Below are 1,077,765 nucleotides of genomic sequence, written 5' to 3'. Positions count from 1 at the left end.
TGTTGCTCTACGTTCAAGTTCACTTACTCTTCCCTCTGTTATTTTCACTTGGCTTTTAAATCTATCCATTACATTTAAAAAAATTAAAATAGTGTGTGCTTAATTTCTAGAATGTCCATTTCATTGAAAAAAATCATTTTTATTTTTCTTTCCCTATTGAGATTTTCTAGCTTTTCATCCATCAGAAGTATATTTTCTTTTATTCCATTGTGAATAGTTGTAACAGCCATTGAAAAACCCTCATCTTCTAGTTCTAACATCTGGATTATCTTGGGGCTGTTTCCAGTTACTTTTCTTTTGTCTTGAGAATGTGTTCCATTTTCCTGGTTCATTACACACTGGGTTATTTTACATTGTAAATTGGACATTATGAAAATGGGAAGTCATGTTGTACGATTTCCCTGCCCCAGAATCTGCCTGATTTCTGGTCCCCCTTCTAGTGATTTCAGGGAGCTGTTCATTGCATCATGCCCAGATTTTATAGCTGTGGTCTGTAGGATTATTCATCTAGCAAGATCTTATTTAATCAGATTTTTAATTCATTTAGCCCTGACAGATCTCACCTCAAGGACAAGCTCTACGGTTTTCATTGTTCTGCTACTTGGCTTCTCCAATGCTCCTGGGAAGGATGGTTTACACATGTGAGGCCCAGAAGGGTGGGGGAGTGTGGGCCTTCTGGGGCAGCCATCATATAGTGGGGGATGGGAGTCAATGGATAAATACTTCTCCATGTTGATTTTAGAGTAGATGATTCCTGTGTGCTCCTCAGGGGGGGCCATAGCAAGACTGAGGTCCAATGGCCCCAGTGGTGACTAACATAACATACTCTTCAACTGTCTTTTCCCACTTTCCCTGTTTCACTTTGTCTGGTACCTCTCACTTTTGGGGTCAACTCCCAAATAAACTATCTGCACTCAAGTTCTTGTTTCCCTTTCTGGAGGGATCCCAGGCTAATGCTCAGTTGTCAAATCACGTTACTCCTCCTGAAGTACAAGAGCTAGGTGGGATTCTGGTTTTAAAGGCTTGCGATGCCATCTAAGAAGTTTGGATTCTATTTGGTCCAGAAGAAAGAGCCGAAGGATACTTGCTATGAAATGGACATGATCCAACTATTTACAGTCTCTTATTGTCCCAAGATCTGAAGACTCTCTGACTTGCTATCTCTGAATTTCAGTTTCTCTCATTAATACATTTAGAAGAGTAGCACTTTCCTGTCTATTTTGCACAGTTGTTACAAAGACCAAATTAGATAATGCATATTCCACAAGGAGCCAAATGAAAGTAGGGTGTTACTATTACTTCGATCTGGTGTTATATGTTAGTGTGGGAAATAAACATTGCAATATTTAAAAAAAAAAACCCACCCATATTTACCTAATAGAATTTCCAACTGGGGCAAAAGTATATTTTGAGGGACCGTGCAACCCAAATATAATTTTAGGTTGTATCTACAAGACAACAGAATAAGCAAACTCTAATATACCTGTAAGGAATTGTGGATTCTACAACCAGGGGCTTAAACAGATAGCGGTGGGCCTTCTGGCATGGCAACTCTCTGATGTCCCAGACTTCTATCGTTCTGCTTTGCCAACTTGAGAGCATGGCTTCTATCTTCCAAGTCCCAAGATGGTTATTGCAGCTTCAGGTCTCGTGTCAACTTTCAGGCAGGAGGAAGGGAGTGGGACTGGACAAGTGTGAGTCTTCAAGTTGAGTCAATGCCTCTGCTCCAAAAACTTTCTCAAAGTCTCAGCTAAGGATTTCTGTTTGTGTCACACTGGCCACCCTTTAAACAACGAATGTTGGGAAATATAGCCTTTTAGCTGATAACAAGTCATCCCCAAATAAAATTAAGGTTCCCTCAGTAAGAGAAAAGAAAAGAATGGGTACTGGGCGGGCAGTTACCTGTCTTGGTCATAGGTGGTGTCTCAGAAAGAGCCCTGGGGGCAGCCCGGGTGGCTCGGTGGCTTAGTGTCACCTTTGGCCCAGGGCGCATTCCTGGAGACCCGGGATCGAGTCCCACGTCGGGCTCCCTGCATGGAGCCTGCTTCTCCCTCTGCCTGTGTCTCTGCCTCTCTCTCTCTCTCTCTCTCTCTCTCTGTGTCTCTCATGGATAAATAAATAAAATCTTAAAAAAGAAAGAAAGAAAGAGCCTTGGGTCAAATCCTGTATTCAAATGCTACTTTTGCCCTTATTTGTTGGCTGACAGGGCACATTGCTTTTTGAGATTCGATTTCTGCTTCTGTAAGATGCTATTAACAACTTGTACTTTGGAAAGATTTGCACCATACAGAATCATTTCAGGGATTCTGCGAATATTCCATGTAATGTGCCCAGCACAATGCCTGGCACAGGAGAGATGCTCAACATTTCTATTGACTCTAACAATACTCTGCGCCAGGTGCTAGGCTAGAAGTGAAAAAACACAACAGTACTTAATCTCTGCCCTCCAGGAACTCTAAGTGCGTGTGTGCGTGTGTACGTGTGTGTGAAGACGTGTCGCACCGTGCCATGCTACTCCACGCAGATTCTTTCTTCAGTGTCCCTGCTCCTGTACCCCAGTCGCTGGGAAGAGTTGCTGCTGATGGCTCCCAGCTGTGCACTTCAGGGGACATTGCCTTCAGCTGCTGGGGACCGCCTGCCCCCCATTAGGCACCCTCCTAGGGGGTGGTCCATGGCCAAGGACTGGCTGATGCACGGATCAAAAGTTCAGCCCCTTTGTCTTGATTTTGGGACAACTCTCAAGGGCCATCCTGGCTCTGGAATTCCCTGGAGGATCAACTGAGGCTCAGTGGCAGCTGCATTTCATCGTTTTTCCCTCAACGCAGTCCTTCTTCCTTCACTTCTCCCTGGCCTACCTCCCGGAAGCTTCTCCAATACCTCTTGGGCACACAGCCCGCCTCAGAGCCCGTTTCCTGGAAACCCGACTGTGATACATGACAAGGTACCCACAAGAGATTTCTCAGGTGCCTTCATTACAGGGGCTGGGCCTTGAGCTGGAGAGGCATGAGCCAGCTGCTCTGGTCTCTCTCACCACCCCTCGCAGCTCCTGCGCACTGCCGCCTCCGAGAGCCAGGCTGGCCCGTGACCTCTGGTAGTTCTGGTGCCATCTCAGAACTTCTTTTACTTGACCTCCCACTGCTAACTCCCTCATTCTCTGGGCATTTCTGTACGAGTCCCTGCAAGAAAGCACCAGCTAGGCTCGGCCCACCTTTGCAGGTCAAGCACCCCACAGGCTGCCGGGGGGCCTCTAGATTGGCTGGTTGGGGGGTCATGCACTCACCACTGGTCAATCAACTGTGGTTGGGGGGAGCAGGGGGTGCAGAAGGGACGGTGGCCCAGGGCCTCCCCCTGAGCAGGGCTCAGCGGGGAAGGTAGGTGTCGTGGGAAAGGTGTCCAGTATATTATAAAGGGTGCTCCCGGAGCAAGTGAGGCCCCTGAGAGCCCGGGAAAGGGTGACAGCACTGTGCCAGGCAGAGCAAGAAGGCGGGGCTGCTGCCCCTGTGTTCTCGGCTGAGGAGAAAACCGGCTTGATCTGGAATGAAGGGGTGAGGGTGGCAGAGGGAAGAGCAGGTGTGTGTAGAATGAAGCCACGTGGGCTGGTGCGGCCCATCTCAAGGGCAGTTGAACTGCAGATAGGGGACCACGGGGACGGAGGCAGAGGGGGGACCCAGGGCCACTGCAGGAGCGAGCTGGAGCCAGTGGGCGGTCGGATGTCCCTGGGACGGATGTGGTTCCCTGTTGTCACGTATAGAATGCCTTGTGCCCCCGGGGGGCCCCTGCTGGCCCGGGGAGCAGGTGATCGCAGTCCACACGCTGCCACTTTGCATGTTTTCTTCCCCGGCCCGAGCTCACAGCAGCAGCCTCCTGCTCAGCAAGATCCCCGCGGTGGAGGTTTCTCCGCTGACACATCCGCACATCCCAGGATGCTTGCGGCCCCATTTATACATTGCTTTGATCCTCTTACAGACTAGGAGAGAGGGTGATAGGTGTCATCTGCTCTTCCAGGCACAGTCTGTTGAGGTGGCCACCTGCCTCACGTGGCTGTTTGCATTTAATTCCTAAATGTCTGCCCCTCAGGAGCGCTCACATTCCAAGTGCTCAGCAGCCGCATGTGTCAGTGGCCTGGATGGTGGAGACAGAGCACATGTTCATCATCCTGCCCAGTGCTCCTGGGTGGTGCTGCCCTTGGCTGGGAACTTGAGCGTGTGTCTGTCCAGCTCCTTGCGGCAGGCCTCGACCTCACAGCAGGGCCGAGGACCTGCATGTCATCAGTGAACCATTGTGGGACGACTGAGTTGACTGACAGTCTCCACTGACAAGGGGGGAAAGAAGATTCGGAGAGATGCTACTTTCAGGGGTGGTGGAGCAGATATGCGACCGAGCAGGTACTCCGGCCCATCCTTCCCCCTGCCAGCACACGGCTTGTTCAGTCTCTCCCTGCCCCTGCTTCATTGGCCCCCAGGCTCTGACAGGAGAAGGTGGGTCCTCCGTTGTCACCCCAGCAACCTCCCACCACCTGATTGGAAAACCACTTCTAAAAAATGGCTTATGATGTTTTCCTCTAAGGTGAAGGGAATAGAGAATGTGGCAAATACAGGCAAGGAGAAAGAAAAGTAACTCATACCTGTTAACGCAAAAACTGGCTCAGCTAACATTTTGGTACATGTCCTCCAAATGTCTTTTCAGTACTGTTAAAAAAACAAAATTCAAAGCAGTAAATTTACACATCTGGGGTGCCTGGAAGCGTCTGATTCCTGGTTTTGGCTCAGGTCTTGATCTCGGGCTGAGATCACAGCCTGAGGTTGGTCTCCACACTCAAGTGTGGAATCTGCTTGGGATTCTTCTCCCTCTCCCTCTGCCCCTCCTGCTTGTGCTCTCTAAAATAAATAAATAAATCTTTTTAAAAAGCTGGCTTTATTAAATGACCCATGAATTGGACAGCATCCCATCTAGCAAGTAGAGAGATGCTTCGAGGAGTTGCACAAAACGGAAGGTTTTTATAGGAAGGAGGCTGGGCCAAGGAAGTTATTAGCAAGGGAACAGGATTGTATCCAGGGAAGGTCACTTGCCTTTAGGGGGAAGAGCAGAGGGTCCTCTCATGCAGATGACCTCATCTTCATTTAGGGGAAAGAGAGAGCTCCTGTGGCTGGTCCCCTCATTGGTGCTGATCAGAAAATTCCTGACTGGCTGGTTCAGATTCACCCCCTGGGTAATGTTGAAACTGCAATTATATTAGGTATTAAGCCCCCGGTTTGGGGATTTGGTCTAAATGATGCCATTTTGGGCACGTGGTTTTAACAATGTAGAGGTGTATTGTTAAAAGGTTTTCCACGAGTCTATGTCATTTGCTTTTGAAAACTGATTTTTTAAAAGATTTTATTTATTCATGAGAGACACCAGAGAGAGGCAGAGACAAAGGCAGAGGGAGAAGCAGGCTCCATGCAGGAAACCCGAAGCGGGACTCGATCCCAGGACCCTGGGATCACGACCCGAGCTGAAGGCAGATGCTCCACCACTGAGCCACCCGAGCATCCCCAAAACTAATTTTCCAAGAGGTTTGTGGGGCCAGACACTTACTGCTTTCTTCTCCCAGCCTTTCTCAAGCTCCTGGGCCTATTTCTCTCTTCAGATGTCAGTGTAGTCCTGGATTCACGGAGGTTCTCCGTCCCTGTGAAGTGTGCCACGACCACTACACAGTGAAGCTCAAGGCAGGAGCTAACAAGATATCAAACCTGGGTGGTGGGTGCTGGAGATCTCAGGCCCGCCTGCGTGGGGAGTCCCGCCTGGGGCTCTGTGCTTGCAGGCAGATGAAAATGCGTTGCCTGCCCGAAAAAAGCTACGAGGCATAAAGGCTGCCTGGCTAAGGAAGCGGACCCTCAACAACTCGGCCTCTTGCTCTGGCCCTCGGGGAGACGTAGGGTGCCCCTCACCTATCCAAGCGGAGAGATGATTGTAAAAACTTGTCCAGAACGGGAGGGGGGCATGAAGGTCCTTTATGAAGCCAAGGGACAGGGACACTTGTATAGTCGGAGGCACGGGGCACTCAGACACCCAATAAAGATGGGTTGGCAACACATTTCCAAACCCAAGTGAGGAAATCAGCCACATGCAGTCGGCTGCTGCAACAAATGGAGAATTCATAACCCAAGAACTAAAGATAAGAAGACGATGTGAAAAAAACCTTTAAAGCAAGCAGGTTTACAGTTGGAGTGATAAAGAAGTAGATACGTTGAACCTTAAAACCAGAGCAGAACAGTATGGGAAAAATAATGGGCAGGTTTGAAAAGTGTCTACATAGAAATTTTTTTTAAAAAAAGTTTTAAGATTATTTTATTTTATTTTTTAAAGATTTTATTTATTTATTCATGAGAGACACAGAGAGAGAGAGAGAGAGGGGGGGTGGGGCGGGCAGAGACACAGGCAGAGGGAGAAGCAGGCTCCATGCAGGGAGCCCGACATGGGACTCAATCCCGGGTCCCCAGGATCAGGCCCTGGGCTGCAGGCGGCGCTAAACCCTGTGCCACTGGGGCTGCCCAGATTTATTATTTTAGAGAGAGAGAGAGTGTGTGTGTGAGCAAGCAGGGGTAGGGGCAAAAGGAGAGAGAGACGGAGAATCTTGAAGCCGACTCCAAGCTGAGCGTGGAGCCTGACACGGGGCTCAACCCCAGGACCCTGAGATCACGATCTAAGCCAAAATCAAGAGCAGGCTGCTCAACTGACCGAGCCACCCAGGTGCCCTCTACACAGAGATTCTAGGGAAGATACAATTATTGAAATACAGGGAGCCCATGAGTTCAGAGATGTGAGGAAAGAATGGGAACGGCCTTTTAAAGGTTTCTGTTCATAACAATCCTTGGCCTTCCCTATGGCCCAGGCACTGTTTCAGGGATTTCAAATGTATTAATTCACTTAATCTGCTCAGTCTTTTGCAGTGGGTGATAACCATTCCACACTAGGGAGGCAGGGAAGATTCCAGTGGGCCTGTGAACCAGCCATGCCCAGCACAGTCAAGGAATAATAATAGGGTGTATTGTATGTAAACAATAAAGCACTTTGCATGGATTATCTCATTTAATCCTCACTTAGTAATTTCATTAATCCCTCTAACAATCCCTCAAGGCTGGTGTTACTGTCACCTCTATTTCTTGACGGAGGAGGCTGAGCTTACAGCCATTAAGAAATCTCCCTAATGTTTACACCTGTCACCAGGCAGTGTAGTTGGGATTTTAAAATGAGGCAAGCTGAATCCAGTTCGAGCTCTGAACAACGATGCTAGGGAACCAGCGGTTGTTCGTTTTGCCTTTAATTTTTTGTGTTACTTGTTATTGAATGGGCAATACAGTTGGTGATCGGATGTTAGTCCTACTGAAACAAAAAATATAAAAATGAAAAAAAAAAGGTACAGAAGCGTCTAGACTGCAATGTGTCTGTTTTTTGAAAACCAGTGTTCCAAGTTTCTTGGGTGAACTTCCAGTTATTTCATGCCCACAGAAGCAGGTGTCTCTACGTGCACGTATATACAAGTTATCTGCCCACATAGATGGATGTTTTTTCAACTTTTTTATGTAATTGGAAGTTTCCTCTACACTCGGTTCTTATCTTGCTGTTTTCATTTAACACTATCCTGGAGAGCATTCTGTATTAGTACAGAAGAATAATAAAAGAGCAATATGGAATATTTAGGATTACCAGTAATGTATGACTACAGAGTGATGACGATAAAGGGCTTCCTCTTTGTGCCTGCTGAATATCCCATTGTAAGTCTGTATTATAATTTCCTTAGACCTCGATGCTGGGCATGCAGGTTATTTTCGGCTTTTGGCCATTATAGTGCTGTAGTGAATAATCGGGTACACGGGCTACTTCACACAAGTGAGGAACACACTCAAGAGGGTGAAAGTGCCAGGCCAAAGCGATGTCCCTTTGTGATGTTAAGTTGTACTACTAAGCAACCTGTGACCAGTTAAAAGTCCTGGGGACCTTTTAGAAAATGATTTTTTTTCCCGATTATAAAAACATACATGGTATTTGTGGAAAAAACCTAAAAGCACCTTTAATTCATAAACCTAGAGAATATGGGATCCTTGGGTGGCTCAGCGGTTTAGCACCTGCCTTCAGCCCAGGGTGCAATCCTGGAGACCCGGGATTGAGTCCCATGTCGGGGTCCCTGCATGGAGCCTGGTTCTCCCTCCTCCTGTGTCTCTGCCTTTCTCTCTATCATAAATAAATAAATAAATCTAAAAAAAAAAAACCTAGATAATATTCCCCGTTAACCTACTGGTATAATCCTTGGAGCCTCTTTTTATGCACGCACACGCACACGCATACACAGCTTGAAGATCATGCTACTTACCTAGTTTGTATTGAGCCTTTACCCTGAACATTACATCATCATTGTTTTTAATTTTATTTAAGCGTTTTTTACAAATGGCATTTTCCGTGATTGCGTATTCTATTATACGGCCATACCATAATTTATTTAACTTACATCCTCGATATTGGACACATATGTTGTTTCCAATTTTTCCATGTTTTAGAAGCCTCTGCAATGGATAATGCTGTATATAAATTGATCCCATTTCTGTTTGATTTCATAGCCCTTTTTATTCTAATCATCAGAATCAATGACTGGAAGTGGAATTTAGATACAACAATATCCATATTTTTCAAGATCTTAATACATGCTGTTAAACTGGTAGCCCTCCTGGAAGCTTGTACCCGTTTATGATCCAACACCCTCATCACATGACCCCCTTACCAACATAGAGGCTTATCCTATAGGAAAGTCAGCAAAACGTGGCATCTGTTGCTTTGCCCTTATGATTATACAGATTATGCTCATTTATTATAAACAAGTGGAAAAGAGCGAAACCTAACAAAAAAATTCCCCTCCGGCCAATCCCACAATTATGGTCTAATCATGATTAAAATGTTGACTTTCTTTCTTTCTAGGCTTTTATCCATTCAAATATCTCCCATAAGATTGTCATTAAATATGCTTAAAAACATGACTTTTATTTTTGCCAAGTGTGAGCTGCAAATGGCATCTCTTATTTGAAAATTTTGTCATATTTGTTACAAATATTTTTCTCAGTTTATTGATTGCCTTTTTCTTGTGTTTATGGTGTCCTGAATTTTTATGTGGTCAGATCTAGAGATCTTTTTTCTTTCATCTCTCCTCCCAGCCCCTTTAAAAACTTCTTGCCAGGGCAGCCCGGGTGGCTCAGTGGTTTAGCACCGCTTTCAGCCCAGGGCCTGATCCTGGGATCAAGTCCCACGTCAGGCTCCCTGCATGGAGCCTGCTTCTCCCTCTGCCTGTGTCTCTGCATCTCTCTGTGTCTCTCATGAATAAATAAAATCTTAAAAAAAAAAAAAAAAACAAACTTGTCGCCAGAGGGATATGGATGAGAGAGGGGGTGTTAAGTGACATAAAAAAGGCAGCATGTTAGGGGGAACGGGGTCCTATCTGAGATCAGCAACATACGGGAGAGGGCACTGGCTCGTGTTCATTCAACAGGCGCTTACCGACACCCACTTGTGCTGTGATTCTCTCGGGCGGGGAGAAAAGGTAAGCGTCACCAGGGGCTAACACAGCAGAGGGGGACATATTCCCAGCCATCAGAGGGCCACACAAAGGGAACCCACGCTCACTAGCTGTCACTCCCCAGCCCTCTTCCTCCCAGCCCCTGGGATCTACTTGGTCTCTACGAATTCACCTTTTCTGGATCATTCCTACACACAAAATCCTAACAATCTGTGACCTTCCACGTCTGGCTGCCTCACTTGTCATGTTCTCAAAGTTCACCCACGGTGTCATGTGTGTCAGCACTGCATTCCTCTTCGTGGCCAAATAATATTCCACTGCAAGGACAGAGCAGGCGTTGGGTCTCTAGGCATCAGCTGAGGACGTCTGGCTGGTTTCCCGTCTTGTCCGCTGTGGACATCTTTTGCAGTCCTTGGTGGGATGAAGCAAAGGCAGGAGAGCCTACCTGGGAGAGCGAGGCAGGAAGGGGACGATAAAGAATCCGCAGGCGCGGGCCCGCCGAGGCCAGGCTTCTTTTGGCCTGAGCCCACAGGAGGCTGCTGGGCGCCGTCTGCAGGCTGGGGAGCAGCAGGGCGGCCTCCGGGGCCCCTTGCGGCCACAGTGCCTGCAAAAGACGGACACAGGGGACACAGGGTGCCCGGTAGGCAGCACCACCCAGGTTTGCTCCCAGAAAGGACTGGCCACTGGAGGGCTCTACCCTTAGTGTTTACCTTAGACTCTTTCTAGGCATTGCTCAGTTGTTTCTGTTTCCATTTTCTTGAGTTTTTATGGGTGACTTGGGCAGCCCGGGTGCCTCAGCACCACCTTCAGCCCAGGGTGTGATCCTGGAGACCCGGGATCGAGTCCCATGTTGGGCTCCCTGCATGGAGCCTGCTTCTCCCTCTGCCTGTGTCTCTGCCTCTCTCTCTCTCTGTGTCTCTCATGAATAAATAAATAAAATCTTAAAAAAAAAAATTATGGGTGACTTGACGTCCCGGCCTCGATCACTATGAGGCCTGCTCTCATGTGCACATGTCCGGCCATGGCCAGGTTGGTGTCTCACCACCGCCGAGGCTGCGCCCAGTTCCTTGCTGGAGCCCCGGAGTCCCAGGCCACAGTGACCCTGCAACCGGGACAGAGTCCAGCCGGCGTGCCTCCATGGCCAGGTCCCTTCACACCAGGCAGTTGTGTCATACTTTGTCCTGGCCGCATCAATACATATTATATATGTTTTAAAGATTTTATTTATTTGCTCATGAGAGACAGAGAGGCAGAGACACAGGCAGAGGGAGAAGCAGGCTCCCTGCAGGGAGCCCCATGCAGGACTTGATCCCAGGACCCCGGGGTCACACCCTGGGCCGAAGGCAGATGCTCAACCGCTGAGCCACCCGGGCACCCCTGCCGCATCAATATTTAGAGATATCTTACCTTGCTTTTCTTCTCTCACTTCTCCCTTTACTGCTTTACGTCCTGTCTGTGCTCTTCTGTGACCGCAGCCTGACGCGCCCAGGACAACGGCGGATCACTGCGGATGGCTGCTTCGTAACTGAGCGACCTGGAGAGCTTTAGAGCAGATCAGAATGTGAGCACCAATGGTAACAAACAAAAAGCATCCACTGTGGCCAACGGGGGTGCCCGGGACCCAGGGGGTCTACGTCAGGTAACAACGAACCTCTGTGCTCAGACACTGCTGAGACTCCTCAGGGCTACTGTGTCCCTAATGTTGCGCTTCAGACCCAAACAACAATCTCACCCCCTACTCCACACCTAGTCCCCCTGGCTGGTGGCACCAGCACCCCCCCCCACCCCGCTGCCCAACCCTAGACGCTGGCCCATCCTGGGCTCCTGGGCAGACCCACTGGTTAGAGTCCCCTCTCCTTCCTCTTACATATGTCGGGGCTGTGACCACGTGCCTCATCCTCACCGCCATCTCTCTCCCGGACCTCTGCCATCGCAGGTCCCAACAGGTCTTTCCTGGCTCTTCCTCTGGTTTGGACGATGATGCTGGAAGTCCTGGGGGCAGCCTCAGGAGAAATCCTGGAGCTTTCCTTGACCACGAGAGGAATCCAGAGGTTTAGGGACTGATGAGCATTGGATACAAGTGGGGGGGGGGGTAGTGCTGCACAGGAAGGCTGACTTGCCTAATTCAGGGGTGGGGCTCTGGGGTTTCTACAAAAGAGGTGAAGTTTGGGTTATGAGTTTGCTCCTATTGCAATGACTTCTGCATGTAATGGGTGGGTGCTGATCTTGTCAGCAGGCGAGTGCTGTACTCCTGGGCGCTGGATCGGCCTCGCTTAAATGACATCATTACATGTGTTCCTGTGTGCTGGGGCTGGAGCAGGGTAATGCCTCCTAAGTCAGCTCTTCAGTAGATCTGCAGTCAAGAAATCTTCAGGGGAGCTGCTAATGTGCCCTAAGAATCATCTCCCCTTCTTCAGTCCAAAAACTCCTGAATTTTGTTTGGGTAGAGTGACATCCAAAATAAAGACTCCACTTCCTCTTTCTTTCCAGCTGGGATGCAGATGTGATGACTGCAGTTGGAGCAGCCATATTGGACCATGAGGTGGAAAGTTGGAAGGTGTCGGTTGAGGCGAGGGGAGGAACCAGATGGGAGAGGCACAGAGAATGGTAACCACGCAGCCACTATACCAGCTCTGGACACCTGTGTTGATCTGAGAGAGAAAGAAACTTCTGTTTTGCTCCAGTCCACTTCACTTTGGTTTTTGGGATTCGGAATCTGGTCCTCAAAAGTGGGATGCTGCAAATAACATCTAAAATGTGGCATTGGCTTAGTGGAGTTGGCAGGCCAGCAGATGGCAAAGACAGATATTGCCCTTTATCGAGTGATTAACGTGTCACTTTGATGAAAGTGTCATCTGTGGTATTTTGGAGGAGGGACCTCATGCTGACCAAGGCCACAATAATGGAGAAAATGGTGGGAGTGTACAGAAAGTGTGGGTGTTGCTCCTTCTTGCTGTTTGCAAAGTCCCCTAGAAGTGAGATTGCCTCGGGCTAGAGCCCTGCAGGGCGGGGGCGGGGTGGGGGAGTGCTGCAGCAGAGACCGAAGGGAGCCTGGCTTGCCAAGGGAGGCAATTTAGAGCCTGTGCTCAAAACTGATGGTCTTCAAGTACAATAAATGCCAACTGCTGCTGTTCTTCAAAATGCAGCTACTCAAAGTGGTGACCTTCAAGCAGGGGACAAGGCTAGGGGCAGCAAGCCATCTTCAAGACTTTTCCGCTAGGAAATAGGAACCAGGTAGCTCCAAAGGTCAGCTGAAGGGTCTTGCCTTCCCACCCAAGCTTCTCTTTCTGGTCGCCTCTAGGTAGCCACCTTTTAAGTTAAGACGTACGAGCAGAGCGCAGAACATCATTCTAGGCCAGACCTACAGCTGTGGGTACTTGCTGGAATTCTGTTGACAAAGAAGTCACAACCTTGGGGCCCCTGCCAAGACTGCCCCAGGAGCAGATAGGCTACAAAAGCTGTCCCCAAGAAGGCTGCCCACCGTGGTCCCACCTTGGATGTGGCCATGGAGGCCCACGGATAAGGTCCTCCCAGGGAGCAGGACCTGGTTGTGAGGCAGCTATCGAAGGGACTTACTGGCGTGCCAGAAGCGTCTTCATTCTTCCTGTGCAGTGGGCTTGGATAATTGCTGGGTGTAGCGTTTGCCGTTCTTCCCTCTTATGAGGGAATGGTTTTCCTCTTTCTACTTCACTGCTGTTATGGGCTGTGCTGAGCGATCACTTGTCTCAAATTTATAGGTTATTAGACAAGAAGCCAGAGTTGGAGATGGAGAAGTCCGCAGAACACCTGAAGGTGATCTTAGCTTTAGCTTCACACCACAGGTGGCTGGGGCTTGGGTTGTCTACCTTGGGGAGAAGAGGAATGGCAGAACCAAAGGGTTGAACTATGGCAGAGATAATTAATTGTCCCTCAAACTCATTCTTTTCTTCTCAGAAAAGAACTCCTGAATTCATTAGATACATGTTTCATGGAATAAAAACCTTCCCTAGGCTCTCTTGCAGTAGGTATAGCCCTGCCACTAAGTTCTGATCGATGTGATGTACAACATCCAGACGCCACACCCCAGGGAAGCGGTTTTGTTTTCTCCTTCCTCTTTCCACCATCCTGCTGGCTGGAGCATCATCGTGGACTTCAGCATCAGAGCCGCATACTGGGGTTGGCAGGGCACCAAGTGAAAAGGAACCTGGGACCCCAGGGATTATGGAGCCCCCCTGACAGCCCTGTGCGATAGAAAATACAGAAACTTCTTTCTGTAAAAGCTACTGTTGTCAATGACAATTGAACCTAATTCAGATCTAGAATTTGCCCCACAAAGTCAAGACAGAAACAGGGACTGTGCGTGGTCATTCGTGCTCCTGACCAGAGGGAAGGGAGGGATGGGCAGACAGCACTCTCGTCCGAGAGAGGTAATATTTACTTAAAACAAAACAAAACAAAACAAAAACAGAGTGAGAAAACCCTTTCAGAAATCAAGACAATTACTAGAATAAAAATGTCAACACACCATAAGTGTTGCATAGCTTGAATGTCTTTATATTGATTAAACTTTTCCAGTAGTCACTGACAGAGTGCAAAACATCCTCGATTTACAGAAAAAAAAAATATTGCTCATTAAGATACTTTTCCAAACTACATAATACCAATCTTCCCGTTGCTCCAAACAGAATGGGTTATAAAGACGGTGGACAGTCAGCCACTGGACTCTCACGTGTTTGGCTCCTCAGAGTTAGGCTGAGGTCAGGGTCTTTGCGGTCTTTACGGATTCCGATCTCAGCGCAGAATGGCGAGAACCAGATGGTGGCAATCCTGGTCATTCTCGGCATTCAACCCTGCTACGGTTGGAGGGACAATCTCTTGGAGACAGGTCATGGAGGTGGGATACCTCTCTAAGAGCTATATGGCTTTGATTTGGGGGCTAATTTCAATTCTCTGGAACAATGACTCCCAGAATGATAAACATTCAAAGAACTCATTTAGTCCAGCCCAACCTCTTCCTTTTTTACACATAAGGAAATGGAGGCCTGAGGGCGACGCATCTCACCAAATCTAGGTCTGGACCCCAGTGAGCTTTCCCTCATCTGAGCTCCTCTGAGCCTTTCCTATTGATCCTGCCTCTCTGTTTGCCTTTGAAGGATGAAGCAGCCTGTTGTTTCCCACTCAAATGATCATTTCTGAGGAACAACAACAAAATATCAGGTAGCAACACAGGAGCAATAGCAACTAACCTAAAAGCATTTTTAATGTTAACTATCTGGAATTAAAACAAAAAAAAAAACCTTAATTAAAACACATTTTAAAGTATAAATTACGATGGTAGGAATTACAGACCAGCATGTCCGTGATAGAACCCTCCCCATCCTGCCCCACCCCAATGGTGTTCAAGCTTTCTTTCTTGTAAAGTCAAAACCCCAAGTGCAGGTACTACAGTGACACAGGAAGGGGTGTCCCATCTTAAGTCAGCACATCAATGGGTCCCAGCAGATTTTCCAGAAAACAAAACACAGATGTAAAATGTCCTCTCTATTCACACAATTTTTCCCAGGCAAAGTATTCCCTGTGGTTTTGATGCTTTTCACTTAACGACTAAAAAAGGCTTAAGTGTAATTGCCCACGTGTACAAGGTAGTGAAGCACGAATGTTGAGGCACAGAATTTAATCGGCTGTATCTGTAGTAATAACTTATTTGTGTATTTCGCCCCTTTAGATAATTCTCTTGTCCTGTTCTTCCTCTGCATTTCATGAATTGTGTTCCCTGCTGGGTCTGAACTACTGGCCTGCATGATGGCAGAAAAAGGCTCGTGGCCAGTGTTTTAGAAATTTATGTACAATAATGACAGCATTTCCGCAACTATATTGAATAATTTGCTTTTTTAAGTAAAAAAAAAACAACACTCCAAACGCATTTAGACTTCTCAAGCTTCTTGTACACAGGGTAACGATGCATTTTTATGAAATAGCAGTGATTTGCTAGGCATCCTGATGGCATTTAAATTTAGGTCAGCTTTCCACCTTCCCCTCTTTTTTTGGGACATAACTGATAGAATGTTTTGAGTCCAGATTGAAGAAAGGCACTGGTACGAGGATATTCCTTTGTGCTTCTGTTCTCGGCAAAAGAAATTTTCTTTTGTGGAAAGAGCCATACGATCCTACTTCTAGTTCATGGGTTTCTGGGCTAATGGCTGGTAAATTAACTTTTCCAAGTAACGCACCTGTGGCAGTGCCAGATCGCTACCCACTGAGGACAACTCCCGCTGAGAGCATTTTATTCAGTCCTCATATTCAACCCACAGCCTCAATATTATTTCTCCTGTTTTACAGGAAATAGATGAAAGGGAGGTGGCTGGGGCTTGAGACCCATGTTCTCAAGTGACCAGGCCAGGAGACAGTTAATCGATGAGTGGGACCAGGAACCAGATCTCCAACTGCGTTAATTCCAAGCCTTCCCGGCTCATTCTGCTCGCTTAGCACGAACTGGACGATGGGGCTTCAGTGGTCTCCGGGGTCACGGTAGCGCTATGGCCCTGCGTAACACTTCCCTCCCACTGCTGCCGGTGAGCAGTAAAATATTAGTGGGCAAAAGATGGGGAGTTTGCAACTAAATGTGCTAAGTCTGGAGATAAAGAACCTTTAGAAACCCGGCTCCCATCATCTAGGTCTTTATCCAGCCTGCAACCAGGAAACTACTCGATTGGTCCAGAGTTTGCAAGGCATCAAAATGGCTTCACTTCTGTGCACTATGATATAAAAGCATCCTTTTTCTATAAGTCCCATTGAGAAACTGGCTTAGCTTCCTCTTCCTTCGGGACACATAAAAGCCGCTATTTAAAAATACCACGTTAAAATTTTTATGTAATTTATTTTCCTTAAATAATAATTTGCTACAATCCTGTCACAAATTTTTAAAAAATTTAACACAGTATGAACAAAGGCAGAATTCTTTAGGAAAATCAAAATTAGGGTGCACTTAGAATAAATTAACATCAAATTGTGTTTATATTCAGATAGCCTGATCCTCTCCTTTGAAATGAAATGGAGACCATTCTAACCGAGGGTGAATGCACACATTTGTTCTTCTATACAGAGACTCATTCTTTATAGAAACTCAACTGTAATTTGAATCAAGTTAGGAATCCTGAGAAACACTTACCATGGGCGCACACACACACATCCACACACATCCACGGACAACCCTCTAGAAGCTGGGGTTCCCATGGTTCCATGACTAGATCTTTCCTCAGAAGGGCCAAAGATTCTGAATAGTTAGATGATATCCCATCTCCCCTCAGGAAAATCGTAATGTTTCAAGTTTAATAGCTTGAAGTAGCAGCAATCCATGTAGTAGATTCAGTAGTCGATAATTCCAGTCTTGGGTTCTGCAGGTGCAGCAAGAGGCAGGCGGAGGCGAGAAGCACCCACTCCTAAGACTAGCGGCGGATGACAAGACGCACCGGGAGTCTTCGTTCTGAGTCTCAACTGAAAACTCGCCCGAACCTACGTTACTAATCCGGTCCAGGCCCTGTGTGAGCCCCCGAAGAGGGTCGGTGATGCAGGGAGCAAGCGGGGCGTTTCAGACAGGATTCTCAGAAACACGAGTATGGGAAGTGGGAGGGAGTGGGGACAGAGGAAGGCTGGGCAGAAGGGGTACTGCCTGCCCTGCAGCCTGAATTCCCCCCACCCTGCCACTTAGTACATCCAGCAGGGTGCCCTTAGCATCGGCAGGTGAACGCCAATGCTTCCAGCTCCTCCCCGAAGCCCAGAAAGCTCAGCCCTTAGAGTCCTATACACATATACACACAAAACATCCAAGCAAATCCGAAGCGCCGCACCCTCTTGTTTGTGTGAGGTCAGCAGCACCGCTGGCATCCCCTCTCAACTGCCCAAGGATGGTTTACAGGAACATAGTAATGTCTAGGGAGGAAGGCAAATAGGACAGGCCCCAAACTGAGATCCCCTTTTGCTTATTTCTGAGGAATAACAGGCCTAAATGTTGCTGTAACTGCATGCGTATCTACACAGTTCCTATGTACACGATACCTCTTCTACAGAACTTTAAAGTGCCCGGCTTCAAATGTGCTCATTCCTCCCCCACAGCCTACAAATCCCTCTTGCTGCTTCCAGAGAGAAGGTCTGTCCTTAAGGAGGATGCCCTTGGGAAAGAGGAATGAACGTTTTTCACAGTTGTCTTAACTGGGATCCAGCATTTGGACTAAGCCCTCTTCATAAACACGAAGAATCGCTTCACATACAAACTTGTACTGGCTCTGGAAAAGAAGAGAAAAGCAAGCTGTCGGTCCACCCACAACTCCACGAACACCGCACCGTTTCGCATCTATGCCCACTCTTTCACATCGCTCATAAATATGCTCTGAGGTCCAGCTCTGGGCCAGGCCACACCCTGTGCTACGGCCAGGGAAGCCCCCGTGGAGCAGATACACCCGTGAAGCCGTCAGGCCTACATGTGAGGGCTGGGCAACGGATGGCGGAAACCACAGTGGAGGGAGGGACCAGGGGTCTGGAGGAGTCGGGGGTGGGGGGTGGGGTCGGGGACAGGACCCTGCAGGGTGACCATTCTAGTGTATGCTCAAGTGTGGAGACTCCGATAGCCCGTTCCGCGTGGCACAGTCAGGGCTCAGAGCCCCTGCCTGGAACCCCTGGGCCTGGGAGGCGAGGCTTGCATTGGTGGCTGGGACGTGATGTGCAGGGCCTTGTGCCGGGGTGAGGGGTCTGGACTTTGTCTTAAGGAGGGCCACTGAGAGTTGCTCTGCAGGATACGGTTCTTTCTATTCACCAACACCTAAGGAACTTACTTAGTGACGTGTACAGGCTGAAAGAAAGCATTTAGACCGTGCTTCAGCAGCTAGGAAGATCTACCAGGATGCACTGTAAACATTTTTAACCAGCCGTCCCCATAACATGAAACAGGGCAGAGAACAATAGTGTCTGATTTTTTCCTCTTAACCGTATTTCCGGAGTATAATATAAAACAAGAGCTCACAATTATTAGAGAAATCTTATACGCTCTGTCCATGAGCTTGTGAGGACACAGAGCTGGCTGTAACGTGGAATTTCCACTCCTTTCTTTGCTGACTCCACCTCCTTCATCTGGAGTCACTCCTCCAGAAAGCCTTCCTTGACTTTCCAAAGTCGGCTTTCGCTGCTCTCCATTGAGTTCTCAGACTCCCCCCTGGACTTCCTCCATTACTGTTGACATTTATAACTGACTAATCCAGTTTTCCTACCACATACAAGCCCGGGTCTTTCCAGCGTGTGTAATCCTCTAGACGAATGTGGGCTGGTCCCCATTTTGCAGATGCGGAAGTTGAGGCTTGGAGAGAGGTTAAGGGACCATCCAAAGGTCACCCAATATGTGGGGTAGCCGGAATCATGCTCTTTTTTTTCTACATCACCTCCACTTCCCCCGCTTCTCTTGAAGTTCCAGGGGGAAAAACCACACGATTTCCTCTTGAGGACACTTGCAGTGTCCATTACCCAGATGTGACACACCCGGGAGATGGCCCAAGGAGGAGAGGGTAGGGCCGTGTGAAACATCCATTAAGCCAAAGGCTCACCCACAGACAGGCAGGTGGGGTAAAATCTTCGGGTGATTCTGCTTACTTCTGATGGATAAATGATGGGCCAGGGGCTTGACGATGTAGAATGCAACCAGGGGATATCCCTGGGTGGCTCAGTGGTTTGGTGCCTGCCTTTGGCCCAGGGCATGATCCTGGAGTCCCGGGATCGAGACCCATGTCGGGCTCCCTGCATGGAGCCTCCTTCTCCCTCTGCCTGTGTCTCTGCCTCTGTGTGTGTGTGTGTGTGTGTGTGTGTGTATGTCTTTCATGAATAAATAAAAATCTTAAAAAAAAAAATGCAACCAGGGCTGCTGCCTGGCTGTGGGGTTGGCAGGAAAAACATTACGGAGGGAGGGAAAAGGGAAGGACAGTGAAGGGGTGGGCGTTGGGGTCGCTCAGCCACTGACAAGCTCTGTGGCCTTGGTCTCTTGACCTGCAAAACCCTTCGGCAGGTCCAGCCCAGGGCAAGGGCTCAGAAAGTGTCGCCCATCGTTACTACTTTTATCAAATGGCTTTCTACTCACTGATGTCTGCACCATCATGGCGCGCTGGTCTCGCATCTTCCGGACAATATCCAGTGGGTAAACAGGCAGGTTTCTCTCAATTAGGCACATGGCTGTTTCCATGGTGACCAGCACACCGGTCCGACCTATTCCAGCACTGGGGGGACAGAAGCGGAGACTTGGGATTTGCTCAGGCCGTATTTCTGCACGGCCCAGCTTAACTCCTAGCCAGTTCCCACGTTTACTCAAACAGAGCTTTCCTCCCCTGACCTTCAAGAATACAAAACACACATTCAGGGCGTGCTCTCCAACAGGCTGAAAAGGCCTCTCCTCATATATTCTGAGGCCAGGGGCTTAAACACCAATGAAAAGAAACCCACCTTTCAGTGCAGGCTACACCCCACTCTCACATCTCATGTGAAGCGACCCAAGGAGAGAGGGAAAGCGGAGGGTGGGGCTTTCCTCCTCTGGTCTACATCCAGAGACTTACGCTTTCGTAAAATCCCAAATCTTTTGAAATAGTGAAGAAATAAAGTAAACAGAGCCTTCTGGTAAAAGCATATGGTCTCGGGGGATTGAGGGTGATCCTTGCCAACTCTCTCCAGGTCTTTCCCTACGGAGTCTGTGGATTCAAACAAACAAGACCAGCCACGGTACCTGCAGTGAACTAACATGGGTTCGCCATCCGCTCTCAGGGACCTCACATAGTTTACGAACTCCAGAAAGTCCGAGGAGTCATCAGGAACGCCGTGGTCGGGCCACGCGACGTACTGGAGATGCGTGACCGTGTGCTCCTCCCCGGTCTGCGGAAGATGCAGGGCGGCCTTGGTGAGTCAATCTGGAAGGCGGGCGGCAGGCTCCGGGCCTGGCCCCAGCTCCGGTGGTGCGGTCTCCTGCTGCCCTTCCGCCCACTGTGCACAACCCTGCCGAGGCCCCTGGAAGCTCCCACTCACCCTCCACGGCTACTCTCCCACGCGCCCATCCTCTAGGACTCGGCTCGGGTCTGCCCCCTCAGGACCTCTTCCTTCTCCTCTCGCGCCCACTATGATTTCTTCCCTTCCACTCCTACAGTACTTGCCATCAGTGGGGCAAAATATACGTAACGTGAAGTCTGCCATTAACTATGAAGAGTACAGCTCAGTGGCATTACATACGTTCCCAGTGTTGTGCAACCATCACCACTACTTCCAGAACTTTTTCATCTTCTCAAGCCGAAACTCTACTCATGAAGCACTAACTCTTCATGCGCCGCTCCCCGCAGCCAACCACCCTTCCACTTCCTGTCTCTGATTTGGACTACTTCAAGTGCTCCACACAGTCACACGGTACTTTCCTCTCACGCCGGGCTAACCTGACCTCGGACGATGCCTTCAGGGTTTACCCCTGCTATAAAGGCATCAGAAGGGCCTTCCTTCGAAAGGCTGAATTGATCCCACCGTATAAATATACCGCATCTTGTTCACCGGTTCACCCCTCAATGTCCATCGCATGTCCCCACCTGCGGGCTAGTGTGAACACTGGTGCTGTGAACAAGGATGCTGGTTCTTTCACAAGTCGGCTTGTACGTTTACCGAAATGTGCACCAGGTAAAAATGGGGAACAGACCTGGAAGCACTGCCCCATCATCCGGGACCATGGTGGATGCTGATGTGGCACCTGCCTCTAAGCTGGGCTGTCCCTGACCAGTCCCTGCAGGGGCGCTGCTTACCTCAGTGTTGGTGACCAGCATTTCTCGGAACACGTAAGCGAGGGTGCAGTCCTCTGACTGACATCGGATGTGAAAGTTGCCATGTTCCATGACATCGGGAGGATCGGGCCAGTACTGGTGACATTTGGTCTGCAAGGGAACCACTGGGGGTGAGCTGACTTCCGCTGTGGGGGGCACACATGAGCAGTCACCTGGACGGCCAGGTGGGGTGTTGGCCAGAGCCCTCACACTCACACCAGGGACCGTGAGAGCTGCAGGTGGAGAGAGACTCAGGCAAAGCCAATCTGCTCTGTGTCTGTCCCCTGAGGGCAGCAGAGAAGCCTCCCCTCCTCCCCTGGAGAGCAGGGTGGGGGTGGGCCTGCCAGGGGCTGGGGCTGGGGCTGGAGAAGGAGTCTAGAGCTCATCCTCTTCATTACGGGGGCCCCGTTGCTGGAAGAACTGGAGAGGCCTCAGACACGGTGTCTTGATACAGGAGCGACCTCTCCTCCTCATCCATCCCCATCCCCCATCAAGCCCACTCCAGGCCGCAGGCCCCACCTTCTCTGCTCTCCACGCCCCTTTCACCTCACCCTCCTTCACCATCCATCCCCTGCCTCTTCGAGTAGGGGGCCTCAAGGCATAGCCGTTAAGAGCACACAGGGGGAAGTCAGAGCGCCCCTGGACTCCTCTCCTCTACTGGTTAGCCTTGTGACTTTGAACCTGCTACTCGACCTCTCAGATTTTCACCGTCTTTGCCTGATAGATGGGGACTGCACCTGCTTCCCAGGTGGTGACAGAGGCGGGAGGTTAACAGTGTGTAGTACTAGGCTAACCCGGGGGTGGGTTGGGGGGGGCAGGTTATCATTGTTGCTATGGGCCCCACATCAACTTCACTAAGGGTGATCAGAAATTCCTCAGAAATCTCAGTGAAAGAAGTCTCCAAACTGAGATGAACATCCCGTTACATTCAAGCCATATCCCCTAGACCCTCAGATGCCATTGTCTGTGACTCACGGAGCTGACGCATCTCCCAGATGGCAGATGGGGAACCTCGGCCTCACAGGGGGTAAGCGACTTGCCCAGGGTCATAGGGCTGCTGTGGCTTCCCCACCGGCTCCCTGAGCCCACAGCCTCTCCCTGTGTTTGATCCTCCCTTCCAAATCCTGACGCTCGGGCCACAGCTGTCTCCGCTCTTGCCTCCGGCTTCAAAGCAAAACTCAGGACCAAGCTGTCCATCCCATCATAGTTCCATCAAATTCTGACTCATTCAAATTTTTTTTTCCTCCAAGCCTATAGTTGCAACATCTTACATAAAAATTATATTTGCGTACAGCTAAAAGGGGCTATAAACCAACAGATGCACGTAATTTGTCTAGAACAGCTTTTCTATTCTTATTTCTGAACATCACAGTGAATATCTGAAATTAAAATATGCGGCTGGAGAGCTGGAGTTAAGAATTAACTTGTAAACCTTAAATATGGGTGTGTTTTGGTTAGTGGCCATTTCCCAACTTCCCTTAGACATGAAGGGGCAGCTGCGCCCCCAACCCAAGGCAGAGTCGACACCCACTGGTCTACACCTGCCTCATCCTCACAGGGTGTTCGAAAACATCATCAAAAGGATGTGACCGCACTGTGGCCCGTGAACTGGCCCTGAGCACTCAGAGGCATCTCACCCTCTCAACCCTCCGCCGTCCCCCGACCTGAGAATGTGGGTTCTGCTTGCCAGAGGCTGCTCCAAGGGCACAGCCTTAAGACAGTAAGTAATGTGGTGCTGAAGACACTCATACCACATACATAACTGAGCCCAGTTAGGGTCTCTCTCGTTATAAACTTTTTTTTTTTTTTTTTTAATTTACGATAGTCACACAGAGAGAGACAGAGAGCCAGAGACACAGGCAGAGGGAGAAGCAGGCTCCATGCACCGGGAGCCCGACGTGGGATTCGATCCTGGGTCTCCAGGATCGTGCCCTGGGCCAAAGGCAGGCGCCAAACCGCTGCGCCACCCAGGGATCCCTCGTTATAAACTTTTAAGATTTATCGGGAATTGCAGGGATCCATGTGTCTTGCTGCTGCCCAAGACTAGACTTGGAAGTTCCCTTTGCTTATTACAACTGCTACCTGCCAACCTGGGGTGGCCTGCCTTCAGTTTCTCCCCACCCCCTGCATAGAGGGGTGGGGGTGGGGGTGCAGAGCACACCTGGGTAGCCCCCGGGAGGGTAGGACCAATATGAGGTGGCGTAGCTCTCTGCTGCAGACTCCCGAGTGTCCCGCCCACAGGACAGCTGATGGGAAGGGCCTCTGAAGTGATGAGCCCATACAAGGCAGAGATGCAAATACCTACTTCCAGAGACTCCCAGTGAATGTGACCAGAACTAGACTCTACCCTTTGGTCCAATTTAGATTTTAGGTCTGTTTGCATCTCAAAGCACTAAGGGTGTAGTAGAAAGAGCAAGGCGTCTGTGGAATCCCGGAGTTTCTAATAATAAGCTCCACTAACCAACTGTGTGATCCTGGGCACGTCACCAGACTTTTGAGTCTCTGTCTCCATGTTAATGCTGGCTGTGGGGGGTGAGGATGCTAGAGCCTACCAGCTATTGAACAAGGCATGCCCAGCGCTAAATGGGACTTTTTAAGGACATTAGCTGGGCCTCAAAAAACCCTACGAGGTAGGCAGCATTGGTGTCTCTACTTTGCATATGAGTAAATGGAGGCTCTGAGTGTGAATCTGCCGCCGATCATACATATCAGAAGTGGTGCACACATAGATCTAAGAAATAATTTTCACTCAAAGGAAGCATCCCTGATGGAAGGTTCAGGAGAATGCTTTTTCAGTAGAAAAGCCGTATCTCCATAGGTCTTTTTTTCTCTATGAGAAAACCTGTGAACCCGAAGAGAGACTATAATGAAAAACATTTTGGGTGGGCATGAGAAAAGGCAGAACTCAAAGTGATGCTGCAGTGGGAGCCCCTCACAGGCTACAGGGCGACACAGGCGCTAGAGGAGACCCTGCACCAGCAGACGTGCCTGCTGGGTGCAGCCGTGAGAGGGGATTCTGGCCAGCCCCATGCCTGGGGGGGGGGGGGGGGGGCGCTCTGCTAAATGCACGGGTAGGGGGGTGAAAGCACATGGGGCATGCTGAAAGCCTCATCTCTCAGAACAAGGATGGGGTGAAGCTGCTGGCCTGGGGAGAACCCGTGGGTGGTGGTGAGGAACAGATAAGGGACCTCAAGATAAAGGGCTCAGGTCAGCCAAGGGTGTGTAACAGCAGGAGGAGGAAATGTGCAGCCTGGATTTTAGAAGAACAGGTTTCTAATGATCGATAAACAGGAGGGCTAAGTCCCCAGGGCCCCGGATGGTGAAGGGAATGCTGACTCAGGACCGGGGGCCGGCTGGGATGCGCTCAGTCAGGAAGATGGCTGGGAGACAAAGCCCACGGTCACAGGGAGACCTCAGAGGGGCTCAGGGCAGATGCCAACAAAAAGGGAGGGAGGTGGGACGTCAGCAGGCAGCAGGCGGGGCAGGACCCGCAAGGGCAGGTGGAGGAAGCAGGGCCTGTGGGCCGGAAGAAAGGGCCTTTCTGTCTGAGTCGGAACAAGCAGGACGAGGGAAGAAGGGGCTGCTGTCCAGGCCAGATCGTCTGTCACTAACCACGCCTGCTGCAGCTCGCTAATGTCAGAGCCGGGAAGGGCTGAGCCCACTTTACAGGGGAAAGAGAAGCCCAACCAGGTGAGGAGGCCTGATGACCCAGGAGAGCGGCACCGCCACGAATACTGTGAGGGAACCTGGAGCATCTGGGCACCCAGAGGTCACAGAACAATACAGGCAAAGATAGCACGGGGTTCAAATGGGGAGACTGGCAGACTGTGGAAACGAGAAGGTGACTAAGGTGATGTTAGTCGCCTACAAAATAGAGGAAGCGGCCCAGAGCAGGGCCTGCAAAGTGTAGGACGTGCTGGTTCAGTCGGGGGATCAAATAACACGGAACTACGTGCATGGTGGTAAAGCAAACTTTTTCTTTTTCTTTTTTCCTTTTTTAGAGATTTGTATTTAGGGACAGTGTGAGAGCACTTGCAGTATTTATTGTGTGCCAAGCACTCTTCCAAGAAACCTACCTGCATTAACTCCTGACAATCCCACAAGATAGGCGCTATGATTATTCTGTTTTACCCGGAGGATTTGTAGCTTTCCTAAGTCACACAGGGAGGAAACGATAGAGCCGGGATCTGAATCTGAGTCTGCCCTCTTACCCACCAGTGTAGACCAAGATGGCTGTGAGTGCTCCAGAGAGAGAGAGGGCAGGACTGAGAGTCAGTCAGGGTTCCCTAAGTTCAAAAAAAAGGTCCAACTCACTTCATTTCCTATTCAAAACAAAAATTACCAACCTCCCCCCCCCGCAAAAAAAAACACAAAATATAAACAGAAAAAAAAAAAAGATGAAACTGAGACTTCAGGACAAGGTCAGGGGATGCCTTGTGATTTTACCGAAGCCTCAGACAGTCTGTCAGGGTAAGTGCACGGACAAGGTGGGGAAATGTGGGAGCTGGCACACTGATGCCTCTGACTCACAGCATTCGAAGAGGAGTTTCTATTGCCTCTTGAGGACCTTCATGTTTCAAACAGGGACTTACGTGAAGAGAAGAGATTCTGATCAAACTGTGAGTGACAAGAAGCTAAGAGTGGTAGCCAACGCAGACAACAATAGAAGGCAAGCCCAAAAAGCCCCAGAGAGCGCTTGAAAGGCTGGACCCAACGGCTGAATGCAACCAGTGATGATGACACACAAAACAACGTTGACCGTTTGCTGGACACTTGCAACATGCGGTTCTCTAAGCTTTTTACATGTACGGTCTCCATCTTCACAAACTGTCCAAGATGGGCCCTAGGATCACCTCCACTTCACATACGGGGAAGCCGAGGGTCAGAGAGGTTAAGTAACGTGTTCAGGGCGAATCATGTTGTGAACCCAGTGTGGCTCCAGAGCCCTGCCAGCATTCTGTATGTAGGTTTTAAGAGTTGAAGACAGAGTACAAATGGGGGCAACTGGCCCGAGAGCAGCACCGAGACAGAGACCAGACACTTTCTGCTGGTCACAGGATTAAAAGAGCTGAGGTTATAAGCTTTCACAAAGTCTGAGATTATTTTCAGATACCTAAAAGGCCAGTTACGAGAAGACAGGGGTAACTTATTCTGCATCTTCCAAGTGGGAGAAGCACATGGGGTGAAGGTCCAAAGTCATGTGGATTTCAGCTAGTTGTAAGGAAGATTTTTTTTTTTTTTTTTAAATTAGAGCTGAATACCCACAGGGTGTACCCTGGAGGTGTTTTTGCAAGAGTCGGGAGCCCTCTGCCTGGACAACGCACTGAAGTCCTTTGCAATCCACAGGGCTCTGCAGAATAAGTAGAGGAATCCTTATTTTGCTGTTTCAGGTGAGAGTGTAGACTGTTCTCAAACATACTAGTCATTCTATCCTGCATAATCTGATTTTCAGCCTGGATCAATTTGGTATTCCGAACTATGTACCAAGGAGAAAGGCCTCCGAGGAAGCTGCACACAAATCATTCAAAGCAGGTGGCTCAAAGTTAATTTATATCTGATTCTGGAATGGGTTTCTGAATAAATGTTTCATAATGAAGTTATGTTGATGCATGCACAAGTTAGAGGATGCACAACACAGGTATCCCTTGCACAGTGACTTCTGTTATACAACCAGCGATCTGCTCCTCTGGAAATGCCTGCCCGCTAAGCACAGTGTGGCGCCCATCACTCTCCTAATCAAGCCCTTATTCCTCTTTGTGCATTGGGTTTTGAGGCAACCCAAGTGAAGGCTGACAGAGGTTACAACTTCTCCTACTTTTTTATGGCCACTGTGGCACCCCACACTGTTCTTTTCAGGACCAGCGCTTGTCCTAGGTGGCTGAGAATAGTCAACACAGGGGTTCTCGGGCAGGTGAGGGGAGAGGAGGCAAGGGGAATTGCCTTCTGGCTTGTTATGATGGATCTAAGCTAGGAGTGAGGGGCTGTTGGATCACTCGTGAGCTCAGGGAAGGCCAGGGAGGGAGCAGGAGTGCTGAGGTGCCCATCACTGGAGGTGCCTATCAGTAGCTCTGTAAAGGAGTCTTATGGGTCATTTATAGGCTGGACCAGAGGACATTTAAGACCCTTTCCAGGTCTGAGATTCAGGTTCCACAGAGCACAGTGTGACATGGCCACACTGGAACTGGAAATCAAGCCACTTACCCGTCCTCGCTCTGTGAGAGTCGTCAACATGACAATGAGTGACAACTTCTGATCCCAGACAACTTGCCAAAATTGTGCACAGGTGTGTGGCAGGGGACCCTGAGCAGCAATGTACTTGTTCACAAGGTTAGCAGCAGGAATTTCCATCTGGCAAGAGATTGTTAAGGCATTAGTACCTGTCACTGCGACAAGGTGGACACGGAACTGGATCTTAAAGACTCTTCAAATTGATAATTGATGTCAGTCACATCAGAATATCCTATCAATTTACAGCCAATAAGGAAAATCAAAGAAAAAGCTATTTCTAAAAATCCTTGAAAGACCCTTGGCGTAACACTAGCATTAACCACTTAAAGCTGTTTGACACTCAGGAGGCAATAATCAAGAAATGTGCCTACGAGAGGGCAAAAGAGTTTTAATGACCTTTACTGCTGTATCCTAAATATAATCCATAGTGGCCATCTGGATTTTCAGCAATACATACCAGTCCTCATGCTCCAAATCTTTCCCCAGATAGGGCTTTCTATCAAAATCCATTTACTTTTCTTTGAAGCACAGCCCATACAGGTTTATGCCACTGCAAATGCTGCACTTAGCTCTCTGCGGGGCCACCAACGCTTGTGTCACTGAGTTGACCAGTCCTCTCCTCCACCCAGCCTTCCTGATGTAGGATCGACACAAAACTGTATGTGTTTAAGGTCTACAACACGACGCTCTGATAGACGCATATGTTGTGAAATGATCACCACAATCAAGCTAATGAACACATCTGCCACCTCAGTTACCACTTGAGTTGATTAACGTTAAACGTCAAAATGTTTTCAACTGTCCTCAGTGTCTCTCCTCCATCCTGGTTGGTCTGCTTTGACTTCTTCCCTCTGAACTGAGTCATTTCTATGAAAAACGACGCAGAACCTGCTGAGCTTTGAAGTGACACTGTGATTCACTCATTCTTAGGTGGGGAAGGCAAACAGAGGCGCCTAATTCATGGTTTGGTTGATGCTTGGGTAAATGGTTTCATCAACCCTTAGTGTCCCTACATCCCCATGATCAGAGAGATTGGATCGCCTGACCTTGCTGACCTCACCAATTCTGATGCTCTGCTGTCAAGACACCAGGAATGGTGAAGTGAGGATCAACGAATTCCATAGGTGTTTTGGAATAAATGGAAGCACTGATAAGACCCATTTTTTTAGGGTAGTTCTTGATACTTTGCTGTAACTTGAGAACTTGAGAAATCCTCTGTTCATTTAGAGCAGGGGTTGGCAAACTGTGGCCTGAGGGCCAAATGGAACTGTCACTTTGCAAGCTCAGAGTCTGTCTTTCTTTTTTCAAAGATTTAACTTGTTTACTCAGAGAGTGTGAGCAGGGGAGGGAACAGAGGCAGAAGGAGAGAGAGAGAAGCTCAAGCAGACCCCGTGTGAGATGTGGAGCCTGATGCAGGGCTCAATCTCATGACCTTGAGGATCACAACCTGAGATGAAATCAAGAGTCATACACCTATTTGATCCACCCAGGTGCCCTGCAAGCTCAGAGTGTGTAAAAAGTGTTTTTACATGGTGGTGTTTTAAATGGTCCTGTTAGTACCTAAGTAATATCCTCCATTTTGCCACAGCTTGCAAAAACCAAAATATTTATCACTTGGCGCTCTACAGAAAAAGTGTACTGACCCTGGTTTAAATAAAGAAACTGAGGTTCAGAGAGCCCAAGTAAGCTGCCCACGATGCATTTTCAGGGTGAAATGAATGCCCTTCCTACAACATGTGATATCCTGTACCTTTTCTGTTGAGATTATATGCACAAGCAGATTTTTTCCCCCTTATTTTTAGGTGGGATGTACGGTAATAATGTGGGAGGGGGGTGGAAACACAGAAAGTTACAGGCATACCACTGGCAAGGGAAAAAAAACAAAAAACAAAACCCCAGAACAACAGAAAAAATAAAAAAGCCCACAAAATGTCCACAGCTGAGGCCAGAAGGCATGTGAACTTTGGGGATCTGGGTTCTGGTCTCACCTTCCATGAGCTTTGTGACTTTTCAAATTACTTAATCTCTGAACCTTAGTCTTGCCCTCCGTAAAATGGGACCACGCTGCCCTCCCTCAGTGGCTGCTGAGGGGCTGAAATGAGGGGGTTCGTCCACGGCAAGCCCCACCCGAGCCACGATCGCACTCGTGACAGTGATCAATGTACTCCGGGGTCCAGATTCTTGACTTACGTTCACAGAACTCGCATTAATATAATCCTCATTTCCCTGCAACAAGACCCGGGTGGTGTCATCTGCGGGGGAGAAAAACAACAACAAAAAAATTTGCCGATTATCCCGAGCGTTATTTTTATCATGCCAAGTAAACAAGGGTTCAGTCCGCAACCCCATCTGCAGCTCTCGCCTCATTAGCATGAACACTATTCCCCAACTGTTCCGAGTCTGACATGGAGGCAATAAAGACGGTGGTGTTTACAGACACAGTGAAAATCGTTCCAGAATACCAGACAATCTGTTTTAAAAAGGGAAACATTATCTCAGCGTGTTGGGGGGGCGGGGGGAGGCCTGGGCTGGTGGCGGTGGAGGAGGGGAGGGAGGCATTCACACTGGGTACTCACAAGGCAGCACATCTTTATAGCGGTTTTTGTCCAAATTTTGAGGCAGCTTTGCAAACGTGATGGCCAGACCGGGCTTCTTTCTATAGAGTTGCTATATAACAAATACAGAAGTGAGAAGAAGAAAAAAAAAAAAAAAAAAAAACCAAAAAACCAACAACCCAACACTGCAAAAGACAGCTATGGAGGGAGTGAGGAAACCTACTTTAACAATAAAGTCTACCGGGGATCCCTGGGTGGCGCAGTGGTTTAGCGCCTGCCTTTGGCCCAGGGCGCGATCCTGGAGACCCGGGATCGAATCCCACATCGGGCTCCCAGTGCATGGAGCCTGCTTCTCCCTCGGCCTGAGTCTCTGCCTCTCTCTCTCTCTCTCTGTGACTATCATAAATAAATAAAAAAAAATAAAATAAAAAAAAACAATAAAGTCTACCACTCCTGGCACTAGATCTTAGCACTTAAAAGCGATTAGATGCTTTAATTAATTAATTGAGAGAGTGGGGGACGGGGGAGGCAGAAAAATCTCACAGAGCCTGACAGGGGGCTCGATCTTACAACTCTGAGATCACGAACTGAGTTCAAATCAAGAGTGAGATGCTCAACCGACTGAGCTACCCAGGTGCCCGTGGGTACTAGATTTTAAAAGAAAACTCTTCCTAATGAGAAATTTTACACTCCCATGAGAAACAGACTAGATTCACTTTTTTTTTTTTTTTTTTAACCTAAGGATCTTTGGGGAAAAGGAAGTCATAGGAAGGGGTCTGAGTCATAGATAATGGAACGTTGGTAAGTAAAACCTCGCCTTTATGACAGTTATTTGACAAATGCTAGGAGCAAGTAGAGAAAGGAAAGGATCCTGACTCAAAGTTGCATGGAAACCATTTACATTAGTCTAGGAACATTTCCCTCTGGTTCAATGGAAGGAACCAGCTTCTTAACTAAAGAACAAGAGCATTTCATTCATCATTTCAGAAGTCTGTTTCTACAGCAAAAAACGGTAAACTTCATTTAAACAGGCATTTCCCTGTGCATGTAATAGCTAGCAAAAAAAAAAAAATGCAATTCAAACCACCTTTGCACATCTCTAAGCACCTATGGGCACACTGGTGCGGCACCTGATATGATTCTGGTAACAGCTCGTGGAGGTACCCTTACTTTGCAAGCAAGACGCAGAGATCAAATATCTTGCTCACAATCACGAATGACAGGCTGAATTCAGATCTGACTCAAAGCTTGAGTTTTCTTTTTCTTTGAAACCAGACTACGGAGGTGTGGTTGTCATGTACAATGTAGTACATAGTTCACGTATACAATTTGCTGAGTCGGGTGGGGATAAGTATATACCAGTGAAACCACCACCACCGCCACAAAGGCCACAGACACATCCATTCCGTACCAGTTTCCCCTGCTCTTGGGTTTTCTTTTTTTAAAAACATTTTTATCTATTTATTTGAGACAGAGCATGAGTGAGGAGGAGGAGCAGAGGGAGAAGTAAACTCCCCACGGAGCAGAGAGCTCCATGTGGGGCTCAATCCCAGGACCTTGGGATCACGACCTGTGCTGAAGGCAGATGCTTAACCAACTGAATCACCCAGGCGCCCCTAGAGTTTTTTTTCTTTATACAACTGTTTCTCATTCTTTGAACTAGAGAGTGAAAAAGCCTGAGTGAGCAGAGAAGAGGCAGAGATGGAGAGAGAATCTCAAGCTGATTCTGCACTGAGGGTGGAGCCCCACCTGGGGCTGGATCTCATGACCCGGAGATCACGATCTGAGCTGAAGCCAAGAGTTGGGCACTCAACTAACTGAGCCACCCAGATGCCCCTTGCCAGTGTTTTTTTTTTTTTTGGCCAGTGTTTTTTTTTTTTTTTTAATTAACTTTATGAAAGTTTAAAAACAACGCAATTTTTTTTTCCAATATTGGAAGTGTTCTTTTCTTCCCCCTAGAAAATCTGGGAAATTCAGACAAGTTTAAAGAAAAAAATATTACCAGTAATTTCACAACCCCCAAGACAACCCTTTTCATATATTTTCTCTAATTTTCTATGCATACATGCATACAAATAAACATAAGTACACATGTAAACACGTAAGACAGAGACATGCTACATTTTTAAAAATAAAAAATGAGACTCAACTACATATTAGCATCTCCTATACTATGTTCCATGGAACCTGAGCGTTTTGAAAGACGCTAATAAGTATTTTAGAGAAAGTTTCAAGGTCAAAGAAATTTGGGAAATACAAGCCACCTTTAGGTTCTAGGACTCTCCAAGAAGGCCAGCCCTGAAGTACTTTATCTTAATTCTGATTACCTGAGCATTTCTCAAGCTAATTTGGAGGCCATGGAGGAACTCACATCTCCTAAGAGGTATTCTGGGAAATGCCACCATAATTTTGAAGGCTGTTTTTTCCTCCTTACTACAGTGTCTACTTCCCTGTGCCATTAAATCTTCTAAATATTCTCTACATAAAATGATGTTTTCCCTGTATTAATTTATATTCTCATAATTTAACTTTTTTTCTTTTTAAAGATTTTTATTTATTTATTCATGAGAGACACAGAGAGAAGCAGAGACATAGACAGAGGGAGAAGGAGGCTCCTTGCAGGGAGCACGACGTGGGACTCGATCCCCCAACTGGGATCACACACTGAGCCAAAGGCAGACACTCAACCACTGAGCCACCCAGGCGTCCCTCATAACTTAACTTTGACTCTACTTTTTTGATTGGGCTGTTTTCAATGTTCTTATTCTTATAAATTTCCTGGAGAATTACTTCAAAACATATTTTTAGGGACTTTGATACGTATAACTAAGTTGCCCTACAGGGATGAATGAGAATGGTTAGTCCATCAAATTGTGGCCAAAATCATCAATGTGTTTACAATCTGAATAAGAAGGCTGAAGAGTATTTTCCCCCCAATGTTTTTGCAAATTGTATTTCTTGTTTTGTAAACTGACCTCTGGGAGTCTGCGTTTCTCTTATTAGTTTTTTTTTTCACTAAATAAACAAGCTGCATAGAAATCACCAGGAGAGGATTAGCACTGAGTTTTGGCAACAGTAATTGTTTCAGGTCTCATGCATTTACCAAATGTTTAGAATTTGCAATCTCTCCCCCAGCTCAGCTACTGAACTTCACAATTCAGGTTCATAACCATCAAGTAGCCACTGAACAACTTCTTACACATTTGCCAGCTTTAATGGACAGAGACCATTCTAGACATAAATTTATGATTTATGAAAAGGTTTGGTCTGATACTGTAAGGAGAATATCTGAGTCAAATTTCCCAAAATGACTTTTTGGTTCTAACTGCATGGAGGTAAAATCCAATTAAGTGAATATAATCAGTAAAGCTAAGCCGGAGGTTCAAAGATTTTTTCCCCCCAAATAAAAAATCATAAATGTAAATCAACTTGAGATGGTCTAACAGAAAAGCACAGATGTAACAAAAGGCGTTAAGTACAGTATGTGAATAAATATATCTTAGCAATAATGATCTGTTGATAAGATTAAGGTACTAAAATAAAATAGCAGCGTTTAGACATTTTTAAATGTGCATACCCTGGGTTTATCTGACAGGAATGCATAAAGATTCATATCAAAGAAACTTCTTCACAGCAAAGTATTTTTTTATTAGCAGAATACTGGAAACAGCCTGAAAATTTCCCAATAGGGAGAAAGAAGTGTTGCATTAAATTATGGTACCGTCATACCACAAAACGATGGGCAATGAAAAGAATAAGATTAAAGTGCAGATTTGGAATGATACGCATTCATCTATTTTTAAGCAAAGAATGCAAATCACAGAATAAAGTGGTGATCCCTTCTGTGTACAACAGCACACACACATAACGCATATATATGTATATGTGTGTGCACTTTTGTGTATAAAACATATTTGCAAGAGCACCAGAACAAGCAAGGAAGGACAGGCACCAAATTTTTTTTTTTTTGTAAACTGTAACAAACAGAGGTAAACAAGAAGGGAGTCAGGAGACAATTCTACTTTGGCTATTCCTGAATTGCTTGAATTATTACAATGCAAATTCTGTTTTAAAAAGTCTTAAAATTTAGTTGGTTAACATATAGTGTCATATTGGTTTCAAGTGTAGAATTTAATGATTCATCATGTACATACCACAGCCAATGCTCATCTTAAGTGTCCTCCTTAATACTCATCATGCATTTATCCCATCGCCCACTCCTCCCCTCCAGCCGAATTCTTTCTTTTTATGATTTTAGAGAGAGTGTGTGTGCGTAAGAGTGCAAGTGACTGGGGAGAGGGAGAGAATCTCTGCTAACTGCTGAGCATGAAGCCTGATGCAGGCAGGGCTCGATCCTACCACTGTGAGATCACCACCTGAACGGAAACCAAGAGCTGGATGCCCAACTGACTGAACCACCCAGGAGGCCCAGCCAAAATATTTCTTAAATTCAAATGACTAAATGAGGAAAAAAAAAAAAAAAACTAGAATAAATCTATACATAAAATTTTAAAATTCAACCAAAAGCTGGGTGAACAGGGAGATGGTTTTGGGGGGCTTTTAGAAAGCAGGACAACACACTCATATTCATGTCTGCCTCGCCAAGGTGAACACTGAACCCCATTTCTACTGAACTGCTTCCTAGTCATCCACTTAGCTTCTGAAGGTGTTAAGAGTTGGATTTCCACTTCCTTTAATTTATTGGCCTTTTCTCGAGATCTTGTGAGTTGCTCAGTAGGCTATGCAAACACTACTCTGAAAAGGGTGGGCCGGGGTGGAGAGTGAGGGGTTGGAAACCCAGATGTGTCTTCCCAGAAGGGTGAGGGATGGAGGGAAAGAAATTAAAGTCCCACAGCCCCCTGTCTGGAGGGGACCTTTAGAGCAGGCTCTTTCAACTACTACTCATTATAAAAGTATACTTGGCTTCAGTTATTCCCAGGCTGAAGGTATGTGAGGCAAGCAAGAGCTGCCAGTTCCGGCACCCTTCAATTGTGCCCTAAGACAAGAGCAACCGGGAGGCTGGAGAGGGAGTCTCAGGGGCAGAGGGTTAGAAGTTTTATTAAAAACTATTATTTTTTAAATCCTATAGTGCTTTGTTCTCATCTTAGCGGACTGTAGTTCTAAGAAGCTGTGAAACCAAGAGTGAATGATAAAAACATCAGCGGAGAAAGGGTTGCCGTGGAACAACCATATTTAAGTTAGCACCAGTATCAGTGGCCCTGGCCTCCAAAGACAGAAAGCTGAGCAGGGGAAACTAGACGTCTCCAACACAGTACCGCGGGGATGGGTAGGATGTGTGGCTTTCCAGCCTAAACATTTCTTCTTCCAAAGATCCTCTAACATTAGAAAGAGGCCGTCAGGAGAGGATTCTGATCTCCCCAGACTACTGGCCCAAGCAAAAGTGTGAAATGTGGTCGCCATCCTCGGACGAAGGCTTCAGACACCCCACGGGCTCTGATCCGTGGATGCTGGCAAGGCCCCACACGGGGCAAGAGAACATTTTGTCAGCTCTCTCACGGGAGAAAAGGAGAATTCTCGAAGGCTGAGAACCCAAAGGGGTGGGGCTGGGGGTAGGGAGAAAAAAAAGGAGGGGGAGTTGAAGGGGCAAGAGGCAAGGAGAGCTCAAACAGGAGGAAGGTTCCTTTCACACCCTCAGCAACGACCAGGATCTACTGAAGGGCAAGGATTTTTCAAACAGCTGCTTACAGCCTACTTCCTGTATCAAGCACCCAACGGCGGTCTTCATGGAGGCAGCATCTTTGCTGTTTATGGCAATGCCATAAACCCTAGGCCAGCACTGGACCTGGCACACAGTAGGTGCTTCATCAAAATGTGTAGAGCGATGGAGCAGTGCGATCTGCAGCTTGAACAGAGGGTGCAGACCACTGAGTAAAGCACAACAAGAGGCGTCACGGAGCCATACAGCGAAGCCGAGGGTGCAGGTCTTGAGAGGCTGTTTCCCTTGTAGTACTTTGTAGACATAATTCACTACTCAGGGGCGATCTGTCTATACTGGGGACTTCCCCTCTCTTTCCCTTGGTAAGAGAAAGATGGTACTTGACCCAGCCAGAGGGCAAGGGACGCTGTCTGGAGGGGACCTGAAGCCTCCCCTCATATTCCCATAAAGGTTTGCTGAAATAAACACTATTGCTAGTAATTTGGGGACCTCCAAAAGTGCTACTTCAAATACACAGTCCCAGATGTAGATCCCCCCAGCCTGGGATTAAGCATTCCTTTGAGTCCTTTTCACACATAAATATAGGATAATGAGTTGGGGTGACACTGCCTTTAAAGGGCTTCAGGAATTTCAAATGCAAAGCCCTCCCACTTGCTTTCTGTATTCTACAATTATGAAACATTTTCCATAAAGAAAAAAAAAAACCGGGAAAATTCTTAAATGCTTTTTTTTTTAAAGTATGAATTCTAATTATAATTGCCTTCACTAATTCCTACGTGTGTCAATTTGAACCTCTCATTAAGTCTTCAGCTACCTCAGTCCTTCCAAATCGACTTTTATAGTAGTCATAGGAGCCAGTGAGTCACTAGTTTTCACACTAATGGATGTTTCCTGTAAGGGGGATGTAGGAGGGACTTCAGGAAAAATGGGTCGGAAGAGAAAAAGCTCTGGGTTTCGTAGAGGAGGACAATGATGCTGAAGTGCAATGGGTGGGGGTTTCTGAGCTGGAGTCCTGAGGTCTCTGCTGTATCAGTGCAGAGAGGGAGGAGGACAGAGGTTCATTTCCTATTGTCCTCACTCCAAATGTCCAAAAAGAAGTCTTCACTGGACAAGAAGGAGGCAGAGAAGTTACACATCACTTGGTCACCGCATGGGAAAGGGCGCAAAAGTCCTTTGCTGGGAAGCTGGTTCTCAAAGGACACCCCACCCCTTGCTTAAATAGGTCAACTCAGGGAAAGCATGAAACGAGCCACCGAGTTTCCTTCGCAAAGGAATGAACCTGGGGCCGACTTAATGAGTTCCTTAACAAAAGAGCACCCTGGAGATGGTAAGACTTGGAGCCGTGCAAACCCCAAATCTTCTCCTTTAACGTGAGACAGAGTGACGCCCTCGCTTGGCTGAACCAGGTAGAGTATTGAGGCAGTTAGATGCCAATCTGTAGCTCCCGGAGGGAAGGGCTCCGATTGGAGGCTGGGTGAGGAGCTGGGGGGGCACCCGGCAGTGGTGAGTTCGGACACTCACTAGACGTTAACAGGTTCTAACCCTACCTCTGTCCCACCGGCCACTTGACACGAGGCAAGTCCCCACCCCGCAAGCCTCATTTTCTCCATCTACACAGGCGCCCTCCTAAAGTTGCGAGAATCAACAGAGACAACATATGTGCAACATACTTGGCAGATTCCAAAGTGCTACAGAAATGCTAATAATTATTAAGCGTGATTTTATCGCAGCTGGGACCAAATGCTTTCTGGAACACATTAGTAATTGTTTATCAAAAGCCATGGGAGGGATGGGGAATTCCCCTAATGAAAAAAATGCTTCCAAACAAGCTTTGCTGCAAACCAGCTAGCCATCACAGGGGGTAGTGCATCCATGGCCCGGCTACCCCAGGGCAGGCCCTTAGCTGACGCTAAGGGGGTGGGTAGTGTGGGCACCTGCTAGGGACCAGCCCTTCCCCCCCGCCCCCCGCTCCTGCCAAGAGCACAGCCCCCATCAGATATGCTGCCACCATCTGCCAATGGTACTGGAGAAACAGGTGGAAAACCAGAACAGCCAAGACGCTGGAGTCAGATAGCCCAGAGTTCCAAACCCAGGAGGCACGACCACTTCTTATATGGAGACTAAGTGTGTTGTTTATAAATAATAATAGTTGTTACTCTTTATTGCATTCTTACCATGTGCTAAACCATGAGTTGAGTATGTTTCTCATCTAACCCTTATAGCCAACTCATGAGCTCCCCAATTTATAGACAGGGAAGTAGAGGGTACAGAGGGGTGAAGGGACGTGCTGCCTGAGGTCACGCCGGGAGTGAGTGACAGAGCCAGGATTTAAAGCCTGGCTCTGTGTGGCTAGATTGCTTCTCAGATCTTTTCCAGCTCTGATGCTGCTGGACTATTCTAATAACAACTCCCACACGTAAATACCACTTTGTTATTTCCAAAGTTGTATACTTGTTAAGAGAACAAGCTCCTGAATTAGCTTGTCTGGTTCTAATCGGGCTGAACCATTTACTGTGCAATAAGCTCTCTGAGACTCTGATCGTTCGTCAATACAGTGGGGAGAACAGTTCTGTGAGGCGATGCCCACAAGGTGCTTGGCACATGAACCAAGTGCTCAATTAAAGGTTTCCCTTTGTAGTCATTTCCTGTTTGATCTGGTTTCCTTGAGCATCCCTCCCCTCTAAGGAGGTGCGGGAGACATCTTCCTCCTTCTATAACAGGGGTCGTTATATTATGTTCCACACTCTAGGGTTCCTTGGTGGGGGGGGGGGTAGTGTGGGGAGATCAAGGAGGCAGGGCTCCAGGTACCCCACCAGCTCCATCAGGGAGCAGCTCTGGTGTTAGCTCTTTTGCAAAAGACCATAGTTAAAAAGAGGTTTTCCCCCCCACTCGATTTCTAGGAAACGTATAGACTGAACGAAACGTGCACATCCTAAAATGTAACCCTAAAATTTCTAAGGTCTCCATTTCTCATGCTGCTGTCCAACTGTAAGCTCTAAAGAGGACACTTGACATGGGCAGCAGTGGTACAGTCCCCACTCTGTGGTCCCCCCTGGGGCAGCGTGTCCATCAGAAATCTCCCGCCAATCTTGTGAGGAGGATCAACAGCCAGGCCCCATCCCCATGCGTGTGGCTCATCCAGCAGCTGTGGGCTGAGCCCCATTTCACAAGCACCTGGGGGTATATTCCATGCAGGCGGTCGGTCAGTGGGTCACCCTTGGAGAGACACTACTCAAAACTGCAGGGGATGGCGGGTACTTGTCTCTCAAGTATTTTTAAACCTCTCAGTGAAGGTCGGTTGGACAGTGCTCAAGGAAAATCTTACGTGGGATTCCCATATGTAAAACCAAAGCGGAGCTGGCCGCACGGAGGGGGTTTCCCGGAGCACTGTGGAAGACCACGGTTAAGCTCTTTTCCCCTCTTTGAGGACCCACAGTGCCTCCTTGTGGACAATCCGATCGAGGACAGAGGTGCGCCATCCAAGGACTCCCAACACCTGGAGACTCCTCCCAGGACTCCTTGTGGCACTGCTCAACCCAGGTAGGTACGTGTGATTCCCTGTGCTACCTGACACCTTAGGACCTTAGTCTGCCTTCAGGCTGTGACCCTCCTGGCATGACCTTCCCTCCACACTTAATCCCATCCATCCTCTTCATACATCTCACCCCGGAGGACCTCCTGGAACCACCCCCGCCCGCCCCACCTCCATTTCCTAGGGAACATACGTCCTACGTAAGGAAATCTTGCCCTATCCTTGGTCTGTAGCTGTTTCAGGGACTCGTGATACATCCCCCAGATACACCAATTTTAGACCATTAGCTCCTTGGGGCCAGAAATCCTCTCTTCCCCTGTGTTCCTGACCCAATGTTTGGCATGTGGTGAATCCCTAACACAGGCTCGCCGAACGAGCCCCTCCAAAGCGTCTCCCCGCCTTTCCGAACCATCCCCTCCAATGCCAAGTATTTATTCATATTCTGTAACCGGCTTTTATCTTCTCGTTTCAATGGTTTTTGGAGGGTGTTTAAAAAGTTGAGCTTTACAGTGTTTACAATGTATATTTCAATTTTGAACTTTTTTGCAGTGCAGGGCCCGACAACATAACCTCTACGTTTTTGTCCTTCAAAATCTTCAATCAATGCAGCCTCCTGCAGGACACTGGAAAGAGGGGCTGCTCCTCTTTGTAGATACTCAGTGCCTGTCTACTACTTCTACCAAGTAATGACAGTGCTCCTACCCTCTTACCCTGATTTCATTTCCACAAGGTAGGAGGTTATTTTTCGTTTTTTGGTTTTCGGAGTATTTTTCGTTTTTTGCTTTTCTCATCTTTTATTTCTAGGTTTTTTTTTTTATACTTTCTACTATTGTTTGGATACACAGGCTCTAGTAACGCACATTATCTACATGCTACTCCTTAAGTCATTATAAACCTTTCTTTCACTTAAGAGTCTTTGCTTTATGGTGTTTGCTCTTCAATATTGAGGTCACTTATGCTTTCCTGAATCCATATGGGACCACATGCATTTGACAAACTTCTCAGTTTTGCTTTTGTGACTTTTCCCTTTCTGTAGCTTTCCAAATACAAATGGCATTGCTGACATCTGCGCTTGAACCGAATCTGGACTCTTTCCTAATTTATGAATCCTGACTCTGTAAGTAGTCGCTAATCACGATCTATTTTCTTTTAACGGTCTATGTTAGGTTTCTTTGTGCTCCTCTGTTATCCTTTATGGCATGAACTACTCTTCTTCTACCTTTAAAAAAATTTAGAAGATACACACGCTCCATTTTCACTCTACTAGCAATCCATCTGTGGACTTAAAAACCGAATCTCCTGTGTTCCCGCTTTGTTCTGGGAGGGCCCTGGGTATGCCTGTGTCACAGGCTCAATTCTGTGACTAGAGGTTCCTCCTGGGGAAGGAAGACGGGGTCTGCCTCTGGATTCTACTTCCGTTCACACGGTTCTGGGGGACCCGGGCAGGCGGGCCGCTTCGCCCTTATGGGATGATGCTACCTACCTGCTCCAAACTACAGAGGGTGTCCGGTGGGGTCAGGGATTGGCTGGCTCCTCCGCCACCCTCCGGGGCTCACCCACACTGCCTCTCCAGCACCTTCCACTGCCGAGCATTCTGAGCTTTTGTGTTGGCAGCTAAATATGCTCAGAGTCCCTCCTCCTCAATTTCTGACACGTTTCTCCATGGCTACGGAGCATTACTAGGTAAGAGGGTGAGGCTGAGTTCAGCACCAGGCTGTGGTCCTGTTCTCGGCATTCTGGGCCCGCTCTGCTGCCCTGTGCTCTGAGTCCCCTGCTGTGTTCCCATGACGAGCACAGGCTGCCTGGAGACTCGGGTCACTCAGCAGCATCCGAGCAGCCCACGGAGACACTGGGCTGCTGTGGCTTCCCCACAGGCCCAGGACATGGCCCTTGTGGCCTCTTACCTCGAACTGGATCAGCACCGTCCCGCTTTCAAGGCCCTTCTTTAGCTGGTCCATGGATCCCTCCAAGGTATCCCCACCCTCTGGGCAAATGGGGAAAATGGCCTCTGGGAAAAGCTGGTTCAGCTCATCGTCGGATTTGATGTCAGTGAATGAGTGGACAGCTGTAGTGAACAAGAAAGAGTGTGTCTGGCAGGGGTTGAAACGTTCTGGTTGATCGGTTTCCTCAAAAAAAATTATACTTACGACACCTGAATGCAGATGGTTTAAAACACCTTATTAAACGATTAAGCTCATGGTAATCACTTTCACCAAAGACACTACTTCTTGAATGATTCAGTAAGTGCTAATTATACAAAATGACATACTAATCTTTCTGGTTAGTCTTAAATGATGGTGTTTTGTACTTAGAGCCTTTTGACAAAGGTAGGAGAAAGGGAAAGAATTTTTTTTTTTTTTTTTTTTGAGAGCGAGAGCGAGAGAGAGCACAAGCAGGGGAGGGGCAGAGGGAGAAGTGGGCTCAACCACGCAGGTGCCCAGAAAGAACGTTTTTAAAGTGGGGTGACTGGGTGGCTCAGTGGTTGAGCGTCTGCCTTTGGCTCAGGGTGTGATCCTGGGATCAAGTCCTGCATCGGGCTCCCTGCAGAGAGCCTGCTTCTCTCTCTGTGTCTCTCCCTCTATCTCTCATGAATAATAAAATATATATATATATATAATTTTAATGTTTTTAAAGAGACTTCACTTTTTCTGCTTTTGTTCTGACCTGGTTACTTTTCCACCCACCTGTCTCTCCTCCTATAACAACACAGTCCCACAGAGCCCAGGCGACCTCTACCTCAAAACCATTGTCAGGCGGGAGGCTGTGGCTGGGTGTGGCATCGAGGTTTGGGGGGCATGGGGCGGCTGGCGGAAGGGGGGCGCGGGAAGGGATCTGGAGAGATCTGGTGAGGCCTCACACATGCAGCACACCTCTGGGCTTGGAGATTTATGGAAGCAGAGGGAAAGCAGGTGTGAGGGGGACCGGGGGCTGTACGTACACTTGTGCAACCAGAACAGAGATGCGTGGCAGGGCCTCGAGGTACACACACATTTACCTTCAGTATTTTTAACCTGGGCAGAAGGATCCAAGGACTCGGCTTGTTTTACAATAATAACAACACCACCACAAATAATGGTATTTAACAGCGGCCATCCTTCAAATGCCCACCAGGTATCAGGAAGCACTCTAGGTGCTTTCCAAGTATAAGCATCCCTCTATCTTTGCTAGAACCCTGTGACGGAGTGGTTATCGTGCCCTTATTCTACATCGGAGGGAACTGACGCACATACTTGGGTAAAAACTTGCTCGAGATCCCTCAACCCAACAGAGGTGGAGGCAGGATCACCCCGGGGACAGCCAGGCTCCTGCCCCACTTCTGCTTTACCGACGTCAACAGAACCCAACACTTTACGAAGGGGCTGAAAAAGCAAACGTGTGCAGGGCCAGACGGCGAAGGGAGGGGCATGATGTGGGGGCAGCGGGCCTGCGAGGAATCGGGGCTGGTGTCCTGGCTAGAGGGGCTGGGCAGGTGCTGCCTACCTCCAGAGCACTGGCCCTGAGGGGCTGGGCCCCGCGTGGGCGCATCTTCACATTTTTCAAGTGAGAAGTCCCACATCCTGGTTGTCAGGCGAAAGGTCTCCATTTTCCAGTGCTGGCTACGAGCTCAACATTTCGAAAACCACGGAATGGGCCAGAGAGGGCCCTGCTTCCCTGAGGCCCCGTGGCTCCTCCCCTGCGGTGGCTGTTACCTTTCCTCCGGATCACCAGGGCCAGCTCCCGCGTGTGGGACTCCCGGCTGGCTTTGATGAACATCACCACCTGGTCATGGGTGTGCTCTGAGATGTCCCGGCCATTGATTAAGACGATTTGATCCCCTTCGTTCAGCTTAGGAATGCAGGTGTCGGCCTGGGTGGAGAGGAAGAGCGAGTTTCTTCGGTTACCATAACACAATCCTCAAGGGCAGGACGCGGGCGCTCTCGGAGCCCAGACACCTGAGACCAGGTCCGGGTTCTCGTCTCCCTCGGGGGCGGCCGGGCCATTATTTTTACATCTGCTGCTACGCGGATGTGGTCACTGGTTGTGGGAGTCTAAGGAAGTGCTGCTCACCACCTAAGTCATGCGGCATTTCCGAACAAAGCTACGCCACGTACCGAAGCCATTTCTCTATGGGAGCCAACCTTCACCTATTACTGTAATGTCACCGCGAGGCTTCTGATCTTTTGTTTTCTCGATGTGCTGCTGGAAAATGGCTTGTCAGCCGAACGTGAGCGTTTGTCTATCTTGCGGTGGAGAAAGCCTCCGTCAGCATAAATAACACCGAAGGCAGAAGCCAGCACGGAGAGAAGGGCGCACTGAACAGGGTAGGAATGGAAGCCCTCCTGACCTGAGGGCCCTAAGCAGTAGGGGAAAGCAAACTACGTGCTGAAGGACCACTTATGGGTAAAACCCCCGAACTAGTTCCTCCTTAGGAGACGCAGTGAGTGACTCTTGGCTGCTCATCTGCTCCAGAAAAGCAAATCCTCTCCTGAGGAGGCCTAGACCGAGCGCAGAGGGCAGGGTGCTGCTGGTGGGATGGTGGGTGCACGTGCACAGAGTGAGCAGAGCAACACACTCTGCGCCTCAGTTTCCTTTTCTTGAGAGTACTTCTGAATGTTAATGTGCACACCAATCACTCAGGAATCTTGTTAAAAATGCAGACTCTGGTTTGGGAGGTCTAGGGTGGGGCCTGAGATTCCACATTTCTAATGAGTTCCCAGGTGATGCAGGTGCTACCCTGACTAGCAAAGTTCTGGAAAAACGTGGATTCCACACTTTCTTTCCATCTATCTGCATGCATTTACACACCCCCTTTGTTGCTGGCAGAGAAACAGGACACAGAAATAGGAACGTTAGATTTAATAGAAAACCAACGTAGGCGAGAACGAAATATGTTCACTTACAGGTGACTCTGGGTTTATCCTTGATACCACAAGAGGCATCTTTTGATCCACTCCTCCCTATAAACATGTTAAATTAAAAAAAAAAAAGAAAGAAACACTTGAATAGCTCATAGCAACAAAGACATGCAGATACTGCTGACACACGGAGGGTTCAAATTCCACTTTACCCTATTCTAAGCCCAGGGAATCCTTTCAGAATTACAAGTTTCCTGACTCCTCGGGGTCTAGTGGGATAACCAGAAGCCTCTCACTGCCACCCCTACGATTCCATGAACTAAAGATGAGCTCGGAGGGGTCAACGTTCTTTTTAAAAATGCAAACGTGCTTAGAGGACTCTAAAAGCACAGCCTAGAAGTACTGCTGGGAAGGGAGTTTCCAGCATCATTGGAGAGAGAAGCTGTAGGAAGTCGTCACATGCCTGAGGGCAGGTTCCCAGCAGGGGGCTGGGTACAGCACAGGGACTCCGTGGTGGCAGCGGGAGACCACCTGCCCTCATTCTGCTCTAACTTTGTAAAAGGCCTGAGGGTACCCAACATTTTAGGTAAGGGAGCGAGGGCTCTGGTGCAACTACTGACCTCTGCCACCACAGTGCCAAGAGAGCCACAGACCATTTGTAAATGAATGGGTGTGGCCACGTTCCAATAAAACTTTATTTTCAGAAACAGATAGGATGAGGCTTGTGGGCCAAAGCAGGCAGATGTAGGTGAAGGCCCTGGAAATGGTCCTGCAACTTGAGCTGTTTCTCTCTCTCATCGGCTTTAGTGATGCCAACAGGTTCCCTCAAAACACCCCTCTTCTGGCCAACTGTGTGTCATCTCTGAGCCTTAGTACATATTTCTAAAACGGGTTTAAAAATACCACCTTCACCGATTATAAGCACTCAGTAAGGCGACATAAAGAAGCACACAGCATGGGGCGCCTGGGTGGCTCAGTTGGTTAAGCCTCTGCCTTTGGCTCTGGTCATGATCCCAGGGTCCTGGGACCGAGCCCCACGTTGGGCTCCCTGCTCAGGGGGGAGTCTGCTTCTCCCTCTGCCTCTGCTGCTGGCTGCTGTCTCCTCTCTCTCTCTCAAATAAATAAATAAAATCTTTAAGAAAAAAAAAAAAAAAGTACACAGCAAGTACCAAACACAGAGTAGGCCCTTAGTGTGAGGCAGCATTACGGCCACTTTAAAACCTCCCCAGTTCTGAGGGCTGAGCCAGTTTCCTAATGTAGACTTAGGCACGCAACACACTCCTAATGGAAATTTAAAAGCCACCCTTAAAAAGACACACAACTTACCTTCAGATTAAATCCAAATTTTCCATCTTCATCTGGTGTGATGCGGATCAAAACTAAGTAGCCGTCACCATTATCATTCTGGAAAACATTGCAAAAATGATTAATTATGTTACTTCTCTCTCCAACGGGTGGTGAGGAGGTATTTTCTCTTGGTCCTAACCACTTACGTTGCCCATGAGGCACCTCGGCACAGGAAAGCCTGGGTGGTCGCCTGGCAGCTCAGGTGCCACAGGACCCGAGCTCACCCACCTTGTCACAGTAGTACTGGCTGGAGTCCTCGGTGGAGCCCCCTTTGGTCACCCTGTGGAAGTCCTCTAAGAACTGCTGATCGACGCCCTCTGGTGAGCAGGAGCCTGGAGCATTTGAAGATGGAGACACAGAACTGGATGACTTCTGGGTCAGGCAGCTTTGTGCTGGATTGTTCTCGGATATACTCCTTCATTATGGGGAAGGAGGAAATATCTTAATAACTGGATTGACATTTTAGCAGAGCAAGCATTACTGACTTTTGGGGCCTGGCATCCCAGGGCTGTCATGAATCCCTGCAACCATAGAAGAGCTCCAAAGGTCAAGCCCAGGGCTCTGGCACACGTGGGGGTCCACTGGCCACCCTTCCCCTTGTCTGGCCAAATATCATCACCTTTCATTTTGGGGAAAAGGAACAGGAGGGCAGGGAGAATCCAGGAGCTGCTGAAAACTCAGCTCCGTTCCCAGCTGCTCTGAAGGTGACAGGGAAATGTGCCAGCTACTTTGGTGGCTTAATTACTGAAGCTCACTCAGATGCATGCCTCCATCCCTTCTGAAAGCTTTTACCTTCCATTTCTTTCCTGCTGTTAGCTCTGTTTCAGTAGGACTCTTGGCTACCCCCCCCCCCCACGCCCAAATAGGACTAATGTTCCACATCCAAGATTTACATTAATCCTAGTTTGCATTACTTGCTGTGACCTCCATTAATTGTCTACAACGAGATTATACTTTCTCACCCTCTCATTTACGTCCTCCCGTGTCTCAGAGCCCACACGGGGTCCAATATGGTAGCCCCTAGTCATACGTGGCCATTTAAATTTAAATGAAGATCAGGAAGTTCCTTGGTTGTATCAGTCTCATTTCAAAAATGCTCAAGAGCCACAGACGGCTTGCGGCTCCTGTTTTGGACACATCATTTATAGAAAAATTTTCATCAGCATGGGAAGTTCTACGAGACGGTGCTGTCTTAGAGGATTACAGACTATCAGAACTGAACACACCTCCCAGGTCCTCTGGTCCAACTCCCATTGCACAGATGAAGAAACTGGTCTAGAGAGGCGGAGTGACTCACCCAAAGGCACTCAGCTTTCCCCTCATTTCTCATACAGAATCTGATGGACTGGGGTCCCCAAGCATCTCTCTCTTCCAGGCCACACCAAGTCTGTTCCTAGGGACCCCCCTCCTCTCCACCACAGAGGGCCACGGGATTAACCATCTCAGCTGTCACTGTGTAGGACACTCGACTTCTCTGCATCACACACACCTACACTATCTCCCTTCCAGAACCACAAGCCTAGCAGAAGATGCCTTAAGATGCCTACAGCCTATAGGGTTTTCCTTACCTTCTACCGACTCTGCCACATTCTAACCTCGTATGGACTCAGGAGATGACTGAGGTCAGTAGACAAGGCATTCAGTGACACATAATAGGCAAAAGATGGTTGCTGCTGCCTCATTAAATTTTTATCTCCAACCCTTCTCCATGGATTTCTCATTAAATTGGGGCTTCTCGGTTTCCTAGCAAGTTCAAATTATCTCACTCTAAATATAAAATCTGTATCATATTCACACGATAAATCACAATCTCAATTTATGTGGATATAAAAATTCAGTGACAGACCAGCGTGGAAATTACACTGCAACATGCTAGAGAAGAGTTTGGCCTTATGGCTTTCCAGTTGCTGGGCGAGGGAAGGGGTGCAACGGATGGGAAGGCATTTCAGAGACAGGATATTTGTTAAGTAAAGCTATCTCCCAGGGGTAAGTTTTCAGAGTGAGAAGGAACTAATATTTAATTTACTTAAAGCTTTAAAAAAATTTAAAAAATTACCCCCAGGTAGGGTAACTCCACCGTTTTAATGTTGCTAAGAGCACCCCCTCGTGGCAAGAGGGGCAACTGCTTGACAGTTGCTAGACCAACACCAGGCCAAACCCGGTTTAGGAAACACTATTTCCAGTTCTAGGGGTGGAGCTGAACCTTTAACATGAAGTTGCGAATAGCAAACACACTATTAGCAAACGTTTGGAAGACTCTGGAGGCTGATAGTCACAGAACGGGTGAAGGGCGTATCAACAAGGAAGCAGAAGAGCAGGGTGACAAAGCAGAAGAGAACAGGCTGATTTCAGTAAAATTCTAATTTTATAGTCATTATATTTAATTCCTACATTTTGGATGTATGGCTTACATCACATAAAGTTTTGAAGTATTTTTCCTTTCCAGTATAAAATGTAACAGGTCTATCTAACGCAGCCCACAGTGCTAAAAATAGTATGTTCAAAGCCATTATGCGCCCAATCCTATTTTCTGAGTAGGGATTGAGAGGTTACTTTTGGAGAGCAATTTATTAAACATATGACGATTTTTTTTTTTTTTTTTTTGGCTGATCAGCTATGTGCAGACGTTCCCTGTAGGCTGCAGTAACGTTCTGCTCAGCGTGGAGGCTGGACAGACAGATGGTGAGGAGGACATCAAACGAGAAGCAACAAGAACGTGGCAGCTGGATGGATGCCAGGAGTGAAGAGACCAAACCAAGTGGGCTTCCTCCTTCCTTGGGGCAGAATGTGAGGTGCTAGTGAGGGGGGGATGAGGGACGAGGGGAGCTGCCGGGGGTACCTGGGTTCTAGGGAAAGGAGTAGGGTGAGCCAGAGCAAGAAGACAGTGTGGGCTGACAAAGCCAGTAACGGGGAAGTGGTCTGCCCCCGAGGCAGGAAGGGAGCACTTGTCAGAGTGCTCAGGGGACTCAGGAGGGACTGTCACTGAGGTCTGGGAGCCAGAGCAGCCAGGGGGGGACTGACCACCTGCAGCTCCCTGGGGAGAAAGAGGCAAGGACAGACCGATGGGCAGACCAGGGGGCAGTCACCCTGAGGAAGCAGATGCTTCAGAACTGCAAGTGCCATCGACAGGTATCAGGAAGAGAAGCCATGCCGGAAGTCATTTCTCAAAAGAGAAGCAAAGCCAAAGAAGTTACAAATGGCAGGACTGTCCACGAAAGGAAGCCTCCTGCATGATGCTTTTCTACACTTCCCTAAAGCCTACGAAAGGACGATGACCTCTACCCTCAAGCCTGTTAAAGGGAGCAGAGCAGTGCTCCACGGAGGGTGTCCGGCTCTAACCAGGTGCCCGGGGAGGAAGCGTGTGCTGTGTGATGTGATGGGACAGGGGCCATTGATGTCACATTGGTGTCACATTTCTCTCTCGAGCCTATGAGCTTCTTCAGGTTGGAACAGACCTTCATCCTCTTTCTCTTTTTCTCCTAGTGCATATGACAGCCAGGCACGCAGCAAGTGCTCAAGCCAGGTGCTGAGTGCATGATGGTGCTGAAGCATCTGGGCTTGGCCGAGTTACTCTAAAAGAGCACAGAACTCACTCAGTCCCCTGGAAGCAGAGGTGGAAAGGTGGGCTAGAGAGTTCTCCGCTCCCGTGAGCTCAGAGCTTCTGAGAGTGGCACATTCCTATAGGTCCCCTGAGGCTCTTGTTAAAATGCAGACTCTGATTCAGCAGGCCTGTGGTGGGCCTGAGGTTCACATTTCTTTTCTTTCTTTTTCTTTAAAGATTTTATTTATTTATGCATGAGAGACGCAGAAAGAGGGGCAGGGGCAGAGGCAGAGGGAGAGGCAGGCTCCCTGTGGGGAGCCCGATGCAGGACCCAATCCCCAGACCTGGGATCATACCCTGAGCTGAAGGCAGAGGCTCAACCGCTGAGCCACCCAGGTGCCCCCTGAGGTTCACATTTCCAGCGAGCTCTTAGGAGATGCTGATGTCCTGGCGCTGTGGCCAGAACAGGAGTACGAGGGACTAGAAGAAGGGACACTGGCTCACTCCCAATCCCATGTTTGTGTTGAATGGGATTCCTGGAGAAATTTTTCATGTGGATTCTTATCTTCACATCAGGGTCACTGAATGACAAACAGAATACTCTTTTCAAGTGTGGGTTTTTATGACTTGGAGACATTCTTCACGTGATAAATGCCAAGAGCCCAAGATCAAAATGCAGGAAGTTGCTGAAGTGGCTCAGGGGGTATGGTGCACATGGGTTGCTTTCTGGGCTCTCCATTTCCTAACGGAATCATGGGGTATGCATTCATTCCGCACCCCAGGCTGCCCCTCAGACATTAAGACATCTCAACAGCAAGAGAGCACTTGTCACACTTCTGTCAATTCATGCTTTAGTTGTCAGATAAGAGTTTCCTGCCATGTGCCCTGCAGCAGCACCCACCGCATGGCTCTGCTCACCGATGACAGCATCAAAGTAGATCTGTTTGCTCTCCTCGTGGCATATAAATCCCGGGTGATGCTGTTCATAGGCTATGGGTACCTAGCATGGAGGTGGCAGACGGGGCGTCCCACTGTGAAGACGCAGGAGTTTGCCCTGTGACCATCTGTCCATCTGTCTGTCCAACCATAGCAAGTACTCACTGAATATATACCAAATGCCAGGCATCATGCCAGGTCTGGGGGAAGGAGAGGTGAACAGAGCACTATCCTTGCCCTCAAAGAGCTCAATCGAATAAAATCCTCATGCTGTAACTGAGACGCTCAGACGTGTGGGGAAGAGCGGGGAGCCAGGAGAGCCTTCAGAGGAGGGGGGCACTGGACCCGGCCTTTGAAAGACGCATCAGCAGGAGTCTTAAGAGGTATAGGGAAGAGGGAAGGAGAAGGTGGTTGAGGCAGATTACTAAGAACAAAAAAGACAAAACAGCAGCACGTGCAGAGGCATGAAACTCTGAAAAAGCATGGGGCGGGGGGGCGGTGATGCGCGGGGGCACAGATTTCACAAAGAGAAGCCCGTCAGCTCGTGAAGGAGGAGAAACCCAAGATAGGAGGACACTAATGGGGCACTGTCGCGACAATCCTGTGACAGATGATGGTGGCTGACCCCGGGCAGTGTGGTGGCATGGGGCAGGGGTCCGATTCAAGGCAGGTCTGGGAGGAAGATTACCAAGGTGAGAGCCTAGCTGAGGAAGGGCAAAGAAAAGGGAGCCGAGGACGACTGAAGCTCCTGATATGGGCGCAAACAGGGTGGTAGCAAAACGTGGCCCCTCGCCAGGGTCAGGAGGAGCTACAGGTAAGGACAGAGAGATGACAGGTGGAGACGGGGGCCCTGGGGTTTAAAGTATCAGTCATATGGGATCCCTGGGTGGCTCAGAGGTTTAGCACCTGCCTTTGGCCCAGGGTGTGATCCTGGAGACCCAGGATCAAATCCCACATCGGGCTCCCTTGCACAGAGCCTGCCTTCTCCCTCTGCCTGTGTCTCTGCCTTTCTCTCTGGGTCTCTCATGAATAAATAAAATCTAAAAAAAAAAAGTATCGGTCATACGTCCCAGCAGGAAGGGGTCCCCCAAATCAACGTGGTAGGGGCCGCTATTTTTCAACTGTTCACCCCACTTGCAACCTGTGACCACCAACCTGACCCCATGAAAGACGCCTACTGGTGCACCTGGTGAAGCCGCCACAGGGAAGGCTGCCTTTGAATCACCATTATTTGGTGCTTGTAACATTCAGCTGCAAAATAAATGACAGATGCCTGGTGGAGGACAGGCAAGGTGCAGGGATCATGGACACAGAATGGCTCAACCCTGTCGCTGGTTGGCCTCCTCCGACAGAGACCCTTATGTACACGGGTCCCATCACCGTTTCCAAATCTGGGTGTCACCCCCTGGTACGGGACGGAGGTGCACTCAGAGAACAGTGACTAGCAGGCTGGAGGGCGGACAGTGGCTGATGGAGCTGGAATTCATTTAAGGGAGAGCAGACGGGGTCGCCAGGGAGAATTAGAAACGGACACTACTTGTGTTGTTCTAGAAGCTCCAGGGAGGGATCTGGGGACGGCAGTGCTCGTGCTGGGTCAGCGTCAAGGACAACGCTTCCTGCGCTGGAAAAACCAGGCAGTCGAGGCCCAAAAGAGGCTGCCACACAGCAGGAGAGCTCCCTATTGCCAGCGGGGCACCCGGGTGATAGGTGACAGGGCCCAGGGCGTTCCTGCACAGCCGCCGGGGCTGCCGAGCATTCCCAAAGCCCCTCTCAAGGCATGGAAGTTCTTTTTAGAGGCTTTTAACAGTGGTTAAATGCACACAGTATAAAATGTACCATCCTAACCTTTCTTCAGTGCACAGTTCAGGAGCATTAAGTGCATTCACACCGTTGCGTGCACAGTTTTGAGATAAAAAGTGACAGCTGCCCCGTGTCCTCTGGAACAAGGCAGGCTCTAAAGAAAGGGACAAGCAAACATCAGGGCATTGCAACACGAAGCCCCGCTCCCTCGGAGGACCCGTCGGGACAAGTGTGAAGAAGCGCCCACCGAAAAGTTCTTGGAATACAGCCCTCATCTGCGCCCAAGTGGGGTTTCCTCCAATCTCTGCTGTGCAAAGTCGCTTTCCCTTTAGGGAACCTCCTCCTCCCCTGCCACGTTTTCTGGGTGGTGGGGAGTGAAGGGATTGAATTTTTATTTTATTTTATTTTTTGCCATGATGGAAACTTCCTTTTCTGTAGAGTTCGGCCTTCGCTCTGAAGCAAGCCAAGGGCCCCGGACGGGCTGAGCGAGCCCTGGGAGTAACAAGAGTGCAGCTGACTCGGGCACAAAGCAAACTGCCAAGGATTCATAACTATAATCATAAACTTTGCTGTGCTGCTATAAATACGGAACAAGCCGGAGGGTGACTCACCCGCTAAGATAATGTTCAGAGAGCCCGAGCCGCGCCGCTCTGGGTTCAGAGCCAAAGTCTATCTGCTCTTTTTCTTCCTTTCTCTTTCTTCTTCTTGTTTACATGGGTACAGAACGTTACACTTAATTCTCCTTTCTACAAGGAACCCTCCGGACTGTCTGCTATTATTCATCTGACTTCTCTGACAGAATGCTTCTTTTCGCCTCTTTGCACAACCAGGCTGCGTAAAACAGGCCAGACCTTCCTTAAATGCCTTGCAAATAAATACTCAGGTAACTACCTTGGCTTCCCCCACACACACACCGGGCACAGACCAGCCTTTCCTGCTTGCCTTGGGCAGGGGAGGGCCCCCAGACTCTCAGGGGAAGGGGGTGGCAGCTGCCTGAGGACCCAGCAGGCCGCAGCTTCCTGCCAGCAGGAAGGGGTACCCCCCCTGCCCCCCGAGGTGGTAAGGGCTGCCATTTTCAACTGCTCACCCTACTTGCAACCCATGGCTGCTAACCTGACCCCGTGAGGCGTCTACTGGTGCACCTGGCGAAGCTGCCGCAACGAAGGCTGCTTCTGAATCAATCACCTTTATTTGCTACTTTTAACATTTAGCTGCAAAATAAAAAGGGCCCCAGGATGACGCATCTTACAAGGTCTCATGGAGGAGTTTCAGAAAGAACTGATGTGCAATGCGTAGGGGTGCACGGGGCCTGAGATTACTTGAATCAAACAGGATTTAAGGAAGTGAATTTTCAAACTAACTTCAATGAATGTAAATTTTTTTTTCTTTTCTTTTCTTTCTTTTTTATTTTTTTGTAAGTAGGCTCCACACTCAGCACGGAGCCCACCTCTGGGGTGTGGACTCACGATCCTGAGATGGAGACTTGGGCTGCCATCAGGGGTTGGCAGCGTAACCAAATGAGCCACCCAGGAGCTCCTGAATATGAATTTAAATAGCCCTACATGGCTGGTGGCTTCTGTGTTGGACCGTGAAGGTCTGGCTGCTGCACAGTGCAGACCACAGCAAGAAAATCTGACGTGGGACACGTAATTGGGCTTCTCAGAACCCTCAGACCATTCCCCAAACTCATTGCTTGTACCTAAGTGGCAGACAATGCAGCGATAGAGGCTGACAATGTGCTATTTGCTTGGCTGGCCTGGAGGCCCCTTAAGGCAAAGACTTGTCTAATTTGCCTTGATGTTCCCTCTGTGAGCAGCATAGGGTGTATGAGGTGTGCTGCTGCACTCAGAATGCACGGAACCCTTGACAACATCCACGCTCCGCCAGGAAGAATCCATCTCTCTCTACCCAGCACTAAGTACTGCAAGCAGCACTTTCTGTGACGATGGAAAGAGACTCTCTCTGTGCTGGCCAGTATTGTAGTCACTACCTACATGTGGTGTTCTTGAGCCCCTGAAAGGAGGCTTATATGACTGAGGAATGCGATATAACTGTTAAGTAACTTAAATCCGAACACCCGCAGGTACCTACTGGCTACTGCACTGGTCCGTGGAAGTCTAGATGGTCCACAGTTCCAGGATGGGACTGCAAGCCACAAGAGGGGGGGCTGGCAGGGACAATGTGACCGAGCTTCCCAGAACCACCAGTCCATTTCCTAAACCCTCTTTCTCCTTTCCCCAAAGCCACAGGACCCCACCTCCGACTCCCAAGGGGCTCAGGTCATGCCTGCCTGCCTGCCTTTCCCGCCCGGTAGATCTAGATCTGCAAAACCATGGTGTCACACAAAGGAACTCACGCCCTTCCACACTGTCACTTCAATGGGGCTGCAAGTTAAAGCAAGAGATAGTGATCATTTCAACAAAAGCATCATCCAGAGCTCAGGTCACAAGGAAAGAGTGACCAGAGGATTATTTACCCAGAGGTGTTAAGAACACAGATAAGCTGGAAACCATGTTTGCTGCGGTCAGAGACAACAGAGAGGTAACAACCTCATATTGTAAGTGGGAAGATTTGCAATTCACCTGCGATGTCTAGAATACAATCAGGACGCATTTAATGCTTTAAGCCTAGCAGCTAGAGTGGTAAAAATTGACAGATTAATTGAAGTGCCCTCTCCCTAATCCCACGCTGTGAAGGGAGGTGTTAGGTTTCTATATATCAGGTATAGTTTGGGCCCTAACAGAATCAATACCCAGTGCCTCTGGCTGACTCCCTAATGGTTGATCCAGTCCTCTCATACTTCAGCTTAAAATGTCATTTTATTTATGATTAGGGCTTGTCCACTTCAAAAATTTGATTTAGAATAGCTTACTCTAAAATGTATGGATACAGAAGAATTGTGAATTCATTAAGAGAGAGAAAAAAAAAAAGACCCATGAATAAGACAAAGAAGAGTAGGGACTACACCAGAAACCTGTACTAAGGGAAGTCCATGCAACTGACCCTTAACTTGGAGCTCTCAGTTCCCTGGCAATCAAGACAAAAAGGAAACTTCGTGAATTCGATACAGCTACTGAATAATAAAAGAACTCAAGCCAGTACTTTTGGAGAGACAGTTTTTCCTGGCCTTGAGATGTGAAGGGAGTTTGTCACATTTAAAAAAGCAGAGCAGGGACATACAAGAATTTAACGCGAACCGCTGACAAAAAACTTAACAGAAATTCAGGAGACGTTCTGTGCACGTTTTTGCTTTACACCAACAATTCATTAAAAACAACCCTCTCTCCCCACCCAACACCCTGAGTGCCTACTGTGGATCTGAGAAGGCTCTCTGTGGATAGGTCCACGTAAGCATATTTCCAGCAATCCAGAAATCTTGCAGGGGTAAAACTCTGACAATCTAGAGAAATATTACTATTCAGGTTAACATAACTATACTTCTGGAATGTGAACTGATTTAAACTGGGCTTTGCTCATCAACTGGAAACTTATTTAAGAAAGCTAACATGTCGGGATCTCTGGGTGGCGCAGCGGTTTGGCGCCTGCCTTTGGCCCAGGGCGCGATCCTGGAGACCCGGGATCGAATCCCACGTCGGGCTCCCGGGGCATGGAGCCTGCTTCTCCCTCTGCCTGTGTCTCTGCCTCTCTCTCTATCTCTCTGTGACTATCATAAATAAATAAAAATTAAAAAAAAAAAAAAAAAAAGAAAAAACTAAAATCTGAAAAAAAAAAAAAAAAAGAAAGCTAACATGTATGTGGACGGTAGGTCTTTGTCATACAAAAAAGAAGTGCGAGCTTGAGACCCCAGGCACACGGCTTGTCCTCCTGTGGCAGAAGGGACAGTCTGATTTACGCTGCCATCCTGGCACAGAGCAGCCTAGGGAGCTGGCTGCAGGCTCCAGCTCTTGACTTAAACGGCTCTCTCTGGGCCTGGGCAAATTCCTCAACAGCCACCACAAGCAGATACAAAGAAGAGAACAGGTTTCTTACTCTCGGTGTGGGCTTCGGTTCTGAGAAACCTCGGATTCGCTGTCTTTTGGGGACAGGGAGCCCTTGTACGTGTAAAACACATCTTCGGTTTCTGTAATGTAGGTCATCTCGTTCGCAAGGTTATCTGCAGAAGAGTGCCGTGGCTTTCGGATTTCGTGCCGGAGCCGAGGACTTCGCCTGTGTGGGGAAAAGGTCGAGTGGGAAGTGTTGAAAGCAAATTCCACTGAAAAACTTTATCAGGCATCGGGATCCAACTTTGTGCCCTGACCTTTCTAAGGATGCCTTGGCAGACGCTGTTGGAAATGAAGAACCGGTTAACCCGTTACTACACTGCAATCCACCAAGGGCCACACGAATCCTTGATACTCTCAGCCCCGCAGTGCAGCCTCCAGAAAGGAAGCCTCAGCCATATAAATAGGCAGACAAGACTAATTTATGCCCTTTGGGAAGTGGGGAGTGTTGATTTAGGGGGGGATTCTTCTGGGAGGACTCAAGCTCTCAATGCACAATAGGCTGTACTGACTACTGATCTGTTCTCCAGATTCATTCAAACACCAGTATTAACTAAAGGGTTTAGAAGCAAAAGGTTAGTTTTTGGCAAAACCGAAACCTTACTTCAATTGTATCCCTTCATGTGAATTTCACTTAATCCAAGAAGAAAGGTTTTCTTTTAAAAATATATCCTCTATGTCCTATGAGATGGGCACGGCAGCACCATCCCGTTCCCCTGATAGCAGCAGCAGTTGTGTGGCTTCAGGCAAGTCACACCACCTTTCTGGGCCTCAGCTGTACCTACCTGCTCCTGAGAGTGAACCAAATGAAGCGATGTTCCCCGGACATCAGCTCCTGTAGTGGGTGACCCCAGGCTGCTGAGCCGCCTTCTATTTTCTCTCTGTGTTTCCACCTCCTTCTTCCTTAGCCATTTTTCCTGGACACCGTCAGGGCCTCCACTATTCCTATTCCCTTGGGGCCCAGATAATCAATAATACTGCGTCCAGAGTAGGGGAGAAAGGCTTGTGACTCCTCAGGAGGGGACCTATAAATAGTAGTAGGAGCTCCAGGCCACGGGTGTGGCGACATCAAAGCCCGCTGTTCTCCTGGATGCTGTCCTGGGCCTCTGCTCTGGGGCCCTGGCATCGCTGCCTCAGAGGCTTTCAGACAAATTAAGCTGCTACTTTACAGAATAAACTTACCGTTTTAGAACGAAGTGCCTAAATCTTGGGAAACCAGGACACAAATCTACGTTGTCATGTTAAGATTTCTGACACTAAATACCATCAGCATCTCTGCCTAGAGCATTTGGCCCCAGGGCAGGGTCCTCACCCAGCCGTCTTGCACAGTAACTCCATTTGTGCCTGTTAGGATCTCCCTTGGTCCTACATTAAGCAGGGCACGGGATATGATGAGCACTGGGGGTTGTATAAGACTGATGAATTACTGACCTCTACCTCTGAAACTAGTAATACACTATATGTTAATCAATTGAATTAAAAAAAATTAAAAGAATATGACCTCTGACCCAGTGATACTAAACTCAAATCCCAGATCTAACCTTAGATTACTTATATTATTTCTCTGTGCCTCAATTTACTCATCGGTTAAATGGAAATAATAATAGTATATCCTCATACAATTGCTGTGAAGATGAAATGAGTTAGTAATAAGTACTCAAAAACACTATTATCATCATCATTGATTATACCTATTGAGGCAATAATAACGAAATAACGAATAATTGTTCTTTTCAGAACCCCTTTTGTGTCTGCTCATTTTGTATAATTTTCCTTAGACTTTCTCAGTCATTACTATTCAGCGCCCTAAAGAATGATGAATGTTCAAACATTCTTACTGCTTTTATCAAATTTACTGAATTCCATGGATTCTTTTAGAATTCTTCCGATTTCTAAGACATACTGTCCATTTCCATTTACATAAATTATTACACAAATTAAAAGGGTTTAAAAGTTAGAGAAAAAAGAAAGAGAATCTCCCTCAGTCCTCCTAGATCCCTCCTTGGTAATTTACAGGTCCACCTGGGTCTTCTGTGAAATGAATACAAAGCCACGGTCTCTAGTCCTGCGTGGAGATGGGGCAATGTTTCTGGCTTAGTTTCCCTCCTGCTGACAGTGCCTGGCCATTTTGGACACGTTCACAAAACTGATCCAATGTCTCTGAAGAACCATTCTAATAAAATAATGATAATAATTCCACCTCATTTAAAAAAAAAAAATCACTTACAAAGCACTTGTACACTGTCATTTGTGGTGATTGTTTGAACCCTCTGACAGATGGGAATACTGAGACCAGAGAGGTAAAGAAACTTATGAATTAACAAAAGAGCCAAAATCTGCGTCTGGGTGATGCAGCCACACACGTCCTTCGCACTTCGCCAAGTGCAACTTCCTTCCTGTTAAGCCATCATGTTAAATGCTGGCAGGCTACTTCCCCAGTGCATTTGCTACTACTGTTGCTGAGGGCCACGCATCCTACACCGTATACCTTTACCACATTCTCCCCAAGTTCATTTTGTGTGATGTTAATGGAAAAACAGCTTAAATAAATCTCAGCGGGCTTCCTTATCACAGGGTTTCCCAGAACATTAATCTCCCAGTGAGTCCCTTAATTCCACGAGGGGTGTTTTTTTCAGTAGGCTGTAGTTCTCAAATTCAGACCAGGCAAGTTTTTAAAAAAGGACATCCCAGCATTACACACTAAAGAAAATGTTCAGCTAGGCTTGCATGTTTCACAAAAACAGCCAACTGTTAGTTCTGTAACAGCCAAGCATGCAAACATAAACTCCGACTACAGGCCGCATCTATATTGGGAAAACTTACAAAGCTGAATTTTTAAGAGACATAAAGTGTTTAGTGGTGGGTAATACAAAAAAAAAAAAAAAAAAGTCGGACGTACCAGTTGGGAGTGATGGGAGGGGATCGAGAAGGCAGGCTCTTGGTTTCTAAGTGCTCCACTGACAATGATCTCCGCATGGCTGGGTTCCACACCATCCCTCCAATCACCTTTTTACAATACTGGTTATTTACAGACCTGAAAAACCAGACGCAAGGTTCACTTTCTACATGGATGGATGTGTTCAACAAGAAATTACAGCATATAATAAACAGTCTATCCATGCTCCCTTTCTGATGAAGGGCTGGTTGGCACCTGGATGACACCAGCCAAGGTTACAAGGAGTAGAGGTACACAGATCACAAGTGGTTCCTTTTTGTCCTGGCTTTTTCTTGTTGTTTCTTCTCTTCTGGTGAAAATATTTTCTTGGGCCTTACTACTGCAAGCAATACAGCTGCTTTCAGGATATAACCAAACCTTTGATGAGGAGGAATTTTCAGGATAACACAGTTTGCATAATGTCAAGGAATGTTCGCTTCGCTCACAATGGCCTGAATACAAACATGAACCATCCTTCCAGGAAGGTGCTCTTTGCCATCCCAGCTGGCAGAAGCCATGAGCCCTAAATCACAGAACTCTTTGAAAGAAGGCCCGAGAACATGCTTCGGCAGCAGAGTTCCATGCCACGTGCTACATGAACGGGCCTCCCTGAAGCTGACTTTCATGTTTTATTGACACCTACAGAATTTAAATCTTATCTAATGAGACCCCCTCAAGGAATGAACTACTTAAAAAGACAGCATTTGAAGTCAGTTTAAAGGAAACTCAGTTCTGACATTCCTAAATTTTTTTTTGTTTTTTTAAATTTTTATTTATGATAGTCACACACACAGAGAGAGAGAGAGGCAGAGACATAGGCAGAGGGAGAAGCAGGCTCCATGTACCAGGAGCCCGACGTGGGATTCGATCCCGGGTCTCCAGGATCGCACCCTGGGCCAAAGGCAGGCACCACACCGCTGCGCCACCCAGGGATCCCCTGACATTCCTAAATTTTAAACAATGTCTTAAGACCCCAGAAGAACACAAAAGTCCCCCTAGAATATCAATGTGCTAATTTACAGTAAAAAATCTCCGTTGTCACCCTGCTCAAAATGCTCACTGCAGCATCACTAAGAGAATCCACATCAGAAAGCAAATTAGCATTGATTGAGAACACTGCCTCAGAACAAGGGGAGCATGTGAGAGGACTCACAAGTTTAAGGTCATAGTTCCCCACAGTATGTGTCACGGATTATTATTTTTTAAAATATTTTATTTATTCATGAGACACAGAGAGAGAGGCAGAGACACAGGCAGAGGGAGAAGCAGGCTCCATGCAGGGAGCTCGGTGTGGGACCCAATCCCGGGTCTCTAGGCTCATGCCCTGGGCCAAAGGTGGCGCTGAACCACTGAGGCACCCGGGCTGCCCATGTGCACAGATTATTAATAGATTCTCTTTGATTGGGGCAGGGAGGAGTCCCAATGTCTCTTAAGTTTGCAAAATTCTGATCAAGTTCCTTTTATGTGGAACCTCTATCCGGAGGCCCCATATGCAAATATGTATGTCTAGCTCTAGGATTGGGCAAATCATGTAAACTAAGCCTCAATTTTCTCATCTATGAAATGGACACAGTGAGGGCTGAAATTTGCAATACAATGAAGTTGGTCTTAATAGTAAAGAACTGCTGATCCATGCCCCCCAACCACCGATATCCCAAATGACCCTCAACGGCAGATTAAAAATAGCTCAAGTTCTTGGACTCTTGAATGTTGGCTGGCCTGTGACTGCTCTGACCAAGAGTAGCTGTGCCAGTTCTGGGCCTGGCCTTGATGATGACTGGCTGCTTCTGCCTTAGGCCCTTGGAGCCTGAATTTCTGCACAAGACATCAAATGACCCTGCTGGAGAGTGCACATGAAGAGGGCCTGAGAGCAGAGAGAAGTGGGGGGTCCAAGTGAATCCAGCCTTCCAATCATTCCATCAAGCATGGAAGCCATGTTATCTTGGACCTACAGCCCAGCCCAGCCCAGCCCAGCCACCAGCTGCTTGTCGCTGAGAAACCCTGGTCTATGCTACATGGATCAAAAGAGGTGGCTGGCCAAGCCCTTCTCAATTTCTCAATTCACAAAATCTCAAGATAGAACAGAAAGATGGTTGTTTTTTTGTTTTTAAAAAATGTCATTTATTTGAGAGAGAGAAAGGGAGCATGTGTGTGTGCAGGGGAGGAGCAGAGGGAGAGGACAAGGAGACTCTTTGCTGAGTGCCTGGGGCCCCATGTGGGACACAATCCCATGACCCTGAGATCATGACTTGAGGCAGACGCCTAACCAACTGTTCTATCATACGAAAATAGGGGTAGTTTATTTTGCCATAATGGATAAACAGAACCTGCCCAATTCACCCCTAACTCTGTGTTGGCTGTATGTTACAGAAATGAGGAAATTCGGGACGCCTGGGTGGCTCAGCAGTTGGGCGTCTGCCTTCAGCCCAGGTATAATCCTGGAGTCCTGGGATCGAGTCCCATTATCAGACTCCCTGCATGGGGTCTGCTTCTCCCTCTATGTCTCTATCTCTCTGTATCTCTCATGAATAAATAAATAAAATCTTAAAAAAAAAAAAAAAGAAAAAATTCAAACAAATTCAAACTAAAAGTGATGCAGGTAGTAGGATTTGAACTCAGTCTTCTTAGCAAAGTCCATGTTTTCAACTGCTCCCAATTCAATCCTGTCAGCTGGCCCGAAGGCTCAGATCCAACTAAAGTGAATACTATATTCCAATAAATTATGTCTGTGACATGTTCAGGAAGGGTTACTGAATGTATAAAATACTAGATGATATTATAGGAGCTAGAAACTTTTTGTATTTGTTCTTGGTTCATCAGAAGCTGAGAGAGAGCACTTAGCACCATAAATACTATCACTGATGCTAACAGAAATACTAATTGAGTCTATAAAAAGCTACCTAATGATTATCAGCATAATGGGAAAGTCACTGGAATAGTCTGATACAGTGCCACGTAGGAGATAATGGTTCAGACAGGGGGCATTGTTCCATTAGTAACAGCCACATCAACAACACAAAATTATGAAAACAATTTTTCAAGTCAACAAACAGTTTACAATTAACTTGATAGTTTCTGTTGTATCTTTACTTAGAAAGGCAGTCTTAGGGGGCACCTGGGTGGCTCAGTGGTTGAGCGTCTGCCTTTGGCTCAGGCCCTGATCCCAGAGTCCTGGGATCGAGTCCCACATTGGGCTCCCTGCAGGGAGCCCGTTTCTGCCTCTGCCTACGTCTCTGCTCCTCTGTCTCTCATGAATAAATAAAATATTAAAAAAAAAAGAAGGCGGCAGTCTTAGAATAAATACACAAAAATACAAACTGGATTAGTTTAGGAAATCCACTTTAATCTAAAGGTAAAATTTTTAAGAGTAATTTCTTTCGCTGCACTGCTCATGAAATATTCTGATTATCCCTCCTGTAGATACTAGTACACATGGGATTGTTATAAGATTTAAATATAATTAAGTATGTGCATGGTACAAAGGAAACAATTGCCAGTTTTCGTTATTGCTGTTATTTTGTGACTGTTATATGTATTATGTCCCAACGTCACTTGACTCTGGGAAACTTCATCTCTGCTCATTCACTATTTGGGAGCACTGTATCGAATTAACATTCTGTGGGAGAGGCTGTCTTAGTACCACGACAACCCTCAGAGTCACTGCCACGTGCTTCCCTTACAGGGACATGGAGTGGGAGCAGTTGTAATTCTGGCTGCCTGGGCGCTGCCCGGGCAACAGAGTTGTGGAGGCCGAAAGGAAGGATGAGAACACGAGCAGTACCTGAGTCCTCGTGGAAGGAGACCGTGCTGTCCCTGGAGACACTTTCAGCCGTGCAGCTCCAGCTCCAGTGCCTGGGGTCCCTGGATGATGGCAACCCCTTCCCCCGAGGATGTCCGCTACCCGGCAGTGACCAGGACATATTAACATCTCAGCCTACTGTGGATACTTAAGAATACTCACTTTTTCAGGTTCCTAGAGCCCATAGTCCAGTACTGAGACAGGACATTCTTTTCTTGAGGTAGTAGCTTCTTTGCCTGAAAGAATGTATGATGCTCGACACAGGATTTCCACAAGTTTTTGCAAGATCGGTAATTTAACATGTTGAAGGCCACGATATGTTCCCTGGATTCAGTCTGGGGGAGAAAAACAGAGTAGAGATTTCATCTCCACAGGTGAAGGAGCAGAGGCTCACAGGTGTTCTGTGTCCACACCAGGTAAGGTGCAACAGAGAGCAGAAAACCAGCTTCAAAATGCCCGAGGCCATAAATCAACGTTACAGGAATATTCAGGAACAGGATCTGTTAACCATCTTATTAATGCGGTAAAGATGACCTGACTCTACTCTTTACCATCACTTGTGATCCTTCACGAAGACTGATTTTGAACGTGCTTACATTCCTAGGTTGGATATATTTGGAGCAACCAGAAAAAGGCTGTGTGATACATCTTTTAAAATTTAGCTCTGGGAAAATCTCTCCTGAAGAAACACTCTTCCATTTCTCTGCAACTTGATATTTTATAAGCCTGTGGATTTCTCTATTTGTCCCCGAGCACAGAGTTAAATCAAGTGCTCACATATTTTCATATTAATGATTTCCTTGATCTTCAACTACCTAAGCTTTTCTTTTGTTTTCAAATTAAATTACCACCTTCTGCATTTTGGGGCCACTTTCAATCTTGCAATGGGGTGGGGGTCAGAGGAGACCCAGATTCTAGTTCTAGTTTGCTTTGAGCATTAGTGTCCTCATTTCCAAGCATTCACTGCTATATGGAGACATTTTAAGTACGTATTATCTCTGAAACCCTGGAAAATGAACATAGCGACGATAAGTAAAAAAATATAGAGTATAACAGGACAGAGTGTGGTATTGTGGAAAGAGCAGGTGTCTCTGATTCAAATTCAGAAAACTGTGGGAGCCTCAGTTTCGAAAACTTTGAGTCTTCTTCTCTATCCAGAGTCATCTGGAGAAGGGTGGTCACCTCTTAGGAGACATATGTGAAGATGACTGTGCATTTTATTTTTTTAAAGATTTTATTTATTTGAGAGACTGAGAGTGAGCATACACACAAGCAGGAGGAGGGGCAGAGGGAGATGGAGGAGCAGACTCCCCGCTGAGCACAGAGCCTGACACGGGGCTCGATCCAAGGACCCCAAGATCATGACCTGAGCCAAAGTTAGACGCTTAGCCAACTGAGCCACCCAGGTGCCCCTCCTGTGCACGTTAAACACATCACGGGAAGGAACTCATCTCGTTGACATTCATTGCTACTCTGTGTGGGCTCATGCCAGGTGCTCTGTCCAATGCTCTTTCGTTTAATGTTCTTGATTCCCTGAGAGGCAGGTCCTACTGCATTCCTGGAACAAGACAGCTTAGGCTAAGGGAGGTTAAGGGACCTGCCCAGCTGGTCAGTGGAGGTGGAGGAGCGATGATCTAAACCCATCTCACTGACTCCCAAGCAAGTTACATCTCCAACCAGAGAAGCACAGGGAATTCTATGGGAACTCTGGATTCCGACTCCCATTTTCCATCCACTACACGCCAAGCTCTTTCTCCCCCAACAGATGGCCAGCTGCCTGCACCTGCCGTAGAGCTACTGGCTGAGGTGGCTAAAACCTCAAGAAACAAAGCAAGCACAGACATAACTCACCTGTTTTTGTCGCTGATGTATAAAGAACTTTTTCCTTTTGAAAGAAATTTTCAGAATGTTCACCCTGCAAAAAAAAACACACACACACAAAAGGCACATAGGGATCAGATGGGTGGCAGCTGACACCTCTCCATGTGTGTCCTCTACTCTGTGACCACGAGGAAGGCGGGCTCCTAGCTTCCAAGAATTTACCTCAGGGTAGAAATGATGGCAGCTCGTTGCCTCGGCCAGATACCAAGGAGCTGACTGAAGCTGAGGATCACATAAGGGCTGTTGGATTATGACGTAACTTTTAAAGAACAAGAACCATGGGCAATGTGCTCTCTTTGTGGTCAGCTGCTTTTGTGATGTTGCAGCTTGGCCTGAGCTCGTGTGGGCCTGGGGAGAACGGCTGAGGGCAGCGTGGAGCAGCAGCAGGAGGACAGGAAGCAGGAGGACAGACAGACCTGGATCTACACCCCAGCTCTGGTACTTTGTGGCTGCGTGTCAACAGCTCCTCTATTATTTGCATAAGGACACGATTAGAGCTCCCACAGACAGCATCTTTATACACAAGTCCCCTACTAAAAGCTTTACTAGCAGTCCCTCAATTAAGCCTTGGAACAGTCCTGAAATCCATGATTACGCCCATTTTCGGAAAGCAAAACTGAGGCTCAGAGACCTCACCTAACTGCTCAAGATCATGCAACTAGGAATGCGTGGAGTCCTGCATCAGAAGTCCGTGGAGAGCACTGCCTTCTCCAGAGGGTCTTGGGAGGATTCAAGTCTGAACACTTGTAAAGGGCCAACTACTAACTGAGGAACCACACTGACAATACAATTCCTGCCCAGAGGAAGTTCTCTGAATTCTGGCCACTGTGCTGCCCAGGGCTTGTACCAGTTTATCCATGTTTCTAAAGAGTATCCCAAACAATAGGGTGACTGGGGGAAGAGGATGCCGGTGAAAACCCAACTACTGGTCCCAAGTACTGAATCTGGGTCAAGCCTCCCAGAGGTCAGAGGTAAAAACCTAGGGTAAAGTCTCTACCCCTCCTTCAGAAATAAAAGTTTAAAATTAGACATAACGTTTCTTTTGTTCGGCATATTTTTAAAGCATGATTCAGAAAAATAATTAGAACTGGTTTGCACTTACCAAGGATAGAAACTTGTGCAAATATATTTTCGGTACACGGCGATGCCCGCAGAAGCAATCCCAATCATTAGCTCTAAATTGTGCAGATCCTGTAAAAGGGAGGAACTCAGATTCACAGCGTGTCACAGTCATGCCGATGCCCTCTGGTAACTCAAGCACCCACGCTTTTATAAATAGCGTATGTATAAGCTCCAAAGGGGAAACGTTATGGAAAACAGGCAAGGGATACTTCAGATCCAAATACTCAGCACCAGATGCTTCTAAAGCGAATGCACACTGCCTGGCACCTACACCTGGGTCCCAGCAGCCTAGAGACTCTGTTACCAGGCAGGTCCACACATCATTCCACAGAATCTTCACATGAGCATCCGATTATACATTTTCAACAATCAGATATCATGCTGGTATCAGAAAGGCCTCCCCTCCGCACAGCTTCCCACTAATCTCAGCTCCCATCACTAAAAAGGCGTTAGTTAGCTATTGTTGTGAAGGGGAAGACTGCTGTCTTTAAATCCAATGAATAAATAAATATTGCCTATAAATCCAGTACACTCAACATTCATTAAGAGCCTGTGTGCCACGCATTGCCATTGACAATGAAAACACAGAAGATATGGTGACTAACTACAGGGTGTTTTAAAGTCATTTAAGAACAAGGTGAGTACAATAAAATTTAAAAATAAAAGGGCTCCTTCCCCTGAGTCATCTATATCCCAATTTACCCAATCAGATACTTGTAATTATATTAAAAAAGGAGGGGGGCACAGTCTGACTTAGTTACCACTGAGTGTGAATGGTAGGTTTGCCACTTACTAGCTGTGTTATTTTGGGCTATTGAGCCTCAAGTTTTCTTTTGTACAAGAACGATTATCAAACCCACCTCTCCAAGGGTTTTTATCAGGCTGAAATTAGAGAATATGGGGCAGGTGTAATGAACTTTCATTCTCTTTTGCCTCGCGAGACAGAGGGATAAATCACTTGTGAACAGTGATGTGAACGTGGGGAATTAGAGAAACTGTCCAAAGATAACAGTGCTGACACATGCAAAAGTCTGGAGAGCATTTACTATTGGGCAACCCACTGAAATCACATGCGTCTCATCCCCGGACGGTTACTGTTCACTGAATTCCCGTGCCCATCCCCACATTTCTCAGCAGGGCCACATGACCAGGCACTGTCAATGTTCTAGGAGAAGTGATGGGTCTCTTCTGGGCTGAATCATTTTAGGAGCTGCTACCCCGCCTTCCAGCTTCCTCCTTTCTTGCCACAAGCATGAGGCCATGTGTGAAGCTTGGGAAGCCACAAGACGGAAGCAGCCTGGCTGCCAAGCAAGTCACTGCATGAAGGAAGGCTACTCTGGAGGGTTGTTGGGACCCATCGCAGCTTTTGAACTACTGAAGAATGAACTTTATGGTATTGAGTTATTGATACTTAGGGGGTTTCGGGTGATCCAGCATAGCCAAAGGTAACTCCCTCTGACACCTTGGGGGGTGTCAGCCAGGCAGGTAATCATCTGGCCTGAGGTGTCTCATGGGACGCAAGTGGTGGGGAGAGTATAGATCAACTCAGATACATATAAAGCCCACTTCACCCTGGCAAGGCTGAGGGCAGTGTAGAAGTTTCTCGACAACATTCTACAACAAATTGTTATTTGCAGATGTAATAAAAATTAACCATCAAGTCCCAAAGTTAGTATTTTCTAAGATCCCATATATTTTTCCTAATTTATTACTTAGGTCATAACTTGCCTATCACAGGGTTATAAGACTGAAGAGGCACAAAAGAAATGAAAGTGTGTCTATGAATTACAAAAATACTCTACAGATGTAAAGCTGGTCATTTACTCAACTTCCCTGAGCCTCCATTTTCTCAGTGTAAAATGGGATGATTAGCATACCAATTTCACAAGATTGCTAATAATCTTTAAATGAGACCTTGTGGTCTTGTGAAAAGCATCTGGAACAATGGCTAGTACCTATTAGCTGTTCAACCAATATTTGCTTCCTTTTGGACATGATGTGGGACAATTACTGGTAGAAAATATAAAGACTGGATGCCAATTAGTGCTGGGGTCACGTACTGAAGCTGCTACCTGTGTGCTATGTGACCCTTAAGAAGTCCCTGAGTATCAGTTTCTCCATCTGTAAAATGGGGTAATGAGGATACTCACCTCATGGCATCACTGAAATAAGCAAGCCACTGTGTCTGGCAGATAGAAATTGCTCAGTCATTGAAGGATATTAGCCAATTTTATTTAAAAGGAACAACCGATTTAAAATAGTTTTCAATAATTTTTAGAAGCGGTCATATTTGAGCAGCTAGCTGTATTTTGAGCAGCATGAAGATGAAACAGTTAAACCCTTGGCTCATTAAAGCATCGCTCTAATGAGCATATACTTCCTTCGCTTCTTTAACCATAACACGAAATCATCTTACAAAAACTACTTGTTTCTAATCCCTATGACGCCCCTACCCCATGGAAACATGAAACAAGCAACTGGATAAATAACCAACCAAACTCAACGTTACTTTATGAAGTTTCTAAATATTGTTTAAGGTCTTTTATTATTATTTATTATTATTTATTATTATTATTCTGGAAAAGGCAGTTTCAAGAAGTTTTCAAACTTTCGGAAGTTAATTTCTGAACCTGACTGGGCCAAGGGTACCTACCCTACCGCCGTGCAGCTCCACTCCATAGAAGTCGAGGGTCCGTGCTATGTTGATGAAGCAAGATTCGGCTTCTGATTGCTTTAGCCCGCTACAGAAGAGGAGAGAAGATGCAGAGTTTGCCAATCAATAGAGTATATAATTCCAACTTTAAAAATAAAATCTCTCTCCAAATTCATAACATTGTTGTAAGGTCGTTAGATGCCTTATGTTATAAATCTTAAACAACTTAACCCTGGATTCTACTAAACCAGGACCTTTTCTTGTCCACCGAATAGGACTTCATCTAGCCTGCTCCATCCTTTACTAAATACTACTTCTTACCCAGTGGGCTCTCAGTATCAGATCCAGAAGACAGCCACCTTTTGAAATTCCCACCTTCCTTGTTCCAAGTTCAGGTCTCTCCACCTTTATCTATTCTTCCGGCAGCCTCCAGCTCCCAGACGTCACTGGGCTATTTTAGGATGCTGGCTTCTGCCTGGGAAACAATTCTGGGAGGGAGGATTGGCAGTTGCCTTTTAGAAGGGACACTGGCTGCTTGGCCTTTGTTTTTTCAGCCTTCCAGAGAATGGCAGGTCCCTTGAGACCTGGCCTTCCCGGTTGGGACGGCGCTTTTTTGACCCGGGACTGAACAGATGCCACTGCAGCTTTGACTAAATCGAGACAAAGGATGAGGAGGCCGGGAGTGGGCCTGTCTGGTGGAGGGCAGGCTTGGCCTGAGGCAGCTGCGGGACACTGGGGCTCCTTTCGGGAATTTAGGCAGTTTTGTGACCCGATCCCAGAGAGGACGTGGGATTCACACAGCTTGGTGACCTTAGTCCAGATGCCTGGCTATTCCACGATGCCCAAAGGAGCCACCCATTTTATTAAATGTGGCCAACCGTTCAAAGGTCTGCCTGGTAGGTCATTCGTGGGGCGGTCCGCTTTAAAAAGGGCATTTCCCCTAGGAATTAACGGATTTCAATGACATCCTAAAAAAGAACGCTGTAAATCCCCCTAAACTCTTACTGGATTTTGCACTTTACAGAAATGCTAGTTATGCCAAATATATCTGCCATAACAGCTCAAAGATTCACAAACCCCCGACAGCTTAAAAGAGGATTCATGAACTAAAGGAAGCAAACATCAAACATAAGGATGCAAGGTCCGAAATGCCCAGCCTGGGTTCCCAAAGTAGGCCACCACCCCACCCCTCCTCTCACCTGTGCTGCTCGTGGAGCGATTCCACCTTCGTTAAAAAGTCATCGTTCTGGTCTGGTATAAACTGACTATCAGAAAGATAGCCCGGATGATGAATGGAAGAATTATAGTCTCCAAAATGAGCTACCAAGACAGAATGAGGAGGAAATCGCCTTTTCAATACGGTCTGCATTCACGGGCATCGACAGCATCACAAGCAAAGCATGGGAAGCGTTCTTCCGAGAGGTTCTATCACCAGGTGCCCTTGGCCTTCTCATTGGCTTCAGATTCCACACGGTTATCGGACCCTACATGGGTCAAGTACCTCCACGCATGCTTCGGATGAATGCTCTTTCCCTGAGGCCAGATGTTTAAGCAGTCTGACCTAGGTCCTGATCTAAACCCACAGCAGTTTGCACTGTACCCCGGATACAGACACATGAGTGCCCACTCGGAAATGCCATGTCCTGTATGCCAGGCACCGTGCAGACAGGCTGTCTAGTACCCCCAGGTGATTATAGCACTGGACCAACCTGCTCTAAAACAATGGGTGTGGGCAGCAAAGAGGTCACACTGACCTACTACTTGCACCTTGATCGGCTCCCTGGAATTTGGATAAGGTTGGAAGAAATGGAACCAGGATGTGTTTGGAGGCCCAGAGGGAAGGTGGGGGATGGCATGAGGGGGTGGGAGTGGGTGGGGCTCATGGGTCTGGGCCCTGGCAAGGCTGAGGGCAGAGTTCTTGGGAAGAAGGAAACATTCTTAGAGGAATCAGGGAAACGAGGACCTGCAACTGCAAGGTTAAGAGGAAAGTGGCTGTCTAGAAGGATTACCAGATGCATCCCTGGTCCAAATAGTACCTCTCCCTTGAGATCCTTGCCTGCCGTTCTACAAACATGCTTCATTGATATCTATGGCCATAGGTATTCCTGAGAGTTGTGCAGTAGCCAACCTGTACAAGCATACATGGTTGCCCTGAGGATTCAAACTGTCTGGGTGTCTGGACTGTTAAGACTGGGAAAAAGACCCTGGGTGGAACAGCCAAGGATCTGGCTTGTGGGACCCAAGGACACCTGCTTCCCTTCTTGATTCAGTTCTTCCAGCTTTATAAAAATAGGAGAATAAGTTCTAGTTTGGATGGGCAATTATGTGGTATTTCATTTTCTTAATAAGACACTTTCATCTTTTTCTTAAAAATATTAACCTTGACCTTTCCAGAGGTTGCAATGAATTCTTCCTGCAGCTGGTCTCCACGCCAGCGAGCTTCTGAGGACTGATGTTTCACAGTACCCATTCAACACAGATTTCTAAATCAAATAGCTCCATCTGTGTCACAAGGATGGGGATTGGCAGAAGCTGCAGTGATGCTTTGTGGCCAATCTCAGAAGGGAAGGAGAGGAGCCAGGGAGCTGCTTCGGGAGATTTCATCACAAATATGAGAAGCCAGATGCAAGCATGTCTTTCTTTACATCCGTGTGGCCCTACTCATCCTCAACTGCCATCACACATAAGAGCTGCTCTTTGAGATCCATACTGTCGTAAAGGGAGGCTTCCTCCTTACAGTCTTCCCTGGGGGCTGGGAGTGAGGCCGACTCATCTGTGGGGCCTAGCACCTATGCACAGTACACGCACGGTAGGTGCTCAAGGATGCCGTGCTTGGAACTAACCCAGATAAAAGCTACTACAAAGTTCGATTTTGGAAGGGGAAGGCGGCAGAAAGTCAAGTGATCTACACATGCAGATTTGGTCAAGGGCAGACCATTGGCCGTTAAGGCCAGCCAAATGCAGCTAAGCTATGGACAAAAACATCAAGGCTGGGTTATGCAAGCATCAGTGTGACGCTCAGGTGAGTCTGTACAATGGTGAAATGTACAACAGTACATCTGGGAAATAATTTAGATGCCCTGACACAGAGCACCCAGGGAGGAAAGCTTGAGAAAGCCATAAAGGTACCTTGTGTAAATTCATTTTAAAAGGGAAGAAGCAATCAAAACTTTTTTTAAAAGGGAAGAAACTGGACCAGAGAAGGGACTTCCTGGTCACAGAAGCCACTTTCAGCAATCAAGACCAGAACCCAGGTGATGCATGCCCCAGCTGGTGCTCCTAACCTACCAGCCAGCCTGCCAGGTCCAAGGCTGCTGCTGGTGGGCCATTTGCTGAGGACAGCGGTCATGTCCCCAGAAGGCAGGCAAATGCTACAAGGGATTGTCCTGAGCCTCAAGGCAGAGTCCTATTAAATTTTACTCTGTAGGGCAGCCCTGGTGGCGCAGCGGTTTAGTGCCACCTTCGGCCTGGGGTGGGATCCTGGAGCCCCAGGATCGAGTCCCATGTTGGGCTCTCTGCATGGAGCCTGCTTCTCCCTCTGCCTCTCTCATGCATAAATAATAAATTTTTTAAAAATCTTTAAAAAATTTTTTTACTCTGTAGGTTTTATAGCTCATGGAGATCCTCTTGGATCTTGATTTGGTCAACCATATTAGCTAACAAGTCCCAACCCCGAGGCCCTTCTACAAATATGAATAGCAAGGCCGTCTTTCCTTAAGTCACTGACAAATATCTGAACTTAAATAAATGGTCAATGGGCCTCCCAGTAGGGTGGTCTTCCTTTGAAATCTTAGTTGGCTACTCTGTGCAAAGTCCTATGCTAACCACTAGAGGGAAACAAAGTCAAACAGTCATCTGCAAACACCAGGAAAGCACAGGGACGTTCCCAGGATGTTTTCAAAGCCGTCAACCCATTAGATGCTCATTACAACCCAGTGACAGGCATCGCTTTTATCTTCATGAAACAGTTAAGGTAAGGGAGACTCAAGGAGGGGACCTGCCCATTTTGCTCAGCTGGTAACTTGGAGCCTAGACTCTGACCACAGTCCAAAATCTTCACCTACTGACTCTACCACATACCCTAACCTCCAGGGTAATACACTTTCCTATTTGTGGAGAAGCAACGCATACAAAAGCTAATTATAGCAGGAAGAAAAGGAAATGAGTGTTTATTTGGGAAATACATTGTCTTAAGTTCCATGCATTCTTCTGGCTAATATTTTATATTGTTCAGGAAAGAGAGAGGTATATTCTAGGCACACAAATGTGCAGCATTTCCAGAGGTTACACTCTTCTGCTGGGAAAGTCCTTTGCATCTTGTAAGTCTTTTCCATGTTATTTGTCCATCTCCAACTTGATCTTGGAGGTTTTTCTCAGTGGTCATCACTAAGAAGCTTTTCTGGACTCACCCGCTTCTCACCCCACGCAGGATGCAGTGTATCCTCTATGCTCGCCCTCAATGCCAGCATCAGCGGGCCCACCTTTGCCTGCCCACCAGGCAGGACACCCCTCGCAGAGAGGTCATGCTTTGTCTGTCTTTGTGCCCTGAGGTGGGTGCAGAGCCTGCGCGTGACAGAGGTCAGCAGACATTACGGGATAAGTTATGTATTTCTGAAAACTTCATTCTCTGAGCCTCGTAAATACTTGAGGTCACCAGCCACCTACAGTCTTGTCAGTATTTACCTACATTGCTTTTTATCTAATAAGAAAATGTGCTTTTGGTTTGCTCATCACTGGTGGGGCTTATCATGCTACGACACACCCTGTTGGGACTATTTAGTGAAAGGTAGCAGATAAAAATGTAGACTATCCAGCAGTATCCCATCCCACAATTAATTTTACAGAAATGTGTGCAGGGAAGTTTGAGGAAAAATACATATGTGCCTCCTGATAGTGAAGGAATAAAGAGCTTATACTTTAAAAATGCTTGTCTGACAACCCATGATTTTATTAGCATGGTGATCTTGCTACTATTTCTGCTGAAACTAGTTTGTACTTGCTAGGTGCTAATACAGTCCTTTACCCTCAGTCTATCATCCTTGGCAGAGGGGAACCCGACCACTGACACTTAGAATAGGATTTTTCTTATTTAAATTTTACTCTAAATAGAGTTTATTGTTTACAACAGGCAGTTCTCTAGAAAGCGTTCTTCTGGGAAGACATGAAAATGGAGAGTTAACACTTGCCGTGTGCCAAGCACGGTTCTCAGGGTTTTCCATATAATCACTCATTCTATCTTCACTACTACCCCATAGGGAAACACTGTTAGCCCCACTTGACAGATGAAAAAGCTGAGGCCTGGAGAGGCTCAGGGTCATAGGTGTGTGTGTGGAAGAGCCAAAGCCCAGGTAATACGGCTTCAGGTGTGCTCTCATCGACTCAGTTAACGGCAAGGGTCCAACTATAGTTTCCAGTTATAGATCATCTCACATGTGTGATTGGACTCAGTCAGTTCTGAGTTGTCATCAACATCCTCACCTCCATCTTACAGATGGAAAAAATGGGCGATTCAGGGAGGTAATACCACATACATGGCAAATGAAGAAGCCAGGCTTTAAATTTAGTCGGAATGCATCTGAAGCTATGTCCTTTCTAAAAGTGTTCCTGTCTCTCAAACCTGAAGCTCTCACTGTGAAAACAAACTCACTCTGGAATGCGGCTAAGTTTGTCTCTTCAGCTGATCAGCCTGGCAGAGACGGAATCCAAGAGGTCTAGGGATCAGTAAGGATACAAGTTGACTGTGGCCATGTCATTTCCCATCCAGATGTAACATAAGCAGAGTCTGTTCCAGCTGCACTGCAGGGAGAGGGGAACTTTCAAATCTACCCAGACCCACCACCGTGCAACCTCTTCTCAGTTTCCCGCTGAGGAGGAGATGCAGGCTATCTGCAGAGACTGAAACCAGGTCTTAGCTGACTAGTGAGTAGGGTCACTGTTAAGTCTGTCTTCTGTCTCCCAGTATCACACAGGTGGGCAGGTAAGCTACAGGCCCAGCCACTTTGCTCTTTACCTCTTTTATTCCTGTTCCTTGAAGCCAGGGGTGTAGACAGACTTAAGGTCACCTCAGGAGTCCTTGTCAGCCTTCTCTTGCTATTTTGCCGCTGAGACCAAATTAGAGTGAGTAATTTAGCCAGCACTTGCTCTGAGACCTGACCATCTTGTCCTCTCAACTCCCTACCATAGAGCCAGCCAAAAGAGTTACGGTGTGGAGCTTACAGAAAGGTGGAGGAGCCTTCTTCAGTCTTGGGCTACCATGTAACTCTGTTAGTGTACTGCAGTGGCACCACACAGCTAACTCTGAAGCGATACCTCGCCCTCCATCTGGCTACGTACCCTTTCTATGGTGCACACCCAGCACCTACCACCGGGCCTGATGTGGAATATATGTTCAACAAAGTTCAACTGAATGAGTGAATTCTTAAACAAGTCTTAATGGGAAATTCCAACACAGACTTTCTATCCAATGTGGCAGCCACTAGCAATGTGTGGCTGGTCCAATTGAGATATGCTGTTAAGTATAAAATCTGGACTGGTTTTCAAAGACTTCACGTAAAAAAAAAAAAAAAAAAAAGGTAAAATATCTTGTTAATTTTTTATATTGCTTACATATTAAAATAATATTCAGGGGATGCCTGGGTGGCTCAGCGGTTGAGCAGCTGCCTTCAGCCCAGGGCGTGATCCCAGAGTCCTGGGATTGAGTCCCTCATTGGGATCCCTGCATGGAGCCTGCTTCTCCCTCTTGCTTGTGTCTCTGCCTCTCTCTGTCGCTCATGAATAAATAAAATATTTTAAAAAAATAAAATAACATTCAGGATATACTGGATTAATTAAAGTATTAAAGCTAATTGCACCTGTTTCATTTTCCTTTTTTAATACTACTAGGTACTTGAAAACTTAACATTATAGAGGTGGCTCACATTATACTTCTACTGGACACTGCTGGTACAAACCAATAAATAACTCATTAACTCTACTGAAATTCTAAAAATAAATTCCTACGGTCCTAAGCAAATAGCATGAGTGGCCTCCAGCAAATTCCTTAACTGTGGGATCCGGTTTCCATGTTTATAAGAGGTGACTGGTAGAAATATCTGCCCCCTGGGGCTTGTTATAAGATCTAATACATGAGCAAAGGTCTGGTTAAGGCAATGTGTGATAGGTGACTTCTGTTGTATGGGCTCAGCCACACCTTCCCTAACCAACATCCCTGTGCCAGCGGAGAATGTCAGGGTGAAAGTGGGAGTGAAGCGTGCCCAACAGGATTCCTGGGAAGAGGGGAAATGACCTGGTCAAACAGGAAAGGCCAGGGACTTTTTTAATACATCGGTCAGAACAGTCTGTCCATCTCGGAAATGCTCCCTGGGTGACTTACATTGTACTGCATAGGATGCTAGAACCACTGCCGAGTTAAGGGGGCAGGTTAACCTGTCAGGAGAAAAAGATATTAGCAAAGTCACAAGAACCAACAACAGCCTGAACCATCCATCATGGGGAACACCTGTCCCTTTCACGGATTAACCATTAAAAAAACATCATGGATCGTAACAAAGACAATTTTAGGATATAATTCAAATAGTAAAGATAAATGTAACACTAAAGAGTCACAATTAAAAGAGAACTTCGTTGTGTTTAATGCACATTAATACAAATACCATGAAGCTAGAGGCCTACTGTTGGGCTGGTCAAGAGAGGCCAGGCTCATATCACTAAGAGGGAAAAGTGAGGAAAATTATACTCTTAGATCAATGGGCCACCTTCATATCTTTCTAGTAAAGACGTGAGACTTTTTGTAGGGCTTTCTAACTCAATTGTTGACTTTTGTTGACTTCGTGATTCTTGATTACCCACTTTCTAGAGAGGGGACACCCTCTTAGATGGGAAAAATAAAAAAGGATCTTAAAATTTAAAAACTCCTAAAAAAAAAAAAATTTAAAAACCTGTGAGTTCTAAATTGCTTAGTAACAGCTACTTAAGTTTCCTAAATCTATTTACCCTCCTGAAGTTTCTGATCTGTAGGGAATGGTCCATCTGCCTCCCAGTTTGCCTGCCACCTGCCAGAGACCCAAGGACTGGGGTTATACTTGAGCTCCCTGGCCCTCAGGCTCACTATCCTCCAAACAGCCCATTTCGGCCAATGACCCCAGCTCTAGCTTAGTCATACTTCGAGTCTCCCGGTTGCTCCCTTCCCTCTGTTCAACCATGAACGCCACCATCTGCCTGAGCTTGGCCAGCAGACCCGGGCCAGGGATCCCTGCCAGGTGGAGAAATGTGCTGAGGAGAGGCTGAAGAAAAGCAGCATGAAGGAAGGCTCGCTGGGTGGGGAAACCAGATTTCAAGAGCATTCTTCCCAGCAGCCCCGGGGGAAGTGGGGAAAAGTACTGTTTCCATGGCAGCTCCTGAATTCCCAAGATGTGAGTCACCCCCATCTCTCTGACTAATCAGGTTGGGCAGCCCAGGGTTCCCCTTCCTGTCTGCTGGGCTGGGACCTGTCCTGAAGCTGCACGAGAAGCCGGCCTTCCCCAATGGAGGGGCCCCCAACTTTCCTCAGGTGACTAGGTGTTTCCTGCTAGAACTGCTGAATGATCTCTCCACGTCTGGAGATATGTCCAGGGATCTCACCATCTGTTTGTTCATCTGGGGACCCAGAGAGCCCGTGGGGAGAGCAAACCCCAGCCACTTGCTGTCCGACCCAGATGGGCTTCAAAGACACCTAAGTCAGTGTTCCTGCTAGAGGCAGAGCAGACGAATGGGATTCAAGGAACTGAGAAGAAGCTACGGAGGTTCCATTTACAGGGAAGAAACAACTATGAAGAAGTCAGAAAAGAACATTTCCAAATAATAGTGTAAATACAAACTAAAAAGGAATGCTGAGAGCCTGCATGGCCACTCAACGATGCCCCCAGGCAGACCCCTTTCTTTCCCTCCAGGCTTTAGAGTCTCACTCTGACAGACAGGGTCACCTGTTCTCAGCTGGAAGGAGAGCATGGCTTGGAGCCAGAGCCGCTGACACAGATGGTTGGAGCAAGTCAGGGCACCCAGGAAGAAGGCTAACTAGATCCATCCCGTCTGTTCAAAGACCCACAGCCACAAATGGCCAGGCCCACCCTAACACACCCAGCAAGTGTCTGGTAGCAGGAGACCCTCTCCTGAGAGAGGTGGTGAAGGCAACCAGCAGGCCTGACCAGCTATGCCAGGGATTGAAGGCAGGAGGTGCCCCTCAACAGGTGTGACTAGAGACTAACGGGGGTATTGTGTTTGCAGAAGAATGAATGAAGACAGCCAATTTCCACTGGCTGGACCGAGAGCTCCTGGGGGTGGGAGGCCCGGCCTTATCTGACCAGCACAGCACAGAGCCCATCGCGTAACAGGCGCTTGCAAAACATTTGCTGGGAAAAGAAATTAGTGCCTAGGAGAGAGGGAGAGACAAGTTTCTTTTGGTGCAGAGGGCAGGCTGGACCCAGGAGAGGGGTGGGTAATTTCACCTGAGTCACCCTCACATGTGAAAAGGCTCTCTCACAAAAGGGGGAGCTTCTTTCTGGGGGATGCTTAAGCAGAGGCCCAAGGCCTGCAGTTGTGCTAGAGAAGGGGTTCCTTCCTTCTCTCAGTGCGAGAAGGAGCTAAATCACAAAAATTCTCGAATTCCAGGAGCTCTGAGCAGTCAACAGGTTCTGGAAGTCCAGAAAGCAACACATGTCTTGTTTCTAAATGTTCCTCCCCCAACCCCATCCCCAGGATCTTCATGGCCCTGCCCGCAAATCTCCCTTCCACCTAGATGAAGCCCCTCCAGCCTCTTGTAGCCTTCCCTTCCTTGCACTGCCATGATCTTTGTAGATGCTGCTCTGGCCACATGCCTTCCAATTAAGAACCTCCAACAGCTCTCCTCTGCCTGCTGGACACAAGATGCTTGTCTAGCTTTGACAGGAAGAGCCTCCCGACTCTATTCTGTAAGCCTGCAACATGTGCTCTTCAGCTGAGACCAAGGGGGTGGCACAGGGCAAAGACCTCCAGCCCGCACTCCTTCTAAATCCTCATGGCAACCGGGGTCTGCAACGTCCATACTGGTCCCAATTGCCTCAAGGGCTCCTGTCTCACTGCCCCCAACCTCATGGCAGGCTCCCTCATAGAGGCTTCTGAAGACCCTCTTCAGGAGAGCTGGCAGGAGGAAAACAGGAATGAGGAGAATAAGCAGTGACTGTTTCCACCAGTTCACCTGCTGCAGGTTCTCCCTTAGGTCAAGGAAAAGCCAGGATTTGAAGGAGGGAGCTCAGGGACAAGTGGCTTGGCATTTTTTCTCCCTTCCCGAGCCATTTCAGACACTCCTGGAGATGGTCCTGACGCACAAGACGTGCTGACTTGCAGGCAGACACTCGTCTTCCAGCAGAAAGGCTCCCAGAGAGAAAAGGAATCACCTCTAGGTAACTGAGGGGCTTGGAAGTGAATCTATATTAGGTCCAATCTGCCTTCTGGAATGAAGCCCGTCTCACATTCTCCCTTCAAAATTTCTCAGGTCTTTACCAGAAAGATAACTGTACCTTTTCCCATAAAACTGAAGTTTTATCCATCCTCGGCTTCTCAAAATCAAGACTGAGTTAAAACCAGATGTCCAGAGCGTAATGCCGTGCAGGATGCTGCTTTCAACATCCACCCTTTGTTTAGATTTAATACTGTTACCAGAAATACACGCTCATTAGATTAAAAAACCAGGAATTTTAGTGCCCAGCAGCTGACAGGAAAAGAAGAATGTGAAATTCTCATTACCTTCCTTCACAAATATCCATCTTCAGTTGTAAGAAATACAAATGCCTACGAAACAATTGTTTTTATTAATTCATCATACTCAAATGGAAATACAAAAAAAAAAAAAAGGTGATAAGGACAAGGTCTGTACATGTGGAGGACAAAATGCATACACACACATTTCCATCTGAATTATCAGGCACTATTTTGTACGTTGCAAAGCTGCCCCTTCAGTAACAATGGTTCATGTGGCTGCTGACTTGCAGCCAGCCCCAGGCCAGCACATGCTGTCCCAGGGATGGTTGAGCCCGCCAAAGATCAGCTGGTGCTGTTGCCAGTGGGCACCCCCACCCTGGACATTCCCAACCAAATTTGGGGCTTCCAAGAGCACAGGACCCACAGGCATCATGCATTGGCAGCCCCCATGTGCTGGGGGGCCGCGGTTCAGAACACACCCACATTCCCTCCGCATGAAGCTGCAGAGAGGAGGTGGGGCCATGCGGACACCTCCTTGGCTGGGTGCAAGCACCCAGCTGAGTTTTTTCCTGTGTCCCAGGAACTGTGGGTACTTGAGCAGAAACATAAACATCAGTCAGCTATCAGCTGCCAGGACCTCCGAGCTGAATTTGGTTGGCCCTTGTGAGCCACCAGCAATGTCACTTCAAAACCCAGGACCTGATTTGTGGGCAGCGCTCAGGAAGCCATCACGGGCTCCTCACCCTGTGAACCTGCCCACCATCCAGGGACTGGGTAACAGCAGCAAGAGTGCTGCACCAGCCACGAAGGGCCATGGAAAGCTTTATATTTTGGGATGTGGCATACATGTGACACTTGGCTACTAGCTCCCACTCTTTTTTAAAGCCCAGATTCAAATGGGATAGACATTCCAGCGTCTGGCCAAGAGGACAAAAGGGAAACTTCTTGAAATATAATACAGATGCAGCAGGAGTGTTCTGGGGCAGGAGAGTGATAATTTTGGCAATTTAAAACACATGGGGTCTCCTTATTCCTTTATAGCTATACATTCAAAGGTCAAGGCTGGTGTTCCGAGATGTGACTACTTCACAGGGCATTACGACCTCCTCTCTGCACAGATGTAGGCCGGGTGTGGGAAATTTATAATGTACTGCCTCGTTTCAGCCTCCTACCAGCTCTGAAGAAGGCACCACCACCTCCTCTTTTTTGGGGAAACAGGCATTCAGATAGGTTACACGGGGTCAGTTAGATCTTATTTTAACCTGGACGCTCACACTATGAAAAAACCTGACTATGCTACAAATTTCTTCTGCATCTAATGACTTCAGCTTAGGGTCAATTTCCTATTTCTGATATCATTACATAGCCTGTAGTTATCATCAACTATCTTTAACGTGTTGAAGACCAGCAATGAAACATCGTGTAGCATACATTTGCTGATTCACACTTACTCTGTATTGGAGACTATATTTTTCACCTAGGAGAACATCACCAGTCCTTTCTAGTTTGTTCCTATGTTTATCCAAGCTGACATTCAACCAGAATTAAGTGTTCTCTCCTCCTACAATGCTACTGGAAGAAAGTAGAGAAGGGAGAGAATGCTAGATAATCCGATGGTGAATCTGGCCCTCCAGTGACGAGCCTGGCTAATTGGTGTATCTTCCTAGGGATAGAAAAGGAGAACATGAACCTGGATGTCACCATTCATCAAAGGCTATTTTGCCTGAGTCAACCCCATGACATCATACAAAGAGGCTGTAATAGCGGGAGGAGGCCCAAAGTAAGGGGTCTCTTGGAAATCCTGAAGGAGCCTCATTTCGAGACTGCCAGTAAATGAAATTCGGTATACAACGACCTAAATTTATCAGGAACAGCAGTTGTGGAGGCTCACAGTCAAAGAGATGTCTAGCAATTAGAATAAAAGAAAACCATACAGAAGAGATGCTCAGCGCATCCAACTTCAGAAATGTAAAGATCATTCCTAGAGTGTATCCCATCCGTGACCTCAACTTCACACACACACACAAAAGCAACGAATGCCTCCCTGCCTAGAATTTTAGAAAACAAACAGAAAACAACAAATACTGCTTTCTCTGACACTTGAGAGCTAAATTTCTCTAAAAGGGACTTATTTCTGGATAAACTACAGAGCTGGGGCTTAATAAGATACTGTGTGTCAGGAATAAAGGCAAAACAAGGCAAAACTCTAAGTTAAACACACACACACACACACACACACACACACACACACACACGTGAATTAATGGTGGAAGTCTAGCTCAGCATAAGAAAAAGATCTGTCAGTCCTGGCTGCCCACCAGCTCTATAGGAGCCACGTGGGTGGCTGCTGCTATGGCTCCTGTTACATTGAAATCTGGTGCCCAGACTCCCAGGAGGTGACAACTACACTCTATTCCACCCTGGGGAATACCATGCATCTTAAGTTGGAAGGTGGGGTGGTTAGGGTCAGGTGTTAGTCCTAACACAGTGAACTGTAGCAGGGATTCAAACAAACTTTGATCTTAGACTCAGGGAAAGACAAAAATTTATCTATTACTCATCTTGTGCCCAAATCTGCCTCTCTGCATCCTCCCCCCACTGGCCATGATCTACCACCAAGCACGTCTAATTCCCCTTACCCATGTTGGCCCTTCCAGATCTCAAGACTGCCCGGTTTCTCCCCAAGTCCTCCCTCCATCTCAAATGGTCCCTCAAATGACAAGGAGGCTCAGCAGGATGATTTTGTTGGCACCCAGAGGGAGGAAGCTTCTCTCTGGTGGGGTCGGGAAGCAGATGCCCAATGACCAAGAGGGCCACTGGAGACGGACCAGCCCTAGCAATCCCTCCACTCTAGTTCTACGTTTGGAGACCTCCATCGTGCCCGCTGGCCGCCACACCCCTGGTGGCTCCAGCATCACGGGGGAGACAGAATGAGGGGTGACAAGGACTAGTTTAGGCAAGGTGGTTCATACCTGGCATTGGGACCTATCAGTTGGTCATAAATTTAATGGGTCACAATTGAAATTTTAAAAGAAGGAAACGGAGAAGAAGAACCTGAGAGTGCTCTGTCCTTGCTAGTGTAAACACTTGCTTCATAATACATATCTGTACTGCATGGTGAAGCACAATGTATCTTTGCTGCTTGGTTGTGATTTAAAAGTCCACTGGCTAAAACCACACACATGTAGACACACACAACATATACTGTGTGTGTCGTCATAATATTTTTAATGCATCCCTTGAACAGAACTTGATATTTAGTAATGGCCTGGGGGAACCGTAGTGGGGTGACCTCAAACGCCTATTCCTATAGACAGTGTCACCCCTGGGTGTCCATTGTCTTCCGAACTGAGCTCCTACACTAACCCCTTAGGCCACCAGCATAAGGAGCCATGATGGGGAAAACTCAAAGCACTACATGAACCCCCCACAGCTACCCGATGAGCCCTGCCGACATCTCTGACTCTGGCTTACAATTTAACTCAACAGTAAACACAGTTAAATCTCCAATGTCTGCTATTGTGGAGGGAAGAGGTGCACAAAGGCAAAACAGAATAATAGACTAATATTTAGCCTTTAAACAAACTGAAAGCTAAAATGTCATCATGTGAGGACCCTCAAAAAAATAAAACAAAACACCGTACTCGATGCCTGAGTTAATGTCACCTTCTTGGACACAGTCTCATGGGCACAGTGAACAAAGAATGGGAGTCAATATTCCTGAACATACATTGGGTTTTCTTTCTTTTTTTTTCTGGTAGAGGAAAAAAAAAACTCTGGAAGCTGCCCTCCCTATGAAAAACAAACATATTAATAAAAGGGCTCACCATTGCTGTGGGGGAGGGCAAGTAGAGGCGGGGTCACTGTTCAAACAGCAGCCACCTTCCTGTGCCCGCCCCCTCCATTCCAAACACTGTTCCCCACCCAGAAAACCCACGTGCCAGTACAAAACAACGGCCAGGCCCTACGCCAAGCCCTGAGGGGTAAACAATCCTATCTGGGCTCTCTCCCTTATCTGGTTCACATTTTGCCTGCACAGCCTGATTCACCCAGGAGAGGAGCTGGTCCAGCCTGCATTCCTTTCTATTTCTACCAACTGGGGATCTGGTGGAGAATGCTCAGTTCAGAGACCTCTTGTGATCCTAAAGGGCCCCCATGCTCGCCCCACCGTGATACCGTGTTATCTTCCAAACCCTGCCTGCGTTAGCAAATGAAGGAAGGAGCACTTTCTTTGGGCCCGGCAGGCTCCACAGGCAGGAGGGGTCTGGGGTAGCAGGAGGGGCAGGAGGTGGTGGGTGGGAGTGTACTTGAAATTGCACCAAATAAGGAAGGAAGTAGGCCCAAGACAGAGAAACTAATTGGCTGATAAAAATTTCAATTATGTACCCCTCTGATTTTCACTTGTTTCATAACCGCTGGTGTGGTTATACCCAAATGCAGTGTACGGCCACAGTGATAAGATAAAGAGTACATTTTTAGTGGTTACTCATTTTCATATATTAAAAAGGAAACTTTAAAAAAAAATGTTATTACCTGGTTTGTTCTTGCTGCAGTGTGTTGGGATCAGGTATAAAAAATCTTACTCGAAAATGCAGAGTACAGGGGAAACCTCCTACAACATTTTTCAAAAACAAATTTAAGTTTTCCCTTTAAAAAAGTCAATGCAGGTAAGCGGCTACTCTCCCACAAGTGATGCATTTTTTTTTCACTAGACCACAGCTTTTTTTCATCAATAGAAGGACGAATTTCAAAAGGAGTGCACAAGACAATCGACTGTTTAGAAATCTCCAAGTCTGCAAAGAGTCAGATATTTTGCAACACGAGCACAGAATGAGGTATTATCCCCTCCCTACTACATGGCTGTGTTCAAACAACGCACTCCGTCACTTGTAGCAGGAATTTCTGAATTCTTTAAATCGACAGATTATACAACATTCACAAGGAAATAATCTCACATAGATAGCGATTTTGTACTTTTCCCCAAACACTTCCATGTATGTTCTTGAGCATAAAGACCAGTCATAGCCAAGACTATGAGTAGGCTAGGGTGATACTGATGGCACGGCTGTGCAGAGAAGCCAACAGGCATAGACATGGGCCTTCAGCACACAACTGAGGACAAAATCAGAACTTTAGCACTGAGGTTTTTGATTGTGCTACGCCACACCTCAGTCTTTTGGATACTGGGAAACAGTTCATGCTTTTAACGCAAAGTAAATTCCCAAAGTGATGAACATACCGGCAAGTGTTATAGAATTAACATACTCAAATATGGCTTTATGCGACAATACCAAGAGTCAGTTTGCTTGTAGAGATAAAATTAGCCCATTTCTTTTGCTGGAGATGGTCACAGGAGAGGATCAGGTTGTGCTGCTAAGATTCCATGCTCTTCTTCAGGTCAACGGCACCCCTCTCCATTACACACTGAATGTTTGCTGGCCCTGTGTGCTCAGCGCTTCGCTGCTTCTGAAATTCAAGCCTTCTCCACCCTGCTCCTCTCGCTGATCCTGCCACGGAGCGGGATACCTCACCTTCCCTCTCTGAAGTACTTAATGTCAGTGTCTCTCTGGCATGTGTCAAAGGTATGGGGGGGGGGGGGATGTGTTCACCTACGAAGGTACCTCTGCACAGGTGCTCGGGTACCAGTGGGTGGTGCTGTAACTCGGTATAGTCTGACCACCCGTACATCTGGGGGATAGCTCAGTCTTCCTACTGCCTTGGACTAGTCTTCCAGCTCCCCTCCTCACTGTAACTTGTCACAGTGTCTCAGGATACCTTTGTGCACCCAGAACATCCTATCATGTGCTCAGAACTAGCCTAGAACCATCGCTCTCCTTGTCTACATCCCCATGCTTGGCTGTCAGCTTTTCGAGTGCAGGGTCCCAATCTGATTTGAACCAGGTTCTCAGAGCTTAGCCCAATGTGTTACCAAAATCTGAGCTCAGGGCACATTTCCTGAATGAATAAGTTAGTGAGAGAATGAATGATGGTACCTATTCATGCCTGTGGGGACTTAAGGCTCTGAGAATTCAAATGGGGGCAGATATTCACTTGCACCGTGGCTCTGTGGCTCCCCATGGGTAGTTCTGAATACTAAGGGAGGTAAGGGCTTGGAGGCAGCAGTGGGATCATGGCCATGGTTCCTTCTCTCTACTCCTTTCCATCGGGGTGCTGGGGCAGGTGGGGGGAGGTGGCATACGTGTGTTTACACTTGTATGAAATCCACCTGCTGTCTACCCTTCAGCCATTCACTGGCCGCCTCCTGAGGAGGGGGGCGCATTGTGAGGTGCCCAGACAACATTGCAAGCATCCTTCCCTGAAGGAGCTTGCAGTTTCCAAGGAAGATAAAGGCAGGCAACTACAAGATGAAAGAGTGCTCTCGGGAGCTAAGCAGGTAACGACAAATGTAAGGGAGGGTAGGGAGAGTCACGGCCTCTAATAAAAGAGACGGCAGTCTGAGTGGCTTGGAAGAACAGCAAGATTTGGATATAGGAGAGAGAGAAGCATTTCAAACAAGAGGGAAGGGACAGAAGGAAGACACTGAGGAATGTGTGCAGCCTGGCAGGGCAGCCAGATTTGTCTGGAGCATAAGGTGCAGAAAGGGGAACAGAGAGTGTGATGCTGGGAAACCAGGCTGAGAACAGTCTGGGTGGAGGGTGGGGACGGGGCATGCTGTGAAGCCCTTCCTGACTGGGAGTTTAAGTACAGCACTGAGGCCCACTCATGACTGGGGAGCAGTATGTTGTATCTGTGATATTACCTACCTATGTCTTAGGCTCCAGTGGGAGGGAGTGTGAGTGTGTGTGTGTGCATGCACATGTGTCCTTCCCACCCTGGCTCTCACACTGGTCTAAGAGAGGCCATCCTCCTTCCCTTATAAGAAGCAAGTAGGTTCCTGGGCTCTTGGCTGCCTTCTTTCACCTTTCCCTTTCCTGCTCATAGCTGGGGAGGACTGATTTGGAAGCATCTCCACTCACTGAGAAGTCAGACATATCATACCACCTGGACCACTGAGAATCCAGGTCCCAGATGTTAGGAGCACACTGAGGGGTGGAGGAGAGAAAGGGGCCACGATATACTAATGTTCGGTGTGCAACTGAAATGAGAAGGTCACACTCACCTTTTAACTGCTTCCTGATGGGTTTGCTTGATTCCAGCCATCTCTGTTGGGTAAGAAAACATAAGATATAAAACCAAACCATGTAGGAGTCCAGCATGTCTTAAAGGGCTGGTACTTACCAGAGAGTCGACTGAGTCATCGCCATGCTGCAAACCAAAATACTCCTTTTCAGTCACACCCAAGTGGTTGTATGCCATATCCAGAAGAACTTGACCGGTGTCTTGTTTCTAGGAAAAAAAAAAAGTGTCTAGTGGGTAAATTTTTTTTTAAAGATTTTATTTTATTTTTTTAAAGATTTTCATTTATTTGTGAGAGACACACAGAGAGACAGAGACACAGGCAGAGGGAGAAGCAGGCTCCATGCAGGAAGCCCGATGTGGGACTCGATCCCGGGACTGGGATCACACCCTGAGCCAAAGGCAGACGCTCAACTGCTGAGCCACCCAAGCGTCTCTTTAAAATTTTATTTATTTAAGAAAAAGAGAGAGAGAGAGAGAGAGAGAGAGAGAGAGAGAGAATGAGCAGAGGGAGAGGGAGAAGCAGACTCCCTGCTGAGCAAGGAGCCCAACAGGGGACTCGATGCCAGGACCCTGAGATCACGACCTGAGCCAAAGGCAGACATTTCACCAACTGAGCCACCCAGGTGCCTCTAGTGGGCAGATTTTTAAAACAAATTAATGTCTTTATTGTAGGGATGCCTGGGTGGCTCAGATAGGAAGTCAACTCTTGATTTCTGCTGAGGTCTTAATCTTAGGGTCCTGGGACTGAGCCCCACGTCGGGCTCCACACTCAGCATGGACTCTGCTTGAGGTTCTTTCTCTTCCTCTCCCTTTGCCCTTCCTGCTGCATGCGCTTGCGTGCTAAGATAATAAATCTTCTTAAAAGTCTTTACTGTAGGCAAAAAAGGAGTTAAAACATTTAGAGATTTTATATGCACTCATACCTCACAGTAAGAAATGCTTTAATAAATGTCACATCAAGAAGTCACATGGTATATATGGGAAGTGGGGCTAAGAAAAACCACATAAATAGGATTTAAGATAGCATAGCTTAATTTTCTAAGACTTCTTCCTTCCCCTCAGCTGAGATTCCCAAGTGATGTCTGAATTGGAAAACAGAGATCACTACGAGAGTAAACTCTCCATGACCTACCCGTGGATTACCCAGAGCAAAATGCTAATCCCACATCAGTTTGTTGGCTCTTTGGGAGCCACGGCAGTGTGTACAGGGAACACAGCTCTACTAACGGTGTGAAAGAAGATGGCTAAGGACATGAAAATGCCATCCTAAACCCCCCTCAAAGTGACTTGATACGTGACACCCTGAGGGATTATCTGCGTCTCCGCTCTCCGCCATCTGAAGTGAGAAGCCAGTGGAGACATTTGGCCACGCTTCACGTCCAGAGCAGGACTCGGCTACCGTCACCACTCGGAGCTTACAGAGCAGGCACGATGCTGGGCACGGAGACAGAGCCACAGTAAGTGTCCCAGAGAGGCCAGGCGTGGAAGCAGTGACCAGGACGTGGTGTGTCAGATGCTATCAAGTGCCGTGAGACACTCTGGGCCCAGTAAACACACAGAACAGACACAGATGGTAATTCAACTTGGGGACAAGCGGAAGCAACTCCTGACCTGGGACGGGGAGGGTGACAGGGCTGAGTGTCACCCATCCCCCTGGCTGAGTGTCACCCGTCCCCCTCCAGAGGAAATGAAGAAAAGGCAACATTAAGCAGAGGGCCTGGTACAAAGGCACAGGGGAGGGAGACAGCATGGTGCTGCTGGGAAATCGCAAGTTCTCCTTTATCGGGCAGGCTTCTCAGGAATCCTTTGAACCAAGGCATTGACTTAAGGACAATGAGACTCAGAAATAGACTACGTAGAACGAGCAAATGACAGCTCCTCTTTTGAGTGCTTCAGAGCAGATGATGTACCTGGAAAAAGGCCACTGGGACCAGGAAGAGGAGAATTAGGTAGCTGGCAGGCCCCCTCCTGCAACCTCTTCTTTGATGGGATCTTGTATTATTTGGTCCTAAGTGTGGGAACAGGAGATACACCCATTTCCCCGAACACATCCCCCTTCCTGCCCGAGGGCCCTGCACCTGCTGCTTCCTCTACCCAGGACAGCTTCCTTCACGAGGGAATCGTGACAGTGTGGGAAAGGCAGCCCAGGCCACATATTCCAAGTCATGAGATGCTCTCCTACTCTCCTGGTGCATCAAAGAGCTATCGGTTCCCCTTATTAAAATCTCTATAGGATTTTTAATAGTTTTTTTTTTTTATTTTTTATTTTTTTATTTATGATAGTCACACAGAGAGAGAGAGAGAGAGAAGCAGAGACATAGGCAGAGGGAGAAGCAGGCTCCATGCACCGGGAGCCCGATGTGGGATTCGATCCCGGGTCTCCAGGATCGCGCCCTGGGCCAAAGGCAGGCGCCAAACCGCTGCGCCACCCAGGGATCCCCTGGATTTTGTATTTAAAAGGTAAATAACTGGGATCCCTGGGTGGCGCAGCGGTTTGGCGCCTGCCTTTGGCCCAGGGCGCGATCCTGGAGACCCGGGATCGAATCCCACATTGGGCTCCCAGTGCATGGAGCCTGCTTCTCCCTCTGCCTGTGTCTCTGCCTCTCTCTCTCTCTCTGTGACTATCATAAATAAATAAAAAAAAAATTTTTTTAAATAAAAAATAAAAAAAATAAAAGGTAAATAACTATTGAACACCCACAACAAGCCATGATACGAGGTGCACTTTTTCTAAACCATCTCTACTCTCTGTAGCTACTCGTGAAGGCATCACCAGCATCCCCTTGGCTGTAAGCAAGGAGAGGTGCTGGGAGGCTCCATGCCATATGCCATCAGCTGATGATGGATGGTCGGTCTGCCTGCCTCACTCCAGGCCCTTGGCTGCCAAAGCCTGCACGTCCCCATGGCGCCGCATCTCCCCTGTAGAGTGTGTAACTCACCCCCCCTCTAGTATTTCTGCCCAAGTTTCCAAGTTCTCAAAAGGAACTGAAATACAATAAAGCACACATTTATAAAGAACAAGCCTCCCAGCCCAGTTCCCCACCCCACAAGAGGTCATCTTTGCTACGCCAGGTCACTGTCCGTGACCAGCTTGCTCCCTGGGCCAGGCTAAGAACGGATGTCCAGGCCAGCTTCCCAATGATGCCTCAAGAGTTGGTGCCAATGATCCCTGCAAGTGGAAAATTTAACGCAAATGGGGTTTCAGCTGCCACCAGACCTCCAGAACCCTCAGGTTCAAGTTCAGTGTGAGTCAGCTTTGACCCGACTGCTGGCGGCTTGGGGAAGTCACACACGAACAGCGGTGCCTGTGACCAAGAACAACAGGACGCCCGCTGAGCGCCAGGCTGTGTTCTAGGATCATCGCTCTGGGCAGGCGCTTTCCTCATCCCCATTTACAGGCTCATCACTCCTCCTTAAAGAGGTTCTTAGCCCAGATTCTCAGACATTGGCTCTTGCTCTCCTCCTCCCTCCTGGAACAGTCTGTCCCCATCCCCTGTAATGCCTGTTCTTCGTCTAACCTTCCGACGCTGAACCATGTTCCTATCTTCCTTGTCCTCACTTGTCAGGGGACCTCATCCAGATTTATAGCTTGAAATACCATCTCTGCCCTAGTAAGCCCCACATCTGTATCCCAGCCTAGACCCTCCCCCGAACCTTCTTCTTTGTGTATCACCATCTCTATGGGGATGAGGAATAGCCACCTCAGACTCAACGTGTCCATGACAAAGCCCGCCCTTCCTACAGCCTTTCCCATCTCTTAACTACAACTCCATCTTGCTGCTTGTCCAGGCCAACAACCTTCGGAGTCACCATCAGGCCCCTTTCGCATCCCAAATTCCACCTGTTGGCAAATCCCACAGGCTCTGCCCTCAAAAATATTTTCAGACTTGGTTTACTCTTAGCCACCTCCACACTACCACCACCGTGTCCACCAACCCTCTTCCTCCCCAACCCCCCTGGACTGTTAGAATAATCTCTTAGCCCTTGCCACCCCACCCCCATCAAGTCCACTGTTGACGGGGATCTAGAGTGAGACAGATTATGTAAGGTCTTTGCCCAAAACTACCAATGCTTGCTGCCTCTCTCAGAATAAAGCCAGAGCCCTCAGGATGACCCATAAGGCTTCCCACAGTCCCCCTGACCATCCTGAAACCAATTACCTCTGACCTCCCTTGCTACTCTCCCCTTTGCTCATTCCACTCCAGACATACTAGTGTCCATACTACAACTACACTGAGTAGGATCCTGCCTCAGGACCTTTGCTCTGCTCTTTTCAAAAACCGGGAATAAGCTTCCCTTCCAGAGAATCACATGGTTCTTTCCTGCACTTCCTTCAGGTGAGGTCTTTCCTGATCACTTCTGTAGAGTGACAATCCCACCCCTGTCCTGCTCTGGCATGCTCTACCCTCCTCATCCCACTTTATTTTTCTTCTAAGCACATACCACCTGATACACATTTCATTATGGTCCATTTCTTCACACGAGGATGTGAGCTTTAAAAGGCCAGATACTTTGCCGTTTTGTTCACTGCTATATTCATTATACCCAGCGTGAAACCTGGCACATAGTAGGTGCTCAGTAAACATGTTAGATAAACATTCATGTTCTTGTCAGGAGGAAGATATATAGCGAAGAAATAGCTCCTAAACAGAAAACATACATTTTAACAAAGGAGCAGACTTATACTGTCAGTTTATAGCACGTGGAAGAGACACTTGTGACCTTCTGAGAGCACCCACCATGCTGCGACCTCCTGCAAGCAGCACTCTCCTCTGGTCTATTCAGCCATCAAGGCCCATAATGACCTGGGGCCAGCGGGAGGCAAAGTTAGAGGTGGGAATGGAAGACCCAGGGGCCAGTTACTGTTACCCTTTCAAGTTCTGTGCCTTCTATTACCCCTAGTTGTTCTCCTGTACCCACTCTTTTTTTTTTCCCCACTCTTCTCTTTCTGACCCCTTTCCTTGCACACTGAACTTTCCAGGTTGGGGCAGATGCTGGCAGCCAGTCCAGACTTGGGGTTGACCCCTTCAGGCCTGGCTAGAGGATGGGAGAGGGAGGCAGAGGTCATTTGCTGAAGCGGTGACTGGGGTAGAGTGAGGCAGCATGGACTGCTTACAGTTCAGGCATCTTATTGCAACTCAGGCAACTCTTGAGACTGGAGGCTGCATTTCTGGTCCTGCCTCTGTCGTGGGCTTGAGGTGGGAGGAGCCAGGCTCTCCTGAGCCCGGCCATCTATGAGTGGAACTGTCTCACCACCCCTCAGATTGGACCCATCCACTCACACATGTCATAAGTGCCCGGCTCTGGACCAGGCTCAGGGGGAAATGATACTATTTCTGTCCTTGAGGAGCTCACGGTTTAAAGAACATATAATCTAGTGATTATAACCACTATTAATGAAATGCGATATGGGCTCCACTAAAGCATACAAGGCACCATTATGGAAGAACTAATTCAGGAAGCTGACGAAGATGTCACAGAGAAGAAGTAACATCAAAGAGTCTCTGGGTTCATGTCACCAAGAAGGGGGTGGGGGAAGACACTCCAGGTGAACAGGAACGTGGGCAAAGTTTTTAGGGTTATTTCCAGTTCAATATCAATATTCAAGAACTGAGATCTCAAGCTTTTATTTTATTTTATTTATTTTTTAAATTTTATTTATGAGAGTCAGAGAGAAAGACAGAAAACTCGAGCCTGGATGAGGGGCAAAGGGAGAAGGGCAAGCAGACTCCTTGCTGAGTGCAGAGCCTGATGTGGGGCTCGATCCCAGGACCATGAGATCATGACCTAAGCCAACATCAAGAGTTGGCGCTTAACCAACTAAGCCACTCAGGCACCCCCTCAGGGTTTCATTTTAAAATAGTTTTCATCTCTTGGCTTATAAAATGAAGAACAATTATTTCCAGTGGCATTAATTTAGAAAACATTAAATTTGGAGAACTTACATTAGCTTTGAAGGTCTGTACCAAGCCATCTAGGAAGCGGATGCTGCAGACGACTTCGGACCGAGTTTTCTCTTTGGGTAGTTCTGAGGTGCGTATACTATTAATTCTTCCACCCAACGCACGTAACCGGGAGGTCATAACTATCGCTGAATAACCTGTAACAGAAGGTACACCTGTTAGCTCTCTGACAATCAAATTGCCTGTTACATGTGGATGCACCTCACAGTCCATCCATCCCTTGTCTGCTTTGACCCCTCATAAAACTGAAGAACTCACAATGAATGTGAACCACATAACAGACCATGTTTCCATTTGAATTTTGACTTCTAAGTGGCTCTAAGCAAAATTTATTGTTCAATTATAATACCTTAATAGAATTATATGGGTTGTATGTCTTATCTCCCCAGTCTAAATTTAATTTATATTTCCCAGGTTTTTAATTTTTTATCATTTTTTAAAAATGTATATTTGTGTATTCTACTTTTTTTTTTTACAGAACTGTGGTGTAAAAATGATCTAACATGAAGATGCTTATAAACTGCATTAAAGGGATCCCTGGGTGGCACAGCGGTTTGGTGCCTGCCTTTGACCCAGGGCGCGATCCTGGAGACCCGGGATCGAATCCCACGTCAGGCTCCCGGTGCATGGAGCCTGCTTCTCCCTCTGCCTGTGTCTCTGCCTCTCTCTCTCAATCTGTGACTATCATAAATAAATAAAAAATTAAAAAAAAAATTTTAAACTGCATTAAATAATTTACATTCATTAAAAGACACCACTTAAAAGACAACCCACAGAGATATTTGCAATATGCATATATAAAGAATATATAAAGAACTCCTATAAATCAATAAGAGAAAAAACAAAGCGATCTGTAGAAAATGGGAACCACATTAGTCGTCAAAGAAATGCAAATTAAAACCACAAAGTAATAGCACTATATGGCCCACCAAGAGTGGCTACAATAAAATCTGACAAAACCAAGTGGTAGCACTTGTAGCAACTGGGCCTTTCTGGCACGACTGGTAAGAATGAAAATTAGCACAACTATTTTGGAAAAATTACTGGCCGTATTTACTACTACTAGCTGAACATACGCATACCCTGTGACATAATTCCACTCCCAGGCACATTCCCGACAGGAGAATGGAGATTTAGCCATTAAAAGACACGCATGAGAATTTTTATAATAGCTCCAAACTGGAAAAGACTCAAATGCCCATCAATAGGATGGGGAAATTACGGTACTGTCATACCACGCATGACCGTATAGCAAAGGAAATAAATGAACTACTGTTAGGCCAGAAACAAATGGATTCTTCTCATGTTATGTTGGCAAAAGCAGCCAGACACGATACATTACCAATAGCCTGAACCCATTCACATAAAGTTCAGAAACAGGCAAAACTAATCAATGCTAATAGAAGACAGAAGCGTGGTCACTTCCGTATCAAGTGACGTGTGTGTGTGTGTGTGTGTGTGTGTGTGTGTGTGTGAGTGAGAGAGAGAGAGAGAAAGAGAGAAAGAGAAAGAGAGAAACAGAGAGAGAGGTCTTCTGGGAAGCTTATAATACTCTATCTATTGATCTGGGTATTGATGATACCGGTGTACTTACTTTGTAAAGCTCCATCAAGCTCCATTCTTATTTGTGTTCTTTTCTGTATATTTTGATATCAAGTTCACTTAAAATAACACACATATGAAGCGGGAGTTAGTCTACAATCTGACTTTGGTGTACTCAGGGAACAGTGAAAAAAGAGGTTTTCCCAGCAAATGCAATTGTAGAATGGGAGACTAAATAAGACTGAGGAAGTGTGCGACTGAGCACAGGGCCGCATCACGCAGGCAGGAAAGCCAAGGGCCTGGGCTAGCTCCACGGCTTAGGGAATGGAGGAGGTTTAAAATCCGATGAGGTTGGATGGAAGAACAGATAAAGATGGAGGACTTGAGTGCAATTTAATGTTCTTTTTTAAATTAATTCTCTGTAAACTTTCTATGATGAGCTGGGCCTTTGCACATGCTATTCCCTCTGCCTAGAAAGTTCTCTCTGTTCCTCTTCAGGCCCCAGTACCCAGCACAGGCATCGCTTCCTTAGCAAAGTCTTCCCTGGTGTCCCTAACTACTCTCCATTTGCGTTACTGACTCTCCTCTCCGATGCTTGTCATAATTCCACAGTCATAGCTGGTGAGGTATGTAAGATCTCCTTCTGCCCCTGCAAGCTAAGCTTCACAGGATAGGAAACAGCTCTGGTTTTGCTCACTGCATCTCCCAACACCCACCTCTGGGAGGCAGCCAATAAAAAGCTGAACAAAGGAAGGATGAAACGAAAACGGAAGCACTGGAGAAACAGTGCTACCTAACAGACAAACGTGGGTTGGTGGGAGCAGGAAAGGAGGATGCAATGAGGGTGGGGACATCCCGAAGACCAGGGCTCCTGGCACACAACACACCCTCTGGGGACCTTGATCAGATGCAAACTAGGATTCAAGTGCATCTGAGTGATGCCCTAGAGTCTGCATTTCTCGGCCTCCCACACGGCTCCAGGGTCCACGCTGGAAAAGCAGCTCTAAATGTCAGGCAGGGTCAGAGATCAAGATCTGAGAATCAGTAGCAAGTGAGGGGGGAGGACAAAGCAGAGCCGTGCCTCTAGAATCGAAGCCTCAAGGAACCACAGGCCCATAGCTCAGCTGCAGGAAGCTAAAACCCAAAGGAGGTGGAGCCTCCAGGAGGGAAGGTGCACTTGGTCCCTTGTCCTCCTGCTCCTGAAGGAGCTCCAGGCAAACCTCCATCCTTCTGTAGTCAGGCACAGGGAAATCTCTAATACCAGCAAAACAAATCCCTGGGACGGGCCTTGGAAGAAAACTTACTCTGTCTCACTTACACAATTCCACCCACCCCACCACCTCCACCTTGCTCTTTCCATCGAAAATGTCATCAGAGGCAGGGATGCGTTTTCTGAGTAATGGCAAAAGTCATCAAAAGACAACAAATGTGATCCATAATACCTTAACCGTACTGCATTAAAAGTGTCAAATTTAATCTTTGTCTAAGAATTTCAGGTGGGCTATATGTTTTTTAAAGATACAATAGAATAGAAGCATTGTAAGCGTGGTTCCTGGTGGGAGGTACACATAGTATTACCTGGGGAGCTTTCCAAAAAAAAAAAAAAGGCCTGTCCTGGCCACACCCGTGGACGGTGATTCAGCATCCTGGGGTGTGGCACAGAATGACTTTTCCTCTGGGAAGCCCTCAAAGGAAGGGCCAGAGGAGTGGGTTTTCAGGGAAATTCAGGATGTGTCTCGGAGGGTCACAGAACACAGGTCCCACGGGATCTGAGCCACTCACTGAGGGTGCACTCATGCAACAGGAGGGCAGTTCCTCACAACAGCTCAAACTAACCGCTAGTCATGCCAGCCCCTTGGATGGAAAAAGCCAAAGGTGCTGTTGAACAAGAGTCTCCACGTGACAGTACCATGGACTGATGGGCTAATCGCGGGCACCGATTTTCAAACTGCTCCTCACCTGAGCAGCTCCACGTAGCTGGCACCAGTGTGGGTACCAGTGGGACTTAGTAACTTGACCATGATTAATGGTGCCCCCCAGCACAGTCACATAGCCAGCTGACAAGGGACATCAGTAACCCAGAAGAGACACTTTTTCCTCCGCACATCGATCTCTGCTAATAGAAAAGGGCTTGACACCTAACGACAACGTTCGGAAATAGGAATTTCATGAAAGTCGCAGAAATGTTCTTCCCACGGTTGTTCCCGCAGCAAGCCTTGATCAGAGCAAGCCTCATGCTGAATAACCAAGGGGCGTTTTCAGATGGTCTTGAAATTCTATCTTAAACAATCGGGTCAAGACAATGGATGCTGCCTGCCTGGCCTGTTTCCTGTGCCACAGCAATCGGGGAACTCAGGCTTTCTATGGCTTCCTTTATAAGCCTCTTCATTCTAAACAAAGCCACAGCCCCAACCAGGAACACACCGGCCTCCCCAACCACAAGTGATTACAGCTGCAACTGACCCACTTTATAATATGGAAGCCAAGCTTGTTCTTCACATTTTTAAGATTTTATTTATTTATTCATGAGAGACAGGGGGGGGGGGGCAGAGACACAGGCAGAGGGAGAAGCAGGCTCCATGCAGGAAGCCTGATGTGGGACTCGATCGCGGGGCTCTGGGATCATGTCCTGGGCCAAAGGCAGACACCAAACCGCTGAGCCACCCAGGCACCCCTCTTCACATTTTTCAAAACAAAAACCAATCTGTTATGGCTTCAGTATCTGTATGGCACAACAAAGGTTCTACTGTGACTATAGTTTTTTATCTGACTGTATTTGCCAGACATATAGGAAGAGGCCACCTCTCACTTGGTGCACAGTTGGGCCCCAGTGCATACCAAGGGTGTTAGGGTTAGCATGTGTAAAGTGTCTACCCAATGTGAGACACCTACTAGGTACTCGATAAAAGGCATCTCGTTAAAAATGCTAAGTTAATGCCATCGGGTGACAACTAGATTCCAGATTTTGTAGGCAATCCTGATTTCAAATACCTTCTAGATATACAAATGTTCTGTTTCTAAAAACCTGAATAAAGACAGCTTTTAAGGTTAAAAGATACAATAGCTGTGTGACAGTCCTATCAGCTGCTCTATAAACTCGGGTTCCAGGAGCAGAAGCACGTCGCCTGGGGTATGGCAATCTGGGGCACGTGTGTTGCTAGAGCCCTCGTGGGTAGGGGTGGGTAACAAGGCTTCAGCACTATCCCTTCTGGGCTCCCTGTCTGCCCTGGAGCTTGGGATGGGGAAGAGGGTGAGGCTTGATTTCCCGAGTCCACACATAGACCTGGGGAACTCTATTCTTTCACAAGCTCATGAACCACAGACAGAAAAGAGGGAGAGAACTATGCTCTTCTCCATTAGACGAAGTCGGAAAGGAACTCAATTCCATTTTGGTCATTTTAAAAGAAAGTGTTAAGGTTATTTCATACCCTTTTTTCCCCCCAAAAAATAAGAAGTTAGGCCTCTAGTTGAAGAGTGCACGTTTCAGTTAAGAAAGGAAAGGAAAGAGAAAGAAAGAAAAAAAAGAAAGCAATCCTGATTTATTAACACCTGGTCTGTGAATAAACCCTGCAAATGAACCACAAGTGGCTCAATACAGGAATCAACCGGAACAGTCATCAAGCTGACCTAGGCCGATGCTACCATCTAGTGGGCTTGAGAAGAAAACACTTCACCTCCTACCCTAGGACTTCTGCTTCCTTCCTGGAGGGGAACAGGCACAGCCTCGCTCCCTCCTTCTTATCCCAGTTCAACTTCAAAAAAAAATCCCTCACCATACAGAAGGCCTTCTTTGTATCCCAATTCTCTCCTTTTCCCTAAACTCTTCTTCCCTGGTAAACTCAGAACAGCTTCTGGGAGGTGGGGAGGATATTTCTAAGCCCCAACAGATGCCTGATGGAGAGCGTGGAAAAGTAATAAACACTCAAGGATCATCAGCCATGCTAGAGGGATGACTCATCAAACACCAATATTGCCTTCTCCTCCTCTTCCCTGTAAATGCACAGCAGTCAGGCTGCACTCATGGTTTAACCAAGTCTTCAGGGGGCAAATGCACACCACTCAAGACTTCACTGCATGCCCGGAGGAGAACATAAACCACCTCCCGACTGCTGGCTGACTCATCTCGCATAGGATGATGGCTTCTAGCTCTGGTCTGTTTTACGGCCAGGCTTAACAGTTCCTCCATCGCCTCTGAAGTGGGGGATTCCCTTCTAAAGATTTATAAATGCCTGGATGGGGGATTTATTTATTAAGTGCTAGATTAAGGTCAGATCAAACTGTGAGAATGTATGCTCAGTAATTAAGCTAACAAAGAAATAGCGATTAAAACGAGACTTTTTAAACCAAAGACTTAAACTTCAATGTGCTTGATTCAATCATCTGGGGGAACTTGTTAAAAATAGATCCTTGGGCACCACCCACAGAAATTATGGTTTGGTAAGGACCAAGGAAATTTTGCATCTTAAAAGTTAATTTTTTTCCCCCAACTTATAGAAAAACAGAAGTCTCACATACCCTTATCGGCCTGGATTTAATTAACATTTTGCCAACACGCTTTCTCTCCTGCACACACACCACCCCTCATGCTTTTTACTGAACACTCAGAAGGTGTCAAGATCATGCCCCTTTACCTCTGAATATTTTAGCATGTCTCTCAAGAACGAGGGCCTTTCAAACCACAGTACAGTTATTGCACGGAGCCAATTTAACATTGATAAAGCACTTACGTAACACAGCCCATATTCAAGTTTTGCAAATCATTCTAACATCCTTTATTTCTTTCCTTCTGATCCAGGATCCAAATCAGGACCTTGCCTTGCGTTAGTTGTCAGAAAGAAGTCGCATTTTTAATAAGCATCCCTATCTACAGCCAAGGGGCTTGGTTAGGTCGGTACCGCCCAGGCCACCCGCCCAGGCCACCCGGGTCAGTTTTCCTACATTACAAACCACTTCCCAGAGCTAACAGCAGTTTCTGTAGCTTAGCAGCTGTCCCCTTACTCAGTCTGGGGAAGCCCTTCCTAAGACACTGTTGAAATAACACAGGCTTTCCAGTCTATATGTCAGTGCTGGGATTAGCACTGTTGTCATAACAGAGGAAGAAAGCAACATGAAAATAATATTAGTTCAAAAAGGATTCTATCACTTGATATTACGTAACCAGATGTCTTGGCTTGTTCACTCAAATTAGTTCACAATCTTGCACAGTGACTCTTGACAATTTGTAATATCCAAGTTATAAAAAAGACAGCAGTGCCTTCTGTGATGTACTTCCTCAGAAATGGGGGATAAAGTCCATTACTACCGTGGCGAGGAAGGAAAGAGACAAAAGGAAAAGAGATGCACGTGTTTTGGGATTTATTAGGTTTTGCAAATATTTTTAATGAAAGTCAGCTCAACCAATCAGTGATTTTAGTTTATTTTTTAAAAACCCATATACCATAAAAAAACACTTCCATATATACTATTTCATTTTATTAATTTTTAAAAAGATTTTATTTATTTATTCATGAGAGACAGAGAGAGGCAGAGACACAGGCAGAAGGAGAAGCAGGCTCCATTCAGGGATCCCCATGTGGGACTCGATCCTGGGACTCCAGGATCACGCCCTGGGCTGAAGTCAGGTGCTCAACCACTGAACTACCCAGACGTCCCTATTAATTTGTTTTTGAGAGAAAGAGAAAGAGAGAGAGAGAGAGAGTGAGAGAGAAAGAGAGAGAGAGAGAAGGCTTGTGTGCAAGCAGAGGGAGGGGGAGAAGCTGAAGCAGGTTCCACGCCCATCTTCACACCCTGCACAGAGCCCGACATGGGCCTTGATCTCACAACCCTGAGATCATGACCTGAGCCAAAATCAAGAGTTGGATGCTTAACTGGTCTGAGCCACCCAGGCGCCCTTCACTTTAATAATTTCAAATTATGTGCAATTGATAAAATTACAATTGGTACATGAAATCTAATTTTCCTCATGACCAATTTCCATAATTTTATCAACACTACTTTCTGGCAATCACCACCCCTTCCCCTTCTTGGCTTTTTTAATATCCAAAGTACTACGCTGCATAACAATACGAAGATAAATACCCAGGCTTCTTTTAAAAACTAGTTTATAATGTAAACAATCACTACGAGTATCACTAAATTAGAAAAAAAAAGTCTATGAAGGGTGGCATTTTCATATTGCTAATTCCACATTATAGCCAATGCACTCATTTTTTTGGCATAGAGGCTCAGGATGAATTAATTTTTAAATAGCATTTTTAAAGCTTAAAGCTTGGTTTGAAAACGATCACAGCCGACAATGGAAGTATTGGTGCACGAGATTTATTTTTAATTTGGGGCATGCATATATAAAAGTAATATTTATATTAAAAAAATAAATGCACCCCGGGCCGGGTGTAAGGCAGCAGGATGAAGGCCACTTGGAGCAGCACTTGGAGGATACCATGAAGAATCCATCCACTGTTGGGGAGTCCTGTGCACAGATTCACAAGGACTTAATCTGAGCTGCAATGGGACCCTGTCCGATGAGCATGCTGTGGTGGTATCTGTTCTAGCCCAGCAAGCAGCTAAGCTGACCTCAGACCCCACTGATATTCCTGTGGTGTGTCTAGAGTCAGATAACGGGAACATTATGATCCAGAAACATGACGGCATCACAGTGGCAGTGCACAAAGTGGCCTCTTGACGTCTCACCAATTCTCCAGCAGCCTGTCATAGGGGCTCCATCCTATGTTAATTATCTTGTAGAATGACTAAAGTTTCAGTAGTTAAGCCATTTATTTAGTGTGCATTGGGCACTTTTCTGTTAATTTTAGAGTAAGCTGCTTTTTGACACTCAATGAACTGACTTATCAGAATAGTAGTAAGAAAAGATCATGTTTTGAAGCAGCACATCCAGGTCACTTTATACATAGAATTTTCTTATGTTCAATAAATCTGGTCAGAGGAAAAATAAAGCTTCTATGAACACATTTATGAAAGCTCTTAACTCTCACATGTCACATTATTTGTCATCATGTGAGAGAAGATGCTCACCCAAGTCACTTCAATAGCACAGCTCAATACTCAAATTATCTTGCAATTATTAATCCTCACACTCCAGAAGTACAGTCTTGGGATCAAATCATTTGTTCCATAGATCCTGTAATTTGTTCAGGGAGTGGATCTCTGAACCGGAGCCCCCTGGGAAGCAGGGTGGAGTAATTTGTAGGATTAGTTGTATTCAAACAGAGACCGGTAATTAGCACCCTCCTTCTCCTACAACTTCAAAATGCCAAATAGTTTTCTTATTATGGAGTCGGGGTTTATTTATAGGTTCAACACCATGACACTTGCAAAACTAACAAAATGAGAGAGTTATACTTGATACTGGGAGGATAACAAGAAGTAGTTTTAAGCTCCCTGAAGGGCAAGATAAAGAGCCCTGTGGGAGCTGCATGCAGTTTGGGCAAAGAGGGAACGCTGTTATAAAGAGAAGCCAACCTCTTAGGAGCAAAGTTTTGAGCAAAGTTTTCAGGATGGCAATGAGACGCTGAGGAACTCAACACACAGTTTGCCCCCAAGCAATGAGAAAAATTCATGTTAGACTTGTGAGTCTAATAAATGAAGTCATTATCACCACCCCCTTCAAAGATCACATGGGGAAGGGGAGGGAAAGCACAACTCCTTAGTGCACAGCTCTCAAGAAGCCTGGCACGAGCCCCCCCATGCCTTCTTTCCAACATGACCTCCCCCAGAGGGGACTACTCTTCTGACTTGTAACACTATCTTCACGAGAATTTTTGAAAAGTAATCTTTACTCCCAAAATGGGGTCAAACTCACAACCCTGACTGAGGTCAAGAGCTACATGTTCTACTGACCAAGACAGGTGCCCTTTCATGAGATTTTTTTTTTTAAGTGAGATTTTTTAGAAGGTCGGGTTGTTTTTGTTTATGTTTAAAAAATGTTATCATGGTACAGTGTTAAACTGCACCCCCACCCCCAAATTTCCCAGGACTCAGAGCTCCCAGGGCTGTTTTCAGCATGCATGTGGATGCTTCTGGCACCTGTGTAGTGTGGGCTACAGAGAGATGAGAAGGCTGGGATGTGGTCTCCCCACAGGTAAGGCTCTGAACAGTGCCTAGTGAACTTCTCCCATTAAGATGTCACCTCAGTGAACCCAGAAACTACAGAGGCCAGCAAGCTTGCCTCCCGGAAGAAAGAGGGGGGACACCTGCCAGCCCTTAGAGAGACTGAACCAAACCATGCTGAGGAAAAGGACTGCCAGGACTTCCCAGACAAGCTGTCCTTACATCTTCCCAACGACTGGCCAAAGTCCCACAAAGTCCCAGTTGGACTGGGACTACAATTTCACAGACCCTTAATCTTGTTTATAATTACTTTTAGCCTTGATTACTACTTTGGCAAAGGAGTTCCGGACCATTTCTCAATGTTCATTTACTGGGCACCTGCTCTGTGTCAGGCGGGGTTGAAGGGGCGAGGCGGGGAGAGTAAGGTGCCTGGAGTTTCAGTGTCTAAGGGAGATGGCTTCCCAGGACACCAGAGGAACAGGAGAAGGGCTCCCAACCTGCCTGGGATGGCCAGTGGGACCAGTCCACAATGGTCTCGTGGGGGAATTCCGCAGAATAAAACAGTCTACTTGGTAGAATGGGTTCCAACACCACAGTACATATGCAAAAGCCAGGAGGGAAAACACATTTTATGATCTCCAAACAAGGAGATTTAGCGGGAGTGTCTAAGGAGTAACTGGTATCCTAGAGAAATCTCAGGGAGATTAGGCGCTTCCAGGAGATTAGGCTTCGGGGAGGTCAACAACAATGGACCCAGATGTGGGCTGGAATCCAGCTTAACCACTTAGTAGCTTCATGAATTTAGAAATCACTCACCCATTTCCTTACCTGTAAAAGGGGAGAAATTTGCTTTCCAAAGTCTTAAGCACTGAATATGTATGCACATTAACTGGCACCTAGCTGGGTCCAATCGAAGGTACTTATTACTATTATCATTAGACCGGTTTACTTAGACCCCAAGGGTTCAATGGGTAGAAGGTTAAGAGAAACAGGATTTCCCTTCAACATAAGGAAGAGCTTTGGAACAGTAAAGGCCACGCAACTACAACTACGGAAGGGACTGTGTCAGGAGAGAGGGAGCTCCTCGTCACCAGAGGTGATCAAGCAGAGGGGCTGGCTCAGACCTTCAGTGAGAAGGCTGCAGAGGGCAGGCTGGTGCTGGGCGAGGTGGGATGGGTTCACCACGAGCTTCCAAGACCATGCTCCTATTAGGACTTCTGTTTCAACGATGCCAAGGTTAAGTTTCTGTGCATGTAAGCCCACTCAAAGCAGCGCTGTTGAAACTGGATTTCTCAGACTATTCATGGGAAATAATTCTGAAGGGAGACCTCGTTCTTGAAAAACACTAGAATGGCCCATCGTTGGAGGGGGGGGGGGCGGGATAAAAGAATAGGCATGGACAAAAAGCAATGCATAAAGCTCAAAATACAGACAATAGAATGTTTTATACTGAGCCGCTTCCATCGAAAATTAAGCTACCAGTCTCTTTCCATTCTCCCTCTGGATAGTTCCATGAGGCCCCAAACAGACTGGAAAACAGGATGGAATAAATTTACTCTACAGGGACATGAATCAAGTTGCATAAACTTTACAAAAATACTGTGCTAATATTTGCCCTGGCGGCAGAGACACGCCCATTTGGGTGTCAGTCCCTGGTATTTCTATCCTGGGCTCCAGCCCCCACCCCTTTACAGCCAAAAGTAGCAGAAGCCTGCGGAAAAGAAAACAGCTAAAGTCACTTTGAAAGGTTTGAGATGTGCTAATCGCAACTCATCCCAGCCAAGGAGCTGCTGGACTCTCCCACACCAGGACCGTGCTGCCAGCTTTGTTCCTGCCAGGGAGTCTGAAGCCAGTGGTGGCCTGGCCAGAGAAACCCAATCCTCAACCACCAGCAGCCCTCGCCATCACTTTATCTCAAGGAAACTCAGAAAAATACCCTCCAGGCCTCCCCCTAAAAGCATCATCCCACTGGTCACTAACCAGCCAAGTGGCCCGGGAAGCTGCTGCTCCATTTTTCTTTAGTTTTCACTGATTTCTTTTCATGGATTTCCCAGCTCTGGAGCCCGCCAAAGGCTCCTCCCAGCTTTTAGAACCCCCTGCCTGTAAGGTTTTAACCCGAGGGGCCATCTCGGGTTATATTAGGTACCTAACCGGCGTCTCTAGAAACCCAGATAAGACGTATTTTTATGCAGCCTAAATCAGCCGGGGCTTTAGGGTTTGGTGAGATGGAGTCAGAAGATTAATGAAAGGAAATCGCATAGATTCTAAAAAAGATTTATAAGGGCCTGCCAAAATGCTAATCAGAGTAACAGGGCTTAGGAAGATCTGAATGCAAATAATGTATCTGGTTGCTGCCCTGGGTTACATTTATTTGTACTGGGGCCTTCCACGTGCTAGGAGCTGGGACTGTACAAATACAAAGTCAGTTCTTTGATTTCAAAGAGCAAGAGCAACACCACTGCCCTGGGGGTTCCTGGGGGCCCAGAGTAAGGAGTAAGCCAGACCTGAGCTCCAGTCTCTGCCCTGCCACCGGAAGATGACAGGCCCCTGGGTCAGAAGACTCTGTTTAAGTCTGTGTCCTCATAGGTGAAGAATTCTGAGGAGCAATGCCCTCCTGCCTGGCCCACGGCAGGCACCGCCAGCTGCTGGGAGCACTGACGCTCCCACCCATTCCAACACCTCACTTGTAGTCCCTGGACCATTGCCATCCCCAGGCTTCTTGTCCTGAGGAACAGCCGAGGGTCCTACAGGGCTTCAGAGCTTCCTAAATACCCTTTTTGCACCCATTCCTCCTGACTCCATTCACTCTGCCATGGCCTAGTGGGCAATACTCCTGTTCCCATTTTACAGATTGGTAGATTAGCCATGCTCAGGTCACACAGTCTCCAAACGGGGTGATGAGCCCAAGCGCAGCGCAAGGCACCACGCACCTGCCCAGTGAGTCTGCTGGCCCACGTGACCCGGAAGGAAGTTGAATTACTGGTGATTCACTACTGCCAGTGGGGTGGGGGTGGGGGGATGGTGAGGCCCCATTTAAGCTCGACACTCTGTAATTTACTGACTAAAGGTATGTTCTTACCTTTTGAGATAATCTTGGTAAACACTCCCTATAGCCACATGTTGGTAGATTTCCTCTTGAGGAGGAAATGGTCCAGAAGACCTTTTCCCCCTAATTCTGCAACATCAGAAACCTGAGTAATGACTTGGGTATTTATTACCCTAATCCCTCTGTTCTAAGATGACACAATTGATTTAACAGGTGTTTCAAAAAAATGTTTTTAAAGAAAGAGCACAAAGTACCCCTGGATCGCCAAGGTCCTGCTGATTAGAGAGGAGTTAAGACGCGGCACACAACTCTCAGGGTTGAGGAAACCGTAGTAAAGGACTTCCTCTCATTTTTGCAAAAGGTGTGGGCTGGAGTGCGTGTGCATGATATCTACAGGCCCGTCCAGCTCCACAGGCAGCCACCCCGGGTTAATTATTAGCAGCAGGAGAACAGGAGTAGGTCACTTCATTTTTTGAGGCCAGGCCCTCAGGGTGGCCTGGGGCCTCTGTGACCAAGGGCTCTCCTGCCAGGGAGACCCTGAGAGTGACAGGCCCGTCCCGACGCAGCCAGTGCCCCCTTCCACTGCACCTGCCTCCAGGGATCCTCGAACTTGGAGGAGTCCCGATGGAAACCCAGGTTCACTGCAGCCCTCGGGAGGCTGGGCTTCTTAGTGAACTTGAGCTCACCTGGACCCTTTCCCTTCACCTTCATGGACGGGAGCTCCTGGGCAGATCTCAGGAGGACAGCTGTGGGGTGGGGCATTCGAGGTGTGCCAGGGTCTGGGTCTCCAGGAGGATCCAGGGAGGGCAGCTGCACAGCATCTAAACCTTGCTCTTGGCGAGCTGTGGGAGGTATGCAAGCCACACAGAATCTAGCTGCATGGCTGTGAAGGTCAAGGTGGCTCCCATCACCCGAAGGTAGCTAACCCTGGAGGGGAAGGGGGTGGCAGTTAGGCAGACGAGCTGCCACACAAGGTGTGCTCCGAGATCCGTGCACATTGGATAGAACAAGCCAAGTGACGGTGTTGTCTTGATTGGGGGCTTTTTTTTTTTTTTTTTAGTAGTACTTGTTCCTTATCCCATATCAAACATTTGTCCAGGTATTTCAAACACTTCATTGGTATTTTTTTGGTGACAGTTTACAATAGTCCACCTGGTAATATCATATAACCATGGCTAGGTGTCCAGGTGACTCTAGTTTGTAGGGCTCCGACTTCTGAAAGAACTCATAGTAAATGTGAAAAGAGAAGAAGCACGTGACCAAGGGCTGCCACAAAGGTCAGGGAAGGGAGGGGGCGTAGGAGCCCTGCTTTAGGGCAAAAGCACCAGAGACATGTGGCAGCAAGGGGACAGGAAGAGGCTAACCACCCCTCCCCCCACCTCCCCAGGGAAAATGGCAAAACAGAAGAGGAGATAATCGATGAGGATTTGGGCAAAGCCTCCAGATGTACTGTTTTCTGGTCTTTTCCACCAGACAGAACAATCTTTTTGCATTTGGGAAGGACACATTTAAAGGGGATGGGAAGGTGTCCCTCATGAACCACACTCTACATCTGACTTCCATATCAAAGGAGAACCAGGCTACAGGTGGCAAGGACGGAGCCTGAGCTGATCCGGTGTGCAGGGAAAATCGCAAGGGAATCAAACTAGGAGGCTCTGGGCAGTCATGCTCCTCCCAAACCTCACACTGCTTCTCCCCCGTGTTTCTTGTGGTAAAACACACAGGACACAAAATTTGCCACTTTAGCCATTTTAAAGCATATAATTGATGGGCATGAATTACATTCACCGCATTGCGCAACCAACCACTATTTCCAAAACTTTTTTGTCACTCCAAACAGAAACTCTGTACCCATTAAGCAATAACTCTCATTTCATTCCTCCCTCAACCTTTGGCAACCTCGACTTTGTCTCTATGAATTTACCTACTCTGGATATTTCATATACGTGGAAGTAGACACTATTTGTCCTTTTGTGTCTGGCTTATTTCCCTTAGCATAGTATCTTCCAGGTTCATCCATGTGGTAGCAGGTGTCAAAATGCCATGCCTTTTTCAGGCTGAATAATACACCATCGTACAGAGACACATTTTGTTCACCTGTGGGACACTTCGTTTCCTGTGTGGCTACTATGAACAGTGTTGCATTTAACATCTCCGTGCATTTATTTGAGCCCCCTTCCAATTCTTTTGGGTATATACCTAGGAGTGGAATTGTTGGGACATGGTGATTCTATGTTTAGCTTCTTGAGGAACCCAGACTTTTCTATGGAGGTTGCACCATTTTACATTCCCATCAGCAATGGAAGGGGGTTCCAATTTCTCTACATCTGCTCTCGTACTTTTTATCCTTCTTGATTATAGCCATCTCAGTAGGCGTCAAGTGGTGTCTCACTGTGGCTTTGATTCACATTTCCCTGATGCCTAATGATGTCGAGCATCTTTTCATGTGCTTATTGGCCATGTGTAGATCTTCAGAGACCTGTCTACTCAAAGTTCTCTGTCCATATTTTTAATTGGGTTATCTTAATTTACAATGAGTTACTGAAGTTCTTTACATACCCTGAATATACCTTTACCAGATACAGGATTTGCAAGTATTTCCTCCTAATCTGTAGGTTGTCTTTTCTTTTTTGATAATGTCCTTTGACGCACAAGTTTTTAATTTTCATGAAGTACATCTACTTTTCTTTTGCTCGTGCTTTCTTATATCTAAGAACCCACTGCTAACCTCAAGGTCGTGATTTATTTATTATCCCTAGGAGTTTTAGGACTTTGGCTCATATTAGGTCACTGATCCATTTTGAGTTAATTTTTGTATATGGTGTGAGGTAGGGTTGCCCTGGCCTTTCTGACCAGGGTCCCTCCCCACCATGATCCTCTGGCAGGGCTAGCATTGCTGTACTACACCATGAAATTCATGAAGACAGAAATCTGGGTCTCTTAAAAATCACCACTGTGAGGGGCACCTGGGTGGCTCAATTGGTAAGTGTTGGCCCTTAGCTGAGGTCATGATCCCAAGGTCCTGGGATGGAGCCCCAAATCAGGCTCCCTGATCAGCAAGGAGCCTGCTTCTCCCTCTCCCTGCTGTTCCCCTTGCTTGCACTCTCACTCAGTCAAATGAATAAATAAAAATCTTAATAAACCACCACTTTGGGGTAGGCAGCCAACTGCCTGGTATGCATTAGGTGCTCGATAATTGCAAGATGGATGGGTGACTGAATGGATAAACTGGGGGGCATGTTCCATCCCCACCACCTTCCTGGCACTACGCAAGTACTCACAGCTAGCTGAGCAACTCTTGCTTGTAATAAATCTGACAGGCTACACTTACCAAGAACTAAACATCTATGGGGGCACCTGGGTGGCTCAGTTGGTTGGGGGTCCAATTCTTGGTTTCGGCTCAGGTTATGATCTCATGGGTTGTGGGATCAAGCCACATGTTGGGCTCCAAGCTCAGCGAGGAGTCTGCCGGAAGAGTCTCTCCCTCTGCCCCTTCCCCTGCTCATGCTCGTATACTTGGGCTCTCTTTAAAAAAATAAAAATAAATCTTAAAAGAAACATCTGTCAACGATTTTTTATACACTCTAATAAGTTAACTTGAAATAACCAAGATTTAACTAATGGCACTTAATGGAGTCCTAGCCCTGGAAAGCCCCAGCTACCAATTTCCTAGCTCACATTCCACGTCGCACAGAAGAGGAGACCCAAGGGCCAACGGAAGTCTTGACTTTCCCAAGTCTGGGTTTCAGCTCCCACGACTCTCCCCACCCAACACAGGCGTTGGCGATTACCCGCCATAGATAAACAACAAAAAGGTAGGAGGTTAGTCTGAATTGCTTCAAATAGCAGGAAAGCCTCCTAGTGAAAAGACTGAACCTTGGGTCCTAGATCTCATTACGCTACAAGGTCCATCTCCTGCCCTCCTAGAGAGCACCTCACTGCTCTCACTCTGCCCTTCTGCCCATTCCCAGGTCATGCCCAGCTCATTCCCACTGCTGGAAGCTTGCTTCCTTCGGACATCCTCCACCCTTGTGCTCTCCCTGTGTCTGCTCGAATTTTACATATCAGGATGGGCTTCCTGTCATTCTAACTCCCTATTTCTCCCTACCATTTATCACCACTGGATGTATTATTTCTTGTCTCCTCACAATTGCCACATCCCTCCCTCCTACAGGAATGGTAGTTCCTTAAAAGTCAGGGACTTTGGTTAGTTAAGGGCTGTACCCCTCACCCCTGGAATAGTGTCTCGCACACAGAAGTATTCAGTAGGTGTCTGTGGCATGCATGAACAGAAGGTAAAGTGGGGAACAGCATGGCCAGTATTCACCAGACCGCTAAGCATTACAGCAGGCAGGGCAGACAGCTCCAAACTCATGGTTAGCACTGCCTGGACCCTGCAGCCACGAAGCCTGCAAGTTTACTTCTGGACCCACGGGCCGTCCCTGCTGGCGGGGGCTTGCGGGGCTGGGACGCCGTGTGTGATCAAACACTCCCACACGTCTCAGGCAAGCCAGAGATGCTGGCAGCTGTTCCTCTGCTGACCTGGCCAGAGAAAATGGAGCCTTTCCCCACAGGCGCTTAATAAATGCTTGTGAAATGCACACAGGAGTGAGTGAACAAACAACTAATGTGCACAGGGCTTACACCTGCACTTTCAGAAGGCTTGTGTCAGCAATAAGATCATCCCAACAATGCTGGGAGGTGGTCTGACGGACTTCATGCCTAGGAACCTATTAGTAGCCAGGATATAGCCAGACATGAAAGTCAACAGCCAAGATTTTCCTCCCAACAATGCTTCACATTGAGAATTACAATCAGAAAAGCTAATTTCCAACTGTAGAGGGCTAGGTAGGTAAATCACAAAACAGGCCCAGGATGCCCATGAAGACTTCATAATGGCATAGTGACACAATGGAAAATGTTACAATATTAAGTAAAATAGGCTGGTTTTTTTTTTTTTTTTTTTTTTTACAGTGTATCTACAGCGAATACAACTATGAAAGATAATTAAAGGAACTCAAGGCCATAAATATAATTGCTAGGCTTTCCTATCCTTTCAGCCTTTTCTGTATTTCCTAAATTATAATAAGCAATAACGAGTTTGAAGAAAATCAAACTGATAGAACCTAAAAAAAAAAAGAAAAAGCTGTCACCTGATATTTTATTGGCCCCCAGAGTATGCAAGTCTGGCCACCTCCTTCTCCTTCTGTCCATCACTCCTCCTCTTTCCCGTCCTCCTCTCCTGTTTCTGCATTCACCCCACCCTGTTTCTTCCTCTTCCTCTGGCCTGCCCCCAACTCCCCTCCCAACCGCAGCCAGCGCTTGGGCCTTGTCAGCCACACCTGCAACCAATCCTCCCCCAGAAATTCTGCTCCAAGGCTGGGCTGCCCCACCCAACTCTCCCAGCAATCAGACCCCAGGCCTGCTCCTTGACTTCCCAGCTCTGTGGCTTTGAGCAAGTTACTGAACATCTGAGTCACCATCTCCAACTCAGGAGAATGAGGCTGACCCCAATTCATGGGAGCCTCTGAAGGTCCAGGGAGCTAACAGACCCCCACCTCTTAGGACACTGAGGTCCAGGGAGCCAACAGACCCCCACCTCGCAGGGCACTGAGGTCCAGGGAGCCAATGGACCCCACCTCACAGGGCACTGAGGTCCAGGGAGCCAATGGACCCCCCACCTCTCAGGGCACTGAGGTCCAGGGAGCCAATGGACCCCCACCTCGCAGGGCACTGAGGTCCAGGGAGCCAATGGACCCCACCTCACAAGGCACTGAGGTCCAGGGAGCCAATGGACCCCTACCCAGCAGGACCCTTCTGTAGGGGGAGGTTCAACGTGCTAAGGGCTATGAATATGCTCCAGCCCTGACGTGTTGATTCAATCTGCTGCTTCTGCCCAGGCTCATGAAGCTGAAATTTTTTATCCTTTGTCTGCCTAAGTCTGGGCACCTGTCCTCTCCTGAAGGGAGAAGAAAATCAAGTTTGCTCCTGGACCTCAGACCAAGATAATGGGTGCCTGGCTGAAATCCCTATCCCCTAGTTGGCCTTCTCCGTTAGAGAGCACGCAGCCCAACTCGCAGAGCTGATGCCCAAATCCCCAGCAGCTGTCCCTCGTGAGGCCCCATTCTATCTTCAGAAGACATTCCTGGTGTTTTACTTAAGGTCCTGAAGACTCCTTCAGTCCTCTTCCTTCCTTCACACCAACCTTCTCCCACCATCTCAGCTCAGTGCCTGCTTCCCCTGCTCTCTCGGTCACAGGGATTTACACATGCTTCCTTCTTGAACATTCTGCCTTCGTCCCTAATACCTGAGGCATTTAATGAGCCCCACCTGCGGCCAGACTCCACGCCAAGGGCTGGGGTTCAGGTGACCAAGAGGCTGTCTCAGCTCGCTGCTCTCTGGCTGTCACAGGCTGGTCAGAGAGAGAAACGCATGAATAATCAAATAATCGCCTTTCAGTGTGGCAGTGCTCTGAAAACAGCTGTGTGCCCCTGGCCGCTGGGCCTTGTCTAGGCTGTGACCAAAGCTCAGCCTGCGACGAAGACAGCTTCTATGGAAATTCTTCTGGCAAAGCTAGACCTTGAAGGATGAACTATCAAGCAACGAAGTCAAAACTCAACGCTGATCTCAAGAGCTCTCAGGGTCCCCTCCTGCCCCTCCTCCACCATCACCACAATCTGATTCCAATCTAGCTGCCAGGCTGCAGACACCTGAGTCCACGGAGCTGAAGAGAAAGGGGTACAGCTGTGCTTATTTTGCTTTTTCTATATGTTCTCCAGGAGCCTCCTCCCTACCATAGTCACGTTCCAGACCAATGCCACTCAAAGAGTAGTTTCTAAGGCAGCTGGCATCAGCGTCACCTGAGGGCTTGTTAGTAATGCAGAATCTCAGGCCCCACCCCAGACCTACAGGACCTGAAGCCTCCTGTATGTACGTTAAAGTCTGAGGGACCCTGCTCTCCACCTCAATCCAACGTCCCCCTGGTCTTCAGCTTCCTCCTTTTTACTGTTGCCAGCTGCCATCTTTTCTTTTGGTGCCTTTATCATTCACACAACAAGCGGACTCCCAACCCCCAGAGCGCCTGTGTCTTCAGCTCCCAGGACCTTCCCATCCATCCCCCACTGTGGCACCACCTCGGGCCCACCCTGCCCAGGGCAGCGTCCACAGCTCTCTCCAGCTGCGACCTCTGGCTCCACCTGCGGACAAATATCACCATGGTCCTTTTGTCAAGCTTACTGAGGAGACAGGATGGCAGGCAGCAAGTGAAAACCTTGCAGCTCCTAAGTAAAACCATGATGCCACTGGGAGAAGCACTTCCCCGGACCTGGTGAGTTGGAGATACTTGTCATTCCCAGTGTGAAGATGAGGAAATTGAGACGTTAGGAGCTCAACTAGGGCCACGGAGTTAGTGCGGAGGGGGCCAGAGAGGATCCCAAGCTTACCACCTGTACCAAGAGAGAACAAGCCCTGCAGCCTTGCAGAGAAAACTGGAATGTGGGCTTTGGGCTGAGGCCGCCCATGTGCACTGGCCCAGGAGCCAGGTCCCACAAGTGGGAGAGGCCAGGTCATGAAACACTTTGCTAACAGACTACAGAGCTTAGACTTACTGGGTGACAGGAAGGTAACAATATTTTGGAGCAGGCTGGTCAAAAATGGCTACATCCATCCCACAATTCACCCCCATGTACAGGATTCTTTGCCTGTGGTCCTTGACACCAGGAGGGCAGCAGACTCTCCCAGGTACTCCCTGCCTCCTTGCCTTCAGCCCTCCAGGGCCTCCTCTCTCCCCTCCCAAGCTGAAGCCCAGCTCCCAGAAAACCACCAGCACATCTCTCCCAATCGGCTCCCTTCTGCAAAGCCTTATTAAGAGTCATAAAATGAGGGCCAACGTGCTCCTCAACCAGGGCCAGCTGTCAGGAATCCCTTCCCTCCTCCTAGGATGGATAGTGCCTTCTCCAGAAGGGCGGGGGGCACAGGCTCCCCTTCCCACCTAGGCGTTGCACATCACACCAACAGTTTTCCATGATGGGCTCCTCTTGGAGGAAGACCCAGATTCCTCCTCGCCTCCAGCTAACATCCAGAGGAGGTCCGGGCTGGGCCCTAGGGATGGAGCTGATTAAGAGACAGTCTCTGCCCTGCAGAAGCTAAGAGGGAGCCCTGACCCTGAGTATACAGCTCTTTAAGAGGAAAACATCTTCGAGACCCCTGTACTCTCACACACTTTGACTTATTTGGTCAGTCTTAAAAATGGAAGCCTTTGTCTTCTAAAATGTCTTTAAAGTGCAAGTAATCACTGCAACAGTGAGTCAGCCTTTATGATTGAGAAAGTAAAGACGAACTGTATAAAAAAGAAAACATTAAAACTATACCACAACATTAAAAAAATTCTTGCATTATTTATAGATTGAAAATATGTTGGTAGAACTTTATTTGTGAAACACAGATCTATTCCAGAGTCTGGCTTCTCAACGTGTGGTCTGTGGATCAGTCTCAACACCACCCGGGAGCCTGTAACAAATGCAGACTGTAGGCCCAACCCCAGACATCCTAGAAGCAGAATCTGCAACTTAACACCAAAGCTTGGGAAACCCTGGCTTACAGCACTTGGCTTGTGGGGTTGGGGTTGGAGATGGGGGAATCAAGGCCAGATGGGGGGAACAGGGTGATCGTAGGTGCTTTTGTAGGGAACATTTTTTTGGCAGCAATATGAAGGAGGTATAGGTGTGAGGGACCTACTGGGGAGAAGGGGAAGGAAGCCAGAGTAGAGGCAAATGGGAGAAGCACAGGGACTAACCCACTTTTTTGCAGGGGTGGGGGATTGGGTAGAAAGGAAGGGCAGGCTGCAGGCTGGAGGTGGAATGTCTGAGGTGCAATGAGCAGGATCTGTCCAGTGCAGGTGTGGGGGTGAGTAAAGGATGTCCCTGGGTTTCTAACCTGGAAGACCTGTCACTTATGGAGAGGGTGTTTTTAAGGAAGAAGGTGCAGAGGAGGGACCTGGGGACGCTCATGGAGAGGTTCATATGTGATGCACATATGACCAAAACTGCCCAGCAATGACCTGGTCCTGTGAGGCCCTGATGATGGCATCTGGTGAGTCTACCCAGAAACATTTGCAGAAGGATGAAAACAGGATGAGCCATGGTGTGTGTGTGTGTGTGTGTGTGTGTGTGTGTGTGTGTGTTTGTGTGTGGAGGGGGGTGTGGAGCCACATCATAAAAGCCGTGGTATGAGGGAGGGGCAATCAGCCCGCTGCACAGAGACCCAGCAGGCTGAGACATGAGAACCAGCCATTGGTCTCGATGAGTGAGTGGTCTCTGACCATCATGGTGAGGGCAGTGCTGGTCAAGAGGCAGCTGGGGGAAGCTGGGGTAGATAAAGTCAGGACTGCTATACAAATGTTTCAACACCCTGCCTGAGGTTGCAAGTCCCAACCAGTGACGCCTTTGTGTACGCCCATGTTCACAGCAGCATTACTTGCAATGGCTAAAAGGTGGAAGCAATTTAAGTGTCCAGTGACAGATGAATGATAAACAAAATATGGTATAGGTGCATTCCACGGAATGGTACTCACCCTTGAAAAGGAAAGAAATTCTGACACATGCTGTAACACAGATGAACCTTGGGGACATCATGCTAAACAAACTAAACTAGTCATAAAACATCAGATACCGTGTGAGTCTACGTATGTGAGGTAACTAGAATCATCTAACTAACACAGAGAGACAGAAAGTAGAAGGGTGGTCGCTGGGGGCTGGGAAGTTAGTGTTTTAATGGGTACGGAGTTTGTTTTACAAGATGAAGAGTGGCATGTGGTGCACGGGGGGTGACAGGAGCGCACCAACATGACTGCCACCTAATATCAGCCACTGAACTGTATACTTAGGTGCATTTTACCACAATCTAGAACAATTACATCTTTTGTCACAGGCATAGAAAATCTGCACTCACAGAACTGAGCAGGAGGTCTGTGTTGACAGGTGAGAGCAAATCTTTTTCAAGGGGCCATAGACTCCTCCTGTAGCCAGCCTGGCAGTAAAAGGGAGGAGAGTAACTGGGTGGTGACCTAATGGTGAAGCTGGGCTCGGGGAAGTCTTTCTTTCCCAGGTGATGGGGCGACAGCCTTCAGCTGTAAGTGAAGAGGCAAGCCTGAGCCAAAGGACACTCATTTTCTCAGACTGGAGAACAGGAAGAAAGAGAAGAGGAGCCAGAGTGTGAAGGACAGGGCCGGAAAGGTGATGGAATCTGGGCATTTCAGGGCCACGGGCCGTCTGGAGAGGCAAGGTGAGGACAACAGGTAGGAGACCTGGAGAGAGTGTAATGGTCAGGGTAGCTGGTGTGGGAGTAACAGGGGAGAGAGCTGGCTGCATGGTGGGATGGAGGGGAGGTGGCTGGGGGTGGGTGGGGACAAGCTGGCTGCAAAGCACAGAGCACTTGTCTGACACTACTGCTGAGCCTCAGGTCCTCAAAGGACAGTTCTTGGTCTCAGGAGCAGCTGGGGCCTGTTAGAAATCCAAGTTTTCAGGCCCCACCTGAGTCTGATTCAGACCCACTGAATCAGAAACTCTGGGAGTGGGGCCCAGCAGCCCATGTTTTAACATGATTCTGATGTGATAAAATCTGAGAAACCAGTATATACTATAGAAATTCAGTGGAAGAGACAAAGCATTTTTCTCGTATGAAAATAGAAAAAAAAAAAAAAAACAGCCTAGCAACTTCCACGTAAAAGAGCCAGAAATGATAACTGCTTTAATGCCAACACAATTCATTTCTGTGGTTAATAAAATTTCTGTTAACCACTGAAATATGCGGTCCACCTCATAAACTTCCTTCTAAGGAGATCTAGAAAACACACCTCAGATCTGGGGTTGGAAATGCGGGACTAGTCCCCGCTCAGCAACTCGCTACTTGTGTGCCGTGGAGCATGCTACAGACCTTCTGGGACCTCAGTTTACCCATCTGTAAAACGAGGGAGCTATAAACATTTCTTCTGAGGTCTCATCCAGTTCTGACACTGTGTCCTTCTGTCCTATAAAAAAGTGACCTTGGACCAAGTGCTTTTACATAGCTGTGCTTCGGCAAGGGAGAAAGAATATCTTTAACTGGTAAAAACATCATATCGCAGTTAACTAGAAAACCTTTCCAAAGTTCAGTAAGTGCTAGTGTCTCGCATTCTAAGAACGAGGACACTCCCTCACTGGCTTTGCCATTAAAGCCACCAATGCCTCGAGTTATAAAAATACTATCCTGCACTGGCCTGTGTTCATGAAGTCCACATGACTGGGATGGCCCAGAAAGTATCTCCAAACCTTCACATTTTTATCCTATGATACTTTTTAATCCAGGAAGGCGGGGTTTGTTCTCTTTTGCTGGGCAGAGAACGAGTTAAAGAGCTGTACCATACAGACCCCCGTGCCTGCCCCCTCTGACCCCAGTGTCTGGGGACAGGGCATTGCAAGTCTAGGCTTCCTGATAAATGGCCTCGTATTGACCTTGTTACCGGAATCCCGAGACGCTGGTTTCCTGCCTGGTTTCTCTGCATCCAACTCCCTGTCTACACCTACTGGTCATCCAATGCGCCTCCTCTTGTGCCTGGGTCCCTGATGCCACCTGCTTCCCTGCCACTGCCAAAGGCCAGTAGCTTGGTTCTGATCTCAGAACTAGGGCTGGGAGAGGGATGTGGTGTTTGTGCAGGAAGGACAGTGGAAGTGTGAGCACCAGGGGAAAAAAGATAAGGTCTAGGCAGGGAGGCTCTGGTCTCCCGCCCCACCTCGCTTATACACCCTGGCTCTTAAATTCCATTAGAATTTATCAGTGGGAAACACAGCTGGCTTGTTGGTCCATCACAGAGCCAGTCCCTCCTCCTCCGTCCAGCCCAAAGTATGTAAACGACCTCCCTAGTCCCCAGGCAGGAAGGTCCAAGCGAGGGGAGGGCCACAACAAGGCTGGTGTAGCAAGAGCAAAACTGGGGAGGGCAAGGGAAGTGTGACCACCACGAGGGCTAGAGCCTCGAACAGGGGCTGGACAGGCGGTGCCAAGGAGGTTAGTTCTGTTTTTATCCAGGCAGAGGATTCCCAGTGCTAGAGGGCTTTCCAGGCTGATCTCCAACCTCAAAGTCACATTTGGGTAGGGTGATCACAACTCCAGATTTGCCTAGGGCAGCCCCAGCTGAAGCCAGTTCACGAGATGCAATTATTAATAGCCCCACTTTTATCTCAAACTGTTCTGGTTTAGGTGATGAATTCTCGTCGCTTGATTCTTGGGGCCCCTGAGCCTGCAAAGGAGGCGTCCCAGATAGAGAAAGGTGCTGAGCACTCGAGGGACCTCCAGGCTGAGTCTCACCCCTCCTCAAACGCCCCATTCTTCTCTCCAGCACCCCCGCCAGGCGGTCACCCGGAGTCTGCTTGTATACTTCCAGGGACGGTAGGCTCACTCGCTCCTGATGAAGCCTCTCTTTTTTGGGGAAAAGCTGTGTCATAAAAATAGCAGGATGCAAACCTATAGACAGTATGACTGCAACAACAACATCCTTCGGCAAGGAAAGTAGTGGCGGGGGGGGGGGGGGGGGGACTTGAAAACCTCTGCTTTTCCCTTCCACCTCCTTCCATTCAATAAATATTTACGGAGTGCATCTGATGTTCCAGTGGTACTGGGGACAGAGTGGTGAGTTAAAACAGACTCAAATTGAAGGGCATTCTATACAATAAGTGGCCTGTGCTTTCCAAAAATGTCAAGGTCATAAAGGGCAAAGAAAGGCTGAGTAACAGTTCCAGTTTAAAGGAGATTAAAGAGACAGGATGACCTTATGAAATGCAGGATGGGGGGAGGAGGTTCTTTGCTACAAAGGACACTATGGAGACAGCTATCAGAAACCCAAGTGAGATCTACAGACTAGATAATAGTATTGTTTCAATAATGATTTCTTGGTTCTGAAAATTGTGCTGGAGTTATATAGAAGACTGTCATTGCTTTTAGGAAATACACTGAAGTATTTTGAGGGAAAGGAAAAATCTATAAATAACCTTCAAATGACTCAAGAGAAAAATATATATATACATAAAGAGCAGAATAAAATAAATGTGATAAAACGGTAACATTTGGGCAATCTGGGTGAAGGGTATGAGAGTTCTTTGTTCTATTCTGAGAACCTTGCTGTACGTCTGAATTAGGTCAAAAATAAAAAGTTAAAAGAAAAAAAAATAAGTCCCAGAGAAAGGTTGTTTTCTTTTTTTCTTTTTTTCCTTTTTTGAAAACAAAGCCAGATCGACCCTGACTTCAGAGAGCTCCCCGTGTCGCTGGGGAGACAGGTACTAATACAAATAATTACACTAATTAACTGCAAAATTGCAACTGCGAGAACACTGTAAAAGGAGAGCGATCCGGAGGCATGAGCGTTTACAGCAGGCAGTTTTACCCCAGTCATGTGCAGTCACGGACTAACACCCAAAGCAGGAGTTGGGGGGTGGGGGGGGAGGCAAGGTTCCAGGTTCTCACAGCCCCGTGGCAGGTAAGGCAGGGCAGAGACCAAACCACGCATGCCACACGGGGGCCTGCCTGCGGGAGATGCCCACACCAGTCTTCTCCTCTCAGAGCAATAGGAGGTGTTTCTGAAAGACCCCCGTGACTGCAGAGAACGGGCTGGCAGGTGGGAGGCACGTGGAGTCCACCGTAGCCGTGGTGGCGACTGTCGCCTCCAGGATGAACATCGCTAATAATTTTTTCTGCTCCCTGACACTTTAATTTTCTACGGCAACCATGTATGAACTCATTGATAACCAGACCAGGGGACAGGGCTGGCGGGGGTGAAGCAGGCTCAGACTGTCACACCCCCTTTCCAGACCTGCTAGTGGTTAGGGTCAAGGGATGGCTGATGGAGGTGGTTGCTGCTTTGCTCACAAGTACCCTGGGTCTAAATTGAGGCTGACTCCACCTTAGGGAAGCAAGGGGGGCAGGGGAGGTCAGGTCTTCATGCTCCACTCCCAAAGTCAGCCCAGCGCCTTCCATCACACAGCATCCAGCTGCCCACGGCCCCCCTTCTGGTCCTGGATCCTACTCCTTGGAATGTCCCTTTAGCCCTGAGACCCAGGACCTGAAGCCCTGGCCTAGGACTGGACCATTACTCACCCACAGTGACTCTTGGCACTGAACACTGAACAAACCATTTGTCTGGAGGGTCAGAGGCCCAACCACAAAGGGAGGGGACCCTTTCCTGTGCCAAGTTCTGTCATAGTGGGTTTTCATTCAGTAACTCCTTTAAAATGGACCACTTAAAGGAAATAGGTTCCATTATTATCCTCATTTTACAGTTAAATGATTTGTTCAGGAAAAAGACTTGGGTTCACATCTTGGCTCTCCTGCTTATGAGTAACGAGCCCTTTGGGTGGTCACTCCATCTCTCTGAGCCTCATTTTTTTCACTCTACCGGCAAGGTGGGGCTGGTGGGAATGAATAAGATTCTGGGACTAGACAGTACTATTTATTCCCTTTTGAGGCACCAAGGGGCTCAGTACAGAAAATCCACTCCAAACTACACATCGCTTAAATATTTACTAAAAGCTTGTGTATCCTGACAGTAAATCATGGGACCTGAATTTTCCAGGACTATCCCAACTTCAAATCCTCTGTCCTAACTTTCCACAGAAAGCATCAAAAGGTCTCAAAAATTCCACTCTCTCAGTATCCAAACAACACCTCCCAGGCCTCCTCTTACATGAAGAAGCAGCACAAACATTCTTTTTCAGACTACAGATCCTAGTCTTCTGTTCAGAAAATATAGCCGGTGGAGTCCTGCTGGCCTCCCGATGGAAACGGAGTCGTGGCAGCCAGTACTCCATCCCAGCTCAGACTCGGCTGGGCTGTTTCCCGGCACGCTGGTATAAACCGCAGCCAGGAGAAGCCATACCATGATCAGAGCACCCCACCCCCCCAGAGGGACATAGACTGGTCAGATGAGCTCTGCCCCCACCCACCCAGCAAGCTGCCGGTACCCAGGTAGGAAGCACGGCCGGAGAGTTGTTCCAAGGTTTAAATGAATGAGTTAATATTTAGAAAACATTCAGAACAGTGCCTGGCAGCCAGTAAGTGCCATAACAGTGTTTCATAACGAAAACCAAAGGCATCCTGGGCGGAAGGTGCTCATGCCTCAACCCACAGGCATCACTTCTGGGAGAATAAGGAGAATGGGCCCTTACCCCTGGGTTGAGTGAGGCTGGGGCCCCTTCCAGACACGGGGTGGGGGTGGGCACCCTGACTATGGGAGGTAGGGCCTGCATTTGCCAAGGTCAGGATGCTGGACCTGGGGAAGAGTCATCACTTCTGAAATACACAAGGTCTCTGTGCCTCGGGGCCTTAGCACCTGATGTTCTGCTCACCACCCCCCCAAACCCCCATACTATCTTTTTCTACCTTCAAGGCTGAATTAAAATGCCTACTACTCCTTATGGTGTTCCTTGATTTCCATCAGAATGAATGGTTGCCTCCACTGGTCTCTCCGGCATCTGGCTTTATCTCCTTTTAAAGTAATTGTGAGACACACAACTAGACAGAGCACGTGTGCGTAGGCGCGTCATTGTCTTCCCAATTCTACCACTCGTCCTTCCAAGATAAGGGTCTGACTTTCCTCTCGGTAACCCTAGGGCCTGACGCACAGCTCAACAGGTGTCTGAATTTGCTGTGAAATCTGTGCTCTCCGCTGGCCTTTACCCCGGAGGCAGAAAGTAGCTTCAGGTGGACACACAACCAGAAGCTACGTAGATGCAAGATCTCTGGGTCTTGGAGCCCATGACTAGATCAGATTTTAGCCAGGGGCCTACCAAAGCATTCCCTTTCATCCCTCTTCAGGTGGATGAAAGGAGACACCTGTGAGACCCGAGCGGCGTGGACACTGACCAGATCCTGGCCTGCCTCTAAGAGAGCCGGTAAGAAGAGCCCAAGCTTGGGAAACATCAGCAGGCTGCCCTGCCTCCACCAGCCCAAGTCAAGGCCAGGGCAAGTGCCGACTGCCTTAGGCATTCCAGCCCCTGCAACGGACCTGGGAACAGATGAAGAGGGACTGGCCCCGCTTTCCAGGAACCACTGCTGTCTGGCGTAAGGAAGCTGAATACTGGGATTACAGTCACAGGCGCAGGTTCCCTTCCATCCTACCAGGAACCCTGAGGGCTCAGCGGGGAGGTAGGGGGCCAGGCCTTCCCGCTCCCTCAAATCCCCAAAGCTGGTGAGTTCCGTGCATCCTGGAGAACACAATTCCTTCTGTGCCTGGACCCAAGGTTCAGAAGGTCACAGTTGGTCCCTCTTGCTCCTGGCCCCAGGCTGCCTTTGCTAAACTCAGTTTTCTCAACTGCAATAGTGGGAGAGAACAGCACTAAAACTGAACAATGTACGGTCAACAATCAAGGAAGTTAGTCCCAATCCCCGGAGGCCAGTTACCAGATGGGAAGCCCAACTTCTTTCAGGGATAAGATTTGTCTCTGACCAAGTTCCTGCCACTTGACTGAGGTTAAAAGCTACCAGAATTCTTCTCTATGAAAAAATGTGAGAGAAGACTTTCAAAGCAGGAATGGTGAAGCCGTGAGTTTTCCTGAATTTGACTGTGTTAAGTTGGGTTCTTTTTCCTGCTCCCAGCTGTCCCCGAGGACCTGCCCTCTCCTTGCAGGGAATTTCTTCCAGGTACCCTGAGTTTGCTGGGGTCCGCTGGCCTACTCAGCATCCCCGCCCAGCACGGCATCTAATATACAGAAGCAGCTCAATAAATGCTTGCTTGAACGGAATGCCACTCAGAAAAATGCCTTCAGTAACTTGACCTTTTACATTCCTCAGCTAATGCCTAATTTACATATAAGAGTCTGTTTTAGGAGATGGCAAATCACCAGAGACAATTCAGGATCGATACAGAGTATTAGGCATGTTTTATTCTACTCTAATTCTCTGCAAATTGGTATTCCATTAAGTGTATGTGGGATTTATGGGAGCTCACTATAAACTAGAATATTTAACTAGAACAGCCTACTCTCTGTCAGATAATAGCTTACCGTTGTTAATTTTCAACTAGTCAATCTCAGGAAGGTTTCCAGCTTCCAGTCTCCTTTACATGTTGATTTAATCGCCAGGAAAGTCATCTATTTGCAAGTCTCCATACAATAAAGAGCCGCTTGATGCAGAAGAAAAAGACCTGCCCATAGAAGCAGAAGACCTGAGTTATATCCCACCTAGGCCAATACCCTGTGATGGCTGTTTAAGACCTCAGTTGCCTCATCTGTAAAATGGGAATAACACCTGGCCTCATGGGGCAGTTGTACAAATTGAGGTGATGCATGTGGATGCGCCCTGTACAGTTCTATGAAGCTATAAAAGGCGAGTTAAACAAACATAAGATAAAATTCTCGAACAACTCAGGTAGGCCAACGACAGCAGGGTGGTTCTAAAGGGGGAGAGGAGATATTTTGCCCTCCTCCAGGAGACACTTGGCCACGGCTGGAGACATTTTTGGTTGGCACCATTGCTACTGGAATCTACCGGCTAAGACCAGGGATGCTGCTAAACGTGTTGCAATGCATTGGACAGGCCCCACAAAAAAGAAAAAAAAAATTATCCAACCCCAAATGTTAACAGCGCTGAGGTTAAGAAACCCCGATCTAAATAATAGGGAAAGTTGGGTAGGAGAGCTTTTTAGAACAGAAATCCTCCTAACCAGGCTGTTCTTCCCCGCATCATCTCTTTAAACATTCGCAAGATGGATCATCTTGCAAAACAGCTCTTTTGTAAGTAAAGCTGAACTGCCAACTTCTGGAGTTTCTGAATGTATAAAACTGCTTTTAACTAAGATGCTCTCCGACTACAATTCGGCTAAATTGTTTTTCCGAAGCCCTTGACTTCTGCAGTTCTCCAGGGCACCAGACAGGGTCTGTCACTCTGCCACCAGGCCCTGAAGATGCTTTCGTAATTCTAATTTCCTGGTCAAATGGGAGCCACGAGGGTCTCTAAACGAATTAAATTCACATCACGCCAACTGCTCCCTTGCTTTGTGCTGGGCACGGTGCCAAACACCTCCACATAATTTATCCCACTTAATCCACCCAACCACCGAGTGAGGTGGGCATTATTACCGGCTGTTAGCAGGGGAGGAAATGGGAGATCAGAGAGGTTAAACAAGTCGCCCAAGGTCACCAGCTGGCCCGGGGGAGCCCAACTTGAACGGAGGTCTCCAGTTTCCAAGTCACAAGCTCTTTCCACCAGCTCGGAAAACCCAGGTGTCAAGTTGTCTCAACTTCCCATGAATTTTTAAGGCAACCGCAACTTCTCCGTAAGTTCAGGTCGCTGGAAATGGGAATTTCTTGGGGTGGGCGGTGGGGGGAGGGGAGGGCGGGGGGTGGCCCATCGCACCTGCCCTCCCCCCTGCAGCTGTCTCACCGCAGCTACCTGATAAATCATCCCCCATCGCCCGCGGAGCGGGGAGGATTTACCGGCGCTGGAGTTCGTGCCAGGCCCAGGAAATGCCATCTTTGAAAGCCGAGAGGCGGATTCGCCCCGGGAGCCGGGAAGGTCTGGCCGCCGCGCCCGGCTGGCTCCCCGCGGGGCCGCGCGCCCCCCGGCGCCGGGGGCTGGGGCTGGGGCTGGGGCTGGGGCTGGGGCTGGGCGGCCGCGGCCGGGGCCCTCCGGGTCGCCCCTGCCCGGCTCGGAGCGCACGCCCACGCCCCGCCGCCGCCGCCGCCGCCGCGTCCCGCCCGGGACCGAGCCCCACCCCGCCCCGCGGGCTCCCTCCCGCCGCCGCCGCCGCCGCCCCGCCAGGTGAGCGCGGCCCGGCCCCCCCGCCCCGACGTGGCGCCCGGGACCCCGGCGCGCGGCGCCCCCTGCCCGCCCGCCCGCCCGCCTGCCGCGCTCGCGGGGCCGGGTGGGGGCGGGGCGGCTCGGAGCGCGCCCCAGCCCGGGGAGCCGCGCGCCCTGCCCGGGGCCGCCGGGGTCGCGCCCGCCCGTACCTGCAGCATCCGGGGGCGCGGGGCGCCCAGGTAGGTCGCGCGAGCGGGCGGCGCGGAAGCTCGCTCGCGCCGCGACCTGGCCGCCGTCTGAGCATGCCCAGTGCCGCCCGCGGGCGGCTCCCGCCGGCCGGGCTGGCCGCGACGGGCCCGCGCGCGGGGCGGGGGGCGGGGGGCGGGCGCCCGGGCCGCCCTGCGGGGGGCGCCCCTGCTCCGCCCCGGCCTGGCGCGCCCCGACGCGCCGCCCCGCGCCCCCGGGCCCTGGCGCAGGCCCGCGGCGTCCGCTCGCTCACCGCCTCCCGGGGACCTGCTGTGCCCGGGCCCCCCGAGGGTCGCGCAGGCGGCGCTCAGCACATCTCGGGAGGGCGAGCGTGGCCCCGCCGGCGGCCCGCGACTCGCAGTCCGGGGCTCCTCCCGCTCCTCCCGCCCCTCCCGCAAGCTCACGGGCTTAAACCTTCCTCCCAGAACTTCTCGGTGCCTGCCACCCTCCCCTCCCCCCGCCCCAGTCTGGGCGCTGCTGCCCTCTGACAGCTCCTCTGACCCCGGCCTTCCTGCAGCCCCACGGGCGCCTTTCGGTCCCCCAGACTCTCAGGACATTTGCACATGCCTGTCCCCCCGCGCCGTGTGGGGCTTCTTTGCCCGGCCTTGTACGCTTGTACGCGGCTGGCACCTTCTCCTCGTACCTGTGTCCTCCTGATCCGCGAGGCCTGGCCCGAGCACCTTTGCTAAACCAACACCCTGTTCCTGGACACTCTCCATGCCCTCATTTCATTTCCTTCACGTTGATCATCATCCATGGAGCCATCCAGCGAAGAATTACTGATCACCTTACTCCCGCTTCCTCACGCCGGGTAAACAGAGGCAAAGATCCTGTCCCCAGGTGGAGTTTGGGGGAAAGAGAGGCAGGCACCAGTCAACGGGTAAACCCGCAAGCTGTGCGGGGATATTACAGGGTGGTGGGAGTCCCCAAAAGGGGAAAAAAAAGAACAGGGTAAGGAGGTGATGGTCTAGGGGACACGGTTCTCAAAGAGGCGGTCTCATCAGCCTGTGGGAGTGACCTTGAGAAGGTGACGCTGCAGCCCCGCACAGGGGACACCTGGCGCGGACACTAAGGGGCGACACCTTAGGGCTTTGGCGAGGAGGACCGAGTAGGGGATGAGGTCGGCGAGGTGACTGTCCCTCTCCTGCGCTGACTTCTGTGTCTTCACCTAGGGACCCGCTGCAGCTGCGCGGCCCTGCCGGGCTTACCTGCGGTGTCCCAGCTCCCGTCCGGCGGCACGTGGCACACAGTAAGCGCTCAAACATTGTTTGTGGAGTGAATGTGTGAATGGGGGGGTGGCCTGGGGTCTGGGGCCGCGCGGTCCTGGGGGCCGGTCTGCCCCGGGGCCACTCGGTGGCCGCCGGCAGCCCCTGGCACCTCCTTGGGTCCTGGTCCCGGGAGCGCCACCGCAGCGGGCGCGTCGGGGGGAATTCCGAGCCGGGTGCGGAGTCCCAGGAACAGGACCCGCCCCGGCCCTGCCCCGGCCCTGCCCCGCCCTCCGGTGGCTCGCAAACCCTGGAGCCGCCGCGCCCGCCCCGCCCGTGGAGCCGGACGGGGGTTCACTGGGCATGCTCGGAGCCCGGGGAGGAGAGGAGGGGTCTCCCGGGGGCGCCCCCGCAGAGCCCAGCCCGCACCTCCTTGGTTGTCGACACCTCCCGGAGGGCCTGGGGGCGCCCCCCCCCAAAGCGCAATAGGAAATCTGGGAATTCAGAGTCTCCAAAGGGCATTATTCTCTGCCCTCTGCGCTGTGTGATCTGGGCCAAGCCCCTTACCCTCTCTGTGCTTCCAGTAACTCGAATACCTATCACTTGGATCTGGGCGGAATGTGAGGGCTGAACGGGATTAAAAAAATAATAAAAGTGAACGTGTTTAATCCAACTTTAAAGATCCATGTCCTGGAACACCTGAGTGGCTCAGCGGTTGGGAGCCTGCCTTAGGCCCAGGGCCTGATCCTGAAGTGCTGGGATCGAGTCCCACGTCGGGCTCCCTGCGTGGAGCCTGCTTCTCCCTCTGCTTGTGTCTCTCATGAATAAATAAATAAAATCTTAAAAACTAAAAATTTTACAAAAAGATCCATGGGGCAGCCCTGGTGGCTCAGCGGTTTAGCGCCGCCTGCGGACTGGGGTGCAAGTCCCACATCAGGCTCCCTGCAGGGAGCCTGCTTCTCCCTCTGCCTCTGTCTCTGCCCCTCTCTGTGTGTCTCTATGAATAAATAAATAAAATATGTTTTAAGAATAAATAAATAAATAAATTAATTAATTAATTAAAAAGATCCATGTCCTGAGCGCCTACCTCAGTGTGTCATCTGCTACTAGCTTGCCAAGTGCTTGCAAGGAAAAGGTACGTTCACCGACATGTGGATTCTTGGAGTTGTCTCAGTTTGCCTTCCATGACCGCTGAGGCAGTAACTACCTTTTCTTTCCCCACATTCAACAGTCATGAGCTTAAACAGTGTTCTTATATTCAAGCGAAAACATATCTGCACACATAAAGGAAAGAGACCTAGATCTTTCTAAAATTGCGTGTTTCGATCACCATAAACAGAAGCAGGTACAAAAGGAAAGAATATTCCGCGAACTGGAAACTAATGAACGTCCGAAATTAGCAGAATGGTTAGGTTATGGTATATTCGTTGAAATAATAACTAGTTTAGACTAAGCTAGTAGACCATACTGCAGCAGGGGGAAACTTAAAGTACAATGTTCAGAGGGAGGGAAAAGCTGAAAACACAAATACACTGCATAAAGATTATGTCTGCACATTCACCCAGACTGGAAGGAAATACGGGAAAATGTCAATAATTTAATGGGGGGGTGGGGGAGTGGGAGGAAGGAGTGTGGTTGGTTTCTTTGAGTTTATTGCTAAAAAAACACGAAAAACAAGTTTATTATTGTCACGGTGTTGTGTTTGCAGTAATAAACAGCAAAAGACCAAATTACAAATTTGTGAAGTTTTGGGAAAGTCTAATCATAATAAAACAATAGTTACTATTATCAGGCTCAAGTACGCTTGACATTTTACATATAATGTGTCTTTAATCCTCATAGTCACTCTCCAGGATGGGTGTTTCTAGTTCAGTTTTATAGAAGAGGAAACAATCTAGGAGCCATTCACAACTAGTAAGAGACAAGGTTAGGACTGAACACAGTTGGTCTGACCTCAAAACCAGGGTGTTAGGGTTTACAACACTGCCTGCCTGTGTAGTAGCTTACAATGTATTGATCAGAAGAGAAACCACATATTCTTTCATTTTGTGTCTTTTTTGCCTTATTTTTTCTACCTTTGATGTGCTTGCAGGCTGCAGATTGCCTTTAAATGTTCTGGCTTCCTGTTACTATTTTATTGTTGGAGCCAAAATGTTAAAGTCCATCCTTTTCAGCTGTTGCACCTAGAGTAACATGACATTATTATCAGCAATGACAGTTGATGTTATATCATAAGCTCCCAAACTTTATGGAAATGAAGCTTTTGGATGGACACATAACTTTCTTGGTCTGTGTGGTTGAACCCAGCCAAATTGAGAGCAAATAGAGGCCTTGTCGGGACTAAGGCCATCCCAAGTCCCAGATCATGAGGCCAGTCCAGACATAGATTATTTTTCCCTGGGTAATCATTTGGGAGTCAAAATCACAGCATAATGGAACTACCTGGCCCACGGACTCCTCAGAACTTTACTGTGATGAAAAGATACAGGGCTGATAGTCCTGACGATGTTTGCCAAGAGAAAGCCAGAGCCCTAAGAGCAGCCCTCCTCCTACTGCTGATAAACAAAAACAAAACAAAACACCCCAGCTCTCTCTTTTAGTAATGCTGGTTGACTGTTCCTGGCCCAGAAATCACTAAACAACAAGAAACACAGAAAGCCAAAGGGTCATTTCATTGGAGAAGAAGGTGTGCCACGAAGCCAGTAGGCATCGCTCGTAATGGACCAGGTTCATACAAGAGGAATGCAAGATGTGCAACTGGACACAGTTACTAGCATATTCCCAGAAGCTGCCGTTTGGACAGAAAATCTGGTGCCAAGCACTGCACACAGGCAATTGGCTGGGGGCATTTATAGGAAGGATTTCCTGGAAGAATCACTGAGGATTGTCATTCACATCAAACTCAGGAAGTCTGGGCACCACATAGACAGTTTCAATGATTTACAGGGCAGGGCTCCCAGCTGAGATGCTAATGCTCATCAATTATTTGTGTTGTTAATGCAAGCTCATGAAGGGCCTAAGCATCGGCAAATACATGGGCAAGTGGTGCTGTTAATGACAAGCAAAAAGAATACAATGTAAAATTATATAAATAGTAGGGCCTCCGCGTTGAATTACCAAGTCAAACCACATAAAACGGCCATTTTGTAGGTCAATAATGGTTGAACATTGGCAACTTCCTATATTTCAACTTAATACATGCACATAGAAAAAAGACTGGAAAGAACTGCACCAAAATACTAATGGTGACTCTGAGCGTTGCATTTACAAGCAGAGAAACAAGGTATGGAAGTGAGCTTTAATAGGAGAACCTCAGGTCTTTGGGCATCTACTTCTTTGCTATGTCCCTAAATCTTATTTTACGGTAGGTTTCTTTCATTATCAGGAAAAGCGAAACAAGCTTTAAAAGCTGGCAAGCCAAACAAAATGGCGGAGAGAGGGGAAACAGCTACTTTGGAATTGTACAGACACGTGAGAGGTTCCTTTCACGGAGAGGGCAGGCCACCCTGCCCTGCCCTGCACTGGCAGTTGACAGAATGTCTGCTCCAGGCCCAGGAGGGAGGGAGAGGAGGGAGTGGTCGGTCAGTGGCCTAGTCAGAAGCCTGTGGAGGAGTGTTCGTCTGACTCGGGACCCAGTTCATCCCCTCAGCCTGTGTTCTTGGGACTCTGGGACTTCGTGGATGTCCCTTTGAGAAACACAAATTGTTCGCCTAAAGTGGGATCCATTGAAAAGTGTCTTTCCATTGCAAATTACCACCACCAAAGGAGTCTTGTCCTTTGTCCTTTGATGAACGAACTTGGCTTGGGTACAAGAGCAGCGTTGTGGATTCATTCATCACATTTTTAAAAAAAATTTATTCATGAGAGACAGAGAGAGAGAGAGAGAGAGGCAGAGACACAGGCAGAGGGAGAGGCAGGCTCCATGCCCAGAGCCCAATGTGGGACTTGATCCTGGGTCTCCAGGATCACACCCTGGGCCGAAGGCGACGCTAAACCACGGGGCCATCAGGGCTGCCTCCATTCATCACATGTTTATGAAGCACCTACTGTGTGTCAGGCACTGCTCTAAGTGCTTGGGAGACATAAGTGAACAAAAGAAACAACAATTTCTGCTCTCATGCTCTACCAGGGCAAGCCAGACAATGAACAACAAGCATGATAAACCGGCGAATTATGTTGTATGTTAAGAGACCGAGGGTAAGGCTCATAGAAAGGGTGCTCGACGTGAGGTGGTTGGGGAGTTGCAATTTTATTTTATTTTAAGATTTTCTTTATTTACTCACGAGAGACAGAGAGAGAGAGAGGCAGAGACAGAGGCAGAGGGAGAAGCAGGCTCCCTGCAAAGAGCCCGATGCAGGGCTCGATGTGGCAGGCCTCTGTTATAAGAGAGTCAGCCATATGATCCCGAGTATGCATACATTTTTAATATTATCACGTAAATGCAAAAATAATGTAACCAATTATCTCAGAGGGATCTTGAACCTTCAAGAACACTTGAATGAACGCTTAGGGATACACACACCTGAGTTGGAAAAATAATTTCCTGGTGCACACACTGTGGATGTACCAGAGGACCGGAGGGACCATTATAGGTCCACGGGGACTGCCCGGGTGGCTCAGTGGTGGGATGCCTGGGTGGCTTAGTAGTTGAGCATCTGCCTTTGGGTCGCATCATGATCCCAAGGTCCTGGGAATCGAGTCTTGTATCGGGCTTCCCATGGGGAGCCTGCTTCTCCCTCTGTCTCTATGTCTCTCTCTGTGTCTCTTATGAATAAATAAATTTTAAAAATCTTTAAAAATAATAGGCCCATGGACCACCATATAGATTTGCTGCTACACAAGAAATGGAAAGGTAAGTCTAGGGATTTCGGGAACCTGCTCTTGTAATGGCAGCAGAAGGTTGTAGCTTTAGAGACAAAGAGAAATGATGACAAATGTGGGGAATGAGAGTTGGTATCCTGAACTGTGGCTGTTGGTGGTTAAGCTGTGGGTGGTGTCATCTTACAAAAGCTGGAGAGAATGGGTTTGTCAAGTCTCCCAACCACACCTTTAAGGTTCAAATGTCCAACAACAGAAGGAGAGAGAGAAAAATACCCAGGGAATATAGAATGGTCATACAGAGGTCGTGGCTTCGAAAAATCAGCAACCTTAAAGGAAAGATTCAAGGAATACCCTAATAGAAGATTCTAGGGAGTAGAGCCTGGGAAATACTGAAGGCAGCATTTTTTAAACTTTGATCCAGACCCACACATCATGGTCACCTTGAGAGATGGAGTCCTTGTGTAAAAGCAGACTTCTGGCCTCAGCTCAGAGCTTCTGATTCTGCTTGTGGACTCCAAGAACCTGCATTTTATAATTAGCTATAAAGGGGTGCCTGGGTGGCTCAGTCGTTTAAGTGTCTGCCTTCAGCTCGGGTCATGATCCCAGGGTCCTGGGATGGAGCCCTCTCCCTGCTGAGTGGGGAGTCTGCTTTTCCCTCTCCCTTTGCCCTTCCTCCCACTCGTGTGTGCACACACGTGTGTGCTCTCTCTTTCTCAAATAAACAAATAAAATCTTTTTTTTTTTTCAAATAAAATCTTTAAAAAAAGGAAATCTTTTGTACACTGAAGTTTTATAATTTCTGTCCTGTAGCCTCCACACTAAGAACCTAGTCTGATAAACTAAGAGGATGGGAAATTTTACCAAGAGATGACCGTGGTCCTGTAGAAATCACTGATGCTTACTTAGATGGATGGGGCAAAGGACCACAGGCTCAGCTTCTTAACCATTTAAAGGGGTAGAAAGAGAGGGGACAGGAGGTTGAGAGAGGGCATCTCCTGCAGGCAAATAGGGACCCCTAGTAGAGAGCTGCCAGGCTTTCTGCTTTCTACTCTTGACCTTGGATCTCTGACTCCATCCACCTGACCATGCTCTCCTGGGGCCAGGAGGAAGCGAACCATGTGACTGGAGAGGAGGTGGTAATGGTGATAGTCACAGTGGTGGTGATGTTTGCTGAGAGGAGTAGACACTAAAATAAACACATTGGAGTGTGTAGAGTACACACAAAACTGAAACTGAGAAGGTCATTACCTCCTGAAGAATTGGACAAGTGGGGGCAGGGGAGGGATGAGTGTTTACCTTTTGCCATAAACCCTTTTGTTCCTTCTGAATTATGTACCATGTGATGTGTAACCTGTTTAAAAGTACATTCTCTGCGGGAAAAAAAAAAATCTATCATGATGCACGCATGATGGTTTTTAAAAAATTGTTTTGTTTTACATTTTGAGTCCCTCTAAATTTTACTGGCCAAATACAAAGCCCAGGTTACTTGACAAATCAAGGCCGTAACTATGAATAACAGCAGGGCGTAACACGGTGTAGCTTGCTCGAAAGAGCCATAGGTCACGGGCTCTTACTCCTACTGGCAATTCATGTGGCTGAGGGATGGAACGGAAAGAGCGCTTTGGAGGAGGATAAAGGAATAAGAAAAATCACTTCAGTGATCCCGAGGTCAAGAATGATGCTTTCCTGACACAGCTGGTAAGAAAACGGCCGGGAAGTAAGACAGAGTAGCTACCCACGCCTTGCCTGGAAGTCACAGGCATGGAAAGACGATCATCTGGGCTGACCATTCTATCCTCGGGGACACTAGAAACCTGATCTGGCCCCCAAAGAAAACTGTGCTTCCAATCCCTGGTGACATTTCAAGAACAGGGGGCACTGTTCAGCCTGCCCAGTGCTCTGGTGACCTTCTAGTGTTGCGTGGATGACACACCACAGGATTTCCTCAACTGCGCCCCGGCGTCCTGCTAGGATGTTGCTCTCATTTTTTCCATGGTACACACAGTCACTGCATTGAAGTCCAAACAGATAGTCCAGCGATGCCTCCATAAACACGAGTCACATGGGAAGTTTAAGGAATCCGTGTTCGGCCAGGGACATCAGAGTTCCTAAGGCAAGCCATCCTCACATACAGCGTCCCGGTTCATGAGAGTCATATGATTTTCTGCCAACACACCCGGGCAGTGATCAGGGACAGACTTCATGTGGCAGCCACCAAGGCCTACCCAGATATTGTTCTTCTTCACGCAAAATTCTCTGATCCAGGGTGAAGTTCTCCAGCTATTATATCAGAAAACATTACTCTCTGTCCATTTCTTTATCTTCTTGGGCTTCTCCTAGTTTGGTCTTCAATGCCACCACCTTGCCCAGTCTTGTCATCCGGCCCAATCACTGGCAAATCTTTCTTGCTTCCTCTTGAAGAATGAAGGCGACTCATGTCAACCTCCTAAAACAGATCATTTGACCATCGCTACCTGTTGAACTCCTACCCTTCTTTTGAAGTTATCTGACAAGCTACCTCTTCCTAGGTTACCCCAAGTGGTTATGAACAGTCTAATCCCTGCACCCCTGCAGTTTTGGTCTGTTCTTTCATGCTTCTCATCGTGTGCTGACTCCCATGTAATTATTAATGTACATGCCCCTTTTGGAAGGCTCTTGGAAAATCTTCTCAATGGGGTCATGATGCCATGATGCCATGATGCCATGTGGGCTGTGACTATTATTTCTGAGCAAGGTATGCAAAGGGCCATGAGTCTCTTCTCAAAAATTGCCTGCCTCTCTGCAATAAGCAAGAAGTTCTGGCATATCTAAAATCCTTCTGGAGTTCTTTCTGGAATTCTGCTTGCGAGCTTAATAGTTAAGTGGCCAATAGACAGAAAAGAGATACAGACAGATGTAGACACATAGGGAATATAAGAAGATATAGAAGATAAGCTAAGGGAGAAAAATGAGCAGTAGTGTCTCAAATAAAGTATAATTAATTTGCGCACTCTCAATTTCTATGTAAAACAATTAAAGGAATTAGGACATTGCCCCTGCCTCTCCACACTTGGGAGTCACCTCCTTGTGCTGGCAGAAGGTCTACAGGTCAAGGACACACCCCTTTGTTGTCTACCTAGGTTGCTGCGTGAGCTAATTCCAAACCAGCTCTGGGGCCCATGACCTTCATCTTTGGGCAGTAGGACCTGGAACCACAGGGTGAATAAAATCCATCATAGAAATTACCAGGGGATAGAGGGGGCCTAAAAACTCCTTGATGTCTTGCAGTTTCAATTTCACTGTAATCTAGAATCACGATCAGTCTCAAGTTTGGGAAGCTGCCCCGGTTTTGTCAGCACCCATGAAAATATTTTATCCTTACATTATAGGGTCCAAAGGATTGAGAGCAGTCTTCATTTCTCTCTCGGCCGTTTACAATCTGAGTAAGAGGAGGCTTTCTTTGACTGCATAGGCAGACTCAGGAGCCCCTCCTTCTGCATTTAGATCCCACTAGATTTACACTTAACACATCACATACAATTGAGCAAGCCAGCTGCCCCAACTGTGAACTCACATCATTTTTTTTTTTATGATGGGAACCTAGATAGAATCTGGCACCTAATAAGAGTGTGAAGAGTGAGAAAATTAGTTGAAATTGGATTGCTTTATTGATGTGTTTCTGTCAGTCCAAGTCCCTTGGCTTCCTAAGGCCAGCATATTATTTTCCATTACATTTGGTTCATTGGCATAAAAAAAATGTACATAATACTAGCGCATATTTCAAATGCCAATTCACATGAGAGAACAATTTCCCAACAGTGTTATCTAGTTTCTTCTCAAGTTCCCTGGGTTGAGGTCAGTCTTTGTAGTTAATGTTGGGTTCCTGACCCAAACACAGCCTGTGCCAGTTATGAAAAAAAAAAAAAAAGTCAGTTTTCCATGGTTTGGATAAAGAGGTGACCGTGGGAACATGTACAGCTCTGTCTCTGGTTCTGGTGAAGTCATTGAAAAGCCAACCCAGCCTGGCTATCCTGTGCGCCCACACGGAAATGAGGAGAGACAAGGACTGCAGAGCAAGAGGAAGTACACCCCTTCTGCAAACCAGCCTTGGTGTGTGGAGCCGAGGAGAGTACCTGTCCCATCCAGGAGGAAAGATATCTCTTTTGCTATTTATTAAGAAACACTGAAGTGATCTTGAAAACCATGCTATTCAAAGAAAAAAAAATATGGACCCAATCTATTCAGAGGAAAAATCCAAATGCAGATAAAGCCTTATGAATAGAAATGGATTATTTTAGCACTGTTGATAATTGCTAAAAATATGAAATAAGGGACTGAATGAATATGCAACCCTGTGTCCCACCGATTACCCTATAACTCTTAAAACTATTTTACGAAGAGTTTGTAATGACCTGGGAAAATGCTTGTGATATAGTTTAGATAAAGAGTGTAATACAAAGCTGTATTCATAGCATAACTTTGTAAAAAAAAATAAATTTATGAACATAAAAAAAATCCTGAAAGTATAGTAAAATATTAAGAGTAATGACTTCTAGATAATGATATATCTATCCGATGTCTTGTTTGTTCGGGCTGCTACAACAAAATACCATACACTGGGTGGCCTCTAAACAACAAACATTTATTTCTTACAGTTTTGGAGGCTGGGAATTCCAAGATCAAGGCATTGGTAGATTCAGTGTCAGGTGAGGACGTGCTTCCAAGGTTTATAGACAGCTTCTTCTCACTTTGTTCTCAGACAACAGAATGGGGTGAGGGAACTCTTTGGGGTCTCTTTTATAAGGCCACAGATCCCAATCATGAGGGCTCTACGTTCATGACCTAATCACCTGCCAAAGGCCCCACCTCCAAATATCATCACATTAGGGATTAGATTTCAACCTAGACATTTTGGCGGGACACGTTCAGTTTATAACAACTGGTGATTTTCTTCATATTTTTCAAATCTTCTACAACATATGTATAGCACTTCAAAAATAAGAATGAAATATTTTTTAAAATCTATGTGACCAGTAGCAAACATAAAGCTTTTTTCTCAGATAATCATATGGGAAGGTATTTTTATATCCGGGTGACTGTAGCCTTGACCACAGGAATTTCATGACTCTTCTGTGGGAGGTTTAACTATGGTACCTATGATCCCCATGGCCACCTCATCTCCCTTATACCAGGCCTCTTGGCAGTTCTTCTGAGTCCTAGAATCCCCATTGGTTGGGAAGCCCATGAGCCAGGGAGACACTTAGCATGATCAGTTGGATTCCCTCCTAGAAATTTAAACACAGCAGAAAAGATGTGAAGACACACAAAGAAAGCCCAAGATCAAGAGACAGCCAGAGGAACTGTGGTTGAATATTACACAAAAGACTTGTACCAAACTGACTTCCTGATGTACACACCCCTGTGTTGTCCCCTCCCACACAGAGGCTTAGCCAAAGTGACTTGATTTGGCCAATGGGACATCAGTGAACATGACACAAGTAGATGTTTAACAGACACCTGTGCACGAGGACTGGCTCTCTTGGAACCCTGAGACCACCACGCTGTTTAGAAGCCCAAGATGAAGAGGAGAGAGGAGAGAGGCACAGCCGTGCAGGTTTGTCTCAGCTGAACCCAGAGAAGACCAGTAAAAGAACCACTCAGCCAACACATTGAATCATGAAATATTTTTTAAGATTAAAAATTGTCGTTTTCAGCCACTCTGTTGGGAGTGGTTTGTGACCAGCAATGGATAACTGGAAGGAACAGGAAGTCCTGTTACTGAGGACTCCGCCTTACATCCTTTCCATTTCCAAACTGCTTTTCTTTGAGATTTCCATCATCTCTACTTATCTTTTTAGTCTTATAGCAACACTGTGTTATTTTAAGGCAGGTGGTGGTGTCAAACCCCAGTGTTCAAAGACCTGAGCCGAAATCCAAGTGTCTTTAGGAGAGGGATGTTGTGGGTCTTATTCACCATGACACCCAAATGGAATGGTGTCTGTCACATAGCAAGACCTTAGGAGATATTTGTAGTAAATGAACAAGCAGATCTTGGGAGCTTATTTAAAATATAGATTCTAGGTGTGCCTGGGTGGCACAGTCAGTTAAGTGTCTGACTCTCGATCAGGTCATGATCTCAGGGTTGTGAGATAGAGCCCCACGTCAGGCTCTGTGCTGGGCATATAGCCTGCTTAAGATACTCCCCGCCCCCCCGCTTCCCCTGCCCCTCCCCCCAGCTCCATGCTCCCACACTTGCTCTCACTCTCAAAATAAATAAAATAAAGTAAAATAAAATATATATTCCAGGGCCCCACCTCTGGAGACTCTGACTCTGGGTTGGGTCCAGGAAACTGCATCATGATTTTCTATAAAATATTTTATTCAAATTCAATTTGCCAATGTATAGTAGAACACCCAGTGAGTTCCCATCAAGTGCCCTCCTTAGTCCCCGTCACCCAGTCACCCCGTCACCCCATTCCCCCATCCTCCTCTGGAAATTGCACCATTATTAAGCCACCTGAGTGAAGCCAAGGCAGGCGGCCTGTGGGACCCATTTTCACCATCAGGGCCTCAAGTTACTCAAAATCAAAAGCCAATTGATCAATTTTCCAGCTGTCTGTGCACCAGAATCACTTGGGGAGCTTGTTCTTGATATTAGTCCCTGCTCCTCACTCCTGACCTACCAAATCTGAAAATCGCTGAAAGTGAACATCTATTCTGTGTATTATTAAGAAACTCCTGGGTGAATGTGATGCAGCTGGTCCACAAGCGTAAGGGCATTTGGAAACCACTGGCCCAACCAACACAATTTTCTGAAAGTCATTTGGCCACCAGACACACTTTTCTCATTCTGGAGAACAGAGGACACATCCCTCCCTCAATTAGATATCTCACACTAATCTCTCTCTCTCTCTTTTTTTTTTTTTTAAGAGGTTTTCATGATGACTGTGAGAAGTATTTGTTAGGGACTCTTTCTATGCCTAAATGTCTCATCTGTCAATCAGATGTTCCTAACACCTGCCCTCTTTAGTGCCTGAAGGACTAAAATGAGGTGAGGTGCATGACGGCACTTTGAAACTGAGCACACCATGCACGTGATTCGTGAGCCTTTAATCATAAATGTGTCATGCGGGGGATTGTAATATTTCCATTGACTTTTAGATAAGCAATCAGATTCATTATGGGTTATCTCGTTCTCCTAGGGAAGGGAGAGCCAGACCTTTGGGATCCCCACATAAAATGTTTCAGGGATAGGAAGCCCTGGCTACGTTTCTAATTCCTTCACGTGGTGTTCAAAGCCATGTGTAATCTGAGCCCTGCATCACCTTCATCTCTCCTGACCCCTCTCTTCCACACCTTCCTGCTCCCCCTCATCCCCACCCTGCCCCCTGCCAGCACCTCAGAAACGCTAATGCAGCATTGCTGGCTCACCTCCTCCACAAGCCCTGGCTCAAGCTGGAGCACTACGTCTGGAATGTTCCTTATTAATGTCCAATCCCTGTCTACCTGGACCTTTCCTGAACCTTTGGTGTCTGTTACTATCTTCCACCCTCTGGTCAGAATTGACCAGCCTCTGTTTTGAACCCCCACTGAACATCCATCCAAGATCCTATAGATCCTATAGGATCCTATAGCACTTGGTTGCACTTACCTAGATCACTCTACAAAGACAAAAGTCTTTGATTTTATGGAGCTTCTTCACCTCGAGGGCAGGCACGTTTCCTGACTCCTTCCTGTGTCTCTGGCCCTGAGCACAGTGCCTGGCACAGAGAAGGGACTAACAAATATTTGTTGATTGCATGAAAGTTCCGGGCTGTCTTTGGGGAGGTCTTAACTTCTAGGGAAAGAAAAATGCTCCTGCCTGGCAGTGGCCACTTATGGCTCTCTGACTCTGATTTCCTGCTGTTGTCCTTTATCCCTCTCTCCTCCATGCCAAGACTTAGGAAAACCAAACAACTTGCAACAAGCTGCTTGCCTGACCTCGAATGGGTGGGACTATCCAGCAGGTTCAAGAGAGTTTTCCTAAGTGGGTATTATTATAAATGTGATGTTTGATATAAATGAAAATTTAAGATATTAGTGAGAAATCTCTTCTGAAGGCCAGTTCTAAATTGCTGGTGTCTACTAGCTACCTCCAGCTGGGTGTCCCAGAAGCACTTCAAACCCAACCAGTTCCAAACTAACAAATTGGCTCCAGCCCACAAGCCTGCTCCTTGTCCATTGACTATCTGCCCGGGGGCCTGGGCTCCCAGCTCCAAATCCTCCCTCTTTCCCTCCATCCCTTACTCTTGCCATCCAAGAAAAACGACTTCTTCTCTTTATTCTACCCCCACAAGATTTCTCACATCCTTCCCAAGCTCCGCTTTCTGCTTCAGGACCTCTTGTCTCTCACCGGAGCTCTTGCAAATAGCCTCCCAGTTGGTTGGCCAGCTTCCTCTCACTTTTTTTTTTGGAATACTGATAACAGGTTCATCTTGCTGAAGCACGGATTTGAACAAGTGCTCCTCTGCTTGAAAATATACAATGCTTCCCCATGGCCTACCTCCTGGAAAAGTCTAAACTCCTTAGTCTGCAGGGTATTTGATAGCAACACATCTGTCTGATTCCATGGCATCTCCTGGGAAGTGAGAATGTAAGGAGGAGGCAGCAAGAAGCCTTCATTTGTTCACCAAATATTGATTAGCACCCGTGATGCGTCATACTCTGTTCTAGGTTCTGGGGATAGTGTGAAGTCTTTGATTTTATGGAGCTTAAATGTGAAGAGAGAAAGTGGAGTCACTGTCGTCTGCTTTTACGATGACCTGTAGACTGAAAAGCAGGACTGCATGGATTGCATTGGCTCCAGTTCTTCCCTCCTCTCTGCATCCATGCTCTTTGCCATATAACCTTGAAGCTCCTTATGCTACAAGTAGATGGATATGTCCCTGCTCAACTCGGGGGCCTGGCCGTGTGACTTGCTTTGGCCAATGGGTCAATGGGTTGTTAGCAGCTGTTACACAATTAGAGGCTTGAAATATGTCTGCGTAGTTAAGCTTGTCCTTCTTGCATTTCTGCTTCTGCCATAAAAAGACTGCCCCAGGTAGATTGCTGGTCCCAGGAGAACGAGAAACCCGAGAAGTAGAACCACACTGTGAAGGAATGGTGGTCGTTTTAAGATGCTGTGTTTGGAGTGGTTTGTCATGTAACATTGTTGGGGCAACAGCAGATCGATTCTTTCCTCCATGAGCTCCTCTCGACATCCCTGCACTGGGCGTGCTGTTCCAGAGGAACTGGGCTGCTGTGGGGGGTGGGGGTGGGGGTCTCTCATACTTCCTTTCCTCTGAACAAGTAAACCCTTCCATGTAAGGAATATTTTAATGTAGCCATTTACACCAGCACCTAAGAAACCTGAGTATGGGGGTCCCTGGGTGGTTCAGTCGGTTAAGCGTCTACCTTCAGCTCAGGTCATGATCCTGGGCCCATGGGATCGAGCCCCTCATCGGGCTCCTTGCTCAGCGGGGAGCCTGCTTCTCCTTTTCCCTTTGCCTGCTGCTCTCTCTTTGTGTGTCAAATACATAAATAAAATCTTTAAAAAAATAAGAAAAGAAAGACAAGAAACCCAAGTAGGTCTTTTCCTTGCAACCCGAATGAGCTTAACTTAGGCGACGCCTCCTCTACTGTCACAGGTCCCTGAGGGAAGAGATACTGGCACAGACCTGGTGTAGTGCATGGTATACCCCACTAGTTGTGAGACCAGATGAAACTCTGGTCACAATAAGTGAATTTAATGAAGCAGTCTTCCCTAGATCCTGTCTCTCCGGAGATCTTTTTCCATGCAGGAGGCTATTGTAAATTCAGTTTATCTGTCCATTCCACCCCCACACCCTGCCATTGGTAAAAGGAAGACACTGTGCCGGGCCCTGAGATATACAGGCAAATCAGGCATGGCTGATCTTGTCCTAGTAGAGATCACAGATTAATAGAAAGATAAGTAGACTATTCCAAGGTGCTGAGATAAGATCTGTCAGAGAAATGAGAACAAGATAGGAAGGCAGTGCAGACTAATCCAGCTTGGTGGCTCAGAAAAAGACTTCAAGGATAAGATGACACTTGAGTTTTGATTGGCAAAGAGGAGTTGACCAGGTAGAAAAAGGAGAAGAACGTTCTGGGGAGGAAGGTGAACAAGTGCATGAACTTAAAATCCATGATGAGGGTGTCCGGGTGTGGGGGGAGGGCGGGGAGGGTGTGGGAAATGATGGGAAATGAGGTAGAAACTCAGGCCTGGCCAGGTGTGAAGAGCCTTGTGTGCTACAGTGAGGAGTCTGGACTAGGCCCTGAGGACACTGGGGAGCACTGAAGATTCCAAGCAGGGGAGTGAAATGTTTAGATTTTACATATTTAAAAGATCCCTCTGACGGTGGTCGTGGCTTGGGAAGGAGCAAGGGAGCTTATTCGGTCATTACAGGAATACAGGGGGAAAATTTCGATGACCTGGAGTGTTGCTAGAAACCTAGAAAAGTGAGGGAATGGGAGAGTTAGGGGGTTGAATGGATGGACCGGGTATCTGGTTCCTGGCGCCTGGTACCTGGAGAGAGCAGTGTTGAGATGGCCCCAGGCTGCTGCTTAAACACAGGCTGCATGATGATACCACTCACTGAGGTTGGGAGCCTTGGGGTGGGGTGGGGAGGAAGAGGTGTTGCCTTAGGGTCACGTGGGTCAGCAGGGGGCCTGGGGAGCCTCTAAATGTGTGTCTCATAGGCAGCTGAACACCCACACTCAGGAGAAATAAGTATTTGGGTATCATAAGGTGTGATGGTGGTTGAAATCATGGGTTTGGCTTGTTATTTTGCCTGCCCAGAGCTGGTGCTTGCAGACGCACTGAAGAGTCATCTGCACATGGTAGGAATGACTTTGGAAGTCCAAGAAGAACCCCTACATGTATGTAAGAGGTTATCCTAGGATATTCACGCGGGGACCATCCTTTTTCACCTTCATCTGGCCAGAACCCTCCAGGGAGCCCAGGCCATGCTCAGTAATGAACGAGTGAAGTCCCCTGGTGCTCTGGAAGTAGCAGATGGAAAACCAGCTTTGTTAGACCTTGTATCATAACCTGATTCTGGGGGATCCCTGGGTGGCTCAGTGGTTGAGTGTCTGCCTTCGGCTCAGGGCATGATTCTGGAGTCCCAGGATCGAGTCCCACATCAGGCTCCCTGCATGGAGCCTGCTTCTCCCTCTGCCTGTGTCTCTGCCTCTTTCTGTGTGTCTCACAAATAAATTAATTAATTAATTTAAAAAAAATTAAAAAATAACCTGATTCTGTAGGTTCAAGTTACGAATTAACAGCATTCAGAATTCTAATTCCATACCTTCCAGAGATCCCCAGGTGATCTCTACAGTCACCTTCAGGTATTTTCTGAGAGTACAAATCCTCAGGCCCCACGGATAGATATGTTGATTTAGTTGGTCTGGGCCAGAGCCTAAGACTCTGCTTTTGAAACAAGCTCCTGAAAGGTTTCTTTTTAAAAAAAAAAAAAAAAAAAAAAAAAGATTTTTATTTATTTATTCGTGAGGGACACACAGAGAGGGGCAGAGACACAGGCAGAGGGAGAAGCAGGCTCCCTGCGGGGAGCCCAATGTGGGACTTGATCCCAGGACCCCGGGATCATGCCCTGAGCTGAAGGCAGATGCTCATCGACTGAGTCACCCAGGTGTTCCCTGAAAGGTTTCTGATGCTGATGCAATGTGGGCCATATTTTGAGCAAAGCCACTCGTGCTGGATATTCCCCATTTCTCCCTCCAGATCTGCTCTTTGCTTTTACTGGTAGCTGTAGTCTGTGTCCAGTCAGGCTGCCTTCTGTGGCCTGCACCAGGGTGGGCATTGCCCCCACCCCCTAACCCCCGCCAAGCTGTGGTTTGGCTGCCATCCACGGCTCCTGTTGGGCAGCCCCCCTGCTGGCTGCCGCTCTCCCCAGATTCTATACCAGCTCCCTTCCTGTACCCCTGCAGGCCCGGGGTAGTCACGGCTTCTCGCAGCAGCTGGCCTCCGGGGGGCTTCGCTGTCTTTATTTCCTCTAACTCCATCCAGACATCTAAATAATTCGTTTATTACGTGCTCGTCAATTACCTCTTGGAGTGTGCCCTCCGCTTCCTGCCAAGGCAGAAAAACAAAAACAGTGACTGGAAAGAGTCAGGAATTCTGGGCCCAGTTCAGTTCAGTTCAATTCAATTCAGCAAACATGTTTGCTGAGCGAGGTCCTCCGAGCCGGGCTCGGTGCCAGAAGCCGGGGACACGGAGAGTGACTTAGACCCAGTACCTGCCTAGAGAGGGCTCGCAGCCTAACGGGAGACAGAGCCCCGGGATGCAGGGCGGTGATGTGGCGGCCCAGGGTGACGTTGGAAGTGCCGGGGGCACCTCTATGCCAGCACTGGCAGGACACAGAGGCTTCCCAGGAGAGGGGACAGGAGAATTTGGGTGAGCAGGAAAAGAATGAGATAGAAGTTCAGGTGGAGACAGAAGCATTAGGTCTGCTTTGTCTGCTGAGAGGAGGAACAGAAGCTGAGCTCTTCGTGCCCGCTCTGCTGGGAGCCAACTCAGAGTCTTGAGATGTGGGGGGCGCGCCTGGGGCAGGTGCTGCTCAGGGTAACCCTGCCTCCAAGTGTTCTCCGTGGCCCGGGAACCTCCCATTCTTTCCCAGCTTCTGTGATCTGGACTCCTCTCCTTCTAAAGCAGGTCTACGCTCCAAGGGTTGTCTGGGAGAAAAGAGGGGAGATCGCATGCAGTAATGTGTGTGGGGGGAGGGGGGCTGGTCCATGAGGTTAAGACAAAAGAGCAGCTCTGGTGGGTATATGCAACACACTTCCCATTTGGGACTCCTGACGCCACAAACTATCTCCATTGTCTTTAAAGGAAGAGGAGTCTGGCAAACTCTTATTCATCCTTCAAAAGCCAACTGAGAGTCCACCTTCTCCAGGAAGACTTCCTGGAACTCCCTCATTCTTTATATTCATCATAGTCTTTGGTAATGTGTACGATCACCGGCCTTTCTAGCCCGTTCAACGACTAGATCCTTGCACACATAGCCGTGACCTACTCGTCTCTTTCTCTCTGGGACCCCGCACTGGGCCCAGGGCATAACAGGGCATGAGAAAATATCTGCTGAACAGAACTAAAAGGAATTCTTGCTGTATTAGCAGAAGTAGTAATAATAATAATGGTGATATTATCAGCCCTATTAGAGGAATGAGGGACTGTGGCCCAGGGGCAGTGAAGGGGCTTGTTCATCATGGTGGCACAGCCCATAAATGGCAGGACACAACTGGGACTTGAACCCGAGCAAGCCTGTTGATTCCAAGGGCTCAAGCACACATGACTGGGCTCTTCACCCACACGGGCGTGGCGTGCAGTGGCTGACCAGTGCTCCTCGGCCAGGAGACTGAAAACAAGAGCACCCGTTGACAGAATGATTGCTCCTGACCAGGAATTGTTGGAGCACTCCATTTCCAGCAGCTCACTTAACCCTGACCTCAGCTTCGGGAGGTATGTGTGCGATCATTGCCTGATTCTAAACATTAGGATCTAGAGAAGCGGTTAAGAAATGCACCCACGGAGAGGCAGAGCTTGCCTTCATTTTTTTTTTTTTTAATTTTTTTTTTTAAATTTATTTATGATAGTCACACACACAGAGAGAGAGAGAGAGAGAGAGAGGCAGAGACACAGGCAGAGGGAGAAGCAGGCTCCATGCACCGGGAGCCCGACGTGGGGTTCGATCCTGGGTCTCCAGGATCACGCCCTGGACCAAAGGCAGGCGCTAAACCGCTAGGCCACCCAGGGATCCCCAGAGCTTGCCTTCAAACTCAGCCTTGTTCTGGAGCCAATGCCCCAAACCACTGCACTTTCCCCAGGGAGCGTGTCACCAGCTTTAGATTCAGGAAGAAAGAGGAAGCACTTACATATATTGTATTTGTCGTTGTTGTTGCTGTTTTTTTTTTTTTTTTTTTTTTTTTTTTTTTTTTTAGTGGGAGAGGGACAAAGGCAGAGGGAGAGAGAGAATCTTAAGCAGACTCCGTGCCCAGCGCAGAGCCTGACCTAGGGCTCCGTCTCACCACCCTGAGATCATGACCTGAGCCAAAATCGAGTCAGATGCTTAACCTACTGAGCCACTCAGGCGCCCCTCTATATCTAGTATTTATCTGCAAGAGGTTTATAAACCAAAACTATGCCTCTGCATTATGCTGGGGCAGGGGCGGGGGGGAGGAGGGACAAGGAAAAGAAGAATATTTCTAGAAACATCCTGAATTATACAAACTGAGAGTCTTAGAAAATTTAGGACCTTGCAGAGCAAATTGCATGGGCCTGGTGCAATGTGCTCGTTCTGCTACTAAGCAGTTGTGTTATCCTGGGCACATGTCTTCCCCTCTCTGGATTTTGTCTACTTCCTCCTCGGCCTAAGCCTTTGCAAAAGCATTTCCCTGGATTGCCAAGCCCCGGGCAGCTTGGCTCAAGCGCGGTCTTTCACTGCCCTCTGCTGTCCAATTGCAGCCCTGCCAGCGGTTTGAAAGGAGAGGCCGCCTAGGTCTGCACCCAGCGGTGAGCAAGCAAGGGCGCCCCCAGGAGAAGCCCCCAGGATGCGAAGCAAAGGCCAGGCCTGTTGCATGCTTTCCAAGACTCAGAAGTCCTGCCCACACAATTTCAGTTGTTGCCCGAAGCCTCTACGCCCCGACACGGTGCCACCTGCACTCTGATGGTCCTCGGGTTGTGTGGCAGCTACTTGTGGACGTGTCGTTCATCCTAATAAGCACAGTACCTGGGCTTGCTCATTCTATATTCCCTTCCTGCCCCCCAGAAGAGTGTGTGACACAAAGGCCCTCAGTTCAGGCTTACTGAATGGCTGATGAATGGTGAGAAGAATGAATGAACCAACAAGAGAGAGGGCCCCCTGCAGAAAAGTCTAGGCTGGGGAGGAGCAGGAGTATAGGGGCAGCTCTGAGCTTGGAACCAGTGAACGCTGGGCTGGCCATGCCTTCCCATCTGCCTGGAACACAGTGGGAACACTTCCCACTTCCCATGCCTGGCTTCACCTGGATCCCACTTGATCCCACCTTGTTCCTTCTGGGGTCAGCTCAGTAATGATTTCCTTTGGGAGCTCTCCTCTGACTCCCACTGGTCGCAGTGACATCTGTTTTCTATTTGGTGCCACGGTGCCCTGAGCTCTTCCTCCCAAAACACTTAGCAAACCATTTCCAACTCCCATTTGCTCGTCTTCCTCAGTACACTTGCGCTCCCATGAGAGCAGGGACTGTGCTTCTCTTGTTCGCTCTTCCGTTGCTGGTGTTTAAAAAGGTGCCCGTGCTTCCCCCCTACAGCTTAAATATTGTTTGTTGAGTAAATAGTATGTGAAAAATAACATGAACGGGCTCAAGAAATCCAAGATCGAGATGAAAATCATAGAAGGGACTCAGAGTGTCAGAGAGTGTCATCCTTTCATTGTACAGATGGGAACATTGAGGCTCAGAGAGGCCCTGCAGGCTGTCAGAGGCAGAGCTGGAGTTAGACGGCTCTGGTGTGGATTGTCTGGGTTGTCTTTGCTGTCTGGTTTATCTAAGAGATAAAGGAGTTGAGCTCTTAGGACCAGCAGCGTTAGCACCACCTGGGACTTGTGGGGCTGCCCAGATGCACTGAACCACAATCTTAGTTTTGACGAGATCTCAGGTGTTTTGTAGACACATACAGTCTGAGAGGTGCTGGTTTCAGTGACCAAGGGGACAGCGAGCCTGGCTTAAAAGTCATCCCAGTTTGTTCAGGAAAGCCAGCTTGAAAAGTGGGAAAGAGAACCTGGCCCAAAAATATTGTGGCATTTGGTGCATGCTGTAGGCGAAAGATCAGAAGCATGTGCCCCCTCCCCTTCCAAAGTTCCAGGTGGTTTGGAAGTCCAGGGCCTGGTCTGATAGGGGACGATGGTTCAAATTCAGGTGAGGTGAATAAAGGCGCCTTGAATAAAGGGAAACTCCCAGAAGCACAGCTGATCAGCAAGCCTCTGCTGCAAATTTCCAGCTTTTTTATGTTCTCCAATTAAAAAATATATATATATATTTTTTTTCAAATGTATATTCATTTATACAAATAATTCCGTGCTGCTTGAGGTGGTGGTGACATTGTCAACTGGTGCAGCCTGTTTGGTAAATGCTACAACAATATGTAGGAACAACCATAGCGGGATCCCTGGGTGGCGCAGCGGTTTAGCGCCTGCCTTTGGCCCAGGGCGCGATCCTGGAGACCCGGGATCGATTCCCACGTCGGGCTCCCGGGGCATGGAGCCTGCTTCTCCCTCTGCCTGTGTCTCTGCCTCTCTCTCTCTCTCTGTGACTATCATAAATAAATAAAATTAAAAAAAAAAAAAAAAAAAAAGGAACAACCATAGCATACTTTATCCTGCTGGAGCAAGTAATGCCATTTACAGAAAGTGATCCTAGGAGACTTCGACAGACGAGAGAAGCTAGATGCAGGAGGATGCTTATTTCAGCTGAAAGCGGAAAATAAGAAATGAAAAGAGAACAGTCTGAGCAAATCAGGATATGGGATCTTTCCAAAGACCGTTTACAATTATAGTGTAACTAATATGTCTCACTTCATCGGCTTGGGGTACGCGGGTAGTTAAGAGCATCATCTCTGGGTTTTCGATCCTGACTCTACTACTTTCTGTGTAACCTTGGGCAAGTTTACTTAACTGCTCTATGCCTCAGTTTCCTCATCTGTAAAACAAGGTTACTAACAATACCTACTTCATGAGACTGTTGTGAGGAGTAAGTGCTTAATTTATTTTTAAAAAAATTTTTTAAGTGCTTAATTTAATTGAATTGATTGGAGTGCCTGGAATGGTCCTCTCCGTGAATGTATATTGTTATTATATTTTTAAGATTTATTTATTTGAGAGAGAGCATGAGTGCATGAGTCAGGGAAGGGGCATATGGAGAGGGAGAGAGAATCCTCAAACAGACTCCCTGCTGAGCACAGAGCCTGAAGGATCCTGGAGGTGGGGGGGGGGGGACTATCTCACGACCCTGAGCTGAAATTAAGAGTGGAATGCTCAGTTGACTGAGCCACCTAGGCACTGCTATATTATTATTATTATTATTATTATTATTAATTTTATTTAAAAAAATATTTCATTTATTCATGAGAGACACAGAGAAAGATGCGGAGACACAGGCAGAGAAAGAGGCAGAAGGAGATGTAGGATCCCTTCAGGGAGCCCAACGTGGAACTCAATCCCAGGACCCCAGGATCACACCCTGAGCCGAAGGCAGCCGCTCAACCATTGAACCACCCAGGTGCCCCTATTATTTTTAACTGTGAGATTGAATGACCTGATACTCCCACCCCATTTGCCTAAGAATGCTTTTCTTTCACCCTCAGGGCCTGACCTCCTGTGATAAGTCCAAGACCCCAGGGATGTTTCCTCTGTGCTCCTTAGAGTCAGTATGGTTCTCTAGCCTCAAGAAAAGAAAACAAGAGAATTTGCCTCAAGGGCCTCTGCATTCCATTCTAAATGGCTTTTGTGGGTGTCTGGTGTTGCCATTGAAACAAGTGGTTCAGGGGCCCTCTTCAATTTTCCCTCCCCTAGAATCATGCTCAACCATGGGAACTGAACCCCACAGAGCCCTGGACTCCCAGCTCTTTCGTGTACACACACACACACACACACACAAGTAACTCCTCACGATGCCTGAGTCTTTATTGCTGAGGGGAAATGAGATCTTTTCCTTTATCTCCCAAGCCCTTGGTCTATTTACATTTACTGCCCTAGAATAGCTTCCATTCAGTCGATAACCTCACTTGTTCCAATGGTGGTAACAGCAACCATTCATAGAGAGCCTAAAGTGGGCAAGTCGTTCTCCTGTTGTTTCTTTACAAACATCCATCCTCATAGTGAACCTATGAGGTAGGTACCATTCTTCCTACCTCTCAAGTTGTCTATGAAGTTCAAGTATATTGAACGGTTTGCTGGAGACCCACAGCTGGCAAGTCAAAAATCTTAGATTTTAATCCAGGTGTGTCTAACTCCAAAGCCCACACTCAGAACCACTACCCTTATGAAGGGATATAAGCAAGAAATTCATTATAAATGGTAAATAACAAAGTAAAATTGCATCACCACAGTGAGCACAGTTGTGCAAAAATATGTCTGCATGTTGAGAATATTTGCTGTGCAACAAAGACAGGATTACGTATGCTTCTTCTCCTCTTAAGTAATTTCCCTCAGTGACAGCTGCCATATGGTTTTTACAATTTTAAAAAAGTTGTCTTCCATCTGCAAAAATTCCTGCCTTTAGCCTACTAAGTTCTTAGCGTTGGTTGCACATGAGAATCACCTTGTCTATTTGAAAAGATACCCAGTGCCTGGGCTCCAACACAGATGAAGTAAATCAGGCTCTCTGGGGGTTGGGTCCAGGCAGCAGTATTTTAAGAGCCGATTTTAGCGTGCAAGTAGGATTGAAGACTAACTTCGTGGAGAAGCTTCACCTCCCACTCTTCTTCCGGAGAATCTAGCTGCCTTGTGTTCTGCAACCCTATGCTACTTAACTCAAGCTTTTTGCTCTGTGCCCAGGAAGGGGCAAACAATATGACTGTTTTTTTTTCCAATCTTTTTTGCAAGGAGGCCCTTGAGAGGACTTTTTGGCTGATGGAAATATCAGCCAAATACCACATCTCAATGGCTACATGACTGTATACATTTGTCAAAACTCATGAAATTGTATAATGAAAATTGGCCAGTTTTATTTCATGGAAGCCTATACTTTATTAAGACATTTTTAAAAAAAGATATGAATCTTGGGAAGGAAGAAATAAAATGTATTTATTCACAGATTGTATGTTTTGAATGTAAGGAAATCTAATATAAAGTATTAAATAAGTAAATTGGCAAGGGAGCTGAATACAAGGTCGATGTACAAAACACGTTTATACCTCTACATACTAGCAGCAAACAACTAGAAAAAATTTTTACAATACAATTTATAATACAGGAAACACAAAATAACTAGGAACGACTCCAATGAAAGATTTTGAAGACCAGTATACAGCCAACCATAAAACATTCCTGAGAGAAATTAAAGAAAAATGAAATAAATTGAGGGATAAACCATGTTCATGAGTTGGAAGACATAGGATGGATAGGATATGAATTTCCCTTAAATGAATCTACAGACTTAATGCAAACTCAATAAAACTTCCAGGAAGCTTTCTTTCTTTCTTTTTTTTTTTAAGTGGATATTGGCAAGTTTGTTTTAAAATTTATATGGAAGCAAAGGATGTAGAATAGCCAAGGCATTATTGAAGAAGATTAACAAAGCTGAGGACTTCCACTACCAGGTATAAACTTATTATAAAGCTACAGAAATTAAGAGAGTGTGATACCTAGATAAACAAATAGGCCAATGAAATAAAATAGAGCCCAGTAACATTCTCATCCATATATGCTCATTTGATTTATGCCAAATGTTCAACAGGAAATCAATGAAGAAAGTATCTACTTTCAAAAAAAGGAAAAGAAAATGAAGAAACTGCACCCTTCACATAATGTACAAACATTCATGATGGACCATAAATACAAATGTGAAAGATGAAATAATAAAGATTCTAAAAGGAAGCATTGCAGAATATCTTCGTGATCTTGGGGGTATGCAAAGATTTTTAAAAATAGGATACAAAAAAGTATAAACCATAAGAGAAAAGCTTGATACATTGGATTTCATTAACATGAATGACTTCTATGCATCGTAAGTACTATTAACAGAGAAGGCAAACCACAGACTAGTCGAAAATATTAGCAATACACATATATCTGATGAACGACTCATACTCAGCATATATAAAGAGCTCTCACAAATCAAGAAACAAAGGACATACAATCTAATTTTAAAAATAGACAGCAAAAGAAAAAAAAACAGACAGCAATGATTGTTTCAGAAAAGAGGATATCCAAATGTCAGTTGCTTATGAATAGGTGCTCAGTATCATTATTTATTTGGCTAATGCAAGTTAAAACCTCATGATCCTCTGAGGGGATGTATGGGAACTCTGTAACTATAACTGCTCAAGAGACAGTCTGTTAGTTAAAAAAGTTATTGATAAGGGACAACAACAACAAACTCGTAGAAAAAAGATCAGAGCTGTTATCAGAGGTGGACAGTGCAGGGAGCAGTAGTTGGAGGGAGTCAAAAGGTACAAACTTCTGGTAATAAATAAATATTAGGGATGTAGTGTACAACATGATCACTGTAGCCAACAGTGCTGTAGGATATATAGGAAAGACATTAAGAGAATAGATCCTAAGCATTCTCATCCCAAGGAGAAAATTTTTTTTTTGTCTTTTTTTTCTTCCTTTTTTCTTTTTTAAAATTGAATTTAAGAGAAGATGTATGTTAGTTGAATGTATTGTAGTAATCATTTCACACTGTAGGTACATCAAACCATCAGGGTATATGCCTTAAACCTATCCAGTGATGGATTATTTGGGTGGTTCAGTCGGTTAAGTGTCTGACTCTTGATTTTGGCTCAGGTCATGATCTCAGGGTTGTGAGATTGAGCCCCAGCTCTGCACTGGGCCTGAAATCTGCTTAAGATTCACTCTCTCCTTCTCCTCCTCCCACTGCCCCCCCCCCCATAAGAACAAACACAAAAAAACAACCAACCAACCAACCAAAAAAAAAAAAAAAACCAAAAACTTATACAGTGATGTATGTCAATTATTTCTCAGTATAACTAGGGATAAGACCCCCACATGATCCTCCATCCTTCCCCACCCCATCTCTTGATATGATTAAAAGTATTAATAAAGGTGATGTTAACGAGGATACAGAGCAACAGGAATTCTTGTGGCTACAACCACTTTGGAAAACTGGCAGTATTTCCTAAAGTTAAACATAAGTAAATCTATGTCCAAACATGCCACTGTGTATACCAAAGACAAGCACATTCCTATGTTCATCAAAGGACACATATATGAATATTCTTAGCAAACTGAAAAAACTCAAATATTCATTAATCATAGCATAAAAAACAAATTGTGATATATTTCTACAATGGAAAACTATGTATCAACGAAAAAGGACAAACTGCTACACACAATAAAGAGGATGAATCTCAAAGAGATAAATTGCTCAAAAAGAAGCCAGATGCAAGGAAGCATTGTAATTTCTGGTTCCATTTGTATGAGGTTCAAAAACAGTCGAAACAAATCTATGATGTTGAAGGGCAGAATGGTGACTATCTTTAGGGTGGGGAGCCTTCTGGAGGGCTGGATGTTTATTTTGATCTGAGTGGTGAGTTCAACAGTCTATGTAAGTATAAAAATTGACTGAACTATTGGTACACTTTCTATACATTATATTTTTTCCATCACTAAATAGAACTTGAAGTGGAATTTGAGTCTGTAGATGCACGTCCTTTGCATGCCATCTTTTAAAAATTGTGGTTAAATATATATTATATGAAAGTTACCATTTTAACCGTTTTTAGGTATTGTATAGTTCAATGGCATGAAGTGTATTGCATTTTTGTGCAACCAGCACCACCTTCCCACCCTAGAACTTTTACTCCTTCCCAAACTGAAAGTTTGTACCCATGAAACACCAACTTCCATTCCTTTCTCTCCAACAGTGCCTGGCAACTACCCTTCTACTTTCTGTCTCTATGGATTTCACTACCCTACGTGGAATTATACAGTATTTGCCCCTTTTGTGACTGGCTTATTTCACTTAGCATATTGTCTTCAAGTTTTATGCAAGTCATGCCCTGTGTTGGAATTTCTTTCTTTCTCTCTTTTTTTTAAAAGACTGAATAGTATCTATTGTATGTATATACTGCATTTTGTTTATCAAGGATGCCTGGGTTTCTTTCCACTTTTTGACTATCGTAAATACTCCTGCTGTGAACGTGGGTGTACAAATATTTCTTCATGTCCCTGCTTCCAATTCTTTTAATACTTTTGGGTATATAGCCAGAAGTGGAATAGCTGGATCATGTAGTAATTCTATTTTTAATTTTCTGAGGGACTGCCATACTGTTTCCCATAGCAGCTGCACCAGTTTACATCACAGTGGTGCACAAGGATTCAAATTTCTCCACATCCTTGCCCACACTTGTTGTTCTCTTAGTTTTGTTTTGTTTTTGATAATGTAGTCATCCTAACAAATATGGAGTGGTATCCCATTAGAGTTCTTGATTTTCATTTCCCTAATGATTAGCGAAGTTGAGCATCTGTTCATGTGCTTATTAATCATTTGTATATCTTCCTTGGAGAAATGTCTGTTCTAGTACTTTACCTGAATCTGGTTGTTTGTGTTTTTGTCATTCTTTTTTTTTTTTTTTGTCATTCTTTATATATTCTGGATATCAATGTTTTGTCAGATGTAATTTTCAAATATCTTTTCTCATTCTATCAGCTACCTTGTCACTCTGTTGATCGTGTCCTTTGATGGAAAAAAGTTTTTTATTCGATGAAGCCCACTTTGTTGATTCTCTTGTTGCTTGTGACTTGAGTGTCTTCCCCAAGAAAATCAGGGCCAATTCCAATAGCGTTGAAGCCTCATTGTTCTTCTCTGCATGCTGTCTTGATCCAACCTCTCATAACAGTTTCCAATTGTCTGCTAATTATGCATAAATATCTAGCTTTTTCCACCTCCACCCTGCCTCTGTCATTAGCATGAATAGTTAAAACTCAGCACTTTTGCTATCAATTCAAAGGGCAGACATAGCTGCTCTCTGATGGAAGACGAAGATAGGCTGGCGTAAGTAGGTCAGGAATCAGAATGATCTTGATCTTAACCTTGGTCACACTGAGAAGGGACCTGAGAATAGTAGAATGGACAGAGCTTTGGAGATCAAGGGAAACTTGCTCAAAATGTTGGATTACAGCCTGCCTCTGCCGCTGCCAGCTGGGTGGCCCTGAGCAAGTTCTGCAAATCTGAGTTTCAGTTTTTATTTTATTTTATTTTTTCTTTAAAATGGGGATAATCTTACCTACCTTGAGAATGACAGACAATCTATATAAATGTCTGGTTCTTGGAAGCTGGGAGCTCTAATTATTAATTACATGGTGTTAGATCTGATGGTCACTTAGTGCATCTCCTCTACTTGGCCTCTGGCCTGTGAGCAACTCCTGAGGCCAACTTAACACATCTTCATCTCCGGATCCCAACACCTGATCCCAAGCCTGGCACATGCATGGTAAGTAAGGACCTCGGTAGACGTTTGCTCAGTGAGTGAGTTGGAGGGTGAGAAGACATTCCCTTGTAGCCGGCGTGAAAGTCACGTGGTTATCATGGCACACATGTGTGAAGCTCGAGTCTCGGAGCTCCTGTGGAATGCACTGCAGCCTTGACTGCTGCACCCTACTGACTTCCTGCAATCTTGCTCTTTCTACATGATGGATGCCAAATGATGCCCATCTTTCCCTCTCTCTTCTTCACTGCTGTTGTTATTATTATTATTTATTATTATTAATTAATTTATTTTTTACTTTCCAATTGAAAACAATCCTGCCCAGAAGATAGAATTTTGGAAGGGGGGTGATCCCTGGGAGGCTTAGTGGTTTAGCACCTGCCTTAAGCCCAGAGCGTGATCCTGGAGTCCCGGGATCGAGTCCCAGATGAGGCTCCCTGCAAGTGGCCTGATTCTCCCTCTACCTGTGTCTCTGCCTCTCTCTCTTTGTCTCTCATAAGTAAATAAAAAATTAAAAAAAATAAAAAATTAAAAAAATAAATAAAATATTAAAAAAGAAAGAATTTTGGAAGGGGTTGTGGGTGCAGTGAAACCAGGTACCCAAATGTTCTGGCTTCAGTACTGGAAGTCTGGGGTCTGGGAAACCCCTCTCTCCTGGGGCTTTCTTCGGAACCATTGGTCACTCTAAAAAGACAAGGGGAAGCTGACTGGCAGATACACTAACTACAAGATCAAGACCTTTTGAATTTCCTCTAAAGTTCAGTTAGATGGAATCTGTATGGTCCCCATCCGTCACATTCAATTTAGTATTTGGTGAGCATGGAGTAGATCAGATTTTCCTTGTGGCTTCATTCAAATTTTTATTCTCTGTACACAGAAATCCCATTTGACTACCTTTAAAAAGTTACAGCATGAGACACAAAGATATGGAAAAACATTCCATGCTCATGGATTAGAAGAATAAATATTGTGGAAATGTCTATGCTACCCAGGGCAATTTACACATTCAGTGCAACTCCTATCAAAATACTCTGAACTTCTTCACAGAGTTGGAAGAAATAATTCTAAGATTTGTTTGGAACCAGAAAAGACCCCAAATAGAGGAGTGTTGAAAAGAAAACCAAAGCTGGGGGCATCACAATGCCTGACATCAAGCTGTATTACAAAGCCTCTAATCATCAAGACAGTATGGTACTGGCACAAAAACAGACACATAGATCAATGAAACAGAATAGAGAACCCAGAAATGAACCCTCAACTCTGTGGTTAACTCATCTTCAATGAAACAGGAAAAAATATCCAATGAAAAAAAGGCAATCTCCTCAATAAATGGCGTTGGGAAAATTGGATAGCTACATGCAGAAGAATGAAACTAGATCATTCTCTTACACCAGACACAAACATAGACTCAGAATGGATGAAAGACCTAACGTGAGACAAGAGTTCACCAAAATCCTAGAGGAGAACACAGGCAACAACCTTTTTGAACTTGACCATAGTAACTTCTTGCAAGACACATCTACAAAGCCAAGAGAAACAAAAATGAACTATTGGGACTTCATCAAGATAAAAGGCTTCTGCACAGCAAAAGAAACAGTCAGCAGAATAAAAGACAACCTACAGAATGGGAGAAGATATTTGCAAATGACATATCAGATAAAGGGCTAGTATCCAAGATCTATAAAGAACTTCTCAAACTTAACACCCAAGAAACTAACAATCCAGTCATAAAATGGGCAGAAGACATGAACAGACATTTCTCCAAAGACGCCATACACATGGCCAACAGACACATGAAAAAATGCTCCGCATCACTTGCTATCAGGGAAATACAAATCAAAACCACAATGAGATGCCACCTCACACCAGTGAGAATGGCTAAAATTAACAAGACAGGAAACAACAAATGTTGGTGAGAATGTGGAGGAAGGGGAACCCTCTTGCACTGTTGATGGGAATGCAAAGTGGTGCAGCCACTCTGGAAAACAGTGTAGAGGTTCCTTAAGAAGTTCAAAACAGAGCTACCCTATGACCCAGCAATTGTACTACTGGGTATTTGCCCCAAAGGTACAGATGTAGTGAAATGATGGGACACCTGCACCCCAATGTTCATAGCAGCAATGTCCACAGTAGCCAAACTGTGGAAGGAGCCACGATGTCCTTCGATGGATGAATGGATAAAGATGTGGTATATATACAATAGAATATTACTCAGCCACCAGAAAGGATGAATACCTATCATTTACATCTATGTGGATGGAACTAGAGGGTACAATGCTGAGTGAAATCAGTCAATCGGAGAAAGACAATTATCACATGGCTTCATTCGTATGTGGAGTATAAGAAATAATGAAAGGAACCATGAAGGAAAGGAGGGAAAAATTAAAGAGGAAGACAAACCATGAGAGACTCCTAACTCTGGGAAACAAACAAAGGATTGCAGAAGGGGAGGTGGGTGGGGGGATGGGGTAACTGGGTGATGGGCATTAAGGAGGGCACTTGATGGGATATGCGCTGGGTGTTACATGTTGGCAAATTGAATTTAAATTAAAAAAATTGCAATGGCCACAATAGCCAAACTGTGGAAGGAGCCTCGGTGTCCATCGAAAGATGAATGGATAAAGAAGCTGTGGTTTATGTATACAATGGAATATTACTCAGCAATGAGAAACGACAAATACCCACCATTTGCTTCAACATGGATGGAACTGGAGGGTATTATGCTGAGTGAAATAAGTCAATCGGGGAAGGACAAACAGTGTATGTTCTCATTCATTTGGGGAATATGAATAATAGTGAAAGGGAATATAAAGGAAGGGAAAAGAAATGTTGGGAAATATCAGGAAGGGAGACAGAACATAAAGACTCCTAACTCGGGGAAACGAACTAGGGGTGGTGGAAGGGGAGGAGGGCGGGTGTTGGAGGGGAATGGGTGACGGACGGGCACTGAGGTGGACACTTGACGGATGAGCACTGGGTGTTTTTCTGTATGTTGGTAAATTGAACACCAATAAAAATTAATTAAAAAAAAAAAACAAATGGAAAAATCAAAAAAAAAAATAATAAATGACCTAAGCTTGGAGTGAATATAAAATGTATAGGGTAGAGAATTTTGAGTGAATGAATGCTAATTTTTTAATATATGTTTTAAAATTTTGCTGTTTAATATGACATACCATGCATAATGACTGATACAATCTTCCCAGTACAGGTAAATGCATAGTTTTCAATTAAAGTGAGTAATGCATTAAAAAAAAAAAATTAAAAAAATTACAGCATGCCGTATTTCTTGACATGGTACCATGGCTGAAATTGAGACTGAGAAAATAAGTGTATTAATTTTGGATCATACTTCCTTTTCTAAACCTATTTTCAGACTGCAATTTGCTTTCATCAAAACCAGCCTTTCTTCTGCGGTGAAGTATTTGCTCAAAGACAAGTCTTTAATGAGTAATCTTTAGAGAAAGAGGAAGCAGGTTAATTTTACGTTAAAATCTGTTGGATGGCAAAGGTGGTAGGATGTGCAAAAATAGGGGCTTTAGCTGTTTAAAAAACACCCACAACTTTTCTTTCCAGTTACTGTTTCTGAGTTCACATTTAGTGGAAGATGGTTTTAATCACTTGACTGAAACATGATCAGGGAGGTAGTGTGCATCCTGGTATATCTGCTATGCTCTCTCCCTGGGCCAGCGGACTGCACATTCTGTTTTCATGGGTTCAGCCCCTCCCTACTGTTATCAGCCATCCACTCAAAATGTCTAGGTTGTTTGTTTGTTTTCAAGGATTTTATTTATTTATTTTGGGGAGAGAGAGAGAGAGAGAGAGAAAGAGAGAGCAAGCACGGGAGTGGGGGGAGAGGCGAAGGGAGAGAGAGAGAATCTCAGGCAGACTCCATGCAGAGTGAGGAGCCCTACTCAGGGCTCATTCTCATGACCGCAAGATCATGACCTGAGTGGAAACCAGGAGTCGGATGCTCACCCGACTGAGCCACCCGGCATCCCCCAAATGTCCAGTTTAAAAGGTCATCCACCTGCTTAAAATTCCTCACTGACTATCCCACTTGTCCCAGGATGAAGTCCAAAGATATCCCCAGTTTGCAGGAGCCTATCCTCAATGGATTCTATAAGCTTGCTTCCTGGCTCCCTCCCGGGTTCTTCAGAGCCCTCCTCTTAGTTACAGAATATAAAACTAACCATTTTAAAGTGAAGAGTTCAGAAGCATTAGTGCATTTGCAATGTTGTGCAGTCCATTGCTACCCTTTAGTTTTAGAGCATTTGCATTCCATGAAGCAGTCACTCCCTGTTGCCCTGCTCCCCAGTTCCAGGCCATCCCCAATCTGCTTTCGGTCTCTGTGGATTTATCTATTTTGAATTTTTTAAAAAAGATTTTATTTATTTATTCATGAGAGACACACACACACACACACACAGAGAGAGAGAGAGAGAGAGGCAGAGACACAGGCAGAGGGAGAAGCAGGCTCCATGCAGGGAGCCTGATGTGGGACTCGATCCTGGGACTCCAGGATCACAACCTGGGCCAAAGGCAAGCCCTAAACCACTGAGCCACCCAGGCTTCCCTATTTTGAATGTTTTACATAAATGGAATCATACAATGAGTGACCTTTGTGTCTAGCTTCTTTTAAGTAATGCAGAATTTTTGAGGCTCAGCTGTGGTGGTGGCAGTGTTAGAAATTCGTGCCATTTTTTTAAAACAAGATTTATTTACTCACAAAAGAGACAGAGAGAGAGGCAGAGACACAGGCAGAGGGAGAAGCAGGCTCCATGCAGGGAGCCCGATGCAGGACTCGATCCCAGGACCCCGGGATCATGCCCTGAGCCAAAGGCAGATGCTCAACCACTGAGCCACCCAGGTGACCTTGAAATCATTTCTTTTTAATGGCTGAATAGTATTCCATAGAACGAATATACCACATTTTGTTTCCCCGTTCATCTGTTGATGGTGGACATTTGGATTGCTTCCATCTTTGGCTATTGTAAATAGCACAGCGTATACATGTGTTTGTCTAAGTACCTGTTTTCAATTCTTTTGGGTATATGCCTAAAAGTGGAGTTGCGGGGTCACGTGATAATTGGATATTTAATATTTTGAGGAACTGCCAGACTGTCTTCCTCTCCTTTCTCTTGTGTTTCAATAGCACCATATGTTCAGGTGAATTTCTGTCATAGTACAATTAGAAGATGCCTTTAATCGTAACAGGCTATATACGTATCTGAGAGCAGGGATTGTGTCTTCTTCATCTGTGAATCTCAGGGGGGCTAGTCTGGGACTTCACGGAGAAGGTGCTCAGTAAAATGTTTGTGGGATCCCTGGGTGGGTCAGCGGTTTAGCACCTGCCTTTGGGCCAGGGCATAGTCCTGGAGTCCTGGGATCGAGTCCTGCATCGGGCTCCCTGCATGGAGCCTGCTTCTCCCTCTGCCTGTGTCTCTGCCCGCACAACCCCCCACCCCCGTGTCTCTCATGAATAAATAAATAAAATCTTAAATAAAATAAAATGTTTGTGGAACTGGATTGACTCTAGGAGGACTAAATACAGTTTTATCCTTGAGGAAAATGTGGTGTATGCGGTAAAGCTTTGAACATGAGTAACGAGCTAAGTGGAGATGGAGAGTGGGTGAGGTGAAGAAGAGCCTACCGACTCCTTTGGACAAGGGGAAGGGAACACCAGTGTAGTAGAACCAGTTAGAACCAGTCATCCATATGCCTGGCGTCTATTGCTGATTGGCCTTTAGCTAACTCATTATAATTCTCTGGCAAGTTAGAGTCCCCTCTCGGTGGAATGAAAAGGTTGCATATTTTTTTTTGGTTTCCTTTAAAGCAATGGGCACTGTTTTTCCTGTGAACTCAATGGGGTTGGGGTACCCCTTTGAGGAGAAAGAGTTGAGAGGGAGGCCAGAATGCAGGGCACCCTCTATTCCTGCAGCCCCAAGGACCTTGGCAAGACCCCAAGATCCCAAGGTGCCAGCACATTCTGAGCTCCCCTCGGTAGCTGTGAGAGACCTCTGTTCCACAAAGATTAGGAAAGCATTTGTGCACCCGGTACATATTATGCTGTAAAAAAGTTTTCTTCCCTCCCCACCCCAAGCAATAAAGGGGAACTCAAGGATCGGGGCACCAATGTGAGCAAAGCACAAAAGGTCTTTCTTTATGAAAAGTTATAGTGAGTGGCGCACTTGATTAAGAAGAGGGGTTCCCACCTCCTTCTCACCTCCTCATCCTGAAAAAAGGAAGAAGCAGAGCTACTGGCGGTTGACTCCGTGACAGAGTTGTCACACAGTTTACATTCCTAACCGAACGGATTCCTGCACCATGAGAGCATTTCCTCTGAAAAATGTCCTGTTCTGAACCAAAGCCGAGCACGTCAACGGGCAGGCTTCGTCTTGTCCTAACCCTCCGAGTTTCCTTTTCTTTCTGTCCCTCTCGCTTTCCTGGGGGAAAAATATCTTAAAAGCAAGTGTGACATTTACACTGCACCCTCGCGTTGCCTTTTCTCTGCTTTTGAGTGAGCCCGCAAAGTCAGGGGTTAGCTGGGTCCCCCCCCCCCCCCCCCCCCGCCCCCCCGACCGTTTCCTGCCGCGCCTGTGACGCTGGCAGGCTGCAACCTGTCCCCTGGGCAATGGTCACTGCTGACACTCGCCTTGCTTGGGCCTCGTCCGGTTCTTATTGCTGTGAAGCTCATTTGCAGGCCACACTGCTGAAAAGACACCGCCTGAACTTCAACATCTCTTCTCCTCTTTCAGGTCGAGGCACAGAAGTTACTCAGGCACTGAGATCGAAGATGGTTTACACAGATGTCTGGATTGGCCCAGCACACACGTTGTTCTTGACATTAACATTCCTACCGGCTGTCATGGAAACGTGGTTTGAGCAGTGCAACCACAAACGTTATTCCCATTCTATTTTATTTTATTTTTTTGTTATTCCCATTCTAGCATTAACCTTTCTTTCTTTCTTTCTTTCTTTCTTTCTTTCTTTCTTTCTTTCTTTCTTTCTTCTCTCTCTCTCCCTCCCTCCCTCCCTCCCTCCCTCCCTCCTTTCCTTCCTTCCTTCCTTCCTTCCTTCCTTCTTTCTTTCTTTCTTTCTTTCTTTCTTTCTTTCTTTCTTTCTTTCCTTCTTTCTCCTTTTCTCTTGTGAGGCTCCCCTTGAAATCCTAGAACTTCTTTGGAAACAGACCTTCTAAACCATGACCCCCCTTTGGGTGGCAAAGCCCTATTATAAAAATAGAAAGGATATTCAGTTTTATTAGGCCTCTGGTTTTCCTTGCTTTGACATTTGCTTCCATTCCAGAATGGGCATGAATACAAACGCCGCAATATTTCCACCATTTCTTTAAATGCTTTGTGTCCAGGGAACTTACGGTTTTCCGGAGAAGGATGCCCGCAGGACGATAATCCCTCCTGCTCGACCATGGTGCCCCGGGACGAAGGGAGAGTGGGATGCCCTAACGCTGCGAGTGGCGCTTCGAAAATGACTTAGAAAGGCCGAAGTCTGTCTGGTAAACCCCAGAACCTGTCTCAGGACTCTTGCCTCGATCGGCTCCCAAACCATAATGCAACGTGATTATTTTCCTCTGGGGAAACCTGTGCAACAGGTCTTTGAGCTCCATTTAATGTGTCAGAGTTTTAATTGATTCTTTACCTCGGCGATCCACCCCATAATAGCAGCGCTGAGCGCAGGACGTGTTTTACGGGAATAGTCACCCGGAGCTTAATTTGTTGTTGCATAGCAGACGGACGATTTCACAATGAAAATAAATCTGTTTCGTGCCCCGAGAGTTTCTTCCCGGTGAAGTATGCTCTGTGATGTGGAGAGTGCAGTGCTCGGAAGCCTCCCAGTAGCACTACTGTGGTCGCAGGGAAAACTTGGTCACTGCTCCCTGTGGGCTCTTAAGACCTTTTGGTGGAGGAGAGGGGTACCCCACAACTCTCATCCTTGAGCTCATTTACTCTTGCTTCTTGAATCCCAAGACCGAGGGGATCCACACGTCCTAATTGACAGTCCATGTACAGCAACTTCCTATACCTTATCTCCATCTGTTCTCCTGATAAGAGGAAGGCGGGGCAGATTTCATTATGCCCATTTTACAGACCAGAGAACCAAGTCCTAACGAACCTTGCGACCTGCTCAAGGAACAACAGATGATAAGCACCCAGCGAGGGCTAGAGAGCAGATACTCTTTTGAGTAATTACTATTTGTCCCTGGAGAACAGCCAGGCCTGCTCTACCAAGGAACTGGCTGCATGCAACAGTTTCCTTCCCCCAACACAATTGGTTCATTCATTCAATCAACAAACATTTGTAGGGAGTATGACTCTGGGGACTTAGAATTCAGATCTGCCCACAAAGGTGGCTTTCTTCTTCTACAGCTTCAATTGCATTCTCTCCCGGGCCCTAATTCCTTCTGGTAGTAGAAATTTGTCAATTCTAGGTTTTCTCAGCTGGCTCAGCACTTCCCCAACCCTCCCTTTTTTTCCATGGTTGTATGTAAGTTCAAGCCACTGAAAGGAGTGTGTGTGTGTGTGTGTGTGTGTGTGTGTGTGAGAGAGAGAGAGAGAGAGAGAGAGATGGAGGACGTGTATGGCCTTCAGAGGTCAGAGGTCTTCCCACCCTGGCTGCTATTAAAATGTGTGGCCCGTCTGGTCTTCAGACATTTGGAAAATGCTGGCATTCATTGTTTTTTGTTTTTTGTTTTTGGTTTTTTTTTGGCATTCATTGTTATGTGGTGTTTTTGTTTGTCGGTTTGTTTAAACGTGATCTTGAGGCATCTGTAGAACTGCTAGCTCTCTTTCTTTCCGCTAGTTTCTGTGTCTTCCTTGTAAGGGAGATGTTTGGTGGCTCTCCTGGGCCACACAGAGGATCTGGGGAATGCCAGAGGGCTATCTCAGGCCCTCTTGGTCTAGCCTTGTCATATGTCATTTTTGTTCTAAAGTTGCTCCCTCCTATCCTGTGCATGGAGGTGGGCAGAGGAGGCTGTTTCCCCATCTCTCCTCAGGTATCACCTGGTGTGAGGCACAGGTCCCTTCTCCTCCAGGATGTACCAAACCAACCTGGGCTGTACCTGATATCCCTAAGCACAAGCATGCCCCTCACCCCCAGCCGTAGCCCAGGGGAAGGAGGGCAGTGCAATGTGGTGGCTGACTGGAAGCAGATGTAGGGTGCAACTGGTGCTCCTCGGAGACCTAAGCAAAGGCTACAATTCTACAATTTCCTCGTTATTCTAGCTATTTGGTGCTCACAATTTTGGGCAACTGATCTGAACTAAGATCTGAGTAGAGAACCAAAGGAAACTTTATGATAAAACAATTGATCTCACTGGCCTTCTCCACCTCAAGAGTGAGTAGGGTTATGTCCATGTGGCCCCTATGAAGGCAGGGTTACTCAGTAGCCTCTGGTAGGCACCACTGCATGTCAAGAAACACCAATCTGGCATCCTGAAATAATCCAAATTTTTACCTCTGCCTCTCAAAGAAGCTCTGAGAGTATGTTCTTTATAGAGAGCAAATTTCCCCCTTTTTCCATATGTTCTTTTCTCATTTTTTCCTCCCCTTTCCCTTCCTATTTATCCTATCTACCTATCATCCATCTATCTATTCATCCATCCATCCACCCATCCATCCATCATCTATCATTGACTCATCGTTCTCACACCCAGCTTGGCTATTTCCCCAGTCCAAACTCCCACCCCTAAATCTCTCTAACTGAGCTGGCATAGCCCCCCCCCCCTTTTTTAAACAGTTTCAAGCATTTCCTGTTTCATTTTCCTCTCTTTCTCTTTCTCCTTTTCTTCTTCCTATCCTTCCTCCAGAGATAGACGATAGTGGGCATCATTCATCTTGTCTGCCAACGCAGGGCTCGATCTCACCACCCTGAGATCATGACTTGAGCCGAAACCAAGAGTCAGACTCTTAACCAATGGAGCCACCCAGGCACCCCACCAGAAGTTCTTCTGAAACTTATTAAGTTTCATCTTTTAAAAATCTTTGATCCTTCTGGACTTGCTTTTAATGTAAGGAGTAATGGAGTTTGCTATATTGTTTGTTGTTTTTATTATAGGACATCTTTGGTAGGAAAATAAATCAGGAACCAGAGTGGGAAGACCATGGGATTTGCAGTCAGATTAGTCTGGTTGCAGGTGACTCCACCACTTAGGAGTGTGTGACTTTGGCCATAACCTCCCTAATTCCAGCTTCTTCACTGGAGTAGTGGGGATAATTGTAGCATCTGCCTCATGGAGCTGCTGTGCATATTAAGTGAGATAATGCTAGTAAAGCACTTTGCACAGTGTCAGGCACCTAGTAGGGACTTGGTCCAGCTACAGGGGGTATGATGATGGTGATAATTGCTGTTATGTAAGTAATGAGGCGGAGTCATCACACTTGTGCATCAGGTTCACTGAGGGCTCGGGGAGATGTTGCTCAGCCACTGTACATGCTTCAAACCACATAGAACGCTGCTTTCTACCCCAGAATATGTGTGAGGTTTTGTTTTTTTTTCAAAGATTTTATTTATTTATTCATGAGAGACACACAGAGAGAGGCAGAGACACCGGCAGAGGGAGAAGCAGGCTCCATGCAGGGATCCTGATGTGGGACTCAATCCCAGGACTCCAGGATCACGCCCTGGGTTGAAGGTGGCGCTAAACCGCTGAGCCACCCAGGGATCCCAGGAATCCTACATTTTCTAAGATAGTGTTTTTCAAAGTTGGAACAGAATTGTCTGGTACCCTTGCTAGGATGCAGGGCCCCATCCCTGCTGTAAGAAATTAGAACTGTGGGCAGGGCCTGGGAACCTGCATTTGGCAGGCTCCCCAGGTAATTCTTCTGTGCACCAACATTTGTGGAACACTTCTCTAGAAAGAAAAGGAAGAGGGTGGGTATGGGGATGGGAGAGGGGAAAGGGGAGAGGAAAAGAGAGCAGGAGACAAAATAGGAGAAGAGAGGAGACGAGCTACTATCGTGAATTAGAGTATCAGCATCTCCCCTTTGTAAATCTTTCTTACCTCTGCCCCCTGTTACCCGCCATGATAAAATATAACCTGGATCCCACTTCTTATAGATCACTCAGAAAGCCCAATTAGTCAACCAAAAGCTTTTTTTTTTTTTAAATATTTTATTTATTTATGAGAGACACACAGAGAGAGAGGGAGGCAGAGACAGAGGCAGAGGGAAAAGCAGGCTCCATGCAGGGAGTTCGATGTGGGACTCGATCCTGGGAACCCAGGATCACACCCTGGGCCAAAGGCAGATGCTCAACCACTGAGCCACCCAGGCGTCCCTTTTTTTTTTTTTAATATTTTATTTACCAAAAGCTTTTGAGTCTGGTTGTGGACCAGAACCCTGGAGAGAGACAGAGAAAAGAGACACATTATCCAGTAGTGGAGAAAGACACAGACTCATGTCCTGAAATTCAGCACGAAGGTGCTGTAGTAGAGACATGCATCAGGGCATATGTGGAAGGCTGACAAAGGGCCATTAGAAATGGCTTCGGGAGGAGAGGTGTCTGGACTGAGTCTTGTAGAGAGTAACCATTCGTGACAAAGAGGGGGAAGGAATTAGCAGGGAGAGGAGAGAGTGGAGCCAAAGACTCACACCGACAAACAGCAGGGTGTGTCCACATGTGCTGGCTCAGTGTTGCTCGAGGAGGCAGTGTGAGGTGTTAGAACAGTGGTTAGGGGACGTCTGGGTAGCTCAGCGGTTGAGCGTCTGCCTTCAGCTCACGACATGATCCCGGGGTCCTGGGATCGAGTCCCACATGGGGCTCCCCACAGGGAGCCTGCTTCTCCCTCTGCCTGTGTCTCTGCCTCTCTCTGTGTGTCTCTCATGAATAAATACATAAAATCTTAAAAAAAAAAAAAAAAAGAACAGTAGTCAGAAGCCAGTATTCTCATAGCAGTAGCCACATTGTGAAAGATCCTGCGGGTTATGTCAAGGAACTACCCAAAAGTGGAAACAAAGGGTGAATTAGTAAGATTCTCATTTGCATTTTGTAATGTTATTTTTTTTCAAGATGGAAATAGTTTGATTTTTCTGATTTATAAACATGATCCATGCCAGTTGTGAAAACAGAGATAGTTCAGGAAGATACAAGGAAGAAGGTCACCTGGAATTCCAACACCAAGAGAAACTGCAGTTAACATATGTGCTTATCCTTCCAGACTTTCCCCTAGGTGCGCGTACATCCACCCACACACATACACACGACGTGTTTTTAAATGAGGTTGTTTCACATTCATTGTGAAATTCTGCCTTTTAAACCTCTTAATCTTGAAAATATCGAGTGGACACCTTTCTCTGTATAGAAATACAGATTTATACCCTAATCACAATTTCTAATAGCTCTGTTGCACACTTCTGACCTCCCTCTCACTCCCTCTCCATGCACGGTCCACTTCCCATTTTGGCCTCGCTCCGAGTAGCAGCTCTTGGGCTCAGCGCTCAAGTCCATCAGGCAGCTGGAGATGCTCCTTTGTGGGACCTTGATTCTGGTGGGGCTTCTGTGATGGTTAATTTAGAGTGTCACATGATTTTGCTTGGGCCGTGGGGTGTCAAGATATTTGATTAAACATTATTCTTGGGCAGCCCAGGGTGGGCTCAGCGGTTTAGCGCCGCCTTCAGCCCAGGGTGTGATCCTGGAGACCTGGGATCAAGTCCCGCGTCAGGCTCCCTGCATGGAGCCTGCTTCTCCCTCTCCCTCTCTCTCTTTCTCTGTGTCTCTCATGAATAAATTAAAAAAAAAATACACATTATTCTCATTGTGTCTGTGGGGGTGTTTTAGGATGAGATCAACATCTGAATCAGTAGACTGAGGAGAGCAGAATGCCTTCCCCAGAGTGGTGGGCCTCTCCCGATCCACTGAAGGCCTGAATAGAACAAAAAGGTGGAGTAAGGGAGATTTTGCTCTCTCTGCCTGACTCTCTTGGAGCTGGGACATCAATTTTCTCTTGCTTTTGGGCTCAAGCTTGAACCAGAATTTACACCATTGGTTCTCCTGTTTCTTAGGCCTTCAGACTTGGACTGTAATTATGCCATTGGCTCTCCTGGGTCTCTAGCTTATAAACTGCAGATCTTGGGACTTCTCAACCTCTATAATAAATCTTTTATAATAAATTCCTAAATATGGGAATACATATTTAAATACGGATATGTTCTGTTTCTCTGGAGACCCCTGCCTAATGCAACTTCCTGCCTTGTTCTTCTGTGTCTTCCTGGCCCATCACCTCCTCTGTACCCAAATCCCTTGCTTTGTCCCCTTAGCCGGAGCACCCTGGATCTCGGTAATTTTCTGCCTATCCTAACACTCGGCTTTTCTGTGGCTCCCTGTGGCTTTCAGGATGAAGTCCCAGTTTTCCTAGGCTGGACCCTGGAGCTTTCTTGTCAACTTCTCCAGTCTTACCCCACATGGTCCCCATCATCCATCACCTCCAGCCACTCCTCCTCAGAATCCCCTTGTTTCCTGTTTCTTGTTTCCCTACTGTTGCTCCTGCTGCTCCTGCTGCCTGGGATGCCCTCACCCGCCAAATGTATCTGGTTCACCTGGCTAACTCCAGTTCATCCTTTAGCACTCCACTCAGTCATCATGTCCTCCAGAATTGTCCCCGACACAGCTTAGCCTGGATCAGCTGCTCCTCCTGGTAGTCCAAGAATACTTTGTGTTTCTCTCTGCTGTTTCTTTTACCAGGTTGTATTAGCATTATCACGCGCATCTGTCTTTTTCATGAGATTGTTAGCTCCTTCACTCTTTAATTTTGTATTCCTAGACCACGAAATGTAATTGGTGCTAAGTACATGTTTGTTGAATGAACAAACCCACATCTTTGTAGAGGGGGCTCCTCAAGAGCCATCATACTCTTCTCATACCACCTACCCTGGTGGCTTGGATCTCTATGCTGTGGATCTCTGCTGATCACTGGTTTCTGCTGCCTAGATGTGCACCTGTCTGGGACAGGCCTTGAATTAGTGTGGACCTTGGCTTGTGAGGCTTGCTTCTGCCTCTGCCTGCCTTCTCTAACTGATCTTCTGGTTTGGACTCCTATGTTTTGCCCTTGACAATTAGCCAGTGATGGTCTGTCATCTGGGCCTATTTGAACGTCAAGGCCCAGCTCTCCCATCCAATAGGCCATCTTGTAACCTCAAAAAGCAAAACAAACAAATAAACAAAAAACCTCAACAACCTGCCATCTCCAAATTCCCTGTTTCACTTCACAGACATTAAACATTATTATCAATTTTATTCGATTATGACACCTTGATCAAAAAATGCCCTTCAGAGCAAAACAAGAACAAATGTGCACATTTGTGTGGTCCTGTGAGGTTTACAAGGAGCCTTCACACAATTTGTTTCATTCATTCATTCATTCATAACAACTCTGGGTAGTGGGTTATTATCCCCACCTTACAGATGAGGAGACTGAGGCTCAATATAGTTATATGAGCTACTTGAGGCCTCATAACTGGGGAGTGACAGAGCATGAACCTTGGTTGAGATCCCTGGATTCCAAAGCTTTCAACTCTTCGGAGTTTACCATGGCATTAAAACATTAGATATATCTGATTGTAAGCTTAAAAATATGCCCTCTCCAAATCTATCCTGGGTATTACTACTAACATAATTTTTTAAAGACTTAAATTTAGATCAGATTTCTTCCCAGATTAAATTATCTAGTGGACCCTGGTCCCTCACCTAGTTATGTGATGTTCTGATGCATCCCTGATCTCAGTCCCCACATTCGAGCAATCAGTCTCTGTGCGCGGCGTACCTTGCTCTAAAGGCCAGTGGTGGTCCAGCCTTGGTGCTCTTTGGCTTCACCTCCCACCTCCACTGCATCTGCCCTTTGCCTGGGCAATATGTCCTTCCTGTCTAGCTTAGGTATTACCTCTACTCTGGACCCATTTTTAACACACCCCATCCTCACTGTCCCTACTACCTGCTTCATAGTGTCATGGAGTGAGTCACACACCTTTGTCCTGGCACCTCTAACTGTATGTGGTATTGTTTTGATTATCTGTCTGCCTCCCTCTGAAGACCTCTATATTCCTCAGGTTTAAAACAAGACCTGGGTTCTCCTGTTTTTAGACACAGCCCTTAGCACAAGCCCAGTATGGATTAAGAGTGGGAAGTGGGAAGGCAAAGGCAGGAAAATTAGGACATGTCCTGCTGTGGTCTGTGCTATGATCCTGGTGGGGATTTTGGGAAGGAAGGGTTCAGTCCATCAGTCATGCTGCTGTGGCCTGAGGCATCTTCCTCAAAAGGAACCAGATCACAGCCACGATATGCTGGTGGTTTCCTGTCCGCTGAACTCCAGAGCACGGAATGCAAGGCATTCTGCACCTGTCCCAGTTCCACTTCCCTGGACACTGCAACCTGCCCCACTCCTGCGCTTCGGCCACACCCAGCGCCTTCGTGTTTCTAAACACGCCCAGGCAGGTTCAGTTCCCCTTACTGAATGCATTGCAGTGCCTGGCAGCTGGAAGGCACTTTCCTCCCTTCCTTGCCAGAACATTCCCAAACATTGAGCTTTCAAGTCAAAGCTCATTAGGACCTCCTCCATGGGTTCATGATCCATCATTCCCTCCTTTGTGATTGCTCAAAGACTTGCTCGGATTTCTTCTACTTTGTCTTTTTTCTCTTTGCATCTTTTCCTCATTGCCAACGGTCCTATTTAAACCAGCAACCTTCAGGGGCACCTGGGTGGCTCAGTGGTTGAGCATCTGCCTTTGGCTCAGGTCCTGGTCCTGAGATCCTGGGATCGAGTCCCACATCGAGCAGGGAGCCTGCTTCTTTCTCTGCCTGTGACTCTGCCTCTCTCTGTCTCTCATGAATAAATAAATAAATAAATAAATAAATAAATAAATAAATAAATCTATCTTAAAAAAAAACCAGGAAACTTCATTTCTCTTTAGCCCCTTATCTTGCTTTATTTTCCTTCATGGCTCCTAACACCACCTGACATTCTCTGATATATTCATATTTTCCATATTATTGCATGACTCCTCCCACTAGAAAGCAATGCTTCCAAATTCCTGATAGATATTTATCTTAGGGATTTAAGAACAAAAAATGGCAGTTTCTTGGAATTTGGGGGGGATTCTCCAAATAATGTTATTCTCTTTAAAAATCTAAAACATAATTTTTCATAACTTTACTTGTTTTAAAATGACGAGTGACCATTAATAGTAAACAAGGAATCATTTTTCTGGGGTTGAGTTATACCCAAAGTTTTAGAGATTTTCTGATTTAAAAACCTGACATAATAAAAAAATACAAGGTTTGTTAATTGTGACTCAATGGGCTGTGATAGATTATATATTTCAAAAACATGCGGAAATGATTTTTATCTGATATTTTTAAATAAAATATTAAAGAAGAACATTAACACAAATAAATTACTTTGTAAAATTCATCCTATGACTAATATTCCAGATGTCAAAAATTTTTTCATGTTTCATTGATTCAATTAAGAGTGAACCCAAAAGTATCTTCATATGTACCCAGGTTGGGTACATATTCTTTCATACAAGCTCATTTTCTTAATAATGAAAAATATTTGTCTGTCATACTTCTTTCAACTTAAATATCACCTCCTTGGAGAAGCCTGGTTGGACTGCATGATTCAAAAATAGCAGTGCCTCATTACTGGCTTTGCCTCAGTCCCCCTTCCTCCCTGCCAACAGGCGGTAAGTGCTAAGAGAAGAGCAGTGACAATTTATAACTTTTAACAGGGCCCTCAGAATTCTACAGGCTCAATGTGAGTCAACCTTGTAAGAGGGATGCTGATCCTTCGGTTAGTAGGCATAGCAATAATAAGTAGTAATAGTAATAGCAATAACAAGAGCTATTTTTTATTTTTTTATTATTTTTTATTTTTAAGAGCTATTTTTATTTTATTTTATTTTAATTTTTTTTTATGATAGTCACAGAGAGAGAGAGAGAGAGGCAGAGACATAGGCAGAGGGAGAAGCAGACTCCATGCACCAGGAGCCTGATGTGGGACTCGATCCCGGGTCTCCAGGATCGCGTCCTGGGCCAAAGGCAGGCGCCAAACCACTGCGCCACCCAGGGATCCCTAAGAGCTATTTTTTTTTTTTAATTTTTTTTTTTTTTTTTTTTTATGATAGAGAGAGAGAGAGAGAGAGGCAGAGACACAGGCGGAGGGAGAAGCAGGCTCCATGCACCGGGAGCCCGATGTGGGATTCGATCCCGGGTCTCCAGGATCGCGCCTTGGGCCAAAGGCAGGCGCCAAACCGCTGCGCCACCCAGGGATCCCCCTAAGAGCTATTTTTAAAAGGATATTTGGTTCTCTTTGTTTTTTTTTTTTTTAATTTATTTTTATTTTTTACTTCTTTAAAATTCTAGTGTAATTAACATAGTGTTACATCAGTTTCAGATGTACAATATAGTGATTCAACAATCCTGCGCAAGACTCAGAGCTCATTGTGATAAGTGTCTTCTTAATCCCCTTCACCTGTTTCATCCATCCCACCAACCCCCCTCCCCCCCGCCCCCCCTTCCCTCTGGTGACCATCATTTTGTTCTCTATAGCTAAAAGTCTGCTTTTTGGTTTGTTTCTTTTTTTTTCCCCCCTTTTGTTCATTTGTTTCTTAAATTCCACATATGAGTGAAATATATGGCATTTGTCTTTCTCTGGCTTATTTTGCTTAGTATTATACTCTCTAAATCTATCCATGTTGTTGGTATGTGTACACCACATTTTCTTTATCCTTTCGTCAATCCATGGATGCTTGGGCTGCGTCCATAATTTGGCTATTGTAAATAATGCTGCAACAAACATAAGGGTGCATATAATCCTTTCTAATTAGTGTTTTTATTTTCTTCAGGTAAATACCCAGAAGTAGAATTGCTGGGTTATATGGTGGTTCTATCTTAAATTTTTTGAGGAAACTCCCCACTCTTTTTCCACAGTGGCTGCACTAGTTTGCAGTCCCACAGGGTTCCCTTTCCTTCACATCCTTGGCAACACTAGTCTCTTGTGGTTTTGATTTTAGCCATTCTAATAGGTGTGAGGTGATATCTCATTGTGGTTTTGATTCTCATTTCTCTGATGATGAGTGATGTTGAGCACCTTTTCATGTGTCTATTGGCCATCTATATGTCTTCTTTGGAGAAATGCCTGTTCACATAGGCTGCCCATTTTTTAACTGGATTATTTTGTGTGTGTGTTGAGTTGTATAGGTTTTTTTATGTATCTTGGATATGAACTCCTTATTGTATATGTCATTTGCAAATATCCTCTCCCATTCAGGAGGTTGTCTTTTAGTTTTGTTGGTTGTTTCCTTTGCTGCGCAGAAGCTTTTTATTTTGATGTTGTCCCAACAGTTTATTGTTTGTTTTTGTTTCCCTTGCCTCTGGAGACATGTGGAGAAAAATGTGGCTATGGCTGATGTCAGAGAAATTACTGTGTGCTTCTCTAGGATTCTTATGGTTTCAGGTCAAACATTCAAGTCTTTAATCCATTTTGAGTTTATTGAGTTTGTGTATGGTATAAAAAAGTGGTCCAGTTTCATTTTCTTTTCACATGTAGCTGTCCAGTTGTCCCAATACCATTTGTTGAGGAGACTTTTTCTCATTGCATTTTCTTGCAAGAGCTGTTTTGTTTTTAGCTCTTATTATGCACCAGGCATTAAATCTTTAAAATGTTTTGTCTCTATGAGACTAGATAAAATTATTGTGCCCCATTTTGTCGGTAAGGTCACACAGAAGTTAAACAGCTTGCTCAAGGCCATGCAGCTGAGAAGTAGGAGAACCAGGAGCAGAATCCAGAATGCTTGACTCTGGATTGCATATTTTTCACTGTGACATCTTCCTGGCTCCAGAAGAATTTTCTTCGACTCATGACATGGTGTATGTTTCCAGGAGAAAGGTAGACATGGACTCACGGCCTCTACCCTGCGCTAACTATGTGGCACAGAAGACAGCTGTGTTTGGTTTTGGGCTCTACCAAGCGGAGTCCTCTAAGAGAGGGTCCGGAAATAAATCTTGAAAATGAGACAGTCAGGGACCATGGGAGCAGGCCCCGAGTGACCAACATTTTGCACGTGGGGTACTTCCTGTTGGCTGTGATTGCTGAATTGCCTCTCTTACAGAGCAGAACCAGGATGTGGCCCACTGCACAAGCCAGACTTAAATCCAACAGCTGCAGCCATACCCGGCGGACATGCAAAAAACCCACAAGAGCCTCCGCAAACCTGAAAAACAGCTCCCCTAAGCACCAAAGAGCTGCATGAGTTGCTCTTGCCAGTATCAACGAACCAGGACGAGACGTTTTTCTATCCCTTATATTTTTAAAAATTCAATTTAAATTCCATTTGCTGGCATATAGTATAACACCCAGTGCTTATCCCATCAAATATCCTCCTCAGTGCCCATCACTCAGTTACCCCATTTTCCCCCCAGTTCCCCTTCTCCAGCCCTTTGTTTCCCAGAGTTAGGAGTCTCTCATGGTTTGTATCCCTCATTAACATAATGGCCAAGAGAACCTGAGCAGAACTGTCTCCTAGAAAGTTCTCTAGAGAAGCATGGCCTTGGGATTGTTGGGGAGGCCAGCCTCACCACTCTGTTTTTGCCATGTCTCCTTCAGCTAGCTGGTGCTGTTGTCCCCATAAATCCTTGCCTGTGCCTCTGATTTATGGGTCTGGCCTCGTTTCTATCCTTGTCAGGTCCAAGAACCCGGCTCTGGTAACAAAAGGAGGGGCCGAGAGCCTGATGATGCTCCACCTGGGGAAGAGAAAGCACGGGATTGCTTCCTGACTTTGTTCAGATCCCTGCTCAGGTGAGACAGCCCTTCCCCGATCACCGTGTTTCAAACAGCAGCCTCGTTGTGCCGGCCCTTCTCCTGTTTAATTTTTCTTCTTAGCTCTCATTGCCGCCTGACGTCTTCTGATACGTTTGTTTCCAACCATAAGCCACTGTCTAGCTCCCCCACTAGAGAGTAAACTCCAGGAGCTCAAAGATAATTGTCCAGGACTATCCCTCCAGGGATGAGAAGAGTGCCTGGCACAGAGTCCATACTCAATGTATTTGTTGAGTGAATAAATAAATCTCCGTCCGCGAATATTCTCGTGTGTTGATATCCTATTCTAGTCCTTGTCCACGAATGGATCCAATTTGTATATACTTCTGGCAATACCACAGAAAGAATTTTATGTCCTGAATTTTCCATTGGTACCAGGCCATCCATGCCTCTTTCTTTCTTTTTTCTTTCTTTCTTTTTCTCTTTCTTTTTCTTTCTTTCTTTCTTTCTTTCTTTCTTTCTTTCTTTCTTTCTTTCTTTCTTTCCTTCTTTCTCTTTCTTTCTTTCTTTTTTCTGCATTTAAGCTTACCTTCCTCTTTCTTTTCCCATCTCCACTTTCCCAAAGGCAATGAATAGTAAAAGTCAATCCTCCCTTATCTTTCTCCCTGGTTGTACAATCATGCACACATATGACATATGTACATGTATGTTTTTTTCATTGTTTTTCAAAACTGGTATTTTATATAGCTCTTGCATCTGCCTTTCGCACATAATGGAAATTCTTCTAGGTCAAGACACAGAATAAGCATTAAAAAAAAACCCTCGCATAATATTTCATGGATGGCATAACTGTTTCAGCAATTTATACTATAGTTCATACTTATAGGCCTTTTGATTGTTTTCTGTTTGTTGCCATTTCTCTATCAATTCTGCAATTTGCATTCTTCCATGTATATTCTTTTGACCTTGTGCTTCATTTCTCTTTGTTGCCTTCCGTAAGTGGGATTTCTAGAGTATGAAGGTGTGTGGTCAGAATAGATTTGCTAGATTACTTCCCCAAAGAGCTATGACAATTCACATTCTACCAGCAAAGCCCAAGAATGCTCTTTTCTCTCTGCAACCCTTTGTGGGGACACAAATCTTCCCTGGACTTGTCAGCATTCCTGTAAAAAGCCCTCGCCTCCTGAGACAGAGGAATGTGCATGGTGCAAAGCCAGGGAATGTCTGACTTCACTTCTCCTAGGCACATTTTGCTTTCCACCGAATATGAGAATTAGATCTGTAGCCTTTTTGGTCAATTCCTCTAGTTCAAGAGGGTAATCAAACTTCTCTCTCCAAGAGGGACCAATGATTATAATCTGGACTAGACTTCTGTTAAGCTTCCAAAGTGTCAGGAATACTGGACTGGGGATCCCTGGGTGGCGCAGTGGTTTGGCGCTTGCCTTTGGCCCAGGGCGCGATCCTGGAGACCCGGGATCGAATCCCACATCGGGCTCCTGGTGCATGGAGCCTGCTTCTCCCTCTGCCTGTGTCTCTGCCTCTCTCTCTCTCTCTCTGTCTCTCTCTCTCTGTGACTATCATAAATAAATAAAAATTAAAAAAAAAAAAAAAAGGAATACTGGACTGCTATCTTGCCAGGTATTTACATTTCAAAGGGAATGAAGCCCAGACCTCAGAGACATCTCTTGATTGTAAAAGCCCAAGACTCTGGGTTTTAGCTGGCCCTTGGAGAGTTGTTTTTATGTTCCGAAGGGCAGAGTGAGAAGCCAGGATCCTTCTCGTCCCTTTTCCAAAGAGCTAAGGTTTTTCTCCTTCCTTTCTAGAGAGAAGGGGGATGGCTGCCTTTCTCCTGTATACAAATGGAAGAAATCCTTTCTCCTACACCGTCTGTGGAGTGAAACCTGCCACTCACGAGAGAATTGCTATGGCAGTCCCAGCATTGCCTGTGGGTCTAGGTGTCAGGGACTGATATGGGTGTCAGGGCCTGACACTGCAATTTACTCTGATTGTTCATCAGTAAAGAATGCCTTCCCCCATCCAAGCACCTCATATTTGTACCGGATCCACACAGAGAAAGTACAAAAATTGTGCAAGTGACCTGACATTCCAGACCCTTCACAGTTCTTGGCAAAGCAACCTGCCAGCATGGGCAATGATCATTGTTTAATTTTTGCCAATCTAATGGGTGAGAACCGGTTTCTCATAGTTACCTACATTTTGTTTCCCTGGCGGTCAGTGCAATGGAACACATTCCATTTTAGACGTTTCAGTTATCCTGTGGGCACATCTATGTATGTGTGTGAGCATTGCCTTTTCATAAACTCTGCTTATTTTTTTTAAGGATTTCACTGAAAATTTTATCAGCCTGTATGGGCTGTTTTTCTAGTAGCAGAATAGTTATGAATTTGGACCTGACAGTGGCTCGTTAGCAAATGTTTTGTAAATACTTTTACTTCCAGTCAACCTTTCTTCAGGGCTTGGTCCTCCTCCTGCCCTTCTTCCTTCTGCTTTCTCTGTGTTATCCAATGGGAAGAGGACCCTTAATGTCTGCCATTTGCAAGTCCAAATGGTAAAGCATGTCCCTAGCTGAGGGAGGGTCCAGAGTCACCTGGAGAGAAGCCCTTCCAGAAGGGGTGACTGTAGGGAGGGTGTGTCCATTGGCAATCTCTTGTCTGACACTGAGTCTGATGTGGAGGAGTGAAGCCAGAGGAAAGGTCCTAGTCGTTCTCTCTGCTAGAGACGCTACCCAAGGAAAAGAGGTTCAGTTATCCTGTGATTGAATCACCAATTGAGTTGGCCGCAGTGGCTTGAGGCTTGGAATGTACACTCAGTACTGCGTTGAGAAGAACTTTGGCACCTTGATTTCTACTTCATCATGGGTCAACTGGCATGTAGCCATACCAGCAGGGCTCACTCCCGTCCCTCACCCCACTGGAGTAGGGGGTGGTCACAGAAAAGCAAGCTAAGCAGGACCCACAGCCAGCAGGAGGCTGTGTCTGGACCAGACATGAACAGGATGCAAATTGGGGCTGGGGGGTGGGGAGCACTGGATATCCTTTCGGAGCATGGCTCTAAATGCTGCTGGGGGTGGTGACAGGGTGGGGCGACAGGCCATGTGCTGGGAACATTCCTCCCGTAAAGTTTATTTGTAGAAAGAAACCACATGGTAGCTGATCTGAGAATGAAGTCTCTTTTCCAGACGTAAGCTCTGAGTGTAGAGAAGCCAAGAGGAGCCCAAAGCTTCAGGAAAACACTAACCCTCCCAGAAGCCTAGTAGAAGCCTTGTTTCCGGGGACAGTTGGCCAAGACATAACAAGCTGGGGGCCAGGAGCACGCTCTGAAAGGTCAGTGACGTCCAGACTGCCCCTTTGCCTGGGGCCTCGGCTGGGGACCTCACTCACTGCAGTTCTCCTGCTGGACAGCCAGGATGGGTGGGGAGGCCCTCAAATCTCATTCCCCCCTCCCGGTTCTGTGGTGAGGGTTCCTGCCACACTCCTAGAGCCTGAAGAGAGAGGGGAGAAAGAAAAGAAAGACAAGCCAGGGTCATGCTTCTCCAAAGAAGCCTTTGGGGCTATTCCAGTGAATGGACTGGGTAGCAGTGAAGGCAGGGAGGCAAGGCACTGACTTTGCATCGTGCCCAGGTGTATATATGATAGAAGCACCACATTGTAGGCTGTCCCGGAGAACTCGCACCAGGATGGACATGTTCTGTGTTTGTGGTCTGGCCAGGCATGGCTATGGGGCACTTGGAATGGGGCTGTTACTACAGAGGAAGTGGATTTTTAATTTTACTTGATTTTCATTGACTTAAATTTAAATGTAAGTCACTACCGTACCGGCTCAGGGATTCCAACATTGGGGAGCCCTGCACCAGAACATAGGTGTCTAGAGCTTGGGCTTCAGAATAAGACAGAGCGTCCTCAATTCCTAGTCCTGTGAACTCAGATAAGCAACTTCACCTCTTACTGCTTCAGGGTCCTCTAATCCAAACTGGGCCCGGTAGAACCAACCTCTCTATCTTTGCGGCAGTGTTGAATGACGCCACCCAGGGGAAGTGAATAGAAACTATCTTGCCTGCAAGAACAGGTGCCCGGCAGAGAGTGGCTCCTATTCCCAGAGGTCTATTCCAGTTCACAAACACGAAACAAACATCTAAATTAATTGTCAAGGTCCTGAGAAGCCACACCTGTAGTCAAGGTGGAGGTGCCAGGAGTTATCAGGAAATGTAGGTGGAGGTGGGAAGGGAGGGGATTCTTTCTGAGAAACAGGCTCCTGCTTGGAAAGATCCAAGTTAATGGGCTTGTGTATCTCTGACGTTTGAGGGTTCCCAGATGGTGAAGAGTTTCCCAAGTAGTCTCTACACCCTACACGGGGCTCAAACCTATAACCCTGAGGTCAAGGGTCAGGTGCTCTACTGACTGAGCCACATGCTCCCAGATGCTCAGCTCTGTGCAAGCTTCTTTTCTGAGCAGCCTTCAGGACCAAGTCCTCCACTATACAAGAAAGACTGACAAACTCTAATGTGACCCCAAGGGACAGCAGGAGGTGGAATGGTGTTGAAATGCCTGTCCAATGTGTCTTGCTTGAGGGAGAGGAGATGCAACAGCAAAGGCTGGGGTAAGGTCCCTGCTTTCCGGGCCTGCGGAGGAAGGAAAGATCAGCCCCAGACAACATGCCTGTGGTTGGAAGCCACCCTCAGGCACAGAGGGCAAAAGCTTAGGAAGACTGCAAGGTCAAGTCTCATTTTCCTGGCTGTGAACCTAAAATAAGCTTCCAGCTGTTTTATCAAGAAAAGGTGCGCGGTGGGGCGAGATTTTACAGATGGGCGTTTTCTTACATTATGCAATTCAACTGCAACCCGCACTGCCTGCCAGTGACCTTTGTGCATCTACAAGGGGCTGGGAGCTGTGTTGGACTGTGTTAGGCCTAGGTGACAAGGTGACACAATGAAGGCACTTGCCTTCTGTGATGTTGTAATGTATAATATCTATATTTTGTAAGATTTTATTTATTTATTCATGAGAGACACAGAGACATAGACAGAGGGAGAAGCTCTGATGTGGGACTCGATCCCGGGACCCAGGGATCACAACCTGAGCCAAAGGCAGATGCTCAACCACTGAGCCACCCAGGTGCCCCTATAATCTGTAATATATATTTGAGCTTCATTCTCCTCTCTGGTGCAGATCTCCTAAAACCCTTGGAATTTCCTAAATGCCAACAGTGATAAAGGTGTCTTGTTATGTTAAAGAGGTAACTTCTAGAAGACCTTTAAGGATGGGGAGTGGTTGGCAGGAGAAGCACCCCTGAGATTAGAGGGTTGGAACTTTCAGACTTCAGGAGGGGAGAGGGATTGGAGGTTGAATCAATTGTCAATGACCAATGATTGGGGTAAAAACCCAAAAGGATGGGTTTGGAGAACTTCCAGGATGGCAAACAGGTGGAGATTTGGGGAGAGTGCAGCCCCTGGAGACCCCTTGGAAGCTCTGCGCCCTTTCTCCATACTTTGGCCTCTGCATCTCATCCATCTGGCTGTTGTTCAGTCGTATTCTTTTATAATAAACTGATTGTCTAGTAAGTAAAATGTCTCCCTAATAGGAGATCATGTGTCTCCATCACCAAGAAATTATCCCCACATCACAGCGGCTAAGAGAAAAGGTTCTCTTCTGCTTTCTAACCAGTGATGACAGAATGGGGTTGGGGATGATAATTAGAACAGACCTGGGTTCAAATACCTCCTCTATTATTTACCAGTCGAGTAAGTGACTCAAAGGCTCAGAACCTCAGTTTCCTCTTTCGTGAAGTGAGGATAATAATGATAACTACCTCACAGAATGTTGTAGGGATTAGGTGAAAGCCTTGTATCTCTAATGCTTAGCACAGTTCTTTGGACTTAGCAGGGCTCAGTAAGTGTTGGCCATTACTGATAATATTTGAAGAGTAGCGTCAATCGTAAGACAAATCTACAGTATCAGAATATAGACAGTTATGAGGTTTTAGTAGTAAGCACATGGAATGTATTCGGGTAGAAAGCTATGAAGTTTTTTTTTTTTTTTTTTTTTCTTTTAAAGCTATGAAGTTTTGACTTTCTTGTGACCACTGTAGGGAAGTGAGCCAAGGACACTCATGGAATATGACCTGGGGTCTTGGCCAAGGGCTGATGGTGTGAGTCTCCTTTCTGGTTTCCTGAGTTTTGAGTTGCCTCTTTATGCTGATGACAGCATGATGCGCCACCACCGCCCTACAGATGAAGTAACTAGGAATCAGTAATAGTAATCTGTGGCTCATGAGCCCCACCTAGAGGAAGGGGTTGGGAGGGGCCAGCTACTGAGGGAAGAATGTGAGCTCTAGATAGAGAGGTGCCTTGGGCTGGAGTTTGAAAGCCTCTTGCACATGTATCTGCCTGTAATTTCTCTTCCAGGCATGGCTGAGACCTGTTAGAATAAGCTTCATGCCCTCGTCTGTCTTGCTCGCCCAGGCCATGGTGAGAGAACACTCTGTACGGAGAGACAGTGGCTTCTGTGTGTGGATTTAGCTTGCCAGGGACTGTGGCAATCTGTGCCTTGATGTGTTCCTGGCCCCTTGCTGCTTCTAAAGAGGGCAGAGCCTGCCTGTGTGGGTGGGATTGGATGTCAACAACCTTCCTACCATGGCTATTGGTGTCCCTGACTCTGCCACCACCACCCTCAGTTACACAGCTGGCAAAGGGTATGGGTTGGTCCAGTAAATTCCCATTGAGAGCTCAGTTTCCTCTACATAGATAAAGAAGAGCAGAAAAAAAGGAAGAAGAAAAGATACTAATGAACCGTAAGTAACCAAGATGAACGTTGAGGTTCAGCTATGCAGGAGCAGAGGCCAGAGAAGGCGATGAGATACGTCCAGGACAGCTATCCGGCAAGACCAATCCGGCACTCCCTCCTACCCCCAAGATGGTTTTTTTTAATTTTAATTTTAATTTTTTTTTTTATTTATGATAGTCATACAGAGAGAGAGAGAGGCAGAGACAAGGCAGAGACATAGGCAGAGGGAGAAACAGGCTCCATGCACCAGGAGCCTGACGTGGGATTCGATCCCGGGTCTCCAGGATCATGCCCTGGGCCAAAGGCAGGCGCCAAACCGCTGCGCCACCCAGGGATCCCCCCAAGATGGTTTTTGATGGCCTGTGATGTGATGGACAGCCTGCAGGTGCAGGGCACAGGTTGTCTTGTGTCATCCTTGGGACAACCCCATGATGTACTAATGACCTAAAATGGTCATTGTACCTATTTTACAGTTAAGGTAAAGGAGGCTTGAAGACCTTGAGGAGATTGTTCGGTTTGATCCAGCTAGTAAATGAGAGAGGGAAATTTGAACTCAGATCCGTTTGGATCTAAAGTTCTCTAATTCATAATTTGGACGTCACCCTCCACCACCACCTCCCCCCTACTAAATCTCTGCTTTCCTTCTCAGAATATGAAGGGGTACAACTGATTCTAAGACCATCATTCTAACCCCAAGGATCCTAGGGGACCATCAAGCAGTACTGGAAATGGGAGAGAATAGGAAAGGACCCGGTTCAATGGAGCAGCAGCTCTGTGTCTGAAGAGAGTAATTCAGGCAAGAGGTGTGTGCCCGGAGCTGGCCTGGAACAGGCAGCTTTGGGAGGGAAGCTCTGAGAAGGTAGGGATTGGGACATGGAGGCAGTGCCTTTCCTCAGGCCACTTGGGTGCCCTAGAAAGGACATGGAAGATTCTAGCCTCCCCTGTGCCTCTCTGCCCTCCATCCTAGCCAGGAACCCCGGGTTCTCACTCTCACTTCCTCCCTAGGAAGACACAGTCCTGCCTAGCTGGCTTTGTGCCACCAACTGGGCTCTCCACTCTTACAGCTATATTCCCCTTGCCTGTGGCTGCCTCTCACTTCATCCCTCTTCGTTCCTCTTCACTACAGGGCCAGCCCCAGCCCCAGCCCCAGGAGGTTCCTGGAAAAGCGGCTGGAGACTTGATCCCCTTTGTCCATGTCGCTAGGCTGATATTGCCAGTCTGGGAACTGTCATGAGTGACCCAAGTACTAAGCTCCCCCCACCCCCCCATGTGTTTTGAGATCTTCACATCTTCACCGATCTGGCAACAGAAGCAGCTCTGTCTATATCCACTGCGCTGATATGAGGTTGGGGTTCAAACTGTCACCAGAACCCCAGCAGACAGGCTTCTCTGACCTCACCAGTCAGGGATGCTGGAGAATTCCGTGGTCCAGCCCAAACTCATACCTCATTGCATCTGCAAGACCCTGTAAGGACACTTCTTTTCTCCAATGGGAATCCCCAAGGATGTGTTTTTGTAAAAAAAAAAAAAAAAAAAAAAGAAAAAAAAATCAGTTTTATTGAGATAACTTCCATATTAAACTGCACTTCTTCTGGTTTCATTTGGTGACTTTTGACGTATTTATACATTCGTAAAATCAGGATCACAATCAATCTATAAGAACATGTTCACCATCCTACAATGTTCCCTGTGCCTTTCCTCGGTCAAAGGAAACCCCATCTGCCCCTGGTCCTAGGCTTCCAGTGATCCGCTTTTTGTTACCATAGATTTGTCTTTTTTTGCAGTTTCATATAAATGAAATCATACAATATGTACTCTTTTATGTTATGCTGAGTAGTTTCCCATTGGATGGATGTACTAATTTGTGTGTCCAGTCCCCTGTTAATGGGCATTTGGATTGTGTCGGGTTTTTGATCAGTGTGACAAACACTGCTATGAACATTTGCATACTAGTCTTTGGGTTGACATATGTTTTAATTCCCCCCTGGGGGGAACACCTAGGAGTAGAATTGCAGAGTTTGTGGCACATGTGTATTTAACTTTATAAGAAATTGTTGTCCTGCAAATGCTTTTTTCTGCATCGATTGAGCAAATCACGTGGGTTTTTCTCCTTTGATCTGTTAACACTTGGCCCATGTGTTACCTTTTTTTATACAGTGGCTGATTCGATTTGCTAAAATTTTATTACAGATTTTTGCGTTTGTATGATGGATATTGGTCTCAGTTTTTCATTTCTTGCCTGGTTTACGACACCAAGTTGTCCTGGTCTCATAAAGTGAGTTGGGAAGTGATCTCTTTTCCTCTATTACCTGAAAGAGTTTGTGTAGAATTGGTATTATTTCTTCTTTAAGTGCTCGCTAGAGTTTGTCAGTAAATATGTCTGGGTCTGAAGGTGTCTTTGTCAGAAGGTTTTAAAATCACAAATTATTTATTTTCTATAACAGATATTGGGATACTCAGATTTCCTGATTTTTTCTTTTTTCCTAATTTTTTTTGAGTCAGTTTTGCTAATTTGTATCTTTCAAGACAATTATCTACTTCATTGAGGTTGTTGAATTTATTGGCAAAAATCCTTTAATATTATCTTTTTGTTACTTTCATGATTGCAAATGCGATGGTGGTGTTCCTTTATTTCTGAGATCACTAACTTGTGTTTCTCCTCTTTCTTTCTAAAAAAATTGATGTATAATTGACATATAACATTATATTAGTTTCAGGCGTACAACATAACAATCTGATATGTGTCTGTATTGTGAAATGATCACCACAGAAGACTTGTTGACATCTCTTACTGTACATAGTTACAGGTTATTTTTTGTGTGTGTAATGAAGACTTTTAAGATCTACTCAGCAACTTTCAAATATGCAATACACTGTTAGCCATAGTCACCCTACTGTCCATTCTTACAACCCCTCTTTCATTTATAATATTGGTAATTGTGTTTTCTCTCTTTTTAACTTGGCAGTCTGGCTAAGGATTTGTCAAATTTTGCTGATTTTCTTCATGGACTTCGCTTTTGGTGTAATTGATTTTTGTTTGTTTGTTTGACCATATTCTATGTTATTGATTTCTGCTCTTATGTTTATTATTTTCTACCTTCTACGTACTTTGCATTTATTTATTTATTTATTTATTTATTTTTCCGTACTTTGCATTTGTGTTTTTTTTTCTTCTGTATTGAGATGGAAGTTTAGATCATTTAAGCTATGACTTATTTCATTAACTTTTTAAACTCACAGAAATGTATATTTCAGAAAGCAAGAATTTCCAATAATCCAATCCCCCTTGAGGTAATTGCCTTTTTAAAAAAATATTTTATTTATTTATTTATTTATTTATTTATTTATTTATTTGAGAGAGAGCCCATGTGAGAAGGGGCAGGAGCAGAGGGAGGAGCAGAGGGAGAGGGAGAGACTTTCAGGCCGACCCTGCTGAGCATGCAGCCTGACTGTGTGTGTGTGTGGGGGGGGAGTCAGCATCCCAAACCATGAGATCATGACCTGAGTCAAAACTGAGAGTCAGATACTTCCCAACTGTGTCACTCAGACGCCCCCAAGAGAACTGCCTCCCCCCCCCTTTTTTTTTAAACCAACACTCCGCCCACCAAAGAGTCAGCAAAGGGTTCGACGTTCTTCTAACATATCACATGCTCTTGAGCGTATGTGCTTTGCCTCATGGATGTAGATTCCTTCAGACTGGAATACTCTGCCCAACATTCTCCACATGGTTTATTTCTGCTTACCAAGCTCAGTCTCAAATTCAGCCCCCTCCTTGAATCTTCCTTCTGTTCTTCCAGCCAGAGTTAGTTGTACTCATCTTTGTATACCATTGATTTTATGTACAACTCCACCATAGTGTTCATTGGATGGGAAGTATAAAATTTTAATATGGTGCATCTATTTCAAAAGTCCACACTCTTGTGTGCTCTGCTTCTTCCTTGGAACTTTTCTATTGGAATTTAAAGCAGTGATCTATGGCTCTTGATTTGCCATACTTTTTTTGGTAGGGAGGGGGTGGAATCTAATTCACCAATCATATAATCTACCTCTTTAAGGTGCACAATTAATCCTATTTCTTACATGCTTTTAATCACAGATTTCTTTATGGAAAAGTGACATCTGTCTTGCTTTTTCCAGTTCCTGGCATAATGTTTAACATTTGATAGTAAGACACTCAATAAATGTTTCCTGAATAAAAAATAAGTGTGTACTATATGCTCCAACCAGTACTTCTCGAAATTAACATGTATAAACATCATTTGGGGAGAGTATTCAGATGTAGATTCTAATGGAGGATGCTGGAATGCAAGATCTACATTTCTAGCAAGCTTTATTTTTTTATTTTTATTTTTTAATAAATTAATTTTTTATTGGTGTTCAGTTTACCAACATTCAGAATAACACCTAGTGCTCATCCTGTCAAGTGTCCCCCTCAGTGCCCGTCACCCACTCACCCCCACCCCCCACCCTCCTCTCCTTCCACCAACCCTAGTTCATTTCCCAGAGTTAGGAGTCTTTATGTTCTGTCTCCCTTTCTGATATTTCCCACACATTTCTTCTCCCTTCCCTTATATTCCCTTTCACTATTATTTATATTCCTCAAATGAATGAGAACATACACTGTTTGTCTTTCTCCGATTGACTTACTTCACTCAGCATAATACCCTCCAGTTCCATCCACGTTGAAGCAAATGGTGGGTATTTGTCGTTTCTAATGGCTGAGGAATATTCCATTGTATACATAGACCACAGCTTCTTTATCCATCCATGTTTCGATGGACACCGAGGCTCCTTCCACAGTTTGGCTATTGTGGACATTGCTGCTAGAGACATCGGGGTGCAGGTGTCCCAGCGTTTCACTGCATCCGAATCTTTGGGGTAAATCCCCAACAGTGCAATTGCTGGGTCGTAGGGCAGGTCTATTTTTAACTCTTTGAGGAACCTCCACACAGTTTTCCAGAGTGGCTGCACCAGTTCACATTCCCACCAACAGTGCAAGAGGGTTCCCTTTTCTCCGCATCCTCTCCAACATTTGTGGTTTCCTGCCTTGATAATTTTCCCCATTCTCACTGGTGTGAGGTGGGATCTCATTGTGGTTTTGATTTGTATTTCCCTGATGGCCAGTGAGGCGGAGAATTTTCTCATGTGCATGTTGGCCATGTCCATGTCTTCCTCTGTGAGATTTCTCTTCATGTCTTTTGCCCATTTCATGATTGGATTGTTTGTTTCTTTGGTGTTGAGTTTAAAAAGTTCTTTATAGATCTTGGAAACTAGCCCTTTATCTGATACGTCATTTGCAAATATCTTCTCCCATTCTGGAGGTTGTCTTTTAGTTTTGTTGACTGTATCCTTTGCAGTGCAAAAGCTTCTTATCTTGATGAAGTTCCAATAGTTCATTTTTGCTTTTGTTTCTTTTGCCTTCGTGGATGTATCTTGCAAGAAGTTGCTGTGGGCAAGTTCAAAAAGGGTGTTGCCTGTGTTCTCCTCTAGGATTTTGATGGAATCTTGTCTCATATTTAGATCTTTCATCCATTTTGAGTTTATCTTTGTGTATGGTGCTAGAGAGTGGTCCAGTTTCATTCTTCTGCATGTGGATGTCCAATTTTCCCAGCACCATTTATTGAAGAGACTGTCTTTCTTCCAATGGATAGTCTTTCCTCCTTTATCGAATATTAGTTGACCAAAAAGTTCAGGGTCCACTTCTGGGTTCTCTATTCTGTTCCATTGATCTATGTGTCTGTTTTTGTGCCAGTACCACACTGTCTTGATGACCACAGCTTTGTAGTACAACCTGAAATCTGGCATTGTGATGCCCCCAGCTATGGTTTTCTTTTTTAAAATTCCCCTGGCTATTCGGGGTCTTTTCTGATTCCACACAAATCTAGCAAGCTTTAATATGATGCCCACGCTGCTGATCTGAGGACCACCCTTTGAATTGCAAGGCCCACAGTTCCCTTTATTCTCTCTAGAATAAAGATAGTTCCCCTAAACTCTCACAAGAGGGCGCGATGGGCAAATATTTCTAGGGCTATTTATAACATATATTAAATGAATTCATGTGACAGGCTTTCAGCAGCTGTTTTGCTAATTATTATTTATTTCATGGAACAAGCACGGTGCATATCTCAGTATACTAAAAATAGATTTTCCTTTACGCCATATTGTCTAAAGAATTTGCCAAGATTGTGCTCCTAGAAACTGGGACCATTCAGTATCTCTGTTATTGGAAGTGTCATATGAGAATAGTACTAAAAAAAAAAAAATTATTAGATACGAATGATCTTAAAGATGTGAAAATAATAATTGTGGTAATACAAGTAAAAATAATAAGAGTGGTTATTTATTACATGCTGTGATAGAGTACTAGCTGTCTTGGGTAGATGGCTTCATTTAATCCTTACAGCCACCACATGAAATAGGTAATAATGCCCTCGTTTTAGAGGAAATAAAACTGATGTTTTTTTTTTTTTTTAAACTGATGTTTATAGAGATGAAATAAAATACCCGAGTTCTGGAGATCATAGTTGGAGGGGTAGAACTTGAACACACTTTGTGTTTTTCCGAGGTCCAGGTCATGTATGCTGCACTGCCTTCAAGGCATTTCCTCCTGGGATTTAGGGCAGGGGTCTGTGATTCTTATTTGCCATCCTTTTTAAAAATTGAGGTGTGATTCATATGCCATAAAATATACCCTTCTAAAATGCACAGTTCACTGTTTTTGGTATAAACACAAGGTTGTGCAACCGTTGTCACTATTTCCAGATTATTTTTGTTACCCCAAAGAGAGATCCACACTCATTAGCAGTCACTCCTCATTTCCCCTTCCCCGACAACCCTCCCCTCCCTCCAGCTGAAACCATGAATTTACTTTTCTATCCCTAAAGATTGGCCAATTCCAGGCATTTCATATAAATCATACAATATGTGGCCTTTTGTGTTAGGCTTTGTTCACTGAGCATTGTGTTTTCGAGGCTCATTCATGTTGCAACCTATATCAATCCCTCATTCCTTTTTATGTCTGAATAATATTCCATCATATAGATATACTACACTTCATCTATCCATTTGTCAATTGATGGACACTTGGGATGTTTCCAATTTTTAGCAATTATGAATAATGCTGCCATGAACATTTATGCATAAATTTTTGTGTGAACATATGTTTTCAATTGTCTCGGGTATATACCTCAGAGTGGAATTGCTGGGTCATATGTGGTCTCTCTGAGCTTTTTTGTTTTTTTTTTTTAAAGATTTATTTATTTATTTATTTATTTATTTATTTATTTATTTATGATAGACACAGAGAGAGAGAGAGAGAGAGAGAGAGGCAGAGACACAGGCAGAGGGAGAAGCAGGCTCCATGCCGGGAGCCTGACATGGGACTTGATCCTGGGACTCCAGGACCGGTCCCTGGGCCAAAGGCAGCGCTAAACCGCTGAGCCACCCAGGGATCCCTGTTTGTTTGTTTTTTTTTAAGATTTTATTTATTTATTCATGAGAAATACACACACACACACAGAGGCAGAGACACAGGCAGAGGGAGAAGCAAGCTTCCCACAGGGAGCCAATGTAGGACTTGATCCCAGGACCCCGGGACCATAGCTCAATCATAGGCAGATGCTCAATCACTTAGTCACCCAGGTGACCTCTTTACTGAGCTTTTTGAGAGACTTCCAGACTGTTTTCCTCAATAGTTGCTCCGTTTTACATTCCCACTTGCATTTTTCTCCATATACTTGCCAATACTTGTTATTGATTTACCGTGTTCTTGTGACCACAAATTAATGAAGGGGAAATCACCAGATTCTCAAACATGGTTCCAAATAATATGCCCTTAATTTTTTTTTTTTAAGGAAATTAGTAGGCTTTTGTATGCTGCTGTGAAACAACCAGACTGGGATGTCTGTCATTACCAATCATTCTCGATCATTACCTGTAGTGTGATCTAGTCTTTCAGATTCTCAGTTGGAGATTTGAGATAATAAAACCTGAATTGTACCCCCTCCCATTCCCCATAAAAAAAAGCAAGCAAGCAAGCCCTACTCACTTCCCTGGTGGTCCTGGCATGAAGCTAAAACCAAATGCCTACATCACAAGAAAGAACTTTCACAAATGAAAGAGTTGCCACAGAGTTTATGAAGCTTAAGGACTAGCACCCTCTGTTGCATGGGCTCTGGCCTCTGTCCACCCTGTAACCCTTCTCTAGAAGTGGCACTGGGGTGGCCGAGGGCATATTGAGTCAGAGCTAAAGGTTAGTTGAGTTCTAAATGACTTGTGCCTAGGGCGTCTGGGTGGCTCAGTTGGTCAAGCATCTGCCTTCGGCTCAGGTCATGATCCCGGGATCCCAAATCCTGGGAACAAATTCCGATTTGGGCCCCCTGCTCAGCGGGGAGTCTGTTTCTTCCACTCCTTCTGCCCTTCCCCTTGCTTATACTCTCTCTCTCTCAAATACATAAAGTCTTTGAAAAATATAAATAACTTGTCTGTAATGAGGTGAGTCCTAGATATAGAGAAGGTCATGGCAGTATCTTTACTTATTCAACTACAAACTGTACTATGTCTAGTACTTATACTACATACTGGTATACAGTTTTGTGTAGAGTAATTAGAATTTTATTACAGAGCAGACTTAAAATAAGCAAGGTATAGAAGAACTAAATAGCATACCTAACAAGACTGAGAAAATACATTTACATCACACTTCATAGCCAACATACAGAATCTGTACATGTTGATCATACATTGTACATTTATTAGAATTGGCCAGGTTCTAGGCCATAGAAAAAGGTACACAGTTCATTCTAAAGAGTCAATATCATGTCAACTATGTCCTATGATCATAATGTAATAAAATAAAAAACCAAGAACAATAAAAGAGTTAAACATTTTCCATTTCCTGGAAATTAACAATGAACAAACCAAAACCAAAACCAAAGAAAGGCCCCCCAAATCTTTGGGTTAAAGGGATCATTGTATGTCAAAATTCATGAAGCATAGCCAAAAAACAGCATTTAAAGGGAAAATTATAGTTTTTAAAAAAGATTTTATTTATTTGATAGAGAGAGAGAGAGAGAGAGCACGAGCCAAGGGAGGGGCAGAGGGAGAGGGAGAAGCAGATTTCGCTGCTGAGTAGGGAGCCAGACATGGGGCTCAATCCCAGGACCCCAGGATCAGATCTGAGCCAAAGGCAGATGCTTAACCGACTAAGCCACCCAGGTGCCCTGGAAGATTATAGTTTCAAATGCATTCATCAGAAAACAGGAACATTTAAAGGCAAATAAATGAAGCATTTGGTTACAGTAGTTTCAAGAAGACAACAGAGCAAGTTCTACTGGTGGGGGACAGAAATTATAGCACAATTCACACTCCGACTATATATACACAGGAGAGGCAGCCAACCTGGAAAGATGACATATGAGCTGAGTTTGATGGACTACGAGGGATTAAATAGGAGAAAAGTTGTGGGGAAAACGAAGAGCAAGTGTACTGAGGTAAGAAAAAGTCGGTCGGTTGTGCCCAGCTGCATAAAGGCTCCTATGATGGAGTGGTCAGAGAGAAGGTGGGGGTCATGTCAGACCATGACAACTTGGTTGTGAAATCGACAGGGAAGCCTAGCACATTTTTTTTAAAATAAGAGGATGATAAGCATCAGTATAGGGAAGTGGTTAAGCATATGAGCTCTATAATATATAGGCTTATGCAATCACTATGTTGTACTTCTGAAACTAATGTAACATTGTGTGTCAACTATACCTCAAAAAGAAAAAAGAAAAAAGAAAAGAAAAGAAAAGAAAAGAAAAGAAAAGAAAAAAAGTATGAGTTCTAGTATCAGCTGCTGGTGCCAAGTTTGAATCTTACTCATTCCAACTGTGAGTTTCAAGCTGTGTGTTTATGGGCAAATCACTTAACCTCTGCAAACCTTAATTTCCTCATCTCAAGTGGATAATAATAGTTGCTTGATAAGTGTATTGGGTATAGAAAGTACTTAGCACAGTACCTGGCAGAGACTTAGGGTTTATTTCCCATTCCAGTGCAATTACTCATAGCACACCCTATTACTATCAAAAGTGTCTGTTTGGCTGATAAATTACGTGGCACACCTAGTTGGCAATTTGTGGGTCAACTCTATGTGTATGTGGATGTTTTAGGGAGATCATCCTGGATACACGTTGCAGAACGGATTTGGAAGACACTAGCTAGACCAGAGACAGAGAGCTCCTCTAGGAGGGTCTTGAATGACACAGGTGAGACTGGAGAATTCAGAATGCAGGTGTATTTTTTTTTTCTTTTTAAATGGAAGCAGCATTTATACAGCTGGTGGCTGATGTGATGCTCCTAGGCGTATACTAATGTTTTTGACTTAGGTGACCAAATGGATGGTGACAAGGTAATGACCAAGGTGGGGCTTTCAGAAGGAAGCACAAATTCAGGATGAAGCCATGTGGGATGGTGACTTTTGGATATGTTGACTTCAAGATGCTCAAAGACTGCAATGCAGAGGAGTTCATTAGAGTCAAAAACGGAATCAGAAGTTCAGAGAGAGGCCAGGTCTGGAGATGGAGATATGGGTCTTATCTGTATGTGAGACCAAATGAGATCACTCAGGAAGAGAAATGAAAAGTGATAAGAGATGAGGGCTGGAGACCAAGCCGGGGGCACACTGCCAGTTAGGTGTCCACGAAGGATGTTGTTGCCTGGGAGCTGGGGAGAGCTAGGAGACACAATGGTCACAGAAGCCAAGGAGGCCAGAGTCTCAAGGAGCAGGAAGTTGTTGGCAATGTCAGTGCCATGAAGAGGTCAGATATAATGAGGGCACGGATGTGCCACTGGGTTCAGCCACGTGAAGGTCATGTCTTCTATGGAAAGGAAAGGTTCTGTGACGTGGCGGACTGAAGATGGATCACAGAAAGCTTAGTGTGAATGGCAGTCCAAGGAGGAATGAAGAGTCAGGCTGTATTTATTCTTTTTTTTTAAAATAAATTAATTTTTAAATTGGTGTTCAATTTGCCAACATATAGCATAACACCCAGTGCTCATCCCATCAAGTGCCCCCCTCAGTGCCCATCACCCAGTCACCCCCACCCCTTGCCCACCTCCCCTTCCACCACCCCTAGTTCATTTCCCAGATTTAGGAGTTCTGTCTCCCTTTCTGATATTTCCCACCCATTTTCTCTCCTTTCCCCTTTATTCCCTTTCACTATTTTTTATATTCCCCAAATGAATGAGAACATATAATGTTTGTCCTTCTCCGATTGACTTATTTCACTCAGCATAATACCCTCCAGTTCCATCCACGTCGAAGCAAATGGTGGGTATTTGTCATCTCTAATGGCTGAGGAATATTCCATTGTATACAGAGACCACATCTTCTTGATCCATTCAACTTTTGATGGACACTGAGGCTCCTGCCACAGTTTGGCTATTGTGGACATTGCTGCTATCAACATCGGGGTGCAGGTGTCCCGGTGTTTCACTGCATCTGTATCTTTGGGGTAAATCCCCAAAAGTGCAATTGCTGGGTCGTAAGGCAGGTGTATTTTTAACTCTTTGAGGAACCTCCACACAGTTTTCCAGAGTGGCTGCACCAGTTCACATTCCCACCAACAGTGCAGGAGGGTTCCCCTTTCTCCGCATCCTCTCCAATATTTGTGGTTTCCTGCCTTGTTAATTTTCCCCATTCTCACTGGTGTGAGGTGGTATCTCATTTCAGGCTGTATTTATAAAATTTCTCAGAATCATAGATTCAAGTCAAATCCGTCATTCTGATCATCAAAGTAATGTATCCTCAAGTTGTGATATAATCCTCAAAGCTGACAAATAAGCATCCACGGCTGTGCTTTATCGTGCACTCAGATTGCCACACACTGCCTACGTTGTCCGATGTGACACAGGGATGGGCACACGAAAGGGGCAAAGGAATGCCCCTTTCCTCCCCTCCACTGCAGGAAGTGAAGTGCAGGGGATCTAAGCGACCTGCTCAAGATCACACCACCACTGCGCGATAGAGCTGCAAGTTGCACTCATCTCTGCCCCACCCCAGAGTGCATGGCCATCCCTCTGAACCTCAGCTCCAACCTCAGGACATCCCCCCATTTTTAATTGCCTGAAAACAATTAGCGACTACTGACAGAGTAATCACTTTTTCAAATAAAAATGCTGAAGTTTTCACAGAATTGCCAAAGAAGACGATCACTTGTTTTCACAGTGCAACCTGGGAACCTCAGAAATGTTAAAGGCATTTAAAAAATAAACTCATTGTGCTTTCCTGTGTGGACAGCAAACAGTGGAAAATGACCTGTCTTTCCAACCTGGGCTCCACTTTAGGGGAACAAGGAAACTTTGTGTATCTTTCAGTTCCAGAAGAAGGGGGGGCCTTGTGCCTGGGTAAAATAGCAAGTTTCATCTTAACCTTCAAGAATGATGTCTTTTCATGTCTTCAAGGGGTACCTGAGGCCCTGCCAAAACTCTTGAGTGAGAAACCAAACCCAACTCACCCTGAACCATTCCCAGCTGAACATGAGGCCCCTGCAGCGGGGTGAGTGCACCCTTGTCCCTGGGGCTCCGACCGTATATTATTCTTGATGCATGTTATATAGAGCTTATCATGTGTGTGGAACATCTCATGATACAATTCAAAATGTACTGCTTAAAATGTAAACAAAGTAAGACTAATGTTTTCAAAAAAAAAGAGAGAACAGTTTTTGAGGAGAGGAGTGGTTAAATAAAACGGAGTAATACATTTGATGGAATTCTGTACAATTAAAAGAGTGGACTAGATCTGTCGGAATCAATATGAGTGAAGCTCAAAAATGCATTATTGCCTGAAAATAGCACATTGCAAACTGGCATTCTCAGCATGATATTTATCCAAATGTAAAAATAACAAAGAATCTACAGATTTTCTATGGCTATAGTCCATAGCCAATTACCAATCCGATAATTATGGGTATTTCAGTGTCTGGGAGGTGGTGGCTTTACTGGAGGAAATGGGTTTGGTGACAGATGAAGAGGACTTGTGCTTGATCCATAGCAGCTGTTCAAAAGTGTGGTCTGAGGATCCCTGAGAGTCTCCATGACTCTTCCAGGGGTCCTCAGAATCAAAACTGTTTTCATAACAACATCAAGATGTTCTTTGTCTTTTTCATGGTATTGACATGAGTCCTTAGTGCCCGGGCCCCAAACCGTAGGAGCTGTCATTGTGTCCTGTCCTGCCACAATTTTTTTTTCTTTACAGATTCATTTACTTATTTGAGAGAAAGAAAGAAAGAGTTGAGCGAGTGGGAGGAAGGATAGAGAAGGAGAGAGAATCCTCAAGCAGATTCCTTGCTCAGCATGGAGCCCGAATGGGGGCTCCATCCGAGGACCCTGGGATCATGACATGAGCTAAAATCCAGAGTTGGCTACTCAATCAACGGAGCCACCCAGGTGGCCCCTCTTGGATACACATTTTAAAAATATATCCTGAGTAGGGGGTACCTGGCTGGCTAAGTGAGTGGAGTGCACCACTCTTGATCTTGGGGTTGTGAGTTTGAGCCCTGCTTTGGGTGTAGAGATTGCTTAAAAATAAAAAAATCTTCAAAAAAATATGTCTGGAGTATTGAAGTATGTATAAAGTACCTTTGCTGCATTCTGAGGTACAATGGTTGTCTTTATTAAAAGTGCTTGTGTAAAAAAAGCAAAAAAAAAGCACTTGTATGTTTGAGTTGAGAACTCAATTAGTTCCCTCTCTCTCTCTCTCTCTCTTTTTAATAGAACACCACTTTTACTTGAAAGAATGATTGGCAGACAAATTGTAGTTATTCAGACTAGGGTGTTTGGGGGATATTTTCTTGGAAGTTAACAAAATGAACCTATTTAATCAAGGAAAATAACTGATGGTATTTGCTACCAATGATAAAAATACAAAATTGCAACCAAAAATTTGAATTTTTGGAAAACTTGTTTCTGCAACCTTGAGCTTGACAGCTTCTCAGTTCTTTTTTTTTTTTCTTCTTCAGCTTCTCAGTTCTTAAAGAATTTTCTAATGTAATATTGTGGTAATATTAACACATGGGATTTTTTTGATGTTGTATAATAATATGAGCCAACATTTAGAAGATCTGCATAAGGCACTGAACCAATATTTCTCAAAAGACTGGTGTTTTACTATATAATCATTTTATTCTGTTTTTCTGCATCTTGAGCTTTTAAAAAAAATATTTGCTGCAAGGTGCTTCTTTCTTGTTAGAAGCCTAGGTCATTAGAAATAAAGTTATTTTTGATGGCAACAATACACATCATGCACAGCTCTAAGGAACTTTTACTTGCCTTTTTCTCCCAAATCTTATATGCATCTTCCTTTTACCTTGACTTCCCTTCTTCTCCATTTCCTGCTTCTTTCCTGTGTCCCAAGCCAAAATGACAGGTGTATCCGAGGGTTGTTGCTGTTGCTTGTGTGTGTGCACTCACATATGTACATGCATGTATGTAGGGAAGGTAGCAGTTGGATCAGATAATTGTGTTTTGTGTTTTTCCTGTATGTTGGCTTTAATACCCCTTTCCTTTGTTCTACTATTAAGAACAAACTCGGAAAAAAAGATGAACAAACTCGGGTGCCTGGGCAGTTCAGTTGGTTAAGTGTCTGCTTTCAGCTCAGGTCATGATCCTGGGTTCCTGGGATGGAGCCTCCCGTGAGGCCCCCTGCTCAGCAAAGAGTCTGCTTCTCCTTCTTTATTTTTTTAAATATCTATCTATCATCTATCTATCTATCTATCTATCTATCTATCTATCTATCTATCTATCTAAGAGAGACAGAGAGAGCACAAGCAAGGGGAGCAGCAGAGGGAGAGGGAGAGGGAGAAGCAGGCTCTCCAATGAGCTGGGAGCTCGATGCAGGGCTCGATCCCAGAGCCTGAGATCATGACCTGAACTAAAGGTGGATGCTTAACCACCCGAGCCACCCTTGCACCCCAATAAATACAATCTTAAAAAAAGAGAGAGAGAGAGAGCAAGAACCTTGGAGGTCAGAGAGAAGAAATTTGAGCATGGAGCTTTTGTCCCAAATGTCTTAGGCAGACATTTTAAAATAAGGAAGAAAAGAAGCAAATATAATGAAATATATTATATATGGAAATATAATGCCAAGGCTATTATTTCTCAAGGGGTGGGCCAGTGTCAAAGTTGTGCCAGAACGTACATTCTTCCTACAGCCTGACTGGGAGTCCTAGGAAGGGTAATGAATTCTTGTGGTTCCAAGTCATGTTAGCCTTTTAGTATTTTAGGGAGAAAACTGGTCACAGTATGGTAGGTGGGGAGCAATTGAAGAACCCACTATTTCCTGCCTCCTCCTTTGTCAGAACTAAAGCCCACCCCCCTTCCTCCCCGCAAGGGGAGTCAGCAGAGGTGAGCTTGAGTTCATCGTGCGAGCCTATCGTGGGTGGTGTTTGGACCCAAGCAAGGCAAAAATCAATCTCCTTAGCCCGGGACCCACGTCTAATGCAGCATTTGTAGCCACTTCTCAGGGACCTTTTGAGTTGTCTTTGTGGGTTTTAATAACCGTGACCCGTAATATCTACTGAACACTCACAGTGCACCTGGAATGCTTATTTTATGAACCTTGCCATAATCCTATAAGGTCATCACCCTATGGCAGCGACTGGCTGGCTTCCCCTTGTGGGCACACAGCTAAACTCTATTTCCCAGGCTCCTCTGCAGTTAAGAATGGTGATATGAAAAAAAAAAAAAAAGAATGGTGATATGATTGAATTTGGGTCAAAGGCTTGTTAGCGAAAGTGTTGTGTGTTCCTTCCAGGCCTGGCTGACCACTCCTGCCCTACCTCTGGCCCTCCATGTCCTTTTCTCCTCCTCTGTCTTATGAAGGCAAGCCTGGTGATGTTGGAACTATAAGCTGGGAGGAGTATGACTTTTTTGTTTTTTTAAACATTTTATTTATTCATGAGAGACACAGAGGCAGAGACATAGGCAGAGGGAGAGGCAGGCTCCCTGTGGGGACCCTGATGAGGGACTCAATCCCAGGACCACGGGGTCACGACCTGAGCCAAAGTCAGATGCTCATTCACTGAGCCACCCAGGTGCCCCAGAGTCTGACTTTTGAGTGACATCTTGGAGGACAACCACCACTCAGTGACACCCATTTTCAACTTCCAGCAAGCAACAAATAAAGGTTTACTGGGTTAAACCAGTGAGATTTTTTTGGAGCTTGCTTATTAGAGCAGCCGTGGTACGCACATGAACACTCATCTCCATTGTAGAGGGAAAAAAACAGCCTCAGAACATTTTATTTGTCCAAGGTCTCACAAATAACAAAGATCTACGTAAGTTTGAATCACGTGTGTTTTTTTGGGAATGACGTGGCGAGAATGGCAGTCAGATAATGGTGGCAAGTGTGTGTGTGTGTGTGTGTGTGTGTGTGTGTGTAGTACACTTCTACCACTGTTTATGGGCTCTATGGTCCCCAAGGTCCCCCCGCAATTCCCTGCAGGAAAGAGAAATGTGAGTCTCAGTGACCACACGGTACCCTAGTCAAGGGATTGAGGGTGCACCATGTCCTTCTGCTCCTGGGCATGGCTGAGCAAGGAGCAGTGACCCCAAAAGTGGACTGAAACTTCATCCCCCATGTGGCTGCTGCTGTGTGGCTGCCTGACAAGATCCCAGCCCTTATCTGAGATGTACGAGGCCTGGCCGAGGATGACGCTGACCTGCCGGAGAATGTAACTCTGTAAGATGTCAGCCTTTCCCAGGGATATCCGTTTCGGGAGGCTGGCAGGATGTGGAAGGGAAACAATCTCAGGCTGGCTTACCTGGCCCCACTCTCATCCTGCCATGTGGAATTTCCACCAGGGCAGGCAGAAAGCAAACACCGGCCCCCTGCCCGCCCACCGCTCCACTTCTTAGCCAAGTTGCCAAGGCCGGCCTGCCTTTCTTCTCATACCTGTGCCAGCGTGGAACCGCGTGTTTGTGAAGAGAGAAGGGACTCATGTGGCTTGCTAGTGGCATATTTGAGCCCCTACCATATGCTCAGTATTCTCTCATTGTTGCAGGATGGTGTTCCCAAGGAAACCCACTCTGAGACTCAGAGGCTCTCATGCAAGAAATTTATTGGATAGACCCTTGGGAACGCACCTGTAAGGGAGCTGAAGAGGCAGGACTGGGCGGAAGGAGAAGTTGAGCTGTGATTTAGTTGCAACAGAGACCCCAGCCAATCCCATGGGGAGCACCGAAGTGGAAGTGGCCTTTTGGAGATGTTCCACATTGAGGCAAGAGGGCTGAGGCTCTGTATCCCCACCTGGACTGAGTTGCAAGTAGGCTGCTCCTGGTGGGGGTAGGGGGTAGGGGGAAGGGGTGGTTCGGGGAGATCATATCCTTGGGTGAGGCAGCTCCCTTTGGCCCTGGGGAAAGGCTGTGCTATGAGCTGGGGGAATGAGTGCCCCAGTTCTAGATCCTGGGGTGGGGGGTTCTGGATGGAAGACCATAGCGTTTGCTATATTCATTTATACAAACACAAGTGCGGAGATTTAGGATGATGGAAATTGGGGCTCAGGGAAATTATGTCGCTTAGATCGCATAGCCATCAAGTGACCTAGAAAAATGTACGCCTCTGGTCTCCGACTTTTAGCTCGAAGTCTCCAAGGGGCTAGGAAGCACAACAGAGAAGCAGAACAAGGTTGGTCTTGAGACTGATGGACTTCCCAGTTTAGCAAAGTGGCCCGAGGAGGATGCTTGGCCAGGGCTGAACTGACCCCGGAAGTGTGTACTGGAAAAGGAGAGAAAAATTGGTGGCACCAGGGGCAGGGAATAAAAGGACTTGGTAGTAAGGGCAATGGGACGGGAAAGCTTGGTCTTCCTGGAGGAGCTGAGGAAGCCCTGTAACCACTGAGAAATTCATTTCCCTGCTGTCAGGGCCTTGGGAGCAGCAGTGGGTAAAGGAGGAGAGAGGCCATCCTAAAAGTTCCTGAAGGCCACTTCCTTCCCCCCAGGAGACTCCCCCCTCACAGATGTAAATGCCTTAGATGATTGATGACATTTAAGCAGGTGGCCCTAGCACCTGGGAGGCATATAGTCTGCCAGGAAAAGAAAATGTGAAAGACTTTGAAATGGGCAAAAAAATGCCTACTGGGTGTCTTGTCTAGTGCACCCTTCATGGTTATCTGCATCTTTCATTGCTTCGGATCTTTTTTATAATTCTGTCATTTGTAGAAAACTGATAGTAATGCAAATGATTCTTGCCCATAGAAATGCAAATACATTTTGTCCAGGGGAGATGCAGTTGGTTATTGCACTGCGGATGTGGACTAGGTTTGCATTTGTTTGTAAATTCATTTCTGTATTCCGGATTGACTCCCTCTGTGTGTTCTTTGAATGCTCCTTTGATCTGGTTGTAACACCTTCTCATATTTGTTCTCATATTTGTGATTAAATAAATCTTTGACACGTGCTCATTGGAAAAAAAAAACAAAAACGAAAGGAGAAACCCCTCCAGGTCCCCTTTCTCTCAGTTGACTTGCCCTAAAACTGGGGAGAGTTGTTACACCCTGCAGAGACTGCAGGAAGGGGGCGGTGCTTAGGGGGGTGGCCGAAACTCAGCAGGCTCATGTCAACTAGAGAAGCTCCATTTGTGTTTTTTTTGAGAGCATCCTCATTAGATTTCAGTGGAACCATGGTGGCATGGGTTGTGTCCCTCTAAAAGGTGTTGAAGTCCTGCCTCCCAGTACCTGTGAACGTACCATCATTGGAAACAGGGTCTTTGCGGATGATCAAGTTAGGATGAGTCATTAGGGTGGGCTTTCATCCAACATGACTGTAGCCTTATAAATGGGAAATTTGTACCCGGAGATAGAAACCCACATCCAGGGAGAAGGCCAGGTGAAAAAGGCAGAGGTCAGGCTGATGCATCTACAAGCCAAGGAATGTCAGAGATTGCCAGCAAACGACCATGAGCTAGATGAGAGGCATGGAGATGATCCTTAGGAGGAACCGACCTGCCAACACCTTGACCTTGGACTTCTAGGCCTTCAGAACTGGGAGGCAATACATTTCTGTTGTTTAAGCCACCCAGTTGTCGTACTTTGTCACGGCAGGAAACAAATACACAAGGCAGCTATAGCTACATGCAGTGTGAACCACCAGATTTTGGCTTGCTGCCCCCTCTTTACCATGAGAAGTAGAATTAAGGCTGTAGAGTGTTGTAGGACCTCAAGTACCTTAAATACAACCGCTATGTGAGTGGGGAGGCACTTCATCTTTTTGGTTGTAAAACCCTTCAGGAAAATATGAAATCCAAAATAGCACGCCCAGCTGCAGTCTGCCATTGTGTAATTATAGCTCTCCTGTTTGTTGTAGGCAAAAGAAGAGACCCTCCCTGTGTCTTAACAAAAGGAGCAGATTGTTGCCTGAATGGCACCCTGTTACCGTGCCCTCAATTTCCCAATCAGAACCGTCAGAGGCTGCACTTAATTAAGCTGTCTTCCCAGCCTCCTGGCATCCGACAGGTTCCCATAGTAATTACTGAGGTTTCCAAGTGGGGCTGGCTTTCCTGCATTTCTGCACACTCTCATGGCAGGCAGGGGGGGTTTGGACTGCGATGAGATCTTGCCTTTTCCCGCAGCATATACTGGAATAAACACCGATTGATTCTGAACATGATTTTAGGAAACCTTGGCTTATCCAATTTTCAGCAAGAATAGGAGTACCGAAGAGGAAGACACCCAGGGCTTGAAGGGGGAGTGACCTACGTGCCTTGAAAGGGGTCCCTGGCTGTTCTCTAGGATGCTGGGGGCTGTGAGAGGAGGGTGAGTGGGGAATGAACCTGGGGAATCAGCCTCATGGTTCTCTTAGGCCGAAGAGTCTGTCAGCTGGTCAGTTCTCCTCTCTGCTTAATAATCCATGTGATGCCTATCAGAAGCCCACGCATTGCCTGCATCCCCTAGACTAATTAAACATTTGACTCTGTTGGAGATCTGCTCATTTGTTTTCCTGCAAGAGCTCAAGTCAATGACCAAAGCTGGATGATGGGGAGGGCAACAGGGGTGAGGCAGGAATAGGGAATTAGGATCCTGTTTTGCATCTTCCCTGCTTACTACAGAGCACTTGGCCTAAGGGGGTACAGCTTCCCTATGATGATCATACCTCATTCCCTAGACCCCCTCTTTTTTTCCAACAGTCCTCTTTTTAGGCTTAGAGTTTTGAGGACCTAGCACACCCTCCCCAATGGAAGAAAAAAATCATCTAGACTCCTCTTGTGTCTTGTAAGATCTGACACTTTGGCCTTCAGCAGGAGGTCGGTGGGGCTTCCTCTGGTGCCCCAGGAGGTGTCTCATGTGAGTTCCTGGAACTATCGGTTCTTTCGCCGCTTCTAATCTGTCCATGAACTTCTCTCCTGCCTTCAGAGGAGTCTCCTGATCCCTTTGCTCTTGAGATTTCACAGAGTGGCTCCTCCCCCCTGTGAGTGCCCACAGTGTGATCTGATGTCCAAGGCAAGTCCCCTAAGGGTGCACCTGATGTCATCACTAATGGCAAGGATTAGCAAGGAGGATTCCTCCCCACTGTGTACCATACTTTGCCTTTTTTCTAATTTTCAGTTCATGTTAGCACTACAAAGAAAATATGTGCTAGACTTGCTCAGCCTCAGGCTCACCGCAAGGCCAATGACAACACATGGGGGAAAGGCTGGTGGTATATTCATGTTGGGGCCTGGAGCCTTGGCTGTGGAGTCCGGTGGCCACAGGGATAAGATGGGCTGAGATGACAGAGAGTGATGGTTTCATTATAGACCTGTCTCCATCAGGTGTCTGCACTTCTCCTCACAAAAGCGATAATATATGATGTATTTGCTTTTCCTGGCACAAAGTTAAACTATCCCCCAAGCCCTTGTGACCTGCAGACTTTGTAGCTGCTTAGTGGATGTTTGTTCAAACATTTGCAGGGTCAGATATGTCCAGTCACTCGCGTCCTCAGCATAACCTTTCAGCGTTTCTCCTGTTCACTGAGAAGAAGCTTCCAGAACACACAGGCCTATTCCTAAGCGAATCTAGCAGAAGCAGTAGGTTAGACTGGCAAAGCTGAAATCACAATTAAAGAATCTACCGGGGCACCTGGTGGCTCAGTGGTTGAGTATCTCCTTTGGCTCAGGTCATGATCCCGGGGTCCTGGGATAGAGTCCTGCATCGGGCTCCCTGCAGGGAGCCTGCTTCTCCCTCTGCCTGTGTCTCTGCCTCTCCCTGTGTCTCTCATGAATAAACAAATACAATCTTTTTTTTTTTTTTAAAGAATCTACCAACAGGAGCTCATGCATTGTTTTGAGAACAAGAGAGATACTCCGAATGAGATTTCGTCCTGTGTTAATCTGATCCTTGATTTAGCTAATCCTTATGTGTCAGTTATGAGTAAAGGTTACCCAAGAATGTGGAAATCATGCAGGTCTGTAGATTTCTCAGTCCACGAGGAACACCAGCCTGCATGAAACACAGGACTTGATCATCATTCACCTGGCCCTGGCCTTGGGCCTGTCAAGAAGGCCTCACTCAGAGGGGATGCTCAGGGTTCCTTATAATGGCACTGCTGATGCATAGCAGTCAAGGTCTTGTCAGGAGATAGAAACCACATCTTATTAAAATTAAAATTAAATTAAATTAAAATTTTCTTTTGAATACCGTGGGTGGTGTTCAGGGTCCAGGGCCTAGTCCTAGTGGGTGGAATGTGGGGTTTCCTAGGAAGGGAAGCTGGACATGGCTGGAAGCCTCAAGGTGTGCTTGTGGCTTAGGGTGGGTGTGGGAATAAGTCTGATTCTAGACACAAGGGCAGGAAGAGAGTGGCCTGAGATAGGGAACAGATCCTTTCTCCAGGTCAGTATGTGGCATTTTTCTGGCCTCCATCTGATGCCCAGGCAACCCTTTGTAGCTCAAGGCATGGTGTGTGGAGTCCTGATCTATCTTCTCTTTTTTGCAAGAACATTGAGGCTTTGCCCCTTGTCCTTGAGCCTCCCGACCACTAGAGGCCAGACCTAGTTCTCATCCTTCTGTGAACCACATGGTGTTAGGGTTTGCCCCTGGGTCGAGCTGTGCATATCTCCCCTTCACTGTATCTATGGATTTTCTTTCTTGCTAATTCATATGTATATTGAAAAGGTTCTTATTTTGAGAGACTTGTGCATTTTATCTTGCATTTCTACATGCTTGTAGCTGAGGTGGGGAGAGGGAGGAGATGCTTTTGTGACCGGTCGGTGTTTTGTGGTGACCCAGGGCATCCAGGAGACTTCTGCCAACATCCAGAGACACAGAGGATGGGAGAGATAGGCAAAGGGCACGTTATAGTGTTTTGCCAAGGACTGAGAATGTGGTCTTCTGCTTGCCGCTGATAATGAGTTGTTTTTAATTATCTTTGTTTATCAAACTATAGTTTATTTTTTAAAGATTTGTTTATTTATTTATTCATGAGAGACACAGAGAGAGAAGCAGAGACATGGGCAGAGGGAGAAACAGGCTCCCTGCAGGGAGCCCAATGCAGGACTTGATCCCAGGATCCCAGGATCACGACATGAGCCGAAGGCAGATGCTCAATGACTGAGCCACCCAGGCACCCCCCAAACTATGGTTTATTTGGTTACAACTCCATGCACCAAATGGAGTCACCTAGAGCTCTAGTTATATTTAGACAGGACTTTAGGTCTCTAATGATGGAGATTGTGACTTTATTTATCTCAATGTTTGCCATGTAGTAGGTCCTCATATTTGTGGAACAAATGCATGCACGCATGTATATAAGGGTCAATTTGCTAGGACAAAAATCTTGCAATTGGGGCCTCCCACCCCTAATAATTTAACAACTCTGATGACTTGAGGAGGTGCTGTGACACTGACCAGCAGCCCCAAATTAAGTCAAAGGTAAACAAAGGCATTCTTGATGAAGGGGACACCTGAGAAGTATGAACAGCAAAACTAGAAAGAGGGAGCTTGCAGAGAAAACATTTCTCCAAGAAAGTGACCTATTGAAGGCAACTTAAAAAAAAAAAAAAAAAGAGGCCTGGCTGACTTTATGTTAGAAATGGCTTTATTGTCTCTCTGGAGAAAAATCAATAAGAATTTTAGAGTGAAAAGAGAGGAATCGTGGGTTTCTCAGAGCACATTGTCCGCTGGGTGTCATGACAGCTCTCCTCAGGGGAGGCTTTCACAGTGACAGGAGAAAGGTGGCTTCACGGGGCAAGTTGCAGGCCAGCTGGGGAGCAGACCTGCTGGACTGAATGGCAGGTTTTGCAAAACAGAGCTGGCTCAGAAAAATTATACTTAGGTGTTGTGGAGAAAGGAAAGCGATCCAATAAAAGAGATCGTTGATTCAAGGAGGAAGAACTTGATAATCACATCAATTTGAGGTGAACAAGTGAGCTGGGAGACAGGTGTGAGAACAGAAGCCCCATCAATGGCAGTCATCAGTGAAATGGGATCAGAGAGGAAGCCCTGGACAATGGACCACACTCAGGAGGAAGGTGGGGACAGGAAGCTTGGGAGGAAGGGATCCCAGGGGGCATACGGGAGAGAGTGACAGGGCCACAGCTTGGCCCTAGGCTGTTGACAGAGAAGGAAGAGTGATTCCCATCTGTTCTTCCATTCTCTCTCACTCAAGGGTATGGTCTTCGAACTGGAAAGGGTAGAACGGTGAGAAAAGGGAACTGCAACCGTTCGGTTAAGGAAATAGCAGGTGCTCGGCCCAGATGAAGCATATTCTGGAGATTAAAGGGCTAGAACCACCATAGGAAGTAGCTGGCAACAACCTATGAGAAACTAGAAAATTGGTGCCATCCAGGAGATTGGAGGGGAGTCGTCTCAGTCTGCTTGGGCCGCTGGAACCACGTACCATGGACTGGGTGGCTTACAAACAGAAACCACTTATTTCTCACAGTTCTGAGGAAGGAATTCAAGATTCAGGTGGCCTCAGATTTGATGTCTGCTGAGGTCCTGCTTCATAGACGGCCTTCTTCTCCCTGAGTCCTCATGTGGCTAAAGGGGCAAGGGAACTCTTTGGGGTCTTCTTTGGAAAGGCGCTATTCCCATTCATGAGGACTCCATGCTCATAACCCCAGCACCTCCCAAAGGCCCCACCTCCAAGTACCCTCACACTGGGGACTGGGTTTAATGGAGAATTCTAGGGGAGCAAAAACATTCAGTCGTAGTATAAGTTAATGTAATTTTCAGCAAGGCCACCACCGACCCATATGAAGACTTTGTGTGACATAGCAAAAGGCACCTCTTTCTCAACATGCTTTGCTTCCATCTGTAGAAAAATTATCATAATATAATTTTTAGAGAATAAGACACTTCATGGCGTTCTGCCAGAACAATCTGGGTAATATTCAGGACTCAAATCTACAATATCCCCCAGGTGTATGGTCTCTCTATGTGTCGCTCTTAAAGTAGTGTATCACCTGCACACCTTGCCCAGAGTCGCGGATTTTCAGGACAGGAAAAGGGTAGATGACAGAAATTATAGACCAGGAACATGATGGATATGATCGTTGGAAGAATTGAAGAGCATTCAACTATCCTACCTGGGAACATTTAGAAAATAATGTGATGATCAGTAGGACTCATCAGGAATTTTGATTTACGGAGACAAGTTAACTTGGAGAGAGATTTCTAGGGCAGATGATAGTGCTCTGCCCTCGGTTCTGCCTTATTTAGAATTTCTAGATGGAACATGCCTCAAATTTTCCGATGTGATGTTAAAAAGTTAGGAATATAGAAATGCTGGGTAATAGAATTGGGGTGCCCCTAATGTTGACAGGTCAAAATGATAGAGTAATCTATTAAAATTATATTTAATTGGGAGAACTTGTAGACGTCAGCCCTTCTATGTGAAAACAATGCCTCAAGTACAGGATGGGGGAAAGGATGTGGTTTAAGGGAAGCATGTGCAAAAAAGAATTTCTGTTGCCAGGAATCTCAACATAAATAACTGGTGGAAAGCGATCCCTATGGAAGTTTTTGGGGTCTGAAGCCACATCCGTGGAAGCAAAATCATTAGCATGACGGAGATTAGGGTCCTTTCTTATATTTAAAATCTCAGGCCATGATCTTACATGTAGTTTTGTGTTCTATGTGTGAAGGTGGGTATAACGAAAGTGGAGTAAATTCAAATGTTTGTGTAGGAAAGTGAGAACATTTGAAACTACAGTAGTTGCCCCAAACCTGTGGTTTGGCTTTGCGCAGCTTCAACCCTGGGGAAGCAGATGCTCCTCCTTCTGATGAATCCTCAGCGGGTCATTAGCAGCCACGCGTCACACGATGTCCCACACCTATGTCATCCACGTCACTTGTCTCTCACCTTGCAGCATCTTATCCTCTCACATCATCAAAGAAGGCTGAGTATGGCAAAATGGGATATTTGGAGAGAGGGAGAGAGAGACCACACTTACAGAACTTTTATTACAGTATATTGTTAGAGTTGTTCTCTTTTATTATTAATCATTGCTGTTCATCTCTTGCTGTGACTGATTTACGCATTCAGCTTTTTTTAAATAAAGATTTTATTTATTTATTCATGAGAGAGACACAGAGAGAGAGGCAGAGACACAGGCAGAGGGAGAAGCAGGCTCCATGCAGGGAGCCGGATGTAGGACTCGATCCTGGGACCTCAGGATCATGCCCTAAGTCCAAGGCAGATGCTCAACCACTGGGCCACCCAGGCCTCCGGAGCCACCCAGACATTCAGCTGTATCGCAGGTATGTACCTATATCACAGGTATAGGAAGAAAGCTTTAGTATATGTAGGGTAATGTACCGTGTGTGGTTTCGGGCATCCAGCCGGCGTCCTGCAATGTAACCTCCCACATAAGTGGGGACAGCTGTGTGGTGTGTGCAGTAGTCTAAGGAGTTGGAGGCATCAGCTTGTGACAGGGAACGTCATAAAAGAAGAAAATTATTTGAAATTTATAATTCTCCCATTGAATTGGTTGTGGTCGAACACTGTTTTGTTTGCTGAAATCAAAGTCATCCTTGGGAAGATAACCTTTAGCATTCTGGGATTGTAGGCGAAAGCTAGAGAATGATTAGAGGGCAGCTAGGGGGAAAGACGTTTGGGAGAAGGCTTGTGTTGGACTGGGATTAGTGGGGTGGGAGATCCTCCCTCCATCACATCATCAAAACCTGGAAAAGTTTATATTACTCCTTCCTGATGATGGAAAATATTTGGGGCCACAGGCTGAGATGAAATGTTGAGTCCTGCTTCAAGGTGGGCTAGGTCACCTTGGAAAAGATAATTTTTTTTCTTTTTTGGTAGTGAAAGTAATGGTTACACAAGGCCAGAAGTTGGAAAAAGTAGTAACCGTCGCTCCCTTAAATCTTTTTTGATCTGTAACAATCCCGTGCCCTCCACTCCCACCCGCACCTTTGTCAGGCTATTCATTTGAGGAAGAAATATGGTCATTTCTCTTGCAGGAATTCCTATATCCTGGATTTGGCCAGTTGCTTCTTGTGTGTCAATATCCTAATGAGTTGATATCCTGGCACAAAGTGACCAATGGGTATTATTATCATTATTTTTATTTATTTATTTATTTTTTAAATTTTTATTTATTTTTTGGATTTTATTGATTGATTGAGCATGAGTGGGAGGAGAGGCAGAGGGAGAGAGAATATCAAGCAGACTCTGTGCTAAATGTAGAGACTGACGTGGGGCTCGATCTCACTACCCTGAGATCATGACCTGAGCTGAAACCAAGAGTCACTCAACTGACTGAACCACCTGGGTGCCCCTATTGTCATTATTTTTAAATGATCACATAACCTGGGGCGCACCCTCAGGTGGTTTTCTTGTTCCTTTCATTCTTGGCAGACGTTCCCTGGAGAGGCTCAATCTTTCCTCTGCAGGTTTCCACCATTCATTCCTTCCTAAAGCAGCTCCAGGTGGGATAGTTGATGGAGGGAGCTGTCTATCGGGGTGCTTAAGTGGACTGGCATTGGGCTCTGGTGGATCTAGGTCCACATCCTGGCTCCACACACTTAGCAGGTGTGTGATCTTAGCCACGGCACCTGACTCCTCCGAGCCTCAGTGTCTCCTCTGTATAAACATGAGGAAATAATATTCATTTTGAATCTTGTGTTAAATGAGATAATGTATGGAAGGCACTTATCACAGGGCCTGTTAAGTAGTTTGGGTTAGAAAAATGGGAACCGTTATGAGAAGCCTCTTGAGACAGGCTTTTACCTCACTGATTCATCCAGACACGTCGAAGTCCCTGCCAAACATCAGTCCTCTCTCCCTGCCAGTCCCACGGTGGTTTGGCTTGTTCAGTCCTGCATCAGCTTTCTCCATCAACAGATTAGGCAGCTGGGGCTCTTAAACCTACCCTGAAGAGAAGGCTACCCCCCCTCGCCCCTTACTGTGCTCATCAATACTATTTCTTAATATTGAAGCTATTTATCATGTGCTTACCTTTCTTTTTTAAAATTTTTGTTATTTTATTTATTTATGATAGTCACAGAGAGAAAGAGAGAGAGAGAGGCAGAGACGCAGGCAGAGGGAGAAGCAGGCTCCATGCACCGCGAGCCGGACGTGGGATTCGATCCCGGGTCTCCAGGATCGCGCCCTGGGCCAAAGGCAGGCGCCAAACCGCTGCGCCACCCAGGGATCCCCATGTGCTTACCTTTCATTAAGCATATACGTTTTGGTGGATTTTGTGCAGGGAAATAAAAAATATTTCTCAAAGTTGTGGCATATCTGCCTTTCCTGATTCACTCTCCATCCTTTATCTTGCTCTGTGTTGGGAGGTTGATGCTCTATGCACGACAGCAGAGGGCTATTTTCCCCCCCTCTGGCTCCGACTGGGCTTGGTCCCTGGGGACCCGATTTTATTCCTGTCGCTCCCTCCCTGCCTGGTCACTGTGGCTTGGCCGCATCCCTCTGATGCAGGCTACAGCTCCTGTCTGGCAGCTCTCTCCATATGCTGTCTGGTTTCTTGTGTGCACTCATTCTCCATCAGGCCTGGGGAGGGTAACAGCTCCTCAGCACTTCAAGCCACCAGGCAGTGCACCATCTGCAGTCGCTTTTCTTAAATCCTCCCCTTCACTTGTAAATAGTACCTTAATTTTTATTTTTGGTAAATAGTACTTTGATTAAGCTCTCCTTGAGTTTCCCGATTCAATGTACCACCTGTGTCCTGCTGAGAGGTAGGACAAGTGGTAAAAGGTGAGCAACCACCTAAAATAATCACAAATGGCAGAGGATTCGTTGATCAAACTGTGGTGTAGCTATGAGATAAAATAATAGGTAGCGTCTGAATTCAAGTTTTTGAAAAAATACTTAATGACAAATTAAAATGGTCCCATATTATCTTCAGGACTACCCAATTTTAGAAAAGAAAGTGTGTCTAATGAGTACATAGAAAAAGACTAAAAGTTAATATGAATTCTATATAGGATTGTGGTCGATTTATTTTTATTTATTTTTATTTTTTTGATTGTGGTCGATTTTAACCCAATTCATGGTTTTATGTTCCCAAATTGAAAAAAAATTAAAAGGTGGAGTTCGTAAGAATAAAACCAACACCTTTCATTACTTTTATATTATTGAAAGGAGTATTCCACTTATGGTTATGAATGTCAGTTATAGCAATACCAAAATGAGGTAGCCTGTTCTTTGGGCAGATGTTCTTTTCTATTTGTAGATTTTTATGATGTCTATAGTTTGCTTTAAATTACTTCAGCATGGATATGTGAGAGAGAGAGAGAGAGAGAGAGAGAGAGAAAGAGAGGGAGAGAGATTGAGAATGAATCTGAGCTTCTAAGGGCTGTCGGTTGCCCTCAACCATAATTCACACTCCAGGGGTGTGAGTTTAGCATTTAATCTGAAAGTCCATCACCCAAAGGGAGCTGCTATAGCATTTAAGCTGTTGGATCTCAATCACCACCAGAGACTTTATTAATTAACATAATGAATGTCGGGAATGAGTTTTCATGGATGAACTTTATGTCTTGCTAATCTGCATAATAGATACTAGAAATAAGCTTTTCCTAGTAAAATGACGTGTTCCCCAGATATGGAGATTGGCGATAATATTTTAGAGACAGTTGCCACCTTAGCAAGTCCTATAGCCTGTTTTTTTTGGGGGGGTGGGGGATGGCCCTCAAGGTTTGGTCCCTAAGTGGTCCTGTGTTGAGCCAGAGGGGGATGATTCTGGTTGCTTTCTATGCGAGGTGCAGTCAGAGCACCTATAAACCAAAAGGGGTTGTATGATGTTTTATGCCTACTACTAATAAAAGTTTGTTTAATCAATAAATCTGTACATGTGAAAGAATTTAGTCTCAGATCTGCTTTCATAAAAACCTGGTAGCGAGGTTATGGGGGAGTAGTTCATCCCTACACCCAGAGCTTTTTGATTTGGACAAGACAATGAATTTAAGAGTTTTGGGTGACTAATGCAGCTTAAGTTCATTTATAACATACAGCATTTGGACTCTTTTTTTCCCCAACATTTTAAAAAAGATATTATTTATTCATGAGAGACACACAGAGGCAGAGACATAAGCAGAGGGAGAAGCAGGCTCCTCGAGGGGAGCCTGATGCAGGGCTCGATCCCAGGACCCCAGGATCACGCCCTGAGTGGAAGGCAGACACTCAACTGCTGAGCCACCCAGGCGTCCTCAGCATTTGGACTCTTAAGGCACGGATATTCTCTACCAAGCTTTTGGAAAACTGTAATTGCAAAAGAGCTATTTGAGGATGGAATCAGGATGGAAAACACTCTTTGACCAGTTGAAAATAAATATAACTGAAGGGTATGCAGCAGAATGAGATGTTCACTAAATGCCAAAAAGTTTGCTTATTGTTGACCACTGTACCCCTCGCGTCTGTAGTGTTCCCAGCACTCACCTGCTCCTAAGACTAGGGTGTTGCAGGTAGGGATGTGATCAGAACCCCAGTTGGGCCGGGGCTTCCCAGAAGGTGGCTGTGTCTGGAGGAGAATGGAGGACCCTCCCAGGTCAGAAGAAGAGAGTGGTTATGAAAATCATTTCAGGGCTGAAAGGGAAATAGGGGCCCCTTCCAAATATTCTTGGATATCTCCAAGAGAGAGCACATAGATGTAAGTCAGCCACGGCCTCGATGACTCCTGAGATTAAGCTATAAAGCATCAGTAATTGTGGGCATGTCAAATGCATTTCCACACTGAGTTCACTTAGGATTTCAGAGTCATGCCCTTGTAATGGGCATCAGTTATGAAGTCACATATAAAAAATATTTTTATTTACTAAAACTCTGCCTTTGTCCTGGAACTATTGAGGCAGCTGAACAACATCACCCATATAATGAAGGGAGGTTAACTCATGCAGTATTGAGGACACATTTCATGGGCTCGCCTAATCCGATAAACCTTGTAGGTGCACTTTTGTTCTCAAGGGCATCGGCTTATTGAAGAAGCAGGGCTTTACCTTTTCTCTAAATCTGTCCCTTGACTCATCTTCCTCTGCCCTGGATGAAACTGAGGGTAGCTCCCACAGCCTTTCCAATAATCTTCAGGTGTTAACACATTGTCTAATTTTCCAGGCATTCGTTAAGTCTAGGTCTGTTGAGTAGCAAACTTCAATCTTTCATCCCAGTTAAAGCCTCTTCTCCCCCACAGTGTGGCTCTCTGCCAGGCAGGAGACGAGCTGTGGGGGGAATGGAGGTGTGGCTGCATTCTTCACTCTTCCTCACTCCTGTACTCTTTGTCCTCTTCTCTGTTGCTCTGGCTTCTGCATGGTTCCGGCCAGAAAGGGAGGGACTGAAGAGTCAGAAAATGCTTGCCTTGACTGCTATCGTTATAATCCACATGGGTGCCCTCTGGGCGGGGCCAGGGGACAAATGCCAGTCTCTCTACAGGCTCCTTCCTGGAAGGAGGCCTCCTGTTCCTTGACATGGCACTTTTCTTGGATACTCCCTGACTCTCAGTGGCTCCCTCCATACCCTTTCTGGTGGGATTGTCCCCCTAGATGAGTTGTCCTTTGTCCCTCTAGATGCCTGAGCCTTCTTTCCTTCTGAGGGATCCCTATCTAACATGTGGGGAGCATATATGCATCTCTGACCCCTCCACATGCTTCAAGTGCTGGCCAGTTTTACTGCAGCCCCTTTGACCAGCAGTCCCTCTGGCCAGCTGACCTTTCATATGCTGACAATGTCAAGTGTGGGACAGGTCCATTCTCTATCACTAGAGTATACCTATCAAGCTCTCTGAGACCTGAAAGTAGCCTCAGCTCAGTAACCTTATGTGGCTTACGGTGAAAGCAACTTCCCACGTCCTTCCTAGTTCCCAGTGGGAAGGGAGGAGAAATGCCACAGTGCACCAAGTCTCTTTCTAAAAAAAAAACCTGCCCACTTCCTGATATCTGTGGCAAATCCTTGAGTCTGTCCCAATGTGAAGAATGAAGGACCGAACAGCCTCCCTCACATTTCCTAGCACATCCTAGGAGGGTGACCTTGTCCTTATGGTCCTCAGCTGAAACTTCGATGCGAGAAGTCCTATTTAACACCCTGTAACTCGAACTGCACACACCCAGAGGCAGTTCTGAGTAAAACAGAACATTCCAGAGGAAGCAGGTAGGTAATTAATTAAGATCCTACTGCAGTAGACGTGGTTGAGTAATGCCTGCTCTCAAAATCCACTGGGCCAACAGCTTCACATTCCCTGTCTTTCACTGTGAAGAATTTAGAAACTTAAACACATCAAATACTCAGGATTGCTTAGCTTTTGGGAAGTCTCTAGAGATCTCCATTTTTGCATTGACTGCCAGATGGTTTCTGTCAATATTCTGGGCACAGTTGGAGCTACCCCAGCCATCTAGACTCTCTCTCCCATATCAGGCCAGGACAGGCAATTCACTGTCATAGGACTATGATCTAATTCCATGGCTTCCATTGAAGGTCAGTATAATGAACAACCATTTGCAATTTCCTTTTAGCTATCCTAGAAGTATCAGGGAAAAAGCAAGTTTAACAGAGAGATAACCAACTACCTTTATCTTTCTGTAAAACATCAAAGTTGTGAGATAGAGCTGGAGGTTCCAGAGAAAAAAAATGCAGAGAACATCAACATTGCCTTACGGCCTTACAACTCCCGTGACAACAAGAGAACATGTCAAGGGGAGATATTGCAGGTGATTGCTCTGCCTCGTTTGGGGATAACCTATTGCAAATAGATAGCAGAACAGACTTTTGAGAAGTTGTAATAATTGCATCTGGGCCGGAATGGAAGAGGAAACAATTGGGAATAGTGAGTTTAAATGCTAAGAACAAGAATGATGTTAGCAGCTACAGAACGTAGCCTTTGACCAAATCATTCTCCCTGCCCTGCCCATGCCCCCAGCCTCCCTCAAAATCTTCACAGCCTAGAGCAAGGTTTCTCACCCTTTATTCATTATGGCCCAGTAAGGAGCTTTTTCAGACATTTATTCCCCTACTCTCCTTCTCCCACAAAAATTTAATATCGCATATCTGCTTATGTACTTATTGTATGCTTATCTGTGTTTTATACATAAAAGAGTAAGATTTTTTTCACCACCTATATTAATTTTCTAGGATTGCCATAACAAAACTGTCATCAATTTGGTGACCTAAAACAACACAACTTTATTCTCTTATGAGTCTGGAGACTACAAGTCCAGAATCAAAGTGTTGGCAAGGTGGTGCACCTCCTGAAGGTTCCAGGGGAGAACCTTCCCTGCTGCGTCTAGCTCTGGTGGCCCCAACCATTGCTTGGCTTGTGGCTGCATAACTCCAGTGACAGTCTTCACATGGCCTTCTTCTCTCCGTGTTTTTGTCCGTCCTTTCCTGCATCTTACAAGGACACTCTGATTGGAGAGTGGTCCCATCCAGCATGATTTCAAGCTTTACCTTAATTATATTTGCAAAGACCCTATTTCCAGACAAGGATATATTCTGAGGTTGTAGGTGGACATAATTTGGGGGGACACTATTTGACCCAGTACAGATCCCAAGAACCAATATTGGCCCCTCTGGGGTTGATGTCATCCTTATCAAGAATGCTTAGACTAGAGAATAAATGATATTCAAAGGACTCTAGAACCTAAATGAAGCTTACTTGGAGAAGTGGGTTTCAACTCTCTGAAGGGCTTCTCTTACAGAGACTATCCTCTGTTGGAGACTTTTGTAGATTCCACTGAGGGACATCATGCTCCCTGGAGGAGCATCACAGCCCATTCACCTTCCCGCACCCCCGACTCAGCTGTTGGAAGTCTTTAGCACTCTTTAGCACCTTGCATCCTCCACTGCAGCCTAGGTAAAGTGGAGAGAATAAGAGTATCTGCTTCCAGAGTTAATTTTGGCAATAATCAAGGTTATGTGTGAAGAGGGGTGCTCAGTGTCTGCGATAGAGCAGGTGCTCAAGAAATTATTAGTCCTTATTCTCACTGTTACTCTCTTCCCCTCACTGTCTTTCCTGAAAGATGGTGCTCCTGTTCTTCCCCTGCCAGTTTTATGATCTGATTCCTCTCTCTAGCCATGACTTTTGAGGCTTCTCTTTCCCATGAGTCCCACTTAGTGACGACTGATCTGACCTTTACAAGCTTCGGCTTTACTTCCCATCAGGAAATTATGAAAATGCCTGTCCTTGGCCCACAGAGCTTGCCTTGATATAAGCAAGGAGCTATGCGCAAGGGAGGGCCAGCCCATCGAGGTGGGGAGCCACCCACATTGTGAAAAAGCTGGGTGCATTGTCCTGTTGCATTCCCTTGAGAGGCCTTCTGTGTGACTGTTCTTCTGGAAAGGTAAGAGACCCATACATTGCCCTTACTGAGAAAACAGTTTACTATGTGTTATGGTTATAAATAATCTGCTTTCAGCACATTTACCTTGGTATAGTCCTAATTTTAGGCTTTATATCTTTGTCTTTATACTGTCTACATGGCAGAAATAAAGGGGGAAATAGGTGCCCTTAATCCCATCAGCCTCAGAGGGACTCCTGTCAAGCAGTCCCTCTTGTATGACAGGAAACTCTATCTTGTGGTTTTGATTTTATCGTTGATCAACAAGTCGAGGTTTGTCTTCACTATTTCATCCTCTCGCCTTGAGTTGCACCAAGAGTTCTTGGTCACATAGTACTATGTTTAGGGTCATTTACTATTATTTGTCCTACATACCCTTTGGCAGAGTTAAGCATTTGTGGGGACTTGAATGCTGTTTGGGGACCACTGCTGAAGGACATGCTAATGATCATTTCCTCCAGATAATCCATCATATTCTGAGTCCTATTGAATCAAAGACACCCAGGAAGGTGGGTTGCACTGTCCTGGTGGCATGCAGTTTGCTTTGGGGAATTGCTTCTTGATTTGATGTCTTCAGCCTTTAGCATGTCTTTAGTGTCTTCATGCACCAAGCCCTAGGAAGCTTCTGATTCTGTCAAAAAGCAATACTAGGATGTCATTCTTTCCTTCCATGGTGTCCTCTTGGGAAAGTTCTTATCTTTACTACTGAATGCTGGATCTGTTTTTTGCCTCATGGATGTTGGAATTGTATATATGATGCTGTTTCTTGTGTTGAAGGCAAAGCTTGGAACCAGTTGGTGGTTCCCTACATAGCCTAACTGAAAGCCCCTCCTCTCCCAAGCTCATTCCTCTCCCTCTCCTTGTATTATTCTTACTTCTGCACCTTTCAAAATTTGTGCATTTTTTGTTTCCTTTTCCCTACTTTCCTCCTTCCCTCCAACATGTCACTTGTCAGGAGCTGAACTGGTGGACTCAGGGGGATAGAGGAGGCAGCTTTAAGCTATTTAAAAAAGGACTTTACAATGCTCCGAACTGCCCAAAGATAAGCAATTACCACTTGTACCAGGGCTTCATAATTTACAAAGCATTTCTGCACACATGTGATTTTACCTTCACAGCAATGCTCAATTGCAGGTATTATTTATTATCTTCACTGATCAAGAGTCTGAACTTTAATGAGAATTTTAGCCAACACGATTCAGCTGCTAAATGGGAGAGGCAGGGATTGCCTTCTGGTTTGTTTGCCCTTTCCATGACCTGATACTCCCCACCGCCTGTCCCTCCTCTGCTCCCCATGTGGTGGGCATACCTTATCAGTCTGAATGTGCTTCATTTCACTCTGACGTCATTTTTACCCAAAATGCGAATAATTTTCATGTAGTGTTATTTCTGTTTTTATTCTCTGTGATTTAAAAGGCAACAGAAATATGCCAAGTATGTTTCCGTTTTCACTTTTCAAGTTTTGCTTCAGGAGATGGAGTCTTCCACAGGGGCACCATATGAACACGGGTTGGAAAACAGGTGGGCCAGTGTTGCCCATGACTCAACACTCCATTGGATTCAGCACATAGTTTTTGAGTCACCACACACCACCAGCTCCACCTGGGAGGTGAGCTCTAGTTTGCTCTTTTTGTGTGTGTATATTGTCTTTATCTTAGGGAGAGCAGAATGGCATGTTCTAGAACAAAGCTAGTGCTTGTCAAAGCATGCCCCACCAAATACTGTTAAGGCACTTCCTTCTCCAAAACCAGTATAAACTTGGAGAGCATTAGTGTGTGTGTCTGTGTGTGTGTGTGTGTGTGTGTGTGTGAAAATTCCTCACCATGTCCCTATTCAGCATGAAGAAGTAAAATTTTCTAAGATATAATTTGTTTAAAGAAGGAGTATTGGATCATCCCTTGGATCCTTCTTTAAACTTATTTTTGCTGAAATTTTGCTGAAATTCCCCAAACCCTGTGGCGTATGGGTGGTACTCTTCCTTAGCTTCTAGAGAGATGCCATTTCCCCCTATTTTTATGATTCTTTGGTTATTTCAATGGCGCCCTTGAATGAAAGCCCACGTGTGTAGTGTATCAAGCAGAGTGAGTCAGGTTGTGCTGTGGTAACAATACACCTCAATAAAACAAAGGTTTATTCTTTTCCTGGGTTCACTGTGGATCAACTGGGGGTCTGCTCCTCATCGTCTTTACTCTGGGACCCAGGCTGACGGAGCAGCCACGCACCCAAGTGGTGCTGGTTGTTGTGGCAGGGGGAAGACGTGTCACAACTTATGCACTGGATCCTAAAACTTCAATCTTTCAAAGCAAGTCATTTGGTCACACCTCACTTCAAGGGACACTAAAGTGCAAATCCCACCATGTGCCTATGTGGAGAATCTGAAATAGTTGATACAAGGAGTTAGATCCCTGTAGTATATACTTTAATATTATCTGGAAACATCATCATTTATATTTTAGGCAAAATCAGGTTAAGTTTTAATAGGGTTTTGAAATCTTGAGACTAAATCTGCCACTTATCACCTTGTACTTTTGGATAGGTCACTTATTCCTCTTCTGAGCCCAAATTCCTTTATCTTAACATTGTGGTCATAGCCTCTGATCTGGCTACCTTTAGGATTGTTGGTGAGTTTATCAGTGAAATACTATATATGAAAATACTCTGAAATGTGAAAAAAAGCTTTATAGATAAAACTTTGCTCCTATTTTTAAATTTTTGTAAATTTTTAATTTTTTTAATTTAAATTCAATTAACCAGCATATACTATATCATTAGTTTCAGATGTAGTGTTCAATAATTTATCAGTTGCATATCACACCCAGATAGTTCCTATTATTATCATATGCCTCTTTTGGGTAGGATAATAATTCCAACTCATATCATTTAGATTAAGAGGAAACACACCTATTTTGAAGACAGGTGCCTTTTCCTGAAAACGATTTTCTCAGTTCTGCCCAAACATCAAGAACCATTCAAAATTAATGCACAACAGCAACAACAACAAAAAATTAATGCACAACACCCTGGAGAAGAGGCCATGGCCAAGGTAACACATGGCATGGCCCCCCTCCCCCCAATAGTTACTTCAATGGGACTCTAAACTCATGGGTAACTTTGTTTTTAGATGCTTGTGAGAATATCTTTAATCAGATGAAGAAGGGTTGTTTCTGCCCTTTGTTGGCCCTTTATAAGTAGACAAGTAGAAGAGTGACATTTAGAGAGGAACACACAAATCTCTAACACCATAGATTATGAATGGATAAGATTTCCTGAGAGGTCTGAGGAATTTACTCCATATCACTCTCATTTTTCATGGCAGTTCATGATGATCTTCTTTGGGGCTCCCTAGAGGGGAGCATTGAGCATGGATGCTCTCCTTAAGCTAGCAAGACAATTTCCATCTACCCCAAATTTTACAGAACACCATGGAAGGTATGGTCTTTAGGTCTCTAAGACCCTACACTGGGTACATATCTCCAAGTGGGTAGCACATGTACTTACAAAAGTTGGTCCTTTGTTCTTGGCTTTTTCATTCACTAAACACTAATTAAACACTTAAAAGGTGTTTATACCTTAGTATAAGGGCTAGTGACCTAGTTAGTATGGACGTGAAATTAATAAGACCCAGTCGGCCTTTGTGCAGTTCACAACTGAGTGAAGGAGACAATTATACAAGTGATGGTTACTTACAACATGTCAGAGATGTCCAGAAGTAGCTTAGAAAAGGGGACCCTAACTGTCTATAGAGGTCAGGGAAAGCTCCCAAGAGGAAATAGAATGCAAATCGAGTCTTAAATGGCTGTCAACATGGAGGATTAGAATTGAGGGCAGAGGGATAGCATATGTAAAGACCTAGAGGGTGAGAAGACTTCATATTAAGAAATTGGTTCCCTGGGAGTCATGATGCCCTGCAGAACTAGAAAGGTGTGCATGACCAACTCTGTGCTGGGAGAACTGTCCTCCTCACAAGCAGTTACTATCATCCCAGGGGATTAACCAAAGGTTTAGTATATATACATTACACCCTAAATTGGAGTTCAGGGAGCCCTTCTCAGGTTTCCCCCATTTCCTCCTTCTCTCATCCTCTGCCTTTTCCCTAGCCCCCTACCCTCCCTGTCAGGGTTTTGGTTCCATCCGGCTGCCATGTGGCCAAGCCTGGGACACCATGTACCCCTTTGGCCCATGAGACTGCTGCATCTTGGGAAGATAGCAGTAGATCTTTGCACTTCTCAGAATGGGGCACCTACCAGACAAATCCACCTTTCTCTTGCCAATACCCATTACCCAAAAGGCTTAATTTTGATGCATGATTATGCTAGAAGGGAAGAGGTTGGGAAGGAACAAAGCAGAAGAACAGTAAAGACACCCACGTCTATTCACGTTACCTTCTGAGGAGGAGATGAAAAATCTCAGACAGCAGCCATGTCTCTGCATTTGTATTGTTCACCGCCTTCCCTGCCAACCTCCTGTTTTCATGGTAAGAAAAATAAACCCTGCCCCTGTGAGAGGGCGATACAAATTCAAGAGCTTACTTAGCCAGCTCACCCTCAATGGCAACTTCATGGATTCCATTAGATTTTTCCAGGTTATGTAAGCCAACAGCTGTGAACTCTGAGGTCAGCAGAATAACCAAAGGAAAAACCAGGAAGAATGTATTGGTGGGGCATTTGGTCTAAAAAAAAAGAAAATTTACAGTTGTCCCTAGTAATGTAGAGAAAGGCTGTAGGATTATTACCTGGACAAGAGTTCTATTCTTTGCTTAGTGTCAGTCCTAAGTAATAGCCAATGTAGGCTGGAATGATCCTAAATCATTGTCTAAAAAAAATAAAAAATAAAAAATAAATCATTCTCTATATTTCCAGCTAGGTCCCAGCTGGTCATTTTCTGTCATTGTGCCTGCTGAAAATGAAAAAAAATTGCAGCTGACCCATAACACAAAGACTAGTGTATTCTTCGAGATTTGTTGATTTGATTTTGAAGATCCCAGAAGCTAGCCCTGCATTTTGAAATGGCACATTGCTTGACATGGGGTTTAAATTCCTCTTGGATCCAATTCCTCACCTACCACCCGGTTTCTTACTGACAGGTCCTCAGAGCATTTCTAACAGCAGAATGCTTTTCTCCCATCTTTTCCCACAAACTGGTAAATTCTTTCTGTTCGCCACTTTACACGATGATCAAATGTAGTGATCATAACTGAATGATAGCTGTTCTCAAAATTCTCCCAAATGTGGCAGCATTTATGGCAGGAATTGTCAATCTTTTGCTGCCCAGTGGGTTCCTAACCCCACCACTCTTCTTGGCAGATGGCAGGTGTTCAATAAATATTGGATGGTCTTATGTAATAGCTTTGCTTAAACATTTTCAAGTTTTCTTGTAGTCTTTTGACTACCTCCTGACTTCAGGATTTAATGACAAATCATTCTGTATAGTTTGGGGCTGAGGGATTCAGAGAATATCCTTAGGTCTGTGACCCAAGGCTTTCTTTACCCCTAAATACTTATAGTATCTACTTAGATCAGAAAGGCTACCCCACTTCTTTTCCTCATTAGCTCTCACTTGAACTGTGACTGTGGTTTCTTATCTAGACTCCTTGCCTCCTGACTTCCCCCTCATTTTAATCATTCATAACCCCGTATCCTAAATTCATGACCAGCCACATAATGTGGAGGTCACAAGACAAGATGAAAATGCATGGACTCATATTCAAAATTATTCAAACTTTCAACACAACAGCAGTGCATTGCACCATGCGTAGGACCCTCCTATGTGACTGGATAGTTTGTATAGCCACGAAGCTGATCTTGCCTGAGTTCTTTTTTAAAAAAAATATTTTTATTTTATTTATTTATTAGATAGAGAGAGGAGTGGAGGGGGAGGGGGAGGGAGGGGAAAAGAATCTCAAGCATACTCCTGCTGAGTGCAGAGCATGATGCGGGGCTTCATCTCACATGACCTGAGCTGAAACCAAGATTCAGAGGCTTAACTGACTGAGCCACCCAGGTGCCCTTAGTTCAATTCTTTTTTTTTTTTTAAAAGATTTTATTTATCCATTCATGAGAAACACACACAGAGAGAGAGAGGCAGAGACACAGGAGGAGGGAGAAGCAGGCTCCATGCTGGGAGCCTAACCTGGGACTTGATCCCGGGGTCTCCAGAATCATGCCCTGGGCCGAAGGCAGGTGCCAAACTGCTGAGCCACCAGGGATCCCCAGTTCAATTCTTTTAAAGTACAGTTTTGGTCATGGTAAGTCCTTGCTCAAAAACTTTCGACAGTTCCGTGTTGTTTAGAATTGTAATTTTAGGGACCTCTACATCCTAACTTGCAGTTGGTGACAGAGGTGAAGATAATTTTGTAGACTCCTGACCTTTGTAATGGGGGGTACAGATTTGGCAAAGAGAAACCCTGGGTGACCCAGCCCTTACACTCCATTGGTTAGCTGAGTCTAGAAAGGCCTGAGGAGTAAAAAAGAAAACAAAGAATGCTGTTGTCTCTTTTATTTATTTTTTATTTTTTTAAATGCTGTTGTCTCTTGACAACTGTCTCAGGGGAGGGCTGCATACAGGTGTGACCTGAAGGGACAGCAAAGAAAGGCAATCGATGCCTTTAGTCATTGCACATTATGAAATCTGTGGGAAGAAAGAGGACACATTGATATGCCAACCACAAATATGGTTTTCATCTAATTGAATCCATTCATCACTACATAAAAAAAGCTGATGCAATTGAAAAGTGAGTTAAAAGGAATCCATCCTTCCACAAACACTGCCTGGTGTGGGGTGGTGTGGTGTGTGTGTGGTGATGTAGATCTCATTTTAAAGAAAAAAATAAGTCCTGACTTCAGGTAAATGGAGGCTTATGTCATATGGTAGCCCCCTTGCAGACAGTTGATGGTCCCAGCACATGGAATTACTTGTATCTAAAGCCTCTGACTGAAAATGAGGATGTGGCTCTCGATTTATCATCTTCTTTCCTGATATTTAAAGGACTCTTTAGAACATAAACCAATACCAGTTGCTATTTTTACAAATCAGTAAGTATCTTCGTGGACATAATCTTCCCCATTTGGCAACATCCCAGAGCCCTCCTGTGGCTGCAGTGGTTGTCATATATGTGCTGGGCACAGCCAGCTTGGAAGAGTATGGCTTATTTCACAGACTCTAGAAAAGGCAAGGGCAGCACTTGGTCAGAGCTGTGAAAACCAGACATCCTTCCCTCAGTATCTCAGCTTGGATCAGGGTTGTATTAGTTATTTATTGCTGTTTAACAAGTTACTGCAAATTGAGTGGCTTAAAATGATACACATTTATTACCTTGGTTTCTGTGCATCAGGAATCTGAGCATGGGGACCGTTTAGCTGATTCCTCTGTTTTAGGGGATCAAGTTACCAGCTAGGGCTGTGGTTTCATGTGAAAGCTCACATGGGGAAAAAGTCACTTCTAAGCTCATTCGGATTGTTGGCAAAATTCAGTTCCTGGAGGACCGATTGACTGAGTGCCTCAAATTCTTATAGCTATTGGCTGGAGGCTCCCCTGAGTTCATTGCCAAGTGGACCTCTCCAACATGGCCATTTATTTCATCAAAGTTTGCAAGCAGAGAAAACAATGAGAATCTGTTAGCAAAACAGAGATTATGATAATAATCATATACGCAAAAGCCATCATCTCCACTGTACTCTCTTGACCACCCCACTCTCATGGGGAGGGGATTACGCAGGAGGTGTGAATACCAGGAGATCATTAGGAACCACCTGGAATCAACCCACCACAAAGATGTGGTCCCTGGCTGAGGGAATCATAGTAATATTCTCTTATAAAGAATGTGCTGCATATTCCAGAGTTTCAAAAAGTTTTGTGGATAGGTTCAGCAGACAAAGCATATTCCTGGAGAAACTATAATGTCCCAGTGGCAAATTTATGTCCCTATATGAGCTGATTTTTTAATCTTTCCCATAAAACATTATTTTCTATTCCCTCCAAAAATCTCTTTTCTTTTATACCCCCTTTCATCATAATCTAACGGAGGAAATGTCTGGTCAAATTAGAACCAGGAAAGAGCTCAGATTCCTTGAGTTTGGGCAGAATAGTCTAGAATTAGCTGGTGGGCAGTGTTGTGTGTGCAGGGCAGCCTCCTGACCTTAGCTTTTCTCAGTTTCACTATTTCTCTCTCATGTTTGTGAGGCCCTGAATCAGACACCCACACATTTCCAGAGCTCTTTCTTTGTGGAGTAGTCATGACAAAACACTTTTAGGGAATTCCATGCTTTATCCTCTGGAATCTTAAAACCTATCGAATATGTTCCCGCCAGTTTTCCTTGTAGACATTACTAAAAGTTGTAGATGACATTCTGCAACTTATATTTATAATTCTGCAATTTATATTATATATATATATATGCCATTTTTGATGACAAATATAAAGCACCTATGTATCTTTTTCAAGTGGGCAACAATCTCAGGAATTAGAAATCTGTTGTTGTGGCTGTTCTTTTTGGTCATCAAAATGTGGTAAACTGATTAATTCAGTCACTCATTCACAGAGTAACCTTTACATGGTCATGGCTGCTAGTGTTGACAGTGGCCAGTGCCCTTGTTGGTCCTTGCTCTCCTCACTCTTCATGGCATTTCTTCTTAGCATACACTGTTGTGGCCTCTCCAGGAGATAGAAAGTATTTTATCTCTAGCACCTCTCAGGGTCCTAGCTGACTCAAAGCGAATATTCCTTGTATCTGAACAGAGTCAAGGGCAGTTCTTAGGTTCAGTCAAATCATCAGCTTCTTCTGCATGTTCTATTGGGACTTAGGTGCTATATAGACCTGCCTGCACTGGGTCAGGCCCAAGAGTAGGCAAGGTTCCCCCTTTCATGACCTACTTAGGTGTAGCAGATGGAGAGGGGGAGGAGATAAGAGGGGTGTCAGGAGTCTGAAGTCTAGAGAAGATGGCTAGAGTTTTTTAAAGGAAAGATGGTAAACTTCAGAGCCTCTGAGAAGGCCTCAAGGAAGTTCTCAAGCAGATTAGTGTACATTAGAATCACCTGGGGAAAGTTTTTTTAATGCAAATTATTTCTCTCCCTCTCCAGATATTTTGATTGGAGTAGAAGAGGTCTAACTATGGCCTAGGCATCTGCATTTGCACTTAGCATTCCTCACAATTATGATACTGAAGGTCTACACAGCATTACGTGGAAACAGTGGAATCTTTGCAAAATAGATAGATCACATGTAAAACTGTAAGAAAAAAAAATCCGAGGAATGAATTTACTATTTGTTTTTCCCTTCATGGATTTCAGACATATAATCACAAACATAATACAGTCTACTTATTATATGTGACCAGAGGGGGAATGATTGCAATGTTTATTAGCTGCAGGAAGCCTAAAAGCTGAAATTAAACCAACCGGCTGCTTAATTTGATCATTTACCTCCTCCGTCTAAGGGGCATTCATTCATTTCCTCTTTTCTTTCATTCAAGAACACAGTCACCTATGCTTTATGAATGAAAGTCAGCAGCCTTTCACAGCTAGACAAATAATGCTAGCTTTGGACAACCAGACAATGTCTCCTTTATATCTGTGTCTCTAAATCATACCCTGAGTACCCACTGCGGTTGCTCTCTCTTGTTCTCAAAGTTTTGGGATTACAAAGACTCAAAGAGAGTAGTATATGATTTGCTAAAGAAAAGAGAGCACGGTACAAGCTAATGAGTGATATGAATGAATGATATAATGTAACATAATATCTATCTATATATATTTGTAATACTTTTATGATGAAACATTGTTATGATTTTTATGAAATATTGTCATGAAATATTTTTATGACAAAAAAAGAGGTAGAAGATAGACTCCATCCTATTTGTGTGGTTTCTTTCCCCCTTTGGGGTTCTGAAGATGAGAATGGTGTGGAAAATCATTAATTTTTACTTTTTATATCTTTGTTGTATTCTACTTGTTAACAGTAAACCTATACATTTTTTGTATAAAAAATGTAGGATATTACAGTGTGTATTACGTGCAAGGAAATTCTGGCTTTTGGGTCCCAGGTCCCGGGTGTATTAAAATTGGGGGAAGAGCATAGGTATAAAGGTAAATGTACTTCAGCTGGCTTCCTATCAGATACCTCCGCTCACTGTCTTGTGAGATCAGATTTACGAAAGATTTGTGAGACCCAACCACACGCTTTCTTCTTTCCTCAATATGTGAATGCTACAAAGGGTGTCACTGTCACCAAGAGGCCCAGGAGGGTGCTTTGCCAAACACAAAGCACCCCCCAAATGAATGATAAGATGACAGGATTTCTGATAACACTTCAAAAGTGCCCTGATTTTGGAACTGAGATTTTTGCTTGCTACTGAGTGTGACCAACTGTTAATTGTTTAAGAGCTACTAGCAAAAGTCCCAAGGGCCTAAGTTTTGAGACAGGGATCAGGGTACCATTCATTCATTCACTGAATGAATTTTTACAGGCGGGTGGAAGGCCGAAAAGAAAAAGTTGTGTATTGATTTCATTCTGCTAGTGATACCCAGTCAACAGCTGGTTATTTTAGCTACGATAATTGTAAACCAATAAAATTCAATTTATACCTTAATAAATTTTTAAAAGATTTATTTATTTATTTATTTATTTATTTATTTATTTATTTATTCATTCATTCATTCATGAGAGACCGAGAGCGAGAGAGAGAGAGAGAGAGAGAAAGAGAGAGAGATAGGCAGAGGGAGAAGCAGCTCCCTGCAAGAAGCCCAATGTGGGACTCGATCCTGGACCTCGGGATCATGCCCTGAGTTGAAGTCAGATACTCAACTGCTGAGCCACCCAGGTGTCCCTACCTTAATAAGTTCTTGAAACCAGAAAAGGACAAAGATTATATGATTCCATATATATGAAATACTTAGAGCAGTCAGACTGATAGAGAGAAAAAGTAGAATGTGGTTGCCAAGGGCTCGGGGGAGGAGGGACAGGGGAGTTAGTGTTTAATAGGCATGGAGTGTTAGGTGGGGAAGCTGGAAAAGTTTTGGAGATGGATGGTTGCCCAATGATGTGAATGTACTCAGTGCCACCAGAACTGTAGACTTAAAAATGGTTAAAATGGTATATTTTATGTCATGTATAATTTTACCACAATATAAAAAATCACTGAAAAAACTTGATGGGAAATACAAGATGCTTCCAGAAACCTCTTCAAAGTGTAGCATTCCTGATCTTATTACCCTTGTGGTGTGGTCTTAATTACTAAAATCCAGAGGGAAAGTGCAAGGGGGGGTCCCAACTGTCCCCCTGTGCCCGGGATGGAGAGGTTTTTTAGGAGGTGGGACTTTCAGTGCCCAAACTGGAGAGCCTCAGGAAAGCAGAAGCAAGTTGGTTACCTTCACAGTATCCAGCAAAGGCCAATCTTGAAGAAGAAAGACAACAGGATGGCAGGATTGCTGACCATGGAGAACAAGATGGGGGGTTGGGGGGGGGGAAGCAGCCTTTTTTTTTTTTTTTAAGATTTTATTATTTATTTATTCATGAGAGACAGAGAGAGAGGCAGAGACACAGGCAGGGAGAAGCAGGCTCCATGCAGCGAGCCCGATGCGGGACTCAATCCCGGGACTCCAGGATCATGTCCTGGGCCAAAGGCAGGCGCCAGACGGCTGAGCCACCCAGAGATCCCCCCTTTTTACTATTATTATAGATTTTATTATTTATTTATTCATGAGAGACGGGGTGGGGGGGGGCGGAAGCAGTCTTGATCTGAAAGCAAGCCCAATCAGGGATTCTTGCACTTGCAACAGTGGAAATGCATTTTCATTTTTTGCAATTTCATTTGAAATCTGGATTGACTTGGCTTGTTTTACTTTACCTTTTTCGATGATAAGTGCACAATTCAAATAAAGAAATGGTGCAGACCCAGCCTAGTCTGAATCGGAAGCTTTGACAGAGAATACGCTGAGGGATGTAATGCACGATGTAGAGACACTGTGTTCTGTAAGAGTCTGAGTTAACCTCCTCAGGTCTTCTGGAGAATAAACAAACGAGTCAAGTGGCTTCTTTTGATGAGCCATTCGGCTGTCCAGGGACAGAATCCTATCCCCGCACTGGCCTTTTGCTTTTTGGTGGCTGCCAGCCAATCAGCGTTGTACCCTAAGTATGGAAATTAAAGTTTGTATTCCAAAATGGCTTTTTTTTCCTCTTCTACTTCTTTCTCATATCTAAATCCTGTTCGATTATTTTTTTTTCTGCTCTGTTAGAGGAAACCAGCTTATTGATATTTCTCCCTGTGTACAAAAAAAATAGCATGTTAGTTTTACTGTAAGTCTTGGAGTTATTTTTTGACCATGATTCTGGAGGGTCCACTGTGACACAGCCATCACAGAAACATGTGGATTAAAGTGTACCAGGTCTGTATCTTTTTTTTTTTTTTTTTTTAGATTTTATTTATTTATTTATTCATGAGAAACACAGGGAGAGAGGCAGAGATACAAGCGGGGAGAAGCAGGCTCCCTGCAGGGACCCCGACGTGGGAGTTGATCCTGGGACTCCAGGATCATGCCGTGGGCCAAAGGCAGACGCTCAACCGCTGAGCCACCCAGGCGCCCCTCGCCTGGTCTGTATCTTGTCTGTACCTGGACCATTGGGTCCTCGACTCATCCCTTGGTTCCTATGTCATGTGGCAGTTGTGCTCTCTGGCTCTTACATGCTAAAGCTGATTCTTGGTCCCATCTCTCTCTGCTTCTGGTTCTTGCTCTGCTTGAACCGGGTTGATTGAACCTACTTTGGTGACAACAGTGGTAGGATCTGGGTTTTAATTTTATGGCCTGTTCATTAAGTCATATCTGTCAAGTTGTAGCTGAAGGGAGTCTGCAGTCTGGTTTCCATGACCTTCTTGGGTTGTTTGCATGGGGATTCTGAGGGTGCCTGACACTGGAGAATGCAGGGTTGAAAAGTTTTTAGTGTTTTTCTTACATTCATAGCATTTTGATTATAGCTTTGATAGCATTTGATAGCATTCTTTCTATTTATATGTATTTTGGTTTGTGTCAATTTGGGCTCCTCTGACTCCAAACATCAGAGTCTTTAGCCTTTTTTTCAAAACTCTGGTAATTTTTCACGTGTATTTATTCTGGACCCAATTGATTGAGCCAATATCTGCAAAGTGAAAATTGCTACACCCAAATTAAAAGGAAGCAGAATCTCTGCTTTCTGGCATAAATGATTTCAGGCTCATCTTGTATTTATTTATTTATTTATTTATTTATTTATTTATTTACTTACTTATTTATTATTTAAATTCAATTAGCCAACATATAGTACATCATTAGCTTCGGATGTCGTGTTTAGTAATTAATCAGTTGCATATAATGCCCAGTGCTTATCACATCACGTGCCCTCCTAATGCCCATCACCCACTTACCCCATCCCCTTTACCCACTGCCCCTCCAGCAACCATCAGTTTGTTTCCTATAGTTAAGAGTCTCTCATGGTTTTTCTCCCTCTCTGATGACTTCCTATTCAGGTTTCCCTCATGTACTTTCTTAGTCCCAGATCCAGAATGAGTATTCAGGGGTCAGATTTCATATCTTTTGGTGATTGAATAATTCCAGAATTACGTTCTTCAGTAATTATAAATAAGGTCAAAGCAAGATTTGTCACTATTATTTAAAAAGGGGGAGGGGCACTAGATAAAAAGGAATCTTTGTAGATTCTTTCTAAATCTACCAAGATTTAGAAGGAAAACTCACAAAATTACACAATATCAACACTAATGCTTCCTAAAAGGAGCAAGTGGTGATCAATTACATGCTTTATTCTTTAGCTGATCAATACCCTTAACAAATATGGGTACCTGTATTTCCACTTTAAATTCAGTTCCCTATCACAATTAGCTCCTCTAACTTGCATAAAAACTGATACAAGTTCCCAGCTTATAAATATGAATCATTTTCTGAGCAACTAAATGGATATATTTTGTTTACCTACAGAGCTAGCTAATAAATTAGATTATAAGGGTACTTAAAATCTAATGGGGCAAATACCTTTTCCAGTTAGCTTTTACAATTTCAAAATATTAAGTCCTTATATAAATGTCAAGTAAGAGAAACTAAAAATTCTACATATGATTTAAATAAGTTGACTGTATAAGACGTTTTTCTTGCTAAAGCTGTAACTCAGAAAAAGGTTTTATCGAAAGTTTCGTTAACAGCCTTGGATACTAGGGTCAAAAATCAAATGGAAAAATTTGGTTTTAAACATGTTGGATGCTTTAACATATGGTAATATAAAGTTATAGAAAATAGTTTCTTTTAATATTTATAATCAAAATGCCTCTGAAAACTAGACAGATTTAATAAATTTATTTAAAGACATTAGCTCTTTCTTTTATGCCAATGTTGGATATATTTTCTCACAGAAAAGCCTAATTAATTTGAATTTCCTAAATTTTTTTTTTAATTTCCTAAATTCTTAATACTGGTTTAGTTGGTTAGGTAAACTAACATCCCTTTATTTAAGATGACAAAATTACAAAAGCATGTGTTCAACTAAATTAAAATTTAAAAGGTAATTTCTTTGTAGAAAGATATAACATAGATAAAAGTAGTTCTTGCTTTTCTGCTTCAGGTTTTCTGTATCTGGAGAAAAAAATTGGTTGCTTTGGTTAAAGGAAGCAATTAATAGAAAAAGCTGATATATTGGTATAACATATTAAAAAATAAATACGAGAGGTACTTAGGTGGCATAGTCGGTGAAGTGGCTGACTCTTGGTTTTGGCTCAGGCTGTGATCTCTGCGTCATGGGATCCAGCCCCTTGTCAGGCTTGGGTTTCAGTATGGAGTCTGCTTGAGACTCTCTCTGCCCTGTCCCTGTCTTAAATAAATAAATAACAAATGTTGATATACAAGAGAATGGATGTTTTGTCTGTTTATCAAGGGAATTTTACAGTTTATTAAGATGGCAAATTTTGTATATTATATATATTTATATTTTACACATTTATACATATGCATTTATACAGTCTTATACATTTCACAGATCAAACCATCACAAACACATAGAAAGGCTGGAAATACTACAAAGACCTTTTATTTCCTGGGCAATTGGAGAGCAATTTGCCAGCCCAATGCCCTATCACTCTGTCTAATGTGTACAATATTTCTTATGAATAAAGCCATTTTTCTGTAAAACCAAGATACAACCATTGGAATTGGGGAATTAACCTTGATATGTTATCACTCTACAATCCTCAGACCACATTCAAACTTTCTAATAATATCCTTTAAAAGAAAAGGACCTAGTTCAGAATCATGAATTGCATCCAGTTGTCACATCTCTTTTGTTTCCTTTAGTCTGGAATGTTTCACTCTTTCCTTGACTCTCATGACCTTGAAACCTTTGAAGATTATAGGTCACTTATTTGATAGAGTATCCCTCATTTTGAATTTGTCTGATGTTTCCTCATGACTTAACACAGGTTAAGCTTCTTTGGCAGGAATATCACAGAAGTGAAGTGATGCTTGTTCTTTTCACAGCGTCCCATCAGGTGGTGCAGGCTGTCACTTTGTCCCATTACTGGGGGTGTTCACTTCAGTCACTTGGCTAAGGTGGTGTCTTCCAATCTTCTCCACTGTAAAGGTCTCTTCCCAGTAGCTCATTTGTCATCTAACTCAGCTACCTTCTTTTGCTGTTTTTCTCTTGCTCTGTCCCTCCCTTCTATTACTATTGACTCATGGATTTCTAATGGGTTATAATCTGTTTCCATCATTACTTCTATTGTCCCTAATTGTTCCAGAGACCAAAACAGTGCAAGTCAGTTCCTGTGCCTTTCTGATGTATTCTTCATTCTTCAAGTACTTTTTTGCTCTCTGGCATAAGTTGTTTCAGGCTCATCTTGTACTTTTTTGACCCAATTTTGAAATGAGTCACTTCTCCTGGGGGCTTTGGTGCCTTTTAGTGGAGAATAATATCCAGAAACCCAGATTGGGGGAGTAGGTATCCTCACCTCACTTTTGTTGGGGTGTCATTGTTTTCAGACCCTCTATGAACAGAGCCAGAGAGAATGCACGTTTATATTCCAGATACATCTTACATATACACACATTTGTATCTATATTAATTTTTATATCTACCAATCTATATTTAAAGACCATGCATTAACACCAATATCTCTAATTCCAGTCCAACACCACAGGTTTCATTTTGATTTTCACTCTTTGTATATTTATTGCTCCTTTTGCAGATACTGAGAAACCTGGCTCCAATTACCCATCTGCATTTACTTATTTGTTTGCTCTTCCTGACCAGTCTCCAGTCTATGTCACCATCCTCATTTTGACTTGACTGATAATTCAACTCTGATTGTAATCCCAATATGTTGTTTAATAATACCTCATATATTAAAAATAACCAAGGTATTCCTTGTTCTGATATACAATAACTTTTAAATATTTTATTATATAAAAATGTATATATATATAAAACAATATAGAAAATATATTGTTACCTGTGCTTATTCTCTTAAGATAGTCTCCCTACTAGAGGTTTAAAAGTTAACATCTCTACCAATTGGGGATATGTCTTCAGAGTTGGTTGACATGGTATAAAAATAAAAGTGAAAGGTAATGACTTCTTGAAGAGGCACTTCGAGAGCTGAAGAAAATCTCAGTTATTAAAATTAAAGCCAAAGAAAATGCCCCAAATGACCGATATGCCAACAAAGTAACCATTGTGCATATGGGTTCCAGGATTCTGTGGAGGTAGAATGGGCTACGGTATGTTAAAAATCAAAATAGGCCAAACTTTTGGAAGAGCCTATTATTGACATTTAGATCTAATAATAACAACACACTCCACACCTGAAACTCCTCCTGTGCTCTTACCCTGTAAAGATGCAGGAAGACCCATGGGACTTGCTTGACTCTTCATCTAACAAACTCTACTTCCTGAGGGTACTCTGACCCAGTCATTAGTGAGATTGCATATTTTTCTTGGGTTTGTTGGTATCTCATCTTGCCCTTCCTCAAGTTTTCTGATTCTGACCTCAGATTGTCCCTGAGTCTGATGTCTTCCCCTCTCCTCTGTTGACTTGGCAGTCTCCACTTGATTTGGTTATTGACCTGGCTCCTGCAGTGCTAATCAGGCAAAGGCTTCTTTGATTTTTCACAAGGTAATTGAAAGGCACATGGTGCAGAAGCAAAACACATTCTAGAACATTTTGCCTTATAGCAAAGGAAGTCAAAGCCCAGAATTATAATATTCTAAAAGGCATTGATTGTTAGCATTTTATTTATGGGAGAATTCTATGATTTATACAATGTTGTATTTGGTCTAGTCAATCTGCAACTTCATACTGTGACTTTAATATTCGTTTTAAAATTGATATTATTCCAAAGACTAAGTGGTACCCAAATATTTTTCCCAAGACCAGTCACGGTGTCTGAATCTGAACATCAGAGATTCATTTGATGATGAAGGGAGCTTGAAAATATTTTTGGTCCTTAAGTGCTCTCTATGGAAATCTGAATCTCCACAGGAGGATGGTAAGACTGGGAGAGGTTCTGGGGTTCTTGAGATCAATTTCACTTTTTAGAGCAGCCTCTCCTTGCCCACTATTTTTGTTTAAACTTCTCAAACACTTTCTCATGTTTTGGTTTTGCAGTGCTGTGCAAATGAAGCTTATGAATTATGGAAAATTAAAGGGGAAGTTATTTATTGTTGGAGACAAACACAGTTAGCTCAAGTTCATCTTTGTAGGCTGCTTAAGAGCTCAAATTAAATAGAATACCTAGAGGGAGAGTTATCTGTAATGTGAAATAAAACCATGGGTGAAGGCAGGGGCCCAGAGAGTGGGCTTGAGAGGCTTCAAGGACAACTGGAGAGGCAGAAAGGCCACCCTTGGCAGAGAGTCTGACAAAGGGACATATGCACTTCAGGCCACCATCTTGCATATAACACCTACAGTTGACATCTTTGTTAACTGGGTTTTGAGCCAATCATCTCCAGGAAGAGAAGCTGCAGAGACTGCTGCCACCTCTGAGCTCTGTGAGAAGTACCCCTGTTCCCCTCCTGTTACTCATTTGCTTATAGGCTCCTTAAGTAGCTTGTTCTGACTTGTCCTGAAACCCATAATTCCCCTAAGAAAACTTGTATATGCCCTGGCCTCTCCCCGTTCCTAACAACCAACATTATTCGGACACCCTTCATTCCCAATCCATCACTGAATAGCCATGCAATAAACTGTGTGACTCTGCAAGATGCTATAAGACATCCATGTGATTTGGGAAATTCAAATCCATCACTGCGGATTCCTTAAAGCAGAGGTTGTGTAAAGGGCCACAGGATTATTTAGAAATTTTTAGTAGGTACTCATATTTTCTTGGGGGAGATTTTACAAAAATAATTTTTTTCTTTGAGAAAATTCAGAAGATCTGGACATACCAGACCTATATTCCTACATAGTGGTAATTGGCTGAGGCTGAGTAGAGGTTATTACCTCTAGATGGTGTATAGATTGGTCACATTTTCCACAGTTCCCTATTATCACTCTACCAAACCCACTTTATCACTTACAATATGTGCCTGGTCTCTGTATGCTGAGTTTGCCAAACTCACCGATAACTATCCTTAGCTAACATCTTCACTAGGTACGAGTAAGTTCAGAGAAAATGGTTCAGAGAGGATAGGAAAGCAGTAGGGAGGTTCTACAGACAAAATGATCCTCTTTCAAAAAGTTGTACCAGACACTCACTCCTTACAGGCCATAAAACCTTATCCTGATCCTGACTTGGACCTTCTTACAGACTCACGTTTCCTGTCCAGATCTGCATTTGTGTCAGCCTCAGTGGGCACACATTGGAGATGTGGGCAGGAATATTCCCTCTCATTCATTGGAAAGAGACCAAGGTATACTTCCATTTTCCCTAAGCAATCTGAGAGTTCCAGGGCCAAGAATATTAGCTCGGGGAAGCAAGGAGAGAACCTGCCCTTGCCCCATACCTCCTCTCAGCTTCTGTTTCCGAAACCTATGCCTGTGTAAAGGAGAATCAAGAAGAGTGTGGAGATGCCACTGTACCATCTCTTTCCTAAGATCTGCACCTCAACCCAGGAGTACCCTCGCCACCCCCTGTTCTTTTCATGTTGCAATAAGTTTGTAGGAATATAAAGAAGGAAAGTAGATATGGAAAAACATGGATTCTAGAAATCTGAGAAAGTAAAATAAAACTTATCTTTCCTTTAAAAGTAGGTCATGTTCATATTTGGCATTTCAGGGTGAAATCTGATGGGTGTCATTGGCTTAAGTGGAATGGAAGTTAAGTTGCTGGGTTGAGGAGGTCAAGACACTGTGAAGAAAGGATTTTCCCAAGACATTCACATGAGCATTTAAGCCAATGATGTGATGATGGTATCTGGCTTACAGAGGAATTCTGGAAGTGTCAATGAATGTGAGTAACTGGCAAAGGTAATGGAGGGAGTAGTTGGTTTACTTGGTTCAAAGGAAGATATTTAAAAGTTTTATCTGAGAATAGAAGTTTCATGGGGAAGAAGTGGCAACTGGGAGCTAAGAGGATACCTGGCCTAATTTACTGATCTTTCTACTGATGGAAAGTTTGCTACCTGAAAATCAAGTGATTTCTTATTGAGAGTAACTTACCTAGTTCTCTAGATTAACACATAACCAAATAGCACAACTTTTGAATAATTGGTTACTTTACTGACTTCCCTGAGCCCTTTGATACTATATTTTCATAGCTCTCTGGAATAGTATATGGTAGAAAATTAAATTCCATTTTCCTCAAATGTTGCTTCCCCTCTCCTGACTTTTCTGCACAGCTCTACTGTTAGCAGCTCAATGTACAAAATACAAGGTGGTCTTGGTCCAGAGGGAAATGATAAGCTGCTTATTTGTTGAGGTCAGAATCTTCTGGTGGCACCTGCAGCCTCCTCTGGAATACTCTGGCTCAGTTGGTCTTATCACCTTTCAGTGAGTCATTTGAGCAGTGAGAATCAGGCGTAATGCCTTTCTTTTACTCACACATTCTGCACCCTGGCATATTTCTTGACCCTTTTTCCTTTCTTTTCTTTTTTTTTTTTAGAGATTTTATTTATTTATTAATGAGAGGAACAGAGAGAGAAAGAGAGGCAGAGACCCAGGCAGAGGGAGAAGCAGGCTCCATGCAGGGAGCTCTATGTGGGACTCGATCCCCGGTCTCCAGTATCAGGCCCTGGGCTGAAGGCGGCGCTAAACTGCTGAGCAACCTGGGCCGCCCCCTTTTTCCTTTCAATACCAACTTCGACTGCCCTAATTTAAGACCTTATCACCTGTCTAAACTATTGCAACAGCTTTTTAACTAGCTCTCCAGCCTTCAGTCTTGTCCACCCTAAAATCCATCATCCATGCTGTCACGGAGTGCCAGTACCTTGCCAACATGACACGGAAGCAATAACACAAGACTGAGTGGGAGAAGTCATGATGCCAAACCTCCAGATAGCCCCTTCCTCGCATCACATATTGTCTCAATATCCCAGAGGGGAGGAAACCTAAACTGTTTGAAATGTGGCAAACATAAATTATGATTACAGATGAAATCAGCTGTGTCAATCATGAAACATGAGTATATTCTGTGCGCATCCCAAACGTTTTGAAGAAATAGGATTATAAATTAAGAGAGACCATGAATGCCTCTCAGCTTGATAATCTGCTGTGATTTGGAGGTAAGGAGGGGTGTTGTGTTTGCCAATGTCATCCGGTCCTTTAGGTAAGTTTCAATACCTCTGGTGACCTTCTTTAGTGTCACCCTTAACACTTCCTTTAGGACAACTCCAACAGATATCATTACATTGGATTGTATATAAATGCTGCCTCTGGAGTTGTGGGATACTATGGTCCTTCTCTTTGTACACTCCAGTAAATGCCAGAAATATGTAGACCTTACCCTGCTGGGTCTTGTTTCTTTGTCTTTGATTTTTCTGGTCTCTCCTGAAAGATCTTTTCGATACTTTTTCCCACATCCTTGGACACACAGACACATACAGACACATACACACACTTCTGGTTAAGTGTTATTCATCTTTAAAGACCTAGCATAGGCATCAAACTCTACCAGCAAGCTTTTCCTATTTCCCTACTCATCCTCACCTTTGTGATCACATTCACAACATTGTATTTCAATTTTGACTAGATATAAGTTTTTCCTCCACTAAACCCTAAGATACTTAGAGCAGACACCATGTCTCAAGCATCATTGCAGTCCCAGTTCCTACCAAGTAGGAACTGACACCATCTTTCCTTTGACCATTTGCTAACATTCCTCTCTGCAGTTCAGATTTCCTATCCTAAGGCTTGCCCATTCCCTGGATGATGAGAATGGAACTATATACTTCCTTTACTGGAAACCTTGCCCTACCTACTGGTGTATGATTTTTTTCCTAATCCCTGAATGGCATTAAACACAATACTTGGACCCACACATATTCCCAGGGTCTAGGTTTGTTGAGTATTAATACCAAATGCCAGTACCATTTTTGCATTAATAGTAATACCAATCAATAGGTGAAACACTGAAGAAGTCTACACCAAGTTGTATCACCTGAGCATTATCCAGTTCCTTTTTAAAATGTTCTCCAGGGATCCCTGGGTGGCGCAGCGGTTTGGCGCCCGCCTTTGGCCCAGGGCGCGATCCGGGAGACCCTGGATCGAATCCCACATCAGGCTCCCGGTGCATGGAGCCTGCTTCTCCCTCTGCCTGTGTCTCTGCCTCTCTCTCTCTCTCTCTCTGTAACTATCATAAAATAAATAAATAAAAAAAAATAATAAAATGTTCTCCAGCATCCAAGCATCCAAGAGAAACAGATCTGCATACTTTCTTGCCTATCTTTGTGTGTGTGTGTGTGTGTGTGTGTGTGTACTTGAGTGAATGGGTCATGTTCCTGATCCCTGAGATAGGATCATACACACATGAACACTATTATACAGAGCAGTCAGTGCAGACTTATAGAAAGAAACACTTCTATGGGAAAGACTTGGATTTGATAAAAGGTACATCCAAGAAAGTACAATTTCTTGGGGTCTTACATAAGATGATTTTTTTCATTATTTTATTTAACAAGTATTTATTCAGAGCCTACTATGTGCTAGGCACTGTTCTAGGGGATATATGGGTGAACAAAATAGAAAAAGAAATCTCTGTCCCCATAGGGCTTATATTCTAATGGGTACTTGATTGCATTTGCAAAAGTAAAATGTTCTGCTCAAATTTCTTTTTCCTAGAGTCAAAGAATTTACCTCAAGAATAAATCCAAGGTTCCAATTCTCAGAAGGGAGAAGTGGTTTTCAACTTTCCAATGATCCTCCCCGAAACAGGTTTCAAAAAAATCTTGAGGTTCATATTCAGTCGTGTTACTTTTAACATTGACATTTAATATTTGTATCAGGAGATGAAAGTATTTAATGAGTATATAGATAAGCCAACCTTTAAGAATACCACCAAGTAACCAAATAGCTTTTCCAGCTTCATTCAGGATAATGAATGATAGAGCTGATAGGATTATACTAAATTAAGTATTAATGGCCTTATATCAATTAAACATCACCAAGGTCTTCTGGTTCCCAGCTCAACCAATGTGCAGTGTAGCTGGATGACATTGAACTGGTTTTTCTCCAGTGTGTGGTAGAGGGGCAGCTTTTCCTTGGCAAAGTCCCCTTGATGAGTCCATGGTGTCACTGGCGTTATCTCTGAGAGGTCATTGTTCATCTTCCATCATAGGTCAGACTTGGCAGTAGTGAAATAAATGTTCTTGCTACATCTGTACATACATAATCATGGGCTGTTCTGAACACATACGTCATTTTGTGGGTGGGTGAGAGGATTCTAAAAACAAAAAACAAATAGGCCTTTTCAGCTTTTTGAACTAAAAGAAAACAATAAATGTGTTTCAACAAGAAGGATGATCCCAGGTCAATTGTAGAAGTTTGTGTTGGCTGATGGACTAGGTAAACCCCAGAATCCCTCCCATTGTCAATAGACTGATTCTAAGAATCATCCATGAATCAGAAGTCAGTGCTATTAGTGTCTTGTCTGAGCGTAGTCATAAATATATAGAGAAGTCAATAGAAGGACTATGAAGAAGAGAGAGAAACTTTGCCCGTGTTTAACCAAACAAAAGACCTCCTTGCATTTTGCCAATATCCTTCCCCTCACAATCTATGGGTTAATTTTACCCAATGTCAGAATTACATAGAGCCATTTGAGGTGACATATTTTTAAAGAGGACTTATTAATGGTGGAAGAAGAGTGAGACTTGAAGTCTAATAGTGCCTCCTCCATATTAACTCCAGCTCTATAAGCCAAGTGGGAAATCTACAGATCAATGAAACTCAGTAAATTAATTACACTTCCCCATCCCCCACATGCACAGCTCTAGATGAGCAAATAACCCGGTTTCTGTTAGAGATGTTTCTTTCCTACATACCTCTAGTAGTAACATTATTTACATGGAAGTGAAAAGGTAAACTGGTGTGTTATACAGTATAAAAAAAATACATAAATCTCCATAGGACCTGTTACTTCTAGGATTAGAGTTAAAATCCAGTAATGCCAGGTAAATTAGGAAACTGCCTGTGTTTCTATTTTAATGATCAGTCTAATGAGTTGCTTTGGGTTTGTTCATGTATTTGAATTATACCTTGAGCTTAGCAAAGTGATTGTGCCTATTTTTATTCCGTTCCCACCCAGTTGGACATTGAAAATTATAGTAATATCTCCATTAACCAAACATGGATGAGAAATGAGACTGAACATGAATCACCAATGCACTTTCCAAATAACTCGATTCTAGCCCAGCTGAAATATAAACATTAAAAACCTATGATGAAGGGGAACATTTGAGAGCCTGTTTAGTCTTAAACACAGGTGCTGAACATGATTATCTTGTGATGTTCTCAGGAGCAACTTTGATGTCTACGACTGTCAGGTCCTACACTGAATGATTCCACGCTGGTGTTTTTGTTTCATTGTCCCGTGACCATCTTCATACTTTTCTTCCTCATTTTTTTTGGCTGTCATGGCCCAAAGTGACACTTTCCCGATCCTCTCCAACCTCTTCTAATGTGTGTTTCTAATTCTAGTGACCCAGAAACCATTTAACCAAACATACTAAGTATTAGTAGTCATATTCAGAATTTTGTTTTGAATCAGGGAACACTGAGGAAACACAGGGAGAGGCAAGGACCTGTTCTCTGTACTTCATACACCAATCCCAGCCCATAATTTTGCCTGTAGTCTGAGGCAGATCCCACAAAGCCCATCCATGGTGCCCAGTTTGAGAATTCCAAAGTTTAGACATTATGATGTTAGATAGAAATCATGTTGGGGTTTCTCTCAGAGCTGCTTATTCTCTTTTTAGGCCAGGAGGTTGAGGACTTTGGTTTTGTTTATGAATTTGATCCTTGTTGCATGCGACTCATGCAAGTATTTAACTACTCTAAGCTTCAGGGGCAGCCTGGGTGGCTCAGCAGTTTAGCGCCTGCCTTTGGCCCAGGGCGTGATCCTGGAGACCCGGGATCGAGTCCCACGTCGGGCTCCCTGCATGGAGCCTGCTTCTCCCTCTGCCTGTCTCTGCCTTTATCTCTCTGTGTCTCTCATGAATAAATAAAAAAATATATTAAAAAAAACCCTACTCTAAGCTTCAGTCTCTTCATCTACAAAATGGGGATAATAATAACTGTCCATAAGACAATCACAGGATAAATATAAAACAATGTATATGGGAGCAAGTTGCAAACTCCAGGCCAGCAGAACTTAGCCTGAGGTCCATGGACAATGGGTGGGCTTCAGGGGTTCTGCAAACCACCTGGTATTATAAGAAAAATTGAGTTTGTGCCACCTGTATGATTTTCTTGGGAGAAGGATCCCTAGTTTTTGTCAGATACTCAAGGGACTCATGACCCTAAGGAGGTTAAGAATAATCGCTTATAGCATGGACTTTATATCACCCTTTTATTTACCGGTTCTAGACTAAATTTCAGATGGATAAAGTTGTTATGGTATTGACTTCCAAGTTAGAGAGGTGTTCATGTGTATTTGGTGTACTAATAGTGTCTAGTGAGCTCAACTTAAATAAGTAAACATTAGAGAATATCTAGTGTAATATTCTCATTTTATCAAAGAGACTAAGCAAGTTGATCTTTACAGTCTCTACACCTGTTTTAGTTTCAGTTCTTCAAAGGATGCTGTGAAGATAGAGCTTGTTATGATGTTTGGGATTTCAGAGGAAAGTTACAATGTAATAACAATGATATGGCAACAGTAATAATTATGATAATAGCTTATTACTACTGTTAATTGAGTGTCTACTAAATACCAGGCACTGTACTAGACATTTTGTATACACTATATCTAATTTTCAAGCCAATCTTTAAAGATAGGAATTATTGTCCTCATTTTATAGATGAAGAAACCTATGAATTAGGTTAAAAAACATTTCCCAAATCACAAAGCTAATAAATGACTAAGCTGGAATTTTAACCGGAGTCTGTTTGGCTCTAGAATCTGTTATTTTTTCCTACAGTTAAATGTAGCAGATGATTTATTTCCGACTCTTAATAAGGTATAGGCCAGCCCTGTAAAACGAGTTAATTCTTATTTTCCTACTGCATTTGAAAATTCTAATAGTGAATATCTAACTTCAAAAAACTTAGGGTGCACCTACAATGCAATTTGACCTTTATCTTAAAGTTAAGAGATGCCCGTTGAAAGGTGTTAGGTAAGGGGATGATATAATTAGATCTGTGTCTTTGGAAGATTGCTCTGGCTGTACAGTTGGATGAGTTGGAACTCAGTAAGGTGGGACTAGAGGCAAAGAGGCCAGAAGGGAGGCTGTTTTATCAGCAGCTGGGGAGATAGATAGGAGTGAATGGGCTCCGTGACTCTTCAGGTGGCAGCCTGGATAAATCTTGATTGACTGGATATAGGAGGTGAGGATGGTGATGAATTGAAGAAGGTGCCCAGGTTTCTGTGTGGACATTTTCCTCTCTGTTGTTAGGAGAGGCGTACAGGTTACTAGGAGGGGATTTACAGGTGAAAATGATAAGTGCTTTTTGGACATATTGGGTTTGAGGTGTTTGTGAAGATGTTACAGTGGACTTTGGATATTCCATGTAGTGACAAGTGCTGGAGATTTAGTTTTGGAAGTGAGTACCGTAAAAGCAGCTAATTAAAGCCATGGAAGTAGATAAAATTGCTCAGGGAGGGTATGTATGGTCTGAAGGGAAGAGAGTTTAGACCAGATCCTGCAGAACATTAACATTTAGAAGACAAGAATCAGAGAAAGGGTAGATAGAGCTGTGGTAATATGGTGTCGAATAGGACAGGTTCAGAATGGAAGGAGTGACCCCAGGTATTTACTCAAAAGAAGTGAAAGCATATGTTCACCAAAGCTCTGTTCTTGAATGTTTATAGAAGTTTATTAGTAACTGCCACAAACTGGAAACAGTCTAAATATTCATCAACTGGTGAATGAATAAATAAATTGTAGTGCGCTTGTACAATCTACTCAACAATGAAAAGAAACTGCCTCTCCACACAACATTGATGACTCCCAGAAGCATTTGCTAAGTGAAAGAAGACAAATATAAAAGGCTACATACTGTTTAGATGACATTCTGGAAAAGCAAAACCACAGAGACAGAAATCAGGTCAGTGGTTGCCAGGAGCTAGAGGCAGGAGAAGGGGATCGACTAGGGATTCAGAGGAACTGTTTGGGGTGATGGTGGTGTTCCTTATCTTGATTATGGTGGTGGTTACAAGAGCGTATAGTGTATCCAAACTCGTCGACCTGTACACCTAAGAAGGATGAATTCAACTGTATATAAATCATGTGTCAATAAAACCAACTTAAAGAAAGAAAATACAGATATGAAAGGGAGTGGTCAGAATGCCAAACGCTGCTCATAAAAAGATGCAAGAAGAGGCCTGAGACAGGCCTGTTGCATCTGGCGCCCGTGACTATGGGGAGCAGTGTTAGTGGCATGGGAGAGGCAGAAGCTGGACTGCTAAGGGTTGAGGAGTAAGAAAATACTCCTTCTTCCACGGGAATGGAGCCCTGGATTTCTGGCGAGGCTCATGGCTGTGCAGAACAAAGACTGTCTGCCCAGTCTCCCTGGAACCTGAATAAGGCCATGTGACTGAATTCTGGCCAAAGAGATGTAAGTGAAAGTGTCCTGAGGAAGCTTCTGGGAGTGTTCCATTAGAGGCAGCTGGCGCGCTTCCTTGGCCTCTCTTCTTTGCTCCTTCCACCTTTGTGGAGGCTGGAATGCAGACATGATGGCTGGAGCCGGAGCAGCCAGCTCTGACTATGACATGACTTCAGGAAGGGAGATCACACGTGACAGAACAATATTTTGGAGGAGCCTGGGTCTCTTAGCTCTTTGAGAGATACTAAACCAGTCCAGGACTGCTTACCTCTGAACTTTTAAGAGGTAGACTCCTAAAAGTCTGCCTCTTAAAATCTCTTAAATCTCTCTCCTGATTGAGCCTCTTAATTACTCACAGTTGAGTTTAATCCTATAAACTACCAGGAGCAAATAGGAGGTGACGATGGAGAGATGGTGAGTATGGGCAATGTTTTCAAGAGCCTTGACTATGAAGGGAAAGAGTAAAGATAGGATGGTAGCTGAAGAGGGACATGGGTTGAGGGAGGATTTTGTGATCTCCAAATTCACACCAGATTCTCTGTGAATGGAGACCTGGAGATGACCCAGGTTTTCTTTCCACAAAACAGCCCTGTGAATCTTTACTAAGATTGACTTTGTGGCTCACTTTCCTTCCAGAGGGAAAGGAGGAGCAATGCATTCCCCAGAACATGTTGCAGCCGTCTCCTTCCAGCCCCTTGATCGTGCAGAGCTCTTTCCCATCTAGAATCACCAAGCAAGCTGGGGCTGCATATCAGGGCCCATGCTCTCTCAAGCCAGTTTCTTCAGGGGTCCTTCCCTGAACACCTTACCATAGCAGGTCCACTTCCCCTTTACCCCCCATTGGAGTATTTTTTTTAAACTGCCTTATTAAGATATAGTACACATGCCATAAAATTCACCCAGAATGTACAATTTAGTGCTTTTCTAGTATCTCGTGAATTTGTGTAATCATCATCACAACTTTTTTTTTTTCATCACAACTTTTTAAAATAATTTTTAAAAGATTTTATTTATTTATTCATGACACACACACACACACACACACACACACACACAGAGTGAGTCAGAGACCCAGGCAGAGGGAGAAGCAGGCCCCATGCAGGGAGCCCGACTTGGGACTCCATCCCGGGGCTCCAGGATCAGGCCCTGGGCTGAAGGCGGCGCTAAACCGCTGAGCCCCCCGGGCTGCCCACAACTTGATTTTAAAACCTTCATCTTGATATTTTATTACTTAATTTTTAGAGCAATATTTTCAGCCTGGGGTGATGTCTATTTTTCTCTTTCTCCGTGCTTTGTCTTTCTGCTTTATCCCGCAAGCTGCCCTAGGGCAGGGACTGTGAAGACCATGGTTAGGGCTGCATCCTCAGCACCCTGCGGACCCCCCTCACCGAGGGACCCGGCCTCAAGGCGCAGTGGAAGCCTGCAGCCTGTCCCGTGTCTCCTTCATTGCAGCAGGTGCAGGGCACCTGGATGGGCGCCAGGTTTCCACTTGGGAAACCGTTAGGAATAGGGACTCCTCAGAGGCGGTATAAGGAGAGAGATCCATGCTCTAGGGCGGCTTGTAACTCTGGGGTGGGGCTATGGTAATTTGGGAAACCATATCCAGTGTACCTATTGTTTTCAAAGAACGAACGAGGGAGAGGATCACTGGATAATACCTTCCTAGTGGGCAGGTCACGCAGGATATGGAGAGATAAGAAGGGCCTGGGGTCGCCCAGGATAGGAAGCTATATGTTGGCAAATTGAACACCAATAAAAAAATAAATTTATATAAAAAAAATAACAAATTTATTTAAAAAAAAAAAAAAGAAAGAAAAAGGAAGCGCCGCCTGAACGCGCCGCTGCGCTGCTAGAGTTTTCCTTGGGAAACTCGGGCGGCTGCCCGCTGGGCTGGCACCGCGGGGTGCCCGACCCACGCACGCCCGGCCCGCGGGGGGCAGGTCCTTTTGCAACTTCCCAGCGCCCAGAGGGGAGCTGCAGGCTTGCGGATGACTCACGCGTTTCCCCGAGCCCTCGGGGCCGTGCCCCCCCCCCCCCCACCGCGCCCGTCCCCGGGGAGCCGCCGCGGGCGCACCTGCCGCCCCGGGCGCCCCGGGCACTGCGCGCAGGTGCCCGCGCGCTCCCCCCCGGAGCCTGCACGCGGGGCGGCGGGTCCAGCGCCCAGCGAGCCGCGTTATCCAATTGCCTCCCGTCTTACTCGCAGGCGGGGAGCCGCGAGAGCCCGAGCGTTCACTTTGAACCCTCGAGGGGAGGCGGGGTGCGGGCGCGGAGGGGAGAGGCTTGCGGCTCGGGCTCCACCTCGCGCGCGGCTCCGACTCCGGCTCCGGCTCCGGCAGAGCGAGCAGCGCCGCGAGCCCCGAGCCCCGAGCCCCGAGCCCCGAGCCCCGAGCCCCGAGCCCCGCAGCAGCGCCGCGATGGAGTGAGTATCCCCGCGCCGCGCCGCCCGCCGGGTTGCCATGACGACGGCGGCGGCAGGCCGCGCCCGCCCGGGTCCCGGTCCGGGATGGGTGTCGCGTGTCGCCCCGCGTCTCCAGAGCAGCCGCCGCCGCGGGGGGCGGGAGCCCGGGGCGCCGCTCGCTCGGGCAGCAGGGCCTCGGGAGGGGCCGCCGAGGGGGAGGCAGGTCCCGGGCTCGGCTCCCTGGGAGTTGGCTGCGAGGGCCGTCCCTGGCGATCCTCGCCCAGTCAGCAGTATTGACTGCAGTTGGGGGGGGGGGGGGGGGTCACTGCGGATGGGAAGCGAATGTGGTTCGGTGTGAAGCGTGTCATGGAAGGATGATGAGTTGGTGGGTAATAGGACCAGAGCTGCGATGCCCCGGCTACTAGGAACCATCAGACGACCCCCCGCCCCCCCCCCCCCCCCCAATGATTGATTTGTTCCTGGGGTAATTGGCAAATGAGAAAGAAAGGTGGGAGCAGCCGCCCGCCGGGGGTGGGGTGGGGGTGGGGGGCGGTTACAACGTTTGGCCCCGTGGGCACGGCACGGGAGGGTTGGGCAGCAGAGGGCAGGGAGCAAGAGGGGCGTTAACCAGAAAGACACAATAAAGGGCCTGGGCTGTGGGTTCGAACTGGGGCTTCTTCCTCGTCAGTCTGTGCGTGCTGCATTGCTTTCTGGTCACTCTCCCAGGCTGCTGCCGCAGCAGGGCCACTGACAGGCGACAGGCGACAGGCTCCGGGGAAGGGTCGGTTCTGAAGCCAGCTCTCACAGGCTGCTGCCTTGGCCAGCTTCTCCGCCTCCTGCTCCCTTCCCACGGGTACTCCCTGACACTGGGGCTGTAGGAAATCATATTTCAGCCTGGAGATAACGTCCAGTGTTCAGGTATCAGGACCTTCATGCCAAGCCCAACAAACCCTAGATGCAGCTTTTATCCCTCTGCGTATCTGATCGTGTAGATGCAATTTAATTCTCACCAACAAGGCTGCTAAAGCAGGGGTAGGAGATGGTGGCGTTTTAGGAGCGAGGAGTTGCACATTTCAGCCCCTGCCTTGGCTGGGACCAGTGCTACTGATTTCCTATGCCAGTAATTTAATGTCTCTGAGCCTCAGTTTCCCTGTGTATACAGTGGAGACAAGGATGTTCCTGACTTACTTTTTAAGCATCCTTAAGAGGATCAGATAATGTTTCTGTCTCTTCTAAGGGGCTTTGTAAAGTGTAAGGTGTATACAAATGTAAGGAGTTAATGATTAAGTCTCTGGAAAATCAGTTTGCTGGGCTTGAGTCCCTGTGCACTTTGCTGAATGACGTCAGTCTCTCTGGGCCTCATTTCTGGAAGCAGGAATAATAGCGATTTCATGCAATTTTTGTGAAGATTAAACAGATTGATACATATAATGGTCTTAGAGCCTGGCACAAAGGAAGCTCAATAAATATCACCTCTTATATATAAATATTATCTGCTGTCTACTATTATTACTACTGTGGTCTCCAGCCTACTCCATGGACATCTTGTGAGGTCTCAGGTTGGCACCAAGCTGTTTTTTTTCCCCTCCAGACAATTTATAAAGAAGCTCAATGCCCCAAGGGCAGCTGAGAGTAACACAATTCTCAAGATACCATTGGAGATTTGGAGAAGCGACCAAAAGATAGAACAGACCTGGGTACACAGAGCAGAAGCTGGACAACTTGGCCTTTAGCATGTTCTATTCTTATTTATTTAGTTTTTTTATTTGATAGAGAGAGCAAGCCTCAGTGATAGGGATGGGCAGAGGGAGAAGCAGACTCCCTGCTGAGCAGGGAGTCCCATGTGGGGCTCGATCCCAGGCCCTGAGATCATGACCTGAGCTGGAGGCAGACACTTCACCGACCGAGCCACCCAGGGGCGCCTGGCATGTTCTATTCTTATTGCCATTGCTGTTTGTTTAGACATGGAGACTGTCCTTAATAAGAGAATGAATGTAGATCTAGTCATCGCACGGGGGGAGGTTAAGGGGTACCCTGGCTGTTTGCCAGGGCAGCAACTTCCATCTTTACCCTCCCACATTAGTACATGAATGTATTGTGTATCTTCCAGACTCACAACTTGAGTGCTCAGTAACTGTGGAACAGCATAAAGAATTTGTCACTTCCCTTCCTCGGACCCTCCCTCATTTCCTCTCCCTCCTCCAGCTAAGTTTTTGCTCCCGGTGTGCTCACCTCCCGCGCCCTTCCTCTCCTGCAGGATCCACATAGGTGCCACAACCAGCCCCCTTCTCTCCTGGTCAACCTGGCCCTGGCTTTCCTGTTCCCCTGTGACATTCCAAAGTCCTTCTCACCTTCCAGTTAACCTCCTGCATTTCCAACTGTCTATCTGTTCTCAGTCCCACTTTCCTTGCTTCATTAACATAATCAACTTTTTAACTCTTTTTCTCTCCTTTCAGAATACCACCTTTTCCTGTCTTGGGTCTAACAAAATTTCTCAGCACCTATTCTTCTCCTCATCCCAAGCTCTCTCAAAATCTCATCTTAAATAGAACAGGCTGCTTTAAATATCAGTGAGATAGGGGCTCAATTCTTCTTTCTTATGGGGTTCAGCTTATGTTTATGAAAAAGAATTAAACGGGGAATAAAATTTCACTTCCTTCTTTTATTTTTTCATTTAGCTAACAAATCCTTGTTGAGATTAGCATTGGTCAACAAAGCAGTCACGATTCTCATCATCTGAAGTTCATAGTCGAATGAAAAGGTAGATGTTAAAGCAGTAAACACAAATGAATATATAAATAAAGGTGCAATAAATGCCATGGAGGGAAATGCACAGAGAAAATAACAGGAAGGGAATATAAGTTAGATTAGAGTGTCAGCAAAGCCTCCCTGGGGGACTGATATCTGATGTGAGATCTAGAGGATGAGAAGGAGTTGGCTAGGTGAGGAGTAGAGGGAAGAAGCCGTTTGGGCTGAGACAACAGCACGTGCTAAGGCCCTGGCCCAGGAGAGGTCCTTGGAAGGTTGGAAAAACCGAAAGAAGGGTGGTATGGCTGGAGCTTTGGCAGTGAGAGGAAGGTGGTTTAGAGACGTGGCTAAGTGCTATGGGGAGCCACCAAAGAGCTTTATGAATGGGCGTGATGATAATTATTTGTCTTTTGAAACTTTGAGGCTTAAAAGTTCAAGAAGCTAATATAAACTTTTCCTCTGAACATATGTAAAATAGACGGCATAGAAAATGTGCAATAGCATATCAGATAGAGGGCTAGTATCCAAAATCTGTAAAGAACTTATCGAAGTCAACACACCCAAAATAATCCAGTTACAAAAGGGGCAGAAGACATGAACAGACATTTCTACAAAGAGGACATACAGATGGCAAACAGACACATGGAAAAATGCTCAGCATCACTCATCATCAGGGAAATACAAATCAAAACAATAATGAGATACCACCTTACACCTGTCAGAATGGCTAAAATTAGTAACTCAGGAAATAACAGATGTTGGTGAAGACAGAGAAAGGGGAACCCTCTTGTACTGTTGATGGGAATGCAAACTGGTGCAGCCACTCTGGAAAACAGTGTGGAGGCTCCTCAAAAAGTTAAAAATAGAACTATTTTATTCTATGACCCAGCAATGGTACTAGTAGGTATTTAGCCAAAGGATACAAAGATGCTGATTTGAAGGAGTGCATGCACCCCAATGTTTATAGCAGCATTATCAACAATAGCCAAATTATGGAAGGAGCCCAGATGGCCCTTGACTGATGAATGGATAAAGAAGATTGTGTATATATCACATTATATTATTATATTATTCCATCATATAGATGCAATGGGATATTACTCAGCCACCAAAATGAATGAAATCTTGCCATTTGCAACAACATGAATGGAACTAGAGGGTTATGCTGAGTGAAATAAGTCAGTCAGAAAAAGACAAATACCATATGATTCCACTCATATGTAGAATTTAAGAAGTAAAACAGATGAACAAGGGGAAGGGAAGGAAACAAGATAAAAACAGAAGGAGGCAAATCATGATACTCTTAACAATAAAGAACAAACTGAGGGTTGATGGAGGGAGGGGGATGGAGGATGGGTTATAGGTGGGGACTGGCATTAAGGGTTCTTTTGTGATGAGCACTGAGTGTTATATGTAAGTGATGAATCACTAGATTCTACTCCTGAAACCAATACTACACTAATGTTAACTAACTTGAATTCAAATAAAAACTTGGAAGAAAAAAAAAAAAAAAAGAAAATACGTGTCACAGCCAGGCATCAGAATCCTGCAAATAACTGCTATAGGAGAAGCGGATTATCAATTTATTTATTTTTTTTTTTCGGATTATCAATTTAAAAAGCCAGACAGTGTGTGATAATCTAGTACCTGATAGTTTTGAATAAGCCAAGGTCATTAATTTTAAATCAAATATGGTGAAAATAAAAATATAAACATTTATTCATGAGTATTATTGCTTTTAATAAAACAAGGGCATCTCCATTGAAATAGGAAAAAAAATACAGATAGCCAGCAGAGTTCTAACTGATTGTACCTGGCTGCCCTCCTTGTTGGGTTGAGTGTGAGATCAATGTTATATGTGGGAACAAACTTTAGTATGTGTGGTTATTAATTTGATATGACAAACCTATTGGTTTTGCTGGATACTTCTCTAGAACACCGTCTTCAAAACTGTGGGAGCTGAAAGGCACAGAGGACGTAGCGTGGGAGCTCTTTAAATTGTTGCCCTCTCTGCCTGCACTGGGCCTCTGACAACATAGATGGCAGCCTCAGAACTGATGTGATGGGACTCAGAAATGACATTTCCCATCGCTTGTCAGGTGCCTGCTTTTTATTTATTTTTATTTATTTTTATTTATTTTTTAGGTGCCTGCTTTCACATAGACTTAGACACAGGCCAAGCCACAGGAGATCACAGAGCATCTCAGCTAAAGATTGTTCTTTCACATGAACAAATCTAGTCTCATGAAGAGGATAAGTGTGTGAGGGATATTGAGTCATAGCTGATTTCTGATTTTTAATATATGCCTCATTCATACATTCACCCATTTATTCAGCAAACATTTATTGAATATTTCCTATGTGCCAAGCACTGTGATAGGTACTGGGGATAAATGGTGACCTGATCCTGTCTTCAAGGAATTTCCTGTTTAGTCTAAATGTGACTATGGGTGCTATATGACCTTGAACCCTTTTTGTTGGCTAAGTCTGTCCTCCTATTACACAAAGTGTGCCATTTCACATGTTCAGCAAATTGTAGACATTGAATAAACGTGTTAAAAAATGTGTGAAGGCTTTTAAAAGTTAATTTTATGATGGAAGAAGTGTATGCTTTTTACAACAGTTCAAATGTTTTGGGGTTTAGTTTAGGAAGTAAACCTCCCCCTTTCCCTATGCTTTCCCCCAAGGCTTAGTCCTTCGAGCATTACCACGAACAGTTTGGAGGTATCCTTCCAGATATTTTCCATGCAAACAAAAGAGAGTTGGAAACACATACTTATGTAAGTGTAAATACTTCTTTTATATAAATGAAATCATACCACATACATATTCTGTAGCTTGCTTTTTCCTCTTAATATATGGTGCATAATTTTATATATCAATATGTATACATCTATCACATATGCTTTTTTAAAAGATTTTATTTATTTATTCATGAGAGACACAGAAAGAGAGAGAGAGGCAGAGGGAGAAGCAGGCTCCATGCAGGGAGTCTGATGTGGGACTCGATCCCGGGACTCCAGGATCACACCCTGGGCTGAACGCAGGCTCTAAACCACTGAGTCACCCAGGTGTCCCTCACATGTGCTTTTATTAGCTGATTAGCATTTACTTTTGGAATATAGTTCATCAGTCCTCTTTGATAAAGATTTAGGTTTGTTACCACTTTTTTTTTTTTGCTATTATATGCAATGTTGCAACGAACATCTTTGTACATCCTGTAGCTGAATCTGTATACTACTTTCCAGAAATGGAATTGCTGAGTGAGTGAATATGCATATTATGAATTTCTCTATATACTGTCAAAGTGCATCCAAAAATGTTCTATCACTTTACATCGCAATCGGTAATTTTGAGTCCCTGTTTCCTCAACTCCTTGACGACCCTGGCCACCACTGAGCATATATACTCAAGCATATATTTATATCTGAGTAATATATTTATATTTGACTCATCTAACTTAATGTAACTACTCAGTGGTCACAGTCTGTGCTTTTCCTCCCTGGACTCAGGGCCTCCAGGCTACTTTTCATTTTTTCAGAGAGCACTATGGAGCCATAAAATATAAATAGCAAGCTTGAGTCCAGAAGAGGATGAAAATTATTTACAAAGGGAAAGCTTAAAATGCCTAATTTACTTTAAAAAGTGATCAAGTAATATTTGTAGAGTTTGTCAAATTTCAATTTCATTGGTTGGTTTCTTACTCCTATAATAGAGGAAATGAGAGTATATCACTCAGCCCTCCATTTACCATTTGTTACATTGTTCGTTTTACATTTTCAAAGTTTTTAACATTGGCAATTTTGATTTGTAACCATAATTCTCACAGTTCACTCAATCAACTGAGCACCCCTTATGCACTGGGCACCATTCTAAGTGCTGAGAATACCGCAGTGAACAAAACTGAAAAAGATCCTCCCATCACAGAGCTTTTATTTCATAGAGGAGACCCAATGTGTATATACATTAATGTCAGGAAGTGTTATATGTTAAGACTAAAAATAAAACATATTAGGAGACTGGAGGGTGATGATGGAGGGTTATTTTTGATGGAGGAGTCAGGAGACAGGTTTCTGAGTGGGAACGTTTGAACAGAGTCTTGAACAAGTGAGTAGGTGAGCCTCAGAAGGAAGAGCAGTTGCAAAGGTCCTGAGGCAGCACCATGCTTTGTGGGCTTAGTGTTAGTCTTGGATCTGGATGGAGCCAAGATCACCAGCCCCTTCCTCACTGGCATCCTCTTTCCTGAGCATTAAGTGTTTAGTTGGAAAGTACCGTTTTCAAACAGGGCCCAAGGGCATTATATTCTGAATGCCTTTCTGTTGCTTCTATGAACAAATAAATTGACTGTAAAATTATACATTCCTGTACCTCCCCCCCCCGCCCCCCCGTAATTCTATAAGACATTGTTCCGCTGTGTTGTGGCATGGACTGTTGCTCTGAAAAAGAGTGAGGCTAGCCTGATTATTTACTCTTTGAACTGGCTTGCAATGCAAGCCCTCCCACTCTTGCAATTTTTTTTTTAACCTTGGTACTGATAAAATTATTTTTAAACATGAGAGTTTAATAACTTTTCGTGATATTCCTCACTGCAAGTCACTGGTCAGTTTTGTTTTTTTTTTTGTCACTGGTCAGTTTTGATATTTCTCACTGCAAGTCACTGGTCAGTTTTTCCTGGAAAATGATACATTCCCTTGATCTAAAGATTTATATTTTCCTTTTTTTTTGGTAAAGACATTTTCTTTATGGCTTTCAATTAAACAATATACTTGTTCTCTTATTTACGACACATATGTGTATTATACATAATAGATGTATGTGTCGTATCCATATCTATCTCAAATTGATAACTCCATAACTAACCATAGTTATCCATAACTATCTCAAATTGATTATGTTTTTTTCCCTGATTTTTCCTGTGAGTTTTTGTTACATTTTAAAGTCAATCCTCTAGGCAACTGACTGGTTCTTAGCAATATTTGTTTAGTTCTTACTCATTCTAATGTAGATTTCATTTCTATAATGGTTTTATTGTCATCTTCAATTTGTTTTCTGACTCCTCCAGCTCATTTTGCACAGTTTAAAAAGGTTTCATATTTTCTTTAATTTCTTTGCATGGAGAATTTATCTGAAAATTTCATTTACTTGTGTTATCTTTTTTTGAAATATACTTACTTGCCTTTTGCATGTAAATCTTTCCTCTCTTTTTAAAAAATAATAATTAAGCATATAGAACCTATGCATGTTGAAAGTTTTACATTTATTACTCCTCATTTCCAAACAGGTGTTCTATCCAAGCATTCTGTTGGCCCAAGAATAGGGGGGAGACAGTGTTTGGAGAAGATCGTGACTTTATTTTTTTAATTTTTTAAAAAAGATTTTATTTATTTCTTCATGAGAGACACAGAGAGAGAGAGAGGGAGAGACACAGGCAGAGGGAGAAGCAGGCTCCATGCAGGGAGCCCGATGTGGGACTCGATCCCAGGTCTCCAGGATCATGCCCTGGGCTGATGGCAGCGCTAAACCAGTGAGCCACCTGGGCTGCCCAAGATTGTGACTTTAGATGTGATCTTTGTCTCATAAATATTTCTTACAACTCTATAATATCTTCTCTAAAAATGCCTTGTAGTATGTGAGCAGGTCACTGAGATAGATCACATATTCCAGCTCTGTGTGTGTGTGTGTGTGTGCATGTGTCTCAGAGCCGGGGGGCGGGGGGCAGACAGATATTGGGTGCTTATTTGTCGCTATGTGGTCAGCTCTGTTTAGCATCTACAAACAGAGGGGAGGGGGCAAGCCATCTACAAGGGCGATTGTTACTTTCCTTCTTTTCTACTCTAACCTCCAAACTATGGCTAGACTGTGGTAGATTATGACTACCTCTATGTGTTCAGACGAGTCCTCTACATTAAGTTTTAAAATTTTAGACTTTCACTGATAAGAGATAGAGATAGAGAGAGAGAGAGAGAGAGAGAGAGAGAGAGAGAGAGATTTCACAGAGTAGTAGCTCCATTGGAGTCATTTCTGCACCATGCTGGTATGGAACCAGTCGCTCCACACAGATGTTTCCCATGTCTTTCATGACTTGTTCATGCCACTCCTCACCATCCCAGCGTTGGGCCTCTGTGAGCTCTCTCTTTACTTACAGAGAAAATTTTGAAAGCCAACTGGAATCTCTAGAGGTAGAGATCACCTTTTAGGATTGTCCACTGTTTTAACACAATTTTTACTCCTTAGGGAAGGTGATTCTTAGAATCTGTGATTTAGAAATCTTAACTCTCCTAGTTTCATAGAAGATAAATTTTGTCCAACTTTTCTTTCATCTCAGCAGGTTTCAGGGAGATAGAAAATTTGCCTTTACCCTGTCTCTGAGTGAAAGAATCAGCCAATCTTGCATCCCCATGAAAATATTAGGAACTAGCAAATGTCATCATTATTGGAAAATTTGTTGTTATCATAGATCCTTTCTTCAATCAGTTCTCAGCAGTGTTAGGACAGAATAAGTTTGTGAATAATATTGTAAATACTTTGCAGTAGAAGAATTTTTTTTTAAAGATTTTATTTCTTCATTTGAGACAGATACAGGGAGAGAGAAAGTGCATGAGCAGGGGGAGAGGCAGAGAGAAAAGGGGAAGCAGACTCTTTGCTGAGCTGGGAGCACTATGGGGCTCAATCCTAGGACCAGGAGATCCTGACCTGAGCTGAAGGCAGATGCTTAACCATCTGAGCCACCCAGGTGCCCCTGCAGTAGAAGAATTTTGAAGGAGGTGTGCATAGCAGGTATTTTCTGTCCACCCTTCAAATCCGTTCTCTACTTCTGCGTACTGCCCCATGAGGCTGACTTCTGTGGACTGCATCAGTTAGGCTCTTTTGTCCTTTGGTTTCCTATTGGGTTGGATCAATGCAAGACACCAGCAGGAGACCTAAGGGTGGAAAGAAGAGTGAGGTCAGCGTATATGCTTTATGGTCTCCCTTCCAGTAGGGTAGGGCATTGGCTCTGGCTGCTTTCCTCATGTGAAGGCTACACCTCCTGCCTGCAGCCCTTTCCTGCTTCTAGTTCTCTACTAATTCTGGTAACCATTCCCTCCCCTTCCTCCTTCAGGGCTTGGTGAGACTGTGGCTGATCTCCCTACTTGGTTTGCCCCTGGCATGTTTCACCATTCCTGTTGGTTTCCCTTAACTGGTTTTGTAAAGCAGACCCATTATTAAGCTCATTTCAATTATCCAAGTTAAGCATGCCTTCTATTTCTAGCTGGGATTCCAGCTCACAGAGTGTGCAAAGGATAGAAGTGTTTGAAGGTTTAAAAAAAATACTTCATATTACTGGGTTGGAACTTGGCAACTTTCTGTTTTGTTTACACATTTTGGTCATTGGAGGTCAAGGCTCCAAAATATGAAGAAGCTATTTGATAATCGTTATGAGTTGTCTCTTGAACTTCAGAAGAAGTTCTTTTTTTTAATAATAAATTTATTTTTTATTGGTGTTCAATTTGCCAACATACAGAATAACACCCAGGGCTCATCCCGTCAAGTGCCCCCCTCAGTGCCCGTCACCCATTCACCCCCACCTCTTGCCCTCCTCCCCTTCCACCCCCCCTAGTTCGTTTCCCAGAGTTAGGAGTCTTCATGTTCTGTCTCCCTTTCTGATATTTCCTACCCATTTCTTCTCCCTTCCCTTCTATTCCCTTTTACCATTATTTATATTCCCCAAATGAATGAGACCATATACCTTGGTGTCCATTGAAAGATGAATGGATAAAGAAGATGTGGTTTATATATACAATGGAATATTCCTCAGCCATTAGAAATGACAAATACCCACCATTTGCTTCAACGTGGATGGAACGGGAGGGTATTATGCTGAGTGAAATAAGTCAGTCGGAGAAGGACAGAAGGAGAAGTTCTAATGCCGCAAGTTACTGAGGTGATTGCTTGCCGTTGAATGTCATTTTTCTTATAACAAAAATTCCCTCAGTTTGACTCCTCAGAGGGAACACCAATCTCAGTTATGAGGTGACTTAATTAGAATTGTATTTGAGGAGGGATGCTGGGGTGGCTTAGTTGGTTAAGCATCTGCCTTTGGTTCAGGTCATGATCCCAGGGTCCTGGGATTGAGCCCCTTGTTGGGCTCCCAGCTCAGTGGGGAGCCTGCTGCTTCCTCTCCCTCTGCTGCTCCCTCTCTGTCAGATAAATAAATAACTAAATAAAATCTTAAAAAAAAGAATTTTATTTAAGGAAATGAAATTTTATTTGTTCTCATAATAGAAAAATTGTTTTCATGAATAGAACTTCATAGTATCTGACCTACTATTTAAATAAAAGTGTTAACTTATCAGTTGTATCTAAATGAATACTTCCAAATTACTGTTAAATCAATAAAATCTGTCCCATATTATTTAATCTTCTTCACAATACACAAAAGCATAAAATATAGTCTAATAAAAAGGTATGCTTTACAAGTTCTGAATAGATGGGATCTAAATTAAATATATTTTACTCCATGTATTTTCATATAGCATTTCATGCTTAGAAAGTGAGTTTAAGGGTGCATAGGAGGCTCAGTTGGTTAGGTGTCTGACTCTTGATTTTGGTCAGGTCATGATCTAAGAGTCATGGGATCAAGTCCAATGTTGGGCTCCATGCTTAGCATGCGTCTGCTTGAGATTATTCCTCTCCCTCTCCCACTCCCCATGCACACACACACTCTGTCTCAAATAAATAAAATCTTTTTTAAAAAAAGAAAGATATTTAGATTCTTTATCCTTCCTTAAGTATTTCTATTTCTCTGTCAATTATCTTCATTTATTCATTCATTTCACTCATAATTATTAAGTACCTATTATGTGCTAGGTACCTGTGATACAAAAATGAATATGCCAGTCCCTGCCTTCATGGAGACCACGATCTAATGAGGAACAGACATAAGTGGCCAAGTTATTATAATAAAGTATGCTAAGTGTTGTGCTGGGGGAAGTTTTGGTGGGATACTGTCTGAAGCTATGACATAGCAAGGGGACAAGAGCCTAAATGAACTGAAAGAGCTCAGATGTTCTCTGAGGTCAAAATCCAAGCCTAATTCTTAGCCCCTGAAATTAATTTAGCATAAAACATTTTGTTTTTAATGTCTGGACTAGTCATCTTACAACTTCTTAAGTCACTTTCCAAAATACTAGTCAAGCCAACTCCACTGTTAAAACTAGTTTAAATAGTCAACAGTCTTCAAATGTTTTTGTTTGTGCTAACGAACCTATGGCTCATGCTACCTCCATGACCAAGCATGTTACAGTCAGTACCATGGTGAATGCCTGCCCCCTTGAGGAATGAGAGACTCAGTTGTCCAGATGACAATGCAGAGTGAGATCACTGATAAAGACAAAACAAAACAAAACAAAACAAAAGACAAAACAAAGGACAAAATGCAAACAGAACAAACACAAACACTTAAAGACTTACAGGTCTCTGCTACACATTTTTAAGGCACAGTACTTGATTTGTGTTTGCCATCTTTGTTGAAATCATATTAAAAGCCTCTAACTTTTGAAAGTCATCAAGATCTCCTACACTGTACAGATAAACCAGGGAAGCACTAAGGACGTTGACCTAGAAATGACTGGAAGTTCTCCTTCCTTCTAATGCTTTCCTTATCTTCTTGTCTCCAAAGAGGGAGGTGCCCAGCATTTAAAGTTACTGACGCCAAAATAAAGTCTCATTTCCTGAGACACTCACACTGTAATGTGCGTATGAATCACCTGGAAATAGTGTGAAAAGGCAAATCCCAAATCTGTAAGGATGGGGTAGGGTTAGTGATTCTACATTCCCAGCAAGCTTCTAGAAGAAGAGGCTGTTCTTGCTGCTGGTCTGTAGACCACACTTTGAGTAGCAACGTTCACAGAGCAAAGACACAGTGTAGGGCTGTACATAATGCAAGAAGTAAGGGCCTCATTCTTTTACACTTCCTCCCTCAAAACAGAACTGGAGTTCAGTAATCTCTGTGTGAAACTGGCCACTCTAACAGAGCAAAACCAGGCTCTTCATTTTAGTTGGCATAACATGACGACAGTTCCATGGGAATAGGTAAAGTCTTTATTTTTTTGGAAAATCAGAATGGATAGGGGGTTGTGAAAAAAGTGTTATGAGGTAAAAAAAAAAAGAGTAATGTTTATCTTTTAAAATATGAATTTGAAAATTTGTGTGGTCATAAATAATTTAAAATCCAAAAATATTTTGCTTTGGCCAATTCCTTAATATTAAAAAAAATAACTAGTGAATCTAATTATCTGTAGCCTCAAGAGTCTGCTAATCAGTAATATCTTGGTATAAATGTCAAGTTATGATTCTATAAATATATTCCTGTGAGTATGAACATGATATATTAGGACTAAGTAGCTTGTGGTATTACATTTTCTGAGCAAGACTGACAAACTTAGGGTTCTTGAAAGCCAGGGAAGAGCAACCTATTTCATGAAGGATAATTCAAACTCATCCTATTTAAAGGATAATTCAAATGTTATTAAGTTGTATTTTCATTAATGGAAGACGGGAAATATCTCCCAAACTCTTTCCTTATTATGGGAACTAAATACTATAAGGACAATACATATCGGAGAGCTAAACTGTACAGAACAAAGTTCTGTCAAGGATTCTTGGTTGCTTAATAAAATGATGGCTCTCCAAGCCTAATTACATTTTCAGGAATTAAAGCACAGTTCTTAAGGGCTCTCAATACATCCTCCTTTAGCCTGTGTCAGCCACACAATTTGCCTGCCTGTTAGTTTTACCCCAGGTCTTGAAGTTAGGAGAGTTTTTTTTATATCAGGGTGGTGGGCGTATGATGTTAGTACAAGAAAAGTAAGAGCGTCATGCCCTGGAGAAACAAAGATTAGGTTGTGTGCGTATGTGTGTGTGTGTGTGTGTGTGTGTGTGTGTGTGTATGGAATTCTACTTTTCAAGACCACCTTTTTTTTAAAGATAGATAGATAGATAGATAGATAGACAGATTTATTTATTTATTTATTTATTTATTTATTTATGAGAGAGAAAGAGAGAATGAGCGAGAATGAGCAGAGGGAGGGCTAGAAGGAGACAGGAAGACCTGAACTGAGATCATGACCTGAATTGAAATCAAGAGTGAGATGCTTAACAGACTGAGGCACCCGGGCGCCCCAAGACCTCCTTCTAAAATGCCTTTCTTCCAATATATCTGTGTCTTATTTTGATACTTTCACTCTTCTCCCATTCATCCTTACCTTGGGAATTTTATTTTATTTTATTTTATTTTATTTTATTTTATTTTATTTATTTTATTTTTTTTATTAACTTTTATTGGTGTTCAATTTATCAACATACAGAAGAACACCCAGTGCTCATCCCGTCATGTGTCCACCTCAGTGCCCGTCACCCATTCCCCTCCAACACCCGCCCTCCTCCCCCCTTCCACCACCCCTAGTTCGTTTCCCCGAGTTAGGAGTCTTTATGTTCTGTCTCCCTTCCTGATATTTCCCAACATTTCTTTTCCCTTCCTTTCTATTCCCTTTCACTATTATTCATATTCCCCAAATGAATGAGAACATACACTGTTTGTCCTTCTCCGATTGACTTATTTCACTCAGCATAATACCCTCCAGTTCCATCCACGTTGAAGCAAATGGTGGGTATTTGTCGTTTCTAATGGCTGAGGAATATTCCATTGTATACATAAACCACATCTTCTTATCCATCATCTTTCAATGGACACCGAGGCTCCTTCCACAGTTTGGCTATTGTGGCCATTGCTGATAGAAACATCGGGGTGCAGGTGTCCCGACGTTTCATTGCATCTGAATCTTTGGGGTAAATCCCCAACAGTGCAATTGCTGGGTCGTAGGGCAGGTCTATTTTTAACTCTTTGAGGAACCTCCACACCGTTTTCCAGAGTGGCTGCACCAGTTCCCATTCCCACCAACAGTGTAAGAGGGTTCCCTTTTCTCCGCATCCTCTCCAACATTTGTGGTTTCCTGCCTTGTTAATTTTCCCCATTCTCACTGGTGTGAGGTGGCATCTCCTTGTGGTTTTGATTTGTATTTCCCTGATGGCAAGTGATGCAGAGCATTTTCTCATGTGCTTGTTGGCCATGTCCATGTCTTCCTCTGTGAGATTTCTGTTCATGTCTTTTGCCCATTTCATGATTGGATTGTTTGTTTCTTTGGTGTTGAGTTTAATAAGTTCTTTATAGATTTTGGAAACTAGCCCTTTATCTGATATGTCATTTGCAAATATCTTCTCCCAGTCTGTAGGTTGTCTTTTAGTTTTGTTGACTGTATCCTTTGCTGTGCAAAAGCTTCTTATCTTGATGAAGTCCCAATAGTTCATTTTTGCTTTTGTTTCTTTTGCCTTTGTGGATGTATCTTGCAAGAAGTTACTGTGGCCAAGTTCAAAAAGGGTGTTGCCTGTGTTCTCCTCTAGGATTTTGATGGAATCTTGTCTCACATTTAGATCTCTCATCCATTTTGAGTTTATCTTTGTGTATGGTGCAAGAGAGTGGTCCAGTTTCATTCTTCTGCATGTGGATGTCCAATTTTCCCAGCACCATTTATTGAAGAGACTGTCTTTCTTCCAATGGATAGTCTTTCCTCCTTTATCAAATATTAGATGACCGTACATTTCAGGGTCCACTTCTGGGTTCTCTATTCTGTTCCATTGATCTATGTGTCTGTTTTTGTGCCAGTACCACACTGTCTTGATGACCACAGCTTTGTAGTACAACCTGAAATCTGGCATTGTGATGCCCCCAGCTATGGTTTTCTTTTTTAAAATTCCCCTGGCTATTCAGGGTCTTTCTTACCTTGGGAATTTTAAAAGGATTTCTAAGACCAGAATCCCCAGGTTGATGGAAAAGCTTTGGCCCTTGTCACCCACTGTCCAGATTTGCCTGCTTGGGGTCTAGGCTGGCATCTTGCACCCCCATTGCCGCAGAAGCCAAGGCTGGCTGCTGGCGCAGATTCTGAGCTCTGGCATGGGTGGGTAGGGGTTGTTGGTGATGGAGGAATGGGGAGTTGGGGACAGAGAGCAGGAAGGGGCACAGACAGCTGTGAACGCAAAAACCTATAGGGCAAAAGCTGGTGAAATCTGCCCGAGATCCTTGGTGGCTGTTGGTTTCTTCAGTGGGGAGAGCTGCTGAGTTCATCTGAGGAGATCACTGGAACTATGGTCATTCCACTGTGTGGCTGATGGTAGCTCCTGCTTTTCTTCCTTGTTCCCAGCTGGTTCTGTGTATCAGCCTTACCAGTTTCTGGATGGGGTAAAACCCAAGGGGTCCTGAATGTAGCATCCTGAAAGGCTAGGGAAGCTGGCTGTTCACCCGGTTCTCTCCTTCTCAGGGAAGGGCCCTCCTAGCTGGAGAGTTCCCGCTTGGCACTGAGCAGTGTCAGCCAGTAGGACAGGATGCTGTAGGTAAAATGAAGCTGTTCTTCCTTCCCTGTTTGTGGGGTTATCTTTGTTCCACTGTGTTACTGAAGTTTCTTAAGCAGGCTTCTGATCTCTCTCCGAGCTATTTTTGTTCATGGATAGCTGTCTAATTGCTGATTGTTGGGGGACAGAGGCTGGGGTATCCTATACCGCCACCTTCGCGACATCACCCTGGAACCTAACAGGAACTGTGTTCCACTTGCAACAGGCCTGTCTGTGTCTCATCATGTCTTAAGCCAATATCCTTATATTTTTGCTTTCCAAGGGGTACTAAGATGCAGATTCCATGTGAGCATCAACAGCTGGGGACCTATCTTGAGACTCTCAAAGCTTTGGTTGCCACTGTTTTAGCCCATAGAAAAAGAGAGATCTGTAGGGTGGAAACACATAAACCTGAGATCAGAGGTAATACTATTGCCTAAAACCTGCCTATTACTGGAGTGGAAGCTTAGGCTTGCAGTTGATGGAGAAAACTCACCCACACTTAGACGATTAGCTTATAAATAGGTCTACATTTAGGGAGGGTAAAAGATTTGGCCTTTCCACCAGTAAGTTAGCTTCAGGCTTTTAATAGACGCTCTTGATCAGAAATGGGATGTTCCTTTCTTCCTCTCCTGTGCTGACAGTTGTTTTTGTTTTTTAAATAAACAGCCATTTCATTTGTCAAATATTTTTTTTCTAGATCTAATGAGATAATCACATGGATTCCCTCTGCTAATATTTTGTGGAGGTTTTTGCATCTACATTCATGAAACATATTGCCTCTAATTTTCTTTTGTTGTGATGCCGTTATCAGGTTTTGGTGTCAGTGTCATGCTGACATCATAAAACTTTAGGAAGGATGTATTCCTTGCCTGTTTTTCTGGATAAGTACACATAGAAATAGTATTATTCCTTAAATATTTGATAGAATTCACTAGTGAAACTGGGCTGAATTTTTCTTGATTAGAGGGTTTGTAATTACAAATCTCATTTGTTTAATAGATAAAGGAACACAGATTTAATTTTTTTTTTTTTTACAGATTTAAGTTTTTGTGTGCGTTGTTTTCAGGAAGTCGCATTTCCAAGGAGTTTGTTCATATCACTTAAGTTGTTGTATCTATTGATAAAATCTTCTGCTGTTATCTTTGTAATGTGCCCAGGAATCAATTGTGATGTCCTTGATTTCATTCCTGATATTTATTATTAGTGTTTTCCCTCTTTTTCTCTTGGTCAGTTTTGTTTTTATTTTTTAAAGAGTTTTATTTATTTATTTGAGAGACAGGGAGAGAGAGAGAATCCTAAGCAGACTCCCCATTCAGGGGGGAGCCTGATGCAGGGCTTGAAGTCAGGACCCTGAGATCATGACCTGAGCTGAAACCAAGAGTTGGACGTTCAACCAATTGAACGACCCAGGTGTCCCTTGATTAATTTTAATATAGATTTGTCAATTTTGTTAATCTTTTCAAAGTACAAACTTTTGGTTTAATGGGTTCTTTATCATTTACTTTACATTTCATTGATTTCCATTTCTTGGAAATCAATTCCTTTCCTTTTTATTTCTTGTATTCTAAGTACCTTGGGTTTATTTCATTATTTTCCTAGCATCTTCATATGAAAACTTAGGTCATTAAAAAGATCTCCTGTACTGATATTAATATTTCAAGTTATAAATTTCCATCTAAGCGCTTTAGCAGCATATTTTGATTTGTTGTATTTTCCTTTGTCTTAAATATTTTTTGATTATTATTAAGTAATCTCTATACCCCATGGGAGGCTCAAACTTACAATCTCCGGATCAAGAGTCATGCTCTGGGGATACCTGGGTGGCTCAGCAGTTTAGTGCCTGCCTTTGGCCCAGGGTGTGATCCTGGGGTCCCGGGATCGAGTCCCGCGTTGGGCTCCCGGCATGGAGCCTGCTTCTCCCTCCTCCTGTGTCTCTGCCTCTCTCTCTCTCTATGTCTATCATGAATAAGTAAATAAATAAATCTTAAAAAAAAAGAGTCATGCTCCACCAACTGAGCCAGCCAGGGGCCCCTGTTGTATTTTCATTATCATTTAGTTTGATTTTTTTCTAATTTCTCTGTAATTCCTTTTTTGACTCATGAAATACCATCTATTATCATATTCCTTCAGCCTGAAGAAATTCTTTCCACTTGTTTCTATGTAACTAACATGCTTATGATGGTGACAAATTCTTTTGTTTTTTTTAAATAATAAATTTATTTTTTATTGGTGTTCAATTTGCCAACATACAGAATAACACCCAGTGCTCATCCCATCAAGTGCCCCCCTCAGTACCCGTCACCCATTCACCCCCACCCAATTCTTCTGGTTTTTGTAATTTACCTTCATTTTGAAGAATATTTTTGCTGAATATAGAATTCTAGGTTGATGGTTTTTTTTTTCTTTTAGTACTTTAAAGATGACTTTCTGTTGTTTTTCACTTTCAATATTTTTGACTAACATAATTTTTAATTTTGTTCCCCTATGTGTAATATGTCTTTTATCCTTTGGTTGTTCTTAGGATTTTCTCATTTTCTTTGGTTTTCAGCAGTTTGACTATAATGTGCCTGATGTAATTTTCTTGTAATATTTCCTACTTGGGGTTCTGGAAGATTCTCAGCATGTATTTTTTCAAATACTTTTCCCACTCCCTTCTCTATCCTTCTCTTTTGGAACTCCAATTAGTCACATAGTGGAGTGCTTAATGCTATCCCACAGGTCATTGAGACTCTGCTCATGTTTTTGCACTTTCTAAATTTAAATATTTTTTATTTTAAGATAGTTTTAGATTTATACAAAAGTTGCAAAGATAGTTGCAAGTTCACATTTATGCCCCTTACGTTATTTCTTATGTTGTTTACATCTTACATAACTAGTGTACATTTGTCACAACTAAGAAGCCAACATTGATATATTATTATCTAAACTTGTTAGAGATTTTTTAAAAAGATTTTATTTATTTATTTATGAGAGACACAGAGAGAGAGAGAGAGAGAGAGAGAGAGAGAGAGGCAGAGACACAGGCAGAGGGAAAATCAGGCTCCCTATGGGGAGCCTGATGTGGAACTAGATCCTAGGACCCTGGGATCATGCCCTGACCCAAAGGCAGATGGCTCAACCACTGGATTGATGGATATCCATGGATGGATAAATAAATAAATAAATAAATAAATAAATAAATATAATTTTTCTTAACCCATCTTTACATTCAGTAATTTTTTTCTTCTGCATTGTACAGTTTGCTGTTGATCTCATCCAGTAAATATTTTATTTCAGATATTTTAGTGTTAAGTTCCAGGATTTCTTTTTTTTTAAAGATTTTATTTATTTACTCATGAGGGACACAGAGAGAAAGAAAGGCAGAGACACAGGCAGAGGGAGAAGCAGGCTCCATGCAGGCAGCCTGATGTGGGACTCGATCCGGGTCTCCAGAATTACACCCTGGGCTGAAGGCAGCGCTAAACCGCTGAGCCACCTGGGCTGCCCAGGATTTCTTTTTGATTCTTTGTTTTCTCTGTGAATTTTTTTAAATCTTTTCACCTGTTATATCTACATTTTCCTGCAGGTTTTTTTTTACACTTAACATAGTTATTTTAAAAGTATGCACTAATTCCAATATTTGGGTCTTCTGTGAGTCTGTTTCAGTTAACTATTTCTCTCTTTGTGACTGGGTCACATTGTCCTTTAATATGTCCAGGAATTTGTTACTATATAATGTACCTTAGAGGTAATATAGAGATTCTGGATTCAGTTATACTCTTTTAAATAGTGTTATACTACCACGTAATTAAGTTACTGGTGTGCTCCCTTAACTTTGTGGAGGTTTGATTTTATGTTTTATTAGGGAGTTCTAGTCTACTGTTGTCTTTAGATTTAGGATGCCCTTGCTTCTAATGTTTGACCCTTCTCGGGTTTTAATGGGAAGTTTAAGGTGTTTAACAAATTTCTTTATATAGACAATTGGTGAGAACATATTTCAATAGATTGTGGGGGTATCTTATGGGAAAATCTTGCCATATAGACTACCTCTTTCTCCCTCTTGGCTCTGAGCCTGGTCTTTTCTTTGTCTTAATCATATATTAAAAAATACTTATGAAAATATGAATAAACAAAAAATTATTTGAATTCCTACATCTTAAAAATCAACTATTTTTTACCTCAAATAGAAGAATTAATATATTAAATTTAGTGGATGAAGGTAAGCCCAATATGCTTTTGATTACTTTATATTTTATTTGTAATATTTCTAAACATTTCAGGCTTGTCATCTAATAAAGGACACCAAGAGAAAACAAGAAAGACATCAAGATACTTGATTTTTCTTTTGAAAAAAAAAAAATATTGATAGGCTCAAGGCTCATCCAGTAATCTAATCTTGTCAAAAGCTCTAAGTAAGCAAAGAGTTCCCATACTTTGGTTGGCCATAGTTGGCTTCTATGTTTGTCATTATTTTTTAAATCTCTTCTCCTTTTTACTACATATTAACAGAATATTTCATCATTTTGTTAGCTGAATTCTGTCTATAATTTCAGTCACGGATTTGTTCACTTTTAACAATTCAAACATCCCGGGGATAGTTCAACTTTCACATTCCAGTCATCACTGTTCTAATTATAAAATATAAGAACAAAAGTTTTCACACCTCTTTGATGGGAATATTTTACCATTAAACTTTACTTAGTCAGTGCTTCCTCCTTTTCACTCTTATCTGGACACAAGTTGGTGTTTTACATGCCTCTTCTCCAGTTGTGCTTTTCCACTCTTACCTATGTTTTATCTCCCTAAGGTGAATCTCTTTACTTTTACCATGCCTACAATTTTTTTGGAACGATGATGAAGGACTCCCCCTCAAGTGGTATCTGCCTATTAACTCATGAGGCAGCCTCCCATACAAAGTTTCTGACTAAAATATCCAGAAAAGACTAAAAAGACAAAATTGGTCAACCCTCAAAATTGAGGCAAATGATCTATTGTCAACCTGTGGAAGGAATTTCCACTAATTATACAGTCAATGGAATTGGGAAGAGGACAGAAGTCAGTGTCCTAGCCATGCTTTGCCTCAGGTAAGGGAGTAGACTCATATACCCAAAAGAAGGTTGAGAAAGCCCACACGCCACCATTTTGCATGATCAACTGTTCTAGTCTGAAAATCAGGTAGCTTTACCTCTATTAATTTCAAGACAAATTCTGTGACCACTGTGCCAAGAAAACAGAGAAGGAAACAGACATTATTGTTGGTCTACTGTAATTTTGGAGTATAGATAATGATAGAACTCATTATCTATATCAGGACAAGGAGATGATAATTGGATGGGTGTCAGTATCTTCATTAAGCTAGGAAATACAGGAGGGAAGAACAGATTTAGATGAAAGATGAGGAGTTTAGTTGTATTCATGCTGAGTTTGAGGCTCCTGTGATGTTTTATTGTAATCATTAAGATTTGAGGTACTCTTAGATTTTTTTTTTATTTATGATCATTAAGACTCTTCAAATAGATTCAGGGAATAACGGGTAGGAACTTGTCCGAGTGACTAGAGTTTAAAGTAATGTGGATTTGGAAAATATATAGTAGTTGAAGTCAGGATATAGATAAGAGAAAAGGGCCCTAGATAAATCCCCAAGGGGGACCAGCATTCTAAGTATTGGCAAAGGTAAAAGAATGAGCAAAGTGAGGGAGACACAGAAGGAGAGATAGAAAGATGTCAGGGAGAGGGTGGTGTCTCAGAATCTTAAGGAGTCAAGTGCTTCAAGAAAGAGAGAATGGTTCACAGTGTCAAAAGCTTCTGTTTAGGTAAGTAACTAAATAAGTATGTAAGCCGAATGTATGTATTGGGTAAGATTAAGTAAGATGAATGCTGAGAAGTGATGCTGACATTGGGTACCAGTTATCCTTTGGTTATAACTGATGAAGATGTTCCATAGGAGTAATGGAGTGGAAGTGAGATTCCCATGTGTCCAGTGGATGACAGGGCAAGTGAGGGCCACCGAAGTCTTATAGAAGGGCATCTGGCTGGCTCCGTGAGAAGAGCGTGCAACTTTTGATCTGTGGGTCATGAGTTCAAGCCCCATGTTGGGTGTTGGGTGTGGAGATTGCTTAAATAAATAAAACTTAAAGTCTTGTAGAAATTTGATTTTGAAAGTAATGATATTAGGCAGTAGCTAGAAGGCTATGTAAATTTAAGGGAAGGCTCTTTTGTTCATGGGGAACGACTTCAATGCATTTATATTCTTAAGGAAAGGAAGCAGCTGAGATAGATGTGGGAGATGAAGGAACAGATAAATTTATTGGCAAACTACCTACTGTGCTCCACAAGACCTCAATTAGATCCCTTAGTTTTTAAGTAAAATTATGTTGTTGTAGAGGTCTTTGCTACCTGAAGTGCCCTAACTACAGCATGCGATTACTAACAATAACATTAACAGAAAAACCTAACATAGATGGTTTCATTCTAAAAAGGCTTTGAAGGGCACCAGGGTGGCTCAGTTGGTTGAGCATCTGACTCTTGATTTCTACTCAGGTCATGATCTCAAGGTGGTAGGATTGAATTCTTCTGGGGCCTCGTGCTCAGCGGGGAATCTACTTCTGTCTTTCCACTCCTCTGTCCTTCTCCCCACTCCTGGATGCTCTTTCTCTCCAATCAGTCAATCAATCAATCAATCTATCTATCTATCTTTAAAAAAATAAAAAGGCTTTGAGATGGCCTATTTTAATAAATATTACTCATTTGTTATTTTAGTAATCCAATTGGGTAAAAATAAATGGGTGATAAAATCGAGACAGAAGGGAAATTAGGTTTGGAAATAATAAAGCTGAGCAAGATTAGTACACAGCAAATGTACATCACACTGCTCTGTTCAGTTGCTGAAGGTTGGCTGCAAATTTGTCTCTAAGCTTGCCAATGTTTAGAACAAAGAGGGAAAATTGGCTATAAGATTCAAAGCAGCTAAATGAAAGAAACTACCTATCTATCTATTTATTTTTAAAGATTTTATTTATCTATTCATGGGAGAAACTAAGAAAGGCAGAGACGTAGGCAGAGGGAGAAGCAGGCTCCCTGTAGGGAGTCTGACACAGGACTCGATCACGGGACCCCGGGATCATGCCATGAGCCAAAGAGGCAGACGCTCAACCACTGAGCCACCCAGGTGGCCCAAAACAACCTATTTACTAAAGAGAAAAAGGTTTTCCTAGTACTGAGGCTTGAGAGAGATTGCTCTCACGGATGCTCTCTAATCCCTTGATAAATACACAAGATTTCATAGGAATTTCTTTGCAATACTCCTCACTGGAAATGGAGGACAAAACAACTATGTGCATCACTTTTACAGAATGCAGCATTATTAAGGGGCATGTAATAAACACTAAATATTTAAGATTCTGACTGCTTTCATAGGTCCTGTTATGTACACTGCAATAGTTCCTCAACTCACATCTGTCCAGGGTTGCACTCTTAATTTTCATTCCCTTAAAAACCTCTCAAAGGAACATGATCCACATTTCATTTCAGAGTGGATGAAAAATTATCTGTTTCAGTTCCCTTTTCCATTGTTTACGGTGCTTTACAGTCAGTCTAAGAGAAGCAAAGCACTTGGTACTAGAAGCTGATAATGTTGGGTTTCATTTATAATCATTAAGATTTTCAAATAGACGCCATTTCTCAGGGCACATACTTATCTAGGAGAGATAATCTATGGGTCTTGCCAGTGTCCAGCAGTGAAAGGTATAGACAGAGGAAATTAAAGTTCTAGGAAGAGGAAATCATTGCTGGCCCACATGTGATAGTGGCTTTCTTTTCTGGCTAGAGGTAAGCCAAAATTTAATTATACTGCTGATGGTTTGGCTTGATAAGTGTAACAAATGCTAAGTCATAGGTGGCTGGGAATCAATACTTTTTTTTTTTTTCACTGAGTAATAACATGTGTGCTTTGAAATAGTTTATCTAAGTGTAAGAGTTAACATGTACAGCTTTTTGAGGTGACAACTCAGAGAAATGCAATATGGCAAAGACAGATTTGAGTTTAGGGGCTTTAGAGCTGCCCCGGTAGATCTGATTACAAAAGCCCCTCTTCACCCTGGAGCATCATTTTAGAAATCTCTGTGCTCTCGAAGTGCTGTGTCTCTGAAACAAGGCCTCTATAGGCCTGAAACGACATTAGCTCTCTCTTGTGCTCCTTCCCGTGAGCGTTCCAGATTACATATTTCTAAGTTATGGCTGTGAAGGGTTCACTATCAAGAGCTCTAGCTTAAATGAAAATGCTTTCATTTTGTAGCAGTACCAGCTTAGAGGGAACTTTTCTCAAAAACAGCTGTTCTAGAAAACAGAAGAGCAAAGATATTACATTTAAGGACTAATGGCATGGGGATGGGAACAGCGTATAGAACAAGAAGCCACATGAAGAGGTTGGGTCTGGTTCCTTAACCAGCCAGATGACCTGTTTTCTTCCATTTCATGGGTAAAGACCTTGTCCTTCACCAAGCAGAAGTGAATTACCACTTACTTCTTGGGAAAGAAAACCATGTCCCTTGTCACTGAGTTTTGCCTTTGGAAACTCTGACTTATTATATGATCTCTGGAAGGCAATTGAAGTTCTGGGCTTCATGTGCCACTTGAGTATGATCTAAACTAATTATATTTGGCTTTTTCATACCCCAGTGGGAGATGCAGAGAAACCCCAAAGCACAGAATTCTAAAGGTCGTCTGGCTTAGCCTAGTCTCCAGGAGTGTGAGTTCAGAGGTTAGCGTTCTCCATCACAACTGGACCTACATTAAAAAAAAAATGCACCCCTCTAAAGGGCAAAGAAGCTCCTTTGGTTGATTGTTACAGTGTTTCATTAGTCTTAGGCAACCAGATACTCTTCTTATAAGAAATATTGCTCCTGGAGGTGGCAGTACTATATTATGGATATCATCTAATTTTGCTTGACAGGATGCTTCATTTACTATCTGTGTGATTTGGTAAAGTCACCTTGGTCATTCTGAACAGTTCATTTGTAAAATGGAATAATAATCTTATCTCTCTAGATTCGTGCAAGAAAAGTTTTTTCCCCCCAGCTCTTACATGCTATTGTCATTTTATATTTCATTATGTTTGCACTGGGGACTAACTAATTTTCATTGATGACTCACATTTGCCTCATGGTCCACCAGGATTCCCAGTTGCTTCTGGCTACACCTAGACCTGTGAGTCTTTCCTCCTGTCTGGGATGTGTATGATTTGGTTTTCATCCAAATGGCAGATTATGTTTAAACTCCCTTCTCTGTTAATGAATCCCAGGCGCACGTGCACGCACACACACATACACACACACATACAGATTCAGTGTGGATGGGTCCACTTTCTCTCATGGATGATCAGAGCAGGACAGTCCCATGAGAGTGCACAGACCTACGCTTTCCCTCCTGCTGCCAACATATGGCTGGAAACACTGTCCCACAGCAAGTTGAGTGGCCACATGCTACTAAGCCTCAAAGCTCAGCCCTGGCTTTGGACATTATCTCAGAGAAAGAACTCGTGAAGAATAACCACTATCAGAACATAAATCAAGAGTCCTTCAACTTTCTTGTGTGCTAGGATCTCTCTGGCAGTATGGTGAAGCCTATGGATTCCTTAAAAGAATCCTGTAAAATATGTTGAAATATAGTCATTAAAATATTTTGAAAAATAAATTTGTGGCATAGTAAGGCATGTACTTTTTACTTATGCATTAAATACTAAACCTAAGAGCAAATCAAGTGAGTAATTTCAAAATTATGATGAGTAAAACAGTTATACCCACATACCTGCAACAACAAGATTATAATCTGGAAACACCTGTGATTTCTGTTGGTGACAAAGTCACAGGAACTGCTAATCCTACTGTGGTTGGTTACTTACATCTGTAATGGAAAGAAATACTAAATTTCAGTTAGAGATTAGTGAAAATACGTATGTAATTTTTTTCCTATACCGGTTTATGGATCCCCTGAATTACATCCCAGGTGAAGGACCTCAGTTTAGACGATAACGAAAACAGAAGAAAAGAGAAGTATACGAAAATGGAAAGCTTTCCTTTTCAGTGCAGTTACGTGAATGTTAACTACATCTCAAACCACTGACAATAAATGCTTTTGTTTGGTGGTTAGCAAGGCTTTTTGTGTACTATCATCTCCCAATAAATATCTGTTGAAGAAACTAACAAAACATTGCCTTGCATTTATTCATCTACTTGTCTTTTTTTCTCTCATGGAATATGAACACTTCGAGTTTGTTGAATTAAAAAAACTGATATGATATAACGTAATATGACAATAACGCCAATTCTCTGTCTTATTCAGGCCACTGTACACTGTGTTATAATGATTCTGTAGGAGTCTCTCAGAATGCATATTGCATCTTGAGTTTTTTTCAGATTAGGTTTAATCAACACTCCTCTCTATATCCCCAGTGAAAGCACTGCTCAAAGAATTCAGGTAACTCTGGCTTTTTGACAGGAAAAGAGCATCTAAATGCCATCTGTCACCAACCTTAACAATGCTAGTCTGAAGCACGGCTCTGTTCTCAGACTCCGGTTAAACATCATTGTAGTGGTTCATAGTTTTCCCAAACCAAAAATTTAAGAGGATTAATAACACATAGTGATTTGATCTGATTTGATTTTCTTGGGCTAGTCAAGGCAATTAGAGCGCCATCATCCATGACATGCCTCTGTTTATCCTAATGAGAAGCACCCTGATTTATAACGAAAGCTGGCAGTTTAATGTAGCTCAAAACATAATTTGTAAACTCTAGTGACCAGAGTGTTAGCTAACAGAATGGTACAAATGGAACCATTTCTCAGAAAATGTGCTGTTTTGATGTTTCTGGATCACGTTGCCTTGCTCACTGTAGGAAAAATATTGCTTTGTGTACAGTTCAGTAGATAATCAAACAGTTGCATCTTCTACTGAAAATATGTTTCTCATATAATCATCTGTTTAAGTACATCTTTGGCCTTTGAATGTGCAGAATCATGGAACAATTGAACAGAAGAGGCTTAAAATGCTCTAGTCCAATTACCTTATTTTGTAAATAAAGACTCCCAAGCCCAGAGAGAGAGAGAGAGAGAGAGAGAGAGAAAAGACTTGCCTAAGATCATTTGACTCCATAGTAGCAGACCTCAGGTAGGACCCAGCCAATGCATTTGTCCCTGCCTTGAGGCTGCTTCTCTGTGTCGGTAGTTTTTAGGGCACTTGATCCTTTATTTGTTTGGTGTACTTTATGCTGCATGAGAACATTTTTTTTTTTTGTCTCTGTCAGTTTTCTGGAGCCTCCTAAGTACCATTGCATTTTATACACTGAATAGATAAGTGTCGTCATTGGTGAAGCATCCTCCTCTCTTCTCTGACTTCTTGAATTTATTTCTGAACTTTTTTCCTGTAGTAGTTTGAATAGTGATATTCCAAAAAGATCCACCCATGTTCTAAGACCAGAACCTACAAATGGGACCTTATTTGGAAAAAACATCCTTTGCAGATGTAATCAAGTTAAAGATATTAAGATGGAATCATCCTGGATTTAGGGTGGGCCCCAAGACCAATGCCAGGTGTCCTTATAAGAGAAGGGACAGAGGGAGATCTGAGACACAGAGACAGGGTGGAAGGCCATGTGAAGACGGAGGCAGGGATTGGAGTGAGTACTGCAGATAGAAGTTAAGGAACAAGGAGCGTGCCAAGGATCACCGGCAGCCACCAGAATCCAGAAGAGAGACGTGGAATGGATCCTCCCTCAGGATCTTCAAAAGGAACCAAAGTAGTTGCTAGTAAATTTTTATGGAATGAATGAAAGGCAAATAAATGTTTACTTCTAAAGAAGTGCATAATAGTCCAGTTCATCAGACTGCCAAGAAATTAGGCACTGCAGGGGAGATAAAAGGTAGAAACTCTCAAGGGAGAGTGAAATTTCATTTTTAGCATTTGTGACACCACACATAGCCTCCTGTAATGACTGGTTATGTGAGTTTGAGACTCTTGATGCTATCATCATCTCTGAAGGACTCCATAGTTCTTCTGTACCTCCCCAGCATCAGTGAGTTAAGGGATTCATGTCTCTTCTTCAGGGTGTGTGAAGTGCTGAAAATCATATTCCCATTAGAGGGGATAAGATGCACCAAATGAGTTCAGTGGACAACTCTGGGCACCGTAATACTTCTTATCCTCAATTTTTCATCTGCAAAATGGACAAAAATAACACCTCCCTCAAAACCTTGTTGAGGTCACAGTGTGATATAGGTGGTGACATATCTCTTTAACTGGACACAATAAATAGTGTGAGTTCTGAACAAATTGAGAAATGAGATGAAAGAATCAATAGATGGAAAACAAAAATATCATCTTAGTGACTACCAGTAAAGGCTAAGGTGGAGTCCATAGCTAGCGTGGACTTGAGGCTGCTAAATCCTTGCATAGGGCAGACTTACCCTTTCAGTCTCAGGCTACACTGGACCCTGCCATGGGGACAAATCCTGTCTCTGGAGTAGCTGAGCAAATCCATATGCTTGTTCCCTATAGACTGGCCTGTTTCTGAGAGAAAGAGGCAGTGTTTTGCACGTCAAATCCCAGCCACCATATTCACCACTCAACCGAGTGACTCCCAAGGGGAGAGTGAGTGAGAGGTGAAATGAAGCCAAGAGTGTCATGGAAATAGACCTTCTTCCATGTGGGCATGAGCAACAGGAATGGGGCGTAGCTTTCTGTTTTCTTAACCTGCTAAGCCTGTGCTCAGCCATGGAGTGGCCTTCCCCCTAGGGAGTGGCATCCATGGGGCCTCAGGGCACTTCTGTTCTCATCCTTGTGAGACTATTCTCCATACCTACCATCCTCTGCTCACTGGCATGTCATCCTGCCTTGGCTTATGCCCAAGATGATATCTTTAATTTAGTTCATAATCTAGAAATATGTAGTATTTGGCAAAAGATCTTAAAAGAAAACAACTGTAGATAAACTATATCTTGATAATTTTGAAGTTAGGAGAGTAAATTTTTTCTGGATGTTGGCTAAAAGAAGGAGGTCTGAAATTTTCTCTCTCTTGCATATTCTTCCAAAGGCCCATCTGATCTCTGCTCTAAATTTATGTCTCTCAAAGAATCCAGTTGACTTTAAAACTCTTCATAATTTTGGCTGGTCTTCTCTTTTCCTTTAGTCGTTATAGCTTAATGCTGCACAATTAGGAGGAATACATCATGTTCACAATTTGTAGTAGATATGCAGCTAAACTGTTCTCATATATAGGTTTAGGGTTTTGCCCTCAAACTGAATTCAAAGATAAAATTAACACAGACTATGTAGAGACCTTGGATACAACGTCCTAAATAATTAAATCCATATTTGCTCTGTAAATAGAATTTAGAAGTGTGTAAATTACAAAGATTCTCTTCCCTCCAGGGCAAGCAACACATGTAGGAACTGGTTTCAAAGGTACGATCATGTCCTACACAATTATGGGAATAAAACAAGATCTAAGTTTCACATGTTATAAACTCTGCAATACAAGATCTTCCTGTCTGTGATCGTTCTCCTGACTTCAGCATGGGCACACCGGCCACTTCTCCAAATGAATAATGAATGTGTATGTTTCCGAACAAACGCTGTAAAAATGGCCTTTAAGTGCCTTCAGGAGGGCCCTGGAAAATCTTGAAAGTGGAAGAGGAGGGAAGTTGAAGGGGGTAGTGGAAGAATTTGCTATTGGCGTAAAATCAGAGGAGGTTAAAATATGACCACAATATAACCTTTGTATATAAAGGTTCTCCAAAGCACTCAGATTTTTTAGATGTATGGATGCTGCATTACTTTGAATTTACACACACACACACACACACACACACACACACACAGGCACAAGTCTTCATATGTTCCGCAGCTACCTGTAATCTGCCAGACTGCAAGGTGAGATTGGGGGGGGCATGAGGGGTAGAAACTCCTCCCCATCTTTCCTCGATTTCCTTTCCCCTTTGAATAATTTAGATTTACCTACCATAGAGTCTCATGGATCCTGGGAGATGGAAGGAATCTAACTTAGAAAGGATGTAGTCTGATCTCCCACTACATTTTGGAATTTTCTCCCTATCATCCCAAATTCTGGTCTTCCTCCTTCTACTTGAAGAGACCTAGGGTTGCAGAGCTCTGAAAGTATGAGGGACTCATGTTCTTCGCACACAGTGCTAGCCATTAGAAAACTCTTGGATCTGAGTTGACCTTCCTCTCCCTGTAATGTCCATCCTTTGATTTCATTCAGTCTCTTGGAACCAAAGGGAATAAATGTAGTCCTCTGCTTTCCTCTTATGACACTCCAGATGTTGGAAGAAACGTCTCAGATCACAATAGACTTATTTTCCCCCTAACTTCTATCCAAGTCTTGCCCATCTCAAGAAATGACATTTTAAGGAGGAATTAATGTCTCAGCAAGATTGAGTCTTCCAATCCCTAAAGATGGCATATCTCTCCATTTATGTTGGTCGTCTTTAATTTCTCTCAGCAATACTTTATCATTTTCTCACAGTTTGCATATATTTGTTAAATTTATCTTTAAGTAGTTCATAGATTTTTAAGATTGAGATTACAATTCACATAAAATCTACCCCTTTAAACTGTATAATTTGATGACAATATATTCACTAAGTTGTGCAAAAACTACCATTTTGTAGTTTTTAAATGCTATTTTTAAATTTTTTTCCATTTAATTTTTTTAAATTTTTATAAATTTATTTTTTATTGGTGTTCAGTTTGCCAACATATAGAATAACACCCAGTGCTCATCCCGTCAAGTGCCCACCTCAGTGCCCGTCACCCCCATCCAGTCACCCCCATCCCCGCCCACCTCCCCTTCCACCACCCCTAGTTCGTTTCCCAGAGTTAGGAGTCTTTCATTTTAAATTTCAATTTCCAATTATTTATATGTAGTGTATATAATTGTTACTATATACATATACAATTGATTTTTGTGTTTTGACTTTGTATCTTGAGACCTTGCTAAACTCATTTTTAGTTCTAATAGTTTTTTTTTTAATTCTATAAGATTTTCTTTTTTTATTCATTCATCAGAGACACAGAGACACAGGTAGAGGGAGAAGCAGGCTCCATGCAGGGAGCGTTATGTGGGACTCAATCCCGTGACTCCAGGATCACAACCTGAGCCAAAGGAAGACACTCAACCGCTGAGCCACCCAGGCATCCCTCTATAAGATTTTCTACATAAGCAATCATGGCATCTTTGAAAGGACAGTTTCATTTTTTTTTTTTTTTAATTTTATTTATTTATGATAGTCATACAGAGAGAAAGAGAGAGGCAGAGACACAGGCAGAGGGAGAAGCAGGCTCCATGCGCCGGGAGCCTGATGTGGGATTCGATCCCGGGTCTCCAGGATCGCGCCCTGGGTCAAAGGCAGGCGCCAAACCGCTGCGCCACCCAGGGATCCCGAAAGGACAGTTTCAATTCTTCTTATGTCTACTCTTTATTTCTTTACTTTGCATTATTACTAAACTTCTCATAAACTGGTGAATAGCAGTGTTGAGAACAGACATCCTTGCCTTGTTCCTAGTTTTGGAAGGAAGCATTCTTCTTTCGCCATTAGGTTTAATACAGCTATAGGTTTTTAATAGATGCTCTTTATTAAATTACAGAGTTTCCTTCAATATTGTATTCACTGAGAGTTATTTTAATGAATGGGTGTTGAATTTTGTGAAATGGTTTTTCTTCCACTATTACTTTTCTTCCACTATTAGTATTATGTGATACTAAAGATTATCACATGGTTTTCTGTTTGGAATATATTCTTATTAATTACATTGCTTAGCTAATTTTAAAATGTTAAACTTTGTCCTTCTGGGATGAACTGCAATCAGTCATGATGTATTATGCTTTTTCTATATTAGTTAATTTAACTTGCTAAACATTTTTAAAGGCATTTCACATCCATTGCACAATGAGTATTGGTCTGTGTTTCCTTTTTAAAACAATGTCATAGGATCATTTATTTTTAATAGTACAGTTGGCCTCATAAAATGAGCTTGAAAGTATTCCCTTTTTTTCTATTTTCTGGGAGATTTGTATAGAATCGGTATTAAATTCCCTTAAATATTTAGTAGAATTTATCCAGAGAAGCCATCTGAGTCTATTATTTTCTTTATGGGAATGTTTTCAATTATGGATTCAAATTATTTAATAGCTATAGGGCTATGCAGATTAGTTATTTTTTCCTTGAGTGAGTTTTAATGTTTTATGCCTTTCAAATGATTTGTTCAGTTCATCTGAGTTGTCAAATTGATTGCCATGAACTTTTACAAGTATTCCCTAATTTTCTAACGTTTATAAGACCTCTGAAAATTTCCCCTTTTTATTAATAATATTGGTGATTTGTTTCTATTCTTTTTTCTGATCTACCAAGTGTTTTTTTAAAAAGACTTATTTATTTATTTTTAGAAGGAGAGAGAGAGTGAGTGAGAGAGTGAGGGGAGGGACAGATGGAGAGGAAGAGAGAGAATCCTCAACCAGGCTCCCCACTGAGGATGGGGCCTGACATGAGGCTCAATCCCAGGGCCCTGAGATCATGACCTGAGCCGAAATCAAGAACTGGCTCTTCAAATAGCTGAGCCACCCAGGTGCTCCTTGATCTAGCAAGTGTTTTATCAATTTTACTGACTTTTTCAAAGACCTGTTATTGATTTACTTTGTTTTTCTAGTTTTTATTTCACTGATTTCTCATCTTTGTTAACTCCTTTCTTCAACTTACTTTAGGTTCCATTAATTTTTTCTAGTCCTCAAGGAGAAGCTTAGAACATTGATTTTAAACTTACTATTTCTTATATTATGTTCCATAAATTCTGTTTAACCACTGCTTTCACTACCCTTTGCTAATTTTGATATGTTATGCTTTCATTTTCATTCAGTTTTGAATATTTTCTCATTTTCTTTGTGAAATTTATTGCTCAGTTTCCAAGTATTTAGGGACTTCTTAAGACATTCTTTTAATGTTGATTTCGAATTTAATTTCCATTAGAATCAAATTTCAGTCCTTAAATTTACTGAGACATGTTTTACGGACCAGAATGTAATGTTTTTTTTTTTTTTTTTTTCCCAGAATGTAATGTTTTGGTGAATGTTTCATGTGCGTTTGAAAACAACGTGTATCTGAATCCATTCAGGTGGTTATAACAGAACACCACAGACTACATGCCTCATAAACAAGAGAAATTTATTTTTCACAGTTCAGGGGGCTGATGTCCAAGAATCAGGGTCCTGGTATGGTTGGGTTCTGGTGAGAACTCTCTTGCAGGTTGCAGACTTCTGACTTCTTTCAGTGTCTTCATATGGTGAAAGGAGTAAGGGAGCTCTCAGACCTCTTGTAAGAGGTCACTAATCTCATTCATAAGGGCTCTGCCCTCTTGACCTAATCACCTCCCAAAGGACCCACCTCTTAATACCATCTCTTTGGTAGTTAGGATTTAAACATATGCATTGGGGAGGAGCTACATTTAATTTATAGCAGTCACTATTGGGTAGTATGTCCTACAGATGTCAGGTCAAGGTGATTGATAGTATATTCAAGTGTTCTATATTTTTATTGATTACTCTTTGTTATCCTATCAATGAGAGGACCATTGAAATCACCAATATAACTTGAATTTGTCTCTCTCTCCTCTTATTTCTCTAAGTTTTGGGTTAACGTATTTTGAAGCTCTATTATTTGGTGTAAACACATTTGATATTGTTATGTCTTATGCCGAATTTGCTCCCTTTATCCTTGCGAAATGCCCCTTTTTCTCTCTAATTATAGTCCTTGTTGTGAGGTCTGCTTTGTCTGATATTAATTAATATAGCCATTCCCATTTTCTTTATGTTAATTTCCAATAACATAAGTTTTATTTATTTTTCTTTTAACCTGTCTCTAAACTAGTTTTTTCCTTGAGAAAAACAGCACAAAATTGGTTCTAACTTCTTTTTTAAGATAATGAGATTGTCTCTGCCTTTATTTTTAAGATTTTATTTATTTATTCATGAGAGACACAAAGAGAGAGGCAGAGACACAGACAGAGGGAGAAGTAGGCTCCCGAGAGGAGCCTGAACAGGACTCAATCCCGGGATCCTGGGATCACACCCTGAGCCGAAGGCAGATGCTCAACCACTGAGTCACTCAGGCGTCCCCAGTATCTGCTTTTTAAATGGGGTATTTAGATCTCTAGTGTTTAAGGTAGTTATCTATATGGTTTGGTGTTAATCTACTGTCTTGATACTTTTTTTTTGATACTTGTTTTTTACTTGATCCATATGTTTTACTTAATTTTTCCTGTTTTCTTGCCTTCTTTTGGATTAACTAATATTTTTATGATTCTATTTTATTTTCTGTATTGGCTCTACATTTTGCTTTAATTTTTGTTTGTGTGTATAGTTACTCTAGTATTTGTAACATTTATTTTTAACTTATCACATTCTACTTTCAAATATTGTAACATTCTACAAGGTATATAACACCTTTGGGCACTGTACTACCATTTCTCCTTCCCAATCTTTGTACTGTTTTCATTCATTTTACTTCTGTTTGTAGTGTAAATGCCATAATACATTGTTATTTTTTCTAAATAGGTAATGGTTTTTAAAGAGATTATTAAAATAAGAAACAATTATATTTATCCACATTTCCCATTTCTCTTTTTAAAAAATTTTTTTATTTGAGTTCAATTTGCCAACATTTAGCATAACACCCAGTGCTCATCCCGCCGAGTGCCCCCCTCAGTGCCCATCACCCAATCACCCCAACCCCCTACCCACCTCCCTTTTCCCTACCCCTTGTTCATTTCCCAGAGTTAGGTGTCTCTCATGTTCTGTCACCCTCACTGATATTTTCACTCATTTTCTCTCCTTTCCCTTTATTCCTTTTCACTAATTTTTATATTCCCCAAATGAATGAGACCATATAATGTTTGTCCTTTTCCAGCATTTCCCATTTCTGTCATTCTTCATTGCTCAGTGTAGATCCAAATATGTTTTTTAAAAAATTTTTTACTTAATTTGCCAACATATAGTATAACACGAAGTGCTCCTCTCATCATGTGCTCTCTTTAATGCCCATTACCCATTACCCCACTCCCCCACCAACCTCCCCTTCTGCAACCCTTTGTTTGTTTCCCAGAGTTAGGAGTCTCTCATGGTTTGTCTTCCTCTTTAATTTTTCCCCACTCAGTCTCCCTTATGGTCCCTTTCGCTATTTCTTATATTCCACATCTGAGTGAAACTATATTATAATTGTCTTTCTCTGATTGACTTATTACACCAGTAAGAATGGCTAAAATTAACAAGCAGGAAACAGCAAATGTTGGCGGGGATGTGTAGAAAGGAGAACCCTCTTGCACTGTTGGTGGGAATGAAAGCCTGTGTAGCCACTCTGGAAAACAGTGTGGAGGTTCCTAAGAAGTTAAAAATAGAGCTACCCTATGACCCAGCAATTGCACTACTGGGTATTTGCCACAAAGATAAAGATGTAGTGAAATGATGGGACACCTGTACCACAACGTTCATAGCAGCAATGTCCACAAAAGAAGATTTGGTGTGTGTGTGTGTGTGTGTGTGTGTGTGTATGTATGTATATATATATATATATATATATATATATATATATATACAATGGAATATTGTATACAATATTATGGAATACAATGGAATATACAATGGAATATTACTCAGTCATCAGAAAGGATGAATACCTACCATTTACATTGACATGGATGCAACTGGAGGATATTACGCTGAATAAAATAAGTCAATCCGAATATCATTCTAATGTATATTCTTTATTTTTTCTATAGGATTTTCTTTTTTTTTCTTTTTTTATTTATTTTTATTTTTTTTAAATTAATTTTTATTGGTGTTCAATTTACCAACATACAGAAAAACACCCAGTGCTCATCCCGTCAAGTGTCCGCCTCAGTGCTCGTCACCCATTCCCCTCCAACACCCGCCCTCCTCCCCTTCCACCACCCCTAGTTCGTTTCCCAGAGTTAGGAGTCTTTATGTTCTGTCTCCCTTCCTGATATTTCCCAACATTTCTTTTCCCTTCCTTTATATTCCCTTTCACTATTATTTATATTCCCCAAATGAATGAGAACATACACTGCATGAGAAAATGCTCCGCATCACTGGCCATCAGGGAAATACAAATCAAAACCACAATGAGATCCCACCTCACACCAGTGAGAATGGGGAAACTTAACAAGGCAGGAAACAACAAATGTTGGAGAGGATGCGGAGAAAAGGGAACCCTCTTACACTGTTGGTGGGAATGTGAACTGGTGCAGCCACTCTGGAAAACTGTGTGGAGGTTCCTCAAAGAGTTAAAAATAGACCTGCCCTACGACCCAGCAATTGCACTGTTGGGGATTTACCCCAAAGATTCAGATGCAGTGAAACGTCGGGACACCTGCACCCCAATGTTTCTAGCAGCAATGGCCACAATAGTCAAACTGTGGAAGGAGCCTCGGTGTCTAATGTATATTCTTTCTGCCCTAAGAACTTCTGTTAGCATTTCTTGTAGTGTAGGTCTGCTGGCAAGAATTCTCTTAGCTTTTGTTTGTCTGAAAAGCATTTTGCTTTCATATTTGGAAGATATATTCAACATTAATGAATTCTAGGTTGATTTTTTTCTTTTAGTGCTTTAAAGATCGAATTTCATTGTCCTCTTCCTTCATAGTTTCTGATGAAATGTCAGTCATACTTTGAGTATTTCTATGTAATATATCTTCTTTCTATGGCTACTTTGAAGATTTTCTCTTTATTATTCATTTTTAACAACTTGATTATGATGTGTTGTAGTCTGGTTTTCTTTATGCTTATTCTGCTTGGGTTTTGTTGAACTTTGTGAATCTGTAGGATTACAGTTTTAATCAAATTTGATAAATATCTGGTCTTTATTCTTCAAACAAATTTTCTTCCCATATTCTTGCTCTTTTGTTTTTGGGATTCCAATTACATATGTGTTATCTCATATATCACTGAGGCTCTGTTCATCTTTTTCCCGGGCTTTTTCTTTCTAAGCTTTATTTTGGATAGTTTTTATTATTACATATTCAAGTTTACTATTTTTTAAAAGTTTTATTTATTTTAGACTGAGAGAGAGAGAGAGAGAGATAGAATGAGAGGTGAGAATCCTCAAGCAGACTCTCCACTGAGCGTGGAGCCTGACATGGGGCTTGATACTGAGACCCTGATATCTGAGCTGAAATCATGAGGTGGATGCCCAACTGACTGAACTACACAGGCACTCCAAGTTCACTATTTTTTTTAGAGTGTCTATCTACTCTTTAACTGAAAACAGTTAATTTTTTCATTTTAAATATTATATTTTTTTAATCTCTAGAAATTCCATTGGGGTCTTTTGTATATTATCCATTCCCTCTCCAGCCTAGTCAAGCTGTCCTCTACCCTCTTGAGAGTATAGAGCATATTTAAAAGAGCTGTTTTAAGTTCTTTGTCTCCTAATTGCATGATCTATGACTTTCCTAGATTGGGTTTTATTGGTTGATAGTTTTCCTAGTTAAAGGTTATATGTTCCTATATCTCTGTATGCCTAGTAATTTTTGACTGGGTACCAAATGTTGCACATTTTTTATTGTGGGTTCCTGGATTTGGTATTCATTTAAATAATGTTGACAATTAAGTTATGTGAAATCAGTTGGTATTTCATGCCAAGCCTCATTTGGAGCCTTGATTTTAAGATTTGTAAGGATATGTCTAGAACAACATTTTGTATGGGCTAATTCGGCCCACTACTAATGCAATACTTTCTAAGTATTCTACCCAAAGGCCCATGTATATAAGGTCTTTCTACTATGTCTGATGGGAACGGACTATTCAACAACCTTGTGTGATTTCCAGGAATCACTCTTCATGTTCCTTTCTGCTGATTCTTTTCTTCACTTTAGATAATTTTCTCTTTAGAAAGCCATTTCAGTATTCAGCCAAAGAGTGAAGGTGACCCCTCTTCAGATCTCTGGTGCTCAGTCTTTATGCAGTTGTCTTATTTTGGTATTCTTTTCAGCAAATTATACCTATTTTCTTCTTCTGGATCTCTGAACTCAGTGAGACCTCCAAGCTCTGTTTGAGTTCCATCTCCAGTCAGTAGGAGTTAATCTTATTTGTTATCCTTCTCTAAGAGAATACAGTCCTGTTATCCAATATGTGAAAACCATTGTTTCATATATATTTCTGATTTCCTAGTTGTTTAAGGTAGAAGAGCAAATCTTGTCTCTATCATTCCATCTTAAATGGAAGTAAAAGTCACTCTTCAATATTTAAACTTTAATGTTTTATCATCACATGAAACTTTCTTCCCGTTTCTTATCCTAATTCAGTTTGGCTGCTGCTGTCTTCATCGTATAAGGAAATGCTATTTGAGGGGTGAAACCCTGCATTTTATCAATCACAAATTCACAAGCACCATTTTAATAAGATATACTTGTTTCAAAAGTAATTTTTATTTATTTTATTTTTTTTAAATTTTTATTTATTTATGATAGTCACACACACATAGAGAGAGAGGCAGAGACACAGGCAGAGGGAGAAGCAGGCTCCACGCACCGGGAGCCCGACGTGGGATTCGATCCCGGGTCTCCAGGATCGCGCCCTGGGCCAAAGGCAGGTGCCAAACCGCTGCGCCACCCAGGGATCCCTCAAAAGTAATTTTTAATTCATAATATGAGAAACATAACTATAACATCTCAGTGATGATTAGACTTTTTTCCTGAACATTCTCTTCTCTTTTCTTGGCACCATTTAAATTTTATCCAAGAGCAAGTAGACTGGACTTCTTACTGCTCCTTGTATCACTCCAGCTTTGTTTCCTTCACTAACTCCAGCTGTAGTGGCCTTTCTGTTACTCAGACATACCAGTGTTTTTCACGAGTTAGGACCTTTGCATATGCTGTTTCCTCTGCCAGTCTCATGATATTTGTTTGACACCTTCATATTATTTAAGCTTCAGGACAAATATCACTTCTTCCAAGAGCCTTCCTTTACCTTGTAATCTAAAGTATCTTACTGGGCAGATGGGTGGTGGCTCAGTTGGTTAAACATCTGACTCTTGACTCTTGATTTCGGCTCAGGTCATGATTTTATGGTTGTGAGATTGAGAACCCCCCACCATCAGGCTCCATGCTGGGTGTGGAGCCTGCCTGAGATTCTCTCTCTTCCTCTCTTAAAATAAATCTTATTTACCCCTTATCATTCCATTCTGCTTTTTGTCACAATTTCCTTTATTTCTTCCATGACATTTACCTTTATAGGATGTTTTATCATAGATTTTGTTACTTTGCTTACTTTCTAGTCCCTCACTCTTCCTATCTACTTCAGAGCTGGAATGTATGTTCCATGAGAGCAGGAGTTAGGCTCCCTTGTTCACTCCAGTATTCCCACCTCCTGATGCTTATCAGGCATTCAGTTATAGGATGAATGAATGATTAAACAAATATATGAATTCCTGTAGCTTTCTTTAAAACACCAAGAGAATGTATATACCAGAAGTTTTACACAGGCTACACCATGGTGCTCAGATGAATACTTTAAAACATTTTATTTTTAGAGGGGACACCTGGGTGGCTTAGTGGTTGAGCATCTGCCTTTGGCTTAGGGCATGAGCCTGGGGTTAACTCCCACATCGGGCTCCCTGTGAGGAGCCTGCTTCTCCCTCTGCCTATCTCTCTGCCTCTCTCTGTGTGTCTTTCATGAATAAATAAGTAAAGTCTTTAAAAACATTTTATTTTTGGTTAGAATAAAGAATGTAAAAACTTCTGTCATGTACATAGTTTCCTGGAAAAAATTAGCCTCAAATAAAAATAATTTTTATGTGTCATCCACAATTTTTTCTTAAATTACTTTTAAATGATTTTCTTATGTGTCATACACAATTACTTTTTAAATTCAGAATTCAGGAAAATTTCCATCTATTTTATTTTTAGAATTAAAAAGAAGAAACACAGACACCAACCAGATAGAAAATATAATGGAAAAAGATCCCATATGCAACAGCAACATCAAAAATAAAATAGTAATAAACATAACAAAAATGTTTAAGATATATAGGAAGAAATCTTAAAAACATGATTAAGAGATGTAAAAGTTGAAGTGAATAAATGCCTTCTCTTGGAAAAAAATACTCAATACTATTAGACACCCACTTTTTCTAAAAGTGTGGTGTTCAGGTAAGAGGGAATGCCATCTAAAAATTCTTTTATTTTTTTACATGTACAATGGACTATTACTCAGCCATTAAAAAGAATGAAATCATGCCATTTGTAATGCCATAGATGAAGCTAGAGAGTATTATGCTGGGCAAAATAAGTCAGAGAAAGACAAATACCATATGACTTCACTCATATGTAGAATTTAAGAAACAAGCAAACATGGGGGGAAACAACAACAACAAAAACATAGAAAAAAACCCATAGAGGCAAACCAGAAAAACAGGCTCTTAACTATAGAGAACAAACTTATGGTTACCAGAGGGGAGGTCGGTGGGGGGATGGGTTAAATAGGTAGGTGATGGGGATTAAGGAGGGTACTTGATGTGAGGAGTACTGGATAGTGTATGGAAGTGTTGAATCACTAAATCTACACCTGAAATGAGTATTACATTGTATTTTATCTAACTGGAATTTAAATAAAAGCTACCAAAAAAGGAAAAAAAATATTTTAAGAAGTTGGATTCCTACTTTACTTCTTATATCACTGCAGGTTTCAGGTAGATCAAATGTTTAAATGTAAACAAACCAACCAACCCATAAACATAAGTAAAAAATAGCACCGGAGAATTTTTTTACAATCTTGGGGTCTCTGGAAGCATGATGCAAAATTGAAATGTTATTAAAAAGGATGATACACTAGATTATTAAATTATTTTAAATTTTCTAATCAAAATACCACAAGCAAAGTCAAAAGTCACTTTGGAAAAACTACATATATATTATTTTTTCACAAGGGTTACTGTAATTAATTATTTTTAGAAGATTTTATTTATTTATTCATGAGACACACAGAGAGGCAGAGACATAGGCAGAAGGAGAAGCAGGTTTCCTACAGGGAGCCCGATGCGGGACTTGATCCCCAGACCTGGGATCACCCCCTGAGCAGAAGGCAGACGCTCAACTGCTGAGCCACCCAGGCATCCCTGCAATTATTTGAAATAGCACTAATGACTCAGTAAGAAAAAGACCAACAGCCAAATAGAAAAATGGGCCTAAGAGTTCATTAAAAAAATGGGTTGCCTGGCTGGCTTGGTCGGTAGAGCATGCAACTCTTGATCTTGGGGTTGTAGATTGGAGCCCCATATTGGGTGTAGAGATTACTTAAAAACAACATCTTTTTAAAAAGTTTACTAAAAAAGAAATAACTCTGTAACATATTAAAAGATGTTAAAAATTCTCATAGTAAGAGAGATGTGAATTAAAATTGGCAACAAGATGCCATTTTCTACTTATCAGATTGACAAAGACTAAAAAAATTAGTAACATTTTTAAACTGGAGAGCAACTTGGCAAAATCTACCAGAATTTTAAGTGCTTATAGCTTTTGACCCAGTTATTCCACTTCCAGCCATTCAGTACAGAGGCATGAGTACATATACAGAGGCATAAACCTACAAGGATACCAGCATTGCTTGTACTTGCAAAATTGGAAAGGACCTAATATCCATTGAAGTGCTCTACCTGGATCCCTTTTCCTGGGCTAGAACATCCATCTCTAGCCACGTAGATGTTGGCTAGAGTGGTTTACAGGTGAACCCTTCTCCAGAGACTTATTCTCAACTGAAAAGGATCCTTCTTGCTTGGAATTGGCTGGAAGGTTACCCATGGATGCAGCCAAAGCCAATGTCTGGGCAAAAGCTCAACGCCCTTTCCCGAGCTCCCCATGGGATCAGGCTGATGTTAGACATGACTAAAGCCACATCTATATTTAGCTTCCTCCCTAGCTCTATCTTTTCTCCCTGGCTTTTGTATAGGTTTCTTTTGAAATCATTTCTCAAGAAATCACTTGTGCAAGAATCTCCATTTTGGGCTCTGCTTCTGGAGAATCTGATCTAAGAGATCCACTGAGAGGAGATTGGTCAAATAAATATAGTATTCCATATAATGGAGTAGTACCTAGACATTAAAAAAGGAGAGGCAACAGCTCTCTATATACTGATACGGAATGATCCCCAGAAGAGAGTGCAAAAAGCAAATTGCAAATAAATATGTATAATATACAACCATTTATGTTAGGATAGGCAAATTACAAATATGTTTGAGTGTGCATACAATATCCTTGTAAGTATAGCCAAGAAATGATTAATAGTGTTTGCTTTGATGCCAAGGGGAGCCTAACTGGGGTATGTGAGATAGGAGGGAAGAAGAGTACACTTGGTATTGTATACTGTTCTGTCTTTTTAACATCCCACGATGTAAATAAATTACTTGGTAAGTTATGTCAACAATGTTTAAAGCAAAAGCCATTAGTACTATTAAAAAATTCAGGTTCGAGAGGATATTAGTTATCAGAAGTTTTTTCTCTTGCCCTCAGGAATAGATCACATTTAAAAAAATTAGCATGGCAGTACTCTAAATGGAAACATATGTTTTTGAAGTCCTTAGTGCTTAAAAATCATCTAATTATCTATATCTTAAGGATTCTTTCTGTAATTTTCTTAATTTACACAGTAAACATTTTCCTTGTAGGTAGTGCCATGGCAACTTCCAACTGGCCCTTTCCAAATTATCACAAATTGGCAAGTGTCTTCATTTAAATGAGTGTGCTTTTTCTGAACTTGAACTTAATTGCCATTCATTTTGCTGCATTAATTATGATAGATTTCCTGCCTCCTTTATGCCTGTGGCCACACAGACATCAGACCGTTATTAGTTATACTTGGCCTTTGGTTGCAAATTATACACACATATCTGCTGTGAATTGCCCATTATGTTAAAGATCAACCATGCTGGATTTGGAACTTAAACATAGGAAGTAATGTCAATGCACAGTCCTAAAATCTGAGGCTGCACATTATCTCTGCCTCATAAAACAGAGGTCATGCCTATATTAAAAACCTTTCTGCAACTGAAATGTGATAAAAGATATCTCATATCTCTCTCCCTGTACATCCCAAGACCACAATGTACTAAAACCTGGCCTTCGCTCTTCAACTGCATGGGTGCTGCTTTTGGAGGCAAGCGAACTATTCTTCCAGAGTGTTTCCCCCTACGATCTCCCCCTCCCCACCTCTCACCCCTGCCACATCTGTATACCCCCTCAGAGATGGCACAGGAGACACAGGGCAGGAAAGCTGGTGCAAATGCATCTTGTTGGGGTGGCCATCTGTTCTTCCATTCACTTACTAAACATTTAATGAACCCTTATTATGCGCTATGCTCTGTGCTAGAGGTCTGGGCATGCAGTGGTAAATATGGTACGGCCTCATGATGTTTGTAGATTTATTTGAGGCAAGACAGTAAGCAAATAAGAGTAAGACAAAAAGCAAATACCCTCTTAATGTGCATGGAAGAAAGGGAGAAATGTGTGTGTGTATAAATTTTAACGCTATATGCATATATAGTATCTATATACATATGTATTTATTATATGACTATCATAAAATTTTGTATTTCTGTGCAGTAGTAGAAACAGCATAAGCAAAAATGAAAGGTTGAAGATAACAGCTTGATTGTGGCATATAGGGCAGAAAATAGGGTGGGTTGCTCCTAACAATAACAGAAAGACAAACAGCCCAATAGAAAAATGGGCAAAAGACATGAACAGACAATTCACAAAAAATGATCCCAGTAAATCAATAGGATGTAACTTTTGCCCATTAAACTATCAAAATGTTTTGGTTGTAGGGCCTCATGAGGTAAGAACGCGGTTGGAAAGACTCTCCTACACAGCCGTTAGTGGTGCAAATTGGTGTCTCCTTTTAGGTACCTCTCTGCTGGACAATTAGACTGTGTAAATCAAGAGCCTGAAACCAGTTTATGCCTCTTGACTCTGTAACATAACTTTTCAGAATATTATCTTGAAGGAATAATCAGGGATGTAAATAAATATTTTTGTACAAGGGTGTTTATTGTAGCATTATTTGTAATCATGAAAAATTACAAATAATCCATTCCAAAATTAGATGTTTAAATTTATCAAGGAAATTATAGAGGGGAATATTATTCTACCAGTAAAATTTATATATTTCAGAGAATAAAGATATGAGAGCTTCATATCTATTATTAAGTGATGAAAGTAGGAAAGCACAGTAAGAACTCTAATAGGTTAGTTAATGTGCACATAGAAAGGAATGTTATTTATAGGTAATGGAATAAGGAGTGTTTTTTATTTCTATTTTAATTTTTCTTTGTATTTTCCAATTTCAACTGTGAGCAAGGATTACTTTTATAAAATATCTAAAGATTATATTGAATAAGAAGGAAGAGATATTAATACTACCCAACTCATTTAGCACCTAACCCAGATATTTATGGCCAAATGTATTTTTTTTTCCTTTGGAGCAACTTTATTGAGATATATAATTCATAAATGACTGTTTGTTCAATCCCTTTAAAGATTCCTGATGTCCTTTTGCATACAACTGTCTCAGAAACTCTCAGAATTCCTTCAAGATATAACTTCATGTTCACAACTATACTTCCAGTGTCTCATTGGAAAGTCTGAGCTGTATCTGATAATTTACTCTAGAAGTTCTCATCCTCCTTAAGTATGTATTTAAACACTTTTCCTGGATATCTCTGTCACACCTGGAGTTCTTTAGAGACAAAAGGAAGGAAAATCTGGAAAGCAGATGTATTATTTCCCTATTCTTTTTTTGCTCCACAGTCCCATATTATATTTCAAAATTGTGCAATTTAACACCAGATAAAATGAACCTTTCATTGGAAAATCAATAGCTGGCACAAATGTAGTAGGTCAATAATATGGCTGGAATTGTAAAAAGTGCAAAGTATGGTATATTACGTAAGGTAGACATGGAAATTCAGACTGAAATGCAACTTTTTATATCTGGGAAAGAGGGAATGCTTATAAGAAGATTTTGCATTAAGAATTAAATTTTATGAGATACTATAAGATTGGGATATAAAAATTGTAATTGGAGACAACAGAAAAACCTACAACATTTTATGGCTATCAGATAAATTCTTGGGCATACTAATAGCACTTTAAAAATAATTTCTTAAAAAAATTTTTTTCACTCAGCTGAATTTAGAAATTCACATGTACATATATTAATAACTTTTAGTTTTCTTTTTGCAGTGTTACAGGTATTCAGACCAGTACGCCTAGTAAAAATTATTCAGCATTATATAACTTATCATAAAAATATTTTTCAGGCTTCATCTGTTAGGAGCAGTTTTGGTTAGGGGTTTGTTTGTGTTGTGACTAAAGAGAGGGATTTTTCTTATTAGCCAAGTTTCAATATATAAAATTATAGAATATTCTCACTTATTTTAAAAATTGTATTGCATACTCAATATATTTTGGCAGTATGTTTTTCTGATAATTTTGTCCTGGAAATGTCTTCAAAATGGTATTTTTTAGTGGCAAAATTTTTGGAAAAGTTCACAGATACGTACTTATTTCAAAATAGATCTTTGATCTTTGTTCTATATCAGAAAACTAGCAATTGAATGAGTCCTCTTTGGAATTTTATGATTAAGAATCCTTGGGAATAACTTACTTATTTGTTCAAATAAGAACTAAAACATTACCTAAAAAAAAAAAGGGAGGATAGTGTTCATCTGAAAGTCTAGGCAGCATGGTTGTGTTTCATGGAACAAAAATGTTAGATATATGAGTTTAATATTCAAAAATGATTGAGACAAAAAAAGAGAAAAAAAAATGATTGAGAGTAATAGACAATAGAGATCTTTCCTAGCAGTGAAGAGTTAAAAATATTCTTTACCTGGCTCATAGCTTGAAAATATTTTAGTTAATTAATCTATGGAGAACATTAATTTTACTACACAACCTTTGCATTCTAGAACACTTATATTCTTTTATTTCCTAAAATTTTATTAGTCTGCTCTTAGTTTTTATGCCTATGTCTGGGGGAAAGTCAATCTCAGTGTGTTTTGGGGCCACTCTTCAGTCCTCTTGAATGAGGGTCATACAAAAATTCAGGGGTCTTATGTAGTCTTACGTAGGGTCTTCCCCACTGGGGAAGGACCTCCTTACTTGTTTTTGGTCCTCACTGGTCACTTCTGAAAAGCTCCTTGGGCAGTCCTTATGTGTTGGATGTCTCCTTGGGGAGCCTTTCATTCTTGAGATAGTGGTGAGTGGCCATTTCTGAGAGAATAGATAGATGGTTTCCTGGCTCTGGGAGTCTGAGGTGGAGCATAGGCAGAAAAAGCAAGTCCTCAGGGACTGAAAGAAGAATAGATGTCCTTTCAAAGGGAGAATCTTAGGGAGAGAATCACCATTTGGACAAGATGGCTGGTGCTCAGATGTGGAAGTTCTAGACCGCGACTGTGAAGCCCTCAGATCCATGCTTCTTCCAAACTTCCCCACTTTTTAGCCCATAAAGCAATAGCTAAGCCAGCCCCTGGCTCAAAAGAACCTCCTTATGCATGATGTGTAAATGATTGAAATCAGATGAGTCATGATTGTGAATTACTTCATATAAATATGTAAATTATTGACGTGTTCCGATTAAATGGAGAAATGTAGCAAAGTGTGGTGCTTGGTACCTCAGTGCAGGAAGAAAAAACTTCAAAGAGAGGACACTGCAGAATGGGGATTCTGGTAGAATTTGCCCTCATAGAATTTAAAGGGATAGATAGCCAATGGGTAGCCCCTGGCTCTGTTTCGGGGCTGCCCTTTCCATTGCTCAGACCTCTGACCCCGGGGTCTCCTTTCATACTTGTAACAATCTCCAAACCCATCTCTGCCACTGTCCACACTCCCCATTCAGGCCATTCTGCCCCAGAGATGCTGAGACAACATATAATCACGAAGACCTGGCTTCCCATGAGCTGCCATTCACATCAGCTTAGCTCTTACCAGTGCTTGACGAGTCTTCTCTTCCTTTCTCCTTGGCCCATCTCCAGGAGGGCTCCCCTTAGCTCCCCAGTTGTACCTGCTGAGAGTCCGAATAGAACAGTGAGTGTGTGAATATGTGGGTATGGGCATCAATAGCTCTGTACTCACCAGCGGTAGGACCTTCATCAAATTTCACTGCACCTGGAAAACAAAGATGATAGTAAATAGAACTTAACTTCTGAGCACTTGTGAGCCTGGAAAAGATAGTATCTGGAAAGCACTAAGAGCCTGAGAACAGGGCTCTGTGAATGTCATCTGTGATGATGGGTAATCTCTCCTCAACTGAATAAACCACCTTTTTCTTCCTTTACTTGGGAAAGGAAGCACCCTCTGCATATTCTCCTTCAGTTATTCAATATTACTTTCTGCATATCACTCTGTCTTCATCACCTTTCCCCAAAATGTACTTGTGAACCCACATTCTTAGATGCCGTTATCAAGGGCCCCGGTTCCTTGATCCCACAATTGTCCCCCACCTTCTCTGTGATGTCCTTTGGACTCCAGGCAAACCTGGCTACTCTCAAGCACATTTCCTGAAATGTTGCCTTCCCTTCGGTGACCTTGTACCATCCCCTACCCCGTTGCTGGACTTCTCTTCTTCCTGGGTCATATTTCATGGTTCGGTTCTCAAGATTTTCATCTTTACTTTTGCACCCATTCACTCTGAGAGCTTCCACAAGATATCCTGTGGACAAATCATTGCTAAATGTCGCATATTCTGAGAAGAGCCAACAGCAGTTGGGGTCAGGTACCTCCCCATGATGTACTGAGGGGTGCAGAACTGCCCAGTTAACTAAAGTCATACTTGTCCTTTTCTGAAAATACCATGGTGGTCAAGAGCACTGAAAGGTTTTTGGAGCCAGACTACCTAGATTTGAATCCTGGCTCCACCACTGACAAACTTTATAAGCCTTTAGCTGAATTATTTAACCTCTTTCTGCGTCTGGTTTCTTATCTGTAAAATAAGGATAATAATAGTACCTACTGCTACTCCATTGGATTGAATCCACTATTAAGAACAATGACAGTATCCTTATAATTCCCTGATCTTTCTGCTTCACTCCCAGTCCCAGTGGTGGAGGAGTGGAGGAATGAAGGGGCACACCACGTTTCTCTCTGCACCTAAGACCTCTCCAGAGAGGAGTTGAACTGTGCAGGAAACAAGGAAAGGGAGGAGATGAGATTTAAATACACTTGAGAACAAAATGTTTGACTAGATTGAACTTTTAATGACTTTTCAGAAAATGTCTGGAAAGCCATGGAATTATAAAGCCAGGATGTAATTAATAATCAAGAAAAAGTGTATTGCAAATTTCAAGGAAAACTAAGCTGATTCCATATTTTTACTCCTCCAACTTGATTCTTCAGTGATGTTGATGATGATGATGGCTAACAGCATCAGGATAATTTTCTTGGGTATCTATGGCAAAATATCAAGCTTAAAAATCCATTTAATACTTCATACCTACTAGGATGGCTATAATTAAAAGTAAAGACAATAACAAGTATTCTTCACAAGGATGTGAAGAATCTAGAATTCTTATGTTGGTGGGAATGTAAAATGGTGCAACCACTTGGGAAAACAGCCTGGCAGTTCCTCAAACTGTTACACATGGAGTTGCCATTTGACTCAGCAGTTTTCCTCCTAAGTATCTACCCATGGGAAATGAAAATATATGTACACACAAAAAGTTGTACACTAATGCTTATAGCAGAATTATTCATGATAGCTAAAAAGTAGAAACAACCCAAATGTCCTTCAACTAATTATCAGATAAATAAAATGTGATATCCATATAATGGAACATTATGCAGCCATAAGAAGAATGATGTGCTGATACATGTTTCCATGTGGATGAACCTCAAAAACATTATGAAAGTGAAAGAAGCAAGTCACAAAAGCTTACATATTGTGTGGTTCAACTTATATAAAATGTCCAGAACACAGAAAACTGGAGAGACAGAAATCAGTGGTTTCCTAGAGCTAATAGAGGGAGTGACTGTTAATGAGTATGACATTTCCTTTTGGAGTGATGAATTCTAAATTTAGATTATGGTGATGGTTGCTCAACTCTATATATGATAAAAAATTATATACTTCAACTTTGTGGCATATAAATTGTATCTTAATAAATCCGTAAAAAATCAGTTTATTTTGTCCAACTGTTGAAAATAGAGCCACAATTTCTCTTGCCTTGGGCTTCGTACTTTAGAATAAACAACCTTTACCTTCTCTCTCCACCTGGCCTCACTTACCAGTCAGTTATACTAACAGATGTTTGTCATTTTTCTGGTGTCCTAGCATTTAAGTTTATATCCAAGTTCATGAGTTTTGGCAGGTGCATCAGCCACCTCTCATTATAGGAATGGAAAACAATAGATAGTTTCTTGCCAAAGGTCGGAGACACCCAACCTAGGCTTGGCCAAGCTGCCTCAGACTTGGGAGTTAGGCATTAGGGATAGATTCAAAGACACAGGGACAGTAGGCAGTGCATCCTGATGGGGGTGAGAGCAGTGGCAACAGCCAGCTGTGTTTCCAGGGATCATGTCTGTGTCTAATGCCGGGCAGTGGAAGCAGTCCAAACTATGGTCACTGTGCTCAGCAACAGAGGTGATCTCACTGGATGGATTCTTGGCTTGATTTTGGCTGTGATTGGGAGATACTTCGTCTTCTGGTCCTTCCTGTTTTCCAAGTCTGGTTCCCCCAACATTTTAGCAATTCTGTGAGCAGATTAATATCCTTCCAATCAATTATTTTTCTTCTATGATCAGTTTCTCTGCTTACAACCTAGGAACCCTGCTTGATGTAATCAGTGAAACAGGATGATTTTCTTTTTATTTTATTTTAAAAAAGATTTTATTTATTTGATAGAGCACGCAATCAATGGGAGCTGCAGACGGGAAGGGAAAAGCAGGCTCCCCATCAAGCAGGACCCTGGGATCATGACCTGAGCTGAGGTGGGCACTTAACCAACTAAGCCACCTGGGTACCCCCGGCAGGATGATTTTCATCCCCTAGGTTCTCTGAGATTCATCCTTTTGACTATAGGCATTGATTTATTCAGTGATTACTTTGTGCCATCCATTACCTCACTTATTCCTCATAATAACTTAGTGACTTTCTTGCACAAATGAGGAAACAAGGTCATTGGGATGAATACTTGTGGATTTAAACTGAGGCCAGACCTAGTGACCTTCCCTTTAGATCTTTGTGACCACTTCTCCATTTTCACTGTGGCCACATCTCACCCACCATCCACTGCATGAAGGCTCTACTACTCTTCCTCCATCTGTTCTCTTCTTTCTTTAAATTGTCGTGGGCATCGTTGCTAAATTTCTTCATAAAAGTATTGACTCCTCTGTACAAGAGTCTATATCTACTCCTGATTGTCTTGATGCTAGGACCCCAGAAAGGTATTTATTACTCACATCTGACACCTCCTTCCTCTCTGGCTATATCTCTTAGTAATTCTAAATAAGCCCATCATATGCCACAAGGGCAGGCCCCATTTTTTCTTAGTCTGGCAACTGAACTCAATTTACTGCAGACAGTAGGCCCTCAATAAATCTCCTTAATCTGGAGACAGATTAAAGACAAAATATTGAATTCACTCCTCCATCATAAGCCCCAAATTCCATGGCAGTGATTTGGGGAACAATAAAATAGGCATCAAACATTATATGACAAAATCTATTGGAATGTGATATTCTTGGCAGGAAATCATGTCAGAGTGGAAAATAATCACTAAATATAAATACTGTAAAGACATGTGTACCATCAAGACTTTATTATTAGAGTCCCGGAGATTTTTATTTAGAAGCTCAAGAACTTGCAAGGCTATACAATTCCTGGAATGGAATTTAGGTTTGCTCTCTGAAATCAATCCAGTCAAGCCTTTTCACACACGAGCATTCTTAGAAAGTCTTTGAACGTCTATTCTTACTCATTTACACTGGTGGCAAGAAGTCCAAAAATAAAATCATCATGGGGCTCTCTGCATGCTTCCTGCTTTAGTTGCACTGGAAATCTTCCAAGGAAAGCTCATGCACTTTGTGAGTCTCCTTTGCCTCTCCCACAATCAACATTGGGTAGTTGAAGCCTAGACTCAGAGGAAGGTCTGGGATGGTATTTGGGTTCTGTACCCAATTCGTGTGTGTGTGTGTGTGTGTGTGTGTGTGTGTGTGTGTGTGGTGGGGGGTTCCCTCACACCAATAAGAAATTACTGGATACCAACAACGTGTCTGAGAATTCAGCTCAATTCTGACACAGTCTACCCTGAGATAGTGTCACGTTCCACAGGTTAAGGGCTCGGTCCTACAAGACCCTCCCACTCCCAGATACTAGTCACAAGCCCGGTTTATGATCTGGGCTTCCCTTCAACTGGCTATAGGTTGGAAGTTCCAAGACCTCTTGTTTGTATTTCAGATTCCAGCTGTGAGTGCAGGTTGTTACCTGTACTTCTGATTGACTGACTATAAATCAAAAGTTCCTAAGACCCCCCTCTCCTTCCCTGTGTTTGAATAACTTGCTAAAGTGGCTCACAGAACTCAGAGAAACATGTTACTTATGAAATTACTGGTTTATTATATGAGGATTTGCCTTAGGAATAACTAGAAGAACAGAAACTTCCATGCCCTCTACAGATGCACCACTCTCCCCTAAATTCCATGTGTTCACCAGATTGGAAGCTCTCTGAACCCCATCGTTTTGGGTTTTTATGGAGGCTTTGTTACCTGGACACAGTTGATTAAATCATTGTCTCTTGGTAACTGAACTCAAACTCTAGCCTCCCTCCCCAGGTTGGGTGGAACTGAAAGTTCAACCTTCTAATCATGTGGTTGGTTTTCCTGGCAATCAGCTCCCATCCTTAGGTTACTTAAGGGTTTTTCAAAAGCTACTGCATTAGGATAACAAAGACACTTTTATTGTGTATCACAGGAGGTCCCAAAGGTTTTAGGAGCTCTGTGCCAGAAATGAGGACAAAGACCAAATATATATTTCTTATTATATACCACAATATCAGAGATGCTATGAAGCAAATGAATTAAAGAGGCTGAGCAAGATAATGCAGAGGATTGGCTCTCACCTGCCAAGGGTGGACTTGGAAAGCAGGGGTACAGGGGAGGGTTGGTCAAGAGGGACAGGACCATTCATAGTGGACGTTGAACCTGGCTCCAGTCTTATACTGCTCCTCTCCCTCCAACAGGGCAACTGGGGCCTCAAACAGATCCTGACCTAAGATGAATTGAAGGGTCTACTGCCCACATTTTGGGGCACTACAGCATGGCCTTTTTATTGCCGGGTCTGTCCCTAAATTTGGGCTCTGAATGTGAACTCTATGAGAATATCTGGCCACATCCCACTGTAAGGCCCAGCCTAGCATCTGGATGACTGACAGCTGCCTCTTCTCTCCTCCAGCCTCCCATACCCCCTCCCAAAATGCCATCACTCCATTCTTGCTGCTATGAGCTTTGAGCCTAGTGAGTGACTCTCCTGGATGCTACTTGCTCACCTGGACCCCTGCTTGCTGTTAAGGCTATACATAGTTTTTCATTAGTGCTATCCTTCACAGTCTCTTTCCAGCTAGAGCCTGTGCTCTCAGGGCCTATCTTCCTACCATGAAACCTGGTAGGCAGACCTAATTCCAGACCTGACCACATGATGACTTCACCAGGCTCTTTCTCAGAGAGGTAGCACGAGCTGAGTAGGCTGTCAGAGGCCAGCCATGGGTTAAAGTATGATAATCTTGCAGAGAAAGAATGGGTTAAAATCCTAAACAGATGGACAGCAGAAATCAGGGAACACACTGAGGGGACCAAGGTATCCATTAGCCCATGGACCAAGGTATCCATTAGATGTCTTTGTGCTAAATATAAAAATCACATCCCCTTTGGGTGGAACAATTAGAAAAAGCTGCTTTTCTTCCAGGTGGATACAACCTAAAGTGGATTGATGTGGCTCCCAGAAAGGTACATACAAGTCCTAACCCCCAATACCTGTGAATGTGACTTTATTTGGAATAAGGATCTTGATAATATAAGTAAGCACCTGAAATGAAATCATTCTGGATTATTGAGGTGGGCCCTAATTCTAATGACAAATGTCCTTATAAGAAGAAAAGCACAGGGTGACACAGGGAGAAGGCCATATGATGACGAAGCAGAGATTGAAGCTACACAGCCACAAGCCAAGGAATGCCAAGGATTGCCAGCAACCACTGTAAGCCAGGAGAGAGGCACGAGGGGATTCTCCCCTAGGGCCTCCAGAAGGAACCAACACTGTTGATACTCCAATTTCAGACTTCTGGCCTCCAGAACCATGAAAGAATAAATTTCTGTTATGTTAAGTCTCTTGGTTTGCGGCAATTTGTTGCAGGAGCCCTAGGAAACAAATGCACAACTCTGGGAAGAGGACATGGCCTTGTGGGCGGAATGCAGGCAGGCTCTGAGTCCCTTTCAGCCCCTCAGCTGGATTTCTTTGAGCATGGCACAGGCGCAGACTGTACAGCCATTCACCAAAGCTCTGATGGAGACTGAAGAGCCAGAGCCCAAATCCACAAGAATTAAAGGGAGTCAGCACATGGCAGTGGTAAAAGAACAAATTCTGGAAGCAGATAGAAGTCTGCTGTCACAAGTTAATATGACTTTGAGTTTCATTTGCTTATCTGCAGATAGATATGGGGCAAGAGCATTGTTGATTACTTGCTGGGAATTATTATTCCTCTGGTTTCACTGCCTGGCTGTTAGGACTGGATGACAGTGTGCAGTACTTGGTGTCCCATCCTTCCTCAATAGATATTTATTTCCATTCATCTTCCCCCCATGGGTAACAGGTGTCAGCACTGCAGGCGAAGAAGACTCCTTGGATCTGTGCTACATACAGCTTTGCTTCAGCTCAGGAATGTTGGGGGCCTCTTGACATGGCAGCCAGTGGCATCTGCCCTTGGCTTCTTGGGCCTGCTGGAGAGGACAGAGAAGGGAGAAAACAGGAATTAAGGTGGAAAAGTACTGTTTCCCTGACATGGTCACAGTGGGAAATCTATTCTGCGCCTTTATTTTGTATGTAATGCTATGAACGTGCAAAACTGATTTAAGACAAGCTCATCAAACATAAGCATTTAAAATATTTAAAAAATTTTTTTAGAATTTATTTACTTGAGAGAGATAGGGAGAGAGAGAGAGAGAGAGAGAGAGAGAGAGAGAATCTCCAGCAGTCTCCCTGCTAAGTGCCAAGACCAACATACATGGCTTAGTCTCACAACCCTGAGATCGTGACCTGAGCCTAAATCAAGAGTTGGATGCGTAACTGACTGAGCCAGCCCAGGTGCCTCTGAATACAAACACTTGAATCACCATTTTGATCTCAATAAGTGTTCAAGTGGGAAAAGGGTTCTTTATTCCAGTATGACCACGATTGGATGTTGTTGCCTTTATCAGGCTAAAGGGGATGACTTCATTTTCATTAAAAAAAAAAAAAAAAAGTTTAGTGGGTTTTAGCCTTGGGTTAGAGGAGAATGGATTGACACTTTTCTATCAAGTGGAATCTGTTTGGCTGTTCTGAAGCGTAGGGACATTCCATATCTTCTGAATCTGAACAGAAGAGTTTGTTGAAATACAATATTAATATGCACTAGTAGAAGGATTTGGATGGTGTTTGTAAAACCCCTGTGGGTCATACATGAGTAAGCATTACTGAAAAGTCTAATCAGGGCCCTTAGTGAGGTGGCATTTGGTTATCTAGTGGCTAGGGTCTTGCAGTTCTTTCAGAGCAAGAGTTAGCAAAATCGTGGCTTTTCTTATCTTTTGTATTTATTTATTAATGAAGACATAGCAAATGAGTGGGATTTATTGAGCTATCCCTGTGGTAAGTGCCTGTCCTTGCACGGGTGAGCAATTCACATAAAACATTTCTAAAGGGCTCAGTTCTGCTTTCTGAACTGACTGATGCATATACATTGGAACCATTAACTTGTTCATCCAATGAAGCAGGGGTAATATAAGAATTTCGATATGTTTGTATGCCCCTTCTCAGCATTTCCAGGGACTCTCAGGCAGAAATTCATTTCTTAAAGGGTAGTTCAATAAAGATGCTAAAGGATTAGCTAAAACATTATCCATATGTTGTCCCAGAGTCTGTGCCAATATCTACTGACAAAAGAGAAGATTAATCGTAGAGTCTTTTGCTAAACAGCAGGCTGATGCCCAAGTCACGGGTAAGCACACTCCATCACAGGGAGGCTGTTTTATCTCCATCCAAGGTGGTATCGATAGACTTATGGAATAAGTTTCCCTGGTCTCCAGAAGCTTGTCAGCCTTCCAGTGACATGTTTTTTCAAATAATCCAGCTAGTAGGGTCCATCTGGAAACAGTTGTTTTGATGCTTTATGTCTTTCATGTGACCCCTAATAAAGGCTACAGAAAAGAATATGGTTTGCAGAAAGATTGAGGTGTCCCAAAGTAGTATTTAATGCCCTGCCGACATTCAAACAAATCAGCACCTTCTTGGAAGTTTATGTGTTAGCACAAGGAACCACAGAGGCTTGGGCTTATGGAATGTTTGCCCCAGAGGGGCTTAGAGCTCCTGAGCCCACCTTCCACTTGGTGATGGTGAGGACATACCCTCTGTGGCTTTCCCTCTAGGTGGTCTCCAGCTGTTGTCTCTGTACACTTTGGTAAAGGGATGCACCCCACTTCCTAAGGCAGCCTATTTCTACTGCTAGGCCATAATAGCACAAGGCAAGTTCTTCTGTTGAGCTGAAATATGCTTATGTAACATTTGGTCCTAGTTCTGCTTTCTAAAGCAACAAAGACTAAATCCCTTTCTCCATAATGGACTGCACGGTCTGGAAAAATGGATAGAGATATTGGATTTGGCCCTGCTTCATCGCTTAACTAGCTGGGCAGTTTAGAATCCCTCAGAACCTTCGCTTCCTGATCCCTTCAAGGAAGTACAGAATCCCAATCACATGGGCTGTTGTGGAGTTTGGACCAAATAATATATTTTACCCGCTCATCACAGTGCCTAGCATATCATGGGCGTTTATTGAATGTTCCCTCTTTCCTTCTACTTCTCAGCTCTTTAAACACTTGAAGGCAGCACATCTGTTTCCCTTTGCTCTTCTCTTTTCGCAGCCACTAAACTGCAGATCAAAGAGATGGAGTTGAAGGTAGGGGCTGGGAAATCTTTAAATCAGTGTTTCCTGAAATGTTGGCATTGACAGGTGGTGAGAAGGATTTTTCTCAGATAGCACATGGATGATCATTTTGCAATTTAAATTTAAATCTAAGTGATATATTTCAGTTTCCTTCTATTATGGCAGGTGATACTGTTTTCCTTTGTATGATGGTGATATAAAGTTTGTCTTAAACATAGGTGTATTTAAGAATAAAAGGTGAATCAAGTAAAGCTCCGATTGTCTTTAAAATCAAATGAATTTCCAAACAAATAAAAATCCAGTTCAGAATCTCCTTAGCTAGCCAGTCAGAAAAAGCTACATACCGTATGAATCCAGTTCTCTGTTATGCCATAAAAGGCAAAACTGTGAAGACAATAAGGTGGAACACACGGTTTGTTGGGTACCGAAACTATTCTGTGTGATGCTACAATGACAGGTGCAGGTCATTGTATGTTTGTCAAAACCCATAGGATGTGTAAGACAAAGAATGAATCCTAACTCAAGCCCTGGACTTTAGTTAGTAATAGTGTATCAATATTGGCTCATCAATTGTTAAAAATGTGCTACACTAATGCAAGATGCTAATAACAGGAAACTGGGGGATGGTTGAGTGAGGGAATGTATGGAAATTGTACTTTCTGCTCAGTTTTTTCTGAAAGCCTAAAACTGCTCAAAAGAAAGTCTATTAATTAAAAAAAAATCTCATTAGCTAGGCAAATTACCAGTCTGTTTATTCACTACCAAATCTCTATTTGCCTGGGGATATTTCAAGTCAAAAGCCAAATTAGTCCCACTTCCCCCCCCCAACCCCCCAAATGATACTGTTACCACCAATTGCTAATCTGTGAGGTCCTCAGGCTCATCTCACTGAATGGTGTGTTCCTATTACTCCTTAATTTACCACATTAAATTTATTACTAAATTCTGCCTACTAATTCCCCAACTCCACATCCTCTTACTCTGTCTGGAATCTCAGATCTATTTGGTTTCTTCAGCTATTTCCATGCAGTAGGAGCTCTCATCACTCCAAACCTAGGCTACCCTCAGAGCCTCCTGGGTGGTCTGCTTATTTTTAATTTCTCCCACATTCTAAGATCACCCACTAACATCTATTAAAATGCTGTGCTAATGCCAATTTCATCCTATTTCTCCTCTGCTTGAGAATTTTTAAGTCTCTCTTTCCAAGCATCCAAATGAATGGAATGGTCAAAGATAGAGATATCGCGTGTGCCCACCAGGTGAGGACAGGGAGCTGGATGACGATCAGCCACTAACTGATCCAACAAAGATAGTTAACTATCCACTCATCACAGTGCCCAGCATGTCATGGGCGTTTATTGAATGTTCATTGCATTGCATTATTGAATGTTCATGAACATTTATTGAGCACCTCCAGTAGATGCTGGGGTGCGTGCCCAGGTGGAGGCTCCTGTTTTTCCAGCCAGTGCTGGGAGTGTTGGCAGCTGGAAGCTATCAGATGAATCCTTGTCTCTCACCTGAAGACAGCCACATCCCAGGGGCAGCCCATACCCAATGTCTGGTGGATGATGGTGTATAACGCCCTCCCTCTTTGCCCTGACGCAGGGCATTTCAAAAGGGCCATCGGAGTACTAGAGCTCCCCATTGATTGGCTGCTCTGCGGTGACTGCAGTGCAGCTAGGCTCCTCTCCACTGCCCTACCACTCTTGCTCTCCCTGCACACCATCCAGTAAGCTTCCTGCTCTCAAATCTCCATCTTGGCATCTATGATAGCATCCAAGGTCAACTGGACTCTAAGTCTGTACTGTTCCACTGATGTACATTCTTGAAAAAAAAGGATTAAAAGTAACTGACATTTTTGGAGTAACTTCTGGGTTTCAGGTGCTGTATATTGATATTTTATTTATGTGAGTCCTAATCTTTACATCAACCTCATGACATAGGCCTGCTTTCCAGATGAGAATATTAAGAATTAAGGGATTTAGAAGTGTGCTGCAGTTGTGTTCCACTCAAAAAGATCTTTGGACTTAGGGAAATTCCAGTGAGTGGTGGTAAGGAGGCAAGAAGATAACTTAGAACACAAGTGGCTTGGCACTGAATTATCATTTGCTTCCCCTTGCACAGGGCCAAGTTTGGTGACAGGAGATGGAGACTGAGTGGGAATGGGCAGTTTTCCCATAAAACCGGCTCATGGCTACTCTACTCCCACGCCTACAGCCTCACTCACTCTCTTTCTACACATGAGCCTTCCATTTCCAGCCAGCTACTCTGCTTTCCATCCCTTTCTCTAAATGTAACCCAGCCCAGCCTCTGACTTTTCTGTTTTCTTCAGAAATGCCCATTCATCAGCCCCTCCCCGTCATATCCATTTCAGTTTTGTTAAAAATGGATGCCCTTTAGGAAGGCTTTCCTAATACTATATCTGGATAAAGAATTCATCTTGCCATGGTACTTAAACCCTCAGCATAGTTACAGCTGTCCTACTCATATTTTAAGTCATACCCTTCCTTAGTCATAGAGTTCATAAAGCTTTTGGGATGAGGCTGAAGACTGAGTTGGGGTGGGGGCTCTAATCTCCCTTCTATTCTGAATCAGTTGAGAAAAGGCACAAGAAGCAAAATGTAATCCTGAATTTGTTAAGCTAAAATTCAGAGTTTGTGGATCCTGGCTGAGAAGAGGCAGTTCTGGACCATGGGGCCTGACGCAGGTATGGTTATCATAGGGAATAGGAGCAAAGCCAGAGCCCAGGCCCTGTTTGAGTTCTAGCAGGTCCAAAAGAGAGAAAGAGGACAAGACCAGCTCAGTCTCAGCAGGCAGACAGAGAAGCTCAAGCAGCGAGGAGGGGATGGGATTTGAAATATTCCTTCAAGCTATGTATTCATGGAGAGACTAGAGGAAGACCTGTCTCTGCTATGGACATATGGAGGAGTGGGGCACAGTGCCCTCCCATCCCCTCTGGAGCAGATGTGGGTTCTGAGGAGAATTTAAGTTCCTAGAGGGCAACATATCTCTTCTTCTTCCACTTTTTCTGTGCCATTGCCCAGAAGATTAGAAGTATCTCGAGCAGGACACCACTGTGTCACTTGTCTGCTAATGCTTCTTAGAGTAATAGACCCCCACAACGCTGATTTTAACCAGCTTTGTTAAGCAGATGTACTCTTCTCTATTTATTACCACGTCTATGGTGCCCATGTGATTTCTATGTGTTTTTCAGATGCCATTGGGCCTGGATTTTTCTGCCAGGTTGACTGGAATGTCTAGAACATTTTATCATCTGCAGCTGGGAAATCACTGAACTGTCTGAGTGTTTTCCTATGTGAGCAATTGTTGTGTCAGCCAAGGCACAAGTAAGATTTTAAATAAGCCCAAACTGTTCCATGATGTAATTTAGGAGTGAGAATTGTGTAAAAAGGGAAAGGAAAGGTTTTTATTGTGATAGCTCTGCTTGTCAGCGTTCTCTCCCCTCTATGTCACTCACATCATTCCCAAGAAAGTCTTAATATGTCTTCTTATGTTTATAATATTATTCAGGATCAAAAGCAGAAACTCATGATTTCTGTTAGCTATATGGTACCTACTGAACATATAAATTCTATGTCAAGACCCAATGAGAATAGCTTGGTTATCTGCTGTCTGAATCCCATTCCTTGGACTGACATAGGGAATGTCAGGTAACATATAGGATGCCCAGTTACATTTGAATTATGGATGAACAACAGATATCTTTTTAGTATAAGTATGTCCTAAAAATTGTGTGGGACATACTTATACTAAAAATTATGTCATTCATCTGAAATTCAATTATAAAGGAATTCTGTATTTTACTTGCTAAATCTGGCAACTTCCCAGGCTGACAGGGACCTGGGAAGCCTCCTTCCTCCCTCCACGGAGAAAATTAGGTCATGAGTAAAGCCTTTAGGCAGGGCAAGGGGGAAGGAGCCTATTTTTCATGGTAGCCAAGAAGGTCAAAATAATTCACATTGCCCCATCAAAAGCTGTTCTACCTTTGAAAAACAGAAAAAATTGGGGAGGTAGACATACATAACCAGTGGCCTAGGAATGAGACAGATGGCCCCATATGTGTACATCTGGAAGATCAGTTGGCCAATGTAGATACAGGTTTAGCCATTGGTTGTGCTGGAATCATAACCATTTGCTGGGAAAGGGAAGAAGGATAAGGTTACGGGGAGTTAGCATGGCAGAGCTGGCTTGGCTGAAGGACTGGATGTCTGGTTGTCAGATATCCAGTATTTAGTTACAGGACAAATTTGGCCTTGGTTTGGGCTGGTAATAAGATCCAATGAGATCCAATGTGGCAGTCCAATCATAAGAGAAAGTCCTGGTTCCTGAAGAGAGAGAGGATTGGTGAGACTTGGGGTAATAGGTCTCTTGATCCAGTGGGGAACCAGAAAACATGGCATAAAATGGTGGTGGCTAGGGAAGAGGGTGTTAATGAAGATGGCAGCTTGAGAGTTTGGACTCCTGGGCTTCTTCCCAATACTGTAATGACCTTGCCTGGGTAACCTGTTTGATTCCAGGTCTAGCCCAGGAGTGGAACTGAAGCAGCTCATGTCCTGTCTGTGTGGTCAGGCTGGCCAGGGTCTATGTGCTCAGCCCATGAGGCCCAGAGAAGAGCCAAGATCTGAGTAGCTCAGGAGAGACCAGGGTAACAGCCATCGAGTGGCCTCATCTGTGCCAGGAATGTGTGTGGGATAGAGAACAGTGATGTACCAGACACCATTTGAAGAAACAGCAGAAACAGTAGGGAATGCACAACTATCTGAAACAGGAAAGTACAGGCTCCGAAGGCAGGTGAGTCATCATACAAAGATAGCACTAGAAGCCAGAAAGGTCTTCTTTGTTTGAAAAACAGAAACAATTATAAAAAGGTGGGAATAAGCTTTAGTAGGTTGTGTATGATCTCTGGCTAGGCTCCCACGCTCAGCAGGAGCCTGTCCTAAAAAGGTTTTCACTGGCGGGAGGGGGGGGCTGGTGGCTTGCAGTATGAGCAGCCTGAGCCCTCAGGAGAGAAGCACAAGTTTCCATTAGGTCTGACGTCTCCATTGATTAACTGCATCGAATGCCTTGTGCGAAGACAGAGAAATAAACTCAGGTGGGCTGGGGGCACCAAAGCTAACAAGGAAGAGAGTTTGGGGAAAGTGAATGAGAGATTAAAAGAAGGAAAGCAAAGGAGATAAAAGGAAAGTCATGGAAAGAGAGAGACCATACAGACGTGTAGGTGCTCTCGACCCTTAGTTCCTCTGATTTGTGCATCTTGACCCAACTTTCAAGACTAGTCTCTGCTAGGTATTATTATCTCATTTTAAATTTAAGTTAGTTTTAACTTTTTAATTATTTTTTATTTGAGTGTAGCTGATACTTGATGTTACATTAGTTTCCCATGTACAACTTAGCCTTTTGACACGTTTATACGTTTTGCTGTGTTCATCACAAGTTTAGCTACATCTGTCCCATTACATCACTCTTGCAGTACCATTGACTGTATTCTTTATGCTGTGCCTTTTTTTCTCCTGTGACTTACTCATTCCATAATTGGAGGCCCATATTTCCCACTCCCCTACACCTATTTTTGCTCAACCCCCAGCCTTCTCCCCTCTGGCAACCATCAGTTTGTTCTCTGTATTTATAGGTCTGATTCTGCTTTTTGTTTTGATGCAGAAATGTTTGCAATGCCATTACCAGCTTCTATGGGGCATTCCTTACTCATGTTGCTTTCTACTGAGTTGATTTATATTAAACCGTTGAAAAGTTCACTGTCTGGATGTAGATGCTGTTGACCCTGAATATTTTTTAGTGTAACTCTGAAATGTACTTCCAAGTGCCTGAATTTCAGGAACTGAGAAATGTTCTCCTAAGACCATGTGTTCCTTCTCCCCAGAAGCCTGAGCTTTCCTACCCCAGGCTTTGGGATCCCTGGGTGGTCTCTGTTCAAAGGGTATTTCCTCTCACTTACTTGATTTTTTTATTTACCAGATCTTTACTTACACCCTTAAATGTAAAATAAACTATTTCAAAATGATTTTTTTTTGCACTTCTAGGGTTGAAATAAGCAGAAATGCATAGGTCTGTTGAGGAAAAAAAATATACGAATTGGGGTAGAATAAAAACATTCATTTTCCAAATTCAAAGCCAAACTCTGGAATTTAATCATCCCATAAAAACAAATCATTTGAAAATTACTTAATTCATCACCAATTCAGTCTGGAAATCAAATATCATGGAACAAAGACAATAAAGCTCTGTTAGTACCGAAAGGCCAAAGCATGTTTTGTTAGAGTGTTAAGTGTTTAGGATAAGATAATCACTGTATATTCGCTCTAAAGAAAAGTTTAGTTTTCAGGAAAGTCTCCAGTGGGTCAGCAAAGTGTAATGTTGGGAGCAGGAGCACACAGGACCGGGAAACTTCTAGATTCTCAGTATAATCCAAAATAAGTAACTTCACCTCAGACCTTGATGTCTTTGCCTATAAATGAGAGACAATTAGAGATAGTGCTGTGGTTGGAATGTTTGTCTACCCTAAATTCATAGGTTGAAAACCTATCCCTAAGGGAATGGTATTAGAAGTCATGGCCTTTGGGAGGCCATTAGGTTATGCGGGCAGAGGCTTGATGAATGGGATTATAAAGGCAGCCAGAGAAAGCTTCCTTGTCCCCTCAGCCCTGTGAACTTGCAAAGGAAGACAGCTACCTATGAGAAAGTGGGCTCTCACCTGAGACTGAATCGCCTTAATCTTGGGCATCTCCACCTCCAGAACTGTGGGCAATAAACTTCTTCTGTTGATAAACTACCCATTCTATAGCATTTTTTTAGAGCAGTCCAAACAGACTAAGAGGCCTTCCTTCTAAATTCTAGACTCCACAACATCCATCAAATTCCCTAAATGCTAAGGCTTTTATGTATTATCTGATGATTCACCTGGCATTTCGGATCTTGCTGTGGATGAGGTCCCAACACAAAGTGCTAGCTATGGTGTTGATGAAATGTGTGAGAATTAATGAGATTTTGAGGACTGAAGGCAAGATCAATGCTTTTGAATCCTCTGGATACGGCACCCATAGAAAACGGGTTAACAGCTGAGGATGCTTAAGCCTATGGCACCTGGCTTGTAGTGCGATTAGCTTGGAGTTAGCAAAAGGTATAGGGCTCCGTAGGAGCCATTTACAAAGTAATTTAATGTCATTTCATAAGTGAAAAACATAAGATACATTGATATCCACGTGTGGATATGATTTATGTTATGTAATGACATACACAATACAGGCAAGGACACATGCACACAGTGGATTTGTTCATTGCATTTACTCAATTCGCAGTAAATGTATTTTTTCTTTCTTTCTTTTCTTTTTTTTTTTTTTTTACAAAGTTAGGGATCTTTATTCAGACAGTAAAGCACAGCAAAGTGGGAGGGCTATGCGGTCTCCATGGCAACAGAAAGTCTCCACTAAATGTAAGGTCCATAAGTGTAAGGTCCTTGGCTTTTATCAGGCAGATTCTTCCTGGTTCAGGAGAAACATATTTTAACTTGATGAGAACAAAACTAGGCAGCCTGGCTGTAGTGCAGAAGGGTGGCTGGCTGGCTGGTCAGTTCTTCTGGAAGTGCTTAGTGAGTATGTCCAGCAGCTCCTGCTTCTTCAACCCGCCTTTCAGCCCACACACCCTGCAGGCTTCCTTCAGCATGGGCACAGTGAGCTTACCCAGTGTGCCCTTGTTGACATGGGCCCTCAGCTCCTCTTCAGATAACTCCATCTTGGGCCTTTTGCTTCCAAGACCTTCATCATCTTGTCTCCGCTTGGGAGCTTTTCCTTCAGGACTGTAATCTGGTGGGTAGACAAGCTCCTTAAACTCATTCACCAAGGAGCCCAGTCTTATCTATTGCTTCAATCTTAGGCAGTGTCAGATCCTCCGCCTGCTCGGGTTCCATCAAATCCAAAGCCAGCACCTCCAGGTTCCTGAAGTGTTGCTGCAGCACTGGGTTCTCAAAGCTGTCACTTCTGTAATTGAATTGGAGCTTCTGAACAATAGCCTTCATCTTGTCTATCTGCTCTGGGTTTGCCATGACTTTTTCAGTAAAGGGCACCTTGCGGTTATCATCAGCATAGGGTAGGAAGACAAGCTGAAAGCCTGGGGGTGTCACCTGAATTTTCTGGTCATCTAGCTCCTCTTCTTGTGGCAACAAGGCCACAAAATAAGGAGGGATGTTCCGACAGGGGGTGTATCTGCACACTGCCATGACCTCCTTCTCCAGACACTTGGGGAGCAGAGCAATAAACAGGGTTGAGCTCCCATTCACCAAGGACTCTTCAGGGTACACAGATAGGGAGGGCCTCAGGTAATGGTGCTTCTTCAGCATTATCAAGGGCTTGAAACCGATGAGAATCAAACCTGGTTCATCAAAGCGTTTCAGCTCTTCTGTTTCCTCTTTCTCTAGTACAATCTGACGATTCCCATAGTTCTGAGACCTCTTGGTGTCACTAGGCAAAAGCAAACTGCCCATATTTACATTAAATGTCCGGGTTTTGGATTTCACTGGTTCATTGGTCTCCCGACAAAGCCTCACCGGAGGAGGTCTGACAGCCTTCTGGACCATATTATAAATGCCGACAGTGAGTGCAGTATCCTTGCTGAGCTTAAGCTTCAACCTGCAGAGCACACGCTTCCGGGTCTCCTTGGCACGAACCTTCCTCAACAGGTCTTCTAGCTTGCTCGATTCCTCGAAGTGAACCCCTAGGTCCTCATCCTCTGCTATGCTGATGATATCTCGGTAGAACAAGGATATGTCAAAACCCCCACGTTTCTTCAAGTGCATCAAGTCCAAGAAGATACCTGTGTCACAGAGATCCCCAGCTTTGGTCCTGGCCCTGCTAGCTTTGGCACTGTCATTGCCATGGGGGTCATCTTCATTGGTGAACAGCATGATCCTCTTATGGCTCATCTTAACCTGGACATCGCTAAAGAGGTTGGCACAGACCCACAGCACCTCACTCAGTGAGTAGTCAGATCCATGGCCAATTAGGTCTTGGAAATGTTTTTTCCCCCGCTCCCCCTTAAACTGGTCAAGCTCAAGCACTCGTTTAGCACCTGGATTATCCAACTCCTGTAAGACGTAAATATTTTTGAAATTCACTGAATTTTTATCCTTCTCAGTACCATAGAACACCACTGCCAAGAGATCTTGATTACTGCTTATGATCTTATTGGTATACACACTCTGGATACACTGGATGCTCATGTCAAAAGAGTCAGTTCAACTTCACCCTGAGATTCAAACATGGCCCTAGAACCATCAACCAAAAAAATCAAACTATCTCTTCCTGAATATGTATATTCTCCACTGACTTCAAGGCCGTCTTCTTGCTCTTCTTCTTCATCGCCCTCGTTTTTGTAATAAGACTCCCAGCCTGACATATTGTTTATTGCTCACTGAGGCACAAGGAAGAGATCCTGTATTTTTTCCTTCAATCAATGTTTATGGAATACCTACTATGTGGCTGGAATTATTATAGCCACTGGGGCTACAGGATACAATAGTGAGCAAAATAGGTCAAGTCCCTTACCTAGTGGAGTTTTATTGTGGCGCGTGTATGCACACATGCACACACACACACACCCTACACCACACTAAATACTTTAGAGCCTGCTTCCCAAGAGGTAGAGCAAAATGTAGACAGGCTTGTGCTTTTACTGGGCCAAGATCCTTTATCTTCCTAAAGAATTGCCTGTCATCACCCCCCACATATTGCTTTGGCCCTGTTAAATTTGTCTTTTTTTTTTCTTTCACTTAAAAGGTTAACTGAACGGTTGAATTATGGGATTCTAGCCAAAATATGCTTCCCTTAAAGGAGTTCCCAGCTAATCAGTAAGCTGAGCTGGTTTGGCATCTGTCTTACATTACCAAGGAGCTGGGCATCTGCAGGCTGAGCTCATACTGGGGAGGCATCAACAGGTCCTTGATCTGCCTTCACACTGTCATTGCCAAATGACAGGGGAGCAGCATAGGGCATGGTTCAACTATGAGGTGGCAGGTTCTGAGGACAAAGCTTGCAGGGATAATTTTTTATTGGAAATTCTTTCATTTCAATCCTTTGTCAAATATTCTAACTGCAGGTTGTCTTCCAACTCTAAAAAGTGAAGGCAAATCTATATTTTTTCACCTTATGATTTCTCCCAGATTATTATTATTTTATTATTATTATTATCATCATCATCATTATTGTATTTGTTGTTAAGTTTTTCTCAGATAATTAGGAGATCAGAGATTTCCTACATTTTGGGGCCATTTCCTACATTTTGTTCTGGGCCCCATTAGTTGATAAACCAACTCTACCTCTTGAATTTTCTGTTTCTATTAATGGCACCATCTGATGATGTTTCTAATCTCTTTGGTTTTTTAAAGTAATTTCCCATCCAGGAAGATTTTCTTCCCAGGTGTTCTTTCTCCATTGTCTGGTTGAGACCTATTTGAAAGCCTATAGTATTGGAGATGGGAAGGAGATGATCTTTATGGGTGAGAAAATACTCAATTATGCCCAAAATGTTGGTTGTCTCAGCCATTTTCATTAATAGTCTTGGAGTAACCCTAAACTTCATTTTCTTTCATAATCTATTGTATCTAATTAGTTATAAATAAAGTCAGTTTCTTAAAATACTATCTGTATACGCATTCTTTGGCCAGAACTTTCAATGAATCCCTATCATGGTTGGAATCCAAATGCATTCACCTACCCTTTGACCCAGTGATGAACACTTTTAGGAATTTATCTTACAAATACAGTCACACCAATGCAAATTGACCTACTTGCAAAATTACTTATAGCATTATATGTAGTAGTAAAAGATAGGAAATGATTAAATGTCATTTAATCAGGGACAGATTAGATAAATTATGATTCATACGTACAGTGGGTTACCATTCAGGTAGGAAAAAAAGGAAATTCTTTGCAAACAGATGGTTAATGATCTATAAACTATACTGTAAAATGATAAAGCTAAAATTTAAAAGAAGGATATACATGCACACATACACACATGCACATGTTTTCTTCTGTATCCCTGGAAGCACACCTAAGAAACATCAATTGCCTGTGGAATGGGGAATGGGGGATAGGAGATAGTCAAACTGCCAGGTGCCAATTCTGGTTCCACACAACCCACATCATCTGGGACCTCAGTGAAAAAAGTAGTGTGCCACCTCCATGTGTTGCTTTCTCAAGTTAGCCTTTCCTCACTTTTTGGATTCACTGAGTCATGGTGACATTTGTAATGACAACATCCTTTCCACCTCTCTCTCCTTCAAGTCATCAGGTTCTGACTTAAAGGACGCAAATGAGGTATAATAGCAAAACTTGTGCTGCAAGGGGGTTGCCCCACCAGTCTAAATACCTGCCCACTGCAGCTCTGGGAGTGAAGTTACTTGTCCTTAGAAATAAATGCCAGCACCAGAGCCCTCCTGACCAGAAGCCAATGCCACCTTTCTTCTTTCCTGGAATGATGTACATGTGGAGGGCTGCCTCTCTTGTGGGGTGGGGTTCCTTAGTCCCCAGAAAGGAATCCTTGTCCTCTCCAATGCTAGATCTCTGAAGCCTCCAGGTGAGATGTTGCTTAGAAGGTCTGAAAGTGTATTTATGGTTTGGTGTCCTTTCAAAACCTGCCTTGATCCTTAAATGAGTTCTCTTTCCAGCTAATACTATCCTCTAATGTATCCTCGGACTATGAAATGTTCATTGGCAGGTGTTCAGTCTTCATTTTGCACAAATTTCATAAGGTCTGGGTCCAGAGGCCTTTCCTAGTGCAGAAATTTTGTGCTCTTCACACGTGACTTTGCCAGGAAAATGGTAAAACTCTATCTACATACTTTTTCAGTCCACCGAAACAGTACCAGAAACAATGTGCTATCGGAATCATAATAATATAGTGATAGCTAACGAGTATTTAACTATGTACTCTGTCCCATGCATTAGTCCAAGCACTCAATTTGCATTATAACCCTTATAATCCTCAGAGTAGCTCTATGTAGTAGCTACAATTAGCATTTCTATTTTAGAGATACAACAGCTGAGACCCACACAGGTCAAGTCATTTGCCCAAGGTTACACAGGTACTAAGTGGAGAAGCTGGGATTTGAACCTGTGTAATCTGTCCCAAGCCCTTAAACACTTTACACTCTATACCAAGTGTTCCTTGCAAGCTATTATGATACATTGATCTTCATGGAATGGCTTTTTGGCCCTCATCAAAGATTTTCCTCTTTAGGGCCACTCACTTTCAACCTGACTTAATGTCCTGGATCTCACTCACATAGCTAACAAATGAAAATACAAGTTTTTTTTTTTTTTTTTTTTAAGATTTATTTATTTATTTATTTATTTATTTATTTATGATAGAGAGAATGAGAGAGAGAGAGAGGCAGAGACACAGGAGGAGGGAGAAGCAGACTCCATGTTGGGAGCCCGACATGGGACTCGATCCCGGAACTCCAGTATCACGCCCTGGGCCAAAGGCAGGCGCCAAACCACTGAGCCACCCAGGGATCCCCGAAAATACAAGGGTTTGGAACCGGGCAGTCTGGATCTCAAGGCCAGGCATCTGATCATTATGCTAGCTAGACTGCCTCTCTGGGGTGAGACTGGTATGGTGGACACTTTATTACAAGTGAGGCCCATACTCCAATGTTGAGCTTAAGCGAACTAGGTTGTTCATGGAGCACAACATTGGTGAGAACTTTGGTGTCAGAAAGGCTTGCTTTACCTCCTTCCCACCGAAAGCTCACACTTCAGAGAGATCCATACAGACCCCAGCAGCCTTCACAAGGAGGAGCAGTTTGGTCAGAGCAGGGACTATGATTCTTTCATGTGATTTTGTTGATGCTCCTTGTCCTACGACTTCATCCCTACGAAACATGACCTGGTCAGTGACTTCAGACTGGACCTATCCATAGCACCCCCTTTCTCAAATGTGAATGGAGGGGTCTTATCCTTGATCCTAGGCCCTTTTGTGGGGTGGAAAGAGCTAACAGAAGTTTCAAGCTCTTTCAATGTTCACCTACAGGTCCATCTCCCCCCAGGCAACTGTGCCTACTCACTCAGCCTTGGTGATCTCCATTGAATTCCTGTAAATCTAGTTGTGACTGGCCAAAGCCGACCCATGTGGCCACTTAATGTGAGACATGGGGGATTGTGCTGTGCCCCCAACCAACTCAATACATTTATGCCTTCAACAAATTTATTGAACATTACTTGATACCATGTTACTAGGTAGTAAAAAGAAGATCAGGACCCCTTCTTACCCTAAGGAAGTCATGGACCAATAGATGACAATTACACTGCAGTGAAAAAATCAGCCCTGAAGTCAGTGGGCCATGGAAAGTAGACCTCCAAACTCTTCAAGGGGGAATCATGGAAGTTGCCAAGAGGAGACCAAACTTGATATGACTCATGAAGCTATAAAAGGAGCTTTCAGGATGGCAAGTAGAAAAAGAGCAAGGGAAGGAAAGAGGTATCTAACAGGAAGGCATGTAGAATTGCAACTTATTCAGTACAGCTGAAGTACTCAGCACCTGCAAAGAAGGAGAGGAGATGGGATGGATGGACCCACAGGGATGAGCTAATACAAAGCCCAAATTCCTTCTGAATGTAGGCTTCTTAGTGGGAGGGATTTTTGTCTGCTTAGTGATGTACCACTGGTGCTCCACAGCACCTAACATGGAGGAGTTGCTCAACACGTGTTTGTTGTGTATGAAAGAAATGAATGTGTGTCGATTCCTGAAATGTGAACTTTGTCCTGGAGGACTGAGGCTGTCCTGGAGGATTTTAGGCTCATGAGTGACATGATTAGACATTCATTTTGGATAAACAAATAAAAGGGCTCAAAACAAAGGCTGGATACAAAACAGACATATAAACACCAACCACTTATACATATCAATGTAATTGCTAGTAATAAAATAATAGCAATAAAAACTTAAAATACCAAGTAAGAATGTGCATGATGTACGGGAAGAAACCTGTAAAGCTTGACAGAGAAGTAAAAAAAAGAAGATTTGACTAAATAAAGAGAAACACCATGTTCCTGGGCAGGAAGGCTCATATTGTAAAGATGTCATGCTTCCCTAAAATAATATATAAATTTAATAGGGTTTCAGTTAAAAATCTCAGTGGGATTTTGCGGTGCTTGACAAATAGCTTTTCAAATTCATCTGTATGTATAAATGAATAAGGACAGCCAAGAAAAGTTTGAAACACCAAGAAAATGAGAAGGGAGCTTGCATAACCAGATCAAACAACACTATATAAGTCCATGGTAATTAAAACACTGTGGTGCTGGAGCAAGAACACACGGAAGCATGGATCACATAGAGTATCCAGAAACAGGCTCATGTGTGTATACGGAGTTAGCATATAATGAGAGCTCGCATATACTGAGTACTTACTATGTGCTTGGCACTTCTAAACATTTTGTATTACTCATTTAATCCTCACAAAACTCTGTGGAGGATGTCCTATTGTTATCTCCATCTTAGAAATAAAGCACATGGAGATTATTCTACATGCAAGCTAGTGGGTGCTATTCAGGCTTTCAAACTAAAAGCCTTCATTTTCTTTTTTTTAAGATTTTATTTATTTATTCATGAGAGACACAGAGAAAGAAAGAGAGAGGCAGAGATACAGGAGAGGAAGACGCAGGTTCCATGCAGGGAGCCCGACATGGGACTAGATCCAGGGTCTCCAGGATCACGACCTGGGCCGAAGGCAGACGCTTTAACTGCTGAGCCACCCAGGCATCCCAAAGCCTTCATTTTCAATTGCAATGAAATGGTCTTTCTGCAGGTGAAAACCAGACAAATTAAAAAATATATATATAAGAGATAGACAAATTTGACTATGTAAACATTCAAACAATAAATGGAAAAAAATAATGTTAAAAGAAAAATGAAAACTAAGAAAATATTTGCAGAACATATGAGAGCAAAAGGATATGCAATAACATAATTCTATAATAGTAACTATATAATCATATTAATGTACAATATATGCATAATTATTATATTAATATACAATATATGCAAATCAATAAAATACAAAAATCTAAATAGAAAAAGTAAGGAATCAATATGAACAGGCCAGTTCATTAAAGAAGAAATACAGATGACCAATAAACATATCAGATGCTCAATTTCAATATCAAAGAAATGAAAATTAAAATGAAGTTTTTTTTCTATCAGAATGGCAAAGAGTAAAAGGGTTTATAAATGCCTAAGGTTCCCTAGAACATGTTGGTGGGAACAGTGCCATGCCAAACAATATTGCCTCAGAGCCTGAGGTAAAAGAAAAATCAGTAATACTGATCCTGCCTTGATTTAAAATTCTGTTATTTTGTTCATCATGGACTTCTGTGCATTCATTTTGATTTTTAAAATATTGCACTAAAATATTATTTGTCTTAATTACTGAGTTTTTAAATGCCTCCTTAAATATTGAGCCCAAGGTAAAGTGCCTTATTCATCTTGTCCCGGTCCCAGCCCTAAATGGAAAAATAAATTATTACCACCTTTGAGAATAACTTAAAAATGTAAGTCAACCTGTTAGATGTGGTTAGCCGTTAATTCAGCAATACTTTCTCTAGGAATTTTACCAAAATGTATGACTGGGCAAGTGCGTAGCAATATATGTACAAGGATGCTTATTGTAGCACAGTTCAGAAGAAAAAACTATAAATAATCTAACTGATCATCAGTAGAGGGTTGGTTAAATAAAATATGGTGTATTTGCGCAACGGACTATTATGTAAGTATTAAAAATGATGGCATAGGGGTGCCTGCGTGGCTCAGTTGGTTGAGCGACGGACTCTTGGTTTCAGTTCAGGTCGTGGTCTCAGGGTCATGGGATCAAGCCCCATGTTGGGTTCCATGCTCAGCATGGCATCTGCTTGAGATTCTCTCCCCTTCCTTCTCCTTCTGCTCATCCCCCACTTGTACACACACACACTCTCTCTCTAAAATAAATTAATAAAATATTTTTAAAAAATGATAACATAGAGGTGTGCATAAAGGAAAAGATCCATATTGTATTAAAGAGTAAATTTAAAAAGCAAGAACTATATATGTACGATAATCCCAATTATACAACACACACCCAACGCTGAAAAAGCCTCAAAGAAGCAATGTCTTTATTGGAGTCATATGAAAATGTAGCCAAAGGAAATATTACACTTCCAAAAATCTCACTTATTATAGCAGCCACTCTAAAACTCTCAACTGTCTCTCAAAATTCTTTTTGCTAACTCACCTCCCCATAATTCTCTGACATAGTCTATTTTCCCCATGGTAGTAGACAGTGCCTTATATGCCAGCAATTAATCTACCACGTTCTCCGGGCTCCCAGGTCTTCAGTTCTGTAGCTGTACCTGTCCTCCAGGAGCCCTATGCTTGTAGCGCATTAGCCCTCTTCCCCAGAAGGCAGGTGTAATAGAGGTTTGCTTCCATTTGGGAAACTCCTCAACTTACGAGTTTGCTCCCCTCTGTAGAAGCCCAATTCTTGCTATTCCAGTCTTCCTTGCAGGTCGAGTACAGACATGTGACCTGGGTTTACTCACAGTGAACTGTCCTTGCCCCAGACTTGGAATCAGAAGCCAGGAATACCAAGCATCAGGCACTATGCAGTAGCCAATCTGGTGATGGTGGCAGTAGCCACAAGCAGCCATGGCAGGACCATGGTGGCACCCAGTGCCCAGTGTCTGTGGAATCAGCTGGACAGGCCACTTTCCTGAGTCCAGCAGTGAGGCTGTGGTGTCTCCTCCAGACATGCTCTGCAGTATGACTGTGCTTTGGTTCCGACCATGGAGTCTCCAAGCCTAGTTTTACGGCCTTCCAGAGACTTTGTGAGTGACCTAACATCCTTTCATAAGGATATCTTTTCTGCTTGAATTAGCATTGTTTGCAACTAAGAATCCTGATTCATACATATTTATTTTTGGTGCTGCTACATATGCATTTTGTGGAGGGATCTGATTTCAGCATTTATTATTATACACCTTTAGGTACCCTCCCCCCCCCAAAAAAAATAATCACACAAGCTTATAGGTCAGGCCAAATAAGGTCTTGGGCAGCTTTATTCATCTAGAGCTGTGTAGTCCAATGTGGTAGCTACCAGGCACATGTGGCTAGTTAGATTTAATTAAAAGTAAATAAAATGAAAAATTCAGCTTCTCAGTAACACTACCACATTTCAAGTGTTCAGTAGCCATATATGTCTATTAGGTGTTGGGTTTTTTTTTATTTTTCCATAGTTTTTTATTGACACTTTTTCAGTGTTACATAGGGAAAGGTATTGAGGGTGTAGAAAGGAAAACCATGCATACAAGGGAACGCAGCATCACTTTAGATCTCAGGAAACAGTGGGCATCAGATGGGTCTTTGGGGAAATCGGAAAAGAGGAAATCCAATTAAGAGAAAGACCAACTTAGAGACAAAAGAGAGACTAAGAAATGTAACATCTTCCTGGAACCATAATAGAGAGGCTAAGTAAGCTAGGTCTTATTCTTTTTTAGGAACCATACAGTCTCTGGGAAAAGAGAGGTGGGAAAAAGGAATTCTTCAGAGAATTACTAGTTCACAGAATGAATGAGTAGAATTAGAGAGCCATTGACAAATGTGAGGAACTAGCTGTGTTTAGGTTTTGGCAGGTGGGCAGGGAGTGGCAATAATATCATAGGGCTTCCATTTATTGAATCACAGCTGTTATGTGCCAGAGACCACGCTACACCCTTTACAGAGTGATTCCTAAGCATTGCAGCAACCCCATAAGGTAGGTATCATTATTATTGTTATCATCATCATTAGCATTCCAGTCTTGTAGAGGACGACACTGGACTACAGGTTAAGAAGCTTGTCCTGGGGGGATCTCTGGGTGGCTCAGCGGTTTAGTGCCTGCCTTTGGCCTAGGGTGCAATCCTGGAGTCCCAGGATCAAGTCCCACATCGGGCTCCCTGCATGGAGCCTGCTTCTCCCTCCTCTTGTGTCTCTGCCTCTCTCTCTCTCTCTCTCTCTGTCTATCATAAATAAATCAATAAATCTTAAAAAAAAAAAAAAAAGAAAGAAAGAAACTTGTCCTGGGACGCCTGGGTGGTTCAGTGGTTGAGCAACTGCCTTTGGCCCAGGGCATGATCCTGGAATCCCAGGATCAAGTCCCACATTGGGCTCCCTGTGTGGAGCCTGTTTCTCCCTCTGTCTGTGTCTCTGCCTCTGTGTGTGTGTGTGCGTGTCTCATGAATAAATAAATAAAATATTTTTAAAAAAGAAGCTTGTCCTGTCCCGGCAAGTGGCAGGGTTGGGAAAAGGACTGAAGCCTGCCAGGCTCTGAAGCCAAAGTGCGTTACACATCCCTACTTTTCCACGCTGCAAATTTCCAAGAGGGGTCAGGTGAGGGTGACTTGGGAGTTTACAAATTCCCAGTGAAAGCTAAAGAACAATAAGGAGATTCAGATCTGAGCAAGATAACTTCTAAATTTCACAGAATTATTGGATCTTGCTCTTAGAATTTCCAGGGAATGGAGAGAAAGTGGGGAAGAACCAGTGAAATGGTGGGAGGTAATTTTGATTGGGGGATTTCTTTGTGGAAGGGACCTGGAAGGGAAGAGGCAGGCCCTGCGGTGGATACTAGACAGCAATCCGGTAGTTGGGGTGGACCTGGGGCCTGACGTCGCCAACCATGCCAAGAAGCTGGGCCAGGACACGTTCACAGTTTCTCTGCTGGGAGCTCTGCATGCCCTGCACCTGGCATCTGGTAGCCTGTTCCACTGAAGCCAATAGGTTCCCCTGGGAGCCCATGGCCACCTGTTGCTTGCTCTGGAACTCTTGCTCTCGTTCTCTGTGGTACAGCTCCACCTCCATCCGTGCCTCCTCCTTTGCCTGCTTCAGACCCCGGGCCTTCCTCTTTCTGGCATCTGCCACCTTCTCAGCTTGCAGGAGCTGCTGGATACCCTGGGACTGACTGGCCATTTCTGTGGTTATGGCTGATGCTGTTTTGGATGCTACCAAGGTACCAGATGGCTCCCCCACCCCCACCACACACGCACCCTCCCTAGTTCTCCCCTTTCACCAGCTCCTTGCTGCAGTCATCCACTACCCCTGGGTCTTCGTCTCTTAGGTATTGAGCAGTGAGATTTAGAACATTTCCATGACCACAATCTAGAAGTTCTTTGGATTTCACCTGTCCACCTCATTGAACCATCACAGAGAGTAAAAGACCACATTGGAGTATATTCATTGCAGCACAGACATTTAATGTTCACAGATGAGTAATCTTGCTAACCAGAGAGGATATGTTTTATTTTCAATATTTAAATTATTCTTGTTTGCTTGGTCTGTGTCTTCCAACCTCCCTTTTCCCTCTCTCTTTCTTTGCCAAACCCATGCGGTCAATGTGTTCAAGTTATTTGGGCATATGTCATGAGTTTCTGTGAAAGTATTTGACCTGTCAACTTCACAGGGTTGTTATGAGCGTAAGAATATAATTGAGTAGGGGCTTTCATGTTTATGACTGGTATGGAATGAGCCCTGGGATGAGATGATCCTATGATTTGAATCATTTGACTTTGAGCAAATCACTCAACTTTTCCTGGGTTCCAGTTTCCTCACTGGTCAACTGAAGAAGTCGAATGAGATCATTTTTTATTTTTATTTTTTAAAAACTCTTCTTTTTTTTTTAAGATTTTATTTATTTATTCATGAGAGACACACAGAGAGGCAGAGACACAGGCAGAGGGAGAAGCAGGCTTCCTGTGGGGAAGCTGATGGGTGACTTTGATCACAACCTGAACCAAAGGCAGACGCTCAACCATTGAGCCACCCAGGCGTCCTGAGATCATTTAGGGTCTCTTCCATTACCAACATTCAGAGATTCTCTCATCCCACGTGTAATCCGGAGACTTTATTTATTTTCTCTTCAAGGGAGCTGAGAATAGAGTTCTGGGGGCTGGTGGGCAATGGTCACGGAGGTAGAGATGATATGGGGATGAGCCTTTATTCAAGATCTGATGTGCAGGTGCCCATTTTACAGGTGTTGAAGCTTAGGATGTGAAAGGCAAAATAACAAAGGGAGGGTTCAAAGCACAACCTCTTCCTCAAATTACCCAATTGTTGCATCTTTACTGCCCTGTAGTTAATGTTTAAACATTCAGAAGCAACTTGCAAATATGTTTGAAATCTGCACTTTCTCTTTGGGTGATCCAGCTTCATGCTTGGCAACTCCTTTCTTGCTCTGGGAACACAGTCTTCCTCCCAAAACACCGTGTGTTCTTTTAAAAAATTCAAGCACATATTTTCAAGTTACCCTTTTGGGTCAGCCACCTGGTCTATCCCAGCGAAAGACTACTCGAGCCCCTGACAGGGTTTTCTATTCAGGAATTCAAATGCACAGAGTATCAACCAGTGTCTAGTGAATCTCCTGCTCCCACAGCTTTTATTACCAAATTCAAATGGGAGGCCAAAGCTTCCTGAGAAGCAAGGGTATTATTCTACGTGAGAGGGTATTAAGCTCTGACGGATTTGGTAGTTGAGAATGTCTTTTTTCGCACTCTCTCATAGGAAAAACGGATGTTCTCACTGTCAATAGGGAACTGTATTATGATAACAGCAACATTTATTGTCATTAAGCATTTTCCGTGTAGGAAGTATTTTATGGACATCCTCATTTTCCAAATGTGGACACAGGCACAGAGAGGTTTAGTGACTTGCCTTGCCTTAGTGTTCACCGTTAATCCATGGCTTTGAGAGGATTTGAAACTTAGAGCTACCACATGTAGATGGAAAATGATCACAGCACACAGAAGGAAGAGGTGGGAGGAACTGACAACAGTCTTGTCCCAGTGGCAGCAATTGGGTCCTAAGGTCAGCCGTGCCCAAGGCAAATCTACCTCTGCACTTGAAGTGGCGAGTGGCCAACATTTGGGGGGTCAGTTTTTCTTTCACCTTCAAGAATCCTACTTGATAGAGACTTGTTTTAATTAATGCCACCAATGCAAGGATACATAAACTTAGTGAAAGGATACGTTTAAATTCAGGAATATGTAGAAAAATAATTCAATGATTTTTTTTTTTTTCCCCTGGCTAAGATGAAGACCTGTGAGAGGTGGCTCACGGGTCAGGTTCACCCCACCCCCCTTCCTCATCCTGGAACCTAAGCCCTGAACTGTAGTGGAGAAATAATTTAATGTGGCATTTCGCTGAAACATCCTGTAGATATTTTAGGTATTTGCACAGGGAATTTTTTGACCTTTGAATAATATATGTGCTGAGAAAGGTCTTGGGATATTTTAACATGTTGAACTGAGATAGGCCTGAAGGGGTTTATTTTGGTCTCTGTTGGCTGCTACTTTTTTCAAATCCTATTGGAATTTTTTAGTTTCTATGAGGACGCATTCAGGATTTTTGTTTGTTTGTTTGTTTTTACTGCAACAAATTTCATGCTATTGGATTGTCCTTGTATCAAAGGTGACAGGCAGCCAGTTGATAAACATTCCAGAAGCAGGTTCCATTAATGCTCTAGGTGCATTAATGCTGACCTGAGGTGGCCACCTGGACCTCTAGTAGGCACCTCCAACCTAATGTGTCCCAAATTGGGTGCTGGGCACTTAGAATGGACACATGCCTTTCCAACATTTCAAACATGAGTCTAATTCTTTGAAAACATAAGTACAGGTGATCATAAATGTGTATAGAGCAGTATCATTACAGGCATCTTGAAGTCTGATCTCTTCCACAGCTGGTTTTTGATTAAGGAGATGAATATGAAAAAAAAAAGGAGATGAATATGATAAAACCTACTGCATCAGCCCTTTAGTGGAGGAGACCGTGATTCTGCTTTCAGGGCTGAATTAGAGACCTCAGCTTAAAGCTGGGGATCAGTTCAGAGTGGCTATTTAGCCAAAAACTTGAGACAGATTTACCCAGAATGCAAGTCCCCTGGCTGGAGCTTGGCATCTCTGGAAGACCTGTTAACCTTTCTGTGCAATTGGGTGACCAGAAAATACATTTCTGTTAGAAAAAAAAAAAAAGAAAATATATTTCTGTCCCCTAAGACCTTTTGTTTCCTAAAAAGACAAATTGCATGGTGGAATTTTGTAGGGGAGAATGCTATGACTTTGTCTTAAATTATATTAAGCCTGATTTTCTTCCAAAAATAAAAGCATGTGAGCTCTCTTTGTCTTGCTCACTGCTGAGTTCCTAGAGCCTGTCGCAGTGTTTGCATACAGCAGGTATCCAATATTTGTCTCTTGAATGAAGAAATGCACTAAAGTGGTGAGCAAATGCCTTAAGGAGACAGAAGCCATCTGGCCCAGGAGATTTTGGAGCTGAGTAGCAAAGGATAAGTGGGGGGTCTTGGTGAAAGAAGGGAGCATGGATGGGGGAAAGGAATCACAATAAAAGGAAACAGTCTGCTCAAAGGAATGGAGGCGTAGACTTCAAGGACCTAATAATTCATAGCAGGAATCCATGAGTAAAATCTTGCATAAGGTAATAAATGACAAACTTTCACAAAGTGCAAATAAAACCCCAATTCATAAATGCCCTGCTGTGGACATTGGCCAGAAGTTGGACTTTAGACACAACATACGCATTATATTAGGCCAATTACCTTTGTGAGGTGATGAACCATTTCTGGAAGTTGGCAGGTTCCTCCCTGCTGGTTTTATAAGGCTATTGCATAATGTCGACCTATTCTAGAATGTTGCCTGGGGCTGCCTCACCAGGAGTACTCATGAATCAAAGACCGGTCAGGAAAATACACTAACCTTCTGTGTTTGATAAAGTGGGAAATTCTTCTACAGTTGGTCTTTGGCAAACTGCCAAATTTTTGCCAATAATGTTCTTCTGAGACTATGAACCTGGCTTAAGAAATCCAAGACAACTTTTGGAAATAACTGTATCACATTCATCATCTTTGCAGAAGTTAGTGTATACGTACAGGGTCCTTCGGGAAGAGTGATCACCCTTTCTCTCCCCGTAGGATGCTCCACAAAAGCTAAAGGGGGGTTCAGTCATTTCCAAAGATCAGGGCGCTGGGCCCGCTAGATTATATACCCTACACTTGTGAGGCTGGGGAAGTCGGCGATCTTTCTAACCAACCGCATATCCTGAATAGTACTCATTTACCAATGGGGGGAAAAAGTGTAACATCCTTGATGCAAACCATCTGGTGCCAATTCAGATTGCTATTCCTGAGGTGCTTGCCTACGGTTTCCGGTTAGGGACCATCAAATGCTAACCAACCTTTCTGGAATATGAATTTTTATTAGGTACTGCAGATGTTAACTAACCACATGCAGAGTGCACATGAAAGTTAACATATATGCATATACATACAGACACACACTGTCTGGGCTGAACTATTTTAAAGTAATTATAGAGGAATCGGTACCTTAATTCCTGATTTTTTTTTCCCTTAATGGTCCCATCTGTGCCTCTACTGCCAATGAATAATGGAGTCAGTAAGGCTGCATGAACAAATCAGCTTATATTGGACATGTTTCCTCTCTTTTCTGCGTCAGATGATGGTGTTCTCAAACATCTTGGAGTAGCTTAGTTTTCAGCAAAGGTAACCTTTATCTTTTCCTTTCCACTTTCTCCCTCTCCCAAAAATAGAGGGAAAAAATGATTCATGGCCCTAATACCTTAATTTCCCTTTCGTTGTATTCACTAGAAAGAATAGTGGACTGAATTTTTAAATTAAAGTAAAATGATAAATTAGGATATTCTTACCTTTGCATTAGACTACCTAATTATCCTTCATCACAATGGGCCTCAGGTGTCAGTTCTGTTAAGCTTAATTTATTACCAATGGTAATTAAATCTTAGAGATTGTATCGTACAAGGTTTAATCATATCATACTGTTACATGTATTCTGAAGAGAGTTAAAGTTAGAGTTAACACCTGGGCTGCATCACATATGCACATTTACAGGTACAACATGCATCAGGAGAGAAGAGAGAGTAAGACCCCTGTCTTGTTTTGGCCTGAGGTGCCAAGGTGTGAGGTGACCTTGGGTTTGATTCTTGTTCCAGCTATAGGGCTGGATGGGGACTGCAGATGGTGCCACAAAGGACATCTTGGGCAGATGGCCAACCAGGTCTGTGCCTTGGGAAGCCCAGCACCTTAGTGCCTTCAGCAGGACTCATTTGGCACAAAGCACAATGAGACGGGAAGATTCCTATGAGACTAGACTTCCTCAAGGCAAGTTCAAGCTACCTGCTTCGTTGTGTGTGGGACTGGATGCTATGCAAGGATCAATGACAGTGAAAGACTACACATAAGAGCAATGATCCTTCCATATGCTCTTTGCCCTGTGTTTTCCCCAAAACTCTTGAGTACATTGCTTTAGAAGACAGGCAGGGTACGATGGTGTGATGGAAACAGCACCAGCTTTAGAATCAAGCTAGGAGGCTCCGTGTGTGACCCCTCAGTGTGTGAGCAGCTCAGCCCTACAGTATCCTCACCATGTCCTCACATGTTCATTGAATATAATAACAGCTTTGTGACAAGATCTATATGATGACTAAGGAGACACCCCTTAAGAAAAAATTAGATTTTACTTATAATTGATTGCTGTCATCTAAGGGGAGGAGGTGGATGATAGTCATTAGAAGACTTTTTGTTTGCTTATTAGATTGATGGATTGTGGGATTGCAAGTTTGGAAGAGTTAGGATGGAGCTAAATTGCTTTCACTCATTCCTTCGACACATGGTCAGTTGGGATGTGAGTGAATAGGGGAGACAAATACCCGGATAGCACCGTTTACCTTTTAGTTAAGGGAGGTAGATAATATGTAAATAGTCAAAAAGAAAAACAATATAATATTTGCAATGATGAGTATGCTAGGCAGAAAAAGCCAGGGAAAGGGGTAGAGATAGGATAGCGGGGTGGGGGCAGGGAGGTGTCCATCTAGACAGGCTGCTCAGAAGACGCTTCTCTCTGGGTCATTGGAGCAAACCATGCAAAACTCATGATTAAAGAGTGTTTTGGGCAGAGGTCGCTGAAGTGCAAAGACCCTGCCGCTGGGATGAGCCAAGTATGTTTGCTGAATTTTCCAGGGAGTTCAACAGACCAGGAGTGAGTAGAGTGAGGGATTCGTGGTAGGAGGAGAGGGCTGAGGGGTGGGCAGGGTCCAGTTATGTGGGGAGGCTTGGACAAGAGGTTTGGATTTTATCCTGAGTGGGGTGGGAACCACTTGAAGGGTTTTTAAGAGAATGCTCTGGTTGATGCTGCATTTAAAAAGGGTGGGGGAGGGAACTAGAAGGAATTGGAAGCTGAGACACAGGAGTAGAGTGATTTAGGTGCATCTTGGAAGAGGATCGAGGGGAAACATACCCCCATTGCCTTGGCTAGAGAAGGACCTTGAGGAGAAGAGAAATGGCCAAGGTACATTTCATTAGGTTGTTCAGAGTGTGGTGTGTGATGGAAACTCTTACTTCCTCTCTCCTAGAGAAGCTTCAGGAAATTCTTCCCTGGTCAACAGTGCTTTAGGGTGAGTGGAGCCTGTATGGTGAGTGTGAGATGCTACATCTGACTTGATGGCAAAGCAGGGTGAGAATAAGTGTGACACATGTGTAAACACCCTAGCACATGCAAAGCAGAAATTCATTACGTATGCCTTCCTTTCCCCATCCCTCATCCTTCGTCCTTGCTTTGCTTTCATTTAGTGTCTAAGGTCATCTCCTCATTTGTGGAATGACATTGAACCAGCCTGAGTGCATCCCTTTCAAGGATAACAGTTTATAGTCCTAGGATTCTCTTATGCCCCACAGAAGAAAACTCACTCTATGTAAATTTGCCCTTAATTTTAATCATGGCATCTCACATAATCATTTGGGGATCAATCTGGAAATCATCAGGGGATTCCTCTTTCCTTTAACCGCTCCCCCAGATAGTGATTGTGTAACCACACAGAGGAAAGATTCTTGCTTTTGATGCTGCAGGGGATGGAAAGTTGCTGCCATCTGCCACGTAGCCAGCACCATAATTTCTTTTGCACCACAAAAGAAGGCTTGGAGGAGACTAGAGGATGGTTCTGGGTAGCCCCGACGTATATCCAGTGGTGAGTGCACATTGCCTAGGGGAGACGCAGCCACGTTTGAGTAGTCCCCTTAAAGAACAGCTAAAACAGATTCTAGATGATTTAACCTTGACTTAATGAAAGCCCAAGGGAAAGACCATAATTACAACCTACTTCTCTTTTTCTTGGCAGAGTCTAGAGTCCATTTTGTTTTCCTTTCACTTAAGGTACCCCTCCTACTCGATTATCTGCTTTTTAGATAGCGGCTTTAAATGTTTTAAGAATCTTACAGTTATTTTTCCTCTCGTCTATATCCTGGGGAATCAATCTGGACTGCCACAAGCAATACATCATAACTGGCACCCTGCAGCTGGTCGAAGGAGAATAAATCACAAATTGAATATTTAACCTAACAGGACTGTGCTAATAGACAGCCATTTGGCACATGTGTCTATTTAAATTTAAATTAATTACAGTTAAATAATGTTAAAATGTAGTTCCTCAGTCATATTAGACACATCTCAAATGCTCAATAGCCACATGTGGCTAGCATAGATATAGAGTATTTCCCTCAGTGTGAGCAATTCTTTTTTTTTTTTTTTTTTAGATTTATTTATTTATTCGGGAGGAGGAGGGTCAGAGGGAGAGAGAAATCCCAAGAAGACTCTCCACTGAGCTCAGAGCCTGACATGGGGCTTGGTCTCATGACCTTGAGATCAGGACCTGAGCTGAAACCAAGTAGGACATTTTAGCTGACTGTGCCACAGGCACCCCTCATTGCAGGCAATTTTATCTGACATCCTCGTCGAGGAGTTTTAAGGGCTTGGAGTCAAAAGAAGAGTTCTTTAGAATGGATAAAGAGGCAAGAGGTTCTTGTCAAACAGCTTCCATGACATTTTAATTTCATACCCTTTAGCCACTGACATCTTTAGCAATGGATCTGTGTGCTGGAACCAACTGATTACCCCAGGGGAAGAAAAGTGAAGCTAAGTTTCCTACAATTTCCAAAGTGTTGGTGTTCCCAAGAGCTTAGGTTATTTTGCAAAGTGGCCAAGAGTACTTTCAGCGGATGGAAAGAGGAACCCATCTACTGTAATCACAAGGCCCTACTGCAGTGAACTCAGCCATCCTCATCCCTGGAGAAATAGATGGAAGCCTTCCTGACAAACATATTTACATTGGTCACTTGAAGTAGAGAGCAAAGCAGCTTTCCAAGTGTGAGACTCTGGTGGGCCAAGCTGTTTTTCAAAGAATATAGAGGAATAATGGCAATTCTGTTTCTCAAATACCATGTTGGTCAAGATGAGGCAAATCAGAACTTTACCTTGTTCTCCAAGCATAGCTGAGAGACAATGTTCTTGCCAGCTCTCTGTGCTCTTCTCTTGACTCGGGCAAGTGATTCTGGCTATTGCCCCTGGACACTAGATCCACAGGCTTTTTCCTGGAGTTCCTTTGTGGCTCATGCTGATCCTGCTCTCTGGCAGTTCAAACTCAGGTGCAGCTTGGGCTTACCATCATTTCTGACGTCTTAGTGCTGCAAGAAAGACACATTGTGCATATGTGCCTACTTGCATACTTAGCACGGTGTCCGGAGATTATTGGAAGCTGTCGGTCCAAGGGCTTCCTGCATCTGTTGACTTCAATTAAAAGGCAGCTTCATGAGACAAAACTCCAGCTCAAATCATGTCCTGCAGGGAGCCATGAGGCCTGAGTCCAAGGACTTCTATTTTTAAAGCTGTAGAATTGGGCACAGAATGGTTCAGTAAAATGCCTGTAGTCACACAGCAAGTTAAGTAGAATAAACGAATGATTTTTTTAAACTCGAATTTCTGTTGCATGATTTAGAACTTTGTTCCCTTCATTCTGTTCTACCCTTTATAAAGATGGTTTGTGCGCCCAGGGGGAAAGGGAAGATGGTGTAGATACTGATTTTCACTTAATAGCTTTTCCTTGGAATGTTTATTAGTTTCATTCAAAGCGTCAGTGGCAAGTTGGCCTTCATGCACCTTGTCATCGTGCTGACAGTGGGAAGAAGAGAAGCAGGACAAAGACTCATTTTTTCCCTGACCTTCTGGACAACAACTTGGGTTAGCCTTCTGTTTGTGTGCAACAGGCTTCAGAGGACAGGCCATCTCTCTGGCTCTCAGATGTTAAGGAATGGGGCCAAATGTGAAGAAGAAAGCCAAGTAGGCGTTTCTCCCATGGTGGTTATCTTTAGTCTATGGTGAGATCATTTCCCACTGTGAGAAAGTTGCCTGTTCAAGGGCTATGGGCCAAATTCGCACTGGTTTATGGAATCTGGAAAATCACCAGTCATCCCAGCTTCGAGGATCACACTTCTTCAAGGCATAAGCAGGGTTAAAAATCCCTGTGTTTTTACCTTGCCTTTGTCTGTCTATATGGAAAATAAGTCCCAGGGGCCTGGTCTTTTGACCGGAAAATGGTTATAAACACATATATTTGGGAACGCATGTATAAACACACTCTGCAGAAGCAGTCTCTTTTTTTCTATAGTGACTATGAACATGAGAGCAATTGATACTTTAGGTTTAAATTGAATGAGTTGATAATGCATTAGAAGACATGTTCAAACAGTGGTCTAGACGTTATAGGACTTCTTTAACAGTCACCACAGCCAAACACTAGTCCAAGTGAAGTGAGTTACCTTTTCTTCAATTTTAGTGGAAGGCAGTGACATGCAGCCACATTCGCTTCATAAATGAAAGGATTTGACCACCATTTTCTGAAGGCTGGGTTAAGCATCTTTCCCCTTTGACCACATCTAAAATGTTGGTATGAAAGTGCAACCCTTGTGCAGTTAGCAGAAAAGAATGAAGTAGCCTTAAAGAACTGAAGAGCTGCCCAGTTTGGCCATATCATTTGCATACCAAGCCCAGCCATTCTAATCTTTAACATCACTGTGGGAGGACTAGAAAGCATTTGAAAATTGATTAGGAAGGAAGACAACACAGCCAAAGATTCTTTTTTATCTCCCAGGAGACATGGTTTGGGAAGGTCTTTGCCCGGAAACATTCTTTCTCACCCTAAATCCTAAGAGAAACAAGAGGAAGGCTAGGGATCACTGTTCTGAACTGAAGGCATCAAAGGGGGCCTGGGAACCGTCTGATCAGAATGGCTTATGGAGATGTGGTGGAAAAGACAGAAGGCCCAGGGGTCAGTATGACCAACAGCTCAGGTAGCCTGAGGGCCCATCACAACTAGAAAGGAGTGACCTGTGTCTTTGTCCTATGACAGCACAGCTAGGACTCACTGACTCCATGACCATGTGGCCAAGGGTGAGGTCTGGCTTGATTTTGCAGAGAAGAGTCATTGCTTGACTCTGCCAAGCGTGCATCTGAAGAGAGGCAGAGGTAAATGAAATGTTAGAGACAGCAGGAGCAGCAGTCACTGTAAACGGAAATGAAGCAAGCCAGGGGTCCTGCCACAGACAAAAAGAAGTAAGCCAGACACATAAGAATGAAAGGTCAAAGGAAAACAGGACCAGGGCTAGAACTGGGGCTTTGCTAATTTTAGCCAGATACACTTACTGACCTCATAGTAGGAGGAATTGATGATCCAGCAAGAATAATAACTAGTTAAGAATAATAGCTAGTTAACCCACACTGTAATTAGTACATTTTGACCCTACATTGTTTAGCAAATCTATAAGTAGTTTGCCCACAGGGTTCTAAAGCACGGGCTTTCAAAGAACCAAATTAAAGAACCCCATTCAAACATTATTACTAATCTGAAAATGGATGGTCTTCATCCAGTTTTAAGGTTTTATTCTAGGTTTTCTTGAAGCCTTTGGAACCCAAAATTTCTGGGACCAGGTGGATGGATACCAACTTGCCTAATAAGGCATTAGTGCCTAGGAATGGAAAATCTTGTTTGTGTCTTCGAGATGGCAGGAGACATGGACCATCATTATGTAATCGGCCCTTAATCCGAAGGACACTACTGCTGTACTGCTGTCTCTATATAGTTTCTGATGTTAGTATTGCCAAAAAGAATACTTATTCATTAAGCACCAGCTATATGCAATCGACTGTATTTGCCACACATTTCTTTACATAATAATGTTGTGTTTTGCTCATTGCATATCTGGTAGGTAGAACTTCTGTGTCCATTTCATTTTATTTTTAAAAAGATTTTATTTATTCATTTGAGAGAGAGAGAGATAATGAGAGAGACCATGAGCAGGGGCAGGGGAAAGGGAGAGGTACAGGGCTCGGTCCCAGCACCCTGAGATCATGACCTGAACCAAAGGTAGACGTTTAATTGACTGAGCTACCCAGGTGCCCATTATTACCCCCCCCCCTCTTTTTAAAGAAGATTTTATTTATTTGTTCATGAGACACACACACACAGAGGCAGAGACACAGGCAGAGGGAGAAGCAGGCTCCATGCAGGGAGCCCGACGTGGGACTCGATCCTGGGTCTCCAGGATCACACCCTGGGCTGAAAGCAGTGCTAAACCTATTGAGCCAGCTGGGTTGCCCCATTTCCATTTTAAGGATAAGGATATGGTGGGGTAAGTTGTTAAGTAGGATCTTCCTCCCATTTTCTCACAATTGCCCCTAGAGCCTGTTGCTGAGAACTTACAGTTTGGAGAAACAACAGCTGCCATCGAGGACTTGCTGACGTGTGCGCCATTCTTGAGGAATGACCAGAAATAAAAGACATAGAGCTAGGAAAAGAAGAATAAAACTGTCTTGCTTCACAGAATAATGGTTGTTTATATAGAAAATGAAGAAATCTACAAAAAAGTAACTCAGTGAATTTAACAAGGTCTCAAGATAAAAGGTCAGTGTATAAACATCCTTTTCTATTATACTAGCATTGAACAATTGGAAAAGGACTTTTAAAAAATGTTCCACTTATAAAAATGGAATTCCTGGAAAGCATTAGGATCTGACTGATTTCCTTAAGGGAGTCAGCTATCTAGGCAAGTGAACAGAGAACAGTTGCTAGGAAAATAAAGCGCTCTCCACTTTATTACCTCTGAAGAGTTGAGATGACTTAAACAAGCCTTTACACAGACCCAGAGTGATTAACTTTCCCCACACCACACAGCTAAGTCTGTGAACGGGGACGTGTGTTCTGGCTTCACTGACTGAAAAATTTATTGTTTTTTCTCCCCCCACAAGACCCCTGTTCTCTCCATGTGTACTGGGAATGGTGGGAGACTGGATGTACTCTCCATTCCAAGTGCCCAAAGGTTCAAACATTCTTCCCGAACTCCTAGCATTTCCATTTGGTATTAGGTTGGCTTTCAAAGTGCCATACTGTAATAATATTATCTCATATTCACATAATGTATTTTTCTAAGCTTTCCCATATATTTGACTCTCAAAATAACTTGTAGGTAAAGAAAGGCTGAAACGATCTGTTTTATAGATGATATATAGATAGGCTCAGAGGGCTTTTGTCTCCACCAATGTCATATTGCTTATAGGTTCAGAGCTAGAAATGGAACAAAATCTGCTTTGAAAATATCTGTTCATAAAGAGCACCAGACTTGGCTGACATGGACAGATTTCATTAATTCAAATAGTCAGATTGTTGACTTAGACTGTGTCTGAGCATTGGGATCTATTTAAGGAAATGCAGGGTGTTACATCTGTTTACTTATGTCAATGATCCAATAAGATGGAGAAAGGGAAGCTAGGCCTCATGTTTTAGAGAATGCCATCAGTTGTACAAAGAAATAGCAAACTCGTTTGTAATAAACCTATTTTTAAAAGATGTAGATGTCACAGTTGAAGTCTTTACTCATAAAAAGTTGAACTCTTCCTCATCTATGGATATAGAGATCGCAAATTCAAAAAATTTCAGAGTTGGAAAGTGATCTCAGTGTTCTTCCGGTTGAACCCCCCTCTTTCACAATTGAAGGAGATGAAGTGCCAAGATTTTAGCTGATTGCTTATGGTCACACCACTAATTAATGATGGAATTGGTCCTTGAATCCAGAACCAGATTCTAGTCTAGTCCTGTGGTAATACACCTCAAGTGTGGGAACAGTTTCCTCTGTTTTTAGTTTGTATTCGGCAATTTTAATAATAACTTTCAGGTCTCTGGTCTTGAATGGTTGTGATTTTGGAATGCAAATGATGGCAGCTCAGAAACCCTATGCCTGACCCTCTGGAGGGCCATGAGAGAGGACTGCAGAACATGGTCACTCCCAGGGGCTAGTCCATCCCCAGAACACAAAGGCCAGTCTCACATATCACTTTGCTCTATGACTTCTCATCTTAAAGGGCTTCTCAAGGCTGGCCACACAGGCCCTTGAAAATATTGTGGAGTTCTTTGAAGTAAGTTGTTTATTTTTCCCGAAACACATCTGCTAGTCGTCTTGTTTGTGTGTTAAAATGCAAGTGTTTTGGCTGGTGGTTAGAAAAAGAAGCCTAATCAAAAATAAGTATACCAATCTACTATGATATTTCTCATCAGATGTACCATCACCTTCTGTTCATTCATTCAAACTATTTAATGGGTATTTACTGCATGCTAGAAACTGTTCTGCTTACTTGGGAAATAGCAGTGAGCAAAACGAAGTCCTTTGCTATCAAAAAGCTTTAATTCCAGAAGAAAGGGACAGGCAATAAGCAAAGGTATAATTAGTTTTTTTTATATGTCAGATGCTGATGAGTTCTATGACAAAGAGGCAAGGGTAAAGGAGGATAGGGAGTGTGGTATAGATGGTGGTAGCAATTGTGATTTTTCTATAGGATGGTTTAGATGCCTAAGGTTAAGGTAGCATTTGTGCAGAGACCTGATGGAGGTAGAGAAATAAGCTGTGTAGCTACCTGGGAGAAGAACTTTCCAGGCAGAAGCAACACTAAGGCATGGTCTCTGCATTAGGAGACCACTTGGTACGTTCAAGCAACAGCAAAAAGGCCTGCCTAGCTGGAGTGGAGTGAATTAGGTGGACAGTGATGGGTGTTGAGATCAGGGATGTAGCCGGGCCACACAGGCCTCATAAAACAATTTAAGGGATCTTTCCCCCCTTTTATTTTTATTTTCTTTTAAAGACTTTATTTATTTATTCATGAGAGAGAGAGGAGAGAGAGAGGCAGAAACACAGGCAGAGGGAGAAGCAGGCTCCACACAGGGAGCCCAATATGGGACTTGATCCTGGGACTCCAGGATCACGCTCTGAGCTAAAGGCAGATGCTTAACTGCTGAGCAAAATGGGAAAACTGCTAGTGTCCCATTTTCTCCCCCTTTTAAAAGAAGTTTTAAAAATTGAGAAGGTATAATTTACATATAATAAAATGTCCAGGTCTCAAGTACGTGTATTGAAGGGTTTTGGCAATTACATACACTCTGTAATCACCACTCAAAACCAGATAGATACAGAACATTTCTATCACCTCAGAAAGTTCCCTTGTGACATTTTCTTTTCTTTCCTTTTTTTAAGATTTTATTTATTTATTCATGAGAGACACAGAGAGAAAGGTAGAGACATAGGCAGAGGGAGAAGCAGGCTCCTCCCTGGGAGCCTGATGTGGGACTCGATCCTGGGACTCCAGCATCACAATATGAGCCAAAAGCAGATGCTCAACCACTGAGCTACCTGGAGGCCCTCCCTTGTGACATTTTGCAGTCAACTCCCCACCCAGCCCAGAGGCAACCAGGGTTCTGACTTTTATCACTATTCTTGAACTTCATCAAAAAGGAATTATACAGCATGCATGCTTTTGAGTCTGGTTTCTTTTACTCAATGTGATGTTTTGGAGACGTCCCCACGTAGCTGCTTATATCAGTCATTCATTGCCTACTAGTATTCCACTCTATACGTATGTCTTAGTTTATCTGTTGTCCTGCTGGCAGGCATTTAGGATGTTGCTTGTTTTTGTCTATTTTGAATACAGTTGCCACCAATCTTCTTTTTTCTTTTTTAGTACCTTCTAACCACCTCTACCCATTTCCCCTGTCCTTTACCCCCCACTTCTGGCAACCATCAGTATGTTCTTTATTTTTGAGTTTGGCTGTGAACAAGTCTTTTTGTGGATATATGTTTTTCTGTCTCTTGGGTACATATGTAGGAGTGGAACTGCTGGGTCATAGGGTGTATATGTTTAACTTTATATGAAACTGTCAGTTTTCCCAAGCGATGCTGTCATTTTACACTCCTACTAGCAATGTCTACGAATTCCAGTTTTTCTACATGGTCACCAACATTTGTCTTGTCTAGTATGTTTGTTTTGTTCTAATCATTCTGGTAGTTGGAAATGCTCCTCATTGTGGTTATAATCTGCATTTATCCGCCAACTACCGATAATGAGCACATTATCATTATGAAAGCTTTTTTTTTGGCATCTTCATATCCATTTTTTTAATGAAGTTTCTGATCATGAGTTTTGCCTAGTCTTTTAAAATTGGGTTGATTGTCTTTTTATTGTTGTTTGTAGGCATTAAACACCCTATATTCTGATAAGAGCCCTTTAATCTAACTACCTACTTATCAATCTATTATTATTATTATTTTTAAAGATTTTGTTTATTTATTCATGACACACACACACAGGCAGAGACACAGGCAGAGGGAGAAGCAGGCTCCATGCAGGGAGCCCAATATGGGACTCGATCCTGGGAGTCCAGGATCAAGCCCTGGATCCTGGGACTCCAGGATCAAGCCCTGAGCCGAAGGCAGATGCTCAACCACTGAGCCACCCAGGCATCCCTCAATCTATTATTTATACAAGTCTGAAGCTTGCTTATTTAATTTTTAAAAGATTTATTTATTTGAATGACAGAGAAAAAGAATGCACATGAATAGGGGAGGGGCAGAGGGAGAAGGAAGGCTCCATTGATTGAGGAGCCCAAGGCAGGGCTAAATCTCAAGACCCTGAGATCATGACCTGAGCCAAAATTAAGAGTCAGACGTCTAAACAACTGGGTGGCTCATCCAGGTGCCCTATTGCCTATTTGTTTTCTTAATGGTACCTTTTCATTGGCAGATATTTTTAATTAGATCATATCTGATTTACTATTTTTTTTTCTTTTATGGTTAGAACTTTTTGTGTCTTGTATAAGAGATATCATTTCTCCTCCAAAGTCATGGAAGTATTTTCTTCTAGGAGTGTTATGGTTTTAGCTTTTAGGTTTACCTGTAAGATCTGTCTCATATTAATTTTTGTGTACACAGTAAGGTAGGAGGAAGATGCAGATACCCAGTTCCAGCATAGTTTGTGAAAATGCTTTCTTTTCCCATTAAATTGTCTTGGCAGAAGGAGTTTGTTTTTTTATTCCAAGTGAGAAGAAAGCTCCTGGAGAGTTTGAAGAGCTCTCTGAAGGCAGTTAACATTTTCTACCTTGCATAGTAGTTGTTTATGTGCATATCTTAAAACACATGGACATATATTTTGAGACAGGCTCTATACCTTGCTTGGATTTTCATCTCCAACTTTAGCACCCAACATATTGATTGGTACATCATAGGTACTGAATGAATCAATCCGTGAATTCAAACAAATGACAAAGTTAGTTTTTTGTTTCTTGTTTAGTACGTGGGTACACCCATTTGTTTGTGCTCTATATGGTTCCCACACAGACTGTGACCATTTCCATTTAGGTTCGTTAGTCTCTGATTTACAGGGCATTTATAATGTGTACACAGGATTATATATTTCTTTGATCCATACTGCATAAGCATATGCTGGCCCCTCACATGGTTAACGTAGCTTCTATCTTTGTTCTTGTTTTTACTTGTCACATTTGGGTAGAGAAGATTAAAAGGCATGTGTGGACTGCAGAGGCCTGGCATCTGGATTGTACTCTTGTTGCAGCTTTTCCCACTCACTCCTAAAGTGCCCAGAAAGACTCAGATACAAGAAGGAACACTTACCACAGCCCTGAACAGTATGGTTGTCAAGTTGCCTATTGCCAAGACCTAGGAGTAGTCTCCCTGAGGGAAGAGCAGATGTGGACAGAGTGCAGAAAGGCCTTTTATACCCTCCTAGATTCTTCCTTTTGAAGGAAAAGGAAACCATTGGTCTATTCCAACCAGAAAACTGAGTACCCCTTCTCTTACTTCTGAGAGGCTGCTTCCTTTTAAGACAGCCACAAGGCTGTTGCCTATTCACCCTTCCTTCATTATCCACCAACCTCAATAACTCCCCCAAACCAACTGGATGGAAAAAGGAGAGAGACCTTCCCCGTCCCCTGCCCCCTCTCAAAGCATTTATAATTCTTCATTGCATCCTGGGAAATGCAATTCCATAAGTTCAACACTCAGGTGGGTCCCAGAAGTATGATTTTTGGCAGAAGAAATCTATATGCCAGAGTTGTAGTTTCTCATGTATATTGAGTCAAAGTCTCAAAGAATCAGACAGTGGGGGTAAGAGGACATGCCCTCTCAGGGGAGCTGCATTAGGATCTGGAATTTGGGTAGAAGCTGTACATCCACGTGTCCTCCAGCTGATGACCTCGCCATAGAAATGAAGGGTGGGTACTGACAACGCCAACTTCATGCCATGTATGACTGTTGACACTAAATCCAAGGGGAACTCACCTTGTTTAAATAATCATACTGGGAAAAAAAAAACAATACAGAAGACTACTTGGAGCCAGTAGAAAGAATTGCTGCAGACTCCTGAAACAGGAGAATCAATTTTAAAAATTTAGCAGAAAATGAGATCTTTGAAAATTGTCTATTGTAGGAACCAGAAGAAAAATTTCAAAAAAGGTACAGGATTCAAAACATCTTTTGAGATTTAAACCTTTCTTAAGGCAAGGAAGACGTTCTATCTTGCATTATATTATGGTTGTTTATGATGTGCATTTGTCTCTCTCTCTCCCTATACGTATTCACACGTACTTTGAGAGCAGGGGACATAACATGCTTTAGAACAGCACTCAGGACATTATAGATTCTAAATGAATAGTGAATGAATTACAGGAGGTGACAAAATATGCTCTTTGTTTCTTGTTTAGTGTATGGATGTACTCATCTGTCTATGTTCTATATGGCCATTAAAAAATAGAAACAGAAAATCCCAAGATCATAGGGATAGGGAGGAATGAGATGAAAATGAAAACAAGAGATGCATTAAACATACCCGAAAGCTAAAATCTTATGAGCAGAATGGAAATCCTTATTGGAGGTAGTAAATAACTGAACTGAGCCAGTGGAGGACTGAACGTATTACTGAAGAAGATAAATTAGAAATCTCCCATGGAATACAGAGGAAAGGGGAAAAGATGGGCAACGGGCAGGAAAGATATTGTTAGATAGGGAGGGCAGGGAATGGAATTCCAACCCAGAAATAATAGGTTTTTGGTTTTGTTTGGTTTAGTTTGGTTTCAGTTATAGAATTTAGTGAATCATCACGTTCATATAACACCCAGTGCTCATCACAAGTGCCTTCCTTAATACCCATAACCGCACCAGCCCATACCCTGCCCACCTCCCCTCTAGCAGCCCTCATTTTGTTCTCTGTAGTTAAGAATCTCTTGGAGCATCAGAGTGGCTCAGTCAGTTAAGCATCTAACTTTTGATTTTGGCTCAGGTCATGGTCTTAGGGTAATGAGATTGAGGCCTGTGTCAGGTTCCACACTGAGCATGGAGCCTGCTTAAGATTCTCTCTCTCCCTCTCCCTGACCTCTCCCACCCCTCAGTTTATGTGTTTCCTATCTCTCTAAAAAAAAAAGTCTCTTATGGTTTGCCTCCCTCTTTTTTTTTTCCTCTTCCCTTATGTTCATCTGCTTTGTTTCTTAAATTCCATGTTTGAATGAAATTATATGGGATTTGTTTTTCTCTGACTTATTTTGCTTAGCATGATATGCTCTAGCTCCATCCATGTCATTGCAAATGGTAAGATTTCATTCTTTTTAATGGCTGAATAATATTCCATTATATATATGGAAAATATACAGATGGAATATATATATGGAATATATTCCAATACTTTATAATGGAATATATATATATATATATATATATATCCACACATACACACATACGTACTACATCTTTTACATCTTCTTTATCCATCCCTCAGTTGATAGACATTTGGACTCTTTCCATAGTTTGGCTATTGTTGATACTGTTGCTATAAACATGGGCGTGCATGTAACCAGTAATTTTGTATCCTTTGGATCAACACCTAGTAGTGCAATGGCTGGGTCATAGGTTAGCTCTATTTTTAACTTAAAAAAAAAAATAACCTCCATACTATTTTCTAGGGTGACTGCACCAGTTTGCATTCCCACCAACAATATAAGAGAGTTCCCCTTTCCCCACAGCCTTGTCAACATCTGTTGTTTCCTCTGTTAATAATTTTAGCCATTCTGACAGGTGTGAGGTGGTATCTCACTGTGGTTTTGATTTGTTATTTCCCTTATGATGAGTGATGTTGAGTATTTTTTCATGTCGCTGTTAGCCGTCTGTATGTCTTCTTTGGAAATATGTCTATTTGTGTCTTATGCCTGTTTCTTAACTGGATTATTTGTTTTCTGGGTGTTGAGTTTGATAAGTTCTATATAGATTTTGGGTACTAACCCTTTATCAGATATGTCATTTGCAAATATCTTCTCCAATTCCATAGGTTGTCTTTTAGTTCTGTTGATTATTACCTTGCTGTACAGAAGCTTTTTATCTTGATGAAGTCCCAAACATTCATTTTTGCTTTTGTTTCCTTTACTTCCAGAGATGTGTCTAGTAAGAAGTTGCTACAGTCAAGGTCAGAGAGGTTGCTGCTTGTGTTCTCTTCTAGGATTTTGATGATTACTTGTCTCACATTTAGGTCTTTCATCCATTTTGAATTTGCTTTTGTGTATGGTGTAAGAAAGTGGTCCAGTTTCATTCTTTTGCATGTAGCCATCCAGTTTTCCCAGTATCACTTGTTGAAGAGACTTTTTTCACATTGCATATTCTTTCCTGCTTTGTTGAAGATGAATTGACTACATAGTTGTGGGTCCATTTCTGGGTTTTCTATTCTGTTCCATTGATCTAGGTGTCTGTTTTGGTGCCAGCACCATACTATCTTGATGACTACAGCTTTGTAATATAGTTTGAAGTCCAGAATTGTGATACCTCAAGCTTTGCTTTTCTTTTTCAAGATTGCTTTGGCTATTTGGGGTCTTTTGTGGTTGTATACAAATTTTAAGATTATTTGTTCCAGCTCTGTGAAAAATGCTGGTGATATTTTGATAGGGATTGCATTAAATGTGTAGACTGCTTTGGGTAGTATAGACATTTTAACAATATTTGAATAGACTCATAACCACCAAAGGAATTGAATCAGTAATCAAAAATCTCCCAACAACCTGAAGTCCAGGACCAGATAGCCTCCCAGGGGAATTCTACCAAAAGAAGAGTTAATATATATTCTTCCCAAAGTGTTCCAAAAAATATAAATGGAAGGAAAACTTCCAAACTCATTCTACAAGGCCAGCATTACCTTGATTCCAAAACCAGACAAGGATCTCACTAAAAAAGGAGAATTATAGGCCAATATCCCTGATGAACATGGATGCAAAAATTTTCAACAAGATACTAGCCAGTTGAATCCAACAGTACATTAAGAGAATTATTCACCACAGTTAAGTGGGATTTATTCCTGGGCTGCAAGGGGTGGTTCAATATTTGGAAATCAGTTGACATGATATACCACATTAAAAAAGAAAGGATAAGAACCATATTATCCCCTTAATAGCTGCAGAAAAAGTATTTGATGAAATACAGTATCCATTCTTGATAAAAACTCTCAACATCATAGAGGATATATATATATATATATATGAAAGACCCACAACAAATATCTTCCTTGATGGGGAAAAGTTGAGAGCTTTTCCTCTACAGTCAGGAACAATACAGAGATATCCACTCTCACCACTGTTATTTAACAGCACTGGGAGTCCTAGCCTCAGCAATGACACAACAAAAAGAAATAAAGGGCATCCCAATTGGCAAGGAAGAAGTCAAACTTTCACTATTCGTAGATGACATGGTACTCTATGTGGAAATCTAAAAGACTCCATCAAAAAATTACTAGAACTGATATACAAATTCAGTAAATTTGCAGGATATAAAATCAATGTACAGAAATCTATTGCATTTCTATATACCAATAATGAAGCAGCAGAAAGAAAAATCAAGGAATCGATCCTATGTACAATTGCACCAAAAACCGTAAGATACCTAGGAATAAACCTAACCAAAAAGGCCATAGATCTGTACCCTAAAAACTATAGAACACTTACAAAAGGCATTGAAGAGGAACCAAGAGATGGAAAAACATTCCATCCTCATGGATTAGAAAAATAATAGATATTTTTGAGTTATTAAGAGTAACTGGAACAAGAATATTATATGGGCTTTGAAAAACAAATTTTCTGGGCTGAAACCAAGAATGTGGTTGTCACACTTTAGGCAAAATGAATGACCATATTTCTGGCTCAAAAGGATAAAGAAAAGTATCTTGCCAATTTCTGCTGACATTGTCTAGCTTCATGGCCTGAGGCAATTTTTCTGAGCCTCAGTTTCTTCAATTTTAAAAGAGAAGATTGGCAGAGAGTCACTAGGCCCTGCCATACTTGGTTACCTTATGATTTCATAAATGTTTTGAGAGTTAGAAGGTCTAAACCAGTGATTGACAACTTCAACATCACGTCTGAGAAAAGCTAAGCAACTGATTTTGGTGTTTGTAGAGTCCCCCCCCCCCCCCCCCCGCCACCACCACCCAACAAGGCTTACTTCCCTTAACATTTGCTCCAGTGTGTTTACTGGGATTCCAGGAATAAGCAGCCTGGATGCTCTCATTGGAACATCAGGACCTCACAGTCTCCAGCTACATTGACTTCTTACTCTAGTCCTCTCCTCCAGGAGAGGCAAAAGCTAAAGCACTTTCTCCCTGAGCTCCCTTTAAGACCCGTGTGCCCTCACGACCAATCATTTTTGCTTGTTTGTTTGTTTGTTTTTTGTATATTTATTTATTGGAGTTCAATGCCAACATATAGCATAACACCCAGTGCTCATCCCATCGAGTGCCCCCTTCTGTGCCCGTCACCCAGTCACTCCAACCACCCGCCCACCTCCCCTTCCACTACCCCTTGTTCGTTTCCCAGAGTTAGGAGTCTCTCATGTTCTGTCTCCCTCACTGATATTTCCCACTCATTTTCTCTCCTTTCCCCTTTATTCCCTTTCACTATTTTTTATATTCCCCATGAATGAGACCATATATTTGTCCTTCTCCGATTGACTTACTTCACTCAGCATAATACCCTCCAGTTCCATCCACATTGAAGCAAATAGTAGGTATTGTCATTTCTAATGGCTGAGGAATATTCCATTGTATACATAGACCACAGCTTCTTTATCCATTCATCAGATGCAGTGAAACGCCGGGACACCTGCACCCCAATGTTTATACCACCTATCATTTTTGGATGCCACAGCCCTTCTTCTCAGCTTAGGCACTGAGTGACTTTTCTGACAGCTTAATCAGCATTGAAATCAAATCTCATGGGGCATGCAGATTTCCTTCTGGATCATATTCAGATCCTCAACTTATTAGCTGTTAGGAACTGCCTTTCACAAAATAGCAGGATGACAGACCTAAATCATTTAGCCCACCACCATTACCAGTTACAGGCATGAGCTCCGTTAAAAAATGGGGCGCATTGTTGAAAGTTCTTACTACCTCTGTGGCTTGACTTGGCTGCAGGGAATGCTACCTTGCTTCTTTCCTCCCTGATCTCTGGAGTCAACTCTAATGGACGTGTGTGTGTGTGTGTGTGTGTGTGTGTTTGCAGACATGCTTACACTCAGCCCCAAGAAGGGATGGACATGAACTACGCCAGTCAGAATATACACTCACACTCCCTCCTGTCTTATTAAATCCACCCCCCCCCAGGTTATCCAAAATGTTACTCAGCTGCCATATTTTTAGCAACAATAAAAATGAGCAGAAATAATCAATTCTCTGAACAATAAACACATGTAGAAAAAGTGGCAGACAGTGAAGGCCGCTGGGAGATGTTTCAAAGGCAACTTTCCTACACACGAGCATGTGGAGGTGCGTTGCCAGGACTGCTTGGCTTCCACATTTGATTTACACAATAGTCTGGGTTGCCCCAGTTGTGACCACGCAGCTTGGCTCTGGGCTTTATACATTCAGACCTCAGAATACAGTTTATTTGTGTTATGACTCCATCCAAAACGTTCCAGGGAAGCCAACTCCCCTCACCCCATTAAAGGTATATTACGTAATTTTACTAGCTGGTGGAGCTTGGCATTCAGAGGTAACAATATGTGCTTTGTTCCTGCACAAGTTTGCCATGAAGTGTGCTGCAGCCTTTGCCAGGGGTGTGTGGCTCTTTCCCAAGAGGGTTCACAGCCCTGAGGAGCACTTCAGACTGCTTAGCGGCCTGCTTGAGCCTTGCCTTTTATGGTGTTTTCCTTCTGCACCAGGGAATGACAACCACTTAGAGTGTCAGCCAGCGAGAAACAGATGACAGCAAAAAATCCACTCTGCTCTTAGCTCCAGGATGTCCTATCTGCCTAGAACTACTGGTCTTTGAGCCCACTTTCTGATAATGAATTTGGGAATGCCAGTGGGTTTGGAGGGCAACGGGAGTCACTTACAACAGCTCACCAGATGATTCTATTTTAGGAAGCGCAGAAGAATGTCTTCCCTCCCACCCCCACCCCAGTAAGTTAGTTAATAAGCAGTGGGCAAAAGAAGCCCCACCACAAATGGAAAAAATGGGGAAAAAAATAAGCTACAAATTAGGTACTTGATCACGTATGCTAATATTTAATCATTTTAATTCCATCTTTAGGTCAGAGTTACCAGAAATAAGCTTATTATTAGTCATTATTAATTAATAATTATTAAAACCCTATCAAAGGGTCCCTGTATCATAGAGTCGCCTAGTGTGCTAACCTAGTAGAATAGAAGCATCAACGATATTCCCTGGGGGTTGAAGGGAGGACGGTGTGGATGTGGTGCAGGCACTGTTACAAGTATTTTATTTTATTTTTTTAAATAATAAATTTATTTTTTATTGGTGTTCAATTTGCCAACATACAGAATGACACCCGGTGCTCATCCCATCAAGTGCCCACCTCAGTGCCCACCACCCAGTCACCAAGTATGTTAAATCTGGTATCTCCCTTAATCATCACAACAGCCCTATGAGGTAGTACTGTTATTTTCTTCATCTTGCAGATGAGGAAACCAAGGCACAGACAGGTTGAGAAACGTGCCCAAAAGTCACAATCTAGTTGGACTGGAACATATTTACAAAGTGGTGGGAAATCTGACCAGAAGCTTATACTAACACCATATTATGGAGGGCTTTGAATGCCGATGTGGATGCACCATAATTACTACTACTACTACTACTACTGCTGCTGCAAAAAGCCAATATTTTCATGGTTTTTAAATTGTTTATGGCATCTGGACTAAATACATAATAGTCTAGGTCTGTACTTTCCAGGTACCTAAAAAGGGCACCACTCAGTTCTTTTTCCCCTGGTCTTACAAGTGGTTCATGTCAAGCCACCACACGACTTTCCAGTTAGTCTCTGGTATTGGATCTTTCCTTAAAAATGCCTTCTTAAATTGATACTTTACTCTAGAAATGTTTTTAAAAATATATTCTATTCCGTTTCTAAGTGATGGCTAACAAATATGCCTGGGTAATGATGGCTGGGACTTTGTGCAGAATTTGATATAAAATCCTACACAGTCATGCAAAATCATAAAAAGAACCAAAGAAACAGTTCTTCTTGCTAGTCACTTGCACGTCACAAAGCAACATTTCTGAGTAGAAGGTGTAATAAAACATAATTTTACTAAACGTTGCCTATCTGGTAGGCATTAACAAATAGTGAGTCAGGAGGTATGATTCTTCCCATTTCTAAAATACTAAGGACTCCATAATTTTAAAGACCACAAAATGGATCCAGCAGAAGTTATTCTTCTGACCAGTTTCACCAAAATACTTACCAGCTCAAACTGTTTTTTATGCTGTTTAGAAGGACATTTTCTTAATTATACAATTTATTCTAGGGCACTTACTTGATTAATCACTTGGAATGAAGTAGGGTTGTGTTTTTTTCACTCTAATGGAATGACCAAGCAGATGGAGGAGGAAGAATATGAGCCATGGCATAGATGCCCAGCTCATGTACTCTTTCCACTTGGACCTGGTGAATTGGGCTGCCCTTCTGCCCTTGGGGGCATGTCAACTGCCCAGGTCCTTATTCCCAGTGGGGTGCTAGCGTCTAGAGGTAACCAGGAACTCTAGAAAGAGGAATAAGAAAAGTTGGGGTAAAGCGGCTACAAAATGGCAATCCCAGTTGACTTTTGCTTTTTTTCTACCTCAGTCAAATAACATGTGATCTTTATTCCATTTAATTAGAAACAGAGTCATGATGTTTCATAGTTCATAGACTGACTTCATGTACTGTCATGTGTCGTGTTCACTACAGTTACACATTTATGCTTGGACTTGGGAGTTACAGTTTGACGTTGGGGTGGGATGTATTTCTCCTTAGGGCTCCCAGGACCACTGGGCCATCTGCTTTAAGCAAGAGGTGATAGGAGCAGCTCTTGTATTTCCATCTCCATCCCACTGGGCTGCCCATTAGCCTTTGCAGAAGTTAGCCTGACAGGTCGGGATGCCGTTCAGAAGTATCCAGGCCTTTCACGGTATGTACCAGGGCATCTCCACATTTCTCCAACAGATTGTTGAAATTGGTCATGTGCCCTGACATATTAGAACCACTTATCTAGGGCAGCCCGGGTGGCTCAGCGGTTTAGTGCCACCTTCAGCCCAGGGTGTGACCCTGGAGACCCCGGATCGAGTCCCACATCAGGCTCCCTGCGAGGAGCCTGCTTCTCCCTCTGCTTGTGTCTCTGCCTCTCTTTCTCTCTGTGTCTCTCATGAATAAATAAATAAAATCTTAAAAAAAAAAAAGAACCACTTACCTAGGCTTGGGAAAACCCCTAGTGCTAAAAATCACTGAACTAGGAATCAAGAGATCTGGTTCTTATCCAGACTGCCAATAGCCTACTCTGAGACAAGTCTTTTTCTTTTCTGGGGCTACCTGAGCATAATAAGATTTTATGAGCTTTATGATAATTTTCAGGTAGGGAAATGTAAATTTTCTAATAAGTACAAGTGGGTTTTCACAGGTTGGAAAAAGATCTATGAATGTTTCCTAGGAACTGGGAGTTTTCAGAACTTGCAATTTCACAAAAATATTTTCATTATAAAAGTTAAGATATTTTTATATCTCTTGTAGAAGGATTCAGGACCATTTTGCTGTTGTCTAACAACACCATTTTGCTGTTTACTGTGATCTCCACCTTCTGCATTTGGCTGACATTTTCTGAATGCTAATTCCATGCATGGCACCAGGGCTGAGCACTGCAATTAGGATCTGGTAATTCAGAGACAAAAAAGTCCTGCCCCTGCTCTCAAGTTGCTCATAGGCAACCTATTTCCTTTTGGATGTTCATCACCCTTGGCTAATGTCAAAGATATCTCTGTTGGAGACGATGGGCTTTATATCCTAGCTGTCCTTTGACATCCAGAGCCTAAACACCTTCCAGACTGGTAGATATCATCGACATGGCTTTATTGCTCCCATGAGTGATGAAAATTGTGCCCTTTAGCCTACATGAGTGCAGTAACAATGATTTCAGTATGGCCAATATTGCTAGACCTCATGATTTATCAAGAAGCAGCCAGAAATCAAGATTGTAGGTAAACCCCTAGAGAGCTATACCTAGCAACAGACAGACAGGGAGCCAAAGAAGCTGCATGAAATAAGAAATGCCAAGGAAAGTTCTCTCACTTCCCTTCCTTGAGACAAAGACTGCTAAGGAGGATGCTCCCTAACACTGGCATGTTTGGTTCCTTTTAAAGAAGGAAAAAAAGCAAATAGACATAAAAATGTAATGTTCACATAATTCTGCAAAAGTAGTACAAGGTAAAGAAAATAGAAGAAGGAAGAGGAGAAAGAGAAGGAGGAGGAGAAGAAGGAAGGAAGGAAAAAAGAAAAAAGAAAAAGAAATTTCTATTTACAAAATATAATATTTTCTATTATTATTTCTATTACCATAGAGGAAAGAAAAATCATGAAATAACAAGTAAGGTACCTAAATTAGAAAAGCCAAAGGTGGCCCATCAGTGGAGACAAAACTTATTTCATCCTCAGAGTTGGCTTAGGGTTTGTGTGTGTGTGTGTGTGTGTGTGTGTGTGTGTGTGTGTGTGTCTAGCACCTGGGCTAGATAAAGGGGTGTGGTTGGAACTGAGATGTGTGTCTTTTCTAAGGGTGATTAACAATTGGATTTTACTCTGATCCAGCGAATCATTGCCATGTAGAAACTTTTTAAATGTTGGCAACCAATTTAAGGCATTCTTTTTAAAGATCTAGTGTGGCCCAAACAAAATATGCCTGTATCACTAATTTACAACCTCTTTTCTAGAGCATCTTTCATAACTTTATGTATTATATTCATGTCCAGAAGTAGCAAGTGTAGTTGGAGACAAGTTTCTTTCTGTTGAAGAAACTCCAGACAGAAACCAGAGCAGACACGCTCCTGCACCCCCACTGCACCCGTACCCTGGCTTCCTGTGCAAACTGTACAATCTGCTTCATGCGCTCTGTTCATGTGAGTCTTTCAAAATATACCTTCACCCAGCTGGGCAGTTCTGGATTTGCACAGGCAATTCAAGTTCCATTTGCTCTCAAATGTTTTCCATCCAGAAAAGGTCCAAACAGAAGAGGAACTACAGTTGAATTGGGCCTATGCAAGGATATCTTCAATTCTGAATCTTTCCTAAATATCCATGGTTTTAAAAAAAAGTTTAGTAATAAATTATTCAAATGTACATTCATTCTTGAAACATTTTAAGGATGTTTACATTGAAACCAGATGCCTCCCCCCCCCCCCCCCCCCAGACAGCCCCCATTTCTGTTGATTTTACAGCTCTACTGCTCACTTCAGTTTTCTCAGTAGGGTCTTTGTTTCACTCACGAGTAGAAAGAATGTTCCTTTTGTTTGCTTTTCTTGCCATCCCTGTGGCCAGCCTCTGGAGGGAACTCCCGCCATGCTGTGATTTGGCTTGCATCCCTTTCATTTCACTCCTGAAAGTCACATGCACACGTGGCGGTAAATCTTTTCCGATACCCCACGTGCTTTGGGCTTTTCCTACATCCCCTCTCCTTGGTGTGGTTGGAATTTTGCAGCAGTTGGAGCTGCAAAATAAAGAAGTTGAGTCAGTTTGGGAAACCTATCTCATCGAGCAAGGGCAAAGCTAGGATTTCTAGGGAATTTCTGGTCCTTCAAAAATGTCATCCGAACCCAAAGTTTTTATTTCAAATCTGAGCTGAATCCATAAGCAAGCACAGAGCTTGAAGGCTCATATTTGTTAAAATGCCTGCAGCTATTGGCCTGTGGGAGGATGGGGAGAAGAGCTATTTCTAAGGATGCCCTTGTTCTTTCTTGATGGGTTGGAACCCAAAGGGAGAAACATCTAAGTCTAAGAGAATGTAAATGGCAAAAAGGTAACTAAACCAAACTTTCTCACATACTTTTATTTGGCCTGGCTCATCCATTCATTTATCCATTTGTTAAAGAAACATTTATTTACACCTGTCACATACTTCCAGGCTCTATGCTGGGTACCGTGAGACAGCAGCATACATCTTCTGGTGGGGGTGACTGGAGGATCCAGAAAATTGTTCATGTGGCAAAAAATGTGGAGGGAAGCACATAGATTAATGGGAGACCAAAGAAAGGCATTCGGTGTGGACTGGATAAAATAAAGGTAGAGTGAGAGAAAACTTCTTGAAAGAGGTCTTACTCAAAGTCACCATGAGTAGTAATTACCTGGACCAGGTGTCTCAAACTTCCATGTGCGTAATAATTACCTGGGGATCTTGTTATACTAGAGATGTTCATTCTGGATGTCTGGGGTAGAGCCTGAGATTCTGGATTTCTAAGGAGCTCCCTTCCTTGACCACTTGATCCAAAATAGCATCGCCCTCACCTCCACTGCTTCCTGTCCCCTTGTCTTGTGTCCTTTTCTGTAAACCCCTTATGAATATCTGATAGTAAATATTTTTTTATGTATTATATATGGGGAGACTCCATTTAAAAAAAGGAAGGGACTTTTCTGTGGTCATAAAATGTAGCAGTAGAATGAATAGTAGGTCCCAGATTTCTCTTTTGGCCCTTGGTTTATCTATTTTGATTTTAATTATTTTAAAATTTTATTTATTTTTGAGCGGGTAGTTTATTCACATGGCTAAAATTCAAGAGGCGTATAGATTAATACCCTAAAAGTCTTCCACCCCTCCACTTCTCTGAAGTTTCCAATAGACAAGTCTTTTACGGTTGCCTGCTTATCATTTCCAGAGATAGTCCACGTATATCTAAGCAAATATTCACATATATTCTCCAACACCACCCCCCTCCCTTTCTTTAACCTAAATGTTAACATACGGTCCACTATTCCCATTTTGACTTTTTGTTTCTAATGTATCTTGGTGATGGCTCCTTATCATATATGAAGAGCTTTCTTATTCTCTTTTACACTAGAAGAGTATCCTATTGTTTGATGTACAAAAACTCAACCCTACTGAGGCAAATTTATTTGCCATTCCCCAGTGAGTAACATGGCATATGTGTCATTTGGCGTAGGGGTGATCAGTAGGGTAAAATTCATGGAAGTGGGATTCCTGAGTCAAGTCATTGTACGTTTGCAGTTTTAATAGACGTTGCTAAGTGTACTTCATAAAGCTTGACCCAGAAGCAGTGGATTGTTCTACATTGCTGTTAAGAAACTCAGTAACCGTGGCCAGGATGATGAGTTTGAAACGGTACAGTTTTAATTTTTTTTATTTTTCGTTTTTATTTTTTGTGAAAACCATAAAGTCAACTTCTTTATTTCTCTGAACACTTATATGTTTTGATGTACATAAATATATGTTCACAAGTATTTGAATTTCAAATAGATGTCATAGCTAGACACTAGTGGTAATGAGAAGCTGTTGTTTTTTATGTATAACTGTATTCATTGTGCTTTAAAATTATTACTAAGAAATAGGTTGGTGGGATGAGCACTGGGTGTTATGCTAAATGTTGGCAAATTGAACTCCAATAAAAAAAATTTTTTAAAGGTGCAGTTTAAAAAAATATATTTTATTTATTTATTTGAGAGAGAGAGAGAGAGAAAGCACATGTGGGGGTAAGGGAGAGGGAGAAGCAGACTCCCCGCTGGTCAGGGAGCCTGACACAGGGCTTGATCCCAGGACCCTGAGATCATCACCTGAGCCGAGGGCAGATACTTAACTGACTGAGCCACCCAGGTGCCCTCAAACAGTGCAGTTTTAATTTGCCTTTCTCTTCATATGAGTGAGTTTAAGCATCTTTTCATATGTTCCAAGGTGCTATGTGTATTTTCTATTCTATGAACAGTTCATTCATTTCCTTTGTTCTTTTTTGTTGTTGTTGTTGTTGTTGTTTTTAGATTTTATTTATTTATTAGAGAGAGAAAGAGACTCAGACTTAGCTGACTGGGCCACCCAGACATCTCTCTCTTTTTTTTTTTTTTACTGGATGAATGATCTTATGTCTCACTGATTCATAGAAACATATATTAAGAAAAGTTACCAATTTGCTAATTATATTCAGACCGAACATTGAAATCTTGTACACTGAAATGTATTTCCATACCTTTAAGAACCCCTGTATTTTCTCTCCTGAACTGTCTTTTTATAGTTTCCCTCCCTTTTTCTTTTGGATTATTCATCTTCTTCTTCTTGATTTGTAGAGCCACTTATGAGTTATAGAACCCGGGTTTTGGATCCCATTCCAATGTCTTACCCTTGGCCATGCTGTCTCCTCTAATAACATTGTACTTTTCTTCATATCAACAATGGAAGAACATTTTATAAATGGACATGTAAAAACCAATTTCCTAAATATTACAAACTCAGAAAACAGCCTCAAAACTATGATTGTTTTTTTAAGGGGAAAATAATGTGAGTCACTTAATCGCTGGCAAATGCTTCACAACGTAAGAACTTTCAGAACAGAAAATGAACCAGACTTATAATAAATCTTGCAAGCAATTTATAAACAGAAGCTACAGTCTAAGATATTTATTTTATTTTATTATTTATTTATGATAGTCACACAGAGAGAGAGAGAGAGGCAGAGACACAGGCAGAGGGAGAAGCAGGCTCCATGCACCGGGAGCCCGACGTGGGGTTCGATCCCGGGTCTCCAGGATAGCGCCCTGGGCCAAAGGCAGGCGCCAAACCGCTGCGCCACCCAGGGATCCCTACAGTCTAAGATATTGATCATACTTGGTAGAGAAGGGAAAAAAGTGATTAACTGCAGTCTTCAGGCTCTGTTTAAATGTAACTTCTTCCATGAAGTATATCTTGGTGTCCCTGGATGGATGTTCCTCTTGCCTCTGAATTCCCAGAGAACTTTGTACCTCTCTTAGAAGATTATCAGGTCTGTTTTTGTTACAGTTTAGTTTCTTTATTTTATTTTATTTTTTTACAGTTAGTTTCATACAAGAGTATTCCCAAGGGCACCACTAATTTCCTGTACTGCTTATAGATTTTTTTTTTTTCTTAAAGAAAGCCTGGAAGTTCCCAAGTCACAATCTTCATGTTTAAGGTTGGGTTTATTGAAGCATAATTTACGTACAATAAAATCCACTCATTTTGAGTGTACAGTTCAGTGAGTGCTGACATACAGGTGTGTAATCACCCCCAAAATCAAGCTACAGAACATTTCCATCACTGCAAAGTATTCCCTTGGGTCCCTTCCCCATCAGTTCCCTCTCTTCACTTGCAGCCCCTATCACTCACTGATCTGATGTTTTCCCCTATAGTTTTGTCCTCTCCACAATGTCATATAAGAGGAATCATAAATTCTGCAGCTTTTTGGGTTTGGCTATTTTTACACTAAGCCACAGTACTTTGCAATTAAACACAGAGGGAACAATTTCCCCATTGCTTTGTGGAATTCAGGCTAAGTAGGCTTGCTCGGCAAAATTATGTGAGTGGTTAGACAGTGGTCACAAGGAGGGAGTGAAGAGGAAGTGGGAGAGAGAACAGAAATTGAGACAGAGACAGAAAAAAAGTTTAGTATTTGTTATAATCTTTATTGTTTAGAAACTGTGGCTTTGCGTAGAGCACTTCCAGCCTGCCCAGTGTTCTGTGTAATCAGCACGACAAACTTACAAGTTGTTATCATTCCCATTCTGCAGATGAAGACATTGAGGTTCAGATTGTTTATGTGGTTTGTCCCCCAGAAGAATCTTAGTGACTGAAGTGCTGGGATTGAACTGAGCTCTGATTTGAAAGACTTTATTTTCTGGATTTCTCCAGGCTCCTTTTTCTCTGAAGTCTAGTAAAGGAGGGGGTAAAAAGAAGACCTGTAAGCTCTGGATGGAATAGTTTTGTCTCACCCAGAAACTCACTCACTGTAAGCCCAGAAACTAGCACTCTGCCTATTACATAGTAGGTGCTCATTAAATACTGTTAAATGAACCAATAAAAGAGGAATCTATCTTTCTAATCCTTCTAATGTAAACACACTGAATTATTTTCCCTAGCAGCTCACTGGGAGTTTTTCAAGTGTCACATTAAAAAAAATTGTTTAAAGTTTGCTTTTCTATTTGAAGCAAAGTGCAAATTATCTCTCAATCTCTGATTTTGTGTCGGGGTACATTATCTCAGCATGTGCATTGATGGAGTGTGAGCAAGTTCCAACTATCTATCCCCTTTTGGGTTGTCTGTCATTTGAGTGAAGGTTTATATTCATTAAAGACCACTCCAGAAGCAATATTCAGTTAATCGTTGTTTGCTATGTTCTATTTCTAGACAATAAGGAATAAAAGTCAACGTTAGGTAAGACAAACTTAATATAAAGACCTAGAAACAATTTAAATAAATGTTTAATGCCTTAGATATATTCAAATACAAAATAGGCTATACATAAAATAGTATCGTAATTAAAGGGAAATATAATCTTAAGGTATTTTAAGTTACTGGCAAACCAATAGGGTACATGGCAAATTTCTTCCCAAATAAGATTATTGCTTTTCTACAAACAATCAGGATGCTTGAAAGCAGATGAATATGTCAGGAATGTTGACAATATCACTTTGTGGAATGTTGGGAAATGATGTCTGAGGACAAAAATGAACAATGTAAAACATAGCATTTTATCCTATAAACCTGTGTACTTCCCAAAGAGGTTTCCAAACATTTCAGAGAAGTTTCGATCCTTTGAATTTCTCATTCTTTCTTTACATAATTATATCTCCAAAATGGTTCCTCTTTTGGTGATGAACTTTGATCAGTGGAAGTATAGTGACACCTGGATTATAGGTCTAAGTATCTATTTTTTAAATTTAAAACATTTGTCTATTTGGTATCCTGGGCCTTCCAATGAAATTTTATTCCAGAGTATAGTAAAAGGCTATTTTATTATTTTTAAAGAGATTTTATTTATTTATTTGAGAGAGAGAGAAAATGTGACAAAGGGGAGGGGTGGAGGGAGAGAATCTTCAAGCAGACTCCCTGTTGAGCACAGAGCCTGATCCGGGGCTTGATCTCAGGCCTCTGAGATGGTGACCTGAGCTAGAATCAAGAGTTGGATGTCAAACTGAATCAGCCTTTCCAGTAAAAGTCTATTTTAATGCTAGTCCTGTAGAATGATACTAATACCCACCTTTAAATTTACTGATTGAGGGACGCCTTGGTGGCTCAGCAGTTAAGCATCTGCCTTCAGCCCAGGGTGTGGTCCTGGGGTCCTGGGATCGAGTCTCGCATGGGCTCCTTGCAGGGAGCCTGCTTCTCTCTCTGCCTACGTCTCTGTCTCTCTCTCTGTGTCTCTCATGAAAAAATAAATAAAATCTTAAAAAAAAATAAATTTACTGATCAATTATGCCCACTGGCAGGTATTCCATCCCGACCCACAGAAGGAATTGTAGGGGCTGGCCATTTCTTGAAATAGCAATGTACACCTCTATATGTCAATAACACAGCAGACTCTGTGCTTCATCATTGCAACCCAAACTAATATAACTCACTCACTGTAGACCAGGGGGAAAAAACCCTAAATTATTACAAAGAAGCAAAAAAAAAAAAGTACTTTTGAATGCTTTTTGGGTCATTTCTTAAGCTCAGAGAATGAGAAATGTTACAAAGGGAAATAGGAAAACAACACAAAGGAAATGACGTTTTGCCTTGGAAGACATGATTTTCCTGCCAGCCCTTCACATGGATGTCATTCCTTCTCATTCTGCAGGGGGATGGGGACAGGGGAAGAAAGGGACAGGGATGCTGAGAGCAGAAACCAGAATAAACATTGGGATTCTAGGGTCAGAAGAAGTGCCAGGAGAGAGCTCAAAGCTGTAAGGACATGCAACCAGACAGGGTGCTTGGGTGGCTCAGTCGGTTGAATGTCTGACTCTTGGTTTTGGCTCAGGTCATGATCTCATGGGTCATGGGATCGAGCCCCATGTCAGGCTCCTTGCTCAGCAGGGAGTCTGCTTGAAGAGTCTCTCCCTCTGCTGCTCCCCACTTCAGATAGATAGATGATAGATAGATAGATAGATAGATAGATAGATAGATAGATAGAAAGAACATGCAGCCAGAGCCAAGAGAAAGAAGGAAGCACAGAGACCACTGTCCAGGAAGTCAAAGAGTAGGGCCACTTGGAGGACATATTTGAGGAGAGCCAAGGAGAACTCCTTGGGAAGCAGGTGCAGGGGTAGAGAGGTGGAGTGGTTAGCACGTCCTGTTTCCAGGCAGTGTGGCACGGAAAATAGAGGCTGATATCAACTCAGAGGATGGAGGCACCCCAGCACCTGAAATCCAGAAGGCTCAATTCCTCCTGCCCACCTTCCAGAGGCCTGGTGAGTTGCCAGGTTCTAGTAATCCTCCTCACCTGCTCAAGTCTGCTCCTTCCTCCCCATCTCTCCCACATTAGGCCAGGGGCCTGAGGCCAAGGCTCTCCTCCCAGAATGCCGGTGTGTGGAGCCCTGCACTGCCTCCTACTGGTTTTGTAACCCTGGGTAAAGTACTTCTCCCCTGATACCTGTTTTCTCATCCCATAGATGGGAATGATAGTACCAGGACCTACCTCCTGGAATTGTGGGGGGTGCTAAGTGAGCTAAGACCATGAAGCACTCACACCATACCTGGCATGCGGTGAGGAGTCCATGTTAGCTACTGTGTCAGTTTCCCAGGACTAACCTAACAAATTATTCCAAACTGGTAGTAAAACAATGACAACATAGTCTCTCTCTCTTGGTTCTCAAGGTCAGAAGTCTGGGCAGGGTTGCTTCCTTCTGGAAGCTCTGAGGGAAGATCAGTGCCATGCCTCTCTTCAGTGTTCAGCGGCTGCCAAAATCTGGGGTGTTCTTTGGCCTATAGCTGCATAGCTCCCACTTCTGCCTCTGTCTTCACATGGCCTTCTCTCCTCTGGGTCTGTGCTGTGTGTTCCAAATCTCCCCTTACTTTCTCTTATAAAGACATCAGTCATTGGGTTTAGGGCCCACCCCAAATCCAAGATGCTCTCATAGGAAGGCCCTTAACTACATGTGCAAAGACCCACTTTCCAGAAAGATAACAAAGTTAGGACTTGGACGTATCTTCTCAGGACTGTTCAATTACTACAGTCATTGTAATTATGATTTTCCTTTCAGAAGCTTACCATCTTTCTTCAGGACTCTGAAAATAGTCTCCGTGCTTAGCGTCCTCACACAACAATCCATTCTCGATAAAGAGCCCCAGTGATCTTTCCACAGTAACTTCCCTGCTTATACCCTTCAGTGGTCCCACCACCTGCAGGAGAACATGTGACCTGCTGAGCAAAGCTATGACCTGGTATCTGCCTCAGCCCAGCAGTGCCCTCTCCCACGTCCCTCCACCTTGCACATCCTTCTCTAAAAGAGGAAGCACCTCCATGCTTCCTGGCCTTGCCCAACCTCTTTCCTCTCCTTATGTGCCCTTCCCTTCCCTATTGAGGATTTATGCAAACTTTGTAGTTCAGTTCTTGTTTCACCTCCTCTAAGAAACCTTCATGGGAACCACCACCACGTCCTGCCCCAGCATTCTCCCCCACACCCCAGGTATTGGCTTTCTCCTCTTTACCCTCAATGCATCTTTGACTTACCCCTATCACCAAACTTTATTCATTGTTCTTTATTTTTTTAATTTTTTTATTCATTGTTCTTTAAAGGCCTGTTAAAGTTTTTGTTGCTCTTTAGAATTGTGCCCTACTCAACTCTACATTGCAATGCCAGTGCAGTAAAGGAAGGCACTGAGTAGAGGGTGGATGGATGGATAGACAGATTGATGGATAGATGGGTAGATGAATGGTTGAATGGATGGATGGATGGATGGATGGATGGACAGACAAATGGCTGCCTGGATGGCTGGATGAATAATAACTGAGACAAGGAAAACTGAGTCATGGATTATGTGGAAACACAGGGAAAAACCTGAACTAAAACTGAGGCCACCCGCAATTAGATGATCTGATCTGTTATTAGAGGAGGGAATGGCTAGTTATGACTTCTATCTGTGTAGTATAAATTATCAACAACTATGTATATGAACAGTCCTTTTCATGATGCCCAAGGTAACTGCTGTGAAAACTCATTTTAGCTCCCCAGAGTACTCTGATTCTTCTCAATTTTCAAGGTCCTAAATTAAAGAAACCACTATGAGACTAGATAAAATGTGGTTCTCGCATATTATACTTTCATATGAAGAAGATTGACTGGTGCATAAGCTTAAAATACAGATCCCTAGGCCCCACCCTCGGAGATTGTGATAAAGTCAGCATGGGACAGGCTCGGTGATTTGTGAAGAGGTTAAAAGTGCAAATTCTGTCTCTGTCAAATCCTCTCTGTATGATCTTAGATAGTTTCTTAAGTCTACATCTCTGAAGTAGGGAAAATATAGTACCTTTTCCTCGGACTGTAGTGAGTGAATACAGGGATAAGAAGAGTCTGAGATATGGAAGTGCTAAGGCTCCTTGCAATCATTATTGTCGTTGTCACTGTCATCATCATCATTAAGCAGATTTTAGATCAGTGGTTCTTAATCCTAGCTGCACAATAAAATCACCTCAGAAATTTGAAAACAGATCTAGGCAGAGTTGTTCTGGAGTGGGTGTCAGGGAGGGGTATTATTTTAAAGCATCCCGAGTCTACTGCACTGTCACGGTTGAGACCCAGCAGGCCCTAGACCGACGCCTCTCCAACTTGAACATGTACACAAATCACCAAGGGATCTTACAGAAAGGCAGATTTTTTTTTAAAGATTTTATTTTATTTATTCATGAAAGGCACGGAGAGAGAGAGAGAGGCAGAGACACAGGCAGAGGGAGAAGCAGGTTCCATGCAGGGAGCCTGATGTGGGACTCGATCCCGGGTCTCCAGGATCATGCCCCGGGCTGAAGGCGGTGCTAAACTGCTGGGCCACTGGGGCTGCCCCCCAATAAGGCAAATTTTGATTCAGTAGGTTTCAGGCTAGCTGAGAATCTGCATTTTAACCATGACGCCGATGTTGGTGTCCACAGACCCCACTGTGAGGACCAGCCCTGAGCCCAAGAAGATACAGCGCACAGTTGGTTCAAAGGTTCGATGTCAACACAGGGAGTGACTGTGATGGAGGCCACGTGGTTCCTGGTTCCACCCAGGCCTGGCCCATGCCTAGTGCCACACTCTGTCTGGAGGCTCCCCCCGCATGCCCCCCCCCCCCCATTTGTCACTAACCCAGCCAAACCCTGGGAGGAGATGCAGGCAGTCTCTCTCACTTCTCCGATAAGATATGTCAAATGAACATTCATTACTGTCCCAGGAGTCCTTTCAGGAGGCATTTAAGGAAATGCCACACACTTAGCACTTAGCTCTTCAGATTTCAGAGCTCGGGGTCATCGTTTTACCCATAAAAGGGCCATTTGTGTGTGTGTCTAAACTGCTGAGCCAAGTGAGAATAGTATTATTGCCTCTGTTTTTGGCACAAGTGACTCGAGGGTTTTCCAAACACCATTAAATGCCAAAGTCCCTGGCCCTCAGTTCCAGGTGTGGTGACTCAGGGGTCTACTGTCAAACTGGGCAGGGGAGGAGGAGGAAGGTGAAAATCAGAGCCCGCTGACAGGCAGGGGATGTTAATGCTCCAAGACTTGTGTTGGCATCCGGCAGACTCATTGTGGTTTCTTCAAAGCAGCTGGTTGTCGGGGAGGCCCTCACTGCCTGAGTATATGGCACATGACAGGACTCACAGCATCATGAAATCACCCTGAAGGCGAAGCTCGGAGCATCTTCACTAACCACGCATGAACCTACTGTTACATCATCTTTTTGTTGCACGTTGATTAGGCAAAATTATGAGCCACTTAAATACCTGATTACAAAGACTCTTGCTGTTTACGTGGCAAACCAGTCCTTTAGATTTTCATTTCATATTTTATGATTCCTAAGATCTAGAGTCGATACTAATTATGTCTTTGTAGAAGGCATGCATTATTTATCACCCTCATCACCAGAAGAGTAAAAGTCAACATAGACCTTTCCATGTGCCCCATAAGGTAGATATTATTAGCCTCAAGTTACTCAGTTGAGGCACAGGGAAGGTAAGTGCCTTGCCAGGGGTCCCCCATCTAATAAATATGCAGCTGCTATTTGAGCCGAATGTCCTATCCTGCCAACGCTCTTAACCACTGCTCTGGACTCCTTACCAGAATGCTTAGTACCTGCCAGGCGCTGTGCCAAGGGCTCCACATGGACTGTCTCCTTTTGCCCTCAAGACACCTGAATGGGCTAGGCACTGTTACTTTCATGTTGCGGTGGAGGGATCTGATCTTGGAGAAATGGGTTTCTTCATTGGGTTTGAACCCAAGGGGTCATGTCCCCTGTCCTCAGTCCCCTGTCACTAACTGGAGTGAAGGGAAGGTTCCTGAGTCTGACCCTGTGATGGTTCCATCAGTGCCCACCCATGTTCATTCTGTCCCATAAGGTACCACAGTCACAGGTTCCAGGCTCAGCACATAGACGTCTTTGGAGGCCATTATTCTGTCTGCCACTGTCACCTTCCATCTTCTCTCCTGTAAACCTCCAGTTGGTCTCCTGCTCACATCTTCTTGCCTCCCTCCTCTCTCCCTGATGGCAGCCAGAGTGATCTTTTAAAATATAAGCACACCCCTTCACACCCCATCCGAACCCTCCCAAGGCCATGCTGGCCTCTTTTCCCACAACCGTCACCTCGTTTCCTCTGCCCTTGCCACACTGGTCCCCTTGCTGCCACTCCAAGATGCCGAGCAAAGTCATGTCACAGCACAGAGGCTTTCCATTTGCTGTTCCCTCAGCCTGGGACACTCTTCCCTCAGTATTTGCATGGCTCTGTCACTCGCTCCATTCAGGTCTCTCTGATTGGATGTCACTTCTTCATCCCCATACCACGCTCTCCCCTTAGTGTGGTTAGTTTCCTTCAGAACACTTCTGGAGTTATGTTGGAGATGTTCCTGCCTTTAAAGTCTCTCTCCCCCGCCTGGAATGGAAGTGTGAAAAGGTTGCCTTGTTCTCTGCGGATCCCCAGAACCTGGGACGATGCTTGGTGAGAAGTGCATGCTCAATACAAGGAAGGAAGGAAGGAAGGAAGGAGAGAAGGGAGAAGGAAGGAAGGAGAGAAGGAAAAGGAAGGAATGAAGGAAGGAAAGAAGAAGAAGGAAGGAGAGAGGAACAAGGAAGGAACAAGGAAGGAAGGAAAGAAAGAAGGCAGGCAGGCAAGGGAGGGAGGGGTAGAAAAATAAAGAAAGGTGCGGTGGAAGAAATTTGCTTAGTTGATTGCCCTTTTTATGGTTGTTATCTGACATCTTACCTCTTTCAGAGGATGATATTCCAAGGATCTCAAAAGGAAAGAAATCACTTTTATCTCTTTCAATTGCATCTTATTTATAATACAGTTAAATCCTCCCAACACCGAAATAGCCCCACGCAGGTGTAAGCTTCCAGCAGCACAAGCGTATTACCTGATATTATTACTATTTGCCACCTAAAGGCTGTGTGACTGGAGGAAGCTCTCTGTGTCTTAGTGTCCTTGTCTGTAAAGCGGGTATAGTAATAGTGCAGCCCTAGTAGGGCTGTTATGAGGATTGCATCGATTTATGTTTGCAAAACACTTAGAAGGGATCCGGGGACAGAATAAGTATCGTGTAAATGTTTATTAAATTTCAAAGAAAACCAGACTTTTACCCTTCAGTTCAAACTATTCTCTCCAGTACTCAATTCTAAACCTTTCTTTGACTTAGAAAGACATTTGGAAACTTTCAGCTTTTCACTTAAATCAATTTGTTTCGGCTTTCTTATAACTCAGGAAAATACTGGTTTATACCGGGTTAGAGTAAAATGACAAAAGTGTATCTTCGCCCATTTTTTTTCCCCCCAACAGTGGTCATAGTCTTACCAAATAAAGGTTTCCTCTACAGACCAGGGCCGTCACAGTGTTTTTCAAATGATGGGACTATGAAGTTTAGGCCCTCACTTGTTCAGAGGGCAAACCTCAGGCTGCTCTGAAGTCATCCTAAAAGACAGTACCATTTGCTTGGCTTTCCAGGGTGCTGGGGTTTGAAATCTGACACTCAATTGTTGCTTGCCTCACCACCTTGGAAAGGCTGCTTCCCCCTTATTAAGGAAAAGGCCGCTCCATTTGTTTTGGCTCCATCCAACCTAACAGTGTCTTTAATTCAGCGACGGACTGTTTTCCTTGGAAGTTGGAGAACCCAGTGGTTTTGGTTCAAGCTTGAATTCTTGCTGGAAGTTCCAAACTGGAAGTCAAATGACTTCACTCAGCAGTGGTGGCGGCAGGAAAGTGGAGCCAGCCTTGGAAAGTGGATTTTGAATATTGCAAGTTATTCCTAATGGTGCCTAATGAGGTGGAACCTAATGCTATTTGAGGAGTGATGTGGACAAATCATTTTATTATTCTTTTCCGACGCAGGGTCCTGATACCTATTTTTGTTTTGTTTTTGTCGTTTCTACCTAGGATAGAAAGCAGTTTCAAGCTAATTGTGGGAGGCAAGAATAGATTGAAAGGTTACCTACTCTATACAGATGCGAGATAGATCTTTTCTGGGGAGAACAATTGAAGAGCTCTCTAGGCCTAAAGGCTGGGTAGGCATTGGTCAGAGAAAGCTGTGGATTGGGAAAGAGACAGTACAGGTAGCTCAGGTGTGGGGAGGGGGCTCGCTGGCCCCTTTTCTCTGCCAAGAGCTGTGAGTTGGAACAAAGGAAGGCGGCTACTAGAAGGTAGCTTGGGCAGCTGTGGTCCGGGTCAGGGGGATGGGGAAGCTGAGCAGAGTTACCAGACCTTTGTCACTCTTGAGTTAATAACCCGGGTGAGCTTCCTGGATCTTGGAGATAAATCTGCTTTCTCAATTTTTCTGATATTCTAGGTTCCAGAGAAGATATTTTTTTTTTTTTTAAACCAGATGTCCATTGGTACTTCTCAAAGTATCCATGGAAGAATTGAAAAGTTTTCCCAAAGCTCAGAAATTGTTTACAAAATGTTGTATGCACATAACATTCCCCTGAGAAGACAGTTCGTGGCTCCTACCAGATTCCCAAAAGGATTCTCTGATCTGCCCTCCTGTAGAACCTAGAATCATTGTTCAAGGTGGTAACATAAATCACTTTAGAACACTTTGCACTTCCATCTCCTTCAGTCTCTCATGATATGTGCAGAATTTGGCAAAGCCAAAATGTCACAAAAAAAGTTTGCCCAGCATCAAAAGACCTTGGCTAGCAAGCTCTAGTGTCTAGAGCATTCACAAGCTGCTCCAGTCCGAAGGGCCATGTAGGCATACCCGGCATCTTAGTCGGCTGTGAGCTGCTATAACAAGTTACCATATATAGGGTGCTTAAACAACAAACCGTTTTTCCTGATGGTTCTGGAGGCTGAAGTCCAAGATCAGGGTGCAGATAGATTGGGTTCCTACTGAGAACCTCTCCTTGGTTTACTCTCTTCTCGCTGTGTTCTCAAACGGTGGAGAGAGGAAAGCAAACTCTCTAGTGTCTCCTCTTCTAAGGGCACTAATCCCATCATGAGGCCTCTACTGTCATGGCCTTATTACTTCCCAAAGGCTCCATCTCCATCACAATGGAGATTAGGGTTTCCACATCTGAATTTTGGGAGGACACACATCTGCAGTCCATAGTGCCTGGTGCTGGGCCAGACAAGCAACTCAGGAGCCTTCACTCAAACACAGGCACATCTATGGAAAACACATCCAGAGTGATACAGGTATCAATGAATAAATAAGATTATGCTCATAATAATAATAAAAGAGTTTTCACTGACCACCTACAGTATGCCAGGAGCTTAGGATATATTACCTCATTTGATTGTCACAATAATCTCATAAAGTGGATAATATTATCTTTCCCGTTCTACAGATAAAGTAATGTAAGCTCAAACATGTCAAATAAATTTCTCAAGGTCATTATGTGGTAAAATTGGGATTTAAGGCCGGGTTTGTCCAACCCATGCTTCCTCTCAACTTAAGTCGCTTTGTTACATCCAAGCAACCATCATGGTGGCCTGAGTGATGCTGATTAAGCTACGGTCTCTTTCAGGGTCTGACTTCATGATTTTATTTTTTATTTATTTATTTATTTATTTATTTATTTCCAAAGCGAACTGAAAGAGTGACAAGTCAAGCAATCAATGTGTACATCACGCTATGTTAGGAATTGGAAGGGATAACCAATTTTCCTTCCCAAAGGGACTGCCAGGCATACCCTGAGGGGCTGGGATTTCTGGAACTCTGTGGAGCTCACAAGAGGACAGTTAGAAAAGTGAGGGGGAGGCTACATTCCAGACATAGCATATGGTATGAGAAAGCACCAAATTTGGAGTGGGACAAACAGATGAAGAAGGTGTCAAGTTCTCCGGGGAGGAGTAGAGGGTAGGAGAGGCTATACACAGGGTAAAGCTTTGACAAGATGCTGGGGTGACTTAGCTGAGTCTCAGATAAAGGAGACCCATCCCAGAATCGGAGGAGTCTCCCCTCCCCCATCCTAACAAAGGGAAGTTTCCACAGATGAACGGGACCGAGTCCCAGATGGAAGCTGATTGCCTGCCCTATAGGGAAATCTTCACTTCTAGCAGAGAACTCTCTAGTCATAGGAAAACCTATCTCAATTGCAATGACTCGTCCACTTGCAACGGATGGCCTAGCAAGGGCTTGACTTAGGTAAGGAATTAGAGGACTAGAGGTAGCGGTTGAGTGGCAAGGGGAGAAATTATAAAGGACAGACAAGAGGCTGCTGAGTCCCAGCAGGGGCAAAACAATCTTACATCAGTTATGGGTGCACAGCTCTTAATGCCACACAGCTCACGAATGCAACATCCTCCCTCTCCTCTAACCCCCACCCCAAGAAAGCTGTCCCAGAAAAGCCAAATAACTAGAATGACACCACAATGGAAGGCAAGCTCAACTTTGCATGAGAAGTGGCCCTGCCAGCCTCCCGCTACTTTTCCTGGGGCTGGGGGGGACACAGACACTGGGGAGGCCTGGAGAGCTGCTGAGTGTCCACTCCCTGAAGGGCTGGGCCAGAACTGGAAGCTCCTGGGAGTCAGAGAGCTGCTTTTTTCTGACATACAAGTTCTGAAGTCTTGTTGGTGCTCACACCCTTCTCAGCAATGAAGGGCGCATCTGCTCTAATGAAAACATGTCCCTTTGTCAAGTCACTAGGGACTCCATCCTTGGAGCCTCCAGAGGGGCGATCTTCCCTCTGCTGGAGCTCCCCCAGTGCTCCTGGCTCCCAGTCAGGCAGACGCCTCTGTGTCGGCTCTTTTACCACCTCCACCCCCCCCCAAGTATGCCTTCCCCTCTAGTGGGATAAATTTAGCTCTGAATGAATGCAGAAAGGAGAACACATTCGTGTAAACACAGATCAAGTAGCTTTCAAATATGGGCTTGACACATACACAATTGGCACAGGAGATCCACGTTTTTCTGTTTCCTTCATTCTGGCTTCTCTCTGCTTTTTTCCCATCCTATTCTCAGAGCCCTGCACCCTTTTCTGAGTTTAGTTAAACTAAGTAAATATGTAGATCAGAAGGTGGGGCTGTTTGTCTTCAGACGGGAGAAAGCAGAAATCACCTGAGTGTTTGAGGAACATCTAGAAGTCAATGAGAGCCCTTGGTGTTGGTGGTCATTTTCATTTATGGATCAGATTGTCTTAGGGGCCCAGCAGAAACTCTTTTGTCTTATGTCGTAGCAGAGTCTTTTCTCCCAATGGGCTGAGACTGTGGCCGCTACAGAGTGCTGTGCAGACCTGCAGACATTTCCCCGCTGACCATTCTGTCCTTACGTCCATAACTTTGAAGTCAGCCATCTCAATGTTGACCTTCACGCTTCCAGAGCATTCATAGTTCTCAGAAACCTTTCTCATTCGTGAGCTCCTTCAATCCTCACAAGCACCTTGTGAGGTAGTTAGCTATCTCTATTCCCAGTTTACAAACAGAAAGCCTCAGCTCAGAGCAGTGAAGTGACTTGTTTGAGGTTTACATGGTAAGTGGCAAAGTTAGGATTAGGACCTAAGTTGACACTTGGTCATATGCTCTTTCCACTCTACCTCGAGCTGCTTTTGGGGAAGGTAGTGTGTCCAGGAGGCCCCATCTGGTAGAGTTACGTTTAGGGAACATTTGCTAGTGTCTGGTGGCCAAGGGCTGGGCACATGGGATTAAGACCCCAGACATTCCAAAGGGGATCAGGAGGGCTCAGCATCCAAAGATGGTAGGAGCTGAAGCAGAGCTTTCCCAATTTCATTACCCATTCTCCAACCAGGAGGGCACACAGGACTGAGAGGCCATTGTCCCTTCACTGCCAACCCCACAGGACATCTCTCTCTCCTGTCAGCAGTGCTGACTTGCAGAATGTGTACGGCATTATCGAATCATGGCTAACAATGAAAGTGTCGATGGCCCCACTGCAAACAGGGATTGATTCCACGCTGACAGGGCACATCGTGGTCATTGTACTAAGGCAAACTAGACTGGCCCCTAAGCTCCCTGAGAAGCCAATGACCCAATTGTGTCTACTGGCATTACATAACCAGGCTGGCCTCCCCAAAGACTTTTTCACTTTGTAGCTAATTCATACCCACACCTAGAATCAACTCCGCCAAGGAGCATATTTAATACGTAGGTATGTAGCTCTCTAAACATTCCAAAATCAAGCATGCTTTCCGTCTTTTCCTAGAACTTCATCCACCTCTTCTTAAGCATTCCCTTCTCATTCCTTCTTATATATAATTATTAAATTGACTCACTCCAAAAGATAAGACTGTAGGTGTCGAAGAATCATTAAAAAAAGAGTCTGGTGATGAAATTTCTAGACAATAAATGACCCAGAGCATGATCCTCCCTTTTAAAAGACGAGAAAGAAGAAGTAGCTACTAATGTGAGGAATTTTAAGAATAATGATAGTTCATTCTCTTCCTCTGAAAAAAAAAAAAAAACACCAAAACACCTACATAAAAGGGTGGATAAAATCAAGTCACTCACTTGGTATGGTTTATGACATTTTTAGTGAAGCAACAATTAGGACCTTCCATTTCTGGAGCAGCTACTGTGAGCATTTTATACTTGATATCCTGATTTCTCACAATATCCCCATAAGATTGGAGTTATTCTCCCCCATTTAAAGATGAGGAATGTGTAGACCAAACGTGGTACAGTGGGTGAGTCTCAGGGCTGGGAGTCACTCTTGTCCATAGAGCTCATGCCTTTTTTGTGTGTCACGCCCGCCTACCACTTCCTAATCACACTTCCCGAAATTTTTATCAGTAACAAGATTATTATGAACCGACATGTGCATATCAAGCAAAGCAAATGTAAAGTGATCCCCAATAACCCCGCTCTAATGCCCGTATACTCTCCCCAAACACCCCCATTTCCCCTCACGACGCACATCATCAGTCGCTGACATTGCCAAAGCCAACCAAGAGAAAAGGAAGCCCTCAAACTGAAATGCTAATAGTCGTTTCTGGATAGATTTCCAGCTGCTCCTTTTGAATCTACTATGTAGGGAGCCTAGTTAATAGATGCCTTAAGTGACATCCAGCCTAATCTTAGCTGGTCCTGTCTACTAACTTGTCTTTTTTGCCCCATGGAGACTCTCTAGATGGATCTTTCATTTGAATCCTCTAGGGAAACACAGCGCATACTTGAAATCCCATCAACTTTCCCAAATTGTTCACAACCAAAGGAGCCAAAAGCTTCCAACCACTGTTCCCCTCCTTTTGATTCTGTGCAGAGCCATCACATATGTTTTGAATGACCACTTATTCTAAAAGACCCTAAAAGGCAAAACAGAGCTCCTACGAATACAAACATTTTGGAGGCCCCAGGCATTCCTTTTAAAATTACTTTTGTCAAGAGAAAGCTTCAAGTTACTCTGAAATTTCACACTCCTAGACTGCTGCTTAACAAGACTTTTCACTCAAGGGGTCTTGGCAAGTCATTTCCCTCTCAGTTTACAGAGCTCCTGTTGCCCCCACAGGGGAGTGGGCTATGGTCATCTGTGGTTCCCAAAAGACTCATGCTCTAGAATAGACTCTGAATCTTTTATTAATAAAACGTCTATTTTGCAAATCCAGCATTTGGTATTCTCTCCATGTAATGCTTTGCAATGCAGCATCCATCCGAAAAACCATTAAACAGTGCGGCTGGTGCTTATACAACACAATTTAATGTCCCAGCAAGAACTAGTGGTTTGTTACACACATTATGCACCATTGTAATGGATCTTTCTAGATTTTAAATGTGTGGAGGGCAAAAAGTCACCAATATTAGCACTAGACTATGCATTCTTTGTACTACCAAGCCAGAGCCTAAAGTCTAGCGATGGATAGCTACACAATAAAAGTTTATGAAAGAAATGGCATAATATGTGTTACATATGTCTGTGTTTGTAATGGATTCAATAATTTTCAAATGCTAAATTCCCTTCATTTGAAGGGAGGAGTGCTGCAAGAGAAGAAAATGTTTTACCTCTGCTGTGGCCAAGCATCACCCATTCATTTCACAAGCCTTCCTGTTTCCTTAGTGTTCTTGGTCACAAGCAACAGAAAGATTCTAGTTGATAGGAGCGGAGAAGGCATGAATTGAAGGTGTATTCGCAGAAGAGCTGAGAAGGCTAGAGAAGGAGGCTTGGACCATGGGCAGGACCAAAGGTGAGCTGCCAGCCTGAAAGAATTTTCAGATGCCGTGTCTTCAAGATCCTTGGCAGGTGCTCATGCCTGACTGAGCCCAGATTGCACACCATATTGTAGCTTCTAGGGAATCTGGGGAAGCAAGTGTCTGGCATTTCCCAGCTTCTACGGTAAGAGGTGGCTCTGTCACTATGGCTTGTAAAATGGGAATTCCCCAGAGATGGAAAGGGGTTCACAAATTAGGCAACCAAAAAATATGAAAGAAACTGCTCCACTTCCACCTGGACAAACCCCAGCATTCTGAATCTCTTCTTCCCTTTGACTTTTTGCCATATCTGCCTTGGCAGTCCTCGACACTGACTAGACCCACAACCCCTGTGTATCATGGGTCTCAGGTGGTTAAAAACCACTGAGGAAGTACACACAATTGGTCATGAGTCTTTTGTCTACTCCTAGTAAACGCAGTACAATACAACGTCCCTAACCCCTACCTCACCCCATCGGAATTTGTTTCTGTACATGTTCAGGGAAATGTACTCCAGGCAATTTTGATGCAGACTTCTGGGTGGGAACCATGTCTTAATTTTTGCAATTTTCCACAGCCTCTCTACAAACTATTTCTGTTTTTCTGAAGTCCTTCACCCCCACCCCATTCATCTCAACCAATGATCCCTAAATGGGAAAATAAACCTACCTGATGTACACTCACTCAACTTTTCTGTCCTTCAACTCAAAATTCCTTATCTCTACCCATTCCATCCTCCTGCCCTGCTTAATTTCTCCTTCTTTCCAAGGCTAAATTGGCTACCAGTCCATGGTCTAATCTGAGACTTAATACTTATCTCCCCTTTGACTGTGTCTTTGGCCTCACTTCCCTGATGCCAAAATTCTCTTCATTCCGGAAACATTTCAAGTCTTATCTGACCTAACGACTCTTCAATTTGACCCTGCTTCCCATAAACCACCTTCCCATTCCACCAACCACCTTGGTCTTTTGCATCCAAAGGAGTGGTCTATACTCATGAAGGCTTTCCCTCCACCTTTCATTCATTCTCAACTCCCTGTAATCACTTCCAGCCTGACTTTACACACACACACTCACACTCACACACTCACACACACACACACACACACACACACACACACACACACACACACGGGTCTCCCAGTGCCACTCTAGCTTCCTGACTGCTCAAGCCAATGACCCCTTCTTAGTCTGCATCCTTCTTGATCTCTCAGAAGCATCTGACCCTTTCGAAAACCCCTTTCCTCCTATTGTGGCTTTTGATACAATATCCCTCCTGATATTTCCTTCTATTTGTCAGCTGACACTTTCTCAGACTCCTTTGCTGGGCTTTCTCCTCTTCTTGCTCTTTTTTTTTTTCTCACTCTGGCCATTCTCATGTCTTAAGCTATCATCTCAAAATAGATGACGCTCAAAAATGTGTCCCAAATCCTGATTCCTCTTTCCTGCGATTCACAGTTTTCCAACTGGTCATTTCCAATGGGTGCCCAGGCTCTTCTCCCACCCCTTCTCATGACTCCTTTGAAAAACTTTTTTTTTGTGTGTGTGTGTGGTAAAATATACACGGCATAAAATTGACCATTTACACAACTTTTAAGTGTACAGCTTGGTGACATTAAGTCCATTTACATTGTTGTGCTCCTCTATTCCTTTTTAATGTCGATATAGCTGTGGCAAGGGAAGGCCATTTCCTGTTCATTACTTTTAATTACAGGGGCCTGCCCTACCTCTCTCTCAGTGGCCGAGCCTGGTGCTGAGGGGTGGAAGAGCATGGGCTCTGGAAGAGTCTGCTCTGAGTTTAAATCTCAGCTTTATGACTCTGGCTGAGGCTCTCAAACTCATGGGTCTCACTTTTCCCATCTTGTTATTCTCTCCTGTTGTTGGGTACACAGTCACTCCGCTGAAGCAAGAACAGCTTGGTTTATTTGTGAGCAAACACCCTGGTAAGAACTTGACCTGTGGGGACTGGTGCCGGAAGTGAGGAGAAAATGGAGTGTGTGAAGAAAGGGATAGATCTTGGCCAGAAAGTAGGAGTTCTGGATGTATTGGAGTGGGATGTCCAATCTGGCATTGGCTTGGATTTATGACACAAATAGCTCCACCCACACCCCTCTTATGAAAAGGAAGAGAAAACAATCAATCAGGTTTTGGTGACTACTTCGGTCTTCGGGCAGAGTAGTAATCGCTCACCAAGTGACAGGTAAAACCTCTGTTAAAAAGGCAATTTAGGGATCCCTGGGTGGTGCAGCGGTTTAGCGCCTGCCTTTGGCCCAGGGCGCGATCCTGGAGACCCGGGATCGAATCCCACGTCGGGCTCCCGGTGCATGGAGCCTGCTTCTCCCTCTGCCTGTGTCTCTGCCTTTCTCTCTCTCTCTCTCTCCGTGACTATCATAAAAAAAAAAAAAATTTAAAAAGGCAATTTAGTCGCATTGCAAGAATTTGCCCAGGAAAGAGGTGATTTGGGGGAAATCTGGTGTGCATACCTTTTAAAATGCCTTTCGAGTCCTGCGTTCATAGAATCATCAAGGGTCTGAAGAGGTTAGGTTGTTATCACGGCATTTTATGGAGCCGAGTTTCCTTACGACGAGCTCCAGCAAGTCCCCGCTGCAGGTTCAGAGGTCTCTTGTTCGCATGTAGCATCTATTTCCTCCCGGACTGGGCCTTCCCCGCTCCCACATGCAGCCCAGCCCGGCGCCGCTCACGGAAGATGCACTTCGGTTGCCCTGAAAGAACAGGTGGAGCGTTCTGGTGCCCAGGTCCTGCTTCTCCTCTCGGGGCCTGTAGGGAAGACTCGGTGGGGAGGGGGGGGCACGGGATGGGGATAGGGACAGATGGCCCCTTGCCAAGCACCCTTCTACATTATAGCTCGCTCCATTTCTCGGATGGGGAGACTGAGGTCAGAGTGGGGAGGCGCGTGGCCTGCGAGTCCCTGCTGGCCTGCGCGGAGGCTCCAAGGGCGCGCCCCCGGAGCCCAGCGCTTGGCCGCACACCGGGGTGCCCTGCGCTGCCCCCCAGGCCCGCGCGCGAGGCCGCCCTTCCCCGCCCGGTGCCCCCGCGGGGCCCTTGGTGCGCCCCCGGTGCCCGCCCGCCGCGCGCTCCCCGCCGGGGGTGGGGTGGGGGTGGGGGGCGGCAGCCGCGGGTCCCCCCAGCCCGGGGGCGGAGCGAGGCGCCGAGACGTCAGGGCGGAGGAGCGGCGCGGGGCGGGGGCGGGGGCGGGGGCGGGCGCGCCCTCCCGGCGGCCGCCCGCGGCCCACGTCCCCCGTCCCCGCCTGGCGCGGCCGCCGGCCCGGAGCTGCAGTCGGCGGCGGGGCGCGCGGGGCCCGGAGCTGAGCCGCGCGAGCCGGCCGTGCGCGCAGCTCCGCCCGCCCCCCGCAGCGAGCGGCCCCCCGGGGCGGCCCCCACCCCACCCCACCCCACCCCACCCCTCCCCGGGGCGCCCTCCGTCTCCCTGGCTGACTCCAGCGTGTGTTTTGTTTTTCTTTCTTTTCCACCCCCGTCCCCGGGTGCCTTTCTCCAGGATGGCAGAGGCGGAGTTGCACAAGGAAAGGCTGCAAGCCATAGCAGTAAGTCCGCTTCCAATTTTATTTTCTTGCTCTATTGTCTGGGAGGGAAGGGGACCCCGGGGGGTTTCGGGGGCCCTGGACATTCCAGCGCAAGCAGCCGCAGGGCGTGCATGGGTCCCTGCGGGCACCGAAGTCGCCGAGGCTCAGCTGCGCTGCTTTTTCTTACGCGACGGGCTGTGGGTGGAAGCCCCCGGGGCGCGCTGCGGGCTGCGGACTTGGGTGTGAAGACCGGCTTGGAAAGGAGATGCTTGCTACTGGGCTTTGGGTGGGGGTGGGGGTGGGGGTGGGGGCGGTTCCGGGGCGATCGTCCCCCCGCGGTCCGGGCTGCCCTGGCTGCACCCTGGCTGCACCCACGGGAGGGAGCAGGGGCTGCCACCCTTCCGTCCCCTAAGCGGGGACCCAGCTTTCCCGCGCCGTCCACCCTGCTCCCTGAAACCCGGGGTCTTCATCTCCCCCTGCTGCATTGGGGGTTTGGCACGAGCCTTCACCCCGGAGGGGCCCCGGGCACTTCTTCCACCCGCCTGGCCCTGGGCGCACCTAATATTCCAGCAGAGCATCCCTCTCCCCGGGCTGGACGATCTGAAACCTGTTTGCAGCGTACAGAGGAGCAACCGGGTTTGGCAAAGTTCACGCGCGCACTTGGAGAAAAGTGTACCCTTGTGCATCTCGGGTAAAAGAGAGAACTTTCTGGGCCTCTGTAGGTTTGAGCAATCTTGCCACAGTGTTGCCAATGATCTACAGATGTGGTATTTTTACTGGAGCCACCGCAGCTGGATTATATATTTCCTTTGCAGATGAGGGAATGATTACTGCTGCTGTATGAAATAATAACAATTAAAAGAGAAGGTCTGTTAACATATTGGCATAAAAGAATCTCCAGACGTTCTTCTACCTAAGCACTTTTTTTTTTTTTTTTTTTATGGTCCAGGAGTTCTCTGGAAACACATATAAATTTGTCGGAGGAGTAGTGTGTCATGTTTTGGAAGCAAAGCCTATTAAAGTGTTTTCAGAATCCTTTGGACAGATTCTTCGTAGGGAAAGTGCATACGGGCCCTTCTTTTTAAAAGAAGCATTTGGTATGGTTCCCGTGGCACCGAGACCCTCTTTATCAATGTCTTCAAATTTTAAATGTCTTGGGAACTTGACCACTGAAGTGAGAGGCACATTTGTTGGCAGTGTTGAAATGCTATGGTTTTTTGTTTTTTGTTGTTTTTTTTTTTTGCCTGTTGGGCAATCTTTGAACTTGGTACTTCAGAACTCAGGAAGGCTGGTTTTTTTTTTTTTTTTTCTTCAATTTTTTTGTCTTTTCCCTTCCCCTCTGTGAATGTGTATTTTGATGGTTAATGACGTGGTTTATGGTTTCTAAAGCTAGTGGCAAGGAGTGTGGCCAGTGTGTCATGAACTTGGTAAGAATGGAGATATTCAGTTCTTGGTGCCATGTAGCTGGTGGGTGTTTTATATAAACTGAAGAATAGGCTGCTTTAAGCGTCTGTAAGTGGCTATTCCAGAGAACGTTCAGTTGCTGCCATAGACTGTGTGAAGGTTTCCAACAGTTGTCACATTTTCTGCCTTTGCGTGAGCAGCTTTCACTGGACGCCTGAGGGACAGCTGAGGCTTATGAAAGGACTTGTTCTCTGAATGGGGAGCCAGTAGCAGCTAACAGTAGGGCCACCCCTTTCCAGATGGGCTGCGGTAATCTCAGTAGGGGCCAAGTGGACTTTCCAGAAAGATCAAGCCAGTCTTTTGGAATTCTCTTGAGTGTGTGATAAGCCTAAACACAAATACCTGTGCCTATTCAGTTGTGGAATTGAGTTTGTCCTGGACCTGGGAAGATGCTGATGATTCTTATGACATATCAGCCTCACTTAATAGATGTGCTGTTATTGGTTTGGATACACTAACAATGAAAATGACTGTGTGTGTGTGTGTGTGCGTGTGTGTGTGTGTGTGTGTGTGTGTGTGACAGAGAGAGAGAGGGATGGGGGGAGAGAGAGAAAGATTTAAGAAAATGGGAGAGGGCAGAGGGTCTTGTGACCATATCAGTAAATAGTTCTATGCTATCTATGCTTGGGCCTAGTACACTCTCCAAATTTGGCAAACCCTGCCTCTCTCTGCCATCTTCCTAGAGTTGTCAGGGGACCTGCAGGGGCCCCCAAGCCTCCTTCCAGAGCCTAGCACTCCTGAAGTATGAAGTATGGAAATGTGAAAGAGGAGGAGAACAAGGCCTTACCTCTTCACCAACTTGGGCTCCTCTCCAAAAGACAGAGCAGATAGAGGAGGATCCTAGTCTGTGGGGTCATGGGCAGTTTTAGTCTGGGCCACTGTTCTTTCATCTGTGTAATGAGCTCATGCATTCTACCTCTGGGCTCCTTGTAAGGTTTAGCTATGATACCGGTGAATTACATGGCATGTGGTCATCATTAGATGGTATTGAGGGACAGACCCCAAGCCCCCAATTCCTGTCTACAGCACTGCCTTGCCCAGTGAGGCTCAGAGACACACCTCTGAAGCATAAAGAGTCTGAACAGCCTTTAAAATGTTTCCCTTTAATTCTAACTAAAAGCCAGGGCTGTGTCTGGCATTTTTTCCTCTAGCGGCTCCATACACGGGTGCAGAGTTGTCACCTGAGGGTTCATCCATTCATTCAACAGGTGCTTAGAGCCTTCTAGGAAGGTGCTATCAACATCCCTAAGTTTCAGCCATCAGAGGAAAGATGTTACCTTCTATATACTTAGGTCCTGAAAGGACAGATGTCCTGTGACCCATCTGTCACGTGGTCATCTGGGATTTCTTTTCTTTTTTTTTTTTTTTACCCTCAAGGGAATGAAATATTCAGAAACCCTGGTACCTTAATTGAATCTTCCAGTTGAACCCAGACACTGATCAATGAGAAAAGATGGATCTCATCCTATCTCTTGCCCAAAGAAGAGCAAGTCCATTTTTAACAACTTTCTCTACTCCCAGGCACTCCTTCCTCCTGTAGGGATACTCCCCAGTTGGTAATTTGAGGAGATAGCAAAATGCCTCTGTAGCAGAATGAAGGTGGATAATAATTCCAGGGATTAATAATGCAATTGCCATTTATTGAACATTGTCTATTCCACAAGGCACTGTGTGATCTGCTTTTATTATTATTTTTTTGACCTTCAGTTGTTGATAGTCTGAAGGAGAAACACACATAAACAACTACTGTTCAGTGCCAGGAGTACTTATGCAAATGAGCACTCAGGTGGCACAGGTTAACCAACCTCATGGAGTTGTGGAACCTTCCCTGGAGGGGAGACATCGGAGCAAGTCCTGAAGACTGGGTAAAATCAAATATAACATAATAACCTTCCCAATTAGCAGAAGGTATTTATTGATTATTTATTGTTAGTTTGACTATTATTTATTTGGAACAGTTAGTCTGAGAAAGGAAAAGCCAAAAGCATGAAGAAGTTCAGTCAACAGCTAAAGGCACAAAGTCGGCAATAAGACCAAAGTGCATTTTAACACACATTATGTCATTGAACAGTAATAAAGTGATGAGCTAGGAACTACTCTGTTATTTATATGTTATAGATAAAGAGCCCAACATTAAAAGAGAGGGTCAAAGCCAGGGTTTGAACCCACACTTCAGGGCCCTGGAGCCCCTCTATTGACTATTGCCCTGAATTGCTACCCCCAAGATGGCGGCACAGCCTCTGAGCACACTGTACAGGACGTTCCAACAGCCTCAGGGTGAGCCAACAAGGCAGAAGCAAGGCAGAAGCATACTGATGCAGTTGCTCTGGGAGGGCCCAGACCAACGAGGAGGCCCGCATGCTTTGGAGAGTCTTCCAAGCTGGCTTTCAGCACGTGGAAATATCTGGCGTATGTTCTAAGTGAATGAGTAACAACACTCCCTTGGGAAAGAAGCTACCGTGTGTCAATGGAAATCAACTCTGGGAGAGGATGTTATGTCTGTACATCCGAGAGGAAGGCAGTCTTCCTTGGGCATGTGGGAAGATAACTCCATGTTGCAGAGGTCATCTTGGGCAAACACCTCCAGAGTCATGTGGGCAAGGCCTCAGGCCTGTACCGGGGATCAGTATGAGCATGTTCACGTGTGCTACAAATATGAAAGGTCAACCCCACCTGATTTTTAGATAATTTTGTCATGTAATAAGAATCCACTCTGTGGATTAATAAAAATGATCTTTTTTGCATCTGTGTATCAGTTTACAATTTATAGACACCTGTGGTTGTTACCTTCATTTTGAGCTCTGTGGGGCAGGTCTTGTTATCTTCACTTTAAAGTTGATGATAGAGACATCCAAGCTCACATAATGAGACGTGAAAGAGTTGTCTTAAGTCGAGTCTCTCCCGATCCTTTGTGTTCGTGGCATTTCTTGCTTGGAGGGGGTACCCTGATAAGGGTGGGAGCTGCCACACGCATCCTTCCAAGCTAGAGTCCTGGGGTCAGGAGGAGAGGGATGGATTCATGGGTATGTGAGCCTGGATGGGCCTCCATGAAATCTCTCCTTTTGGGGATCTCACTTTGGGTTCCTCTTCCTCTTGACACTCTCACACAGATCCCATTCTCTGTCCTGAGAAGGTCTGGATATAGGTGGGTGGCTTAGGCTGCCTCTGCCCTTCACTTGCTGAGAAACACTTCTGGCATTTCCTTGGATTCATGTCTCAATGCCTCTTCTTTCCTGGAGATGATAAGGCCTTGAATACCAGAGTTAGAGTATGGGACCAGGGGCCGGGGGGCTGGTCAGCCTGCCTTTGATTCAGGCCACTTAAGTGGGTCTGCGTAGCCTGGGCAAAAGTCCTTGCTGCGATTTACATGTGATCCAGTCCAGTCCAGCTTCCCAAGTCAGGTACCCCTCCAGGATTTAGAGACCCAAACCCCAAACCCTACAGTAAAAAAAAACAAAACAAAACTGATTCTTGTAGGGACCATTCCTATGCATGTCCCTTGTAAACCTGTCTCATTGGCAGGTAACTGGCAAAGGAATGAAGAATCGAAGATCCTGAGTACTGGTTGCTATCTTCCTCCATCTCAGAGATGTGAGTGATACCTTGCTTCTAGAATTTCCTGTTAAGGCCCAACTGATGGTTTGCTCAGGATATTGGTGCTGAGGAAATGTTCACCGCAGCCGAATCTGCAGGGCCACCCAGGAGATAGTTGCCACCCAGGGCTCATTGCTCAAGGGTCATTGCCAGGTCCGAGAGTGCTGAGGTAGGCCTTACGCAAACACATGCAAGGGTCAAACACCCCTTTGGTCACTTATTTGGACCTCTGAGTATTTCAGGCTTTGGCCTCTTGGGACAAAGAGCAGCTGCTCTGGCAAGGACCCTGAGAAATAATAGCAGTGCTCATTAAGAAGCCATCATTAAAAAAGCCAAACAGGGGGTTTGGGGGGGTATGATTTGTCATTATTTAAGGGAAACCAGGGCTCAGCACTGGTGCTTCTACATTCCTTTGGGGCTGCTCAACACTTTTGGGACTCCTGCTGTTGGTCCTCTGAACTACCCGCATTTCATCCCTGATCTCTTTGGGAATGTTGTTCAACTCGCTTGACAATAATCATTATGTGGTGTGACATTGACGGAGACAGCAAATGGGCACTGATGCACGGAGACAGTGGTCCCCAGGGCTGGTAGTGCCTCACACGATCTGGCCAGTTTCAAGGAAGGCTTCTGGTGTCCGGAAGCTGTGACTCAAGTCCTGGCTATTCTCTTATTATCCGTATGACCTCACTGTCCCTCGTTTTCCTCATCAGGAAGATGGGGATAATGATAATACCCGCCTCATGGAATTGTTGTGAAAGTTATTTGAGAAATTTCATGGGACATTCTCAGAGCAAGGACTCAGAAAACACTCAAAGTTCTCTAGTTATAAGTGAATCGACGACGCATAACTCATGGATCTTTAAACAGAAAATGGACACAAAGAATGGAAGATGAATTCTATTAACTCGAATCATTTTTGCCAAACTGGGAAATTTCAGATGAATATAGTAGCTACTGAGCATTTCCTGTGCAGGAAGATACTAATAATAACAGTGAAAAGGATTGTTTATAGTGGAGAGGAGTTACAAATTTAAAGACTCCAGGGCCAGTGTTAACACCGGGGAGTGACGCAGGCTGGGGGGCAGCAGTGGGGATCTGGAGAGCAGACACGACTCCTCAGTTGGGATAGAGCGAATTTATACCATGTGAGAATGTGAGTTCTGTGTTGTCACATCCACTCATTTTCAAGAGAAGTAAGAAATCTGCTTTTTAAAAATGTGAGACTCCCACTTAAGAAAGAACTAGTTTCAAAACTTATAAAAAAATTTATGGACACAACATTCCTTTGGGTCAACAGGTCAACCTTTTGTGACCTCCAGATGTAGGTAGAGCTTTGAACTTTATGATGTGTTTTTCCTATGCATGGACTCATTTGGGCTTTGTAAGGATACTGTGAAGTGCTCCTTCCAGCACCCCCTAGGTGTTTTAAAACGTTATAAAATCAGGGTGTATTTTCACCAGGGCTTTGTGAGTTTGGTGTCCAAATGTCTGGGTTGTTGGAAAAATAGTGCACATTTGCTGTATCTTTTGATATTAAGTGAACTCTTTGTAATCACTGACATTATTGTAACCCAGAACATTCACATCTTGGTGGATGATTGCTCTCCCAAATTTAACAGAAAAATTTTAAACAATCAGTACCTTGAGGTGGGAAATTCCTGTTCTAGAAGAATCTTTAGGAACAAGGTATATAATTCTGAGCCTCTCACATAAATCACTCAGGGTGCTTATATGATTTTATTTTATTACCAGCCTCACATAATAAACAATGTAGGGAGATCCAGCTGGACTAAGGACTTCTAGTAATAGCGGCAACTGCCTTTGGGCCAGGTAAAATACAGAACGGCGATTCTCAAACTGTAATGCATTAGGAACCCCCGAGAGCTCCTTAAAACACAGGTTGCTGGACCTCACTCCCGGTGTTTGATTTTGTAGGTCTGGGGTGGGGCCTGAGAACTTGCATTTCTAACAAGTCCCCAGGAGATGTTGTACCCTGCTGCAGCTGCTATTCTGGGGAACACAAGTGAAGAACCCCTGGAAAAGGGGTAGAAGATTAATGGTAAAGGAAGATGGTGGCCTAGGTCTTGACCAGTGCCATATGCCCACTGTGACATGTCTCAGAGTTTGTGAGGTGTGGATATCTTAAGAGGCCAAGCACGCATTCGTGAAATATAATAGTGAAAGGGACTATAAGGGAAAGGAGGGAAACTGAGTGGGGAAAAATTAGAGAGGAAGACAAACCATGAGAGACCCCTAACTCTGGGAAACAAACAAAGGGTTGCAGAAGGGGAGGCGGGTGGGGGGATGGGGTAACTGGGTGACAGGCACTAAGGACGGCACTTGATGGGATGAGCACTGAGTGTTATACTGTATGTTGGCAAATTGAATTTATTTTTTAATTTTTTAATTTTTTGGCAAATTGAATTTAAATTTTAAAATTTTTAAAAAGAGGCAAAGTAGAATAAAAATTGTTTAAAAAAAGAAGAGAGGGGCAGAGTAGAGTCTTAATCAAACAAAGCTCAGTTTGGATGTGATGCAGTGTGTCCCTCTCACATCAAGTGGCTGATCGAGAAGAGGTCTTTGGGTAGTTGTTTTAAGTGATTTAAATAGAGTGAAATTTCTGTCTGTTGGTCACTTGAAGAAACCTGTTTGAAGGGTACGCATGGGATTGGCTGATTACGACTATGGGCCACAAAATTCACATAGGGGGCACGTCAGTGAAACAAAAAGTCATGCTGTAGGGTAGATATCCAGCCATATAGTGGGAGGCCCTTGAGAGGTGCATGGTACCTATTAGGACCCTGTAGATGGAGAGGTCCCATAGCAGATCAGGTGATCAAGCCTGGTGGTAGCCCCTCCAGCCCTCACGCCTGATTCTTGGTGCAGCTGCTTCTCACGTGGGAAGCCCTCAGAGGATGCCAGGATGATCCGCAGTTGAGACTCACTTACTCAGTGATGGTTAATGATTCTCCTAAGCCAGTCTGTGTGCACACCGGTGTAGCATATCAAAGAGGAGTTTATTCTTGCAAAGATGCCATATAAGCTTCCCTCAGGCTCACTTGTAGCATCCATTGTCTGAACCAACCCTTCATGCGCAGAAGGATTCAGCCTCACTCAGGCTCTTCTCTGTCCGGAAACACAACACACAGAGACCCCACGGCCCAGGATGAGGCCCAAGAGAGCATGACCGGATTGGGGTGATGGCCGCCCAGCACAGGATGCTTTGCAGAGGAATGTTCGCCCATGAGTGCTGTGGCTTTGCGAGAATACCGCACAGCTGAGACCTATTTCTGACAGGAAATGCCAGCAGAAGCAGAGGTTTGTGTGGGGTGCCATTGTTGGAGCTACATGTGCCCTTGGTTAATTCTGATGTCAGTCTTTTTCACTAGTTTCTTGTTGGATTAAAATCTTCAAAAGGAGATTATTATATTCATGAGAGAGAGAGAGAGAGAGAGAGATAAAGACAACCTATAGCTTATTTACATTATGCTTGCACCTACCTAAAAAATGCTTTGGGGTTAGTCCTTGACCCTAGTATCAATGCTTCTGTTGCATCACATGAGCTTAGCCAGAAGATGGGAATAGGGAAGCTGGTACCTTTCCCTGGAATAAGATAGAAGAGGAAAGAGAAGCCATAAGTGTCCCCAAGATAAAAGGCCTAGTTGTAGTTGAAAAGGCTGTGGGCCAGACCTCAGGGCACATCTTCTTGCTCATCATTCCCCCACCCTGCAGGCTACCAGGCTCTTGAAAGTCTGTGCACTACCAAATGTCTTCAGGGCATTTGTAAAAACCTGCCCTTACTTTTTTTTGCTGAATTATACTGGTTTACTTACTATTCTAGGTGGGTGGGATTCCCCCCTCCCCTTCTTCTAAATTATAACCAGTCATCTGAGTATTCACTTTATTTTTAAATTCAGAGCTGAAACTTAAAACTTTGAGGGTTATAAAAAAATGTTATTCTTAAGAGAAAAACATATGCTTGAAAAATTAACCCCTTTGCTGGTAAGCAGGGGATCTTCTTTCTCTGAGTTTGAGCAAAAATGGCAACAACTTAGAGGCCAGTGAATACCACACAGGGCTCCAGGATTGGAGCAGCTCTGATAGTATGCATGTCCCGTACGTGACGTGAGAGAGAGGCTGGGATCTGGGAGAGGTGCCTCTTGGTGGAGAGGCATAGAGCCTTCTCTGGGGCTTCTGGGTTGGTCTCAAACACTGAGTTTCTATGGCCTGATTTTTCAGCTTGGGCTGATAATACCTGCCACCTCTAACGGGGTGGAAATGGTTCAAAAGTTTCCTTGTTCCAGTGGGACTGTGTGGCATATAAGATCTGAAAAGCATAAAAGAGTAGAGCAGTTCCTCAAGAAATTAAAAATAGAGCTGCCATGTGGTCCAGCAGTGCAGCTCTTGGGTATAGATCCAGAGGAAATAAAGTCACTACTTTGAGGAGGTATCTGTACCTCTATATTCATTGCAGTGTTATTTATGATGGCCAAGATATAGAAACACTTGCGTCCAATGTCAGATGAATGGATGAAGAAAGCGGATGTGTAATAATGGCATATTATTCAGCCTTTAAAAAGAAGGAAGGTCTGCCATCTGTGAAATAAGCCAGATGCAAAAAGATGAATACTGTGTGATCTCACTTATATGTGAAATCTAAAAAAAAAAAAAAAAAAAAAAGTCAAACTTATAGTAATACAGAGTGGAATGGCTTTTACCAGAGGCTAGGAGGTGGGGGCCAAGGGAGAATATATATATATTTTTAAAGATTCTGTTTATTTATTCACCAGAGACACAGGCAGAGGGAGAAGCTCCCTGTGGGGAGCCCGATGCGGGACTCGATCCCTGGACCCCAGGATCATGACCTGAGCCAAAGGCGGATGTTCAACCCCTGAGCCACCCAGGTGCCTCTCAAAGGGAGGATATTAATCAAGGGTCCAAGTTTAAGTTAGAAGATGAGTAAGTTCAGAAGACCTAATGTATGACGTGATGACTACAGTTAATAATAACGTGTTATCCACTGGAAATTTGCTAAGAGAGTAGATCTCATGTGTTACCATCACACACACACACACACAAATGGCAACTGTGTGAGGTGATGGATATATTAATTATGTTGATGGTGATAATCATTTCACAGTGTATATCAAAACATCATGTTGCATGCTGTAAATATATACAATTCTTACTTGTCAATCATACTTCACTAACGCTGGGAAAAAAAACTATCAGTTAAAAAAAATCTGAAGGGACGCTTGGGTGGTTCAGTGGTTGAGCGTCTGCCTTCCGCCCAGGCCGTGATCCTGGGGTCAGGGATCGAGTCCCGCATCGGGCTCCCTGCGTGGATCCTGCTTCTCCCTCGGCCTGTGTCTCTGCCTCTCTCTCTGTGTGTCTCTGTGTCTCTCATGAATAAATAAATAAGATCTTTAAAAATAAATAAATAAAATGAAAATAATCTGAAAAGCTTGCAGCTAACATGAGGGACCCTGAAAGGAAATACTGCTTATCCAGGTGAGCAAAAACACCCTGTGGGAGAGTGAGGAGCCCATCCTTGGAGGGCCCCGTTTTTCCTTACCAGGTGCCGTACAGGCAGCCTCATTCATGAACAGTAAAGTCTGAGCATATGTGTTCAACACGTCATGCTGTTCATCAAATAAAAGTCACAATGGAAGCTGAAGGATATTGAATCCTTGATGGTAAGTCTGATGGGGTTGAGTCAAAAGGCAGGGCAGGGCCCGGAGGCTAGGATATACCCTCTAATGCCACCAACCACTAGAAATAAGACTGTGGTAGCCTGGTCATCCCCATCCTTATTCACCTGGAGTGAGGATGATAGATACCTGGTAAGTATTGGAGCTGAGAGGGCAGAAGGAAGAGAAGGTACTCGCTCTGACAGCACAGAGGAGACGAGGCGAAGGGGAAGGTAATTTCAGTTGCTCAGCGATGCTCTCCCCCCACCTTCCACCATCATCTCAGTCTGGACACCTCAGCTGCTACTGCCTCTGGATGATTCCAGCTCTCTGTTGCCCTAAGCCTGGGTCCACAGAGAAAAGCTGGAAGTAGACTGGCTTAGCATTGGAGGAGCAGGTGTGGAGCATCTCCCCTGGAGGGAGACAGGGCACCCCAGAGCTCGAAAAACAAGTGAAATACAGTAACTTCATCCGAGCTTTTTTTAGGGGGAGAGAGGATCTCCCAGGTCCCGAGGGCTTCCCTTGTGCCAGACACCCTGCGGAATGCCTGGTGTAAAAAAAACCCAGATGTGTACGGGCGCCAGGTTGGCACGATGGCTCAGCTCTTGGGATTGTGGTGACCCACGGAGGGCGGGCCCCTCGGGGACAGGTGGCACTCAACCCTAGTTGATTGGTACTTTGTGGGAACACACGCCTGGGATCTTCTGCTTTTTTAAGAGAACCTGGAAATCCAGCTTTTGAAGGAAGTCTGTTGATGTTTAAATGTTCACAACGATTTAAACACTGTGTGGGCCAAACCAAACATAATGAGATTTTAACACAGTGTGGGCTGGCTTCGTTTCCCATTCCAATCGCCCCCCCCGCCCCCACTCAGGCCCCGCCACCGCCAGCCCCCACCCTGGGCCACCAGCCTTCCACTTCTGACTTTCACAGCATATTTTATTTAATTGTCAGGAGTATGAGGAGGTGACAGGGTGGTAGTGTTATGGCTTGGAGCTAAGTGAGATGTAGATATGTTTAGGCATGTTGGGCAGATTGGTGGGTGGGCCTGTTAGGAACCTTTCGAGGGCCCTCTGGGATGGGGACCCTGTAAGAGAACCGTAGTCTCGGGTTAGGGTCAGGACTGCTACTTAAATTAATTCCTTATGCAGCTTACTGGATGAACTCATGAATTCTCTGTAAGACGTAACAGCTGAAAGCCCTCTTTAAAAGAAAATTAACAGAGCAAATGTGACCTTTTTGATGTATGCTTCTCTGAACTTTTTTTGGGGGGCGGGGGAGGGAGAGGCAGAGGGAGAAGATAGAGAGAATCTTAAGCAGGCTCCACACCCAGTGCGGAGCCTGATCTCATGACCTTGAGAGATCTTGACCCGAGCAGAAATCAAGATTCAGATGTTTGATGGACTGAGCCGCCCCGGTGCCCCTACTTCTCTGATTTTTAACACGTGTAGATTTGTGTAGCCACCAACACAATCAGGATACAGCCAATTCTATCAGCCCCCAGAACTCCCCCAAGAAGCGCTGGCTTTAAACTCCTTCAAACAGCAGCATGTAAGTAATTCTGCTTGACACTCACCTTGCACCCCGACTTTAACCAGAAGAGGAAACTGGGGTTCCCAGTCTTTGGGGGGGGGTGACCCTTTCATAACAAGCACCCGCTCCTAGATCTATAACAAATTCTAATTTTTCCCCAATAATTACCTTCTGCTCCAGGCTGGCTCCTTTTTTCCCTTCCCCCCTATCAGGGTTATCAAATTTAGCAACTCAAAATACAGGATACCCAGTTATTGCGCGGGACACACTTTTATACAAAAAGTTACTTGTTTATCTGAAAATCAGATTAAAGTGAACATCCTGTATTATATCTGACAAGCCCATCACCTTCACATACATGTTGCATTCACCACCGATTTCAGAATCCTCTTTTTTTTCCTCTAGGGCCATGTTTCACTCTTCCATTGTGAGTGTGAAGGTACTCACTGGTTTTAAATAGTAATATGTTTTTTTGTGGGGAGGTAGGGAACGTATTGGAAGGATAAGAGTGTGTCATCAAGACATTAACGTGTTTTCAAGAAATCCACCTGACCTATCTTTTCTGGAGAAGAAGAAATGGCCTAATGTGTGTTGGAAGGAGAACAACTGAATTTCAGAAATTGGTACATTGCCCAGACCCCCTCCGCCCCCTCCCTTGGCCCCAACCTTTGAATAATATCAAACTGCAAAGTCTAAACAAGAAGCTCGCTCACACTGAGTTTAAAAATACCACTGGAATGTGAGCCTTCAGCAAGCCATATATCTTATACTGCATTGAGCAAGATGGGGCCTTGTGGTGTGTTGGGAATGAGTCACGCAGTGGCCACAACCAGATGATTCCCAGCCTAGGTATTTTGGTTGAGAGCGCTGTGATAGTTGATTTATTTGTGTTGTTTGTTTTTTTTTTCATTTATCAATTTTACTAGTGTGATTTCAGAATCACAGTGAGACAGGAAGGAAAATCAATTTTATGTAGCAGCTACAGAATTAAGAACAAATGGAAATTCCAATTTTCTGTCTAGGCCAAGGGTCAGCAAACAATAGCCCACAGGCCAGATCTGGCCTGCAGCCTGTGCTTATAAGGCCTGTGCGCTTTATGTGGTTGTCACATGTATAAAAAAGGGGAAACCGTCTTTTAAGGAATATTTCATGACCTGTGAAAAATCTACAAAGTTCAGATTTCGATGTGCAGACATAAAGTTTTATCAGAACACGGCCATTCCCATTCATTTATGTGTTGTCTAGGGCTAACTTCATGTTACAACAGCACATGGTCTTATGCTAACGGAGACCAGGTGGCCTGCAAAGTCTGAAATATTTATTATCTGATCCCATCTAGAAAGATTTCGGTCTCCTGCTCCAGACAGCATATCGTCTATGGTTGTGTCTGCCATTAAGGCTCTAGGTATCTTTTACCTTAAAGAAGTCGCTGCTGTCTTATTGCTGGCAGTCCAGAACGATAAAGCATCTCAGACACGCTTGTACTGTTTCCTGGGCTGCCACAATGACAGGCTTATATTTGCTCAAGAGCTCACATGCGAGTTTTGCTACCATAGAATTTTCTTGTTATATCCTTGCTTTCTAAGCCAAGTGCATGTTGTTTCCTTTTGAAAGCCAGAAAACCTGATCTCTTAGAGGTAATGGTTTGGCCCATCTAAAAATAAATCACTACATTTAAAACCATTTTTTTTTTTTTTCGAGTGACAGGGACAGAGCGGGTAGAGCAAAAACATAGGTGATTCTCCAGGTCATTTTTCTTTCTCCTTAGACATTGCCAGAAGCCTCATTCTGCTCTCTCTGAGGATTTTAAGGGTAAAGTGTCAGAAGGAGAGTCAGAGAACACACCTGCCACATTCCCTGAGTCCAAGCAGGAAGCCAGTGAACGGTGGCTTCTGACCAGCTGCTCTGTCATTTGTTAGCACTTTGTGGAGGGTTAGTTACCTTCTGGAACCCGGAGGCTCTCCGCCTTCAATGCACGTGGAGTGACTGTCAGTTAAAGCTGATGATGACCTATAGTAGCAGAACCCACACTGGCCTCCCTGAAGCTGCATATGTTTCCTTTCTGCTCCCTTCCCTTTCTTGTTCGGAAAGGCCAGCTGCTCCCATGAAAGCTGGTGGGTGCACCCCAGCCCTGCGCTCTCCTGTGGCCCTGGGACAGCTGGCAGGGGCATGCATTCCGCATGTGGGATGTTCCTTGATCACCTGGCTTCACTGGCCAGGGGGGCTTACATTCCTAGTTGCACAGAACTGTAACAATTAGAGAGGCAGTTCTTAACAGGCTAACATCCCCAGGGCACGACGCGGATAGGGGATTGAAACACATCCCCAGTTGTGGGGTAAAAAAAAAAAAAAAACCATTTACTTGTCTGGAGCTTCAGCCTGAGGGCCAGACTTCAGGTTCACCACACATGTAGAAGCTCCAGAAGTAGTCTCAGAGAATGAAGGTGGGGGGATGCCGTCTTTGTGCTGTCCCTTGGCCTCACTACAGCTCACTGGTACTTCTCAGGAAGGAGCTTATACACTCATCTGAAGCCCTGATTTTTGCAACTGTCACCCAGGGCATACCTCCAGAACCTGGTCCGAAGGCCAGCAAGGTTTACAGTTGGGGTTCCACGGGGCTGTATAAATTTGCATGCTTTATTTTATAAAGTTTTTTTTTTTTAATTTGGTTATTTGAGAGAGGGGCAGGGGAGAGAGAGCAAGAGAGAGGGACAGAAAGAGAGAGAGAAGCAGATTCCCTGCTGAGCAGGGAGCCCAATGCAGGGCTCCACCCCAGGACCCTGGGATCAGGACCTGAGCCTAAGCCAGACGCTTAACCAGCTGAGCCACCCAGGTGCCCCTATTTGCGTACTTTAAAAGCTGCTGCCTGAGGATCTGGCTTCCAATCAGACTAAAACGAGGTGCTGATTGAAATCCCTCCCTTCGGGAACACTGACAGGTCTTGACATAACATTAACAACCAGGACCTATCAAGAGTAAATCAGGCTGCTGAGACAATCACAATATATTACAAGGATCATACACCATCATCAAATGGGATTTATTCCAGGGATACTAGGATAGTTCAACATTCATAAATCCATCAACTTGATATATCACATTAATAAAAATGAGGGATAAAGATTATATGATCATCTCATTAGATGTTTAAAAAGCATTTGACAAAATTCAACATCAATTTATGATAAAAATTCTCAACAAAGTGGGTGTAGAGGGAATGTACCTCAACCTAATAAAAGGCCATATATGACAAGCCCACAGCTGACATCATACTCAATGATGAAAGGCTGAAAACGTTTCCTCTAAAATCAGGAGCAAGACAGGGATGCCCACCCTTGCCACTTTCATTCAACATATTATTGGAGGTTTTACCCAGAGCAATTAGGCAAGAAAAAGAAATGAAAGGCATCCAGATTGGAAAGGAAGAAGTAAAGCTATCATTATTTGTGGATGACCTGATTTTATATATAGAAAGCCTAGCCTAAAGACCTCACCAAAAAACTGTTAGAACTAATAAAAGATTGCAGTAATGTTAAGGGTACAAAATCAACATACAAAAATCTGTTGGATTTCTATACAGTAACAATGAACTATCAGCAAGAGAAGTTTATAAAACAATACCATTTGCAATTGCATCAAAAAGAATAAAATACTTAGAAATAAAATTTAACCAAAGAATTGAAAAACCTTTATACTGAAAGCTAAAAGACATTGATAAAAGAAATTGAAGAAGACACAAATAAATAGAAAGAAACATCATGCCAGTGCATTGGAAGAATTCATATTGTTAATTACTCATCACTCATCTAGCCCATCCCCCACCATCTCCCTACAGCAACCCTCAGTTTTTTCTCAATCGTTAAAAGAGCCTGTTATGGATTGTTTCCCTCTTTCCCTTTTTTCTTTTCCCTCTCTTCCCCTGTGATCCTCTGTTTTGTATCTTAAATTCCACATATGAGTGAGATCAAATGATAATTATCTTTCTCTGATGGACTTATTTCGCTTAGCATAATACCCTCTAGTTCCATCTACATCACTGCAAATGGCAAGATTTCATTCTTTTTTTTTTTTTATTGGAGTTCAATTTGCCAACATATAGCATATCACCCAGTGAAGTTTCATTCTTTTTGATGGCCGAGTAATATCTTCTTTATCCATCTATCATGGGATAGACATTTGGGCTTTCTCCATAGTTTGGCTATTGTTGAAAATACTACTATAAACATCAGGGTGCATGTAGCCCTTCGAAACTGTATTTTGTATACCTAGTAGTGCAATTGCTGGATCATAGGATAGTTCTATTTTCAACTTTTTGAGGAACCTCCATAATGTTTTCCAGAGTGGCTGCACCAGCTCGCATTCCCATCAACAATGTAAGAGGGTTCCCCTTTCTCCACATCCTCACCAACACCTATTGTTTCTTGTGATGTTAATTTTAGCCATTCTGACAGGTGTGAGATGGTATCTCATTGTAGTTTTGATTTGTATTTCCCTGATGATGAGTAAGGTTGAACCCCTTTTCATGTGTCTGAAAATCCATCTGCATTTTTGGAAAAGAGGACAGTCTCCTTAATATATGGTGTTAGAACTGAACGGTCATATGCAAAAAAATGAAAACAGATCACTATCTTACACCATACACAAAAATTAACTAAAAAAATAAGACCTGAAACCATAAAACTCCTAGAAAAAAACATAGGAGGTAAGCTCCTTGATATTGATCTTGGTGATGACTTTTTGGATCTGATTCCAAAAGCAAAGAAAACAAAAGCAAAATCAACAAGTGGGACTCCATCAGACTAAAAAGGCTTCTGCACAGTGAAGAAACTATCAGCAACATGAAAAGACTACCTACTGAATGGGAGAAAATATCTGCAAATCATTTATCCAATAAAGGGTTACTATCCAAAATATATAAAGAATTCATACAACCCAATAGCAAAGAAAACCCCACAGACAATCCAATTAAAAAGTGGGAAGAAGATCTCAACAGTTTTCCAGAGAAGACATACAGACGGCCAACAGGCACCTGAAAAGATCACTAACATCAACATCATTAATCATCAGGTAACTGCTGATCAAAACCACAATGATATATTACCTATGCCTGTTAGAATGGCTGTTATCAAAAAGCAAAAAATAACAAAAGGTGAGGATGTGGAGAAAACTCTCATGCACTGTTGGTGCAAATGTGAATTTGTGCAGCCACTGTGGAAAGCAATATGGAGGTTCCTCAAAAAATTAAAAATAGAACCCCACCATATGATCCAGCAATCCTACTTGTAGGTTTTTATCTGAAACACTAATTCAAAAAGATATACACACCTCCATGATCATTTCAGCACTATATGTAATAGCCAAGATATAGAAACAACCTAAGCGTCCATTGATGGATGAATGGATAGAGTTGTGGTGTCTGCACAATGGAATACTACTCAGCCATAAAAAATGAGATCTTGCCACTTGTGACAACATAGGTGATCTTGAGGGTATAATATTAAGTCAAATAACACAGAGAAAGACAAATATCGTATAATGTTACTTGTATGTAGAATCTAAAAAACAAATGAACAAACGGAACAAGACACAGAATGGTGGTTACTGGGGAGAGGTGGTTGGGTAGTGGGTGAAAGGGGTGAAGGAGGTCAAGGGATACAAACTTCTAGCTATGAAGTAAGCAAGTCATGGGATGGATTGTGCAGCATGGTAACTGCAGTCAGTGATATTGGGGTGAATATTTGAAAGTTGCCAAGAGAGTAAATCTTAAAAGTTCTCATCATAAGAAATTTTTTAAAAAACTTTTACAATGCTAGATGGTAACTAGACTTATTGTGGTGATCACTTCACAGTGTATACAATTATTGAATCATTACATCGTGCACCTGAAATGAATATAAAATTGTACGTCACTTACACCTCAATTAAAGAGGAAGGGCCAGCCACAAGTTTGAGTCTTGTCTGCCTGGAAATTTCCAAAGGGACTTTGGTGCTTTAGTAAATATTTTCAGATTGCCCAAGGTTTTGTAAGATAACAGAGCCATAATTGTGAAATCAGGTTTTAAAAAAACCCAATTAGTATAGTTCTTGGGCTGCCCTAGTGAACATGCGGTAGTGAGCAGTGGTGCGGGCACACATGGTTGCTGACTCTACAGATGGATGCCTTTTGCCCTTGACCCTGAAATAAACTCCTGACCCTGAAATTCTCTTTCTGGGCAACTTATGGAGAAGCTGCTTAGAGAATAAGATGCCAGTCATATAGTGCAGAGTATTTCAACTGTGGCACTATTGACATTTTGGACCAGATAATTCTTTGTAGTATGGGACTGTCCCATGTATTATAAGATGTTTAGCGGTATCCTTGATCTCTGACAGATGCCAATGGCACCCCCCCCCCATTCCGTATCATAACAATCAAATATGTCTCCAGACATTTCCAAGTGTTCTCTGGGAGACAAAATAAAGTCTTTGAGAGCCACTGATAACGGTATAACATAAGGGCTACATGACCAAATGCACTTTCCATTTTTTTGACATTAGAGATTGATTGCTTTAAGCCTTTGCTTTTATCCTTAAGGATTCTTTTTTTTTTTTTTTTAAGCCTTGAAGGCTTTTTTGTTTTCTAGAATTTCCCAAGAAAATACAAGTTTTTCAAGAAGGGTAAAGCCCCAAGCCTGGAATGGCAAGTGGTTTTCGTCTCTTGTGTCCACTCTGACTGATGGGTAGTAGCCATCCATAGTACTGTCTTGGGAAGATCTCTGAGGCTGAATTGGGGTTTGGGGGAAAGAATAAACACCATGATAGATTAGAGTTGTCTTTCACATGTAAGAGATGAGGGATTTGTGTGTAAGGAGCCTTGTTACTTAACATCTCTGTAGAGATTCATTAGTCAGGTCTTTCTCTGGGGTTGTAACTGCTCCTGGAGCAGCACCCACATATGGTCACTGTGGCGTTGTGTATTTGTTAGGGCAAGTGCCGGAAAGGTGTCTTCAGAGGTGTCCTGTCTAGATCCTGCAGAGCTGTCTAGTAGAGGTGCTCAAGTTGGTTTGATGAGAATAAGCGACGGGAAGCAAAACAAGGGGCGCACAATGTATGACTTCCCATCTCTCTGCCCCACTTGATTAAGCTTCTGGAGGACAAGAACTGTGCTCTTTTCATCATTATCTGTTTGCCGCCTTCCATGGTACGTTTTGCATTGTGTCAAAACCTGTGTAGTGACTTTAAGCAGGGCTCTTAGCCTCTTTTGTATCTTGTGCCCCTTTGCGGTCTCATGGACTCAGTTCAGAATAAAGCCTAAAGGCATAAAATAAAACACATGGTATTAAAAAGAAAACCTCTTGAACTGAAATACAGTTGGAAAAATATTTAGAAAATTGCAGTAGGAAACAGATGTGCTACTTGGTTATTGCATTAAGTAAAATCCAGGGGCAGTTCTAATACATAGTCCAATCTCAAATTATTGATGAGCATAAGTGAGTGGTATTTTGAGTTCTCTCAAACAGCTATAATGTAAGATGAGTATAACTGATTTCTACTCATGACAAAGTCATGGGTACCAATGGCATTCCTGAGGCCGTGCTTACGTTCATAACTAAAGATGATGCTAACTTTCAGCTAGAGGTTAGTGAGAATAACCTTTAACTGGACATCCTGGTTTCTGACTTATCCCTAGATTCCCTGCATTCTTTCCTAACCAGGCCCCTGCTTTAAAGAAGGCTTCCTCCATTCTCTTGCCTGGCTTTTCCCCTGCCACTTTCTTGGGCGCTCTTCCCTTGCAGATTTCTCCAGGTTCTGTCTTCCACACTCCTTTCCACCTGAACTCTGCTAGCCGGGTTGTTCTTTGGTTCTTAGCTTTCTCACTGAGCTTAGCCAGGGAAGGGAAGCTTTTAGCCCCAGCTCATGGTTCCCCTGAGCTCAAGAGGAGAGAGACAAGTGGGCACGTCATAGATGCCCAATGAATGCTCGTTGAGTTGAAAAGTTTGCTTTGCCAACTTCACCCTTTTTATCTGGTGCTGCTATTGGATCCTCGGGCTGTGTTGGAGATCAGTCCACTCCTGATGGCTCCCCTTTGCGTGGAGAGCATCCAGTATTTCCAGTTAGAGCATAAGCTTTCAGCCTGTTTGCCTGGCTCCTGGAGGTCTGCAGAGTAAGATTGTGAAATTTGAAATTATCCCCTTAGGAAGAGAGAGAGCCACACACCCATTGGGACTTCAGAAGCAGCAGTGAATAGTGGGAGCAGTAGGACCCTTGACCAGTGAGGAGCCCATCACATGCACTCTGCAGAAGCCATCTGCATCCCTGTGGCACACCTTGCTCTGGACCAGCCCGGTTTGGGTGTGGGGGGGGGGGGGCGTGTACACAAACCAGGCAGCCTGGGGATTGGTGGTTGCATCATGAGAATTTCATAAGAAAAACAAACAGAAATGGGCCGTCTATAATTTAGTTCCCTATGATATCAAGGTCACAAGGTTCCAAAAGATACTGTGTGAGATTAGCACCTGCGGTTTTCACCCAATGAATACATCTACCCAAATTGGACTCTTGTGGCTTCCCTGGCTCTTTTCCCCCCTGGATTGTTATTGTTATAAAGGATCTGCAGTAGTTTTCTAGGGCTGTCATAACAGTGCCACAGAAGTGGGCAGAAATGTATTGACTCACAGTTCTGGAGGCTGGAAGTCTGAGATGAAAGCGTCAGCAGGATTGGTTTCTTGTGAGGGCTGCGAGGGAAGGGTGTTCTCTGGGCCTCTCTCCTTGACTTAGGCATCTTCTCTGTGTCTCTTCACATTATCTATGTGTATCTGGCTCAATGTCCAATTTTTCTCTTTTTATAAGAGAAGAGAATCCATCTCATATTGGATTGGGGCCCAACCTAATGACGTAATTTTAACCTGATTAGCTCCGTAAAGACGCTATCTCCAAATCAGGTAATGTTCTCAGGTAATGAACATTAGGGATTCAGTGTACCTTCTTTGGAGGGGGGGCATATTTCAACCCATAACAGTCCTTGCGTGTCGTCAGATGGTACCTGCATCTCACCGTGATCATCGTTTGCATCTTACTCTGCTTCTGGCTATAGTGCTAGAAATTGTTTGAGAAGGAAGTGGCCCAGGAGCCCATAAGTAGTTGTTTCCATTTGCCATTAATGCCTCAAATCTCTGCCCTTTTTTCACACTCATGACTTCCTTTTAGCACCCACTGCCCTTAGCATCCTACAACCTTCTGTCTCCAGTCAAAGCCTTGTATCTGGAAAGGTCCAGAAGGGCATTTCACACTAAGGTGAGATGAAGAAAAACTGAAACATTCTCTCCCTCTGAAAGCCAGTTAAAAACAGGGCAAAGCTGTAAACGACATCACAGGAGCTCAGGATGTCGACTGAGCCTCCATTAATGCTCTGACCCACCATTAGTGCTGTCTCTGTTTTGTTTGGGACCCTGAGTTGTCCCCCTGACTCACCATCAAAAATGAACAAAACATTCCTGGTGGGTTCGTGGCTATTCAGAGTTAGAGAATTCTTTCATTTCCATTATCTTGTTTTGGCTCCAATGAACCAGGCAAGTATTATTTTCTAGATTTTATTTCAGAGAAAACAGCTCAGCTAAGGAATCGGTCCATATTCGTCCAGGACAACATCATCTGCATCTCTATGCCAGCTCTCTTTCCACAAACTCCAGCGTCTCTGCCCAGTCCCCTTGCATTTCTCCTCTGGGTTTCCACAGTGCAGTCCATGCAGCCTGAGTCCTAGTCTCACTGATTCCCTTGCTCTGCTCCAGGATCCAATCCTGGCCCTTTCTGCTATCTCAGGAGGGCAAAAAGTAGCCTACCCCTGGTCGGGATGGCCAAGGTGAGAGCATTCTTTGTCCCAGGTTTAGGCCAGAAGAGCAGCATGGGCAAAGGCACAAAGCTTGTGATGGTGCAGAGCAGCATCAGAAAACCACATGGTGTTGGGTATCATGGAGCATCCCAAGAAATGAAGCTAGAATGGCAGGAGGTGCTGGGTCCTGGTGTGCCAGCAGGGGGCCAAAGTTGCCCCACACGTGGTGGGAGCCACTGAAGACCCGTGGTCTATCAGAGAATGGTCTGGTGGCAGAGTGGGGGCAAGATGAGGCAGGGAGCTGCTATGGGTCCCTGAGCACCCCACTCAGGGCCCCATCACTGCCAAAGCTGGTACATTCCTGAAGGGTTCTGAGGTGGCCTCTCCTGCCGTTCCATGCAGAGGTCACCTTTAGCTTTGATCATCGCTTAAATCATTCTCTTTATACTAAAATCCAGAAGCAGAAGCTTAACCAACTTCAGCTGAAAGCCTTAGAACCCATGGAAGCCAATTTGGAGCCTGAATGTTGGAGGTTATTTCTGGACATTGTGACATCCTGTTCAACTTTCAGAGGAGCCTGGGTATAAAGGGGTGACTCAGTCTGTGAGCTTATTTTTAGGGAAAGCTGAGAATTCGGTGTGGAGCCACTCAGAGTCTGCATTGCCTGCCTATGCAGTGTGTGCTATTGGTGAAGAGATTTCTGGGCAGAAATGCTGTATTTATCATCAACTGCATGTTACCCAGCACCTCCTACACACCAGCACAAGGTTTATTGATTTGAGAGGAGGGTGGGAATCCAATATAAACAAACCTTTAAATCAGAGGAGCATATTTCGGGGCATTTACATTTGAGAGCTGACTTTAGAGCTAGAGAACTAATGTCATAAGATTCCTGTTTTTTGGGTTTTTCATAGGTACTACGCATTATGCTAAGTGCTTTGCAAAGCGCAAGAGGAACATTGATTCTCTGTTATTAGAGGTATTGTATTGTCATCACTGTTTTAATAGTGAGGAGATGTTGACTTAAAGAAGTCAAAAGCTAGCTTAGGGCCAGGGCACTGAGTCTAGATTTGACCTGAGGCCTGATGCAAAGTTCATGCAAATGACCACTCAAGGTTTGGCCAATAAGTAGCCCACGTGCTGCCACTTGTTGGTGTAGGACTCACTGATTGATCATAGAATTATTTCCTGCTCAGCTCAGAGTTGGCTCGGATTTTCCACACAGTGCTCTAGATAGTTCCTATGACCAACTGACCAGCATTAGTACTTGAGATAAAGCCCGTCTGTCATCTTGTTTTTCTCTTTGTATTTGCTCAAAATAAAATCTTTAAGTCTGGAGACTTTTTTTGTTGTTGATTTCTACAGATCTATTTATAATCTTTTATTTCCTAAATACTTGCAAGCAATAGAGCATTTAACATCATTTCCTCTTGCAGTCAGTGGAGACTCTGTATTCTTTAATAGGGGAATCCAACTGCCTTGGAGGGAAGAATGATGTTTTTAGGACCCAAAGCCTTGATATGGACAATCGGCTTATGTATTGGTGTCTGCAGTGATGAGTGGAGGATGGAGAATGAACTATAGGAACTCAGGCCATTTGTAGCAGTAAATCTTTCAAGTAGCCCTGTCTGATTAATTATGGCAGGATGGTGAAGTGGGGTGGGGGGATGTGGTATAAAAGCTAAGAAAGCAAGATAATGGGGCAGATTCTGGGGGAACACGCTCTGCTTCAGTTGCTGTGAAAAACGTCAGCTCAGCACGCAAGCCTGTTGTCCTAAAAGTATAGCAACAGTTGGGGCTGGAAGTCCCAATGGGAGAAAAGAGCCCCTGAAAAGCAAACTCAGACAAAAGGAAGGGGAAGGCAATCTCCAGCTTGGTGGCCGAGGAAGAAACCGCGGACCCAGCCATGTAGCGGGAGGAGATACAATCCACCCAGGAGGAAGTCCATGATCAAGATGTAAAACTGGAACATTAAGAAATAATAATAGAAACATATTGCATAGGCAGTACATGGAGGCTAGCATGATTTCTTTAAGATTCCAGACAACTGAGCTAAAAAAACACGGTTCAATAGTGGAAATGGATGGAAGGTAGTACATCATATGGATCACCAATACAGGGTACAGTAAAAAAAAAAAAAAGAAAGAAAAAAGGACCTTTTTGTTATGCTTAAAAAAAAAGAAAAAAAGAAAAAGCGTCCCCCTCTCCCCCCAACTCAAGAAGCAATGGAAGCCTGTCAGCAATGGGCAGGATCTCAGTTGTAGACTGGGGTTTAGGGTCAGGCCTCCTGACCCTGGGAATGGGATGGGTAAGAGTATATCAAGGCTCACTCTGAAATCAGAACTGGGATGCAGGTCAGGGCAGAGCTAGAACTGACACAAGTGTTGCCCAGCCTGGGTCCCCCTTGTTGAACAGCAACCCTCCTCTTGCTGATTTCATCTTGTTGAGCCTTACTTCTGGGTGTGGGTATTATTCGAGCTCAGAGACCCTCTGGATCATCTGGGTCCAAGCCAGAAAAAGGGCTACCTTGCAGATGATTTTACCTTACCTCTTAAAATGCTGGTGATTTGCCAAGCAGGAATCAGAGACCTGATGGCTTCCCCAAGCCCTGTTCCTAAACACATCTCATCTGGTCTCTCCAGTTTTCTCTTGCGCTCAGCAGCTTGATGGGGGGAGGGGGGTGGTGCTGAAGGAACCACGGTGTGTCTGTGGGCATGGGAAGGATGCAGAGGCACGAAGACAGCTTAGCATCAGCATGAGGGGGTACCCACCACAGGCCCAGTTCCCCATCCCTCACCCCATCCTCATCCCTCCAGTAGTAGACGTGGTGGGAGAGGAGATGGAGAATGGAGACAGTGGCTTGGAATTCTTAGGGTCTGCATTTAATTGGTTATGTGCTCCTTGGGAGTCCAAACAATGGCTTTAAGTTTACTCCTTGGAGCTTGGAAGCCCTGTGGTTGTGTCCCAGACTGGGCCCATAGAGTCCAAAAAAAAAAAATCTAAGGCTGTCATCTAACTGTCTGGCCACCCCTGAAGCCCTACCTTTTCCCAGGCAGCTTCAGAGAAAGACAACTCCTAGCCTGGTTCTGACAGCTGACTTGGATGGCTGAGTTTGACAGTACTGTTGCCAAAACCACTTGGATTGTTTCCCCAGGGGGGCTTAAGGAAGCAGCCAAATGTCCTGCTTCACCCCGAGTTAAGCAGAAATCCTCACCTGCCTGGATATTGTTAGGTCTGTGTCACCTCATCATTGGAGCACATACATTTTTCAACCTCCTGCAGTTTATTTCATGAAACGGAGCACAGCATCGAAGAAATAAGATAGTCAGCATGACATCACAGCAGGTCAGAAATAGTATCATCTACATATTTTGATTATATTTTAAAATTCAGTTTACACACAATTGGAGCTCAGTTAATTAACTCCAAGCCATAATATCAGTCTGGGTTTGAATGGATCTGCATTTCAATAGCTTCTTCTTCCAAAATAACATTTATATGCCCAATAGCAGCCTATCATTCTAATACTGAAATCATGCAACTTGGTTGTTTTCTCCTCATTTTTCAACAATCATTATTATTTTTGCAGTAGTAATGAAATCAAGCAGTTATCATTGGACTTTTTTGTAGATGAGGTTAATTTGTCAGTTTCCTGCCAGTCTTCTGTTACTTGCACCACACATTTTCCTGGTTAGCTGACAAATCAGAATGCTAATGATGACAGAGCAGAGAGGACTGGCAAAGTTTACTTCTGTGGGTTTTACCCAACTCATGATTGGTTGGGTTTTTTTTTTTTTCCTTTAGGTTTTCCAAGACAGAGGACTTAAAAATTTTTTTAGTAATTTTTTTCATTCAAAAACAAAATGTGAAATGTACAAAAAAGTGAGAAGAATGGAATAATTTAAAAGTGTTCAGCATGGGGCCTGACACACAATAAATCTTTTAATATTTTAAAAGAAAAAAAGTGTGTGTAATTTCAACACCAAACAAATTTGGGGGATTTTCTTTGCATAGATTGTATATGGTTATAATTATGCTCCATATAAACGTTACTTGGAACTTTTCCATTTAATGTTTTCATGAACATTTCCTCATGCTGTTGTAAACTCTTTATAAATACAATTTTAATTGGTTACATGATTGTTTGTTAGGAGTACATTTGGCTCTGAGTACCAGAAAACCCAAGAAACAATAATTCAAGGAGTTTTTTAGTTTTGTGAAAGAAGAAATTGGGACAATTTGAGGCTCCTGGGACAAGAGAACTGCTCAGTGGGGACACAAGGAGCTTTTGATTCATTGCCCTTCTTGGAGAAGGCTGCCATGAGCCAGGTATGGGCTCTTCTTCCTAGAGGAAACACAAAATTATGCCTCCTGCACACTGAGTCACATGATTGCTCTAGCTCAAGAAAAGCCTGGGAAGGTAGGTAAACTGATAATTCTCCAGCTTCCATGGTGGAGGAATGTGGATTTCTTAGAAAAAAAGTGGCCAAAATTACTATGTCAAAGGGCAGTTGATTTTTGTGTTTTCAGAATTTCATCTGGATTGCCTCCCTGGCAAGTGGCAGGATTTAGAAGCCTGTGCTCCATTTACAAGCATCTAATTTGATCTAGAAGCACAAATGTACAACCAGTCATGAAAGTAGCGTCAAAACTCAAACCGGTGGATATTGGTTTCAGGGAGGCAGCTATTAATACAAGGAAAAATCCCTCAACATCTAGGGCCGGTCCAGTTTGGAACTGGTTACTTCATGGGATGATGAGGAGCAACCTGTGCCAAGATGTAGAGACTGAACAGATACTTGGTATGTAGGCAGGAGAGGTAACTTATGCATCTGGTGAAGTGGGCTAGGGAACCTCTAACATCTGTACATCTCCATGTTTTAAAATTAGGGGATGTTTGCTAAAATACTTTCCCAAGCACCTAGGATATTGGCTGTGCGGTAGAGCCTTGCTCCAGTGTTGCTTCAGATCAAAATATAGTTGCCTGAAATAGAGTAATTGCCTGAGGTGACAGGATTTGCCTTTCAGGCTTCAGTGCTGTAGGAGAGCTCTGCCCCGGGCTTGGGCCAATCATTACCTGATCCATAAACCAGCCTCATTCAAAGTTTTTTTTTCTTTTTTAAAAAGATTTTATTCATCTATTCATGAGAGACACAGAGAGAGGCAGAGACATAGGCAGGGGGGAGAAGCAGGCGCCCTGCAGGGATCCTGATGTGGGACTCGATCCCAGAATCCTGAAATCATGACTTGAGCTAAAAGCAGATGCTCCACCACTGAGCCCCCTAGGTACCCCCTCATTCAAAGTTAGACATCTTTTCCCTCATCGCCTGTTACCATGACTCTATTATTTTCCTCAATGCCATGGCTTTCCTCTTCAGTGCCAACAAAAGTTACATGTTTCTTTCTTTTTTTTTTTTAAGAATTTATTTATTAATTCATGAGAGGCACAGAGTGAGAGGCAGAGACACAGGCAGAGGGAGAAGCAGGTTCCATGCAGAGAGCTCGATGTAGGACTCGATCCCGGGACCCCAGGATCACGCCATGAGCCCTTGTCAAAAGCAGACGCTCAACTGCTGAGCCACCCAGGTATCCCCAAAGTTACATGTTTCTCATGTGGACTCTATCTCTGACGTTACTCAATTATGAAAATAAGGAGAAATTAAAAAAAAAAAACACCGTTCTTTGATTTATTTGCAAGAGTGGTTTTACTAAAATAGGAAGTTTTGCTGATTAAACTTGTGTGAACAATTTAAAACTCTGAGATTAAGTGCAATCAATAAACAAGTGAGTCTGAGGTTAGGTAACTCAGTAAACAAATATCTTTTGAACATCTAGGTGGTAGACACATTAGTGGGGGCTGAGGATGTTAGAGTAAATACAACACAGTTTCTGCCCACATGGAGCTTGCATTCTGTGGGGCATGGGGGTGGGAGGGACAATTTACAAACAGAAGAGTGAATATATACTGTGTTGGTTTGCAGTATGGGAGCTAGGGAGTGCTGAGGAGGGGAGACCTTCAGAGGCTGGTCAGGGAAAGCCTTACTAATAAGACCATGTTTGACACAAAGCCATGTAGGTGTCTGGGGGGGAGTATTCTCCTGTAAACAGGCTATCAAGACCATTGGCCCTGAGTTGAGAACCTGTTTGGTGTGTCAAGAAGCCAGTGTGATAAAGGTACAGTGGTAACAGATGTGACCAAAGAGATGGTGGCCAGGTCTAGATTATGAAGGTATCTAAGATATCAGGATAAAGACTTGGGCTTTTTTTTTTTTTTTTGAGATGAGAATCCATTGGAGGATTTGGAGCACCATCTGACTTTTTTTTTTTAATGGATTACTCTAGCTGCTATGGCAAAAGCAACTTAGGAGGAGGGTATAAGCGTGGAGGCAGGGAGACCAGTTGGGAGAATATGATAGTAATTCAGAAGACAGATGAAACCTATCTTGGACCAAGATGGTAACAGTGGAGGTGGCAAATGATGGGTATATTTAAATGGTACAGCTTAAGGGGTTTTCTCATTGAGTAGAAGTGGAATGTGAGAGAAAGAAAGAAGTCAAGGATGCTCCAAGAGTTTTGGCTTATGCAACTAGTAGGATGGAGTTTCACTTTAATGAGTGGAGACAACTATGGAAAGGCTTGTTTTAGAGAGAAAATAGGAGTTCAGTCTTAGAAATGTTAAATTAGAGATGCCTGTTTTATACCCGAGTGGAAATATTGAGTGGGCAGTTAGATGAATGAGTCTGAAGTTCTAAAGAGAGGTCTGGGCTGATGACATAAAGATGGGAATCATCAACAGCTGCATGGCATTTCAAGCCAGAAGGTTGATATCACCAAGGGGGTAAAAGTAGATAGAGAAGAGGTTTGGGGATGGCACTCTGGGTTGTTGCTGGGGTTGTTGAGGAACCAGCAAATGAAACTAAGAAAGAATGGTGGGTGAATTAGGAAGAGAACAAAGAGAAATGGTGACCTGAATTGAAGGAAGTATTTCTAGAAAGAGGAAGCGATCATCTTGTCAAATGTTGCCAAGAAATTTGAGGCCTGAGGATGGTTGGGTTTTAGTGAGTAAGACAAGAGGCAATAGCAAGAGAGTTGACTCTTTCAAGGAGTTTGGCTGTAAGGAAAAAGAGAAAGGGAGGTGTAGATGAGGAAGAATGTGGCCTCAAAGGAGCCTTCTTCTAGAGATACTAGAAGGGCTTCTGAGAATGGTCCAGAGACTGGGAAAAGTTGGTGAGGCAGGAGAGAGAAGAGAAAGTTGCTGGAGACCGTTCTTGAGTTGGGGAGTGAGGACACCATCCAGAGCACAAATGAAGGATCGTCCTCATACCAGAGTGATGGCACAGCCTGTGGGACCCTGGGCAGGCTGGAACCTGTGGTGGTAGGGTATGGATGAGCCCTTTTGACGGCTTCTGTTTTCTCAGTGAAATGGGAAGCAGAGTCATCCACTGGTAATGAGAAAGGGGGGTAGATATATTGCAAGTTTAAGGAGATAAAAGGTGTAATATAATCTTCTGGGACAGTTCAAGAGCAATTAGTCTAGGGAAATGTTTGATTTCTGGATACCTCCGAGGCTCTTCTGTCATATGAGGTCATGAATTGAAAGAAAAACCAAACAACATTGTCATATGTTTCTCTCCAGCATTTTCAACTGAATATGTCGAGGTACAAATACACCAAGTGTTGGGTTTCATCTGAGTTGGTCTTTTCAGAAGAAAGTGATTATAGTTATCGATAGTGCTATCTAAAACCTGGCCAAAGAGGGACGTGAAAGCCTGCGGTGGGTAAAGAGGCAGTGGAAGATTGATAGGATTAAAACAGTATAAAAAGATACATACTATAATATACTATATTAGGGATCCCTGGGTGGTGCAGTGGTTTGGCACCTGCCTTTGGCCCAGGGCATGATCCTGGAGACCTGGGATCGAATCCCACATCAGGCTCCCAGTGCATGGAGCCTGCTTCTCCCTCTGCCTGTGTCTCTGCCTCTCTCTCTCTGTGTGTGACTATCATAAATAAATTAAAAAAAAAAAATTAAAAAAAAAAATAATATACTATATTATGCTTTAATAAACTGGATTCCTTTTTATAAACTCATCATATTTCCAGTGCATGATGGAGAGTTATTGTATTTAAAAAATCTGTAGTAAATTTTTATATATGAAACATCCTGTATAATAGTAAAAAAAAAATTATCTGTCAGTGTTGCTGCTTATATTGCAATTTCTCAAAGCAAGTTATGGTATATCTGGGAGAAACTAGTTGTAAAGCACCATGGATAAGTCCTGATGCAGTTGGCTGACTGGGAAGGATCTGTGTGGAGGCAACATGTGAACTGAGGGTCATCGGCCCAGCCTCCAGGGTTTGAAGATGCAGCTGGTGCCACACCAGCCAAAGGAGCAACAGTTTTGGTCATAGTAATAACCTGGTGATCAGTGGAGTGTCTGGTCAGAGTAATAGAGACAGCTAGTAAGGAGAGGACAGCCGGCCTCCTAGAGCCAGGATCTGTCCAATCCAGGACAAGAGAACTGGTAAGAATGGAGGACAGTAGGCAATGGGGAATGGGGACTCTGAGAAAAAAGCAGGGTAGTAGGGCCGTGTACCAGACAAAATGGAATCCAAGAGACAGCAGAGGTAGCCCAAGAGAAAGGGGAGAACCTGCTACGGGCCTCTTAGCTTCAGACACTCTCCGCACCATGGCCTGTGTGGGCTCAGGCATTGGAGAGGACTGAGCCCAAGCGTGGGGGCACTGACAGATCCAGCTGTGGAATCTGGGAAAGGCAGGGGCAGAGGAAGCCAGGAGGGGCTGATGAGGACCAGCTGCTCTCTTCCCCCAGAGCAGATGGAAAGCCAAAATACCAGCACACCATTTATATCATCCATGGCAAAGTCCACATTTATTTCCTCCATGGTCCCATTGTCCATATTTAGCATAAATCAGGACAGCATAAAGGGAAACTACAGGCCCCTTTCTTGGCCTCACTGGCTTTATTCTTGCCCAGAGCAGCTATGTTGGTGGGTCAGTGTTGTGAGGTGGGTGACTCTACAGGGCATGAGCCCTGATTCAAACCCAGCAGCGTCGCAGCCTTGGCGCAAGAGCTTCCCATTTTTGAGTCTCCTCATCCTTGATAAGGAAATGACAAGACCTGTTCTCTCAGTAGCACCAGATACCAGACCTGGAAGGGCTCGCAGAGGTGCCTTGGAAGGCACAGCTGGGAGGCTTCCGAGGTATGGGATATAGCAGCCCCCGCCTTGCGAAATGAAGTGAGGTCAGCACAGACTAAGCAGACCAAATCAAATCTTTGATGGTTGAGTGATTTTTTAAAATGATTGCAGGTCTGCACAATTTAACAGGACTACCCATAGTGGCTGAAAACATTTTTCAGAGCAGATCAGATAAAGCCAAGTTAGAAATTGGTCGTCGCTGTAAATCAAGTGGTACGCTATCAATGACCCAGATTTCCCCAGAAGTTTTCCCACAGGAAGCAAAAGAAAAACCACTGTGTGGCTGCCGAGTCTTGATTTGTCAGGAGCAAAGAGATCGACACAGCATTAAAAGATGGCTCTTCTCTCAGCTTGCCCTAATGAATTGGGGTCCACTTAATTCAGAAGCCAGTGAGATGTGTAAATCACTCCTATAGAATAAATGGTCAGATTTCAACCCCAGTTGGCAGCAATCTATAACGGCTCCTGGTTGCATTGTTCTCCTGTTAGCTTAGCTCACAGAATGCTTGGGTCATTGCTGAAGCCACCGCTTTTCAATGCCTCACACTGTGAGGTCAGTATTTTTCCCATTTTCTGCACAACCCCCCTCACCCACCCCAGGCCCAGGAGGGTAGGGATGAGAAATGGTATAAAAAGAGGACTTGTTATGGACTCTGAGCTGAAAGGCCTAGAGAGCTGGTCCTGAAGCAGAGATGTGGATGGGTGCTCTCATTTGCCCTATAGGAAACGGGGCCAATCACAGTGGTCCAGTCCCAGGAATCCTGGAAGAACTGGGAGCCAAACACTTCTCATCTGTCCTGTGTCAGGTCTACAAAGCAACGTAACAAGCTACACCCTCCACCTGGGATCCTCCTTGATCCACCTGGTTCCCCACCTGCTACTGTATCAACCTTATCACTCCCATGTTCTGAACCCTTGGGCCTACAGCCTACTTTGACCCACCTTTGGCCCTTTGGGTTTGTGTGACTACCCTGATTGGGCTGACTCACTCCCTGGCTCACATACCCTGAGGTGTAGGACGAATTTAGGGCGTCCTTGGTGATACCGCAGAGCTCCCAGTTCCACATTAGGACATAGTGGGTGAGCATAGTTAACACAAAAATAAGCACCCGGCACACACTTGTACCTCCACCTGAAATCTGCATGATTCCGTTGCACTGCTGTGCTGTATGCACATGAAGTGTAAACACGTATGTCCTCAAATGTACTCTTGCCATACAAGTGTCAGTGATGGAGTTCTCAAGTGAAGAAAAATCTAGAAACACTAAAGTACAGGCCTGGAAACCCTATGCGAGTGATTGTGGGAGGTTTCTAAGCCTCTGGATGCCAAATGTGAAGAACTTTGTAATAGCCAGATGTAAAGATGCAATATTTGGTCCTAGGAAGAAGTGAGCTTCCTGTCACTGGAAGAATTCATTCATTCTCATCATTTACTCATCTGCAGAGTACATGTTGGTAGCCACTGGGTGCTGGGAATTCAAGGACGGCCCAGTGGAGGAGATGGGCCGTGAGTATTCTGAAAGAGAGCAGCATGGTCACAAACTAGGAAGTGTCAGGGCTAGATTTGAACACACGTCTATATGACATTAAGACTTGTCTATCAGCCACGAAACTACATGATTTCCCAAGCATTTCCCTGTAACTAAGGGGAAGGTTTTGAGCTAGGATTGATGAGAAATGATGGGAAGGTGGACAAGTTTTTATGAGGTACAGTGTTTGGATTTTATCCCGTGGGTAATGGGAAGACTCAGGGAGTGATCTCATTGCGTGTGCACTTCTGAAGGAGAATTCCACTGTAGTACCAAAAGTAATTTGACTTGGGAGAGAGGGGGGCTGGGCAGAAAGACCACTGAGAGGTGATTTCACTGGTCTGGTAATGAAGTACTGATATCCTGAAGTAGGAGAGTAGCTGTGGAGGGGGTGAAGAAGGCTGGACGTGATAGTTATGAGGTTGAATTGACGGATCTTGGAGTGACTGAGTAAGGTGGGAGAGGTATGGAGAAAGACAGGTGCTAGACAGGTGTTTAGCCCAGATAAGTGGATGGGCTGTTGGTATTCATCAGGGTCAGGAAGGTATTTGCGGGGAAAGCGATGAGTTTGGTTTGGATGTGCTAAGATTATGACGCCTCTGGGAAATGCATGTGAGATGCCTGGTAGGACATACGGGCCGAGAACTCAGGAAGGAGATCTTGTGTGGGGATTTTAAAGATCTGCAGATAATCGTAACTGTAGCTGAAGGAGTGATTGAGTCTATCCGGGCAGAGAATGTGGTACATGAAGTCAACCTGATGACTCAGGTTTAAGGGATGAGGAAGGCCAGTGAGGTAGGCAGGGAATCAGGGCAGGTGGGAGGGGGGCGGGGAGGATGAAAGAGAAAGGTTTCAGGAAGGAGGGAGTGATGCACAACACTGAAGGTTGACAGGTAGTAATGTGATCTCTGGAAATAACGTAATGGAAGGAACCCAAGTGGAGGGTCACTGGTGGCCCTGCAAGAATGGAAACGCTGGTCAGACTGGTGGGGTGTGGAGCTGCATGGAGAGGAAGTGAATGAGAGGAATATTGAATGAAGCCTTTCTCTCCCCAAATGGTGTGATTGTGGGGAAATAAAGAAAAGAAGTGAATGTTCGGTGGGTGAGGGCAATCAAGATTATACGGGTAGCTGTTTTAAATGAGAGGAAGCCGAAATTCTGAGGGGCAAGAGCAAGTTGACAATAGGGAAACAGAGGAAACACTGCAGATGAGTGGAAGGAAAATTGATGGCACGCACTCTCTGAGAGATCATGAAGTGATGGAATTCAAGGTACTAGTGATTAGCTTTTTGTGTACAAGCAGAAAAAAAAAAACCCAAAACCAAAAATAAAAATCCCATATGGAGTTCCTACATGAGCTAAGCATAGGCTTGTGCTGGAGAGGAAGTATCTTCTGCGGGCACCAGAGAACTGACAAAGAACAGGTACAAAGATTCTAGACGGTGTGGAGAGCCCACCTGAGGCAGCAGACCACAGATTGGGGGTAGCGTCCTCTTGCCCAGTGTTAATGATCTTCTCCAGCACACTATGGCACCCTACATGGGTTTTTAGTCTTGGGAAATCAGGATGAGCGCCTAACTTGACTTGGGATTTTTCTGGGTGGGTATAGATCAAGGTTAGCGGAGAGGAGATGGTCAAGGAACTGTGGGATGACTCATGCACGCAAACACTGAGGTCACCCAGCATGATGGTGGGATTTGATACAGATACTGGGAGCCAAGAAGTGAGGTCATCATCGGTAGAAATGAGGAGGTGCCTGGAAGAGCAGTTGGTGACAGAGATGATAAGATGATAGGGTAGACCAAGGGAATGAGGGAGACTTTTCCCAAGAGGTCAGAGGAGTCACAGTCTGGAAGCAACATTAAGAAGTAAAAAAATTGCCAAACCCACTTCCTGATCCTGATACAGTCTGGTTTTTTTTTTTTTAAAGCCCTATTTTAAAAACTCTTCTGTTCACTGAATCTGACAACCACCAGTTTGCCTGGAGGTGCTATCAATATCTTAAAAAAAAAATGCTGTAGGAAGTAGCCCATTCTTAGCTTTATTCAACCAGATTTACTCACCTCTACTGAATTTTCCAAATCAGTGAGTCCATTTTTAAGGAATAAATCTTAGGCACAAGAAATGGTAGGAGTTCAATGACATGCACCATCACACTAATCTTTTCATCAAACCAATCTTACAGATCTCTGGTTAAAATTTAGACAGCAGTGGATACTTAAACCTGAAAACATTCCAGTTGGCACTTTTGTGGCCGCTTGACTGACACTTGGGCACAGTTGCTGGCCTCTTGGTCTGATCTGAGGCCAATTTTGAACTAGGAATACCCCATGCGCACTCATGATGTCCTGTTATCTTTAACACACGCCTGGTATCTGAACCTGCCTGTTAGGCTAAGAATCATCAGACCAGAGAAATGTAAATAGCTGTGAATCACAGAGGTGGCAAATTTCCTGTAAAAAAAAAAAAAAAATCCTTCTAGACCTCTATAATTAAAGAGTTCATAGACCTATTACTCAGATTTTTTTTTTTTAATCTGAAAAACAAAAGCAAAAAAACCCAAACCCACTGGGGTTTGTGGATGTGGATGATATAGGCTTGTGTACATTTGCAGCGGCAATTGGTATAAATGTTGAAAATTGGAATCTGGAAGCAAAAAGTTGGTCACCTCCAGGCCCATAGGGGTGCTCAGAACTCCTTAACACGTCATAGTGGTGACCACTGAAAGTTTTGTGACTTGACTTACAGCGAGGAAGGTAGCACAGCTGTAAACCAGCTGTATTTCATTTATGCTTGGACACAGGGCCCTTTTGTCTGTTCCAAATGTTCTTGGCCCCCTCCCTCTATTTCATGGAGTTTGGTTGTTAGTGGAAAAGTAGTTGTTGAAATATAGGTTCACTCTTGCTGAGCCTGCCACTCACCAGGACTTCTGGGGGGGACCTCTGGGTATTGGATTTAAGACAGCAAATCTTGTTTGTGATATGTGCCGAGGTAGGGGGATCATTCTGCGGGCTGACCATGTGTTCATCTGTGACTTCATTCATAGAAAAGCCTGGATTGCTGAGGTTAAGGGCTGGCTTCCCAGTTGCCTGGGATCACAAAAGGATGTAGCGCCGCCTGGTGGAGGTGATATTAGCATGTGTTCCGCCTCTTCTTTTTTTAAGAAATTTTTTAATTAGCAAGATGTTAGCAAATATGTTAGTGAAGGCGTTTATCAAATGCGGGTAGCCATAAAACAAAAAGATAAAGATAAGCCATCAAAAATTTTTAATTGCACAATGTTTTAATGGCGAAAATAACGACTTTGAACCACAGCACCTTAAAACCACAGGGGCTGTGGGGTTCATGATATAGAAACTAAAAGTTGTGGTTATGTGGTTATTTTTGAATGAAAGGAGACGGGGTTGAGATCGGGATGGGACACATGGAGAGGCTTCTGGAAGACGGGGACAAGTTCCATTGATTTTTAACCGGGTGGTGGTTACAAGGGTGTTTGTCTCATAAGAACTCATGTAGCTCAGTATTGATTTTATGATCTTTTCTGGGTCTGTATTGAATTTTTTTTTAAAAAAAGTAAGAAATATATGGAAAATTTTGACCAATGCACCACTACCTAAATTTATAGCCCTTTTTAAGAGAAACCTCAAAAATGCTATGGGTTGTATGGTGTTGGCACTATTTCATCATACTTTCAAAGTAAAGCTTAGGTACTGACAAATACCTGCAGCGACAGGTTTGGGGGCATCATTCAAACTTAGTAAGTTGTCTACCTCCGTAGACATATTGTGCTTTTTACTAGACTGTGTATTTTTGTCCTGTTGTGTGTTTGAATCTGAGCTTTCTTCTCTGTGGCACAGATGTTCCTTGTCTCAGCTCCTCAAAGAAGTCCAAATTCAGTAATGACCTTAGAACATCTGGTTGCCATGGAAATGGCCATTTGGGTTATAAATTCATTTTTGTAACCGGTCAGAGAGAGAAACTAAGAATTACTTAGGAAGGCATGAGGCGGTTAGAAAAATCCTTCGCAGAGCCCCAAATTCAGAAAAAATTACATTTTGTTTCATAAGTGAGCTGTGAACAGGTGCATGAGTAATGCTGAAATATTTGACTGCTTCCTCTAATGGGGAAAACTCTTACCGCGCATTTTACAAGGAGGAATTATTTCCGAGTGATAGAAGTGATGGCAAATCAACATTGGGTTGTAATATCAAATCGAACACAGTTTAATTCTGAGTTATTCAGTCGTAACTAAATTTCTTCAAGACATAATGCATTTAAAATTTTACCTTAAAGAAAATCTCAGAAAAAAAAAAAGCTTTCATGTGATCCAGACGAGGAATGAGAAAAAGGCAATGAAGTTGAAAGGCTCAAACTGATTCCAGAAGCACTTGCCAAGTCTCTGTAATGTCTCATTAGCTATTTGGGGGGGTGGGGGGTAGTGATAGCTTGGGAAAAGCAAGGATTCTTATCTAGGTTCTCAGGGTAGGAAGGGAGATTTTGATTGGTCAGCCTGGTCTCTATTCACGTCTTCTATCTTATCCTGGACAGATCTGTCCCCCATAAGGGAAGAGGACGCAATGATAGCACATGTTCCAGGGGCAGCTCCTTCTAGACCCATCATAGAACGCCACCCACCTCCTAGTGGTTTGGATACACACACACATCAGCAAACACTGAGTTATGTGCATGTGTGTGTTCTGCATATTAAGCTGTGTTCCTTTCCTCATTCTTCATAGCACTGCTCATACAGAGGTTAGCCGCTGAGTTGGAATATACCGCCCTTATTCATTTGGCGTTGTGAGACCACTCAATATCAAAAAAATCAGCTTTAAAAAAATTATAATCAAAACGAGAGCACCCCAATAAACATGAACTAGAAAGGTTTTTCTTTTTTTTTAGCATTGTTTGTAATAAAAAAATTGGGCACAAGTCAACCAAAGACAAGGGAAATGGTTAAATATGATATGTTCACAGTATGGAACATTAGTATGCAGCAGCCTAAACTGTAAAGTCCATCTGTATGTACTGACGTGAAGAAAAGTCTTAGACATGCACATGCCTTATGTAAATACATAAAGGGCCAGGAATTTTAGAGAAGGTAGAGGAAAAGGGCTTTGGTCTTTCCTCTATTGTTAGGATTTTATTTTGTTTTATTTTATTTTTTTAAAATTTTTATTTATTTATGATAGTCACACAGAGAGAGAGAGAGAGGCAGAGACAGGCAGAGGGAGAAGCAGGCTCCATGCACCGGGAGCCTGACGTGGGATTCGATCCCAGGTCTCCAGGATCGCGCCCTGGGCCAAAGGCAGGCGCCAAACCTCTGCGCCACCCAGGGATCCCTATTGTTAGGATTTTAAAATATCAAAATGGTGTTCATATATTACTAGTGTTAATAAAAAAATTGTCAGCCAGATTTAAACATCTTTGGAATTGACTTTTTATAAGTTATCCTACACCATCTGGGGGTAAATATACCAAGGCAGTTGAAATTGCGACGGTAACTTGGATTCTCATTGGCCCTTTTAATCTAGACTTTTTCAAAGGAGGACTTAGGGGGAAGATCCCCTTATGTGCGTCTGTCTGAGGTACTCTAGAGGTGGATGTTGTAGCCTCAGCCCAACCTGTTGGTTGATGGCTTACGGCTCGGTCCCATCCCCTCCTACCCACTGTTAGCTCAAGCCCCCTGGATAAGGAAGTGGAATCATTAAAGGCCAACCCACTTCAGTGTTTCCTGGGATGGTAAAAGCAGATGCTGTCCTACTCTGACATTTCTTACTCAAGATACCACCAGCCCCAGATGAGCCCAACTCATCAAAGACATTGGGCCGATGTGAGCTGCTCCTTAGTCATTTGAATTCTGGCTTATGAGCAGATCTTTTGCCCGAGATTTAGGAAACCTCAAAAGTCTCTTTCAGTTGTCGTCTTTGGAAGGATCCATGGAGTGACTAGAGAAGGTGGATCCAATCTTTTTCTTTGAACAGCTGTTTGGCCAGTGTATACCAGTGCCTTTGTAGACCTGGTTTTCACTGCTGAAGTATTCTCTCCAGGGGCAACCATGGAAGCCACCTGCACATTTCAGTTAGAGCAGCACGCTGGAGCTCATTTACTTGTTTGCTGCCTGACGATTGTCCTGGCTGGGCTCTTATGTACCCCCAGGAACTCCTACTATATAACACAGCATCCTGATTTTAGCCAGAGAGGTCAGTCTATGTCCATCACCTCAACTTCAAATCATTTCTTAAAGTGTTCTCCTGTCACCGCACCAGGCACGGATTACCACTCCCAACTCCTGTCCCCACCAGTGAAGGTGGTCACCTTGTGAGCTGTCAGGTAGGGCCAGGCACAGCCCAAAGCAAGGCCACCAGACACCTCAGTTGGTAGAGTAGGTGCTGAATAGTATTCCTCGAATGGTTGAATGGACAGACTTTCATATAATCTGGGTAAGTCAGTGGCCTCCCTTCCCCACCAAAGACCCTTTGTAACTGAGCTCCTGGGATCCACCTCCTTTAGAAACCTCTCAGAGGTTATTGTGTATCCTTCCGTTCATGTATTCGTTTAACAAAGACTGATTAAGGACGTACTCTGTGCCAGATACTACGCTAAGTGGTGGGGATATAGTGGTGAGAAATGCCATCACGGACTTCACAATCTAATGGAAAATATATTCTGGGATGACTGTAGGGTGTTGTATAACCCCAATGAATTGGTCACGATGTTTCTCCTGTGTTCACTGATTAGCAAAGGACTGTGGGCACCTGCCCAAGGCCTCCAGCCCTGCTTTATCTTCATCTCCTCCCTGGATATGGCTCCTCCTAAAGAGGAGGGAGCCCATTCTCTTAGGTACCTTTGTAAATCGATCTTCTTGTGTCAAAAAATAAAAATGCCTCGGATTCCATTGCTTATAATAGGCATTTGGACCAAAGGCATTCTGTTGTTTTTAAATGAAAAAATAGTTTTTCATAAGTTACTGTATTTTTCTCCTACACAGGATGCCCTTCTCTTATTCATCCCCTGCCCATGCAGCTAATCAGATTTGAAGGGTAAAATAACACCAGACTCATCATCAAATGTTTCATGAGAAATACATTACTTAGAAGCCTGGGGTTCTAAGAAATAGAGACCAGATTGAGCTTGCTCAAGGATAAAGGGGTGGGGGTTGTTATTATAGGGATGCAGGGGTATCTCACAGAATCAGAAACAGATATGTGACTGGGCCTAAGGAGAATATTAAATCTGGAAAGCAGAAAGTCACTGGAATCCTTTCTCTGTATTTTCTCATCTCATCTTCTTCATCTATCCATCTCCTGCCCTTCTCTCTTTCCCCTCCTCTTCTTCCTCTCTCTCACTCTCTCAATATCTCTCTCTACCTAGCTTCCTCACCTTTGTGATGCATACAGTCAATCAAATATGATGGCCTCACAGTTTCTAAGTTTCTATGTTATAGGCCCAGCCACACCACAGAGACTCCCTTCAAATCAGGTGTGGTCAGGGGTCAGAGTCCCAGTGTTTTAATATGGCCCCTGGAAGTCACTCTTCTGGATGTGGGTTAGCTTCTAGAGAAGGGGGACACATATGCCCAAAGGCAACTAGTATGCCTGGGTCTGCACACATAGACACACTTATAGCCCATGTGCCAAAATCCCTTTCATGATTGCTATAAATTTAACTGGAGATGGTCAGAGGGGCCCTGCCCTGAACCTCTGTGAGAGGATGTCGTTCTGACTGAAGCTGCAGGATTCACAGGGTTCTTGTGCGGTTCTAGGAACAGCCCTAGGTTCTAGTCACGGATCCACCATGAAATAACTCAAGAATCTTGGACAAGTCCTTTTCTTGGCTGAACCTTCAGAGAATTAGAACCAGCCTTTACTGAGTACCTACCTAATGGTGTGCTGAGCACTTAATGCTTGTCATCTCCTTTAAACCTCACTCCAGTCTTCCAAGGTCAGTAGTGTCACCAGCATTTTACAGATTTTAAAAAACCTTGAAATTCAGAGATTTTGGAGGGATTTGAATTGGGTCACTTATTTAAAACCCAACGGGCCCGGATGTGTATTCTCCTAGGCATCTACAATGGTTTGTTTCATGATTTATTTTGTCACGGCAACTTACTCTCCAAATTAATGAGATACATTGCATTCATTCCAGTTTTCCTAATGTGATAGGCCATAATGCTTTCTATCCCTATTCCTTGAATTTTTATGCAAGGTATGGGGTAGCCACGTGTATCTCTTCAGGATTCATCCAGGCACGAAATTCCTTGCATCAGCACACTATTGTACAGCCTGGTTCTGTTTTACTCATCAACTGTCAGTCAATGATTTATTGACAGCTCAAACAAGTGGCTCATTCATGTGAGTTCGTGATTTGTGAGTGATAGCACACTCCCCTGCCTAGTTTCTACCTCATTTCAAGTGGGTTCTATAATATAAAAGTGATAGATGTACAAATAACTCTACCTATTGTACAACTGTACCATCAGTCAGAGATTTTTATTTGACGTTTACCATTATTTCCCGAAATAGGAATTTGTTTCATAAAGAAGATGAGTTCACACAGAGAAATTACACCTTGGGTTTTCTTTTTCCTTCCTTTCTTTTTTTTTTTAAAAAAGATTTTATTTATTTATTCATGAGAAAAACACAGAGAGAGGCAAAGACACAGGCAGAGGAAGAAGCAGGCTCCCTGTGGGGAGCCTGATGTGGGACTCAGTCCCAGGACCCTGGGATCATGACCTGAGCCAAAAGCAGATGCTCAGCCACTGAGCCATCCAGGTGCCCCAACCTTGGGTTTTCTTAAGAAATGGTGAGTGTTGTGACATTGGGTTCATGGGTTCACGTTTTCTGATCCTGTGGAAAAAATAATACCAGTACATGAATCTAATAATGGAAGGGGGTAAAGTGAGTCTTCGGGAACCGACCTAAAACAAGTTCAATTTATTGTTATTAGAAAATGGATCTCAAAAGAGTCCTCCTGGAAGGTGGTGATGTGGCAATGTGGTGTACGAGTTTTTCTCTGAATGGACTCTTTTATTCCAATTTGTCAGAAGAGATGGAAGAAATATGATTTGTTTTATAATGCTTTAGTTATTGACTTCATAGGAGTTCGCTTTCTGCTGCAGCTCTTGTTCACAGCCACTAACAAGTGTCCAGAGGAGATATTGCTTAATTATATAAATAATTTTTTTAAGAAAGTGAAAACTCCTATGGTTAAACTTATACAGGTAGGCTCTGTTCTCTCCCTGGATGCCCACCTCACTTCTCCATTGGATTGGGGAGCACATACCGTGTTGCACCACCCTCTCCTATGAAGCTCTATGGCCATCCTTTCTCCTCTCCTTTGTATTGCATAATACAAGGTGTGTCTTATTATATCCATAGCGCTTAGTGCATCTGTTGTCTTCTCATCTGCTTTCCTCTATTAGACAGTGAGCACCTTGAGAACTAGGAGTGTGACCTGTTTATCTTGGTTTCCCCAGCACCTTGCCAAAGAGCACAGCATGTTATAGGCTCCTGTGGCAAATGTAATTCAAAGCATCATGGGACTGCCCTGCTCACTGTGGATGGAGGATTATACAGAGGTCTCTGAGTTCTCTGCCTGCCACAAAATTCTGGGCTGAAAAAAATATGAAGTGTTCCCTTCTACACAGAAAAAAGTCTTCCGTTTCACAATCTCAGGACTGAGACAACCAGCTTTGCTGGACAATCCTGTCCACTTATAAAAATCAATCCATCAGTCAATTAGTAATTTTTATGAAAAGAGTCAATACAAAATAAACCTTGATTTATAATTTGATCATGCAAACATTTGACGAGCTCAGTTAGACAAACAAAAAACTGAAAAAGACAAAATCGAAAGGAGAAAGAATGACCTATTTGAATTGTGTGAATGATTCTTCATGAGCATATATTCCGGTGGGTACGGAGTGGGAGACTGATGAATTTACTGAAATCCCTACTGGCTTCTGTTTATGATTTTAGTGTTTAAATATTTGGATATATTTCTCATGCCTTCATGGCCCCTAGACATAAGCCAGATTTCTTTATCTGGTGGTCAAACAGGGCAGCCCGGGTGGCTCAGTGGTTTAGCGCTGCCTTCAGCCCAGGGTGTGATCCTGGAGACCCGGGATTGAGTCCCACGTCGGGCTCCCTGCATGGAGCCTGCTTCTCCCTCTGCCTGTGTCTCTGCCTCTCTGTCTCTCTGTCTCTCTGTCTCTCTGTCTCTCTCTGATGAATAAATAAATAACATCTTTTAAAAAAAAAAAAAAAGATTTTATCTGGTCGTCAAGCCATGCCCTGGTTCACAGGAGAAAGAAAGAGGTGACTGTGTTGGACTCCAAGCAAGGCATTGTGCTGGAGACATTATGAACATGTTAAGGGATTTAATGGGCAATTTGGGTGATAGATGATTTTCACCTTATACACTGACTGGAAACTGAATGTGACTTTCTTGGAGAGGCAAAATTTGTTGTGCAGATAGACTTCAGGGTTAGCAGGCTTAGTGAACCCATCACATAGATCAGTGGAGCTGAAGGGGAGGTTGGGGAGGGTCTGGTTAGCTCACCAACCCAAGAGCTTGTGCTGATGCTTGATCAACAAAACACATCGGAGCCTTGGATTCTGACCTTGGTCTGGCTGCCAGCTGGGGTTGAATAAAGCCTTTTCATGCCTGCCTTCCCTACCTCAGTTAATGGGGTGGGGTGGGAGTGGGTGGGTGGGGGAAGGATCAGAGGTGGGAACTGCTAAGGAAAAAGAGGAACGGCAGAAGCCAGGCAACGGCTCCATTCACTGAGGAGAAGAGAGTGTATATATTTAATTTTAACTGAAAAGGCCCAGCCAGTAGTTTTAAAGCAGGGTTGGAATAACAGAATGGCCTTGTGGGAGAGGAAGAGAGAAGAGGATGCTTGGTTTTAGTGTCTTCTCTGCATTGTGTGTTGTATTTAATACTTGTGACGGTCTTAAGTGGAAAGGACAGTTCTCTCCGTTTTACCCACGATACATCTGAAGCTCATGGGCTGTGGAAGGCCACACAGTCAGCATGATGGAGTCTAAATCAGAACCCAGGCCTGTCTCTATTCAGAGTCTACAGTCTTCTCACTGCAGACTCTTAAAATTGGCAAAAGTTGAAGGCCAGAGGGAGACTCCTGCATGCTACCCCAGATGCAGTCAGAACATCAGGTTAGGGGTTGTGTGTCAGGAGAATGGGAAGATTGTGAGTCTTTGGGTCCCCAGAGCCTTGGAAGAAAAAAACCTGCCATTGGGATTAGGAAGCGTTCAGTCGGAGGTGAGGTGTTTAGTAGGAGTTTCCAATGAACCCTCTTCTTTCTCACGGAGAGCTGTTTTTAGTTGTTTATAATTGATGCCACCTAACATTTCTTGATAATAGTTGGAAAATATTGAGGTTTGCAGTACTTAAAATAGTCAGTCCATTTTCCCTGATGAGCCAACTCTCTAAGTCAGTATAGAATTCTGTCTTTTTGATTGCTGAACCAGTCTTTTTTTGCCTTGGTAGAGAAAATGACCTAAAAACTCCTTGTTTTGGGTGACTTGAACTGTCAATTAAATTTTAAAAGCCAATTATTTCTAAGCAGTAGAGCCTTACGAATTCCAGAGTTGCAGACTGGAAGCCAACCAACCATCCAAAGTGTAAAGATTTCCGTTTTGGGGGAATACTCAGATTCTTTCCATTTTATTCCAACTCCAGTGCCCCACCCCCATTCACAGACATAGACACAAGGGAAAGTTCATTCATTGGCAACGTTGAGCAGGTAAGGATTCAGCACATGAAGAAGCAAGATCCTGAGCTTTCATGGGGGGAAGTGCAGAGCATGCTTGTGGAGGGTGGTTTTGGCTGCATGAAAGGTTCTGGAAGAGCTCCAGGCTTGAGGTTTGGCAAGTCTCATTGGCTGAGTTCGAATCCCACCCAGTTCAGTTACTTGCTAATATGTAAACGTGGCCAATTACTTAATGTTTCTAAGACTTGGCTTTACTCTCTGTGAAATAGGATTATGGTAGCCGTACTCACTTCATAAGGTTGCTGTGTTGCAAGGAGCAAATGAATGGTCCATGTGAATAGGGTAGCACAGTGCAGGGCTCACATTTGATGCTCAATTGATGTCAGTTATTAGCTCTTTGGAGCTTTCTTACTTCAGTCTCAGAGGTACATTAATCCTTCTTTCCTGCCAAATGGTAATCTGCCATTTTCAAAAGAAATGCTCAATTTTAAGTTAAGAAAAATGTACCTAGAAATCCAATTTCTGATTTCATTTCTATGCCTTAACAGAAAAGCCCAAATACCTTAAAAGAGTTCCACGAGGGGCACCTGGGTGGCTCAGTGGCTGAGCGTCTGCCTTCCGCTTTGGTTGTGATCCCAGGATCCTGGAATTGAGTCCCGCGTCAGGCTCCCTGCAGAGAGCCTACTTCTCCCTCTGCCTATGTCTCTGTGTCTTTCATGAATAAATAAATAAAATCTTTTAAAAAAAGAGCTCTGAGAAATACAGATATCTGATCTAGAAAATTCTTTATCAGTAGCAGTGAAGAGCTTTTGCAAGCCCCAGAGTTCCCTTATGCCAACAAAACCATTCCCCAGGCACAGATAGTCTGACATAGTTTCATTGTAGTTCTCAAATGGGCAGAGCTTGTTTAAAATGTGTGTATCTGAGCCCCACCCCTAGAGAAGCTGATGGGAGCCTGGGCTAACTCTGATGAGGCGGTTAGTGAGACAGCACTTTGAGATATCCTGCCCTAGGCCTTTGGGTTCCTCGCATTCCCACAGCACCCATCTCCCGGGGCAGGTGCCCTTTGGTCTTTCTCATGGTGGAGGAAGATGAACCACTCTACTAAAGACAAACTGTCTCACCTTTTAAAATTGACTTCGCATCCACGTACTGAGCACCTACTGGGTGCTAGTCACCTTGATGGGCCTGGAGTTGACAAAGATGAATTCAGCATGCCATGTGCTGACGTGGAGCTCACAGGCCAGCTGAGGACCCCCAGAAAAGGCCTTCCATGTATAACGGAGGTGCTCACAAAGGATCGTGAAATCAGCGCTGGACCAGACCACCCTGGCCCCCTAGGGCCAGCACATAGGTCCCAGGTTCTGGTCTATGGGCTCACCTAGTGTGAAGACTCCCTTGAGCATCAAGAGATGTTTCAAGCATGACTCATTCAGGAAATTCTTGGTATACATGGCAGGACAATTATTCATTGTGTGGGACTGCCCAACACACCAGAGGATATTTAGCATCTCTATCCTCCCAACACTAAATGACAGCTGTGCCCCACCCCTGTCATCATGACAGTCTGGGAAGGAGGTGCTACCATGCATTTCTAAACATCCCCTGATGGGATGATACTGCCCCAGGTTGAGGACCTCCCTCCAGTTTAGCTCCTTCTCCCTCTGTCTCTAGCTTTGTCCCTCCTTAAGTGACCACCTCCCTCCAGGGGCGTACTTTCTTGGGGCTGAGCTTGAAGTTGCTATGTTTTAAAATGCAAATAAGTTAACATAGTGTCAACCAAGGGGAAAGAAGAGTCATTTTATAGCAGAGAGGAGCCAGTTGGGATTAAGAAGTTCCTTAATCACCTGTGATTTTTTTTCTATAAAGAAAAATCATCTTACTTCTTTCCAATGATGTGCAGATGAGAGTCTTAGAGTTGTCTCAATCAATAAATATAATTTATAATCATATAAATAATAATCAGCATTTCTCGGGATGTCCAGTTGTACAGAGTCTGAGGCCGACAGTTAGTTGATGTGAGGAGCGGGGCCAGGGGATGGGCCTTGGAGAAAGGAGGGGTGAAGCCCTGACTTGCGGGGTATCTCCTTTCTGCCTGAGATCACCACATTTGGAAATCAAGCCAAGGTGACAGCTCTTGTCCACTGCGTGTCACCATGTGCCAGGCACTGTGTTGAGCATGGAGAAGGATCTCTTAAATCCTCATAACAGCCAAAGCTTTCGCATCTTACAATTGGGGAAACTGAGGCTTAGCAGCCAAAGTTGGACAGCTGGGAAGGATCGAACTGAGATTCATTTCAGGCTGTTCAGATCCAGAGCCAGGACTCTGAACCACCTTCTCACCCATCTTTTGCTAAATTCGCCTCTTTTATTATTACTTACAGATTCAGTCTCCTTCCCCCCCACCCCAATCTCAAATTCTTCAAAGAGGAGCAGCACTTTTCATATAAGCTTTTTGTTCTTATACAGGGGTGGGGGGGTGTCTCCACTTAGTTGCTGTTGCTGTTTCATTTAACCTTTTTTTTATTTGTGAGATCTGAGACCATACAAATCCTAGAAGAGATCACAGGCATTAATTTCCCTGACATGGGAGGGGTCTCCACTTAGATGGCTCAGCTGTCACAATGCCATGGTGCTGGCTTCTCTGACTGCTCAGATTTGGGCCATGGAAGCTGGCATTTAATTTTAACAGCCTGATAGATGAGAAGAGGCAGCGAGACATGCTGGCAGGGGAGGAAGGACAGGGAAGGGTGACATAAAAGGAAGGCTGGAGCTGGCATGGAGAGACCTGAATTTAAACCCCACTTTAAAATTTACCCACTGGATGACATCATGCATGCTCAAATTCTCTGGGTCCATTTCCTGTTCACATGTGAAGCAGGGATAGCATTATCCACTTACCTATTGGGCTGTTGTGATAATTCAGAGCAAGGAGACAGTGAGATCCAAAGAGGACAAATGCCCCCCCCCCCAACCAGGGGTGAACAAGATAATCCTTAGGAGTGGTGTGAGAAAATTTGAGCATTTCTTTTTTTTTTTTTTTTTAAGATTTTATTTATTCATGAGACACACAACACAGAGAGAGACACAGGCAGAGGGAGAAGCAGGCTCTCTGCGGGGAGCCCAATGAAGGACTCGATCCCAGGACCCTGGGATCATGACCTGAGCCAAAGGCAGATGCTCAACCACTGAGCCATCCAGGCCTCCCAAATTTGAGCATTTCTATTTTTTTTTCTTAGTAAGAAATTAAGCTGCACTGATATTCAATATAAGGACTGTTGCTGATACCCACAGCATGCTGTGTGTTCACGGCATATCCTGAAAGGAAAGAGGGGAGTTCCAGAACCAGAAGGGGGTGGGCAGCTCTGTCCTCATTCAGCACATTGTGTTGTCTTGCAGTTCATCTCCGCAGGTGACGTGGGCTCACAGAGTTCATGATCCATTTTAAACTGCACCAAATTGGAGATGTGACTTACAAAAAGTTTTTGCACAGACAGTATGAATTAAAAGCTGATACTAATAATATCCATATAGACAGAGCTAACACTTCTCCTTCCGGATGGAATTTTTTTGTCAGCTTCAGCTAGATGTTGAAAACAAAGACAGGCTAATCATATCTGATAAGAAGTTGGCCCCAAGAAATTAAAAGTTATCAAGACTCTTTGAAGTAAAGGTTTATATCTACTCTCATTAACAGTTCTCTTACTCGTTCATTGATTTATCATATTGTTTATTTCATCTACAAATTATCCATTTTATTTTATTATTTTTTTTTTAAATTTTTTATTTATTTATTTATGATAGTCACACACAGAGAGAGAGGCAGAGACACAGGTAGAGGGAGAAGCAGGCTCCATGCACTGGGAGCCCGACGTGGGATTCGATCCCGGGTCTCCAGGATCGCGCCCTGGGCCAAAGGCAGGCGCCAAACCACTGCGCCACCCAGGGATCCCCAAATTATCCATTTTAAAAGCCCACTTTGTGCATAGTCTATAATGTATGCATTAGTTCAGTGGTACACATATATATTATGTTTGCCTATTATTTATATACATGCAGATGGTATGTACTGAAAATATTTTATAGATAAATGCGTGTGGAGAAAATTGAAGGCCAGGGGCACCTGGGTGGCTCAGTTGGTTAAGCATCTGCTTTTGGCTCAGGTCATGATCCCAGGGTCTTAGGATAGAGCCCCACGTAGGGCTCTTTGCTCAATGGAGAGTCTGCTTCTCCCTTTCCCTAGGCCTGCCGCTCCACCTGCTTGTGTTTTTTCCCTCTCTGTCAAATAAATAAATAAAATCTTAAAAGAAAATCGAAAGCTGCTGTGTGTAATATATGTGCAGGGCCTGGCATAAACGTTAATTTCCATCCTCTTCCCCCCTGGCATAGAGTCTGTAGTACTGAAATGGGCCTTCCTGATGGAAGGAAAGGTCGGTGTGATTTCTGGAAGACGGTGCATCTAAAGCTAACAGCTGTGCTCCCCGAGGCCTGGCCCCATCCCAGCTGCTCACGCTGAGCCAGGATGAGGCCAGCTGGCTGCCTAATGGTGGTCCTCCTCTGTCACCACTGCACATTTGTCACGACTCTGGCATTTAACCACCAGACACAGCCAAGAGGACAAACTAAGATTCAGCCCTGTAGTTCTTGTCTGCAGCAACCACTCCCAGTTTTCTGGATGGTCAGACACAAAAACTATACTTTTTCAGATTTGGGGTCTACTCCTCAAACTAGCTTCGAACCATTCGTTTCTTGGTAAATCTGCACTCGGGATGCAATTGCTCTTCCAGGTGATAAGAGCAGATTGTAGTAGCTCACATTTGCTGAGCGGGGGGTATAGCTACCCTTTGGCTTCACACTCTTCCAGAATGATTTAATTGTCACGACAGTCACGTGATGAAGCTCTGCTGCTAGCTCCATTTTACGAATACAACTCAGAGAGAGGTTTAGTAATTTTACTAAAAGAAAGTAAGCTAAAGGTGGAAGTGAGGGTCTTAGAGTCTCATTGCTCCAAGAGTCATTTTCTGTTTGCAAAATCCGTTTTGTTAGGAACAGAGGGGATGTACCTCCTACATCCTCAGGTAGAAATGCCCTAAATGCAATGTGGTATCCTGGATTGGATTCTGAAGTGGAGAGAAAGGGCATCGATCTAAAAAAATAAAGATAAATTTTAAAAAAAGGTAAATCCCAAGAGTCTATAGTTGAGTTAATTAATAGCTCTATGTTCCTGTGGACTTGATTTTGACAATGGGACTGTGTCGTGCAAGATGTTGGCATTCTGGGAAGCTGGGGAGGTAACACTTATAGGTGGACTTTCTGTACTTCTCTCCATAACATTTTTATCAACCTAAAATGACCCTAAAACTGAAATTGCAGGGGCAGCCCGGGTGGCTCAGCAGTTTGGCACGACCTTTGGCCCAGAGTGTGATTCTGGGGAACTGGGGTCAAGTCCCACGTCAGATTCCCTGCATGGAGCCTGCTTCTCTCTCTGCCCCTCTCTCTCTCTCTCTGTGTCTCTAATGAATAAATAGATAAAATCTTAAAAAACAAAACAAAACTGAAATTGCATGTAAAAATGGAAGCGCCAAGTTCCCATGTGTATGTTTGTGAACACGCATGGCTTGCATGTGTGCATGTGGATGGTTGTGCATGTGCTAAGCTTTTGCAACCCAATCTGCACGTTCCTGCACAGCCGCTGCTGTGCCCGTGGGCTACGTGACTCAAGCTGCAGGGCTTTCCCACCCAGCTGGGAACTACAAGGGGCCCAGCCAGAGGGAAGCCTGCAGAATGCACACATGACACATGACATGCCCTGTTGCTGTCGTGTCACACCTCACCTCTGCCATAGAAACCCTGCCTCGTGGGTGCTAGTCTTGTCCCCTGGTGTAAATGTCAGGAAGGGGTGTGTGTATGTGCCGGTAGGAGGTCATCATGAAGTCAGTCATGAAGATGGACTCAAGTAGGGCTCAGAATGACCATTTGTATCTTAAACGCTGGTCCCAGGTAGGGCCATTTGCAGTGACCTTTTTGGGGGCAAGTGCATTGGAGGATTCCTCTGCTTTATCTTTCCCTCCAACTCCCAAAAGGAAACTAATTCTGATCCAACAGGCAAGCCGAGGAGCTGCTGGCCATGGACTTTTGCTTTGTTTCTGAACATGTGTTGATGCCGAGAGAATGTTCTGATTGTCATTCAGCCAATGGCTGTCTCCTGGGCCGCAGCGTAAAGCTGGAATGAAGACGGTGCACAATTTAGGCGAGAGCAGTCGCTTCCCCCAGATGGCTAGGGGGCCACCATCAAAAGTGCTTGACTTGCTAGAAATTGCTCGATTAACTAGATTCAGGGCTTTTCAGGGTTTCTGGGTTAGACTGTGTTCATTTCGTACTGCTGCTGAGCGTAATTGCTAGAGGCCCCCGGTGAGCAGAGGAGATGGGTATTCAGGCTTTCCTGGGTGACTCTGAGCACGCAGGCCTGGGAGAGGAGGAAAACCCACTCATCTGCATGCTTTCCATGATGAGGTGGAAATACTGGGTGCTGAGAGCCCGGTAGGCTGAGCCCTCACTGGAAATGGAGGGTGCCGGCTGTATGTGTATTTATCATCGAGCCAGACACCATTCTAGGCATTGAGAATATAGTGCAGGACAATCAGAAGGTTCAGCCTGGATTGGGTGGATCAGGGTGGTGACTTTGGAGTTGAGATCTGCAGGATGAGGAAGAGGCAGGAGGAGGAAGTGACAGCCCTGATGGGACAGCAGGTGTGCTCTCTCCTGCAGCTCTGGGACCCTGCCCAGAAACCGACAGGGGTAGAGGAGCAGAGGAGTTTGGGGTGGGAGGGCCAGGTCCCCGGGCTCAGGCAGCAGGAGAAGCTCAAGGCACCCAGATAGCAGACACTTGTCTCTAGAGCTAGTGAAGGAAGGGGCAGACTGGTATCAAGGCTGCCATGCAGATCAATCTAAAAAGCCTCCCCAGGGGTGGGGAGCCGCCCTGGCCAAGGTTCAGCATCCTATGAGAAGTCTCTGGCCATTGTGGTTCTTTCTTGCTCGAGTCCCCCTCAGCCCCACAATGGGCCATTTCTGGCCAAGCTTTGCAATGCAGAATGCAGGCCTTAGGAGGGAGAAGGCCCAAGGCCCAACTCTCCTTATTACTGAAGCCTTGCCTTTGGGGAAGACACAGTGCGGGCTCAGGACAGACCTGGGTGCAGATGCCAGTGCCACCCCTCCTCCCTCCCTGTCTGCCCTGGGCACTCTACCCATTGGCCTCAGTTCCTTCCTCTCCAGAGTAGGGACGATGTAACCTTCTTGGCATTGTGAGACTTAAAATAACATCTGACAGTTCCAGGTGCAGGGACTCAGTGAGAATCCCCTCCCTCCGTCCTCCCTTGCTCCCTCCTTCCCTCTGGCAGCAAGGAAAAGACTTGTGAGACGTGATGTTTTTCCTTTAATTGTGACTTATCTACGTGCATCCCCCCCCCCCCCCCCCCCAGCAGCACCACTGCTTTCAACACTCCCACAGCTTGTTGCTCAGACTGCAGTCTCCTAGCGCTTGTGTCCATAGCAGAGCTCAGGGGTGGTAGTCAGTTCTTGATGTGGTGTAGCCAGGGTCTGTAGACTCCAGCCTGCGGGCCAAATGGAGTACACCCACGTCTATTCGTTTATGTATTGCCTGTAGCTGTACAAGGGCAGAGCTGAGTAGTTGTGGCACAGACTGTGAAGCCAAGGATATTTACTATGTGGCTTTCTACAGAGCAAGTTTGCCAGCCCTTGTGCTGGAAGAGAGAGGTCATAGGATATAGGCCCCAATATGGACTCCTTAAAAAGAGAGAGAGGGTGAGATAGGAGAGAGAGAAATCTCACTCAGAAGATTTCAGTCTTTTATTTCCTAACAAATGCAATGCTCAATATTAGGTATTACCTATGGGCACTTCCAGCCCCCTGCTTGAAGGCAGGAATCTTCCAAAGATCAAATGCATGGGCCTGAAGCCCCAGGATCCTGGGCTGGTGTTAGTTAATAACTTTGTGGAGAGGTAGACTCTCAAAATGAGCCTCCAGCTGGGGATTTGCAGGTAGATACCTTTTCTCTGTTAAGAAATTACTATGTGGTGTCACTTAATATAATCTTGTTTGTTTCTTGGATAACCTGTGTGTGTGTGTGTGTGTAAGTTGGCATTCACATGTCAAGAAACACGTAATAACACGGGGGCCATTTACGAAGTTTGTGCTTTCCCCTGTCTTGTCCGATCGTTGTCCTTTTCATTCAATGAGACCTTTATCAAATGTCAGCATGAGCTCTTCAGTCTTCCCCCCCATCAGGAATGTGCCTTAACTAAATGCTAAGTTCATGGGAAGTGCTAGAACAAAGGAGAAGTGCTCATTATGTGTAGGGTACCCCGGGAGGCTGAGCCAGTTCAGAGACACCCGTGGGTCTCATGGGCCCTCAGTTGTATGGATTCCCTCTCCTCTTCTCAGGTTGTCATCAGCCTCCAGAGGGGACCAAATAGGGAATCCCATGAGGCTTTGGAGGTGCCTGTGGGATCTACTGCCTGCAACTCAAACCTGGCAGAGAACCTACTCAGCTCACCTTTATTTCTTTCCCTCAGTACTCACCAGATGTTATGGGTGGAAACTGCATAGAGGGAATCCATTCTCAGGGACGATCTTTTTCTTAACTGTGGTCTTTCTCAATTTTGAAATGTAGTGTAGCATCGAGGCATTTAAATAAAATTTCAAGGCACAAAACTTGTTTGCTTTTGATCAAACCTGCATTTGAGATGTTTTCTGTGGTTCTGTTTTGAACCCCATCCCCCCGACCTCGTCTGACTTGGTTTATCACCATGTTATGGGGTACAAAATTGTAATCTAAATGAGTTCTAGGAGCCTCACAGGAGGGCTCGAGAGCCCAGACAGCAGCTGGTGAGGATGATAAATACTAAAAAGAAGGAGTGTTGACTCTTGAGAGACAGGTGCTCAGTATAAGCTCTGCAGCTCTTGTGTCAAAAACCTACTGACCTGTGGCCGAAACCCAGATTTTGAAGAGCGAAGAAAGTAAGGACTTAATTGCAAAAATAGGCAAGTGACTGACCCAGTGCTGAGTCCTCAGCAAAATTTAACCAAATAGCTTATTTTGGACTGATGAAGAGGAAGCTCAAATGAGCCAAAGCAGAAGGAACTGCTGCCATATGCCCTGCAGTGACTTTCCACCTTTGCTAACATTAAAACTACCTGGGAGCATTCACAGCTTCCAGTGCCTGAACCAATAAGACCAAAGTCTTGGGAGGTGGGGCCTGGGCTTGGTACTTTGTAATGTTCTTCAGATAATCTTAATGGTCATCTCGGGTTGCACACTGTGGGGAGAATTAAGGTCAAGGCGTGGAGGCATCCAGCTAGTTTATGCGTGTTCAGAACTGGATGAGACTGGAAGCCAGACGTTGGAAAGAATGAGGTCAGGGCACCACTTACATGGTATTAATAGCCAGACATCTTGAGTCTTGCCCCAAATTGTAGCCAAACTCTGGAGGGTTCTCCGGAGAGAGGTCATGGGGGATAAAGCCAAAGAAAAGCAAAGTCCCATGTTTTTTTCCCATTTATTTATTTATTTTATTTAAATTCAATTTGTCAACATATAGTATAACACCAGGTGCTCATCACATCATATGCCCTCTTTAATGCCCATCACGCAGTTACCCCCATCCCCTCGCAGCCCTCCCCTTCAGCAGCCCTCAGTTTGTTTCCAATGATTAAAAGTCTCTCATTATTTGTCTTCCTCTCTGATTTTTCCCCATTCAGTTTCCCCCTCCTTCCCTTGTGGTCACTTTCACTATTTCTTATATTCCACATAGGAGTGAGACCATGTAATTGTCTTTCTCTGATTGACTTATTTCACTCAGCATAATACCCTCCAGTTCCATCCACATTGATGTAAATGGCAGGTATTCATCCTTTCTGATGACTGAGTAATATTCCATTGTGTTTATGTATATATATATAATATATATACATACACACACTATATCTTCTTTTATCCATGTAAAGTCCCATTTGATTCTGAGGCCGACTTGGCACAGATTCCCCACCCACCTCTCTGGCCTCCATGCCACAGCCAATCTCTGGTTAAAGCCAATGTGGCCAGAGTGGGAAGTGAGCAGGAAAAAGAGACAAGATGAGGTGCAGGAGAGAGGTAGTCAGTGCATCATGGGTGGGCTTGCTTTGATTTTATCCCAAATGAAAAAGGAAGTCATTGGATGGTTTATAAGATGCATCGTATTTAACTAATCACTAGCTGTTTAATTTTTTTTTTTTGGTGTTGCATCTATCTCTAGGTTGAATATGCTTTCCAAAAATCTTTGAGCCTATCAAAGATAATTTTCTCTGCATAAATTCTGTATGATAAATGCAATCAATACCTTTGAAATGACCTTCCAGAAAGACCACTCTTATTTGTAATTCTGACCGAGATTAAAGAGAGGGTCTCTTTCTTCACACCCTCTCCAACACAGAACACATGATATTTTAAAATACCCTGTGGGTGTGTAGGAAGGAAGAGAGTACATTTCATAGGTGGCAAATGGCATCCCAGTGCTTAATTTGCATTTCTTTGGTTACTGATAATGTTGAGCATTTCCCCTATATTCTGTTCTTTTTCTGTATTTCAGTGTTCATAGCTTTATTTACAGATCATATAGTTTTGTAAGAACCCTTTATTTACTAACAGTCTTAGCCGTTTGACATATATATTGAAAATATTTTGTCCCAGATGGGCACTTGCCTTTGAGTTGTATGTTTCGTTGGTACTATAAAAACCACATTTTTAAGTTTTATGTAATGAGGTTATATAATGAAGGTTCATACTTTGTGGTTTCTCTCTATGCTTTATGTTTTTAAAGTCTTTTCCTTAAAATCGGATAATGACTGTATTTTCTTATGTTTTCATTTTTTATATTGCTGAAGTCCATCTAGGAATTATTTTAGTAGATGGAAAATTTTGTACTTTTAAACCATGGAGGATGGCAACCACAGCAGAAGAAGTAAACCTTCTTTCATTATAAATAAGTGGGCACAACCCAGCTGTATGATAATTCTGACATTAACAGTGCAAGGAAGAGGGGTATAAATCTGAGTCCTTCTAGAAAACCAATGGAGCCGTGATAGACTTCTGTTCATCAAGTAGAAAAACATCACTTTTTTTAAACCTGAAAAGTGCCCTTTTAGGCCCCAAAACACAGAATAATAGTCTGTGATAAATATAGATGACACAAGGATGTTTTAAGAACAGCTTGCAGTTTATTCAAAAGTGGTAGATACTTTCATTTAAACTCCCCCTGGGTCACTACAGATATAGCTAACAAAGGGGGAAACTGTCAAAAACCCTTGTTAGGTGCTTGAGTCTTATTTTCAACTCAGATTTATGCCATTTAAAACACAGAGAAAATGGTTTGGGGAGGGCAGTTTGGCCCTATTAAAAATGTTAAATCCTCAAATGTTTTGACTTGGCAGCCTTCCTGCTAGAGATTTACCCTGTGGACACGGCCACAAAAATACATCTAAGATGTATGTAGAAAAAGATTCATTACAGGCCTGTTTGTAATAGCAAATAAAATACTGGGAACCCACCTAAATAATCTATCAGCAGCTGACCAGTGATATAAAGAAAATCTAAGCAGCAGTTACAAAGAATGAGGTGGGACCCCCCTGTGCCGAGGTAGAAAAATCCCTAAGATACATCACTAAGAAAAAAGGAAGGTTTCAGGAAGCATATTTTGTAATTCCTTTTATATAAAGAATAAGAGATCTCTATGGATAATAGGCTGGCCTACTTGTGGGGTTATTTCCCCTGGTAGGATACATATAAAACGTGAAGGATACCCTCAATTAATGGGGGTGGGGTGTAGGGAGACTCAGCTATTCATTTACTTCTTTGTGTATTGTTTGAATTTTCTCACTATGCACACTTATTAGTTTGATATTTACCGTGTTTTTATTTTTTTAAGATTTTCTTTATTTATTAGAGAGAGAGAGCGTGCAAGAGAAAGAGACAGAGATAGCAAGAGAGAGCACGAACAGAGAAGAGAGGGAGAAGCATGCTCCCAGGGAGCCCAGTGCGGGGCTTGATCCCAGGACCTCAAGATCATGACCTGAGCTGGAGGCAGACCCTTACCCTACTGAGCCACCTGGGCACCCCATATTATGTTTTTATTTATTTATTTATTTATTTATTTATTTACTTATTTATTTACTTATCTATCTATTTATTTTTTCATATTATGTTTTTAAATGCTGTATTTATCTGGGCTATTTATATTTCCTCCTTCTGTAGCTTTTCTCGGGGATATAGGTAGATGTAGATATAGGAACAGATACAGGTAGATGGTCACCAGATAGTGACATCTAACGAAACAAACAACGTAATTGGCGAGAGTCAGAAAAGGTGTGTACGTCTCTGTGGGGAATGATGCTCATCTCTCCGAGTTGGCTTCCTTTGTTGTCAGAATGCCCCACATTGCATCCACGTTCTATTTTTGTGCATGCTATTTTGTCTCGTATTTCCAACAACCACAGCTCTGTTTGGTGGCATCCCAGCCCCGCTACTCGTCCATGGGCTGCTGCTCCGAGACCTGCAAGCAGCCAGGGGGTAACTGCTTCCTGGGAGGTCTGTGCAGGGTCCCCTCCTGCTCCTGGCTGAGGGACATTTCCTGCAGGCCTTGCGCTTCTTCCCACGATAGGACTTTCAATTTAGTGCATGCCTCTGCCCCTTACTCTTCCTGTCATCTAATTTTAGAGAGATATATTCTAGTACCTAGAAGCCCCAGATTTAGAGAGTGTCTCCGCTCATGAGCCTGACATGGTAAATTGAGAGCTTTCCCAGCTGCAGCCTCATTTTGCAACCATCCTTCTCAGATGAAAAGTTCAAATGGGGGAGACTTATTTTGCATTTGCCCTCCTGATGAAATCGTTCAATCCCCTGGAAGTGTCTGCTGCAGGAATTGAGAGAAATGAAAAATATACTGGTTCACGGGGGGATTGCTGCAGGTTCCAATCCAGCCTCGACCGATTTCTGTTTGGAATTGGGAAGTGCTCACAGATTCTATAAAAGGTCTCCTGTCTGGGGGTTTGGGGTGGCGGTGGAAAGACTTGACATCAGAATGTTTTGCATCCTCAACATCTCCTATGTTCTGGAAGGTTTTGGCACATGGGCATGAAGGTGTGTTCTGTGTGTCTTGTGTGGAGTTCTCTCAGAGCTAAGCAAATGTTAGTAGCCAAAACACATCTCTGTTCACAATAATGTGCTCAGGAGTCAGATGCTCTGGGCTTCAGCCCCTGCTTGGCTACTTCCCAGCCCATGTTTACCCACTCATGCTCAGTTTTGACTATCGTTGTCCATAAAAAGGGGATAGTAAAGGAACCTACTTGAAAATGTCCTAGGGGCGCTTGGGTGGCTCAGTTGGTGAAGTGTCTGCCTTCAGCTCAGGTCATGATCCCAGGGTCTTGGAATCAAGCCCAGTGTCGGGCTCCCTGCTCAGAGAGGAGCCTGCTTCTCCCTCTCCCTCTGCCTCTCTGCCTGCTTGTACACACACTCTGCCTCTCAAATAAATAAATAAAATCTTAAAAAAAGAAAGAAAGCGTTCTGAGGATTAAATGAAAAACTGGAGGGATCCTGGAACATAGCAAGTTAAGTCAACAAACTTAATTACCATTATTATTATTGTTTTTGCTGTTGGTATTTTTCCCACCACCACCGTCGTTATTCTTAGGTTCAGCCAGTACAGATCTGAATTTCGGTTCCATGAGTAGTTTGCAGTCGTCTAGAGAGAACCCTAAGTCAAAAACTTCATACCAGGCGCAAAGGAAGCACCTTTACCTATGGAGTTCCCGCACTGTGTCGGGAAATGTGCTTCTATTTTTTGTTGTATTTCACGTAGCCCCATGAGACATTTATATTTCCATTTTTCATCCTGGGTTCGAATTCTGACACTCACGAGCCATCTGAGCTCATCTCTGTATCTCCCTGCACCTCAGTTTTCTCCTCTGTAAAATGCAGATAATGATCGTACCTCATGCACCGGGTGGTTGTGAAGGTTAAAAGTGTTAATATTTACCAATCAGAACAGTGCCGGGCACACAGAAGCACCATGCAATGTTTGCTCGTATGACTTTATAGCTGAGGAAAGGCACGCGACCGTCTAGAATGTAAAGCCATTGTTCTCCTTAGTGTCATGGATTCTTCGAGATGGAGGAAGCTCACAGTGAAGTTGGTCTAACCTGCTCATTTCACATGTGGGGAATCCAAAGCCCAGAAACAACAGACTCGTCTAAGTCACCCGGGGGCCAGCAGTGGAACCTCTACCCAAAGCTGGGTCTCCCGACTCCTAGTTCAGTGCCCATGTGGCTTCATGGTGGCGAAGAAAGCAATACTTTGAGACTGATGATATGGAGATTACATTCTGTGGATGAATTTAGTTATGTTATTTCTGGCATTTGGGACTTTCTCAGAGCTCTCTACCATTCCATCTGTATAGAAAGTGCTCGATTTTTTTCTTCACAGTGGACTTATCTATATGATACCGTAAAACAGATCTTAACTTCTCATCAGAGCTGTGTCAGACCACTCTCCTTTTTGGTTTCCAGAAAAGGACACTAAAGGGAAGCATGCCTCGCAAGGGGTTTGATGTTATGACCATTAAAGCAAAACTATAGCTACATGGTTCAATAATTATTTAAAGGGTAACACTGAGGGCAGATCTTAAAAATAGACTTAAGACCTAATCCATATGGACTATAAAGTATCTACCAAAGACTTTAGACTAAAACTTTGCTGTGTCATGCATTGGGTTTGTCACTAAGAGGCTAGCTATCGTAACTGTTCAATTTTGCATCTAAGCTCTGTATAATGTTTGTTAAGATTTTAGGTGTGAAAGTATCCTTTCGAAAACCCATAGTGAAAAATAAAACCCCATAGTGAAGTTTGAACTAATCAGTGGCTTCTTTCTTGTTTAAAATTCTTTTTCTTGGGATCCCTGGGTGGCGCAGCGGTTTGGCGCCTGCCTTTGGCCCAGGGCGCGATCCTGGAGACCCGGGATCGAATCCCACATCGGGCTCCCGGTGCATGGAGCCTGCTTCTCCCTCCGCCTGTGTCTCTGACTCTCTCTCTCTCTCTGTGACTATCATAAATAAATAAATTAAAAAAAAAATAAATAAAATTCTTTTTCTTGACTATCATTTCTGTTACAAGCGAAACAAAGTTGGCAGTTCCTTCTGTTACCAGTAGATGGCAAGTTCAAGGCCTAGTAATCAGTTGGATAAAAGATAGTTACCTAAATGGGAATGCTGGTCTAAACTAAGCCATGGGGAATGAATAGAACTGTAGAATCAAAAAAAAATTGTTGGGTGAATGGGTGCATGGCTGGGCAGAGCAGTGTGATTATGGAAAATGTAGTTTACTTGTCCTTTTGACCGAGCCTTTTGAACTGATGCCAGATTCTGCTCCTTAGATTTGTGGGATCAGAAAATCACATAACAACTTCGCTTTCCATACACTCATCAACCTAAATCCAAATGCCATGTTATTCATTTTACGGTGGATGGACATTGCAAGGGGCTTAACAAGTATTGCCTCTCCATTTAGCTAACTACTTGGGGAGGCTGAATGTAAGCAGAATTGTGATTGGTGACCTTCAAGTCAGAGCCAGGAGAGACAGTTTTGATACCTGGTGGCATTGAGATCGGATACCGGATCTCTCGTACGGATGTGTCTGCTGAGCAAACCCAACATTCAAGTTAGCTGGACAGGCGGTTGGACAGAGATGAGTGGGTACCTCCTCGATTGTTTTATACGTGATCCCTCAGGTGTCTCAGTTATCAGACCGACCACCCTGCTTCTCCGTCCTCAGGTATATAAATAACACTGGTTCCACAGCAGCGTTAAACAGGTAATTATAATTCAACCACAACTGAGATGACATTCTGATTCCTTAATAGAAAAAGCTCACAGGGCCCCCATTTGCAAGTTGATTTTCATAATTTAATTCTCACAATTACCTTACTACTTGGCGTAACCCATATGAAAGCTGGCACCCTGGCGATTCCATTTCAGCTAGAAGGCACCGAGAAGCACAGTCTGAAGAAAAGTCCAGTTTTCTTACTGGGATCTTTGGGAATACAAAGAGGATTCATTTTATAAGCCACAATAAAATACTGCAAGATGCTCTCCTCCTGATTTTCTAGTCTTAATATCTCAGCTCCTTTTCTTTTTAAATGGGTGAACTTCAAGCTGTCCCTAAGCCATCTCGGTTCTTCTTTCTTCATTCCTTCTCTCCTCTCTGATTTCCCCCCTATCAGCTATCTACCCCGTTCCCTTTCCAAGTGCAAATTATTTAAAACAGTCCAGGTCTGCAGTTCAGCCTTCTGCCCCTTTCTCTGAGTCTGCACTGCAAAGCCTATGAAGCAGCTGGCCCAAAGTCACTGAAAGGCCTCTGTGAGCTCGGGGGAGGAACACACAATTCCCTTTGGCTCACAGTGAGAGGCATCAAAGCAACCTTCTCTTTACCTAGCAATAGCTGGAGGAAAGGCTGCAACATTTACATTTTAACATATTTTCCTTTTTTTAACCCTCTCATCTAAATTCTGGCATCTCTTGAAGGCAGTAGTGCTCTGAGTAAGTAGGTCTTCTGGTTCCTTCCCACAGATGTATGCTGGGGCTCTAAGTATCTGCTCAAGTCAACGTGGGCCTCGGGAGGACAGGAAACTCCCTGTCGCTGCTCCTTACTGCCCTCTCTGCTCCGTCTCTTTCCCTCTCTCACTGTTTCTCACAAACTCATCTGGGGTACCTCCCCAGCCACCACCACTGTGCCTGGGTAGCAGCCCCTGCTGATGAGGGAAGAGAGGGCCTGCCTCTAGCTGCACCAGGGTGCACCTAGACTTCCTAATGACTTCCCGTTATACTTACCAACCACCTTTGAGTAGACTGTGCTCCATTCCATGGGTGCTCCTTACTCTGCAGAGCCTGCAGTTTCATAATGTTGCAATACTTCCAGAAAATACTTGCCAGGAAAATATACAATTTACATAAAGACAATGAAAGGGACTTGCTAGGCCTCCCAGATAGTAGAGGGATCTGGAAAACTTCCTAATGGATTGAGATCACTTCATTCCAGATGTCTCTTGAGTCACATTCCCCTTGAATGGTTTGCTACTGTCAGCTCATTATACTTTTCCTGGAATTTCCCTTACCCCAGCTTTTCTCCTCAGAATGAGCTTTCCATGATTCCTTCTCAGAGCTAGCCTTTCCAAGTCTTTTTTTATATGCATAGCAATAATGGTCTATTCCATATGGGCTAATGTCTCCAACAGAAAGATACTTCTGGTTCTGTTGACTGATTGCTAATGTGTTTTCAATGATATATTTTACTGCCATTGAAATTATAATGCCTTTGAGGGAGGGATTTCTACAAACAGAAAATGACCAAAAGGGAGCAAGTATCTCAGTCAGGTAGATGTGTCTATTACATGTCTTCATCATGCAGTGCTCTAGGCTTTGGAGATGCATCAGCCAAGATTTCTTTTAAGATTTATTTATTTGTTTATTTGAGAGAGGAAGAAAGAGAAAGAGAGACAGGGGGTGGGGAGAGAGAGTGGGGGCGGGGAGGAACAGAGGGAGAATCTCAGGCAGACTTCCCGCTGGATGTGGAGCCCAGTGCAGGGTTCAGTATCTCAAGACCCTTGAGATCATGACCTGAACTAAAATCATGAGTCGGACACTCAACCAGCTGAGCCATACAGGTGCCCCAGCATCAGCCAAGATTTTTGTCCTCAAAAAGCACATAGTTTGGTAAAAGGAGACGATATGTAAATAGTTAAATGTATAAGTGCTAAAGTGATCAAGGTACTAATGCAGAAAGACCCACAGCCTGTAGAGGGAGCAGAGAAAGAGGGAGTGATGAATTCTATTTGGAGGGAGCAGAGAAGACTTCTGTACTTGTCATTATTCTTTGAGTTGCAAGTGACAAAATACTAAATACTCTAAACAAAGATTTCATAAGAAAGCTGTATATATCTCACTGCTCTACTAGAAATTATTTTGAATTTTCAGGTAATTAAAACATAAAATACATGGAAAAATTTTAAAAGAAGCACCACTCAAACCAGCTTAAGCAAAAGGGAGTATATATAACTTAAAAAGGCCAGGGATGGAGGATCCCTGGGTGGCTCAGCGGTCGAGCATCTGCCTCTGGCTCAGGGTGTGATCCCGGAGTCCTGGGATCGAGTCCCACATCAGGCTCCCTTCTTGGAGCCTGATTCTCCCTCTGCCTGTGTCTCTGCCTCTCTCTCTCTCTCTCTCTCTCTGTTTTCTCATGAATAAATAAATAAGAATCTTAAAAAAAAAAAAAAAAGAAGAAGAAGAAGAAGGCGGCCAGGGATGGTTCTGGCTTTGGTGTAACTAGGCCTGGGACTCATTGGTGTCATTAGGATCCTTCTTTCTCTGTCTTTCAGCTCTGCTTCTCCCTGCATGTTTGACCTTTCTCCAACATGGATGCATGTCTTCCACGTGGCATGGGAAAATTGCCACTCAGATGTGCATCATTCCAGCTTAACCTTAGTGGGGAGGAGTTTTCTCTCCCAGTATTCATGTATATATCCCTAGAAATATTTCTTATTGGTCCTACTTGGGTCATTTAGCCAACCCTTGGCCCAATTGCTATTGCAATGACATAAAGTAGTATGATTAGCTCAACTTGTGTCACACACAAGTCCTTGTAGCAGGGATGAGCCTGGCTACATAGATTAGCCTTTGACTGCCAAATCCACCAGCTCCATTTATAGTGAAGGTAGGTCAATTTTCTGAGGGAAAGAAGACTGAGCAGATGGTTACTCTAGTTTCATTGATACTTAAGCCGTATTGTCAAAGAGGAATTCTTAATTTAAGAAAAGATTTTTATCTATCTATCTATCTATCTATCTATCTATCTATCTATCTATTGAGCTTGAGCAGGGGGAAGGGCAGGGGGAGGAAGAGAAAGAGAATCTCAAGCAGACTCCTCAGTGAGTCTGGGCCCAATGCAGTGCTTGATCTCATGACCCTGAGATCATGACCTGAGCTGAAATCAAGATTCAGACACTTAACCAACTGAGCTACCCAGGTGCCCCAGTTCTTTTTTTGTCAGATGAAGCAGTGGGGGAGAACTTTCTATTTGCCATTGCAGGCAATGGGATTTGAAGCAAGGGATGGAGATACACTTCCATTCTAGAGTACCACTCTGGCAGCCATGCAGAGGGGGACTTGCTCAAGAGCCAAGACGCAGAGACAGGGAGACTAGTGAGGGCACCCCTGCAGTAATCCAGATGGAAATTGAGTGTAACAGTTAAGTGCTATAGAGCGCTGAAGATACTCTTGTAGAATATTCTACATGTGCAGGTGGGGAGATAAAGGAGGGAGTATTAAGGTAGTAATAAAAGTTGTATTAGGGAAGCAGAAGATGTAGACAATGACAAGCAGAATCAACAGGAATTGGCCTTTCAAGAATGTGAAGTGTCTAGAATAACTGCAATTTCTGACTTGAGTAGTGTCATTTGCTGAGATGAAGAACACAGAAAGAACAGATGTGAGGCTAGGGGAGGAGGGATGGCTGAGATGATGCAGGCAAGTGCTAAGTTTGAGGGAATGGGTATGAACTGTTGGTGGTTGAATATGGGAATCTGGAGCTCAGAAGAGAGATCTAGGCTGAAAATACAGATGGGGAAGCTATCAACATAGAGTTATATGGTCGATGAGATGAAAGGGAATCATGTAGTCTAAACGTCTGGAGTGGGAAGAGAGTTAGTGGTTTTGCCTTGATCAAAGGAAGGGGAAGTCTGGAAAGCAGCACGCTAGCAGGTGAGGAGCACAGCTCACACCTCAGCAGCCCAAGCAGGCGATACCAGGAACCAGGAACCAGAACTTGCCAGATGTTGACTCATAACTGATTTTATACAGAGGTTGACTGCACATCTTACCTCTTTTGTCAGGTTAGTGGTGACTTCAGGACCTAACTCCCATCACTGTGGAAGGGGACTCAACTAATCTAAGAATCTAGTAACAGCCATGGATGTGGGGTTAAGGGGGGTCCTTGTGACGGGGCCAAGCCTGAGTCTTCAGTAGACAAAACACAGATGTGAACATGCTGATGCTGGTGCCTGGTTGTCTATATTAACACTATTTGGTTTTGAGTTTTAACCTAATAAGGAGTTTCCTCAGGGAAAATATGAATACAGCACATGTGGGAAAGTACTGGTTTCCCATTACTGCCCATTCCCACACCAGTATGCTTTGGTCTGTGTGGCTAAAAGCCAAGACACTGCCTTGCCTACCCCCCTAAATCCTATTAGTCCTGAGTCTCATCAGTTCTGGTTCTTGTATTTGTCCTTTTCTTTCCATTCTGATTGGAGCAGCTCTAAGCTAGGGTGGGCTTGTTAGTTTATCCGTCTCCATCACACTGCAGCATCCTCTTAAGACACTTCATGATCTTTTCATCCAGAGGTCAGCAAACTATGACTACAGGCTAAATCTGGCCTACCACGTCTGTTTATAAATGAAGGTTCATTAGAACACAGCCACAGTTGGGGTGCCTGGGTGTCTCAGTTGCCTGGGCATCTGCCTTCAGCTTGGATTGTGGTCCTAGGGTCCTGGGATCAAGCCCCACACTGAGCTGATTGCTCAGTGAGGGGGCTACTTCTCCCATCCCCCACTTGTGCGCCCTCTCTCTATATATATATCTCTGTCTCTCAAATACATAATGAAATCTAAAAAAAAAAAAAAAGAACACAGACTCACTGATTCATTTATATTTTATCTAAAGCTATTTTTGCATGGCAATGACAGCTTTCAGTAGTTGCAACAGAGATCGTATGTTCTATAAAACCTAAAATATTTACTGTCTGGACTTTCATAGAAAAAGCATCCTGACTCCTATTAATCTATCCTGTATACCAGTGCCAGATTAATATTCCTAAAATGCCATTTTACCACATCACTCTCTTGCTTAGAACCCTGCAATATTCCATTGCCTAGAGAATAAAATCCAAACTTCTTGGCCTGGCATTCAGGGTCCTCGATAGTCTCATCCTAGCCAATCTTTTGAATCATTGATCTCTATTCCAAAGAGCAAGCCCTACACTTCAGTTGAATTTCCCTCCTCATTGTCCCTGGAATGTGCAGTAAGTTTCTACCCTTGTTCACACAATTCCTTTTGCCTGGAATGTGCTGCTCATTAATTTATATCTGTCTAATTCCAACCCATTCTTTTTTTTTAAGATTTTATTTATTTATTCATGAGAGACACAGAAAGAGAGAGAGAGAGGCAGAGACACAGGCAGAGGGAGAAGCAGGCTCCCTGCGGGGAGCCCGATGCAGGACTCTATCCTGGGACCCCCGGAATCATACCCTGAGCCAAAGATAGGCGCTCAACCGCTAAGCCATTCAGGTGCCCCAGTTCCTACCCATTCTTAATGAACCAACTTAAAACCTGCATCTTTCATGATCATGTCTGTTCACTACTGCTTGGGCATTTAAGGTTCACTGCCTGTACCATCGGTGATATTTTTTCTATTTGAGGCATCGTTCATTCGTATCATGGCGGGCAAATCTGAAGTGAGGCTTTTCTATATGAACAAAGACCCAGAGGTGGGAAAACCCAGGTTTGCAAAATGACCAGGCATGTAATTAGAACACTGGCTTAGTGCAGTGAGGTTTCTTTAACAAAATACCATAGACTGAGTGCATTATATACACCAGGAGTTTGCTTCCCACAATTCTGGAAGTTGGGAAACCCAAGATCAAGGCACTGGCAAATTCAGTGTCTGGTGGGGGCCTGCTTCCTCGTTCGGAGACAACTGTCTTTTCACTGAGTCCTTACATGACAGAAGGAGCAAAAGAATACTCTGAGATTTCTCATATAAGGGCACTAATCACATTCAGGAGGGCTCCACGTAATCACCTCCCAAAGGTCCCCACCTCCTAATTACCGTCCCTTTGGGGATTGGGTTTCAACGTATGAATTTTGGGGGAGGACACCAGTGTTCCATCTATAGCAAACACGTAGCACTCAGTTAACATGTATGAAAGCACCATGTCATCTGCATCTTGTGTCTGTGACACACTAGATGGGTTCTGGATTTAAATGTGGACACCTATATGTCTTGATAGCCAGTGGGAGTGAACGCTAAAGTCCAATAAGCCTACTCTTGAGGAGCCCCAGGGTATAGAGATAGTGGCTGGTTCCCCAGGTCCTTGCTTTATCATGTGGCACCTCTGAGGGACTGGATAAGTGGGCTCTTCTCATTAGGCCTCACTTTCCATCCACTGTCATATATTATATGTTCTTAGATGTACTCTGGGAGCATCCATAATGCACCCCTGATTGGAGTTCTTTGGTAACTGGTAGGTCCTTGGGCCTCCCTTTGGCAGGGAGGTTATGTCCTTGACTCGGATATTGTGTCTCCTAATGTCTGGAGATTATAAACTAATATTTCTTAACAGTCTGGGCATCACACAGAAGAACTTGGTTATAACCCAAATCATTGCTACGTTGGCTTGAATAGCAGTGGTGCCGGCACATCCCCAGAAACGGCAACTCCGTGAAATAAAGGCTTCTGTTAATACAGAGCACCCCAGCCAGCCTTCCACATTATTGTCTTCTCCAGGGTTTGGCTGTCGTTTTGTAGCGTGCCACTATGTCTGTCTAGCAAGTTTCTCCCTGCATATGTGAATAAAGGAAACAATCCAGGGCAGTAAACGTCCCAGCAGACCTCCCCACTGTGCACTTTGGAAATAAAATGTGGTACAAGCAAGCTATCATTAAAGGCAGGCCTTTCTATTCTTAAATCAATCCCATTTATAGGACGTCTATTGTCTGCATCTGGGAAGTATGGAGAAGGAAAGCATTAAGTGTCCACTCCAGGGGAAAGGTTATGATCCCAATAGGGGGGGATTTACGTCCCTTTAGAGCCAGCGTCTAGGCATTATCTAGAAGTAAGCATGTGGCAATAAGTATAATAACAACATTTATTGAGCGTGTACTACGTGCCAGGCCATTGTTCCGAGTCCTTTACATGATCATCTCATTTAATCCATGCCCCGAGCATCTGGTCTAGGTACAAATTATGATCTCTTTGTGTGAGAGTCTAGACCCAGGGAGGTATAAGAACTTGCCAGGGGTCACACAGGTAGCAAACGGCAGAGCTGGGAGTCGGATGCGGGTGGACCAACTTCAGATTTCAGGTTTAACATAACCTCAGTGAGCCCGCCCACATGCATTGCTCCCCCCTCCAGCCCCCCCAGACTCGTTTCAGCAAAGACCACCCATCGCATTTGCATTGTTTGTGATGTCCAACGGGATGATTTGTCCTACGAGATTGGGAATTGTGTTGGATCCTTTGCATCTGTGATTTTGATGAAAGAAAGCTAACCCTCCTCGAATCCCCATGGTTTCATTCTGTCGTATTTGCAGTTTATAACAACCTCATCTTTTCGATTGAGACATTTTGATTCTTTGTCTCCAAATTAGCACTGCATAGAACATGACTCTGAGTGTGTGCGTGTGAGTGTGTGCGTGTGAGTGTGTGTGTGTGTGTGTGTGTGGAAACCGCCTTTTCTTCTGGATGAAATTGCTGCAGCCCGGCTGACGGAGGAGACTCTCCCACTCGCCGAGCCCACAGCAGGCAGGTGGGGAGAGAGCCGCTGGAGGCGGAGGGGCAGGTGACACTGCGTGTGTGCCCAGCATCTCTGGAAGTGTGTCTCCAGATGTGTGCTGCTGCTGCTGCTGCTGCTTCCGGCCTTAAGATTCTGGGAGCCAACACCCACCTACTCTTACAGCCTCTCTCTCTTTATTTTCAAGGAAAAAAGAAAGAGGCAGACTGAAATAGAAGGCAAGCGGCAAGAGCTGGACGAGCAGATACTCCTGCTGCAGCATTGCAAGGTAAGTGGCTGATCCCAGGAACCTGTTCCAGCATTAGACATGCAGATCACACTCCGGAGAGCGGGGCCGAGCCCGCCCTGGCGTGAAGGCACTGCCGCCGACTGCACGAGCCCTTTCTCGTTCCATCAGGAAAGCCACCTCTTGGCTTCTCTTGTGCATTTTTCAAATTCAGGGCATTGTTACAGCATTCCGGTTTCTGCGAGCATGATGCGATTATAGTGTGCATGGGGACGGGTTTGGGGGCTGGTGTGTGCATGTGAAATGTGGTGGTTATATATAGAAATCGGATGAGAATTTCCACATGGTGGGTGAGGCAGTGTTCCGGGGCTGCCTCTCCAGCGCAGGAGGTGCCGTGTGTGTGTGTGTGTGTGTGTGTGTGTGTGTGTGTGTGTTTGTTCCGAGGTTCCAAGGGCCACATTGGACATCGTGTTCTTTTAGAGATTAAAAACCTTAATATTTTCTTTCTGAGATGGAGAAGAGGGAGGTGAAAGCACCGTGCTCTGATCCAAAGAGCAACAACCCTGTGTGTTTCCGATGATTCATTCGTTTTATTCCTACTTGCACGATTTTGGAAGTGTTCTGTCTCCGAACGAGCAGTTGGTCAAAAGATGGCATTGAAATGATCTGATTTAGTTGAGTCTCCATTGCACACACACACACACACACACACATACACACAGAGAGAGAGAAAGAGAGAGAGAGAGAGAGATATGTTTATTTATTTATTTTTCTTTGAAACATAAGCACTTAAGCATCATAATTGATTACAGCCCACGAGAAAGCTCTGTCACTGTCACCAGGACTCCACAGGCTACAGAATGTTGCTTTCTGCAGGCTTGCAGAATATTGTGAACACATTCCAGTGGCCATCTGGGAGTTGCTGCATGCCTTCTACTGCTCTGGGCTTTTTTAGGAAAACCTTCTCCTGCTCACCTCAAGTTGCTGTGACATTCATGTACAGATTTGCATTGCTCAGAGGGCTGGTTGGGAAGGTGGGGCTGACTTTCAGGGTGATGCTGGATGTGGATAATATATATTCTTTTAAACAAAATAAGTCTTTATGATTGTATTTCCCTTTCTTCTCTGGAAGATGGGATTGTGCTAACTGAATCCTTAGGAGCAGAATTATCAGCAAGTTGGTTTCAAACAGCAGCATGACCTAAATCTGCTTAGCATATTTATCAGTTTACTATCAACTTTAACCAGAGAAATGTGTTTGAAAGGAAGAAAACCAGCATGGTAATGAGAATATTGCCCATTTATCTTTGCTCTTGTAAATCCATTTATGGTCCTTTCTTTGTAAGAGCTTACAGTATATCCCATATGCTATTTACCTCCTTACAACATTTCCGAGGACGTATTGAGAGCTAAAGTTACTATTTTCTTCCTACAGAGAGAGGGACTTAAAAACACTTAATAGAACCAAGTGAATTTTTCAAGGTCAATCTGGACAAAGCTGGGACTCTGGCTCAGAGTACAGTCAACTCACTCCTTACAAGAGACCAAAATGCACTAAAACCTCAGTGAATTCTCAGTTAAAGGTCGCTTTTTTTTTGTATGAAGAGGACTGAAAAAATGCGAGGCTTTTTGACTAGAGAGCCCCACTCCTCTTTAAAATTAACGTGGTTCTTTGCTTTTGCATTCCTTGCAAAACATATATGTCAGAAGATTAAATTTCTTTTGTCCCATTTCTTACCCTGGGCCAAATAAGATACCCAGAACTCTCATTCATTGCTGATTTCCAGCACAATATCCATCCATGTATCCATCCATTAATGGATCTATCCATCCATGTATCCATCCATCCATCCATCCATCCATCCATCCATCCAATTAACAGAAATAGCAATAAAAAGGACTTAGTATTATTGCATATGGAAACAGTGAGACTCCTTCAGAGACTTGGAAACAAGGGAATCAGATAGTTCTTTATGGTTATCCTGGTAAAATTCAATATCTCAGGGAACATCCAGCACTTTCACCTAAGTAATCTTCCTATAACCTGCAGAGAAAGGACTGGAAGTGATGGTAATTTAAGAAGTGGAGACCAGTGGGTTGTAATTTTCTCTCTTTGGGGAAAGCCCAGGTAGACAGAACGAGGGTGGATCGCTAGCCTTGAACAATGAAAACAAAACCAAAAAAAACCTCAGAGGCCCCAAAGGTGGTTTATCTGGTACTTTTCCAGAGAAAGACTCCACCTCTGGCAGATACCAAGTTTCTATGCTCTGGTGAGGTGGGGTCTGAGGTCAGGTGAGGAGTGTCATCAGGTCTCACCTCTGCTCAGGTGAAACTTCTTTTATGACTCTTTGCCTCTCTTTGTTCTGAGTCCATTATTCCTAAAAAAAAAAAAAACAAAAAAACAAAAAAAACAAAAACTGAGTTATTTTGGTGGTGCCTGACTGAGAGGCATGATCATTCAGGCACCAGAAAAGAATATGTTCTACTTTCAATCAGTTAGCTGTTGACTGAACTTGAATAGCGTGAGTCATCTTCCCTGTGATCATTCAGTTTTGAGCTTGGCAGCCTCACCCCTGGATGGTAGTAAATTCATTGAGGTTATAGTACCTCTGTGAACCTCTTGGTAGGGGCTCAGCCAGTTTTCTCCTGGCAGCATGGCAGCCTTGTCATCCCCTTGTCCATCCTTGATAATCATCATTTTTTTGAGGGCCTAATAGGTGCCAGGTACTTTAAATACATCCCCTCAATAACGGCCACAAGGTAAATATTATTTTCCCTGTCTCTCCGTGAGGAAACAAACTCATGAGGTCAAGTAATTTGCCCAAGAACATAGAGACTCTAAGTGAGGGAGCCTTGGTTGAACCCTAGGGCTTGTCTGCCTTTAAAACCAAGTCTTCTCCAGCTCACTGTTTTCTTCAAGTGAAAATTTCCATTTTGAGTAATTTGTTTAGAGAGATGCCAATTACCATCATCGTTGTCTGTTTACTCAAGTTGTGCTTTCAGGGACTCCTGAAAATTTAGACCATGTGGAAACATTATTGATTATTGGTAGTCCCTTGAAGTAGAAAATATTAAGAAATATGTCAACAGTTAATATTTATTTCACTAATTTATAAAACCGGAGATGCTGCTCAAAAAAATAATATATGCTTAGTGCAAAGTTAAATGGAAAGGCACAAGAATTAGATTTTGTAGTTATGAAGATATAATTCTCACTGTCATATCATCTATGGACACTTATTCTCATGCAGTGAGATATGAATTATTTAGATAGATTTATGGTCTCTTGTCAAAGCAAATGAATAGAATGCAAGACAACAGTTTTGTTTCTTCTTCTTCTTCTTCTTTTTTTTTTAAAGGATTTTATTTATTTACTTGAGAGAGAGAGAGCCCAAGCGGGAGGGAGAAGCAGGCTCCCACCTGGCAGGGAGCCCAATGCAAGGCTTGATCCCAGGACCCTGGAATCATGACTTAAGCCAAAGGCAGACACTCAACCACTGAGCCACCCAGGTGCCCCAATACTTATTTAATATTCTTGGTAATTGTGATGTGGAGGGCTATGCAGTGAGCTATACCACATAATAAAAATACTGTTACTTTATAGATGGATAATAAACAAATTCTGCAATGCAATGAAAGGCCCAAGTATGAGATCTTGAAAGAGCTGCTACACTCCAGGGACTAGGAAACCTCCAAGTACTTTGAAGTCCTCGCCCAATTAATCTCAGATTTCCTTTTACAGGATTCTTAGCTATATTTAGTACCTAATATTTATGATGTAAGAATTTCCAAGAAGTGCTCACATATGGGACCAGTAAGCTATTTTAATGGTGAATTATTTTTGCTGATTGTAAGAGAAAGGGATGCACAATCATTGCAAAAGCAAATTTTAAAGTATATGAAAATATAAAAGAAAAAAATATCAACTGTGTACTTGTCACCCAGATGAAGCTCACACGGAGGTGTATCCTTCTATGCTTTTTCTCTAGTGTATTTTTATGGATTAAGCTGTGTGACTCTTGTTCACAGACCTTATCAACTGGTGAGTAAAATGAAATGGTATTAACATTCAGGTCCAAAATACATTCATCTTTACCTCTTTTTTTGATTTTAGTTATATGGGCTATTTTAAATTCTCATAAAAGGGCCACCTGGGTGGTTCAGTTGGTCTAGCATCTGCCTTCGGCTCAGGTCATGATCCCAGTGTTCTGGGATCAAGCCCCATGTCAGGGTCCCTGCTCAACAGGGAACCTGCTTCTGCCTCTCACTCCCTCTGCCCCCGCTCATGCGTGCTCTTTCTCTCTCTCAAATAAATAAATAAAATCTAAAATAAATAAATTCTCATACAAAGCTTTGCAATATTTGTGACATTACATCCAACTTTCTTTTGCTTTATGGCTTCTGACTTTGTTATGGTTCTTGCAAAGAACATCTCACACACTTACCTATGAGGTTTCCCGTCCTTCAGTAGTCTTAACGCATCTAGAATTTATTTTTCTATATAAAATAAGATAGGAATGACTTTGCTTTTTACTGATGGTGAGCCAGTTGCCTCAATGTGATTTATTGATGAAATCATCCTTTTCCTCACTGACTTAAATGTCTTCTTTATCATATACATAGTTTTCCCTTATACTTGAGTTCACCATTTGCGGATTCTTCTTATGCCATGAATCTGCCACTCCTGTGCCAATACCATCCTCATTTAGTCCCTCTAGCTATTTAATATATAATATGTATTAATAATCTGTCATAAGGCAAGAGCCATCATTTTTCCTCTATTGAAAGATTGTCTTGGCTTTTTATTCCATGGAAACAATTATTTATTTTTATTGTTTTTATTATGTGACTTGTGATAATGTGAGTTTACAAAATAAATCAAGTATTATAGTATACAAGACAGACTATATTTAATATTCCCTTTGCGCTCTTGGTTGAATTACCAGAGATTTGTCTATTTTATTGGTCAGTCCAAGGCCCTAGCAAGAATAGGCATGCAGTATGTATTGCCACATAAATCCCTTTGGAACTGTCACATTTATAAAGGTTTGTATGACCGAGTCAGCACTGTCAGAATCAAATTGCTAATATCATATCTTCAATACATAGGCTGCCTTTGAATGATTTATTCATGAGCAGGGAACCCTGACTAGAGTTTTTTTCTAATCCAAGCTATGAAAACTGTCATTATATTTTAAAAACCACAGCCTTTTCTTTCAAGAAGATTGAATGGAAAAAAAAAATTAAAGACTGAATTGTGACCCTGTGAGATATTTATTGTCAACCCACCAAGGTCATTTGCTATATAGCCTGAAGGTACCAGGGGTCTTGCTGCAAACATGTTATAGTGTCTCTCACTATTGTGAACCTCTAGCACTAATTTTAGACTTCCCTTGGTGATTAGTATGTGTGAAAGGCCAATTTCAAATTATAAAATATTGAATAGACAGGCAGGGCACACAGTGTGAAGGAACTTTTACATCTCCCCCTTTTCCCCATCATGTCCCCAGTGGCCCTGTAAACAGAGCTTGAGTAGAAGTTACAACTTGGTTTCTTCTATCAGAAGTTTTGGGTTGGCTTCTTTGTGGACTGAAATCATGTAACAAAACTCAACACCAAACCAAGATCTTACCAGGAGTGAGTGGGGAGGAAGGGAAGTATCCCAGGGAAGGAGAAGAACTGGGATAACACAGATGATCAAGAACACAACACAGCTACTGCCACACGTTGTGTGTAAGCCATTTTCTAGTAGAAGGCTGAATTTCCCCGATTCCCGACACCATCCACCAACACAGCCAGTGTGGCTTGAGCCAGATTACAGGAGGAAAATGCAAACTCACAGGTACATATTTTCATACTCTTAGAACGAGGAAGCTTTATGTAATTATTACATCAAAGCCAGAAATATAAAGTAAAAAGATTGGTGGATATGACTTTATAAAAATTACAAACAAAAAAATTTGGAGACTGACTAGTCCCAACTTATCTCCCACTGCCCATTCCTCACCACCGACCACCACCCAGACAGTGCTCATTGCTTACCTGGATCACCTTGAAAAGTTGCCTAACATCAGGTACCTTACCTGCAGATTTAAAAAGTTTGCATAGTCATGTTGCCCCCTTTAAATATTTACAATTTTATTTGTCAATTGTACCTCAGTAAAGCTGGGAGAAACATTTTGCTTGGATGATCTCTAATAATAGTTTAAGGATGAATAATCTAAGATTAATAGCCTGAGATTTTATATTTGCTAAAATACAGTGCTTGTGCATGGTTTTTCAATAATTTATTCATTCAACAGGTACTTATTATCACCAACTATTAGCTTGCATGTCAGCCATTGGAGGCGTGTAAAGGTAGAGCACCTGGCTGTGGGAACCCAGGGATGAGTGGGAGAGGAGCCCACTGTCAGAGAAGCTGGAGAGGGGTTATCCGAGTTGGGGGGTAGGTCAGTGGTGCCTGACTGTTTTACAAATCCCATCTGAGATAAAGAGGGTTCTTGGGGATCTTAGCCAGAGTGCACCATTTGGCTTTAAATCTCAGAGCCACGCCTTACTAAATGGGTGCCCCTGGGTTAATTACTTAACATTAGCACGTACCATGTGGGATTTTGGTGAACGTTTAGTGAATTTATATATAAGGCACTTAAAAGAGCAAGAGCTGTAAGAATTATCATCAGCATCACACCATCATCATTCAATACCGTGGCTTCAAATATCATTTATGTACCAATGACCCCCAAATTGGTGTCTTCAGCCCTGATGGCCCCTGAACTCCAGGCTCTTGTATTCAGCTGTTTTCCTGATATGTCCACTTAGATGGGTGTCGCTTCCACACACACACGTCCACGCTTCTATTCAGGGCGTGAATAGAAGTTTTGGTTTTCTGCCCTTCTAGCGCTTGTCCTTCCTCTAGTCCTTCCAATTTCCAGGTGTTGAGACCACCATCCACCCTTTTGCTCAAATCAAATATCTACGTCATCTTTAATCCCACCCTTTCCCTCATCTCCCAGATCTAAGCTATCGGCAAGTCACATTGACTCTGCCTCTAAAATGCACCTCACACCTTCCATTTCTTCTGCTGCTCCTCTGTTTTAAGCTAACATTTTCTCTCCCCTGATTGTGTAAGAGGATCCAACCACTCATACTTTGTAATTCTGTCCCTGCCAATCTGTTCTCTTCCTATGGTGCTTAGTACAAATGCCACACTCCTTAGGAGTGTCCTTAGGACCCTGCCTAATCTGGCCCCTGCCGTCCTCTCCATCTCCAACTTATGCTAGCCTCTTCCCCACCCCCGCTCACTGTAGTCCAGCCACTTGTCATTCTGTCTGGTTCACAAACGCGCTAAACCCTGCCCCACATCTGGGCTATTACACTTGCCAGCCTCTCCCACCTGAAATTCCCTGCCTCGGATCTCAGATCTCAGCTTTTCCCACCAAAAATGTCCTCTGCGGGTCCCTGTTTGAAATACTGTCCTGCCTACCTCCTGCCATGCGTGTATCGCAGTCTGAAATGATCTTGCATCCTTGTTTATTGGGACAAAAGCTCAGTGATACTGGGGACTTGCCTGTCTTCCAGAGCAGTGTCCTCAGGGCCTGGCAGTATGTGTGGAGCATAGGGAATGGATGGGGACACCACTGCTCCTGAGATGGGGATGCAGGAGGAGAGACAGGTTTGTGTGAGGATGATGAGCTTCTTGTCGGATCAGTGTTTGGCTAGCCAGTGGGAAAGCTTACGCATCTCCAGGCATTCGGATAGTCACAGGTTCTCATGTGGGGCTAGTCACATTGTGGTCCGTGGACCAGCAGCATCATTGACAGTGTCGATGTGGGAGCTTATTACCATTCAGACTCCTAGGCCCTATCAACACCTCTAGGGGTGGGGGTGGGAATCTGTGCTTTAGGAAGCTTTCCTGGTAAACCTTATGCCTACGGTCATGTGAAGGGCCTTGTTCTCCTTTTGTTTTCCAAAGCTGGACAGACCTGTAGAGCAAGAGCCAGATGAACCTGAGGGTCTCCATCCTACTCTTCAGGAGCCCCTGCCATGGCTCCCTTTACCCACTGCCAGCTCTCTGCTCCTCCCTTGTCTTGACTCTTCAGAGTTGCATCCAATGGACAAATGTGAAGTTTGATAGTTTGATAGTTAATACCTGTAAGCTATGATGCTTTTTTTTTTTTTTTTTTTTTTTGCTGTATGTTGTTTGCACATAAAAAATGAAAGGTTGGGCAGCCCGGCTGGCTCAGCAGTTTAGTGCCGCCTTCAGCCCAGGACCTGATCCTGGAGACCGGGGATCGAGTCCCACGTCGGGCTCTCTGCATGGAGCCTGCTTCTCCCTCTGCCTGTGTCCGTCTGTCTGTCTGTCTGTCTGTCTCTCTGTGTCTCTTATGGATAAATAAATAAAATCTTTTTTTTAAAAAAAGGTTTTATTTTTAGTTTTCACTTCTGCTGTGCCTTGCCTGTCACTTGTCTCTGGAACACTCAGGCAGCCAATAAGGGCCAGAACAGTATAGGGAAACAGGTGCTTTTGATGGGCGTGTGTGATCAGAATGAGCAAGTGCATTATATTACAAGGCCCTGACACAGCTGACCCTCAGAGACAACAGGAGGGGATCTGGGGTAGGGATTTGGTGGTAAATGTATTTGAATTGGCGGGTTGCCCTAGCAAAATTACTTTCAGGCCAAGTGAAAAAAAAAATCAACTTTCCTTTTCTGTTTTTGTGATGTCCAAACACTTTAGTGAATGTCTTGTTTTGTTAGAGTCTCTCTTCTTGGCTCCAGCTGTTGGGGGTGTTTTGGCGACATCACTGCCTTATCCAGAGAAGAGACAGATCCAAGGGCACATGTACTTTCGGTGTTCGTGGTCACCAGGCTGCTTTTGTCAGAAGTACTGATGGATGGCTAGGGCTAAATCAGCCAGAAATGAGGGGCTAGACCCTTTCCTTGGTGGTAGGAAGCACAGTGGGAAGAAGAACTGAGACAACATTCCCAGGAGCAGCCACGGTGTCATGTTTCAAGAAGCCCCAGTTGAAGAGCATCCCTGCTGGGGCAGAGAAAGCTTGGTCTGTGCCATGGCTGCCTTTCCAGAAGGGTCCACACACCAAGACCGAGGTAGCCAGTAGATCTGTCTCCCAAAATCCTAATAGGGTTTTTACCCTCTCTGGGTTGAACTAGGGGAGTACCAAACATTTCAGCTCAGGGAGCACTGTGGAAGTGTGACACACACCCTTTCCCGAGTAATTAGAGTGATGGAAAGTCAAGATTTTCCAGTTCACCCATTTATTCATCCATTCCCTGATACTGGGCTAGGTGCAGCAATGAAATCCAAAGGCGAATGAAGAACAGTCCCAGCCTTTGAGGAGCTGGGGGTGTTGAGGGGGAGAGACACAGAAAGAAAGAATTGGAGAACAGTGTGAAATACTCCAGAGCGTACTGGAGTATGTTCTCTGCTAGATGACACAGGGCAGAGAGCCTGTGGATCCTGCCACCTGGTGGGGGGAAGGCTTCCAGGTGACATTTTACCTGCACTTTCTCAGATGAAGGGAGGAAAGGCCAGGGGAACAGCATGAGCAACAATAATTAGCATTTCTCTGGAACTAAGTGTGGGTTCGGCACTTTTAGCCTATGAACTCATTCAGTTCTCAGGACAAGCCTGGACGGGGCTCTGTCGTCATGTCCATTTTACAGATGAGAAAACTGAGGCATGGTGAGGTCCATGAGACTGTCTGAGGTCACACAGCTAGTAAGTGGAAGACTGATTCCAGAACTCAGGCTGTTAACCACCGCTTGACCCAGCCTCTCACTCTGTGTGAGCCTGATGTCTGCGGAATTTTGAGCGGAGAACAGTGGGTTCAGATTTTTTTCCTGGTAGCCCACTTAGGAAGAGAAACAAATTTAACTTTCCAGTGGAGAGAAGCATCTCTGGGACAGAGCTTTGGAGAATGTCGTAGTTTGCCAGGGCTGCTGTAACAAATACAGTGGCTTACACAACAGAGATTGTGTTCTCATCATTCTGGAGGCTAGATGTCCGACATCAAGGTGGCAGTAGGGTTATCTTCTCCTGGTTGGAGATGGCTGTCTTCCTCTGGTGTCGTTACATGGTTTTCTTTCTGTCATGTCTGTGTCCTGAGCTCCACTTCTTCTAAGGACACCAGTTATGCTGGGTTAGAGCCCATCCCAATGACTTCATTTAACCTTAAAAGACCCTATTTCCAAACACAGGCACATTATGGGGTTAGGACTTCAGCATATGAATTGATGGGGGATGAGGGCCATAATTTAGCCCATAAGAAAGAGCAACCAATGTAAACAAATTGTACCATGAGCTTTTACACATGATTTTATATTATTAAACAATGCTCTAGAGATTTTTAATTTTTTTAAAGATTTTATTTATTTATTCATGAGAGACACAGAGAGAGAAAGAGGCAGGGACACAGGCAGAGGGAGAAGCAGGTTCCATGCAGGAAGCCCGACATGGGACTCGATCCTGGATCTCCAGGATCAGGCCCTGGGTCCAAGGCAGGCACTAAACCGCTGAGCCATCCAGGGATCCCCTGCTCTAGAGATTTTCAAAATACTTTTTTTTTTTTTTTTACACTATCCGTAGTGGTGGTTGTAAATACACTCACAGGCACCATGTTACAAATGATGTATAGCTGTTTAAGTCTATTGGGGTGAGGGTAGTTCCTGCCTACAATCACGTTAGCATAGAGTCAGGAATAACTTACAAATGAACAAACTCACATCTTTGATTAATGGAAAGCCACAGGTCAAGTGCTATAAATATGCTTCTCTATGCACTGGTAAGAGTAACCAGAGTAACCAAACAGACCTCCACCAGTGAGTTATAATTAAAAACCAAGAATAACACCAGTGAGAACCATGGCTACCTGGACACCACCCTGATGTGTTGCTAACAAAAAGCCTGTTCAGAAGTGTAGGAATTCCAGCCATTGGGACTTGCTGCTGTACATCCAGCAGGGGCTTCATAGTCCTGTGTGGCCGCAGGATTTCTCTGTTGGGATGGTGAATCAGAACCGTTAATGAATTCTAACTTACTATAACTAAATGTAATTTTTAGTAACTCATTTTATAGCTTCATAATAAGTAGCTCTTATTTCCTAATCTCAAGAAAAATGGTAGCCTTTTGAATTGTCTATCTGTTGCTTATAAGAGCTACAGAAAGGAAACTGAAGTGAGTGTGAATTCTGTGTCCACAATGTCAGACAGATTCCACTCTCTCATTTCTGTAAGTCGTGTTTAATTGCATAACCTGGCTCTCAGCCATTACAAGGGCTCCCTTTCCTTTGCCTTGCTCAGCCTGTCTGATGAGGTCAAACCAGATTCTGATCTAGGTGAGGCCGGCAGCCAGCGAACCCAGTGCTTACTCCATGCTTACTCTATGTGGACTGGCTTTATAGCCCTATGGGACCAGGCTGAAACTGGCCACATGCCCTGCTTCTGGCCGACTCGGTGATGCATCCTTATGTACGCCATTCCCATGACCCCCAACCTGCCCAGGGTATGCTCAGCTGTGATGCCCAGGGTCAGGCCTCTGCAAATGTCCAATAGCCACCGTCTGCCATCTAGGGACTATGTAATGGAAATCCAAAAAAAAAAAAAAAAAAAAAAATCCCCTCCCACGCCTTCCTTGCCTTGCTCTTTGTTTTAGAGAGTTTCAGCAGGCCTTCTTTTATGCTGTTTTGATTTCCCTTGTCAAAGCAGTAATCGCTCCCTCCAAGCTATTGACCTGAAACTCAAAACCTTTTTATTTTGGGGTGCCTGTGTGACTCAGTCAGTTAAGCGTCCAACTCTTGATCTCAGCTCAGGTCTTGATCTTAGGGTTGAGAGTTCAAGCCCCATGTTGGGCTCCACGCCTAGTGTGGAGCCCACTAAAAAGGAAAAAAAAAACCCACCTTTTTATTTCACTCCACAATATATTAGTACAGTGGTGCAAATGGGGTGCATGATTTTATTTTATTTTATTTTATTTTATTTTATTTTAATTTTATTTTATTATTTTTTTTAATTTTATTATTTTTTAAGATTTTATTTATTTATTTATTTATTCATGAGAGACACAGAGAAAGAGAGAGAAAGAGAGAGAGAGAGTCAGAGACACAGGCAGAGGGAGAAGCAGGCTCCATGTAGGGAGCCCGATGTAGGACTCGATCCTGGGTCTCCAGGATTAGGCCCTGGGCTGAAGGCAGGCGCTAAACCACTGAGCCACCTGGGCTGCCCAGTACATGATTTTAACACCATTTGGAGACCACTGCTGAGGATGGTTGGGAATTATTAAAAAGCTTCTAAGAAGCATAACATAATTTTTATAAAGCATTTTAAGATGGACTCGGTAGTGGGTGATCTTAAGGAATTATATAATGGAATTGTACTTGCACAGCAAAATGCCCTCTATGTTTTAGAGATTCATACTGAAATAGTTATGGGTGAGATGTCATGATGTTTGTTATTTCTTAAAAAAACTTTTTTTAAAAGATTTTATTTATTTATTTATTTATTAGAGACACACACAGAGAGGGGCAGAGACACAGGCAGAGGGAGAAGCAGGCTCCATGCAGGGAGCCCGATGTGGGACTCGATCCCAGGTCTCCAGGATCACACCCCGGGCTGAAGGCAGGCACTAAACCGCTGAGCCACCGGGGCTGCCCATGTTTGTTATTTCTTTTAAAATGCTCTGGTGAAAAAATATGGGAAAATGCGGCGGACTGTATCATTATGAAGCTAGATGGGTTGCACTGGCATTCATTATATTGCTTCTTCTGTTGTCCTGTATGTTTTCAGCAGCTTTTTATAGTAGAAAATGCAGAAAAAAAACCCTCTGGTGGCTCTCTAGGGGCTGGGCCCGAGGGAAGTCAGGAGCCAAGTTAGTGAGGAGGCGAAGGTAGCAATCCAGGTGGACACTGATGAGGGGCGGAGCTCATGCTGTGGACTGAAGGGTATCATCTAGTATGTTCTCTTCCCTCATTCCCACAGTCCAAAGTGCTCCGGGAAAAATGGCTGCTGCAGGGTATCCCGGCTGGAACTGCCGAAGAGGAGGAAGCCAGGAGGCGGCAGTCTGAGGAGGATGAGTTCAGAGTCAAACAACTGGAAGATAACATTCAGAGGTAGGTGGTTCCCAGCGCCCCCCACCCTGACCCTCATCCCCATCCCCTGCTGGGGTCTTACAGCGCAAGTGACCACTGCTGTCCTCTAGGGGACCCTTCTCAGTGCTGACCCCTTTGCCCAGAGCTTGGGACTTGTCTTCCTAAACAGAGTATGTTGATATCCTTTATAGACTTTTCCAGAGAACCCCGAGTTATTACTCTGAGTACGAATTATTGTACTGGACTGACCTTCGGTAGAGTGATGTTCTCCTGGAGCAGGGAGCTGTTGGAAGCAGCTTGCCCCTTCGCTGAACGCCCACCTTTTGAGTTCTTCCACCAGCTTTTGTCTTTCTCCTCCTACCAGTCAGGCTGTTGGCTGTCCTTGCTGCTACAGTGGGTCTGTTGCCTACATTTGATCAAATCTGAAGTGGGGAAACTGTAGCCAGGGGTCTTAGAATCATATTAGGGCTGAATGAGGAGGGCACCACCGTGAGTTATGTGCCTGCGCTCTAGAAACTTGCTTTGTAGTGTCTGTTTGGCCGGCTCAGAGGGTGAGTTGGGTTCCTTTATGGTTTTCCCCCGGGTTCTGAACATTTCCATCTGGGAGACAAGTGACCTGCCCGTGGCCAGGCTCACATAGGAGCAAAAATATAGGTTTGCACTTGCAAACTGTCATCGTCCCAGGTCCCAAGTCCCAGGACACCTAGCCAGAGATCTGGGATGAGGGTGGAAGGTGGGGATCAGAGATGCCTTAGAACCAAATCTCCCACTCTGCCCCATTCCACCAAACCCCGCCTCAAATGTCAGCCTCGTGAGCCTCATCTCTTTCTCCTGAGGTGCAAGCTCTTTTAGAATATAAAGGGTAAGAGCTACCTCACTACCAGCCTTCAGACCCAGGTGTGAATGAGGACTGTGTGAGTCCCTGGGGACTCCAGTAGTGTCACTGGAGGGAAAAACAAATTGGCCGTGAGCCCTGAAGGCCTGAGTCCCTATTTGCTTAGACCCTAATGTCCCTTAAAGAGTTCTCAAGAGCAGCTTAGCTAAGTTTTGCTTGTGGGGGAAACTAGCTAAGAAAAAGTTTGTATGTGATGTGCATCTGTGCATCTGTGCATAGACATACACATACATGTGTATATGCACACACACACTTTTTTTTAGCACGCAGTGGGTAAAAGTTAAACTATTACCAGCCCCTTTGGATAGATAGATCTCTATATATCATTAGAAGAAGAAAATCTTAGTCCTGGAAATAATAGCATCAAGCTTGTGAGGACAAGAACTTCTAGAAAGTGGGAAAGGTCTTCCCATCAGAAGCCCAGAAGGTAGAAGGGGGAAGGGGCCAGGATGAAGTCATGAGTCCTGAGCCTCTAGATTCCTCTCTTCCCAAGTGGCTCAGCTGACCGCGTCTTAGACAAGATGAGGGGGGCCAAGGATTATTGAAAATGTTGACCGTAAGTGGAGGAGGAAAAGGCCTCTGGGAGAAGTGGTTTCATAGGAAGTCTCCAAGGGGGCAAGTCCCTGGTGCTTTCAGCTGTAGTGACGGTTGATATCATACAGCAGCTTCACTTTGTCTTTACTCTTGTTAAAAGGTCCATCATTTTCTGGTCTCTTTCTTACTAGTTTTATATGATCACGACAGACAGATCTGGTGCAAAGCAGAAAGCTCCACAACTATTTGTTGGATGAAAAATTGGGGAGGGGTACACCACATATCAGGGGAGCTCTGCCGGGCAGAGGAAGCCTGGAAGATTATTCTCCAGGCTAACCTGGCAAAAATCCTAGGAGCCAAGTGGCTTGAGCAGTGTTCACTACTTTGGATGGGAAGGGAGGCAGTGTATAGATGGGTAGAAAATGTTGTTTCAAGTCATTTTTTCAAACCCTGACTATCTTTTCTCACTGAGCCTCACACATTCATTCATTTCATCCCATGGGTGTTATAGATGGAAGACAGCAAGGATTTAGAAAATAGGATCAAATTAGTTCTCTGACCTATTCTTCTTCTTTTTTTAAATGGCATTAGAAAATATGATCTTTCCACCAAATGGGCAGTTTCACTTTGGCTTGTGTACACGTTTACCGTTACTCTGGCCTCACGGTGGTAACCCTTACCTGTGGGATGAACCATCACATGGAGAAACAATCTTAAATCATGGACAGTTTTGACTACATTGACCATGGGAATGAGGTAGAAGAGCTAGGGCTACTTTATTGTTCATGTGGGCGTCACCATATTCAGAAAAATAAGGAAAATCTCTTTTTATCTTTTGAGTCAACAGAATAAAGAGGTCACTGATGTATGCAGGCCAACCTCTTGGATCCCACTACAGAGACAGATAGCCAAGCCAGGAGGAAAGAAATCCTAGCAGCCTAAAAGGGTAGGGATGCGGGTGATTGGGTCTAGATTCGGAGGGCGTTTCCTTCTGCCACAATCATGGTCCTGCTGGACATTGGCCATTTGCTGGGGGATGAGCTATGTTCCCTGGAGCTGCTTTTCTGTAGGAGCAGGGCTGCTGGTGGGCATCATTTCCTCCTCAGGGCCCCCCGGAGGGAGGTTTCTTCCTATCCCGGAATTCAGTTTCTGCTTCTCCTCATTTTACTCACAGCTCCTCTGCTGGACCGGTTAGCATCTTTAGGTTCCAGTGCCAAGGGAAGAAGGGAGCTGCCCTGCCTCTCCCCTTAATGGACTCTGAGCCACCTAAGCCGCTTTCCTTAGGCATGGTTTGGTTCTCTCTCACAGTCCTACAGCTTGAACACGCCCTACACGCTCCTTGGAAGCACGGGCCTCCTGCAGTCTTACAAGCTATGTGGACGGGCCTTCCCGGCTCTGCTCACTTTGGCTGAGCTCAGCCAAGTGACTCCAAGGCATAGATAGGTTGGACGAGTCTGAGCTTCCTTCCCCCTGCACTAATGAGCTAACCATGACTGTTTCCTTTTATGGCCATGGCAGGGGAGCAAGAAGACTGAGCAGAGACGAACTGCCCAGAAGGCATTGGCCATAGCAAGGCAGCCCCGCCCCCAAACCAAGGCGGGGAGACAGACAGTCAAGCTTTATTTGAGGGAACCTTGGAATTGTGTGGCAAAGGGCACAGATTCAGGGAAGGGTAAGAATGGGTCTAATAATTCACACTTCCAGAAGTGTGACTATTCCATTGAAAACTGCAAGCAATAGAGAAAGTCTAGAAAAACGAATTCATGAGGAGGAAGATGACCTAACACAAGTTGCGGTTTCAGGAGGACAGAGAGAAGAGAATGAGAGGAAACTGGAGTGACTTTGAGATCAAAATCAGAATCTGATCTTCCTGTGGTAGGAATCCCGGAAATTGGCTACAGATCAAATGCAGAAGAACCACAAAATAAAGGAATTCTAAAGGTGACTTGCTTTGTTTGAAGCAGAATATCAATCTTTAGATCTTTAGATTTGGGTCCACTAATCTAAGTCACTCCTGTGCAGTAAATTAGATTCCCCTAAAGAGAGACGCATGGGGCACATGGGTGGCTCAGTTGCTGAAGCATCTGACTCTTGATTTCAGCCCAGGTCATGATCACAGGGTCCTGAGATCGAGCCTTGTGTCGGCCTCTGCACATAGTGTGGATCCTGCTTAAGATCCTCTCTCCCTCTCCTTCTGTCCCACCCCTCCCTCTTCGCTCTCTCTATCTCTCTAAAAAATCTAAAATATAAAAAAGAAGAGAGAGCAATGCAAACTGTTTTCAAACCATAAAGTATATGAGTACAGTTGTGCCCTGAAGGCATTATAGCCCTTGCTGGTGAACCAAGAGTAGCTTGAAAAACCTGCAGGAACAGTAGAGAATAGAAATCAAAAAGCAGGGAGGATGCATACAAGGAAAGATTAAGGGAAATCTGTGTCATTTCATTTGGAAAAAGAAAAGATATTAGGAGCCTAACTTGGAACTTCAGTGTCTGTAGGATTTAGGCCATGTCTTAATTCCTTGTGTCTGGGCCATTCTGAATATAATAAAGACTTCACATAAAGCATGAGACTTTGCACTTAAACATGTTTCTTTCCCTAGATATCTTCGGGAAGAAAGAACATAACCATCTTTCCATTTCTGAGTCTAAAATTCTTTAATAGTGCCAGTAGTCCTACAGTAAGTTCCAGGTTTACAGACATGTTGTTGTTGTTGTTGTTGTTTAACCAAAGTGTTATTTGTAAATTGGTGGTTGTTTGGAACTAAGAATGTTGTCTCTCTTCCAAGACTGTTATATGTGGTGCTCAGATTTTGAGGGCAGCCCATAAGGAGGGAGGGAAGAGGACAGGGGAAGGAAGAAGGGAGAGAGGAATGAATGAACTAGACTATTAAATGCTGGGCATTACAATCGCTGGGGAAGCTTTATTTTTTTTTTATTTTTTTTTATTTTTTTTACTGGGGAAGCTTTAAAAAAAAATATATATATATATATACATTATTCCCAGGACTTACTCCAGGAAATTTGGATTCAGTGACCCAGGTGAGAAGCCCTGGAATTCATGATTTTTTAAAGAGTGCTCCAGATAATCTGTGCAAATCACAGTCAGGTTCAAAAAAGATTGCTGTAAATGGGAAAAAGAATAGCCCACAAATAGAAAGTAATTAAGAGCACTATAGCCCTGCAGTGATTCTATCTGGGAGAAAAGAAGGAAAGGACTGGTCACTGCAGTGGATAAACAGATGGTCGTTCTTTTGTACAACTTTTCCCTGGGCAGTGTCAGGAGAGCCCAGCCTATTGATTATATTCGTGGCTCTCTAGAAACCAAAAGTAAAAGGGGCTGAATATGGTCAGAATTGTTGAAAGCAAAATCTGTACAAAGATTTCCTTCTTTTAAAAAAAAAAAAATTTCAAATGTCGCAGCTTCTTTCTGTTTATTTCCTACTGGAGTGCCGTACTGAGAAAGCTCAAAGGATTTTTTCTCTGGCTTGGGCCCATTGTCAACCGCTGTCAATGTTGTCACTGTGTGCAGTGGGTCGCAGGGACCACATGTGGGCCTCGCATTTATGCTCTTGGAGACTTCTGGCAATAAGGCCCACCCTAGCCTTGTGTGTTTCACATCTGCTCCAGTCAGCAAGTCTTGCTGCTTGCCCTCTGATTTTCCCACTTAATAATTCTCTAATTTCATCAGATTTTATTCACATGTTGGAAACAGCACTCTAGTGCTCGCTCCGGCAGCACATATGCTAGAAGTGGAATGATACAGAGAAGATTAGCATGGCCCCTGCGCAAGGATGACACACAAATTCATGATGCTCTGAAATATAGAGTCCTTAGCTTTCTTTGCTTAGTGAGAAATAGGGAAGAAATTTGCTCCCCCGCCCCCCCTTGGAATTACCCCAGTGAAGTTGAGAAACTTCAGGGAGTAGTAGATTATCTAGCTCTGCTGTTATCTTGCTGTGTGACTCTGAGCAAGGCTCTCACTCTCTCTGGTCTCAGTTTCCTCATCTTTTCAGAGTCTTGATCTTCCGGGTCTGGTATTCTGAGAGTCTCTAATTTAGGAGGTTGACTAGAGATGCCTTTTCTGAGCAAATGTACCTGTGCAGAGAAATGCTCCTGCTTTTAGAGACAGGCCAGAACTAGGGAAAGAGGTGAAGTTCTCAGGAGACCAAAGCCCCATGTGTGAATCACTGACTCATCCCGGCAATGACTAATTCATCTGATCAGCTGTCAGCGCTAAAATATGTCCCATAAAATATTGATTGAAAAAATATCAAAGTCCCAGCTGCCAACCTAGGGAGGGGCTTTACAACTTTTTAAAAAGAAAGTTCAAGATGCAAGTGGACCAGCTCATTTCTGCTTCTGAATTAAGATTCTTGGAGCGCTTCTGTTGGCCTCTGATGGATACTAGAATTCACTTAGTTTTCCACATTCTTAAGAGGCTTAAAGCAGAAGACTGGAGGCATTAGGCAGAAGCATGTGTGTGTTATATGGTGGGATTTTGGCAACCGACGAGATGACAGCCATCCACAAATAACTGTTCTAGAAAAGGCAGCCACAGAAATGTTCATTGGAATCACAAAGGACACTTGCTTGGGATTCATTGCTATTTTTGACTCCATGAAGCACTGTTCTTCCGCAGCCGGGTACAGAGCACTCACATGGGTAGTCCACATCTGTGCACTCCCACCCTCCACAGCCACATCTGGCAATCCAGCCCTGTCCTCCTTCCCATTCTTTGTTTCACCATAACGAAACTACGTTATACTATAAACCATGTAGTGGGATCCCTGGGTGGCTCAGCGGTTTAGCGCCTGCCTTTGGCCCAGGGCGTGATCCTGGGGTCCTGGGATCAAGTCCCGCATCAGGCTCCCTGCATAGAGCCTGCTTCTCCCTCTGTCTGTATCTCTGCTTCTCTCTCTCTCTCTCTCTCATGAATAAAAAACAAACAAACAAACAAAAAAACATGTAGTGATATAGTGGCATCACCATTCATCTAATACTCATTGGTCTCTTACTCTCTTCTGGGAGTCCCTAGCTTTTTGGCCTCCACTTAATTCATTGATTTTCTTGTTTTTATCCTCATAATACTCCCATGAAGTGGTGGTGATAACGATGATGCCCATAACACAGGTGGGAGAACTGAGACTTAGAAGATAAAGTAACTTGTTGCCCCAAACGACCCCATTAGTAAGTCGAAAAGTGAGGGGCACCTGGCTGGCTCAGTCGGTAGATAGAGCATGTGACTCTTGATCTCAGGGTCATGAGTTCAAGCCCCACGTTGGGTATACAGCTTACTTTAAAAACAACAACAAGAGTGAAAAACGAGTATTTAAGCTGGGATCTGTTTAACTCCAAAGCACGTTCTCAAAAATCTGAACAAAAGTTAAGTTCAAAGTTTTTGAGACAGGTGAGATTCAGTAAAATCACAGTAAATGAGTTCACCTCCTGATATAGGCAGATGCTTCTTCCTCCTCAGACCCCAGAGTCTCCTCAGGAAGCAGGTAGCCAACGTGCCGGGACCCCAGAGCGGTTGGGCTGGGATCCATGGAGAGTGGTCATGTGGTTCGGGGGGCCGCCCCTTCAGGTTCTCTCCAGAAGTACAGGCTCCATTTTAGCGGTGGTTCCTTTGTCTCTTTCTTTTTCTTTCTTTCTTTTTTTTAATTTTCTTTTTATTTTTTTTACTGGAGTTCAATTTGCCAACATATAGCATAACACCCAATGCTCATCCTGCCAAGTGCCCCCCTCAGTGCCCATCACCCAGTCACCCCAATCCCCTGCCCACCTCCCCTTCCACTACCCCTTGTTCATTTCCCAGAGTTACATGTTTTGTCACCTTCACTGATATTTTCCCTCATTGTCTCTTTCTGAAGCCCTTTGCTCCTGCATGCACTCTCTCGGCTCTAAATAGCCTGAGTCTCTGCTCCAAACAGTGTGTAGTTATGTAGAAGGCTCCCAGCAGGAGCCTAAAGTCAGGTCAGGAACCTGGACCTTAGAGTCTGACTTGTATTTGCAAGTTGTTTGATCTTAGACTTGATGTAACTGTCTGCCCTTGACACCTGTTCCCTGGCAGTAGCAATGCCCATCTGGAAGAGTTGTCGTCGTGTGTACAGATCATGTGCTTTTGTGAACTGCCAAGTACAGTAGGTTGTCAGTAAGTAAGAGTAGTGCTTCTCTGGTTCTTCCCTCCTCCATCCTTCTGGAACAGGGTTTCTCAATAGCAGCGCTATTGACATTTGGGCTGTCCCACGTATGAGCAGAATCCCTGGCCTCTACCGGGAGATGCTAGCAGCACCCTTCCACCCCCAACATGACAATTAAAAATCTCTCCAAGCATTGCTAAATGTCCTCCAGCTGACAACCACTATGCTAAAGCCTGGAATTACAGGTGTTGGTACTGAGATAAAATCACTCCATCAAGTAGCTTCAGAACACTGAGCCCTGGGATCCCTGGGTGGCTCAGCAGTTTAGTGCCTGTCTTCAGCCCGGGGCATGATCCTGGAGTCCTGGGATCAAGTCCCACATCAGGCTCCCTGTTGTGGAGCCTGCTTCTCCCTCTGCCTGTATCTCTGCCTCTCTCTGTGTCTCTCATGAATAAATAAATAAATCTTAATTAAAAAAGAACACAGAACCCTAAAAAGACTTATGTGGCAAAAAGACAAGAGAGACATGCCAGCATAGATATGGGGAAAAGGGAACGTATGAGCACTATTGGTAGGATTGTAAATCGATAGAAAGTGGTACGGAGGTTCCTTAGAAAATTAAAAATAGAACCAAATGATCCGTAATTCCACCTCTGGGAATATATCCAAAGGAAATGAAAACATTAACTCAAAAGGTATCTGCACCAGGGTGCTGGGTGGCTCAGTCGATTAAGTGTCCGACTCTTGATTTTGGCTCAAGTCATGATCTTGGGGCTGTGAGATTGAGCCCCAAGTTGGGCTCCATGCTGGGTGTGCAGGCTACTTAAGATTCTCTTCCTCTCCCTCTGCTCCTATCCCCCCCACTTTATGCACATATGCACGTGCACACACGCACTCTCTCTCTCTCCCCCCTTCTTAAAAAAAGATATCTGCATCCCTGTGTTATAAATAGCAGCACTACTTATACTAGCCAAGACATGGAAATAACCTAAGCGTCCATCAGTGGATGAATGGATAAAGAAGATGTGATATACATACATGGAATATTATTCCATGATGGAATGTTCTTCAGCCATAAAAAAATGAAGAAATCTTACCGCTGGGGACAACATAGATAGACCTTGTGAGGACATTATGCTAAGTGAAATAAGTCAGAGAAAGACAAATACTGTATGCTCTCACTTATATGTGGAATCTTAAAGAAACAACCAACCAAACAAAAAAAAAAACAGGTAAAACAAAAGCCCAGGTAAACAGATGAAACAAAAAACTCATCGGAAAAGAGATTGGGCTTGTGGTTACCAGAGGTGGAGGGTGAGGAGGAAGGGGACAGTGGAAGGTGGCCAAAAGGCAAAATTTGCGATTGTAACTAAATAACTATTAAATAACTAAATGACTACACATAGTGCACAGCAGGATGCCTGTAGCATCCTGCCATAGGATATATAGGGAAGTTGTTAGCAGAGTAGATCCTGAGAGTTCTCATCACGAGGAGAAGTATTTTTCCTTTTTTCCTCTGTCTTTTCCTTTTATTGTATGAGAAGGCGGATGTTAGCTGAACCTATTATAGTGATCATTTCACAATATATGTAAATCAAACCATCCTGCTGTACACTCAAAGCCCATACGGTGACATATGTCAATAATTTCTCGATAAAACTGGGGGAAAAGATTTATGAAGAGGACATTAATGATTTTCAGTGCAGAATGACATAAGTGTTTCAAGTGCTTGCCGTGTAAGGCTTCTCTCAAGCACTGAACCGTGGAAGTCAGTTCTGAGTTAAAAAGACATGATTGCTTTTTTTAAAAAATATTTCTTTTCGCATCCAATGCTGCACTGATTTTGCAAAGGCAGTGATTTTTATGACAGCTCGTAAAACCATAGAATCTTAGAGTGTACCTAACTGAGGTGTAATCTGGATCCACTGCTGTCTGACACTTGAATTTGCAATGAACCCAGTGAGTGGGAATCAATACATAGTCTCTCCCTGGGGCTGAAAGTGACACCCACGTCCACATGGGAACAACTTCCCCTATTACAAAGGATCCTCCTTTGGGGTGAAAGTTATGTTGCCTGCAATTTCCATGGGTTCTCTGGTCCTTGCTCTCTGGGACCATATAGAAAAGTCCCTCTTCACAGACTCTGAAATCTGAATGCTTATGATCTGTGGTCAGCTCTGGAAGCTGGGACAGGTCAGGGAGGACACACTCTCCTGGTGCATTCAGCACGTCCCTATCGCCCGCGTGTGTCTTAGTGGCAGTGGTGGGAGCGCCTACTTCCAAGAGCCTACTGTGAGATCCCAAGCCATCTTGCCTTATTTGGGTTTTGTGGGCTCCATTGTAATTGCCTCATTATTGGTCAGGTAAACCGTGTTTAAAGTATCCATAATTACAAAAATAATGGGAGACTTTTCCTCATACACTGAGATCACATAGGAGCCACATTTGGGAAATGCTTGCATTTTCCAGCCCCTAGAAGAGTTGCTGTAATTGAAGAAATTGTGCAAAGTCAACTTTCTTGGCAACCGGCCCCAGGCTTTTTGGCCTACGAATGCCCTGCCTCAGGTCTCCCCTCTACCAAAAGTATCCCCTCTGAAAATAGCATTTTTCTGCCCTCTTGCTGGTAAGATGGTCACTTGTAACTGCTCTATATTCTTGGTGGAACAAAGGCATCAAGTGTCCTGTTGATATTTTTCTCCACGGTTTTCACTATTGTGCATTGTGAAGGCAGTGGATGGTCTTTTGGATCCTTTTCAGCGAGGACAGTCTATGATCTTACAACACAGAGTCCTGCAGTGGAGTCTGGTGGCTGTGGTCTGGTGGCCATGGGAGGGCAGGCAGGCTCTGACCCGGGCAGGAAGCAGGCATATGTGGGCAGGCTGGTTTGACACTGCATCGCCAGGGGCCTGGAGCAAGTCAATCTCCTAAGCATGCCTCTATCATGTTTCCCCCTCTTTTCACTGCTGAGGCCCCAGAGAAGAGTTTGGAGGGACCTGCAGCCACTGGAGACTTGTCACAGCAAGTCCTGCCCCCGCCAGCCATGCTAGTTTCTCCTTCCCTCACCTCCAAGCTGGAGCTCCCACTGCAGCAGATGGGAGACAAGTGCACAGACCCACTCCTGTTCTAGGATTCCAGTTCCCTAGCAAGCTCATGCCAGGACATTAGAGGAAACATCCCCCTTCTTTCTCCCACCCTGAAAGCAACTTCTGCCATCAAGGATTCTTTGACTCTCTTACCCAGGATGTACACAGCAGCTGTGGGAGGGTCAGGCCAGGGGAGAGGGAAGGGGGACAGTAATAGGTGAGATAGGTTGGGGCACAGCTATTACAAGGGATTTGCCTACATCCTCATTCCTGTCCCTTTTTTGAGAAACTATTTTTAGTCCATCTGGGGCACATGTACTGTTATATTTGCAAAATGAATAATTCAGATTTATTGCGCTCATGGATTCTTTTTTTTTTTTTTACTGAAATATAGTTGACACACGTTATGTTGATTTCAGGGGTGCAACATAGTGATTCAACTTCTCTATACCTTACGATCTGCTCACCTCATGTGTAGTTACCATCTGTCACCACGCGGTCCTATGACAGTACCATGGACTATGTTCCCTGTGCTGTGCCTTTTATTTTCGTGACTTAGTCTTTCCAATACTGGATCCAAGCCTGTGTCTCCTATACTCCTTCACCCATTTGTCCCATCTCCCCGCCCAATGCCTCTCTGGCAAGTGTCAGTTTGGTTTCTGTATTTATGGGTCCGCTTCTGCTCTTTGTTTATTTGTCCTCTTGGATTCGAAGTAAGGAATTTGAGCAGAGAACAGTAGGGATGACTTGTCTCTGCTCCACAATGTGTGGGGCCCCAGCTGGGATGGTGCAACTGGCTGGGGGACTTGAAGAGCTGCATGCTGAAATCACCTGGACACTTCTTCACTTGCATGTCCAGGGCCTGAGCTAGAGTGACTCAACGTCTGGGACTAATGTCCAGGGCCCCTCCACAGGCTTGGCCTCCTCGGTACACAGCAGCTGGATTCTGACAGGGGGCACCCCAAGGGAGAGTGTCTGGAGCACAAGCATCGCAAGGGACCCAGCTGGAAGCTGCAAGACTTCTGTCTTGGCCCCTCGGAAGTCTCATAGCATCGCCTCTGTTGTATCTTATTGGTTTCACCTGAGCCACCAAAGTCAGCTCAGACTCAAGGAGAGGGAAATTACCCTATTTTCTGCTTTTATTTTTTTAAAGAGAGCATCATTCAACTAACATCTTTCATGAAGCTAGAAGACTTTCTTTTTTAATGTTTTTTATTTAAATTCAATTTAGTTAACATATAGCGTATTATTAGTTGCAGGGGTAGAATTTAGTGATTTATCATTTGCATATCACACCCAGTGCTCGTTACATCAAGTGCCCATCACCCAATTATCCCTGCCCCCCACCTCCCCTCCAGCAACCCTCAGTTTGTTTCTAGAGTTCAGCATCTCTTATGATTGGCCCCTCTCTCTATTTTCATCTTATTTTATTTTTCCTTGCTTCCCCTTTGTTCATCTGTTTTATTTCTTAAATTCCACATAAGAGTGAAATCATACGGCATTTGTCTCTCCCTGGCTGACTTATTTCACTTAGCATAATACCCACTAGTTCCATCCACATTGTTGCAAATGGCAACATTTCATGGGCCACCACTTGGAAAGACCACTGGGTAGATTCCAGCCTGCTTTGCTTCCTCAACTCCCTCCTTGGGCAGAAACAAGCTGTACAAACATGTGCGGTGGCCCTGCCTCTTTTTGACCTCCATATACCTCCTTCTTGTTGGTCATCATGATATTTCCAGTCTCCCCTATTCTTACATGATCTCGGGTAAGTCTGGACGAGATGGACATGAAACTTTTTATAGGTAGCTGGGGAACACAGAATTATACATGGAACCATCAATCAATTGTATAATGGTGGGAAAGGTCTAGTCATGGAAGTTCTAGAGGAGTATATAAGGGGAGGGGTAGCTCACACTCAGAATAGGAAGTGCAGGTAAGACTTCCTGGAGAAGGTTTGAGAAGAGATGTTTTTCAGCTGTTAGATAAGTGTTTTTCCATTCCATTCCATTCTGTTGGTTCTTAGCTAGGATGTAAATTCTATGAGAACAAGGACTTAATTGGTTACCCTTGTATTAGTTTTCTGAGGCTGCTATAACAAGTTACCACAAACTCAGTGGCTTAAGACAACAGAAACTTATTTGCTCATAGTTCTAAAGGCCAGAAGTCCAAAATCAAGGTGTTTGCAGGACTGTTCTCTGTCCAAAAGTCCTAGGGGAGGATCCTTTCTTGCCTCTTCCAGCTTCTGGAGGCTCTTGGTGAGCCTTGGCTTGTGGCTGCCTCCCTCTGGTCCCTGCCTCTGCTTCATACAATCTTTGCTTCTCCCTATGTTTTCTCCTCTTCCATCTCTTATAAGGACACTTGTCATTGGAATTAGGATCCATCCAGATTATATCAGATGAGCTCATCTCAAAAATCTTTCAATTAATTGCATACACAGTGACCCTTTTGTTTTCAAATAAGGTCACATTCATAGGTCCCAGGGGTTAGGGTGGATAGACATATCCTCTGGGGGCCACCATTCAACACACTACATCCTCTGCATGTATCCCAAATGCCTAGAATACTGCACAATGCCTAGTGGGTTGCTCAATAAGTATTTTTCAAGTTAAATGATCTGCATCAGCCTTAGATCATCCATAAGATTGTCATGAGATTCAAAACCAACATTTGCATGTAGAGACAGTATCAGCATTACACTTGCTGGGTTCAAGTCCAGGGACTCCACTTGCCACCTGTGAAATCTTAGGCAAGTTCCTCTAGCTTCTCTCTATTTCAGTTTCCTCTTCTACAAAAACAAGATAATAATGAGGTGAACTTTCTTTTTTTTTTTTTTTAAGACTTTTCATTTATTTATTCGTGAGACACACACACATACATACACAGCAAGAGAGAGAGAGAGAGAGGCAGAGACACAGGCAGAGGGAGAAGCAGGTTCCATGCAGGGAGCCTGACGTGGGACTCGATCCTGGGTCCCCAGGATCAGGCCCTGGGCTGAAGGCGGTGCCAAACTGCTGAGCTGCCCGAGATGAACTTTCTTGAGTAGTGGTGGTGGTTAAATTAATATATGCAGAATGCTTAGAAGGATCTAGGACTTGGTACCCAATAGATTCTAGATTTTATTATAAAAATGAAGGATGGAGTGCCTGGATGGCTCAATGGTTGAGTGTCTGCCTTTGGCTCAGGTGGTGATTCCAGAGTCCAGGGATCGAGTCCTGCTTTGAGCTCCCTCTGAAGGGAGCCTGCTTCTCCCTGTATCTCTGCCTTTTTTTGAATAAAAAAAGTAAAATCTTAAAAAAAAAAAAGTGATGTGACAATGTATCATATGTAAATGATCCCAAATGTTTGATTTTACCAGACCCCCCCCCTCCACTTTCAGAAATAGCTGAGAGGGATGCCCCACCCCTAAACTTAGCACGCTGTTTCAGAGGTCAGCTGCCACCACCCATATGAGTCCAGTGGTGACTTGGAAGCACCAGCCCTCACCACTGATGGGTCCAGGGCAGTGGAGGGAAGGGGGGCGGGGAGCACAGCCCTGAAAGTGGAGTGGCTGCAGCCTTACAAGCGTGAGAAGCAGCTTCTGTCCCCAGGGCAGCTGTCCGCCCCTTGCCTCTTGGGTTCCCTCCTACTCTGTGATCAGTTCCTGTCTGTTACCCTGAGGCCCTCAGCAGGAATTCCGGGCTGGCTCAGGTGCAGTGGAGGATGATGAAGAACAACTCCAAGGGCAGGAGAAGTAGGACAATATGATAGATGGATTTGAGAAGGATCCAGAACAGCTGGGGGGCAGACCTCGTTGAAAGGGTGAGGGACAGGAGTTGTTATCTCAGCAGGTTACTTAAAAGAAAAAAGAAAGAAAAGATACCTTGTGCTTTCTATTTGTTTATTTTTTTAAAAAAAATCAGGGCACCTGTGTGGTGTAGTTGGTTAAATGTCCGACTCTTGGTTTCTGCTCAGGCCAGGATCTCATCATGGTTTTGAGATCAAGCCCCACATCGGGCTCTGCACTCAGTGAAGAATCTGCTTGAGATCCTCTCCCTCTGCCTCTCCCACTCACGCACACACACACACACACACATACACTCTCTCTCTCTCTCTCTCTCTCAACTAAATAGGTAAATCTCTAAAAAGAAAAAAATCATTTAGGTTTTCCGAATGATGCCCTGCTCAGATCTTTAGAAGACTTGCCTTGTTAGAGGAAGAGGGCTAACCCCAGTGGTGTTCAAAGTATGGGCCATGGGCTGCTACTTGTCAGACACCTGTTTATTACCAGTCTACGACAAGATAAGGACAGAAATTGCCGGTAAAATGTTTGAAAACTTTAATAGCAATTTGACATTGCCGTGGCCACCAGGGGGGTGATCAGTGGACCCGTCTAACCACACAGACCAGTTTGGGTGTTGTCACACTCCCATGGTGAGTGGCATGTGTCCTGAGCCAGGTGCTACTTGTGGTGTGTGAGGGGTTGGGGTGAAACCCCCGTCCCTGACCACAGAGGATCTGAGAAGTTCTGCTAGGACCCACATGGCAGAGAGATGATGTGCCTCCAAACCACATTTTTTGCCTAAATGTTTAAATATCGCCATTGCCATCTTTGTGCGTCATTTACCTTAAGGTTTAGTAAAGAACTTGGAAAGTCCTTGGACTAGCCCCTCCCCTGCACTTCTCACCTTAAAGGTGAAGAACCCGAGGCCAGGGCCGACCACAGGACTCTCAGAATGACCCAGCCAGACAGTGAACTGGACTAAACCCAGGTCCCCAGTGCTTTTAAAGCTGCCGTTCTTTTTCCTGCGGCTAACGCAAAAGCAAAATTCAGCCCCTAACAAGGAATCACAAATTCCAAATTAATACCCCAGAATGATAGGGTTTTCTTGGGTGCAACTGGATTATGAGCACGACTCAGGCCTTCCATCCAGGGTAATCTGCTGGTGCTGTGGTCTGCTCTGTTAAAGCAGAGGGCGGGAATCTAAGACATTGACATTTTAATATTAGCCCCACAGATGTCTTGGTTTGTGATCTTGAGAAAATCAGTTAATGTTCCAGCAGAATCTGTAAATAAGAGCATCAATAGGGCAGCCCTCGTGGTGCAGCAGTTTAAGCGCCGCCTGCGGCCTGGGGTGTGATCCTGGAGACCGGGGATCGAGTCCCACGTCGGGCTCTCTGCGTGGAGCCTGCTTCTCCCTCTGCCTGTGTCTCTGCCTCTCTCTCTCTCTCTCTCTCTGTCTATGAATAAATAAATAAAATCTTAAAAAAAAAAAAAGAGCAGCAATAAAATTTGCTCTCCTTGGGGACATCCTAAGAATTTTTGTCAGGCTATAAAAAGGAGGCCCAGAGAGATGATTTGGTCTGGGAAAGCAGGAGTAATACTTGGCTCTTCGTCCTGTAAGACTCCCCATGGCTTAAAGAAACCACGTGGAGCTGTGGGGGAGACCCTTGGCAATTGGCTTGTTCAGCCCTCTGCCGTCGGGTAGGACCTCACTTTCACCATTTCCGAGTGATGCACTTCTCTCCTATTTTTCAAGAAGGAAAGGGAGATTCTACGGTGGAGTGGCTTTTCCTTTGGCAAAGGGGGTCATGGCCTCAAGAGCATTACTGCAGCCAGGCAGGGAGGAAGTATGGCTTCCTCAAGGCCCAGCCCCTGCTGGTGGAAGGGACATCCTCCTATCTCAAGAGTGCTGGCACTTAGGTTCTAAGTGTGTCCTATGTCTAGGGGAGTCAGATGCAGGCCTGATAAAGGACATTATTAAGATCTCCTCAGGCTTTTCTTCGGATGGTATAATTTCCTGGGCTTTCAAACGCCCTAACTGGGATTTTCCCCAGCCAACTTTTGCTTCACTTAGTAATTAGCTCCAAGTTCTTTTTGCCACTCCTTAGATGTGAACCCCATGCTAATAACAGGCAGTGCGGATTTTGCACAAGGTTTAAATAAATATTCACCACTCAACCTTTTAGCACAGAGCACTGGGGCCACCCACGCTTCCCCCACAGGAGACAGGGTGGTGTGGGTGGGGACAGTAGCAAACATTCTCACTGGTTTTGAACCTTCACTTCCCCACCTCTGATGGCCTTGGACTAGTTACTTAATTTTTTTTTAAAGATTTTATTTATTTATTCATGAGAGACACAGAGAGAGAGAGAGAGGCAGAGACACAGGCAGAGGGAGAAGCAGGCTCCATGCAGGGAGCCTGATGTGGGACTCACTCCTGGGTCTCCAGGATCACGCCCTGGGCCAAAGGCAGGCGCTAAACCACTGAGCCACCCAGGGATTCCAATATTTTGTATCTCAACTTCCTCATCTCTAAAATGGAAATATTCATAGCATATAATCTGAGAATTGTGAGGATCAAGTGAGTTAACACAGGTAAAATGCTCAAAATAGCATCTCACAGTGATGATAGCAGCATTATTGATCATGACCCAGACAAAGCCTGTGTTTGCTTCAAGCAACTAGAATGATTCTCAGTCCCAAGTATTTTCACGATCCACTTGTTGGGGGGGGGCTAACTTGATTTTCAATTATGTGCCAAATCATACTCATTTTGTTCAATGTAAAAAAGAAGTAGAGGTACACAGTTGCGGTTTCTTCTTTTGGAAGGGGGGTGGGAATGATTCCACACTGCCATCTTAGAGGTGACTTTCGTGGCTTAAACTGTTCATCTCTCACCAAAATTCCACTGTGTGTGTTACCAGCTCATTCAGTAAGACAGAGGGTATAGAGGGGCCCACTTACTGTTTAGATTAAATGTCCTTTAATCATTGAAGTATGGGAGTTTGCATCAAATAAATTATAGTTAATTGCTTTAATGAACAATAAAATTGTGATTTGATAGGATAAAACATAATTTACTGACATGTCCTATGAAATCTACTTGTGATCGTCTCTTATCTCTAAGAGTTGATATGGATACACCTTTTTAAAAAAGAGAATTTAAACAAAGAGGTCAACAAGCAGTGGTACCCTTCTTCCTTTGCAATAGTTATATCCTTCACACCTGCCCCAGGTCATAGCAAAATATCAAGGTCAAGCTCCCAATATTCCAAGGAAAACTAGAACTTCACCTATACACACAAAGGTGCATACATCCTCCCGTTCTCCAAGTGTTCTTTCCATACTGTTTTAGAGATGAGGACGCGCATCTCAAAAGCTCCCTCTTTCTGTGCTATTTGAAGATATACTCTGGAGAGTGCTAAGTTCATGGTTCTGCTTTTATTACCTGTTGGAAATATCTTTTGCCTGGACTTGTTTATGTTCATATTCATAGAAACCAATAAGTATTTCCTTTATTAGGAGGTACTCAATATTACTTGTTGAATTATTGTACCCTTTAAAAATCCATCAAGAGATTAAATTTTAGGAGTCTCGGTAAAAACAAGACAATCAGTGTGAAAGAGCCTAGGAATGTGTAGCTGACTTTGGATACATTTCTTGGTGGTATCATCTGTTCCCATGGCTTTTGAAATGCATTCTTTCATCCCACCTTTTTTCCCCTGAGCTATCCATACAGCCACCCACCTCATGCCTGTATTCCCTTGGATCTCCCCCAAACACCTAAAACTCAACATGTCAAAAATTGAAGTTTACTTTCTCAAATTTGTTCCTCTCTTTGGTTCTTTGTTTCACTGAAAAGCACCACTGTGCGCCCAGTTACCCAAGGCTAAAACCCATCCTTGGTTCTTCTCCCCCTCTTGACCCCATATCTATTCAGTAATTTTATATCACAAATATTTCTGGAACCCTTCCCCTCTTTTCTGTGCCCACTGCCATGACACTAGTCCAGGTCACCATTATCTGTCAAATGGATTGCTACAATACCCCTCACCCAGTCTCTCTTCCTCTGGCATTATGTCCTTCTAACCCAAACTACACCAAGCCGCCAGAAATGTCTTGCAGAATTTATATCTGATGGCTTCATTTTCCAATTAAAAGACTTCACTCATTCCCCTTGGACTGTAAGATAAAGTCCAAACTCCTTAATATGGCTTAGAGAACCATTTATGATATGGCCTCTGTCTCCTTCTCCAGCCTTATCTCTCCTCTTCCTCGCATCGCTGGCCACCCCAGTGATCTCTGCAGTTCCTTGGAGGTGCCAAGCCCTCTCTGGGTCAAGTTCTTTGTATGTGCTGTCCCATTTGCCAGGAACTCTTCAGCTCCTCCTAGCTGACTCCTACTGATCCCGCAGGACTCAGTTAAGACTTTAATTTCCCTGAACCCTGAACACTGGTTCAATGCCCCCATGGGCATTTTTAACCGAGAACTTACTGTATCATAACACACATGAAGTTGTTTTTTCGCTCTATCCTCCTCCAGCTTCGGCTTCCTGGAGGTGAAGAGAGTGTAATGTTTACTTTCGTATTCACAGATCCTAGTGCACTGCCTGGGACAAAGGGCTTCATTTTATATTTACCGGAAGGAGGAAGAAAAGAATGAAAGTAGCAAAGTGACATACCGACAGTTGCTCTGAGTATAAGTGCTAATATTATTTCTTTCTGCATAGGCATTTCCAACTGCAGCTTGGGCCTTTGTCTCTCTTACTTTGATTGACATGTAATCATGACATAAACTAAAGGAAGGAGACTATTTTCTTACCAAGGCTTTCATTTACCTAGAAGTATGGACAAGTACTCCTGTGAGCAAGCATCCATGCTCACAACTGATTGCTCTAAGTGGTTGGCATAATATTCATTTGGAACAAGATTATTAAATATATGTTCATTGAGCATCATACCTAGCAGCGGTATGGTGTTGGAATTGTAGACAGAAGGGCAGAGTCCTCTCCCCTGCCTTTATGAATTTAACAATCTAGGTGCCTGATGGGTGGCATATGCATATGAAAGGTGCTAGGATTCATCATAACTGTTCTGAAGATAATAGATGTTCAAAGAAGGGAGTGATCATTGAGGGCTTTAGGATTTGGGCTTTCATTTCAGTAGGATTTCTAAGACTGATGCGTTCATTCAATATTATCAAATGTCTATGATGGAGCCGAACTAACAGATTGACAAATGAAGATGACACAAGTGCTACCCTTAAGAGATTTATAATCCACTCAGTTATAATAGAGCACAACTCTTCTAAGTCCCTTAACTTTGGATATCCAGAGATCCCCTGAAGCTTTGGATTTAGGTTTCTGTTGGTCTCGAGGTCCATCATTTATTATAAGAAATTCCAAAAAATATTTATCACCCAAAGAGAGTTAAGTTTGACTCTAGACAGTAGATTATGGTGCTAACCCGGAACCTTTAATATCTGAATGTTGTAAAGCAGTCATGGTTCCACTTCTCAAAAGCAAAAGATAGTAGGTAAAATTTAATATGTCCCAATTAAGTAGAAGGAAATTCCAGGCTTGTAGGAAACAAGCTTTGAAGGCTGGGTTGGGATGTACACTGAATCGCTGCCATTGAGGTGGAGCAAAGGCTTAAGGATATCATTAGATATAAGCAGCCTGGAAAATGGGGGCCCTTCCTTGACCTCAGTTGGACCTTGGCCCCTTGAACCCTCACATCGGGTCCCAGCTCTAGAGCTGGGCTTGAGCTACTGGATGATACAATCATTAGAGACCGTGGCCCCAGGCCTGCTGGCATGGAGCTTTACTGGCAAGGTCAGCTGGTTGTCATGGACGCTCCATTTTGGCCAAGCTCATTTGGCTATTCACAGCTCAGCCACCTGTTGTAAACAGCTGAAGGGGGCCTGGCTCCATTTGGAGGCTGTCACTATCTCTGGTATGTCGTCCCTCCCTGGGAAGAGAAGGGTGTGTGGAAACAGGGAGGGCAGTAAACAGTTGCTTCTCTCACAGAGTCACTCTCTTTGTCAAGAGCAACGGTCCAGACATGGCCAGTCATGGGTGGTCCTTCTGCACAGGACCTGCCATCTCTTTGAAGACAGGATAGTCACAGACCTAACTATAGAAGCAGCTCTGCAGAAAAGACTAGAATAGCAGGTTGGAACCAGATCACAGAGGGCTTTGAATGCTGAGGGATTTAGAATTTATTCTAGAAGCTGTGGAGCATGATTGAAGTTTCAGAGCAGGGGAGTTATAATAAACCCAGGGGTGGAGAGCGGACACCCAGGACTCCAAGATGGCGTCATCTGTACCAGTGAAGGAAAAGAAGCTCATGGAGGTGAAACTAGGAGAGCTGCCAGGCTGGATACAGATGCGGGATTTCACCCCTAAGGGCATTGCTGGAACATCTCAAAGAGTTTACTACCGGTATTACAACAAGTATATCAATGTGAAGAAAGGGGGCGTTGTTGGGATTTCTATGGCGCAGGCTGCTAACGTGCTTTTCAACTACTGTCGTCCTTACAAGGAGCTCAAACATGAACGGCTACGCAAGTACCACTGAAGAGGGCCCAGTGTGGAAGCACATTTGGCATTCCTGACCATGACCCTTGCCTGGCATCCTTGAATCCTTCCATTGCCTAATTCACAATTAATATCCAATAAGAGTTGACTGGTAAAAACAAAACAAAACAAAACAAAACAAAACAAAACCCAGTGGTGAAACTGGGATGCTGGCTCAGTGCTGCAACTAGAGAAAGAGAGGGATAGATAAGGGTAGAACTGGGAACCAACTGGGCCAGTGGCCAGTTTAGGTTGAAATGAGCAGGATAGAAGAAGACAGTCCACCGACAGAGGATGGACCAGGACACAGAACACAAATAAAACAGGTCACTCAACACTCCCATGATCCTCACTCATAGGACCAGAGAAGGCATTGCAGAGGCTGGCCAGGGTTCTAGAGACTTCCTAGGGAGAGGCACTGCTGCACCGTGAGGGAAAACTTCCAACTTCTAGACCAGCTCAGCTGTGCTTTTTTTTTTTTTCTTTTTTAGTCTCAACAATATCTTAGGCCTGAATAAAGTTCTACTGGGGGTTCTAGTGAGGGGTTCCTCTTCCTTCCCGGGTTCCAAAGGCTGAGGAGGGGTTTATAATGGAAGCAGTGAAAAGGCTATGTTCTTCAGCTTCCACTGACGTTGGTCTGAATCTCAGCTCTGCACCTCATTAGTTGCCTGGGACCTTGGGCACACTCTCTAACCCATCTGTAAAGCAGGAATCAATAGCAGGTATCTCATTTGGTGGCTGCGAGGCTTAACTTAGTTAATACAGTAAATATATGTAATATATTTTGGCCACGTAATGGGTTCCCAGCTCCTGTTGGAGTCCTTTTGTCTTTCTCTTCTTACAGCCCAGAGTTTGTCCTCTGTGGATCCTGTTTCCCTCTTAGCCAGAGGCAGACCCATGATGAGGGAGGGGTGTCATCAGAACAGTAGCATCTTCCCTTATGAAGTCGGTTCAGCCACATCTCATATTACTTGGCACTGGCTCCTGGAAAAACCGTGTAGTAAATTATCATTTTATGTATTTATTTATTTTAAAGATCTTCTTTATTTATTCATGAGAGACACATAGAGAGAGGTGGAGACACAGGCAGAGGGAGAAGCAGGCTCCTTGTGGGGAGCCAGATGCGGGACTTGATCCCAGGACCCCAGGATCATGACCTGAGCCAAAGGCAGATGCTCAACCACTGAGCCACCCAGTCGTCCCTAAATTATCATTCTAAGGCAGTGAAGTAGTTGGATACCCCCAGGTATAGTCCTGCTTGTAGTCCTTTGTTAAGTGAGCTAAGTCATCATTTAATTTTTTTATGTACGTTGATTCCACCAAGGTTAATTCATGTATAGGTGGGCTGCACCTATAAACTAGTTCAGCTGCTCAGCCACTATTCAGACAGCACTCAGAGTAAAGGCCCCACGACCTCATCACAGAGTCTGATTGTCTCTCCTCAGATACTCACTGTGCCCTGGGCCCTAGCTGGACTTGAAAATTCAGGAGGCATATAACCAGTTATCTCTGGGTGGAACTCCCTGTCCAAAAGGGAACACAGCTATCCCCTTACCCTTACCCTGGCCCAAATGAGAGAAGAACTGGGGGAGTAGGCCCCCACTCAATTCCACAGGGAGCCAGGGTCTCCTTTTCCAGGTCCTTCTGTTGGGCTCTGGGGTTCCTGAATTGACAAAGGCTCAGTCAGCCTCTGTACTTGGAACTTCACAGACTTCATGAACCCTTTCTTGTGCTTGATCTCATGGGATAAGTATCCTTCCTGGCCCTGGTCACTGGGTTACCAGATGTAAAGGTAAAAAGGTGCTCCTTAAAGGGAAGTACTGTAATTCCCTAAGGGAAGGGCCAGGACAAACAGATCTGGGAAAGTGTGCTAGGACAGCCTCAGGGAGGGAGCCTTCCTGGCAGGGCCTCACTGATGCTTTGCAGAAGTGAGAAGAGCCATGGGCCTTGGGGTCTGTGTTTGCACAAGGACTGGCCTTCCGTGGAAGGGAGGACACTGTGTTGGGAGGGGGTGATAGACTGAGACTTCTATTCCTAAGTAGCCACACAGTACCAAATCTACAGAATGGCAGCAATTTGCTCCTAGGAGCTTTATCTAAAGTCCCAAACATACAACCTTAGTTTGTGGAGTGTGACTATTACCTGCCACTAGATGGCCCCCCATGTACGCATCAGCCTTTATCACGTAGAGACCTTGGAGTAGATTTTCTGGTGTTTTTCTTTTTTTTTTTTTTTTTCTAAACGTGTACACACACACACACACACACACACACAATCTTTACTTTCATCATCTTTGAAGCTGATAACCGATTCATTAGTTTTCGTTTTAACATTCAAATGATAGAACTTACATTCTCTGGAAAGTTGGTTTAACATAGACATCTATGGGTGTTTTTTTAAATGCTCTAGGCCATAAACTGTGTGATTAAGATGTTGGATTTGAATCTATTCTATTAAATAGTATGTTTTGGTTCGTCTAAAGTAATACATACGGTGTATAACAAAATAGTCTTTAAGTTCAATTTAAAAAAAAAAAAAAGCACTGGAAGAGAAAGCAAAAACAAACATTAAATCATGCGTACTTACTCCCTGGCAGAAAGTGTTCTGAGATCTTTTAAATATTAGCTTATTTTATTTCATAGCTTGGAAATAGCTCTTCTGTTCACATCATTATAACCATCCGATAGACAAGGGAACCGACACTCTGAAAAGTGAGGAGCTCACTCCGTGTTTCAACCAGTAATTGCCAGGCCCATCAACCTCCTGTCCTGGCTCATTTGCGCTATGTCCTGCCTCCCACTGCTCTAAAACAATCAGGAGGGACTTAGCAGAAATCCAGTTGTGGCATGAAAGACGTCAGGATTCTGATTTCTCTTTTTTCCCTTCCTCTCAATTTTCTTATCAAAAACATAGAAAACAATCTCTAATTGCTGTGAAAGGACTTTGTGTATTACACAGATGTCTCCTGCTGTTATTATGGGGATATTTGGGGTTTGATGGGGATGTAGAACTCTCGTATGCGCCCAGGAGGTGGGTGGCCCTTCACTCATTCCACAAAAAGTATTTATTCTGAGGTCTCCCACACCCAGGTGCCTGTGCTATTTCAACAACAAACTTGGTCCGCCTTGAACTGTTAGACTTGAGCATTGCAATGTGGTTTCCCTGTGCTTTTGGCAGGTAACTCTCCCTTAGCCTCGGGATTCAGGAATAAGAGACAATGGTAGGAGAACTGCAGAGGTGGGACCCCAGCAGAATAGGAACATGGCCAGCGCCACTTCTGCATGAGCCACACCACCAGCAAGAGGCAGATGGGTTTCTTAAATCATTATTTTGGAACACAATGTTTTGTTTCCGTATCCAAGAGTTTCCACTTCAAATGGCCAGTCAGATCATCTCTCTGACAGAAGGCTTCAGCTACAAGCCTCTGGATAAATTGTAAAGGGCCTTCTTCTTCTTTGGGCCTGAGGCAAGCCACTTTCGTGTTGCATCTAAGAGTTTCTCCAATTTGGCTTAAGTAATGCTGTCCGAGACCCAGGCTTTGATCCCTACACAGGAATCATTTTGTATCTGGAGGGGCTCATTGGCAGGCTCTTGGTGTAAGGAAAATTCTGTTTTCCTCCTGGATTGGAAAACCCAGCAATAGACATCACTCTTATTCGACAACTTTTTTTTTTTTAAGATTTTTAAAATTTATTTATTTATGAGAGACATGGAGAGACAGAGGGGCAGAGACACAGGCAGAGGGAGAAGCAGGCTCCACGCAGGGAGCCCGATGGGGGACTCAATCCCCAGACCAGGACTACGCCCTGAGCCAAAGGCAGATGCTCAACCGCTGAGCCACCCAGGTGTCCCTCATTCGACTTCTTAATACACTAACTGTTGTAAAACAGAAGGAGGGCTGATGAGTCTACAGGGATGAAGTTCATCAGAGAGAATATTTGTTATCTTATTTTTAGTTCCTCAAGTTTTTGTCGCAAAACCCCATAATAAATGTGGGGTGCCTGACTTTGTTTACTTCTGTAGGGCCTCCTTGGGACATTGGCCCACACAGCAGCCTTAAGCCAGGTTTCTTAGAGCTCGTGGGCTCATGATGCACCGAGGCCCTTCCATCCCTACCTGCACAGCTTCTAGGGCAGCAGGGGGCATGCATGAACCAGAGATGGGGGATGTAGCTGTTTCTGCCTCAGAACCTTCTGTACCCTTCGTAAGAGGGCCCCAGAAGCCTTCTTGATAGCATTTTGGACAGAATGTCTGTATTGTAAGGAAGGAAAATGATGGGGGGCGGGGGGGGGGGGAGCGCCAGAGGGACTCCTGTCAATGTGCCAAGGGAAACCAGTAGCGCAGAACCACTTTGTACCTGCAAGCCACGCAGGACGCTCAAGGAGGAGTGTTCAGTGTTGACTCAGCCTCTCTGCCATAAGGAAGAAGGGAAGCCTCAGCATCATTTGCCCAGACCCCTGAGGTTCTGATAATCTGTTACTCTGAGCCCTTTCCTGCTGCAGCCATGTGGGGGCAGTGATGCAGCTAACCAGGCTGGTTTCCCTTGTAGGAACTCATGGCTTTGAGACCATTTCAATCCTTGGAACTTCTTAAATTGGGGCCTCTGGGTTCAAATTCATTTCCTGGACAACACAGAACCACAGACCATCAAAGGGAACAGAAATGGCTGGCTTTGGCTGTATTTCCTCCCTCTCTCCAAGAAGAGGAGCCCTCTGATACCTCTAATAGTTTTGCAGTCTCAGTGAAGTGGCTGAGAGAGAGAGGTGGGCCCAAGGTAAAGGCCAGAGTCTCACCAACCCATGCAGACTCTAGCCATTGGATTACCAGTCTACTTTGGGGCGTAGCTTCACAATTTAGTGTGCTCATTGGTTTCAGCCCAGCCTGTGGGGTCACACCGGTGCCACAAGATTGATTTAGAAAGACCTTGATGTCATTGGAATATAAACATCAATAAATGGAGCCCCTCTTTGCTCCCCACGGTAGATCTCCCCATCTCTTACCTGGACAACTCCTAATTGGCCTTCATGCTTTCCTTCTGCACCTCTTCTACACACCCACATCCATTCTCATACAGCTGCCACAGTGAACTTTCCAGAACATAGCTGATCAAGGCACTCCCATAAAACGGACCAATAGACAAGAAGCTTAAGTGGCTTCCTATTGCCTTCAGGATCAAATCTCAACCCCAGAGGTAGCGTTCAAGTGCCATCTCACCCTGGACCGACCCTCTCGGTCACCGTCTTCCCATCATGAGCACACTTGGAGTCGTTCTGTCTGACAGAGGTCTTCACTCACTTGCTTGAACTCTGCTGGCACATCGAGCTCCTTTGTCCATGCTATTGCCTTAGCCTGAAATGCCTTCTAAACACCTCTCTGCCTTGAGACTTTTTCTCATCCCTCAAGGTCCCACTGAAATGTTCCAAACCCCTGAAATCCTGCCCTCCCCAGTCCCTCAGCAGTCAGGCTCTCTTCTTTGCATTTCCACACTCTTGTGCCTTCAGTTTGAGCTCTGCTGAGCACTGCTTTGTAATTGTTCATACATGTGCCTCCCCATCAGATGATGAGTTTTTTAAATGTAGAGACTAGGCAACCGTCACTGCACCTAACGCAACACGTGCTTGATAAGCAATGAATGAACGATCCAGAATATTTCATGCCTCCCTTCGAAGGCCAAAGAGACCCAAACGCTGTGCTTTCTGCTCTAGCCAGCAACCACCCCTGTTTTGATTTCAGACCCTTTTCTCCTGGCCAGGTGCCTGATCTCAGAGTCTCATACACCTCAACCCATAGCCATGACTGTGGCCCTTGGCTCCTGAGAGGAAGGGGCAGGGTTCAGTGGCTGTGTGTCTGAGAACATGCTGGAGAACAATGGCAGGAAGTGTGCAAGTGGGAAACAATCATTGGGCTCAGCCCATATGGAGGAGCTTCCTGATTGGCTTGATTTGTTCTGAGCAGGAACTCTTAGAATAACTTTGGAATTATCCCAGTGGGATGACAAATTTCTCCACCGAGGAGGAGCTGTCACCTGGTAATATCAAGCATGGAAAACATGGTTACAAAAAAAAAAAAAAAAAAAGTAAGAGGAAGGTCCCTGTAGGAAGACCATTTGGATTTGCCAAGTGTCTGAGCCCCTGCCACAGCTCCCTGGGCCAACCTCCTTTTGAGACGCCACTTTAGGCACAATTCAGCTGTCACCTATATCTTCCAGATGATGGCATTCTCTCCTCTAAGGCTCAAAGGCCAGAGGTGCTTTCTGTCCTTTGCTGGTCTGTCAGGCAGCTCATGGAAACTCAGACTGTAGGCAGGAATACTCCCTTTTAGAATCACATTCCTGTGGTAGACATTGATTGAGCACTGGCTGTGTACAAAGCACTCTTGTAGGCACTTGTGGGGGCCATAGACATACACAGTCATACGTAGTCATACAGAAAGGGCATGGTGATACCTTTTCTACTCTCGTGGAGCAGTGGTTTCCAAATCATGTTCTGTTCTGTGGAAAGGCCCAGTTGAGGCAAGGAGGGGGTAGGAGAAGCAGGAGGGGCTCCCAGCTCCCAGTCCAGGCAGGCCTCCACCAGGGCAGATCTCTTTGATCAAGATATTGGAAAAGAAAATTCTACACCCGAAAGGGGAAATATGAAAACCTTTGGACTAGGAACAGTTTCATTTGCTCTTGGAAGGAGGCAGCCCAGGGCAGCCTAATATCCAAGGCTCCAGTAACAGGCAGACCTAAGTTGGGGTCACAGCTCTGCCTCTTACTAGTGACGGGCCGCAAGTTTATGAACCTCCCGTACATCATCAGTCAAGTGGGGATTTATAGTAAAAGCTACTACACAGATTGCAGAGAATTGAATGAAGCTTACAAACAACTTAGCACATTGCCTAGCTCATGCTAAATACCCAATAAATAGCTATTTTTACCACTACTACTGTTGGGACATTAAATAATTGTTTCTGAGGAATGACTCATTAAGATGCTGACTCAAGGATCTTGAAAGCTCCATCAGTTTCCTTAGAGTAATCTCCAATACAGACAATAGGCAAAAATGTATTGATTATCCCCAGTCTGGGCATTTATAAAAGCTGTGGCTGATGCCATGTGGATACATACATGTATACACACACACACACACACACACACACACACACACACACTCAGGGGCTAATGGGGAACTCTAACTCAGCAGGAAAACTATCACAGAGTGCTGGATTTAGACACAAACAATGAGTAAACAGGGATCTGGATGGGAGGAATGTGCCACATAAACAATTTTCACAATCAGATATGAAAGCCCAGATGCTTCCTGCACGAAGGGCAAACCCAAAGAGAATCACAGGGTGAAACAAAGTCGACGCTCAGACTCTCCATCATTCAGGCCCAATTCCTGCAAAGCTGTGTGTCTTCTACCTATAGTTTTACATAGGTGAGCCCCAGAGTAAATAAGAAGAGTGCATTACACATGCACATGAGGGCACACATGCACACACACGCATGTGTGCACACACACACACACACACACACCCCTGGGGTGAAGTGAAATTATGTATTTGACATATTTGGGGAAGTGAACAAAAAGCCTAGAAAACACAATAGTGCATTTTCTTATCTAGAGAAAGCAAATAAGACAAGGTGCTTCTCAATCAGTTCTTTTTACTAAGTCTAGCCATTAATTTGAATTTGTTCTTTTGAGAATCATTTTTGGCAGAAGGCATTGAGCCAAAGGGTCTGCCTTGAGGCTGCTGCCACTTGAGAAACAGTTTGCACATTCACTGAAATGTGTATTTCCTCAACCAGCATTTCTTGAGAACTTTCCCTGAGCCACGTTCCTTGCTAGATATACATGAGCTAGACGCTAGAAGCCAGACTCACAGAAAGCTAAAGAAGAGGTGATCATTATCCTCAAGGGGTTTGCAAAAGGAAGTTGGGAAAGGAACCTCAAATCTATAAATAAGTGATTAAAATACAATAGGAGAAAATTGGTGATAGAAATATGTCCACAGGATAAGGCAGCAAAGAGGAAGGACACCTTCGTGGGAAAGGTATCAGGGAAGGCTTCCAGGAAGAGATGATACCCAAGCAGACGCTTAATGAGCAGTAATTACCCAGGGGAAGGAAAAGAGGGAGAACAAGTGCCATTCGGGCAGATGGTGGTAGGAGCAAAGGCACTGAGGCAAGGAAGAGCACCCTGTGTGCAGGGATCTTCTAGAAAGTCATGTTCCTGGAGATACACGGGAGGCCGGGAATATGTAGGCTAAGGAACTTATAGCAGGGAGCCTGCGAGGGGTTGCCAGCAGGGGAATGCAAGTTGTGGTGTGTCCACACACATTCTGGATTTGAGGGTGATAGGGCAGGGTAGATGCAAAGAGATTGATGGGAAGGTTGCTGTAAGCATTTAGGGGAAAGGAGGGTGCTCTCACAGGGCTAAGGAGGAGGAGATGAGAGATTTGTGGAACAAAGTGGCAGGATTTAGTGGCTCATATACATGCGTGGTGTTAGCAGAGAGGGGCAAGTCAGAGGCCAGGATAACATCCAGGTTTCTATCTTAAGTAGAATGGATTGGTGGTGGTACCAGGAATGGAGGTAAAGAATGCCAGAGGGAGCAGCAGCTTTTTGGAGAGAGAGGAGTTGGTCCTGCATATGTTGGGTTGGGGTAGCTGTGGACTATCCCCATGGAGACACAGGACATGCAACCGTATACAGAGGCTGGGGTCTAGGAGAGAGGCTCAAGGGTGTTGCTGAGGTAGATGTCAGCACGTCGTGGGAATTAAATCGTGAGACTTGACGTGATTAGCCAAGGATAAAATGTGTAGCGAGGACAGTGAGCCCAATGAACATTTAATAAAGGAGGGTAGAAGAGGAACCCATATGGGGAATCCGGTGCCATGGCCTCTGAAGGGGAAGAGGAGTGGTCCACCGTGTTTCAAAAAATGGAGAAGTCAATAGATTCACCCTGAAGCGTATCCATTAGACTCAGCATTTAGGATGTCAGGGACCTGAACGAGGCCAGATGCAACAGAGTGACATGGGCAGAAGGGGAAGTAAGTTGGAGGGTGGCTGGGATATGAGGATGTTGAAGCAGCCAGAGGGGAGCGCTGCTGGGGGAGTCTGGGAGAGAGATTTGGTAGTAACTCAAACAGGATGCAGGGTCGTAAGAAGTTCACCTATTTTTAATGTGAGAGAATTTATTTTTGCTTAGGGACTAAAGGAAAGAGGGAGGCATCTGGGGAGAGGTGGAAGCTCTCGGGGGAGGGGATAATTGATGGAGTGCCATCCCAGAGGAATGTGCGGGGTCAGGTGCACAAGTAGAGCCACTGGCTTTGAGCAGGAGAGTCTCTGAGTCAGAGTCGGGAGGTGAGAAGGCTGGATGAGACTTTTTGTCTTCCTACAAAAAGGGACATTTCTTGGGCAGGAAAGGGTTTACGCCACTGACAAGTGTGTTGCTTTGAAAAGAGATTCATTTCACTGTCATGTAATCAAAACTCTTTATGTCTGATGAAACAGGCTCAAACAAGAATCACACCCAAGAAATCAATGCTCAGCGCAAGGTTGGAAATGATTTCCTGTAGCAGAAATCAACTTGCACAGATTCTTTTCTTTTTTTTTTTTTACTTGCACAGATTCTGATGGTGTGAGCCACGTGATTCCAGAGAGAATCAACACACAAGAGAGGGAGAGATAGGCTGGCCTCTGTGGGTGAAGGAAAACTTAGGGAGGGAGAAATTTGCATTTATACATATATTTTTAAAGATTTTATTTATCTATTCATGAGAGACACAGGCTGAGGGAGAAGCAGGCTCACTTCGGGGAACCCGATGTGGGACTCGATCCCAGGACTTCGGGATCATGCCCTGAACCAAGGGCACCACTGAGCCACTCAGGCGTCCCAAAGTTGCATTCATATTTATTTGCAATTAGATTTGGTTTGGTTGCACCAATATCAGTAATGAAAAGTGTTCATAGGTCCCAGCTGTATACTTAGATTAAGATATAATAAGTCAGGGGATCCCTGGGTGGCTCAGTGGTTTAGCGCCTGCCTTTGGCCCAGGGCGTGATCCTGGAGTTCCGGGGTCGAGTCCCGCATCGGGCTCCCTGCATGGAGCCTGCTTCCTTCTCCCTCTGCCTGTGTCTCTGCCTCTCTCTCTGTGTGTCTCTCATGAATAAATAAATAAATTTTTTTACAAAGGATATAATAGGTCAATCTAATATTAATTTGTTTTCTCAATGAGTATACAAATTAGTATATTTGGAGGGGGGAAGTAGCAAAACCAGGTGGGGTAGGGTAACCTGTTAACATTCATATCAGGTGGTGTATACCGAGTACCTAACAGGGCTAGAAATGCTATGGAGAGGAGTGAACACATCTGGTTGAAGTGACTTAAGGAAAACATTACTAAAAAGATAGGATTTGGGTTGGGTTTTGACTGGTAGTGTGTGTTAGATGGGGTTGAGAGTAGGGAGTCATCCTTGGCTTTTTCACAGGGCAGCGTACTCTCTGTTCTTGGAACACAGGAAAGGGCAGAAGGCCGGGGAGGGGTTCGAGCAAAGCAGAGAGGGTGTGAACTTCCAGCCTAAGAAGCTTGGGTCCGGGAAGGAGGCGATGGAGAGCCACCAGGAGCTTTTCAAGGATAAGGGAAAGGATATGGGACCATTCTCCTCTCTGGCATAAAACTGTCTTAGTGATGACATGTAAAAAAAAAATGAAATGGGCTTGAGTTTCCACTGACACCTTGCAGTCAAGGAAGGTCCTGTTCTGTTCTAAGGAGAGGTGGAAATCCTTTGTTTATTTAAGGGCTGTTAACCTTTTTTCACAGTAACATACCAAACGATCTGGGGTGATTCCAGATATGCTCATCTAAGTAAGAGGAAGCTGTTTCCTTACAAATTGAGTCACAAATGAAAAATATTTGGGGAGTGCCATAGAAACAAATGCAGTGTCTTCCTGAAATATGGAAAAGGAATTTTGTAGCTTCTAGTTGTGTGAAAACAAACAGTGTTCTTCCCAAGGCTCTACCTAGGATATAGAAACAGGGAGAGATTGAGGGATTGAGAGGGACAGGGTAGAGAGAGAAGGGGAGGGTGATGGGGGGGGGGGGGGAGAGAGAGAGAGAGAGAGAGGGAGAGAGAGGCTAAATTTTATAAGGATGGAGGAAGGGTCAGATGATCAGGCCTCAGGCGGAACTAAGGACCCTGGAAGCAGGAACTAAGGGGCCACTCCAGAATTGCTGTGGGAGTGACTCACCCTTGATGAGTCTCCATTCTGGGGTCATTCCTCTCAAGATGCAGTCTGGGCAAGAGTTCAGGCAACCTTAGTTATATTTCTTTTCTGTGGCTAAGGAAGTGGGGCCCTCTCATCAGTGAGTGGTTTCACCAAATCCACAAGGAACTCCAGAGGAATTGTGGAGGAGCTGGATATTGTTCCCAAAGGGAAAGTGGTGGGGATCCAGGGCAGGCACAGTTCACAGCTGCTGGCCCCCTTAGCCTCTCACCACACTCACTTCTGAACTGGATGTGGATGTGTCTTTTGCTCCCACCATGTAACTGCAACTGCATTGTCATTAACTAGCGCCATATTGGTTTTTTTTTTTTTTTTAAGATTTTATCTATTTATTCATGAGAGACACACAGAGAGAGGCAGAGACATAGGCAGAGGGAGAAGCAGGCTCCCTGCGGGGACCCCGATGTGGGACTCATCCCAGGACCCCAGGATCACACCCTGAGCCAAAGGCAGATGCTCAACCGCTGAGCCACCCAGGCGCCACATCAGCACCATATTGTTAAGTCTTATGTGTCCAGGCGACTAGCTCAGCTGGAAGGGTGTTGCAAGTGTACACACACAGCACTGACTTGCCTCTTTCTTCTGTTAATTCAGCTGCCAAAGGCTCTGGGACTCAGACTGACACAAACATCACAGTCCTAGCACACCAAAGAGATGCTAAGACATGGGTGATTAGCATTGAGCAAAAAACGCAGGAACTTCCTGCTGAGACTTTGGATGGGCCAGAGATTTGAGGTAGGGGGTTGGTCAAGCACAGCTTCAGCCAAGTCCCATTTACAAGAGTTGATTGGCAATCATGAATTCCAAACTTTGTGATTACTCATTTTTTCCTTTTGCTGCTGCTGAGTCATTAACGAGGCTCTGGGCTGTGATTGCCTCTGGCCCCACATCCTCAGCACACTTAGAAGAGCATTTCATTCAAATTCAACCATATGTGCTAAGGGTCGTGTCGTGTAGTAAGTAGGATTACCTGTGGATGCAGGTGAAGAGACCCAAAATAACAGTGACTTAAACAAGATGTTTACTTCTCCCTCCAGTAAAAATCCACAGGTAGGTGTCAGGAGCTGTCTGGCGGCCAGTGAATTCCTCAGAGACCCAGGGCTTCTTTCAGTTGATCCCTCTCCCATCCTCAGAATTCAAGATGGTAGTTGGAGCTCCACCTGCGCACATGTGTACTTCAGGCCAAATGATGAAGAACGAGGTAAAGAAGGTTCTAGAAGCTGTTCTACAGGGCTTTCGCTTACACCTCTTTGGCCAGACTGTGCCGTACACGGCTACAAACGAGGCTGAAGAATGTGGTCATTATACTGTGTGGCCACATGCCTAGCTGGACGTTAGGGATCACATTGCTGTGCGAGAAAGGAGGATGGAAACCGGTAAACAACTCACAGTCTCGATTACATGTTTCCTTGTGCTGGGTACAAAGATGTGGGCAGCTCTCCTCCCCCCTGAACACAAACATTCTTCTTGAGGTTCTTGTTTTGGCGGGTTGGCCAGACAGGAGCCCCACTTGACTGCTCAGCTAGTTCCAGAGAAGAGACCAGGTCTAAATTCAGCAGCTCGGCCATCTGCCAGCATCTCCTGTGATTCTGAGAGAACTTACTGAGACTCAGACGCATGGCAACCGAGCACCCATGTTTGGCCTTTCACGGTGTGTGTGTGCGACCCTAGCTCCGGTTTCTCAATGGAGAGGAAAATTGTAGAGGTTCACTCCTCCACACTGGCTCAAGCTTGTTCAGAAATACACTTGTGATCATTACTGCTCTTCTTGCCTCAGTTGACTCAGTGCTCGGTTCCTCCGTGGGGAAGCCCAGAAGTCCCCCTTCCTCTTCCTACCTTACTGGTCTACTCCCCCCACAACCACCCCCCCCCACTCCTGGGCCCCAATTCAAATCATCGCTGCCCTCGCCCCCCCACTGGGTGGCAAGTTCCATTTGCCTGGGTCCTTCCATTTCTCAGAATGGAGCCCCTACAAGTCATGGTGTTTGCTGAACTTGACGTCTACACTTCCAAATGAGAGAGCTCAGACAGCGAAAGCTACAGGGAAATGGATGTCGCCTAAATCTAACCAATCTGATCCAAAGGTCAGCACTGCTGGAAGAGGGAAGGGGCTGCCTTTAGAGGTGGTGAGCTCTCCGTGCATGGAGGATTTCAGACCGAGGTAGGATGACTGTTGAGGAGAGTACAACTCAGGGGCTTCATGTTTCTGAGAAGCAGCTAGATTAAATAGCTTCCACTCCTGGCCCTGACCTTCTGTGGGCATGAAAAATACATTATGTTGCATTATGCATTCTTCAGGAAATGAGGGCATAAAAGGGAAGTGGTCATAGGGAGGTAGTCAGTCGAAAGAAGTGGCAAAGAAGGTCAGTTCTCCAGCCAGACCACCGGGGTCCAGATCCTGGCCCCACGTTATCTTTTTTGACCCTGGGCAAGTCAGTGACCTTTCTGTACCTCATTTCCTTCATCTGCAGAATGGAATTAAGGAATTCCTACTTCTTAGGCTATCGGGAAGCCTAAGTATCGTAATGCTTGCAAAACACTTGGAAAGAGTGTCTGGCACACCGTAAGCAGTCAAAACCCCTGATCCTTACCATTGTTGTTGAATATAAGCAAAATATACATAACAAAAACAATATTGGAATTACTGGTATTCTAATTATTACCACCCCAGTGATGGAGAAAGAAAAACAAAGCACACCTCGGTTTACAGGCAAAGCCCTCTCGAAGCAGTCCGACTCCTGGAGACCCAGTTCGTATCAGTCTGTAGTCTGTTAGATTCAACTGAGAGGCGCCTGCACCAAGGAGACATTTATTGGCTCCTTAAGTAAGAGGGTTCAAGGCGAAGCAGAGGGTCATGGGAAACAGCAGCTAGAGAACCAATGGCCCAGGCCCCCTCTCAGGCAGCCTCTTCAGTTTGTTTGAACCTTGCTTTCTCCCACTGCAGAGGACGGAAGGTAGGTTCTCTGCAGAGCCCCTCAGGCCAGGTGTTTGTCTCTGGGCCAGACAAGGCACAGCAAAACGCAAGCAGGGAGTGAGCCACAGGGATGAGGGATAGCAATGCTGGGGACCTCTCTGGGGCCATCGTGCTGAGCCGTGTCCACTGGAGAGTAGAGCTTGCCGTACCCGTAAAGGCCACACAAGGCCACATGCCCCTGGGTGAGAGCAAGGACATGCGATATTCCGGGCCATGGCCTGTGCTGCCTCGGCCTGGCTTGTTTTCTCCTCTTTTCTACCTGGTGAATGCATCATTCAAGGCCCAGCTCACATATCACCTTCTCAGTTAGGTTTTTCTCACCACCTGTGAGAGGTCAGCTGTGACCTCAACGGGGGCTTAAAGTCATACAAATCTGGAGCTGACAGTCCAGATGCTTTGTGAGTTGTATCGTAAAGTATGTGTTTACCAGGCTGGTTTGGTCACTTGGCCAAGAGCTCTCAGGAGCGGACACTGTGCTGACTTTGCACTCTGGCCCCGATGGGTCAGCGCAGTGCCTGATAGAATGAAGGTGTGTGCGGAAAGGTGGATGGATGAATGCATAAATGGATTTTGAAATGATAGTGATCGATGCGCTTCGCAGAGCCATGGGTCTTTCATATTTTCCTGCGAGGGAGGTCCATTGGGGTTAGGTAGATTTTTCTAGACCATCTGGCCATGATGGCAGCTTTATTGCCAGGAAATTAAGCCAGCACAGCTGCGGGGTGTCACCTCTGCTTACCGCCTATTACAGTTTGCTTTTTGCTCGGAAGAAACCGAGCAAGCCGGTCAGGGGCTGTTATGTGCACCTGTCCCAGCCTGAAAGAGCCTCGATTAACCTTGCGTATAAATTACACTTCCTGCCCATTCTTTATTTTTAGCTCTGCAATGACTACTTGGCGCCTCCAGGGAAGACTGCATTAGATTTCAGTCATGAAACTACAAAACAGTGACATCTCCAGCCTGGCCGAGATGACTCTTACTAACCCCATAAAAGTCCCCACTTCTAGGGACGCTCCCCAGCCCCAGGACTTAGGTTTTCCACAGAACCATAGTGGCCTGGGGGCCGTTCAGTGCCCTCAAGACCTGGCCCCAGCCCACGTGTGCATTTGTAGAGAAATCTGCTGCTCGGATCTGACCTACCTTGACTTACATAAACTGTCACTTTCCTGCATTCATCCCCTTTGAGTGAAACTCATTTGTTGTTATTGCAAAAAGTTTAGTTTTGTTGCTCTCTCTCTCTGTCTCTCTCTCTCTTTCTCCCATGTCTCAGTTACACAGTATCATGACCCAAATCTTTAGTGCTTGAACTATATAGCTGAGAGCCCTGAAACCCATAGGGCCAGGGGCAGGCTGTGGAGATAGTTGGCCAGCCAATGGGCATCAGTCCACAGAGAGTTCTTAACCACTGGGGCTGCCTCACTGGGAGACCTGAACTACTTAGAGTCAGCCTCCCCGCCCCCCCCCCTTATCAGTCAGCCATTCTTAACTTGGTTTTGTTTCTTATAGAATCTCCTGCAGTGCCTAGCTCTGAGTCCAGCCTCACAAGCCCCATAAATGTTGGTTGAGTTGAATGTAAATCGACGTTGGAGTGTGCCCATTTAACCCTTTAGGGACACAGGAGAAGCTGGCTCCTTTTCCATGCCAAGCCTGTGAAATGCTGCTTTCTCAGCACTAGGTTGGGGGAGGGGGGGATTATTTTAAAAGCCATTTATTTGTTTTATTCTGGTTAGACAAAGAATACCTGAATTTTTATAGATTTTATTTATTTCACGAGAAACACAGAGAGAGGCAGACATAGGCAGAGACAGAAGCAGGCTCCCTGTGGGGAGCCTGATGTGGGACTCGATCTCAGGATCCCAGAATCATGCCCTGAGCCGAAGGCAGATGCTCAACCACTGAGCCACCCAGGTGCCTGGGAATTTCTTAAAAATCGGGAAAATATTGAAAATTATGAAGAACAAAATTAAAATTATCCAACATCCATTACACAGAGGCAACTACCACTGATGTCTTCCTATATTCTCAATCTTAGTCCTCATGAGGGAGGGCCCTGTATCCCTCCAGATTTTTCTGAGGATTGGGGAAGGGGGGCAGGGGTAGACTGTACTTTTTCTAATCCTATAGCTTCAGGCATTATTGGGATACACACATACACACATATTACAAATTTATATGTATTATCGGGATATGTTTTATTAGGGTATATGTGTATATTCCCATGTATTTATCATGTAATACATATGTATATAGTATATATCCATATGATATATAAATATCTGAGCTGAATGAATTGGCTATTGCCATAATAGAACTATGTGATTACTCTCAAATTCAGTGGTTTGAAACGATTGTCACTTATTATTGCTCAGCTTACACTTGCGCGACTCCGCTGGGTATTTGCTGATCTAGGCTGGGCTCCGCTAAGCAACTCTAATTTCACGTATAGGTCCCACTGGGCAATGCTTATGACTTTGGGTTGGGCTCTAGTCTACTCCCCATGTGTTTTTTTCCGGGGCCAAGGCTGAAGGGATAGCCATTGAACAGAGAAGCTCTTCTCTTGGTGCTGGCAAGGCACGCAAGAACAGACCCAACTGGGCAAGCACATTCCAAGCCTCTCCTGTGTTGTGTCTGCTAACATCTCGTTGGCTAAAGCAGGTGACATGGCTGAGCCCATAGTCCAGGGGCAGGGAAGTACCCACCATGAGACCACAGCAAATCATGTGGCCAAGACCAACATCAATGGGTCGCATGAAGGTGAAGAGGGGAAGGAGGGAATATGTTTGAGAGTAACAGACCCACATCCTCCATGTTTGCTGAGGAACTCTGTCCTCTGAGATTCAATCTTCTCAGAACCCACCTGGCAAGTACTCTCATCCAGTCTTCCCAGGAAGCCTCCTCCTGTGCTCCTCTAACCATTGAACTAGTTGAGTTTCTGGATCATTGGACTGCCCCATGTGTATTGTTCCCATTCCACATTCATATCCCTTTTCTTGATTTTCCCCAGAATTATTTACACAGAGGTAGGTAGGTTCCATTTGCTGCACATATGAAACAGCAAAGGTGTTTTATATCTTTTTGTTTACATATCTGTGTCACTTGGCCCCCTGTCCTGTAGCTTCTGTTTGTGTCTCAGCCTGCACACAGCCTCTCACATCCAGGCCTGCTGCAGAACTCAGCCTGGCCTCAGAAATCCTGAAGGTCTCATTTGTCTGAGCCACATCTTTTTGCAACTTGGTTTAGTTTCTTTGATTCTTTCACCATACGTATATTGAGCACTTGTGCCCTCCCACCCCATGATGAATTTATCATCTAGTAGGGGAAATGAATGATTTATATGTGCTGTGATATGGGGTTTAGGGTTGCAGACTTCAGCACTATTGATATTTGGGGCCAGATCATTCCTTGTGGTGGGGGCTGTCCTGGGCATTGTGGATGTTCAGCAGCATCGCTGACCACTACCCAATAGATGCCAGTAGCACCACCTCCACTCTCCTTGAGTTATGAGACCACCAGATTATCCGCAGACATTGCCAAATATCTCCTGGGGGACAAATCACTGCAGTTGAGAACCACTGCTCTAACCTATAGTAGACTTGATGAGACCACTGATAAACCAAAATAATGTGCTAATAAATGTTCAGAGGAGGGCAGTGTTATTTCCTGGTGGTGAATCTGGGAAAGCCTCATGGGGTGGCTGGTGTCTGAGCTGAGACTTCAAGAACGGTTAGGGTTTTGAGATGCATTTCTCAGAGGAGGGGAAAACATGGAGCACAAATGGGCAAATGAGGAGTAGCTTTTGTTGTCAAGAGTGGAGGCCATGTAGGTACTGGGAGGCTAGCTGTGGTAGCTGTGGCCCTATGGTAGGGCCATCTAAGTCATTTTAAGGACTTCCACCTTTACTGTGAGTAATAGAGTAAATATATCTATGTTCATTTGGAGGGAAGATGATTGTCCATAGTTTGTCTTCACAACCCAAAGTAATTGCTGCCAAGTCTCATCCATCCAGAGGCCATTTTTCTTATGTCCAGGAAGGAAACCTCTGAGGCGCACAGTGCATCTCTAAATAAACCCATGCCTGTAGCTTGGTGTCCCTTACCCCTCTGAGGATCTCAACTGGACTCTTTATCTTGGGTCTTAGTTGAATAGACTTGGTTAGCCAGCTCCCACCAGCAGGTTAGAGGATGGAAAGGGGGCACAATGGGACAGATATAGGTGGGCACAGACTCTGCAGCAAAGCTTCCAGTATGACAGAGGGGAAAGAAACCAAAAGCAAAATTGAATGAGCAAACAAATACATTCAGGCTAAATAGTTCTTTTTTAAAATTTTTCATTTATTTATTTGATACACAGAGAGAGCACCAGCAGAGGGAGTGACAGGCAGAGGGAGAGGGAGAAGCAGGCCCTCCTTTGAGCAGAGAGCCTGACGTGGGACTTGATCCCCAAACTCTGAGATCATGACCTCAGCCGAAGGCAGATGCTTAACCGACTGAGCCACCCAGTGCCCCTAGGCCAAATAATTCTTTAGGCAGGGGAATATCCACCCCTTCATAACCCTAAGGACATTGCTGCATGACAGTGCCACCTTAGAATGCCAGCATATGCAATGTTTATTTAGCAAGGCAGGAAATACTCGAGATACTATAGAACCCATATGATAAGAGTTACACACCATGGTCAGGAGTCCTAGACTTCTGGCTTGAGTCCTTGATTCAAGGCTTTGTAGCAATCAACTAGCCCCTTAACTTAGCCAAGCCTTTCTGGTCTCATCCAGAAAATGGGGATTCGCTACCAAAAGGTCATTGGGAATGTTAAATAAAATACATGATGTGAATTCTTAGCTCCGTTGTTGGCACAGATTTAGTGCTCAATAAAAATTAATAGTTCATACTATCATTTCATTGAAAGAATAAGCTACTGAGACTTCTCTCAGGTTATAAGTGTTCTGGAATATTTCCAGGGTCTCCTGGCAGTACCAAAAATTCCCTTTCAGGGAAGACATAGGATGGCTGTGAAAACTGAGAAAGTTCTAATTCTATCAGTCCCCCCCACCCTTTCCTCCCTTCTTTTGGGCGGTAGAGGATGGGCCACTGAGGGAGATGACATCAGGCTCTCAAGGGTATTGGCCACTAGCCTGTAGCAACGTATTTTCTCTGAGTAAGACTAGCTCTTCACCCCTTAGAAGAACTGCTATTCTGAAATAGTGAAGAGAATAGGAAGCTATTTTCCTTTGGAAAATCGAGTTCAAGGGGAGACACCAAAGCATGTTGCAAAGTGGCAGCACTGAACTGGTGGCAGTCGCTCTGGGTTATTTTCCTTTGATCACTGTCTGCTGAGTGGCAAAGCTGAAAACTCAGGATGCTCTGTGATGTGAAACCCTGGCCTGGCACCTCCCCATCATGTAAGATGGAGACTGCCAGGAAGTCACCCCACAGGAAGGAGCTGCTCATCGGCCCAGGGACAGCAGGACAATAAAGGACCCTGTTCTCTGTTTGTGTGTTTTCCAGGCTGGAGCAGGAAATACAAGCGCTAGAAAGTGAAGAGTCTCAGATATCTGCCAAAGAGCAAATCATCCTAGAGAAACTAAAGGAGACAGAAAAATCCTTTAAGGACCTTCAGAAGGTAAAGGAAACAAATGCGATTTCTCCAAACTATATCCACGGGGGAGTAGGCACTAGCGAATTGATGCCACTGGAGACAAGGCCAGTTAGTATTGATGAGAAGTCTGAGCCCCCCACTCTGTGAAATGGGGTACCGATGTGTTAGAAGCAGGGTCGTCTCTGACACCGAGAGTGGCCTGTAGGCAGGTGGGGGACCGCCTGGTCTGCGGGGAAGCACAGAGAGCCTTTAAATCAACGCCACCTCCCTTTTGTCCAAACCCTTTATATGCCTGAATCCTGAAAAGTCATCTCCCCTTGGACTTCAGAATTCTAAAGCCAATTCATATTAAGCAGATTAGATCTGCTCCTTGTGGCTTTAAGTCTTTCCTTTATAAAAAGGCCAGAGGCAAAACCCTATCAAATGGATATGAATTTCAAATACACAGAGTGTAAACATGATAAAAACAGATGGTGCCGCGTAGCACAGAGGACAGAGCCCATCAAGCCAGTAGTCTCTGAATATCTCAGGAACTTCCGTCCATTTTATATTATGTTTATTAAAGATTTTGTTATTCATGAGAGACACACAGAAGGAGGCAGAGACACAGGCAGAGGGAGAAGCAGGCTTCCCAGAGGGAGCTTGACGTGGGACTCGATCCCAGGACCCCAGGATCGAGACCTGAGCCGAAGGCAGATGCCCAACCACTGAGCCACCCGGGTGCCCCCCTTCCTTCCATTGTATAACGGCCCAGGTACCCAGGCCAAAGAAACAATCTAGTAGAATTAATTTTAAGATGGAATTTTCTGATATCACTTCTCCCAACACAACCAGGGGTATTTGCCGGATAATCGACATAAATCCCTCCTGGGAGAAATTCAGTAGAGGTGGGAATGATAAAGCTTTCCCTTAAATTGCAGGATCCCAGACAGATTTCCCAGAAGAAAAGAGAGCAGTGGGTTTCCCCACCACAGTCAAATTCTGGCCCTGGGGGAGAGAGATGGGTTAGATGGAGGAGGGCTTGTCTCCTCACGTGTGTAGTGACGCTCTGCCCTGCTTTTGTTTCCACAGAGCTTCTCCAATGCGGATGGAGGTAAGTGTAAGTGCTCTCTGCCCCCATTCTGTAGAGGAATCTTAATCCGGGTCAGCTTAGCGGGTCTCACGAATACAGGCTCACCAGGAGATGTGATGTGTTGGTGTGTAAGGTCATCAGGGGGAAGGAACCAGAGTCTGTGCAAGGCACTGAGGAGGTGCACGTCCCAAGGCTTGTCTGCCTCTCTCCTAGGATGGTTTCTCGACTTACTGCTTCTAGTCTTATATGGTTGGCCTGGCTCCTCCCCTTCCCATCTAGACCTCAAGGTTCATTGCTTGGACCTTTCTTGAAAGCTGCTCAGCAAAGAGTGCTAACGATCGATCAGGACCAGGTCCCCGGCAAGAATGAGCCCATGCGCGGCTAGGACTCCAGGTCAGAACACACATCAAAAGGCCACATCTGGTGTGGAGGAAACGTCCCTAAAGCCCGTGTTAGAACTCTGAACCAGAAAACTGCCATTTCCCCAGCCCTCCTGGGGAACGAAGCTGGGCAGACGTGCCCTCCCTGTGTGGCGGAGTTGGTCTTGAGCACATGAAGGGTGGGAGCAGGGCCCTGGCTTCCTGACCCCATCCTGGGAGGAGTGGGTCTTGCTTCTGCTCTCTCTTCCCTTCCTTGGCCCTGCCCTCCGCTCTCCTTACCTGTGGGCGTGGGGAGGAACTTGGGGTTGTGTGCTTCTCATCGCTCACCTGGCTCCCCTAACTTAAGCTACAAATTCATGAAAACCACTCCAGTCCCACTTTCACCACGGCCCTCAATGAGACGTGCTCTCAAAGGCCAGGACTTGTCAGTAGGATCAGACGCTCACCTGGTTCCTATAAGGTCACCCTCTAAACTATGACGACGACCAGGAGCCAGAATAAAAGTGGGCATCAGCCTAAATGTCATTTGCAAATATAAGGGAAAAGATTTCAAAATGCAGAGATGGGTAATGTATTTTCACGGCTTAGCAAAGATATTTGCACTAAGGATAATTCTGACTTTAGCCAAAAAAAAAAAAAAAAAAAAAAACACAAAAAAGTACTGTATTATTTTATTTGACGAGGGGGCATGGTTTCCAGTAAATAATAGGCAAGGAATCTGGATTTTTGGCCCCTGGGCGATCTTTGGGGAGGTAGTAAAGTAAACTTCACGTTCCCAGCACATGTGAGCAGGGACAGATCAGGGCCAAGCCAGTAGGGACTCCACGGGGAGGACCTTTGACATTCTAGAGCCTTCTCTAGGGTCTGGCCAAATTAGGGCTCTTGTTCTGTGCTTTGGGGTTAGAGCATGGACTGAGGAGGTGGCCCTGCCGCTTTGGGGGAGTAAGGGGTGGCAGCATGGGAAGCATAGTGGGCTTCCCTAGTGCTAGGAAAGCCCGAGGTGGTGTACGTAATCAGCAATAACACAGTGTCAGGCTGGAATAGGGCAATGGGACCCTGACCCACAGACACCTACGTCCTGGAAGGGTGCACATTCACTTTTCATGCTTTTACTTCTTTTTTTCCTCCCATTTCTCAAATCAGGATCTTTCCTAGAGTTTTCTCTACAATTAGGGAAGGGCGTGGAGACCCACAGAGCCTATGATTTGTTAACAAGCAACACTGAAGCCACATAATAAACCCTTGCCACTGTGTCTTTCGTTTTCAACCTGCACGTCTTTCATTTCTTCCTCCATCACTTATTGTGATGAAAAAGAGCCTACAGGGAAAATTGCCCTGATGACTCTGTCCTTGGTCACTTTTTGACAGAGGTGACCTCAAGCTCACGGATGCAAACATCTTAGGGATTCTAAGAAATGGCCAGGGAATGATTTCTGTGGTCTTACCTGTCACCCTGGATTATGATTCCTGCCATCTCTGGTTATAACTAATTCTGGGCATCATATCTCCTGGCAAAGATCCTTCCAAGAACGCTGTCAATGTTTAGTTCACACTGTGGTCTGAGAGTAAAAACTGAAGCAGGCCCAGCTGGGGGACTCTGGAATGTCCAGTTAGTTTCTTTCTTTCTTTCTTTCTTTCTTTCTTTCTTTCTTTCTTTCTTTCTTTCTTTCTTTCTTTTTTTAAAGATTTTATTTATTTATTCGTGAGAGACACAGAGAGAGGCGGAAACACAGGCAGAGGGAGAAGCAGGCTCCATGCAGGAAGCCCAATGCGGGACTCGATCCCGGAACTCTAGGATCACGCCCAGAGCCGAAGGCAGATGCTCAACCACTGAGCCACCCAAGATGTCCCTGATTAGCTTCACATTCTTTGGTTTCAAAGGCTCCTTGATTTTAAAGTTGCCGAGACCCTCCCAGAAACAACCACCTGTTGTTCCTAAGAACTAACCCCAAATTATTATCGGATAATAATGCCTTAAGAAGAATACCCTACTTCTGAAATGCTGATTCCAGAATCTAAGGCCAGCTAGGATTATCTGGCTGTACAAGATGCTGCAGATAACCAACAAAAACGTCCCTAGTTTAATGAGGTGCAAGGGGGATGGCTGCCGGTGACCCCACCTCGGGTCCCTGTGCATGTCACCCAATGCGTGTCTGAGTTAATAAAGGTCCAGCACTGCTAAATCACCAATGGCCTTGGATAGCAGGGTAGTCTTGGCCATCACGAGCCATGTATTCCAATCTTGAGTAGAACTCCCTGGCCATGTGCATTCCGACCCCGTCACTTCCTCCTCACCCCACATACACGCTTGTTAATATGACAGTCTCCAGCAGTTGGGTGGGTTGTTTTTACTGCCGTAAATAGGCATTTGATCTAGCGTAACGATAACTTTCATGTAGTCTGTATCTTGTGCTAACTCTTCTGTACCCACCGAGATGCTGGGTGAAACCGTCGGCCAGAACTGACAAAGGAAAATGTTGTCCTGGGCATGATTCCGCCCTTGCTGTTCGATTTTGATCTTCTTAGCTTTCCATCCCGTCCTGGTCCAGGGTGGCCGGAAGCCATCCCCACATCAACACCTTCACACCCGTTGCTGGGAAATCTCAATGTGTTCTCAGTTGTTCTCATAAGTCATGTTTCCAGGAGAGTGTTCATTGGTTTTGTTTCTCTGGCCCTGGCCTTCATGTTCGTCAGAGCTGCGGTAAACATTTCAGCAGGGCTGGGACTAACAAGGAGCGCCCACCTTACAATTCTACCCTGGTAAAGACCATTCTCGACCTTCTCTGACCATAGGCCGCCCTAACTTTGGCAGGAAGAGGGCAGTTTACTGACTGAGGCCACGTGAGGAGATTTTTCCCAGTGTTGGTCTGTTGGCCACCTCCCGGCTGCCTAGCTTTGGGTTTACTACTTCGCGCCCTACTGAGGGGGCTGGCTGCCCGGTTCTCCTTCTCAAGCCCCACTCCTCGCTGCTCCCCCATCTCAGCAGGAGAGTGTGGCCCCAGCTGTTCAAGAGCTGTGGTCCTCACGTCTATAGCCAGTGAACACCTGGGGAAAGGTGACTCCACCTCCACTCACACTGGGCCCGGAGCTGCCTTCTGGGGGAGGTTGAGAGGGAAGCCCTGTAATCCTGGGCCCTCTCTGATGCGGATGCCCCTGCCTGCAAGTGCCTTTTGTTTCCGGCTGCTAAAACTCCCAGACACTCTATATTTAGCATAGAATGTATAGACACACCTGTGACCAGTCTGGGAGTCCTCAACTGGTCCTAAATGGCTTGAACCTTCATCTCACTTGAATGCAGAAAATCAGATTTATCAACATCTCATTCCACAGATTTCTAGAAATCCTCAGGGAAAACTCAAAAGCTCTGCAAATCTGCTCTGGTCATCTCTTGTCCCCTACACTGTCCCCCTGGCCCCACACTGCTGCTCAGATCTTCCCCTGGGCCACTGCCAGCTGGCCACCCACCCCTACACCCTCAGGAGCAGCTTACCTCCAGCCTCTGCTCTCCTCTCATCCTGCATTGTGTGGGTTTGGGGCCTGGACTCTTCTCACAGCTCCATACGATCAGAGTAACCTTAATTCAGGAGTAATAGAGAATGATCTACATTAGTCACACTTGGAACCCTTGACTCAAGCCAGGCCCACCTTCAGGGTGTCCCTGGAGGCCACCTCGTGGCTGTCTCCCAGGTCCCTCTCCCATCATCTCAAAGGCCCAGTTTCCTTCCTTGCAGGGGAAGACTCTCAACCATGTCTGCCCGACCCAGGGCCCGCCCTCCAGCACACGTAAGGCCCCAGAGAGAGATGGTCACTTGAACCTCCCTGTCGCCAAAGGCCTGCCTACCTCCTGCTGATTTCCTGTTCCTTCTCCTCAAATGGTTGATATGGAAAAATCCATTCCCTTAGTGAAACTCCACCCTTCCCCCACCACAGAGTGTGTTCCTAAAAACATAATGGCCCAATATCAGCACATTCTGGATTGTTGACATTTACATGTGAGTCAGCAAATGGTCTAGTTGGTGCAGGACTGAACTAATCCTAATCCTCACCCTAATCTAGTGTCTGGGTCCTCTCCAGCCCAAAATTTAAAAAAGAGAAAAGACACCTGACAGGACTAAGGCAGGATCAGTGGAGATACAGGGGATGGGACAGATGTAAGGGATGTGGAGGAGGTGGAGGCTAGGGGCTGGCTGGGCATCGAGGGAGGGTGTTCAGGGTGCCGTCTGGGATCCTGGGTGAATTGTGACGCCAATGAGCTGCGATATGGAGTAGAGGAGAGGCAGCAGATGAGCAAAGATGAGAGTTTCCTTTGGAACATGTTGAGTGTGAGGTGACTGGGAAAGATTCAGTGGAAATGTGCAGTAAGCAGCTAGATGTAAGCCATTGGCATTCCAGGATCCCGGGACATGGTCGTGACACAAGGAGGGAATCACATCACATAGTTTTCTAGAATGTTCTTGCCTTAGCTTTCCCACTTCTCTCTGGGAGATACATAGATTCTTCTCCTTGTCTCACCCTAGTGGTTTCCTCCTCTCCTCTGACAGTTTGACATGCCTGCTGAGGTCAATGTGTGGCAGGATCTCATCTCCCTGACGGCTTGTCAGGCTTTTCTCCCAAGGGGAGCTGGTCTTCCTGTTTTGCTCAGCTGCATCTCCTACAACTGGGCTAATGGTGAATTCAAGGGCTGTTGTTTTTTGGAATCTCAGGATTTTCTGGCTGGCCCACCAACCTGAAATATTAAAATTGAGGGATAAATTCTAGTGTTTTGGGAAGTTGCTTTTTTTTTTTTTTTTTCTTAATGTCTGTAAAATAGGTCTTCTGAATGAATCAGGTACCTGAAGCTACATTTCCAATTCAGGGAATGATCCCCAAGTCTCTTTTTCAGTACTGTTGAAGGCATATGTCTAATCTGATGTCTCATGTATGGTCAATCCCACCAACTTGATAATGGCTCTCATTAGCCCATCCTCTTTTCCCCCTGAATTCATTGTACTCTTAGGATCTAGAGCTTTCTGATGAATCTTTCAATACATAGAGCAGTCCTGGGGCTTGAGCTCTCTGGCCAGGATCCCTCCTACCTCAGCTACTCTGCTGAATACCAGTCACTAGGCAAATGCTGGTCTTTGTTTGCCTTGATCCTCTTGTTCAGTGGCCGCCTCCGCGGTCCATTATGTAGGGCAGACAAGCTGCTGTTTCGGCAGTGAACCCATTGGGCCTCCCGACACTGTGCCTAATTGTATTCCCTGTTCTCTGCTACCAGATGCAGTAAATTACATTTCCTCCCAGCTCCCCGACCTGCCAATCCTCTGTTCACGAACAGCAGAACCATCACCTGGGCAGGACGGGACTAGCAGAGCCGCTGGTAAGTCCTGGGGAGCTATTTGGTTTTGATGCCAGGACTGGCCATGGGGCCTGCATTTATCTGAGCTTTAATAATAAGGGATCCCCAGATATCCTTCCATAGGGGACCTTGTCTGCAGCCCAGCCTCAGACATAGAGTTTGCAGTGGCCACATAGTGCAGGCACGAAGCCCTGATGAGTAATTAAGGACTGATAGGAAGGAATATTGAGAAAATCCTAAAGCATTTCCCCCTAACTTTGATGGGGGCCTGCCTCTCGTGTTTATGGTCTTTATATCTCTCCTTATTCTCAAAGTTAAATTGTACTCTGCCTCCAGGGGTTTTTATTTTCCACATTGGACATGTACAAGATCAAATGATCTGGGTGGAAATTATTTTCAAAGTGTACAAGTATGTTGCCAAATTCTTTGGGAATTGAGCTGCTTATATATTATAAATATGTATTTCCAAGTCTTTTCATTATTTCTGGAATTATTTCTGAGCTACTGTGGTATAGTTTGAGGGAAAGTAGCAGTTTAAAGAACATATGTTTCTTGCTAATGTTTTTCACAATGGTGGATTTAAAAAACAATACATTTATGAGTATAAAGTATAGAGGGAGGTATGCTTTGCTCTGTTCAGTATGAATGTGCCTCAGAAATCAGAACTGGATGGACGTGAAAAATCAATCTCTAAACTAATCATTTTACTCTATACAGAAATGCACTGAGGGCCAGGGGGTCAAATAAAAAAAAAAAGAATCACCAAGGTTGCACAGTTAGTGACAATGTAGGGGAACTCAAATAGGCACATCAGATTATGTTTTACATGATCTAGGTAAGTTTATGTCTAAAATAAATCACACTGTGACACTTCTCATAGAACAAAATAATCTATGGATTCTTAAGCCAGAAGAAATCATTTATATAGGCCAGACTCAATATTTTGTGAAGCAAATAGTTCCTTCTTCTTTTAATGTAAAACATACCATAAAATGGCAAGAAGTGCTGATCTAAGTGTCATGTGCACTGATTAAATATCTACTGGGTGTCTCCGTAAACATCTTAGCATATTACTTTTATATACTGGCTCACAGAGTTCTAGAATTCGGTAGGACCTTAAGTGGTGTCTGGTCAGACTCTGGCCAAGTTCATGTGTCCCTGGACTGAGAAATCAGTTCTTGCAGCCTGCAGCTGTGCTGCTGAGGAAACTCTGGCAGTGGCTTAAGCCGAGAGTTCTCACATGCTCCAAAGAGCACTTCTGAGAGCAGCTAGGGTAATAACTGTTCAACAGTCACACCTTCTGCTTGTCATTAGAGACTTGGGTGCTGCTAGTTCCCAGTAAGTATGGGCAAAGAGCTTCCTAGCCCCTTTCCACCACATGATCCTGGACCTCACAGGACTTGTGATGTGATCCACTAATGGATCGGCTCAGGGAGAAGGGAGGGACAGGGTGACAACTAATTTTTAAGGGCCATAAAAAAGGATCTGAACAGCATTGATAGTCAAAGAGCGTAATGTGCAAGAGGAAAATATTAATGCGACTGTAGTGCTGGGTGTGTGGGTATACATGCACTGTCACCACCTAGCATCCTTCACAGTTGAAAGTGCCGCAGAAACATAATGATCCAATGGCAAATGCATTTTCAAAACAAGTATCGTGTGATCAGAGTCTTCAAAAATAAGTTTATGTGTACTTCTGTTTATTCTGGAAGAACTAATTTACATAGATGTATCTAACCGTGGAAATAAGTACACACAGGATTGTAGATGGAATCGCACTAGCTGTGGTTAACTCCTTTGTCTAGACTGTTTTTGAGATGGTGTCCACATTCATTATCAGTTATGGCCAACAGTGGCTACACAGAGCTTGGATAGCATACCAGATGATGGCACGCACCACTAGAATTCTTTCTCCTGGACTTGATCCATCTTGCTTTATGAACATCTTTTTGGAAATTTGCACAATCCCTGGGCCATTTTGCTTTTTAATTTTTTAATCTTTATGTTTTTAAGATTTTATTTATTTGAGAGAAAGAAAACGGGAGGGGGAGCAAAGGGAGAGGGACAAGCAGACTCCATGCTGAGTGTGGAGCCTGACATGGGACTCTATTCCAAGGTCCTGAGATCATGACCTGAGCCAAAATCAAGAGTTGGATATTCAACTGACTGAGCCCCCCAGGTGCTCTTTGGATCCCTTTTAATATATGTCACTTGTCATTACTCAGTATTATGACAAATATTCTGGTTATTTGGAGTTTGGGAGGTTTAGGATTCTATATGAATGGGGATTTATTTAGCATCATTGCTTTTAGAATTAAGAGCCATCTATTTCAATTGAACATGAGGCCAGGCTTTAGCAGACCTGCAAAGTGGTCCTCAGGCCACAGTCAAATACCTCTATGATTGGTGGTTAGTGTCCCTCCAGGAGGCCCACTCTGTCTAACTGGTACTGACTGTTGAGAAGGTCTTCATCTGATGGAGTTACCATCATTTGTCTGCCTCCATCTTCCACCCATCAGTCCTTATCCTGCCCTTGGGTGCCACTTGGAACAAACCTAAGTTGATTTCCCTTTAACTATTTAAAAATGACTATCATTTCTGGTCTTTCCCAGATCCCCACTCTACTTCCCCTTAATACCCACAGCCCCAGTCTCTTCGGCTGTCTCAAAATAATGAGATTGCTTTGAGATACTGTCCTGCCATCCGTGCCCCTCCCAACTGGACACTCCCCATTTTGTCTCTTGTCTTCCTGAAGTACGATGCTCAGAGCTGCTCCACTCACTCTGGGGTGGGCTGATCTCTCCCCAGAGCAGAGCGAGAATCTACAGACTTTGTGACTCACTTTGCTGGTGCCATGGTCTTTCAGCTTCAGGTTCTAAAGTAAAGTCTCAGAGTCATTTGGCATATGTCACTGCTCAGCCTCATTCCCTTGATTCAGGGTAGTCATTTTTCTGGAATCATTTCCATTGAAACATATAGTCTGTTCTCCCTAATTGTGCACAAACTGCTACATCTGCTCAGAGAACCTGCAAAATTCTTTATTTCTTAATCTCAAAAGGCCAAAGTAAGACTGAGCTATGTACCTTTCTCCCCTTTGTAGATTTGATGTGACTGTTCAATTTCTTCTTGATAGAGTGTCCCTTTAAAGTGTCAGGGGCCCCACGTGGTCACTGAGGAACATCCATGAAAGGTGGGGAAGGAAATGATGTACGAGGATTTGGTACTCAGGGCTCAGGTATTCGCTCCCATTTCAGACACAACAGCTCCTCTCTCCTCAGGTTTATATTGTATTTCTGCATCAGATTTCCAACTGAATAAAGGGTTTCATAGTTTTGAAAGTAGTAAACTCTCTTCTCTATTATTGGGGCTTTTATAGCTATTGATTATAGCATCCCCAGCCTCACTTTTCGTCTCATTTTAGTATTATCTCAGATCTGAAAAGCAAGTTTCCATTATTTTTCATCATTTCATTGATGAAAACATTGCACAGTTGGGGCCAAAGTCAGAGGCCTGTGACACAACGTTGGGGTCTCCTGGCCCTTGAGAACCCAATAGGCACCTATGGGACATGATCATTAAATGAGTAACAAGTTCTAGCAATTGTGTTGACACCCAAGGCACATGTTTCTGTCTTGTCCATAGGAATATAAGGGACTTTGTGATGATCCAGCTGTGCTGTATCTCTGGCTTTGCCTAAATTGTCTAAAGAACTTGAACCAAAAGAAAATGGAATTCATCTGCACACCTCTTGCCTGATGAATCCTTCCTGTTTCTTGGTGGTCTCTGCTCTTTGAAAATGAACTTTAAAACGTAGCCAGCCAAGATGTCAAGCTACTTATACAGAATCAAGCATTCTGTGCTTCTCAGGCCCATGTCTCTGGGCTCTGCAGTGTGCCAGACCACAGTAGCTTCATATCCTGCCCTCACTCTGGTTTGTAGGCAAGTATCTTTCCCAGAGGCCTCCGCTTTAATCCATCCCTGGCTGCTTTCGGAACCTAGAGCCTAGGATTATCCATCCTCATTAGACTGCCTCTATTTCTTTAAAGTTCTCTTTATCAACCAGAGGGCTGTGGGGGAGCAAGAACCTAGTAAACCAAACACAGAGGCCCAACACCCAACCAACCACCAGTTGCATCATTCATTTGTATCCTTATACAGAAACTCACCACTTTGGTTCTTTTTCTTCATTAACTAATGAACATCTATTCCCCTGGCTAAGTTCCTGGAAAGAACAGCAAAAATACTTTTCACATTCCACCTTTATTGTCCTCAGTATGTCATGTTGGGAAATCAGTAATTAAATATATCATTTTGTAAAAACAGACTTCTAGATTTTGGTTATCCTGTCATTGGGACTTCCAGCAGACTACCTCCTGTCTTTTTTCTCTGCCTCCAGAACCTTCCTCAATGGAGGAAATTTCAGAGAGCTTTTCTTCACATACTTTCCTGGATGTCCATGGATCTCTCTCAAAATCTCTTCCAGGGGCTCCCCAGAAAACCCCCTCCCCTCAGCAGCACCCCTTTTTTACTTTTTTTCAATAAGCTGAGCATGGGCCACTCACCACTGCACAGACTGTAGTATACCCTATGTGGCTAGGGAAAGCTTGAGGGAAGAGAAGGCAAGACTAGGGAGTAATTTTGTGGTTAGACATGCGAGCATGATGTAAGTGAGAGGCTTTTGGTAAACACTACTTGGCAACAGTAAAAAAGCAGGAGAATTTTTTAAATTGTGTGCATGCATCAAAAATAAAAGATTGAATTTAAAATGTAAGTCTCATTTTCCTACTGGTTCATATCCACCCTGGTTCACATTTGAAATATCATTAGCTGAGAACTGGAGCAAAATAAAAATGCTTATTCGTAAACAACACACTTAAGATAAATGTTCACGCCTCCTGTGTGGTTTTCTGAATGTCTGATAACATTCTCATACGTGTATCCATGAAGTCTAAATATTGCCTTTGTGTTAAGCAAGAGCTTCTCAAAGTGTTCACCTAAAAACTCCTTCCTACCGGGCACAGTGGATGCAGATAAAGCATGTGAGGCCAGACCCTGACGAAATCTGCTAAAAATCTGTTTCCTTTGAAGCCTTGTTTTATCAGGGGAAAAAAATATGGATGGATGTTGTATTTTATGGCATAACATATTCAGGTTTATTTTATTGGCAAAATGTCTTAAGATGTTCTACTCCCATATTCTAGAAATATTGAAAGAACAGTGTACAACATGTAAATATGACTATTAATATGTAACCCTAATGAAACCATGCCACATGTGGTTCAATCCCGGAGCCATGTCACATTTAACAAAATATGGTTGAAAATCACATGCAAAAACAAAAGCAAGAAAATAAAACCTTAGAGGATTTGCCTAGTTTTCCTGAAGGATGTTAAAAGGATGCTAATTCATATCCCTACCCAGAAGGACTTCTCACGTTTCCTTTGCTTTACTCCCCATATCCTTTCCACTGCCACAAAAATGTCCCCTCTCCATCCACATCCCACATAACTTTTATGCTATCTCCTACCGAATTACTTGTTTCTCAGCTCTTTCTTGTGTGCATCTACTCAGCTCTTCCAGCACAGAACTTCTCCTCATCCTCCTTTCTGTTTAGTGTCTGATTCCAGGAACAGGCAAAGACAAAATGAGGGGTGGGGGTTAGGATTGTGAAGAGAGGAAAATTGGACCAACAGTGACAGGTTCTCATTGGTGGGCAGAAGAGGAAAGACATCTCTAAAGATTCCCATGTTATTAATTTTTATCCAATCATCTATGGATATAAAAATCAGGCGTGTTTCGTTCCATATTCTGTATTGATTACAGATCAATGTGTCATGTTGTTCACATATTACTGGATGTGGGGGGGATAATTAGGTATTGTACCTATAACTGGCAATCAGTATCATCCTTATTTGTCAATATGTCCCATGAGTGTTTTAATAGTGATAGGACATACTATTTTAACCCAAACTGTGCTTTTAAAAAAAATGTAAGTGTAATATTTATAAAACAGGCTTTGGAATCCATGCAAAATTTTAAATGCCTATTCTGTTTCTCTGGTGACACATTTTTGTGGGAAATCAGGAAATAACCAAGACAAATATTTCTCCTGACGTCACCATCCTTGTGTGAGTCCATGTACGTCCATGACTAATATCAGTTGGCCTCTCACTGTGTCACTGAAGGAAACTCAAGATCTTTGTGCTGAATAAGTGAAACTTTCAAACTGGACTTGGGGAAAATCAAGCACTGGATCTGGCTCCACAATCTTTTTAGTTAAGTGTTAACTGTGAACAGACTGTATCTTGTTACCCAAGCAGATGGAATAGTATCATTGCTGGTTTTTTTCTAACCAGTTCAAACATTAATTACTGTGTGTACCTTTTCATTGGTGTCATGTTCTACAAAGTATTTGTGACTAGATTAAGGCAACCAAAGTAGACTTTTCAATTAGTAGTATTTGTTTCACAGGTATTTGTATACCTTCTATGCAAAGGCTCTAAGGTAGGTGCTGGTGGGGAGGGGAAATCATAGAAAGATGCCAGATAAAAAACTAGCCTTTAGGGATCCTAAAAATCCATGGAGCTGATAAAACATTCCTGCAAATAATTATACTACGAAGTGGAAAGGGTTAAGTGCTTTTGGAAAGGTTTAGAAGTGTTCAGAGAATCTTAAGGGAAGAGAGAAGATTTAGAGATGGAAGGGTCAAAGAAGCCTTCTGGAAGCCGTGGGCAAGCTGACTGGGCATTGATGGATGGGTCATCTCTGGATGTATAAGAACTCTCAAAAGAAGGCCAGTTCAAGAGAAGGGAACCTTAAAAGCAGGAAATGTTTAGGTGTGGGATGGTGTTATCTGATTGTGCTAAGGAAAAAGGGAGCAATTGAACATTCAATTGAAAAGATAATCTGGATCTTCTTGCCACAGTTGGGGAATGTGTAGTTATTCAGAAAGAGGTAGAGACTCAAAGGCGATGCTAAACGGAGATGTCCCATGGGAAAGGCAGGCTAGGCAGGGAGACAGCAGGCCGGGGAGGATGCTGAGTTCTGGGAATAGTGAGGAGTTTGCTGTGGCTGGAGTGTACGTGGAATGAGCAGGACTGAGAGATAAGTCTAGAAAGGAAGTTGCAGACAGATTCCCCAGGGAATTACACAGCAGGCTAAGGAGTTTGGCATTTATCCAATATAGACACAAGGAACCCACGGAGGGTTTGTGAAGAAGGTCCTTCTTGTAGGCAAGATGGAGCACAGGCTAGCAGGGTCAGCGGACTTTTCCTATAAATGGCCTGATTGTAAATATTTTAGACATCATGGACCGCATATGGTCTCTGTCACATATTCTGTGCTTTTTTTGTTTTGTTTTCCTTTTCTCTCTCTTAAATTTTTCTTTCTTTCTCTCTCCTTCCTTCCTTCCCTCCCTCCCTCACTCCCTCCCTCGCTCCTTTTTTCCTTCCTTCCTTCCTTCCTTCCTTCCTTCCTTCCTTCCTTCCTTCCCTCCTTCCTTTCATTTCCTTTTAATAACATTTTTAAAACAAGCTTTGGGTGACCTTTGCCCCCTGCTCTGAGAAGTGGCAGGTAGAACTGGGGCAAAGCCATCCTGCAGAGAGCAGAAGGGAGCCTACCTGAGGCAGTGGTGATAGAAGAAGTGCTGAGGAGGTGCTTGGGGGAGAGGCCTGAAGTAGAATTAGTTGCTCACAACAATTGTGTGGCTGTGGAAGAAATTAGGAAGAAAAGGACACATCTGGTGTGATTCTGAGGCTTCTCGCTTGAGAAATATGTGGTACTGGTATAATTTAAAACCAAGACTACACAGGTGTTTTTAGAGAAGGTTGAGTTCAGTGTTGAAGTCATGGAGGCTGATGTCACCCATGGGTCATCCCAGGAGAGCATCCCTGGGGACAGTTGGCTTTATGGGACCAAGGCTCAGTTTCCTAGCATCCGGAATGTGTGCCTCTGAAGGAGCCTCGAGGTAACAGGTTTGAAAGGATGGAGCATCACACGACACTCTAGAACAGGGAAGAGCAAGTCCATAGTAAACCCAGGATCAGCGGCAGGATTTGGGATGCGTTGGAGAGGCCTAGTCTGGACGGGAAGGGCTGGTAGGAAGCCCTCACAATAAGCAGAAATAGTGTCTCAGATTGAGTGGTGGCCGTGGAAGGGAAAGAAGGCGACAGATGAGAAAGACGGTGTGGGGCAGAATGGGGAGGACTTGGCACTGTGCGTGGCAGAGGAAAGAGGCCTTCTGTGATCATTGTCCTCAAATCCCGGTGTCATGGGATGATACTACCTCCGTCTTGTCCTGTTTCTAGTTCCTGTTTCAGAAACCTAGCTAAGTGATGGGAGTACCCTCAGAACGTATCACCTGACTGCTTTTGTAACTTCAGCTCCTGCAAACACCCCGGTTTACAATACGGTGGAGGATAGCCACATCCCACCTGCAAAAGCCTTTGCATTTTCTCCATTAACAGTAAAAGGAAATGCAAGAAAGAAAGAAAAAAAAGTAGAATGCTCTGTAAAAGAGTTAACAAAAAAAAAAAAATTAAGATTATGGAGTTTTAGGATACTTCTTAACCAGGGCCTTTAAAATTGTCTATAAGCCTAGGGTAAGCTGTCAATCAAAATAAACTCACGTGGTGCCAGCCTCCCCGTAATTCATTACGCTGGATCTCAACAGTCGCTTGTGGTCTTATTTTAGCGGATCTTCCTTAAATGCGTAAGTGCCGTTGAGATATGGTAACTCTGTACATCTGGCTTCCCAGTGCATTGAGCTGCTGTGTTAAAATACATACGTAACCACCTCTGTCCACAACGCGCACTCACTCTAACACTCAAGATGCTTGGCAGTTAGACTAGAAAGGGCACAAACCCTTTTTTTTTTTGTGTCTGTTTGGCAATTAACCATTCACTGGCTTTTTTTGTTGTAACATGCACTTCCTTTCTCTTGTTTTCATTCAAGCTGTGTACGCCATGGAAATTAATGTGGAGAAAGACAAACAAACAGGAGAGACCAAGATTCTCTCTACATCCACCATTGGCCCAGAGGGGGTCCATCAGAGAGGAGTCAAAGTCTATGATGACGGTACCAAAGTAGTATATGAGGTGCACTCAGGAGGCACTGTGGTAGAAAATGGAGTGCACAGGTTAAGCTCAAAGGATGTAGAAGAGCTTATTCAGAAGGCGGGACAATCAAGCTTCAGAGGAGGGCACGTGTCGGAAAGAACTGGGATCGCAGACGGGAGCCTCAGCCACCCTAAGGAACACATGCTCTGCAAAGAAGCCAAGTTAGAAATGGTACATAAGTCTAGGAAAGATCATTCTTCCGGGACCCCAGGGCAGCAGGCCCAAGCCCCCAGCACTGAAGGGCCCGAGGCACACTTGGATCAGCCGGTCACCATGATTTTCATGGGCTACCAAAATATCGAGGACGAAGAGGAGACCAAGAAGGTGCTAGGCTACGATGAAACCATCAAGGCTGAGTTGGTCCTCATTGACGAAGACGATGAGAAGTCATTGAGGGAGAAGACAGTGACGGACGTGTCCACCATCGATGGGAACGCAGCCGAGCTTGTGTCCGGGAGGCTGATCTCAGACACCACAGAGCCCTCATCCCCAGAAGGGAAGGAAGAGAGCCTGGCCACAGAGCCAGCCCCAGGTACCCAAAAGAAAAAGCGCTGTCAATGCTGTGTTATCATGTGACCACTTCTTTCCTCCCTTTTCTTCTGGGCAGCCTCTGTGCTCTCCAGCACTTACGTAGACCTCACTGTACCACTCACTGCAATACTGTGAACTGGAAGCAAACGCCTGCCTTGCCTTGCAGTTGGATTGCTTTGGTCTCTCTTATTTTTTTTTTTTCCCCCTTTCGTTTTTCTCCAGTTTCCTCACCTGAGAGACAAACGTGCATGTGTGTGCTTCATTCTTTCCAAGAACTTGCTTTTCCTCTCAACCTTTCCTTGTGTCTTCAAGAGTGAATCAATTTCTCACTGCTCGATTGGAATGGACTCTTCACGTCAGCCAGTTCTATAGTAGCCTTAATTCACTTGACTGGAATTGAACCCAGTGGCACCGGGGGTTTCATTCTGTAGCGTGTTCCTATAACGTAGTCACACGTCACCACGTCGCTGACTTCCCACTTGCCTCCCCTGCTGTGGATCTTTGCTTTTATATCTTGTGTGGCAAAATGCTGTTGGCTCTAGCTGGTTGCTAGTGTGGCCAAAAGTGGACCTTACTTAGTGTGTTCAATCTAGGGTGATGCTTTTTGCTGCCTTACATAAGCTTCCAGATTACAGTATTGTGCATCTATGGCTTTCCTTCTGTTAAAACTGAAATGAAGTTGATGTAAAAGAAAAGAACCCAGTGCTTGTCACGACTGAAATGTAGGGACTGACTCCGTAACCTGCCCATCAGCAGCTGTCTCTTTCGGTGGCTTCACTGATGGACCCTTTATATACGAAGCACCATTTTTAATTTTCTAAGGACATGAAACAAACATTGTTTTGAGCATTAGTAGTGATCTCTAAACTTAGGCATATCCATGAGCCTTGCTTCTATTCTCTCAAAAAAAAAATGTAAATTTTTATATTGTTTTCTTTTTCACGGATATTTTCTGATCATGTTAATCTATTTTCAACGAAGGGATCCTTTTGAGGAGTATCTCTGCAGTGACCATATTTCTAAAACAGTCTTTCTGACCTACAGTGGTTGCTGCCATGCTTCCGCTTCATGGTAGCTGGACGGTGCTGGAACTAAACTTACCTGTTCGTCTCACCTGCCCGCTTGATTACAGAGCCTTACTTCTGGACTCTTTTCTTTCTGTCCCCATGAGAAAGAGAACGTTTCCTGTAACGTCACCATGTAGGTTTATCCACCCTTCAAAATAAGCTTGAAAAATGTAAACAATGTTTAAGAAAGACCTGTCTTCTCCACGTTAAGTACTTAAACTCATTCCGCGAGTACTGATTGAGTGGCACATTAGCTGAGCTTCTTAAGGCCCGTTTCTTAAACTTCTGGAGATTTCAGAACATCAAAGAATAGATTTATTATTATTATTTTTTTAAATCTAGAACACAATGAACAATTCTTTAGATAAATTCTTAGCATTCTCCCAAAGCAAACGGTCACATGTGTAGTAAAACCAAAGGGAACCAATTTAGTAAAATACTAATACAGTAATAAAATAAAGATGTAACATTTTAACTGGCTTTAATAACAGAGATAGCTTAACTTGAAGCTATTTGCCCAGATGTTCAGAGCATGGTTGCGAATCAGTCACAAAATTGTATGTAGCATACAATAAGTCACGCTACATCAAGTCTAACTTCTGTGGAAAGCAGACAAGAAAAAAAAAATGAGGTAGTCTTGAGAGAATTTCTTTACAGAACCAACTAAATTTGTCCTAAGTAGTTTTCTCAGTGCTAAATCGAACTGTTATTATTGTAAATGTCTTGGCTTGAAATTACATTTATTCCCAATGGAAAGGGGGAACAATGACACTTTTATTGTTAATTTTTCTCAAATAATTATATTTCAATGAGCACAAAGTAAGTCATTTTATCACCAATATGTAAACAAAAGAAAAGTTAAGAAGGGGCAAATAAAGGAGCTAAGTTCTGCCTCCTAAGATGATTCCATCAATGGCTTGCTTTTGACTAGTAGAGGGGATTCCCTCCAAATAATCTCAGGTTCACCAAAGCAGCTGCAATTGAATAAAGCTGCTGTCTTATAACATCTGGTTTTGCTGCCTAGAAATCTCCCCACTCAGCTTTACGCCCCTCAGTCAATGGTCACTTATGCTTCATGTAAATGTTAGAGAGAATGACATGCCAGATAAACCTATTTACGTAGAAAATGAAAACAGTCTCAGTGTTTGGACAATCTTATTTTAATAATTTATTTAATAGAGAAACAATCTAAAAGTTTACCATAACTTATCTTTTTTTACTCACTTAGGGATTAAAATTATTCAATAGGAGTTTTTAAAAAGCACACTTAGTGGATGGAATCGTAGAATTTAGAACCCTTGAGCTTGCTGTTTGATAAATAGAATCGGTCTTCTGATTCTGAGAACAGATCATTCCCAGAAATGACCTACCCGTCCTTCCGTAGTGAGCTAGTTCCTCCTGAAGAAAATTATATGCCCTTCTCACCACAACCTTATGCATCGGATCTGAAAGACCAATGATAATCTGCACTTTCATTCATCCATGATTATTATAGCGATTAACAAATTATATGAATTAGAGGTCTCTTTATAATTTTACTATTTAACCTTATCATTTAATAGCTTAAAGTAAAGCCAGTTTCCTTTATTAAAATGATATGTGCCCATACTATGTGGTTTCTTTGAATATAGCATATATTTGCTTATTTTTGCATCCTTTTCCTATCGAAAATAGAGGATTTAGGCTCAGCCAGTACTTCTATAGGCTGAGACCTATAATCTCACCTACAGAAACAAATATCTACATAATGAAAACATCCCCAGTGTCGTGATTGAGAATGTTCTGCTTTCCCTGCTATTATTTTCTCTGTGAAAACTTTATTGTGTATGTATCACACCCTAAAATACAGGGTATTGACTTACATAATCTGACTAATCAGAGAATCAGTAACGAAGCTGCCAAACCACGGTCTTTTTGAGCTAATGATTAGTTGGATTGTCTTCTAAAACTATATAATCAGTTCCCCTTTAAATGGAAAGAGGAGAAAGAGGGAAAAGAGGGATAGTTCATTTGTTATAAATAGATTTTCAGTGGCATGGAAGTAAAGATCTTTTAATGGTTAACATAGTAAAGTTTAAGCTTACGTATCCTAAAAAAATCTCGATGACTTGTATATCCTTGCCTTTGTTTTCTTTGATGTGCAATAGGACAAACGAAGGGGAATATTTTTTTACCTTGTACCTCTTTTACCCGTAAATCTATTAATTCCTTCTATAAGCAAAACTAGTTGCCTCTACAAGTGATTTGACAGTGTTCAGTGATGTCACTTAGTACTGGGAGTAGAGAGGATGAGGGGCGAGGGAATTCCCTTCTGGCCAAACCCAACGCATGGTTTCCATAAGCCTCCTGAGCAACCTTAAAATATTCAAAGACTTTCAGGAAACTCAAACAAGTTCGAGAGTTCATTTGATTTGACTCCTTTTTGAACTGTTGATGTTCATGATGTACATGTATCAGCTTTAAATTCCCACCAACTCCATTTTGCTTCCTGGTCATAATCGTGTTTTTCCTACGTACAAGTAGAATGTTTTATTTTGGTTAGGGCCAAGTTTTTATAAAAGGGGGAAAAACATCGAGGTACAGTATCATCTCTGGAGCAAAACATTCAGGCCACATGCAAAAACGGCTCATTTCTCTTTGCTTCCTGCAAAATATCATTTCAAGGGACCACAGAACACCCTTGAAATGGCCATTTATTGAATGCCAATGAATCAATGGATAGCAATGGAAGAGGGGAACATGGTGACGGAGGCAAAAATCGAACCACTAAACCGATTTTCTTCCTTTTTTAAAAAAGCATTAGCCCTATCAACTTAAAACACATGAACGTAGACAAAATATTCACAGAGGACATTCTGTCGTTGTCCGTGCTGAAAATCTAGCAGCTTGGCCATCTCTCTTTGTCCTTGGACCCACTGTGGAGTTTAACTCACCAAAGGGCCCCATTCCCTGTGGGAATAGTCTCATCTCCCATAGGGTGACTTTGTTTACAGTAAAAACGATTCCAAGACAAGCAGTTTCAAGTTGTGTTCTTGCAACACGCACCTTCAGTTCTTGAAACCACAAGAAGTTTCGAAACTTCGCAAATATGCAATCTCTTGGAAGCTCCTCAACTTACTATGAATCAAGGTATATGGGCCTCCACTGATTAGGATAGAACCAGCAAATATCCTTTGTCCTGTTGGACGGTACAACCCCACAGGTAAACAGAGTTAGGGTGTATGTCACAAAACAGCTCCAAGACACCAGCAAGATGAGATCTTTGAGTCTTGCTGCCAGTTGACTCTCCTAGGATAGCCTTCTTCTAATCTTATCAGGAAAACTTTCCTTTTTCTAGGGAAAAAGAAAAGTCAGGCTTTTGTGAGGAGCCCAATGCAGTTATGTGTCTGTTTTCATAGCTTCAGCAAACTCCGTGATCAAATTTCCATTTTAACAAAAACCAAAATACTTATTATTTGAATGTAGAAAAAAAAATAAAAAATATTACATCCTGACAGTTCCAAAGGGCAGTTTCACTGGGGACCCTTAGACCAGCCTCGCCCGCCCTCCCTTAATTTTTATATGACTTAACCAGGCCTCTGCTTCCCGTCTCCACTCCAGTCTAACATGAGGTCAGAACTGTATAGCACGAAACCTTGCTTTCAACTTGAAGATATAAGATGTAATTTTGGGGACCGCAGACTTTCTGCATCAAAGATCTGGACAGCCTTAACTTTTGTAAAAAACAAAAAACAAAAAACACCAACACCAACACCAACAGTTTTTCAGTGCTCTCTTTTACTAGGCAGGAAACCAAAATGTTTCCTGAAAATTAACGACTTTTTTATATTTTGTGACTATTTTCTAAGTTTCTATAGGTTGAGGCCTAAATGGTCATCTTGTCCCCATAATGCCTCTTCCTTGTCAACTGGGGGCTCTTTTTTGCAAGTCACTGCATTTTTATCAAAAGACAAGTAGATTTCATGAACCATAAAATTCTCCCTAGACTTCAGGCAGTCCTTCTGGAGCGAAAGAACAGAAACACAGAAAGAAAAGAATTACAGGGTGGCTTCTTTTTATTTCCCTATGGTTAATGTACTGTATGGTCTGTATGTTTACAGAATGTATCTGCCTTGTGATGTGAACAAAATGAATGACAAAAACAGAGTTCTGATGTGCCATTTGAAAGTTTGCCTTAGCATTGCTGTTTATGTTCTTCTTTTCTGTCCTTTAAAAATAACAACAACAACGAAAACGCAGGTTGTATTCCAAAGCTGTATTAACACAACATTCTCTTCCCTGCCCCGACCCAGCCCTTTTCAGAGCTGTGAATTTCATCACAGGAGCCTTGAGGCAGAACCTTGCAGGTCAGGCCCAAGGGGAATAAAGTGGACGCAGCTTGGACATTGTCTATGGCCCATCTATCAGCCAAGTGTGTTCCTGTGTTCTCCTCTGAGTCTGAATATCACACTCTGACATTCCTGGGCAGGCCACAGGCAGCATATGGCCTTCTCACAGTGGGCAGGGGTGGGGTGGGGAGGGACTTGTGGACTCCCTCTCTGGGTCTGGGAGCGTATTTTTAAGCACAAGTGGCATAGCTTGAAAAAGCAAGAGAGATGGACTCGAATGATATGATTGAGCCATAACTGCGGGGTGTGCCATTCATGATAGTCGAAGATGAGTACCATATGGGTGGGAGTAAGGAGTAGCTGTTAGAAATGGAATATTTTACATTTATGTATTTTTTTAAGGAATGATATTTTTGTAATGAAATCTATACGCATTATGAAGCTTGAGTTTGAAAATCCCCTCGATTGAGTTATTTCTCCATTCCATTAAGGTGTGAACTTTCTGGGGAGTTCTGTAGCACAAGCCCAGACCTTGAGGGGCAATGATCAGAGGTCCCGTGACCTGCCCTTGTGCCACCACTGCATGAAATCCAGTGTTTCCAAACAGACCTAGGTTGTCAGATCAAGCTTTCTATGCCTGTCATTGGGTAAACCATGTCGTATGGCTTGATAGCTCTCTGGGATACACCTTCAATGATAAATAATGACGTTTTGGAAGGGAGTAGCCATTCTAAATGTAAGCCAACCCCAGCGATGATCGAAATCCAACTGTCTCACATATTTAGGACTAATCACTGCATTGGAGGCTAAGGGACCGCTCACCGTGGTATATTTGGATGATATGGGTAAAATGGTGAGTCAGAAGTCTCTGGCCATCTACGGTTTATACGTAAGTGTATAAACCAACACTATAAATTTAGGAGGTATATTTGGCCTTGCAAATACCAATGGGGCTGCACCATATTTTCAGGGTTAAGTCAAAACAGAAAAGAATAGTCTTTATTCTTCCATTAATGAGATTTTGAATTTTTTAGAGTTCTTGGATTTTTTTTCCTCCAATTTTCTGCCAAGCTCCCAAGTTCCCATGGGAATCAAACTCAATTTCATAGAGACCTTCACCCACACCTGTTCCTCTATCAGATGGACAGAGCAGCTTAAGCCTCAGAGTCTGCTCACCACCCCTGTTAGACTCTCTTCCCAGGCAGCATCCTTGCCCCAAGCGGGCCCTTTTTCTATGACCCTAAAAGACCAAGATCCAATTCCAATAAGGCAAGGCCATAAGCATTCTCTCCAACTGAAGAAAAATAACCCCTCTGGATCCCATGCAGATCATTTCAATTCCATGATCACTAGAATCCCTCCAACAGGCCCAACTCAAGCCCAGCTATGAACATCAGTGTCATGGAGACAGCTCTCAAAACGAAAGAGCTATGCAACTACCTGAAGGTGCTAAGGGAGAGCTCATACGCTCTCATCTCTTACCACCGCGGGAGCCTCACAGTGTTGAGATGAGATGGACAAGGAAACATCCAGGTCCTTGGTTTTGCAACCAGCCTTTACATACAGAGAGGCCACCAGGCAATGCCTGATCTGAACTGTTCTGTGTGCAGCTCCAACTCCAATTCCGTGATCTCCTATTCTGGCAAACAGAAAGAGTTCTAGCCTTTGCGGGGTTCTGGAACATTTCTTTCCTCCTCTCAAGCTCCTCACTCAGTAGAGTAAAATCATACAGGGGTTCCAGAAAATGTTGTGTCTGATGCAGCTTTTCAGTGAATGTAGGTTGTTGATGGAATTTTCAGCTTTAGCAGCTCACTCGGGGTGAGTGACATCTCTGTAAATATTTCCATTTCTGTGGTTGGTTGGGGGGTGGGGGGTGGGGGAGCCTGTCGTGCTGACTCTGAATTAGACTTGCTGGGCTAGCTGCTGTACTTTGTAACCTGAAGTGTACTTTGACTGTTCTGTTTCCTTCAGATGAAAAAAACAAAACAAAACAAAAACCGACTTCAGAAATAACACTGCCAGCGACAGCCAATGCTGTACTTGTAGCTTCTCTCTGTTCCTCTGTACAGTATTAATAGACAATAAACTGCCTTTTCACTGCATCTACCTCTGTGTGTCTGTGCCCCAATTCTTTCCCCTTCCCACCTGCCACGAGTGGATTTCAGGCCAGACCGCCTTGGGAGTGCCTTCAACCGCTCACTAAAACTAAACACTAATCCAGTGCCTTTCAAACTCGAGCGTGCTTCAGAATCACGTGGGGGGACCCCCAGAGAAGGTGGAGGAAGCTCAGTCACACCTCTGGAACTCACATTCGGGTTCCTGGGTGGGGCCTGCTAACCTGCATTTTTAATATTGTCTCCAGGTGATTCTGATACATGTGGTTCCTGGTCCCTCTGTGGGTTGGGTGCCCCACAGGGGGAGTTCCTGTGGCCTGCCCGTTCCAGCTGGTTTACACACTAACCAATCCACTTTCCCAACACTTCTGCTCTCTCACCTACTCTTGCACATCTGTCTCCACACCTGTCATCCTTTTTCTCATTCTTTGCGAGCCCCTAGCAGTGGCATTGACTGTGATCCCGTGGGTCAACCTTGGGCTTCCCCTTAGGCAGTAAGCATTCACCCACTGCGGTCTTAGAAACAGGAGCATCTGAAGACACACAGGGACTTTGTTACTCTTTACCACTGTATCCTCTTTATCTAGAGTGGGCCCAACAAACTTTTTCTGTAAGTGGCCAGATAGTAAGTATTTTGGCTCTGCGGGCCGGATGATTTCTGTCACAACTGTTCTTCTCTGCCTGAAGGCAGCCAGGCACTACACATAAATGAATGAGTGTGGCTATGTTCCAATAAACCTAATTTATAAAAACAAGACAGTAGACTGGATTTGGCCCTCAGGCTTGTAGTTTGCTAATCCTTGGCCTCAAATGGCACATAGTTGGTACTCAATAAAAAAAATGTAAAAGTTATCATATGAAAGAATGAACAAGGGGCAGATGTGCTACCATCTGTAGAACTGTCATAGAAATTTGTTTTCTTTGAGGATAGGGAGTAAAAGAAGTCAGTTGGGGAGTTCTCATCTGTTTGGGTTCCATAGTGGATTTTGTTTTTTTATATCTTTATGTATGGACGTGACCTTGAAAGTTTGAAGCATGAATGGTGCCTTGTAGACAGCTCAAACTGCCAACTGAAATTAATAAGAGTTTCAACCAATGCGTAGTTGAGGAAGTACAAGGACTTCTTGTCCTTGTCAGCAGTGCTGGGGATACCAGCACAGGGCCGTCCCTAAGCATCTAAGCATTTGATCCAGATGTCCGTGGAATATTTTGTCTGAGCCGTCCTACACAGTGAAGCAGGGCCTTCTTTATATTATTCTCTTTGTTAATTGAAGTACTCTTTAGTGTGTGGACATGTGGGCTGGAACCACAATGGCACATTACACATCCCACATTACCTGGGGCATACAAACAGTGACACAACAGCAGCATGTGAAAAGTTGTGTGTTTATATACACTGCCAGTGTTGTTATGGAGTTAAAGGAAATTATGTTTATGCAAAGCACTCTGTAAGCAGGAAGTAGATACCAAATGTTAGCTTACATGCGATGAGAAAGGGTCTGTCCTCTACTAAATGGTTCACCTTTCCCGAATATAAAGAGTATAGGCTACTCAGGTGTGTTTCAAAACCAGCATAAAAATGGAAGCTGCTTTTCCCCCCTTTAGGTTTGTGACTGCTTTTGCATGACATTGAACCATATGACATGGACATTTTGGAGATCAATAGTGTTGAATGTTGACAGTTCCATGTAGCTCAAACTAATAATTCTATTCTGGGGATCATTTTCCATCATAGAGGGCAAAATATGACCAGAACTCCAAATATAGCAGGAGGAATTTAGATAAGAAAGTAAGAACTTTGAAAGGGAACATAGTTCAGTACCACCAACACAGAACGAGGCATTTCCCTTGGGTGTGTAGGATTTCCTATGATCTTACATCGGCCCTATGAGGTAGACATTGCTATTGTTCTCCTTTATACATGAGGAAACTGAGTTACTAAGATAGTAAGCACCTCACCCAATGTAGCAGAGCTACAAATTGGGGTGGAGGCAGGGGGACAGGTTTCCAGCCCAGCTCTAACTTCCTTCCACAAGGAAGGCTCTATGTCATGAAACTGTGGTGTAAGGATTCAGCTAAGCCTGGACATAGAAAGATTTGGATAACAGAACTATCTATGCAAACAAAACAAAACAAAACACCACAGAATGGCACCAGCTCTTCTTTTGCACCTTTTTGTACTCAGGCAAACGCTCTATAATATCACCACCCTCTGGAGGCTGGGAGGTATCTCTGCAGACTCCATCCCACAAGAAAAGCAGAGGGTAATATCATCCGCTGTTCTCTGCTCATTACTGCTTGATAGTTTTTCCTTCCCCAGTTTAGGAAAAGGATTAACAAAATTGCCCAAAAAACTGTAAACTCGGGGAGTGGCGTTAGTCTGGATAAACTAACATGGTTTTGTTGTTGATGGTGATGATAGGATTGCTATTATGATTATTAAATCACCCATCTCGCAAACTGCCAAGAGGAACAGAGCTGGGATTATGTACCTGCCTTTGAATCCAGGCTGTGTCGCCTTCTGAAGCACCACTACTCCCCCAGCAGCCCAGCCCCTCTCCCGCTTTTCTCAAATGGTGTCAAATCCTCTCCTTCATGGACAACGCACAGAAGCAAAGATTTGCTATTTAGGAGTTTAGGTTACCAGATGTCAAAGAGATCATCAAATACAGAGGTCACAAGATGGCTATTCCATAGGCTGAATCTAGCCTATGACTATAAATATAAATATAAATATAAATTTTGCCTGCATACTGCTTTCAAATAGTTTTTAATTCATTGCCAAAAATGATAGAATTCTCATTTTAAAAGTATGAATTTCCAGCTTCTCTAGACTTTAGAGCCTCTGTCTTTTTTTAAATATCTCAAAGCTATTATTTATTCTGTACAAGTTTCCACTATACATTAGACATTCTTCAACTCTTGGTTACACAACAAACAAGTATACACCGGTCTTTTGGCTCAGGCTCACAGGTCTTCCCTGCAGAAGGGTGTCCAGCCATTTAAACTCAGGCCATCTTTCTCTGATGCCTCCTCCTGGGAGCACTGGAAGACACCAGGCTCCAAGCTGTTTGGGTGTGCAAAGAGCTCCATGCATAGAACCCCATGCCTTGGTGCCGAACAGCTTTACGCTCTGAGAAAGCACAGAGTTGTGTCCGACTACTTAGAGCAAAATCAAGCCCATAAGAAAGAATCACACAACTAAGGCAAGATGTCCCAGGATACCCGGGCTCCAGCTCCCAGGGTAGGACTGAAGACCAATGCTAAGAGGAGCCAAGGGTGGCATTGGCATCCCTGAGCAAGTTGGTCCAGGGGGCTTACATCCAGGAGACTCTGAGAAGGTTGGCAGTAAGGGTTGGCAGGAAGGTCAGGGAGAAAAAGCATGTTAAGAGGGAATATATTAAAGGTGAGAAAAGCACCAGGGATAAGAGACTTGTCAATCAAAACAATCCTTTGATTGTTTTCCTAGCTAACATGTGCCTGGAGCTGATGGTGGCTGTCCCCTTTAGAAGAGCCATGTTCTCATTCACTGTCACCACCACCACTTCCTATTATCTTACTCTTGGCCAGCGTCCTTTATGTCACCTGCCTGGCCCCTGTTGACATCTCTAATCTACCATAATCCACCCATTTTATGGCTGGGCCAAATGAGTCCCAGATGGGAGATGAGACTTACCTATGGCAAGGCAGTAACTGAGCCAGAGCTAGAGATGAAGTCTCCTGAACTCTTTTGGAAGTAGGAGGCTTTGTCCTAGATTTGGATTTGGATCTGATAGAAGCATCTAAAATTTTGAACAGGCAACGGGTAGAAAACCAATTTCAGTATCTGGTGCTTTCACTTTTTGACAGGGAAACACACCTGCTTGTATAATAATAGATTATCACAAGGCTGGTGAGCTCATTTACAACTCAAGAGAAAAAAAAAATCCTTTCCTACAACAATTTATAGTATATCGATTATCCTACTCTGTCTTCCTTAGGTTAAATGAAAATATAATATTTTAAGAATTTTGTGGTATCATATTCTTTTTGGTAAAAAGTTTCATTCCTGGAAAAATAAGCAAAAGCGTTGTACTCAACAGTTGAATAGTTCTGGGGGCTTCATATATCTTCTTAGGGCAAATATGAGGCATATCCTGTGTACACTTAAATTTAAATGCAGTTTTCTCTCCTCTCCTAATGTGTGGTCTTCTGTCGTGTTCCTGAGATTATATGGTCATGGAATAGAAATGTTCTCTAATGTTTACTCCCTTATTAAGAAAGGCAATCAGCAAGAAGTTTGACAATTCAGACAATAGGTGAAAGGGAATCTTTCAAAAAAAAAAAAAAAGAAAAAGAAAAGGGAATCTTTCTTCCCATGGCTTGCCACCAAAAACCAATGCGATCTAGTGTTTTTCTTTCTTGTTTTCTTTCTTTCTTTCTTTCTTTCTTTCTTTTTTTCTTTCTTTCTTTCTTTCTTTCTTTCTTTCTTTCTTTCTTTCTTTCTTCTTCTCTTTCTTTCTAATTTTAACTAGAGTAGAGGCTGATCAAATTTAAGAGGATAATTGTATTTCCTCACTTTCTAACTCACTGAGAATTAAAAATATGAACAGTGGACCTACTCTTCTCAGGTCAGGGTTGTTGGGTCAGCCTGGAGGGCAACTTAAAAGCAAGATGAAGTCTGAGGTCAGTGTGGCTTGTCCCATCAATACTATCAATATATGCAGTCTCAAATCCCATGGCTTAAAGAGTGGCTTCAAACCAGAGTACACAGACAGGTGCGGTTGCTTCTTCTTTCCCTGAATTCCAACCAAATCCAGCTACACTCAGAGACTCATTGTAAGCTTCTATCACATATTTAACTCTGTTTTTCTTAAACTTTGACATTGGGGCATCACCTTAGTTATTTTTATCCTGTATGTATATTGCCTGTGGACCATTATTTCATTTTCTAACCACTTCTTTGATTTAAATTTACATAAAATGTAGCTTTGTAGCCCTACCTTCAGTAGGTAGCACATGCCATAAAAGGGTAACTATCAAGGGGCCCCTGGCTGGCTCAATCAGAAAAATATGTGACTCTTGATCTCAGGGTTGTGTGTTCGAGCCCCATGCTGGGTGTGGAGATTACTAAAAAAATAAACTTTTAAAGAGTAACTGTCAAAACAAAGACAAAACAACATTATTAATTCCCACTTGCATACTGTTGCCTAATCATACATTTACCTGAGACCAGCCCTCTCTTTGTCAAAGGAGGGAATCACCAGGTTGGAAAACTGTCAAAAATGAACCTGCATCTCTTTCAGATAACCAGATGAATGAAAACATCAAAATGGTTATGACTCACTCATTGTGTGGCTCAATGTTATTTAGTACCATGTTCATTTACCCCTAAAATTTTGGAAACACTTCTTTTAAAAAAATTTTTTTTATTGGAGTTCAATTTGCCAACATATAGCATAACCCCCAGTGCTCATCCTGCCAAGTGCCCCCCTCAGTGCCCATCACCCAGTCACCCCAACGCCCCCGCCCACCTCCCCTTCCACTACCCCTTGTTCGTTTCCCAGAGTTAGGTGTCTCTCATGTTTTGTCTCCCTCACTGATATTTTCACTCATTTTCTCTCCTTTCCCTTTATTCCCTTGTCCTTTCCCTTTATTCCCTTTTGGAAACACTTCTTCCCACACTGTAGTCCCTTAAGAAAAACCCCAGTTCATCACTTCGAAGATTAGGCTGAGAAAAACAAAGTGACTTGCTGAAGCCACAGGAAGGAAGAGCAGAGACACAGAACTGGTATTCAAACTCAGGTCAGGGGGACTTCAGATTCTTTCTGTCACACCAGGTGCCTGTCACGCTGTGCCTTGCGTCAAGAATGAATTGAATACATCCACAGCAAACTTAAAGTCTCCGTAAGGCTCTCCATCATTTAAACAAACAAAAGTAACATCTGTTCCAGCTAGAGCTGTCTCTGGGCATAAGCAGTTTTCACTGATGGAGGCCAGATCTAATTGGGCTCCTTCTGCCTCACTTGAGCACAGTTGAGCACAGTTACAGGATCAGATGTGCATAGAGGGGGAGCTGGTGGGCTGGCTCCTGTGTGCAGGACTCCTGCCTTCTCAGCATGCTTTCTGAGCTCTAGCGAGTTGATGCCTACTCAGGAGACTTCTTGGTTAATTCTCAAAAAGCCAGGGATTTAGTCAATGCAAGCTATCTAACTCTTAGCACTAGACATGAAGCAGACCTTAATGGAAGAAGAACCATCTCAACTTCAAGGACACCTCAACTTCTCCTTATCTCTTCTCTTCCCTTTTCTTCTCTCTTCACTCTTTGTTCCTTCCTTCTCTAGTCTTTTCTATTGAGTGAACCTGTTGTCCATGGGAAATGCACTCCCACCTGTAGGGTAAGTTGGACTTCTCAAAGAGCCCCTGAGTTCTCCCACAAAGCGCCATGCTGTAGGTCTCTGCTTCTCGTTTTCTGCTTGCTGCACATTAGAATCTAGGACATTTCCTTAAAAATAGGATGATACTAGGGCCTCACCCCAGAGATCCCGATTTAATTGGTGTGGGTGAGGCCTGGGGCATCTGTTAAATGGCTCCAAGTGATTCTAATGGGGGCTTCTGGGTTGGAAACAATAGCACAGAGAAGCCCAGCATGGGCAGGAGTGGTCTAGAAGAGAGGTCCAGGCAGCAATCCTTGTGTCAACTCACAAAACCAAGAAGAAAGGGAGGCTTTGGAGGCAGGACCAAAGTCAAATCCTGGGTCTGTCATTGGCCAGCTGGGTAATCTTGGACAATTGATTTCAATTCACCAAACCTCAGTTAGCCTCCTCTTCTGTAAAATGAGAATAATTCTTACTTTGTAGGGCTTCTATTAGGGATATTCTGAAGGCCTTTCTTTCTCTTCCTCTTTCTTTCTTTCCTCTTACAAAAGGAAAGTGTTTGAGGCAGTTTATAGGAAAAGACACAGCAGGAATAGAATATGGAGGGAAATCAGGTCAAGAGAAAAATAAGATAAAACTAGAGGACTCAATCTAGCATAGCTTTCTGAATGTGTATTTCTCTCTCTCTCTCTCTCCTTCATTTGAGCAATTCAGTTTGTAAAATTTGAGACATGATACTTCTTTATCAACCAAACCACTGAATTCTAGTTTCTTGGGTCTGTTTTAAAAACAAGGAAAACATGAAATTATAGAATCAGCATTTTTTTTTGAGTATGAAGGGACTCATGGCCTGACTTTGTCTTAGTTCTGTCATTGATTATATGACTTAGAAGAGTCCCTTTTCCTCTCTTGACCCTGACTTTCTCATCTATAAAATGAGTAATTTTACTAGATGACTGTTGAAGTAGTTCTCGGTGACATTCTAGATAGATGTTAGCATCAAGAGTCTTCCTCTATAATTAAGGAAGGAAAGAAGGAAGGAAGGAAGGAAGGAAGGAAGGAAGGAAGGAAGGAAGGAAGGAAGGAAGGAAGGAAGGAAGGAAAAACAAAAGAAAAATACATCAAGCTAAGGGATGTTTTTCCTAAAAGGTCCAGAACTTTCTGGCTTTCCAAAACCAAAACATCAGTAATCTGCTGTGGCTCTGGCCTGACTCTGAGGAGCCCCTGGGCAAATCCCTCCTCACTGCCTTCCTTCAGGGTCTGTCTAAGCCCAGTGGAAATCTGGTGGCCATTTTCTTATGTATAAAATTTAGTGGGGGAACACCTGATTTACCAAGACTTATGATCCTCCATGGTTGAAAACAAGTTTGGATTCCTTTTTTAAAATAAAAACCAACTGGCCTTATTAAGAGCTAAATCCTAATATCTTCATGCCCCACTCTTTCCTGACTCTGAGAGTCTCGGAGAGTGGGTAAATACCCACCTAGAGGCTCATGGCAGGTGAGTGCGGCAGACACACACCACTACTCATCTATTCTCAATGGGGTCTCCAAAAAAATCTTAAATATTTGAGCCACAGAAGGACAGTGCTTGTCTCCCCTAGACAATGGATGCTCTGGGTGAAATACCAGCTCCTTCCCTTGTGCCCCATAGCTTAATGTTCAGTGCAACTGGATCTGAAATCAGTAAATCAGTTCTGCTCCTTCATAGCTCTGTGTCTTTGGCCACTTAGGCTGTATGCTCTGCAGCATGCAACAGACTGTTAACTAAGCAGAAGTGTGTTTGTGTTGACACAAAGAGCCTTAGAAGCAGTAGATAAAAGGCTAGTCACAGAAGTTCCCAGTTGAATGGGCTTAGTTGGCTGAAGTTCAGTTGAGGATAGTTTGGTTTCAGGTCTTTTCATCTCTCAGGAGAAAATTCCCCTGGCTGAATGTTGGGAGGAGAAATGGGAATTCTCAGGTCATTTCCTGAGGCCATGACACGGTTCCAAATCCTTCACTGCAAGTGTAGAAGCTTCCATCAAGCATCGCCAAGGCACTGCCCAACTTCATAAGAACAGAGAACTGCGCTTTATTCGTTCCTTCCAGAGTTAAGATCAGACTCTTCTCTCTAAAAGTCAGAATTTGCTAAAATGTAACACCTTCTCCTCTATCTCCCCTCTCCTCCACAGGTGAGTTCCCACTGGTTCCTAACATAAAGTCTCCTTTTCAGTTCAGGAGACCAGCCCCTCCCCTCACTGGCCCCATTCACCCCCAGCCATTGCTCCTACTGTCTAGTACACATCTAGTGTAGCCCCTTTCCTCTCCACACTTTGTGAAGTCATGATCATCAGGCTTTCCTTCGTCTTACACTCCCCCTGTGCCTGCCTCGGCAACTCCTCTGTCCTCCTGCTCCCCTTATTCGTGGCTGAGACTTTATGTGGGTCCTCTGCATTCCTATGATGAAAGACTCATTTTCTAGTTCCAGAAATGAACCAGAAACATCATGTTTTCTCTCTAAATTAGTTGACTTCACCCAGACTCTGAGTGAAAAACCATAATCAAAATCTGATGCCACCTCTTGGCTCCTAAGACTCATAGGAAGAGATGGGACAAGAATCCTTGCCTACCCTCCCTGTGCTCCAAAAAAAAAAAGGGTATTATGATTTTAGGTTTTCCCTCCTTGTCAGAAAAGAAGGTATTGGTGTTGTGCTGACAGTCATGGTCTTCTCTCATCAAGCCAGAGGAGAGACTAAACTTCTATCAGTAGGTTCCTGGCGAGTTTAACAGCAGAGTGTAGTCAAAATCATTTTTCGGTGCCTCATAAACAAGGGTATGGGTAGGTAGGTGAGTAGGCAAGCAGACAACAGACTGAGGGTGACCAGCTATTTAAGGATGAGACTGCCGAAGTATACCAGTTCAGGCTAGTGGGGGGAATGGGACAATAGTCCCCCAGTAAGGTGATTGTTCAGGTTGCACACTGCAGAATCCTCAAGGGCTCCATTCACATAGAGCACGATGTGAATGGTTCCCTTAGGACTGTGCAGTGTGCAGCATGCACACTGTACGTGCTCAGGCATGTATGTGCTCAGGCGGTATGTAAGTTCTGTGGAACACGCAGCTAAAAGTCAATCAGAAGCTTCTATCTTAAATGTAGCACTACACCTTTATTAAACTTGCATATTAAACAGTATGTCAAGTTGCAAGAGCTAGTTTTAACTCCTCAGAACCAGTAACCATGACATACTCCCAGGACCAGGCCTATTCTTCTTTGATTTTCTCTAGTTAAGTCTAGCATAGTACTAAACACGTGGAGTAGGTTGAGTGTTGCATGGTGTTGTAGCTGGGATTGTGGGCCAGAATGGTTGCTCTTCTCTCTAAGGCAGAGCAGCATTGCTTAGGCAAAAGTGCTACCCGGTGACTGCTTAGAAAGGATTCTCTGACCCAGGTGACCTGATGTCCATGTTTGCCCATGTTTTCCCAGCCTCATTCTCAACAGTGTTCTGGTTTGGATGATAGGGCACATGGTCGCACTCCCTTTAGCGTGCAGATGGGTGACTCTGTTTCGTCAGTCATCCCCACACCTGAGACCAGCCTTTCCTCTGATTGATCCTTTGGCAGTTCCTCATGATGCAGAGCAGTGCTCAAGGCATAGCGAGGGCTCTTTACTCAAATGACTATTATGAAGGATAGGACAAAGTGTGGTGGGACAGTCAACTATCACATCAAATCATCTCCTTTTTTTTCTTTGCCATTTATGGTTGGTTTCATAGTCCTATGCACATGCAATGAAGAGGAAGGGATTAAAAAAAAAAAAGAAAGCAGAACACTATCAAACTCAGTACTTACTAGCCAGTTACAGACTCAGCAGAGGACATGGCTCTTAGCCCATGTCATTTGCCTGCTGTCCCTGGTTGTTGGAGGAGATTCACTGTTGTGGGTGCTCAGTAGCTATAATTACCATCAATGCATGGAAGGAGAGTGGAGGGGCACCAAGTCCTTTGCAAATGCACATTCATCCAACAACAGCCAAGAAATACCCACAAGACGAGGGGCACTTGAGTGGCTCAGTTGGTTTAGTGGCCGACTCTTAACTTTGGCTCAGGTCTTGATCTCAGGGTCCTGGGATCTAGCCCCATGTCAGGCTCTGTGCTCAGCAGGGCATCTACTTGAGGATTCTCTCTCTCCCTCTTCCTCTGCGCACCCCCAATACCATGCACATTTCTCTCTCTCTCTCTCAAATAAGTAAAATAAGTAAAATAAATAAATAAATAAATAAATAAATAAATAAATGGAAATACCTATAAGACTACAGATACTGACCAAGGCTTGAAGCCATGTGCACAATGGCTCAGAGTTCTGATTCTTGAGTCTAATGGCCACTTCTTTGTGCCTCAGTTTCTTCAGATATGAAGTAGTGATGAGAGTTAAATCTCTTGTACTGTGTTTGGACACTTCCCAGCATATGTGGACAGAATTAAAGTATTGGCTATTAATGGGAATAGCAACAGTTGCTTTGAGAGCCACAGAGCAAGCTCTGAGAACAGTATGAAGCAGGATCGGTAACTGTCCTTTTTGAGGCAGATCTGGGAGTCTTTCTGTTTTTGTAAATAAAGTTTTATTGGGACACAGCTATGCCCACTTGTTTACATATAGTCTAGGGGTGCTCTATTGAGTAGTCAGGAAAGAAACCACGTGGCACATGAAGCCTCAAATATTTATTGTCTAAGTACTTTACCAAAAAAAAAATTTGCTTGCATCAGTCAGATATTCAAATTCACTTTCATAGTCTACTAGCATTTACTGAGTAATGATTAAATGCCCTGAACTGGACTAGATTTTTATTTATTTATTTATTTATTTATTTATTTATTTATTTATTTATTAGAGAGAGAGAGAGAGAGAGAGGCACAGACACAGGCAGAGGCAGAGGGAGAAGCAGGCTCCATGCAGGGAGCCTGATGCGGGACTCGATCCCAGGTCTCCAGGATCATGACCTGGACTGAAGGTGGCACCAAACCGCTAAGCCACCGGGGCTTCCCCTGGACTAGATTTTTAAAGATACATTATCTAACTTAATTTTCACAGGAAGTAGCTCTTCAAGATCAATGGAAATATCAGCCCATTTTACCTAATGAGGTTGTGACTTGTATCAAATTGTAGGTCAGGATTAATACTCTGCCCTCCTGGAACGCCCAGGTGGCTCAGCAGCTGATTGTTCTGCCTTTGGCTCAGGGCGATCCCAGCATCCCAGGATCGAGTCCCGCTTCAGGGTCCCTGCATGGAGCCTGCTTCTCCCTCTGCCTGTGTCTCTGCCTCTCTCTCTCTCTCTGTCTCTCATGAACAAATAAATAAAATCTTTAAAAAAAATTTTTAAAAAATACACAGCTCTTCTGACCCTAGATCCAGAATCTCAGGAGTCACTAGGGTGGGCGTCCTGAAGGAGTGGGTTTGCACTTGCTCTTGAAGAATGAGTGTGGCTGTCAGTAAGCAAGGATGGGACCTGGGGGAGGGATTCCAGACAGAAGGAACTCATTGATCAAAGGGCCTGAAGTGGGAGGCTCCGGCTATGTTTGGTCATCTGATTTTATAGAACAAGAAGAGACTGAGGGGACTGAGGTCATGGAGTACAAGAAGTGGCTGGAGGCCAGGATGTGGAGGGACAGGGTGTTCCGTAAGGAAGAAGTTACAGATTGAAAGTTCAAGGACAGGCTGGTGGATGTACTGTGATTGGCCTTTACTGTATTGACTCACACAGGGTATTTGGCTTGGTTTTAATTTGGATTTATGAAACATTTCACAATTTTATCTTCTCTTGAAAAAGCAAAGTATTTAGTCACACTTGGGTCCACATTCCTAGGAAGCAGGAATTAGCTGGAGTTGCATTCAGCTGTCTCCTTTAGATGGGACACTTGCTATCCTGTGGGCCTAATCAGTACCATCCTTAGACCCAAGCAAGAGGAGCCTCTCCTCTGGGCCTGGACTTTAGGAGGGCCTTGCTCTGGCCACACCGTTTCCCGTATGATGAGGAGTCCTTGGCTTCAAGGGGACTTGACTTCTCAGAGCCTGTACCCCTCTCCTGCTCCAGCTGTGCTTCAGATGCCAGGACTCAGAATTTCCTGCCTGAATGGCCCAAGCTCACTCCCTAGAGTTATATGGGTCTCTTCCCTAGGGCTGCCCTTTCAAGGGTGGGACACATGGAGGGGTGAGCCAAGGGGGAACAGATTGTGATGGGGGACATGCAGATGGAGCTCTGACCTCAGGTTGGGGTGTCTGCCCTGGGCTGCAAGACCCCTGGAGATGCAGGGCAGAGCTGGGAGCCAGAAGGGAAGGAATGTGGGTAACAGGCCAGAGGACCTTGCTCTGTACCATCAGGTCTCAACCTGGGGCTCCTAGGAATGCAGGAACACAGTTTGAACTTGGCCTTCTGAGTCAGCATGAAGCATATTTGCTAACTTAGGACGATAACAGTTTATTTAATAATTTCGAGCTTGCCTGTGTCTCTGCCTCTCTCTCTCTCTCTCTCTGTCTATCATAAATAAATGGATTTAAAAATCTTTAAAAAAAAACAATTTAGAGCTTGGGGACCCCTGGGTGGCTCAGTGGCTGAGTGTCGGCTTTTGGCTGAGGGTGTGATCCCGGGGTCCTGGGATCAAGTCCCGTGCCAGGTTCCCTGTGGGGAGCCTGCTTCTCCCTCTGCCTCTCTCTATGTGTTTCTCATGAATAAATAAATAAAATCTTAAATAATAATAATAACTTAGAGCTTGATTTCCAACTGATAAATATTGACACATATTTATGTGGCTTCTACTTGTGTACTTGCTCTAAGCCTCAAACCCCATCTCAGATCCTGCTCCTTGACTATTGGTAGTTTAAAGTATGAATGGGCTGCAGTTCCCCTCGGCTCCTATTATTTTACACCAGGGCTGTGTCTGTCTTTGACATAACCCGTCTGCTCTTTACAGGCATAGGAGTGTGGATCCTGTTGTGAGCAATTAGTGCAAAAGAAGGTTGAAGACTTTTGATCAGGGCACAGTGTGCCAGAAGGACTGCCATAGACAGAAACGAGGCAGGAGGGCCAGTTTGAGGGGGTCATAGGTCTAAATGAGTGGGAACAAGAAAGGAAGGGACAGAACAAGAGATTTTTTTTTCTTGCCTAGCGATCATTAAGTTAAGGTGGCCAACTTATCCGGTTTGTCTAGGACTTTCTTGATTTCAGTTCTGAAAGCTTGCATCCCAGGACACCCCTTGGTCCTATTGACACGGGGAAGGTTGGCCCCTCATCCAGCACCTAAACATCAGGTCCCATCATATCAAGATCTTACTATACCTGAGCCAGCTTGGAACCAGGGGCCCAGGACCTGAGTACAACTTTGCTTCTAGAAGCAAACTATCCAGCTGTTTCTATTCCTCAACCATCAATCAAAAATTTCTCCAGACTAAGGCAAATAACTCAGACCACAGAGGTTTCCCCCAGGTGCTGCCGATTCGGTTCTCACGGCAAGTGTGTGTTCAGGGCCTAATTGACCCATCAGAAGGCTTAGATGCTTCATGCTGAAAGAGAAGGTGTTTCCAGTTCACCTTTGCTGGACACAGGATGTCACCTTCCCACCTGCGTCTGGCCACTGTCACTACTCTCCAGATTAACAGAGATCACACATAGCACCTAGAGTATAGAAATCTTATTAAATTAGATTCTCATCTGTTATCGAATTGGCAATTTATGAGTAAAATCAGAATCCTCAGGAAAGTGATATTTAGGTCCTAGACATGTGGCCTTGGACAAGTGACTTAACTTCCCTGAACCTTACTTTTCTTCATCTATGAAGTAGAACTAACAACGCCTGCTACAGGTTTGCTCTGAGAGTACATTTTTAAATGCTTCATGCAAAAAAGAATTGAAAGCAGGGACTTGAACTGTACACTGGTGTTCATAGTAGCATTATTCCCAGTAGCCAGCTGTGTCCATCGGCAGGTGAATAAACAAAATGTGGTCTGCCCATATAATGAAATATTATTCAGTCTTAAAAAGGAGTGAAATTCTGATACATGCTACCACATGGATGGGCCTTGAAAAATTATGCTGTTATACAAGCTAGATAGAGGACAAATATTGTATGATTCTACTCTGCGAAGCACTGAGACTAGTCAAATTCGTAGAGACAGAAATTAGAATAGACGTTTCCACGGGCTGGTGTTTAATGGGCACAGAGTTTCAGTTTGGGATGATAAAAAGGTTCTGGAACTGGATATGGCGATGGTTGTACAATATTGTGAATGTACTGCGTGCCGCGGAACCATATACTTAAAAATGGTGAAAAGAGTAAATTTTATGTCATGTATTCAGTAGCCCAATAAAAAGTAAATGCCTCATGCAGGTACACGGCCATTGACGATAGCCCCCAAAGAAGAAGAAAGAGAGCTAGAAGGAGAATCAAGGTGCTGCTAGGTGTTCAGGGATGGGAGTCTGGTACTTTAGACCACCAGAGGCCAAAGAGTGGGATCTGAGTTGGGGTTTCGTAGGACCTGGAGACCAGGCAAGGAAGGAGGCAAATCCAGGCAGCAGGAAATGCGTAAGCAAAGCAGAAGTGTGCAGTGATGGAGGCCAGATGGTGATGTGGGCTCTGCTGTGTCTCCTGTCACAGACTGGAGGCGGGACCAGGTTGCCAGGGCCCTGGAGTCCAGGTCGACCTGGTGGGACGTCAGGCAGAGCAAAGGCACTGCAGGCGTTTGGGCAGGGAGGATGGTGGGCGCTTTGTTTGCAGGCAGGTTCATCTGGGCGCTGCATGAAATGGATGGGCTGGTGCCACGGGACAGGGGGTATTGGAGGAGCCCGGGTACACTCAGATGGTGGCCGTGAGGAGGACAGAAGGAAGGGGGAACTGGAGGCCTGTTCCAAGGGAGACTTGATAAGCAAGATGCTGGGTAAGGGAAAGAGGTGCCTGAGTGTTAAGCAGCCCGAAAAAGAATAATATAGTCCCAGAGCCAGGCCCCCGCCTTGAGATACCAGCTCTGCTGACCTTGAGTAAAGAACCTAGTGTTTCTGTCCTCGGTGTCCTCATCGACAACACAGAGGTGAGGGCTGTCACAGGGGCTGCCTCTAGGCTGTCCAGTTAAATGAGTCAATATGTGTAAAATAGCTAAGGCCGTGTCGGGGATGGAATATATACTTGCTGTGATTGTCTATTCAGTCTGAGTGGTAAGGGTATGTTGGCGTCTGTTACGTTACTTTTTGCATTTGGATTTTTTTAGACACTGCATTAAAATAATGTACTTTAAAAAATATATATTATGACAATGCTTCTTAAACCCTCACATGCGTGTGAAACAGGTGCAAGCTTGTTAAAGCACAGGTTTGGGTTCAGCGGGGCTGAGTGGGGCCAAGGCTCCGCGCTGTAACACGCTCCCAGGTGGTCCGACGCTGCTGGCCCTCTGGCCCCTCGGTGGGAAGCCAGGCTGCAGAGGCCCAGGGGCCCCGGGCTTTCCGGAGGAGCGGGCTGTTCGGGAGCCTTCCCTGCGTTACAAATCTCCCAAACCTCGTAGCTTAAACCAAAAATATTTATTATCGTCGCTATGCTGTCATCTGTCACAGTTCAGCTGTGCAGCTCTTGTCGGGATGGCTCGCGGAGTGGTTGGTCCTCAGCCGGCACCTGGGGCCGGGGTCACCTTGGAGGCTTTGTCCCTCTCGTGTCCGGCAGGTGAGGCTGCTATCCGCTGCGGCCTCCGCTGGGGCTGTCCGCCGGGACGTCTACCCGTGGTCTCTCCAGGAAGCAGGGGACACAGCCCAGCAGCTGGGTTCCAAGAACAAGTGTCCCCAGAGAGAGAGGGAGCCACCAGCTTCACACAACATCCCTTCTGCCACATTCTGTTTGTTAGAAGTGAGTCAGGATGTAAGGCCCAGCGTTATGATTATACTTAATGATACCCTATTAAATACTTGGAGGTCACCAAGAAGACTAGATTTTTTTTTTTTTTAAAGGAGTTTATTTATTTACTCATGAGAGACACAGAAAGAGAGAGGCAGAGACACAGGCAGAGGGAGAAGCAGGCTCCATGCAGGGAGTCTGATGTGGGACTCGATCCAGGGACCCCGGGTCACACCCTGGGCTGAAGGCAGGCCCCAATCCACTGAGCCACCCAGGTGTCCCCAGAAGACTAGATCTTGAATGTTCCCACCACAAAAAAGAATGGAAGAGGGGAAGAAGCGACCCAAGAGATACTTTTGAATGAAAAGAAGAAATGTCACTGAGGGCCTCGGATTTCAAACAGCGGGACTGCAATCCCAACTCTGTCCTTTCCAGGCCAGGAACCCCCAGGCCTGTCGTTCCACTTGGAGCCTCTGTGTCTACATCTGTCCAACTGTTTTCTTCTCTGGAGATCTGAAAGATTAATAAGGCCATGTACACGAATAAGCCGGCAAAGGGCCGGCTACTCAGGAATTGTTTGTTGGTGAATAAGAGCTATGGGGAAGAGGCTGGCGCACCTCACGTCAGATAGAGGAGCACGTAGTCACCACCATACCTCACATCATGCAGGAGACCGGGACCTATTTTGAGTGATTAGGCCCCAATAACTCTATATCCAAACATTAAAATATGATATAGGGGCAGCCCAGGTGGCTCAGCAGTTTAGTGCCGCCTTCAGCCCAGGGCGTGATCCTGGGGACCCGGGATCGAGTCCCACGTCAGGCTCCCTGCATGGAGCCTGCTTCTCCCTCTGCCTGTGTCTCTGCCTCTCTTTCTGAGTCTCTCATGAATAAATAAGTAAAATCTTTAAAAAAATGATATAGGCAAGTACTGGGGAAAAAAAGAAGGGTCTCGCTAAAGCCAGGCACTGCACGAGGGGAGAGCTGTTAGACCCCATGACTTGAAGGGAGAAGTGTCACAAAATTTGCAGACAGGCCTTAAAGCCACCGGGGGCTTGCCTCGGGAAGCTCTAACAGGAACAGAAAACTGAGAATGAGTGTGCCAGGGATGGCTAACTTGGTTGTGTTCGGATTCATGGTGGGGCAAGTGGGGGTGCCGTCTCGAGCGGGTAGGGGTGTGTGTGTGTGACGGGCTGGGGTCTCTCTCCACCACCGGCCTGACATCGTGAGAGCAAAGGACGGCGCTCCCAGCACCATAGTCCCACATGGTGTGGGGTGCACAAACAGGACCCCGCCAATAGTTGTTGGGTCCATGAGCGGATGGAGAGGGAGGAGGGGCTAGGCCCGAGGCTCAGAAATGCTGGGAGCCGCCCCCGGGACTAGCCCCTCTGGCCCAGCTCCGGCCGTAGGGACGCCTTGGGCACGCAGAGGCCGCGCTGGGCCTAGAGGCCTGGTCTGTGGGGCAGCTCCAGGCCCCGCAGCACCCATGGGGTGGGAAGCCCCCCTCCTGACTCCCAGCGGATGGAAACTGCACCCAGAATCTCAGGAGAGAAGGAAACTCAACAGTGGCTCTTTTGATGACAGTGCTAGCTCCTTCCTAGGCAGCTCTCCCTGTTTCCTGTTTATAGGCCCAGCTAAGAGCAAAAGTGACCAGATCTCTGAGCCGAAGCCTTTCCCTGGGGACTTGGAGGCAGCTCAGCAACAGGAAACCGTCGGGGCTCCTCTGGCCAGCCCGGGGGTGCCATCCTGCCCCCTGGGGGGGTGGACAGGGGGCCTTGGGAAGAGCAGCTCCTGCTCTGAGCCGAGTGGCTCCCAGGGCCCTGCGTCCTGGGTGTGAGTACGAGTGTGAGTGTGTGTGTGGGGGATGGACTGGGGGGAGGGGGCTGAGCAGAGCAGGGTGACGTTCAGGGCTGCCTGGGCGGCTGTGCGTCACTTCACTTTGGGCGGCCCAGCAGGAAAGGCTGGCCCCGACAGGCCCTGGGTCTGCACGCGAATAATCTCCGGCTCTCCTCCAGCGGTACGTCGGCGTCCCTGGAGTTTTGGAGGGTGGCCCTAGACCCGGTTCCTGTCCTGGCTACACAACTGTGGAGCTTGACACAGACCGAGGGACACCTGGGGAGTGAGGGGCTAAAATGGTGAGAGGGCAACAGGTGAACAGCTCCTGCAGGGTTGTGAACAGCAAGGCCGTGGGATGCGTGGTCCTTCCCTGCCCCTCCCCCTTGCACACACACATGCATGCATCACACATGTGCACTTACACACATGCACACACCTATATGCATACATGCATGGCACATGTGTACACGGACCCCATGTGTAAACACACCGCACATGTACGCACAAGCATGTCACACACGTGTACGCGCATGCCACATGTTTATACATGCACACACACATCAGATGGGTGGACACCTACATGCACAAACACATACACACACGTATGTGTGCATGCAATACACAGCACACACACCCCTCGCAGAAAGGCTCTGTGAAGATGGAACATTTCAGCTGACACCTGAAAAATTAGAGAAGCAGCAACACCGAGAGTATCTGGGCAAAGAGAGCAGTTGCAAAGGCTCTGCAGCTCCACAGCCGGGTTCTGGGCCCAGGAGGATGGGACGGCTGTGGCTCCCTCCACACCCTGGACGCTCCGACACTCGGAAACTCGCTCACAAAGTTAGTGGGTATAAATAATTGGCCCACAGACCCACTGCAAGAAGCCAATTCTTTGTTCTCTCTCCCTTTTTTTTAAGAGAGATTTTAGAGACATTTGACTTATTCATTTGACAGAGAGAGTGAGAGGGAGAGAGAGAGAGAGAGCACAAGCTGGGGGGGTGGTGCAGAGGGAGAGGGAGAAGCAGACTCCCCGCTGGGCAGGGAGCCCGACTCAGGCCTCGATCCCAGGACCTTGAGATCATGACCTGAGCCAAAGGCAGATGCTTAATGGACTGAGCCACCCAGGTGCCCCATTTCGCTTTCTCTAAATCAAATTATATTGGACCGAGGCCCAGGGCTGCTGGCCTGGCAGGCAATTCAATGACAGTCTTCTTGGGGTTCCCTCTGATGCAGGCTTGTGCAGAGGTGCCATGCCCCCCAGCACGACGAGGCCCAGCATCACTGCCCCCTCCCCTCCAGTTTGTCCTCGGATGCCTTGTTCTGGCCCTCACAGCCCCTTCATTAGCCTGTGTGGCTTCTGAGCCCTGCTTGGGGACAAGGACCTGGGCAGAGGCTGGGAGCCGGCTTCCCTACACACACATCGTTGCCCCCACCCCCCACGGCTCTCCTGCACACCCAGCCCAGCGGCTGAGCACTCCCCTCTTCAGCTCCGCGAGGAAAGTGCCCACCCGTCCCCCAGGAGGCCCGGCTGAATTTCCTTAATGAATTTTGGCTTTTGCAAAAAACCCAAAGGCCCACTCACCAAAAGCAGCTCCTGCAGCAACTCTCCTCCCTCCAAGCAGGAGAGCACAAACCCCACCCACCTGCTAGAAATGGAAAGGAGGCTGACACAGAGGAAGCACCCCCACAGGTGTTTCCTGGACCTTGCCATTAGGGTCTCTCTGTTCTCAGGGATGCAACCCGCCCAGCCCCTGAACTCGAACTCCCTGAGAACAATGCTTCTCTAACGGTCTTGGTGAAGAATCCGATTTTATTTTCTTCTTTTTCAATTTCCCATTCATCCCAGAATGTTAACTCTTCTGAAGCGCAATGAAGGAAATTCTAGAAAAATGAAAAAAAAAAAAAACCCACAGAATACAGGCACCAATTTTTATCCCTAGATTGAACACATTGCTCTAAAAGTTTCTAAATATTTTCTCTCCATTTGTAGACTCACCTCATCACCGATGGGTATCTGACCGTGGAGGGGCACGCATGGCTGGCGGGTATTGGGAAGGAAGATAGTGTCTCCTCACCTCTAAAAATGAGGAGCTGGGGCAGCCCTGGTGGCGCAGCGGTTTAGCGCTGTCTGCAGCCCAGGGCGTGATCCTGGAGACCCTGGATCGAGTCCCATGTCAGGCTCTCTGTATGATGCCTGCTTCTCCCTCTGCCTGTGTCTCTGCCTCTCTCTCTCTCTCTCTCTGTCTCTATGAATAAATAAATAAAATCTTTAAAAAAAATAAAAAATAAAAAAAATAAAAATGAGGAGCTTAGTCAGGTCATGATCACAGGGCCCTGGGGTCGAGCCCCACATTGGCGTTCCCTGCTCAGTGGGGAGTCTGCTTGAGATTCTCCCTCTCCCTCTGCCCACCGCCCCCTTGTGTTCTCTCTCTCTCTCTCGATTAAATAAATAAAATCTTTTTTAAAAAATGAGGAGCCTAGTGAAATATAGACTCTTTAAGAGGTTAAAGTAGAAGGCAGAAGCAGGGACAGCCATCCCCGTGAGCTGAGAGACTAGAATTCAGCCTCCTACACAACTACTCACAACGAGGAGACGCAGGTTAGTGCAAGAGGCCCGGAGCCCACCTGGGGAGCACACCCCCAGCAATGCCTACTGGCCCTGCCACTTACCACCTTGCCTCAGGATGAGTCAACAGCTCCGAGCCTCAGTTTACCCATCCGTACAACTAAGAGAATAGCATTCTTTCATAGGGTTGTTGTAAGGACTAGATGAGATCATAAGTGGATAATTGTGGCACTTGCTACTATGAAAACGTTTCCTTAGAACGAAAACTTCGGGAGAGCAGGGATTTGTATTCCCTGATGCTTCCCGAATGCCTGGAATAACGCCTGGCCCGCAGTAGGTGCTCAGTAAATATGTGTTCAGTGACTGAGTGAACCTTGTCACCATGCTGAGCTTCCGACAGCCGTGTTTATCTTATGCTGGATTCTTCAGGAGAAGGAGAGGTCTGGTTGCCCTCTGTGCTGATGCTCTACTCAGCGTCCAGAGTGCGTTTTCCAAAGCCGCAGGCATTCAAGAAAGACTGGAACTGCCTCTCAGGCTGAGCCCTTCCGGGCAGGGTGTTAAAGACTGGACTTAAGCTATATTTTCACAGAGTGTAAAACCAGATCCCTTAGGCTGGGATTTAGACTCTTCACATATCGGGTTCCAACCGATGTTTCTAGGCATACAGTATGCCCCACCCCACGGGACATTGCTCCGGTGAGGACCATTCGCCGTGCTCTGGGCATGCTCTTCCTCCAAGAGGCCTTCTCAGCTCCTACCAGGTGAAAGATGACTCATTCTACCAAGCCAGGTGTAAATGTGACCTCCTCCCTGGAGCTGGCCCCGATGTTTGGCCGAGTTCATCTCCCTCCTCCAGCTCTCCCCATCCTCCCTTCTCCTCTCCCTCTTTAGAAGGCTTTGTCATCTGGTTAATTATTTGCACATCCGTCTCTCTTCACTAAGGTGCGACTCCTTAAGGACCAGGGGCCATGTCTTGAAGAGCACCGGTGCTTAATGCAGGCCTGACATATGAATAGATGTTCACAGGGTCCACGTTGGTGGTGGGGTTCCCCCTGCAAGTGTAAAGTCAACAGGCTTCACTTTGGCCAAATATAGGTGCCAATCAGAAGAGGAATTGAAAGCCCCATGCCCACTGGCCCAATATCACTTTTCTCTAAATACTCTTTAGTCTGGGGTAGGTATTTTCTGGACAGCATGATGGACAGCCTGGTGGCTCCAAACTGAAGGACGGTGTAGCTTAGGGTGTATTTCTCAGGCTGAAGTCAGAGGCAGAAGGGACCACGGGAACACAGGAGATGGCACACACAGGGCGTGGGGCTCTGAGGTCGGGGGTGGCTGGCTTCCAACCCGAGGTCTGCTGTGACTGGCTCGATGACCCTGGGCACGCTTTTTTACCTCTGAAAGCTTCAGTTTCCTCATCTGTATAATGTGGATAATGTTAGAGGAGGAAGCCAAAGTGGGGACGTCTGCCCCACTGGCAGTCTACGGGGAGTGCCGCAGGATGCTAACCTTTGCAGACTCTGGCACCGTACTGTGGGGACAGAAGGCTCACAAACTTCCATCACCCAGGCACTGGGTGCCCTTACTGTATCACCAAATCTCACAGCACAATTATGAGGCTTAAACACAGTAACACGTGTAGGGGGCTTAGCACCCTGCTCTGAGCGAGGCCCTTCCGAGACTCAGGGAGAAGGAGCAGCCCTTCTGTGGGACACTCCATTCTCATGGCATTCTCCTGTCAGAAGGAAAAGACCAGAACCATTCATGGCTCTTGGAGTTCATGTTTGGATGTGGCATGTGTAGCTTGTGTTCCATCGGCCAAAGCAAATCATATGGCCAAGCCTCGTGTCGATGGGGGTAAGGAAGTAAGCCTCCAGGAGGACAGCAACACAAGTCTCTTGGCATTGGGTGGGGATGTATAATCCTCTTACAGGGAGGGCAAAAAATAATTGGGAAGACTAATACAGCCTGCCACATGTTTTTATGAGTGCCAGCTAATCTTTGTCTCGTGGTAACCCTATGAGGTATGCATACCCCCGTTTTATGGAGTGGAGAATTAAGGCTTGGTATGGCTCACTAGCCTGCCCAGAATGTAGCCAGTAATTAATAGGGCTGCCACTTGAAGCTGGTTCTGGTGGCATGTGGCCAGCCTTGACTCAGGCAGCAGCTTCCTGAGGACTCGTCTTCATAGAGGTGCTGTCATTCAGTAAGCATGCACGAAGTGCCTACTACGTGCCTCCCTGATGACAGCTCTGAAGCTGAGAAGGACAAGGCACATGGCTCCTGTCTGCCTGGCAGGGTGAGTGCCAAGGACAGTTTGCGGTTCAGACCTCGAAAGGGCGCTGCAGGGGCTCAGTGCAGACGGGTGCATGCCCAGCTGGTTCGCTAGTGAGCCCTGCAGAGGTCTGATCCAAAGCCCTCGTCAGCCCCACCTGGGGCTTCGTCCCAGGAGTGGACCCCCTCAGAGCCTGCATGCCACAGAGGACAAAGGTCCAGAGACTTCAGGGGCAGCCTGAAAGAGAAAGAGAAACCTACTTGTGATCTGACTTTGAATCAGCACGGTGACACATGTGGCTACCTTGCAAGAGCACACCACTCTCACTTCCCCGAACGGTTTCCATTTTAGAGGCTGGTAATTAAAAAGAAGAAGGAAAGAAATCCCCTTCCACGGTTTGCAACTTGTACTGTAATAGGAAGAAAACCCCTTTTCTTATCACAGCGGCCTGTGTGTTAGGGCACGGGGCCCAGCATTTGGCTTGTCTCTGCAAGCACAACCGATCACGTAGTGAGCAGTTGCCCCTCAAACAAAGATGGCAAGCGTGCTGCAAAACAGGCCACCTCTTAATGAGGCAAAACCCCATAAAAAAGCCGGCACAGCCGCTGACTGTCCCTCTCGGGATGAGGAAGGCCTCTGAAATGTGAGCACATCTGTTCCGCAGCAGACCCTTCTGGCGGCGTATCACATCTCCAAGGAAATGTTTTTGAAAGAGGGGGACTCTATTTTCAATTTGGTTATGGACACACACATCCTCGAAAATTTCAGAAAATGTCCCAAAGCTGAATTTATCTATACATACGTATACATGTGTATATGTATAAATACACCTATTTGACTTTATCTGAAAACTGCAGGTAGACATCGGTGTGCTTTGAGTTTATACTCCCTTTAAAAATTTAGTCTTAGGGCAGCCCGGGTGGCTCAGTGGTTTGGCGCCGCCTTTGGCCCAGGGCGTGATCCTGGAGACCTGGGATCGGGTCCCACGTCAGGCTCCCTGCATGGAGCCTGCTTCTCCCTCTGCCTGTGTCTCTGCCTCTCCCTCTCTCTGTCTCTCATGAATAAATAAATAAAATCTTAAAAAAAAAATTCAGTCTTGGAGTTTAGAAAGGACCCAAGTTCTGAGTTCTTTGGGCAGGAACCTCCTTGCTGAGTCTGAGACCCCTGGGAGAGCAAGGAAGGGCACCCCATCGCTGGGGAACCATGGGGCCTGTGTTTGCAGGTTTAGCCAGAGGGGAAAGAGCAGATTAAACCATCACGTCCCATGTCCCATGCCTCTGTAACCAAGACAAATAATACTTTAATACAATATTAAAAAAATCAAATTAGCAAACTATGGCTATGGGTCATCTGCCTGTGTTTACAAATAAAGTTTTACTGAAACTCCTTTTTAACTGGAATGATTCCAAGTTTTATTGGACTTGAGTTCACTGTGCCCCTTATGTTTTATGTCCGAGGCAAGCCCTCAACTCACCTCCCCGAAGACCTAGCCCTGCCCCACATCCGTTCACTCGTTCCCTCATCCGCCCCATACCTGCAGAGTGGTAAGCTCCAGGAGACAGAGCTAACAGTTATTGAGCACTTACTGCATGCCAGCCGCTGTTGTAAGCCTTTGGACATATTGCCTCATTTAATCCACCCCCCCCCCCCAAACAATCCCATAGGTAAATACAATTATTCATCTCGTTTTACAAATCAGGCACTGAAAGGTGAAGAAACTTTCCCAAGATCAAACAGCTAGGAAGAGGCAGGGCCAGGGTTTACAGCCAGGCAGGCTGATGGCTTTGAATGGAGGATGCTTAGAGGAGGAAGGGAGACTCGGCTCTGGGAAGCCATCACGGAGGAGATAAGGTGTTGGACGGGTAAGTAGAAGTTTGCTAGACAGAAAAAAACAAGTAGATGCTACAGGAAGTGAGTGTTTTAGAGGAGCAAGTCTCTGGGGAGAGGTCCTTTCTGACTGCTCTGGGCCCAGGCCCTACCATGGAATCAGAGCAGCAGCAAAATCCTACAACTAACCCCATTTACTCAGTGCTTACCCTGTAGGCTGGGTATTCAACTAAATACTTTTTGTGCCTTATGTCATTAAGTCCTCAAAGAAACAATGAGTGGCTACTACTCCTAATTCTGTTTTACAGAGGAAGAGTCTGAGGCACAGAGAGTAAGTGGCTGAGCCAAAATGCAAACCCAGTGGGCACTATTCATATTGTGGTCCCGGCCAAACCCAAGAACCTAGCACCAGAGCTGCAAACTGAGCCAGACACTGTGCCAGGGGTTCTCAAATGTCATCATGCATCAGAATCCCCTGGAGAGTTCATTAAAACAGATTGCTGTGTCCCACCCCTAGAGATCCTGATTCAGGAGGTCTGGGGGGCAGAGCTGAGAATTTGCATCTCTAACAAATTCCTGGGTGATGCTGAGGCTGTTGGCCCAAAAACCAGACATCGAGAACCTATATTGACTCTATGTGATCCCACAACAGCGTGGCAGTGGCCTCCTCAGCTGCACCGGGAAACACAAACGCAGGAGGTACTTGAAAGAAAACGCTTCCTTCTAGATCCATAGGTCAGAATCCACCCTCTGCTGAGTTTTCAGTCTTTGCTTTTATTCCAGTGGCTTTCTTTTCTCTGATACTTGCACTGAGCCTCTTGATTGTCCAGGCTCTTCATCTTGCTTTCTGCTCATGGGGACTTTCGTGACCTCCCCCACATACTGGTGCTCCTGCAGAATTAGGCAGCCCCACGTGCCACCACCTGTGTTCCGAGCCTGGTGTGCTTCTTGGATTGACGTGGATTCCAGGCATCAAGAGTGGGAGGGAGGACGAGCATGATGATCACGTGTGTCCTGGTGGTTCTCCAGGCTGCACAGGGACTTGATGATACCAATTAGTAATTCATTCCATGTATTAGTCAGAAGCCCTGGTGTTACACGTGACAAAAGCCAATTTGAACTGGAATGGGAAAATCGGACACTCCCAGAGCCTGGTCACAGGAAGGGCGGGGTGGCAGCTGGGCTGCAGGCGTGACTGCCCAGGGCTCCAAATGCCACTGGCCTCGGCTCTTCACCCACCGCCTCTACCTCTTCCTGAGTGTCAACATCAGCCTTTTCAGGCAGACTCTGTCCACACAGCTGGAGAGACGCCTGCCATCCACTGTCAAGCCCTCCATTTTCAGCCCCACCTTGAAAGAGGAACAAGGAGACAGGGCTCCTGGATTCTGGGAAGAGCTCTGAGTGGCCCAGCCTGGATCATTGTCCATCCCTGGACCAGAGAGCCCTTGGCCATTCTGGATGTCTACCTATGTCCAATCTGGGATGAGGTGGGGACAGGTTGTTAAAGGATGTGCAATCTCCCTCCAACCATAATGTCAGGGTTGGATGTAGGGTCATTTTCTAGAAAACACTAGAGGAGACGCTGGGCAGGAAGATAAACCCCACAGGTGAGTGGGTGAGTGAGTGGAAGGATGCATGTCTTCTCGGTATCAGGCACCGAGTTGGCAGCCGCAGTAGATGGAGAGAGGTAAGCGTGGAAAGCCCCGGCCTTCCCGGAGCTCACAGTCTAGAAAGCAGGCTGAGACACGCCACGGATGTCAGCGAAGCCAGGTAGGAATTTCTGCGGGTCACAGCAGGGGCAGAGGAGGAGGATCCCAAAGGCTTTGGGCAAACCATGGCTCACTCACGCGCCCACCAGCCAACTCGTGAGCGCTCACTCGGTGTTAAAACACATGCCTGCCCTCCACGCACTTGGCCAAGTGGAACGCCTGCAGGTGTCATGCAACCCTGTCCCCAGGCAGCTGGCCACTCGCAAAGCTGTTCATAAAGCTCTGCAAGGAGAAGCGTATCCATCGTGGCTAGCTGCTGTCCCCACCCTGCTCCCCCGGCCACATCAGGTCCTCCTCCCTGTGCCAACTCGGGCTCTCCTAGCCCGTGCAGAGTAACCTCACGGAGGATCACTGGTCTGCCCTGTGCCTCCTGCTGGCTGACCCTGGATCCCTGGGCAGAGACGCTTCTCTTTTTTCCATCCCTTTATTTCATGTCCTTTCATTTCCATGATATTCTCTCTGGGACTCCTTGCTCCTGCAAGCTGTGGCTTCCAGAGCTTGGAGCAATCATGGCAACGCCTCCCTGAGCCATTTGGCCTTATCACTGTGGACACATTTGTCTGCATTTCTCTGTCGGAGTGGCGAGCCGGATGGTGGCACTGAGGACTGTGGGCAGATGTCATCGGGCTCCTTGATTCCCTTTTTGTCTTTTCCACACGGCCCTCTGGTCCCGGTCTTCTGTTTTAAGTCCGGCCAGGAGGACAGAGGAGGCATTTGAGGGCTGCGTGGCTTTAGGAACTCTCAGCAGCTGTATGGCCCCCCTGGCACCCATCTGTCCCATTCCACTATGGGCAATGGGAATGAATGCCCAGACCCTCCCCCCACACACACACCTCACCAACCTTGGCAAAGTAGCAGTAAACCAGGTTTAAAGCTGTCCGTCAGCATCTCTGTCCTCTCCGTATTGGCCTCACCTTTCTCTGTGCCTGTCCTTCCAAGAGCTTCTTTAGGCCCCTGTCTTTATAGCTTTGTTCCTCATGTGCTTGGCCACAGCAGGTGTCTACAAAATGAACTGGCCTCACGAATGGAACTAACGAGGGAACCAGCTCAACTCTTAATGTAAAGCAAAGGGGTGAAGTAGCAACAATTATCCATCCTGCTGGTTTCCCCTCATAGTGTTGAGTGTGGGGAGTGGTGATTAAGAACACCCCTGAGGTCCCCTTTAAATTCAAGAATATATTTAAAAACAAGATACAATGAGGTGTTTTTTTTTGTTTTTTTTTTGTTTGTTTGTTTTGTTTGTTTTTGTTTTTTTGGTGTTTGGTTTTTTTGTTTTGTTTTGTTATTGAAAGGTGATTAGAAAATGTGGTTTAGATTTGTGTGAATATATCCCTCACCTGAATTAAACCCTCCGACCCAGTCTCAGACGGGTCTGGACAACCACACGCCTCCCTCAAGAGCAGGCCAGTTTTTGAAGGCAGAAGAGAGAAACAGGTGTCCTTGGGATGCTCCTAAAAGAGTAGAAAGGCCACACCACTCACGCTCAGTTCCCTGTCACACCTTCTCTTGACTCTGGTGTCCCTGGAGTGGAGGCCTGCTCGGTGCTCTCTGCCCTGTGCCTGCATAGGCCTGGCCTGTCCACCGTTACTCTTCTCAGTTCTGAGGTCCCCGAGCTCTGCAAACAACGGATGCTTCCCTGGTATTGAGGAAAGAACCAGGCTTTGGGCCGCGAGTCCTTCTCTTCCTGGTGTCCTTGAACAAAGCCATCCAGTCACGGTGACCCTCCCCTTCCTCCGTTCTAGAATGGGGTGTCATCAACTTTGCCTGCACCCAGGCTCAGCTGACCTCAATTACTTACTAAATTGCTCGAATTCTTATGGGAGGAGAATTTTTCAAGGTGATTTGGGGATCAAGTGGGAAGATTTATACACTTTGAAAGGGGTTCTGTGTGTTTCTTTTGGAGACTGAGGCTCAGGAGAGGTAAGCAGCTTGCCTAGGGCATCTGCCCCGGGTCCCATCTCCCTAGACCAGCTCCTGCCATCCAGAGCTGCTTTCTTGCCGCTTCTCTGCTCTCGCTCTCTCTCTCTCTCTCTCTCGCCTTCGGGCTCATCCCAGCAGCTTCGAGGCAGGTTCAGCTGTGGCTAATAACACCCATCTGCATCCTGCCCGGCATCCTGCACGCACCAGTTAACGTTCAGTAAGTACTTGTCTGCTGCCTGGGTCCTTTTACTAGAATTAAAAGCAGGCACTTTTGCTGGCTTTGAAAAACAAGCAAAGATTTAAGTCCATGAAAGTCTGGAAGGGGAGCCAGGAAACCCGAGGATGGGTAGTGGTCTGGCTGTGAGATGCTGTACAAGTCTGAGCCATCCCCTGGGCCCCCACCGGCCCCAGCTATCCTAAGGATGCTCGAAGCGGGGAAAATGTCTCTGAGCAGGGTTAGTGAGTCATTACTGCCCACACATAATTGAGCAAACTTCTCCCTAATGTCTAACTGAGACAAGGTGGGTGACCAGAGAGGGAAACTTTTGGTTTAGTTTGGTTTGTTCTTAACAAGAAGAAGCCAGCTAGCCTTTGGGTCTCCAAGCCGCATGAAAACCAGACCCCATTAGTCCTGGGGGAGGGGGTGGCAAGGTATGGAAGCTGGACTCCAGAAGTGGCCTCCTCTACTTATGTTTTCCCTTGAGCCTTCTACACACTCGGGAATGGGTGAGAAAATGGTCCTTCGGACCAGCTCAACAGGCTTTTGTGGGCTAGCCTGAAAATTGAAATGTATTCTTTTAAAAAAAAATTTATTTATTTATTTATTTATTTATTTATTTATTTATTTATTTATTTATTTATTTATGATAGACATAGAGAGGCAGAGACACAGGCAGAGGGAGAAGCAGGCTTCATGCAGGGAGCCCGATTCGGGACTCGATCCGGGTCCCCAGGATCAGGCCCTGGGCTGAAGGCGGTGCTAAACCGCTGAGCACCCAGGGTTCCCCGAAATGTATTCTTTTGACAAAATGTGCTCGTGGTTTCCAATACCTGGTTAACGTGTTGGTTTTTGTTAATCTATTTCCCTCTATCCTTCCCTTCCACGTCCCCCTTCCATTTTTTCTTTTTCCACGCGGTCTCTCCCCTCTGTCTCTCCACGTTCCTTCCCTCTCTCTTCTTTTCCTCCCTTCCTCTCCACTCCATCCACCTGTTCTCAGGTTCTTACCCCGGTAGCCCACAGGCCATTTAAGGTGACTGGCAGAAACAGAAATTAGGAAAACGTAAATGAAACATAAAAGATTCAAACGAGGGCACCTGGGTGGCTCAGTCAGTTGAGTGCCTTCTGCTTAGGTCATAGTCTCGGGGTCCTGGGATCGAGCCCCACTTTGGGGGGCTTCTCTCTCTCTCTCTCCCTCTGCCCCCTGCTCATGCTCTCTATCTCTCTTGCTTGCTCTCACTCTCTATCTCAAACAAATGGATAAAATCCTTTAAAAAAAATGTAGAACATGCCTTAGGATATGCTTCCCAGGCTGCACGGTTAGGTTTTTAAGCTCGGTGGCAGATATCCACAGCCATGCTGCCATGCATCAGTGCTAAGTTATTGGCTCAATTGACTGGTACAAAAGTCTATTCAGACTAAGAGCATGTTGGAATAGGCATGGACACAAGTGGCTGCTAGAAAACTGAGACCAGTGTGGGTAGGGAATGGACATTCTGATTCTGGGAACAGATTCCTGAGCCTGAGTTCTGTGGCCCTCAAAGTGACTCGTATGTAAAACATTTAAAGTAGCTACCAAACCAGGAGCATCTGGTTTAAAAGGTTTTCATGAGTCATCACCACAGACTGCGACATGGGAAGGGCATTGCTGAGTTTATCTTTGTTTAATGGATTGTTTTTTCACTATGTGATACATTCACACGATTCCAAGTGGAAATCTGGGGCGCCTGGGTGGCTCAGTCGGTTAAGCATCTGCCTTCGGCTCAGGTCATGATCCCGGGGTCCTTGGGATTGAAGTCCACATTGGGCTCCCTGCTCAGAGGAGAGCCTGCTTCTCCCTCTCCCTCTGCTTGTGCACACTTTCTCTCTCTGCCAAAGAAATAAATAAAACCTTTTAAAAAAACACAACAAAATAACCAAAGTGCAAATCTTATAAAAAGGTACACATCGAGATGTCTTATTTGGAAGGCATGCCCTCTTATTGTCCCCTCTGTCACTCCCCCAAAACGTAAACCACCTTGAGTTGATTTCTTGCCAATGCGTTCCTGTATGCAAATGTAACCAAATACAAAAATATATTCTCATTCTCCTCCGCTTTTAATACAAAATATATAATACGACCTACGGTGTTTTGAAGCTTCTTTTTTTCCATTTAATGACATATTCTGGAGAGTTTTCAGCGTTAGTATGTACGAACATATTCATATACATACACTCAGAGCTGCATAATATTCCATTGTGTGCATGTACTTTATTCCAACTTGCAAACTCTGCCCATTTACCGATATTCTGGTGGGGCTCAGGTGTCCACAGTGTAGGAAGAATCAGAAGGCTGTGGTGTGAGAGTCAGAGCCCCTGAGCCTGGGAGACCTCCTTGCTGATGGGAGACACAGCACTCGGTGTGAGAACAGGCTTTCTGGACATGAGTGTCCACCCCACTCTGGTTTAAACCATATTCTGGTTTAAAACTCTAAGTCGGAGTATCTGGTGGCATCAAGAAGATCATTTATATAGAAAACAAGGAATGAGATATGAATTTATTGCATAAATCACCACAAGTAGTTTCTTTTCAACATCAGGAGGTGCAATATCACTTAAATAATCCTTAAGGGCAGCCTGGGTGGCTCAGCGCTGTAGCACCGCCTTCAGCCCAGGGCCTGATCCTGGGGTCCCGGCGTCGGGCTCCCTGCACGGAGCCTGCTTCTCCCTCTGCCTTTGTCTCTGCCCCCTGCCCTCTCTGTATGTCTCATGAATAAATAAATAAATAATCTTAAAAATATATTTTTAAAAAATCCTTAAAAAAAATCCTGATGAGGTAATAAAAATTCACTAAAGGTGCCTATGACCTCATCTCTCCTTTCCATCTTGACCATTTTTTGGAGCTAACTTCTCCATTGATTCTGAGATCCTTAATCCTCTCTATTTTTAAGGGTACTACTGGGGTGTCTAACATAAATTAGGATAGTGAAATATACCTCTAGTCTCTTCAAGGGATCTTTAAGTAACAAATATATTCCCCCAAATCTCCTTTTATGTGTAATTGTTATAAATTATTAATTATAAAAATCAAATGGCTGTATCCATGGAGAACTGACCTTTTAAAGACAATGCAAGGTGACTTCTTTTAGAATTAAAAATTCCACTTCAGATATTTAGTATATTAACTTTTTAGAAAGCAGAGCACATCTGTAGACTATTCCTGCCCTAAATATTTGCTATCTATAACAAGGTAAGATCCCTAAGTGGAATATGCTTACTTGTCTTCTAAAACTCTGAGTTGCTTTTTTTTTTTCTTATTCCACTGTGCACCTTGCAGTAACCTGACATCTCTTTATCTCATTAAACTGGCTTCAACTGGTAATACTTCATTAAATTCAGAAGAAACTTGACCCCCATCAAAATCCAGATCTGAAAACATTTAACTTTAAGCTGTAGCTCAGAAAAATGCTAATATTTAATAAAGCCTTGATAGAAGGTGTTGACTCAATATTTGAGAAATTGAATGACAGCACGCTGTGAGAAAGCTTAGAGGGGAAAGTGCATTTGACTAAATGTAATTAAATGTGATTTCTTGAATTATTTTGCTGCAGTTCATAGCGAACCTTCCAATAATACAATAATTTTCTTGACCTTGATTTTCGATCTATCCTAACTGTCAATACTATATCAGAATTTACTTTCATCAGTGATGCTTGAAAGAGGAATTCCAAAAATAAAATGCTGTAATTGCCTACTATAAAAATATTCCAATAGCCTTTCCATCAGATGAATTAGACAGGGTTCCTTTATGTCTGGATTTTCCCAGTTCCACATTTTCTCTGATGTTCAGACAGATGCAGACTAATTCTTCAGTGTGACAACCCTTCTGACTTAGATTTTTCTATTTCCCTTGTGTTTGTGCCAATTAAGCCAAGCCTCAGGCTGTACTTATGACATATTTTCGGAAATTCATTGTGTAAGAGATGTTGACAGTCCACTGCTTTGTTTTCCCTTGGTCTTCCTCATTTCTCTAGAATCCTACCCTTTCTCTTCTTTGAAGTCTGTGTTTGACATTCTTTGAAAAGATGTTTCATACATGTGGCTTATTGTAATGAGTAATTACATCCAAGGAGAAAGCTCCAAATCACTGACACGGAATGACTAGTTCTAGAAGCATTTCCTAAAGGACATGCCATTCCTTTTCAACAGATTTTTCTCCGCCATTTATTTTGTGCAAAAGTTCATATTTGGGGTCCGATGCTGTTTTCTTTCTCATAAACTTTAAAATAAATATTTCAACTTGAGTGATAAGATATAGAAACAGAATCTAATGTACATTCAACCATAAGCTAGCTATCACTGTGAAGTTAAATTTTCTTATGATGTTCAGTAGAAGCCGGGTGAATATTTGTATTGTTAGGATTGTGTACCTACCCTTTTATATTCTGCTTTTGTTTTTCATAATGTGATTTTCGTGTACACGTGTCTCTGAGTTTTTCAGCTTGGGATAAAAATTTTGATCTTTTGGCCATTGCTTTGATTTATCTTCTCCGAAATGAATTATTGTGTCAAAGATTACAGTTTTATAGTTTCCTGGAGGTCTTTTGCTACAAGGAAGAGAAAATTATCTCTCAATTGGCTCAAACAATAAAGAAGCGATATAATTGCCCATAATAACTCCTGTGGGGGGCTGCCCTGGAGATGTTTAATTTCACTACATGGTGACATCCTCAAGGGGCCCCACTTGCTTCTATGCTTCTGCCCTGCCATCCCGAGGGAGGCATCTGTGTCACTGAGCAGCTGTTCTCGTGGTCACATAATAGCTGCCACATTCCAGGCATCACAGCCCCCAGGGATATGGCAATCGTCAGTGGAAGAAGAGAGGGGTGTTTCTTCATGTCTCTTTTCAAGAGCAAGGAAATATTTCCCAAAGGGGCCTATCTGGCTTCTCTTTCATTGTTCATTCGATATGTCATTGGCCAGTGCCTTTCCTATACCCATCACTGGCAGAGAACGTAGGATTCCTATGATTCATTTAGTGAAACACAGGGCCACGTGAAGGAGAGCAGCTCACCTGGACTGGATGGTTTCTGTTCTACAGAAGAAGGATAGTTTCCGCTATACTTCCCTTCCATGTATTCTAGATTGTTATCCCAAGAGATTAAATCACTTTATGAAGGGATCCCTGGGTGGCTCAATGGTTTACGGCCACCTTTGGCCCAGGGCGTGATCCTGGAGTCCCAAGATCGAGTCCCACATCAGGCTCGCTGCATGGAGCCCGCTTCTCCCTCTGCCTGTGTCTCTGTGTCTCTCATGAATAAATAAATAAAATCTTTAAAAATAAAATAAATCACTTTATGATACCAACCTGAGGGGTGCCTGAGTGGCTCAGTGGTTGAGCATCTGCCTTTGACTCAGGTTATGATCCTGGGGTCCTGGGATCAAGTCCCACATCGGGCTCCCCATAGGGAGCCTGCTTCTCCCTCTGCTTGTGTCTCTGCCTCTCTCCCTCTGTGTCTCATGAGTAAAAAAGAAAAAAAAAAAAAAAAGTAAAAAACAAACCTTTAAAAAAAATACCAACCTGCAACATCTAAGTGTGCTTGTTCCCTGACAAAGCTAAGTCTCTGTCATGTTTACTTATCATTTATAAATTAGTAAGTTAGTTATATATAATGAAAGTATTATTTATATGTGTGTTTCTGTAATGATAACCAAGGTAGATGCAGTCCATTTAGGGTGAGTTGGTTTGCAGTTTCTTTAGAGTTTCACATCCATTAAATTTGAAAGCCCCTATCTAACCAACTTTATACAGTAGTTGCTCAAAGGCACTTACTACCACTCACTATCCCTATACAATTTTTTTTTTTTAATTTATCCATGAGAGAGAGAGAGGCAGAGACACAGGCAGAGGGAGGAGCAGCCTCCATGCAGGGAGCCTGATGTGAGACTCAATCCCAGGACTCCAGGATCATACACTGGGCCAAGGGCAGTGCTGAACCGCTGAGCCACCCGGGCTGCCCCCTATACAATTTTTAAAAAGATTTTATTGATTAGAGACAGAGAGAGCACAAGCAGGGGGAGAGGCAGAGGGAGAGGGAGAAACAGACTTTCCACTGAGCAGGGAGCCCAGTTGGGGCTCGATCCCAGGACTCCAGGATCATGACCTGAGCTGAAGGCAGACGCTTAGCTGATTGAGCGACCCAGGCACCCCACCCCTATACAATTTTTGAGTCAGATTCCATACCTATTAAGTAAGCCTATATTGCAAATATCTTCCTTATAAGATGTCCATGTTCATAAATAGGAAAGCTCGTAAGTAAAAGGGTAAAGGAGTGTGTCGGGAGGTATTCACTGCCAAGACGTTCCAGGTACTTGGAGATTGAAGGGCAGATTGCAGCTGGAGCAAGGAGGGTGCCTCTTTGGCCCTCTCCTATCGGTTGCTTCCTCCTGCCCTGTATCCAGCCATCAGCTCTGCCATCCTATTGTCCTGCCCCACAGTCGCTGGAAAGGCAAGCAGCTGGGTCCTTCCAGCTGTAGCTTATCATAAATCTCCGACCCTCGAGGATGTTCCAGCCACTGTCTCACTTTCCTCTCAGGATGCCTCACTACTATTCAGAAGGCCCTCTCCCTTGTGGTCAAGCTGGCAGGTGAATCCTGGCCCCCCAGTTCCATTTGCCTCAAATACTCACATTCTTCTGGAGGGAGGCCCCCAGCTAAAATGACAACAGCAGCAAGCTCGCTCTCTCATCTTTACCACTCCAAGTAGGTTGCTTTAAATACCTTATTCTGGTAGGAGACCCTTAGCAAGGGCGCCTACGCCTGTTGGGGTTACACGAGTGAGGGGATCCAGAGCTTTGGCGTGCGCCACTCTTAGCTGGCTGTATGGACGTCCACCCAGAGAGACGCTGCAAGCTGCTTCTATTGTCGTTCAAACCTGGTCCATCCTTCTTGTCCCATCGAAGTTGTAAGTCGCTGGAGGTGGCTCCCTCCTTCACCCCTGGCCACGTGGGAACATGGATCATAACTCAGTCTGTCTCCAGAGATCCCCCTCTAATCTAAATGCTGAACTGCTACATCGGTTAGGAATTGTCTCTTTAAACATCTGTGGAAGGGGGAAAACACATTTTTTCCCCCTCTCAATTCTGCTTTTTTCCAGGATGGAAAGAATTTAAGGGAAAGACAAACTCCTTGGGTTCATCACCGCTTAACCCATTGTTTCCTCATGGTTTGGCTCATAGACGTCTCTGTGAAGAACAGAAGTCCTGCCCTTCGGCATGTGGGCACAAGTGGGTGGCTCAGTGCACGCACATGTTTCCATGTGGTGTTGTCAAAGCACTTTCCAGAAGTGGCCTCAACCTGACCCCCATCTAACGAGCCCCAGGGTAGAATCCAGAACCAGCCCTTCAGAGTCTTAATCCAAGCTGCAAGAGCTACCTTTCAAGTGGCCCCACAATTTAACTCTCCGCCAAAGCAAAAGTGAAGAGCCCTGGCTAAAGAGGACAAAGGCAGCTCCCCTCTACCCCAGTAGGCATCAGACCAAAGCTAAGACAAGTCATTTGAATGTGGGGGTGTATGTCGGAGTCAGTGACATTGCCAGAAATTGGCACATTTGTCAGAACACCTTGCCTTTTTGTTCGTTGTGAGATCAGCGTGTGCCCAGAATCCTGTAAGCGTGTGGTAATATTTTTATTCTTGGAGAAAAAAAATAAGAAGGCGATGTTGAAAGGCTTGCTCTTTGTTTTCCAGATTTCCCCCTCGGCACGGAGTAATTTGTTTCCCACTAATGTAGGACTTTATCTTTGGTTAACGGGAACTTCTCTGCATTAAGGCCTAGGGATATGGGTCCCCTGAGAGCGGGTCCCCTTTCCCTCCAGTCCTGCCTCGTACGGGGTGTGGGGGGCCTGGAAGCCCAGCTTGGGGTGGGACCAGCTTCAAGAGAAACATTCCTGCATCTCCAGTTGGGAAAGGAGCCAGGATATTTTTTAAATGTTGCCTTTGGACAACCCTCTCTTTGTGTCTCATGGTTTTGCTTCTTCCTTCAACAGCTTCTCGCCATGTCTTGACCACCACCATATTTCTTTAAGGCGATGATGAAAAAGTGGCACTTGGGAAGATCATCAGTGGTAGCAAGTGTTGCCCTGAATGGCGGGTTGCTGTTCATCCCCAAGCTCACATCCTTGTTACTGAGGATGTTTTGAATCATGTGGCTGTGGTGGCCATGTCTACCATAACCAGGTTTGGGGAGGCACCAGGATGCCCATGGTGTAGGGGCATAAAGAGATACCTCACCGGGATGTAATCGCAGCCTGGAATACTTAAAAGCTGTTTCCTAGGGGCAGAAATAAGCCTCTGTTGGACCCCAGAAGACTGAGCTCAGACCAGTAGTTGGGCAGGGTTAAGTTTTACCTCAGTGACGTGGAACTTGCTAAAAACGGAATGGGCTGCGTATCAGTTTCCCAGGGCTGCCATAACAAAGTACCACAAACTGGGTGGCTTAAAACAACCATTTTTTTTCTTGGGTTGAAAAGTGTTCTCTCACAGTTTTAGAAGCCAGAAATCCCAGATCAAGGTGTTGTCAGGGCTACGGTCTCTCTGAAGTCTCCAGGGACAGATCCTTCCAGGCCTCTCCCAGCTTCTGGCAACAGACCTCTCATCTCTGCCTCCATCTTCATGTGGCCTCCTCTTCTTTGAAGGACACCAGCCCTACTGGATTAGAACCTATACTCATAACCTCATCCTAACTTGGTTACATCTGTAAAGATCCTATTTTGCACATAAGATCATATTCTGAGGTGCCAGGGGTTAGGACTTCAACGTTTCTTTTTGGGGAACACAGTGCAACCCGTAACAAGCTACCTCTATGGGGGTGATTTCCTGATCCCCTGAAGGGTTGCAAATAGAATCAGAGTGAGCTGTTTTTCAAGATGCTTAAAGAGATGCAAGCATTAAGTAGAGAATAGGACCAGATGTCTTCCAGGATCTCTTCCAACGATGGCATTTGCTAATTTTATGAGTCCTGTTGTAAAGGACTCTGCAAAATAATGGGACCACCACACCTGGTCCAGTCTTGGTGAAATGTTATGTGCCCAGAAACACTGTCCAGCTTCTAAAAATCACTAAAAGGAATTCCCATCTTTACTTTTAATTCTTGACAAACCTCAACAGAGCTTCCTTTTTCCATCCTCTGCAGCGGCTCCTTTTGGAGTCCCTCCTGTTTTAGTCAGTACTCTTCAGAATGATAGAATTCTGATTCCAAGTAGCGTTCAAAAAAAGGATCCTATTTTTCTCACCAAATTGTGAAGTCCGGGAATTTTTATTTTGCCTTGAATTCCATTTCCCAGCTGTGCCTTCCTCTCTGCTTGCTTTGTTTTCAGGAAAGCGTTTCCCATATGGTGGCCACCAGTACCCGCAGGCTTAAATATTAGCATTTTAGCAAACTCATTGGGAAAGTTCTCTTTTTCCAGCATTCTAAGGCGAGTCCCAGAGTTGGCTCTCATTGGATCCGGTTTGTCACCTTGCATTTGTCGTACACTCATCCTAAACTCACATTGGGATTCTGCTTCCCTTTTGAGGAGGGAAGGTAAAGAATGGAGATAGCCCTATCTCAATCACACAGACTAGAAATGGAGAACAGCATCCCCAAAGGGAAATTGAGGTGCTATTAACATAACAAATGGAAACCAGGGTTGGAAAGAACAAGGCAATGGCTGTCCATTATGATTCTTTGATTCCTTGCTTCAAACCATTGGTGTCTTTTGACAGATATATAGATATAGATATAGATAGGTAGGTGGATAGATGAATGGAAAAATAGGTAGACAGATGGATTTTTATTTCTTTCTATCCCCCCACCCACCCATTCATCCATTTATCTCTCCTGTATCTACTTATTTATCTAAAATCTAGGCAGCTGATCACATGCTTTTGGTTTTCTCTTGCATTTTTCTCTTGCCTTTCCAGCTTGTCTCTTTCTACTTATTTCCCAAAGTTTGAATTGTAAATGCCTCCCTCCTGGGCTGGGAAATACTGAGCTCTCTTTTAAGGGCAAGGAGGGAAGAAAAATGGAGCCAGCCAAAACTAGATTCCTTTGGAAACTGAGGGGAGACAGGAAGGGAGGAACTCACATTAATAATTTTGCCCCCAACATCTATCAAATCACCAGAGTGATCTTTTATCATTTTGAGTTGTGGGTGCTTTAAAAATTTGCATCTGTGTCCAGGAAAGAAGCAGATAAATTTGCACATGATGGTAAAAGAAGATTCTGGGATATAAATCCTCTGATGCGAAGTTATGGATGCCTCCCAAAAGTCTAGTCAAACAGTGTCTGTGTTTTAGCTTCCAGACTTCTGTAGTGGGTCAAGCCAAACTCCCAAGTGGATTTCTAAACTTGAGAAACATCAGGCTTTTTTTTTTTTTTTTCCAATCACACAAGCACTCTTGAATTGAAAACAACACTGGGTCATCAAACAGTATAAACATTAATTGATATCACTTATCCTTCTGCCTTCAACACATTGAGCCCTGTAACAGTTCAGACTCAAACTCCTTCAACAAACCAACCCCCACCCCCCAACACACACACACGCACACACACACACACACACACACACACAAGCAGTCTGCTAAGAGCATTTAAAATCCCAGTCAAGGGCCTTGGCCCTGTCTCTGGAATCCATCTGGATCATCTCTTGTTTCTTTGTCCTACATCACTGGTCTTGCCCTTTCTCATTCTCTGGCTCTGAGGCAAGATTCTGATCCTAGACCCTACCGTGAACCAGCTTCTTGGGATTGCCCACTGTCTCATACCCATCAGCTGCAAGTCAGAGGCTCTCTTGTTTTATGCCCTGACCCAGGTGGATTCATTTGCTAGAGCTGCTTAAATAATAATTTATTTTCTCAAACTTCTATATTTTCTCATATTTTCTCATACTTCTAGAGGCCAGGAGTCCAAGATCAAGGTGTCAGCAGGTTTGCTTTCTTCTGAGACTACTCTCCTTGGCTTGCAGATGACCAGTTTTTCCATGTGTCCTAACATGGTCTTTCCTCTGTGTGCGGCATCCCCGTGTGTCCAAATATCCTCTTGTTAGGACACCTCAGATTGGATTAGGGCTCACTGTAAAAACCTCATTTTAACTTAATCATATCCTTAAAGACCCTGTCTCCAAGTATAATTACATTCTGAGGGCATAAGGGTTAGGCTTTCTATATAATGAATGGGGTGGGGAGAGGCACATAATAAGCTCATAATACCAGGCAAGCTGACATCCCACTACAGACCCCCAAATCTGCCACAAATCGGGAGTCAGACATTTGCATATGGCTAAAGTAATTTCTATTAAGACTAATTAAGAACTCTGATCATTTGGGGCCAATGAAAGGACCAAACTATCACCACTATTTCTGGAAAAAATTAAGTTAGCTGAGCAATCCAATAGAGGTACTAATTGTAATCCCAGCCCCCCAAAGACTCTAGAAGCTTCTATTTAGGTCTAGATATATGTTATCTCTCCTGGCAGCACTTTTCTTAGCTGCAATTTCTGTTGCTACATATTCCTAGAAGTCATTGATTTAAAAGTGAAGCCACTATGGTATCAAAGAATAAAAATAATGATAATGACAAATTTTATCTAGTACTTGCTATGTTCTTGGCACTGAGCTGTGGAGTTACATTATTATTATCTATTTAATCCACACCAAGACCCTAAGTGATTCCTATTACTGTCCTCATTTTATAGGTAAGGAAAACTATGACTTTGAGTGAAGTAACTTGCCATGGTCCTGTGGTTCTCCTGCCAGTTCCCACAATAAGCTCCTAACCAGCTGTGGCCAAGTCAGTTTTTTTAAATTGATGGTTTAAAATCCAGTCTTCTTTGGGGAAGCTGGGTGGCTCAGTTGGTTGAGGGTCATACCCTTGATTTCAGCTCAGGTTGTGATCTCAGGGTTGTGAGATCAAGCCCCCTGTCCAGCTCCACGCTGAGTGAGGGGCTGCTTAAAATTCTCTCTCCTTCTCCTTCTGCCTCATACCCATTCTATTTCCCTTTCTCTCTCTGTCTCTCTCTTTCAAGAATAAGTAAATAGATTCAATCTGCTTTAAAAAAAAATCTTCAAAAAGGAATTGGTGAGGCTCCTCCTGAAGGACACTGAGGGAACGAAACCATATTAGGATTATAAACTCAGATGCCATGAGGCCAGACTTACATTAGTGAGTGACATCAACCCACAAGTAAACTGAGAATGTGGTGGAGCAGTTAAATCTCTTCTAAAACAGTGATAATAGTGACTCAGCTCTTGGCAGTTGCTGCTTTATAGAGCTATAGATACTGGGCCTGGTTTCACCAGTCTTCTAACTTTTTTCAAGAAAAACTAGATGTTTAATGTTCATGTGCATTCTCATAAGTTTAAATATTGATAACTACGTAGGGGCCCTGGCTGGCTTAGTCAGTAGAGCATGCGACTCTTGATCTCAGGTTGTAAGTTGGAGCCCCACGTTGAATATAGAGATCACTTAAAGATAAAATCTTCAAAAAGAATGAATGAATGAATAAATAAAGATAACTAAATCATTTTAAACAATAACAGTGTTGGTGTACCTGACTAGCTCAGTCATAAGAGTGTGCGACTCAATCTTGGGGTTGTGGGTGCGGGCCCCACATTGGGGGTAAAGGTTGCTTAAATAAGAAAAACTTTAAAAATTAAAACAACAGTGCTTTGCAGATGAAATAAAGCATGCCTGAAAGCCTGAAGGGTCGTCATTCTTAACTTCTGGGCTGATGAGCACCCTAAGAACCTTTATGAAATTTTCAGGGAGCTGTCTTACAAATATTCTCTCCTATGCACTTCTACTTGATTCAAGTGGGTTTTTTGAATGGCTGGGTGAACTCCCACAGGTCACCTGACACCACCACAGCCCCCCAAGGGGAGGAGAGGAAGCTCTGCTGGCAGGACGCCCAGAACTCAGAGCGGAAATGTAACATCCTGGATGCCTGGTCAGGGAAGGCCCCATTCAGAGGAAAGGAGCAGTACTGGCAATCAGATTGCCCAAAGAGAAAACCTCCTCCTCCCAGATGGTTAGGTCTTTCTATCTGGGTCTCCTCAGCCCAAGCATAGTGCCTGGCAAACAGCAGAAATTCAAGGAATGAAGTTGGGGTGGGGAGTGATGTGACCATTACATTTCTGAAAAATAACAATGGTGATGATATGGAAGACAGATCTGAGTTGGGGGACTCAGACGGCCTGAACTGGTGCACATGCAGTGGGGCTAGAGGGGAGGCATGTGGTGGGAAAGGCATAACAGAGACCAGCTTCTTTGTGTCTCCAAGGGCCATGCTCCCCTATGCCCTCTGTCCAATGGTACTCTTTTCACAGCCAAGACAGGGAAAGTCAAGCACTCTAGCTGGTTGGTTGACCCTCCAAAGAGCCCAAAGACCTTGAATATGCCTCAAACATCACCTGTTATTTTCATTATTAATCTACATTTCCTCTGCATAACAACTAAATCCACCATGGCAGTTTGCGCTTTTATTTAATTTTATACCATTATTATCTAGGGACTAAATATCCAATAATCTTTCCAGCCTAGTAAAATCAGGATAGCAAAACTAATAATTAGGATGTCATAGAGAATATAACAGAATCTTTCATTGGATTTGGGGAGAAGCCCCTCTGAATGGTAATATCCACAAATTAATCTGAGAGTAAACCAGGCTTTAAGCTGTTAGTTCTCTAACCTTTGAGGACTGTTTGTGAACAGTCCCTTGACTTTGTTGCAAGTAGCATGGTTACCTAAAAAGGCTTTGATTTCTGAGGACTGGTTCAGGCCAGCCAAAACAAACCATTTTTGAAATTCGTTTGGGCCTCAGAGTCTCATAAAATTCATTTTAAGCAGTGTACCATGATCCTTTTTTTGCTCTCCTTTTCATGCATTTGGAATTTGCTATTCCCTTCACATACAGAGAGATGCTTAAAATGCACCTTTGAAAATAGAGCAGGAGATGAAACACCCAGTTCTCAATCCCCTCTCGGAGGCTGTGACAGACGAAGGCTGTTTTCTCCTTAAGGGGAGGTCCAAGACTCCTCAGTGTACAGTAATGGCTTAAAAACTGCAGCTTCATGTCCAGATATGCACGTGTGTGCATGCACATGCGGGTTTGTGCATGAGTTATGCATGAGTGCGTATGTGGGTCCACGTGTGTGCACGCATGTACATACACAGAGCATATGCATGTGGCAGGCAGGTACCCGTGTGTGCATACCTTCTCAGTCTCAGGAGGGGTGTTCCTTCTTGCCCTTCTCACCCAGGGCACCTTGGTTAGCACAGGTGATTAGCAACAGCATACTGGAGCATGAGCACTGAACTTGGAGAGCTTCAGATCCCAGGTCTGCTTCTTACTTTGTGGTCTTGGGCAAATTATTTACCTTTTTTGCTATCTGGAAAATGAGGATAATAACAGTGCCTACTCCATTTGGTGCTTTTGATTGCTGGTGAGATAATATATGTTAAATATAGCACATAATAACCGCTCAAAAGCTGATAGCTGCTATTATTATTTTTGTTGTTATTCCTTCTTACACGGTGCTTGAAGGGAGAGAGTCGGGTGGAATCAGCAAATGACTTTCCAGCTTCGGGTACTCTTAAGTTTTCACCTCTTCACCGATGCATGATTGCCTTTTCAATCACCCAGAGTTTTTTGTGGGCTGCCAAAACCCAAGGCGATACTCAGAGGCACTAGGTGCTTTCATTGTCTTAATCCTCTTCCATTATTCAAACATTCTGATGCTCAGGTCACTGTTCTGCAGAACTAGAATGAGTGGGATCCCACAAGACCAAGAGTGAGCGCTCCCTGCTCATCCTAGCTGCCCCCTGAGAGGCTTCTGCAAACCCTAAGTAATTGTTTGCTGAACTGCATGGGATTGGATTTGGTGCCGGCTGCATATTTTTCTCAGGGTCCCACCATAAAACCTTTGTTTGATGTGTGCATTGTGAGCTCAGAAGCCAGCTCGAACCGGAACCTCAGGGAAGACAATTTCCCCCTCTTGAATCTTGATTTTTTTTTTTCAATATGTCCTCCAGTTTCCTGCTCTCCTATCTCTGAAAATGAAAGAAATACTCATCTTTTGGGTGGTAATAAGGTGTACTGGTTAAGAAAATAGCCTCTGAGATCAGAGCGCTTGGATTAAGTATTGGTTTCCTTACTTAATGGTTCAGTTTTCAGTCCTTTGAGCCTCAGTTTCTCATCTGTAAAGTGGGGTTAGTATTGTACCTGTCTCATGTACCTGTATTGTATGAGGATTGAATGCGATGTTACACATAAAGATAAAGCATTTGACCCATAGGACATCTCCAGGGCAGTTTAGTTGTCATGCCTGGTTTTATTGTGTCCATGTTGGAGGGACAAAAATGGGGTCAAGAAGCCATGGAGGGGGGCACAGTGGTCAAGAAAGACACTGAGGTTTTTCTTTGTGCATCTTTGAGCAACCTGAACATCTGCCCCTGGGAAGAACCCAGAGAGGTGTCCCTTACACAGGAATGTACAGGTGGGGAAAGGTTCACTGAACTCTGGATGAGTTTGAGGAAAATAACTGCTCATCTAAGAGGTGGACCTTTTCTTTCCTAATGGTGTCTTCTCAAGGAGAGGAACCAAGAAAGGGGAAATTGCCCTTGCCGCCATGGCTTCTGGAGGCCCCGGGGCCTGGCACTTCCATCTGTCCCATGAAAGAGAATGCTAGGTCTCAGGCTCAAAGATGAGCTTCCACCTGAAGTGGGCTGGGCCGGGCTGGGCTGGGGCCACATCCTGCCTCGCTCCTCCAGCCCCTGGCAGGACTCTCCCTCCAGAGGAAGCAGGCCCCATCAGCTTATCCTTGGGTGGGGTTTCCCAAAGCCAAGTGTTTAAAGGCAAATCATTGTTCTGCAGTTCCGCTAAGCTTTAATAACCACCCTTCTGAGAACTCCTTCGAGAACCAAGTGAGATTTTTAAAACCCAAGAATAGCCAAAGGCAATTACCAGAAGAGAAATATCTGAGTGAGTCTCTGTCCTGACACACTTGGTGCAGAGACTTGGGTGGGTGAAGAAGAGAGAGATGGGACCCAGGCCCCTAGCCCCATTCTTTTCGTTATGATCAGACTAAATGCTCTCATAGTGGGTGGATCTTTTGTTTGCAAAATGGGGTTGACCGAATTTGGGCCCCAGGAAGAATCCTAGTCTAGGAAATCAGGCAATCTCGTCTCTTCAGGTCCCAGCTCAGCAACTTCCTGGGAGATGCTCCCATTCCTTTCTGTCTCAGGTCTCAGTTCTCTCTTGGAAACACAGAAGGCTGGACTCTAGACTTCCCTGCAGGTCTGGGGCTGTGTGTGGGTCAGTGGGTTGATGAGGGCTGAGGCATAGGTGTAACGAGAACAGCCAGGACGGATAGGAAGGTTGGCCACGTCTGAGCAGGGTCCATCCACCAAAGTCCCCACAAACAAAAGGGACCCTCTCCTGGCATTTGAGGACTCTGCTGTGTCCCCTGTTCTCTCCTTAAGCCAAGTGACATAGGTCCATTGACTAGACTCCCTTTTCTCCAATCTGTTTGTGGCTCAGCTGTTCTTAAGACATTCCGGCTGTCTAATCAGCATGACCTGGGGTGGTGGTAAGGAAGGTGCCCAGGAAGAGGTCACGTAGAGGCTAAGGACATTGTAGAGGAGCTTTCTATCCTGATGAGAAAGCAGCTCAGTCAGCTCCAGGCCCCTTCCGACTCCAATTCAATTTGGGGAACATTTAATGAGCCTCTGCTACATGCTGGCCCTCATTGCACTGACTGAGGGTGAGGTGGGGCTGGTGAATGGATGGCCCCAACTTCAGTGCTCAGGTCCTTAGGGGGCCTGGCTGGCTCAGTCAGTGGAACATGCAACTCTTGGTCTCAGGGTTGTAAATTAAAGCCCCACATAGGGTGTGGAGATTACTCAAAGTCCTCAGAGTCCCACCACCCATATGTTTTATGTCTGATAACTATACTTCCGCAGGCTCCCTATCTCTAGATTTGCTGGCAAGTGATAGGGCCATAAGGCCTTGCCTGGTTTGAGGGAAGGATAGGACCAATGACAGCCTGTTTGTTTCTTTAGCATTTAGAGCAACAGTGCTGCTATTTCTAATGCCCTCCATACCCTTTCCCTCAGCATCTCTGCTCTCACCCCATGCCCTACCCTGAAGCTCTGATCTCTCCAGCCTGGCTGCCCAAAACTCACGCTTCTCATTTAACAGACACCTGGGGAGGCTAACTGGGTATTAGGCCCACTCCCTGCCCCCAAGTGCTTACAAGCTAGTTGATAAGCACCCTCTCAGGCATCATCGATGAGCCAATGCTGTCAGCCAGACACAATTAAGGGCTTTCCCTGCTCAGGCACCATTGAGTGCCCTAAAGAGCAGAGCTATGAATTCACAGTGGAGGGAGAAGGCCACGATGTCACTTTGGACACCTCACCAAGGAGCTGCCACTATACAGCAAGGCTGAGTACTGGCATCACCTGTGTTTTTAACTTATATGAATTCAAATATATATTTTTAGCTAAAATAATGAGAGAAAAATAGGCATTTAAAAAGTATCAGAGATTATGACTGACATTCCAATCTGTGTGCCTGTCAGACCCTACTGGTTGCTTGTCCAATAGCCATCAACCTGTCCCCCTTCTTTCTTGCTGGCCATAATCCTGTTTTGTTCCTTTGTTCATCCTCCGAGTGGTTGTGTGTTAAGAGAATGCTGACCCAGGGAAGGCCTGATTCGGAAGTAAATCCTGATTAATTAGCTCCAAGCCAATTTTGAGAATTCCATTTGCATATTCCACAGCTGGTTTAGAGATAGACTAATGCTACGTTTTTGACCAGTGAGATTTTGGGTATGTTGGGAGGGTGCTCTTGTGGAAGTGTATTTACTCCTCCCTTTTCCTGCCTCTGGATGTTTTCATGACACATAGAACTGCTATGTCCATCTTGGGACCATGGAAGAAGGTCAAGAGAACGGCAGAGGTCAAACTGAGACAAAGAGGCCCTGAGGCCATGGAGCCGTTGAATCAGCCAACAACGTCTGGTGCCACACTACCTTGGGACTTCTTGTTCCATGAGCCACTCCTCTGTTGTTTAATCATCTATGAAGTAGGCTTTCTGTTACCTGCAGCCAAAAGCACTCTAAATGGTACACTCTAGTGTGGGGATGAAGGCAAGTGTTCATCTGCTGTCACCCAGCTGGTCTTTTCTTCTACCTCTCCATCCGAGTATCTCCAAACCCTGAGAAATTCTGCAGTTTCCGGATCTCTATTTTTTGTACAATGTGATCCTTAGCGCAAGCCAACAGCATCATCTGGTACTTAACAAAGGAAACGGACTGTTCCGAAGCTGGAACAAAAAGTGGCTCTGTTGGGTTTTCTTGAAGGATGGTGCTATTTTGGACTATATGGGAGATTTAAGGAATTTTCAAGAGTGGTTTTGACTCTTCAGGATGAGGTCTTTTGTCTTTAGAACGTAAATCCTTCACGAGATACAACTAACCAATGCAATAAGCTCTGGGCATAATGGAAATAGGGTGGTTCAAAAAAGTAAAAGGTATGGATCATTATAGCCTGGTTGCAGAGACAAAATTTAAATGAGAGGATTGATTTAGGCAATAGAGCACAGATTTATCTAAAAACTCTCTATGATGAGAACTGGAAGTTGATGAGGAAGGCAAGTCTGGAAGAGCTCCGTCCTCTCCTCAGGCTGGGCTAGGTTACGCTACTGTAATACACAACTCCCAATCCCCATGTCTCAAAACAATAAAGGTTTAGTTCTCACTCATCCTACATGGCCATTTTGGCTTGGCTGTGTCTCTGCTTTGTGTTATTCTCACTCTGGGACTCAGGCTAACAGAATCACACTATCTAGAACATTACCACGCACCATGGTAGAAGAGAAGGTGCTCTGGAGGGCCCTGCATCAGCAATTACATGCTCCTGCCTAGAAGTGATAGATGCCACTGTTGCCCACACTCATCAGCCAGAACTAGTCACATGGCCACCAATTCTAAGGAGGCCAGGAAGTGAAATTCTGTTATGTGTGCACAAGAGGAAGGAACTAGAAATATTTGGTGAGCATCACTAATGATCCACTTTGCCCAACAATCTAAAATCCGTGTGGACAGATGAGCTAGAGCAAAAGTCCACTCTCTTGTACATAAGGGTCTGTATCGACTTGACTTTCTTTCTTACTCTGCTTTTACCTAGCAATGCACAGTGGTCCTTGGGGGTCTAGGTATAGCCAGCACCCTCCTGTACAGTGCCGCCCTCTCCCTCTAGGTCTCTGATCTTTTCTTTTTTACTTTTATTATTTTTTAGTACTAACCAGAATCAGAAATAAGGAAATCATCCAGTATTCTCTGCAGTTCCATTGATTGCTTCCTCAACAAGCCTTCTTAGCAGCTTGTCCTCTTCTCTGTTCAGTCTGGTCCTGTTTCCCTTTGTTCAAACACAAAAGATGTGTTGTCTGCAGCTTATGATGCTCAAGCTCTCATGGCTGCCGTGCTACCATCCCAAATCCTCCATCTTGCAGATCCTCATGTGTGCCCTTGGCTTCTCCGGCCAGGCCTGGAGCTCAGCCTCCTTTCTTCTGCTTGTGCTACTCTGTCAACTGCATATGTGCTATTCCCAGCAGGAATCAAAGAGAGAGGCCATGCCAGTTAATGGAGTGCATCCTGTGCATGGAGACCAGAGATGTGGTGCTAGGGAACTGGAAACTTGGGCTAATGGATTTCTTCATCTGACTGTGGGCTAAGTGAGGAGATGTATAAAAAGCAACAATTGGTTGGCTGATTTTACTTATTCCTGAAAGATTGTTATACAACTGTCCCTAATGGGGAATTTATAAGCATATCTCAGCTATAACTAGACAGGTCTCAATTTTTCCCACTACTCGGAAATGTAAGCCTGTTCTCTTTTTGGAGAAAGATGTTATTTTAATCTAGAGATTATAGAAATAATATAAAATATGCTTTCCCTTCTCAAAGGAATTATAAATAAGAACTTGAGAACAGGGAAAGAGGACAAAAGAGAAAAAAGTTATTTGGAAGTAGAGTGTGTGGAAGTATAATATGTAAAGTAGTATATATAAATATATATATAATTATCAATTATCAAAATTCTTTGGTCCAATTCTTTATATAGGTTCGTCCCCTGAAATCAGAGGTGACTGTGCTTACATAACTGACTAATAATAGAAATGCATCAGTCTAGAATGTGTTGTCTTTTGCAATTATACATTTGACCTGTGAAATGTTTGTGCTATTGTTTTAAATACTGACCTTAGTTGAGTGGAAATTCATCTCAGGAACTTGGACATAACAGCAGATGTTGACAGTCATTGATAAAACCCTAGAGCGGAAGGATCTCAAACAAGCATTCCAAGCTATCCCCCTGCCGATTTGTGGTGCAATGCACTTACACGTTGGTCTTATGGAAATCACCATTGTGGAAACAGTAGTGGCATTTTTACATGCATGAGCATCCTCCTACTAAGAAACATTAATCATCTTGCTTCTCCAAGTCCTCAGGATGGGAGGGTCTGCTGCCCTTTGGTGTTCAAATAAAATTGACCTAAGGCTCTGTTGTATATATTCAGATCTAATACCCTATCCCAGATTCTTATCAACATGTCCTCCTTAGATTCTACTTTTTACAGGGAGCTCCTATGTGCACATGGCCATTCTCTTCTCTCCATCCGGAGATCCTCATTCTGTTTCTACAAAATAACACCAACACAAGACACTTACATTGAACAGACTCCACTCTGTCTCCATTTGAGACTGAGGGGAGCATCAAGTCGTGAGACGGCACTATAAAAAATTATAAATTGATGTTTAAACATCTTGGTTCTTCTCAAAAGTCCTTTTTATTGCCTTTGGAAATTCTTACTGCCAGTTCTCATCCCAGCATCTTTCAGGTTCTCTCCTTCTTCTAAATGGACCTCTTTCTTTTTTTCCTACTTCCATGATGTGGGGCCCATCATACCCATAACTCAGTTCTCTTTCTGGAAGGAATTTTGCCTCTGGCATATAAAATATCATTTTCCTGCCCTCACAACTTCTTGTTAGGATTAATAACATTTTAAAATTGAAATGTTGGATCTATTTCCTCTTACTCTTGCCATCAAATGGTAGGTCATCTAAGTTAAACTGTTGTCTTCAGGTACCTGGCTGGCTCAGTTGGTAGAGCGTGCAATGCTTGATCTCAGTGTAGTGAGCTCAAACCCCACATTGAGTGTACAGCCTACTTAAATAATATATATATGTGAAGAGAGAGAGGGAGAGATGGGAATCAGTACTTACAACTGAAATTCCTATGCAGGAAAGGGAATTACATTTGAATAAAGATAAAAGTGGTTTATCCAAAATGAGTTTCATGTATAATTTTGCTTATGGGGTATATCTATTAGTTACTATTACAATAATGCTGCTGGACATTTCATCCCCAAACTCAGTAGCTTTTATTGTAATGCATGTGCAGCTGGGCTAGGGTTTGATTGATCAAGACTTGACTTAGCTCTAAGATGCTGATGGGGGTGTCCAGGTTTGTTCCCCATGACTCCTAGTCCCTTGCAGGCCAACTGGAGCATGTCCTCCTTATGCTATAGTGCATTTCAAACCTTTGATTGTGTTATGTCCACTAAGATCCCACTGGCCAAAGCAAACATCAGTGGAACAGGAAAGAAAATTTCTCCCACAGTGGGAAAAGAGGGGAATGAATATTTGCTGAACGATAATTCAAACTATTCCATTAAGTAAATTTCATATAATTGTCCATTGTGCCCAACATCTGTATCTCTCTGCCAGCCAGATCTGACAGGTGCCAATAGTGGCTTAAACCAAGAGGGGCTCTTAGTCTGTTGGATGCAAGGTGTGTCAGGGAAATAATCCATTCATGTAGGAGCAAAGATAGCTTTCCCAGAAAAATGCATTTAAGAAAAAGCTGACCAAAAAAAAAAAAAAAAAAAAAAGAAAGAAAGAAAGAAAGAAAGAAAAAGCTGACAACCTCCTTACAGCAATTTCCCTAGAGGAAACTGTAGGGCAGCTCATGAAACTGACCCAATTTCTACAACCTAGTGAGAGACAACTATTTGTACCTTGCAATAAATTGAGTGCATGGGTCTTAAGCAATCCATTGTGCATATGTCATATAAAATGAGGCTCCCCAGGATCCAGGTTATAAAATAATGTAATTGATCTAAAGTATTAAAATTTAATTAATCTCATATTAGTTTCTTAAAAATGTCATGCAAAAATTGTTTCTGTTTCACCATCTGGTTTGTCCAATTGTTCTCTACAGAAATGCTGGAGTATAACAATCTTTCTTATACATATCTCTGGTTTTTTTATTTAGGTCAAAAGCTGGTAAAGTATCTTTTAAAAAAATTATTGTATCATTTTTATTGCATGAATACAAATTGGCACAAAAATCATTACGATACCACACACAAAAACATATAGAATACTCTCATGAATATCTTGTGTATCTACAACTTAAAAAATAATTTTCCACTACCACACAATTTGTTTAATGATAACATTATTGAGCAAGTGATGATAATAGCAAAATCACTACATAATATATTGTTGTTCGTATTGTAAAACTGGCATCACTGTTTTACAAAGCAATATGGGAACACATGTCATTAGCCTTAAAAGTATGCATACTTTTTGCCTAGGAGTCCTATTGAACGATATTATTTGTGAGAAGAAAAGCATTTAGACAAAGAGGTACTCATTTTAGCATTATCTATACAGATGAGAAATTAGAAGTGACCTAAATATCCAACATTTTAGAAATAGTTAAGTAATGGTATACCAACTCAATGGGTAATTATAGTATCAGTTAAATTGAAAATCTGAATATTGCTTAGCAAAATGTTTTTTTTTTTTTTGCAAAATGTTTTTTTTTTTATTGTGGTAAAATATACATAACATAAAACTCACATTGTAACCATTTTGAAGTATATAGTTCTGTGCATTAAATACAATCACAGTGTGGTGCAACCATCCTCACTGTCCATCTGCTATAGTACATCTTATGGGCCAAATCTAGCCCAGTGGCTGTTTTTATAAAGTTTTATTGGAACTTCGCCATGCCCGTTTGTTTATGTGTTGTCTGTTGGCTGTTTCAGTGGCAGCTTGAGAAGTTGCAACGGAAATGGCATGACCACAAAGCCTAAAATATTTACTGTGTGGCACAGAAAATGTTTGCCAATCCTGACTTAACATAATGCTAGATAATTGAAGTTTTTGAATTTGAGCTATTCACACAGGATTCCAGGATGAATATTGTCCTTGAGTTACCCTTAGACAAAATTATTTGTTAAGGCAATCAGCAGTGTAAGCAAATACCACAAAGCTAATTTTAACCTATTTAAGAAAACAATCTTTTTAATACTTTAGGCTATGAGCATTCATATCCCAGCAGGAAGTTATTATACCCATTATAAAATTTGTTTCTACTGGTTAAAGTAGTCCCTTAAAAACTTTACTAAGTATTGTGTTTTTAGCTTTTAAGAAGATGACTTTATCTGCAATAAATGCGTTTTTAAAAATATACTTGTCATTACTTCAAACATTTCTATAATAAAGACCATTCCACCTGGATTCACACACATAACTGCATCTGAACTGGTAGAGTTTGACTGTATTGTATTCATGGGTATTTCTGAACACCAACCCCGGATCTCCTTTTTGAGTTGAAGAGAGCAAAACCCTGTATCTTGCCATGTGTCTACTCTTAGAGATCACCTGACAGTTTAAGAAAAAAGGAATATAAATCTTTATCAAGACTTGAAGAGAAAACAAATATAGATTTTAAAAGTGAATATAACCCCTCAATCATTTCCAGTATGTGTGTGGAATCTAGGGCAGTGAACAATCTGGAGTCAGCTCTATAGATGTGTGCATTTCTATGTCCCAGGATTCACTGTGAGCCCCCCCAAAAAGAGCTCAGTATGAGGGCTGGGTTCTGGAAGAGTTCATTCCAACCACTTCTCCACTCTGGACTGAGCATGGGACTGTCTACAGGACAATCCATTGGACAGTGGACTCCAAATTTGGAGATTAAGTCAAAACATGGGAGGTATTGACTGGCCACACTTTTGAAAGGATGCTTTCCCAGAAACTGCCCCGCAGGTGAACTGGAGCGACATCGGTTTCCTTTATAACACACATGGAGTTGGAATCTGCAAAATGTTGGTTAGGTGGCTATCCATGTCAGCTGAATGCACTTGGCTCAAATTTCACTTTTTTGTTTGTTTTTGTTTTCTCAGGAGTCGGGTGGGAGACTATGCTGCTAAAGGGAGATGAGGCAGTCTCAGATACCACAGAAACATCCAATGCAGACATGACTATCAAGGTAAGAGATCCTTTCTTTAGTTTGGTTCTCAAAGTACGTCTCTAGAGGAAAACAAACCTATGGCAGACTTCTAGGGACAAAATGAGCACCGTCCCTCAACCTGCTGGGTTTCTCTCTCTCTATTCATTGGAGCCTCTGTGAGTCAGCTAGACGTAAGATTTTCTGAAATTTGGCATCTGGATTAGGAAACCACCTGAAAGCTAGAATCCAAGGTGTGAATTCCAATGGGCTTGTTGCAGGGTCTCCAGAGAATATCTGCATGTAGGTTGTCTGCAAGTGGTAACCCCATGGGCACAGTAGAGCAAATCTGAGGATAATGAGCTGAGAAACCAGGCCCCACTGTGCATTGTGAAGAAAGGTCAGAGAGGCATGGAGTAGCTTTGCTCTTGACTCAAGATTTCCAGTGATACCAGTGGGAAGGCAGCATGTGGCCCACTCCAGCTGGAACACCAGTGGCCAAAAGCTTACAAAATGAGTCATCTGGAAACCAACCTAATTATCACTGTTCAAATTAAATGCATGAGTTTATAATCATTGCCTAGATTAAGGAATCCATAGCAAAATTTATCAGATTCAACAACTTCCCCTCTATTAATAGATTAGACACAAAGGAATGGTTCTTCCTTCTTGAAATTCTGTTTATGTTTCAATTAACAGAAGCTGGGAGCTGGAGGGCTTGCTAACATTTTTGCTTGAATGATTAGAGTTTAAATCTAGGCAACTTACAAACTTTTCATTGAAAAACCAAAAGTAGTATCCCACCATTTTTCTTAGTAAGTTCTAGGCCCAACATGGGGCTTGAATTTATGACCCCAAGATCAAAAGTCACTTGCTCCACTGACAAGCAGCCAGGTACCCCAAGTGGTATCCCTTTTTATATTGAGATTTACCTAGAGATATTCCATTCCTGGATTTATTAGTAGAGGTTGTACAAAAGAATATACAGGATGAATTTATTCTAGCTTTCCTTTGTAATGTGGAGGCTGGGCTTATGTTATCTATGTTTAAAATGTTAGAGAGCAAACAAAAATGCCACAGTCAAATTAAATGAGAGATGGGATAGTAGCCTGAGTGGTCAAAAAAGTCAACTAATCTAAGCAATAGCGATTCAGCACTGAAAGTTCATTTGCTTATAATTATAATGTTTAGCTGAAATTGCAAGACAATAATGTAGATTCAATGGTGTGTTAGTGTCCCACTGGCTATTATTGCAAAGACAGAAATTTGTGTCTATGACCGTATTGGACAGAGAGAGAGAGACAGGTGGATGAACTTGATGAACGTAGATTTGCCCTTTTGGAGCCTGTCGTCCTTTGAAGTATGTGTTCCTAAAATGTGTTGCTAGTGAGCTGCAGATGTAGTGCAGACATTTAAATGATCAGAAAGACTAGAGTTTGTTTTGTAAAAGCAAATGGCGTATTCCGGTAGAAGCAAGTCTTGGCCAACTCCCATTTTTGTAAGGTTGCTACTTAATCAGTCTGCTGATCCTTGGAACCAGGATCCTGAGTAAGTTGTATTTGGGTCTAGCCAGTTTAGATGTCAGTCTTGATCTCTCTTTCTCTTCTCTTTAATAAACAACTGGGAATGTGTAACAGAGGATTTTTAGTTCTCTGTTGAACTGAACCTGCTCTGAAGACTGGACACCATACACTTTAAAAAGTTAAAACAGAAGTATATTTAAATATACCAGTAAATTCCTACAAATAAGATTAAGTTCCTCTATTAATACCAATTGCTTCTCACTAAAGAATTTGTGAAACCTCTGGTGGATATAACATAGGGAACTACTTCTGTTTAGATCTTCGCCTTTGGTTTTCCCAATTATACAGCAATCACTATTTTTTTTTTCTGTCTGACTTATTTCACTTAGCATCATACCCTCTAGGTCCATCCATGTTGTCACAAATGGCAAGATCTCAACCTTTTTTATGACTGAGTAATATTCCATTATATATTTCTTTATCCATTCATCTAGTGGTGAACACTTACCACTGTTCACTAGAAGAAAAGGGCACTCATTTCAGTATAGCGTCTATGTTACACCTTATTCTGTTTTGCTGCATGTCTAAACATTGTTTTTTTAAAAAAGGGATGGATCGGTATTTTCTAAAACTTGTGTGACTCTGAGAATCACCTGCAGCAGTGTATAAAAAACAACAGTAAAAATACAGAGTTTTTTTGGGGAAAACATTGTCTCAGCATACAGCTAAAGCTGTATGGCTCCATGAACCCTGTCACTGCTCCTGGTTCTCCAGTTTCCAACTAGCATGAGAAAGGACTTCCTTGTTCAAAACCCTTTGATTCCATTCCTTTTGAACACTGACCAAGGCCCAGGCATCTCCTGGCTTTCCATATTTCCTTACTCTAACTGCAATTTTGTTTCTGGCCTTGTCTTCCACTCTGTCTTTCTGTACCCATCCTTGCCTTCTCTACCCAGCCTATTTGTAGCCAGAGCGATCCTTTCAAAAGGCCAACAGGATGACATCCCTCCGCTTCAGCCCTGCTGGCCTTCCCATTGCCTTGAGCACCTAAACCAAACTCCAGCAGGTGCTCTGCTGTTTAAAACCCTGTGACTTTTATTCACTGCCTCCTTGGTCTTTGTCCCCCTCTCTCCCTCTTTCTCTCCCAACCTAGTTAACTTCTCTTTGTATTCTTGGCCTCAAATATTATCTCCTCACATAGCACCACTTTCTGATCAATCTTAATTGTTAACATGCTTTCGCTGAACCTAGTACTCCTCTGAGCCAGTCACATGAATACCCACAGATGTCAACGTGTAACGTGCAGGCTCCTCTCCTGGAATGTGATTCCTAAAGGGCGTTGCATCTGCAGCACCTGGTGGAGTGTCTAACACGTCGTGTGCAACTGTCAGTATTTGTTGAATGAACAAATCTATGAATGAACAAATGAAGATAAATCTCTAGATTGATCATGGTAGGGGGAGGGGCAGAGGGAGAGGGAGAAAGAATCTCAAGCAGACTCCCCACTGAGCACAGAGCCCCGTATAGGGTTCAATCTCCCGACCTTGAGATCATGACATGAACCAAAACCCAGAGTCAGATGCTTAACAGACTAAGCCACCCAGGTGCCCCTAATTGAATAATTCTTAAATTTACCAACCATCCCCGTCATCCAACTTCATAACATTTCATCACTTCCATAAGATTCCACATGCCATGTATGAGATAATCTCCATTCCCACCACAATCCCAAGAAAACACTTGCATATTTTATGTCTCTATAGATTTACCTGTTCTGGACATTTCATAAATGGAATCATATAACATTGTGGTTTTTTTATGTCTGGCTTTTTTTCACGTAGATGGTGTTTTTGAGATTCATCCATGCTGTATCCTCAACCAGTATCTCATTTCCTTTAGCACTGAGTAGTATTTCATTTAATGGGTTTACCAGTGCTTTGCTTTGTTTCTTAGTGCTTTCACAAGCTGATGGACTTTGTGCTTGTTTCCACTTGTTGCCTATTATGAACAATGCTGCTGTGAATGTTCACGTGCAGGTCTTTGCGTGGACACGTGTTTTCATGTGTCGTGCCTAAGGCCCCGGGGTGGAATGGCTGGGTCATGTGGTAAATGTATGTTTGACTTTGTGAGGAGCTATCAGGTTGTTTTCCAAAGTGGCTGCACCATTTTCAGTGTCCACAGTAGTCAAACTGTGGAAGGAGCCTCGGTGTCCATCGAAAGATGATGGATAAGAAGATGTGGTCTATGTATACAATGGAATATTCCTCAGCCATTAGAAACGACAAATACCCACCATTTGCTTCGACGTGGATAGAACTGGAGGGTATTATGCTGAGTGAAATAAGTCAATTGGAGAAGGACAAACATTATATGGTCTCATTCATTTGGGGAATATAAAAAATAGTGAAAGAGAATAAAGGGAAAGGAGTGAAAATATCAGTGAGGGTGACAAAACACGAGGGACACCTAACTCTGGGAAATGAACGAGGGGTAGTGGAAGGGGAGGTGGGCGGGGGCTTGGGGTGACTGGTGATGGGCACTGAGGGGGGCACTTGGTGGGATGAGCACTGGGTGTTATGCCATATGTTGGCAAATTGAACTCCAATTTAAAAAATTTAAAAAACAAAACAAAACAAAACAAAAATCCAAAGTAGCTGCACCATTTTATACTCCCACCAGCCACAGAGAAGGGGTCTACTTTTTCCACATCCCAGTTACTTGCTTTTGTCCGTGTTTTGATTGTAACCATCCTAGTGAGTGTCACCTGGTAATTCACCAAGGTTTTGGTTTGCGGTTTGCATTTCCCCACAGGTAATGACGTGGAGTATCTCTTCATGTATTTATTGGCCATTTGTAAGCAGATAAGGTTTTTTTTTTTTTTAAAGATTTTATTTATTTATTCATGAGAGATACAGAGAGAGAGGCAGAGACACAGGCAGAGGGAGAAGCAGGCTCCCTGTGGGGATCCGGATGTGGGACTCCATCCCAGGACCCCGGGATTACCACCAGAGCCAAAGGCAGATAGATGTTCAACTACTAAGGAACCCAGGCTTCCCTGCGGATAAGTTTTTAATGGCTTGATTGACTTTAGTCGCTGAAGGGTGGGCTCAGTTTATAAATTCTCCACCACATACAACCCTTTCTCATTCAAGTGCTCGGTCAATGTTTCCTGAGTGGGGGATCCTCTTCCAGACTGGAGTGGGGGTGAGAGGTGGGGGGAGGGCCTCAACTCAGTCTTCCTCTTTAGTGTATCATTGCCACCAGCCCCACCACTGCCCTGGGTAGGGGTGTGGGCTCATCAGACTCTTTTCTTTCTACTTCTTTTCCTTTCTTTTCTGTCTGCTTATTTTCCCCTCACGTTTCAGTTAAAAAAATAATAATGATCTTTATTAGTGTATCATTTTTTTTATTGTGGTAGAACATGGATAACAAAATTTACCCCTTTAACCATTTTTAAGTGTACAGTTCTATAGCATTTTGCCATTCATACTGTTCTGCAAACATCACTGTCCTTCATCTCTAGAACTTTTTCATTATGTCATATTAAAACTCTGTATCCATTAAATAATAATTCCCCATCCCCTCCTCCCTCCAGCTCCCAGCAACCACCTCAGTGTTACCTTTTATATATAATAATATCTAGTTGTGTTCTCAAGGGAATTTAAGTACATCCCATTAATCTTAAATAGCCAGTAAAATGGCTAAACCCCAATCTAGAATTTTAATGTCCTGTGGAGTAGGCAAGCTAGAAAGGCAATCACTTTACAGATGTTTAGAGTAGCATTGCAAATAAAGGCTCTGGGAAGGTGCTTAGTGCTAGATTTTAAAGGAATTTGCCGGTCGAAGGGCTTCCTTTCTTCTGTGGAGTAAGCTACCCAGTGCCAACATCCTGGAAGTGTCTTGGCTTTATTTAGCTGGGTGCATTGCTGGGAGCCAGAAATTGCACCTGTTGGCTATGCATTGTTCTCTTGAATTTTGTTTATTTGATGATTATTCAAAACTACATCAATCATGTTAAAACTATCAATCTATGATAAATATCTTCTGAGTAGAAATCATGTGATTTAGCTGTCATTTTAATCAAATATGTACACCAACTAAATCTGAAATGCTTTCTGTACCTTGCCCTCTTGTTCAATGTAACGATACTAAAAACTTAAATATTTGTAAAAAAAAAAAAAAAAAAAAGTGAAGAAAGTCCTGGCACACCAGAATTTTTTTCAGAAAGAAACCTTGTACTTACATTTATTAAAAGATAATGTAAACTGAGATATATTTAAACATTTAAGAGTTTGAGCAAAAATCGATTTGAATTAGGCAGCGCTAAATCAGAAGTGGTGAGCAAGGCTCCAAAGACAGGAACTCAGGGACAGATGTTTATAGAGAAAAAGCAGAAGAAAAGAAAGGAAATTATTGATTGCCTATGGTTTAAAGCCTCATTGGTTCTTGTGATTGGTTGTCCTTGACGTTTTGATTTTATTACCTTGAAGCCATTTATAGGGTTAGATTTTGGTTTGCTTACACAGGTGGCCATGGCAATGGTGCCACCTCAGTCTAATGGCCTCTTTGTTTAATTAACTTAACAGCATATACAATACTTCTCGCTTGTGCTCAGGCAAGAAACAAGATGGGTACCACTGAGGCAGGTTGGAGATTCTGGCTGTAAAACCATGTAAAAGGGGGCATGTGTCCTAATCAAGGACGTGGGAAAGCAACGTTAAAATAAAAGGATGTTGCTTCTCTATATGTAAAACTTGCGCTGGGAGAGAGATTGTTCTGGAAGGGCAGATGTTCTCCCTTACAAAAGGGGGAAAGCATTTAGAATCTTCCGGTGATGAATAGAGGCCACAGGTTACAGCTTTCTTTGGACATGGCTTTTAAAAAGCCATTCTGCTGAGGGCCTTTTGTGGCCAGCTGTGTGGAGCCAATTGCCCTTTGTATTTGATGATGACGACGCCGAGGATTGTTTTGTGTGGGGGCTCTGGACAAAAAGACACGTTTGGGGCCAGAAGTCATTTCTACATTGTGTACATACATAAAGATAGCTCTAAATTTGCTTCCTTGCCAAAGGAAATATTTTTATTGTAGATTTTTTTAATCCTTGAAACCATTTAGAGTAGTAGATCTCTGAGAGGGTGGGAGGCATACCAAGACCCAAAGGCTACCTTTTGACAATACTCCCTGTTTGAGAATCATTGTCTTGAATTTTTTTTTTTTTGAAATATGCATTTTGCGTTGTTACCAGGTAATGGATGTGAAAGGCCATGCTGTAAACTATAAGAAGCAGGATCAAATTGGTTATTATTATTCCTATGTGTTACTCCTTATTTGACAAATACAATGGAAGTAAAATAAAGGAAATCCTAGCCATTGACAGCTCTTCATTATCTAAGAAAAGATAAGGAATATTCCTGGCAAAGGAAAGATCCAGGTGCTTCTTTGCCATTTTATTTCTTCATCGTGTTCCCTTGCCAACAATAATAGCTAATATTGATTATTTGCTATGAGCTCAGTTCTGTGTTAGGCCCTTCCAGGTACCATCTCATATAATCCTCAAATTGATCCTGAGAGGGAGAGACTCTTTATCATCCCATTTTACAGATGTGGCGACTGTGGCACAATAAAGATACTTACCGAAGATCTCAAAGTGAGCATTTGAACCTGGTAGGTAGACACTGCTTAACCTCTCAATTTGCAGATTATGAATGCAAATTAGTTTTACTCTTAGCTAAGGCAAGGGTGCTCTCAGGATGGAGCAGGAGTAGCTTTGCCAGATAAAATACGGGACTTTGAATTAAATTTGAATTTTAGAGAAGTGATGAATAGATTTTTGGTATCATTGTGTCCCAAATATTGCATGGGACATCCTAAGAAATTGTTTATTGGTTACCTAAAATTTACACTTAACTGGGTGTCCTATATTTTAATTTGCTAAGTCTGGAATAACTAGTCAGGAGGGATGTTACAAAGGAGGTGAAGATAATTGCTTAATACATTTTGATTATTGTGGTTTGGGATCTTTTTTTTTTTTTTCTATGACTTCATTCGAGGATTACAATTTGTTATATGAAGCTTTAAATCAGACAAATATATACAGTTTCAGTTAATAAAATATACTGCTAACCTATCAACAGACCTCTCCTGACTTCTTTTTTTCTAGAAATGAGGGCTTCCAAACCTGACCAAGGTCAAGATCTATACCTCATTGGTTTCTCTATGAAATGAAACTATAAGAAACTGTCCCCAGTTTGTTTCTCTTGAGTGAAAACAAAAAAACAAAAACCCGCTACCTTTTCCTCAATCTGGGCATGTTATGATTTTTCTGAAGCCCATTCTAGAATTTTAATTTTAGCTGAGCTATCAGTTGGCCTGATTTCATTTTCTGCAGATAGCTTCATCATCCCAGTTTTTAAAATGTTGACAAAATTTTCTTGCACTTTTACCAACTCTATTACTTGGTAAAATTCCCCTCCCTCTGCGTGGTCACCTCCTAAAATAGATGACAGTGGCCTGGATATTCCAAGTCAAAGTTCTGATACATTCACAAATATTTCCTGGATACACCAGTGCATTTCCTCTTATGTTCATTTCTAGCATTCCAGCATCTAATGATGATAAAGTTCTAGAAATAGTCTCTATCCATGTAGGTCAGAGCCCATTTGCAGATAAGCCTGTCTTCTTATGAGGGGCTCATTGGCAAGTACCAAAGTCTATGACTTCCATAGAACTAAGGTAAGCAAACCAAATGCAGAAGTCATTAGTCTTTGGTGCTCTTGGAAAGTCACCAATCTGGTTCCTGCCTAAGCAGGAGTTTGCCTATCCAGTTCATTTATTAATGAATTATCATGAATGTCTGGGAGCATTTAGAATGGCCCCAAGTTATTCCTAAAAAACAAATTATTCGGGGGATCCCTGGATGGCCCAGCAGTTTAGCGACTGCTTTTGGCCCAGGGCGCGATCCTGGAGTCCCGGGATCGAGTCCCACGTCGGGCTCCCGGTGCATGGAGCCTGCTTCTCCCTCTGCCTGTGTCTCTGCCTCTCTCTCTCCTCTCTGTGTATTCTCATGAATAAATAAATAAAATCTTTTAAAAAAAATAAAAAATAAAAAATAAAAAACAAATTATTCATATGGCCATTTACAATAGGCGTTGTCCTTCTGAAACATAGCACATCACAGAGGTCTCATGAATCTTGAGTGTAAATCCCAGGAATATCTGTGGGATTTATAGGCAGAAACATCTTGCTTCATTATACAAGTATTTAAGATTGTTTAAGTGAGCACCTAATGTTCCTCTAGATAAATGATCAAATGCCTTCCTTTCCATCTGTCTTCTACCCACCCCCAAGGGCCTTCCTCCTTGCTGTTTTTTCTGTTGAAGTGAAAGCTTGTAGTTAACCTGGTCAAACTCATGACATATGTGTCAGTTGTAGGTAAAGAGAGAAAACATGCTCAGACAAGGTGATTGATTGGCTGGGAGAACAGAGGGCAAAACACTAACAAGGCTTCCATACCAAGAGCAAGGCTGTTTTGGTGTAACTGGAGCCTATTGTTATTGCAACCATTGTTTCTTCAGAAATGAGCCAATGGAGACAGGACATTTATTTAGCTCGGCACTCTTATGTCTATTTCTGAAAAGGAAAAGGTCCCTGCTGCTGCAATTCCCACTCCCTCTCCTAAAGGGTACTGGGCTAGCAGGTAGGATATTGAACGGATCATCATGATCTCCAAATGCTCATAGACTGGTAAGCTTTCATCTCAGATGTGCTGAATTTCTAGTCTCGTTCAGTTTAGAGAAATGAATAATGAGACTAATATTCATAATGTGGATAGTGATATCTTTAGAAGATATTTATTTATTCTAACGTATTGAGAACTTCCCATGTGTTGGCCATTGCCCAGGATCCTTAGAGGATTATATGATTATGATTTGATTCTTCCCACAACCCTGTGAGGTAGGTACTCTGAGTAATTTACAGAGGAAGAAAAGGTACAGAGAGACTAAGGAACTTGCCCAAAGACACAGCCAAGGAGTCTCAGAGCCCAGATCTAACCAGGCAGCCCTTGCTCTTAATGACTATGTCACACTGCTCTGCCTTGTAGAACAAAATGACAAGGTTCGTATGCAAATATATAAAGTAGGTCTCTCAGCCCCTGATCAATAAGGGAGCTTTTATGTAGTTTTGTTTGCATTTGTTCTTCAGTACAAAGCTGGAGTTTATCTGGTGGGATAAGATTAGATTTCATCCCTGTGATTTGGTTGTTTTTCAGATTTGCCCTTGGGTCCTCATCCTATCAATATTCTAATTACATTTTCCTTATCATTCTACTGTGGTGATTCATGAATATGATAAAACAGAACTGCCTCTTCAGTAAATAAGGGAAGCTGGGCCCACAGTGAATAAATAGACTTTTCATTGAATCTGGAGAAATTCAGCATATAGATGTCCTGCAGTGTTTATTAGACTACTATACCCACCAGGCCTGAGCTTAGGTTGGTTTCTTCATTTAGTGTTTCCTAAGATATCAACGCTCCTACGTTATATGGTATTTGTTAACTTGTAGGTAAAAAAATCAATTTATTGAATGTTGCGTTGCACGCTTTTGTACGAGGTGTACCATATTTAACCAGATTCAGATTTTAAGAGTGACTTTTCAAATTGATGTCACTAGATCCTCTGGAAATTCTGAAAATAAGAGCTTATGTAAAGTTGAGAAATAGATAAATATTCACCCACTAAGAGCCACTGTTTTCGTTATTCTTAATGTGTTTTAAATGTTTGTTCTTACAAAGAAAATACGAACAAAACTCAAATAATGAAAAAATTTCCAAGTTTATATTATGTTTATTGCATGAGTGACATAGGAAAATCCCTCTTCAGAGAAATGGCATTGCAAAAGAGGCAGAAAACTTTCTTCTTTTTCAAATAAAAAAATGCATCCTGTTTCTAAGCATTTTTCATTGTATTTGACAGTTTATTAAAATAAACCTTTTTTCTCCATGTGGACTTCATCAAACTTTTCTTATCCTGTGATGATCTTTTTTTTTTTTTAAAGATTTTATTTATTTATTCATGAGAGACACAGAGAGAGAGAGAGAGAGTGAGGCAGAGACACAGGCAGAGGGAGAAGCAGGCTCCATGCAGGGAGCTCGACTTGGGACTCGATCCTGGGACCCCAGGATCACACCCTGGGCTAAAGGTGGCGCTAAACCTCTGAGCCACCAGGGCTGCCCCATCCTGTGATGATCTTGACCCATCTTCCTGTTTGTTTCTTATCTCTTCTCACTCTTCTTCCCTCCCTCCCTCCTTGCTTCCTTTCTTCTCTTCCTTCCTTCTTTCTTCCCTTTCTAGATTTTCCTTCCCTTCTTTTCTAGCTCTCATAAGGGCACTATGTTATCTTACCGGCATTATTTCATTTAACACTTACAACTAACTGTGAGGCAGGTACCCTCCTGGTCCTGATGGTACAATAGATGAAGAAATCTATGCTCTGAGGAAGTAAGGGATTTTCCCAAGATCACAGAATCTTTAAGAGTGGAATCAGGATGCAGCCCAAGGTCTGTTCTATTCCAGAGCCCACGGTTTAGTGCTTTCCATATAATGAGGACACATTTCTTTTATAATTGGGAAAATTATTTATTTACTCATTCATTTATCTATCTAGTCATCTATTTATTTACTTGGGGGAGGGAAGGCAAAGGGACAGGGAGAGGGAGAACCTCAAGTGGACTCCACCCCTAGTGCGGAGACCATTGTGGGGCCCGATCTCATAACCCTGAGATCATGACCTGAGTTGAAATCAAGAATTGGCCACTGAGCCGCCCAGGCATGCCCAAATATTTTAATTAAAATTTAACAACCAGGAGGCTCATCTAGGTGGCTCAGCGGTTGAGCGTCTGCCTTCGGCCCAGGGCTTGATCCTGGAGTCCCGGGATTGAGTCCCACGTCGGGCTCCCTGCATGGAGCCTGCTTCTCCCTCTGCCTGTGTCTCTACCTCTCTCTCTCTCTGTGTCTCTCATGAATAAATAAATAAGTAAGTCTTAAAAAAAAAAAAAAAGAGCTGATCTGATCTAAGACCACTGTGGTGGTAGGTTCCCTGACTTTGTTAGCACTAACTCATCCTACACTCACCACAGGATCATGATACTCTGTAATTGTCCCTATTTTAAAGATTGGGAAACTGAGGCACAGTAAGGTAAAGTGATCCGTGGAAGGTCCTGCCTATGTCCCTCCTGCCTGTGGTCCACAAGGGATCTTCCATTTCTCAGAAACGTTGAACTGGTTAATCTCATGCATTTGGAGTTCAGATCCAGAGCAAAGACCCCCACCCCCACCCCAAAAAAAAGCTTTCCTCATGGAGGGAATCAGTGACTTTCAAGCCACACTTTTTTTTTTTCTTTTTTTGTGCAAATGATGCTTCTGAAAGGAGCTGTGTTTGTGATTCAAGAATTTAAGAGGAAAGACTGACGTAGGTAACAGGAGGGGAAGAGGAAAGACCAACCAATCTACCCATGGTAAATGTTAGAAATGTAAGGGTCGTCCATCCTTTCATATGAAATACCAAATTCTTCTTGGAATTTGCCTTATGGGAAAGTCAAGTTTATTTGGTGTTTTAAAAGTGCTTTTTTTTTTTTTTTTACCTAAAAGTTTAAGAACTCTTTTATTCAATGTCCTTTAAAAGGCTATTTTTGTGAGTTGGTCCTTTGTTTTTAAGAAGAAATTTCCTAGAAACCTCCTCAAATAGACTAGTTAAAAAGAGCATTTTATTGTAAGGATTTACTATCAGAAGGTTGGTGGGCAGAGTCACAGGTGCTGAAATCTTCCAGCAATGAGTGAGGGGAGTTTTACTGAGAAAGGAGGACCTCGACCCTCCTTCCAGGCTCAGAGGTCCCATTGCCTGTGCACCACCACATCCCTGACACGTGCAGTGGTGCTTCGTACACAGCAGGACCTTAATAAATATCTGCAAAATGGATGAATGATTGAATAAGAAGGACTTTTAATTTTGGCAAGAGGAACCATTGGAGGGTGGTGTAGGGGGCCCACTCGGGTGCCCTGGGAAAGTGGACAAGATGGGCAGAGGCTGGAGGTAGAGATGCCCGTTAGGAGGCCAGTGAGCGGTCCAGGTGAGGACGGAGGAAGGACTAGGCCGTGCAGAGACAGCAGGGACAGCAGGAGGAACCACAGTGGCTGGACCTCGGTGAGGAAGAGGGCAGAGGTGGCCATGGGGACCACAGGACCCTAAGTCATGAAATGCAGGGGAGCTAAGTGGCAGGGAGGACTTGGGCTGGAATATGTGGGTTTGACGGATGCTTGAGGGAACATGAGGAGCTGCAGGTAGGATTCTAGGGGTGCACTCAACGGAATGTGTCTATCTGAGGGGAGGTCAGGATAATGGGAATGGAGGGAAGAAGCTTGTGGTGGGGGAACAGCAGCCTTGGGGGCAGAGTGAGGAAGAGGCCTTCGAAGGGGAAGGCCTGGACGGGCCGGGGCAGGTGAGAAGAAGGGCTTTCTAGGTGGAGGGAAGCGTGTGAGGCAGGAGGGGTTCCAGGGCTGGTGGATGCAGGGCAGGTGGGTGGCCCCAAGGCTGACCAGACCAAAGCAGTAGGTAGAGCAGAGCCTGAAGAAGAGGGGAGCAGGGGGCAGAGTAGGGGGGACACTGACTCTGGCCACTTCAGCACCGCAGGATCCCCGCTCTGGCCCCAGGTAGTGCCCCCTCCTGTAGGAACTGGGCCCTCTGCGTACAGCGCCCCGAAGGCACCCCCTTTTGAGAGTGTCAGTGTGGAGACTTCATTGCCTGCCCTGCCGTGTTCGCGTCCGTGGCAGTGTCGTCAGCCTGTCCAGCACCACAGAATATGGAGAGGCCTGAGCCGAGCCTACAGCTCCACTGGCTGCACGGCTGTCCTGGTGCCCGGGGTGCCAACAGGCAGTACCGCAGCCTCTGCACCTGTGCGGCCTTCCTACTGGGGCACTGGGGATGGGGGGGGGGCGTCCACCTGACCCTGGCCTTGAAGCCTTGAAACCAGGGCTATCCCTCACCATACCGTGTACTGCTTTTTTTTTTTTTTTTTTTAAGATTTTGTTTATTTATTTCAGGCTCTCATGACTAGACGTAGAGAGGCAGAGACACAGGCAGAGGGAGAAGCAGGCTCCCCACAAAGGAAGCCTGATGCGGGACTCGATCCCAGGACCCCGGGATCATGGCCTGAGCCAAAGGCAGCCGCTCAACCACGGAGCCACCCAGGTGCCCCCATCCTGGGCACTTCTTATTATTTATTGACTGCTCTAGAAATGATAAAAAGACCAAAGGAAGCAAACTTACAGCAAAGAACTTCACACTGCTGGGCTGACAGTGAGTGAGCCGGTGTAACTTTGAGTCCTGACTTTGACTTGCTGGGTGGATCTTTTTTTTTTTTTTCCTTTTTGCTATTCTTAAAAAAAAAAAAAGTCAATTCAACTAATTAACATATACTGTATTATTAGTTTCGGAGGTAGAGGTCAGTGCTGCTGGGTGGTTCTGTGCAAGTTCCGTCCCCCACCTAGGATTCCTTTGCTCCGCTAACAACTGACGCCCCGAGTTCTGACCTTGGAGTGGGCCCTGAGCTTAGGGCTGTACGGGGATGATCTCCTTATGCTCAGGGCAACCACGTAAGGTCGACGTTCTGATCTGCCTTTTACACGTGAGATTCAGAGAGAGACAGTGAACAGGGGACAGATCAGGATTCCCTGCCAGGCCTCTGGCTCCCGAAGACTCTCTCTTTCATGGACACTTGGCTATCCTGTAAGATGAGGGCCGTGGCTTGCATGACATGTCGTGCTCCCCCCAAGCTCTTATTCTCCTGTCTCTGGCATTTTGCTATGCCCTCCCCCACCCCAAGCAAATACAGAAAATGCTTAAAATAAAAAGCAGGAGCAGCAGCAGCAGCAGTCGTCTATCTGAACACCCCGCCCTGGTCTCAGTACCGCCTATCTTATCTCAGCAGGTCTATAAATTACTTAGCAATGTGGCCCAGGGCTCCTGGGTGCCTGAGCCCATCCCCGGAGTCACCAAGGGTTTGGGGTACCTGGCAGCTTTACCCGGGTCTGTTCTCTGTCAGAGGAGCAGGCTTCTTAAGGTATTTGAGTTTGCAGGGCCTGCTCTGAACATTAACCAGGCAGGGTCTAAAAAGAAAAAGAGGGACTCCTGGGTGCTCAGGGGTTGAGCATCTGCCTTTGGCTCAGGACGTGATCCTGGGGTCCTGGGATCAAGTCCCACACTGGGCTCCCTGCATGGAGCCTGCTTCTCCCTCTGCCTGTGTCTCTGCCTTTCTTTGTGTCTCTCATGAATAAATAAATAAAATCTTAAAAAAGAAAAGAAAAAGGAAGGGGGTTGGCAAGGAAGGCAGAGAAGAGAAGAGGGAACCCCAGGAGGTGCAGAGTCCACACGGATGCTGTGGCTGTGCGGGCTTTTAGCATAAGACTTCAAGGCTTTTTTTTTTTTTTTTTTTTTGAGTTCAATTTGCCAACATATAGCATAACTGTCAAGGCTTCTAAAGTGATATTACACTGGCCACGGTCCCATCCCAACAGAAGCATTAAATAGAAGCAGTGATTAGCATTTTCCATATTTAAATGATCTTAACTCTTAAGAATCTTAGTGGCTGCTTAGGTAAGTAACTTAAACTTAACTATCTATACTTAACAATATATTGAGTATATAGAAACTTAAATAATATAAACTTAAAATGCCTTCCTAATATAGTTCATCATCTTTGGTGAACTTACCTTAACACTAGGGTAAGTAATTTAATGTGTTCAGTGTTGTAGAAGGAAAAAAGCCTACTTTCTCACTGGATCATTCTCGATATTAAAACATTTGATGACTAAGTCAGAAACGACTGCGAAAACTGCCTCTGTGATAATCAGAATTATTTAAGATGTCAAGATTTGGTCTTTCTCCACTCCTAGTATTACTGAAAAGCCTTATGGTCCTTTCCATAAATGAATAAACAACCTGTACTTCAAAGTTTGGTGGAGAAGTTGGGAATTCTTGGGAAAATGTTATAGTCTCATTTAAAAAATAAAATAAAATATAGGGTAACTGGGGAGGCTCAGTCAGTTGAGTGTCTGACTCTTAGTTTTGCTCATGATCTCAGGATCATGGGATCAAGCCCTGAGTCCAGCTCTATGGAAAATCTTGAGATTTTCTTTCCCTCTCCCTCTGTCCCTCCCACTCACACACACACTCTTTCTTTCTAAAATAGGTAAATCTTTGAAAAACAAAACAAAACACATAAAAAATCATTCTCTATCTTACCTAAAATTGAAAAGGAATTAAACACCCCTGGAAAGAAAGGTTGTTTTGCATTTAAAACACAGATCATTAATGAGAAGCAGATCCACTGAGTTTACTCAATGAAGACTGTCGTGGGCATTGGGGGCACAGCTTCCCAGAGTCTGGGAACACACTGTGTACAGCCCACGTATATTGGGCATATTTTATGTTTTCAATGTCAAGCTTTAAAGAGTACCTTGGTTCATGCTTTGTCTCCATGAGGCCACGAACTCTGGAATGTTCAATAGATTTTTTTTTTCTTTTTGAAGTACCCAACGAGGGGCTGGAACTCATGACCCTGAGACCAAGAGATGCTTTACCTACTAAATCAGCCCGGCACACCAAGGTGATTTTTTTTAAATGTTCCATTTGTTAAATGAGATAAAATCCTCAGCCAAGAAACAAAGACACAAAGTGCACAAACAAAGCGCACTTCCTATGGCTTTGTTGTTGTTAAATACCTAAGTAATACACGAATACATCCTTGTCATTAGCTCATGAGCTTTGAGGCTCTGGAACTGAGGAGGTGGGACCGAGATTTGTCCCATGTAGCCATTGATACCTTCTTGCTTCCCTTACCAGGAGATTCTGTCCTCTGTACTCTCTTCCTTCCCTACCTTGTCTCCCTCCCACCAACAAATAGAGTTTTTCCTCCACTTTCCCCAACACGGGGCTTCCCATGTAGCTGCTTTTCATTGAAGATTTTAGTTTGGAATACTGTGTGACTTTGTATGCTACTGCGTAAAACTATGTTACAATGGGCAATCTGGACGATGTGATCTCACTTTGTCTATGTAGAGAATTTACAGTCCAGCTACAGTGTGGGACGAAATAAAGACAAAGTCAGATGGGCAAAAGTTGCTTGGGTTTTGGAATGTTTCATTTGGACTGATTTTAAAGGTCTTTTGGAAAAAGAGTCTCAAACGGCAGGGGCGAATGTAATCAGGTCACCGTTTCCTTGTGTTAGAAGGTTTGGCAAAGGAGAGGCCAAGTGTGAGGATGCAGGAAAAGGAAATAAATGTGGCACAGGCAGGGAAGGAACTTACTGGGATACAGGAAGCCAGAGACCCTGGAGAGGAAAGGAAGGAAAGGCAGGCATCTCTAACGAGGCCAAGAATGGGAGTAAACACGCTCCAAGAGCCAAGTGTTCTCATATGACACTGTCCCTATCTCTGTGTCCACGTGTTCTCTCCTTCTCCTGCCTAAGGACTGTGTCCACTCCCAGTGCCTCCCAGACCAGGCTGGCTAACAGAATCATGTGGAAGCTTAAACACATACAGATTCCCGGGCCTTGGGTCTTCTAGGGAAGCAGACCCCAATTTTTTTCTTCTGCAGCTACTTGGGATGTGAGCTAGCTTGGGAAACACTGATCTGAAGATTTGGCTTTGAGAAAGGTGTTTTTTTTTTTTTTTTTTTTTTTTAAAGATTTATTTATTTATTCATGAGAGAGAGAGAGAGAGAAGCAGGCTCCATGCAGGGAGCCTGATGTGGGACTCGATCCCTGGTCTCCAGGGTCACGCCCTGGGCCAAAGGCAGGCGCTAAACCGCTGAGCCACCCAGGCTGCCCGAGAAGGGTGTTTTTAATCGGATGAAACACAACTATGAGTCCAGACAAAGAGTCCATTGACGGACCCATGTCAGTCTTATGTGTCGTACTTTCAAAAAGTTGATGGTTAAAACGTTCTGTGGATGGGTCATCCCTTCTATGAAAAAGCCACATTATCTAGAGATGCCCTTTTTTGCCTTTAAATGAGAATCAGGCATCAGTGGAGAAATGTCTTAAGTGGGAAATCTATAGACATACAAAACGTCCAGATGAATAAGGTAAAACCATTATTTGGTTTAGAAAATGAGCAAATGACCTGTGTGAGTCCTGGGACTTAGTTGGTTGGCCATCCCAAGTCCTGCAGCCAGCAGGGATAAATCTTGCCTTTTATACTTAAACTAAAATTATTTGAACCCCTACAGACAAAGTGGAAGATGTCCAATGCCCACCCAACTATTTTTATGGACTTTTAACTCAAGTGATTAACTCAAGTGGCAGGGGGTGGAGAGTTAGTTCTTCTGGTCACTTCTTGTTCTGATTTCTTATGTTGTCTGACTTCTTCATCTCACATCTATCTTGCTTGATATCCCAGACTCATACAAGCCCCTTGTCTTTGGTTCTCCAAGCAAATGCTGTTTTAAGAGGTCCCCAGGTTACCAGGGGTACTTACATCACAACACAGCACAGCAAACAACTTTGAAACTTTGAAAGTGTACATGAAATATTCTCTTTCTTTTGGCCTTATTGGCGATCAGGATTTTCTCATTCACTGACACTCCCCACCACCCCAGTCTTTCATCTGGCTCCATGGATTTTATAAGCTTCTGAATTCCAAAAGTGAAGTGCACTTGAGCTGTGCAAACATTTTTTATCTCAAGAGATAGCCCCCAATTCTGAATTTACCAATTTATTAATGTATAGTCCCATCAACAGAGTGGAACAATCACTTAATATTCATCATTCCCTCGCCAGAAATAAATAAAATTTCTATTTTATGTATTCACCAATTTCATAGGCAAAATACATTGTTCCAATATTTTCACTTGCATTTCTTTAGGAAGAGTTTGAGCATATTTTCGTAAGTTCCATGGCCAGTTATGCTTATTCATCTATAAACTAGATAAACTGCTAGATGATCTAGGTTATCTTTTTTTCTATTAGGTATTTAGTGATTTTCTTCAATTTTCTTGTTGATTTGTAAGAACTCCTTATGTATTATAGATAGTAACTCATTGTTATGTATGTTGCAAATATTTCCCCCAGTTTTTGTTTCTTCTCTTTGATTTTCAGTGGTACATCTGGCCCTATGGAGATACTCTTGGGATTGAGATTGTTCCTAACTCTCCAATGATTTTACCTGTTGCTCCATGAGAAAGCCCCACAGATCTAGGGCTATTGGTTTGTTGGGGGCCAGTCTTTCTGGTGTTGGTTTTATTTCCTTTGCCCTCCCTTTTCCCTCCCCTTCTCCTCCTCCTCCTTCTTTTTCCTAGCAATCCTTAATTTTCGGTGGGACACCTTTAACGTATGAGGATTACACCCAACTGATGCTTTTTGATGTTTCTCCTTGCTAGAAGGAGAAAGTGGAAATTTCTCTTTTGTGATTGGCCAGTCTTGGCCCTCCTTTGGGTTTGCAAATCACCTCTCTGAGCCACTCGCAAGTCTTTTTTTCAACTTCTACCTCTTCTCTAGGTTGGAGGCATGTAGCTACTGATAGACCATGATTTGCTGGATTTCGTTGATTTGGCTCAGTTTGGGAAGAGAGAAAGAAGAGGTCTTGTCAAATTGTGTCTAGGCTGACTTTCTTTCCCAGAAACTAACCTGTACTTTTGGTGTTTCTTTAGTAAGTAAGTTGTATTTCCTGGGTTCCCTAGAGGCCACTGTTGCTCAGGGGTGGAGTTTAAAGTGGGCCGGCCACATGGCAGATGCAAAAGGAGCAGAAATATAACTGGAGAAGGTCATAGCAAAAGAAACCCTGAGCTCTTCTCCTGTTAAGCAACATTTCCATAGGTTTCGTGTCCTGGATGGTGTAGAGCTGTTGGAAGCATTTAATATTTATACATCCCAGCTAGATTCCCACCCCCCCCATAGAATTAGTAGCCCTTTCTTTGCTTTGAATGTGCTTTTAAAGTGCATCTAGGAGACTAAATGTGCTTCTTTCATAAAATATTCTCCGCTGTAATAATCATTATCAGGTTGAGACACATATGATGTGATGTACCCACAAGAATGTGCTGGGTGATGGGGCACCCTTATTTCCACTCAGGTCATGATCTTGGGGTTGTGTGTTGGGCTCTGTGCTCAACATAGAGTCTGCTTAAGATTTTTTCTCTCCCTCTCCCTCTGCCACTCCTCTTGCTCACACCCAGAGGTGCTCTCCAAAAAAAAAAAAAAAAGAGAAGAAAGAAAGAAAGAAAAGAAAAAGACTGTGCTGGATGGTAAAGCCAGATTTTCCCATCTCTAGGATTTCGCATACTTTCAGGTTCTTAACACCCTGTTGGCAGCTGTTAAAAGTTTTCCTAGCCCTGCCCCCATTGATTCTGATTTAGTAGGTACAGATGAGGCCCAGGAATCTGCATTTTTGGTAACCATAGTGGTTCTGATGTCTGTGGTCCTTAGTATGGGCTTTGAGTCCAGGGTCAGATTCTCAACCTCAGCACTACTGACATTTGGGACAGAATAATCTTTTGTTGCTGGGGTGCTGTTAAGCAATATCTCTGGCCTCACCCATTAGATGTCAGCAGCACCCCCGCCCCACTGTAACAATCAAAAATGTCTCCAGATATTGGCAACATGTCCCCTGGGGGCGAGGGGTTGTCAAATCACCCTTGACTGAGAACCAACCATTGACTGAGGGGGAATAAATGAGGAGAAAATGCTAGTTAAGAACAGTTTTTGCTTTCACATGCAGATGTTCCTACCCTTGTGCTGATTTCATCAAACAAATTAAGCAAATATTTCTGAGCACCTAATATGTACCAAGCATTTTATATTTAAATATATAAATATATTTTTAGATATATTGTGTATTTTAAAGTGTTTAATATAATCATGGCTACTTCTTTAATATCTTATAAGATAGAAGAAAAGGATATGTTCTTGTAAATTAATATCTATCGAACATGCAATTTTGCTAAATTAATATTCCCAATAGTTTTGTGTAGGATATACCAGAGCTTTAAAATTAATATTAGTCAATATTAAAAGTACTGTTAAATTAAAATTAATATTAAGATCGAGGGGCCTAGTTGGTACAGGTGGTTAGGCGTCTGACTCTTGGCTTTGGCTCAGGTTGTGATCTCAGGGTCCTGAGATAGAACCTGTTGTTGGGCTCCGTGCTCAGCAGGGGATCTGCTTAAGACTCCTTCTTCCTCTCTCTCTGCCCACCCCCCGCCCGTCCCCCTGTTTTCTCTTTCTCTCTCTCTTTTTTAAAAAATTGGTATTAACATCAACGTTGCTTTAGGAAGGATGTAATTCAGCCAGTGTGAATAATGAAACAAATTTGATTTATAAACTTTACATTTATTCTAGTTTATAAAAACATAAAGAAGAAAGACTCATGATGCCCCTACCATAATACTGTTTATAAAAGCTCACCTCTGCTGTAATTTTAGAATCTTTTTTTGGAGAGTCTGTGGTCCATAGAAATAAACAACTGTACCCAAACATGCTCATTTGGATGTGAGTTTTTCACGTGTCACTAAAATGTTAAAAATAGATCATGATGTAGGGCACCCAGATATTTAACTCCTTAAGTCAGTGACTCGAGGAGCTACAAGGATGGAAGGAAAGAGGGAGGGAAAGAAGGAAGGGAGGGGGAGGGAGCAAGGAAAGGAGGAAAGGAGGAAAGGAGAGGGAAAGGAAGGGAAGGGAAGGGAAGGGAAGGGAAGGAAGGGAAAGGAAAGGAAAGGAAAGGAAAGGAAAGGAAAGGAAAGGAAAGGAAAGGAAAGGAAAGGAAAGGAAAGGAAGAGAAAGGGAGGAAGAAAGGAAGGAAAGGAAAGAACAGGAATTGATTGAGGATGAAGCTCTGTAATCTCCTACCCCGGGGGGTCGGTAAATTCTATTGAAATTCAAGAGTGGAGACCTACCAGAAGGCTGGTGAAACAATTCCTAAGTGGCCAGAAAAAGAAGCCTATTCACATTCAGGAACCCCGAAGAGAACAATTGACCTCCCCATTGTGGACTCTATCCCCTTCCACCGGTAAAGGTGTGAATGAAGCTCAGGACAGGAAAGAAGCCTTTTCTGCAGACCCTGCTGTTGTCAAAGTGTCCTTAGCCCGACAGACTTTCTGGGCAGTTCCCGGTGATATCATTTCTTTGTATCGGAGATCCAGGACCTTTGTGGATTAGGAGAGAAGAACCAAAGGGCAGCTGTCCCTCCTGCTGAGCTTGGCACGCAGAACTGACTCTCAGGAGAGGCCCCGGGACCTTGGCCAGGGGTGCAGAAGGAAGCAGGCCCACCCTGGAATGCAAACCCAAAAGAGGGTAAGGGGCTCCGACTTGCAAAGCAGGAGAGAGAAGAAGGCAAACGAACACCCCCAGCATTCCTAGCGGAAAGTTGAATTCAAGAAGCCAGGCTTCACATTCTTTTCCCTTTGCAGAGATCCTGCAGTCAGAGAAGTGCTGGCTTTTTAAAAATGCTGATTTCTGTGTGGGGTGTTTTGTGCGTGTGTCCTCAGTTCCAGACAGTCCCTGTTCAAAGGGTCATTAACATTATTTAAATATTCATAGTGGGGGTGGGGATTACAGACTGAAATTTCAGACCGCGCCGGAGGGAGGGATGGATGGATGGGGGGGCGGGGGGGGCCTAGGAGAGCCCCACCTCGAGTACCACCGGGGAGGGCAGCACGACGGAAACAGCCGTCCACACCTCGGCCTCTGGGTCATGTCGGGGAGAGCCCCCCAAACGCAGGGGGACCCCGCGCATGTCACCGAGACACACTTCCTAAGGGCTGCGGGCGGTCGCGCTTACCCGGGGACAGTCGTGCTGCGGATCGCTCCCCCCGCGCTCCCACCCACCCAGCGCGCGTCCGCGGGGGCACACGCCGGCACGCCCACCCGGCACGCCCACCCGTACGCGGACACAGGGCCGGGTCCCCAGGCACCGAGCCTCTGCTCCTGCACCGGCCCCTTCCTCCCTCCCTCCCTTCATCCTTCCATCCGTCCATCCTTCCGTCTCTCCATCCCTCCATCTGTCCGTCTCTCCATCCATCCGTCCGTCTCTCCATCCATCCGTCCGTCCCTCCATCCATCCATCCGTCCCTCCATCCTTCCATCTGTCCGTCTCTCCATCCATCCGTCCGTCTCTCCATCCCTCCGTCCCTCCATCCGTCCGTCTCTCCATCCCTCCATCCGTCCGTCTCTCCATCCATCCGTCCGTCCCTCCATCTCTCCATCTGTCCGTCTCTCCATCCCTCCATCCGTCCGTCTCTCCATCCATCTGTCCGTCTCTCCATCCCTCCATCCCTCCGTCCCGCCATCCGTCCGTCTCTCCATCCCTCCATCCGTCTCTCCATCCCTCCATCCCTCCGTCCCGCCATCCGTCCGTCTCTCCATCCCTCCATCCGTCCGTCTCTCCATCCCTCCCCTCTACCCATTCATTCACTGCGTGGTTTCCCGGTCTGGGCTCCGATTCCACCCACGGGGAGGTGGGGGCGGGGCGGGAGGGGCGGGGGAAGGGGCGGCGCTCCGGGCCCTCGGCTCCCCTCCGCCTCCCCGCCGCCGCTCCTCCGGCCAGAAGCGCTCGCCCCGCGCCGGGGCTGCCGCTCGCCGCCTTCCCGGAGCCTCTGGGCCGCCCGAGCCAGGGCAGGGGCAGCAGCCGCGCAGGGGCCCGGAGCCCGGAGCCCAGCTCGAGGGCCGCCTCCCCCGGGATCCCGCGCGCAGAGGTGGGTGCCCAGGCCGGGGGTGGGGGGGGCGGAGACCCCCGACACCGAGTCCCCGGGGCGCCCGCTGATGTTGGGGACCCCGGGGGGGCTGCAGATCTGGGGAGCCCTCGGAAGGATCGCGGGCTGTCCCCCGAGGAAGGGTCCTTGGCCTTGCCCCGCGGAGCGTGTGCGGGAGGGGGCCCGGCTGGGAAGGGCTGGGGCCATGTGGCTTTGAATTCCCGGGTTTGGGGGAGGGGGCCCGGGCCTCGGCTTCATTCGATAGTTGCTTATATGTGCTTAAAAAAAATAACTGAAGACCTCTTTCCCCTGCTCCCTAACACACATACACACTCACACCCACACCCACCCACCCACCCACACACACACACGCGCGCGCGCTCACGGAGGGGGCTGGACGGGGAGCGGGGACTATCTAACGGCCGTGGCTGCCCCTGCAGACCCGGGAGCAGCCGAGGATGGAGCCGCCGGTTCCAGCTCCAGCTCCGGAGGGAGACGCAGGCCCTCAGATGGCAGCGCCGGGACCCCGGGGCCGGGGCGGGGGAGGTGGGGGGGCTCCCGACCCGCCCGAGCCTGGCGAGCGGGGTCCGCGAGCTGCGCTCGGGGGCCCCCGGGGACCGAGGGGCGCGCGCCGAGCCGGCGAGCTGGGCCTGGGGCTGAGCCCCCAGCTGCTGGGACCCGGGGCTGCTTCATCCCGGAAAAAGCCGGAGGGTGCCGGAGGGTGCCGGAGGGTGCGTCTCTTGAGGCCCTTTGTGGGGACACTTGGGGGAGCGGAAGGGTCGCGGTGGTGAGCGCGGGACTGGCTGTGCTGGGAACTGGGGGGGCGGGGGGCGTGCGCCCTCGGGGGCGAGAGCCGGGACGCCCTGGCGGCCCCCAGAGACCTGGGCAGACGTGGTGGTGGAGGACCCGGGACTGACTGGACGGCCGGCGAGCTGGGAGCGCGGGGAGCCCTGCAGGTTGGGGCCGCTGCGCCCCTGGGGAGCGGGTCACTGAGGTCCCCGCCCTCGGGCCGCGCGCTGCCGCCGGGGATCCCTCCCTAAGCCTCACCAGGGGGCATCGTGGAGGGAGTGGAGTCTGGAGAGGCGGTGGGGTGTCCCTCCAGAGACGGTGGGTGTCCCTCCAGACCCGGGAGAGCCAGCTTCCCGCGCGGGTGGCACTGCTGGGGCTCGGCTAGGCTGTGTGGTCAGACTTTGACAGATCTGCACCCTTCTCTGCAGCAGTTTTAAGTGCGGCGCCAATAATTTGGGCGAGCTTGTTTCTCCCCCTCTGGAATGCATGAACCCCTGGAAGGAGAGCGCGCACACGCACCCACACCTCTACACCTGGATACGGTGCGTCTTGGAATCCGCGAACAGGTTCCCACGGGGAAGCAGCCTCCCCCGCCCCCCCTTGTCCCCGGGCATCCGGAGGCCACCGCCCACCATGGTAATCCCAGGAGATTTGTTTCCTTGGTTTTGTTCTAATTAAAGAGAGTTCACTTAAGCATCACACTTTTCTTCCTGGAAATGGTCCTGATTTAATTAAACGTTCTCTCTTTCTCCCAGCCCGGGAGCATCCCCATCGCGGATCAATAAAATTTCAGAGGAAGGTGTCTAGAAATGATGTATTGCTCTTAAAGAGCTTGCTCTGTTTTGCTGAAGTAAAGCCCTTAAGAATTAAACCTCGCCCTAACACACCTCCTGAACAGCCAGCTGTCCACCGCCCAGTTTTGACACTGGCTCTTTGCTGGGAGGGCACCTTCTCCGTTGAGCGGGTGCCCCATGGGTTATGCAGGCCCTGCAGTTATTTGGGGCTGCACTAATAAAATTAGTCAGGAGCCAAGAAAAATGAAAGTAATTCTACTTTGGGCCTCGGAGCCCCTTCCCTCGCTGACTGCATGCATTAGGTGTTGAGCTGTTCCTCTGGCAGCGAAGTTGACTTGAGTTTCTTTCTGGGATGCTGAGGAGCCCGTGTGAGAGGGGTGGCCGGGCTTTGAGATGGTACAAATATTTTGAAATGCCCATTATCTCATAGCCCTGGCACGACAGTTGGCACGGCTCCCTGTCTGCAGAGTTGAGGGTAGTGTTGTCAGAGATTATTTCACTTCCCTAAGTGGCTCATTCTGACTCAGGAGCCTCAGGATCTCAGGGTAATAAGATGAAGCAGGTTGTCTTAACTTATTATCAAGTGAGGGGAAAATGATGCCCTGGTTGTTTTATCCTAAAACTTTCAATATTTTAGTATGGAGCTAACTATTAAATCTTCTTTTTAAAAATGCTAACGCCTTACACTTTCTAGTTAATTATTAGAATTGTTGTCTGGATACCACCCTTGTTGATTTGGTTGACTCCTAAAGCAGCCAAGTCTCGGATTTCTCTCTCTCTTTTTTTTTTTTAAACATATTTTATTTATTTTCTCATGAGAGACACAGAAAGAGAGAAGTACAGACACAGGCAGAGGGAGAAGCAGGCTCCATGCAGGGAGCCCGATGTGGGACTCAATTCGGGAACCCCAGGATCACGCCCTGAGCTGAAGGCAGACACTCAACCGCTGAGCCACCCAGGGGTTCCCCATGTCTCGGATTTCTATCACAGATGTTATTACAAGTGTCTACTAATAAAGATAATGAGAAATATTTCAAATAGAAATGAAACTGAATTTGGGTGGACGTCGTATTGAGGAATTTAAACAATTGAAACGGCAGCATGTTGAAATTTACTTCTAAAGACCAAAAGGGTGATGTGTAGTTCCATTCTTTAATTTTTTACGTTCCTCAATGCTGGTTGAATTGATGATCAGTCTTGAATTAGCCCCTGGAATGACTGTTCTTTGATCTTGAGAAACAGGAGCCATCATCTGTGTAGATTGTTGATCAGGGATCCTGTACCAACTATTGGAAATTTGAATCAGTTAATGTACTGATCAGGTTTAACAATTTTAGTAAGTTTTGTTAGAAAATGGCATCATTTTCTTTATAGTGCATAAACTCTATACCCATGGATAGATTTTTTGTGGAGCTAAAAAAGCTCAAGGCTGGGGGTTCCTCACTGGCACCAGCCTTCCTCATCAGCACGTTGAGGGGCTTGGGCCTGAGGGAGGCAGTGCCTCCATGATCCATGATGATGAGATCCAGGCTTTTTGTAAGAGAATCCCCTTCTAAGAACATATAGGGCTACTGTTCAAGTTTTGGACACATGCCCTTCAAGCGTGTTTTCCAGGAATGTATTATTATAGTGAAGTTGAAATCATCTCTATTTCATAGGAGAGCCATGGTTTTGCTCAAAGAGAAAATTAGAGTTTGCATATGTGATTTTTATTAGCACTTGATGAACTAGAATCTTAAGAATTGAAGTACTCAAAAAAAAAAAAGAGAGAGAGAATTGAAGTACTCTAAGGAATATCAGTTTAAACCTAAGTTTTAAAAATTTGTTTCAACTGTGGCTCATAGAAGTGTGTTTCTAAGATGCAGGGAATGGCTGTCTTGCTCTAACTACTCTTTGCCTTGGTCCTTCCATGGACATTTTAGGACTTTGTAGCCTCCGTGTGATGTCCACATGGAGACAAATTATGATTTATAGGGGTGCAGAAGAGTAATTGTGGAATCCACAGGACAGCCTCTGGAGGCTGGTTTTTGAAAAGCAAATCCCCATACAAATATAGTTTCTGTTCTTGCCCCACTCTGGAAAGTTGAGTGCCCGAAGAATGAATGAATCATGACGCTTCCTTTGCCTCCAGTACAGCAAGATGTGCTATCTCCAGGTTTCAGCCTGGGATTCTTTTGACCTGTTGAAGTGAGTTCTGAGATTAGAGAAATGCAAGAGTTGGACAGACAGACAATATGGGAGAAGGGTCTGAAGGCATCCTTGGGCCCATTTACCTCTTTCCCGTTTAGTATTTGTCTCTGAAGTCCAGGCTCACCGTGCTACCAGGCCTTGGGGAGTCAGGGACATGTAACTGGGATTTGTTCCCATCTTGGTGCGAGTCTCAGAGACTTTGACCCCTTTCTTTCCTGGGTGTGTGCTGGGTTTTTTTCTGGTTGGTTTTGATGCTTAACCAGAGCAGCGTGAGTGAGCAGAGCCAAATATGCAAACAGTTTAATACCATAGTTATCCAGAACCGTGGCAGGGCCAAAATGCATTAGTGCCTCGGTCAAGTTCTCTAGAAGACTGTGGGCATGTCACTTAAGTGGAATCTTAGTTCTTTCACTTATAAAAATGGGGCTACCGAGACCTGCCTATTTGCAAACTCGTGTTGAATGAGATATATGCAGAAGTACCTCGTGGTCGTTGTATTTCTCCCCAAATTGGTTTTCTTAAGTTAACAAAGTCTCTTTCCATCTTTTTTCTTTTAAGGATTTATTTATTTAAATAATCTTTAAACACCAACATGGGGCTCGAACTCACAACCCCGAGATCAAGAGTCTCATGCTCTACCAACTGAGCCAGTCAGGTGCCCTAAAACCTCCTTTCATCTTCATGGTAGATGCAAATAAGCAATTTTTCAAGTGTAATTGATAACATTCCAGTAATCGTGTAGCAGGCAGTTGTTCAGCCCTCCCACTGACCAGATGGAAAAGCTTTGAGCGCAGAGATTTCTCCAAGCCTAACCTCACCTCCATCCCCCAGCCCTTTTTGGACTTGGAGGAGTCTGGAGGACATCATTCTTCTCTCTTTAGCCCCAAAGCACCTGCACTGCTGAAGCTTCTTCCATTTTTTTTTTTTTTACTTGTTTCTTCTTTATGCTTTGAGTAAGTCAGAAATTGCTCTCATTGGGCAAATGGGCCCAAATTTTCAGGACCCTAATCCTGGGCTTTCTGCTCACTCAGTGACCCATAGTGTGATGGATATCAATGGGACTTCCCTTCCGGGAACTCCTACAAGATTCTTTGCTGGCCCTAATGAGTTTTCTCAGTCCCTAAGATGAGAACAGGCATATATTAAGTAAAGAGTTGGCATTTCAGGTTAAAATTAACTAGGTTTTCAGAAGAGCCCGAGAAGCCTGGTGAATCGAGTCCTTTTATATCTTACCATTTACCTTCACAGATTTGCAGTAGATTTTGCAGGTCAGATGAATTATTAGGTTGCATCGTGGTGGGGTGGCCACACCGGAAACATTATTTTGAGCAAATTTGTCAGCCTTACAGATCATTCTTGTATACAAACACATACAAAAGAAATTCCCAACCTCTGCTCCCTAGTTCTCCAGCAAATCCCTCTGTGCCAGCCAGCCCTGGGGTCTTGACTGGCGTGAGCCTGTACGTTTGAGGAAGTGAGTCGGTTAGAAAAAGTAACTGGGGATTTACAAGCAACATGATTTTAAAAACAGAATATTGTAGCCCCTGACCCTGTTGGCAATGTCTCTGTGAATTTTTCTTTTCAGAAAACTACCTGCGGGAGGGAAGTCCCCTCTCCCGCATAAAATGTCCCGCAGAGGGACAACTGTCCAACTCCTGGCCCCCGACCTTTTGGTGTCTCTAGTCCTGCACTGAAGACCCAGTTCCCTAGGGATCTGTCTTGTTCACTGGGGCAGCATAGCTAGTCATGCAGTCCAGCCAGGCCAGTGTCCTCGGGGGGACTCCTGGGCTCTGGCACAGACAGGATCACCCATTTGAGAGGAGCCTGCATACTGCCTTTTGGGGTGCGTGGGGGGATGGGTGGTGTGGGGGGGTGTTTTCTGGATACTGCCTTGTAAATCAGCTCTCCTGGGGATGTCAAATAAAGCTTGAGAACAATGGATACAGGCACCTCCCCAAACCCCCCAAGTGCAGCGCCAGCTCTGACTTAGGAGAGACGGCCCGGACCAGGTCCCCATCCTGGCTTGCCTGCCTCACGTCTTGACAGTTTTCACTGCTGTAACCCAGAGGTGATCCTGGAACTGCTTCAAAAGGTCTGTGGATTCTGCTTGAACTTTCTGCTCTGTGGAGCCCCTGCACCCCTTATCTGCTCTTGAAGAGAAATCGAGTCAGCACATAAAGATAAATAAATGCTGGTCCAGAAGCCTTAACCTCTCTTTGAACTATACCCAAGGATGTATTTTATTGCTCTGCACGTGCTTTCGTGAGGGGGCCTTGAGAAGGGAGGTTACAGTGCAGAGCAAGATGAATGGTGATGCTGGACCAGTTTTTCCCGGGTTGTCAGAGAAGCCTGCGCTGGAGGATGCTGCACGGAGCTGAGGGCACCCCGGGCTTGTAAGGGGGAGAGGAATTGCCCAGGGCTTCCAGGTCTTCGGTCTTTTGTTAGAAGAATGTGTGTGGAGCTGCCACCCATACTACACTGAGCCCTGAAGTGAAGGGTCCCTAGGTGACCACCCTATCTGTAGCCCATGATCTTCTCAGGATGTCCCCAGGGAACCCATGGGCCCAGGACCCAGCCAGCGGCCTGTAGCAGAGAGCAGCCATGCAGACCCCAGCAAAGCCCAACCCTGGGCAGGGGAGAGGGAAGGATGCTAGCTCCCCCCCCCATTAGTTCCCTCAAATGAAGAGCTCTGTGAGGCCTACCTGAGCCCCACACCTGGGTGAAGTATGTGTAGAAGGTTCTAGGAAGGCCAAACCACATTTTCCTGTAGGCGGTTAACTGACGGCTCTCAGCCCCTCTTCCTGACCAGGATTGGCTCACATTATCATGATGTCATTTGCTCAGGGGAATAAGGCAGAAACACTTTGTGTGGAGCAGTGCCTCGTGTAAGTTTTGTGGTACAGCCTATACACAGAGAAAGAGACCCATTGTCTAGCCCTCGTTATGTAAGGCGTTGGGGGGAGTGGTTTTCCCAGAGGAATAAATATTAATTTTCTAGAAAATTCGAGCACTTCTTAACCCTGAATCTAAAAGCTCTCTCTGTATGTGTATTAAAATCAAGGTCTGGGTGCCATGTGCCAAGTGATTCCAAGGCTATATTTAGCCTGCCAAATTAGTATTTTGCATCAGAACATTTTATCCTTGCAAAGGATAGCAGGAGCTCTCCTCTGACACTATTCCAGGTGAATAGAATCCGTTCATTGGGGCAGGAAAATGATCAAACTGTATTGGAAAGTTAGAGCATACCCAAGGCACTTTGTGATCATCCCTGTTTGGGATCATTTTTCCTTTAGGAAAGAAGTCCAAGGCAGTGTTTAATACCGCACAGAGATGGGCCCCGAGTGTGGGAGGCATTGCTTTTGCATGAAATCACAATGTGTACATTGTTTTTAAAATATTCTTTTCATCATATGCTTCATTATCAAAACAATTCACAGCCTCCCAGGGATGACAGATGTTATAGTATAACCAGCATAGAGGGTATAAAATAGAAGAAGGAAAAGGGAAGAAACCACTCCCTCTCCAACCACTACTGAGAATGGAATTTAGTTTTCTCTTCTAGGGAATTCCCTGCAATCCCCAGGGACGCCTTGATCTTGACGTTTCTAGGCACGGTGCTGGGAGGAGCTCAGAGGGAAGGGGAAGGGAATTAACATTTTTTGAGTGCCAGATGCTAACTTGGTTGCTTTTATCTCCACTGTCTCACTTAATCCTTAGAGTCACCACCATTTTTCCAATGAGGATACTGATGGGCTCGGAGGCTGTGGCATCAGCCAAGGGTCCCACAGCTGTACATGGTCCTACCCAGCAGCTCCTCCTGTTTTTCCTACCCAGCTCCCTCCTGTTCCCAAATCGGTGTATGGGGTCCTTGCTGTTCAAAGTGTGGTCTGGGGACCTGTGGCATTGGCATCATTCAGGAGCTCGTTGAAATTAGACAATCCTGAGCCCCCATCCCATCCCTACTGAATCAGAATCTGCATTTTACCCAAATCCCCAGGGATGTATATGCACAGGACAGTGTGAGACGCTCCCTTACCCGACTTGGAGGAGGAAGGTTTGGCAGTTGACGCTATGCAAACTAGCCAAGCTTCAAGACTGGAATCAGCAGGCTCGCCCTGAGAGAGGAGTCTGTGAGAGTAGCAGGTGCTACTAGAATCTAGTGGGAGGCAGCTAAACGGCCCACAAAGCCCAGGACAGCTCCTCACCGTGAAGAATTATCCTGGCCAAGATGTTCAGAGGGCTGATGTTGAGATACTGGGTCTAGCTGTCCATGTCTAGGATTCACACCCTGTCCGTGTTTCTGTGGCTTCAGACGGACGCACCTCTCTAGCGAGCAGACCTTAAAGGAGATGATACAAATTGCAGTGTGGTATGCAAATGTAACCCTTTTTTAAAAAAATATTTTATTTATTTATTCATGAGAGACACAGAGAGGGAGGGGCAGAGACACAGGCAGAGGGAGAAGCAGGCTCCATGCAGGGAGCCTGATGTGGGACTCGATCCTGGGTCTCCAGGATCACACCTGAACCCAAGGCAGATGCTCAATCCCTGAGCCACCCAGGCATCTTGCAAATGTGATTCTTTTCACTGGGACTCAAAAAAGTGACAAAGAATTTAAATTGCAGCGCGAAAGATTTCCCGTTAGAGTTCTGCAAGCATCTGGCTAAGGTACCCAGAAGGCAGTGAAAAGGCCTCTGAGCTGGTAGTGGTCCCAATTGTACCCCCCCCCACCATGGGGTTACCCCCTCTCCTGACCAACCCTGCCTGGCAACCATGCCTTTGGTTTCTTAGTTGTACTCCCCAAACCTGCCCAGGCCTCCGTCCTATTTTTCAGCGACCAAGCAAGCTGTGTAGGTCGGCTGTGCCACCTGGAGGCAGGGGGAGGAAAGGGGAAAAGTGGAAGGACTCCTTCCTTCAGGCTTTCCTCTCTGCACCCTGGGATCTGAGCCTCTCCAGCCCGTTCTTGCGTGGCTCCTTCTGCTCCACCCCACCGCAGGCCCTTCCACTCCTGAACACCCATCTCCTGTCCCTTGGCCCAAAACATCTGGGACTCTCTCCCCTCCAGCACCTCCGTTGTCTCCCTCCTTCCTTTTCTCTCTCTTTTCCTTTGGTAAACAGCAGATCAACCCCAATCCCGACTGGGAAGTGAAACCAGCACCCCCAGTGTGTATTAAGGGGGCAAAAAGGGTTTGAAGGGAAATTATATGCAACAGAGCCCCTGTCATCCGCCTTCTGTTATGAGAGTCTCCTCAGAATTGCTGCAAACATCTCTTCCTACTCTCTTGGTTTACTCCGATTCAGCTGAATTTTTCTGGAGCTCTACAATTTGAAAATGGAGTTTTCTCGAGGTTCTGTTGTGTTTTCTAGCTTTTTCTCATGGCTGGTATTTATGACATTCATTTCCCAATACTTTTTATTTATGACCATTATCCACAAAGTAGATTGTTCTAGGTCGGCTGTAGAACCAAACTGGATTTATGACTGAGGTTTTCCAAGAAGTTTCTTTGTGACTTCTGGGTACCCTCTTTTTCATAACCTTTATTATTCCTTGCAAAACGAAAGGCGGAGCCACGAAAGTGGAGGAGGCGATGGGGAGTGGCTGGCGGGCTATGCTGAACATCCAGCTCCAGTGTTGGGATCCAGAGGCCAGGGCAAGAGAAGCCAGAGCGCTGGGCTTCTGGCCAGAGTGGAATGTATCTTCCCAGGGGAAGCCTGTGTTTTTCCAGCAAACTAGCTGCTCTGCTCCAGAGGGCTTTAAACTGGAAGGTGGGGAGTTCCAGGGGGAGAGTGGGAGTCAGAGAACATGAGAGCCCTCCCTATGGAGGACTATCAGTTTTGTCACAAAAAGGGGAGATTTGTCATCTGGTCTTTGGTTCCTAGTCACTGTTTTGAGAAAATAATTGGGAAATCCATACCAGAAACAATCTTGCCCCTAAGATCCATCTTAAAGGTGTATACCTGAGAGGAAGAAAACCTTAGAGGCCCTTGTCCCCCGAGGCACCACTCTTCCCTGCAACCCACACCCTCGAGGTGTCACCTCTCAGGAACTCCTCGGGGGTCCTCTTGGGCTTGATAACATGTGCCACCTCTTGCATGTCCCACCGAACTCTTTCTGCCACAAACAAGGCCTTTCAAAAATCAACCTGGAAAAATGGGAGCAAAAATCATTACACAATTGACCACTGCAAATACTCGGACAAATACAAAATAACAATTCCTGGGGCCTTATGAAGAATGGATCCAAACCAAGGACAGAGTTTATATGAACAGAGGAAGACATAATACAGTATGTGTACAATTGAATGAGACCCTGAACTTTTCACATGGGTTTATTTTCAACCACAAATTAAGATCGAGCTTCTTTCAAAAGAGTGTAACTTTGAAAAAGTTCAAATTTATATATTTCTCTTGTGAGTTCAGGCTTTCACAAGAGCAGATACCCTGAGAGCAAGGTAGATTTAAGGTGCTTCTGATAATGATGATTTATTGAAAGTTGGGCCCTCTTTCAATTGCCATGTATTGTCATCTTTGACCCTCGTAACGTTCTGTTAGGGAAGAGACTATTATTATTATTTTTTTGTTGTTACAGATGCAGAAACTGAGACACGGTGGTTTAGGATCAGTGCATATAGCTAGTGGCAAAGCTGGATTTGAATCCCTGTAGTCTGGCTTTTATAGACAGTCTCTTAATCATTACCTTCTTCTTAGTGCTTACTACAAGCCAAGCTAGCTCTCTTGTACTGTGGTTGAAGTTATGAATCTCAGTCCATAAACAGAGGCTTGCAAAAAAATACATACAGCATTTTAAATTTTAAATAAATTAATTTTGTCTCCAAGCCCTCAACCTGTCCCGCTAACAGAAAATTTAACCCCAGTCATTTGGGAGATAGAGCTACCCTGTGATCATATCCAAGATTTAAGGCTTTAGAAGGTGCTAAGTTGTGGAAAGGAGGCCATCCTCACACCTGTCTACAGTGGTTTTATTTTTTTAAAATTTTATTTATTTATTTATTTATTTATTTATTTATTTATTTATTTATTTATGATAGTCACAGAGAGAGAGAGAGAGGCAGAGACATAGACAGAGGGAGAAGCAGGCTCCATGCACTGGGAGCCCAATGTGGGATTCGATCCCAGGTCTCCAGGATCGCGCCCTGGGCCAAAGGCAGGCGCCAAACCGCTGCGCCACCCAGGGATCCCTCTACAGTGGTTTTAGCTGTGACTTTCCCCCATGTGTCTACATTGCTTTTGACTATGTCCACGTGGTCAAAGTCTGAAGCTCTCTGCTAGGCCATGCAGGCATGAAGGGCGCACAGGGATCCTTGGCAAGCCTGTGAACTTGGAGCCTGGAGTCTCCCCCATGAAGTCTTGAGTTCCCCTAGGAACTTCCAGGGAACAGAGCAAGACACCCAGGGGTAGAGGGCGAAAGGACCCTTTCTAAAATGCCTTGCGTAATCTTGTTGATGGCTTGGATTTTCACAAGAGCCAGGAAGAATTTTGACTCCTTGACACCAGATTCCCAGAGCAAGCATTTAAATGAAAAGCCCGGTTGCCTGCCTAAGGAGGAGAGAAAGTAAAAGGAGAAGACATTTATTAAGATCTCAAAAATGTTTGTGGAGTAGAATGGTGGTTGCCAGGGACTGGGGAAAGGGGAGAAAAAGGAGTCAGCGTTGAATAGGTAGGGTTTCAGTCTTGCAAGATGAGAAGGGTTCTGTGGTCAGATGGTGGAGATGGTTGCACAACAATGTGAACATGCTTAGTGCCGCTGAACTCTACACCTGGAAATGGTTAAGATGGTACATTTTGTGTTATCTCTATTTTACCACAATAAAAAAGCATAGTCATCAATGCAGACATTTTATTTCCTTTGTATAACCTTGGGCTCATTAAAAAAAATAGTAAAACGAACTCTAGAGAACAAACCGATGGTCACCAGAGGGGAAGTAGAGGGATGGGCGCAACAGTGATGGGGATCAGGGAGGCCACTTGTTGGGATGAGCCCCGGTGACAACTGGAAGTGCTGACTCACCTTGTACACCTGAAACTAATATAACACTGTTGACTATGCTAGAATTAGACAAAAGCCTAATTTAAAAATAGTAAAAACGATACATCTACATGACAGAAATAAAAAAAATAATTTGTCACCCTCAAATTAAAAGTTCATGAGAAACTATTTTTGAATGCCAAAGGAGAAAGTCCAGTTGAATCCTCCAGGGGTGGGTGTGTTTGCTTTCCTGGGGGAAGTGCCAGGTCTCCTCCGACCTCTGAGACAGGCCTGCATCTTGAACACTTGAGGCTCTAAACGTTTACCCAGGAGTGAATTGGCCCAGAGAGTGTTGGAGGGCCCAAGGGGTCCCCTCCCTCAGAGAGCACCTAATGGGACAAGCCTGGGTGGGTAAATGGTGGCCTCATGGGAGGCCATAGGACTGTGATTTGAAGAGGTCATGAGTCGAGCTGTGTTTTGCCTGCCCAGGCAGCTCCTTAACTGCCACACCTCTGTCATCAAAGGAATCCTGAGCTGTCGCATTTCTCAATATTGTTCCTCCTCAGATGAACTCTAGCTCGTCACATTTCCACGGTGGAAACTACCTCTCCCCTTTCTGTTCTTACCACAGTGGTTCCATGACAGGGGAGATGACGGATGCCCAGACTTGCCTTCTGGCATTCCCAGCGCCAGGTATCTGGGCCCTAGACAGGCCCAGCCCCTGAGACGGGGAGAGGTGCCTCGAGGTCTCAAAGACCCTCCTCCTCAGAGTTCACTGTCTCGTTGTGCTTCCACGGTTGTCAGAAAGGGCATGTTCTGAGAATGCCCTGTGTGTCACAAAGCTGTGGAAACACAGGGGTGGCAGCCCCAAATGGCTCGTCCCAGGGCCACACCAGCGGGATGACTTCCTGGTGGAGGGTGACACCCGAGACAGCAGCGTGACTTCAGCCGGCCAGCCCCCCACGAGCACCGCATTTCTGTGATGGGCCCTTCCTCCTCCTTGCCTTCATTTGTTTTTAATTTCAATTATGGTAAAATGTGTATAATGCAGAATGTATCATCTTAACCGTTTTTAAATGTACAATTTAGTGGCACGAAGTGCATTCACCTTTCTTTCCTCTTTAATATTCATGAGTAATACTCCTCTGCCTGTATATACCACATTTTGTCGATCCATTCACCCCTTGATGGACACTGGGGCTGCTTCTGCCTTTTGTCTCGCCCTTGTTTTTGAGAGGCGTGATCCATCTGTGAGGTCCTCAGGAGATCAAAAAAATTCCCCAGTTCCTACTTTCAGGGGGTTTGCTATCCCTAGCAAGGGCCAAAGCCCAAACCCAGGCAAGCATCAATCACGGTGCAGAAGCTGTAGACTAGGAGACATCTGTTCAAGACGTGTCACAGGAGCTTGGGTGTGGATCTGTAGAAACGGATGAGTTGGAGAGAATGTACTCTACGGAGAGGATCCCAGAGTTGGTAGCCCAGGCTCCAATCTGGCTTTGTCACCGGCTGTCCATGTTGCCTTGGAGCAAGATTCAACTGTGGAACCTTTAGAAGCTTCAGTGTCCTCAGATGTAAAATGGGGGTCATAGTACTTTCCCCATAGAGTTCTTGGGGAGGTTAAATGAGAAGATGTAGATAAAGAGCTTAGCACGGGGCCTGGCACACAGCACTGTCATTTTAGCACCTCAGTAACGGATTTTGGAGACTCCCATTATCAACTAGAGAAAAAGCTCTTCATTTGTTCTTATCAGATAGTTGATAATAAAAGTAAATATGGCCTGGCTTTCTTATCAGTAGGGAAGGTATAGAATGAGGAAGGAGAATGACTGTTAATAGATAACCTTCGTCTAACTGACAAGGGAGTTGGCTCAGATTAGAGAGAGTAGGATGCCAGGTCCGATCTCTTGGTGACAGTAGGTTGTGATGATGTTGACTATGTGGATAGCGCTATCATGGTTGTTCTCACAACTAAAGGTTTCATTTTTCAATGACGTTAATCTCAAGTATTGAAACACTATCATATTCCTAGTAATAATTAGGGAAATGTTTTAAGGTTAAAGTGGACTTGAATCGTTTTGCTGAGTGAAGTGTTTGGTTTATTAAAGGGCGCCCATGGGGCGCCTGGGTGGCTCAGCGGTTGAGCGTCTGCCTTTGGCTCAGGTCCTGGTCCCAGGGTCCTGGGATCGAGTCCCACATCAGGCTCCCCGCAGGGATCCTGCTTCTCCCTCTGCCTCTCTCTGCGTGTCTCTCATGAAGAAATAAATAAAAGTAATAAAAAAAATAAAAAAATAAAGGGTGCCCTTTAAGTGTTCCAGCATGTAGATCTAGCACACATCATCTGGATGGTGCATTACTTACTCTATTCCTGTTTGTCTGCTTGGTATTTCCTACCCAGGAGTTCGTTGACTTCAAGGCAATTGAATCCATTATTAGCTGGGAGAAAAAAAAATCTCAGTCTCCCTCGCCCCAACAATGGATTTTTAAAATGCATTGTACACAGTCCTCTGAGGGGGGAAAAAAAAGACATTTGAGGGGGGTGGGTGTGAACGTAGGGATTTCCTCCTCCACCCTAACTGTTGCTAAACTGTAAGTTAATATTGTGAGAGAGAAAAAAAGATCAAGGTCTCAACTTTCGTTGGCATATTGTTTTGTATTTTTGTTTATTAGTTATAATGAAGACATTGTCTCCCCCTCATCCCCGCCCCCCAGTACTGGTTAAAGCTGGGTGGTTTGCACTTGAATATGCAGACCTGGGAGTTTGCTTAGATTAACTCAAGGTCCCTGGGCCGCTTAGATTCCTCCTGGAGGTTCTTTTTTATACCATCAGGTTATCCTGGTGTTGTCTTGCTGTTAGCAGTTCTGATCAAGAATTTCTTGTATGCTCCATCTGCTGGGGTGCGGCAACGGTATGCTGTGCTGCCTTTAAATGCATTTTGATATTTGTCATCAGAAATGAAAACAAACCTTGGAGATTTATTTTCTCTATTTAAATCTGGATGTTTTTCTTTTGCCAAAATCTCTTGGGGGTGATAAGGCAGCAGTGGTTGAAATACTTCTATGGCTTTCAGCAAGTGAGAATTTCCCAGATTGGGTTTAGATTTGTATTTGTTTACGTTCCAATGCCTTTTTTTTTTTTTTTTTTTGTAAGGCCATAATTTTGAGTATCAGCAGAACTTGGGGCAGATAGAATTTCATGGAATGTATAATCCTTTTGGGTTGTATATTTTACTCCAATAAACTTTCACGAGGGGTTGGGTAAATAGGATAAAGTCTTCAGCACATTTGACTTGGCTTATTTTGCTCTTTTGTTCTTTTCCCTTTTTTCCTGATTAGACTTCTGTTCTACTCACCTGTTAAGGGGTCAGCTGCACTGTATGAAAATAAGGGATGTGGGTGGTGGTGCACTTACTAAGGGGGGTTGTATCGGGCTTGGCAACATATCAGGCTAATAATGAAGTGATATGGAAACCCCCACTCTAGCTGCTCCAGGGTAGGTCCAAAGTGTTCTCCAGTAATGGCAGGATTAGAGGTCTCTAGAACAAGAGCAGCTTCTGTCTTGGTCCTCTCACTTTGGGGTAGAGGAGGTGCCTGAAATAATTAGCCCCCTGTTGGCAGAGCATAGGACCATCCACCCAGGAGGGATCCCAGACGGTGGAAGGTGAGACCATAGTGTAGGAAGAGAGTTGATGCTTTTCAACGTCAGCCCGACTTGATTTGAAAAATATTTTATTTTCTAAAGCCATAGAGTAACTCACAGACTCATCGAAATCAAAATTTACAGTCTCTAAGAGGACTAGGTTGTAGGGAAAGAGTCCTGCAGAGGTGGGCAACTCAGAATGATTTGATGGAGCTATTCCCCCGCCCCCCACCCCACCCCAAAGCCTTGGCTTTGTAAACTGCAAAATGGATTTGGTGATACCTATGATTAGCTGTTGCCGTTAAGGATTATATGCAGTAACACATCCAAAGGGTGGCACATTTTCTCTTTTTTTTCTTTGAAGTTTTTCTATTCACACTTTCAATAATGTAGCTTTAAGTAAATATAAATTCCCTTTCCCCCAGCATTCTGGATCAAATGAGTTGACGTAAAGTGTTTTGAAATCTACTGATATTAATTCTTGTTTGTGATTGCCTCTTAGTTGACTTTAAAACATTTGTTTGCCCCAGCAACAGAGGAGAAATAGCCTTTGATCATAAGTCAGAGGTGCATTTTCAGAATGTGGCTTATTAATGTGGTTAATTTAAACCCTTCCATATTCTTTTTTTTTTTTCTAAGATTTTCTTTATTTGAGAAGGAGAGAGGATGAGTGGAGAGGGGCAGAGGGGGATGGAGAAAGAATCTGAAGCAGACACCGTACTGAGCGTGGAGCCCAACTTGGGGCTCGATCCCACCACTGCGAGATTGTGACCTGAGCTGAAACCAAGAGTCAGACGCTTAACTGAGCCACTCAGGTGCCCCTAAACCCTTCTGTATTCTTGATGGCACAGAACCTTGTATTTTTAATTGTGTCCCTGGCTTGTAAAGTTACCAGATGATGTCCTGGGTCCCTGTCAGCTCCAAAATTAAATGATGTATGCGTTTATGTATTGCCTTAACTCTAAAGCCATGAGATGATGGGAGGGGGTGGGTGGGTGGTGCACTGAGGAAATGACAACTTCCAAACAACCATGAACCTCACGGAACCTGTGTCTCTAGGGACAAGTGAGGCAGAGGTAGAGCTGCAGTCAGGTGACTCCCAGCAGTCCACTCACACTCACTGGTTTCCGCCTGGTCGCACTTATCAGGAGTCATGTGAACATGAGTCAGAGATGGTTTTATAAGAATTTTTATTTTGGTTGAATCATCATTTGTTGGCTATTTCCAATTTTTAAATATCATTTGATTAGCTCAAAGATGCCCATTCTTTATTGTCCTGACTCATTGAGGGAGGTAACTCGCTAATTAACAGCGAGACCCTGGGGAGGAAGAGGGTTGGCAGGCATTCCCACCTGATGGCTATCCTGGCAAATTCCAGAGAGGGAAGCGTGTGATCATGACTCCCGGCAAAGCGATATAAAACCTGGCACACAAACCCATTATGGGGACACTTTCACCTACTTTAATCCATTCATCTTCCTCTGGGAAGAGGGTGAGCTGACGTCACTCCCTCATTTTTGCACACAAAGAAACTGAGTCTCGGAGAAGCTAAAGCAAGTGGCTCAAGATAACACATTTGGGTCTGCGAAAATTCCAGATGGAGACAGCCTACCAAAGTTAGAGGAGAAAGGAGGGTCTCGAAGATTCTCTCCTTCTACTTTAAAGTTTACTGTGTTGGTTGGATAGTTTTCAAAGAACAATGATGCTTTTTAAGTAATTATTTATTTATTTATTTATTTATTTATTTATTTATTTTTTTAGTAATCATTTTTTTAAAAACTAAAAATTCTATTTATTATATTTGTAAATATCATTCAAATTTAAGAAAGTGAAAAAGGACCTAGTCAACCTTTTGCCCAATCCTCAGAAGACTAGTTAACTACAATGAAGTAATTTGATCAACATGATAAGCTGGTAAGTGGTATAACATGTTTCAAAACTTAATATAGACTAAATGTGGTGACTTAAAGCCTATATTCCACTAAATACATGTTTAGCTACCAGAACTACCACAGACGACTCCAGGCTGTGCTATTGAGAGGAAGATTCCCGACCCTTGGCTCTGGGGTCTACGAAACCCGGGGTGGCAATATGGCACCTCTTGGTACCTCGGGGCACATGACTCTTCTTATTTACATCGGTTTCTTTATCTGTAAATGGGAATCATAATACCCATCTGGCAAGGTTAGAATTAGACATTAGGGATAACGAATTAGGTCGAATCTATCAGAAACAGCCATTTTTATAGATTAAAATAAAATATTGGGAATTTCATATGGCTTAACCTAAAATATAGAGTCTGATAGGCACTAAGTAAATAAACTATTCTAGCTATAATAGGGGATAAAAATATAATTCTTAGGGACATTGTAGTTTGATCCCAAATGACTATTTGCTTTTCTCAAGGAAGTGAGGAACATACATATGGCTTTACAGTTTCTTAATTATGGTCACAGCTCTCTGACTTTGAAAACTTTCTACTTCCTTGAGCTTCACCTCCCCTTATGGCCCTTCAGGATGGGTTCCAGAAGGGTTCCGCCCTTCATGGCTTGGTTCACCTTTTTTGTTCTGTTACTGCTCACTTGGACACAGATGGGTGTCCTTTCCTTGAAGGATTTTCTTTCGTTGAAGATCCATTATTTTTAGGTTAGAAACTTTTCTGTGCAATAACTGTCCTACCTCACCGATGCCTAGAAAATGGGCATATTTTCTGGATTTGTAGTGCTGTTGTAGTTTCATGTTGGGTAAGTGTTGGCTAAAAAGAGATCTCTACAATTTACTTAAACTGAAGTAGTATTACTGAGTGATAGAACCTGGGGTGACTTTGGAGATACCTGTGTTCTCTGGACGTCACAGTATTATTAATTATTAACTAAATGCTTGACTGTGGGCTTTAGATGATTCATTTAGAAAGATGTAGATCTATTAGACCGTCAGTGGAAAATTTGTGAGTATCTCCCCATTATATATTTATAGATAATAGAGACAGTGAACAAACGGTAGGGAAACAGCAAAGGGTGAGTTATCATTAGTTCATATTTGAAATTCATTTTATTGGATTTTCCTCGTTTTCCTTATCAAAAAATACCCCTGAAGTGATATGACACTACACTCAGAGAAATCCGCTGCTTAAGTCTGTTGGCAAAATGTAGAAACTTAACCACATTTCATTAAAAGCAAACTATTGACATGAGCGGATGGGGCTGCGGTAGGGGTGGGGTAGAGAAAGAAGTGGGAGACAAAATGCGGAGAACCCAAATCTTAATCATTTTCCATAGAATTCAACTCACTTTTCTACTCCCCAAAGTGACAGGCTAATCTTTTCTGTTTGGTCTTTTGAATGATTAAGAAAAAGGAAGCTGACATTTATATAAAACTTAACTCACTCAACGGCATCTTACGCCTGGCAGTAACATACGTCTCTCTGCATACGTTTCCAAGATTTTTCTTGTTTCATTAAAACTGCAGATGTATGTCATCTGTTTTGCTTGTCTGCATAGTTTTAGTCATCTTAGGAGACTTGCAACCTAGATTAAAAGTACGCAATTCAAGAAATGGGAAAAGAGGAAGAATGAATGTCACTATCTCCTTGCGGCGCAGCAGAGACTGTCAGTAGCATATAATGTAGAAGGGTCAGTGACCGTGCCTTTAGACACCCACTTAAGAAACCAGACCTAAGTAAGGTTAAAACATTTTTTTTTAAGTTTTACAATTTAGTTAGATTTCCCAAGTGACCTTGGGAGGATAGAAGCGGAGGCCATTGCAGTTGTCCAAGGCCCTAACTGGCAAGGGCTCTGGGGACAAGGAAGAGGCATGTTTATTCTTTCCTGACCTTTCATGTGGCCTCTCCTTGGCTCCCTTCCCATCCTTCCTCCTTTTGTCTTTTTCTCCTCTGTGAGAGCAGGATTCCACAGCAGCTTTTCAAGATCCAAGACTTACCTTATGTTCTGGGAATTTACCAAGTGAATTCTTGCTTCTTGAAAAATGATAAGTCATCAGCCAGGAGAGAAACAGGTACCTAAGAGAAACAAGGTGGGATGTCCAGCTGTGGACCAGGCTGTTGGTGATGCTGAGGGAGGGCTCATTGCAACACACTGCTCTCTGCCCTGTGTGAAGGATGGAGGAGTGCTGAGTGCAGGCCAGGAGGGCAAAAGTAACCTCTCCAAATACCCTGCAGCCATGCTGCCCACCATGGCTCCAGATGGTGGACTCACTCTGGACCAGCTCCCTGGCTCGCCTGGCAGATGGCCAAGCAGAACAGGATGGTCCCTGATCTATCAGCGATCTCAGAAAACTGCCACTGCTAAGCTTGTATCTTTCTAGAATCATGGAGATCATAGATTTGCCTGCAATGTCATTGGTAGAAAGGAAAAACTGAAGCGAGACTTAGAGAAATGACTTGACTTGCATCCTCCAGTATCTGAGAAGGGCCCTGAGGGTTTGAAGAAAGGGATGAGGATGAGGATGGAGAAGGCATTGGTTTGAGAGAGATTTGGATTTAACACACAGTCATCCTTGGGGGCAGGAGTAAAGTCTTATTTGGGGGAACAGGGTTTATATAGTGTAAACCCTCTAGAGGTCTGTGAACACCAGAGGCATAATCTAGCCATGGGATTCTCGGCCTTCCAATGATCCAGTCTAGTGTCCCCAGATGACCCACCTCGGGGAGCAGCGAGCTCTTAGACTACTCTACTTAATGGACTCTTCTCCCTGTACCCACCTCTCCCCTCTCAGGCCACCCAATCCATTTCCCCTGTCTCCTGAGTTCTGCCCCAGGTCCACCTTGATGTGACACCCCAAATGACCCTTCCTCTCTGGCTCACCTAGCTGACTTTCCCCTCTCCTTCCTTGCCTAACTTTGCATATCAACCCCATTTTCAGTCTCCAAAGAGAACATTTTATTGAAAATGGAAATCTGAGGCAATGAGAAAGAGTAGAAATGCATCCCTGTTTATTTTTAGAACCTGCACTCAAGGCCTAGGAATTCACACAACAAACCCAAACTTCACTGTCGCCGTAGGAAAGGTTTCTACATGGTGCTTGCCAGAGACAGGAAAAGAGAGGGTTGATTCTGGTTGCTCTTGTAAGAACTCCATCATAAGTTTTTAAGCCCAGAGTGAGCCTCTACTTGCAGAGCCCTGAAGCCTCTATCTGCAAGTCCATCTTAATGACAGATTCTGTGTTCTGAGCCAGAGTGCGTCATCCCAGGTCCTGTGCTTTTCAGATAAACACAAAGCTTCTGAGGGGAAAAAGCCTTGACGAAGAAGACTACAGGTTGTTCTCCCATGGGAGTGCCTGGAAAGGCTCTGAATTGGGACACTTGAAGTGAGCCTCCTGACCTAGGGGGAGAATTGCCACGGCTGACACAGCTTTTAAAGGATGTTCTACAAGGACCCACAGACTCATCGTTTTTGACTCATCAAAAACGCATTTTCAATGCCAGCTCCAAGGATTTAACTTGAGGGCAAGTCATGTGCATTTTGCACTGTTTTCCCAGGGATTACCAGTTGCCCACCCAAATGTCATCACTCCTGTACCTTGTGTAGGTAAAAGTGGATTTGCTTTTGAAACTGCAGTGTTCATTTAACTGCAGTGTTCAGTTTATCATTTAACTGCAGTCCCATATTATGGGAAATCCCCCCACCCAAGAGTCTTTTCTCTGTGCAGGTTATGAAAAAAATCTTTTTAGGGGTACTGTATTTCTTTTTTTTTTTTTTTTTTAGATTTTTTTTTTAAGAATTTATTCATAAGACACACACACACACACACACACACACACACAGAGGCAGAGATACAGGCAGAAGGAGAAGCAGGCTCCATGCTGGGAGCCCGACATGGGACTCAATCCTGGGTCTCCAGGATCAGGCCCTGGGCTGAAGGCAGCACTAAACCGCTGAGCCACCCGGGCTGCCCCTACTATATTTCTTAAATATAACGATAGCAAATATATTAGGAAGATGTGTTAGTTTTTTTGATTGCTTCAATTCAGAATAAAGTTTTTAACTATTTCGTTGTCCCATAAGGATACTTCCATAGCTTAGTATCTCTCTACACAGTATGTCTTTATTGCAAGGGAGAAAATAATAACTTGGCAGGGGAGAAACCTGGTAGACACCACCCTAATCGAATATTCAAACTTAACATCATCGGAAATTGGACAAATTGACATTAAGTGCCATTAGATAAGGTGAACAAGAGAAAAACCCAGCCTTGCTTCTGTGATATCCCTCCAAAAACACACAATTTTCATCTAACCATAAGGAAATATCAGATAACCCCCAAACTGAAGAATGAATGGTTAACAAAATAATCTTTAAAAGCATCAAGGTCATGAAAGACTAAGAAAGTACCGCAAATTGATGGGATGCTTGGGTGGCTCAGTTGGTTAAGCCACCTACTCTTGATTTCGTCTCAGGTGGAGATCTAAGGGTTGTGACATGGAGCATGGAGCCTTGCGTCAGGTTCCACGCTCCGCATGGTGTCTGCTTGTCCTTCGCTCTCCTGTCATGCACTTGCATGCTCTATCTCTAAAATAGAGAAATAAAATCTTAAAAGAAAGTGCCCCAAACTGAAAAAGATTAAAGAGACATGAGAACTAAATGCTACGTGGGACCCTAGCTTGAGCCATTTTCTTGATAAGAACATTATTAGGACAACTGTTGACATTTGAATGGGGTCTCTAGTTTTAGATAGTAGAATTTTATCAGTGTTAGTTCTGTGATTTTTTTTTAAAGATTTTATTTATTTATTAGAGACAGAGAGAGGCAGAGACACAGGCAGAGGGAGAAGCAGGCTTCATGCAGGGAGCCCCGCATGGGACTCTATCCCAGGACCCCCAGGATCACGCCCTGGGCTGAAGGTGGCGCCAAACTGCTGAGCCACCAGGGCTGCCCAGTTCTGTGATTTTGAGGTTCTACCGTGGTTATGTAGAAAAATATCCTTTTTTTTAGGACATGTAGACTGAACTATTAGGAATAATGGCGTATTATATCTGCAACTGCCTCTGATGATTTAGAAAAAAAAACATTATATACACACTATGTAGTATTCTAATTTTTAGGAGTGGAAATAAGTAAAAGACATTATTGTAAGAGATGAATTTGAAGCATTAGAGCATTTTTTAAGCTCTTTAATACAGGGACAATTATTTAGGTTGTCAGTTTGACAATCCTGAGAAAGTTCTAGCTGAAGCCTGGAGTGCCAACTTTTTCGCACGCCAATCCTGTAATCTGCTCCTGCTCTTGTGAGGTTTGACAGAAAATAATTTCAAATATGTTGTAAAATTTACCAGTATGATATTCCTGCTATAAACAGAATTTAATCTGTTTAGAGCTTAGAAGTCTTATCTTCAAATTCCTCTGATACGAAGTATTAAGCTAGTGCAACAGAAGTTTTTGAAGACTAAATCAGATGTTTATGTGATTCATAAAAATGTGTAGCTTTCCTATAATATTTCATTTTTCCCCTTATTGTATGAAATAGTGTGTACTTATTATAAAAACTATACACAAGAAGCTTTGAAATAATTCAAAGAAAATAAAATTCAAATAGAATCTCATCACTCAGTGGGAGTGCCTGGGTGGCTCAATAGGTTGAGCATTGGACTCTTGATTTCGCCTCAGGTCATTATCTCTGCATCCTGAGATGGATCCCTAAGCTGGGCTCTGGGCTCAGTGGGGAGTCTGCTTGAGATTCTCTCTCTCTCCCTCTGCACTCTCCCTCTCTTTGTCTCTCTCAATGAATGAATTAGTCTTTAAAAAAAAGAGATCTATAATCTTGAAAAAAAAATCTCACCACTCAGAGATGACATGCCACTGATAAACATTCAGGATTTTTTCTTTCTAATATACCTTTTTAAATTGCCCCATTTTAGAGACATCATGCTGAATATTCCATCCTAATGTTTTTACTCATTTTATTTTATTTATTTTTAAAGAAAAAAACATGAAGGGTGGGAGCAGGGGAGGGAGACAGAGAAGCAGACTTCTGGCTGCGCAGGGAGCTTGACCTGGGGCTCCATCCCAGGATCTTGGGATCACGACCTGAGCTGAAGGCAGACTTTTAACTGATTGAGCCCCCCAGGCACCCCTGTGTTTACTCATTTTAGCAAAGCATTTTCACAGGTCACAAAATTTTAGTATTTTTAAACTTTTCACCTTAACATACTCTTAAATTTACAAAAGAATTACAAGAATAGAACAAAGAATTTTTGTGTTCCCTTCATCAATTGTTAGTATTTCCATAGTGGCTTTCCCTCCCTCTTTGTATTCATATATATAAACGTGTGTGAATTTATAAGATATATGGATATTATACACATATAATTTTAATACAATTTTTTTCTGATCCATTTAAAAACAAGTTGCAGTCATCATGCCTCTTCAGATTATTTTGTATAGTCCCGATGAAGTTTTTAGATTCAGGAGATTTGGCATATGGTACTAATGTTTATTATAAATTACATTTTCAAATTTTGCCAATGTTCTTCAAAATGCCCTTTATAGCCATTTTTTTTTAACCCTTGTACTAGGCACCAATCAGGATTATTTAGATGTCATGTCTCTTTAGTCTCCTTTCATATAGAAAAGATCCTTAGACCTTTCTTTGACGTTGACATTTGTGAGGAGTACTGGCAATGTCCTTCCATGTAGATTAGTCTGTTTCCTACTCATGGTTATTAATAGCTGCAAAAGATCCCACTTCCATTTACTTAGATAATGGTTTATGTTGGATGGGTTGGTGGCTTCCACATGTTTGCTTTTATAAACAGTAATATTTCAGTGAATATCCTTACACTTATATTTTTGTACGCATTCTTGATTATTTCCATCTAATAGAATCCTGGAAATGAAAATAATGGGTGAATTGGCATGGGTATGAAGACTCCTGAGACATACTTCCAAATTGCTTGGAGAAGGGTGTAAAACTGGCGACAGTAAAATCTCACAAGTTGCCAAATTAAGCTCCACTTTTGAAATTCAGGAATATAAAATAGAGCTGTGGAATATAATATTTTTTAAAAAAGATTTAATTTATTTATTCATGAGAGACACAGGGAGAGAGAGAGGCAGAGACATAGGCAGAGGGAGAAGCAGGCTCCCTGTGGGGAGCCCGAAGTGGGACTTGATCCCAGGGCCCCAGGATCACACCCTGATCCAAAGGCAGGTGCTCAACTGCTGAGACTGAGCCACCCAGGCATTCCAGAGATATGTCTTGATATAGACCAGGCATCAGCAAATGCTTCTTAAAAAGAACAAACAGTTAATATTTTAGGCTCTACAGGCATATGATGTCTATCGCAATTACTTGTCTCTGCTGTTAAAACATGAAAATAGCCTTAGACGCTACGTTAAACACAGACATGGCTGTGTTCCATGTATGAGAACCAGTGGCCACCAGATTTGGCTCATGTCTGGGCTGTCTTTATCAACCAGCGATTTAGACCATCAGTGCATCTCTGGGAGGGAACATATGCATTTATTATATTGGTCACACAGGGACCTTCTTTTGAGTTTTTAGACATAGTGAACAATACTCCAGTAGCTTAGGCCTGGCACATAGTAGGTCCTTAGTCACTGCTTGCTGAATATGTGAGAGCTTCTATCATTCTGTGTGTTCCTCCAAGTTATATTTTCCTATATTCTACAAAAAACCATCATGGTTCGTTTAGTACCGATGAATTTTTTATTTTGTTTTTTGTTTCACGTCGTTCTGAAATGACAGTTAAAGGAGATTGGGAATAGGTCTTCTATCCCCAAATGCAGATTAGAAAAATATTTTCAGATATTTTTAGTGTTTATCATACATCAGGTTGTTATTTTATTTTTATTCTCTCACACTGAGGGTAATTTTCAACAAAAACTCTCTTTGGGGATTTAGACAGCTTTTGTTTTAATTAGAAAGTCCTCTCCCTTGCACTCTTATACTACTGTTGACTCAAATAATTAAAAAAATAATGGCTGAGGACACATTTGTTTTTTTATAAGTAAACTGCCCCTTGTAATCTAGAAAAGGGCCTGCCTGTGGATATGCATGGGGTGCTTGCTCCAAGAATATTTCTCATGGTGTGGGGAATGGCAGCGATGGCCTCCTGACCCTCGGGCCAAAATACGTGATGTATTATGTACATGACTAGCTCTGCTTTGTCCATGAGGCTGTCCAATAATAGCAAACCCATATGACAACCAATTTTAGGAAACTTGTGTAGTTGATTTGAAATATTGCCCTGAGTAGTTCAACCTTGGCTGAATAAAGATATTTTCTTTTAAAATCACTACTTTGTTGCCCTCAGTGGTTGTTCTCTATTAGCCTGCCAAGGAATGTTATTCCCCATTTGTAGAACTTGATGAAGTGCCTCTGAATCTCCTGGCTATGGTCAACATTTCATCTGAAAGGAAGCAAGTATACCTTTCTGGTGTATAGTGAGGAGTGAGGACATGTAGCTCATTTTCATCTTCAAGCTGAGCTGTTAGGCGAATCTTTAGTCTCCCTGGGCTTTTCTAGAAGGAATAGTATGGAAAAGATGTGGGGAAAAAATCACTGTAATTCAGCCAATGAACAGAGCAGCACGGTCATCAGAGCACAGCAACTGCTGTGTATCTCTCTCTGTATTTGTTGCTTAGTAAGAGGGAGTGTTGACCTTCAAGTGTAGGGTTCCCTATCTCAAAAAGTATCTTTATTTTCTCTCTGCCACACCTTTTACAAACATGCATTTGACAGATACTACGTGCCAGGCACTGTGCTGGGTAGCCCTTGGGGATATAAACGTGTAACCCATCACCACTGTTAGCACGCCTGTGATTGGAAGGCTCCGTCCTAGAAGAGAAACCAGTGGTAGTCATGGACATTGATAGATAAAGGTCTCCAGTGTCTTCTGTTTTTCTAAGAGAAAGAAAACAGGGGAGAAAAAAACCCCATACGTTCCACCAATTTTCAGCTCTGTGTTTTATGCTATTAGAAGATTCAAAAGAAATTGCCCATAGGGTTGGTAATTTTAGATAATCAAAACCATAGAGGAGTGATGCCAGATAGGCTGACAGTGTAGAAAGTCTGCATGGCACACACAGTGGTTATTACATGCCGGGAGCCCGTCCCTAGAGTGTTGTCAGACCCAGTGATTTTTTTTTTAATCCCCCTGTCTATAAAAGCAGTGCCCACTGGTAATTTAGAATGAACTGCATAAGCCAAATATTTAAAGTATTTTGAGCTTCTTAGCAAACCAATGAACAGGAATTCAAGAATCTGTGGTTTGGGTGATAATACTTTATCTTTCCAGAGACTGCATGAAAAATGTCTATGCAAATTGAACGCAATAACTAGAAAGAGGGACTGCTTCAACCTGGTTACGCGCAGTTATTGCTCTGGGACTCTTACAGGAGGAATATACAGAGTTTAATAAATGTGAGAAGGTGATTCTTCTGATACTCTATTTGCTTGGTTTTCTAAAGCCTTCTAGAAAAAGTGTATTTTGGAGAATCAATCCAGGTAGCTCAAGTTGAAGGTTTTCCTCTTGATGCAAAGCCATGAACCCGAAGATCGTTTTCTCGGGGAGATAAAAAAAAAATGACTCGCACCAGAGCATTTCATTGAGAATTATTGTTGCTTGCATTTTGGAATTCACACTGTTAAAAAGAGAAATTCTGGAAAGCAGGGGTGGGACGAGAATCGTGGTTTGCATGTTGCCTATAATCATGTATTTCTTTTTTTGAGAGCCTGTTTTTCTTGGCGGATTTTGGTCTTAAAATAGAGCACAGCATATTTATTCTTGGGCTTGGCAAGGACCAGCATTTTGTTTACTGTTTGGGCTAATGTTTTGTGGACACAAACCTTTTCATAGACAATCCCAGGACTGAAATGGCTTGTAAAAAAAGAGGTCAGCTCATCCAGGCCCCAGCACCCTTTCCCCAAGTGGTCTTTGTGCCAACAACAAGGGCCTCCTTGTCGCCTAGATGCGCCCAAGTGACAGAAAGTTCTCCCTTCTCCTGAACTGGAATCTTTTATACTGATTTCCCTGCTTGAGCTTTGTTGTTAGGAGTTTCACAGAATCTGTAGTTTCTCTTTCCTGTGATAGCCTTTCAAATCCCAAGGACTGTCTTCACGCTCACTCCCTAACCCCTCAACCCACCCTGTCTTCTTCAGTAGGTTGTAGTTCCTCCTTGTATTTCTTTTGATAATTAAAAGCCCCCCTTCACCACTAACCTACACCTTCTTAATCTGTGGAGTCAAGAAAGGAAACTGTGTTTAGTTCAGAATATCACTTCTCTGGCGCTTAATTTTATAATAATATTAATGTTAATATAGCTGAGGGTAGTATCTTACCATGGGAAGGTCAGGCTCTTAAGGGTGAAACCTGGTATAATAAGAATCACCCTTGAAGTCACATACAAAGTATGTGATGGAAAAAAAGTATAGTAAATGGAAACAACATGCAGTTTTGTGTCTACAGCCCTTCACAAAACTCCTATCTCCCTGAAAGTTTAGAACTACTGATCTGGCCAGTAGAATAAAAGAAAAAAAAATCTTATCTGTGGAAGACTTTCACATAAAGGTAGGGGTTTGAAGACACACACCTGCTTTTGCTCCCTACCAAACACGACCTCATTAAAGTGATATAAAGGAGGTTTGTTTTTGTTTCACTGTGGTCAAATGTAAGTAATGTAAGATTTACCATTTTGACCATTTTAAAATATATAGTTTGGTAATGTTGAGTACCTTCCCCTTATTGTATGACCATCACCACCACCTTCTCCAGAGCTTTTTCATCTTCCCAAACTGAAACTCTGTACCCAGTATATACCAACTCCTCCTTCCTCCCTCCTCTGGCCCCTGACAATGCCCCTTCTACTTTCTGTCTCTATGGATTTGATTATCCCAGGTACCGTGTATAGGTGGAATCTTACAGTATTTGTTCTTTTGTCCCTGGCTTATTTCACTTAAAGGAGCTTTTTAATTTTACTTATTTATTTTAAAGATTTTATTTATTTGTTCATGAGAAACACAGAGAGAGAGGTAGAGACACAGGCAGAGGGAGAAGCAGGCTTCCTGTGGGGAACCCAATGCAGGACTCGATCCCAGGACTCTGGGATCATGACCTGAGCCAACGGCAGAGGCTCAACTGCTGAGCCACCCAGGTGCCCCCTAAAGGAGCCTTTTAAAAGGCACAAATCTACAAGTACCAGGATAACAGGAGAGGAGAGAATAGGAACAATTTTTGTCTCCATGCTGAAGGGGAATCCATGGCTAAAATATGGAGGACTGGCCTGTTTTCAGAATATCAAAATATTCCTGCATCTTTTATTGTCTTTTAAATGAGTCGTTTGGCTCTCAGCGACAGCTTAAGGTCCTGTTTTTTCAGGTCTGCAAAGTGTTGCCATTTTTTTTAAAATTTTTTTATTTATTTATGATAGTCACAGAGGGAGAGATAGAAGCAGAGACACAGGCAGAGGGAGAAGCAGGCTCCATGCACCGGGAGCCTGATGTGGGATTCGATCCTGGGTCTCCAGGATCGCGCCCCGGGCCAAAGGCAGGCGCCAAACCGCTGCGCCACCCAGGGATCCCCAAGTGTTGCCATTTTTTTTCTACTTATGCATCTGCTTTCCATCTTCCAAAGTTGTATTAAAATTTTTATTTGTGGCAAAGAGAAGATCCTATAAGCTTTCAAGGAGAAAAAAAGATCACATGCAAAGATCAGGAATCAGAATGGTTTTTGACTTGTCCACAGTTAACCCTGACAGCCAGAATGCCATGGGGCCATGCCTTGATTATTCTGGAGGAAAATGATGTTAAAGCTAAAACTTTATATCCAGCCAAACTCTTAGTCAAATGTAAGGGTGGACTAATGACATTTTCAGACACACAGGTTTTCAAGAAACAAATGGAGGAGGTGGCCCACTGAAATAAGAATAAACCAGGAAAGAAATGGAGGGAAGTGAGGTGAGGGGATCATTGTGTTGTGTAAAATCCATGGAACTATTAGACAATTTAAATTATATGCCTATGAAACTTTAATAGAGTAAAATTAAAGAGAATCTGGGAAAAGGAGAGAGAAAGGTACCGAAGGATATGCTCCCGCAAAATGAGGGAGTAAATAACAAAGGCAGAAGGCATGAAGAAAGCCAAGGATCCCAATTCAGGGAGTGCCAACTGGAGTGTAGTGATCACTTAGGCAAGACAGGAACAGGACAAAGGAACGCAATGGAGCTGATCGACTTTCTGGTGAACTCAGCTCTTCAGAAAATCCATTGGGAGGTTCTGCAGACCTTCTGAATTTGTGGGAAGAGTTAGTGATTTGTACATAAAACACCAAGAATTAGGGAAAATGAGGTAATTACTAACTCCAGAGAAAAGGCATTAGGCAAGAAAATGTAACGTACTTCTTACGTCATCAGTATACAAAATTTACGTGATCCTAGTAACGTAAACAGTGAAGAGCAATTAACCAAAATTTGTGAAGTAAATAACAAGCGCCGGGAGAACAAGCATAGGGGAAATCAATGGGTAATGTCTAAAACTGGCAGAGTAACCCCACATAAGCATCTTAACTAGAAAATTTTGGTGAATATCATAAGAAATATCTAAAAAGATTTGCAAGTGGTTTAAACCTAAGGAACAGAAAGGAGTGGGACAACTATTTGACAGTTTAACCCTTAAACGACCACTTGATTTTTAAAAACTATTTGCATGCTATGTACCTTGTACACTAATGAAGATATAAAATAATTGACATAGGAAAGCAACCTACATGCCGCTGAGTGGACAATATAAAGGATCTTTAATGTTGTTAAGAGAGGTGTTTGTTGTGATTATTGAAGGAGACGATGTTTGCGAGAGTACCTAGCACAAAGTAGGTGCTGGATTTAAATCTAAAGCAAGCACGTTTGACTAGACAAAGAGACAGTTCCTTGAAAAGCTACAGAGAATGACTTGGCAGTCTTTCCTGACCTTCCGAGATGGCATTTCTTGCTGTGGCTGGTCATTGCTGCTGTACTGTGGGCCTTGGGCTCATGACTCCACAGGTGTGTGTGCTTGCATGTGTGCATGTGTGTGTGCGGATGCGTGTGTGCATGTGCATTAGGTTGTAAAGTCAGTCCAAATGACGTGTCTGTGTCAGCCTGTCTTTGGCAGCCATATCGCTTGTGGCCCAGTTGACACCATCAAGCGGTATGTTCCATCCATGTCCTACGTTGTGTATTTGTCTCAAGCGTTAGGCCCTTTCCAATTTCTTCACCATCAATATGTCTCTAGGATCATGAAAATCCTTAAAAAGCAGATAGTTATGTCACCCTTCTTCAAAGCCTCTTGCCCACTGCCTTGAGTAACACCCCAAATTTTTGGTATTTAGGGTCTCTGTAAGCTATGGTTTCACCCTCCACCCATTTCTCTAGCCTTACTTCTTGCCACTCCAGGCCTTGCTTTTTACATTCCACTGAAGCCAAAGAAATTAGAGTTGTCTGTAAACAGTTGGCCATTACCTGCCCGTGTCTTTCCTTTTGCTATTCTTCCTATTATTCTTTTTTTTTTTTAAGATTTATTTATTTATTTATTTATTTATTTATTCAGAGAGAGAGAGAGGAGAGAGAGAGAGAGAGGGAGAGAGAGAGAGAGGGAGAGAGAGAGAGAGAGAGAGAGAGAGAGAGAGGCAGAGACACAGGCAGAGGGAGAAGCAGGCTCCATGCAGGAAGCCAGATGTGAGACTCAATCCCAGGTCTCCAGGATCACACCTCAGGCTGCAGGCAGCGCTAAACCAAACCCCTGTGCCACTGGGGCTGCCCCTTCCTTTATTCTTGCTAGACATTCCCCAGCTCCTTGTCAGTCCCCACACCTCAGCCCCCACCACCATGACAGTCTCAACTCTTCTATTCCCCTGAAGATCCAGCTTACTTGGCCCTTCCTCCAGGAAGCCTTCCCTGAGCTGAGCCAAGTGTCTCCTTTTGTACTCTCATAGCATGGGTACAGCCCCCCTCACAGGGTCCCAGAGCTAATGCATCATCGTAATACAGCTGATATACCTGTCTCTTCTGGGAGGAAGTGAATACCCAAGAGGTCAGGAGTCTGTCTTGGTCAGTGCCCAGTCTCTGACACAGTTCTCTCTCACTAGGGCTGATACTAATCTTGTGGGTCTTCAGGGTTGCAGCCACTTGGTCAGAGGTGACTCTTCCCCTCTGTGAGAGGAGCTTCATGTCAATTCCTGGAGGATCCCAAGGTCATGGCCTCTATCTTCAACCTTGTGATCCTGGTTTGGAGGCTCCTTCACCCCCTTACCACTTGAATGCAGAACTAGGTGCTAGGGATGATCTGTGGGACATGGTTCCATGGGTCGACATTCTGATGAAAGCAAGTTCACAACTCACTTGCCAAGATGCAGGGATTTCCCTCTTTTTCCATTCCATCAAGGAAGCACCTCGGCCCGGTGAACGGATTCATTCATTGACTCAACAAATATTGACAGAGTGTCAGTTCTGTGCCAGGCACTGTTCTGGGTACTTGGGAGGCAGCAGTGAATAAGATGAGATGAGTTTTCTATCCTTGAAGACCTTCCAGTTCTAGAGCAGAGAAGCAAACCAGCCAAAGCAAACACAAGCAGAATCATTACAGGTACTGAGAAGGGGAGGCTACGTAGACGTGCCTCCCCAGGGGCTGGCTTCTCCATGAAGGCAGCATTTGTGCTGAGTGATGAAAAGAAGCTGCTCAAATAAAGGGTAATGGCTACACCGTCTAATGTGGTGGCCACTGGCCACACGTAGCTATTTAAATTAATTAAACAAAATTTAAAAGTTAGTTCCTCGGTCACAATAGTTACATCTCAAGTACTCCATAGCCAACCTATGGCTGGTGGCTACCAAGAGAGAACATTTTCATCATTGGAGGTGTGTTCTGTGGGAAAGAGCTGAACTAGAGAAAGAACGTTCGGTAGAGAGGGACCAGCAAGTGCAAAGGCCCTGGGCCAAGATGGCACTGGTGTTGGAGGGGCCGGAAGGCAGTCATGGGTAGAGCTTGGTGAGCAGAGGGGAGGGACGGCACTGGTGAGGCTGATGTAGCAGCAGGGGAGAAGGGGAGACTGGATTACTTACAGAGGGGCACATGGATGTTTTTTTCAAAGAACTGCTTCTTTCCCTTTCACTTCTTGAAACCAGGCATGAAGTCAAGATCGGTTGGGTCTGATAGAACTTTTAAAAGGACCATGAAAATGATGTCTGGAGATAATATTAAGTATGTGAAACAAAAAACAGCCCATGGAGAAAAAGACCTCTAATGAGGAATACAGCATGGATATAGCAGGTCCTGCCTCGGAGAGAAATTCTGGTTGACTCCAGTGGCCAAGGGCAGAGGTCACTCGCTGCCCCTCAGCCTTAGAAGGAGGGAGCCAGCCAAGAGCACAATTTCCCCGCTCTTAAAAAACAGGACAATGTCTTTTAAATTCCTTCTTAACGTGGGTGGTTCCTCGTAAAAGTAGGATTTTGACTTTTGTGTCTTAAGAGGCTAGAACCGTATTCCTGTTTTATAAACCGGAGCATCTGTGCCTTGACTTCATTTCGGATCCCCTTTCACGAGACGCTTGTCCCCTTTTGCGCCCGCCTCTTTGCTAAACAGGTTTTCTTCCTCTCTTTGTAAGGGCACCTTTGTTTAAACCCATCGAGTTACTTGCCTTTACTGTAAACACAGTGTCCAGTGACTCTCCTTATTGTGGAGAGCCAGCAGGTTCACAGGAGGGGAAAAAAAAAAGAAAGTCTTCAAGGTCACTTTCTGGTGTTGGCATTATAAAATAAGTCATCGTGACTTAAAAAATAAATAAATAAATACAAGAACTCCACAGGGCCTCCTCGGGGTTGATTAGCCCATTACCATCGGGTTCCACCGACCAGCTAGCATTTGTTGAATCATAATTGATCTGATCACATGTAATCTGATCATTAGTAGCCGTGTAAAAATAAATACACTCGACTCCTGTTTCATTTGCCCTTGAAGGCTCTAGGCGGCTCCAGGGTGCACCTTTGAGTCGGAGAAGTGGGGCCGGTTCACGTTGCAGCCTGTGCGCTTCCCGGGGTAGCGGCCGCCAGGGACGTGCGCGCAGGTTGCCAGCCCGGTCCCCACTTCACCTGAAATGCTGTGACCTGGTGTCGGCGTTTTCTTCGGCCAGAGGAAAGGGAAACCCGGCTGCAGCTTTAGGAACAGCTGGCTGTCGAGATCAGGTTGTAAGTGAGGGCCAGCCAGGTCATGATTGCCGCCTGGATGCTCTTCTCGCTCTTCACGGTAGGTCTCCCCGGGTCAGCGAGTGTTACTGTGGGGTCTGCTGCATGCTGCCCAGGGAGCTGGCACCTTTGGGACCTCAAACTCAGGAAGGCACATTTCCCATTAATCTTCGGGGAAGCTACCCTGTTGAACTCAAGGCGCTGGAGTCACCCAGAAAGAAAAAGCACAACATCCCTGATGTTTCAGGCACTGGAAGTTCTAAATAGCGGACGCTGTGCTTCTGTGGCCAGGTTTTCTTTAGGAAAGCTAAAGAAGGCTAAAGCCGTAACGGTGCTAATTCTTCAGACTCCAATTTTGTTGTAAATTATTTCTCTTTCCCTAGTAATTATTGTTAATATCTCAGAGCCTTCAATGTATAGAGCATTTTTCTTCTCAGGGAGGCAAAGCTTAAATAGAAATGCTCTCTGGGATTTTTACCTGATGATTTAATGCTACAATCATTTCTAAACCAGTTGGTGATGGTGTTGGATGCATTGCTAGGAAACCAGGCATACAGCTCGCAAGCTGCGGAATACACGGAAGGTATACATGCTATGCTTTGACATCTGGTCAAGTTGTTTGCCACTGACCTTGAAGATGTTGGCAAGGTTGGTAGGCCTGGGGGGAAAGCTAAAGAATATCTTTCTTAGCGTGTGAGACTATTATGTGAACTCCCTTTCAGACCCACTCTGGCCCAGTTTTCTGGACCCCAGGGGTTTGGGGGCAGTTTTTGTATTTCTGTGTTTCCCTAGGCCAAGTTGAAGAGTATAGGGATGTGTATGCCGTCCTGCCTATATCCATACAGAGATAGTGAAGTAGAGAAAGGAAGCATGGAGCTGCACACTTGAACTTCTTCAAGGTCATGATGATCAGCCCAAGGCCAATAAGGCTTTTAAAAAACATCGTTACTCGAGAGAGATGACTTCATTTTCGGAACTCTTTCAAATTTGCGTGTGCTGATGTATCAAGTCACGTGTGGGATCTTTGCTGCTTTCCTGATCCCAGACGGCTTTGGGTGATTGAGACATGTATTTTTAAGATTTAAGAGATTCATTAAGATTTATTCACGTTTTATAGGCACACAGGAGCACCCTTTCTGCTGTGCCGTACCCCATAGGGCTTTGGACCAATGCATGCAGTTGCAGATTCCACAGTCAAGATACAGAGCAATTCATTTATTCCACAAACCTATTTTGTTTTGAATTTCTGTTGGCATGTTCGGGTATCTAGTTTACTCTTACTTTTGAAGGTGAAGCCAAACCATTTTGTAACAAATAACAGCATCTGGCACCTTCCACCCGTAGGTTGAGTGAGATGTTAGAAGCAATGCCTGATTTGCCGATTCTTTTCTCAAAGAGTCATAAATGGCAAAGTTGCACCACCTGATTAGTTGTTTCTTCATATTATACTAGTGGGTTAGAATGGCATATATATATATATATGATATATTGCATATATTAAAAAATAACTGAAGAGATTTGTAATAAGTACAGTAATTAGTACAAGTAATATACTAAAAATAAAAAACGTTAATTTGGGGGAGAGTTCAGGTGTATATTTTTATATAAATTGAGCTCTGGGGTTTTAAGAAAATTGAAATCCTGCTAGACACAAGGACTGCAGAAGTCAAGCTAGCTTATGAAGGGGAATTTAGTGGCTCAAATCACTGAAAGGTACAGGAGTAGGCTTCAGGCACAGCAGAATCTGTCAACACCAATGTCCCTTTCCCCTCCACTCAGCTGTGTTTTCCTCTGTGGGCTCCATTCCTGGTTGGCTCTTTTCCTTTGGTATCAATATGACTGATTGACAATAGCTCTAAGCTTTTATCCCATTTTCTCAATTCCTTACATTTCCAACTAAAGCCTTGGAAGGGAATCTCATTGGCTCTGCTTGGTCTTCTTGCCCCCTGTGGCCCTGGAGGAAGGGGAGGGGGTGAAGTGTAGTGGTCTGATTGGCCGGGCGTGGGTCACATGCTCAACCCTGGAGCTGCCACAGGCATCAGCGTCCCTAAACCATATGGCACAAGGGTATAGAGGCAGAAGGGATAGGTCTTTCAGGGAAATTGAGGGACAGGTACATCAGATAGACCAAGACAGTGCATGTTCTCTATAGAGAAATTCAGGCAATGTAGGCAGTTGAATTTTTTGAAAATCGTCTTTATAAACATCTACTGTAGGCTGACCTTCCAAACCAGTAAAAATGTTCGGGATTGATTGATTGATTGATTGACTTTTTTTTTTTTTTTTTTTTTTTTTTGAGTGGGGACTTGCAAGATGCTAACCTTTTACTGGATGTGAGATATAATCATTTTGGAAAAGAATACTGGAAATTGAGTGGCTAGGGGACTGTGCTAAGTTAGGGTGACAGGACATAAGGAAAACGTGTTCTGTTGCCTGTCTATGAGGAAAAAGCCAGGGAGGAAAACTCTAATATGGTTTGGATCCTGGGGCATCAGATAGGCTGGTGGGGGGAGTGCATTGCAAACTGATTAACTTCATACCATTCCACTGCATAAGGAGTCAGTTTGGCAGACATTGTGAAGTCACCTGTCTGAGCTGGTTCCTGGGGACAAGCAGGTGGCTAAGACAGGATCTCAACCTCTGAAAAGCTTACTGTCTGGTTTTGTTTTTGTTTTTGTAATTGTGACAAGATAGACACAGCATAAAATGTTACCATTTTAACGTGCAAAGTATTATGTTTTCCCCATCATAATATACATGGGGATCTGGATTGGTGAAATTTGATGAAAAAGAAAAGAAAAATCAGAAAGTAACAATTCTGAGATCAGAAATAATGACTCTTGATTAATCCAACGGCTGGAAATTTTTCTTCTTTTGCCAAGCATCAGTGAAAGGCAGTGAGTGGCTCCCTCTTCCCTGGGTCAAAGGGCTGCCAGGAATTCTCAGAAAATCCTCTTCTCATGGAGAACTCTCTGAAAACCATGTAAGTGTCTGAATGGATCCTCCTGAATACAGCAGGGGGGATACCTATTTGGTTATTAAACGCTGCAGACCAAGAGGACACTGCTTTGCACAATCCTGCTGGCTGTGAGTTCCACGGGGGAGAGTGCAGGAGAGGAGACCTGCTTTTAACTTGAGCTGCTTGTGTTTGGGTTGGTGGCATGTCTTAGAAACAGAAAGGAGCCAGTCCTCCCTTCAGCCACTCCAGGCTTCCCCCATGAGTTTCCTTTTTACCCTGGGATTTCATATGGACCCTGAGCTATGAAAACAGATCACATATGGCCTGCTGTCAAGCATGAAAATAGCCTTTTTGTTCTTGGGGAACTGCACAGAGCAAGTGGGAGAGGGAGAAGAAACCTTTTTTTTAGCATGAAAATACTATAATTCTTCGAGTATCCCCCTCCCTGCTTTGCTTTTTTGCTCCGGGTTGAATCACAACTTTCACCATAGTAATAAATAAGTGGTGGCTGTTAAGTCTTGAGCTCCCGGGAAGGCCACTTGTCCTCTGTTGGGGCTGGGGCTGGAGGTGGGATTGAACCTGCACATCTCTAAATATTCCCCTCACCTTCCACACCTCCCAACCCCCCCACTGCCATCAACTTAACTGTACAACACTATTCAGTCAAACCCCCAAATCAGTGAGCCTGTGACAGCTGAAGGCACATGTTTGAATCTGATTTCCAGTAAGAGTGGAGCAGGCTGGGAGGTTTCATGCTGCTTCTCCTGTGGATGGAGGGTGATGTGTTTCTTCTTGGTTTATTGGGATCAATTCATTCTTAACTGCTTTCAAAACAAAACTGCAGCGTTAGTGCCAGTTTCAGGTCCAAGGGCCCCTGGTGCTTGTTGGAGATGGCTGATGGGATCTCATTATTGACCGCCCCACAGGCACCTGGCTCTTCCTTTTGGCTAGCCTAAATGGAGACTTTCGGGTGGTTCATGTATAATGCATAGCAGGCGATGTTCTTTCCTGGCTGACTAGCCAGTCATTCATTCCACTCTGTGTCAGGTGCTGGGGACCCAAAAATGAGTCAGATGCATCCCTGCATCAAGGGATGTACAGCTAGCAGTCTTCTTACTACTTCCTGGGAAAGAGACATTTTGGTCCAAGACAGCAAATTTGTCATCAACACGAAAAGGAAGTCTGCCGATATTTTAGTGTTTATTCATAGCATTAATGACGTAATAAATAAGGAGCTTCACGATGTCAGACTCAATAGAATCACAGAATTTTCAAACTGATTGAGAATGCTGGCTCTGTATCTGGACGGCCAGGATCCAAACCTCAATGGATTTTTCTGTAAAATGGGGTAATAATCATACTCATTTCATACATTTATAAGGGGGATTATGTGAATTAATTCACAAAAAAAAGTATTCAGAATACAGCCTGGCTTTTAAAGCCAGGTTACCTTTAAAATGCCAATTCATTCATCCTTCAAAAAAATGAGTAGTGGCTATGGTTGCAATAAGTTTATGAATATTCTAAAAACCACTGAATTATACACTTTAAAAGAGTGCATTTTTCTGGCATGTGAATTATATGTCAATGTAGCTGTTTTAAAACGAAAATGAATGGGGTGCCTGAGTAGCTCAGTCGGTTAAGTGTCTGGTTCTTGATTTCGGGTCAGGTCATGATCTCAGGGTCCTGGGATGGAGCTTTGAGTCTGGCTCCACGCTCAGCAGAGAGTCTGCTTTGAGATTCTCTCTCTCCCTCTGCCTCTGCCCAGCCCCTTGCTGTGAGCACATGCTCTCTTTTTCAAATAAAACGAGTCTTTAAAAGAAAAAAAAGAAAGAAAATTAATTGACTATCTATTGTGTGCTGGACACTGTCTTTTTAAAACTGACAGGTAAGTGACTTGCTCAAGGTGAGCGAGTGTCCAGAGCTCAAGTTCCCTGGGACACAAGCCAGGCTCTTTGCAAAATGTCAGAATAAAATGAAGTCTACGATTCAGATTGGAAGCTGAGGTCAGCTTCCTAACCAGACCTTAAGAAAGAATAGTGGTACGACCTAAGCACCTTACCTTTCTACCTTTACCAGCTGTTTCCAGCAGTTCTCCCTACCTGTCACATACCTCCGAGTTTTCCAGACCTCAGACAAATATATTGTAAATACTTATATAAATACACTATGGAAAATATGACAACACCTCCCCATCCCAGTTCAAGATACAGGATGGATATTTGTATAGTTAGGTTTTTCAGTTGAGTTATTGCTTTCAATTCCCCAACTTTGACACTTAGGAATTTAGAGCTTTCTTTCTTTCTTTTTTTTCTTTTTTCTTTTTTAAAGATTTTATTTATTCATGAGGGACACACAGAGAGTGGCAAGAGATATAGGCAGAGGGAGAAGCAGGCTCCCTGCAGGGACCCTGGGATCATGAACTGAGCCAAAGGCAGATGCTGAACCACTGAGCTCCCCCCAGGTGCCCCCAAGAATTAGAGCTTTCTAAAAGGAAGGAAAAAAAAGAAAAAAGAAGAAAGGAAAGGAAGGAAGGAAGGAAGAAAGAGAAGGAAGGATTACCTTCCTATTGCAAGACAGGGATAGTATTTAAAAATCACCCTTACTTAACCACCACGACCCAAAAATAATAATAAAAATTTTGTCCTTATGGTGAAGAAGGATCTTACTGATTGATTGTTGAGATGAGATTGATTGTTGAGATGTCCTAGCTCAGTCTAAAGAAGCTAGAATGCATCAGAAGAGAGAAGTGTTTTAAAAATAAAATGGCATAGTTTCTCCCTGCTCGATCCATCTATATGGTCATGGACATCATTAGGTCCAGAGCCTATAGCCTTGGGATCCCCTCAGCCTCCTGCTTTTTCTCTGCCATATGCTTCGTTCTGGGGTTTCTTCCTTCTCCAGACATCTGGTATTCAGGATATGGGAAAATGACTTCCCCTGACCTAGTGAAATTATGGTCACTAGTGAAAAAAATGGCTCATGTTTCCAGGCATCTATGAATGAGATGTTTCTCTGAGTGTCCTGAGCAACTCTCTCATGAAAGGAAACACGAGCAAGTACAAGCTCTCAGCTCATCCATTTCCCCAAGATGAACGTGAAGCGCGTCTTGCTTCAGTGGCCCAGACATCCCTGCCTTTTCCTAGCAGATGGGCAGCATTACCTCACTGCCATTTAATGAATAGGTTTGCCCCCGGCGGGATGGAATTGTGGCGGAGGCTATTATGAAATCTCATTTGCTTTGCATGAATCCGTTCAGGAGTCCCGAGAAAACAAAATCTGAAACCTGAAAAATGGTACAATAGGAACTGTAACTTACAGCTCCCCGTGTAAATCCGATTTGCCCTGAAACTGCTCCGACTTGGCGGGTAATAATCATAGTAATTTTGCACTTCTGTGATGGAGAGGGTTTTTAATTGAATTCCATTTCTTGAGAGTAGGAACAAAACCAGTTGTAAATACCTTTTGTGGCTCCCCTCCCTTCTCCCTCTCTCTCTCTCTTTCTGGGACTGTAGCATGTGGGGCATCTAATTTAGCTCTGAAAGCAGATACCTAGAGGGTACTGGGGAGGGGAAGGGGGGGATGGTAAGGAGAGAATCATTCAGTTCACACGCACACAACACACTTGAGCATTTTATCAAGAAAGGTGCTAAGCACCGGGTAATAGGTTCCCTTCCTCAAACAACCTTAGGCTGTTCATAAATCTGACTTTATCAAGGGTTAGACGTTTGACCTCAACTGAAGCTGAGGTTTGAAAGGGCATTCTGGGTGGCACTGGGCCCACAGACGTGGCGAGCACAGGGCTGCTCTTCTAGAACGGAGAGGCGGTGGTGGAGAAGGCGATGCAGCGGCCCCCTGCCCATCTGGGAGGAAGCCCATCACTGTCCAGTGTGTGTCCATGGACTTGGTATTCCCTCAGTCACATGAGGAAGCTGAGGCAGCTTATCATAAGACCCTATGGAGTCATTTAATAAAAAACAGGTTCAGCTTTTGGTTGGGGTGATGAGGTGATACCCTCCAAAGCCCTCCATAGGCTGGGCATGGGGGGTCCTGAGAAAGGCCATTAGAAATGTCTGGCTTAATTGTTCACTCCTCCACTGTGTCCCAGATGGGACAAGGGAAGCTCCTGTGCTAAGAGAGGCATCTGGCTCTGTTAGGCAGACAATCCAAGTTGCCCCCTGGCCCCTTGCAGGCCACAGGGGCACTCTTGGAAAAAAGCAGAGCTGTTTTTAGAGTCTGTGTCAAGGAACGTTTTCTAGAAATCCTCCTGAATGACTAGAAGGATCCCTGCCCTAGAAGGATGCCCTCAGACTGGGCCCTTGACAAGAACACGCAGGGTTGGCCTAGGCCCTCCTCAGCCTGGGGAGAAGTGGATTCACCCACGACCTTGAAGACACTGGTCTGAGGACTTGCCGGGAGGCCGGCAGCCTCTGCCCAGCCATCGGAGGGAGGTGGGTGCCTGGAGACCGTCCCCCGAAGCCAAGCCATGACGCCTCCTGGCATCCACATGATGTCCCACCAGACTTTTCCCAGAAATCGAGATTAGAAGAAATGTGAATAGGGATCCTGAAGAACACTTTACCCCCAGTGGAAGCTTCTGGGTGCTAACAAACCTCCCCTGGGTAGCGGAGGCCCATGCTGTGGCTCTGCAGCTTCCTAGTGGATGTTGGGCCCCCCTTGAGCTTCTCTGTCCAGTTAGGGAGCAAACCTCGCTAGAAAGGAAATCTTAAAAAAACAAGGCACGTGGGATGCAGGGTTGGCCCTGGGAGCTTTGCCAGGGCACTTAGGGTCCCGCATCTTCTGTTTCCCTATTGCTCTGAGGGTCAAGGCTGTGTGTCCAGAGGTGGGTCCCTTAGGGCCAAGGCTGTGTGTCCAGAGGTGGGTCCCTTAGGGCGAAAGGTTGTGTGTCCAGAGGTGGGTCCCTTACTCCTCTCACTGCATCGGGAACATTTGCCTGGGTGCTAACCCGCTCCATGGGTGTGCTGGAGCCAGCCGGGGTAGGAAGTCGGGACAGTGCCGCTCAGGCCTGCAGCAGGGTGAGGCCCACGGAGGCCACTCAGGCCTAGACACGGCCCGTGGGCGTGGGAAGCGCCGCTGCCTTCCTCTGCCTGCAGCCCCCGGGCAGCTGCTTGCTCTTCACGGTCCCCTGTCCTTCTGGAAGTGCTGTGCATGTCCTGGCCTCTTGCTGGGCAGCCTGGCAGATCGCTGGCCCCCAGGGACCCGGGGTGGGGGGGGCTTTTCCAGATTCTTCCTACTACCGCTACCCTCCTGCCGCCGTGACCGCCCTTGCGTGCCGGGCTCCCTCGGGGCGTGTTTCATCCACAGTCTCCTTTGGCACAGCGCTACTCGGAGGGCCGTCTGCCCATCCCATTTTCACATGAGGACACTGAGGCTCAGAGAGATCCAGCAGCGTGTCCCACACTGGGCAGGTGATAGGTAGAACCAGGCTCCTTTTTTAAAAAAAAATATTTTATTTATTTATTCATGAGAGACACAGAGAAAGAGGCAGAGACACAGGCAGAGGGAGAAGCAGGCTCCATGCAGGGAACCTGATGCGGGACTCGATCCAGGGACTCCAAGATCATGCCCTGGGCCAGAGGCAGGCGCTAAACTGCTGAGCCACCCAGGGATCCCCAGAACCAGGATCCTAAACTAGTTTGGGCTGGGTGCTGAATTCGACACCCTCCCTACCCCTGCAGTGCATTTTGCTTCACATCAGCCCCCAAAGGGTCTTAAGTGCCAACCAAGTGCCCTCCAAAAGCAAGAATATCCTCCTTAGCAGAGGAGTGCCTAAAGGAATCAGGCTTACCTCTGTATTCTTTTTTTTTTTTTTTAAAGATTTTATTTATTTATTCATGAGAGACACAGAGAGAGAGAGAGGCAGAGACACAGGCAGAGGGAGAAGCAGGCTCCATGCAGGGAGGCCGACGTGGGACTCGATCCCGGGTCTCCAGGATCACGCCCTGGGCTGAAGGCAGGTGCTAAACCACTGAGCCACCCAGGTGTCCCTTACCTCTGTGTTCTAGACAGAATTGGTTGAACTGTTAGACACGACATGTTTGGAAATAATACAGGGGTTTATTATTCTGTATTAGAGTATAGGCTTTATCAAGCGAGAGAATAAATTTTCCATCCACTATTATTGGCATCACATATTTGTGTGTGTGTGTGTGTGTGTGTGTGTGTGTTATCCCCAGGGCTAGAAGATTAGGAAGATTAACATAAAAAAAAGATCAGATGTGCAAAGGTAAATAAATTATTTCAGGGCTGGCTTCAGATTCACTGTTTATGGAATTGGAATCCTGAGGTGCTTGGACCACAGCTCTAGGAGGCCCTGGGGGGCAGCAGGGGCACTGCCGGGATTTCATGCCCTGATCAGACTGCTGGCTTTGTTGAGGGGTAGCCGGAGCGGCAGGCCAGGGTCAGGACAGAAAGCCAAGACTTGGCTAAGAAAATGATATGTCCTTCCCTGCCCCTGCCCTCCACACTTTAATCCTTTCAATGACCCATTGGTCTCAAATGCTCTCAAAATTAAGATCTGAATCCTATATATATATATGTATATAAATTTTTTTATTGGAGTGCGATTTGCCAACATATAGCATAACCCCCAGTGCTCATCCCGTCAAGTGCCCCCCTCAGTGCTCGTCTCCCAGTCACCCCGTCCCCCCGTCCCCCCGCCCACCTCCCCTTCCACTACCCCTTATTCGTTTCCCAGAGTTAGGAGTTAAGACCTGAATCTTACGTTGTCTGCTCCCATCCACCTCTCCAGACTTTTCCTCCCCAACCCAGTGTAGAGGAGAGGAAAAAAATGCTTTTTCCTTTATCCATCTTAGGTCTCTTGTCTAGGGTCTATCAAAATAGATTGACAAAAGAGAGTAACAGAGGAAAAGAAACACTTTATTAATGCATGCGTCCTCTGTGCATCTGCATACACATGGGAATACTCCGTGATGAATAACTCAAAAGGGTGGTTAGAACTTGAACTTGTGTCACCTCTTAGCAAAGTGATTAATTTTGTAGAGAAGTAAGACAAAGGAAAAGGACTGGGAGCTTCTAGGGTACTAAATAGTGGGAAGGCAAACATGTGGGGAAACGAATGATAGAGAAGCAAGGTGTGCCAGGTACCTTCTTCTGGTGCCAAGTTTGGGCTGATGAGAGTCTAGAGTCATCTCCAGTGATTAGCCTCTATCCTGCCGGGTAGAGAGAAGAAGGGGGGACACCTTTACACATTCATGCCCTGTTTTTAGGCAAATAGAGGGAGAGCAGAGAGTTTTTCTTTTTTAAGGTTTTATTTTTAAGTTATCCCTACACCCGCCAGGGGGCCTTGGACTCACAAGCTGGAGATCTGGAGTTGCAAGCTCCTGGGGACTGAGCCAGCCTGGCACCCCACCGAGAGCTTTGCTTGTATCTGCTGCATCCCCATTGCATTTACCTCAAAATAATTCTTTTTTTTTTTTTTTTAAGATTTTATTTATTCATTCATGAGAGACACACAGAGAGAGGCAGAGACACAGGCAGAGGGAGAAGCAGGCTCCATGCAGGGAGCCCCATGCCGGACTCGATCCTTGGACTCCGGGATGACACCCCAGGCCAAAGGGAGGTGCTCAACCGCCACCCAGGCGTCCCACCTCAAAATAATTCTATGTAAGGTGGCATATTTTGCTTTAGCAGCCACCAAAGCCACCTGGCATTTTTGTCCTTGCTTCTCTAGCTCCTAACTGGAGGCCTTTCACAACAGCCTGGAACAGTCTTCTGTTCTCCCCCCACCTTCACCCCCCTTCAGGGCTTAGCAAACACCTTATCTTTCAGATAACAACTTATTTGTTACTTCCTCCCAGAAGCCTCCCCTGACCTCCCCCGGCCAACCGGCTCACATTCCCCTGTTAGAGGCTGTCGGAGTACTTTCTTTCCATGCACTTCTCACAAATGCAACTCTACGTGTATTTGAGATCGGAAAGGATCCTGTTTTCCTGAGACAGTGAATTTCCAGAGGGCAGCTCCATGCCTGGTTCTCCCCGTTGTGCCTGATGCACAGCAGATACTCACTGGAAAGGGTGAATGAATGCACGAGTGAATGAATGCATGAGATAGTGAACGAATGCACACATGCAGGAAAGAAGCAAGCCCCGTGCGTGGTATTCAGCTCTGCTCCCAGAGACAGCAGAGCCCCAGCTAAGTTGCAGCAAGGAAAATACTAAGCAGGTCAACAGCCCACATTTCTTAGCCACAGTGTTAAGTTGAAAAGGAGAACTTGTTGCTTCTCACTTTGAGCTTCCAGACTTTTAGACCATTCTTTAATGGTTTAGCCCATGGAGGGCTCTTTTGAAGGAAGAATGAGGGGATTCTGCGGGTTCAGCTTTTGATAAAGCCTTGATCTTTCACCTCATGTGATTCTGCTCAGGAATCAGAAATCTGAGTATGGCTGCTGTCGAGCATCCTCTTTGCAGTTTTTTCTCTGGTTGGTTTTTTTTTTTACTCTTCCTTGAATTTTTATCTGAAGGGGAAATGTCCCTTAGGAATCCGTGTGGCCTATATAGTGGCCCTGTCGGGTTTATTTGTATTTTTGAGGTTTGATCCACTATCAGTAGAGACCCTAGAACCAATATGTCTGGAATTAGATAGACCTGGACCCTGTTCCCAGAGCTCCTTCGCGTAGAGACAAATTATTTGCCTTATTGGCAAAAGACACATTTTGAACATTTTTATCGCTGTCTTTTTTGCTCAGCTTCCTTTTGGCCTCATGATATGCATCCCTCTGCTCCCCTCTCCCCTCTGGCCATGTTTGATCCCTTGAACATCTAAAGGAACGCCAGTCACAACACCCTGTAGGCACTACTCAAGAGTCTCCATCCCAGAACAGTGGGGCCCTGTTGAGTTTCCCCCAGGAAGCTCCCATATCACTGTTTGTTTGTCATATGGACACTCAGTTCTATTCTTCCTCTCTGTGATCTAAATGCAGCCTGGGACATTTGCAGGAGATCTGGGTTTTTTGTTTTTTTTTTTTTTTCCTTTTTTTTTTTAAAGGATAAGGTGTCATATCTTAGTTCATAGTCAGTCTCACACTGGATTCTGTCCAGACTTTTGTTTGGGTTTCAGATGTTTAGCCCCAAACAAATTGAGATGAAGGTTGAAACAGTTCCAGATTTGGTAATGCTTCAGATTCCTCCCAAGCACAAATCGTCCCATACTTGAAGCGACCCTAAGTACGGTTCTTGAATCTTGAATCTCTGCATTCCTTGTAAACACTCCGGGTAAAAACAGTTAACGATTAATCTGCTATGTTCCAGTGACTGAGAAAATAAGCATCAACACTTCTGAGGCCTCATCTTATCAAGTTCCAAGGGGTGGTTTTTTATAGGTAATGTAAGGCCTTGGTTTATCAGCTCCAATGGCCTGGAAACTCCTTAGCCCTAAATATTTGGGATGAGCAGAATGGACCCGGCTTAGGAATTCCAAGAAGGCAGAATCAAGATAGGGAGCTGCCAAAGCTCACAGATGTGGAATGAAACCCATTTCTAAACCTGATTCTTGGGCTTACTTGTAATGTGCTTAAGACCTGGACTCGAGATTTTTATAGCTGGTTAGAATATTTCAAACCTGGAATTATGCTTCTTTGTGTATTTATTTGTGAAACATAATGATGGTAATTCCAAGCTATCTCGCAAGGCTGTGTTGAAATCTTCAGAGTTGATTCCATCTTCCCATGCGTTGCAGAAATGCAAAATGGTAGCTGGTGTGTTATTTGTGTCTTAAGACTATCTTGGCCTTTTCTCTCTAGAACTCAGTCACAAAATCAAGATACTAGTTAACAGATTGATAAACCTACTCAGTTTGGTAATATTATCTCGTAGATTATAAACTGTCATTCTACACAGCACCCCTATTTTATTGGAGGAGAAATAAAGATGGCTAGAACAACCCCTTTTCGACTGTAAATTGAGGCAGGACTCTGTATACTGTTTTATGGTTAGTCTTCTGAAGAGTTTTATCTTCAAAAGCTTCAATATGCATGTTTTTGCAATTGATTGTAGTAATGCCCTTGAGTTAATTATGCCAGAAGAGGGGACACAGAGGGAATTTGCAGTATAAATGATTGCACTGTAGTTCCTATGCAATAGCAATAGTCTCTGGCAGTGCTTCCATAATAGCATCTAAATGTTTATATTATTGCTACTTGAAATTTGGTGGCTTTGTAGATCATACTTTGGAACAATTAATTTCAGTGCATTTGATGAAAGCCAATTTTTTCCCTTACAGTTTTGGAGAGGTTTTATCATTGACATTAGGTAGCATTTTTTTCCTTTCTTTCTTTTTTCTTAAACTCTGTCCCCAACTTGGGGCTTGAGCTCACCACTCCAAGATCAAGAGTTGCAAACTCTATCAACTGAGCCAGCTGGGCGCCCTAGGTAATAGTTGTTTAAGGAACTCTGGTTACTTATCCACAGGTACACACATACTGAGTATATGTCATTAAAGGAATAACTAGCAGTTAATTTTTAATAATGTTCATCTGGTGACCACGAATTAATACGTTTTCAAATCCCTGATAATTGACCCTATTCATCATCTCCTGCTGTTTATCGGTGCTGATAATCGAGCTAATGAGGTGCCTAAGGACTGCTGGGTTTCATTGCCCCTTACCGGAGTTGGTCACACTTTTATTTTTCCATGTGGGTGGGCATAAAATTGATCAGCAGGCAAATCCACAAGGAGCTAACTTTATTACAAGTATTCTTTAGACTTGCAAGCCCACCTCAGCCATTTAGTTAATTTTGTGCAATAGTCTATGTGGTTTTTGTTCCAAAGCTTTTTGTGTAAGTTGGTAAGCAGCCTCTACTTGAAGGAGCAAAGCAGTCCAGGTAGTCAGGTGTGTATTATACCCTCTCTCGTGTAATGCTCTTATGTTCCTCTTCAGATTCTTTCTATTAGAGCCAAATGCCCAACTCTTTGTTTTTCACAATATAATTACGCAAATTATCACTTGTCACCAATAGCCTTAGCAATTTGGGAAAATATCAAGTCGCTACATCTATATAACTTTGCAGAGGAGAACACGTCTTTGACAAACAGGGTTTGGTTTTCTTGAGGAGGAAAACCTGGGGTTCATCAGATTAGTTTTTTCTGAGGTAGAGACCTCAGTGGAACCACATGGGATCTTAGGGTCACAACTCCGACCCCCCAGTGATGAGATTTTTGACTGAAGTCTGAGTTGCCCACCAAGGAGACCAGAAGTCTAGGGAGCTGGTTTCATTTTTTTCCTTTCTTTCTTTTCAAAAAACTGAGCACAGTGAAAACCTTTTTGGAATCTCTTTTCTTCTGGATTATAAAAATACAGGGGGAAGTGCTATGAGGAATTTATGTAATAAATATTTATACATATATATACACACACACACACAAAAAAAAAATCTTGCCTGGCAGGAAGATTTGAACTCTGGGGGCACCTGGGTGGTTCAGTTTAGTTAGGCATCCGACTCTTGGTTTCAGCTCAGGTTGTGATCTCAGGGTCATGAGATTGACCCTTGGGCTCCTTGCTTAACAGAGTCTGATTGAGATTCTCTCCCTTTCCTTCTGGCCTTTCCACTCGTGTGGTCTCACTCTCTCTCTCAAATTAATAAATAAATCTTAAAAAAAAAAAAAGATTTTAACCTAGAGTATCTTCTGGGGTGTGAAGTGGGTAACTGGTCTAAAAGGGGAGGCCTGTGCTTCTAACCACCTCAGGACTCCTCTTAGCATTACTGCTGGAGGCACATGTAAGGCAGTAACCTTCTTTAGGTGGAGAGGGAAGAAGACCTTGGTGGGCGTGTGCTGGAGCAGTGTCACTGAGAAGACAGGTCATGGGCCCCCAGTGCTTTCCTTTCCCTGGGCACGCAGCTCCATGATTCCAGCTGCACCGAGGAGGACCTCCGTGCTTTTCCCAGGTGCGCAGCAAAATAGGAGGCTAGGAGGGTGAGAGAACAGCAGCCAGGAGTGGACCAGAGAGGGTTGGTAGACTCAGGCTTGTGTTGCTTTGTGTGTGTGTGTGTGTGTGTGTGTGCACAGGCGTGCTTGCGCATAGACATCCATCAACAGTCCAGAAATTGGATTGCCATTCAGGTCTCCACCTAATGGCTTGTTCATGAAGCTGAAAGCTGCTATCTCCTTTAGGAAATATTCAATTCCAGCATTTAGCCTCAAGGGTTAAGAGCCTCCCTCCCTCCAGTCTGCTTTGCTCCTTCGAAAAACAATGCTTTGATGTGGAAGGCTCTCCTAATGGAAGATAAATCATCAATTAACCCAACTGGAAGGTTAAGCTGAAAACACACTTTTCAAGGAAGGGATTATCTCTGAGTTAACCACTGACTGACGTTATCTGTCTGGGAGATATTCCTATGGAAAGGCTTAATCTCTACCTAGGCAGAGGGTCAGGAAGGATGCAGAAGTATTCTAGTTATTTGGTTTGTTTTGAAAATCTCTCTAGCAATTGGATCTTAGGTATCTTGAGCCTGGGGTGAAGATGACCTTAGTTTCCAAATAACTTACCATTTTAATTCCTTCAAGAATTGGCCCTAATACCATTAAATTGCTAGGTTTTTTGTTGTTATTGTTTGTTTTTGTTTTTTTTTACAAAAGTAAGCAGACCCATCTATTTTTATAATAATATTAACCATATTGTGAATTTAAGCACAATGCAGATGAAGCAGTTTGGTGAATGTGTGCTTGAAATTTGTGAATCAAAATAAGTTTTGTTTATTTTGACTTTCAAATACCTTAAAATATTGACAAACTCTAGTGGTGATTTACATACAGCTTTTCAGGAAAATATAAATTTCATAAATTGAGCTATTTCACTGTTACTTTTTTTTTTTAGTATGCTTTTTGTTTTCTAGTATGTTTAGGAAACCGAAAGGGGACTATTAAAATATATATTGCCAAAAATGTAGAAAGCAAAATTGGGTAGCCATTCTACCAGCCTAATAACAATCAATAATTTATTTTCTTCTAGTCTTTTTCTCCTTAGTTTTGCTACAAAATGTAACCCATCTACCTAGATTCTATTTCGTACTTTATTAGCCTCATAGAATGTTTCAGAAATTATGCCCCATGTTCCTTAATGGGTAGAGTTTCTTTTTGGGCTGATGAACAATTTTAGAAATTGTGGCAATGGTTGCACTACATTGTGAATGTAATTAATGCCACGACGTAGTACTCTTAAAATGTTTTAAAAGATAATTTTTATGATATATATATATATATATTCCCACTGTTAAAAAGCAAAGTTCAACTGAGTAAATTTGAGGATCTCATTGGCTTTATTCAATAACTCCTGAAATTGGCGGCATCTCATCTAACAAGTAGAGGGGAACTCCAAGGAGGTGTATAAAATGGAAGGCTTTTATAGGCAGGAAGATGGGGCAAGAAAGTTTTTAGCAAAAGAGAAGACAGGATTATTCCCGGCAAACTCACTTTCCCTTAGAGAGAAGGGCTGGGGGTCCTATTAGGTCGATGACCTCATCTTCCTTTGGGGGGGATAGAGAGAACCCTTGTGACAGATGATCTCATTGGTGCTTATCAGAAAATTCCAGATTGACAGGTTAAGATTTCTGAGGGAGATTGAAACTGCAATTAGGTTCGGTGTTAAGCCCTGATTTGGTGACTTGGCCTGGCCCAAGTGATGCCATTTGGGCCCTCTGGTTATCTTTTTAACACCACATTGAAAAAAAAGAAAAAGAAAAAGAAAAAGCATATGAAAACTATACTCCCAAATTGTGTTTGTGGCGTTTTTTGTTTTGTTTTGTTTTGTTTTGTTTTTTGGGAAAAAGATTTCAGAGATGTAATGCTAAGAGAAAATTTTAGTGTGGAGTTTATTTCTACGAGATTCCAAAACCAAGACTTTTTAGTACTCTTTAGGCTTTGCAATAAGCCTATAATTTAAGAGGAGAATTTTCAGCACTGGAGTAGCACATCATTAAAACTTCAGAAACCTTGGAGACGTCATGTTTCAGGCTGAGGTAATGAAAACCCCTCTGGGAATGCCACAGCCTCCCAGGGATGTCCTCTGCCCCCTGGAAGAGTGCAGCCATGATGGATGACTGCCCTTGAATGATAATGACTGATGAATAACTCTTCCAATGGCAACGTCCAGTTCAGCAACATGAGTGAGGCCAAACCCTGCCCTCAGGGAGCTCCAACAGTAACTGGGTAAGTCCTCTAGAAGGACATCAAGGTGTGACAGCAATTCATTCTGCTGGAGTGTTTCTGCACCAGGAGACTTCACAGGGAAGCAGGTTCGACCCAGGCCTTGCAGAAAAGCTGAGTGACAGAGGCGGGGGCACCAGTAAGGAAAATTAGATTTGGAAAGGGTGGCAGGCCCTTAAATCTAGATTCAGGAGTGTCTTTTTTTTTTTTTTTTAGGAGTGTCTTTTAAAAAAAAAAAAGTCTAGGGGCAGCAGGGTGGCTCAGTCGGTTAGGCGTCTGCCTTCAGCTCAGGTTACCATCTCAGAGTCCTGAAATCAGGCCTCACTTTAGGCTCTCTGCTCGGGGGGGAGTCCACTTTTCCCTCTGCCTCTCCCTCTGTGAGCTCTCTGGTTCTACTCTGTCAAATAAATGCAATCTTAAAAAAAAAAAAAAGTCCAAGTGACATTTACTGAGGGCCTTGCTGGGGACCATCTCTTGCTTCTTTCAGTTCCTGGTATAGCACCCTGGTCAGGGTTTAGGGAGTTACAGGCCCTCAAGAAATGTCTATGCTATGCTTTGGTCACAGGAAAGAAGCTGTAGAGCAAACCACATGGTGCTGCTGATCTCAAGCATCCATTGTGGTGGCCAGGGTTCAGATCACAGACTGGCATGTGTCTTTCTAGACCACACACCTGACTTCCTTTGCCCCGAGACATCTGGTCCCAGACATGGTGGATGTGGTGCATTTATGTTCCAGAGTTCTCGAGTCTTGCAAAGTTGGCTCCAGGCTTGCAAAAACAAGGGCAAGCTGGATTTGAACATCTAATTGGGATCAAGGTCTTAAGTATCTTGTCTTCTCTCAGGTTATTGTTTTGTGTTCATAGCCCCACTTTGAAATTAACTGGCCCAATATCCCATTACACATGAATTAGTGAAAGCAAAAAGTGATTTTAAAGAATGTGTTCAACCACGGTACTGAAAAGAAGACGCGCTAACTTACACATTTCGGCACAGGATGGTTAGGGAGGCCGACCTAGTGGGAACCTGACAGACCCCATGTTACCACCGCAGTCTTGGCAGGTAGAGTCTTGCCCCCTCTCTCTTCCGTTTGCCTACTGGCCAAACACCTTGCCGAGGCGTGGTACTGGAGTTTTTACCATCTGTGCCAATTCTGGGTTCCAGCAGGTCATCACCAATGCAGGGAGCGTGGCTTGGAGTTATTTCTTCACTTTGCATAGGAGGTGCCCAGAAAAACTAAGGGGAGGGATGCCTGGGTGGCTCAGTGCTTGAGCATCTGCCTTTGGCTCAGGGGTCCTGGGATCGAGTCCCACTTCGGGCTCCCTGCAAGGAGCCTGCTTCTCCCTCTGCCTGTGTCTCTGCCTCTCTCTCTCTGTGTCTCTCATGAATAAATAAATAAAATCGTAAAAAAGAAAAACTAAGGGGAAAAAATGGGAGATTCAGCATTTTAGAATATAACAAAGCAACATCTTGGCTCAAGCCAACCTTCTGGTTCCAGCATCTCACAGCTTGAGATGTTTGTTGATTGTGTTCCTGAGCCATTGAAGTCCCCACCTGCTTGCCTGGCCCCTGTTATTTCCTGTTCTTGGGTCCCCACCTTCTGCCCTCTTGTTTGGGGAGGGGTCCATGTCCGGAATGGACTGGCTTCTCTGGGCTCCCTGCTATTGTGGTCCACACTGTGTACAAGACAAACAGACATTCTTGGGAGTGGCCAGGCATTATCTAGAGAATTCCAATCATTTAGCTAAAGAGAAAGTCACTCACCTTGAGCATTTAGAGGAGAACTCCAGGTGTCTCAAGTAGGGGTAGATGGGAGACACAGCCTTTTAAGACTACCATCCGATTTTGGCTCAGGTTGTGATCTCAGGGTTGTGCGATCGAGCCCCACATCGGGCTCCACACTCTGGGGAGTCTGGTTGAGATTCTCTCTTCCCCTCTCCTTGCTTGAGCTCTCTCTCTCTCAAATAAATAAATAAATCTTAAAAAAAAAAAAAAAAGAAAGAAAGACTACCATCTGTGAGACAGCTAAGAGCTCAAAGTGAATTTTCCGTTCAGTGAATTATGGCACATCATGTGTCTTGGAAAAGCTAAAAGGATGCCAACATTTGCTTCTTTCTTGTGGAGTCTGAAGAGCTGGACAAGCCAGGGCTCAGATCTCCACTCTGTCACCTACTTGCTTTGTGTCCTTGGGTGAAATTCTTCCACTCTGAGCTCATTGTCTTCATCTGCAGAATAGAAATTATTCCTACTTCAAGGTATTGCTGTGTGGATTTATTGAGATCACGTACGTAAAGGGCATAGTAAATTGCCCAAACGTCGTAATGTGCAATTAATAATTGTGACCATTGTCATCTCTACCATTTATATTGTATATATTCCTGTAAAGGAAACTGGCATACAACTGAGCCAGAGAGCACATGGAAGAAGAGTTGTAGGATCCATTTAGGATACGTGCTAAGGCAGACAAAGAACAGCAGAGCTAACCTTCCTGTAGTCTAGATCCTCTCAGCCTCTAATTCTATACATGAGGCAGGGTCATAGTTCATTGCCCTTAGGCGGGCAGCCTCAGGCCAGTCCTAGCTTCACTATTTACTGCTCAGTGTCTTGACACAAGTCACTTAAACTCTGGAGCTCAGTTTCCTAAGCTCTACAAGGGTCTTGGTCCTCATAGGCTGGTTTTGAGGAATAAATGTGACCGTGCATTGCAATCCTTTAATGGCAAAAGCTAGCATGTCCTAAATGCTTATTATAAGGCTATGACCTCTTGCTCATCAACCTCACCCAATACCTTCCACATCTGTGGGGTCCTATGTTCCTTTTCCAGCTTCACAAGGTGCATACTAATTGCCATCTCCGAGACTCTGAAGCTCAGTCTTTGCAAACTGGCTCCTGTAGACGGTGGTACCCACACTTTCTTCTGTTCCACTTAGGTGGCTGGTGAGCCTGTACCTGTGGCTGCCTGAGTATGCTCCTTATTCCACAGCTATCCCTACGCTCTTCCTATTTGGTCCACAACTTATAAAGAGTGCAAATGCCATGGGGCCATTCACCTCTGACAAAGCTTGAAAAATTCTATTACTGGCTTGTGGCCAACATAGAAAGCCAGAGCGAACTGCCTTGTGTGGACAGCTTACCTTGTCCTGTCATGAGGCCAGCTGCTCTCCTTTAGGTAATCTTTACAACAGTCTTAGAAGGTGGGTGTGAAAAAAAAAAGAAAAAAAAAAAAAGAAGGTGGGTGTGTTGGTTTCTTATTGCTGCTGTCACAAATTACCACAAAATTATTGGATTAAAGCAATAGAAATGTACCTTCTCACAGTTCAGGGGGGGCCAGAAGTCTGAAATCAAGGATGGTTCTTTTTGGAAGTATGAGGGAGAATCCGTTTCATGCCTTTCCCCTAGCTCCTGGTGGTTGCCAGCAATCCTTGGCACTCCTTGGCTTGAGGATGAATCACTCCAATTTCCACCCCTCTCTTCATATAGTTTTCCTTCTTTGTGTATCTCTGTGTGTTTTTTCCTCTTATAAGGATACCAGCCTTTGGATTGAGGGCCCACCCGAATCCCCTATGATGGCATCTTAACTGACTACATCTGCAAAGACCCTATTTCCAAATAAGGTCACATTCCAAGGTTCCAAGTAGACTTGAAATTTGGAGGGGATACTCTTCAACACTACAGTAGTTATACCCATTTAACAGATGAGGAGCCTGAGCTTCCAGAGAGGACCCAATCCTTTGTGTAAGCATCATGCAGTCCAATTGTGGCACCAGACGATTCCAACCCTGACCTTGTTTTCTCTAAGACTGATGTTCTTCCCACTGGATCACCCCTCCTGCACATAAATAAATGGAGAATAAAATAAGGCTCTCAAAATCAGGGCAGCAAAATGGTTAGCAGCAGTCAGCTACTAGATCAAAGAGGGTCTCTGGGGGGTGAACAGGATGAAGCAGAGTCTGTGCAAGTGAATGGTATCCCCTTTCTTGTTGCTGGTTCTCAGACTTTATCCAGTTTCCATAAACAGTAACTTGTTGGCTCTCAACCATAGTGCTCTGCTCCTGGGATTCCATGGCCGGGCAGAGAGATTGCTCATAAATGAGACATGAGGAAGTTGTCGGGTTCTGTTGGCATTAAGCACGAGGAAAGAGCCAAATGCTCTTCTACAACTCTCTTGCACCCCATCTTACTGCTGGCTTATGCTTATCTGGCATCCCCAAGGAGGATAAAGAAATTCTATGCTTTCCTTCTCCTGCAGAGGTTCCTTCCTGGCATTCAGAGCCACAAAAGCAGTGGACGGAAGCATGTGACTGGCCCTCAGCTGCCTCTGGAGCTCAGATGCCCAAACTTTTCCCAGAGTATGGTCCCACAGAGCAGGACTGGGGGGAGCACAGTGCTGGGGGCACGAGGGGAACAATCCATGTACTCGCCCTGGTCCTGGCTAAAGCATAGGACAGAACCAGGGTCAGGTCCTCAATGTTAGGGGCAAGCTTACCCTTGTTTTAAATCACAAATGCAACTCTGGCACCAGGCTCGGAATCCTGCAGTCAAGGGCATCAGTTTGCTCCATGAGGTGGGAGCCAGAAAATTTGGATGAGCCTGGCTTCAGCCTTCCTTGCCCCTGGCTGCCCTGTACACCTTGCTCTTCTTCAGCAGACCAATGCCCCCAGCACCTGTCCTGATCCACAATTGCCACTTAATCCTGGCAGAACAGGACACTCAGATTGACCATCCGGACTTTTCCTGGACTTCTCTCTTGCTGCCAGAGGGTGCCAGAGCTGGTTGGATCAGAGGTCTGTTTGCTACATGGTCCACCTTCACATATGGTATTGTGCTTTTGAAGAAACTTAAGAAAACCGAGTGGCAGTCCATAGTGACTTGAATAACCATGATGATGAAACCTGTTCTGTGAGTGGGGGTCCAAAGCTTCCAATCCTTCTAGAGCCTTGTAGCAGTTCATAGGTAACTGATTCAATAGACTAAAACTTTTCCCTGTTGGTAGGTGGTAGATGCTTTTGTTGAGTTTTCTTGGGGCTCATCAGGTATTTCATTTCATTTTATTTTATTTTTATTTTTATTTTTTTAGGTATTTCATTATAAAAGTGCCTCTTGATTCTTGTGTTTTCCTTCCTTCTCCAGAATTGTGAGTGTAGTTGTGGGGAGGTGAAGTCATTCCATGCACTACCTCCTGCCTTTGAGCAGGGAAGAGCTTGGTGGGCCACAGCTCTAGGCTAAGTCCCCTTGCTGCCTGAGGGCTGGGACCTGGAGGACAGATGGGAAATGATCCTGAGGCTAAATTGGGACTTAGGTCCAGGGCCTAGGGTTCAGGATAGCCCTCGTGCAATTACTTCCCATCTCTATAACTGCTCAGCATTCACTTTCTACATTAATAAGAGATGGGATGGTTTTGCTTACCACATACCAGATTTGGCAAGCCCCAAATATATTTTTTGCCAAATATATTTTTTTAAAGATTTTATTTATTCATGAGAGACACATAGAAAGAGAGAGAAAGGCAGAGACATAGGCAGAGGGAGAAGCAGGCTCCATGCAGGGACCCTGATGTGGGACTCGATCCCGGGACTCCAGGACCACGTTGTGGGCTGAAGGCAGGCCCTAAACCATCCAGATATTATTTTTTAAAACTTGACTCAAAGCTTTAAAATACTTCATTAGAGCAAAAAATTGATTTAAATTCGCTCTGTGTGTACGTGTGTGTGTGTGTGTGTGTGTGTGTGTGTGTGTGTGTGTTTACGAGTTTGTCTTACAGGGGAAGTTACTAAACTTACTCACCTTTACATTTGAATTGAATGGAGCAAAAAACCAAAAATCAATTGTTTCGGATAATATATAAAGTCAGCCTCCAATTTTTGTTCTCAACTTGACTGATCAGACCTTCAGAAATTTTTCAATGGGGTTTTCCTATGACATATCTTGTCTGTGACATCATCGCTCATGGAATTCTATGACATTTGGCTTCCCAAGAGGAATTTGCTTACTCACATAGTGTTACACAACTTTTCTGGGAATAGGAAGCTCATGGAAGGAAAATGTCCATATATAACAGCAAGTCAATTATTTATCTTTGATGAAAAAGGAAGATTATATTATCATAATGTACAGAGAGAGACGGTTCCTAAAAGTATAATGGATCACAGCAAGAAAGCACAGCTTCCCTGGGGGCAGGCTACAGTTTGATGCACATTTGTTCATCGTGGCTGAGTAAAGGCTTCAGTATTCATTGTATAGATAGAAAATGGAATTTAAGAGGGTGTGCAATACCTAACAAGTAGATAAGCCTTGGTCTTTTGTTATTGTTGTTAGAGAGGACACGTGCCCAAGCTGTGAGGGGTGGGGAGGGGCAGAGGGAAAGGAAGAGAATTTCAAGCAGATTCCACACTGATCGTGGAACCCGTTATGAGGCTCGATCCCACAACCCTGAGATCACAACCCCTGCTGAAGTCAAAAGAGTCGGACGCTTAACCGAATGAGCCACCCAGGCACCTCAAGCCTTGGTCTATTTTAAGTCTATTTAAAGTTCAAGTGTGTAACTTTGTTTATACATGATTACTCTCAGGTGTTACCTTTCTACTTGGAAAGGTAATATTGCTCAACAAATGTAAAACCTTTTAAAATAAAAATTACAGGTTCCACTTTAGCTTTTCATTTTCCCTGCTATGATGGGTTTCTTCCCTTTTCCAGAGTTTACCCCGGTTAATATGCTGATGTGATTCTTCCAAACAATATGTATACAAATGATATCCTTGGCTTTTAGACGGGGATTTAATCTCCTCCTGGTGCCTAATCTCCCACCATGGGCGCCACACTTCCTTTTAATTTGTGCCTCTTGGTCTCACTATTTATATTTTCACATACTTAATTCTCTTTTTCACAAGTTAACATATGTACATGGTTAGAAATTCACAGGGTGTAGAAAAGGACACAACGAAAAAAGAGGTTTACCACTCCTGATGTCCAGTCCCTCCTATTCCAGAGAAAACCATTGTTACTGGGTTTTTATGTATCTTTCCAGGAATAATCCTATAAAAATATATAAACATATAAAAAATATAATACATACATACACATACCAAATAAAAATTATATATATAAAACATATTCACATTCACAACAAAGCAAGAATGTTACATACACTGTCCTGTACCACTTGGCACTTAATATGTCTTGGAGATTGTCCTGTATCAATTCTCATAGAGCTGGGAGCTGTACTATATTCTCTTAAAGGTTGCATAATAATCATTTCATGAATATTCCAGTCCCCTGGTAACTTCAGGTATTCGTAGTCTTTTATTATTGCAAGCAATGTGGCTTTAGACATCCTGGGATAGAGGCCGTTTTACACATGTGCCTGTATAGCCGAGTGTAAATTCTTAGAAGAATTATTTGGGTCAAAGACGTTGTACAATTTGAAGTTGGGTCCATGTGCTAAATTGCCATCCATCATGGAGTTGGATGAGTGTGCCTGTTTCCTCCCTAATGAAGATTGACATTACTGGTGGGAGACATCTCACAAATCGATTTTGCTTTTCTTTAATATGAGAGGAGTTTTGTCTTGTTTGTCTAAGAATTATTTTTATTTTTTTTTTTCTGTGTATCAACTTTTGCCCATTTTTGTGTTTGGGTTTTCTTACTGATTTTCGCAAGTTCTTTACAAATTGTAGATATTAACCCTTTGTGGATATTAACCCTTTGTGGCACAAGTTGCAACTGTTTTCTCAGTTTATTTCTGTTGTAGCCACCATTTGTTGAGTCCTTTTACTACTGCAGGACAGGCCCCGTCCTGGGCACTTGTGTGTCCTATCAATTCCCTAAGGGAGGAGGAGTATTGTAGTCATTTTACAGGGAGGAAGGAGCCTGATCTGTTGGACACCAAAGCCTGTGCCTACCCAGAACTCTGTACTCTTTCTGTGCGGGTGTATATTAACCCAGCATCATGTCAGCCATACGATTATGATGAATATCCTTTCAAAAGGTTGCGTAGCATTCACTGGTTAGGCAAATTGCAATTTTCAGATGCTGATTGTCACGGTACGTTTTCACTCCCTGCAGCTTTTTATTGTTGCAAGAGTGCAATGCATTTCTCCTAAAGCTTTGCCCTCCACGACACACCATGATGTCACCGATATTCCCGCAGAAGATAAGAGTTCAGTGTCTGAGAGAGTGAGCAGAGGGACCTTTGAGTCTAAGATCCTTGGTGGAGAGAGAGACTCTCCAGAGATTCTGGGCAGAAATGCGGTGCATGTCAGGCATTGAGGCACTGCGTGGGGCTGCTAGGCTTTTTCAGCCCCTTTCCCGTACAGGGTCACCACTAGCTTCCTCAGGTTCTGGGATGAAGTATAGCATATATCATTAGGATTCTGGATTCTCCTCCCTCCTAAAGCCCGCCTCTGAGCAGTATCAGAGGCCATCACAGGCTACACTGGGAGAGTGCAGGGTGCAGTGGGAAGGGGAAGGGCTTGGAGGTTGGTGCACTATTTCTCTTTCTGTAGAATAATGTTTCTTATAGGAATAAATAAGATCATGGTGCATGACATAGCTGGGCGGTCCATCCGTGTGTGTTGGTGCCAGTTTCCTGCTCTGTAGCTTTTAGTGCCCTGAGCACCAGGGCTGTACTGATGACTGAACTTCTTAAGGCCTTTCTTTTAAAAAAGATTTTGTGTATGTGTGTGTGAGAGAGAGAGCACAAGCAGGGGGAGGAGCAGAGGGAGAGGAAAGGCTCTCCAACAGACTCCATACTGAGCGTGGGGCCTGCTGCAGGGCTCGATCCCATGACCCTGAGATCATGACCTGAGCCAGAACCCAGAGCTGGAGGCTGAACTGACTGAGCCACCCAGACGCCCCTCCGACAGCCTTTCTAAGCAAAGTCGCTGTTCTGTTTCCTTCTCATCAATTTTCCCCCAATAAATTAAGGACTTGGTATGTCTTCGTTTCCCACACTTAGCCCCAGTTAGAGATTCCTCTGGGTAAATTTTGAATTGTCAGCATTCCCATCAAATTCACATGTAAGTGCAAATTGCTTGAAAGACTGGCTCCATGCTGGGGCTTGGAGTCCTTGGGAGCTGAGTCTCAGAGGAGGACCTGTGTGAATGGCAGTGGGGGAAAGGGCAGCAGCCGGGCCATTGACAAAGGACATCTGGAGGTGCCGAGACGCAGGCTTCCTTCGGTGCATGCCTTGCATTGGACCTTGGAGCTGCATGAAAAGCCGCAAGCCTCCAGCACGCTTCCGTCCTGGGAAGCGTGTAGGGGGAGCGTTGCCAGTGCTGACCTCTCCCTTCCTCCCAGCTTTGCAAGGCCATGCAGCAGGCTTGGGTCTCAACCATTTCTAAAGCCAGCCTCTCTCCACGTTGTCTACTTCCATCTCGCTCCTCCTGACCTCAACAAATCTACTTTGGGGCATTCTAGCACGCTGAGGCATATGCACGGGATGGCTACATTTAGCAGCATAAACTCCTTCGACTAAGGAGGTAAAGTTCTGACAAGGGGAATGTCTAAGACAGCAGAGTTCTGTCCTGTCCGGGAATCCTTATAACCTCTCCTGGCACGAGTATCAAGCAGTTTCAAAGGCTGAAGCTGCTGCTCCCGCTCCCATTTGCTGGCTTGCTTCCCCTTGGCCCTGCCCTCATCATTAGCAGGTTCAGAACTACCCACTTTGGCCCAAGGTTCACGCTGGCATCACAGAACCTCAGGGATTAGGAGCAGAAGGGAAGTGAGTTTTGAGGGTTCACCTGGTTTAGGTGTCTCATTTCTCAGACCAGAAAAGTGAGACCCAGAAAAGAAATAATGGGCTTCCAAAGTCACATAGCAGCAGGTGTATGGTTTCAAGGACCCCCCGTTTCTGATTTGCATTTGCTGCCCCCTTTTGATCCTGTGCCTACTTCCTGGGTTCCCTCCTGAACTGCCCGCTGTGGCTTCCAGGGCAGAGCCTTACCCCGTGGGTGGGATCCGTGGATTCTAGCCAGAGCTCTGTTTTTTTTTTTTTTTTAATAAATTAATTTTTTATTGGTGTTCAATTTACCAACATACAGAATAACACCCAGTGCTCATCCCGTCTAGTGCCCCCCCCTCAGTGCCCGTCACCCATTCACCCCCAACCTCTGCCCTCCTCCCCTTCCACCACCCCTAGTTCATTTCCCAGAGTCAGGAGTCTTTATGTTGTCTCCCTTTCTGATATTTCCCACTCATTTCTTCTCCCTTCCCTTATATTCCCTTTCACTATTATTTATATTCCCCAAATGAATGAGAACATACACTGTTTGTCCTTCTCCGATTGACTTACTTCACCAGAGCTCTGTTCTTGACCAGCTGTGTGACCCTAAGGGGGGGCTCGGCTCTGTAGGCTGGGGCCTGCCCCTCTGGGGAATGGGTGAGAAGCTCCACCTTGCTGTTGGTGGAGGAAGAGAGGAGATATGGAAGTAAGGGTGTGTGACACAGACTGGGCCCGAGCAGGTGTGCAATAGATACTTACTGACTGATGGGCTTCAGGGCGTCAATTGCCTCCAGTCCCAGCCAACCAGGACCAAGTTTCAAAATGGTATCGTTTCCCCCCGTGCCAGACACCCTCAGAGACTGAACAGAAGATCAGGTTTCGGCACAGGAGAATTAAAACTGGCAGTCCAATTTATTTTTGTAAATTTAGGAAAACCACCCCACACCCTGGGCCTGTGCTGAGAGGGAGGTGGAGGGGTGAGCAGCAGTGAGGCGTGTGCGCCGAATTCAGCTCCGTTCATTCCTGACAGGGGAGCCACTGCCGTCAAATAAATGCAGGGCTGCTCGGTTTATGCTTTTGTCACCTACCTTGCTAGTTTAACTTCGCCCTCTGCCTCTGAGGTTAGCAGGTTTCCTAAACTCTATCCTATTTTTGCAGCCAGAAGGAGGACTGTGTGTGCGCGCACATGCATAAGTGTACATATGCACATATGTGTGTGCACAAATGTGAGCACCTAAGTGCACATACACAGGTGCATGTGTGTGTGTGTGTGTGTGTGTGTGTGTTTGTGTGTGTATTTCCTAGAGTTGTCATAACAAAGTACCAGAAACTGGGCAGCTTGAACCACAGAAATGTACTGTCTCACGCTCCTAGAGACTGAACATGCAAAAACCAGCTACCAGCCCTGGTTCCTTCTGAGGCCTCGAGGGAAGGATCATTCCAAGCTCTTCTACTTGGCTTATAGATCCTGCCTTCCCTCCTGTATCTTCACATTGTCTGTCTTCTAGGTGTTTCTCTGCATCTTAGTCTCTTTTTATAAGGGCACTAGTCCTCTTGGATTAGGGCCCACCCTAATGAGCACATAACTTGATTACCTCTGTGAGACCCTATTTCCAGAGAAGGTCACATTTTGAGGTACTGTGTGTTCAGACTTACACATAGGAAGTTGGGTTTCAATTCGTAACAGTGAGTGTGTGTGTGTGTGTGTGCGTGCGCGCGTGTGCACATATGTGCATGTGTGTAGTGAACCGGAGCATCTCAGACTCCACTCAGAAGCATGCCTACGACTTATGGGGCACCTGGCTGGCTCAGTCGGTAGAGCATGAGACTCTTGGATCTCAGAGTTGTGCGTTAGAACCCTATGTTGGGTGTCGAGATTACTTAAAAATAAAATCTTGAAAAAGAAAGAAAGAAACAAGCCTATTACTTAGATAATAGTATTTTTTTTTAGTTTATTTATTTATTTTTTAGTTTATTTATGTTTTTGCTAACCTCTACACCCAACATGGAGCTCAAACTCACAACCTCAAGCTCAAAATCGCATGTTCCACTGATGGAGCCAGCCAGATGCCCCTAGATAACAGTACTTTCAGAGTACATATTGTTTTCTCTTTTGTGAAGAAGGAAGATTTAAAACAATTTTTCTTCTTTTTTACAAACCCCTTACAAAAGCAGAGGGGCTGACATGATTATGTAGAAAGTCCTAGGTACCACTCTTGCCTCTTGGCTTGAAAACATCTCTTCGTGGAAGACCTTCTCCTGGTTTGTCACTCTCTCGGGCAGAGCAGTGCCACCTTGGGTGTGTGATTTCTCCACCTCTTGTCACTTTAGACTGTTAAGTAGCGTCTTGAAATGCCTCTGGCTATACTACAGAACATTCCAATTATTCCAAAGGGTACATAAATTCAGTTTCCATGGCACTCCCTAGTGACTTGGTATCACCAAGTTAGCCCTTGAGAAACTCCTCGATATATTTCTAAATAAATTTCGGCATATTAAAAATGTCATTCAGATGTTGGAAATAGTTGTCAAGGAAATACCTTTAGATTTCTTTTCAAAAAAACAGGCCTGCCTGGGCTCCATCTACTCTGATGACTCTTTCCTTGTATGCTTGGGAGGGTCCCAGGAGGTCTGCTTTGCTGGCCAACCCGCAGACCACGGGCAGTCCTGCCGCCAACGTTGGGCTGCTCACCTGCTTCGCCAGGAGGAACTGCTTCCCAAACTGACCCTGAACTCCTGGCTGTGCAGGACCATGCTTGGCACTTGCCCTCCGCTCCCTGCGCACTGCAAATATCCATTCTCTCTTTCTTCTCCATGATGACTTCATGACCTTGCAGGGACCTGAATTCTGACTTTCTAGTCAGCCAGACCTTGAGTTCATCCAGTTTTTTTCTAGGTCAACCCAAAGTTGGGGGCCAGGGGGTGGAACCTGGGGCAATGTTGGGGGCTACTCTGAATACCTACCTGGGCAGGGGGACCCACGTCAACACTAGTCGGCCTTGGTGTGTAGTGCTGGGGGGCTGAGTCCGTGGCACAGAGTGGGGGATGTCTGTGGCACTCGTGTCTGCCCAAGGCACCTAGGGATCTATTTTTTGGTTGTTGCTGTTGCTTGGTGGCGGAAGACACTGGTGAGCTCTGAGAAAGTGGAGCCACTCCTTGTGCCCCCCCCCACACACACCCAGACATTCCCTGAAGTTCCAGCACTCATCCCAGACTTCATGTTCCTCTGTCCCACTTCAGCACGAGACAGCATATAAGCAACCCTTTAAAATATATCTCCCAAAGACCGTTGCAGGACATAAAAAAAAGTGATGGCAAAGTAATATGAAGTTAAAAAATGTTGGCTACAAAACTGGCATGTACTGCGTGGTCTCCACCATATTAAATACGTATTTCCAAAAAGGAGACTACATGGAATGCAATGAAAGAGTAACCGCTTTCCTCTGTGTGGAAGGAAGACGAATAATGTTTATTTTCCAAATGGTCCACAGTGAGCATTTATGACTTTCATAGACACACACTCACGTCTGTCTATTATAGATGCACGTCCGTATCTCGCCCATTTTACCGGCTCTTCGGGATCTTTCTGATTTTTTTTTTTTTTTTTTTTTTGCTACCTCGGCTTCACCAGGACATTGATTCCCTGCTTGCCCGGGGCTCCTCTGGGCCTTTCCACGAAGAAGGCAGTGGAAACTGGTCTGTCCACGCACCGAGGGGGACAGACAGGGGGACAGACGCCTGCCCTCCAGGCCGGGCCTCCAGGGAGGGGCCGGGCCTCCCGAAGGAGGTTAAAGTCCTTCTTTGTGTGCATGGCCTTTTAGGGAGCGAGGGAGGGGCGGCTGTGACATCACAGTGTTCCGTCGGGAGGCTGGAAGGAATTTGTCCAACTTGAGCCAGTGCTCAGGAATCTGCCTGGAAAGAGAGGCGATGCTGGGGACCTTGGAGACCCACACCCTGTGGGCAGGGTAAGCCGCGGCTGCTGACCTCTCTGAATGTTCTTTTCCTTCTAAGCTGAAAGGAGTGGGCCTCCCATCCAGTCTGGGTGGAGTGGAGGGGTGTGTGTGTGGGGGCTGGCAGTGAGGACTACACGGGGTCCCCCCTCCCGGGCCCCCAGTCCTTTCCTGCTGGAGGGAGAGGGGGCAGCCGAGCTCACTGGCCACTTGCTTCTCTTTGAAACCGGGTCCCAGCACCCGCTTCCCACTTAGAGGCCAGAGAGGGAGCAGCACTGCCGGGGGCGCCCGCGGATTCCCAGGGCCGGGGCCGGGGGTGGGGGGTGGGTGCAGGTGATGCTCGCGGACGGTGGCGAGCGCGTGTGTCCTTGTGTCCTTGCCCGGACAGACGGCCGACAGCCAGCGCTCCTGCTAATGGGTTTGGGTTTGCTAGTTATTGAGTGGCCTGTGGGGCTGCATGGTGGGTCCCCCACGCACAGCAGCGGCTTGGGGCCTGTCCCCACCGGGAGCCAGCGGGGGGTGTGGTGGCGGCCAGAGGAGCCCCCAGCTCGGATCACGGGCCACAGCATCCTCTGCGGACAAGGGGTTCATCTCCGAAGCATCTGGCACCGTTGCCTCGTTCCCTCCTGGCTCTCGGCCTCCTCGCGGTGGATTTGTGCCCGGTCCTCCCCGGGGACGGGGGGCGGGGGTGCTCCTGCTGGTGCTTCTCTGCCATGAGCGGTTGGCCAGGCAAGAACCCAAGATCCTGAACTATTTTAAAAGCAAGAGGGACACAGCAAAGAACTGAAGTTAGCCTTGCTTTTACTTTCAGCAGAATTAGTTACCCTAGAAAGTTCTGGTGGCCGGAGCCAGCGTTCGCTCTGTGGCCTTGATCTCGGTTTATTCTGGAGGGGGGCACTGCCGGGCGGTGCAAAGGGGGGCCTCTGGGGAGAGGAGCATCTGAGGTCTCCTTGACAGAGCACGCTGTTTGCTGAGGAGGAAGTGACGCTTGACCTCCTTGGGGCAGAAAGGAAGCATCTCTCCTCAGGGGCAATCCTGAGGCCTCCCTGCCACTGGGAGCCCTCCCGGGGGGTGTGGATCTCCGAGCAGCTGAGAGAGCCTTTCACCAGTTGCTATAGAAAAGGCAACAGCTTCCTTCCTCCCTTGACTCCCCTGCCTCCCCCCCACCCCATCGTCCGCTGCTTTTATGGAGAGCCCGAGCTATAAACGTGTTAATCATACGACACCTTGACATCTTCCAGATGTGCAGCCCGACATCCGAGTCGGGGACTTTGCAGCTCGGTGAAGGGGATGCTATTAATAGGGCAGGCTGTGGTCTTGGGGAGACTCCTTTATGCTATAAATTGGCCACTTGCCTTCCACAGAAGTGTGAGCCAAGACATAGTTTGTTCCCAGCAAAGGAAGTTTCCAGAAGTATTTTCATCCCACCTTCAAGCCTGTCTCTGTACCATAAGCCAGAGAGAAGAGCAGGATGGCGATGCCATGGACGTCCTCAGAAAGAAAGGCTGGGCCTGCGGGAACAGGGACGTCTTTGTAGAGCTGTCCCAGTCATATTTGGCTGTAAGGCTTGATGGCAGGAGGTCCGAGAGCCATTGCTGGTGTTAGCTCCCTTTATCAGGGGTCGTAGCCTTAACCCTGAGCACCCCCCACCCCCATCCTGCTCTAAATTTAGCTTGCAACTGCCCAGGAGTGCTCAGGGGCTTTGAGTCTGGCATGGTTCCATCAACCAGGAGGGGGTCCTTCTTGGGGACTGATGAGGCTTCTGGCTTCCCACAGTCGACACAGGCCCCTGGTCCTCCAGGCCGGAAGAAGCGCTGCGAGGGGGTGGAAGAGGAAAGGCTGCCTCGGCCTGGAATGTGGCCCTGGTGATAGCCTCTCCCCTCCGCTTCCAGGCCCAGAGGCCTGCGCCCAACCAAGGAAGGAAGCCAGGCACTCTCAGACATCCCCATTCTCCGTTCCCCCACGCGGTGGGTGGAAGGGGCCAGCTCCCAGTCCCCGTCCTTTCTCTGGCCTGCCCCCGGCCTGCCTTTGTCAGCAGGGAGGGCCGGAGGGCTGCAGGCCAGCTGCTGAGGAACTTGGGTGCTCTCAGCTTTCTCCATAAACTCTTTCTAGCCAGCCCAGTTTGTGCTGTTGAACAGGGCTGTGGTTTTCTTCCCACTTAGCACTTCCTCTGCCTTGTGCTTTTTGCTCTCTTGATGTGACCTGCCTCCAAGGCTGTACACTCCTTGCTGCAGAGCTCAGTGCTCCCCCCCCACCCCATGGCCTTGGCCCAAGGCTTGCCACTCTGCAGGTTCTCTGGCATGCTTATCCTCAGGCATGCTTATCCTTGCAGGAATGCACTTTGACCTCCCTCAACCCCTGGGCTCCCCTCCCACACTCCTGGGGTTCCCTCAACCTAGGGAGTCCCTCTGCCCCAGATCTCCAGCCGGTAGCTCTACCCTGGTCCCTTCAAGTCTAATCAAGATCAGGAGACTCCTGTGGCATCTTGCAGGTGTCTTGGCAGGTTCCATTAGCTGGGAGGCATCCCCTCTTTCCATTTACCTTTGTGCCAGAAACTACAGCCAGGAAGTTGAGTCCCATAAGAAACCTTCTAGATGGTTCCACGACATGGACCACAGAACCAGTGCTCTGCCGTGATAGCAGTTGTGTCCTGGGTACTCAAAACTCGACTTAGGAAAGAGAGAGAGGATAAGAAGGGAGACCGGAGATGCTCTCTGGTTGCACAGCTATGCGGAAGTCTTAATTTATAGCCACGCCTCTGTACCTAGGCCAAGAATGAGTTTGTATTTTTGGTGGAACTTAAAAATAACTGGATTAAAGGATCAGGTCACCTATTATCTGGGGAAGCGTGTTTCTAATTTAAATATCATGGCCTTAGTAGGAAGTAATCTGGGTTATTCAGAGTAGAAAGCTGGTTGTGCAGCCAGCGCCTGATGTGTGAGTGATCTGGGTCACTGTGTGCATGTAGGGTAGGAGCCCAGAGGTAGCAGCCTGAGGGTGGTGGCGAGGTGGGCGGGGAAGCTTCGAACACAACCAGCATTTCAAATGAGTAGAAGCTTCGGCTTCTTGCTTGCCCTGTAGTCCCTCGGGGCCCAGCCAGCCAGGTCGGCCAAGGAAAATGTACCTCCTGCAGGTTCTTTGTGCTCACGATGCTCCCAGCTGCAGGCCCAGGTGCCCTGGGAAGAGAGAACACGCTGCTGTCCGTCACCCCAGCTGGGCAGGTGTCAGGACCCCGATCTGTTTTCTGTGCACATTAACAACAGTCTTCCAGAATCTCACATGTGCTGTGGACTCTGTGGTGTTGGGAAGGAGTCGCAGCCTGTAGGTGTGGGGTCCGTTGCAAAGCCTGCGGTGTGGGATCTTAATATTTTTGCCCCTGGGTTATTGCTCGAGGAAGCAGAGAGGACTCTCTTCAGAGGCCAGCTCGAAAGGTAAAATTCCCAGATGGAGCAGGAAGTCAGCACCCTCGTTTCTAACTGGAGGGCCCTACAGGTAGAGCGGAAGGTAGGAAACTGAACTCAGTCTCCAGGAAGTCTGTCTCTGTTCAGTTCTGAATAAAGGGGAGAGAGGGGTCTCTGGCTTCGGAAGCCAAATTGTGAGTCTCCCATCACTTCCAGAGACGCAGGGGTGCAAAATGTCCACCCGAGAGCCAAGTAAATCCTCTTTAAAGCTATCCGCCCTTCTTAACGTAGCCCTAGACGTTTTGGAAGCCTGCTGTCACTGAGCACACTTTTTGAGGTATTGGGAGAGAATTTGAAGAACCAGCTTTCAAATCCTGGCTGTGCCACTTCCTAGCCAGGTGATCTTGGGAAAAATCTTTCAGTTTCTCTAAACTTGATATTCTAAAGTTTTTAAGACAAAAGTAGACAACTCTGCCTTTCTGCTTGCCAGGGGGCCCTGCTACCAGCTATCAGCTGAGAGCGTGTATGTGCATGTCCCGTGAACAGTGTGTCCATAGTAAAAGGGGGTGTGACACTCAATCGTGTGCCCACAGGACAGGCTCCTTAAGCTGCCTCGTTCACTCGCACATCTGCATGGCTCGTAGAGTACAGGCTACAGTCCACGTTCCGCTCAGACTGCTGAGTTCACCTCTGCTCCAGATGTGGCGGGAGCCCCCCATCTGGGTGGCTCTTGACTGTCCATTCCATCGCATCTTCAGATTTTGACTTGTAAAGGCAGGAGGCAATGACTTTATGCAATTACTCTGTTTCTTGCAGCAGCAAATGCATCTTCTAATTGTTCTTGGCTTCAGCTAAACTTAACGTTTGAGGATCTGGAGTAGGAAAAGATTAGGGAGGTTAGAGGTGCCTTAGGCTTGACTTTTAGCTTTGCCTGGGCCTTTCGCCTCTGTTTTCTTTTCAAAAATCAAAGTGTCACCTTCACCCCCCCCCCCCCCCCCCCCCGCCCCCCAAGAAAGCCAGTTCGCAGAGAGAATTTAACATGTCAGGGGAAAATTGCTTAATGATAAGGAACATTTGCATTAAACACTTTGCAGTTTACATAGTGCCTTTTTCTTTCTTTTTTTTTTTTTTAAAGACTTACTTTATTTGAGAGAGAGCGCATGCACACGGCAGGGTGGGGGAGGGGCAGAGGGAGAAAGAAAGGGAGACTCTCAGGCAGCCTCCCTGCTGAGTGAGGAGCCCGGCCTAGGCTGGATCTCCTAACCCTGAGACCATGACCTGAGCCAAAATCAAGAGTCAGATGCTTAAGCGACTAAGCCAGCCAGGCGCCCCTGCATAGTACTTTTAAACACATTAATCTAATTCCCGAAACAGATTTGAGAGATCTTGTCATGAGTCCAGCTTACCAAGGAGTTATATTCTTCCAAGAAGAGTCCCGTGATTGTCTTGCACAGGGTCTGCAGAACTTTCACTGGAAACACAGGCCCCCAGGTTGTGAATTAGCCCAGACTAACTTGCTTTGCATGACTTTTAAGTACATTTTGGTAAGTAGTGGCAGCTGAGACACAGCCTGGCTACCAGGTTATAATTAAAGCAGGTGTTGGACTGCTGGCACTCATACAGATATTTATTAAATGAACATTTGCAGAAGTAGGCATAAAACCTACTGTCTGCAACCTCAAAGAAATCTCAGCTCCGGAAGATTCTAGATGCTCCAACCCCACCTTGCATGAAGATAGATGAGGCGGTTTTACAAAGACTGTAGAGTAGTTGTTAAACAACCAAAGTCCTCTGAACCCAAGACTGGGGAAAGGGCGGTTTGGTTTTGGTTTTCGGTCTCCAAGCACCAGCCCTAAGGGTATATAAGCCATGGTGCTCACTCTGTCCGTAAATCCTATTCAGGAAAGCTCGGAGAACATCTCTAATTTGCACATTTGAACACCACCAATTTCACTGATTTCTAACATTTATTACGCTAATTGACAAGCCACTAATTTCACTGATGAAAACCCATTTCTCACCTTCATTATGCCAATTAGCAAAGCCTCAGGGGGCCATGGGAGTGAAAGAGAGCTAAACTACCCAGGAAGGAACCACCTAGGGGGCCTGGAATTTCTGATTAGATCCTGGTTGACCAGTCTTGGGATATATATTCCCAGTCAGGATGGCCGTCTGCCCCTGGATATAATTTAAGCTGTATTACATCGTCTCTGTCCACACATCTTAAAGTAAATAGTAGATATCCTGACCAGCTATTAGCTATTCTGGGAAGCCGTAGTCTGGCAGGTGATATGTGTCATGCTGGGAGGGCTCCACCTGGAGGGTCAGCAGGGGGAAATCTAGGGATCTCCCATGGATCTCTTAGCACCCTTTCAAAATCCAGTTTGGTGGTCTTTCTTTCTTTCTTTCTTTCTTTCTTTCTTTCTTTCTTTCTTCCTTCCTTCCTTCCTTCCTTCCTTCCTTCCTTCCTTCCTTCCTTCCTTCCTTTCTTTCCTTCTTTCCTTCTTTTTTTTCTTTTTTTTTTTTAAAGTAAGCTCTATGCCCAACGTGGGGCTTGAACTCACAACCCCACGCCCCCCAAATCAAGAGTCATATATGTTCTACATACTGAACCAGTCAGGCGCCCCTGATGGTTCATTTATATCTTTTTCTTTTTTTTCATTTGGGGCACAGTTTATTTCAGAAAGGACTTTCCGGTTCATTTAATGAATGTGCAGTTTATCTGAATCTGGAATCGGGTTCATCTTATCAAGCATGGAGAAAATTCTAGTCTTTCTAATCTTCAAAGGGAACAATAAGCATTTGTTGGTTTAAGCAACACATCATTTAATGACACCAAGCCCAGATTCCTGCCAAATCTGTGCTTTGGAATTTCCAGTCCACTTCCATTTACCTGGTGTACTTCCTGGGGGCTTTGATTGCATCAGGCCATCTTGCAGGAAGGTAAATTCATCCTATTGAGAAGAGAACTCAGGAATTTGCTCTTTTGTTGTAATTGTTGCCTAACTTTACAAGAACCCAGGACCTCTGATGCGTGATTGTGAATCAGTAATGCAGCATAATCTCTCGAATCACTTCTATCCTGATTAGGATGCTGCTCCCTGAAGTAGGTAGAACTGAGTGTCAAGAAAAATATTCCGCATTTGTGGAAAGAAGTGGGAGGAGCCCCCTTGTAACTAACAGGAAGGAGAGAGAACCGCTTCCTGTTTACACCCTCCAGTGTCTTTCAATTTTTTTTAAACAAATGTATTGGAACGGAATCTTCTCAAATTACACAGGAACTCCAGACTCTTGACTTTTAACCAGTATTAGCATTTTTAAGATCTCAGTTTGACACATCATAGAAGACATTCAAGGAACGAGACTCATCATTGTCTGACTCAAAGCTCATGGTAGTTTTTTTTGGATACAGCAAAAACATATTGTCAGATGCTATTCTCAGACTTTTAAAATTTTGAATTGGAAAACTCGCTACTTCAGAAAATATGCCTTGGTATAATTTTTAAGTTCTATAAGAGAAAAAAGGCGGGCAGGGCATCTGTTTGTCCATCGTCCAACACTTGAGAAGTACCAAGGAGAAAGAGAGGAGGTGCTCTTGAGCCATGCTGTGGGGGTGGGATTAGCAGCAGATCACTAGAGGCAAGTTTTTCCCTCCTCCCGACTAAATACAATCCAAAATAGACTTACGGCTTCCTAGGAAGCTTTTGTTAAGAAAAAAGTGTTGTCTCGTGAGCTTATGGTTGCTGCTAATCTCATTATCACCCTACAAAATAAGCCTCCTGCATGTTTAATGAATGGATTGACTAATAAAGTATAGAATGAATTCTTTGCCTTTTTAGCTTCTTTTACTGTTACTTTGCCCTCTGTCCTCTTATATCAACTAAAGTATTTCATGTGTCATAGGGCAGTGATTTTCAACTATATTTTCAGTTTCAAGCTTCCTACCATTTTCCTACCTTTTTTTACCCCAAACCAAAAAGGATATAAGAAAAGCTCTACTTGGGCAGCCCCGGTGGCTCAGCAGTTTAGCACCACCTTCAGCCCAGGGCATGATCCTGGAGACCCGGGATCGAGTCCCATGTCAGGCTCCCTGCATGGAGCCTGCTTCTCCCTCTGCCTGTGTCTCTGCCCCTCTCTCTCTGTTTCTCTCATGAATAAATAAATAAAATCAAAAAAGAAAAAAAAAAAGAAAGAAAGAAAAGCTCTACTTATTCCCATAAAGAATGTTAGTAGTCAATCATTGGCCAAATGAAGCCAGGGTGAGAGGGTCACAGATAATCTGACTTTCATGGTGGCAGTGCCTTGTATTTTTTTGTTGTTGTTGTTGTTGGTCTGTTTATTCCAGTAATGGCTTTCCATGAAGAGGGCTAATTTTGACCTAGGTTTATTTGAAACTGAATGGCAGCCAGGACATTTCAGGCATTCAAATTTTCTGTAATTCTTAATGACACAGAAGTCCCTGGCAATTGCCTTACCAAAAAAAAAAGTCTAGTTGATATTTTTAAAAGGCAGTAGAAACGTCTTTGACATGCCTTTTGAGTTCATTCTAAAGATAGAAGAACCACTAGTTAATGATGGTAAAAACAAATAAAATAAAATAAAGATTTTAGCATTCTAAATATCTGGTATTACAGTACCAGACTTGGACAAAGACCAGAGCTAGACTGGAAGGTCATCCAAGACCCAAAGGTGTTGACAAATGAATAGTTGTCGTCTATGACTAATGAAGGAACATATATTACCTGAATGATTTAGGTCTAAAGGGGAATGTAAAAAATAAAGAGTGAAGGAAACCCCCAGTTCATGGATAACCATGAGAGTTTTTCAGCATTCTGACAGCAGCGCAAGAGCACATAGGGTGAATTCCCATGTTGTCCTGAGTCTCATCAACAAATCCATACTATGCACCTTCCTTGGAGGGATTTTGAAATGACTCCTCAAAATCATCCTACAGTGGTGTTTTATAATTATGTTCTGCGATATTAAAATCGTTTACAATGGACACAAATGAAAATGATACCATCTTGCAGTTTTGCGTGAACCCTGTCAATAATACCAGGCACACACCATAGACTGGAGAGAGGAAGACAAACTTGACCAAGGTGTCAGTGAACTTGAGGGGACACCCATTAATTAAGCTCACAATTCACCACTGAATTTTCTGAGATAAACCAGAGTCCTTGAGTATGAAAAGAAAAATCATCCTAGGATTTGAAAATTAATTTTACAAATCCCAAATAAAATTACATGGGATTGGTAGTTGGTGAAAAAGATAGGATTTATTTTGAAACTAAGATGTCGTCTTTCTTTCTCTTTCTTTCTTTCTTTCTTTCTTTTCTTTCTTTCTTTCTTTCTTTCTTTCTTTCTTTCTTTCTTTCTTTCTTTCTTCTTTCTTTCAAGATTTTGTTTACTTATTCATGAGACATACACACACACAGAGAAGCAGAGACATAGGCAGAGGGAGAAGCAGGAAGGGACCTTGGGATCACGACCTGAGCTGAAGGCAGATGCTCAACCACTGAGCCACCAGGTGTCTTTTCTTATTTAACACCAGGATTGGAGCTTATCACATACAGAACATTTAGGGAACTGGAATGGAGCTGCTGGCCACTAACTTTTTAAAGCAACACTCACTCCTTAAGTAAGGAGTATTGTTTTGATGTAGTCCCAGAGAACAGAACTGTGCGGTCAGGGGCTTTGGTTATGGTGTTTATAATGCACATGCTCAATTAAGAGCCTGGACAATGGGGGCACTGTAGCCATTAAGGGGCCTTGGGAGGAATCTACTGTTTTCCAGTATTTTATTTTGGAAAAATTTTCCAAGAAGTTTCTTGCCTCCAAAAGGATTGCATCACCTCTGGCAGAGAATCACGTTTTCAAGAAGAATTGCTCATGCGAAAGGACCATCTTATTATAGCTGGGGACACACAAATGGTCCTATTACGTTTCTGGAGTGGTAGTTTACTGTTAAAATATCTTCCAAAACTCTGGTACCATTGCTAATAGAATCTCTTCTCTTTTTGAAGATCTCTGAACAGTGTCTTCAAACGATCTGAATCTTAGGTTACTTTGAAATTTAAAAACGGGATAAGCATGTGTTGTAAGTTCCCTCCGGGACCACCCCGCAAACAAAAAACGGGGAATCTGTAACTTAGGGAGGTTTGCGTAGGAGTCACCACAACAAAACGAGCGTGTGAGAAATTACTAGAAGGGAACTCTCTGTTCCAAGGAACTCGTCATCAGTTCACTTTTCCTTCCAGCGAGTTACCAAGTAATTCCCCCCGTGTTGGCTTCCGCATGAGGTTTCGCGTCTGACTCTGACTTTGGTGGTCTCTGTCTCTCTTCCAGAAGCCCCCCCAGCTCTCCGAGGATGATATCCGGCTAGAGGGCCAGAGAGCCGACGGCAGTGCCGACCCCCTGGAGCCTGCGCCCAGCGCCCTTCCCCCAGACCACCAAGCCATGGAAATTGAGGTGTCGCTGGCAGAATGTAAAAGCAAAAGCGTCCCGGGAATCAGCTGCGCCCCGCATTCCATGGACCGCTCCTCCCCTTTCTACTCGCCCCCCCACAACGGGCTCCCGGCCGACCGCCCCGAGGTTCTGGATAACGATGTGGCCCGAGAGATCCGCTACCTAGACGAGGTGCTGGAGGCCAGTGGCTGCGACGCCCCGGCGGTGGACGGGGCTTACAACGGCACGTGGTCCCCGGAGCCCCTGGAGTCCCCGGAGCCCCCGGAACCCCCGGAGCCCGGCCTCAGCCTCCCTGCCCGCGCAGCCAGCCCGCCCCAACCCGCGGGGAGCGCAGCGGCTGGACGGGTCCCTCCGCCCACTGAGGCCACCACCGGCCCCCCTGGGGGCGCCCTGCTGGAGGCCACAGAGGCCAACGGCCGCGCCCCTGCCCTGGACCAGCCCCGGGACGCGCTGGCGGGGCGCGGGGGCAGCGGGGTGCGGGCGCCCGGGGGCGCGGGCCGCGAGGGGGAGCCCACACTCACCACGCTGAAGAAGGAGGCCAAGTTTGAGCTGCGCGCCTTCCACGAGGACAAGAAGCCCTCCAGGCTCTTTGAGGACGACGAGGGCGAGCGAGAGCAGTACTGCGTCCGCAAAGTGAGGCCGTCGGAGGAGATGCTGGAGCTGGAGAAGGAGAGGAGGGAGCTCATCCGGAGTCAGGCCGTGAAAAAGAACCCTGGCATTGCGGCCAAGTGGTGGAACCCTCCCCAGGAGAAGACCATCGAGGAGCAGCTGGACGAGGAGCATCTGGAGTCGCATAAAAAGTACAAGGAGCGCAAGGAGAGGAGGGCGCAGCAGGAGCAGCTGCTGATGCAGCAGCAGCAGCAGCAGCAGCAGCAGCAGCAGCCGCCCCAACCCCAGCCCCAGCCCCAGCCCTGCGCAGCACCTGCCGCCCCCCGGGACCCCGCCGGCGCCACAGAACACGCAAAGGAGGACATTGTCACCGAACAGATAGACTTCTCTGCTGCCCGCAAACAGTTCCAGCTCATGGAGAGTTCCAGGCAGACGGTGGCCAAGGGCCAGAGCACACCCAGGCTCTTCTCCGTCAAGCCCTTCTACAAGCCCCTGGGGTCGGTCAGCTCAGATAAGCCGCTGACCATCTCGAGACCAGCTTCCATCGGGGGGCCTCCAGAAGACCCCGGGGCATCCGCAGCCAAGGGGCAGAAAGCCAGCTGTGGCCCGGAGAGCCAGTCTTCGGGGGGAAGCCAGGGCAGCGCAGCTCCTCCGGGGAAGGAAGGGCCCTACAGTGAGCCTTCCAAACGCGGGCCCTTATCCAAACTGTGGGCAGAGGACGGGGAGTTTACCAGTGCCCGGGCCGTCCTCACTGTGGTCAAGGATGACGATCCTGGGATCTTGGATCAGTTTTCCAGGTCAGTGAATGTCTCCCTGACCCAAGAGGAGCTGGACTCTGGTTTGGATGAATTGTCCGTGAGGTCCCAGGACACCACTGTCCTGGAGACCCTGTCCAATGACTTCAGCATGGACAACATCAGTGACAGCGGGGCATCCAACGAAACCACCAACGCCCTCCAGGAGAACTCACTGGCCGATTTTTCTCTGCCCCAGACTCCGCAGACGGACAACCCTTCGGAGGGCCGAGGGGAAGGCGTCTCCAAGTCCTTTAGTGATCACGGTTTCTATTCCCCTTCTTCCACGCTGGGAGATTCGCCGTCGGTGGATGACCCCTTGGAATATCAGGCTGGTCTCCTGGTGCAGAATGCCATTCAGCAAGCCATAGCCGAGCGAGCGGACAGGGCCGCGTCCGAAGCCAGCCAGCGTGGGCCCGAAGCACAGGGACCCCGAGCAAGTCTGGAGGAAGCGGGGGGCGCTGGGGCCCCCGGCTCGGAGAAGCCGCAGAGCATGTTTGAGCCACCCCAGGTGTCCTCCCCTGTTCAGGAGAAAAGGGAGGTGTTGCCAAAGATTCTGGCCACTGAAGACCGGGCGCTCAGGGACAGGGGGCCCTCCCAGGCGCCGCCCGCGCTGCAGCCCTGCGGCCCCGTGAGCATGGAAGAGGCCAGACCTGAAGGGAGCTACTTCAGCAAGTACTCGGAGGCCGCCGAGCTCAGGAGCACGGCCTCGCTCCTGGCCACCCAGGAGGCCGATGTGATGGTGGGGCCCTTCAAGCTGAGGTCGAGGAAGCAGCGGACTTTGTCCATGATCGAAGAAGAGATCCGAGCAGCCCAGGAAAGGGAAGAGGAGCTGAAGAGGCAGAGACAGGTCTTGCAGAGCACCCAGAGCCCCAGGGCCAAGAGCGCCCCGTCGCTGCCCTCCCGAGCGTCCAGCTGCAAAACCGCTCCAGGTGAGTGAGGTGCGCACCAGGGACAGCCGCTGCGGCGATCGGCTGACTGCAGCTTGCGTGTCTCTTTGCGGAGCCTCCTCTGCGTGTGGCTAGAGTCCGCGTCAGGGGGCACCGACACCAGGGGTCAGTGTCCAGAGACGGACAACGGAAGTCAACGTGTCCCCTAGAGGGACCCTGGGCCTGGCTGGTGTGCCATTTCCCTGACGGTGCAATCGCTTCTTTCTCGTGGCTCTGCTCCGGGTCTGGTTTAGTAGAGGATTGTTCTCTTTTATAGGAAAAGGCTGCCTCTGGCCGAGGGGGGGCCCGTGTGTGGCACAGACCCTCGCAGGGGGAGCCTACGTGTGGACTGCTGGGCGTCAGTAGCTTGACCCTTAGTATCTGTGGTTAAAGCAGACCCAGCTGATTGGGGCATGTGCTCTGCTAACCCCTGCTAAATGCCAGATCCTTTCTAGCAATGACAGTCCTGTCATTCCGTAGAAGATGTTTTTTATCCTTCTGTAGGATTGGATTTGTCTTCCTTTTAGTCATCACAATGCAGTTGCCTTGGAATCAGGGGTGGTCTCATTCATTGTTGTCCTATGATGCATTTGGAGAGAAATTCAGTTATTCTGTTAAAGGCACGTCTTGAGTCCCTTCCCATTGTCTGGGCAGTCCCTTTCTTGAAAGCTTTGTATGAATGATTGGTGCTAATTATGGTGGTAATTAATGTTGCTACCATTATGGGTAACAGTGCGACTTACTGTAGTTTTTATTTCCTATTTGGATATGACGGCAATTGGAGAGCCACGTGTGCAGTAGAGAAGTACTGCTCAAAGTGTGGTCTGGGCTAGTCCCTGGACTCTGTGACCGGTCCACAATGAGAATAAGTACAGACATCGAGAACAAGCACTTGACGATCCTTGTTGCAATTTGATATTGTCCTCAAATCCAAGTGTGGAATTTTGTGTGTGTGTGTTTTTTTTTTTTAAGTATTGGTTCATAATGGACTGAGGGATAACTTCTCTTACTGGAGACCATCCAAAAAAGCATTACCTAACATATAATTGCTGGCATTTGACTTAGTTTATCCAGATCTTAATCCCATCTTGACACTTGGCTTCCATCATATCTACAGTGACTCAAGGTAACTCTTTCAATTATTAATTTTTAGATTTTGAAATAATCTTAACCTAAAGAAAAGTTCCCTGGTACAAATATCTTTTATTCTGAACCATTTGAGAGTAAGTTGCCAACATGAGGCCCCATCATGCTCACTTTTGTAGAGTGTCCCTCAGCTTGGGTTTGTCTATGCTTTCACATGAGTACATTTAGTTATGCATCTTTGATGGGAATACCACAAAAATAATGCCATATTCTTCTCACTATATCCAATCAGGTGTCCCTTACAGGGACAGATACTGACTTTTTTCACGATATTAATTTTGATCACTTGTTCCAGGGAGGGTCTGACAGGCTTCTACAGTAAAATTACTGTGTCCTTTGTAATTAATAAATATTCTGTGGGGAGTTACTTTGGCACTATGTAATATTTATTCCATTTGTCATCATACTTCAGATCTATTCACGTATCTATTTATGTCACTGTGGTCTTTTGGATTGCTATTATATTCAGTGGGTTAGAATCCATTTCCATTATTTTTATTCTTAGTTTGTTTAGACATAGCTTATGGGAGCCTTTTCAAGCTAACTTTGGTGTCTTTTTGACATGTCCTCATTATTCGCTCAGCATGTCTTTTAGGATACCACAAGGTGTTCCAATCTCATCTTATGCTTTCCTAACCCCGGAATCAACCATTTCTTCAAATAGCACTAATTCCTGTTAGAGGAGAATAGAATTTAGAAACCAAACTCCGGGTGCTTGGTGTGCTCATTGTTATTGGACTGTCACTGCTCCAAGACACTTTCAACAAGCCGAATTAGAGAATATACACACATCCTGTCTGTCTGTCTGTTGATCCACCTACCTACATGTTTATCTATCTTGAAAACCATGAGCTCACCTTGATACTTCCAATTCTTGATACTTTCAAATCTAATACCAGAGGGTTCATATTCTCTCCATATTTGTAACCTCCTTCTTGACAACAAGATACCTGTTTCTCACTATCCTCAGTGTGTTTATTATTTGATCAATTCCTTCCTCACCTTACATAACCAATCTCCTATTTTCCTTCTCCAATTTGGGCCCCAGTACCATGTGCTAGATCACCGCTCTTCCCCACCCACCCTGCTGTGGCTCCACCACACCACTCTGAGCCACTGTGATTCCTCTCACCCCCACTGCAGCGCTATCTTGTTGAGCCCCTCCCCAATGGCTTTTGGACTAAATTGTTCATGAAGGAAAGAAAGAGAAGAGAAAGAGGAAAAGCATGGTGACTTTCTTGTTATAGTTTTTAATTCCTGTAGGTCACAGGGCAGTGGCCAGCTGAGTGAGGCAAAGAAAAATTTCAAGGGCATTTGTATGTGTATGTGTGCTTAATAGAGACTGGTTGGCTTTTTCCAAAGATCCTTAGTTATCAGATTCACTTGAAATTCTTGAGGGCTAGCTTGATACAGAGATGCTAGTGGGCATTCTATATAGTATCCTAGAAATAATTTTCATACCACTCTAATTCAGCCCAATCTGAGAAGCCTACTTCACATGCAAATGACTCTAAAGGACCTGCATAAGAACTCAAAGTCTCACAGAGGAAACTTCTTCAGGCATCTCAGCAGCTTCCGTTCACTTGGAAGATAGAACACCATGGCCCTCCTATCAGTTAGAGCTAGCTCTATGTACCTAACTCTCCTTTTACATTATTTCACTATAGAACCTTCCATAAAGTGTGTGTGCTCAGTAGGTATTTTCAGTTTTCTTTACCTCTTAGTTGAATCTCCCACCATATCACTCCCCCCCCCCGCTTTATTTCTAGCCTGTCCATACAAATCGAACATTTCAACACTTTCCCCTATTCCCAGACCTGTTGTGGTCTCCCAGGGCTTTCCCACCCGGCTTAAAATAAGACAGGGTTCTTAGTTTGCCCTCAGCATCCCAGCAGCCCAGGCCTGATTTTCCTAGCACTTCCCTCCATGCTAATGCTAATATCCCTTCTGCATGGTAATTCATCCATGCAAGTCTGTGTACTGCAATGATCTCATTGTTGCACTGAACACAATTGTGGTAAGGACACATGTGCACCTCATTCCTTCATCTTTATCTCTAGAACTTTTGAAGTCAGTGGCAGGGCTTCCCAGAATTACAACATAGATTGAAAAAAAAAAAAAAACTGAACACAAGATGTAATTCTCTATCTATCCATGCCTGGAAATGTTTGGAGTATTGCTTGGCTAGCCAGCCTCCAAGTTCATGATTAGGGAGGAGGTGGACACATTGTTCTGAACAGCTAGCCTGGACGATTCATAGCCAGCGTTGGAACTGCTTGCTCCAAATTTGGTTTTGTGAATGGAGATGATGCTAAATTCTTCCTGTAATACTCCACACGTCCCACCAGAGAGGTGATTCAGCTGATTGGTTGCATGACTCAGCTTGAGGATTGAATATTAGGTGATGAAAAATACGATTTTTAACTTCTCCTCTGGCGGAAGTCATGCTGGGAACATGCTAGGATCCTGAACCCTAAGGGAAGTAGAATTCACTGAGGGCCAAGATGTCCTAGGGAAAAACAAATCTGCGAATTCTCCCCAATCATTTCCCAGGTGTTGAAAAGATAACTCATTTTTCCATTTAGTTTCCTTGCCTTTCAAAGATGGAGAAGATATTTTTAAGAGGACATGGTTATTCTCAAAAGCAAGTTATTAGGAAAATTCTTTTGGAAATTGTATCCTGTTGGCCCTTAGGTGATTTTAAAGGAAGAAGTTTCACTTAAATGGGGTCTGTGTGACTTTTGCTCATACAGAGGTGAGCAAGGCAGATGCAGTCCCTGCACTCAGGGAACAATGAGAGAAACAGTATCAAAGTTGACAATTTCATGACAGAGAAGCATGAAAACCTATAGGAGCACAGATCAAGAAAGATCACCTTATTGGGAGTCTAAGGGAAGTCTTCCTTTCTTAGGAAACCACCATCCGTGCTTTGAACTGAAGGAGAGGTTGGGTTCCTAGGGTGGAGGGGCACTTGTTCCAGTGAGAAGGAAGGGCACCTAAGGAGGCCCAAAAGGAAGAGAGAACTTGGTTTACTTAAATAAAGTCAGGGTAGGCTAAAGGAAGAAATTTGAAACAGAATGAAAGTAAGTTGGTTTGGAGCCAGACCGTGAAGAGCTGCCTTCATCCATGAATTGATGGAGTAAAAGTCTTCCTGCTTTAATGAGTCCATCCCACCAGCTTTTCTTGAGCTCTTCCTGTGTACAAGAACTTCTAAAGGCCTGGTGCCATCTTGACAAAGGCCGTGTGTCCCGTGACAGGCCTTATTTCCAAGAGTGAACATGTGTGCACCTTCTGTTGATAATACTCAAAAGTAGAGAAGAAGGGAAGGATTCCAGCAGGGGCACTAGCCTAATCTGAACGTGCTACCTGCAGCACTGCTGAAAACACCCTTGAGGTTCACATTTGGGGGGAAACCCAAACATTTTATCAAAGTTACATTTTGGATCTTTTCAAACATCCTTTCACATTCGGGCTGTCAACAGACGGTACTCATTTTAGTGCCTGTTGTCTATTATTAGATATCCTGGTTTCACTTCCAAGTTCTGGGCATGACAGAGAAACCCAGTTAGTTAGGTGATGCTTACTTTTGTTGTTAAAAATAGTTTCCGCTTTCATGCCAGATGTTGCACTGATCTACCAAGTCGGAGAATTTGCCCAGTGGGAGATTTGGGGGAAGTGGTAAAGAAGAAGGTGTGGATATTGAGTTCCCTAACTTGGAGTTCATGTCTTTTAATAGATGGAAAGATGTGATAGTTATGTATCTTATAAAGATAAAATTTCCGGGGAGTTTCAACTCCTACCCTCAGTTTGAATTAAGATTACCCACGAGGGGAACCCTCTTGCACTATTGGTGGGAATGCAAGCTGGTGTAGCCACTCTGGAAAACAGTGTGGAGGTGCCTCAGAAAGTTAAAAATAGAGCTACCCTATGACCCAGCAATTGCATTTACTGAGTATTTATCCCAAAGATCCAGATGTAGTGAAATGATGGGACACCTGCACCCCAGTGTTCACAGTGGCAATGTCCACAATTGCCAAACTGTGGAAGGAGCCATGATGTCCTTCAACAGATGAATGGATAAAGAAGATGTGGTCTATGTATATAGAATGGAATATTACTCAGCCATCAGAAAGGATGAACATCTACCATTTACATCGATGTGGACGGAACTGGAGGGTATTATGCTGAGTGAAAGAAGTCAATCAGAGAAAGACAATTATATGGTCTCACTCATATGTGGAATATAAGAAATAGTGAAAGGGACCGTAAGGGAAGTGGGGAAACTGGGGAAAAATTAGAGAGGAAGACAACCCATGAGAGACTCCCAACTCTGTGAAACAAGCAAAGGGTTGCAGAAGGGGAGGTGGGTAGGGGCATGGTGTAACTGGGTGATGGGCATTAAGGAAGATATATGATGAGATGAGCACTGGGTCTTCTACTATATGTTGGCAAATTAATTTAAATAAAATTTTTAAAAAAGATTACCCATGAGATGACCATTACGTTATTATAAAGATTAGTGTGGGTCTTTTTTTTTTTTTTTACTCTTATCTTGAAAAATCATAAATAAAAGTCCTGGACAGAAAAACAGTATTGATTAGCAGCACAATATTCATGAAGGAGAGCTTGGTGGCTTATCCCTTGTGAAATTAGAGCTGGAGAAGGCCAAATCTCACTTGAGATGCCTTCATTGGTCCACAGTAGAAGACCTTATGTTAGCAACTGGTGGAAGGATTCTGTGACAGGCCCAGGATTCTCTCACAGGCCCAGGTGAGAGAGGGCTCTCCTTCTGGGGGTATATAGCACTTCCCTCTTCTACAGGCATCACAGGTTATACAAGCAACAGGAGCCCAGCTGGCCACGTGAAAGTACTAAAGCTTAGTGTTGAGCAGCTTGCAGAGCATTGTGTCTACTACCATATTTCCTGAACATTCTCTGGTGATACCAGCCTAATCACAGTAGCTACAGGTCACCAAGACCTTAAACCTTGTACTCTACTAGTTATTTCACACACATTTTCTCATTTTTCATTTGTTCATTTAATCCTCCCAATAGTGTTCTAAGATGTAAATACAAAGTATCCAAGTCCACAAGGCCAGGTACATTCAGAGTTTTCCTGATTTCAGAAAAGCCATAAAGTATATAAACTATTATTTAGAAAAGCAATGCAAGGCATATACTTCCATTTTCTTCCACCCTCTGGTAGGGTCTGGAACAAACCCCTACCATCAAATTAGATCTCTGCTATAAAACTTAGGAAGAGTTACTTACATTAAGTAGGATAAATAAAGACTAAGAAGGGCCTCATGCAGGGTCTTGTCAGGTGTTGTTGCCAAATAAGTTATGACTTGGTTTTCTGAGCTTGGGTTGGATTTTGAAACTGGACTTGAGAGATCGTCGACCTACAATGATACTCCCTTTTCAAAGAAGTAATATCAGAGTCCTAAAAGAGATGAAGTAACCTGCCTGAGATCACTCAGCCAGGAAGTTGCAAAGCCAGGTTCAAACCCAGGCTCATTTGTTTCCAAAGCTCTTATTCTTCCTCTACCTTTTCTCGTCCTCTGCTAAACCCGTGCCCCTGCCCTGCAGGTTGACAAAGTGTGTAGTAACAGCTCCCCTCTCCAACTGACAGTGACTGAGCTTCTCCCAGTCTCAGGCCTGACCCCTGCATTGCCTTGGGTCCTTCCTGCCCTCTGCTGTTTGGAACCACTATGGCTCTGAAGTCCTCTGCTCACTGTGGTCTGGGCGGATGAATTTGCTCTCAGAGGCCACGAGACAGTGCTGCCCTAGTGCCCCAGATTGGTTCCAGAACTTAACTCCAGTGCTCCAAATTGCAGTAGGCAAAATTGGTGGTGCTGTCCAAAGACCTGAACAGAGGGCAGAGGGGAGGAGCGTAGTCAGTGTCCGCTGTCTAGCCTGATGGCTCCCATCAGTTCTCTCTGAAGGTTCATTCCCCAGAAGAAAACACACTCCTTCATTCCAGAAATGGGCCCATTCCCTGAAATCTTTGGAAGAACTGGGTACTCGAACAAGGAATCAATTTCTTACTTTGAGGACAGCAGAAATTAAGTGTCTATTCCATTAACCGAACATGTTTGGTAGAGTGAAGCCAAAGCCAACATTTCCTGGTGGTCACTGAGCACCGTGGCTGCTTCCCGCTGTTCTTTTGCTCAGTGTTGATCCTTCTGCCTTGGATCAGAAGTTCCCCTGTGTTTTGCTTCATCTGAACCCAGAAAATATGTTCATTTTTTTAAAAAAGATTTTTATATTTGTTTATTTAGAGAGAGCACACAAGTGGTGAGAAGGAGAGAGAGAGAATCTCAAGCTGACTCTACGCTGAACACAGAGCCTGGCATGGGGCTTGATCTCACAACCCTGAGATCATGACCTGAGCTGAAATCAAGAGTCAGACCCTTAACCGACTGAGCCACCCAGGCACCCCAAATATGTTCATTTTTAAAAAAATGCATGCCATTTGAGAAGGAATGGTCAAGAAAAGGCTAGATTGAAGGTGGTGTTTGGCAAGGGGTGAATGTATATGATGAAAGCAGGACTTTTCAAATTAACAGAATTCAAAGTTCTTTTGGACATTCTCCCCCAAGGTTTGAAAAGAACAGCTGCCATGGTTACACCTGTCAGCCTCGCCCCCGAGAAGACAGGGACTCCAGTCTATCTTCCATGCAAAGTCTAGGGGTATGGCTTTTGGGCAAAGTAGAACTTTGGAAAAGGCACTGCATTTCCACCAGTTTAATTCCCATCTGTACGCAGGGGCTGCTGTCATTGCTCTTTGTGTTGGTTTTCTGATGTATCCAGAATGTCTGGGTTGCCTCCCAGTGGTGCTCTGGCTTTTCTGGGGACACCACGTGGTGTCCTTGCTGCTTACCCTTGGCTGCCATATGTGGCTACTCCAAGCTCCAAGTTAGGAGAGCGGCTTCCGAAAAATCAGACTCCAGCACATTAAACAAAAAGGATGTAATCTTGAGCTGACAAAGAGAAGATGAATCAAGGGACCTAATTCTTATAAGATCCCTGCTCTACCTCTGGGAAGAAATATGAGCTAATCAAAGCCAGGCGTGGGAGCAGGATGTCCCCTGTGACTGTTGGAGTCCAGGCAGGATATGACTATGTCTCTTACTAGCCATAGTGACTTGCTGTTCCTTCTCCCCAGGAGATTGGCATTTCGGATCCATTTGATTTTTATGAATAAGCTACTCCTTAAGGGGTGGAGAAATAGGGGCAGTGGTGGGGAGTGTGCCAGACAAGCCATTCAAGCACCAAAGGATACTTACTGTATTCCATATAATGATGCTTTATTTCTCATGATGTTCAATGTAAACCTCAAAGGTTTCCCAAAACTTGTATGTATCTGACCTCACAGGTATTCCCAGTCTATCTTTACTTCTCAGGTATAAATTCATACCTTCTATTAAAAAAAAAAAAGTCAATAGAAATTAGGTGCCTCAATGTGACAGTCACTTCTCTGGTTTTCCATCTACGCTGCAAATCCTGACTCCCCTGCTTGCTAACTGTGTGACTGAACTTATTTCACCTCTGCACACCCCAGTTTCCTTGCGAGTAAAATGGGGATAAGATAGTACCAACCTCATTAATAAGTTAGAACAGTGCCCAGTACACACAAGGCTCCCCAGAAAGAGTCACTGTTTCTTTGTTATTATAGTTACTGTTATGTTTTAAGAAAAGTTCTAGAAAACCTTACAGAATTACTCATGAGGTTGCTCTTCTACAGCTACCGGGACCCTGAAATAAATGCCAGAACATGCATTATAAAATCTCTTTCTGTTCCTAGTTGGTGTGTTTTCATATTTACTGCATTAAAATTAAAGTCTCACTTAGAAAATCTGACTTCGGGAATTAGTTTCCAACAGTCAGCTGTGATTTCTAAAAACAAAGTGTATCAGGTGACAATGACATTGCAAGTCCATAAAAATGTTTCCTTTTTCCTTTCTGTTTGGTGGTGGTGGTGGAGGGTGCATAATCGTTGCACAGTCTGACCCACCATGTTGGTGGAAATGCATTTAATGAAAAGATCTTGGTGGGGGAATCGCTACTTGCCATGATTTTCATTCTGTCTGTTTTAACTAAGTTTTTTTTTTTTTTTTTTGCTTGTTTTGGTTCTTCAACTCTGCTTCCCCTAGAGAAGCAGAGCTCTTTCCTTCTAGAGTTTTCACCTTCTAGTCCTGTTCATAGGGAATGACCCAGTATCATCCAACACCCTGACCTTTAAGGGATAATATTTGGAAATTTTTCAGACTTGTTTCGCCGACAAGGGTATTTCTCATGTCTGAGCCAGGCTGACGATCTGAAGATTCATGTCATTGCATTTTCCCACCCCTACAGCCTTCAGAGAAAGAGATGAAAGGACCAGGGACCAGCTCTTGGTGTGTGGGTCACAGCTGGAACCCCACAAGCACCTGTGCCCTAGATCTGACAGGCAGGATAGTCTCTTTTACTCGGAGGAAATGAAGTTGAAAATACAAGTCTGAGCTCATTTCTTTCTGGGGACTTGTGAGTCATCCTAGATGTTTGCAATCATATCCCCATACTGAGTGAAGAAAGGAGGTCATTGAAGGAGGCTTGGCCCAGGCATGGCATCTGGTGGGTGTCTTTGTTCGGTTCGGTTTGGTTTTTAAGTAAGAGTGGGTGATGGCTTTTTCTTTTCTTTGGAGAAATGTAGAAACAAAGATTCTTTGATTTAAGAACTCAGACATCATATATTTGGAATATAATAATCCCCCAAATCAGAGTTTTTGGCCAAAATAATTTTCTAAACTTTTGAAATCCGTGTTCCTGGCCTATTAGAAGTTAGCCTTGTTCCTACAGAAGGAGGGTTTGGGCAGTCAGGGATGGTAACAGCTGTGTTCTGAGGACGTGCAGCCCTCGCTGGGTTCCTTATTCTTTTCTCTGCCACCCCCTCCCCTGGGCAGCATAGCCTGTCTTAGATGCCCGAGGGAAATCCTTCTTGCCTGGAAAATCCACAAGTGTACCCAAGGCATAGCTTTCTCTCTCTGGACCAGAAACTGGTTTAACTATTTCATAATAGGAGTTCTTTATAATAATGGTTTCCTTATAATTCAAAAACAGGAAACACACATTCACATGTTCTAGTTTTCCACTCCTGATGGGAGGCGGATTTACTAATCTGGAGTGAGATGTAGCTGCCGCCTCTGCTCCTTAGTCCCCCTCGCAGACCTACAGCCTGCAGAGTGCCAGGGTCACAGATGGGAGCAGTGCTGACCAGAGGCCCCGGGGAGGTGTCAGCTCATCAGCAAGATGGAAGGGCTTGAGGACTGCCTCGTCCGCGAAGGTTAAAGTGTAGACAGCTTTATCTACTTTTCTTGGCGTGGTTAATCATATTTAACAGGATTTTTTTTCTGGTTGGTTTTATATTTTTTAACTAATTCATGCTTTTCATAGGAAGAAAAATGGGAAACAAGGAATAAAGATAAAACTCAAAGTGATTCATAATCCACGCTGTGACCTGCCTACCTCTCTCCATGTGCGTAAGTCACATGGAGGATAATATTGGATTTATATCTGTCTTAATTTCCTATCACAGCTGTGACAAATCACCATGAGTGGAGGGCTTTAAACAACACAAATTTATTATCTTACAGTTCTAGAGGTCAAAAGTTTGTAGTGTGTCAGGTATGGATTAAATGTGCTCCCCCCACCACCAATTCGTATGTTGAGCCCTAACCCCCAGTGGAGATGAGCACTTTGTAAGACGTGATTGTGTTAGATGAGGTCATGAGGGTGGGACCCTCGTGATGAAGTTAGTGCCTTTTTCAGAAAAGTGAGAGGCAGCCATGTGCAAAATACAAAGACAGTTCTTATCTTACAGTTCTAGAGGTCAAAAGTTTGTAGTGTGTCAGGTATGGATTAAATGTGCTCCCCCCCCGCCAATTCGTATGTTGAGCCCTAACCCCCAGTGGAGATGAGCACTTTGTAAGACGTGATTGTGTTAGATGAGGTCATGAGGGTGGGACCCTCGTGATGAAATTAGTGCCTTTTTCAGAAAAGTGAGAGGCAGCCATGTGCAAAATACAAAGACAGTTCTTAACGGAACCCAACCCTGCTGGCACCCTGATTTTAGACTTCCAGCCTCCAGAACTGTGAAAAAGTACATTTCTGTTGGGTTAGCCAGCCGGCCCATGCTATTTTGTTACGGCTCCTCAAGCAGACTAAGATAGTGTCCGTCTGGGCTAAAATCAATGTGTTAATAGGGCTGTGTCCCTTTCAGGGACTCTTGGGCTCCTTCCTTTGTCCACTTCTAGAGGCTGCCTGCATTCCTTGGCTCATGGCCCTTCTACCATCTTCACAGCCAAGCGTAGCGCTTTTAAGTCTCTCTTTCTCTCTCTGACCCTCCTGTTTCCCTCTTTTAAGGACCCATGTGGTTACATCAAGCCCAACTGGACCATGCAAGATAGTTTTCCCCGCTCAGTCCCTAACTTCATCACATCTGCAAAGTCCTTTTGCCATGAGGGGAACATCTTCGTGGGTTTTAGAGATTAACATGTAGACATCCTTGTGGAGGCTGTTGCTCTGCCCACCATAGGACTGTTCATCTCATACAGGGTAAGGTATTACCAGATGTCATGCATGCTTTTTTGCTTTCTTTCACACAGCTAGTAAGTGGAAAACTAGGATTTGAACCCTGGCAGTCTGGATCCAAAGCCTGTACTCTTAAACCCCTGCAATACATCTGCTTTTTCTTTTTAAATCTTATTTATTTATTCATGAGACACAGAGAGAGGGCAGAGACATAGGCAGAGGGAGAAGCAGGCTCACTGTGGGGAGCCCGATGTGGGACTCGGTCCCAGGACTCAGGGATCATGACCTGGGCCAAAAGCAGATGCTTCAGCTGCTGAACCACCCAGGGATCCCAATACATCTGCTTTTACAACCTATTTGTTTGTTTTTCCTTAAAGTATTTTTAGTATTTTCCCATGACCTTAACCATTCCTCCAAATTTGAAAGACTAGACATGATTTGCGATAACTAAATAATATCTCATTATCTGAATAATATCTAATAATATCTAATTTAACTATTCCCCAATGATCAAGTATCTTGGTTGTTTTTACATGTATAGTTATAAAAAAGTATGATGGTAAAAATCCTTGTATATAAGCTTTGTGCCTATACTTAATTATTAGTTGAACTTACAGGAGCCCATTAAGTTAACTAGTATGTGCTAGAGAACAATATTTCACAAACTGTTATTAATAGGAGGTTTTATGAAATGAGATATTAATAGGAATATTAATAGGAATTTATTAATAGGAATTTTATGAAATGAGGTTCTCTGGTTAAATAAATTTGAGAAATATTACACACCATCCTTGAATTAGTGATTCATGATCACAGTAGCACTAAAACCTTGGAGAAGTCCTCTGGTAAAGAAATCCATCTCAGGTTATTTCTTTTTTTTTTTTTTAAGATTTTATTTATTTATTCATGAGAGACAGAGAGAGAGAGAGAGAGAGGCAGAGAGGCAGAGACACAGTCAGAGGGAGAAGCAGGCTCCATGCAGGGACCCCCACGTGGGACTCGATCCCGGATATCCAGGATCAGGCCCTGGGCTAAAGGCGGCACTAAACCGCTGAGCCACCACGACTGCCCCATCTCAGGTTATTTCTAAAGTTTTCTTTAACCTAGTGTTTACCGATGACTGTTGATTAGCAGCTAGATCTACCTTAGAAAGCTAAGCAAATAGGACACAATTTTAGAAAGGGCTCTGGAATCCTCCCACCCAAGTGAAGTTGTTCACCTTCAAACACGTTGAAGAGCGTATTAAGTCCAAAATTACTCTCGATGAGTATTTACCCAAAGAATAGGAACGCTTAATTCAAAAAGATATATGCACCCTTATGTTTATTGCAACATAATTTACAATCGTCAAACTGTGGAAGCAGCCCACACGTCCATTGATAGATGAATGAATAAAGAAGACATGGTATGTGTGTACGTACACACACACACACACACACACACACACACAGACGAATATTATTCAACCATCAAAAATGAAATCTTACCATTTGCAACAACACGGATGGATCTGGAGGGTTTAATCCTAAATGAAATAGGTCAGTCAGAGGAAGACAAATTTAAGAAACTAAACAAATGAACAAAGAAAAAAAAGAAACCGAAAAACCAGACTCTGAACTGTAGACCATAAACTGCTGGTCACCAGAAGGGAGGCGGGTAGGGGGATGGGTAAAATAGGTGATGGGGATTAAGAGCGCACTTACCATGATGAGCACTGAGTAACGTATAGAATTGTTCAATCACTGTATTGTACACCTGAAGTGAGTATCACACTGCGTGTTAACTATACTGGAATTTAGGGACGCCTGGGTGGCTCAGTGGTTGAGTGTCTGCCTCTGGCCCAGGGCGTGATCCCAGGATTCCAGGATCGAGGCCTACATCGTGTTCCCCACAGGGAGCCTGCTTCTCCTTCTGCCTGTGTCTCTGCCTCTCTCTGTGTCTCTCATGAATAAATAAAATCTTTTTTTTTTTAAAGCTGTACTGGAATTTAAGACAAATAAAATTTAAAAATAGTAACAAATAAACAATGTTACTCTAGATGGAATAGTTTGAACAAAATCACGTTTATGAAGGAAACTTGAAAATGTTTCCTACCCTCCACTGAGAATTCCCACCTAGTTTTATTATTCTGATGGTTCCTTACATCAAATGTCATAGAACTCACAGTGCACCTGCTCTCTGCTCTGTAAATGTCAGGTGCCACCCTTTGGCCAAGACCAACACAGGTGTACCCCGAGGTCTGCGTGATGCTTTCTGTTCATGTGGTTTCACAGGGACAGTGGCGGGCGTCCATCAAGAGAGCTAGTTTGTAGAGTATGCGGTCCCCACCAGCGAGTGAGACAGCAGGATATTTGTCATTGAAAACCGAGGCCCCTTTCAGCTACCATCAGCTATTCAGTCATTCACTAAGTGAATAAACATGTGAGAGCAAGTTTTGATGGAGCAAGTGGGGATGGGAACTGGAGGTGCTGGGAAGTGCTGTGCAAGCACCAAAAATAACCATCACTGTTCTGGAATCATAATGGGGTGCGTCCTCTGGGCCAAGGAATTTCAAGGGGCCTTACAGGGTGATGGACAAGGTGAGACAGACTTCACAGGTCTGTGGCACAGACCATTTCACATCACATTCATGTAATGATCCCCGAGACCAAACGTGGTGGTGTGTGCAGTGTCCACTGCTGCGGAAAGAACATTAGAAGTTTCTTCACTGTTCTCATCGAGAGGACTGTTGGCTGCAATCGTGGGCCTTCAGAGGAAGACGTTGGGTATGGAGCAGATGCCCCTCCCGCTGTTTGGCAATCTGTGTCAGTTCTGAGATGGCACACGGAATTCCAGTGCAGAGTTGGAACCGTCCTGAGGGCAGGATGGTTGGAGATCACAGGGCCCAGCAGAGAAGCGCAGCCAAGCGACCTCCTCTCATACCAACCACATGATGGCCAGGAGTCCAGGGATGGGTCCCAGTGCCTCCTTTCCCAGGGGACCTGTGACAGCTTCCCTTGAAGCTGTGACGTGGGGTTGGTCAATGTGACACCTGTTCTCTCTGACTTCTCAGCCTCTTTGGAGGTGGCAGTTCCAGACCCACTCAGCCCTGTCTTCTTACCCGTTACTCATGTGACCTCTAGTGGCTGTAGCCGGTAAAACTTGCTCCGGGGATGGGTGGTTTTGCTGGAATATTAATAAGCTGGGAAATGTATTTTAATGTTCAATATTTGACTACTTCTCTATATTAACCCTTCACTCTCTTTATGATTCTCTTTCAGCCTACATCCCATCATCTAATTTAGCCATAATCAACACAATTTGGGTTCCAGACCAGACCCAACTCTGAATGTTAACTCTAGCTAACGTAACTTAGGCTGGCTTTAGCCGCGGAGTCTCTGTGCTCTAAACCATTCTCAGATGTCATGTCATCGACCCCGACTACATCCCAGGGTTGTTGTAAGGATCACATGACATGAAGCCTACAACTAAAATGCCACATAAGTGTACTTGTTACTACAAAGCCGTTGAGTTTGTGATTCTGTAGACCAAGATTGCTTTATTTCATGGCTTTGGTGAAAACATTTAAACTCTTTCCTCAGATTTTTTTACTGGGAATTTTGTCCCAATCCACAAGTATCTAATAAGTGGCTGCTAGTGTATGTCACAATGTACTCGCTGGTTTATTCAACAAACAGGAGCTCCTCCCTTGTGCCAAATACCCCACTGGGTGCTGGGATCCAGCAATGACCAGGACAGACAAGGACCTACTCTAATGGAGTTTACATTCAAATGTAAACTTTACATTAAGGGGCTCATAATGCTTGAAATCATCCCTATCCTGGGTTGACATGATAGCTTAACTGAGAAGAGAAGCTCAAAGATATATGATACAAGCCAATATGTGAAAAGGCTTTCACAGAAGTATAAAAAAAATGCCATGAGCCAGGGGTCCTGCTATGGTATGTGTGAAAGGAAGAAGTTGGAGCATGGGCTCTGCTTTCTAGAAGGTTAATATGACTTCAGGGAAATTATTTGGATACCCATGAAGTCGGTTGGAAAATGCTGAACCTGGCAATGTGGTGTCTATTTCTAGTTCTGGAAGAGTTGTAAAAATCTTATGCAGAGTATGTCCTTGAAATTGCCCATTCTCCCTCGGTAGACATACTGTTCTTTGAGACTGGAAATCAGTAGCGCTTCTTGGCCTTTTGGCTAAGACAAAGTGTGAAAATCAATAGTAACTAGATCCCTTGGATGCTCACTGTCTTAAATATTAACTTTATAAACATCAACTTAGTCCTTATACCAACTGTGTGAGGAAGGTACCTCTAGCATCATTCCCATTTTACAGATGGGGACACTGAGATGAGAGACACAGTAAGTAACTTGCCCAAGGTTCTGTGGCTGCTAAGTAGCAGATTCAAACCCAAGCGGCTCACCCCACAGCTGCGTGCTGTCCACTCTGCCGTATAATTTTTCAAGGTTTCATTTTAAAAGGCAATGGGAATTTTTTTGGAGATACATCCTTAAGCACTCAGGGGCGATAACTACCTAAGGTCTAGGACTGTTTTAAAATACTTCAGTATGAAAAGAAGAAGGAAGGAAGGGTAGATTGAGAAGGCAGGGTAAAATCCTGCTAACTATGTAATATAGTGGATGGGTCTATAAATCATTATAGTATTCCCTGTTTCCATAATAAAAAATAGAACCCGTTGCTAGTGAATTTGAGGACTTAGAAATATTAATTGCCTTACTGTCCTATCAAAAGACTTTGTATTAGTGATCTGTGTAATTTAGGTCAAGGCCATGCATTTCACTGAGTAATGATACAATCGTGGCTCTGCAGATAGAGTGCCCTGTGTATTAAAAACCACTTCGTATCGAATATGCCAAATATGATGGCCCTGTGCCTTTTTTTTTTAACCAATAAGGATTGATCTTCTTGCCAAAAATATTTGTCTGAATAGCAAAATAGTTGAGTTAGAAGGGACTTCAAAGACAACTTCTTCTCAAACTCTCTTTTTATAGCTGGGAGAGTTGAGACTTGGAACTTTTAAGCGATCAGCCCAAAATAAAAGTGGGAACAATTACGTGGTTGTCTACAAGCAACACGGAGCTAGTTAATGGAAGTGCAAGAATTGAAGCCTGGGTTTCCTGAACTCTAGGGGGTCGGGAGGGTGTCCAATTCCCATCAAAAGGAGCTGTGCAAAGGACGGTAGCCGCCCACCCAGAGATACGTCCCTGGGCTTCATTCGTGACTGTGGCTACAGCAGGCTGTTGCCAAGTTAGAAGTCTAGGGAGTCAGAGGAAGAAACATGAGCCACCTTCCACTGGAGAATGAAAGGGGTCAAATGGGTCTGTCTCCTCCACTGGTGCTTTCCAAACTTTTCGACTCAAATGGCCCTCTTTATTTTGTGTATCTCCTCTACATTCCTTGTCCATCACCCTCACCATGCCTCCCACGAGGGGCATAGTTGGAAAAATCGTGGCTGTTGCACCTGAAGGTACTTCTCAGAAGTGCACCTGGGGCTCTGTGGCAATGAGACCAACCCCGTGATGGGCCAGAAATCAGGGCCAGGCATTTCCCAAGAGGGAAGGATGCAGACCGTCTTAACGAAAGTGTCTGGAGTCACCGTAGCATCACAGTTGACCCAATCCCCTTATCCTGAGAATTCTTGTGGAGCACTTCAGAAGCTAAAGTCACGCCTTCCCAAAGTCTGGCACACACCTTTCTACAACACGGACCTTACCTTTGTCGGTATTCCTACCTTATGGTCTGAGGGTCTCAAACCATATGCTCTCAGGACCCCGGCAGGTAAGGTCAAGAAGGAAGCTGGCCAATGGAAGACTGGGGTGACCTGGGAAGAACAAGCCTGGTTCTCAATTCAAATGTTTTATAGTCCTGGGCTATCCATGCAGAAAGGCTGGGCAGGTCGGCTGCCTGTGGGTGGTTTCTCATGTAAGAAAAGAACCTGGTAAGGAAAGCAGGGGACCTGGTACCATCACCAGCACCCTGGGGCCTCCGCATGATGGCCCCCTTGCAAGGCCTGTTTTCCTCAGCTCTAAAAAGTGGGTTTCGAAAGGCTCGATGGCACCGCCACCTCTGACAGCCAAATCCTCCAATCCGTGATAGAGGACATGTCCCCAGAACACCTGGAGCCAGTGTCTTTCTGACATATGTTTCCAAAGTGCCTGTGGGCCTCCTTGGTCCTACTGACTCTGTAGCACTGGTGTCCTTGAGGTCGAGGTCTTTGTCGGACGCTTTGTGACTTCAGCTTCAACCTTTAGTCTCTGCCGTGAGGGGACCTGCACTTAACTACTGCTCTCTGTCAGAGGTTGCTTTTTGCCCGTGTTCTTTCTAGAAGCAGTCATGAGCAGACAAGCTTAGAAAGGGTGTTCTCTTCGTGTTGTTTCAGGGACAATAGAGAAAGTCAAACCTCCTCCATCCCCCTCAGCTGAAGGCCCCAGCTCGCAGCCTGACTTAGCCCCCGAAGAGGCTGCCGGATTCCAGCGGCCCAAGAATCTGATGCAGACCCTCATGGAAGACTATGAGACACACAAATCTAAAAGGCGTGAGAGGATGGATGATAGTAGTGTAAGTTTTTCCTCCTTCCCTCCTCCCCTCCTCCGAGCGCGAACATCCGCCTGGCGTACGGTTATTCCAGTTCAGGCTCGGGTGTGTGTGTGTGTGTGTGTGTGTGTGTACAGTCCTCTGGCCAGCATCCTGGTTCCAAAACCAGTTCTCGCATGTATTGTTTAACGTGCCTGGAGTGGGGTTTGGGTGTTTTGGCCCTGTTTCTCAAAAAATGTGCAAAGAGTGGGTCCTTCTGCTGCCGAGTGTGGCTGGAGCCCACTGGCAAGGCTGGTGCTGGGGATTTCGGGTGTGTAGAAAAAACAAATGAAACATGTTAGGGCAACACAAGAGGAAGGACACAAACACCCTGAAATCGTCCCTGGGCACCAGGGGGCCGACTGCTACCATCCCTGGCCTGCCCCGTCGAGGTTTTATTTCTCTAGAGAGCTCTGATGATGCCATCCCCCTCATGTCCACCCTGAGCAGTCCCCATAAATGTTACACAGTGTGCACAAGGCTGAGTGTGTTTTGGACTCTTACCAAGCGTGTGTGTGTACAGCTTGGCAGGAAAGAGCCATTTAAAATGACAGTTGGAAACCACAGGGCTGCCCTGATGCCCTCAGTTGTCAAGACTTTTGCACATGACACTCACATGAGCCATGAAGGAAGTCATCTGCTCTGTGGTTTCTTTCTCCAGTAAGAGACACAAGGGCCATTGTTTCGCACAGTCTCCACAGCCAGGAGCCCGGGGACCAGCCTCGGGCCTGTGCCAACCTCCTGGGAGTCTGGTAGCTTCAGTCTTGTACCATTTATTGAAGTGATCATCCCGCATTCCCACACAGTTTTGCTTGGGTCAATTGAAGACACTGCCCAGTTTACCCAGACTGTGCTGGTTTATGCCTGTGGTTCTGGTGTGATTTCCAGTAGCCTCCTCTTTCACCTCTGAAAGTGCCCCAGTTTGGATGATAAATTATTGGGTCACTTTAAACTTGAATGCTATGGGCTCGCAGTAGGACTCCCATGCCTACTTGCTGCCTTGCATATCCTAGTGGGCTAAGTCCGAGGGTTTCTGGACGTAAATCCAGATACCGAACGATGCTTTTAAAATACTTAATGATACAGAAAGCAGACATATCTGTAGCAGCCTGATGACTCGCTTGTGTCCCTCTCCCTTGGGGTTACACCTAAGCTGCCTGGAACACTGACTTGGCTATTCTGTTAGGCTGGAGCATTTGGGGGCCATTCCTTGTACTGCACAGTGGATGGGGCCTGGCCGTTGGCAGCTGGCGCAGACCCTTCTGCTGTTGGGGCTCCTGCCCCAAGCCCATAGGACTTCTGCCCATGAAGTCACCTGAGCCAGCCCTTCTTTGCAGCCCCACTTAAAATATGGAGTTTTACCTTTAGGTATTCTCTGGAGCCTCTGCTTTTGAAACCTAGTGCTGTAAGTGGCTTGTTTTCTCCCGGTGAGTCTGCAGTGTCTGTCAGCAGCTGTGGTGAAAGTTAACGGAGCAGACCCCTTGCATCCAGCATGGAAGGGGAGGAGTGAAAGGAACCACTCTGCATGTGACCCATGCAAGTGTTTCCTAAGCACGAGCCACATATCTCTTGTGTGAGCCTTTTGTGTTGAGGTGCAGATCCTAGAAGGAAATACTACCCACCCAAACGAAGAGCCCACTGCTACTCATTCCACCCACAGGGGCTGGAAGCCACCTTCCTGCAAACTCAGGATGCAACCAGATTGGGTTTCCCCTCTGCATTAAGGAAGCTTCTTGGAACCAACATTTCAATATACGATGACCCCTCACTCAGTGAGAGGCAGCTTCCTGTCTCTATTTTTCTCAAGTAAATAAACATTTCAAATAAGGAAGAAACCTATTAACTAACCGGGCTGTTAATATCCAAAGCCAGGTGTTTTGCAAATCCTTGGTACTACAAGAGAACCACGTTTATTGTTGGAGGAAGTCCTTAGGAACAGAACAAAATCTGTCCAATCCACTATATCCTCTTTTAAGAGACCCAGAACTTCCAACACCTGCTCAGATTGCTTCTAAAGCAAATACGTGACCATCTGCCAAACCTGAATTTAGAGGCACCTGTGACTTCACCTCTCAGACCTTCTAATTCAGGGGATCCTTTCTATCGTATCTACATCAGTCACTGGAGAACGTGTTGATGTTTACCCGTACGAACGAATGAACTTTCATTTGTTTCCCTTGCTGATCCCTGGCCCCCTCTTTCCTTGTCTCTTCTTCCAGAAGGATCATCATAGGGAACAAATGGATTGCTTGATGTTTGACTGTGTACCTGGATTCCCTGTCCCAGAAGCTGGTAGTTCAGCTTTCCTGGTTCAGTCCATACACACTGTTCTGTGGGCGAGATGTGGCTTCTTAGACTCTGCACCCTCCAGGAGCCTCACATGGCTCACCTGAGTCCAGTGTCACATTACACACCCACCTGCCAGTATTCCTTCCAGTAAGTCACCTGGCAGCAGCAGGTCCCGCACAGGATCCGGACCGAACCTTGTGTTTGCTCTTAGGAAGCAGCAAGCTCTTTCTAACTGGAACGAAAAGAATCCTAACTTGCTGGCCAAGGAGAAGGAAGATCTAGAAACAGAATGGGGCCTCTGGGCTGCATGTGTAGTGGTATGTTAGACGCACGGTCTTACTGAGCAGGAAGGACGGAGAAAGAGAAGACACAGGAGCCAAGAGAAGCTGTGCGCATAGTTTCCACGAGTTTTTGCCAACCCCAAGAAAAATGTCCTTGCCATCCAGGCAGATTCAATACCCCCACCCTGGAGCAGCAGTGGTCTCCGGAGTCCCATCCCCAGCTCGTTTCCAGCTTACATTTTCCCACTTTATATATATATATAAAAAAATCATATGCAAGACTGGAAGGAGGCTTCTGGCTCAAGGAACCCCTGCCAGGCGATGGTGCGGGGGAAGCCGCAGTATTCGGCAGCCTCTTCCAGGGCTCTTAGCTGTCCCTTCTTCTGCTGGAAACAAGGTGACGGCTCAGAGAATGACAGAAGATGGGAAATTAAATCATGACTCTCTCTTTTGGGGTATCTCCCCACAAGTCACGGCATCAGGGACCTTAAGTCATCTATGATTGTTCCGCTCCTTTCAAAGTTGGTGGAAAAGTCAGTAACAAGGACCTGGAAACGTGCCCCCCACCCACCCCAGTGGCCATCCTTGTTACCAGCTCAGACCTTGAGCAGGTGCCCGCCCACTGGTTTCCCTGTTCCGTCTGATGTGATCACCAAGGAGAATCTCGGTGCTCAAGGCCTCAGCCGGGCCCCACTGACTAATGGACCCCTCAGCAAATTTGAGGGCAGGGAGGCTGCTGTCCCCACCCTTACCCCCTTCCCTGGCTGCTTACCAGCCTTCACGGGGCCCTTTTAAGAATTAGAAAAAGGCACCTGCCAGGATGCACCCCTGTCCCTGCCACACCGTGATAGAATTGAGGGCACCGAGCTCCAGCCCCAACAACCCCCCTCAGCCTGGTGCTTCCGTGCGTGCATCGCACAGCCAGATGCGACAGTCCTGTCCTTATTGTGGGTTTCTCTTTTCTGGAAATGGTTTTCTTATGTGGAAACGTCCCCTTATCTAGGCCTGATACCATCTCTGGTTAGTCATGGAACACACGATGGGCTGATGAATCATAGTTTCCTAAAAGGCTCCTTGATGCCTTGCAAAGGAAGGATATTTAGGCCAAAGTGGTTTTCTGGCCAGCTGTTCCCTCATCCAGAAGAGGATGGTAGGTTCTTGAGTCAGTGACGCTCCTGAGCAGGTTGGTGGTTTGCTTTCTCTTTCTCAATTGAAGAGCTGCTGACCTGCGTCCAAATTACGGCCTCGCATAGGCATTCAGCCCCAACCCCGCCTGTGCCATAGGATCTACTCGTGGTGGATTTTCTACTCTCTATCTCACCCCAAAAACAGTTACTGAGAAGTCTTTTGGTCACCCCTGCCGGTCTTGGAATGAGAGAAGGCCTCACCTGTTCTCAGGCAAAGCTGGGGACTAGCAGTTCATTGCTTTTCTAAGAATTCCTCGCACATCTTTCCCCTCAAACCAAGACACCCACCCACTTATTCTCAGTGAGTGGATGAGCCCATCCAGAGCCCCACACCCCCGGCTCCATGGGAAGCTGAGCCGCAATCAAGGATTCTTCGTGCTGCCCAGATTTCTCCTAGCCGCTCCCACCCTGTGGGGGGACACAGAGGATTCATCGGAGCCCCATCCTCAGCCTGATCATTACAGAACTCTACTTTGTAGCACTACACATTAGAAGCCATTAATGACCCCGGACATAGGACCCCATATAACCAGTCCGTGATGCCAATGGCAGAGACCAAGAAATGCCTCCAGTGTCCTAAGCTGTGGATATGAGGTCAATACCATAATCCCACAGGGGGGGCATTCTTCTGTCATTTCCCATAGCTGGTCCATTTTGTTCTGGGCTTGTCTTGCAGGGACTTAGTTTCCTACAGGAACCAAAGAGTCCCTCTAGTTCCTGCATGATCACCCCCCTGCCAGGAACCTAGCCAGACCCCCCAAATAGTGATGAGAACCACCTGGGCTCAGCTTCATGGAATCCACCCACCCACCCCCAACCTGGGCTCCAAATCACGCCCTGCCTGTGGTTAGGGTCCTCCTCCTGTGGGACAGTGGGCCACAAGGCAGCGGGGGGACGGAGGAGAATCTTGTTAATTCAAGGCACAGGAAACGGAAGCGACGACTCTTGAATTAACAATGTGTGGCTTCTCTGATATTTTTATCAGTGGGTGGCAGGGTATCTCCTTGCTCCAAAGGGTAGAGATCTCTGGATAAACTCCTATCAGATGAAGCGAGTCCTCCCCTCCCGTCCGCCCCCAGCGGGGGGACTGGTTTCCAGCTGGGGTGTTGGGGGGTGTCGTGCGAGTGTGTCTCTGCCGTGTACTAACCCTGCTCTTTTCCCTCTCCGCCAGTACACCTCTAAGTTACTGTCTTGCAAGGTGACTTCCGAGGTACTCTTCCACTTGTTTGTCTTGGTGTCCCTGCATGCGTGACCCAGGTGCATGCCCCTGTGGTTTGCCGTGTGCAGATGTGTTCCAGGAGGCGGGCAAGAAGGCAGCTGGTCTCCTGTTTGTTTCTTCCAGCCTTTTCGGAACTGGGGACTGCCTGGAAATGTTGGGGTACATGCAACGGTGCTCCCCGCTGCTGTGCTTTGCTGTGCTGTGTGGTGGGGGCTGGAGAAGACCTTGCCCTGCCCGTGGATCTGGAAGGTGTTCGCACCCAAGGGCACGGACTTTAGTTTCTTCAGGCGCTTCTAGCCGGTGTAGTCTGGTCTGCTCAGGAAAGTGCAGCTCAGCAGGACCGAGCTGCCGGGTCTGACCAGCCCTTTGTTGTCTGTAACACCAATCCAGAGAGTTCCAGAGAGTTCCACTGCGTAGACTCATGATCAGTTGTTCCCAAAGTGAACCATCCCACTGCCCACTCCCCTCCCCGCTCCCATCTTTAAGCCTGGTGGTTGGGTTGGTTGTTTTTTTTTTTTTTCTTTTGGAAGCTCCTAATTTACGCATTGAATTTCCAAAAAGTCTCCTCCTTTCTTCTACAATTTCCTTTTACACATATTTTGCAATTACTTGTGCTACGAAAAATCAGAGTATTTTTCATTCTCCCCTAATTTTTACATTCTTCTTCTTCTCCTCCTCTTTCCCTTCTCTTTCTTTCTTTCTTTCTTTCTTTCTTTCTTTCTTTCTTTCCTTTCTTTTTTTGCTGTGGGAAAACACAATGTTTTTATATTTTTTCTTTAGCTTTTTACTATTTTTTAAAAGAATTATTTCAAATATACAGAACTGTAGGGAGACTCATTCATCCATTCGCTCAGTTAGCAATTTATTGAGGACCAAGTGTACACTGGGCACTCTTCTAGTTTCCAAAATAGATCAGTCAACCAAGCAAAGTCCCTGATGCTGTGGAGTTGGCATTCAGATGTTCCAATAATATGAGATAAAATAAAACAATAAAGCCCACCTACCCAGCTTTGACCACTCTTATCATTTCACAATATCTGTTTAATATTTTAAAATTATTAATATTAATAATGGATATTAATAATGAATATTAATGATATTGCTTTTGCAAATACCATTCAAGCCCTCTTGTTGCTTCTCCCCAGCCCCCATTTCTCTCTCTCCTGAGAGGTAACTTTTCTTGAGTTCAATGTTGATCATCTCTATGCATGTTTTTATATTTATATTTCATATGTTCATGTACACGGATAACATGTTGGTTTTGCATGCTTTATGTCTTTCTAGAAATGATATCATATTGCAGCATCCTCTGCTCCTTACTTTATTGTGTCCACATTGGTTTTAGATGTGTCCACATCATTACCGAGGGCTCCAGTCCATTCATTATAGCTGCTGTGGAGTATCCCACTGAATGAATATATCACTGTTTGCTCAACCTCCTATTGATGGAAATGTTGTTTCTCTCTCTCTCTCTCTCTCTCTCTCTTTTCCTTGTTTTTTGCAGTTACAAACAACACTTCAGTGAATGTTGTTATACGTATCCCCTTGCGTAACCTATGGAAGAATGTCTCTCCATCGAGGAGTGGAAGTACTAGTTCCGGGGCTTTTACATCCTCACATTCATTACATTTTGCAAAATGTTCTTCAAGATGGTTGTGCTAATTTATAGCACAATATATTTTTTAAATCTCCCAATTTTGCAAAATAATGAGTACCAGGGATGGGAGCTGATGATTATCAGTAATTTTCTTTCATAAGATATAAAATGAGCAATGAAATATAAAAGTTATCGTTCCATGTACCCTCCTCAGTGACTGACTGTGGGTCTCATCTAAGCAATGGCAGTGGAAGAATTAGGCCCCCAGCTCCATCCCCTTTGAGTTAACATAATTAAGAATAATGAAAATCTGGCCAAATATGTCCAAGGAAGATAAAACTGGGCCCAATCTATCTCTAATTGAAGAGGACTTAGGAAGAACAAAATATTAATGTAAATGGAGTGACTGACATGACTTAACCAACCTCTGCCTTTTGTTGCCCATCCCCCAAATACAACTGTCTGTTGGTTTCTATGCAAAGATTAGTGATTTCCTTGAATTCCCCCAAGCGCTAGATAGAGAAAATTAATATTAAGAGGGTTGTTCAAAGAGGATTGATTTTTTTTTCTCCCTCCCAGCAGACCTAAATCTGAATTTGTGAAAGTGATAAAACCTTAAATCAGATTTTTCTATTATTATTTTTAAGTTTTTTGTAGGTTTTCCCCTCTCCATTCCTTTAGAGAGTATTCTTGCTCTTTCTGTTGCTTCTTCCAACAGACTCCTTATGGGCTCTAGCTGCAGTGTACCATGGTGGCCTAGGGCAGCAGCTCCACACCCAGAATTCTGGATGCCAACCTCAGCTCTTCCTCCAGCTGAGTAACATTGGTCCACTTAACCTCCCCATGCTTCAGTTTGTTCCTATGGGAAATACGAGTAATAATAGAACTTATCCCATAGACCAGTCATGAGGATCAAATCAGTAAGTCATTCAAGAGAATGTGTGATGTGTTTGCTGTTACTAGAGCCCCAGAGGCAAGTCCTTTTTGTGCCCAGAAAAGAAAGGAATGGACTTTTAAGAAGTAAAGTTAATATGCAGGAACTAAAGTGTCAGAGCTCTAGATTTGCTCCAGATTTAGAAACACTCTCTCTCTCTCTCTCTCTCTCTCTCTCTCTCTCTCTCTCTCTCCCTCTCTCTCCCTCTCTCTGCAGTTGCTTATTTAGAAACCTTCTCCAAGAGCTTGGCCTCTGACTCTTCAAAAAGCCATCAGGTGGAATGACTTCACCCTGAGCCAGTCCATGACTAGAAGCCTTGTATACTTGGAGACAACAGTGTAGATAGAGCTCCTTATAAAAGTGCCTTATGTCTGAATACCACTTCATAGTTTACAAAGCACCCTCCAATAATGATGGCAAAAATTATTTGAAAACTTGCAGAGCATTGGGAGCTCTGCCATACATACATACATTGCCTCATTTGTTCCTCGGGCCAGCTTTGTCCTGTAGCTTTTATTACTCCCATTTCATATAGAAGACAACTGAGGCCCAGGGTAAGTGACTTTTCTAAGGTCACACAGTCACTAAGATTTACATCTAGACTTATCTGGACTTCAGACGAGTCAGCACTGTCTCCAGAGAAAGCCTGCGTCCCAGGGCAGGTGCTGTCTCCATCTTACAGATAAAGAAAGTTGAGACGCAAGATGTCATGAACAACGTGTTCCAGATGGAATGGAAAAGAAAGTCAGGGCTTCTGGTTCCAGTCCTGTACTGTTTCTCAGTAACGTGTTACCATGCACTAACCTTCTAGATGAATCCTCTACTTAATTATACCAGACTTGGAAGCATTTTTTTGCTCCTACTGGTTTCTTATTCTTAGATATTGAATAAGTGACCATGGTATGCTTATATGCAAGATGCTTTATGACATGGCTTGTGTGCCTAACAATGAACATTCATTTAGGAGACGTGGCTGAGTGCATCCTACCTATTAGGTCTGGCTGTCCCTGCTGGGGGCACTGGGGAAAGCACACTGGAAGTCTGGGAAGTCCATCCATTTGTCAGAGGTCCAAAGAGGCAGGTTGAGATGGACCCCTAGACCATAAATCTACCCGGAACTTGCTTGTGCCTTGGCCCCAGCACTGCCTGCAACCTGCATCTCCTTGCTTCTCTAGAGTTGCCTGCATCTCTGCTCCATGCCAAAATGATTGTTCTTAGAATAAGCAAAGCCTTCATTGTAGTTTGGATGTCAATCTGTGTCGACTCTGCTAGATTTTTCTTTAAAATCAGCAACTGCGCTTCTTAAGCTAATGCCACCATAATTTAATTGGTTGGCATGCATGGGCTTGCTTGTGATGCAGTGTCATGAAATCGAGCCATTTCTCATATGTTGGCAACCTGAATGCCATCCATCTGGATCTCATCTCAATCGAACCAAAGCGGGAACAGACTGGCTAAAGTTTTCCCCCTGGCGTCTACAGACTATTCTAGTAGTGAACTGGAGGGAGGGAGGCCTTACCCCAATGGTGGTGAGCCTACCTGTCCTTGATATTGTTACCTTGCATTTCATTTGTTAGGCAACCTGGGCCCTGATGTTGCATCATTATGCTCAGATTGCTTTTTATTGGCCTGGGAAGCTATTTTTCTTTCCACTTAGTTTCTCTTGGAAGTTTAGTTCTACCAAAGTAGACTTTTATGATAAATATGATCATAGCTTGTGTAAGTCCACAAAGCTTGATGGATAGAATCTACATTGGTCCAGTTGTTTGGGATTATTTTCTGGTTTGCTAGTTTACAAAGAGACTAAGGTTAATCGATAGCTGTGCTGTTCACTATAGTAGTCACAAGGTCCGTGAGGATATTAAAATTAAAATTAATTTAAATTAAATATTTAGCTTCTCACCCACACTGGCCTTATTATTCCAAGTGCTCCATAGCCATATAGCTCACTGGCTACCATATTGATGACACAGATATGGAACATTTCCATCAGACAGCACTGATCAGATAACATGCAGAGACCTACTGTGTTATCAGAAGACTTAAGGCAGAGTAAAGTCTAGTTCAAAAAGATGTGCAGACTTGTTACGATGAGCACTGGGTATTTTATGTAAGTGATGAATCACTAAATTCTGCTCCCGAAACCAATATTACACTATACGTTAACTAACTAGAATTTAAATGAAAATTTGGAGGAAGAAGAAGAAAAAAACCCAGCAGAACACTTTAGGGAAATTAAATCTTTCTCTATTGAAAAGTATGGGTCAAATAGCAAATGAAATTTGGCTATGGAATGAATGCATATCCAGACCCTCCCTCCCTGCTTTATTTGCCACGTCTCTTCTACCTCCTGGCCATACCAGACACTATTATTTTCTGTTTCTTAGATGCTGTTGAGAGGGAAAGGACGAAAGACACGGAGAAGTTGGTTTGTGTACGTAGAGAACATCCATGAACTCTGATTAATTTTCTTCCCTCTCTCTTCAGGTCCTTGAGGCCACACGGGTTAATCGAAGAAAGAGCGCACTGGCCTTGCGCTGGGAGGCAGGGATCTATGCCAACCAGGAGGAAGAGGACCATGAATAATAAACTTCCTTCCGCCCAGGAAGCTTCTTTGGTGCTTGGGTTACCAAGAAACCAAGAAATCCACACATCGAAGCATTTTAATGGAATATTTATTAAAGTGCGAACAAACTCCACAATCCTTACGTAGACCAGAAGCTGCAATGACCAACGATGAAAAGAAGCCCACCCATCAAACTCTGTAAACACCCAGGAGTCAAAAGAGAAAGGATTTTTTTTTTTTTTTGAGACTCGAAGAATCACCTGGGTTTTGGACCAATCCACAGTTGATCCAAAAGGACAAAGCAGTAACAAGCAAATCAACATGGTTGCTACAGGCAGAACTAAGACCAGCCTCGCTGGGTGATGAGGACAAACATTGGTAACAGGGCCATTTAGAGCAGTAGAGCCCACGCTGGTGCATCTACAGGGCGTTGGATACTCCCTGCATCGGTTTCCCACCTTCTCTCACAGCATCAGAGGTGTTGGGATCACTCTGTTTCCTCCAGCAGCCATAAAATGAAATGCAAGTTGCTCTCTATTTGCCTGCAAGAGGCACTTATGATTCCACTTTTCTTGCATTGAATTGTTTTTAATTGGGAGCAATTAATGATGGGCAATACATAAAAATCCACATTTTTAAGACAATGTTTCTTCATGTTGCAAACACAATCTATTCTACACGAGGGGGTTGAGAAAGAGGGAGAAAGCCAAACCAAATGGATTATTTTAGCTTTAGGATCTCGTCTGCTTCTAGTATTGACTAATTTGCTGTTTATGAGAACACATTTTCACAGTTACGTTTCTTCATATGAAAACTATATTTAGCGGGCAACAACTATTTTTATGATGGGATGGGGGGAGTATATCCATGTATAAAATCTGTACACACTCAATGGCTTGGCTCAAGATGGTTAGGGGTATTTTTAGAATGGCAATAATTAAAAAAAGGGCAAACGCTGCCTTAGAGAGGCAGAGGACAGAAAATAAAAAGGTGTTTATAACTATATTTTATATTATAAAGTGGACCTTGGTAGGAGGAATGATAGATTATTTTGGATCAATCAGAAAGGACACGTTAAAGAAAAGGTCATGAAGGTAGACAGAGAAACAGAGAGGGAGAAAGTAGGAAAATAAGGAAGTAAGAGATACTATTTTTGCTGAGCAACCAGCGTTTTTCAGGATGATAGAAAAAATATAGAATAGAAATATAAATGCAGGCTTGGAATCAGCTACAAATCCTAAAGATGGTGTGTGTGTGTGTGTGTGTGTGCGTGTGTGCGCGTGTGTGTGCATGCGCACGTGCCTTTGTGTGTTTGGGTAAAGTGTGTGTACGAGGATTAAAATTCCAGAATGAACATGGGACAAGGGTGTACAGTTATTTCCTCCAAAGCTGTCTGCCAGCGTCAGGAGTGAGTGAGAATTTCTTTTTTATGAAAAGGGATATAGAGGCACCGACCTGATGCAGTATTTGTAATATTAAATTGACCTAACCTGGTATTTGCATGAGTCACAATTGCAAAGTTTTGAGCGGTTTTGTAATTTGACATTTAGAAAAGTACCATATTTATTCTCATGCTTTGTATTCATAGCTTAGTATACTGTAGAGGATGCCAGCTTTACTCTTTCTGTCATTTAAAGCAATATGATAAGGGTATTCAATAATTGGGTGCCCTGAATTTCTGGATGAGAAAAGTTTTTTAATTCTGGCCATGAGGAAAAAAAAAACTGACCAGCCTTTTTTTTTTTCTATTTGTTTTAAAACTATGATTTTTTTTTTTTAAAAGAAAAGCAATAATTAAGCCAGACCTCACTAAAATTCCTTTTTGTTTTTATGTTGTTATGTCATAGGCTCTGATATGTTATCCTGACAAGTAGCAATGCCACAACAGTTTGTATGTAGATTTTAGGCACATTATCTTCGCTTCTTTTAATAGACTAGTGTTGACTTTAGGGGGAAAGTTTATTCACAGACAAGCAGTGGGCATAGAGTAAAAATGCAACTGTCTGATGACTTACAAGGATCCTTTAAAACTGCCAAGGGAACCTGCAATTTGAAGCCAAACTCTAGAGACGGGTAGTGGGCACCATCTTTATATGGTTTATTCTCCCGAACATTCTGAAGGAAGACTCAACCATATAGGCTAGCCACTGGGGACGCAAACCAAATAAGATCCCTGCTGCAAGGAATTCATTTTCAAGTGAGGGAGGCTGGCATGGAGACAGACATTCCCAGGAAAATGAGGTCTGTGTTAGATGGGAAGTCCTAATGGGTGAAATGAGAGGACCCAGGAAGGCTGCTTTGCCTGAGGATTTCCGGCCTTCCCATGCCAGGCAGCCACGGGACTTGAAAACCAAAGGGGCCGGAGCTCTTGTGTGGCTCAGGGGCACAGTGGCAGGTAGCAAGGATGGCCAGAGAGCAGAGTGGTTTTATGAGTGGCACGAGAAATGAAACCCGCTTCGTGTTTTCTGGACCGACTCTGCACCTGCTAGTGAGCCAGACGTGATAGAGACCAACACCATCTTTCACCAGAGGAAACAGGCCCAGCTGCCCCCGGGACCAACCTACAGTTTTTTTATTCTGTGTTGAAGGAAGCCATGTGTTCACCCACCTTAAACCTACATTTGAAAGGAGGATCTGCAGCTGATGGGAAAGCTTAGGAGGCCACACAGTTCATGGAATCGCTTTAGAGGCAGACCCATTGGCCGTTGACCGCAGTTGATTGAACCAGAAGCATGACTCTAGGCTTTGCGTAGAGTCCTAGAGCCGAGTCCCTTGGCCTGTGCTCCATGTGCAGATAAGGCAACAGATGCAGAGTGTCCGTGACCCTCTCACAGTCACAAAGCTGCTTAACTACGGCCCCTACATCTCCAGCGTTTGCTCGTTCCCTCTGCTGCCTTCTGACGACTGCTATTTCCTTGCTCCACTCACTTATGATCCTATTAAGGTGTAAATCACAGTTCCCTTGGAAGAGCCAGATTTTCTCTGGGCTCTTGAGTTTTTTAACTCCTTCAGAAAACATTGGCCATTGTACATAGCACCGTGCTAGGCTCTGGGATCCCAAATGAGCCCCTTTAACCTTCTGAAGACGCAACCGACCCCTTGGAGGAGAGTCATTCCTGCCTAATCTCATCAAGAGGAAGAGGCTTGTCCAAGCAAAAAAAAAATGGGCCTCTGATGCTCGTCCCTGCCCCCAAATAGCACGCAAGCTTGTTAATCTCAACTATAACAAATGTTTAGATTCTGTAGATGTTAAAAGCTTCCCTGAAAGTGTTCCTTCCCACAGTGTTTATAGATGTTCACTTTCCTCGGGAGCTGATTAACTACTGACATGCCTTGGCTTTCTCATCCAGAAATTATGGAAACAGGGTCTGTCAGTGGTAGGAGGCTGGGCTGTGTTCTACTTGGATGACACAATGCAATTTCCTTGCCTCTTTACACCTCTGCATGCTGCCCACCCTAGACAATGACATATAAGCAGTATATAGGTCAGTGTCCACATATATACACAACACACACACGTAATAAAGCGTAACAAGAAACTCTAAAATGGTGTTGACTCTTGTCTCTGAAGACAAACATTTTTTTCCAATTAAAGAATGGATGTAATTAAACTATGTATTGAAAAAAAAATAGCCTAAGTGTTTAGAGATGGTGAATATATCCAGTTTTAGTGACAGAACCAATTTCCTGAATTTTAAGCATTCAGTGAGTGAGCTGCCAATTTTGATTTTGTGTTGCCCTTTACCCAAATGACATTTTTTTTTTTTTTCGGAGGAGGAGGGTGGGGAGGGAAGTAGCAATACTGTGTTTGAAAATTATACTCTGTATCTGGCTCTCCTGTGTATGTTAACCACTTAAATGTTATTATCCTGCTTTGGTTTTATAGTGATCGTGAAGCATTCGATGCAAGTATACAGTTATTTTCTCATTAAAACCCAGTGTGCGCTGTGTTTTTATAAATGATGGCTACTTGCTTGACTGGGGGTGGGGGGAGGCCGGAAGATGGATCTGCCACATGGTGACACACGCAGGCATCCTTGGCTTTGGCTTCTGTGGGCAGCATCTGCTTCTTGCACATTTGGAACCAAAACCAAAACAAAACAAAATTTAAAAAACCCAAAGCAATACTAGCTGGTGGGGCATCCCTGTGACAGGTTGTACCCTTGCCCCTTTTGGTGATGCTGCATCCAACTGGCCTGGCCAGAGCCTAGAAACCTCTCTGACAGGACCCCAGAAGTGATACGGGTGCCTCTGGTGAGGTAGGCAGACCCCAAAGTCAAAGGGGTGGCTGGGCCAACAGCAGGACAAATGGTGAAACTCAAGCTTCGCATGTGGCTCCTGGGCTCTGGTTTTTATTATTACAGGCCCGGCGCCTGTGTTTGGCTCTCCTCTGAAGAATGGAGAATTTCGGACTTTAAAGAGCATATGAAGATCGCAGGTTAATCAGGGAGCTTCCTCCCCAAATTATCTCCTGCCCTCCCATCGACTCCCTCACTGCTGCCTCAGTGGCCGGCTCTCTGCCCTATCTGGCCCCTCACCATGACCTGCGCCCCAGACCCCCTGTCTCCTGCTCCTACCCCGCCCCACCCCACCTTCTCCTTGGGGGTCTCTTCCTCCATCTCCCCCAGCGTATGGGGCTTCTTCTAATCTTCTGGGGCAGTGGAGCTGTGGTCAGTTCTGGATTCTGGTCCTCTTGGCATCCATCACTACAACATCTGAGGGTGCTGGGCAAAGCCGGGAGCATCCAGGTACACAAGGCTGGGCACTCAGAACGGGGTGCAGATCTGGGGTAGTCAGGGTGGGAGGGATCTTCAAGGATCCCCACTGAGGACACTCTTCCCCCAAAACCAAGGTGAGGCAATGAAACCACTATCGGGTAGGTGGCAGGCGTGCAGGCTTTTTGCCCGGTGACCTAGACCTACCGTCACTACCCCAGGTTCCCCGCCCCTGTAGTCATTGGCGTCCAAGAGACCATCCTTGTGGGATACACGAGGCCATGAAGTCCCTGGAGACCATCGCTCACTCGAATTCTGGGATTCCAATGCCACAGAAGAGTGCGGCGACTGTGTCCCTCCCTTCGCAGAACCCACACAAAATTCAGAACTGGGCTGCTAGGAACACAAAGACGAATGGGACATCCAAGGGGAGACTTAAAGGTTTGAAAGGCACAAGATGACAGAAGGACGAAGAACAGGGCCTCAGAAAATCCCTGGAGATGGCCCATTAGCAGTCTCAAGATGCTGCCCAAGCATTCGGATGTTTTCTTTCAGAGAAAGAAGAAAGTTTGCATAATATATATTTTTTCAATCCTGCCATGATCTAGTGTTCTCAGTGGCAGTTAACCTCGATGGGGGAATTATCTGGATGCTTTGTTCTCAGTTCACAGGTGGGGGGCTCCGCACAACTGGAACGGATGTGCGGATACCCCCAGGAAAGCAAAATCTCCAATCTCTCTTTCCCGTGCTTGGTTTTTTTCCACCCCCTCGTTTAGACCACATTCCCCCCCTGCAGTGTCCTCAGCTGGTAACGTCGACGCGCCTCTGGGGAGGCGTCTCTGTCACCTGGAGGGCTCGTTACATACAGATTTGGGCCTCGGACTGCTGACTCGGTGGGTCTGGCGTATGCAGCCCCCCAGAATTTTCGAACTAGTTCCCTGGAGCCGCTGCTGCTGCTGCTAGTGCAGCAACCTCAGTCTGAGGATCACCGATGTGGAGTGAGTAATGAATAGGGTCTGGGCCTGGCACTTACGTTTGAAAACTGGGGAATTGAGGCATGATGCATACGCTGCAGAGTCACATGTGCTGCTGGGTTGTCTTGAATATTTGTTGGGGGCTTCTGTGCGTTTGCCCAGCACACCCCCTCAACACTTTGTGGGCTTGGGCGAAGCAGAGCTTTGATTCCATTCCGACTCTCGAGAGTCCCCCACCCTACAATTAAGAAGAAAATGTAAAGAGAGTGTAGTGTGCCATCTGTATACGTTCAGACTCTGATTTCAGGGTCAAGAGCAAGGGACTCATTTGACCTTTGGAAGAAGTTTTGATCGTGTGGGGTGATAGCAACATCAAGATTCCGTAACTTTAGTGCTTTTTTTTTTTTAAGATTTTATTTATTTGAGAGAGTGGGAGAGAGCAGAGGCAGGGGGCAGGGGGTGCAGAGGGAGAGGGAGAAGCAGACTCCCCTCTGAGCAGGGAGCCCGATGCAGGCCTCGATCCCAGGGCCCCGGGATCATGACCTGAGCCGAAGGCAGATGCTTAACCCACTGAGCCACTCAGGTGCCCCTTCCTCGTTTTCTGTTGTTATTTTTTATTAACATGGTTGCATATTTGGAGATGAGCTACAAAGTAAGAGATGATCCTTATTGGGTCTAGAGCAGCTCTTCTCGATTCTGGCTCCAGCTGAATCACCTGGAGAGCTTTCAAGTTTGGATTCAGTTGGGCTGGGCGGGCCCCCCCAGGCATGAGGACCAACAAAGGCCTCCCAGGAGACTAATAGGCAGCGAGCCTGGGGCCTCACTGTCCAGTGCTGTGGCTCCTAACTTGGCTGCCCCGCACCTAACATCAAGGGGTGTTTGTTTTTAAGATACTGGCACTTGGGCCTTCCCCACCCCGATGCTCTGATGTGTAGTCGGTCTTAACTGGGCTCAGACACGGCTCCAAACGTGGCCACGTTTTAGCAGCTCCCCAGGTGTTTCTAACTTGCAGCCAAGGTTGAGAATCACTGGTCTGGTGGAGAACTGTGTTGGCCTCATGATCTGACTCTGTCCAGAAAGTGCTTGGGGCAACCGCCAAAGGAAAGGAGTAAAACGCCTTGAGGGGCTGAACTGGTCCATCTCGCGGGTCCCAGGAGACAGAGGGCAGTGTGGGGGGGCGAGGGGGGCCTCGGTTACTCCTCTGATTCTCTCGGCTCGCCTCCTCCAACCCTCTGGCTGACAGCAGGCCCAGCTCTTAAAACTTCTGGGTAAACTGAGGATGCAAAAGCTACAAGGGAGGCATGTTCTAGCCCCTACTCGCTGCTCGCTGAGAAAGAGCCCCCAACGGACAAAACCCCAACACGTCACAGGGTTATCTGTGGGAGATGAAGCCGTGGTCATTCCGTTTGGCTTTATAAGTGTTTGCTGATTTCTGTGGTATGAATCGTCCTACGACGGCTGATGGCAAGATGCTGACCGTTTTTAGCAGCTGGTTCACAAAATCCCTGCATATTTAATAACTGGTGGAGAACAAAACTACTGTGATCAGAAAACACAAGGGGTAACCTAGGGGTCTGGAGCCACAGCCCCACTAACAGAGCCGTCCATCCCCTGAGTGGCTCTTCAGAGCCAGTGGCCACAGGTGACAATCAGGGACTCGGGACTGTGGCCATCGCTCCTGATGATCGTGCTCAGTCCCATGTGCCCAAACCACCCAGCTTGGTCTTGTACCCACTGCTGTCGCCAGGGTCTGGGGCAGGGGAAAGGAGAGGAGGGGATGCTGGGGTCGCTGGGAGGACCACAGAGGTGACACCGGAGAGCCCATGGGGCAGACAATGGCCCGCGACGTACAGTATCTCCATCGTTAGTGTCAGTGTCTCTGTGATAAACCTTGGGCACCATGTGGGGGACCTCAGACTTGGGGCCCACCACTCTTTCCGTGGAATCTGTGGTCATGGGCTTACTCTAGGTTGGATTTCTGACTTCTGGAGCTGCTGTGGGGGGACGACTAGAAGTGCCTGGTGCAGGTGCATTCAGCCAGCAAGCACTTGGTGAGGGCCTGTGTGTCAAAGCCTGTGGCATAAGGACAAGGGAAGATCAGGGTTGTTGGGAAGGTTTCCACTGGAACTGGGGGGGCCCTTCGTGTCGGGAATGTGGGTCCAAAGCGGCTCCAAAGTCAGGCCATGTGTCCACACCTGGGATGGTTTCCACTGGAATTGGGGGGGCTCTTAGCGTCGGGAATGTGGGTCCAAAGTGGCTCCAAAGTCAGGCCATGTGTCCACACCTGGGATGGTTTCCACTGGAATTGGGGGGCTCTTAGCGTCAGGAATGTGGGTCCAAAGCGGCTCCAAAGTCAGGCCATGTGTCCACACCCGGGATGGTTTCCACTGGAAATGGGGGGGCTCTTAGCATCGGGAATGTGGTCCAAAGCGGCTCCAAAGTCAGGCCATGTGTCCATACAGGCCTTCCTGTGCAGCTCCTGCACTATCTTATGCTTTTAAGTTTTCTTCTAAGTGTAGGACCCTTATAACTGTGGTCATCTTCTGGGCAAGAGAGAGCGAGAGATCCAAGGGAAAGGTGTTTAGCAGAAGCCAGGACTATTCCAGAAGTCCTCAGTGGAGGGTCAACGGGTGCTGCGAACCTGGCCAGGAGACGCGGAGGGAGGCGCTTCCCTAGAGGGCCAGGAGGGCTGCTCCGGGCTTCGCTGATCCAGGGAAAGGGGGAGCCTCGCTTCCGGGGTCACCTGTGCCTGCAGGTACGCGGTGCGGCCACCGGGTGGCAGCGGCCTCCAAAGTGAAAGCGGCATCCCCAGCCCAGAGCCTTGGCGGGGACTCGGACCTTTCCCGCTCCCACCCCGAGGCTGGGATCCTCCGAGATCGTGCCCACGGCCGCACCCCCAGACGCCACGATGGGAGCCACCACGTGTGCGACCCCACAGGGCGGTCAAACGTGGCCCGTTACTTCCACGTCCATTTCGGTGCAAAACTGAGCTCTGCCACCAGATGGCAGCAGGCGCCTGCGTGCGAGGGCGCGGCCCTTTCCCTGCGTTGCTTCCCGAGGGGCCTGCATCCTCCCAATCTACAAAGGAGGAAACCCACTCCGGGAGTTTGAATGACCTGGTGCAGGTGACGTGAGCGGGGGGTGCAAGGAGGATCCGGACCCGGGCGGGCCAGGCCTTGCTCCCACCTGCCCGACGTCCCCGGGCGTCCCCCAGATGCCGCAGCAGGTGCACCTCCCGGCTTGGTGCAGGCCCAGCCCGGCTTTCCCGCAGACACAGAGCCTGCCCGCAGCACAGGCCAGCGCCAGCAGGAAGCTGGGTGCGTCCACCAAGGTGGGGCCATGGGTGCGGCCCTGGCCGGCTGCTAGAGGCCACCACTGTCACTAACTAAGAGCCAACATGTGCTAAAATTTGGGGGGTTTTCCAGCCAGGCATGCGGCCTGCCTTCTGACTGGTCACCAGGGCCTATTGAGTCGTGCCAACTGTTCTGCTGGGCCTCAGAGCTTCTCCAGCTTCTCTGCAGCTTCTCCAGCTTCTCTGCAGCTTCTAGGCTGGGGCAGGTTTTCCTCGGCCCCTACTGTTCACGTGCACATGCACATTTTACACGATCACTGTGATTCTAGGTGTCGGCTTCTGCACGGGGTGGGGTAAAGCTAGGCTGGCAACAAAGAGACCCAGTAATTAATTCAGGGTCTGAAAAAAGAGGGGTGACTTGTCTCTCATGTCATAGTCCAAGGGGAGCTATTCAAGGTCCGAGGGCAGATTTAGTTACGTTGGCGTCTTCTTCATCCTGTTCCCCCACCGCCCCCAGGACCTGTTGTCAGGGCACCGTCCGGCTTTAGGAAGAGGTAAAACGCAGTAAAGGCCTTTACTGAAAGCTTAGGGGTGTCGCACTGTCCTCGGCGGCTGGGGCTTGCCTGCATCAAGACAGACAGTCGACTGGCTTCTAGAGACCAGGAAACTATTGCTAGAACTTCTGCTGCCATCCCAGAAGCTGGCAAGGGAAAACCCACATGTAGCCTGAAGGAATAGGCCGTTGCAAATGTGGTTAGGGCTGCATATCCTCTCTCAGTACATAGTCCACATCTAGTTTATCCTTTTCTGGACTTTTCTTTTTTGAAAAAAAGATTTTTATTTATTTATTCATGAGAGATAGAGAGAGAGAGGCAGAGACACAGGCAGAGGGAGAAGCAGGCTCCCTGCAGGACTCAATCCCGGGACCCCGGGGTCACGCCCTGGGCCGAAGGCAGAGGCTCAACCTCTGAGCCACCCGGACGTCCCCCTTTTCTGGACTTGCAACAGCACAACCTGTAGGAGGAAGAGACAAGGACAGATGAGAGGAACGTAGAACCAGGAAGCCCTCTGGAATAATCAGGATCTCCCTTGTCTTTTAACACCAAGGATCACGCTTGCCTCCTTGTGCCACAGAGATGCCCCTCGAACGCCCACATCCCACAGATCCCACGTACCATGGAGGCAGGGCTGGTAGGCTTCGTGGAGCCTCACGACAAGGGTCAGCCTGGACGGGGGAGCCACTAGGACAGTCACCCACCATGAAAGCCAGCTGCCGGTGCTCGGCCGTCCCTAAGTCATGCTACCTGCGTCTCCCTCCGGGGTGGGCGGTCGAATAGGGCCTTCTGCAGGGTCTCTAGGTCAGGCCTCTGCTTGCACTTGAGCTGCCTTCTCTGAATTGCAGGCCCTACAGATGAGCGATGTTCTTTAACCACGGAGTCATGAGTTGTTCGGGTGGGGGGAGAGTTGTCCCAGTAGCAGCACATAGTCGTGGTAATTGGGTTTACGACATGTATCTGGTTTGGGGGGAACTGTAGGGCTTTGACCATTTAGGGCTGGCCACGAAGCCACAACGTGCCTAGGGGACCAGCTCGGCATTAGAGACACCCATGAAGCCGACTCCTTCCAGTGGCCGGGCACTGAAGGTATTAAGAATGGGGACGGCCAGACTCCTCCAGGCTCACCCAGGGGAGTGTTGTAGCAAGTGGTTCTTACTTAGTCTTGCCCTTCCCATGACTGGGCTTCTGGGCCCCACCGCTCATGGTCTATGAGTAGGTGTATGACTGAGGCCCAAGAGCCGTGCTGCTCCATCTGGGTCTGGACTCAGAAAGCAAGCCACTCAGGGCTACTGGGCCACGGGGCTTGTTGGAACAGAGGGGAAGAGGCTCTGTTCCCTTCCTATGGGGCCTGAGGAGTGACTTTTCTTCCCTGTCCCCTCCAGAGCCAGTAGGCAAGTCTCCGATGTCTCTTTGCAAGGGGTTGGGTCACTGAAGGGGTCTTTTTGTGCTGAAAGAGATCTGTAGGAGGAAACCTAGCAAATGCGGCACCCGTGTACCAATCACACATGAAGGCAGGGGACAGCCTGTATCGCGACCCATGAGACTCCACCACAATCACCTGGAGGACCTGCTAAGACACACACTGCTAAGAAACCCCCAGAGTTTCTGGGTCAGTGGGTCGGGGTGGGGCCAGATTATCCTCATTTCTGACGTGCCCAGTGAAGCTAATGCTGCTGGCCTGCAGACCATGGAGCTAGGTGATCGGCTGGGGTACCACTACCACTGGTGCCCCCGATCGCTCCAAAGTTAATCACTCTGAAGTTTTTTTAAGTGTCCTAACAACACTCTGAAAATAACTCTTTGCCCACACTCCTCTTCCCTGGAGAAATACCACAGAGGGTGTTCTGGGGAGCTTTTTGCCCAAACTGTTCCAGAACTTTGCCCAGAAGTGTTCTAAGTATAATCGCTGAGTTGATCCTTGTCTGTGTATGGCTTCTAGTTCGTGTCAAGAAGAATCCTGAAATTATAAAACCCGGTGGCAAGAAGTGACCAATAGGTTTCTGGTTTCATATATGGAAGGGACACCCGGGTGGGCCCTAGAGGAAGTCCAAAGTGTTCTCTCCCCATATAACTCCATCCTAGAATAGAATACAGTTGGGCCTGCATATTTGTAGGAGGATCAATGATCCTTCTGGTCAACTTTCTTTTTTAGAGAGTCCCAGATGTAGGATCTTCCCACGCACAAAGCTGGCGTGATACAATAGGCATGGGCAATAGAACGGCCCCCATCCCTGCTCCCTGTCCTTAGGAAGTCAAGTAGAAGAAGTGTGGGACCCAAAGGAGAAGGCACATGAAGATTCTTACAAGTGCTGTGCTTGGCCCCACCGAGAAGCCTCTGTCCCTTGAGTAACTTTGAGCCTCTGGTTTGCAATCCATGGGGTCCTAAGGTAGTGGGTCTGACTGCTGACCACATATTTGAATCATCAGGGGGAGCTTCCAAAAAGTGCCCCCGCTCAAAACCAGCTGGTCTAGACAATCATCTGTTAAAAAAAAAACAAAAACAAAAAAAGAGGAGGTGAGGATTTAACAAAGAAAAATTAAAGCAAATGCCACCAAAGGCCAAAAATGGAAAAAGGACCATGGGAAAATATGGTTGGTTACTGGGAAGAGGCTGAAGGGAACTTTCCAGAATGCTAGAAATGTTTATCTTGATCTATGGTGCGTGTGTGTGTGTGTGTGTGTGTGTGTATCTCTGTGTGAAAATAAGTATATATTTATATGTATAAATATGTATGTCTTTAAGACACACACTGGAGATTAGTGCCCTTCCCACATTATACATGTTTTATGCCTTGGTTAAAAAGAAAAATATGGAATATCAATGCTCTGGCCCTAGTCCAGAGACTGTAATTTAATTGGATATTCTCCAAGTCCCCTCATGATTCTCTTGTGCAGTCAGGGTTGGGAAGCACAGTCTCCGAGAACTGGGCCAGTCCAGGTGAGTGCCTAATGCTGGAGGGCCCGAAGGGAACCCACGGCTCACTCATGGGCCAACTCACCAGGGTTTGCCACCGTGAGCACTTGTATGGAGTCTCCTTTGCACACACACCCTTTGGGGACTGGTGATGGTCCTTGGCTGGTCCGGGGTCTTCCCGTGGATCTTGCCAGCATGTGGTAGAGCTCAGCAGAGAGGAGCTTGGGATTTGGGGGACAACCTCCCCTAGTCCTCAGGTTGTGAGGGTGGCCACATGTGTGCTGTGGGCAGAACCTTAAAAAGAGTGAGCAAGGGTCTGGTTTGTGGGGAGAATCTGGCAAGTGGAAGGATGGGCAGGAGCAGGAATCCACGGCTAGTGCAGGAGCGGGGACGAGCTGTCTCAGGACCCTCCAACCAAGAGAGCACTGCGCTTCCTGTGAAGGGGGGCAGCTCTTACCCTGGGACAATATTTGCTGACCTAGATCTCCTGTTGATCCTAGGGGCTAGCTCAGGCTTAAAAAGCACTTGGAGTTTGGGTTGGCAGACGATGCACTGTTTGCCACCAGCACCTTTCCCCTTCCTTCTTCCATTTCTTGGCCAAGGCTGGGGGGTTGGCATGCTGCCCAGCCTTGGTTATGATCCCGGATTTGGGGAATTCAGGGGGTGGATTAAAACAGCCAGGTGGTCAATTATCAATGAACAGACAAAGGGGAGATAAAAGGCTTAATAATACATAGTGCATGGATTGTCTTTCTGGACAGAAGTGAAGGGGAAATCCTAATGTAACTGCCACAAACCCAGAGCCAAGAAATAAAATGAGAGGTTCAGTCCCTTGAACACTGTTTCCAGGAAGCATATTGTTCATTAGCTGTGGGGGAAACGTAATCACAGCAATAAAAAAATAAAAAAAAGAACATTTCAGGAACTGATGTGCAGATGGAAAATGTTGATGGCGGGTCAGTTGGGTCTTCCTAAATAATAAGGAAGAGATCTAAAGGAATGTTCGAGCAAAGTGTGGTAACCAATGTCTCAAAGGCTGGCGCAGGGTTAGGTTTTAAGAAGCAGTATTTAGAAAAAGCCACAGGGTTCTCTCTGGCCTCCCGGGAGAAGCAGCAATTTCCCCACTGTCAGTTATCAAGTCAAAAATATTTCTTTTTTTAAAAAAATTATTTTTATTTTTACTTTTAAAAGATTTTTATTTATTTATGAGAAACACACAGAGAGAGAGAGAGGGCACGGCAGAGACATAGGCAGACGAGAAGCAGGCTCCATGCAAGGAGCCTGACGTGGGACTTGATCCTGGTACTCCAGGATCACACCCTGGACCAAAGGCAAGTGCTCAACCGCTGAGCCACCCAGGCTTCCCCCCCCCCTTTTTTTTTTAAGTCAAAAATATTTCAAGAGGATTCCCCAGCTATGATGATACAGAATAAATTGAGGGAAGAAATTAGAAGGAAGTAATGCAACACAGTAGTGTTAAAAGATAAACTGAGGCATAGCAAACACTGAAAGAGTTTATTTGAGCAAAAATCTATTGACATCCGGTTAGCCCCAAACTACAAGTGGTTAGGGGAACCCCATCAAGAGCTCAGGGAGAGACTTTGATAGGGCAGACAGGGAAGCGAAGCGAGGAAGCTATTGATTGGTTACAGCCCAAGGCCTAGTTGGTTATGTGTGACCGGTTGTCCTTTAGGTTGCAATTTTGTGACCTAGAGGCTCTACAGGCTTGGATTTCGTTTGCTTAAGCAGGCCACGTCCTGTTGCAGAGGTGGTGGTGGGACACGGGTGCGGGAATGGCACAGGCCCCAGGTGCACCAGCAGAGAGTAGACAAGACCCGGCCACCCGGGAAAGCGAGGTGGACCTGATGCATAGGGGGTGGGAGGGAGTCCCCTCACCTGCAGGAGCCTGTGGGGCCACCAGCCGTCCACACCAAGCCCACAGACCTTGAGCCGGGCCACTGTAGACAGCCAAGGGAAGAGAGCCCCAAAAGGCACCACAGCCAATCCCATAAGGAGCCATCTGTGCTCACTCTGCGCCTTCCGCCCTGATGCGAAAAGACTGTACCCATGGAACGAGAGAGGGTTGTGTGAACAAGGGCACCATGTCCCCCCACCCCCACCTCAACCCTGGTCTTAAAAGTGCTTGCTGCCAGGCCTGCTGGGGCAGGGAGGGAGGTCGGTGGGTCTAACTGGAGTGTGAGGTAAGACTTGGGATGAAGTTAGGGAACCAGCTTGAAGTGACTGCCCCCTGGCGGGCATGTGGTGGAATTGCCATGAAAACTTGGGGGGCTGCTGACACCTCCTCTTCCAACTAGGACGTGTGTGTCTCAGAGAGCTCAGCCACTCAGCCAAGGTCATGTCTCCCAGTGGCAGTGCTGAGAGGACTGACGCCCATACCAGCAGCCACGTCGGGGTGGGGTGGGGGGTCCTCGCTGTGGTCGGAAGGCTGGGAGACCTGCTGTGGGACTCACGGTGACGTGAGCTGGCTGGTCTCTGGTTTCCAGAAGCTTCTTCCTCTGCTAGCACAGTGGAGAGCGCTCGAGAAGAGGGTAGCTCTAGTCCTGCCCAGCACGGGAGAGAGAGGATCAGAGGTGCAGGGGGTCCCACACTAAGCTGCGCCCGAGCAGGTGCACCAGCCTAGGGCTTGATAGAAGTGTGAGTGTGATTGGGAGGCGGAGGGGAGGGTGCTGGCCTAATGCTCTTGGCAGGAGCACCCTGGTGGGAAGAGGGAAGATTCCAAACCAGCCCTGCCCGTGCCCTGTGTCCCTTCAGGCTTTGGTAGGAACACCTGATCCTCAGCCCCACCCTCAGCATGACAGCAGCTCAGTCCCAGGGAAGGCCAGGCCTCTGGGGCACAGACGCCATCCTGTCCGGTCGGCCTTGATGGCAGGCGGTTTGCTCTGACCTGAATTTGACGACACTGACCTGGCCTGTTCTTGGCTAAAATGTTTTCCTCCTCGGGCATAGCCCCTTGGACTCTGGCTTTTTATTTACTTATCTTTATGTATTTAGTTTTTAGAGAGGAGAGGGGCAGTGGGAGAGGGAGACGGAGAGAGAGAATCTTAAGCAGACTCCCTACAGAGTGTGAAGCCAGATGCAGGACTCGATCTCACAACCCTGCGGTCATGACCTGAGCTGAAATCAAGAGTTATTTTCTTTTTAGACTTTATTTATTTATTCATGAGAGACACACACAGAGAGAGAGAGAGAGGCGGAGACACAGGCAGAGGGAGAAGCAGACTCCTCGCTGTGAGCCCAATGTGGGGGCTCGATCCCCGGACCCGGGGTCACGCCCTGAGCCGAAGGCAGAGGCTCAACTGCTGAGCCACCCAGGCGTCCCTGAAATCAGGAGTCTTGATGCTTAACTGACTGTGCCACCCAGGCGCCCCAGGGCTCTGGCCTTGTAAACCCATGCTCAAGAAAAAGCAACTTCAGATTGTGGAATATGGATCTAGAAAAGGGATGAGTGCGAGGGGTGAGGTCAGGGGAGTGACCTGTCCCATGTCTTGCCTCTTAAAGTCTGTGACACCCCACCGTCCTGGCTCTCCTTTACTCCCCGGTCAGGGTCCTTCACTGTCCCTCCTCCTCCTTTCCTGCTTCTCCTAAAGAAGGATGGAAAGATCCTTAGAGTTCTTTCAACGAAGTAAACTGCATTTTCAGGACTCATTCCGGACCCCGTCCTCTCTCCACACCCTGCATGGGTGAGCTCGCCTTGCCTCGTCCTTTCCAGTACCTCTGCACACTCGTGCCACTTAAATTCGTGTCCCGCCCAGAACTTTGGTCGCATTCATCCACCGGCCCATTTGGTATCTTCGTTTGCGTATCTCACGAACGTCTCAAACTCAGGATCCCTCAAACTGAATCTTCCTTCCTTAAATCCTAATGACTCTAGCTCCAAAATTCATATCCAGTGTATTCGCTTCCCCCCCCCCACCCCATCTCTGTGGCTCCTCCTCTAGCTTGAACTAACAGCACCTTTCCACTGTACTTGGCCATTTTCTCCCTGGTGTTGCCTCTTACTGTGACCCTCAACCCTTTCTCCATAGAACAACCAGAGTAATCTGGTTAAAAGGCAAATTAAATCATTTTAGTCTCACGTGTAGATCTCTAAATGGCTGTTTATTGTACTCAGGATGGAATCTCCTACTGTACTCTAACCTGGCCCCTATCCACCCGTGCTAGCCTTAGTGCTGCTCACCTGGGCTTTCCTATTCCTGCTCTCCTTCCAGGCACATGGGATGATTGCATACCCTTGATGGGAAGAGAGGACCCGGAACTTCCTTTGGGCAATGAAACGTAAGTACAAGAGGTTTGAAAGCCAGTCCAGGACTGGTAGTGCACTTTCTTCTCCTGCTACAGCGTTTAGGGAAACCAGCATTGGTCTTCCAGGTGGCATGAGGCCAAACTGCTGGCAGCGCTTGCAGGAGAGCTGCCTTGGGAAGTTTGCCCAAATGCACATGGACCTTCCAGGAGTGAAGAAAAGCACCTGCTGTGAGATCTGAGGGTTTGTTTCTGCAGCAAAACATAGTCTGTCCCAATTGATATGTTGTAGAAAAAGGGGTTACGTATGGCGATCCTCTTTAAAACGGAGCAAAGGACAAGGGCTTTTCAGAAAATGTCCTTTTTCATTAGACTAGAAAAAAATTAACAGTGGCTCTTGTGCTCTTGTGTTCCCCCCCACCCCCCAGTGGCTCTTATTTTTTGCAAAAGGAATTGCAACAATTCCCCAAATTGGAGTGAGTTTCTGGGTGATCCAAGAAGCAGGCGCATTCGTATTTTTGCCAGGTAACGACACACCTCGTTAACAACCCTGGGTGTAGATGGGCAAGACTGGATCACCACTGGGGGAAAAGAGGGAAACACAAGTGAAACTTTACAGAGATATTATCTGAGGTGAGGGAAAGGCACCTTCGGTGTGTTTAAATATTGTTAATAAAGTCACACATTAACCAGGAAAGCCCTGCTTTCTTCCCATTATCCAAGTAACACCTGCTTTACTTTGTCCTAAGTTTAAAATACCCCAGGGAAAGATCTGGGTGCCTCAAATTTGGCTGAAAAGGAAAGCGTTTGTGGGGAAGACATATTTTCCAAGCTTTTTCTTTTCTTTTCTTTTTTTTTTTTTTTTTTTTTTTTTTTTGGTTTCCTACTTAGGCTCCTCTTACTATTTATCTTCAATGACCAGCAGTGTTTATAAGAACTTAATTAGGAGAGAGCAAGTAGGAGAGGAGAGAAAGGCAGGGAGAGTAAGAAAACAGACAAATGGGATGGATGGAAGGAAGCAAGGGAGGGAGGGAGGGAGGAACAGAGGGAAAGAGAGAAGGAAATACACCTGTGGTGACACTGGAACGTGCAGTCTCGGTGAGAGGGAAGAAATGGCCACCCTTCCCGAACGCCCTTAAACACACAAAATAGTAGGGTGGTTTTTTTAAACCCTGAGTGACCACAGTTTGGGAGGCTCAGCTGAAGTAATATGGTCACTACCAAGGAATGTAGGGCCTTCTCAGTGAGCTGGCCTCCAGGCACAGTAACCAGAAAAAGGCAATTCTCAGAGCTCACCTCCAGATCATCAGAAGATACTGGAAACAAGAATGCCCAACACTCATTGATTCCGGGGCCCTGCTAAGGCATTCCATTGGCTAGGGTGCCTGTGTCATGTTTCAAAGTTTCCATTTCTAGGGATGGAGAAGATGTCCTACTGGGCCTTCCCAAGGAGTGGGCATCTAGGGCTCTGTAGCGATGTCTTCGTAGACAAGCAGAATAAGGCCACGTTGATCGCACAGCGCTCTTTCATCCTGGACCATGGGCCATCTGGCCTAGGCGGGCTCTTCAGTTTTAAAGGGTGAGACCCTATGTCCACCATGAAGTTCAAAATCCCTGCAACTGAGTTAGTCCAGTCTTGGCTCATAGCTAGAGGTCCGAGTTGTGGCTCCGTCTCCTGGTTCTTTGATGAGGCCACTGGTGCTTTCAACGCTGAGACACTGGCTGAGCAGAGAGCTTCAGGCTGGGCCGTACAAGCCCAGCTTCCTGGCAGTTTGAGAGATCCTAGGAGTTTTCCTCTGGGGAAATGGATAGTGAGCTGCTTTTCCAGACCTGCCTGGGTTCTTTAGGGAAGGAGGGCACTGAATGCCTACATTTACGCCAGATCCCACTGCCTTTGTTTGGGCACGGCCCACCTGACATTCTGGCCGGGCTGTTCGGGGGATGGTGGTCCCTTGCTGAGTCATCTGATTGTTTTCGAACAAGCCTGGGTCTCCTTCCTGAGGGAGCCTTTGCTCAGACCCCATGAGCTTGGCCTTGTGTTTTACCTGAAGGCCGGTTTCCTGGTGGAAGGTCTGTACCCAGCGGTACATCTCTAGGTGCGTGTTCCACGGAGACTCGAGAGCCTGAAGACAGCCTCTGTCAGCCTCCTCCCGCATCCCCTCTGCCTCAGGATCCGTCTCCTCCAGGGACAGTGAACGCCTTCTCTCCTTGTTAATCCAAACAGGACTGACCATGGACTCAGCAGGAGCGGGCGTGTACCCTCCTGACAAAGCAAGTCACAAGCAGGGTCACCACTGGAACGTACATGGGCACCTCTCATGGGGGGGGGGGTGTCTCAGAGCTTTTGAGCTGAAGGAATGCTATCCCAAAAGGTCAAGGAAGCCTGGTACCATCACATTGCATGTGTGTGTACACACACGTGGGTCACACATGATCCCACTTGCATGCTCACACGTGTACACTCCCTCCCCTGCCCACACATTCACATCCATACAATCTCTCTCTCTCTCTCTAACACACACACACACAGACTCACGCACAATTATTCATTCATTCAACAGGTATTTATTGAGCATTTATTATGTGCCAGGCATTATTTATTCTAGGTTCGGGGGGAAATGGCAGTAAACATTGAGGCAACAGCCACATCTTCGTGGATATGCTCTAGCGGGCTGGGACAACAGGAAGCAAGCGAATATATCATAATAAAATAGCCGGTGCTAACCAATGCTATAAAGAATCCCCCCCCCCCCCAAAAATAAAGAAAAACCCAAGCAGAACAGAGTTTAATAGCAGACTCCGGGTCTCCACTGCAGTGAAGGAGTGAACCCAAGGTAGAGCCAGGGAACGAGCGTTCAGGCTGAGACAATGGTGCAGATGCACACGGGCTCGCCAGTGGAAAAGATTACTCTTAACTTATGGGGTTTTGCGTTCTGGGATTCCAAGAATGGGTTTACCACCCGAGGTGGAGGAGGGAGGAGCTGTATTTGGAAGCAGCTCCTTGGAGGGCTGCGGGCTCCTTCCATCCCACGGACACTGTTCTGGGAACACGCATCACCTCCTGCTTCTCTGAACTGGCTGCAGGGGTGAGGTGACGCCTGTCTTCTTTCTCAAGGACCTATTTTTACCACCTCGTGGCACCTGACACTTTATTGTCAACCCCTGGTGGCTGAGAGGGTTGTGGGAATGACCCAAAGGTGTTCCAAAGAGAGAAGGTCTGTGACCAGCCTGGAGTTGCCTCCGACTTGTCAGTGGAGCGCTCTTGAGCATCCCGGCCATTTGTCACTGCAGGAGGCACTTGTCACTGAGGGAGGCCCTGGACAGGACAAAGTGCAGGCAGGGGTGGAGGGGTCCAGGCAGAGGGAACCCCCCTGATCACCAGGTCTGGGAGGCTAAGGGAGTGGGGGCAGGTGCAGCCATGTCTCTGCAAAGGGGGGAACGACTGGAAATTTGTTCCCGCTGTAGGACTGCCCCACGGTTCTCAGCATGGCAAACGTGGAAACCTTTACAAGGAGCCAAAACATTCTGTGTCCCTTTGAGAACAGAGGAGGAGGGGACGTGATGGGACAATCTAGGAACTAGTATCTTCTCCACTATGCCAAGGGGACCAAGCAGGCCTTGGATGCAGAGAGGAGCCTCCCTAGCTGTCCTTCCCAGCCTGGGGTCCACAGAGGACGAGGAGAAAGATGAAGTGGGAGGCACACCCGGACCCTGCCCCCAACACAGATCCTGCTGAGTGGCCGACCTGGCCTGGGGGCCCCAAGTCTTCCCTGACCAAAGCAGTGCCTGACCAGCCCTCTGGCACTAACCTGCCCTCGCTGCTCCCAGGATGCTAGTGAGGGGAGGAGGGCGCCCAGTGGGTGGGAGAAAGGGCCAGAGGGGAGGGATGGGCCGGGGGGGGGGGTGTTCTGTGGGACATGTCAAGCCTGACTGTCTTTGGGATGTGCACATTACATGGGTTTGTGAGTCCCAACGCTGGGTCTGGCAAGCCTGGTACTTCCATTTGGTAGTGGTTTAATAAATGTGTGCTGAGTGACGGAATGACTAAAGACCTTTGAGGATGAACCAGCGCTTCAAGAACATTTCAGTGTACCCCCTGCAGAGAGGGGGGCCACCGGGCAGTGCCGGTTCAGTTCATACAGAGCCCCCTGGTTGGCAGCAGCACATGTGACAGGAGCCGGGCACCTTCAGCCGGGTGGTGCCACTTTTGTCTCAAGAGGCCACACATTTCCTGTCCCGGATGGATGTCCCTCTGGCCCCTCATCCCTTCCCAGCTGGCCTAGTGCAGGGCAAGCCACCCAATGAGTCCTGAAGTGTAGAAGAGCCACAGAGACCCTCGGGCCCAGCCGTGACCTTCCCCCTCCCTTGACCCATTCATTCCTCTGGTAGAGGGAAGGGCTGGGAGGGAACCGAACCGCAGCGCTACCTTCCTCCAGGAATGAAGCCGGAGTTCCCAGAGGGAAGAGGCATCCTCCCTCCGAGGCTTCTGCGGCTCAAGCCTCCTGGGAAGTTGTCTGAGACTGTGACCAGCACGTCCCGAGCCAAGGTGCCTCCTGAGTCCCTGAGCCCCAGGCTCCCTTGCCCAGGCTCTTGGGAACGCCACGTCGGCTCTCTCCAGAGGCCCGTTTCTCCAGCTTTGCAGGAGGTGAGACCCAACCAGGAAGAGCTCCCATCGCTCCACCTGCCCAGCAGGGGCCCAAGGCACCAGGAAGAACAGGCCAGCCAGGTGAGAACGGGGGAGCAGAGGTCAGGTGCAGCCGGCAGCTGGCCAGGTTGGCAGGAGCTGCCCGGACGCAGGCCTCCTTGCTCCGGCTCTGACGCCCCCCCCCCCAAGGCCTCCCAGGCTGCAGCTCCCCCGCCCCCCACTCCTGCCCCCAGCACCTGCCCGGCCCTACGCCCTACGCCCTACCTTCCTACCTTTCGGGAGCACCACCAGCTGGGCCTGGGCCCTCTGCTGCCTCAAGTACTGGGCTCGCAGGCCCTGGACGCCGAGCGGGGGCTCTCTCCCCGGGGCCTGCGTGCCCGAGCCCTCGGCCATGGAGCAGGGCCCCCGCTGCCAGCAGTGCCGCAGGGCCGGGCAGAGGCAGGGCAGTCCCAGCATGGGATCCGGGAGCAGAGCAAACAGGGATGGGCGGGGCGCGAGGGGGGAGCCAGGGGGAGGGGGGAGCGAGGAGGGAGCGAGGAGGGCGGGGAGCAGGGAGCGAGGAGGGGGGAGCGATGGGGGAGCGAGGAGGGGGGAGCAAGAAGGGAGGGGGGTGGGAAGCAAGGAGGAGGGGGAGCGGGGGGAGCGAGGAGGGGGGATCGAGGAGGGCGGGGAGGGGGAGCGAGGAGGAGGGGGGAGTAAGAGGGGGATGGGGAGCGAGGAGGGCGGGGAGGGGGAGAGGAAGGGGGAGCGAGGAGGGGGGAAGCAAGGAGGGCGCGGGGGGGCAGCGAGGAGATTGGGAGAGAAGAGGGCGGCAGGGGGGAGCGAGGAAGGCGCGGAGGGGGGAAGCGAGGAGGATGGGGGGAGCGAGGGGGGCGGGGGAAGTAAGAGGGCGGGGGAAAGAGGAGGGGGAGCGAGGAGGATGGGGAAGCGGGGAGGGGCGGGGGGGAGAGAGGAGGGCGGGGGGAAGTAAAGGGGGGCGAGATGGGGGAGGTAAGGGAGACGAGGGGGGGGAGCTAGGGCAAGGGGCGGTCCGGGTGGGGGTCCCGAGTGGGCGGGGAAGGCGGGACAGGGGACGGGACAGGAGGAAGAGTGGGGGGGGAGACGGCGTGGGGGCCCCAAGGGGTCCCCAGGCGGGGAGGAGACGAGCAGGTGGAGGCCAGGGCAGGGGGTGACCAGCGAGGGGCCGAGGGCGGGGGGGGGGGGGGGGGGCCGGCTGCGCCCCGCCCCGCCCTTCTGGGGGTCCCGGGAGCCCCGGGTCCGCGCTGCTCGATCGCAGCGTCCCTCCGGCGCCTGGGCCTTCCTGGCGGAGCCGAGCCCGCGCGAGGCCAGGTGCTGCTCGGCTCACCTGTCTCACCTGTCGCGGGCTGGACCTGGACTCTCATCCCCAAACCTGTCCGTTTGGTCTGCGGTTGGCGAAGGAGCAGCCTCTGCAGCCTCAGAGCTGGCGCCGCGGGTGCGCAGCCGCGGCCGGGGACCCAGTGGGAAGGGCCCCCAAGCTGCACCCCCCCCCCCCCCGCCCCCGCCACACGCATCCCGGGAGGACAGCCCCCCCCCCAGGCTTCTGGCATCTGCTCGGCCCCCTTGGTCTCCGCTCCCCTCCCCCTCCTCCAGCCCCGCATCCCCTAGGATTCCTGGGCCCTCCCTCCCCTGCCCTCGTGCCTCCCGGCCAGCTCAGCCCCTCAGTGTCGCGTCCTTCCACGAGGCTTACAGAGAACCCCCTCCCGACACTCCTACAGGGGCCGCGGCTGGATTCCAGGAGCCCTTCTGGAGGTGACCTGGGGGGCTCTGGTCACTGGGCGTGGGCGGGGCCATGGACGGGAGATCCCCAGTGGGCAGCCCGGGCCTCCAGCTGGGAGCTTATTGCCCTACAGTCCTGGAGGTCAGAAGTCCATGACCAAGGCATCAGAGAGGTTAGGGTTGTTGCTGTTTTCTGGGGACCAGGAGGGAATCTGTTTCAGGCCTTCGCCCTGGCTTCTGTTGGTTTGCTGGCCACGTGTGGGGCCCTTCCCTGGCCTCTGTGAGCCCCACTTCATCTCTGCCCCATGTGCATATAGTGATCTCCATGTGTGCCTGTCTCTGTGTCCACATTTCCTCCCTGTGTAAGGTCACACCAGTCATGTGGGATCAGTGCCCACTCTAATGACCTCATCTTAATCCAACCAGTGACATCCGCAATGACCCTATTTCCAAATGTGGTCACATTCTGAGGTACATCAACATGTAAACCTGGGAGTACACAATTTAATGCTTATTGGGAGATGAAAGGTAATTCCAGTCACAGAGGTAGGCCTAGGAGAGGAAGGGACCGGGGTGTGGGAGAGGCGAAGGGGTTTGTTTCCCGTGTTGTGTTAGAGGTGCCTGTGGTCCTTGGGTCCTCAAGAGGGAATCTGCAGCTTGCTAGAGACATGCAAAGGTCGCCCCTGGTGGAAATGATACGCTTCGTTATTGGAAAAGGTGAATAGTGCTGCCATGAATATTCACGTACAGGTTTTTCTTTGAGTACTTGTCTACGGTTCTTCTGGTTACGCTTCCCAGGAGCAGAATTGCTGAGTCATACGGTTGTCACATGCTGTTTTCATTGCAAAACTCCATTGGCTGCAAGTATATTGCATTTTGAGGATTGTAAAAAAGTTTGCATCTTATGCTTTGGCTTTTCTGTTGATACGCCAAGACCTCTGCCCTAGAGCAGAGGCCTTTGCAAGTTGGTGTGTTTGGTTTCTTGGAAAGGGAATCCCCATGTGTAATTCCTCATCATGCAATTGATGATGTTTTGGAACACAGGTGAGGTTTGCTGGGGTGAGGTCCGGAGCCTACACCCAAGAAAGAATTCTTGAGGCATCTTTGGTGCAAAATGGTGGTTTCATTAAAGCCTGGGGACAGGACCCGTGGGCAGGGAGAGCTGCTGTCCCAGGCCTGTGACAGGAGGCTGATTATGTACCTGGGAGTCGGGAGGGGTTTGGGGATAGCTGCTCTCTAAGGGATTCTGGAAACAAGGTTTCCAGAACCTTCCAGAAAGTTTCCCCCTTGTAGGGGGCTGGCTATTGTTGGGAAAAGGTCACTTCCTACCGTCTAATAAAGCCTGAGTCACAAGACCCTCGGATGTGTATCTGTGGGCCACGTGCTTGGGGGATGATCGCCCACACGTGTCTTGGGGGGTTAGAGATAAAGGGAAATTTCTAAAGGAATTTTCACATGTTAAAGTAGACTCACGGGGTCCTGAGGATCGGGCTGAGATTGACTTTTGTCCTGAGGAAAGTATGACCCTCGAGGCAGCTGAGTCCGTTCAGGAAGGTCCCTCTGCCTGTTTCAAGGGCTTGTCAGTGGCTTGCCCCGGGGTTGTGCTTCGTCCTCAGCTAGTCCTCTGTTCCCTCATCACAATGATAAAGTAGCTCCCTGCCTAAAACCAGGATTTTGAGTGGCCAGGGCACCATCTGATCTTCTTTTCCCAACACTATCGTGTCAAATGATTGAAAAGTCCAGGATAAAAATGCACAAAACTTTTCCCAAACTTGTTTTGCGTGTGGCCTATCAGAATCAGTACCTGTACGATTAGGACTTTATGTAATGATCGTAAAATATTCTTAAGTGACCTGTAGAGGCAGTATGGTGATCGGCTGCCTGGAGTCTGCAGCCAGAATACCTGGGTTTTCATCCAGGCTGTGCCATTTTTTTTTTAAATCCCTCCATGTCTCAGTTTCGCCATCTGCAAAATGGGCCAATAATAGTTACAGTTTACCTATCTATAAAATGGGGATAATGAGAGCATCTTTATAAGGGTATAAAGTCCTCAAACAGTGCCTGGCATGAAGTCAGCACCATAAGAGTTTGTTGAAGGCAAATTTACAGATTGGTCCAGAAAATTACAATGTCTTTAATCAAGATAATAAGTTAATAGCACACGTTCTTGTAAAGAAGGATCTTACTGATTTTAGTTTTGACAATACCTATCACTCTCTATCAGAGAATATTTCCCACAAAGCATATGGAAGCTATTGAAGGAACACTATGGGACAACTACTTAATAATTAAATGCCTAAAAAGAGATATTACAAAATTTTAAAAACGGTTTTAAATTGGTTTTGAGGCTAAGATTCAATTCATTCAACATGTATTCACCCAACAGGTACTTATTCAGTCGCCACAGTCCTCCAGACTCACTAATCAATCAACATAGATGAGTAAATTAAACAGACATTATCCTCATAGAACTTCCGATGCAGTTGTGGGGAAAGAACTGTATAATTAAAATTCATGATAAGAACTAGGCAAAGAGAATACAGTAATTTAAATTAAATAATGTGTGTGTGTGTGTGTGTGTGTGTGTGTGTATCATTTGGGGGAGTTCCCAACTTTCAGAATAAATGTCACCTATGATTATTTCGTATTCCAATAATTTATCCAGTTTATTCACCTGTAAAAAAAAAAAAAAAAAAAAAATCATCTTAAAGTTTCCTGCCCTCTAGTGGGGGCTTTAAGTCATAGCCACACAAACAACTGTGAAGGGTTGAGGGGTTTGGGGGTTTCTTCTGCTAGCCGATGAGCTCTGGCTGGGTGGGATGCCCAGCAAGGAATCAGGCCCTCCGGGACACTTGCCTGCTGCAGGGCCCCACAAGCCTATAGCTTCCTTCAGAGGATTCCTCTAGGCATGTTCGGTGCTGTGGGACCTCACCATCCTCCTGGGACCCCATCTCTGACTAGTCAGTGGCCTGTGAAAATGGCCTGGGGTAGAAGTGCTCCTGAATAGGCGATACCCACTCGGGAGGGCAACAGGCCCAGCTAATCAGTTTTCCAACAGAGCAAGACAGACCCAATGAATCCACAGTCAGAGGAAGCAGATGGTGGGTATCTGAAGCCACGCTGAGGGCAGAGCATCAGGACCAAGGCTGCCAGCTGCGGACCAGGCAAGGTTGCCCCCCATTCCCAAAATATTTCAGTAGCAGCTCCAGGCAAGTCCAGGCGGTTTTGTGACTGTCACCTTGTTCTTACCCTCCCTGAGTATCTTTTCCACAATCCCGAGTGGATGGAGGCAGTTCCAATGTCAAAGGGCCTTACCAAAGATGCAGCGGATATGCCACCCCATTTCATCCCTGCCAGGCTTCTGAGACTTTATTCCCATTATCGGGAGCTCAGAGAGGCTGTGTTGCCTGCCCAGGGTGCCCCAGCGGATCACTGGAGCCACAGAGTTGGCACACCCTTCATTCCGCCGTCAGAGCTTGGGTTTCTCCCCATGACCCATATCCTGTGGTATTGAAGCCTGACTCTAACGGAGGCATGAGATTAGCTACTCCTCCACTTTTTATTATTAGCAAAACCTTCTTTTAAAAATATCTAGGTTAAACAATTTTAATCAGGTTATCAGATAATGACCTGTATGAGCTTTAAAAGTAAGTCAAATTCTGGGGTGGTGGTGGGGGGGAACTCCTGGTAGAGCATGTGACTCTTGATCTCAGGGCCATGAGTTCAGGCCCCGTGTTGGGCATAGAAACCACTTAAAATTTAAAAATTGAAATAATAATAAGTTCACATACAGGAGCATGTTGATCCCTTGTTCCATAATATGTACATTTCCCGTCAACTCATTCTGAATCTGATCATTAGTGGAAAACCCCTTCCCAGCAGTTTGGGCTCATATTCTTGGGGATGGTTTCCTGGTTTATAGGGTGATGGCTGCAGTTCTACCGTGTTTAAACTAATTTGAGGGTTCTCCACCCTGACTCTACATTAAGGATCACGATCACTTGAGGGGCACCTGGGTGGCTCAGTGGTTGAGCGTCAGGCCTTTGACTCAGGTCGTGATCCAGAGGCCCTGGGATCGAGCTCCACTTCAGGCTCCCCACAGGGAGCCTGCTTCTCCCTCTGCTTGTCTCTGTCTCTCATGAATAAATAAATAAAATCTTTAAAAAAAAATCACTTGAGTAACTGTTTAGAGTTTCTTACGCCAGGGCTTCAGCCCACACCAACTGGATCCAAATCACAGAAGGAGGGACCCAGGCATTGGTACTGTAATGCTTGCCAAAATGCAACCAAAGCTAAGCTGAACTATTTAAATAGTTACGTATCAAGCTACCTAGCTTTGGAGAAACTTGTTTCTGTTCACATACGTGGCAGTTATGTTTGCAGACATACATTTATATGGGAGTGCGGGGTGGGGGATATGGAAATTCAGGTCTCAATTTCCCTGCTCTGAGCCCTCCGTCCAATCTCAACGTGGGTATATCCTCTGCACTGCTGCCTGTGATCTTTAGACCTGCTACAAAGATTTGGGGAAGAAGAGTGAACCTACTTTTATGAAAGTAGGTTTTGACTTTTATGACTTCCTGCCTGGACTCAGCCACAGCCATCTGACTTGTCAGTGTTGCCCTGTCTTGTTACCCAGGCTGCAGGTCTCTGCTCTGCTGTTCACAAATGAACACTGTGGGCCTCTCTACAGCATGTGCCATTGGGCACAGATCCAGATGTGGGCACTGAACATCAAGGAAATTTACGGAAAGTCCTACTCTTCTCTGCCTGTTTTCACCAAAGATTTCAACTATATCTGTGGCTTTTGGAAAATGACTTATGGATCCCAGTAGGTTTTGCTGATGACCGCGGGGCTTACAGGAATCAGGCGAACTCGACAGGTGAAAGTTGCTCAATTTGGCATAACTTCCCTGTCAAGTTTTGACATTTCATTTGACTCTTTGTGATATTGCATTTATTTATCTCATGGGTCTTGAGGTCAAGACCCGCGTTGGGCTCCATGCTTAGGATGGTGTATGCTTCAGATCCTCTTCCTCTGCCCCTCCCCTGCTCATTCTCTCTCTCTCTTTCAAATCAATCAATCGATCTTTTTTTTTTTTAAAGCAGCAATGACAATGTGATTGCAAATATAAGCAATGTGGGTCTTTAGGCAGTTTGAGAACATGGAGAACAAATAACCATGTATCTAACAGTCCTGACTTCTTCATGCCTATAGTCTATAGATGCAAAGAGTCATGGAGTCAGAGATGGAGAAAGATTTTGGTCCGTCCAGAAACTAGAATTTGTACTTTGCTTGAAGGCTAACTGACACTCCTGGATTCTTCCTGGATAATAATCCTTTGTCTCATTGTCTTATGTCAGCATCAGGTTTCAGAATCATTTATACTAACTACTTTCCCTTGTTTTCTGTTTATTGGCCATAATTACATTCCCAAAAAGTTGAATTCATTTAGGAACCCAAGTGGAGAGTGAATCTAAATTAAAGAAATTTCAAGCCATACATAAACATATCAATACAGAAAATTCCCTTGAAATAAAACAGCTTAATGTTTGTGCAAAGGTAGCAACACAGAGCAGGTTGGGGGGTGGGGAGGCAGCAAACAGTGTTCGATAAACAGTGTTTAGTCCAGTGGATATCCCTGTGGGAAAAGATTAACCTTGACCTGTGCCTCACATCATACACAAAACCCAATCCTAGTTGAAGTGCAGGTCCAAATTTAAAAAGACAGTAAGTCTTTTAGAAGAAATAATAGAGTAAGTTTTCGGGGAAGGCAAAGATTATTTAAACAGGACAGAAAAGCCACTAATAGTGGAGCACATTATTGGTAAAATAGACTGCATTAAAATGAAGAAATCCTTGGTCTCTAATTGAAGATATTATTAGGAGTAAAAATGCAAGACACAGAGTGGATATAGAAATACCAGTCAGTAGATTCATCTAGAATATATAAAGAACTCCAAACCACTAGGAAAAAATAGACATCTAGGTATAGACATAGTCAAAAAATTAGTTACTTCAAAAAAGAGGCCAATAATCATATAGAAAGCTGCTTAATCTCCACATCACCGAAGTCAATAACTGTGCTTTTTATAATAGATTTTAAATGAATGAAATATTCACATCAACTTTCCTGTTTTTTTCTGGTAATTCAGCAATGCCTCTAGTAACTGTTAGCTGAATTGACATTTGTCCCTGCTATCCTCAAATTGAACTGAATATAAATCTGAATATATTGATATATATAATTCTGATATAAATATATCAGATACATTCTGATATAAATATATCAATATAAAACTGAAATATTGAACTGGATATGAATCTCTTGTCTGAACATACTATGATCATTTCTTCTAGCCATTTTAAAGTTTTCTTCCTGGATAATAACCCTTTGTTTCATTGTCTTATGTCAGCACCGAGTTTCAGAATCATTTATACTACTTTCCCTTGTTTTCTGTAGATATTGTGCAGTCAGTGAAGCAAAGATTATTTAACCAGGACACAAAATACTTGGCTTCGTACTGGTGTGTTGTTTCTTTCTTAAAAAAAGAACTTCAAACCAGTGCTCTATGTCAGCATTGACCTGTCTGTTCAATATCATTAGTTGTTCACTTTCCCCCAGTCCTGGCAGTTCTATACTCCCCCCTCCCTAATTCTGGACGTTCCATACATGCTTCTTTTTATGTGCAAGTGATGTTTCATATCACTTTCATGGAGAATCCAGTTTACAGTCGTAAATACAACATTGGCCAAAGGTAATTCCAAAGCGTAGTTGTAAAATATGGAGCAGGAGTAATAAAATACTCTTCCTTGAATGTGGAATGTAAAGTGTCCACAGCTTCTTTTCTGTGTTTTAAAATGTCAGTTTTATTATTCAGATATGATGAGGCCAACCAATCAGGAGATGGGTGCCGTTGGAGAGATGGCTTTTTGCTCACAGTTCTCATGAGGAAGGGTGCCCCAGGACACCAAGGGGAAGCACCAGCATCAGAAGAGTGCAGAAAGGATGAGGAGAAATATGGGCAAGTGCCTTTATTGTGGGTTGCACAAGAAGGAAGAGGAGCAGCGGGCAAGCAAGGTGAGTGTTGGCGAGTCTGGGGCCCGGGACCTGGCCCTCGCTGCTGAGCAATGCCTTCACCTCCTGGGGATGTCAGGCCTCAGGTTTGCATTTTCAGAATCTGAGCTGTGGGTTCAGCTCATGCCCTTCCTTCCAACTTTTAGAAACACACCTGTGTTTGGTTTTCAGCCAGGAGGAGAAAACACTATGCTGGTGGAAGACAGTTGGAGAAGTCACCGGGAAACCTTCAGCTTCCATCCTTGGGACACATGGTGGGAATTCACACTACAGATTCTTAAAATTTTTAAAATTTTGATTCCAGTGTAGTTAACATACAGTGTTATGGTAGTTTCAGGTGTACAATATAGTGAGTCAACACTTCCAGACATCACCCAGTGCTCCTCACCAGTGCCCTCCTTGGTCCCCATCACTTATTTCACCTGTCTCCCCACCCAACTCCCCTCTGGTGACCATCAGTTTGTTCTCTATAGTTAGATTCTTTCTTGGTTTGTGTCTCTCTCTTTTTTCCCTTTGTTCATTTGTTTCTTAAATTCCACATGAGTGAAATCATATAGTATTTGTCTTTCTCTGACTTGTTTTACATAGCATTATACTCCCTAGCTCCATCCATCTTGTTGCAAATGGCAAGACTTCATTCTTTTTTATGGCTGTGTAGTACTCCATTGTGTGTGTGTGTGTGTGTGTGTGTGAATGTATACCAAATCTTTCTCCATTTATCTATTGATGGACACACTATTTTTAACATGATTTTTTTTTTTTTTTTTTTTTTTTGGCTCTGGAGTGGTGAGGACAGGTGGATCATGGCTTTCTGGATGTAAGAGCCTGATGGAGAGGTGGTGAGGTATACAGGCTCGGGATTGCTTGGAAGGCATATGACAGTCACACTGGCAGGTGAGTCCTTTACTAGCATGAGTAATTGGCTGGCCTTGGGTCGGGCAGTCCTGTCGGGGCCAGTAAGGCCCCAGATGTTGAAACATCATCATAAAAAGACATGCTTAATACCCTGTGTGTGAAAGACTTGGTGTTAAATGAAAGACTATATTTTCTACCTTGTTTATCCAATAGAAAATCATTACCATTAATTTGAGGCACATCGTGTTTTGCTGGAATTAATCTCATGCTATCAAAAGCGTGAGTCATTTTCCAGCATCATTATCCAACATATTTAGTAACACACCTGAGATTTTGTCCTTTTTGATCAGTCTGCTGGGTTTATGTATATAATTTTATTTCATAAAGTGCAACTCAGAGTTACATTTGTTACTTCTGAATTATGTATTTGACATGAAAGTTTTTTTTAAAGATTTTATTCATTTATTCATGAGAAACACAGAGAGAGAGAGAGAGAGAGAGAGAGAAAGGCAGAGACACAGGCAGAGGGAGAAGCAGGCTCCATGCAGGGAGCCCAATGGAGACTCGATCCCAGGACCCCAGGATCACAACCTGAGCCAAAGATAGATAGATGCTCAACCTCTGAGCCACTCAGGCATCCTGAAAACTTCTTTTCCATCTCAATGTTTTAATTAGTAGCTAAAGAATCATTTACCAAATAATATGAAGTTGCAAGAATTTAATCAGACTTGAAATCAAGGTGTGGATTTGATTAGAATAATTTTCTTATTTTCATAAATAATTAAATCTTTGCTAATAATAACTTATAGTGCCTTATTTCTGAATTTTATATGGGTTATGCTCAATAGTATCCTCTAATTTTTATTGCTATTGGCTTTTAAAGTTTCAGCAGCCTTATTTGAAAATGTTCTATTTTCCCTTTTAGTTTTTTCCTTCCTGTCACTATTTCTCCTATGATCTTGACTTGAACTCATTTCAGTGATCTAAAGGATTAAAAAACAATGTGTGGTTGTTTTCAAATATTCAAATTTTGAATATGTTTTAATCTCAAAATGTCAATTAAAAGTTAGAAATTCACAAAATTAGAAAAGTCTCATGTCTTCAAAAATTATTTTTCTCTAAATATTCAAAACTGCCAGGGCACCAGGGTGGTAATTCCGTTAAGCGTCGGCCTCATGGTTTCAGCTCAGGTGATGATCTCAGGGTCATGAAATTGAGCCTCACATTGGGCTCCACACTCAGGCTCACTCTCTCCCCCTCTCCTTCTGCCCCTACCCATGCACGAGCACACACACACACACACACACACACACATTCTCTCTCTCTCAAATAAATAAATCTTTAAAAATAAATAAATATTCAAAATTGCCTTAAAAACTAAGGGACAAAAATATAAATTATTCAAAAAGGCCAATATTTTTACTTAATTTGTGAAAGCAAATTGTATTAAATACTTTCATAAAATAGCCCCACTCTAGTATCCAGTACCTACATCTACTTGCCAATACAAAGAAATGTAATTAGTATCACATTTTCACCTGTTACACCCAAGCCTGTATATTTATATACAAATTCAAGAGTAAGATGAATTCTGTAATATTGCAAAATGTTCTTGGGTTGCCCAAGGCAACTCTTGCAATCTCCATGCTACTTGGTGAGAACCTCAGGGACCGAGACTTGAAGCAGCAAGAGAAGCAAGAAGAGGGGTATCCAGCATGACTGGTGAATGATACTTTGCATTACAAGAATCAGCTGCCTCAGGGCTGAGAAGGGTTGACCATGAAGAACTGGGGTTCTTTGCTCTTCCTCGTTATTTTGTCTGCTGTTTCTCTCTCCACTCCACAATTACATGTGTCTCCAGCTTCCAGGACAACCCAAACTTGGCTGAACCAGTTTTAGATTGCTAGGACACCAACTCAAACCCGAGGCTTCCGCAGAAAATGGTGCATTAATTCTCCGAAGGTGGCCACGATTCAGATCCCTGCACCCACCCTGCCATTTACTCCCTGCATCAGAGACTCCCCGCTGATACGACTACTCCAGGACACACCAGTGTAGTGATTCTCATGTCCACCTGCACATTTCAATCACCTGGAGAACTTTTAAAAAATCTCCTGATGCCTGTGCCTCGCTCATAGCAATTAAATCAGACTCTCTGGGACAGGGGCCTCAACTATCAGGATAGTTTAAAGCAAATCCAGTAGATACAACTGTGCAGTCAGAGTGGAGAATGACTATTCTAATCATGTGCTGCCTCCCTTGGTCTTTCTCACTCTGCCTTAAAGTATTCCAAGGCTCCTTCTTTCCTAGAGCAGAGCTTCCCCAACAGCATCGCAGAGAAGGCTAACAGGCTACAGGTGCGGCGCAAAAACACTGACCTGCCAACAATCAGGCTGCTCCTGGGTACACAGGCTCCAGCTATAAGTAGCCTCTCCTACAGCTCCTTAGATGGGAGCTTGAGTTGAGTTACATCTGCTTTGTCTCTAGGACCTTGTGGTCTCTGCTGCCTGCTGTAGGTGACATTCCCCATTGAAACATGGAAAGAGAACATGGCCCAGGTGCCCAGGAAGCTCAAGCCTAAGGAATGGCGGGATGGGGGACGGGGTGTCATGTGAGCTGGGGTGGGTGGAAGGGCCACCACCTGCAAGCAGCAGCCTCCCCCACCCCCGATCTCTGTCTTCACAAATATTTGATACTTTCACCCGCTTTGCCTATGTTACGCCCTCTACATGGTTACAGAGGGGGGTCTTCCGATAGTCATGTATTCTGAAAATTAGTTGCACCACCACTTTGAAAGATTTGATCTAGAAACAAACTGGATTTGAAATCTATTGGTATTATCATTCTAAGTGTTCATACCACACTGGGCTGTGGGAACAGAAAAGGAGCTGTTGTTTCTCTTAAACAGCATTTCAGATGGTGGCTGTTACAGTGTTTAAGGTGTTTTATGCGATCAAAGATTGCTGTTGTTTTTTAATTGAGGGTTACTAGCTATAATATGAGAAGACTTTTAAAAGTTTAACCAGGAATTGTGTAGAGCCTAACCTGTCAAAGCAAACACATTCCTAAATGTTTAAAAGCAGTTATCTACCTGACTTCAAGGTTTCAACAATATCAAAATGATGAACTTCCGTTTACTCACTCCACAAAGGTAGCAACTTCCTGGTCTATTCATTGGATGGTATTGAAACATTTCATGAAAAAAGCTTGTTGAAAGAGCCTGCTCACTTGAAGTAAAACTAGAGGCCACTAAGCCTGATCCAGCCAGCTTCCTCTTGCACAAAGATCATTCTAGATCATTCTCAGAGCCAAGCAAAGACTAGCAATGGCTTCCAGACACAGTGATGTCAGTAGTGTTGCATTTGATACTGGAAGTCAGGGATGATTGAAGTTATGGGGCAATGGGGGCAGGGGACATTGTCACTTCCTGAAATGAGATTTTTTTTTAAATGTTAAATGGCAATACTATTTTTTAAAAAAATCCACAAAGTGGGTGAAAAGACGAGTCACAAGTCAAAAAAATATTTGCAACATAAAATCAATAAAAGGCTAGCATCCAGAATGGACAAAGAATGAAGCAGACTCCCTGCTAAGGGCAGAGTCCTACAAGACCCTGAAATCATGACCTGAGTCCAAACCAAGAGTTGGCTTCTTAACCAACTGTGCCACCCAGGCGCCCCTATAATTTGTAATATAGGACACAGCTCTAGAGTTGTTCATAGTCTAGCAGAGGAAAACCAGGTCAAAACAACTAAACACACACACACACACACAAAAAAACTAAACATAGGACTTACTGATCTGATTAAGGGTTGTGAAAGAATAAATGTTCTGTCTAGGAAATCAGAAATTCTTAACGTGGTGGTGTTTTATCAAAGCCTAGAGGAAAGGAAGAAGAGCATCCTAGAAGGGCATTCTAGAAGTAGCATTACCATGCCCCTAGTGGCATGGCTGGGTCTTTGGAGAGAGGCGAGGGATCCAATGGCTAGCATTTGGAGCAGAGCAAAGATAAAACTGCAAGGGAAGGCTGAGACCTTGAAGGCCTCCGAAAGGCCTCCAGGTGCCTGCTTCATAAGGTTTTAGGTTAGGTCATGGCACACAAAGAAAATATTTGAGCCCTTGAAGTAGAAAGGATTTGGGGACTGCGTTGAAGTAGAAAGTATTTGGGGACATCTGGATGTGCCTTAGTGGAGTGCTAACTTTAAGTCATTTTGTACGAAACCCCAAAACAAACAATGAGGAAGGACAAAACAGAATTTGAAACAACTTCTCCAAGAATATCCTTTCTAACATTTTAAAGTAAAACATCAAGCTGGTTTTCCGCGAATAACATTCAAAAGGTTTTATTGTGAAATACAGAGAATATGCAAAACACACATGCAAAGATAAATGGAATCACTTATTATATGGCAACACTAATTTCTTTGTCCATTCCACTGTTAATGGACTTGGACTAGTCTCGATTTTTGTTTACAAGCAAGGTGGTCACGGACAAGCTTCTCTAAGGCGTAGGCTTGGAGTGAGATCACGGAGCCACGGAGCAACGCTGCTTGCACATTAGTGTGCACGTGAACTCACCTGCAGATCTTGTTAAGCTGCTGATTCTGATTTGGTGGGTCTGTGATTCTGCAGCTCCAACGAGCTCTCAAGGGATGCCAATGCCACCAGTCCGTGGGCCGCGTGTTGAGTCACAAGTGAATTTGCTTAAGCTTATTAAAGGCTAGTTTTACTAGGCACAGAGGTTTCTGTTACTCCACATAACTTCCCCCCCCCCCATTTAGTATCCTCAGACCTTTACATTTAAGTTAAGTCCAGTTTACTGGGGATCTCGTCGTGTTCTGACTTGCTTTTGCACTCCTGACTAATGATGTCGAGCATTTTCACCACGATGACTGGCTACTCAGATTTTTCTCCTGTGAAGCACCTGTTCGAGTCTTTCCACTGTTTCTATTGGTCTCTCACCCTTATGTACTATATGCATCTAACAATACTTGCCTTTTCATGATCCCCTATATTCTGTGGAGTTGTGAATCCTATATTCATCCTTATTGTTACATGTATTTGGCGACAAGTGGAAAGTGCTCACCTTTTTTTTTTTTTCTAGATTCATTAGTCATCCACTCTGGGGCAATAGAATCTTCTATGACATTCAAATATATGGTTACTGAAATTCTTATAAGATGGTCCTTAGTTTAATATTAAAGATGTTGGAGGTGACTTTCCTATATGTAAAACTAACCTAATAGGTAGCTAACAACGTATTCCTTAGCCTGTGAAGTGTCTACACCCTTGGTCCGCAACAAAGCAACCAAGCTTAGCAGCTGCGGTCTTGTTGTGAAGGTTGGCAAGAAAGGGCTTTAGAGCTGTACAAATGGGAAGAAGGAATGCCATGATGTTTATGTTGGGCTCCCCACATTCTTCTGAAGTGTGCGTTTGGAGGGAACGGGTGGGGTGACTACCTCCTGTGACAATTTGGACCTTTGTCTATCTCATTCTAAGACCATCTGAATGAATTTCTGTCATGTCTCAAACCCTGGCCCAAAGCCCAAGCTTCAACTACTCCCCCATTATCCCCTGGCCGTATTATCCTCCCCGAACCCTTGGCTGCACATGTGATCATCTGGTGTCCCGGCAACACCTAAGCCTAGTGAAAATCTCTGGAGGTGGAACCCTAGCATTACTTTTTTTTTTTTAAGAGCTCTTTTATGATTTCTGCTATTCATTCTTTAACTGATATCTAGTTGACACATGATGTTAGGTTAGTTTCAGGCATAGTGATTCGACAAGTCCATACATTAGGCTTCGCTCACTGATGTAGCTGCCATCTGTCACCTACGATACTATTATAATACCATTGACTATATTCTCTGTGCTGTCCCTTTCATCCCCATGACTTATTTTTTTCCATAACTGGAAGTCTGGATCTTCCTTTCGACCCTTTTGTGCATCCCTCCCCCCGCCCCATTCTCTAGGAATCATCAGTTTGTTGTCCATGTTTGTGGATCTATTTCTGCTTTTTTTTTTTCCATTTATTTTTTAGAGTCCACATATAAATGAAATCCTATAGTACTTGTCTTCTGGCTTACTTCACTTAGCATAATGCCTTCTAGGCCTATCCAGGTTGTCACAAATGTCCAGATCGCCTTCCTTTCTTTATGACTAACAATCGATTATATACACCACATCTTTCATCTATTGAGAGTTGAGTTGCTTCCATATCTTGGCTATTGTAAATAATGCTGCACTAAACCTAGGGGTGTGTATATCTTTTTAGATCAGTGTTTGGGCTTATGTTTTTGTTAAATACCCCATAGTGCAATTACTGGGTCATCATCCATTTTTGATTTTTTTTGAAGAACCTCCACACTGTTTCCCATAGTGACTGCCCCAATTTACATTCCAGCAATAATATGAGGGTTCCTTTTTCTCTACATCCTCGTCAACACTTATTTTTTATGTTTATGATTTTAGCCATTCTCACAGAGATGATGTGACATCTCCTTGTGGTTTTGATTTGTATTTCCCTGATGAGTGATGTTGAAGATCTTTCTATGTGTTGGGCATCTGTAGGTCTTTAGGAAAATGTCTATTCAGATTCTCTGCTTATTTAATCAGATTATTTGGGGGTGTTTTTTGGTGTTGAGTAAATTCTTCCTATGTTTCAGATATTTTTCCCTTTTCAGGCACATCATTTGCAAATATCTATTTTCTCATTCAGTATGTTGCCTTTTCATTTCATTGATGATTACCTTTGCTGGGTAAAAGCTTTTTAATTTGGTGTAGTTCTGATAGTTTATTTTCATTTTTGTTGCCCTTGCCTGAGGAGACCTCTCTAGAAAAATGTTATGGCTGATGTCTGAGAAATTACTGTCTATAATCCCTTCTAGGAGCTTTATGGTTTTGGGTCTCACATTTAGGTCTTTAATCCATTTTGCATGTATTTTTCTATATGGTGTAAGGAAGTGGTCCAGCTTCATTCTTTTGCATGTGGCTGTCCAATTTTCCCAGCAGCATTTATTGAAGAGACTATCTTTTCCTCGTTGTATATTCTCACTCCCTTTGTTGTAGGTTGCTGGACTATATAAACATGGGTTTGTTTCTGGCCTTTCTTTTCTATTCCACTGATCGAGGTGTCTATTTTTATGCCAGTTCCATACAGGTTTTTTTTTATAGCTTTGTAGTATATCATGAAATCTGGGACTGTGATACTTCCAGCTCTGCTTTTCTTAAGATTGCTATTCCAGGTTTTTTTGTGGTTCCATACAAATCTTAGTGTTCTTTGTTCTGGTTCTATTAAAAATGTTGTCGGTATTTTGATAGGGATTGCATTGAGTCTGTAGATTGTGCTGGGTAGTGTGAACATTTGTTCCGTTCATGAACATGGGCTACTTTTCCATTTGCTTGTCTAGTCTTCAGTTTCTTCATTGTCTTACAGTGTTCAGGGTACAAGTCTTCACCACCTTGGTTAAGTTTATTACTAGCTATTTTAATTTTTTAAGTGCAATTATAATGGGATTGTTTTCTTAATTTCTCTTTCTGCTACTTTGCTATTAACGTGTGGAAACTGATTTCTGCATATTGTATCCTTGTGACTTTTCTGAGTGCATTTATTTTTTTTTCTCTTTTTTTGGTAGAGTCTTCAGGATTTTCTATGTATAACGCCCTCTGCAAATCATGACAGTTTTACTACTTCCTTACTGATTTGGATGTCCTCTATTTGTCTGATTGCTGGGGCTAGGACCTCCAATACTATAGTGACTAAAAGTGATGAGATGGAATGAGATAGAATGTTCTTTCTCAGTTTTTCACCATTGGGTGTGTTAGCTGTGGGTTTATCATATAAGGCCTTTATTATATTTAGGTATGTTCCCTCCAACCCAACTTCATCAAATTTTTATCATAAACAAATGTTAAATTTCGTCAAAGGCTTTTTCGACATCTCCTGAGATGACTGGCAGATTTTTAATTCTCCTTTCTGCTGTTTAGCTTGCGTGCTTTTCTATCACCCTGCCTTCCATATTAGTGAATGCAGAGGAACGAATCAGCAATCTGTTATTTCCCTCTGATGTATTTTTCAGGAATTATATTCTTCAGCAGTGATTGGTATTTTTTAAAATATATTTTTAAAATATTTGTTGAAATTCTCAGAGTTCCTCCACTCTTCAGTCCAGCAAATATCTTTATGACCATCACTTTAAACTCTTTAAGCATATTGCTTATCTCGGTTTCATTTAGTTCTTTTTCTGAAGTTTTGTCTTGTTCTTTTGTTCAGAGCTTATTCCTCTGTCTCCTCATCTTGCTTGAGTGTGTGTGTGTGTGTGTGTGTGAGAGAGAGAGAGAGAGATAGAATTAGGCAGAACAACTATGTCTCCTAAACTTGAAGGAGAGTGGTCTTGAGCATGGCCATCCTCCATGTAGACTGTATGTGTCTGACTTTGGCTGGTTGGTGGATGTGGCTGGAGTGGGCTGCAGGTCCTGGGGCTGATCAGATGATTTTTATCCTTCATATTGTTAATGTGGTATATCACACTGATTTGCAGATATTGAGCCATTTTTGAATCCCTGGAATAAATCCCACTTGGTAATGGTGAATGATTTTTTTTTAATGTATTGTTGAATGTGGCTTGCTAATATTGTTGGGGATTTTTGCATCCATGTTCATCAGGGATATTGGCTTGTAGTTTTCTTTTTCTTGTATGGTCTTTGGTTTTGTAATCAGGGTAATGCTGGCATTTTAGAATGTCCTTGGAAGTTTTCCTTGTGTGTGTGTGTGTGTGTGTGTGTGTGTGTGTGTGTGTGTGTCTTTTAATAGAGAAAAGTATTGCTGCTTCTGTAAATGTTCACTAGGATTCACCAGTGAACCCATTTGGTCCTGGACTTTTATTAGTTGAGAGGTTTTGATTACCAATTCAGTTTTGTTACTAGTAATCAGTCTATTTAGATTTTCTATTTCTTCCAGATTCAGTTTGGAAAGATTGTGGGTTTTTTTTAATATGTATATATTTTTTTTTATTGGAGTTCAATCTCCCAACATATACTATAACACCCAGTGCTCATCCGGGCAAGTGCCCCCCTCAGTGCCCATCACCCAGTCACCCCATCCGCCCTCCCACCTCCCCTTCCACTACCCCTTGTTCATTTCCCAGGATTAAGAGTCTCACATGTTTTGTCAGTCTTTGATTTTTTTCCCACTCATTTTCTCTCCTTTCCCCTATAATCCCTTTCACTATTTTTTATATTCCCCATATAAGCTAAACCATATGATTGTCCTCCTATTGACTTACTTCACTCAGCATAATACCCTCCAGTTCCATCCACGTCGAAGCAAAAGGTATTTGTCCTTTCTGATGGCTGAGTAATATTCCATTGTGTGTGTGTGTGTGTGTGTGTGTGTGTGTGTGTGACATCTTCTTTATCCATTCATCTTTCGATGGACACCAGGTTAAAAATAGAACTGCCCTACAACCCAACAATTGCACTTGCACTACCGGGGATTTACCCCAAAGATACAGATGCAGTGAAAAGCTGAGACACCAACACACCAATGTCTATGGCAGCAGTGTCCACAATAGCCAAACTGGAAGGAGCCTTGGAAAGATTGTGTTTTTTTAAGAATTTTTCCATTTCTTCTGGGTTATCTAATTTGTTGGCATATATTTCGTAATAGTCTCTTACAAATCTTTTCTATGGTGTCAGATCTCCTTCATTTCTGATTTTGAGTTCTTCATGAATCTGGCTAAAGGTTTTGTCAATTTATCCTTTCGAACAAGCTCTTGGTTTTGTTGACCTGTTTTCTTTTTCTTTTTTGTTTCCTTTTATTTTTGTTCTGTTCTTTATTTCCTTGTACTGATTTCAGGCTTTGATCTTTTTCTGAGATAGTTTCTGTATCACTATAAACTTCCCTCTTAAAACTTTCACCATGACTCCAAAGACCTTGGACTCATTTTTATTTGCCTCAAGATATGTTTTTGTTGTTAATTTCCTCTTTGATTTCTTCATTGACCCATTGATTAGTATTGTTTTTTTCCATTCTTTTTCCTTGTAATTCTAATTTCACACCATTGTAAAAAGCTTGATATTTCAATCTTGTTAAACTTTTTGAGACTTGCTTTGTGGCCTAATACATGATCTGTCCTGGGGAGTGTCCTATGTGCCCTTGAAAAATGTGTATATGCTGTTGTTATGTGATAAAATGTCCTGTATGTATGTGCTATGTCCATCTGGTCAAATGTGTCACTAAACACTCTGTTTCTTTATTGATTTCTGCCCTGCCCTTGCCTGGATGATGTATCTACTGATATAAGTGGGATGTTAAAGTCCTCTACTATTGCGTTACTTTCAGTTTCGCCCTTCAGCTGTTAATACTTGCTTTATGTATTTCAGTGTTGGAATGTTGAGTGAGTTGATACTCACAAATGCTATCCTCTTGTTGGATTGACACCTTTGTCATTATGCTATGCTCTTCTTTGTCTCTTGTTACAGTCCCTGATTTAAGGTCTATTTTGGGGGTGCCTGGGTGGCTCATCTGCCTTCTGCTCAGGTTCAGGGTCCTGGGATTGGGCCCCACATCGGGCTCCCTACTTAGCCGAGAGCCTGTTCTCCCTCTCCCTCTGCTGCTCCCCCTGCTTGTGCTCTCTCTCTCTCTGTCAAATAAATACAATCTTAAGTCTATTTTGTCCAATGTAAGTATTGCTACTCCAGCTTTTTTTCTTCCATTTGCATGGAGTATCTTTTTCCATCCCTTCCTTTCAATCTGTATGCGTCTTTAGTTCTGAAATGAGTTTTTTTTTTTTTGTAGCCAGCATACAAATGGGTCCTTTTTTTTTAAAATCCTATCATCATCTTTTGATTAGAGCATTTAGACCATTTAGAATTAATTGACAGGTATATATTTCCATTTCATTAGTTATTTTATGGTCGTTTTTGTAGTTCTTTTCTTCCTCCTTGTTCTTTTACTTGTTATTGACTTTTATTTTTATGTATCTGCCATAGGGTTGGTTTTGGTTTGCAGTTACCATGAAGTTCATATGTAACATTCTAAGTAATTGACAATCTATATTTAGTTGATGGTCACTTAAATTAAAATCTAAAAGAACCTCTTTTTTACTTCCCCCACCATGTCTTATGCATGTGTTGTCATATTTTACATCTTTTGAGTCCCCTTAACTTTTTAAGATATAATTAATTTTACCACTTTTTAAAATTTTTCAACATGTTAACATAGTGTTACATTAGTTTCAGTGTACAGTATCATAAATTAACAATTCTATAAATTACTTTGTGCTCATCATGATAAGTATACTCTTAATCCCCTTCACTTATTTCACCCATCAACCCCCTCTCCTCCCCTCCCCCAGTAACCCTCTTTATTCTCTATAGTTAAGAGTCTGTTTTTTGGTTTGTCTTTTACTTTCTTTGTTTCTTAAATTTCACATGAGTGAAATCAAATGGTATTTGTCTCTCTGACTTATTTCACTTAGATCAATCCATTTTGTTGCAAATGGTAAGATTTCATTCTGTATGGTTGAGTAGTATTCCAGTGTGTGTGTGTATGTGTGTGCCTGTGTGTGTATTGGCTATATAAATACTTCTATAAAAATAGAGGTGCATATATCTTTTCAAATTAGTATATTTATATTCTTTGGGTAAATACCCAGTAGTACGATTTTTTTAATTTAGATTTTTTTTAATGAGCATCTTTTCATGTGTCTGTTGGTCAACTGTGTCATCTTCAGAAAAATTTCTGTTCATGTCTGCTGCCCATTTCTTAACTGGAGTATTTTTTTTTTTTTTTGGTATTCAGTTGTATCCCTTTTTTTATATATTTCAGATACTAACTCTTTATCAGATATATCATTGGCAAATATCTTCTCCCATTCACTATGTTGTCTTTTTGTGCAGAAGCTTTTTAATTTTGATGTAGTCCCAATAGTTCACTTTTGCTTCTGGTTTCCTTGCCTCAGAAGATCTATCTAGAAAAAAATGTTAGGGTTGATGTCCAAAATCACCACCTATGCTCCCTTATAGGAATTTTATGGTTTCAGGTCTCACATTTAGGTCTCTAATCCATTTTGAGTTTATTTTTGTGTGCAATATAAGAAAGGATCCAATCCCATTCTTTTTCATGTAGCTGTCTAGTTTTCCTAAACAACTTGTTAAAGAAATGGCCTTTTCCCCCCACTGCATACTCTTGCTTCCTCTCTCAAAGATGGACCATATAAGCATGGGTTTACTACTGAGTTTTCTATTCTGTTCCATTGATTTATGTGTCTATTTGGTGCCATTGTCATACTGTTTTAATTATTATAGCTTTGTAGTATATCATGAATCCAGGATTGTGATATCTCCATTTGTTCTTTAAGATTACTTTGGCTATTTGGGGTCTTTTTGTGGTTCCATACAAATTTTAGGATTATTCCAGTTCTATGAAAAATGCTATTGGTATTTTGATAGGGATTACATTAAATCTGTAGATTATTTTGGGTAGTATGGACATTTTAAACAATATTTTGTCTATTCATGAGCATGGGATATCTTTTCATTTGTATCATCTTCAGTTTCTTCAGTGTTTTATAATTTTCAGAGTATAGGTCTTTTACCTACTTTGTTGGGCTGATTCCTAGGTATTTTATTCTTTGTGGTACAATTATAAATGGTCTTCTTCTACTTCATTACTAATGTACATAAATGCAATGTATTTCTGTATATTGATTTTTATTTTTTTGGTACCATATGAATTTATCAGTTCTAGTAGTTTTTTTGGAGTCCTTAGGGTTTTCTATAGATTGTATCGTCATCTGTAATTAGTGACAGTTTTACTTCTTCCTTACAAATCTGGCTGCCTTTTTATTTCTTGCCTGATTGCTGTGGTTAGGACTTCCAGTACTATGTTAAATAAAAGTGGTAAAAGGGGACATCCTTGTTTTGTTCCTGACTTTAGGGGAAAGCAGTTTTTCACCATTGAGTATGATGTTCACTGTGGGTTTCTCACATATGGCTTTTATTATGTTGAAATATGTTCCCTCTAAACCTACTCTGTTATTTTTTTTATCATGATATTGAAATTGTCAAATTCTTTTTCTGCATTTATTGAAATTGATCATGATTTTTATCCTTGTTGATATGATAATCTTAATTTGCTAATATTGAACTACACTTCTAGGAATAAATCCCACCTGATCATATTGGTTTTTTTAAATGTATTGTTGGATTCTTTTTGCTAATATTTTGTTGAGGATATTTGCATCTATTTTCATTAGAGGTGTTGGCCTATGGTTCTCTTTTTTTGTAGTGTCTATATCTGGTTTCAGTATCAGAGTAGTACGGCCTCCTAGAATGAGTTTGGAAGTTTTGCTTCCTCTTCTATTTTTTTTTTTTTTTTTGGAATAGTTTGAGAAGAATAGGTATTAATTCTTTAAATATTTGGTAGAATTCACCTGTGAAGCCACCTGTTCCTAGACTTTTAATTTTGGGGAATTTTTTGTTTACTAATTCATTGCTGGTAACTGATCTCTTCAGGTATTCTATTTCTTCCTGATACAGTTTTGGGAAGTCCTATGTTTCTAGTAATTTATTCATTTCTCCTAGGTTGTCTGATTTGGCATATAATTTTCCATAACATCCTCTTATAATCCTTTGTATTTCTGTGATGTTGGTGGTTCTTCTTTTGCTGATTTTGAGTCCTTTATTTTTTTTGAGTCTGGCTAATGGTTTATAATTTTATTGAACTTTTCAAAGAACCAGCTTCTGGTTTCATTGATCTATTTCCCACCCCCCCACATACATCCTTTTTTTTTCATTATGTCTAATATAACCTCCTTTATTTCTGCTCTAATCTTTATTATTTCCTTTCTTCTGCTAGTTTTGGATTTTTGCTTGTTATTTTTCTAGCTCCTTTCAGTATAAGGTTAGGTTGTTTGAGATTTTTCATCTTGATGTAGGCCTGTATTGCTATAAACTTCTTTCTCAGAACTGCTTTTGCTGCATCCCAAAGGTTTTGGACTATTGTGTTCTCATTTTCATTTGTCTCCATGTATTTATTTCCATTTGATCTCTTGGTTGGCCCATTCATTGTTTAGTAGCATGTTTGACCTCCGTGTATTTGTGTGTTCTCCAGATTTTTTTTTTCTTATTTCTAGTTACATAACATTGTGGTTGGAAGTTAATTGTTTTAAATTAGTTTTGTTTTGTGGCCTAATATATATTCTGTTCAGGAGAATAGTCCATATGCACTTGAAAAGAGTGTGTATTCTGCTGTTTTGGGATGGAATATTCTGAATATCTATTAGATCCATCTGGTCCAATGTATCATTCAGAGGCACTGTGTCTTGTTGACTTTGGATGACCTACCCAGTGATGTAAGTGGGGTATTAAAGTCCCTATTATTACTATATGACCATTGATTACTTTCTTTGTTATTAGGCTGCTTTATACATTTGAGTGCTCCCATGTTAGATGCATAAATATTTACATCTTTATAAATATTTATATCTTGTTAGATAATTCCCTTATGATTATATAGTATCCTTTGTTTTAAAGTCTCTTTTGTTCAACATGAGTATTGCTGCCCTGGCTTTCTTTTCATTTCCATTTGCATAATAAATTTTCCATCCCTTCACTTTGCTGCCTGTGAGAGACCTACAGATATATGCAAAGAGAGGAGTCTTTTTTTTTTTTTTAAGACCTTATTTATTCATGAGAGAGGCAGAGACCTAGGCAGAGGGAGAGGCAGGCTCCGCACAAGGATCTTGAGGTGATCTTGGGATCACAGCCTGAGCCAAAGGCAGATGCTCGACCACTGAACCACCCAGAGACTATGTGTCCTGAGAGGAGTCATTTGATTGGAGCATTTACTCTATTTACATTCAAAGTTATGATTGATATGTATGTACTTATTACTATTTGGTTTCTTGTTTCATAGTTGTCTTTGTAGTTCTTCTATTTTCTTTCTCTTTCATGGTTTGTTGTCTGTCTCTAGTGATATACTTGGGTTCCTTTCTGTTTATTTTTTGGATATTTACTGGGTTTTGATCTGTAATTACTGTTAGGTTTGTATATAACATCTTATGCATATAGCAGTCTACATTAAGTTGACAGTCACTAAAGTTTGAAACCATTCTACACTCCTTTCCTCATTCCCACATTTTTAGGTATATGATATCATACTTTATGTCCTTTTTTTTTGTGAATCCTTTGAGTGATGTTTTTTATAGGTATACTAATTTTTAATGCTTCTGTTCTTACTTTTCTTCTTCCTACTTTATGGTCTTTCTTTGCCCCTCAAAGATCCCCCTTTAATATTTTTTGTAGGGCTGGTTTAGTGGTCATGAATTTCTCAGATGAACAAGTTAATCTCTTCTCTTCTGAATGATAGACTTGCTGGATAAAGTATTTTCAGCTATAGGTTTTTTTTCTTTAAACATTTTGAATGTGTTGTGCCATTCTCTTTGGGCCTTGAAAGTTTCTGCTGAAAAATCAGTTGATATCCTTATAGGATTTCTCTTGTACATAGCTAGTTGCTTAAAGCTCTAAAACCTTCTAAGACCTTCCAATGTACTGCCAGGATTAGAAGCAATGCCCTTAATCTGACCACATCCTGCCCTACCTTTTTCTCCCTCCCTCCCAATCCTTTTCAAAGGACCTGTTGGAATCTAGATCAGGAGCCCTCTCTTTATCCTTAATGTGTTCTTGGAATATTACTCCTTCCCTAACTGAAATTTTGTAAGTGTTCTTCCTCCCTAAGCTTTCACATTCCACATATTTAGAGTCAGGAGGTGATTGGATCTTGTGCTTGCCCTCCAGTGCCCCTTATAAACCACTTTCTGAAAAATTTTCCACTCCTTTGATACTCATTCACGTCATTATACCAACTTCTTACCCTCTCTATGGCTGCCCTCTGCTGTCTGCCAACCCCCTTATTCAGTGAAGATGGTTCACCTCATACTCTTCTTCTCCCTATTCTCATTTTCTTTCTCAGCAACCCATATAATTCCCTGGTCTCCAATCCTTGACCTGCTGAGTTTCAACAATTTTCCTCTTCCACCTGTCCACCCACTTAGTCCTCATCTTCCCTGGCATCTGCATTACCCTCTAAAATCCAGCCCTGACCACCATCTCTCATCTGTCTACTTGCTCAATCACTCCCACTGCCACCTTTTTTTTTTTTTAACCTTGTCAGGATCTCTGATCCCTAGACTCTATCACTTTTTCCAACTCCACCAGGCTCCTCCTGGTTTTGCCTTTCCCTTTTATCCAGCTGTGAATATTTTCTTTTATAAAAAGACTGCAGCAGTGTAGCCAGTTCCCTGAAAATATGGTCTACTCATTTGCTTAGTCCCTCTATTGGGGACTAAAACTCTGTCCTGCTTGCTTTCTGACTCTCCACCTTTGATTGCCTGCCCTAAAGCAGCTGAATGGCTAGAGAAGCACAGAACAGGTTTTTGAAATCCTGACAAACTTCCATCAGCACTCAACCCTGCCTGGAAACTATGGTGTACTTCTCCATTTTGAAGATGGTTTCATACTTTCTCCTTTAACGTTGCCTGCTTGTTTTCCTCCTACTTTCATCTTAGAAAATAGAAACCAAAAAGAAGAAGAAGAAGAAGAAGAAAGAAGAAGAAGAAGAAGAAGAAGAAGAAGAAGAAGAAGAAGAAGAAGAAGAAGAAAAACAGAAATCATCAGATGACCATTCCATCTTACCCTGAACCCAAAATTCTACTTACATTTGCATGCATCTTTATTCATGGATTTACTTCTGGGCTCTCTATTCCATTCCATTGATCTATATATCTATTTTTTTTATGCAAATGCCATACTGTTTCATTTACTAGAGCATCGTAATGTTTGAAATCAGGAAGGGTGATGCCTCCAGATTTGGTTTTCTTTCTCATGATTGTTTTAGCTATTTTGTGGGCTAATAAAAATTTTAGGATTGTTCTATTTCTGTAAAGGACTTTGGAATTTTGATGAGGATTGCATTGAGTCTGTAGATTGCTTTGGGTTATTTCAGACATTTGAAGAATATTCTTTCAGTCCATGAGCAGAGTATCTTTCCACTTATTTGTGTCCTCTTCAATTTTTTCATGAGTCTTACAGTTTCAGCATATGTGTCTTTCACTTCCTTTGTTAAATTATTCCTAGGTATTTTGTTCTCTTTATAGAATTGTAAATGGGACTTTTTTTGCATGTGGTTTTTCTTTTAATTTCACTTTCTATATTTTGCTAGTCTGTTAGTGTATAGAAACAAAGATTTCTATATTAGTGTTTGTATCCTGTAACTTTACTAAATTCATTTATACTAATAGTTATTTTTTGGTAAAGTCCTTAAGGTTTTCTATATATAATATGTCATCTGCAAATAGTGACAATTTTACTTACTTTCCAATTTGGATGCTTTTTTCTTTTTTAAGATTTTTAATTTATTTATTCATGAGAGACACATACAGGCAGAGGCACAGGCAGAGGGAAAAGCAGACTCCATGCAGGGAGCCCGATGTGGGACTGGATCCTGGGTCTCCAGGACCAGGCCCTGGGCTGAAGGTGGTGCTAAACCGCTGTGCCACCCAGGCTGCCCAAATTTGGATGCTTTTTATTAAGTTTTCTTGCCTAATTGCTTTGACTAGGGCATTCAGTACTGTGTTGAATAAAAATTGTGAGAGGGGGCAATCCTTGTCCAGTTCCTGATCTTAGACTAAAAGCTTTCATACATAATAGCATTGCATGCTAGCCACAGACTCCTCATATACAGCCTTTATTATGTTGATATATGTTCTCTTTATACCTACTCAGAGTTTATCATATGGATGTTAAATTTTATCATGCTTTCTGGCATCTATTGATACAATGATATAACTTCTTCATTTTGTTAATGTCGTATACCATGTTTGTTGACTTTTCTGGATTCTGAACCATCCTTGCATCCCTGGAATAAATCCCACTTAGTCATGGTATATGATCCTTCTATTGTATTGTTGAATTCAGCTTGCTAATATTGGCCTATAGTTTTCTCCTTTCTGCAATGTCCTTTCTTGGTTTTGGCATCAAGGTAATTATGGCCTCAAGAGTTTGAAAGTGTTCCTTCATCATCATCTTCTTCTTTTTTTAAAAAAAAATTGTTTTATTTTTATTTTTTTAGAAAGTTTTAGAAGGATTAGTGTTCTTCAAATGTTTGATAGTATTCACTAGTGAAGCCATCTGGTCATGAAGTGTTGTTGTTGTTTTGTTGTTGGGAGATGTTTTACTCCTTACGAGCAGTCAGTCTGTTCAGATTTTCTATTTCTTTCTGATTTGAATCTTGGAAGATTCTATGTTTTTTGAAACTTAACCAGGTCTTCTACATTATCCAACTTGTTGACCCATAATAATTATTAACCGTAGCCTTTTAAGATCTTTTGTATTTCTGTGGTATCAGTTGTAACATCTTTCATTTCTTTGAGTTTCCTTCTTTCTTTCTTTCTTTCTTTCTTTCTTTCTTTCTTTCTTTCTTTCTTTCTTTCTCCCTTGAGTTTATCTAAAGGTTTGTCTCTTTTGTCTTTCAAAGAACTAATTCTTGGTTTCAGTGATCTGCTCTGCTCTTTTTTTTTTTTTTTTTAAGATTTTATTTATTCATGAGAGAGAGGGAGGCAGAGGGAGAGGCAGGCTCCCAGCAGAGGAGGGAGCCTGATGTGGGACTCGATCCCAGGATGCTGGGATCACAACCTGAGCTGAAGGCAGACGTTCAACTGACTGAACCCCACAGATGCCCCTGCTCTGTTGTCTTTGTAGTCTCTATTTCATTATTTATGCTCTGATATTTGTTATTCCTTCCAACTTGTAGGCTTCATTCCCCGCCCCCTTTTCTCCCCACTTCATCAAAGCATTTGTTTGTTGAAGTGCAGATGATACACGTTTACGTTAACTTCAAGTGTACAACTTTATGGTTCAACTGTATATATTATGCTGAGCTTACCACAAGTGTAGCTACCATGTGTCCCCATACAATTCTGTTACAATACCATTGACTATATTCCTTATACTATACCTCTTATTCCCAGGATTTATTCATTTTGTAACTGGAAGCCTGTATCTCCCACTCCCTTTGCCCATATTGTGCATCCTTCCAACTCCCTCACCTCTGGCAACCACCAGTTCTCTGTGTTTATGGATCTGTTTCTGTTTTTTTGGTGTTTTGTTTTTTTAGATTCCATGTATAAGCGAAATCTTTTTTTTTTTTTTTTTTTGAAATCTTATAGTATTTGTCTTTCTCTGACCTATTTCACTTAGCATAATACCCTCTAGGTCCATCCATGCTGCAAATGGAAAGATCTCATTTCATCTCTCTCTCTCTCTCCCTCTCTCTCTCTTTCCTTTTTATTTTTTTTAATGGCTTAGTAGTCTATTGTGTATATATACCACATCTTTATCCATTCATCTATTGTTGGACACTTGGGTTGTTTCCATATCTTGGCTTTTGTAAATCTTCAATAAACCTAGAAGTGCATCTGTCGTCTCAAATTGGGTTTTTTTGTTTGTTTGTTTTCAGGTAAATATCCAGTAGTGGAATCACTGAATTGTATGTTAGTTCTTTTGTTGTTGTTGAGGAATTTCCATATGGTTTTCCACAGTGACTATGCCAATTTACATTCCCATCAACAGTGCACAAGGGTTCCTTTTTCTTCATCTCCTACCAACATTTGCTATTTCTTATCTTTTTATTCTAGCCATTGTGACAGGTATGACACGACCTCTCATTGTGGTTTTGATTTTGTTTTCTTTTTTTTTCTTTTCATTGTGGTTTTGGTTTGCATTTCCCTGATGAGTGATGTTGAGCATCTTTTCATATGTCTCTTGACTATCTGTATGTTGTCTTTGGAAAATTGTCTATTTAGATTCTCTACCCATTTTTTTTTTTTAAGACTTTTAGAGAAAGAGAATGGGGTGGGGGCAGAGAGGGAGAGAATCTCAAGCAGGCTCCTAGCTGAGCACAGAGCCCAACATGGGGCTTGATCTCAGAACCGAGATCATGACCTGAGCCAAAATCCAGAGTCAGATGCTTAACCTACTGAGCCACCCAGGTGCCCCCACTCTATTCATCTTTTTAAATTAGATTTTTTTGATGTTATTTCTTTATATTCTAGATAATAACCTCTTGTTGATCATTTGAAACTATTTTATATTCAGTAGGTTGCCTTTCCATTTTCTTGGTTTTCTTTGCTGTGTAATCCCAATAGTTTGGTATAATCCCAATCATTTATTTTCAGTTTTGTTTCCTTTGATGGAGGCTGCCTAGCTAAAAATGCTGCTATGGCCACTGTCAAATTACTGTCCGTGTTCTCGTTTTATGCTTTCCGGTCCCATGTTTAGGCCTTTAACCCATTCTTGAGTTTATTTTTTGTGTATGGTGTAAAAAGTGGGTCAGTTTTATTCTTTTGCATGTCGCTGTCCAGTTTTCCCAGTGCCATTTATTGAAAAGACTGTCTCTTCCTTATTGTATAGTCTTGGCCTCTTTGTCGTAGATTGACCATATAAGGGTGGGTTTATTTCTGGGCTGTCTGTTCCATTTGATCTATGAGTCTATTTTTGTGCCAGTTCCATACTGTTTTTATTATAGCTTTTTAGTATATGTTGAGATCTGTAATTGTGCTACTACCATCTTCTTAAGAATGTTTTGACTAATCAAGGTCTTTTATGGTTCCATCCAAATTTTAGTATAACTTGTTCTGATTCTGTAAAATAAATAAATAAAGCTGGTATTTTGACAGGGATTCCATTGGATCTAGATTGCTTTTGGGTAGTATGGACATTTTAACCACATCAATGCTTCCAAACTATGCATGGAATATCTTTCCTTTTTTTTTTTAATTTATGATAGTCACACAGAGAGAGAGAGAGAGAGGCAGAGACACAGGCAGAGGGAGAAGCAGGCTCCATGCACTGGGAGCCCGACATGGGACTCGATCCGGGGTCTCCAGGATCGCGCCCTGGGCCAAAGGCAGGCGCCAAACCACTATGCCACCCAGGGATCCCTCCTTTTTTAATATAATCTTCAATTTCATGATTTAGCTTTCAGAGTACATGGTTTTAGTTTTCGCTTACCTCAAGTTTATGCCTAAATATTGGGCTTCGTTCATTCTTTTTCTAGTTCCTTGAGGTATAAAGTTAAATGGTGATTTCTGTTTCTTGAAGTAAACATTTAGCAGTATGAACTTTCCTCTTAGAATTGCTTTTGCTGTGTCCTAATGAGTTTTGGTTTATAGTCCATTTTCATTTGTCTCAATGTATTTCTCTTCTGACTTCATTGGCCTATCGACCCATTGTTTAATCTCCACATACAGAGTTTTCTCATAAATTATTTCTATCTTCATATCCCTGTAGTTGGAAGAGAATGCTTGATATTTCAGTCTTCTTAAAGACTTGTTTTGTGACCTAATATGATCTATCCTGGAGGATGTTCCATGTGCACTTGAGAAAAATGTGTTCTGTTGCTTTTGGATGAGATGTGCTATATAACCTATCTATATGGTCTAATGTGTTGTTTGAGGTCAATGTTTTCTTTTAATTTTATTTCAGTATGGATGGTTTATCCACTGATAGAAGTCCTCCCTATTATATTGCTCTCTCTTCTCTTTAGGTCTGTTAAAACTTGTTTTACATATTTAGGTGCTCATACACCCATCTTTATTTCACTGGTTATGGTGGAAAGAAATGACTTTCCTCTTATTCAAGACTGGTCTCTTCTACTGTCCTCCAAATCCCATTCTCTGTTGACTACACAAGGAATTCCTTTTTTCAGATATCCTTTTTTCCTACGAAATCAATCTCTACCTCTACAGCATTTCCATTTGCATGCTAGCAAACCTGTTATCTTAAACACAAAGGATTTATTAACCCCACATCTCAGCTCTACTTTAGGACAAAACTTCTCACGAGTCTTACAAATTGTTTCCCTTTCTTTACATTCTATTCACTTATTATTATTATTATTTATTATTTTTCTTTGGAAGATTTAGAGAGAAAGAGCGAGCACAGGGGAGAAGGAGCAGAGGGAGAGGGAGTCCTAAGAAGACTTCACACTGAGCACAGGGCCAGACACGGGGCTCGATCTCATGACCCTGAGATCATGGTATGAGCCAAAACCAAAAGTCAGAAGCCTATAACCCATTTTTGTTATGATACATTAAAACATTTACAGATAAAACTAAGAAAATCTCTACCTACCCTCCTTCTCCAGAAGTCCCTGCTATAATTAGAAATATTTCCACCACCCCTAGTTCGTTTCCCCGAGTTAGGAGTCTTTATGTTCTGTCTCCCTTCCTGATATTTCCCAACATTTCTAGGGGTGGTGGAAGGGGGGAGGAGGGCGGGTGTTGGAGGGGAATGGGTGACGGGCACTGAGGTGGACACTTGACGGGATGAGCACTGGGTGTTTTTCTGTATGTTGGTAAATTGAACACCAATAAAAATTAATTAAAAAAAATATTTCCTCAGAGATCTAGTCCTGTTAACTTACATACAGATTTACCTATAAAGATAGGTAGCATGTCTTATGTTCTGTACAGATGAATCCTATTTTCTACTAAAAGAAAAGCAAGTAGAACATATATATACATATAGAATATGTATATGTATATAGAAAATAGTAGGATTCATCTGTACAGAATCCTACTATATATAGAATATATACATATATTTTTTTTTACTCAGTGACTTTGATATTTTCCTATTTCAGAATCAATAGCTCCTTATTTTATATTACTTTGAAAGGCTTCATCATAATGAATTTAACAATTCCACTACTGATAGAGATCCAGTTTCAAGCTGCTATAAACAATCCTATAACAATCATCCCTGGACATTCTTCTTTACATTGAGCAGTGTGATTACTTTCTTTCTTTTTTTTTTTTTTTTTTTTGAGCAGTGCAATTTCTGAGTCATCTCTTAATCTCTTCATTTCTCCCCAATCTAGCTTCTACCCTATTTTCCCATAGGATTTATTAATTTTGTCACCATCACCACCTCTATTATGTTGTCCTCTATTTCTTAGCGTGTCAGCATTTTTTAGCATTTGATAATTGATATACCTTTCATTTTGAAATGTTCTCCTCTTTGCTTTTAGGACAAAACCTATGGCCAGGTGAGGAGAAAAACGATGGTCTCTAAAATGTTGGAAGTTTTCCAGGCTGGCTTGAGCCCCTTTCACCCCAGATTATCTTCCTGGGTGATCTAGATTCCTGGTTTTAGGAGCCATCTAGACACACAGGTCATTGAGGCGTGGCCATGTCTTCCAAATTCCTATCCCAGTCCGGACCTGTCCATGGAGTTCTAGACTAGTATTCAGCAGCCTGTAACACCTCTTCATTTGGCTGCACGCTGGTGAAGCATCTCTCTTAACATGTCTAGAGAGAACCTGATCTACTTCTGCCAACTTTTCTTATTCATTGCATGGTACTCCACTCAGTTAATCAAGCCAAAAATTTGGGGATTTACCCTAAAATCCTATGCACACAAGTCCTTGGATTCTCTCTCGTGTTATTGAGCCCACACATCTTGTCCCATCCTTAACACCTGCCCACCATCCTCCAATCCCCACTATCACTACTTCTGGGCTGCATAAATGAAAACACTAACTGGGTTTCCAGTTAAGTCTCCTTCTCCAACCCACTTTTCTATACAGCTGCCAAAATGGATTCTTACCAGAACACATTATCTCTGGCTTACCCTACAGTGGCTTCCCTTTGCACCTATAAGGGAGGCCTTAGGTTATGGGGCCCTGCCACTGTATTCAGCTGTTTCATGCTTTTGATGGTCCTGATACACCAAGGTTTTTCTTGACTCAGAGCCTTTGTGTGTGCCTTTCTCTCTGCTGTACTGGGTTCCCTGCCTCTCTGCATGTTGGAGTCCTTTTCACTCCTCAACCTCTCAACCTAAAGCAAGTCTCCCTATTCTCAATTATTGTGCCCATTTGTTTCGGCTTCCTAGGATACACTAGGCTCCCATTCACTAGTTTGCCTTCCTTTCTAGAAAATAAGCTCTATGGAAAGGGTGTCTTATTCACAGCTATAGTCCTATCTAGCACAGGATACTGATTTTGAGAGATCATCTAAGTTTAGCATCCATTTCTTTCCTAAATGAGGAAAGAAATCTAGGTAAGGGCTCATTGTTTTCCTAGGTCAGCTTTCTAACTGGTAGGTAGTATAGCAGTTGAGAGTATGTATATGGGTTCCAGACTCCCTTGGTTCAAGCCTCCGATCTTCTACTGACTAGTGCGACACTGGAGAAATTAACTTCTCTTGACCTGTTTCTTTGGGGAACAAAGGGATTACAGTACCCACCTAGGATTGTTGTTGAAAGTAACATAAGGATGGTGCAGGGCATATAAGTAATTCTAGGACTCATTACACAAATTTAAAAACGGTTTCTTATACCTCTAATCCTTTGCTCTAAAACACGAAAAACACCTTTTTTGTTACATTCTGGATTTATTTCCCATTAAAATTTTTTTAAAAACACAGTTGATACACAATGTTACAATTTCAAATGTACAACATAGTGATTTGACAAATCTATATATTCTGTGCTCACAAGTGTAGTTACCATTTATTGTCATATAACCCTTGAATACCACTGATCATGTTCCCTATGCTGTACCTTTTATCTTTGTGACTTATTCATTCTATAGACATTTGTATCTCCCTCCCCTTCACCCATTTTGCTCATTTATTATCCCCCACCCCCAAACCAGCCCTGGCAACCAACAGTTCTCTGTACTTACAGGTTTGACTGATTGTTTTTGTTTTTAGATTCCACATATAAGGGAAATCCTATGGTACTACTGTCTTATTCCATTTTGCAAAATATTCTTTAGGCTCATTCATGTTGTTGCAAATGGCAAGATCTCATTTTTTCTTATGACTAATATTCCCTATGTGTATACACATATCTCTATCCAGTTATCTATCACTGAACACTTGGCTATTGTAAATAATGCTGTGATAAATACATGGGTGCATAGATCTTTTTAAATCAATGCTTTGTGTGTAATATGCCCAGCGATGGAATTCCCAGGTTACCTGCTATTTCTAATTTTTTTGAGAAAACTCCAGTTTTCCACAGTGGCTGCACCATTTACGTTTCCACCAGCAGTGCACAAGGGTTCCTTTTTCTCCACATCCCTGTTAACACTTTACGTTTTGATTATAGCCATTCTGATAAGTGTGAGGTGGGAGCTCATTGTGGTTTTGATTTGCATTTCCAGATGATAAGTGATAGAATTTTCAAGTGTCTGCTGGCCAATTTGTGTTGTCTTTGGAAAAAATGTCTAGATCCTGCTGCCTTTTTAAATCAGATTGTCGGGTGTTGAGTTGAAGTTCTTTATATTTTGGACTATCAACCTCTTACTGGGCATTTCATTTGCAATTATCTTCTCCCATTCAGCAGTTTGCCTTCTATTCATTTCCTTCTCTGTGTGAAAGCTTTTTAGTTTGGCGTAGTGTCCCAACAGTTTATTTTTGCTTTTCTTGTCCCTTGCCTGAGGAGACAAATCTAGAAAAATGTTGCTAGGGCTGATGTCAGAGTACTAGGAATTTTAAACTTTCAGGTCTCTCACATTTAGGTCTTTAATCGATTTATTCTTGTATATGGTATAAGAAGTGACCTAGTTTCAGGTCTTACATGCAGCTGTCCAATTTTCCCAGTATCGTTTATCAGAGACTATCTCTTCTCCATTGCATACACTTGCATCTTTTGTCACAGACTGGGTACATGTGTGGGCTTATTTCTAGGTTCTCTATCCTATAACCTTGACCTATGAGACCCTTAACGTTCTTTAGTGAAATAGCCTGTAACTTCCACACACTTTACCACTTAGGTTAGTATATGTCTATCTGGCCTCTAAAACCAGTTTAAGATAGTTTGAAACAATCAAAACTCCCATGGCAATGTCTACAGAGCTTCCTTGTGAACCAACCATGAAGAACTGCTACCTCAAGGTTACTAAAAAGTTATCAGCATATGAAATCAGGACATTAAATGTTCTCTATTGGCTTTTCATTTATTCTGAAAGCAATTCCAAGACACTAGTTTTAAAAAGGGTAGAATTAATATTTTATTGTCACTTATAATCAGATGGTGGTTGGGTATATAGTCTTCATACTTGATCTTTCCTTTTTGTAAATAAAAAAAATTACAAGTTTTCAACAGCCATGGGCTGGTTATGTTTTCAGAAAATGTAATTAGATTAATTCATTTATGGTGGCTTCAAGTTTTTCCTTATTAGCTCCGGAAAATTCACCCACCTGTTAAGAAAATATTGAATTGTGGTTAGATACAGCATTGTCTCCTTTTGTGACTGAGATATCCCAGAATGGGGTAAAATAGGGGGAGGGTAGAGGGAGAGCAAGTATAATCTTACTTGAAAGAACTGGTAGTTACCCAGAGATCCACATTTTGTTAAAAACAAGGGTTTTGTTTTCTCCCCTCTCCCCATGCCCCCTTAGTTTGAGGGAGAAATTGTAGCTCAGTCTTAAAAATAAATGTACTTTACAAATATGAAGGACCAATCACGGGATTAGTGACTAATTCTAACAAAGATCAATTTGCAGATGTCCCAGCATGTACTGAATGAAGAATGACCTATTTAATAAAGTAGAAAATGGGGATAGACTTCTCCATGCGAAGGGGTAAGTCCCCTCAGTGTCTTAAAACATACCATGTTTTCCTACTGCCCAGCTGGATATAAGGTCAGATGTACCTACCTTTTGTCCCTTCTTAAAAAACTGGAAGGTCGGCATGCATTTGACTTCACACTCTGAAGCAACATCCTGTGAGGTGAGGGGGAGGAGAAAAACAAGACTGAATGTTGAGTTTTGACAGAAGTCACCTCCAACCAGACCTCATTAGTCAGCACTAGGATGGTTTTTTGCACTCCCCTCTTAGAGGGCCACTGACCAGCAGGACACATCGGATACACTGACCCAGCGAGTTGTTTAATCAACTATATACTGGCTATTGAAGCAATTAACAAATCTGCCTGTAACTATATTCAGGATTCTAATCGTCAATATTCCTTAGAATCTCTTCTTTGCTCCTTGTTTTTCCAGTCTCATCATGGCAGCGGAGTCCACAGGTGATGGTCACAAAGATTAAAGCCCAGTGCTGGGCAGCCTGGGTGGCTCAGCGCTGCCTTCAGCCCAGGGTGTGATCCTGGAGACCCAGGATCGAGTCCCAAGTCAGGCTCTTCTGTGTCATGTCTCTCATGAATAACTAAATAAAATCTTTATTTTTTTAAAGCCAAGTGTTAGCAAGAGGACCAACAAGCCATTCAAGAACAAAAGCCAAGGCAAAGCTGGACCCCATTTCTATTCTATTCTATTTTATTTTTGATAGTCACACAGAGAGAGAGAGAGAGGCAGAGGCACAGGCAGAGGGAAAAGCAGGCTCCATGCACCGGGAGCCCGACGTGGGATTCGATCCCGGGTCTCCAGGATCGCGCCCTGGGCCAAAGGCAGGCGCCAAACCGCTGCGCCACCCAGGGATCGTTCTTTTAATCTCACATTTGCTTGTAGGTTATATCTGGCTACATCTCAGAAACATTCTCCAATTCTGTTATGGGAACACTAAATGAAAACTTCTATCCCCCCCATATCCTATTCACATAAGTTTGGGGGGAAATGCCTTGGAAAATGGTGTGGTTTGGACAAGAGTCTCAAATGAAGAGAGCCGGTAGGAATTGAAAATGTCCATGTGGTCCTCAAGAGGCTCAGCAAAGAAATGTAGAACCACAAAGCAGCTAAGGAGCAAAAGCAATGCAGGACAGCAATGAAGGAGGCTGGATTCTGAGAACCAGATCACAAACCACAAAGCTTCCAGAAGAAAGGAAGGTGTTGTGGTGACTTCTAGTGGAGTATTCGGGAAGGCACATGCCCAGAAAAAAAATGGAGCTGCCTGAGCCACTAGTAATGGCAGCATGCCAGCTTAAGTCCTCCTCCTCCTCTGAGACTATAAAGCTATAAAACCATACATCTTTCCAAACTTGCTGTCAGTAGCACAGCAGGAAGGGGGGGGGGGCATTACTGCTGGGAATTCCTTCCACATGACCTTGACTTTTCCTCTAAATGCTGGCTGACAAAGAAGCACAAGGACAGTAATGACTAGAATAAGAATGACTACTAGGTTCTGAGTGCTTAGGGAATTAGCAAGAACACGTGATAAACCACCACAATGAAGATCCTACAATCTCAGGAACTCCCGGTAGCAAGAGCATCCAGGATTGAAAATGGGGTAAAGAGTTGACAGGGAGACTAGAACTGTATGTGTCCAGGTTCTGGACGAACTGTGGGTGAAGATTCAGAAAATCGGAAGATGACGAGTTAGAAAGCGAGGGGCACTGGCTCAGGTAAGACTGAAAACTGGTGGTCTCTGGGGCTCAAGCTGGTCCAGACGTGGTGCTTGGCTCATGCAAGAGCTTAGAGCAAATCTCTGCATTGGTTGCCCAACAGCAGATACCTCTTGAACTTGAATATCTGGGAACACCAGGCTCACCCCTCACAACACCGGGGAGAGAAGCTGTTTGCCTCAGCCCCTTCCCTCTCTTTTGCACACGGAACCCACTGGATGGACATCACCTTGCATGTAGGCACTTGGCAGAAGGCTCAAAGGAGAATGGGGTTCATTTTGTTTTATATTCACGCAGAAGGGCAGTGGCCTAAAAACAGCCGCCTTCCTCTTCCCCACTCCTAATCAGAAACCCCCAGGGGGCGCAACTGAGCTGCATCACACAAAAAAGGAGGGTAAAACCGGACCTGGACAGTCACAACTTGCCCATGAGAAAGCGTTCTCAGCAGAAAATACAGGTCTCCTCTCAGTCCATGAACGTGATCGTCTCATGGACATTCTCCGATTCTGGATGCTTTACCCTTCACCTACTCAGAGATCAGCATTCCTACGTTGGTACAACTGCTTAATTTACAATAAAATCTTAAATCTGGAAAAAAGACGAATGCTCAGAAGTAGTGCCAATGCTTTGAGAGATGTATGAACAAGATTTTAAAAATAATTTTTAAAATTGCAGTCAGATCTTAATGCTTTAACTAAAAAGCTTACCAGGTTAAGTTTTTTCTTTCATTGGGTATAAAAGTGGTTTTTGTTTAAGGTGACCTAGGATTCCATACTATAATCCTCCAAAGTGAGGCTTTATTTGCAATTTATGTACATCCTTATGAGTAAGTTCTCAGACACGCTGTAAGGCAAAAACCGTAAAGTGAAATTGTTGAGCTTATTAAGGAAGATCACTTTTATTCACGTAAGTATAATCCACATTCAATGTAGAAAAATTGGAAGAGGGAAACCATTCCTATTCTCAACTAGCTACTACAGACCTTTTACTGTCGTACCTAAATGCTTTTCTTTATAAAAACCCATGCTATGTGCATGGTATGCGTATTAGGGACATTTTACCTACATACTGGGTATAATGTGCATACAATGGACTTTCCCCATGGAAAAGTACACCACTCTTTTTAGTGGTCCAATAGCAATCCCCATATGGACATAGTATCATTGGAACTAATCCACTGGTCAATATGTAAAAGGCTTTGATTTTTGCTTCATGCAAAAACTTACATCTTCCTATACAAATATCTGCATCGGTCAATACCCCTTGAAGCAGAATTACTGAGACACAGAACATGCTCCTTTTCAAGGCTCTAGATACACATTCCAGTTGGGAGGTAGTTGTAATACATATCAACTGACCAGTATTTATCAGGACTTGCATCAAACAAACGGATATTTCCAGGCCCATTTCCTCAGTGGCAAGAGGAAGAGGCTACAAGAACCAGGGTGGTTAATGCACTTAACAGTGTCTCTCATTTCTCTAAGTAAGTTCAATATTTTGTAAGATTTTTGTTCAAAGGTCTTCTAAGTTTTACTTGGGAATAAAGAATAGGGTATAGATGCGACATCTTAACCCCAAAAGGTTAATGATCATGCTTAAAGAGAATTTTTTTTTTTTTTTTTGACTTTCTATTCCATGGGTATACTTGCCTATTCTGGTTAAAAGACCACACTGTATCTTTATTATGGGGTTCTACCTTTCTCATCCCCCCACAATTTCTTTCCAAGTTCGTGTTTGTTCTTCTACTTTCTAGGACCTTCCTGACATTCTGAAACCGTATAAGCCAAGGCCCCAAAATGTCAGATTAAGATTGCATCCAACTTGGGAGTACTGACACTTTAGTATTACTGAGTCACTTTTCAGGAATACAGTGCACCTGTCTACTAAGATCTTTTATAGACTTCAGTAAAGTTTTGGTTCCTACCTAGCATTTGATCTTAGTGTTTTGCTTTCTACTACTTGTTCTATGGACTAATCTCCATATTCCTAGAGGGACTCTAAAGGTATCTGTACTTAATGGTAACTAAATTTTAAGGTTTCTCACTTTCCTCACTTCAAAACAAAAGTAGCCCACCCCTAATGATGCTTCCAACCGGTTTTATACACAATCTGGAATTTTAAACAGATTAACACTCTCAAAAAAGTGAATTTTAGGGACGCCTGGGTGGCTCAGTGGTTGAGCACCTGCCTCTGGCTCAGGGCGTGATCCGCAGTCTCAGGATCAAGTCCCACAGCTGCCTGGAGCCTGCTTCTCCCTCTGCCTGTGTCTCTGCCTCTCTCTGTGTGTCTTTCATGAATAAATAAATAAAATCTTTAAGAAAAAATGAATTTTATTAAGTTCTGGCAAATATAGTCATGTAACACCAAAATCAAAATACAGGACTGTTCCCTCACTCCCCTGAAATTCCCTCAGCTGTTCCTTCACACTCCAATCTGTTCCCCATCCCTTATAGTTTAGCTCAATTTGATTTTTTTTAAATTAAGTATAATGAGAGTACTTTTTACCTTACTAAATTTAATTTCATTGGTTTCTAGCTTACCACTCCATACAACCAAGGTAACTTTAAACACCTGGTTTTGTCACTCTAATCAAAACACACACAGTTCTAAATGCTTCTACAACTACCAGGTCTAAATTTTACAAAATAAGTATCCTACCTTGTACAGAGTTGAAACTATAATCAAGTCTACCATTTTCAAAAGGGCTTCCTTCTTTTTAAAAATATTTAGAAAAGATTTTGAGAGCGAACCCAAGCAGCGGGGATGGCGGGAAGGGGCCAGGGAGGAGAGGCTCCCTGTCCTGTGGGGAGCCTGCTGGGGGAACTCCATCCCAGGACTCCAAGAGCATGACCTGAGCTGAAGGCAGACACTTAACCGACTGAGCCACCTACCACCTAGGCACCCCTCCTACTTTTCTATAAATACACTAAGAATATTTTGTACCATATTATATGTTCATGTCTAACTGTCTGTTTCAATCTATTACACCTAAAACTTTTTCTTGCCCAAGTGCTTAGGGCCTATTAAAATTACACGTGGCTTATGCCAATGACACTATAAAGTCTGAAATTCATCAGTAGGAATTATCTGCACAGAAACTTAAAACTAGTCATTAAAAGTTTCACCCATTAATGATATAATACTGAGAAACGTGACTGACATAACTTTTATCCTATTTTGGAGTCAAAATGAGGGGATGGTCTTACCCAGAGCTGCAAATTCCTTGAGGAAAAAACCACCACCTGACTGTTTAATGAACTGCTTTTTGATAGACTTAGCCAGGAGGGTAATTCAGAATGGCCAGGTGAGTAGGAGCTGACAGGCACTGTGTGACACAGGGTTCTGGAAGTAGTTCAATTTTTAACTCCATGACAGGTCCGTGAGGCCATTTAGACAGTGTCGTAATAGGATCGTTACAGGCAGTCAAAGTAAAACCGTGTATGTTGCTCAATCCGGGGGCAAAGTGAAAGGTCTCCCAGTTGTGAGAGGGTCACTCCAAGGTCTAGAAACCTTGAGGGTGTGCATGCTAATCCGACCGGAAGGAGCGCTGCCACCCGCAAGTCCTTGGCTTAATCTGCACATCTCCTTTCCCCAAGGTTTACAACTCAGGCAATGAGAGCACCTGTCCTTGGTCTGGCCAAGGGCAAGAGTCAACCCTTGCAGACTCTGCGTCCACTGACCTACCCCTCCTGTTGTGCTATAGTCCCATGATCGGTTCCGGCGTGGTACTAATGAGAATTTACCAGAGCCGCCTGAGGATTAAAGGACCTAATGCACGCAGGGAGCCTAGCACACCATCTAGCACCTGTTATTACTTCCCACTAAAAACTTAAAGAGATTCACTTGCTATCTGATTGGGTGACAGGACCAGTCAGAATCTTTCTAGTCCCTTCCAGGTGCCACTTTCACCTGGCTAAAGTGACCATATAGAATTAGGTTTAGATTTAGAGTAAGGTTTAGATTTATTCACAATCATCACCCGCTGCTATCTATTCTGATTTTCTTAAAACTCTGGGACACCTCAGAACAATCACTTTACCTTATAGAATAAATTCATTCTAGACCTACTACAGGCCAGTCAGGTAAATGAGACAGGGCCTCTGGTCCCAAGAAACTAACGGTAAAGGACAGACAAGACTGTAATACTAGCTAAGGTTCACTGAACATGGCCCGGGCACTACTCTAAGCACTTGCTGGGTATCCTTACGTAATCCTGACACCTCTTTTTTTTTTTTTTTTTCCTGACACCTCTTTTATGATGGATGAACACTGCCATTTTAAAGGCTCAAATTGAGGCAAGGAGGATAAGGGATGGAACTAGAAACTAAAGCAGGCAGTCTAGGTATGGGATCCTCCCCATTCTAATACCATAAATACAAGAGTAAAAGAGGGGCAGAGAAGACCTGGAGCCATTGAGGAAAGGAAACTAACCTAGTCTGGGTGGAGGAAGGTTCCTGGAAAAGATGTGAAGCTTACAGCTAGGAGTTTGGGAGGTATGAAAGAAAAGAATGTTCCAGGTAGAGACCACCCCCGACCTATAAAGGCATGAGTGTCGAATCAGAAAATGTGCTAGGAAAAAACAATTTGGTGATGGTAGGCCCTCACAGGTTTAGAAAGTACTGCCATGTACCTATTCCTATAAACCTTTCAATACCTTTATTAAACATTCTCTGCTCAATAAATAAGCCACCCTAGGAAGTTGATGGGTCAAGTATTAAGATCTGGTGCTATAGAACCAAAGCTCAAGGAAGAAGAAAGGTTAGCTAGAGCACAAGTCCCCAAGCCAGGCCTGGAACCCAGGTGAGCACCCTTTTTGCCACATCATACCCTAAGACCCTCCTGCCCCACAGGACTAAGGGAAAAATGTTCACGTATCTGTAAAGAACTCCTGGGTGTTGTTCTTGAACATGGAACAAGCTATCCTAGTACAGTGGGCTGTATGAGAAGCAAATCTTATGCCAGGAGCTGGATCTGTACCCACCCTATGCCAGAGCCTCCTCTGAGGTACCCTGGTTGAGAGCAAGGGCTGGGAGGTCAGAGAACTTCTTTGAAATTTCGACTGCCACTACTAACAGTAACTCCCTAGACCAGTTCTTTTTCTCCTCTGTAAAAACAGGGATGGCTAGCACCAAGGATTAAATGCATCAGTAGTTATAAAACTGGCCTAAACAAGCATTTGTAAAATTCAATCACCCCTCAAATCCACCCCCTCCCCTTTCTCTCCTCTCCATCAAGCACCTTGGTGTTTGTTCTTGAAAACACTGGATTTTCTAATTGACTAAAAGCAAGCAAGTGACTACTTTCTCATGTCACTAGTTCACAGAGAACCTTCAAAGTGGTCTCCTAGTTTTTAAGTCTATGGATTTAGTTATCATAATCAAATGAATATATAAGCTTGTAGAAAGGTGACAGGTAAGGTACAGAAGCCTCAACCATTTGTTTTTAGGTTTCTTCTAGGATGTGATGTACATAGCTCCTGATAGCTAGGATTAAGCTCATAATTGGTATGTTACCCGTTTTTGGCTAGGGCTATAGTAAGAAAACAAACACTTGCGTTTCAGAGAATAAAGTCCAATGTGAAAAGCTCAGTAGTAGTCCAAATTTCCAGTCACATACCTGACAGTCATCCACGTCTACTTCAAGGAACACCACGTTAGAATACTTCTCAGAGAGGGACTAGAAAATTTAAAATGAAAAAATCCAGATTTAGAACTGGGTAGGTTCCTAAACAGAAACTTAAATTAGTAGTTTCTACTCTTATTAAGATTCAAAAATTCAGACTAGGGAGCAGGTAAGCACAGGAACCTATAGTCTTTGTGAGTCAAACTCCTCCTAGCATAAAAGAAAGTGGGGCCCAGAATTTCAAATAGGATCTGGGTTTCAACCTGAAGAAAAAGAAAAACCATTTAAGACAACCAAACTAAGTTCTGACAGTTGTCTTCCATGGGCTACACATGTGTCAAAATTAAGTTGTTACACTACTACTTTAAAAGATTTTAAGTAATCTGTATGCCCGATATGGGGTTCAAATTCATAACCTCAAAATGAAGAGTCCCATGTTCTAAGGACTAAGCCCGCCAGGTGCCCTTTAAGTTGTTACACTATTACCTTTGGACTAATAACACTCTGTCCTTTCCTAGCTTTGCCACTACCAACCGGAGGAACTTAGAATCCCTTCTAAAGCAACTGGTTTCATACTCACATGAAAGAAAGGCTTGATCATTTTGCAAGGTCCACACCACGTGGCTGAGAAGTCAACTACTACAAGTTTATCCCCAGCACTGTTCAAGGCTTCCTGAAAAGCATACTGAGAGGAAAAAGAAAAGCACAGGTTAAATTTCCCAAAGTCCTGATCAAACTTGATAGAATGTGACACAAAGAATGATTCAAACGTACTGCTTTATAAAAATTTAATAAACTAAAATGAACCAAATAAACTGCTTTAAAAAAAATCCTAGAGTGTGTAGCGTTACTTAATAAGATGAAACAAGTATGATGTATAGAGTGTGTGTCAACAGTCGTGTCTTCATCAACCTATACTCAAACTGAGCACATGAAAATAAAGACCTATTAGGTTTCCACATCAAATCTGGGTATATGATAAACATGTGCTAAATGCTCCTCCACTGACGAAGACCTCACTTCAACTGAGTAAGTCACCAAGGCACAGAATTTTGCAATGAAAACTAGGGTTGAAAGCTCTTTTTTTGGATTGTCTATGATGGAATATGTCAAAGGCTTTAAAAATATCAAGGAAAATAAACTTCCACTCAGAGGAGTCACTGTTGACATTAAGCCTATTTCCTCGTACTCTCCTTAATGGAGTTTCAAGAGATGAGATCATACTGTTTATGTCTGCCCTTTATCTCAAATTAGTGACCAAAGGATAGCTTTAGTTCCTTGTGCAGGGACCTTTCCTCAGAGGTTATTTTGCATTAGAAATGTCAAATAAAATTCCACCAGTGAGATGGCATCAAGAAATCCCTCACCACCAATTCCCCTGAATAATTTACCAATGGTTTTGATACTGTAACCATAGGAACCTAACCTTCTAGTTAAAAGGGACTCCGTTTGAACCCCAATTTAGTCAGTGCTTACCAAAAACTGGGGCAACACAGCAATCACAACATAAATATCTGTATCTGAAGTCTGGGTTTTCCGTCAAGGGGAAAATGCTAGTCACATTGGTTTAATTAAAAACCAACATTCTCCTCCCTTGAAAGCTAAGAATCCTATCAGATCTGATCCAGTAAAGAAACACCATTAAAAAAAAAAAAAAAACAAAAAACCTTAAGTGAATTCCTCTGCAGTACAGTTACTTTTCTAGATTTCTAATTTCGACCTCATGTTTTTTGGAGAAACAATTCACAAGTGGTATTTCCAGGTCATGACCTCTAACTTTTTCAGTTATTCACACATAATCTCCCATCCCACCTTTGGGGTGTGGGGAGATAACATGGGGGCGCGGGGGCGGGGGGGGGGGGGGGGGAAGCGGGTAGGAGAGGAAAAGAACAGGTTAGAGTTATAGAAATCATTTTCCCAAACTATCACCAGTTTTTCCAAATGAATTTAACTTAGAGCTTTTATGTGATTTTTTTTTTTTTTAAAAAGGTCAAACCAGCCATTCTTTACTGCAAGAACCAGGTCAGACACACACACACACACACAAATCAAGGAATGCTACTGCCACACGAATGCACTGTTTTGGGAACATAGCAGGCCCTCCGTAAAGACTTGGTGAAATTACTTTCAAAACAAAATAGTATACAAACACTCTCAAGGGTTTCCCAAACAATTCTGAATCAAATTCAAGCAAAGCTGCCTAAAATTCTGAAAAGAAGAGAGGCATGCAGCAACTTTTGGCTTAACTGAAGAGTTACAGAGCCAGGTAGGTGTAGACGTCACAACCAATTCTCTTCTCCTGATACTTAAGTTTGTCTAAAAGAGACGTCGGTTTGAATGAGTAACTCAAGATTATCTCACCAAGATGCAAACCACAACGTCTAACTCCCAGAGACTAACAATGAACATTAATAAAGGTCCTCATTATAGAGCTAAATATTCCAAAAACAAAATATTTGGGGCAGATGAGACCAGAGTCTAGAGTCTCTTTTCCTAAACAGACCCATTCCAAAGATAATTAACAAGCATGGGAGTGCCCATGTATAGAGGGTAGGAGTTCAACAAACGGGCAGCTACTACTCTTAAAAATAACACACAACGGTGTGATTTCTTCCAAACCACATGGACAGTCCGTTATCCCACTTGTATCTCAAATAGAAGATACCACTGGTTCTGAACTATCGCACCTCGGAAAGAGCTGTCCTGGATGGCCAACGGCACCAACTCTAGTCCAGCAGGATGAAAATCTAAAGTGTATTCAACATTTGCAAGTAACACTGAAACGAGCTTAACTTTTGATTAATGTCTCTGGAACATTAATAATTTTGAAGATCAGCGGAATGATCGGGGCCTTTGCGCTCCAGGCTGTAGTGGTTTTTTTGTGTGTGTAACCAATTTCTGGTCACCCCTGTACGTCTTCTCCTTGATGAGGGGAGGAGGATGCCAAAAGTATGACAACTAAGATACGGAAAAACTGATAGATGTGTTCCAGGAATCAACCGATTTTGTTTGTAGGTAAGCATTCTGAGACAGCGACTGTAAACCACTCAAAGTCTTCTCCCTCCTTTGTGGGTTCTCACCTGTTGGGTTTACTGATGAAGAGGTCAGACCCTGGGGAACACCCCCCCCCCACACACACCCCCAGACTGATTTGTCACTCAGTGGGTACTGAATCAAAGTAGGGGGAACAAAATTCTATATTAGTGACCTCTCCAACAAATGACAGGGTTGCTAATTTTAACATAAAAGCTCACACAATAATAGTAAAAGGTCAATAGGAAAAAAACTCAGGGCAAGCAGATAACAAATGGTAATTAATCCATCAACAAATGGGGCGGGGTGAATTCAGAGTCACTAATAATCAACGGAGATACAATTTTTCCTACTAATGATTTGGCCAAAGTTAGAGGGGGAAAGGTCAGTGTCGATGGGGGTGGAGGGGAAGAGCACTCTCCTGTGTATGCTTCTTGGGGACTTATAAGCCTTAAAAGGTTCACACCCCTTGACCCCATCACTGCACTGGACCCTAACCTGAGGAAACAAGCCTGAACTCTGCAAGGGGGCATGAACAGAAACATTCACCGAGGCACTGAAAACCGCCCAAATGTCCAGCAACATGTTCAGGTATTGCATGGATTCCAAACCTTCCAACTACACAAAAAAGGCTTCAGGCTAAACTGGGCGGGGGGGGGGGGGGGAGGCTCAGGAACAAAACAGGATACGTAAAATAACCAACCACTTTGGACTTGCTTGTAGGAAACAGAAGATCTCGTGCGCGCTCAGTCTTCTACACGGATCATACAGGCTTCCTGATTACAAGGGTCAACAAACCGGGGAGGCACCCCACAGGGCAACTCGCATTCCCGAAGCCACCCAGCACCCTCGGTCCAGCGCTCCAGGCGGGCGAGGGCCGGGATGGAGGGGCCGCCAGGTAACCGCTCCCCGCTCTCCAGGGTCTCCCGGGGGGTCCAGCACCGTCGGGGGCGCGCACCTGCCGCCCGGGCCCCGAGCACGCGGCGCCCCCGACGGGCCCAGCCCCAGCCCCGGCCCCGGCCCCGGCCCCGCGCACTGAGTCATCCCACCGCCAGCGCCGCCGGAAACACGCCCAGCGCCGCCGAGGAGGAGTCCCAGGGCGCGGCCGCCGCGCTTCCCCACCGCCACCTGGGCCCGCGCGCTGCAGGAGGCCGCGGGGCTGCCGCCGGGACACGCCGCCGCCTCCAACGCGCCCTCCGGCGCCCGCCCCGCCCCGCCCCACCCCGGCGGCCCAGCGGGCCTCCCGAGCACGGGTGCAGGAGCGGGGTGGGGGGCCCGGCATCGCGGCCGCGGGAGCACCGGGTGCAGCAGGAGCGGGGGGGGGGGGGGGCCCTCGGCGCCCTGGCCACGGCAGCCCCGGCATCCAGCGCCCGGCCCGGCCCGTCTCCATCCCCGCGGCCAACCCGGCCTCCCGAGCACCGGGTGCAGGAGCGGAGTGGGGGGGGGCCGGCATCGGGGCCGCCGGAGCACGGGGTGCAGCAGGAGCGGGGCCCTCGGCGCCCTGGCCGCGGCATCCAGCGCCCGGCCTCTCCCCGCCGGGCACGCTCGTTCGCCCCAGGCGCGCCCAGGCCCCGGCGTCCCGCACTCCCGGGCCCAGGCGCCGCGTCCCCTCCCGGGCAGGGACGCCCTCGCCCTCGGCCTCGCCCCTGGCCGGCGACGGAGGCCGCGTACCTTGCTCTCGATCTGCTTCACCATCTTGGCTGGCGGCTGGCGGCTGGCGGCTGGCGGCTGACGAGCGGCGCGAGACGGAGGGAGCGGTGCCGAGCGCCGGCCGGGGCCTGCCGGGGACGCAGCCCGCCTTCCCTTTATAGCGACTGGGGGCGGGGCGGGCGGGCGCGCGCGGCGTGCGTGTGGCGGGGGCGCGCCCGCTCGGAGCCCCGGCCAGGCCCCGCCTCCCGGAACCGCGGAGACGCCGTCCGGGGGCGGGGCCTCCGGGGGCGGGGCCTCCGGGGGGCGGGGCTGCCGCGGGCGCGGGGCGGGGCTACCGGGAGCGGCCGGGGCTCGGAGCCCGCGCTGCAGCTGCGAGCGGGGTGCGCGGGGGCGCCTGCGGGGCGCGCTGTGCGGGGGGCGGGTCCCCCAGAGCCCCGGGGCCACCCGGGAGGGGATCGGCCGTAACCGAACGCCCCACGTGCGAGAAGGGGCGGACGAGCTTAGCTAGGGCCGGATTCCTCGAAAAGGTCCGCCGCACTCCTCCCCCTCCCCGCCCCCCGCCGGCCCCGCAACCCCACAAAGTGCTGAGTAACGATGACCAGGAAATGCCTCTGCGCTGGAGCTAGTCGCCACGGCTCTCTTCTCTGCCCTCTTTCCTTTTCTTTTACTGTCACCGTTGGGACGGCCGCTGCTCCGGCGTGACACTGCGCTCTAGTGCGTGGGAGAGGGCAGGAAACGGGCTGCGCTCCTGACCTGCAGGCACCTGCGGGGGGGGGGGGGGGGCGGGTACGTGCGGCTCCACTGGTGCAGGTGCGGCCGCCAGCGCTCCCGACCTCCCGATGCCTCAGCGTTCCTGTCTGTAAAATGGGGATCTTGCTGGTCTCTAATTCATGCCAGGGGTGTTTTGAGGATGAAATGAAGCGCTTGTGAAGCGATTAGGACACTGCTTTGGTACCATAGCAAGTACCCAATAGTTATAATCAAAGCTGGTGTGAGTACTAATTAGGCCTGCTTGGTGTCCTTGTTTGGGGGTGGGGGGGTAATGCTGCTCTTGTCGACCTTATATTTATAATGGCGCCAGTACACACATTTGTGTGAGTTTTTTCTACTACTGGTAGTACCCGGAACAGAGGTGTTGATCCAGGGATGCGTGTCGCAGGCTGGGTCTGGTAGGTTGGTAGGCATCGTGAAGGCCTCAGGAGGGCCCATCAGCGGCAGGAGGTGAAGGTGGCAAAGGCTTTGAGCTGGAGAGAGGAATGGAGGCTTGGAGATGGAGGTGTTGGGGTGGGGGTGTGAGCAGGAATTTTTCAGGGGGGGAGCAGCTCTGGATGGAGCTACCTCTAGGTGTGTTTGTTGGGATGGTGAAACTGCCCCCTGCCTTCCTTCTCCCTGCTCTTGCAAACAGAGGAAGCAAGAAAACCAGGGGTGTGAACACATCGTGCCTGCAGGGTTGAGGAGCACAGGGCCCATGAGTAAGACCACGGACGAGGGTCCCGTCCCGTTCTGAGTGGCCTGAATGCAGCAAGTTTCCCACAGAGCGTAAGGACTATTGGGGCAGAAGAAAGGTTTTATGGGGTACCAGGACAGAATATATAACCAACCTGCTTTTCTGCTGCTGTGTCTTCCCAACCTACACACTAGTTTCAGGGCTTATCTATTAGTGGGTACATTTACATGGAGGATGTACAGGCCTTCAGTGGCCATCCAAACCACGCTCAGCTGACATCTCCTCTTCAAGGTATAGAGTGACCCAGAGGAGATACTGCCTGCCTCCCACCTTCACAGGATCTATACAGAGTGCCTATGGGGGATGCTACAATTCCAGAGAATGGGGAACCCGGAGGCTGGCACGTAGGTTAAGAGCCCAGACTCTGCAGTTTAGAATCCTTGTTCTCATTTCCACTCTGCCACTTAGTAGCTGGGTAACTCTAGAAAAGTCTAAATAGCCTTTCTGTGCCTCAGTTTCCTCCTCTATAAAATGGAGCTAATAACACTTCATGCTGTTATAAGGGCTGAGTGAGCTTAAATATATGTAAGCAGCTTAGAACTATGCCTGATAAACAGTAGATGCTATATGAGCCATGATTACAGGCTGTTAAATGGGATGGTGAAATCCCTCTGGAATGATGCCAGAGGTGGAAGAGGAGACTATAAAACAGGTGTCAGAGTCCTAAGTGAATTAAGTAATCAGGAAATCAGTAATGAACAGTGTGCTCTATAACATGACTCTCAAAAGAGAAGGATTTTTGCCCCAAAGGGTGGAAGAAAAGTGGGCTAGACCTGGCCCTAAACAGCAAGTACCCCTGCTTATGGGGACATGGGAAACTTGTGTTCCATTGTGACAAGCAGGTGACATTTATGAGGAAGGTGGAGTGCAGGGGAATTTTTTGGGACAGCCCAGTGAGGGGGAATTTGGGCAGAGAAGTAGTGGGAGAAGAGAAGAGACAGAGTGATGTCAAGGGGTCCATTTTAGGGGTTGATTCTGCATGTTAGAACTTCCAGCGGTAAGAAGAAATTTCTACTCCAACTGACACCAAAAAGGGAATGAGTAACTCATATTACCAAGAACTCCAGAGGCCTAATGAAGTCACAGGGCCACCATCTCTACTGTTTCATTTTCATTAGGCTCTCCATCTTCTGTGAAACTAGCCTAGTCAACTCCAGCCTTAGGTTCCCTGAAGGGAAAAGCCTTCCTCTCCTTTGTTTTAGTAAACTGTTCTGGGAGCTGATCTTTATTGACTTGAGTTGGGGGTGGGGAGGAAGAGCATCAGCCTGACTTGAACCTTTTGGACCAGGAATGAGGAAGATCCAGAGGGTTAACAGAGGGAAATGGATCTGTCCATGTCGCCAAAAACCAGAAACAAGAAGCATGGGTGATGAACTTGTGTCAGGTTTCTGGGTCAGCTCAGTCTGAGGCTCCCTGGGGGCCTGGAAAACTAGGTTTGCTGTCTTTGTACAGGTCCAAGTTTGAAGAAAATGCAGCTCTAGGGTTTCTAAAGTAAGCTTTTGTAGGATCATCACCGTGGTCCTTGACCATCTCATTCAGCATAGCTGGGGGTACCTGTTGACACTGTACATTCCTGGGCCACACCCAGACACACATATGGAATAGCAATCTTTTGAGATAGAGCCCTGGAATCTGCATCTTAAGTAAGTATCCTAAATGATTAGATACACTAAGATTTGATAGACTGCCCTGGCATCTTCAGAGGAAGCTAGCATTAGTTAATCTTGAAGACTGTGATTGGTGTAGTCACTGTGAAAAACAGTATGGAGGTTCCTCAAAACTTTGTTGTTTTTTTTTTTAAAACTTTGAAAATAGATATACCATATGGTCTAATAATTCCACTGCTAGGTATTTACCCAAAGAAAATGAAAACATGAATTTGAAAAGATATATGCACTTGTCTGTATATTACCCCATTATTTCTAATCCCCTAGCAGCCCCTGCCCATGGATAGATGAATTTTTAAAAATATATACATACACACATGTACATGCACACAATGTAATATTATAATAAAGGATGAGACCTTACCATTTGTAACAACACAGGTGGACCTAGAGGGTATTATGCTAAAAGAAATAAGTCAGAGACTGTCTGACAATCCATATGATTCCACTTATATGTGGAATCTAAAACACAACAAATGAATAAGCAAACAAAAAGCAGAGAATCAGCCCTATATATACTGAGAAAAAACTGATGGTTGCCAGAAGGGAGGAGGGCAGATGGATGGACAAAATGGATGAGGAGGAGTGGCAGGTCCAAGCTTCCAGTTATGAAATGAATGAGTCACAAGGAATAAAAGGTACAGCATAGGGAAGATAGTCAATAATATTGTAATGATGTTGCATGGTAACAGATGGCAGGTGCACCTGTGACAAGCACAGCATGAGGTATGGAGTTGTGGAATCACTGTGTTGTATACCTGACACTGATGTAACATTGTGTGCCATATATCCTGAAATTAAATAAATCCATGAATTAATAAATAATATCAGTCCCCAGTGTGGGGGAGGCGCTTGAAGACTGTCTAGCAAGAATGTTGAGATAGGAACATGGTAAGTGATATAGAAATGGGAGCTCAAAATACTATAGTAGAGGAGATTATTGAAGGAAAGGAACAACTTAATACATGTGTGGAACAGTCATTAAATGCCAAGCCTGGAGAGCATATCTTCCATCATTCTTCTTAACACCCCCTAAGAAATAGATACTATTTTTCCCATTCATTGTACAGAGAAGAAAATTGAGGTTTGAAGAAGTCATCTGGTCACACCAAATGCACACTGATTCTATTCAACTTTGTGTTGCAGGTTTCTAGCCAGAGCAATTAGATAAGAAAAACAAAAGGCATCTGAATTAGAAAGGAAGAAGTAAAACTCCCTGTGCAGAGGACATGATCTTGTATATAGAAACTTCTAAAGATCCTATAAACTATTAGAACAAGCAAATTTAGCAATGATGTAGGATATGACTCAATATACAAAATTCAAAAAAGAATGAATTACTTGTATGTAAATTTAATAAAAGAGGTATAAGACTGGTACAATGAAAGCTGCAAAACCTCATTAAAAGGAATTAAAGTGTTAAATAAATGGAAAGACAATCCATCTCTATGGACTGGAAAATAATATTATTAAGGTGTTAATACTTCCCCAATTGACATATACATTCAATAAAATCCTTGTCAAAATCCCAGATGCCTTTTTTCTGCTGAGGTGGACAAGCTGTTCCTAAAGTTTATATGGGGATACAGAATAGCCAAAGCAATCTTGAAAAGAAGAACAAAGTGAGAGGATTCACACTTTCTAATTTCAAAACCTACTACAAAGCTACAATATTCAAACAGTGTGGCACTTGCATCAGGATAGACATATATAGATTAATAGGATAGAATTGAGAGTCCAGAAATAAACTGGGTTTATTTATATATGTTCAGTTGATTTTCTTTTTTTAAATATTTATTTATTTATTTTATTTATTCATGAGAGACACACAGAGAGAGGCAGAGACATAGGCAGAGGGAAAAGCAGGCTCCCTGCAGGAGCTGGATGTGGGACTTGATCCCAGGACTGCAGATTCATGCCCTGAGCCAAAGGCAGATGCTCTACTGCTGAGCCACTCAGGCATCCCTGTTCAATTGATTTTCAACAAAAGTATAAGACCATTTAAAGGAGAAAGGATAGTATGTTCAGTAAATAGTGCTGGGACAATTGAATATCCACATGCAAAAAGAATGAGGTTGGACCCATACCTTACACCATTCACAACTATTCACTCAAAATGGATCAGAGATCTAAATATAAGAGCTAAAACTATAAAATTATTAGAAGGACACATAAGTATAAATTTGTGTCCTTGGATTAGGCCATGATTTCTTAAATATGACACCAAAAGAACATGCAACCAAAAAAAAAAAATGAATTGGACTTCTACAAAATTAAAAAAAAAAATGTGCCTCAAAAGACACTCAAGAAAGTGAAAAGACAACCTACAGAGTGAACAAAAATATTTGTAAATCAAATGTTTGAGAAGGGACCTGATTTTAGAATACATAAAGAACTGTTACAACGCAACAGTGAGAAAACAAGTCATTAAAAGAATTGGCAAAGCATTTGAACAGACATATCTCTAAAGGAGATATACAAATGGGCAATAAACACAAGAAAATATGTTCAACATTATTAATATTAGGGAAATACAAATCAAAGCTCCTAGGAGACATTACTTTACACACACTAAGGCTGATACATAAATTACAGACAAGAACAAATGTTGGTGAGGTTGTGGGGAGATCGGAATGCTCACACACTGCTGATGGGAATGAGAATGGCACAGCTGCTATGAAAAAGTTTGGCGATTCCTTATAAGTTAAACATAGAGTTACTATATGATCTAGCAATTCCAGGTGTACGCTCAACCAAGTTGATAACATACGTGCACACAGAAACTCACACATGGATGTTCATCGTGGCATTATTCTTGATAGCTAAAATGTAGAAACAACCTAAGTGTCCACCAGCTGGTGAATGGATAACAAAATGTAGTGTGTCCACACAATGCACTATTACTTGGCCATAAAATGGAGTACATTTATGATACATGTCACAATATAGATGAACTTTGAGGGACGCCCGGGTGGCTCAGCGGTTGAGCATCTGCCTTTGGCTCAGGGCGTGATCCTGGAGTCCCGGGATCGAGTCCCATGTCGGGCTCCCTGCCTGGAGCCTGCTTCTCCCTCTGCCTGTGTCTCTACCTCTCTCTCTGTGTGTCTCTCATGAATAAATAAACATTTTAAAAAACAAGCAAACCCCAAACAATACGGATGAACCTTGAAAAAATGCTCAGAGAATGAAGCCAGTCAGGAAAGGGTACGTATTGAATGATTCCATTTGTCTCAAAATTCCAGAATAGGCAAATCCAGTTAGTAAGTGCGTGATTTCCAGAAGCTGGGGGAAGTGGGGAATGGGAACTACCAATGGGTATGGAGGGTTTTGTGTTTTTGTTTTGTGTGTTTTTTTTTTTTTAGGTCTTAAATATATTCTGGAATTAGATAATGATCATACAATTTCGTGAATATACCAAAAGCTACTGAAGTATAAAACAAAATTGGGATATCTCTTCTGCCTTCACAAAATAATCTAAAATAAATAAATATGTCTTACAAATTCTTAAAAAAAAAAAGAAAAAAAGAAAAAAGGAAAACTAAAGCCCCTTCCACAGAAGCCAAAGAATCTAGTTCTTGTAATTGTACTTTGGAAAGCTTATCTCTCCAAAAACATGAGTTAATGCAAGTAGAATATCTTTGTCCAGTGCCATTAACCACTGGTCTAGAGCCAAGGGTGATCCTGATTCTCGTGGGAGGACAACTTGCTGATTGGTAATTACAAATCAACCAGGAAGTACATATTTGTTTATGATCTGTTCCTTATCTAGAAAGTTTCAAGATAACAGATCATTCAGTGGCACTCTATTAACAATCTGACTATGCACAATTATTCTTACAAACAGGTAAACATTAAGGGAAGGACACTGATCCCATGGAAGAGTTTTACATGGTTGGATCCTTAAGACATAAAAGAAGTGTTCAATTGAAATACATGGTTGTACAGGATGTCCAATCCTAGAACTATTTCAACATCACTTGACTACAAAGAAGTAATTAAATGTTCAATAAGCACATTCAAGATTATTCTGATGTGGCAACTTTGAGGGTATAGTCAAAGTGTCATAAGTCAAGATGTATATACATTATCATTCAGACTATTATATTGGCTTTTACCTTTTGTTTATCATTATAACTGGCACATGTTTATGAAACATGTTCTATCATACTCTCCTTCCAGGGAAACAGGGTTAAGTCTTTGAATTAGAGACCTCATCAGAAATAAAGGGGAATTGAAGAGACAATAAAACTTAAAAAAAAAAAAAGTATCACTGTAAGTACATGTATACCAGTTGTGATTTGATCTTTATTTTGGTCATAAAGGGTATCTTTACTCCAATAAAGCACTTGGAGCTTCTTTATTTCTCCTTCCATCGCTACTGCCCTGGTTCAGACCACTTTATCCCTTCCCTGGTCCACAGCCATGCCCGCGTAACCTACCTCCCATCCACATTCTTACTCCATTCTTCACACAACACTATGTAAGTCTGAGCACGTCACTCTACTTGAATCCCTTCAATGATCTTATCGCTCCCTGAATAAAACATGAATGCTGACCACAAGATCATGCTTCCCTCAGTTCCTCTTTCCAAGATGTTCCCACTTTGAGATCAACTCCAAACTCCTGAAAGAAGACACAGAAGTCAGGGACATCTGGGTGGTTAAATGGTTGAGAATCTGCCTTTGGCTCAGGTCATAATCCCGGGGTCTTGGAATCGAGTCCTGCATGAGGCTCCCCATGCAGAGCCTGCTTCTCCCTCTGCCTGTGTCTCTGCCTTTCTGTCTCATCTCTAATGAATAAATAAATAAAATCTTAAAAAAAAAAAAGACACATGAGTCAGACTCACAAGGATCAAAATATCAGCTCTCTTCCTAAAAATGCTGGATTGGAAAACAGACGGGCAGGCATTATCTTCTTGGGCAAAATTTCCTTGTAGAAATACAAGGACTGAGGTATAAGAGTTTCACCTCCACTTACTTGAGGGCGCTTTCTATTTTATTTCTTGATAATTGTAGAAACCAGTAAGCACTGTCTAATACTAAACTGGCATGTTTATGGCATCATTACCATGCTAACACAATTCTTAAAACAACTGTAGAGACATGGGGCTTTCTGTCTGTTTTAATTTATCACTTTTCTAATTTATGGGAAATTTACTATTAGTCATTCACACTTAGTCATTTTCTCAGGAACACATTTAGAAAATGATTAGAAATCTGAAAACTGAAACCTATAGTCTAGCACTTCCCAATTCGGCCCCAACAAACCAAACGAGTGGGTCAAATCCATTGAATCCTGAGGAGACAGCAGGGTTTTACAAAATAACACATATTGAATATTATCAAAGTTATTCATAGGCCTCAGACAGACATAGTCACCCCTAACTCTTAACCATTCTCTCCTAAAGACAAGCCATGAGTTCTTAATGGAAAATGTGGTTTGACCACCAAACATGTCAACGTGAAGCAAAACATGAACTGCAAGATGGCTGAACGTAAAGGTAATCTATCTTGTAAACTCTCTGGTTTCAGAACACATTGTGCCCGTCAGGAAAAAACAAAAAATAAGTGTGGTGCTAGAGTTGCTTCTTCTGGTGAAGCTCCCCTGATTCCTTGGAAACAGGTAGATTATTGCTAAGTCATTATAGAATAACATTGTAGGCAGTGCTTGGCCACATCAGTTCTTTCTATATTGCTATCCCCACCACGGCCATGGGCATCTGTAGGGCAGATAGGAATAGTCTTTTGATGGGGAGGAGACAGAGACACCCAAGTGAGAGGATCTGCCTGAAATTACACGCTTTACAGAAGGAGATCCTGGGTAAGACTCTGCCTAACAGTGATCCAGGAGTCCCAGGCCTTGGTCCCAGGCTTGGCTGTGAGTGTTGTTCATTCTGGACAATATCATGTTTGCAAGCGTGGGGGGGACTGGTCCCCTTGTATCGATTAGAACTCTGTCTATGTCGAGTGACAGGAACCAAACTGACCTAGAAAGAGGAATTCTAGGGGTAGGTTTGGCATTGAAACTTGATGAAGAAGGTCAAGTGATGTCACCAGGACCTAGTTTCTCTTTATTTTTATTTATTTATTTATTTATTTATTTATTTATTTATTTATTTATGATAGTCACAGAGAGAGAGAGAGGCAGAGACACAGGCAGAGGGAGAAGCAGGCTCCATGCACCGGGAGCCTGACGTGGGATTCGATCCCAGGTCTCTAGGATCGCGCCCTGGGCCAAAGGCAGGCGCCAAACCGCTGCGCCACCCAGGGATCCCCCTAGTTTCTCTTTAATCTTTTGGTTCTACAACCTCTGCTTCTCCCTGTTTTTCAGACAAGCCTTTTTTGTTTTTTAAGATTTTATTTATTCATTCATGAGACACACACACACACACACACAGACACACACACACACAGAGGCAGAGACACAGGCAGAGGGAGAAGCAGGCTCCATGCAGGGAGCCAGACGTGGGACTCGATCCTGGGTCTCCAGGATCACACCCTGGGCTGAAGGTGGCGCTAAACCGCTGAGCCACCCAGGGATCCCCCAGACAAGCCTTTTTACCGTGGGAGCAGTTTGGTTGCTGCTGTTCCAAACCTAAATTCCTATCACTTCAAATCCAGTGAAAAAGGGTAATTTTTTTCCCCCCTCAGGAGCCCCAGTCCAGGCTTTATTGTGTCCTGTTGGTTGTGGTTGAGAGGACCAGTCACTATGATCACATATTGGACCAGGCCAACATCACATACTCCACCACTTTGGCTATACTGGGACAATGAGAAATAGGGTCCTACAGAAGGAATCTTCAGGGACTTCTCAGCTTCTTTAAGATGGCAGGATTTGCTTTTACTGTCCTTTCTAGATGTCATATCATAAGGAGGCTATTTTTTTCTAAGCAGAAAATAAGGATGGACACTGGGTAAAAAAAAAAAAATTCCAGCACCCCTTTTTTTTGTAGCCTATGCAGGTCTAAAATGATCAATTATCAATTGTCTGTTTCCTTCAGATTTGCCTCTAGAGCCACATCAGCAGCTCCAGCTGTGAGGGAATAAGCTGGAAAAGGCCAGAGAGGCTGTGTCCAGCATCTAAGCACCAAATTCAACAACCTTTACTATCACTTAACAAGCCAGTAGCCCAAGAGACCCAGGCATATGTACAAGACACAAATTTCATGATCGGCAACCAAGATGCTTCTTTCAAATCTAGAGAAGAAAGGGAAATGTTTCCAGTCTATAATCATGAGGATAATTAAATCGCTTCATTATAGGATCCAATAACAATTAGTAAATTAGCATTGGCCCCTGATCCCCAAGAGGAAACCTATTATTCTGGGAAAGTAAGAAGATTAATAGGAATACAATAGAATTTAGGGCCAAAAAGTATTAATAATGCTTTTCATTATACAGGTTTTTCACTGTATTCATATTATTAAACTTAATAATAGGGTAATTATTTATATGAGAAGAGTTTAGTTTTATCAGTCATGATAGGCTAAAGGAAAGGAAGAGTCCTAATAAGGGAAAGATTTTGTCTATGCCAGAATTTTGTAATCCTTAATTTTTAATTCATCTAACATTCCAGGATTGTTTTCATTTCACCCTTAGGTCAGTTGAAGTAGGAGGCATTTTGTGAAATTCCTTAAGGCACTGATAAAGCAGAAGCTTATATATATATAAAAAAAAAAAACCCAAAACATAAAAAACCCCTAGATCCCTAGAGCCCAGACTCCAGAAGGCAGTACCATGCTGCTTCTGCTTTAAGAACGTTCTTTGTCTCTCATCTTCATGCTAAAGGACAGGTTCAAATTTTCATAATGCATGTTGAGGTTTGTGTGATACAGGTTCACAGTTGCAAACAGCTAAAGCTTACGCTGTATGACTTATTCTCACAGAATTTCTGGTAATGATGCAGAACTAGGCTTGGAAACCGAGTGGGAGCAAGGGAAGGAGATAGCAGTGTGGACCACACCCAAAAACCAGCCACAAACCCAGTCTGGTTGAGGACCCTCCTGCCATTGCCGCTAAATACTCCAATGCCATTGGATTACAGTTGGATAAGACAGGATGCCTAGTTCAGTTTGAATTTTAAGTAAACAATGCATGAGTTTTCAAAAGTACAAGTCTATCCCTTGCAATGTTTGAGATATATTTATACTGAATAAATTATACTAAAAATTGTTTTTTGTCTGAAATTCAAATTAATTGTACTTTCATTTGCTGAACCTGGTAACCCTATACTGGAGGTTTCACTGCTGTTGCCACTGCTGTCTCTGAAAACCAGATATCAAAACCACTCAAACAGATTTTACAGGCAGTTTCTGCCTCTTTGTATCATGGTTCCAAAAAGAGCCTCACTGAAACAGTTACGTGTGATCGGTGGAGCCTCTGTTACATGCCCCTGCTCCAACTGCGAGGAAGGTCAGGAAGCTGATGGTGTCTCCCTTATTACTGGGAAGTGGCCTCTGTCTTCCACTAAATCTTAAATTCCTCAGACACAGGAGTGAGGCAGTAGTGAGGCTCAGATACTGGGGAAGAAAAAAGATCAATGCCTATCCTATTTTCCTTTAACATAAACTCCTCCTCTTTCTCATTGTCTAATGGCCTCTATATTGGGGGCCAGGAATGATAATATGACTCTCTTCGCCAGCGACTGGTCCAAGAACCCAGATCTAAGCCAGTTAGCATATGGCATCCTGTTGGCCACAAGGACTGTTGCAGAATTAGCTAGGTGACCCATTCTCGGCCAAGGAGATGAGAGGAAAACACTAAAAGATTCTAGGGAAAGTTACCTTATTCCTGAGACTTACATGGAAAAAAAAATGATCTCAGCTTCCTCCAGTTATTATTTTGGATACTCACAAGGCCTGAAAATTCTGCACCATCTTGCTTCCAGCCAGAGATAAAGACCCAAGAGAGAAAATAAAGGCAGAAAGCATCACGGTACTCACAGAGAAGGAGAGCTGGAACCACTAGATTAAGTCCCCTGACGCCTGTCCTACATCTGGACATTCAGTTCTGTGCACCAATACATTTTCGGTTTGGCTTAAGCAATATCATGTTGGGTGTTCTGGTGCTTATAGCCAAAAACAACCCAACTGAAAAGAAGGATTCATGAATATGTGAGCCAGTTCTGTAAGCCTGTCATTTGTTGAATTCTGAAAGTTTAGCATAATGTGTTTTGATTGAACTAGAAATTATTGCTATTATGAAATTGTGAGGCAAAGATTAGTATTTAAATTAATGCAACACAAACAACTAGAGAGCAGCTTCATTAAGCCAGGGAGAGAAGCGGTTTATGATTAGTGCCAGATTCTTGCTCTTTTTGCGTGAATGCCCCGAGCATGAGCCAGCCTCTCAGGGAGTGCCCTCTGAGGAGAGAAGCATTTAAATTCCTGGAAGGGCCTGCCGTACAAACGTAAGCAAGATTTCAGAAAACATTTCCCATCCTCTTTCTTTCTTTATGAGGTGGACAGCTGCTTCTTTGGCCTGCCTAGCAACCCTCCCCGATTCTTTAGGTGACAACACCCGGCTTTGCCTTGGGATACTGTCTCTCCTGCATTACTTCCAGTCCCCTTGGGACCAGCCATCCAGGTGCCCACCTGCTCCTACCACTAGGCCCAAGGGTGGGCATGTGACTTCAGACCAAACTCTCTCAGAGAACATAGTTCTCTCGGGAGTGATGCAAGAGGGAGACTCACTGGAACCATTCCTAAAGGGACCCTTCCCGGATAGAAGACATTCTTCTCAAAATACCCCTGCCCTTGACATAGCTGGAAATGCCTGATTCCGGTCCTTTCTGAGGCTCGATTCTGGAGGCCTCCCCAGTGGCTTTGTATAAAGTAGCCAGAGTGAATTTCTCTTGCATGCTGCCCCAAAGCCTTAGCTGACATGCTCCATCAAAACAATCCTTTTTTTTTCCCATCCAAACAATCCTTGAACACACCAAGCCTCTACTTAGGAGCTACATTCCTGATTTTTACGAGGGATGTATATAAATCTTTTTAGAATAAGTTCCATTGCGTGCCTGAATTATCGTAGAATCCATTATTGACCAAAATTTTATTAGGAACTAAAGTTAATGTCAAGGATTTATTTGAAAGACACTTCTATAGCATTAATTATGTCCGAGGCATTGCTCATTTGCTTAATCGTCATTAATGATATACTATCATTTACCCCCATTTTACAGATTTTTGCAAGGAGAGCAAGAAAGCTTAAGTAACATGCTCAAGGTCACACAGCCAGCAAATGGCCGAGCTGCAACCTGGCCCATGACAGCCTGACTCCAGGCCCTGCTCTTACGCACCGTGTAAGAACTGGCATCATGAGTGGGCTGAGACAAACTCTACAACTGACTTCTAGCGCATGAGATTAGTTCTGTGTAAAAGCATCTCGACGACAGAATGTCTTCTATCCAGAAGCCAGAAAGATAAACAGAGTTGGCTTGAGGCCCCTGGGTTCCAACTTTTAATTTTCAGGCGAAATGAAAACTGCTTCGGATTTCCAGGGGAAAAAAATCCTCATCTAATTAGTTAGCAAGCACGAACTAAGTCCAAACACCTGCTGCTGTTTTTCTTTTACTGCTGCCAGGTGTTCCACGAGCAGCCTTGGATCAGTAAGTAATTACAATGGAAGCTGAATAGAATTAATTACATAACTTTAACTTATTAGGTTTATTTCCATTAAAATTATCCCATAAAACATATTTTTAAAGGGGGCCATAGAAAAGGAGAGACCGGAGGACTAAAGCCTCTTTCACATTAGACTCAGCCTTGAGTTGGATCCTCCACAACGTGAATTTTCTCATATCACCATTGTTAACTCTAGAAAACATCTGCAGAGTTATTCGGCCATTCATTCGACTGAACGTCCTAAGTACCTGCTATGTGCCAAGCACTGTCCTGGGCACTTGGGATTATGGCAGGGAACGAGCTGACGAAAATCCTGGCCCTTCTGGCCGTTTTAGTTCCTGTGGGGAGTTGTAACTCCACAGCCACAAAACTGAAAAAGCCTGAATTTCTCCCGGTTCTGGTTTCCTATGATGAATGAGAGAATGGGTTTGCCTGAGGGCTGTGCTGAGTCTGTGCAGGGTCAGTTGGCCTGGTACTTCCCACAAGGCCCAAGGGAAGGACACTGTGGCTACAGACCGCCTGCAGAGGCCATACTATCATGATTCGTCATGGCCTGCCCCGGATTTCACCCCAATACACCATGTACCCCGTATAGTCTAGCACACTTGCTTCTCAAACAACCTGGATCTAAAAGCAGTAGCACTGCATCCCCTCAGATTGCTGCCTCAGCCTTAGTCATTTCCTGGCCCTTCCCCTCTCCCCACACCTTGGGCATGAACCTCTTGCCCGAAGACTCTACAGACTAGCGTGAAAATGAAAAACCAAGAACTGATGGCTTTGTCTCAAAATACCCAGCAGTCAATTATCTCAGGGGAGTTAATTTCAGAAGGAAAATGGGTCAAGCTGGAAAAAAACCAACTCGCATGGATCCTACAGGTACAGCAAGAAGTTGGGACACTGTGAAGTGCAAACCAGGAAAGGGCGGTCAGTTGGTGGCATGGGGTGGTTCCATGGGCGCAAAGGACTAACTCTTGATGATGAGTGTATCTGGTGAAGCAGTTCCAGCCGCCAATCAAGAGGCGGTGCCTAGAACTCCCCACAGGTGCCATAGGTAACCATGGAAGCCCAGAAGCAGCTGCTCTTCAGGAGCTTGAGGAAGAAACTGGCTATAAAGGTGACCTTGCTGAATGGGTGGATCCAGGTTTGTCACACTGTACCTACCACACATGGTGACAGGAACTACTAGTGGAGATGATGCTGAAAGTCTAAGTCCTAAGCCAAAACCAGGGGATGGAGATTACTGGAAGTGATTTCTTCAACAAGGAATGACCTGCTGAAGAGATCCGATACTCTGGTGGCTGAAGAACATCCAACAAGGGTTGCCAGCATCTGTTCTTGTGCTCTGGCTCCAAACCATGCAATGTGAAGGTGTTTGAGGTGACTTTCCTGCAATTTGAAGGCCAAACGACAGTGGCCATGTTTTTGTGCATGAGACTCCCAGGCCTCCTTCACTAAGACTGTATTCAGTTTAGTTTCATGTAGGTTTGAAATGAGCTTTTTCGTAAAACAAAAGCAATACAATCAACAGTTTGCCAATGTACCTATTTTCACATCTTAACCTCTCTGGAGTCGAGGGGTGTCCTAGAAGCCATGGCCTCTCCTAGGTGAAGTCCACAGGGTGTGGTAGTGATGGGGACATTGCCTATGATATCACACTAGGGAATGGCTGTTCATGTTTTTAGCATTTCAGTTGATTTATGAGCATTGCTACTGCATGCGTTATTTGTTATAAATTTATAACAGCTTCCTGGTTCTTGCTTGAAACTTTCAGTTGACACCTGCTGCTAAGATCATCTTGCAGAATAGGTGCCAGTGATGGGGAAGAAAAGTCTCCCAGATAGGGTAGGAAGCAACTGAGGCACACATAGAGGAGCGCTTCTTTGGGAAATGCTTCTTGGCTCATTCTACTGATGGAGCAGAGGATGGTTTTGTTTGGAAAAAGCCTCAGTAATAAGAAAAGATTGGGTTCTAGCTAAACTGTAGGTTTTTCTTTAATGGTACATGAGGTGTCTTACAATCAAGGGCATCTTGGAGCTGATAAAATACAGAACTATTACTCCCATTTTATAGATGAGAAAGCTGAGACACAATCATGTGAATCAAGTTGCTCCAAACTCCACAGCTAGTAAGTGACAGAGCCAGGATTTTATCCGGAACTGTGCAGTTGATTTAGGGTCTAAACACTCAGTTATCCGTTGAGCTATTCTTTGGTAATTCATGCAGCTGATCAAGGAAAGCTATTGTGGCCTGATTTACTCAATTAGCCAACCAACTGATTCACTGAGTGCCCCGTATATTGGGGACAGGTCCAGCAGTGAGCAAGTGGCGCTACCCTCACAGAGTGCATAACTTGATAAGGGAAGAGGTCGTAATCACTAACAGGAATAAATGGAAAGTCGCAACATGCAGTAACAAAAAGGGGGACCGTACAGTGCTATTCAAATGGAAAATGAGGGGCCTCCTTTCTTTTTAAAGATTTTATTTATTTATTTGAGAGAAAGAGAGAGAGAGAGAGAGCACACAAGCAGGGGGGAAGGGGCAGAGGGACAAGCAGACAGACCCCCAGTTGAGCATGGAGCCTGACTCTGGGCTGATCCCATGGCCCTGAGATCATGACCAGAGCCGAAATCAGGAGTTGGACACTCAATGACTGAGCCACCCAGGTGCCCTGAGGGACCCCTTTTCAATTCGGGAAGTCAGAGAAGGCTTCCCGGAAGAAGACTCTTTTGAATAAAGGTAAATAGGCAAAGAGGTTGGAGGAAAGAGCATCCCAGAAAGAGAAACAGCAAGCATGTAAAAAAAAAGTCCTCATGGTGAGAAAGAGGGTAGCAACTTCTCGAATTGGAAAGGAGCCAGAGTGGTGTGTGTGTGTGTGTGTGTGTGTGTGTGTGTACACACAGGTGGGGGCCAGAGCGTTGAGATGCAGGTAGAGAAGTAGGTTGCAGTAAGATCACACAGAGCCCTGTAGCCATGATAGGGATGTGAGTCTTCATCCTGAAAGCAGTGATGCTCTCCCAGACTCTCACTGCCCCATTATTGTTCCCTAGCTCTAATTTCCGTAAATCTGAGACTATCACAGAGTTCTGATTCATTCTCTGTGGGTGAGAATAATTTTTCTGAAAGCCCTTGATAAGCAACTATCATGTATAAGGTACAATTATTTCCCCTGACTATTCAAAACAGTTCTCGTTGCTTGCTCTGGCTCAGCATATGATGAAACTTACCCATAAATAAGAGAGATTTAAAGCTGAATTTAGATTATGGTACTATGGCTGTCTCGGTCTGTTTGGGCTGCTTTGACCAAATTCCCCGGATGGGGTGGCTTGTAAACAACAGAAATTTCTTGCTCACGGTTCTGGAGGCTGGAAGTCCAAGATTGGGGTTCAGGCAGAGCTTGGTGAGGGCCCTCTTCTGGATTGTAGACTTCTATTCTCACATGGTGGAAGGAGCAAGGAGCTCTGTGGTCCTTCTTATGACCGTTCTACCCTCAGGACCCAGTCACGTCGCAAATGCCCCACTTTGGTAATGGGATTTCAACATATGAACTTGGAAGGGGACACCAACGCTCAGACCACAGCTTCAGTTCACCAGACTTGTAAATTAGTATGTATAGAAAGCTAGTTGAAACAAAGTGGATTGGGACGCCTGAGTGGCTCAGTAGTTGAGCACCTGCCTTGGGCCCAGGGTATGATCCCGGATACCCAGGTTCAAGTCCCACATGGGGCTCCCTGCATGGAGCCTGCTTCTCCCTCTCTCTGTGTGTATGTCTCTCATGAATAAATAAATAAAATCTTTAAAAAAAGAAACAAAGTGGATTTGCCTTTATGTAAACATGTGGCATAGAGAGATGTATGCCATGTATTGAGACCATATATTATTACACATTCCGTATTCAATTCATTCAGAGATGCAATTTTTTTCTTTGAAATTATGACGGTTCTTACGACCAAACACACATATGTCATCTATGAAATGTCAGCGTCTTTTCTTTCTTGGTGACATATAAAATAATAGTCTTACAGTTGGGAGTGTCTCAGATACAATAAAGCAGAATGTCCAAAGTCAAGTTCATAGAAGCAGAGCCTGAGACAGGCATTGGGGTTTACACAACTCACTGAAGAGTGCTCTTCCAAAAAAGCCTATAAGGGAGGAAGTGAAGCAGGAGAGGGAAGGAACAGAGCTAAGCAAAGGTCTTCAGTCAACATTAGCCTCTGGCTGGGCACCTGGGTGGCTCAGTGGTGGAGCTCAGGTCGTTAAAACCCACCTTCTCCCCCCTCCAGGTCCTGATTGAGTCCCACAGTAGGTTCCCCGCAGGAAGCCTGCTTCTCCCTCGGCCGGCTTACGGCTTACGTCTCTGCCTCTCTCTGGGTCTCTCAAGAATAAAATCTTAAAAACAAAAAAAGCCTCTGGTTGATCCATAGGAAGTAGGTTCTGAAGCATGAGCCCAACATAGGTTTTTTTTCTATCCAAGTTTTATTTATTTATTTATAAATTTATTTTTTATTGGTGTTCAATTTGCCAACACATAGAATAACACCCAGTGCTCATCCCATCAAGTGCCCCCCTCAGTGCCTGTCACCCAGTCATCCCCACCCCCCGCCCACCTCCCCTTCCACCAACATAGTTTTATTCTCTTGAGGCGAGGGGCCTTTTGTTCCACCCAATTAGCTAGTCATTGACTATGGTCTGCTTTTAGAGGGGTCATAACCCCTTGGGCAAGGGGATCCCACCAGCCAAGGGTGATCCTCAGAAGAAGGGAGGCAGCTGGAAGCCATTATCAGCCAATAGTCACAACTAAGGGTTCTTGTTGAGGGTCACAATAACTTACAGCATCCCCTAAAGGAATCCTGCTCAGCTTCAAGTTATAGTGCCCACAGAGTAAGAACCAGCGGCTCTCAAGAAGAATCATCACTATCCTGTCCTGGTGTGATTTGCAATGTCCTCAATAATATCCTTAGCATAGACTCATCACCAAGTATCCCTAGGGCTGTTTCTCCCAGGTCTCCTGAGGACAGGGCACTGAGATACTGTCAGAAGTCACAACTGCCACAGGCACAGAGCCATTCTGATCTCCTTTTGGCAAGTCTGGCTCCCAAAGGAATTCCCAGACTCTTAACATCCAGGGAGGGGCAGGAGGTGGGTGAGTGGTGGTTAGCCCAGAGATGAAAGCATAAAGCAAGAGGGAGTGTGTGTTCTGTCCCCTGCCCCATGTTTCTGGGATTTTGTCCCCCTTTCTAGCAACCTCTCACTACCCACATCACCATCACTCTCCCTCTCCCTCATCTCTAACTTTGAACTGTTCTCAGGATGTTTCTTTCTTTCCTCCCCCGCCCCCCAACTGCCCACCCAAGGAACTTACTTTAAAAAAAAAAAAGTATTACTTAGGAATTTTATGTGCTACCACTCGGGTATATTTGCATTTTAAAGACCACTGGAGAGGATACTGTTTACCATAAGGAAAAGAATAACTATTGGTGTAATTGAAGGCATCTGGAGTCCTATAAATTATTCAACATGAACAAGCTCCCCTTACAAACTAACAACCTGGGGTGACTGAGTAAAGGACACAGCAGAGAAGAGTTGGGAAGATCTGGCTCTGCTCTCTCATGTTGGCACATAGACCAATCCATGCTGCTAGCCTTGACTAATTCTTTCTCTCTCTTCCTGTATCTTGGCTTTTTTTGCACAAAAGAGTGGCCAGATGGATGACATTCCCAGGCCCAATCAAGGGCATAGACAAGGATGGGATAATTCTACTATATTAATTTCCCCCATTGCAGTGATAACAACGTAGCCGCAATGACACAACCAACAATTACTGAATGTTTTCTAGGTGTCAGGCTCCTTTTGATCCCCAAGCCTTGTAAAAGAGGGGCCAGTGAACTTTCTGGTTAATAAGAGCTAAACCTTCATTTTTGGATCCCTTTCACCTGAATCAGTTTGAGTACTCATTTGAGCTGACCTAGAAAAAAAATACTTTGACCCACGTGGTCTTTCCTAGACTGAGACTCTGTCTCCCCCATGTCTCTGGGGGAGACTCTGGCTCCTTTAAAACAGATGCAGTAAGACAGAGGGTGGAGTCCTAAGGATACAGAGCAGTGAGGGAGCTTAGAGACCACAGCATTCCAACTTTCTCATTGTACAGAGGAAAAAATTACATCCCAGGTAAATTGTCTAAAGCTGCAGAACTCCTAGGAGCGTTGGTGGTGGTGTTGGGGGCGGATGGGGGAGGTGACATGGTCATAGATGCAGGTGCCAATAAGGGATTTTGCTAGACTTAAGTCAAGATATTTTAAAACAGAAATGTAAGTTTAATAATGGCTGAAGTTATATTAAGCTCAGAACAAATGAAGATGAAGACTAGAATGGCTTCTATTTGTTGACTATTCATTTGCTGAGGGTAGATTAGCAATCACTCTGAACTCTTCCTGAGCAGGTGGTGAGAAAGGCGAGCACCACCTCATGGAGATGGGTCCCCAAAGGTGGGTGCCTGTGATTAGGGCACATAGCCAATAGAACATCTTGGAGGAAAATGTGGGAAGAACAGTTTTTATGCCAAAACTGTTCTATTTTAAGAAGGAAGTGGCTAGTATTTTTTTTTTTTTATTTATGATAGTCACGGGGGGGGGGGGGGGCAGAGACATAGGCAGAGGGAGAAGCAGGCTCCATGCACCGGGAGCCCAACGTTGGACTCGATCCCGGGCCTCCAGGATCGCGCCCTGGGCCAAAGGCAGGCGCCAAACTGCTGAGCCACCCAGGATCCCTGTGGCTAGTATTTCTTATCTGCCCAGATTTAGTCTATCAGTGATTGATGAAAGATAGCATGCAGTCCACCAGTCACCTTCAAAGGTTAATTTTTGGTCTTGTCCAACCAACTCTGGTTAAATGCCATCAGCTTTATGAAAGGCATTGAAACTGAACATTTCCAACACTCCAGTCTCTTTGGAAGTCTCGAAGATGACTACTCTTTATCACACATTTTACTAGAGCCCCTTGGATTAAAAAAAAGATGTCAAAAATTAAAAATAAAGCATATGTTCACATGTTCAAAGAGATTAGAATCTGGCTGCGACAGTAGAAGTGAAAGCATAATCATCCTTACCACCCTCGTTAGCGCCCCTGAACCCTTGCTATGGATAGGTCCATACAAAACACTTCGTGTATATTAGTCCACTTAATACTCACATTGACCTTTACGAGGTGCTGTTATAACCTGATTTACTGATGAGAAAACTGAGCCCCAAAGAGGCTTCCAGCTTGGCAATGGCTGAGTATTAACAGCAAAATCAAGTCTGTCTGACTGTAGAGCCTGTGATCCTTCCATCACTGCACGCTGCCCTCCCAGGAAAGCTTTACAGCAAAGCATGGTGATTAATTGCCAACTGGATTAATAGAGACAGAACTGGCCCCAATATAGAGTAGATTTGTTCCTGGCTGCTGCTACTATTTATTCTGCCTCATTGGGGATTCAGTACAGTAACTTCTCACCCTCATAATGTGATTTGTGTGGGAGCTGATTATAGACTTGTAAAGTATACAGAAGCCATGCCATGTGCGACTTGTTATTATATGTGTTAAAGACAAGATAGAGAATAATGCAGACACCTTTGCTCCTTCTGACAGGTCTAGTTTATAGATTATGAATTAAATGTGAGCACATTGTCTTTCCTCCTTCCAAACCTGCAGTTCTAGGTAGACACAGAAATGTATTCCTGATCTTGGCTGAAATCTTAGGATTTCCTGTGTGTGTCTGGGCAGCAGTCATCCGTCCAATAGTTCCCAAGCCTCTACTAAGTAGAGGCCTGGTGGGGCCTCAGGACTGCCCTCCCAAGGATGGAAAACCACAGCCTTTGTCCTTCGGAAGCTAAGTCTCATTGGAGACGGACACAGAGTTGCCAGATTTAGCAAATAAAAAAAATACAAGATGACCTTGTATGGAATATATTGCATGGAACATAATTACACTAAAAAAATTGTCCTGTTTATCTAGATAATGTAATTAAAGGAGGTGCTATGTATTTTAGATGGTAACCCTAGGCAGACATAAAAATCCACCACAGCTGACAAAAAGATGGCAGTTCTAACGGTTGGGCACACACAGCCTGTAGACATACGAGAGAAGGATAGTCAAGGGAGGCTTTGTGTGACTATGTGGGCCAACACAAAGGAATGATGCCTTTGCAGGGTGATCTTGAATAAGATTTGACAGGCAAAGATGACGCGAAGGAAATTCCAGATGCGGGAAGATCTTTTTTTTATAATAAATTTATTTTTTATTGGTGTTTAATTTACCAACATACAGAATAACACCCAGTGCTCATCCCATCACGTGCCCCCCTCAGTGCCGTCACCCATTCACCCCCTCCCCCCGCCCTCCTCCCCTTCCAGCACCCCCAGTTAGCTTCCCAGAGTTAGGAGTCTTTATGTTCTGTCTCCCTTTCTGATATTTCCCACACATTTCTTCTCCCTTCCCTTATATTCCCTTTCACTATTATTTATATTCCTCAAATGAATGAGAACATATGTTTGTCCTTCTCCGATTGACTTACTGCACTCAGCATAATACCCTCCAGTTCCATCCACGTCGAAGCAAATGGTGGGTATTTGTCATTTCTAATGGCTGAGGAATATTCCATTGTATACATAGACCACAGCTTCTTTATCCATCATCTTTCGATGGACACCGAGGCTCCTTCCACAGTTTGGCTATTGTGGACATTGCTGCTAGAAACATCGGGGTGCAGGTGTCCCGGCGTTTCACTGCATCTGTATCTTTGGGGTAAATCCCCAGCAGTGCAATTGCAGGGTCGTAGGGCAGGTCTATTTTTAACTCTTTGAGGAACCTCCACACAGTTTTCCAGAGTGGCTGCACCAGTTCACATTCCCACCAACAGTGTAAGAGGGTTCCCTTTTCTCCAGACGCGGGAAGATCTTGCACAGAGTTTGACATAATGGCTGAGATGCGTGGGCAATGGGAGAAGAGCAGAGATGACCATGAAGACAAGCTCATGAAGGGCTCTGGCGGAAAGGTGAATGATTCGGACCTCCTTCTGCAATCAGTAGGAAACCACCCAACTGAATACTCTTCCTTATTTTTTCATACAATCAGACTTTGACTAAACAGTGTTTTACAAAATGTGGGCCATGGACCAACCAATGTTACTGGAAGAGGTAATTTTAGGTAATAATTTCTGATGATTGGGGATAGTATGGGGAATGCAGCATTACCTAACCTTGACTCACATGGGGTAAATGTTAATCTGCCTTTTTTCTTTTTCAGTGTAAAGCTCTTTATTTCATTTTTATGTGCACACTTACGAAATTAATAGGCTTTATTTTTTTAGAACAGTTTGGGGTTTGAGAGACACTGAGCAGAAAGTACAGAGTTCCCACATATCCCCTCTTGGTTCCTTACTTATTGTTTTTCGATCACTTCTTATTACTCAAGATGAAAGTTTTGATTTGGTGTTATTCTATTATTCTATCTGTCCTTTTCTTTTCTTTTTTTTTTTTAAAGTCACGTCTACCCTTAATGTGGGGCTCAAACTCATGACACCGAGAGTCGCTTGCTCTACAGACTGAGCCAGCCAGGTGCCCCAGTACTGTTCTACCTTTAACTCCTCATAGGTTTTCTTTGTTTTGAGAGAGAGGGAGGGGGAGAGAAGTGGGAAAGGGAGAAAAGGGGGTGTGGTGGGGGAAAGAGAGCCTCCAGGCTTTAAATCTTTGACAAACCACAAAAATCAGTTGTTCTCAATATATTTGTTTATGAAAGCTTTCTTCTACTTCCGAGAACAATATTCATCTTCCATTTAAGTTCTAATGATATAAAGCTTTCTTGCAAAATAAGTTGATTCCTAACAAGAAGTAGATAATAAAAGTGGCATGTGAATAACTAAAGCTTGGAAAATTCAGGGCTGAGGCTGAGGTTGCCTTCTTACCTGGTGCCAAGTTCCCACTAAGCCTTTTCAGCGTTTACAGAGTTTTCTGGGGGAAAAGCTCCATCTTTTTGACAGAATGGATAAGGATTGCCCAGGAGAGCAGTGGCTTTACAGGAATCCAGGATATTGCTCAAACTCTTTCCCCAGCTGCTCTGATTCCCATCTGGTCACACGTTCCTTTTCTTAAGAGCCCTGATGAGGAACAGTCAAATGAATGCTTCCTTTTAAGAGCATACCCACATGAGAATCCCATATATTTGCCCATAGAAACTCGATGAAAAATAAAAGGCTCAAGATTTTTAAAATAGTGAGCACCCATGACACATCTCTAATGTACTGGTTGGTGATTTGCAGGAACATTCTGGGAGAAAGGACTATTAATTTATGGAAATTTCTCTGAAACTCATTTTCTGGACCAGGGTTCAGGGACCTGCATGATATCATAAAAGGACTGACCAAGGCAGTGGATTTTGCTTTGAGAGAATCTTTTATTAATTCACCTTCCTTTTAATTTTCTCTAGCACACCTGGGTTCACATCTGGGCTTGAGCAGTTACTAGCAGTGTGACCCTAGGCAAAGAACTTCATCTCCCTCAACTTCCTGTTTGTAAAGTGAGAGCAGTAGTACTGTGGGAACTAAAAGAAATAGTGTGTGGACTTCTGAGCCTCACCATTTATCAAGAGTTGCAACTTGATTTCATGCTGCCATGTCCTCCTTGGTTCTAATGCCTCCCTGGTGATTGCAACCGGTCCTCTGATGAACTTGACCTTGGTGCCCAATGTGAGTGTAGAGCAGAACAATCTGGATTCCTCTATGATCCTCCATCCAGCTTCTGATTCAGGGTGTGGGTTATGTGTGCATGTGAGAATGTGCATTTGGAACAAATTCCCAGGGGGTACTCCTGGTCCCAGAACCTCATTTTGCAAACCCCAGTACCAGGTCATCCCCAGCAAAGATGAAACCCTTAGGCAATGGCTTTCAGTTGTGACTGAAGAGAATCCACTTTGAGAAACATATTTTACATGGTGACCCCGAGTAAAACCATACATATAACTGAACAAGTCTCATGAAATGATAGTTACCGTTGTTCCAGTAAATACTCTGATACTGCTTGCTTTGTTCGAAGAGAATGCTGATGCATAAATTGCATTTGATGAACCATGACTGGAGCATGCCGCAGCTAGAAAATACTGTTCGTGCTCGATAAGCGAGGACTTCATTGGTAAAAATGCACAACTCAGAATGAGAAGACAAGGCAAAAATTAAGTGACTTCGCATTCTCATTTTCCCAACGAAATAGAAAGGACATTATAAAAGCAGGCACTCTATCCATTCCTGGGCAAGAGAAATCAACTGGAACGTTGGCTGCTGAAAGCGGAATGAAGACTGGTTTCCAGGGAATTCTCTTGAACTCTGACATGTGTCCTGTTGTGCTGTGAAAATGGGGGGCAGGCCCGAAGTAACAATGAAGGACACATCTTTCTGCTCCAACACGTTCAGAGATGCTACACAATGTAAAATGCCCGAGGCTGCTGGGATGATGCCATTCACATCTGGGCACGGAACTCATTCTCCACCCCGCCCTCGTCTCTACAGACATTTTCCAGGCTGCCCTTTCCAGAGGCCAGTGACTAGTGTGAGTTCGCTTTGGTGTCTGGGTGGTCCTTGACTTTCATTCATTGAACTTGCACATGTGGCAGAGAATTGGACCTTTCTGTTGTCACCAGCTACATAATGATTGCCCAGCCTCTTCCCTGCAGCAGCCTGTGCCCTGGGGATGGGTGAAGGCCTTGGTCAAGGTGATGGGCATATTCACTCACTCATACTAGTGTCAGTACTGGCCTGGTTCCAGGGGTCCCAGCCTGGCCAATAGCTTCCTGGCCATATCCTTTGTCCTTCCAGCAGCCCAGCCTTCCAGTAGCTCCAGGCTCTGGTCCTCACAACCGGCCAGGCCCAGCCTCACTCAGAGATGACCTGGGTTTGGTAGAATGGCATGTCTGGGAATGGGGGAGGAGTGACAGGTTCAGGTCCCCTGGGCTCTTACTCTGGTACAGGGTCGAGTACTTCTTCTTCTGTCCTGCCTGATGGCACTCAGCACATCGGGGCCCAAAGATTTAAAGATTAGGGGCCCTAGAGCCTTCCATTCCTGCCCCTGTGGTTAGGACAGGCTTGTGGAAAAGACTTGATGTGGGCTCCAGGCAGACAAGCAGTTGGATGCCATGGGCATAGTCCACATGGCCTCTTCACCCTATGAAAGTTCCATCTGCCCCCCCCCCCCACCTGCCCCAACCCCGGTGGTGGGGGTTTGGGCTAGAAAGAAGCAAAGCATCACTACTAATACTTAAGATCTTTATGAAAAAAAGGGACAGAAATCTTTTTGGAACCAAAATGCTCTTGTAATCGTCACATCCTGGTCTGTTTGACTTTGAGACCTGCAGCTTTCATAATACTTTTCCAGTCACTGTTTCCCTGGGAAGCCACATTCCAGAACAAAGACTGGGCAATAAAGAAGAATGAGCTACAGCAATGGAAAGATGATTCAGATGAAAACAGAGAAGCAGAGGACAGAGATACACAGAAGAGCCCTGGGATCCCCATCTCTCTCCTCTTCCTGTTTCTGATCCCTGTGAAGGCTGGCTATATTTCTGTCTGGAATCTATGAACCACGTGCTATTCTGGGTGCCTATAACAGTGCTTGGCACAGAGTAGGTGCTCAAGAAATATTTACTGAATGATTACAAGGTGCCCCTTTTCTCTTAAGCTAGCATCTGTTGGCTTCTGCTACTCTATGTATGTTGCAAAGAATTCTAAGATTCTGTCAAAATCTTATTAATTTAATAGCTAGGGAACACTGGCTCCACTCTAGGCTTCAGATCCCAGATCCCCAGTGTTCATCTGATGGTAGCCCCATGTGGGAATAGTTAGTGTGAGAAGCTGTCTTCTCTGGGCCCTAAATGTCTGAGCTGTCTCAATTAACAATAACAAAAACATAGGTAGTAAAAGGACTTTCCAGCTTTTGTGCGTGTGTGGATTTTTTTTTTAACTTATAAAAGAATTTTACTTTTATTATCTTTTTAAGATTTTATTTATTTATTCATGAGACACACAGAGAAAGAGGGGCAGAGACACAGGCAGAGGGAGAAGCAGGCTGCCCTGCCTGCGGGGAGCCCGATGCAGGACTTGATCCCAGGACCCCAGGATCACGACCTGAGCCAAAGGCAATCGCTCAACCACTGAGCCACTCAGGCCTCCCTACAAAAGAGTTTTAGAAAGGTATTGGGGAAAAGAAGAGTGACACTGTTCTAATACAAACTGATGCATCAGAGAAAAATTTTGTACCACAAATGATGGCTCAATTTGAATTGGCCTCTGTATTTGGAGTACACCAGGGCAATAGGGCATTTGTTTGTTTCTTGATCGCTGTGAAGAATTCCATCTTTGGCAATCTCTGCAAAACCTTCCTAATGGCGTGGTATTACTTAGCTATGCAGGGCCTCTGCTGTGGAGGTCACATTGCCTAAGAAATGTGCACGAGTTAGTGGAAAGGCCAAGTTAGAGAACGGGAGAGATACGTTCTCTGATACCGCAAGGGCTTTAAGCCATTTTGCAGTGAGGTTGCAAGGTGGGATTCAACTGTAAAGTGTTAGGAGAAAGCCCCATCGAGCATTACAATATTCGCTGCAAATAAAAACACAAACACATTAGCTGCGGCCTTTTAAAATGTTGCAAATGTATTTTATCTTGGAGATCGGCTTACATTAGTTCTTGAATCTTCGCTTCCAATTTTTGAGCATCAGCTCCACAAAATTCAAAAATCTGTTCACAAATACACAAAGGTGAAATATTTATTGGTTCAAATATTTGCAAAGATGTTAGAGTTTGGAGGAGTTTTGTTCCTGTTAAATTATCCTCTACTCATTTCCATTATCTGAAAAATACTTAAGATATAAATACATATTTAGCACACTAAATTCATGATGTTTCAATTTTTTGGCCAGATTTATATATTCTCCATAGTAGTCTTATAAACTGAGGTCTAAATGTGTTAGAAATGAGAAAACTCAATCATTGAAGCTTTCAGAGCCTTTACACATTGGTCTTAAGGACTTATTAATTCATACACATGATTTCCTGAAATCGAATGAGATGTGACTTCCTATGCCCTGACCCTTGCACAGGTAATATTATTATAACCAATTGATTCTAAAAAGCACATTTTCATTTCAAATTGTCACATCTCTGACTCAGGATGTACTTCACTGTGGATGGTATACTTCATTTGGAACACTTTTCAGTAGTAACATAATGGTGCATCTGTCAATGGGCATCTTACGTTTGATGAAATATGGAAGTTTAAGACTCTTACCATGCATTATCACTTCGGTATCAATTGTATGAAGGCAAAATATGAGTAAACTGAGGATGGGATTAGCTAAAGATCTGAGTTTCCAAGGAGGAAGGTTTCAACGGCCAGAAATGGTGACAGGAGTTGGAAAGTTCTAGAACAACTTCAGGGCTCAGTATATAGGAGAAAAGAAACTATCCAAGATTCTAATGATTCTGCGTCCCCAGGCAGCAGCATTCTATCTGGGTGCTGCCTGTGGGCATCATGGTTCATTCTATTTCTTGAAAGTATACCCCAGACTTGTGACTTCATCTTGATCCCCTTTCACTTACCGGCTCGCCCACGAATCCACTTCCATAACAGCAAATAGCTCTTTTGAGTCTTGAGAATAGGGTTACCTAAGTGTGGGTGCAGAATTTCATGATTTATCTGGGTTGCCTGGTTTGTACTCATTTCCTCTTACAAATAGTTCTTGTGGCATTGGCTGCCGGGGAGGAAGGTGTCAGAATGGATCTACAAAGTGTTTCCAAGTGTTTCTTTTCTAAGAGTCGGGTGGCAGCCGGATGGTGGCTATAGGCACGAAGGGCGTTTCATAATCCTCTGAGACTGGGTGGGTACACAGGTGAGGACCCCTGGCACGAACATAGGCAGGGCTTGGCCACCTGAATGACCAGGTTTGGCCAACAGTTTTCCAAAGTGATTTTTACCAATTTATATTCCACCAGCAGAGGATGAATGTTCTGGGTGCTCCATATGCTTGACAACTCTTGGTTCTTTTTCATGTTAGCCATTGTGGTGGCTTTAGGGGACATTGAATTTGTTACCAAATTCCATGGATTTTACCTCATCAACTTTCCCTTGGACTTTAGCAACAGCTTACAACTTGTCTGTCTCCAGTCTTGAGTCCCTAAGCTCCCTTCCTCCCCTTGAAGCTCCAAAACACAAATCTAGGTTTTATAAAGTTCTTCAGTGCTTCTCCACCACTATAAAATCCCAGGTCCTTTCAGGGATTCCTTGGTTTTGTCCTGTCAACAGGACCACAACTCACTGTCGTTCTCTACCTGAAACTTTGACTGTTAGCAACACTGTATAGTTGGATTCATTCATTTATTTAATTTAGCCAATACTTAATAAACGTCCACTATGAGCCAGACATTGTGAACATGCCAGACCAAAATCCCCTCTGGAGTTCATATTCTAGTGGTAATTTTATACTATTGTATTGTCAAAAAATTCCTGATACATGCCCAGAGTATTTTGTCACTCTCACTTCTTCCCTTCTTTCTCACCTGCTAGTCCTAACCATCTTTCATGATCTAACTCATGGAATCTCTGTGACCTCTTAGAACCTGCGTATTCCACTACTCAAGAGTTGATTTTGTTACATTGTCTTCTGCAGTTGACCAAGGGTGGGAACTCTGCCTCATTTATTTCCTCCATATTTTTAGTATCTAACTAGGAACCTTAAACAGAGTAGGTGTCCTCTTAATGGTTTTGGGCCTGAAGTGAGCTGAGCTAAGCTGATTTCTGGTCCCTGAGGTATAGGTCCAAGACTCTGGGTAGTGTTATGTTTCAGAGACCAGGTGTTATCTATTTTACTCTTTGTCTGGTTTGCCAAAAGCAAATGGTATGTGTCTCCCCGTCTAGCACGGGGCTTTGACTACAAGAGTTTCATAAATGTAGTTACTGAATGAGGAGCAGCTGATTGATAAGAGCTTATTACATAAGTAACTTTCTTTTGAAGAGATATATATGCAAGGAAACTAGCATATAATTTCTGCCCAAAATGTTTTCTTATTTTTTTTTTCTTTAAAGATTCTATTTATTTATTCATGAGAGACAGAGAGAGAGGCAGAGACACAGGCAGAGGGAGAAGCAGGCTCTATGCAGGGAGCCGGACGTGGGACTTGATCCTGGGTCTTGAGGATCAAGCCCTGGACTGAAGGCGGCGCTAAACCACTGAGCCACCTGGGCTGCCCTGTTTTCTTATTTTAATCTGAATATTTGGCTGTGTCTTTCAAAGGGATGCTCCACTATGAGGGATTAGGAAGCAATGTTTACTTCTCTCAATTCTCAGTGCCTTCAGTTTACGAGCACTGTTGCCACCCCAGCAAGGACTGCTAGTGAAAGTGATGACCTCTGGTTTGCAGAGCCCAAGGGGATGTGAGGGGTCTAACTACGCATTATAGAACCATTTATATCCAAAAATCACTTTAAAAAACTTTCATTATGAACATTTTTTAAGATATTATTTTTAAGTAATCTCCATGCCCAACATGAGGCTCTAACAACCCCAAGATCAAGAGTCCACTCCATCAACTGAGTCAGCCAGGTGCCCCTCATTACAAACATTTTCAAACATACACAAAAAGACAATAAGAAAGTGACTCCCTGTCCCCCATTTACCCATCACTCAGGTCCAACCAGAGGCAGGTTTCTTTTCTTTTCTTTTTTTTTTTTTTTATGCCAAAGACATTCAATCACCTGCAAAAAATATATTACTGAGAAAATGCAAAAGGCCTAGAGAGAGGGGTCCCTTCCTAACAAATGGACTTCTGAGAGTATGAATTAAAGTCTAGTTGTAATTATAATAAATATTATTATTTATAGATAGATTAATTATAATAAAATACCTCGGCCAGTTGAGAGGCAATTTGGTTAAATACTGAAGTTAGGTTTGGACCAGCTGAATGAAAGCTCACCAATTTTCCAGCTATCTTTACTGAGTTAAAAACAACAACAGGGGCACCTGGGTGGCTCAGTTGGTGAAGTGTCTGCCTTCAGCTCAGGTTATGATCTCAGGGTCCTGGAATCGAGCCCCGCATCGGGCTCCCCGTTCAGTGGGGAGTCTGCTTCCCCCTCTCCCTCTGCTTGCTGCTTCACCCGTGTATGCTCTCTCTGTGACAAATAAATAAATAAAATCTTAAAAAAAAAAGAAAACAAAATCCTCAAAGCAACAATAGCAATAACAACATAAACAAAAGAGCCCACACAACCAACACAAGACACTTTTTTGGGAGAAGGCTGTAGAAGCATTTGGACATACAATATAAATTTATAAGCTGCAACAGTATAATGTTCCTTCTTTACAAAGGGTTTTTTTAAGGCATTAGCTCTTATTAATGACATGGGGATGAATATTTGTCTAATAAGAGAACTTTTAAAAGTGCGCCCACCTGTGGAGAGCTGGTTGGTGTTAATTACTTTTTGATCCCATCTTGGCTTCTTTCTCTGATTCAACCAGACCCATTCCTTCCCCAGCCATCTGCATCACAATGTGGGTGTTTGCACACTTCCCCCTGGACTTTCACAACGTGTTGGAGGGTTGCAGGGCGTTCTTGCAAATGCAAGCAGCTCAACCCTGGTTTTGGAGTTTAGCTAAATCAACCCAAGAAGGCAGGGCCTCTTAGAAATAATCTGTTTCAAACAGCTTGAACTTATATGCATTTGGATTCAAGAAAAAGGGAATATGAGAACAATCTATTATCCAATTTTTTTCTCACCTACACTGGCCTCATTTTGTTTCCAATAGTGAGATTTCAGGAAAGTACTTCATTTGCTTTCATTTTCTCGTAGCTGGTTTAGAAACTCTGGCTACCTACCTGTTTCTTAAGTACCAGTGGAGTAAATAATGACTAAAGTGCTTTCCTCTATGTTAGGGGTTGACAAACTTTTTGTAAAGGGCCCAATACCTATTTTAGACTTTGCAGGCCATATGGTGCGTGTTGAAACTACTCAGATCTACTACAGTAGTGTGATAGTAACCAAAGACAATGTTTACACAAATGGACATGACTGTGTTCCAGGCAAACTTTATGTAAAAAAACTGGTGGAGGGTCAGATTTGACCCTGGGGCCACAGCTTGCCATCAACTGAAGGTGTTGAACAGATACATGAAGCTGCTTATCACTCAGGACAATGTGGTTTTCTGTTGAAGGGGAAAAGGAACAGGAGTCTAATGTTGTGGCAATTTATCCTAAGTCACACTGAGAATAAGGAAAAGTGATTTTGGACTCTGGCCAGAGGAGATGTCATTCTGCCCGTTACTAGAAGTGTGGGATGAAAACTTGTTCACAGGGATAATAATGGTTTTGGAGCCATTCCCTTCAATGACCTATACTCCTGTTCTCATGTTCCTGGAAAATCTGCTCAACTGTCCAACACTGGGAAATCCCTTCACTGACTTCTCAGGTTGAGGTGAGCATCTTAGTTGAGCCTAGACAAAGGAATGAGTTCATGATTATCCTCTCCCTTTTGAGGGTGTTCTCCCAAAGGGACAGGTCTGCTTTCCTGCCACTGTCTTTCTTTTTCTGGAAAGTGCATCTGAAAGTAAGCCTCAGGCAGGTCTAGAGGGCTATCTATCATCACCCTGTGTCCTCACTTTTGGAGCATGCCATTGTGAAAAGCAACAATCGTCTCCTTCACCTAGGTGGGTAAGTTTCTCCTCTGCAGCCCAGATTCTCCCTAGGTGGGTCATCTCAAAATCTAGGCTTTAAGAGAACATTAGGAAGTCTATTGACATGAGTCTAAGCCATGCTCCGTAATCAGCACAATATAGTGCTACTACTACTTACAATAAAGGTGATGTTTTGATTTTCAGATGACTCTCTGAGAGGAGTTAACACCGCAGGTCTGGCTCCTTATTTCTTTCTTGTCTCCAAGGGAACCATGCTTGAGCCTTCATCAATCTCCCTAGAAAATGTGTTCCCTTCCCCACCAAAGTGTTCTTTGTATTAATGATTGATGATTTTGTTATATATACCTGGAGTGATGGATCAAGCCATACTGGCTTGCTTTGCATAAACAATCAGTCTTGATAATGTGCACCTGGTTTTATTGTTGGGGGTCCTAGTCTCCATTGTTATAGCTGGTGGTATAGCAATGGTTGCCTAGCAAGATATGTCTATATGACCAGTCCCCACATAAAGGCCTCAGGCCCTGAGCCTCAAAAAAACAAAAACATCCCTAGGTGGAAACATTCCATAGGGGTTCCTGGGTGGCTCAGTGGTTGAGCATCTGCCTTTGGCTCAGGTTATGATTCCTGGGTCCTGGGACTGAGTCCTGTATCAGGCTCACCATGGGGAGCCTGCTTCTCCCTCTGCCTGTGTCTCTGCCTCTCTCTCTGTGTCTCTCATGAATAAATAAATAAATAACTTTTTAAAAAAGAAACATTCTACAGATGTCCTGGAAGTTTACTACCAGAGAGCGAAAAACAGCACTGCTATGTGTCCCCAGCCAAGGAAGAACATCAGAAGCCTATTCTGGACCTTTCTGGACTCTGCCAATGCTTATCTTTTTCCTGATGCTTTTGCTCTCTATTTTCCATTGTAGTAAATCTTAGCTATAAGTATAATCTGCTATTGAGTCTTGTAAGTCTTTCTGGCCAATCACTGAATGAAGTACTCCGATATTTCAATGATTTAAAACTTAGAGGACAGGGCTAAGAGGAGGATGTAAAATTTAAGGGGTTCCCAGAACTCAGTAATCAAGATACATAATATTTTAATAAATATTTAAAAAATTAAACATTAAACAAAAAACAAAAAAAAAATAAAAAGTTAAACATTGCAAAAACTCCATCATGAACAAAATATCAAAAATGCAAATAAAGACAGGATTCCACCCTATACTTGGGCAATCTCCTGCCTCACTGGCTTCACCCTAATCCCTGCCCTGGAGAAAAGAGAAATATAAGTAATTACTTCCTTTGAATTGCTAATACCTAGAACAATATCACTGCTAAATGGTGATAAATATTTGCTGCCCATCTCTCTGTCACTTTCCCTCCATCTCACTTAGTTCCTGCTCCTTTCAGTCAATTAATCTCTGCCAATGTATCTGCTGTTTATGGGGCTGACATGCATTTTTGGACTTGAACACCATGGGAGAGTGCTTTTATTTTCCCTCAGGTGGAACCCTCCCTCTGTATCTAACACCATCCATAACAGGTTGATTCCCAAATGCTAAGATGGCTTAGCTTAAGTGGATATTGTAGTTATTCAAAGACTCTTAGAGATCTCTCTTAACAACTGTTTCCGAATTTCTGTTTATTCACAAACTTTCAGGGAGATAGGCACACAGATAGATTCTAGGGCTCTAGCAATAGTCTTATTTTAAAATATGCACCAAGTCCCGTGCTAAAGCACTTTATATACATTATCACAAATTTTCATGACAACAGTTCAAAGATACATGATCTAGTCCCTATTTCATAGAGAAGGAAACTGAACTCAAGGTGGTGAAGGCACAGTCCTAAGGTCACCCACTAATAATCAATCTACAGCTGTCTGACTCCAGAGACAGCAAGAATTAGCTGCAGACACTCTTTTGGTCAATGAGTCAAGCACTGTTTCTTATGAACTTGAACACTGAGCATTTGGGAGGGTGATTCTCCAGGGACCACCATTCTCCTCACTTCCTGTTGTCTCATTTATTGTCCCTGCCTGGCCCTTAAAGACACCAATCCTGTCCTCTCTTGAGCACACCAAGGTGTTGGGGATTCTTTCAATCTCTGTACCTACTTGAAGAAGGGAGCTTGTTGGAAATGATTTCTATGACCTCAGCAGGAGCCTTACTGTTCACAGGCAAAAGGGCAGGAACTTCCTCCCACTTGATGTGAGTACAGGAGCACTCAGTTTTTCTGAATTATTCACTTGTAAATAACCCTACTTATTAGCATCTATGCACCAATATCCCATTGCTCTTATGAGTAGATTTAAGTGCTTTGAGAAGCCATTTACTCTCATATCAAAGAATGAAAGATGGAACCATTTTCTGATGTTGGCCAATGTATAAGCAGTTGGCCGAGATCCTAAGAAATTGTTACTCTTCCCTTCTGCTATTCCTTTGACCTATGCCAACTTTGGTCTGGAATCAATGTTATTAGCCCAGGGGATCTACTGATGGGCTTCAGAGCCTCGATGAATAACTAGTATTATATGCATATTGCAGTTTATGTGTATATATGTATTTTTCTATTTACAATAGAATACAGTATAATATTCTGGTTAAAAAAATAATCAGCTAAAGTTTTGGATGGTCCATCTGAAAGGCTTTGCAGAAATTTTTTTTTTTTTTTTAACCACACTGAATCTTACAGGAACAGGATGTGATGTCCCAGGTGAAAACATGAAGGAAAGAATACAGCAGGAAAGAATAATTCCACCTTATTTATTACCTAGAATTTGCTTTCATTGTCCTTTGCCCTAACACTGTGAAATAATTACAACTGTCATTTATAGTGCATCCCTGCTAGGTGGCCACCAAATCTGCGTGAAAACTTCCAGCACCACGTAATGCCCATTATCCACCATGACCCCGAGTCATTGTTAAATAGCTTTACCTTTGTTTAAATAGCAACTTTTAAGTTTTATTTGTTTATATTCTATATATTTTGAAAATATTTGAAATGAGCTAGAATCAAGGGCAAGATAAAATAACAAAACCATTCAAGTATGATTCAATATGCAGATGGCAATTACGGAATGCCAGAAAACTGCAGATAAAGGAGGCTATTGTATTTGAGTAAAGGAAGTAATCTTGAGATTATTGGCATCAATAGACAAAGAGAAACCCTAAACCTTCTGATCTAATGGAAGGGAGTAGATCATATTTTTAAGGGTGGTAAATATTCTCCTAACTCTGTTCTATGAGGAATTATCACAAAGCTTTTTACACAATGTACATTTTGAAAGGTATAATGGATCATGGTTCCTTGCCAGATATTTTACCAGAAATGTGAGTACATTTCTTATAACATCCCTTAATAGAAACTGGATTCTAGGTGGGTTTTTAAAAAATACTAGGTAAATAAGATTTACTTTCTTAAGCCAATTTTCAGTTGTGCTGTCCCAGACAAAAGAAAGATGGAAGAGGTCTCAAAGTGAATTTAATTTTTTTCTACCCTAAGGAGAACAATGAATGACATTGGTAGCCTTCCCAGTCAACTCCTATGAGAAAGGAGGGAAATTCACATAGACTGGTTGGTTCTTTTGCACAGCTATGCCCAATTTTCTCTGGTTCCAGTGATTTTCCTGTGTAGACCATTACAAGGTAGAACCTGGGGGCATTTCAGAGGTCTCAGGTTTTGACCACAGCTTTGGATGCAATGGTAGAGGGGAGTACCGTCCAGAGACCCTATATAGATGCTCAGATACCAAACGCTAGGGATTGAGTGGAAGAGGTAAAGAGATCTGTAATACCATCTCTTTAGGATCTCCTGCGTGCATTTTTTTGCTGTTGTCTTTTGTACAGAAGATTGATTCTTTGTCGAAAGGAAGCCAGCATTGCAAATCCTTTCTGTAGGTTTTCAAATGATATCTAAATTGATCCAAGTATGAATCCTTCTGGAGATCACACTGAAGTCTAGAAGTAGAATTATTTGTATATTATGCTATAAATGATCTCAAGTTGTTGTTGTGTGTGTATTTTTAAAAATAACTCCATAACCAGGATGGTATGTTGGTAATACCAACAATGGTATTCAATGGTATTCAATGGTTTCAATGTGACACTCAGTTCTCAAGAACATTTCTTGGGACATGGATATCCACGTTATAAAAGGCTGGTTGGCTGATGCTGGAATTAGAATATAGGGAGGTAGATGAGCTTAACACACGGTCATCAATTCAGTTAGTTTTATTTTCTGTTAGCTAACTGGCATAAAATTCAAATTTTAGATCCTTCATGCTGCCTAGAATACAGGCATTTTGTTCCATCAATTCAAAAGGGATCCATACCCTGTAGAAAATAGTTAAGAAATAATTGAATATAAGAGGTCACCCCACCCAGCTGAGAGTTTTTCACCTCCATACAGAACTGAGACCAAGCGGGGCCAAGCCTTTCCTCAAGTTATAGCTATGGATTTGATCAAGAGCAGCCTAGACACATAGTCAGTTGAGAAACCAAAGCTTTGTTTCATAAAATGGAGAACAAACTACTGAATGGTGATAGACTTTAAGCAATATCATCTACAGAAGAGATGAACACAGAAATCTGTTCTGAGCTGAAGAGAAATTCTCCAGTCAGAATGAGAAACAGCAATGCTGGCAGTGGGATGTCAGGCAAAGACAGCAGCTCAGCTTTTATTTACTCTTTCATTTATTCACTCACTCATGAATCAAACACAAAATGAGTATTTTCTGTCAAGGGGGGATTCTTCTAGACATTGATGTGAACTCCTCTGGGTGCTTGAAACAGTATGACAAAAATACATCAAGGTCTGAGTCAAACAGAAGTGGGCTTGGAAAAGAAGATTGGGTTGAATTATAGAGAAATTTGAATGCCAGACTTGAACACGAGGGTTTAGTCTTGATTCTGCAGACAGTGGAGGAGAAGGGGGATCCGATTTTAAATAGAGGAATGACATATGTGGAGCTGTGCCAAGATCTATTGGGAAAAGAGAAAAGATCTGTGGTGTAAACTCAGGTGAGGAGGTCTATCACACTTGTTTGTGTTATAGGTAGTTACAGTTGGAACTAGAGGTAGGGACGAAATTACTAAAGGAAAAAAAAAAGAATGGGAAAAAGATAGAACCTTGGGAAATACTTACATGTTAGGACAGCAGGAGATAAGCCAGAGGAGAGCTTGGGGGCAGGATCAGGGATAGATGCCAAAGGAGGAGGAAGTTTCCAGAATATAGAAGCTAGTTAGTTAATGGTGCTTTTGTGTAACCAAGGAATACAAGGATTGAGAAATGGCTATTTGAATTAGATGCTGGAAGATCCTTGGCGACTTTTTAAAGAGCAGATGAAGGAGTAAGTGGAAAATGAGAACTGAAGGCAGTAAGTATATTCTACTTTTTTGAGAGTTAGATCATGAAATGGAGGAGAGTAGTTTAAGAGAACATTAATTTTGTCATTAGAGATTCTTTGGTTGTAAGTAATTGAAAAAACAACCCCAGGTTTACACAACTAAAGAATCTGCAGGTGTAGTACAGCTTCAGGCATGGATAGATTCAGGGTTCAATCAATGCCATTATTATTTCCTAGTTTGACTCTGCTTTTTTGCTGTGTGGTGGCTTCTTTTTCAGGTTCCCTGTGGTGGCAAGCTAGCTGTAGTACCTTCAGCTTCATATCTTCCCAAGTTCAAATCCAGTGAAATCAAAAGAGAAGGCTTGTACCTAGCTGCTTATGTCAAGTCTTAGAATTAGCTCTGATTGGGCTTGGATTGGCTAGACTGGAGTCAAGGGCCCATTCCTGATAAGAATGGAGTTCACTCACGGGCCCAGGCCTGGAGATGAAGCCCTAAGGAAGCGCATGGACCAAGAATGGGAAATGGCATGGTTCCTTGGAGGAAAATCAAAGAACTCTTGATAGAGAGAGAAGAATGGCAGTCAGTGGCAAAAAGGAGCATCCAAACACTAGGTCCAAAAGAAGACAGTTGATCAATGGAGGCCTGGAGCACACAGGAGGGAACGCTATCAAGTTGCAATGTATGAAATCCATTTCCAAAGAAGGAAGCATTCTCATTTCTGAGATGGAAGAGAAGATAACAAAAAATGACACATAAACAATTTGATAGGTGGGGGGTGGGGAGTGGAGGGTGCATCTGTTCAATAGTTTCCATTTTCAAGTAAACACTCAAGAGAGGGAATAGGTAGTGTTGATTCTTTTTGAAGAATTATTTCTATCTATTGCACCGATTATTTTGCAACAAATACACAATAGATAGAAGCTGAAAATGAAATAGCCTATCAACTGCTTTCATTTTTTATATTGTAGACATAATCTTAACAAAGTTTAAGCATGAATATTTTTGCTTTCCATATGTTCTTCCCAACTTTTAATTGTATACTGTTTCATAGAGTAGATGTATCACAAATCACTTTGCAATTCTGCTAGAAAAGACATTCAGCTTGTTTTGTATTTTATTAGGAGTAATGCTACAATTACTATACCCTTAGTTGCTTATTTTTCCTTTAGGTATTTCTGTAGCAAAAGTTCCCAAGAGTGGATAATTGAGTGAAAAGAAATAGTTTGCTCCTCTTATTTGTATTGTAAAGCCACTTTCATAAGGTGTGTACAGTTGTCAGTGCTCCCGGCCATATGTGGAATTACTGGTTTCATTAAACAGGAAGTATTTTAGACATTTTATTTCATTAATATCTGCATGATAACAACTACCACAATGTGCCAGCACTTAATGCATGTTAGGATGGATCTGCAAACGTGAGTCACATTAATTCATTTCTTATTTCACATTAAATCTTCCAACACCCCATGAAGGGAAAAACTTGTGACGATCTTTGTTTTTACAGATAAGGAAACTATGATCAAAGAGAATTTTTAAGTAAAATGCTAGAAAGTAGCAGAACAGGTCTTTGAACCACAGAAACCTGAATCCAGAGCCTGCATGCTCACCCACTAGGCTAATCCTGCCTTGAGACTGTTTGATTAACATTTCCCCAGGCATTGCTTACAATCTCTGTGCATTTGTGTGAGAATTTCATCATGTCCTTTTCTGTAAGATTCTTTTTTTGATGGTTCTGCCCCCAACAAAAGGGAGAAGATAGGGATGAGATGAGATATTTCTTATGGATTTGGATATCTCATATGGTCTGAATGAGGAGATTTATTATAATTCATGCATTTTTGTGTGCTCCTTGCCAATAATGGAAAGTGCAGAAACTAAGAGTTACATTGCTATATATTAAAAATAAGTGCAGTTGTTTCATCCATCCTGGATACCTCAGGCCTTTTTTTAGATTCTGATGATTCTATAATTCAACTCTGCCAGTTACCATGGAAACATACCTTCTGGGTCTGCTTGAACATCTGAAATGTGGGTACTGCTTTGACACGATAAATTTGGGCCAACTCCTGGGAAAGGAAAGAAATGGCATGAAGTCATAATGTTGGTATCCTCTCTCTACACCGAGCCCAGAACCTGGTGACTTCTCAGGAGGCATGTCTGGAAGCCCAGGGACAGCTAACACTTTACAGATTCTCCTGCCAAGGAATGTCAAAGCCTCCAGGAATGTTACAATAGAAAATGGTTGCTCTCCGCATTCCTGAGCTTTCTCAACCCAGAGCCCTAGGAGAGGGCTGAGAGATGGAGGCCAAATAGAACAGATGCTGAAGGACTAAATGAGCTCTATTTAAATGAACTTGTGAAAAGATTGCAGAGGGACCCCAGTGGGACTCAATATGGAAACAGCACATTGCAAAAATAAGGAAGTATAAAGACATCTCTATAAGGCACACTTGAGACATGGGGTAATACACTAGTCTTGCTTTTTTTTTTTTTAAAGATTTTATTTATTCATTCATAAGACACACACACACACACACACACACACACACACACAGAGGCAGAGAGGCAGAGAGGCAGAGACATAAACAGGCTTCATGCAGGGAGCCTGACATGGGACTTGATCCTGGGTCTCCAGAATCACACCCTGGGCTGAAGGCGGCAGTAAACCACTGAGCCACCCAGGCTGCCCTGGTCTTGCATTTTAAGTAAGGCTTACATGTCTTTTTCTTTTAAACCCTACTCCCTCCTCCACTGTCCATATCTTTCTGAAAGATGAACCAAAAGACAAGAAAATATGTCAGGATTCCAATTGTTTTAATCCACTACAATATGCTTTCAAATGCCAGTTTTTGTTTATTTTGTTCAAGAGTCAAAAGAAAATTAGCCACCCACATGATCAACAGAACTGGACTTTTCTCTGTAATATACCTATCATTTCATGGAGTGAATCTCTCCCCTGCCACCTATAACGTGCACAAACATTAAATTATAATTTTCACGACCACAGCAATGGTAACTAAAATAAATAAATTATTGTTAAAGAAAAGTGGGCATTTTGTTCCACCTTCAAAGGAAAAGAGCTCTAGTCAAAAAGGCAGACAATAACATGTGTTGGTGAGGATGTGGAGAAATCAGAACCCTCACACATTGCTGGTAGAAATACAAAATGGTGTAGCCACATTAGCAAACATTTTGCCAATTCCTCCAAAAGTTAAACATAGAGTTACAATATAACTCAACAGTTCCACTGCTAGATAAGTACTCAAGGGAAATGAAAAAATATATATACATGTTTATGCCAGTATTACCCATAAAACTCCAAAGGTGCAAACAACCCAAGTGTCCATCAACAGTTGAATGGCTAAATAAAAGGTGGTGAAGCCATACAATGGAATATTATTCAGCCATAAAAAGGAATAAAATGATGCCTGCTATTACATGGGGAACCTTGAAAACCTTGAAAACTTAGGCTAAGTGAAAGAAGCTAGTCACAAATGACCACCTATATAATGATTCCATTTATATGAAATGTTCAGAATAAGCAAATCTATAGACAGAACATGACTTGTGGTTGCCCAGAGTTGGGATAGAAGGAACTGGGAGTGGCCATTAGAACTCCCAAAGAGGGGTGTTTTGTTTTGAAATAAAATTCATTACAGTGATTGTTGCACAACTCTGAATATAAAAAAAAAAAGGACAAAGAGATAATGATTCTAGTATATTCTGAATGCACAGCTTTTCTGTGTTCTGAATTCTGAATGGTTCAGCTTAAAAGGCAATTCAACACTGTCTCACTTTGATGAAGCTTGATGGAAATGGAGACATGAAACTTCTATTATGTGCTGGACACTATGTCATGCATCTTATGTATTTTAGCTCATTTTATATTTTGTTAAATATTACTTGCCCTGTTTTATAGATGAAGAAACTAAGGTTTATAGAGGTGATAAGAAGTTACAAAACTATTAAAGAAAAAGATGGGTGAATAACAGGATTTTTTTTTTTTTGTATTCTAAAAGTCAGATTCAATCCAATAAGGCACATTTTGACTGAGGACATGAGGTTGATTATTTTTGCGGGGGTTGTGGAAAGAAGGTTTCTAGGGAGGGTCATGAGGGAAGGATTTCTTGGAATTCCTTGTGGTGTTTAAAAAAACTCACAAAAAGCATAAGGTATAGCAAGAGGAAAGCAAGGTAAATTAAAATGTCTGTATTGCATTCGGTTAGGTTTTAGAAATGGATTAAAAACTTACTGCAAGGGTGAAAAAACACTTTTCATCTTGAGCCCAACATCACCCAACTGGTATTGTCTGCATAGAGCAATTCTGCTGAGCCCAGGGCAAGTGGAGAAAATGTTAGGATTGAGTGGTGAAGTCTGCCATAGTACGGGAGGGGATGGGGGCAGCAAGAGAGTCACATTCTTGCTGGGGATTTTTTGTTTTTAAAATTAATACAAAATATACAAGGACATGATGAGAAAGTTTACTGCAATTTAGCAGGAAAAAAATCATGAAATTCCACTAGACTTGAAATAGATTATATAATCACCGAGGCAGTGCTGTCAATGACATGCATTTGGGGTTTTATGTATCCTCATGGAAGGATTTATGATTCTTACCTGAGAAGCATCCACATCCACATTAGCAAACATTACATTTTGGTATTTCAGCGACATTGCCTTCAAAATAAAGGAATAAAAATTTCCTATTAGCCTAGCATTAATACTAAATCCCACGTTAGGATTACACACATGTCTTTTGGCAAAAACAAACAATGAACAAAAAGGTTGTTCAAGAGAGCTAAGCATCACTCTGGCATTTCACTACTGCCTAGGACCTGAAGCATCAAAGTCAAATGTGGGATGATACCAAGGTCAAGCAAGGACCAGTGGAGTCTAAACCAGAGTCTCAAGAACCAGAGTTTCAAAGCTGGGAAAGGACAGAAAGCAAAGAAATAATGTCATATATGTGGTGGGTCCAGATTTACTCTGCAGGGTGAAGGGACAGATGGTAGCTTTGTCCTGGAGTGGCCAGAGGTCAGGGGCTGCCTTCAGGGGTCTTCAAAACACAGATCTCTGAACCAAATACCCAAACTCTGCTTTTACCTTCATCTCTTGCCAGGCTTTTTGAGAGACTCCTTAAGAGGACTAAGGTGATACAAAATATGTGTGTAAACCCTCGGCCTCGCTGCTTTTTTTTTGCTTCTATTGACATCTTCCGCGTTCTACTACGTATTGAAACTGCACTTTCCAGGATCCTCTGCCAGCTGTCTTCCATGTAGGTTCTGCTAATGGGAAGCATTTGTAGGAAAACAGACAGTAGGAGGAGGAAAGAAGCAACTCTCTTCTGCTTCTGTTTGGTTCTGAAAGCATCTTTGGCAGCAGTGGTGACAAAGATGTTGGTAACGGGTCTGGGAGTAGTGGATGCAGCGGCAGCAGCCTGTGGATGTCAGCTCTTGGGGTTTTTTTTTCAGACAGTTGTGCTCATACTTTAAGGACACTAACTAGCTTCTTGATTTGTTTGCTTTAACATCATATCTCAAGCATTTCCGGTGACCTATTTCAAATGGGATCTCTTTCTGAGGGGATGAGGTGTCCAGAGACAAGTGGAGACAGGAACAGATGGAGCTGGCTCTGGGAGCTGCTCCCATGGAGAAGCAGGGAGAAGCATGGGATGGGGTGATGAGGTGGCTATGTGCAGAGTTCGGTTGTAGAGATGCTTTCCAGTTGTTCATGGATCGTGACAAAAGTGGAAGTTCTTTCTTCAGTGGCTCATCAAGGTTGTAAAAATGGGGGAAAACTCTCTAGAAAACTCTAGAGTTTTCTCTTAGAGTTTCTCTTGGGGGAAAACCCAAAAGCCTTTTCAGAATATTTTTCACACAGAAAAGAAGCTGATTTTGGTCAGTGGCATCCCTATGTCTGGCAGGAAAATGGTATCACCCATGAACTCCAGGGCAATTGATTTGTACTTTTTGGGTTTGAAGAAATACGGATGTTCCCCAGTAGAAGTTGTAGGAATGAGTTTGACTGATGTGGACATCTAATTGTATTTATGAAGTTTTGAGAGGCTGGCAAGTCTGTTGGAAAATGGACAGGAAATGGCAGTTGCCATTTTCGCATCAAGTGGTACATATACATGGAAGACATATGGGTTCTTTGCTAGGCCGGGGTTCCCCTATGGACATTGTGTTTCCTCATTATCCCATTCCATCCCCCTAGGACCCCCTCCCCTCCCCTAAGAACTCTTCCTTCTGCTCTGTTCTTCCTCATAAGTAGTTGGCTACCATTTAGTTACCTATTCTATTGGTCTTAACGCTAAAATAGCTCCTGAATTTGATCCTTCCTTTTTTTCTCCAAAACCACTGTCCTAGTTTTGGAAAACCTATCATTGAGATTGTTGTCACCTTGGGTTTCCTGCCTTCAGTCTTTCTAACCCATTTTTATACAGCATGGCTAAAAATATTCTCTAAAACCTCCCTTTGACCATGACAAAACCCTTAAAAAATTTTTCCGTTTGGACTATCTACAGCAACTCACTAAATTATAACATGAAGTCCTTCTTGATTTGGCCTCAACTTTCCTTTTGAAGCTCATGTGTCACCACTCCCACCATGTGCCCTGTAAGTCAGCCTCACAGACTGTTTGCCTTCCCCTGATCATACCATGCAATTTCTTAACAAATTTATGACTTCTCCTTTCCCAGAAATGTTCTTTTCAGGGTTCTATGCCTGGTGATCTTCTTAGCCCATGGTCAGCAAACTGCACCATGTCGAACAAATCCAGGTCCCCACATGGTCTTGTAAATTAAATTTGATCAGAACACGGTTTGCCTGTTGATTTGCTCATTGCCACTGGATGCTTCTGCACTACAACAGTGAAGCCAAGTAGTTATCACAGAAGACCACTGGGCCACAAACCTGAAATCATTGACTGTCTTGTCCTTGACAGAAGTTTAGTTGGCTAACTTCCATTCCACTTTCCTGCAGAGCCTTGAAAGGAAAAGAGGTAGAGATTCCTTGGACTCCCTTGTAGCTAGAGTTCTGGATGCAACTTGGTTTTACCCACAAGATACATGCAGGAGAGACACGGAAGGCAGAAATGAGACAGCAGCCACTTTCTTCTTGCCTTTGGATGTTCCTGCTGGAAATCAATGGAAGTGGTTGTGCTGAAGGCAGCAGCAGAAGCCAGACTCTGGCTCTGGTGTCAAGACATTAGCTTCCCAGATGTCCAGAGGCACTTGTGGCAGCAGGAGCCTCCTGATTGCAGTTCTCATTCCGACCTGCTGTTGCTCTGTTATCAGTTTGTTTGTTTTTTTTTTCCTGGGTGGGGGAGGTAAAAGGAGGATCCCCAAAGGTGGTTCTGTGGTGTCTTGAGACAGTCATGCATAGAACCTATTCATTTAGTCTTCCAATAATTTTATAAGCGATCAATTCCTTGTATTAAAATTCTTTTCTGTTTAATTTGCTTTCTGTTGCCTGCTTTGATATCTGACTAATAAAGTGACCTAGAGTAAATAAAGCCTTTTCTCCACCCCCTTATGTACAGGCAGTTTCAAAAAATTACACATATGGTACTTGGATACATTATCATGCAAAAGCTCAAACAGCATGAGAAAAATAAAGGAATCCAAATTTAATACCCTTTCACTGAAAAAAAAAAAGCTTCTTTGATATGCATCCTCTGTTCCCCCTTTCTCTACATATATGTGTGTTTGTATATGTATATACATACATGTATGTGTCTGTTTTATATAAATGGGACCATACTATATACATTTTTCTATGTTATACTCTTTTTACTTAATACTACATTGTCTTGGAGACAATGCCACCATTCCATATGGGTCTACTTGATTCTTTTTAACATCTGGATAGTATTTCAGTAAGGATGTACCAAAATTTATTTTAAAACTGTATTTGCATTAATCTGGATTCCAATAGGAAACAGATGGCACATTCAAATTAGGATCATTTGGGGAGGTTTGTCTCCAAAGGGCTAACTGTACCTACCAAGGTGAGAATAGGTGTAGGAAGACCTGCAGGAGCCTCTACAGAACAATGGCAGGGCAAAGGTATGAAGGGAGGAGTTAGTAAGCCTTAGATTTCATTGCACTGTCTAAAAATGTTGCATGTTGGCTGTTGGAATTTGATCAGCTTTGACTGTGGCGTGTGAATATATTTATACTCTGGAAGCCGAACCTCGAATACTTTTCTTTCTTCAAGTTTTGAGTATCAGAATAAAGGGGCCTGTGAGATAATAAAATGTTTCTTCTGGATATTCCAAGAGTTTTAGGCGTAGAATGGATGTTGAGATGTCATGTAGCCAATTTCTGTACTTGGATATGGGTTTGTTTTTAATTCAATATCAAAGCTTGTGACTGTGGTTAGAATGAATTCAGGTAGATTCAAGAGTTCAAGTCAAAATGCTAGAAACCTTGCTGAAAAGAACTCAGAGTATTTTTGGTTGTATAGAGAAATCAAAACTTCTTTAACTTTGAAGAAATAGATTTCCCAAAATTGACCATAAGTGTGAAACTTCTGCATTATAAGGAGAAATGAAACTGCCCTGAGGTTCTTTCTGTGACATATGATACCAAAAATAAGTAAAATAGTGAAAACTTTTAAATGGGGCAATAAGGAAATTAACTAGATGAAACATTGTAGAGATATTAAAATTATAATCTGGAGACTCAACAAAAACACAAACAATTGTGTACGTGGAAAAAAGACCCAAATATAATTATACGATTACAACTAGGCAGCATATTTTACTAAAATATTTTATAAAGTAGAAAAGACATGAAAGAATATGTAAGACCTCAGTTCTGATAATAGGGTTGAAGGATGGGAGAAGTTTATTCTTTTATGTTATAGTTAAAAACAAGTATCACATTTTTCTATAAACCAATATTTGGAAGTTCTGAACTCTGAAACTTTGGTAAGATGTTATTATTATGAATAATCCATTCATTTGTACAATTGTATCGTTTTGCACATCTTGATGCTCCTTGCAGAATTATCCGTAGGCAAGTAGTATTAGTCTTCTTGTGTGGATACTAATGATCTAATTAGATCTTGATAGATTATCATCTGGAAATCAGGATGCTTCAAAAAACCATGATTCCATATGACTCACAAGTGCAAACTTTTACGACTGACTGAGAAAATTATTAGGGGATTTAAAATTCCTTCTAAAGCTGGGATATATATACAGGTGATACTTACATGAACAAGAGGATATATCCTTTGGCAAGGACCACACCATTTCGCTGAAAATTCAACCACCACAAGTTTGCATCCGGCAGCTTTCAAAAATGTTTTTAATTCATCCTGAAACCAGAGCGTAAATGAAGAAACATGCATCATCACTGAATCTCATAAAGCCTTACAGAGAATAAATGGCAGTTCGGTTCTTTGTAAACCTAGAAGAGGTACCTCACCCTTTCATATCATTCTCCAGGAGACACACCTTTCCTAGAAGTCCCTGAGGTCACATACGTTTATTATTGTAAGTATACATAAGTGACCTATAAATCTGCATGATTGATTAGTAGTGTATTGACTAAATGGTGGTTTGTAATGGTAGGTTACCTCTGGGGAGAAGTGAGATGGACCAATGAAAGATAAGGGGTGGAGGGTCGTGGTAGATAGTTGTTCAAGGTGGACATCTATATTTGGCTTCTTTTAACAAGGCCCTAAACATATATTAATAGTGAAATTTAAAAGGAGAAATGTAATCTAACACCTTGAATCATTTCTTGTTTTGCTTTGGGGGGTAATCATTACCAAAGCTGTAGTCAAACCATACATTTAAGCATTTGACATGCTTCTGGCTGAATATCTTCAGTGATTTTTCCATCAGCTATCCAGATCATCTAAGTAAAGGTTTCCCTTTCTAGAACCTCAGATCATTTTAAATTGCCTTGCTTTATGGACAATGACTGTCCATACTATATATCATGCATGGCTTCCCTATCCAGCAAGCTCCTAGAGAACTCGATCCTGATTCGGTCCTGAACCACCATGGCTTCTGACCTAGGCACATAGTTAGTGCTCATGGATTGTTTAGTTGATGAATGACTTGCTAATATATACTTTTATGTTCAAGATTTATTTTTCCTTTTCTCACTGGAATTGCAACAATAGCAGCTAATTCACTCTGCACCTGGTGTCCTCTCCTTTAATCTTTACAACCATCCTCTGGAAGGGGTGCTAGTTTTATCTCCATTTTACAGGTGAAAAAACAAAAGGTCATTAACTTTCTCCTGATCAACCAGCTGGTGACTGGCGTAGTTGGGATTGCTAATCTAGGCAGCCTAATCCAGAGTCCCTTTCCTTCGCCACCGCACAAAATCATCTCCTGAGTTCTTCCTAGTAATGGAGTTCACGCTCCCTCTCACTGGCCCTGATTCTATCCTGTGCTCATCCTGGACCAATCATTAAGATGGGGGATGGGATCATAATTAATCAAGTCAAGCAGGGCTTATCACTGGAATGAGGGATGGGGCTAATTCCATACAAATGGCATACTGCTCTGTAATAGACCATTACATTACCATTTGATTTAGTTCAAGCAGGTGAAATGGATGACTGAAGGGAGATAAACTCTCTTCCTTTACTCATATTCCTCTAGGTTGGGGGTTACCTAATTCCTCAGAGAGCCATACCAAGCCTTTGTTTCTCACTTGCTTCTGAACCTATACAGTACATGCCCCTCACAAGCCCTCGACACCTTCACTTCTCAGCAGGTTCTAGGGTATAAACTGGCCTAGCTGGTTCTATGAATTTGACTTGGCTAAGTTCCCCCCGAAGGGAATACCCCCATAGGATACATATTGTTTTGACAAGTACCTATTGAGACTGATGCTAGGCCAAGTAATGGACACACTGCTAGGAGACAGCTGTGCACAAAAAACCGGACAAACATTTCCCCGCCTTTATGGAGCTTACGTTTAGAAGCAGAAGCCAATGGTAAGATCGGTAAGTAAAATATGCAGTGTGTTAGTGATCATTGCAAATAAAGAAAAAAAGGAGAAAGATAAAGCAGGAAGGAAGGAAATGAACTGGATTAGACTTGTAGTCTGGGTGGCCATGGTCCATCTTGACTAGACGGTGACATTTTGGATACAGACATGAAGGAGACAACAGGTCCTCAGGAGATGTCTCTGAGGAGGAGATGGTGAGGGCTTCTCAGGGGCTAGAGAGACCCTGGCTTATTCTGTGAGATTCCCAGAAAGTCAAAAAAAGAAGTACCATGTGCATTAGCTAATGTGTAATGTGTAGCTAATCTGAAAACATTTTCTTATGACAAATCTACACGGCAATGCCATCTTTCAATCTGGCCAGCCTCATTTTTTGTGACCTTATATATAGCTGCAATTGGGGAAAATGCCAGAAGGCTAAGTCTGAGGGTGCTGATGGATGGCAGGCCCAGGCCCTAGGCCTTCCGTCTTCCCTCCATATAGAAAGAGGGCTTTGATAGGCAGAGTCCAGGATCTGCGCCTCAGGTAACAGGGCCCGGCATCAGAATATCTGGGTTCTAATGCCCATTTCACTCCTACATGGTATAGGATCTTAACCACTCCTTTAGAGGCAAATCTCTTCTTTATAAATAAAGAACTCTCCCTGACCTATCTATACATTTAGATTTTTTGTGGCAGTAACACTGGACAATGGATAGAAAGTGGCTTTATAAAATACCATCTAAGGAATTGTTGATACTGTTGGCTGTCATTTTTCCTACCCTATTCCATAAGCATGTCTGAGGCTTCTGTTTTCTAGAATAAGAGAAATATGTAGACTTTTCCTTTCATAGAATGTTCCAGGTGCAATTAAGGTGGAATCAGTGGCATCAGGCACAGGACAGGATGTGTTAGGAGCTGGCCTGGATCCAGCTACAGTCAGAGCAAGAAATGAGAATCTGGGAAGAACAAAACCCTTTGATCAATTTGTCCCTTGGCTATTCTCTAGATAGTGCCACAAAAAAGAGAGCAAGACCTAAAAAATCTTCCCTTGCAACACAGCAGTGAAGGAATACTGATAGAGGAAGTCATTCTTAAAGTTTATCCAATCTGTTCTCAGGGTGTCTCCTTTGAAATATCAATGAAGCCAAATAAATACTTGCCATGTCTTTAATAATCTGAACCATGATTTACTGGGAACTGTTGACGAAACCTGCCTGTTGGTCCAGTCGACTCACTGTAGCGGTCTCTTATTAATTAAAGGATCCTAGCTGGGATAGAAGGGTCACTTCTCTATGACATCATTAAACGTGACATCTGAGAACCTAGAACTTTGGCAGACTTGAAGCCAATTTCACTTTCATGTCATGACTAGGTAGTCACCGTGTGGCCAGCCAAGAACCATCCATCTCCAGGTCTTGTGTGCAGACTCCACAATATGTTTGTCTACTTTTGATCTTCATCATCTATTTCCATGGCCCTTCTTCCTTCTCCACCCCCTGCAACCACCAAATGAGAAATAAGCAAGCCAATATTAAATGGGTGAAGATTATTTTCATTTAGGATTTTGAAGGGATTATTTTACACTTCAGAAAAATATTAAAGCCTTAATCCTATAATTGCAAGTTTCCTATGAGTTAGGTTTTTTTGAGTCATAGATTCCCTAAACTTTGTTATTTTGCTCTAATTTTTTAGGAGGTAAGGAAAATTCACTTTTATGGACTGGATCATGGGTTGGCAAACTTTTTCTGTAAAGGACCAGATAATTTGGGCTTTATGGACCACAGGCACGTGGACTTTGTTGCCTATTCTTTGTTTTCATAATCCTTTAAGAATGCAAAAACCATCCTTAGCTGGCAGGCCATACAAAAAGAGCATTTTGCCAAGTCTTACACATGGTGATTTGTCTCTTTTCAGAATTTAATGTTAGAAAAGGGGATCCCTGGGTGGCTCAGTGGTTTATCTCCTGCCTTTGGCCCAGGGCATGATCCTGGGGTCCTGGGATCGAGTCCTGGGATCGAGTCCTATATCGGGCTCCCTGCATGAAGCCTGCTTCTCCCTCTGCCTGTGTGTGTGTGTGTGTGTGTGTGTTTGTGTGTGTCTGTGTATCTGTGTCTCTCATGAATAAATAAATAACATTAAAAAAAAGAAAAAGACCCAAACATGGACATGCCCAATGTTCCCCAAATCTTCTTTAGAGCAATAACAAGAAAAATAACAGGAAAACGAGTTGCAGAATTCTAGACTAACACAAAAACAGCAAAATCCTCCTTTCTGGCTTTTCCATACATCAGTTAGGTCTCTCAGGAATGAGTTACCTGCCTTTCCTTTTTGTATCTATTAGATGAAGTATGAAGCATGCATATTCCCTTTATAGCCACAGGCCAACTTGGCTTTTGTAGCAGATACCAGTCACCTCCCAGTACCTTCTTCCTCCACTTTTCACCAAAGACGTACCGATTTTCCTGTGGGCAAATTTATCCCTCCTCCATTTTATAGCAGCTCTGCAGTTTGTGTGGGATTAATTTAACCCTAAATCCAGGGTTAGACCCCCATTATCTTGACTCAAGCAATAATCTTATCTTTAGGTCAAGGTTTAATGAAGAGAGAACAATAAAGCAAGAGAACGCCATTTCTAGCACTTGTGACAGAGTCAGAAAAACTTTCTCTTTCTCATCTGGATGGAACAAGATGCTGGCTGGCAACTCTTATAAAACACACGGGAAGCCAGTCTTTGCTTAAGGCTCATATTCCACAAAGATGTGAGGAGACACTGAAGAAACGTGGGGTTTTGGTGATACCTTGATCCACTGGATTAAGCGTGGTAGAAGCTTAAGCTAAGTCTGAAATTTTCATTTCCACAGTAAATTCCTTTATAGTTTAAACTGGATTAAGGTGGGATTTCTGATGGTTACCTGGAAAGAATTCAGACACAATATTTTAGAAATTCCTCCACTTGAGTCAAACTGCAAGCACTATGACTAACATCATCATGGGTGCTTAAAAATTTCTCACACAAGGTATGTAGTAATAGAGCAAAATCTAGCTTTAGGATCAGGGAATTTAATTTCTGGTTTCCAATATGTCCAGGCTCAGAATATTCATTAATGCTCTGAAATACCCAGGGGGAATGTGGAAGGAATATAGGAACATGAGCTTTGGACTCTGACAAATGTCATTTTTCCACTTTTTGATATATGATGGGTGCTAAACTTGGGTAAAAGAACTTGGTTTCAAATCTGAGTGCCCTTCTGAGATCTTGAGCAAAGTTTTGCTTAATTCCTCATCTGTTGAAATGGGGATCATGTCCGCCTCCTGGGGATATGGTGAGATGAACAGATATAAAAAATAAGTCTGGTCAAGTGTGTACAATTCCTAGCCCAAGCCAGCAGAGACATGCATTCCATTTCGGATTGCCAAGCTTATACTTCAGAAAGGGATCTCTTACCTCTTGGAGGATAGAAAGCAAACAGAAATTCAACGTGTTACCCTTCTGAACCGGCGGAACTCTAAAAAGAGAAACAAGGGCAGCCGTAGTGGCTCAGCGGTTTAGCGCCACCTTCAGCCCAGGGTGTGATCCTGGAGACCTGGGATCGAGTCCCACGTTGGGCTCCCTGCATGGAGCCTGCTTCTCCCTCTCCCTGTGTCTCTGCCTCTCTCTCTCTCTGTCTCTCATGAATAAATAAATAAAATCTTAAAAAAATAATAAAAGGAGAAACCTAGCTGTCCACAAGCCTTTGATGGCATGCTACGTTGGCCGTATGGTAGTGTTGGCCAATATTTATGAACTAAATGTTTTAGGAACACACAAAGTCTCTTATTCACCTTGATAAAAGTCATAAGCTCTGGCAGCACTGGGCCTGTAGTCTTGTGCTGCATGATACCTGTCAGGTGGAGAGTAGTGACTGCCCCTCTGGAGGGGGGCATACTCTTTCCGGTTAACCACTATTCCACCATCGTCTACCCCTTTAAGAACTCAAGATGGAGTGGCAAGGTGCCTCGTTGTTGTGAGTGTGTAGCTATTTGACTTTCACTGCAATAGGTATTTGAGGTATTTCTAATGTCTTTGTCCATTGTCTGTTTCATTCCTTTTTCTTTGCCTCTAGGGTGTTCTGCTTATTTATAAGACTTGCCTGGCTTCTCTTGGCATTTGACTTTGAGACACCTGATTCTGATGTTTCTACCATCAAAGCTAGGAAATTTTTTGTGCCCATGTATTGATGATCTCATTGTTTCCTTCTGCTTTTCTTTTTCATCCAAGAAGGAAAAATGGATGTTGACACATACTGAACATCCCCCCTGCCCCCAGTTAAGAACCACTACTTTGAAGCATGGCCTCTAGGCATCACTTTACTTAGGTTACCTTTCAAGTACCCAGTTCATTAAGGTGACTGTGTCTGCTCTACAGGTGAGATGATCAAGGTATAGTACTGCAAGTTTAGATAACTTATCCTAATTGGAATTAATTTAGAATTTAAGTCTGGGTCACCTGTCACATAGAGAAGAACACAGGGCCAGCTAAAATATCCAGGTCTCTGAGCCATTTAACAATGGATGAACTGAACTTGGAGTGGGAATTTCTTTTTTTCTCTGCATCAACATGACATCTATTATTTCCATTTCCCTTTTCCTCATAGAATTAGCTCTTCTTGAACTTTGCTGCATTTGCAAAGACAGTAACACAGAATTAACTCTCAGGCTGCTGTACCAATAAACTCCTGCTGAGGCTTGCTGGAAGTTGGAGGCCAGTAGTTCTCTCTTTCAGTACTTGTAGACTTTTCCACAGAATTTGCTAAGCTGCTTGCTCAGCCCCAGGGAAGAGAGAGCACAAGCGGACAACTCACAGAAATCTGTTTATTCTTAACCAGAATTAAGCACTATTCAAACAAAGAAAAAGGCCAGGTTCATAAGAATGGACATCCATTTTTATGGTTTGCAGAGAAAACGCTTATACGGTAAAGAGGGCAACTTTCAAGTCCTAGAAAAAAGTTCCTGATCAAGTCTTTTCTAGAAAAGAGCAATCCAGCCTTCCCCTTTGCACTTGACTGCCTTCTTTGTTTCCCTGACATGCACTCACATGTCATTTTCCTAGACTCATTTCTGACCTCATTGTTGGAAGTAGGAGGCTTCGCTGTCATCTGGGTGGAGTTTCTGTTTGAGAAGTCAGGGGTGTGTGTGTGTCTCTGTGTGTCTGTGTGTTTTAGTTTACCCAGGGTGGAATACTGAGAGTGGGTTGGGACTTTTAGGCCTTAAAAAAATGGACAAGAGAAAACAGAGAGTGAGCAGATGTTGAGAAAAGAGGAAAAAAGTTGAGAGGAAATGAGAGAAAGGACGGGCAAAAGAAGACAAAGTGAAAAAAAATCTTAAAGAATAAAAAATAAGTAGATAAATCATATCTACACCTTACTTGTAACCTACCTCAGAATTTAAGGAGATATACCAGAATGGTAAGTACCGTGGGGCACCTGGGGGGTTCAGTTGATCAATAGTCCGATTCTTGATTTTAGTTCAGGTCATGATCTCAGTGTCGTGAGATCAAGCTCCACATAGGGCTCTGCACTGAGTGTGGAGCCCGCTTGAGATTCTCTCTCTCCCTCTCTCTCTGTGCACCCCCCATCCCCACTAAAGAATGTTAAGTGGCACAGACATAGGGAGATAACTACTAAGAAACTCAGATCATTATTAGTCTTATTCTAAGGAAAAAAAAGCCAGTTTTGTGCTCTTACCAAAAGCCCTGGTGACAGCTTCCCCTTTGTGGAGGTTTAGGCTTTGGCTGAGAGGGAGTAGCTCAAGGATATACATTCGCCAGGGAAAGATCGGAGGGGCTTCTCTAAAGTACTTCGCAGGAGAGGCAGACAACTGGTACTGGACCCACTACTGGAGTCTGGTACTGGGTACTGGGTAGACCAACAGTATCAGCATCACCTGGGAGTTTGTTGGGGGTGTTGGCGCAAAAAGAAGCTACAGGAATAACAACAAAAAGAATAATAAATGCAAGAAGGAATGTGGAAAGGAAACGGTATACAGGAAGGATAAAGGATTTACAACTAGGACTTTATGTGCAGGAGATGCATGAATTCTCTTTAGTGCTGTAAGACCTTGCTAGTCAAGGTCACTTGTCAACACTGGGAGCGCCTGGGAGCTTAATAACCACACAGAACTTCATCCACTGAGTAAGAATCTGTATTATAAGGTTCCCCAGGGGATTCTCAAGCACGTTGATTTTTGAGAAGCAGCGCTCCAGTGGTCTGCTTCTCTCAGGGAGCTGTCGGTGGACAGAGGACCAGGAGCACTGGCATTAGCATTGCCTGAGAATCCTGAGTAATGCAAATTCTCAGACCCCACCCTGAACCTACTGAATCACAATCTCCGAGGGTAGGGCCTAGATGGGTAGGTTTTCACAAGTAGTCCAGGTGATTCTGCTGCATGCACAAGTTTGAGAATCACTGGGCTAGTTTCTTTTTTTTTTTTTTTTTTTAACATTGGGATTGATTTATGTTGGTCTAGTGTAGCACGTCTTCAACCCCATAATGATGCAGGAGTACCATTCAAAATATTTAACACCCTGAATGACTTGGAGGCTGATCCCTCAGAATGGACCACAGCTATGCATTTGCTCAGTGGGGTGGGTGGGGGGTGGGAATGAGGGCTGCTCTGTTAGGTGTTAACACCTCCAGTTGCTGGAGTTGGGGGAACTCCAGAATGTCCTGGGGGAGGAATGAGTCAGCCTCAATGAGGTGGGATGTGAGAGTGGGGGTAGGGGCAGAGGCTACTTATCAACCACTACATATTCCAATAATTTAACAACTGGTTAAACTGGCCATTCCTGCCTGTATTGACCGCGAATGAATCGCTCTTGTGATATTGATGGGAAATATAACTCTTCCCAGAGGTCAGGTGGGCAACTGCAACCTTCAGAGGTAAGTTCTTTACCAGACAAAAACATTTTAAATCAGAACAAGCAACCATATTTGCTTAGAGTTGCAGCACTAAAATGGGAATTTATAACCTTCAGTGATTCCCTTGACTACTAGGAAGCAAAACTGTGCTAGGTCCCCAAGCCAATGGCTAGTCTCGGGAACAGAACAGGAAGGAGCTCTATTATTTGAAAAGCGCTTGGCACTGGCTCATGCTAATGGTGCAGGAGTCACAGCAGTGACTGGGATGGGATGGATAGTACACATCTTTATACCCCTCAACTCTGGAAATCTTCATTTGCTCTCTGTGTCACCCCCATTTCCACAGGAGGCTGACAATCTCTCTAATAGACTTGATGTTTCTTGTACAAATCTAGAGTTAACTATGCACTTCTGATTGCTTTTATTACAAAACAGTTGAAAATACTGAAGACTAGAAAGTGGAAAACTGGGATACACTGTCTCTAAGATGGTATCATCACCACTGTGTTTTGATGCCACACACACACATTTCTATGTAATATGTGTGTTTGGGGGCTCCCACACCAACAAGGAATTCTGGGGACAGCAACAGAGTGTCCTACAATTCAACTCAATCTGACACTCTACTCAGACAGAGTCAGATCCCACAGGCTGAGGGTTCAGTCCCAACAGACCCTGCCCCTTCAGACCCTAGTCACAAGCTCAGGTGTAAGGTTTACCTGTGCTTCTAACTGACTATGAACAAGAATTTCCCATGACCCCTCTTCTGGTTCGATTAATTTGCTAGAGCAGCTCACAGACCAGAGAACCATTTTACTTACTAGATTACCAGTTTTACTTACTAGGGTCTTAATCCAAGGGATGCCATTTTGAGTATACGGTTTTCTTTTTTAACAACACAAAGGATAAAAGATGTACTCCTATTTCTCTTAGAGTGATTTCTTAGGAATAGAACTATTTTTAGTGATCTTAATGTGTAATGTCAAACTCCTGTCTGGAGAGCTTATACCAATTTGCAATTTACATAAAAGATGTACCCACCTTTCAACCAATAAAATATTAGACACACTCCTTCCCTATTGCGTCCATCTACACTTTAATCTTTCACTATTTGTTGTTATGGGAAGAGATGAGAATCTACATACATTTCTCTGGAGTCAATTTACTGAATGTCAATAAAGCTTTCTCCATTGCCTTGTGATGTTTTCCTATATAACCTACTGAAGTCATATCTAACAGAGCATGTTAAGCATTTTTCCCCCAGTGGTTTGTGTGTTTACTCTTGCCTCAGACTCACATTTATTTATGACACACTTAATGAAAATATAAAAGCTAATATGATTACTTGTTCATTGAAAACTTTTCTTAGCTCTGAGAAAAAGTTCTGAAAAAAATGTAAGTGCTGGTAAAGATAAATAAAAAATAGCTTTGCACGGGAAAGACAATAGAGTGTTAGTATGCGACACATGGAGACACGATCTGTATGAAAGCTAAACACTTGAACATTGACTCCCCCTATGCAGGGCAGGTTTGAGGTGATGTATAAGAAAACTAAGGTTGGGGGATAAGTAAACTGGGGTAAGACTATGGAGGTCCTTCAAGGAGAGAACTTTGAGGTTCATAAGCAACCAAGGAGCCTTAAGGGTTCTTGAGCTGGGGACAATGATGAGGAAAAGCCATCAGTATGATAATGCTCTACAGGCTAGAGGTCGGGACACTGGATTCAGAAAAGCATACTGGGAATTACAGAAATTCATCTGTGACAGAAGGAGGCATTTTACAAGAGTGGCAGAGCAGCAGAAGACGATGTTTTCTTCATGTGTAAGACAGACATAAGGCGCCCACTCAACAAATACTCAAGTTTGCATATATTTAAGGTGTATAGAGGACAGCAAAGAGTCAGAGAATGCCACTGTTATGAGTCATACCTAAAAGAAATAGTAATACCACCGATCAAAATGGGAACATTTTTTTCCTATTGTGTAGACTGCTGCATAGCCTTTTCCTATTCAACTCACCATCACTAATCCCAAGAAACTCTGTCCTTGTCATTTTTCTCTATGATAACTTCTAAGGGGATTCCAAACATTCCTGTGGTTTTTTTTTTTTTTTTTTTTTTTTGTCCACCAATCCATGGATGAGGAGTCCAATTGTGATCACTGTTCATGTGCTCTGATTTATTGGTGGTCTTAGCTTCCCTCCACTCTCCCCAGATCTCACACAGGATGAGCTCTAATATGGGCCCTTTTGCACCAGAGGTCTCTACTAATGTGGGAAACAAAGGCAGAGGAAAAAGTATTAAATTTCCTTGCTACCTACACCCCACCGACAAATCCTTGAAACAGGCAGAGTGACATTCCTCTAGGGACTCAGCCGCCTCCATGTTATTACTTTGCTAAGGACAAAGGCAATCTTAGCCCAACTCCTAGGATCCTGTAAGTCTACTTTAACATGTAAAAATTCCTCTGGAAACTTCCTTTATCTTTACTCCCCAGATACATGTTGGTGATCATCCCCCAAGCATAAGACCCACTGATATCCCTCTGAAGGGTTTCATGACTCAGGTTTTATTAAACAGTAATAAATGACCTTTTCCCAACATTAGCTGCCCCCCTCAAGGTCCTGGAAACCTTACTTCCAAATTCCTAAGAGGCTCAAACTATCCCTAACCCCCTCCCAACTTGAGAATATATAATGGGCCACTCCTCATGACCCCAGTGCAGCTCGCTCTGACCACAGGTCCTGACCCCGTGCTTTAATAAAACCATCTTTTTGCACCAAAGACATCTCAAGAATACTTTTCTGGTCATTGGCTTTGAACCCTAATGTCTTCTCCTACATCATCTATCATCAATTTATGTAGAAGGAGGACATGGATCAAACTTCTCTTATGCTACATCTAGGTCTTGGAAGAAGAGTCCTCAAGAATGGGTCCAGCCCATCTCAGTGGGGTAAAAGATGATTAACATTGACTTTACTTCACCATTTTGGTTCCAAATTTTTGGCTAATTTCAGTTTCTTACTTAACCATCATGAAATCAGCAGGAACCCAGGGACCTCAACCCTGTTCCTAGTCAACTATCTGGCCTTCTGACCCCTTTCTCTGCATTATCATGTCTGTTACTCTGAGCTTCTTGCTTTGTCTAGGTTCGCTTGCTTATCTTGCTCTTTGGATTTGGACTCTAAAAAGCCTTCAAATCACTTCTGTATAAAAGTCTGCTTTTGCCTTTGGGCTTACTCGCTACTACCCTCACCTAAACCAAGTCCCAGTTCTAATCACCTCCTCTCCCAAAGCCCACATGGATTTCCACCTAACCTCTAGTTGGACATTGCCTGCCCCAGAATCTACAGTTAGTTGCTATGTAATTTAAAATGACATTAGTTCATACCATTCCTCAAAGAGTACCATGACCTCTGATTGCTCCAAATCTAAATAATTTGAGAACTGCTGATCTATAAAATGGGGCTAAGATGATCTGGTCTGCCTATCTGAGTTTTTTTGAGGATCAAATGAGATTATATATGGAAATTATATATGGAAATCCACAAATCCATGGGATTATTATTACCATCCTTTAGACACTGAGCCAACAGTCACTGGGCACCTATCCTGAGGCATATGGTGAATGACCTAGTGAAGACATTTAGACATTAAATAGAGCCTAGGTCTTAAATTTATTGAAATGGAGCTTCTCCTTGGCCTGGTTGAGCAACATCCTCTTTTGGATTTTGATAATGCAAAAAGGTAGAGGATTCAGAATACATAGCTTTTTAATTAGACCATCTTGTCTTTCTCTTTTCTTTCCTTCCTCCCTTCCTTTCTTCCTCCGTTCCCCATCTTTTGAAAACAATTTCAAAGCATGCTTTTATACATGCCATATGGCATGTATATGTTTGGGAATACAGAAGAGGTAGATTTCAGTGCATTAGTCAATTTTTCTAGAAGCTGTTGGATGGCCAGGTAAGTAGCTCAATCAACTGTAACTCCCTAGACTTTTCCCACTCTCATTCTTTTCAATGATGCTCACTGGGACATACGACAGGATCTAATTTGAGAACTCTACTACAATATGCTGTATGTGCTGCATGACATAGAAAGGGCAACAGTCTGCAATTCCCACCTTGCCTAAGTGAACAATTCTGGGACAAATTGTAAGAGTCTTCGCTTGGCACTGGAGCTGGTAGTGAATCAGCCAGCATTGGTGCTTGAAAACAGTTCAGTGCTTGATCAAAACATTGTGCTCTCCTCTCCTCCTATCACTTCCCTAGTTGCCTTTCTTACTTTCTCCCCTCCGACCTCCTCCCCCAAGAGATAAAGATAAAACATGAGCAAAACCAATACAGACATATTTAGGAGATTATATTACCACCTTCATAAATGTAAAACCATATGAATTGAAGGTTTCAAAATCAAACACAAGGCTTTACTTAATTGGTTAATGGGAGAGGGCACAGAAGCAGATTAGGAGTAACTAGAAATAGAGAGGAAGATTTGGGGAACCGAGTCTCAGAGAAGGGTCTTCTGGCCCACCCTGGGGAGAACTCTGTCTTAAAAAAGACTGGAGTTCACAGTGTTCACAGGATGTTGGGAATGTGAGCACTGCTACTTGCGATCACTGTGCCAGACTGTTGCTACAATGGGTGTGGGGGGCAAAAGAGACTTTTCCTCTTTTAGTAGAGTATCACAGGTCAGTGTGATGGACACAGGTGAACTTCAGGGGCCTGACTACCTACTGGTGGGAAGGGAAATGGTGGCAAGTTCCAGAAAGAACTTCACAATGTACATTCCAGAGATGTCTCATTTTAAGGAACCAGAGACAAAGAAAAAAAGAATGGCAGATGTTATATATTTGGGAAAGCTGTAAGACTGTCTCAGGCCCTCCAGAAATGGTGGAGAACACAGTGAGGAGAGGTGAGCCTGAGATCTTACAAGAGCAACAGATGCTTAGTAGGAAACACATCTAGAATATACAGGGGCACAGTCAAGTCCAGATTTCTTGCGCCTCCAAAAACAGAGAAGGTGGACCCAGCACACCTTCAGAGGAGGTATCAGTGCTTAACACCAAACATTAAATTCCTTCTTTTAGAGTAAGACCAGATTTATCACCTTTTTTTTTTTTTTTTTTTTTCTGAGCTAGTGCTACAAGGGAGTTAGCTCTTTCAGGTAGTCAGGGGCAATCCAAAGAGAAAGAAAATACAAAGGAAATTATGCCCTAGTCCACATGTCCTCCCTTTTCCTTGGGAACTAAAAGCCTCCCCTTCTGCTGTATGCAGCAGTTTTAAAAGATGGAGGAGAAAACAGCTAAGCTGAAGACTGAAGATTCACAATATATTCAAAGAATCTTGGGACTTGCCAACTTTTGGGAAGGGGTATTGTCTGGTAAAGGGGGGCAGGGAGATGTGACTTCTGGAGGGGAAAAATGTTAAAGGAGAATGGGGAGAGGATAGAAGGGAGGGTTTATTTTTATTTTTATTTTTTAAAGTTTATTTATTTATTTATTTATTTATTTATTTATTTATTTATGATAGTCACAGAAAGAGAGAGAGAGAGAGGCAGAGACACAGGCAGAGGGAGAAGCAGGCTCCATGCACCGTGAGATTCAATCCCAGGTCGCCAGGATCACGACCTGGGCCAAAGGCAGGCGCCAAACCGCTGCGCCACCCAGGGATCCCGAAGGGAGGGTTTAGATTGGACTTCTCTCCACTGTGTTGGAGAACATCAAAGAGGGGACATCAAGAAGGTCTGGGCATGGAGGCCTCACATTTCTACAGAGTAAAGGACTATATAGCTAGGTTAAGAGGCACCCTCACCTCTCACCACTAAGTCTGTTAAGTTTTGATATTATCACCTTTATTTGTACAAAATTATTAAATCTGTTTTGGATTCTGTGTGTATGCTTTTCCTCAAGAGGGAGCAGAGCCAAGTTGTTCAATAGCATGGGGAAGAGATATACATCCCCAAGTCAGTGTCATACAATTTTACTAAAATAGGGAATCAATCCAGCCAGGAAAGATCCCCAAATGGAAAAGGCATTTAAAGGGTCAAAGATGAAGAACCTATCACCCAGTTGGGTGAGGATGCCAAGGACATAGCTTAGGGCATGCTCTGACCCTTTCCATACATCCTCCACTTTTCCATATGGACAATTGATTCTTTCCAGTTCTTCAAGTCATTTGCAGGTGTGCCTTCAAGCCCCATTTCCCAACCTCATTGTTGCACCTATAAAGCCATCACTCTCTGGGTTATTTAACAGTGATGTTCAGTACATTCTCATACCTTTTTATTATAATCCAGAAAGGTTTCAAAGAGGATGGCAGCTGCCCAGGGTTGCAATTCATCTGCTCTTTTTGAGATTGCAGTTGGAGACAATCTAAACTGATGGAAGAGGTACACACTCCCTGGAAGAAGGGGTAGTGGTCGTAGCCAAGGTGCTGTCCTTCATGGTATTCCTAATGATGTCACCCTGGGTAAGTCCCTCACCCCTGAGCTTCATTTTTAAAATCTGAAAATCAAGAGAGTCCCTGGCTCCTTTCCAAAGCTCTATCCCCTTCTGGTTATAACAGTATTTTAGAAAGTTATGCCATTAAGGGGACTGACCAGCTGTGACTGCTACTGCAGAAGCTGATTGGGAAAAAGGTATATTTCCTGGGAGACAGGAACATGAAGGTCAGCAAACCAGGAGAAAAGGGAAATGTGATCATATCAGCAGTGGGAACACAAAGTCAGGGTGTAGGGGTGTAGTCCAGATACTGCTGCCAAAAAGACAGGCCCTCCAGTGTGTTTATGTGACTCACCGGGGAACTTGATGACAAGGCTGATGATGGGTGGAGAAGGTATTTGATGTGTGTGAAAGGGAATGATTCTGTTATGAGGCTCGATTTTGCCAACTCTCCTTTTTTCCCACTCTCTCTACTCACTTACTAGGAAAACCAACAGAATTGAGGGGGAGGGTCAGGATCTGGAGCGGCATTCCATAATGACTCATACAAACAAAAACAATGATACTAAGGAAAGTGTCTTTTTCAAATCAAAGTTTAGGTTTTCAAAGAACTCATATGATTTTCCTTTATCTTGATGTGTATTTTTTATTAGTAATAGCAGAGTTTAAAGAACACAGAGACTCAAAAGGCTTTCCCCAGACCTAGAGAGCACCTCCAGGGCCCTGGGCCAGCAATTTACCCTAGGCCATAAGTTTCCATGTGTCAAATATTATATTAATACTAGGTCAGGCACTGAAGATGTTATTTGATTGCTCCTTATTAAATCTAAGATACCGTGATGGTAAGATACACCATCAAACTGCCAATTACAGTATGCCATGCTGTTGTAAGACGAATTTCCATCTTAGAGATGTTAAAAATATATTTTGGATGGATGACACATGTTAAATATCCCAACTCTGCTGAATATTGTGGCTTATGTTAAAATCTACATTTAATTGCTACACGCTACACTGTTACATCTGGGGATGTGGTCAGGCAACTCCGGTCAAGAGATTATTAGTCCTTAAGGCCTTATTCTAATACATAGATCAGAATGCTGAACACTAAGCCAGTGGAACTATTAGAGGAGGGTCTCTTGTGCTGTGCTGGTAGCAGTGACACTGGGTAGTAGGGTATGGGAAAATTGATTGTCTTGGCAACTTGATAGCAAGCCACAAGAATGGGCCAAGAATTAGAGTGCTCTTCAATTCCAATTCTGGTGCTTGGCCGTGCAGTTATCTCAATGTCATTCTTCCTTTCGTGGAAGAGGTTTAGGGCCATCGAGGCATGAAATCCATAAGATCCACAGAATTCACCGGTCTACAGTATCGGCAACATTGCATGGGGACTAATGCTATCCGTATTTCTTCTGAAGAGCTCAGTATTCGGTATTGTAATGTTTCCTCCAGTCTAGTCTGGTCGCTTGGACAGAATGTGGAGTCAGGAAATAACAGAGCTTGGGTTACAGTCCCATGGATGGTTAGTGCAGTAATGGGGCTCACAAGGAAATGTACTCAACTGAGAAAAATTGACTGATTCAGTGAATTGTGCGAACACTTACTTATTTGTGAGACTTTGTCATCCTCATAACAATAGCCATCAGAATAGGTCCTATTATTGTTTACATTATGCAGATGAGGAAAGAGAGGCTCTTGGACCAGGACCTTGTCCAGATGATATGGCTCATAAGGGGAAGGGCCAGGATGTGAATGTGGGTGGTTCAATTCCAGAGCCTGTGCTTCTCTTCACTGTATCCATAAATAAGAAATAACTCTTGCCATTTTGGAGACTCAGACACATAAACTAGTCAGGATATAAAGAGAAAATTGCCTTAATAGATACGTGTACAAAGTGCCCAGAGGATGAAGCAATTAAATTCAGAGATCTGACATGATATGAAAAGTGACCATGAGAGTGAGCCAGCTACATTTTCATTTTAGAAAGCGACTCTCTAAATGTTCTAGAACTTCACACTGTGGTTTCCTAGACACCAATGCATTTGCCTGTTTGTGGATTGAGCAGCAACACCTTCTCTCCAAGTCTCAGGAATATCAAACACAAGGCTCTCATCAGCTACTAGCCAATAAATGTGATGTAAACACATTGGTTGTGAAGAAGAATTTCAACCACACCCAAAGGTAGAGAGGACAGTGTAATGAACCCTGAGGATAACTCACTCAGCTTCAGCTCTTAGCAGCATTCTACTGTTCTTGCTTTAGCTGTTCCTGCCTGACCCCCACTTTTTTTTCTGGGGCATTTAAAAGCATATCCAAGCATCCATATATTTTCACTAATAAACACTTCAGTATGACTGTCTAATATACCAAGCCTTAAAAAAATAATGAAAATACCACCAGCCCAACCACTGAAATCAATGATAATCCCAAATACTCATCTGATACTCGGTTTGTGTCTAGTTTTTCCTCATTAATTAATGCCCTTTTAACCGAAGAACTTCCACTTCTTCCGTGTACAGTAGAGGTAGAGGTTTTCCCTCACAGTTCTATCCTGGCATATTCCCGAGGAAGCATTTCAATTGCTAGGAAATAAAAATGAATAGTTTTCATAGATCACACATCCACATAACTTTATTTATAAGGTTAAAGCTGCTATGTAGATTGAAAAATAAATGCCTCGTAATGATGGAAACAAAATAGCATGTGCCAAGGTGAGTACTGCTGAGGCAGTGGCTACAAAAGTCCTACTGAAGTATTAGCACATTCTTGAGACGCCAAGGTTCCATTTCTGTATTTTTGGATTTACCCAAGTTTCCAGGGTAGCAAGCTAGGCAGTGTCTTAAGACCAACATCATGGATGATTTTAATAGGAATAAAAAGGATTGTGGGGTGTGTGTGTGTGTGTGTGTGTGTGTGTGTGTGTGTGTGTAAGACAGCTTCTGGATATATCTGACCTGTTGTTTCTCCTTTTGAATCGTATACACACTGTATATTCATTCTGTAGGTGGATAGAACATTGGTTTATCTGTTCTAATCATTGGCATCGTTGACTAGAGGGAATATTGGAGTAAGAAAGGGCAGAAGTCACTCTCCCTATATCCTATGAAGTTGACTTTGGGGTGGAAGCAATGGGGTTTAGGGCACAGTCAATGACATCCGAGAACCCAAGAACAGCGTGGGGGATGGTGATTACCCTGGTGGGGGTTAGGTCAGAACTGGGAGTAAGAACAGTGACACAGGTGAAAGGAATGACTTGTGCCAAGGCCTGGAGATGACAACACGGGCATTCAGAGAACTGAAAAGCCATTCATCATGAAGTCTTCTCAATGTGGCAATTATGACTTATGGAACATTTTGGGCTGCCCTTTAAACATAGCCTACAGTTGTTTGGTGGGACTCTCACAAAAACCAAGGCTGCTTTGTGATTAAGAACATTTTCTCTTGCAAACGCCAGAAACATAGGCTGTCATAATAAACTGGGACTCGATCCCAGGACCCCAGGATCACGACCTGAGCCAAAGGCAGATGCTCAACCACTGAGCCACCCAGGTGCCCCAGCATTGCTTCTTGGTACCTCAGTTTTCCTAAGGTCAACAGGGAGCTTTGTAGAATTAGCCAAGAAGGGTTGGGAAGGGGCTAAGGAGACGAAGGACGTGAACATTTATCCAGCCACTGGTTAACACAAGGCATCCATATAACTTCCAATTCTTACAACTTTTTGAGACAGCTTGGGAGAAAATACATTTTACATGCCAAAGCAGCAGGCCGACAACTATTAGGTGTGCAAAAATGAGTTTGGAAATCTTTCCCCTTTGATTCCATACTTCAGAGAGTCTCCACAACAGCTCTCAGAGAGTCTCAAGCAACAAACGCACATGGTTTTTGCTTCTTTTTTGTGGTTTTCACCTTAATCCATTCGTTCAGGTTTTTCTAGTTTGTCAGTTCACACTCTTTATTGCCTTGGCTGATCGGATACACTTGAACTTACAGAAGCAGAAGCCAGCTTGAAGTACTCCACCGGGAAAGCAAAAGATCCAGTGGACATAATGAAAGGAGGGATCTCAGTGATTCAGAAGGGCGAGGATCAGGCGTGTAATTAGACAGGTTGGGACTCATGAGGGTGGAGGGAACGCACCAGAAAAATGTGTTCTATGAAGGGTGGGTGTGATCAGCATCTCTCCCCCAGGACAGCAGTCTGTACTGTAACTCTTAGAGACACCCAAGCTGCCCAGCTCTGTGTGGGTCTCTTTAAAGTAGTGTGGCTTCGTTTCACAAAACTCAACAGGCCAGCAAGGTTCCACTGGAAGAGCATGTATTTTTAAGTGGCTTTGCCCACTGACGACTGCAGCTAGGAACACGTAGATGTGTGACTCTTAGAACACGTTTGCAACTTTGCATTACTTTTAAAACAGTCCATTTCATTCAGGTGCCATCCAAGTCTGCATTTGGGGCCCGGGTTACCTGGAAAGGCTGATTTATAAGATCATTAAGGAGAAAAAAAATGGAAGTCTGAAGTTGTTGTCACTGCCTTAAGATCAGAGGTAGGAGGGAATCATGAGTAATTAGGTGTAATCCCTTAAAAAAAATAAAAGAGTACTGCTGTCGCTATGTTGGTTGCTAAGGAAGCATAAGAAAGTAATTCTGATGTAATCTGGCCTGTAAATTTGCAATCTTGTGTCAGTCTCTTACATTCAGTCTGGAGCATGAAGCACAAGAATATACTGTAAAAATACACTAACAGTCCCAAAAATTAATTTGTTAAATCCTTCAATTTGATTATCAGTGAATATTTTTCCCAGGTGCAGAAATGTAGCTCAAAATTTATATATATTTCCTCTGGGTAGCAGTTTCCATCTTTATATTAACCTAATGATCACCTTGATCTGAATTCTTCTCTAAATGTTCCTGAGAAAGTGTTTGTTTTTTGTTTTTTTTTTTAAGATTTTATTTATTTATTTATTTGAGAGAGAGTGTGAGAGAGAAAGCAGGAGCAGGGAGAGGGGAGGGGATGGGGCAGTGGGAGAGGAAGAAGCAGACTTCCTGCTGAGCAAACTGGGACATGAGGCTCCATCCGAGGGCCTGAGGTCAAGACCTGAGCTGAAGGCAGACTCTTAACCAACTGAGCCACCTAGGTGCCCCTGAGGAAGTGTTTAAACAAAACTTTATGAAGACAAGATCTTTCAAATTATGCCAATGCCTACGCCAGATTAATTAGGGTAGATAGAAAGATGACCTATGCATTAGTGTGGGGCTTTTACTTCAATTAATTTTTATTAATTTAAGATTACTTTTGATGAATATGAAAGTATACTTATGAATATAAAAGTAATATATTTTAATTGAAAACATATTTCATTGAAAATATATTTCAAAATATTGCTGTTGGTCCTTGAACCGTACTAATACCTTGCCTGAACTTCTATATGTGACTCTGTTCTTTAAATATTAACATATGCGATAAATATAAATTCTCTGCATGTTTCAGCAAAAAATTAATAAATAAAGGAGAATTTTGTATAAGAGATAAAAATTTCCCAATGTTCCATGTCTTGGGGAAAATCATTAAGAAAGTTTGGCAAATCTCTTCCTATGCATACTGCATATGCATATTCTAGGCAATAGAGAACACACTATAAGCACTTATTTGTTGTTTTTTAAGAGTTTTTATATTTAAGTAATCTCCACACCCAATGTGAGGCTTGGACTCACAACCCTGAGATCAAGAGACACATTGCACCAACTGAGCCAGCCAGGCGACCCCATAAGCACATTTCGTATACTATCTTCCACTGAATGTTATGCCATAATGATTTTTCATGTTATTAAAACTCTTTGTAAATATAATACTTAATGGCTTCATTATATTCAATCCTATATATATATACCATGAATTCCATAACCAATTCCAGGAGTTTTAGTCATGTAAGCTGTTGCTAATTTTTAATATTAAAAATGCTGTTGAAGTCTTTGTAGATAAATATTTGCCTCTAAGTCAGATATTTAAAAAAAGATTTATTTGCTTACAATGAGAGAGAGAGAGAGAGAGAGAGAGAGCACCTAAGAACACATGAGCAAAGGGAAGGGGCAGAAGGAGAGCAAGAGAATCTTCAAGCAGACTTCCTACTGAGCGTGGAGCCTGACATGAGGCTCAATCCCAGGACCCTAAGATCATAACCTGAGCCAAAATCAAGAGTTGGATGCTTAGCCTACTGAGCCACCCAGGAGCCCCTAAGTCAGACTTTTTTTTTTTTATGGGATTGCTTCTCGGACTAGGAATTACTGAGGTAAGAAATATGCATGCATATTTTTAAAGCTTGTAATACATGTTGCCAATTGTTTTGGAGAAAGGTTGTACATTTTCTAGAGAAGTTCAAGAAAATGATTTTATTTAATAACCAACTGCGTATTATCTTTAAAACAAATACTACCACCACCACCACTAAAAATCTTTGCCAATTTGGTAGGCAAAAATCTGTATTATTTTAATTTGCATTCCTTTTATAATTCATGAGACTGCTCCTTTTTCTATCTGTATTTCTTCTTTAGTGAATTGCTTGTGCATATCTCGGCCCCAAACAAAGTGTTTTCTAATGGTTATCTATTAAATCATAATATTTTAGAATATTATTATTTTGTCATGTATGTTTTTGCTTGGTTTCAAAATTCAGTTAATGGTAATTTTTGACTTGTGAGAGAAGTTTTCACATTTTGTAGTCAAATTTATTTGTTTCTTTTGCAGATTGCTTAAAATTTTATTTTCAAATTATTTCTGAAGTGGACAATTCTGTGGTTTTTCGTATATTCACAAAGTTGTGCAATGATCACCACTGTTTAATTGCAGAATAGTTCATAACCCTCCAAACAATTCTGTACCCATCAGCACTTACTCCTCATTCTCTCCTTGTTCATCTTCTGTCCCTGTAGATTTGCCTATGCTGGGCATTTCACAGAAATGGGATCAAACAATAAATGACCCTTTGCATCTGGCTTCTTTCACAGAGCATAATGGTTTCAAGGTCCACAAGGTTAATGTCAGTCTTTGTTTTTTGTCTCCTCCTGACCATGTTTGGTTTTGCTACATCCTTTGTCATTTTTGAGAAGCCACAGGAACTTAAGATTTATTTGGACACAGCATACCCTAACCCACTGACTTCAGTTAATTTGCTAGTCAGCTTCTACTAAGCATCCTGGATATTAGTTTGAAAAGAAAAGCCTTACTCTCATAGAGCGGTACCTTTCCAGTATGAGTTTTAGAGATTTTATTGAAAATGGATATTAAAAAATAAATAAATTAAAAATTAAAAAAATTAAAAAAAAAGAAAATGGATATTAAACTTTGCTGAAAGTTTTTTTTAAGCAAAAAAAATTGAATTTATGCGTACAGACTATCACACTGATGCCTTTGTGATTCTTGATCCATCATGCACTATTTTAATTAGTGCAGCTTTTAATTGTTTTGGTTTTTAGTAAAGTGGGCCTTTTCATTATTTTTCTTTGAAATATTTTAATTTTCTACTTTCCCTCCAATGAACATTAGAGTAAGTAATTTGGTCACGCTTCAAAAAAAATCCAATATGGCAAGTATGACTGGAATTAAATTATGCCTATAATTTTATTTGGGAAAAATCAACATCTTTAAGACATGTTATTCTCTCATTGAGGCAGGCTTCTTGTGGTTTGAGCATTTACAAATGTTTATACATACGATTTTATAATATTCTTCCTTAAGGTCACATGTATTTTTTATTTATATAATACATACATACATACATAAATATGTATGTATATATTGATATTGTGAATAGGATTTTCTTTACTATATATCCTATTTATAAATGACATTTAGGAAAGCTCTTTTTGTGTACTTATCTGTAACCACGCAGTTTATTGGACTCAGTGTTTTTAAATGAATTTTCATGCCTTTGGGTTTTCATTTTATAAGGTATATCACCGTACCTTTTCCCAGAATAAAAAACTGTGCCTCTTAATTTTCTCATTTGTATACCTTTTATTTATGTGATAAATTTATGTATTACTACTTTGGTTAAGACATCAGTGGAGATAGCTTTTTTGCTTCACTTCTGATGTGAATGGGAAACATTTAATACTTCACTCCAGGACTAGTTATAGTTGGTTTGAAACAGATATGCTTTAGTATGCTGGACAAACACCCTTACTTCCTTTTTAGAAATTTAAGAATTCACTATGAATGTATGCAGTCCTGAAAATTTAAAAAGTAACATTCTTCAGTTAATTTTGGTATTGTTACACTGTGACTCACATTTCCAGATATGAGATGTCATTTGCAAACCTCATTTGCATGATGCTTCACTGTACTGTCTGCATAACACTAATAATTTGACTTACTATGAAGTAAAGATCTTTTCATCTATTCAAAGCAACCCAATACAAATTCCACTTAGTAGGTACATTTTCAGAGCTGAGTTTTGTTTTCAGATGCAGTAGCTTTCCCCGGCTTAGATTTTCTGGTACCATCTTTCTTTTTTATTACTTGGCTTTCATTTTGTGATTTTATGATGATAAATGACGAAGGTCAACATAGTTTGGAGGCTGATGGGACATCCATAAGCTAAATAAAAGGTATACTGATAAGCACGTAAAATTGGTCAAGAGAGTGAATGTCAGGAGACGGAAGGAGAAGTCAACGGCTGAGGTGAAGGGCAGTGAAGACAATCACTAGGACAATCAAGATCTTTTTCATTGTTCCTGCATTTCTTCATAGTGTTACAACGCACCCTATGTCCTATTTGGGAGCATTTCTCCCAGGATCAAGGTGAGTTGATTGTGATTTTTCCTATTTTAAACACAATCTAGCGTTTGGCTTCATTTTCCAGAAGTCTGGGGAAAATATCCTGGCAGAGGTACAGTGATGGAATTAGTGGGGACTGAGGGGCAGCCTCAATTCTTTTCTGCAAGTGAGACAGAGGAACACAGTTGTGGGCAAATTCTCCCCTTTGCCTTTCTCCATCCCTTTCTCTGTTCTGCTATTCCTACCTTCCAAAGCAGTGAGGTGTGGGATTATGACACAGTCGCGGGCTCTGTATTAATCTTCCGGTTCTTGCATTTATAATTCCACCCTTGAGAAAGAAGGGAAGCACTTTGTTTTGTGAGCCATGATCATACTTTTTTCCTCCATCCACTAAGGTGTTTGCCTATAGCTTTCCAAACGCTGGGAAAGGAATTAGCCAGGATGCCCTCAGCACCAGGGCAGCATTCTGTGTGGAAGATAAGGTCCAATAGCTACCCACTGACTAAATAAAAGGAAACCTTTATTGTTTCCCATCATGTAGAGAAGATGGAACTGGAATGAGAGGGGTCTCCTTTATTGTGATTTCTCGGTACCCCGTATGCTGCATGTGATCCTGCATTGTGTTGGCAGCATGGATGAAAGATCTTTATCCTCTTCATTATTTCCTGGACATCTCACAAAATGGCACTATCCAGCCAAATATGATTTAATAGCAAAATATATTTTAATTGAAAAATCATTTTAAGTAACCGAATAAAAATGTGTAGCGGGAACTTCCCCAGTAGACAGCAGAGTATGTACATTTTGTGAGTGGAGCAGCATCGATTTAATATACTTTTATTTAGAAAATACAAGCATATTTAAAAATGGAAACATGTAAGAAAGTATGTCACAAGGAATAACAAAATAGAACACAAAATACAAAGGCAAACCCCAAATAACAAGTTTACCAAACAAAACAAGACCCAGCACCGTGTTGGAATTTCTTTGCATAAGTTCAAGGATGCCCAGGACTCCCAGGAAGAGATGATCCTGCCTTTAGGAGAGCGGGTTGGCTGTGCAGTTGTTAAAACCCAGTCCTCCTTTTCCTGGAACAAAAGACAAAGAGATTCAACAGAAGAACTGAACCGAAGAGGTAATAGTTCAGGGGCTGATTCAAACAGGATTGAAAGTCTCAGATGCCTGGGCATCATCCATGACATTGTTTTGTACGGATGCGGGTCAGAAGAACACGGAGAACACGTTATCATCCTAGAGAAAGACCCGAGAATCAGCAGAACCTGAGTTTTGATCCTGGTTCAGTTTCCTGTCTGATAATCCTCTTATATGTAGAACGATGAGTTTGGACTTCAAATCTGAAGGCCCCTTATGGCATTAACAGTTAATGGTTTTTATTTATGGCATTTATTTAGGATCAGTTTTCTGAAGATACACATGGAGATCAGAGGAAAGGCGCTTTCTTTCTGAAAGATGGAACTACCTGGGAACAATACTGGGTCGGTCTCACTCATCAGCAGAGCAGGTAATAGGTTGAGGGAGTTAATGGATGTCACAGGGCGTTTCACCACCAGCTGCTACTGCTGCCTGGAAACTGCCCCATCTGTGAACAAGCTTTACGGAGCATTGATTTTTTGTGCCTGTACTCAGTAGGAGGGATGCAATCTTGTGGGAGAGAAGGAAATAAAACCATGCTTGGAAACATTTACTGTTTTGATTTCTCAGAAAAGCTTTCTCCTCTTCCCATTGCAGGGAATCACATTCCACCTTTCTTTGTTTGTGGAATCGTCAGCCTCCTTTCCCCTTTCCCCCAAAAGTAAAGATTTTGACAAAATGACCCTTCACATTAGTACAGAGTAACTCAACCTAGGACCACAGTTCACGAATCCATCGTGGGCCCTTGAATAGATCTGGAGTAGTCAGTTCTTCTCCTGGAGTTTTAAACTGGGTCAGCACTCTATTTCTGTGGATGCTGTGGTATGACCTGTAAAATGTGGAAGTTGTAAGCAGGTCGGTCCTTCCACTTGAACCGAGTAGCAGAGAAAACCACACTGCAGAGGATGGAGCAGGCACTGGAGAGAGGAGGGAAGATGGGCAGTGGAGGGTCTTAGGTGGCTTTCAAGTCCTCAGTCTGGTCCTACTAATGCTTAGGCACCTCACATCTTTGGGTTTGGTGCACGGTCCTTCTATTGGGACAACATATTCCTTTCTTTAATTGAGCAAGTTAAAGTTACAGTGAGAGAGTCCTAACTAAGACGTTTCTCCTAGGATAATCGATCACGGTACAAGGAGGCAGGGGCTTACCCAGTCTTCTGGGTTGAAGATGACCTTTCCTTGAATGTGGGATATGCCCCCGGAGCTTATTTTGCTGAACATACACATATGGATTCCTTTATCGAACTTTTGCATAATAAAATCTAGATTTTGTTTTCTTTATTAATAGACAATATTTTCACCAAAGTTAATAGTTATCCTTCCCCTAGTTGAGAAAGAGCTCTTATGGGGGGGAGTATTTTGATGTTAGGGAACCACACAAACAAACTCTGGAGGTCCTTTTCTTAACTACAAGATGGAGTTGAGTAGAGAGTCTAAAATTATAAGAATGTTATAAATACTTCCTGTTCCTTTTTGAATCACTGCCATTCTTACTCCTTCTATCTTTTCTTTTTCTCTCTCCTTTTTTCCCCAGAAATTCATTCCAGCTTGATTTTCATTTTCTTCAAGTCTTTCAACTCTGCTCTCAGGTAAAACTACCATTTTTATCTTGGAAGCTTCTACATATATAATCCAAATTTGCTCTTTGGGTTTTTTTTTCTCTCTAAAAGGTGGCATATACTTGAGATGATACAAAGAAATTCATTGGCACATGACTGACTTTTTTTAAAATCAAGTTTGGACTTTAATAAATTTTTGTCCTTGCAAGTTGACTCTGATATTCTCATCACAATGAAATAAAAGGAAATGGAAAAATTAGAGTTGTTTTCAGTTAACTAAATTTCCCACTTTTTAAAGGGAATATGAAAATATCCATTTGTTTTTAATGACTATTATAAGATGAAAGTAAGCATACATAATACAAATCTAAGTGATGTAATACAATAATATATAATGAAAGTCTCAAAATAGAGCTGGTAATATTCTGACATTTCAACATTTCTGAGGACGATGTTATAATATTGAAAATATTTTATCCATTGTATGATGTAGTATGTCTGACATTCCCGAAGTTTAAAAAAGCTTAAATGTTGAGAGAGAAGAACAAAGCTAGAAGCATAATGTTCTCTGATTTCAAAGTATATTACAAAGCTATGGTATTCAAAATAGCATAGTGTTGGCATAAAAAATAGACACATAGATTGATGAAACAGAATAGAGCCCAGAAATAAACCCATGCATATATGGTCAATTGATTTATGACAAAGGAGCCAGGAAGATACAGTGAGGAAAGAATAATCTTTTCAACAGATGGTATTGGGAAAAACTGGACAGCCACATGGAAAGGATGAAACTGGACCCCTTTCTTAAACGATACATAAAAATTAACCAAAAATGGGTTAAACACTTGAATATATGAGCTGAAACCATAGGACTCCTAGAAGAGAACATAGTTGGCAAGCTCCTGACATTGGTCTTGGTAGAGAAGTTTTTTTTTTTTTTTTTTTGGATTTGACAGCAAAAGCAAAGATAGCAAAAGCAAAAATCAACAAGTGGGTTTACATCAAACTAAAATCTTTTGCACAGCAAAGGAAACCATCAACAAAATGAAAAGGCAACCTACTGCATGGTATCATATATCTGATAAGACATTACCATCCAAAATATAGAAAGAGCTTATATAACCCAATAGCGGAAAAACAAAACAAAACAAAACAAAACCAAAAGACACCCTAAAACCAAAGCCAAAAAACAACCCAAACAATTTGATTCAAAATAGGCTGAGGATTTGAATAGACATTTGTCCAAAGAAGACATACAGAAGGCCAAAAGGTACATGAAAATATGCTCAACATCATCAGTCGCCAGGGAAACACAAATTAAAACCACAACAAGGTATCACCTCACAACATTTAGAATGGTTATTATCAAGAAGACAAGACGTAACAAGTTTTGGCAAGAATGTGGAGAAAAGAGAACACTTGTGTTCTGTTGGTGGGAATGTCAATCACCAACAGTGTACAACTATGCAGAACAGTATGGAGGTTCCTCAAAAAAATAAAAAAAAATTAAAAATAGAACTGCCATACAATCCAGCAATTCTACTTCTGGGTAATTTTCTGAAGAGAATGAAAATATTAGCTTGAAAAGATATGTGTACCACTATGTTCATTGCAGCATTATTTATAACAGCCAAGATATGAAAACAACTTAAGTGTCCCCTGATGGATGAACAGATAAAGAAAATGTGATACACACACACACACACACACACACATACACACACACACACATACAAATACTATTCATCCATGAAAAAAATGTCATTTTGCCATTTACAGCAACATGGATGACCTCTGAGGGCATTATACCAAGTGAAGTAAGTTGGACAGAGAAAGACAAATACCATATCTCACTTATATGTGGAATCTAAAAAAAAAAAAAAAAAACCCAAATAACCAAAAAAACCCTCTTACAGATAGAGAACAGATAGATGGCTGCTAGAGACAGGCAGGGGGTGGGGAGAGGGTGAGTGAAATGTGTGAAAGGAGTCAAAAGATACAAACTTTCAGTTATAAAATTAATAAGTCAAAAAAATAAAATAAATAAGTCATGGGGATGTCATGTACAGCATGGCGACTATAGTTAATAACACTATATTGCATATTTGGAAGTTGCTAAGATAGTAAATCTTAAAAGTTCTTAACAGAAATAATAACAGAACACAATAACAGAAAAAATGTTATTATGTGGGGTGATGGATGCTAACTAGATCTATTGTGGTAATCATTTTGCAATATATATACAAATATCAAATCATTATGTTGTATACCTAAAACTAATGTAGTGTATATCAATGATACTTTGTAAAAAAAAGTTTAAATTATTTTTAACTATTTTCCCTTAGACTTATTTTTGTGATAATCTTTTCTTAGCCATGATATGTATCTGGTTAGAAATGAGAAACCAATTGACAGACATATTTTTACATCAGTTTCTTTAGTCAACTAAATACTGCATATACATATACTAGAAATATGAAACAAGATTTTTGACTTGAAAAACAAACATTCCTTGTCAATTTCAATACTATTTTTTATTGTAATCAGGAATGCAAATGAACATCAACATGATGTATTGAGTTTATTATTTATTTTACATCCTTACATATGAATGATGTAATCTTCTGTTCAAGAGGGCAGTTAATTTATTTGTTTAATTAACCCCTTTTTGTGGAAAATTATGAAATGTTTATGGAATGTTTCATGAATTTGCATGTTATCCTTTAAAGGGGCCATGTTAACCCCCTCTACATTGTTCCAATTGGAAGAGTTGGAACTGTTCCATCTGGGAACAGCTGTTCCATCTGGGCAGTTTACATGCTGCCCAGATGAGTACAAGATTATTTATTTTCGAGATATCACTTTGTCAATTCTTAACGAATATTTCTTTGTGTTGGCTTTAGTTCAAATTTAGAGGATCTGAAAATGGACATTTTTGGATGCAAAAAGCTTATACTTAAACTAGAGACACCTTCCAGCTTTTGGGAGAAACTTAACTTGATTTTTAACTTCTTTACATTATAGATAAACATTCATTTTTAATTGCCTTACCTGGAGCAGTCATGTCCTGTCCAAGCTGAGACACAATGACATCGGTTTGGTCTTACACATTTTCCACCATTTAAGCAGGGAGACTGGCAAACAGCTGGGATGAAAAATCCATGCATTTACTTAATTAATACTTAGCAAGTTGGAAGATGTCCATGAAGGCACACAGAATAAGATATGACTCTGCTTTCTGTTCCAGCCACTGCTATTCCCCATTGACCATTTGTATTACACATTTCTACCACTTTTTTGACCTCACATCATTATGTGACACCATCTCCCTCTTTCCCTCCAAGCTAATCCATTCTCATATTTAAGTCCCAGGCTAAGTCCTACCTATGTATTGAAACCTTTGCTGATAACATTAAATCCACTGATTTTTTTTTTCATTTAATCTGTATGCCACCAATTTGACATATACAGTTTGAACTGCAAATTTTTCATATGCTCAATTAGATTGTATAGCACTGGAGAGAGCTAGCAGTGAATTCTATGACTGAGTCATTACACCAGACATCAGATGCCCAGATTATCTAAAATAATGAAAAGCAAAGAAAGAAAGAAAGAAAAATAGTAGATGACTCAAAGCCCTTTGTATTTGCTAGAAAACATATTTCATGGCTTTTACCATCTTTAACTGGAATTATAGAACCTGGAATAGAGTTAAAAATCAGCCACAGATAAAACCCTGAGAGAACACCCAAAGATTTACAATCTGGACATCTTTCTCACAAACCCACTGTGTCATAACCACACTCTTCAATTGCATGAATTTACTTGTTAAAAAACTTATAGATGCTAAAAACTGATGAGGACCTAACACCCATGAGTTTAACATATCAAAGAGAAGAAGAACTTCCTCGTGGAAGAGAATAAAATTCCTGTTGAAAGAAGGCTGGAAACAGGAAATGTTTCAGCCTCATGATAGCTTGGAAAAGTTAGGTTTCCCTAGATGAAAAACTCATCTTTGGTGAAATATAAATAAATGTCATTTCCTTAATCACTCATCCATAAAGCATGGGGGAAAATGTAAGCAAGTTCCAGATACTTGATAAGCAAGCACTAGGTGGGAAGAGAGAAGACAAATGTAAAACCCATCTTCACCCTTGGAGTAACTTTCTTGGGGGTTCAAGAGTAGCAGTGGGTCAAAGAATGTATGTATTTGCCACAAAATAAAGAGGAAACTATGAAACAAAGCAAGATTAAAAGGCAAAAATAAAACCCAATCATTGAAAACTCACTCTCCATAGATTCTGCTTTTTAAAGATTTATTTTTGAGAAAGAGCACAGATGTGCGTGCCTGCATGAGTTGAGGGAGGGGCAAAAGGAAAGGGAGAGAGACAGTCTCAAGCAGATTCCCCCCTGAGCATGGAGCTCAGTGTGAGGCTTGATCTCACAACCCTGAGATCATGACCTGAATTGAAATCAAAAGTCAGGTGCTCCAGTGACGGAGGCACCCAGATGCCCCACTCCTTTTTAATAGTGTGATGATTTAGTGGTTCCTGACTGTACTAACAAATTCATTTCACCTCTTTGCCTAATACCTTACTACCTTCCTCTTTCCCTATAACATTGATGCCCCCAATGTTCCCTTTGGGCTATGTGCCTTCTGCACCATCTTACACTTTTCTCCATGAATGTTTTCCAGGGATGATTTATGTATCGCTATCTTCAATCTAGATGTATCTTCTGGGAACCCAAACCCAAACTAAACTATCAGACCTCTACCTTATATGTTTCACAGGCTCCTCAAACTCAGCACGTAGCTACTTAACTCCTCATCTATACCTTCACATCTTCCCTAAGGTGCCCAAAAGGTGTAATCAATCTTGATGCATCTCAGACTTTTACTCCCACGATAAGTCTATAACCAAATAGTGAGTCACCTCCCTAATTTCTCTCAAATCCACTCTTCCTGGTTATCATTTTTTCAGACTTCATTACATCTCGCCAATGCTGCTTTATTAACTTCCTAAGTGGTCTCCCTATCGTATGTCTTGCTTTCTGCCATTTTCCATACTGCTGCCAAAATTACTTTTCTAAAAGAAAATCTCATCACGTGATTTTTTTGTTTAAAACCTTTCAGTGGCTTCTGTTACTCATAAGACATAATTCAGGATCTTGACCTTGGCACACAATGCATTTCCTTCTTTGGCTCTGCCCAACTTTATAGCTTCATTTCCAACTACACCCCTACATTTCCTCCATGGCTTCAGTTCTACTATGCTGAACACACCTGTGTTATGCTTCCATGCCTTTGACTAGAATGATCGTCTGTCTCCTGGTGACTACTCTTGTTCTTCTTCTGATTCTATGCTTATGAAGACTTCCTAATGTCTGTGCTGGGTTAGTATGCCCATATTCACTGTTGTCATAACCCTTTTAGAGAATTTAATTAACCTCTAGTTATCTCTTTATAGGCCATTCCACATCCTTTCTGCTTTTCTAGATTAAATTCCGGAGGGCAGGAACTCCTGTTTCATATGCTGTTTTATGCTTAGTGTGTAGGGTGTGCGAGTAGGATACGTGCTTAGGTAGCTGCTATAAGAAAGGAACATTATGTGGCTCAGTGTCATTAGGGAGCTTATGCTAATTAGGGAGTCAAGGAGCTAAAAGAAATACAAATAAATGAGATCAACGGGGCTTTAGATTGCGTGGTTGTACTTAATTGTGTCATATCTATAGAAATGGAATGCTAGAAAATAGATTATTGTGGTATAAAGCAGGTTTGGAAACCAGAAGAAACTTAGGCAGGGCACCCAAGTTTGGAGAGGGAGGGGAAAGAGGGAGACCGCAAACTTGCGCTGAGAGATGGGGATAACAGGGAAGCCCTCACTGCAGGGGACAGCGTGTGATTGGCTTGACAAGAACTGAGTTTTATCAGTTTATCAGAGGTGTGTCAGCCTCTGCAGAGCCTTGGAAGTCAGAAGAATTTGTGCTGAAAACTTTGGGCTGGATGTGGAGACCACAGGGAACCATTTTAGGTTCTGAAATAGGGCAAAAAGATACACCAAAAGGAGTACATAATGATGTTTAGCTTGGAAATAATAGAGACAGGAAGATTAACCGGTAGACTCTGATGGTGATCCCAAGAAGAGATCTTCTACTAGCTGGTGATAGCGGGGACACAGCAGGATGGAGGAGGTACTGTGTAGAGAGAAACAGAAAGGTGCTGACGCTGGTAATCTCAGCAGAAGGAGTGGGAGAATCAAGGATGCCTCCACCTGGAAGAGCAGGGCTACCACCTATAGTGTCAGATGGCTGGGAAAGGGCCAGACTCCTTTGCATGTGACTTCAATTAGGGGAATGCAGATAAAACAGCAAAGCTGATTTGTTACAAACACTAGATAGAGTACTTTTAGGTACCAAGTAAAAGCTTCTCATTTAGCCTCCAGTAGATCTTTACTTTTCTACATTCATGGATGGCTGTTTCAGCTTTAGGTAGGGGGACTACACAACTGGTTTTGCCTGTGGCAGTACATTTTACTCCCATTTCCTTAGTTTACCCCTTTGCTTGCAAAAATATCCTAGTTTGAAGGCTAAATTATATTGTCATCCAGCCTTAGAGCTCATGACAAGCTCTGGGACCAACATGCCTGTTCTATTTGGTGTTTCACCCCACCAGAGAGGTGGTATAAATATTGTTTACAGGAGGGGTGGTGGTATGTTGGAATTAATCTCAAATAAATACAGCAAGTTCTATTCTTTTAACAGTTGTCTTAAACTTTCAGACTTTAAAAAAGGTTGAAACCTATCATTTTAAACTGAATCATTTCTTCAACATGAGAAACTTATCATACACAGGCACTATGCTAGGTACTGGGTATCTAACGATCACAAAGAGGTATCCCTGCTCTCAAGTGGCATATAATCTAATGGGAGCAAGGACAGATGGATAATCAATTATTAAAGTGTAGAAGAAAAAAAAAAAGTGTAGAAGAGCAGATGTCTTATTTGAGATAGGTAAGGGTGTTTAGGGGGACGTGTTTATCTCCCATCAATCAACAATAGTTTGTTACTGTTGTCTGTGAAGGAACCATCTCTTTGATGAGATTTTCACTTTAACTTAGATGGTATTTATGCAGAGCCTTGTTCTTTCTAAATAGTTACGACAAGTTAGTAGTTCGATTTCATAGAGATTAAAATAAATATTCTTCTGAACCTCTGCATGTTTTCTCAATGTTCTGCAAAGAGCAGATGATACGAAGAAGGCTGACAACTGAGTTGACTTAAATGCGTATCTTTGGTTCATGGCCCAGACAGGTGTCTCTGGAAGCAGCTATAGAGTCCAGCATTGAGACTCTCATTCAAGAGACCATCTTGAGGAATTCTTGAGAGGTTTTGGCATCTTTTTGTTTCACTGCTACCTGTGAATCTGAGTCACACTCACCAGTGTCCTCTAGGGCCTCTTGGAGCCAAAGCAACAAGAAAACAAACCCAGAGAGAAGGCCTACCTGTATGACAGCGGGACCCCGTCCAGCCAGGTGGACAGTCACACTGGTAAGGGGCTACACAGCGACCACCATTCAAACAGGGGAGAATGCATATTGCTAGAAAAGAGATTGTAAAGGATTTAATGAAAATACACTCAGATATGTTCAAGTGTTCAAAAAACATTTTCCAGGAAGATAAAACCCTCAAGGACCCACTAGAGAGTCTCCCTGGCTATGTTCTGTTTATTCATCAGTATCATTGGAAAAACACCAGCAGGAAAGTAAGGATGGACCTTTAGCCTAACAGAATGACTCTAGTGCCAAATGCACTCTTTGAGAGAGGATATACCATAATCGACATCTGCTAAGTGCTTTGCTCTCTCTTCACAGACTAATCTTCTCCATTTATTATCATTTCAAATTTCCTTTTCAAATTACATGAAATGCCCAAGAGGGTTGGCTGTCTCAAGGCTTATTGTCTTGAATTAAATGTAAGAATAGGGTCAGATGGGTATCGTGGAGGCTGGTTTTGGCAATACATTAGTATCTCCATTAGTAGTGATGGGACACCTCACCCTTTATTTCCTTGGAGCAGTGGCACTTACACCCTCCAAGGCAATCACTCTTCCTAGAAATCATTGAGCTCTTTATAGAGGAATAGTCCATTTAAAAGGAGTGAGATTGTCTATTGACTTGCCACACAAAGTACGGTTCTCAAGCCAATAGCATTGGCATTACCTAGGTGTAGGCTAGAAATGCCAACATCTCAGGTCCTAACTCAGAACTTCTGAATCAGCATCTGCATTTAATATCTCCCAGATGGGTTGTATGCACATTAAAGTTTGGGAAGCCTTGGTCTAATGCAGGAGGGTGGGCACATGCTCAGTGAGCTAAGCTAGGCCTGCTATCAGGGTCCTCCAGGGTAAATGTTTCCCTGGTCTTTGGACTCTTAGCATGACAGCAAGTCAAGTTTGGGAGTCCTAAATGGGAAGGAATGATTGGAGAGAAGAGGAAGGAAAAACATAATTTCTCTTCTTTCTTAATCCCTGTGAAACTACTTGTTTTCATGAGTTGTTAGCAGCCTCAATTTATTTCCATTGCATATTTTCCTTTCTAGATTAGTTGCAAAAGCTACACTCAAAACAGTTTTAGAATCTCTTGTAATGTGTCTGGCCTTCAAAAAAACTGATATAGACCAATGGGCATCACACAAATGACTCTTAATGTGATTTACACACACCACTCCCAAAGAAACATGAAATCATTTTATCCCCATATATATTTTTAAAGATATTGAAACAAAGTATAGTTTAGACATTAAAAACACCCTTTTAAAATCACTTATTTTCATTCTCCTGAAAGTTCAAATTCAAATGTATTTTTATAAGGATCAAAATTCCATAATAATTTACTAAGCATTGTGTAGATACCAGAGTGCCAACTTTCCCTGTTTTCTTAGTTGAGAAGAACTACCCCTAATGAAAAAGAGTCAACGTTGGGCTGCAAATACTAGAGTGTGACCCAATGCTGCGAATTTCTCCCAACCGCAGCAATGAGCAGCGTGGTACATAAGTGGGTCTGAGATAGGGAAGATATTGGCTGGGAAATCCTCTATTATAAGTTCCTTCTCAAGAGGATTCTTGGAAATTTGTGACAAGAGGCATTTGGCAATGGCTCTGGATGGATCTTTATAACTGTATTTGAAAGGTCATTTATATTCTAGATCTTTTGCAACTAATTGACATACTCAGATCAACTTTAGGTGCTCTTGTCTGGTCTGTTACAGGATTTAAGCAAATCAATTCCTTCTAATAGTAAAGCCAGTTCCTAGTAACTTCCTCGAGTTGGCAGCTTCCAGGCAAATTATCAGGATTCAAAGAAAAATTTAAGGATATAACATGTAAAGTTTGAGGATAGACTCACGCTCTTCACAGAGGCGCCCCATCCAGCCATCTGGACAGGAACAAGCATTGGGGCGTTGGCAGATACCTCCATTCTGACATGGGAATCGACAGACAGCTGGAAAAGAAGGAGGATGGATCATAAATCCAGGGAATTACGGAAGAGTATTTGTCAGAAAATAAGATTTCTTATTCACATTTCATAATATTTCCTTGAGTCAAGCAAAGAAACAAAAGCAAATCTCAAGATTCAGAAAGGGATAAACATGAGAGCTCTCAGAAAGGGGCATAAACAAGCTTGGGTAGTTCTGAGAATATGGTTTTCTAAATTTTAGTAATTTGGGGACTCAGGGCAGAAGGGAACAAGTGGTTTAGACCAAAGGTAAGCTCTTTTGGTCTGGACCAGGGGAAGTGTCTCTTTCAGCAGAGCTGAGAATGCCCTTCCAAAGATGGCCTTTGATGGTCAATAGCTCTTGGGAGCTGCCACCATCATTCACTGTCTTAAAATAAGCAAGTGAAGAAACAAACAAGTGAGCAAGCAAACACTGAAGTCTCATTTGGCTTCTGTTTTTAAGTGAAGCTTGGGCTGGTCTATGAGGCTGTTACCTCCTCCCTTGCCCTCTCATGAGGAGGTTGTATGTTCTCTTATATCCCATGTGTTAGTGATTTCATTTCTCATTGTTGCTTTCAGACAATTAATCTCCCTTCTCCTGCAAACTCTCTTGCCTCTTTGAGGCCCATGCCATTTGTTCATTGGTTTTTCTCAATTGTCCCATCCCCCAAGGGTCATTAAAGGCTCTGGCCTTTTTACCCCAAATCCAAATCTGACCATTGTCATGTGGACAACCCACTCAACAATCTGAGTTTTCTTTTAGTTCCTTGGTTATATTTGTCTTGTTCACTAGCATAGCTCTTGACTTTCAGTAAATATTTGTAGAATGGAACAATCATTATGATTTGTAAGAAAGAATTCTATTTTATTAGAACAATGTAAGTTTTAGGACATACTAGAATGGTTCATTATCTACCTCTTTCAATTTTGCAGAATTTGAAGCACAGATCCTTCTTCCCCCAAGAAGATTTTATTGAATGCACACACACAATTCATTCTTGGGTTTGCAAATTCAATCCACCAAGTGAAGGGACAGTAGTGCTTATATAAACATGGAGTGCTTTTCACCAACCCCCAGCATGGCCAGGGAGACCAAGAGGTAGGCTTCACTTCCCTGGGACTGGACAGTACCTCCTGTCTCTTACATTGCCCATGGGATGGACTACCCCATCTCCAGTGGGGTTAAAGGTCTGTTCAGAATGAGGATGGAACTGGAATCTGCTGAGACACCTGAGTATCCCAGAGGTACCCTCAAGGCTCAGACATGCTGCAGCTCCCCCTAGCAGTAGGAGAGTAGAACACTATGAGGAGCCATGATTGACTCAGGAAGGAGCCATATGCCAGGTCAGAGTTCCCTATGAAAGCTTTCAAAACTCAAACCCATAATAAAGTTAAGGAAAATGACATAAATGTCAAAAGAAAATTTAAAACCACGGAAAAATAAAAGAGCATGCATACAGTTGTTGGCTTTGTCAGACTTTCATATGAATTTCCCTACAGCTTCACTGAGACATAACCATGCAAATATTTCCTTACCTCTGCAAATAGGAGGTGATGTCCAGGTTCCATTCTCTAGGCAAATACTCCTTAGGGAGCCCTCCAACATGTATCCACTGTAACATGAGTAGGTGATCATGTCCCCATACTGATAATGTATGCCTCGAGCAATCGCATTTCCTACATGAGTTGGCGGACCACAGGATATTTCTACAGGAAAACAAAACCACAATGAAGTCTGTGCTACTAACTCAGCCAGTGGATAGAAGAGAACACAATCTCAAGCCAAAGACTGAATTTATTTTAAGAGCAAGGATAAAACACATAAAGGTACCTTTTTATAATAACTAAAAGATACTAGGGATTAAAAGCATAATCTGCTCCTGTTTAGAAAAATGAGATGTGCACGATCAAAGGTTTGTCTTCTAATTCAAACACTGAAGCTGCGCTGCCATTTTTTACTCAGCCAAGAAGTCTCTAGGAGCCCAATGAGCTCTTGTGGATTGCCAAAGAGATGGCTTCCGAGAGAATGTCAATGCAGGATGCTTATCAAATTAGAAGGGGGAGAAGCCTGGGGATTATTTGTAGTCTATTGTTTTAGAGTGAAGATCATGAATTACAGTACTGCATATTCCATCAAGGCTGTTTTATTAGTGCCTAGGACAGCACCTGGCATGTAGTGGGCTCTTGATACGTGTTTGAAAAATGAGTAAATGAATGAATATTGTCTCTAGCCTGTCCATACTCAGTTTACACACCTTGGTGAGACTTATGACATTCAAGGTTTCACATCAGTCTCCTTCTTTTCAAGACCGTGAGGCAGTGACTCTTCGCTTTTGCAATGTGTGAGACTGAATGATAAGCCTCTTTTAAAAGCTACATGTATTGTATGTTTAAATAAAAAATCTTATAACTAATTTTGCCTTGAGAAGCCCTGAAATAACTAGAGTTATTCTGGGGTGGCTCACAAGACAAGGACTGGATTGGAGCTGGGACTCCAATCAATATCCAATTTGTATAAATGTATGATGATGACTCTCCATGAATTGGCTTATCAAAGGTCACTTTGTGGTCATAATACTATTTAAAAAAAAAGATTTAATTTATTTATGAGAGACACAAAGAGAGGCAGAGACATAGGGAGAAGCAGGGTGCCTATGGGAGCCTGATGCGGAACTTGATCCCAGGATCCAGGGATCACAACCTGAGCCAAAGGCATATGCTCAACCACTAAGCCACCCAGGTACCCTTGTGATCATAATACTACTAAGAACTTATTTAAAGCGATGACTGATGTGTATGATTTTTCTAAATTTTCTTTTCCTTCTAAGGTGATTACAAACACCAATTCAGTGAGTCAGATGTCAAATATGTATTACTGCCTACTGTCCATCAGAAACTGGAAAGAAACCAATGAAGATAATGCTGTCCCTTTGCTCAGACAAGTGGAAGAATGATGAACAACTTAAAAAGAGCTGTCATATAGGCCTGGATACTACACTATAGGAAAATCAAAGTGAATGCAACTAATTATGCTTAAGATTATCAAGGTACAAATCACAGTGAAAGTGACATTTGAATTGGGCTATAGAGCTTGAGTGGATCAGAAGGAAAGAGCTTCCAGGTTGGGGGAGCAGCATGTAGAAAGACTGTGATGAGAGGATGCCTGGTTTCCTGAAGTGATCAAAACACAGATTTCAGACCACCTATATGGGAATCACCTTGGGTTCTCCCTAAAAGTGCGAGAAAATTTTGGAAGTTTCTAGTTTATGAGTCTGCATCTTATCTACCTTCCCTAAGTGATTCCCATATGTGCTAAATTTTAATCACTGATTTGTAAGGATAAATATCAGGATGAGGTGAAAAGAATGAGGTAATTTGTTGCCCTTGTCCCTCAGGGAAGAGATTTTCTTCTAAACCGGAAGCTTTGTGTTTAATAAAAAATGCAAAAGAGGGACTGAGGAAAGCAAACAATGGTAGAAATTGTCTCCTTCTCTCCAAGGCAACCCCTGAGCCTCTCAAGAATATTGAGGAATAGGGCGGCTATTCCGCCCTATTGGGTGGCTCGGTTGGTTAAGCCTTCCACTCAGGTCATGATCTCAGGCTCCCTGCTCAGTGAGGAGTCCACTTCTCTCTCTCTCTCTCTCTCTCTCTCTCTTTTTGCTCCTTTCCCCCACTTGTCTTCTCTCTCTCTCTTAAATAAATAAATAAATAATACCTTTAAAAAAAGAAAAAAGGAAAAAAGAATATTGAGGAATAATCAAACATGTACTCGAGTGCATGTCTCTTCTTGCTCTTCCTTCCAGTGCTCTGAGTGGTACGTCTCAGGGAGCCGAGACCAATGTGGGGATATGTGTGCAGAATCAGGCCACTTGGCCTGCGTTAGTTAGGGCTGGTGATCAAAGCTTACACATACATAGTTCGTTCCACTTCACTTGGAGTAGATTTTATAAGGCTAAAAGTATAGTATACATTTCCTGGAGTAAGATCTAAATTCTAATACTGTAGTAGGCTTCTAGTTGAAAATTCAGGCACGTGGGCTATTGATGTATGTCTTCCTGTCAAAAGACATTGCTAAGATAAATACACTGATTCATTTATTCTTCAAAACAAACCTATAACATAGGTATTATTGGTGCTATTAATACATGAGAGCCCTGAGGTTCAGAGAAGTTAGGGCATGGCCATAAGTTTACTTAAAAAGTTTTGAGGGTAGGATTCAAACCCAGGTCCTCTCTGACTCCATAATCCCTACGCCCTTCACATGCACATTTCTTTACTAATTGGAGCGCAAATGTTCTGAAGATGAAGGCCATCGCAGGCATGGTATAGGCTATATAGCCCAGTGTCCTGCAGCTGGTTAGACTCAATGAATATTTGTTATTTTTTTCCTACAGAGGGAGTTGTTTGGACTACAAAGGAGCCAGAGGGTAGGATGTTGGGCAGAGCAGATGTTTTAAGTGATGGAAGTGTGTGTCAAGAGACGTCAAGAGTAATCACAAGGCAGCAAGAGATGCCGCCGTATTGTGTATTATGTACCAACATCGTTCTAGCCCAGACTGGAACCCAAATTGTGGTTCCAGGACCAATATCGCCAGCAGCAACACTTGGGAACTTGTTTGAAATGCAAATTCTTAGGCCTCACCCCAGACTACTGAATTAGACTTTCTGGTGTGTGTGTGGGGGGAAGAAATCTGTTTTAAACACGCTCTCCAGGTGGTTCAAGTTTGAGAACCACTGTGGAATAATTTTTGTATTGCAAAGCATCCACAGCCTATTAAAGGATAGTTTGGGATGCTCAGAAAATATGGGAAAAACATGTACTTTATTTTATTTAAAAATTTTTACAATAATCTCCGCGCTCAACGTGGGGCTCAAAATCATGACCTCAAGTTCGAGAGCTGCGTGTTCTACTGACTTAGCCAGCCCGGCACCCCGGAAAAAATATATTTTAGATTTAATATTTTGCTCATTCTTAGAAGAACATATTTTGAAAATCTGTTCAGTGAATTCTGGCCAGATAGGTTTTAGCCAACTTCTGGAAAGTTTTTTCTTTTTATAGTTGGAATTCAAAGATCTTTTTTAAAAAAATTATCAACATAGAAGCTGATAACCATGACAGAGATCTAAATATCTACATTTAAGTTACTTGATTGAAAATATCTCACAAGGAAGAATAAATATTCTGCACTAATGAACTGGATTCCATCATTTACTTACTTTCACATTTGGCATTTGTCACCGTCCATGTCTCATCGGGGTTACAGGTAATGATGCCCCAACCCTGGAGCAGGAAGCCTTCTCTACACTTGATGGACACGTTCTGATCAACATAAAACTCCTTTTCGGAAAGGACAGCATTCTCAGGAATCACAAAAGGAACAGGGCATGGATTTGCTGTTAAACAGGAAAAAAAAATGCTTACTGATATTCTTCTCTTCTTCATTTATTTCTCTAAAGATAGAGAACGATGAGCCCTGTAGGAACTGGCTTCTCAGTGATGATAATATGAGGCTTAAAAATACAGAACTTCAAACATTAAAAAGAGTAAATGTGTTTTATAGCCACATGAAATTATCTTTAAGGATAAGATCAGATAAGATCTGAAAACCCCAAGTTATTCAACCACTAACACATTGTCCTAAAATTCTAAGATGGTAAATTAAATAGTTGTTTGAAATATGGCCCAACACTGGGAAAAGAAAAGGTGTGCCAGGAATCAGGGAGCGCATCAAACATCCCCTTAGTTTTTGAAAAATATTAAGAAAGCATAGTAAGTGCTTCTCATTGTCACTTTACTTTCTTTTACTGAACATCCTTCAGAAGGATGCCCCAGAACATCATCAGACTTTTCTATGTGACTGAATAAAAGTTCAGACTCACACTGCTTAAAAAAGGGTATTATAACTTAAATTGTAGAGTTTGTGAGGCCTGTTCATAAAAATGGATTCATTTTATACATCTGAAGCAAAAACAAAAAATGATTATAGTGCAAGGATTTCTTAGTGCAAATGTGTGACACACACATCAACATATTTCAGAAGTTTTGGTTTTTCTGATTTCCAAAGAAGTATTTATGAGTGAAGCAGATGTCAGTGAATCCTAAAGACACAGTTACTACATTATAATACTTTAAATAACACCAGGGCGCTCTCAATTTAGATCTTGCATGTGAATATTGTTTTCATTCTAGTGCTTACAACTAATTATCTTCATTCACTATATTTATATATACTTTATTATATTAAAATTCCATGTAAATATATTCCCTCTTTACCCTTTTACATCTTCAATCAAATTCATTACACATTTGTGTCAATTTTTTTTCATTAAGTTGCATTTTTTTTTTTTTTAATTATTAGTGCCTTGGACTAATCATCCAAGGAATCTGGTGAAAGCTAATTTGCAGACTGGATATTCCAGATAACGTGAACAGATTTTAAAAACACCCATAGTATTTGGTTTGAATATGCACAGATCGCTTTCTCGGGGCTAATTTCACTCAGTGGAGTTTCCTCTAGGTTTTAGACATCTGGGAAACGAGTCAGGAAACCGAATCTGATTAAAACCTCTCTTAGAGTCAACACACACGTTTGCAGAGAGGATGTGGGTGGCTCCAAACTCCGCGTCCGGTGCAATGTATCTCAGGTGCTCCTTCAAGGCTGTACCCTCTGTTGCAGGAATACACTACCCTGAGTCCAGCAGTCGTGTTTTCAACTTCGGCTTTCCCATTCAGAAACCCAAGCGGAGCTTCACACCTGGTCTCTAGAAAGAAAAATGAAAGCCTTGTATGAAATGCTTCTTCCAATCCTCTTTCCTCCTTCTGCTACAATTGCTGGAGGTACTTAATTCATCATATCAAATATTAAAGCCTACTCATTTGTGAGACACAGGGATATGCTTTGAATCAAAGGAGGAAAAAATCCCCAGCATGGGGACACCTGGGTGGCTCAGCGGTTGAGCGTTTGCCTTTGGCTCAGGGCTTGATCCCGAGGTCCCAGGATCAAGTCCCACATTGGACTCCCTGCAGCATATGTCGCTGCCTCTCTCTGTGTTTCTTATGAATAAATAAATAAAATATTTTAAAAAAAGAATTTAAGATTTCTGTATATGAAAATCATATCATTAATCTACCCCAGAAGATATGGTAAAAACGACAATGAACAAAGATTTGCAGGCCTCAAGTCTTACTGCCAGCCTTGCCACTAACTTAATTTGTGATATTGGACAGGTCACTGTACTTCTCCTCGTCCCTCTATTTACTTACTTAGCAAGAGAAATAAATCTAGCTGATCTTGACTTAGTCCAATCTAGACCGGCTGACTCATCTAAGAGGCTGCTTAACTAGATAATTTAAGAGGCCAATTCTAGTTTGAAACTTTGATAACTCTCCCAGGATTATTAAGAGAAAAAGGTTTAAAGCCCGACACTTTAATAGGCTTGTACACTTCATCTAAATATAGCTGATCCTTGAACAACATGGGGGCTAAGGGTGCCAACACCCCATGCTGACAAAAATCCACATATAACTTTTAACTTTCCCAAAACTTAACTAACCAAAGCTTACTGTTGACCGGAAGCCTTCCTGATAACATAAACAGTTGATTAACAAATCTTTTGGATGTTACATGTATTATATACTGTAGTCTCACAATAAAGTAAGCTTTAGAAAAGAAAGTGTTATTAAGAAAATCACAGGGAAGAGAAAATAAGTTTCTAGTACCATACTGTATTTATTGAAAAAACCCCACATGTAAGCAGACACGCACAGTTCAAACCTGTGTTGTTTATGGGATCAACTATACATTGTCTCTGGCAGAGGAATCATATGGGCTATGTGTGTTGGGAATAAACTCATATGGATTAACTCGTATTTTGCTAAATAAACTTGGATGCTCTCATGAAATGAGTGAATGTAAAATTCCACAAAAATGTGACTTTCATTTATTTGACAGATGTGACAGCATCACTTTAAGAAAATGTCAGCATTGGATCGTACCATCACCAAAAAAGCAACAGTGCTAAGCCTTCTAATTTATAATTATTTGGGGGAAAAAAAACCACAAAAAGAATGCAAATAGTTAACTAATTACTAAACAAAATCTTTGCCATTCTAGAGTCAATAATCTTGTGTTCTATTTCAATTTAATCATTCATTTCTACCACAATTTTTGATGTAGATGTGTGGAATCTACATCAATTTTTGACTCTTTTATTAGTTTGGTGCTCTTGAGCAAAAGCCCAGGAAAGATTCTCATACAGTTTATGGAGATGATTAAAATTTTTTTCTGAATTAAAAAGCTGGTTTATAAAGGAAATGTGGCCACATTATTATGTGTTCTCAGTATTGTTTTTGGGACTGCTAAATGTCATTTGACTTACTTTTGCACGTTGCTACCTCTCCACTCCACGTTCTGTTCTTCTGACAAACACGTTCCTTGTTCCCCTGTGAATCCATGAAAAAAAGGGTATTTTCAAGATTATACCTCAATAATGGGAAGATAATAAGGAATACAAAGTAATCTTAGCTATGAACCTGAATCTCCCGGCACTGGAATGCTAAATAAATTCATTAAATAAATAGTTTAAGGGCTAGGCTTAGATTTTTAGAAATGCTTTCATCAAATTACTTCAAAATTCATACCTGGGCTGACCAGTGTAATTAAAGTACAGACTTGGTTTCACTTTCTATTTAAGTGACAACTGATTATAACCAATACCAAAGGTTGATGAGGAATGTGTCTGAAATGTCAAAGAGGTATATTTGCTTAGTAAATTTTAAAAAATATCTTGGATTGAATTTATTTATTTTATTTTATTTTTTTTAAAGATTTTATTTATTTATTCATGAGAGACACAGAGAGAGAGGCACAGAGACACAGGCAGATGGAAAAGCAGGCTCCATGCAGGGAACCAACATGGGATTTGATCCTGGGTCTCCAGGATCACACCCCGGGCTGACGGTTGCGCTAAACCGCTGTGCCACCAGGGCTGCCTGAATTTATTTTTCAATACCTGAAATGTGCAGCAAAGAATGTGTTTTGTTTTATTTACACCTTTGAACATGAAACAAGTCAAGGTATCTTATTGGTATGAGGACTGAATTTTTTAACAATGTAACTTATCCATGAAAGATAAAACTTATCTTATTAAGGGTCCAAGCATTTAAAATTTTAAATATTTGAAGTAAAAATCTTCCTAAAATGTACTTCCCTGCCCCCTGAAATAAAGTAAAATGAACAGAACTTACTTGAAAAATTATTTACAACTATTATTCTAAATATATTTTTGTATAATTCTTCAGTATCTCATAGCTCTTGGTGGTTATATAGGCTGTTGACCGCCCGCTATAGTTATTATAGGCATATATGAGCTAAGATTACTCATATATGAGCTAAGATTACTATTCTTTGACTTCTGGGTATAATTTTTATGAGTCTTTGTTTCTTCCTTCTTTGCTGTTTACCTTTTACTATAATCATCAATGTTCCTACATAGTCAGGGAGCTGGCTTTAATGACTTGTCATATACTTCCTCAAAATTAATAAAAAATAATCTACAAACTAAAATAATACATTTTGTGCATATTTAAGTATATAAACATAGTAAAAGTATAGCAAAAGTTATCAGTGTTTATCTCTGGATGAAGAATCCTGATAAACTCTATTTTTCTTTTGCATCTTCCAACCTTTCTATAATCAATGCATATTGCTTTTTTCAATAAGAAAAAAAAATAATGACTTTATATTAAGAGACACATTTACTTAATTGATTTAATTATTTTCTTAGGAAGTCAGGATAGTAACCCTCCATTAAAATCAATGGAATCTTAAAAAAATAAAAAATAAAGTCAATAGAATCTTTATAGGCAAAGATTTATCAGTAGTTAAACTGACAGCTCAAAGAAAATATCTTTGAATAGAAGAATAATGATGAGAGGTATCAGATAAAACCAAAAGAGGCAATAGCTCTTTTTCAGACATCTTGCTAATGTAGAACAAAGTTTTAAGACAATATGATGTCTCCAAAGGGCTCTGAGCAATGAAGAAACAGGTTAACAAAATTTGTGTGTATATATTCATTTAAAATCAAGCTCCTTAATACATTACTCAGAATCTAATCTTTTTAAACCTATATTATAGAATTTAATGCATTATTTTATAGTAGATAAGGAATTTAAAGCATGGAGAAGAACTCAAACATGAAAAATGTAACAGTAGAAAGAACAGTAACAAACTCCCATGCAGCCATCACCCACTTTACAGTGTTAATTCAAGGTCAACCTTGTTTCATCTAAGCTGTTCCTCTTTCCTAAGAACCCACATTATTTTGAAGCAAATTCCAGACATCAAAACACTTAGCAGCAGTTATTTCAGTATGAATCTCCAAAAGATGAGGGCTCTTAAAACTATAACCACAATAACTAATAACACTATCACAGCTTAAAAGGTAACAATTCTTTAATATTAATAAAAATCCTGTAAGTAGTCAAATTTCTAATTGTTGCATACATTTTATAATTTATTGTTTTATAGTTTCCTTGAATCAGGACCAAAACATGGTTTATGTACCTTTTTAAATAAGTACCTTCTCTGTATTTCTTTCCCTCTTACCCTGTCAACTTATTTGTTTCAAAAACTAGAAAACTGGGTCATTTGTTCTGTAGCTGTTTCTACAAACAGTTTTGCTGATGGTCTCATTATGGTGTCTCTTAGCATGTTCTTCTGTCTTTGGTACTGGTTGTTGGATTTAGAGGTTTGATAGGATTCAAATTCAATATTTCTTCTTTTTAGCAAGACTTTTTCATATGGTATGTTTTTCCATCCAGAGGCACATAGTGTTTGGCTGTATCTATTTTTTCTAACACCAGTAGCCATGATGATGAGGACCTAAATCCGCTAGTTCATCAGAGTTGCAACCTCTGAGATTTAAATTCTATCATTTATTGACTGAAATAAATTACTTCTATAAAGGAAACTTTTCTTCATCTACTACTGGTTTTGTCATCCAGTTAGTGCTGAAAAGACAATTCTTCCCCTTTCATGGTCTTTTATCAAAATAATGAGTTTGTTCATGAGCCTCCTCTCATAGTTACCAGCTAATTTTCTTGTGTCCCTATGAATCTGCTGTTAGGGATGCCTGGGTGGCTCAGGGCATGATCCCAGAGTCCCAGGATCAAGTCCCACATCAGGCTCCCTGCGAGGAGCCTGCCTCTCCTTCTACCTATGTCTCTGTCTCTCTCTGTGTGTCTCTCATGAAGAAATAAATAAAAATATTTCTTTTTTTTTAAAAGAATCTACTGTTATTCATGGCATATTTGATATGTTTAGTCCATTAAAATTATTGCCTTGTCGAAGCCCAAATGGTCTAATGTTGGCCTATGAGAACCTTATCCAGTTGGCTCCCAAGTCTTTTTAACATGTAATCTTCAATCTTCAATAAATTCCCTAATATCTCACATGACAAGCTTTTCTAGGCTAATCTTTTATATTTCATGTCCCAGACCTGGCTCTGATTATTTCTGCAAGTAATTGGACTTACATTAAACAATTATTAAATAATACAAAAATTACTTTGTAATTTTGTAATTATTTTGTATTCCCTTATAAGCAATATTTTTTTAAGGTTTCTAAGATGATTCTAATAGGTAGCTTAGAATGAGAATTATTGCTGTAACATTTCTCTCAGTTTTGTAGTTAATAGGATATTCCTAAATTTTAAGGTAATTTATCTACTTCCTTAAATTTAATGACCCATCTAGTTACTAAATATTAAATTTAAATTCAAAAGTTTAAATTTTGTAACACTTCACTTCTTAACAAATTGCAGGATTAGTACTCTCACATGAAGAAATAAATTTCAAAATCAGAAAAATTCTCCAACTGCAATCAACCATTACATTATCATACTTCTTTTTTTCTTTTCTTTTTAATCTTCTAAGGAAATGAAATAAGATCCATACAAGTCTAGTTCTAGTTTTCATGGACCTATCTTATGACAATCCTCTGAATGTGTGGTCAGAAAACAATGGAATGAGTGGTCAGAAAACAAATTACTGATAATGAATACTTCTGCAAAACCCACACTTAAATACAATAACAATAAAAGCAGGAAGAAGTTGCCTGAAAAAACAGGTGATGGCATTATGAAATATGAATAAGCCTCTCAAATTTCAAGTTTGATGATATGATCAGTGCTTCAGCAAGATTGACTCCAGATAGGATGGGAGCATGGCAGTGAAGTAGGAGGACGCTAGACTTACCTCATCCCACAAATACAACTAGGTAACTATCAAATCAGAATAAATACCCCCCAAATTAACTTGAACATTGGCAGAACAATCTCCACCACTAAAGGTAGAGAAGAGGCCACATTGAAGAAGGTAAGAAATGCAGAGATGCAGTTTGGGAGAGAAAAAGATCAAGGCCACTGCAGTGGGGAAGGGGAGCTGCAGAACAGAGAAGGATGAGCAACAATCTAGCACACAGGGGAGCACATGGGGAAGATAAATCTCTATAGCAATTGGCTTGGAAAGCAACAGGGCTTGAGTTTCATGAGTTCTGGCAACCAGTGAGGCTTAAAGCCTAGAGTTTTAAAGATCAGTGTGCTTGGCTCTTGAAGAGCTTGGAGGGCACTGGGGTTGTTCTTGGAGAGAAGGCAGGCAAACATCCCCAGACATACAGTGTGGACACAGTGATCTGAAGAATGCCTGACACACACAGTGGGGAGGTTAGTTGCTCATTTCAGAGTGTGTCTCAGAGAGGTAGCATTCATGGAAAGACTACTCTGGGAACAAAGGAACTGGCAGGCACAATTTCCTTCTCCCACCCCTCAGCAGAAGCGCAGGGGTACCTGCAAGCACCAGCACAGTTCTGACACTTACACCAAGCCCTACCATCCCGCATTCCAGGAGAACCGCCCTTCCCAGTCACACCTGGCTGAGTCCCAGTGCAATGGGCTCCCTACCCTAGAAGATCAGCCTACACCCCTACCAATACTGCATCTCTTGACCTGGGAGTTTTCCAAGGCCTCAGTTCTGGTGGTAGTGATGACAGATCTCATTTCACAAACATACCAGAGTACACCTAGTTAAAATTTGCCACATTTAGGCCAGGGACAAACACTGTCCACAATAGGCAAAGAGAACCTCTACAGACCACTGGCCTGAAGGATAAAGCAGCCAGGATACAAAAGCAGAGCACACACAGCACATATTGGAGATACTCTCAGAAGTGCCAGGCCCTGGGGAATAAGGGACACTACACTGCAAGGCACTATAGGAACACTTCCTCATAAAGCCACGACCCTCAACAAGGAGACATAGATGACTTTTTTAACATAGAAAGGAAACCCCATATGGCTATCAATGGATTTTTCAGCAGAAACTTTCCAAGCCAGAAGGGAATTGTAATATATATTCAAACTGCTGAATGAGAAAAATCTACAGCAGAGAATACTCTAGTCAGCAAGACTATCATTCAGAATAGAAGGAGAGATAAAGAATTTCTTAGACAAACAAAACTAAAGGAGTTCATGACCATTAAACCAGCCCTGCAAGAAATACTAAAGGGGACTCTTTGAGTGGAAAGACCAAAAATGACATTATGAAGGTAGGAAACATAAAGCAATAAAAATGAATTTTTTAATAAAAAATATTTATTTTGTGAGTTAAGGAACTCATAAGATAACAGGATGTAAAATATGACACCATATACCTAAAATGTGGGGATGGGAGAAGAAAAGGAAATGAGTTCAAACTTAAATATCCATCAACTTAATATAGACTGCTATATGCAGAATGTTATATGCAAATTTAATGGTAACCACAAGTCAAAAGCCACTGAGAAATACGCTAAGAACAAAGAGAAAGAAATCCAAATGTATTGTTAAAAAAAATCAGCAAAACATGAAAGAGAGAATTACGTAAAGGATTAGAGAAAAACTTCAGAAATAACCATAAAATAAGTAATAAAATAGCAATAAATACTTATCTATCAATAATTACCTTGAATGTAAATGGACTAAATGCTCCAATCAAAAGACATAGGATGACAGAATAGATTAAAAAATAAGACCCATTTATATGCTTCCTATAAGAGATTCATTTAAGACCTAAAGATACCTGCAGATTGAAAGTGAGGGGATAGAGAAACATCTATCATGTACCTGGATGTCAAAAGAAAGCCAGAGTAGAGATACTAATATCAGAAAAAACAGACTTAAACAAAGACTGTAACAAGAGACAAAAGAAGGAAACCATATAATAATAAAGGGGACAATATAGCAGGAAGATATAACAATTGTAAATATTTATGTGTCTGACATGGGAGCACTCAAATATATAAAATAAATAACAAACATAAAGGAGCTAATCGATAATAATATAATAATAGTAGGGGGTTTTAACGTTCCACTTGCGTCAACAGACAGATCATCTAAACAAAATCAACAACGAAACAATGGCTTTGAATGACACACTGGAATAGATGGATTTAACAGATGTAGTCAGAACATTCCATCCTAAAACAACAAAATACACATTCTCTTCAAGTGTACATGGAACATTCTCCAGAACAGACCACATATTAGGTTACAAAACAAGTCTCAACAGATTAAAAAGACTGAAGTCATACGATGCATCTTTTCTGACCACAATGCTATAAAAATGGAAGTCAACCACAAGAAAAAAATCTGGAAAAACCACAAATACATGGAGGTTAAATAACATGCTACTAAACAAATGAATGGGTCATCCAGGAAATAAAAGAAGAAATAAGAAAATAAAGGGAAACAAATGAAAATGAAAAAACATCAGTTCAAAAGCTTTGGAAGCACCAAAAGTGGTAGTAAGAGGGAAGTTTATAGCAGTACATGCCTACCTCAAGAAGCAAGAAAAATCTCAAATGAACAATCTAATCTTAAACCTAAAAGACCTAGAAAAAGAACAACACACAAAACCTAACACCAGGAGAAGGAAGGAAACAATAAAGATTAGAGCAGAACTAACTGATATAGAAACTAAAAAAACAATAGAATGGATCAATGGAACCATGAGCTTGTTCCTTGAAAAAAAAATCAGTAAAATTGGCAAATCCCTAGCCAGACTTATCAAAAAGACAAGAGAAAGACTCAAATAAATAAAATCATGAGAGAGAAGAAATAATAACCAATATCATAGAAATACAAACAATTATAAGATAATATTATGAAAATCTGTTGGATGTAGAGATTACTTGAAAATAAAAATCTTAAAACAAAGCTTCTGTACAGTGAAAAAAAAACACAATCAATAAAACTAAAAGGCAAGCTACAAAATGAGAGAAGATACAGCAAATGAAATATTTGAAAAAGGGTTAGCATCCAAAATATATGAAGACCTTATATAAGTCAATACCCAGAAAACCAAATAATTCAATTAAAAATGGGCAGAAGACATGAACAGACATTTCTCCATAAAAGACATACAGAGAAGGTCAACAGGCATATGAAAAGATGTTCAACATCACTCATCATCAGGGAAATATAAATTAAAACTACAATGAGATATTATCTCACACCTGTCAGAAGAGCTAAAATAAAAACACAAGAAACAAGTATTGGCGAGTATGTAGAAAATAAGAACCCACTTGCACTGTTGGTGGAAAGGTAAACTGGTGCAGCCACTGTGGAAGACATTATGGAGGTTCCTCAAAAAGTTGAAAGTAGAACCACCCTAGGATCCAGCAATCACACTACTGGGTATTTACCCAAAGAATACAAAGACATTAATTCAAAAGGGGGGTAAATACACCCCTACATTTATTGCAGCATTATTTACGATAGCCAAGACTTAGAAGTAGCCCAAATATCCATTCATTGATGAATGGATAAAGAAGATGTGGTGCATATTATAATGGAATATTATTCAGCCATTAAAAGAATGAAATCTTGCCATTTACAGTGACATGGATGGATCTAGAGGGTATAATGCTAAGTGAAATAAATCAGAGGAAGACAAATACCATATGGTTTCAATCATATGTAGATTTTAAGAAACAAAACAAAGGAACATAGGGGAAAAGAGAGAGAAAGAGAGAGACAAACGAAGAAAGAGTCTCTTAACTACAGAGAACAAACCAATGGCTACCTAGGGGGGGTTGGGGGGTGGGGAGATGGGTGAAATAGGAGACAAGGACTAAGGAGTACTTATCATAAAGAGCACTGGGTGATTAAAAAAAAAAAAGAAAAGGAACTTAAAAAAATTAACTGCAGCCTTCCCACCAAAGTGAGTAGGGAGACATAGATGTTGCTGATGGGGTTTATAATATTAATTATAAACAAGGGGTGGTCTTGAGACCTAATTTGGTATTTGGCTAGAACTGCTCTGAGGATTTTCAGGCCACACTTGCCACAGGCCAAAACACAAGTTTAAATGGCCAACTAAAGAACAGAATCAGTCTTGTGGCTGGTACACTAGCTTCCTCTTCCTTTTCATGGCTCTGCTGTGTGTTTTTGTTTTTGAGACTTAGTTTGTTTTTTAAAATTATACGGCACTTTAAATGTTTCTTGGAAAGTATTCAAATATACAGTAACAAAGTACAAAAAAATATTTTAGGACCAAAATCAGAGAAACAAACTGGTGCGAATACTAAAAATTCTCTAATGTATATATGTTGGAAAAACAAATGAATTCTAGCTAAACAATTTGTTCACATACCTGTAATTCGTAGCCAGTTTCACACTGATAAATAACTGTGCTTTCAAAACTGTATTTACTGCCAAACACAAACCCATGTTCTGGACTTTCAGGTTTCCCACAAGAAACTGGACTGCAAGATTCATCAGAAAATGGTGGTTCCCAGGTTCCATCAAGCTAAATGACAAATGACAGATTAGAAGTTACATTAAGGGGTTTATACATATGAACTCAGAAATTTGCAAATATTGGCATAGCAGAATAATCCCCAAAATGATGGTCAAAAGAAGCCAGAACTTGGTTCTACTTCTGATACATGTTATCTGTGGCCTGAAAAAACACACATTAATTATTAGATGGTCTCATTAATTATCGCTGAACAATTTTAGACATTTCTCAAGCACAGAAAATAAGCATTTTCTTCCTAATAGAATCCATTAAAAAAATCAAGAATACCAAGGATTTGTTTTCGTTATGATGAAGGACTGGGCGGTTGACACAAATATTCCATGACTGATACGAATGTGTCCTTACATTTCACTCTACTTCCCCACCACCACAGAGTTAACATCTTTCAGCCTTCTGTTTGGGGAAAGTGAGGCATAACCAGATGTTTCTCTTGACTGTTATTTTCTTGCTAGTATTTTTTTGTTTTCTTTGAGGAAATAGTACATGAGTTGGATAACAGTCCAAAACAGGACATTTATTCTACATATGATGCATAATTAATTTTATATATCTGCCTCATAATTAACCATTCCCCTAATGTTGGAAATATAAGTTGAATCTAACTTTTCAATACAGAAATAATGCTTTGATAAATATATATTTCTGCATAAATTATTCTGGGCATTACTATCCACTTTTAAAAACTATGTAGTATTGGTTTCTTCTGATATACCCAGGATCTGTTTTGGTAAATTTTAATTTTTCCCTATAATGGCTACTTCATTATATCAGAATAATTTACTAATGATTCCCTTCAAAGACTTGTGATGATTCCTTTATCAGGATGTACTTTTGATTTATTTCTTCCATTCTACTATTTTTCCTGTCTGCCGAATCTATACCAAAACCACACTGATAGGACCTTTGTAATTCTGTAATATGTCTTAACTTCGGGAAAGGCTGGATCTCCTTCAATATTTACCCTTCAAAATTCCTATTAATCTTCTCATCCATCTATTTGTTCTATGAAGTACAGAATCATTTTGTTGTAGCAAAATAAAATATTTCTAGGCATTGAACAGAGTTTTAGAGAATTTCTGCATTTAAACACTTAGAAAGGACCTATTCTACTTTTCAGACTAAAATTCAACCTAAAAATCAGTTGTGTGAGGGTGAGGGGTTATACCTTATGTGGAGAAAGTAATAAGGGTTGTTAAAAATAAATTACTGAGTCCCCCCCCCAAAAAAACCCCAAACCAATAGCAACACACTAACCAAAAAGAAAAAACAACATAGTTATCAAGATGTCAGGGTCCTACAGGGGACATATTTAAATAAAGAAAACAAGTTGAGGTAATAGGTCATCACAGAGCCTGTCAATATTTGAGATGGAATTCAAAGGAATGTTTAAGGTAAAAGTCATTTCTATACCATGCAACCATCCCCCTTTCAACTCCTCCCTCCCCCAACTCCAGCACAGAAGACTATATCAGTAATTCATTTTATTTTTCTTTTTCTGGTCCATCTCATGGAAGCAAGGAGAAGGTGATGCGTTAGGGATATCTGCTCTCTATGGTGCTGATTTAGACACTTTTCCCTTCTTGACTTTCTAATTTCTTGTTCCAACCATACAAGACACATATTATTATACACAGTTTTATATATTATTATAATTTTATGTATAATTATAATTATACATTATTATATACAGTTCTTTTATATACAGTTTTTCAAATAAGGAAACAAGGCTCAAACATTTTAAGTGACTTCCTTAGAGTCACACAAGTAGTAAGTAACAGAGACAGAATTTGAATCCAAGTTACTGTTTCTACAACTTTCGGTTTTTTAACTAAAACTGGAAACATTTGGTATCAATCAGGGCTCATTTCCCACACAAGGATACTCTTTACTAAAAAACAACAACAACGACAAAAAAAAACAAAAACAAAAACAAAAAACAAAAAAAAAAGGATATTCTTTACTGCATTTATGTGTAGACCATCTAACTTCTGGTTAATTTTTCACGAATATTTTGTTATAGATATTTTAACATTTTATCTCACGTTGGCACTTTTCACCTACTCTTGGTATTTTCTTAAAAATAGGAATATTGAAAAGAAAGATATGTTTTGTAATATTTCTACCAAAAAACTTCTCAAATTCTTGACATGATTGGAAACTTGAGACATTTTTCCCCCTTTTTTGGATAGCAAGGTACTGCTGTGGACAGACACACATTTAATATATATAAATGAGTCAAAGGTACACGTTCTAGGACAGAGAGTCTTACCTGGCACGTTGATATGTTAACTCCCTCATAGATATACCCTTCTGCACACGACACAGAAACTTGCTTATTCACACTGAAATCATCCCCCTGAACAAGTATGTGTGCTGTATTTGCTGGCAGAGGACATTTTTTAGGGCTGCAGGAGATCCTCTCAGGAAACCAACGACCATCTTTCTGACAGGTGAATGTATCTATATCTGTATCCATCACATAACCTTCCAGACATCTGTAATGGAAAATCAAAATGAGTGACCTCAAGAGAGTACGATGCACTTGGCGACCTATTGTGGATTTAAGATGCTGTCTACAAAGTTTAGTAGGCATTTTATGTGATATATTAAAACTGATTCAAATGTCAAGGGAATGGCATCACCATGCAAAAACACCAACATAACAATCACAAGCAGATCAGTCCTTAGCTGTCCACATTAAGGATTAGCCAAGCCTAATGTCGATTTAAATGTCCTTTGTGAAAGGGAATAAAGGGAAAGGAGAGAAAATGAGTGAAAATATCAATGACGGTGACAAAACATGAGAGACACCTAACTCTGGGAAATGAACAAGGGGTAGTGGAAGGGGAGGTGGGCGGGGGGTTGGGGTGACTGGGTGATGGGCACTGAGGGGGGCACTTGGCGGGATGAGCACTGGGTGTTATGCTATATGTTGGCAAACTGAACTCCAATAAAAAATTTTTTTTTTTTTTAAAAGAATACTATTTAAAAAAATGTTCTTGGCAGGAGCAGCCTGGGTGACTCAGCAGTTTAGCGCCGCCTTCAGCCCAGGACATGATCCTGGAGACCCGGGATCAAGTCCTACTCGGGCTTCCTGCATGGAGCCTGCTTCTTCCTCTGCCTGTGTCTCTGCCTCTCTCTCTCTTTCTCTGTGTCTCTCATGAATAAATAAATAAAGTCTTTAAAAAATGTTCTTGAAATTATTACCCTTGTAGATTAGATCAACATTGAATTCACTTTTATTCTGAAAATAGCTAACAGTTCAAAAAATTCTAGATGTAGTACAAAACAGACTCAGAACTAATAAGAATATAACAATTAATATTTATTGAGGATCTACTTTGTGCCAAACACTGTTCTAAGTCCTTTATATAGGGTATCTTTTAATCCTGAGTAGTAGATATTATTATGTAACAATAGTATTTGGTGTTCAAACTCAAATCAACCTGGCTGTAGAATGTTCTATGATTTTTAAAGCTCGCATTTACTTATTTGGCATATGTTTACATGGCACTTATTAAATTCCAGCCACTGTTCTAGTGCTCCACAAATATTAATTCACTTATTTCTCATGTCAACCCTATGAGTAGGTACGTTTATCTTGATTCCCATTTGGTAGATGATGAAACTGACATCAAAGACACTAAATAACTTCCCCAGGAAGCAACAGAACTGAGATTCCTGCCTAGGGATTCTGGTTCTAGAACACATGCTCCCACTACTATATGACACTGCCTTTTAAATTAAACCATTTAGCTAATTAGCATTTTAAAAGTGTATATATTTTTTAAATTTCACAATTCACTAAGCTAGATAGGAGTCACATGTTTCACAAACTTGTAATCTGTTTACTACAAGTAAAGATCTAAAACATAATCAAACATGACAAGGCATAGCAAACAGGGGGCTCTTGAGAAACAGGTGATGTGATTTTTCTAGACACCTCACACATCAACATCCAAATAGAAAACTGAAAATGTATTTCAAAAGCAAGGGATAATTTTTGTTTTTCTTCTCGGTGCATGAGCAACCGGTCTTCAGCTTTCTGATCATTGATGATACTCCCTTGGGTCTCCTCCTTACTGCAATTAGGAGAAGATGAAGGTAGGCCTAAAATGTCCACAACAAGCATGTTTAAGAAGAGCTAGTGAATTATTAAAATCTAAGAAGCCAATATGTGAAGGATAATCCATAATTCCTTCCAAGATGTGACTAAAATCTACATTGATTTAGAGGGTTGAGATATCTTACGGGCATTTATTCCAATAAGAATTTAATTTATAAGTTTATTCCATATCTCTAATTTCTTTTTAATAATGCATTGTAGAGAGGGAACTTTACAGCAAAAATCACTATTTGTGCATTAGTTTAGTTTGTTCAAATAGCATAGGTTGGAAATCTCCTTAAGATATCTTCCTATTTATATTGATCAATGAAAGTATGTGCCTTTTTGACCTGAATTCTTTAGTGTTTGCCTTATTTCCCCAATATCTGCTTGTATGAATATAACCATAAAGTGATACGTAAAGAAATTTACCAGCATGACTTTTGAAAGGAAAAAGAGCCTGATGACTTAAAAGATAAAAAAGCCAGCAGAGGATCTCACTGTTTCATGAAGGTCAACAGAATATGATAATCATAATTATTTTAGGAACTACAATCTGAAAACGTAGAAATTTATTTTTTGTAGCCAATGGATTTCTACACAATTATGAATAGAATAAGGCCAAGTGTTAAAAGCTTCAGTTTTTGGAGAGCAGTCTAGAGATGGTATTTTCCCAATTAGCTAAATTTTTGACCTAGCACTTTTTTTTTAATTAATTTTTATTGGTGTTCAATTTACCAACATACAGAAAAACACCCAGTGCTCATCCCGTCAAGTGTCCACCTCAGTGCCCGTCACCCATTCCCCTCCAACACCCGCCCTCCTTCCCTTCCACCACCCCTAGCACTTTTTATTTTACAATTCTCCTGCCTGCATCTTTTGGAGACTCTAGAGCCATGGTCTTACCTGAGTTTCACTTTACTTTCGTAAACGTGTGCCTCTCCAGTTGCCACTGCATTGGCGACAGATGGTGGGGATCCACAGGATAAGGGCTCACAGGCTGGATAAGGCTGGCTCCACGTCCCTTTCTCTGTACAAACCAGATCTGAACTCCCTTGTATGACATACCCAGATCTGCAGTTGTAGGTTATCACATTTTCCTCCAAAGAGCCACTCTCACTGATGAATGCATTTGGTATCACTGGGGGAGAACCACAAGAAGTGTGTTCGCAGTGTGGGAAGCCAGAGCTCCACTGATCATTGGCTTCACAGGTGATTTCAGAAACTCCGTGGAGCTTGAAGCCTTTGAAGCACTGAATCTGGGCTACCTTTCCACAGCCAAAATCTGTCCCATTGACAGCTCCATTTTGAATTACTGGTGTGGAACACCTGCAAGGCAGGCAGGAAGGTGGGCTGCCACTCCAGGAGCCATCAGAAAGACACCTTCGTGAAGGACTTCCATAGAGCTTATAACCAGGAAAGCACTGATACTGTATATGCCCTCCATGATAAAAGGAGAAGCCATTAGGAAAGCCATGGGGAGGATCTTCAGGAGGGCCACAGCTGACTGGTTTACAGGAAGGAAACTCTGCATCCCAGCTGCCATCTGACTGACAGGTGAGTTTTGGGGCACCATGCAGCATGTAGCCATCCTGACAGTGGAACACCACTTCCTTTCCAAATTCATAGTCCAGGCCGTCCATCACTCCATTTGCCACTTGTGGTGGGGTGACACATCTGACAGGCACACAGATGGGAGTGGTTCCACTCCAATGTCCATCAGCAAGACAAACACGACTCCTGTCTCCCTCAAGGAAGAACCCTACATTGCAAGTATACTCAATCTCCTTTTGGAATGTATATTGGTTTCCTTTCACCTGGCCATTGGCTGAGATTGGAGGTGAACCACAGTCCACAGGACTGCAAGTTGGCTCACTCTCATCCCATTTTTTATTTTGTTGGCATGTTCTCCTCTCAGGGCCATTCAACACATACCCAGGATTACACTGATAGTACAACACACTCAGGTATGTGTAGTTACTTCCTTTGACAGAGCCATTCATAACTGGATTTGGTTTTGGGCATGAAATGGCCTCACATCTTGGGGAAGTACCACTCCATTCTCTATTCTGTAGACAAAATCTCACGTCCGAGCCCAGTAGAATGTGTCCAGGTTTGCAAATATACTCTACAGCATTGCCCATAGTAGTCTCTGTAAAATGCAAAAAGCCATTTTCAGGAGCAACTGGTAAGTCACATTCAATTGAAATGCAGGATGGTGCACTGCCATTCCAAGTTCCATCTTCCTGGCAGATCAGTATAGGGCTCCCTAAAAGTTCATATCCTGGATTACAGGTATATGAAACTATGGTGCCATATGGAAAGTTTGCTGAATGTGTAGCAGGAGATCCTTTTGTGTTTTCCCAGGTTGCCACTGCTGCCATATGATGAGGAGGGCGAGAAGTCAGATATGGAATCTCCATCATATCTTCTTCTTGGTCAACATGTCCCTGACCATCTTTGACCTTAGTACATTCTCCAAAATCAATATGAGGAGGAAGACCACAGTCTACAGGTACACATTTTGGTATGGCACTTGACCATCCCGACTCTCCACAGGTCTGCATGGCATGACCAGCTACCTGCCACCCAGGAAAGCAGCTGTAGATGATCATGGCCCCATAGCCATAATCTGCACCTTCTACAAAACCATTTTCAATGGGTTGTGGGGGATTACAGTGGATGGCTCTGCATGATGGGACATCCATATCCCAGTCACCTGTCTCCAAACAAGTCAAGGCTTTGGGACCCTCAAGCCTGAAGCCTCGGCGACAGGAGTATGTAATGGTTTGCCCATAGTGCAGGTGTGTGTAAGAGAATTTGCCATTTGAAATCTCCCTGGGCTTTGGGCACTCAACGGGTTTACAGGTGGGTTTTCCTCCAAGCCATTGACCATTTTCTCCACAAAGGATGGTAGTATTTCCGACCAACTCAAAGCCTGGCTTGCAGGTATAGAGAGCTGTGCTGAGATAGGCAAGACCTTGTACATCGATGATACCATTGAGAATTTCCTCAGGGTGGGGACATTCCACTGGGACACATTCTGGCAATGGAGAACTCCAGGTACCATCAGCTTGACAGGAGGTGGTGGGATCCCCTCTTAGGAAAAACCCATCCACACAAGAATACTTGACAGTACTTCCAAAATGAAGTGCAGAAGAAGGAGCAGGGACACCAAAGGAAATGAGGGGAGGTGGGAGACAAAGAACCATCTTACAAACGGGAAAAGAATCATTCCATTGCTGTGATGGCAAGCATTTCAGGACAGAGGGCCCCTGAAGGGCATGTCCCTCTTTACAAGACAATGTCACCACTCCTACTTCAGTAGCTAACTCCTTTAGGACAAGCTGGTTTTCCAAGAGAGGTGGCTCTGGGCACTTGGCAGGCACACACTTCTGGTTTAGTTTCTTATTCCATTTGCCAGATTTCTGGCATGTCCAAGAATTATCACCAATGAGCTCAAAACCCTCATTACAGAAAAACTGAACCTTGGATCCTACTTCAAAATTTTCTCCTTTCATGTAGCCATTCTGGATTGGGGGAGGTTTTCCACAGTTAAGAGGGACGCATGACAGTGGGGATTCACTGTGCCAGTGGCGATTGGCTTGGCAGACAAATACAGGACTTCCAACAGATTTGTAGCCTGGATTACATTGATATCTCACTTCACTCTCAAAGATCCTGCCAGTTGTATGCTGTATAATAGGGAGAAAACAATTAAGTATAATTTGTAAAACAATATAATTAACTAAATACATTGAATAATAAAAAATAGATTAAAATGCCTCTGTTAAGACAAATCAGTTAAGACATAAGCAAATATCGATTTATGGTTTTTTTTTTAATAGGTCTACTCTGCTTTTAGTGAGTGAAAAGGATGGGTCAAATTAGGTAATCCCCACTACAGAAATGTTTATCATTGGGCTGAGCCTACAATAAGTAAAAGATAATAGTTTTAAAATGATGATTTGGTGGATCACTACCAAAAATTGTAAGTTAGTAAGTTCAAAAAAAATCTTGCTCACCAAAGCAATGCTGTAGTTCATTGCTTTAACCACCGAAAAGGAAACATGCACATACAATGTACATTTATTTGTTAATATTGTTTAAAAAAAGCAAATAAGGGATCCCTGGGTGGCGCAGCGGTTTAGCGCCTGCCTTTGGCCCAGGGCGCGATCCTGGAGACCCGGGATCGAATCCCACGTCGGGCTCCCGGTGCATGGAGCCCGCTTCTCCCTCTGCCTGTGTCTCTGCCTCTCTCTCTCTCTCTGTGACTATCATAAATAAATAAAAATTGAAAAAAAAATAAAAAAAAAAGCAAATAAAATATTTTTCATGGATATATTCCAAAGGGTGCTATCAAAGTTTCGTGTTCATTCTTAACACAAATTTTAAAATTGTGGCTATAAAGATGGGAAATTAAAAAGCAATATTTTCTCTTCTAACCAAAAAGTTGATACTCAGGATCTCAACATTTAAATAAATGAGTGATAATATGATTGACAGGTCATTTTTAGGCAGTACCAAAGATGAATTAGTTATGAAAACTTTAAGAAAACTTATCATGGTAAAGGCTAGCTAGCTTGCATGCTATAGTGAACTTCTTGTTCTAGTGGACATAATTCTTTGTTTTGTTCACTTATTTATTTCTTGGGTGCCCTACATACATGTAAGTGCCATGCCATCACAGACCTAATATGCATTGTTAAATACTAGTTCTCCAATGCTTACCTGGCACCCAGTAGGAGCTACAGAGATATTTGTTAAATGAACAAATGAAAGCCTCCTTATCTATATATACCCTCTTCCAGTGGAACCCTACTACAGCAGAGCAAAGATGTGAAACAGCAAGTGTTTACTGCTGTTTGAGAATATAAAGGAGAAAAGGTATTATGTATATGTGGGTTTTTACATAATATTTAATCAGAATATTGTCTCTTTCAAATAGCCCTTAATTTGAAGAAACATATTAGGCACATGTTAATACGAAAGGAGCAAATGAAAGTTTCACCCTTTGTCCTGGTGAAACTACCTTTAGGTCTGCTGAAAGAAAACCATAAAAACTGCATTATAGTTAATAGATGATTCACCCCATCTTTTGTCTAAAACTTAGAAATGATACCAGATATCTCTAGGTTCCATTGGGCCTTGATTTCTATAAAATATACATCCATCTTGGGATGACTTCTACATAAAGGAAAATAATACTGTATTAAAATTGGTTCATTCTAACTTCATAGCTAGGGCTAAGGTAGTGCTACAAAGCACTTCAACCGTCTATATGCTAGGAGAAGGTAGAAAGCTATAGATTAAAAAGACTTCTCTCTAATATTCACCAGCTAGAGGTTTAGCCACTTCTGTTTTTCCACAATTAATCTGTTCAGTGTTCTGCCTCTGAATCCCAGGTTAGCCATAGTGGGCTGGCTGTCAGTGATGAGAGCCATGGACCCCTTGCTCATTAGTCTCTTACCTCCACAAAGCCATTCTCAACCTTAGGCGGTTCATTGCAAGACACAGGGTGGCATGTAGGTGTGGGGCTACTCCACTGTCCTGTAGCTTCGCAGGTGCTCTTCTTCTCCCCTTTGATGTAGAACCCCTTGTTGCAGCTATAAGCCACCATGGCCCCAAAACTGTAGTTTGATCCACTCGCATAGCCATTCATGATGCTTGGTGGCTCTCCACACCGCACGGGGATGCACTGGATGGACATCGGGGAAGGGTTCCACTGCCCACCTTTCAAACACTCAATCTTTGCCGAGGTATTCAGTACAAAACCTTCTGTGCATTTAAAGCTTACAACTGACCCTGCTGCAAATTTTGCTTTGCTCACAGATTCCAAGATGCTATAGGAAACAGATGGAGGTTTTTCACAGAAATGAGCTATACAATGGGGCATGGCCTGACCTTCTGGGGGAACCCACTTGCCCTGGGCATTGCAAAGGAGCTGGGAATTGTCTGCCAAGCTATAACCATCTGAACAATAGTAGAATGCAATGTCTCCAAATAACCGATGGGCAGTCTCTGGAGAGGCATGTTCCACGTTGGGGGGCTCATCGCAGGAGACAGCCAGACACTGCTGGTTACTTCCATTCCACTTGCCATTGGCCAGGCATTCAATGGTGTCGGGACCAGCAAGGGTGTAGCTATGAGATTGGGAGGAAAGGAATAATAATTAAGCAAAATATGTTTGTATCTTCGTATATTCTTTTTATTTTTTTATCTTTCCAACAAGGACTTTACTTTTATTTTTTTATTCTTTAAAAATAAAATAAAATAACATTTTTAAGAAAAGGCATAGTAGGAGAACTCTACAGGCTCGTCTCATCCTTCAAATACAACTAGATAATTATCAAATCATTCTGAATACCCAATAAATTGACTTGAGGATGGATAGAACAAACTGTACAACTAGAGGGGGAGAAGAGGCCATATCAAGGAAGTGCAGAGACATGGTTTGGGGGAGAAACAGATCCTGAGTGCTGTGGAGGGGAGAGAGCAGTAGTCTCAGACAATGGTGAGAGAAATGGGAGTGCTCAGGGGAACTCACACAGAGAACACTTCACCACAACCATTGGCTGGGAAAATGATTTTTTGTGAGTTTTTGTAAATAGAAGGGCTTGAGCACTGGAGTTTTAAAGGCTGGCAGGCTTGGCTGGTATAGAGACCTGAGGCTGCTGCCCTACTCCTGGAGAGAAGGTAGGCAAGCAGCCCAAAGGTACGTAGCACCATCTGAGGAACGCCTAGGTCACATGGGGAGACTGCTCTTCTTGGAGAACGTCTGTGAGAGGTGGCATTTGCAGAGTTGCCTCTCCAGGGACAAAGGAGCCAGCAGGCTCTATTTTGCAATCCTGCTCCTCAGCATAAACACAGAGCCACCTGTGGGTAACAGCACCGTGCCGACACTGGCTGCCTGACCTGCTTATACCAGGTCCCAAGCCCCTGTGCTCTGCCAGTACTGCCCTTCTTGGACAAGTGTGCCTCAGTGCCCGCACAGCAGGGAGGAGAGAAAACCTGTCGACCCTATCTACACCACATCTCCCAGCTAGAGTTCTGCGAGGCTTCAGTTCTAGTGGAAGTAGTATCAGGGTCTCATTTAACAAACAGACCAGAGTACAGCTAGTTAAAACTTGCCACACTCTAATTAAACTGCCCACTGCACACAAGGAGAACCTCTGCAGACAAGAATAGAGTAGCCAAACACAGCAGCAGAGTGCACACAACACACAGCAGTGACAATCTCTGAAGCACCAGGCCCTGGGCACTATCTAACCATTTCTTCAAAAAGCCATTACTCTCAAAATCAGGACACATAATATGCTTTTTTAACACAGAGAAAAAGACAGAGACTTAAACAATAATGTCAAGATAAAGAAGTTCGTCCTTAATGAAGCAACAAGATAAGGTCATGGTCAAAGATCTAATTGAAACAGATGTCAGTAATATGCCTGATGGAGAATTTAAAACAACAATCATAAGGATACTTACTGGGTGAGAGAGAAGAATGGAAGGCTTCAGGGAGGCCTTTACCACAGAGATAAAAGAGTTAAAAAACAATCAGAAATGAAAAATGCAATTATGGAGATTGGAAACAGGATGTAATGAACACAAGGCTGGAAGAAATTATAGAAAATAAGGAAGCAGAACAAAGGAGAGAAAGAACAACTATGGGTGATGAGAATAGACTAGGGGAACTCAGTAACTCCATCAAACATAATAACATTCATATCACAGGAGTCCCAGAAGAACAAGAGAGAAAAGGGCACAGAAAATTTATTTGAGGAAATAATAGCTGAAAACTTGCCTAATCTGGGGAAGGAAACAGCTATCCAGATCCAAGAGGCAAGAGAGCTCCCATCAAAATCAACAAAGACAGGACAACATCAAGGCATATTGTAATTAAATTTGAAAATGCAGTGATAAAGAAAAAATCCAGAGGCAGTTAGACAAAAGAAGTCCCTAACTGGGATGCCTGGGTAGCTCAGCAGTTGAGCGTCTGGCTTCAGCTCAGGGAGTGATCCTGGAGTCCTGGGATCGAGTCCCACATCAGGCTCTTTGCGCAGAGCCTGCTTCTCCCTCTTCCTGTGTCTCTGCCTCTCTCTCTCTCTCTTGAATAAATAAAAATAAAAAAAAAGAAGTCCCTAACTTACAAGGGAAGACCCATAAGGCTAACTGCAGATCTCTCAACAGAAACTTGGCAAGATAGGAGAGAGAGGCATGATATATTAAATGTGCTGAATGAGAAATATCTACAGCCAGAATACTCTATCCAATGATAGCAAGACTATCATTCAAAACAGGAGGAAAAAAAAATAGAAGGAGAGATAAAGAGTTTCCCAAACAAACAGAAACTAAAGGAGTTTGTGACCACTAAACCACTCCTGCAAGAAATATTAAAGGAGACTCTTTGAGTGGAAAGGAGAGACCCAAAGTGACAAAGAAAGGAACACAGAAAATCTTCAGAAACAATGACAAAACAAATAATAAAATGGCATTAAATACAAATCTATCAATAATTACTCTGAATGTAAATTGATTAAATGCTCTGTGTCAAAAGACACAGAGTGTCAGGATGGATAAAAAAACAAGACCCATCTATATGCTACCTACAAGAGATTCATTTTAGACCTAAAGATACCTGCAGATCGAAAGTGAGGGGATGGAAAAACATTTATCATTTATGATGCAAATGGACATCAAAAGAAAACCAAATAGAAACACTTATATCAGACAAACTAGATTTTAAACCAAAGACTATAACAAGAGATGAAGGGCCCTATATCATAATAAGGGGGACTATCCAACAAAAAGATCTAACAATTGTAAACACTCATGACACCAGTATGGGAGCTCCTAAATATATAAAATGGTTAATAACAAACATAAAGGAGCTAATTTATAATAATACAGAAATAGTAGGGGACTTTAACATTCCACTTATATCAATGGACAGATCATCTAAACAGAAAATCAACAAGGAAACAATGGCTTTGAATGACATACTGGAACATACCAATTTAGCAGATATATTGAGAACATTCCATCCCAAAACAACAAAATACACATTCTTTTCAAGTGTACATGGAATATTCTCCAGAACAGATCACATATTAGGTCACAAAACAAGCCTCAACAAATTAAAAAAGATTGAAGTCATACCGTGCATCTCTTCTGACCACAACACTATAAAAATGGAAGTCAACCACAAGAAAAAAATCTGGAAAAACTACAAATACATGGAGGTTAAATAACATGCTACTAAACAAATGAATGGGTCAACCAGGAAATAAAAAAAGAAATAAGAAAATAAAGGGAAACAAAGGATAATGAAAAACATCAATTCAAAAGCTTTGGAAGCACCAAAAGTAGTACTAAGAGGGAAGCTTATAGCATAAGAGGCCTAACTCAAGAAGCAAGAAAAATCTCAAATAAATGACTTAACTTTACATCTAAAGGAGCTAGAAGAAGAACAACAAAACCTAAAACCAGAAGAAGGAAGGGAATAATAAAGATTAGAGCAAAACTAAATGATACATAAGAAAACTAAAAAAAACCAATAGAACAGATCAGTGGAACCATGATCTGGTTCTTTGAAAAAAAAATCAATAAAATTGGGCAACCCGGGTGGCTCAGCAGTTTAGCGCCTGCCTTCGGCCCAGGGCATGATCCTGAAAACCCCGGATTGAGTCCCACATCGGGCTCCCTGTGTGGAGCCTGCTTCTCCCTCTGCCTGTGTCTCTCTGCCTCTCTCTCTCTCTCTCTGTTTCTCATGAATAAATAAATAAAAATCTTTTTTAAAAAAAGAATACTATATAAAAAAATCAATAAAATTGATCAACCCCTTGCCAGACTTATCAAAAGGAAAAGGACTGAAATCAATAAACTCACAAATGAGAAGGGAGAAATAACAACCAACACCACAGAAATACAATTTAAGAGAATGTTATGAAAAACCACACACCAACAAATTAGACAACCTGGAAAAAATGCATAAATTCCTAGGAACATAAATTACCAAAACTGAAACAGGAAGAAATAAAAAACTTGTACAGACAGATAATCAGCCAAGAAGTTAAATCAGTAATCCAAAACTCCCAACAAACAAAAGCCCAGGACCAGATGGCTTTAGAAGTGAATTCTACCAAACATTTAGAGAAGAGTTAATATCTATTCTTCTATATTCCAAAAAATAGAAAGAGAAGGAAAACTTCTAAATTCACTCTATGAATCCAGCATTACCCTGATACCAAAACCAGATAAAGACCTCATCAAAAAAGAGAACTACGGGCCAATATCCCTGATGAACATGGATGCAAAAAATCTCAATAAAATACCAGCAAATTGAATCCAATAGTACATTAGAAGAATCATTCACCATAATCAAGTGGGATTTATTCTTGGGCTGCAAGGGTGGTTCAATAGTCACAAATCAATCAATGTGACACAGTAAATTAATGAAAGAAAGGATAAAACTTTTCAATAGATACAGAAAAAGCATTTGACAAAGTACAACATCCATGATAAAAACCCTTAAGAAGTAAGGGTTTGAGGGAGCATACCTCATCATAATAAAGGCCATATATAAAAGACTCCATGGCTAATATCACCCTCAGTGGGGAAAAATTGAGAGCTTTTCCTCTATAGTCAGGACAGATAGGGATGTCTACTCTCATCACTATAACTTAACACAGTACTAGAAGTCCTAGTCACAACAATCAGACAACACAAAGAAATGAAAGGCACCCAAATTGGCAAGGAAGAAGTCAAACTGTCACTATTTGCAGAGAACATGATATTTTATATAGAAAATCCAAAAGACTCTACCAAAAAATTGCTGGAACTGATACATGAATTCAGTAAAGTTGCAGGATACAAAATCAATGTACAGAAATATGTTGCATTTCCATACACCATTAAAGAAGCAGCAAAAAGAGAAATCAAGAAATCAATCCCATTTGCAAATGCACCAAAAAACCATAAGCTACCTAGAAATAAACCTAGAAGAGATAAAAGATCTGTATTCTGGAAACTATAAAACACTTATGAAAGAAATTGAAGAGGATAAAAAGAAATGGAAAAACATTCCATGCTTATGGATAAGAACAAATATTGTTAAAATGTCTATATTACCCAAAGCAATCTATAGATTTAATGTAATCTCTATCAAAATACCACCAGCATTCTTCACAGAGCTAGAACAAACAATCTTAAAATTTGTATGGAATCACAAAAGACGCCAAGTAGCCAAAGCAAACTTGAAAAAGAAAAGCAAAGCTGGAGACATCACAATTCCAGATTTCAAGTTATATTATAAAGATGTAATCATGAAAACAGTATGGTACTGGCACAAAAATAGACACATAGATCAATGAATAAAACAGAAAATCCAGAAATAAAATCACAATTATACAGTCAATTAATCTTTCATGAAGCAGGAAAGAATACACAATGGAAAAAAAGACAAATGGTGTTGTGAAAATTAGACAGCAACATGCAGAAGAATGAACTGGACCACATTCTTACACCATACACAAAAATAAATTCAAAATGGATTAAAGACCTAAATGTGAGACCTGAAACCACAGAATTCCTAGGAAAAAACATAAGCAATAGTCTCTTTGACATCAGCCATAGCAATATTTTTCTAGGTGGGACCCCTTGGGCAAGAGAAACAAAAGCAAAAATAAATTATTGGGACTACATGAAAATAAAAAAGCTCTGCGTAGTGAAGGAAACATCAACAAAACTAAAAGGCAACCTACAGAATGGGAGAAGATGTTTGCAAATGACAAATCCAATAAAGGGTTAGTATCCCAAATATATAAAGAACTTATATAAATCAACACCCCAAAAAACAAATAATCCAGTTAAACCACGGGCAGAAGATACAAATAGACATTTCCCCAAAGAAGACATATAGATGGCCATACACATGGAAAGATCCTCAAACATCACTCATCATCAGGGAAATACAAATCAAAACTACAATGAGATACCGTCTCACACCTGTCAGAATGGCTAAAACTAACAATACAGGAAACAACAGGTGTTGGTGAGGATGCAAAGAAGGGGGAACCCTCTTATACTGTTGGTGGAAATGCAAATTGGTGCAGCCATTCTGAAATATAGTATGGAGGTTCCTCAAAAAGTTAAAAATAGAGCTACCCTCCCATCCAGCAATTGCACTGCCCTGTATTTACCCAAAGGATTTATAAAAATACTAATTCAAAGGGATACATGCACCCTGACGTTGATAGCAGCATTATCAACAATAGCCAAATTACTGCAAGAGCCCAAATGTCCCCTGACTGAAGAATGGACAAAGAAGATATGGTATATACATAGACAGTGGAATATTAGCCATAACAAAGAACAAGATCTTGCCATTTGCAACTACATGGATGGAGCTCGAATATTCTGTTAAGTGAAATAAGTCAGTGAGAGAAAGACAAATACCATATGATTTCACCCATATGTGGAATTTAAAAAACAAATCAAATGAACATAAGGGAGAAAAAAGAGAGAGAGAAACCAAGAAACAGACCCTTAACTATAAAGAACAAACTGATGGTCACCAGAGGGGAGACGGGCGGGGGCATGAGTGAAACAGATGATGGGGAGTAAGGAGGGCACTTGTGACAAGCCCTGGGTGTTGTATGCATGTATTAAATCACTAAATTCCACATCTGATACTTTCATTGACACTACTTACAGTATGTTAACTAACTGGAATTTAAATAAAAACTTGGAAAGAAAAGGAAGTATTTACTGCTTGAATACTGAGCTTACTGATCAAATGACCTTCATTTAAGATACAGAAATGCATCCTGATATTAATATTATGCTTGTTTAGAAAGGGCAGTGGATTAAAAGTTTTTTGCTATTTAAGGATCTCTAAAAATTACTCACATTTCTTTAAAAATAAATATGACTCAGTATACATTTAGAACGTCATCTGTCAATAGATGGTTTTAGTTGATTTCATCACTAGTATTTGAAACAAAAGCACTAAAAAAAACATAGGTTTCCCACACATAACTCATGCATTTACTTAAATTCAATGAAATTCAAAGCAATGATTGTAATTCTAGTCTTCTGTGTTTCCTAAACCCTTACCCAACTGAGTGTTAGCATTTCGAGCTGTGTTCTGTGTATGGCTCTGCTATTCAACAAGGATGAATCAATTTAGCTTAATAACTCTCAGTCTTTCTTTCTGCCTTTGACAGGTATTTTCCCACAGAGGGTGATAGATTGATGACTTGCAAAAATCTTGAATTATTCTCAAGTGCTCTTGCAATGCAGGAGAACAAAATATTACGATATGTAGTATTAGAATAACTACATGTGATTCATTCTTGATTTGGTCTTGCTTTCTTACTGAAGAGAAAAATGACAGAATTTTAAAGGAATGTCTAACACCTGAGCCATCTGTCATTTTGATACTAATGAAGGATAAGGGTATTAAAATAATTTGGCACCTAATTTAATTCTGTTAAGACATATTAATTTCTTCATTTTACAGATGAGTGAATGGTGGTTCCACAGGCTAATAGACCTGTCCAGAGCCGCACAGTTACATACAACTGAATTAAAAAATCTGAATTTGATTTACCAGATTCCAACAATTATACCTTTTCCTTGACATTGTTCTGTTTCCTTCCTTTTATCTTTTTAAAATGAGGTGGATCATAATTTGTGGGTATCCTGTGGAAACTGCACTGCAGAATCACCTAGTACAAATTATTTGACCCACCTTTCAGCAAAGATTCTTATGTCATTAGTTAGCAAACATTTCCTCTAAGGTTCCTTTTAGTTTTATAGGGGATCTGCTATGATAGAGAGGTTGGAGTTCATCCCCCTCACTGGCCAGATTCATGAGATCCACAGGAAGCAGACAGATCAAGAAAATAGAAGAGCATCAGCAGAAATGTGTGCATGCATCCTACCTATGGCCATATATCCTGCTTTGGACAGAAGAGGTCTCGAAATACTCATGGACATCCCTGACAACTATGTGCAGTCTCTAATTAGGGTCTGCTGCAGGTTCATTGTTAAGGATAAGCTCTGCTCTTTCTATTAGAATTCAACTTAATAAGTTTTTAAATGGTTTCTGTCTAGGAGGATACAGGAAGACATACAAGATGCTAAAGGCATCATAATCTTATTATTAAAAAATCCATTATCCCAGATTCTACTGTTCCTGTATAGAATGTGTTCTGAGTAGAAGTTCCATTTATAGTGACTCTTGACATTTAGTCTTTCATTAAATAATTCTTCAGGATCATGCTATGGGCTAGAGTCACTTCCTTAGTGCATAATGCAATGCTAACGCATTTGCTTGTTTGCACATCTATGTCCATCCTGCCCTCCTTACCCCACCTACTGGCTGCCGCACTGTGGGCCCCTTTACACCTATAGCAGTTGCTTAAAGAGGAAATGATTAATTCTATCTGAAGAATGGAGAGGGAAAGAAAGCCTTCCCTGTGGAAATGGCTTTTGAGGAGTCATGAGATAAGAAGAGTAGAAAAGTCATGAGATAAGAAGAATAGAAAAGAGAGGAAAAGTATTTTTCAAGACAGAAAAATAACATGAACAAAGGGCTTGGAGTATGATATGGCTGGGGCATAAGGGGAATTTACAAATAATTAGGAACAGCATCTGAACACCTGAACAAGGAAGTGGCAGTCACTAGGATTTGTGTGTTTTGACAGGTTGTGGTGGTTGATGGATAGAGATGTGGCAGGCACAGGTAAACTGGAAATAGTTTTTGACAGTTTCTTTTACAAGGACTTTCATAAGATTTTAGCAGGCAAAATGTCACTAGAACAGAAAGATACTTAAGTGGTTTATTAACTGGATGACCCAAAGAATACTGGTTAATAGAAATAGCCTCGTTGAGAGTTTCATTTCTTATGAATGCCATAAAACTGTCCTTAGACCCAATGTCCATCAGTTTATAAGCAACACATAACTGTAGGGTGGGGGATAGGGTGTTTACAATCCAGTTCAATGTTCTAATCTTACAAGGTAATATTTAACAAAGATAAGACAGAATGTACTGCATGTTCACAGTAAAGAAAAACCACACAAATGAAAAACCCAGTTTATCACATGAAAGACTTTGGGTTTAATTGAGAGTAAGCTGAATGAGTCAATGGCGGCATCTTAAAAGGGTGACTGCATTTCTAAACTCATTTATTTGGAAAGAGAAGATGAGAAATGAAATAAATTATTGCCTCTGTATGTGTGTATATGTCAGCCCCTAGATGTGGCATTTTTATCTCTGCTATATTCTAACTTGCATGTGTCAATGTGCATATTCAGCTTTGGGTACTGTAATTGAAAATGGCCCAGCTGGTTGGATGTCTGCCTTCGGCTCAGGTCATGATCCCGGGGTCCTGGGATTGAGCCCTGCATTGGGCTCCCTAATCAGCAGGGGAGCCCACTTCTCCCTCTCCCACTCCCCTTGCTTGTGCTCTATCTCAAATGAATAAATAACATCTTTTTTTTAAAAAAAAATGGACTACAGACCTACCGGAATAGGCTCAGAATGATTCTGAGAGGAACAGACTCAGAATCATGTTCATTTATGTGAAAGAAGTACCGATTGGAGGCTGAACTGGCTGAAATGTCTGTCTCCCTGCACCAAAGTGAGGGATCATTTCTCAGTCGGGAGCTGTGGGAAGGGCTGGGATCTTTCACAGAAGCCTCCCACTTGGCTCTACTGATTCATTTGTAGAATCTCAGGATCAAGCTGTGAACACTTGAATGGCTGGGATTTCACAGGTGCAGAGAAATGTACACTGAGTGATTTCAAGAGGTAGAACCAGAACCTTAGACTAGATGAAGTACTCAGTTAAGATGGCAACTAAGGGTTATTAAAAATAACCATCTTCCAAAATACATCAGTTAGTCTTTGAAGGTGGTAAAGAAGTACATATTTTCCAAATGACAAAAAGTGAGGAATTGTTAGCTATTGCCTAGATTGAACTATGACTGGCCTCTGATCCAAGTGCTGTATTATTTCCTTATGTTAGACATCTCAGGGTGTGTTACAATATCTGCAGAACATATTTCACCTGCTTATTTGTTTAAAAGAATCATTTGAGGTACCTAGGTGACTCAGTTGGTTAAGTGTCTGACTCTTGACTTCGGTTCAGGTCATGATCGCAGGGCCGTGAGAGTGAGCCCTGAACTGGGCTCCACACTGGGTGTAGAGTCTGCCTGAGTTTTGCTCCTTCTCACTTTGCCCCTCCCTGCTCACACAATTTTCCTCACTCTGTCTCAAAAAAAAAAAAAAAAAAAAAAAAGAATCATTTAAAAAAATGATAAAGTTTTGAAGAGATGATGACATTCATCCTATAAACATTGGCTACCAAAGCAGAAAAACTGGAACTGGTACAAATCTAAAATGCTGGAATATTTAATTTTATTCTGTGGCATTTTGTATTCTCATTCAAGAGACACTGGGAATGCTATTGCAGACTATTATTTAAAATCAGGCCATATAGGGGCACCTGGGTGGCTCAGAGGTTAAGCATCTGTCTTCGGCTCAGGTCATGATCCCAGGGTCCTGAGATGGGGTTCTGCATCAGGCTCCCCACAGAGAGCCTGCTTTTCCCTCTGCCTATGTGTCTGCCTCTTTCTCTATGTGTTTCTCATGAAGAAATAATAAAATAAATAAAATAAAATAAAATAAAATCTCCCTTCAAAAAAAAATCAGGCCATATACATTATAAAACAAATTGTCCTATGCCATAACTCCAAAGAAAAATGGCCCATTGATATTACAGTGATGCTACAGAAGGACATATTTCAGGATGAACTTGCAGCAATTAATTAGCATATTTCTGGAATAATAATGAAAAATTCTTTGAAAATGGGCAGAGTAATCTTCAGATACAATTTTCAGTGATTTGACTGACACACTGAGTGGAAGCCAACTAATGAGCATGTGGGAAGCTTTATGAGAGAGCTCCCCAGTGGATCATCAGCTCCTCTCTTTTTAAAAGAACCTTTTAAGAGCCTTAAAAGAGCAGCATACTAGATATTTAAAGAGTTGCAACTTAATCAAAGCAATGGAAAGTAGATATCAGTGTCAGCAGTTAATTCTGTTTTCAGCTAAAAATGATCAAAAAATTTATCTTAGTACATTCAGTAATTGCATTTAAAAATCTACATTTAAGAAGAATCAAAGGGGAACCTTCTATGAGGGTTTTAGGATTTTAATGACCCTTCCTTCCCTCTGAGCTTCTCACCAAGAGAGTAAACACATAAGGATGAAAAGGGAAATGGGAAACAAGTTATCACTTTATTAATTTGGGCAAACAGCTGAAAACTTCCAGCCCTGTGTTTTGGTAACAGGTAAAGGTGGAAGGCCAATTTTAGGGCAGAAGGTATACTTTTTGCTTCTCTCCTAGGCCCTAATCCTTGTTTCAGGCCAACAGCATCTCAGGAAGCCAAAGGAGACGGCAGGTCCATTGCACAAATAGGCCCATTGCACAAAAGCCATGACTTGAATACAGTGATGCCATCCCAGAATAGAACAGACACAGAGGATGTTGGCCTACACCAATCAATTCCTTAGGGGGAAGAAACAGAAAAGGAGTGAAGAGAGAAAACTCCTAGTTCTGGCTATACCATAATCTGAAAACCTTCCCTATATCACACTTGATGAAACATAACAAGTTATTTTAGGTGCACACATTTCTTTAGAAATAAAGAGGAAATTAACAACAGAGAAGTGAGCCTGTGATCCAGTGCTGTGACTGCCATTGGATTAGACGGGGAAGGGAAGAGGAGATGACAGTAAATAAAACTCTGGAGTTGAAACAGAGTAATAGCTGAGTCTCTGGCATGAATCTGTGTCCTAGAAAAATATTATCAGTTTCAGACAAAGATTTATGCTGATTCTCACTGGGAAAAAAATACATAATGGATATACTTCAGGAAGCAGAAATGTTAAACTCAAAAGGGTGGGATGAGATGCAAAAAGCCACGGTGATGAAGAGAGATTAATAAACCTGGGAATAAATCTAAGCAAACACTGGCTATATTAAAAAAATGACTAATTTGAGAAGTTGTAAAAGAAGAGGGAAGCAAAATATAGATGGTGATAGGATGTTTATGGAGAGAGATGGGATAGAAATTTGTGCTTTCCAAGATATTTGAGTCGTTCAGGAGAGGCAAAAATATTCAGTATGACCTCGGGGTAGGATGATTTCTTAAATTTGAAACACACACAAAATAAAATATAAAGGAAACAACTGATAAATATCAAGGACTATCTCATAAAGCTTAAAATATTCATATTTCATGACTCAACACCTTCAACTCTGGGTATGTGGGCCAGAGATGGCCTTAACTTACATGTACCAGGAGGCATGTGTGAGAGACATTTATTTCAGAACTTTTACATCAGCAAATAAGGTAGAAACAAATTAACCTTCTACCAGTAAGGAAATGGGTAACTTAACAGATAGCTCATTCTTCCAAAGGATACCATAGAGCAGTTAAAAGGAACTCTGTTGATTTACATGCATCCATGGAGAAAAATGTAAAAAAACCCCACAGAACATGGTAAACTTCAAAAGGATAGTACAAAGCCGCCACATATATAGCAATTAAAACACAAAAATCAATAGAAAGTTTATGGAGACATAGATATGGAAGGACAAAAATGCACATTTGTTACTTTAAAGAGGATGGGAAGGTGGTGAGAATGGCTTCTTGTTTTATCTGTAATACTATATTCCTTTGATAAAAAGAGAGCTAGCAGAACTATGGCAAAAATTAAACATGTGCTTTTCCCTCAAGAATGGATGCCCAGGGGGGTGCCTGGGTGGCATAGTCAGCAATGGGTTCGACTCTTGGATTTGGCTCAGGCTGTGATCTCAGGGTCGTGGGACTGAGCCCTGCCTTGGGCTCCAAGCTCAGCACGGAGTCCGTCTGAGATTCTCTCTCGCTCTCCCTCTGCCCCTCCCACTTGTGCTCTCTGTCTCTAAAATAAATAAATAAATCTTAAAAAAAGAAAAAAAAAAAGGATACTCAGGTAACTTTAAGTAGAGATTAATTAACTACCTTTTCTGTGTTCCTATCTATTTCAAATGCTTCATTAGCTATTTGGCCAGAAAAAAACAGGAGTACAAGGGCTTTCTTTCTAGTCCGGCCATCCTTGTAGCATCCCATAGTGGAGTAGGGATATTGCCAAAAGGCGTCAGTGTTCTTCCTCTCACTAAAAAGTGTTACTTCCAGAAAAAAAAAAGGGAAATGTTCTCTTAATAGGTATTGGTTTTTTTTTTCTTTTAGAACAAAATGTAGGTGGTAGTGATTTGCAACTATAGATACTCTCTACTAATTTGATTAGTTTGATTAACTATTTAAGAACTCTTAATTCGGTTAACTATTTAAGATAGTTTCCCCTTAAATTATTAAAGTGTCATCACTGTATATAGCAATAATGATGACAGAGAAAATAAAGCTATAGATGTACCTAGAACTCCATGGATCTATAAAGCACTTTCATAAGACTGTTCTCATTCCTTTTAACAGGTATGTGATTTAGGAGGGTAGATTTGGTTTCCATTTTTTCGATGAGATAAAAGCTCCCACAGAGTGCCTGCCTGCCGAGACCAGAAGGAATATGCAGGATAATGTGGTCTAATACCTCAGGTTGGAATACTATTTATTTTGCCAAGCTTCCATTATTACAGTAGGGAGCACATAGGATAATGCACGTGAAAGTCCTCTGAGAATGGAAAACCCTCTACAAATGTATGGACTTGTAATTTTAATTAGTGCCTTTAGTGCTTCTTTTAATAAAAACCCTTTTGTACAACATAGAGGCCTAACATTAGGCAGAACTGTAACTCTTCTGATATATTTTAGGTGAATGATTTGTAAAGAAAAGAAGAAAAATATTAATTTGTATCTATCGCATGATGTCTAATACTAAAAATATATCTAAAGACAAAATTCTGAGAAGAAGCATAGTCAAACCCCACTGTTTATCTTTGGATAATGTTTTAAAAGATATTTTCCATTTTCTTGTTTTATATGGTGATAATGCATTCCCTGTTTAATCAGAAAAAAAACCCCCACAGGTTGTCAAGATCTAGCTGTTATCTGGAACATGTATAGTTGATAAGACTTCACCAACACTGAGATGACTAATCTCAAATACTCCTGTGCAGTTCGTTGGGAAGCAGTTTTTAAAGGAGTCAAACCGTGGGGGACAGATAGAGATGGAGCCATCAAAAGCTAACTCCTGCAGTGACATTTTATTTACTTATTTAATCCTAGTACACTTAACACACAGTGTTGTTCTATCCGTTTCAGGTGTACAAGAGTGTGATTCTCCACATCACTCAGTGCTCCTCAAGATAAGCATACTTTTAATCCCCTTCCCCTATTTCACTCATCCTCCTCCAATTTATTATTTTTTAAATTTTTTTTTCCTCCTCCAATTTAATATTAAAGATTTCTTTTTCACTTCAGAAGGTGTTAAGATTTGGGATTTCCATCAACTATTTAACCAAGTGTTTGACTCTCAGAAGCTTTTTGCAAAAAGACAGAAACAAAAACCCCCAAAAAACCGAACTGTCGCCACCTGCTGGCGGTCTTGTATGACCGGGACTGTCTTCTATCCAAGTGAAAGGAACTTCAACTCTTAGGATAGAGTAGAAACTACCCTCTCATTTGGGCTTCAGTCATAATAATGGCAAGGTTGGTTGAATTAATGAAGGCCTTTTTTTTAAACCTGGGTAGGCCAGGCTTTGTACTAGGCATTTTATTTCTCACAGTATCTGTAAGTATGAACCTTTAATGAAATTGTTTTTATATAGTACACTCGAAGCACAGAGAGGCTATACAATTTTCCCAAAGCCACACAGTGAAGGACAGAGCTGAGCTGTAAATCCTGAAGGTGGCAACTCTCTGCTAGTGCTGCTTCCAACTATGTCAAAAACACCTGTGGTCAAATCTGGAGCACGAAAGCACTCTTCATGGTGAAAATATTTGTTGAAGAAGCACGGGGGTGGGGGGGTGCAGTGGGAAGCAATGAAATGCACATCGGGGTCCTGGGATTCACTTACCCTCACTTGCTTATCACCTTCTTGAGACAAAGCAGACCACCACCCCAGGCCCCCCTTCCCGTTTCTCTGCACCTCACAGGGCTTTTGTAAGGATCGAATGAGACGGTGAGTTAGAAAGCTCCTTGTGATCTGCTTCCTTGCTTTTCACATTTTACCTCTGAATGAAATGAGATCATTCAAAATATAAAAACCTGAATTTTATTATCTTTGTTCCCCTGTGGACACGTCGTCTTTAGGTTGTGACTCAAAGTCTTGCCTTCAGTTTTGCAGAAACACACAAATGCCTAATCAAGTGTCCCTTTTTGCATCTTTAAGTATAAAGATGGTTTCCACTGCATTGCCCAATGTCCCTTATTCGAGGCCTACTGCGATAAATTACTCTAATTCCAGGAAAACACTGTTGCCACAGGAGACTATATGCTCCGTCTCTGCTGTCAGGAAATAAGAGCATAAAGCTCTCTCTGGCTTTGGAGGCCAGGAAACCTGGTCTAGTATTCGACGGAGCCCATCCCCATGGTTAGGGGCGCGTCCACTCCCTGGGGCTCCCAAGGCTTCTTTCTCCTGCAGGGTCACTCACCCTTCTTTGCAGGTGTAAGTGACAGTGCTCCCAAAAGTGAAGTTCCTTCCGGTGATGACAGCGTCTTTGATGGCTGGTGGCTCTCCACAGACAACAAGATGGCAGGTAGGTGGCGCTCTGTCCCAGCTGCCCGAGGCCGAGCATTCAATGACAGAAGGGCCCTGTAAGCTGGGAAAGCAGGGCTATTATTCACTGCCATGGAGCAAGGGAACCTGAGCAGGCTCCAGAGCGTTTCCGTCAATGAATGGGCTAAACCCACATCACAAGGGCTGCAAAATAAAATGTGCTCCCTGGGGGTGCAGTAGGGCTCCAGACCTCACAGACAGAGCTCCTGGATGAGAAGGGGTTAATAGGCTGGTTGGGATCCAGTGAGAGCAGAGAGACATCCAGGAAGTCACAGTGGCTGAGGTCAAAGGGCACACTGTCCTTGTCCTGAGCCTGGGCACCTGCGCTGTGTTGCTCATGACTCTGACCTGTGTTCTTCCTTTCACTTAACAATCCTTGCATCCCAGTGGCGTGGCTTCTCCACCTTTGTCTGCCTACCTGATTCTGACTGTATCGTTTGACTTTCTCTTCACTGCATCTGTTTCACTTCAGATCCCATTGGCCAAGTTTCTGACTACAGCCTGTCCCTACTGTCCCTTCTATTTGAACACACACACACACACACACACGTATACTGTTGATCTAATCAACCTCATGCGGTATTAAGAAACTGGGCCCTTGCCCTGATATGCTTTTTGCAACATCCCATGCAATGTTCAGTATAAGCATGGTAACTTATGTACCAAAAAAAAATCCAGATATTGTAGTAGGCCTCACAAACATGTTTTTGCTTTCGTGTTTAATGACGAAATGTTTATAGTGACTCAATTAGTGCTCCCAGAGTCAGTTAGCTGAAATATTTCCCTATATAAGCTGGTTTTCCTGAAACATACTAATTTGAGAATATCTTTTACATTTAGGAACTTGTGTCTAAAGTCAGCTAGTTACATATAAATGAAACCTATTGAGTAAGTAATGAGTAATAGGGTATTTTAGAAGCTTGGCTGGTGTCTATGGACATTACCTGTATCCACTTTCACATGAATATGATGCAGTAGAAAGGTAGGTAAGCCCACTCAAAATATATTTCCCATTATTTATGCTTTCAGGGCTAGAACACTTGACCAGTTCACATACAGGAAGAGAATGACTCCAAGAACCACTAGCAAGACAGGAAGATTCTTTAGCACCATTCAGAGTATATCCTTTATTACACCTAAAGAAGATAAAGGGAGATTACTGAATATAATTTGCTTTATTTTGCATAATTTTATTAGCGCCAAGACCTTTAAAAATGTTGAGAATTCACACTTTACAATTTATTGGAAGAGTTGTTTCTTTTTTCTACTGAAACCATGCTTTGAAATTATTGTTTTTCAAGGTTGAATACATCTTCCCCATAGGGACCTTGGTGAGTGGTAGGTAGAAAAATTAAGAATTTGGCTTGCCTGCAATTTATGTCATGGATTAGTAGCTGCAAACAGAAAATTCTGAGTTTGAGAATGTTCTGGTTTGGTGTAAGTACTTGAGATAGTGGGTCTAGAGCCAAAGCTCCAGCTTATAACCAAGAATATTCCTTAGTTTGCAGGACCTTCCTCCATTGCATCCATTCTCAAAGCTCCTCAAGGATGCTGGTGACAATAATAAGGAACTTGTCAGAGGATTTAAGGATTCTAGATGGGACTATCACCATTAGGCTATTGAACTTGATTCCTTCATCCTACACATAATTTAAGTAATTCCATATTAATTAAAAGCCATCCTCTGAGAATCTTCTTCTCTCTTTCTTTCAGTTTTATATTACAGCCTGCATGTCATCAATAACTTTTACAATGTAGTTTTAACCTTCACACTTACCTATATGTTACTTTACTGCCATAGGTAAATGCTGATACATCAGTGTCAGTGTCACCATTTTCTGGAATATCTGGGACACCACAGAAAACAGCTACAAGGTAGAGAAACAAAAGAAGTATGTATTGCTTTTTTCACAGTGTGTACAAAAAGCTTTTTTTTTTTTTTTTTACCATAGTTGACTTTTTATTTAAAAAAAATTACAGGGTGCAATTTCCAGCATATTTTATAAAAGTACTGCCTGTCTTAAACCCTTATGTCACTATTAATTCCATTGAAGAGCTGCCTTTTTTTTTAAGGTGCTAATTCCAATTGATGGATACATGGCCTTAAAATAGAAAGTTTCCATTATTTATCCAAATGTCAAAATTAAGATAACCGAGAAGTTTATTGCCTTATGGCAATAATTTATTTTACATAAATAATATTCTTTACTAAAAACTATGAGGTCATCCTGTTTAAAACTTTCAGGGTAATTCACAGAAAATGGATGTATTTATTCAAATTATACACTGAAGCGCTGGGCTATTGGCTATAGACATTTATAAGTAAAGCAGCTCTGTAAAGAAATAAGACACACAAATGGATCTGCCTTGATATAATATACATAATTGAAATTAATGAAACCTGGAAGACCAATATTGTTATACTATGTTCTGTTAGGATCTTAAAGAAGAAATCACACATTTAGTAGTCCAAGGGCAGCTCTGCGTTACCTTGATTGCCTTTAAAAATGAGCCTAAGAGTTGGGTTTTAAATACAAAGAATATTGATACAACCTAACACGTAACATGTCTATACCTTAAATGTTTAGTATTGCCAGACACCCATGAACATGGGGAACTTATGAAACGTACCTTCACAATATGGTAACAGATCACTCCATTCTCCAGACTCTAAACATGTGATTTTGGTGGCTCCCACCAGCTGGTATCCTTCCTTGCATGAGAATGTGACTTTGGCACCCAGTGTATAAATCTCACCAGAAGAGTAGCCATTTTCTGGATTTCCCGGAGCCTTACATTTTATAGGTTCTTGAAAGAGAGGACAAAGGTTTTGTGGGACAATAAGTGGGTGTTCATACAACCATGCAAGGTCTCATAGCAAAAGAATTTCACTACAGTTAAAGTACCAGTTGAATCTTGTGGGAAAAAAATAAAAAAAAGCTTTTGAAGGGAGATACAGGAGGGTTTGGGGTACACTGGACATTAGAGCAGAACATACATTTAACAGGCATTCAAACTACAATATTTTGAAACACAATGACTAACAAAAATATACAAAATTTATGTGGCCGAAAGGGAGGTGTTTATTGGGTGGTGCCAGGGCATTTATTAAAAGAACTTTAGCTTCTCCTATCTCCCCTCACCTTCACGCCTACTTTTTAAAAGCAACTGGCTTTCTGTCAAATTGATGTAAAGGCTGTATCCTAAGGAGATGGAAAAAAATTCTCAGCCTGCCTTTCTAATCAGACTATGGATCAGAAATCCCTACTATGTGCAAATTTGGGGGTTGGTCACCACTTCTACGAAGGGAAGTAAGTTAAAGGGATATTTAGGACTAGAGTTGGATATGAGTAATTATAAAACTTGAATTATCAAAAAGGGAAGATATATTGATTCAATCTTTCTGAAAGTAATTCTGGCCATATGAGTCAAGGACTTTATTTGTATTTATTTATTTATTTTAAAAATTATTTATTTATTTTTTTGAGCAGGGAGGAGCAGGGGGAATCTTTTTTTTTTTTTAATTCAATTAGCCAACATATAGTACATCATTAGTCTCAGGGGAGAGAGAATCTTAGGCAGGCTCCACACCCAGCACGGAGCCTGATGCAGGGGTCAATCTCACGACCCTGAGATCATGACCTGAGCCAAAATCAAGAGTCAAATGCTTAATATACTGAGTCACCCAGGCACCCCATCAGTCAGGCCTTCAAGTATTTTTTTTTAAGATTTATTTATTTATTTTAGAGAGAGAGAGAAAGCGCACACATTGGGGGAGGTGCAGAAGGAGGGAGAGAGAGAGAGACAATCTCCAGCAGGCTCCGTGCTGAGCATGGATTCTGATGCGGGGCTCGATCCCACAACCCTAAGATCATGACTTGAGCTGAAATCAAGAGTCGGCTGGTTAACCAACTGCGCCACCCAGGCGCCTCCTCCGCCAAGAACTTTAAATGAATCCTCTCAAAAAGTGAAGGCCGTTTTAAGACTTGATTTTGAGAATTCGTCTTTACTTTCTATTTTATGGGAGTTGCTTTCTCACAATAAATGCAGAATGACATCAGTGAGTTGAGAGATGGCCTGTTTGATCAAAGTTATCACAAAATATAGAGACGTGATATGGCAAGATGTCCATTTCTTTTCAACAATAGAATTCTGTGTGGCTGAGGCAGAAGAGACGCACTGATGGTGAAGTATCTTTTTTTGCTCTGACTGAGGCCATAGAGGCCAGTGATTGTATTTCTAAATCCCCTCTATGATTCTTGTACTATATGGACACTGCTTCAACTTTCTGGTGATATGGTTGGTTTTCAGTTTTATTTTTTAGAGATTGGGAAGTTGGGAAGGGCACAATGCTAATTTAAAGCTCCTTTAGTTATTACCTATGTGTCTTTTTAAAGATGGTTTATCTTCTCTACCTGCCCTTTGCACTTGAAAATGATGTCTTTTTAAATAACATACATTTGAAATAAATATATACTTAAATAAAAAATTAATAAACTTCCCAATGATACATGTACTAGTTACCTGCACAGTTTTTACCATCTCCTGTGTAGGGTGGGATACATGAGCAAATGTAGGATCCATTTGTATTCAGGCAGGAAGCATACTCACTACAATCTGACCCAACTGCGCATTCATCAACGTCTAAAATGAAGATAGCTTACAGGTAGTGAAGTTGATTGATTTTTCTTATGTATCAAATACTTGTTTTTACTCTTAAGTCATTACATATTGCTTAACGTATAACACCAGAGATATTTTCATATAGCAAAAATAAACTATATTCTAGCAATTATAGTAGTCATGATCACATTGCAGATACACAATAAAAGCTGTTATTCTCCCACTTTATAGGTGGGTAAGTAGAAGAACAGAGATAGATTAAAAATAATCTTGGTATTGAGCCTGGTAACAATTCTAAATATTCTTGGCACATCTAGAGACAGCTGCTTTGTCACAGTGGCTTGCCCAGAGCTTACTGGGATGAGATGAAGTTAACAAAAGAATGTCACAAGAGAGCCTCAGGAATTTGGGATGATTGTCTCCCAGGGAGCTAGAATAAACCCAGACAGTACTGCCAAGATTTATCTCACCAAGGCATGATGGTGAAATGCCATTCCAGCTCCCGTTGTCTGTACAGAACATCCTTGAGTCACCCAACAAGTAGTAGCCATTGTTGCACTGGTAGGTCACTGTGCTGCCAGCATGGAAGTCCTCAGCTGAGTAAAAGCCATTCTCCAAAGGGGGTGGCACCCCGCAGCTAATGCCTGTAATGTGCAGGGAGAGCACACCTACATTAGGAGCGAAATGCTCCAAGGACATTTGGTTCATGTTAAGCTAGTAGTTGAGTTAAACGGGACGTTTTCATTGGACACGAACACAGACTGAGAGCCCTGGAGGGGTGGAAGCAGGCCGTGGCCGTACCTGTGCCCTTGGCAGCTGGCAGGCTGCCTGGCTCAGAGTGGGCACGCGATTCATGAATTAAAAACCAAAATATTTATGAAGGTCCTGCTAGACACTGTCATAGGTGCTGAAGTTACAGTAATGAACCCCAGAGGTACACGCCTGCCTTGCGGAGCTACTGTCCAGTGGGAGCAGAGAAACAAGCCACAGGTGACCACATGTCAGTGAGCATAAACACTACGGAGAAACGTTGCTATCGCCCGACCTAAACAAGCAGTCTCCTTCCACCCAGCCCCTCTCTTGGGATTTCCCTCCTTTGCTTTATTTTTCTCCATAGCCTTTACTTCTGGCCCTTGTTCTTATTTATGATAAGTCATATTTACTCATTATTTTCTGTCCCTCCTGTTCCTGCGGAAACTCCACCAAAGAGACTTTCTTCCAACCGCTGCATCACTAGAACATAGGTCGCTGTCTAGCCATGTAGCAGGTGGTTTAAAATCATTGGATAAATAAATGAATGGATGCACTCAACTCAAGATCTCTTCTTCTGTGTCCCACCCGGCCTGTAACCCATTTCTCTTTGGGCTCCGGGCCCCAGTTCAGTCTTCCCTTCCCATGGCAGTTCCCTGTTGCATGTGGGGTGCAGCCACAGGGCTGGTCTCCTCATCCCCCATGTCCCGCATAGAGAGGGAACTGCTCAATGAGTATTTGCCGTGTTTACTACTGCGGTGTATCTAGCTTTTATCTAGCATTCCTGAAAAATGTTCCTGTGGTGCAACAACTGTCAGGAGCTACTGAAATGCCTTCTGCAAAGGCGGCTCACGTTCGCAGTGGGGGAGTGGTTGTGTCCACTGTCCTTGATTCAGACAGTACTGCACAGGGTTCCCAACCATCTGGAAGCCTGGGTCACAGAACAGACTGATTTTGGAGCCTGGCTTTAAGTCTACCGACGTGGTTCGCAGGTGAGGTATCAATCCTTCTAAGGGCGGGCAATCTGCAGGCAAAGAACACAGGCACAGAGCTTGTCAGTGTGGCAGCACCACCAGGTCAAGTCTCAAATCACATGTGGCACCAGCATGTGAGCGCCACTCTACTGCTACTAAGACAAGGCGGCATGTGACCCGATCACTGGCGAGCAAAATTGCGAGAAAAAACTATTTGAGTTAACCACTTTTCCTCCTCCTTCCTCAGAAGTCAGCTGAATATTTTCTATAAAAAAAGTGGTATTTTAGGAATATTGATGAAAGATACTTAGAAGTTATCAAAACCCATGAATTCTAGGACGTCTTTAGAAACTTCTTCAAATACATTGGATTTTATGACCATTCAGAGTTTGATTATTTAGTGAGTGGACTCTACCATCCATAGCTTTTCTCTCTATGCTACCTGCCTCTAGATGGCCACTGGGAATTACAGGGTTGCAGGTACCCCATCTCACACAGGAGGTTAGGGCTTTCGTGGCATTTGAAAAATTAACCGTATCCCTCTTCTCATCCTATTCTCCTAATCTGATTTCATCATTGTCCAAGTTTCTTCCATAATCAATTTTGTACTCTCTAATGCAGCGTGCATTTGAGTATTAAAAAATAAATCCTTTGGGTGAAGGTAAAGAAAATGTGAATTAGTGGTTAAGCAGCAGGCTGACAGGCACACACTACTTGACCCACAGGGAATTCTGAACTGTCTCTTTTTTCACTAGAAAATCTTGGGAGTAGTCAAGAGATGCCAGTTTACAGAAGAAAATTCTAACCAGAACAGAATATGCTCTTGTAATTTATCTTCACTTTTCCCATAATTCCAGACAGGAAATCAGGCCAGGCTAACACATTTCCTTTTTTGAGTTCCTCTGGGCATGAGGTAGCCAGTGATTTCACCTGAAAGTGTAAACACATGTCTTTAGATACACCTTACTTGTTTCCATATGACAGAGTCATTATATCTTAAAGTAGTCCTATTGAAAACATTCACAGATCTGGGGGTGGGGGTGAAGGGAAGGCGGCTTTTGAACAGTATGGTTTCAGGAGTAACAGATAAGTCTCTTCCCTCCCCCTCTCTCCTCCACCTCCATCATCCCCTCTCCCAAATAGGTCAGTTGCCAGATATTCTGAAAATCTCCACATAGAATCTCTAAAGTTCTGCAGTTTAATGAGGTATTGTAGGTGTTCCCTACTCCTCATTCTCCTGTCTTCTGCCTCTGATGTAGAGGTGGGTAAACTGAGGCCTAGACAAGTTCTGTCCCTATAATAATAAGGGCAGACATTGAGGAAGCCCTTGCTGGGTGGCGAACGAGACCACTGCTGTACGTGCCATGTTGTGTGCGATCCTGCTGAAACTTCACTACTCACTATGCTATCTGCTCATCTTTCACAGATAAGGAAACCGAAGCATAGAGGGATGGAGTAAATATGTTCAAAGTCATCACTACAAGGCTGTTGTAGAACTGGGATTTGAACTCAGGCTATTGCACTCCAGCCTGGCTTTAACTGCTGGCCTCTCTGTCACTCTCTAAGCATGATCTTGCACCAGCCCTCAATTTCTGCATCTCTAGTCCGAGGGATTTGAGCCAGTATCTCTCTGATTCTCTCCAGCTTGGAGATCAGTCATTTACAATTATCCTAAAATAATCATATCCAACAAAATTTAAAAACAGCACCAAGAAACAGAAGAGGGGATTCATTGAAAGCAACCTTAGGTAACCTCTGCCCAGCTTAGTCTACGACCATAGCATCAAATGATATCGGTGGTCAAGTCTGAAAACCCAGAGGTTACAGTAAGATACGGCAACGTTAGTCTGTTCACATTTTTACTAGGTTTGTACCTTTGTATCTCATTACTGTCATACACTGAAAATGGAATTGACCTGCTGTGGAGACAGGACATAGTCCCAGAGGTTCAGCTGGCTTATGGAGCCCACAAAAGACTCAGCTGGGTTGAATCCTTCTCCTTTCTGGTCTTGCTCTTGCCCAAGAACTAATGCACCACCACCTAAAGAGAGGAGACAAAGGAGGAGGAAGACTGACTTCATTGTCTGTTATTCCTAAAATGCTAACTGAACGAGAGCATTGGCAATATAAACGTACCAGGGAAAATTGTTGAAAAAACCAAATTACCTTACCAAAAAAAAAAAAAAAAATCTGCATGTTTCACCAATAAGGACAAATTCAATATTGTATATAGAGCCACTTAAAAATAATCAGAGAGGGTTTATTTAGAATATTACATCAGACTTACAAACACTTCATGACAAAAACCACACATAAACATATGTGCAGGTAATATTATATGTCAACAAAAGAGGTAAGTTCTAATTTGCCTCCTTTCTTCCAGGAAGTTACCCTCCATGACAACTACTACCAGTAGCTGCTCTGCCTTTTCTTCTTCTTAACCCTACAATGATTACATTTCTATCGCCAATTCCAAGGTAACTCTCAATTTGCCAGCGGCCACCAAATTGCCAAATTCAATGGAAACTCTTTTATATCCACCTCTGGTGATTTCTTTTTATCTTTGGTTCCTACTGGCCATTTCATTCTATTAAACTGTCCTTCCTGGATGTACTGGATGGTCTGTTTGCCCCTCCAGAGACATCTGCTACCCTTCTCAACGCTGCTTTGTACCCTCAAAGGTTGACACCACCTGGTTGCCCAGTTCCTCTGGCTTCTGTTCATACCTGACCAATGGAAGGACCAACCCAAGACAAGAAAGTGGGATGAAAGAGAAGTTTAATTTCCTGGATACCTTCTCCCCCAGGCAACAGATTGGCGGTGGCTGCTTTCCTCTATAGAACATCATGGCTTCTGCTGGGTGAATACTCTCCAGAACTGCAAGTTTGCCTAAACTCTGGCCACATCTTTGAAAATCGTCCCTTCCTTAAACTCTCTTCAGTTATCCAATTTGGGTAAGCCACCTGTTTCCTGCCAGGGGCCTGGCTGATTCCACTTATTTTTCATAAAGGCATCGTTTCCTGATTCTCCTTGGACCTTTGTGCTAATTCTGTCCCTCTTCTCTGCTTGCCTCTTAAGATGCTGATGCACCCAGGCTTCCACCTCTGGCCTCCTCTCTTCTTCCTTCAATAATCTCCCCATCTGATATCATTCACCTGCCAATTGATACACGTAGAACCCCCTTTTGGGATTTCCCAAACTATGTTCTTTGCTTATTAATCATTAAAAATTAATATGTGCACGGAAGAAAATTTGAAAAAATAAAGCAGAAGGAATTCCTCTTATCCAGAAAAAAAAAGTCATTAAACAGTTTTGTGTATTTCCTTCCACATTTTATTTTTATTTATTTATTTTTTTTAGTGTATGTGTATGTGTGTGTGACAGAGAGATTTTAAAGCACACAACTCAGGATCATACTATGAATGATGTTTGAATCTGGCTTTTTGTCTTAGGTAGTTCTCATTTCATGAGTTTTAATAGCTATTTTATATATGAATGCAGAACAATCCAATTAATTAATTAACTAACTAAACAACCATTTCTTATTGGATACTGGAGTTGTTCCCAAGTTTGGTACTGAAGTATCACTGAGATCAACATATTGATACATGAGTATTTATTCAGATCATTGATTATTTCCTTTAATCTGATTCCTGGTAGTTGAATTGTTGGTTATGTGCCAAGGGTTTCCCTAAGGTTCTTGATGAAAGTTCCTAAACTGCTTCCCAGAAAAGTTGTACTTTTTCATACCAGCACTCTATAAAAGTGTCTGCCACGCTGAATCTTGCCAATCACATCCTATCACTAAGAACGACTTTGTCAATTTGATATAAAGCGATATCAACCTATGTTTCTAGTTGCATGTATTCCTTTGATTAGAATTCAAACCCAATATTTGTAAAATCAAATGTAAATTCTTCCCTCACCTCTAACCCCTGCTCTGATAATTATCCTTTTTCCTAGAATTCTTCTCTCAGCTTTTAGACTCTTTAATAGCCCTAGTCACCCAAACTAAAGCTAGCTATCCACTAAGCTCTGTCAGTTGGGAGCTCTGCAATACTTACGGACTCCAATTCACTCTGACTGCGGTGGTGAGACAACCATCTCCTTGGCTGGCTACTATTACAATCTCTGTGTTTTAGTTTCCTATCTTCCTGAAGATAGGAAACCTACCTTCACTCTTTTATCAGGGTGTAATTTTTTTTAAATATAGAAATGCTCTTTTTCTTATCATAAAGGAAATACATGTTCATTATAAGATACAAGAACAGAATAAAGAAGAAAATAAAAGCCACCTGCAACCCCACTATCCAGGGAAGAGAGAGCTGAAAACAAGAATACTTAGACACAAAAAGGAACCACCTCTCCACCTGATAATGCCACTTCTTTTTGAAACATTCTGAATGTTTCCTTATTTACTACAGGGAATCTCCAACTTTTCCTCTTCATGTGATATCTGTCATAGAAGGATCTAGATAGATGCCATGTATGATACTAAGAACACCGTATCACCTAATGCTTTTGTATTCCTTCAAAAGAAAACTCCTTGGATACATTTTTAAAAAAGTATTCTTAGAAGAAAGCTGGAGTTCTATTTGAAAAGGGCATAAAGACAGACAGTTTTAGCAGTGCTGCAGCTTATACACTGGATGTACTTGTGTACTATGTAGAAGATCACAAAACAAAACATACCAGTAATTCATCTCCTTGGAAGACAGTTTAGTAACCGTCCATTGATAGCTCAACCTGCGACTTCCTAGTCTTACTAAAAGTCCCCAAATGCATTTCTGACACAGAGAGTCATACAGCTCACCTAGGAAAAGCTTGTAATAATTCAGTCTGGATAATCAGGGAGTAGAAAATGGGAGAGGTAACTGTTGACCTTTGTGTAGAACCAAGGACAACAAAGCTAGCGAAGTTGATGTTTATCTAAGCACCACCACATCTGGTATCTAACATAATTATATTCCTTTAGCTAAGACCTACCAGGTATGGCTGAACCAACAGAGAGGCCCAGGCCACCATCAGATAATTTCCCATCGATATAGACTTTCCAGGCTCCATCAGTACTCGTCCAAGTGATTGCAATGTGATGCCAATGGCCATCATTCACGGAGGGACAATCTGTTATCTTTTCCTTGCCATTCACATAAAGAACCCAGCTGTGAAAAGATTCCAGACAATAGAGTCATCAGTCATATGTCGTAATCTCATCTATGGGGCCACATTACTATTTTTCTTCTTTTTTTGTATGTAAAGCACTTCACGTGAAACCATTACATCTTTTTCTCCATTTGGTCATATTTCATATGCAGGGTTGATTTATAAATTATACTTCATTGTAGCTCACTGAAAATTACTTTATGTTTCTTGGGCAGCCCGGGTGGCTCAGCAGTTTAGCACCGCCTTCAGCCTAGGGCGTGATCCTGGAGACCCGGGATCGAGTCCCACATTGGGCTCCCTGCATGGAGCCTACTTCTCCCTCTGCCTGTGTCTCTGCCACTTTCTCTCTCTCTGTGTCTCTCATGAATAAATAAAATCTTTTAAAAAGAGAAAATCACTTTATGTTTCTTAAACACGAAGGGGTAGGAAAAAGTCTTAAGATAATGAGAAAAGTTGATCCAAGTTGAGATAATTTACCAACTGTCTATTCTGGAGAAAGTGAATCAAGAATGGAAGGAATGAGAGCTGTACAAACATCAGACTGGTTTCCTTCCTTCGGAATGGATGTTTTCCTAAGACCAGGAACAAACTTTAGATGTCTCACAGAAAGTAAGCTCTGTCTGGATTGCCAAAACAGTCACATAGCAGACAAACTATGTCAATCCAAAGGCAAGCATAAATAGAACAAAGATGACCAACAGCAAAAGATTCTAACAATCATGTCACAGTGGGGAATGTCAAAGATACTAAGCAGTTTAAAATGAAACATCTTCAATAGCAATTGGAGAAAAAGAAAAAAAATAGGGAAAATTGATAAGGAAAAAAAAGAATTCATTGCATACCTCTCTCCATATCTTCTCAGTTCCTACTCAAAGATATTTATGGAAAAAATGGTATTTTTATCACACCAATCATTTCCCTCTTTGTGTTTTCCCATCATCCTCCCCTATTCAAGTGGGTAACAGGTTCTCTCTTTGTATACATTCTGCCTCAGGGGAGCTTTGTGCAAATTTCTTGGATTTTATTTTTAAAAGTTCGGGTCAGTTCAGAAGAATAGGGTTTGGGGATGGGGAGGGTTCCACCGGAATAGTGAGTCCCATGGACTGAAGAAAGGAAAGAGAGTTCAGTGGGGCCTGCATCCTACTCAGCAGCAATAGGACAGAAACTTGAGTGGATCTGAGATGAAAAGGCCACCACAGAATCTGTCTATTTTGAAGATTGGGATTCCATGTGGCAAAGAGCTGTGATTCTGAAGGGCCCACAGAGGCTGAAGCAGTTCACACAGCCCAGTGATAAGCAGTATGGACAGAGGACAGTGATGGAAGTCCTGGCCAAGTCTGTGGCTCTTTAGCAAGACCCTGTGGGTCTTGCACAGTCTATGAGAATCTATGATAGGAAAAGCATTCAGTAGAGAAAGAAGGAGGGAAACAATTGAGGTTGTCCTTTCTGACAGCCCAGAGAGTGACGGGCCCTGCTGTTGAATTAATAACTGACCCAAAGAGAAATAAATATCATCTGTACACCTGAGATTGTAGATGGAGTCATATTTCATATATGTGTCTTCCATGGGTCAGTAGTGTCACTGAAATCCTTAAATCCCCGCAGGCTCTGACATATAAAAGAAAGAGCATCAGTCTTAAGAGTCAGTCTGAGACTTAGCTCTACCACTCCCAGAGTCTGAGATTTGGGGCAAATCATTCAGTCTCTCTGAAACTTTGTTTTGCTACCTATAAAGCTAGTTCCTCAGGTCATTGTGAAGATCAAATGAGGTAACACTTAGCAAAGAGCAAAACATAATTCATGCATAAGGTGCTATCGCTGAAACTTCGCTTTCTTACAGAACTTGTCCAGATGCTTTGTTTGGTCACTGGTCACTCATCACTCTGTTGTCCTGCTGGAGCACCTGACCCTCTTGCTCCTCTCTCCCCCACCCCCATGTCATTTCTAACTTGGTGCCAGGATAAGATCCAGAGTATGTCTTTCCTGACATTTCTGCTTACCCATTGTAATCAGTCAGGAGGAAGGTATTATCACTGCCATTCTCAAGTGCATAGGAGATTGGTGTTCCATAATTATTGATGTCAGAGGATTTCATCCAGAATGTGCAAGTTATAGCCCAGAGAGATGGAAGCACACCGTCTAGCATGACATAACCATAGGTACCCGAAACTTCAAAATCCAGGTTAAAACCTGAAGACTGGTCTGTAACAAATAAGAAAAGTGTGTAGACTATGGCACTTATGAGGCATTTCTTCAGTTGTCCAAGGTAAGCAGTAGATATGCAGTACTATTGTCAAAGAAGCCCATTTCAGTCAATATGATGATCTGAGATGCAGTTTCAACATTAAATATCTATATATTATTTACAAAATACATCACACATCCTTCTAAATAAAATAATCAGTGATATCTAAGATAGGGAAAGAATTCAGTAGGGCAAGGAAGCAGAGAAATAGGAAAAAGCTGGGAGGAGAGGTGGAATCAGGAAGTTAATAAAGATAGAAGACTCTAGGGCACGTCCATATGCTGATGGGATGACTTCACAGAGTGGGGTAATTGAGGCTGCAGGAGAAAAGGGGGTTAACTGCAAGAGCCACATTCCACTTCTACTCAGGGCCCTCATTCTTCCCTATTTCATGAGCAATTCAGCTCTGCCCCAGTCGTGCATACCCCATCAAGAAAATGAAAGTCCTACAGCTAAAGGTCACCAGCACCCTGAGAAAGCAGCTTAGCACTGGTTCTCAAACATGTCTTTGAACTCTGAGCTCCTAAATCAAGTGTCCTTTCTAAACATGTAGAAGATGAAGAGTTTTACTTAATTCAATTTTCTCCTCTGAGCTTCATTTCCCTCCACCTTTGCCATTAGGGTTAATAGGACCTAGTTTGCTGGATCGGTGTCAAGATTAAATAAGTATAAAATGCTTAGCATCATTTTTAGTATGTAGACAGGGCTTGAAACAGGCAAAAACTAACATTGTTATAATCTCATTATTTTTAGTATTGTTATTAATAATACTGAGCTCCTATATACCTGTTTCACACCTGCTGCCTGAAAATCCTGGCTGGCATTTACAACTGTATGAGTTTAATTCATCCACACAGGTGGCCTGATTTCTACATGGGTTAGACTGACATTCATTGATGTTTACTTCACAATGTGGCCCTGTGAAGCCTGCTGCACATTGGCACCTGCAAAGAAACAAAATATTATTAACACATAGAAGTGCATTCAAGGAAGTCTCCCATTTATGATGACAATGTCTCAAAGGACTTTGAAAACTGAAAGCTCACAGATGCAGAGAATAGACTGGTGCTTATTGGGGTCAGAGTGGGGTGGGAGAAATGGGTGAACTGGGGTTTTGTTTTGTTTTTAGTTTAGATGAATTGAGTAAACTACTCTGAAATGATGAAACATTTTCCACATCAAAACAGTGCTTTAAATATCAGTTACCTTTTTTTTAAAGTTCATTTAATTAAACCTATTTAAGATAATACATATCTGAAGTGTTGTAGCAGCAAAAATAGTGGTTCTGATCCGGATGAATTATTATTTACACACTGGGAGTTTCTTTCCCTGTAGAAGTGCTAGGAAAAAATATTAAAAATTCACATGCTGTTCCAAAGGCTTTATATATACTAAACCAGTCTTTATAATGAGGTAACACTGTCCTCATTCCCATTTTACAGATGAGTAAACTATGGCTCAGGTTAATCTGCCCAAGTCTCCTGGTCACTAAGCGGTGGAGTAGGATTTTAAACCCAATCAAAGTGCCTTGTTCTTAAACAGTATGCCATACAGTCTCTGTGGTATGCAACAAACCGTTTAAACCTATCAGAATGGAAAATGTATCAAATGTTGAGATCAAATGTTGACAAAGGTGTCATGAACTGGGAAATCTCACATAGTGAAGAGAATTACAATTTGGCAATGTCATATGAGATTGAGGGTTTGCATTCCCAGAGCCTGTATATCCATCTCTACTTATGTGCTCTCAGAAGCTACTCCCCAGGTGCAAAAGGACACAGGTAATGAACATTCATAAGAGCATTATTCTAAGTGTTTATGAAGAGGAGAGTGGGAAAATAAACTATGGTATGATCATGGACTACTGATCAGCAGTTAAAATAAATGAACTAGAGCCAAATGTATCAACCTTGACAACACATGATGTTGAGTGAAAACAAAACCCAAATTGCAAAAGGATGTATATAGTATAATACCAATTATGGAACATGTAAAAGTGTGCTATGCACTGTTTATGTAGTAATATATGAAGTCTGAATGAGAAAGATGTACACCAACTTCAGAAAAGTGGTTACTACTGAGGAAGAAGAGGAAAGTGTATGTGTGTTTGTGTGTGTGTGTGTGCGCACGTGTGCTGTATTGGATGAACTCTAAAAGGATCTTTAGAAGGTTTTTCTTTAAAGCAAAAGATGTGAATCAAATATGGCAAAATGCTAAGATTTGGTAATTACTGTGATGAGTGTGTGACCTTTACTGTTCTTGGTAATTTTCTGTATGTCTGAAATATATTTTTAATTAAAAAGGACCTGTGCAATACATGCTAATTAACATTGTCATTAGCATGTTTACGTTGGAATTGGGGTGGAGTCTTCGCTGAGTTCTCTGCATCTGATGATAAATCTATTTTGGCTAGAATTTCACTCATCTTTATCTGCCCATGTTGGACGTCATTCTAGCAATCCAATATCCTTGTCTACAAAGTAAGTTCACTTTGGTGACAACTCACAGTCCCTTTGAGTCAGGAGAGTTTACCTTCCCTTTTCCTCTAGTTAGGATTTAGGCAAATTTGGTATTCATCAATTGTTTTTGACTCTGGGTGGGGGGGAGGGCGGAATTTAGAACTCTTATTTCTCTGGAAATTTCTCACTGCCTATGGTTAGGCACTACAGGCCAGAAGAAGCAAAAAGCCTCTGAAAAGATGAAACAGTTATACTGCTGAGACTTCATTTCCATATCAAGAGTAAAAGTCTCATTGGCAGAATGGGTTGCCTATTTCTTCTGGATCATGCCCTGGCTATCTGTTGGGGGAACAGAATATTGAAGGAGGCTGAACCACACGAGGACTGGGAAATGGTGCAACTGGGGTGCTTTTTTTTCCCTTTTAAGTTTTATAAGCTTCCAGAGCCAGTGGCATGTTGAGGATAATAACGTTTCCTAAGATTCTGCAAGCAAGAACAGTCTGTCTTTTGTACTGCAGAAGCCACAGACCCTGCAAGGGGAACGGATGTAACGGAGTTAACTTGACAGTGATGAAGGAGAGTACTGATTTTTAAACTGTATTCTACTGGCACCCCAAGAGCTGCCTCAGGAAGACAAAGCATGTCTCCTCTACAAATCCTGCTGTTTTCAACCACAAAAGGTTAGTTTTTATTATTTCACTTGTTTACATTCGTATTAGATTTCTTATGAACCAAGGGTTACTAAACCAAAAAAAAAAAAAAAAAAAGCGTTTGAAAACCACAGATAGAGAATGTCAATTGGGACTGTAATAGAATGATGGCACAATTCCTTTTGACTTCAGCTAGTGCAAAAACTCCAGCTCAAATTTAAAAATGAGTTTTGTCTAGTGCTTCGGTGTTACTGTGTTTTCTTTCATCTTTTGTGACTTCCCAATGACAGAACAGTGGTTTCGCAATCTGGTCATGCATCAGAACCATTAGGGAACTTAAAACACATAGGTGGCCTATTTTAAAATTACAGACTGTACCCCAGACTTAGAGAATCAGAACCCCAGGTGGTGGGGAGCATCTATGGCAGCCTATCCTTGGACTAGAATTAGGGAGTGGCTGACTTGGGACTTAGAGTAATACTCCATAAAGGCTGCAGGATACTGAGTGGTTGAGAAAATAAAACTAGTGCGAAGAACCAGACCTAGGGCTTTACCTGAAGCTATTGGCACCATCTTTACAGGTAGCTCCATTTTTGCATGGTTGACTGAGACACTCATCCAGGTTTTTTTCACACCGGGTACCCAAAAATCCAGGAGGGCATTTGCACAAGAATCCTCCAACCTGATCTTCACAGACTGCATTATTTAAGCATGGGCTTGACTGGCATTCATTGACTTCTGTTTCACAGTGCAGGCCTGGGGATGGAGGAGGGTGAGAAAGAGCCCAAATGTTAACCCCCCTTGGGAAACTAGGATCCAGGTGTTGACCTCTTGGAGGATGTTGCTCCTCAAGGATTGGAATGGAAGCTGCAGAACTACTGGCCTCTCACACTGGTTTGAGATCCACTCTTGAGTGAGATTTGGCTTTTGTAAGTCAGTTTAGGATTGTGTTTTTGATAATCTGCTCTTTTGATCTTGGGTCTCTCTGAAACTAACATTTGCAACGGACATCTAACTGAGATGATGCTAAAAAATTAAACTAACAAATTTAGTTCAAAATTTTCCTCTCTTTCTTTGACCTTGTCTTTTTTCCTTCACTGGTCATTTTTGGGGAACTTTGTCTTTATATATATTTCTTCTTATATATATTTATGTCATATTGTTTAGCATCTATTTGCAATATTATCCTAAATGATTTATTTCCAGTGCCTTCTTGAATGTTAATCTTAGCACATAAACTCTTGTCTTCTCTATATCTCCTTCTCTTTCTGTGTCTCCCTTGTCTCTCTCTCCTCTCCCCCGCCCCCACACACACTCTTTTTTCTAACCTGTTTGAGAGTAACTGCACCCCTAATGCCCTTTGACCCCAAAATCCTTTAGTGTGCATTTCCTCAAAAATAAGGACTTTCTCTGGATAATCACAGCACAGTTACAAAATCAGAAAATGAACAGTAACATAATATGATGCTTAAAAATGTAGTAATTTTTGGTGCCTTGCAGAACATTAAGACAATGTAGGAAGAATGGAAACATCTTACCAGTGTATCCTTTCACACAGGTGCAGTGATAGCCAGCCAAGCCATCAGTGCAGGTTCCCTTATTTAAACAAGGACTGGAGTTACACTCATTTATATTTTCTTCACATAGTTGACCTGCAAAAAAATCACAGAATATGTTAGCTGGAGAAAACTTGAAAGGAATTTAAGACTAATAATTTTCAAGCAACCTGTTCAGGTGTAAGAACAGGATAATCATATAACATGGTTAATATGTTTGTGAAAAACTTTGCTCTTTGCCAAATACACTGAAATGTTTTCTTCCATTCTATTTATTGCAAACATTTTCTAGCAAGAAATCTGACATTTTCAACATACAATGAAAAATGATAACCATGGATATCTAGCTTTTCTTTTAGTGAGTATAAGTGTTATCTATCTTAAAAATTTTATAGTATTTGCTAGTCATTTACCTCTTTGCTGAATTTATTCCTTGAGTTCTTAAACACGACTTGTTTATCAACTAGTTGCAGGTTTGTAGCCTTATAAAACATATTCCCAATAACCCCACACCCAGCCCCTGGCAACTATCATTCTACTCTCCATTTGTATGGCTTTGGCTTTCTTAGATTCCACATATAAGTGAGATCATAAGTATGTCTTTCTCTGTCTGACTTATCTCACTTAGCATATGCCCCCAATTTTTATCCATGTTGTTGCAAATGGCAGGATTTCCTTCTTTTTATGGCTGAGTAATATTCTAATATGTATAGCTCAATCATATTCTCTTTATCTTGAGAATACACTTAAGCTTGCTTCCATATCTTGGCTACGGTGAACAGTGCTACAATGAACAAAACTTCCAGATAATGATTTCATTTCCTGGGGATAGATACCCAGTCGTGGAATTGCTGGCTCATGTAGTAGTTCTATTTTTAATTTTTTGAGGAGCTTCCATACTGTTTTCCATAGTGGTTGTAACAACTGACATTCCCACCAACAGTATACAACAAGGGTTCCCATTTCTCCATGTCCTCACCAAGATTGTTATCTCTTGTCTCTTGATAACAGCCATTTGAACAGGTGTGACATGATATCTCATTGTGGTTTTGATTTCCAGCAATGAAATTTTAAGGATTCCAAGGTTTATATTATAAAAACAAGAAACTTTCCTCTTACCTGTGTAACCAGATGGGCATTCACAAATGAATTCCCCAACTAGGTCTTTACAAATTCCATTGTTGAAGCATGGCAGTGAGCTGCATTCATCAATGTCTATTTCACACTTTAAGCCTAAAATGCAAACCAAATACTGAAGGACAATCAAAGAGTGGGATCAATAAAAACAGAACCATGATCATTTAAAGGTAATGATCTCAATAATTGAATTTATAGGGAGTGGTGGGGGTGAAGGAAAGGGAAATATTCCTTGAGTGCTACTGTCTAGTTAAGCATTTAATAAAATTATTGCCTCTTTCTAGAGATTCAAGATATCTTGGGGTACCTAGGTGGTGCAGTAAGTTAGGCATCTGACTCTTGGTTTCACCTTGACTCTTGGTTTGGGTTTAGGTAGTGATCTCATGGTCATGAGATTAAGCCCTGTGTCAGGATCCGTGTTCAGTGTGGAGTCTGCTTGGTTTTCTCTCTCCCTCTCCCTCTGACCCTCCTCTCTGCTCTCTCTCTCAAATAAATAAATAATTAAAAAAAAGATATCCTTATAAGGAGGGGCTTCTGGGTGGCTCAGTAGGTTGGGTGTCTGACTCTTGGTTTCAGCTCAGGTCATGCTCTCAAGGTCCTGAGATCTTGGGGCTTCATGCTCAGCCCAGAGCCTGCTTTTCCCTCTCCTTCCCTCTCAGCCCTTCCCCCCTTACTTTCTCTCTCTCTCAAATAAATTAATAAATGAAATATTTTTTAAAGGATATCCTTATAAGAATACATAAAAGATAGCAGAAAATCCCAAGTTAGAAGTTGGTGGTAGGTAGTGCTGGGGGAAGACTTGGGAGCATAAAATTAATTTAACTCCAAAGTGCAAAGTATAGAGTCATATATACTTGCTACCAAGCTGAGGAGTAGGGGTAGGGCTAAGTCCTGCCAGATATCAGCTCATATGCCAGGTGTCCTAGAGTGCAGACATATTTTCTGAGAGGGTGCACACAAGCTATCTGTGGGTTAGCTCTGCCAGAAACCCATGTTCTTCCTCTACACCAGGGGGTCTCCAAGTGTGGCCCCTGGACCAACAGCATCAGCAATTACCTGGGAATGTAATAGAAATGCAAATTATGAAAACTTCTTTAGAGCTACTGAATGAGAAATTCTGGGTTCAGGTCTAGCACTCTGTGTTTTAAGAAGCCCTCCCAACGATTCTGATGCACATCAAAATTTGAGAACCACTGTCCAAATTATGCCCTTTCTTAATCACCACTTGCTTATAAAATTCTGGGACAAGATCCATTATTTCTTATGGAATGTTGGGACAAAATCTTTTATAAAAATCGAGACACACATACACATATAAATGGAATGAAATAAGTGGAATGCCAATATTCTTGATAGCCCTGGGCTACATTCTGTTTTCCAATTTTCCTTTTGCTCATTTTGTGGTAAATTCTTTTATTTTAATTTTGTGGTGAATTCTTTTATTTTAATAACATCTTTCTCATTGAAATGACATTTCACGTTGGCTGTACAAAAGTCAGAAAAAATGCAAAAACTGCATTTCTCAGAGAAAATAGTGAATTAGTTGAAATAAATTGCAGTTTTCAGATATAGTTAATTTCCCCCTCAAAAACTATATTTCTGAACTGAACTGGAATGTGAATTACACTACAAGAAGATATAATCGTTATATAATTTCTACATAATCAAGTTCAAAGCCATATTGTTTTTCCAAGAACAACTTCCAGAAAGATAGAAACAAAGCAACAAATCATAGCCATTCATAAGAATTTCCATAAATGTAAAGCCAATGAGAGAAACTGGAGTTTGTTTAAAAATATTTGTGCTGGACAATCTGTTCTATGTTGGGTATCATATTATACATTTGTTTTAGTATGGAACCTTGGTCATGGCTCTGAAACTGTATTCCTCTTTAAATTGTGAGTTATGATATGACTTTTCATAGAAAAGATGATTCTTTGTTCTTCCTTCAAAATGTGCAAGGAGAACTGCCATTTGTAAGATATGTATACTTTTTTTCACCTTGGTTTATCTTGTTCAACCAAATTTTTTTGCACTGATATAGCCCAATGTATTTATCTTATAGGGTTAATTTTTAGAGTTCCATAGTTTGATATGCAAATTACAATGATTTCATCTGAAAAACATACTAAAATTTTCATTTCTCTGTTACCTGTATATCCAGATGGACAGAGACAAACATAACCACGCCCAAGCTGTTGGCAGGTTCCACTATTGTGGCAGGGATTTAAGAAACATTCATGGAAAACCTACCAATGGCAAAAAAAGAAATCTATCAGAGACAAAACACTCCAATCATTTCGAAGTAATTCTGACCAGGAGTTTGAAGGTTTGCAGGATTAGACAGGTGGTCCCTGTTTCCAGGTGAGTTCACTCAAGCTAGCTGGCCCACTGCCTGCATCATGTAGGTGCCTGCCATATATGAACACATATGACATATTCTTGAGTGATGATTTTAAGTGTTTCTAAAGGCTGGATGCATGCTAGAAACCATTTGGGATGCTTTAAAAGTATAAAGGATAGGGCCCCAACCCAGACGAGCTAAATCAGAATCTCTGGGGGTGTGATCTGTGCATTATTATATTTTAAAGTTGGCCAGTGGTTTCTAATATGTCTCCAGGGTTGATAGTCACTACTCTAGCAATTCTTACAAATGTCTGTGTCTGCTAGGCTCAGTTTCAAATATGACTTTCAAAGCCCTTACAAGTTGTATGTTTGGACGAGACTATAGGAAGTTGAAATAAAAAATACAACCTTATTATCCCTCTTAAAAATACTTAAAGCCAAAGAATTTATCATGACATTGAGCAAAGTCCATTCAGAGTAATGGCTGAATCTACCAAAATAACTGGTAATCTTCACTAGTCTTTCTTTTTTTTTTTAAAGAAAACAGTTTAGTTATGTTCATGAATTATGTTTCTTAATTTTTAAAAACCCATACATTATTCTAATAAATGATCTTTTATCTTTTTCTGACAAAAACTTAAATGAACATTGTTGATTAACTCTTCCTGCTAATCAGAAAAGGCCTTTGGCTAAACCAGAGGCCTCTTACTCAGATGATAGGTTATGCTTGACGTAAGTGTTAATTACTAATGAATTTAAAGGCTCCCCACATTTACACATTCTCTGTGCCAGACATTGCTGGGAAAAATTCCCAATTTTTGATAGTTAGAACTTTTCTAACGCTGCATTTTTGGGTAGTTCTTATTGGAAGTCACAAGTAAATACTATTGTTCATTGATAATGATCCTGAGACTTGATTACTTAAGGTTCCAACTTTGGTAGTATTCCTCTGTGTAATGTGTAATGACAAAGTGTTTTCCAAACATTCCACTGGAGATGATTCTGTAAGTATAAAAGGGACTTGCCTGACTGCTGGTTTCATACTTCTTTTTGATATGTCCAGGAGAAGCACGGGGCACTACACTTTCCTCTGCTGCTGAGAATGTTGAACTGAAACCTAATAAGATTAATAAGAAAACATTAGAAAACCCTCTTAGTGTGTGGTAGATATTGCCCATACAGAGACTCTGCCTAAATACTATGATCAATATTCCAGTCTCAGAGCTGGTAAAGTCACATGTATTCTGTTTTACTAGTAGTAAAAATAGAGAGTGTATAGATGGATGGGGTCTATCATTAAATTTTAGACTCTTAGAAAGAAATTGGGAAGCTGTCAAGTTCAGAGTTCCCAAAGTAAGAATCTTTGAGTCATAAAGGCCTCAAAAGACCAGACACCCAAATCCCCTGAAAACAGGAATATTGAGAATCGAGACTATCACAAACACAAATCTCCAACACTCAGGATTAGGTAAGAAATAAAGTATATCTTCTTACTGGAGCAATCTGTGATAGATCTTGTACCACTGGTGGCTGTAGTTCCATAAAAGGGACAAGATAAGCAGAAGGACTTCCCTGGATCGGGTTGGTAGTAGTCTTTAGGACATGGATGACAAGGCATCAATCCAGAACGAGAGAATTCTCCTACTGGACAAGGTACTGCAAAGGTAAAAACAAATTGTTTGTGAGTTCGGAACAATGTACTCTACTTTTGAAAGAAGTGCATTGATTCTCGGTTGTAAGAAACTACTGAATTGCTAATATAATCTCTTGCGCATATTTTATACCTATACTATTTTATCACCCAGAGAAATATTTTGTTGTTTCTTTCTTCTTACACAAAACACCTTTAACTCAATAAAAATCTGAATTGACCATGTAATATTGTATTCTGATTTTTCCACTTTATATCCAAAGCATTTCCCAGATCGTTAAATAACATGGTGTCTAATAAAAAAAATATTGCATGCCATTGACAGACCATAATTGAGCTAACATTTCCTCTACTATTAGACGTTTAGGTTGTTTCTATTTGTAGGCTATTATAAATAATGGTGACATGAAATTTTCTGCATAAACCTTGTATATAGCTCTGATTGTTTCCTAGGGATAATAGTTGAATTTGAACAGCAGAACTTGAGTAGTTGAATCTATAGATCTAAAGATAATGGAAATTTTATTTTATTTTTTTAAGATTTTATTTATTTATTCACGAGAAACACAGAAAGAGAGAGAGAGGGAGGCAGAGACACAGGCAGAGGGAGAAGCAGGCTCCATGCAGGGAGCCTGACGTGGGACTCGATCCCGGGTCTCCAGGATCAGGCCTGGAGCTGAAGGCAGGCACTAAACCGCTGAGCCACCTGGGCTGCCCAATAATGGAAAATTTAAAGCTATTAATATATAATGTCAAATCTGCAAGAAAAAATAGTTCTAACTTCCAGCCCCATTATTAATGTATGGAATTCCTCTTGCTTCATACTCCTCATCACTGATAATGATCATTTAAACATTTTTTTCCAATTTGAAAGTGAAAATGGAATTGCACTGTTATTTCAATTTGCATTTCAATGATAAATTAAGGGTCTTTTTCATGTTTATCAGAAATTTTTATTTCTTCTGTGTAGCCGTCCCTTCTGCAGAAGAGGGCTTTTCTTTTTTTTTTTTTGAACTTTCAAACCTTTTAATGTCATTTTGTGTTAAATGTGCTTTTTATAAACAACATCCCGTTGAATACTATCATTTAACGAAATCTGAAATTCTCTTGCTAATAGTTGGTGGAATATTAACTAGATAAGAAACAGCTTTGAACATAATATGAACCTGCATTTTCTTCAGTAAATTTTGGCTGCATCTACCAGAGGGACACTGGGGCAAACCAGTCATGACTAAATCTTTAGGTTGGGATTTTAGCTTGTGATCCAAAGATGAAGTAAGTCAGGCGGAGCATGTTTTTTATTTGCATGAACTGGGGTCATCCGCAGGAGGCCTTAAACCATTACAAACTGAGAAAATCACTAAAACTATTAAGACTTGTCTTTTACATTTAAATATAGAAGATAGAACACAAGGAAGTAGCTATCTGGGAATCTCTGCACATTTATCACGCAGACTTTGGATTTTGTTAATAAAAATTAGTACAGCAGAAATAATTAGCAATATGGTTGAAAAATTTAGAAACGCACTCAACTCCAGGGAGCAGGATACTCCAAGTAATGTCATGTCTTTTTTTTTTAACATGACAATAAACATTAAATAAACAATAAAGCATTTGTGGTAATCTCAAGATGTTTAGATCAAAGTTTTTAAGAAAAACAGCCAGCCACATCTTTTGCAAAATTGCTCTTTTACATACCCACTGACAAAAAGTCAGGAATCAAATTAAGAGATGGAAGATATCAATAGATATTAATGCTTATTTAGAAAAACTTATTTCTTCCAGCTACATTTGTTATCTTAAAACTTTATAAGTATCTTGGTGAAATAAGGTACTTGTTATACCTGTGATAAACAAGGTACTTGTTATAACAAAAATATTTGTTATATTAAAACTTTTTAAGCATTTAAAAAATATTTTATTTATTTGAAAGAGAGAGTGAGCACAAGCAGAGGAAGAGAGGGAAGCAGACTCCCTGCTGAACAAGGAGCCCGACAACGTGTGGCTTGATCCCAGGACCTCGAGATCATGACCTGAGTGGAAGGCAGACACTTAACGGATTGAGCCACTCAGACACCCCCAAAACTGTAAACTATAAGTATCTTTGCTTCACCAAGAATAAATTAGTCTATTCTTTGTTGCTAGACCTCAGAGTTCCAGACAGGGCTTTGCACAAACATATTACAAAGCTGCTGAGCTTAAAATGGGTTTTCTGAATCTCAAGTTTCAAAAAAATGACTACCTATTTGGAAAAGGTAATTAGCTCCAGATAGCTAATTAAAGGAGTTAATTAGAAGCACAGATCTTCTACTGGCAAAGGTATGAAACTTCTGTTTGAGAGAATATCTATGAGTGTGTATGATAAGATAAAAATGTAAATTCTGTCAGTGAAACCAAGATCTATGATGAATTTTGCACCATTTTTTTCAGCACAACCTTATCCTCAAAAAGAAAAAGACAATGCCCCAGAAACTGACAGAATGTCAAAAATTATACTAATATGTAATAATAAAATCTTGATTAAAAATCAGAAAGTCCATTAGAGAACATACTGTTGTGATGTCTATATTTTGTCTTTTGATATAGAAAATATAAATTTTCATGTAAAAATTAGTTTATCTTACATGTCAAAGGCAGATGGTTGTCATCAGAAATATACTTTCTAGGGGTGGACAATCAGTACTTAATGTATTCTTAATGTATTATTTATGTACACATATAGTAAATATATGTATGCAGTAAATATACAAATGTACATATAGTGTATATAAGTGTAAATATAACACACATGCATAATAACGGCATTATCTGTAGTATATAATACAGCATTAAGTACACACACATGCACATATACAGAGGGAGTTCCTGATGGTCTAATTTCCTAAGAAGAGAGAGGAGAAAGTTTCATTTTGAATCTTGGCCAAACTGTGGTTTCTGAGTCAAGAAAAATGGGACAAAATCCTTTTGACCTCTCATATTGGATAGAGAGAGAGAAAGAGAAAATCTAAGTATGCCAAAAGTGATATTAAAATAGAATTAAAAAGAGTGCCTTGAAATGACTGGGAAAATGTAATCTCACACGTCTGTTCCCCGATGGTGTTAAGGGTAACACATACAGCCCTGGAGTCAAGTGAATTTTGCCTTTTAAATGGGTTTCCTAAGACAAATTCAAAAGTCCTAAGCCTCCTTTTAACTTTGTCCTATAGGCTAAGGGTAAGAAATATCATCCTGGCTCAGCAATAATCTTTCTTTTTTTATAGGACCATATGGAAACAACACCATCATCAAAAAAAAAAAAAAAAAAAAAAAAAAAAGAAAAGAAAAGAAAAGAAAAGAAAAAGAAAAAAGATAAAAAATCATTTGCAAGACTTATTCCTCAGATAAAAGTCATTTTTAAAAAATGAAAGATTTCAAGAGTCCCTGGGTGGCACAGTCGATTAAGCATCTGACTCTTGATTTTGGCTCAGGTCATGGTCTCAGGGTCATGATCTCAGGGTTGTGGGATCAAGCCCCACATCAGGCTCCATGCTCAGCAGGGAGTCTGCTTAGGGATTCTCTTTCTCCCTCTACCCTTCCCCCATCTCTCTAAAAAAATAAATCAATTAAATTTTAAAAAAAGAAAAATTTCAGACTCTTGAGTTTGTAACCATGAACCTATGGATATTTAATATCCTAAGTAGTGATAAAAACGAAATACATGGAAAATATATTACTTTAATATAGGAATATGCTTAAATATAATAGCTGTGATTATATTTTAAGTTCAACATGCTAAAGAATGCAAAAAGTGATACTTCAGTAAAAAGTGAAATAAACCGTAAACATACACATAAAAATAAATCACTACAGAAAGAAAAAAAATAAAGAAGGAAGGAAGGAAGGAAGAAGTTTAAAACTAAGAAAAATATATATGGGGGGCTGTTTTAGAAATACACGTGTAAGTTTAAAGTAAAATGGTATTTATTTAACACCACAGGACAGAGTGCTGAGTGCTGCTGTTCCCAACTCACTCATGACAAGCAAATGTGGTTAAACTTGTGCTGGGAATATATTAGGAGAAATACAACAGTTACCAGAAATCTAGAGACTTTCTGGGAATTATAATTACTTAATTGGAATAATTGGTATTAAACCAACCTCAAGGCTTCACTGGAAAGCTAAAGGGAAAAAACATCAAATATGAATTGGTTTTACTGTAAAAATCCTAGTTACTTTTGTGGTTGGAGGGAGAGAAAGAGAAAGATTTTTTCACTGCAGACTTTCTTCCAAAATTCATTTGTATATTGACAAAATAAAAGAGTCTCTAGTAGATCTATTTCAACCATAATGTGGGGCCTTATTTGCCTTTTAATAATAATAAAAAAAACCCCTCAAAGCTGGTATTACACAACAGACATGGTTTATGAGTTGCAACCAGGTCCTGGTTAAATTCTCTTCTCTTTAGTGAAACATCAGGTTGATGACTACTGCTTGCCCGATTCCTCAGGTCTAAGAGACTTTATCTACTGTGATCCTAATATGTTGAGATAATTTAAACAGGTGGAGTATGTAAAAATCTGTAAGCATAGTATGCTCCTCGTTTTCTCTCTGCTACACTAACTTTGAGGACTACATCTCCCAAAATGCAATGTACTCCCCTCTCCCCACAACAAAAATGTCCTATACAGTTGTTTTCTGGGAATTTGTTTCTAACTATATGCAGAGGTATATATGCCTGGGGTACAGTGAGGCCGTGTATATGTGTGTATGTGTGTGTGTGTGTGTGTGTGTGTGTGTGTGTATGTGTGTCTTAGGAGAAATGGAGAGCTAACAGATTGGTTTCTTAAAAACATCACTATTCAATAGGGGAACAGTTTTTAAGTTTTCAGATGGCCATAGGTAGACCTTAGATTTTTTAATAAGGGTGTAGTGAAAGAGGAAGATACGTAATTTTTTAAAAAGTCATGTTTCAGCCACCATGTTTGTTCTCTTCTCAGTGATGTAGCAGAGGTAGGCCAAGAACTTTTTATTTTTAGTCAAGTTCCATTGACTTTGCAGAGTATGTGGAGTTTGGAGTTCCTGGCAGCAGAATGACCTTGACTCTTAGTCCCAGTTTCATGGCCATTTTAAGTTTTCATCTTTTTGTTTTGTTGACACCTTCTAGCACCTTTACCATGCTGGAAAACTGTACTTGGTAGGGATGTTAGAAATATTTGAAAATTGGAACTCTAATCTTTTCATTTCCATTGTGATTTGTACCAAATGGTCCCTGGACCAAGTAGGAGCAGCATCTCTTCTGAACTACTTAGAAATACAAATTCTCAGGCCCCACATCAGAACTGCTGACTTAGAAATTCTAGGGGGTGGGGCCTGGCAATCTGTGTTTTTAAGCCCTTGATGCTGACCTTTGAGATCCAAAACTAGTCATACTCAACTTTTCCTGTTACTTTAGAATCACTGGGGTGGGGAACCTTAAAAAGAAAACCAGACCAGTTAACTCAGAATATCTGGGAGTGGAGATCGGCCTTCAGTATTTTAAAAATGCTGATGTCAATGTGCAGATGATTCCAAAGTACAGCCAGAGTGGATAACCACTCACAAAAACCTCCAAACTGTAGGAAATGAAATATCGTAATTCATAAAGTGTCTTTTTAGAGTTTCAAGGGACATGAGACAGGACCTCACTTTAGAAAGGAGGAGACTCAGTTCCTAGATGAGAAGTATTCCTAGCATATAATGAAGCCATATGTTTATTTATTAATGTTGAATACTAGGACCAAGTCTTGTACTTTTTGTGTGTTCCTAAAGGCACTAGCATAGTGTTTATATTGAGGGTGTTTATACTTAAGTATTTACTGGCTGAATACATGGAAACTTTCCATGAAGATACAGTTATTTACATTCTTTGCATAGAGTAGACATATGGTTTTGCTGAAAATATTCCACTCCGCCATGCATAGAACCTATTAGGTTTGAAGAAGTATCAGTGTCTAAGGCTTTGATAACCTCCACAAGCAGAAATGTCCACGGCTCCTCTTTTCACAGATGAAGTGTTTTCTGGACATGAGAGGCAGCTCTGGGAACCAAATGCTGGCTGATAACTGCCCAGAGGACACGATTCACACGTTTCAAGCCCATTTGATGAGTAGGTGCCTGGTTTGCACTTAGCTGAAAAGAAAAATGTAATATGGTTAAGAATGATGCCATTAAGCTATACAAAACTCGCACTGGATAAGATAGGGTTTTCTGTAATTCAATTATTCAGGACACAATGAGCGACACAAAGAATTCCACACATATAGATTGTATTTTAGATCGCCCTATGCTTTCCTGTACTAATAACATTTAGGCTGATTTCCATTTACTTTCTTTATTACCAGTTGCTTTCTTTACTCCAGTTGCTTTCTTTATCACACAGAAAATGCTAATAAATGAGGATTTTTTTTTAAGATTTTATTTGAGAGAGAGAGATAGCAAGAGGGAGCATGAGCAGGGGTAAGGGGAGAGGGAAAAGCAGGCTCCTGGGAGCCCAATGTAGGGCTCGATCCCAGGACCCAGGGATCATGAATTGAGCCGAAGGCAGATGCTTCACTGACTGAGCCACCCAGGTGCCCACCAATAAATGGTTTTTAAGGAGCTTAGAAATCTCATCTCAGAAAGTACAGTCAAAAGAACAAGTTATACACAGGAAAACTTGTTCTTGTATAAGTTCCCAGCTCGTATACTATTCTCTGGAGCGAGAGAAACCAAACCTCAAACTGGGCTAGAGCCTCATAAGTTTTGTTGCTCTAACAATTGGCCCTCTCCTGTCCTCCTTCTACCTACAGACCCCATCTGAGGGCTGGTGGAGTAGAAAGTAAAAGTAGTCTTAGCATGAGGCCCAGGGATTTTAAGCAACTTTCTAGGATTCATAGTGGTGGTTTTGTGGGAGAGCAGGACTAGGGCCAGAATCCTCAATCCCCAGTACGCTACCCTTTCCTTCCACCCCTGTTCTCCCCTGCAAATGATTCTCATTTGCAGCATTGCTAACATTTCAGTGCACTTTTAATCACTTAGCACAGTTCCCAAGTTTATATTTGTCATTAAGCAGTCATACCTGCATTTGTAACAACAGCAAGGGGCACAGTTCTGAAATTCCTTCTTTTAGGTGCATCTCTCTTTTTTTTTTTAAGTTTGTTTGGTTTTTGTTTGTTTATTAAAGTCATCTCTACACCCTTTTTGGGGTTTGAACTCATGACGCCGAGATGAAGAGTCACATGCTCTACTGACTGAGCCAGCCAGGCACCCCTCAGGTGCATCTTATTGTGACCTTAATCACGAAAGAAAATGTTTCCATCAGAAATGTTTATTCGGAGAAGGACAATCATCATATGGTTTCACTTACATAGGGAATATAAGAAATAGTGAAAAGAATTATAAGGGAAAGGAGGGGAACTGAGTGGGAAAAATCAGAGATGGAGAGAAAACATGAGAGACTCCTAACTCTGGGAAATGAACAAGGAGTAGTGGAAGGGGAGGTGGGTGGGGAGATGGGGTAGCTGGGTGATGGGCACTGAGGAGGGCACTTGATGGGATGAGCACTGGGTGTTATATGTTGGCAAATCTAATTTCAATTAAAAAATAAGAAAAAATAAAAATAAAAAATAAGAAAAAATAAAAATAAAAAAATAAAAATGACAATAAAATGTTTTTGAAAACATTGAGTATTTTAGTAGCAAGAATACATGCATATGTACCTATGGTTATTAATTTCCAAGTAAATGGAGAGTTGATCTCATTGTATCAAGTATTATTCTAAGATAAAGCAAGTTTCTAATTGCTAAGTGTTATGAAAGTCCTTTCCACCAATTAATTTAAATCCAGTAAAAAAAAAAAAATCTGAGTTAACTGATAAATGTGGATTAGAACTAAGGCACACGGGTGGCACTGTGAGTTAAGCGTCTGACTCGTGATTTCTGCTCAGGACATGATCTCTGGGTCATGGGATCGAGCCCTGCATCAGGCTCTGCACTCAGCATGGAGTCTGCTTGAGATTCTCTCTCTCCCTCTGCCCCTCCTGCTTATGCGTGCTCTCTCTCTCTCTCCCTCTCTAAAATAAATACATAAATCTTTTTTTAAAATGTGGATTAGAATTATGGACAGTGGAGTCTCACTTAGAGCAGCAGAATATTCTGAAGGGAAAAAAAACAGACTTCTTTAAAGTGAGAGAAACTTTAAGATACTAATTTAAAGTTAAAAGAAAAAAATAATAAGTGAACGAAATTGCTTGCAGTAATGCTCTTATTTCATCCTCTTTGCCACTTAGACTTCGTAACTGAAGATAAAATTCAGGCTTCTGGTCAACCTGTGCATTGAGCCATTACCTTTGCATTCTGAGCTGCTTCTTGAATGAAGATACTCGGTGTAAGTCCCAGCTGGACAGAGTTTGCACTCGAGTTGTCCTTCTTCATCTTGATAGTATCCGATCAAGCAGCTTTCACAGGCGGAATGCTCCAGAGAATAATAGGTTCCCAAAGGGCAATTGACTGAAAAGAAAACAAACAGGAGACATAGTAAGCTGTAGAACTGGAACACATTTGGGTTCCTTTATCCTAAGGCATGAAAATAATAAAGCATGCTTCCAAGTACTATTGTTTATGCATTAAATCTTACTGTCAGGGGTTTACTCACAAGATAAACCTTCCAGAAATGTATTCCTAGAAAACCAACAGTAGATTTTTTTTAAGAAAATGCAAATTCTTATCGACCAAGCTTAGGGCTTGTGTGATAGGAGCTTTAAAGTGTGGGTTAAACCAGATCATCCTGGGAAACACACAGCTAACAAAGGAAAGGCTGCTGTAAGGAAAGAATAAAACAGTGAACATTTAGGTTAATTTGAAGCTTCAAGATATGAAAACCCCTTTCTTAGCTGTTCTTCTGAATGGTTCCCCTTATGAAAGTGACAGCTTGTCTATTACGGCATCATTTCTAGAAACAAAACCAGGCAAAGGTTGTGGGACTAAGCCAGGTGAGTTAAGCAGACTCTTGTCTCTGTTTACAGGAATTCCTGTCCAGTGAAGGCAAGTCTGAGACATCCTCAGACTCCAGGATCCCGAGGAAACAGGCCAATTTTAGGACCTCCCTTCCTTGGAGGTTTTGGTCTACTACTTGGCAGGCTCGAAGTGACTCAGGATTTCTGAGACCAGAGTGGAATGCTAACCCCACGAAAAGGCTGCTAGCAAAGTTAGTATTTGTAAAGAGAGGATACTTGAAATTAGCACCCAGATGATTCTGATGATAATGTGTATAAGAATTACCTGGGACCTTACTAAAAATTCAGATTCCAAGGCTCTGTCCCCAAAGTGCCACATATATTAGTTCTGAGATGGGGCCTGAGTCAAGATGCATTTTGATAAGCACTTCAGGTGATGCTGACACAGGTGGTTTGAAGACCATACCGAGAAATGCAGAACACTGACCAAGGTGATTTCTAATTTTTACTCACAAGGTAGGGAGGAAACACGAACTGGTTCAGAACGACCATTTCAATGTGCTTTCATTGGGCTGAACTTATCACCCAACTGAGCTCTGGGAAAAACAGTAAGAACTGTTGAGGAAGGATTTCCTGAACAGGAGGCAAGATCCCACGCCTACAGAGAGGTTAACGCCAGGCTCATGTCATCTGGTTCAGCTGAGTGTTCAGAGTTTGGGGAGAGGAATCTTCCCTATCTATAAGCAATGACATATTTAGGAAACAGGCTGGAAGTGATCCAGATTGTGGTAGTCTGGGTTAAAAGGTAAAGGGCTGTGTGTAAGGAGGATAAAGAGTGGCTGCTTAATGGTTATTGGGGTGGGGCTCCTTTGGAGGTGATGAAAATGTCTTGGTAGCGGTGATGGCTGAACAACACTGTATCATGAATGCGCTAAATACCACTGATCGGTACACTTTAAAAGGGTTGATTTTATGCTGGTGAATTTGGCAGTGGCTACTCAGGTGGAAATCTTAGCTATAGCACTTACTGTCTTAATGGGTAACTCCCTAGCCTCTCTGACTTCATTTTGCCATCTGTAAAATGGGCTTAATTGTAAAAGCACTTCATGGAGTTGCTAAAACAATTAAACACGGGAGATGCTCAGCCAGCCTATGGAAGTGGTCAAAACTTAGTCGTTATTTTTATTGGAGATGCTGCTAGAAGTTGGGAGCTCTAGAGATCTATAAGGAAAACTAAGATCTGAGTCCCTTACCTGAGATAGTTTTCTTGTCCTGAATAATTGGTGGTTACTTAGAGGCCTGAGACAAAATAATAAGAACAAAAACCACACAACAATTGCAAAATGTTTCATTTCCATACCCCTGGAGAGTTGCAAAGAGGCTCTACTCATCTCACTTGACCCACTATGAGCCAGATATTTTTTTATTGCAGGGAAAAGTCTTACCACACATACGCCCTCTCAGCACCGAGCCTGGTCTGCAGAAAAGGAAAGCCTTTTCTGTCTCTAACGAATTGCTGTCGGCTACAAGCATCTCAGATGCAAGCTGAAAGGAATACATGGGCTCCTGACTGAGGGTCCTTTTCAGTTGATTTGTAATGGTTTCCAAAGTCTTAATGAGTCGCTGTTGATTTTCCAGTTCAAGGGTATCATTCCTTTCATCGGGTAATGGCACACTAGCTGAGATAAAAACAAGACGAAATAAAACATAACACACACACATGGTGTTTCAGGAAACCGTCTGCAGTTTTTTTTTTGTTTTTTTGTTTTTTAACCAAAGAAAGATGGCATATTAAAAATCTTCTGGGCAAAACAAACTCAAACTCAACCACTACTTACTGAGCAACTAGTATATGGATAATCTTAAGAACAATGCAATTTGTTTTAATCCTTCCCTCATATGCTGGATCTACATCACCTTTTTTGTGAAGTTCTTCCTTACAGCATGTTAAATTTCTGTAAATTCTTGCTTTTTAAAAACATGCCTTAGTTCGTCATGCCAAGAGGAGTACAAAGCAGGATGCTTGTTGCTGCGAGAATCATAAAATACATCTGTGATATTAAATTGCAAAAAAAATGACGAAACTTAGGTGATTGGGCTCTCCCTAATTTTCAGTTCCAGGATTATTTCCTAAGGATGATAACAAATGGAAACTTTGCAAAATAGGTTTCCCACCAAGAATGTCACATAATATTGTTTTTTCAAACAGTCTCTCCTTACCTGTGATGTTAAAAATTAACTTAATTTTGTGGTCAGATAATGGGGCATTTCTTTTAATTCGTGAAGATCTGGCTTTGCCGGCACCTGTGGGTGTTTCTTGCACGGAGTCCAAGAAATCATCATAAGAGTAATCCAGCCTATTAGCTGCGCCCCAACCACCAGGTCCTGGACAGTTGGGGCAGAAAAACAAGATTCTACAGTTGCCTCTTTATCAGCACTTAGGTTCTAATGGTAAGCCACAGGTCAAATTGTTCCTATTTCTTAAATCGTCCATAATGTGCTGCATACAGGGATTCATCTAGAATCTCATTTTTCACCTATAATCTTATATTGTAATTTTTAGGCACTTCATTTTAGATTTAGGTTACCAATGAATTGCACAAGAAGAAGAAAGAAAAGTTCCTATGGAGCCACCTGGGCATTTAAGCCATTCTTATCTTTGAGTTAATAGTTAAAATTACATTAGCTTTAGAGGTAAATAGGATGTGGGTGCAGAATTTTAATCAATCTCTATTTCCCTTCAGGGTTGGCTCCATTCTTTTCTAAAAAATTATAGTATCAGATTTATAAACTTAATGCAAATGAACAGGTTTCCTTTTGTGAAGATTATTCAAGATCCTGCATCATTTTTTAACGGTGGGGACATTCAGTTAAGCAATGGTGGTGCATTCAGTTAAGCAATAGACTCTTGGTTTGGCTCAGGTCTTGATCTCAGAGTTGTGATCTCAGGGTCATAAGATCAAGCCCCACTGGTCATGGAGTCTCCTTGAGATTCTCTCTCCTTTTCCCTCTGCCCCTCCTGTTCATGTTCTCTCTCAACAAATAAATAAATCTTTATAGGTGGAGGCAGTTTCTAAAGGTAACATGTTAGTTAAGTGTGTATGTAGCCACAGTGGACTATATCACACAGATATGTGAGATTCTTCAGATGCCCCAAGTGCCATCGTAGTCACCACCTGCATAGATTCAGATTGTGGCTTCTGGATGTAGGAGATAAGGGTGTACAATGCTAGTATAGTTACTTTCACCTCTCTGAACTTCAGTTTCTTCATTTATAAGTTGAGATCATTATTTTTACTTCACAGGTTTGGGGGATAACTGAGACAATGTACACTAACCATCTAATTCAGTATTTGACTCCTTCTAAAACCTCAGTAAGTCATACTAATATTGGTCTGGGTATATTGTTGTTGCTTGGTTATATGCTTTAAATATCAAATTATATTTATACAGGCCTGTCCACCTAAATAAATTGTTTAAAATTTTTTAAATAAAATTTAAAATAGAGTTTTAAATAAAATAAGCTGTTTAAAATTTTTTTGTGTGTCTAATTTATGTCTTTGGCCTAGGATAAAATTACCTAGGATAAATATTTTTGATTTTCATTTAAACATCTTTTCTGCAAGTATTATGTAGCCATTATAGAAAAATGGATGAGCAAAGTCAAAAAATTTTTTTGATTACCTATAATTCCACCATATAGAAATAATGACTAGAACATATTAGGCAAGATTTTCTTTTATGAATATATAAACACACACATATGCTTATGCATCCATAGATGTATGAATCACTAGAGTAGAAATAAACATACCATATCTTCAAAAAATGATTACACTATGTGTATTTTATTTAGTAAAAATTTTCTAATTTTCTCAATGATATATTATGGCATTTCTGTATCAAATGGCTTCATAATATTCTCTTTTATGGCTATACCACACACTAACCAGGTTCCTATTTTCAGACTTTTAGGTTATTTCAAAAATCTAGAACATCCTTGTGCATAGAAGATTTCATAAAATATAAGGCGCCATCAATGAGAAGATACATTCCAATCTCAGAGATGTCCAAATGAAAAATGTACACCTTAGAATTTATGAAATGTAGTACCTATTTGCACACTGGCGTGATTTTGATACTGAGAAATATTCTTAGAAGTAGATTTCTGGGTTTGAGTATTTTTAATCTTTTTGATATATATTGTCAATTGCCCTCCAGTTTCTCCCCTGTATACAATATATGAATATGATTTTTTTCCCTTATATCCTTACCAGTTTTGGGTTTTATGATTCTTACTTGAATTTGTTTATCTGACAGATCAAAAACGGCATCTTGTTTTAGTTTTTTTTTTTAAGATTTTATTTATTTATTCGTGAGAGACAGAGACAGAGAGAGAGAGAGAGAGAGAGAGAGAGAGGCAGAGACACAGGCAGAGGGAGAAGCAGGCTCCATGCAGGAAGCCTGATGTGGGACTCGATCCTGCGTGTCCAGGATCACACCCTGGGCTGAAGGCAGTGCTAAACCACTGAGCCACTTGAGCTGCCCTCATTTTAGTTTTAATTTGAATTGCATGACTATTATGATGTCAAACCATTTTAATATATTTATTGGCCCTTTGGTTTTCATACATTATGACTTGCCAAGGTGTTTTTAGAAATATTATGCTAATCTTGTGACTTTCTACTGTAAAGGTATTCAAGGAGAAAGGCTTATCTCTTAGGATCTATTGTACCATATTCTCCACATATGATTCTAGGAAACTGCCACTTTATCCTTATTAGATGACAAATATCACTCATTTCAAAGCCATATGATGACACCTGGCTCCCTCTAGGTGTATCCTTATACCCTCAACAATCTACCTCAATAATCTGGGAGGTGAAACCTGTGTCATGTGTGACAGAAGAGTCATGCCACTGCCAACTCTATTGCCAATGCCACCTCATGTTCTTCTAAAACTTTAATGTCCAAAATCTTCACTGAGAAGTTTTACATAATAGTTAAAAATGGGAAAGATAGCAAAGCTTACCAGTAGGAAATTGTTTACATAAAACTGATTAAATATGTGGCCATTAAACCTGAAGCATAATATTTAGTGACAGAAAAATGTCCTCAATATAATATTAGGTAAAAATTCAAGTTTAGAAAATAGTATGGCCATATATACATATGTGTGTATAGTTATATGTATGTATGTTAATGTACATATAGTAATACATATACTAGTATATTAACCAAATTTTTTATGGAACTGTGGATTATCTTGATTTCATTCTTTAGGTTTTAGCATTTTTTCAAATTTTTGCAATAAATATATATAGTCAAAAATGATATTTTTAAAATTTAAAAAGTGTAAAGAAAATGTCAACATCAATCTAAATGTTAAGTCACTAAAAATATTACACATATGATTAGTGTCAGAAACAAAAAAGGATGTCTGCCGTAATGTCAATTAATATTGTCTCAGGTAGCCTTCCAAGGACTTTATGTGTACTTGTACTTATTCATTTAATCCTAAGAATGGCCCTATGAGTACAGTACTTTTATATAATATCCATTTTATAGGTGAGGAACCTGAGGTACAGAGTATGAACTTGCTAAAGACCTCACAGCTAATAGGTGGTAAAGCCAGAATTTGGACATAAAAAGTTGGTCTTAGAGTCCATGTGTTAAACCATGATACTTTTTGTTATCGCTTTTTTTTTTTTTTTTTTTGAGAAGAAAAGGGAAGAGGGGGAGGGACAAAGCATAAGAGAGAGAGAATCTTAAGCAGGCTCCATACTCAGCATAGAGCACAACACAGGGCTCAATCTCACAACTGTGAGATTATGACCTAAACTAAAATCAAGGGTCGGACACTTAAGTGACTGAGCCACCCAGGCACCCCCATCATTATTATTTTTAAAAACATTATTCTGGAAGTGTTCGACAGTTTTATAATAATGCAACAAAAATGAGAAATATAATTACTGGAAAGTTTGATGATTTTACTAATGAAAGACCCAAGAGTGACTACTGAAATCTTCCAGAAATATTAAGGCAATTAGCTAAATGGCCAGCTACACCAGCATACAAATCACATGTCATACTTAGGAATAACTTGAATAATAATGCTCAAAGATAATATGGAGAAAACATGAAAATAGATTTAGAAGGTATATCAGACTTGAATAGGTTGAGTCTTAACACATTCTAGGTAAGAAATCTGAGTATTTTACATGTGTAACTATTTTAAATCAATGACTTAGTTGCAATTTAAATTGAATGCCATATAAAAATTGCTTTAGTACTAATCTAAGATATCATATACATATTGAAATTTCACCATCATAATGTGACTTATTTTTCTTAGTTTTTATCATCTCAAGAGTTTTGGGTTAAAAAAAGTTAATTTGTCTAGTTTGCCCCACTCTTCTGAAATTATGTTATACTGTGGATCACTCTTGCAAACTACTGACACTGTATAACTTAATTACCAATTGCAAAGCCGTTTTCATAGTCATAATTGTATTCGAGGCAATATTTTTTGGTCAGGTCCTCCAATCTGCAGTCAATGTCATCAGCATCACTACAAAATGATGGGACCTGCAAATGAAAAATGAAGAGCGTGAAATGTCAATCACATATCCGTGTGGTCTGGATAAGCCCTTTGTTCAGCTAGACCTCACATTTCTCTCCACAGGAGGGAGGAGAGAACCACAGGTCTGCTTGCTCCTGGACAGACTCCCGCCCTTTCTCCATGTCCTCCCCTAGAGGCTCTGGTGCTCATGGACCATCAGGATTAGTTTCATGGCTTTTCTCTGTGTAGGTCACAGACCACCAGAAGCCCAGGACTCCTGGCATATCTCTTATCTCCGAATTTTCACCCCATATGGGTCCTTCGGTCCCTTTATCTGGCTCAATCTCCCACTCATCTCTAAGTCCTTAGTATCTTCCTCTGCCCTCTGAAACTCAACAGTCATCAGTGAATCCCCCGTTATTTTTTTCACCTCTATTTATGGTCCCTTCACCTTAGTTCTCAATGACACCTCACTTTTCACTTTTCTCAAACATGGGCATGGAGGCAGAAGAAGTGTCTTCCTCACTCTTCCCTGCTGTTTCCAGATTACACTCCCTCGCCCCTCCTTAGAGCCTCACAATCCTTAAACTCGTGGTATAGTAGACAGCCTCTCCATGTGGCAGCTACCTACAGCCTTTCTCCATTCTGCATCACCCCCTCATTCCAAGAACATCCAGTAACTGTTGCTGTTATAATTGGTGATTTCTATATCCAAGATCCAGCTAATCCTTCCATCACCATGGCTTCTCATTTCCTTTTCCCATTCTCCTCTAGTAGTTCAGCCTTACTCTGTCCCTTGCTCTCACGGTCATACCCTCAGACCTCCTCATTACCAGTAACGGCATCCTCTTGTACTCTTGGAAGTCCTTGACTTCATCCGATTTATAATCCATTGACCCTATCATCTCTTCACTGTCTCTCAGCCTGGTGTCTTCACCTTCTTATTTATCTATCTTAGATTCTATGGCTCATCACCAGAAATCACTCCCTGATGGGCCCCATCCTCTGATGATTGTCTGCAGAACGCATAACCCTAGTTAAACTAAGTGCTTTGTTTTCTCCACAATCCTGCTTCCTGCCAATCCTACCACCTTTCTTTAGCACATTCATCTGTGCTGTCCTAGAAAATTATTTTATACTATCAACTCTCTTTCTAAACCTCAACAACTCCTCCCCATCCTTACTCTCCCAGCTGATCACTCCGCATCTTTTTCCACTGAGCAAATAGAAGTCAGGAAAGATCCTCTGACACACTTCCACCACCGTGTATACCCACTCCAGCATCTGTGTCTCTGTGTACACTGCCTCCTTGACTCCCCTCTTTCTCTCATACTGTACATCAAATCTACTACCACTAAATCTACTCTTAGAACCTATCCAAAAATCTAAGCTGCCTACTCTGTTAGGGATACAAATATGTATATAACACATTTCCTTCGAGATGCTCAACACAGTTAAATACATCATTTTGCTTTCCTGTAAACAGTAAAAGAATCCTAAACACAAACGCATGAAAGAGAAAATCCTCACAATGTTCAATTATCTCATCATAAAACAAATACAGTCTACAATGGCATTTTTGTCATACTTTAAATAACAAAGCAGATATTTTCAAACCACATGGACCCCACGCTTCTCTAGCTTTCTGACTCAGAAGAATGTTATAAAAAATTCAAAATGTTTTAGTAAAGATTCACTTATAATTCATTCCAGAAGTCCAAAACCTATGGGTAATTCTAAATATTAGGAGCAAGTTTGGATTACAGGGGGCAGGAAATCATCAGGACACAGAATTCCAGTTATAGGTAACTATGAGAGGCAATGAAAAGCTCAGTATTGTTAAGATACGACAAACAATACTTCTGACATACCATTTTCCCCAGGGTAGTCTCAAATGCTTCGGAAAACTTCTTCAACAGATCTGTATCATCACAACGAGTTGCTTTGTACAGCATCTCAAAGGATTTGAACCCATGGTTTGCAAAACGTTTTACTGGAAAATGTTAGAGAAAACAGCTTCAGTTGGTTAAGATTTTTCAACACAAAGATTTAATTGTCTTTGGAGTAACTGTAACTTGGTACTTTGATTCTAAAATGATCTGTGGATTCCTTTAAAAACAAGAGACAGTTGAAAAAAGTTTCTAGGCATTAATTGATCACAATAAACCATGAGCCAAGCAGCACTGTACCCAGTTACCCAGTGATGAGGTTTGCTTTATTATTCCTTAGCTTGCAATCACATTAAGAAAATGAGCATTTAAGGGAAAAAGTGACTTGAACATTTTTAAATTATATTTCTGGAAAGTTTTGAAAAGTCCAGCCTGGGTCAAAGATATCTTTTATGTTTACATAAATTTGTATCATATATGTTTTTATTATATTTTTAGCCAATATACATTGAAAATTTTCTAAATATGATGTACAATCATAGTCCTTGAAAGTGTAATTTTCATAGGGAATTTCCCCTTGGATCAAAAACTTGCATGGTTAGACTTAGCAAGATGTCCCATAATATTCTGAGACAAGGAGTCCTAAGAGCATCAACATTAAAATCCTACTGTCTAAATCTGTGATAAAGGCAAGTGATACTGTAGAACTTTTAATTACTCCCCAAATTTGGGGGGGAAAATAGCTCAATTGGGCTTTACTTTTTCCAAGAAGTTGTTATTTAAACTCAATCTATGGTATTGAATCAAAAATTCATTCCAAAGAATATTTATTTATATTAGACAAAGATATTGGCTATTTTTATAAAAATACATATATTTAAGATTATAGAATATTTCTAAATCTAAATCAGACCTAAAGAGATTGTGACTCATCTTTCATTCCATCACATATTATGGATTTTACTTTAAATATAGCTCTTTTGCGGACTATGAGACTGTAAGTTCAAGTTTACAGATCAAGAACATGCTGACAAGTCTCTATTTCTGGTAAATAACAAGGAGAGGACCAAGATGGGTTTGCCTTAAACTGAATCTTGTCCTGTTGCAATCCAATCCATAACCAGACTTTGACGGGCTAACATTTTATTTATTTTTTTTTATTTATTTTTTTTTGGGGGGGGGCTAACATTTTAAATCAGAGGCTGAAGATTTCAAATTTCAAATTCATGGCACCATTTTTATTTTTATTTTTATTTATTTATTTATTTTTAATTTTTTTTTTTTTTTATGATAGTCACACAGAGAGAGCGAGAGAGGCAGAGACACAGGCAGAGGGAGAAGCAGGCTCCATGCACCGGGAGCCCGACGTGGGATTCGATCCCGGGTCTCCAGGATCGCGCCCTGGGCCAAAGGCAGGCGCCAAACCGCTGCGCCACCCAGGGATCCCCATGGCACCATTTTTAAAAAAAAATAAGCTCTATGCTGAATGTGGACCTCAAACTCATGACCCAAAGTTCAAGTGTTGTATGCTCTCCTAACTGAGCCAGCCAGGTTCCTCTCATGGCATCATTTTTCACTCATTGAACCCAATTCCTATAAAAAGGCAATTTTCCTCTTACATGCTCAGAAACGTACACTCACCCAAACACACACTCATATATATGAAAGGAGCCCAGAAAGAAATAAAACATACTAGCACAGTCTGGCCATTCAGTGGAATATGGTGGGTTCCAGATACCATCTTCATAAGCACAGTAATACTTCTCAGTAGACCCTTCTGTGAAATCGTAACCCTCCAGGCAACTTAACGTGCAGTTAACTCCGGCGCTATCTTGAGTACATATAAAATCCCCATTTACAGGTGTAAATGGAACTTCACAGGGAGAACCTGCATTAAAAAAAATTATACTATTTACATACGGTGGTATAAACAATATTAACTAAATTCTATGAATCTAAACTGAATTTTGAAGAGGACTCCTCCTGTCTACCAGTATTCCAGGAAAAACTTCCATCACAAATCCTTAGTATGGGAACATGACAACATATCCTTCTTTGTTCCTAGGTGGGCGCAGCTGAAAAGCTGTACCAATGTGTAGTCAGAGGCTGTGCATATTTTACAAATGCTAATTTATCTCGGACTTGGGGTTGTTACTTGTGGCATTTCTATAAGAAGAGTGTAAACTAGATAGCATTATGTAGCAAGTACAATTTCAGAACCTGTCACCTCAGTTACTCAAAAGAGAATTATGACAATAACATTGTGTACCTTTGGTGAAGATGTTAATGAAATGTTAGTTAAAGACTACCCTTGAAGAAAATAGTTCTATGTATCACAGAGTGAAGCAATGACAACTGGAAATGTAAATAAGATCTGTCAGTATTCAAACTTAATGAATCTATTGCACACAGTCCATTTATTTTTCACAAAATACAGAAATTACATATAAAAATGTCAACTAGATTTCTGGAACTTTATGAAGAAAATACCTTTTATGACAATGTGGATGTCACAGCTCCTGTTATTGCCCGAGGGGTCAGTGGCTGTATATCGCACTATAGTCTCTCCATGAGGGAAAAGTTCTCCTGGTGAGTGGCTCCTGGTGATGAGTAACACGGCCCCTGGAAAGGAAAGAGGGGACGTAGTTTTGGGGTGACTAGTCTGCAGTCACTTTACCAGTTTGTTTATTTGATTTGAATTTTCATTTTCTATTTATACAAACCAGCTGGGCATTCAATTTGTGTTGATTTGGTCACCAGTAAAAAAAAAAAAAAAAAAGATGTAATATTTATACTACAAAATAGAAGTATAAGACTCAAAAACCTCGAGGCACATGGGTGGCTCAGTGGTTGAGGGTCTGCCTTTGGCTCAGGTCATGATCCTGGGGTCTTGAGATTGAGTCCTGCATCGGGCTCCCCACAGGGAGCCTGCTTCTCCCTCTGCCTATGTCTCTGCCTCTCTCCCTGTGTCTCTCATGAATAAATAAAATCTTAAAAAAAAAAAAAAGACTAAAAAACCTTATTAGATTAAGGCATTCTTGAGGTGTCTACATGGCTGTCAGTTAAGCGTCTGCCTTTGGTTTAGGTCATGATCCCGGGGTACTCAATCCTGTAGGGATAGAGCCCTCCGTCGAGCTCTCTGCTCAGTGGGGAATCTGCTTCTCCTTCTCCCTCTGCCCCTCCCCACCCCGACTTGTGCTGTCTCTCTCTCTCAAATAAATAAATAAATAAAATATTGTTTTAAAATATTAAGGCAAAAAAAAAAAGATTAAGACATTCTTGCTAAATAAATGATTTTCCTTGAACAGGCCAGTCTATTGGAATATTGGAAAATTTTTTAAAAACTCAATTTAGTTAACATATACTATATTATTAGTTTCAGAGGTAGAATTCAGTGATTTATCACTTGCATATAATATCCAGTGTTCATTACATCAAGTGCCCTTCTTAATGCCCATTACCCCATTATCCCTTCTGCCCTAATCACCAATATTGGAAATTTAATTAAGAAATTTATTTAACTCGCATTTTCCTATTGTTGCTTACTGGGTTTTAGTGAGACTTTTAACATGAACTTCAACTGTATCTACTCATTTTTTTCTGCTTCCCTATGAACTTTTCTAATTTGGGGGCACATGCTTAAGGAATGAATATGAATACATAGAACTGTACTAATGATATTAATAAAATGAATAGTTTATGCCTTCAGGACAATGTAAGCTTAGAGACTCAATGAATTTATTAGAAATCTTCAAGTACGACAACTAGTATAGGTTTAATAAATGTGCATCGGATACTGAATGAAGGGAACTCTATGGGTAGGTAGGATTAATGATATTAAATTATATATAATTATCCTAGCATTAAAACATATATTACCTTATATGATTATTCATTCCATTTAGATAAGACGTAATTTGCTTTTCATTTCTTTTATCTTTTTAAAAAGCATTTAAAAATGAAATAAAATTCAGTGTTAACCATGCTGACCATAAAATCCTTGTGTCCGCACCTGAGTTGTCTGAGAACTGAGGCTCATCCCACGTTGCAGAATGCTCCTTCTCTGAGACCTGCATCGGAGGTGGGGATCTGCACCAGTCTATGCTAGGTGGTTCTACATCTGAAAAACAAGAAAGCAGAGAAAGAAGTCACAATTGATACTCAAAAATAACGAGGGGGTGTGCACAAGAGAACTGAAGTCTGCTTGTGCTAGCAGAATACCTTGACCTTGTTAGGCTGGCCCTGGAGCCTTTTGGACAATGATATCTGTTTTATTCCTGGTCTCAAGGCAAAAGAAAGAGTGGATTCTTATTAGGTTGCTCTCTGCCTGTTGAAGAAGAATTACTAGGTTCCTAAAATCACCCTGAGCACAGCTATGTAAAAGGCAATTCTGGGGGTGCCCAAGTGGCTTAGTTGGTTGAGCATCCGACTCTTGGTTTTGGCTCAGGTCATGATCTCAGAGTCGTAAGATTGAGCCCCTGCCAGGCTCCGTGTTCAGTGCAGAGTCTGCTTGACATTCTCCCTCTCCCTCCCAATTGCTCTCTCTCTCTCTCTCTCTCTCTCTCTCTCTCTCTCCACCAAAATATATAAATAAATAAATCTTTAAAATGAAAGATTTTAAAAAGGCAATTCTGGATGTGATGGCCATCCTACCCATAGTAGTTGTACTGATCAACCAGAAAGTGAAATGAATCTTCCCAGAGAAGCAGAAGGAGTGAAATGACCAAATCTCAGACTATGTAAATTTAAGGGGCTTATCTGAGGTCATTAAGCTAGAAGATTGCAATCAAAGGATTAAGACCAGGGTATTTCTAACCATGAAACATGAAAACACGTACTTGGAAATTAAATGAGCTGTATCTGTGAGAATATATAAATTTCTGTTTTTATGCTACGTCTTTTTTCTTCATGTTTGTCATTTCATTAGTGCAGTGCCTTTGGTTTACTACTTTCCTAGGCCATAAACTCAGTCGACCAGTGCCGAAGCCTCTCTTGCTCACAGTGAGCTTTCCACAGCAGACCACAGTACCAGGTCCATAACACATGCTTAGAAAAAGGTTGTTGAATAAAGAAAAAAATTAAGAAATGTTCATTGGAGGTCTATGTACTTAAAGAATGCTAAATCAAGTCAATTCATAGTTAAACTGACCAATCTGGCAGGGTTTACTATTTTTCCAAAAGAAATTGCAAAAAGGTGTTTTCAAGATTTTCTAAACTTACCTGATTCTAGACAAATATTTTAAAGTTGAACTGCATGTACAAGAGAGCACCAAGACTCAGTCAATTACTGTCAAAAGAATGGGAGGTACTAGCAGAGGCACTGTCTCCGAAAGAGAGGAAAAAGCCTATTTCAAAGCAAGGGAGGCAGCATTCCCTGGAATGTTAAGCAAAAGCATTCCTGCTTCCTCCCCTTTATCATCAGTAAGACATCCACACCCTGTCATCAGAGGAAATAAGAAAATGTAGGCTTTAGAATATTTTCTCTGTCTCTCTCTTTCCCTCCTCCCTCTCTCCTTGTCTCCCTCTCACCTTCTCCCGCTTTCTCTTCTTTCTCATATCATCTCTCTTTCATAAGCTGAAAATTCACCTAGTGTCTAGCTAGACACTTGGGTACACATTTTACATTTCGCTGCGTTGACACTTCATTGTGAAAAATTAAAACTTGGCAAATGCTTGAACCACACTTCCATGTTTAAAATCACAGTACCATAAGAAACAAATCCAGCATATTTTCCATATGACTGGCAAAGTTCATGTTTAAAACAACACTGAAAAAGCAGTGAAAAAAATCTAAGTACTATGAAATGGGTTAGACTGGTTTTTTATTTGCATTTCTTTTTACTTACTTTTACCAATACCTGTAATTTCTAGGGTAAGGAGCCAGTCTGATATACATTAGTTACTTCGAGAAGTTATGTAAAATTCTTAACACAAAATGAATTTAATGTGTTGGATTTTTAAACAGACATATTAAAATATGAGATGAATGTAGCAAAATGTCAATATGTTTACATAGAGCCGAATGTGCGTCCGGCACCAGTTCAAGTGGTTCATGAATTTTAACTAACTAAAACCCTCACAACAGCCCAATGATGTAAGATGTTTATTAATTCTATTTTTGGATAAAGAATCTGAGGCACAGGGTGGCTACTTGTCACACTGCCTTTAAGGGGTAGAGCTAGATGTGGACTCAGATTGGGCTCAGAGTCTGTGCTCTTGACCACACTACAGACTGCTTGCTACATATCCTATTTCTCCATGTATTATATCTTAGTGGTGGGTATCTGGTATTTGCTGAATATCTACTGAATTGATTGAACATACGAAGACAAATTGGAAGATAGAACAGCAAATCAGTGGGCTCACTTCCCCCTGAAAAGACTGATGTACAGCAGTGGTTGTAAGGATGAAGAGACTGGGGCAGATTTCAGGGACAATAAGTAGATGAAACCAGCAGACCTGGATAACTAATTGGATGCTAGTGATGGAAGGAGAGGAGTCAAGGATGAGTTCCAGGTTTTTGCATGGTGGACAGGTGGTTGGCTGTGCCATTTTCTGAGCTGAGAAATAGATAAGGTGTGAGTGAGAAATACACAAGGATGATCTTACATCATTGGGTTATTGTAATACATTGGTTATTCCCAGTGTAAGACAGCTCCACGGAAAGCTCAGTAGGCAGTTCTATATATTGGTTTGAATTTCAGAAAAGAGATCTAAGCTTGAGACAGAAATCTGAATGTTGTCAGTTAACTAAAACACTGGGAACACTATAGAAAGAAAGAGAAAGAGGACTAGGCTGGAGCCCTGGGGATGATCCACAAGATGATCTGAGGAAGAGAAGCCATGTAGGAAAGAGAGAAACAAGGAGAAATGAGAACAATGTGTTGAGGAACCAAGAAAGACCGGTATCGGATAAGGAGAGTGTGGTTAACAATGTAAAATCTAGGGGCACCTGGGTGGCTCAATCAGTTAAGTGTCTGCCTTCAGCTCAGGTCAGGATCCCGAGTCCTGGGATGGAGCTCCTGCATCGGGCTCCCTGCTCAGTGGGGAGTCTACCCCCCCTGCCCCTCCCCTCTGCTTGTTTCCTCTCTCTCTCTCAAATGAATTGATGAAAAATCTTTTAGAAAATTAAAAAAAAACTATGGAAAGATTATGTAAAATAAGAACTAAGAAGTGTGCAGTAGGAGTAACTCTAGAGACCACTATGACCCTGTTGAAAGTAGTTTCTGTGAGTGAAGGGAACAAAAGCCAGACAGCTGAGTGACTGAGATAAATGGCCTGTGAGACAAAACAGATGGCAACTCCTGGGAACTTCAAAAGGCTCCTACTGGAAGAAATCAAAGAGAGATGGTGACACTTAAAGAGTATGTAGGTTTCAAAGAGGGAGTGGCTTGAGCAGGCTTCAGGACCAGGGGGGACAATCAACAGGAGGAAGGTGTTGAAGATAAAGGAGTAGCAAAGCCCTTGGAGCGCTGGATTATTTTCACAAACCTCCTCAAGTAATTTTATGACTTACCAATAACCTTGACATGGAAAGTGCAGCTGGCTTGGTTGTTGGATAGGTCAATGGCTGTATATGTGATAGCAACATCTCCGATCGGGAAAAGGTAAGGTGGGGTGAAAGCTGGATGAACATGGATTGATACCTTTTAGGCACAAATAGATATTTTGAAAGTTAAAGTTAATAGCAATAGTACATTCATTCTTTTTTACTTAAATATCATCAGGAAAAGTGAAATTAAAAATGGCACAGTATTTCATAGCAAACAGAAAAAAAAATCAGGCACAGCCTTTTGATGTGTTTCTTTCCAAACTATTAGTCGATTTACATAGTTTATACAGTAGGCATACATATGAAATGTTGTCTCTTGTTTTTTAAACATAATGTCTTAAAACATTCTTTAAGCTATTACATAGTCTTTAGAACTTAAGAAGACTCTTAAATGTCTCCATAGTTTTCCATAGAATAAATATATGCTGACTTAAAAAAAAAATCAGTCAAAGGACATTTAAATTGATCCCAGATTTTCCTATAGTAAACAGTACTGGGATAAACAGTTTTGTTCAGGTAATTCTAAAATATTTTTATTACGTTTCTATAATAAATTTCTAGGCCAGAGTTACTAACCGCAAAGTTATTAACATTTTATTGATGATACAAAATTTCTTTCCCAAAACATGGTAACAACTTGCATTCCTATTTGTCAATATTTGATTTTTTTAATAATAAATTTATTTTTTATTGGTGTTCAATTTTCCAACATACAGAATAACACCCAGTGCTCATCCCGTCAAGTGCCCCCCTCAGTGCCCATCACCCATTCACCCCCACCTCCCACCCTCTTCCCCTTCCACCACCCCTAGTTCGTTTCCCAGAGTTAGGAGTCTTCATGTTCTGTCTCCCTTTCTGATATCTCCTACCCATTTCTTCTCCCTTCCCTTCTATTCCCTTTCACTATTATTTATATTCCCCAAATGAATATGACCATATAATGTTTGTCCTTCTCCAATTGACTTATTTCACGCAGCATAATACCCTCCAGTTCCATCCACGTTGAAGCAAATGGTGGGTATTTGTCATTTCTAATGGCTGAGTAATATTTGATAAGTGTCAGTGTTAAATTTCCCACTAAGTTCTCTGCCCTGTATTAAATTCCATTACTTTTTGGTAACTAAAAAATATGACACAAGGTCACTGTTTTAATTAACAATTTCTTCATGCCTTATACTAAGATTAAATTCTCATATGTTTACAAGGTATAGATATATTCTTTCCTTTTTGAATTACATGTTTGCCTTATTAGTCTGTTTGAAAATTATGATAGAAAAACACTTATAACAATGTGTAGGTAATAAATACTCTAACGTTTAACAGGTTGGAAAAATTTTTCTCAAGTTTGCTCTTTGTCTTTTAGAATTTTTTTAAAATATAAATTTAAAAATACTTTTGTAGTCAAATACATTTGTTTTTTTCAATTGTACTCTTAAAAATATTTCAACATACAGGTGCTATATTTAGTGTGAATGCTCATTAGATCCTGAAATACACCCCTGTACTCAGTGCTTGTTGATGATTATGACAAAGGAAGCAACAATGAATGTTTTCATGAGCCTTTTTTTCGAAAGTAGAAACCACACATGATAAACTGATTATTCAACACATATACCACCTACCGTACATTTAGCCCTAAATGTCATATTTGCGCTTTTAAAATGATCTAAAAGCTACCTTGTCTTTAGTTACCTAAGGAAAAATACCATATGATCTTATTTAATGTGGAATCTAAGAAACAAAAAACAAACTCCTAGATTCAGAGAACAGGTGGTGGTTGTCAGAGGTGGGACGGGGGTGGGGAGGGATAAAATGGGGTAAAGGAGGTCAAAAGGGGGTGGGGAGGGATAAAATGGGGTAAAGGAGGTCAAAAGGTACAAACTTTCATTCATAAAAGAAATCAATTCTGGGAATGTAATGTACAACACGGTGACCACAGTTAATTTTTTTTAAGTCACCCTGATTCTATATATATTCAACAGAATGATCAGAACAGCTTTTGTGTGTGCGCTGGGGCTCCCCACCCTGATATATCCTTGCTGGCACAATTTATACATGTTTACAGGCAGTTGTGAAAACAATATATCACAAAAGCATCTTCGTGTAGGTGAATACTAACGGTGTGGATTCAAGTGGAGTTAAATCCCAAATGAATTCCTTTTCTAACATCTGATGGGTAATTATCTTAAGCTGCCACATATAATATTGAAATACTGTGTTCTGAATAAAATACTGTGTTAGAGAAAGCTGAATTCAAAACACAGTGATCTCTCCTTCGCATCGGCCAGAATGCAATCCTTTGAGGTTCATATGTTAAAAGATATATTCATGAGCAGGAATTAAGATTGTTTCCACATTTTTTCCTTAAAAGATCATCCCAGCCTCGTAAGGAGCAAAGAATTCTTAGTCACGTTATCTTAGTGGGTACATAATACATCAAATCTATGCAATAAAAAAGTTTCCGTTTCAGAGATTTTTATCTGAGATTTCTAGTCAAAAACACAAGGCTGATCATTCTCCTATCCAATGAGATATTAATATGCATGAGTACAGTTTATATAGAAGTACTATCATTAGTGTATTAGTAAATCTTCAGGATCACACATATTTAGAATCTATTTGAAAAGAACACAAATATTCGCATAAACCTTACCTTTTCCCCAGAGTTGTCTTTAGCTGTTGGGATTTGCCAGGTGATATTAGCAGAGTCTTGCTGTTCCTGAGTCTTAGCCTCTATGTCCTTAGGACAGCTGATTTGAGGAGCCTCCACATCTGACGCAGAAAATGCACAAATCAGTGAGAAGATTGATAATGTCATTCTAAGTCATTTAAGAAAAAGGTAAAAATATATGAATACTCTGTGACTCGTTTTTTACATCCCAACTCCAGATTCATTTGGAATATGCAACTGCCTTGCAGCGTGGCTTGTGAGGCCTTTCCTGAAATGGTACCCGCTGACCTCTCAGCTACCGGAAGTCATTCTCCACGCTGGATACCCACGTTCCCATGAAAATGCCATGGTCTTTCTTGCACCTGGGCCTTTGCCCATGGTCTTTTGTGTGCCTGAGTCAAGGCCCTCTTCCCGCTTGGGAACGCAAGGCTGATCATTCTTCTATCCAGTAGGTATTAATATGCATGAGTACAGTTTACATAGGGAGTACTATCATTAGCGTTATCATTAACTCTTCAGTATCACACATATTTAGAATCTATTTGAAAAGAATGCAAATATTCGCGTAAACCTTACTTTTAATAAGGTAATAGCTTTAATAGCTCCTTGTTCTTTCTCAGCTTAGACACAAGCACCTCAGGAAGTGTTCCCTTGGCTGGTTCTCACGGCCCTCCATCCTTCCTGACCATAAAACTCAACATGCCATTTTGAAATTGAATTTTCTCCCCCTAACAAGAATTCACATTTGTTGAAGGCCAGGATATCTCTTGTCCCATTGGGTTAAATAGTGCCTGGCAAACACCCGAAGCTTGGTAAATATTTTTGAGTGAAATAAAGAAACAGAGAGAACAAATGTTGACTGTGGTGGGAAGGAACCACACGAGGAAACAAGGCTGTTGAGTAGAATTAATTAGCAGTGCTAAAATGCATTGTCAAAAAAAACACATTTAGGCCAATGATATTTTTTGCAGCGTGGAACTTTGCAATACAGATACTGGGTTAGAGGTGGTAACTTTAAACGTATGCACATCAGTCACTGTAGAGCTAAGTTCTTTTTTTTTTAAGATTTTATTTATGTATTCATGAGAGACACAGAGAGGCAGAGACACAGGCAGAGGGAGAAGCAGGCTCCCTGCAGGGAGCCCGATGCAGGACTCGATCCCAGGACCCTGGGATCACGCCAAAGGCAGACACTCAACCATTGAGCCACTCAGGAGCCCCTAGAGCTAAGTTCTTAATTTATAATGTAAGAGTTGCCTTCTTTTAACTTATGTTAAATTAGGTCTTCTATAACTTACAGCTGAATATATCAGAGTTGATAATTATACTTTCTTGTTTCTTGAAAACTTTATACAATTTATATTTTCTCTTTCTTAGAGGGGCTGATACTTGGACATTTTTTCCCTACAAATATGCATTTGCATACTGACTCTGAAAATCTAAAAAAGTAGTTGATTTTTCATTCACACTTGAATAATAGCTTAACTTGGAGTTGGAATTTAAAGTTTCTATCTATTTCCCTTCTGTATTCTTTGGACATTGCTGTATTTTCTTCAGGCATTTATAGTTGTAAATGAGAAGTAAAGTATAATGTAGGTCCGGTTCTTGTTTCTTTTGTGCGATTTCTCTTCTCTCTCTGGAAACTTATTTAAGATTTCCTTGTTAAACTCTGGACCTCAGAAATTTTGCCAGTAGTGAAAATATGCCTGTCTAATAGTCAGGGGCTCTGAGTGATCTCACATTTCAAGTTTGGCTCAGAGAAGCTTCCTTCGACCCGTAAGAAAATTCTTCTCCATCTACCTCCCCCTCTCCTTCTGGAACTCTTTATTAAATGGACACTGGGGCTTTTTCCTATAATAATAATAAAATACTTTAATATAATATAATATATACAATAATATATAATAATATAATATATTGTATTATATATAATAATATAATAATTTCTCCAGTCTTAGAGAACTCTCAATTTGGTTCTTCAAATCACTAATACCATTTTCAACAACTTCTGTTCTACTTTATCCTTCTCCTAGAGATAGTTATGATGTTTTTACTTCTAAGAACAATTTCTTATTCTCAATACCCCCTTTTTCATAGCAGTCTGTTCTGGTTGTAAGATGGCAACGTCCTCCTATGAAGGTCATGGGACACTGGCTTCAAAGGGCTGATAACTTGCTTATTTGGGCACCTGGGGGGCTCAGCTGGTTAAGTGTCCAACTCTTGGTTTCAGCTTGGGTCATGACATTAGGGTTGTGGGATCGAGCCTTGCATCAGGCTCTACGCCGAGCATAAAGCCTGCTTGGGATTCTCTATGTATCTCTCCCTCTGCCCCTTCCAACCTCCTAAAAAACACAAATCAAGGTGCTGATAACTTGCTTCTTTTTAAATTGATTCAGCCCCATGGGCTTTATATGGACCAGAAATTCCTAAGACATTTTTATCTCCTGATTGAAACCTTACCTGATTTCCAGCTTTAACATTATCCTTATATTCTCTTTCTTCTGTTATTGCCTGGCATTTTATAGTTGGATTTTGTAAATCCATCATCTTGACACAGAAACCCTAAGTATATAAGAACAATACCTACCACTTTATTATGGATTTGCAGCAAAAGCTGCAAAGAGAGACTGCCCCGCAGTGTCCCAACATGTCATTATATAGGAATTTCGTGTTCAAGCTGACCGATGTAGGGGACCTACCTTTACAAACAGCCGTCTGAACTTTGGCACTCCACTTTCCAGAGGTGGTACATCTCACTTCTTCTCTGACGCCCGATAAGATGAATCCTTGGCGGCAACTTAGTTGACAAATCGTCCCAGGTCTGGTGGGCTGCTTGCCACAGCTGGGCGGGGAGATGATGACACCTCTGGGCTTCTGGAAGGTGGAGCAGTAGCGCTCTTTTGTAGGGAAATGAAAAAAATGTTATTTGAATTCCCACAAATTCCAAGAAAGACATAATTGTGCTGCCTTGGAATTGACATAAGTCACTGAATGATATCTGTTTACAAGGCTGAATATATGACATATTATAAATAATGTATAAACTGTATCTCTTTGGTTATCTCGTGTTATTTTGTCAGTGTGTCACTACCTTGGAAAACTTCTAACTGATATTTTAGTGAATGCCAACTGTGACTTTTAGTACTCGCTTGGCGCACATTCTTTCAGTTTGCAGAACATTTATGGCTATAAAATAGAAAATCGAAAATTAGGGCACTTGGGTGGCTCAGTCAGCTAAGCGTTTGACTTTGGGTCAAGTCATGATCCCGGAGTCCTGGAATTGAGCCTGGAGACAGGTTCCCTGCTGAGCTCTCCCTCTCCCTCTGCCTGCCTCTGCCCCTAATTCCCTGCTCATGCTCTCTCTTGCATTCTCTCTCTCTCTCTCTCTCTCTCTCTCTCTCAAAGAAATAAATAAAATCTGAAAAAAAAAAAACCCCAGTAAATTAGAGTTCCTCTTTCATGGATTAAGCAATATATTCAGCAACCAATCTCCATTTTATGAGTTTTTTTTTTGCTTCCATCTTTAAGTGAGCACATTATGAGAAAAGGTTTATTCCCTCCCTCAAATCATAGGGTCATAGTTGGGGCCCTGACCCTTCATGTTATCTTTGGAATAGATGAAGGAGGCAAAATGCAATGGAATAGAAAATCACGACAATGACTTAATGAAGGGTGTGTGTTCGTGTGTGTGTGTGTGTCCCCACCCATGTGTGCACGTTTATTTGTTTTGTTATGACTCTATTGGCAGCACTGCCAGCATCTTTAGTCTGTATTTCCCGTGTAATAATTGTTAACATTTACCCGGCACGTACTATGTGCCCAGCACTATTCTAAGTGCTTTACATGTTTTGACTCATTCAGTCCTTTGCACTAAGGGGAATTGTTCTCACTTCACTTACAGATGAGAGTATTGAGATACAATTATGGGGAAGTTACCCACAATCAACGTGGGTAACAAGGTCACCTTGCAGTACGTGGCCGACTGTGTTCTCCAAACACTTCACTACCATGCCTCCTCCCTGAAATTTCTTTCAAACCTCTGTGACATGAAAAGCAATTTTTCCTGAGAAATTGGTTTGTGTCTTTATTTTTGCACAGTATGTGCCAAATGACTGCCCAGACTTTCTGTTCTGCTGTGATGAAGAGGAGAATTAGAGTAAAATTTGTGGTTCAAATGCAAAGACCATGCGAGGCTCAATATCCTTTACTTAAGGAAAGTAAGGATTTAAATTCAGAAAATTTTTAAATTTTAAAAATTCAGAAAATTTTAAATTAAAATTTAAATTCAGAAAATTATCATTTTGACTGTGGTAATCATTGAAGATTTTGTTCCCTGTTAATATTCTCTTTTTTATTGTTTGCTTATTTGGGTATTTTGGGTAAGCATTTCTTCAATTTTTAAATTCAGAAAATTTCTTCAATTTTTAAATTCAGAAAATTATCATTTTGACTGTGATAATCATTGAAGATTTTGTTCCCTGTTAATATTCTCTTTTTTATTGTTTGCTTATTTGGGTATTTTGGGTAAGCATTTCTTCAATTTTTATATAATCTAATCTACTGATTTTATTTCCATTGCTTTTATGCTTAAGTTCTGAAATCAGTTAACAGTCACATGTTTTATCTATACTCTCTTCTCATTTATAATGGGTTTATTTTTTAATTTATATTTTAAAATTTATGAAGAATTGATGTCAGGGCCTGGTGTAAATTAAAGACATACAAGAATTACATTTTGTTTCATTTGTTTTTCCCAAGGAGCTAGCCAATTGTTGTATTTTATAAATTGAATAAATCTTTTCTTCTCAACTGACCTGTGATGCTTCCTTAGTAACATGAAACTCCTAAGTTTCAGGATTTATTTAGTCCTATTGAACTATATGGCAGTATTTGCAAACTCTTCACTTTTGTAGTTTTAGTACATATTTTAAAACCCAGGAGACCTACTTTCTCTTTACTATTCCTTATTACTCTTCCCTTTTTTCATGATTTTTCCTATATCTTCTTCCAGATAAACTGAAGAATCACTTCCAAATTCCAAAAGGGGGGCACAAAGAAAGTCTCTTTGTGGGTATTAATACCCTCTTCAGGGTATTAAATGAGATTGCATTTTACCCATATACATATCTAGAGAGAACTTAGGTTTTGATAAAATTTCATAAAAATTCTTAAGTGTTCCTTTTTGTCTCTAACATTTTGTAATCTGTGTCACAAGTTCCACACACTGTTGTTTGGGGTTATTCTTCCTTATTTTTTATTTTGCAAGGATCTTCTGATTGTGATTTTCACTGTGTACTCTGTTTATCATTGTATATGAAAAGTTCTTTATTTGGTATTCTTATGACTTCAGTGAACTCTCAACTCTCTTAGTAGATTCATTTCATTTTGGGGTAGACATGTAATCTAGAAATGATGATGGTTTTAAGTCCCCAAAGCTCCAATCCTATGATTTATTACAAGTGTTCCAGCTCTGAGAACAATGCTAAACAATATGGATGATTCTGGGCATCCTTTTCTCTCCTTGGATTTCATAAGACTGCCTATACTGTTTCCATAAGTGGCTGCAGGTTTAAGAAGGACATTCTTTTTATTATGTCAATTATCAATATGAGTTTCTTAGAATTTTATTGAAAATGTGTTTTAAATGATGATGAATGACACTTTCATCCTCTGCTAAGTAACCATATGAATTTCTCCTATTTGTTACAATGAAATAATTTATTATGTTGATAGAATATCTCTAATTTTATTTAAGCCCTTCTGCATACTTAGGATAAACTGCTTGTTTTGACAGGCCATTCTTTTGAATATGAATTGGTAGTATATTTGATGTCAGAGTTTACTATCTGCTTTTAGCTATCAAGTTGGCAACTTGTAATAGTTTGATAATATATTTAGTTTCCCGTTATTTGGGCCAAGTTATATGGTATAGAGTTACTGCTTCTGAAAAGTTTAGAAGAGTTTCACTGATCCCTCCATCATTTTTGGAGAAATTAATACTCTAATAACATTTTCTGGGTTTTTAAAAAGATTTTATTTATTTATTCATGAGACACACACACACACACACAGAGAGAGAGGGGGGGGGGGAGAGAGAGAGGCAGAGACACAGGCAGAGGGAGAAGCAGGCTCCATGCAGGGAGCCTGATGTGGGACTCAATCCCAGGTCTCCAGGATCAGGCCCTGGACTGAAGGCAGGTGCTAAACCGCTGAGCCACCCAGGCTGCCCACATTTTCTGTTTTTTATAAGTAATTATACACTTGCATTTCTACTTTTTTCTTGATTCATTTAAAAAATTTCATTTCATAGAAAATCATAAATAATATCATGAATTTTTAACATGTGCACAAATTTATGTACAGTTTTTTATTATTCTTTGAAAAACTTCAGGCCTCTATATACTTTGTTATGGCTTCTTAGAATAATTTTAGTTTTGTATTTTTCTTACTTATATTTAAATAATCTATTACTACAGGGGCACCTGCGTGGCCTAGTCAGTTAAGCACCCAACTCCTGGGTTTTGGCTCAGATGATGATCTTGGGGTCCTGAGATCCAGCTCCACATCAGCTCCACACTTAGCATGGACAGAGTCTGCTTGAGATTCTCTCTCCTTCTTCTTCTGCCCCTCCCCCTGCTCATGCTCTCTCTCTAAATAAATTAATAAAATCTTCAATAAAATAAAATAAATATCTAAAATAATATGACCTTATTCAAAGATTTCCCTCTTAGCCATTCTATGGCATCCCATCTCCCTTTATAACTCATTTGCCTTAATTATTAATTGTATTTCTTTCAAATTCTATTGTAATCATTATTTTCCTAATTTTTGGCTTAATGTTTAATTATTTTCATTCTTTCTATTTAATAGTGTAAGGATTTATAACTATAAAATTACATCAGTGTATAATTTAGCCCATATCTCATAACTGGTTTTAGGAGATTTTCTTTTTTCTTTTTTTTAAAGATTTTATTTATTTATTCATGAGAGACACAAAGAGAGAGGCAGAGACACAGGAAGAGGGAGAAGCAGGCTCTACACAGGGATTCCAGGATTGCGCCCTGAGCTGAAGGCAGGTGATAAACCTCTGAGCCACCCAGGTGTCCCATTTTAGGAGTTTTTCAACTTCAATTTTTATCTTTGAAAAATTATATTTTTTAATTTCTCATTTGTCCACTTAACTCATTTCCCTTATCTCTCTTTGTATCGGAATCTATACACTTCTGTGGTTTTGTCTGGTTCCATAGTTTAGAAAATGTTAAGAACAATCACTAATAATGATTTTTAATAACACTGATACTGTTACATATATTTCAAATAACCAAGCTTTTTTATGCTGGTTGCCTTTTAATAATGTAAAGATGTAATAATGTAAAGAATTCATTTAAAGTACAGAAATTTAAATATTTATGTATTCAAATCTATTCTTCTTTTCTTTTTAGTCTTAGGAAATTCTTCTCCATTAAAAATTCAGATTGTTTTTTATATTATTAGAAAGTTCTCCTCCATAAAATCTGTAGCTTTTCTTATATTTCACTCCTTAATTTGCCTGATTTAATAAATTAAAATAATTTAGTGATTTTTGGGGGGTAGGTATATAGTGGAGTCAAAACTAATTTTTACATAAACATTTTTCCCCATTGATATCTGGAATTTATTGAGTGTTATATTCTTCTATAAATGAATGTTTATTTCTACATCATATTTAGTCATATGTAGCTCCACTGTTCTGTGTATCCTTGTACAATTAATGTTCTATTTTAATTACTGTGGGTTCTTATGATGGCAAAAATAAGTTCTCCCTCATTTTATGTCATGTCAAAATTTTTTCTATTTTGTGCTGGTCTATTTTTCAATACATATTCTATTCATTTCTATCAACTTTTTAAAATCAGAATTTTCACAGTAATTATGGTTGCTGTCAGAATTTGGAGGCTACAGTAAATTGTTCCCCAATAAACTGTAAATTGGGACTCAATTTTCTTTAGATAGTTACACAAATCCACCAAGATTTGCATAGGCTTTAAATCATTACAGAGATATGCACAATAATTTTAAAGAGAATTGACAACAGAAAAACCTTATTAGAGACATTACTATTTCTAATGAAAGATTGGGTCTCTCATAAGAAGAGGCAGTGAGTCACGGAAACAGGCAAAGAAGTGATTCTCAGGAGTAAACACTATTTACATAGAAAATCTAGCCTAAGGAGACATTTTCCCAACTAAAGAGGTTTATTGAGATTTATTGTCCCATTTTAAAGGCATCTTTTTTATGGTGATAGATCCATCACCTTCACTTCATTTAATTCTGTGGAATATCTGAAGAAGCTAACTCCTTTTATTTTGGTTTTATGCAACCTAAGTGTGTTCTCGATTTGGATGTCCTTGTAGCTTCTACCTACAGGGAAACAGGATGCTTCTCAGACCTAAGTCTTACAGTCCCATTAACAGTAGGTATCTCATTGCTAATGAATTGAATTTTTGTTTCATAGTCAATTTCATTTTCCTATCCAGGAGAGATTAATCTCTTCTCAGTATGAGAATATCAGTTTTTCTGAGTTTACACAGTGAGAGTCAATTCTTGAACTGTTAAGTGAATCTGCCCCCCACACCCTGTAAAGTCAACAACTTTCCTGGTGGTACCTTCCTTTTCTATCAACCATGGATTCAATACCAGATTATAATAGAACAAACCTGTAAATCAATTTGGAAGGAACGGACATATTTATAATATCTAGTTTTTTTGGAAGTTGTTTATTTTTATATGGGAAACAAAGACAAAAGAAAAAACTTAAATTTCCTGACTACCTACAGCTCACTGACAAGTCCTTGAAATAGGCAGAATGACATTCCTCTAGGAGCTCAGCTGCCCTGATGTTGACTCTTTGCTAAGGGCAAAAGACAATCTTAGCCTGACTCCCCAGGATTCTGTAAGTCTCCTTTAATATATAAAAATTCCTTTGGAAACTTCTTTTATCTCTACGCTCCCCATGATATATATTAGCAGATCAACCTCCAAGCATATGGCCCACTGATACTTTTCTAAAGGGTCTCATAACTGAGTTTTTACTAAAGAGTAATACATCACCTTTTCCTAATAGCTGGCCCCCTCAGGATCCTTATTTCCAAACTACCTTGGAGGCTTGTGCTATCCCTACCCCCTCCCAACTTGGAAGTATATAGTCAGTCACCTGTCACAACCCCAGTGCAGCTCTTTCTGCCCTTGGGTCCTGTCCCCGTGCTTTAATAAAATCACCTGGTTGCACCCAAGACATCTTAAGAATTCTTTCTTGGCTGTGGACTCCCAGCCCCAACACTTCTACATCAATTTAATTATACACCTGCCATGCTCCTAAATATACTATATCTGACATACAATAAGGATTCACTAAATGGCAGTTATTCTCTTTTTCATCATCATCATCATTATTATTACCATTGTTATTTGTATCTACAATGTAAAAGAAGCAACAAACTGGAAAAGTTCCTAAAGTTATTCATTCTGGACCCAATTTCGGTAGTGAGATGTCATGAGCTTCATGAAGGACAAGGCAAAAAAAAAAAATCTTCCAATGAAGGAGAATATTATGGTCTATCCTAAGTTTCACTGGTTCTTAATATTATCCTTTCATCAACAAGGTAAAAGTCACTGGTATTTAACAAAGCAAGGGATCACACAGCATTTTCTTTTTAAAAAAAAAAAAAATCTATCCAAATTGTTAGATTTGTTAAAAAAAAAAAAAGTTAAAAAAATCATCACCATTTGCAGCTATAAACTTCAGTGACTTGGAAAATGGGATCCTGGCGTAGACGTGTTTTTACCAGTGGAGAGAAATTAAACAATGTATTAGTTTATGTGCCTGTGTCTCTGTGCACCCATATATAGGGATGTGGAGTTATTACATCCATTATGAATCAATTTTTGGTTCTAGGTCTTCACAGAAAAGAGTAGAAATCAGAGAGCAAGAGAAATAAATCACCAAAGGCACCATGCCTTCCATGACTTACCCACACACCGGGGTTCTAGACCATCCCACTGGGCATTTGCTTGACAAGTAAGCTTAGCACTTCCTTCTAGTCTGTACCCATCATCACAGGTAACCAAACACATCGTCCTATAGGACATTTCCCCTGTAGAACAGCTGATGCGGCCATGTTTGGGCTGGCGGAGATGAGGGCATGTTCTTACTATATAAAGTGAAAACAATTAGGTCACATTTTACTAAATAAAGACAAAAATTATAAGTTTAATAATGCCTACACATTGCAAGCAAGAACATACCTTTTCTTAAAATGGCAAGGAGTAAGTAATGCACCACCATGTTCTGAGCTAGCGTGAGACAATTAAAAACATGTGTTTTGTCAGGCGTGCTGCCCACGCAAAAGCACTGTGCTCAGCCAGCCACCTGCCCACAGGAGGGAAACTTGGGTTATCTGAGGAGTCTGGTCCTGGATGGATGATGACACCTGTAGATTGGAGGTGGCTGACAGTGGGAGGTATCTGCAACCCTCAGCTGGGCTTTTGCTGTGATTTTCCAAAATACGATCCAACAAAAGGAAGGAGTCTTTTCCAGCACTGGGATTCAGGTTCATGATTAACTCCATTCTCAGATCTCATGGGCATATGGGCATATTCTGGGTCTTTTAATGTTCCCAGCCTCTGAAAAGCTGTCCAGCCTCTGCAATCTTAAATTTCAGTACTTTCCTCCCTGACCGTAACTCTGGTCCTTTTAGCTTTTTAACCCAAGACACTTACTGCAAATCCTCATTCATTATGCCAATGTTGATGTATGCGTTAACATTGTTTTGTTTGTGTGTTTTGCTGCTATGGCAAAGATGGCCAGTTGCCAACCCAATAACATTCTCCCAGTTTTATTCAACATAGACTACAAAGAGCTAGAAGGTAATAGCTGCTTACCTCCATCACAACAAATGACAGCCAATGATATATAGGCTGTGTGGGATGTCTGGAAAAGCTTTTAAATGGAGACTTTTTTTTAAAGACTTAGTATGAAATTTTATTTTTTTTATTTAAATTCAATTAATTAACATATAGTGTATTATTTGTTTCCAGGTAGAGTTCAGTGATTCATCAGTCTTATATAAAAGCAGTGCTCATTACATCACATGCCCTCCTTAATGTCAGTTAATGAAGACTCTTTCAATTGAGAGTACTTTCTGCCATCTCCTCCTCTTTTGTCCTGAAATATGGACATGAGGGCTAGTACCCCAGCATATTACAGTATAAATATAGGATACTAGTACAGGATAACTATCATGCACTAAGATGGTAGAGCAAAAAAATTAAAGAAGCCTGGGTCTCTGATGACAATGGAGCTACTGCACCAATTTAGGATTACCAGTTTCTCTTCTTCTTTTAGATGAGATAAAAATAAACTCTTAATTGGCTTTGTTATTTGGGTCTTTGATAGCAGTAGCTGTACATAATTCCTAATTTCCTGTGCCCAGCACCCATTCACTTTTCCTTTGCTGATTTCCTAGGGAAAGATCTCTCCCCCCTAACAGTTCATGGGATTTGTGTGTGCTCCAGTCCTGCTCAGAGGTAGAGCGCTGTGGCCTAGGATCACATTTCCCTGGTCTGGTAAGTGAGCAGATACAACTGGTAACATAATTCCTCTTTCTATTAGCTTCAAAAATCACAATAAGAGAGCACTTAGAGGGTATTTACTAGGCCCTTGATGCTAGAAATGTCCCTGTGCCTCAGTCAGGCTCAACACCATCAGCAGAAGTGCCATGGGGTGTCCAGAGAAGCATGTATTTTCCCAGTACTGCTAATTCTAGCTCGCTAGCCTCAATACAACATCAGAGAAGCTCTAAGAGGGCATCTTACTGCTCCTGCTTCTGCAGGCCCCCAAACAGCATCTGTGCTCTAAGGTCTCCTGGCAAGATTTTTCTCACTGCCCAGCCCACAAGAATCCCATACTGTCTCTTAGGGTCTATCTCAATGAATCCCATGACACCCTATATTCCTGTTTCTGATGATCTCTTAGGAAGCCCAAGGCTCCAAAGCTATCCTTCAACTACCAGGATCACCATGTAGTTCAAATCTTTTTTTTTTTAAAGATGTATTTATTTATTCGGGGGGGGGGGGGCAGGCAGAAACATAGGCAGAGGGAGAAGCAAGGCTCCATGCAGGGAGCCCGACGTGGGACTCGATCCCGGGTCTCCAGGATCACACCCCAGGGCTGCAGGCAGCGCTAAACCGCTGCGCCACCGGGGCTGCCCATGTAGTTCAAATCTAATTTACAAACTCTTGCACCTGTCCTCTGGAATACATGATCAGTCTTCAGTAAATCCTCTCATATCCTAAACTTCACTTATTGTCTTTTCTTTCACTTTCTTACCCTCATCAAAATCTTATTGCCTCTTTTTTTTTTAATTTTTTTTTTTTTAATTTATGATAGTCACACAGAGAGAGCGAGAGAGGCAGAGACACAGGCAGAGGGAGAAGCAGGCTCCATGCACCGGGAGCCCGACGTGGGATTCGATCCCGGGTCTCCAGGATCGCGCCCTGGGCCAAAGGCAGGCGCTAAACCGCTGCGCCACCCAGGGATCCCAAAATCTTATTGCCTCTTATAGACAAGGCCTACAGGTGAAAGAGGTGTCTTTGTTCCTTGTGCCTTCCCAGAGTTTTCTCTCTCCCTTCCTCTTTTCTTTCTAAAACCCTTCAGCTCCCCCAAAGTGTCATATACAATATTCAACATCTTTTCTCTCCCCCTAATCATCTGCTGACCTCTGGGTCACTTCTTATTCTTCGAAGATTTTATTCTTTCTGTTTCTGTCTCTGCTCTGTCTCTCTCTCTCACACACACATACACACACACTGGTGATTTCATATATTTTATCTAGATGATCATTCCAGTATCCAGGAATCCTATTCTTCACTTATTCTCCAGTAGCCATATCCTTCACCCTATCTCAGCCCCCCTTCCACTGCCTTATCCTCTAGATCTGGCCGTCACCACCTAAGCATCCCACTCTGTGACAACAATCTCCTATCTTCTTGGATCACTCCTTCAAGGATCCCAGATCCTACTGGGATCTCCAATCTATTGTATGTTCCTGTAGATAAAAATCATCTCTGAAAAGTTGCTCTTTCTACACTTCTTTTCCTCCAGTTCTAGCTTAAACCTACTCTGTTCAGTATTTCTAATCAGGGGAAGGAGGACAAGAGTGAAGGAAAATGGAAGTGGGAGAATAAGAAAAGAGGAGAAGAAAGGTAAGAGAAGGGGAGGGAAAGTTAGGTAGAAGAGAAGAAGAGGAGAGGAGGGGAGAAGAAGGAAAAATGAAGTAGGGAGGGATTGTGCAGAGAAGGGAGGAGGAAGCTGAAGAATGGGGAGAGAGAGATAAATTAAGAAGAGGGGGAAAGTAGAATAAAGAGCAGGGGGTTGGGGAGGATGCAGAACCCCATGGAAATTTACCCTTTCAGTCAGATGGCATGTACATCCCTGTCATGAACAGAAATATGGACAGAAAAAGAGAACGCGTTCCTGTTGGATATGCCAAACAGTGGTCACATACACTCATTTGCTCACAGATATAAGCCTAAAAACACCAGACATAACACAAAAAAACAAAAATGATCTTTACAGAAGAGCAAAGTTTCATTATCAACAATAGCATTTCAACAACACTAAAGACCAGAGGACAACATAGCAATCTAGATATTTTTGAACAAAATCATTTGGGACTCAATTTTGGAGGGAATCTGCATAAGATGTGTTTTTCTTTCTTCTACATTTCTCTATTTGCCAATTTTTCATATCAAGCATATATTTGTAATGAAAGCTTAACCTTATAATAGTTGGGGCAGGATGTCTAGAGCATGTTCAACTGAAGTCACTGTTTGGCAGGACCTATTCTAAAGGAACTATTCAAATGATATTAGTCAGCAGAGCATAAATATTGGGTGCAATAAATACATATTTAGGGGGTGCCTGGGTGGCTCAGTCGGTTAAGCATCTGTCTTCAGCTCTGACATGATCCCAGGGTCCTGGAATCTAGCCCCACATCAGGCTCCCTGCTCAGCGACACCCTGCTTCTCCTTCTCCCTCTGCCTCTCCCCCTGCTTGTGCAATAGCTGTCAAATAAATAAATTTAAAAATCTTTTTAAAGTAACAAAAATAAAAAATCAATATATATTTAGGATTGACTATTCTTAGAGAAAATTCAAGAATCAGATTAAGGGTTAAACCATAGGCCTTTCAATCCCTGATATGACTTGGATAGAAGTCGACTACTAATGACAGATGAGTAGACATATTTTCCCTTCCACATCTTGATGTTTATTGAATGTGTCCATTGCATAAGTAGAATCATTGTTGAGTGCATCCGATGCATAGAAATATTTTGCCTTCCACATTTTGACTATTGTTGAGTGTGTCCATCATACGTAACACAGTGCCAAGTGCCAGGTGAACAGATAAATTCCTATGATCAATACATATATAAAATCTGGAAAGCCATATTAACAACTACTTTTAGATTTAGTAAACTGCTGAAATCATTTCAGCTTTCCAACTCAAGATGAAATGGATTTGCAACATCTCTCAAGAGTACTGATAGTAAATTAGAGTTGGTGTTTCATACACATACAAATTATATTGCTTCTCAAATGTTGGTTTCAATAAACTTTCATTGCTCCTCTGGGGAAACAAAGCATATGCAAGAATTCCTATTTAGTCCTTAAACATCTTATATTCCTTTTCAACCAAGAATGTTTTTAATAGAAACAGACTTATTTATTAGTTTCAATTAAAAAATGGTTTATTTCAACAAGCTGAAAAATTCTGCAATAAGTGTTTCTTGATGTACATTCATGTTAAAGCAATCCTTACATTTTATTTGGCCTTTTTAGAAAATAGCAATTTAGTCTCTCAAGAAAACAGTCTATTAAGAAGTAGACAATGTGAGAACTGCTCTGGTTCTGATTTAAAGACTAATTAGATTTTTCCCCAGGTAAACAGCTCCTGTCAATCTTCAAATTGCAATGAAATCTATATTGAAAATAAGACAAATCTAATATTAAATGCAGGTTTCTCTTTGTTTAAACCATTTTCTGAGGATAAATATTATCACAAAATTTAATTTACCATGATGTGGTTTAGCAAGTTCTCATTAGGAAACCACAAAAAATCCTTACTAGTTTAGAAATAAGTGTATAGTTCCAATAAAATTGAAAAAGAATATAAATGCTTAATGATGAATACAGAGTAGGAATAAGACAAGCTTATTGAGTGTTATTTAACACTATAAAACATTAACAATGCAACATGAAATTTGTAAAAGGCTTTATATTATACACTGATCTTTCATTTCTGTCTCACTTTCAGAAAGATTTTCAAGAAAAAGATAACTGTTCCTATGACTAGATTTAAATTAGGTCTGTAAAATACTACATTTTCTATGTTACCACCCTGAAGCAGAAGTGAATCCCCATGCAGCTGCCATATTTCATTGAATCCCAGATGCCTCAGTTATGAGGCACAACATTATTTTATGTGCCACTAATAAAGAAATAATAATATCTAGGAAAGGATTTAATGCCACTGATTTTAAAGCGCGTCTGGTTTTTTAGAGATGTTAAAATGTAGGGGAATGTGCTTTTGAATTAATGAAATATGGTATATATTTCAAAGAACAGTATCTCAAGTAACTAAATTCACTAATGATGAGCCAGAGGAAGGGATTAAGCATCTTCATTCAGGACAGCTTTGTACACTGGTAAGTTAAACAATAGCTTTGGGGATGAAACTGAAGCTACCTTAGAAGAGCCATGATCCTATAGCCACTCTCCTTCGATTAAAATTATTTTACTGGGATCCCTGGGTGGCGCAGCGGTTTAGCGCCTGCCTTTGGCCCAGGGCGCGATCCTGGAGACCCGGGATCGAATCCCACATCGGGCTCCCATGCATGGAGCCTGCTTCTCCCTCTGCCTGTGTCTCTGCCTCTCTCTCTCTCTCTCTGTGACTATCATACATAAATAAATAAAAAAATTTAAATAAAATAAAATAAAATTATTTTACTTATATATCAACTGAAATTAAATAAATAAGAACAAGAATGCTTTTTAAAAATGCATAATGGGAGGTGACACAGGCAGACCACCAATTTATCTATTTATCAGTGCACTTATCAAGATGTATATTTGTCAAATTCAAGTTCTTGATCATTCACCAGAGGTATAACCAAGAACTGAGAGGAAAAGATACATTCTGTGCTCATGAAGAACTCACAGTCTTGCAGAGGTGATAGATAAGTTGATTAATAAAAGTTAAGTGTATTGGTTTGTATTATAACACGTTGGTTAAGCTGAGAAATAGGCTGTGAGAATCCCCTTACTCTAGGCCAGGTTAGGGTTGGTCAATAGAAGAACCTGCCCTGGATTTTACAAAGTGCAAGGGAAGCAGTGGTCACTGTAGCCAGACTCAGTGACGGACAAATGCAGACGAGTCCCATGGGTTCCAGCTTGTCTTTGCTCGCCTCTGTTCCAAGTCCCAACTGCTAACTGTGTAGACCTAAGAAGGCCCCAAGCTCACTGCCAGGTTCTTGGCTGTGGAGCCATGGGGTGTGGTTACACCCAAGCAAAGCTTCTCTTAGACCTCCCAACACATTTCCCCTTTAGAGTTCCACCCCCACAGCTGGGCAGACCTGGTCTCAGATTGAGTTGGTAGTAACACCCGATGCTCCAGCTTCTCTTCTAGATCTTCAGTTTGCCAGCTCTTCCAAAATTGGGTAAGGTCTGATTCCTAAAATAAATCCCTTATCCCACAACACTCATGGTACCTGTGCTTCCCTGACTGACCCTGACACACAGAGCACAGGGGCTCTAATGAGGGCAGAACAGATTTGTGGACGTGCATACAGAAGTTAGAGGCCATCCATCCAGGCTGAGAAGCCTGATAACAGCAGAGGGTTTATATCTAGGGACCGAGAGCAAAGGCAGAGCTCTCAGACACTCAAAGTTGTGGGAACAGCTTGTCAAAGGATGGCTTCCTGAGAGGACACAGCCATTTCTTACCGCGTTAGTGTAGGATCTGAGGCCCAGGGTACGTACAGACTATGGAAGGTAAAGAGGCAGGGGTCAGATCTTATCCTAAAGGGGCTGTCTACCTGCTTCTCTCACTCTTCTTTGGAAGGCCAATACGTGGAAAGTTAAAATGCAATGTCTTCCACCCTCTGCCATGAAGTATTTGGAAGTAGGGGTAGAGATCTCACACAGAGCTCATTAAGTGTTGGCTTTACAGGAGGCTTCCTACGATTAATTCTCTCAGTAATGGCATGTTGGCTTTTTACCATTCGAGATTGCAGGATGGAAAATGTCTTTCCTTGGCCTTCCCACATAAACAGTAGCTTGTCTGGGTTTGGAAATCTAGGGTCTGATTTTTTTCCCTCAGAATTCTGGCAACATACTCTCATCTTCTCATATCTACAATGGCTAATCAGAGGCTCAAGTCTGATCCTTTTGCCTCCGTAGGTAATGTTACTTATTTCTAACTGTGAAACAGGGACAATTTTCTGTTTTCCTAGGGCATTCAGAGATTTCACTGAGATTATTTCCAGACATGGATCTGTTTTCAATCTTTTTTTTTTTTTTCAAAATAGCCCTCATTAAGTGATGTTAAGCTGAATATCAAAGATTTTACTTGTGTGTATTTTCAAGATTGCAGCTTGGGGATATGTTCTCCTTCATGCCATTCTCTCTCTAGGTTCCTAACATGAGAAGAGTCTATTTCCTGGAACTATTCGCATGTCACTTTATTTAGTATTTTTTTAATCTTTGAAATTGTGCTCTACTTTCAGAAGAGTTTCTTGAGCTGGTTTTCTAACTTATTAATTTGGCTTTTAACTATGGCCATTCATTGTGTTCTGCAACCTTTTCCCCACTCCCTCACCCCTTGCCCCCAAGAAGTCCTTTTGTTTTCAGATTTTTCCCATTTCTTGGAATCCTGGCCTTAGTTACCATGAGACTACCTTGGAATCTCAGTGATTCCATTTGATTCCCTTTTCTTTCAGGTCCCCCTTGTATAATTTTGCTGATTTCTTCTTGTTTTGTAGATACAGAGAAGAGAATGGCTTGGGACTTGAGTCAAGCAGGTTCGTATTTATGGATAGGCTCCATGCTGGTAGCTGATAACTGCAGTGGTGGTCTCCTGGGGTTCACAAATGACCTCAGAACCTGAGTGGATCACCTTCCCTGATGAAAGGGGAGAAAGCTCCCTACTGGACTCTAGGGAGCTGTGTGCTGTGGGGTCCTGGAGCAATCAAATCCCAAAGCATACTGCTAAAAGATGCCTAGGCGACATGGTAGGGGTGAGGCTGCCAGATGTAGCAAAACAAACACAAATGAGGAGAGTCAGGTAAAACTGAGTTTTAGAAAATCAACTCCTCCTTTTTAGCATAGTAAGTCCCGAATCTTGTATGAGCCTTACTTATCCTGAAAACTGTTGTTTGTCTAAAATTCGCATCTCACTGGCTGTCCTTTGTTTCATCTAGCAACTGTAGGCAGAGGGTAAATTCTCAAGTCCTTTGGCTTCTTAGATAACCCTCTCTTCCAACTCTACTTAAAAAACTGTCCAGGGACACCTGACAATTCAAGATCTCAGGGTCATGAGAGTGAGCCCCCCATCCAGCTCTGCACTTAGCGGGGAGTCTGCCTGAGATTATTTCCCTCTGCTTCTCCCCACTATTCATACATGCTCTCTCTCTCTCTCTCTCTCAAATAATAAACCTTTTTTTTTAAACTGTACTTATTTAAAAAAAAAAAAAACCTTAGGAAGTTGTGTATGCAGGAGATCCTAGGGATGGCATGAGTGGAGGTGAACTAAAGTACCATTCTTATTTGTTTTTTTCTCTTTATTTGATGTGGGAGCCTTAGGTTCTATTCAAGGTACTATCTCTGTATCGATTGGCCTGACTAGGCTCTTTGGGATCTCACTTTAGCATATTCCCACTTTCTGTAGCATTCTGTCTTTCTGAGCAAAGGCTGGAGACATACAAGTTGGCTCACTGCTCACGTTGCAGGACCCTGGTGTGGTTCCCAGTCCTCCAGTGACATTAGTCATCAAAGCCCTCATTCCAACCATTCCAAGACTCTCCTTGGCAACCTATCTTGGCTGCTTGAAATCTGAGGTTTGGGGTAACCTGTCCATTTCCTTCCCAGGAAGCCCCTTTCTTTGCTCTTTGCTTGTTCATAAAAGAAACATAGAGGGCATAGTTTATGATGATGTGGTCAATTGAACTTGGTAGTCCTGACTTCAACCGTCCTATAATTTTTTCTCTTTCTGTGGTCTGTGGTCTATGAAATTACAAGAAACAAAGAACTCAACTGGTCCATTAAAGTTTAAGTCGAGGAAATCAAGCAAGGCAATCAATAAACAATGTGAACTGGCAGTTTGCATACCTCTGCAGGAGCTCTCTGAACCGGACCACAAACCATTGGGTAGACACAAGAGGATGCTGCTTCCCACGAGGTCAAATCCAGGGTGACATCGGACCCCACAGGCTGCATTGAAGTGGTTGTTACAAGTGTTCTGGATAAAGTAACCGTTTTCAGGAGGCCTCAGGGCAGGGCAGTGGACCACTAACATTTACAGAAAGAAAATAAAAAAGCAAAATTAGCCTTTGAAGCAGCCTCCTTTTCTTTGTTTGTGTAAGAGGACATTTTATACACACAGCTCAATTACCCACATCATTCCTATTTACTGCATTTCAATTTCTAAGTGCATATTTGGAAGAAAAAGCCTTATATCTCACTCCTATCAGGTATGCATTTACTTCCAATTACATTTTTTAAACAAACTAAATATTATCTTTTAAGCTTTAAAAATGTTTTGCTATCTAGGTGTATATGAGACTTTCCAGTTCTTGATCTTCATATGTTACTAGCTATTTTCCTTCTTTTTTTTTTAAATTTTTTTTATTTTATTATTTATTTATGATAGTCATACAGAGAGAGAGAGAGAGAGGCAGAGACACAGGCAGAGGGAGAAGCAGGCTCCATGCACTGGGAGCCTGACGTGGGATTCGATCCCGGGTCTCCAGGATCGCGCCCTGGGCCAAAGGCAGGCACCAAACCGCTGCGCCACCCAGGGATCCCTATTTTCCTTCTTAATTAAGGTGACATGAAACAAAGAATAAGTCAAAGTATGTCTGCTTCAAATCCCACAGCCTCTGGTACATTGACAGGCTAATTAAATAGTTTTAACTTTTTATATGAGTAACATCAAGATACTTTATTCATAAAAATATTCTCTTTAAATGGATTTAAATATCACTAGAGCCAAAACCCAGCTCATTTGTTATCAAATTTGTTATTAGATTTGTAGCTTTTAGATTCATTTTAGATCTTTTTCAAGTACTAAATTTTTCTGGTTTCATGGTTCTAACCTCCTGGGGGTCTCAGATCCACTTTCTCTGGAGCAAGATATAGGTCTATGCAATGATAAGAAATGTTACTGAATAAAAACAAAGAACTTCTCCCAAATAAGATTAGAAAAAGGAATACTAAAGATCACTTAAAATGAATTGGATGGAAACACTGGCATCATTTCTCTCAAAGAGATCAGCTTTTATATTTCTTATTTGCCAAATGTGAGAGACTGACCTTCACAGGTCTGGCCGGATGCCCGATATCCCTCCTTGCAGACACAGTCTTCCGGGGATGTACTTCCAGGTGGAGAGGTGTGATTTTCATCAGGACATGGAAGGCAAGTGCTGAGTCCTCCTGGAGAACCTTCTGGTTTGTACGTCCCAGACGGGCAAGCTGTGGAAGTCCATTTTACATTAATTGATGGCACATGAATTGATAGTTAACAGCATTTTTGAGACTAAGTAGGCAGAAAAAAATCCAATGAATATCTTTTCATAGAAATAATAGTATAATTCAAACAAAGCCAGAGACAAAGATTCTTTCTGTAAGAATGATGTAGTTTTGAGGGTTTTTCATTCCAATTTTTATTTAAATTCTAGTTAGTTAACATATAGTATAATATTAGTTTCAGGAGTAGAATTTAATAATTTGTCACTAATATATAACATCCAGTGCTCATCACAAGTGCCCTCCTTACAGCGCATCACCCATCTAGCCCATACCCACCCATTCCCTCCATCAACACTCAATTTGTTCTTTGTTAAGAGTTTCTTATGGTTTGCTTCCCTCTCTCTGCCCCCACTTCCCCTGAGTTCATCTGTTTTGTTTCTTAAATCCCACATATAAATGAAATCATGTGATATTTGTCTTTCTCTGACTGACTTATTTCACTTAGCATAATACACTCTAGTTCCATCTATGTTGTTGCAAATGGCAAATATCCTTTTTGATGGCTGAGTAATATTGCACTGTGGGGTGTGTGTGTGTGTGTGTGTGTGTGTGTGTGTGAGTGTGCATGATATCTTCTTTACCCATTCAAGGAGTGATGTAGCCTCCAAAGTCCCACAATGAGTTACAATTACAACGCAACACAGCATGAGATGTCTGGGCTTATTTGTGGGGGAAAAATAGCAATGCACCTTGGGAACTAAAAGGAATCAGTAATATGTGACATGTGAAAAAAAAACTGAATAAAAATTGCTGAGTCCATATTCTCGTGCCCTGCCCTGTGCAGCCCCACCACCCCCACAGCACTCTTGCACCCTCTCCCAGCAGAGGAGAACTACATAAGCAAAAAGCACTGAGCCCACTATTTCTATTCAAAGCATGTGATTAAAGACAGGAGAAAGTGAAGAGTTTGAGGGAAATAATCCAACTGCTGGGAAATAGGCCCTTTGAAGAAAAAAGAACTAAGACTCTGCTTTCCCCAGCTCAGAGAAAGGCACACAAAAATAGTGAAATCAGCATCTAATTGACCTTGCTTTATACCCTCCCTCTGCACTGACAAAGTAGCTTTGAAGCTGTAACTTCCTCTCTGGAGTTATACATCAATAAAATAACTCAAAATTGAGAATTCAAATAAAAAAGGAAATTGCAGAACAGAGGGACTGGCAATGCTCAGCTAATTCAATGTGGCACTGTCAAGTATGCAATTGAGTATTTAAAAACAGTAGCACCCAGTAAGGTGTTCTAATAGGATGATATTTTATTTAAATTGTCTCATTTAGTCTACACAGTATTAGTAAGTAGTATTAATGATATTGTTATTAATAAATGCATAATTTTCTTAGTATTATGTCCATGTTAAAAGATGAAAAATTAAGGCTTAGATTTTTAGACTTGATGGAGGTTACTAAGTAGGTGATAGAGCTAGAGCATTTTTTTATACTTAACATTGATTTACTGCGTTTTTATGACAAAAAATTCAAAATCACATTTACATTTTTTAATTAGCAAGTCAAATGTTTTTAAGTGGTAGCACACTCCTTTCCTCTTCCTTGTTGTCAATTTGTTTAAGGCTTGTTTCTGGGGACATAAGGTCTGACTTACTTATTTATTACTTTTTATCGTTTTGGTCTGGCTTATTTTGTTTTTTTTTTATAAGGAATTTTTTAAAAGATTATTTATTTATTCATTCATTAGAGAGACACAGAGAGAAAGGCAGAGACATAGGCAGAAGGAGAAGCAGGCTCCCTGCAGGGACCCTGATGAGGAACTCGATCCCAGAACTCTAGGATCATGACCTGAGCCCAAGGCAGACGCTCAACTACTGAATTTATCCAGGTGCCCCTATAAAGGATTTTGTTAAGGTTTACAACAAAATTGAGAGGAAGGATAGAGCTAGAATATTAAAGCAAATATTAATGTGGCATTTACTACGTCCCAGGAAATGTTTTATACATTTTATAAATATTATCTTTTTAATCCCCTTAAAAGCCTATGAAGTAGTTAGTATTATTAATCTCATTTTATAGAGGAGAAAAATAAGGCAGTAAGTAAGAGGTTATAACTTGCCAAAGTTACATTGAGTAAATGGCAGAGCTGGGATTTGAATCTAGATAATTTTTATCCAGTCCATGTTCTTTACCACTACATGTGCTGTGCCTCAAAAACCATCCAGGCAGGTCTCTTGGATGTTAAAATCCTTGTATTAACCACTATAATAGGCTAAAATAAGAAAAGACAAGATTCATAATATGATGTAATTATCAGAAAAAAATAATAATGCCTCTGCAATTCTTGATTATAAAAATAGTTATAATGGTATGTGACCTATGAAAAATACTTCAGCAGAAAGACAACATTGCATCCAAGGAGAGAACCTATTTGCTCACAGGCTTACTGGCAATAGGATCCCCCCAACTCTGTAGGACAAGCTAAAAGTAGACATCGAAAGCCTCAAATGGAGCTTTCCTTTTGATAAAGCACTTCATTTCTAAGAATTTGACCCACATAAAGGTAAGTAAACATGTATGTATAATTGTTGTTTACAATTGCACATTCTGCACTGGCTATCACACAAATGTCAAGAGATGAGGAGTTTATTAAATTCTTACGACACATCCATCCAGTGGAATATTAGCCACAAAAATAACAATTCTTGACATAGAAAATCATCCAAATTATGTGGTCAAGGGTAAAAAAAAAAAAGCTGGTTTCAAACACTATGTACATTATGTGATCCTTTTTTGGCTTATAAGTACATATATAAGACTTGAAGGAAATGATCTATTTAAGGCTATATTTACACGCTATATATATATATTCCTGGTAGAATTATGAGACTTTCAGGTTCACTTCTGTTGATCTACATTTTCTAGTTTTGCTACACTGAATAGGTATTACTTGGGCAAAAACAATGAAAAGTAAATTAAAATTTTATGTAAAAGAAAGTCATTGTTCCCAATGCTATATTTCATTTCATGGTTACTAGTTCTCTGACCTCAGAGATCACTTTGATTCCTTCTTCTCCCTCTATCTCCTCCAATATCCAAATGAAAACCATGATGTTTGGCTTTTACTCCTTAAAAATCCTCATTTCCCCCTCCCTCCATCAGCACTGCCCCATCTTAGATCTGGACTTTCCATCTCTCATTCGGGCTTTTACAAAGCCCTTTACTGATCCTTCAGCCTTCAGACCTGTTCTTCATCCCACCATGAATGTTGTTGCCTGAACACCTTCCTAAAATATAAATCTGATCAAATAACTTTCTTTTTTTTTTTTTAAAGTTTTTTTATTGTATTTTATTTATGATAGTCATACAGAGAGAAAGAGAGAGAGGCAGAGACATAGGCAGAGGGAGAGAAGCAGGCTCCATGCACCGGGAGCCCGACGTGGGATTCGATCCCGGGTCTCCAGGATCGCGCCCTGGGCCAAAGGCAGGCGCCAAACCGCTGCGCCACCCAGGGATCCCTCAAATAACTTTCTACTTAAAAACTGCACCACCAGGATGAAGCTCTCTCTCTTCACTCTGACATCTAAGGACATCTTTGATCTGTCTGTAACCTTCCTGTACCTCTGCTACAAAGGACCTGTGAATTCCGTATCTTGGTTAGAATCTGCTTCAGAATCAAGGAGAGCCTAGTCTTGCACCACACCTCCCCTACCTCAATTTACTGGACTGGGGAGTTTGAACAATTGCTTCATTTCTCTGAGACTTGGTTTCTTTGTGTGTAATATCAGTAGTACTTCCCTTATAAATTTTGTTGTTAGAAAAAATAAATAAATGAATGAATGAATGAATTAATTAATTAATTAATTTTGTTGTTAGGATTGACCTAAATAATATAAGTAAAGCATCTGGCATGTAGTTAGCATTCAGTAAATTTTTAGAATGTCTGGCATGTAGTTAGCATTCAGTAAATTTTTAGAATAAGGTCCCCAATTCTGAACTTTCTCAATAAAAGAGACAATTATACTTCCTTTCTCGAGTTATTGCACCTGGTAGATGCTCGGATAAATATCACCTCTTTTTCTTAACTTCTACTTAGCTTCTGCCTTTGTGTATGCTTTCCTTTTTCTGAGTGAACCTCCAGCAGCCTTCATGACTAACTCATTCTAGATAGCTCCTCCAACTTTTTCATATTTTGTTGCCTTCATTTCTGAGGCCCCAGAGTACATTTCCCTTACCTCTGTTCTGGCACATGTCACACTGTATGTAACAGATGCACTTGTCTCTTTCTCTCAGTAGGCAACATGTTCTTGTATGTTCAGAGAGTCTTCCAGTGATCTGACCTAGTCATTAGCCATCCCATTTCCTGATCAACTCAATCAAAGAAGGGCAAGGGTAAACAAGCTCTTTTGGAAGGCGGAGGTGGGCCTAATGTGGAGGAAGGACTACAGTCAGAGAGAATAATAATCGAGTGAAGTGAAAGAATGCTAGACTTGGGGTCAAGACAACTGAATTGCAACCTTGGCTTTTCTACTGGCAAGCTATAGCGTCCCTGGCAAGTGATTTTCTTTTCTTTTCTTATAAAATACAGACGTTACAACTAATGATGACTATGGCTTTTTCAATTTCTAACATTTGATTATTCTATAAGTAGAATAATACTAGAAAGTAAGTTAAAGAAGTCTTCCATATGAGCAGTCAGATTCTGTTTACGGATTTTATAATTTATTTGAAAATATTATTACATAAAAAAGGAAGCAATCTTAACAATATTACCTTCCAAAATGTTTTGAGTAATCAAGAGTTGACAACACTGGAGAACAGTGTTTTGGATAAAAATATCCAAAAGTACATTTGGAAACGTATTGTGAAATTCATAATGATAATGGAAAACAGACTTTAGGAGAACTATTTAAAGGCATTGCACAATTCTAGTGGGAGAGGTGTAATCAACTTCTTTGATACCCAAGAGGGGGTGGGAAATTCCTCATCTAAAACCAAGCAAAAGTTGAAAAGACAAAATAAAACTGTGGTTTGAGCAAGTTTCACAAGTGATGGTAAAGGGCTGGGGGTATGTTCTTTTCTTTTTAATATGAAATGTTTCCTTCCTGGAAATGTACCCAATATTGTTTCTTAATTGCTCTTTTAGCTGTTGGTAAAATAAGCACGTTCTCTTTTCAGAAACATCTTGGCGGTTATCAGCTACTATTACTGGAAGTGTGATTCTTGAAGTTATGTTGTGCTAATGTTAGTTTTTCTTCGGCTGACAGTGCAATTCTTTGACTGAAATAAATTAAAACGTCAACCAGTTTGGAATTTGTGAAATACAAAGAAGCCTCCATTCTTTCTAATCCATCTTACTCACTATTTAATTTGTTAGATGACTATTTTAGTTAATATAAATAGCATATATTATACAATAACAAATATTTTACAAAATTCCTTCATCTAAGATTAATTTTTTAAAATTTGTTAAGTATTAAGACCTCTTTTCCTTGAACAATTCCTTGAAAGGCTAGTAAGTTCCTTTGAAGACTATAGTGGTAAGGTAGCTGCATTACACAACTACAAAGGTGCCTATTCAGATAGATTGTAATGCCATTCAAGTGACATGCAACTCAAAAGCCCTAGTTTCTGTTCTATCTAGGAAGGACACCAAGCAAGTGTCTGGGCCCCCAGAGAAAGGCTCTTTATTATTACCACATCATGCTCCTTCTCAACTTTATGGATTTGATCTGAATAAGGATCTGTTCCTACAAATAGGTGGGCAAAGACTTTGAGCACAGGGATTCACTGCCCTAGAAGAGAAGCAGTTTTCCCCACACTGAGCCAATGTTTTCCCAATTGCAAGACAAGGACGTAGGCATGCATACGAGGAAACTTGCCTTTACAAGCCAGCCAAGATCCTTTCCATTTTCATTAATAAATTAGATAGGGAGACTTTTAACTGCCTTGGATGCTGCACAACTGAATCTGTGGTAAATGAATTGGCATCCTGTCAATCTTCCTGCGATTGCTTAGCTTATTTGGCTGAAGTACAGCATATTTGGACAAAATTGTGAATTTGAGCAACTGTGTGGTGCCAAAGCAGCAAGTGGCACACTGGTTGTAGGATGCCATGTTGCAAATATAAGCATCTGCTCAGACTAGAGAAGAGATTACTGATGGATCAGGACAAGTCTATCAAAAAAACAAAAAATAAAACCCTTAAAAGACCATGTCTGAAAAGAGTATGCATCAGCAAAGTAATTATTATACGTTAAGAATTAATATATGTAACAAACACACACTCACTCACACACACAAACACACACACACAGAAATACAACCTGGTTAAGTCCAGAATACTTAGGCAAACCCTTTTTGTTGAAAACTCTGTGTTCTTAACTGTCTTAAGGTGTTTACTGTCTGGATGAGAAAAATGTGAGATCATCCAAAGTTTTATAACAGAAACTTTATAGGCAAGTACTTTTAGGAGAGGCCATGGAGATTTAAAAATTATCTTTAACCTTGTTTATTCTTTCTAAAATAGCCAATAACTCAGAATCATATAACGAAGAAAATAAAATTTACCGTAAGCTAATCCACATTGGTAAGTTGATTTCAATTTTTTATCATTATCAACAACTTGCCTTGTTTCCTTGTTTCTTTCATCCACTGAAATTCTTTTTCTCAAGCAAAATAATATTAACTTTTCAAACTCCTCAGCCTACTGCCAAATTACTTTATATTTCCATTATTAGAACTAAAAGTATGTATCTTACTGAACTCTCACTGGCACTGGGTATTAATAGTTTTTAAAATTACCAATTAATCAGGCCAATTTGGAGCCTGTGGAGGCCTGCTGGGAACAGAACTCCTAAAATGACAAAAATGTCTGGAAGGCTGTGGTCCAAGGCCATGTTTGCTGGCTATATGCGGGGTTTCTGGAACCAGGGGAGCACACAGCTCTCCGTAAAATTGAAGGTGTTTATGCTTGAGGTGAAACTGGATTCTATTTAGGCAAGAGATGTGCTTCTGCATATAAAACAAAGAACAACACAGTGACTTCGGGTGCCAAACCAAAAACAAACAAACAAACAAAAAACAAAAAAGCCCAACAGAATAATCTGGGGAAACGTAACTCATGCTACCAGAAACAGTGGCATGGTCCATGCCAAATACCAAAGCAACCTTCCTGTTAAGGCCATTGGCCACAGAATCCATGTAATGCTATATACTCCTCAAGGATTTAAACCTACTGAAAAGTAAATAAATAAAGGCATAGATATGTTCTCTTTAAAACAAAACAAAACAAAACAAAACAAAACAAAACAAAACAAAACAAAACAACCAGTTATTTAAATGTGAAATCATATGAGTTTCAGTGTAACAGGATTTCAACTTGAACATAGGATAGATCTATCCCTGAGATTCAGACACGTATAGGAATATATGTATAGGATACATGTATAGGAATGTCTATTGCTTGAGGAACTTAAGAACCTTCTGGAAGAAAGCTCCAACCATGGTAAGGGTACTATTCAAAATATTACAACTCAGAACGGCACAATCATTGATCAATGACAATAGACATCAGCTGTAGCATCAAGCAGACTTCTATAGGCCCCCTTGTCTGCCAGATGTTACCCCTACAGGTGCTAGACTGTGGCACAGGTGCCAGGGAGCCTGGGAAAGGGCTCAGATCAGTCAAGGAACATTCAAGAGACTTAGAGTGGTAGCTATTCACCAACCAGAACATAAGTATTTCAATATCTTAACAATGTTTACAATGGGACTAATGCACAGCTGTTGAATGTTAACCTGTCCGAAGGAAAGAGAGAAATGGCACACTTTGGATCTAAGAACAACCTTGACAGTAAGAAAGCAAGAGAAATTCTGGGTACGGTTTAGTGTTTGCTGCCAAAGTCATTTCCCTGTGGTCTTACAAGGAGTGGTGAATTACGAGTAAAGTCTTAGGCCATACTTGCCTTCCCTCAGCATCTCTACTTTGCTTCAATAAGACTTGAAGATCTTGGGGAGTTTGGAAATGTGGCTACCTTTTGTTTTCCATTGTTGTTAATGTTAAATTAGATCTTATGACTCGATTGATTCTGTAAACTCCATGCATATAACTCTTCTAGGTTTCTCCACAGGCAGTGATTTCTGTCCACAGATGCCAAATTAATATCCCTATAACACAGCTTTCTTGCTCAGAAATCATCCATTCCTTGCAGTTGCCAATTAACCAAAGGCCATCTCTGTAGCCTGGAATTTAAGTCCTAGTACAATCTAGTTCCTACTCCCTACCTTTCTTGCCCTGAACCCCACTATGTTCATAGATGCAGGCCATTCACCCGTCCATACAAGCTACTACTAATCCCCATCACAGGTCTGTACATTCTGTCCTCCACAGTGGTATCTCCTATTTCTAACTGTCCAAATCCTATCACTCAAACCCAGTGCAAATCCCATAACCCACATAACCGAAAGCAGATATTTTTAGAACAGCTATAACATTTTGTATATGATATATGTCATATCATTTTAATTTTCATTTAATCTCAGCTGCTTAGAACTGGATTAACCATAATGCTTTGTTTATACCCCACATTCTGAATTCTGTATTATTATAACTCCATTTCATAATAAGCCACTTTAAGGCAAGTACTCCGCAAAATCCTATCTTCCAAAAATACCTAAAAGATATTTGATAAAGAAGTCAATGGATAGATTCAAATTATTTCCTTCTGTAGTTTCCATAAAACCCAATTCAGAATGATCTGTTCCACCCAGCATTCATTCTGATATATGTGTGGTCTAGTCTACTGTACCTCGAAGTAGTCCACTCATCCAGCAATATTTTTCCTTCCATATTCCCATATTAAGATGTTTGGATTATTTTCTGAATAATCCATGTGTAAATAAAATTGTAAGTATTTTACTTTGGCAATTGCACTGCTTTCAGCACATTAAACTTCACCATGTCACCACCTTTCTCCCATTTCGTCCATTAAAGTCGGGTGTGGTGCAAAGGATCAAGTGAGAATCCTTAGATGAGAATTCTGGTAATTATTCCTGGCTCTGACACTGTCTGCCCTTCTCTAAGTTATATAACCAATTAAAGAACTGGTTTTTCCATTACAACATAGTTGTAACACTAAAATTTCATGACCCTCTGTAGGGATGAGAAGGATATTACAGGTAATGGAATACTAGGGATAGAGAGTAAGACAGGACTCCATCTGTACCCTTATAGCCATTGTAGTCTTATACAGATGATTAAAAGGGCAAAGTACCATGTTATATGACAGCACATAAGAGAGAGATTACCTAGATTTGAAGCAGGGAGGGTGGTCAGGTAAGCTTTGTCTATCAAAGTGGTTTCAGAATGAGACCAGAACCATGCACACAAGTGAGAAGCAGAGGTGTAGGGTGATGGCATTCAAAACAGAGGGATCAACACGTGCAGGCCCAGAGGCAAGAGAGAGCATGCTTGAGAAAACAAGCATTCACTCTGGCTGGAGTACAGAGGGGTGAGGCTAGAAAACGAAGTGGGCGCCAAAACCATGAAGATAGGATAGGTCACATTCAAAAGCTAGGAGTTTATCCTTAAAACAGCAAGAATAAGGACAATGTTCAAATTAAGGTATGTGACAAGATCATTCTGGGTGACTTCTGGAGAATTATTTTGAGGGACAATAATATTTCATCCTCAAACACATGGTATGATTCAGTCACTCATTTTTCCCCTATGCATAAGGATCATTTCAGAACTTTGAGCTATGATGAATGCTTTCTTTTTTGCTTAATTGCAAACAAAAATCAAGATTTTTTTCTCTATAACTTTTTCTAAAATTGTTATCCTTTATTTATTGGCCATTAGTTATTTTTTTTATACTTTACTTTTGGTTTTAATAGAAATAAATCATTACTGGGCATAAAATGTGGGAAAAACAGACATTACCATACTTCCACAAAAGGTATTCCTAATTAAGATAATACATAGAAAGCAATACCACTGTTGGATTGATCCAACCAATGTGGAAAAATCTCACCAGAGAAGATACGATGCACACAAAAAGTAAAAGAATTTTGTTTCTGAGAAGATGGAGTAGATGTACTTTTTCTTAGTCTTCCTGCTAAATCCAACTAAAACCCCTGAATGTTATATATAAAATAAACATAAAATGACACTATTAAAAAGGCACAGAAGCTAGGCACTTTGATAATACATATCAAATACATATCACTACCATGCAGTGGTAGTGAATTCTTTGGGGTTCCTTTTTTCCTCACATAGCCCTGACTGAGGGTGACAAAAACTGAGTGACAAAACACCAACAGGAATGGACCGAAACAAAACAAAACAAAACAAAACACCCCAAAACAACAAAATACTGCTCTCTCCAGGCAAAGGGTGAAGAAATGGCAGTTAGGACACTTTTAAACAAGAACCAGTCAACTCCTCTACTCCAATCAAACACCACTGAAAAACTGTGGCCCAGTGCAGCCATACCAGGAAGAGATCAAGTGGGAAGTCTATATTTGTACTCTTGCAAAGCTCTAGCAAGGCACCCCAATACCTCTGCCAGAGTGGTATCAGAGAAGGCCAAGCAGAGAGAGGAGTCTTTCAGACCAATGGAGATGACAAGGGTGAGGGTTAGGTCTCACTTCCACATGCACCCAGACGTAGTGGTGTCAGGTCCATGGAGAGTCAGAACTTTTATCACCACCAAGCAGCAAAGAGGTCCCCTCTTAGTAGTGTCTGGGAAGGCCACGTGGGGAGCAATAAGGAGACCTCCCTAGAACCAGAAATTCCATCCACATCTGGCAGTAATGAGGATCCTTCTCACACACATACATATTAGTGTCAGTGGGGGTGGGGCAAAATGAGGAACACAGATATCTATGTTCACTTGGGAGGAATAAGGCAATGCTCCCCATCCTTCTTTCTCTATTGAGGGAATGATTATATAACATTCTTGAAATGACAGAATTATAGAAACGGAGAACAGATTAGCATTTGCAAGAGGTCAAAGTGAGGGCAACTAGCAGCAGAAGGGAAGTGTTTGGGGCTCTAAAAGAGTACACTATGAATCCTTGTGGTGATGAGCCTGTTCCGCGTCCCTGTCAATATCCACATTGTGATGTTACTCTACAGTTTTGCAAGATGTTACTGTTGGGAGAAGCTAGGAAAATGATATAGGGGATTAGTCTGTGTTATTTCTTAAAACTGCATGTGACACTATCATTATCTCAAAAGGAAAAAAAATGTGATAAAAATTAAAAAACAAAAGGCAGAGAGGCAAAATTTCAAAGTACATCCAAAAATATCCAAGATTGAGAAGCTGCATTTTAGAGTTTGGGCTGCCAGGTCCAGTTTGTGGTTGGTTGGTGGTCAGGGATATTTCTTCATGCCTAACTATTGCTTTACGGATGCCTTGGTCCATGAAACAGAATATGATGAAGAGTGTACATAAGTATTAGATTCACTAGAAATTGGGGTACCTGGGTGGCTTAGTTGGTTAAGCATCTGCCTTCAGCTCAGACCATGAGCCCAGGGTCCTGGGATCAAGCCCCATGTCAGGCTCCTTGCTCAGAGGAGAGCCTGCTTTTCCCATTGCCTCTACCTGCTTGTCCCTCTCCCTCTGCCTGCTGATCCCCCTAACTGTGTGCTCTGTCAAATAAATACATAAAAATCTTTTTAAAAATGACTGGAATTAGTATTCCTTCTGCATAAATTCATAAATTGACCTTCTTATTCATATATCAGTTTCAATAAAATTGTATAGTTCCTCATGAGGAGCACATAATTCTCTTTCAAATTATTCTTAGAAAATGTATATATTTTTTTACTATTGTGAATGGGATGTAATAAGATTTTTTAAACTTAATGTTCTTGCATAAAAATTTATTGATTTTAAATTATTTATCTTATTAACTTATAAATCTATTAATTCTAGTGACTTCCAATTTATTTCTTTGTATTTCCTAGGTTAAGAATAATACTTCATACAATGGTAAAACAACTCTTTTTTGTTTAAAATATTAAGTATTGATGGTGAAATAGTAAACTTGCTTTATTAATATTTATGGTCGTGTTTGCAGTATTTCACATATGAAATGCATTTGATTAATTTTTTCTTATAACTTATTTCATGATCCGTGACATATTTTCATACACCTGCTTCCATATTTTTTTCCTGCTTCCATATTTTGACAAAATTTATAAATCTCGAGTTTTAATGGAAATTTTCCCAACTACTAACATTATACTACATAGAGCAATGATGATTTGCTTTATATATTTGTTAAATGAGTGCTTAAATGGTAAAAATTCAAAACATCCTGGAATGCTATCTTGCATTGCTACATGAATTAAAATACTTCTCCAAGCCATCAATCATCAATACATGCAAATAGCTACACACACACATACACACACACACACGCGCGCGCGCATACACATGCGCACACAGGCCACAGTTTTAGGACTAGATTTGGAAAATAATGTCAATAACTAGATAACATGAAAGAGATAAATGTGTTATTAGCTACTTCCTATGTTGAACTCAGCCTTCCAGATGGCTTGCTTTGATTCTAAGCCAGTGCTTCTCAGGGTCAGTAGACTTGTTCACCTTCACTTCTCCAAAAAAGGAATGGAAAATTCTCAGGAAGTTGGGAACCAAGCAGAGTTTCCATATGCTGTGTTCTAGTATCTGAACACACAGTTTGCTTTATTTATTTACTCATTCATTCTTCACTCAAAATGCATTAATGCTGACTCCAAGTCCCTGTGCCACGTAGCAGCGGCTATTAAAAAAGAAAGAGACGTTGAACATAATCCTGCACTAAAGGGATTCATAGAATATTAAAGAAGAAAGACCTACCCCAAATGATCATACTACAGAGTGTTTTAACAGAAAGAAAGTTTTTTAAGAAAATCAAAAAACTCTAAGTTTTTTGCTCGGGCAATGACTCTGTGGAAGAAGGGATGAAAGGGAAAGTTTCATGAAAAAAGTGAAATTTGTCATGAATCTTAAAGAACTGGTAAGAAATTACTGGACAGACAAGATGTGGAATATTCTAGGCAAAGAAGACAAAGATGCACAAGCACGGAACCATAAAAGGCCTGGAAGTGTCTGAGAAGCCACGAGCAGTTTGGGGCAGATGGAGCATACGATGCTTGCAATGATCATAATTAAGAGATAATTTACCCCTAATAGGATCACATGGCTTTGCTATTTCCTCTAAAACTTTACAAAGAGATACAGTAATGCTTTTTTAATCTTATGCTAAAACATTAACTCTGTCAATACAGGACACAGTTTTGCAACCTCAGTACTATTGACATTTGGAACCTGTTGATGACTGTTGAGTGTATTGTAGGATATTTGGCAGCATCCCTGGCCGCTAGCCACTAGATGACAGTAGCTCCTTCCAGCTGTGACAACCCATATTGTCTCCAGACGTTGCCAAATATCCCTTGGGGGGCAAAATCGCTCCCTACTGAGGACCACACGGGTAGAGTAGAATAATTTAAATTAATCAAGCACTTGCTATATGCCAAGCATCCTAGCAAGCTTTCTGTACATATTATCTCATTTAATTTTTATAACCATCCAGCTATTATAGACTAGAAAAGTGAAGTCCAACAGAGGTCAAAAAACCTGCCCAGAAAAACACAGTCAGTGACAGTCATGAACCAGGATTCATGAGTAAGATTCATGCCACTAATCAATCGATAACTATATGTTTGTATGTATACGATATATAGATGCTACGATATACATATTTCACGAGTACCTGCATTTAGGATGCTACATGGCACATCATGATTTTGCTGAGTCTGATTTTCTGTAGCTTGTGCTATCATTTTCAAATTGCTAACACTGGCTAACATCCAAACTTGGCTAGTCATCTAACATTTTAGTAAGCACCAACCCCACACAGACCCCGCAGAACCAAACATTTGGGATGTTAAGCTACAACTTAGAAGCAACAGTTTACTTTCAACATAACCTAGGAAGATTAGTAAAATATTTCTAGATCATTTCTTTGATGGATAATGACCGTGCAATGAGTGCTATGGATGGACTGTAGGCAGTGTAATGGCTAAAAGGCAGCACAAATTCTGGGATCTGAGAGAGCTGGGTTTGCATGCTAGCTTCTTTCCAGTTGAATGACATTAGAGAAACTTCTTAAATTCTATAACACTGTTTCTTTGTCTGCAAACGAGGAACCTAATTAGGCAAAAATTTTGCAAGAGGTTTGTGGTTGTGGCATGAATCATTTTAGAGAAATGACTTCCAGAACCTCAACCATGATAGGTACCCTCACCTAAGTTGATGTACCAGAGAAAGTGCGTAGCACACCTTTTTGCAACTGCCCTTCATTCATTTTTCAAACGAAATGTGTATTTTTCATCTCTTCTAAGTCTTACTAGGGCGCATCATCCCAAGGCAACAAACCTCCAGCACAATTCAAAATCTTGATACCTGGAGACCTTCCTTTCATTAAGGTACCACAAGCAAGTCCTCTAAGAAATGTTCCTTGTTTTACACATATTTCAGTTAAATATCATTCAGTATTTCCTGACATTGGAAATGGGAATATTTAGGCTCATTTCTTGGAGATTCTGAATTCAGAAACATGTTAAGCTGGGGAAGTAAGAGTAAAGGCATTGTTCACTTGCCACCTTTCTTTTTCAACTTCCTGAATAGTGTCAAAGAATATGTCACTTCTTCAGAAGAGTCTGATGAGGGCAAAGCTATGGAGACAATGTCCACGGGAGATACTGAAGGTGGCAGTAACTTTCTCCATCCAGCTGAGACATTCAGAGCAGGGTCTCCGCCTTATTTAACAATTGTGGAAATCTAAGGTAATATGCTGGCCACCAAAATGTGCATTAGCTTATTTAGCCTTTTTCTCTCAGAACATAAGTCTGATTGAGAGGATAGGTTTAACTGCGTGAAATATTTTCACAAAAGGTTACATATAGATATTTGTCCATAAATTAAATAAGCTAAATATTGGCTCCAAGATTTTGGTAAGAATATATTAATGCCCATTCTGGGGCACCTGCGTGGCTTAGTCAGTTAACATCTGCCTTTGGCTCAGCTCATGATTCCAGGGTCCTGGGATCGAGCCCCATGTCAGGTTCCCTGCTCAACAGGGAGTCTGCTTCTCCCATTACCCTTCCCCTTGCTTGTGCTTGCTCTCTCTCAAATAAATAAAAATAAGTAAATAAAATTAATGCACATTCTAAGTAAAATAGTTTTATCAGAAATGACTGGATTGCTAAAAGTTTTTAAAAATTTGTATTGTTTTGATTTTCCTAGACATGATCAGATTTAAAAAAGCACTTCCATGTGAGATAGTAACAGGTAGTCCTTTCACGGGTCCTCGTAAAGTCTCTTTGGAGCACTTCCAGAAACTAGTGAAATAAATGAATGATTATAACGATTTTAATGATTGGGTAACAACTCCTTTTGCAAGTCAAAAGTATTCCAATTCTTCAGTTTCGATAAAATTGGAAGAGGACCTAAGGGAACAGTCAGCTAATAGATCATCTGCAATATTTTTTTTGATGATAGATAACTCATGTTATTTTTGGCACATAACTCAGGAGGAACTCAAAGAACTGAATGATGTCAATACAACACAACTCCTTCAAGCTCAATCCACATATTTGTATGAAGAAGTGTTTTCAGCACTAAAACCTACAAAAATGAAAAACAGAAACGAAATTGATACTGTATGCTATCTTATTCTAATAATACAAGTCCACAGACACATGAAGTAATCAATGATCCATCTCATGAAGACATGAATCTCTCGTAGCATCTTATTTCTACAGGTAATAAGTATCAAAATATCTTTGACAAATTACATACAAGTAACAATAATAACTTGATCTAACAGTAATTTTGTTCACATAAAATTTAAAAATGAATTTCAATGTATATCCACAATTTTTGTGGCAGAGTAGAATTCTGTGATCAATAAAAGGCTAGAATATAAAAATACATTGCATTTGAATTATGTGGCTCAAGTAGCATGGAAGAGATCTAAGAAAACAAGAAACTATGCAAAGTTTCTGCATTAAAAAAAGCTGCTCAACAAACAGATACCACTAGAAGGAATCAAATTTGTTATATACTTCAATTTCAATGGGTACATTTAAAAGTGACATAATAGTTTTGCTTTAAAAGCCAATAGAGTGTTATGGCAATACCATCTTTTAAAATCCCGCTGAAAAACTTCCCGCGGCTACTTAAAAATCAATAAGGGGAACATGGGTTTTCCATTTTTTTAGGCGTTACATGAGCAAATAAAGATTGCTAATTGGCAGATGTTAAACGTTTTCCTTTGTGTCCTCTTCATTGTTAATGGAGTTACCTCTGAGGGGGCTACGGAATAGAAGGAAAAAAGTAAGATTTTTTATAGTGATAAGAATTTGGTTATAATCCTTATTTTGATAATTTTAGAATTCTGGATACATTTTTTATGAGTATTTTAAAAAACACAACATACTAGGACGTCTGGGTGGCTCAGCGGTTGAGCATCTGCCTTTGGCTCAGGGCGTGATCTTGGAGGCCCGGGATCAAGTCCCACATCAGGCTTCCTGCATGGAGCCTGCTTCTCCCTCTGCCTATGTCTCTGCCTCTCTCTCTCTGTGTCTCTCATGAATAAATAAATAAAATCTTAAAAAAAAATACACATCATACTGACTTGGGGAGGTCCCTGTTCAAGATGGCAATTTAGGAGGATCCTGGGCTCACCTCATCCCAAAGACACCTCGACTCTACAGCTACCTATGGAAAAACTTCTGAAAAAAAAAATCTAAAAACTGAGCAACCCCTACATATCAGACAATACGAGCAGGCCCACATTGAGGAGGGTAGGAGAGGTTAGGACACAGTCTCGCTTTAAACCACATCCCTGCCTGGGGTGACCCACCACTGTGAGGAAACTTGAAGCCCAGAGTTTCTCCCTGAGGGTTGAAGGGTTTGAAGCCCACATCAGGCACCCGGACTTTTAAGCCTTGTAGCTGGGGGCACCTGGGTGGCTCAGTGGTTGAGCATCTGCCTTTGGCTCAGGTCGTGATCCTCAGATCAAGTCCCGCGTTGGGTTCCCCACAGGGAGCCTGCTTCTCCCTCTGCCTGTGTCTCTGCCTCTCTCTGTGTCTTTCATGAATAAATAAATAAAATCTTTAAAAAAAACCCAAAATGAGACCTGGACCTGATTGATGAGGCCCAGAAACATCTAGTTTAGAAAACCAACCAGGCTCAAGGCTTGTGTCCCTGTTACCTGACAGAGCTGAAGCTCTACTAGGGTGTAAGCAACAGAGGAGCAGCTCTCACAGGGCTCCTGCCGCTCACCTGCCCCACTCAGCCACAAGCAGACAATCCAGAGGCACCCAGACTTCCTGTGATAAGGCTCATTTGCTAACCTTCAAGGGTCAGCCTGGGGGGCAGGCATCTCAAGCAGTGCACAGCTAGATGCCTGCTGGTCGGCAGGTGCCATCTTCACGCTTGCTCTAGCCAGTGGGCACCATTTTGTTTATTTGTTTTAAATGCTAGGCTTTTTTCCTCCCCCTTTTTCCCAGCAGGCACCGTCTGTACTCAGTCTCTCTGCCATACTCTACAGTGACAGTATCTCCCATCTGGTGCTCTGGCTTTGCAGCTGCCGTCCAAAGGCTGCCTCTTGATCCCCTGGCTCTGGGGGCCTGGGGCTTGTGCTCTTGGGTGCCAGAGATGGTATCAATGGGAGAGAGAGTTTTGGGTAGGCTACCACCCCCAAGGTATTGCACAGACTGCAGACTGAAACACACCCCCTGTCCTTCTTTCAAAGAGGCCTGCTACTTGTCCTGGAGCTTGGCTTGTGGGCACAAGTCTCAGGTTTGGCGCATAGAAGCCTACAGTCTGAGGGAACCAAGGCAGGTGGACACTATCTTGGCGCTCTCCCTCCGTCTCTGACAGCTCACCAATATCTCCCCGAAAGGAGCTTATACACTCCACTGGAGCCTCAATTTTTTATGACTGCCACCCAAGGGACACCTCTAGACCCCCTCTCTGTGGCTGGAGGGCTTATGCAAGCATTCCCACAAGACTATATATATTTGCATACTTTAAAAGCTGCTGCCTGATGGTCTGGCTTCTAATCAACCTGTAATCGGATGCCAACTGAGCTCCTCCTCTTTGGGACACTGTCCTGTCTTGGCTCACCCTCAACAAGTAGGAGCCACTAACAATAAAAATGGCTGCTTGGACAATCACAAAATTTTGAGAGAACCAGAGTTAAGGTTCATCTCTACATGAGGTCATTTCTTCAAGACTGGGAGAGGTGGCTGTTTTATCTAATACACAGAAACTAACACAGAGAATCAAGAAAAATGGAGAAATAGAGGAATAGATTTCAAACAAAAGAACAATATAAGACCTCAGGGGGAAAAAGAAACCTTAATACCTTAAAGAAATGGAGATAACCAATTTACCTGATAAAGTTCAAAGTAATGGGTCATAAAGATGCTCACTGAGCCCACAAGAAGAATGGATGAGCATGGTGAGAACTTCAATGGAAAGAGAGAAAATATAAAAAAGTACCAAAGAGAGGGGTGCCTGGGTGGCTCAGTTGGTTAAGCGAGTGACTCGATTTTGGCTCAGATCATGAGATAGAGCCCCAAGTTGGGCCCAGCATGGAGCCTAATTAGGATTCTCTCTCTCCTATCCCTCCCCCAGCCACACAGGCATGAGTGTGTTCTCTATCTCTCTAAAAGAGGAGGAGGAGGAGGAGGAGGAGGAGGAGGAGGAGGAGGAGAAGAAGAAGAAGAAGAAGCAGAAGAAGAAAAAAGAAAAGAAAAGAAAAGAAAAGAAGAAAAAAAGAAGGAGAGAAAAGTACCGAACAGAAGTCACAGAGATGAAGAATACAATAACCAAGTTGAAAATAAAATTAATGACTTTGGAGTTTGATGATGTGTCACACCTGTGATTATATGCATCTAATTCTCTACATTTCCCTGTTATGAAATCATGATAGACTGGAATATGCACCATCAGGACTGAATACCTACCTTATTCAGTGGAAAACTGAACAAACTAGCCTATTCCAGTTACCCATGCTCCTTTTTAAGGTAATGGTAACCAGTGTTAAAACGATAGCAATATTCCCTCACAAAAAGCAAATAGGAATACGTTGTACAAATTCCTTATACCTTACAAATCCATTATTAGGCACCACTGGGGATGTTTTTGGAAAAAAAAGTCAGCTAAGCTCTGCTCAGAGAACAAGATTTCCAAATGTTTTGGTTTCCATTCAAGAATTTCTAGAGCTCTCTGTCCTCTCTCTTTCCAAAGAAATGACATAATATTTATACAGGAAAATGTCTGTGTGCAGCAGGGGGATGGGGATTTATGTTCATAATTTACATGTATAAGATACTTCCACACAAATAATTTAGTGTTTCTATTTCTACAGTGTACCCTCCTTTTATGAAAAATAATATAACTTGGGCTTTTGCTCATTGTCTAGCCCTCAGCCTTGGCCCTCATCCAGCTATAATTTTCAATCTGCAAATCATTCCAATTTCACTGAAATGGAGTCAATATCTGCAAAGAAGCAGTGTCCTCAAGATGCCTGTTGTCTTCATACTCTGCATCTCTCAAATCCCTCCAGGGGAAAGCTTAGAACATCTGCCATTGCTTGGATTTATAAGAGTTCACTGACTATTCACAACTGATTTGATGATCTAGCCATTAAAAATGACTCATCCAGGATATCAACCAGGATGTATCATCCAGGATACACTGAATTTGATTTATTGTTGTCAAAGATTAACCAAATGTAAATATTTAATATTAAAAAAATACATTCTTAAATTTTTCTTACCATATGCCTTCTAGCCTAGAGATCCTTTGGTGCTCCAGGCAGACATGGAATTTATGCAATTGTCTGAGATTTCAATATTCAGTTCTCATCCATTTAAGATTCTGATATTAAACTTGACCTCTGACCTACATCCTCTTTCTTGAGCACTTATTAAATGCCTCTGAAAGTAGGCAGTGGGCATACACAATTAATGTGTCAGTGGCTGTTAACGATGAAGGACATCATTATGAAGAAGGACAAAGAAAATAGCTGGGTGTGGTGGGGAAGGGAACCAGAAGAAGCATGAAAAAAGTTCTGAGGAATGAAATAACATGATATTTGGTGGAAACTATAACTAGCTCCAGCTTTTATCTCAAAGGGTAAAGACAGGCCAAATCAGGCAAAGCCTTTATGCCATGCTAAGATGCTTGAAGTTCATTCTATGAATGAGTAATAATTAAAAAACACTAAGCAGATCTGCATTTTCTATAACTCATTTTCTTCTTTTCCTTCCTAGTATTCAGTTAAAACATTATGAAGCTGCTATTTTGTGGGTAGCAAATGATCAAATACTGATGACCTCGTAAGGGTCAAACTATGAGATTAAGTAACAAAATTTGAAATTGTATTTTTAATTGTGTGTTCATTTGTTAAATATCTGTCTCTATAGCTGGACTGTAGCCTCTGGAGCCAGACAACTTAGGTTTTCTTCCCAGCTCTATTAGTTATATGACTCAGGACAAATTACTCAACCTCTCAGACTTGAAGTTTTCTTGTCTCTAAAATGAAACAATACTCTAAGAGTTATTATAAACATTAAGTTAGTTAACATATATGAATGCTTGGGGAAGGGCCTGGAATATCATAAGTGCCCTTTAAATATTAATTATTATCAGTTATTATTGCTGTCATCCTCATCACTGTCTAAATGCCACAGATGCAGGATGAAGAAAAGAATACTAGAGCTAGAAATGGAAGCAACACCTTTTCATTAGACTCTACAGTTCTGTAGTACAGTTCCCTTGGCTGAAGTTCAACTACTAATCCTAAAGGAATAGCGTCTCAAACCTTTAAATGTGGATGTGCAGTGCTAAAATTCCACACCTGAGGGACGCCTGGGTGGTTTAGTCAGTTGGGCATCTCCCTTCAGTTCAGGTCATGATCTCAGGGTCCTGTGATCAAGCCTAGGGTCAAGCTCCCTGCTCAGCATGGAGTCTGCTTCTCTCACTCTGTGCCTCCTCCCCATTGGTGCTCACTCTCTCTCTCTCTCAAATAAATGAAATCCTCAAAAAATTCCATACGTGAATTCTGAATTATACAAAATATTTACAGTAAATGAAGTTGACTTATGTAGTTCTTCAAAAAAAAAAAAAAGAAGAAGAAACAAAATATCATAGGCCTTTTATAAAGCACTGATTTACAACAACAAAAAAAGGATTGATTTGCAAGTGTTCCTGGCCTTTCTCCATTTGTGGTTCCCCAGAGAGTGATGCAGACTCTAGAGGAAAGAGAGAAGGATAAGGAGTTTGAATTAGGGCTTGGAAGGCACATGTGTGCTTGAGTATGAATATAGGGAGGGTATAGGGAGGAATTTGAAGAGATAAGTACAGAAGAGTTATGGTTTCTAAGGGAAAGGATGATGAGAAAAGCAAGGCTTTACGAATTGCTGTGGTCTACATAACCCTGTTTTGGAGTTAGAGTCAAGAAAAGGACTTGCACTATTTTGAAATGTATTTAGTTGCTGAACTAGATTTCTTTTATTGCAATGCCTCTCTGAGACTTGTCTATCTGGGGGATGGATCTGTGTTTCAAATTACAACTGTGTTTCAAATTCTCTTTCCCTAGCAAATTTTTTAGTATTAGTTGAACTTCTATCAGATATGGTTTCTATAGTCAACGCCATAAACAAATGAATGAGACATACACGAACAAAGCATCATTCTACCTCGGATTATCTATTTATTTTATGGTCCTCCCTTCTGTAAAACCTATTAGCACACGCTCTCTAAGACCACCAGCTAAAAGCCTGTGATTGTTTTGAAATGAACTCAAAGAACTTTTGAGCCAAAGGAAATAAAAAACCAGTTCAATCCTATTAGGAAATGTCTCATAAAATTGAACTCTTCGGTCAATTTCTTGCTAATATCTTCTAATGAATGTCTTCAAGCTCACGTTCAAGTTAAGATGTTCAGGATATAGGACGGATCCACAATGATTAAAATCGTTTTGTGCATCAAGGTCTTGTCCATGAAGCAGCTGCTTACTGTGACTGTGGTGCCCAGGCCATTTCAAGCAACAACACTGCCTTGCGTGGGGTTTAAGAGAGTCATTGTTTGAGAACCCAGGCAGTCCAGGTTGCTAATCACCAGAACAAAGAGGGAAAATGAGAAGAGCACAGTCATATCACAGTCATCAGCTTTCCTTGAAGTCTCCCAGCACCAGCGGAGACAATCGAAAGTGAAGGAGGGACCACACGAAGTTGGGAAACCTTGAGTCAGCTTCAGATCTGCCACTTACAACCCCTGTGATCATGGGATGGAGTTTCCTCATCTCCCAACTGAGCAGTGAGCCAAGCCCTTACAATTAGCTCTAGCATTCTTTTCTATGAAATGAATTAACAACTATAATTTACCTCAGCCTATTTTTCCCTAATCAAAGCAAACAAGCTCTGCTTTCTTCAACATCCTGTGGCATATTATCCTGTTGCCCTCTCTCAGTATTCTTGATTTTCTTTTTTTTAATAATAAATTTATTTTTATTGGTGTTCAATTTGCCAACATACAGAATAATGAAGATATTATTATTATTAATGAAGATATTATTACCCAGTGCTCATCCCGTCAAGTGATTTTCATTGGATACTCATCAGGTAAAAACCGCATTCTAGGGGTGCCTGGGTGGCTCAGTTAAGTGTCTGACTCTTAATTTCAGCCCAGGCCATGATCTCAGGGTCAAGGGATCGAGCCCTGCATCAAGCTCTGCGCTGAGCGTGGAATCTGCTTGGGATTCTTCTCCCTGTCTCTCTGCCCCATCCCGGACTCATGCAAATTCTCTCAAAATAAAACAAAACAAACAACTGCATTCCACCTTTGGTAGGTGCAAGTCTTCTTGATGGTATTCACCTGCATGCATAGGTCTTCCTTATCTTCCCATAGCAAAGTTTTACAAAATACACGGTGTCATTTATCTTCAAATATCTCATACGTGAGGTAACTACTTTAATATTCATTACCTTTCTCATAATAATATTTATATTATCTCACAATAATTAATAATAAAAGTACCATTGATTAAAATTGATGTACCCGATACTATCCAAAGCAATCTAAGTATATTCTCTCAACCTAAATACGTATATGTACATATATGTATATATACATACACAGACAGACATATACCATTATTAAGCCCATATAGAAGAAACTGAGAATCAGAAAATATTGTCTAAAATCACATAGCTTCTAATTGGCAGGGGTTGAATTTGAGCCAGATCCTCCCATGTTTTTAAATACTCTGAGCGCAGTTCAGTGTCGATGGTCTCTAAAAAGCAATGTATATAAGAAGTTATTTTCAAAAATGCAAAATAAGGAGTGTAAGATCTTGGAAATAACAGAGAACTTAGAGAAAAGTGTCCCGGGTCCCTTTTGGGGTCCTGCTGATATCTGGCTATGCCATCTTACACAAAATATTCATCTTTCCGAAGACCTCAATTTCCTCTTGTAGAATAAGGGATTCCAAGGAGACAATCTCTAAGGTTCCTTCTGGCTCTAAGGAGGAATGATTTGTTTCTGAAAGGCATTGTTTCTACAATGAGGAAAAATACTCAGAATTTCAACTATTCAAAGCAAAGGTAACATCCTCTCTTGAGGCAAGAAAACAGCTATCATCAAGGCATCTTCAGACCTTAGTTACAGGGACGATCTTAGTAGATCTTTCCCTGCAGTTCCTTCCTTCCAGCGCGGGTCTTTTTACTTAATAGCACATATCACAGGCTGTGATTACAGACTGATTTGTGTGGTAGACTGTAAGTTCCCAGCAGGTGAGAGGACCATGTCAGTCTGCTCACCGTTGAATCCCTGCCTGGTACCCAGCACAGGGCTTGGCATGAAAAACCAGCTCAGTAACATTTGTCGACTAGATCGATTTTAAGAGGGGCTCCTGGCTTCCAGGTTTTTCGTACTGGATGATTTAGAGCTAATATTTCTTTTTGCCTTTCCTAAAGAGGTCTGGTGATGAGTCTCTCCTGCCACAGGGAAGATGTAGTTAATTAATTTTCTCTTAGTTCCCAGCATGTAAGAGAAGCTAGTGACAGGTGCTGCCTCCCACAAATCTACAAATCACAGCAAACACGTTGGGGTTCCAATATTCCTTTTCCTAACCCCTTCCCAACAAATACTAAAGATGACAATAGGCACATTTATATCGATGCAGTCGTCTAAATCTTGCTTGAAAGAAAGTAGTAAGCTGAGGCTTCCTAATTTAGAAGGGATGGGTAAATTAATCCTTTTGTGCTTGGTGTTCTTGGCAAGAACTAGCTGCAGAAGTACTCCTGTCCCCTCTATGGGCTCTACAGACAGGTCCACACAACCTCACTCATATTTCAGCCTGGAATGTGCAAGGAAGAGCAGCCACAGCCACTTGGGGAACCAGGGGTGGTGGGTCTGTGAACTGCCTCCTGTCTCATCCTGTCACTTACCCCTTGGGATGTGAGATTATAGGGCCATGGGGCTGTGGGGGCTGCAGCCCAGCATGGCTGAGGCTGTTGGGCAGCCACACAGCAGTGGCTTCTTGGCAAGGGACAGTTCAGTCTCCGACCACACGGAAAGCAGACATGCTGACTACAGCACGGAGCAAAGAAAATGAGAGCTTCTGCCTGTGTCTGGTGGGCTAGGATGAGAGGAGAGGAAAGGAGGGGGCGTTGGGGCGCGTGCCAAGCTGGGCTGTTGATGAAAGTGTGGGAAGATTCCAGGGGAGGCATGTTGCCAACTCGGAGGCAGTTGGGCTGATTTCTTTCCCCTTTCTTCTGCTTCAATGAGAATTCCTGCTGGGTGGGGTAGGAGCAGAGCCAAGAAAGGAGTGATTTGCTGGGTGAGCATGGACGCTCGGACCTCGGAAGTATGTGTCTGCCCACTGGGACCAGGGCCAGGGGAGGAAGGAGAAGTTAAATGAGGGGAACTGAGGGGCAACGGGAATAAAGGAGAATAAAAGAAGGACACAAAAGCAAATGTCCTATGAGAAAGAGAAAACAGGAAAGCGAGACAGCAGATCATGTAGACAGGGGAGAGACACAGTTCTGTGCCATAGAGCAAGCCTACCTCCCTCCTAAATGTCAGAATGAAATAATGCTCAAATGAAACAGGCAGCGAAAGACCACAGGGTACAGTAGAGAGTAAACCTACTGCTCCTAAGTTTTCCTGGTGGCTGTTCATTGCCATGAGAATACATGCTTCCCAAAGAGCAGATGTTGCCTTTTAGGCAAAACAGAACAAGCAAAATGTTAACACGGAAAGCCACAGACTACTTCTCAAGATTAGTAGAATATCATTTACAAGTATTTCCTTACCAAAAAAAAAAAAAAGGTGAAACACCAGGGTCCTTAAATTGCTCTTCTCGGCCTTTCTGATAAAATATTACAAACATCAAGATCCTCTTGCAAGAAAATCTAGAGCAGGTTAGAATGACAAATGTCGATGAAGTGAGTTCTACTGTGAAGTGATGCCACTTTTAGAGCTTTCTGAGGTCCCTTTGTGGACATCTGTGAAGAGCTGTAAGATCATCAAGTGAATGTGGCATTTTTTGTGACAATCCCACAAGTTACATGCAGCCCCAGGACCAGAATCCCACCAGCTTCAATGTCCTACAGAGACAAAGGTATATTTTGGCTTAAGTGTCTATAGGACAGATTCGGTTATTGATTGATGATAAATAGAAGACCCAGGGCATCTGGGTGGCTCAGTCAGTTAAGTGTCTGCCTTCGGCTCAGGTCATGATCTCAGGGTCCTGGGATCCAGCCCTATGCTGGGCTCCCTTCTCAGTGAGGGGTCCTCTTCTCCTTCTCCCTCTCCCTCTGCCACTCTCCCTGCTTGTGCTCTGTCTCTCTCTAAAATAAATAAATAAAATCTTAAAAAAAACAAATAGAAGACCCCAAATCTTCCTCTTCCCAGGTTTCAAGAGGCCTTGCAAACTTCCTTTCTCCCTCTTAGACTTCAGCCACCACCATGTGAACAAGCCCAGGCTAGCTTGATAGAATCTGAGAGGCCACATAAAGGCCAACCTAATGGTGCTAGCCCATCATTATTGACCAGACTCCAGTCAGCTGATCCCCAAAGAGGTTAAAACCCCCTCAACCCAGCTAAGATCAGTGAGGCAGCCCCCCCAACTCATAGCCAATGACAAATACGAGTCAGCACACCTGAGACAAAAGGAGCTGCTCAGCTGACCCACAGATTCATGAACAATAATCAATAAATGTTTTAAGCCATGGAGCTCGGGGATCTCTCTTACACAACAAGAGATAACTGAACCAATTACTCACAAACCGGAGACTCACCTGTGCATTCGTACTGCAGACCTTTCCCATAATAGCCCTTCTCACAGACGCACTCAAACTGACCCGTGTGTGTCCCACATTTGCAGCTTGCCATGCGGTCACAGCACTCCTTGCCAGCTTCACACAGATAGGAGCAATGGGACATATCCTCTTGAATAAAACTCCCAGAAGGCAGATCTATCAGTGACATATGACAGAGGGTAATAAAAAACAGATTAGCAGCTCGATGTCACATTCTCTAGTTACTAAAATTTAGGTACAAGTTGCAGAAAACATCTTTTCATATCCGTCCAATTCCCAACTGCACCCCACTCCCGCCCAAACATGAATGTGTGTTATTTGCACCACCACAGGCTGGGAATTTGTTTCGGCCAGTTAAGCTATTTCAGTCTGGGACCTCATCATAAGCTTTCGAGGCCATGCAGGGTCAGGCAGAAATTAAGCGCTTCAGCAAGGAATCTCCAGATGCGGCAGGAAGTAACATAGTCGGTGCCACAGGTCACTCCCCTGGCTTCCACGCCAGCAGTGTTCCACTGCTTCAGTATGAGGTCAGGCAGCAGTAACTAGATTTCCAAAACCCTTTTTCCAAAAGATAAATAAAATTACAATCTTGACTGCCGCACAAGAGTTTTGATTATGGGCTGCTGGCTTTAGACACCATCATTTCTATACTTACTGGATAAAGACTTAGCAACCCCACACAGGTGTAATCATAGAATCAGAATATGGCTAATTTCTCAGTTGTGAGTAACTTATCACGTTTTATGTGAATGGAGATCATGCTGATTACTTGAGCCATGTTCTGAAGTGAGGCATGCTGAGAATTCAATACCTCAGGCAGAGTTGGCGAGAAAGTGACTTCACAGGGTCACTGGCTGATCCAGAATGAATGGCCTAGAATCAGGCAAATAATACGTTCCATTCACTCTGTTGAAGAAGTTCAAAAGCCTTAGCCCAAATCCCTGGGCTGGTGCTCGGACCAGATATAGCGATGGGCCCCTCCTAGGAACTCAGATGTGGGAGTTCCAACAAGACACATGCACTGCAATTGAATATCTGGCAAGAAGATTGGTGATGGCTTCATTTAGGGAACATCTGTGTCTATTCATTAAGACTCTGAACAATACACAGGGGCAAAGTAAAAAGAAGACGCCAGCCCCAAGGGAAAGAGACCAGTACAATCAGGTACCCTATTAAAGCTCCATCTAACAGACTGTGGTGTGGGTAAAATGTCTGCAACATGAACACTTAGTTCTAAGGCACTGGGCCATGAGACGATTTGGCAATAGAGCAGCTTAGGAGGCAGAAAGATCTAGCTACCAAGACTGGTACACTGGCATTCAGGTATGGGAGAGGTTAAGTATATGTTTACACGTGGGGAAAACTATTATTCTGTAACCTATGTTGATTAAGGATGGCCAGAAGCAGGCTGACCTGCTTCTTCTGAACATGGATGGTCTCGAGACCAAAAGTGGATCCATCCAAGTTGAAAGTAGCTTCACAGAACTTAAGGGCAGGGAAAATGAGACTCATTTCTTTTGGTTTGATCATGTCTTTGCAGTAGGAACAGGATCTCTCCTTACCAAACCTGGAAACTCAATCGGAGAACTATGCATTCTAGATACTTGCTTATTGTAAAAGTGATGCCTTCCAAAACTCTGTTGCAATATTGTAACCAAAAGAACATTCTGTCCCACCGAGCTTCTGGGTCAATTTGGCCTTAGAGTTCTAGAAGAGCCCACTCCTAAGAGCAGAGGAATGGTATGACTGGAAATTAGTCCTCTACAACACAGCAGGTAACACCCATGATTTCAGAATCCATTTAGTCACAGCCACCCAGCCTTCCCACTCAACCTATCACTTTTCCCTGAGAAAAGGAGAAACAAAGGAAGCCCCAGAGTTACTGAACTGCTGCCATGTAATAACACTATACTTGGTAATACTTAAATATTTTATTTAATCCTCTTGACAAAACCATATGGTACACATTCTAATACTTCCATTTTAAAAGTAGAGGGGGACTCCTTGGTGGCTCAGTGGTTGGGAATCTGCCTCTGGCTCAGGTCATGGTCCTGGGGTCCTGGGATCGAGTCCCTGCATCCGGCTCCCCGCAATGAGCCTGCTTCTCCCTCTGCCTATGTCTCTGCCTCTCCCTGTGTGTCTCTTGTGATAAATACACTCTTAAAAAATAATAAAATAAAAAATAAAAGTAGAGGAAGTGAGGCTTGTAGATATTAGATAAATTGCCGAAGGTAATAATAATAATAGTGGACAGTTAATGAGGGCTTCGGTTAATATGCGCTCAGTAATTTTTCTAATCATTTTATATGTATTAACCTATTTAATTCTTGTGACAATCCTATAGAACAGGTACTCTTCTCATTCCCTATTCTATTTACAAGAAATCTAAGGGTAAAAAGCTAAATAACTTGCCAAAAGCCACTCAGCCAGTAGGTGACTAAAGATTTTTTGCTGTGTCCATAGCTACTCTGGGATCCTACTCTTAAATGCTTCTCTTGGAACTATGATAGGACTGATCTGCTTCTTCTGAACATCACTAATTGCTTGAAACTTCGTGTGGCCATGATTTGCCCATCAGACTGAGTCTTTCACATGGATACCTGCAGGGATCAACTTGCTGTATGGCTTTGGTCTGGGGCTGGATCTCCTGTCGTTTCCTCCCAATCCATACTTCCCCTCGTGGCTTACAAAGACACATGCCCATACCATGCCTGGAAGTTCGTCTAACCTAAATCATACAATTAAATATCCTTACAAATGGAGTATGAAGAACTCTACTAAATGGGTTTACCGACTTCATTCCTTTTTGTGGTAATGCTCTTCAACTTGTACATAATCTTACGTGTCTTAGAACTGTCAGGTCAAGAAGTATGCGTTAAGTGTTTATTGTCCTTACATCTTCATGTCTATTTCTGGAAACATTCTGGCGAGATTCAGGACACATGTCTCTGAATGTTTACTCCCCCTCTCCAGATAACTGTAAATAGATCTAAGTCAAGGCTTCCTGCTCTGTGTGTGGCCTTAAAACACACCTAAATTCATTCCATTGATTCTAACAGTTCCAGGTGGGAGCAGACGGATAGTCTAGTGGAAATCCATCCCAGCTGTTAAAAAACAAAATAAAGCAAAGCAAATACTCTTGTTGCATGTCAGATTGTCACCTCTGTTTAGGACGCTCAACACAGCTCCTGCTACACTGAGGATGCATGGGCATCCTGCTCAGTGAAGACTTTCATAGGGTTTGGTATTAGCCTCTAAGGGGTTTTCAGCCCTAAGAGAGAAGGAACTCCCATTTAAATGCATCACGTGAGGCCACTGGGTCTCCCTTACCTTCATGCAATGCACGGCGAGCTAAAGCCTCAAATTCTTCAAAACTGTGGAGAAGGTAGCAGTGCTCTTCCTTTGGGGTGGAAGCCATGTCATTTAGTTCTCGAATGTTCCCTTGCCATATGCCAAACGTGAAGATCTCTACTCCAAAGTCTCGCAGGGATGCTGCGACTGGCCTGGGGTCTCCCCCATTGGAATATCCATCAGTAATGAGGAATATAACTTTTGTTGAGTTTTCTCTAGAGTGACGAAGAATTTGCTGTAATGAAATAAAGTTAGCATGAGTTGGCATTGTGTTGGCCTATGTGCTTCCCTTCTTACATAAAACAGCATTTGTGAAGATCGTTAGCATGTCACAAGAGGGAGAACAAACACGGATCATTGAGAGTAAAACAGAAATAGGCACAGACTAGCACCTGCAAGAGTCTTCTCACAGACCCACAAAAAAACCTAAAAGTGCTTACAATGGGTCATTATCATAAGTGGCAGCATGCTCATCACTGCCATGAACCTTGGTAATGAAGAGCAGCACATGTTTATGGAATGAGCTCTTACTCATATTATCACTTATTGTTAAAACTACTTTTTACGAATTTTCAGGCTCTCAACACACAAGCCAAATCTGAGTCCTATGTGTCTATTTCCAAGTATATCCAGCTAGCTGCCCATCCACCTAGTTAGCTGATCCATCCCATGATCATACATCAAAAGCCTACTTAGAAGAAAATGTAACAGAAAATGTCTTTTCCAGAGTTAATAATGGCCAACCTACTTTCCATATTTGTTTTTCCACTGCTCCTCCACAACTGTAGAATTCATTCAACCCTTCATCTTTCCTGGACCACCCAGCATTAGCACAAAATCAGCTGGTTTTGGTGCTGTCCTATCTTTATGAGAAAATACTGATTTATTCAATCTGACACTTGGGCTTTATTTGATTTTAGGACAAGTGAGTTGTGCTTTATAATGTTATATGTTATCCCTCCTCTATAGATAGGAGGGAAAAAGTGAAACCTTTTTTTTTTTTTTAAAGGCATCTATTTATTGCCATTGATGCTCCGTAACATCAAACTGTGAAAGCACAAGGAATCCAGCGGCGAATCTGACATTGTAATTAAATTGGCTGTTTTGCTTTCCATCAGAACTGGATAGGAAAGATAAAGAAGTGCCAGGGTATGTTTTCTGGCAAGTTCTTAGAAAGAATTCAATGTCTATTAGGCAATAATTCACGTACATTCAGTAGGTAGGAAGAACGACAATCATATCCTATGTTTTGCTAAAATTAAAAGGAGATGATACGATTAAAAAAAATAACAGCCTCAATTCACTTTAAGGGGCAGACTCTGCTACAAGCTCCAGATTCTCTCAGATTGTAAGATCCATGTCTCCATTAATATATGATTCATAGCTATTTATTCTAATTTAATGACTCCTACCAAATGTTATTGCTGTTTGTGAGCTAAAGATAAAGCCATTAAACATGAATTTAAAGACAATTTAATTAAACTAAAAATGACTTTGGAAAACCAGCAATTTGCAAAGAAGTATTCAAACACTTCACAACCCTCTCTCAAAAGCCTACTACAGCTAAGGACCAAAGAGAATCCGAAACCAGCTTGAAGAAGCTCCTTCTGGCCAAATAAAGGGCAATCTGAGTATCAATAAAAATAAAAACTGAAGTGAATTTAAATGCATTATACACATTTACATTTTATCACAAACATTTACATTTAAATCTGTATAAACATTTATAGTTTCAGTTAGATCACACTGCAGGTGAAAAGCCCTATTGGGATGTCTGGGTGGCTCAGTGGTTTAGCATCTGCCTTTGGCTCAGTTCCTGATCCTGGGGTCCCGGGATCAAGCCCCTCATCAGGCTCCCTACAGGGAGCCTGCTTCTCCCTCTGCCTGTGTCTTTACCTCTCTCTCTGTGTCTCTCATGAATAAATAAATGAAATCTTTAAAAAAAGAAAAGAAAACCCTATCAATACAAACAATAATTGGAATGGCCTGAGATATACACACACCCACACACTTTTTTTCATTCAGGACAACCTCTGAGGGGAAATCCAATGATCTGTGATGGGTGGCCTGAAGTGAGACATTATTCTATTTGTCTTTAAAGTTATACAACAGGCTTCGAAGGGTAACTCCTAGTTCCAGTAGTCCAAGATGTGGCAACTTGTGTTTATACTGGCTTTGCTTTTTACCACGTGATAAACTCTCCCTTTCTGAGTTGTTCTACTCTGAAATCATAACCTAACCTCCACAGACACTCCCCTAAGCTTCTGCTCATTTCGATTGCTCTCTCTTCTATAAGACCATGGGAGCAAACTGTGAGCAAGACACTAAGAGAGTGAGAATTTGGATGGAAGTAGAAGAGAGGGGAAAAAAGCAAATGGTCTTGTTCAGTGTGGTACTCTGGACATTGTCCAGCACAGAGTACGTGTTCATAAGTATCTATTCAATGAATGAATTGAGGAGGGGGTGAATGGATAAACTCTAGGATACTCTGAAGACTGTTACTTGAGTGAGTTGGTCTTGAGGGAGCCGTAGGAATGTGCGGAATATTTGCGTGCGCACACATAATTTATTTTGTATAGATTTGTACAAAAAAGATGAGGTTTTCTTGGTGTGCCTTTATTGTCCTTCTGAGCAAATACTATTTTATAACATTAATTTTGGCTCGCATCGATAATATTCCTTAACATTCAGGTTCGGACTTAGGGATTTAGCGGAGGTTTCTTGCCCTCCTGCTCATTGCATGCAAAACACATTAAGCTGTGATTCTATTTTTCTTCTCTTCTTGCAGGGAACTGGTAAGTATTTACAGGAACCATTATATCTGTTGGCACGACAATATATTAAGCTTAAAATAGTCAGAAGAATAGCAGGACTACTAGTCCAAGCAAAGAATTACACAAGATCTCGGTTTGGAATGCACTCTAAAAGACAGAGGAGGAGTGGATGATTTACTGAAAATATTTTACCCCTTTCCCCCAATCTTTCTGCTCTATCATACTTGAATAAAAACATAATTCAATAAAAACATTTGCATCCCACAGATCTAAGAAGTAAATAGATCTGTGGTAATGTTTGTGGAATGTGGTAGAAGCCTGGCACTTGATTCTCCTTTTAGTATTCCTGAAATAGTTTACATCATCTGCTCTCCTTTTGTAAGGCATTTTAGAAATAGAATTTTCTGGTCCAGACTATTGAATGAGCCAAACCCTCTGCTGCCCAAGTACAATGCAACATGGACTTCGTACGGCAAAAGGTTATCACCATCTGTATTGTATCAAGCCTCTGATTAGCTTGTATAAATATCTGGCAGGGAAGTAAGCTCCCCTTGTCCAGCAAAAGTCATTAGAATGATAAAAATGCAGGGTTGTGTAACATTGTTCTAACACCCGAGATCCATCACCATTACACAAGACTGCAACCCCACCCCTACCCCCCAAGGCAGGCCACAAGGGAACTGTTTTTGAAAAATGGCCTTGAAAGAAGAAGAGAGGTCACCACAAATCTGATGTGGGGACCATATTTACCCTTGGGTTCCATTAATTAAAATACATGTAGATAAAATACCAACAACCCTCCGGCTCTCCACCATGGCCCCACTTGCCTGAAGAGAAGCTCAGAAGTCATCTTTGAAACTGTTTAAGTTGATACCTATTGTGACTCTATCAGAGCCACTCTCTTCCAGGGAGCCAGAAATTAGTAAATACTGTCAGTGTTTCAACTTGTTTTCCACATATATTTTTTTCCTTGTTAGGAAACGTTAAGTACAAATAAGACATCGTGAGCTGCTTCTAATACTTTCGACATCCTTCAAATTCTAAGATTTCACCAAGCTGCATCTGTTAGCTCATATTTTTCATTTGAATACTCAGATATTCTTCAATTCAAGCAATGTTTATGGTCCCGTACTTTTGCATAACATTTCTGGGGAAGTTCTTCATCTGTTGGCTCATCATTTTCTGGACTTCCAATATTCTATCCGTTTTTTCATGTTTATCTCCTCTTCCTTCCTTTGGAGCTTGGAAGAAATGTCTGAAGCTTTTGTTCCCTACCACTGTTTGTGCTTTATGCATGCCTGTCTCTTCCTTTGCCCTTCTAATTAAGAATCAATTGCAAAAAAAAAAAAAAATCAATTGCATTTTATTTCTCTTGCGACAATATTTCTTTATCTTGCATAGTCTTTCTTTCTTCCAGTTTCCCAGCCCAGTATGTCCTCATGTCAGTCTGTAGTCTATCCCCTTGTTGTTTTCTTTAAAGATTTTATTTATTTATTCATGAGAGACACAGAGAGAGAGGCAGAGACACAAGTAGAGAGAGGAGCAGGCTCCACACAGGGAGCCCAATGCAGGACTCAATCCCAGGACCCCAGGATCACGCCCTGAGCCAAAGGCAGTCACTCAACTACTGAGCCACCCAGGTGCCCCTAGTTTATCCCCTTGTATCTCATCTTCATTTCACTGTGCTTTCTAGGATCTTGTTCTATTTTTCATAGGGAATTCTTGTACTTTTTCTGTATCTTACATTCTATATTTTACTATATATAAATACTATATATATTTACATATAAATACATATTTTACTATATATATAAATACAGATTAAGTATCTGATCAAATAAAGTATTATTTGAAAACCAGGGGATGCCTGGGTGGCTTAGCAATTGAGCATCTGCCTTAGGCTCAGGGTGTGATCTTGGGATCCCAGGATCGAGTCCCACATCAGGCTCCCTGCATGGAGCCTGCTTCTCCCTCTGCCTGTGTCTCTGCCCCGCTCTCTGTGTCTCTCATGAATAAATAAATTTTTTTTTTAAGTAGAAGCTTTTCAAAGAAGCTGGAGGGAGAGGTTCTATCAGCACAAGTAAAATAGATAGAACCTCATCCCAGGAGGAAAAATTACCAAAAGCCAAGAGCAGGCCCATTGAAATAGTCTGTGAACCCAACAACTGCAACAACAACTTGAAGATTTAGAATACATAACTTAATACCAAGAGAGGAAGAAAGTAGTACAGTGCAGTGGTGACTGCATCACTAGGATTTAGGAAGTCACAGCCTCTATGAGAACAAGAATGGAGAGCCATGGAAAGAGAACAGGCTAAGAGGGAAACAGAGAAGTGTAGCAAGGAGGATTTTATGAGAAAATTATGAAGGAAACACAAAACACAAGGAAAGACTTAAAAATCTACATTGGTGGTAGTGAGATAAAATGTCAAAAATTCTAACTGATAAATTTAGTGCAAACTTTAATGTACAAGGCTGCTGACTAGTCTTACTTATAACCATAGAAATACAATTCCAAATAAATACTTCCAAACCAAATTCAAATAATACTCGAAGAATCTTTCTCCCTTATTCAATAAGGCTTATTGCTCAAAGACAAAAATTGGCTAAAATTAGTAAATCCTTTGCTGTACTACAACACCGTAACTGTCCCAATTAAAAGAAAATGATAACCCAAGATGCTAAAAGCACATTCAATAAAACGGATTTCTGCTATTTTAATAAATAAAAAATTATGAATAAGACACCCCATTAATATAATTGTCTATCTCAAAGCAACACTATAAATCATGCTTAACTGTGAAACACCAGCTAATATCTTAATGAGATAAGAAGTGAATCTGTGATTCTATGTATTTTCACTATTATTTAAAATCCTTTTGAAATTCCCAGCCAAGGCAAAAAGACAGAAAACCAGAATAAATATTACACTTCTTAAAGATTTTTGCTGCTTCTTAAAAAATCAAAATTAGAAACAAGGAACAAACTGAAAAATCCATTCATCAAGCTTATCAAATAAAGTACTGAGGTCTTTATAAAAATCTTTTACACATCTCTAAGGAAAAATAAAGAAAAATAACAGAAATATAGGTGGGTGTTTTAACCAAAGAAAACAAAGACAAAAAAAATTCTATTTGTCAGAAAATGTACAGAACATTTAACTTCACTAACCAAAATAATGTATAACAGTAATACTACTTTTTCACTTCCCAAATAGCCAAGACCTTCTTAATTAAAATTTGGTAATATTTATGAGGAAACAGATCTTCCTATTAGGGATGCAATGTGGACTGGTAATATTTGGAGTACAGTGTGACAAAGTGACAAGAGCCTTAAAAATTTCACACAATTTGAACTAAAATTCTACATCTAAAAATATCTTAAGGAAATAACTATGGATACATAGAAAAAATAATTAAAAGGATACATATCCCAGAATAATTTGTAATATAAGAAAATATAATAGAAACAGTATAAAATTCCAACAATATATATTGGTTAAAGAAATTACAGAGCAATCATGAAATATCATTACTATGATATCGTTGCATAATAATAAATTTTAAAAGTAACCAAATGTGATGATTTTATTACATTAGTGCACATGTATGTGTGCATATACTGCATGTGTGGGCATGTATGTATTAGTACGGCTGACAGTATATACATCAAAATGTTGACTATCTCCTGATAGTGTATTTAGGGAGTTTTATTGACTTCTATATTGTAATTTTATATCATTTCTAAATTTTCCACTTTTCCTCTCTATTCTTCCCCTATTCTTCCCCTAGGAATGTCATGTGAACTCAGAACTTTGAGTCTCACCTATAGATAATGGCCACTAAATCTATGTCAAATCAAACACTTTAACTCTCAAAATGAAGTTCCATTGGCCCAGTGGACATCTTTGCCTGTGTTCCATAGAACTTTCAAACTCAACATATCCTCTCCATGAACAAATTAGGGTTCCTTTCTCCTGTTTTCAAGATACATCAAATGTGGCACCAGTGTCTATCCCATTGTACAAGTCTACATACAGGAGCTATTATGATGACTCCTCTCTGATCTATCACCTTTAATAATCCATCCAGACTCATACCTTTATACTTCTGAATTATCTACCTACCTTGAAATCCTATTGCTCTAGCCTTGGTTCAGGTACTACTGTCTGGGTTATTGAAAAGCAAGAGTTCTTTCAGGTGTCTCTAGCTGAAGTTGCTCTTCTTTCAAACTCATTTTTGGACCTATCCTCAAAGCTATTGTTCTGAAATAGTAATCCAATCATGTTTTAAAGCTTCCATTATTTTCCCTCTATCTATAAAGTTTAAATTTCTTTAAATGTCCTTAGACTAATCAGTCCTATACTTCCAACCACATCCCCTGGCACACTCATCTCCTGCGTACTTCCTATGTTCCTCTCACACTATGTTCTCACCACATGGATCTATGTAAAGGTTTTGGAACATCCATTCTTTCCTTGTGTTTGCAATACTTGAAAGTTCTTTAAGATTTTATTTATTCATTCATGATGGACACAGAGAGAGAGAGAGAGAGAGAGAGAGGCAGAGACATAGGCAGAAGGAGAAGTAGGCTCCATGCAGGAAGCCCGATGCAGGACTCCATTCCAGGACCTGAGGATCACACCCTGAGCCAAAGGCAGACACTCAACTGCTGAGCCACCCAGGCATCCCAATACCTGAAAGTTCTTAACAAATCTTTCTCATCTCCTAATATGTCTATCTTAACTCTTTTAAGATTATATTTATTTATTGATGGGGGGTGGAGAGAAGGAGAGACACAGACAGAAGAGAAGCAGGCTCCATGCAGGGAGCCCGATGTAGGACTTGATCCCTGGACTCCAGGATCACACCCTAGGTCGAAGGCAGGTGCTATACCACTGAGCCACCCAGGGATCCCCTCTATCTTAACTCTTATCAGCCTTTCAAAATCTAGATCAAAGTTCACCTTCTCTTTGAAACTTTCCCAAATTCTTCTGCTGTTGCAGAAAACATTAAATCCAACTCAACAATTCCACAACGTTGCATTACACTAACCCCATCATAATTGTAGTTAACTTATCAGACTATATCCCCTAGCTAAACAAAAGATACTCTATGGCAGGGATTAATTCTTATATTTTCACCTTGTTGATGATAAAAAAATAACTATGAAACAAATGGATGAAAGAATCAATAAACGTAAGTCCTTAGTTTTCACTAGTTATATGTTCAACATGAAGAATAAACTAATACGTTCTAAGCCAAACACTATTCTCACAGTAAATCCTTTTCTGCAGTTTGTGAAATGAAAACTCTTATAAATGTTATATCTAAACTTATTTCACCAAATCTGTATGAAGCCTGTATTACATATGAGGCCTGTGCTAGGGTTTTTACTTATACTACTTGATGATACAACAGAACCATTAACTAAAAACCAAACCAAAACTAAAACAATGACAAAAGTAAACCTGGGAAGAATATTCTACAGTACCTAAGTTTTCCTATTTACATTATAATACAAAATAGATCATATTTAGGTATTTTTGTATGTCTCATTTAAGTATTTACTCAGACTTTACAGACTGCAATTCTAACATAAAAAAAAAAAAATCTTGGCTCAAATAACATTAGGCTATTTGTTACAGTCTAGCCAAATTACAGAAGAACCAGAGGGTCAAAAAAGAGCTTAAGCTTCAGATTTATGGTCACAGAGTTTTTCCACCCACATACATGCTTTCATTATTAAAACATGGACACAAATCATTATCAAATGGACCCAAAGGGACAGTACATCAAATTGGGAAATGGTGTGCACAGGAGTTGATGAGTAGCAGACTAAATTCAGACTGTAAAAAACAAGAATAAATAGGCAAAAGACCAAGCAAACTTCCCATAATGCTGAATTCCACTATTCATTCTATAGACACACAAAGAATAAAGAAAATCTGAATAGCAAAGAGCATAGTCATCGGAATCCAAATAAAAATGAAAAAGAGCTAAATGACATGTCACTTTAGGCAAATTGTTAATTTGCTACAAAGATAAAATCAAACCCAACTTTACTATTAATTTCATTATGAATAAATGCATAAAGTGACTTCAGCTGACATGTTAAATACCTATGCAAGTGACCAAGTAAGAGCCTTTAAAGTCAAAGATGATATGGAACTTATTCATGTTTCTCACATTAAGGAGGGCAAAGGAGAAAAAAATAAAATGATCTCAAATGATATTTGGACATCAGTTTATAATTTTACAAATGACTGAGGAAAAAAATACAGCAGCAGTTACTTAGTAACACAGTTATTAAAAACCAGTGGGCAAAATCATGTTTGAAACATTCTGACTAAATTCAGGAAGAAGACAAGAATGCCCCATCACTTCTATGGAAGAAGTCTAGCTAATCTAATGAGGCAGGAAAGAGATCGAAGTAGAATTTAAAAAAATTATTCCTATTTCAAAAAAAATCAAATTGGAAGGAAATATTGAGAGATGTTGAGAGTGATGCATGAGAATATTTTAACTACAAAATTATGTAGTAACAGCTGACCAATAATCCTTGAAAATTGAACTGTGGTAGATCTACATGGCAAAATACATTTAAAAGGTAATTTTAGGTACCATATGGGAAAATTTTCATTAAAATAAAATTCTTTTTTTTTTTTAATTTTTTTATTTATTTATGATAGTTACAGAGAGAGAGAGAGAGAGGCAGAGACACAGGCAGAGGGAGAAGCAGGCTCCATGCACCGGGAGCCTGACGTGGGATTCGATCCTGGGTCTCCAGGATCGCGCCCTGGGCCAAAGGCAGGCGCTAAACCACTGCGCCACCCAGGGATCCCTCATTAAAATAAAATTAATTAAATCAGATTATAAATTAGAAACTGCAGCTTTACTGCATATTTACATAATTATATATGCATGTACACATATACATAAAAAGAGAGATAAAACTATAATAGTTACTATATTTTCCTATTTTATCTAATATTATTAATGGGGACATGACTTCTATAAAAAGGGAAAGAAACAAAAATTATTTTTAGAGAAACACATGCAAACGGAAGTTAGCAAAGACTTTGGTTACCCCCAAAATTAAAGGTATCTGCACAGTTTCAAGATAAAAATTCAGAAATGATGTTTTAACCACACTTGGCTGGCAATAAAAATTGGATATCAACTGTATTAGCTTAAAGAAAGTGGGAAATTTATTAGAAACATATAGAAATATCTCTTCAAATCCAAGAGCAGAGAGAAAGACTGAGCCCCAAGAGGGCCTAGAACCAGGGGGCACCTCGGTGGCATAGTTGGTTCATTGTCTGACTCTTGGTTTAGCTCGGGTCAGGTCATGATGTCAAAACCCAGAGTTGAGTCAGAGTCCATGCTCAGCAGGGAACCTGTTTGAGATTCTCTCTCACTCCCCCTCTGCTCCTCCCACTCATGCTCTCTCTCTCTCTCTCTAAAATAATAAAGTTTTTGTTGTTTTATTTTGTTTTATAAAGGAGAGGAACTGGAACTGGGAACATTCAAGCTGCAGAAACCAGTGGCTACTCCTCCAACCTTCCATCTGTGTCTTTCTAGGACCATGTTGTATTTTGTCTTGGTTTCTATCAACACATCTTCATTCTCTCCTTACATTGACAGAATTCCTCTGGTTTTCTGTGCACAGTCTTAACTTTATATTCCCCACCTACTGGTCCCCCCACCCCAAAAAACCTACTTTCTTGGAGCATTTTTATGGCCTACTTCAAATTCTCGAGAGAAAGAATATAAATGATCCATCTCAACCTCTGAATTGCCCCTCTCAATCCAAACAGAAAGGGACAGCCTCTCTAGGTGGGCAAAGGACTCAGGACGGGTACGATTCTCAGTGAAAATGACTGGTGATTGACTCAGACTATAGAAGAAATGAGCTACAAAGAAAAGAGAGGATTGAATGCTATGCTTGGACTTATCCAGTAGAAAAACTGTTTTGAAACAGTTTATCAGAGTAAACTGTTCTTCCAGAAAAGCAGCAAATGCCAGGGAACAGCGTAGATTTTTGGGAGAATTCAACTGTAAAAAATTTCCTCAGAAAGCAGAAAAATCTTATTTATGAATCAAAGCTGTTAGGAAAGAAACGATGTCTTCTTACAAGGTATATTAATAGCATCTATGAAGAAAAAATTTATCAGGAGCTTAGACAATATAAAGGACACAGATAACCTAACCACTATATTGCAAGTATTTGGGCTTCAGGAAAAACCTAACTTTTCAAAAGGCCAGATATACTTCAAATCAAATGTACTGACACGTGGAAATTCAAATGGGGTCAAGGTTGAGGGGAGATTTTAAGTTCATGAACCTACTGTGTATTTTACTTGTTATAGTTATCTTAAATTTATCAAAAAACACATTTAATTGGGATATTTATTAGCGTTCCAAATAAATGACACTTTGTTTTGCTTTTCTTTTTTTTTTTTTGTCTGTTTTGTTTTGTATTTTGGCTTGTATAAATGACCACATCAATTACCATTCTAGAGCAAAAGACTCTGTATTTCATATATTTAAAAACAACAAACCTGAAATTAAACCCCAAACGATTTAATGAACGATTTAAGAATAAATTAGAAGCCCTATTATATGCATATCCTTAAATCATCTATCAGTGACTCTAGTAATGTACACATTTGTAATTACTCAAAAATGTTGACTTTTAAAACTACTTTGAGAGTAATATAGTCTGGTGGATTAACCTATTCTTATAATTTAATTACATGCTTGCACTTTCCACAGTGACAGTGTTCCCTAACTATGCACTGGATACATAAATAAATCTAGTTCATTGCCTAAGGTATTTAAAGAAAGATTTTTCCAAGCATTGATGATCATGGAGCTGATTGCTAAAGCGAGGGTTCTTTTTACCTGAAGAAACAACTAGAATAGTCATAAGGAGATTTTCTTTTTCTTTTGTGATATGGGATGGCATACAAAAAAAGAAAAAAAAGAATGTGATGATGCAGGGGAACACTGCGTATCCCAGATTAAGAGAAACTAAATTTAGTTTTGGAAGACCAAGTTTTGTACAGAGGTTTGGCATATACATGTATAAACTTAAGTTTGGGCCATATAATTTGAAAGAGGGACTAGACGTACCTAGGACAAAAGAAATGAATTCTGTTGAGTCATATCTGTAGTTTAATCAAGAGTGTGAAGTTGAGTACGGACTATGGATTAGAGATAGCTAAAAATACAGGAACTAGATAAATGAAGAGGACAGAAACAGATATGTTGCAAATAGAAGATGATCTTTCACTGCCTCAGTGCCTTGGTCTCTGCAATGGCTGGTAGACATATCTGTTAAGGCATATGAGGTGAGAGATGCAAGCCAGTGAAAATATATTACATAAAAGTGGCACAGGAAAGTCAATTCCCTGGACTAAATGGGGGTCAAGGGGGTGGGGGATAAGGGTGATGACTTGGGACTAGTAGATGTTTAGAGAGTGTCCAAATGACAATCTCCAAATATTCACTCCTCCTGGTCCTGCATCTGCTCCATGTGGCCATCTGCTTGGTCATCCCCAGACCTAGTCCCCATGATGGCTGCCCTTTCTGCCTCAGGTCTTTGCAATGAACTTCAACGATAAGGATGTATCAGAGGGCCCTGCACCTACCAGATCTCCAGACAAGATAGCACAGGGTAGTACTACCTGGTGGCTAAGAATTTAGACGCTGGCTCAGACTGCCAGGATGTGGATCCCAATACCTTGACTTACCAGCAGCATAACTTCAGTCAAATTACTTGTATTCTCCATGTCTCGGTTTCCTCATCTGTACTTGGGGATAATACTAACCTATTGGGGGAGATTTTGCTCTTGCAAGGATTTAATGAATTCATCCGGGGGAAAGGGCTTAGAGTGGTACCTGACAAGCAGCAATTACTCATCATCATTATCATGATTACTAAAAGAAATTGCTAGCGTGTTGCTGGAATATGTCAACTAGATAAGCCAGACAATAAAACCAGTATTTTGTTCAAAGCTGTGAATGAAAACAAATAATCCTGTTTGTGGAGGCTGAGAACATAGGTCAGGGGATTTAGGAAAACTAAGACTTTATAACCAATGATGATACAGCCCCACCAGAGGCAGGAAGGAGGTGATAAATGCCCTGGACAGAAAAACAGGAAAATAACTGCTTGACCTTTGCTGTTATGAGGATGACGTTGGAAGATTGGTTAAAGAACAGTGTGGACCTGATGTGGAGAGGGAATGCAAATTCACAATTCAGATGCCTGGAGAGTCCCTTCTGAACTCACTGCATGCAGTTCTCCACAGAGGTGCTGTGGAGCCTGCCCCCTTGACCAGATTTGGGGGTGCAGGTGGGGGTGCAGGTAGCGATTCACACCTGCCTGAGATTCTACTCAACACTTTATATTGTTCCCTTAGGAAAGTGGTCTGAGAGGTGAATTTGCTAAAATTATTATACTTTCAAAAGTCAGGCACCTCCTAAACAGTCCTTTGAGAAGATGTCATAAGCATCCTTTCGTTAGAGTTCGAAATCAGATAAGCACAACAGTATCCTTGATATACTAAAATTTAAAATGCTAAATATATGAAGATATGTCTTTTCTAGAACTCCAAGGTTATAATAAACATCACTTTTTTTTTTTATCCTGGAGCATATATAAAATCAAATAAGATGTGACCTTTGTCCTCATCAAGCAGAAGGGAGACAAACATCCCATCCCCTCCAGAACAAGTGCTATGATGGATTTACTACACTGTTTCCCTATAATTTCCTTATTTAATCAGTTATGTCCCTATAGTGTTCCTCCGCATTTGGGCAACATGTCAGATCGGTGAATACAGATTACTCTCCAATCCCTGCAAAGTTGTCTATTGCTAGGACTGCAACAATCTCTGCCTATAAATCCTGATAGTAGGTCTTATGCCTTGAAACTGTAGGAGAAAAAGGAAGTTTTGAAAGAGTGAAAAGTGAAAAAAAAAAATAAAGAAAAAGCAGGTGCCTGGGTGGCTTAGTCGGTTAACCATCTGCCTTTGGCTCAGGTCATGATCTCGGGGTCCTGGGATGGAGCCCCACGTTGGGCTCCCTGCTCAGCAAGGAGCTTGCTTTTCCCGTTCCTCCCTGCTCGTGCTCTCTCTCGCTATGTCTGTCTGTCTGTCTCTCTCAAATAAATAAATAAAATCTTTAAAAGAAAGGAAAGCAAGCAAGCAAGCAAGCAAGCGAGCGAGCCATTGGTGCTTCCTGGATTTGTGGACTACCAGATGTGGTCAGAGGGCAAGCTTTGGTGCCTGGAGACCACTCAGCCCACCTGCAGAGGAGGTGACAGTGACAGAGAATCGAAGCCTTCCACAGAGCACTTCTCAACAATGACAGGTGAGAGTAGGTCTGTAAATGCCACAGATCCTTCTCAGTTGTGGTCACTCTAAGGCTGGAACTCCATGCTGCCCCCTACCCCCCACCCCTGGGGAGTTAAACTCTAGTTACCTTTCTTGTTGTTGGTTCCCTTCCCTGTCTCATGCTCCCAAAGTTTAGTAGGATCACCTCCCAAACAAGCAACTTGCTCTTGAACCCTCATCTTAGGTTCTTCTGCTTCTGGTGTCCCCAGAACTGTGACATTGGCCCTGCCTCTGGCTTGCTTCTTCTCCATTAAGTAGGCACAGAAGCAACTGAAAACTTCTGCCCAAGTAAATTTCCAACCGGTGTGTAAGATGCTAGTCTCTTCTTTACTGAGTTGCTGGAAAGGAAAGTATTCCACGAGGGGCAGAGAGATCTGCTTTCAGCCTGAACCCTGCTCTCCCCAGGATCCCAATGCCTGTTCTGCTTCTCCGTCTCTGTTTACCTCTCACTCCTCAATCCTTTAGTGATAGAGACTAGAGCGGGGTGCTGGGCATGGGGGTGAGGGCCAGTTGATTTTGTAGGATCTCTTCTGCACAGTCTGTGAACTCTGAGTGAATATAGCGTTCTCAGTTATTGGTGGCTCTCTTCAAAATGTGGAGTGCTCAGTGTTCTTTTGTTTTGTTTTGTTGAAGATTTTATTTATTTATTTGAGAGTGAGAGAGAGAAAGAGAGAGCATGAGTGGGGGAGAGGGGCAGAGAGAGTAGACTCTCTGCTGAGTAAGGAGCCAGATATGGGGCTCAGTCCCAAAACCCCAATTCCAGGATCCCGAGATCATGACCCAAGCTGAAGTCAGATGTTTAACTGACTGAGCCACCCAGGTGTCCCTCGATGTTTAAGCCATGGGTCCTGGTGCCAAATCTGAGACAACAGAGTGCCACATAACTTCTGCTGCAGGTGAGTATTTACAATACAGATTTTTGGGCCACCTGGGTGGCTCAGTGGTTGAGCATCTGCCTTCAGCTCAGGTCATGATCCCAGGGCCTGGGAGTGAGTCCCACACCATGCTCCCCACAGGGAGCCTGCTTCTCCCTCTGCCTGTGTCTCTGCGTGTCTCTCATGAATAAATAAAATCATTAAAATAAAATAAAATGCAGATTTTTACTACCAACTAGATAAAAAAAAAAAGCCTAAACTTTGGTATCTTTATTGCTAGAAAATTCCAACAAAATAACTGCCTGAAATCATTACTTTTGAAGCAACATTTAAAAGCCAAGCATGCATATTTTGAAGGAAATCGTGACTAAAAAGAGAGCAATCTTGGCTAGAAAGATGTGAAAAATGTGAAAAACATAAACAAAAATTGCTTAACTTCTTTCAAAGTGAATTTCAGATTCATCTGGAAAGGTAAAGCCTATAAAATAGGATTAAAATGACAAGGCTTGCAGATATGACTCAACTGGTGTAGGTCAAAATAAGTGAGCCAAGCTGAAAGAAATGCCAGGATCAAAATACAGCATCAAACAACACATCTGAATGTGCCTGAACATTCTCATCAACAACAGCAGGCAAACAGACTGTCTTTTACTGCACAGGACCAAAAAAACAAAACAAAACCACACAATAAAAAAAATGAAGCTTGAGAGTTAGAGAATTAATTGAGGAAAATGGGTCCTTTGAGGCAACCATTTCATTTACATGTGATAACATTACAGGGTTAGAGCCCTTCTTCCCTGAGAATGTTCTTTGATGAGAATTACCAGCCTGAGTGAGAGACACTGACAGGGCAGTGGGTGAGCGTCCCTCTCGGTGTGTGACAAGACAGAGGAGGGCCACATTCTCCAGACCTCTCAGCAAGGTGATGGAGTCTGTTTCGCCCACCATCTGTGGCCTCACCACCCTGCTCTGCAGCACATCATGGCCAGCTGTCCAGGCTCCCCTCCTCAGTGAATAACTAGCTTGCCAAGCCATGGGAAAAAAAGAAAAGCCACTACCTTCTGTGTGCAGAGTTGTACATGAATCTGGATTCTCAAGATCCAGTGTGGCACTAGGAGAGTGAGTAACAGGTCTGGAGGGCCAGTGCTTTCAACTCAGTAGATTCACCTAAGAGACTCAACGCTACAGCATCTGGCATCTGATGAAGAAAAGACTAGAATTGTATCATTTCAATTTCTTGATAATAAAAGTGCCATTTTATTTCTCTTTTTTTTTCTAGTTTCTGTGTGGAGTATCAGCCATCACTTACCCCCCAGCCCCCCTACATCACCATTTCTCACTCTTCTCCTAGGGAAGAAGGTTTTCCCCAGCTGCTCCCTTTCTCCTTCTCTTTAGCCTTTGGCTGCCAGGAAAGAGCTCTCTGTTTTACAAAGGCGAGCTCCCATGGGCCCAGAACTGTCTGTTCCTGGAGAGGCAAGTCCATTTAATTTCAAGATTCAATATCAGAAAGCTATACACCTAAGCCACAATCTCCATGAGCAGGAGACAAGGGCATGTTTGATTCTCCACCTGTCTTTGTACGTTGTTTTATAATCCAATTGATCTAGAACTCGGGAGAGGTGAAGAAAGGTATAATTTACTGAGCCCTCCCAAACCATAGCCAGATTGTTTCTAAATTTTTCCTACTCCAAGTAATGCTGGGATGAATATCCTTTTACAGGAATCTTTGAGTATGTCTTAAGTTAATCGTTTGTAAGAAATTCCTTGGGTTGGTGGTAATTACTTAGTTTAAGATTTTCTTACTTTGAAGTCTCTGTAAACTTGCTGACAATTTATCATATTGCTCTCGAAATATGCTCTGAAGTTTTAAATGTATAGATGTATCATGAATGTTCTACATTGAGAGGAAGATATTGAAGACACAGGAAAGAAGGGTAAAGACTTGGTGGAAGGTCTTCTTTGGCTGAGGGAAGAGACCCTCACTCTAATATGCACAAGGAAGTATGGGTGCACATGAGTTTAGAGGTGGAGCTGATGGAAACTTGAAAAAGTTCATATCTGAGAAAATTTAAGTGTATATATCTTAACCACATACACACATTTTAAATATCACCTTTGGAATTTTTTTTAAAAAACTACATATAAGAAATAGTGAAAAGGATTATAAGGGAAAGGAAGGGAATTGAGTGGGAAAAATTAGGGAGACAAACCACGAGAGACTCCTAACTCTGGGAAACAAACAAAGGGTTGCAGAAGGGGAGGTGAGCAGGGGGATGGGGTAGCTGGGTGATGGGCACTGAGCACTTGATGGGATGAGCACTGCATGTTATACTGTATGTTGGCAAATTGAATTTTAATTTAAAAAATGTAAAAAAAAAAAACCTACATTTTTGCATTAGCAGCCAATATATCCTAACCAGTGTTGTGGGATGGGCAATACACAATGAAGGCTATTAGTAGTGGTTCCCCAGGAATGAAGGAAACAGTGCATCGAACACATGTATCTATCTACCTACCTATCTATAATATATTTTATATATTCTAGTAGCAACTTACAACTGGAAAAACATCCAACTTGGACCTTCCTTATTCGGCAACTGAGTAAATTCACCAAGTTAACTAGCTTTACTTAGTAAATGGTTCAATCATGGAATAGCTCCTGCAGAGAACTTTCTTCAACATGTTTCTCTACTAATATTGCGGAAAGTTATTTTTTCCCTTAATTTTGCATTACATCTATTCACATCTAGAAACAAAGTAGCTAGCACTATTACGACATACATAGTAATGAGACTCTATCCTCAAGTGGGTAGCTTTCACATTTCCTGCACCTCTGAAAGAAATATATGCTCTGATTTGAAAAAAAAAAAAAACTTTATTGCTTAACTCTTTCCACAAATAAACAGCAACTGCTTGATGACCTCATGAGGACAGATGGCAAAGACGATGCGTACTTTAAAAATCATCTTATGAAGATTGATAAGAAAACACACCTTAATGTGTTGCAGATTTCACCTTCTGACCACTATCATTCATTTCAAGTGAAGCACTGGGACAACACCCAAAGCACATCCTCAGCTCCCCCAGAGTTTTCCCGATCCACAATTGGCCTCCAAACCAGAGCAGGTTACCGTATGTAAGCAGAGTCTATGCCAGAAATCCATTCTTCATATGGTCTGGGGAGCTTTAGAGAACAGTCTCAAAAATCAGGGAAAGGCAGACACAATACAGAACAGGAAATTCCTTGTAATGTAGATGTCTCTTGACCTGACAGCTTACTCTAGAAAAGCCAAGGAAGCTACCATGTTTTTCTGAGAAATGTTAACCTGGGTTCATTAAATAAATGATAAAATACTGATTTTATTTTGTAGGATGCATTTTCCCCATCACATTCGGTATACTATTTGATTTGGGAGTGGATGCCACACTATTTAGAAGCTTCTGGTTCCTGGGAAACTAACACAAGAAGGTTTTGTTGCCAAAATGTAAATGGATTGCTCTGGAACTTTGATAGTTTTTACTACAAGAAGTGTAATCTAGCACAAGGATGAAAATGTTTCAGTCAGGCAAGGCCTGACTCTTCTACCTTGAGCTGAGTTGGGCCAGTGCCATTTGCAGAAGAAATGAAGTGGGATTTCTACAATTTCCCTGGTTAGACTCATGCTCTTCCCGGCACACTGGTATGGCAAAGGCTGCTTAACCTCTTCAAGGATGGGCATGAGCCCAAGCTGTCCCAAAAGAGATCTACACAGAAGTATTCTTTTCTTTTTCTTTTCTGTGGGAAGTGCTTTAATTCTTTTTAAATATTTTATCTGATTTTTAATTTCAATTTGCCAGCATATAGTATAACACTCAGTGCTCATCCCATCAAGCGTACATAGAAATATTATGTGGATTGCCACAGAGTCTCCTTAATGATGGTACTATCTTTGCCCTGTGCTCCTCCCCGGGGTCTGGCATAAGGCCCTGATAGTAGGAGCTCCAACAGCTATCTTAAACCACTGAGGTGACCTATAGATGGTGGAGCAGAAAGGAGAGACTCTGGATCCCTGAAAACATCACAGACCTACGATATTAGAACTTTCTTACAATTTTCAAAACAATTTGAGACAGAAATCAATGTTTATTGTGTTCAAGCCAGTGGCATTTTAGATTTTTCAATTACATCCAGCTAAATCTACTTTTAGCTAATTCACTGGTTTATAAGGAAGCTCAGAAGGTAAACTAGAAAAGATTACACCATTTCAGGCTCTGCCCATGATTGGTCTGTGTTAGACCAAGGAGTAGCAGTCAAGGACCAGGAAAGGAAATCCCATGAGCCAAGTGGGGACTCTGACGAACTGAGACAAATCCCACCCAGAATTGCTACATATTCCAATTAGTCAAGAGTAAGACAAAAAGATTTTTTTTGAATGCTATCTTCCGATTTTAAAATACCTGTTAGAATTAGAAAATAAATTGTATGGAAGGGGTGAGGGAGGAAAAAAGGAAATATATATATATGTATATGCATACACACACACACACACACACACACACACACACACACGTCCAAATGAAATGTATCCATTGAATGAAAAGGCCTGAAAGCCGCTATTTAGGTCTTCTGGGCTAGAATGTTTGGCTTTATGTCTTTTTTTAAAAAAGATTTATTTATTCATGAGAGAGAGAGAGAGAGAGAGAGAGAGGCAGAGACACAGGAGGAGGGAGAAGCAGGCTCCATGCTGGGAGCCTGATGTGGGACTCGATCCCGGGACTCCAGGATCGTGCCCTGGGCCAAAGGCAGGCGCTAAACTGCTGAGCCACCCAGGGATCCCCAGGCTTTATGTCTTACGTAACACTTTTGCAGTTCTAGAAATGGAATCCCGACCACTTCTCTCTAGGTTTTGATATAACCCAAGACATGGAGGTAACATAGTAAAATGTGGGTGAGGATAGGAAATGGCAGGGAGGGGAGGAAAAAGATGACAGGTCGGAGGACTGGATTGACTGTGACATTTACTTAGTTTTGTCATGAGCATTTAGTTACCCAACTTCTTCTAGAATCTGATGCTGCTCCTGTAAAACTTGACTCTGCACAACGGATTCTGTAAAATCCTAACATGAAAGCACTTGGTGCATTATAAACCACTTTACAAATTAAACGTATATTTGACCAAGAATGAATATATTTAATAATTCCATGGCCACTATGAAGAGAGAGCCTCTCTGAGCACATTTGTACCAGGAGGACCTGGTAGGGGGCAGGGGATGGGAGAGCCTTTCCTATCCTTTGACCACAGAAGTGAACTAGGACAGAACAGCCCAACCTCTGTCTGTGTCTAGGCATTCAGGTCTTAGACCAAGAGTTCTCATGCTACATTTCAACCAAACATAACGTACCACTGGCAGCCAATAATGATAACAGAAGCAATAGGTGTACATTTTTAAAATAAACCTGTAATAATATAATACAATGCCCTATGTTCTGGGAAAAACAAAACTAACTAAACACATGCAAGTGGTAGATTCAGAAGACATTTGGATTCAATATTTGAGATTTGCTCTCTCTTCTTCAAATACGGAATTCTGGTACCATTTTTGCCTGGGAAATATACATCAGGTCTGGATCTACTTTAAGCACCTAGGACTCATTCAATTCACACTTCTAGAGTTTGGATGGGATTACAAAACAAGTTCCAAGTGCAAAAGGAGAACTGCTTAAAAGTTTAAGAAACACCAAAGAGGAAACATTTCCAGAGCTACATTTAGGAATAGAGCTTTTCAGCACTGGAGAAAAACAAAACAAAACAAAACAAAAAAAAAACAAAAAAAAACTTAGCTTCTGCATCCATGAGCAACTCTTGACATCTAAATCACGTTCTGAGTTTGGGACAGCTGAATCCACTGCAGACTGTATGACTTCCCTCAACCTTTCCCTCTAGGAAAGGAAAACTCAAACCTTCCCTATTCCTTCAGCATTTGGGCCATCAGGAAGCCTGCTGCAAAATGCACAAAGGCTATTACTGGTCTATTGTTTGGAAACAAAATGGCCCTAATTTCCTTTATCAGGCTTTGAGTCTAGTGTCATCTCACACATCTCCAGATTTTATTAGAAAACTTACAAGCAGATCCTTTCTTCCCAAAAGGCTGAGGGAGTAGATCTGTCTCCTGGTAAAAGTGTGAACGTATACCAATGCAGACATATAGCAATGATGCTCTTTCCCTAAAGCTGCTGCCCATCTATTCCCAGTCTTCTGGCTATCTAGAGCTCGAATTTTTTGGTGAGACAGCACATTCCCCGCGAGAGGATCATATTTCTGGAACTCTGGAACAATGGAGGAAGCAGAATTTTTTTTCAAAGGAAGTTTCGTGCTGTTTGTTTAATAGATATTTAACAAAAGTTAAGTAGGAACAAGGGGCTCTGATTTTCTTACACCTTGAAATGCTGAAGAGGTGGGGAGTCTTGCGTTCACATTGGGGCCAATCCAAATACATAGTTTAGGAAAGGCAATTTATAAACACCCAGTGGGGAGAAAAACTAAGAAGAAAGGTAAGGGAAGAGTCATTCCTTGGAAAGGATAATCTGAAGAGCTCTCTGTTTATTTTGTAAAAGGTTTTCCTGTAACTAAGTTCAAGGCGCTAAATCTTCCTTCCATTCTACTGACTGTGTTTCTGGAAGGATCTGTCCTAACCACAGATTCACTGCTTTAGTCCTTGCACGCTGTGATAAGTGCTCGGGGATGATGTCTAAAAGGAAAAGATCTACGATGCAGTTGACCATTGAAATAAAATGTGGTAAGTGTGCACACATATACACCTCCCATCAAGCTGTACAATTCTGATGCCAAATTTAAAAAAAAAATGAAGCCCACTGCTATCCTCTTTGTTTAGTCAATCACATATGCTGAAAGCTAACAGCAAATTGCACGCTTGGTAAAGAAAATTCTACATCTTGAGATTTCTACGTAAGAAGAATAAGGGGTCTGGATGTGAGGGGTAGCTATGAACTTGCAAGCACGCATGTAGGTCTACATTAATGTGTCTGTGTATTTGTCTGCCTGTGTTTGTGTCCATGTAGAGTTGTGTGGACATTCAGTTTCAAGCGGAAAAGGCTTGAAAAACTAATTTTTCTGGGGAAAGTAATTAACCTCAAAAACGTTCCTGTGATGTTCAGTTTCCCAGCTCACAGTCTGTTCTAATAATACCGTTCTGCACACACGTGGGAATCTGACAAACTGTCTCATTTCCATGATGAAACGTATCAAGTTTCATATCCAAACCCAAACGACACAGCTTACCATTTTCAAACTAATTCCGCATTGAAATAGGCTTGCCTGATCCCCATGCAGACATCCATATTCAAACCTCCACTCATGTCACTTTTAAACATCACTCCTCTTCTATCCATTTTCTCCCAATACCATATTTTAATTACACCTAAGAATGCTCATCAGAGGTCTGGAAAAGGTACAGCAAGGATATGTTAAGTTTCCAGGTTAGCCAGGGACTGAGTCCAGCTGCACCTTCACATACCCCGATCCAAATGAGAAAAGAAAAATAAAATCAAGCGGAAGTTCAGCAAACACCAACTTTTGAGAAGTCTCGGCCTGCTAGATTACAAATGGATCCAGACCGAAGAACAGCACTGGGAAACCTTGTTGGCAATTTCACTTTCCAAGACAGGATGTAGTACTTGGAAGGAAAAAGCTGAAGACAGAGCAGGTCTTGAGGCGAGCCATGTGTACTCGATTCATTACCCATTTAACTGTTTTGGATCAACGTACTCAGAGGCCCCACGCAAACCTGGCCAATCCAAACAGAGGAGCTGGTATATGACAAGTTTTTCCCTGATGCAGCAGGGCTCTTCTCAGATGGAGTGGGTGGTGACATCAGGAATGAGGCCAGCCCTAAGATCTCCTGAGTCCTTGGTGTGGGACCAACAGAGAAACTGGATCTGCAGAACTGAACCCTGCCTGGTGAAACTACTTCAATTAAAGGGGAACATCTTTAAGGAGTTACTTCATCTCCTAAATGCAAAGGTTTTGCAAACTTCATAGGGAACGAATAAAGCACAAAGGAAATGAAAAATCAACTGATAAAATGAGAGATATTATCACCATGAACAAATTTAGAAAGTGAGTGAAATACCAAGAGAAACTACTTGCCTCATCCTTAAAAGTGGGAGGGTTAATACCACTAAGACGCAAAGAGCATTTGCAAATCAATAAGAAAAAGAATCACCCTCGGACAAAAAATGGATAATCCCAAACATTTTAATGAATATTCAAAAAAGAAGAGTTATATATGGCCAATAATTATGAAAAAAAAATGTTCGGCCTCACTAATAAGGAAATGCAATTCAAAATAGGATTCTATTTTTCACATATAAAGTGGGGTAGTGGGGACAGAATGTTTAAATGATACTAGCCTATGTTGGCTGCATCCTAGGTACTAATCCAGACCCTACACACAGAAGTGCAGTTTGGTACCAATCTTCTGCAGGGCAACCTGGCACATGTACCAAAGGCCATAAGAAATGGGCATGCTCTTTGATTCAATAATAGCTGCCACTTTAGAAATTTGCATTGAGGAAATTATTAAAGATATGAGCAAAAATTTAGTCACACAGTGCTGTTTAAAACAGCCTAAATATATAATAATAGATATTTACATGATAAAAATAAAGTTATATTCTATAGTGGAATACTATGTGACTTTGAAAATGGATAAAGCAAGAGTGTATTTCTTATTATGGAAAGAAAACTGAAAATACGGTGGAATAGAAAGTCAAGTGACAAAAGAGAATGTACAATATAATCCTTTTTTGGGCAAACACTTTCTGCATGCACAAAGCATACCTTTCCTCTAAACAACTGCAAAAAGTCAAGAAAGGTGTGTATCACAATACTACAGTATACTTATAGGAATTTTGTCTGATTATTTTCTAAAACAGCCACTTATTATCGGTAAAAATAAAATGTATTCCAATATTTTCTGTATTGAAATCAAAATCCTGGTTGCTTTCACTTGAAATAGGTGAAAATGAATTAAAAATTAATAGTAGGTAATAAATACCTAAGAATTGATTTCAAAGGGATAAGAAAAAGGAAGAATTTGCATTGCGAGATATTTACATATACTGTAAAGTCATAATAATTAAATCACTTTTGCAAAGCTTAAAAATAATAGATAAATTAATAGGCAGCCAGAAGATCAAATACCCATAAGCATTTAGTGTATGATAAAAGTGGTATTCAACTAAATTGGAAAGGATGGATAGCTTTCAAGCGAATGATACTAGGACAACCTGTCAACTATTTACTAAAAAATGAAATTAGATATTGCCACACCACATGCTAAAATAAGTTCCAGATGGATTAAACTGTTAAATGGGAAGGCATTTCTCCAATTTGGGAAACGAAAAGGCCATTCTAAGAAGATAAGCAAATTTAGGATCTTAAGGACAATGTTTAGAAGATTTGAAAAAAGTTTACATCATCCATCTAACGACACTGCAATAAACAAAAGTAAAAGGCAGTGACCTGGAAAAACATTTGCAACACATACAAAAAGGAGTTACCGGTCTTACTATATAAAGAGCTTTCACAAATCATTAAGAAAAGAAAAAAAAAAAACTAACACGTACTAGCAGTGCAAAATGGGCAAAAATGATGGCCAGGTAGTTATTAAAGGGAAAATGCAAATGCCCAGTAAATGTACTGGAAAATGTTCATCCACAATAAAACTAAATTCATTTCAGTGAATTTGCTGAAATGATACCTGTAGATAACTATGACATTGGCAGATATTTAGAATAACAGTTCAATAACAGTAAGGCAGCCTTACTGCTGTGAGGAGAGCCTTACTCTACTGGTGGGAATGTAAATTTAATAACCCTCCAAGGGACACTTGGACAATATGTTTCAAGAAGTTTACAAATGTTCATAGTCTCTAATTCAGGAACCTCTATAGAATTTCTTCCTAAGGAAGTAGTCAAAAGGGCGCACAAGTATGCGTGGTTTGCCATGACTTAGTTAATAAAGACCCTAAATGGCCAATAATAGGTGACAGGTGAAATAAACTGCAGTGTACGGATTCAGCGGACTAGTATGCAGCTGACGTAGATCTCGAACCCCTATATTAGATATAATAATATACTTACGTAGATCATTTTTGATACAACAAATGAAAACCGCAGGCTACAAACCAGCGCGCTACCACTTTGTGAAACCTATGCCCAGACGTGCCTGGGGTGGGGGGCGACTGCTCAGCAACACGCACACGGTGGTTCTTTTAGGGGTAGGGCTGGGGTTACAGGGTTTTCCCTTCCTTCCTTCCTTCCTTCCTTCCTTCCTTCCTTTTCCTTCCTTCCTTTTCCTTCCTTCCTTCCTTCCTTCCTTCCTTCCTTCCTTCCTTCCTTCCTTCCTCTTTCATTCATTCTACCAACACCGGCCGGTGCGGTGCGTGTCAGACAGCTCTGCGTGTTCCAAATGTTCTTCGACATTGGAGTATGCATGACTTGGTAATCAGAGAAAAAAAAAAAAAAAGTGAAATTGTGCAAAAGTCCATCCTCCAAAAACCGACCTCGTCTTCCAGATGCTAAACCCAAATCCTATGGAGGTCCCAGACTCAGAAGAGGAAAGGCGTGCGGGGAGATGCGCACCGGAGGCGCAAAGCCTGGAGGAAGGACCCGGGGAGCTGGCCGTGCGCTGCTCCGCGCCCTGACCTTGGAGCCGCTGCGTAAAACGCGCTCACCTGTCCCAGCCCGGGGCGCGGTGTGCCTCCAGCAGGGGGGCGCGAGCCGCAGCCCCGGGACCCGGGACCCCTTCGACGGAGGGGAAGGGGCCTGCCCTCCGCTGGGCCCCCCTCCCCGGCCCGCAACCATGGCAAGGAGGGGGCGGCTCTGCGTCCGCGCGCCCCGGGACTGGCCGGGGGCGCCCGGGCTGGGGGCGGGGGCGGGGGCGGGGGGGGGCCCCTTACCGCCGCTTGCTGGAAGGCGCCCTTGGTGTAGGTGCCGCCGCCGCGGTAGGCGATGGCCGGGATCTCGCGGCGCAGCAGCGCGCACTTGTGCTGGTGCGCGCGGCGGTGGGAGATGTAGTCGACGCGCGGCACCACGTTGTTCTTGGACGAGAAGGTCACGATGGCCACGCGCGTGGCCGTGGGCACCACGGGGAAGTCGGACAGCAGCTTGCGGACGAAGCGGAGCTCGCTGAGGAAGTTGGCCTGGCCCACGCTGGACGACTCGTCCACCAGGAAGACGAGCTCCAGGCGCCCGCTGAGCTCCCGCAGCCGCCGCACGCGCCGCCGGAACGCCTGGCCCAGCCGCTCCACTCGGCGGCCCGCCGCGTCCTCGGCCGGCGCGGGCGGCACCGACAGGCGCCCCGGAGCCCCGGGCGCGGCCTCGGGGAACAGGCGGAAGCTGAAGTTGCGCGACGGGGACAGCTGCTGAAAGGTGGCCCAGCCCGAAACGAGCGCCAGCCCCCAGCAACAAAAGGCCAGGCGCGGCCACATCGCGCTGCGGCCGGAGCGGCGGGCCCGGGAGCCCGCGGGGCGCGGGGGGCGCGCGGGGGGCGCGCGGGGCGCGCGGGGCGGCCGGAGCCTGGGCGCCTGGGGTCCCGGCCCGGGGGACGCGGGCGGCGGGCGGCGGCTCGGGGGCTGGCGGGGCTCCCCCGGCGGGGCTCTCCTCCGCCCTCTCTCCCCGAAGCCTATAAAATGTTAGAAGGAAAGGGGCAGTCGGGAAAGAGCTCCCGCGTGGAGGTCCCTCCCTGCCCTCGCCCTCGCCCTCCTCTCCGTCTGTCTCTCCCGCTCCTCTATCTCTGCCTCTATCTCTCTCCTCCCCCTCTCCCGCTCCCTCCTCTCCCTCTCCCTCTCCCTCTCCCTCTCCGCCCGGGATCAAGCCAAAGCCTCGGAGATTCCATGACACCAGAACCCCGCGTCTGTCAGCCTGTCAACATTCCCGCAGCAAGCGCACCAGCGCCGAAGCCCTGATTGATCCCATATGTCTGGCAGGAGCTGCAGAGGAATTCGCTGGAGATGGATCCAGATGCCGAGAGTGCCACAGTAATTGGAAACACTTTGTAGAGGAAAACACACGCAGGCTGGCCAGCCAGGGGAAAGCATCCTTTGAAAACTGCTTGCTCACCTTTTTGGGTCTCCTTTTTGGTGCCCCACAACCCTCACCACAGGCATGTTTATTTGCCTTTCCAGGTGGGGATCTCTGATGCGTGCTGTGTGGTGAGTGTGTAGACTCTGGAGGGCCCCCTCAGGCCACACCATGCGGGGACTGCAGCTACCCCTCCGCAGCGCTTGGGGATTTGTCCTGCTGCTTCACCCCTGCGTTCAATTCTTTTGTTCGTTTGCTCCTTCATTCATTCAACAAATAGCTTTGAGCACCTATTATGTGCCAGGACCCCAGGAATGTAATGAGGAACAGAAATCCCTTGTCCCCAGGGAACTTACAGGGTAACAAGTGAGATGGTCTATTAGCCAGATACTCCACCGAGGGTATGTAGAATTATAGCCCTCAATACCAAGCCCTGTAAAGGGGATCTTAGATAGCCAGACTTGACCTTGAGGAGGTCAGGGAAACCTCTAAGAACATCTGTGCTGGAATCTGAAGAATGAATAGAGAGAGGTCCTCTTTCCCCAGTCCCCTCTCGTGTCTGTTTCAACAGGCAAGACCCATAGAGGTCTACTTCCTTGACTTTGAGTGGTACCTGGCACACAGCTGCGGTGAAACACAAGTTGCCACCTGGGTGTGGTTTTTCCAAAGCAAGACCCCAAAAGTAAGGGCACACTTTGCATTAGAGTCCGGGCCCTTGGTTAAAACATTAACCATTAAAACACTCCAGCTAGGAGTCAGGGGTCTTGTGTAGAAAGGCCCCCGCAGTTACATAAACCACCTAAACCAAGTTACCTCCCATCCTTGGCATCAGTTTCTGCATCTGTTTCATGATGGAATTCAATGATCTTAAAATCTCCTCTATCTCTAGTATCAGAAGATCTAACGCCATCTAAATTTAATGGAATTCCTTCACTGAGAGATATCACCGTGTATTGGTTGAAATGTGAGGGTTCTGGAGTCAGTTTGGGATGAAATCTCATTCACTAGTTGTATGACCTTGACATCAGTTAGCATATCTGGAAAATGGAGTAATAATAATAATAAGTCTGGTAGGGTGATTGTGAGGACTTAATCATAAAAACCTAAAGTTCTTAGGACAGTGCTTAGAATATGGTGAGTCCTCTATAAATGCTGATTCTATTATCACCACCTTTAATCATGAATGTTCTTCAAATTCTTATTTTCCCAACATTATTTATTGGCCATCGATCATATGCCAGAATGTTCGATACTAGGTTTTAAAGTTGAATACGACTCGGATCCAGTCCTCCAGAAGTTCAAAGGATATCAGAAGACAATATAATTGGCAAACACTGACAAAGCAGTAAGACGACTGCAGGAATGGAGAATGGGGAACAGGAAGGAGAAAGGTCAAAATCCTCCTGGGGAATGAATGAGCAAGACCTCATTGGAGCTGAGACTTAAAACAAAAAAAAAAAGTTTTTCCAAATTGTATCTACTCTGTGTTATTCAAACACATCATTAAGAGCTAACATTTCAGGACTTGGATGTGCCAGGCACCATGGCAACTACTATGTGAGCTAGCTCATGTGCTCTCCACAAAACTCCAGGGAGGTAGACAATTGCTCTAGGACTGTTTGGTTGCAAGCAATAGGCACCCAGCTTCTCCTCGTTTAAACAAAAGGGGATTTTTTGGCTCATAGAGCTAAACTGGGGAAAGGCTAGGGGGTGGAGCTGGTCTCAAAAAGGCTTGGAAAGGAAATCAAGAACTACCTAGGTCTTCCATTTTTCTCTCTTCTCTCTTATGCTTCTCTTTGCATGCTACACTTGGTCTCTGTCTTCACACTTAGGATCTGAGAAGGAAAGACTCTTCTCCTTAAGTTTGAAAAATTATTAAAATAACAACCACCATGGCCTTAAAGAAGGACTCCACTAGAGCAGCCATGAGTTATATGCCCGTCCCTTAGCCCACTCTGTGATTGAAGGGATGGGCCATCATAATTGTCCTAGCTGGGCTCATATGCCCACTGTGACAGAGACTCCTAGTCACCTACCCACTATATCGGTCTCATATTCTTCAAGTAATAGAGCTCCTGAGTTTTAGCTGGGCATACAGTGTTGATTATATATATATGTATATGGCCTACATATCCCAGCCACCAAGGCAGCTGAATGTGGCCATATGACTATGTTCTAGGCAATGATATACATATATATAGTGGTTTTGTGTGGCAGTTTCCAGAAAATCTCTTTAAGAGATAACTGCTATCTTTTATCTGTTGTCTCTTCCTTTCACCCCATCTTTCTACCTAGAACATGACTATGGTTGCAGAACTCTGGTAGCCATCTTGGACCATCTTGGACCGTGAGAATAATAGTTGTATTCTGAGATCCCTGGGTGGCTCAGTGGTTTAGCGCCTGCCTTCAGCCCAGGGCGTGGTCCTGGAGTCCTGGGATTGAGTCCCACGTCGGGCTCCTTGCGGGGAGCCTGCTTCTCCCTCTGCCCCTCTCTCTCTCTCTCTCTCTCTTTCTCTGGGTCTCTCATGAATAAATAAATAAAATCTTTAAAAAAAATAGTTGCATTCTAGCAATGGGTGAGTAACAAGCTGGAAGGGGCCTAACTTCCTGCAGACTTTGTGGAGCAGAACCACCATTTTCATCTCATATTTCCAGTCTACCCACTTTGACATTGACTCTTCTGTCACATTCAGCTGAACTTGATCCTGACTAAAAAACCCAAACCTGTACCCAGAGGCTATGTTTCAATGCATGCTTTGCCTTACAAGAGTGCTGTGGCAGAAAAAAAGAACATAATTGCTCATGGGCTCCTACAGTTGTCCCCGAAGGTGACACCCCTCGCTTCTGCTCCATTTCATTGGCCATCTCTAATTCCAAAGGGAATGGGGACATACAATCCTACCATATTCCCAGTAAGCAAAAAGCTAGAAAGATTTGATGAACAGAACAAATAATTACCAGATTGAGTCGCATGACAATGAGAAAACAGTTGAATTCACAATGCAAAGGAGGGGGGGAACGGGTGGGGGAAGCAAAGGAATGCTAAAAGCCTGGAAAGCTTAGCCTACTCTAAAATTTAGGACGTTCCTACAGGAAAGAGTTATAAATCAGTTTCTGCAGGGGCTTTCTGATCTTTAGTTTGGGACAGTGAGTGTACCTGAGGCTGCTATATTTACATATAACCATTATGTGCATTATGGAACAGTGCCTGATTCTAACAGGGGATTTAACTGAGCAGCCATGGAGATTAGGTTATAGTCTTCTTTTCCACCTTTTTCATCCCAGCTCATCTCGGAATCTATGCCTCTTTGCATTAAAAACCACTGGGTTATATCAAAATACAGTTATTAAAATATTTTTTAAAACTAAATGTGTCATAGGGATGCCTGGGTGGCTCAGGTTGTGATCTCTGGGTCATGAGTTCAGCCCTGTGTGGGGTTCCATACTGGGTGTGGAGCCTGCTTAGGATTCTCTCTCTCCCCTTCTCCCTCTGCCCCTCCCCAACCCCTGCTCACACTCACTTTCAAAAAAAAAGAAAACAAAAAACAACAAAAACTAAATGTGTCATACAGGAATATGCATACTTCTTCATGATCACATTAAATGACATCACCTATCAACTGTTCCAGAAAATGCCTTATTTTCAAAGCAGTGAAGAAGGCGGGATTTTCAGGTATTTGGCATGGGTCTAGGCACATTTAAAGCTCCCTGGATACTCCTGACAAACGCCTTCAGGGTGAGCACATAAGCCAATGTGGCATCGTGTAGTTGCAATGAACTGAACAAGCTGGACTACGTTCATCGTCCTCATGGCAAGAGAGTGAGGGGCCGTAGAGAACGTTGTTAAGACTGCAGCTCCAATTTTGGCACTACTCTTCCGAGCTCCCTAGTGCATTTTACTCTCTAGTCTAAAGCAGTGGTTCTTAATGAGGGTTGGCTTTGCAGGGAACATTGGGCAAAATTTGGAAATATTTAGGGGGAGAGCAGCGTTACTAGTATCTAGCGTACAGGCCAGAAATGCAACTAAACATCCTAGAAGGTACCAGACAGCCCCCACAACAAAGAATCATTCACACCGACATGTCCACAGCACCAAGGTTCAGAAACCCTGGCTTACGCCACAAGAATTAACAGGCACAGAAAACGATAAACTTTCACTAGACCCAAAAACTAAGGTTGAGAAGCAACCAACAGGTACTGAAATGATAACTGGAGTTAAGCTGAGGGGAAACAAACAAACAAACTATCCTGGCTTCATTCCACGAAATAAAGACTTCTGTGAAAAAAACTGGGTGGATGCAGTCGGGGGAGGGGGATGCATTGTATTTTTCTCACCACCTGCATGTTGACTCAGAGTACCAGAGTTTGATTGGCCAGAGACTGAATTTCCATCCCTTTCTATTGAGACACCCACCCTGCAGTCTAGCCGTCTTTCCACGTAAAAGCAGGTGCTCTAAAAAGATAGGACGCATGTGTGTTTGGGGAAACGTGGAGAGGGGGCCAAGGAGGAGGGCAGAGGCATGCCGGCAAAGATCCTTCTGAGACATCAAGCATTAAGTCAGGTAAATGGAAGTGGAGCAGGAAATTTTTCAGATTCCATGTGTGTTGGGAATGGTGTCTTGTTTTAAAATCTGTTACAGTGTTAGCTAATCACAGGACAGGCATTAATGACAGGAGGAAGATGCCCCCTTGTGACTGTTGTCTACAAGAGTATCTTTTTGTTGTGAATTTAACAGAGATAGTCTCCTACATCCAGAGGCTGGAAAAACAAACCACCCGGTATGTTTCTTTAAGTGGGATTACCTGAAGATGGAGTTTAGGATAGAAAAGCCCTAGCAGTAGACATTGCGAACAAATAAAAAGCAATATGGGTAAATAAATGTTGTAAATCTGGTTACAACACTAGATACAGATTTAAAACATTTTCAATGCACTTTATTTTATGTGTTTTAGCTCACTTAATCCTGCCAGGAACCCGAGAGGGCTATCATGGTCACTCTATTTCTGTAGGTGAAGCAATAGATCTATAAAGTGCTCAGAATCCGGAAATATAAACGGTTTATTGGCATTATCTTTCAACGCGTGGAGTGTTCAACGTGTTGTGCTTTGGTAGCAATGCAATCTTGCAGTGAGTTGGTGCACTAATGTACTGTTGGTGTCAATCTCTGCATTCCTATCTGTGATGTACTGCCCTCAGATAATTTAGTATCTGATTTCCACAGGATAAACCTGAGCCTTTTACGAACCCCAGAGGAAAGAATCAAAGGAGTTCTGATCTGGTGGTCTACTCCACACAACTCCATCAGCCGATGCAGTTCTGGAAATTATCCAACGAGTCCCTTCTCTTTCTGGCTCACCAGGGTGATGTGCCAGCCTGTTGGAAGCACTCCTGGCACCCCGCCCCAAGTCTGTCATATGCGGGCACTAATTGGTCATTTTACATGATGAAATTCATCTCTCCAGACATCTGGCTTCAAAGAAAATGGTCCCAAGACATGTCCTTTCCATAGGTCACATCACACCATCACCTTTGCCTTGTGTTTGGGTGGCCCAAGTCCAGTGGAAGTTGTCTTGATTGTCTCCTGACCCAACATGGCATCTACTATTTGTTGGCCTCCCTATTCAAATGAAAAGTAGCCTAGTCTCAAAACAGTCTTGGGAAAAGCAGGTGTTCTTATCTAGGAGATCCGAGCACCAGGACCAGGAAATGTGGTCCAGAAGCCCATTCCCAAACAACAGTTGGGCTTATCCTTGGCTAAACTTTTCAGGATTTGCATCTTGAACAGGTGAAAGGCACATGTGTTGAGAATCTTACATGTGGTACTGCCAGACACCCCAAGCTTCTAGAATGCTCTGTTAGGCTGACTTTCTTCAGGCTGGCCATTACATTCACAGTGACCATTTCCTTTACTTCTTCAGAGTAATCATCCACAAAGGAGAGGGCCCCACACATTGCCTGTATCCTTGATACTATATATCTTTAGATTCAGAGACAGGACCAGCCTTTGTGTGCCCTCAGAGGTAGCAGCTTCCTGTGCTCATCCTTCATTATCCTCAATCTATAAAAAATAAAATAGTTTCATCTATGTTTCTAGATCTTACATCTGAGGTCAAGGCTTGAACCAAACTCGGTGATCTCCAACATAACCCTAGAGGTTGCTCTGCTAATAACAAATAGCAATCACGGTAAAAGTTTTAAAAAGGCATCTCTTTTCCTTCTCCCGCCAGTGTGGGAAATACAAAAGGAACAGTAAAGGTAACTAACTTCCTATTGACAAAGCTTACCACCACCACTCTCACTGGGGGCAGCTCAAACTATGGTTACATTATAAATTTTATTTTTAAGATTATCACACAGTAAAATTGACTTCACGTGTGTTACAGGTCACGGATTCAGACACCTCTAACGGATTCATATAACTACAATCACAATCAGTATATGGAACAGATCCACTCGCTCCAGAAAACTCTCTCTGTAGTTATACCCTCTCTTGACCCCAACCCCCAGGCAAACCACTTATCTGTTCTCTATCACCATGGTTTTGTCTTTTTTGAGGATCATATAAATGAATCACACAGTACATATTTTTTGGAGTTTTTTTTTCACATAGAGTAATAACTTTGAGGTTCTTCTGAGTTTATGTACAGGTTTTTGTGTCAGCTTAAGATTTCATTTATTTAGGCTAAATATCCAAGGATGGAATTACTAAATCATACAGTAAAAGTATATTTAATGTTATAAGAAACTGCCAAAATGTTTTCAGAGTGGTACATGGGCCATTTCTTGTTCATGATAGAAAGAAATGTGTGAGACTAGTAGTGGCTATGTCTCCCATCCACATTTGGTATTGTGTGTGTTGGTGGGCAGGTCTATATTGCAGATATATCACCATTCAAATAGGTATGTAGTGGTATCTCATCATGTAGTGGTATCTCATCAATTTATTATTTAAAAAATTATTATTTTTTAATAATAAATTTATTTTTTATTGGTGTTCAATTTGCCAACATACAGAATAACACCCAGTGCTCATCCCGTCAAGTGCCCCCCTCAGTGCCCGTCACCCATTCACCCCCCCCCCACCTCCCCTTCTACCACCCCTAGTTCATTTCCCAGAGTTAGGAGTCTTCATGTTCTGTCTCCCTTTCTGATATTTCCTACTCATCATGGCTTTAATTTACATTTCCAAATGCTCAGTCATATTGAACATCTTACTCTTTCTTTGTTCCCGAAGTTTCAAGTTTCAATCTGTCTGAAGAACTTCTTTTATAAACTTTCATAGAGCAGATCTGCTGGCACAAATCCCTTAGTTATCTTTCATCTGAAAATGTGTTTATTTCACCTTAATTCCTGAAGGCTATTTTGCTGGAGATGTATAGTATATCTATAGATACAAATCATATAAAGATCTATAAATATATAAATAATAGGTAGATCAATAGATATATCCTCATATATATAATTATATAAACATGTATAATTGTAAATTGATAGTCCCCCCTCCTTTTTCTATTATTCCTAGTCTTTCTATTGGGCTCATTTAGTACATTTTAAATTTCAGTTCTTACATATTTTAGTTCTCAAATTTTCATTTGATTCTTCTTCATATCTTCTATTTGCCAGAGTAATCTATTTTTTTTTCCATTTGTTTCAAGAGTACTTGTTTCAAGAGTGTTTATAATTGTTGAGACATTTGTATGATACCTTCTTCAAAGTCTTTGTGATATAATTTCAATTATATAATCCTAATATCTGCCATCTTTTCCCATGCACGTTGTGAATTCTTTTTTTATATGGTGAGTAATTTTAAGTGCATCCTGAATATTTTTAAATATGTGATGAGATTCTGGGTCTTGTTTAATTCCCAAAGAAAGTGTAGATGTTTTCGTTTTTGTTGGCAGTTAACCTGAGAAGTTTCAGGTCACAAGATCCAATGAGCTTTTTTGTGGGTGTTAGTTTCAATGTTAGCTCAGATTTCAAAGTTTTTGCAATGCTATTGGACTTCTCCCATGTGTGAGCTCCCTAGTGGTCAATCTGGAACCTGGGTGGTGTTCAGTTCCTAATCAAGATCAAATCCATGCATGAGCAGCCAGTAAAACCCCAAGCCCTTTGTTTCCCATGACCTCCCCAGTATATTCCTATTTTTCTGGAGCTCCCCTTTTCAGTCCTCTATTCCAAAAGCTGAAAATTTAGTTACTCTGCTCTCCTGCATGCTTCTGGGACTACGTGTGCATTTGGACCAAATGGCAGGAGCACAGATTTTGGCACATCCTCCTGGATTTACAACTCTGCTAATAAGAGAGAAAGGTTCTTGTTCTTCTTCCAAGATTTGGCTCCTACAAATTCTGGTTGGTTTGCAACCTCTGCAATCATTGCAGCTGCCAAGAGATCGCCTGAGGTTTGGGAAGTATGAAAGCAGAGAGAGGAAAAACAAGCATGCTCTCTCTCTCTCTCTCTCTCTATCTCTCTCTGCACCAATATCTGCCTACTTCAGGGTTTCATACTGCTGCATTCAACCCTGAAGAATCCTGGAAGGCAAGAAAATGGTAAACTCATTGCTAGCCTTTTGAATTCCAGTCTTCTTCCCCAAGTCCCCTGCTACTATTAACTTTTCTGAGTCCTCAAATAGTGGCGCCATGCCTCCTGTACACTTTATAGTCATATTCAGTGGAAGAGAAAGGGTGGAGTAAACTTATTCCATCTTGAGCAGAATTGGAATTATTACTTTATATTTTGAATAATTATTTTCTTCCATTACTCTTCCAGGATTATTTGTTCATTTAAAGTTTTATATCTTTTCTTAAGAAAGTTTAGTAATTAACATTTTCTTAGGAAATTGTCCTTTTTTTAATATTTTTTTTTATTTTTTTTTTAATTTTTATTTATGATAGTCACACAGAGAGAGAGAGAGAGGCAGAGACACAGGGAGAGGGAGAAGCAGGCTCCATGCACCGGGAGCCCGACGTGGGATTCCATCCCGGGTCTCCAGGATCGCGCCCTGGGCCAAAGGCAGGCGCTAAACCGCTGCGCCACCCAGGGATCCCAGGAAATTGTCCTTAATTAAAATGTAAATTTAAAAATTCATTAACAGATTTAAGTAGCATACATTTCCAATTATTATATTCTGGTCTACTTATATGGCATCATTTAGTTTCTTTACAATAATAGACATGGCTCATTTTACTTATTTTCTCTTGATAATTTGCACGAACATTTTATCTATTGTTCCTTTCAGAGACCCAACACTTGGACTTTTTGTTTTCTGATACATTAGCTTCTGCTTTTACCCTGAACAGTTTCTTTTGTAGTTCCTTGAGTCTCCTGTTCATTTATTTTGACTTATTCTGTTTTTTAAATAGAGCTCTTAGAGATACTACTTTCCACTGAGTCTAGCTTTAGCTAAATCTTACATGTGTGCATGATTATTTTCCAAACACCCTATAATTGGACGTTTATCTCCTCTTTGGCCCAGAAATTATTGAAGTGAGTGATTTATTTTATTTTTATGTTATCATTTTAACTCCAAGTGTTTGTATATTTTGTTAACCTATCTTAAAATTAATCCCCAAGTTTATTTCATTGAGGCCAGAGAACAGGTCTGTTCTTACTGAAATTTTCTATGGCCTCATATATGTCCTAGGAGTAAAACATAACATTAGGTCTTGAGAAAAATAAGCATTTTTATTTGTAAGATATAGATTCTTCTCTTATAAATAAATTTTATTGTACATATTATCTAAATGCTCTATATCCCTATTCACTTTAATCTGTCCCATCTGTTCAAGACTGAAAGTATGTTAAACTCTGGTACAGGCATTTTTTGATAATTTAACCGTGTATGTTTAGCTTTGCTTTATATTTTTGTGATATATTAAGTTTTATGCATAAATGGTCAGAATGGTTATATATTCTCTGTGAATAAAGATACACTCATTAACAAGGTGATTTCAAACTTTAGCAGCATAAAATTAGTCTTTGTTCATATATCATATTTACTTTTTTAAAGATTTTATTTATTTATTTATTCATGAGAAACACAGAGAGAGAGAGAGACAGAGAGAGGCAGAGACACAGGCAGAGGGAGAAGCAGGCTCCTTGCAGGGAGCCTGAAGCAGGACTCAATCCCGGGACCCTAGAATCACAACCTGAGCCAAAGGCAGATGCTCAACCACTGAGCCATCCAGGCATCCCTAGTATATTTATTTTGAACTTTACTATGTCTGGATGGTACTTCAGCTTTATTATAATTATTACTATGATTGTTATTATCGATATCACTATTTTCAATTTGCTTGTTATTCCCTTACCTCAGTCTTTTTTATCCCTTCTTTAAGTCTGTCTCTCTTCAATATGCCTTAGGAGGGTATTAGATTTCTGATGAACTTAAGAGATAAATATATATTAAATCATAAGACAGAAGAATATACAGATGAACATTTATAAGATTTTAGGGTAAGAAAGCATGTTTTAAACATGCAAACAAAAGACAAAGCCACAAAGAGAAACATTAATTGATTTGACCACATAGCAATTAACACTTTTATTCATCATAAAATATCATTAAACAAGTTAGAAGGAAAAAAGATTAGCAAATGGCAGAAAAAATCTTGTTATCCTTACATATAGAGCACCTTTGTAAGTCTACGTTAGCAAAGACAAGTGAAAATATGGACAAAGGGCAATGGAAAAGAAATTCACAAAAAGAATAAATTCAGATGGATGCCAAGCATATGAAAAACCATCCAACCACATTTTTAATTGGGGGACTAGGCATTATAATAAAAACAAGAAACTTTTTTCTTTGCATTTCATGTTGGCAAAAATCACTGAATATATATCCAGCCCCAGACTGGCTAAGGCTGAGTAGCAGACACAAAGCCGTGTGCTTCTATTCTTCCATTACCTCATCGAAGTTAAACCTCACTAATTTACCTTAGCATTCTTTGCTGCTGGCCCCAAATGTGGTCTTACAATCCTTCTCATAGTGGAGTTCCAAGTCACCACTACTAATTAATTGATGCTGGAATCTATCTGCCATCCCTAAAATCTGATAAAAGTGGGTCTCTAAAAATGCTCACTATATCCTGCTAAATTGGGAGGGGGGAGGCAAGAAACACACTTGTGTAATGTGAAAGAAAAATATACACACAGAATAAAGAACAATGCAAGGAAATATATAAATATGTAATAATGTTTATCTTAAGGTAGAGCAATTGCTATCAATGGTTATTTCATTCGTTGTATTTTAAACTACAGACTATACCTTTGTATCTACATCCAGATAGTGTTGAGGAGGTCATATAGAGGATGTGACTGCCGGTTGACCTTGAGCAGGACCCAGGCAATTGGAGGCTGCCCACTACCTCCCCTGTCCTTGGAATGTATCTTTGCCCACCATTCCCCCCAGCATCTTAAAGAAAGCAGCCTTGAGAGAGCAATGTGTTGTTGAGACCATCTGGATGGTATATCTGACTAAACTCAGTTAAAAATCCTCCATATAGGGGACCCCTGGGGATACCTGGGTGGCTCCGCGGTTTGGCGCCTGCCTTTGGCCCAGGGCGCGGTCCTGGAGTCCCGGGATCGAGTCCCACGGCGGGCTCTCGGCATGGAGGAGCCTGCTTGTCTCTGCCTCTCTCTCTCTCTCTTTCTATGTCTATCATGAATAAATAAATAAAATCTTTTTAAAAAGTCCTCCATAAGGGTATTATGCTGAGTAAAGTAAGTCAATCGGAGAAGGACAAACATATGTTCTCATTCATTTGGGGAATATAAATAATAGTGAAAGGGAATATAAGGGAAGGGAGAAGAAATGTGTGGGAAATATCAGTGAGGGAGACAGAACATAAAGACTCCTAACTCTGGGAAACGAACTAGGGGTGGTGGAAGGGGAGGAGGGCGGGGGTGGGGGTGAATGGGTGACGGGCACTGAGGGGGGCACTTGACGGGATGAGCACTGGGTGTTATTCTGTATGTTGGTAAATTGAACACCAATAAAGAATAAATTTATTTTAAAAAAAAGTCTTCCATATAGGGCACATGGGTGGCTCAGTGGTTGAGCATCTGCTTTCGGCTCAGGTCATGCTCCTGGGGTCCTGGGATTGAGTCCTGAAGTGGCTCCCTGTAGGGAGCTTGCATCTCCCTCTGCCTAAGTCTCTGCCTCTCTCTGTGTGTCTCTCATGAATAAATAAATAAAATCTTTTTTTTTTTTAAATCCTGTATATAAACTTTTGAGATTTTGGTAAGCGGGTGTGGAGGTCTACTGATCTTTCCGCTGACAAGTCTTGTATATAAATTCCCTCGCTTTATTAAACCTACCCATCTATCCATCTGGAGTGGTCTTCCTCTTTCTTTGAGCTCCCTCCACTCTCCATGTATAGGGGCAAGCTTCAGATGACTCTTGGGAAACTTTCAAGTCTGAGAACCAACAATATAGAGATGGTGAAACATGTATTAGTGGTATCCTATGGTTAAGTAATTTAATACTGCAAACCTTCCAAAATGTCCATGTCTCATATAAAAAAATTTTTTTTCAAATTCTGGCTTTGTATGTAGTGGTTTCTGACAATCTACTGTGTATAAGCCACTCTGAAACTTAATGGCTTAAAACAGTTATTATCTTTTATGATTCTGTCAGTTAATTGGGATCAGTTGACTGGGACTCATCTGGTTCTCATGTGACTCCAATTACACAGAGGCTGTGGCTGGATTTACCTAGAGAATCAACCGAACAAGACGTCCAAGCTGGCTTCTTCACTCACATGTCTGAAACTCAGTGCATCTCCATGTAGTTCTCTCTCCAAAAGAATAGCCCAGACTTTTGACACGGGAGCTCACAGCTTCAGCAGGCAGGAAGCAGAACCGCTGGATCTGTTAAGCGTGATGACTAGAGATGGCCTGGCATTGCTTCTGCCATAGGCTAATGGTCAAGCAGATAGAAAGCCTATCTAGAGTCAAGAGGATGGAGAAATAGACCTACCTCTTGATTAGGAAGTAGTGAGATCACACTGCAGAAGATCATGTGGAATGAAAATTACTATATTGTGGACCTCCTCGGAAAATACACTCTGCCAATGAGTATTAGAAGCAAACCTATCACTTTTAAGGATCTCTTACTTGTTCTTCAACTTGCCAGTCTCATACCTAAGGATTCTAATCCTTCAAAGATCTTAAAGAAGGATTCAATCCTTTGATGGGTCTTAAGCTGATACAAAGTCTAAAAAAAAAAAAAATAGGAACTTTTATTTGCAGTAGCTTAACTTATCCCTTGTGGAATGTGATTTGATCTAAGACTTACAATGTTTGCAAACTTGAACAGTTTAAAATGAAATAACATACTCCACTAACTTCTGTTCATCCTGTTAATCTGTGCCTTGTTTTCTTCTAGCCAGATGTTTCTTATACTTCATTTGCCTAACAATATTCAGACTCGGAAACGATTCTAGCATGAAAACGATGCACCAAACATACCCACATTTATTTTCCATATCCCTGGCTCTTTCTCGATCTGTCTTGCATTTTTCAACATCCTTAATTTCTATTAAACCCAGATGGAATCTATGTTTGCCAGGAAAGAAAGGAAACCAAACACGTGCCAATATTTTATACTCTTCCATGCTATATGGAAAAGGTCTGAAGATACAATATGCTCTTTAAAATCATGCACACCAGGCTTTTAGTTGAAGAAGGTGTGGTAGGCAACTTCTGAAATGGCCCCTAATGATCCCTGTCTCCTAATATCCATGCCCTTTTGTAATTCTTTACCTTTGAATATAGGTTGGACTTAATGACTTACTTCCAACAAATAAAATATGGTAAAAGCATTGGGATGTTACTGTCAAGATTAGGTTACAAAGGACGCTGTTTTCCATTTTGTTCACTCTCTTTCACTCTCTCCCCTTCTTGCTCTGAGGAAAGCCAGCTGCCACATCATGAGATGCCCTATGGAGAGGTCTACATCGCAAGGAACTCACGTCTCTGGCCAACAGCCAACAGGGACCAGCAGCCTGTCAACAGTTATGTAGTGAGCTTCAAAGTAGAACTTCTGAAGCCTGTCAACAGATGTATGTTCTGAAGCAGACCTTTCCATTGTCAAGCCTTGAGACGACTGCAGCCCTGGGCAGCATCATGACTGCAAACTTGTGAGATGCTATGAGTCAGGAAACCCAGCTTAGCAACACCCAAAATCCTGGACTCCAGAAAATGTCAGATACTAAATGTTTGTTGTGTGAAGCCACCAAATTTTAGGGCAATTTGCCATGGCAGCAGCAATTTGGATACCTAAAGTCCAAAGAGAAAGTTCATGTCTTTGGCTATGAGACCAAAGAAAAGAGCCCCTGTGGTCCAAAAAACATGGGGGGAAATAGCTTTTTTTTTTTTTCTCTTTTCTCTTGCTACTTCATCCTGAAGGCAGTCCTGGTGGCACAGTCGATACACAGAGTGGGAGGATAAAACTCCAAAAGAAACTCTGGCCTTCTAGATGGTGGACCAAGGAAAGGCACCACAAGAGACAAAAAGTATAGGGGAAACCCCAGGGAGTAGACAGCCAGAGAAAGATTCCCTAATTCTATGTACAAACTGATACACATTCTCATTCATGAGCTGCAGGTGAGTGAACAGACACAAGGAAACATGGCTTTGAGAACTGAACTACAATATAAACCACTGCTCACAGCACTGACTTAACCTCTATACCGTGCATGTATGGAGCAGACCCAAGCAACACAGAAAAGCTTTTGCAAACTAAATTTACACCAGAATCACCACCACCACCCCCTACCGAAAGAGAGAACTTCTGGTCTAAAGCTGACTGGATTGTCTGCCAAAACAAAATAAAACCAAATGAAAATGATTGGAATCTCCAAAAGATTGTAAAAGGACCCAGAATCTCACAATATAATATCTCACAATATAATATTCTAAATACTCAGTATACAATCCAAAATTATCTGGGCTGTAAGAAAAAGAAAAATCTGATCTCTTTTCAAGGGAGAAGACAATGAAAAAATGCAAATCTCAAGATGGCCTAGATGTTTGTTATCAGACAAAAATGTTAAAGCAACTATTATATCCATTCTCCCTAAGGTAAAAGTGAATATTCTTCAAAGTGTTTTTTTTTTCCTCTTGGCTTTACTATTACATGCAGAGATAACACTTCACCTACATAGACGCATTTCTTCCATAGAGCCTTTGTGTTCAAACTGAGGATTTTTTTTCCCCTTTTTTCTGTTTTCTCTAAAGTTTTACTGTTGCATGCAGAGATAACACTTCCCCCTCACAGAGGCATTTCTTCCACAGAAACTTTGTTTTCAAAGTTCAAAGCCCCTCCCCCCCTGCCTTTTTTTTTCTTAAGTTTTACTGTCACATTCAGAGATAACATTCCACCTACATAGAGGCATTTCTTCCACAGGAAGGTGAATATTCTTAAAATGCATAGAAAAGTAGAATTTTTGAGCAAAGAAACTATAAAAATGAGCCAGATAGAAACTTAAAAACTAAAAAATACATTATCTGGAATTTTTAAAAAACTACTGGATGGATCCATTGGCAGAAGGGGATGACAGAGGAAATATTTAGTGAACTTAAAAATAGATAAAAATTATCTAATCTGAAGGGGAGTCAAAAAATTTTGGAAAAAAAATTTTGGAAAAAAAAGGAACAAAGTCACAGTTACCTATGGGATAATATCAAAGTTTAATATTCATGTCACTGGAGTCTCAGAAAGAGAAGAACATGACTGATGCAAAAATACATATATTTGAAGAAATTATAGGTAGACACTTCTTAAATTTTGTGAAAGACATAAACTTACAGATTCAAGAAGTTCTGAGAACCCTATATAGAATAAACTAAAAAACTAAACAAAACAAACACCATTCTTGGCCAGATATATTATAACAATATCATAGAATAATCAAACTATCAAAAACCCAAGTCACCTAGAGAAACAATCTGAATGACTATGGATTTCTCATCAAAAACCATGGATGCCAAAGACAGTGAAATAACAACTTTCAACCACTTAAAAAAAAAAAAGGAATTATCAACCCAAAACTATATGCAGCAAAAATGTTCTTCAGGAACAATGGTAAACAAAGACATTTTCAGCTGATGGGAAACTGGAAAAACTAGAAACTAGCAGACCTGTTCTAAAAGATACTAAAGTAAGCTCTTAAAGATGAAGAAAAATGATACCAGAGGGAAACATGGAACTACAGAAATAAAAGGTGACTATATCTATCTTTATATAGATATAAAGGTAAATATAATAGATTACTTTTCTCCTTTTGAGTCCTTGAAACATAACTATCAAATGCAAAAAGTATAAAATTGTCTGGTGAGGCTTTCAAGGTGATTATGTGAATATTATTACAACTATAACATAAAGAAAGGAGTATAAAGGAACTTATGTGGATGTAAAGCTTCTACATTTCTATATGCTCTAATTAAAAACAAAGACTGGCAGATTATATTTTAAAGCTGACTCAGCTATATGTTGACTACATGAAATCTACATTATATATAAGCATAGATTGATAAAAGTAAAAGGAAGGTAAAAGATATATTATGAAAACACCAATCAAAAGAATACTACAGTAGCCATATTAACATCAGAAAAGTAGACTTTAGGACAGGTAAATATTATCAGGATAAGAAAGGACATTAAATTAATTATTAAATACTAATAAAAAGGTGAATTCTCCAAGACGTAATAATCCTTAATGTGTGCTCGTAACAGCAAGCATCAAACTACATGAAGCAAAAACTGATAGATCTAAGAGGAAATAGACAAACTAACAAATACAGTTGGAGATACCTACAGTCAATAATCAATAGAAGAGCCAAATGTAAAAATCAGCAAGGATATAGAAGACTCAACATTAATTGCCATTTATAGAACACTTCATCCAACAACAGCAGAATACACATTATTTTCAATCATTCATACAATAGTCACCAAGATAGATCATATTCTAGGCCATTAAAAAGTCTTAGTCAATTTGTAAGAATTGAGATCATACAAAATATATGCTTGCTATAAATGGAACTAAGCGAGAAATCAATAACAGAAAGGCATCTGGAAAATCCCAAGACGCTTAAAAATTAAACAACCCATGGGCCAAAGAAGAAAACCTCAAGGGAAATTAGAAAATATTTTTTAACTGAAAGAAAATGAAAATGCAACACATCATAATTTATGGAATGTGGCTAAAGCGGTACTTACAGAGAAATTTGTAAAATTAAATGCTTAGATTTTTAAAAAATGTCAAGTTGGTTATCTAACCTCACATTAAGAAACTAGTGAAGAAGAATTAAACCAAATCCAAAATAAGCAGAAGGAAGGAAATAATGTATACATTACTTCAGGTGTGTACTCTCCAAACATATGAACAGATATAAATGGATTGGAAAACAGAAAAATAGTAGAGAAAAATCAATCAAACCAAAGAATAGATCTCTAACAAAATGCTAGCCAGACAACACATGGAAGAAAAGATATGCAAATTATCAACTCAAAGGGGGGATAACACTACAGATCCCAGAGATATTATAAGGACATTAAGGGAATAACACTACAAACAGCTCTACACACATAAATTCAACAACTTAGATGAGATGGACCAATTTCTTGAAACTATCAACTACCAGAAGTCATTCCAAACCAAATTTTTGGTGACTGAAAGTCATTCATCTCATAAAACTCTCCAGGTTTTATTCTGGACAATTGCTTGCTCCCAGGTGCTGTTTCTTTAGCCTCAGGCTGATTTCCTATCACCACCCTCCAGCTATCAACAAAGTTTAGTTCCATATTTCGGCCATTGATTCTTTGGTCTCCCCTTTTCCTTATAAACTCCTAATTTCATCCCTTCACCACTCACCCTGTCCCTGACTATTTTTGTTGAAAGGAGAATTGATACCATCTTCAGAACCTTGGGCAGCCTAGGCTTCTACAGAAAAAATTTTGAAGAATGTCTGATTAGCTTCTCTATCTAGGAGTCCTCTCCTTATTATCTGCTGCCAGAACTTTCTCAGCAGTGATGTGTGCACTTTGTATTACTGTACATTCGGGAAGGATCAAAGCACTCGCCTATTACTCTGCACATGGACAAGCCCTCAATCGAAGGCCTTTCTCCATCTAGCCACACTACTCCCCAAATCAGCCAGTTTTCAGCAGCATGTGGCTGGTCTCATTAGCTTTATTTCCCACTTTGAAGAACCAACAGAGTCCTCAAAGGAACTAAACTCCTTGCTAGAATAATCATGGTAAGGTTAGGACACTGAAAGGACATCTGCTATAACTCTTTCTTCTAATTTATACAACTTGTCTGTAGACTCTGGTTTATGGAATAACTTCTAGGGTTCCTCCCCTCTTGTTGGCTTTCCGGTTAGTTTCTGTGTGTTTATAATAAGATGGAAAATACATATTCCAAAAGCACAATTCTCATCTGTTTGAAAAATGATTAAGTAGCTTTTTACCAATTTCTTATAATTTTGGGTCAAATCCCCAAACTAACACTGGACAAATACATATTTGCAGCTAAGCATTTGCCACTACCTTAACAGGTATGATACAGTGCATTCCTGGCAATATTTTAAGAGAACACAAGAGCAATGGAGTTTGTAATAGATTCACTAATGAAGCCAAAAAGTTATGATGTTTGAACTTCCCAAGAGCCACCCCCTTAATTAATATGAATTTTCTTTAAACCACCAGAACTGGGCCTCATTCCTCTCCCACACTCCCTGGAAATTCTGACTCCATCCAGGATCTTCCCTGTGATTTACTACCATGAGGACATGGTCTTTATGGTGTCTCCCAAAGTGGAGTTCTCTTAGTTACATGTTGACTATTAATTTCTCATGGAAGTGATCCCCAACTTTACAGAAACACCTGAATGCTGACACCAAAGCCTCTCTGAGCTGAGCCCTTGCCCTTTTATTTTTTCTTGTAACAAGAATCTGTGGCATATGCTTCTCTAAGAAAATACAACTCCTGATCCTCTCTTTTCTGTCTTTCAACACCTAGCAGGCACTGCTTACCCTTCTTTTTTCACATAATTACCTCTTTATGCTCTACCTCTTTTGTTCTTGTTTCCCTTTTTAAATCCCTAGGAGTATTAAGTTCAGAGCTAGATTTTCACTTGGAAACGTTTTCCATATTTGTGGCACTAGTGCCACCAGAGGATTTACGGTAGGTTAAATGAAGAAAAACAGAGTGCAAGGTGAATGAAGAATTAAAAAAAAAAAAAAAAACCTCATCTGCAACAGATAAATCAAAATGCCAGTCAATTATTTTCTGCTACAACGTATTTCATCAAATAATTCATAGTTATTCTGAGAACTATAGCTGGTTTGATTCCTCCCAGATAGTCAGAAAAATGAATTTGTATAGTCTTTTCTCCTTTTCTCCTTTCAAATTGGAATGCCTAGGGAATTTTTTTAAACTTAAAAAAAGAAAAAGATTGATTGATTTCATAGAGAGAGAATGCACGCATGCACACACATGGGGTCAGGGTGGGGAAAAGAGAGAGAGGCTCTCAAGCCGACTCCACTGCTGAATGCCAAGCCCCATACAGAACTCAATCCCACAACCCATGAGATCATGACCTCAGCTGAAACTAAGAGTCAGATGGTCAACTGACTGAGCTACCCAGGCTCCCCAAATGCCCAAGGACTTTTTAAAAACACTAATACCTGGGTTCTCAGCCACAAAGACTCTAAATTAACTTGTATCAGTTGCAACCGGGGCAACAAGAATTTTTAAAATTCCCCAGGTGACTCTACTGCGCAAAGAATGACTTTCTCGTGCAGCAAATTTATCATGATCACAATCACCAGGAGTTTGAGAAAACGATTGATTGTTTGAATTCCTGATTCAGTAGGTTTAAATGGGGCCTGAGGATTTCCATTGCTAACAAACTCCCAGCTTAAGCTGTTCTGGAGGTCATACTGTGAGAGCCACTGCTTTAGAGCACTTTCATCTGTGTATGAATCACCTTCAGAAGCAGGAGATTCTGTTAAAATGCAGGTCTACTTCAGCTGGTGTGGGACTGGAGTAGAAATTCTGCATTTCTAATAAGCTTCCAGGAGGTACTAATGCTGTAGGGCATTCATGACATAAATATGAGTTTGTGAAATAGTGAGAAAAAAAATAGCACCAAGCACCATTTTAAAGCAATTCAATATCATTGAATTTTATATTATATGGATATATGAGAAAAATTTCATGATCTTTGAGAAATTACCAAAAAATGTTTAATGTCATAGAATGAGAAATTCAAAATTACATTTTTTCCAGGTCTTATATGTTTATTCAGAAAGTGATATAACTATGGAAAGATGCATTTTTAGCACTATAAAATCCAATGTTTTAAAATCCTTTTGTCCCTGTAATTCTGTTTATTACATTTTTATAATCCTGAAGAAATTCTCTTATCTGAAGTTTTTCATGCATTCGAGTACTTTGCATGATGATGTCTGATGTGATCAATAATAAAGGATGCAGTGAAGCTGTAGCTATAATCATAACCCTCTTGTAACCTAAAAACAACAGGGGCTTTCTTTTCTGTGCTGGCAGCTATGAACTTACTGGGCAGTGACTGGGAAGAACTACTAATCTTTTCCTTGATCAATTAGTATGTCCAGCTGAGCACCTGGATAGGACTTTACAAGATGGGTAGCATCATAAGCTCTCCATTTACTTTGATCTGTTCCCAAATATCCACTAAAGGCTTTTTTGTCCCAAAGACAGAGCACTGAGTTGCAAACTGGAGCATACGCTGACACAGATTTGTGCTTTCCAGTATTCTTCAAAGCACAAATCAGAGTTTCATGGTCGCCCATAGCTTCAGTTTTCGGAACTGCTGGATTTTTTGGAAACATCTGAATGTGAGACTTCCAAATTCTGAAGAAGTAAGCAAATAACCGAACAAAATGGCACTGTAGTGTGAAAACTGAACCTTTTAGACTTAAGATTCGAGATTTTAGAGGAAGCAACAGATATAAAAGTGGTAAGGAAGAGAAATATTAGAAGATGATAATTTGACAAGGCCATCTTTCAAAAGTAGGAATAAGATATTTAGCAGATTTTAGTAAAAATAAAATCAGTCATATGTATATTTCTCTCTTGCGAATTAGGATTATTCTCAGCAGTCTGAGAGTTCACATGTGATGGTAGAGAGGCTCTAGGTGATCAGTACAAGTCAACAAGGCCTGACAGGGTGACAGCTCATCAGGGCTCTCTGTAAAATGAGAAGGTTCTATTTGACACTGCTTCTTAGTCTCCGGGGGCAGAAGGAGGGCACATAATGCTTTGAGAAGCTTATGAAGGCCTCTAGGCCCTCTCTCCAGAAAAATTCATAATTTCTATGTGATTCCACAGATTCCAGATGCCCCAAAGATGATGGATGAGGATGCCTAGAACCCCAGTGAACCATACACTTCACACAGTACTTGGCATAGAATAAGTTCTATATGTTGGTGATGATGATAAGAAATAGCTTTGTTTCATGAGGTGAAGAATGAGGAAAAAAAAAAACCCACTAGTTTCATAAACGGAGTTTCATTCAGGCTAGGGATTAGTGAAAATTCCTCCCAGATTCTGGCAACAGGCTGTCAACCTGTACTGTCAACATTCGTTATTTTGAATTCTCATTCTTTTCTGTTTTTAATCAATAACTTTTGGCAACTTGGGAGAAGATCTATTTAAAAACTGATGATTTATTTATTAATTCCTTTGTACCAAGCTCTCTGGTAAGCAATTAGTCTGCATTAGCTCATTTAATCCAAACAAATCCTAGTAGATAAGGTTTACTAATGATGAAGTTGAGGCTTCTAGTAACTCCCAGGGGCCCCACAGACTATTGTGTGGCAGGAGCAACTCTGTTTCACAAAGTGAAAAATGTGTAGAACACAAATCATTTTTGTAATAAACACATCTTCATTGGCTCAGGAATTACTAAAAATTCTAGCAAAGGTCTGTTAATACTCATTTTCACTCTTTGTTGTTTTAGGTTGTCATTATCTCCTGGCTTTGGTCAATATTTTAATGTGAACTCTGGATGAGGTTAACTAGGAGCTGCTAGCCAGAGGGCATTCTAGCCCTTGGATACAACATTCTGACCAGAATTGTCATTTCCATGGCATAGTTCCAACATTGCCATTTGGCTTCTTTTTCTTTGGCTTTCCTCAAGAACTTGCTACCTGGATTATAAACTGAACCTTCTCTATGCTCTATACTTGCATACCTTGTTTTCTTTTTCATTCATCTTGGTTTCATGCTGAACATGAAATTAGCTAGAAAATCCCACTGCAAAATGTCATTGCAGGGTTGTGAAGAAAAGAACACCAGATTTTACAAGACTATCATGCCCAAGTTTATTTGGTAAATATTTGCCATTAATGTCAATAGGTAATGGAAACTGCTCATCTTGTGATCATCTGCTTCTCTTTTTAGGCTTCCAGCCTCTCCCTTCTCCTTCCATCATTGAAAAGCTTTCCTGATGCATATTCCTGTTTTGGCCTCATATTTTCATACTCTACACATTCTCCTTGAGTGACCACATCCATTCTCGGATAATCATGACATGCAAATCTCCATTCCCAACCCAGACCTCTTTCCAGACTTTTGACTTGTTTAATCATTTACAATCTGGAGCAACCATCCAGTTTTTCATGGGCATCTCAAACTCCACATGTCCAAAATAACGTTATTATCTTCAACAATCCTTCTACCTCCTGAAACATCCACTCCCCTCCCATCATACACCCATGAAGAATTAACTTCTGATGTTTCTCACAACCCCACAACGATCACCTGCATTAATTTATCCTTGTGAAACTCAGAATCACCTACATTCATTGATCCATGAATTATTAATCTCTACTTCCTGCATATGTAAGTAGGAAGAATAACATCCACTTATCCCAGAAGGATGGAGGGGTGAGAGGAGTTCCATTTGTGTAAAGGCTCTTTCAAATATATCTTTGTGTGATTAAAATGATGGAATATCTTTGAATGGATTTAAGTATAAAACGCAAAATAGTCCATCTCTGTAAGTTTTTTTCCTTTTGGCTTAGAAAATGTTAATATTTTTACTCAAGCCATCTGGGTCTTGGAAACATCATGTGCTTTTGATGACTATACGTGCAAACTATTTTTTTGCATCTTTAAAAATTACCAAAGGAATGCTATTACTATGTTTGCTTTTCTATTTTTCTGACAACAGATTACAATTTACTTGCAATTCAAACGGCAATTCTTGAAATATATTTAAGCAGTTCCAAGTGAACATCACAGATATCAAATGGTCAAATTAAAATATTAATAGCTATCGATAACTCAAGGGCTTCCTTGACTTACCGTCATTTGTTTGGGTGTAATTTTCTTTCATATTTAAAAAGTCCTTTAGCACCATCTGCTCCTATAATACTTTGCCATGCTTAAAAAATTTTATTCCCAGGCACGGCAGTTTTGAAATTACTCCATCAAAGTTTCTTAAAAAGAAAATAAGTTGGAAAAAGAATTTCCATTCCTCCTAGCTTATTTCTTAACAAACAACAGATGAAGAAGACGTTTGTTACCCAAGAAACACAGAGCTACATGAATGTTTTCTTATAATCAGACATTTCCCTTCTGATTTTCCCTCTGACCCCAAGGCTAAGATGCCTGAGGAAACAATATTTTATGCGCTATATGCACAATCTGTGCAATACTTTTCCTTTAAGATATGCAGATCTAATTTTATAATCTAAACTATAAAATGGGGTGAATTTTCATGTAGTCTCATCCATTTTATAGATAAACATGTAACAAATGACTAGATGGCCAAAATAAATTCCCCAAGGGAAGTTGATAGACTGAAGCAGTAACACCAGTAAAAGAAATCCAACAAAGTAAATAGATTCTTCCTCTATGAAACTGAAGCATATTCTTAGATAAAAAGCAGACCTTTCAGGGCACCTCATGGCTCAGTCGATGAAGCATCCAACTCTTGGCTCAGGTCATAGTCTCTGGGTCAGGGGATGGAGCCCTGTATCAGGCTGCTCAGTGGAACCTCTTCACACTTGAGATTCTCTCTCTCCCTCTGCCTCCCACCCCACCCCCACTCGCCCACCCATGCTCTCTCTCTCTAAAATAAATAAATCTTTAAAAATAATCAAACTTTTCCAACTCTTGACAGTGGTATTAGAGACTGAAGCAGCTGACTTTTCCAACGTGTCCAACTGCAAATCAGTGATATTGGTTTAGAAACATAAATAAGTGGTGTTGGGATAGCAATATTGAAATTGTTGTAGATGGAATAAGAATAGGCCAATTGTCTTCTTAAGGAAGTCCAAGTATGGATGTTAAATTGTTTACAGACCTCCTCATCCTTTCAGTCAGTATTCAGTATACACCAAACACCTGCTATGTCTAGATTCTGTATTAGTTTCCAGAATGAATCAATAGTTTTCTTATAACGTATCATAAAATGTATCCATCACCTTGTAGCTATAAATATAAATGGACCTCCATCCTCTGGCACTTTCTACCTGAATCCATTTTCCACCCACTAGCCAGAATTAACTTTGTAAAGTTAAAACTAAATTGCATGGTGAAGTTCAAACTCCCTAATATGGTTTACAAAGACCTTTATGGTTTGACTCTTGCTACCTCTCCCGCTTTGCTGTTCTACTTTGTTCTCTGGCTGCAATGAATTATTAACCATTCACAGAGTAAGTCAGACCTCTGCATGCTGTTTCCCCAGGCCAAATGCTTTTCTGCCTCTCCTTGTCTGACTCTTTTCCCCTGACTTTTATTTCTAGCCTAAGCATCTCTTTGGCTAAAACTTCTTCAAGGACTAAAGCATAGTCAGGTGAGCCTCTTCTGCAGTCAATGCTTTACTCCTGAGCTATAGCCACAGGTGAACTTCTTATGCACCACGTAACACTCTAGGCCTTTCACCTTGTAGCCTCTACCACAGCAAGTGATTTATTCGTCTGCTCCTGATAGACTGTATACCCCTCAAGGACAGGCAATATGCCTTGCTCGCTCTGGAGATCTCAGGATGTGAAATACAGCCTTGGCACATCTTAGTGATGATAATTTGCTAAAGGAGTAAATAGAAAATCGAACCATGCCTTCTTCCCATTCATCTTCTTAAGGTCATTTTACAGTGGCAAGTGTGTAAGGAACAGTATTCTTAGCCTACTTGATTACGTGAATTGAGACATCTGATGGTAAATGCACATACTTAAGTATATTCTCTCTTTACCCCCTCACACATTTTAGTTCTAATTTATCATGAAAATTTTTCATCCTGAAATCAATAATGCCCAATCTTCCTACTGAGAATATTAAGTGGCTTCTTCTTGCTTTATGTTTTATGCTGGATCAAAATACAAGGCATCTCCAAAATCAACTTAAATCTTTTTTTTTTTTTTTTTTTTTTTGAAAGCAGGATAGAAAGTAAAGCAAACTACTCTGGGGAAATAAATATGCTCTTGGTAGAGAAATCGGTCTAGATAAATTGTTTTGGTCTGCATGACCTACCATATAAAAAAATACTGAAAAAGTTTTATTTCATTGGTAGTTTTCTTTAAATATTTGTTGATATGGCTATAGCACCCCAGTGTTATAGCATAATTTTAAGTGATAGCTATAGATCTCCAGAGCAAATCTATAAACATACATCTACATATATTTGACTGGGAGGACTTAGATCAAAACACTAACAATAGTTACCTGTGGTTGAATTTTATTTTCATTTTCACTCCTCTGTATTTTTCTAAACTTTCTCAAAAAAGTCCAAAGAAAACCAATAAACACTTTACACACGGGAATGAAGAGAAAAGCTAGTAATATTGTTCAAGACAGAAATTAGTAAATACGGGAGTTCTGTAAGTTTCATGCTATCTTTAATATTCTATAATTTTATGACTTTTCAGCTGCACTATGCGAAATTGTAGATTTCAGTCTATATGAGACACAGCAGGGATTCAGATAGAAATGTCTGTCAAATGTTCTTTCACAACCGAAATAATCAGTGAGATAGTTTACATATAACTTTGATCATAATAAAAGGTGAATGCCTTGCACATGGTGGGCACTCATGTGTTAAATGAACAAATCCATCAATTAATTGATCAGTGAATGTTAAATGACCTTGCTGTTAAAATTCCGTCTCTGCTGCCCTCCAGTGGCTCGTGTACTGAACTCCTAAAGAGAAAATCCAGTGCCTTCCATTCCCACACCCTTATTTCAGGGGAGTATGAATGTTCAGATTTAGGGGCTTGGTATTCTTTTCGGGACAGAGTTTTGTATCCAACCTCTGTGATATTACCTTGGTAGGTCAAGGCCAAATGCATTATCGGTCCTCCTTTCACTTGCAGAAAGTCAAACTGAAGTAATAGTAATAGATGGTGCCAATAAACACTAATATTTTTCATTTGTGTCACTGCACTCAACTTCTAGCAGGAAATTGTGGTGAGGACTGCTTGGGTGGCTCAGTCAGCTAAATGTGTGACTTCAGCTCAGATTATAATCTCAGGATCCTTGAATGGAGCCCTGCATCCAGCTCCACGCTCAGCGGGGAGTCTACCCCTCCCCCAGCTCATGCTGTCTCTCTCTCAAATAAATAAAATCGTTAAAGAAAGAAATTGTGCTGAGGGTAATGATAATAATTGCAATTATTTTATTAGAAATAGCTCTGGCCCCTTATTAAGAGGTGATGGTGTTGTCCTGTGCCACTAGGCATGAAGGTTCCCATCAATGGTACATCTTACTAAGCAGCCTAGAACTCTAAACTTACATACCATCTAGGTGCAGTACTCAAGAAAAATGTTAATTCAGCAGCAGGTATTATCAGCAAATATCAGCACTGCCACTGGTGAACGTTAGAAATATATTTTAGTATTGCCCTGGTCTGTGAGAGTTATAGCTTGAGTTCAGTTGGTCATTAGAGTGATGGCAGGAGGGAACCTAGATTCCAGAACCTTTAGTTTCAGGTTTTTTGACATTGGCTATGATCTGCTCTGAGATATCCTGTGCTTCAGGCCTCATCCTGCAGTTTTAGACAATAATTTCGAATTGAGTTATATGCTACATGACTTTTTTTAAAAAAGGATTTATTTATTTGAGACAGAGCGTGAGAGAGTACGAACACAGGGAGGGGCACAGGAAGAGGGAGAGAAAGAGAATCTCAAAGCAGGCTCCCCACTGAGAGTGGAGCCCAATATGGCACTTGGTCTCATGACCCTGAGATCATGACCTGAACCGAAGTCCAGAGTCTGACACCCAACCTACTGCACCACCCAGGTGCCCCTACATGACTTCTTAATATGTTTTTCTTCCCCTATTATTGTAGTTCTTCTGGAATATCCTTTTAGTGTTAGCCAAGGAATCTCTCAATTTCTCCCTCACCTGCTACCACCATACCTCCCGGTGAGGTGATTATTTCTATCTTTCTGCTCATCTGCAGTCTATCTTTTTAAATTATATTTAGTCTCTTACTTTATTCATTTTTATTTTATTTGTCTCTTACTTTCTATCTCTTACTTCATAATAACGAGTATGTGTGTTTTCCTCATTCTCAGATTACTAGAATTTTGTGCATGGTATTAATGTTTTCATAAACACTTGGATTTATTTAGCAAATGTATAATTTTTGTGCTTTTCACTTCATAGTAATTTTGTGACTTGTTTTCAACTCTACTAGGAATATTATAAAAGAATATTCATTTTTAGAACTAATCCTAAGAGAATAATTTTCTCACAAAAGGCTTTTTTGTAATACTGAAGTACTTGAAAAAATAAACTAAATGTCCAATAAGCAATGTATGATATAAACTCAGTGGTATCATAAAGTATGATAATATTCAGGAATTAAAATTGGTTTTTAAAAATACTCATTTGCTTGTTACAAATCCATGAAATATCAAGTTAAAAGTTAAAAATTATAAGACATTTTGGGAGTTAAAAAATAAAAACAAAGTAGTGAGTTTAAGCAGAATTTTCCCCCATTTTTAGAAATGAAGGTGCATGTATGTTTTGTGTCTATGTGTTGTGAACATGCACACAAAATGTCTGAAGGAATATACTCTAAGCTACCAACAGTGTTTTTATCTGTGGTGCAGTCGTCTTTATCTGACTCTGGAAGCAAAAACTACCCCAACTCTTATTTTTCTTCACAAGGCTTTTTAACCTACTCCAATTGTGCCTTAAACTTCAGCATGTATTTTCATACAATTTCCTAAACATTTTCAAAAAATTTTATTGTAATGCAATAAAATCTAACACATCCCAATACCATCTCTATTCTATCAGTTCCCATCAACTATTAGCAGAATATATTTGAAATTAAAACATAATTTCACTGACCAATGGACATTATTGAATAAGGGGAGAAATTCAGAAGTGGAAATTGCAGCACATTTGAGAAGCAAAGACATCAAGCTTGGTTTGTAAGTATAAAATGATAAATTAAGATGACATTTGTCCTTAAGAACTTATGGAGAGATACACACATAAAAAAAGGAAAATGCTTAATTAACTATGGTGTGCTTTTCATTCTTGTTGCAACAAAAGTGAGCCTTGAACACAATGAGAATTTGTTTTAAACCACCAAGTTCGTGATACTTTGTTATGGCGGCCCTAGGAAACAAATATAATTTTCTTAGGAAATTATCCATTTTTATCAAAGTTTTAAACTGTTATTTGTATAGACATCTGTAAAGCACTCCCTTGTCATTTTTAATTCCTTTCTGCTCGTTTGTTTCCACTCAGTTAAATTTTGTATTTTTTAACTTTCTTTTTTAAGTTAATAGTATTTTGTCTATTATTTTGCCACAAAATGGAGATTGTATTTATGAATTAGATGTACTGTTTTCTATTCTGAACCTCAACAATTCTTGATTTTATCTTTACTACTTTCTTATTTCTTCCTTTGGTTTGTACTATTTATGTTTATTCTTTTTTCTTTTTTTTCCCCTTGAATTTTGATCTGGGAATTTGATTCATTTCTTTTCATTCTTTCATTTTTATTCATAAAAATGTTTAAGGCTACAGAATTTCCTCTGATCAATACTTTAAACACATCCAATAGATTCTGATATATAATGTTTTCATTATCATTACTTTTTAAAAATTCTTTAATTTCAGTTTGTATTCCCCCTTCACCTAGTAAGCAAGAGCTGTTGAGTGGAAGTCTTTTAAATTTCCAGTTGGACTTTTCTTGTAACTTTTATTTTTTGGTTTTGTGATAGATGATGCTTATTTCTACTTCATGGTACTGACTGATATCTTCTTCATGACATGATATATCATCAATTTTTGTGACTGCCATGTGCCCTTGAGTAGGTACACTCTATTACTAGAGTTTGAAGCTTTCTATATCCTTGAGATCTCATTATCAGTTTGGTACCTGTGGTCTCAAGTCTATCATATTACTATATACGTCTGCTGAGTTCTTTTTCCAGACATTGTATCTTTTCTTCATTCTTTTTGCCTTTTAAAATCTCTTTTGCAGGACACCTGGGTGGCTCAGTGGTTGAGCATCTGTCTTCGGCTCAGGATGTGATCCCGGGTCTGGGGATCAAGTCCCACATTGGGCTCCCCATGAGGAACCTGCTTCTAACTTCTGCCTGTGTTTCTGCCTCTCTATCTGTGTTTCTCATGAATAAATAAATAAATAAATAAATAAGATAAAATCTTTAAAAATAAATAGAAGTAAAATCTCTTTTGCTATTTAGAAAGTTCTAGTGTTATCCTTCTCCTTTTTTAATGTTCTTAGTCCTCTCTTTCTTCTTCATTAACCTTTTACTCAATATTTTATTTTTTTCTGATATCCATTTACTCTCCCCTACTCCGCATATTAAAAAAAGAATGAAATTATTCTACCTTCCTCTTTTGCTGTGCCTTATCCTCCCATATTTTATTTGCATTGTTTATATTCATCAAAGAATAACATAATATATACCATACAACGTATTTTTTCTACCACCTGTGTCTTCATTTTTCTTTTGGTCTTACTTAGATCTACAACCAAACATATTAAATGTGTGCCATTAGTCTTTTTGGCTGAGCTTTAACCAGTCATATCTCTGGTTTAAAAAAGCTCTTGCTCTAGTAGATTTCTCAAGAAAGGCTGTTGAGTATAGAAATATCCTATTCTCTAGTATATTAGCATAGGTATATGAAAGACAACTTGCCTTTATATAATTTTTCATTCACACCTCCTTTCTTTGAGCTGTTTTAAAATGTCGCCAACTAATCCTTTGCTTTATATGCGTTTCTCTGAGAAATATGATGCTGGTCTAATTATCTTGTCCTTGTAACTTACTTGATTTTGATTTTTTAACCTGGTGGCCTTAAGAATCTTTTTCCTCATGTTTAAAGTCTAATAATTTTAGGTCTAATAGGGTATATCACCACATTTATCACTGTGGGTCAATTTTCCTTGGTATCTGATGGCCCCTTTCAATATGTAAACAGAGGTCTTGTTTATTTCCAGAAAGTCTAGTTTATAATTTTAAGTATTAGTTCTGTTGTATTTGATTTTTCCTCCTTCTGAAACTGCACTTATACATAAGTTAGTTCCTCTTTGCATGAATACCATCTCCATCACTCTTCTTTGGACTTTTAAAAATCTCTTCTTTATTTTTCATTGCCATGGTTGTTTCCATACTATTAATCATTGCACTTTATCAAGTGTTCACTCATATCTTTTCTTTCTTGGGTTCCCCATAATTTAATCTTTATTTTTTATGTGATTCCCTTCCCCCCTCTGGTTCAAGGAACTCCCATTTCATTTCTTCCTATTCTTGGCTCTTGGATTTTTTTATGCAACCGGTTTTTTTGTTTTGCTTTGTTTTAATTCCCAGATGCTAGTTTCAGAATATTTAATTCAGCTTGGAATATTGTGTTATAGTTTCCTTCTGCTTTGCTTTTCTTCTGTTTGGGGAAATTTCATCAGATAAATTCTATTTTCATTCTTGTTTTCTTTTAAAAGTAATTTGTACAGATGAAGACTGTGTCCCTGCTTGGGATAGTTTATGAGATTCTTTTATTTTTTAAGATTTTATTTTCAAGTCACCTCTATACACAATGTGGGGTTTGAACTTATGGCCCCGAGATCAAGTCATATGCTCCACTGACTGAGCCACCTGGCATCCCTTATGTGATTCTTAAATCAAAAACACTTTCTGCTGTCAGTATAGCAAAGTGTAACAATTCTTTCTAGATGGTGCTTGTTTTTAATAGGGAGTAAAGAAAAAATGTGTGCTCTTTATTTTTATTTCCTTTTGTCTTCCAGGGTCTTAAATTTCCCTCTTTTGCTTCTATTTCTCATTCACTCTGAAATTTCCAAGACATGTCTCTCTCATCTTTTTAAACCTTATCTCCCCCTCAAATTTACTCTTTTCTAATTGCTTCCTTACATGCTATGCACATTTTTAAGCCCCTTTAATGAGGTCACTAATCTTCTACAGTATTTTCATGCTTAGCATTGATTTTCTTTCTCTGGAAGTGATTTTTAGATCAATCTTAGGTCCGCTGACAAGTCACTTTTTCTCTCATGAAGTTTTTAATGGGCTGCTATTACTCTCAAATAACATTTCTGTCAGGAGTATGAGATAGAGTTCCCTGGTCTTTTGGTTTTATTTTTCTAATTTTACACATAATTTAAACTTTGGACCATCTCTACTACAAAAGTTCTGCATGGTTTTATTTGTTTTTCTTGTTGTTCTGACTTTTTTTTTTAAAAAAGAGGCTGTGTTGAAAGATTTGAATTTACATCACTGCCTTTGTTTTTTGGCTCTCCAGATTCCACCAATTTTAAGTGATGGATTTTAATATATTGTCGTCAAGTTAATTAAAACTAACTTTGAAAACAATATGTATTTTTTTAAACAAAAACATACCACAAAGCTGCACAAGATGCTTTTCAGCAAGACATGTTTAAGTCTTCAGGTCTCTGCTCAAAGGGAAATTTCTTTTGAGATACCAGAATCACTACCAAGCATCTGTGAGATATCTAAAGAACATAGGACAGTTGCATGGATATTGCAAGTGGGCAAATACTGTTGAAGTTTTCTCAATGTGAAAGATGGATTGGGTAAGATAATTATACCAATTTTGATTTTGAGTCTCAATAGTGTTATAGAATGGTTATTAAAAAGGTAGTGTGCAACTGCTAAGATGAAGCACTAGTTGAACAAGGGTTTATTGTGAAGAAGTACTATCAGCTTATCTAGACTACTTTTTTTTGGACAGGATGGATAGATTTAGGGATTAATGTAAATGTAATGTATCTAAAAATGAGTACATTTGACAAACCTTTTATTAAATCCTTTGGGAGAAATTAGGAAAATGTAGGCTGTATGTTTCTTATTGTTTCCTATAGGCTATTATGCTTATCTTGGTGACAGATACTCATTCCTTCATATAAAAGAAGTCCATTGACACATTCTTTTTTCACTATCATTGTCCTAAACAATTTTTCCCTTATTTATTCCTTGTTTATTTTTACCCCAATTTCTCACCCATTTATGACTTTGTCTTGAACTTTGGAATTCATTACAATTTGCTGGCTAGCAGCTATATTTGGCTAGAATTCATATTCTCTTGGATGACTCCTATGAAAAGGGATGGGTATAAATTGAAGATGATAAAACTAAAATAAAACAAAGGGATAAAAGAATGATAGAGTGCCTATTCAGATTTTGAAAACTATTTTAAATGGTGCACACATAAGTTAAAATAAGTGAAGTTTATAAGATTTTTTCTTATATATATTCCTCTTTTTTCTTAAATATGTTATAATGTTTAATTTTGATAATTATTGACTCCTAGGTTCTGAAATTTTTTGTTGTTTTGAGGAAACACTCCCAACATGATCAGCAGATGGCACTGCTAACTTAAAGAATCAGTTTCTAGATGCATTAAAAATTGGAGACCCGCCTTCTTAAAACAGACACTATTTTTTCATCACACATGTATAATAATAAAAAAATAGTGTTAAGCAGATGGAAGAAATTTAAAATCATCCATAATTACAGATAAAATCACTATGAACATTTTAGTGCGTACCCGTGCTTTATATTCACATATTTAACAAAAATGGAATATATCTTATAAGAGCTTAGTAAGTAGGCTTTTTTAAATGAACCATGTATTATAAACAAATTACCATGTCATATTTCAACAACATATTTTTTATGGCTGTAAAACTATATCATAATTTAGTTAACCAATAACATGTCTGAAATTTGGGTTATTTCCAATTTCTTATTCTAATAAATAACACTGTCATGAACATCCTAGTGCCTAATTCCATACTTCTAGGGTCACATACTTGTCCCTATAGGACAAATTCCTAGAAATAGAACTTCTGTTTTAAAATAATTAAAATATTTAAAATCTATATTTTTAAAGTAATATTTAAAATTGATCCCAAGAAAGGAAATGTTAATTTACACACTTTTTTCCCTTTGACTTATATACATTGTATATTAAAGTATCATTTGCTTCAAAATAAGTACAAAGTATAGTTTTTAAAAACTGTTTTGATTAAATATTTTCAAACTTTTTGTAGGTTTATGACCTATTTGATTTTTGTGAATTTCATAGAATTCATGTCTTTTACCCCTTTTGAAAAACAGAATAATTCATGGTCTCTCTGCTCACTTTGTAAGAACTCTTGACATATTAAGGTTTTCCTTGCCATTAAAGTTATCCTAAATATCCCAATGCCATTAACCCAAGAATAATGTGGGAGAGCATTACTTTACTTCAGAAAGAATATGTTTCTTATTTTTAAGGTGTACTGAATTATTCTTTGAGTGTTTTCTAGGATTAATTTTAATAATTATTCTCAGGGACTATGAAAAGACTCTATACTTGAATGCTATAGTATTCAAAATTTATAATCCTGTTATATTTCTCAAATCCTCTACATAATGTTATTTATTTTTTGACAACTTAGTTTCTCATGGAAAACAGATGCTAAAATTTTCTACAATTATGTTTCTTTTCATTTACATTTGTTTTTTTTAACATATTTTACCATTATATTGTTTGATGCATTAAAGCTCATAATTAACATTTTCAGTGTGGATTTTGCATTTGGGTCAAAAAAAGTTCTTTGCCTTATTTCAGTTGTTTCTTTTTCTGTCTCTCTCTTTTTTTTTAATCTCAAAGTACACTTAGTACTTTCTAATGTACCTCTAATGTATCAATTAGTACAATATTAATATATCAATCAATAGATACTTCTAAGGTGGTCAAAAAGCTTGATCTTTTCAATAGCCTTAAACATTCTACTGATCAATGTTATCTATGTTTTTTCAATGCCTTCCTTCAAACTGTAGCCCTACCACACATATTGTGGATTATTAGAGTCTAAATTCCATAATATAAATGCTATAAAGAAAGATATGAGTGCCTCTTATGTACTCCCTGCTTAGAGAACTGCTAGTTGGAATAGAATATTTCCATTGAAATTAACGGATTTTTAAAAATAATGGTCATCCACTTAATGGCAGAGTTTTCAGGAATAATTTTAAATCCTTGAGCATGAGATAGGTGTATTTCCTTATCAAAACATCCATAAAAGGTAGGAATTATTATTACAATATTTTAGAGATGAGGAAACAGAGATTAAATTATTCCCCCAAGGTAAGGCAGCCAGGATCCAAACCCACATGACAAAAATATCTGAGTTTGTGGTTTTATTTCCACAACCATGCCAAAAGGGAAAAGCCTGTGATTTTTTTTTGTCTTTGTTGAATCACCTGTTGTAATTTTTTTCTTATTTTATATAGTTGACATAAGCTCTTTATGCACTGTAGTTAGTAATCCATTACAGTGTCAGTGACAAATATTTACCCTTAATTTCTCTTAGGTAGAGAATGGTTCTACCTCATTCCTGATGTCTATGTGTGAATTCTGTTTGCATAAAGCTCCTGGATATTTTCTGACCTTGTTATCACTCTTGCCAAAAGAGAAGAAGCATCATGATCCTATCAATGAGTTTGGGAGCAAACTTCTCCCCCAGCGAGACAAGAGGAACAAATTGTGTTCTGCTCCTTCATGTTGTGAGTTTGACAGGGGCAAGCACCATATGTAAAGAACTGGGTTGGTCAAATGTTGTCTGTGAGTGGATGGGTGTATCTGCTGAATTCAGGGACTTTATACTAGTAACACAGCCCATAAGTGTCCAGCAACATTCTCCAATATTAGCATAATAATAAGAAAGGTGAGGAGCACCTGGGTGACTCAGGTGGTTTAAGTGTCTGCCTTCAGCTCTGGTCATGATCCCAGAGTCCTGAGATTGAGCCCTGTGTCAGGCTCCCGACTCAGCAGGGAGCCTGTTTCTCCCTCTCCCTCTACCTTGCTCATGATCTCTTTCTCAGTCGCTCTCTCTCTCTCAAATAAATAAATAAATACATAAATAAATCATCTTTTTTTAAAAAAAGGTGATCTCTTTTTCTTCAGCAAGTTCAGAAGCTGGACAGAGTAGAGAGGTACTATTTATTGGACACTTTGAATTTCAATAATTTGGTGTTTTCTTCTTAATGATATGTTTTTTACAATATAAAATATTTTAACTTTCATGAAGTCAAATTTATTGCTGCTTTTTTTTTTATTCCTCAGATTGCTTTTATCCTTGGAAAATCTTTTGCCATTCTCATTCAGATTTATCTATATTTTCATCTAGCTATTACATAGTTTGGCTTTTTGTTAAGTTCATGTGAAATTAGCTTGTGCACATGATATGAAGTGAAAATTTCTTTGCTAAACAATTAAGAAAATACGTTGGCACAAATTTTTAAAATTTCCTTTTTATTCATAAAATTGCTATAATTTCATCATATACCAACTATTTGTGTGTGTGTATATATGTGTGTGTGTGTGTGTGTGTTTATATATGTTATTTGTTTGCCCACATATTAGTAAAATCATGTCTCTGGACTGTCAGTTACATACCCTGTTCATTCTTCTGCCAAAGTTTTATTTTTCAATTACCATAGCCACATATATATTCTTTATTGAAGTATAGTTGACATGCAATACATATGTATTTTTTAATCATGTAAGGAAAGTTCTACTTCGCATGATCCAATTTTTTGAATACAATGTTATAATCTACAACACAACCTAAAATACTATGTTTCAGCTATCAAGTTTGCAAGAAAATATTTAAATCAATTTCCTACAATAGCTTTTATTATTTTATAAGTATGATACTTAAGCATTATTCCTGTGTACGAGGCGCCTGTGAGTTAGGCCATAGACTGTATTGTGGATTGTGCTACCAGCTGGCCTGTTGCATGACAGAGAATGGTCACCACCAGTCACAAATTACATCTGTTTGTGCCTCTATTTGTTAGACAATCTGGCACCAGTAACAGCTGAGAAGAAAGATTTGCAAACAGCTTGCTTGATTGATGTGTCTAGAGCTATCTCTAAATCCAAATAAAATGTTAAGTGCTATCAAGAAATCATAAATCAGGCATATCTCTCTTTGAGCCATGAGAAGTTCTTGCTAAAGCTTTTATGACACCCATGTGTAAGTGTTACGATTGGCTGATATTCAAAAAGAGAATCTGGAACTGTTGTTTCACACAATTAATTAGATCACATTTTTAACCTGATTGAGCTGAGAAGTGTACCACAGGGCCTACCATTTAAGTCATGATGATCTAAAAAAAAAAAAATAGGGTTTTTAATCAGGTAAGAGGAATATAGCATCAACTAAAAATGCAGAAGGTGGTTGATACCAAGGAGTATGTTGGGAAAGCAGGTAACCTGTGGTCTAGGTTACCTCTGTTTGGGGGTAGCCAGACATCAATCAGGACAGGCATGAACAATGCAGGGTAGCTGAGCACAAAGCAGTAAGACACAACACTGAGGAGATCCCAGCTCTGACACCTCATGGGTTATGACAAGAAGTTTTCACATTTTTATATCTATGAAGACTCTAAATACCCATGAGTGAGTGCAAAAGTACCTCTTTTCAGGCAAAACTTAAAAAAAAATCCTGATTTGTTATATTAGATGCCACCAATTAATACCACTTCTACCTAATTTCAGGGGGAAAGTATTATTCTTACTGGAAGAATATTATGAAGCTCACAGAACCAACCAGAAGGCTAGACAATCAAACTTGAAAAACGGGTAAAAATCAAAGAAAGTTATGCAGGAGGCACTAGATCAAAGCAAGGTCCAAGGAGTCATTGGGGTCTGGTGACATCTTGGCACCAGCACTTCTGTCCTGGACTTTGCTGCTGCCATGCACTCTGACAGTGAATAAATTCTAAGTAACCTTTGGTTTTTGTTTGACTCATTCAAGACTCATATGCTTGGTTAGGAGCATCTGACTGGCCAATCCTGTGCATATGCCCACTTGGTTTGGAGGCAAGGGGGAAGAATCTGAAACCTTGAGTCTCTTTAGCGTTAAGAAAGTGCCTTGACTCCTTAGGAAGTCCCAAAGAGTAGGAAGGGAGAAAGTCTCAGTGTTGAGAAGCAGAGAAAAAAGGAAAAGAAAGAAAAAAAAGAAAAAGTAAAAATAGGCACCCCCCCCCCACACACACATAAATATGTCAACAATGAAGTTCTATACCCAAAATTTAAACATTGTGAATATTTGTTACTTATATAACAAAATTGTTGCTCATAATACTAAAAAAAAAAAAAAAAAAACCTCTTTTTTTCTGCAGTAATTTGTTTCTAAAAGGATATTTCTTAAAGTCTGGGGTTTTTTTTTTTTCCTACTTTTAGTGAAAGAAGTATCTTCTGTTTATTCATTCTTTTGAGAAGTAGCTGGTATATCTCCTAAAACGAGGGTCCAAGCTCCTTGGAAATCCTCCTGGATTTCCCCAAGTAAGGCTGATCTCTAGCTCCATGATCCAGTAGCCCAAACGGAGTGCAGAGGGATCTGGTGTAGTGGGCAGTCCTGGCAGATAAATCTCATTTCTGAAGAGTTTCTTACCTATGTCTCTCAAAACTTACATACCAAATACCTCATCCTAAAGGCTGGATCTCACTCCTGGTGCAGCCTAAGCTATGGCAACCCATGCATAAGTTGTGTCGCCTACAGGAGAACTATTCCCCACCTCTGCCCACCCCTATTTTAGCACTCTGAACAGTTAGTGGCCTGGGCCTTGGTAAAACTTTTCCAACATTGCCATTGTTAGCATCCAGTTCTGTGTCTCAGAACTCTCAGGATAGCTACTCTTGAACCCTGTTGGACTCCCCTACAACACCTACACCATTAAAGTCTGTAAGCACCACTGTCAATGGCCTTCTGGGGCAAGGATTTTTCTATGATCCGATGATCTATTTTGAACTCAAGCACTGGACCATATAAACTAATGTAGGTTTATAATTCTTCTTAATTTTTGGAAGGCTCTAATTTCTAGGGCAATGTCTTCTTAATGTTCAGAAGGCTCTAATTACTAAGGCAAATGATTTGCAGGTCAATCCTGACTCATCTTTAAACAGGTCCCATGTGCCCTGTAATTAATAGAAATTCTAGCATTTGGGTGGTACCCTTCCCTAATTTCTTATATGAATGCAGTTGTTTCTCCATTTCTTGGCTGATTCCACTAGTTACTGGGAAGGGAAATGCTAGACATCTCTTGTCAAGTAGCCAACTTGTCCCACAGATGGCAATGTGATCGGCAATTGTTATTTTTTACATTTTTTTTCACCTCCTTCTTTGAATTCTTGTCTCCTTACTCTCTTTCAGCATTGACAGAAAGGTAGGAGGCAGAAATGAGTTAGGCAAGAAGGGAAATAGCACATTTCTGTCATATCCCCACTTCTTGGAAAGCCTGCTTCCTGTGAGCTTTGCTTCTCTCCCTGCCCTCATATCTACTTGGTTGACAACTGCTCAGCTCAAATGCCGCCCTCCCTAGGGAGTCCTCTCACACTGCCCTCCCCATTGCTGGACTCCCCATAAATGCCTAGAGTGCTCCGCTCGAGTGCTCTAAACATGACTCTCTAGCACTTATCCATGCTATCTTAATTGTTGATTTATTTACTCATCCCCCGCCCCCCCAGACTGTGAGCTCCCCAATAGAGATGGGCTCATCACTAATTCCCAGGGTCAAATTCAGTTGGTTAAAAGAACGAACAGGTTTGAGACAGGAGAGTCTAGAAGAAAAGTTTCTTTAGAACCTCTAGATTGTTTCTAAATTGGTAACATTCAAGGTCTCTCATGCTTTGTTCGACCAATTTGAGAAGACAAATGTGAAGAATAAAGAAAGAGCTGGATCATTGGAGCTGATAACCATTTTTGTTTACATTCTATTAAAAGCATTAGTGCATGGTTAATTTATTAATCGTAGATAGTTACTAATAGCAAATAATTATGTAACAGAGCTTTTGATAATAGTTTCTATATAATCCCAGTACTTGATAATACATGCACTATTCTGAGCTGGTGGGAAAATGAATCACTCACTGTGAAAGTGCCACCCATTAGTGCCACTGCTCCCAAACGATATACAATCTTGTGTTTTATGGCTCTCAGCTGCACACTGCCTGGAAGATGCTTTAGATGTGAGCCAACTTTTTACATCTAACAAATGCCCAGTAAAAGACACTTAGAATTCCAGTTGGACTAAACTTGCCCCTTCTCCAGAGGGCACATAAATGAATAAATACAAGGAAATCCCCTCCCATCGCACACACACATATGCATGCACGCAATCCTCAGAGCAGCTGTGTTATATTATAAGTTGGAGGCCTTTTGTTAGTTCAGATGTTTCAGGTCTGCAAAGGCACTCTGGAGAAGAAATAAATATTATGAGTAAGTCTCGTTTCCATGCTTGTAGTGGGGAAACACTTACTAGTACCATTTACTACAGTCTTATAGTGAAACAATCTCGTAAAAGAATACCAGCATTACTCACTCGGCACATGACTGCTAAGACAAGATGGTGTCTGTTTTATTCCCTAAATATTCAAAACATGATTTCATTCAGACTCTCCCAGATGGACTTTATTTTCAGTAAAACTAATCAGAATCATCACGGATCGTGCGCTCGCTAAATCTATCCTTGTTTTTATTTTTTTCTTAGACCATTCATCTCTCTTTTACTTTTACTGAATAGTGCATATAAATAAAACCTCTCAAATGAGAAAGATTGGATATTAGCATTGAATTGCCAAAGGCAAAGGCAGACTGGAGCTGTGTGGGAACTCAACCTAGAGTCCAGGTCATTCCACTTGAGGATTTGGTCTTCTGCTGTGAAAGCTTAGAGTCTGAGGTTGACAAATTTGGTAAGAAGACAATGTACTGGAGACTGATATAAATGTGGATTTAGTCATTTACGAGGAGAAAGGACTCTCATAATGACAAGAATACTACAGGTCTGCACAATCATTGCATTCTCTTATTATTATTAAAGAATGTGTGAAGCCAAAGCATAATAAGATTGTTTAGTGAACATAAAGTCAGAACAAAGGGACACAGAGAAATTTATTTTTAATGACACTGAGAGCCTGATATGTCCATTTCCCTATGAGGTCCTGTCAAAGGGATTACAAACACTTTGCCATGCTCCTGCCAAAGCCTGGTACATTCTTTTCCCATTCTTCACTAACTTTTACTAATCCATCTCATCTTAGCTTAATTATCACTTTCTTAGAGATACCTTTTTTGGTCTTCTCATCTAAGAAAGAGTCCCTACACTCCAGAGCACTCTGATTTCTCTTTATAGCACTTACCTCAGCATGTACCTAAATACTTATCTGTTGCTTTAGGGGCTGTCTGCCTCTAGGCTGTAAGCTCTAAGAGAGCAGGAACCGTATTTGTTTGGAGTCCCACTAGCTTCTCAGTGCCGACCAAGTGCCTGGCACATCTGCAAGCATTCAGCACATACTTGATAAATGAACAAATGAGAAAAGCTCATCCAGGAGGTGTGTGGGGCAATGGCTAAGGGCACAGGTGCTAGATTGTTTGAAATCCTGCCTCTGCTTCTTTAGTAACTATGCGAGCTTAGGCAAGTTACAAAACAAGATTCGTTATAAAATGAGTGATACTGCCTGCCTCACAGCATTCTAATAAGGATTAAATAAATTAATAGATAGAAAACACCTGGAACAATGGATGGCATAGAGTGAGCATTCAAGCAGAATTAACTCTTAATATTTTATCTTACAAAGGATAATTCTAAGAGAAACCGAAAGCCTGATTGCTAAAACTGTTTCCTTGGGATGTTACAGGGATGGGTACAATTCGTGTAAACCTCTGGAGATATTCATTCATGTTTCCATGGTTTAGTAATTATCTTCCTGATTAAAAATACTTCCACTAAATACGGAATGTATTAAAACATGTTATACCCAAGCCCTTCCAGCCTGGAAGCCACTTGATCCTCTTTTCATAGTGTTTTGTGACTATGTACTGATCCATCGGGCATGAGCATCAGAACTTAACTCTAATGGCAGCTGTATTTTATCTTTTTCTCCAAGTTCTTGGGAGGGTCGTCTCTATAACAATTATGGACAACAATATTCAAGTTGGGTTTTTTAAAATAACATTCAGAAAGTAGAAAAGGACATAATAAATATACACAATTCTGTAACAACAGAGGTAATCATTGTTGTATTTGTCTTATCTGGTTTTAAAGACTTTACTGATAAATACTGTGGGGCAAAGCAGCATATTTAACAATTACATGTTATAATGTCAGGCAAAACTGGCATGGTTGTTAGAGTCTTAGTCTCTGGTTCATTTGTTGAACATGTATTTATTGAGTGCCTAATTATACTAAGGGTGGTCTATAACACTTTGGGTTTGAATTGAAGAATGATACAAATAGGACTCTCATTATGTGATGAATTGTTATTTTGGTCATCAACACTTAATACATTTTTGATATATTGTTGTCTGCTATTTTCAATGACAAAATGCTGATAACGACTGTGTGTGAGAATGTAGTGCTAAAAGAACTAGTGTGGGGGGACCACCTTTTTTTATCCCCCCACCCTACATACACATGAAGTATGTCCTTTGATCATTAGCCATAGGTGCTACTCAAAGAGCCTATTTTCATGCACAATTGAGCATTATTTACTTGAAGTTAAAATACATCTATGTCGAAACCTACTTCTTCCTTACTTTTGATGACATTTTGGGATTAAATCCCAAATCAGGCCTTTCTGATGTACCTTTCTATATTTGAGCCATGATTTATCCATCTTCTCCCTGTTTGGAATCCCCATGTTCTTATTCTCTCATATGGGAGACCTGCTGTTTTTCAGCCCATAAGATACGATTTTTACTTGTGTCCACATGAATATCCCAAAGATTAAACTAATGCACTGAGTCTCAGAATTGGGCCAAACTCAAAGATGTTATACAATTACTCATTCATTGCTGAATTTCTCCTTGTAAAAAAGAAAGAAAAAGAAAAAAAAACAGAAACAATTGATAAACAAATTGAAGAAGACACAAATAAGTGGAAAAAATTTTATATTCATGCATCAGAAGAACTGATATTGCTAAAATGTCCATAGTACCCAAAGTGATCTATAGATTCAGTGCAATCTCCATCAAATTCCAAGGGCATTTTTCACAAAAACAGAAGAAACAGTTCTAAAATTTGTCTAGAACCACAGAAGACATCAAAAAGCTAAAAACCTTGAAACAGGGGATCCCTGGGTGGCTCAGCGGTTCGGCGCCTGCCTTTGGCCCAGGGCGTGATCCTGGAGTCCCGGGATCAAGTCCCACATCAGGCTCCCGGCATGGAGCCTGCTTCTCCCTCTGCCTGTGTCTCTGCCTCTCTCTCTCTATCTGTGTCTATCATAAATAAATAAATCTTAAAAAAAAAAAAAAAACCTTGAAACAAACTAAATTAACAGGAGAAAATTTAGCAGTGTATATAATACTTAAAGTTCTTAATGTATAAATATCTTATAAATTAAATAAGAAACAGACAAACATCCTAGGGGGAAAACAAACCAGGAACAAACTCATAAAATTTACAAGAGAAGAAGTATTAATGGCAAATGCACATATTGTATGAGGTTACTTTCACAATAAAATAACATGAAATATCTTTTTTACCCATCAAATTACCACGAAGAGTTCAGAAATGAGAATGTTGTGACAGAGGGCACATAGGCAAAAATATCCGGAAGGAAATTTGAAAATACATACCAAGGGCCTCATAAATATTCACATGCTTTGACTCAGCAATTCCATTTCTATAATGATCTGAATGAGATATAATGATCCATAATTAAAGCATCATATGAAATAGAATGATGAGGTCCTGACATTTTATTCCTAATAGAAATTGGAAACTAAAACAGGTGAATGGTTACACAGATAATGTGTCTGTACATTAAAATCAAGGTTGTAATTATCAGTGTTGATAGAAATGAACATGAAACCATATGCTGTGTGCTTCAGATTTTATTTAACATGCATTTTCTATATATTTAACATGAAACAAGTTGGGCTCTAAATGTACAAACATGGTGATACTGTTGGTTTTCTAAGTCTGAGCTTGACTGTGAAATGACTGGCTGTTGTTTTTATTCTCGGTATTTTATGACTGTGTTCTTCTTCTAGGGAATGGCTAAAATCAGAAAAAGACTTTTCAGAAGAAAATGTCAGAGAACAAAGACTGCCTAAAAATCACATCAGTTTATTGAAGCTCTCAAATACTTCCTAATCAACCACTGTCTTATTAGACTATTGCCAAAGAGGCATCTCAGAAACCTTACTTTGCTCATGTGGATAGACTATGTCTCCTTGAGTATGTATTTGCAATGATGCAGAAAGGCCTGTACTCACAACTCAAAATCTCTAGGACTTCCCTGCTCAGCACAGTTCAGTCCAGCCTCGGCTCTGGGCTAACCTAAAGCAACCCCTAACTCTGGTCCACAGGCCACACACACCCAGGCTTTGAGAAAGAGCCAGAGGCACTGTTGGTTTGCCTACCCTAATCCTATGATTACCAGAACATTACAAAAATAAGACTTATCTGTGGGTTTATATTTTTTATTAAATTAAGTCTCCTGAGAGCATCATGGTTATGCATAAACCGCATTTATTAATCCTGGCATAGCTCAAAGAGATTACTGCAAAAATAGACTATGAATAAATTGACAACGTCATCCTTATTCAGTGTGCAGTGTAATTTTCCTAGTGTTATTTTGTGCTGCTGAGCCGCTGAGCTGCTGAGGGCCTAAATGAAGGATTCTCTTTCCCGGAGGTAGTATAGTTTCCAAAACTGGAAAATTCCTTTCCACACAGTGTTGACATGAGTACACACTTCCTGAGCCCTTACTTGTCTAGCATGGTCACTTTAAGTGTGCTGCACTATTTATAGAAGATGCGAGAAGACGCATCTAGCATCTAGAATTCAGTCAAGATGGCTGAATTCAGGAACATAAAGAAGCATGTTCATAATCTATGTGTGCAACTAGCAATTATTGCTAGGGAAGGTGAAGGGCAGCTTGACTGCATTCATTTTCTGACCTTTCAAACACATGGCCAAAAAGAGGGCTAGTTTTGGGAAGCAATTTGCAAAGCTACTTTAAATAGGGTGTCAGCAGCTCAAATACATTACGCTTCAGATTTCTGAAATGAGGATTCCACAAATCAAATTAAGTCAAACTGAAATTTAATAGGTGCATCGATCTCCTAAGGATGAGTCACGGGCAATATGGTCTGCAGTCTTGGGTTTTTGTCCCCACATTAGCCATTAACTTGGTAAATTTGAAATATTCCTCCTGTCAAGGTCACCAGCAACCACCATGCGGCCAGATCAGATGGCCACTTCCCATTCCTAAACTCTCTCGTCCTCCTGGCAGCCTTTGACCAGGTTGACCACTCCCATCTTCTTAACGAACTTCCTCTCTTTCCCCCAAGAATGCACAGGCCTGGATCTCTTCCAGCTTCTCGGGCAGTTGTTTCTCACTCTCTTCTGCCCTATTAACTTGCTCTTCTTCAAAACAGCCGCTTAGAGTCGACATTACTAAGAGCTCAAGGCCCTGGGCCCTCACTTTTGCTCCATCTGTACGCACCCCTGACAATCTGTGCCTTCTCGTGATTACACACCTATGTGCTGAAAAGTCCCCAGTTTATACTGAAGCCCAAACTTCTGAGCTGCAGACCTATATCAGTCCTAATACTTAGCAGACATTTTTATTTGGATGTCACATGAATGTCTCTGGCTTCACAACATCTAAATCAAAAATCATGATTAAGAACATTTTCCTCCCTAAACCAGTTTTTAATTCGGTCTTCAGCATCTTAATACATGACAGCACGTCCATCTGGGTATTCTCTCCCCAAACCTCAACATCATTTCTGTTCCTCCTTCTGCTTCACCAAGTCCTGTTGTTCTGAAACCCCTGATAGGAGCGGCAATCTTTTTAGAATCTAATCTCGGAAGTGACATACCATCGCTTCTGCTGTGTTCTGGTCATTAGAAGTGAGTCCTTAAATCCAGTCCACACTCAAAGAAAGAGGATTCCACCATTGGGGGCCATCTTGGGGGCTGCCTCTACCACTCCAGCACTGTCAGGGCAGCCTTGGCGAGGCTTGCTCTGACCCTTCTGCAGTGCTCTGAACCCTGCCAAGAGCTTCTCTCCTTACACCGCCACATGGCCTACTGGAAGCAGTTGTCGATGTTTCCTTTGGACTCCAGTGTCTGGCCCGGTGCCTAGCCATGACCTGCTGAACTGAACTGAATTGTGCATCTCCCAGTCAGGGTCAGAATATATAAACAGTACTGGGACTCAACCGAGAAATGAAGCTCCTAAGACGGGATGTTTCCTTTGGAGGTGATCTCACAAGGTCCTAAAAACAAATCTAACATATTTGAGGAATATGTGGTAGGAATCTGGAACACTCCAGTTATAATGAAGAAGTGGAAAGGAGACAAGCAGTGAGAAAGGAGGATGAATCTGTCATCCTGGCAGGAGCTTACATAATGGTTTTCAGTCTTCTGGGTCTCTTCGTAATATCGTGGGAAACTCTGAATGAGGTTTGTGATAGAAGGAAGCAGAAAAGATGAGGCTACAGAAGGGAAGTTTGCAGGGTACTCAGGTACCAGCTTTATCATAAGAAGAACCAAGGAAGGAAGGACATTTGCTTACCACCACCCTCAGGTTCCCAAATGGCCAAGGCCAAAGAAGGCCCAAATCAAATCTGCTCTTTTCCTGTACACAGAATGAGCCTGGTATTTCTGCTTGCCCTTTCCCCCCTAATTTAGCTGGGTAAGTAACACAGATGACCCTTCTTCTCTACCAAAGCACAGACTTCAAGTGTGCAGCGCTCCACAGCTCTAGCTCTGCTTTCCCTCCAACATTTGGTGGGCCTCCAAACCATCACTTCCCCAAGCTAAAAAAGGCAGTTCTGCATGATATAACACTCCACATGCTACTATAAAGGAAGGGGGGGGGGGTACCTAAGAGACTAAACCAAGGAAATCTCTCTAATGCTTCACCCCTGCTATCAAGAGCAACCACTAGCAAGGCCTTAAATTCTTAGGGAGAAAGGAGGATTTGGTTCCATTTATTCCCATTATAACCTGGTTATAATGCATCAGGAATTCTGCTAGGTATAGGAATCACAGGCATAATGGACCCAAAATTCACCCGTCAACAGGCTCAACTTCTTGTGGAGAGACAGAGCCAAGAGCAGGTTAAGAATTCCCCCCATACAGTGTCCTATGGGTTAAAAGAGAGGGGGTCACAGAGTGTGGGCTCCCAGTGAGCACAGAGGACATCCAACCTGGACAGGGGTACCAAATGGAACTTCTCAGGGAAGGAAGAACCAAGTGGAATCTTGAAGGACAAGCCATGATTGGCTGAAAATAAACAGGGGAGCAACATTCCAGCAGAAGGGAAACCATGCGGAGAGGCATGGAGATCAGAAAGAGCGTGTCAGTGATTTCAGGGCACTAGAAGTTACTCCTCAGACAAGGAGTGTGAGGAAAGCAAGAGGAGGAAGGAGAGAGGAGAGGGTGACCAAGGATTGCCACACCAGGGAGTGTGGAGGTTACCCCAAAAGCAGCAGGAAGTCATAAAACATCCCAAGCTGGGGAATGACGTGGCCACATTTATATATAGAAGGAGCTCTCTCTCACACATTAGTGTAGAGACCTTATTGGCAGGGGGACCCATTCCCTGCTGCTGTCATAAATAGACAGTAAATTAATGAGAGCTACAAAGTGAGGCGTGGGGGCAGTTGAGGAAGGACAATTCAGAAAGAATGTAAACTTGCTAAGCCTCAGATAAATACAGGGTTAAGGAAAAAGAAGGGGTCAGGGATGATTTGCAGCTTAATGGTTTAAGAAGCTGAGTAGAAGACGGCAGTATTCACTGAAACAAGAGATAAAGGAACTCCCAGATTTTAGGAAGATGATGAGATTAGCATTGGGCATACTGATGTTATAGGTACTTAGGACCAATTTCTCCAGGTACTAGGATCTTGGGTTCATTTAAATTAAGACAGACTCTTTGGCCAGTAGAAATTTAGACTCTAGGTCTTGAGAGTTTTGGAAAAAAAGTTTGAATTTCGTCAGCTCTGAAACTGTAATACCTTCCCTAAGCTGTCTCCCAGTACTCCCCACAATAACATCCCTCTTTTATATAGGGCTGGGGTGGTCAGGAAACAAACAACGGAGACCACCATAGCTGAGGATACAGCTAGCCATGTTGGGTTAGCTCTTCTCTCATACTATCTGACCCCCGGGGGCACTTGAATGTTGAGAGTCACTTGTGACAGGTCAACTTAGAGCCATGTCAACTTGAAAAAGTTCTGAATTTATATACAAGTTGTATATAGTCAGTAATAGCCTGTGATAGCCAGTCACAACTCTGAAGTACTTGTTTTCATAGAACTCACCAATTAAGAAAAAGCTCATATTCTCCAACTTTCGCACGGCTACCTTCATTTACAGGCGCTTGGAGCCAGGTCCAAGGATCTGGAGGTATGTTGGTTTCCAGATACATTTTAGCTCAATGAGAGCACTGGCCTTTAAAACTGCAGCGATGGGGAGAGAAAGCAAAGTTTGAAGGTTTTCTGTCCTCTCTGATCTCATGGTTAATTGTAGTTGAACATTAGATATTTTTAAGATTAATAAGATCAACATTAAATGTCTTTAAGATTCTATCTCAACTGTTGAGTTTCAGTTGCTTGTGAGATAGCCATATAGGTGACTAGAGACACACGTATTTCCAAAAGAGACTTAATTCAGAGCTACAGGTGCAGGAGTTATACATACTTAGATGTTGTCTAATGCTGTAAAATGTTTGAAACCACTCTTCAAGTATTGTATAGCCAAAAGAGGTGTGCCAAGGACTTAGCTTGGGAAAAATCAACATTTGAAATTCTGCATGGGGGAGAAAAGTGGGGGAGGGGTAGCGAAAGAGACAATAACAACAAAATAACAAGAAAACCAGGAGAGAACTCTATCAAGAAAAGCCAAGTGAAAAAGAACTTTAAATAAAAAGAATAGCTAATACTGCGACACATTGAGGAAAATTCAAGTAAGATACATCCTGAGTTATCTATCAGATTAGGAAGTTGGGTTATCTTTTATTTCATTTTGATATTTAAGTTTTGGCAATATGTTTTCCCAGGCAGATTTTAAAACTTTACATAGTTAAATGGAGTCATCCTCATATGACTTCCAGGTTTTGTATCATATCAAAGGCTTTTTCCATGATATATGTATGTATGTATATATTATGAATTTATTCACTTACTTATATTTTAGAAGTATATACATATTTCCTACAAGTAAGTGTGTGTGTACATGTGTGTGCACGTATCACATAACTTGAGAGAAAAAGCCGAACTTGGGAAAAAGAAGTGTTTTGGAAGGATACTCAGTAGTTTATGGAATACTTGGGAACACCGGAGAGCCAGGCAGGAACCAAGGCAGTCAGGTGGCAAGTACCAAGGCCAAGATCTCAGCACAGGAACAGCCTGGTCAGGGTGACACAGCTCCGCTGCTGAATGCTGGGCACAGTCACTGGCACTGCCATCGCCGGACACTGGATACTGCTGAGGCACTGCCATGACTGCATGCTGCTCTTGGCACCACCACCACCGAACACTTGATGCCACCATCCCTGGAACGAATTCTAACCACCTCCTTCTTTGTGTCACTCACTCCAAATTCAAAGTCCCAGCAAAGGCGTCCCATTGTCTGAGCTTAGGTCACTTATCCATATCTAGCCATCGGGGCTCACGAGAGTAAGTGTTCACTTCTCTTGGCTTATACAGAGAGAGCTGGGGCCTGCCTCCTCCCCAGACTCACACACACACATCAGAAGAGGTTCAAATACTGAGATTTTTTTTATAATAAATTAATTTTTTATTGGTGTTCAATTTACCAACATACAGAATAACACCCAGTGCTCATCCCGTCAAGTGCCCCCCTCAGTGCCCATCACCCATTCACCCCCACCCCCCGCCCTCCTCCCCTTCCACCACCCCTAGTTCGTTTCCCAGAGTTAGGAGTCTTTATGTCAAATACTGAGATTAAAGAACAAAACCAAAAATTAAAACACCTCTTCGCTGTAGAGGATAAGGCCTTCCTTATAAAGATGTTTTATGTGGTCAAAAAATGACATCTGCAGTTGCCATAATTCTTTATATATAAAAACTTCCGTCAAAACACGAATGGAATAATATCATTGTCCACTTGAGTCTTTACGTACGTTCTTTTCTTTTTCAGTTCGCAATAATCATGCCTCGTGGACTGACGGGCTACAATTCTGCTAGTGCGCTACGTACGCTACAAATTCTTTTTTTAAGCCTTTATTTTTTAGGGTAGTTTCGAGTTCACAACAATATTGAGAAGGAGGTACAGAGGTTTCCCATAGTCTCCCTGTCCCGACATGTGGTCACCTGCCCCATCCATTATCAACATCTCTCACCAGGGTAGTAAGTTTTTTGGCAAAGATGAACTTGTATTGACCCATCACAACCACCCAAAGGTCCACAGCTTCCCTTAGGAACTATGGGAATACTCTGGGTGTGGTATTCTCCGTGTGTTTGAACAAATGTGTAAAGACACATATCCATCATTATTATACATCAAGAATATTTTTACTGCCCTAAAAATCATCTGTACTCTGTCCATTCAGCTCTTTCCCTCCCCTCCTACTGTCCCCAGAAAGCGTCGATCTTTTTACTGTCTCCATAGTTTTGCCTTTTCTAGAATGCCAGATAGTTGGAATCACAGGGTATGCAGACTTTTCAGGTTGGCTTCTTTCACTCAGTGATATGCATTGAGATTTCTCCACGTCTTTTCATGGCGTGACAGCTCATTTCTTTTTAGTGCTGAATAACAGCCCGTTGTCTGCATGGGCCACAGTTTATTTATCCACTCACCTACTGAAGAACAGCTTGGTTGCTTCTAAGTTATGGCGATTACAAATAAAGCTGCTATAAACGGGTGTACAGGTTTTTGTGTGAACATGTTTTCAACTCCTTTGGGTAAATACCAAGAAGCACGATTGCTGGATCATATGGTAGGAGGACGTTTAGCTTTGTAGGAGATGCCAGGCTGTCTTCCAAAACGGCTGAATCCTTGGCATTGCCACCAGCAATGGGGGAGAGTTCCTACTGCTTCACATCCTCACCAGCGTCATAGATTCTGGCCATCCTAATAGGGGTGTGGTGAGGAATTTTTAAAAGTAAAAAAAGTCTCCCTGGCAGCAGCATTAAGGTTCTGATCAGCCCATGGCAGCAGATGGAGGCAAGGTGGGCGAAGCCTGCAAGCTTTCTCTAGCACACGGCTGATGAACCCGGCCCCCCCGGGAGGCAGGTGGAGGGCTTCTCCCCTCTGTGCTATTTAAGCCACATGTGTGAACTTCGGGGTCCTTGAGCTGTAGCCATATCTGAGTTTTCCATTGGGTTTTCAGATTGAGGATGGGCCTGGATGAACCAGGAAGAGATGCCGAGATCACAATGGTGATCACCAGGTTAGAGGTCTCAGAGAATAGCTTTGCCCCATAGTACGGAAAATCCCGACAGACAGACCCATACTTGAAAAGCCCCCGAAACACACACACACACGGTACCAAAGATGAACTTCAGAGGAGCCCGGGGTGATATGACAGAGAAGCAGCATGGTCAGTCTCTGGGAGCAAGAAGAGAGGTGGGTTAAGGTGGGATATGCTGACTGAAAAGGTAATTGTTGCAGACAAATGGGAGTCCTGGCCTGCTCCTGTGTCTGACTTGTGCTCTGGGAAAAGTTGGAACCCTCTAAAGAGACCAGTTGGGGTAGCCTTCCATTCGTCCTCCAGATCTACTTGTCCCCTGCTCTGTGCCTTTGGAAACCGACTTCTATGAACTCTACCAATGGGCTTTCTGGCCCTCTGGTTTCCTACTGGTGAGAATCTGCCAGAAATCAAAAGCACTCCATGAGCTGGCCAGATCCCTAAACCAAAGGTCTCGGTTCCAAATAGGAAGCTCTCCTACAACACATTCACCGCTGTCTCTAGGTTCCTGTAAGTGGCTTTTGCCCCCTTTCGACCCTCAGGCCTAGAGATGGCAAAGAGCACTTGTTAGTGCTTGACCATCTCCACGCTAATTCTTGTGGTTTCCCAACACCGTACACCTTTGTAGAGCTCCCTCTATTCTATTTGAGTAGGCCGTCTATTTCACTTGGAGACCCAGAAAACAGCCCAAGACATAAATTCATAAATTTTAAAGGATAGACATTGACCATTTTAGCAGACAATTTTTCCTTTTGGAAGTTCCTGCTAGCATATAATTAAATATCCCACCGCCTACATTCACTCACAATTTTTCTTCCACCCATCCCCATCTCCTCGCTCGCCCGCCCGCCAATGGGTTCTCCAGGTCTCCACACTCCAGCAGCCCGACTCCACTCAATTTTTCAAGTTGGAAATCTGGTATTCATTTTCACTTTATTCTTTCCATATTTGATCTGCCCTTTCCTCTGTATCCACCTACCTTATTTTCCCTCATGTGCAGTACTAGTGGCCTCAGAGCTGCTCTCCACTCTGAGAACTGAACTTAACTGCAAAATGGGTCCAGGGCACGGGCTGTGTTCCCAAGATGAAGCCCTGAATTGGCTTAAAGCTACTCACATCACTGAATTTCTCCCTTTCCAGTTATTGCTTCTTCCCTTGTCCACACTCCTACCTTCTCTGTGCTGTCGGTGTCATCACCTGTTTATTGACTGTGTCTATTCTCAATACATCCACTTGCTCCCTAGCATCACATTTCCTTCTCTCTTCTGGAATGCTGCTCCCCTGGACTGACATATCACTAATAAATACCCTTTCCTCCCCCCAGCCCCCAAAATAAACCTAACCATTCAACATCTGCCATCTGCGAAGCTGAGAAGTGCTGGAGAAAAAAAAAAAATCACCCCAGGATATATGATATCAGCATAACTTTATAGTGACAACCTCAACTGTGTGCTCTCTTATTTTCCAGAATAACTGTTTTAAATCTTCTTCAACCTCACGTGCCGCATCACAGAGATAGAAGTCAATCAGATGAGGGCTCAGTAAACTCTTTGCCATTCTCACCTACAAATGTGTCTACTTATCCTTTCATCACCATCTTCTATTACAAGATCCGAAGCTCAGGACTCCAGAGCCTTCCACCTTCTTGGAGACCTTGAACTATCTATTATCTCTCCTTTTACTGTGTCTTTAATCTCTTTCTCTCTACAGGATCCTACACAGGATATCTTCAAAATAAATAAAGAATAAGTTCCAGAAGCGCCTGGCTGGTTGAGTCAGTAGAGCATGTAACCCTTGATCTAAAGGTTGAGAGTTCAGGCCCCGTGTTGGGTGCAGAGTCAACTAAAAAAGAAAAAAAAAAAAAGAATAAATTCTGTCTCTGTCCAACCTCTCCCTCCAGCTGCTGCTTAGCTTTCTCCTCCCTTCATGGTCACCCTTCTTGAGAGAATCCTACTCACACCTGGGACTGTCCTTCCCCAAGAGCATAAACCACTTCTATGTTGCTAAGTTCAATAGAAACCTTTCAGTTCCTTCTTATTGAACCACTCGGCAGCACTCAACATAGTCCACGCTCTCCTTCTGCAAATGTTCTCTTCCCTTTCCTTCTCTTCTGTGACACTCTACTTTGTTAGTATATATCTTTCTACCTAGCTAGCTGTTTTATGTTAATCTCCTTTCTCACTCTTTATCTTGCATTTACTTTGAAAGGTTGGAATGTCCCATGGCTCAGCTCTAGGGCTTCCTCTCCTTCCACACGCCTCCCCACCCCAGCACATCTGCTTCATTTCCGTAGCTTTCACTGCAATCCACATTCCCACAGCATTGTACCACTCTTGGGATGAAGCTCTTAGGGAGACATGCAAGACCCTGAGTGATGTCTCCTATCTGCCTCTGAAGCTTTTGCCCTCACTTCCTGCACTCCCAACAAACTGACTTTTTTCATTTCCATCACAGCACCGTGACCGTCGTACCCCTGGCCATTTGCACATTCTTCTCCCACAGCTTGTTACAGTCATCCCCATACCTCTCGAGTTTGGCTGTCTGACTTTTAGTCATTCTGCAGGGCCGAGCCTCAGTGGCACTTTCTCAGGGAAGCATTTCTTGCTTGTCCAATTAAGACAGGCTCATTTTCTTTTCAGGTTCAGTTCTGGTTTTTCTTTTAAGATTTTATGTATTCATGAGTGACACACAGAGAGAGGCAGAGACAGAGGCAGAGGGACAAGCATGCTCCCTGCACAGAGCCCAATGTGGGACTCAATCCAGGACCCTGGGATCATGACCTGAGCCAAAGGCAGACACTCAACCACTGAGCCACCCAGATGCCCCATTGGGCTCAGTTTTTATATAATTTTACAGTATAGTGTATCTCTCCAGATTATAATTTATTTATTTATAATTGTTTACTATTCATTCCCTCACCAGACATTAAGCTCCATTGCCTGTTGCTGAACGCCCCACATATAGTAGGTGTTCAATATAATTCATTAATTCACTGAGCAAATATCTTCTTTCAAGAGTCCTTTCCAATTTTATAAGGTGTAGTAGCCCTCCTGATGCACCTCTAATCGCTATCCTGACAGTTAATGGGAGATCCCATTCATTTTTAAAAGTACAACCCCACTCTATCTCTTTGACTCCCCAGGAGTTTTCTGGAAAGGGTAATCCGTGTGGCATTCACGACCCACTGCCTGCTGACAAGTGAGGCAGGGAATTCGGTCATTGCCCTTGGTGATCATTAGAAGGGGCTCTTTGCCGAGCTTCACCAGATGTATGAGAGCCTGGTGCAGACCAGAAGTGCTAACGTGGTGATGTGCTGGCTCTGGCAGGAACGGGGCTGGTTTAATCAGCTGCTGTGCACCTGAATGCTGATGTCTAGTTCAAGATGAGTCTCAGAACGATGCTACTTGCTCTTTGAGCCTCCTTTCCAGGAGTTTGGGCCAGCTTTTGAGATGAAGAAGCAGACAGCAGAGGTGGTGAGGCAAGCTTCATCAGTGATAGACTGTCTTTTGTAAACAGGAAGACTGGCCATCAGCCCCACGTACTCTCCTCATGCCCCGAGGAAGCCTGAAAGAGTGGTACCCAGTCTCACTTTCTGTGGCTGAACGAGCCTACTATTGTAAGGAATAGATCTGCTGGCATTGTAGGATGGAAGGCCATTTTGTATCAGGGTTATAAGGAACTGCTGCAAGGAGTATAACTGGCTGGCAGCCCCTGGCTGCCACACTTGGCAACTGCTGCAATGGGCTTCACTCAGCCAATAGCTGGTTCATTTTACGCCAGCACTCTCCCTCAAGTCCTAGCTTGAATTTTCCCTCGAGTTTTGTCTCCCCTTAGCACTGCATGTACTGGGGTCGCCTTCAGACACAGGTCGTGGTTGAATTTGATGTAGGAGATAATTTCCTGGGGTGACTGGTCTAGAGGGTGCAGTTCTTACTGGGTTCTATATTTTAGGGGAAAGAGGATGAAGAGTGCTCCCTCAAAAGTCCTCTTTGGGTATCTGAAGAACAAGGGCCCATGAGGGAGGCTTACCTTGGACTTCCCTTCATTGATGGCTGGTAGTGATTTAGCTCACAAATCAAAGCCAACCAAATTTCTAGAATCCTGTGCTTTTCTTGGTGTTATTTATGGAAATGACAGGTAGCCACACTGTTCATCCTGCTGATTCCTAAATTTCATATGAAATATGCACTCATCCTACTAACATTCAAGTTTCCCATGAAATATACAGCACTCACAGGATATTCTCAACAGAAACCTAATTGAATCTATATCTCTTCGGGGTGTTTGGGTGGCTCAGTAGGTTGAGCATCTGCCTTTGGCTCAGGTCACGTTTCCAGAGTCCCAATATCGAGCCCCACATCGGTCTCCTTGCTCAGCAGGGAGCCTGCTTCTCCCTCTCCTTCTGCCTGCCACTCTGCCTGCTTGTGCTCTCTCTCAGTCAAATACATAAATAAAATCTTTTTTAAAAATCTATATCTCTTGGGATCCCTGGGTGGTGCAGTGGTTTAGCGCCTGCCTTTGGCCCAGGGCGCGATCCTGGAGACCCGGGATCGATTCCCACGTCGGGCTCCCGGTGCATGGAGCCTGCTTCTCCTTCTGCCTATGTCTCTGCCTCTCTCTCTCTCTCTGTGTGACTATCATAAATAAATAAAGAATTTTAAAAAAATCTATATCTCTTCTATTACTTTAGGATTATTTTGCTTACAGTTTGACTCAAACTCATATTTGCCAAGCCCCCCCAAAAAGGTGAATTTATTCATTTAAATAACAAAGAAGTCCAGTAGATAGATGTAGCTTTGCACATTATTTCTTATTAATGGAGCATAAAAGCTTCCAACAGCCCCAGCTTACCTGGTCTTCACAGGTGCTGATCTAAGAAGGAAGAACTTATTTTACACAGGGCTGGTAAACTACAAGACCTTGGACTGGCCAGTATGAGCTATAAGCCCATTTCTCATTCAATCACTACGGTTAGGTGGTAGAGGTGTTTCACATGGAAAATATTTGCAATACATATAACCGACAAATGACATAATTTTTTATATCTAGCATACATTAAAAACTCCTATTAATAAGAAAAAGACAAATGACCTAGGAGGAATATAGACAAAAGCCACAGAAGAGGAAAACGAAGGACAATAAAAATATGAAAAATTCTCACTACCAATAGTATTCTGTGAAATAAATGTAAATTAAAATGATGAAATACCAGTTTTACTCTCTTCAAATGTAGGAAATCAGAGGCAAATGATGATGAGAGTGTGGGGAAATGGGGCCCCTCCTACACTGCTGGGGAGTAAATATGCCATCATATATCCATAATTCATGCCCATGTTGTCAATAGATATAATGGATAGTGTAGTACGTATTAGCAGTCTAAGACATTGTTCAGTGGGAAAAGGCAATTCGCACAGTGGAATGTTTTGGAAGCTGTGGAGGTACACCTTCAGGAGACCTTGCTGCAAATGTGACGGGCTGACAGCCCACAGCTGTCAACTCCATGGACTCATGAGCCCAATGAATGAGGAGACATTAACACAAGGCAAAAAATCTTAAAACAGTGAAGGAAGAACAATGATAGAGATGTGTATGATACACACACACACACGCACGTATTATGTACATGTGTGTGCCCAGAGGAGGCAAATCCAATGCCACTTGGGATACGGGAAGAAGATAGGGGACTTTTAGTCTGGGATGGCTCCCAGGAGGAGCTAATGATCAAGCTGAGATAGATGTTAACTGTGCAGAGAGGAGGAAAGCATTGCAAGCAGCAGAACAGCATGAGCAATTCATGGAGGGAAGAGAGCTGCACCCCGGGAACTTACGACAGGTTTCTAATAGAGGCT

At 43.0% G+C, this 1,077,765-nt stretch overlaps 6 protein-coding genes, 4 long non-coding RNA genes, 1 other non-coding gene and 5 pseudogenes across 44 annotated transcripts in view; 7 read left to right on the top strand and 9 right to left on the bottom strand.

Annotated features, from left to right (window-relative positions):
- The window catches only part of LOC140594551 (uncharacterized), a 27,918-nt gene extending 16,717 nt beyond the window's left edge, over window positions 1-11,201 (bottom strand). Inside the window, exons 1-4 of the long non-coding RNA XR_011995425.1 lie at window positions 10,952-11,201; window positions 9,810-9,989; window positions 5,070-5,205; window positions 4,625-4,688 (exon numbers count right to left, since the gene is read on the bottom strand). This is a non-coding gene — a long non-coding RNA (uncharacterized lncRNA). The remainder of the gene's footprint in view (window positions 1-4,624; window positions 4,689-5,069; window positions 5,206-9,809; window positions 9,990-10,951) is intronic.
- A 5,182-nt stretch (window positions 11,202-16,383) lies between these two features.
- PTPN3 (protein tyrosine phosphatase non-receptor type 3) lies at window positions 16,384-125,068 on the bottom strand. 15 transcript variants are annotated; one of them, XM_072727731.1, is made up of 27 exons: window positions 124,872-125,068; window positions 121,683-121,822; window positions 91,986-92,140; window positions 86,140-86,247; window positions 86,021-86,063; window positions 83,434-83,512; window positions 78,946-78,990; window positions 75,560-75,612; window positions 69,387-69,507; window positions 68,188-68,275; window positions 65,515-65,603; window positions 64,383-64,446; window positions 62,694-62,866; window positions 58,697-58,831; window positions 55,787-55,963; window positions 45,748-45,934; window positions 45,499-45,576; window positions 44,218-44,274; window positions 43,027-43,183; window positions 41,242-41,402; window positions 30,150-30,240; window positions 29,764-29,825; window positions 27,547-27,693; window positions 21,328-21,456; window positions 20,277-20,422; window positions 19,641-19,776; window positions 16,384-17,805 (listed from the first exon to the last, which is right to left on the bottom strand). In XM_072727731.1, exons 3-27 carry the CDS (start codon window positions 92,121-92,123, stop codon window positions 17,728-17,730), a joined length of 2,742 nt encoding a protein of 913 aa, XP_072583832.1. In that variant the 5' UTR covers window positions 92,124-92,140; window positions 121,683-121,822; window positions 124,872-125,068; the 3' UTR covers window positions 16,384-17,727. The 15 variants fall into 15 exon arrangements, with proteins under 15 accessions (XP_072583832.1, XP_072583831.1, XP_072583829.1 ...); XM_072727730.1 differs by lacking the exon at window positions 124,872-125,068 and adding an exon at window positions 124,307-124,436; XM_072727728.1 differs by lacking the exon at window positions 124,872-125,068 and adding an exon at window positions 123,627-123,781.
- On the top strand, window positions 99,920-100,238 carry LOC140594787 (ragulator complex protein LAMTOR5 pseudogene; annotated as a pseudogene).
- On the top strand, window positions 124,338-159,755 carry LOC140594550 (uncharacterized). Of its 3 annotated transcripts, none has more exons than XR_011995424.1 (3): window positions 124,338-124,474; window positions 124,836-124,912; window positions 159,627-159,755. It is a non-coding gene; the product is annotated as an uncharacterized lncRNA (long non-coding RNA). The 3 variants fall into 3 exon arrangements; XR_011995422.1 differs by lacking the exon at window positions 159,627-159,755 and adding an exon at window positions 125,550-125,661; XR_011995423.1 differs by lacking the exon at window positions 159,627-159,755 and adding an exon at window positions 125,453-125,542.
- Window positions 159,756-242,543: 82,788 nt separating this feature from the next.
- Window positions 242,544-700,442, top strand: PALM2AKAP2 (PALM2 and AKAP2 fusion). 11 transcript variants are annotated; one of them, XM_072727715.1, is made up of 13 exons: window positions 242,544-242,754; window positions 368,974-369,019; window positions 437,422-437,502; window positions 450,454-450,584; window positions 491,307-491,421; window positions 492,469-492,490; window positions 498,107-498,208; window positions 507,141-507,836; window positions 568,232-568,317; window positions 665,677-668,131; window positions 686,242-686,420; window positions 691,364-691,402; window positions 696,430-700,442. In XM_072727715.1, the coding sequence occupies exons 1-13, from the start codon at window positions 242,750-242,752 to the stop codon at window positions 696,526-696,528; spliced, it is 4,056 nt and encodes a 1,351-aa protein (XP_072583816.1). In that variant the 5' UTR covers window positions 242,544-242,749; the 3' UTR covers window positions 696,529-700,442. The 11 variants fall into 11 exon arrangements, with proteins under 11 accessions (XP_072583816.1, XP_072583818.1, XP_072583822.1 ...); XM_072727717.1 differs by lacking the exon at window positions 498,107-498,208; XM_072727721.1 differs by lacking the exon at window positions 507,141-507,836.
- On the bottom strand, window positions 306,652-308,588 carry LOC112923010 (X-ray repair cross-complementing protein 6 pseudogene; annotated as a pseudogene).
- Window positions 317,693-318,190, bottom strand: LOC112923011 (V-type proton ATPase subunit G 1 pseudogene; annotated as a pseudogene).
- LOC140594549 (uncharacterized) lies at window positions 366,548-369,686 on the bottom strand. Of its 2 annotated transcripts, XR_011995421.1 has the most exons (3): window positions 369,557-369,686; window positions 367,940-368,179; window positions 366,548-367,841 (listed from the first exon to the last, which is right to left on the bottom strand). It is a non-coding gene; the product is annotated as an uncharacterized lncRNA (long non-coding RNA). The 2 variants fall into 2 exon arrangements; XR_011995420.1 differs by lacking the exon at window positions 369,557-369,686 and having other exon boundaries at window positions 367,940-368,599.
- Window positions 455,712-455,818, top strand: LOC112923120 (U6 spliceosomal RNA). Its single transcript, XR_003235610.1, has one exon. It is a non-coding gene; the product is annotated as a U6 spliceosomal RNA (small nuclear RNA).
- Window positions 469,954-477,625, top strand: LOC140594863 (ATP synthase subunit f, mitochondrial pseudogene; annotated as a pseudogene).
- A 5,888-nt stretch (window positions 700,443-706,330) lies between the features above and the next one.
- C12H9orf152 (chromosome 12 C9orf152 homolog) lies at window positions 706,331-718,380 on the bottom strand. Of its 2 annotated transcripts, XM_026002750.2 has the most exons (3): window positions 718,138-718,380; window positions 715,266-715,483; window positions 706,331-706,503 (listed from the first exon to the last, which is right to left on the bottom strand). In XM_026002750.2, exons 1-3 carry the CDS (start codon window positions 718,319-718,321, stop codon window positions 706,450-706,452), a joined length of 456 nt encoding a protein of 151 aa, XP_025858535.2. In that variant the 5' UTR covers window positions 718,322-718,380; the 3' UTR covers window positions 706,331-706,449. The 2 variants fall into 2 exon arrangements, with proteins under 2 accessions (XP_025858535.2, XP_025858534.2); XM_026002749.2 differs by lacking the exon at window positions 706,331-706,503 and having other exon boundaries at window positions 714,054-715,483.
- Window positions 717,647-727,571, top strand: LOC112923050 (uncharacterized). Its single transcript, XR_003235592.2, has 5 exons — window positions 717,647-717,946; window positions 724,242-724,485; window positions 726,485-726,684; window positions 726,853-726,935; window positions 727,466-727,571. It is a non-coding gene; the product is annotated as an uncharacterized lncRNA (long non-coding RNA).
- A 24,400-nt stretch (window positions 727,572-751,971) lies between these two features.
- On the bottom strand, window positions 751,972-766,462 carry TXN (thioredoxin). The gene is made up of 5 exons (XM_026002751.2): window positions 766,232-766,462; window positions 762,108-762,212; window positions 761,522-761,581; window positions 754,266-754,331; window positions 751,972-753,806 (listed from the first exon to the last, which is right to left on the bottom strand). The coding sequence occupies exons 1-5, from the start codon at window positions 766,253-766,255 to the stop codon at window positions 753,744-753,746; spliced, it is 318 nt and encodes a 105-aa protein (XP_025858536.1). The 5' UTR covers window positions 766,256-766,462; the 3' UTR covers window positions 751,972-753,743.
- Window positions 766,463-779,573: 13,111 nt separating this feature from the next.
- LOC112922983 (ADP-sugar pyrophosphatase pseudogene) lies at window positions 779,574-781,463 on the top strand (annotated as a pseudogene).
- A 12,236-nt stretch (window positions 781,464-793,699) lies between these two features.
- Window positions 793,700-816,188, bottom strand: TXNDC8 (thioredoxin domain containing 8). Of its 3 annotated transcripts, XM_072731975.1 has the most exons (6): window positions 816,165-816,188; window positions 813,266-813,370; window positions 808,662-808,721; window positions 806,045-806,110; window positions 794,624-794,689; window positions 793,700-793,762 (listed from the first exon to the last, which is right to left on the bottom strand). In XM_072731975.1, the coding sequence occupies exons 1-6, from the start codon at window positions 816,186-816,188 to the stop codon at window positions 793,700-793,702; spliced, it is 384 nt and encodes a 127-aa protein (XP_072588076.1). The 3 variants fall into 3 exon arrangements, with proteins under 3 accessions (XP_072588076.1, XP_025858496.1, XP_025858497.1); XM_026002711.1 differs by lacking the exon at window positions 794,624-794,689; XM_026002712.1 differs by lacking the exons at window positions 793,700-793,762; window positions 794,624-794,689; window positions 808,662-808,721 and adding an exon at window positions 804,425-804,535.
- Window positions 816,189-837,812: 21,624 nt separating this feature from the next.
- SVEP1 (sushi, von Willebrand factor type A, EGF and pentraxin domain containing 1) lies at window positions 837,813-1,020,542 on the bottom strand. Of its 4 annotated transcripts, XM_072727713.1 has the most exons (49): window positions 1,019,828-1,020,542; window positions 993,792-994,047; window positions 990,441-990,617; window positions 963,882-964,040; window positions 962,679-962,858; window positions 953,264-953,443; window positions 945,953-946,150; window positions 943,236-943,354; window positions 940,547-940,676; window positions 937,043-937,150; window positions 935,521-935,652; window positions 934,724-934,918; window positions 933,013-933,134; window positions 931,059-931,167; window positions 926,800-926,964; window positions 926,025-926,258; window positions 923,972-924,133; window positions 922,705-922,917; window positions 921,615-921,776; window positions 915,473-915,634; window positions 915,004-915,095; window positions 913,785-913,881; window positions 911,615-911,728; window positions 910,478-910,591; window positions 909,494-909,695; window positions 906,617-906,774; window positions 905,586-905,787; window positions 903,409-903,584; window positions 900,339-900,463; window positions 899,229-899,352; window positions 898,302-898,472; window positions 897,169-897,342; window positions 896,600-896,719; window positions 894,707-894,883; window positions 893,853-893,943; window positions 893,020-893,211; window positions 891,951-892,118; window positions 875,755-876,427; window positions 871,191-873,979; window positions 868,449-868,674; window positions 866,012-866,167; window positions 857,698-857,761; window positions 855,907-856,080; window positions 854,536-854,712; window positions 850,855-851,025; window positions 849,229-849,324; window positions 847,327-847,422; window positions 842,876-842,969; window positions 837,813-838,198 (listed from the first exon to the last, which is right to left on the bottom strand). In XM_072727713.1, the coding sequence occupies exons 1-49, from the start codon at window positions 1,020,356-1,020,358 to the stop codon at window positions 838,177-838,179; spliced, it is 10,929 nt and encodes a 3,642-aa protein (XP_072583814.1). In that variant the 5' UTR covers window positions 1,020,359-1,020,542; the 3' UTR covers window positions 837,813-838,176. The 4 variants fall into 4 exon arrangements, with proteins under 4 accessions (XP_072583814.1, XP_072583812.1, XP_025858470.2 ...); XM_072727711.1 differs by lacking the exon at window positions 896,600-896,719 and having other exon boundaries at window positions 1,019,828-1,020,481; XM_026002685.2 differs by lacking the exon at window positions 922,705-922,917 and having other exon boundaries at window positions 1,019,828-1,020,480.
- Window positions 1,020,543-1,077,765: the final 57,223 nt, after the last annotated feature.

Source organism: Vulpes vulpes, chromosome 12 (assembly GCF_048418805.1).
Source record: "Vulpes vulpes isolate BD-2025 chromosome 12, VulVul3, whole genome shotgun sequence".
Lineage (NCBI taxonomy): Eukaryota > Metazoa > Chordata > Mammalia > Carnivora > Canidae > Vulpes > Vulpes vulpes.
Note: the sequence above shows the minus strand (reverse complement) of the source record. Positions and strands in the feature narration are given on the sequence as shown.

Bases quoted from the DNA above. Each gene is read 5' to 3' on its own strand.
- PTPN3 (XM_072727727.1), bottom strand. From the start codon at position 124,382: ATGGAGAGTGTCCAGGAACAGGGTGTTGGTTTAGCAAAGGTGCTCGGG. The intron at 75,613-78,945 runs GTAATGAGAATT...TTCTCCTGACAG, and splicing joins ATGGATATTTGTGAAGGAAG to GTTAACCTGCCCCCTTAACT. The intron at 45,577-45,747 runs GTGGGTGAGCTC...AATGTTTTCCAG, and splicing joins GCCAGTACTACTGTGACAAG to AATGATAATGGTGACGGCTA.
- PALM2AKAP2 (XM_072727715.1), top strand. The intron at 450,585-491,306 runs GTAGGTGGTTCC...TGTGTTTTCCAG, and splicing joins CTGGAAGATAACATTCAGAG to GCTGGAGCAGGAAATACAAG. The intron at 568,318-665,676 runs GTAAGAGATCCT...TCTCTCTTCCAG, and splicing joins ATGCAGACATGACTATCAAG to AAGCCCCCCCAGCTCTCCGA.
- C12H9orf152 (XM_026002749.2), bottom strand. From the start codon at position 718,321: ATGCTGGGACTGCCCTGCCTCTGCCCGGCCCTGCGGCACTGCTGGCAG. The intron at 715,484-718,137 runs GTAGGAAGGTAG...TTGCTTTGTCAG, and splicing joins GCTGGTGGTGCTCCCGAAAG to GAGGGTACACGCCCGCTCCT.
- TXN (XM_026002751.2), bottom strand. From the start codon at position 766,255: ATGGTGAAGCAGATCGAGAGCAAG. The intron at 762,213-766,231 runs GTACGCGGCCTC...TTTTCCTCTCAG, and splicing joins TGAAGCAGATCGAGAGCAAG to TATGCTTTTCAGGAAGCCTT. The intron at 753,807-754,265 runs GTAGGTACATCT...TTTTCTTAACAG, and splicing joins TTTTTAAGAAGGGACAAAAG to GTGGGTGAATTTTCCGGAGC.
- TXNDC8 (XM_072731975.1), bottom strand. From the start codon at position 816,188: ATGGTTCAGATTATTAAAGACATG. The intron at 808,722-813,265 runs GTAAGTATCACC...TTTATTTTGAAG, and splicing joins GGATATATCCTCTTGTTCAT to GCAATGTCGCTGAAATACCA. The intron at 793,763-794,623 runs GTAAGTGAAAGG...ATTTGTGAACAG, and splicing joins GTGGATTCGTGGGCGAGCCG to ATTTTTGAATTTTGTGGAGC.
- SVEP1 (XM_072727713.1), bottom strand. From the start codon at position 1,020,358: ATGTGGCCGCGCCTGGCCTTTTGTTGCTGGGGGCTGGCGCTCGTTTCG. The intron at 994,048-1,019,827 runs GTAAGGGGCCCC...ATTTCATTACAG, and splicing joins GCGCCTTCCAGCAAGCGGCG to CAAATTCTTCGTCACTCTAG. The intron at 893,212-893,852 runs GTAAGTGTGAAG...TATCTTCTTTAG, and splicing joins GGCAGTAAAGTAACATATAG to GTGTAATAAAGGATATACTC.